The sequence below is a fragment of the Sus scrofa genome, chromosome 5 (genome assembly GCF_054392235.1).
Source record: "Sus scrofa isolate SSC_HxYL_T2T_F1_AM1 chromosome 5, Sscrofa_HxYL_maternal_Yorkshire_Landrace_v2.0, whole genome shotgun sequence".
NCBI classification, from domain to species: Eukaryota; Metazoa; Chordata; class Mammalia; order Artiodactyla; family Suidae; genus Sus; species Sus scrofa.
Window position 1 is genome coordinate 71,234,399 of NC_139387.1, and position 1,147,202 is coordinate 72,381,600.

General features: G+C 49.5%; 9 protein-coding genes and 3 long non-coding RNA genes across 35 annotated transcripts; 7 read left to right on the forward strand and 5 right to left on the reverse strand.

Annotated features, from left to right (window-relative positions):
- Positions 1-19,417: 19,417 nt before the first annotated feature.
- LTBR (lymphotoxin beta receptor) lies at positions 19,418-26,863 on the reverse strand. 2 transcript variants are annotated; one of them, XR_014845288.1, is made up of 10 exons: positions 26,542-26,863; positions 26,308-26,404; positions 25,942-26,067; positions 25,693-25,845; positions 25,222-25,318; positions 24,990-25,081; positions 22,070-22,177; positions 21,350-21,763; positions 20,637-21,058; positions 19,418-20,317 (listed from the first exon to the last, which is right to left on the reverse strand). XR_014845288.1 is itself a non-coding variant. In NM_001308823.1 (10 exon segments), coding segments are annotated over 10 exon segments (1,266 nt in total). In that variant the 5' UTR covers positions 26,638-26,765; the 3' UTR covers positions 19,419-20,075.
- A 7,352-nt stretch (positions 26,864-34,215) lies between these two features.
- LOC146403438 (uncharacterized) lies at positions 34,216-36,882 on the reverse strand. The gene is made up of 3 exons (XR_014803914.1): positions 36,745-36,882; positions 35,865-35,963; positions 34,216-34,352 (listed from the first exon to the last, which is right to left on the reverse strand). It is a non-coding gene; the product is annotated as an uncharacterized LOC146403438 (long non-coding RNA).
- Positions 35,896-62,134, forward strand: SCNN1A (sodium channel epithelial 1 subunit alpha). 4 transcript variants are annotated; one of them, XM_021091106.2, is made up of 13 exons: positions 35,896-35,970; positions 36,635-36,995; positions 44,374-44,644; positions 45,743-45,933; positions 54,269-54,372; positions 54,743-54,906; positions 55,305-55,403; positions 55,613-55,730; positions 59,691-59,769; positions 59,863-59,920; positions 60,051-60,106; positions 60,279-60,354; positions 60,712-62,134. In XM_021091106.2, the coding sequence occupies exons 2-13, from the start codon at positions 36,640-36,642 to the stop codon at positions 61,090-61,092; spliced, it is 1,953 nt and encodes a 650-aa protein (XP_020946765.2). In that variant the 5' UTR covers positions 35,896-35,970; positions 36,635-36,639; the 3' UTR covers positions 61,093-62,134.
- Positions 62,135-67,582: 5,448 nt separating this feature from the next.
- Positions 67,583-80,431, forward strand: TNFRSF1A (TNF receptor superfamily member 1A). Of its 2 annotated transcripts, NM_213969.1 has the most exon segments (10): positions 67,859-67,897; positions 75,326-75,479; positions 75,716-75,844; positions 76,069-76,218; positions 76,344-76,422; positions 78,271-78,341; positions 78,451-78,564; positions 78,868-78,896; positions 79,028-79,340; positions 79,469-80,394. In NM_213969.1, coding segments are annotated over 10 exon segments (1,386 nt in total). In that variant the 3' UTR covers positions 79,777-80,394.
- A 158-nt stretch (positions 80,432-80,589) lies between these two features.
- Positions 80,590-98,702, reverse strand: PLEKHG6 (pleckstrin homology and RhoGEF domain containing G6). 4 transcript variants are annotated; one of them, XM_005653162.4, is made up of 17 exons: positions 98,301-98,659; positions 97,835-98,019; positions 96,890-97,095; positions 95,482-95,637; positions 94,790-94,954; positions 94,389-94,484; positions 94,066-94,116; positions 93,637-93,786; positions 92,774-92,884; positions 92,503-92,652; positions 92,200-92,337; positions 91,844-91,963; positions 91,095-91,227; positions 90,865-90,980; positions 82,572-82,714; positions 81,216-81,914; positions 80,590-81,032 (listed from the first exon to the last, which is right to left on the reverse strand). In XM_005653162.4, exons 3-17 carry the CDS (start codon positions 97,025-97,027, stop codon positions 81,023-81,025), a joined length of 2,376 nt encoding a protein of 791 aa, XP_005653219.2. In that variant the 5' UTR covers positions 97,028-97,095; positions 97,835-98,019; positions 98,301-98,659; the 3' UTR covers positions 80,590-81,022. The 4 variants fall into 4 exon arrangements, with proteins under 4 accessions (XP_005653219.2, XP_003126597.2, XP_084813042.1 ...); XM_003126549.5 differs by lacking the exon at positions 97,835-98,019 and having other exon boundaries at positions 98,301-98,702; XM_084956916.1 differs by lacking the exons at positions 80,590-81,032; positions 81,216-81,914; positions 82,572-82,714 and adding an exon at positions 83,017-83,650.
- Positions 98,703-127,804: 29,102 nt separating this feature from the next.
- Positions 127,805-167,378, forward strand: LOC146403439 (uncharacterized). 3 transcript variants are annotated; one of them, XR_014803917.1, is made up of 6 exons: positions 127,805-128,020; positions 143,493-143,667; positions 148,842-150,261; positions 150,435-150,566; positions 163,810-164,268; positions 166,881-167,378. XR_014803917.1 is itself a non-coding variant. In XM_084956928.1 (4 exons), exons 1-3 carry the CDS (start codon positions 127,835-127,837, stop codon positions 148,874-148,876), a joined length of 396 nt encoding a protein of 131 aa, XP_084813054.1. In that variant the 5' UTR covers positions 127,805-127,834; the 3' UTR covers positions 148,877-148,923; positions 159,927-160,064. The 3 variants fall into 3 exon arrangements, 2 of the variants coding, with proteins under 2 accessions (XP_084813054.1, XP_084813053.1); XM_084956928.1 differs by lacking the exons at positions 150,435-150,566; positions 163,810-164,268; positions 166,881-167,378 and adding an exon at positions 159,927-160,064 and having other exon boundaries at positions 148,842-148,923; XM_084956927.1 differs by lacking the exons at positions 163,810-164,268; positions 166,881-167,378 and having other exon boundaries at positions 148,842-151,278.
- A 1,060-nt stretch (positions 167,379-168,438) lies between these two features.
- Positions 168,439-207,670, reverse strand: CD9 (CD9 molecule). Its single transcript, NM_214006.1, is given in 8 exon segments — positions 168,439-168,938; positions 170,647-170,730; positions 171,358-171,447; positions 171,851-171,949; positions 173,568-173,642; positions 174,282-174,379; positions 181,698-181,800; positions 207,511-207,670. Coding segments are annotated over 8 exon segments (681 nt in total). The 5' UTR covers positions 207,577-207,670; the 3' UTR covers positions 168,439-168,872.
- Positions 194,300-200,342, forward strand: LOC146403440 (uncharacterized). Its single transcript, XR_014803931.1, has 3 exons — positions 194,300-196,694; positions 197,789-199,917; positions 200,118-200,342. It is a non-coding gene; the product is annotated as an uncharacterized LOC146403440 (long non-coding RNA).
- Positions 207,671-216,188: 8,518 nt separating the features above from the next.
- On the forward strand, positions 216,189-230,384 carry LOC106508508 (uncharacterized). Of its 4 annotated transcripts, none has more exons than XR_014803927.1 (4): positions 216,192-216,504; positions 216,896-217,033; positions 225,156-225,235; positions 227,355-229,998. It is a non-coding gene; the product is annotated as an uncharacterized LOC106508508 (long non-coding RNA). The 4 variants fall into 4 exon arrangements; XR_001305423.3 differs by lacking the exon at positions 227,355-229,998 and adding an exon at positions 230,065-230,384 and having other exon boundaries at positions 216,207-216,504; XR_014803928.1 differs by lacking the exons at positions 225,156-225,235; positions 227,355-229,998 and adding an exon at positions 218,081-218,177 and having other exon boundaries at positions 216,189-216,504.
- Positions 230,385-265,539: 35,155 nt separating this feature from the next.
- Positions 265,540-404,780, forward strand: VWF (von Willebrand factor). Its single transcript, NM_001246221.1, is given in 52 exon segments — positions 265,540-265,617; positions 267,118-267,172; positions 268,713-268,877; positions 281,136-281,238; positions 281,502-281,710; positions 283,972-284,093; positions 301,557-301,773; positions 303,901-304,023; positions 305,168-305,279; positions 306,226-306,272; positions 314,043-314,179; positions 314,486-314,624; positions 315,600-315,700; positions 320,184-320,379; positions 321,086-321,301; positions 325,722-325,962; positions 332,336-332,430; positions 334,396-334,556; positions 342,841-342,944; positions 343,950-344,088; positions 346,549-346,683; positions 348,584-348,730; positions 349,220-349,360; positions 349,497-349,610; positions 351,348-351,504; positions 352,097-352,255; positions 352,931-353,066; positions 355,830-357,193; positions 359,212-359,328; positions 359,418-359,558; positions 359,842-359,985; positions 362,665-362,829; positions 364,466-364,509; positions 364,828-365,005; positions 368,702-368,922; positions 370,016-370,208; positions 370,398-370,739; positions 373,202-373,401; positions 377,528-377,630; positions 378,003-378,077; positions 380,431-380,535; positions 381,598-381,803; positions 384,945-385,094; positions 389,880-389,990; positions 392,127-392,307; positions 393,445-393,485; positions 393,976-394,092; positions 397,834-397,932; positions 398,849-398,977; positions 400,569-400,608; positions 403,868-403,965; positions 404,467-404,780. Coding segments are annotated over 51 exon segments (8,424 nt in total). The 5' UTR covers positions 265,540-265,617; the 3' UTR covers positions 404,656-404,780.
- A 4,078-nt stretch (positions 404,781-408,858) lies between these two features.
- Positions 408,859-752,972, forward strand: ANO2 (anoctamin 2). Of its 6 annotated transcripts, none has more exons than XM_084956923.1 (25): positions 408,859-408,969; positions 425,883-426,067; positions 427,331-427,657; positions 484,872-484,970; positions 508,757-508,908; positions 512,346-512,400; positions 514,554-514,605; positions 526,912-526,967; positions 527,850-527,891; positions 536,102-536,166; positions 586,277-586,411; positions 592,276-592,436; positions 597,683-597,765; positions 603,888-603,998; positions 682,165-682,239; positions 689,222-689,417; positions 704,092-704,203; positions 706,381-706,438; positions 706,602-706,702; positions 716,194-716,339; positions 737,358-737,510; positions 737,861-737,913; positions 739,998-740,179; positions 750,237-750,342; positions 752,067-752,972. In XM_084956923.1, the coding sequence occupies exons 2-25, from the start codon at positions 425,927-425,929 to the stop codon at positions 752,337-752,339; spliced, it is 2,934 nt and encodes a 977-aa protein (XP_084813049.1). In that variant the 5' UTR covers positions 408,859-408,969; positions 425,883-425,926; the 3' UTR covers positions 752,340-752,972. The 6 variants fall into 6 exon arrangements, with proteins under 6 accessions (XP_084813049.1, XP_020948094.2, XP_084813045.1 ...); XM_021092435.2 differs by having other exon boundaries at positions 408,922-409,336; XM_084956919.1 differs by lacking the exon at positions 408,859-408,969 and adding an exon at positions 415,617-415,723.
- Positions 752,973-803,183: 50,211 nt separating this feature from the next.
- Positions 803,184-874,479, reverse strand: NTF3 (neurotrophin 3). 6 transcript variants are annotated; one of them, XM_021090893.2, is made up of 3 exons: positions 872,473-872,572; positions 853,704-853,822; positions 803,184-804,292 (listed from the first exon to the last, which is right to left on the reverse strand). In XM_021090893.2, exon 3 carries the CDS (start codon positions 804,269-804,271, stop codon positions 803,498-803,500), a length of 774 nt encoding a protein of 257 aa, XP_020946552.2. In that variant the 5' UTR covers positions 804,272-804,292; positions 853,704-853,822; positions 872,473-872,572; the 3' UTR covers positions 803,184-803,497.
- Positions 874,480-1,147,202: the final 272,723 nt, after the last annotated feature.

Genomic DNA, 1,147,202 nt, shown 5'->3' on the forward strand with positions numbered 1-1,147,202 from the left:
GTGTGCTCACACTTAACAGGAGAGGGGATAAGGGGGAGCCCTTTTGGATGGATTCCTCCAATTTTCTGGGGTATCTGGGAAACAGGGGTTGGGAGAGAATGCTGGTGAGCCTGTATGGCTCTTCCTCACATCAGCACATCTTTCTTTTATCCTGCCTGACACAGTGGTCCCAGGGCCAGGGATGCAACAGTGGGTACTGGAAATGGGAGTGGGAGTTCCCTTGTGGTACAGTGGGTTAAGGATCTGGTATTGTCACTGCAGCGGCTTGGGTCACTGCTGTGGTGAGGGTTCAATCTCTGGCTGTATTTCACATGCCATAGGCACGGTCCCCCCCATAAATAAATAAATAAATAAATAAATAAATAAATAAAGATGTTAATGGGGATGGTCCCTAAGCAAGAAACTGAGAACTATACCTTTAAACCTTTATGCTAGAATTCCTAAGGGTCTGATGGGGTAACAGTGAATGCTGCTGTGTTGCCTAGTGGTGGGAACAGCCCATCGGTTCTGACACAGGTCACCCTTCCCTACATGAATAATGGGAGTGATCTGCTTTGTTTGGGGGATGGCAAATTATACTCAGAGACTGAAATTATCTTTGTCAATAGCTTAATACAGGTTCACTGCAGGAACATAAAAATTTCATAAGCCAGTAGCATACAGGATAATGTCTCTTAATAAGCCAATAAACTTATATACCCAAACAAATGATCAGTTGATTACACTATTTTTTTCCAGGCATGGGGAGATGGAAGGAATAAAGTCCAACTCTAGTTCAAGCTTTATTTTTATACAGGTTGACACTCAGGAGAGAAGCTTGACCAACCAAGACCTGACTTCCAGCTGTCAGTGCAAAAATGAAAGTTCTCATTGCTAAAGCATGTTGCTAGGAGATGAAGGTGCTGGTGTTGGGGGCAGATTGGGCTGCTCCTAGGGTTATCACTCCAGGGCCTGAGGTTATCACTCCGGGGCTGTTACTTGGCTTGCACTGTTGTCTATGAGGCAGGAACAGATATCCCCTCTTTTCCTAAGACTGCTGCAGGTTTAATACCACTGCCCACCAAGAGCCACTTGGCCGTGGCAGGAGCAAGACTCTCAAGATTATCCCAGAGCTGGATCAGCAAAGGACAGCTTTTGCCCAGACCCAACTCTGAATATTTCTCATGAACTCTCAGTATTTACAGTCTAGATGCCCCCTTGCCATACTTGCTTCTCCACATGTTCTTATTCATAAACCCGCCCCCCCCGGGGGGGGGGCTCAGTAGCTGAGCTCTGAGTGCGTATCAAAGACACAGATGAGATGATGACATCCTGACACAAAGTACTTCATTCTTATGTGAAAACAACTTTACATCTAAAAAATAAATAAATAAAAAATTTAAAAAACCCCACTTTTTTGGGGTCTTTGCCATGATCAAGTGGCTTAAAACAACTTTGCTTACATCATAAACAAGCAGATTTGAAGTCATATCAAACCAATACACAACAGAACTTCCATTAAAATGGAACTTGAGGATAGAAAATGGGGAATCTCATGCACATGCCCTTAAAAGAACAGAGCTTAAGAAGAAGCTGGAGTTCCCGTTGTGGCTCAGTGGTTAACGAATTCAACTAAGAACCATGAGGTTTCGGGTTCGTTCCCTGGCCTTGCTCAGTGGGTTAAGGATCCGGTGTTGTTGTGAGCTGTGGTGTAGACTGGCAGCTGCAGCTCTGATTAGACCCCTAGCCTGGGAACCTCCATATGCCTCGGGTGTGGCCCTAGAAAAGACAGAAAAAGGAAAAAAAAAAGGAGCTGATTTCCATCAAATGCCCAATTTATAGAGACCAAGACTTATCTCCTGACCAGTGAACACTCACCAAGAATCTCTCCCCATCCTCAAGCCAGTAAACTTACCGCTGGGACTGGATTCCCCACTCTTTGCATTCCTTGCCCATAAATCCAGCCCACCCCCAACCCTGTTAAGCTTGCCAGAGCTGTGTTTCCCCAGTTGCAATTCCTCTGCTATTTTGGAATAAACAATTTCAATTTCTTTGTTTAGGTCAACTCTGACGAGGTCAAATGGCAGTCTGCAAACCTGAGTAGGCGAGACATTCTGCTCATACGATACACTGTTTTTAAAATTTTTTTAAAAATTTAATGTTTAATTTTTTCTTTTTATGGCCATACCTGTGGCATATAGAAATTCCCAAGCTGGGGGTCAAACTGGAGCTATAGCTGCTGGTCTATACCACAGCCACAGCAATGCTGGATCCAAGTGGCAAGTGTGACCTACACCACAGCTTGTTGCAACACTTGATCTTTAACCCACTGAGCAAGGCCAGGGATTGAGCCCGCATGATCACAGACACTGTGTTGGGTTCTTAATCTGCTGAGCCACAACGGGAACTCCTAGACCAGCTATTAATGACCACAGAATTCTAGCGATGGCTAGTCTTTGAACTTCTATTTTTCAGGCTATATCTATTACAAAGGATAGCACTTGGGAAGTAGTTTCTGAGAACTACTTCCTATTGGGACTTCAACCTGGGTGGTGTACCACTCCCAACAGACTGATGTTGCATAACCATAAAGCTTACTGATCAAATTTTTAGATAGGTCCTGGTTATAACTGATAAGACACAGTGCCAGCATACCTAACGTGCCATCACTACACAGTTGGTGTAGTGGGCACAAATACAACATTGTTGGCACAAACACCCTTGTTTTTGTGTGTGGAAAGCTATTAAGCTAAACAGGGAAAAACAATGAGTCCTTGATGGGATCAAAGCGGTGGGCATCACAAGTTCTCGGAGACTGGCCCTACCCTGAGACAAGAGAGCTGTGGGAGGCCTGGGGGCACATTCAGACTAAATTACATCTAGGTACCACTCATCTAACCCCAGTAGTGGGGACTCCACAGTTTTGGATGCAAAGCTTGCAACCTAAATGTACAGGGGCCATTAGTATCCAATGGCAACGACATGCATAGTGGACTAAAGCACACTGGCCCACAAGACAGAAAAGGGCCTTAGGGGAGACTGGTGCTGGTCTAGGTATCTTGGGACAAAGGAAGTTTGCTTTTATTTATTTATTTATTTATTTGTCTATTTAGGGCCATACCTGCAGCACAGGGAGATTCTCAGGCTAGAGGTTGAATCAGAGGCTACACTGCTGGCCTATGCCAGAGCCACAGCAACACGGAATCCGAGCTGCATCTTCGATCTACACCACAGCTCATGGCAATGCCGGATCCTTAACCCACTGAGCAAAGCCAGGGATCAAACCTGCAGCCTCACAGTTCTTAGTCTGATTTGTTTCTTCTGCACCACAATGGGAACTCCAAGGAAGTTTGCTTTTAATGAAGAGCAATATTCTGAGGAAAAGATTTATTAGCTAGACTAGGCAGAGTTCTTGTCAGTAGGAAGGCAAATGATGTGAGTTGGTTTGCAAAAATAATGAGGCTTTAGTAAAGTCAGGTGGACTCAATAAATAATGCTGGATAATGCTAGACTCTAGCATTAGGAAAGCGCATGTACCCTGACCCAACAGAGTCTCTTGGCTCTTTTTGTTTTTTGTTTTTAATAATTTTTTCTTGGCCTTGCCCATGGTATGTGGAAGTTTCTTGGACAGGGATCAAACCTGCACCACAGCAGTGACGAGAGCAGATCTTCAACTCTCTGAGCTATCAGGGAACTCCTTTCTTGACCATTTTATTACAGATGGAGGCTGAAGTGGCCACGGGCAAGTGGCCCTCCATCCTAGTCATGGAGGCTCAAAAGGGCACACCTATGGGAAACTTACAGCCCTGTAAACTTACAGAAGTTCTTTAGGGGCACGTTTCTCACCCCAAATTAGGTTAAAATAGAACATATCTTGTAGTATAGTTAGTATCAGTTCTATAAATCTAAAAAAATCTATTCTATAAATGCTACACCAAATATAAATGTTCTGACAGGTATGATCATTTGCTGTTAGGAGTGGCTAGAACACCCTTTCAATATCATGTTGGAAGTCCTAGCCAGTGTGATAAGGCAAGAAAATAAATAAAAGGTATATAGATTGGAAAGGAAGAAATAAAACTGTCTTTGTTTGAAGATGACAAGATGGTCTATGTAAAAATTCTGAAGATCTACAAAAAAGTTCCTAGAACTAAGAAGTAAGTTTAACAAGGTTGTAAGATCCAAGGCCAATATACAAAAGACAATCGTATTTCCATATATTGGCAATAGACCACTGAAATCTGAAATTTTTTAAATACAATTTTTAATACCCTTCCCTTCCCCCTATGAAGTACAGATCCTGTACAAAAAAACTATGCTGAAAACTACAAAACACTCATTAAAGAAATGAACAGATGTAAAAAAAAAAATGGATACACTGTGTTCATGAATTGGAAAACTGGAAAAGATGTCAATTCATAGTATCAATGCATCCTCACTCAAAATCACAGCAGATTTCTTTTCTTTCTTTTCTTCTTTTTCTTTTTTTGAGAAAGTGGCAAGCAGATCCCAAAATTTGTATAGAAAAGAAAAGGAACTGAAAGGAACTAAAAAACAAAACAAAGCAAAAAACAAACCAGTAGTTGGGAGAAATTATACTACTCAATTTCCAATTTCAAGACTTAGGAAGAAATTAGAAATCAAGACAGTGTGGTTTTAGCAAAAGGACAGACACACAGAAGCCAGCAGAGAGTCCAGAAATAAATCTACACAAATATCAACTGACTTTCGACAAAGATGCAAAGGCAATTCAATGGAGAAAGAAGAGTCTTTTTGACAAATAGTGCTGGAATAACTGGTCATTTATATGCAAAAGAAAAAACAAAACAAAACAAAAACACAACAACTTCAACCCATACTTACTCCAAAAATAATGGCTTGTAAACATAAATTTAAAAAGTAAAACTGTAAAACATTTATTAGACAAAAACACAGGAAAAAAAATATCTTTGTGTATGACCTTGGGGTTGATAATAAGTTTTCAGATACTACATCAAAAACACAATCCATTAAAGAAAAAGTGGATGAATTGGACCTTATCAAAATTTAAAACTTTTGCTCTGTGACAATATGTTGAGAAAATGAACAAACCATGGGCTAGGAGAAGATATTTGCAAATCACATATCTGATAAAGGATCTGTACCCAGAACACTTAAAGCATTCTTAAAACTAAATAAGAAAACAGATAGCTCAGTTTAAAAATGGGCAAAAGATCTAAAAAGACACCTGAGCAAATAAGATACATGGATGGCAAATAAGCATATGGAAGACAGTCAACATCATTTTATCATTAGAAAAATGAAAATTAAAAATCACCATGATATACCACTGTTCACCTGGTCGAGGAGCAGCAGGAACTCACTACTGATGGAAATGCAAAATAGTAGATTCTCTTTGAAATACAGTTTGATAGTTTCTAATCATGAGAAAATGTAAGACACACCCAAATTGAAGGACATTCTATAACCGATTAGTATTCTCCAAAACTGTCAAGGTGATAAAAATAGGGAAAGAGAAACTGTCACACAAAGAAAAGACTAGACAGTCATGACCAATAAACTACAATTGGTACTCTGGACTGGATCCTGGAACAGATAAAGAACATTAGGGGAAAAACTGGTGAAATTTGAGTAAAGTCTGGTTTAGTTAATTAGTATTTCAACAATGTTAATTTCTCAGTTGTGACTAATGTATCCTAGTTATGTAAGATATTAAAAGAAGGGAACCTGGGGAGTTCCCGTTGTGGCTCAGCGGTTAACAAATCCGACTAGGAACCATGAGGTTGTGGGTTCGATCCCTGGCCTTGCTCAGTGGGTTAAGGATCCAGCAGACGCGGCTCGGATCCCATGTTGCTGTGGCTCTGGCATAGGCCGGTGGCTACAGCTCTGATTCGACCCCTAGCCTGGTAACCTCCATATGCCGCGAGAGCAACCCAAGAAATGGCAAAAAGACAAAAAAAAAAAAGAAAAAGAAGGGAACCTGGGTGAAGGATATATCAAAACTCTCCGTATGATCTTTGCAACATTTCTGTAGTTCTAAAATTATTCCAAAGTAAACAATTTATTAAGAAAAGAAACCCCACAGTGAGAAATACACCCATTAAAATTGGCTAATATTAAGATGATGGACAATACCAAGTTTTGGCTAATATGTGAAGCAATGGAATGCTCATATAATTGTATGTGTGACTGTAAATTCCTTCCATCATTTCAGAACTGTTTCAGCAGTATTTGCTAAAACCATACATATTTCCGCCTGATGATCTAGCAGTTTGATTTCTAGGTATATACTCAAGAGAAATGAGAACATATGTCTATAAAAGGAAGTGTACAAGAATGTTTATAGTAACTTTGTTCATAATTGCTGCAAACTTGAAACAAACCTTAAACTGGAAATAAACAGGAGAGGGGGTTCCTGTTGTGGCTTCGAGGGTTACAACTCCAACTAGTATCCATGAGGGTACAGGTTTGATCCCTGGCCTCGCTCAGTGGGTTAAGGATCTGGCATTGCTGTGAGCTGTGATGTAGGTCAAAGACGCACCAGGAGAGCTCTTCTTCCCCCCAACCCTGCTTTTCACTTAGTCAACCTTGATTATTCTTCAGTTCACATTTAAATGTCCTCAGGGAAGCATCTCTTGAACCTAGATTAGGTCTCTGATTATATGTTGTGTTTCTCCTTTATAGCATTTATTTCAGTGCAGTTATCTTTTAAGCCTCAGAAGGTTAGCTGGCAGGTCTGTCTTGTTCCTTGTATCTTCAGATGCCCAGTACATAGTAAATGCTCATTTAATAGTCTCCAAATGCTAATTTTGAAAGTGGGGCTCAGATTTGTTTAACAAATGGGTAGCCCAGACAACAGAATATGAGCTGGATCCAAGCCTAAGATACATCCCCCAAACCACCAACCTTTCTCTAGTTCCCTATTGTAACAGACATTTGCCTGGTCTCTCTGCTCCCATTCTTTATTCATTGTCCACTGGATTATTATAGCTAATGATTTACCATTTTCTATTCTCCATACAGCAGCCAGAGTGATCTTTTTTTTTTTTTTTTTTTTTTTTTTTTGTCTTTTCTAGGGCAGCACCCACAGCATATGGAGGTTCCCAGGCTAAGGGTCGAATCAGAGCTGTAGCCGCCAGCCTATTATGCCAGAGCCACAGCATATGCCAGGGCTCAGATCCCATGTCTTCAACCTACACCACAGATCACGGCAATGCCAGATCCTTGACCCTCTGAGCAAGGCCAGGGATCGAACCCACAACCTCATGGTTCCTAATCGGATTCGTTAACCACTGTGCCACAATGGGAACTTGGTTCCTTCTTGTTATTCAGCTCAGATGTCACCTCCTCAAAAAGGACTGTCAGGAGTTCCCGTTGTGGCTCAGGGGTAATGAATCTGACTACTATCCATGAGGATGCAGGTTTGATCCCTTGCCTCGCTCAGTCGGTTAAGGATCCAGTGTTGCCATGAACTGTGGTGCAGGTTGCAGATGAGGCTTAGATCTGGCGTTGCTATGGCTGAGGTGTAGGCTGGTAGCTACAGCTCTGATTCGACCCCTAGCCTTGGAACTTCCAAATACCGCAAGTGCGGCCCTAAATAAAAGACAAAAAGGACTTCCATAACCACTCAATCTTGAGAAGGTATATAGTGACTATTACTTTCCCTATTTCGGTTTGCAGCATGATACTTATTGTTCCTTATCAATCTTCATTATCTGCCTAATCTCATGAGAGAAAAATGTCCTTTTAGCTCTGTATCTTTAATAACTAGAACCAGTGCTTAGCACACAGTAGGTTAAATATTTGAGATGTAATGAATGAATGATTACCTCCTCGCCTGAGCTCTTTCTATCATCACAGGTGTCTTTTCAGCTATTGGCAACCACGTTTCTCCACAGAGCACTTAAAGTTGTGCTGTCCAGTACAGTAGCTTCCAACCTCATGTAGCTATTTAAATATGAAATTAAACCAAATTAAAATTTCGGTTCCTCCACACTAATCACATTTCAGGTGTTGATCAGCCGCATGTGGCTGGTAGCTATCACATCATACAGCACAGATAACACCTTTTATCACTACAGAAAATTCTATTGGACAATGCTGACAGAGCTTTTCTAAATAAGACTAATCCCAAAGTGGAGCTTTAGGTCTCAAGTATGATGGCCTTTGTGGGTCTTGTCACTCTGGAATGGCTTTTGCTATTCCAAACCATATTGACTGAAAAAGCCAATTTGACGATCCTTCATGATTTAAGGACCTCAGAGGTATACTACTTGGAACAAGTAACTCTTTCCATGGTAAGTACATAAAAATGAACAGACGGCTGGAAGAAGATCTCTTAACACAGAACTATATGACTCTGTGCTGAGAAGTGTGGGTGGGAGATGAGTTAAAAATAGCCTGAGGGAGGTGAGAGGTTGGCAGTCCTAGATATTAAACTAAATTAACTCTAAGGTGTAATTCCTTTAGGGTGGATTGTTATATCAGAAATACCTTCAGCTATGAGAACAAAAAACAGACCAATAATGTAAATCAAGTTCCCTTATGAAAATCTGAAATGAAACATTAGCAAACAGAATCCTAGGAGCTACATTAAAAGACATCAAGATCAACTGTGGTGTATTCCAGGAAGGTAGAGATAGTTTAGTATTAGGAAACTGATTTATGTAATTCATCAGATTGACAGATCTAGGGAGAAAAGGAGTGTGATTATGTCTGCAGATGCTCAAAAAACATTTGTTTTCTTCTTGTAATAATTCTATATTCATTGCTAATTTTAAAACTCAGTGAAACTGCAAGAGATGGATATTTCCTTAGCATAATAAAATAAATGTGTCTATTTCAACTCCAGCTTAATAGGGAGATACTGGAAGTATTTCCACTACAATCTGGATCAAGACAGTGGTGTTCAGAGTTCCCTGGTGACCTAGAAGTTAAGGCTACAGTATTGTCACTGCTGTGGTGTGGGTTCAAATCCTGACCTGAGAAATTTTGTATGGCGCAGGCGCAGCCAAAAAAAAAAAAAAAAAGGCAGCTATGTCCATTAATACCATTACTACTCAACATTCTTCTGGAGGTACTAGGCAATGTATTTAGACAGGATTAAAATATATTAAAAGTACAAAATAAGACAGCAGAGATTAATTTCGCATTATGTATGGATAAGAATCGATGAGAATCAACTGAAAAACTGTTATAGATGACAGAATTCAGTAAGCGGCTGGGGAAAAAAAAAAACACAGAAAAAAATCCTACTTCTATCTTCTACGGCACTTATAAAACACCTCAAATGAATTTAAAAAGAAATACTCAAAATCTATATTTAAAAAAACATTGAACATTAAAAAATACTACTGAGTGGAGGTCCCGCCCGTCATGGCGCAGCAGAAATGACTCTGACTAGGAACCATGAGGTTGAGGGTTCGACACCTGGCCTCGCTCTGTGGGTTAAGGATCCAGCGTTGCCATGAGCTGTGATGCAGGTTGCAGACGAGGCTCGGATCCTGCATTGCTGTGGCTGTGGTGCAGGCCGGCGGCAATAGCACCAATTAGACCCCTAGCCTGGGAACCTCCATATGCCACAGGTGCAGCCCTAAAAGTACAAAAGACAAAAAAATAAAAAATAAAAAAATAAAAAAATAAACCAGGAAGATGTTAGTTCTTCCTAACTAATCTATGAATTTTGATGCAATCTCAGAACAAATAACAATAGGAGTTTTTTTGGGGGATTTGGTTACTTTTTTTTTTTTGAGTACTACATATGCTGATCTTCGAATTCATGTGGAAAAAGAAATAGGAAAATATGGTTGGCACAGTTTTGGAAAGATTAAAAGCAGCCCTAATAGATATTAAGATATAAGGCTAAAAGAATTGAAAGACTGTGGTGCTAGCAAATTAAAAAGACAGATCAAAGAAAGATAATTCCAAGTCCAGAAGTAAATTCAAATTCATACACAAATTTAGTTGATGATAATAGTAGTGTTTCAAATCAGTGAAAAAAAAATCATTGTTCAATAGATGATTTTTGAGATAATAACATTTGATAACTGTCCAATAGAAAAATAGCAAAAGAGATGAATAATTAATGGCAAATAAATTACAAATGACTCTAATATATGAAAATGTTCAGTCACAATGAAATGAAAAACTTCACTCAATAACAAGTGCAAATAATAATTACACTGAGATACCATTTTTCACCTTTTAGATTGGCAAAGATGAAAATGTTTGATAGCACACTACAGTTGGTATTTGTATGTGAAAGCGGCTATTAAAAACTGCTACTGTTCAATCTCTATGGAGGGCGATTTGGTTTTATATATATATAACTATATATATATAGTTGTTGGGTTTTTTTTTTGTCTTTTTGTCATTTCTTGGGCCACTCCCTCAGCATATGGAATTTCCCTGGCTAGGGGTCTAATTGGAGCTGTAGCCACCAGCCTACGCCAGAGCCACAGCAACGCGGGATCCGAGCAGTGTCTGCCACCTACACCACAGTTCATGGCAATGCCAGATCCTTAACCCACTGAGCAAGGCCAGGGATTGAACCCGCAACCTCATGGTTCGTAGTCAGATTTGTTAACCACTGCACCACGACGGGAACTCCCTGGTTTGGTAATATTTATCAAAATAAAATATATGTATCCTTTGGATTTCCTTGGTGGCCTAGCAGTTAAGGATCTAGTGTTGTCACTATTGTGGCCTGAGTCACTGTTGTGGTGTGGGTTTGATCCCTGGCCTGGGAACTTACACCGGCTGTAGCCCAAAAAAAATGTTCCCTTTGACCCTCAATTTCTAGAAAAATTTTGACAGCAATATGCCTACATGTGCAAAACAACATGAGTAATTATTGTTTTTAACAGTAAAGATTGAAAACTAATTAAAACTCCTCAAAGGGACCTAAATGGTGCAGCCATACAATGATATAGTGTGCAGATAATAAAAATTACAGAGGATATTTTGATACTTATTACAGTATTATGGCCAATGGTTATTTTGTGAGCCACACGGGAAGTCCTGGCAAAGTTAATTTGATAAATGAAAAAAGCAAAGGGAAAAATATACAAAGAACATGCTACCATTTGTGGAAAAAAGGAGGAAGGAATATATGTATGTATATTTGCATAAATCATAGCAACAGCAATAGCAATAACACTGGTTGCTTCCAGGGAGGGGATCTTAGTGGTTGAGGGACAGGAGTGAAGAGAGACATTTCACCACATACTCTTTGATACTTTTTAAACTTTAAGCCATGTGAATAAATCACCTACTCCTAAAGAGAAAAAATAAAGTTACAACTAAAAAAGAAAAAGAGGAGTTCCTGTTGTGGCTCAGTGGAAATGAATCTGACTAGCATTCATGAGGATGCAGGTTTGATCCCTGGCCTCGATCAGTGGGTTAAAGATCCAGTGTTGCCACAAGCTGTGGTATAGGTCGAAGACGTGGCTAGGATCTGGCATTGCTGTGGCTGTGGTGCAGGCCAGCGGCTACAGCTTGATTCGATACCTAGCCTGGGAATTTCCATATGCTGCGGGTGCGGCCCTAAAAAGACGAAAGACAAAATAATAATAATAATAATACCAAATAAAAAAGAAAAGGAAAACTTGACTTACCATGATTTGCACAAATTAGGTTTGTTTTCTCACAAAAAGCCCAGAAGTAGGTGCTCCCTGACTGGTGGTTCAGCTGCTCAACGACGCCTCACAAACTAGGTTCTTCCTTTTCTGCTAGGATTTCCATCTCAGAGAATTGGCTTTTTATCTCCACGGCTTTCCTTCAGGACAGCAAGATGGCTGCCACAGCTCAGGCATCATGTCCTCACACAAAGGTTCCCCAAACAAGAAAGAAAGGACAAGGAAAGCCAAAGAGTTTCTCCTAATGTTTTTTCTCATGATAAGAAAGACTTCCCTGTACATGTCACTGGCCACACTGGATCCCATGCTTATCCCAAACGAATTCCTAGCAGAGAGGAATGGGTTTACTGGCCCCTGAAGTTGGGAGAAGGGTCTCCTCTCCTGGTATCAAGGAACCTCTACCCTAATACAGAAATAGGGCTTTGTTCCCAGAAAAGGCGCAGAGATCTGTTGGGCAGGTAGCAGAAAGAGTCCACTCAGTGTCAACATGAGTCAGTCCATCTTTTGAAAAGAGTAATTCTTTTTTTTTTTTGGCCCCTCGGAATCTACAACAGTGACAATGCTGGATCCTTAACCCCTTAGGGCACCAGGTAACTCCCGAAAGCCTCCATCTCTCTGGTGGACCGCTGCCTTAGCCTCGCACTGGCCTCCCCGCATCCCTGTTGTCAGTGCTGGACTCAGCGTTGGCTTTCTCCTCCGTGAGGCACAGGAGTAGCGTTCTCTAAAACGATATGAGGAGGCCGCGGCTGTTCCTGGTGATGCTGTAGCAGGTCCGTGTGGTTCCACAAAATTTGGGACCCCGCCAGGCGGAGAAGCGAGGACTTACTTCTGGAGCCACGGCCCGTACTCGCGCACGGCCCTCTGGGAGCTGCTCGTCTGCCCCTGCGCGCCACGCAGGCGCAGAGCCAGGGGGCCCAGGACCCACAGAGCTCTTACTACCGCACCGAGTTCAGCTCCGGGAGCGTGGAGGCGGCCAAGCGCTTCACGCATCTCCCAGGCCTGCGTGGTGTTGGGCAGTCCCACCTTGCGTCCCGAGGATAACCTCGGCCTGCTCAGCGATGAAGTCCTGCTCAGCTCCGTCACCTGGTCTTTCAAGAAGCCCACTGCCTGCCTCTCCGGCCCCCTGCCGTGAGTCCTGCTCGCCTGATACCAACCGCACCAAGTTCGACATTGCCGCCTTTTTTTTTTTTTTTACCAGCTGCAGGAGAGCTTCTGCTGGGACGAGATCCAAGACATGGCTTTCGTCTTCATTCTGCTCACAGTCTCCATCATCATGGGCTTTCGGTTTTAACTGCAGAGGGGAGGAAGGGGAACAGCCCCCAGCCAGCGCCACCCACCTCCTTGAAAATGGCCTTACCTGTCATCTTGAACCCGTCGCCTCCCATTGTCTACCTCTGCTGGGGTCCTAAGGAACTGCCCTCCCCCTCCTCTTTCCCAACTGGCAGAGTAGCCATTGATCTGCATATCCCTGCCTCCTTGGTCCAGAAAAGGAGGCTTTTCGATGCTCAAGAAAGAGGTCCCCAGTGAAGCGTCCCGATAGCCCTGAGAGTGAGGGGTTTCCTGGAGGCGCTGGGGTGCCCACTTGCAGATGTTGTCAATCTCTGGAACACTTGCCCTGGCCTTCTTGTAAAGCCCTGATTGAGACTTGTCTGCTGCCCCATGTTTGTAGCATGGGCTCCTTTGTAACCTGGAAACATGCAATGTGACCAATTGTGGCTGCTGAAGGAAAAATTCTGGGGTTGTACAAAACTTGTCTTTCTGTGAGTTCCCCAAGCTGCAGGTAAGACCTGATGTAGGATAAAGATGTGATCTGTGGAAACCTGGCCATTCTTTGGTGGTCAGCCCCAGACCCCACTCCCCCTTCTGTTGGTGGAGTATGGGGATGGGAAAGCAAGGTCATCTAGGGTGAGGAATGAACCTTCCTGTGCCCACGCTTATCTAATGGGTGACCCTGGAGAAGTTACTTTGTGGCCATAGATGGCAGAGGAGCAAATTGTCTGCTTTCTTGAGGTCTGTCACAATTGTCCATGTTCTAATGGGCTCAGTGATTAAAATATGATGCCAGTGGAGTCAGGTTTATCTTTGGCTGGGACCTGGTCATCCCTTGACCAGCCGACCCCATGACTAACCATACAGCTCATCCTTTTCCAGGAATAGAGCAACAAGCTGGGTGGGAGTTTGAATTGCCTGAATGTGGCTCACTCTCCTGTGTCACTTGCAGGGCTTTTCACAGGCCAAGACCTTGAAACATGGTGATTCAAGGCTGTGGGAGCTGGGGGAGTTTGAGGAGACAGATCTGCTGAGGAACAGGAGGTAGGAACTCCCTTCCTTATTCAGTGTTGGCTGAGGCTTCCCCCTACTCGTAATTGGTGCTAAGCAGTGAGCCACAGCTCACTTGGCTGGAGCTGTGGTAATCCAGCTCTCCTAACCCTGAATCAGTGCACATGGAGTGTGGATTAGCTGTGAGATGGTAGGTACTCCAGGGAGTGTGTATGCACCTTGAGCATAAAGCTGTGGGATGGGGAGGTTCCGTTGTGGCACAGCGGAAATGAATCCGACTAGGAACCATGAGGTTATGGGTTCGGTCCCTGGCCTTGATCAGTGGGTTAAGGATTCGGCGTTGCCGTGAGCTGTGGTATAGGTCACAGATGCAGCTCAGATCTGTCATTGCTGTGGCTGTGGCATAGGTCAGCAGCTGTAGCTCTGACTGGACCCCTGGCGTGGGAACCTCCATGTGCCATAGGTGCCGCCCTGGAAAAAAAAAAAAAAAAAAAAAGGCAGTGGGATGGGAAAACCTTTGTAGGAGATCTGTCTCAAGGGTGAGGGCCTAAGTGTAAGTCCAAAACAAAGCCAGAGGTAGCTTTGCTATTGTTAGTACCAGTTCCTGCTCTCAATCTTTTGTATAAAATCTTTATGTAAATTGGGATAAATCCATAGCTAGTTCACCTTGGTCTCTTGAAAGCCATTCAGGTTTCTCTAGCCTTGGAGGTTGAGGGCGATTTCTTGGTCATGACTTTGCAGTGACCATATGATTCAGTAGTAAAGGAGTTCCCTGGTAGCTCAGTGGGTTAAGGATCTGGTGTCATCACTACTGTGGCTCGGGTCACTCCTGTGGTGCAGGTTCGATCCCTGGCCATGGGAACTTCCACATGCTGCAGGTGTGGCCAAAAAAGAAAAAAACAAAACAAAACAAAAAACACATTGATTCAGTAGTAAAAGATTTAAGCCACTCTGGTTTAGACATTCTAGGCCCAGTGAGCCTTGGTTTGGGGCAGGGACATTTGTACTTAAAAAAAAAACTTTTACGGAGTTCCCATCGTGGCTCAGTGGTTATCAAATACAACTGAGAACCATGAGGTTGTGGGTTTGATCCCTGGCCTTTCTCAGTGGGTTAAGGATCTGGCATTGCAGTGAGCTGTGGTGTAGGTCACAGAGGCGGCTTGGATCCTGAGTTGCTGTGGCCCTGGAGTAGGCCGGCAGCTACAGCTCCGATTTGACCCCTAGCCTGGGAACCCCTGTATGCCGCGGGTGCGGCCCTAGAAAAGACAAAACAAAAAAAACAAACAAAAAAAACTTTTAGGAGTTCCTGCGGTGGTGCAGCAGGTTAAGGATTTGGCGTTGTCTTTGCAATGGCTTGGGTTGCTGCTGAGTCAGGGATTTGATCCCTGGCCCCTTGCAGTGGGTTAAGGATCCGGTGTTGCCACAGTTGTGGTGTAGGTCACGGCTGGCCTGGAAACATCCATATGCCCTGAGTGCAACCAAAATAAATAAATAAATAATAATAAAAGAACACTTAATGTTATTATGTTTCATATTTGGAGAACAAAAGGAAAGTCTGTTCTTTCCAAAATACAAACTACCAGAGGTGAAGCTTCCTGAAATGTAGAGGCTAGTGATTCTCAACCAAGGAGATGGGGCATAGCAGAGTGTCCTTGGGGCAAGATTCTATCAAAGTTTCTATCACATGGGCTTGAGGTTGTTTTGGGTTTTGTTTGTAAAAGCACCAGTGGTCTGTGATATCAAGGGCCTTTCTCATGGGCTCTTTTTTTTGTGTGTTTTTTTTTTTTTAATTTTCCCACTGTACAGCAAGGGGGTCAGGTTATCCTTACATGTATACATTGCAATTACAGTTTTTCCCCCACCCTTTCTTCTGTTGCAACATGAGTATCTAGACATAGTTCTCAATGCTCATGGGCTCTTTGGCATAAGCCTCTCAAGTTTGTTTTCTCTCAGTGAAGATCACTACCAAGAGCATTCCCTGGAGCCCCAGAACATGGAGGTACATAGAGAATTCCAGAAGGTATGGGGTGGTGGGGGTTCAGACTCTGCAAAACTTCTAGAACATTCCATGCAACTCCAAACAGGATAGTCAAAAAAATTTATTACCCCCCCCCAAATGAGACTAGTGGATCCAGACTTAATTATCCCATTATTTACTGCCGTTGTATCTGGTTCCATCTTCTGAAGACAATAATCAAGAGGCTGTCTTTACTGGTTTTCTCTCTGCTTTCATTCCAGACAGGAGCTTCTCTCTATATAAAATGTGTTCTGTCTACTCAGTATTCTGTGATAACCTATATGGGAAAAAAATCTGAAAAAGAATTGGTATATGTATATTTATAACTGAATTACTTTGCTGTATACCTGACACCAATGCAACATTGTAAATCAACTATAAGCTAATATAAAATAAAAATTAAATTGAAAAAATTGCCATAAATGTTAAAAATAATAACTAGAAAAAAAAAGAGAACATATTTGTGATTGCCAAGGGGGAGGGGATGGGGGAGGGATGGATTGGGAATTTGGGATTAGCAGATACAAACTATTATATGCAGAATGGATAAACAACAAGCACAGGGGAACTATATTCAAATAGCACAGGGAACTATATTCAATATCCTGTGATAAACCATAATGAAAATATATAATGGCACAAATGAACTTATCTCCAAAACAGAAACAGGCTTACAGACATAGAGAACAGACTTGTGGTTTCCGGGAGTGGGGGGGAAGGGGAAGGGAGTAGGATGGACTGGGAGTTGTAATAGATATAAACTATTACATTTAGAATGGATAAGCAGTGAGGTCCTTTTGTACAGCACAGAGAACTGTATCCAGTCTCCTGGGATAGACCATGATGGAAGATAATATAAAAAAGGGAATGTATATGTATGACTGGGTCACTTTGCAGTACAGCAGAAATTGGTACAGCATTATAAATCAACTATACTTTAATAACAAAATGAAAAATATATGTGTATAACCGAATCACTTTGCTGTGCAGTAGAAATTAACATTGTAAATCTGCTATATTTCAATAAAATAATTTTTAAAAAAAGTGTGTTCTTTTCAAGTGTCTTGGGACCTGTATTAACCCAGCACTGGCAAAGTAAGCATAGACAGTGTAATGTCCTCCAAAAGTCTTGTTTCATTTTATTTATTTTTTTCTTTCTTCCTTTTTTTTTTTTTATGGCCACACCTGCAGCATGCGGAGGTTTCCTGGGGCCAAGGGTAGAATCAGAGCTGCAGCTAGGGCCCACGGTGCAACCACAGCAACTCTGGATCCTTATCCCACTGAGCAAGGCCAGGGATCCAACCCACATTCTCACAGAGACATCAGATCCTTAACCACTGAGCCACCATAGGAACTACCAAAAGTCGTATTTTGAAATCCTAACTCCTAATACCTCAGAATATGACTATATTGGAGACAGGGTCTTTAAAGAGATCATTAAATTAAAACAAGGTCATTACAGCCAGCCCTAATCCAGTATGACTGGTGTCATAAAAAGAGGAGGTTAAGGTACATACACACACAGAGGGAAGACCACGTGAGGATGTGGGAAGAAGACAGCCATCTGCAAGCCAGGGAGAAGAGCCTCAGAAGAAACCACCTCTGTTGACACCTTGATCTCAGACTTCTAGCCTCCAGAACTGTGAGAAAATAATTTTCTATTGTTGAAGCCACCAATCTGCCGTACCTTGTTATGGAAACCCTAGCAAATCAATACAGGCAGATATAATCCTAAATCTGGGGTCACGTGGGCTGTACCTTAGCATTATTTCTTTAAAAAATCTTTCCTCCGTTTATTTTTTCGGCAAAAATGCGTAACCTTTGTTTTTTATCAGAACCCATTGGAACAATGATTCAGGAATCACATCTGGCTCTAGCATACAGCAAAAGCGGGAGGATTTCACCACGTAAAAATACAGCTCACGTTATTTACTTCTCAAAAAGGGAAGTTGGGTTTAAAACTTACAAGGTCAACCTTAAATAACCCGTCCACTCAGCTGGATCAGACAACTCCTGGCGTGTGGGCTCTGTAGCCTCCCCACCTTGAAGAGCCCCAGCAACAGAGTCATAACAGTGGACCCAGATGGTGGCCTTTTATGGAAGGAGCAGTCAGCTGGCAGCCGCTCCCGCACAGTCCTTCAAGCTAAGATCGTCTCTACTGGGCAGCATGGTAGATAAATTCTGGGGACCCAAACGTTTACAAACAATAAGCAATCTTGAGAAGACTTGAAATTCTTTTGGGGGAAAAAGGAGAAACCAGGCATACTTGGAGATATTGCAGGTTCAGTCCCAGACCACTGCAGTATAGCAAGTCATGTGAATTTTGGGGTCCCCCACTGCATCTAAAAGTTACATGTACACGACACTGTAGTCTATTAAGTGTGTAATAGCATTATATCTAAAAACCAATGTACATGTCTTAATTTTAAAATATTTTATTGCTAAAAAATGCTAACCATCATCATTAATGCAGGGTTGCCACAATTTGTTAAAAAAAAAAGCAATAAAGCGAGGTGTGCCTGCAAGATAAGAAGGAATAAAATAAAAGTCATAAGTGCTCCTTCTGGCCTTAGTCTCTTCACCAACAGAATGTGGACTTGGCCTCTCGATTTAGGTCTAAAGTGCGTATCTTTCCCTTCATCCAAACTTGCCAAACACTTGTGCATCCTGCCTTGAGCCTGGTGCTTTGGGAGTTGGCTGAGACTTGATACCGGCTGAACATGAAAGGGGTCTGATTATTTGAGAAAACTAACCCAGCTTACAGGTTCAATGAAATCCTGTAAGGGTGTGGTATGTGAAGATTTTAACCCAGGAAGCCCCTAGAACCAACCTAATGGGTGCTGTTTGCAGAGGAACTGGGCAAGTGACTAACCCTCTCTGGGCTTGGATTTCCTCATCTGTTCATTGGGAATAGTCAGTGTGCCTCCCTCCCCGGTTGCTGTGAAGGTTACCTGAGTTGATGTTCTATAGCATTGCGAACACTGCCTGCTGCATTGTTGGTGATCGCTGGCCAATAATGTCATCACCTAAATTCCATAGACCAGCCTCTCACACAAATACCTTGTGGGCTTTTATACACACACACACACACACACACATACACATATGTATATATGTATGTATGTATGTATATGTATATGTGTGTATACATATATATGTATATGTATATATATACATTTTCTTTTTAGGGCTGCACCTGCTGCATATGAAGTCCCCAGAGTAGGGGTGGAATCTGAGCTGCAGCTGCCAGCCTACACCGAAGCCACAGCAATGTGGGACCCAAGCCGTGTCTGTGACCTACACCACAGCACATGGTAACGCTGGGTCCTTAACCCACTGAGCAAGGCTGGGGATCAAACCTGTGGCCTCATGGATACTAGTTGGGTTCTTAACCTGCTGAGCCACAATGGGAACTCCAGGGCTTATATTTTAAAGTTTTGACTTGTGCCTTTGACATGGGCCCATTAGAATAGTTTCTCTGTAAATCCCAAGGAAATAAATTATCTAGGTCTCAGTCTCCTTTTTATTTACATGTGGTTACAGTTTATAAATACACTCACCATTTTCCTCTCCTTCCAAAACTCTCCCTTATACCTAGAACCCCACCCAAGCCCCCAGTTGTAAGGACTCCCTTTCCAGTCTAGGGGGGGAGGGAGGGTGGTCCTCCATGTCACTCCATCTTCATGTAGGGTCTCCCTCAGTCCACGTGCCCTCGAAGGGCCTCTGAAGCTTGGGGATGAGCACCACGAATCTACCAGAGGTCCTGGCGATGTCCTTGCAGTGACCACGCGGCCGGCTCCCTTCTGTGCCATGCTTAGGTGTAGATGCCATGGGGGCAGCAGTTGGCGTCACATGCCTTGTCCATGCCTGAGGCTGAGTTGGTGCAGCCCCAGTGGGCAGGAGGTCTGCAGTGGAGTCTCAGGCCTGCCTAGGCCGCGGTGAGAGTCCTGTGGGGGCACTGTACCCAGCCAGTGCCTGCCCTGCTCTTGGAGAGGTGTCTGAGGCCCGGCCCCTCAGGGTCCCTCTTGGGGCCCCACCCAGGCCCTCCGTCAGTCCCACGAGGGTAGGGTGGCCTCAGGGCAGAGGTGCTCTCATGCTTCCTTTCTCCTGGCTTCTCCCAGACACCATCAGGTGTGGGTGACAGATTGGGTCCTTGGCCCCCGTTAGAGGGCGTGGCACCCCAGTGTCTCTGTCTCAGCCAGGTGCCAAGCTTTGCCATCCTCCTGATAGGGTGTAGAGAGGCCGGGAGGGCCAGGGGCACCCTCTTCAGGGATGGGGTATGGAGGCTCTGGGGGAGCTGGGGGGTCCCCAGGGCCCCGTGCTCCCCCCAGTACCGGCCCATTGTAGATGTAGATGTTGCCGGTGACAGTCACAGACCCACCGGTGACATGAATGCCATTGGTACCTGCAGGAAGGAAAGCAGAGTGAGGGGGCACTGTTGAGGGGAAGGTCTTTGTGGCCCCAGCATCGACCCCTGCGCCCCAGTGCCCCTTTGGTCATCTCCGCACTCTGTCCCCCTCCATCTGCTCTCGGTTTCTGGAGCTCTTATTCATTCCTCTGTCTCTGGGTTTTCAGTCTCTTCCCTTCTCTAATAAGGACACTCTGGCTGTAAGAGTCTCCTCTTGTTCCCGGTTCAGTCTCTTCTTTTTGGTCTGCCTCACACTCTCTCTCCTTGCCCACCTTCCTTCCTCCCACCCCTTCCCCCGAACCTGCCCCAGGCTCACCGTGGGCCACCTGGCCTTGCTCTGGGAGCTCAGCCTCCAGCTCCCGGGCCTGGCTCAGAGGGCTTTGCTGTTGTAGCACCTCTTCCTTCAAAACCGGGGTTGCTGGGAGCCCGGCCGAGGCTGGCGTCAAATCTCCAGAGGTGGGCAGGAGCAGCTCTACCAGGTCAAGGAAATGTGGGTTGACCCTCGGGGGCTCCCAGCTGCCATCAGCTGCATTTGATTCCTCTCCCTGTAGGACGGAGGCAGAGAACCAACCAAGGATGTGGGCCTCAAACCCCATCTTTCTGGAATTCCCACACCCCATCCCATGCTTAGGCCGAGCTGCGCCCTCCTCTGCTCCTCATCACTCTCCCTGCCTCAGGGCATTTGCACTTGTGGTTCCCTCTTCCTGGAGCACTTTCCCCCCACATCCGGAAGCCTGGCTCCCTCCTTTCTTTTTTTTTTTTTTTTTTTTTTTTTTGTTGTTGTTGTTGTTGCTATTTCTTGGGCCGCTCCCGTGGCATATGGAGGTTCCCAGGCTAGGGGTCGAATCCGAGCTGTAGCCACCGGCCTACGCCAGAGCCACAGCAACGCGGGATCCGAGCCGCGTCTGCAGCCTACACCACAGCTCACGGCAACGCCGGATCGTTAACCCACTGAGCAAGGGCAGGGACCGAACCCGCAACCTCATGGTTCCTAGTCGGATTCGTTAACCACTGCACCACGACGGGAACTCCTCCCTCCTTTCTTTAGCTCTGATCAAATATCAGCTGATCAGAGAGGCCCTCTCTGTCCGCTCTAAGATAATGTACCCCTGTCCATTGCCATTGTCCCTCATTGTCCCCCTATCAGGCTTTATTTAGCAGTTAACACCACCTAATACATAGTTGTCTAACTTTATTCTTGCTCTGCTGGTACGTAACTCCAGGAGGGTAGGCCCTTAATTTTGCTCCTCGCTGGTTCCACAGTGCCTCGAACAATGCCTAGCACATGGTGTGCTGGTTAAATTATTAGCTGAATGAATGGATGGGTGGTGAAGCTGCATCCTTTTCCTGTCTGCCCCCCACCTTGTTCACCTGTCCCCCTGCCCCTCCTTGCTATCATCTCAGCCTTCCCCATTACCTCTGGGTGCCTCTTGAGCAGGGATCCTGCAATAGAAAATGAAATGGCAGACCTCAGACCCCCAGGCCTTCCCCTCCACATCCCCCCCAACATGGTACTGTCCACCCTGGGATCCAGAAGGAACAAGTGATCATTGCCCTTATCTCCAGCCTCAGAATGGGGGGCTGGATGGAGCTGATATCTATGTGGGGAGCAGGCATTGGGTGTCTTGAAGGTGTAGAGGGGCAGAAGGGTCGGCCCTGGGGAAGCTGAATGTTTCTTCAAACCACCTCCCCCACCCAGTAGGCACAGACCCAGGCCTGCACCCCTGCCTGTGCCCAGCTCCTTCCTACCCAGTTTTCTGCAGAGAGAAGGGTGGCTCTTCCAGGTGCAGGCAAGGATGATGGCGATGAGCAGAAAGAAGATGAGCGGCAGCAGGATGGCCAGCACCAGCATCATTCCTGTCAGGACAGCAGACAGAATACGGCATAAGGACCCCAAGGGAATTTCCATTGTGGCTCTGCAGAAATGAACCAGACTAGTATCCATGAGGATGCTGGTTTGATCCCTGGCCTTGCTCAGTGGGTTAAGGATCCAGCATTGCTGTGGCTGTGGTGTGGGCCGGCAGCTGCAGCTCCGATTCGACTCCTAGCCTGGGAACTTCCATGTGTGGCAGGTGCAGCCCTTAAAATAAAAAAGGACTGGAGGAGGGCGGGTGAGGGGTGGGGAAGTTAAGGGGCAGCTCTTCAGTTCTCAGGCCACCCAGACAGAGAAAATGGGCGGGGGCTGGGGGAAGCAGCTTTCCCCTTCTAGCCCCACTGCAGTTCCTAAAGGCAGAACTGGAGAAATTTCCCTTGGGTTACAGAGAGGCACTAAGCTAGACTAAGGGGAGCCGCCCCCAACCCCGACAGCCAGGAGAAACTGCTGCAGATGTTTGGCTGGTGTGGGTGGCCACTCCCCTAGAGACCAGGGTGGGGGCAGCCTTGTGGGTGAGGACAAGAGCTCGGGCAGTTGTGTCTGCAAGGACTGGAAGCAGGAGTGGGAGGCAGTAAAGGAGGGTGGGGCTTGGGGTTGTGAGCAGACTCACAGGGTAAAGCCACATTTCTGCGGGCTTGACCATCTTCCAGAGAGACCTAAGACCTCCAGCTGTGGGAGCTGACGCTGCCCCTCTGTATGTGAGGGTGTTAACAGGGGTGACGAAGTCGGGATCCTGGCGTCTGAACTCTGCCTTTGGCTGCCTGGGAAACGATGGTTGCCAGGTCTCCACCCGCTCACTCAGGGCAGGTCCCAGGATGGGGAGGGAAAGGGAGGCTGGGTGTTCAGTTCCTCAGGTGCTCACTGTAGCCATGGGTACCTGCTGCCTTCCCATGAGCCTCAGCACTGCCATCATCGACAGCATGGAGACTACCATGCCTGTCACCTGTGTCATCTGTGCCTGAGGAAAGTCAGGAAGACTTGGACATTTGCACCCTGGGGGTTTGCCTTTTCTGGTCCATATAATTCTGCGGCCTAAGGGAGCCCAGAATGGGAGCCATGGGGGAGTTCCTGAGTGCCATAATGGGATCTGCAGCATCTCTGCAATGCCAAGACGCAGGTTTGATCCCTGGGCCTGGAACAGTGGAATAAAGGTCCTGGCATTGTTGCAGCTGCTGTGTGGGTCACAGCAGGCACTCAAATCAGATCCCTGGCCCAGAAACTCCATATGTTGCGGGGTGGCCGAAAAAGAAAAAAAAGGAAAAAGGGGGAGGCATGGGGAAAATTGGACCCAGAGTCTTAGATACCTGGATTCCTACCCAGTGTGTGTTTTTCATGTAGAAAATGAGGAGATTAGCTTACATACTCTCTAAAATTCTGGCTCTAAAATGCCAATTGTATCTGATACACAGATAAGAATGAAGAAGAGGACGTGGAAAATATTTATGACATAGTTGAAGGAAAAATTGAGTTACCTTCCAATGACTCCACTTTTAGAAAAAAATTATTTTTTTCCATTACACCAAAAAATGTCTGGGAGGATCTATTCAAAAATGTTGAGTGGATATGCTGGATGATGGTTCTGTGGGTGATTTTTATTTCTGTTTATCTGAATTTTCTAATTTTCTGCAGCGTGCATGTATCATGGCATGAGCTTTGGAGGAAGAAAGGCCTGAGTACAGGTTTTCATAACACCAGTTACCCCCGGATGATCTTGGGCAGGTTATCTAAACTCTCTGGGCCTTACTTTCCTCACCTAGTCAGTGAGGATAATAATATGACCATTTCATAGGATCATTGAAAATTAAATGAGTTAGTGAAAGTCAAATGTTCACAGAGTGCCTGATACACTGCCTCTCAATAAATGGAAATTATGATTATAAACACTTGATAATTTTTTTTAATGGCCACACACATGGCATATCAAAGTTCCTGGGCCAGGGATTGAATTGGAGCCCCAGCTTTTTTTTTTTTTTTTTTTTGTCTTTTCTAGGGCTGCACCCACGGCATATGGAGGTTCCCAGGCTAGGGGTCTAATTAGAGCTGCAGCTGCCGGCCTACACCACAGCTCAGGCCAATGCCAGATCCTTAACCCACTGAGCGAGGCCAAAGATTGAACCTGCAAGCTCATGGTTCCTAGTCAGATTCATTAACCACTGAGCCACAACGGGAACTCCGGAGCCCCAGCTTTGACTTATGCCGAAGCTTGGCCACACAGATCCTTTAATGCATTGCACCAGGCTGAGGATCAAATCCGCACCTCTGCAGTGACCTGAGCCCCTGCAGTCAGATTCTTATCCCACTGGGCCACAGCAAGAACTCCAAATACTTGGTGATTTTTTAAAGTGAATGAAATAAACTCTCCCCCAATTAATAACAATAACAGTCATTAGAAACACCCTGTAACCCTTTCTTAGGTGAGGAAATCAATAACTAATAACTCCACAGAAAAAACCAAGAAAGAGTCAAGCATAGAATTGTACCTCTAATGGAAGTGTGTAATCTAATAAAGAGATACTCGGTCTAATAAATGGATTATACAATGGTGGCATGTCGAAATGATTACATCTCAGTGTGGGCATAATATTATATCTAACTTATACAAAATCTATATAATACATCATTTAAAAAGTGTGCATGTGTATGTTTGTGTATAAGGAGAGACTCCAATTTCCCTTTGAGGAGTTTCTTCTTGCCTCAATTTTGAGAAGAAAGGATTCATCATTTTCCTGCTTATTTGGATGGTTGGAATTAAGGCATCTTCCCAGGCGCCCCCTCCCTGTGCCCCTGGCCCCTCACCTGGCATCTTGGGGGGGTCCGGTGGATTTCTGCAGGTGGTGTCAGACTGGGTGGTGCCTGGAGCTGCCTCCACAAGGCCCTGGTCCTCACACCTGTGCAGGAAAGAGCCCAGCTCAGGTGGGCTTCCTCCCGGCTGGAAGTGGGAGGTGGTTCCGTGGAGGTGGGCACGGGCGGGGTTGTCAGCAGCTGGGGCTGGGCATGGGGCAGGGGACACAGATGGAGGCACACTCACCTCGTGTGGGGCTGGCAGCGGGCGCTGGGGGAAGAGGAATTCTGGAAGTGCCCTGCCTTGCAGGGAACACATTTTCTGTTCGCCTCCCCAACTTTATCTGGCAAGAGAAAGACACAGCCAGCCCGGGTGAGTGGGCAAAGGAGCATCTGCCCAGATGTGAGCTTCCCTTGAGCCCTCTGGATGGCCCCCTCCCCACCTGCCCACCCACCCCATTCTGTACTTGGCAGCATATTTCCTGATCTCCAAGTTGCCCAAACTTCCCCAGTGCTGGGAGGACCCCCCTGAGCTCAGCACTGTCCTGGGCCATTTCTCTGCAGGTCCTTTTGGGGGCCTTTCTCAGGGCAGGAGAAGAGACATTTTATGCCAGAGAGTTAAGCGCCTGGAGGCTCGCCATGAACACAGCACCGTATGCCCTGATCCCTGTTCAAGATCACCCGCCCAGCCTCCTCCCTGCCCTCTGCCCCCAGTGACCTCTGAGCTCAGCTTCGGTGCCAGGTGGGCAGTTGAAGAGTGGCTCGCAGTGGACACACTCAGAGTCCCAGAAGACGCAGAACATCCCAGGCTGGCAGCGGCACTGGGCTTTGTGTTTGCTGGTACAAGGCGTGACCTCCATGAAGCCCAGCACTGGTGGAGAGATGGCAGGCTCAGCAGAGGGGCCGCACTCCTGGGGGTCCCAGCACACCCCCCCACCCCTGCCCACCCCGGGCACACCCCACTCACTCTGGTCACAGGGGCGGCACAGCTGGCAGATGGAGAGGTGGTTCCAGTGCTCGTTGTAGGAATTTTCAGGGCATGTGGCACAAGCGGTGTTCTGGTCATGGCTACACTCAGCTGAGACGTGCGTGCCTAGGATGCGAGTGGGGCAGTAGCAGTGTCAGGGGGCTGGGGTTCCACCGTCCCCTCTGCTGCTCGCTGTGTGACCCTGGGCCTGTCCGGGTGCCTACATAGAAGGGACGGCCAGTGTTGCTCACCCTTTGCCTGTCACCTGGGACCTGATGTCTGCCTTCCCTCTGAGGCAGCCAGGTGGGCTGGAGCCCCTGTAACCCACCTCCCTGTCCCAGCCTTCCTCTGCCCCTTGCCTCTCACCTGGGGGGCAGCGCGAGCAGCAGACGTGATGTTTGGGCTCGTAGTACTCCCTTTTCTGGTCCTGGCAGGTTTGGTTCTCCGGGCGGTAAGGGAGCACCTTCAAGGGGGAGATGAAGTGGGGGGAGAATTATTCAGGGGTCAGCTGGGGAGGGCAGAAGGATTACAGAGAGGGCTGCCCAGACCCCTCTCCCTAGCCAAGCCCACCCCCGCCCCCTGCACGGGGCCCTCCCTCACCAGCTGGGACTGGGATGCTGCCTGGAGACTGCAGAGGCCCAGCATGAGTGGCCCCCAGGCCAGGCCGCAGGAGGAGGCGGCCCACGGCAGGCGCATGGCGGCCAGTCGGCCAGCCGACCAGATGGGTGGAGGCCTGGGAGGAAGATGGGAGGCCTGGACGTCCCGGGCAGTGGTGGCAGCAGCGTCCCCAGCTCAGAGGCTGGGACGGGACTCGGGCTGACGTGCCCCTGGGGGCCGGAGCGGCCGGGCCTGGCCTGGCCTCCAGGGCTCCAGCGCCGGGCTCAGGAAGTGGGAGTGGAGCAGCCGGCCGCGGGGCGGGGACAGGGAGCGCTGGGAGCTGGGGCGGCTGTCGCAATCGGGAAGAGGAACAGGCTTGGCTGCCCGATGCAGGGCGGGAGGGGGTGGCCGGGAAAGCACGTGAGGGCAGCAGGGCCGGAACTGGGCCTCCTCCCTTCTCTGGAAGCCTGACTGGAGAGGAGGACGAGGAGACAGGCCAGGCCCAGCTGGTGGGAAAGGGGCAGCAGAGCCAGGGGACAACTCTCTGATGGTCCCTGAGAGCCCAGCTGGGGCAGGGCTGACCCAGGCACAGATGGAGGTCTTGGCAGAGCAGTCCAGCCGGGCACCCCATCTGAAAAGTGGATGGGCCTGAGACTGTCAAACTTGGAGGGTGCAGAGACCCATGGAGAGTCTGGGACAGCCAGCAAGCCAGCCAGCCAGCCAGCCCAACATCTGGAAACCAGAAGACCCAGCTGGCAGACTGGACTTCCAGGTTCCTGCCTTGTTATGTGACTTTTTAAGATTAACTACAAAGGAGTCACTGCCCAGCCAGCCCTCCCCTTCCCTGAGCCAACCTGACCCATACATCAGTGGGCACAGGTCACCTACATGACCCTTGGGGGGTTCAGTGGCTCTGCTCCCCTGTCCTCAGAGAAGGCAGAGGACATGCAGACTGAAGTCCCATGAACAGGGCAGCTGGACTGGCGCTGGGCAGCCACCATCCCCAGTCCTAGCCTCTCACCCAGGAGTATTTGAATTCCTTTGACCTGGAGGGAGCTGACAGCCCACCAGTCCAGGCCCTTCACCTTAAGGATGAGGACACAGAGGCCCAAATGCCATGCAGAGACCATGGTTTGAGGGAAGCTCACTCTGTCCCTGCACCCCTTTCTTCCTACAATTCTCCTGCATCCCATTAATAGTACTTCCCCCTTCCCCCTATGGCATGCTCTCTGGTTTCCAAATTTCTGTGCTCCTGGCACAGAGGGTCCTTGAGGGTCACCTGAGCTCTGGGAAGCAGCCCCACCCCGGGCCTGCCCAGCCCCTCTGCAGATCACTCCCTGTGACCCACTGCTTGTCATTCACCAGCCACTGAGCCATGAGCTCTGCACTGAATCCATAAGTCTGGGTTCCCCGAGTTTCCTACAGAGTTTGGCACGGACCACGTGTCCAGTATATATTTATATATGCTATCTCCCCCATGTCTCATGGCCAGTCCATGGCAGAGCCATGGGGCTCCAAATTTCTGGGTCCCAGCTAATTCCAGCAACCATGCTGCCTCCTTGTGACTCGGGGAGGGGTGGCTCCCTAGGCATGAGGGACTGACTTGCTGTCTTGAGAGAGGTCACCTGGGCACCATTCCCGCCTCCTCCCTGGAGGGCCATCTTTAGCACACAGCCTGACCCTGGTTGGTCTGACTGGCTGGACAGCCTCCTGGTGGAGGATCAGGGAAGGCCTGGTCAGGGGTGCATCTGGGGAGCAGGGCCCACAAAAGGGTGAAGGGCCCTGAGCTGTAGACATCTCTCGCTCTGCTAGTGCAGGCCTAGGGCTCACACGCTGCCGGCAAACGTCCGAGGCTGGCTGGGAAGGGAAGGAATGTTAGAACAGCATGCACTGCTCAGGGCTGTAGCTCTTTCCAGGTCCAGGGAAGGCGGCTGGGCTGGACTCACACTGAGCTCTTAAATGCATAAAGGTCTCTCTATGGTAGCCTTAGATCCCTTTTTTCTCTCTTTTTTCTAACTAAAAATTTTAAGTTGAGAGTTCTCATTGTATCTCAGTGGGTTAAGAACCTGACTGGTATCCATAAGGACGCAGGTTTGATCCCTGGCCTCGCTCAGTGGGTTAAGGATCTGGTGTTGCTGTGAGCTGTGGTGTAGATCTCAGCCAAGGCTCTGATCCTGCATTGCTGTGGCTGTGCGGTAGGCTGCTGGCTGCTGCTCAGATTTGACCCCTAGCCTGGGAACTTCTATATGCCAAGGGTGCAGTCCTAAAGAGCAAAAAAAAAAAAAGAAAAAAAAAAAAAAGAAAGACAGAAAGAAAAGGGCAGTTGACATTTAGTTGGTTTGGAGTTTCCATTGTGGCTCAGTGGGTTAAGAACCCAAATAGTCTCATATATATTTATGTATGTGTGTGTGTATATATATATACACCACCACATCTTCTTAAACCAATTGTCTATTTTTTTTTTTTTTTCCTTTTTCGGCCATACCAGCAGCACATGAAGTTCTCTGGCCAGGGACTGAATCCGAGCGACAGCTTTGACCTATGCCACAGCTGCAGCAACACCAGATCCTTAACCCACTGCACCGCAGTGGGAACTCCAAATCTGTGTGTTGATGCACACTTGGGTTGCTTCCATGTCTTGGCTATTGTAAATAATGCTGCTATGAGCATAGAGTTTTCATCTTTTCTGGGTATATACCTAGGAATGGGATAACTGGATTGTATGGTAGTTCTATTTTTAGTTTTTAAAGGACCCTCCCATACTGTTTTCTGTAGTGGCTGCACCAATTTACATTCTCACCAACAGTGTACAGGGGTTCCATTTTCTCCATGCCCTCTGCAGCATTTACTATTTGTAGGCTTTTTGATAATAGCCATTCTGACCAGCATGAGGTGATACCACATTGTAATTTTGATTTTCATTTCTAATAATTTGTGATGTTGAGCTTCTTTTTATGTGTCTATTGGCCATCTGTGCATCTTCTTTGGAAAAATGTCTATTTAGGTCTCTTTTTTCTTTTTATTATGGAAATCACACGTCATATATACTTACACGAAAGAAAAGAAAAAGTACTGTGAAGTCCCAGCTTTGACTCAGACAGGTTCCGTTTCTTCCATACAATCCTCCCCAACTCTTCTAATATCCTGTTATTATTTTGAAGCAAATCCCAGATGTGTGTCATTACATTTGAGAATATTTTGAGACTTAAAGACAGGGACTGCTTTTCTTTTGAGGTATAACCTCTAAACAAGGAAATGCATAAAGTACACTAATCTTATGTATATAGATCAATGCATTTTCACTTTTGTGTATTCCTGAGTATCTCCCCAGAACACTTCCCGCACTCCCAAAGTTCGTGCATGGCCCCTTCACAGGCAAGCACCATCTCAGATCCTTTTAACTCCAGCTGGCTGAATTGTATCCTTTTTGCTGCCTTTCTCATGCTGTCACTTCACCTTCAAGGACTCTCCCGGTTCTTGGGAAAGAGCCCTAAGACCTGGATTTTAATTTTAGCCCCATCACTTCACCTCTCTGGCTCTCCTTTCTGGTGCCCAATCAACTGCTGCTTTGCTTGCAGATCTGACCTACTGGCAACCCTTCCCCTGCTCTGGTCTGTATCACTACTGGGAACTACATTTCCCAGAGTCCTTTTCCCTCTGGCGTCCCTGTAGGTTTAGCCAATAGGAAGACAGGTGGGTGGGGGGCAGGTAGGTGGGAGGAGGGAAGAAGCCTGGCTTCTGGCTGGCCTCTCTTGCTGCTTTCTGACACATGTCCTGAGACTGGTTCTGTTACTTCCTTCCCTCCTTCCACAATCCCATCTCCTGCCAGGCAGCCCCCACTCTTTAGTTCCTGCCAAACAGCTCTGGAGGCTTCTGGGTCTGTAAGGCTGTGTTAGAAGACTGTCTTTCCAGCCCGAGGTGTAGCTGCTTCCTGTTTTGCTATTTTCTTGGTTGCCTCGCTTTCCCCCATTGGCTCTTCAGCTCTTCTAGCAAGCATGTTCCGATTCCTTATATTACATTTCTTCCATCTGAAAGACTTAGAGTGTTTTTTGTTTCTGGACCATGCTCAACAAATCTTATCCATAAATGATTATTATCCCTGCCCAGATTTCTCCAGGAGAATTAGGGGAACTTCACAGGGTGAGGAATCCATCAACTCTTTGTGGGCAGTCATTGTCTCTGCTTCTTCCCTTTAGTGTTCTTTACCAGCTTCCTTGAGGTTTTGCTTATTTCCGCGGGGCAACACGAGACCTGGACTGAGTGCCCCACAGACCCCTCCCCCACCAGAGTGTGTGGGGTGGGCTCTTCCCCAGGTCCCTCTAGAGGGGGTTGCTCAGAGACCCTTCTTCTGAGATACCCATGAGGAATCCAAAAAGAGGGTTGGTGGGAAAGGATTCTTCTTCTTCTTCTTCTTTTTTTTTTTTTTTTGTCTTTTTGCCTTTTCTAGGGCCATGCCCGTGGCATATGGAGGTTCCCAGGATAGGGGCCTAATCAGAGCTGTAGCTGCCAGCCTACACCACAGCCATAGCAACTCGGGATCTGAGCCACGTCTGCAACCTTCACCACAGCTCACGGCAATGTTGGATCCTTAACCCGCTGAGCAAGGCCAGGGTTCGAACCCGCAACCTCATGGTTCCTAGTCGGATTCGTTAACCACTGAACCACGACAGGAACTCCAGGAAAGCATTCTTCTAAATACTCATCTTTCTCTCCTTTTTCCTGGCTGCCCTTGGCTGCCCTTGGAAAGGGGCTAGTAAACACTGAGAAATGTGTAATTGATGGGGGCTGTCCTTCAGAGTATTTTCATGGGGGACACTCCTTTAGCCCAGCCGTTCTCCACTGGGGTGATTTTGCTCCCGGAAGATATTTGGCAATATTTGGGGGAGTTTTTGATCGACACAATTCAGGGGGTACTATTGGCATCTCATGGGTAGACGCCAGGGATGCTCTTAAACATCCTACCCAGACATTTGCATTATGCAAATGTCGATAGTGCCAAGGCTGAGAGGTCCCACCTTAACCCAAAAGAATAAACTTCCAGTGGTGAACTTCTAGGCATCCTTCCAGGTGACTGGATTAAGAGCAGCAGGGAGGGATTTTCTGGAATATCATTTTAAAGAGAAATTTATGCAGGTAAAAGGGACCCTTTTCCATAGCAGGCAGCCCAGTATAGAGAGCTAATTAGCTCTAAATAGTAACAGTAAAGATTACATTTGATTAAGTGACTTGTTTTTTTCCCTAGAAAGGATAGAGACTGAAATGAAAAAAGTGAAGGAAATTTAGATAAATTAATAAGCCACAAATTAATGGGTTATTAGAGGAAATTAGGTTGTTGGATGTCTTGAGGTTATTTTCCTTAGCATATCACTCTCTCTGCCAGAGATACACCTGGGGTCTTACCCAAGATGCGAATTCTGCTGCTAATTTCGCAGAAGGGGGGCAGTCAAAAAAGAGTGACCACTAGACCACCAGTAAATAAGCCTAGTGTCTGTACTCAGCGACCTCATAATACGATCCGTGCATACAGAAACACACAGGTGCACACATGCACACACCCACACACCAGGATAAGTGTATCCAGCGGTGACTGCTGCCCTAGCCTCCTAAGTCAGGTTCTCTCCTGGAGCGGGAGGAGAAGGTGATCACTTTCATTATCCCCCAATCCCCGCCCCCACCCCAGGGAGCAAGAGGCAGGAAGACCCTCCCAACTCCCAACCCTCATCCCACTGCAGACCCTCTAGTCTCACCTCTCTTCCTATAGCCTTTGCACAGTTTATGGCCAAACCGCAGGGTTAGAGGAGGACCTGTCCTGGGAAGGGGAAGGAAGGGCTGGGGCTCTGGGAGAGGTGGGGGGAGCTTCCAAGACAAGGTCTACAAGGCCTGGATCCCCCACAAAATAGGACTCTACTTTCCTGGAAAGCAGAGGCTTAGCTGTCACGCTGGCCCCACCCCCAACTCCTGGCTGATGTGGGCACAGTCACTTTGCTTCTGGGCCTCATGTGTGAAGCAAGGTGCTAGATGCAGAGTCAGCTGGAAAGGGTCTTTGTGACCATCGGGGCTGCCTTTCACCCCTGCCCCGCCCCCTGCCCTTTCACTGAGAGCCTTGGGATCCAGAGAGGTAAAGCATCATTTTCAAAGTCACGCAGTTTAGAGGCCAACGTGGACATCATAGCATAACGCCTATAATATGGTCCTATATATGAAATAAACCATGCATTTTGTTTTAAAAAAGTACAAAAAGTATAGACATGTAAGTCTATAAATGCACACGCTCCAAAGAAATAAACACAAGGGTTCCCGTTGTGGCTCAGTGGTTAACAAATCTGACCATAAGGTTGCAGGTTTGATCCCTGGCCCTGCTCAGTGGGTTAAGGATCCAGCGTCGCCGTGAGCTGTAGTGTAGGTTGCAAATGAGGCTTGGATCCTGCGTTGCTGTGGCTCTGGCGTAGGCTGGTGGCTACAGCTCCGATTAGACCCCTAGCCTGGGAACTTCCATATGCCGCAGGTGCGGCCCTAAAAGGACCAAAAAAAACCCCAAAAGAAATGGACACAAATAGCAGTGACTCCCCTGGGCTGAGAGGTGGGAAAGGACCAGGACCCAGGGAGGGTTTTATTGTTGTTAGAAAATTGTGTTGTGACAAAAGCATCCAGGTATTTTTTTCTGCACCGTTAAAGATAATCTTTAAAATGGAGCTATGACTTAAGTGCAAGTCTCAGATTTCTATTTTTCTCCAACAACAAGCTTGCTCTGGCCCATTCCAGATCTGGAATGCGGCCGTCTTTGTCTCTAAGCTACTGCACCCTGGCAGGTGCTATGGGGACACCGAACTCTCTGGCTCAGCCCAGACCAGGCCTCACAATCCTGCTCACAGGGCCCTGGAGAGGACAACTGTTGGCCGTGTGGCCTCGAGCCAGTGGTTGGATTTCAGGCACTACCCATCTGTGGGTATCAGGACGTCCCTTGGGAAGGTGGGGACAGTGGAGAAAGCTTCTGACAGAGCCCGGGAGATAATCCAAGACCCAGATGGCTGGTGAATCCACAGACCCTGTATGTAAGTGTGTGAACCTTCCCGGCTTTCTTTTCTTTTCTTTTCTTTTTTTAAGGCAGTACCAAAGGGATATGGAAGTTCCCAGGCTAGAGATCGAATCAGAGCTACAGCTGCCGGCGCATACCACAGACACAGCAATGCCAGATCTGAGCTGCATGGTTGTGGATCCTTAACCCACGGAGCAAGGCCACATCCTCCCGGATACTAGTCAGTTTCTTAACCCATGCAGCCACAACAGGAACTCCCTTCCTGGCTTTCAAAACCAGGTGCAGGGGAGCCCCAGTTCCCCATGAGTCTGCGGCTGGTCTGTCTTGGAATGTATGGCAAAAACTCTTAACAGATAATCCCGAAAAGACAATTTCTATTTCTCTTCTTCTTCTTTTTTTTTTCACTTAAGATCTTACCTTTTATTTTTTTAATTAATTTATTTATTTTTGTCTTTTTTGCCATTTCTTGGGCCGCTTCTGCGGCATATGGAGGTTCCCAGGCTAGGGGTCGAATCGGAGCTGTAGCCGCCAGCCTACGCCAGAGCCACAGCAACGCGGGATCCGAGCCGCGTCTGCAACCTACACCACAGCTCACGGCAACGCCAGATCCTTTAACCCACTGAACAAGGGCAGGGACCGAACCCACAACCTCATGGTTCCTAGTCGGATTCGTTAACCACTGCGCCAGGACGGGAACTCTTATTTCTCTTCTTCACTCTACTGCTATTTGGTTTTACACAGAAAACCGCCTTATCGTTGTGGAGGGCAGTTTCTTCATCTGGAAAATGAAGAAAAATCCAGCGTTTTCCTTCCCAGGCACCGTGTCCCCAGTAGGTGTCAGGGAAGGAATGGGACAGATTTGGAATCTTGGTTGACATCAGCTGTCACTGTAAGAAGCCACAGGAGACCGGGTTGTACCCTGAGCCCATCTAGATGCCACCTTCTCCAGGAAGTCTTCCTGAGTCTCCCGGGGTGAGTGCCTCTCCCCCCACCCCGCCCTCAGGCTCCCTGAATACTCCGTTCCCATCTCTGTCACTAGGATCCTTGTCTTCATGACATCAAGGGCCTGTCCTCTCCCATGGGGCTGCATCAGTGCTCAGGCTGGGCTCGTGTCAGCACGCCCCAGATCTGCTTCCGCAGGGAGAAGCTAGTGAACCCGCCCTGCTCTGGGCTGCCTCCAGAATGGCCGTAGTGACAGATCTCTCACCTGGGCTGTGTGCTTGGGTCCCTGTGCCTCCTGGGACCTTTTTTTGGGCCCGATTCTCTGACTCCTTGGCCCTTCACTCTTTATTCTCTTGCTAGGTTGTCTTGGACAGAGATTTCGGAGGAAAAACTCAGCCCCCATATTCAGCTTTTCCTTCCTTCCAGGGGTGACGTGGAGTCAGACTAGGCCCAGCCTCTTCCTCCTGATTTTCCCCGTGAGGCCCACATCCTCCCTGCCTCCTTAGGGCCTGTCCCTGACGCTCCCAGAGCTCCAGGGCTCTACCCAAGTTCCCTGCCTGGCCCCTGTCTCTGAGTACACATTCCTGCAACCTCGTGACCACAACAGGGGACATTACACATTCCTGACCTGGCAGCCAATGGTGTAAAAAAGAACAGAATGTCCCAGGGCTCCGCCCAGCCCCCAGCTCCACCTGGGCCCCTCCCTGGGCTGGACAAGGTAGGGGTGGTGGTGAGGAGTCCAGCGGGAAGAGGCTGGACCAGTGGGAGAGGCAGAGGGGGTGCTGTGGCTGAGTACCAGGCTGGTGGGCAGGGGCCAGGATGTGTTCCCAGATACCCCTGCTCCTTCCTTTCCAAGACCTGGGGGTGAAGCTGACCCAGGGGTGCCCCTGGGGGGATTCCCCAGGGAGGGCACCTGGCTCCTGGAAGCCTGCTGGGGGCATCCCTCCCGGCAGTCCTGCCAGGGATGGGGGAATCCCTTTGGGGGTGGCTCCCTCCCCCTCACTCTCCTCTCTGCTTCTCCTCCATTCCCCCCGCACCCCCCCCACCCGCCAGTCCTTCTCCATCCGTCTACCTTTTCCTGCCTTCCCTGTTCTCCTGGTCCCTCCACCTTAGTCTCACTCATCCTGACTTGTCCTTTTTCCTGGCTTTGCCGTCCTGGCTTTGTGTTCAAGATCTCTCTCCAGGTTCAAGATCTCTAACCTTCGCCTGCCGTTCTGTCTCCCTGGCGGCCAGCTCCCCATCACTCCCCAGTCCCTGGGCTCCAGGTCACCAGCCCTCAGGAGCCCTCCTCCCAGTGGAGAGCTCTCAGCTCAGGCTCCTCCTCTGCCCCTCCCCCTGCCTGGCTCACCTTTAATTGAGATGCTAATGAGGCTTCTGTCGCTTCCATCCCTGGCCGGCGGGCGGGCTCCCTGGCCGGCGGGCGGGCTCCCCGGCCCGGCCGCTGCACCTGTCAGGTGAGGGGGAGGAGAGGCTGGGCTGCCAGATTCAACTGGAAAGGAACCAGTCCCAGTCCAGCCACAACCTGGGAGTGGGGAGCAGGAGGCAGCCCAGACCTCCTGGAGCCCTGCAGTCCCTGGAACCGAGAGGGAGTCAAGTCACAGCCTGAGGTCAGGGCCAGAGACTGGAGGAGAGAGCCCAGCCTGAGAGGGGGCAAGGTGAAGAAGAAGAGGACGGGAGGTAGGATCAGAGATCCTGGCAGGCAAGGAAGAAGAGAGTGGAGAGGCAGAGAGACAGAGGGAGACAGAGACAGACAGACAGAGGAGCCAAGACACAGAGATCTGGAGGAAGAAGAGCAAAGAAGACTGACTAAGCCAGGCAGAGACAGACGGCAGGGGAGACGGAAAGGGGGTGTCTAGGACAGAACCCAAAAGGCGGCCTTATCAGAGAAGCAACAGAGAGGCCACTCCAGGGAAGCCCGGCTCCAGCTCTTCTGGCCCCAACTCCAGCAGGTCAGCGGGCTCTTAGGAAGGAGGGAGGGAGGGGCAGGGGAGGGTGGGCTCAAGGGTGGATGAGGGCCTGGCCAGGAGCAGCCCAGCTCTAGGCTCCGGATGATGATGGATGAAGGGCACCCAGAGCCCAGAACTCAGCCCTGACCCTCGCCCTCCCCAACCCACCCAGGGCTCATGAAGGGAGACAAGCGTGAGGAGCCGGGGCCGGGCCCCGAACCCACGGCCCCCCCGCTGCCCACGGAGGAGGAGGAGGCCCTGCTGGAGTTCCACCGCTCCTACCGGGAGCTCTTCCAGTTCTTCTGCAACAACACCACCATCCACGGCGCCATCCGCCTGGTGTGCTCCCAGCACAACCGCATGAAGACGGCTTTCTGGGCCGTGCTCTGGCTCTGCACCTTCGGCATGATGTACTGGCAGTTCGGCCTGCTCTTCGAGGAGTACTTCAGCTACCCTGTCAGCCTCAACATCAACCTCAACTCGGACAAGCTCGTCTTCCCTGCCGTCACCATCTGCACCCTCAATCCCTACAGGTCAGTCTCTGGGAAGGGGATTCAGAGGATACCTGGGTGCCCACTGGGCTGGCAGATGCTCAGACCCAGGGGTGGGAGAGGAAGCACCGCCCTGCTCCTGCCCCCCTCCCCGCAGACCTGATGGGCTGGCTGCTCTACCCCTGGGGAGACTTCCTACTGCCCGAGGCTTCTCCAGAGAGTGCCTGTGGGACAGCAACCTCCTCTTGGCCTCTTCATCCTCCGGCAAGTGGGAGAGAGTGCTGATGAGGTCAAGATGCTGATAACTCGGAAGGGCGGGGTAGGGATCAGCTCCTCCTCCAGGTCAGGAGATGAATCTGATGGAGATTCTGCAAGGAAGCCACTGCAGGTGCTGGGGCGGGGGAGGGGGAGTTGGTGGGGAGCTAGTAGGGGCTAGGCTCTGGTAGGCTGCTCTTGGTTTAGAAGGGGAGTTTGTTTTGGAGAAAGCAAAGTTGGGGGGAGGCCTGGTGGCAAAGCTATCTGTGAATCTTGAGGCTGGAGGTGGAGAACAGGCCTGAATAGAGGCAGCCCTAGGCAGGCTCTTTCCCCCAAGGCCCAGGTGACCCTGCGGCCTGCCCAGTCCACCTGCCCAGGTGCCTGACTTTTCCGTGCTTGGGTGTGTCTTGAAGTTTTGGGTTTCATCACTGTTCTTTGCCAATTTCTGGTCCGGAAATGGGAGTGGGGGGTGAGGCGGTAACCATGGAGAAGAAAGGAGAGCCTGGTTGAGTGTTTATACCCACCTCTCCTGTGTCCTTACTCAGTCAAGCCACACCTTGGGACACCCGCGGCAGGCCAGACACGGTTCAGGCACCCAGCAAATGGGTCCCTCGATAATTCATTCAATCGTTGCTGAGGGCCGGGTACTTTACCAGGTGTTATTGAAAGATAAGATGGCATGTAAGAGACAGGCATATAAACAAATAACGAGCACACTGTGATAGGTATAATAAAAATCGTGAGTGAACGTCTCTGCCTTCAAGGGGTATGAGATTTATGAGCATGCGTGTGTGTGCCTGCTTGAGTGTACGTGTGAGCAAACAGATGAGGTGTGCGTGTGATGGTGGATGACTGAGATTGGTCACACATGGGGGGGTGGAGGCTCCCCATATACTTACTCTGTTGTGTCCGAAGGTGTGTCATGAACTAACAAGGGTTGGGACATCCTGTCCTGCAGAGAAAAAAATGCAGGGCCATTTCACGGATTGACCCCCTAATGAGGTCCAGGCTAAGGGGTCAGATACTAAGAAGCTACCTCATGCGCCAGACACGGCCAGGTTCCCCACATGCATCTCTAATTCTTCCAACAATCCTATGAGGTAGGTACTATTTTTATCCCTCTTTTCTACTTGAAGAAACTGAGGCAATGAGCAGTAAGGCACAAGGTCACAGAGATAGGAGCTCAGTGTGACTCATCCTCTGTTTGCCTGACTGCAAACCCCTGGCCTCTTCTTAATCCCCAAGATGTGGACTCCATGGAATCAATGGCGTTTCCGCTCAGATGTTTCCCTCTTATTGCTGAGCTTGCTTCTATTTGCCTTCTCTGCCTTCTTTCTCTTCCCCTGGTGCCCACGGCTTTGCTTCTCTTCTTCCCAACCTCCCCGCTTCCCTGTCCTGATCTTTCCCCCACTCCCCCCCACCCCTCATCCCCTGGGGCTGTGGTGAGGGGGAAGGACAGCCCTCCCGCCACCCCCACCCCATCCCCACCCCACCCTCGAGCCAGAAGGGAGGGGAGGGCAGGCAGGCCCCGAGTGGGGTGGTAGGTTCTCAATAAATACTTGCGCTTGAATGATGTGGGTGAGAGATGGACAGGGCAGGGGTGACTGTGTTGAGGCCTGCATACTTTCTAAGGTTCTGCTGGGTGCAGGGCCCTGGACAGTAGTGGAAAAAGCCCCAGGGGATGAAAACCAGAACCCAGGCCTCTGGAGCCTGCAGGGCCGGGAGGCAGATGTCCACTCCCGTAGGACTTGGTGGGGAGAGAACCCAGCACCCTGGAAAGGAGGGGAGTCAGGGAGGCTCCTTAGGGCTGGGGAAGGATGTTGGACACCTACTCTGTGCTTGACTCTGTGCTTTTTATTTATTTATTTTATTTCTATTTCTATATATATATATATTTTTTGTCTTTTTGTCTTTTCTAGGGCCGCACCTGTGGCATATGGAGGTTCCCACGCGAGGGGTCCAATCGGAGCTGTAGCTGCCAGCTTATGCCACAGCCACAGCAACACGGGATCCTTAACCCACTGAGCCGAGGCCAGGGGTGGAACCCCCAACCTCTTGGTTCCTAGTCGGATTTGTTAACCACCGTGCCACAATGGGAACTCCAACCCTGTGCTTTTTAAGCACTATCTCACTTAATCCTGACAAGTCCATGGAGGTGGGCATTATTATTTCCATTTTGCAGATGAGGAAATGGACGTAAAGTAATCTGAGCAGGGTCAAATAGCAAATAATAAAAAATGTCAACAATGATAATGGCTGACACCTCTAAGACTTAATATGTGGGAGCTCCCATTGTGGCACAGGGGAAGGAATCCGACTAGTATCCAGGAGGATGTGGGTTTGATCCCTGGCCTCACTCAGTGGGTCGGGGATCCGGCGTTGCCATGAGCTGTGGTGTAGCTCCCAGATATGGTTCAGATCCCGCGTTGCTATGGCTGTGGTATAGGCCAGCAGCTGCATGGGCACTTCCCTATGCCGAGGATGCCACCCTAGAAAGAAAAATAAGTCTTTATATGTACCAACAAACAAATTAAAATTTTGTATAAATTATTTACTCCTCACAACAGACTTCTGATGTAGATACCAGGAACTATTCCCATTTTATAGATGAAGAAACTGAGGCCCAGAGAGGTTAGGTAACTTGCACAAGTTCACACAGAGAGCAGGTGGTGAGACTGGGATTCAAAAACCACCCCCTCCCCATGTAGGAGCCACTGCATCTTAGGTCAGCAACTGAGTCCCACACCAAGTGTGTCTGATTTCAAAGTTCTTTCCCTCATTGCACTTTGAGAGGCGAGGGAGAGGCATCCAGGGTTGGGGGGCTGGTGGGAATCTGTGAGGAAGAGCAGCAGGAGTTGGTGGGGGGTTGGGGAGGAAGGAGTGAGGAGGGAGGAGCTGCTGGTTTCTGTTCCAGGAGACAGGCAGGGGTGGGTGGACAGGTTAATACAGCCTGGTGGGTGGGGACCTGAGAGTGAATCATGCTGCTGGCTGGCGTGGGTGCTGGAGGCAGAGGTGAGATGGGTGACCCGGGAAGGGGATGCAGGGGAGGAGCTGGAAATTGTGGATGAGATAGAAGAACCCAGCAAGATCCCTGGCTTGAGGCTAGGTGAGACCAGATGCCCCCCTGCAAGTAGCTGGGTATGGCCAGCAGGTGGGGAGGGAGAGGAAGAGGGGGTGTTCTGGGCTGCTCTGCAATTGCCAGGAAAGGGCACCAGGCTGAAGACCTTCAGCTGAGCAAGGAGGTGCTAAGAGAGTCCAGTGAGAGGGGTCTCCAATGGCAGTCCCCTCTTTCTGGCTAATAAAGGGCTTTTTTTCACCAAAGGAGAGGGTGGGACAAATCCACATCCTTGGAAAACAGAGCCCAAGAACATATTTTTTGTCCAGTCCTTGGAGGGATTTAAGCTGGTTCTAAGGAAGAGCTGGGCATTTTTCTTTATTTTTATTTTTTATTTATTTACTTTTGGAGGACGGGCAAGAAATAGATGCATTAAGATAGGACGCTTGTGAGAGGTGCAAGCGGACAGGCAAGGAGGCTCTGAGGAGCTGGGCATTCCTGAACAGAGAAGGTCATGGAATCTTCCTTCCCAGAGATATCTGGCAGAGCAGGGGACATGGCAGTGAGGAGAGAGGCGGTTCTGCAAGGAGAGAAGCTGCTGGAAGGGAGGGGAAGGCTCTGAGCTAGGGGGTTGGGGGGAAAGCAGGCTCTGTCTTGGCAGGTCTGGCAGGGACCAGAAAGCCCAGACTTTTAGATCTGGCACCCTTCCCCCTCCCAGTGATGGACCCCTTCCTGTCAGCAACCTCACATGTTGTTGGAGACTTGTAACTTCTTCCCCAGTCCTGGTTCCGTCTCTTTGAAGCATCTCTAAAGACGTCCCCTCTTTCTTTGCCGATGGCCATCAGTTCAGGTGCACCTGGGACAGCAGTAACCCTGCTGTGGTTTGCAAAGGCCATTGTCACAATCTGATACTCGTAACAAGCTCCCCGGATAAGGAGGGAAATATCACCCCAGAGTCATAGGAGAAAACGGAGGCTCTGAGAACCTAAAAGCTTTGCAAAGTCACCCAGCTGTCACTCTACCCAGGTGGAGGAGTCAGAACTGGAATCTAGTCTTAGGCTCCACAGAGTCACAGGAGTTCTTGTGTGGTGCCTCGGGTTAAGGATTGGGCCTTAGCTAGGGTTGCTGCTGTGGTTGGGTTTCCAGCCCTGGCCCGGGAACTTCCACATACCATGGGTGTGGCCAAAAATAAAGTAAAAAAAAAACAAACCCACAAAGTCACAAGGCAGACAAGTGGTGGGCAGTGCTCCTATGTCTCCTTGGCTTTCTCTTCTCCAAAAATAGTTTATTATTGGGAGTTGCCATCGTGGTATAGCGGAAACAAATCCAACTAGGAACCACGAGGTAGTGGGTTCGATCCCTGGCCTCGCTCAATGGGTTAAGGATCCGGCGTTGCTGTAGTGTAGGTTGCAGACTCGGCTTGGATCCAATGTTGCTGTGGCTGTGGCATAGGCTGGCAGCTGTAGCTCTGATTCGACCCCTAGCCTGGGAACCTCCATATGCCAAAAAAGCAAACAAGAAAAAAAAATAGTTTACTATTATTGCTCTTGTTAAAGAACAGTCATGACAATAAAACAATAGCTGCAGTTATACACTGCCTACTCTGCCAGCTATTTTGCTCAACACTTTTCATACATTAACTCACTGAACCCTTAAAACGACACCATGCAACAAGTACTATTAATATTCCCATTTTCCAGATGATGAAACAGAGGCACAGAGAAAAGTAACTTTCAGGCTAACTATCCAAAAAGTGGTGAGGCTGGCAAATGAGCATAGAAAGCTGATTGGAACTTAGTTCCTATAAGTTTTCCTTTTACTGCCGTTCTTTTTTTTTTGTATTTTTAGGGCTGCGCCCAAGGCATATGGAGGTTCCCAGGCTAGGGGTCGAATTGGGGCTGTAGCTGGCGGCCCACGCCCCAGCCACAGCAACACAGGATCCGAGCCACGTCTGTGACCCACACGACAGCTCGTGGCAATGCCAGATCTTTAACCCACTGAGCAAGGCCATGGATCAATCCTGTGTCCTCATGGATGCTAGTCAGGTTTATTAACCACTGAGCCACAACGGACACTCCTGTTGTACCATTTTAGACTCCTATCAACAGTAATTCCAGTTGCTCCACCTTCTCACTGATATTTGATGTTATTGGTCTCTTACTTTCAGCTGAATGGATGTTAAATTGTACCTCATTATGGTTTTAATTTGCATTTACCCGAGGACTAATAATGTTGAGCACATTTTCTTGTGTTTAGTGACCGTGTGCATATTTGGGGGGGTCGTTTTTAAAACAACTTATCTTTTTCTTGTTGATTTGTAAGAAGTTTTTATATTTTGGTATTTCATGTTTCGATATTTTTTTAATCTAAGAAGTTTTGCCTACCCCAAGGTCACAAAGGTATCTATGTTCTATACGTTCTAGATTTTTGTGCGGACTAAGATAGAGGTTGAGGTTCTGTTTGTTTTCCACTCAGTATCCAGTTGTTCCAGCATCTGTTATTTAAAAAACTGTTTTCTCCATTGAATCGAATTGGTGCTTTGGTAAAAAAATCTGTTGACCATATATGTGTGAGTTTATTTCTGGATTCTCTTCTGTTCCATTGATCTATTGTCTGTTCTTCCATAAGACTTATGCAGTTGATTACTGTGACTTTATAGTCATAAAGTCAGTTTGTGTAAGTACTCAACTTTGCTCTTCTTTTCCAAAACCGAATTGGCCCTTCTAGATTCTTTGGATTCCCATATCAATCTTAGAATCAGCCTGTCAATTTCTTCCAAAATGTCTGCTGAAGCTTTGGCAGGGACTGGGTTGAAACTAAAGAGCCGTTTGGGAGGCATCACGAGTTTCTGATCCATGACCTCCACAGCTCCCTTCTTTCATTTTGGTCTTTGGTTTGCTTCAGCAGGATTTTCAGTGTGGAGGTCTTGCACACCTTTCATTAGATTTATTCCCAGTATTTGCTGTTGTTTATGCTCCATATGCAACATATGTTTTTTTTATTATTGTTTATTTATTTATTTTTTCTCTCTTTTTGTTATTTCTTGGGCCGCTTTCACAGCATATGGAGGTTCCCAGGCTAGGGGTTGAATCGGAGCTGTAGCCACCGGCCTACGCCAGAGCCACAGCAACGCGGGATCTGAGCCGCATCTGCAACCTACACCACAGCTCACGGCAACGCCGGATCCTTAACCCACTGAGCAAGGGCAGGGACCAAACCCGCAACCTCATGGTTCCTAGTCGGATTCGTTAACCACTGCGCCACGACGGGAACTCCCATATGCAACATATGTTAATGTGGTGCTGTGTTTGTGATTTCATTTTCCAATTTTTGTGGCTAGTATGTAGAAATACAATTAATTTCGTATATTGGGTTTTTATCCTGCAACCTTGTTTATTAGTTCTAGGTGTTTGCTTTAGTAGATTCTATCATGATGGAGATGATAATAAGCCCCATATTGAGAAAAATGAATGTGACGATTTATACTGGGCAGTGTTTAACTTAAGGTGTTTGGGCCCCACCCAAAACTCTGAAAAACTGTCTTTGGTATATGGGGGCATAGAGGCGGGGCGGGGGTGGTGATGGGGGGGAGGGGAATTGGCATTGGCATTGGCATTTTTAAAGTTCCTGGTAAGAGTCTAGAAGTGCAGTTGCTTTAGAAAGTGTCAAGTGGCAGACAGGCCAAAAGGCCACTCTAAGGGGATAGCATGGGGTGGTCCGCGCATCGTGGGTCGGTTTAAGTGTCTGGGCCCAGTCTGCCTGCCCCCCCCCCCCCAGGAAAGGGCAGACAAGTTCCGGGTTCCCTTTCAGGCCAGGGCGAGTGGGAGGAGAGCGCCTCCCGCCTCTCCCTTATGATAAACTTGCTGCAATAAACGCTGTCACCGCTGGAGTTCATTGTCGCCTCCAATTACCCCGCGGACACACCTCTCTACACGCCCTCTTGCCCCCAAAGAGTGCAGGAGACCCCAGAACTATTCCCCGCAGGCTTCCCTGGGAACAACCGCCTCACGGGTTACAGACGGGGAAACCAAGGCCGGGCGTGGGGCGGGGGAAACAGGGATTGGCTCGGGGCCGCCCCCTAGTCGGACCCTTAGCCATCGCCCTTCCCAGGTACAAGGAAATTAAAGAGGAGCTGGAAGAGCTGGACCGTATCACAGAGCAGACACTCTTCGACCTGTACAAGTACAACTCCTCCAACACTCTCGTGGCCCACGCCCGCCTCCGCCGAGACCTGCGGGAGCCCCTGCCGCACCCTCTGCAGCGCCTGACGGTCCCGGCTCCGCCCCACTCGGCCCGCAGAGTTCGCAGCGCCACTTCCAGCAGCGTGCGGGACAACAATCCCCAGGTGAACAGGAAGGACTGGAAGATCGGCTTCCAACTGGTAAGGCCCCACCCCGCCAAGGCCCCGCCCATCTTCGGGGAAGGCCCCGCCCCACTGTTTCAGCCAGAGAGCATGTTTCTGCTCTTTCCCGACCGCGCCTCCGCCGCAGTGGTACAAGGCAGACCTCGTCCGCGGGCTGGCAAAATAAATAAGTTAAATCTATAAATAAGGTTTGAAAAATAAAATTAAATAACATCTCTCTGGGCGCCAGCTTATGAAGGGTCCTCGCTGGCAGCCTCTGAGAACGTTTATGGGGGCGGGAAGTCGGATCTACTGTGAAAAATGCATCTTTCTGAATTCAGTCCTCCCAGTGGTATTGGGTTGGGACCCTCTAGTGTGATGGGGCACTGGGGCTCCACCGGCCTAAGATGGAGAATAGGGAGGCACTGACAAGGAGACAAAAAACAAATGGGGTGTTCCCCTGTCGTGGCTCAGTGGTTAACAAACCCGACTAGCATCCATGAGGACACAGATTCAATCCCTGGCCTCCCTCAGTGGATTAAGGATCTGGCGTTGCCGTGAGGTGTGGTGTAGGTCGCAGACGTGACTCAGATCCCGCTTTGCTGTGGCTGTGGCGTAGGCCTTCGGCTGCAGCTTGGATTCGACCCCTAGCCTGGGAATTTCCATATGCTGCCAGTATGGCCCTAAAAGACAGAAAGACAAAAAAAAAAAAAAAAAAAAAAAGGCATGGAGAAGAAAGACAAGTCCTTTTAGTAAGAGTGGACCACGGTACCTAGAGGCCAGGGTTCCAGTCCCTGCTCTACTGTTGGGATGAACTACTTGATTCCTCAGTTTTCCCATCTGTGAAATGGGGAGAAGAATCTTTGTTCCATTCTCCTCGGAGGCTTCATACACGACCCTGAGGTGTGTGCAGCTCCCAGTCTCTTCCCTGGCCTACCTGCCACTCTCCTAGTCCCTTGCTCTCCGGGTCTGCTCTCCTCCAGGCTTCTGCTTCTCTCTGCCTTCTGTTCCTTCCCACTCCCAGCTCCCAATCCTACCTGTTGGTCCTCAGGACCTCAGAACACTCATTCCTTGACCTTGGCCCTGCCCTGCTTACCCTTGCTGCCGGCCCTCTGACGCTCTGGTCTCTGTGTTCAGTGCAACCAGAACAAATCAGACTGCTTCTACCAGACGTACTCATCCGGGGTGGATGCAGTGAGGGAGTGGTACCGCTTCCACTACATCAACATTCTGTCCAGACGGCGGGACACCTCTCCGTCGCTGGAGGAGGATGCACTGGGCAAATTCATCTTCGCCTGTCGCTTCAACCAGGTCTCCTGCAATGAGGCGTAAGTCTGTCCCTCTGGCCTGGTTTTCTGGGCCAGCCTGAGGCCCCACACCTGTGGCACCCAGGAGTGCTTGTTGACTAAAGAAATGCCTGTGGGGAGGATAGGGCAGCACTGACCTCAGGTCCAAACTTCTGCAGGGCTGGATCTGGGAATGACAGCCTCATATGGCTTCTCTGGGAAGGCTGGGGTTGAGATCTGGCTTTGAGAAACCAAGGGTTGGATGCCTGGTTCTCCACTTTGCCCAGGCCTCTTTCTCACTAACTAACCTCAACCTCAAGAGTGCCTGGAACATCATCTGGCCCCCTGCTCCGCTTTCGCAGACGAGACAGGTAGTAGTAGCGTAGTGGACACAGCATGGATTGAGTGGGCGACTGACCCCCAGTTCCTGCTCTGACTCTGTTCCTTCCAATCCATGCGACTCTAGGTGCTTCACGTCACTCTTTATTTATTTCATCTTTTTAGGGCCGCACCCATGGCATACGGAGGTTCCTAGGCTAGGGGTCTAATCAGAGCTGTAGCCACTGGCCTACGCCACAGCCAGCGCAACGCCAGACCTGAGCTGTATCTGCGACCTACACCACAGCTCATGGCAATGCCGGATCCTTAACCCGCTGAGCGAGGCCAGGGATCGAACCCGAAACCTCATGGTTCCTAGTTGGATATGTTAACCACTGAGCCACGACAGGAACTCCTCATGTCACTCTTCAGAGTCTGTTTATTTGTTCATAAAGTAGGGGGAAATGAGATTCATTCAGTGTTCATTGAACAAATATTTTTGACTGGGCTATGCGCTAGTCACCGCCTGAGTCATTTGTGGTACATCAAGAAGAAGAAAGGAGTTCCCATCGTGGCTCAGAGGTAACAAACCCTGGCCTCGCTCAATGGGTTAAATGGATTAAGGATCTGGCTTTGCTGTGAGCTACGATGTAGGCCAGCAGCTACAGCTCCAATTCAACCCCTAGCCTGAGAATTTCTTTCTTTTTTTTTTTTTTTTTTGGTCTTTTTGCCTTTTCTAGGGCAGCTCTCTGTGGCATATGGAGGTTCCCAGGCTAGAGGTCCAATCGGGAGCTGTTGCTGCCAGCCTACACCAGAGCCACAGCAACGCGGGATCCGGCCGCGTCTTTGACCTACACCACAGCTCATGGCAATGCCGGATCCTTAACCCACTGAGCAAGGCCAGGGATCGAACCCGTAACCTCATGGTTCCTAGTTGGATTTATTAACCACTGCGCCACCATGGGAACTCCGAGAACTTTCTTTTATATATATATATACATATATATATACACATATATATATGTATTTTTTTTCTGCTGTACTGCATGGGGACCAAGTTATACATACATGTATACATAATTTTTCCTCCCATTGTAATGTTGCGATGTAAGTATCCAGACATAGTCCTCAGTGCCACACATCAGGATCTCATTGTAAATCCATTCCAAGAGCAATAGTTTGCATCCATTAACCACAAGCTCCCCATCCCTCCCACTTCCCCACCCCCGCCCCCCGCCACCCTGGGAAACCGCAAGTCTATTCTCCAAGTCCATGAGCTTCTTTTCTGTAGAAAGGCTCATTTGTGCTGTACACTAGATTCCAGTTATAAGTGATATCATATGGTATTTGTCTTTCTCTTTCTGACTTATTTCACTCAGTATGAGAATTTCTAGTTCCATCCAAGCCTGAGAATTTTCATATGCTGCGGGTCTGGCCCTAAAGAGACAAAAAAAAAAAAGGAAAGAAAGAAAGAAAGAAAGAAAGGAAGGAAGGAAGGAAGGAAGGAAGGAAGAAAGAAAGAAGGAAAGAAAGAAAGAAAGAAAGAAAGAAAGAAAGAAAGAAAGAAAGAAAGAAAGAAAGAAAGAAAGAAAAGAAAAGAAAGAAAGAAAGAAAGAAAGAAAGAAAGAAAGAAAAGAAAGAAAAGAAAGAAGAAAGAAAAATCCGGAGTTCTCGTCGTGGCGCAGTGGTTAACGAATCCAACTAGGAACCATGAGGTTGCGGGTTCGATCCTGGCCTTGCTCAGTGGGTTAAGGATCTGGCGTTGCCGTGAGCTGTGGTGTAGGTTGCAGACGCGGCTCGGATCCCGCTGCTGTGGCTGTGGTGTAAGCCGGTGGCTACAGCTCCTATTAGACCCCTGGCCTGGGAACCTCCATATGCCATGGGAGCGGCCCAAGAAATAGCAAAAAGACAAAAAAAAAAAAGAAAGAAAGAAAGAAAGAAAAATCCTTGTTATTTTGAACTGTGCCAGATCCTTACCCTGCTGAGCCACCGGGGAACTCTGACACTTTTCCTTACCTGGTGAAGATGATAACGTCCATCTCCAATTGCATGAAATAACAACGGAAAGGGAGGGCACTTTGTAAACTGCAGCGAGTGCTGAATCTCAGTACTCATTTGAAGTGACACTCACACAGGTGAAGTGACTTGTCCTAGGACACCAGGCCGGCCCGAGCCAAGGGTCCTCCCTACTCTACTCCCCTCCAGGCATTCTTTCAGTCACATCTCCTCTCACAATGTCCTTGCAGAGGGGTCATGGCAGCTACCAGCACTCTGAGGGATGGGAGAGGCTAGGAGTAAGGGAGGTCCCTTTCTGCAGCCCCTGGCCCCTCCTACTGCCGAGGCCCCTCCCTACTCAGTTCAGGCGTCTTACCTGGCCAAGGAAGGGGGTTGAGGCAGCAACCCCCTGTCCCTGGAGAATGTCAGCAGGGCCAGGTGTCACCTGCTTCTGCCCCCACCCGTCACTTGGAGCACACTTTTGTTTCTGTCTCTGGCTTTTGTGTTTGTTTGAGAGCAGAAGCTACCACCGGGAAAGTGAGACAATAGCAGCACTTGAGCCTGGGTCAGCCCCCACCTGCCATCAAGCCTCTTCATCACCCTCTCTCACTTTGCCTGGCCCCGGGCTCCTACCTCCCCATCAACGGAAAGTCCACAGTTCATCTCAGTCTTGACGCTTAGGTCATTTCCTCAGTTCAGAGCCTCATCATTTCTCACCGGGGCTATTGTAACCTCCCTTTATTCTGCTTTATATCCCTGTGTTCTGCTTGCACTTTGCTACACTTAACTATCCCAGTTAGTCCAGTTTAAAATCCATCAGTGTCTCTCATGGCCTTTGGAGTCAAGTTGAAGTGATTTTTCATGGCTGTTTCAGCCTTCTGCTGCCCCATAATCCCAATACCTTTGCCCTTCTCTCTATGATCTTTTCTTTTTCTTTCTTCTTTTTAGGGGCACATCTGTGGCACATGGAAGTTCCTGGGCTAGGGGTCGAATCAGAGCTGCAGCTGCTGGCCTACGCCACATTAATGCCAGATCTGAGCTGCATCCGTGACCTATGCCCTAGTTTGTGGCAATGCCGGATCCTTAACCCACTGAGCGAGGCCAGGGATTGAACCTGCATCCCCATGGATACTAGTCCGGTTCTTAACCTGCTGAGCCACAGCAGGAACTCCTACGATCTTCTCTTTAATAACAGCTTTATTAAGATGTAATTCACATACCACAAAATCCATCCTTTTAATGTATATGATTCAGGGTTTTAGTATATTCAAAGAACTGTGCAACTCCTAACACTCTAATTTTAGAATATTTTTCCTGCTCCCTATTCCCTCCCCTCCTCCAAGCCTGGGAAACCACTAATCTACTTTCTGTCTCTATGGATTACCTACTGGGGACATTTCATGTAAATGTGATCACACAATATATGGTCTTTTATGACTGGCTTCTTTCACTTAGCATCGTATTTTCAAGGTGCATCCATGTTGCAACATGTACCAGTCACTCATGCTTTTTTATGACTGCATAGTATTCCATTGTATGGATATGCCACATTTTGTTTACACATTCTGCAGTTGATGGACATTTAAGTTGCTTCCACTTTGGGGCTATTATGAATAAGGCTGCTGTGAGCCTTCCTGTGCATGTCTTTGTGTGTATGTATTTTCATTTCTCTTACGTAGATTCCTAGGAGTGGAATTGCTGGGTCATATAGTAATTTTCTATTTAACGTTTGGAGGAATTGCTGGACTGTCTTCCAAGTGGCCATGCCTTTTTATATCCCAAGTGGCTGTGCCATTCTACACACCAGCAGTGTGTGAGGGTTGCAAATTCTCCACATCCTCCCCTTGGTATCATGTCTTTTTGCCTTTTGCTGTTCGTTTCTTTTTTTCTTTCTTTCTTTCTCTTTCTTTCTTTCTTCCTTCCTTCCTTCCTTCCTTCCTTCCTTCCTTCCTTCCTTCCTTCCTTTCTTTCTTTCTTTCTTTCTTTCTTTCTTTCTTTCTTTTTTTCTTTCTTCCTTTCTTCCTTCCTTCCTTCCTTCCTTCCTTCCTTCCTTCCTTCCTTCCTTCCTTCCTTCCTTTCTTTTTCTTTCTTTTTAGGGCTGTACCCGCGGCATATGGAAGTTGCCAGGCTAAGGGTTGAATTGGAGCTGTAGCCTCTGGCCTATACCACAACCACAGCAATGCCAGATCCAAGCCGCATCTGTGGCCTACACCACAAATGGCAACACTGGATCTGTAACCCACCGAACAAGGCCAGGGATTGAACCCACATCCTCATGGATACTAGTCGTTTCTGCTGAGCCACTATAGGAACTCCACTTTTAGCTGTCCTAATGAATCCCCATAGTCTTTAAAAAAAATTTTTTTTTGGCTGCATTTGCGGCATGCAAAAAGTTCTTGGGCCGGGGAACAAACCTGTGCCACGGCAGTAACCTGAACCACAGCAGTGATAATGTGGAGTCCTTAACTATAGGCCACCAGGGAACCCCCAAATCCCTATACTCTTATTTAATAGCAAATTTATATAGCTCTCCCTAACTACTAAGCACTCTTCTTCTAGGTAATTTAATCCACACAGTATCCCTGTGAGGTAAAGGTCTATTATTATTATTCCCATTTTACAGATGAGGAACTGCAGCACAGAGAGATCAAGTACCTGGGTAGGTCCCTCAGCTAACACTTGTCAGAGCTAGGGTTCAAGTACAAGTAGTTTATGTTCCTCACCATTGTGTTATACTGCTTCTTATATATTCTCATAATGTGCTTGATGTGTTTCTCTTTGTGTGGTTCTTACCAAGTGTCTTGTAATGCGGAATAGATGGTGGTGTGTTACGCATTTCATGTGGCCTTTTTTTTTTTTTCTTCACTTTCTTTTTTTTTTTTTTTTCCTACTGTACAGCATGGTGACCCAGTTACACAAACATGTACACAGTCTATTTTCTCACATTAGCATGCTCCATCATAAGTGACTAGACATGGTTCCCAGTGCTACACAGCAGGATCTCATTGCTAATCCATGCCAAAGGCAATAGTCTGCATCTATTAACCCCAAGCTCCCCATCCACCCCACTCCCTCCCCCTTCCCCTTGGCAACCACAAGTCTATTCTTCAAGTCCATGATTTTCTTTTCTGTGGAAAGGTTCATTTGTATCTTATATTAGATTCCAGATATAAGTGATAATCATATGGTATTTGTCTTTCTCTTTCTGACTTACTTCACTCAGTATGAGGGTCTCTAGTTCCATCCATGTTGCTGCAAATGGCATTTTTTTTAAGGCTGAGTAGTATTCCATTGTGTATATATACCACATCTTCCTAATCCATTCATCTGTTGATGGACATTTGGGTTGTTTCCATGTCTTGGCTATTGTGAATAGTGCTGCAATGAACATGCGGGTGCATGTGTCTTTTTTTGTTTGTTTGGTTTTTGTTTTTTGTCTTTTTGCCTTTTCTAGGGCCACTCCTGCGGCATATGGAGGTTCCCAGGCTAGGGGTCCAATCTGAGCCGCGTCTTTGACCTACACCACAGCTCATGGCAGCCCCGGATCCTTAACCCACTGAGCAAGGCCTGGGATCGAACCCACAACCTCATCGTTCCTAGTCAGATTCGTTAACCACTGAGCCACGGCGGGAACTCTGCATGTGTCTTTTTAAAGGAAAATTTTGTCCGGATATATGCCCAAGAGTGGAATTGCTGGGTCATATGGTAGTTCTATGTATAGATTTCTAAGATATCTCCATACTGTTCTCCATAATGGTTGTACCAGCTTACATTCCCACCAAGAGTGCAGGAGGGTTCCCTTTTCTCCACACCACCTCCAGCATTTGTTATTTGGGGACTGACTAATGATGGCCATTTGGACTAGTGTGAGGTGGTATCTCGTGGTAGTTTTGATTTGCAGTTCTCCAATAATCAGGGATGTTGAGCATTTTTTCATGTGCTTGTTGGCCATCCATACATCTTCCTTGGAAAAATGTCTACTCAGGTCTCTTGCCCATTTTCCCATTGGGTTGTTGGCTTTTTTGCTGTTGAGTTGTCTAAGTTGATTGTACATTCTAGAGATTCAGCCCTTGTCAGTGGCATCATTTGAAACTATTTTCTCCTATTCTGTAAGTTGTCTTTTTGTTTTCTTTTTGATTTCCTTTGTTATGCAAGAGCTTGTAAGTTTGATTAGGTCCCACTGGTTTATTTTTGCTTTTAATTCTGTTGCTTTGGGAGACTGACCTGAGAAAATGTTCTTAAGGTTGATGTCAGAGAATGTTTTGCCTATGATCTCTTCTAGGAGTTTGATGGTATCTTGTCTTATATTTAAGTCTTTAAGCCATTTGGAGTTTATTTTTGTGCTTGGTGTGAGGGTGTTTTCTCTTTTCATTGAGTTGTATGCAGCTGTCCAGGTTTCCCAGCAATACTTGCTGAAAAGACAGTCTTTTTTCCCATTTTATGTTCTTGCCTCATTTGTCAAAGATTAATTAACCATAGGTGTCTGGGTTTCTTTCTGGGTTCTCTTTTGTGTTCCTTTGGTCTGTCTGTCTGTTTTGGTGCCAGTACCACACTATCTTGGTGACTATGGCTTTGTAATATTGCCTGAAGTCTGGGAGAGCTATGCTTCCTGCTTGGTTTCTGTTCCTCAGAATTGCTTTGTCAATTCTGGGTCTTTTGTGGTTCCGTATGAATTTTTGGATTGTTTGTTGCAGTTCTGTGAAAAATGTCCTGGGTAATTTGATAGGGATTGCATGCCTTTTACTTTTTAAACTAAGTTCTATGAGTTTAAGCTTCACCCATGTTGCCCTACCCACTCCGTTGATTCCACCCGCTGTACACAGCCCACAGTGTGCATCTCTCACCCTGTCCCTGTCCCTCTCCTCTGTGCAGGCTCACCCACCTTGCAGGACTGGTCTCTGGCCTTTCCATTGCCTCTGCTTCCATCCCTGCTTGAGTGCAGCCTGTGCTCTGGAAATGCTGACTTCCTAACCCTTCCCAGAATGTGCACCAGTATTTCACACCCCTGTGCTTTTGTTCTTCAGGGCCCATGGAGTGTTCAAGATCATCTGGTTCCAATCTCCTCATCTTACAGATGAGGAGAGTAAGCTTAGAAAAAAATGACTTGCTCCAGGCCGCATAGCCAGAGCCCCACTCCTGGTCTCCATGCAGGCTTTTTCCCTCTCCTAGTTCTCTTTCCGTCTCCTCTGCCTATCCTAGGCCAAAGCCCCCTCTTGTCCCTGCTCCTATCACTGGCTCCAAGATAGCAGGGTAGTTAGAACACAGATCCCCTCTCTTCCCGCCGAGACTCTGGCTACAGCCCTGCACAGCCTCCCTGTTGGGGAACCTGCGATTTGCTGTCAAACTGTATTCCTCTTGCAGCAACACAAAGCTGCGATTCCCTTCTCTCTGTTCCTTAACCTGTCCCAGCCCAGCTTTGGACCTACCAGTGGGAGGCATGCTCATGTGAGAGGTCCCGCTCCTGCCCTCGGATCTGATCTTTGTCTTCGAAGCTCCTGCTCACCGGTCTCACTCTCATCCTGTCCCTCTGTTCCTTTCCCTTCATTAATTTCTCAACCATTTATTAACCTCCTCCCCATGTCTCCTATATGCCAAGAACCATGCTATCAACCCAGAAATGACTCAGACATGAATGAGATGTGGCTCCTGTAATCTCAAGGAGATTATAATCCAAATGGGGAACGAAGATTTAGACGTGTGAGAAGCTAGGGGTGCTGCAAGAGTTTGCAGTGCAACACGCAATCTGAGAGGTCACAAGGCCAGTGAGATCAGGTGGCCTGGTGGCAGGAGCCTGGGCTAGAACGTAGCTGACCTGGGTTGAGTCCTCGCGCACTTGCTGCTTATGTGAACTTGGGCAACTACGTGACCTTGAGCCTGTACTTCCTCTTCTGTGAAGTGGTGTTGATGCCCCATGGAGTGACTGAGGGGGCTCGGGCAAGGCCCCCAGCACTGCATTGGCACATAGTAGGTGATCGGGAAACACAGGGCTCTGAAAGTCTTGCTCTCCCGACCCCCTGCACTTTCCCCTCTGACCCCACTCCCTCTGGCTCTCTCTCCTGGATAGGAATTATTCTCACTTCCATCACCCGATATATGGGAACTGCTACACTTTCAATGATAAGAACAGCTCCAACCTCTGGATGTCCTCCATGCCGGGGGTCAACAATGGTGAGCGGTCCCCGACCTCTGCCCAGCCCCCCACTCCCTGCCCTGCACGGCCACATTTACCCACCTTGAGCTTGTGTCCTAGGGGTGCTCAGGGCCTCACTGCAGCATGCCCACCTCGATCCTGGAAAAATCCTCTCTGTTCTTTCTTCCCTCTGGGTACCACGTAGTCCATTCCAGGCGTGAAAGGAATCCTGTCCTGGTCCTTTCTGCCTCCCTCCCCCCCCTTGGAACCCAGTTCAAGGATTGCCATTCCATTTGCAGGTCTTTCTGCTCTTGGAGCCTTAGAGACTAGGCAGAGTGGAAAGATGGGTTTCCACCCCCTGATGCATATCCCAAACCTCCCCCACCCTGTTCCCTCCATACCCCCCAGGTCTGTCCCTGACGCTGCGCACAGAGCAGAATGACTTCATCCCGCTGCTGTCCACGGTGACCGGGGCCAGGGTGATGGTGCACGGGCAGGATGAACCTGCCTTTATGGACGATGGTGGCTTTAACCTGCGGCCTGGTGTGGAGTCATCCATCAGCATGAGCAAGGCAAGGATGCTGACTGGGAGGCCGGGAAGAGAGGCTCAGATTGGAGAGGGCCCAAGAGGTGACAGCCAGAGGACCTGAAGAGGTCGTGCAGGCTGGGCCTTGAGTGTGTGGAGGTCCTCGGGGGCAGAAAGCATGGGCGAGGGGCCTGGTCGAGGGGGCATCAGGAAGCAGGGATCTGGGGCAAGAGAGCTGAAAGGGGTCCTGATGTGCTTAGGGTCTCAGAGGGTAGATGCTCTGGGCCCAGGGTCCTTGGACTAGCCCTGAGGACAGGCAAATAAGAGAGGTGGCAGCTTAGGATGTACAACCCGGGACTGTGGGAAGACAGAGGTCAGGAAGACCCCTGGCCCACCTTGCTCTGACCTCTGACCTCTGACTTCTCAGTGTTTCTGGGTTCTTAGGAAGCCGTGGACAGACTTGGGGGCGACTATAGTGACTGCACCAAGAATGGCAGCGAGGTCCCTGTGAAGAACCTTTACGGTTCCAAGTACACGCAGCAGGTGAGGCCCAGCCTGTTTCTACGGCGACCATCTCCCGGGCCTGCAGGGTGGGTCAGCCAGAGCTGGCGGGGGGTGATGGGCACGGTGGAAAGAGGTGGGGGCGGCGCATTGTGGGGTCTGGGATGGGTATGTCTTCCCCTCCCGTGCCAATCAGGCCTGTGGGGGGGAGGGCAGGCCTGACCCCCCCCCTTCCCTCTCCCCTCCTCCAGGTGTGTATCCACTCCTGCTTCCAGCAGAACATGGTCAAGGAGTGTGGCTGTGCCTACATCTTCTACCCGCTGCCTCCGGGCATGGAGTTCTGTGACTACAGGAAGCATAATTCCTGGGGTGAGACTGCGGGAGGCCTGGCCCCCACCACCTGCCCCCAGGACTCTCCTGAGAGCCCTGCACCCCCAGTGCCCTGGCTGTGGGGAAGGCTTCTGGCTCCCGTGCTCTCTGACGGGTTCTCCCCCTGACTGCTGTTGTCCAGCCCTTTGATGTGGCCCCTTGCCGTTTTCCTCTCCCGCTCTGTCTCTTTCTACCTCTGATCCTCCCTCGCGGTCTTCCTCTGTGTTGGCTTCTGTGCATTTATAATGGGGTGGCCCCATTTAAAAATAACTTGCAGCAAAAGGAAGGAAGAGCACGTGAGGGAGAGCTCCCCGGCTTCTGCACTCAGTCCGCTGTGCCTGTGGCTTCCCAGCCCACTGCCCAGGGAGCTGGTGTCAGGCACTGGCAAGGCTGCACTGGGTGCAGGACGAAAATACTAGAAGCATTGGCTGACATGTCATTCCCTAACGCCTTCCATTTTATGAATGTTCTATAATGTCCAGATGTATCAGTTCAACAGGAGCAGGTATGGCAGTTCCAATTCCAGATTGGAATTTCTTCCTTTTTTTTTTTTTTTTTTTTTTTTTTTTTCTTCTGTCTTTTTGCCTTTTTCTGGGGCCGCACCCGCGGCATATGGAGGTTCCCAGGCTAGGGGTCTAATCAGAGCTGTAGCCACCAGCCTATGCCAGAGGCACAGCAATTCGGGATCCGAGCTGCGTCTGCGACCTACACCACAGCTCACAGCAACGCTGGATCCTTAACCCACTGAGCAAGGTCAGAGATCGAACCCGCAACCTTGTGGTTCCTAGTCGGATTTGTTAACCAATGAGCCACGACGGGAACTCCTGGAATTTTTTTTTTTTTTTTCTTTTCTCTTTTTAGGGCCACCACATGGCATATGGAAGTTCTCAGGCTAGGGGTCGAATCGGAGCTGTAGCTGCTGGCCTATACCACAGCCACAGCCACATGGTATCTGAGCTGAGTCTGCGACCTTCACCACAGCTCACGCAATGCCGGATCCTTAACCCACTGAGCGAGGCCAGGGATTGAACCTGTGTCCTCATGGATGATAGATTTGTTTTCGCTGAGCTGCAATGGGAACTCCGGAATTGCTTATTGAAGAATGTTTTACCTACAGGAGGGCACACTCATAGAATCTGGAGGGCCCTGGCACCTACTCCTTACCCTGATCTAGGAGCAGACTGATCCCTTTTGCTTTTCTCTGCAGCTGAGTTATTCAGCAGGAAAGCTGTGTGCTCAGAAGCTGAGAGGGAAAGAAAATCCCAAACATGAGACTTAGACAATAGAGGCGCGTCTCTGGTACACATGGCCTTCCCTGGCATGGCTGACCCCTCCCAGGGGACATGGTGGGGGCATGGCAGACCCTAGAGGGCTGAGCGCTGTCTTGGCTCTGCTTTGTTCCTCTTTCTGCCTGCTTTCTTCCCTGGCTCTGCTGCTCTCAGCTCTCCTCCTGCCTGCGCTTTGCAGCCTCAGCCTCCGGGTTGCTGTTTCTCTGGCCTTAGAGACTCACGACGCATCAGAGCTGGAGGGACAGGCAGAGGCCGTCTGGCCTGACTGGCTTCTTTCTCAGATGAACGAGCCAAGACCCAGAGGGCAGACATGAAATCCCAGGACGCTGCTCCCTTGACCCCCAAACAGTGATTGCTAAGTGGTTGTGACTTTTGAACAGATTTCCTGAGAGAGAGAAAAACAGCGTCGCGCTGTTTGCTGAGACGCTATGAAGATGAGGGAGAGGAACTTGGCTGGAAACACATTCTGCTGAGTTTCTTAAAGACTGCTGACTCCCCAGAGAGAAGGACTTAGCTGCTTCCCATTCTTCCTAATTAAAGATTAATTGTGTAATTAATTATATAAGCCCTGGCAGGCAGAGAGATTTGGGTCAGAAATGAAGAAGGACTTCTGGACCGGGTGACTGAAAGAAAGAATGACAAAAAATAACTTTACTGAGAACTTGGGAAAGAGGGGAGAAGGAGGAATCCATGGTCCCATTATTCCTTTTTTGGTAATGTCTTTATTGAGATAACTCAGTTCCCCAGATAACTCACCCATTGAACGTGTACAGTGCAATTGTATTGTATAGTTTTCATTTTCAGCAGTCATGGAGCTGTAGAATAATTGTCACAATCACTTGAGAACCCTCTTGGGGAGTTCCTGTCATGGCTCAGTGGAAACGAATCTGACTAGCATCCGTGAGGACACAGGTTCGATCCCTGGCCTCGCTCAGTGGGTTAAGAATCCGGCATGGCCGTGAGGTGTGGTGTAGGTTGCAGACGCGGCTCAGATCCTGAATTGCTGTGGCTGTGGTGTAGGCCGGCGGCTACAGCTCTGATTGGACCCCTAGCCTGGGAACCTCCGTATGCCACAGGTGTATCTTAGAATCTTCTCATCACTCCAAAAAGAAACTTTGTTCCCATTAGCAACCTCTAAGCTCCCCATTCCCTGCACCCACAGTTCCCCCTTCCTCCTCCCCTGTGCTCCTCATAACCACTAATCTACTTTCTATCTACTCTGGATTTGCCTATTTTGGACATTGCTTATAAACAGAAACATACAATAAGTGATCCTTTGTCATTGGGTTATTGTTATTATTACTATTTTTTTTGGCCACACCTGTAGTACACGGAAGTTCCCGGGCCAGGGATCGAACGTGCACCACAGCAGTAACTGGAGCCACAACAGTGACAACACTGAGTCCTTAACCCATTGAGCCACCCGGGAACTCCTGTCATTGGTTTCTTTTCCCTAATATAATATTTTCAAGGCATATCCACTTTGTCGCATCATCTGTGCTTCATTCCTTTTCATGGCTGAATAACATTCACTGTATGGATAGACCACATTTTTTTATCCAGTCATCAGTTGATGGACATTTGGGTTGTTTCCACTTTTTGGCTATTGTGAATAATGCTGCTATGAATATTTGTGTGGGCATGTTTTCAGTTCTCTTGGTTGTGGAAATGCGGGGTCATAGAGCAATTCTGTGTTCAACCTTTTTATCTTTCTTTTCTTTTCTTTTCTTTTTTTTTTTGTCTTTTTGCCTTTTCTAGGGCCACTCCTGAGGCATGTGGAGATTCCCAGGCCAGGGGTCTAATAGGAGCTGTAGCCGCTGGCCTACACCACAGCCACAGCAACGCTGGATCCTTAACCCACTGAGCAAGGCCAGGGATCAAACCCTCAACCTCATGGTTCCTAGTTGGATTCGTTAACCACTGTGCTACAATGGGAACTCCTGTGTTCAACCTTTTGAGGGACAGCCAGACTCTTTTCCACAGTGGCTGTACCATGTTACATCGTCAGCAGTGACGAGTTCCAATTTCTTGACATCCTCACCAACACTTGTTATTATCTTTTAAAATGATAGCCATCCTAGTGGGTGTGAAGCGATATCTCATTGTAGTTTAAGCTCATTATTCTTACCCAAAAATTGTTCCTATATGTCCTTTTGACTTTATTTATTTATTTTTATTTTATTTTTTTGCTTTTTAGGGCTGCACTTGCAACATATGGGGGTTCCCAGGCTAGGGATCCAATCAGAACTACAGCTGCTGGCCTGCACCACAGCCACAGCTGGGATCCAAACTGTGTCTGTGACCCACACCATAGCTCATGGCAACACCAGATCCTTAACCCATCGAGCGAGGCCAGAGATCAAACTCTCAACCTCATGGTTCCTAGTTGGATTCATTTCCGCTGCACTACGATGGGAACTCCTCCTTTTCACTTTTAAATGTTTGTCCATATCCTACACATCTTTGCAGAGGTGTGTCCTGGTTGCTTTTCTTTTTTATTGGACTTAGCTTAATTTCTTTAACATTTTCTGGTGCTGCCCCTCAAGAGGCCTCACTGTCGTGCTCCGTAATACTCCTGTGAAGTGGGTGCCAGGGATCTTGGGACCCCCCCGGGTGTGGGGTGGAGAACCTGAAGGGTCCTAGGAAAGTGGGCACCTCTCTGCACTCACAGGCTACTGCTACTATAAGCTCCAGGATGCCTTCTCCTCTGACCGCCTGGGCTGTTTCACCAAGTGTCGGAAGCCATGCAGGTGAGCTTGGCTGGGGAGAACACAGGGTCTTCAGCTCAGCCTCCCAGTGGGAGAGCCCCACCACCATCACTGAGCGCCCTTCTCCATCCCCAGCGTCACCACCTACAAGCTCTCTGCTGGGTACTCCCGATGGCCCTCAGTGACATCGCAGGTAAAGTGTGTGTGTGTAACATTGTGGTTTTCTCTGGGCATATCTGTATGGGTGTGTTTGACCCCACCCCCACCCCTGTAAGCCTGAAAAGTATGCGGGTGATCGTATTGACACCCCCATCCTGTCCCAGGACTGGGTCTTCCAGATGCTGTCTCGACAGAACAATTACACCATCAAGAACAAAAGGTCAGTCCTATCCTGGTCCCAGGCCCAGGGAAGGAATCTTGGGGGCGGGGAGGGGCGGGGGGGACACAGAGCTGGGGAGAGGAATTGCTCCCGTTGATTGGAGGAGGGCATTTCCAACAGCAGAGAAGGTAACACTTGGCCATTTCTTCCCACCCTCTCCCTCGCTCCAAAGAAATGGAGTTGCCAAAGTCAATATCTTCTTCAAGGAGCTGAACTACAAAACCAACTCCGAGTCCCCCTCTGTCACGGTGCGTCCCGCCTCCCTGAGCCTGGGATGCTCTGGGGGTGGGGGTGGGGGGCTTAGCAAGGTGGCTGTCCTCGAACGCAAGGGGTCAGAGGGTTTGGGCCTTGAAGGTTGAGAACCAAGGGAAGGAGGACCACGGGTGAGGTTGGGGGGGTCAGAAGAAGGGTGCTGGCTGGAGGGGAAGTCCTGCGGGAGGAGGTGCCGGGTGATGGGATGATGGGGCAAAGGCCCCTAAGACAGATTCAGTGTCAGCCGGCCCCACTGTGGCTTAGAGGGACCCGGGGGCCATGAGAGGCCGAGCTGGGTGGCTGATAGGGTGGGGCTCCTCTGCTGATGGTCAGCGTGCCTCTCTCCCGCACAGATGGTCACCCTCCTCTCCAACCTGGGCAGCCAGTGGAGCCTGTGGTTCGGCTCCTCCGTGCTGTCTGTGGTGGAGATGGCCGAGCTCATCTTTGACCTCCTGGTCATCACCTTCCTCATGCTGCTCCGGCGGTTCCGAAGCCGATACTGGTCTCCAGGCCGAGGGGGCAGGGGTGCCCAGGAAGTGGCCTCCACTCCACCCTCCTCCCTCCCCTCCCGTTTCTGCCCCCACCCCGCATCCCCCTCCTCATCCCCGCCAGGCCCTGCTGCCAACCCGGCCTTGTCAGCCCCTCCACCTGCCTATGCCACCCTGGGCCCCTGCCCTGCTCCATCAGGCTCGGCAGCTGCCGGGTCCTCTGCCCACCCTCTAGGGGAGCCCTGAGAGGGAAGGACACTGTCCCCTCCCGGAGGCAGGCACTTCCCTTGGTGAGCAGAGACTGGCCTTGTCAGGATTAAAGAATTGTTTGGGGCTTCCTGTCCAGCTGCCCAGCTTCCCAGCTGCCTTTGGTGGGGGAGGGAAGCAGGTGGGTAAGGGGCTATGGAAATGGCCTGGAGAACAGGGGCCAGCATCACCTTGGCTCATGCCCTGTGCCCAGTGGCTATGCCCTGAGAACACTCTGGTTTCCCCACCCAAGGGCAGACAAGTTTTTTTTTTCCCTTGGATCGGCCAAGCCAAACTTGGAGCTTTGACAAAGAACTTTCCTAGGAAACAACTGACGACCAGAACAAAATACAAACAAGGGCACACAAAGGCATGCGCCGTTTCCTTCCCAAGGATGACTGGCCTCTGCCCCAGGATGACCCTCCACGCCACTTTCCAGTGACAGACGTTTGCTCCTCTTCTTGAACTGGGGTGGGGAACCCCACCCAAAAGCCCCCTTGGTTAGTTGTTAGGCAGTTCCCTTCCCTGTCTCCCTAGGGCAGGGGCTGGAGCGGCCCAGAGCAGTAGAGGCTTGGCCATTCCCGGTTGGTCCTAGAACTCTTCCGGCCTCACTGCCCCAGGCTCCCATGGAGCTACACCCTGGTGCCTTTGCCCTACATCCTTTGTAACTCTGTGTATTTGCTCAAGCTATTTCCTTAGCCTGGAAGCCTCCCCCACCATTTGCTGGAGAACTCCTATGCATCCCTTAGAACCCTGCTCAGAAAGCACAACTTCTGCGAAGGCTTCTATCCTATTTTGTCTTCCCCAGAATTGATGGCTCCCCTCTCCCCTGGACTCCCGCAGCACACCATAACATCTATGGAAGTGTGGATGTTGCGTTTACTTTCTCGTTCATTTGTGTCTGCATCTTCAACTAGACTGTGAGCTCCTTGTGGTCAGGAATTGAGTCTTGTTCATTTATGTATCTTTGGGATCTAGCCCAGTGTCCCAGTGTCCCGCTTGGAGCAAGTAGGCAGGTATTCAATAAATGTTGTTGCATGAAGACTGTCTGGAGAGCTGGATGGAGGCACCGTGAAGGGGACGGGAAGTGGATGCAAGCCCCGGTTGCTGCCCAAGCACCTGGGAGGCCTGGGTGGGAGGTGGGGACAGTTTCTCATACCAGTGGCTGCACCTTATAAGTGACCATTCTTCGTGGCCTTCGGAGAGATAGACTGTCCTGCTAAGCCCCTCCCTAGGCATTGCTGAGCATCTGTGCCCCGGTCCTGGAACCCCCTTCCCTTCCCAGCTTTGGTCACCATGATCTGTAATCCTCTCCATTCACTGAGTACCACTCACCACCCAGCTGCAACATCCTCATCCTCATCTGCCCACCTCCCCATCAACTGCCTCGTAACGGAGGAGGGTGACATCCCGAGCCAGCTTTTTTTTTTTTTTTTCTTTTTTGGAAGCCCTGAGGCACATGGAGTTCCCAGGCCAGGGATCAGATGCGAGCCATAGCTGTGACCTAAGCCACAGCTACGGCAACTTGGGGTCCTTAACCCACTGTACCAAGCCGGGGATTGAACCTGTGTCCTGTTGCTCCCAAGAGGCTCCTGATCCCATTGCGCCACAGCAGGAACTCCTCAGGCCAGCTTCTTTAGGAACTTCGAATCTTGTGTATTCCCACGCACATCATCACAGAGAGAGCAGCCTTGGGAATCCTCCTAGCTTTTATTTTGACAAAAGAGAAACTGAGGGATGTCTGAGGGGAACCCTGGTTTTCAGAACCCTGGTTCCTTCCCCCACTCTAGCATCAGACTTGGAGCCCAAAAGACACCCTTCTTCATGCTCTCTGGGGCCGCCTCCCCTGCTGCCTTGGTCTTCCTGCCCTCAATTGTGATCTGCCTATCCTGAGTCGCTGGGCGAGTCTCGGGAAAGAGGCGGAGATGGTGGAGGGAGCAGGAAGGTAGGAAAGGTCCTGGCGAGGAACTGATTTGACGACTCCTGACTTCCCTTTCTTAAACTCAAGATGATGAGGGGAAAATGCCGGTGTCACAACGGTTTCCTCTCAGAGCCCTCACATTCAGCCTGTCCTCGTCACTCTCTGCCACAGCTTATCCTCAGCCCTGCTCAACCCCCTGGCCAGGGCTCCCTCTCCCCTGGCTGGGGTGGGCAGGACCTCCGAGACAAAGCTGGAGCTTATGCTGGATGACAGCATCCAGCCACCCTCCCCTTCCTTCCCCTGTCTTGACCAGCCCCCACCCCCCCACCCCGCGCGCGTGCTGGGCTTTCTCCTGCCTAAAGCACTTCCACCTTGGAGGGTTTCCTCATCTATGTGTTACTCCTGGACACTAGGGGTTTTGATTTTGTTTGTTTGTTTGCTTTAAAAATCGTTTATTTCGGAGTTCCTGTCGTGGCGCAGTGGTTAACGAATCCGACTAGGAACCATGAGGTCGCGGGTTCGGTCCCTGCCCTTGCTCAGTGGGTTAACGATCCGGCGTTGCCGTGAGCTGTGGTGTAGGTCGCAGACGCGGCTCGGATCCCGCATTGCTGTGGCTCTGGCGTAGGCCGGTGGCTACAGCTCCGATTCAACCCCTAGCCTGGGAACCTCCATATGCCGCGGAAGCGGCCCAAGAGATAGCAACAACAACAACAACAAACAACAACAACAACAACAAAAACAAAAAAAACAAAAAAAACAAAAAAAAAGACAAAAAAATCGTTTATTTCCTTCTCTACCAACCCATGAGCCTTCTGATCATGATGCAAGGCATCACAAACATCATAAAAACTTATACTAATATATTTCTCTTCCATGATTCAAGACAAAGTGGATTGAAAAGCAAATTGGGGGTGGGGGAGGAATTCCTGTCGTGGCATAGCAGAAATGAATCCGACTAGGAACCATGAGGTTGTGGGTTCGATCCCTGGCCTCCCTCAGTGGATTACGGTTCTGGCGTTGTCATGAGCTGTGGTGTAGGTGGCAGATGCGACTCAGATCCTGAGTTGCTCTGACTGTAGCTCCGATTGGACCCCTAGCCTGGGAACCTCCATATGCCGCGGGTGCAGCCCTAAAAAGACAAAAGACAAAACAAAAAACAAAAAAGCAAATGGGTGTCACTTACGGGAGTCAGGAGGTGATCAGGGCAGGTACCAGTAAGAGGGGGCATTCGTTTTTCTAGTGTGTTTATTGGAATCGGCAGTAATCAGCACACTTGCCTCTTATGAGCAGCTATCCAGAGTCAGCACATCCAGAAGGGCTGCCTCTCCTGGTTTTTCAGTCTCAGGTTGATCAGACTGGTAGAGAAGGAAGAGTTCAAGTTGTTTCATTTTCCTTATCAAGCTTATCAGGTGAAGTGACTTGCCCAAGTTCATTATTCTTACAGAACCAACCTGGAAGCCAGGATTCCTGTGACCCAGCCTGTCTGTCTCCCTGTGACGCATGGAGCTGGAATGGCAGGGCTGGCACTGGAACCCACGTCACCTGGACCACGAGTCCAGTGCCCTTGCGATGACTCTGTGCTACTGTGAGGTGTATGTGTGTGTGTGTGTGTGTGTATGGGTGTGTCTGTGGGAGAGAGACGTGATGGAAATGGGGGGCTCTTCATCCTTTGCTCTACAAGCCCTAACCTAAGAGCCTAATCCTGTCACCTCTGAGTGTGCCCCTCCTATCTCTCCATCTCCCCCTTTCTCTCCCTCATTATCATTTCTTCTTCCCCTGGAGGGATTATGGCCAGAGTTTCATCCCCTCCCAGAGACTAGTTATCTGTTCATATTCCTAGACCCGCCCACATCTCACCATTTTTTTTTTTTAAAGGCTGCACCTGAGACATATGGACATTCCCAGGCTAGGGGTCGAATCAGAGCCACAGCTGCTGGCCTACACCACAGCCACAGCAATGCCAGATCCAACTCATGTCTGGGACCTACACCGCAGCTCACGGCAACTCTGGATCCTTAACCCACTGAGCGAGGCCAAGGATCTAACCCACATCTTCATGGATATTAGTCGGGTTCTTAACCTGCTGAGCCACAGGAGGAACTCCCATCTTTTTTTGTTAAACAGAACTTTATTGAACAATTGAATACCACATTTCTCAAGACTTTAAACTGACTGAGTAAATAAGCACTTATCGTAAACTCTGGCAGAAACTCTTTTGTGCTGAGCTGTAATGGTTTTGACAGTTGGTGAAATTCCTTGTAACATAAAAAAAAGGACACTGAAGGAGTTCTCTGGTGGCCTAAAAGTTAAGGGTCTGGCATTGTCACTGCTGTGGCTTGGGTTCGATCCCTGGCTTGGCAACTTCCATGGCCATAAAAATGGGACATTGAAATTGTTATTAATTGTTAACACAAACCATGAACACTGCTGCCACTGACTGAATGCTTAGTATATGGCAACACTTGCTAAACACTTCACATGTGCTTACTCATCAATGCCTATGACGTGAGGGGTGCTTCCCATGGGCAATCTGGCTCCTGCACCTGCTTCTTTTTTAAAAAAATTTTTATTTTTTTATTTTTTTATTTTTTTGCCTTTTCTAGGGCCACTCATGTGGCATATGGAGGTTCCCAGGCTAGGGGTCTAATTGGAGCTGTAGCCACAGCCACAGAAACGCCAGATCTGAGCCGCGTCTGCGACCCACACCACAGCTCACAGCAACGCCGGATCCTTAACCCAGGATCCTCAACCCACTGAGCAAGGCCAGGGATCGAACCCGCAACCTCATGGTTCCTAGTCAGACCGGACAGGAACTCCATGCACCTGCTTCTTTGAGAGCTCTTTCGGGTCTACTCAGACTGTACTTGGAGCCTCCCTGTGTGTTGGTGGAGGTGACCTCCTCCATCTATGAGTCCAGCTTTACTGAACCCTCCTGTTGCTCAGAGCCTGGAGGATGGAATGAAGTCAGCCAGAGGTGGGGGCATCAAGCTCCACGTACATTTCCAGATGCTCTGCCCCTGAGTGGGAAAGGAGGTCAGGAAAGGCGAGAGTGGATTCCAGGGTGGGGGCTCCTCTGGTGGATCCAGAGACGGATGAGAAACTCTGATGCCAAGTCACAAAGCCCTAGGACCTCACGCCTGTCTGGCCCTCCTGCATTTCTAGCAACTTCAGTGGCTGAAGGACCCTGGGCCTGGACTGATACAGGGAAGGTCATTGTGCCTGGAGACTATTTGGATGAATTTTGTACCTTTGTCATGGGATTCATTTGGGAGCTGCCCTGCACAGATAGGAGTGGCATAAAATACCCCAAGGGTCAGGGTGTGAGCTCTGACACAAAAGGACTGATAGAAAAGTGGCAACTATTTGTGGTAGGGTTTGGGCTGAAGTCAGGAGTCTGTGAGCTAGGCTGGCTCTGCAGGACACCTGGCCTGCTTATCTCTGGGCCTTGGTTTTCTCATCTGTGAAATAGGGAGCTAATTCCACAGCATTATCATAGATGTGATTTCATTAAGCCTCATGACATCACCTTCCCTGACAGTGACAGGCACTGTCACTGTCATTTAATAACTGAGGTCTCTGAGTTCCCTTCATGGCACAGTGGTTAACGAATCCGACTAGGAACCATGAGGTTTCGGGTTCGATCCCTGGCCTCGATCAGTAGAAATCAGTGGATTAAGGAGCCAGCGTTGCTGTGAGCTGTGGTGTAGGTCGCAGATGCACCTCGGATCCCGAGTTGCTGTGGCTCTGGCGTAGGTTGGTGGCTACAGCTCTGATTCGACCCCCTAGCCTGGGAACCTCCATATGCCTTGGGTGAGGCCCTAGAAAGACAAAAAGAAAAAAAATTAAAATTAAAATTAAAAAAATTAAAAAGTAATAACTGAGGTTTCTGGGAAAGCAGAGCCAGGGTCAGCAGCTGGGGGCCCAGCCCCAGCAGAGCAGGGACTGGACTGAGAACTGTGGGTGGAGGAGGGGGTCAGGGCCCGGGTCAGCGTTAGAATTACTCTGAGGTTCTGGTTGGAGGGGAAAATTCCCAAGAAGGCGAGAGATTAGGGTGTCAGTAGAGAACTTTGGCGAAAAGGGGAGAGACTCGAAGGAGCACTTAGGACTGGTCCAGCATCAGATGCTTAATAAACCTGTCTGGTCTCAATAAACTCTTAAAACTCTTAAAAAACTCTTAAATAAAAAACTCTTAAATAAACTCTTAAAAAAGAGAGGGTCTCCCCGTTTTGCAAATTGGAACACTGGCTCTGAGAGTTAGTCAGAAATCACACAGCTGAAAAAACAAAAGCGTTCTGTGCTGAAACCCAGTGAATCTGACTCCAAAGCCCTGGGCTCTCCTCTAGCTGTGTCCCTGGGAAGGCCCGGCGATGGGGATGAGGAGGGAGGGGGCTGGCCCGCCTCTGTGTTTGGTTGGGAGCGGTCAGCACGTGGCAGCTGAGCCAGCACGGGCTCTCTGACTGGCCACAAAGGGTTAAGGAGCCTCAGCCCCCTCCTCCCGCCTCCTCCCGCCTCCACCCCCGGCTCTTCCTGTCCTGAAGTTACAACACCCCCTCTGCGCTCTCCCTTCCCCTCCCACCTCCTCTCTCCTCCTCTCGGCTTGACTTTTCTGAGTTCTCCGAACTCTGGCTCCAAAGCTGGCCTTCCGGGTTTGAGGTTCCCCGGGACCAGGCCGTGATTCTCTGCCCCAGGCTCAACCCTCAGCTCCCTCGCCCAACCCTCCGGCTCCACTTGGGACCTCCGGACCCTGCTCCTCCTGGGACGGTATCGACTGTCGCCTCGGTCCGCCGTCACTGTCGCCACTGCCTGAGCCCTGATGGGGGAGTGAGAGGCCACAGCTGGCCGGACATGGGCCTCCCCACCGTCCCTGGCCTGCTGCTGCCACTGGTGAGACTGGGACGGAGGGCCGAGGGGGCTGGCGGGTGAGGAGGCCGCCTGCGGCAGGAGAGAGCCAGGCCCCAGCCTCAGGCCTGCGCGGCCTGATCTCAAACACTGCCCCATTCATCCGCCGCGCCTGTCGGGGACCAGGGGAGACGTTTGAAAGGCAGGGAGGGAAAGGGAGCCCGGGCGGGCAGGGACAGCCAAAGACGACTGTAGGGGCTGGGGGTGCCCGGGAGTGTGGGGGAGGGTGACCCTCCTGGTCGCGCGGGTGGGGCACTTTGTTAGGAAATGGGAAGGAGTGGGAGAAAGAGTCCTTTCTGAGTCCCAGTGGCTCAGAATTCTGTCCTATGGGCCAGTGTGATGGGCCGGAGAGGTGAGGCCACCGAGGGGTGCCAGGACACTGCTGGACGGCAGGGGCCAGATCTAGTGAGGTGGGGAAACTGAGTCCGGGAGAGGCCAGGGCTGAGGGCTGGCTTGGGAGGCTGTGTGTTGGGAGCGTTTGGGAGGGAAGGGGGTACGGGGATCGGGGCCACGACCCAGTGGCCTCCCCAGGCCCAGGCCTCCCACCTGGGGGGCCTTCTTCACCTGGGGCTGTCGGCTCGGTCTGTCGGATTGACCCTCGTCTGTGGCCTCGGAGCCCTTGGGCCTGCCCCCGACCCCCTCCCACAGACCCAAACAGCCCTTCGCTGGCTTTCTTCTTCTATGGCTCAGTTTGGGGAAGTTGGTAGACAGTTGTTTTCGTCACTGAAAAATGTCCCTTTTCTGTTGCCTGAGGCTTGTTTCAGTGTATTCCTGATCCCTCCACCCCCTGGAGTCACCCTGGGCCGAGACCCCAGCCCCTGGCCCCCACCTGGTTGGGTGGGTTAGGCTGGCCTCTTGCTTCAGGTTCCCTGCCCTTCCGGGGGGCCCCAGGGCCACGCCCCACCGCGATCCCCCCTCCTCTCCCTGACCTCTCTCCCCAAACCCCTGCCCCTCCCCAAGGGTCTTACACTGTCTTCCCATCATTCCCTCCCCTTCTGTCAAGTCTTCCGGAAGACTTCTCCGAGTGAGTCTCCTTTTGGAATCTTTTCTCTCCCGCTCTCCCTCTCCCTCTTCTAGTCCATGTTTCTAGATCCTAATTCCCCCGCGGCACCTCCCTCCCTCGTCTTCTCCCTCTTGAATCTCCCACATTCTGTCTCCCCAGGCCCATCTTTCCCTTCCCTCAAGGCTCCCCTCTGCCCTCATCCAGCGGCCCTGCCTTCTCCTCTTCACCCTTGGGGATAAATCACCTGATCGAGTCCTGGCTCCCTCAGGTACCAGCTGCCTGGACTTGAGCAGCTTACGTAACCCTGCCTCGTTTCTTTATCTCAAGATGGGCCTAAGAGTCATTCCCTAATAATGTTGTTTTAAAGATGCTAGATGGATAGGTTTTAAGTATTCCATTTATTCATGCCTGCGCTGGGCTAGACTCCGTTTTAGATGCCGGGATTACAGCAGGGAACAAAATCTCTGTCTTTGTGCAGCCTACATTCCAGTGGAGGAACCAGGGTATAGCAAACAGAAAGCAGTCGGTAATGGCGGTAATTACTCAGTGGCTACTGCATTTGGAAAACAGAGGTACAGGGAGCCCGAGCAGATAAAGGAATGTGCCTGGGACTGGGGCCAATCCAGCCCAGGTCAGGTGTGACGCTAGGGGACCAAGGTCAGCCTGGAGCTGGAGGGGAAGCAGGCGGTGTGGAAGTCCTGATAAGGGTGTCCACGGGCTTTCCAGCTGCCCGCCATTCAATGGGCAGCACAGGGAAGGCTGTGTGTGTGTGTCTGTATGTGTCTATGTGTGTGTGTGTCGTGGTGGAGTGGGGAGAGGGTGGGATGAATTCAAGAGACACCGTGACAGAACACACAAGATCTTGCTGGTCTCAAAGAGCTTATAGTCTTGGAGCCACGACATCTTACAGCAAAAATGATGTTAGAGCAATCGGGGGAACATGCCCCGCAAAGCGTTGTGATGCGGTGTGTGTCCTGGAACACCGCCGGGAGGCACAAATAGAGGGACACTGGAGCATCGTCCAGCTGCCTTTCCTGCTTAGCAGAGCTCACCTCCAGTGCCTGCGCTGTGCTCCCGGAGCGCTCCACACAGAGATGCAGAGACGCAGAGAGGCAGAGCCCATAGTCTCCTGTCTCTGACCCTACCAAGAACTCTTGTGTATTCATCTCTGCATCCCTGACCCATGCCTTGACCGTGGTGCTCTTTAACTGTTTGTTGAATAAATAAAGGTGGGGATGAGAGGGGGAACGTCTCAGAGAAAAGTGGATTGGGAGCTGAAATTTGAAGTCCCTGACTGGCAAGAGGCTGGAAGGAGCGGTGACTGGTTGGAGGGAGAGCAGAGGAACCGAAAGATAGGATTTTGTGTTCTGGGGGGGGGGGGTGGCAGGAAGCCCAGCAACTTGGCTGGAGAGGAACATCTCTGTAGAAGAGCAAGAAGAAATGAGAAAGAGAAAACCGGAGGAGGTGGAGGAGGGGATGGAGAGAGAATCTTGACCATGGCCCCAGGTAGAGGAATTCATTCATTCATTCATTTGCTCGACCACTCGTTTGTTCCTTCATTCATTAATGGTTCCCTTGGGGGCCGCTGCATCTGGGAATGTGTCCAGAACAGCATTGAGGCACCTTTTCAAGTTCTCATTCAAGGTAGCAGGGACCCACCCATGGAAATGATATTCAAGGTCGGGCCTGGAGAGGAAGAGTCCCACACCTGTGGGTGCAAGTTGAAGCCTGACTGCAGATAAAAAAGCACTTAGGATAGACTGGAGGAAGAAAGAGGAGGGAAGATAGTTGTTGCGATCTGGATGTGAGGCAACCCGCGGACTTGGAGAGCCCTAAGGGACGAGTAGGAGGGTCTGGCAAGATGAATTACAGAGCGGATGGTGGCAGGGGAGGGACGGGGTCCTTGAGGACAGGAGGGTGGCAAAGGTCTCAGCATTGGTGCCGAGAAGTGCGAGAAGTTGGCGTTGTGATGTTGGTCCAGGCCAGGAGGTGGATGGATTTCGTTTGGGGGTGTGTCGAGGGTCTGGGGAATGAATAGCCAAGCAAAGGGCGTGTCTCACAGGCTGGAGCAGAGCTTCTCAGATGCTCACCTGCCCCTGTGCCCCTGTGTCACTCACCAGGGGAGGCCCAAAGGGGGAGGAAGCTTGTCAGCCTCTCCCATGGGGGCGCTAGTTGGGGGGGGGTTCGATTGTGCACATGCGTGGGGAGAGGGGGCACTCCCCCCTGGGGTAACTCTATTCCTCCCCAATTCCCACTTTGGTCAGTACCAGTTTTCACTGGAGTGGGAGCCAGAGAGTTCGTGAAGTCAGCCAATCACTCCCCGAGCACTTGGCTCCTCCAGCTCTGGGTGCTGAGGCTGAGGATGACAGTATTTCTGACCGAGATAAACTTTCTCATCTCTCATCTCCTAGTTTATGGTCTGTTCTGGGGAGATCATATCTATTCACCCAAAGTAGTTATGTTACCCAAGATAGCAATAGTTTGTTTGGTTTTTTTGTTTTTTTTTTGTTTTTTGTCTTTTGTCTTTTTTTTTAGGGCTGCACCCGCAGCACATGGAGCTTCCCAGGCTAGGGGTCTAATCTGAGTTATAGATGCCAGCCTACGACACAGCCACAGTAATGCCAGATCCGAGTCATGTCTGCAACCTACACCACAGCTCACGGCAACGCTGGATCCTTAACCCACTCAGTGAGGCCAGGGATCGAACCTGAAACCTCATGATTCCTAGTCGGATTCGTTTCCACTGCGCCACGACAGGAACTCCCCAAGATAGCTATAGTTAATTCATGTTTTTACATTTCACCGGGTGGAGTGCGAGGAGTGCTGGTCTAAGAAGCTTGAGTGGGAGACGCGTCATTAATGGAGGGCTTGGGTGGGGGAGGGAGCTGGGGGTCTCAGCTGAGCCTTGGAGGAGACGCTGTCGGGAGCTCCCCAAAGGTTTTGACATCAAATGAGCAAACTATTTTAATGTAATAAACAAATTAATGCAGGACGGAGGCTGCTGGGTTGGGGCTAGACCACAGGGTCTCGGCCCCCACGCTGCAGTCCCAGCACAGGAAGTCACACTTAAAAGCCTCCCCAAGCCTCCCCGGGAGGAAGTTGTGGGGGAGTTGGAGGGGTGTTGGGCCACCCCCTCAACTGTCTCTCCACAGGCACCCCTGGCTTCCTGCCCTTCCCCTGCTCCAGGCACTTAGGCTGGCTGGGGGTCTGGGCCCTCAGAGCTCACCTCTTTCTGCTGTTTTGCTGCCAGATGCAGCCACTAAGGCCATGCTCACTGGAGCCAGCTGCTGCCAAGGAGCGGTGCCCACTCATAGGGGGCCTGAGGCCCTGGCTCTGAGGGTCAGAGTGGGCTGGCTAGGGGGGATGCTGGGGGCCAGGGGGGACCAGGAAATGGTGCCGGTTGTCTCATACCCCTTCTGGCTAGCTCCCTCCCTCCTGACACTGGGTGCTCAGGGCTCTGGAGTTTTGCCTGCGCTGCCAGGGAGCTTGTAGGAGGGGCTGTGGAAACTGGAACTGGCCTTAGAGCCTAAGGATTGTCCGGGGACCCCAGGGAGGCCCCCCTCCCGACACCCCCCTCCCCGCCCAGCCCTGGCCCAACCCAACTGGCCAGAACCAGCCAGGCTGTGGGAAGGCAGTGAACCCTGGGTGGGAGGGCAGCCTTGGTTTGCTCCCTGCTGGAACTGGGGCGCGTCTGGGGGTTCACGTGAGAACCCGGGAAAGGGTTAGTCTGTAGAGGGACTGGTGGAACCGGGAGGAGGAGACTGGGAGGGGCCGAGTCTAAAGGAAGGATGCTGAGGGGCAGGAAGGAGCTGAAGGGCCCTTAGGGAGGGGCGGGTAGTGACCCGAGGGGGAGGAAGCCAGGGGTCGACGAGACTTCCCTTTGGGATGCAAAGGGGTAGGGAGCCATTTCCCGAAAATGTAGGCCAAGAGGGACTGAAGTCTCTTGTCTGGCTCCTTGGAGGAGGCGGGGAGGAAAGGGGGCTCCGAGTGGGAATTGGAGGGGGAGACGGGCCCACTGAAGGAAGGGATCAGATGGGGTCCCAGTTGCGGGCTGGTCCCTTCAGTCCTTCTGCTGACTCATGACCCTTGAGGAGCCGGGGAAGCTGCTGGTTCCCTCTCCCTCCCCGAGACGCCCTCCCTCTGGCTTGAGTCACTGGGCGGAGCTGCTGGGAAAAGATTTCCCTTTCCCGGATCTGGCTTAACCCCCAAAGTGCCGGAGAGCAAGGGCGGGTGGCACGTGGCCTGAGAAAGCCTCTCTCCCTCCTGGAAATCTCGTCCCCTCGAGAGCTCCCCACAGACTGTTCCGGAACTGGAGCCCCCCAGTTCCTTTTCCTGACTCTGTCCCTGTCAGCTGGCGTTGCTTCCAATCCCCCTGGATGGTGTCAGTGACCTTAGGTGCTGTGAGCTCTTCTTCTTCGGGGAAAGGAACCACACTTTCAGGATTGGGAAGTTCTTCCCATAAACACCCCAAGTGCTTCCTGTCGCCCTGGAAGTCCCGGTCCTGTCCTTGGGGAGATGGCACCGTGCTGGGGTGGCCAGGGAAGGGTGCTGCCCCAGGAGTGTGGGCTGCGCCCTGCTGCCCTGCGGGTGCTGCTGGGCCTCTAACTGTGGCCTCCCCAATTTGTGGCTGAGGCTGGGGCTTCCGGCAGCTGCAGCAGTGACACCCAGCTGGTGACTGGGGCACTGGGACATGACCTGCCGGCTTTGGGCTGTCAGGGTCTCCTGTCCTGGGCCAGGGTTTCTGTGATCTGCTTAGTCTGTCATTCCAAAGGTTTAACATCCTCAGAGGACATTCTCTTACCTTTACATAAAGTGGCTTTTATAACAGAGGGAAAAAGCAAAACAACACGAACCTGGAAAGCCAGGAAGAGGCTGGTGGGAGGCGAAAGTGTGAAGTCTGCCCCAGGTGGTGCCATCCCCTCTCTGAAGCCACTGCTGGCCAAGCGGTTCCTCAGCTGCGGTGGGCTTGGCTCAAGCCTGGAAAACACGCCTCCCACGACGCTCCCAGGAAGTCCCAGCACGCGGGGGGCAGAGGGACTCCCCACACCCTCAGCTCCTAGCTTGGTGATTGGATTCTCAGCCTCCAGCGGCTCTTGCTGCATGGAACCTATTATGCCTTGTCCGCTCCCACCCCCACCAGACCCTCATCATCCTCCACCTCCCTCTCAACTTTGCCTTTTCCTTCCCTCCCCGGGTGCCCTGGCCAAACTTGCAAGTTTAGTGGTGGAAGGGGATGAAGCATGGGAGTCTGAGGCAGGAACCTGAGTGAGGCCTTTTTTTTTTTTTTTTTTTTTTTGCTTTTTTTTTTTTGCTTTTTTATGGCTGTACCTGCTGCATATGGAAGTTCCAGGCTACGGGTCAGATCAGATCGGAGCTGTAGTCACCGGCCCACACTACCGCTCTCAGCAAAACCAGATCCTTAAACCTCTGAGCAAGGCCAGGGATTGAACCTGTGTCTTCATGGATCCTAGTCGGGTTCATTACCGCTGAGCCACAATGGGACCTCCCTGAGTGAGGCTTTGATAGAAATTTATAAAGAAACTCTTCCTTTTGCTTCTGCCCACTGCCTGGGAACGGGGCCCACAGGCTCGTCACTCACCTCCACTCCAGGCTGATTTTATTTTTATTTTTTTGGTCTTTTTGTCTTTTTAGGGCCACACCAGAGGCATATGGAGTTTCCCAGGCTAGGGCTCCCATCGGAGCTGTAGCCGCCGGCCTATGCCACAGCCACAGCAATGTGGGATCTGAGTCACATCTGCAACCTACACCACAGCTCATGGCAACGCCGGATCCTTAACCCACTGAGCAAGGCCAGGGATCGAACCTGCCTATCATGGATGCTAGTCGGGTTTGCTAACTGCTGAGTCATGACGGGAACTCCTCCAGTCTGATGTTAGAAAACATCTTTCTTCCTGGCATAACATAACACAGGAAAGTGCACAGATCCTAAATGGTCACTTCTGTGAGTGTTCACGAAGTGAACACTGTGAACGCAGCGCCCAGGCGGAGAGACGGCACCCCCATCTTTAGGGCTGCTTGTTGGAGGGAAGGGCCAGAATGGAGGTAACCCGCTGCTCCCAATCCCCAGAACTCTTGAACATCTGCCCCGTGTCCAGTGCTATTATGAGCTTGGGGGAAATAAGGATCAAATACAGCCCGCACCTGGGGTCTACCAGCCTTGAGCCGGAGGGACAAAAATGAGCACACAGGACTGCCAGAGAGCAATTAAGTAGGCTTGGAGCCAACAGCCAGGAAAATTTGGAGGAAAACTTGGAGCCTGAGCCAGTGTGGCTGGGGACGAATGGTCCCCTGGGAAGGGACTTGAGCTAGAAAAGCCTTAGCCTTGCTTCTTCCAAGACTCCCACCCCTTCCTCTGCTGACGAGGCCTCCTCCCTCTGACTCCTTCCCAGGTGCTCCGGGCTCTGTTGGTGGATGTGTACCCCGCAGGGGTCCACGGGCTGGTCCTTCACCCTGGGGACCGGGAGAAGAGAGAGAGTTTGTGTCCCCAAGGAAAATACAGCCACCCTCAAAATAGGTCCATTTGCTGCACGAAGTGCCACAAAGGTAAGAGAAAGGGATAAGCGTGGAATTCCTCAGTTATGGGGCCCTGCTTCTTCCTTTGCTTTTTCCAGATGTTCTAGAACCTGGGGTCCCTGACTTGGCTGTCTCTCCGGGGCTGGGAGTTTCTCCTTCCTTTCCTCTCCTGGAGACTTCAGGGAGGTACCTGGGCTGTCCTCCTGGCCCGGGGCTCCTTCCCTGGAGCTCTGGACTGCAGCCTAACCCCGACACCCCAACCCCAGGCACCTACCTACACAATGACTGTCTGGGCCCGGGGCTGGACACGGACTGCAGGGAGTGCGACAATGGCACCTTCACTGCATCAGAGAACCACCTCACACAATGCCTGAGCTGCTCCAAGTGCCGGAGTGGTGAGGCTCCAGAGGGGGCGGGGTTCTAAATGGACCGGGTCTGGTGGGTGTTCAGAGGGCTGTGTGCATGGGTCTGTCTCAGGGCGAGGGTTACGAATGAATCTGGGGGTGGGCAGGGATGCGTGTGCGCAGGTGTGTGAGTGCCTGGGTGTGAGCGTGACTGTGTGTTACCCAGAGACACTTAGACCTGGGGAGGCTCAGACCCCATCTCCTCCCATCACCAGAAATGTCCCAGGTGGAGATTTCTCCGTGCACAGTGGACCGGGACACCGTGTGTGGCTGCAGAAAGAACCAGTACCGGAAGTACTGGAGTGAGACTCTTTTCCAGTGTCTGAACTGCAGCCTCTGCCCCAACGGCACAGTGCAACTCCCCTGTGAGCATGGCTCTCCCCACCTCCACCCCCCGGGGGGCGGGTCCCCACCTTGCTCTTGCTCTGCAACCCCCCGCCCCGGCCCCAGCCCCGGAGCTCTCCTTCAGCTCTGCTGCTGTCTCCCACAGGCCTGGAGAAACAGGACACCATCTGCAACTGCCACTCGGGGTTCTTTCTAAGAGATAAGGAGTGTGTCTCCTGTGTTAAGTGAGTACTTCTGGCAGCTACTGGGCACTGGATGGGGGGAGGGGGAGGCGGTGGTGGGGAGAGCCACTAGCTGGGCGGGAGCCAAGGGTGCATCTGGCTTCTACTGGCTGTTTGGGTGGGAGACACTTCATGTTAAGATACCAGACTGTCCTCCCTGCCCCCAACTTGTTCCTCAAATCTTCCTTTGCCGACAGAGGCTTGTACCCCTGAGAACTTGCAGCTCCTCTTAGACATTCAGATTTTTTGGAAGACACTCAGGTTCTTGGGCGGCAGGCTCTCCTACTGATTCTAGAAACACACTTTTGCATCTCTGAAATCAGACTGCATCTTACAACAGCTGATGGCGTGTCATGGTCTAATTGGCAGCTCTGTGTGTGTGTGTATGTGTGTGGTGTGTGTGTGTGTAGGATGTAAATAATGGTGCCTCATTATTGATGGCATTTTTTAGGTTTGATACGGTATGATCTTTACTCCCTGGTCCCTTTGACCAGGTCTTCCCACTCCTTCTGGCTCTGTAGAGGCTGCTCTTAAATACTCACTTGCAAAGAGGAAACTCTGAGGGCTCCGAAGGTGAACTGCCCTGGGTTTAAATCTCAGCCTAGCCACTTACTGGCTGTGTGACCTTGGGCAAGCAACTTAATATCTCTGAGCCTGAGTTTTCTTACCTTTACAGTAAGGATAATGACATCAGGTTGTGAAAGTTTTAAGAACCACAAAAAATAGCTAGAAAGTGCCTGACGAGAAACTTTTTTCATTTTTCTACAAAGTTTCCTCTCTTCTTGAAAGAGCTTTACACTCATTCCATGTGGTTCCCACCATGAGCTTGTGAGGTGGGCAAAAATTACCTTTCCTGCTGAGAACACGCTTTCTCAAGTCCCTTCCAGGGCCCCTGATGTAGTTCTTATCAGGCCACTCTGCCCAGTGCCAGCTCCCAACGCAGGAAGACGTTCTAGAGTGCTCTCTGGCTGCCCCTGCCATATCTAGTTTTAAATTGTTCACATGGGAGTTCCCATCATGGCACAGCGGAAACGAATCTGACTAGGAACCATGAGGTTGCCAGTTTGATCCCTGGCCTCACCCAGCGGGTTAAGGATCTGGCGTTGCCATGAGCTGTGGTGTAGGTTACAGATGCGATTTGGATCTGGCGTTGCTGTGGCTGTGGTATAGGCAAGTGGCTACAGCTCCAATTAGACCCCTAGCCTGGGAACTTCTATATGCCACAGGTGCGGCCCTAAAAGACAAAAAGACAAAAAAAATTTAAAAAAAAATAAATTGTTCACATGTGTGCTGGGCCCATCTCTCAAACTCAGCTGTCACCAGTAGTGTTATCTATAGAAAAAGCTCTTTAACTTCTCTTTGCCACTGGAGTCTCATCAGTAAAACAATAATAAAATAACAATTCTATGACAGTTGCCATTTATGCAGCGCTTACTGTACACCAGGGAGAATTGTCTCACTCAATCCTCAAACCTGACAGTGGCTAGGACCCCAGCTTACTGATGAGGAAACTGAGGCTTACGGGTGAAGTGATTTGCCTGGAGTCACACTGCCAGCCACTGAATGGGCTAGAATTTATACCTGACTCTGACGGCTTCTAACTCTCTGCACAGCCTCCTTGAGATCAACTCCGATTCTAAAATTAAATGCTTCAGGGATTAACTAATATTTCTTTTCTCTGCATCAATTCCCAAGATAGGTTTAATCTCCATGATACCAAGAGGTAGCTACAGTAATTGTAAAGTGAAGGATTTACAACAATTCCTCCAACAATTTGTGTATTTTGCCATTTCTTCCCCTGTATTCCTCCTCTGGTGGACCCCTATTCACTAGCGTGCTCTCTTCTTTTAGCTGTAAGAACGCAGACTGCAAGAATTTATGTCCAGCCACATCTGAAACTCGTAACGACTTTCAGGACACAGGTGAGAACTATCCTGGTGCCCAGGACCCTCTCCCAATCTTGCCCATTACCCATCCATCCCACCCTGCTACCTCCCTGGCTCCTCTGACCACAATCTGCTCTGTCTCCAGGCACCACGGTGCTGTTGCCGCTGGTGATCTTCTTTGGTCTTTGCCTGGCATTCTTCCTCTTCGTTGGCTTAGCTTGCCGCTACCAACGGTGGAAACCAAAGCTCTACTCCATTAGTAAGTGGGGCCTTTGGAAGGGGACAGGGTGCTCCTGGGGCTGTGGGAGGAGGCTGGGAGGATGAGATGCACAGGCATTGAAGGATGTGAGTGTCCCCTTAGTTCGCTGGGAGGACCCGAGTGGCAGGAGGTGGCCCTAGATGGCTGGCGAGAGCCCATACTACTGCATCAGTAGTTCTCTCGTCCCTGGGGCCACATAGGCTCTGAAGCATGTCACCACAAGTGCCCACAGCCAGCCCCACGATGGGCGCCAGGGCTGAGAGAGGAAGTGAAATTTATGATGCTCTGTTTCTTTTTTCTCAGTTTGTGGGAAATCGACTCCTGTAAAGGAGGTAAGATGAAACCAGGGAACCTCCCCCAGTCTTGCCTGACTGTCACTGTCATCTCCCCAGAATCCAGAATAATGAGGGCTGGGGTTGTTTTTCCTCTCCCCGCCCCCAAAGCTGTGCCTTCTGTCTTCCAGGGAGAGCCGGAGCCCCTGGCCACAGCTCCAAGCTTCGGTCCCATCACGACTTTCAGTCCCATCCCAAGCTTCAGTCCCACCACGACCTTCAGTCCTGTCCCAAGCTTCAGTCCCATCTCCAGTCCCACCTTCACCCCGTGTGACTGGTCCAACATCAAAGTCACATCACCTCCCAAAGAGATCGCCCCGCCCCCCCAGGGGGCTGGCCCCATTCTCCCTATGCCTCCAGCTTCCACCCCTGTCCCCACCCCTCTTCCGAAGTGGGGGGGCAGCGCCCACAGCGCCCACAGCGCCCCTGCTCAGCTCGCAGACGGTAAGTTCCTCATTCATCCTAACCGGGAACCCGGCGGGGAGGCAGGTGGGCGGGGCGCCCGGGGCACGTGCGCGGGGGCGGGGCCGGGAGGGCGGGCGCCACGGGCTCACCGCGCAGCCTCTCCGCAGCGGACCCAGCGACACTGTACGCGGTGGTGGACGGCGTGCCTCCGACGCGCTGGAAGGAGTTCGTGCGGCGGCTGGGGCTGAGCGAGCACGAGATCGAGCGGCTGGAGCTGCAGAACGGGCGCTGTCTGCGCGAGGCGCAGTACAGCATGCTGGCGGAGTGGCGGCGGCGCACTTCGCGACGCGAGGCCACGCTGGAGCTGCTGGGCAGCGTGCTCCGCGACATGGACCTGCTCGGCTGCCTGGAGGACATCGAGGAGGCGCTGCGGGGCCCCGCCCGCCTAGCGCCCGCGCCACACCTTCTCCGATGAGGCCATGCCCCGCCTGCTGGAGGCCGCCCTGAGGACTGCTGCTTCCTGCCCCGGGCAGCCCTAGGAAGACCTGCGAGATGCCCTTTGGACTCCCTTTTTCTGGAGAGGAAGGGTCTTGGAGGGGCAGGCGTGATTTGGCAGCCACTTACCTGGTGCTACACCCTTAGTGTACATAGCTTTTCTCAGCTGTCTGAGCCCGAAGGGCAGGTTGTGTGTGTGTGTGTGTGTGTGTGAGTGAGTGTGTTAGATGTGGAGTGTGTGTGCTTGTGAGAGAGGCTGAATGTGCCAGGACGAAGGATAGGTGTGTATGTGTTAGAGGTGGAGTGTGTGTGCTCCTGAGAGAGGCTGAATGTGCCAGGAGCCAGATGCCAGTGGTTGCGGGAATGAGGGCCGTCATGCCTCACTACCCATTTTGGACTTGGAGAACCCAGCAAGCTGCGTGGGGGGCCCCTGTTAGTCCCTGAGCCTGTTTCACCATAGATAAGAAGTCTTTGTAACCATTATGTACACTAATAGAGACTTGGCACCCCTTTGTCTCCTGCCTGGACAGGGGCAGAAAAAGCTGAACTGTCCCAAGGCAGGGAAGGCACAGAACAATGGGGACTCCCGCTGGAGCTGTGGACTTTTGTAAATACACTAAAACTCTGGATTTAAAGCCGGTGATCTTGATGCCTGGGATTACCCCCTACACACACACACACACACCTACACACACCGCAAAGCTGGCCGACAGAGGAGCCACTTGCGCTCACTCAGTGACTCCCCCCCGCCCCAGGTTCTTTCCTCCCCCCTCATCTGGTGCTGGCTGGATGGTCATGTTTTTATTTTTTATTTTTTGTCTTTTCTAGGGCCGCACCCGCGGCATAGGGAGGTTCCCAGGCTAGGGGTCGAATCAGAGCTGTAGCCGCTGGCCTATGGCACAGCTCACAGCAACGCGGGATCTGTAACCCACTGATCGAGGCCAGGGATCGAATCCGCAACTTCATCGTTCCTAGTCGGATTCGTTAACCACTGAGCCATGACGGGAACTCCCTGGACGGTCCTTTTTACATACAACTTTATGTGGGGGTTCCAGTGTGTCTATGATACATAAATGTACAGCTCTTGATCTCCAAAGTCCTCAGAGCAGGAAGGCCAGGGTGCCTGGGGACGTGTCCTTGAGGTAGAATCCAGGGGTCGAGGTGGTGACCAGCACACTTAGGGAGAGATTTCCTTCGGGAGAAATGCTGAGGCGCCTGTGTGTTCCTCACACCTCTCTGAAAAGGATAAAGGCAGGTGTCAGGGAATCAGACATGGGGTAAAGGGCCAGCCTAAAGGCCCTTCCCTGCCATGACCCCCCCTCTGGTCTGGCCCTCCTGTGTGGACCTGCCTCCCCACTGGGCTTCTTGCTCCATGCCCCATCCCGCTCCCTCCCACGCCAGCTTCCCTTCTGCACTTACGACGTGGACAGGGGCGTGTCCAGGTGTATGATGCGAGGCCCACGCATCCTCTGCAGTTGGGCCCGAGTCAGTTTCCGAGGCCTGCTGTCCGCAGGCTCGGGGATGCCCTCAATCCTCTGGCTGGCCAGTTCCTCCCGGATCTCTCGGAGCATGTCCTCAGCCCGGAGCGGGTGTCGGGAGGGCGTGTAGCTGGGAGGTTCCCAGGCTAGGGGTCCCTCTTCCTCGTCCCCTGAGGATTCCCAGGGGCTTTCTCCAGCAGAGTCGGCGTGGGTTGGGGACGGGGGACGCTGCCCCCGAAGTCGGGCCCTGTGTAAAGTGTCCACCACCAAATCCCCTCCCGTTGGTGTCCTGTCTCCTTCCTCAGACCAGGCCGGTAGGTCTACCCTGGGCAGACTGCCTCCTTTCCGGATTCCTTCCCCTGGCAGTTCAGGGGCACTTCGGCGTTGGGGAGCTTGGGGGTCAGGAGGCTGGGGACGCAAAGGAACAGCTCGAAGGTCCAGGGTGGAGAAGGTGAGTCGAGGGTCCCGCCGAAAGGCCCTCGAGCGTAGACGGCTCAGCGGGGAGTGGGCCTCCTTGGGAGAGCCTGGGACCAGAGTGCCGTAGCCAGAGTCCGAGGTGTCATCTGGGACTGAGGGGGCATCTTCATCTGTGTCTTCTGTCACCACCAGGTGGGGGATGACTGTCGAGGACTCAGGAGTCCTACAATTGATAGTGAATGGTCAGAGTCAGATGCCGAGGGGTCAAGTTCAAGTCCAGGGAGTCTCCCTGGATCACTCCATCCAGAAATGGCTCCTCCTCTAAATTTATTTTGGAATCACCTTTACACTGCACTGATTGTTTTTCTCATCTCACTGGCTAGACTGTAAGCAAATCTGAGGAACTTAAGCCACTTCACTTAGTCCCTAAACTTGGACCAAGTGTTTGCTGAGCTCCCCTGAGGTTATCCTTAAACATGCAGCTCAAGAGCTGTGTTAATTCTGGGTGAACCTTTCTCTCTCTGGGGATTTGAACTAGCAGGGTCCCTGCAGATCTGACATTCCATACTGGCTGTCACTCTCCCTCCCTGGCCTGGGAAGCCTATTCTTCTTAGGGGGTTGGTACCTCCTCTCATGTCTGTTTCCTTCATCCTGTGCCAACCTTCATCTGGCTAATCCCCTAGGCTGTCCCATGCAGTTCTTCGCACGGTACCAACCTGTTCTACTCCGACCTGTGGGCTGGGCTCCTCAGTTTAGACCCCATCTCCCCCCCACCCCCGCAGCTGTAATGCCATTTCCCAGCCTCGTGGGTTCCTCTTTCCTGCCTCCCAGCCTGCAGCCCCCCTACTCTGGGAGACCTTGTGCTCCCTGTGTGTCTTACCTCCCCTCTGCGCTGCTCTGAGAGCCCTCTAGGGAAGGCGTGGAGGGCCTGGTGCTTGGGGACTCCTCCCGGTCCCTGTAGAGGGCAAGGAGCTCCCTCTTCTGTTGGATGTACTCCTCTGCCTTCAACTTTTGCAGGGTGACCTGGGGTAGGGATAGGGGTACTTGCATCAAAAGCTCCATTTGGAGTTCCCGTCGTGGCGCAGCGGAAATGAATCCGACTAGGAACCATGAGGTTGAGGGTTCGATCCCTGGCCTTGCTCAGTGGGTTAGTGGGTTAAAGATCTGAGCTGTGGTGTAGGTTGCAGACACGGCTTGGATCAGGAGTTGCTGTCCCTGTGGTGTAGGCTGGTGGCTATAGCTCTGACTAGACCCCTAGCCTGGGAGCCTCCATATGCCAGAGTGCTGCTCTGAAAAACCAAAAAATAAAAATAAAAATAAAATAATAATGATAAATCTCTCATTTATTGAGCACCTGCCCTATGCCAGGCGCCACACTAAGTGTTTTACATACATTATCTTGCTTCATCTTCACAACCACCCTATGAGACAGATATTTTTGCTCCTACTTTACTCCTGAGAAACAGAGACTCTGAGGTTAAGTAACTGCCAAGGTCATGCTGTTGGGATGGGAAAGTGGGATGGAGGCAGGATTTGAACTCTCGAGCTGGACCTAGGGGTGGCTGGGGTGAACAGAAGTCCCCTTCCCCTACCTGTAGAGTCCTTCCTGCCTCTCACACCCCTTGGCAAGCCCTCTATCTGGTCGGCTCCCTCCTTCAGGAAGCCCTCCCTGATTGGTGGTGAGAGTGGTGCAAGTGCTGCCAATGATACTGGACGCTCAGGTTCCTCTTTCTCCCACCACCAGGGTGGCTGGGGACAGGCTTTGTCCTAGGCTGAGAACTCTGCTGTCCTTCAGAGATGAGCGCACCACCATCCCAAGGGGAACGGAGAGAGGATACGTTACAGTTTGTTTTCCTTAACATTTTCCTAGAGGCGCTATCAGGATGAAACAGGGACATCTGAGAAGTGGTTTATAAAGCTCTTCCACGTGTATACAGTCATTTGATACACACCATCACCCTGCAAGGTGGAAAGTATGGATATTAGCCCATTTTACAGATGAGAAAACAAGACAGAGAGATGAGGTCACACAGGTAGAGAGAAGCAGAACTGGCACTGGGACTGAGCCTTCCCCGTGAGTCCTAGTTTAGTAACTACACTGTTTTTCAAAGGCAGCCTTAAAGGGTCAGGAATTATCACAGGACAACTTTCTCTGGGGGGCATGGAGGGATGGCAGCGGTACCCTTGGAGAGGCTGAAGGTGGAGACTTGGCCAAAAGAGGTTGTGGTGGCTGCTGTGGGCAGCACTGATACTATCACTGGCTGGAATGGCCATATCACTGTGGAAATACCGAAGTACTTCCATGCCAGGGAGCAAACGGCTCCTGTCTGTGCCTCCTACCTCCCTTCCCCAGGACTACCCTGCCCCCAAGATCCGGCAGGAGAGGGCTGACAGCTAGCACCGCAGGCGATCTCTAGGACCGGGCCCCCCAAGCTCTACTCTGATTGGCTGATGCCCATGCCATGCTGGCTATTAAGTAATTTGAGCTACAACCCCGCCCCCCGGCCCGCCCCTGTATATGAACCAGCAACTCTTAGGCACCTTCTCAAAGCCTCTCCAGAAACACAGTGGGGTAGGGGGTCGCTGGGATGTACAAGAGACTGTTAGAGAAATGGATGAACGGGGACAGGAAGATGACCTCGGGCTTCTATTTCCAATTTTCCTTGCCAGTCACTGTCTCATGCCGGGAGTCTTAGAAGTCCTAAAAGACTTGCCTGGTGGCCAGAGCCAGGGGGTGATGGTGCCTAGGGGCAGGAAAACAGCACACCAGGCCAGGTCCTGTGACCTTTTCTGCATCTCCTAGCTGTTCAGCGTGTGGGGAGGAACGAGGGTGAGAGGGCCACTCTCGGGGGTCAGGGTGGGGCTGGGGCAGTCCGCTTGTCCTGCTGAGATGCACTTTGGCCCCACAGGACCCAAGTTCAGTTTCATGTTTTGGATATCCAGGATAAAGACGGTGTGTGCAGGCAAAGAACTGGGAGGCAGGGGGTGTTGGTCTGGAAGGAACGACTGATACCAGCATCTCCACTAGACTTGCCCATGGTCCCACCTGGGAAGAAGCAGGTGGCATGGGGGTGGGGAACACAACACCTCAGGTACCAGGGACCAGGCTGTTTGCAGTGGCCCCGGCTACCCTGAGATGGCTAAGAGGAGAGACATGTTGGGGGCAGGGTGGAAAAGGAAGAGGAAACTGGTGCCTGGGCCAGAATGTGACACCCCCACAAAGCGGGGAAAAGGGAGGGCTCCCCCCCAACAGTTCTTCCTTTGCTCCTGTGGGGAACTGAAGCCTTGGGAAGAAATGCCTCCTCTCCCCACTGCCGATGGAGTGGCTCCCAGATTCACCCGCTCTCCTCCCGCCTCCCCCCCCCAACCCCCACCCCCCCACCCCCGTCCCTGTGCCACCCGTCATGGTTCAAAACTGTGTCTTGAAGGTGCCCTCAGACTCTGAGCGGCAGACGCATTTCCCTAGTTGGCACCACCCAGGCACCACCGGCCACCCCTTTCTTCTAAAGATAACAATAACAAACATTTATGGAGCCCCCGTTGTTAAGTGCTGGGCTTCTGGCCAAGCAGCTTACAAACAAACTCTCCCGTCTAGCCTGCTCAGTGGTTCCCATTATTCCTGCAGTTTCCAGCTGAGGACTGGGCTGAGAGAAGTGAGATAACTTCTGACAGCTTTCTGTTCACGGGCACTGGTTGCTCGGCTTCTTCCCAGGCTCTAAATGTGGGCATTTCCCAAGATTCAGTCTCACTCCTCTGGAGAAGCTCCTTTTCTCTAAAAGCTGAAGCCACCGCAGTCAGACCCACTAGGAATAAATCTATATGTACATTGCTGTAATGCAGAGAAAAAAAATGGGCTGACCCCTCAGACCAGTAGATGCGCTACTGCCCTCTTCCGTTGACAAAGACTGGTGGTAACCTAAGACTCCGGTGTGAGGCAGTAGCCAGACAAATTCATTTCAAAGTTTCAGGGCTCTGGGTTTTGCGTGGGGGGGCGGGAGCTTGTGCACTGCTTGGTTAGGTATCAGAAACGGCTTCTTTACCTTTGGTAACCTGGAGTAAGACTCCAGGGGCTAAATTAGTTTGTATGATAAAATACCAGCAATTGAGAGTTCCTGCTGTGGCTCAGTGAGTTACCTGAACCCTACTAGTACCCATGAGGATACGGGTTCGATCCCTGGCCTTGCTCAGAGGGTTAAGGATCCCGCGTTGCTGTGGCTGTGGTAGAGGCCGGTGGCTGCAGCTCTGATTTGACTCCTGGCCTGGGAACTTCCATTTACCCATGTGCCGTGGCCCCAAAAAGAAAAAGAAAAAAAAAAAAAAACCCAGCAATTTTCAGTGGTTTCCCTGGGGGTTCTAAAGGGGAGAAGGTGGGAGGGGATGTCTTCCTGAGGAAGGGAGTAAAAGGAAGAGGAAGAAGTAAGGTGGTGGGAGTGATGAAGAAAAAAGGCTTCAGGCCAGTAAGGGCCCCTTATCTATTGCCGTGGGGAACTGGCTCTGGGATCCCTGGGGCGCTCCGCTCCCCTCTTCCCTAGGCTTTAGTATAGCTCAGTGAACCGCTAGTGTGGTGTCATCGGCCAGCCAGTCTAGCCTCATGATCACTGGGCTGGGGAGGATGGTATAGGGGAGAGGGGACTCCGAGCCAGCCTGGAGCAGGGGTCAGAGAAGATGACCCCCGCCCTGTCCCCTGCTTCTGGCTTCCTGGGAATTGTCACCATCTTGTTTAGGTGTCCAAGGAAGTGGAAGCCCTGAAGGGCAGGAGGGCACAAGATCTGAGGTTCTGCCTTTCATCCTCTTTTCTTTTTTTTTTTGTTCTTTTTAGGGCCGCACCTGCAGCATGTGGAAGTTCGCAGGCTAGGTGTTGAATCAGAGCTGCAGCCACAGCCACAGCAACACCAGATGCTTAACCCACTGAGTGAGGCCAGGGATTGAACTCACGCCTCATGAACACTGTGTTGGGTTCTTAACCTGCTGAGCCACAATGGGAACTCCCTTTTTTTTTTTTTTTTTTTTTTTTTTTGGTCTTTTTGCCTTTTCTAGGGTCGTACCCGCGGATATGGAAGTTCCCAGGCTGGGGGTCTAATCAGAGCTGTAGCCACTGGCCTACACCAGAGCCACAGCAACGCAGGATCTGAGCCGTGTCTGCGACCTACACCATAGCTCACGGCAATGCCAGATCCTTAACCCACTGAGCGAGGCCAGGGATCGAACCTGCAACCTCATGGTTCCTAGTCGGATTCATTCACCATTGAGCCATGACGGGAACTCTTTCTTTTTTCTTTCTTTTTTCGTTTTTTTTAATTGAGTAACCATCCTAATTATTTTTTACTCTCCTAATCCTGCATTTTATTTTATTTTATTTTGTCTTTTTGCCTTTTCTAGGGCCACTTCCCATGGCATATGGAGGTTCCCAGGCTGGGGTTGAATCGGATCTGTAGCCGCCGGCCTACACCAGAGCCACAGCAACGCAGGATCTGAGCCATGTCTGCAACCTACACCACAGCTCACGGCAATGCTGGATCCTTAACCCACTGAGAAAGGCCAGGAATCAAACCTGCAACCTCATGGTTCCTAGTCGGATTCGTTAACCACTGTGCCACAGCAGGAACTCCTAATTCTGCATTTTAAATGCAGTATTTAAACAGAGACTAAACCCTGGTTTTCCTTTTCTTAAATAAACTCTCCACATTATGAAATGATCAAAGGGAAATTTGTGGGAAGAATGCTTAAAATTATTTGAAGAACAGGAGGATTTGGGGAGTGCCCGTCATGGTACAGTGGAAACAAATCCGACTAAGAACCATAAGGTTCCAGATTTGATCCCTGGCCTTGCTCAGATCTGATGTTACTGTGGCTGTGGTGTAGGCTGATAGTTGTAGCTCTGACTGGAACCCTAGCCTGGGAACCTCTACCTGCCGTAAGTGCAGCCCTAAAAAGCAAAAAAAAAAAAAAAAAAAAAGACAATTTTCACACATCCTCAAAAGTTTCAGAAGCCCTAATTACCTAATGTGCAAATGACAAATCATTATAATCTACTCTTTAAAGGCAGCCCTACTTTGATTTACACACTTTAAAAATAGTGAAGTCGCATTCTTTAGAAACTGTCTACACTATGATTTCACTTGTTCAAAGTGCATTTTCCCTTTTTAAAAAAATCCAGGTATAACTGATGGATAACGTTATGTTAGTTTCAGGTGTACAATATAATGATTCAATATTTGTCTATATTATGAAGTGACCCACGATAAGTCTAGTTCATATCCGTCACAATTTTTCCCTTGGGTGAGGAACTTTTACATAACTTTCAGTAACTTTCATTGTCCATTCTTATTTCTCACCTGAGCTCCGGTCTGTGTTTGCACGTTTCCAAAAGCCCCTAAGAGAGCTCCCCTTGGCTGACCTCACGACTGCATTTCCAAAATGTTTCTGTTTAAAACTAAACCTTACTACCCCAGCCCCGCCCCACCCAGGAAGCAACAACTAAACAAACAGGTCTCCCTTTCGAATGATTTCATTTCTGTCATCGCCAAAGTAACCTTTCACCCAGGAACCCTGAAAGCAAAGTCATCCACTGTCCTTGCGGAGTTGGGTTACCAAGAGTGGGCACCATGCCACCTGTTTAATCTGAATGGTTTCTTTGAATCCCCTCTAGGAGCAAGGACTGTTACTATTTCTATCCACTTTGCAGGTGAAGAAATGGAAAATGAGAGAGGCCATATAACTCATCCAAGGTCACCCAGCTGCTAAGAGGCAGAGCTGGGGTCGGAACCTAGACCTCCATGCATTCAGTACAGACTTCTAATAATCTCCCTAAGGCTCACCTGTCTCTTCCTTCTTCAGCTCCTTTCTTCTTCTTCTTTTTTTTTTTTTCTTTTTTTGCATCATGTTCCTAATGCCATGGCAGCAAACGTCAATGCTTCATGCCCAGACTGTGCAGCAAATGCCACCAATCTCGCCCTCCCCCAGCCCACCTGTCACATTGCCATCTGACAATTCAAGACAAAACATACAGATTTCACCATGGCCATCCCTTGCTCTTGTGTCAATGTGCCAACCCATTTCAATTGAGCCTCATCCACTTCACACTCTTCTGCAGGCAGCTGGGGCGTCCTAGAACTCAGCCTCTCATCACTGGCTCCACTCAAAACACTTCCCTCCAGACTCAGCCAGGCATGGTCACCGTCCCCCAAATAAATCCAGCCCAATTTCCCCCTTGTTTCTTCTGCTCAGCATCTTCCCCATCCTTAAAATCCAACTCAGATCTTCCCTCTTTGGCCATGCTGCTCCTGTAGTGGGTTGAATGGTGACCCCAGAAAGACAGGTCTAGGTCCGGACCCCCAAATCTGTGAATGTGAGTGACTTTGTTTGGAAAAGGGGACTTTGCCAATGTGCCCAGATCTTAAGTGCAGGATCTCAAGCTGAAGGCATCCTGAATTTGGGGTTAATGATTGGTGTCTCTCTAAGGGACAGAGAGGGAGCCTGGGACACAGGGACACACAGAGAAGAAGATGGAGGCAGGGAGTGGAGGGATGTGGCCCCAAGCTGAGGAACACCCGGAGCCCCAGGAGCTGGGAGAGGCAGGGAAAGGTTCTCCCCTAGAGCCCTGGAGAGGAAGCACGGCCCTGCTGACACCTAGATGTTCAACTTCTGGCCTTCAGCTCTCTGAGAGAATATGTTTCTGTTGCTTTAAGGCACCAAGAGGTAACCAATGCAACCTCATTTGGGTGGCCCTTCTTTTGAATTCCTCTAGCTTTTTTTTTTTTTTTTTTTTTTTTTGGTCTTTTTATGGCTGCTCCTGTGGCATGTGGAGGTTCCCAGGCTAGGGGTCAAATGGGGGCTGTAACCGCTGACCTACACCACAGCCATAGCAACACGTGATCTGAGCCATGTCTGTGACCTACACCACACCTCAGGGCAATGCCGGATCCTTAACCCACGGAGCAAGGCCAGGGATCGAACCCGTGTCCTCATGGACGCTAGTCAGATTCGTTTCTGCTGAGCCATGACGGGAACTCCCTCCTCTAGCTTTTATTGCATAAATCTACCCAGGTCACTCCCTGGTTAACATTTTCCCTGGTTCTGTGTCATTTACAGGACAAAGTTCAAGTTCCCCAGCAAGGAATCCAGAGATGGGCATGGGCTGGCGGTACCTCCCTGCTGCCGCGCTGCCCTTGTGCTGGATGCCTGGGTAACACCAACCACGAGGCTGGAGATTCTCAACATGCGCATTGGCTTCTGATTTCCGACCTTAGCATATTCTGCTCTTTATCTGGGGTAGCTTTCCTGCCCACCTCGTTCACCTGACACACACCTAGATACCCCCCCACCCCCAAGAAAGTGGTGCTCAGACAGTTGCTGCTGTGGGAAGCCTTCTCAGCATCCCTGTCCTCTGCATAATCCTTTTCCCACCAACCCACCAGAGTGGGTCATCCTGTCTCCATCATAGTTCCATTCTGTCCACACGTTTCTGTTATTTGTACATTGGTTTGTCTGGCTAGGCTGCAGCGCATACTCCTTGAGGGCAAAGTGGCATTTTGTTCTTTTCTGATTTCCCAGCAACTGGCCAGTGCCGGCACCCAGGAGGTGTCCCATTCACAGCTGCTGAATGGAGGCTGAACCGCCCAGAAACCTTCAGGGAAGCTTCCCTGGCTTTCCCAGGAACAGGGACGGCATCCCAGCTGGCCAAAGGCTTTCTTCTGTGCTCCTTTTTTTTTTTTTTTTTTTTTTTTGGCTTTTCTAGGGCCGTACCCGCAGCATATGGAGGTTCCCAGGCTAGGGGTCTAACTGGAGCTGTAGCCACCAACCTACATCACAGCCACAGCAACGCCAGATCTGAGCCACCTCTGCAACCTACACCACAGCTCAGGGCAATGCCAGATCCTTAACCCGCTGAGTGAGACCAGGGATCGAACCCGAAACCTCATGGTTCCTAGTTGGACTCATTAACCACTGAGCCACACCAGAACCCCTCTTCTGTGCTCTTAACGAAGGTCAAGACTGCCGCTCCCTCTGAAGGTGCGCCTGAGGGCTGGAAGTTCAGATCTGAAGCTGTCTGCACCCCAGCCTCTCTCCCCCTTGTCCCCTCTTATGCTCCTGTGTCTGAGCTCCAGGACCCTGGGCATCCCCCCGCTTCCTGCGCCCCACCTCACCCCTTGACTGTGCCTGGTTTCACATACCTGGGCTTGCTGGGTCTTCTTCAACCACTGGGTGCAGTCTGCAGCGCTAGGACAGTGCACGACGAGGGCGCTGGAGACACACTGGAATTCGGTGAGGTGGATCAGCAGGAAGCTGCCTGTGTGGAGGAGGAGGTCTGCTTCCAAGGCTGGACCTTCTCAGATCCCCATCCCAACCTCTTCTTGCCCTGCTCATGGGAAATGAGGACTAAGTCCCCCCAGGAGAAACATACTAGGGTCTCGGAGCGGTTGGCACACCAGCTTCTCCAGCATGAGGGGCGGGCGGATAACCTTGGCTTTGTCTGCCTTGCGAGGGGGCTTGGTCACCAAGAGCACGTCAGAGAAGAGGAACAGGTACACGTCCAGCTGGGGGCAAGTGCGGGAGGGAGATGAGGGTCAACTGGAGCAGGGGGCAGGCAGAACAGGGGTCAGGACTCACACGTGGGGTGCGGGCACAGGTGCACACCGCATAGGGATGGGTGCAGAGCTGTGGGATGTGAGAGCTGGGAGCTGCATCAGTTTGGGCCCATCTCTCACTTCAGAGGCAGAGAAAGTGGCTGATTCAGTGTCACACAAACAACCAGAGTCTAGTCCAAACCACAACCTCTTCCCAACACCCACAAACACACAGAGATACACACAGACACAGACACCCATAGGCACACACATACACACTCAGACACACACAAACATAAATCGACACACAGACACTGACACACATACACACTCAGACACACATAGGCACACACAGGCACACAGACAGACACTCACAGACACAGATATACACAAACATACAGACACATAGGCACACACGGACATACAGATACGAATACACACAGCTATACACAGACACAAAGGCACACACAGACACAAACACGCATAGACACCCATCCCCTCTTCTCCCATTTCCAGCCTCCTGGCTCATCCGTCTCCCACCCCTAACCCTAACCCGTCTCCTCCGCCCCTCCCGCAGCCCGCTCACCTTCCCTTCTCGACCCTCCTTCACGCGCGCAAACCCCTCAAGCAGCAGCTGCCGGGTGTGCTCAGGGCCAACCCCCAGCATGGGGGACATCAGGTCCAGGGTGGCGTATGGACGCAGGCTCTGAGGGATACAGAGAGCAGAGGAGCCCAGCCCTGGGCATGCCGCCTCTTGTGGGAGAGAAAGCATCCCAGGGCCTCCCTTTCACTCCCTTGAACCTGCCCTTGGGCCCTCAGCCCTGGAAGGGATGGTGGGAACGCACTGCCCGAGGCTCCCTGCCCCTCTCTCTCCAGGCCTGCTTCATCCCTTCTTCCTGGGGCCTCGCTTTTTCTGAGTCACCTTCCCTCAGGCTTGCTCACCTTCTCCACCTCCTCGCTGGCTGGCTCCAGCACCTCGTAGGGCCCGATGCGCTGGGCTGCAGCCACCAAGCTCTCCTGCTCTTCGTCCTGGCGCACCTGCTTGTTAATGTGTCTGAGGAACGACTCCACTGCGGCGATCTAGGGAAGATGGGGGGAAAGGGTGGGGTGCGTGGGAGTGGGCAGATCAGCGCCTCGCCCTCCATCCTCCCAGCCAACATCAGGGCCACACTCAGGACCTCAAGAGTTTGGAGAGCCGTTCCCCGTCTCCCAGCTCCCGAGGGCGCAGGTCCTGCCAGCCCCTACCATGGCCTTCAGGGCGTCCCGGGCGTGGGCCTCGGGGCTCCTCTTAAGCACGGCTTGGAGCAGCAGCGGGTACTTGGTGATGCGCTGGTGGGGCTTGATGAGCAGGTCCCCCAGCATCTGCCTCCCCGAGCGCTTGTGCTTCTCACACCACTGCCGGGGAAGGTGGGAGGGGGTCAGGGGGCTGCAAGCTGCTCCTGCTCCACCCAGGGGGTGCACTCAGCTTTGGGCCAGGGTCCCCTGCCTCCCAATCCCCAGACAGCCCCTCTCACACCTGCACGAAGGTGTGGAAGAGAGGGTTATTGTCCTGCTGTTCCCGGGCGTAGGCCATGGTCTGTTTCACTCGCAGGCAGTACAGGACATAGGGCTGGAAGCGCTGGCTGAACTGGAGGGACAGATGCGAGGGTAGGAGTGGGCTGGGGAAGGAGGGCGGGGACCAGCCTGGGGAGGAGCCTGGCGTGGATTCCATAGAGGAGTGCGGTCCCAAGGGATTGACTGGCTGCTGCTCTCTGAGCTCCATCCTCAGCCCCCGCCTTGTCCTGCTGCTCCGGACTTCACCCGCCATCAATAATTCAGCCCGAAACTTTTCAGGACACTGGATCCTGTTTCATGCTGGCCGTGGGGTGGTGACTTGAGGCTTGTCCAGAGCCCTGCTCCTGGGGCAGGGGGCCATCAATGGCCTCCAAGAGACCTACCTGTCTCTCTACCCCAATCCAACTCTGCAAGGCCCCCAGGTGATGAAATGGGGGGAGGTCTGATCCCGGGGCTCCTGCTTTCACTTATGGGTGCCCCTGTGCCTATCACACTGCCCCCCCTAGGGGCCACCTGGCTTAGCCCCATTCTTGTTTCCCACTGCTTGTCACTGGGTCTCTGACCCAGAGGTAAGATTTCATGGCTGATGAAGGCTTAGGTCTAGCCCTTCCCTGAAACAGCTGCCCTCCGGGGTCTCCAGAAGCCCAAAGGGTCTTCGGGGCAGAGGTCATACTTGAGGAATGAAGGCTGGAGGTGAGGTGGTATTTGGGGGTCGGGGCTGTGTCCTTGGACCCCATCAAGTCACGGTAGGATTCCAGTTGCACGGTTATGCCCTGCGTACTGTTCTCCCAGCCCCGCCCCACCCCCACCCTTCTCCAGCCTCACCGTCAGGAAGCCGTTTTGCAGGCTGAGAGGGTCCAGAGGCTGGCCTGAGGCCCTGGTCTCCCCGAGGGTGGGCCCCAGCACCTCTTCCCAAAAGCTCCGGTGGGCTCGAATCAGGCTGGGAACATTTCCAAACAGGGTCTCAGCTGACACCTGGAGAGGGGAGCAGAACTTAGCAACATGTCTCAGCAGGTGACCTGCGGGCAGCACCTGCCATGACAGGTGGAGGCGGCTATGCCTGGATGGCAGGGGCTGCGGTGGACCTGTAGCCTATTTGGGATCTAGGGCAAGAAGGGGTGTGGGGAGGGCAGGGGGTGTCCTAGTAACGGGGGCGGTGGCAATTCATGCTGGGCAGCCTGGGGGGCTCTTTTTGACCCCACCCCCAACTCCCCGGGCTCAGCCTCCCACTCCCTGCCCCCAGCGCCCACTTACTTCCATCAGCAGACCCACTCGCTGCAAGTTCAGCAAACCGGCGGCTAGGAGCTGGATGCCGGGAGAGAGGGGGATCTCAGCACCTAACTTCCTCCTCTTGGACCCCAGCCTGGCCCGCCACAGCATCCACCCCCCTCCACCTTCAGTACGGCTAACCCTTCCCCAAGAACCCAGGCAAGTCTCACATCAGGGGGATAGGGGTATCCTGCGCCTCCCTCTCCAGCAACCCTGCCCTTCTGGTCTGGAGAATGGGGGATGATGCGGGGAGGCGGCTGCCATGGCTGCCAAGGATGGGGTCAGGGCTGGGGCTGGGGGAGGCTCACATCCGTCATGATCTTGAGCTTCCGCACGTAGATGAGCTCCGTGGTCAGCAGCTCCCACAGTGCTTCCTGCTGGTGACAAAGCTCCCGGCTCATCTCCTGGGCGGGGATAGGATGGGGAATGAAGACAAGTCCAGCAGCCACCAGTGGTTACATGCCACTGGATCTACTTCACAGATGGCCTTTAATCCTCCACCGATCCTCCAGTGTACGGGGGGTGTTATCCTCATGTCACAGACAAGGTGACCGAGGCGCAGAGAGGTTTGCTATCTGGATGGGGTTGTGCTAGTGGGAGCTGGGGCCAGGATCAGAAGTTAGAGCGAGGTGCCTCCCAGGGCTTTCCCAAGAGGCAGAGGTGAGGTGTGTGTGTGTGGGTCTACGACACCACTGTGTCCCAGGCCCACCTTGTGCCCAGGCACCAGCTCCTTCCAGGACTTCTCGATGACCAGGCCGCTGTCGCTGCCCTCTCCGATCTCCCAGTGCCGCCGGTCTTCTGGGGGCAGGCGGGGCATCCCAAACATGCTGAATGTGTGCAGTCTCATCTCCAGCTCATGGGCCTTGGGGACTTCCTGGGGGCGCCGAGAGGGGGTGAGTCCTGGCTATGTCCTAGGCACCCAGACCACCCAGCTCGGGAAGGACTCTGTGTGTGTGTGTGTGTGTGTGTGTGAATGGCAGGTGGCAAGCTGCTCTGAGTGTGAGTGAGGACCCGCAGGCCCGGGGGACAGGGATCGACCCCGGCTGGTATTCAGGAGACAAGGCATTGCTGGAACATGTTGCTAGAACCTCGCCTGCAGAAGGTCCCTGGACAGAGGCATCTGCCCTGAGCTCCCTGACCAGAAAGATACCCTCCAGGGCTCTCCCGAGACAGAACCCTTGAGAGGGACCTTCAGGTGAAGACCAGGATGGAACAGAAGAAACCAGTGGTCTCAGGAACCATTCTGACACTTTCCCAGAAAGGGGACATTTTTATGGGGCAGCCCTGGCTTAGAGACGGGCCCCAATTCAGAGCTAGACCTGGCTTCTTGGACGGACTCCTGGCTCTCAGCTCTGATCATCTGTGGAGGACCTTGCAGCAAGGCAGAGAGGGACCCCTTACCTTGAGCTTGGGGGAGTGAGGGGAGCCAGCCCCAAAATGGCCTCCATGCCTCTTCTCGGGCTCTGGTTCTCGCAACCTCAAGGGAGACAGGCCTCTGGCTGGGACGAAACCCTTAACAAAGGGGCTGTAGCCCTGGAGGCGTCGGTGGCTGGGATCCTGGAGGAGGAGGAGGGGGGATTCTGGGGGTGCTCCCTGCCCCTGGAAGTCCCAGAGGGGCAGTGGGACCAGGCTTGGCTCCAGACAGCATCCCCTAGGCCTGCAAGTTGAGCCGGCTCACCTCTCCCCTCAAACCAGTTTAGTGTGAGTGGCTCCTGCTCTGAGTCACGGTGGATGCTGCCAGGGCGGCCAGGTGGGGTTGGGCAGGGGCACACCAGCAAGGGTCCCCAGGGGCCTGTGTAGAAGTGGAGCCACATGCAGAGCGGGAGCACAAGTAGGCACACGCGTGGGCTCTGGATGCACCCTGGGCTCGCCTGCTCACAGGTGCGCTCCCCGTTCCGCGGCCGGGCATGCACAGTGCCCGGTGCACACTGCTTTCTGGGGTCCTCCCAGCCTCCCTTGTCTGTGACAGCCTCCCTCGCACGTGGGGATGAGGGCACACACATGTGCAGCCTCTTCCCCGGAGCCTGTAGCCGGTGTCCCATCCAGTTGGGAGGGGCTGCCCTTCCCTGTGACAGGTTGAGACGGAGGCCAGAAGCCTCCTCCCGGGCAGGCCTGGTCACATTCCTCCATGCCTGTGGCCTGATGTACCCACAAAGCTCCCAGGCTCCCTTCCCACCCTCAGCTGTCTCCCTGGGCCAGCTCCTCCTCTTCTCTGGCAGGGGATACCCCCGGGCTGGAAGCAGAACTGTTCTCAAGGTGCAGGGTAAGCCTGGAGGCCCAGGGAAAGACCCTGGGCCGCCACACCCCTTTCCTTGGTCAGCACGGGAGGCTGGCCAGGAGGGTGGGGCCCGGGGTGGAGCCAGGCAGGTCCCCACACCCCTCCCCACCTGTGCAGTAGGGACACCTTGAACCTTTGCTCTTCCTCCAGGCCTGACTCAGAGGGAGGCAGGTCTCAGGGAACCCACAGGCTCCTCCCAAGGAGAGGCGGGAGTCTGGGAGGTGGCAACCCCAGGGTTTGGTGACTGTCCCCGCCAGCTCCGTGTCTCCCACCAGTCTAACAGCTTGTCTGAGGGCCTGGCCTCTCGGGACTCTCTGTCTCACCTGCCCCCTCTGTCTGGGTTGGGTGTGGCATTCCAGGAGGGAGCCTGGCCCAGCACAACCCCGTCCCTGTCACCGCCCAGGAAAGAAGGCAGGGATGCGGGGAGGAATCGACCAGCACAAGGTCTGGCAAAGGGACAGAGGCTTGAAAGCCGTGGGGTTCTCCCTCCTGCCCCACCCAAGTCACCTTTAGGGTGCAGCCTGGACTCACCAGCACGGGGCCTCCTCGGGGATAGAGGCTGCCAGGAGTACTCTGGGCGGAGGCCCGATGCCGACCCCCATAAGTCTCAATACGGGAGGCCACCAGTCCTTGGAAGGGCCCTTCATCGGGAGGCCCAAAAGCCTGCATCCCTTCTCTCCTGGGTCACCTCCAAAGGGTCATAGCTCCAATGTCCAGGAGAAAGGAGCCTCCTGAGACTGCAGAGAGAAAATATGAAGTGGAAGGGCCAGCCTTGGTCAGTGGGTGGCACCAGGCTGGAGGGCAGAGGTTGGGGGGGGAAAGAGACGGGAAGGGGAGGGCCAAGATTGGGTGTTGGGAGAGCACAGCTGCCTCATCTCTGACTTGAGGGGGTGGAGCACACACCCCCCCCCCAAGCTGGCTAGAAAGCCCCTGGAACTATACCCCTCTCTTGCAGGTGCACATTTGGGGTGCCAGCTCCGACACTGGCCTCCAAGGATGCCGCAGTCCTGAGAGTACTTGGAAGCAAGGGTCTCAGACAGGTCCCCTGCTCCCTGAATGCCCCCAAGTGGGGAGATTCCCTTCCCACCAGGCTCTACCCTCCCCTTCCTCATGGTGAGGGTGGGGGGGAGAGTGACTGGAGACTGTCACTCGGGGGCAAGGTGGGTGGCTGGAGACTGTCCAGTCACCACCTGTTTTTGCACAGCCCACAAGCTAAGAATGTTGTTTTACATGTTTAAAGAGTTGGCAAAAGTCAAAAGAAGAATAATATTTCACAACATAGGAAGATCATATGAAATTCAAACTCCACATTCATAAAATGTTATCAGAACACCGGCACATCTCCTTGGCCTTATTATCGGTCAGTTATCTGTGGCTGCTTTCCTGCTAGTCCCGACAGAGATGATATGGATATTGGCTTCAAAGCCTGAACAATTTACTCCCTGGCCTTTTACTGAAAAGCTGCCCACCTCTTACCTGGACCCTCCGGGCCACAGACAGTTATCAGGCCACTGGCCTTAGAGACGAGCCAAGAGGGGTCAGGCTCTGTTTGGTCCTCCCCAGCCTCTGGGAACTTCTCCGTGGGGCCGGGAGCCGTGCCTGGGGCTGCATCCCTTCCCCTAAACCTGGATCGAGGAGGACCCGCTCGGGGTGGGCAGGGCCTAGAGAGGAGAGGCCTCCTAAGCAGGTGTAGGCCCCCCTCCAAGTGGGCCCTCAAGGACCCACAGCCTTCCCCCTTCGCGTTTCTGATTTATGAGCAGGGAGGACGACTTTTTCCTTGTCTCCGCCCCCCCCCCCAAGTAGTCCTTCCTCCTAGAGCTCTTCCTCCATAGGGTCCTCCTTTCTGAGCTTTGACCTGGCTTCCCTTTCTCTCCCGCCCCCCGCGCCCCGACCCCCTGCCCGGACGCCGCGCCCGCGCCAGCCCGGCCCGCCCACCGCTCACCTGGGCGCACAGGTGTCCCGGCATCGGCTGCCCGCGCTGCTGGCCCCCGCCTGCGGGGCTGCCGGTCGCCGACGGCTCCCCCGGCGATGCCCGCCCCGCGGCCAGGCCGGGTCTGGGACCCAACAGCCCGCGGGACCTGGGCAGCGCAGGGCAGGTCCCGAGGGAGGGGGCGGAGGGGCGGGGCCGAGGGCTGGCTCCTCCTCCTCCCGCAGGCAGCGGACCGCTGCGCGGCTGGAGCCGGTGGGGCCTCTGGGACCTAGCAGCCTGGCCTGAGCCGCAACCGCCACCCTCCTCCGGTGATGAGGGCTGACTCCGCAGGTCCCACTCCCCAGTTCTCTTCGCCCCTGAAATCGCTACCTACCCGGCCCGGCCTGACACCCCCACCCTCGCGTGCTGCCCTCTGGGCCAGACCCCTGCCGGGAACCGTAACTTCGAGGATGGGGGCCCGCGGCGGGAGGCGGCAGCGGTGATGACTGAGTGACCGAGTGACCGAATGACCGGCAGCAGGTGCCCACTTCACTTCGTGTCTGCCATGAGTGGGTGGCTAGTCCCTCCTGCCGGGGCCTGGACCTGGGCCTCGCCTTCTTCCTTTAACCTTGCAGGGGAGCTTGACAGGCAGCAGAAGGGCCTGGGGGCCCGGGGACCCCGAGGCACCCCCCCAACCCCCTCTGCCCTTTGGCTGTGGAGTCAGTCCAAAGTGTGACCTTTATCTCTGCTTGCCGGCTCTAGCCATCTGGTGGAAGGCTGGACTTCGCCTTTGCTCCAGGGAGGGTGGCTGGTGCTCCCTTGAGGCTGACCCAACATTTCTTCCCTTACCTAAGTCTGGGGGTGGGGGGAGGCGGGGAAGGACAGGGGTATCCGATGGGGGCACCCTCACCCTTTACCGGCAGATAGGCGCACTCTGGGCTTTAGGAAGTCCTCCCAGCTGCTACGGCAGCTAGTCAAAGTTCAAAGAACTACACGTCTTCACATTCCCACATCAGGACACATCACCTGTCAGATAATACTGGACTTTGGAAATCAGAAGTGTTCATGGAGGAGTTCCCATCTTGGCTCAGTGGTTAACGAATCTGACTAGGAACCATGGGGTTGAGGGTTCCTGTCCCTGGCCTCGCTCAGTGGGTTGGGGATTCGGTGTTGCTGTGAGTTGTGGTGTAGGTCACAGACACAGCTCGGATCTGGCGATGCTGTGGCTCTGGTGGGTGCAGCCCTAGAAAAGACAAAAAGACAAAAAAAAAAAAAAAAGTGTTCATGGATGTGTGGTCATTGTCATCTCATAATCATGAAGCCAAAGATCTAGTGCAGAGGGGGTGGGGGGCAGGTCCTTGTGCTCCCACCCCTTCATCCTGTCCTGTGGTCTTCCTCCTGGGAGTTCACCATGCAGTGACTGATACAGCTCTGAAGTGTACAGACACTTTCAAAAGCATCCTCTCTTTTTATCACTGGGGAAAGGGTCTCTATTCTCTCTCTCTCTCTCTCTTTTTTTTTTTTTTTGTCTTTTTACGTTTTCTGGGGCCACTCCAGTGGCATATGGAGGTTCCCGGGCTAGGGGTCCAATTGGAACTGTAGCCGCCGGCCTACGCCACAGCCACAGTGACATGGGATCGGAGCTGCATCTGCGACCCACACCACAGCTCACGGCAACGCTGGATCCTTAACCCACTGAGCAAGGCCAGGGATCGAACCTGCAACCTCATGGTTCCTAGTTGGATTCGTTAACCACTGAGCCACGACGGGAACTCCCGGGTCTCTATTCTCTCTTAAATGGGATATTAAACACACAAATGATCTGATGTGTTCTAGTCCTCCCTCCCCCTCTGGTAACTTTATCCTTTGATACTTTCCGATTTCATCTGCCTTCCTTCTACTCCTCCTCCAATATTCTCGTGTTCTGAGCTGGCTGTTACATGATTGCTCTGCTAGTTCAGAAGAGCTGTGTTTGTACCTCCAGCTCTCTGCATCCTACCTCCTGCTTCCTGCCTCCCAATTGATGAGGATCAGTTTTAGGGAGAGAAGTCAGGTAGGATAGGAACTGAGGTGGAGAGAAGCCCTTTTTCCCATTTGTGTGTTTGTGTGTGTGAGAGAGAAAGAGAGAGACAGAGACAGATAGACAGACAGGCAGGCAGACATGGATCCAGGGATGACAAGAGTAGCTATGAGGGCCAGTAAACAGAAGGTGGTGATTACTGCAGTATTAAATGACACCCCAGAGACTGCTGGTGCCAAGGTCCCCAGCCTCCTCTCCCAGTGTCTCCCAAAAGGAAGCGGAAGGAGAGAGGAACTGAAATTGAGAGAACACACCAGAGGCAGCCTGTGCTTACAGGCTCCAGGGAGAGCAGGCTCAACTGGCCCAGTGGACACATGGGAGAGTTAACCCTTTCACTTCCCTCAAGGCTGAGATCCAGTCTCTACCCACCCCATGCTCCGGGGCCTGTCTTCATCCTCCCTGGGAGGAGAGGTTCCCAGGGAAGGCTGGAGTCTCAGCGCTGGAGGAGTGGCCGGCCCGAGATGTGGGCTGGGGGGCGGATCCCCCGAGTTCTCTTTGGGCCTGCCACAGCCTCACATGTCTCTTCTGTGTGTGACAGGCCGAGAGGGAAACACGTCTCAGGGAGTCGAATGAAGCCCGAAGAGTTGGGAGGTTGGCGGGTTGGCCTCTGCTGAGTGGCTGGGGAGCACCTGGCCCTTGGCCCAAGAGGGCCACTGGGATATGTGTCTTTCTTTCTGGCTGAAACTAGCCTTCCTTGGCATCTCTGGCATGAGACCTGTCCCTCTCTGTGCTGCAGTTTCTGCCCCTGAGCAGATGGCCCTTATCAGGCTGGGGAGGTGTCTGTCCAAGATTGGACCTCTGAGGGTCAAAGCATCTGTCCTGGGCAGCGTGAGGTGACTTCTGGGGCTGGCATAGGGGGACCCCATGTACCTTCTCTCCTTCCCCACAGGCAGGAAGGTCAGGGAGACTCCCTTGACCCCTGAACTTGGCCTAGCCCATGTCTCTCAGAGCAGGGCGGGGGCCATCTGTGTTAATGAGGTGCTAGCAGGCACTGTGACAAGGGAGGTGATGGGAGGCGTGTCTTGCTTGTGGGGACAGGGGTGGGGTGGGCGGGGAAGCTGAGGGCTCCAGCTGGGAAGCATCAGGTTATGTGCGGCAGATAAAACCAGGAGGTCAGGCCACTGGGCACAGCTGACAGTGCCTTAGACCAGAAGTGGTGCCCGCCCCCCTTCCCCACTTACTGGCAGTGTTCATCCGTGCACAGTGCTAGGAATATACAGAATATGTATTCCCAGTGTGAGGACTAGCAGAGAATCGTGTCATTCCCAGTGTCCAGATCGTCCCTGACTTCCTGGAGGTTGCAGACTAATGGGGAACAGAACGCTGATATATGAGTTATACATGGAGGAGTTTCTGCTGTGGACCAGTGGTAATGAACCTGTCTAGTATCCATGAAGACGCGGGTTTGAAAGATCTGGCATTGCCGTGAGCTGCCATGTAGGTCGCAGATGCAGCTGGGATCCTGCTTTGCTGTGGCTGTGGCGTAGGCTGGCAGCTACAGCTCCAATTGGACCCCTAGCCTGGGAACCTCCATAAGCCTCGGGGGCAGCCCTCAACAGACAAGAGACAACAACAACAACAACAACAGAAAGAAATGTGTTTAAAAGGAAAGGGGGGCATTCCCCTGGTGGCCTAGTAGTTAAGGATCTGGCATTGTCACTGCTGTGGCGCAGGTTCAATTCCTGGCCTGGGAACTTCTGTGTGAGGGTGTGGCCAACCCCCCCCAAAAAAAAAACAAATAAAGCTGGGGGGAAGGCCTCCCAAAGGCCTCCTGAGAGTCTGCCCTGATGGTTTTCTCAGAACATCCCACCCTCCCAGCACCTGATTTCTGGGTGGTGGCTTTGGAGCACAAACTTCTTCGTGGTGTTCAAGGACCTCGATGGCACGGCCCCAGTTATACTTCCTAACGTTCATCTGCTGCTCCCCTTCTCCACCCCTGGATGCGTCCCCATTCTCTGAATCTGTGTTGACCTCCCTGCGTCCATGACTTTGCTCAAGCACGTCCGCTTCCGCCCCCAGGCCAGCGTAATGGAACTGACCCCTTCTCCTTCCATCTCCGTTTCTTCCTCCTTCGAGGGCCTCCTTCCTTCACGAAACTTTCCCTGAAGATCCCCCAACCAGAGTGATCACTTTCCTCCTGCTTTCAATGTCTTGGCTACCGTATTTCCTGGAAAGGCACCACTCTGATTCTGCCTAGTACCTCGCCCATGACCCTCACTGGACTCCGAGCTCCTTGAGGGCAGGGAGGCCCTAGCACAGACCTGCATCGGTGTCTGTGGCGTTGAACAACTTTGACTTGCTGGAGGAGCCAGAGAGAGTTGACTTGTAGGTAGATGTGCCTATGCTGTCATCTCTCTACCTCTGCCCAGAGGCACCGCCTCTGTTTTTTTAAATGCCTGGAATTCTTCCCCAACTTCAGTAGGGCATTCCTGGTTCATTCCTGTAGCTTCAGCATTTCCTCCGTGGTGCTCCTTTGGAAGGTTCTGGCCCTCTAGGACCACCGTGCCACAGAAGTTTTACCGTGCATGCCAATTCCGATGGCTTGGTAGTGCATCTCTTAGAATATTATATCCAGGAGGAGTCTATGGATGATGAGGGCTCCAGAGAGAGAGACTTAAGATGGCTCAGCCTTGGTGGGGACAAAGGGCTCCCTCTGTCTTAGGGGGTTTATCAGATGTTTCTTTTTTTCTTTTTTTTTTTTTTTGCTTTTAATATCTGCACCCTCGGCATATGGAAGTTCTCAGCTAGGGGTCCATTGGAGCTACAGCTGCCGGCCTATGCCACAACCACAACAATGACAGATCTGATCCACGTGTTCAACCTCCAACACCGGATCCTTAACCCAATGAGCGAGGCCAGGGATTGAACCCGCAATCTCACGGTTCCTGGTCAAATTCATCTCCCCTGTGCCATGACGGGAACTCCAGATGTTTCGTACATTAGACCAAGACCAGGGCAATGGGAGAGCGTAAGGCCTTTGCTCTGGTGATGCTGATGGGGGAAAGTGAGTAGGAGAGGAGCTGGGGGCCCCAAAGCTACGCGTACCCTCTTGGGTTTTCCTGGAGCAGACCTTGGGGTCAGGTGTGTGACTGTCCAGGTCTGTGCTCTGTGCTCCTGCCATTGGTCCTGGGGTTGGTGTGGGGGGAGCTGTGCCATCCTAACCAGACCAATAGGACCTCTGTGGCTCAGAACCCCCAGGCAGGTTCCTTAGCAGGTGAGGCTGAGGCTATGACACTGGGGTCTCCACCTGTGGGAATGTTCTATACTCTTCTCCCTGGCTTGGGCCTCTAAGAATGATGAGAATGTAGCAAAACTCAAGGATGGTGGCCTAGCAGTTAAGGATTTGGCTTTGTCACTGCTGTGGCTCAGGTTCGATCCCTGGCCAGGGAGCTTCCCTGGGCGGTAGGCTTGGGCCAAAAAAACAGCCCACAAAAAAGAAACAAAAACAACCTCTCTGGACTCTGGAGGCGGTTTAGTTCCTGGCTTTGACTCGCCTCCCAGCCCCTGTGGGCTGTGGTCTCCCCTAGTGGCAATCCCTGGAATTGCAGTTAGAGTTGACTTGGTCTAGGGGCTCGGAGTGAACAAGTCCCCAAATCTCTGCCATTTCCGGTTAAGTGAGAGGGATGTGGTCTCACAACCCAAGACTCCTCTGGTGCAGGAGCGCTGCCTAATGTCCTCAGCAGATGGTCCTCGCCGCTGTGTCACAGCTTCCACGAGGCTGCTGCCCAGTCTGTGCCTTTGTTCAAGAGGCCCTCATCAGGGAGAGTCACTTCCTCCAAGCGGTCATTTGACTTCCTCCCTCAGGCCTGTGTGGACACTGGGTCTCCTCAGCCCGAAGAAGATTCACAAGCTCACGGAATTAAGAAGTTTAAGGCTTTGGATCAGTTCTTGCAAATGTTTTTAAAGCTAGAACAGCTCCTCCCCCACTCCCCATGGTCAGCTTCTTTAAACTCCGTGGCCTTTGTCACAGAGTCCAAACTCACAGCCAGCCCTTGCTCGTGACATGTGTATTTCCAGGCTCAATTGCTCAGAGAGACAGACTCTCTGGGCCCATCTCGTTATGACATATCTTGCCCAGCCCAGGAGGAAGGGCAGATATTTCACTCCTAAAGCAGACACTAGCACAACAGTGCTAAATTATTCATTCTAATTTAATTGAACAACGCTGACTTTCAGGAAGTTCTTTCTCATCTCTGACCCAAATACCTGCAGCTCATCTTCTGGGGAATACTCTTCTCTGTATTGTGGGTCCCCCTTTAGATAACTGAGCCACAATTCGGATCATGTTAGCAGCATCCAGCAGCCCTGGATCATCTCCTCATCCTCCAGAGACCCCAGTTCTCAGTTGGGGTTCACAGGGGCAGCAGGTAGGTCTCAGGAACCATCCCATGTGCCTGACCCTGTGCTCAGTGAAGAATAATCACCTTTCTCCTCATCACAACCCAATGGAACAGGGATGCTGGCTTTATCCTGTTTGAGGGATGTGAGACTTGAGTCTCACGTAAAGTAACTTGGCCAAGGGCCCAAAGCCAGCATGTGGAACAGCTGGGATCCAACCCCCATATCCAATGGGGCTTTGGAGCGGGCTTCTGGTCCAACCACTAGCCTCCAACAGGAGACCTCTGTGAGCCTCTGGGACAAATATCTCCTCTGACCTCCCTTTCATTTTATTCCCACTTTACACTCATCTCCAAGCTGATTTTTTTTTTTTGGCTGCACCCATGGCTTGTGGAAGTTCCATGACCAGGGATGGAACCTGAGCCACAGTGGTGGAGTTCCCGTTGTGGTGCAATGGTTAACAGATCCGACTAGGAACCATGAGGTTGCAGGTTCGATCCCTGGCCTTGCTCAGTGGGTTAAGGATGCGGCGTTGCCATGAGCAGTGGTGTGGGTTGAAGACTCGGCTTGGATCCCACATTGCTGTGGCTATGGTGTAGGCCGGCGGCTATAGCTCCAATTCGACTCCTAGCCTGGGAACCTCCATGTGCCGCTGGAGGGGCCCTAGAAAAGGCAAAAGGGCAAAAAGACAAAAAAAAAAAAAAAAAAAAAAAAAGAGCCACAGCAGTGACAATGCTGGATGCTGGATCCTTAACCTGCTGAGCCACCAGGGAGCTCCTCCACCCTGATTTTGAATTGATTGTTTCTGTCTGCCTAGATGGCTGTCACGGCCTCATGCACTCCTCACTATGCCATGAGTGGTGGTATAGGTCTCAGATGCAGCTCAGATCCCGTGTTGCTTTAGCTGTGGTGTAGGCCGGCAGCTGTTCAATGGCAGGCCCTTCACAAGGGCTTATGGGGCAGGTGAACTTGACCTCTCCAAGTGTCTGTCCTTGTCTGTAAAATGAGGATAATGATACTACATTTTAGGATCATTATAATGATGCCAGCTAACTTTTTTTTTTTTTGGCCGCACCCATGGTATGTGGAAGTTCCAGGGTCAAGGATCAAACCCAAGCTACAGCAGCCACCCAAGCCACTGCAGTGACAATACTGGATCCTTAACTTGCTGCACCACAAAAGAACTCCTTTTTTTTTTTTTTTTTTGACAGCTAACTTTTTAATATAGTAATTACTAGGTGCAGGCATAATTTAGCACCTGACATGTGTGATTTCATTTAATCCTCATAAAACCCTATGAGTTAGGTATTATTCTCCTACAACAGAGGAGGAAACAGGTTCAGAGAGGTTATATAACATGCTCAAGAGGATGAAGCCGGCAAGAGGAAAAGGTAGGATTTGAACTCAGGTGTGTCTGATCCCCAAGCCTGCCCCTCTCACCACCATCCTGTAGAAAATAAATGGGTTACTGTGGGTAAGCCTTCCACAGGGCAAAGGAACCAGCAGAAACCAACTGCCTTGTTTCCAACCTAAAGGGCATCTCAGCATTCAAAGAAACAGAGCTCTGACCCCCACTGCCTTAGGAAGTGATGTTGGCCTTTGCTCAGGGCTGTGTCCTGGAGCTCAGAGTCCTGCAGCTCACCACAAGCAATATTTCCTTAAAAAAGCCCCTTCAGCAGTTCCCGTCACGGCACAGCAGAAATGAATCTGACTAGTATCTATGAGGATGCAGGTTCGATCCCTGGCCTTGCTCAGTGGGTTAAGGATCCGGCGTTATCATGAGCGTTAGTGTAGTTCTCAGATGCAGCTCAGATCCCGTGTTGCTTTGGCTGTGGTGTAGGCCGGCAGCTGCAGCTCCAATTTGACCCCTAGCTTGGGAACCTCCATATGCTGGGGGTGCGGCCCTGAAAACACACACACACACACACACACACACACACACACACACACACACGCAAGCACACAAAGTGCCTGCACAGAAGTTCCCTGGTGGCCAAGCGGTTAGGATTCCGTGTTGTCACTGCTGTGGCTTGGGTTCGATCCTTAGCCTGGGAAGTTCTGCATGCCGGGGGCATGGCCAAAAAAAAAAGAAAAAAGAAAAAAATCGTCTTCACACATCACCCTGGTCCTCAAAAATATCACTCCTCCCAGCATCCCTTCATCCTCTCCATTCTGTCTCCTTCCAGGCCCTCTTCCTGATCATCAGTCCTGAAGCCTCATCCTCTTTCTTTTATAAAGCCACCTGCCCTTGTCCTCTTTCCAGGAGCTCTGCCTGCCCTTTTGCTCAGCAAAACCAAAGATTTTTCTGGGAAGCCACCATACTCTCATGGGTAAACTCCCATGAGAATGGAATATACTTGTCCTTGGGATCAGGGCACTCAGTGCCTGCCCCGGGCCGATAGAAAACTGTAGGGGGCTGAGGGGCCAGCTGAGAGGGGATTTAGAGAACAATCTTCCTCACGGGTCCCCTGTCCCATCTCCCATCTTCAGTACCTGGGAGGGAGGAGGAAGTGGAATTATTTGTCCTTCATTACTCACCATTGGACTTAATTCTGTCCATTCTGCAAGCCCCAGATCAACCCCCGCCCTACCCTCGGGCTTTTCCTGTCCCTGTATCTTTTTACCTCCTTTGATTCCTGTTGCTTTTTTTTTTTTTTTAGGGCCATACCCGAGGCATATGGAAGTTCCCAGGCTAGGGGTCTAATTGGAGCTACAGCTGGCAGCCTATGCCAGAGCCACAGCAACGCTGGATCCAAGCCGTGTCTGCGACCTACACCACAGCTCACGGCAACACTGGATCCTTAACCCACTGAGCAAGGTCAGGGATCGAACCTGCAATCTCATGGTTCCTGGTTGGATTCATTTCCACTGCACCACGATGGGAACTCCCTGATTCCTGTTGCTTTTGCCACCTTTGTCACTCCTCCTGCCTTTAGTGGGTATTGCATCTCCTTAAATAGGCCATGTGCGCCTTAAAAGGGGGACATTTCCCCTCTCAGGGCCCATCAAAGTGCTGGGTGCACCAACTGATGGAACTTGAAACAAATGCTAACTAAAGATTGGACAGGGTGGTAGCTGCAGAATAAGGCTTGAGACTGAGGTCTCTGAAGTTTGCATCCATCACTGGAGTAGGTCATCCCCAGGTTCCAGGCCTCTGGGCATCTCTGCCATCTACCAGCATCCTCCCAGGCCGACTCCAGGTGTGGCCTGGTGATGTGCTTTGGCCACCAGAGTAAAAGTGACCGCGAACCAGTTTTGATCTTGGGGCTCTGAAGGCTTTGCCCACCTTCCTTCTTTCCTAGCACCTTCCCAGCCTCCTGAGGACAGGCCCAGCATAGCCTGTGGAGCACTAGAGACCTTGCGGGGGTGAGAGAAGTTATCCCTGGCCATCCCATGCCAGGCAAAATAAAGCTGCCCCGTGGACACAGATGCATGAGTGAGTCCAGGCGAAATCAGCCTCGCCTGGCTCAAGCTGACCTCAGACCCACCCGCTAATATTAGTCTGTTATTAGACTTTTCGTGGATGAAATTTCATCCACAGAAATGAATTCTTGTGGATTTTTCATCCACAAAAAAAATTAACACAACATTATAAATGAATACAGCATTAGTGTGGCAGTGAATAAGTGAAACAACCATTTACCAGCTTTGTGACCTTGGGTAAACTGTTTGATCTCAATGTACCTCAGCTTCCTTGTCTGTAGAATGGGGATGCTGTGGACATTACTGAGAGCTTGCAACTGAGCCCCCCTTTTGGTGACTGTTTTAGCCCAATAGCTGCCTCATCTGAGGTTCTGCCATTGTCCCCCCAGGGCAGCTGCATGCAGGAGCCTGCTGGTGAGTGTATAAAGGCCTGGCCCCCTTGTTTCAGGTTGGGATAACTCTGCAAGGCCATCCTGGCTCCAGAGCTGCCCGTGGGATTGATTGGCCAAGACATTGTCTTCCTTCTCCTCCCTCTGCCCAGTCCTGCTCCGTTTCTCCACCATCCAGGCTGAATCCAAGGGTGCTTCCAATAAACCTCTCCCTTTCACAATTCCATCTTAGAGTCTGATTTCCCGGAATTCACTTGTGAGAGCAGTGACTACGTGGCAAGTTCTGGCCAATGGGGTGAAAGCAAAAGAATCACATGATGGTTTCCTGACATGTTCCTTAAGACTTTGTGTTCCAGAGAACAGACTTCTTGTTGTCAAGGGGGAGGAGGTGGGAGAGGGAAGGATCAGGGTTAGCAGATGCAAACTGTTAGACATAGAATGGATAAACACAAGGTCCTACTCTATAGCACAGGGAATTATAAGCAATATCTTGTGATAAACCATAATGGAAAAGAATATGAAAAAGATTCAGTTGTAATGTTTAGCTGAATCACTTTGCTGTAGAGTAGAAATTAATACAACACTGCAAGCCAACTACTTCAATAAAATAATAACTAAAAAACTGTTGTCTTCAAACTTTGTCACTATCAAAAAATTTTGGATTAGCGATGAGATCCTGCTGTGTAGCACTGGGAACGATGTCTAAGCCCTTATGGTGGAGCCTGATAAAGGGAAAAAAAGAATGTATACATGTATGTGTAACTGGGTCCCCTTGCTGTACAGTAGAAAATTGACAGGACACTGTAAACCAGCTATAATGGAAAAAAATAAAAATCATTATATAATAATAAAAAAAAGAATTTTGATATGTATACCTTGCATATACCATACACACACACATCTTTCATATTTTTTAGACCTTACTTTTTTCTTTAGGGTTTAAAATATAATTTTTAGCATATTATCAACATTAACATTTAAAACGCTTCACTTTTAAGTCTCTTATTTAAACAAAGTTTATAAAAAAACTTGCAAAATAATATGACTTCTTGTATGTCTTTTCCTCAAGTCACTAATTATTAACATTTGGCCCCATTTGCTCTCCTCCTACACTCTCTATATTATTAGAATTATAATTAGTATATAATTGATCAAAACAGGAATATATTTTGGGAGGTCCATTGTGGCTCAGCCGGTTAAAGATCTGTCATTCTCCCTGCTGTGGCTCAGGTCTCTTCTATGGCTTGGATTCAATCCCTGGCCCAGGAATTTTGGATGCCTGGGTGCAGCCAAAAAAAAAAAAAAAAAAAAGGATCATTGTTAAAGGCTTTATTTACAGGAGAATACATCACAATGCTGTTAATCTAATAAAAACATGGTAGGTATACACAATAAGGAGTTCCCGTTGTGGCTCAGCAGAAACGAATCTGATTAGTATCCATGAGGACACAGGTTCAATCCCTAGCCTTGCTCAGTTGGTTAAGGATCTGGCATTGCTGTGAGCTGTGGTGTAGGTTGGAGGAGTGGCTCGGATCTGGCAGTGTTATTGCTGTGGTGTAGGCCAGTGGCTACAACTCCGATTTGACACTTTGCCCGGGAACCTCCACATGCCGAGAGTGCGGCCCTAAAAAGAACAACAACAAAAAAGAACACACAGTAAGCTGAGAAATAACTAATGATTGACAGGAAGCAGGAGACATTTAACCAAATTAAAAAAAAAAGAGAGGGAGAGAATGACTTTCCATTATCTAATAATTTGAGGGCAGAAGTTAATGAAAATTTTTTCCTCCAAGTCATTAAAAGTTAACAAGGGGGTTCCCATTGTGGCACAGCGGTTAACGAATCTGACTAGGAACCATGAGGTTGAGGGTTCGATCCCTGGCCTTGCTCAGTGGGTTAAGGATCCGGCATTGCCGTGAGCTGTGGTATAGATCACAGACGCAGCTCAGATCTGGCATTGCTGTGGCTGTGGTGTAGGCCGGTGGCTACGGCTCAGATTAGACCCCTAGCCTGGGAATCTCCATATGCCTCGGGAGCGGCCCTAGGAAAGATAAAAAGACAAAAAAAAAAAAAAAAAAAAGTTGACAAAAATACACAACACTAAAGTGCCTCTGAGACGTGTTCCTTTTATTTAAAGACGTAGTGTTCAACTGTTGAAAGTAAATGTGAAACTTGTCACTTCCTCCTCTTGGAAGTCATACAAATATGTAAAGGAGAACAGACCCAGACAGGGCGGTTTAGGGTGACTCAAGCTTTCCTCCGTCTGAGAGCAGTGAGGGCCCGAGTGCATCTCAGAGCAGATCGGCACCGACTGCCCAGATGCTTTTTAAGAATCATGCATATTTTGAAGATAGACAGACACGGCATGGCTCTGGGCTATGAATTTTCCACCTGCATGATATAAAGTACCATGACCTTCAGAACTTTGCCTGCTTTGTGTTTACGGGATTCATTCTTTGGAATCAGGCATTCTTGGACAATTTGGGACACGTGGAAATAAATACCATTATCACTCTGCAGCCCCATCTATGATATATCTGAAATCTGGAACAACTCAACATGAGCTAAACTATCTTTTTTTTTTTTTTTTTTTGTCTTTTTAGAGCCACACCCACGGCATATGGAGGTTCCCAGGCTAGGGGTTGAATCAGAGCTGCAGCTGCTGGCCTTCGCCTCAGCCACAGCAAAGCCAGATCCAAGCCACGTCTGTGACATACACCTCAGCTTGTGGCAATGCCAGATCTTTAACCCACTGAGGGAGGCCAAGGATCGAACCCTCATCCTCATGGATACTAGTCAGGGTCTTCACCTGCCCAGCCAACACGGGAACTCCAAAACTACCTTCTTTTTGATTTCACATTGTGCCCAGAAGGAAAATATACACGTGACAGAGAAGACATGAAGACTGGCCCACAGGCTTGCGGTGATTTGATTCAAAGAGGATTCATCCAGACTGATGTTTTGCTGTCATTTTTTTGGGAGACACAAAGCTTTGGCATTCCAAGCATTAATTACACTTAATTGTAATAATTAATGACTAATAATTAATACCAAGACCCGAGAAAGGTGAGGCCACCTGTGGCACGTGGCATGGTGTGGATGATTTTAAACACCTCCCCTCTCCACTCGACAAAATTATTTTCAGCAGGAATCATGAAATGAAATGACCACATTTCATGTTAGTCTGACTAAATAAAAATCTCATCTGTTATTTGCCCTCCTTTCACTGTTTACATTTTTAAACACAAATAAAACGTCCCAAGTATACAGAGGTAAAGAATTTTATTTCTTTCGTCTTTACCATCCAGCTACTATTTTGGCTTCCTTTGAATCTAAAGCCTGGCGTTCCCGTCGTGGCGCAGTGGTTGACGAATCCGACTAGGAACCATGAGGTTGCGGGTTCGGTCCCTGCCCCTTGCTCAGTGGGTTAACGATCTGGCGTTGCCGTGAGCTGTGGTGTAGGTTGCAGACGCGGCTCGGATCCCGCGTTGCTGTGGCTCTGGCGTAGGCCGGTGGCTACAGCTCCGATTCAACCCCTAGCCTGGGAACCTCCATATGCCGCGGGAGCGGCCCAAGAAATAGCAACAACAACAACAACAACAACAACAAAAAAAAAAGCCTGAAGGCAGGTTTATGTCCCACAGGGATAGAGGTTGACCCAGCGGGAAGGGGGCTGGGCTGATGGGGAAGGAGGGAGTCCTTGAACACTCACTCTGGAAAAGGGGCACTTGGAGCAGAGTTGACGGGTGTCAGGGGCCCACTGAATAAATAGTTTCCTGGATTAAATTCTATGTATGGGAGTTCCCACTGTGGTGCTGTGGGTTAAGGATCTGGTGTTGCTGCTGCTGCGGCATAGGTCAGAGCTGCAGCTTGAATTTGATCCCCGGCCTGAGAACTTCCATTTGCTGTGGGTGTGGCCAAAAAGAAAAAAAAATTCTGTGTAGACTATAATGTTTTTAAAGGATAAAACTCTGTCAGTTTGAAGTTTACGTATCTATTCTTTTTTTTTTTTTTTTTTACGTATCTATTCTTGAAAGCCAGTGGTAACCACTACATTTGTTTAGATTTAGAATTTAGGCCAACAAAATATTTTTTCAGGGAGGAATATGTTACCACTGATGATGTTTAGAATCACCCTGAGGTGATAATATGGAGCAGCTGGTTTGGTGGGAGAGAATTTATGCTTTAAAATTCTCTGTAGGAGTTCCCATTGTGGCTCAGTGGGTTAAGAACACGACTAGTATCCATGAGGATTTGGGTTCCATCCCAGGCCTTGTCTATGGGTTAAAGATCTGGCGATGCCACAAGCTGCAGCTGCAGGTTGCAGACGCAGCTCAGATCCTGCGTTGCTGTGGCTGTGGCTGTGGCATAGCTCTTATTCGACTCCTAGCCAGGGAACTTCCATATTCTGCAGGTGTGGCCCTAAAAAGAAAAAAAGAAATAAAATTTTCTCATCAAATGCTATCACTTACATGTGGAATCTAAAAAAGGACACAAGGAACGTCTTTGCAGAACAGATACTGACTCACGGACTTTGAAAAAGTTATGGTTTCCAAACGAGACAGGTTGGGGGGTGGGGGGATGCACTGAGGGTTTGGGATGGAAATGCTATAAAATTTCATTGTGATGATTGTTGTACAACTATAAATGTAATAAAATTCATTTAAAAAAATTAATTTAAATAATAAATAAAATTGTCTGTAGACAATGCAGCCCTATTACCTGCCCTTGGTGGTGGTGGTCGGGGGAGTACCATTATCCTTTTTTGGGGGGTGGGGTGTGCATATGGAGTTCCTGCACCAGATCAGCAACATACCAGATCCTTAACCCACTGTGCTGGTCTAGGGATTGAACCCATGTTCCAATGCTCCAGAAATGCTGGCAACCCCATTGTGCTACAGCAGGACCTCCCCCACTACCCTGCTCTTGCACACAGTAGGCACAAGGCCTACCTTTCCTTTATGAAGTGGCGGGATAGTCAATAGGCAGTTGGGACAAGAGAACCAACAGGTGCCTTGAGTGCAGGCAGGGCTATTTTAGGAAGGAGGTGATGGAGAATTTGTTGTTTTCTTTTTTGTCTTTTGTCTTTTTAGGGCTGAACCCAGGGCATATGGAGAATCTCAGGCTGGGGGTTGAATCGGAGCTGGAGCTGCTGGCCTACGCCACAGCCACAGCAATGCTGGAGAGCTGCATCTGCAACCTACACCACAGCTCATGGCAACGCCAGATCCTTAACTCACTGAGTGAGGCCAGGGATCAAACCTGCATACTCATGGATACTAGTTGGGGTCATTAACTGCTGAGTCACAGTGGGAACTCAACGATGGAGAATTTGAGTTGGCGGCAATCAACTGCCCCCAGTGGTGTGCTGGGTATCCCTTTAACGGCCTCTCTTCCACAGCCCATAGCACAATCTCCTGGGGCCTCCTCTTCTTGTTCCTGTCCCCTATTGCATCTGGAATGCAGATGCTCCCCTCCTGGACCACGGGGCTAAGGGACTCACTCTCGGGGGGCAGAGCGGCCCCCATCAAGAGCTCCCTGACTTTACTAACCTGAGAGAGAAATGAGATTCCACCTCTTATGGGGTTTCTGACACTTGAAGGGGTCAGAGGAGGTCCTGACATTCAAAAGGCCTGAGATCTAAAGGACGAATACGGAGTTCCTATCGTGGCGCAGTGGTTAATGAATCCAACTAGGAACTATGAGGTTGCAGGTTCGATCCCTGGCCTTGCTCAGTGGGTTAAGGATCTGGTGTTGCTGTGGCTGTGGTGTAGGCCGGCAGCTACAGCTCCAATTAGACCCCTAGCCTTGAAACCTCCATGGGCTGCAGGTGTGGCCCTAAAAAGCAAAATAAAATAAAATAAAAATTAAAGAATGAATAGGTGTTTTCCTGAGAGAAAAGAAAAACAAAGAGGATTTTATGGAATAGAAAGCTCAGGTAGGAAAGTCAAGAGTCCAGAGACAGTGTGGTGAGTTTGAGGAAAGGAAAGAGACTCAGGTCAGGGGAGCTCAGGGTCAAGGGAATCTTGGGGGTCATGAGAAGGAACCCCAGCAGAATGGCCAATGGTCTATCTGTATTTGTTGGACTTGCCCAATTTCCTGGTCTGGGAGATCTGTGGTTTTAGGAGGTTCTCAGAGGCCAGTCCAAGAAATCCAGGGCCTGGTGCATCCAGGGTTGCCCTGGGCAACCTCTGTTAGTAAAGAATCCTGTTTACTACCTTCTGACTCACACTCACCTGTGGTTTCTATGGTTGCCACCAACAACCAAGCATAAATCCACTCCTGCAGGGTGGGGTCCCCAGGGTGCGGCTGTCTTCTTCCTTTTCTGGCTTAGAACCAGGCCGAGTCTCCCAGACTACAGCAGAGATGGGGGTGGGGGAGCCTTTGTCTAGGGAATCTCTGGGGCGGGTTTCCTTGGGAGGGGATGGGGAGAGGCTGGGACCAGGAGCTGAGTATGGCAGAGGGACAGACCTCTGCAGTCAGGCCTGGAGGTACAAACAGTGCAGCCCCAAGCTAATCAGAAGCCCCCTCTCACCAAACAGTTATGGGGAGAGCCCAGGAGAGGGAGAGAGAGACAGAATCTTGAGGCACAGAAGAGTTAGACCAAGATTCAGGAGACACAGCCACCTTCCTCACCAGGGACACGCAGGATGGTTTTGTCCCCAAGGTGGCAGTGGGGATGATAGGCCAGGCTGATAAACACAAAGTGGTGGAACAGGCAGAGGACAACTGGAGGGAATGTACACAAAGGAACCAAAAGAAAGGAGGCCAAAGAGACAGATGGCTTTTTAAAAGCCTACCTCATCTCATTTGTTTGCACAAAGCATTACAGGTTACAAAGCACCTGTGCATGCATTTTCTCATTTGCTTTTCCCAGAAGGGGTATGAGGAAGCCAGAGCAGGAAAAACTATATATTCTAGGAAGTTCCCGTTGTGGCTCAGTGGTTAACGAATCCAACTAGGAACCATGAGGTTGCAGGTTCGATCCCTGGCCTCGCTCAGTGGTTTAAGGATCTGGTGTTGCCGTGAGCTGTGGTATAGGTCACAGACATGGCTTGGAGCTGGTGTTGCTGTGGCTGTAGTGTAGGCCAGTGGCTACAGCTCTGATTGGACCCCTAGCCTGGGAACCTCCATATGCCACATGCACGGCCCTAAAAAGCAAAAAAAAATAAATCAATGGGACAGAATTGAAAGTCCAAAAGTAAACCTATACATTTATGGTCAATTGTTTTGTTTGTTTGGTTTTTGTTTTTGTTTTTGTTTTTGTTTTTGTCTTTTTGCCTTTTCTAGGGCCGCTCCTGTGGCATATGGAAGTTCCCAGGCTAGGGGTCTGATTGGAGCTGTAGCCACCAGCTTACACCATAGCCACAGCAATGCGGGATCCAAGCTGCATCAGCGACCTACACCACAGCTCACAGCAACGCCAGATCCTTAACCCACTGAGTGAGGCCAGGGATTGAACCCGCAACCTCATGGTTCCTAGTCAGATTCGTTAACCACTGTGCCATGACGGGAACTCCCATGGTCAATTGATTTTTGACGAGGGTGCCTAGACCACTGAATGGCGGGCGGAAAGAATAGCTTTTTCAACAGAGGGTGCTGGGACAACTAGATATCTACATGAAAAAGGATGAATTTAAACCCCTATTTCCTACCATATATAGAACTGAAAATAGATCAAAGTCCTAAATACATACAACACTATAACACTTTAGAAGAAAATATACGTGAAAGTCTGTGTGACCTTGAATTAGGCAATGGATTCTTCAAAATAGCAACAAAAACACAAGCACAAAAAAAAAAAAAAAAAAAAAAAAAAAAGAGTTCCCGTCGTGGCGCAGTGGTGAATGAATCTGACTAGGAACCATGAGGTTGCCGGTTCGGTCCCTGCCCTTGCTCAGTGGGTTAAGGATCCGGCGTTGCCGTGAGCTGTGGTGTAGGTTGCAGACGCGGCTCGGATCCCGCGTTGCTGTGACTCTGGCATAGGCCGGTGGCTACAGCTCCGATTCGACCCCTAGCCTGGGAACCTCCATATGCCGAGGGAGTGGCCCAAGAAATAACTAAAAAAGGAGTTCCCGTCATGGCGCAGTGGTTAACGAATCCGACTAGGAACCATGAGGTTTCGGGTTCGGTCCCTGCCCTTGCTCAGTGGGTTAAGGATCCGGCGTTGCCGTGAGCTGTGGTGTAGGTTGCAGACGCGGCTCGGATCCCGTGTTGCTGTGGCTCTGGCGTAGGCCAGTGGCTACAGCTCCGATTCAACCCTTAGCCTGGGAACCTCCATATGCCGCAGAAGCGGCCCAAGAAATAGCAACAACAACAACAACAACAACAAAAGACAAAAGACAAAAAAAAAAAAAAAGAAAGAACTAAAAAAAAAAAAAAAAAAAAAAAGCACAAGCAATCAAGGAGGAAATAAATAGATAAATGGGACATCATCAAAAGTAGAACTTCTGTGGGTCAAATAACACTAACAAGAAAGCAAAAATACAACCCACAGGATGGAAGAAAATATTTTTAAATCATATATCTGTTGGGGGTCCTGTGTCCTGAATATGTAAAGAACACTTACAATTCAATAAAAAAGACAACCCAAATGAAAAGTGGACAAAGGGTTTAGGTAGATATTTTTCCAAAGAAGATACACAAATGACAAAACAAAAACCAAAAAACAAACAAACAAAAAAAACTCATGAAAAGATTTTTTTTTAAGGGCTGCACCAGTGGAACATGGAGATTCCCAAGTTAGGCATTGTATCAAAGCTGCAGTTGCTGGCCTACACCACAGCCATAGCAATGCAGGATCTGAGCCGTGTCTGTAACCTACACCACAGCTCATGGCAATGCAGGATCCTTAACCCACTGAGTGTGGCCAGGGATTGAACCCACGTCCTCATGGATACTAGTCAGGTTCTTTACTGCTGAGCCACAACAGGAACTCCAAAAAGATATTTTTAGCATCATTAGTTACTAGGGAAGTGTCAGTCAAAGCCACAATGAGCTACTACTTCACACCCACTAGGATAGTTACAACAGCAACAGCAAGTGTTGGTGGGAATGTAGAGGAAGTAGAATCCCCATACTTTGTGGCTGGGAATGTAAAATGTCTCAGCTGCTGTAGAAAATAGCTTGGCAGATTCTCAAAAAGTAAAATAGAGAACTGCCATGTGACTCAGCAGTTTCATTCCTAGGTCTATGCCTGAGAAAATTGAAAACATGTTCACACACAAGCTTGTCCATGATGTTCATAGCACCATTATTCAAAGTAGCCAAAAGGTAGAAACAACCTAATGACTAGCAGCTGATGAGTAGATAAACAAAAAGTGGTCTATGGGTGCAGTGGAATCCTTTTTAGCCATGAACAGGAATGAAGAGCTTGGAGTTTCCATTGTGGTGCAGTGGTTAAAGAATCTGACTAGGAACCATGAAGTTGCAGGTTCGATCCCTGGCCTTGCTCAGTGGGTTAAGGATCCAGCGTTGCCGTGAGCTGTGGTGTAGGTTGCAGATGCGGCTCGGATCCCGTGTTGCTGTGGCTGTGGTGTAGGCCGGCAGCTACATCTCTGATTAGACCCCTAGCCTGGGAACCTCCACATGCCGCGGGATCGGCCCTAGAAAAGACAAAAAGCCAAAAAAAAAAAAAAAAAAAAGGAGTGAAGTGCTTGTAGGTGGTACAACCTGGATGAAGCTCTCAGTGAAAGAAACCAGATACAAAAGGCCACGTATTGTTATGATGCCATTGATATGAAATGCCCAGAATAAGTGAAGCCATAGAGACAGAAAGTAGATTAGCAGTTGTCAGGGTTTGGGAGAGGAATGGAATTTGGACTAACTGATAATAGGTAATGTGTTTCTTTGGGTGGGGGGACAGTGATAGGAATGTTCTGGAATTAGATAGCGGTGATGGTTGTACAACACAGTGAATATTCTAAAAAGCAGTGAAGAGGATACTTTATTTTTTTAAGTTTTATTGAAGTATAGTTGATTTACAATGTTGTGATAATTTCTTTTTTGTTGTTGTTGTTGTTGTTGTTGTTGTTGTTGCCATTTCTTGGGCCACTCCCGCGGCATATGGAGGTTCCCAGGCTAGGGGTTGAATCGGAGCTGTAGCCACCGGCCTACGCCAGAGCCACAGCAACGCGGGATCCGAGCCACGTCTGCAACCTACACCACAGCTCACAGCAACGCCGGATCGTTAACCCACTGAGCAAGGGCAGGGACCGAACCCGCAACCTCATGGTTCCTAGTCGGATTCGTTAACCACTGCGCCACGACGGGAACTCCAATTTCTTTTTTTTAATTAAAAAAATTTTTTAAATGTTATTTCCCCACTACAATTTTTTTTTCTACTGTACAGCATGGTGACCCAGTTACACATACATGTACACAGTCTATTTTCTCTCATTATCATGCTCCATCATAAGTGACTAGACATCGTTCCCAGTGCTACACAGCAGGATCTCATTACTAATCCATTCCAAAGGCAATAGTCTGCATCTATTAACCCCAAGCTCCCAATCTGCCCCACTCCCTCCCCCTTCCCCTTGGCAACCACAAGTCTATTCTTCAAGTCCATGATTTTCTTTTCTGTGGAAAGGTTCATTTGTGTCCTATATTAGATTCCAGATATAAGTGATATCATAAGGTATTTGTCTTTTTCTGACTTACTTCACTCAGTATGAGAGTCTCTAGTTCCATCCATGTTGCTGCAAATAGCATTCTTTTGTTCTTTTTATGGCTGAGTAGTATTCCATTATGTATATATACACCATATCTTCCTAATCCAATCATCTGTCGATGGACATTTGGGTTGTTTCCATGTCTTGGCTATTGTGAATAGTGCTGCAATGAACATGTGGGTGCATGTGTCTTTTTTAAGGAAAGTTTTGTCCGGATATATGCCCAGGAGTGGGATTGCTGGGTCATATGGGTAGTTATATGTATAGCTTTCTAAGGTATCGTCATACTGATCTCCGTAAAGGTTGTATCAGCTTACATTCCCACCAAGAGTGCAGGAGGGTTCCCTTTTCTCCACACCCCCTCCAGCACTTATTATTTGTGGACTTATTAATGATGGCCATTTGGACTGGTGTGAGGTGAGTACCTCGTGGTAGTTTTGATTTGCATTTCTCCAATAATCAGGGATGTTGAGCATTTTTTCATGTGCTTGTTGGCCATCCATACATCTTCCTTGGAAAAACGTCTGCTCAGGTCTCTTGCCCATTTTCCCATAGGGTTGTTGGCTTTTTTGCTGTTGAGTTGTCTAAGTTGATTGTACATTCTAGAGATTCAGCCCTTGTCAGTGGCATCATTTGAAACTATTTTCTCCTATTCTGTAAGTTGTCTTTTTGTTTTCTTTTTGATTTCTTTTGTTGTGCAAAAGCTTGTCAGTTTGATTAGGTCCCACTTGTTTATTGTTGCTTTTATTTCTGTTGCTTTGGGAGACTGACCTGAGAAAATATTCATAAGGTTGATGTCAGAGAATGTTTTGCCTATGATCTCTTCTAGGAGTTTGATGGTATCTTGTCTTATATTTAAGTCTTTGAGCCATTTGGAGTTTATTTTTGTGCTTGGTGTGAGGGTGTTTTCTCATTTCATTGATTTGTATGCAGCTGTCCAGGTTTCCCAGCAATACTTGCTGAAAAGACAGTCTTTTTTCTCATTTTATATTCTTACCTACTTTGTCAGAGATTAATTAACCATAGGTGTCTGGGTTTCTTTCTGGGTTCTCTTTTGTGTTCCATTGGTCTGTCTGTCTGTTTTGGTGCCAGTACCACACTGTCTTGGCGACTATGGCTTTGTAATATTGCCTGAAGCCTGGAGAGTTATGCTTCCTGCTTGGTTTCTGTTTCTCAGAATTGCTTTGTCAATTCTGGGTCTTTTGTGGTTCCATATGAATTTTTGGATTGTTTGTTGTTGTTCTGTGAAAAATGTCATGGGTAATTTGACAGGGATTGCATTAGGTCTGTATATTGCTCTGGGTAGTATGGCCATTTTAACAATATTAATTTTTCCAACCCAGGAGCATGGTATATCTTTCCATTTCTTTACATCTTCTTTAATTTCATTGATTAATATTTTATAGTTCTCAGCAGAAAAGTCTTTCACTTCCTCGGTCAGGTGTATTCCCAGGTATTTGGTTTTTTGGGGTGCAATTTTAAAAGGTACTGTATTTTTGTATTCCTTTTCTAATATTTCATTGTTAGTATAGAGAAATGTGCCTAATTTCTTTTTCTTTTTTTTTTTTTTTTTTTTTTTTTGTCTTTTGCCATTTCTTGGGCCGCTCCCGTGGCATGAGTTTCCCAGGCTAGGGGTCAAATCAGAGCTGTAGCCACCCAGAGCCACAGCAGCGCGGGATCCGAGCCGTGTCTGCAACCTACACCACAGCTCAGAGCAACGCCGGATTGTTAACCCACTGAGCAAGGCCAGGGATCGAACCTGCAACCTCATGGTTCCTAGTCAGATTCGTTAAACACTGAGTCACGATGCGAACTCCAGAAATGCGCCTGATTTCTGAATGTTAATCTTATATCCTGCTACTTTGCTGCATTTGTTGATCAGTTCGAGTAGTTTTTGGTTGAGTCCTTAGGGTTTTCTATATATAGTATCATGTCATCTGCCTACAGTGACAGTTTTACCTCTTCTCTTCCTATTTGAATGCCTTTTATTTCTTTTGTTTGTTTGATTGCTGTGGCTAGGACCTCCAATACTATGTTGAATAACAGTGCTGAGAGTGGGCATTCTTGTCTTGTTCCAGATTTTAGTGGGAAGGCTTTCAGCTTTTCTCCACTGAGTATTACATTGGCTGTGGGTTTGTCGTACAGGGCTTTAATTATGTTAAGGTATGTTCCCTCTACACCCACTTTGGTAAGAGTTTTGATCATGAATGGATGTTGTAGAAGAGGATACTTCAAAATGGTGAATTTTGGGAGTTCCCGTTGTGGCTCGGTGGTTAATGAATCCGACTGGGAACCATGAGGTTGCAGGTTCCATCCCTGGCCTTGCTCAGTGGATTAAGGATCTGGTGTTGCTGTGAGCTGTGGTGTAGGTCACAGACACGGCTCAGATCCTGCATTACTGTGGCTGTGGTGTAGGCCAGCAGCTGTAGCTCCGATTTGACCCTTAGCCTGGAAACCTCCATATGCCACGGGCGCGGCCCTAAAAAGAAAAAAATAAAAGTAAAAAAAATAGCTCACGTTCATGGAGTACTTTCTATATGCCAGACATCGCCTTGGAAATGTATATATATGTTGCTCTTCATTCATCTTCACCACAACTGCATGAAGCAGGCATCACTGCTAGTCTGATCACCAATGTTCCCAGTTTTCAGAGGGAAAAAAGCACAGAATTGGACAACTTCCTTTTTTTTTTTTTTTTTTTTTTTTTTTTTTTTTTTTTGGCTGTGCCCATGGAATACAGAAACTCTGGAGCCAGGGATTGAACCCACACCACAGCAGTGACCCAAGCCGCAGCCGTGACAGCGCCAGATCCTTAACCCACTGCACCACTAGGGAATTCTCCAACCTCCTTTATGAGAATTTCAGCCTCCTGCCTTATTGCTCCCAAAGCCAGAGCTTCATCTGTCGTGATCACAGTGTGTCGTTTTCACTTACCAAAAAATCTCTAATAAGACAAAATATGTTTCTCTTGCAGGAGAGAATGTTAGAGATAAGTGGAGCAAAAATTCATGGACGACTCTGTCGTCAGGTATGCTTCCCACTCTCTAAAAATTATTTCACAGTCTGTTTCTCAGGATTTTCTTCAGCCACGAAGAGAACTGAACACTAGCATCCACAGCTGGTGGTCATTGCTTTTGAACTTGGCTTGCCATTGTTCTCTGACATCCAACAGAGCATTGGAGAAACCTGCTCTCTCTCTAAGTATCTACGTCACTAGCTTCACCACTGGTTTGACTGTCTTTTCTGTTGTGTGTCTCGTACCCGTATTTGCTCTGAGGAGTGAGAGCAACGTGGGTGATGTGCTCCGTCCTTGGGGCCTTTCTCTGACTTTAGCACAACCTTCTCTTCCTCTTCAAAAGAAAGGAGGGAGTTAGGGGTTACTGACCAGTTACAGTCCTCTCATTTTACAGATGAGGGAACGGAGGCCCAAGGGCATCTCCAGACTTGTCCCAAATCACCCCCAGTAACAAGGCAGAGCCACAATGAGAGACCAGAGCTTGACCCCGGAATAACAGAAACCTTACATGGTAGGACTGTTGGAAGGACTGCATGATACACTTAATAGACATGAAGTGCTTGGACCTGCACGTGGCACAGAGCAAATACCTTCTCTTCCTCTTCAGGGGCACAGTATTTTGCGCTACTTCTGGAAACTGTGACCAATACACAAGCTTCGATTGACTTTGAACCTTGATTTGACATTTTAGGGCTGATAGTGCCCTGGGGACAAGGGGTGAACAATCAATAAAACCCTGTGTCCGGATAATGTTTGCGGTAGTTCCTATTGGGGGTTTATTTTTCCTTCTTGTGCAAACAATCATTCTCACACTTTCCTTCGCCCCTGTCCCTTTAGACACATTATATCCCCAGTGAAATCTGGTTCAGTTTATGGAAGGCATTGTTCTGAGTTGTCGGAGTCCTATCACTGCCTTCATTGCTACTTTTATGAGTCAAGGAAGTCCTTTGGGGCCACTGATGACTTTTTTCTCATTTGGGGATATAACATACAACAGCAGTATACACACAAATGTATAAAGCACATTTTAAAACATGAACAAAAATATGCATATGGGGAGTTCCCGTTGTGGCTCAGCAATAATGAATCCAACTAGTACAAATGATGACGAGGGTTCAATCCCTGGCCTCGCTCAGTGGGTGAAGGATCCAGTGTTGCTGTGAGCTGTGGTGTAGGTGGCAGACACAGCTTGGATCTGGCATTGCTGTGGCTGTGGCATAGGCCAGCAGCTGTAGCTCCACTTTGACCCCTAGCCTGGGAACCTCCCATGCCTCGGGTTTGGCCCTAAAAAGACAAAAAAAAAAAAAAAAAAAGCATATGATAGGAAGATAAGATTAGCCAGGGTCAACTGTCCCCATTAATTAAATTTTTAAGAATCTGCAATCTTTAGGATTGTAATAATTATTAACCTAACAATACGCTGTAACAACCATAGTCAATGTCACATTTCAAATGTGTGAGTAGTGGGGAACTAAGTTGCTTATCACTTTTTCCCCTGAAGTACAACTTTCCTTGGAAACATTTCAGTCCTCCAAGAAGTTCTAAATTCCTGAGAGCTTGGCTAAGGGGACGATGAGTGAAGGACAGAAGAAAGGTGGACAGAGGCTGTCCACAAATGCTGAGGGGAGACTGGACTTCTCTCCCTGGCCTGGGAATCTTATGCGATGTTACAGCCCACCACCGGGGGGCGCTGTAGAACTAGGGATGGTAGCCTTGTTGCTTTACTTATCCCCGGGCATTCTTGACCCCTAAATCCTAGCTTTGTTTCCCCCCCTTATATTCAGTTTTTCTTTCCTTTTCTTTTCTTTCTTTCTTTCTTTCTTTTTTTTTTTTTTTGCTTCTCCCTTATATTCAGGATACTTAACCTGGTGACGCTGGTCAGGCTTCTGATTGTCAGTGAATATTTAGAATTTATGTGTAAAATATGTGTGACTTGTTAAACTGCATTTTTCTTCCTAGAGAGAGGTTTCATAGTTTTGATCAAACTCCCAAAGGTATTTGTGGATGAGGAGTTTGGGGTAGGTAGATGGAAACTATTACATTTAGAATGGATAAGCACTGGAGTTCCCATCATGGCTCAGTGGTAATGAATCTGACTAGTATACATGAGACGTGGGTTCAATCCCTGGCCTCGCTCAGTGGGTTAAGGATCTGGCATTGCCGTGAGTGGTGATGCAGGTCGCAGTCTCGACTCGGCTCTGGCATTGCTGTGGCTGCAGTTCCAATTCGACCCCTAGCCTGGGAATTTCCATATGCCTCGGGTGTGGCCCTAACAAGACAAAAAGAATAGAAAAGAATGGATAAGTACTGAGTTCCTACTGTATAGCATAGGCAACTATATCCAATCTCTTGGGATAGACCATGATGGAAGATAGTATGAGAAAAAGAGTATCTATAATATATAATATACATGTATGACTGAGTCACTATGTTGTACAAAAGAAACTGGCACAATACTGTAAACCAACTATACTTTAATAAAAAAAAATTTTAAGTATAATGATTATGACAAAAAAAAACTTTCAAAGGAATTTGTGACTTTCCCACCCCCCAAAAGCAATGGTATTCTCTTGAGAGGGTGGAATGCAAGGATACAAACTTGTTGACATCTATCAGTAGCAAGCACTGGATATATGTAATTTGACATAATCATCCTCAAAATTACCTTTCAAAATATCCCCATTTTACAGGGGAAAAAAAAAAGTAACAAAACACACCCTGCCTCTTTGAAGTTCAAAGAGATGAAAGAACTTTGCCCCAGTTCATACATTTAACAAGTGGTGAGGCTGGCATTTGATTCCAGGAATGGCTGACCCTGACCAGGTCTGGGCAGAGGCGGAGAGAAGAGAGAATTCTAGGTGAGGGAGTACAGACTGTGAGCAGATGGCTCTCAATTGAGCCTTGAAGTATGGCAGAGAAAAGGGGCATCCTGGATGAGAGGGATGTGGGCAAAGAGGGATTAGGGCCGTGCTGCGGCTTTTAAAAATGCATGTGGTACAAGACCTTTATTTATTTATTTTTTGTCTTTTGAGGGCTGCACCGGTGGCATATGGAGGTTCCCAGGCTAGGGGTCCAGTCGGAGCTACAGTTGCTGGCCTACGCCACAGCCACAGCAATGCCCAATCCGAGCCAGAGCACAGGGCAACACCAGATCCTTAACCCGCTCAGCGAGGCCAGGGATAGAAACTGCATCCTCATGAACACTAGTCAAATTTGTTTCCGCTGAGCCACGATAGGAACTCCCAAGAACTACCCCTTTTGAGCAGGTGCCAGAAAGTGGGATAATGGACTTGGTGACTGGGAGGTGGGCAAATGATAAGATCCAGGGTGTGGCCGGGGAGTGGGAGGCCGAGGTGGAGGAAGCGGTCACGGGGAGGAAGGGAACCAGGAGGGGAGGCCATAGTGGATGGGCGGGTCTCCCACGTGGATGCTGCCTCGCACAGTCAGGGGAAGAGCAAGCCACCAGCCTGGAGCTGAGTCTTCAGGGAAGGAAGGGGGGCTGCCCAGAGGCCAGGAGATGACAGCAAGAAGGGAGATGGGAGCTAAAGCTCACCACCCAGATTCTTCAAGGATGTTTCTATGGGGGTGGTGGAGTGGTAGCAGGGGTGGGGGGGGGACCTAACTTCCTGAAGCAGCTAAGAGGAACCAGGTGAATGCTAACCTTACTTCCTGTCCCTAAGGTATGTAGGCAGGGTGAGAATAAGATCAAGGCTAGATTTGAGGAAAAATTTTCTGAACTGGACAGGGTATGAGGCATGAACATAGCAGCTGAAGAGCCCCAGGAGGTGTCTTTTCTTCCAGGAGAGGTTTGGGAGCAGAACTGACCCCTCCCCCATCCTTCAAATCCCTTCTCCCCATCTTGGTGAGGCTGCCTGGCTTCTTTGATGGCAAGATTTCATTTAACCCAAATCCACGGAGCCCTAAGACATGTACACTCACTTTTCTTGGCTCTGGGGAGAAAGAGAGAGCAGTGAATAAAACAGAGAAAACGAACCCCCTGCCCCATGGAACTGGCTTCCTAGCAGGGGGATTTGTTTAGGTGGGTTCCTGATGCAGAAGCATCCAGCAAGTTCTGTTACTCACCGGTGCCGGAATCTGGACGTGGGCTGAGTTCAGACAATGAGTCGTGTGTTGCCTGGGGGAAGGGAGAGATGGGGTGACGTCAGAAAATGGAAAGAGCCCCAGGGCCTGGGGGCTGAGGTGGGGGGTGGGGGGTGGGCGGGCAGTGACCTTGAGAAAGTAATTTACTTTTTTTTTTTTTTTTTTGTCTTTTTGCCTTTTCTAAGGCTGTTTCCGCCGCACGTGGAGGTTCCGAGGCTAGGGGTCTAATCAGAGATGTAGCCGCCGGCCTACGCCACAGCCACAGCAACCCGGGATCCGGGCCGCGTCTGCCACCTACACCAAAGGTCACCGCAACGACGCGTCTGCCACCTACACCAAAGGTCACCGCAACGCCGGATCCTTAACCCACTGAGCCAGGCCAGGGATCGAACCCGCAACCTCATGGTTCCTAGGTGGATTCGTTAACCACTGAACCACGACGGGAATTCCAAGTCATTTACTTTCCCTGAGGCTTTTCCTGCTTAGCTGATTGATCTGTAAAGGAGAAAGGAAGGGGAGATAATCCCTCATTCCCCAATTGTGGTATTAAGTGAAAGTGCTGTCCAAATACGTGCCCTACAAATAGTCATTTGTCATCTCCATGAGGCAAGTCTTCATTACCTTCCCTGCGTGTGGGTGCACAGTGGCCCCTACTCCCCCACGGTGGCTGCGAGTATTAAATAAATGCACAAACTAAGCATAAGGGCTTAGTGAGTGAGGCCCATGGTGCCAGCGATGCTGGCCACCAGCAACAGTCCTCTGTTCATCACCAGCAAACTCTTTGCTCTCTGGGGACCAACGTCCACCCGGAAGGGGAAACGGGTCCTGGTGCCAGCCTGAGGGTTTAGGGTGCTGGGGGCGGGGCGTGGAACCCGCCTAAGGGATGAAGGGGGAGGGAGAGGAAGCCCACCGCTGAGACATAATTCTTTTGAGCTACTTCCTTCCCCTCTGCACTCCAAAATCCCTCATTCAGCCAACCGTTTAATTTTTATTCAGGACCTACTGCGCGCAAATATTGTGTTTGGTGGTGAGGATGGGGTGGAGAACCAGACAGGCGGGATCACTGTTCTTGGGCTCTCATCCCGGTGGGGACAGAGGTGGGAGCTAAGTGCTATTTCTCATCTTTCCTCCTGGGGGCTGGGGTGGGTGGCTAGGCTGTCCCAGCTTCCAGCTCCAATTTGGCCTGGATTTGGGGTCCCCAGGAGAAGCCCACTCTCCTCTTTTAAAAGCACAGTGTATTGTGCGGTGAGAGTTTGAGAGAGCTCTCTCCCATCTTCAGCTTTTTATTTCGAACGTGTTCCTATCGACAAGAAAATGGAGAAGCACTACAGCGAAAAATGGTTTTCGCTGAGCTTCCAGAGCTCGGACGCCGGGGACGAAGACTGTTGGGAAGGGCGCGGAGAGGGGCGGGGTGGGGGCGGGGCCTGAGGGGGGCGGGCCCAGAGCGCGGGGCGGAGCAGCAGGCGGGTCCCGGCGCCGCCAGGGGGCGCCGCCAGGGGGTGCCGCGGGACGGCGGGGGCGGACGAAGTGGGTCTACGGGACGCCGGATGACTCACGGCGGCGGACGAGAGGATGAGTCAGCTGTCCTCCCGCTTTCGGCGCCCGCCGCGCCCCGGCCCCCGCCCAGAGCTGACCCTCGGGAGGGGCTCCCAGGGGCGGGCGGCAGGGTCGGGGACGCATTCGGGACAGCGCTCGGTTTTCTCCCTCGGGGCCGGTCTTCGGGAGGAGACTTTGTGAGTGTCTGGGCCGGGCGCGCCAGGGCTGATCCTAGGGCAGCGGGCTCCAGCTCGAGTACCGGTGGAGGCGCAGCCCCGGGGCTCGGGCCTGGGCGGTGGCACTTCCTGGGGAGGGGGGGTGTTCCCTTGGGGAACCACTCGCTCCCTGCTCGCCGGGATCCGCGGGGATGCTCCTGAAGCCAGGGATGCTCCGGGTTCTGGGCGGACTGTGGGCGGCGCCGCAGGGAAACGTGCCCCCAGCCAAAGCCACATGCAGAGAAGAGAGCCTGCTTTGTGCCTTGGACGCCGGCTGTTTTTTGTCCCTTAGACCAAGTCAGAAGAAAGAGGAACCCAGGTCCTCTCTGCGGGTTGGCGGCCCCTGGGCCCCCGGTCTCTGGTGGCAGGTCCGGCCCAGGAAGGGATATGACTTGTCCAAAGCCGGAGAGAGGAGGCCAGGCTGCTGGGTTTGGACTTCCAGCTCACCAGGCCGTGGAAAGTGCCTAAAATAGTGCCTGACATCTAGTCCCCCGTAATGTATAATAAGCAATATATGTACGTATGTGTGCCTAATAGCTTATCTTTATGGGGTCCTTACTCAGTGCCCAGTGTTGTCGCAAGTGTTCCTCATGACTTCATATTTGATTCTAACTAAGACGTAAACACTATTCCACACTGGGGACATAAACATTCCCAGTAAACACATTCTGTTTCTGGGGAAACAGAAGCTCAGAGAAGTTAGGTTACTTGTGCAAGATCACACAGCTAAGAAGTACAGTGTGGGAGTTAAACCAGACCCCCTGATTTCAGGGGCTCTGTGCATGAGACTGACTTTGAATATCGGTGGGGTCCGGATGTTGATAAAAAAAATTGACCAGTCAATGTGAGAAAGAAGTGGAAATTTCCATGCAAGCCAGACTAAGGGAATAGACTCTCAGAAAGCTCTGAGAACTGTTTGGCCCATTAGAGGTCAAAGCACAGTCATGTAAGTTTTGAGAGAGAGGACTGTAGAGTAAATGACGTATTATTGCCAGTTTATACTATCCAGATCTGCTCTCCAAAGCGTGGTCGTGGTCATCATGGCCTCTGACAAGATTAAGAAGGCCTGTTATCTCTTAAGGGATTGTGGCCCTTAATGAGATGAAGAAAGAATGTGATCTCCAAGGAGGGAGGGTTAATGTAGATGCACGACCCACAGGCTAAAGGCGAGGAGGGAGGGGGCCCAAATGAGCAAAGAAAAACTCCCTGTTTGGGAGTTCCCATCGTGGTGCAGCGGAAATGGAACCATGAGGTTGCGGGTTCGATCCCTGGCCTCGCTCAGTGGGTTAAGGATCCAGCGTTGCCGTGAGCTGTGGTGTAGGTCGCAGATACGGCTTGGATCCAGCATTGGCTGTGGTTGTGGTATAGGCCAGCAGCGGTAGCTCTGATTAGACCCCCAACCTGGGAACCTCCATATGCCATGGGTGGGGTTATACAAAGCAAAAAAAAAAAAAAAAATTCCTTGTTTAAATGTTTCTTGTCTTGGAGTTCCCTAGTGGCTCAGCTGGTTAAGGATCTGGCATTGTCACTGCTGTGGTGTGGGTTCGATCCTTGATCTGGGAACTTTTGCATGCCACAAGTGTGGCCAAAAAGTTTTTTTCCTTATCTGGCCGTAAAATATGGATTTTATTTTATCACAGGAGTGTGCTGCCAATGGTTTGCTTCTCAGGGTGTCTGAAGGTTCTGGCCAGAGTTAGCTCAAAGCTGAGGGAGGGGGCCCAGTGAGCTCTGCCCCTCCTGTGAGGCCCAAGCTCTGCAATTTCTCAGGTGCCACAGGACAGAAGAGAAGCACTGAGCATCACTCTTGTCCAGCTCTTGGCTAGCCCTGTGGCCCCGGGACCTGATCTCTGACTGCCACCATTCCCCCTGCTTGGTCCATGGGCCACACTTGCTACTTTAGGGGAAGTCGCCTTTAGCAGGGTTTCCCAAACACCTGCCAACAGACTGAGGCCGATTTGGGGTTCATTAGAAGCAGCTGGGGAACACATTAAACACACAGATCCCAGCTCATCATAGAGCTGTGATTCTCAACCCTGATTGTACATTAATACTCAGTGGACCTGATGCCTGGGTCTTCTCCCTGAAGATTTTTTTTTTTTTTTTTTTTTTTCTTTAGGGCAGCACATGCAGCATATGGAAGTTCCCAGGCTAGGGGTCAAATCAGAGCTGTAGCTGCTGGCCTACACCATAGGCATAGCAACTTGGAATCCGAGCCGCATCTTTGACCTACACCATGGCAACGCTGGATCCTTAACCCACTGCGCAAGGCCAGGGATCGAACCCACATCCTCATGGATACCAGTCCAGTTCTTAACCCACTGAGCCACAATGGGAACTCCCCCCACCCCCTAGAGATTCTGATTGAATAGATCCTGGGGTCCCCTGGGGCTCAGAATGATTACTTGTGGGCTGCTGAGGTTGGGCACCGCTGCTCTGATGGTCGAGTCCCCTAGAGCTGAGGTGGCCCTAGGAATCTTAACTTTTAAAAAACCGCCTATGTGATTTTTGGGTGCAGCCGTGTTTGCAAACCTCTGGGGTGGAACTCACTTTTTTCTAATTGGCTTTGAAGAATCTCCCAGATTCTTCCAATGGGACCCTGTGTGTCATGTGTGGGAGCAGCTTGGGGAGGAGCAGGGTCCCCTCTCATCCTCTCCTGGCCCCTCTCTCAGTTTATAGGGTTCCTCTCCTTACCAGGCACCAGCATTCTCACCCACCCAGTCAGGTTCGTTTCTTGCAGGTTCTCGGCAGGGTGGTCAGTCCTTCTGAGTTGGTGGTCACTTGGAGCTGGGCCCTTGAACCCTGAGCGCTCAGGCTGGCGGCATTGGCAGCCCAAGGACCTTAGAAAACACTCATGTCCATCCTCTTTTCCCAGGTCTCAGTGGGCTGTGTTGTGACCAGTTAACTGGGTGCAGTGATGGCCTCCCCTCCCTTCCTCTGGGACGCATTGTCATCCCTCTTTTTCAGTGTCAGCTTCTGCCCTGGAGTAGTTACATCTGTCACCTCCCAGCTTAGTGCCCTTTTCTGTGTCTTTGGCTGCTACATGTCCTCCTGGGTATTCGGTATACCTGCTAGGTGCGAGACTAGGGGTCTGCACTCTGGACCATGTGCCCCAGGTCATATCACTTAACCTCTCTGACCCTCAACCTCTTCATCTGTGAAATGGGCTAGTAATGTGTCTTACCCCCTCGCAAGGTCACTGTGTGGCTCAAGATAGTCTGCAAAGAGGTGCTTGGGTGACTGCAAATTGTGACACCAATGTTCTTGATATTCACTGAATTGGATACAATGAATGTTCTCTTTTCTCACTGGCGGAGAGAGGGGTCACTGGCCCCTTGCTTGGGGAACACCCGGGGTGTCAGCAGTGAATATTAAATTCCCTAAACTTGCTGTACAGCACAGGGAGCTGTATCCCATCACTTGTGATGGAACATGACAGAGGATAATGTGAGAAAAAGAACATGTATATTTATATGTGTATGTATGTATATGTGTGTGTGTGTGTGTGTGTGTGTGTGTATAGATATACACATATATGCGACTGGTTTACTTAGTTGTATAGTAGAAGTTAACAGAACACTGTAAATCAACTATAATGGAAAAAATAAAAATCATAAAATAAAATTTTTTTTTGGTTTTTTGCCATTTCTTGGGCCGCTCCCGCGGCATATGGAGTTTCCCAGGCTAGGGGTCGAATCGGAGCTATAGCCACCGGCCTACACAACAGCCACAGCAGCATGGGATCCGAGCCGTGTCTGCGACCTACACCACAGCTCACGGCAATGCCGGATCCTTAACCCACTGAGCAAGGCCAGGGATTGAACCCGAAACCTCCTGGTTCCTAGTTGGATTCGGTAACCACTGCACCACGACGGGAACTCCTAAAAAAATTTTTTTTAAAAATTCCCTGAACAATGATGGATCCAAGGGTCCTGCTTCCCTTCCTTACTGAATCAGAATGTGCTCACAGAGAGCCTAGCATCTGGTCCATGCCCAGCACAGAGGCAGGTACATGGGGATTCCAGGCTATTGGGTAGTAGAGGGATCCTCAGAGAAAAAGGTGAGTGATGCTAGATGAGAACAGTCTAGAAAGAGTGACTGCTTTGGCATTTCAGCGGCAGAGTGTTGCACAAATGGCCAGAGAATAAATACTTTATGCAGAGGAAGGAGCTGAACCAGGCCAGCCCTGAAGGAAGGTTGGGACTGATTGGAGGGAGCAGAGGATGTGGGCAGAGCTGCCTGAGGGGATCAGCAGGCTGCCCCCCCACACCAGATTTCCATAGCAATGCCACTTAACAGGACTGACCCAGGCATGGGGGCCTCTTAGGCACCAGCATCAAAAAATGGTGTCACAGGGGTTCCCATTTGTGGCTCAGTGGTAATGAAGCTGACTGGTATCCATGAGGATGTGGGTTCCATCACTGGCCCTGCTTAGTGGGTTAAGGATCTGGCATTGCTGTGAGCTGTGGTGTAGATTGAAGACGTGGTTCAGATCTGACGTTGCTGTGGCTGTGGCGTAGGCTGGCAGCTGCAGTTCCAATTGGACCTCTAGCCTGGGAACCTCCATATGCTGCCAGAGCGGCCCTAAAAAAAAATGGCATCGCAGAGCAGTCACCAAACAAAGCTGTGGCCGCTTTCCTCCTGGCCTTTGCTTTTCAAAGCCAAGAGGCACACTCTTTCCAGTAGTTTCCTCTGAAGGAGACCTGGTGCCCTGCCCCTCTAGATTCTGCCATTGTTGGTGCATTTTCAAGGATGGATGAAGAACAGCCTCCTTCCTCTCGTCCCAGTAGCAGGGGGCAGAGGTGGGGCAGCCACTGTTCCATCTGTCCTTATGTCGCCAACAACACAGCATTTGCCTATGGACAACTGTCTAACCCTGTTCAGTTGCCAGATCACCCCATGCACCCCCCCAGATCCGCTCCCCTTTGCTCTGACTTCTCCACCCTCTGCTCAGAGCTGCCATCCATTGTTCTCCTTGGGAATGGCTGCAACAAGGGAAATCTCGCAGTTTTCGGTCAAGGAAGGAAAGAGGGAAGGGAAGGGGTGAGTGGTGGAAAAAGTGACTGCCAGCCATTCCTTGGACGTGGGCCTGGAGGGCAGTTCTGGGTGGTTGCCGTGGTGACAGCCAGCCGAGCCTCCTGCCATTTCCCTGCCCTTGGAACTGAAGAATAGCTGTTAGGCCTGAATTGATAGCCTCAGGGCCATGCCTGGGGTGGGGTACGGACCACGCCCAGGTTTAGCTCTTTTGCCTCTGTGTCCCCAGCCTGCACAAAAAAAGATCAGCTAGTCTTGGAGTTCCCGTCATGGAGCAGTGGTTAACGAATCCGACTAGGAACCATGAAGTTGCGGGTTCGGTCCCTGCCCTTGCTCAGTGTGTTAACGATCCGGCGTTGCCTTGAGCTGTGGTGTAGGTTGCAGACGTGGCTCGGATCCCGCGTTGCTGTGGCTCTGGTGTAGGCCGGCGGCTACAGCTCCAATTTGACCCCTAGCCTGGGAACCTCCATATGCCTCAGGAGTGGCCCAAGAAATAGCAAAAAGACAAAATAAAAAAAAAAAAGATCAGCTAGTCCATTTGCTCCTGCAGACACCTCCAACTATCCTCTGCTTCCTGCTCCAGCTCTGGGCCCCAGCAGGCTCTCCTTTGTGGACCCCTTCTCCTGGGCTCCCTTGCCCTCTGGCTTCTGGCCAGCACCCCTGGGGGCTTCACCACCCCGACTAGTTTCTCTCAATCCCACCTGCCCCCCTGTGATCAGCTTCTCCACTAAGTTCTCCCCAGTCACCCCTTTCTCTCTGTCTGCTGCTGGGACCCTGACTGCTGCAGAGGTGTGTTCATAAGGAGGGAGGAGTTCCCTGGTGGCTCAGTGGGTTAAGGATCTGGCACTGTTGCTGCTAGGGCTCGTGTTGCTACTGGTGTTGCGGGTTTGATCCCTGGCCTGGGAACTTCTGCAGGCTGTGGGCTTGGCCAAAAACAAACAGACAAACAAACAAGGAGGAAGGAAGGAGGGGAACCTCCCCAGGACTCCTTCCCCTGTGATCAGGCAGGCTGGCTGTATGAGTTGGGTAGCCTGGCAGGTGTAATCTGAGATGTACCCAGAAGGCTGCCCTGCCCAGAAATAGCCATGCTGAAGTCCTGAAGTTCAAGGGTCACTCTCTGGGTTAAAATGTTTCTCTGTAAAAATCCCACTCTCCCTAGGAAGGAGAGCACATTACCTTCATTCATTTCTTAACCTGTCTTAGTTTCAGCAGATAAGAAGCTTTGAAATGCAAAGACTGTCTGTCCTGTGTAGACATGGCATTGGGCCTGGTAAAGAGTAGGCTTAAAAAACAGTAAGCGCCTACTGTAGAGCACAGGGAACTATATTCAGTATCGTGTAATACCTATAATGGAAAAGAATCTGAAAAAGAATATGTGTGTGTCAGAGTTCCCACTGTGGCTCAGCAGTTAACGAACCCCACTAGTATCCCTGAGGATGTGCGTTCGATCCCTGACCTTGCTCAGTGGGTTAAGGATCTGGCATTGCTGTGGCTGTGGTGTAGACCAGCAGCTACAGCTCTGATTCGACCCCTAGCCTGGGAACCTCCATGTGCCACAGGTGCAGCCCTAAAAACACACACACAAAAAGAATATATGTGTGTGTGTGTCTGAATCTCTGTGCTGAAACTAACACAACACTGTAAAACAACATTTCAATTAAAAAAAAAAAAAAAAAAGAGGAGTTCCCGTCGTGGCACAGTTGTTAACGAATCTGACTAGGAACCATGAGGTTGCGGGTTCGCTCCCTGGCCTCTCTCTGTGGGTTAAGCATCCAGCGTTGCCCCGTGAGCTGTGGTGTAGGTTGCAGACGTGGCTCGGATCTGGTGTTGCTGTTGCTGTGGCTGTGGTGTAGGCCAGCAGCTTTTGCTCTGATTAGACCCCTAACCTTGGAACCTCCATATGCCTCGCATGGGTTAAAGAGCCGATGTTGTCTCTGCAGTGGTGCAGGCTTGATCCTCTGTTTGGCCCTGTGGGTTAAGGATCTGGTGTTGCCACAGTGGTGACTCATTCATTTCCAGGCCTGGGAACTTCCACGTGCTATGGGTGCTGCCAAAAAAAGATTTTTTTTTAACGTAAGAAAAGTTATTTACAATATAACTTTGCTAAAGTGACAGGAAAGGGGGCGTCTTGCTGAGGGCAGTTTCCTGAAAAGAACTGCTTACAGCTGTATTTAAAAACCATCAGATACTCTCTGGTCCTGACAGCAACATATGAGGCCCCTAAACCCACTTCCTCCCACGGACGCAGCAAATCTATAGCTACACATGGAGAAGGAATTCCCTCCAAAAATCCAGAAATCAGGGGAGTGACTTCTCCATATTAGATGAAGGAGAAAATAAACACATCAAAGTGAGTAGGAAATGGGAGTTCCCTTTGTGGCTCAGCGGTTAATGAATCTGACTAGCATCCATGAGGATGCAGCTTTGATCCCTGGCCTTGCTCAGTGGGTTAAGGATCTGGCTTTGCTGTGACTATGGCGTAGGCTGGTAGCTACAGCTCTGATTTGACCTCTAGCCTGGGAGCCTGCATGTGCCGTGGGCGTGGCCCTAAAAACCAAAAAAAGAGTAGGAAAGGCTGCAACCCACTGGCCATAAACCCCACCCTGCACAGCCATGCAGTCGGGAGGGATCTCGGCCCATCTCGGCATCAGGAGATGCACCCCGTGGTACCTGCTTCCTCTACTCATTCACTCACAATTTTGCACCTCAGGTGGTTGCCTCTGCTGGGTGGAGCACAGGTCACATGCCAGCTACCCAGCTACAAAGGAGGCTGTGAAAACAAGTTTTCTGGCTTCTACCTTGGAAAAGTGAAACCCGTAAGACAGGAAATTCCCCACACATAGAGAGGGTGTTCAAACGCCTGGGCAGCGAGAAATATGACAAGTGTCCTCCACCGTAAAGGTGTTGGGGGGGGGTTGGGGGGCCTGGAGAGAGGGCCACAGGCCCCCTCAGTCTGTGTTCTGGGTTTCAGCCAACAGAAACAGACTCTGGTTAACTTAAGCAAAGGGAATTTCTTGCAAGAAAGTCAGGAAAGTGTGGGGAGAGGGAAGGGGAGGTGGTCTTTTGTGAGGCATCTACTGTGTGGTTTGTCATCTGCATTCTTCTTCTTCTTTTTTTTTTTTTCTGTCTTTTTTGTTTTTTTAGGGCTGCACTGGTAGCATCTGGAGGTTCCCAGGCTAGGGGTCAAAACGGAACTGTAGCTGCCGGCCTGCACCACAGCCACAGCAATGCCAGTCTGAGACCTACACCACAGCTCATGGCAATGCTGGATCCTTAACCCACTGAGCGAGGCCAGGGATCGAACCCGCAGCCTCATGATTCCTAGTCGGATTCGTTAACCACTGAGCCTACATTCTTTCTTTTCATTCTCTCATGAGCCTTGTGAATTAGGTATCCCTCCTCCCACTTCACAGATGAAGACACTGAGGCCCAGTGAGGTTAAGTGACTTGCCTAAGATCGTGTAACTAGGAAGCAGCCGATGTAGAAATAAAATCTAGAATTTTCTGACTTAAAATCCCATGCTGTTTCTGGGGTTTATTTTTTCTCTCTTTTTATGTGCACAGACTGCTCAAAAACTCCAAATATTTTCCCTGCTGCTGGAGTCCTGCTCAAACCAGCAGGTGGGGTGGTTGCCAGAGGCTGTGGCAGAGAAGGAGGCGGGAAGGCAGGGTGTGCCTGTGTGGGCCCTTTGTAGTCAAGTATTTATAAACCTGGCCCTACTCCCTTGTAACAAATATCAGGTGTTTCTTCTGGCTCCCAGGCTCAGAGGAGGGGGTCCTCCCCTCTGCCCACAGGAACGCATCCAGGAAAGGCAGTAGCTGGGGGTCAGGTGAGGCCAGGCCAGCTCTGCAGGGTGAACTCAAGCTCCCGGACTCAAGGCGTCCTAGGGATTTGGAGTCTGCTGCCGCTTCGGAGAGATACTGCCCTGAACCACGCAGCCCTGGCTCCTTTAGGTCAGAGATGGTTTGTCCGGCATTGGCACCCAGCCCAGGGCAGCGCTGCTATAGACGAACCAGGAGCCTGTGATGGGGCTGTGGTCAGGGCTGTGCTCGCATTGGGGTGATGAGGGTGGCAGGAGAGGAGGCAGGAGCAGGAGCATGTCCAGAAAGGGCAGAAAAAGAGCTGCCTGCGGAGAGGTGATCCGTGCCCTCTAGCCCCCTGGGTATGGCCGTTCCTGGGGTCCCTGGAATCCTGCAGATCTTTCCTGCTGTGAATTCCTTCCAAGGAGCCCCTCACTTTTAGACCAGATGGAGTGAGAGTGATTATAGTAACCAAACAAGACCGATGGGGACGGTCCCCACTGTGGACCCGGGCGTGGTCTGCCTGCCACGTTCTCAGGGGCTGCGGCTGGCTGGCTGTGGTTGCCACACTGGGTCACTGGTTCCTGGAGCTCAGGTTGACAGGGACACCTCAGAGCCTGAGCCTGAGGAAGGGGTATGATGAGGACTAGAAGCCCCAGGGGGGAGAGGAGGGAAGGGCCAGAGGGACCAGGGGTGGAACATGGGCTTCTGACAGGACATCACCCTGAGCTCAGGCCTGGGGTGCGGGTTTTTTGTTTTGTTTTGTTTTGTCTTTTTAGGGCCATACCTGTGGCCTATGGAAGTTCTCAGGCTACGGGTTGAATTGGAGCTGCAGCTGCCAGCCTACACCACAGCCACAGCAACACAGGATCCAAGCCGTGTCTGTGACCTACACCACAGCTCAAGGTGATACCGGATCCTTAACTCACTGAGCAAGGCCAGGGATCGAACCTGGGTCCTCATGGATACTAGTTGGTTTGTTAACACTGAGCGACAGCAGGAACTCCTGGGATGTGTTTTAAGAAGTGAGAGGGTCAAAGCACTAGTTTGTATTTTAAAGCATGTATTTACTTATTTAACCATCTCAAGATTCAAAAATCAGGAGTTCCCACTGTGGCTCAAGGGGATTGACGGTGTCTGCAGTGGCAGGGACATGTGTTCCATTCCTGGCCAGGCACAGTGGGCTAAGGAATCAGCATTGCCGAAGCTGTGATTGCAACTCAGGCTCAGATTCCATCCTGAGCCCTTGAACTCCATATGCCTCAGACGCTGCCATAAAAATAAATAGGTTTTCAGAGTTCCCGTCATGGCTCAGTGGTTTATGAATCTGACTAGGAACCATGAGGTTGCGGCTTCGATCCCTGGCCTCGCTCAGTGGGTTAAGGATCCAGTGTTGCCGTGAGCTGTGGTGTAGGTTGCAGACGCAGCTCAGATCTGGTGCTGCTGTGGCTCTGGCGTAGGCTGGCGGCTACAGCTCTCATTAGACCTCTAGCCTGGAAACCTCCATATGCCGTGGGAGCGGCCCAAGAAATGGCAAAAAGACAAAAAAAAAAAATAAATAAATAAATAAATAAACAAATAAATAAAATAACTAACTAAATAAATAGGTTTTCCCCATCGTGGTTCAGCAGTTAATGAACCTATATCTGTGAAGGCTTGGGTTCAATCCCTGGGCTTGCTCAGTGGGTTAAGGATCTGGCATTGTTGTGAGCTGTGGTGTAGGTTGCAGACGAGGCTCAGATCCTACATTGCTGTGGCTGTGGCATAGGCACAGCTCTGATTAGACCCCTAGCCTAGCCTGGGAACCTCCATATGCCTCGGATGCGGCCCTAAAAAGCAAAAAAAAAAAAAAAAAAATTCCTTGGGCTCGTTGAGAGGATGGGGTTGGGGATGTGTTGGGAGACTGTCTCATGAACCATCCTGTCCTGTGCGGGGGGGGCGGGGGGGTTATTCGCAGCTGGACAGGTTGGAAGAGGCTCCCCATTTTCCTCAAGGGCAGGTCTGACCTCTGCCTGCCTCCCGCCTACCTCTGCATTCTCAGAGGCTAGTGCCATCTCACCCTGGGGTGCAGGCAGAAGGTGGCACCCCAGCCTCCCACCCACACCCACCCACCCACAGACTGGCAGCCGCCCCACCTCACCCCCTTCCTGGTGTCTCTCTTGGGCACCTGAAACTTTTCGCTTCTGCTCCCCCACTCCCCAAGTCTTCAAGCTCTTTCTCCTCTCCAATCAGCCTTTGAACCTGCTCAGATTTTTCTTGTCTTTAAAAGACACACCCTGGAGTTCCCATTGTGGCTCAGTGGTTAACAAATCCAACTAGGAACCATGAGGTTGCGGGTTCAATCCCCGGCCTTGCTCAGTGGGTTAAGGATCCAGTGTTGCTGTGAGCTGTGGTGTAGGTTGCAGACATGGTTTGGACCCCACATTGCTGTGGCTGTGGCGTAGGCCGACGGCTACAGCTCCAATTCAACCCTTAGCCTGGGAACCTACATATGCCACGGGAGTGGCCCTAGAAATGGCAGAAAGACAAAAAGACAAAAAAAAAAAAAAAAAAAAAAAGACACACCCTCCCTTGGCCCCACATCACCCTCAGCTGCTGTTTTCTCCCCTGCTTCGGAGCCAGACTCCCTGAAAAATGAAGATGAGCTTAGACTCCCACCATCACCCCCTCCACCTCTTTCACTTCTCAAGATCTCAGTTCCTAGGGCTTGAACCAGGCTGCAGCAGAGAAAGCACCAAATCCTAACCACTAGACCACGAGGAAATTCTCTCATGGCATTTTTAGCAGAAGTTTATGGAGCTCCGTGGGTCAGGTGCTGTTCTGAGCATTTGCATGTAGTGACCCACTGAATTCTCACAACAAGCCAAAGAGGTGGGTACTATGTCTAGCCTATTTGACAGACAAGAAAACTGAGGGAGAGTTTAGGTGTGGTCACCCTGAGAAAGCGGTTTTAAAACCAGGCCGTCCACATGCACTGGTCCAGAAAACAGATTTGTGCCAGGTTAGCAACCAGCTTCCTGTCCACACAATGACACTTTTTTTTCTTTTTTCTTTTTAGGGCTGCACTCGCGGCATATGGAAATTCCCAGGCTCGGGGTCCAACAAAAGCTACAGCTGCCGGCCTACGCCACAGTGACACTGGATCCTTAACAGCCACAGTGACACTGGATCCTTAACCCACTGAGTGGTACCAGGGATCGAACCCACATCCTCATGGATCCTACTTGGGTTCATTACTGCGGAACTACAATGGGAACGCTACAGTGACATTTCTTGGTGAGTTTAGACCCACCCACTCTCCTGCCTTGGCTTGGGACACCTTGGTTCCTTAAATCTTGGTGTTTCTTCCTTGAGTGAGGGCACCCCTTTCAGGCATCTCCGCATGCTCACTGACTTCCCTCTTTCCCCACCTAGATCTGCCTCCTGACCCATCTCTCTCGGCTGCCATTGTCACTCTACTTGTCACTCCCATTTGAATGTTGCAGAGATATATTCTAAATGGCCCCCAGCTGGAGGCATGTCTTGCCCAGAAATTCGAATTTTCTGGAGCTTGGGAGGACATGGAGGGCTGCAAGTCAGAGATGGGGAGGTGGGGAAGGCCTGGGGTATTGGGTCAGATGAGGGCTTTATTCTTTTTTCATTTTTTAGTCTTTTTTTTTTTTTTTTTAGGGCTGCACCTGTGGCATATGGAGGTTCCCAGGTTAAGGGTCTAATCCGAGCTGTGCTGGTGGCCTACACCACAGCTCACAGCAACGCTGAATCCTTAAACCACTGAGCGAAGCCAGGGATCGAACCTGCAACCTCATGGTTCCTAGTCGGATTCGTTTCCACTGTACCACAACGGGAACTCCCCAGATGAGGAGTTCACACTGCTATATACAGAATACCCAACAAGTCCTCCTATATAGCACAGAGAACTATACTCAGGATTTTGTAATAACCTATCAGGGAAAGGAATCCAAAAAAGAATAGTTACATGTTTAATTTTTTAAATTTTTTATTTTAGTTGATTTACAATGTTCTGTTAATTTTTGCTATGCAGCAAAGTGACCCAGTCATACAAGAATAGGTATAGGTATTTATAACTGAGTCACAGTGCTGTACACCTGAAACTATCACAACATTGTAAATCAATTATACCTCAATTTCAAAAATAATAATTTTGGAGTTCCCATTGTGGCTCAGTGGGTTAAGAACGAGACATAGGAGTTCCCGTCATGGCGCAGTGGAAATGAATCCGACTAGGAACCACAAGGGTGTGGGTTTGATCCCCAGCCTCGCTCAGTGGGTTAAGGATCCGGTGTTGCTGTGAGCTGTGGTGTAGGTCACAGATGTGGCTCAGATCCCCCGTTGCTATGGCTGTGGTGTAGGCTAGTGGCTACAACTCCGATTGGACCCCTACCCTGGGAACCTCCACATGCCAAGGGTGTGGCCCTAGAAAAGGCAAAAAGACCAAAAAAAGTTTTTCATGCAGATGGAACAGTCCCCAACACGGAGTGTGCCATTGCCCTTGAAGCTACTTGGGAATCACGCTGGCCCTGGTTACCTAGGCTGGAATGGCGGAGACCCACAGCTGATCAAACCCCTCTGTTTTGGAGTTCCTGTCGTGGCTCAGTGGTTAAGGAATCTGAATCTGACTAGGAACCACGAGGTTGCAGGTTTGATCCCAAGTCTTGCTCAGTGGGTTAAGGATCCAGCATTGCCGTGAGCTGTGGTGTAGTTTGCAGATCCGGGCCAGATCCCGCGTTGCTGTGGCTCTGGCATAGGCCGGCAGCTATGGCTCCAATTCGACCCCTAGCCTGGGAACCTCCATATGCTGCAGGAGAGGCCCAAGAAATGGCAAAAAGAAAAAATCCCTCTGTTTTTATGCAAAATTTATCTCTGTCAACTTCACAGCAACCCTGGGGACGGTGACCTTGACTGGGGCGGGGGGGGGGGGGGGGGGGTCAGCCTGGATTCCTAGGAAGAGCTGATGTTGTTGTTCAAGTTCAAAGGCAGCCGGCTGCAGGATGTCTTCTTGCCCAGAAGAGGTCAGTCTTCAGTCTGTTCAGGCCTTCAACTGATTGGATGAGGCCCACCCACATTCTGGAGGGCAATCTGCTGTACTCAAGCCCATAGATTTAAGTGTAAATCTCATCCAAAAACAGGAGTTCCTGTTGCGGTGCAGTGGAAACAAATCCGACAAGGAACCATGAGGTTGTGGGCTTGGTCCCTGGCCTTGCTCAGTGGGTTAAGGATACGGTGTTGCCCCTGGAGCTGTGGTGTAGGTCACAGATGCGGCTCAGATCTGGCGTTGCTGTGACTCTGGCGTAGGCCAGCAGCTGTAGCTCCAATTGGACCCTGAGCCTGAGAATCTCCATATGCTGTGGGTGTGGCCCTAAAACAAAACAAAACAAAAACAAAAATCTCATCCAAAAACAGCCCCATAGAAACACTCAGAATGATATTGGTCCACATATCTGGGCACCATGGTCTAGTCTTGTTGACACCTCAAATTAACCATCACAGGGGCTTTCTGTTTAATCCCTACAACCCGGGAGTCAGCTGTTGGGGTCTCCACTGATGATGAAGAAAGGCGGCTCAGAGTGGTGCTGAGGTTAGCTCAGGGCTGCAGTGTGTGCCATCATCAGGGGGCATCTTCCACAGACTGCACAGGAGAACGCTCTCTGGGTATTACTAGAAAACCAGCACCCAGGATGGAGTTCCCACTGTGCTGCAATGGGATTGGAGGCGTCTCGGGAGCCCTGGGACACAGGTTCCATCCCGGGCCTGGCATAGTGGGTTAAAGGTCCAGCATTGCCACAGCTGATCCCTGGCCTGGGAACTCCATATGCTGCAGAGTGGCCAAAAAAGAAAACAAACAAACAAACAAACAAAAAACCAGCGCCCAGGAGCCCAAAGCAGGGACACGTGATGTCAGGATCAGAACTCGATGGACGGTCCTAACCCACGTTAACCAGAAGGGAAGTGATAGACAGCTAGTAGGCACACCTCTCAATATCCACACAAGGTCGGCCCATTTCTGGAGTCTGCTGGTGGCTCAGTGGGTTAAGGATCTGATGTTGTCACTGCTGCCACTCAGGTTTGATTCCTGGCCCAGGAGTTTCTGCATGCTGCAGGTACGGCCAAAAAAAAAAAAGAAAAAAAAAAAAAGTTTAACTCATTTCTTCAGCTCCATTGTGGAAAGTTGACATCCTCCCCATGGTTTCTAAGGTGGCCACAGAGTGGCGGCTGGGGTGCCTTCTCTTGGTCAATTGGCCCTGACTTCCCGCTTCTGCCGCAGCGGCGTTCTTATCACCACGGCTTGTTTGTCAGCCTGGCAACTTTGTTCCTTTATTTCAAAATCCACCTCCTCCCGCCCCACTGTGCAGCATCCGTGTTTGTGGTGGGCTTTCCAAGTGACCTGGGGAAATGGAGGGAAATCACAGAGCCGCAGCGATGGCTGCAAACGACATTAGCCCATGTGTCCTTACAACACGAAGCTGCCTGTGGCATTTCCACAGCCCGGCTCCAGCTCCCTGTGGCTTAATTCCTCCCTCTTTCCTCACCTTCCTTTGCCCTCTCATCACCAGCCTCTTCCTCTGAGAAACAAAAACTAAATTCCTCCCACTATGTTTTGCAGGGAAATTCCACCTGCTCTCGCCCAGAGCATTCATCCTGGCTCCAGCCTTTCCTCATCCGTCCTGGGGATGGGCAGAGGCGTTCAGAGAATTCTCTACCAGTGAGGCTGGCTCCTCCCTCCCGGATCCGGTTCCTTCCCCGAAAGGAGCTGGCCCTGCTGGTCCAGCCCTGGCCAGGTGAGAAGGCCTCCTGTCTAACCCGGGCAGGTGACTCTCCATTGTGAGGACAGGTCCCCAGCTACCTCAGCTGGAGGCCCCAGGCTCTGATCCCACAGGGCTTTGTAATTCCTCCTCCCCCGTGACTCATCCACAGTGACTGGGCCACCAGGCCAGAGGACAGGAGGTTCTGTTCTGGAAAGTGCACTTGACCTTCTGGTGTCTGGCAGACTCTGTGCTCAGGTGGATACCCACCGTGATGTGCACAGTATCCCCCTGCACTGGAAATACTCGGGTCCCTCTTGTGCCTCTTAGGAATCTGTGTACCCTGTTCCCTGCTGTGGCATTGAAGGCTGGACATCAAACACCAGGGAGTTGAGATTCCCAAGCTCTGGGGAGCCTTTGCCTTCTTGAGAGGTTTATGGTATAGGAGGCTGGTGCTGGGGGTTTGGGAGGGAAACAGACACTGGCTTAAACATTTTTTGCTTTTTAGGGCCGCATGCATGGCATATGCAAGTTCCCAGGCCAGGGGTCAAATCAGAGCTATAGCCACTGGCCTACACCACAGCCACAGCAACACCGGATCCTTAACCCACTGATCGAGGCCAGGGATTGAACCTGAATCCTCATGAATCCCAGTCAGATTCGTTAACTGCTGAGCCATGACGGAAACTCCGACACAGCTTAAATCTTGACTCCATCACTTACTGTGTGGATTTGAGCAAATTACTTAACCTCTCTGAGCCTTAGTTTTTTCAGTGGTAAAAATGGGCACTATAGGAGTTCCCTGGTGGTTCGGCAGGTTAAGGATCTGGAGTTGTCACTGTGGTGGCGTGGATTTGATCCCAGGACCTTTCACACGTTGTGGGCACGGCCAAAAAAAGCGGGGGGCGTTATAGCATCTCCCTTGTGAGGGCTGCTGAGAGGACCCAGAACGGTGAGGTATGGCAGGTACTTAGCACAAGACCTACCTGTTCTAGTTTAGGTCCAGGAGCAGAGAGCCTGGGCCCTGCTCTCTATTGTGTCCAGCCTCTAAGAGGAGTGGGACCCCACTTGCTGCCTCTCTCCCATCCCTGACCCCTCAGCCTGGCATTCCTGGTAAAAGCCCCACGGGAAGCCAATGGGAAATCTGATCTTGGTTCTGGCCAAGCTCACTAATGATGATAGCGGGGGCTGTAGCCCCATGGAAGCCTTTCTATTTTGCTGACCTGAGCCCTGGGGTCCAGGGAGCTCATTCCTCCTCCACTTCCCTAGCTGATCCCCCTAAGTGACCCAGCCTTGGGCATGGCAGGGAGGCCCTTGGCAGTTCTCTGAGTTGGCAACCTGCACTCCATGGTGGGCAGCTTTTGTTTAGGTAAATGCATGTGATCACTTAGCCAGACCTTAGACTTAAAAGGAGGGAAAGAGAGAAAAAAAATTTAGCTAGTGTATTCTTTTTTTTTTTTTTTTTGGCTGCACTGGTGTTATGCAAAAGTTCCCAGGCCAGGGACTGAACCCGCACCACAGCAGTAATCCGAGCCACAGAAGTGATAATGCCGAATCCTTAACCCACTAGGCCACCAGGGAACTCCCAAGCTCAGTGTATTCTTGCAATCATTTTTCCTGATACCTTTTGGGTGCAAGGCGGTACCACATCTTGATCAGGGCTGGATCCCCATTTCCTGACTCCCACAGAGTGTGCGCTCTGACCCTCTCTGCCCCTTGGTGGATTTGACCCCAGGCGCTCTGGGTCCATGGCCAGGCCTCAGTTCCAGGAGTCAATTCACACTCACTGCTGTCGGATATGGCATCACGGGAGACTGAGCTGCTGGAATGGTGCTGACATGCTGATTTTGTGTGACTCCAATAGTTTATCTAGACAGGGGCCCAGAAAAGGAAAGTCTGGGCAGGGGCTTGGGCATCCTGGAGGTGGCTCTAGTGGCAGGACAAAACAGACAATGTCCTGCCCTCCAGGAGCCTATATTCTCCTTGGGGGAAGCAAACTGGGGTGATAGAGCTGTGAAAAGAAAGAAAGCTGGTTAGAAGTTCTCATTGTGGCTCAGTGGGTTACGAACCCAACTGGTATACATGAGGTGTGGGTTCAATCCCTGGCCTCGCTCAGTGAGTTAAGGATCCAGCGTGGCTATGAGCTGTGGTGTCATTCACAAATGTGGCTTGGATCCGGTGTCACTGTGGCTGTGACTTAGGCTGGCTGCTGCAGCTCTGATTCGACCCCTAGCCTGGGAACTTCCATATGCTGGGGGGCATGGCTGTAAAAAGAAAAAGTAAAGAAAAAAAGAAAGAAATCTGTTTAAGGGGGATAGATTACAGTGAGGAGGCCAGTGGAGTGGTCCTCATGGTAGGACTAGGGCAGGGCGGTACTTGAAAGGCAGTGAGGAAAGTGCCTATGGGTGTCTGGGGAAGAGATTTCCAGGCAGAAGAATAGGAAGGCCTGAGCCAGAGGGCAAACAGCAAGGACAGAGAGGTAGGGGGGACCAGATTGGCCAGAGAGCCTGCAAGCCCTTGTAAAGACTGGCTGTCACTCCAAGAAAGATACAAAAAAGGCGTGGGGAGAGACTGAGAGGAGAAACACATGATCTGACTTTATTTTTATTTCTTTTTTCTTTTTACCACCACACCTGTGGCATATGGAAATTCCTGGGCTAGGGATCAGATCAGAGCGGTAGCTGCCCGCCTACGCCACAGCCACAGCAACGTGGGATTTGAGCCGCGTCTGCAACCTACACCACGGCTCAGGGCAATGCTGGATCCTTAACCTGCTGAGTGAGGTCAGGGATCGAACCTGCAACCTCATGGTTCCTGGCCGGATGCATTTATTTCTGAGGCGTCAGGCTGCTCTTTGCGGTAATAAACAGCACCATGAAAAGCATTATTTTTTATTTATTTATTTTTTAAGTGTAAGCTCTTTTTTTTTTTTTTTTTTTTTTTTTTTTGTCTTTTTGCTATTTCTTGGGCCGCTCCTGTGGCATGTGGGGGTTCCCAGACTAGGGGCTGAATCAGAGCTGTAGCCACCAGCCTATGCCAGAGCCACAGCAACGCAGGATCCGAGCCGCGTCTGCAACCTACACCACAGCTCACGGCAATGCCGGATCGTTAACCCACTGAGCAAGGGCAGGGACCGAACCCGCAACCTCATGGTTCCTAGTCGGATTCGTTAACCACTGCGCCACGACGGGAACTCCTGAAAAGCATTATTTACGCCATTCCCTGGTGGACCCATGCAAGCATTCCTGTGGGATAGGAGAGGAATCACAGGGATGGATAACATCATCTCTCTCATGTCTTAAAAAAAACACAAAACCTGCCAAGTTGTTTTCCAAAGTGGTTGGAGCTGGAGTTCCAACTGTGGCTCAGCGGATTAAGAACCAGACACAGTGTCCGTGAGGATGAGGGTTCGATCCCTGGCCTCGATCAATGGGTTAAGTAAGGATCAGGCGTTGCCGTGAGCTATGGTGTGGGTCGCCGAGGCAGCTCAGATCTGGCATCGCTGTGGCTGTGGTGTAGGTAGGCAACTGTAGCTCCAATTCATCCTCTAGCCTGGGAACCTCCACATGCTGCAGGTGTGGCCATTAAGAGAGGAAAAGAAAAGAAAAGAAAAAAGAAAAGAAAAGAAAAGCCTGAGTCAGATCAGGGCACACACTCTCTCTCCTCAAACCCTGCAATGGCAGCCCACCTCCTTCAGACTAAATCCCCAAAGTCAAAGTCACTGGAAAGGCCTGGGAGAGCCTCTGGCCCTTGTTTCCTGTCTGAGTCCCTCTCAGTGACTCTCTTGCTCACCCTGTTCCAACCTCGCCAGTCTCGGCGCTGTCCCTGGGACCTGCTGGTGGCCCCCTGCTGCCTCAGACCTTAGCACTGGCTGTTATACTGAAAATAGCCTAAATGTTCTGGTTTATTTGTTTATTGTCTGTTTCCCTCAATAAAAAGCGTTTCACAGTCAGGGCCTTTGTTTTCTCGCTGCGGTATCTCGGGCACCTAGAATAGTACTTGGCACAGTGTGGGTCCTGCATAGTTGTTCATTGAATGAATCAGTGAGTGTGTGATTATAATGAGCTTTATAATCTAAATCAGGTAAAGAGCAAGTGACATGGTGAGGGGTGAGAGGCAGGGAGAAGATGGCAAGGTTCAGGGATTGAAGGGTGGGAAAATGGTTGGAATTGGAGTTTTAGAGGAAAGGAGTTTGAGAGAGAGTAGGAGATGAGAGAGTGGCTACCTGGTCTGAGTGATGAAGGGGTCTCTGCTCTCCTGCCTCATTGGCTCCTTCCACTCAGCCTCCTTTGCTGGCTTCGCCTTTTGCTTTTTGGTCTCTAAGATGAAAGCAACGTCAGGAAAAAGTCTAGCGGAGTTCCCTTTGTGGCGCAGTTAACAAATCTGACTAGGAACCATGAGGTTGCAGGTTCGATCCCTGGCCTTGCTCAGTGGGTTAAGGATCCGGCATTGCCCGTGAGCTGTGGTATAAGTTGCAGACGCGGCTTGGATCCCGTGTTGCTGTGGCTCTGGTGTAGGCCGGTGGCTGCAGCTCCGATTGGACCCCTAGCCTGGGGACCTCCATGTGCCACAGGAGCGGCCCTAGAAAAGGTAAAAAAGACCAAAAAAAAAAAAAAAAAAAAGTCTAGGGCAGTGTTCTTCAAAATGAGAGGCATAGTCATCAGTGGATCATGAAATGAAGTTAGTGCATCTATAAAAATGAAATAGAAGAGAACAGGAAATAGCAGCGCTCAATGTATGTATTGAGGGAAAGTATCGTATGATAAAGCTTTATTTCATTGAGGTCTGTGTACACGGTGCATGTATGCCTGAGTCATACCTGTCGTTGGATCCTGGACAAACAAGTTTGAAAGCCATTGGTCCCGAGAGTGGGCGAGGAGGTGGAAGAACTCAGAGGGCAGGTGCCTGGAAGGATTTCATTGTGAGTCTTGAAATCATCAACACTTTATGGGGGAAGGCTGGATAGAAGGATATGGTACCAGGGCCAAAACTCTTCAAAAGATACTCAGGGGCCTGAAGATGATTGCCATGAGCTGGTTTTTCTTCCTTGCTCCAAGGAAGAAAACTCTTCCAGCCATCCCTCAGCCCAACACTGCTGCTGGGTCTTTGCCCACCCACGATTCCAACCTGTCTCCTAGCAGCCTGCCTCCAGTGCTGGGTCATGACCCCGGGCTGGGATTCCTCATTCGTACCTCTCGCACTCTCCCTAGGTGCCCATCAGAACAGCAACACTATGTCCAGTTGAGCCATCATTAATGGAGCCCGTCTATGTGCCCACAGCAACCCCGCAAGGTATGATCACCCCTCATTTTACAGGGGAGAGCCAAGAGTTCAGAGGTTGAGCGCCTTGCCCAAGGTCTCAGCGTCAGAGACAAAATTGGAACTCAGGTCCATCTTACTCAGCAGTGCAGCCTTTGCAGAGCACGTCCCAACCTCCCTCACCAGCTGCCTGGTCCACTCTTAGACGTCCTCACAGGAGATTCAGATTTCGTGCTTCGGTACAACTACAAATCGCTTCATTCTGTGGATGTTGGGTTCCACAGTCGTAACACCAGTTCTCCATTGGGGCATCCTGTAGTTCAACTCCGTCTACCTGGAGGCAGCACCAGATCGCACAGGTTGTGGGCTCAGTCCCACAAGGCCACCCCACTCCTTCCCACGGGGGATGTCAATCTCACGTCTAGGTTGCTTCCTCTGCTCTGACTGACTGTCTATGTCCCTTGCCGTGGGCTCCATTAATTTGCTAGAGGGGCTCAGAAAACTCAGGGAACCAGTATACTCACTAGATTACCAGTTTATTATAAAGGATGTTACAAACGGCCAGATGAAGAAATACAGAGGGTGAAACTCCAAGGCAGGTGCTTCTGTCCCTGGGGACCTGGTTGTGTTCTTGCTCTACAGCTGGGCAGCTCTCCAAATCCCATCCTTTTGGGCTTTTATTGGGGCTTCATTGAGTAGACACAATTGATTACATCACCGGCGATTAAGAAGTTCTGGTCCATATGTACAATGAAATACTACTCAGCCATAAAAAAAGAACAAAGTAATGTCCTTTGTGGCAACGTGGATGGAACTAGAGATTCTCATATTAAGTGAAGTGAGACAGAAAGAGAAAGAAATATGATGTCACTTATATGTAGAATCTAAAAATGGCACAGATGATCCCATTATAAAGGCAAATATGATGTCACATATGTGGAATCTAAAAATGGCACAGATGATCCTATTTACAAAACAGAAAGAGATCACGGCCAGGGAGAGCAGACTTGGGCCTGCCAAGGGGGAAGGGGAAGGGAGAGGGATGGACGGGGAATTTGGGGTTGGTGGATACAAACTGTATCCATTTGGAATGGATAAGCAATGAGGTCCCACTGTACAGCACAGGGAACTGTGTGTGATTGGATCACTTTACTGTACAACAGAAACTGAAGTACCATTGTAAATTAACTATACTTTAATTCAAAAAAAATCATTGGCCAACGGTGATGGATTCAGCCTCAAGCTCCTTCTCCGAGGTTCAATGGGAGGGGCCAAAATTTTCCACCCTCCAGTCACGTGGCTGGTTCCCTTGGCAACCAGCCCCAACCTTAGGTGCTTTCCAAAAGTCACCTCATTAACATAATCCCAGGAGCGGTTGAAAGGAGTTGGTTAAGATAGTGACAACTTTATTGTTCTTATCACTAAGGAAATTCCGAGAGTTTAAGGAGCTCTGTGCTGGAAATGACAAAGACTAAATCCATTTCTTTCTTTTTTTTTTTTTTTGGTCTTTTTAGGGCTGCACCCGTGGCTTAAGGAGTTCCCAGGCTGGGAGTCGAGTCAGAGCTACAGATGCCGGCCTATTTCACAGCCAGCCACAGCCACACAGGATCCCAGCCACGTCTGTGACTCTCACCAGAGCTCACGGCAATGCTGGATCCTTAACCCCACTGAGCGAGGCCAGGGATTGAAACTGCACCCTCATGGTTCCTAGTTGGATTTGTTTCCACTGAGCCACGATGGGAACTCCTCCATGTACTCAACAATGGGGTTTAGGTGGCTGACAGAATCTGACCTTTACTTGACTGAAGTCACCAGGGTCAGAAGAGGTCAACATCATTCTCCCTTTGGTCCCAGTTGATCTGCTGGTTGAGTGATTCAGGCTAATCCTCCCCATCGAAGCAGGACTGGGAGTCTTTACAATGGCCTGTTATCTTTGCTCTCATTACTTCTCCCCCCTGATAACAGTCTTTCATCTCTGTGTTCTTTTGTTCCCTTAAGAGCATTAATGACTGAGACCTGTACAAGGGCAAGCACTGCAGTCAGGCTTAGACTCTCAAATGGCTCTGGCCAAAAATGGCTTCTCTTCTGTCAATAAAGCCATGCCTGGAGTTCCCATCATGGCGCAGTGGTTAACGAATCCGACTAGGAACCATGAGGTTGCGGGTTCAGTCCCTGCCCTTGCTCAGTGGGTTAACGATCCGGCATTGCCGTGAGCTGTGGTGTAGGTTGCAGGCGCGGCTCGGATCCCACCTTGCTGTGGCTGTGGTGTAGGTCGGTGGCTACAGCTCCGATTAGACCCCTAGCCTGGGAACCTCCATATGCCACGGGAGCGGCCCAAGAAATAGCAAAAAGACAAAAAATAAAAAAAATAAAGCCATGCCTGATGGAGCTCTCTGGTGGCTTAGTGCTTAAAGGACCTGGCATTGTCACGGCTATGCCTCAGGTCGCTACTGTGGTGTGGATGTGATTCCCTGGCCTGGGAGCTTCTGCATAAGGGACAAAACAAAAACAAAAACAAACAAACCAACCAAAAAACCCAAGGCTGGTTCTTTTTTTCTGGGATGCGGCACCCCCCCATCTTCTTACATAACCTGTTAAGGTAAAGTTTGGCATTGGGTGGCCCCACCTGTAAGGACTGCAGAAGATCAAGCAGAACAGCTGGATCTGAAATTCTAGCTGCACTAATAGACAGGCCTGGAAATCCATGTTCGGTACAATTCAAAATATTTCTCACTGTGTCACTGCACAGCCGGTCCTGACAAGGTGGATCTTCATGTGCTCGTTCAGGGACTCAAGAGCCTTCCTTCCTTCCTCTGTGTCCTTGCGGTTCCCACCACTTAGCTCGTGGGTAGGGAGGGAGTGGGAGGGAGGCACACCTGCTTCTGGGACAGGCTGCCAGGAGACTGGCTGGGCTGCTGTTCCAGCAACAACTGTGGCCTTCAGGAAGGGAGCAGGACTTTGACCGCCCGCAGGTGGTCTTTGCCATGGCTATTGTGGGGGGTGATGAGGATCTGAGCCCCATGGAAGAGAAAGAGGGTCTCTCAGTGGGTGGTGCTGGGCCCAGGAAAGAGTTGAAGGATACAGCAGAAATTATCACGACCTTGTGCATCAACTAAACTTTGATAAAACTTTAGGAGTTCCTGGAGTTCCCGTCGTGGTGCAGTGGTTAACGAATCTGACTAGGAACCATGAGGTTAGATCTCTGGCCTTGCTCAGTGGGTTAAGGATCCAGCGTTGCCATGAGCTGTGGTGTAGGTTGCAGACGCAGCTCGGATCCCATGTTGCTGTGGCTCTGGCGTAGGCAGGCGACTGCAGCTCCGATTAGACACCTAGCCTGGGAGTGGCCCCAGAAGAGGCAAAAAGACAAGGGAAAGAAAAAAACAAAAAACAACTTTAGGAGTTCCTGCTGTGGTTCAGTGGTAATGAACCCGACTAGGATTTGGGTTTGATCCCTGGCCCTGCTCAGTGGGTTAAGGATCTGGCGTTGCTGTGAGCTGTGGTGTAAGTCGCAGACATGGCTCAGATTCAACCCCTAGCCTGGAGACTTCCATATGCCACAAGTTCGGCCCTAAAAAGCAAAAAAAAAAAAAAAAAGACCCAATTCATGCGTTAGGTTTGCTGAGGGAAGAATGCGCAAAGCCCAGTTGATAAAGCAAAGGAGATTTATTAAAGCATCAGAGGGGCATGGACTGAGCTCAAGATGGCGCCAGCTCTGACTGAGCAGGTGCTAAGCTTATAAAGCATCTGTGGCGGGAATCTGTGGCTGGAGTTCTTGGCCGAAACCAAGAAGGAGGAGGAGGGGAAGGTCAAGGGAGTAGGTGGTCGAGTCCCAAGACAGAGGGCAGTGAATCCTTGTAGGTGGTTAATCTATGCTCCACATTCCAAAAAAGGTGTAGCTCTGGGGCTGGGCTGTGTCTGCAGGTGAAGAGTCACATGGGGGGGGGGGGGTCTGTCTCCATCCTCCTGGGAACCTATCAACACGGAGAATAATTTTTTAAAAAAGAAAAGTTGATTGGAAGGAGACCTGAGGGGAGTAGGGCCTGCATTTGGGGTGGAGAGTTATGTAAATTTGGGTAGAGAGAGTGAGACCAGATTAGAGAGGCCTTGAATGTGTCCTTCTGCTTTGTTCTGGGTTCCCGGAGTTAACTCTTATGCAGATGGTCTCTGACTGGGTTCCACCTGCTAAGCCCTGGGATTCGGGGTGAATCTCTCAGTATCCCAGGGCCTGGAGAAAGGGAATGAGCTGTATTTCTTTATTGAGGTGGGGGTGAGGATGGGAAATATTTACAAGCCCAAGGTCAGCAAGACCAAGTTGATGTGTTTCAGAGAAGGCCCCTGGCCTTTTCTGTAGGGCAGATTCTAAGGCAGGACCTTAGAATCCTTCGTGAAGCGCCCACAGGCTGCTTGGGGCCGGCCAACCTGGCTTTCGGGACTGGACCGTTGCTGGGAACAACCCAGGATGTGGCTGCTCCCGGTTAAGTTGTGGGAAGCTGAGCTTAGGGCAGCTCCTCCCACTCAGATCGGGAATCCCGGAGCCGGCCTCTGCCTGGTGTCCACCCTGATCCTGGCAGAGCTGAGGCCTTGAGGATTTTGTAATCTTCGGGGAGATGCCATTCCAACATTCTTATGTTACAGTCACGGTAGCCTCGTGAGACAGTTAGAGCCCCGGGATTCAAAATAACCACTCCATCTAGTGTGTTTACTATGTGGCAGGCACCTTATATTTGCATCTAGTAGATGAGCAGGGCCTGGGCCTTGCGGCATCCCAGCGACTGTCTTTTAACGGCCCTGTTCCTAAATTGAGCTCCGTGGGGCAGTTCTTCCTGGGTCAGGGGTGCTGTGCGGCAGTCCCAACACATCCTGGATTGTTTATTTATTTGTTTGTTTGTTTGATTACTGGCTGGCCAGGGGCATGCAGGAGTTCCTGGGCCAGGGATGGAACCCACACCACAGCAGCGACCTGAGCCACAGCAGAGACTACACTGGATCCTTAACCCACTGAGCCACAGAAAAACTCCTTTCCTGATGACTTTAGGGTAAAGTCTACAGTGACTTGGGGTTGCAAAATCATCTTTATTCCAGAATGACAAGGTTCAGTCACATTTAATAGCCACAGCTTCCAATTACAGTCCAAGCTGGGACCGATTTTCCGGCAGTGTGAGGGGCGGGCCCCTGGGGAAGGGGCGAGGCCAGCGGGTCCTTTCCTGCAGAGTCACCTCTGCTCACAGAAGAGCTTTTTCTGAGCTCCCAGTTGGTGCAGGTTTAGGAATCTCACACCAATGATCAGAGGCATGGAATGTGGTACTCCCAGAATCGGCCTCTCCACAGCCCTTGGAGGTGCCAGCGGAGCAGAGACATGACCCGGCCTCAGTCTGTTCCAGCTCTGCAGGGCCCCTCTTCTGAGCTTCTAGGCCCCGGTAACCCCACCTCTCCTCTGTGCCCCCAGCCCTGGGGCCAGCACTGTTTCCCAGGGTTATTATTTCTGAATTCCCTCCTCCTTTTTTTTTCTTTCAGTCCTCTGAGACTTGTTTAACCAATTCCCTATATTAAATTCTCTCTGATGAATGACCTGTTTTGGATTCTGTCTTTTTTTTAGGGCCCCTCCCATGGCATGTGGATGTTTCCAGGCTAGATTTCGAATGGGATCTACAGCTGCAGGCCTAAGCACAGCCACGCTAAATCCGGGCTGCGTCTGTGACCTGTACCACAACTCATGGCAATGCCAGATCCTTAACCCACTGAGGGAGGCCAGAGATTGAACCCACATCCTCATGGATGCTAGTGGGGTTCATTACAGCTGAGCCACGACGGCAACTCCAGGATTCTGTCCTCTTGACCAGACCATGATTACATATTGGTTATTTAACAATTTCCAACACACCACGATTTTTTTCCTCTTAGCAACTTTGGATTCCATTTTTTTAACTCAGTGAATTTTGTTACATTTATAGTTGTACAACCATCATCGCAACCTAATTTTGCAACGTTTCCATTCCAAACCCACAGTTTATCCCTCTCCCCTCCCCCAAACTGTCTCCTTTGGTAACGGTAAGTTTTTTAGTCTGCAAGTGTTTCTTCTCTGCAAATAAGTTCATTATATCCTTTTTTTTTTCAGATTTCACACATAGGTGATAGCATATGATATTTGTGTCTCATTTTCTAACTTCACTTTGTATAGTAATTTCTAGGTCTATCCATGTTGCTGCAAATGCTATTGTTTCATTCCTTTTTATGGCTCAGTAATATTCCGCTGCACATATGTACCACACCTTCTTTATCCACTCCTCTGTTGATTTAGGACATTTAGGTTGCTTCCATGTCTTGGCTATTGTACATAGGCAACTAAAAAGGGGTCTAAATTATGCTAAATATAACAGCCAGTTATTTATGAAGGAAATGATGAAATATTTGCTTATGTCATCCAGGGCTTGATAAAATACTACTCTCCCTGGGAAAGAGGTTAATACTTACCTGAAGTGCTATGCTATGACCTTCCTTTTCTGCATTTGCTTTAAACCAACAGATGCCCAATATGTCATTCATGCACCAAACTGCAAACTGAATAAGAGCTGACCCCAAATTTCAAAACAGCTTAAGCCTGGAGTTGCTGCTGTGGTGCAAGAGTCCACAGTTTAGTCTCTGACTGCAGTGGCTCAGGCTTTGAGAAGGCTTGGGTTCCATCTCTGGCCTGAGGCAGTGGGTTAAAGATCCAGTGTTGCTGCAGCTGTGGCTCGGATTCAGTCCCTGTCCTGGGAACTTCCATATGCCTTGGGTGTGGCCATAAAAAAATAAATTAAAAACTAAGAAAAAAACAGCTTAGGCCCCCTACCTCCTTACTGTTGTGACCCATAGGTCAGCAGTGTTATCTGTAGGGTTGGTTATAGAGTCAAATGACAATTGAAACTGTTAAAAGCAGAGGTGTTTTTTTTTTTTTAGCAAGTTGTTTCCTGACCTGCTGTTCTGTAAGGCAGGCTCAAGAATTTCTGTTAGTCACCAGTTTCTGTTAACCCTGTTTCATTTTCCAGAGTGTCATGAAGTGGGACTCCTACAGTAGGTAGTGTTTTCAGAAGAGTTTCTTTCACTTGGTCATAGACATTTAAGTTTCCTCCAGGTCTATTTGCAGCTTGGTAGCTCATTTGTTTTTCTTTCTTTCTTTTTGTCTTTTTAGGGCCGAACACTCGTCATGTAGAGGTTCTTAGGCTAGTGGGTCTAATCAGAGCTGTAGCTGCAGGCCTACACCACAGCCACAGCAACTCGGGATCCGAGCTGCATCTGAGACCTACAGCATAGCTCACGGCAATGGATCCTTAACCCACTGAGCGAGGTCAGGGATCGAACCTTCATTCTAGTCAGATTCATTTCTGCTGCACCACAATGGGAACTCCTCATTTCTTTTTAATAGTTTTAATTCTTTCTTCCTTTCTGTTTTGGCCATACCTACGACATGTGTAATCCGGGCCAGGGACTCAAACCCAAGCCACAGCAGTGACAATGCTGGATCCTTAACCAGCTGAGCCACCAGGGAAGTCTGTGATACTTTTAATTTTCTTTCTTTCTTCTTCTTCTTCTCTTTTTTTTTTTTTTTTTTTTTTTTGCTTCTTGCTTTTTAGAGTTGCATCTGCGGCATAGGGAGGTCCAACCAGGGGTACAGCTGCCAGCCTACGCCACAGCCTACGCCACAGCAACATCAGATCCGAGTGGCATCTGCAACCTACAGCCACAGCTCACAGAAACCCTGGATCTTTAACCCACTGAGTAAAGCCAGGGATCGAACCTGCAACCTCATGGTTCCTAGTCGGATTTGTTTCTGCTGCACCATGACAGGAACTCCTAATTTTCTTTTTCTTTCTGTCTGTCTGTCTGTCCTTTTTTTTTTTTATTTTTAGGGTCGATCCTGCATATGTAAGTTTCCAGAGTAGGGGTCAAATTGGAGCTATAGCTGCCAGCCTACTCCAAAGCCACAGCAATGTTGGATCCAAGCCACATCTGCGACCTATACCACAGCTCACGGCAATGCACTGAGTGAGGCCAGGGATCAAACTCACATCCTCATGGATCTTAGTCGGTTTTGTTAACCATTGAGCCATGAAGGAACTCCTACGTTTAATTTTCAAAGCTACCCTCTGAGAGGTTTAATCAGCTCCAATTTACACTTGAAGAGACAAAGGCCCAGGCCATGCTAGTTGAATGCCAGGGGCAGGGCTTTTGAATGTAGATCTGTTTCACTGTCTCTGTTCTGGGGGGAACCAGAATTTGGCACCTCAAAATGTCTCTTTGGCATGTTAATTATTTTAAGCAGATTATTTTCTAAGGAACAGAGGATCTGAAAGCAACTCTGCAAACCAAGAAGTTACCCTTTTGTAAGAAACATCTTCATTTGTAAGGGAAATATCCACTTGCAGGAGTGTCTTTCTTTTATTCTTTTAAAAAAAAATCTTTTTAGGGCTGCACCCACAGCATACGGAGGCGCCTGGGCTAGGAGTCCAACTGGGGCTGTAGCTGCCAGCCTACGCCACAGCCACAGCTACTTGGGATCCGAGCCACATCTGCAAGCTATACCACAGGTCATGGTATCCTCAGATCCTTAACCCACTGATTGAGGCTGGGGATCGAACCTGCGTCCTCATGGATACTAGTCAGATTCGTTTCTGCTGAGCCACGATGGGAACACCTAGAAGTGTCTTTCTCCTTGTACCAGGAAGAGAATGACCAGATCTCTAGAAACTCTTATCAATGGAGGTGTTGGCTTGAATGTGCCTCACAGCCTTACCTTGTTTGCTCTGTTTTTCCTGGTTACCTCCCCTAACTGGCTCCCCCCACCCTCAATATTCTCTTTTGTCTTCAGCTGGAAATGGGTTTTTTTGTTTTTGTTTTTGTTTTAAATCTTTTTAGGGCCACACCCGCGGCATATGGAGGTTCCCAGGCTAGGGGTCGAATTGGAGCCATAGCCGCCGGCCTACGCCAGAGCCACAGCAACGCAGGATTCAAGACGCGTCTGCAACCTACACCACAGCTCATGGCAACGTTGGATCCTTAACTCACTGAGCGAGGCCAAGGATCGAACCTGCGTCCTCCTGGATGCTAGGGGGGTTTGTTAACCTCTGAGTCACGATGGGAACTCCTGGAAATGGTCTTTAAGGTGAGGATTACCCAGGTTTCCTGGGTCTCTCCCAAGGAGAAATTTTTGTTTGATTTTCTCCTCTTAATCCGTTTTGCATCGATTAAATTCTTGTACCAGCCAGAGGGACTGGAGGGTAGAGGAAAATATCTCAACTTCCCACCAGCCCCTCCCCCATGGCCATGGCACTTCTTGGGTCCACTCTGCGGTCCTGGGCAAGCCCACACCTCTTTTCTTTGCCCCATGATGTCCCCATGTGTTTAGAATCTAGAATAATCCATGTGTCTGTCAACTGAAAAAAAAAAAAAAAAAAAAAAAAGCACAACCTAAACATTGAGAATTTTGTTTTATTTGGTGGATTTTCTGAGGACTTAAGCCCAGAAGACAGCCTCTCAAATTGAAACTGATTGCACTAAGGGCCTGAACCCAGCCTAAACCCAGACTGGCCCTACTCCATGCCTGTCAAAACTGATCTGAGGCACTGTTCTGAGAGGTAAGGGAGGAGCCCGCATATAGGGGCGTTTTTGCAAAAAAAATGCCCCAGGAAGTTGGAACATCAAAAGATTACTGTTAATTAAAGAAAACCAGGAGTTCCCATTGTGGTGCAGCAAAAACGAATCTGACTAGGAACTAGGTTGTGGGTTCAATCCCTGCCCTCGCTCAGTGGTTTATGGATCCGGCGTTGCCATGAGCTGTGGTGCAGGTGGCAGACATGGCTCAGATCCCGTGTTGCTGTGGCTGTGGTGTAGGACAGCAGCTGCAGCTCCAATTCGACCTCTAGTCTGGGAACCTCTATCTGCCATAGGTGTGGCCCTAAAAAGAAAAAAAGAAAAGAAAACCAGACGTCTTAAATTAATGAATTTAGCACTTTTCTATGTATGGTAAGAAAGAGTCTGGGCTCATTGAAATCATTCCTTTGAGGAGTTCCCGTCGTGGCTCAGTGGTTAACGAATCCGACTAGGAACCATGAGGTTTCGGGTTCGATCCCTGGCCTTGCTCGGTGGGTGAAGGATCCAGCATTGCTGTAAGCTGTGGTGTAGGCTGAAGATGCGGCTCGGATCCTGCGTTGCTGTAGCTCTGGTTCAGGCCGGCTGCTACAGCTCCGATTAGACCCCTAGCCTGTAGCCTGGGAACCTCCATATGCCGAGGGAGCGGCCCTAGAAAAGGCAAAAAAAAAAAAAAAAAAAAAAAAAAAAAAGACAATCATTCCTTTGATATGGACCTTAACTATCTATCCAGGGCCAGTATCCTGCTTTCCTCCATCCTCAGTCCCCTCAGGGTACATAGTGCAGGAAGCTGCAGTGGCTGATGGCTTGGTGGCGGCAACATTCTTTGTTTACTGATATGGCAGGTGACATTTTTCATTCACGGGACCCAGGAGACAGCCTCTCAGATAGCTGAGGAACTGCTCTGAAGAAGCGTCTGATAGGATGCTTGTGAGAGATACAAGCAGGCAGGCAAGGAGTCTCTGCCCCAGGATTAGGTGGGTTACATTTTTATAATCCAAGGAAAATGGGGAGGGAACAAGACTGCCTTCTTCATTCTTCACGTGGACATCAGGCTTCCCATCATTAGCTCCTCCTTCGTAATGGGTAAGAAAGTATTTGACCCAATGAGGTCAAACTAGGATCTTCCTGGTGCTTATTCAAATCAGCAGAAGGGTGGTAACATTTGCTGAAATATGTTGAATGACCTCTGGTTTCCATATAATGAGGGTCTCCTACTTTGGAATGTCACCTTCCCCTTACATTCCTGTCCTCGGTCCTCAGGATCATTATCTCACTGAACTTGAATGCAGGACTCAGTTTATCTTTCGCTTAATGACCTGAGGCATATCTTATGCTCTTATATATGGTTTTATAGTTAAACAAGCCTGCTTTGTTGTTGTTCTTTTTCTTCTTCTTTTTTGTCTTTTTAGGGCTACACCCACAGCATATGGATCCTTAACCCATGGGAGGGATCGAACCTGCAACCTCATGGTTCCTAGTCGGATTTGTTTCCACTGTGCCACCACGGGAACTCCAAGCCTGCTTTGTTCTGATGGCTTTCTTGAACAGTTATTAACTGACAGTGGTCTTCCCAAATCCCCTGGGTTTCCCTCTCTATCTATTGTCCCTTACTTGATCTCCCTATAACTTACCCTTGTAACTATTCTACTCCATCCCGATCAGAAAGTCAGAACATATATGATTGTAGTGAAGGGAAAATACATACAATCAAGCACGCTTTTTTTTTTTTTTTTTTTTTTTTTTGCTTTTTGCCATTTCTGGGGCCACTCCTGTGGCATATGGAGGTTACCAGGCTAGAGGTCTAATCAGAGCTGTAGCCACCAGCCTACGCCACAGCCACAGCAATGCCACATCCGAGCTGCATCTGTGACCTACACCACAGCTCACGGCAACGCCAGATCCTTAACCCACTGAGCAAGGGCAGGGATCGAACCCGCAACCTCGTGGTTCCTAGTCGGATTCGCTAACCACTGAGCCACAATGGGAACTCCTCAAGCACACATTTTGTCAGAAGTTTGATGCTGGTCATGAGGACAGGCATCTCCATTAATGATTTTAGTCTTTTCTAGATATGAGAAGATGCAAGAAATTGGGCTCATTAAATTTTCTCTTGAAAATATCTGCCTAGCTGAAGGCTTGTTCTGCCAGTTTTTCCCAGAGCAGGGAGTGTCTCATTCCTAATCTCCACCTTGAACTCCTTTCAAGGGGGGTTGAAGGGCAGCAATTGAAGTGGCTTAAGACTTCATGCTTGGAGAACTAGATGGCGAGCAACAAAGTTTAATTGGCACCCCTCACTCTGTGGGCAGTTCTTTTTTTTTTTTTCTTTTTAGGGCAGTACCTGAGGCATATGTAGTTTCCCAGGCGAGGAGTTGAATTGGAGCTGTAGCTGCCAGCCTACGCCATAGCCTCAGCCATGTGGGATCCAAGCCGCATCTTCGACCTACACCACAGCTCACAGCAATGCTGGATCCTTAACCCACTGAGTGAGGCCAGGGATCAAACCTGCATCCTCATGGATGCTAGTCAGATTCATTTCTGCTAAGCCACAACAAGAACTCCTGTAGGCGGTTCTGAGGGTGAGGCGGACGGCTCAAACTCTGCTGAGACGCATGGTCCTTGCAGGCCATGTTAGAACAGCCCCACTGGGTCCCTCACCGCCCAGCTTGGCCAGTCAGCTCTGGCTGCGTGGGACATGGCAGGCAGAGTAGTGGGGTTTCTACTCTGGGAGAAGATCTGACCCTGCCTACATTGCCACAGGGGAAGCAGCTGGTTTGGGGAAATCCAATTTAAAAGGAAAGAAATCGAATTAGTTCTCCAGGCGTCTGCCAGCCAATGTTTGAGTGGAAACGATTACATTAGCTGCTCAGGCCTCTCCAAGCCAGCATCAAAACTGAGGGGGTGGTGGGCGGAGTGGGAGTGCAGAGAACTTAGCTTGGTGGAATAAAGTCCTAAGACTCTGATCAGCCTTGGCTTGGGACCCATGAACCTGTGGCTGGCTCTGCCATTGTCTTTCCGTGGTTCTCAGACCCTTTTTGTAACTTCCCTTTCCCAAGGCCCACACGCGTGGTCCCAGCCCTCGAGAGTGTGGTCTTACTTATATAAGGAGAACACCCCTGCACAGGCCTAGCTACTCTGAGAATTCCATTGCAGATCCCCTTGGGGTATGGATGCTATGGGGTGGGCTCCTCTTGGTGGGCTGGCCCAGGTGGTCCTAGGTGGTCCTTGAGCCAGTCAGCTCTCAGCAGGAAAGCTGTCTCCGGAAGGTCCTTCTGCCTAATATCCTGTGCTTGGTAGGCCATGGGGCGTCCTGAGCACGGACCCTGCTCCCTTCACCCTGACCCCTGGTACCAGGATCAGGGTCCTGACGAGGTGCCAGTAGGGATGCTTCTTATTGGATAGGGCTTACTACCTGTTTGGTCCTTTCTGCTAAGGGGGCTGGAGGCTGAGATGCAGTGAGAAGCAGGGAGGCCACAGGTAGAGCTGGGAGGAGCCACTGTCTCTGGCCTCTGCCGGGTCTGCTGTACAATCCAGGCTGGAAGCACAGAAATGCAGACGTCGCAGTGTGGCTGCTGAGATGCTGACTATCCTTCCCCCAAACCCCATTATTTAAAGGTTGGGGTGCTCCTTTCTTTTCTTTGTGTGTGGGGGAGCACACACCTGCAATATATAGAAGTTCCCAAGCTAGGGGTTGAATTGGAGCTGCAGCTGCCGGCCTATGCCACAGCCACAGCAATGCCAGATTCCAGATCTGAGCTGTATCCATGACCTACACTGCAGCTTGCAGCAATGCCGGATCCTTCACCCGCTGAGCAAGGCCTGGGATTGAACCCACATTCTCATAGATACTAGTCGTATTCTTAACCTGCTGAGTCACAACAGGAGTTCCTGCTTTTTTTTTTCCAGCCACACCTGTGGCATATTCGTTCCTGGGCCAGGGACGGAATCCAAGGCTCAGCTGTGTTCCAGGCCACAGCTGTGGCAATGCTGGATCCTTAACCTACTGGGCCACAGTGGGAACTCCAAATTGGGGTACTCTTTTCTTTGCATCTTGGTTACCAGAAAACTGGGTTTACCTCTTCGTGGGTGTGGAGCCAAAAGACCCATCCAAGCCAGAGAGCAGGAAAAGGATTTATTGCTAGGGGAAATAAGGAGAACACTGGGGAGTCTTTTCCAAAACAGCAAAATTGGGGACGATTGAAGCTAAGGGTACATGTGTATTCACGAAGGGGCTTGAGCAGAGGCAAATTCAACACAGAATAGGGGCAAAGGTGGACAGAGTTCAAGCTTTAGTTGACTGAAGTCACGAACATCGGAAAAGATCAACATCATCACTCCAGCCCCCACTTGGGAGAGGGCCTGAGGTTCTGCAGAGTGAAAAGATATCAGAGTTCCTGTCGTGGCGCAGCGGAAACGAATCCGACTAGGAACCATGAGGTTGCGGGTTCGATCCCTGGTCTGGCTCAGTGGGTTAAGGATCCGGCGTTGCCGTGAGCTGTGGTGTAGGTTGAAGACACGGCCCAGATCTGGGGTTGCTGTGGCTGTGGTGTAGGCCGGCAGCTGCAGCTCCGATTGCACCCCTAGCCTGGGAACTCCACATGCCGTGGGTGCTGCCCTAAAAAGCACGCATAAATAAATAAATAAATGATATCTATCAGACATTATGTTCCTTGGGGAGGAGCTAGGACTGTGTTTTATGGCTGAACTACTGTTCCTTGATTGCTTTTCCTGTGTTCCTATTCCTTTGTTCTCTTAAGATCATTGATAACCATTGTGGTCTGGCTAGATTCCCAAACCATTTAGGTCAAAACGGCTTCTCTTATGTCCAGAAAACCATTCCTGAGTGTTCTCCTGGGGTGCATCGGGTTAAGGATCTGGTGTTGCCACTGCAGGGGCTTGGGTCACTGCTGTGTCGTGGGTTCCATCCCTGGCCTGGGAACTTGCACATGCTGAGGGGACGGCAAAGTAAAAAACAGCCACAAAGAAAACTCTTTCTGGTCCTCCTGCTCCAGGGACCCCCTGCTCTATCTGCACACATCTCGAACAGCCAACAGTGGCACTGGGGAAAATGGAACAATTACATTGAAATGCTTGGGGGCTGTCTGTGGACATGGTCACTGTTCCTATTACTTTCCTAGTGGCCCTCCCCTCCCCCTTACCCCCCCCCAAGTGAAAACAAAAACAGAGTGCTGATTTCCTGAGTATTTGCTTGGAAACCTGCACTTCATTTATCCATTTTTTTCTTTTTAGAGCCTCACCTGCAGCAACGCCAGATCCTTTAACCCACTGAGCAAGGCCAGGGATTGAATCCTCATGGATATTAGCTGGATTCTAAACCCGCTGAGCTCCAGCGGGTGTGGAGACCCACTCTTTATGAGATCTCTAAGGTGGAAGGGATGTGAGAGCTTCTCAAGTTCCCATTTCCAGCCTCCTCTGGCGCCCCTTCTTATCCTGGGGCCCCCATCCCTCTTGGACAGCCCTGGGTTTAAGGAGTTGGTCTTGGCATTAAGCCAAAAATCTGTCCCCCCCGTGAGTCCCACCCTGAGTTATTGTGGCCCCTGGGATGACATATACCCCGGTCCCCCTTATAGCTCTCTAGGTAGTTTTTTTTTTTCTTTTCTTTTTAGGGCCACACCTGTAGCACATGGAAGTTCCCAGGCTAGGGGTCAAATTGGCAGTGGTTGAATCAGAGCTGTAGCTGCTGGCCTACCCCACAGCTCACAGCAACGCCGATCCCTGACGCCACTGAGTAAGGCCACGGATCAAACCTGCATCCTTATGGATACTAGTCAGATTCCTTTCCCCTGCACCTCAATGGGCTCTCCGCAGAGATGCCGTCTTTGACTGTGCCTTGCTGCTAAATCAACACCTGAGTTTACTTCTGGACTTAAATATATGAGGGATAAAGCCTATTATCCAATGGACCAAATATGTGCTTAACCTACTCAGCTCCTTGAAGGGTAAGGATCAGGAACTGTGCTAAACATATCACACCCATTGTGGCGCAGTGGAAACGAATTGGACTAGGAACCATGAGGTTGTGGGTTCTATCCCTGGCCTTGCTCAGTGGGTCAAGGATCGTGTGTTGCCGTGAGCTGTGGTGTAGGTTGTAGACGTGGCTTGGATCTGGCATTGCTGTGGCTGTGATATAGGCCGGCGGCTACAGCTCCAATTAGATCCCTAGCCTGGGAATCTCCATAAGCCGCAGGTGTGACCCTGAAAAAAAAATTACACAGACTGCTTGATTTCATTATTGATTAATTCCCATTAAGGTGTATCCTCTTGGGTCTTAATCCACTACTCTTGACCAAGATCTCTTCGAACTATAAAGCTGTTATCCAAATTACTAGGTATTTCTCAGAGCTTTGCGAAACCTACAATAATTCATAACATTCCAAGTTATCGTTGGAAACATTGACCAGGGAAGGGCAAAGCAGGACCCTTGCCCTTGTTGGGGGCGGGGTTCACCCAGGTATAGATCTGCTTAATTGTGCTGCCCAGTGCACTCGTACTTTTCCATTTTGTGCCCAAGAAGCTCCTAAGATGCCCTAGCCTATCAGTGAAGTAAAAATTCACTGTACTCTGGAGTGTACTAAGGCGCTAATTCAAACCTCCTTCCCGGAGTTCCTGTCCTGGCGCAACAGGTTAAGAACCTGACTAGTATCCATGAGGATGCGGGTTCGATCCCTGGCCTCGCTCAGTGGGTTAAAGAATACAGCATTGCCGCAAGCTGCAGTGTAGATCACAGACTCGGCTTGGATCCAGTGTTGCTGTGGCTGTGGTGTAGGCCCGCGGCTAAAGCTCTGATTCAACCCCTAGCCTGGGAACTTCTATATGCCGAGGGTGCAGCCCTAAGGGGGCAAAAAGTGGAGCAAGGTAGGAGTGCTGAGTCCACGGTTCCAGGATGTCCTACAGCTCAACTGTGTTTCCCTTCTTGGGTTCCTTGAGACACCACCTGTGTTCTGCAACTCCCTCCATGGCAACGCGGAAGCTCCCAGGCCAGGCATCACATCCACATCACAGCTGTGAATACACCGGTTCCGTAACATGCAGAGCCACCAGGGAACTCCCACCACCCATATTTTTTCTTTCTTGTCTTTTTGTCTTTTTCTAGGGCCACTCCCGTGGCATATGGAGGTTCCCAGGCTAGGGGTCGAATCGGAGCTGTAGCCGAGGGCCTACATCAAAGCCACAGCAATGTGGGATCCGAGCCACATCTGCGACCTACATCACAGCTCCCGGCAACACCGGATCCTTAACCCACTGAGCAAGGGCAGGGATCGAACCCGCAACCTCATGGTTCCTAGTCGGATTCGTTAACCTCTGCGCCACGATGGAAACTCCCTACCACCCATGTTCTTAATAAACTGTTGGCTTTCACTTGAGTGAGATGTTATTTACAATAACAAACTGAGTCTGTTATTTACAACAAACAGAGAAAGAGAGGGTTTCACCCTGGGATATCCTTGGGTTGAAGTAGCAGCATCTGGTGTACTGACGGCACCCTCTGCAGCAGAGAGACCAGGACTGGGAGGTGTGTGTAGGGGACCTGCTTTTCCCAGAGGGAGCTGGCGGTCCCCAGCAGGGCGGATCTTAGCATTGATCAGGAATTGTGATGCTATGAATTAGGACAGTCTCACTCATTCTTACGTAAATGATTGACTAGTCCCACAACTGAAACTGTACCGTTAGCCCTTAAGGCCTCTAATTGATCAGACTAGGGCCATAGAACAGCAAAGAGACCTAAGGATGCTAATCGAGCTTGGGTTTTCGTTTTTTTTTTTAATTGTGGTAAAATAAAACTAAGATACTCCTTGCAACTGTCACCACCATCCATTTCCAGAATTTTTCAGCATCCCAAATGGAAACTCTGCACTCATTATACAATAATTCCTATTCCACCCTTCCCAGCCACTGATGACTGCTAGCCTACTTTCTGCCTCTATGAATTTACCCGTTCTGGGAAGCTAATATAATTGGGATCCTACAGCATTTGTTCTTTCATGTCTGGCTTATTTTTACTGGCCTAATGTCTTTAAGGATCATCTGTGTTGAAGCATGTGTTGGAATTTCATTTCTTTTTAAGTTGAAATAATATTCCATTGCATGGATCTATTTCATTTTGTTTATCCATTCATCTGTTGATGGATATTTGGGTTGTTTCCACATTTTGGCTCTTTTTTTTTTTGGTCTTTTTGCCATTTCTTGGGTCGCTCCGGCAGCATATGGAGGTTCCCAGGCTAGGGGTCTAATTGGAGCTGTAGCTACCAGCCTACGCCACAGCCATAGCAACATGGGATCCGAGCCGCATCTGCAACCTACACCACAGCTCACGGCAACGCCAGATCCTTAACCCACTGAGCAAGGCCAGGGATCGAACCCGCAACCTCATGGTTCCTAGTCGGATTCGTCAACCACTGCGCCACGACGGAACTCCACATTTTGGCTCTTGTGAATAATGCTTTAGTGAACACTGGTGTTTTGATTTTTTTTTTTTCTTGTCTTTTTAGGGCCACATGTGTGGCATATGAAGTTCCCAAGCTAGGTATTGAATTGGAGCTGCAGCTGTTGGTCTACACCACAGCCACAGCAATGCAGATTTGAGCCACGTCTGTGACCTACACCACAGCCCATGGCAATGCCAGATCCTTAACCCACTGAGTGAGGCCAGGGATCAAGCCTGCGTCTTCATGGATACTGATCGGCTTCATTACCGATGAGCCACAACGGGTCCTCCCCGCCCTGATTTTTTTTTCAAATGTGATGGTATTCAGGGCCATTTTGATTCTTTTTAAAAAGATGTTGAGTGCACCCAAACTGAATTAAGGAGTGGAAAATAAAAACCGGTTTCCTCTGCCTCTGTACTTCCTCTCTTGTAGTGTTTATCTCACTCTGTTGTAATTGCTGGCTTCATGCTCTGAACTGCAGGCTAGACTGTAGACGTTTGGGTGAAGACTGTCTCCCACATGGAGACTTGGTGAGGCTGACCGACACCCCCCAGCATCCCCCTGCCTGACCTTTTCTGGTTAGAGTGAAGCAGGCGGAGGTGGAGCAGCGGTCATTCCTTAGCTCACACAAATTGCTGCTTCTTGGCTGGCTCACTAGCTTCTCCACGGCCAGCCAGGGTGTGTTTGGTTTCACTCTATCGGTCCCGGCCTCTGCAGGACCCACGCCACCACCATGGGGAACAGGAATGGACCAGATTTGCCCGTCCTCAGGGGCTCCACCCACGTTCTCGTTCTCACCCACGTTCTTTGCATCTGTCCTTCCTTGACTCTCTGCTCCGTGGGCGTCAAGTGCCAGCCTCAGAAGCAAAGACAATACCCTTATAGAGATGGCTTAACCAGCTCCAGTGATTGCAGAAGGTCAAATTTCTAGAAAAAAGTATTTAATATGCTGCCTCTCTGATTAAGCCCCGACGGGTACACCCTCATTCATTCAACCAACAAATACTGAGGTTCTAGAGTGGATGCTATGAACAACGGTGTGATCTTGGATCAAAATCCCTTCACCTCTCCCTGCCTTGACATCTTCACTAGTCAAGTAGGAAGACCAGCCTTCTCACTTACTTCTTTTTTTTGCTTTTTAGGGCTGCACCCTCAGCATATGGAGGTTCCTAGGCTAGGGGTCCAATCAGAGCTACAGCTCCTGGCCTGCATCACAGCCACAGCAACTCGGGATCTGAGCCATGTTTTTGAGCTACACCACAGCTCAGGGCAATGCTGGATCCCCGACCCACTGAGCGAGGCCAGGGATCGAACCCATGTCCTCATGGATACTATTTGGATTCGTTTCTGCTGCACCACAAAGGGAACTCCCCCCACTTACTTCTCATACAAATACAGTGAGAGCAAACAGCAGGTGAAAGACATCTGAAAAATAAGTAACTCCAAAAAAATAAGGAAAGCAAAACCCCCAAACCAATTCAGGACGTTGTCATCATCTTTTATTATGTATCAAATTGTCTTTAACATAAGTTACAACCTGATTAAATTTGATAGACATTTTTTTATCTATTTAAAGAAAAAAAACTCTTTATATACAATATCTTTTGTCTAGAGTCTAGCAAATATAGTACCTTTCATTGCAGGATTTCTGCTTTACATAATAAGCAAAAACAAATGACCAAACAAATATAAACCCGAGCAAACCCAAACCCCTTAACTACAAATATCAATATTGAATAAAGCATTACAAACATAAACATAGAATAACTTTTTTTTTGTTTTGTTTAGAAATGCAGACTGAATACTAAAGTTAGTGGCAAAGAAAACCAAAAGAAATACAAACAGGACCCCGAGAAGATGACCAATAGTCTTCAGGGGTGGACTTTCCTGCTCAGGGCTGCGAGGCTGACTCTAGACCATCTCTCGGCTCCGACGGATGGCACAGCACAGGATCATGCTGAAGATCATGCCGAAAATCTGCAAGACAGGACGGGCTGTGAGGGACAGGGTGGCTTCGCCGTGGGAAGGCAGAAGGAGAGCGGAGACAGGAGTCCCTCGGGCCCCAGCAAATGACAAGGAGAGTCTGCCTCTGAGGCCAAACCAGGTCAAGGGTGTGAAGCAGGAGAGACGCAGGGGAGACAGCTGATGGCCAGCAGTGGGGAGGCGGTGTGGGATTCTGAGTCTGTAGCCGCTGGCTATTGCAGGCGCATGACCAAGCTCCCTGGGGACTCTCAGGGTGTGACAAGGAAGCGCGGAGCCGAAGTTAATGTTCAAATTCCAGATGTTCCAATGTCCACAGGGCAAGACTTACACTTCCCTCTTTCCATATGTCTGTGATTTACTTTTTATTTTTCGTCTTTTTGCCTTTTCTAGGGCCACTCCTGCGGCATATGGAGGTTCCCAGGCTAGGGGTCCAATCAGAGCTGCCGCCGCCGGCCTACGCCAGAGCCACAGCACCAGATCCTTAACCCCCTGAGTGAGGTCAGGGATTGAACCTGCAACCTCATGGTTCCTAGTCAGATTCATTAACCACTGCAGCATGAAGGGAACTCCATATGTCTGTGCTTTATATTCTAGGTTTTTTTTTTTTTTGGCTGCATCCGTGGCATACAGAAGTTCCCGGGCTAGGGCTCGAACCTGCACCACAGCATTGACAAAATCAGATCCTTAACTGCTAGGTCACCAGGGAACTCTTATATTCTAGTTTTAAAGGTACCATTATGTCTTTTACTGAAAGCTGAGTGGAGCTTTTGTAGCTGCAGACGAAGGTGCAAATAACCTAATGAAGAAGAAAAGCGATTCTCTCTTGGGGGGAGTCTTTGCAAGGGGCAGAGGAGGGCTGGGTCCCCTACAAAGCCTTACTGAGCCCTTGTTGGGGGAGGGGGGACCCCAGGGAACCTGGCTGGCCCTTGATGGTTTCTGGGGGCTCATGGGCAAGAGAGTAGCTTGTTGGAAGCTTTTGGTCTCCTAGTTGTGTGTCTCTCCAACCACAGGGGCAGGTGACAGTCCACATCCCTGTAGCTTCCACGGAACTAACTCCTTTCTTGGGGCAAAGAAAAGCAGGTGCAGGATGAAGATCATCCTGCACCTGGAGATCATCCCAGGAACACTAACAGACCTGGGAGATTGACATCCTTGCTGCTCCAGGTGTGCTCTGCGGACCAGGTGCAGCGAAATCACCTTACATTTACCCCTGAACCTTAATGACTAAGGGAATGGATTCTGGAGACGCAGACCTCAAGTCCCAGATGCCTCACTCATGGCCTCAGAGCCTTGAATCAACGTACTCAACCCTCTCTGTCTCTCCAGCCCAGAAGTCTGTAAAATGGGAATACCAATGGTTCCCCCTTCATAGGCTGACACATTAGCTGATTTGTTAAAACAGTGCCTGGAAGTTTCTGCTATGGTGCCATGGGATTGACCGCATCTTGGGAGCATGAGGACGCAGGTTTGATCCCTGACCCAGCACAGTGGGCTAAGGATCTGGTGTTGCCGCAGCTGCCATGTAGGTCACCACTGCAGCCTGGATCTGATCCCTGGCCCAGGAACTCCATGCGCCGCGGAGCAGCCGAAAACCAGCCCCCCAAAACAAAAGCAAAAAAACACCAGTGCCTGGCCAGAGCAAGCGCTCAATACATCTTACCTACCAGAAGGACTATTCGCTTCCGAAACCCCCGACACTCACCATCACCACGGCGATCCCAATGCCCACGGCGCCAATGATGTGGAACTTGTTTTGGAAGACCTCTTTGATGGCCTCAGGGCAGGGCTTAGGCGGGCAGAACCAAGATCCAGGTCACACACGGTCCCTGCTTCAGGCTCTCCCCCAGCCCCTCCCCCCAGCACGCATTTCATACCCAGAGCCCGGGCTTGGGGACTGGCTGACGGATGGGAGGGAGAACTGGGGAAGGGAGATGTGGGAGGAGGGGCCCCCAAAGCTGGGCAAGACATCAGGGATGGAAGAGGGGTGAGCCCTGGCTTTGGGGGCCTACGTCTTCTCTGGCCACAGGGTTACTTCCTATAACTTGAAAGTTTGGACATTCGCCCAAACTTCTCATCACAAACTGCTCCCAAGTCCGAAGAGCAAACATCCAGGCCTGGGAGCTCCCGTGTCCACAATGGCTGCAGGGCAGGGCGTGGCGGGCAGCTGCAGGTGCCCAGTTGTTGCAGGAGCTGGAATGCTTTGTTATCTCCCTGACCTTTGCTGCCCTTGAGGAAACACCCGGGCCAGGGGAGAAAGGGGAGGGCCATGGTGGGTCCTTCCTGAGGAAACAGGTGTTTAGCAAACACTGGGACGCCGTCTTCCTGGGACAAGGGGGCCGAGTGCAGGGCTGCCTTTTGGGGATCTGCCCAGAGCAGCTGGGCAGGGACGCAAGGGTCTCGCGCCTCAGCTTACCTTCATTGGGAGGCTTGAGAGTACGTCCTTTTGGGGGCAGATGTCTGCCAGAAGTTGTTCCACTCCCCCCATTAAACCACAGCAGTCCAGCTGCAGAGAGAAGGGCAGGGATGGGGTGAGAGAGACAAAATCAAACAGAGGATTGAAGAGTTGCTGTTGTGGCGCAGCGGAAACAAATCCGACTATTATCCATGAGGATGCGGGTTCAATCCCTGGCCTTTGCTCAGTGGCTCAGGGATCCGGTGCTGCCATGAGCTGTGGTGCAGGCTGCAGATGTAGCTCGGATCTGGTGTTGCTGTGGCAGCTCTAGCTGCAATTTGACCCCTAGCCTGGGAATCTCCATATGCTGCTGGTGTGGCCCTAAAAAGAAAAAAAAAAACCAAAAACACAAAAACCCTGAAAAACCAACCCCCCAAGAGGATTGGAAGGGATACACACAAGTTCTGAAGCAAGGGGAGGAGAGAAGGGTGGCATCTTTGTGAGGCCAGCGTACCGCATAGTGGATGGCTTTCAGAGTCTCCCGCTGGGGGTCGTCCTTGCCCTTCAGCTTGTTGTAAGTGTCCCTGTAGAAATCCTGGACTTCTTTGATCACCTGGGATGCAGAGATAAGAGAAGAGAAGAGATGGCTTTTTTTATGAACAAATGGCACTTCCCATCTCATTCATGCTCAGCCACAAATTCCCACGCTCGGAAATGCCATGGAGGGGACAAGCCACTGGGCCAGCATGGCCCCCTTGGGGCCTCTGGGGTCCCTTATCTGCTCCCACATCCTCTAGGAACCCCTCCAGCCACTTTCCCTTCTTGCACCTCTGGTTGGTCTTTTCAGCCCCATTTGGCTCCTTCCCTTCCACCTAGAGACAAAATTAAATCATCTCAATTTAAGGAATTAGAAAAAAAAAATCCTGGGAGTTCCCTGGAGGCCTAGCTGTTAAGGGTCCAGCGTTGTCACTGCTGTGGTATGGGTTCGATCCCTGGTCTGGGAACTTCTGCATGCTGTGGGTATGACAAAAAAGAAAAAAAAAAAAAAAAAGAGAGTCCTACTCCTACTAGTTCCTCAGGCTTCCATCTTTTTCTACTTTTTTTTTCCCCCACTTTGAGACTGTGTGATATTTGGCAAGTTACCAAACCTCTCTGTACAAGAGTTTCTGTGAATGTAGGATGGAGGTGATAAGAGGTCTCTACCTCAGAGGTTATTTTGAGGATTTAGAGGTGATACTGCATGTGAAGCCCTTAGCACAGTGTGTGGTACAGAGTAAATACGGGGTAAGAACTAGCTCTTTCCCTTGGTCCCCACCCTCCGGTATCAGGGAAGTAACCCATCCCCAGCATTCTCTTTTAGCATCCTTCGTCGTTAGCTCTCCCTGTTTCCATGGCTACAGCTTTTCTCATCTGGATAATTAAATCCCCCCACCCCACCTGCATCCAGTGTTTCTCTTCTTTTGCTTCTCCCGCTACCCATGGCGAGACAGCCCTTGCCCTTTCCAAGACACCGTTCTGACGCGGGGCTTCCCTTGCTCCCCACGGAGCCCATGCTCAGCTGTGCTCAGACCCCTTCTTTGCTGGAAGCCCCTGACTTCACCAAGTTTCTTCCTGAAATCCTCTCTCTCCTTCCAGGTTTAGGTCCACACCTCCCCTCCACGGAGCCAGAAGACACTCTTCTTCCCCACCCCAGCTTTTCAAATCCCATGGGGCTTCTGTAACACTCATCAATGGCATGTTGCTCTCCCACACTAGGTGGCAAAGTTCCCTGAAGTGGGGACCACAGCTCTGGAACCCACAGAGAGTGCGGCACAGCTCGGGGCTGATGGTGGCACCTATTTAGAGACTCGGTGAGGGAACGAGGGCGGGGTGGGGGGGTGGTTCGTGTACAGTCTACACAAAGCCATGTTTTCCTAAGTCCTGCTCCAGGGAAGCTGGGGTCGGGGGACTGCTGAGGGGTGAGCAGCAGACACACAGACTCAAGGACAAGACCTGAAGGCCAAGGCCTTGATCTGCGGTCACGGGAAGCAGCGGTGGGCACCTGCACAGGGCAGTGTAACCGCTCGCCTTCCCCACCCTGGGAGGGACCATTCTGATGCCCACGTGGGAACGGGGTGAGGTAAGAGGCACGTCTCATGATTGAAGGCTGACCCAAGTGACCTGCCAGGACACCCTCCCGCCGCCATCCTCCTCCATCCCCCCCACTCCCAAGAGACCTGGGAAAAACCTACCTGATCCTTGTGGGAATATCCCCAGATGGCCGCGGCTATTTCAATGGCAAATATCACCAAGAGGAAGCCAAAGAACTGGAAGGGAAAGGGCTGGGGTGAGGTGTGGTCCTGGCTGGCCGGAACAAGCAGAGGGCGTTTTGGAGACAGGGCGTCTGGGGACCGGGCATCTGGGGGCGGGAGCGGATGCCTGGCAGGGGTGGGAGGAAGGTTACAGAGGTGCCAGCACCCAGCCAAGGCCAGGAGGGAAAATGCTGCAGGAGGAGAGCGCTGACACAGACCCCAGGATCGGTATTTCTAAGGTGGGAAGGAAGAGGTAGTGATACAATGCCATCCCGCTCACAAAAACCGTAGAGATTTGAGGAAAGAAGGAATTGGATACACTCTGGAGTCTGAGCAAAACTGTAACAAATTTTGAAACGAGAAGAGGCGACGAAGGTACCTGTGGATTCAGAGAAAAAAAGCAAACGTGGTCCTCGAAAAAGGGGAAAGCAAAGTCCTGGCACTTAGTCGCCTAAAGGAAGTGATAAGACAGAGGCTCCAGGAAGGAAGAGAAGTCACCAGGGGTGGGGTGGGGGGTTGGGTGGGGTGGGGAGGAGACAGAGCCCTGCTCGAGCCCCAGGGACCGGCTTCACTCCACCCCATCCCCCGTTCCATGAGCTCTTGGGTGGGGGACCTGGAAGGCCCAGGGGTTGTGGGCACGGAGGGGACACTCACCAAGCCCAGCATGCACTGGGACTCCTGCACGGCCCCGCAGCAGCCCAGGAAGCCCACCACCATCATGAGGGCGCCGGCTCCAATGAGAATATAAACTCCTGAGGGGGCAGAGCAGAGGACAGGACGAGGAGATGTTAGCGTGAGGCCCAGGCGTGTTCTGTCTCCTCTGCCTCTCTGCTGCCGCATCCTTAAGGCCCCCATCTCAGGGGGGCCCCATCCCCTCTCAACTCTTCCACCTCTGCTCCCTTGTCTCCCGCCACCTACCTCTCTTCCAGGACCCGCTCACCAAGCCCTCAGCCTACCTGGAAGGGGGTAAGATGCCCATTACCCTCGACCTAGGACAAAGAATACCCATGGGACCCCCAGATTATATCCAGGACAAAGTGGTCCCATCAGTCAGCTGTTTCCTGCAGGATGGCTTCACTCCCACTAATTAAATTAGACCCTCTAAAGTTGGGCCAACTTCCAGTGACTCTAGACAAGCCTCCTGTTGGCCTCTACCTGAGAGAAGAGGCTGTTGGAGACAGGTGTCAGCAGGAAGGGGCTGTGCATGCTGCGACATCCACGCTCTGGGCAGGCAGCTCTGCCAGCTTCCCAGAGGGAATGCCTCCCCGCCCCGCTGCCCAGGAGTAGCCAGGCACGAGCAGTGAGCCCCATCTGAGGGCATGAGAACCTCGCTCTAGTGCAGAGAACACAGCCCGGGGGCCAGAAGACGCTTGTTATGGTGCCCGCTCCACTACCAACTGCTGTGTGATCTTGGGTAAGACACTTTCCCTCTCTGGGCTTTGATTTTCTGATTAGTAAAATGAGACGTTGGTTGCTAGAACATTTCAAAAGATTGCTTATACTTTCGTGAGAGCTCACAGCTGCAATACAGTTACCCCAGGTTAAGGGTGGCAAGGATCCTCCTTGCTAGAGGGTGGGTGAGTGACATGTTCCTAAGAGCTCAGTGGGGGTGACCCATGGAGAGGGGGTGGTGAAGGGTTGTGAGTTCCACAGGGACACAGCCCTGGTCTTGGTCATTCCAAACTCCCCCAGGGAATGTCCAGAGGGGCAAGCAGCTCTAATTTTTTTTTTTTTTTTTAAGGGCCGCATCCGTGGCATATGGAGGTTCCCAGGCTAGGGGTCCAGTCGGAGCTGTAGCTCTCAGCCTATGCCAGAGCCACAGCAACGCGGGATCTGAGCCGCGTCTGCGACCTACACCACAGCTCACAGCGCCGGATCGTTAACCCACTGAGCAAGGGCGGGGATCAAACCCGCAACCTCATGGTTCCTAGTCGGATTCGTTACCCACTGCGCTACGACGGGAACTCCTCCAGTTCTATTCTTGAGGAGTGTAGCTGTCCTGCAGCGCCCACCCCCTTACCCAGCGCCATCCGGCCCCAGGGCCCCAGGGGAAAACTGGCAGAGAGGTCCCAGGCCTCCCTGGCTTGCAGGCATGTTCTGTCTACCCTTGGGAGGGGCTATGGTCACATGTCGAGGGCACCAGCTCTGAAGGCCCAGATGTCTGCATTTGAAAGCCACTTAATCTCTCTGTGCAACGGTTTTCCATCCGTAAACCGTGGATGGGAAAAATAGCCACCTCAAGGACTGCCACGAGGATCAGGCGAGCAGCTCTAAATGTACACAAGTGCTGGCTATTGCTAATCTTTTTAACATTCATTTTTAAAGTTTTTATCTTTTTTTTTTTTTTTCTTTCAGGGCTGCACCTGTGGCATATGGATGTTCCCAGGCTAAGAGTGGAATCGAAGCTATAGCTGCCGGCCTACGCCAGAGCCACAGCAACGCCAGATCTAAGCCACATCTGCAACCTACATCACAGCTCACAGCAATGCCAGGTCCTTAACCCACTGAGAGAGGTCAGGGATCGAACCCGCAACCACATGGATGGATATTAGTCGGATTCTTAACCCTCTCTGCCACCATGGGGACTCCCTAAAGTCTTTATCTTTTTATTGAGGTATAGTTGATGTACCAACAGCTATTAGATGACAGCTGTGACTAACCCCAGTGAAGATGAATTTCCCTGATGATGTACCGCTCCCTCCCTGCTGTCCTCACTGGGGCCAGGGACACCTCCCTCAAGTAGGGGTGCTTCCCCATAGTATAGCAGGACGCTGTGAGGATGAGAATCCCAGCAGGTGTCACAGTGACTTCATTTTCCCACATCTGTACTCTCAGCACGGGGCTGAGCCATGCCGGCAGCAAGCTGTCCAGTGGGGCCAGCAGCTGAAGCTCCTGGGCAGCCTGGCCGGAGCACACACAAGGGAGCATTTGTCCTCTGCCCGTCCCCCCACATCTGTCGTGATGTTAGGTCACGTGGGCTTGCAGGCAAACCCTGATGAATATGAGTATTGTCCCCGTGCACGCCTGGCCCAGACTGGGCAAGGGGACAAAGGCAGCTTGTCCTCGAGTCAAGTCCCATCCTCCTGGGTCGTCCAATATGTGGGGCCATGGGCTGGACTTGGGGGGGCATGATGGCCCCCCCACCCCGCAGGCACTGTGGGAGAAGGGCGCTTTGGGGTCTGGGCTCTGCTGTCCCCACCTCCCTGTGAGCAGTAACGCGGGCCTGATTCTCCCCATCTCATCACTCTTCTCATCGCTCCCATCGGGGCAAGACGGCAACAGATGAGGTCACTCCTCTGAGCTCCACAGGGGCTGAACAAATGGGGGTATTAAGAGATCAAAAGGATTGACAAGCACATAAAATAGAATTGAGAGGAGTGATCAGACAGACGTGTTTTCTCTATGTCCAGATCCCAGGCCAGAGGCCTGAGCGACTCTGGCAGAAGGCAGGGAGTTGGGCTGGCAGTGAGAGAGCCACTGGAGGCAAAAGCTTTTCCCACGCAGAGAGAACGCGCTCCTATTGGGCCTGTCGGTTAATATTAAATATTCATTCTTGGGCTCAGTAGAAGACATTAGGACAAAGGGTCTTGTTGGTTTTAAATCTCTGCTTGGGCAGCTGCAGATCTGGGGCATCTGGGCTTCACCCTCTCCAGCTGGAGATAAGGACCAGCTCTTCCCTGGCGGCTGCTTGTGGGGGTTTTAGCAGCGGCCATCAAGCCATGGGGCAGCTCAGCTCTGAGCAGCACCCCCTGCGGCCTTCCAGCCACTGCAGGGCCTGGGCTGCTGCTTCTAAGGGTCATCCAGGGCTTCCCCTTGCACAGGCTCCTCCCGGTCTGCACCCCAGCCTGTTTGCAGAGGCGGATGGTGCTAAATGACAGAGCAGTTCCCTTTATAAAACGAGTGGATGTTGGCCTTCGGTCTGACTCATGGAAGAAGTGATTTGTCACGGAGCCTTCTCTCGGATTATGCTGTTCATTTGCTTAAGGGTTGTTGATTCTGCTTTTTTCAATCTGACATGATAGGCCTAGTTGGAAAAAAAGCTTCTGGTGCAGCAGCAGCAGCATCTGCCAGGGTATCCTTTACACAAGAGCTTTTTTTTTTTTTTTTTTTTTTGTCTTTTTAGGGCTGCACCTGCAGCATATGGAGGTTCCCAGGGTCCAATCGGAGCTGAAGCCGCCAGCCTATGCCACATCCACAGACACAGCAACGTGGGATCCGAGCCGCGTCTGCAACCTACACCACAGCTCACAGCAACACCAGATCTTTAACCCACTGAGCGAGGCCAGGGATTGAACCTGCAACCTCATGGTTCCTAGTCGGATGCGTTTCCGCTGCGCCACAACGGGAACTCCCAAAGCCTTCTTTTTCACCTGTTTATTGGGGTTCTCGGCCTCAGGAAGGGAGGGGACAATGAGCCTCTGTCATCACCCTGACCCCCATCTTGCAAACAGCACCCCCCACACCTGTTTGAGGGCAGTGCAAAATGTGGCAGAGCCTCTGGCCTCACTTGCTGAGAATAGTCCACTGCCTCCAAATACATCAAGCAGGGGTTCAGAGGAACCCTAAGTCTGCTAACCCCAAAGGCTCTTTCTCCATCCCTCTCCATCGCACTGATGGCTCTTCTTGTTTACGAGGCCACAGTGAACTCTGTCTGTCGAGCATGTAGGTCTCAGCCTGGAGATGTGGGTGTAAAGCTCTGCCAGGGTCAGGATGGGAAAACCAGGCACAAAGCGACAAAACAAACTGCCCGGGACCTCTCTGCCAGTTTTCCCCTGGGGCTCTGGGGCCGGATGGAGCTGGGTAAGGGGGTGGGCGCTGCAGGACAGCTACATTCCTCAAGAGTAGAACTGGAGTTCCCATCATGGTGGGCTTCATGGGAAATACAGACAGAGGAGTTCCCATCGTGGCGCAGTGGAAACGAATCCGACTAGGAACCATGAGGTGGCAGGTTTGATCCCTGGCCTTGCTCACTGGGTGAAGGATCCAGTGTTGCCGTGAGCTGTGGTATAGGTCACAGACGTGGCTCAGATCCTGAAAATCATCAGGGGACTGGTCCTGGGGTGGGATGGGGGGATGGGGGGTGGGGGGTGGGTGGGTGGGGAGGGAGTGGATGCGCCTGGACTCTGATTGGAGCCCCCAGATGCCCTATGGTTCTGGAAGGACATCAAGGAGTTAAGAAGGGCTGCTGGCCTGGGCCCAAGAAAAAGAAGTTCCCAACACGTCTGCAGCCTGGGATTACATACACTGCTCACGGGCTCAATCTCCAGGGCCCGAATCGGAGAGACGGCCCATATAAGGCTGTCAGCTGGTCTGGATCCACTAGAGAGTGTTCTGAGTGTCTCTTTCTTTGCTGGCCTCTCTGCCTGGCTAGGCCCCTCTCTCTACTCTGAAAGATGTGGCCTCTGCAGGAGAAAAGACACCCTTGGGTCCTTCAGGTTTCCTGAGAGGTCGGCTGCGTGACCAGGCCGGCCTGTGGGTTTCCCTACAGGCAGTCTGTGCCCCAGTGCAGGGGACAGTCACCCCATGATGTCAGGAAGAGCGGTGGGGTGGAGCTGGCACTCTCTGCTGGAAGAGGGGCTCTGGCTCAAAACAAAGGCTGATGTCACAGCCCGAGAGGGGACGGGACAGAGAGAATGAAGCCTCCTTGGCCCTTTGCCCGTGGACGACAAGTGTTCAGTGGCCCACAGCACTCAGCGAAGCACGGGGCCCAGCCGGATCCGAGGGGTCCCTCAGTTGATCACGTTGCATGATGTCCCTGTCTCCATCCTTGTGCCAGGAGGATGACGTCTCCAGAGCTGAGCCCTTTCGGGAAGGAGGTCCAGCCTAGAGGGTCGGTAATCACCCATCAGGGCTCAGGGGGCAGTGGCCATGTGTTCCCAAGGAGGGAGTGCTGTGTCTCTTTGGGATGTGCCTTCAGAACACCTCCTGGTCACTTCAGGTAGGACCACTGGCCATCAGAAGGGCCTTGCGATGACCTGGGCATCTGGGTTCCGGGAGGTCCCCGGAGGCAGGCCCGGCCTCTGCAGTTGCCTACCTTCTCCACCTGTCACCTGCTGGGCTGCCGGGGCTGGGAGCTTGTCTCCCTGCCCCACTACAGTTGGGAGAAAGTCAAAAGGCCTAGAGAGCCGTCCTGCCCCCAGAGGGGGACATTCAGTCAGTGGAGACATTTCCTATTTCTACACGGGGCCTCCTCCCCACAGTCCAGCCCAGATAAGATGAAGCTCTCCTGGGCCTGCCTTCACATCCAAGCCCTGTGTCTGGAGGGCCACAAGTTTGGGCGCCTTATCTGTCACCTCCCACATGTAAAAATGCACAGAAGGAGCCCAAGTGGTAGCAGACAAGAGATACTGGGAGTGACTGCAAGTGTGGGGTCAGGCACCTTCAGAGCGCAGGGAGGCCAGGGGCTCTTAGGACAAGGCCACCTGCTTGCATGCACCTGCTGCAGATCTGCACTCCCCATGGACGGTTCTCCCTCTGAGATAGAACGTGAGGCAGAGAGCTCAAGGCCTGCCTTCAGCAGCTGCCCTTACCCTGCGGCCCCAGTGCCTTAGCTCACGGGATGGCATTCCAGGCTCGCTGCTGTGGCCAAAAAACTCACACAAAAATGCCATTGCTAAAACAAGTCAGGGCACTACTGAAACCCGTTCCCTAGAAACTCTGTGTGTAGTTAAAAAAAAAACATACATTGTACTTCTCTCTCCCTTACTTTCTGGCAATAGAGAGACACGCCCGAAAACACCCCAACTCATGCCACCACCGAAAAGCAATGAAAGCAGAGAAAAGGCCACCAGGCAGATTGCGCCAGGCCAGCACCGGGAGGCAGGAGGGAGTCACATGCCACCGGCCACTGAGTTCTTCCTGAAGGCGCGGGTGATAACGCTCTTTAGACTGTCTGCTCTGTCTTTTTTTAAAAATAACTTCTTTGGTGGGTGGAAGGGAAGTGACCAAACTTAGTTGGTCACTTGGAAGTGACCAACACTCTGAGCCTGATGACATGACAGGAGCCTCCTAAAAATAGGGGCTGCTTTTTATTTCTCACAAATGAAGTGTTTCCTATCCCCCGCCCAGGAGGAGGGGAGAGCCGCAGGTTCCATGAGCTGACTCAGAACCTGGGGAGCTGCACGGGACAAGCCCCAGTGCTCCCACACCTTCTAGAAGCCCTTACGCGGCAATACGGTGGTGAAGGTGACAGAACGATGCTAGAAAATATGCCAAGGAGCCCGTGTGCAGAAAGGAACCTGCTAAAACTATTCGTGTTCAAACTGGAAGCCTTTGCCCTAAAGCCAGAGCACTTTGAAAACAGGCAAATAAAACTTAACACACATGGCATGTGCCCTAGCACGAGGGTCTGAAGGGCTGTGACTGGTCTGGGTTAACTGGGAAGTGGGTCTTCTGGGTCTCTGAACTCCTGTCTGAACCGTGGGGAGATGTTTCGTCTCCTCCTGGCACTGGACAGAGTTGTTTTAAATTAAGGAAATGAGGAGTTCCCGTCGTGGTGCAGTGGTTAAGGAATCCGACTAGGAGCCATGAGGTTGTGGGTTCGATCCCTGGCCTTGCTCAGTGGGTTAAGGATCCGGCGTTGCCGTGAGTTGTGGTGTGGGTCGCAGACGCGGCTTGAACCCCATGTTGCTGTGGCTCTGGTGTAGGCTGGTGGCTGCAGCTCCGATTCGACCCCTAGCCTGGGAACCTCCGTATGCCAAGGGAGTGGCCCTAGAAAAGGCAAAAGGACAAAAAAAAAAAAAAAAAAAAAAGTTAAGGAAATGAATAAGCCTAAGAAGACATGAAATGAAGAGAGAGGTTCAGGGACAAGGACGGGGCTCTGAAATCCTCCAGAGCGGCAGTGGCTGTGGCAGAACCGACTTCACATCAGAGAATGGTCCAAAAGCCAGGCTTGGTCAACTTGGAAAAAGAATCTGCACCAGTCAAATGCAAATGCACGGGCACAGTCACACAAAAGCGCAGCTGTGCATGGCCGAATGGCAATGTGGCCAGAGCAAAGTCCCCCCCAACCCAAGCCCCTGGGTCCATGGACTCTCCGCAGCTGGGGCAGCACCAACATCGCCCACTCACCTGTGTAGAAGCTAGAGTTATTATTTTCTTGCTCGAAGATGCTCTTGGTCTGAGAGTCAAATCGGAGCCATAGTCCAATGGCAAGGACCGCAATCCCAGCGAGCTGTAAGAAGACACACAGCACATCGGCATGAGCCTGGCTGCCAGGGACAGCGTGGTCCCCAGGGGAGCCGCACTCAACCTGTGCCCCCCTCACCAGGCAGCAGTAGATGGGGAGGTGGTGGGGGCAGGAGATCAAGCCATTTGCTAAAAGTATCAGCCAGCTGGGGAATAAATTATCTACTAGCACTACAGGGAGAGAAGGGGTACTGCGTGGACAACAGAATACTATACAGCACTGAAAATGAACCAACCATAGTTTGCGTAAAACTATGAGCACACCGCATGGTGTTAAACAGAAGCAAAAAGCACCAAATACACACATTATGATTCCATACAGTTAAAATGACTGGGGGTGCGTATAAATGATAACAGAAAAAGAAGAAAGTGATGATCATAAAGCCAAGTGAGCAGTGGCCAGTAGGGAGAGGGCAGAACTTCTGCTGGGGGGCGAGGTCTAGGGCATGGGCAATATTCTAGCTTTGATTTGGGTGGTGGCGGCACAAGTATTCACGTTACAATTATTCTTTACACCATTTGTGTCTCCTGCACTACTGTGTAGATAGAGCAAACAATAAAGAAAGAAAAAAACCACCCAAAGGGCAGGCACACCCCTGGGCCATGAGAGCAGCGTGATTCTGACCACACCACGCTGCTCAGGGACGCCTCTCCCACATCTGGTCCCTCCCGCTTCTCACAGGGAAGCCTTCCAAGCGGACCCGCCCAACTCGTGGTTTAGGTGGACACTTCCTTATTATGAGTGACCCTTATAAACATCAGACCAGAAACCTCTAAGGAACTGTCCAATCCTATAATTTAAAGAAAATCCCATTTCATAGACAGGCAAGTTGAGATCCTGGACCCTCAAGGGCAGACTCTCCTAATAAGGCAAGACTAAAGCATCAGTCCCAGTCCATTAGGCATTGCTGGACTTGGTGCCATGAAGGAGGCCCCCTGCCTTGCCCCCTCCAGGCCAGCCAAGCACCCCTCCCCATCACTGGCCCGTACCAGACTTGCCAGGGTGACTCACAGGCTGTGGGCAGTGGCCAGCTGGACAAGGGTGTGTGGGCTTGGGGCCAACGCCCAGCCCCAGGTTTCGCTGGCTCACCCTCCTCCACAGAGGAGCCCTGTGTCACAGCCCTGCCCTTCAGGGAGCCGGGTTCTCTGCCCCAGGGGCTGGGACAGCCTGCAGTATGGACAGGCCTCTTTTCTCTGCTTCTCTCCTTTCCCCCATGACTTGGCAGCAGGTTTAGACATGCTGAGTGGAGTGGAGATGGCAGCAGTGGGAGGGGAAACCCAGGACTTTAGCCTGCAGTAGAGTCAAAATCTTGTCTACATCCACAGCAGTGTCCATAGTGAGGGTCTGGAATTTTCTGAAGCTCTATTGCTTCAATTTTCCTATCTGTCAAACAGGAGTGGTAAGCCTGGATGCTCTAGTTCAGTCTGGGTTCTGCTGACTCTCAGGACCACCAAGAGCAGGGGCCCAGCGGGGAAACCTCCCTGCCCTGGGGACTAAGATCCACTCAATGGGTCTTGACTTCAAGAGAAGCAGATTCTGGCCAAGCCCCAATCAGACCCCTGGAAAATGTTAGACAGAGGCCACTGGCCTTCTCTGGGTCATGAAAGCATTAACCTGAAATGCCTGGAGGCTGGAGCCTCACATGCACTTACAAGTAGTCCTAGACTGTGGTTGGCACTGAGTCACAGACCCTGGTCTGTCTCCCCTCTCGTTCTTATCCTGGTGGGGCTATTGCTGAGAGCACCTAGACCTGTGAGAGGCTGTCCTTTCCTGTCCTTTCTGCTCTAAGCCTTGCTGATCTAAGAATTATCCTCCAGTCAGTCTCCCAGTGGATAAAGTTACTCATCCATCCTTTACTCTGCCGGGAAAATTCCTAAACAAGTCACCACAAAGAGAATAAAAACAGTCTCATCTGAAAGAACTGAGCTGCAAAAGATGATGATGGTTACTCCCTGCCAGATGCTCATGGTTACTCTCTGCCCAAGAGCATCTCAGGGCAGGAACTGGGTCTCTTTGGGATGATTCTATATGCGAGGAATAGGACCCAAATGAAACTTCCGGTTTGTAATTTCAAGGATTCTGAGCCAGCCGTTTACCTGATCTACATGCACAGGTAGCAAGAAGACCATGGATGGAGTGGAGAACTGGGCCCAGAAGGTCCCACCCTGACCAAGGACAAAGCCAGATACAGGAGTCCGGGGTCCTGCCATGTTTGGACCTCACGTCAAAGTTAACATCATGCCACTTGGTTGTCAAAGCCAGAACATTTTGCTCAGAGGAGGAAGGAAAAGCAGCCGGCTCTGGAGAAATGGAAAGAGTGGTAAGAGACCTCAGCTTCTGATGCCTGAAAACTCACCCTAAGTGAGGGTGAAGGTTCAAGAAGCCCAGGGGAAGGGAGATCAGGGGTGGGCCTGGGAATACCCTTCACCAAATTCTTAGAGAAACAAGCCCTGCTGCCTGTTTTTATTTTTTATTTTTTTTTGGTCTTTTTGCCATTTCTATGGCCGCTCCCGTGGCATATGGAGGTTCCACAGCAACTCGGGATCCAAGCCGCGTCTGCAACCCACACCACAGCTCACGGCAACGCCGGATCCTTAACCCACTGAGCAAGGCCAGGGATCGAACCCTCAACCTCATGGTTCCTAGTCGGATTCGTTAACCACTGCGCCATGGCGGGAACTCGCCTGCTGCCTGTTTTGATTGAGTTGCTGAGTTCACTGGTCTGAGGGAGTGCTGCCAACCACTGCTCCATTTTCTTAAAGAAAAAAAAAATTTTTTTTTTTTTTTTTTTGCTTTTTTAGGGCAGCAGCCATGGCAAATGGAGGCTCTCAGGCTAGGGGTTGAACTGGAGCTGCAGCTACCACCTTACACCACAGCCCTAGCAATGCTGGATCCAAGCTGCATCTTTGACCTACACCACAGCTCATGCAACAATGGATCCTTAACCCACTGAGCGAGGCCAGAAATTGAACCCACATCCTCATGGCTACTAGTTGGGTTTGTAACCCACTGAGCCACAATGGAAACTCCCCGCAGCACTATTTATAATGGCCGCGACATGGAAGCAACCTAAATGCCTATCAAAAGATGAATGGATTAAGAAGATATGGTACATATACATCATGGAATACTACTCAGCCATTAAAAAGAATGAAATAATGCTATTTGCAGCAACACAGATAGAGAATACCATATCTCACTTATGTGTGGAATCTAAACTATGACACATGTGAACTTATTTACAAAACAGAAACAGACTCACAAACATAGAAAACAAACCTACGATTACTGAAGGGAAAAGGGGTTGAAGAGGGATATATTAGGAGTTTGGGATTAACAGACACAAACTACTGAATATAAAATAGAGAAAGAGAGTTCATGCTGGAGCGCAAGAATGAACTTGGGTTAAGAATCTGACTGCAGTGGCTCTGGTCGCTGCAAAAGCACTGGTTTGATTTCTGGCCAGTGCAGTGGGTTAAGGATCTGGTGCTGCCGTGGCTGTGGCACAGGTAGTAGCTGTGGCATGGATTCAGTCCCTGACCTGGGAACTTCCATATGTTGCAGGTGCAGCGTAAAATTAAAAAAAAAAAATAAAAAGAATATGTATCTATTATGTACAACTGAATCACTTTGCTGTATACCAGAAACTAACACAATATTGTAAATCAACTATACTTCAATTAAAAAATAAGAAATACATGTTAAAAGAGTACCAGCCAGTTGTTGAGGGACCCCACAAAATAAGGAAATAGGGGCCGGGAGGGGCCAGGGAAGTTGAAAGTTAATGAACAGCACGTGGCTGAAATATTGGCCACACAGAGGCCACAGCTGCAGCCTGCCTCTTACACATCATCACGGGACATGGGCCGAGGATGCTCAGACAATTCCCTGCTCACGGGATCCTAGAAAGAGGACAGCAACCTGCCCACCATCACCAACCCGTCTGGTGGGGACGGAAATGGAAAGCCCAGCCCCTCCACTCCCAGCCCCTGGCCTTGCCCAGAGCTGGTGAGCTCTTTCCAACAAAAGCCAAAGGGACACATTCCACCTTTGGGCCAGAAGTGGTCCCATCCCTTCGACGGGGCAGGGAGAAAGGACAGTTTTCCCCTTGTCTCACGGGAGATTTATTCCTTCACACACACTCATTTTCTTCTTAGTAGATGGGCCAAGAGACACACCTAATCTGAGGACATTCTACGAAACACTTGACCAGAATGTTTCAAAACTGTCAGGGTCATGAAAAACGAGGACAGACAGAAACTGCTACAGAGCAGCCAGGACGGGGCACCTGTCACGTGGTGTTGTGGGTGGGGTCCTGGAACAGAAATGGGACAGGACTGGAAAAACAGGTGAAATCCAAGGAAGTCTAGTGAGATAATGTACTGGCGCTGGTTTCCGGGCTGTGAAAATGTACGCAGGGAATAGAAGCTGTGAACAATAGCGGAGACAGAGGAACATAAGGGAGCTCTGTGTACAATCTCTGCAAATTTTATGTAGATCTAAAACTTTTTTTTTTTTTTGTCTTTTTGTCTTTTTGCCATTTCTTGGGCTGCTCCCACGGTATATGGAGGTTCCCAGGCTAGGAGTCGAATTGGAGCTGTAGCCACCAGCCTGAGTCAGAGCCACAGCAACGAGGGATCCAAGCTGTGTCTGCGATCTACACCGTAGCTCACAGCAACACTGGATCCTTAACCCACTGAGAGAGGCCAGGGATCGAACCCGCAACCTCATGGATCCTAGTTGGATTCGTTAACCACTGAGCCATGATGCGAACCCCTAAAACTTCTAAAACTGTGTGTGTGTGTGTGTGTGTGTGTGTGTGTGTGTGTGTGTGTTGGGGGTGGGGGGCTCTCTCTCAAAGCTTCCTGTCTCCTTCGAGAACCTGCTCCATTAATCCACCTCTTTCCTGCCTCTGTCATCCGTCTTGGCCCCTGCTTCACTTTTTACCAACGAACCCAGGCAGGCCTGACCATGCAAAAAAAAAAAAAAAAAAAAAAAAAAAACAACAGAAAACAAACCCTCTCTGCTTCACCCACACTGTTCCCTCTGGCTGCTCTGTGCTTTAACACCCCAGCTTGTCGCTTAACCATCAGACCCCCAAGGCCTCGCTTGCTCAGTAAAGGGTCGTTGCAAGGGCCCCGTCCCCTCCCCTGTCCCTTGCTCTTCACTCAGGATGGTGGCTGTTTCTCTGAAAGGCTTGTCTCCAAGTGTGAAGGCTTTTGCTAGATTTCACTCTGTCATCATACTTTGTGATCTCTCAGCAGGGACACCATTGAACCCTGCCTCCTCTTTGGCTCCTGAGATGCAACGTTTCCCCAAAAAGTCTCCTGCATTCCCACCTCTGCTTGAGGGAGCCCCCTCTTGCTGGAAGGCAGTCCAGGCCGCCTAGGTCAGCTGTTACCCCACCAAGAGTCCTCGGCCTCTGCCTATCCACTATATGCGACCCCCAGCATCCCCCCCACCCAGCTTCCCTGGCCCCTCCCTTCCTGTCTCACGAGCTCCTGGAGGGCAGGGTGACTTCTCCGTCATGTAGTAGCTCCCTGTCCCCTCCATACCTGGAACCAAACGGTCCTTAGTAAATAACTATTCAATCACTGAAGAATTAATTTCAGTGAAAGAGAATCTCTAAAGCCCATCAGAATTTCCTCTCCGGGGTCCCCTTCCCTTGGATAAGCCTTCTTTCCCCCTGGCTTGGCACCCAGACCCATCTTCCAATGACTCACATCCAGAGTCAGAAACTACATGAGTTCCTGTTGTGGCTCAGTGGGTTAAGAACCCGACTGGTATCTATGAGGATGCAGGTTAGATCCCTGGTCTCACTCAGTGGGTTAAAGATCCGGCATTGCTGTGAGCTGTGGCATAGATTGGCAGCTGCAGCTCTGATTCAACCCCTAGCCTGGGAACTTCCATATGCTGTAGGTGTGGCCCTAAAAAGAACAACAACAAAAAAAAAAAAAAAGTAAGGAAGAAAAAAAAAGAACAGAAACTAGAGGGGAATTCCTGTGAATCTGACTGGGAACCTTGAGGCTGTGGGTGTAGCCGGCAGCTGTAGCTCTGATTGGACCCCTAGCCTGGGAACCTCCATATGCCGTGAGTGTGGCCCTAAGAAATCGAAGAAAAAAAAAAAAAAAAAAAAAGAAAGAAAGAAAGGAAAGAAACTACAAAGAACAACTGCTTGCCCAGAGAAAATACTGAGAAAGAGCCATGAGGGTATGTGATGAATGTCATAACGAGATTTTGGGGCAAATCCACATAAGTCTTTTGAAAATAGTTTACAAGAAGACGGGAGGTTACAAGAAGTCCACACACCGCTGTCCTCATGGCCCACGGAAGGCCAGTGAGACACTCCAATTTCTGCTGAGCACAGAGGTCACCCAGTTGCCTGGGGCTTATGCCACCAGCTTAGGAGACAGGACAGCCCTGCCCCACCCCAGGCTCAGCCCTCGGCCAAGAGTTTCCTGTCCTCTCGGCGCTGAAAGCACAAGGCACCCATGCAGAGCTGCGGATTTTAGCGAGTTCCACCCAGATTTACAGGGACAGGGCCCCACATGGTACCCTGATGCGCACACTCAGGTTAAAGGAAACGGCTCCAATTCCAATAGAGGACTGAAAACAAGTCAAAGCCCAGTGTCACTCAGGGGCGCAGGGCTGCTCTGGACCCCCCGCTGGTTCCAGCTAGAACCTGAGCGGGTATTTACCAACTGCCCTCCTGATGGAGGCACGGAGGAAAGTGAAGCAGACTGGTTTAAGTGGAGGTTTCAGTGCACGTGTGTGTGTGTGTGTGTGTGTGTGTGTGCGCACACGCCTGTCTGTCTGTCTGTCTGTCTCGCACTGCATCCCACCCCTCGGGTGGAGGACAAGCCCCACTTCAAAGAAAAGTCCTCTGTGGCAAACAAACTGGGTGCTAGAGGGTTAGGTCCTCTTTCCTCTTGGTCCGCTCTTTCTCTTCTAATATGACCTGACTGGTAGTACATTTTTTCAAAGGACAAATACGCATTATGCTTTCTCTAGACAGCTGTCTTAGCTCAGAAAGTGCAGGGCAGATCATTCTCCACAACTGGTTTGCTTTGAGGCCAACATCAGACCGCAGTGGTCACATCTGCCACTGTACTGGTGACAGGAAGAGGTCGGGGGAGATGCGAGTCCTTTTTTTTTTTTTTTTGCTTTTTAGGGCTGCACCCGCGGCATATGGAGGTTACCAGGCTAGAGGTCAAATCGGAGCTGGAGCCACCAGCCTACACCACAGCTCAGAGCAATGCTGGATCCTTAACCCACTGAGCGAGGCCAGGGATCAAACCCGTACCCTCATGGTTGCTAGTCGGATTTGTTTCTGCTGCGCTACAATGGGAACTCCGAGAATGCTTTCTTTCCTATGTTTGTACCTCTGCACAGCAATGGCTATTTGGCGACTTCGAGGAACCTGTGGTCAAAGAGATGCAGCAAACCCTCCTGTGAGGGGACAGGTGGCATAACAGAAAGACCAATGGGCAAGGAGCAGGAGGCCTTGGCTCTGTCCCCTGTCACTTGCTCGCCTGTGCCACCACAGGGTGATGTCAGAACCATCTGGCAGAGTTCTAAACACACATCTACCACAGCTCCATCCCAGGGCATCCCAAGCGCTCTCGGGAAAATGCACATGTCTGCTGAGAATGGCTGACGAGTGGCTTCAGGGGCTAATCCTGGTGCTGTCACCTAGGAGCTGTGTGACACTGGGCACTTGCCTCAGCTTCTCTGCACCTCAGAGTGCCCATTTGTAAAAAATAGAGTTTGCTACCTTCCTGCCTTTGACCCAGGTTGAAGGTGAAGTTTAAATGAAGTGATAACATGTAAAACACTCTGAAAACCATGAGTGCTAGAGCCAGCCAGATTCTGTGGGGAAAACGATGACAACGCCCAGAATAAACCTTGAGAAAGACCCGAGGACAACAGCGGGGTGATTCATGGCACTCCCAGACGTCAGCTGGGCCCCCCTCTGAAGTGAGAAGGCAGCTGGGTGGGTGTGGGGGAGGGGGCTGTCTGTCTTCCGTGAGAGTCTGGGTGAGTGTGGTACGGTGGGGAGATGGGCAAAGTGACCCCCTCCCAAAGCTCCACGGGGATCAGATGGGTCGCCTGGAGAGAGGAGGGGAGGCGGGGGAGGGAGACAGCCTGAGAGTGAGGCCTCTGTCCCTGCTGGGATCCCAGGCTGCTTCCATGAGCGAATTCACTCTGCAGAAACAGGGTGTCCCCATCGTGGCTCCGTGGTAATGAATCTGACTGGTATCCATGAGGACATGGGTTTGATCGCTGGCCTCGCTCAGTGGGTTAAGGATCCAGTGTTGCTGTGAGCTGTAGGGTAGGTCACAGATGCAGCTTGGATCTGGTGTGGCTGTGGCTATGGTGTAGGTGGGGAGCTACAGCTCTGATTCAGCCCCTAGCCTGGGAACCTCCATGTGCAGAAGGTGAGGCCCTAAAAAGACCAAAAAAAAAAAAAAAAAAAAAAGTGATTAAATGAGCAAATCACACAGAGGGAGGGGATTTGACCTCTACTTCCCTCCTTTGCTAAAATCTGTATCAGCCCTGGATATTTTTTTTTTACATAATGGATTTGGGGGATCTCAGCCTAGCTGCCCCCAACACCCAGGAAGTTGCATCACAGAGGGTGCAGACCTGCCCTCCTGTCTGACGGAAGTCTCAGGAGTGGGGACGAGGGCCTCTGTGTTCACACAGGCTTCAGCGTTTAAAAACCAGTCGGGCCACCTAGACCTGTGGGCTCCGGCCTCACCCATCTCCATGGCAACCCTGGCTCAGGCTCAGGCTGAGTCACCGGCTCTTCTCCCCCTCGCAGGGCACCCTCCTCCCCCGCGCTGCTGTCTCTGGAAGGACGAAGTGCTTGGGCAGCACCAGGGATCTCGGAGCCCTGCCTTTTCTGGTCCCGCCCTCAGGACAACATCAAAACCCAAACTCCACGCTGATCACAACAAACTGCCATGACTTGCTTTTTCCTTAAGGATCACAGGCAAACCGTTCGTTCCTGGCAGAACTGAGAGGTGCCAACCAGGGCATAAGGCTAACTTCAGTCTTGTTAGAGATGGAATGGAACCCCCCCGAGATCACGCCTCCCACACCCTTTCCCCGTGAGTCTGATCATCCTGGGGGCCACCTCGTCCCCGTGGGGCTTCTGCTGAGCTGCAAATCTATGGAAGCCTGTATCCTCAGAGGCCACTGGGAGGCTTTTTCCCAGGCCAGCGGTTCTCAACATGTGGTCCCCAGACCAGCTGAAACGGCCGCACCTGGGAACTTCCTGGTTGTGCAAATTCCCTGTCCCATCCCAGACTTACTCAATTCGAGACCCGAATGAGGTGGGCCCTGGCAACCTGATTTTAAGAAGTTTCCCCAGATGGTTCTGATGCCGGCTCAGGTTTGAGAACCGCTGCTCTGAGGTCTTCATTTAAAGACTGGACAGTAGTTCCCATTGTGGCTCAGCGGGTTAGGAACTCGACTAGTATCTATGAGGATGTGAGCTCGATCCCTGGCCTTGCTCAGTGGGTTAAGGATCCAGCGTTGCCGTGAGCGGTGGTGTAGGTCATAGACATGGCTTGGATCCCACAAAGGGCATGAAGCCATGAAGTGGGGGTGTGAGCCTTCCCTGGGCGCAGGGCTCCCTGAGCTCACAGGCTCCACTGCCCTGCTGGCGCCGTAAAGCCAAGGGGGCTGGGCCTGAGGACCACCTGCTGCTGCAAGGAGACAGTGAAGGAGGAGGATATGAGCCAGGTTAAGAGGGAAGGAAGCAAGAGGTAAGAGAGACAGATACTGGCTGGACAACTCCCTCTTGACCTCACTGAGCTGGGACGTCAGTAAAGGCTCAAGTCAGAACCTGCATGTGGCCGCCAACCTTCGCCTCCACCCACAGACTCACCCCAGGAGCCCTCCTCCCCCAGAGATGCCAAACGACCTCGGTAGCCTCTGCAGCAGGGTGCACTTGGCAAAACATCCCTGATTTCTGCAGCCTGCCTTCTCCCCACGTTGAGTGTGCACGCGGATACTTCCTCAAATCACCCCAAATCCTAGGAAAACCAAATGTCCTTAAAAGGAATACATGCAGAGGCTGATGGGGAGTGACATGGTGGGTCATCTAGCTTCACTGCTGATTTGATTGTGGCTTTTCTGTCCCTTAGTAACTCCTCTAGAGGCGAGGGGAAGGAAAATAAATAAGAACAGCGGCAGCCACCACTTGAGTATCCACATGTGGCCTGCATCGTGGCAGACCTACGTTATCTCATTTCATCTGCTTGTCACACTTATTTTATAGATGAATTGGCGTCAGAGAGGTTAAGCAACTTGCTCCAAAGACACAGCCAGATCCAAGGAGCCAGCAGCTTAGAGCTGCACCCTTCCCGACACTGTGCTCCCTCCTTGCCGGCTGGTGAATGCACAGAATGGGGACCCCCAAGAACTTTCTGGGAGGGGACCAAGAGGGTAATGTGGACGTGTGGAATTTGGCCTGAACCTTACCCAGCCTGCTGGCTAGACCAGGCTGATTCAGGGCATCAGCGCCAAGGGAGGCCAGGGCCAAGGGGAAGGGCAGGCACGACCACTAACTCCTCCTTCAAGTCTGTTCTCTGTCCCCCTGTTGAAGATGGCAGAGGTGGTGGCCTCAAGCCCACCATCAGGGGGTCCCAGGGGAAACGCACCCTTCAAGGCCAGCTCTATCTTCCTTTCTTTGCTTCCTTTGGTGTCCACACAGAAGCATTGGTTACTTTGGCTCTGTCCCCTCTGGGACCTGGCTTCAAGGCATCAGAAAGTTCTGGAGAAGAGAAATCCATTCCTTTGGGGAAGCAGGAGGCGTGTATTGAAGGAACATGCCAACCTGGCCCTCCCGGGGCAGCTTTCACAAGAGGGGCCCCTGCCAACCCTGCTTCCTTATGGGCCATTTCTGGCAAAGCCCCAAACTGAGGAAATCTCTGAAATGGGCAATATGTAGACAGATGGAAAGACAAGTTCTCTAATTCACCTTCTTCTTCTTCTTTCTTTTCTTTCTTTCTTTCTTTTTTTTTTTTTTTTAGGGCCGCACCTGTGGCATATGGAAGTTCCCAGGCTAGGGGTCTAGTTGGAGCTGTAGCTGCCGGCCTAGGGCACAGCCACCACCATGTGGGGTCCGAGCCGTGTCTTCGACCTACACCACAGCTCGCGGCAATGCCGGATCCTTAACCCACTGAGCGAGGCCAGGGATCGAATCCGAATCCTTATGGATACTAGTCAGGTCCATTAACCACTGAGCCACGACGGGAACTCCTAACTCACCTTCTGAAAGCGATGAAGCCTAGTGGTAAGATTTCGGCTTTGAGTAATGCCGTGTGATGAGGCTTTGCAGAACTGAAGCCATAAGATGTGAGCGAATGTGAGAGCTTGGGGAAACCTCAACCTCTGAAAAATGCTAAGGAGAGAGGTGGCTCTTTAGGTAATAGTACCTACTCAGCAGCTGCAGCAGCTGACACCTGAGCTCTGCCATGAGCCAGGCACCTACAGGCTTTACACGAACCATCCCGATATCACTCCCCGTGACCTTGTACTACTGTACCGAGGCCGTGTGATGACCTTTCTCACACACTGGAGGAAAGTGAGGCCTAAGGACAGTCACCTCCAGGCTGCCTCCCCCAGGAACCTGCATTTCTAACAGGTCAACCCTCCCTCCCTCAACAATTCCCCTGGGTCATAAAGCCCCCTGCTGCTCTAGGTTGCTCTTTTACACAGTGTGGCACCTTGCAGGGCTCATCAACCACGACAACACCAAAATGCCACCATCCAGAGAAGCCAGGACCTCAGAGAGGCAGATTTAAACATGGTGTTTAGACCTAAACTCAGTGTTTAGTGCCCTAAACACTGAGAAGATTGTGGCACCTCCCCCACCACCTTGATAATTCAACATTAAAAACAAATCAAGGAGTTCCCGTCATGGCTCAGTGGTTAATGAATCCGACTAGGAACCATGAGGTTGCGGGTTCGATTCCTGGCCTTGCTCAGTGGGTTAAGGATCCGGCATTACCGTGAACTGTGGTGTAGGCTGCAGACGTGGCTTGGATCTGGCGTTGCTGTGGCTCTGGTGTAGGCAGGCAGCTACAGCTCCAAACGGACCTGGGAACCTCCACGTGCCGCAGGTGTGGCCCTAGAAAAGTCAAAAAGACAAAAAACAAACAAAATCAAATCAAAATTGTACAAGAAGTATAAAGAAGTTACTTGCTCCACGGTTCCTAAGCACAGGCTCAGCTGCCTGCGGACCTGGGCCTCTCTTCTGGTGAGGCAAGTGCACTTGGGGGCCTCCTGGGTGGAGGCAGGAAGGTGGCTCAATAGCGACAGCCACCAGGTGCTTTCAGCTGGCTCTGCAACTGCGCTTGAATTTCCGCCCAGCAGAGGAAAGCTTTCCTGAAGCTTCGTGCACAGTCAGAGATTTCCCGGGACAGGGAGAAGAGGAATGTGGGGAGAGTGGAGTCCTACGCCCCCTCCTCCCTTTTTTTTTCTTTCTTTTCTTTTTACGGCCGCACCTGCCACATATGGAAGTTCCCAGGCTAGATAGGAGTTTGAATCAGAACTATAACTGCCAGCCTACACCACAACCACAGCAACGTGGGATCCGAGCTACGTCTGCAACCTACACTGCGGATTGCAGCAACACCAGACCCTTAACCCACTGATTGAGGCCAAGGATCGAACCCGCATCCTCAGGGAGACAACACTGAGTCCTTGATGCGATGAGCCACAACAGAAACTCCCCTGTCGCCCCTTCTGAATCTGATAATGCTGGTGGGACTGCCTTTGAGGCAGTTCCGATCACCCCAGCCTGAGATGAAGAAACTGGCTCAGAGAGGTGAAGTAACTTGCCCACAATTACAGAGCAGGAATGCACAGCGCTGGCCAGGCAGAGGTCAGTTTCTTGACTGCTGGTCTCCTCCCCAGTGGAAGGGAGGGAGCTTGGTTCCCTCTCTGGGGACTGGCAGAGGATGAAGGGCCTGGTAAGCTTTTTCTCAGCACTCCTTTATCATGGAAATTAGGTAGCAACCTGGCCCTAACAAGACCTGCGAAATCCTTCCTTCGGAGGACTAAGCCAGAAGGCCCTTTCTGCCTCCGAGGAGCAAAGTTTTGGCCAATACGAGGTTCTGTGTTAAGTAGTTTGGGGCTGAGGGATTGGAAGAGAGGCCTCTGTCCAAGGTAACCTCCTTCTAAACAAGAAATCTCATTTCAAGTTTCCACTGCCTGCTCGCCAGACATGTAGCAGACGTCAGCCAGCCCATAAATCCATTTTCTGCTGAAAGCAGGCATTCTGATCTTAACCAAAATCATCTGATGTGGGAGACTGTTTGGGGTTGTTTTGCCTTAAATTCCAGAATACCATTGTGTACGCCTTACTAAGATGCCTGGTGATCACATAAACACACTTGTGCTGATACATTTTGGCCACGAGGACCAGCGAGCTCTCATTCCATCTGTAGATCCGGTTACCACTGGCTTGCTCGGCCCCCAGGGATGGGAGATGCCCCTTGCCCTATTCTGCCATGATCCCCCCTTCGATTAATTATTAATGAACAAATCCACCAAGTAGCTCCTATTAACCTCCATTTGTTTTGTTTTGTTTTGTTTTGGGTCACCTACAGAAGTTCCTGGCCCACGTGTTGAATCTGAGCCGCAACTGCAACCTATGCCACAGCTGTGGCAACAATGGATCCTTAACCCACTGCCACAGCAGGAACTCCTAACTTCTGCATTTTTAGAGGAGGATTGCGGGCACAGAAATTCAGTAACTTGTCCTGAGATCACATGGCAAATAGGTGGCAGAGTTACAGCTTGAATGCGGAATTGTCTGACTGCAAAGCCCAAGTTCTTCATCATTTTGCTCAACTCTTGGTCTTTTTGATCCAATCTCTTAATTGCAGGGCCAGAATTCTTCACTTTTGTCCTTTCTAGTCATATCTGATCCTATTTCAAAAGTGGCATCTTCTATCCTCAGAGGCCCCCAGAGAATCCATCTGTAAGAGCAGAGGGCCTCCCTTCTCACGACAGGAAGGCACCTGCCACAGCAACCAGGCTCTCTGGGGGAGCTGCCTGATGGGCAGAGTCTAGAGAGGGAGGCTGTGCTTCCTCTAGCTGGCCTTTGGCTGGGGAGCTCTGTCTATGTTCTTGCTGCACTGGCCAGAAACTGAGTGTGGACACAGCACTGCTCTCGGAAACAGAGTCTCCAGAGTAACTTGGTACATTTCCTTCTCATCCCAGCTTCGCTACTGCTGAAAGCTGCCCACTAGTCTCTGTCTTTGTGTCTCTTGTAGGAATGGCTCCATGGTGGACTCAGAGCCTTTGCCCTTTCCCCCACAGCACCATCCTGCTAGCAGAGGGCAAAGGGAATGAGAGGGCATCACTGCAGGCTTGTTACAGTCCTGGGCACGGGGCCCTGGTAGAGACCTGTGACATGAGGATAATGCCAGCGTCCCATATGAAGCGTCCCTCCCCAGCACTGGAAGAAAATCTAATTTCCAGTTGAAATGAGTTTTCTGGTCTCTTAAGGGTTATCTGTCTTGGAGAGTCAGGGCTATAATTCGATTGAAGAGAGGAGAGTAGACAGCTTCCCCAGGCTTGCAGAAAGGAAGCTTTAAAAAGTTTGAGCATCATAGTAACAGGTTGAAGTCCATGGCCCCACCTCCCAAGAAAGAAGGCACTTGCAGTGCATCAGGTGAGCAGGAGGAAGGATTGGGGGGATGGGTTTCTAGTCTTTGGGTGCACATTCTGCTGAGGGTGGTCTCCCACCTGTCAGAGGTGGGGCATGGATGTGAGAGGGCATGCTGCAATTGTTCATCTAGCTGGGAAGAAGTGTTTTTGTTTTTTGCTTTTTAGGGCCACACCCGCGGCATATGGAGGTTCCCAGGCTAGGGGTCGAATCGGAGCTGTTGCCACCGGCCTACATCACAGCCACAGCAATGCAGGATCCGAGCTGCATCTGCGACCACAGCTTACAGCAATGCCGGATCCTTAATCCACGGAGTGAGTCCAGGGATTGCACCTGAAACCTCATGGTTCCTAGTCGAATTTGTTTCTGCTGCGCCACGATGGGAATTCCAAGAGGTGTTTTTGATTTGGACCTCGAAATCACCATGTCTTTCGTCTATTGGAGCTGCTGTAACAAAGCTCCATGGACTGGGGAAAAGTCCAAGATCAAGGCACCAGCAGATCTGCTGTCTGGTTTGGACTTGCTTCCTGGATTACTGAGGGCTGTCTGCTCACTACAGTCTCAAAGGGTTGACAGGAGGAGGCAACTCTCTGGGGCCTCCTCTTAGGACACTAATTCCATTCAGAAGGCCCCATTCCCGTGACCTAATCATCTCAAAGGCCCTGCCTCCAAACACCCCTGCCATGGACTTTAGCGTTTAACACCTGGAGCAACACATCCAGTCTAAAGCAAACCATCTTTTAAAAAAACACCATGGAGTTCCTGTCATGGCGCAGTGGTTAATGAATCCGACTAGGAACCATGAGGTTGCGGGTTCGATCCCTGCCCTTGCTCAGTGGGTTAACGATCCGGCGTTGCCGTGAGCTGTGGTGTAGGTCGCAGACGCGCGGCTCGGATCCTGCATTGCTGTGGCTCTGGCGTAGGCTGGCAGCTACAGCTCTGATTCGACCCCTAGCCTGGGAACCTCTATATGCCGCGGGAGTGGCCAAGAAATGGCAAAAAGACAAAAAAAATAAATAAATAAAATAAAAAAAATAAAAAAACACCAAACTCCCCAAAGAAGACATGCAGATAGCCAACAGGCATGTGACAAGATGCTCAACATCGCTAATCAACAGGGAAACGCAAACCAAAAGCACAATAAGCTATCATGCCACACCTGTCAGAATGGCTTTTCCCCAAGAACAATACATAACAAGTGTTGGTGAGGCTGCGGAGAAAGGGAGCTCTGTGGAAGCTTGGTAGAAGTGTGAACTGGTACAGCCACTATGGAAAAAAGCATAGGGGGTCCTCAAAAGATTGAAAATAAACTACCGGGAATCTCATTTCTGGGTACATATCTAAAGCCCATGAAAACACTATTTCTAAAAGACATATGTTGTGATGGAGCATGATGGAGGATAATGTGAGAAAAAGAATGTGTGTGTGTGTGTGTGTGAGTGAGAGAGAGAGAGAGAGAGAGAGAGAAAGAGACTGGGTTACTTTGCTGTATAGCAGAAGTTGACAGAACATTGTAAATCAATCATAATAAAAAAATTAAAATCTTAAGAAAAAAGACATCTAAAGCCCCCCCCCAAAAAAAAGATATATGTTCACTGTGGTACTGCTTACAATAGCCAACATATGGAAACAACCTAAATGTCCATCAATAGATAAATGGATCAAGAAGATGTGATATATATACATACAATAGAATACTATTCAGCCATTGAAAAAGAAAGAAATTGTGCCATTTATGACAATGTGAAGAGATCTGGCAGGTATTATGCTAAGTGAAACCTGGAAAAACAAAACAAATGAACAAATCAAACCAAATGAAACCAAACTCAAAGATACAGAGAACAGACTGGTGGTTTCCAGAGGGGAGGGAGCTCTAGGGGGTGGGTGAAACGGGTGAAGGGGATCCAGAGGCACAAATTTTCAGTTAAGTCATGGGCAGGTGGCGTAGAGTATGGTGGCTAGAGTCAGTGATAGTGTTTTGCAAGTTTGAAAGCTGCTATTATTTCAAGAAAAAAAATTTCTGTAACTTTGTATGGTTACAGGAGGTAACTCGACTTCCTGTGGTGATTATTCTGCAATGTGAACAAATGTCAAATCATTATGTTACACACCAGAAATTAAAGGAGTGTCATATGTTAATTAAAATACGCACATATAAAATTGGTACAACCACTGTGGAAAACAGTATGGAGATACCTTAGAAAACTATACATAGAACTACCATATGACCCAGCAATCCCACTCCTGGGCATATATCCGGACAAAACTTTCCTTGAAAAAGACATATGCACCCACATGTTCACTGCAGCACTATTCACAATAGCCAAGACATGGAAACAACCTAAATGTACATCAACATATGAATGGATTAAGAAGATGTGGTATATATACACAATGGAGTACTACACAGCCATAAAAAAGAACAAAAGAATGCCATTTGCAGCAACATGGATGGAACTAGAGACTTGAAATCAGTCAAATCAGTCAGAAAGAGAAAGACAAATACCACATGAGTATCACTTATATCTGGAATCTAATATATGGCACAAATGAACCTTTCCACAGAAAAGAAAATCATGGACTTGGAGAATAGACTTGTGGCTGCCAAGGGGGAGGGGGAATGGAGCAGGATGGATTGGGAATTTGGGGTTAATAGATGCAAACTATTGCCTTTGGAATGGATAAGCAGTGAGATCCTGCTGTAGAGCACCAGGAACTATATCTAGTCACCTATGGTGGAGCAGGATAACATCAGAAAAAAGAATATGTACATGTATGTGTGACTGGGTCACCTTGCTGTACAGTAGAAAATTGACTGAACACTGTAAACCAGCTATAATGGAAAAAATAAAAATCATTATTTAAAACACACACACACACCAAACGTCTATTAAGTTGAAAAGCAACAAATTCTCAACTATGTGTGATTTTGTTCATCTTTCATTAAGAGCTTTCATAGAATTATGAAAATCAATCACTCTATTGATTCAATCACTCTAAGGTTAAAGATAAATTAAAGCTAAAATGCTATAGAAATGTTTTGAATTCACTAAAACAGTCTAATGGACCTTATTGTGTTCTTAAGCCCGTGTCAAGGATTTTCTCCTATGATCCATGTGTGGTGTTCCTGCCCTTGGACACGCAGCTCAGACTGGGAGTAAAGGGGGCACCTCCCAGCAGTGTGGAGGTAGGGACTGGTAGGAGTCACAGCCGCCACCCCCGCCCGGGTCTGAGAGGTGAATACTGGGTCCTTGAAAGTGCGCTGGGAAAGCTTTGGGGAGGTTACTTTCCCAACAGAGACATTGCTTCTGCTCCCTTGTATGATGCTGGGCAGGAGGATTGAACAGAAGGACACACTGATTGGAGATCCTGTCGTGGCTCAGCAGTTAACGAATCCAACTAGGAACCATGAGGTTGCGGGTTCGATCCCTGGCCTTGCTCGGTGGGTTAAGGATCCGGTGTTGCCATGAGCTGTGCTGTAGGCCGGCAGCTACAACTCCGATTAGACCCCTAGCCTGGGAACTTCCATGTGCCGAGGGAGCGGCCCTAGAAAAGGCAAAAAGGAGTTCCTGTCGTGGCGCAGTGGTTAACGAATCCGACTAGGAACCATGAGGTTGCGGGTTCGGTCCCTGCCCTTGCTCAGCGGGTTAACAATCCGGTGTTGCCGTGAGCTGTGGTGTAGGTTGCAGACGCGGCTCGGATCCCGCGTTGCTGTGGCTCTGGCATAGGCTGGTAGCTACAGCTCCGATTAGACCCCTAGGCTGGGAAATTCCATATGCCGCGGGAGTGGCCCAAGAAATAGCAAAAAGACAAAAAAAAAAAAAAAAAAAAAAAAAAACAACAACAACAACAACAACAAAAAAGAAAAGGCAAAAAGACAAAAAAAAAAAAAAAAAGAACACACTTTCTCCATGTCAACAGTCCCCATACCTTTCTACACAGGACCTCCTCTGGAAGCAGAGGGATCTGGCGGCCCCTCTCCTCCAAGTCAGCCGGCTTTGTCCTCCCTGCTACTCAGCCAGGCTGTGCATCACAGCTCAAGGGTCTGAGGCCCCCATGACCCCAGGGAAGTGACCCTCCCTTTCCCAGGTCCTCAAGGGCAAGGCCAGAGAAGGCCAGCTGAGCCTTCTAATTTCCACCTGGTGGGAAAGATGGAAGAACCCCGCTGTTCCTGAGCAAAGACAGATGACCCAAGCTCTGGACCAGAAGCACTGAACAGTCTGTAAATTCACTTGGAGCCCAAGTCACTCCTTGGGCAAGGATTAGGCTGAGAGTCAGCACTGCCCTTGATTACCGGGGAACCTGGGGTTCTCTAATGCCCTGCTCAGAGCCCTCCAAGCCCCCCGCCCCGCCGTCTCAAGGAACAGTGAGGCGAACCACATCGCATGGCAGAAACATGGGATTCAGGACAGAGCAGGCATTGCGTGGAAACCAAGGGAGAAAAACCAGTATGGGGTATTTGGTATGGAGAGGTCCACGGGCTGCCAGAAAAACAAAGAAGCATGGAAGGCATGTTTCTGGAGGCAGGTCTGTTAATTCATGGGATTCCCCCCAAATGTTCAGACCCATCAGTCCAGGATGACAGAATGCAGTACTTAAAAACTATCCAGAACTAAGTTTTTTTTTTTTTTTTTTTTTTTGTAGAGGGGACGGGTTACTGGATGGATGTAATTAAAATAAAATTATCTCATCTGGAGACAGGATGCTGCTTTCCACAGCTGCCTGCCATCACTTGATGGAAAATGACAATGTCCCTGGACCAGCATTACCTTTTCCATGGAATGAAACAGGCAAGCAATCTGCAGTCAGACTTGAAAAACATAAATTAAAACAAAAATGTATTCATGAGATTAGCCTTTTTTTTTTTTTTTTTTTGTCTTTTCCCTGGTTAGGGGTCTAATCAGAGCTGTAGCCACCGGCCTACTCGGGATCTGAGCCGTGTTTTTGACCTACACCACAGCTCACGGCAACACTGGATCCTTAACCCACTGAGTGAGGCCAGGGATCGAACCCGCAACCTCATTGTTCTTAGTCAGATTTGTTAACCACTGAGCCACGGTGGGAACTCCTGAGATTAGCCCTTTTGGTCTTCTGAATTCCCTCAGTTGCAAACAGGTGAACGTGGGTCCAACAGGCTCCCAGATTTTCAAACCCTCAAACCATGAAGTCACGGCTGTTCTACCGGTAAAAGGGGAAATATGGTTTCTGCAAGTCTTTGGTTGAAAAGGCCTGTGACCTTCAAAGAAAGTTCTCCTGACCCCACCCTGGGGGTGTGGTGGGGGCAGAACACAGAACATAAACATGCAGCTTCCTGAAATTTCACTTTCCTCTCCCCAGCAGACACAGTCTATCCAGAACATGCAGACGCCAAGGAGGCAACAGGACCATAGAAGCCATAGTAACCTGTGACCTCGGTCCCTCCTCCTCACAGCCAGAGGGCCCCCCCCCCCCGCCCCCGGACTTATGCTCTTTAGAAGAAAAGGTGCTTTTGTTAAGTCCCAGGTGTATTATTAAGTCCCAAACTGCACAGCCAATCCTCAAAGCTGCGCCTCCTTATAAAACTGAATCGAACAGGGAAACAAACAGACGAATCCAACACAGACACACAGCTCTGTGTGTAAGAGGGAAGATTTGCATCCAATACAGAAGGAAGATGTGAGGACACTGATGTGTAGGGTCTGAAGCCCCAGAAGATTCATTTAGCAGAGCAAGTGCCTGAGGGAGGACGGCCCTCGAAAGGGTTGCTTATCAAGGCAGGTCCAAAGTCAGGTCCGAACCAGCCAACGCAGAGGAGTAGGGTCTGGAAGGGTGCCATGGTCCACTTTGAAAAGAAAGAGGTCGAGTGCATGTTAGTGCGTGCATGCACGTGCATTTGTGCATGCATGCGTGCATGTGTGTGTGTGTGTGTGTGTGTGTGTGTGCAGGAATCTTTTCCCATCCCCCCAAATCAGGAGTCAGGTCTGTGGCTGACAACCGTTGCAGGGCACAGTCGGCAGACGGGAGAAAGCCATCAAGCGTCTGGGGCAGGGCAAGTCCTATTTTCCTGAGCAGACGCAGACACCTGGCCTCCCCTCCCCTCTCTCCAAACCTGCCAGCCTCTGTGCAAACACAGCCAGCTCTCCCGGAGCTCCCGCTGTCCGGGTGCCAAAGGTGGAAGCCATTTCAGGCAAGAGCCCCAGCTGCTTGCTCAGCCCAGCACGGAAGGCAAAGAGCTTCCGGGCAAAGTAGCAGGTGGGATGGGTGGGCTTTTCCCACCATCATCCCACTTGTCCATTCCCTGCCCGGACCCAGGATCTTGGCCTCTTAGGGTTTCTTTGTGCATAGTTTTTATCTCCAGAAGTGGGGCCACACATGAAATGGAGTCAGTGTCTTCATGGGGGAACCGCAGAGCTGGGTGGAGGGAGGAGGCTGGCAGCGATGCAGAAAGAGGGGAAGCAGTGTGGCTCTGGGTGTGCGCCTGGCCACTTTGAGGGTCTAAACTTCCACACCTCTCAGGGAGACGCCCCCACCCTCCCCACCTCCTCAACCTACTTTCCACGCATCGCTGACAACAGCCACAGGTCTACGCTGCTGTGTTCAGTGCATCACACACACTTACTCATTTAACCCACAGCAACCCCGGGGGTAGGTGCTAGAACCACCGGCTGATGGAAGAATTGAACCCAGAGCCAGTGCTCTGACCACCAGGCAGCATAACCACCAAAGGCTGAGGGCGATGAGAACAGAGAGCCCCCCAGACAGCTGGGGGGGCGGGGAAGGGACTCCAGGGTTAACAAGAAAGAGATGCAAGACTCAGGCACCGGAGGCAGAGGTCAGATGAAGCCAAGCCCTAAGCCAAGCCTGGTACCCACTGCGCATTTCATTTCCTGACTCCCTATTTTGGGTTGTGCGGGAATGTCCTTCGCTGTAGGCTGTGGGGAGCAGGGGGGGCTGGCTTCATAGACTGAGCTTCTGAAGGGACTTTTTGGGACCATTTGCTCCAATCCGTTGTGTTTTACAGATGAGGAAACTGAGGTCTGGGGCTCAAAAGGTCTCCAAGTGAGCTGGGGGCAGAGCTGGACTAACATGCATGTCCCTGAACCCCAGTCCAGGCTTCTGTCTGTATTTCTTTTTTTCTTTTTCTTTGTTTTTTGTCTTTTTGTCTTTTTAGGGCCGCTCCCGAGGCATATGGAGGTTCCCAGGCTAGGGGTCGCATCAGAGCTGTTGCTGCTGGCCTACACCAGAGCCACAGCAATGCCAGATCTGAGCCACATCTGCGACCTACACCACAGCTCACGGCAACGCCAGATCCTTAACCCGCTGAGCGAGGCCAGGGATCAAAACTGCAACCCCATGGTTCCTAGTCCTATTCGCTTCCACTGCGCCACGATGGGAACTCCTCTGTATTTCCATGAAGCTTGCCTTAGGGCCTAGGGCTGGGAGACTTCATTTCCTGGGAAAGAGAAATCCCTTGCTATTTTTGTCAGAGAGGGCGGGGACAAGGCCAGAGGCAGTGAGCAGAGGGGCCAGAGGGTGGTGGGGGTAGAATGGGAAGGCCTTGCTCTTGACCTGGCCCAGCCCTGGTCCCCACTGCACAGCTGAATCTGCCATTTGTCATGGCAACGTGTTTCCTGTCTCAACATTTTTTGCAGGGTGGGGAGGCAAAGAGGGCTGAAGGAAATGCAGAAACAAATGAAACAGAGCCGGGAAAGTTAGGCTCGCGGGATGGGGTAGGAGAGGGCATTGAGGAAACAGACTGATGGCTGGCTTGACTGCTGGTATCAGAACCCTACTTGGGGAGGGCAGGCAGTGCAGGCTGGGTTGTCACTGACGGTCCCACAGTGATGAGAGTGGGGTCCAGGGACCAGGTACACCCCTCCCTTCACTCCCGGCCCCGATCGTCCCACTGCCACTGAGGTGAGCTGCTCCTCTCTGGATGCCTACTGGACGACCCCACTCAGCATCCTCTGTCCATGAAGTGCTGGTGGCCCCTGGCCTCCTAACTCCTGCTTTTCAAGACCCACATTAGGGCTCAAACACCAAGTTTAGAAACGCCTGGTCTCAAGAAAGGGAATGATGACATCATAAGGAGCCAAGCAAATAGGTCTCTCAGGTCAGAGCTTCCCTTCAAAGCTCGCTCTCTCTTTTTAATTTTTTTGCCTTTTTAGGGCTGCACATGTGGCATATGGAAGTCCCCAGGCTAGGGGCTAAATTGGAGCCACAGCTGCTGGCCTACACCACAGCCACAGCACCTTGGGATCAGAGCCGAGTCTTCGACCTATACTGCAGCCCAGAGCAATGCAGAATCCTTAACCCACTGAGCAAGGCCAGGGATCGAAGCCACATCCTCGTGAATATTACTGGGGTTTGTTACTGCTGAGCCACAACGGAACTCCACAAAGCTCACTTCTGATAGCTTGTTGCCTCTCTCCTTCCATCCCCACCCAGCTGGGCAGAGCAGCAGGTGGTGATGGAAAGTGTCCTGGACTTGGAGCCAACCAGACGGGCATTCAAACTTATGTCTGAGGCCATTCTGCCACACGACCCTGGGTAAGTCCCTGAACCTCTCTGGGGACTCGTTTCCTGGTTGTCAGTAAAATGGGGATACTGCTTCCTGCTCTGTCTGTCACAGGGGACATGGAAGAGGACATGGCAGGCCGTAAGACACTGCACAAGGGGGTCAAGGTAGTCCTCGATTCCATTGCCTCCTAGGAGATGGCAAGGACTGCAATCCCAGCGAGCTGTAAGAAGACACACAGCACATTGCTACAGGGACCTTGATACAGAGTTACTGAGAAATAACTGATTGGAGTCAGGTAGCTGCTGCTTAGCCCGCTACATCACTTGTTACCAGGTGCCCTTGTAGTTTTTGTGATGGAGACAGAAGAGGAGAGGTCCCCTTCAGGGATGAGGGGGTCGTGGTATTGGCTGGATTCCCATGATGCTGGGCAGACTTGCCCCTCTCTGGTTCCTTCTTCCTCATGGTGAATAAGAGGGCTGGACTGGACGATTGCGCAAGTCATTCTAATTCTAAACCCAACCGTTTAGGTAGTCATTTCTGTTTCAGATGGCATGGCCCATGGGCGGCACCAAGCCCAGGCAGAGACGGCTCTGGATACCAATGGGAGTGGCAGGCCGGCAATCAGGGAAGGCTGAGCAGATACCGGGAGTGGCCCAGGGCTCCGGCAGGTGCCAGGGGCAGATAGGGGTATGGTGGCACCTTGGTTGTTGGTGGTTTCCCCCGCTCCACATCTTCATGCAGCCTCGGCAGAGAGCTGAGGAGTAACCCAGAGATTGGCAAGGGAGAGATAGCGCTAGGGAGGGGAGAGGAGATCTTAAAGGACAAGGGTGGGGTGGGGCGGGGCCAGTCCGCCTTCAACATTCTTTTCTGGTGCCAGGGGTTGGGGAGAGGAGGAAGCTAAGGCTGGCAGCTAGCTGGCTGGCTGCTGGGGCTGGGGGGAACATCAGGAGGAGGGGGTGCCCACCCCAGCAGGGTCTCCCTAAAGCTGGGCTGGGGACACCTATATTCCATCCTCACGAGGGCAGGCTTTTCAGGGCCACACCTGCGGCATAGGGAAGCTCCCTGGGCTAGGTGTTGAATCAGAGCTGTAGCCGCCAGTCTACACCACAGCCACAGCCACGCCAGATCTGAGCTACATCTGGGACCTACCTCACATCTCATGGCAAAGCCTCTGAGCCATGATAGGAACTCCTTTTTGGGGGGGAGGGGTGATTCTTGAAGGGCAGGTCAATCTCTGTCCGCTCCAGGGAGGATTAAATCTCGGGAGATTTTCCTTGGGGTTCATGGGGAAACCAGCTCCGAGGGAATAACTACATTTTTGTTAGAAGCCTCTGGTTGCATGTCCCTGCTTCTACAGCCGTCTCTCTTAAGAGTGGAACAGGGCCTGCCTTTCCAAATGCCCTCCTGACCACAGAGAAGCAAAGACTGTTCATCTGTGAGCAGGGGAGGTGGCCCGGGGATATAAAATCCTGGATTCCTTGCTTCTCTCTCTGGATGGTTCCTTAATACCATTACGTGTGGCAGGGACACTCCCCTTTTCTGCGGCCAGCCTCAGACTTCCCATTTGCAGAGAGGCTGGGAGTGGCTGGCAGCGAGACTTCTGAAGCTCCCTGGCCTGGGTCCTCCCCAGGTGACTGTCCACTCCCTGTGGCCCCGCCTGGCTGCTGGGTTGGAAGGACTGAGGCGGGCTCCTGATCTCTCCCGGAAATAGAGAAACACAGGACTCATCCCACAAAAGGTGCCCATCCGCTTCTACCTCACCTCTGCCCAGTTCTCCCCCGGTTCTCTCCAGTTCAGACACTTATCGCCCTTGGAAAAAAATCAAGACAAGCTAGTCTTGCAGGTAGTTTCGAGGGAAGCTCAGACTTTTTCTGGGTGACTCAGAAAGAGCCTGAGAGAATGGGGGCCTGAAGGTTCCTTCTCGAGATAGGAGGGGGGGATCCCAACTATCATCCAGGGACGGGGCCCGGGGGCGCGCACACACCCGTAGCCGGCGCGCCCCTTCCTCTCCAGCGTAAAGGCACCAACAACTCTTGGTTGGGCTCCCTCGGCGCCACCAAAGTCCCTAGGAGCGTCCGCATCCTTCCCTCCTCGCGGCCCCGGCCACTCCGCGGACCCCGCCCGGATGACAAGCTACACTACCCGTCACAATCCCCCTTGGCCAGGGCCTTGAGTCCCCAGCACAGGGATTCTCCGTTTCTCCCTCCTGCATTCGGAGGGACTCAGGGTAGGAGCAAACACAAATCTTCCCCCTGCCACCCCAGCTCACTACGGCCCGCGCCCCCTTCCCGCTCCGCTTCCGCCGAGCCCCGGACCAACGCGCCCGCCCCGCCCGTCTCCGCCCGGGCCGAGGAGCCCGCGGGCGGCCGCAGTGCCCTCTCTCCTCCCCCAAGAAGTCTTCCCCGCGCGGGCGGTGCCAGTTGCCGGCAACCCCCACGGCGGACGGGGTGCCCGGGACGGACAGGTGGCCCCGAAGACGAGCGCGCGGCAGTAGCCGCTCACTCACCCAGAAGATGAAGTTAAATCCGAAGAGCAAGTATTTGATACACTTAGTGCCTCCTTTGACCGGCATGGTGCGGGCTAGACTGGCCTGGGCCGGACGGGTGCGGGACGAGGGCGCTTGCGGCCGAGACACACGGGACTGGACTGCGGAGCGAAGTGCGGGCGGCTGCGGGCGGGCCTCCGGGCTGCACTTTTAAAAGGTGCCACTCCTCGGCCGCGCGTCGCAGTGTTGCGCAAGGGCCGGGCCCCGCCCCCGCCCCCGCCCCGCCCCCGGCCCACCTGCCCCGCCCCGCCCAGGGCCCCGGGCCCGGGGCCCTTCCGCCTCAGGCTCTCTCCCCGAGTTACCCGGACCTGACTTCCCGCCATCCTCCCCCTTTCCTTTAACCGTCTTGAAGTCTTTCCAGGCCGTCATCCCTGCCCCGCTTTCATCCCGGAGTTATGCGGTGGCCTCGCCCTTCCAGTTCTCACCTGGATTCCAAGCGACCCCAGCCCTCTACTTTGGGAGACTTTCCCCAGGTGGTGGGTGCAGAGACCCCTTACTCAAAGCCCGCTGCCCTCGAATGAGGGCTCCCTTTGCTTTGGTCTTCATTTGAAGGAAAGCTGCCTGGCTTTATTTCTCCCTGGGGCGGCTCCTTGCAAACCTTCACTCTTGGAGCAAACTCTTATTCAGCACTCAGGCGGAGTAGGAGGAATTAGAAGCTTGGAGTCCAGGCGGGAAGATCGGTGGAAGGCTTATGGGAGTAATTCTTAAATACCATCACTGAAAAGTAATATGTTTGAGGGCTGGGCAGTCTGGGAGTGTTTCCTGCATTTGCAGTTCAGCTGCCCAAAGGAGAAGAGAAAGTCTGTAGCCTGGCTTCTGTTCGTGCCTTTGCTCCACATCACCCTCTCTCTTGCCTTTTAATTCTGCCCGCTGCCACCTCTTGGTTGCTCCAGTGTCAGAGTTCTGAGGGTGTTTCTCCTCTGCTCAAAAACGTTCTGCAAATAACAAATGTTGGCGAGGATGTGGAGAGAAGGATACCCTTGAGCATTGTTGGTGGGGATGTGAATTGGCGCAGCCACTGTGGAAAACAATAAGGCGATCCCTTCAAAAAATTAAAAATAGCGGAGTTCCTCTTGTGGCTCAGCAGTAATGAATCCAAGTAGTATCCATAAGGATGTGGATTCGATCCTTGGTCTTGCTCAGTAGGTTAAGGATCTGGCATTGCTGTGGCTGTGATTTGACCCCTAGCCTGGGAACTTCCATATGCCATGGGTGCAGCCCTAAAACAACAAACAAACAAACAAAAAGAAGATGTGTTAACATACATACAGTGGAATATTGCTCAGCCATAAAAAAGAATGGGATCTTGCCATTTGGCACAACATGGATGGACTTAGAAGGTATTATGCTAAGTGAAATAAATTAGAGAAAGACAAATACTGTATGATTTCACTTATATGTGGATTCTAAAAACCAAAACAAACAAATATAACTAAACAGAGTCATAGATACAGAGAACAAACAGGTGGTTGGCAGAGTCGAGGGAGGTAGGGGGAGGAGAGAGGTATAAACTTCCAGCTACAAAATAAATGAGTCATGGGTAAGGAAATGTACAGTGTGAGGAATATAGTCAATAATTATATAACGTCGTTGTATGGTGACAAATGGTAGCTATCGTGGTGATCCTTTTGACATGTGTAGAAATATTGAATCACTATGGGATGTGTCAGGAACAAACATAGTGTCGCAGGTCACTTATACTTCACAAACTAGTAAATTCATAGAAAAAGAGATCAGATTTGTGGTTATCAGAGGTGGGGGTGGGTGGGTAGGGGAAGGGGAATTAGTTGCAGGTAATCAAAAGGTACAAACTTCCAGTTAAATAAGTATTAGAGATGTAATGCACAACATAAGAAATATAATTAACACTGCTGTAAGTTATAAAGGAAGCTTGTTAGAATAAGTCCTGTGTTCTCATCACAACGAAAAAACATTTTTTCTTTAGTGTTGTAGGTGTATGAGATTAGAGGTTCACTGAACCCATCGTGAGCCTCATTTCATGATGTATATGAGTCAAATGATGTCATACACCCTTTTTTTTTTTTTTTTTTTGTCTTTTGGTCTTTTTTTAGAGCCACACCCGTGGCATATGGAGGTTCCCAGGCTAGGGGTAGAATTGGAGCTACAGCTACTGGCCTATGCCACAGCCACAGCAACGTGGGATCTGAGCCGTGTCTGTGACCTACACCACAGCTCATGCAACGCCGGATCCTTAACCCACTGAGTGAGGCCAGGGATCAAACCTGCATCCTCATGGATGCTAGTTGGGTTCGCCAACTGCTGAGCCATGACGGGAACTCCATATGTTATACACCTTAAATTTACACAGTGCCGTGTGTCAGTTATATCTCAGTAAAACTCGAAGAAAAAAATACTTTCTGTAGCCCCGCCACTTTAATGATGTAAGTCAAAATTCTTCATCTTGCATCTGTGGGGAACACTGCCCCACCCAGCACCCCAGCTCTGCATGTGGCATGTGATGTGTGCCCTCTGCCTGACTGAGCTTGACCTCTTCACTTATAGATATTCTATGGCTCCTTAAACATTCCTTTCCTGTTTCTCACCAAAAGATAAGATTCCCCCTACTTTTGAAATCCCTAACCCCCTACGCATTTTTTTCAAAATGAAGTTTCCTTTGGTGTTTTTTTTTTTTTTTTAATTACAGTTGCAAAACACCCTCATTATAGAAACATCAGGAGGTCCCAATAAGCAAAAAGAACATAACTCAAAATGACTCCCCCACCAGAAACAGCTGGTGTTACCACTTCCAAGTTCTTATTTTGCTCTGCTGATTATCGTTGTTAGATTTGCCACATTGATTCATTCATTTCAAAACACTTTTTGTATCCACTTAGGAGAGTATATCCTTGGGGCAGGAGGGGGATGAGAATATTACATGAAAGTATTTCCTTGGGGCAGGAGGGGGATGAGAGTATTATGTGAGGTCATGGACAGAGCCTTGAAGGTCAAGGGGGCTCAAAGGAGGGGACTTTGACCCAAACTGGGAAGCATGCTGCAGACCCCCAGGAAAAGTGGTGGCAAACAGGGGGGAGTGTTGGGCCAAGCTGGGGCCAGGGCTGTTTGGAATCTGGGCTGGAATTCACAGTGGGGTGTGTGCGTGCTGCATGTGCGTGGTAAAGGCGGAAGAAGCCTCACGGTCCTGGATTCTGCACTTGGAGGTGAGGGGTCACAAGCGTTTGAGCAGGGAACCTGTGCCTTAGGTAGCTGGGTGGCAGGGCAGGGGGATAGGAGGGACAGGCAGGAGCTCCTGGAGGATAAGGACCACTGACTGTATCTCTAGGCCTTGGCTCAGAGCTTTGGGGGGTTAGCCAGAAAGGTGAGGGGAGTCTGGGGACCTGCAATTGGGTAACATGAGGCAGGTAGCAGGGGATGAAGGTGAGCTGGGGACCCATGGAGGTACATCAGGTGGCTGTGGAGTCTCGCAGGTGAGACCAAGGAGTGAACTGAGGGAGTGGAGGCTGGGGAGGGGGTGGCACACAGGGAGAGGGCAGAAAACCGGGAGAGGGGACTCCTTTGTGAGGGGCCGGTGAAGGCCAGGTCAGAGTCTGGGCAGCAGGAGCGGGGAAGACTTCATTTCTTCTCCCAGGGCCTCTGGAGAGGCTGCTCTGTCCTCAACAAACCCAACGCTGAGACCACACGCCTCACCTGGAAGAATCTCTGCGTGGCCGGCCCAGGGCCAGCTCCGGAGCTTCTGTTGGGGAAGGGTGGCCTGGTGTCCCCAGGTTTTCCGGGGGGGGGGGCCTCCAGTGCGGGGGGGGGGGGCGGTGGAGGATCCGACGCTCCTGCTGACTTTGGAAGGCGGGTCAGCAGACAAAGCCCCGGGGTGGAATTCCAGGCGGAGGGACCCGGGTACAGAGCACGTAACCACTGTCACCCGCTGGGGAAACACCGAGGCGGTGAGATGGGGAGGGAGCGACGGTGGGGAGGGAGCCGCCGAGGAAAGAGCTCCTTCAGGGGTTACTCAACGCCAAGGGCGGCTGCGGCTGCGCAGAGGGGTCGCGGTAGCACTTCATCCTAGTCACTGCCCCCAACCCAGGGTGGCTGAGGATGGGGTCGAGCAGCGTGTGAGGCACTGGTGGCGGAGGGATGGGGGAGCGCGGGGCGGCAGCAAGGTCCCACGGGGCTGCCCTTAGCCAGAGTCCACCTGCCTGCGGAGAACAAGGCTAAGGAGAGAAAAGATTTTATTTTATTATTATTATTTTTTTATGTCGTGCTCTTCCCCCAGCCCCCTACCCGCGCGCATTCGCAAGCCCAGGTAGGGGTCATTCAGGAAAACACTTAAGTGTATAAGAGCAACTCCTTGAGTGTGAGCATTGATTGAAGTCATCCACCCAGAGGGTTTAGAACAGTGCCTGCCCCGGAAGTGCCCAGAGGATGTTGGCCACTGTTGCTATTATTGCTATTATTTACCCTCAAGAAACATTACAATTATTGCTGTTATTTACCCTTCACAATTGCTATCGTGAAAGCACCAAAATTATAGTCAAGGGGGTCCTTAGAAGGTGTGTGAGGAGATCTGAGATCTGTGCTTGGTCCCGACCCTCTGGTTTATTTTGAAGAAGCCACCTCCTCTGTCTGGGCCTCCATCTCCTCACGTGTCCGGTGATATTTTGGATTAGAAGACGGCAGGGTTCCCCCCTCTCCCCCATTTCGTGGTGCCTCCGAGCCGAGCCGAAGGGTGTTGTTAACAGACGATTTAATCCAAAAGGCAACCAGGAAAGGGAGCGACGGAAAAAATATGGTTTGCTTTAACTGGAAGGGGAAAATCTGGGTAAGCCCCTGAGTCAGCGATCACATGGAGGCAGTGAGGCCTTCCAGGCTTTGTGGTGCTGCAGTGGGAAAACTTTTCCTCCCTTCCCTCAGGGCATCCTGTTTCTGGAAAAACCCCTGGCTCAGGCTGAGGGTCCACTTTGGCCCTTGCGCGCCCCCTGGTGGTCATATTTGAACACGGGGCGGGGAGCTGAGGCTAGGCCACGCCCCTCTGCCTGGGCGGGCGCTTGCCTCCCGCTGTGGGAGGGGCCGGGAGGACCACACTCACCGCCACGAAGGCCTCCCAGCCGCCACCCTGGTGGCCATTTCTCTTTGCCAGGACCCTGCTGACCAGCTCTTCTTTCTAGACCCCTCTCCCTTCCTGTCCCTGGGGCTACATCATCTGGGTTCACTCCCTTCCCTTCTAGAAACATCTTTGCCGCTCCTTTTTCTAAGCTCAAATGCCACCACTCCATGAAGCTTTGAACACTGCTGTCTTCTCCTCCATGAATTACCTTGTGTGACTCTCGGTATGACCTCCTGTGGGTACACGTGTTGGTGGTAGGCCCTTCTGAATACACTTGCGTTTGATGAATTTCTGTGTTCTCCAATCTCCCAGTCGCTTGCTGGCCCAGAGGGGCCCTCTGCAAGGGGTGGCTCTTCCTCAGGGGTGGCTCCTCTTTTTCTCTGGACACTCTTCCCCCTTGTTCCTCCTCCTGTGCCTCTTTTGAGCTGACCTCTTCCTAAATTCATCCTGGCGTCCAAGGCCTTGTTGAGCATTTCCACTTTCTTTTTCTTTTATCTTCTTAGGGCCACACCTACAGCATATGGAGGTTCCCAGGCTAGGGGTCGAATCAGAGCTGCAGCTGCCGTCCTACACCACAGTCACAGCAATGCAGGATCTGAGCCGTATCTGCAAGCTACCTGCAGCTTGTGGCAACACCAGATCCTTAACCCACTGAGCAAGGCCAAGGATTGAACCTGCATCCTCACGGACTCTAGGTCGGGTTCTTAACCCAACCCAACGGGAATGCCAGTATGGGAAGTCCAGTGTTTCTACTTTAGTGTCTCCCAAAGTATGCCCGCATCCTAATCCCCCACATCCGTGATGATACCACCTTGCACAGCCGAAGGGATTTTGCACATATCGAGGTGAGGAGGTTATCCTGGCATGTGCTCGTGGGCCCAGTATAATCCCAAGAGTCTACAGAAGAAGAGGCAGAAGGGTCAGGGTCAGAGAAGGAGCCCCGCAGGTGGTAGCAGAGGTGTGAGGGATGCAGGGCTGCGTGCCGAAGAACGCAGGCAACCTCCAGAAGCTAGAAATAGCAGGAAAGTGGATTCTCCCTTAGAACTGCCTAAAGGAACATATGTAGCCCTGCTGACTCATAGGCTTCTGACCTGCAGAACTGTAAATAATACGTGCTGTTTGAAGCCACTAAATTTGTAGTAATTTGTCAGGAAAAAAATACTTATTTCAAGATAAACATCTGACCTCATAGTCTTCAAGGGCCTCCCTACCCAAGAATCCTCCTTCTTTCTTCTTGATCCCCACACCCCCACCCCGTTCACCCTCCCAGTCAGCCCTCCCCTCCCCTCCCCTGTTACTTCGGGCCCTGGCGTCCCACACCTGCTTATGGAATGTGGCTCTTGCTACCTAGTACCTGTCACTGGTGGGAGGAACCACAGAGATTGTCTAATTGAAAAACGAAGAAGTGAGCCTGAGGCAGGAGGAGTGATTTAGAGGAAAGATCAGACCTCAGGTCTTTTGAGTCCAGGCCTGTGTTGGTTGCTCAGCCACCTTCCTTCCTCCTGTCTCCATCCGAGATGGGGACCGTGTCCCCGAAACTCTTCTTCAGCTCAAACAATTGTCCCACCCTTCCTTCTGCCTCCCTGTCATTCACCTGTCCACTCTGCACACATCGCTGGAAAGACTGTCCTGCCATGTCACTGCATTTGGGCTGCCTTTGGCTGCCCTGCTCTCACCGTAACTTTTCCTGGTGTGAAACACACACACAGTCAGTGTGGAGACTACCCACGTAGCGGACGGAGTTTATGACAATTTCATGGAGAGGTGGGAGAGGGGAGACAGCTCTCATGCTAGAGAACACCATTCTAAAACCCCCTTTTGGCTGGAGAGGGTGTGGAGAAAAGGGAACCCTCCTGCACTCTTGGTGGGAATGTAAATTGGTGCAACCACTATGGAAAACAGTTTGGAGATACTTTAGAAAACTATCCGTAGAACTACCATATGACCCAGCGATCGCACTCTTGGGCCTATATCCAGACAAAACTTTCCTTGAAAAAGACACATGCACCCACGTATTCATTGCAGCACTGCTCACTATAGCCAAGACATGGAAACAACCCAAATGTCCATTGACAGATGAGTGGATTAGGAAGATGTGGTATATATACGCAATGGAAGACTACTCAGCCATAAAAAAGAACAAAAGAATGCTGTTTGCAGCAACTTGGATGGAACTAGAGACTCTCATACTAAGTGAAGTAAGTCAGGAAGACAAATACCATCTGCTACTGCTTATATCTGGAATCTAATATATGGCACGAATGAACATTTCCATAGAGAAGAAAATCATGGACACAGAGAGCAGAATTGTGGTTGCCAAGGGGGACGGGGAGGGGAAGGAAGTGGATTAATTGGGACCTTGGGGTTAATAGATGCCGACTATTGCCTTTGGAATGGATAAGCAATGAGATCCTGCTGTGTAGCACTGGGAACTATATCTAGTCACTTATGATGGAGCATGATAATGTGAGAAAAAGAATGTATACATGTAGGTGTAACTGGGTCACCTTGCTGTACAGTAGAAAATTAACAGAAAACTGTAAACCAGCTATTAAGGAAAAAATAAAAATCATTATAAAAATAAGAAAAAAATAAAAATTAAAATAAAAAAATAAGAAAAAAAAAAACAAACCCTCCCTTTATGGGGAGTTCCCTTTGTGGCTCAGTGGTATCAAACCTGGCTAGTATCCTTGAGGATGCATATTCGATCCCTGGCCTCACTCAGTGGGTTATGGATCTAGCTTTGATGTGAGCTATGGTGTGGGTCACAGATGTGGGTCACAGATGTGGCTCAGATCTGGTGTTGCTGTGGCTGTGGTGTAGGCTGGCAGCTACAGCTCCGATTTGATCCCTAACCTAGGAACTTCCATATGCCATGGGTGTGGCCCTAAAAAGACAAAAACAAAAAACAAACAAAACCCCAACCCTTTTGGGAGTTCCCTGGTGGCTCAGTGGGTTAAGGATCCTGTTGTCACTGCTGTGGCTCAGGTCACTGCCATGGTGCTGGTTCAGTCCCTAGCCCAGGAATTTCCCCCTGCTGTGTGCTTGGCCAAAAAGAAAACAACAAACCCTTTTTGGGTCTCTCTGTCTTCAAACACCCACTCTGTGCGACCACACCTGCCTGGTCTCCTGCAGCCCAGCCCAGCCCCTGTGGGCCTCTGGCCCTCACCTCTGGTTCATGGGGAGCAACGTTGCTCTCACTCCGCGTGTCCAGTTTGCATCCTCCGCTTCCCACTTACCCTAACTCAGCAAAGCAAATCACATTTCTCAGGATCTGTCCTCTTTAGAAGATTGAGAGGTGGGGAAGCCTCGTCAGGAGCTAATAGTTAATATCACCCTTTCGTCCTCACTCCTAAAGCTTTGCTTCACTCTTTCCCACTCATCATTCCAGCTCGAAAACCTCCCAGCTCCACTTACTTCTAGATTGTTTGCCATAACACTTACCACTTTCTAAAAGAGGAAAGAATTTTCTTAGGACGTGTGTTGTTTATCATCTGCCTCCTCTTGCTGGAATGTTGACTCCTCCAGAGCGGGTTTTTTTTTTTTTTTTTTTTGTCTATTTGCTATTTCCTGGGCCGCTCCCGCGGCATATGGAGGTTCCCAGGCTAGGGGTCGAATTGGAGCTGTAGCCACCGGCCTATGCCAGAGCCACAGCAACGCAGGATCCGAGCCACATCTGCGACCTACACCACAGCTCACGGCAACACCGGATCATTAACCCACTGAGCAAGGGCAGGGACCGAACCCGCAACCTCATGGTTCCTAGTTGGATTCGTTAACCACTGCGCCATGACGGGAACTCCATAGAGCGGGGATTTTGATGTTCTCAGATGTCTTCCAAGGGCCTCCAACAGTACCTGGCTCACAGCAGGTGCACGGTAAGTATTTACTGAATGTATGCAAAGCTAATGTCCTAATTCTAAGCTCATCCTAAACACCCTCTGCGCTCTGTCTTTGCGAGTGTTTGCAGGTCTCTTTCCTCTCTCGAGACACCGCCCACATCTATGGCGGGGTTCCTACCTCTTCTTTCCTCAGCCCCAGCCCCTGACCCGTCCTCCTCTCCTCTCTCCCATGGGCAGCTTACCCATCTTTGAGGCCAGCTCGGCTCCCCCCCCAACCCCCGCTTTCCACGCGTCCTTGTCAACCCCATCTAGCCCTCCCTCTCAGGGCTCCCCTGCCATTGCTTTCTGAATCACCCACTGGGCTCGGATCAGATGTTGTCCTGAATGGTAACTTCACGTTCCATGCATCTTTTTTTTTTTTCAAAAGTCTCCCCCAGTAGTGACTGTTCCTGGTGTATCCACAGCCAGTATTCTGCTGACATTAAATGAAAAAATAAGTCCGAAGAACTAACACTTGGATGGGCACACCTGCTGTACGCATTTAATTGCTGAACAGCCTTCTGAGGTGGGTAGTGACTGGACAAACAGGGAGACGGAGGCCCCATGACTTAGCTTGCTAGGAAGCAGCAGGGCTGGGATTTGCGCCCCGGTGACCTGGCTCCAGAGCCCAGGTTTGGAACTGCTGCTCCCCAGGGTGAGTGGCTGTGTTCACTTTGGTGTTCTCTCTGCCATTCTTGTCCCCTGGTGGTGGAGGTGGGTGAAGGGGCTGCAGGTGATGCCCCAGGGGGTGTGCCATCCTGAAGGTACCTCCCTGGGGCTAAGATGTCATTGTCATCTTCGGGGCCATTGCCAGGTGAGTTTGTGCCTTGGTCCTGTCCCTCAGCCTCCCTTTCCGTGGCTGCTGACCTCTGTTCTGGGTAGTGGTTCTGGATTCGTGAGAAGGATCAGGGGCTGGACTCAGCCCTTCTCCTAGGTGGGGAGTATGTGCGTGTGTGTATGTGTGTGTGTGTGTGTGTGTGTAGCCCTGGGATATTTCTGTGTGGGTTCAGGCACATATGGGCAGGTGGAATGTAGTTAAGATGAAGCTGAAAGTAAGAAGCTGTAGCTGGCATCCACCCTGGGGCCTGCGGGATGGTCCAGAGGGAGGCATATTGCCATGGAGTCATTGCCTGCAGAGAGGTGGAGTCTGGACCCCATGGTGTGGCACAGGAAGCCCTGGCAACCTGGCCTCTGCTGCTGCCCATCACCCATTCGCCCCTTCTGGCATCTTATATGCTTTAGCTGTTTTGTACTACTTTTCTTTTTGTCCTTTATTCTTTCTCTCTCTCTTTTTTTTTTTCCTTTTTATGGCCATACCTGCAGCATATGGAAGTTCCTGGGTTAGGAACTGTAGCTGCTGGCTTCGACACAGCCGCAGTAATGCAGGATCTGAGCCTCAGCTGTGACCTGCACCACAGTTCAGAGCAACGCCGGATCCTTAACCCACTGAGCGAGGCCAGGGATTGAACCTGAATCCTCATGGACACTATGTCAGGTTCCTAACCTGCTGAGCCACAGTGGGAACTCCTCCTCTCTCTTTCTTAATAACTCTTTTATTTTGGAATAATTTTAGGTTTACAGAAAAGCTGCAAAGATACTGTGGCTTCCCCCTAATGTTAACATCTTTAAAAAACCATGGTTTATTTGTCAGAACTAAGAAGTTAACACTGGTGAGTGCTATTAACTGAAGTGCAGATTTTATTCAGATTTCACCCATTTCTCTACTAATGTCCTTTTCCTGTCATGGAGTCCAATCCGAGATTCCACATTGATTTAGCCCTTTGCCTTCTTTGCTTCTTTGAACGCCCTGGGCTCGTTCCTGTGTCTCTACCTTTGACCCTGTCATTCTCTTGTCTGCAGTAACTTTCCTGTTGCCAGCAAACTCCTATTCATCCTGCAGCAACCTCTCAGGTCAGGGGTAATGTGGGGAACTTGGTAGGAATGGGGCTTTGGGATCTGGCTGTTCGAAATAGGAAATGGGGGAGAATTTCCATTTACCCCTTCCATACTCGGGATCTCATTTGACTCTCATTTGGGTTTTGTGTAACCTACTTGATGCAAATTCATGCAAATGCTAGTGTATATTATTGTTCATTCCCCTCTCCCCCAGCTTCGGTTACTCAAGGGACTGCGTCGACAGGTGACCTTCACAGGACTGTGCAGGCAGCTGGAGGCAGCGCTGGAGGAGAGCTCAGGTCCCCTGGCCTCCAGTTTCATTGGCTCCCCTCTCCGTCACGCTTAGCTGCCTCCATGTTCCTCCACTGTCTGGTCCGGGGGTGCTTTGGTGTAGCGCTGGGCTCGGTACGGTGGGTGGTGGGTTCCCTGTGGTTTCTCGGCCGGCTGCACATTTAGAATGGTTGCATCATCCTCAGCTTTAGGGACTTTCCTCAGGCTGCTCCAGGCCAACCTGTCGCTGGTGTCCCCACAACCCTTCCATCCACCTCTGCCAAGCAGGCCAGGACAGCCCCCAGGATGCCGGACCCCTGGGCTCCCTGACTCCACACTCCCCCCAAGGGCTTTGGCGGGGTCTCCTGCTGCCCCCAGCATCCTCTCTGCTCCCTCGTCCCCTCCTTGGGCTGCCCTTCCTCACCTGGCATCCTTGGGGAGGCTAAGTCCCCAGGAAGCATTAGATTTGTATTTTCTCCTGGATTTAACTTTTTTGGGGGGACATTCCTTATGGCGCATGGAAGTTTCCAGGCCAGGGATTGAACCTGTGCCACAGCATTGACCCAAAGCCACTGCAGTGATGACGCTGGATCCTTAACCTTCGGTACCACAAGAGAAGTTCCTGAATTTAACTTTTATGTAGATCATTCATTTACACGACTGAGGAATAAAGGTATAAAAGAGTGGAGAGGGAAGCGTGTATCTTCTGGAAATTGTTATAGGTTGAGAGAGATTTAGGACGCATATCAACCCAGTACGACATGAGGGTCTTTTTTGTGTCCTGATTCAGACAGACCAATTATTAAAACAAACTTTTGTAGGCAGTTAGGGAAATTTATTTTTATTTATTTATTTAGTCTTTTTAGGGCTGCACCTACAGCGTATGGCGGTTCCCAGGATAGGGGTCGAAGTGGAGCTGTAGCCGCTGGCCTACACCACAGCCACAGCAATGCAGGATCCGAGCCGCACCTGCAACTTACCCCACAGCTCAAGGCCACACCAGATCCTTAGTACAGTGGGCGAGGCCAAGGATCGAACCCCTGTCCTCATGAATGCTAGTTGGGTTTGTTAACCACTGCACCACGACGGAAACGCCTCACATGGATCTTTAAACTCAGAGACTCTTTCCTGGCTGTGGTCAGAGAGGGATGTGACAGAGAGGCATGGCAATGCTGGCTTTGAAATGGAAGGAAGGGGCCACGTGCCAAGGTTGGAGGACAGCCCCCAGAAGCTGGAAGAGGCAAAGAAGGGAATTCTCCCCTGGAACCTCCGGAAAGGAGGGCAGCCCTGCTGGTACCTTGGTTGTAGTTCACACCTCTGACCTCCAGAAGAGCAGTTATGTCATAAACACATGTGGTTAAGTTTTGGTAATTTGTTACGGCAGCAATAGAAAATGACTGCATTCCTTCTTGGAGCTATTTCTGTAGCAGGGCAGAGATGCCAGAAGCACCAGCATCTCAGTTCTACTTGGGGTCTGGAGGCTGACAGATCAGGGCTTGTGTCCTGGCTCTGCCGCATGTTAGCTGTGCAACTGTGGGAGAGTTACGCCCCCTCTCTGGGCCTGCCTCCTTGTCTGTAAAAAGGGCGTAAGAGCACCTGCCTCACAGGGTTGCCCTGATGGCGAAATCATACAGCGCGTGCAAAACCTTCAGCACATAGTAACTGCTCAGGAGAAGCCAGCTGTGAATAATACTGTGACCATGACCACCATTCTAACGCGGTGCTCTCCCTGGATCCTCCAGGTCCCATTGTCCTCTCTTTTGATTCCTTAGGGACCTGGGAGGTGGCGCATACATTAGCCCTTGTTTCTGCAGCAAACACCCTCTCTCGTCTGAGTCTGGTGTGTGTGTTTCCCTGTGCGGGAGACCGCTTCTCCTGACAGTGGTTAGCAGCTTGGGGGCCAGGCTCCGGTCCCATGACAAGGGCTTAGCACTGGGAATTAGGGTCCCAAGCCGCTTGAGTGATTGATTGATTCATTATTGGCAGCTTCCGAGAGACTGTTTTCTCACTCTTCCCAAACTCGAGGGAAGACCCTGGCAGGCTCCTGTGCTGCTTCCACGTGTCACAGCCCCTCAGTGATGGGAACCTCCAGGACCCCATCTGTCCCCATGAGCCAGCTCTTGTATGAGCTTCTCTCCTCCTGAGGCTGGCCACCTTTGATCAGGTAGTTCTGGTTATTAGAAAGGGTTTCTCCCCACCTGTGACCCCTGTCCCTGTCCTGCCCACTGGGGCCACCTGGAGTCCACTTCCCCTTCTGCCTTTTGGCTGTATGAGGGCTGGCAGAAGGAGCAGAGGTTTGGGGGGCAGAGCTGTGGGGTCCAGTCCCAGCTTGGCCACTTATATGCTGGTGGCCTTGGGATTAATGGCTCTGGGATTATTTGAGTCTTTTTTTTTTTAAAACCATTTTTAAAAAATTTTTTCCTCTTTTTTGGGGGGGATGCATCCATGATACATGGAGATTCCTAGGCTAGGGGTCAAATCAGAGCTGCAGCTGCCGACCTATGCGCCATAGCCACAGCAATGTGGGATCCAAGCCACATCTGCAACCTATGCCACAGCTCGTTGCAATGCCAGATCCTTAGCCCACTGAGGGAGGCCAGGGATCCAGCCTGCATCCTCGTGGATACCAGTCAGATTCTTAACTCACTGAACCACAGTGGGAACTCCAGTCGTGTCTCTTTTAATCCCAAACTCCTAATTTACGTCCCCCCCCTCTGCCCCCAGTATTCCCTTTGGTAACCGTAAGTTTATTTTCTATGTCTGTGAGTCTGTTTCAGATTCGTAAATAAGTTCATTTGTATCATTTTAAAAATATATTTTTAGATTCCACATGTAAGTGATATCATATGGTATCTTTCTCTTTGTGACTTACTTCACTTAATGTGAAAGTCCATCCATGTTGCTGCAAATGACATTTCATTCTTTTTCATGGCTGAGTAATATTCCATTGCATATGGCTGTCTGTATGAGTCTTTTCTAAAACCTGTTTTTGTAATCTGTAAAAAAAAGAAAAACCCAAACACCTACGTTTCAGGATCATTGTGGGAGCCTATGGAAGGCACCTCCACACAGCAAACACCCAGTAAATACTGCATCCCTTCCCCTGGCTCCAGGCCACTCCTGGGTTCATTGTCTGCCCCTTGGGGAGGTGGCTTGGAGGCCCCACCCCGTCTCTGCTGCTCTGGGAGTGATGGGGCCAGCTTCGGGGGGGGGGGGCGCCCTAACTGCCTGGACTCTTTCTTCTGCTTTGGGACAGCCTTCACCTCAGTCTTCTTCTGCCCAGCTGCACCTTTCTCTCAGCCTTGGCCTCCTGCCTGGGGCACCCGCCCTCCTCTTTGGGGGAGGCACCGTCCTCTCTCGCGGCTAAGACTGAAGTCTGGCTTACCCTCCCGGCTCCTCTGGCCTCCCTGTGTCTGGTGGTGCTGAAACCCTCTTTCCCTGATGCTTCTGCTGGGCATAGAAATAAAAACTTACTTTTAGCTCTGGCCCTGGTCCATCACATGGCACTGCTCCCTGCATGAGCTTCTTCAGATCTGCAAGTTGTTTTCCTGACTCCTTAGAACCTCAGGAATGTTCTCGGTCACTGCATCTCCGTGGGCTCCGCTTGCAGTTCTCGCCCTGCAGCCAACACCATTGATTTCTGCCACAAACACTCTGTGGTGTGGCTCCCAGCACCTTGTCCATCTGCTGTACCCGCCCCCTGTTCCTGCCTCCAGAAGGATGAACTGTCTCAGGATGGCAGGGTGTTTATGCACCCTACACACACACACACACACACACACACACACCCGTCCTGCTTTCCACAGCATGGCACAGGGTGGTGGTGGCTGGATCAGCTCAGCTTTCAGGGGCAAAGTGGTTAACCAAGAGATTACCACACTGTCTCCTTCAATTTAAATTTCAGATGAAAACGAACAAACAAGCGCCCCCTCTGAGGACAGAGTCATCCGCTGACACTGACACAGAACAGCAGGCTTCTAAACCGAATCAGGCAGTGTTTCCCCAGTCCTGGCGGAGACCTTGCCTCAGTCTCCAGGCTGAGTTCCCAGCATCTCTAGCACGGGTCTCACTGTCAAAATAGCCCCGTCTAACTCTAGACGGGAATCTCCCCGAGGACCTGGGACACTTTGTTCTCAACTTTTTTTTTTTTTTTTGGTCTTTTTTTGTCTTTTTAGGGCCACATCCGAGGCATATGGAGGTTCCCAGGCTAGGGGTCCAACACACAGCCACAGCAATGCCAGATCCGAGCCGTGACTGCGACCTACACCACAGTGGCAACACCAGATCCTTAACCCACTGAGTGAGGCCAGGGATCGAACCCGCAGCCTCATGGTTCCTAGTTGGATTCATTCCTGCTGCGCCATGACAGCAGGAACCCCTGTTCTCAACTTTGAAATCTCCGTTTCCTTGAGATAGAAACCCCAGCTCCTCAGGGCCTTTGATACAATGCCCACACCGTATGGTGCATCTGGCCACCCACCCCTCCCTCAACACACACTCCTAGACTCTGGGATGATTCTTGAAACCAAGGTACTCTGCACCTCTGGCCTCGCCCCTGCTGTTCCCCCAGCCTGGATCCTTCTCTCTCAGGATCCTTCCTTCTTTGGATCTTGCTCCCAAGGGCCCTTACGGGAGCTGGCTTCTCGACTTGACGTGTGGCCTAGCCCAGCCCAGCCACGCATCCCTGCCCCTCCCCAGCTTTGCACCTTCTGTTGGCTTTACCAGCAGCTGACTTGTACCCATTGATTTTTTTGGTCTTTGTCTCCATCCACTTGGATGTAAACTTCACAGGGGCCATGGCTGTGTCTTATGTTTGCTGCTGCATCTCCGGGGCCTAGAGGGTGCCCACGGTGGGTGTTAATACTTATTTGTCGAAAAGGAAGCGAGGGCTCAGTGTGTGTGGATGGATGAGTGACTCGTAGCGGAAGCCTCTCAGCATGGCTGGACCCCTGATAAGGGGGTGCCAGGGAGGGGGAGGGGGCCCCACGTGGCTTCCCCCTGACAGCTGAGTGGCTACCTGCTTGCCAAGCAGGACACACCGAGGGAGGAGGGCTGGTGTGCCGGTGGAAGGGGGGGGCCCCGGGAGGGGAGGCCGCCCCAGGAGGCCGTACTGGGCTTGGCCAAGGGTGAAGGGCCCCTGGTCGGTAGCCAGACATTCCTGCCCTTCCCTTCCTGTCCAGTGAGTCAGGCCGGTGAAATTCTCGGGAAGTGGCCCTTGTCAAGGGTACAGCGGGTCTAGGGGTCAACCAAACAAGCACTTGCTCATCCAGCCCCCCACAGACCCCGCCCACACCTTGAGCTCGACCCCGCCCACACCTTGAGCTCAGACTGCTGGCCCCCAGAGTGGGAGAGAACGCATTCCTGCTGTGTAAGGGTGCCCCTGCCCCAGGGTTCTCCCCCACCCCCCAGCCTGAGGTCCTGGATGACAGGGCCCCAGGAACACAGCACCTCTCCTGCCCACTGATGCTCATCTTCTCATCCCTTGATTTCTGGAATTCAGGCTGGAAGGGGAGGAGGAGCTGCCTGTGGGGACCCCTCTGCTTTTCTTACCTGTTGTCTTGGCTGCCCCCCTGCTCCCCCTTTCTCTGGTCTCATCACACTGTTTGCTTCTGGTGCTGGATCTGTCAACCCGACTAGACTGTGGGTCCTTTTGTGCTCACTTGCCACTGTGTCCTCATTGTTTGGCTCCCTGGAGGCGCTCTGCACACGTCTGTAAATGAATGAATATGTGAAGGAAGGAGGAAGGAAGGGATCCCGTCCTCCTGGGCTGGTCAGAGAGGCTTGGACAAAAGTCTGTGCTTATAATAAGCAGGAGTAGGAGTTCCTGTCATGGCGCAGCGGGAACAAATCCGAGTAGGAATCATGAGGTCGCAGGTTCGATCCCTGGCCTCGCTCAGTGGGTTAAGGATCCGGTGTTGTCATGAGCGGTGGTGTAGGTCGCAGATGTGGCTCTGATCCCACATTGCTGTGGCTGTGGTGTAGGGCAATAGCTGCAGCTCTGATTTGACCCCTATCCTGGGAACCTCCATATGCTGCACCTGTGGTCCTACAAAGCAAAAAAAAAAAAAACAAAAAAAAACAGGAGCAGCAAAGTCCCTCTCATAAGCATACAAACTGCTAGCAGCGACCTCTCCTGGGTTGCTGACTCCTCAGGAAGTCCTTCGGGGGTGCCCTGGGGCTCTGGGGCAGGGCAGGGGGCCTGGTGGATAAATCTTTTTCCTTAGTCCTCACCTAGCATTTGTCCAGCAATAGGAAGGCCAAGGACAAAGGCTTCCTATATTATGTAGGGCAGAGCCTGGAGATGGATTGGGAGAGAAAAGTGGTGGGGTGTATTGGGGTGCGTCGGGGTACACGTTCCTCTTCCTTTTTACTCCTCCCCACCCTGCTTCTTTGTTGGAACCAAAAAGTGGCGGCAGGAGGATGAGAAGGAAACCAAGGTCTTCTCATCATCTTTTATTCATAGATTCGATAAATATTTATAGGCCGACTCTGTGCCTGACACTGTGATTGGGCCAAGGGTGGAGGGAAGAGGAGTGCACAGCTGGACAGGGAGATGGACAAGGTAACAGTCCCAGAACATGGCCAGGGCTGCTCCGATGACTCTAAGTAGGTGGCTTTGGGAACAGAGGAGATACTCCCAGTGTGGGACTTGGTGCTGTTTGCCTGGAGGAGGTGCCATCAGAAAAAGGCCTTGACGGATGAATAGGAGTTTGACATGCAAGGAAGGGGAGGGGTTGGGGAGGGGAGAGAACATAATCCAAGCAGAGGGAGTAGCAGCTGGCCAGGGGTAACGTTGTGAAAGGGCTGGTAAGTCTGGGTTAACGGCTTGGGCATGGGGGTGGCAGGAGGTGGAACAGAGGTTGTAGGGAGAGAGGATGGCCAGGGGCCTGGCACTCCAGGCTGCTACTCTTGCTCTCAAGAGTGAGCGGAGGTGAATCTTGGCATCATGTCAGGGTGCTGCTTATTATCTGTTTGCCCGCCTCTGCCAGTTCACCCACCTTCTACCCTGCTCTGACCTCGTTTGCTGCTTCCCCCAGGCTCCTGAGCCCTCTGGCTGGAGGGCAAGCGAGAGAGGTTGGGGTATTTATCCTCATTGCCTTGTCACATTCCAGGTGGTGGTTGCGTCCCTCTGTGGCCACAGTTCCTGCCAGGCACCTCCTCATGCTCGGTCTCTCTGTTTTCCTCTCTTTGGCCCTCAGCCCCAGGGAGGCTGAGATTTCCCACTGCCACTGGTCCCCAGGGGCTCCTCCACCCCCTTCCCTTCACTTAACTAACTCTGCATTAAGCTCTCTTGATTTTTTGACTTTTTTTTTTTTTTTAGGGCCACAGGTGCGACATATGAAAGTTCCCAGGCTAGGGGTCCAATCGGAGCTACAGCTGCTGGCCTACACCACAGCCACAGCCACGCCAGATCTGAGCCACGTCTGCGACCCACACCACAGCTCACGGCAACGCCGGATCCTTAACCCACTAAGGCCAGGGATCAAACCCTCAACCTCATGGTTCCTAATCGGGTTCATTAGCCACTGAGTCACTATGGGAACTCCTCAAGGTTATAGTTTAGATACTAATAGGGCGAAATTATTATCCAATGGAGGAAGTTCAGAGAATCAGACAAAGCCATTGGATCTAGAGGAGGCAGATGATAGTGTTTCATTCATTTTTTTTTTTTTTTTTTGGCTTTGCCCATAGTATGTGGAAGTTCCTGAGCCAGGGATCGAACCCACGCCACAGTAGTGATCCAAGCCACAGCAGTGACAATGCTAGATCCTTAACCCACTGAGCCACCAGGGAACTCCTGGTTCATTTTTACGCATGTGCCAAGTCAGCCCACCTCGCATCCATTCACCCTTTTTTTTTTTTTTTTTTTGGTTTGTTTGTTGGTCTTTTTGGGACTGCAGCCATGGCATATAGAAATTCCCAGGCTAGGGGTCAAATCGGAGCTTTGACTGCCGACCTACGCTACAGCCACAGCAATGTGGGATCCGAGCTGCATCTGCAACCTACACAGCAACTCACGGCAACACCAGATCCCCAACCCACTGAGTGAGGCCAGGGATCGAACCCACATCCTCAGGGGTACTAGTCGGGTTCGTTACCGTGGAGTAACAACGGGAACTCCCATTCACCACCCTTTGCATGAAACTGTTATCTCAAATTTCCCTTACGTTCCCTCCCTTCTCCATCCTCCACCCTCCCATTTGATTCAGGTGGGATTGATCCAGCTCTGTGAGTCAGCTCATTGGCCAAAGCCATGCTGGGTCACCAAAGCCACAGTGATGAGTCTGGGAGGGATTTGGGTTCCAACCAGGGCCAATGAGACTTCACCTGTGGTTTCTGAGGGAGAGGCAGAGGCTCCTCCCGGATGGGCTTGAACTTGGACCCATAAGCACTGGAACACTGTCTCCACTTGTTATCAAAAGTGGCCTGAGGAGACAACAGCAGAGAAATGGAGAGAAACCAGGTCTTTGAGGGAACATAAGCCCCAGGAAGCCTGGAAGGCAGCCCAGCCCGACCCCTGCATGTTTCTATTAATTGAGCTCCTATTGGGTTTCTGTCTTCCCCTCTTTTCTGAACACTTGGGGCTAAGAGGATCCTACATGAAGCAATGGTCATCATCAAATGTTGTCTTATATTCTAGTTATTTTAGAAATGGTGTATCACCCATATGTTCATTGCAGCATTAATCACAATAGCCAAGATGCGGAAACAACCTACATGTCTATTGACAGATGAATGGATTAAGAAGATGTGGTATATATACACAATGGAATACTACTCAGCCATAAAAAAGAACAAAAGAAAGCCATTTGCAGCAATATGAATGGAGCTAGAGACTCTCATACTATGTGAAGTCAGAAAGAGAAAGACAAATATCATATGATATCACTTATAGCTGGAATCTAATATACAGCACAAATGAACCTTTCCACAGAAAAGAAAATCATGGACTTGGAGAGCAGACTTGTGATTGCCAAGGGGGAGGGGGAGGGAGTGGGATGAATTGGGAAGTTGGGGTTAATAGATGCAAACTATTGCCTTTGGAATGGATAAGCACTGCTTATAGTACAGGGAACTATATCTAGTCACTTTTTTTTTTACTTTTTAGGGCTGCCCCCGTGGCATATGGTGGTTCCCAGGCTAGGGGTCGAATCAGAGCTGCAGCTGCTGGCCTACACCACAGCCACGACCAGCAGTGAAGCCTCCTTCCTCTGAGACAAGGAAGAGACACTGGTCCCGGGACCAGCTCTGTCACTGCCTGTTGGGTGACTTGGGGTCACTTCAGCCCTTGGGGCCTCAGATTCTATATCATTCAAATGGGCCAACCCTCTCCTGTAGGAATCAGCAGAATCTATGTAAAGAGCACACAGGGCCTGCCAGCACCCATGCTGCCTGCGTGGAGATGCAGAGCTGCAGGGCTGCCTGGGGAGGAGTGAGGAAGCTGTGGGGCTTGAGGAGTTCCCTGGTGGCTCAGTGGGTTAAGGATCTGGCATTATCCCTGGCCAAGGAAATTCTGCATGTGGTGGGCACAGCCAAAAAAAAAAAACCACACACACACACACACACACAAACAAACAAACAAAAAAGAAAGGGGATCCTTTCCTTGAGAGCTCCTTTGGTTTCCTGGGGTGTAAGATATCGCAGACAGGTGCCATTCTTCCCGGGCCAGGCGAGGAAGCTGAGATACTAAGGGTTTAGAGGCTTGCACCAGGCCAGGCAGCAGTGGTAGGACTCATAGCCCAGCTGGCCCAGCACAGCTCCCTGTGCCCCTGTCGGACAGCAAGCATCTCTCAGGGCCACTTATGCCTGGACATGCTCCCTAAGTGCCGAGGGGTGAGCTTGGGCCTTGCTGGCCCAGCCACGCTGAGGTGGCCTTGCTGCAGCCTGGCTGGTGGGGGCGCTGGAGGCCTAGGTTCCCTGTAGTTTCTCTGGCGGGTGGTGTGGCGAGGGGAGGCGCAGACACAGTTTGTTTTGCTGGGCCGGGGCCCTGAATGGCTCTTCCGGCCATTGTGCCCTGGGTCACGAGCAGGGACCAGGATGCCTTTGTAGCCTTTGTAGTAGATCAGGGTCACCCTGTACTTGCCCGCATTCCAAGGAGGCCCCCGAGTGTGGTCGCTTACAGGCAGTCTCCCAGACCCGCTTCCTCCCCTTCCCCAGACCCCCTCCTCTTCAAGAGCACTTGTCCACCCTCGTGGTGGGGCCTCTGGCCACCCAGCCCTCCTCCAGATGGCCTTAGATCTTGGTCACACACTGTAGTAACAGCACAGCGAATGTTTTCTGACTTAGGTGCCACTTAAGAGCTTTACATACTAGGAGTTCCTGTTGTGGCGCAATGGAAATGAATCCAACTAGGAACCACGAGGTTGCAGGTTTGATCCCTGGCCTCGCTCTGTGGGTTAAGGATCAGGCATTGCCGTGAGCTGTGGTGTAGGGTCTTAGGTGAGGCTCAGATCCGGTGTTGCTGTGACTGTGGCAGTGGCTGGCAGCTGTAACTCCAATCGGACCCCTAGCCTGGGAACCTCTGTATGCTACAAGCACGGCCCTAAAAAGCAAAAAAAAAAAAAAAAAAATCAAAACCAAAACCAAAACCAAAACAAACCCCCCAAAAACCAGCTTTACATACTAGTCTTGGCAGCAGTTCCACAAAATAGATGCTATTGTCATCACCCCTTCCCATTTATAAGAAGGAAACTGCAGCTGAGATGGGTTCAGCCACCGCCAGGACACTCAGCAGGGAATGGCAGAGCCGGGTCACAGACCGCACGTGTCTGAGGCTGGAGTCTATCTTCTCAGCCGGTCGCGCTGCCCTCTAGTCAAGTCTGGTGCTCTGTGTTTTGGAGGTGGGTGAGGAAAAAACAGAGCCATTCGTTCATGAGTCTTTTTTTTAATAGTAAACTTTTAACTTTAGAACTGTTTTATTTTTTTTAGAACAATTTTAGATTCCCAGAATTACTGTGTAGAGGTAGGATCCCTGTGTACCCAAGACCCAATTTCTACAATTATTATGACTATTTTTGTCTTTTTAGGGCTGCACCAGCCGCATGTGGAGGTTCCCAGGCTAGGGGTCGAATCAGTGCTGTAGCCACTGGCCTTTACCACAGCCACAGCAACGCAGGATCCACGCTGCGTCTGTGACTTACTCTGCAGCTCAGGGCAATGCTGGATCCTTAACCCACTGAGCAAGGCTGGGGAGCGAACTTTCTTCTCATGGATGCTAGTGAGATTCATTTCTGCTGAGCCACAAAGGGACTCCTCTGCTATTATTGACATCTTGTGTTAGTATGGTACACACGTCATGATGAATAAACCAAAATTGGTATACTATTTAGTGAAGTCCATAATTTATTCAGATTTCTTTATTTTTTACGGAATGTCTCTTTTCTGTTGCAGAAGCCCCTCATGGATCCCATATCACATTTACTCATTCTGTCTCCTTCGGCTCCTCTTGGCTGTGACAGTTTTGCAGACTCTCCTTGTTTGTGATGGCCTTAACAGTTTGAGGAATTGTGCAGAATGTTCCTTAATCAGGAGCCATTTGATGTTTTTCTCATGATTGCGGTTGGCTGTGGGTTTGGGGGAAGAAGATCACGGCCGTCAAGTCCTGTTTTCATGATATGTCAAGTATGTGCTGTCACCCTGACCCACGGCGTTGGCCTTGATCACCCGGTGGAAGCCGTGTTTGTAACTGTAAAGTTACTCTTCCTTCCCAATCCTCTTGAGTTATTTTTTGAGCACTTGGAGGAGAAGCAGCTGGTGACTCTCCTGGGAGCAGGGAAAGAGGGGAGGGGGCAGAGCAGCGTGATGGCAGGTCTCCTGGAACAGAAAGGGAATTGTGAATTTGCACCTGGCCAGGAGGAGAAGCTGATGGCCTTCGAGGCAGCCTTGATGCAAGAGAGACCAGGCACCTCCCCACCAAAAAAAAAAAAAAAAAAAAAAGGAGTTCCCTAGTGGCTCAGTGGGTTAAGGACCTGGTGTCACTGCTGCGGCTCAGGTCACTGCCATGGCGAGGGTTCAGTTGCTGGTCCAAGAACTTTTGCATGCTGTGGGCAAGGCCAAAAAAAAAAAAAAAATAGTGCCTAGGTCCAGGATTTGAGCGAGAGCAGCAGGGCCCAGCTGGTGGGAGAGCAGCTAGGAATTCCCTGTAGAGCCGGGTGAGAGGCGCTTTGTCCCTGGGCTCCAGTCTCATTTCCACAGACTTCATTTCCTAACCAAGGGAGCCGCAGTCATCACAGAGACCCGCCAACAGACTCGAAAGAAGTCGCCGCTGTTCCAGTTGAAACTCCTCTCGTCTCACCACTGGACCACGTTGGCTAAGAGTTCAGGATGCGTGAATATTTGTTACAAATCCTGAAATGATTCTGCAGATCAGTACCATTAGTTTGCAGTATACTTCAGGGTTGAAAGTATAAATTTGGCAACATAAATATTTAGAAGAGAGTGCCTGTTCTGTAACCTTGTTTGGGCATCTCTTCATCAACTACATGGACGGGTAGTCTCAAAAGAGGGAAGTGGCCTAGGCCCCCTCTTGTGACCTTGGAGAGACCCTGCATCCTTCAAGCTCTAGGAGGCAGGTGGGGGATGAGCTGGGGCCTGAGGGGCCTGGAGGGCCAGCTGGACCAGAGCCCAGCAGAATTCTGTGGCCAAGTTGTATATCTACATTTGTCTGCACCAGAGTGTGAGCTTCACAGATGAGACAGAATTTGGATGGCGGATCTGAGAGGCTCTGGTCCCAATGTTGGGAGGAACTTGTTAAAAATGCGGGGGGGTTGGGGGTGGGCTTTGGTTTGAAGCGGCGTCTGTGATTCCTCAGCTGTCACGGTGCCTGACGCTACACAGTTAGAATTACCTGTGGATATCTGAGGGTCTAGGCGGTACAAGTTAAATGAAAACACCCCTAGGGTATGAAATGACTTTAGCAGGTGCCTGCTAACACAATAGAGGAGGGTGATTCCTTCTTGAGAAGAGCGAGGTCTGAGTTTCCGCTGCGGTGCAGTGGGTTCATGATCCAGTTTGCCTCTGTGGAGGCCCTGGCTCAATCCCCAGCCCACACAATGGGTTTAAGGATCGGGCATTGCTGCAGCTGCAGCGTAGGTCGCAGTTCAGGGTCGGATTCAGTACCTGGCCCGGGAACTTCCATATGCCTCGGGGGCAGCTGACAAAGAAAAAAGAAAAAAGAAGAAAAAGGGTAGGATCCTGTAAGAATGGGACCCAAGCGAGAAGCATGGAGAAGGGTGGTGGGCAGGTCTGTGAGAGCAGGGGTGAGGGTGACACGGGGACAATGGCAGGGAGGCAGGAGGGACCTTCTTGGGTCTGTGTAAGGTGGCCCTGTGGGCCTCCCATTTATGGCTGAGTGACCTCAGACGAGTTGCCCCCATGATTCAGTCTCCCCACTTCTCTGTATCATGGGATGGTCAGCTGGTCAGGATGGGACCCTTTGCCTTGTCCCCCATCATACACTCTGCCGCCATCGGCTACCCTAATATGCCACAGGTAGGAAGGAGCCCAGAGGGCCTTGGGCAGAGGGCTTGGCTCCCAGTACACCTGATGCAATTCTCACAACCCTGGGACGTGCGGACTGTTCCTGCCTCTGCTTTACAGATGGGGAAACTGAGCCTCATGGAGGTTAAATAACACACCCGATGTCAGGCCCCAGGGTGGGTGCAGAGCCTCTACAGCTATGTCTGTTAGATCAGGGGTGGGCACACTTTTTCTGCACAAAGTTTAGGTTTCGTGGGTGACATATAGTCTTCTGTCCTCCTCTCTCTCTTTCTTCAACCCTTTAAAAATGTAAAACCCAGGAGTTCCCGTTGTGGTGAAACGGAAACAAATCCCACTAGGAACTACGAGGTTGCAGGTTTCATCCCTGGCCTCGTTCAGTGTGAAGGATCTGGTGTTGCCGTGAGCTCCGGTGTAGGTCGCAGACGCAGCTCGGACCCCGAGTTGCTGTGGCTGTGGTGCAGGCCGGCAGCTACAGCTCCGATTTGACCCCTAGCCTGGGCACCTCCGTATGCCGCGGGTGCAGCCCGAAAAAGCAAAATAAAATAAAATAAAAACGTAAAACCCGTTCTCAGCTAGTGACCTGTACGCAAACAAGCCCCTGGCTAGATCTGGCCTTCAGCCCACAGCTTTCTGACGCGTGATCACAGGTAGACAGAGATGCAAATTGCTAGAGAATGGCCGTCTTCCCAGCTTTCAGAGAGGACCTCGAACCCTCTCAGACTCTGGCCTGGGAGGGCAGCAGGGTTCCCTGTCTGGTCCAGGTGGATGCCAGCATCCCTGAAGATCTAGTGGGATGAGGACCCCAGGGTCTCTCTGCCCCTCACACCAGCCCCTCTGTCTGCCCAGCCTCTCCTCCGCTCCGTGCTCACTGGGGCCAGACCCCTCTACCTTCTCAGCTCTTAACTCACTTTCCTGTCTCCTGGGACTTGCACTCTCCCTTGGGTAAGGCCAGCAGAGGGGATCCACAATCAGCTACTCATCCCCAAGTCTTTTTGCCAAGCCGCCCTGGTGGCTGGCGTGGGGTGGGAGGTGCTGAGGCAGAAGATGGCCTGGGTGGGGAGGGAGCTGCAGCCAGAGGGAAGAATGCTCTGGTCTGCACAGGAAGCCGGGAAACCAATTTGTTTCTCAGGCGCCTCAGAGTCAAGGAGGTTTGGGAAAGGAAGCTTCAGTATAAACACAGAGGATTCTGTGTTCAGGGGGCCTGCCTTGGATGTGCCTGTGCAGAGGCAGTGTGGGAAGAGCTGGGGTTTCTGGTTCTGAGCAGCATTAGAAATGAATGAAGCCAAGCCTGCATGTGAGTTCAAGTCCTGACCCTACCACTGACCCCCTCTGTCTAGGCCGTCCACCTCTCAGACGCCCCCTTTCTTCATCTATAAAGTGGGAATAGCAATAGCCATCTCAGCAGGCATGGGGAAAAGCTTACAAAGGAACACTACTCATTGAAAGCTTCCTACATACCAGGCCCTGTTCTTAGGGCTTCCTGTATACTGTTGATCCTCACTATTTGTGGATTCTGTACTTGCAAACCCACCTATTTGCTAAATTTTATTTGCAATCCCAATCTCGTGGTACTTTCTCGGTCATTCGAGAGCGTGTGCAGAGTGCTGATGAGTGTGAGCTGCCAGACACTCACTTTCCCCACCGAACAGGGGACACAAAGCCTTCTTGTTGCTTCTCAGATGCTCTTCTCCATGGTCTGTTTGGTATCACGTTTTTCTCACATTTGTGTTTTTTGTTGGAGATTTTGTTGTTTATTTGCTTTTGAGTTTTTTGTTGTTGTTGCATCTGTGGCATGTGGAAATTCCTGGGCTAGGGATTGAACCCATGCCACAGCGGCAACCTGAGCTGCTATAGTGACAACACCGGATACTTAACCCACTGTGCCACACAGGAACGCCAATCTCGCTGCTTAAAATAACCCTCCAAACTCTGTGTTAAATCAGCTTTCTTCAGGCATGAGCTGTCGTGCTGTTGGCTGGGAGTTCAGTGTTATTGAATCAACAATTTATATTAACGAAAGTGTCTTTAAACAGAAGCACACGTAATACAAGCTAACATATTGATTGGTTGACGAAGATGTGACCGCTCGCCGGAACCTGGTTCTCCCTGATTTCCCCAGGGGACGGTGGTTCAAAATTCGATAATTCAGTGTCCCCAGCGGCTTTATAGGACATCTCTATCTCAAAGGACAAGAATCGACTATACACATTCATTTCATCATCACACCAACTCTGCAGGGCAGAGTTCTCATTATTGTCTATATTTTGCTGGTGAGGCTATGGCAGCACAGAGAGCACAGAGAGGTTGCCTAGTTTGTCCCAGGCCACACAGCTCTAGATGGCAGAGCTGGAATGAAACCCAGGCAGTGGCTTCTGGATTCGGGAAAGCAATGTGCAGAGATCCTCAGGCAGCATCCCATGTGTAATGTGTGCTCATCCAGCCCTGCCACATGGGACCACTGTGGCCGTGGGAACGGACGCTTTCTAAAATCTCTTTGGCCCTGATATTCTAAAGCTTTGTGATTTCTGCCAGCCCTTCCAAGCCTGCCCGGCACTGTGGGAGTGGGCTGGGTCTGCAGAGTAGGGGGCCGGAGCTTCAGGAATGGAAATTGGGATGGACAGGCTGTGAGCATGGGAGGGATGCTGGGTGGAAGATGCTGAGGGCTTAGGTGGAGTTTCGGAGGAGCTGGGGTCGGGGGGGTGGCATGGGGTCGGGTGGGGGGACCTGGCTATTCCCTCCCTCTGCGTCTTTAAAAAAATTTTTCTTTTCTTGGGAGTTTCCATTGTGGCTCACCATTAACAAACCTGACTAACATCCATGAAGATGCCGGTTCGATCCCTGGCTCTGCTCAGGGGTTAAGGATCAGGTGTTGCCATGAACTGTGGTGTAGTAGTTCGAAGACATGACTTGGATCCTGCATTGAGTGGCTGAGGCATTGGGTGGTCACTAAATAAATAAATTAAATAAATTTTCTTTTTTTCTTTCTTTTTTTAAAGGGCCATACCTGCTTTTGGAAGTTCCCAGGCTAGGGGTCTAATTGGAGCTTGGGTGCCCGCCTACACCACAGCCACAGCAACGCCAGTTCTGAGAGGCGTTTGAAATCTATGCCAGAGTTTGCGGCAACGCCAGATCCTTAACCTCCTGAGTGGGGCCAAGGAATAACCCGCATCCTTACAGAGACTATGTTGGGTTCTAAACCTGCTGAACCACAGCGGGAACTCCTCTCTGTGTCTTTACAGCTGTCTCTTCGCTGGCTAGGAGTGGGGGTGAGGGACGGGGCTGGGGGGGTACAATAGGCTCATTTTCTTTTGTAGAAGTGGAGCTGGAAGCTCAGAGAGCCTCTCCAGGATGACAGGGCACTTTGGGACTGACTGAGCGCAGACCTCATGAGGGGTGATACTAAAAATATTTAACAACTATGTGGCACAGACACCAACCCGTTGTCCCAGATGCTGCTGCAGCCAAGGAGGCCGTCTGCGCTGGGGCTGTTGGTTGGAATCCATCCTGGCCCTGGATTCTGCCTCCTTGTCACATGCACGTATCTTCTTCAACAAGTGACGGCATTGTCTGTGTTCTATTAAGTTGCCGCTGTCTCTCCTGGAAAATTCTAGTGGTGGTGTCGATGGTAGGCGGTCACCTCTGCCTCAGATCACAGTATAATTGTCCATCAGGAGCTCTGTGAATGAGGAAGGAGGGCCGGGCCTCTGGAGAGAAGGTCAGAGAGGTTCATCAGCCTGCGACCCCGTGCAAACCCTCTAAGTCCCAGGTCTCTTGTGGGTAAAGTCTGACAACATTCCCTACTTTACAGGGTGTTGTGAAAATCAAGCATGTTGTGAAGATCAAGCACAATTTCATGGGTGAATATGCTTTGTTTTTCGTTTTTTGGGTTTTTTTGTCTTTTTGCTTTTCTAGGGCTGCTCCCGCGGCACGTGGAGGTTCCCAGGATAGGGGTCTAATTGGAGCTGCAGCCAACGGCCTACACCATAGCCACAGCTATGCAGGATCCAAGTGGCATCTGCGACCTACACCACAGCTCACAGCAACACCGGATCCTTAACCCACCGAGCAAGGCCAGGGATCGAACCCGCAACCTCATGGTTCCTAGACGGATTCGTTAACCACTGCGCCACAATGGGAACTCCCTGAACATGCTTTGTATGGTGAAGAATTCTGTGGGAAAAAAATGCAAAGGGGGAGTGCCCGTTGTGGCTCAGTGGTAATGAAGTGACTAGTATCGATAAGGATGCATGTTCGATCCCTGGCCTTGCTCAGTGGGTTGGGATCTGGCATTGCCGTGAGCTACAGTGTAGGTCGAGGACGCAGCTCAGATCCAGCTTTGCTGAGGCTGTGGTGTCGGCTGGCAGCTGCAGCTCGGATGCAACCCCTAGACTGGGAATCTCCATATGCCACAGGTGTGGCCCTAAAAAGAAAAAAAAAAAAAAAAAAAAAAAAAGAAAAGAAAAGTCTTGCCAGATCTTCCTTCAAAATAGAACCAGCACTCCGATTCCACCACCACTATCCTGGTGGAAGCTGCCACCGTCTCTTGCCTAAACTTTTGCATTCGGTCCCTAACAGGTTTCCATGCTTCTTCCCTCATTCCCTCACTCATGGTCTATGCCCAGCAGAGCGCCCAGAATGATCCTCTCAGAACATAAATCAGATCATGTCACTTTCCTATGATATCATTTATATATGGAATCTAAAGAAAGGACATAAAGGAACTTATTTGCCGAACAGAAACAGACACAGACTTAGAAAACAAACTTATGGTTACCCGAGGGTGCCGGTGGCAGGGGTGGTGGCAGGCTGGGTGGAAGGGATGGGGGTATGGGCACTGACTCCCAGAATCTGCTGGGCACCCGCTGTCTGCTTCCAAGCTGGGCTGTTTACTTGGGGCTTCACTCGCTGAATAGTTCTTGCTGAACTCCAGGGGAGAGGTTAAATACGTACTGACTCCCAGATACGGGAACCAAAATCATACGGGAAATGTTGAGGTGGGAGGGAAGGAGGGAGAGAGGGAGGGCTGAAGGGCCGGAGACGAGTCCTGGGCTTCCCCTGCCTGGAGCTCCAGGAGCGAGCGCCTGACTCATTCATTCCCAGACCCCGTGGGAAGTGAAATGGGTCATCCTGTGTTTTTCAGTGGAAAACTCTTGGTTCTTCTTCCCAGCATTCCCTCGTTGGCAGAGCTGGTAGACATTTATGAAGCACTACCTGTACCTAAAAAGCTAGTAACTGAGAGATCCTTAGTGTGGCAAAATTTCTATTCAATGTGCATAGCGCCCCTGTTCTGTAATTCTTCCTCCTCTCACTTTTAAAACTTTCCCCCATGCTGACCCCCTGCCCTTGACAAGTGCTGTATGCCTGGAAACAGGGGTGTGCTGATACAGGATTAACAGCCGACTTTCTGGAAAAAAAGCTCAGATCTGTTGCTGATTCCTGTGATGTAAATAGTCTGGCCGTGCATACACGTGGCTCCATTTTCGTGCTACCGATGTGATGCTACTGCATCAGTTTCGTTTACCGGATGCTCAGCAAGCCAAGCGGAGACACCGAGGTTTGCAGCAGAGAAAGTTTATTCTCAAGTCAGCCAAGAAAGGGAACAGGAGATTAAGTCTCAGATCCGCCTCCCCAAAGGTGAGGGGCTGAGGATATTTATGGGATAGAGAAGCTGGGTGGTGTTGGGTGTGGGGAAAAGTGATTGGACGTAGGGAAAGGTCAAGCTAATGAGTGTTCTGTGCAGGTGTATCTGGGTTACATCTTCATGGGATGCACGTGGAAGAATAGAGGTGCTTAGCATGATCTGAGGGTGGAGTTTTTAGCCCTCTGATGTCAAAAGATCTTTCACTGGACATTTGTTCAGACCCACTTTAGGATCAGTGGTTCCAACTAGTCTTAGCCATCTTTTTTTTTTTTTTTTTTTTTTTCCTTTTTAGGGCTGCACTCATGGCATATGGACGTTTCCGTCTGGGGGTCGAATCAGAGCTACAGCTGCTGGCCTACATCACAGCCACAGCAACGCGAGATCCGAGCCTTGTCTGCGACCTACACCACGGCTCGTGGCAACGCCAGATCCTTAACCCACGGAGCGAGGCCAGGGATCGATCCCACATCCTCATGGATCCTAGTTGGGTTCGTTAACCACTGAGCCACGAAGGGAACTCGTAGTCTTAGCCATCTTGATGTAGACAAGAGCTAACTCTACGTTTCTGGAAAATCAACTTAAGCTTCCATTACTATGGCCTCCCATACATCAGAGGTATTATCTCCTAGGGTGGTTAAGGAGTCTTGCAGTAAATTTCTAGGCTACATGAAGCTTGGAGGGTAGGCAATTAAAGAAATTAAAAAAAAAATAGCTAAAGCAAGCTTAATCAGCAAAGGCAGGTTACAAGCTGAGGGGTTTTAACAAACTGTTTCCTTACCTGTGGCTCTTAAAGACAAATTCAAGAATTTCTGTTAGTCACCAGCTTCTCCTTAACTCGGTGGGGTACAATTTCAATGTTGCTGAAGGCAACACTGGCAAGAGCTGTGAAGTACCACACCGCTGTATAGAATCTCAATGTATGGATATTTCTAAACATATAACCTCAAGAGTATAGATAAAAGTAGAGTATAGATTAAAAAAATGATGAGTTTCTAGTATTTGTCATCGCTGTTTCAAATACAATTTGTTTAATTATAAGCTTATATAATTAAATTTTAACTAATGACTAATAACTGAGTCATAAGACTCTTGAAAATACAACCATCAGCCCTTGCAAGCCAGGAGGCGCTACTTCCAGTTAACACTACCTGGGAGCGTGGAACGAAAAAACTTGGGCCTCACTCCAGACTTAATAAATTAGGGTATGAATTTTACCAGTTTTAACAGTGTCCTCAGGTAATCCGTATACATGCTAGAGTATGAGAAATGTGGCGTTAGAGGTAAACACTGTTTCTGATTTTGTTTATATCTTTTAAACCGTTTCACAACACAGATGCATTTACATTTTTATGGGTTTTTTTTTTTTGTATTTTCCTCTGAACAATTCCTTAAAGGACACTATTTTTTAGAGCAGTTTTAGGTTCATGGCAAAATTGAGCAGACGTTCGTACTCCCGGCCCCACACACGCACAGCCTCCCCCAGTATCGACCCCAGCAGAGTTAATTAATTGTAACAGATTAATTAATTACAAGTAATGAATCTACACTGACACATCAGTATATCACCTAGAGTTGGTAATTTACATGAGGGTTCATTTGGGGTTGTACATTCTATGGGTTTGCACAAATTTATAATGACATGTATCCATCATTACGGTAACACACAGAGTAGTTTCACTGCTCTATACAGAAACATGTCATTTTTTGGTTTACTTTTTAAAATTTTATTTTATGGTTGTACCTGGCCATATGGAATATCCTGGGCCAGGGATTGAACTCGAACCACGGCTGTGACCTACTCCGCAGCTGCAGCAACACCAGATCTTTTAACCCACTGCACTGGGCCAGGGATGGAACCTGAACCTCTGCAGTGACCTGAGCCGCTGCAGTTGGGTTCTTAAGCCCACTGCACCATAGCAGGAACTCCTTGGTTTGCCTTTTAATAAAAATCTAGTCACATGGCAAATGTTTGCAAGGTATTTTTCCCACTTAATTATGTATCTGATAGCTTTCCATGTCAGTCTATAGAGATCTAGTTGTTCCTAACGTCTCTACAGTATTTTAGGGCATGGATGAATCATGACTAAAAAAAAAAATCTTCCTGAAAGGACACATATTGTTCTCCCCTTTAGCTTCAAGAAACCTCTTTTTTCTCTCTTTCTTTCTTTCCTGTCTTTTTAGGGCCACACCCCTGTCATATGGAAGTTCCCAGGCTAAAGGTTGAATTGGAGCTGCAGTCGCCGGCCTACAACACAGCCGCAGCAAGGAGGGATCTGAGTTGTGTCTGTAATCTACACCACAGCTCACAGCAACGCCAGATCCTTAACCCTCTGAGCAGGGCCAAGGATGGACCCACTCAGAGGGTTACTGATGAGCCACAGCAGGAACTCCCAAAACTTCATAAATAACATTTTGCCCTTTAGCTTGCTGTCAATTCCTTTATCAAAGCCTGCCTTTAAAAAATGCTGAAAACTACTTTATACTAAAGGGCTAGAGGCTGAAAATAATAGTTTAAAGCATCTTTCTTCTTCCCTAGATTCATTCATTTATTTACTTACTTATTTATTTATTTTGCTTTTTATGACCAGACCCCCGGCATATGGGAGTTCCCAGGCTAGGGGTCGAATCAGAGTTGTAGCTGCCGGCCTATGCCACAGCCACAGCAACTCGGGGTCTGAACCACGTCTGCGACCTGCACCATGGTTCATGGCAATGCAGGATCCTTAACCCACTGAGCAAGGCCAGGGATCAAACCCTCATCCTCGTGGATACTAGTCAGATTCTTAACCTGCTGAGCCACAACGGGAACTCCCTTCTCCAGATTTAAAACGTTTGGTTAAAATGTATTAGTATTTATTGAGATATTTATGCATAAATTTCTAAGGAAATAGATAGGGATATAAAGAATTTCACTTGAGCCCCAACCTTAAAATGCTGACAACCCAGCAAGGGGTATGCAGTCTGTGGACACACAATTATAAAATGAGACAGAACATACACCATCATCAGTTCTACCCATAGAACACTTCTGACACCAGATATATGTTTTTTTTTTCCCCAGTAGATACCAACCAATTCTCTGACACCAGCTGAGGGTCCTACAATTCAATTCAATTCTGACACTACCTACCCGCAGTCAGCATCGTATCCCACAGGTTATAGGACTCAGCCCCACAAGACTGACCCTACAGGTTGCAGGTCCCAGGCCTCCTGTACTTCTGACCAATGAGCTAAAAATCGGAGGGTCCCACTAACCCCTCCCCTGACTCGATAATTTGCTAGAACGGCTCACAGAGCTCAGGAAAACACTCTACTTACAGTTACCAGTTTATTATAAAGGAGACAACTCAGAAACAGCCAAATGGAAGAGATGCACAGGGCAAAGAATGATGGGGCTTCCATGCCCTCTCTGGGCATGCCACCCTCCTGAAATCTGATGTGTTCACCAACCGGAAGTTCTCTGAACACCGTTGTTTAGGGGTTTTACGGAGGTTCCATTCCATAGGTTTGGTTGATTGAATCATTGGCCCTTCTCTCCTCCCTGGAGGTGGGGGATAGGACTGGAAGTTCCAACCCTCTAATCATGCCTTGGTCTTTCTGCAACCACTCCCCCGTCCTGGAGCTTTCTAGGCGCCCCCCCATCACTAGGACGCAAAAAGACACTCATCGTTCTGGGGAGTCCAAGTGTCTTAGAAGCTCTGGTGTCAGGAACCAAGGACTGAGACCAAATAATGTAACAAAAGATGATCCTATAATTCCTCTCACTCAGGAAATCACAAAGGTTTTAGGAACTCTGCCAGGAGCCCCGGAGGAAGACCAAGTGTCTATATTTATTATATCATAATTTCAAAAAAAATATGGTAGTTTATGATAAAATATGATACAAAATATGATACGGGGCAGTTACAAGCAGCTTGGGTGCCTTAAGAACATAGGAGATGTCTTAACTACGAAACTGATGGCATTAGAGGAATTGACCAGCAAGTACGGTGGTGACCACTTGTCCAGGGTCCTCAAAACTGCTCTGTTAGGCAGATGAGATAATACTGTCAGCCTCAGGCCCATGGTTGGTGGAGATGAGAGGAGAAGAGAGCACCAGAGGCCAGGGAATGTTTATCTGCGGCTACTCTTTTCATCACAGGCATCCTAAAGTGAGATTTGCCTCCCCCCATTTTTCTCCTCTAGGTCTAGTCTTTGGCTTCTTTATTTCCAGGGATCCTGGCCCCCAAAGGTGAGGGATGTTCTCCTTGGTTTCTGCCTGAGGCTCTGTCAGGCACCTGACTGTGGTGGGCCTTGGGATGCAGTCCAGAGCTGGCTGCAGCGCCACGTCTCCCCAGGCTGGGCCCGGGATGCTACACACTGCCCCACGTCTTCCCTCTTGGCTTCTTGTACGTCATCGTTGATCCATGAACCCTGAACCCCTCCAGTGAGCTGTGTGGAGCTGGGAAGGCTACCACCCTTCTCTATGTCCACCCTCTGGCTTGATTCACCAACTTAGCTCTTTTTTCTTTGGCTTTTTAGGGCCACCTGCAGTACATGGACGTTCCCAGGCTAGGGGTCAAATTGGAGCTGCTGTTGCTGGCCTACACCACAGCCACAGCAATGCAGGTTTGGAGCTGCCTCTGTGACCTAGACCACAGCTCATGACAACACCAGATCCTTAACCACCCCCCCGAAAGAAGCCGGGGATCAAACCCACATCCTCACCGATACTAGTTGGGTTTGTAACCGCTGAGCCACAACGGGAACTCCCACTGTCATATCTAGCCAGCCCAGGTTTCCAGCCGAATCTAGCTGCTCATGTCAAATTTGGCTGGAAATTGCTTGCTTCAAGAACTTAAGTCTTTCACCTATAACTAAGGCCATACATGTTCTTAAGAGTTCCTAAACCGTGACTATTCTCTTTGAGAGAGGTTGATTTTTTTCTTTAAAAATTTTATATGTATGGGAGTTCCTATTGTGGCTTGGTGGTAATGAACCCGACTAGTATCCATGAGGATGCAGGTTCGATCCCTGGCCTTGCTCAGTGGGTTAAGGATCTGGCTTTGCTGTGAGGTATGCTGTGGGTCACAGATGTGGCTCAGATCTGGCATTGCTATGGCTGTGGTGTAGGCAGGCAGCAGCAGCTCCAATTGGACCCCTAGCCTAGGAACCTCCATATGCTGCAGGTGCGGCCCTAAAAATAAATAAATGAAATGAAATAAAATAAAAATTTTATTTTTATAAATGATACATACTAACAAAATGAATGTCCACGAACACACTGCCTCCAAGAATTAGAGCTGCATCAATATGATTGTACCTGCCTAAGTGCCTCTTCCCTATTTCATAGGCCTCTCTCCCCCCAAGAGGTACCCACTACCCTGATTTTTGTGTTTATTATTTCCCTGTTTTTCAAAATGTAGCTTCATCACATACGTGTATATCCACAAACATACTTCCTTACTTTTGCTTCTTTTTGAGCTTACTGAAAATAATGTCATAGTGTATGTAGATTGTTTTTTGTTATTATAAATAATACTCCTAGGGGAGTTCCTGTCGTGGCACAGTGGTTAACAAATCCGACTAGGAACCGTGAAATAAAATAAAAATTTTATTTTTATTTTTATAAATGATACATACTAACAAAATGAATGTCCATGAACACGCTGCCTCCAAGAATTAGAGCTGCATCAATATGATTGTAAGGTTGTGGGTTCGATCCCTGGCCTTGCTCAGTGGGTTAAGGATCTGGCGTTGCCGTGAGCTGTGGTGTAGGTTGCAGACGTGGCTCGGATCCCTCATTGCTGGGGCTCTGGCGTAGGCCGGGGGCTACAGCTCCGATTGGACCCCTAGCCTGGGAACCTCCATATGCTGTGAGAGCAGCCCAAGAAATGGCAAAAAAGACAAATAATAATAATAATAATACTGCTAGGATCACTCTTATATATATTTCTGGGTGCCCAGGTGCCAGAGTTTCTCTTAGGACACAGTGGTTTATAGGGTGTGTACAAGATAATTTCTAATGGTTTTTAAAGTGATGGTGCCAATTTACAATCCCACCTGTAGGATCTAAGGGCTCACATTGGTTTCTAACAAACATTCAGTGATAGTGGCCTCAAATTTTTGCCAAACTAGTTAATGTAAAATGGTGTCTGGTTGTGGACTTTGATTGTTAAGGAGGTTGAGCATCTTTCCATGTGGTTATTCACCAGTTGAGTTTTCTTTTCTCTGAACACCCTATTTTTAATCTCTTGGCCATTTTCAATAATGTTGTTTACCTTATTCTTAATGATTTGTAGGAACTATTTATATATTCTGGATACTAGTTCTGTATAGGCTTTATGTTTTTTGTTTGCTTTATTTTGTTTGCTTTTTAGGGCCACACCCTCGGCATATGGAGGTTCCCAGACTAGGGGTCTAATCGAAGCTACAGCTGCCGGCCTACACCACAGCCACAGCAACGCCAGATCTGAGCTGTGACCTACACCACAGCTCACGGCAACACCGGATCCTTAACCCACTGAGTGAGGCCAGGGATCGAACCTGCAACCTCATGGTTCCTAGTCGGATTCGTTAACCTCCCAGTAGTTTTTACCTCTTAAGCTTCCTCTATCTTGCTCCTTCCCCCATATCTCCCCACTGGTAATCAGTAGTTTGTTCTTTGTATCTATGAGTCTCTTTCTGTTTTGTTATATTCATTTGTTTGTTTTATTTTTTAGATTCTACAAATAAGTGAAAACATATAGTATTTGTCTTTCTTTTACTTCACTAAGCACAATTTATCCATTGTTGCTGAAAATGTAATTCCATAGATTTTTTAAAAGTTGATCTTAGTTAGGTTAAGTATTTTCTTCTACGCCCACTTTGCTAAGAGTTTTTATGAATGAGTAAATTTGTCAAACGGTTTTTCTGTATCAACTGAGATGCTCGCATTTTTATCCTATGAGTTATTATTGTGGTATGTGTTAAGGATAGATTTTTCTAATGTTAAATCACTCAAATTTCTGGAATAAATTTCAGACTTGGTCATAGTATATTATCTATATATTATGTTGGTCATAGTGTATTTTAGTATGGTTGCTAAAAATTTTGTCTAGGCCTTTTAACTTTTACTTGTTACTCTATGTTTATGAGTAAGTCTGGCCAAGGCTCTTTTTTTAAATTGTGTAATTCATGTCTGGTTTTGCCATCAAGATTTGATGAAATTCATTGTCTCAATTAGGGATACTTTTCTTTATGGCAGAGTCTGCTCAGGATTCTCTAATAGCTATGCTGGACCTCTTTCTCTAATAACAGAACTCCAATTTTTAGCTGAACACACGGCTAAAAATTATAGTGCCCAGCATCTCTCATAGTCCTTCATGAGTTTAAGTTTTGGCCAGTATCCCTTCACCAGTACCACAGTAAGTCAATTCTTTATAGACCCAAATCCTGAGATTTATGATTCTCACCTCGAGAAAGAGTCCTCAAGGGCATTTATTTCTAACCATGACGATTTTCATTAAAACTAAAACTATGATCTAGTATATAGACTTCATATATATTTATATTTATATATTGAGGTAGGATTAGAGAAATATATATATATATTTTTTGTCTTTTTGCTATTTCTTTGGGCCGCTCCCGCGGCATATGGAGGTTCCCAGGCTAGGGGTTGAATCGGAGCTGTAGCCACCGGCCTACGCCAGAGCCACAGCAACGCAGGATCCGAGCCGCGTCTGCAACCTACACCACAGCTCACAGCAAAGCCGGATTGTTAACCCACTGAGCAAGGGCAGGGACCGAACCCGCAACCTCATGGTTCCTAGTCGGATTCGTTAACCACTGCGCCACGACGGGAACTCCTAGAGAAATATTTTCATTGCTTCTTGATCTACATTTACAGCTTCTTAGATTCCTTAAGTGGGAGAGAATATCAGCTATTGAAATCATTAAACCAGCTACTATTTGCATGAAAGAATGCTAATTACAAACCATTTTCAGCTTTTAAAAAGATCTTTCAGAGCTCCCATCGTGGTTCAGTGGTTAACAAATCCGACTAGGAACCATGAGGTTGTGGGTATAATCCCTGGCCTCGCTCAGTGGGTTAAGGATCCAGCGTTGCCATGAGCTGTGGTGTAGGTTACAGACGAAGCTTGGATCTTGAGTTGTTGTGACTCTGGCGTGGGCTGGCACTATGGCTCCCATTAGACCCCTAGCCTGGGAACCTCCATATGCCTCGGGTGCAACCCTAGAAAAGACCAAAAAAAAAAAAAAATGATCTTTCAAGAACTTTTCTTCAATTGTGAGAAACTTGCTCCTAAACATATGAACCAGTGCAACTTTCATCATAAACTGATAATATTCCAAATTTCACAAGCGCTATAGCCTAATAAACCAAATTTTTCAAGATGATATCGCCTTTGCCCCATGAGTTGGTATTGTGCTTAAGTTTTCCCAACTATGTTGGAATTAAAAAATAATTATGTATTGTTTTTTACTCCTAATTACTTGTATTATGCCAGGAAACACATTGATTCTTTGAAATATGATGAGAATTATGTTGTAGCTTAGTACTTGGTCAAGTTTTATAAATATTGCAAATGTATCATCTGTAATTATTGGGTACAAAATTCTATATATGTCCAATAATTCCAACTTATTAACTGTATTGTTCAAATTTTTTGTCTTTCTCTGTGTGTGTCCTCAATCTAAGAATCATAGAGAGAGTCTGTTGACTTCTTCCACTGTGATAGTGAAGTTGTCAATTTCTCCCTGAATTCTATTAAATTTTGGTTTATGTATTGTGAACATATTTTACAAAATTTTTTGGTAATAATCATATCTTCCTAGAAAGTTGAATTTTTATATTTAATCACATTCTCTATCTGTAATAGTGTTCTTTTCAAAAAGCTATTTTGTCCGATATTAGTACAGCTACCCCAAGTTTATTTCAAACATTTCCATGTCCCACTATTTTAAGTATGTCTCTTATAAACATCATAGAAATATGTGGCATCCAGCTTCCAAGATAGATCCCCAATGAGCCTTGTCTCCCAGTATTCACACCCCCGTGTAGTTCCCTCCAGCACCAAATAGGGCTGACGTGTGTTATATATCTCCAGTAGGATATTGTGGAAATAGAATTTTGATTCCTGTGGTTAGGTCATAAAAGGCATTGTATATTTCACTTTGTTTTCTCTTGGATCACTTACACAGGAGGAAACCAGTGACCCTGTCATGAGGACATTCAATCATCCCTCTGGAGAGGTTCGCACAGCAAAGCATCAAGACCTCCTGACAACAAACAGCATCAACACACAGCCCTGTGAGTGTGCCATCTAGGAAGTGAACTTCCAGCCACATCAAACCTTCAAATGACTGGAGGTCCACCCAGCATCTGAGAAACAAGAGCCAGAACCGCTGAGAGAAGCTAACAGAGAAATATTTTTCAGCTTCTATAAAGAAATATGGTCTCTTATTTTTCTTGAAACTGGCTCTCTTGGTGTGTCTGATTTTTCCCATGTTTGATAAAGAAGTGGCTATAAAGAAATGTTTCTGGGAGTTCCCATCGTGGCTCAGTGATTAACGAATCGGACAAGGAACCACGAAGTTGCGGGTTCAATCCCTGGCCTTGCTCAGTTGGTTAAGGATCCGGCGTTGCCTTGAGCTATGGTGTAGGTCGAAGATGCAGCTCAGATCCCTTGTTGCTGTGGCTGTGGTGTAGGCTGGTGGCTCCAGCTCTGATTAGATCCCTAGCCTGGGAACCTCCACATGCCATGGGAGCGGCCCAAGAAAAGGCAAAAAAAAAAAAAAAAAAAAAAAAAGAAAAAGAAAAAGAAATGTTTCTGTGCTCTAAAAAATAAGGCAAGTGGAATGAAAAATGTCAACTGGTGATGAACCTTGTTGTTGGAGACAACACAGCACATGGAAAGGACTGGGGAATTCTAGAGGACATGCCTACCCAGTGACAGAGGACTCTCATCTCCTGCTGATTGTTCCTTCATGAGAATGTGGCCCAGGGTTGTAGGACCTGCCGGTCTTCCAAGTAAACAGAAAATCCACCTTTGTTTTATTATTATTATTATTTTGTCTTTTTAGGGCCGCACCCGTGGCATATGGAGGTTCCCAGGCTAGGGGTCTGATTGGAGCTGTAGCCACCAGCTTACACCATAGCCACAGCAATGTGGGATCTGGCTGCATCTGTGACCTACACCACAGCTCACAGAAACGCCAGATCCTTAACCTACTGAGCGAGGCCAGGGATCGAAACTGCAACCTCATTGGTGCTAGTCAGGTTCGTTAACTGCTGAGCCATGGCGGGAACGTCAGAAATCCACCTTAAAATGTAAAATATCCTGAGTTGGTTTTCTTTTTCTTTTTTTTGTCTTTTTGTCTTTTTTGCCATTTCTTGGGCTGCTCCTGCGGCATATGGAAGTTCCCAGGCTAGGGGTCGAATCAGAGCTGTAAGCCACCGGCCTACACCAGAGCCACAGCAACTGGGGATCCGAGCCACGTCTGCAACCACAGCTCACGGCAATGCCGGATCCTTAATCCACTGAGCAAGGCCAGGGATCGAACCCGCAACCTCATGGTTCCTAGTCGGATTCGTTAACCACTGAGTCACGACGAGAACTCCATCCCAAGCTTGTGATATGGCTCTCAATTTAAAAACAGGGACAGTAGTTAAACACACACACAAACACACAAACACAGTTACACCCCCACACATCTGACTACTTTGGAGGAAAGTGAAGGTCAGAGAAGTTTAGTAACTTTCTTAAGGTGAAGGACAAAAGTAGGTGGAGGCTCTAACCGCCAGGACTGTGAGACGTCTTCCATTTTTGATAGTCTGTGTTAAGTCTATGCAGCTATTAATTCCAATCAAAGGCATGATTATATCCTACTGTTTGCTTGCTGCAAGGGCAAGATCCTAAATGTCCAAGGCTTTCTCTTCCTTGGTGAAGAACTTGAGGGAGGGGTGGTGGCAGCTTGCTCAAGGCCCATGTTAAGGATACGTTATGTGTTTCATGCACATTGTAGCAGTTAAATTCAGTTGCACAGAAAGCGAGAGACCGGAAGTTTAGGAAGACAGAGCAATTCATCCCTGAGTATTTGCAAAAGACGAAATACGTGTTTTTTGCTAAATCAACAGACAGCACAGGAGAGGCCAGTCAAAGAGACAATGGCTGTGTTTCAGGAAGGCGTAAAGATAAGGGAAATGTTCTCATGGTTCCCGAATGAGTGAATAAAAGCTTCCTATGAGGGCATGTGGCTGGTTCGCAGAGGCACTGCCCATGTTTCCAAGCAGACGTCTGGAACAGCAGAGTAACTGAATTAAAAGCGGAGATTTTTTGGCCCGACCAAACCATATCACCCCAAAGCCTTCTTCCACCAATGAAGTTTGAGCTCAAAGGATTCCAGCCAGTATTTCACAACAAACCAGGAGAGCTCAGCCTAAGAGCCTGTCAAGATGCCAACGGGGTGAGTCCTAGAGAAGGTGCTCTTCCAGCTGTGAGAACACGTGTCATCGCGGTGGGATTTGAGGGCTGGGCCATATGAAGGCTCAGCTTGGAGGGTGAACATGGGCTTTCTCACTTCCTCTCCAGCAAGTCACTTTCCTGATTGTTCACGTCTTTATCTGCCGACTGGGGACGATCCCACCTGCTCTGGCTAGCTTATGGCAGGGTTGTGAGGTTCTGCCAAAGTGCCCTCAAAACAGAAAGGAGTCATGTCACACCTGGCACTTCTCACCTCTCCAGCCCCATCACCTACCACAGCTCCCCTGTGTTCTGTGTTCCACCCATGCAAACCATCTTTCCGATTCTTCGTAGGTAGCTTCCTCCTGCCACTGGGCCTTTGCACATGCTGGTTCCGCAGCCTAAAGTGCACCTCCCGGCTTTTGCTTGGCTTTGCTCCTACTCATTCTAGAGTTCAGCTCAGGTGGCAGCCCACCCTCATCAGTTTAGTTTGGAATCCTCTCTCACAGGGATGCTTTCGTAGCACCACTATCTTATAGATGTAGATCTTGTCACTGTCACATTTATGATTTATTTAGATTGATGTCATTCCTTGTTGCTAGACAGTAAGAAGCTCCACGAGGGCAGAGGTTGACGTATTTTTGTATCTGGGGATCTTTGTATCCCCAGAGCTTAGCCCAGATACAAGATAAGTATTAGGATTGCAGGGGTTCCCTGGTGACTTATGGTTAAGGATCCAGCATCATACTGCTGTGGCTCAGGTCACTGCTGTGGCTTGAATTTGATCCCTGGCCCAGGAACTTCCCTATGCTGTGGGTGTGGTCAAAAAATTAGGATTGTGGGAGTTCCTGTTGTGGCTTATCAGAAATGAATCTGACTGGCACCCATGAGGACACAGGTTTGATCCCTGGCCTCTCTCAGTAGGTTAAGGATCTGGTGTTGCCGTGAGCTGTGGTATGGGTTGCAGATGTGGCTCGGATCCCTCGTTGCTGTGGCTGTGGTGTAGGCCGGCTGCTAAGGCTCTGATTCGACTCCTAGCCTGGGAACCTCCAGATGCCTCTGGTGTGGCCCTAAAAAAAAAAAAAAAAAAATTGGGGGTTGCAAGATAGTTTTGGGAGTGTAGGTATCAGGGATCCTGGACTTAGGTGCCTGGGTTAATTAAGATTCCCAGAATGAAGATCAGAAATTCTCCTTTCTGAATAAGCTCTGTGTGCACACTTTTTTTTCTTCCCCTCCCTTTAAGCAAAGCTGTGCCCCATTGTGTGATGTCGTTTTGATGTCCATATATATTGTATACATCCCATCATGGCAACTCATTATTAGTGGTAGGCGGGGCTGCCTCTGTGTCCATCAGGAGAGGAGAACAGCCAGCTGGAGCAGGAAGTGGGTTTTGGAACCAGGGCCACACAAGGTATTAGCAGATGCTGCTCTGTCTGGAACACTACTTGGGAGACTTGAATTATTAATACAAATTCTAGGAAGCTCAGTAGCTTTTCAGGAACCGTTATCCAATTAAGGGAAGATAAATTCCAAGTGTCCTTCCACGCCCATTCTTGTTTTTTTTTTTCCACTTTGAAAATGTTATATTGATGCATAATATTCATAGAGAAAGTTCACAGATCATAAGCACTGAGGTCAATACTTGTTCACAGACTAAACACCCCCTCTCGTCACAGCACCCAGGTTAAGAAATAGAACATCGCCAGCACCCCCAAATCTTCTCTCATGCTCCCTTCTTGATGTTCCCTGCTCCCCCAAGGGAACACTCTTCTGACTTCTAATAGCATTGACAATTTTTGTATTTTATGTAAATGGAACATCCAGGAATCACATTCCTGAATTTGGCTTCTTTAACTCAGATATATATATATATATATATATATTTTTTTTTTTTTTTTTTTTTCTTCTGTATCCATGACATGCAGAAATTCCCTACCAGGGATCAAACTCGAGCCAGTGACAATACCAGATCCTTAACTGTTAGGCCACCAGGGAACTCCTCAACATTGTATTTGTGAAGTTTATCCTTACTGTTGTGTTGTGGTTGTAGACTGTTCTCATTGCTATGTGATGACCCATCGTGTGAACCTACTGCAGTGTATTTATTCGTTCTACTGCGGATGGACATTTGGGTAGTTTCCAGTTTGGGCCTATTACAAATAGAATCGTTGCTAAGTTTGGTTCATCATAAAGAGGTATTAAGAATTAAGTCAAGGGTGTTCCCATTGTGGCTCGGTGGTAATGAACCTGACTAGTATCCGTGAGGATGCAGGTTGGATCCCTGGCCTTGCTCAGTGGGATAAGGATCTGGCATTGCTGTGAGCTGTGGTATAGGTCGCAGATGTGGCTCAGATCCTGCGTTGCTGTGGCTGTGGCCTAGGCTGGCAGCTGTAGCTCAGATTTGACCCCTAACCTGGGAACCTACACATGCCAAGGGTGCGGGCCTAAAAAGCAAAAAAATAAAAAAAGAAAGCGACAACCTCCTACAGTCTAGGATAGCAGTGCAAATTTGTTCAAGTATTTCTTCCCAGTGTTTCTCTCTACCTTTATTTCACACAGTTGCGATTGTATTGTTTATGTGTAGTCACATCTCCTTTCGCTTAAGATTATACCCCCCATGTCATTTGTAACTGTTTTACCTAATTTGTCCTGGCTACGTGATAATCCATCCTGTGTGTATGCCAAGAGTTACTTGACTAATCTCCTAAACTGGGACTTTTAAGATGCTTACGCTTTCGTTTCGGCAATCAGAAACAATGCTGTAGGGACTATCTCGGAGGCAGATCTCTGTCCTCATTGTAGATAATTTCCTGAAGTTAATTCCTAGAAATGGAATTTACTGGATCAGGAATGTGGACTCTTGAAAGAAGTCAGGTAGATTACGTGTTGTCAAGCTGCTGTTTTTAATCACAGGGAGGTGCTATGCTGATGCTCCCATCAGCTTTAAAAACTGAGAGCAGGAAAGAATACATTTCACCGTGTCTTCACACATTTTGAATATTATTTAGTACAGAGTATCTTCCTAGTGTTTTAAGTATTTTAGAATTTCTCTTCTGATTTATTTTTCATGTTTCTGTACAAATTTTGACATTTTTGTTCTGGTAATGTGAAAAATGCCATTGGTAGTTTGATAGGGATTGCATTGAATCTGCAGATTGCCTTGGGTGGTATGGTCATTTTGACAATGTTGATTCTTCTAATCTAAGAGCAAGTTATTTCTTTCCATCTGTTTGTGCCATCTTCAATTTCCTTCATCAGTGTCTTATAGTTTTCAGAGTCCAGGTCTTTTGCCTCTTTAGGTAGGTTTATTCCTAGGCATTGAATTCTCTCTGATGTAATTGTAAATGGAATTGTTTCTTTAATTTCTTTCTATTCTTTCCTTGTTAATATATAGGAATGCAAGAGATTTCTGTGTATTAATTTTGTACCTTGCAGTGATTTATTTGACCCGGAATTATCTGGAAGTATGCTTTAAAATGTCCAAATGTATAAGGATTTTGAAAATCTTCTCCGTTGACTTTTAATTTAATTATAGTTAGAGTATATGGTGTGTATTTTACCTAATGTTTGAAATGTACTGAGAATTGTGCATAATCAAGTTTTGTAAGTTTAAGATGATTAACCTTTCAAATTTGTTTGGGGCTGAGGCTTTCCTGGAATAAAAGACTCTCAGCACTAAAATCAGGAAAGTCCTGGAAACTCTGGGCTGATTTGGTCACTTGCGTAGACATGAGAACAGTGGATTCTCTCATCATTGGGTGAAACTTCTATTTATTTTTTAAAATTTTGTTTATTTATTATTATTATTTGTCTTTTTAGGGCTGTGCCTGCAGCATATGAAGGTTCCCAGGCTAGGGGTCCAAATGGAGCTACAGCTGCCGGCCTACACCACAGCCACAGCAACACCAGATCTGAGCCATGTCTGCGACCTACACCACAGCTCACGGCAACGCTGAATCCTTAACCCACTGAGCAAGGCCAGGGATCGAACTAGCATCCATGGATGCTAGTCAGATTCATTAATTGCTGAGCCACGACAGGAACTCCCTTGAAGCTATTTTTTAAGAGACATGCAAGTTTAGAATCTTTATAACTTTCTGTCTATAAAATTAGAATCCCAGGTCCTGGGATAGTAGTTCAGGATTCAGGAATTCTAGTGGGCTGCTAGAACCAGAAACTCCACAAGATGTAGTGGTTTGAGCCCTAACCCTGTGGCAGTGATAATGCAGTTACTGAGAAGGTGAGAAGATTAGTCTGAAGTCTTGTGTGGGTTTTTTTTCTCTTTTTCATCTCTGAGGCATATGGAAGTTCCCAGGCTATGGGTCAAATTGGAGGTGCAACTGCTGGCCTACACCACAGCCATAGCAATGCCAGAGCCGAGCCGTGTCTTGTACCTACACTGCAGCCCATAGCAATATCGGATCCTTAACCCACTGAGCAGGGCCAGGGATCAAACCTATGTCCTCATGGATACCATTCGGGTCCATTACCGCTGAGCCACAACAGGAACTCCAAGTCTTGTGTTCTTTTGGGACTCAGGGATTTGAAGGGTCCCTTTTGCCGAGGCTCCTCCTCCTGGGTCTGGAGGCAGGGTGTCGTCTGTGGAGGCAGGCTGTTTTCAACATTCCGATCCTGTTCTCCTGGAACTAAGGGTCTGATTAGAGAGATAAGGTGACAGAGCATTCCATGTTTATAGGAAAAGACAAAAACTGCTGACAAATATCTTGTGGGTCCTTGCCAAGCAAGTAGTAAGAAGCAGAGGAAGGAGGGGTCACCACGGTCAGCGCAGGCAAGAGATGTGCTTTGGGCTATTGAAGCATCTGGTCCAAGCAATCGGGGCCCCGACCGTATGGAATACGTGCAAACACTCAGGAAGCTCAGGACTGCTGGGGCTTTCATTTCAAGGAGCTGCGCTTTCATAGACAAAGAACTTTATATAATCCCAGAAATCCAACAACCTTGGTGGACAGAGGAATTCAGGAAAGGCTTCCCAGACAACTTGCAAATGTATGAACTGATCAATTGCACTTCATGTATAAAATATCTATTGAAATCACTGGGCTTAAGCTAGCCAGTGAAAACCTAACCTCTGGGCTTCTGACTTGGGAATTTCCTGAAGAAAATTGTCTTGTGGTGACAGCATGAGTCTAGGTGTTCTACGTGGAGTTGGGGGGTGATCACCCCATAGTCCTGGGAGCCCCCTCACAACAGCAGTGCACCCCCACTGCCAGCAGTGCTTTCTTCTTGGTAGATCAGGAATCCCAGCTGTATTCATCTATGCTCCCCTGTATTTAGAGAAAATGGTCTTAATATTCCAGTCAAGAGTGTTATGCTCTTTTTTTTCCTTCTTGTCAGTGTGTGGGCTTGATGTAGGATCTCAGTTCCCAGACCAGGGATTGAACTTGGACTGCAGTGGTGAAAGTGCAGAATCCTATCCACTAGCCCACCAGGGAACTCCCTAGTATGTTATGCTCTGAAGAAATAGAAATTCTAGTGTCTTTAAGAAATAGTCCTGGAGTTCCCGTCGTGGCGCAGTGGTTAACGAATCCGACTAGGAACCATGAGGTTGGGGGTTCGATCCCTGCCCTTGCTCAGTGAGTTAACGATCCGGCGTTGCCGTGAGCTGTGGTGTAGGTTGCAGACGCGGCTCGGATCCTGCGTTGCTGTGGCTCTGGCGTAGGCTGGTGGCTACAGCTCCGATTCAACCCCTGGCCTGGGAACCTCCATATGCCACGGGAGCGGCCCAAGAAATAGCAACAACAACAACAAAAAAAAAGACAAAAGACAAAAAAAAAAAAAAAAAAAAAAGAAATAGTCCTGGTGGGAGTTCCCGTTGTGGCTCAGTGGTTAATGAGTCTAATTAAGAACCATGAGGTTGTGGGTTCGATCCCTGGCCTTACTCAGTGTGTTACGGATCTGGCGTTGCCATGAGCTGTGGTGTAGGTCACAGACACGGCTCGAATCTGGCGTAGGCCAGCAGCTATAGCTCCAATTCGACCCCTAGCCTGGTAAGCTTCATATGCTGCAGGTATGGCCCTAAAAAGCAAAAAATGAATAAATAAATAAAAGCAAAAAAATAAAATAAAATAAAATAAAATAAAAGCAAAAAAAAAAAAAAAAGAGAGAGAGAAATAGTTCTGGAGAGTAATACCAGTTACAGCTGCAGAATGCCAAGTGGGCGTGTGTGACACCCTGGTCTGATGTCACTGTCTGACATCACTGTCCCCTAGAAGAGCCATCCTGTGATTTTCCCTTTGCAACTTCCCCCTGAGCCCCAGTGGTGAGTGTTTTTTGGTTTTTTTTTTTAACCTCTATGTCAACAAATTGGAGAGCTGCTGATGAACTCCTCGGATTTTGAGCACTTCTTGCCTTGTGGTATTGCTCTGAAGCCACTTTTTAATAATACATGGTAATGAAGCCCCGTAGGGAGTTCCACAAACATTTGTGGAGCATTTATTGAGAGCCACACTCCAAGTCACTCACTTATTGGAAGAGACAGGGATGAGCACGGTGTGGCCCTTCTTCCAGGAGAGGAAAGAGTAGAGGAGATAAGACCTAAAGAGGAAAATGCGTGGCAAGACGAGCCCCCCTAGAGACACCCAAGGAGTTTCCAAGGCAGGAAAGCAGTTTCTAGATAGCAAAGTGTGGGATGAGGGAGAGAGGGAAGGAAAAAAGCCTCCTGGAACAGTTACGCATGTAGCAGGAAAAAAAGCATAAATTTTGCATTGGACAGATGCAGGTTCAGAGCTGGCTGCCTTTTTTTTTTTTTTCCCCAGGGCCTCTTTGGAGGTTCCCAAGCAAGGGGTTGAATCAGAGCTGCAGCTGCCAGCCTACACCACAGCCACAGCAATGTGGGATCTGAGCTGCGTCTGCGACCTACAGTGGATCCTTAACCCTGAGCAAGGCCAGGGATTGAACCTGCATCCTCATGGATACTAGTTGGGTTCTTAACCCCTTGAGCCACAACGGGAACTTCCCCGGCTGCCTTTTTGTAACGGGGTAATCCCATATGAGTTACTGAGCCTGTCTGAGCCTCCTGTAGGGTGAATGGTTGTTAGGAGGCGGTGTGGATTGAATGGTGCCCCTTCTAAAAGATACATCCACATTCTAACCCCCGGGCCTTTGCTTGGATGCGTTCCAGCTCTTCGTCTGCTCCTGCCTGAACTTCACTTTATTCCTGTTCACGCTGGAGCTGAGGCAGTGGTGGCTGCCAGATGCAGAGGTCATGCCAATAGGACCTGGTAGTCACCAAACTGCTGGTCTATAAAGGGGGTCATGTGGGCTTGGGGAGGGGGCAGCCATGGGACTGAATATTTAGGCTCAGTGTTTTCCAAGCACTTTGTACCCCCCTGGATTCTGATGTCACCCTGACTGTAAAGAAGGTTGAATTTCATTTGATTTAAAGTAATTAAAGTGATATGACATTTCTTGCAAATGCAAATTTGTGGATGAAGATGCATTTTCCCTACAACGGATTTGAGGATGAATGTTGGAAACTTTTTGATATTTTTGAAAGCTACCTGAGAAATTAGAGACAGGAGTTCCCGTCGTGGCGCAGTGGTTAACGAATCCGACTAGGAACCATGAGGTTGCGGGTTCGGTCCCTGCCCTTGCTCAGTGGGTTAACGACTCGGCGTTGCCGTGAGCTGTGGTGTAGGTTGCAGATGCGGCTCGGATCCCGCGTTGCTGTGGCTCTGGCGTAGGCCGGTGGCTACAGCTCCGATTCAACCCCTAGCCTGGGAACCTCCATATGCCGTGGGAGCAGCCCAAGAAATAGCAACAACAACAACAACAACAACAAGACAAAAGACAAAAAAAAAAAAGAAAAAAAAAGAAAAAAAAAGAAAAAGAAATTAGAGACAGTATTGCCTCTGAGAAAGGAACTAGGGGGCTGGTAGGGTGACCGATTGTCCCAGTTCTCTTAGAACTGTCCCAGTTTTAGTAATGAAAATCCCATGTCCCCAAAAGTCCCTCAGTTCAGGGCAAACTGGGACAGTTGGTGGCTCAGTTGGGAGGAAGGCAGATTTGACTTTTCACTGTGTTTCCTTTCATATGCTTTGTGTTTGTATTTTTACTTTGCACCTGCGACACCTGACACTCCCCACCCCTAGAACATCAAACAAGTCCCCAGACCCCTGTAACATAAAAAAACCACCATAAATAAAAATTAAAGGTAAGTGAAGAACAGAGAAGAATTCACATATTAATGTAAGGGGAAAAAATACTATTCCTAGTCTATAATGAGCTTTTACAAATCAATAGGAAAAGATAAACACTGAGTTGAAAATGAGCTAAAGACACCAGCCGGAAATTCAAAAAAGAAGACATACAAATGGTCAACATTAGAAAACATTCTCCCAATGATTAAAGGGATGAATATTAAAAAACAACATTGTACCGGTTTTTGCCAGTTCAATCACCAATAATTAAAAAAAAAAAAAATTGGGAGTTCCTGTTGTGGTGCAGCGGAAACGAATCTGACTAGGAACCATGAGATTCGATCCCTGGCCTTGCTCAGTGGGTTAAGGATCCGGTGTGGCCATGAGCTGTGGTGTAGGTCGCAGACTCGGCTCGGATCCCGCATTGCTATGGCTCTGGCCTAGGCCAGTGGCTACGGCTCCGATTGGACCCCTAGCCTGGGAACCTCCATATGCCGCAGGTTCAACCCTGAAAAGACAAAAGACAAAAAAAAAAAAAAAAGTCTTATCTCAGGCTACTGTAACAAAATAGCATAGACTGGGTGACTTAAACAATAGACATTTATTCCTCACGGTTCTGGAGGCCAGAAGATCAAGGTGCCTGCAGATTCAGTGCCCATGGCCGTCACTTCTTGGCTTGCAGACAATCGTCTCTTCCCTGCATCCAGCTGCGACCTGCACCACAGCTGCAGCAACACGGGATCCTTAACCCACTGCGCCACAGCAGGAAGTCCCTTTTTTTCCCCTCTTTTTGGATCCTTCCTCTTCTCATACGGGCATTAATCCCATCAAGGGCCCCCACACATATAACCTAGTCCAACCCTAATTACCTCCGAAAGCCCTCATCTCCTTAATACCATAATATTGGGCATCAGGGCTCCAACACATGAATTTTAGGGAGACACAAACATTCAGTCCGTGATTAATAACAAGCCATGGAAGGGTAAATTGGTATAAATCTTGGAAAGACGTGTATAGGTCTTAATTTTTTGTGACTTTTGACCCAGGGCTTTCTTTTATATCTAGGAATTTGTTTTAAGGCAGCGGGCCTTGTGTATGAAGATGAGTGTGCAAAGATGCAGGTCACTCGGCTGTTTGCGAGGCAAAGCCAGCAGGCCAAGGTCACTGGCTTCAGGGTTTTAGCTTGCAAGTGAACATTTCAACAATTTGGAAAGCTAGAGAAGATAGTCTAAAGATATCCATGTTCCAGCCATCTTAACATGCTTCCATGTTTGTCTCATATACATATTTTTGTCTTTTTAGGGCCACGGCTGAAGCACATGGAGGTTCCCAGGCTAGGGGTCCAACTGGAGCTACAGCTGCCAGCCTACACTACAGCCACAGCAATGCTAGTGCTGCAGAAACTGCAAAAACCGTGGCAACGGAAGGAGACAAACAGCACTCGGAGATATGGAAAAGCAAGGTTTATTCAGCACCAGTGAGGGCTCAGAGGAGTCACCTCCAGAGTCTGAGCACCAGGTCTTTGTTCTCAGTAACTTTTATACACTACGAGGTCGTGATTTTCCCGTGTAAGCATCCCGGACCTCCCCCATCCCCAAGCAGACAGCGTTCCTCCCTAAGAAACTGAGCGGGCAAGGTTACAGAAGCAGAACTGATAAGCAATGCTCGGCACCTGATTAGCAGGGCTGCTGGCTTGGACCGAGGGCACACAGTTGTTACATTATTACAAGAAGGGTGGCATAGTGATGAGCACAGCTGGAAAGGCTTGTAGCTGCATTCTTAGCCAAGGGGGGGTTGTTCTTTAGTTAAAACTCCATTTCACCAGATTGGAGCTGCATCTTTGACCAACACCACAGCTCATGGCAACGCCGGATCCTTAACCCACTCAGTGGGGCCAGGGATGGAACCCACGTCCTCATGGATGCCAGTCGGGTTTATTAATTGCTGAACCACGACGGGAACTCCTTGTCTCATATTTTTGAAATTATTAAGTAACTAAAACAGAGACAGAGAGGTATAGCCCCTCAGTACCGCTTTCTGGATCTCCTCTTGTCTCTCCCTCCCTAGAGATGGCCACTGGCCTGACCTGGGTGGTGATCCATCCTGCATGTTTCTTTTTCCTTCAGTGAAACATATTTATAAGCAATAATACACTGTTTTATTTTACACAGTCTTATTTAGTTTTACATAAATGCTATCGAGCTGTATAGAGTCGCTGACACTTGCCTTTATTTTCCGCTCAAGCTTATTTGTGGGTTTTTCCCACGCTGATGACGTGGCTGTCTTTTTTGACCATGGTTTGGTATTCCATAGGATGACTGCATTGTGAATGCATAGGATGACTGCAGGATTTATTCACGCGGCTGAAGCATATTGAGTTGTTGACACATTTGTGAAACACATTTGCTGCTGCGGTAACCATTGTGGGCGAGTTGCTTTGTGCATGTCGGCGGTTCTCCAGGGGCTGTGCCTGGTGCCTAGGAGTGCACGTGCTGGACCATGGGAAGAACCTCCTTAACTCTAATAGCTATCTCCACATTTTCCTCCAAAGTGAGATACCACTTGTCCCAGCAACAGCAAACAGTTCCAACAGCCCTACATCCTGGCCAATCTGATGGGAAGATAGCTACGTGGTTTTATTTTGGGTTTCCCAAGTGACCCGTGGGGTTGAATGATTTTTCAAATGTTTACTGGCCAACTGGGTTTTTTCCTTCTCTGTGTATCGCCTCTCTATAACACTTATTGATTGAGACTGGGGAGTTAGTCCACTTAAAAAAATTTTTTTGGGGGGGGAAGGGGGAGTTTCTGTCATGGCTCAGCGGAAATGAATCTGACTAGTTAGTATCCATGAAGACACAGGTTCGATCCCTGGCCTCGCTCAGTGGGTTAAAGGATCTGGTGTTTCTTAGATAGTCTTAATTTCTCGCAGAGCTCAGCTGGTGAACTGTGTTGTAGGTCGCAGACTCAGCTTGGATCTCGTGTGGCTGTGGCTGTGGTGTAGGCCAGGCGCTACGGCTCCGATTTGACCCCTAACCTGGGACCCTCCATGGGTGCCGTGGGTACAGTCCTAAAAAGACAAAAAAACCCTTTATGATTTGGAACGTTAGAGCTATAATTGACACATAACATTAAATTGGTTTCAGGTGTACAACGTAATGATTCGGTATTTGCATAAGTTGTGAAATTATCACCTCAATTAGTCTAGTCCACATCTATCACCACACATAGTTATAATTTTTTCTTGTGATGAGAACTTTTACGACGTGCTCTCTTAGCAAACTTCAAATACGAGATACTGCATATAGTCATCAGGCTATACCGTATATTCCGTGACTTGTATTTATTTTATAACTAGAAGTTTGTACCTTTTTGCCCTCTTCACCCATTTTGCCTACCCCCACCCCCTGCCTCAAGCAAACACTGGTTCCTTTCTCTGTTTCTATGAGCTTGGTTTCTTGTTTTGTTGTTGGTTTATTTTTGTTTTAGATTTCACATGTAAGTGAGGGCATGTGGTAAGTCTTTCTCTGACTTATTTCCCTTAGCATAATGCCCTCCAGGTTCATCCATCCTGTGGCGAAAGGCAAGATTTCCTTCTTTTTGTGGCTGGATAACATTCCATTGTGTGTATATACCACGTTTTCTGTATCCATTCATCCCTCGGGGGACACATCAGTTGTTTCCATACCTTGGCTATTGTGAATGATGGCTGCTGTAATGAACCTCAGGGTGCAGGTAATTCTCCGAGACAGCGATTCTGCTTCTTTCAGACGTATAGAGAGAGGTGGGATTGCTAGAATATACGTAGGTCAGTTTTAGTGTTTTGGAGGCATGTCCACACTGTTTTGCACAGTGGCTGCTCCAGTTTACCTTCCCATCAATGTAACTGAGAAAGGGGCGTGGGGGTTCCCTTCTCCACACCCTCACCTACACTTATTATTTCTTGTCTTTTTGATAACAGCCATCATCCATTTCTTTTTTTGTCTTTTTTTTCTGTATATGTATATACTAGTTTGAAGATAATTGATATCTTTACAATACTGTGATTTAAGTAAGTATGAACACAGTGTATCTCTCCGGTTTTCCGTTATGTCTTACCAAAAAAATTAATATTTTTTTGCACTGTTATTGCGTATAGATTTTATTGTATTTATTCTTAAGAACTTTACAATATTTGTTGTTTTAGTAATAGGGTCATTGTAAAGATTGTTTTGTAATTATATAGAAACGTAAACGATTTTAAAACTTAATCTTTCTTTCTTTCTTTTTTTTTTTTTTTTCTTTTTAGGGCCTCACCTGCAGCATATGGAGGTTCCCAGGCTAGGGTGGAAGCAGAGCTACACCCACTGGCCTATGCCACAACCACAGCAATGCAGGATCCGAACCTCATCTGCAGCCTACACCACAGGTCATGCACGGCAATGCTAGATCCTTAACCCACTGAGTGATGCCAGAGAATCGAACCCGCAACCTCATGGTTCCTAGTTGGATTCATTTCCGCTGCGGCCACGAAGGGAACTCCTTAAAGCTTAGTCTTGTAAACTGCTAAACTCTAATAATATTCTCTTATGTAGAATTTTCTGGAATTTTTCTATTTTAAATAATAAATATTTTGCTTTTCCCTTTTGAAGCCATATACCTTATACTTCCTTTTTTTTCTTCCCTCCTTTCCTCCTTCCTTCCTCCCTCCCCCTCTCTCTTTCCCTTTCTCTCTTTTTCTCTCTTTCTTCCTTTCTTTCCTCTTTTCCTGTACTGGCCTGCACATCTGATGCAGTGTTGCTTAACCATGATGATACGGGGCATTTTTGTCTTATTCTGATTTTTAAAAGGAAAGTGGATTATATTTTATCATAACTGTGAGGTTTGTTCTATTACTCAGGTCAAGGACACCCCCCGCCCTTTTTGGTGGGTTACAGGGAAGTTTTTGTGTGCTTGTTTTCCATAAGTGGACGTTGTTGGTTTTTACCTAAAGCTTTTTCTGCTTTGCCTTAGAATTCAATCATTTTTTTCTTTATACATTGTGAGCTGATATTATGAAGTGCCCATGCTTATAGCCTCCTGGTACATCTTTTTATCATCTTTGTCTTTTTTTTTTTTTTTTTTTTTTTTTTTTTTTTTTTTTGTCTTTTGCTATTTCTTTGGGCCGCTCCTGCAGCATATGGAGGTTCCCAGGCTAGGGGTCCAATCGGAGCTGTAGCCACCGGCCTACACCAGAGCCACAGCAACTCTGGATCCGAGCCACGTCTGCAACCTACACCACAGCTCACGGCAACGCCGGATCGTTAACCCACTGAGCAAGGGCAGGGACCGAACCCGCAACCTCATGGTTCCTAGTCGGATTCGTTAACCACTGCACCACGACGGGAACTCCCATCTTTGTCTTTAATAATGACTTTTTTCCTGAAGATCTATTTTGTCTGATAGCAGTATAATCAGCTTTCTCTCGGTTATCATTTGGCTTTTCCTTTGTTTCCCTTGCAGTCTTTGTATCTGTGTTTTAGACCTATCTCTTAAATATTGCTGGATGTGTGTCTTCCACTCTGATAATCTATTTCTTTTTACTGTTGATTTTCAGTGTTTGGATTTTTGCTCTCTTATTTTATACTCTTTGCCCTGCTTTTTTTATGCTTTCTCCTGGGTCAATCAAGTTTTTTTGTTTTGGTTTTGTTTGGTTTGGTCTTTTTAGGGCTGCATCTGCAGCACATGGAGGTTCCCAGGCTAGGGGTTGAATTGGAGGTATAGCTGCTGACCTACGCCACAGCCACAGCAACACCAGATCTGAGCCGTATCTGCGACCTACACCACAGCTCACTGCAACACTGGATCCTTAACCCACTGAGCAAGGCCAGGGATCGAATCCACAACCTCATGGTTCCTAGTCGGATTCGTTAACCACTGAGCCACGACGGGAACTCCTGAAGGCTTGTCTTTTTAGATAAGTTTGTGCTTCTTTCTGCCAGGAACTCCAGGCACTGTACTGAGACTCACATCTGGGTCAGGTTTTCAGCTTGGGAGTTCCTGGACCATGTCAATTTGATTCTGGGATCATGTCAATTTGATGCTGAAATGTGCCTGAGCGCAGGCCCATAGCTACAAATTCTAGAGAAAGACTTAATTTTCCCACCGCCCACCAAGACAGGTGGAGACAGACAAGCTGCTTATCTTCTCCAGCGGTGGCTGGATTTTTTCGGTCTGCCCCTCGGAAGGTGGTTCCCTTCCTCCCAGGGCCTCAGCCCTGCGCAGAGGTCTTGCGGCAGCTCTCTGCGGGAGCCAGACCCAAAGCCTTGTTTCCTGTTCCTGCCACTTGCCACTCACCCCAGCCTGGAGGTGGGGGGTGGCAGACCGACTGGCCCCCACAGGCCCTCGCTGCTTCCTGTTCCCTAGGGCCTCTCTTCCTCCCGGATTCTTGGAGGCCCTCCTTACTCTCCTCCCAGTTTAGCTGGGCATTTAAAGAACACTTATCATATTTAACACAGATATTTTTGTGATGGGTGGATTTTCAGGTTATCTAGTGGGAAAAAACAACCCCTGGAAATGGCAATCCTTAAGTGCCTTTTCTGCCATAACATGCTAATTTGGCATCTTCCGTTATTTATTTCTTGAGAATGTTCATCTTCCTCTCCTGGGGTGGTGAGGGGAGTGGTGGGGTGTGAGGTGTATGTGGGGGAGGGGACGGGGGGACCCAAGGTTTCCCAGACTGTTAGGGCAGGTGGCATGACGTGAGCAGCAATGGGCTGAGCTTCCTTACCCAGGTGTGTCTCAGGCTGCCGGTCACAGAGCCTGGGTCTCAGCGTGAGGGTGACAGTCCTCTTCTGTGTCATTGGCTGCCTCTTTTAGCAGGAATTCGTTTAGCAGATGATGTTGAGAATTAGGATCCCAGGAACTGGAGGTTGGGAAGAAGGTAGGTATGTGTGGTGTGTGGTGTGTGTGTGTGTGTGTGTGGGGGGTGTATATGTGGTGTGTGGTGTGTGTGTATGTGATGAGTGTGGTGTGTGATGTGTGTGGTATGTGTGCATGTAGTGTGTGCTCTGTGTGTTGTAAGTGTGTGTGCTGCATGTGTGTATATGGTGTGTGTGGTGTGTGGTGTGTATATGATGTGTATGTGGTGTGTGTATGTGATGTGTGGAGTGTGTGGTGTGTATGGTGTGTGGTGTGTGTTGTATGTATGTGTTGTGTGTTGTGTGTGTGGTGTTTGTGTATGTTGTGTATGGTGTACATGCGCTCTGTGTGTGTTTTGTGTGTTGTGTGCTGTGTGTGTTGTGTGTATGTTGTGTGTGGTGTATGTGTGCTCTGTGTGTGTGTTTTGTGTGTTGTGTGTGTGTGTTGTGTGTTGCGTGTGTTGTATGTCTGTGGTGTGTGTGTGGTGTGTGGTGTGTGTGTTGTGTGTGTTGTACGCGTGTGCTGTGCGTGTAGGGACAGGGAGGAGTCAGGGCACAGCAGTGGTTGGAAGGGTCTCTGGGAACAGCACTAGAATCTGACCCTCCGGACACCGTTTTACAAAGGCCTGGACCTGCGGCCAGGCTCCTCATCTTTGACTGGTCCATTCAGTCTGGCCAGGACCGCACTGACTGTTTCGTCAGGGGCTGGGACCGGATCGTTCCTACCTAGAGGGGGCAGGAAGCATTAGTTCTCTCCTTCCTCTAAGTACGGCTGCTGAATTGGCTCAGATTGGTGTGTTTTCCAAAATTCCCTGGCATCTGGCCCTGGAGACCAGATCCAGGCATTTCTGCTCATCTGGTCTGGGTTTCTCCCTGGCCTGGACCGGCCCTGGCCAACCAGGCCCTCTTGCCCTCTGCGGTCGTGTGGGGCACGCTCCGTGGGCAGGACCAGGGCCTGGTGTGGGGGCACTTGGTGGGCAAGGCAGCTCAGTATGGCAGCTTCTGGGAGGTCTCCCACCAAACCATTCAAAGCTTTATCGCCTTGGAGGTATATCTAATACCATTTCCTCTCATTGTTTCCTCTGGGTAATTGAGAGGAGGCCAATCCCCTGTCGTGGCAGCTTGAAGCTATTGTGGTGGGAAGGGGGGGCTGATGGACGTCACAGCTTGGGCTTTATCTCCCCATCCACAGGGAGTCCGCAGCCCTGGGTCACTCACCAGGCAGCAGTTCCTGGGGAGCATGGCCTAGGGCTGCTGCACTACCGAGGAGGCTGAGTTTCCCAAGGGGCCTCGGAGACACGGCAGCCGCAGCCCCTTTGCAGGAGAAGGTATGGTCTTTTGGAAGGGGGGTGGCTCACTGAGGGATGAAGATGAGGGACAATCCCTACTCCCGGGGAGCTGGACTAGTTTGGAGGGTGACTCAGCCAGGGACCATCCTAACGCCACCTCCTCTGCCTGCCTCTGGGGGTCCTGCACCTGCTGTGCCCGTGCTTGGGCTTCACTGCTTGTTATGTTTGACCAGACAGGGCTGGAACTAGCTCTGCCCTGACTTCTGGGTACCTTTTGGGAACAGCCTGATGTACCGGTGTGTCGGGAGGGGAGACGCACCTGCTCTGAGACCCAGACCTGGCCAAATCAGACATCAGAGTGTCCCTTCCACGGATGGGTAATGGATGGGGTTTGCCTCTACCTTGTTCAGCTGGATAGGGCATCGGGTAGGAAAGGATTCCCCTGTCCCCCTGCAGGGAATCTCAGGTGGCAGACTTTGCACTTAATTTAGCAGGTTTCCAGAGGAGTTGGCTGTGGCAGGGGTCCTAAGGGACTGTGCTCTGCCAGCCAGGGTCAGTTGTCCCTTTCAGGGAGGAGAGGTGGGGACACACTGCAGGGAATGTACCCAGGGCCCTTTTCTTCTATCAGATCAACTTAGCAAATGATGCCTGAGCACCTCCTGGGTACTGGGCACTGTGTGAGGTGCTGGGATGGGGATGGGAGAGCAGTTCATGTACATTGTGGGGGACTGGCCAGCAAGCGTGGTTCCTGAGTTCTCAAAGCCTGGTGCCCAGGGCAGGGGCAAAAGTGTGAGGCAATTCCTACTCCCCAGTTGGCTGCCAAGCATAGGAAGAAGGAAGAGGAGGAAGGAATTAGGTGCCCGAGGCTATTAGCTGCAGTGGGAGCTCAGGGAATGACGGAGGCCAGGCTAGGGGCTGGGGTCACGTGCAGGAGACGGAGGAGCTTTCCTCTCTCTCTCCCGGCCTCTGCAGTCTATCTTTAAGGGCAAATAGGACTCAGTCTTATCTCTTGCTTAAAAAAAATTCTTGGGAGTTCCTGCTGTGGCTCAGTGGTAACCAACCTGACTAGTATCCATGAGGATATGAGTTTGATCCCTGACCTCGCTCAGTGGGTTAAGGATCTGGCATTGCCGCGAGCTGGGGTGTAGGTTGCAGACACGGCTTGGATCCCTCATTGCTGTAGCTGTGCTGTAGCATGGCAGCTGCAGTTCTGATTCAACCCTTAGCCTGGGAATTCCATATGCTGCATGAATGGCCCTAAAAAGCAAAAAAAAAAAAAAAAAAAAAAAAAAAAATCTTGGAGTTCCCTTGTGGTGCAATGGGTCAAGGATCTAGCATTGTTGCTGCAGCAGCATGGGTTCAATCCCTAGCCTGGGAATTTCCACATGCCATGGGTGAGGCCTAAATAAATAAATAACAAGCAAGCAAGCAATCAAAAAAAGAAAGAAAATTCTCTCTGCTTCAGGTGTTGCCAGTAATACATACCAGCAGCCCCTGTGTGGGCAGGGATCACCAGTTCATTTCTCTGCTTCTCTGCAGATGGTTCCTGTCAGGCTTGCGAGGGTGCTGCTTGCCCTGGCCCTCACCTTGCCAGGTAGGTATCGAAGTACTGCCACCCTTCACTCCTGCCTCAGGGCCATTGGGATGACTCCTTTCAGGGATCAGCAGGTGTATCTGGAGCTCGCCTGTGTGGCCAGCCCCATAATAGGATCGTGTCAGGACTGCCGGCGTCACTGCTTGCCTGGTTAATTCCTCTTACGTAGGTTCTGCAGGGCCCTCTACCCCTGACTTGTGTTTCTCAAGCAGCAGGTGCCTGCAGATGTCCTCACTGGTTGAGGAATTAAGCAACCCAAGGACCACACAGAACTGTCCTGGGTGATGAGGATTTAAGATGGGGAGGACGGAATCCAAGACTTGGGCCGATTATTCATCTTTGAAGGGATTGTGGAGGTCATTTAGTTGTACAGATGTGCATTCCATAGTATAGATGAAGAGACTGAGGGTCAGAGAGGAACCATAACTGCTCCAAAGTCACACAGAACCAAGTACAGAGGTCAGTTCTCCTGGGTTGCAGGCCAGCTCTTCTTCATGGCACAGCAAGCCTTCCTTGCCTCACAGAGATGCTGTGGCAAGACGGACCCTTTTTTGACTCTGGTCTGACCCCAGTCTCCACTTAGACCACGAGGTCAGCAGCACCCAGCCTGCTGCTCACAGGGTAGTCTGGGGAAACATGTGCTTTCATCACACCCTCTGCATCTTCCTACTAAGTGGGTCCTGTGCCAGGGGATCCAGAAAACTTACAGATGGACTCTGTTGTTTCCCACCTGCCAACACACACACACACACACACACACACACACACACACACACACACACACAGATGGTATGAGGGTGGCAGGAGTGTCCCTTCGGAGTTAGCATATGACCTGCAAGAGTTAACACATCATAGAGTCTATGTGTCAGGTGCACAGGCTGATCTGTTTAGGATTTAATATTTTCAAGATAATCTAGTAGACGAATGTACAAGGATGCTCATTATAATCTATTTACACATCAGAAAACTGGAAAATGCTAGAACCTAACAATACATTTAGGGTGCTACACCAACTACATTTAGGTGCAGATGTAATGCAAGCCACTAAAACATCATGTTTTGGAATTATGGCATGATAAATTCTTCACAGTATATTGAGAAACAAACAGGTTGTAAATAATTTGCACAATGTGATAACACATTTGCAAAAAAATCTGCAATCGTGTGTATACTGTAAAATAGAAATCAAAGATAAACACTAAAATGTTAACTCTAGTTATTGCTGAATGTAGGTTACAGATGATTTTAACTTTTTATTATTCTTCCATATTCTCCAAATTTTCTATGGTGAGCATGCAATACATTTAAAATCAGTGACTATATGTCATGAAAATGCATAGATTTCTTGAAAAACAGTTCCTCTATTATTGCTGAGTCCTGGGTCTTATTTGGGGGCTGAAAGCAGCAGCTTTAGTGTGTTTAGGATGGAAAGTATGTTCCCGAAGCCCGATTTCTAATGGACAGGCAGCCTCATTTCTACGAGGTTGAATGGTTAGGGCTGGTGGTCCCAGGTGTGCTCACGAGTGGCCTCTCCCTCCAGGGGCCCTCTGTGGAGAAGAGACGCTTGGCAAATCTTCGATGGCCCGATGCAGCCTCTTCGGAAGCAATTTCATCAACACCTTTGATCAGAGCATGTACAGCTTTGCAGGAAGCTGCAGTTACCTCCTGGCTGGGGACTGCCAGAAACACTCCTTCTCCATCATCGGTAAGTCCGGCCTGGGAGGGGAGGAATCCAGAACAGGGGCCTTTGAGCTCAGCCCTGGCATGTGGGGGCCACGGGGCTTGGGGAAGTTTCCTATTCTTAGGATGGTGCCTGCGTGGACAGCATGGAGGGGAATGGCCTCTTTAGACACGGGGATCCCTCCAGCTTCCCCCGGGTCTCTTTCCAGGGGACCCTGGTGGATGGAGAGAGTCCTTGTGTTTCTTCATCAATCGTGTCCCTTGCTCTGGGTCGAGGAAATGCTCTCGACTCTTCAGAGCATCCAAAGAAATGATGACCCAGAAAGTGATTTGTAACAATCGAAGCCTGTAGAGAAGGGAGGGCTGGTTGCATCTTGTTGCTGGAATTCAGAGTTATCCAGCTTCCTGGATGCACCAGGCAAAGCCCTGGTACCATATGTCTGTGTTGTCCTGCACCCCTGCCAGCAGCTCTGCGATGTAGGGACAGATACAGTCCCCTTGCTTCACACAGAGCTGTAGCCCAAGGAGGCTGCTGACAGATAATAAAGGAAGAACTGGAGCTTGATCCTGGGCTCTTCAGGCAGAAGGACCTTTCTTGTATATGAAGGAAAGGGGACACTTTCCACGGCTGGGAGGGGGGCTGCTGACAGCCATGGAATATTATGCTTTGGCGATCTTTGCACTCTATGAGATGTGCGTGGTATGGGAGGGAGGGTATAAAACCTGGGCAAAGGCGGGGGCCTCAGCCTCGGGGGAAGGGGTTTGACGTCAGACAGACCCATCCTGTGCCAGCAAAGTTTTTCATGACAATTGTCACAAGGACAGTGAGGAAGACTTCATTCAAGAGGGACCACTTGCCGTGGGGGTTTTGCAGTCGAGCCAAGAGATGGGGGTCCCGGGTTGAATATAACAAGGACAAGTGGATCCTTGTTAATAATTAAGGATCCGGGTGTGGGGCACTGGATGGAAAATTCCTGAGAGGAAACCTCAGGGAAAAGGGGGATTCTGGCTCAACCAATGTGACAAGACTCTTGCTGAAGGCAGACCTGGGTGATGCGAGGTCCAGGGTGGGTTGTGGGCCTATGATCGGATGCTGGGGGTAGAGGATTTTCTGTACACTGGACTAAGCAGGCCAAGGACAGAGTCTGGGTGGGGACCTAACCAAGCAGAGGGCTCAGAGGAGACTGAGTCAGGTTGGGTCAAGGAGACTTGGGCAAGAAAGTCTTTGCTAACACCCAGGGTGCTCCGGGCTGTTTCTCCATCAGTCGGGAAGAATGGAAGCAGCGGCCTCCATGTGCCCAGTGCTGGGCAGGCTCTGCCTGGTGGCCAAGCGAGGTGACAACTGGCCTTACCTATGGGTCCCCCTGCTTCTTCTTCTTCTTTTTTTTTGGTCTCTTTTGTCTTTTTAGGGCTGCACCTGTGGCATATGGAGGTTCCCAGGCTAGGGGTCCAATCAGAGCTGTAGCCACCGGCCTACACCACAGCCACAGCAACGTGGCCTCGTCTTCGACCTACACCACAGCTCACAGCAACGGTGGATCCTTAACCCACTGAGCAAGGGCAGAGATTGAACCCACGTCCTCATGGATGCTGGTCAGGTTTGTTAACCACTGAGACACGACGGGAACTCAACCCCCCATCCTCCCCACTGCCCCACTCTTTGTCTGCCCCTTTCCTGCCTCACCCACCTCTGCTGGAAAACCTATGCCAGTCTGACCTCAGTGGTCTGAACTTTGCCGAAATGCCCTTCTCTCTACTCTTCCATGAATCCCTCAAGGACCAGTTCCATGTCACACTGGGCTATGTGTCCTGGCTCTTAGCTTGGGAAATATAACGGGTCTCCATCAATGCCTGAGGGGGGCTGCACAAGGCAGGTGCCCTGTTGTACCCAAGAGCTGGGTCATGAAGAGCGTGGTGAGCAAGGCCTTGGGGGAGGGGGTCGTGCTGGGGCAGAGAGGATGGGCGGTGGGAAGGTGTGTGCAGTGGGCACAGCAGGAGCACAGGGAAGAGTCTGGAAGGAGTGTGTGTTTGTTCAGTCAGCCCAGCCGGGAGATCACCCTGGCAGTAGCCGTGGTCCCCTAACCCTAGGGCGCACCAGGCTCACCTGGAGGGCTGGTTAAACAAATCCGTGGCTCAGTGGTTAACAAATCCGACTAGGAACCATGAGGTTTTGGGTTCGATCCCTGGCCTTGCTCAGTAGGTTAAGGATCCAGCATTGCCGTGAGCTGTGGTGTAGGTCGTAGGTGCAGCAGGATCTGGCGTTGCTGTGGCTGTGGTGTAGGCCGGCAGCTACAGCTCCAATTGGTCTCCTAGCCCAGGAACCTCCATATGCTGCGGGAGCGGCCCAAGAAATGGAAAAAAGACCAAAAAAAAAAAAACCAAAAAAACAAAAAAAAACCCAAATCCCTGGCGTCCACCCCCCTACCCTGCAGGGTTTCTGAGTCAGTGGATCTGGAGCGGGGCCCGAAATGCTCATTCCTAACAAGTTGCCAGTGGATGCTGCTGCTGCTGGTTTTGGGCCCAAACTTTGAGAAGCACAGGACTGGGGAGCAAGGGGGTGTAAGTCTAGGTCATGGGGTGAGGCTGACGGAACAGGGCCTTGCTGTCTGATGGGGACATTTGTTTCTCTATCTCTCTCTTCTTTTTGGTGGGGGGTGCACCCGAGGCATGTGGAAGTTCTTAGGCCAGGGATGAAACTTGTGCCATAGCAGTGGCAACCACAGGTCCTTAACCACTAGGCCACCAGGGAACTCATGGAAATTGGTTTCTTGATTCAGCAGGCAGTGAGGGGCTAGGGTAGAGCCTTGTGCTGCAGGAAGGGTTAAGAGGAAATTGGTTCTTTGCCAAGATGCTCCTGAGAGGGAGAGAGGCGGGAGGCAGGATGGTCTTGGCCATGGTAACCAGGCCGGAGATGAACAGGACCAGGGACACCTGTAGGGCGTGATGAAGTGAGGACGTCATCCTCAAGCCTGACCTTGGGGACCCACCTTGCTTCAGAGGCAGCAGTGGAGAGAGAAGCACCCCCTCTCCTTCTCCGGGAAGCTGAAGGCCCAGGTCCTCCCCCCTCAGGTGGTCCCAATGTTTATTGAAGTGGATTTCTCCACCTTAAAAATCACAGTGCATTTGTAACAGCATGGATGGACCTTGCGGGCATTATGCTGAATGAAATAAGTCAGATGGAGAAAGACAGATACTGGAAAATCCCTTAAAAGACAAACAAAACAGGAGTTCCCTTCATGCTTCAGGGGAAACAAATCTGCCTGGCATCCATGAGGACGCAGGTTTGATCCCTGGCTTCGTTCAGTGCGTTAAGGATCTGAATGGACCCTTAGCCTGGGAACCTCCACATGCTTTGGGTGCAGCCCTAAAAAGACCAAAAATAAGTAAGTAAGTAAATAAATAAATAAACTACATCCGTGGAAAAAGAGATCAGATGTGTGGTGACCGGAGGTGGAGGATGTTGGAGGGGGGCGTGAATTAAGGTGGTTCAAAGGTACCAGCTTCCAACTGTAAGATAAGTAGGTACTGGGACATAATATCCAACATGAGAAACATAACTGACACCGCTGTGTGGTACATTTGGAAGTTTTTGAAAGGGTAGCTCCTAAACATTCTCATCCCGAGGAAAAATTGTTTTTCTTTTTTTCTTTTTCCTTATACCTACATTAAAAAAAATCTCAGTGGGGATGGGAGAGACCCTCTGCCTGAGACAGCTCTGGAGTGTCCGTGACAATGGAGGGTTGGGAGTGACAACCTTTTACAACTGCCCCTGTGGCATATGGATGTTCCTGTGGCCAGAGGTCGAATTGGAGTTGCAGCCACTGACCGGCCGACACCACAGCCGGATCCTAAACCACTGAACGAGGCCAGGGGTTGAACCGGCATCCTCACAGAGGCATCATCAGGTCCTTAACTTGCTAAGCCACAAGGGAACTCCCAAGGGGGAGATTAGAAAGAAGAACATAGTGACACCTTCCTGACCCTGTGGCTATGGGGTTTCTAGGGAGGGGGACCATATGGAGACACCGGGGGGCTCTGCAGGGGGTGTCATCTTGACCCCCCAATCTGTTTTAGTTCAGCTCTGCTGTCACTCCTTACCCTGGAGATGGGTTTGTACGCAACACATAATGAAACCTGAGTCCCAGGCACAGGGTTCAGGGAGGGACCAGGGAGGGAGGCAGCATGCTGGGAAAGCCCCCTCCCCTGCTTAAACCCAATTCTGGACTCCTTCTTCAACACCCTTCCCTGGTCAGTGGGGTAATGCAAGCTATGCTGGTGCCCCCCCGGGATGTCACTGTCACCTCCTCCAGGAAGCCCTCCTTGACCACTCCAGCCCTGTCCAGCTCTGGGCTCACCATCGTGTGCTATTAGCTGTTTTTCATCCCATAGAACTCGATGGCTCTGCCCCGGCAGGAAACAGAGGCATAGGAAGAGCCAGAGTTGAGGCCAGAGGACCCTTGCTGTTGCGTCTTCTCTGAGAGCCCTCACTCAGGTCACACAGTGTCACCCAGCCTCCGTTTCCTCATCTTTAAAGTGGAGCCTGCGAGGCTTGAGGGAGACATGCTACTTATAAGTGGGAGGTGTGACCCAAAGCTTGGTGAGTGGTAGCAGCCACCTGAACCCAGGATGCCCACTTGTTGGAGGTGAACGTGGTGGAGATGGGGGCTGCTGGGCACTTGGGGGCCTGTCTATCAAGGTCAGGGTAATACTAATGACCCGCCCCTGCACCCCATCCCACACATTGACGTGGGTTGGCATCAGAAGGCTGGCCTCTCTGGCATCCTTCTCTGGGTCTTAGGGGTCCAGGAGCGCTGGAGGGGCTGAGTGAGGCCCCTCTAGTTCAGAGCACCTACCTGGGACCCCACATATCCTCCTTTCCTGACAACAACTTGCTCTTGTCAGGTGTCAATTGTCTTTTTTTTTTTGGTCTTTCCTAGGGCTGTGCCCGCAGCATATGGAGGTTCCCAGGCTAGGGGTCCAATTGGAGCCGTAGCCGCCGGCCTACACCACAGCCACAGCAACGTGGGATCCGAGCCACGTCTGTGACCCACACCACGGCTCACGGCAATGGCAGATCCTTAACCCACTGAGCGAGGCCAGGGATTGAACCCGCAACCTCATGGTTCCTAGTCGGGTTCGTTAACCACTGCGCCATGATGGGAACTCCAAGTGTCCATTTTCTTAGGGAACTGGCCTAGGTCAGGCTATGGATCAATCACATTTCAGTACAGATGGGTTTATTTGCCACCAAAATTGTGCCGCTAACATCAGAGAACATGTTTTTTTCTGTTTTTGGTGGGGGGAGGGGGTGGGGGCCGGAGAGGCGTAATCTGAGGAGCTGGGCTGGGGAGGGTGGGCTGGCACCGCTGCGCTGGGTCACGGGAAGGGGCCCCTCACCCCTGGACACTGTGGGTCCATCCTGTAGGCACGGCAGTGCCCTCCCACACACCTCTGTCCCATTGTTCTCCGATGACATCCTGTTTTCTCGCTTCTAAATCCCAAATTCCTGTTCCTTTCCAGGGGCCCTTGTTCACATCCTGGGTAAAGTGTTTGTATCCCAGTTTGCAGGGCCACCTGGTGCAAAGGGGAGGCCCCTTTCCTTGATGCTGGCTCCAGTCAGGCAGGCTCCAGGGCCCCAAGTCAATGCTCCCAGCTCACCAGCACAGGGACCCGGGAGAGACCTCGGGAATCCTGGTGGCCTCTGAGCCTCACTGTGGGATCTGGCTCCCAAACCAGCCCAGAGAGGGCCAAGGACAAGCAGCAAGGCTCTGAGTCATTTCCCCAACCTGAGCTTCTGTCTCTACATCCGCACGCAGTCAGGTCAGACCGGATCTCCGTTTCATAGCTTTTGGATGCGGGTCACCTGCATCAGATCTCAGGGTGGAGGGAGGCGTGTTTATTAGAAATGCTGATGAGTCCCACACTCGAGTCAGAAAAAGCACGGGGGGCTGACTGCCAGCCACCCACTTTTCCACAGGCTGCTCCTTGCTCATCTGGGCCAGGCTTTGCTTCCTCACTTAAAGCCCTGGACCCTGAGTTCAGGAGCCAGACAGGAGACGGGGTGACAGGCACAGCTTCCCTGGCTCACCTCTGGGGATGGACACCTGGCCCACCTTCTGGCGGCACAGGAAGTGCAGACCTGTAGGTCTGCTGACTGTGTGTCCCCCTCCTTGTCCTGGGCTCACTGGCGGTTTCTTTTTCTTTTCAGGGCGGCAGGTGCAGCATGTGGAGGTTCCCAGGCTAGGGGGCAAATTGAGCTACAGCTGCCAGCCTACACCACAGCCACAGCAACACCAGATCCAAGCCGCGTCTGCGACCTACACCACAGCTCACGGCAGCGCTGGATCCTTAACCCACTGAGCCAGGCCAGGGATCGAACCTGCAACCTCATGGTTCCTAGTTGGATTCGTTTCCACTGAGCCACGATGGGAACTGCCACTGGTGGTTTCTAATAGTTCCTCTTCCCAAGGGCTACACAGATGCCCTCCCAAGTTCTGCAGGGAGAGAAGGAAGCAAATAAAGCTGAAGGCTGATGGAGAGTTGTCCCCTCCCATTCATGGGTTAACTGAATTCTGAACACTCAGATGCCCCGTCAGGCAGCTTTGTGTTCCAAAGGGAGGCTTGAACTTGGAGCTTTGGCCCTGGTGTGGGCTCTGCCCTGTGTTAGCAGGGTAAACCAAGAGTTCTTCAGAGGACAATTGGTAGTGTCAATTTTGGGATGTCACTGCTGGCATCTGGCGGGTAGAAGCCACCCTATGGGCTCAGTGTGGCCCCCATAATGGAGAATTATCTGGCCCCCGATGTCAATAGCACCAAGGTGGACAGTTTCCATTGTGGCTCAGCGGTTAACGAGCCTGACTAGCATCCGTGAAGTTGGCTTCACTAAGTGGATTAAGGATTCAGCGTTGCGGTGAGCTGTGATGTAGGTTGAAGGCATGGCTTAGATCCTGAGTTGTTGTGGCTGTGGCTGTGGTGTAGGCTGGAAGCTGTAGCTCCGATTAGACTCCTAGCCTGGGAACCTCCATATGCCACGGGTCAGCCCTAAAAAGACAAAAAGGCAAAAAGGCAAAAAAAAAAAAAAAAAAAAATAGCGCCAAGGCGGATAAAGCTGGTTGTAAACTTGGGCCTCAGTTTTTCCATCTGTAAAATGGAGTCCGTCTAGATCAGTGTTTTGCAAACGGAGTCATACCCTATGGGTCATAACATGAATTTAATGGTTGTAACCAGCATTTAAAAAATTTAAATGGAACAGAATAGAAGACATCAGAAAGTATCAGAGCCCCTAGCATAGGGTAAGCGTGGGCATGTCGTGTGAAATGTGTGTGTGTGGGCATTGGCATGAAGTCAGTGGCATTTTTATTCCACTTTCAGGGCAAAAACTTTTTTTTTTCCTCTTTCCATGGCATATGGAAGATCCTGGGCAAAACGTTTTAAAGCCACCTGTTTAGATGACCCCCAAGCGCCTTTGTACTGTCACGGGATGCTTTTCTGAATTGCAGACTTCTTCAGGATGCACTTGCAAACCTCCCCTTGTGGGGTGACTACTCTCAGACCCCTCCCTCCCCAGCCATCCAGGGGCAGGAATTCCACAGGCTCCTGCACTTCTGTCCTCACTGAGGAGCCCCATTCCGGCAACCCCCCCACCACCACCTCCACTGCTGGGCCATTGTCTCACACAGCCCTGGGCCCTGGGTGCCCCTCGCAAAGCTGTCTCCTTGACCTCCTGAAGCCATCTCTGCTAGGGCCACACAGACCCCAGCCCTCAAATGCTTAAAACCAGCATCCAGCTTGAGTCCCAGCGCCTGTCATTGCTCACTAGCTCTGTGACGATGGGCAGGTGACTCTGAGTGTCGGCTACCTGGGGAACCCAAGTTCCACCTCCTGTGGAATCAGGCTGCATCATCTTTTACCTGGAAAGGGTAGGGGCTCCCAGGCACCCCAACAGTGGGGAGGCTTGGGGCTCGGTCTCACATTCCCTGGCTCCCTCTCGTTTGACTTTCCGCTGGGTTCCTGGCTCATGCAGCCTCTCAGGTCTATCCTTCTTGGTGGTAGTGACCTCGAGGCTTTCCCGCGGCACCTGTTCAGCTCTGCTTCCCAGGCGAACAAGTGACTGTTGACTTGATTTTTACATTCTTGAAAGCCTGGAAGAGCTACAATTTGCAGCTGCACCCAAGCTGCCTGGTTGCATGCGACCTGCTCCCCATCCAGCCTCCAGCAAACACCGCCACCTTCCACTCCCACCCCCACCCCCGGATGGGCGACCAGTGGTCAGGCACTCTTCTTGAATCCCCATGATGGGGAGGGAATGCCTTTGGGGAGGAATGTCCAGGGTTCCTCTCCCATTCCCAGGAGGGAGATGCCTTTGACTCAAGGCGAGGAAGCCATTTGGTTGGTCCTTGGCTCCCTGTGATAGCTGAGGGGCCTAGGAGAGACTGCAAACTGAAGGTTGTCACCAGGCTGTCCCATTTGTTTGCTTTTTCAGTATTGTTTTCCCCACACTCGTGGCATGCAGAAGTTCCCTGGGCCAGGGTTCAAACCTCAGCTACAGCAGTGACCCAAGTCGCAGCAGTGACAACGCCAAGTCATTAACTACTAGGCCATCAGGAAACTCTCAACATTTTATTATGGAAAATTTCAAACATACAGAGAGGTTGAACGACCAGGACAATGAACACCCATATATCCACCACTCCGATTCTGCTGTTAATGTTTGAGTCTATTGGGAGTTCCCATTGTGGCTCTGTGAGTTAAGAATCTAACTAGTGTCTAGGAGGACATGGGTTCAATCCCTGGCCCTGATCAGTGGGTTAAGGATCTGGTGTTGCTGCAAGCTGTGGCATAGGTCATAGATGCCCTTCAGTTCTGGCATTCCTGTGGCTGTGGTGTAGGCTGGCAGCTGCAGCTCTGATTCAACCCCTAACCTGGGAACCTCCGTATGCTGTGGGCATGGCCCCCCCCAAAAAAACCCAAACCAAAAAACAAACCCCCCACCTCGAAAAAACATCTTGAGTTCCCATTTTAGCTCAGTGGTTAAGAACCTGACTAGTATCCATGAAGACGCGGGTTCCATCCCTGGCCTCACTCAGTGGGTTAAGGATCTGGCGTTGCTGTGGCTGTGGTGTAGGCCAGCACTGCAGCTCCGATTCAACCCCTAGTCTGGGAATTTCCATGCACCACAGGTGTGGCCCTAAAAAGCAAAAAACCAAAAAAAACAAAAAAACAAAAAACCAACCCCCCCCAAAAAAAACCATTTGAGACATTTATTTTTGTTTCTCTTTTGATAATTTCTTGCTGTCAGAAAGTTTGCTGAACTTCCAAAGATCTGCTTGCTGCTGAAACTGTTGGAAGTGAACATGCAGTTCAGGGAAAACTCCTCTGTGGAAAAGGACAAAACTTTTCCCCTTGGTTGGCAGCTCCTTGCACCCTTGCCAGCCTTCATCTGGGGCTCTGCAGATGGTGGCTTGTGGGCTGTGTGGGATGGAGGGGGGCTGTGGGCCTTTCCTAACAGTGTATCATTCAAGACTCTGTTCTTAAACGGTTCCTTATTTGCATACAATGTTCCTCACTGATATCTTACAGAAACAAGTCTATATTCTGGCTCATTCTGATTGGTTTGGGATGCATGTGTACACACCAGGGTCGCTGTCCTCTAATAGCCCAGATCCAGCTCAGGCCCTGGTTGGGGGGGCTCCTCCTCCCAGACCTTGGCCGCAATCCCAAGGCAGCCCCTTCCGTAACTCTTTTTTTTGTCTTTTTGTCTTTTCTAGGGCTGCTCACGCGGCATATGGAGGTTCCCAGGTTAGGAGTCTAATTGGAGCTGTAGCCGCGGGCCTACACCACAGCCACAGCAGTGCATGATCCAAGCCACGTCTGCAACCTACACCACAGCTCACGGCAATGCCGGATCCTTAACCCACTGAGTGAGGCCAGGGATTGAACCCGCAACATCATCGTTCCTGGATTCGTTAACCACTGCGCAACGACAGGAACTCCTGTAACTCTTTTTATAGGCGGCCCCCGCCGTGGTGGCAGAACCTCATGTTAACAGACCTTCCTGGGAGTTTCCGTTGTGGCTCAGCAGATTAAGAACCCAACTAGTATCCATGAGGAGGTGGGTGTGATCCCTGGCCCCGCTCGGTGGGTTAAGGATCTGGCACTGCGGTAATCTGCATCAAAGTTCACAGACACGGCTCAGATCTGGTGTTGCTGTGGCTGTGGTGTAGGCTGGCGGCTATAGCTCCGATTAGACCCCTAGCCTGGGAACCTCCATATGCTGCGGGCGTGGCCCTAAAAAGACAAAAGCAAGACAAACAAAAAACAAACCTTGTATCTCCTGGACTTAGTTCCACAGATGCTCTTGCCTCCTCTTTTGCTGAGGAGCTGGGGCCCCCAGGCCCTGACCCTCCTAGGAAAAGCCACATTTCCTGAATCCCAAGGTTAACCTTTTCATCTAGGTCCCAGACCCCATTTCTTCAGGGGCTGAAGGCACTGTGCCCCCACCTTTGACCCCAGTTTCTCCAGCATCTTCCATCTCTGTCTTCATTGGCTGCCTTCATCTTCTCTCTTTCCATCATCTTCTCCATCTAAAGGCTGAGACTCAGACCATACTATTCCTTCCGGATCCTTCATCTCCTGTGGCCACTCAGTTATCTTTGCAAAGCAGAGCGGCCCGGCATAAGAGCTGGTTTTTGGGGACCAGTGGTGGGGGTGGGATGTCTTCATCAAGCAACAAAAATATTTCCTCCTGTCTCCCCGCCTTCATGTCAACTGCTGCCACCCACCGTTGTCTCTGTGTTTGCCCCTCACAGCAGAAGTGTCAGGGGCCATCTGATCATGAGTTTGGCTATTGAAACGTCTCTAACGGCCACGTCGATCACTTACTGTGTCCTTATTAAGGCGCCCCACCGAGTGAGGCACTTTACTTGTGGCATCTCTGAACTTCTCCAAGAGAAGCAGATTCAGTAAACGGAGGAGGGACTCAATAATCTCCATTTCATGGAGCTCCCATCAGGGCACAGTGGAAACGAATCCGACTAGGAACCATGAGGTTTCGGGTTCGAACCCTGGCCTTGCTCAGTGGGTTGGGGATCTGGCGTTGCCATGAGGTGTGGTGTAGGTCGAAGACTTGGCTTGAATCTGGCGTTGCTGTGGCTGTGGTATAGGCCAGTGGCTATAGCTCCGACTTGACCCCTAGCCTGGGAACCTCCATATGCTGTGGGTGCAGCCCTAAAAAAAGAAGACAAAAAAATTTTTTTTTATTACAGTATGGTTGATTTACAATGTTGTGCCAATTTCTACTGTGCAGTAAATTGATTCCATTTTATATATACACCTTCTTCTTCTTCTTCTTTTTTTTTTTTTTTGGTCTTTTTGCCTTTTCTTGAGCCACTCCCTTGGCATATGGAAGTGCCCAGGCTAGGGGTCGAATTGGAGCTATAGCCACCAGCCTATGTCAGAGCCACAGCAACGCGGGATCCGAGCCACATCTGCAACCTACACCACAGCTCACGGCAACGCTGGATCCTTAACCCACTGAGCAAAGCCAGGGATCGAACCCGCCACCTCGTGGTTCCTAGTCGGATTCGTTAATCACTGCGCCATAACGGGAACTCCTACACATTCTTTTTTATATTCTTTTCCATCATGGTGTGTCCCAGGAGATTGGATACAGTTCTCTGCGCTGTGCAGCAGGACCTCAGTGCTTATTCATTCTAAATGTAACAGTTTGCATCTACCAGCCCCATACTCCCCGTCTATGCCACTCTCCCTAACCCTTGGCAACCACACATCTGTTCTCTATGTCTGTGAGTTTGTTTCTGTTTTGTAGATAGGTTCATTTGGGCCAGATTTTAGATTCCACAAAGAAGTGATATCCTACGGTATTTGTCTTTCCTAGGAGAACATTTTAAATAACTCCTCTGAGAGTACCTGTCACCAATAGCTTACCTGGTGGCTTTGATTCCCTGTCTTACTGCCTGTATTTGATTTATGCCTCTTTTATCTTTATACTTCAATCGTAAATGCCCAGAAGGAAGGGGTCAGGTGTTTACATTCTCTTTAGAAGAGATGATCAGAGGGCTCTGTATCCAGGGGTCAGTCAGTATTTTCAGATGAATGGAGAGATAAGGGAGTAAATGAGATTTTTAGGGAGATTTTTGTTGCCCATTTTAAAAAAGGCTTTGGGGGGAGTTTCCCACAGAGATAAGATTATAGAGACGATGACTCTGAATACATTTTTGGGTCTTAATCACTATCCAGTTTAAATGATTTTTTTCTGTTTCAGGGGACTTCCAAGATGGCAAGAGAGTGGGCCTGTCTGTGTATCTTGGAGAATTTTTTGACATCCATGTGTTTGTCAATGGCACCGTGCTGCAGGGGGACCAAAGGTAAGACAGAGCCCAGAAGGCTGGAATTAGAAGGGGCCCTGGGGAGTCCCCTGGTACTCCCCCGATGTTTTTCAGAGGAAGCGGGAGCCCATCGAGAAGAAGTGGATGTGCCCAGAGGAAGTGGGGGCAGAGCAGGTGTCTGACTCCTGGACAGGCCCTCAGCCTCCACACCGTGGTCTGACCTGCAGCGTAGGGTTGGGTGGGGGTGGTGGAGCGACATCGTGAAAACGGATGAGAAGCCTGAGCTCTTCCTGTCTCTCCAGCATCTCCACGCCCTATGCCAGCAAAGGGCTGTATCTGGAATCCCAGGCTGGGTACCACACGCTGTCCAGCGAGGCCTACGGCTTTGTGGCCAGAATTGATGGGAGCGGCAACTTTCAAGTCCTGCTGTCAGACAGATACTTCAACAAGACCTGCGGGCTCTGTGGCGACTTTAACATCTTCTCTGAAGATGACTTTAAGACTCAGGAGGGTAAGCTTTCCTGGGATGCTCTTTCTGGAACGTGTGGCTTCCCTGCTCACGAGCTTTCACTCGGCCCCCTCCCTGAGCATTCCAGCCTCCCCATGTCCTCACCTCCGTTTATGCCACCAACCTTCTCTCTTAGCATTCCTCCTCACTGCCTAGACCCTCTGTCATGCCAGACCTTGGGGCTCCTTAGACCTGACTTGGTTCAGCTTTGAATGCCCCACATGGTAGACAGTTGCTAAGGGCTGCACGGTTTGGACAGATCCTCCTGAGCCACTAAGATGGGACTTCACAGATAAAATCTATAAAGAGGGGTTCTCCATACTTGCTCCCAATGTGGTCTGTGCACGTGTTCACTTCATGAACAACAGAATATATTACAGACAATGTGAAAACCACTGCTAAGATTTATTCTTATAATTTCTTTTCTTTTCTTTCTTCCTTTCTTTTTTTTGCTTTTTATGGCCACACTTGTGCCATATGGAAGTTCCCAGTCTAGGAGTCAAATCGGACCTGCAGCTGCCGGCCTACACCATAGCCTCAATAACACGAGCTCCTTAACCCACTGAGCGAGGCCAGGGATCGAACCCACATCCTTATGGATGCTAGTCGGGTTCTTAACCTGCTGAGCCACAACGGGAACTCCTGGTAATTTCAATTACATAAACTTTTTTTTTTTTTTTTTTTTGGCTTTTTAGGACTGAACCCATGGCACATGGATGTTCCCAGGCTAGGGGTCCGATCAGAGCTGTAGCCACTGGCATACACCACAGCCACAGCAATGTGGGATCTGAGCCGCGTCTGTGACCTCCATCAGAGCTCACAGCAACTCTGGATCCTTAACCCACTGATTGAGGCCAGAGATCAAACCCACAACCTCATGGTTCCTAGTTGGATTTGTTTCCATTGCGCCACGATGGGAACTCCGCTGTCAGTTTTCTTTGATATCACCTTAGCTGCACCACGCCAACTTTGTTATATAAATGCTCTCATTTTCATTTAGTTCCATGAATTTTCTAATTTCCATTTTGAGTTCTTTCTCAACCTATTAAATATGTTTAAAGTTTTTAAATGTTTAGAATGTTTAAAGTTATCTTTCGTAAGTAAACTGACTTCTTTTTTTTTTTTGTCTTTTGTTGTTGTTGTTGTTGTTGCTATTTCTTGGGCCGCTTCCGCGGCATATGGAGGTTCCCAGGCTAGGGGTCGAATTGGAGCTGTAGCCACCGGCCTACGCCAGAGCCACAGCAACGCGGAATCCGAGCCGCGTCTGCAACCTACACCACAGCTCACGGCAACGCCGGATTGTTAACCCACTGAGCAAGGGCAGGGACCGAACCCGAAACCTCATGGGTCCTAGTCGGATTCGTTAACCACTGCGCCACGACGGGAACTCCTAAACTGACTTCTGATTCAAATTAGAAACTTCGGGAGATTCATTTGCAGGATGGTACATGATCTTTTTCGTAACTGTTCTATGGGTGCTCCAACAGAATGTTTTCTGATTGGTGCCAGATTCTGCATCTTTTTTGTTGCACTACTTTTGTTAATTGTGTTATTCAAGTCTACTTCTTCTTCTTCTTCTTTTTTTTTTTTTTTTTTTTTTACTACTTTTTGTCTGTTTTATCTACTCATGGCTATCTGAAGAATGCCACAATGAACATGAGTGTACAAATATCTTTCTAAGACCCTGCTTCCTATTCTTTTGGATGGACACTCAGAAATGGAATTGCTGGACCATGTGGCAATTCTTTGGGGACATACATACCCTTTTCCAGTGGCTCTGCCATCATACATTCCGCCAACAGTGCAAAATTCCCCATTTCTCACATCCTCACTGACCCTTATTATTTTCTGGGTTTTGGGATAGCTGCCATCCTAACAAGTGCGAGGGGGTATTTAGATAGAGGTTTTTGTGTGGACATGTGCTTCGGTTTCTCTGGGAAAATATTTAGGAGTGGGATTCGTGGGTGGTGTGACAAGCATGTGTTTAACCCGAGGGGAGACACTCAAGGTAGTAAAGGGGTGGAGAATGTTCTTCGCGGAGGGAGGAAGGCGTGCAAATGCAGGGGAAGTGAGAGTGGGTGGGCTTATTCCTCATCGCTTTTCCTGCCCATCCATCCAGCCGTGCTGAGCAGATCCCCGCCCTAGACGCCTGAGTTTGACTCCAAAGACAGTTGTTGCGTCAGGGCATCACAGACCTAGAGATCTTCCTCAGAAGTCCCAGGCCTCATGACCGTGGCTTCATTCTCCTGGAACTTTTTCCGCAGGGACCCTGACCTCGGACCCCTACAGCTTTGCCAACTCTTGGGCTCTGAGCAGCGGGGAGCAGCACTGCCAGCGGGCAGCCCCTCCCAGCATCTCGTGCAACATCTCCTCTGAAACGCAGAAGGTGGGTCCACCCAGGCGGGATGTGGTCTGGGAGGTGTGGGTCTGCCGAAGTCACGAGGCAGGATGACATCCGGTGCGGCCCCAGGTCCTCCATCCAGGGCCTGCCTCTCTGGGTCCCTCCAGCTTCTCAAGGTGCCACGGGTCCCTTTCCTCCTAAAAACCAACGGTGGCTAGAGTCTGGTTGACTCTAGTTCTAATATTATCCTGGGCCTGGAACTCTAAAGATGGGCCTGGTGAAATGAATGGGTACGGTGAGTGACTATACTTTTCTGTTTTACACTCCAGTGTCCTCTTGTCCGCAAACAGCCCCATTGTCACCTGCCTGAAATTCTGCAGGAGAAAACCATTCCTTTTTAAGTGCCCACTACGTGGTTGTCATAAAGTACAAATAGGGGCAAGGGCCACCCCCCCCAAAGTTTTCACCAGCAGGAAAGGGGTTACTTTACATTTGGGTGGGGGAGGGGGGAAGCTGGGGGAGGGGGAGGGACAGGGATGGGGCTGAATATTGCAACAGTTTCCTGAGGCTGTGATAGCAGAGCTATTGTGGAACCTCCCATTGTGCTTCTTTGTGGGGGGTGTTAGGAGGGTGATGCTTTGGGTGGGGGAAGACCTCCCTCCATGGACAACCCCCCCTTGGGACCAGGCTGCCTGGGCTGAGCGGGGAGGGAGCAGCCTGGCCCCGGATGAGGCGGGGCCCTGTCAGCGCCTCATCGTGACGGCGCATGGACTGCCCCGTCCAGACTGCACTCAGAGACTCCCCGTCTGGGGACCAGGTTCCGTGGAGGTGTGAACTGAGTCTGGCCCTTGCCATCAGCCTCTGCTTGGATTAAATCATGAGCCACTGCTGCTGCTGACCCGTAGCACCCCAGAGGGGAGCCCAGGGTGGAAATCAGGAGTGAGCCGCTCCGTTTCCCTTGTAGCTTAGCAGGTTAAGTCCTCAATGTTGTCTCTCTGAAGACGTGGGTTAAGGATCCAGCCTTACCCCAAGCTGTGGTGTAGGTCACAGATGCAGCTCGAATCTGGGTGTTGCTAAGGCTGTGGTGCTGCAGGTCGGCAGCTGCTTTGGCTCATGATTTAATCCTGATGGCAAGTGCCAAACTCCAGTTCTCAGAGGTGTTGTTAGGTCAGGTTTCCTGGAAGCAGACCCTGTGATGGAGGCTCATGTGCAGGGAGTGGCTGGGGAGAGTCTCAGGGAGTGGGAGAGGCTGGGCTGGGCTCGGGGAGAAGCTGAATGTCTCGCGGTTACAGCTGAGGGCTCTGCTGGTCCCTCGAGGAGCGCTAAAGCTGGGGTGGCCCAGCTGGGATGGCCAGTAGGTCCCTGGATGTAGGCTACCGCTGGGCAAGGAGGCATGACAGGTCCCTTGGACCAAGGGCAGTGGCTTCAGAGTGGCTGGGCTGTGAGCCCCTAGCAGCCAATGCTCAGCCTCTGCTGGCTGAGACCTTCTGCTCTGCAGGCATCTACACTGCACCCAACATCCCCTGTAAAGCAGGCTACTTAATAGCACCCCCTCCCTGACTCCCATCCAGGGGGCAATCATGTAGGTCTAACCCACAGCCCTGCAGGAAGAGGGTGCCCCCCCACTGCCTCCGCCGGCCCCAACTGTACCCAGGACCATTGCCATGACAGGACCTGACAGGCCAAATAAGCCATTCGCCTGGGCATGTGCGATTCTGCAGAGCGATGAGGAAGCCAAAGCCAGAGGAGGTAAAGTCGCTGCCACCGGAGTCACCAGCTAATGTTGGGGGTCAGAGTTCACCCTCTGTTCGACTCCCATCTCTGTCCGGGCTGCATCACCTCAGCCACTCAAGTGATTTCTACCCTTGAGTTTTCCTTCAGGAGCTGAGCTCCATAATTCTTGAGATGCTTTTCAGCTCTATTTTATTTATTTAATTTTTGCTTTTTGCTTTTTAGGGCCGCACCCGTGGCATATGGAGGTTCCCAGGCTAGGGGTCAAATGGGAGCTACAGCTGCCGGCCTACACCACAACCACAGCAACGGGGGATCTGAGCCACTTCTGTGATCTACACCAAAGCTCATGGCAATGCCAGATCCTTAACCCACTGAGCGAGGCCAGGGATCGAATCCACAACCTCATGGTTCCTAGTCAGATTCCTTTCTACTGTGCTACGATGGGAACTCTGAGATGACTTTCAGCTCTAAAGCTCTTTGTGTGTTTCTTTGGATTGGGCTAAAGGGGCAGTTTATAACAGGTCTCACTAAAGTGTCAGTGGGTGGATGGGTGCAAATTCGGTGGTTTTATTCCCTCCATGGCAACCACCCCACATCCTTCGCTTGTAGAACCAAGTCTACATAAGAAAAGAAAATCCAGCCCTCTCCTACTCCCTCCAGAATTGAAGGGAGGGAGGGAGGGAACACACACACACACACACACACACACACACACACACGTGCACATATGCACAGATCCCTTCCTTAGCCTAAAAACTTTGTTATAGAAAGTGAGTCTTTTCCATATGCATGCAACAATCTGATCTTCTGAACCAAGGAGCATGTCAGGCCCAGGAAAATACTCTGGGTGATGCTCAACCCAGCTGCCAACTGTAAACACAATTTCCAACCTATCAACAAGTTCCTTCCCACTGCCTCTTTTTCTTGGGTTTCTAGTGTTTCAGAGGTGCTAGGTTTTCCGGCTAGTCTGTAAACATCTGTGTCACCTGGAATGTGGCCCAGTACTAGCAATGACAAAGGCAGACCAAGGTCTAACCCCAGAGCAGGGGGAGGGAGGGAAGGATGTCAGAGTGGGGAAGGGGGTCATTTCCTCCTCTTTCCAGAAAGACTTTGAAATAGCAGACGCTTGCCCTTGGGGCTCCTCGAGGGAGCTTTCCCAGCCCTGGGTTTCTGCCTTGGGCTACAGGTCCAGGATTGGGGTCAGGTCACTTTGTAACTTTGTAACTCTTGCCAAGACTCTTGCCTGCCCAGAGCCTCAGTTTCCACACATGTTAAACAGGCACAGGACTAATACCTGCTGCTGAAAGAATACGAGAGAGCCGTGTTTAGCCCCTAGGTCTCCATCCTAGGAGCTGTCATTGTTGTCATCATCACTTATGGACTCCTGGCATCCTCCTGTGTCTGTGTTAACCCCAGAGTGGCCACGCTTGGAGAGTGGGAGAGGGAGAGACAGGCCAAGTGCACACAATACTTTAAGAGGAAGCTCAAAATATTCATTCATTCGCTCCTCTCCTCCTCTCAGTTATAACCCCATTTCTTCTGGGGAGCTGAGCACGGCTTGGGGGGAGGAGAGCCAGGTGCCTAAACACACAGCCATGGAGGGTGGGGAAATGCAGAAGCCAGCTATTCTTCTGGAGCTGCTTATAACCCAGGCACATTTCCCAATGAGGACACTTGTAGAATGGTGGGCAGCGGGGAGGGGAGGAGGTGGATTTTATCATCTTTCTTTTATTCTCAAATGCACATCCATGGTTGGCCGGTGTCTCCTGCCCCTCGGTGTTCTCTAGGCAGCGGTGGCATGGGGTGGGGGGAATGGTGAGGTGGGTGGGGACAGGGAGGTACCTCTGAGGCCATGGGCTTTGTCTCACTTTATTTTGCAAACACAGGCAGCACAGTGTTAGCTCAGAACAAGTGTTCCCACTCTCGGAGTACAAAGGAATACTCTCATTTATCCCTAAGAAGTGGGAGGTGAAGCCAGGGTTTTCCGTCGGGGGGAACCCAATACTGAGGCCCAGTAGAGAGGGGAGCCAGGCACTCTGCCTCCCTAAGACAGAGGGGGGCAGGGAGGGGAGGGTCAGAAAGGCCTGGCCTCTCTCCCAGGTGACTTTGGAGGTTCAGCTGCACACTTTCTACTCACTTTGTCTCCCGGGGGTGTTCAAGTTCTTACTAACCAGTGCCCTGGGAACAAACCCCAGATGCTCAGGTCTCCCAAGGCACAAGCTCCTTCTAGCTCAGGACACCTGTTTCAGGCTGTTTACCTGAGAAGGGGGGCCTGGCTTTGTCTCAGCCAATTAGGTTGTGTTTGCCTACGAGTGGGCCGCCCTTATTGGCCGGGAAGCACAAAGATGGCTCCTGGGAGGTGATTAATGCAGTCTTTGGAATTGTCCACAGCCAGCTTCGTCCCGAGGGGCCCCTGGGTTCAGAAGTCTGGTCTGGTAAATGGGCATCATTTACAAGGGTCTGCCACTGTGGCTCCAAGGCACATTTACAGCGGCAGAGTGTGCGTCGGGGAGACGGCACTGACCCAAGAGCTTTCTTGAGGCCGCCAGAATCTATTCTCCCACTTCTCTGGTGCTTTCTCTTTCCAAGGCATCGGCTCATTCTGAGAGCCAGGTCATATTACTTATTCCCAGGGGGAATGAATGTTTCCTTGTTATGCCAACAAAACCCGGAGCCTCTCTCAATCAGGAGGGATAAAGGCTTGTTTGATTGCATGCAGATTTGCAGGCTTTTATCAGCTTTTCAGAGGGCAGCAAGTCTGGAGTCTGGAGCTCAGGCTACAGACCTAGCAATCAAAAGCACCAAGCTATAGATGCTCCAGTAATTGATGTTAGTTTGTGGGTAACTCTACTAAACAATGAACATTTTAGGAAGATCCCTAGGTCACTTAAAAAAATTTAAATTCTGTCCATCTGGGGAATGTCACTTAGTGCTGAACCTTATACAGGGATCTTGTTTTTGTCCTGCAGTCCTGTCTGTACCATGAAGTCCCCGGCTTCAGGAGGCTGTATGTGGGATGCAGCTAGTCCATACGATGCTCTTGCTAATTGGAAAAAGGCACCCCCCTTTTCAGGACATTTTACCATCACCTGCTGGGAAATGGCCTTAGTAAATATTATAAATGTACACAGAATGTAGGTACCCAGGCATGATGTCTAATGGGAATGGTGTAGCCTTGGGTGTGACTTGCAGAACTCTCCGTGATGGCTATGACCTTGGCCTTGCTTCCACTGGGGGGTGTAGTGGCTACGACCCTGCTGCTCCTCGGAATCACCTCTTCCAGAGTGGGAGGGCCTGCTCCTGCTTTTGCTGCTGCTGTCTGAATGGGAGGCCACTTCTGTTATCAAGCCCTGCTGCTGCCTGCTCCAAAGTCAATACACAAGAGGCAAGGGGTGGTAGAAACAGAAAGATTCCTCTAATCAGAAAGCTGGCAGTCTCGGGGAGAAGGCCAACTTGTATCCCCAAACCAACTCTGAGGATTTTGCTCAGCCCTGTTTTTTTTTTTTTTTTTTTTTTCTTTAGGGCTGCATCTGTGGCATATGGAGGTTCCCAGGCTAGGGGTCGAATGAGAGTGCAGCTGCTGGCCTACACCACAGCCACAGCCATGCCAGATCCGAGCCCCATCTGCAGCCTACACTGTGCAGCTCCTGTTTTTAAAGGGAAAAGGGGGAAGTAAGAGTGAATCCTGGAGATAGTTCAGGGTCATTGCCGTCTCTCACTGTGTGCAGACATTGAGTCCTTGTGATCTTTCTTTAGATGCTGTGTTGCTCATGTGGTTTGTTCGTGAGATGACTGAAGGGGAGGCTGGGGAAAGAGCTGCTCATCTGTTAGTTGCTTATTCTTCAGTTCGAGTTCTTTGATCTGTGGAAAGAACCAACAGGTTAGGCAATGGATTGTGTGATCAAGAGATCTGAAAGATGTGCTTGGGCTGGAGGTGAGTTATAACACAGCCCTGCTAACGTGACAAGAGAAAAGGCATCTCTTGAAGGAGCTCTTCCTGCAAAAACTGCTTATACTCTCCTGCCCCTGGTCCAGAGAGTTCTCTCCATCTACCACCTCAGGGCTGGTTCTCAAGATGACCAGTCTTTCTTTTCATTGCTGTTAGGAGCCTCAGACTCCTGATAACTCAGAGTGAGATGAGACCCCAGAAGCTATCTGCATGAATGAGCCCTGCCAGCTCGACCCTGATAGGCAGGTGGGGTGCAACCTGGACTTTAAGTCAAGTCTTTTAAACATGCTTGCTGGGTTCTTTTCCAGCCATCGTGCAGAGCCCGGTCCTATGCAAACCTTTCCTGGCTCCCTGAGAAGTCACCCCTTTCTCTCTCTCCCCAGTTGAAGGTGAAAACCTCCCTCAAGGTGCCCTTGAACTCTGGAGAAGCGAGATCCTTGCCCTCTGATTTCTCCAGGTCTTTTTCAGGCGTTCACATGCAGCTTTAGTCCCATCAGTCACCTAAGAATCCCAGGCGGCCTGTTTTCCGCAGGCTCCGACTTTGGTGTTTATTTGGTGACCCCAATCCTTATTCTTTCTGTTGTCTGGCTGCTCCCATCGGCGCATTTTCTCCCCCTTTCTCCTCTGAAAGAGCCTGCTGCTCACCTGTCATTCCTCCTCCCCCAGGAAGTCACCTGTTCCTGCCAGAGCTAACATTTGTAAATACTCCGTGTTTACTTTGAATGTAGGGAACATGCCCCCTCCACAGCACAAAGAGGCCCACGAAATACCCATCCTGTGGGGACAATTCACTCTTCACATCCTCATGAAATGTTGCCCAAGTCTTTCATTTGCAAAATTTGTATCCAGCTCTTTCTATGGTCTCGGCTCACAGTCGCCTGGAGGGAGGTGATTTCGTGGATGGGGAGGCGGGGCTGGGGTCGCTGGCCACGCCCACTCCTGAATCCCTGCTTCCTCTCCCTGCCGCCTCCACCCTCACGTCATTGAGGGACGTGGCCTGAAATAGACTTTTCTAGGAGACTGGGAAGAATTTTGTTACCTTCATTTACTTGGTGGAATAGTTTTGATTCATGGAGACCGACTGTGGTCAGAGAGTTAATCCAGGGGAGGTCAGTACATCTCAAGAAGAGATCCTTGTAACCCAGGAGCCCCAAAGGAGTTAGTTGTCAGGTGACAGCCCTGTGACTTGATGTGGTTGTACAGATGGTGCCCACCCACTGTGTCCCAGGGATGCTTAGCTCCTAGCTGGGGTTTGAACATAAGTACACACACACACACACACACACACACACCAGATATACATATAGTCACAGGAACACACGTACACACACACCCACACATATCTACGTATACATACACACCAGATACACACACATATGTCACGGTCTGTGCATGTTGGTTGGAAAAGTTTTTCCAGATTCAAAGCAACGTGAAGAAAAGACAATTTTATTGAGGCAAGAGATGCTGTTAACACAGCGGGCTGACTGCTTGATAATCAGGGTGTGCGGACCCCGGGTACATGGTGTCTGTTTTTATAGCCCAGGGAGAGGTGAGGTCTCAGGATACACCTGCTGACCTGCTCATTGGTTGGAAAGAGGGGTCTTACAATACACTTGCTGGTTGGTTGGGGGTGTATAAGGCCCCAGTAGGGGCGGGGTGAGGCGTGGGCCATGTACCTTTCCTAGTAGGGCAGGAAGGGGTAGGCAGCTTGCTTGAGGTGGGACATCGGGCATTACAATGAGATGGGGCCCACAAGGGTCTGGTGATTCTTGTTTTGCCCAGAGGCTTTGAGTTCTAGCTCCTTGAGGAGGACTTGAGGTCCAACAGCATGCACACATAGACACCTACACACACCTACGCACACATATATACACACTCACACCAGATACACACACACACCCACACACACACACACACACATACACAATACATATCCACGCACACTCACACATGTTCCCTTTTTGCAGAAAGGACCGCTCTCTCAAGTCATCAGTAGGCTAAGGAGTGAGGATTTATTTGGGGTGCTTTGTCAAGACCCAAGAATCCATATGGTGGGCCCTGGTTTCACTTGCTCTGCCGTGTCCTCACGTACCTGCTTCCCTGCTCTGCAGCTCAGCCTCCCTCTGAAGACAAGCAGAGCCCTGCCTGACCCTGACGCAATAAGCATCCTTTCCTTTCAAGCCAATTCCCTCCCCTACCCGAGTGCAGGGTGGGAGCAGAGTCCGTGAGCTTCTGTGCTTTTGGTGGGATGGTGACCTTGGCCCCTGTGCCTTTGGGGGGTCTGGTCTCTTGGCAGAGGTCAGGGGCTGCCACAGGGTTTCAAGATTTCTCTCAGATGAAGCAGAACGTGGCCTTTCAGGGTCCGTGGCAATCCCTGGGGGAGGCTGTCAGGTCCTAGGTCTCAAGCTTTCAGTGCCAATGCTGCCCTGACCCAGCAATCTCAAAACCCTTCTGCAAAACGTCTCCTAAGGGGCTTTCCTTCCCTCCTTTTGATGAGAACAGGAGCCTGAGGTGCCCACCAGCACGTGCTTATTCAGATGTTTGTACCCTAAGGCAGATTTGCCATCTCATTTAGAGACAAGACCCAGAGAAGGCATTGAATGGCCCTGACAGAGAATGACGCGATGCTCTTCTTGGGTCAGAAAAGGACGAAGTGGGGCCACAGCTCTTATCCCAGAGTTGATTCCTTCCTGAGCCGCAGCAGGGTGGGCAGAGTGGTTCCAAGCCCAGAGCTTGGCCAGAACCCAAACTGAGCACTCGAGGCTTGTGCTAGAACCTTGACCTCCTGGCCAGCTGGGGCCCTGCCCTGATCCCTGGGAACTGCTCCCAGGCTGCCTGAGGACAATGGGGCGGAGGGGAGATGGGCCCTTTGGAGGGCTCTGTGGCCACCTCTCTCAGCACTGGGGACTTTAGTGACATAGCCAGTCACCCTGCTTCTCACAAGGGCTGTAGCCCAACTGTCTCAGAGAGAGGAGAGTCCAATTCCACAGAAACCATCCATGTAGTGGAAATCTATCAGCCAGTTTCATGGGGTCTTTTGGAGCCAGATCTTGGAAGGTGAGTGGGAATCCAAGGCCATGCAGAAGTGAGAAATAGAACCAGCCACCCTCTCCCAGCCATCCTTGCAGGCTGACCAATGAAAACTCTGCCCTGCCAGAGGAGGGAAGGAGTTGTGGGGGGGAATGTGGGGAGGGGGAGTTGGGGAGGGTGGGAGGGTTGGGGGGAGTGAATTCTAGAACCCACTGCTTTGGGCCCGTTCAGGCGCAGGCATCTCCAGACCTCCTCCAGAGGCAGCACCCACCCCAGAGCCTGGCTGAACAATCTTGCACTTTATCTATTAGCCTATTTGTTTTCTTTGCTCACTTCAGACCTAGGAATGCCCCCTGCCCTTCTCCTTCCTCAGCTGTTTGGGAAACAACACAGGAGCTAAGTTCCAGATTTCTTGCTACCGTTTTTTTCCTCCTCTCTCCCCTTCCTCGCCCCCCCCCACCTGCCCCTGGGGAGCTGTTCTTCTCTCTCCCTCTCCTCCTCCCTCCAACTGGCTTGTCATCTCCAGGGAGGAGGCCTGGCCTTCTTTAATGAACTGAAAATGTGATTGAGCTGGGCCCCAGTTGGGTCTGCACACCCACCCAGGCAGGGTGAGGTCATTGCTTGATGGGGCCGGGCTGGCACTCTCTCGCCAGCCTCTGGCACCACAGACAAGAGATGCAGGAACAGAGAAGTAGCCACTGCCAGGCATTGGAGCCAAGGAGATGCTGGAAGTGAATTAGCTGACCCTTTTTTGGTCTTTCTGCCACAATGGTTTAGCAGAGAGCTGAGGAGAAGCCATTTTCAAGCTCTTTGGCTAGTATTGACAGCAAGCCAAGGATAATAGTTATCAGCACTTAATTGCCTTCCTTGTGCAATCTCATTGGCTTTTATTTTGCAGCCATGTCTGAGGCAGGCATTGTTAGCAGTGTTAGGACTAGGTTCCACCGTGACAGGACAGGCCTGCACAGTAGAGAAGTGTTATTTGTCTCCTGTGGTCAAGGAGCTCGAGAAGGTATGGATGCCAGGGTGTTGGGATGAAGGGTCCTTCTGTCTCATTTCTCTGACGTCCTCAGCCTCATGGCCCAAAAGGGTGGCTTAAGTGCCAGGTATCACAACCACATTCTAGCAGTAGGAAGAGGAGGGTTGAAGAAAGAAGCACCCCCTCCTTTTGAGGCCACTTCCTGGGAGTTGTGCCCAACCCTCCTGGTTATGTTCTGGGGGCGCAGCTGAGTCATGCGGCCACTCCCAGCTGCAAGGTAGGCTGAGAAATGGAATCTTTATTCCCGGTGGCTGTGTACCCAGGGCAAGATTGAAAACCAAGGTTTTTCCAACCAAGAGGGAAAGCAGAAATATATTCTGGGCAACCTTCAATCTCTTCCACAATCTCCCTCTTTTATGGGTGAGGAAACCAAGGTGCAGAGAGGGGAGATAGTTTTCCTGAATTAGTTGCAGGAAAGGGGACCCCTTCTAGGGACTGAGAATGGGCTCTTGTCTAACACTCCTCGGAAATGAATTGCCCAAGGAGATGCATGTGCTGCCAAAGCAAGACTTTAATTGGGAAGGGGCGCCCGGGCAGAGTTGAGGGAACCCCGGGGAACTGCTCTGCCACATGGCTCGGTGCTTCAGGTTTTACGGGAATGGGGTGAGTTTCCGGTTGTCTCTGGCCAATTACCTTTGCTTGGCCCATCCTTGGTCTGGCTCAGGGTCCTTCGAGGTGGCACGTGCACCTCTCAGCCAAGAGGGATTCCAGCGCCAAGGATCCTGGGAGGTGGGTCATTTCCTCCCTTGTGTTGGCCCCTCCCCAGTCCTCCTGGTTAGTTTTCAGGGCAGCATCGTGCTCCTTATCAGGGCCTCCTGTTGTGAGACAACTCAAGCAAGTGGCTTTTATGGGGCCTGGCCAAGGTGGGCGGTTTTGGTCACTGTTCTCTAACAGACTCACTCAATTTGTAAGTGACGGGGTTGGGACTCCAGACCAACCATGCTTCTGAAACCTGGGCTATAGCCGCCGTATGACCCTGTCTTTTAATTTGAACCAGAGGAAATAAGATGGAGAGGGTGGGAGCATCAGGGGCGAGGAAGACCGGGTGAGTTGTGGCTTGGTGGCAGGGTTTGCGTCCTGCTCAGTGACTCCTTCACCAGTACAGCTGTTGGCTAACTAGTTAGACTGAGGGCCCCTTTATACTCTTTTTTTTTTTTTTTTTTTTGCCTTTTCTAGGGCCGCAGCCATGGCATATGGAGGTTCCCAGGCTAGAGGTCTAGTCGGAGCCTTAGCTGCCCGCCTACGCCAGAGCCACAGCAACGCTGCATCCGAGCCACGACTGTGACCTACAGCACAGCTCACGGCAATGCCAGATCCTTAACCCACTGAGCAAGGCCAGGGATCGAACCGGAAACCTCATGGTTCCTGGTCGGATTCGTTAACTCCTGCACCATGAAGGGAATTCCACCCCTTTGTACTCTTAAAAATAATGAAGGATGCCAAAGAGTCTGTGTTTATATGGGTTGTATCTGTTGATATTTACCCTTTTAAATACTAAAATGGAAAATTTTAAAAACACACAAATTCAGTTAAAAATAAGAAACATTACCTTTAACATGAATACCATCTCTTCAATAGAAATGACTATAAATTCCAAACCCAAAAAAGTTTGGGGGGGGGGGAATGGCGTTGTTTCGCAGTTTTGCAAATGTCTTTATTGTCTGGCTTGAGAGAAATCAGCTGTAATCTCACATTTGCTTCTGTAGTCTGTTGTCATATCACACAGCCTGTAGCCTCTGGAAAATTCCACTGTGCATTTGCAAAAGCAGGAGAGCAGAAAGGTCAGATAACATCTCGGTTTTATTGTGATAAGAGTTTTGACCTCCCGTATCCCTGAAAAGATCTTGGGAGTCAGTAGAGTGTTCCTGATACTTTGAGAACTGCTGACTTAGTGAGTTCTTTACTCCCTCCAAGCCTCAGTTTCCAAATCGGAAAGACTGTCTTGAGCCTTTCTCTGAGGAGAAAGTGTTCTTTAAAGGGGGGGGTGGGTCTTCAGGAGTTCCCGTCGTGGCGCAGTGGTTAACGAATCCGACTAGGAACCATGAGGTTGCGGGTTCGGTCCTTGCCCTTGCTCAGTGGGTTAACGATCCGGCGTTGCCGTGAGCTGTGGTGCAGGCCGCAGAGGCGGCTCGGATCTCGCATTGCTGTGGCTCTGGTGTAGGCTGGTGGCTACAGCTCCGATTAGACCCCTAGTCTGGGAACCTCCATATGCTGCAGGAGCGGCCCTAGAAAAGGCAAAAAATAAATAAATAAATAAAGGGGTCTTCAGACCTCGGAAGGGCCCGTTGGTGGGAGTGGGTGATGTGGTGGTCTTTGAGACAACCTTATGAGTTGGGTAACAGAGCGCGCATCCACCCTGGAGGTGGTGGAGGGGATTCGTCTGCTTCTCCTTGACGCTGGGGGATGGGCGGAGAGTCGTGGGATAGGGGTGGGGGTGGTGGCGTTGTCCAGCCTGGGGTTCTACAGATTAACAGCCTTGGGTGGGTAGTGAGAAGCCAGAGGCAATCCCTGGTGGTGCCGTGGGTTAAGGATTCGGCATTGTCACTTCTGCGTCTGGGGTTGCTGCTGTGGCACGAATTTGATCCCTGGCCGGGGAACTTCTGCATGCTGTTGTATGGCGGGGGAAAAAAAAAAAAAAAAAAAAAAAAAAGGGAAAAAAGAAGTCAGAGGAATGGCCCAGGAGCTCGTGTCCCTCTGGCCTACCCAACACGGCTGTGCATAACAGCACCCATCTTCCACAGACAAGGGGCCCCGAAGAGACATGCCTAAGTCACAAATGGTTTGGAATCCAGCTGAAGCCACTGGATCGTGGGACACGATTAGATCAGTGTCCCAGGGCCAGCTATGCCTTTCCTGGGTCGTCTGTTGGCTACTCCAGGTTCGGCTTGACCATAATTACTCTATTGTTTCTCCTCCTGCTTTGACCTGTGCTGCTGGCCTTGCCTTGGCGTGGCCTCCCTCCTAAGTCCTGGGAAGCATCCAGAGCCTGATTCAGACTATGCCCCCTTCCCCCGGCATCGTGGCTGCAGGTTCCTTCCTGCTGCAACGGGCCGCATGGTTGGGGAGACACCCTTATACTGAGCCCACATTTTCAGGCTGTCGTGTAAACCTTCTCCGTGGAAACCCCTGGTGCCTGTAGACAAAAAGCTCCCTGAGAACGGGGGCTATGACTTTCTCATGGTGGCGTTCATGAGTGTTGATCCGGCACTCCCTTATTGCCTGGCATGTGCATCTTGGGAACACGATCCTTGTCTTTGAAAAGCCTGCAGGGAAATCGGGGGAGATGGCCCCAGGAACGGATAATTCTGGGACCAGAGCAGATGCGCCCAGACCAGATATGAGACAAGTCTGCTTTCTATTTGGGGCCTTAGCTGGCACAGGGCCTGGACATAGTAGGTGTGCAACAGATTGAAGAAAACAGGGAACCCATCAGTGAGGTGGGGCATGGGGAGCGGGAGGGGTGAGCCAGAGGGAGGCTGGGCTCGGACTGTGGAAGGCCAGGCCTCCCTGCCTCCCTAACGTGTCAAAACTTGGCCCTCCAAGCCGGGGTGGAACTTAGGCAGACTTGCCTTTTGTATGGACCACCCAGTCAAGGCTTGCTGAGCTGAGGTTTGGTCACCTCCTACAGGTCCATGTCTTGCCACCGGGTCTGAGAATACGCGATAGTTCCAGCTTGGATTTGTGTCCATGGAGACGTCCTGGCTCGGGACCCGGCCTGGCAGGGCTGCCTGTGGTGGATCAGGGAGGCCTGGGAGGCAGAGACTGCTAGCTAGGTGTGCCACCCTGCTGCAGCCCTTGGGTGAGGCGAGATGGGCTGCAGAGGCTCCCAGATGCCTGGAAATCCTGCCTGACCCTCATACTTTGGTCACCCGCATGGGCGAAGCTCAGACCAGGGCTGCCCAGAGGACAGACTTTTCCTTTTGTCTGAGAAAGAAATTCTAGGCAGATTTCAGGTGCAAAGGGTTGAGGCCACAGGAATTTTTCTAAGGGAGGTGATTGTATCTGCAGAAATCCACTCCCTTCCTCCAGGCCAATGATCAGAAGACACCCTTCTTGCTGAGGCTTTCTGTAAACCATTTAATCCCTCCAGGGACAGCCCAGGAAATGTGCTGGAGAACTTTTCCCACTTTTCCTTTGAGCAGGGGAGGGATGAATGGGGGCCAGCTGGAGGCGAGCCACGCTGGGCTCTGCCCCGTTTACCTCTGAAACAGGGAGGGGTCTCCTGGACTCCTCCTTGCCTCTGGCTGGCACTGTGCCCACCCATGAGCCTGGTCTCTGGACCTGCAGGGGCTGGTCCTGAGGTGCCCAGGCAATGGAAGCAGTCACTAGAAAAATCCCCTCGAGTTGCCTTTGGGGGTTTTCTCTGGTTCTAAATTGTATGTTTGTGTGTGTGTGTGTTGGGTGGGGGAGATAGGCAAGTGCCCTAGCACCTAGTCCTCCAGTAACCTGACTCTCGGAATGGCATTTCTTTTCTTTTTTTCTTTTTTTGCTTTTTAGGTCCACACCTGCAGCATATGGAAGTTCCCAGGCTAGGGGTCGAATCAGAGCTGCATCTGCCGGCCTCCACCACAGCCACAGCAACATCAGATCCGAGCTGTGTCTTCGACCTGCACCACAGTTCATAGCAACGTGGGATCCTTAACCCACTGAGTGAGGCCAAGAATCGTACCCGCATCCTCATGGACCCGCATCCTTATGGATCCCAGTCCGGTTCGTTAACCACTGAGCCATGAAGGGAACTCCCTCTGGGTGGCATTTCTGGTGGGCCAGGCAGTGTGATGGAGGAAAGAACCAGACACAGGCCCCAATCTCCTTCCCTGAGTCTCACTTGCCAGTGAGGACAGAGGCTCTTAGACCTGCCTAATTAGAAAGAACCAGCAGGGTCGCTCCCCCATCCTCCTACCGGAAAGAAACCTACTTTATTCTGGAGGAGTGAGACCCTCCCAAATAAAAGACCAGCAAGAGCAACCCTCTGCTCATCACGGAGCCCCCACGGAGCCCCCAAGATATTAGTGAGTTGATAGTGTTGCCCTGGCAACCATTTATCCCTGTACACTCCAGGCAGATGCAGATGGGGAAGGGACAGAGATGTCCTGTCCCGCTGGTGACATGCTCACCCTTCTGAGGATAAGTCTAATGGCAGGAAGAACAGTGGAAGGGCTCTCTCTGGTGGCCAGCATATCAATGACAATGACAGCAATGATAATGATGATGGCGAAGATATGGGGTCATGGGTTCTTTTTTTTTTTTTTTTTGTCTTTTTGTCTTTTTGCTATTTCTTGGGCCACTCCCGAGGCATATGGAGGTTCCCGGGCTAGGGGTCGAATCGGAGCTGTAGCTGCCAGCCTACACCAGAGCCACAGCAACGTTGGATCCGAGCCGCATCTGCAACCTACACCACAGCTCACGGCAACACCGGATCCTTAACCCACTGAGCAAGGGCAGGGACCGAACTCGCAACCTCATGGTTCCTAGTCGGATTTGTTAACCACTGCACCACGATGGGAACTCCGGGTCATGGGTTCTTAGGCTAAACCTTTTCCAGGCATTATTCCATTCAGTCTTCACTTCCGTCTTTTCAGATAAGCACTGTGGCTATTATTCCATCCACAGAGGAGATGGGGTTAATAGCTGGGTTACACGGTCACACAGTCAGCACATGGGGGAGGCAGAAGCCAGACCCAGGCTGTGACATCACAGCACGTCCAGGGCAGGACTCTTCCTGGCACGGTCTTCAGGAACCTCAGTTTCCCCCGCGTGAAGCGCTCAGGTGGGAAACGGAAGGATGCTTGTCATCACCCGAGACCTCGGCACCACAGCCGTCTGTTCATCCTCTGGCAAGGCAGCGTCTGTAGTTATTGTCCCCTCCTTACTCCAGGACACCCTCCTCCAACAAGGGGGGAGGTCTGCCTCCAGCCCCACTGCTGAGCCTCTGTTTTTTCCCAGTCTCGCAGGGAGGTCGTTCAGAAGGGTGGGGTCTCGGAGGGAGGGATGGATGCTGCTCTCAGCCTCCACGCCCAACAAGCAGAGCTGCTAATTGCCCTGCCCGCAGGCCTGGATGCAGCTTTGCAGTTCAGCAGCCCACTTGGCGGCTGCTTTTCTGAGGTGCAGAGGGAACCAGCCTCACTTAACTGGCTCTAGAGCTCCGCGGGTCTCCCTGACCCTCTGCCCCACCCTAGGCCATCGGGCGCCTGATTCTGATGGCAGGCTGTGCAGGCCAGGCGGGGGGTAGGGGGCAAGGCCCCAGCCTGGTAGCGCTGTTGTCCAGACATGCTTTTCCCTAGGGCCATAGCACGGCCCCTGGTGCTGCCTGGGTGGGTCTCCCAGGTGGGGAGCTGCACTGGGTCAGATTTCTGTTCTCCGGTCGAGGCCCCCGGGCCTGGCTCCTGGCTCTTGACTTGCACAGCCTTGCTCTGGCCAGCCTTTGTACGGGTGAACAGATTGAATTACCTCTCCTCAGAGCCGGTCCCTTCGTCTTTTTTCACTGTCCCCTTTACGAACCCCGATTTGCTCTGGTTCACTCTCCAGGCTCAGCCCTTCCTTCAGAGGTTCTCACACTCCTTTCTTTTTTAGCTGAAGTCAGTCTGTTCACAAATTATGCAGGGAAGAAAGTATGCACCCAGCGGGATCACTTATGGCAACAATACCAAATTGTGTCAAATTAAAGACAAAGCGTGGTATCGATTGTCAGATGCACTCCGATTTGAGGTCAATTGTGGAAAAGATGTGCATTTAGAATCATTGAAACAGGGAGTTCCCGTCATGGCTCAATGGTAACGAACCTGACTAGTATCCATGAGGTTGCAGGTTCGATCCCTGGCCTCGACCAGTGGATTAAGGATCCCACGTAGCCATCAGCTGTGGTGCAGGTCGCAGATGAGGCTCAGATCTGGTGTTGCTGTGGTGTAGGCCGGCAGCTGTAGCTCAATTTGACCCCTAGCCTGGGAACCTCCATATGCCGTGGGTTTGGCCCTAAAAAAACAAAACAAAACAAAAGGAATCATTGAAACACAGACCTGATGTGTTGGGTGGGGTGTTTAAGCTAACGTGTCCAGGAGTCACCTGTGAGAACAGTTCCAAACCTGCCTGTGTTACGGGGTTCAGATTGTCAACAAAATGATAAAACCCCAGAATAGCCCTGGCCTGGCAGTGCCTCTGGCACCCTTTGTAGAGTCCTGACATGTTTCTGCTGATGGGAACCGGTCCAGTCTGTTCCCTGGAACCATCTGGGGAGTGTTTGCTGAACTCTATCCCCGACACGCTGAGTTTAAATCTCTGAGGATGAGTCCGGGAAACTCTGTTTATACACCTCCTTCTCTCACCGCCTCATTGGAGAAGCCCGGGTCAGGCAGAGGAGGTAACCAGGTGGGTCTGGAGTAGATGCTGACCTGACGTCCCGGGCTCTGAGCCACACGGCCTCCCGTGGAATTACGTGAGAACTTCAAGTTCTGCCCTTTTTGTGAATCTCTCTCTCTTCTTTCCCTTCAGAGGACCCTGCCTGCCAGCGCAGGTCAGGGCCCTGGGATCTGCATTTTCAGGGCTCAGTCCAGCAGGTGGCCCCTAAAGCATGGGTCCGACAGCATGGGTTCCACTGACCGCTAAACTGTTCTGTTAGACAGATGTCGCCAGGCACCTACGAGGTGTGAGCCCGGGTGCTTGGGATTCTGGGCAAGGCAGGTCGCCGAGCACCAAAGTCAGGGGACGCCAGGCTGCCTGGGTGCTTCCCTCCCTAAGGTGGCCTCTCCCCCCACCCCAGGGCCTGTGGGAGCAGTGCCAGCTTCTGAAGAGTGCCTCGGTGTTCGCCCGCTGCCACCCCCTGGTGGACCCCGAGCCTTTCGTGGCCCTGTGTGAGAAGATGCTGTGTCCATGTGCCCAGGGGCTGCAGTGCCCGTGCCCCGCGCTCCTGGAGTATGCCCGGGCCTGTGCCCAGCAGGGCATGCTGCTCTACGGCTGGATGGACCACAGCTTGTGCCGTGAGTCAGTTTGGGACCCCCACCCGCTGGTGGCGGGGGCGTGGTTCTCGGTGCCATTCTGGAAGCTCTCAGGCTGTCACACCTCAGCTAGTCAGGGCCTGCTGAGACCCAGGTCCTGGGGCCCAGTTCCTGCCCAGCTCCTGCCCTCTGTCACCTGGGCACAGAGCACACTCCCTTCCTTAAAGGCTTTGATGAAGCTTGAAAGGCCCTCCTAACATGTCCTTGCGTCACTCCTCCTGCCTTTGTTCTTACTCCCTGCCTCCCTCGCTCCCCCCTGGCTCCCTCAGGAAATCCATCCCCTGCACTCAAAAACCTTGTTCCCCACCTGCCAGCAGAATCTCAGCAGGGAGTTCCCACTGTGGCTCAGCAGGGTATGAACCTGACTAGTACCCCTGAGGACTCAGGTTCGATCCCTGGCCTCGCTCAGTGGGCTGAGGATCTGGCATTGCTGTGAGCTGTGGTGTAGGTCATAGATGCGGCTCGGATCCCGCCTGGCTGTGGCTGTGGTGTAGCCTGGTAGCTGCAGCTCTCATTTGACCCCTAGCCTGGGAACTTCTGTATGCCACAGGTGCAGCCCTAAAAAGCAAAACCAAACTAACCGCCGCCCCCCCAAGCCAAAAAAATAACAAAAACTCAGCCGTTAATGTCTGAACTGATGAGATGCAGGGCGGTGGCTGAAATGGGATCCTGGGATCTTCTCAGGCTTTTATCAAGTTCTTCCCTTTCATTAAATCCCTTCTCTCCTTGGCCAGTGCTCATTATCCCTCCCCCTCACCCGAGATCTGTCGTCTAATCTCCTTGGGTCCCTAGTTATTGTCATTGTCACCAACCCCCAATTATGGTGATGAAGTAGGAACTTCTCCAGGCACCTCGCAGGCAGCCTCCTCTCCCCCGAGACTTCCCAGAGGTCACACAGGCTGATGGTGCAGGGGAGTGGCCCGGATATTTACACCACACACGCCTTTCGGTTGGTGTTTTGCAGCTTATAAATTAGAGCTTTTCATCTTTGCTGTGGGAGTGTGAGAAAGGTGGTTGTTAGCACCTGGGTTCTCCCCTGGAAGGGGGAACTGGCTTTTTTTTTTTTTTTTTTTTAGCTCTTTGAAGGTAGGATGGGGAGATGCCGGTGGCATCTTGCAGGAGAAGGGGTGTGGCGTGCTGAGATGCTCTGGCCCTTCTGGTCCTTTGGCCTCAGCATCTGTCAGCAGCAGGGTAGAGAGAGAAAGGAGAGACAGTCCAGGTCCATGAGGAACTGGTCCAGCAGGAGGATGGAGGCCTAGGTGATGAGGCTCGGAGGGCAGTCCCGATGCTCAGCAGACATAGTTAGGAAGGAATGTGCCCCATGCTGGGAGTGGGTGTGATGGTGTGTGCCCAGTCCAGTCCTGTGTGGGGGCGTTTGGTCGGGCCCAAGAAATTTTCTTTTTCTTTCTTTCTCTTTTTTTGTTTGCTTTTTAGGGTCACATCTGAGCCATATGGAGGTCCCCAGGCTAGGAGTCGAATCAGAGCTACAGCTGCCGGCCTACGCCACAGCTACAGCAACACAGGACCCGAGCCTCGTCTGCAGCCTATGCCACAGCTCATGGCAATGCCAGATCCCTAACCCACTGAGCAAGGCCAGGGATAGAACCCGCAACCTCATAGTTCCTAGTTGGATTTGTTACTACTGAGCCACGATAGGAACTTTGAGCCCAATTTCTTGAAGAAGAGAAGGGATGAAATGGAGGAAGGTGGGAAGGCACCATGTACCCCTTGCTTGGCCTCGGAGGCCTTGCACTTTCAGCCCAGAGGGGTTTGGTATCACCCTAAGAGGGTTTTAGGTGAAAGGGACAGAGCAGAGAGAAGCAAAAGAATTCCAGTTGTTTCTGGAGATCCAATGACCAAGGGAAGGGGTGGTGGTCCCAGGTGACCCTCCCGAGCCTTAGCCAGGCCCCACAAGGTGGAAGATGCCCCTGCAGGGGAGGAGGTGATGTTGGTCACTGGGGTGCCATTGGGTGGAGATGGCCTCTGGGAACCTGAAGATGAGGGGGGCAGACACTCAGCGGTGGGGGGAGGCAGGCTCTGAGCACCACATGGCTTGTGAGATGCTGCCTGAAGGGGGCGCTGGGGAGACTCCTGATTTTTCCATTGCAGGGCCAGACTGCCCCGCGGGCATGGAGTACAGGGAGTGCGTGTCCCCCTGCACCAGGACCTGCCAGAGCCTGCACATCAACGAAGTGTGTCAGGAGCAGTGCGTGGATGGCTGCAGCTGCCCTGGTAACAGACTCTTCACTTAATTTACCAACCCCAGGCCTCGCCAGTGCCCTTGGCTGGGGGGAGCCAGGTGAAGGCCACTTTGGGGACTTGCGTTTGTCCCTGAAATCAGAGGGCCTTTACTTATTTTTTTTAAAGTCTTTGTACAGAGTGATCAGGATTGAGCTGGTGTTTATTTTTAATTTATGTTTTCCTGTGTCCATGAAAGCACGTGTGTCTGGGGAATCGAAGGCCAGTCTGGGCTCCAACAGTGACTATGTTTGGTGGGCACGTGGCCCTTTCTGAACTGCCATGTTTTCTTGGTTAAGTGTCAGGGAATGGCCTGGGAGAAATACTCTAAAATACTTCCTGCGGGTGCGTACAGCTGAAAAAAGAGCTTTGCATCAGGGTGTCTTTCTCAGGAGAGACAGGGTGTGCTTTGGTGAGAAGTTTTGGTTCATTACTGAAATTACTGAAATTATTGAAAGCGAGTTTTGACTCACAACTTCCGGAAGATCTTGAAGAAAATTCTTGCCTTCATTTCTTCATCAGTAGGATGGAGATTAATAATTAGCCTCTTGGAGTTCCCGTCGTGGCGCAGTGGTTAACGAATCCGACTAGGAACCATGAGGTTGCGGGTTCGGTCCCTGCCCTTGCTCAGTGGGTTAAGGATCCGGCGTTGCCGTGAGCTGTGGTGTAGGTTGCAGACGTGGCTCAGATCCAGCGTAGCTGTGGCTCTGGCGTAGGCCGGTGGCTGCAGCTCCGATTCAACCCCTAGCCTGGGAGCCTCCATATGCCGCGGGAGCGGCCCAAGAAATAGCAAAAAAAAAAAAAAATCAGCCTCCTTTTCTCAGGGCATTGCTGTGCAAGATAAACATGCTGTAGTAGGTTCCTGGAGCTTCCTGGAAGGTGCCTCCAGCCTAGACTCACGGCTTTCCTACTGGAAGGCTTTGAACAAAACACTTTCCTCCATTTCTTATCACTAGAGTGGAGATAAATGCCTCCCCCCACCCCACTGCACACCTTGAGTGATCAGCATCACAGAACAAGTTCTCTGAACTTTTCGCAAGACGTGCTGAGCTGATGGTCACCCACGGGGATTCTGAGGTTATGGGATGAGTAAGGCTGATGACAAGGTTGAGTCTTGGCTTTGATGCCCTTGACCCAGAGGGACAGCTCCTTGACGACGGCCGCTGCGTGGAGAGTGCTGAGTGTTCCTGCGTGCATTCTGGGAAGCGGTACCCTCCAGGCGCCTCCCTCTCGCGAGACTGCAACACTTGGTAATGGGGGCTGAGCGGCGTGGTCTGGGAGGAGCTGCCCAGGGCTGCGGGAGGGGCAGTGGGGCCAGCAGGGGCAGTCAGGGCACCAGCAGGTGGAATAGGACCTGGCCTGGGCTGGGGCGACTTGGGGAAGAGTGCGGAGGTCAGTGATGGGGTGTAGGGATTATTACGGATCTGCCTGGGGTGGGGGGAAGGCCCTTTCACATGTAAACAGCGTCTCTGGTGTCCCCCCAACCACACTTTCATAAGAGACTCTCTCCCCGAAGAGGGACTGTAGGACAGTCACCAAGTCACGGACAGTTCTTCCGACCTTGAGATCATGGACCTACTAAGTGGCAGGAGGCTGCGGTGCCCCGTGGAGCGGGTCCGCCCTCCAGGGCTCTACCTGCAGCCTGGCCTGGCCTGGGCTGCTGCCCCCTGCATCACTTAAGCCATTTCCTCCAGAAGCCCGTCTGCCTGTACCCCCCATTCCCTGGGTTGGCTCTGCTTGTCCCCCCCCCGCCATGTCAGGGGGAGGAACTCCTCCAGGCTTCTTCCCTGGCTACCTTTCCCTACTGGGCAGCCTTTCAGGAGTCTCTCAAGCCGCCCTTTCAGAAGCTCCCCCCTCTCCTGTCTTCTACCAGCTGTATGTGTGTGTGTGTGTGTGTGTGTGTGTGTGTATGTTGGGAGGGTAGGCATTTGACTCCCAGTGCCTGGGTAGACTCCCTACGTTTCTCTCTTCTGTCTATTGGGGTCTCTTCCCCTTGGCTGTGTCCTCATGACTCCTCTGTGGCCAAAGTCCCATCCTGCACACCTTCAACCTCACGAGGCTCCCTCTGGCGTGAGCGCCTTTCTTTTCCCAGACCCCTCCTCTGGGGCTGTAGAATGGACGGTGCATTGTCCAAATTGGTTCACAGATGCCTGTGTTTGCAGAACCACCAGTGACCCGTGCTTCTCTCCCCAACAGCATTTGCCGAAACAGCCTGTGGGTCTGCAGCAACGAGGACTGTCCAGGTAGGCGGAGCTTCCCCTCCCCTGGCCCTGCTCCCAGTGGAGAGGTACAGCCTCCCTTATGAGCCAGGAGGCCACATGGTAAGGCAGAGAGAAGGTGGTCTCTGCATAGCCTGGATGCAATGCCCAGCACGGCTCAGCTCGGGTGCAGAACCAGCCAGGCTAACCCTTTCCTCCAGGGCCAGCAGAGGGAGGCCCCCAGGAGCCAAAAGGGGAGCCTCCACTTGGGCTAAGCTTTCATTGTCTTTTTTCCTTTACCTGTTTCTCAAAGGATTCAATTGAATGAGCTGAAAAGACTGTAGGGTCACAGATGACTCAACAAAGATGACGCCAATTCCTTGGAAAATTAAGAGGAAGAAGGGCCTGGTAATTCTTTAAGCTTAAAGTGAGAAATTTCCGGATTTCTGTGGAATGCCTAATCCCAAGACCTTGGCAGGATCTAAGAACTAGAAAAATCAGGCCACCCCACAATCCTCTGTACCCTGTCATCACCCTGGAAGATCTATTTAGGAAAAGTTGTCTTGGAGTTTCCATCACGGCTCAGCAGAAACGAATCTGACTAGTATCCATGAGGGTGCAGATTCGATCCCTGGCCTCGATCAGTGGGTTAAGGATCCAGCATTGCTGTGAGCCATGGTATAGGTTGCAGACACAGTTCAGGTCCCCCGTTGCTGTGGCTGTGGTGTAGGCTAGCAGCTGCGAGTCCGATTCAACCCCTAGTCTGGGGACTTCCATATGCCACAGGTGTGGCCCTAAAAAGCAAAAACCAAACCAAACCAAACCAAACAAACAAAAAAAACCCACCCCAGAAAACATCCACTATGTGCACGATGGAATGTTTGGTCTGGGGGCAACAGTGCAGTTCCCTGTTCCAAATTCAAAACTTGGATGATACCTTTGCCGAGGATGCAAGAAATTTTCTTGATGCCTTGATAGGAAGATACTAGTTCCAACTCTTCCGTCTACTAGGTGGTTTGATATTTTGCCATCACAACCAGTAAACTGTTGCTCTGCATTTTCAAGGCCTCAGCCCTGACCCTCTTCTTCTAGTCCTGGAGCTAGTTGATCCTTGCCTCCCAGTCCATCTCTATCTATAGCACACAGCCTATTTCTATACCTACAGAGAGTCAGCTGGCAAGGGGGCTGTCTTATCCCCCAGTGTGATGATTGCTGGCAGAGCTTATGATGGGAAGGTTCTAGAAGGGGATACACCTAGCTCTGCTGGTAAAGCAAAGAGCAGGCTGGGGTTTCTCTGCAATCACTGGAGGAGCTGACATTGTGACTCTTAGAAGAGAACTGGGTTTTGATTCTCTGGAGTAAGATGAGCGTGTACCAGTTGTATTATATGTGTAACAGACCACCCCCAAACGTAGCAAACCACCAGCCTTTAAAACTATCTCAGAGTTTCTGGATGTCAGAAACCTGGGTGTGGCTTGGCTGGATGCCTCTGGCTCAGGATGTCTCCTGAAGTTGCAGTCAGGTTATTGACGGGGGCTGTGGTCTCATCCGAAGGTTCCTCTGCCAGGAAGGGACCACTTTGAAGGTCACTTGTGTGATGGTGGGCAGGCCTTGGTCCCTCACCAGGAGGACCTCCCCTTGGGACTGCCTCATGATATGACAGCTGGCATCCTCTAGGGCCAGTGACCTCAGAGAGAATGAGGCAGAGCACCCAAGACAGAAGCCACAGTCTTTTAAAAACCTGCTCTCCAAAGGGATGTCCTTTACTTCGGCTGCATTATATTATTCGCTAGAGGCAAGACCACGTGTCTGCTCTACACTCAAGATGAGGGCATCACACAAAGACATGGATACAGGAGGTGGGGCCCACAGAGGGGAGCATCTTAACGGCTGCCTAGCACTGAGAATCTTGAGTCTGGGAGTGGGAGGGAGAAAAAAATTGCTGAGGTGAGCATCAGCACCAGGCAAAATTGTGGTTTCCCCGCAGCCTACAGACTTCCCTTTCTGTAACCCTGCGTTCTTTCGCCTTCCTCCACAAACCAACTGCCTAACCCACTGGGGCTCTGCTAATTTAGTTTCCACTGTGCCGTAAAGGTTTGGTCAAGATGAATGAGGAAGGAGCATGCCTGTTTATAGGGACTATTCCTCAAACAAGGAAAGCTCTGGGGATAGAGTTTCAGATTCCTGGTGGAAGAGTGTGGGAGATACGCCTCCTGAGCTGGGATGCTGGAAGTGGAGGGCTATGCATATACAGTCCCAGTGCTAGGAGTGTGGAATGTAGCAAAAGCCTGAGGCTGGGGGTGTGGGCTGGGGTCTCAGGCAGCCTGGCTGAGGTTCCAATTCCACCACCTGCTTGCTGGGTGGCGTTGGCAAACTGCTTATCCTTTGCAGCCTCAGCTTCCTCATCTGTAAAATAGGAGGATAACAGCAGCTTCATCCCACACAAGCTGTTGTTACCCGACACTGTTGTTACCGACAGCAAGCACTCAATACACGTTAGCTGTTTCCATCATCACAGCTGCCGCTGTTTCATTAAGCAGGGGTCAGAGACCGATGGAGAACAAAGGTGCCCAGAATGTGGAGGGGTGGTGGGAGGTGGAGCGTGGCTGGGATGGGTGGGGTGGGAGGGCAAGACCCAGCCAGAGCTTCTTGGCCCCGTGAGAGGCCCATGCGCCTTCCTGGGCTGGAGGGGGAGGTAGGATCTTGGTAGGACTCTGAGGCATCTAAACTGATCCTGCCACTGGGACTCAAGCTGGCTGTTCTGAAACCTCGGGAAGGAAGATAAACTTCCTCTCTGGCTAACAGGAACAGCAGCCAGGAAATCGGGATGGAGCCTTTCCAGTAAGAGAGAGCATCACTAGGCACCAGGGCTCACTTGGGACATCTGATGCCCTGAGTTCATGGCAAGTCCCCCCCACAATGGGGTCTCCAGAGTCACACCAGACCTCCTTCAGGCCAGGCCAATGTGTCGCCCCTCCTGGCCAAGACTCCCCTCTGCTCCATCTCCATGTTCAGACCCAGGTGTGCCTGTGTCCTATGGCACCTGTGTGCCCAGGCTCAGCCTGACATGGGCTTGGCCCCCTTGAAATCAGGCTTATTGAAAACTGCAGAAGCCAGCCCATGAAGCAGTCCTGGGCAGTCAGTGTCAAGTGTTTTGTGTCCTGGAATCAGACAGAATGTCCACGCGCCTATTCCTCTTGGGCCACTGTGGGGCCTTGGGTGAGATTTTCTCTGTGCCTTGGTTTCCTCGAGCATAATAATGGCAGTAAACGACAAGGTGCCCACAGAACACTTAGACATGCGTCTTGCGTGTTTGGTGGACATTACGCTCGCGTGATTTGGAGGCAGGCTTTGGTGAATATTGATGCAGGGAGGAAGTCTGCATGGCTTTGCAGAAGGCCCAGGGGCTGGCAGTTCTGTAGCCGTTTGGAAAACGATAGAAGCCCATGAGCTGAGCATAGCAGCACCATGGAGGCTCACTTCCTACAAACAAAAGGGCTTGTTTAGAGAGGTAACCAGTTTCCATCCCATGAGTGACTTCTCCTTTTCTTTTCTCTTTTTTCATGAGAGGGTTTTTATTCATGTAGTGGATATGCTTTAACTTCAGGCTCATCTCCTTTCTGCTGTTTGCTATTTTTTTTTTTTTTTTGTCTTTTGTCTTTTTTGTCTTTTGTTGTTGTTGTTGCTATCTCTTGGGCCGCTTCCGCGGCATATGGAGGTTCCCAGGCTAGGGGTTGAATCGGAGCTGTAGCCACCGGCCTATGCCATGGCCACAGCAACGTGGGATCCGAGACGCGTCTGCAACCTACACCACAGCTCACGGCAACGCTGGATCCTTAACCCACTGAGCAAGGGCAGGGACCGAACCCGCAACCTCATGGTTCCTAGTCGGATTCGTTAACCACTGCGCCACGACGGGAACTCCCTGTTTGCTATTTTTAAGAATCATCTGCTTTTCCTCCGTTCGCCACACTTTTACTGCCCACCTGCTGTGTCTGGTGACGGCCAGTGGCTTGGAGGGCTGCCTTTGGCTGGGAATGTCTTGGGGACTTTGAGGCAGAGCTTGGGGGAGCAGCCCCCTATGGCCCATTCTTCTGGCCCCTGTTCCATCTCCCAGCCCCCAGCTCCCCAGCAGCTCCAGCAGCCACCTTCCTGGGCTTCCTGTGCTGCCTGCAGCCCCATCCCTCTGTGGTACCAAGGAGACAAGCTAAATATAATATTTAGATGTCTGACTCCTGAGAAACATCAGAACACCAATCATGAGCGGTCAGAGCAGGAAATCAGATCTGAGGATTAGATTCTGGCCTGAAAGTTTTGCTTCTGAATGTTTGTGTATTTTGCTGCTGACCCCTCTTTTCCTGGGCATTGTCAGAGATGATGAAGCCCAACGTCTAACTCAGATAAGCGTGCTCTTGAGAAAACAGAGAAAGGTTAGGGAAAGAATCCCCACCCACTGCATGGCAACCGGGTCAAGACATGTGCTAGCTACAAAAAAAAAATGGTTTTTTTGGAGTTCCTGTTGTGGCTCAGTGGTTAATGAAACTGACTAGTATCCATGAGGATGCAGGGTCGATCCCTGGCCTCGCTCAGTGGGTTAAGGATCCGGCCTTGCTGTGAGCTGTGGTGTAGGGCGCAGACACGGCTTGGATCCTGTGTTGCTGTGGCTGTGGTGGAGGCCGGCAGCTGCAGTTCCAATTCGACCCCTAGCCTGGGAAACTCCATATACTATGGGAGTGGCCCTAAAAAGAAACACACACACACACACACACAATTTTTAAAAAAGAGTTTATCTGGGAAAAAATGGGTTTGAATCAGGCAGCATGAACTGGAAGGAGTTAGGAGCATTGCCCAGGAGCCAAGGGCAAAACTTAAAAAAAATGTTTATCTGTTATTCTTTGTATTTATTTATTGAAAAAGCCACTAAAGTTAATTTATTTTTATTAGAGTTGATCTACAATGTTGTACCAATTTCTGCTGTACAGTAAAGTGACCCAGTTACACACACACACACACACACACACACACACACATTCACATTCTCATATTATCTTCCCTCATGGTCTGTCCCAAGAGACTGGATTTAGTTCCCTGTGCTGTACAGCAAGCCCTCACTGCTTATCCATTCTAAATGTAATAGTTTGCATCACTAGCCCCAAACTCCCCATCCATCCCACTCTCTCCTCCTCCCCTTTGGCAACCACAAGTCTGTTCTCCAGGTCTGTGTGTCTGATTCTGTTTTGTAGATAGGTTCATTTGGGCCGTATTTTAGAGTCCACATATAAGTGATAGCATGTGGTATCTTTAAAAAGGCTTTCTTTGGAGTTCTCTGGTGGCCTAGGGGGTAAGGATTCTGCTGTGGCATGGGTTTGATCCCTGGCATCTTCTGTATGCCGTGGGCTCAGCCAAAAAAAAAAAAAAAAAAAAAAAAGGCTTTCTCATGGTACCAGTGGATTTGGAATTTGTGGCAGAGCTACTATCAGTTGGGACGAGCCTTGCCCCTAACTCATCACCTGTTCTCTCAGACTTCCATGAACTGTGACCCCTCACTCATGCCCTTCTTGGGAGGCAATGCAGAGGGAAGGCACGAGATCTGTTTCTACTCACACTTCTGACACCAAATGTGTATGTGTGTTTCCCCCGCACCAACCAATTCTATGGCTTTCTGGACATCTCCTGGGCATCCTATAATTCAATTCAGGTCTGCCCCCCACGATCCAGAGTTAGCACAGACCCCGCAGGTTAGGGCTCTGTTTGAGCCACAGGTATTGATTGGGTCCTTGCGGCATCTGCTTCTGTCCAACTTGGCTGCAAACGAGGGATTCCCACAATGACCTCCTCAGGTTCAATAATTGCTAGAATGGCTCACAGAACTCAGGCAAACACTTTACTTATTCTTATGGGTTTATTCTGAAAAATATTATGAAGGGTACCAAGGAGTAGCCAGATGAAGAGGTCCCCAGGGCGAGGTCTGGAAAGGCCCTGAGCACAGGAGCTTCAGTCCTACAGAGTTGGGGGAGCCCCACTGTCCTGCAGGTAGATAGGCTCTCCAACCCACAAGCTCTCCAAATTCTGCTGTGTACGGGTTTTAATGGAGGTTTTATTTTATAAGCATGATTGGTGGTGAACAATCTCTCGCCCCCCTTCCCTCCCTGGAGGTTGGGAGATGGGGCTGAAAGTGCCAACCCCCTAATCATGCCTCTGTCTTTCTCTAACCAGTCCCCATCCTGAAGCACTCTGGGGACCCACCAAGAGTGGCTTCATAAGAACAAAGGATGCTCCTATCATCCAGGATATTCCAAGGAGTCTAGAAGCTGTGTCAGGAATTAAGGACAAAGAAGTTTATATTACTGCCACCTCTGCGATACTGGTGACAAGGATGCTAGGGCTTTTTCCTAGTTCTCTGGGCTGAGTGTGTCCTCCTGTACTGTGCCAACCCAGAAGGGATCCGCCAGAGAGACAGGCAGAGGGACACTCACTGTAACTGGGGGCTTCTCATCCTCCCCCTGCCTTTCAATACATACCAAAGGCAGGGCCACACCTGCGCCCAAGGCTGGCCCTGGTCCCCACTGCCTGCTGTGCCTTTCAGTGCAAATGTGGGCATGAAGGGGAAGGCAGGGGGCTGATGCTTTTGACCTTTCACCAGTGGGCAGCTGGAATCTCCCTTAGGCCCTGGGAGGCCCCCAGCTACATGGCAGGGCCCAGCATCAGCCTCTGGAGATGAAGCCACGTGGGAGTGGCTGTAAGACCCTTTTGGGGGACCTCGGGGTGCAGACCAGATCGGTGCTATGCGGATAAGTCTCTGCTGTTTGGAGGCCAGGGTGACTGGGGTGGGGCGGGAAGGACCTCTGCTTTATGGAAAGGCCACAGTGTGCATCTGCATGTGTTTTTTTCCCAGAGTGGAAGGCAAGGAGAGAGGGAGCACACAAAGGCGGGCTGGGAAGGGATCCAGATGCCCACTTTAGCTTCAATGGGTCCATTGTAGGCCCTGGAGGGAGATGGGGTTGCCCTGAGCTGGGGCGGGGCCAGGGGGCATCACTGGAGATGTTGGCGGTCCCCCCCTCCCCAGCCCCCTGCCCGGATGATCTGTGGTCCGAGGTGCATTGAGCCAGCAGCACCGGCCTGCACTGGGGCCTGGGGAGGAGGCGGAGTGGTTGTGGGGGGGGGGGTGAGTTGAGGGCTCCAGCTGCAGGGGCACACTGGGGAGTCCTCGCACCGCCCCCCCTCAAGACATGTCAGCGTGGGTCAGGGAGCTGGCTTGGGCAGTGGTGAGATCATGGGCAGATGGCATCCTGGGCCCCCATTGGCCCCGGGTGGAGTCAGCGTGGATTGGCCCGTGAGGAGGCCCGAGGCCACTCCTCCGCTGGGGAGGAGGGTGAGGATGGGGTCCTGGTCTTTGTGCTGCTAGAGCCCCGCCTCCCCCTGTCCCCAGCACTGCTCTGGGCTGCCCTTCAACCCCCTTGCCTTCGGGGACTCCCCACCCCCTCAACAGCCTCTGCAGGCCCGAAGCCCTGGTCCCAGCAGAGCCGGAACCCGGAGAGGCTATAGGGAAGGGCTGGGAGCCACAGCGAACCCAGAGCCCGCCTCTCTCTGGTCTGGCTCTGCCACGGACTGGGTGTGGCTGTCACTTCCCTGAGGCCTGGAGCTGACCCGACTCTGACCTCTCAGAGTTCAAGGAGTGGGGTCTGAATAGGGTCCTCCAGGGGAACCCCTTTCCAGATGGTATGAGGAACACCCCCAGGGGGCGCATTCTCCTCTCCCCTCTGTCCCCCCCACCAGGGGACCCACTGGGACATCCCCTCCCTTCTGTCCCCCCAGGGGAGTGTCTCGTCACAGGACAATCCCACTTCAAGAGCTTCGACAACAGACACTTCACCTTCAGCGGGGTCTGCCAGTACCTGCTGGCCCGTGACTGCCAGGACCACACCTTCTCCGTCATCATAGAGACGGTCCAGGTGAGCCCTGCCAGGCAGCCCCAGGGTGACTGCGGAGGCTGCTGGGGAAGGGGCCAGTCCCCTTGACTGGGCTGCTGTGAGCCCCTGGGCCCATCTTTCCTCTGGACAACAGAGCAGAGGGAAGGACAGATGGGGCGCGTGAGGACCCAGGTCCCTGATTCCCTTTGGAACAATAGGCCCGAGGATCAAGGGATCAAGCAAGCCTAGGATGCTGATAAAGGACCAGCACAGGATGGGAACGGGTGTGGGAGCACGGGGAGCTGGGCAGGGGCGTGGTGACGTCACTCTGCGGTTCCCTCTTGGCAGTGTGCTGACGACCCCGATGCGGTCTGCACCCGCTCGGTCACCGTCCGCTTGCCCAGCCCGCACAACAGCCTCGTGAAGCTGAAACACGGGGGAGGAGTGGCCATGGATGGCTGGGATGTCCAGATCCCCTTCCTGCAAGGTGGGCTTCCCCCCCCCCCACAGTCCCCTTCCACCCCAGCCATGCTCTGCTGCCACCTCTTCTGCAGAAATGGGAGGGAGAGATGTCTTTGTTGGGCAGGCTGGGTGTCCTGGCCTGCATCCTGCAAGAAAGGAAGGCTTCCTGGAGGAGGAAGATGAGCAGAGGAAGCCGGGGGAGGGCGGGGTGGCTGGTGATGGGTCAGACCCCAAGACATCATGAGGCAAAGCCTGGTGACCCCATGACCTGTGGGAAAACCTACCTGTTCAGTGACTTTGCCAGACTGCAATGCACCATTTACACGATATGTACATTCCAATCTTCACCTTCAAAGTGGCTTCCAGACCCCTCCCCTCTTCTTTTTCTTCTTCATGACCACTGGCCGCCCCAGGGGCCATTATCCCAGATTTACACATAGTGAACGAACCTGAGCCAATGGGCACACAGCGCGTCTGTGTGTGTTTAACGCTGTGTGTGTCTTCCCAGGAGACCATCTCTTCCCTAAGGCAAGTGGTATTGCCTCTTGCCTCGTCGCCAGAGAAAAGTCCTGTTTCAGTTTTGCACACAGCACCACTCGGCTGTGAGGACTGAGTAACTCAACCTGGTAGCATGTGCAACAGCAGAGGAATGCCCAGGGGTTAGGGGTTCCATGGAAGAAAGACCCAGGCTCAGGGCACCTGCCCAAGCTAAGGATGCGGGCCTCTGCCGCCCTCTGGTGGCAGTAGTGGGAATGGCAGGCTACTGTCAGGATACAGAGGCACCTTCCTGGGGAGCCCGGTTTGTACTACACCCACCCTAATCACCTTTCCTCTGAGACCCCCCCACCCCTCCACTTAAGCCTCATGACACCCCCAGCTGCTCCCTATTCACTGCTTTCATCGCTACTGTTCTTTGCGAGATACCTCATCCTTCCCTATGATCTCCTGCGGGTCACCCCGCCCTCTCACATCTTAGCTTAAATCACTTGCTGGGTTCCAGGTGACCTCCGCATCCAGCACACCGTGATGGCCTCCGTGCACCTCAGCTATGGGGAGGACCTGCAGATAGACTGGGATGGCCGCGGGAGGCTGCTGGTGAAGGTAGGTGCCCTCGGGAGCTCGGCCTCCTCCCCGCAGCCTGATCTACAAAATCCCCATTCTGCTCCGGTGGGACGGTGCCTGCGTGGGAGGAGAACTCCTTTCTCCCTGAGCCCCGAACCCCAGAGCAAGGAATGGGCCTCTCTTGTGTGCGAGAGGCTGGTGTTTGCTGTCTGAACGCCCCTTGTTCACTGGAGAGTTCCCATTTCCGGGCTCTGGTACCGGAGGGCCCCCAGACTGGGTGGCTTCCTGCCGGGCTGGGGAGTCACTTCCTGTGAAGTGGCCACTTTCTGTGAAGGGTTGGCCTGGGCACCGCCCAATCCCCCTCCTGGTCCCTGGTTCTCTGCAGCCTGGGGGCCACTTTCCCTGCTCTCTGTGGCCCCAGAGTGACACTAGGATAGGGATCTGGACAATTTCACTTGGCTTCCACATACATTTTTTTTTTTCCCTCTGGAAATTTCCCTACAAGGTATTGTCACTGCCATTTGGTAAACGATGCAACCAAGGCTCAGGGGCCTGGGAGATGTGACCAAGACGGCACACCCTCTGGATGGCAGGGTCACTCCCATGGGGCCAGTGCTTCTCACTTTCGGATGCCTTTGCGCTCTTACAAATTAGTGAGGACCCTGAGATCTTTTATAAAGGTTCTATCTATTGATATTTACCAGATTAGAAATTAAATCAGAGGCGTCTATGAACTCGTTTTAAAAGTAATAATAACAGTAGTTCCCGTTGTGGCTTGGTGGTAACAAACCTGACTAGTACCCATAAGACTAGTACCCATAAGGATGCAGGTTCGATCCCTGGCCTTGCTCAGTGGGTTAAGGATCCAGTGTTGCCGTGAGCTGTGGTGTGAGTTACAGACACAGCTCGGATCAAGGGTCGCTGTGGCTGTGGTGTCGGCTGGCAGCTGCAGCTCTGATGGGACCCCTAGCCTGGGAACCTCCATATGCCGCAGGTGCGGTCCTAAAAAGCAAAAAGAAAATAAAAGTTACAATAATAAAGCTACTACACATTCACATAAACATTAACAAAAATCAGTTCTCCTGAACAACAAGAAACAGTGAGAGGAATACCATTGCTTTGGTTTCTGCCAATATCCTTAATGGCTGGCTTAATAGGTGACAGCCAGGGTGCCCGTGCTTCCTGCGTTCAGTCTGCAACATCAGAAATCATGTAGGCACTGGAAAACTGCACTGCACGCTTGGAGAGGACCAGAGGGAAAAAGCCAAATAATGTCTTCATGTGATTGTGAAAATAGTGTTGGCCTCCTGGACCACTCGGGAGAACCTCAGGGACCACTCCCTCCCCTGGGTCCCAAGGTCGCACTCTGAGAGCCCCTGCCCTAGATATTCCCTAGGACCCCTGGAGGTCTCCTCCTGTGCGTGGGGGTCCTGTGTTCCGCAGGGCCCTTGGTGTGACCCTGTGATGGGATGGGCACCTGGGGTGCCCCCCATGATGGCCTGGTTTCTTCCAACCTCATGATGTCGTGTTCTTTTGTCTTAAAGTCTCTAAGAGAGTTCCAAATTAAAGCCTTTTAAAATTCCCTTTTATGAAAAATAAACCCTATGACCGCAGGCCATAGAGCACGAGGATCTTGGAGGTCTCCTTGCCAACTCCTCACGTACAGTTGCAGATGAAGATCCCGTCATTTCTGGAGCAAGGAAGTGACTTCCCAGGGGCCTCATGGTCCTTTGGTTACAGAGAGCAGACCGGGTCGCCTGAACCCAGGTCTTCAAAGGCTGTGCCCTTGTTACTCAGTCCCCCCACCGCACTGGCACCACCACCAGAGGAAAGTATTTTTTGTTTTTTTTTTTTTAGGGCCAGTGTGGCATATGGAGGTTCCCAGGCTAGGGTTCGAATCAGAGCTGCAGCTGCTGGCCACAGCCACAGCCACAGCCACACCAGATCTGAGCTGCATCTGTGACCTACACTACAGCTCAAGGCAAGGCCAGATCCTTAACCCACTGAGCGAGGTTAGGAATCAAACCCACAACCTCATGGTTCCTAGTTGGATTCATTTCCACTGCGCCAGGACAGGAACTCCAAGAGGGCGCTTTTGATCTGCTCCCCACCCTCCACCCAGATTTCTCTGAAGAAAGGACGCCTTGCTTCGGTGGGCTGGTTCTCCCTGGGGCCGGTTTGGTCAGTTTGGCTAACAAGGAGAGGTCTTTGTCGGTCAGGATTCAGGACAGGGCAGACGACTCTGGGGCCCGGGGAACGTTCTAGGTGTTTTGATGGGAGGAGGAAAAGGGGCGTTTGTGGATGGGACTGTCAGGAGCGGGTGCCCCTGCTGACCCCGGGGTTTTAGGGACCATCAAGCAGAAGGCGCTGGCTGGAGGGTAGACACCGAGGAGCAGCAGGGTGGGCACCCCCCCCACCCCGGGCACCCTTCCAACACCCTGAGGAAGTGGGGTCAGGTGGGTGAGGTGCTGCTGTGACTGGGGAGGGTGTGTGTGTGCAAATTCCTATCCCTAAGGCCCTCGGACTGTTTTCAGTTTTCACTTTGTCACAAGTGTCACTGAGTTTTAGTTCAAAGAGCCAATAGCAAGCGTGTCCTCCGGGGCCCTGATCTTAGACAGTGGAGGCTGGGCGGGGCGCGGGTTGGAGAGCAGCCCTGGCCTGGGGTCCACAGACTCTGCCAGTCTTCTAACCTCGGCCAAGCCTACCTCTGAGCCAAGCCCCGGGCAGCGCGGAAGGAGGCTGAATCTTAGAGAGCAGGGGATGGTGGAGGTGGCAGGGTGGCAGGCTTGAGGGGTGAACAGGACGAGCAGGCGGGCTCAGGGTTGAGAGGGGAGGCAGCGGGACGCTGAGCCTCCCTGGCTTTGGGGCTTGGCTCAGGGCTGGCCTTGGGCGTTGGCAGGGCCTTTGCACAGAGGACAGCTTCACTCACTCTCGCGTTTGTCCAGACACTGTTCAGCCAGTCACTCACTGAACACGTGGCTGAGGTTACAAGAGTGAAACAAAACAGGAGTTCCCGTTGTGACTCAGTGGGTTAAGAACCCATACTAGCATCCATGAAGATGCAGGTTCGATCCCTTGCCTCCCTCAGTGGGTTAAGGATCTGGTATTGCCATGAGCTGTGGCAGAGGTTGCAGATGCGACTTGATGCAGAGTGGCTTGGATCTTGCATTGCTGTGGCTGCGGTGTAGGCCAGCGGCTACAGCTCCGATTAGAACCCTAGCCTGGGAACCTCCATATGCCACAGGTGCGGCCCTAAAAAGGAGGAAAAAAAAAAAAAAAAGCGAAACGAAACAGACCAGAGTCTTGGCTTCATTTAATTTAAATTCTCAGGGGAGAAGATGGATGATAAACAAACCCAGCAAGGACACTGTATCCTACATGAGCAGTTGATAAGTCCTGGGGACGCAGATAAAGCAGAGGAGGGGCAGGAAGTGCCAGGTTGGCAGCATTTACCTTCTCACTGGGAGGTCAAGGGCCTGGGCCTGACGTGCCAACCCTTGATGTTTGTAAAGCAAACAAGGAAACATGACTCCATCCTCTTTCTTCTCATTATTTTTTTTGGTCTCGCCTGTGGCATGTGGAAGTTCCCTGGGCCAGGGATCAAACAGGAGCCACAGCAGTGACTACGCCGGATGCTTAACCCCTAGGCCACCAGGGAACTCATCTCCTTTTTCCGATTAATGTTATTTACTTGGGTACCTTTTATATGGGATCTGAAACCTTCACTTAATGGTTCATCCTAAATTTCGTGGATCAGAGCTGGAAGGGACTCCAGGGGATGCCGCCAAGGGGGCGACAGAACACAGGGAGGTCACGCAGTGGCCCTGATGGAGCAGAGCAGGAGTCAGGGCCCTGGGGTTCCAGCCCCCGCTCTGATTTGAACCACGGCCCCCTCAGCAGACACCAGCAGATGCCCCTGGCCGCACCTGGATGCGCATCCTGGGCTCAGAAGGATGGAGAATAAGCCCATGCCAGTGGCCTACACCCACCCACCCACTCCTGATCACCCTCAAAGGCAGCCCCGGGAGTCCTCTCTGGTCCCTACCTCCTCCAATTGTGATCACAAGCCCTGGGGGCCTCTTGGACAGAGAGAAGTGTGCAGGAAAGGGGTGCCAGCTTTGCATTCCATTGCGGTGGGCATCAGAGTCCAGGGGCTTGGGCATCTCTGACAGGGAGGGTTCCAGAACTCCCTGCAGCCGCTAGACCCAAGCTCTGTGACCTCAGGCAAGTCGCTGTCCCTCTCTGGGTCTCTGTGTCTCTAAGTGACGGGATAATCTCTAAATCCTTTCCTGCAGGACGGGTCCCTAACTCTAATGATTTAAGAGCAGTGGGATGGAGCTGGTGGTTGACAGATACCGCTGTGCCTTTTTAAATTTTCTTCAGAGGCTTAGAGCTTAGCTGTGGTGTATTAGACTCAGATTTACTTTTCACCTGGGGAGCGTTTTTGATTCAAACCATCTCGTCAGGGCAGGGAAGCTGTGGCTGCTTTGGCGGCTGCTCCAAGGTGGTCTGTCTCTCGCAGCTGTCCCCCGTCTACGCGGGGAGAACATGCGGCCTGTGCGGGAATTACAACGGCAACCAGGGCGACGACTTCCTGACGCCCGCCGGCCTGGTGGAGCCCCTGGTGGAGCACTTCGGAAACGCCTGGAAGCTGCACGGGGACTGCGAGGACCTGCGCAAGCAGCCCACCGACCCCTGCAGCCTCAACCCGCGCCTGAGTATGTGCGCCCGGGGCAGGCGGCCCGGAGGTCCCCGGGTGCCAGAGCGTTCCGTGGACTGTGTGCCCACCTTGGGGGAGGGGCGGGCGACTCCCAGAACCCGGCGTCCCTGGGTCCCAGCGCATTCTGTGGACGGTGCGCCCGTCGTGGGGGTGGGGGTGGGGTCCTTTGTTTTCCCCGTCAGCATATGATTATCTGCATCTGGATCATTTATTCTTCAATCTCTTTAATGCTTGAAGGCACACCCTCCGTGGGCCACACCCCAGGAAAGGAAAAAACAGACTGTAGTTCTTCCCCTGGATGTTCTGAGTCTGTAGGAGCAGCAGCCACACAAACTCAGAATTAAACTATCCTGCTAGATGCAAGGGCAGTGGGTGTTGGTGGCCGGGCACGTCATCTGCGGCAGCGTTTCAGACCTGCACCTACCCCCCGCTTACCCCATTCACCGGGAACCGTTTCTCCCTCAGTGGAAATACAATCTATTATGTATTTAAGCCAACCGGGAAAGTATATTGGCTGCAGAAGAAACTTCTCAATGATCCCCAGACCCGGGGGGAAGGTTGTTTTGTTTTGTTTTGTTTTGTTTTGTTTGAGGGAGGAGTGGGGACGATTCCGGAGCGGGAGCGGATGGCCCTGGGGTCCCGGCGCGCCCCCTCGCGGTCGGCTCGGGCTTTGCAGACGGGGCCACGCCGCTCCTCTCCCACAGCCAGGTTCGCGGAGGAGGCCTGCGCCATCCTGACGTCCCCGAAGTTTCAGGCCTGCCACGACGCCGTGGGGCCGCTGCCCTACCTGCAGAACTGCCACTACGACGTGTGCTCCTGCTCCGACGGCAGGGACTGCCTGTGCGACGCGGTGGCCACTTACGCGGCGGCCTGTGCCCGGCGAGGCGTGCACATCGGCTGGCGGGAGCCGGGCTTCTGTGGTGGGTGCCCTCCCCGCCCCCACCCCCTCCGCGTGGCCCCGGGGTTCCGCTGGGGTCCCTGCTGGTCCTGTTCAGAGCACCGCCTTTGCGTTGTTATTAATGCACTCGGACACGGGCCCAGGGCCTGACAAGGCGTTTGTGGGAACGGGTCACGTTTGCAGCCATATTCCCCTCCCATCGCCCCGTAGGACACAACCTGTTCCTGGAGGGCAAGGTGACCCCACACACCCGGGCCTAGAGCCTGTGCGTCTCTGCCCCGCAGAGATTTCCTGTGGCTGCTGCCACCTGACGTGGGATACACGCAGGGCCGGGTGGAGGCGTGCGTGGGTCTGATGCTGGTGGGTCCGTGCATCCTTGGAGGGTCTGATGAAGGCACGGACCCATCCTCTCCTTATAACTTGAGGCAAACCATCTGGGCAGTCCCCGCCCACCTCTCTAGCACTGTGTAAAGTCACATAAAGGTGAATGACGTCATTGTGCCAGCCGGTGGGGGAGGCTCACCCTGAACTGTTAGATGCCTGGCACCAGAGTTGGTATCTGCCCCACACTCTGGTCCCCTGCTTGGTGGTGGTTGTTATTGCTCTGGGAACATTTGCCCAGTGCTCAGCGTGGCCCTGCGGTAGCAGTGCAGTAGGGTCTAGACCTCTGTTTGTTTGTTTTTTCCTTCTGGCCTTGCCCCTGGCATGCAGAAGTTCCTGGGCCAGGGATCGAAACCTCGCCAGATCCTTGACCTGCAGAGCCACACGGAAACTCCCTGGACCTTCTTTTTTATAGAACAGAAGGAAACTGCCTCCCTACTAGGTGCCTATCACACTGAGTAAAACAGTAATCAGATTGAGACTGGGGCAACCAAAGAAGGCTTCCTGGAGGCAGTGCACTTGGCCAGACTTTTAAGAGGTGGTTTCTCAGCAGAAAACTTTTTTCCAAGGTGGAATAGTAGTGGATGCCGAGGAGAGAGGAGGGCAGTCCTGGGGGATAAGGTCTAGTGCATACTTTGATTTTTGGGGTGAGGTGGGTGAGTTTGGAGACTAAAATGTCAGTGGTTCTGACAGAAGCAGGCAAGAGGAACTAGAAGAAATGGTAAAAGGGCTTAGTAACATCATGTATGTGGAGAGAAATGTAGGTTCAGAGCCTCTAGATGTGTCACTGTTTGGGGCCAAGGGAGCCAATTCATGTTTCGAGCAACCTGATAAAAATGAGAGGCAGAGACAAAGTCAGGACGAAGGGGAACAAGTATTTAGATGCGTCCAGTAGTGTCCCCCTCTCTCTAGCTCTAGGGTGCCTTGGAGTCACGGGTCAGCTGCAGGGAGAACTGAGGTCGGGACCTTGCTGGCAGCTTCCCTCAAGCCCTTACTCCACCCACCAAAACCCCTGATCAGCGTTGGCTCTTCAGAAATTAGGGAGTCAGTGGCATCTGTTTGTGAATCTGCTTTGTTCAAAATGATGCCTCGTCTCTGTGCTGCGCCACCTGAAGGATGTCCTGAGTTAGGACAGTCTCCCTGGATGCTGGGGGCTTCCGGGAACGTTCTTTAGTCTCTTCGGAGCAGCTGTCCTTCACCCCCACCTGGAGCAAGAGGGGGTGGGCTGACACTGCAGCAGCTGGCACTGAGCTCTGGTTAGAATTTCCTGACTCCAGAAGCTTCGTGATGTGTGGGTGGGTGAGAAGGAGCTGTCCCTGGAGACTTCTTTTTTTTTTTTTTTTTGTCTTTTTTGCTATTTCTTGGGCCGCTCCTGTGGCATATGGAGGTTCCCAGGCTAGGGGTCGAATCGGAGCTGTCGCCACCGGCCTACGCCAGAGCCACAGCAACGCAGGATCCGAGCCGTGTATGCAACCTACACCACAGCTCACGGCAACGCCGGATCGTTAACCCACTGAGCAAGGGCAGGGACCGAACCCGCAACCTCATGGTTCCTAGTCAGATTCATTAACCACTGCGCCACGACGGGAACTCCACCTGGAGACTTCTAAGGACCAGAGGGATCTGTCTCCGTGCGGGAAACCTGGCCGGGTGGCCCTGGGTTGTCCTCTGAGGCCTGGATTCCTGCCTCCGTCCTGTACCTCGTTTTCCCTCCCTGAGAAGTGAACAGAGCTCCCTGAACCACTACCTCCATCCCTAAGAAAAGGCCACACCCACTGGGGACCCTTGTGGAGCAAAGTCTGGTTGGGGAGCTGCTTTGTGGGGTGCTGTCAGGAGACCCCAGGGAAGCACACACATTTTTCTCCTTGTAAATTGGTTACTTGTCCTTTGGGATGGCAGGACCATGGGCTCCTTCCAGGCTCTTAGCATCTCTGCATCCCCCAGCCTAACACAGTCTCTGGCACAGCCCTTAACAACTGTTCCACTGAGATGTGCCTTACTTCTGGGGGAAGCTGGAGAACTTTAATACAGCTCTCGAGACAGCTTGTCAGGGGAAAAAGCTCTCAGTTCCAGCTCCTCCCGGATGGGTGAAATGTCCTGTTATCATCATAGGTTCAGTGAAATTTTTCTTTTTTTTCTTTTTTTTTTTTTTTTGGCTGTACTCATGGTGCTCAGAAGTTCCAGGGCCAGGGATCAAACCCACATCACAGTAGTGACTCGAGCCACAGCAGTGACTCGAGCCACAGCAGTGATAAGGTGGCTCCTTAGCTGCCTGTGCCACACGGGAACTCCTCAGTGGATTGAATGGGGTTCCCATCTCTAGGCCCCCCATACCCCATCTTAATATGCTTTTGCTCTAAATAGTCATCCATTGACCCAGCCTCTCTGCTGGTTCAGAGAAAAGTCTGTGTCTGATATGGTTAGGACCCCCCCCCCCACCCCCAGCTTGTCTAGAGCAGTTACAGGCAGGGAGGCTTCAGGGCTTGGCCATTTCTGAGGTTGACGGCCAAGGTTGCTCTTTATAGCTTCCAGGGAATACAGCCATCGGGTGTCTGCTGTGGAAGTGACTTCTAAAGAGAGGGGCAGGGGGTCCAAGGGTTCCAGGAGGAGCATCTCCAGAGTGGGGTTCTTATTTCTTGGGAACAGCTGATCAGCAACGGGAAAGTATTTTGAAAGAGCCACGTACTCCCCACACTCCCCAGGAGATAATTCCATCATCGGGGTGCTGGTAAGGGCACCGTGAGCACAGAGAGTGGGCTTTGCACTGCTCGGGGTCCACCAGAGCCGGGTCTTCTGAGGTCTAGACCTTGGTCTGGAGCCTGTGGAGCCAGAGCTGCATGTCCCCTCTAACCAGAGGGCAATCAAGCAGTGACACGCCATGTGCCAGGCAGGACTCTAAACGTGTCCGCTCACTTAACCTTCACAGCAGCCTGGGGGTATGCTCTTTTTCTACTGCAATGAGGACACTTTTCAAGGTCACGTCACTAACAAGCCACAGGACTGGGGCTTGAACTCAGGAGTTTGGGAGCTGGCGTCCACCCTCTCAGCTGCTTTGCCATATTCCTCTGGGCGTCTGTGGGTTCTGTTCTCTCCATGTGGGGGTCCTATGGGGGGCGGACTGTGGGTAGATGGTTACTGCCATCTACCTTTGCTGGGGCAGGTGTAAGAATGCCCTTGCTCTTTGTGACGGGCAGGTCCCCAAAGCATGGTTCCTGGGGGACCATTCCCTTTCTTGAGTGTAAAGGTTAAGAGCAGGAGCTTTTGGAAGTTCCTGTCGTGGCTCAGCTGGGTATCCATAAGGATACAGGTTCGATCCCCGGCCTCACTCAGTGAGTTAGGGATCTGGTGTTGCCGTGAGCTGCAGCATAGGTCACAGATGTGGCTCAGATCTGGTGTTGCAGTGACTGTGGCGTAGGCCGGCAGCTGTAGCTCTGATTGGCCCTGGGAACGTCCATAAGCTGTGGGTGCAGCCCTAAAAAGCAAAAAGCAAAAAAAAAAAAAAAAAAAAAAAAAAAAAGCAGGCCCTTTTGGTCACGGGGAGCTGGGTTCCAATCCTGCCTCTGCCTCTTCCTGGGAGGCGTGGTCTGATGAGTCAGTTAAGTTTCCGTTTTCTTACCTCTGGGGGTTGTGAGCGCTTAACTCCCAGGGAGCGGCATCAAAGGCAAACACTCAGGTGATGAGCAGGGCACACAGTAGGTGCTCAACGAATGGCTGTCCTTATCATTAACATCAAGGAGAAATGCTTTTACCCATCCCTGCCCGTCCTTGCTAACATTCACAGCTTCAAAAGCCACCAGCATTGCTACAGCGTCCCAGACTTTGGGACTTCAGAGATGCCTGGAACACAGCCTCCTGGTGAAGCAGAGGAGGAAAGGTATATTGGTAATTAGAACAGGTGTTTGTGAGCAGAAAATATACTTTTGTTCGCGGCAGGAAGGGAAGGCAGTGACCATATGGATATCACTGGGGGCCCCAGGGGACCAGGGCTGGCAGCCCTAGGACGCAGTCCTGGTCATCGAAATGTTACGCTGATGTTGCCCTTTCCCCGCCCTGTCTCCCAGCACTGAGCTGCCCCCCGGGCCAGGTGTACCTGCAGTGCGGGACCCCCTGCAACCTCACCTGCCGCTCCCTGTCTTACCCGGATGAGGAATGCGCCGAGGACTGCCTGGAGGGCTGCTTCTGCCCCCCGGGGCTCTACCTGGATGGGAGCGGGGACTGCGTGCCCAAGGCCCAGTGCCCCTGCTACCATGACGGCGAGATCTTCCAGCCCGAGGACATCTTCTCAGACCATCACACCATGTGGTAAGCCGAGCCGCGGGACCGGGGACCTCGGGCATGGCAGGGCTGCCCAGTGGTCCTCCCTCAGTTCCTGGGTGGGTCCGCTGAGGCCCAAGACTGTTGCACAGCAAATCGGGAGCAAAGCTGAGATCTAGCCCAGGTCTTCTCACTGCCTTACTGTGCCAGGCTCCAGGGGGACAGAGTAATTCATGACCCAGAAGCCAGCTGTCACTCATGGTGCCCCGTTTTCCTGCCCCAGGTCTCAGTTTCCCTTTTCTAGGAAAGGAAATGGGAGCTCTCCCTGTCCCTCTTCCCTTCAGCCTCTTGTAGGTGTTTTCAGGCCCAAGCACCTGAGCCAGAAGGAAATACACCCTAGCAGCATCACCTCGGCGGTGCGTGGCCATCCTGGTTAACTTTGAGCACTTTGCCTAAAAACGGCTGCAACTCATGCACGCTTCCTGCTGTCCTTCACCCAGGCCCTCTGTCCGGGTCAGCTTCAGCAGGGCTGTCCCGGTCAGCCTAGAAGAAATTTGTAACAGGAGTTCCCATTGTGGCACAGTGGAAACGAATCTGACTAGGAACCACGAAGTTGTAGGTTCGATCCCTGGCCTCCCTCAGTGGGTTAAGGATCTGGCGTTTCGTGAGCTGTGATGTAGGTCACAGATGTGGCTCAGATCCTGTGTTGCTGTGGCTGTTGTGTAGGCCAGCGGTTGTCGCTCTGATGAGACCCCTAGCATGGGAACCTTCATATGCCTCGAATGCGGCCCTAAAAAGCAAAAAAAAAAAAAAAAAAAAAAAAAAAAAAGGAACAGCGTGAGGGCGCTTCATAGGTGGAGAGAAGATAAGCTTGGTTTTGGCCTTGATGACTCTGAGTTACCAGGAGATTGTCTTGATGAATGAATGGAACCAAGAGCTGGAATTATGGGTTTGGAGCTTGCCTGGGAGATGAGGACTGGAGGTACCATGTTTTAGCCGTGAGAATAGTTAGGCTTCTGTGGGGAGAGGACCAGAGGGCATAAGAGGTCTGAATCCAGAATCTGAGGGAATGGTCAGAGGACCACAGGAGGACAAAGGCCAGCAAAGGGCAGGACCAGAGCAGGCCCATGTCATGGAGGTGAAGGGGACAGGGAAGCAGTGACATCTTCTGCTGGTTTGGGTCCTTGCCTGTAGCCCTGTGGTGGTTTTACTGTCGTTGTCGGGCTGTAGTGTTCTGGGCGATTCTTTCTGGGACCTGAAAACAACACTGTTAGGCAGGGCTTGCTTTTTAGGTCAGGAATTTGAGGCTTAGGGAGCTGATTGCTTTCCCCAAATCATCCTGGAAGTGGCTGGAACCCAAGGGACTCTTAACTCTTCATGTTCCATGGAGCAGAGGCTGTTGAGTTGGGGGATCCGAGGGTCATGGTGGCCCCCGGGTTTCAGGAGCGTGGTGAGGAAAGAAGCAGGAGGGTTGGTGTCTGGGGTGACTCGGAGGGCAGCAAGGGTGGCTGGTTATTTTATCAGAGGTGCAAGGAAGCAGGGCCGGGGGTGGCCCTGGCTTTAGGGCCGTCTCAAGTGGCCTCCTCCCAGCGTCCCCTTCAGGCACCAGGGCTGAAAGCTATAGACCCTCCGTCTCTGCACTTTTTCTGGAAGATTGGGTCTCAGGGAGAATGTGAGCCAGAGGCCTGTGTGCAGCTGTTTCCTTTCTTTTCTTTTCTTTCTTTCTTTCTTTCTTTCTTTCTTTCTTTCTTTCTTTCTTTCTGCATTCCCACCATTCCTCTATTTTTATTTGTTTTATTTTATTTTTTTAAACTATTTTATTATTATTATTATTATTATTATTTGTCTTTTTGCTATTTCTTGGGCCGTTCCCACGGCATATGGAGGTTCCCAGGCTAGGGGTTGAATTGGAGCTGTAGCCACCAGCCTACACCAGAGCCACAGCAACTCGGGATCCGAACTGCATCTGCAACCTACACCACAGCTCACGGCAACGCTGGATCATTAACCCCCTGAGCAAGGGCAGGGACCGAACCCGCAACCTCATGGTTCCTAGTCGGATTCGTCAACCACTGCACCACGGCAGGAACTCCTTATTTATTTTTTTAATTGTTATTTCCCCAATACAACTTTTTTTTCTACTTTAAGCATGGTGACCCAGTTACACATATACAAAACATTCTTTTTTTTTTTTTTTTTTTTTTTTTGTCTTTTGTTGTTGTTGTTGTTGCTATCTCTTGGGCCGCTCCCGCGGCATATGGAGGTTCCCAGGCTAGGGGTCGAATCAGAGCTGCAGCCACCAGCCTACGCCAGAGCCACAGCAACGCGGGATCCGAGCCGCGTCTGCAACCTACACCACAGCTCACGGCAACGCCGGATCGTTAACCCACTGAGCAAGGGCAGGGACCGAACCTGCGACCTCATGGTTCCTAGTCGGATTCGTTAACCACTGTGCCACGACGGGAACTCCACAAAACATTCTTGTTTCTCACATTATCATGCTCCATCAGAAGGGACTAGACACTTATGATGTCTAGGCACTGGTTGTCTAGGAACTCCCAGTCGGCTGCTTACTTTTATGCTTTAGACAACACGGGGAAGAATAAGCCGCACTGGGGCAAGTGCTAGAGGTGGTAGGAAGTTTTCAGCACACACCATTTCTCCAGAGCATTCGTCTGGTCACCCAAACAGCCATCACAGTGGAGTGAGTTCTCTGGGTAGGCCAGGTGTGGGCCAGGAGTTGATTTCTCACCTACCTGCAAGGCTCTGTTTGCTTTTTTGTTTTTAAATTAAGTTTGGGGGTCATGACCAAATGACAGATAGACCATGGCATTTGAGGGAGGATATTTTTTGTTTGTTGGTTTGATTTTTTTTTTTTTTTTTTTTTTTTTGGCCACGTCCGTGGTGTTGGGAAGTTCCCAGGCCAGGCATGAAACTTGCCTGGCAGCTGCAACCCAAGCCACAGCAGTGACAATGTCAGATCCTTAACCCCCTGAGTTATCAGGGAGCCCATGGGAGAGGGTATTTTTAAAGCAGATGTTAGTTAAAAACCAGAAGGCAAGGACCTGCATTTGCCCAGAGAGGGAAAGGGCTGATTCCATTCTTCATTCAATGAAAGTTGATGGAATAAATGGCACATTAAAAATGGTCAAAGTCGGAGTTCCCGTCATAGCTCAGCAGAACGAATTTGACTTGGAACCATGAGGTTGTGGGTTCGATCCCTGGCCTCGCTCAGTGGGTTAAGGATCCGGCCTTGCCCTGAGCTGTGGTGTAGGTTGCAGATGTGGCTCGGATCCCATGTTGCTGTGGCTGTGGTGTAGGCCGGTGGCTACAGCTCAGATTATGCCGTGGGTGCGGCCCTAAAAAGCAAAAAAAAAAAAAAAAAAAAAAAAAAGTCATCATAGTCAGAGAAATACAAATAGAAACAAAGGATATCTCCTCATAACTATTAGACTGGAAACACCTGAAATCTGGAAAATGCTAAGGGCTGTCAGGGCTGTGGGACACGAGGCCTCTGATTTGCTTGGGCTCTCTCAACACCTTCCCCTCATCCGACCTTAAGATAAAGACCAAATCCTTCCCATGGCCTCCCAGGCCCCAGGGGATCTGACCCCTGTGACCTCTCCCTTCTGCAACACCGAGTCTTCTTTTAGTCCTGAAGGTGCTTGGCTCCCTTCAGAGGCAAGGCCAGCTGCACCTGGGAGCTCCCCCGGCCCAGTGGATGCAAATTGGGATCCAGAGCTGGGAGTCCCACCTGGCTGTATATACCAAAGAAGTGCTCACACAGCTTCCCGGGGGCACGTGCGTGAAGATGACAATCCCGGCCTTGTCTGAGGTGGCGAGGAGTCAGGGACAGTCTGTGGCTGCCACTGGAAAGGGGGATACACACAGAGTGGCATGCAGCCTCAGAAGCATGGGACAAGGAGGACCTCTGTTAACAGGGATGAACCTGAAGCATGTGATGCTGAAGGAATAAAGGAAAAAACCCAGGGTGATATGTCAGTAATACCCTCTCTGTAAATTACACATACATGCCTGCAGAACAACTGTTTATTTCTTAAGGCTATTCTAAGACAGTCAGAGATACACTAAACAGAACACATTTGTACTGCTTCTCTATTAACCCCACATTTACAGTTTATTTTTATTTTTAAGTGAGAATTGCAATGATTTTTAATATTTATTGATTGATTTATTTTGCTTTTTAGAGCCGCACCCATGGCATATGGAGGTTCCCAGGCTAGGGATCCAATCGGAGCTACAGCTGCCGGTCTACACCCCAGCCACAGCAACACGGGATCCGAGCTGCGTCTGTGACCTACACCACAGCTCACAGCAATGCCAGATCCTTAACCCACTGAGCGGGGTCAGGGATCGAACCCACAACCTTATGGTTTCTAGCTGGATTTGTTTCCCCTGCGCCATGACAGGAACTCCACATTTAGCAGTTTAAAACGGCAAACACTCACACAGCTCGTCAGGGCCAGGGCCCAGAGCAGCTTAGCAGGTGGTTTTGGCTCAGCCTTTCTCATAAGGCTACCATCAAGCTGTGGGCTGGGGCCACAGTCATCTGGAAACTTGCCTGGGGCTGGAGGGTCCATTCCCGGCCCATTTGCTTGGCTGTTGACAGGAGGCCTCAGTCCCTGGCCGTGTGGACTCCTCCACAGGGCTGCTCATGACGTGCTCCTGCAGTGAGTAATCCAGGGGAGACACGGATGGGGCTGCGTCTTCTGTGATAACCCTAGGGTCACATGGCTGTCACTGTCCCGGTGCAGTACTGGTCACACAGATGCTCCAAGGAAGGGCACCGACTTGGACGCTGTGTCTTCTTTGATTATCTAAGGGTCACATGGCTGTCACTGTCCCGGTGCAGTACTGGTCACACAGATGCTCCAAGGAAGGGCATCCAGATGGAAGCTGCCTCTTCTATGATAATCTAAGAGTCACGTGGATGTCACTGTGGCTGCGCTGTGCTGGTCACACAGATGTCAGTGGAGATCCTGGGAGGGTGTGAATACTTGGGGGGGGAGCGGTCATTGGAGACTGGATACCATAAAAATAGTCGCCCACCTTAGGGGAGGGAATTGGGATTGGAGGATGAGAGTAAAGGAAAATTAAGGAGAAATTATTAAGTGCTTCATGCAAAGCCGTATGCTAGATGCCGGAGGGAGAATATGGAGCGTGTACCAAGATGTCAGTCACAGGCTTGTTTGTGATGCTGGGAAGTGACGGTCCATCCTGACTTCTGCCCTCTTGGGTTTTATAGTCAGTGACAGATAACCACTCAAATGCATGTAAAGATACAAGTGCGGTGGGCAGAAAAGTACGTGGTCTATGCAAGCTTGAAAGTGGGTAGGGACCAAGGTGGTTGTGTGTGTGTGTGTGTGTGTGTGTGTGTGTGTGTGTGTGTGTGTGTAAGTGACGTCAGATCAGAAGAAACTGCAGGAGCCCTTGTGTCTGAGGGAAGCAGTGCACCTTCAAGATTAAAAGAAAGCCAGGGGGATAGAGAGGGGAGGGGAAGCTGGGGTCAGACCTGGGGGAGGGGCAGGGATTTGACTTTCATCTGAGGCCTGTTGAGGGGAAGCTATTGGAGTCCAAACAGGGATGGGACATGATCAGATTTAGGTTTTGAGAAGGTACTGGGGCTGCTGGGAGGAGCGTTTTGGAAGGAAGCTAGGAGAGAGGCTTTTGCGCGGTCCAGGTGAGAGGTGAAGGTGTCTCGGGGCTGGAAATGGAGCTCGGCTGTGGATTCTCAGCACACAAGGGATTGGGGGTGACTCAGATGTGCGGGAGGGAGAAGGCCGTGTCGGGGCTGAGCCCTGGTCTCCCATGCATGGTGGCCTCTTCATTCCATGAATCTGAGCCCTGGAGGAAAACTGGTTTTGGAGAGGGAAGTGGGAGGTCAGTTTTGGACCCAGGAGCTGGGAGTGCCTTTGAGACGCCACTAGTGGTTGTCACGTGGGCATTTGAATATGTGGATCTCAAGTTCAAGGGGGAGATGGGAGCTGCAGTTATGAACTTGGGAGGCCTCTCTGTTGCTGAGGCTGGAGGTGTGAGCGGCAGCACACAGTGTGAGAAGAGGGTGTCTAGGCTGAGCCAGCAAGAGGGGCTGAGCTACGGTGAGTCTGAGAAGGAGCCGCCAGGGAGACGGGGGTGCGGAGGGAAACCTGGGGTGAGGGGATGTCTTGTTTTCTTTTCCTGGAAGGATGGGGCTGTCAACAGGGGTGGCGAATGTTGAAGAGGATCGAGTAAGGAAAGCAGTGAAAACAGTTGCGCTGGGTTGAGTGACGTGGAGGTCGAGGGTGGCCTTAGCAGCTGTGTCTCAGACGGGTTCCAGGACGGGGAGCCAGGTGGAGGGAGCAGAGGGTGAGTGGGAGGCGGGCTGGTCCTCTAAGTGGGGCTGTGACCTTCTTCTCTGCAGCTACTGTGAGGATGGCTTCATGCACTGCTCCAGGGCCGGAGCCCCAGGGAGCCTGCAGCCTGAGGTGGTTCTCAGCAGCCCCCTGTCCCACCGCAGTGAGTACCGCCCCCTCCTCTGCCCAGACTGCGTATGGTTGGGAGCTGCTTGTGTGCCCCACTTCCAGGCCTGGACGTGCCTTTGCACGTGCACATCCCAATTACCAAGGCGGGAAGGGTTTTACTTTGTGTTGGGGGAAGATTGAACTGCCCACCAGCTGGACCAGGGACATGGCTCTTCTGACCACAGGGACCTTGGCCCAGGGAGGCTGCCTTGACTGTGGTGAAACCACTCTTCACGAGGGCGTTCCCGTTGTGGCACGGTGGAAATGAATCCGACTAGGAACCATGAGGTTGTGGGTTCGATCCCTGGCCTCGCTCAGTGGGTTAAGGACCTGGCGTTGCCATGAGCTGTGGTGTAGGTTGCAGACGTGGCTCGGGATCCTGCATTGCTGTGGCTATGGTGTAGGCCAGCAGCTGCAGCTCTGATTCGAACCCTAGTCTGGGAACTTCCATATGCCACGGGAGTGGCCCTAGAAAAGGCAAAAAGACAAAAACAAAGAAAAAAGAAAAAAAGAAACCACCCTTCACGACCAGGTGTCCACTGACCAGGACACCTCTTTAGAAAGCTTCTCAGATGGATATGAGATGGGGGAATATAGACCCATTGCCCTCAGTGTGAAGGTCCTAATAGTTGCGGGCCCAGGATGGAGGAGGGGCTGAGCTGGCCTTCTTCTGGGTCCTCTCCGAGTCCTCACTTGGTGGAAGGGGCTGGGGAGCTCTGTGGGGTCTCTTCTAAGGGCGCTAATCCCACGTGTGAGGGCACCACCCTCACGGCCCAGTCACCTCCCTGAAGCCTCCCCTCTCCCAGGAGCATCACTCTGGGGAGCTAGGATTTCACTCCATGTGAATTTTAGGGGAACGCAAACATTCAGCTCATAGCGGATCTCAAGGTCCCAGCACCCCTCTGCCTCTCTTCTCCCCGTTCTCTCTCACCGTAGCTTCTTCCTCCCACACGCCACCCTCTCTGTTGCATTCTGCCTCTTAGGTTTGTCTTTCATGCTTCTCTTGCTCAGGGTCTTCCAGCCTAGTCACTGAAAGCTATCGTTTCTTCAAAGTCAGGAAACCCCTAGAATTGGGTGCCATTTGGAAAAGCCGTTTAACATCTTAGGGGTTCAGTTTCCTAACAGAAATTCCAATACGGAAACAAGGCTGGCAATTCTGGCTTTCCTGTCCTCAAGGAAATGTTATATCTGTGAGACTTAAGCGCACTTCAGCGGGACAGTGTTTGGGAAAGACAGCTGTCAGTCATCTGCTGCCATCGTTTATTCAGTCAGCCAGTGAGCCCTGCTCACTGTCAGGAAATAGATCAGTGAACAGAGCAGACAAAACTCCTGCCTTCATGGAGTGTGTATATTCTAGTGTGTGGAGTGGGTGGGGTGGCCCTCAACAGAGAAGTAAAAGAAATGGCACGTCACATGGTGATCGGGTGGAGAATGACACAGCAGGTGCGGCAGGTGGGGGTGTCCAGGGATGGGGTGTAACAGATCCAGATAGAACGGCTGGGACAGCCAGGGGCTGGGCAGAGGGTGTGCACAAAGCCCCCTGTCAAGTTTGGGGACTAAATTAGTTGGAACTATTTTAGGAAAGGTCATGTCGGGGCCAGGGTTCCCTTCAGCACCCACACCCTGGTCCTTGAAAGCCTGGCTCTGGATGTTTCCGTGCCGCATCCTGATTTGGGGCAGTGGGCGCAGCACGGTTGAGGGGGATGAGGACCTTGGGCCGTCAGAAGGATGCTGAGCTCGGCAGGGGCTCTGCAGTGTAGACAAAGGTCAGAGGAGTAGATGAGGCTGGGGTCCAGGCCTGCGCAGGGCACCTGGCTGGAGGTTGGGTGGCATCTTGTCCCAGGGACTGGGCAGCCTGAGCCTCTGGAACCAAGTGACAGCGTGCAGGGGACAAAGGACGAGTACGAGGCAGGTGTGTCGACTCCTTCACTGACCCCTCTCTGGTTTTCCTGACTCCCAGGCAAGAGGAGTCTGAGCTGCCGGCCCCCCATGGTCAAGCTGGTGTGTCCCCCTGACAACCCCAGGGCTGAAGGACTCGAGTGTGCCAAGACCTGCCAGAACTACGACCTGGAGTGTGTGAGCACAGGCTGCGTGTCTGGCTGCCTCTGCCCTCTGGGCATGGTAAGCCACCCAGGCTGCAGAGGCGTAGTGGCCTTCCACGTTCGTGCAGGCGGAGGAGGGCGACGCGGGCTGTGGAGCCAGAGGGAGGGAGGCACAGGAGCTGCACCGGGATGCAGTGGGGCCATGTGGTGATGAGTGGGAGGGTAGGGGCATGGTCGGGGGGCGGATGGCATCCTCTGGGGCTGAGCCAGGGGCAAGGGCAGGGGAGGAGGTGGTAGGAGAGTGTCTGGGGCCGATCCTGATGCGAGCTGACCAAACTACGCCCTGGGAAGCAAAGCAAGTATTTCCAGAAAGTACTTTTAGGTGAAAATAGGCATTTCCACTGGAATTTTCCCAAGGGCTGCTTTCCATCACTTGAAGATGAGAAGATGCATGCACGCAGGTGCACACCCATTTGCATAGGATTTGCATATACATGTATAACTTTCTTCTTTTTTAAAAAGTGTTTATTGGAATAGAGTTGACTCACAACGCTGTATTAGCTTCAGGTGTGCAGCAAAATGAACCAGTCACACACACACACGCATACACACACTTGCAGCATATGGAGGTTCTCAGGCTAGGGGTCGAATTGGAGCTACAGCTGCCAGCCTACGCCAGAGCCACAGCAATGCCATATCTGAGCTGTGTCTGTGACCTACACCACAGCTCATGGCAACACTGGATCCTTGACCCACTGAGCAAGGCCAGGGATTGAACCCACAACTTCATGGTTCCTCATCAGATTCGTTTCCGCTGTGCAACAACAGGAACTCCCATCCATTCTTTTTTGGTAAAACTTTCTATTTCCAGAGAAGACGGGGATGTCTCTGTTGTGCCATTAGCAAGTCTCGGGTCCAGCAAGTCCCCTCCCCACGCTGGGCCTTGTTTTCCTCCTCTGTAAAGTGAGTCATGAGGTCTTGGCCCGCTCTTCATATCCCATGACTAGGCTGGGGCAGCAAACACACACCCTTGGCCAGCCATTCCCTGGAGGCCACGTGTGGTCCCCCAGTGCCCAGGACCTCCGGGTGGTGGCATTGGTCTGAGCATACCCAGGCCCCCTTCCCTCCCTCCTGCTCTAATCTTAGGACATTTTTGTTGTTGTTGTTGTCTTTTTGCCTTTTCTAGGGCCACTCCCGCGGCATGTGGAGGTTCCCAGGCTAAGGGTCTAATCAGAGCTGTAGCCGCCGGCCTACACCGAAGCCACAGCAACTCGGGATCTGAGCCATGTCTTCGACCTACATCATAGCTCACGGCAACGCCGGATCCTTAACCCACTGAGCAAGGGCAGGGATCAAACCCGAAACCTCATGGTTCCTAGTCGGATTCATTAACCACTGCGCCACAACGGGAACTCCAGGACATTTTGTATATTAAATATCCATAGGTTACTCTTGTCATCCTGAAGGATGCGACTTTTGGATTTTTCTCTTTCAAATGCATCCTGTCTTCTTGCTTTCTCTGACCCCAGTTCTCCACATCCGAATGAGCAGTGAGGGGGTAGGGTTGGGGTTGGAGTTGGAGAGGCCAGAATTGGCAGGGGCTGGGCGGGATGGCTCTCCCACGGCTGTAAAGGGCATTCACGATGTCCAGGCCTTGGCTTGAGGGTGTGTCTGGACGGTGGGAGCCTCCAGGATTCTGTCAAGAGAACTCGGACCCATTGCCGTGGCCCCAGGATGGCTGAGGCATGGGGTGTGCAGGGCAGACGGCCTCTCTCCCTTCCTCCGTCCTTCTCTCCTCCAAGATGGACAGACCAGGTGTTATTTCCTCTCCCGGGAGCTTTTACGTGCTCCCCTCTGTCTTAGCCTCTGAGGACTCTAGAACTGTCTTTTCTGATGAGGGGGCTGGAGACTGGCCAGGGAACACCCCCAAACTGGAAGGTCTTGTCTGGTGCCTAAGCAGGAGGCATAAAGGAGGAGAAAACAGACCTGGGAGGGGCAGGAAATAGGAGCATGGAGGGGAAACTTCCGCTTTGTTCTTTTTACCCCGAGGGCCTCTTATTCTGAAGGTCCCTTCTCCGTATGGAGGAGAAATTCTCCCGACATCAGAGAAGGCTCTGGCGAGAAGAGGGAGGACACTCAGGAGGCCGGTCAGCATCAGGGCTCTTTAAAAAGAATGTTTTTCCCCCATGAAGGAAATAGTGCAGAGAGTCTTAAATATTACTAGACTCAGTGATTGCATTATCGTCCCAAATCCCCAGCGGAGAGCGAGGCCCCAGGTGCAGGACGGGGACACACCATGAGCCATTCGTGGGCTCCCCCTGGCCTCTGGCGGGGCACTGGACACCTGTCAGGTGACCTGGCATCTCTCACCCCAGCCACGGGGGCTTCTGATCTCGAAGGCTCGCGGTGTGAGAGCCTGGGCTGTGTTCACGGCGGCTTCATTACGATGTGTCTACGTTAAATACTAATGTGCACATTGTCGAGGCCAGAGGGGCAGGGCAGGAAAGTTGGGGAATTGATGAGGTGCGAGGTGCTGGCTGCTGCCTGGGACACGTGTTCTTGGCCACTGCACAAAGGACAAGGAGCCATACGTGCTGTTTGAGCCCACGGGCCAGTGTGGATGTCCTACCCAGTTGTGTTTCTCGTTCAGTCATCCCTTGTGGAAGGTGGGAGCTTGTGGCAAGTCGCCGAGGGTTTGGGGAAGGGGTCAGAGGTCTTGTATTCTGAGGACCTGAGAGGAGGGGGAAGCAGCGCTTTCCTGGGGGCAGATCTCTGAGGAGCAGGAAGAGCCCCCGAGTAGAAACAGGGTCTGAGGGCCACGCTTCCAGCCTGGCCTCACTGCTTCTTGCCTCCTTCCTTTGGCACAATCACTCACTTTCTCTGAGCCTCAGTTTTCTCATCTGGAACATGGGCATGTAATTCCTATTCCACCTTCATCACATGTGACCCTGTGGAGTTGTCTGTGAACATACATTTTATTTTATTTTATTTTATTATTTTATTGTTTTGCTTTTTGGGGCCATACCAGTGGCATGTGGAAGTTCCCAGGCTAGAGTCTGCATCAGAGCTGCAGCTGCCGGCCTACACCACAGCCACTGCAATGTGGGATCCAAGCTGCGTCTGTGACCCACACCACAGCTCACCGCAACACTGGATCCTTAACCCACTGAGTGAGGCCAGAGATCAAACCCGCATCCTCATGGATACTAGTCGGGTTCTTAACACACTGAGCCACAGTGGGAACTCCTGAAAGTACTTTTAAAACCAGAAAGTTTTATAGAATCGTGGGAATAGTTTTCATTCATAACCAAGGCTCAGTCTCAGAGGCTGGGCCGATCCCCTGCTCAAGTCCACGGGAGCGACTCATGAAGGGCCCATGTTCAGCAGTGTCCAATCTGTTGTGGACCAAAGCTTTTGTGAATTCTTTTTCTTTTTACTTTTTGGCTGCGCCCATGACATATAGAAGTTCTGAGGCCTAGGATCAAACCTGTGCCTCAGCAAGGACCCAAGCCATAGAAGTAACATAGCCAGATCCTTAACCATCAGTTCCTGCCACTGGTGCCAAGGTCTGCTTGCATAGAACAAGGGAAGGGGCTGCTTTTGACAAGGTCAACCCCCTGATGGATGGCCGGTGGAGAAGCTGTGCGGATTGGCGCCCCAAACTTCCAGGCTTGAATCTGGGCTCTTGGCATTAACTTCACTGAGGGCCAAGTCACTTAACATCTTGGTGTCTGATTTTTCCCAGATGTAAAATTGGATCAGAAAGGTTGTTGAGGGGACTGGAGGTGACAGTGGTAGGCACGTGGAAGTCACTTAGTAAGTGGTGACTTAATGACCACAGTTGCAAGAAGTTTATGGAGGAAAACCATGAATCACATTTTGAATAGAGATGCTCTAGGAAATGAGCACACACTGGGAAAAATTTTTGGACTTCAGGATCCACATGTAGGACCCACTAGATCAATAAAATGAGGGGGATGTACTAAAAATTTCCCTAAGTCTTTTTCAAAAATGGTTCACAAATTGAGTGAACGCCTTGCCTTTTAAATTAGAATTTTACCTGCTTCCGCCACAAGGTGGCAGCAAAGCACAGCCCGCTGCTGGGCTCACTCCAGCCACAGCTGTGATTGTCTCCAGGCAGAACGTTAGGGAGTTCCCATTGAGGCTCAATGGGTTACAAACCTGACTGGTATCCGTGAGGGTGAGGGTTTGATTCCTGGCCTCACTCAGTGGGTTAAGGATCCAGCGTTGTGGGGAGCTGCAGTTGTAGGTCCCAGATGCAGCTCGGATCCCATGTTGCTGTGGCTGTGGTATGGGCTGGCAGCTGCAGCTCTGATTCCACCCCTGGCCTGGGAACTTCCAGGTGTGGCCCCCCCCAAAAAAGAAAAAAAATATGTCACGAGTCAAAAGATGAACAAGAGTGACAACTATTTCTGCTTGTTTTCTTCCAAAGTCTTTGAAGGATGTTTGTTACCTTTATCCCTTCTGGCGTCCCAAAGGGACAGGCTCTGGGCAGGGATGGTTCTCTTTATTTTAAACATGAAATTTAAATAAATGACTTGCCATAAAATTCATTGGGAGGGGCTGCCTGGGCCAGGTGTGTGGGGCTTTTTGCCAGTGGGTTGACTGCCCTGGGGAGAGGTTAAAAACATGTAGCATGAGGGCCACGAGGCCTGGGAGCCCTCTGCCCAGCCTGCCTTGCTGGGTGAGGGCAGGTGAGCTGGTAGCTTCCAGGCTGTCCCTGGCATCCTGAGTGGCTTTGTCCATGGACGGTTTCCCCAGAACGAGGCTGGTTGTCTGGTCTCCATTAACTGTGGCTGTGAGGGTTGGAGGGCCTGTCGGGTCTGCGGACCTGATGGTCATTCTCAGAGGGGCCACGAGGGGGCAGGCCTGGGACTTAGAGCTGAGCAGCTGTGGGGATGTGGGGTGAAGCCTGATCTGAGGCCTTTGGAGGCTCCTTTGGAGGGACGTTTCCCAGCCATCCCTGCTCCTGCCAAGCTGTCAGCCTCTCTGCGGGGCGCTCTATGTCTTCCAAGGACATTGTGGTCCCAGGAGGAAAGAGCCACCAGAGTGTGGTCCACCTGCAGCTTCCTCCCTCTACTCCCATCCTGCCCCTTCCCGGGGGCCCTGGGGACTCAGGACACTCCGGATGCTGTGTGAGGGTGGTGGCTGAGTAGTGGAGGCGATGCTTCCCACTCTTTCCAACACACCTCATGTACACACACACAGGCACACACAGTACATACGCACAGACACACAGAGGCGTACACACATGCACATGCACACACATGCAAATGCATATATGCACAAACACTGCACACATGTACACGCACGTGCATATAGGACACACACTATACACATGCGCACACAGGCACACACGCACATGTACACACACATGCACATGCGTATACGCACAGATACAATACACATGTACACACACCCACACATTCATATACACATAGACACACACACACACACACATGCACATTCATATAGTCACATGTGCCTGTACACACATTTGCACACATATACACACACGTGCATCTCCCCTCTCACAGGCATGCACACATATATACATATGCACACTTATACACACACGCGGGCACACATACACAGATACATACACACATATTTGCAATGCACCTACACATACACAAGGCATCTACACATCTACACACATATACACAAATGCATAAGCTTATATACACACATGTGCATACAAATACACATGCATACACAGGCACACACACGCACAGGGGTTTTAGCCTGTGATCCTTGACATGAAAGCCCTTTGTTCAGCCCAAGACACCTTGTCCCAGGGCTCTGTCTGCTCCCGGCCCAGGGGACCCAGGCTTGTCTGTGGCATGACGGGGTCACAGCTGCTGAAGCACCCAGACCAGCAGCTTCTCACCCTGTGGGTAGCTTTCACCCAGGGTCACGCCAGAGCAGGCGTCCAGGGCTGCCTTCTGGGGTTGGGACAGAAGCAGATCAATGTGTGGGGTCAGAGTGGGTTTGGGCAGCTCTTCCTGAACCCCCAGGGCCGGAGGGTCTTCATTCTCCTCCCTGGGCTCTGACATCCCTGAGGGTAAAACATCACAGTGAGGTCTCCCCGGTGGAGGGTAGGCCCCGTGAGGGGGGGCACAGACCCACGGGGCGGGGGTGAGGGGGTGAGGAGGTGCTCGTGAGGCTTGAAAACCCCCAGCCTCTGGTTGGGGAACATCCCTGCCTGTGGCCAGTATTTAGCTCTCACCTCTAAGGCATTAAATGCATGCTTAGCTAATGAGTTCATTGCATTAAATATAGTACCCATTTTCTTCAGTTATTAAGCAGAGTAGATGCTCGATGAAGAACATTAGGAAAAAGATAAAAAACCAGTAAAGGAAATAAAATTCCCTTTATTCCAGCCCACCAGAGGGGACTTCTATATTTCCCAAGCCTTTTGGATGCAACTTCTATACTTCTTCAAGATTTTTTTTTGGAACATATATATCCACATGTGTATAGTTTTTTCTCCTCTGTTTTATTTTTTATTTTTTTTATTTTTTGTCTTTTTGCTATTTATTGGGCCGCTCCCGCAGCATATGGAGGTTCCCAAGCTAGGGGTCGAATCGGAGCTGTAGCTGCTGGCCTACGCCAGAGCCACAGCAACTCGGGATCCGAGCCGCGTCTGCGACCTACACCACAGCTCACGGCAACGCCGGATCCTTAACCCACTGAGCAAGGCCAGAGATGGAACCTGCAACCTCATGGTTCCTAGTTGGATTCGTTAACCACTGCGCCACGACAGGAACTCCTGCTGCTGATTTTTAAAACAGAGGAGGAGTTCCCATCGTGGCGTAGTGGTTAACGAATCCGACTAGGAACCATGAGGTTGCGGGTTCGATCCCTGCCCTTGCTCAGTGGGTTAACGATCCGGCGTTGCCGTGAGCTGTGGTGTAGGTTGCAGACGCGGCTCGGATCCCGCGTTGCTGTGGCTCTGGTGTGGGCTGGCAGCTACAGCTCCAATCAACCCCTAAGTTCCCATCGTGGCGTAGTGGTTAACGAATCCGACTAGGAACCATGAGGTTGCGGGTTCGATCCCTGCCCTTGCTCAGTGGGTTAACGATCCGGCGTTGCCGTGAGCTGTGGTGTAGGTTGCAGACGCGGCTCGGATCCCGCGTTGCTGTGGCTCTGGTGTGGGCTGGCAGCTACAGCTCCAATCAACCCCTAACCTGGGAAACTCCGTATGCCGTGGGAGTGGCCCTAGAAAAGGCAAAAAAAAAAAAAAAAAAAAAAAAAAAATCAGCAGCATAAGTATTTCTTCAAACTTATAAGATTTTTTTTTTTTTTTTTTTTTTTTTTTTTTTTGCCACACCTGCAGCTCATAGAAGTTCCTGGGGCCAGGGATTGAACCAGAGCCACAGAAGTAACCAAAGCCACCGCAGTGGCAGCACTGGGTCCTTAACCCACTGAGCCACCAGGAAACTCCAAAAACTTTTAAGATTTTGATAGCTCTATAAGACACCATGGCCTGGAGACTCCTTAATGGATTTAATCAATTTCCTATTGTTGAACTCTTGGTTGCTACCATTTTTTTGGAATGATAAATAATTATGCATTAATCTTTGTCCACAACTCCATTATCTATGGAGAAATCTTCTGGGTCTAAGGTGAACATGTCAAGGGCTTCTGACACGTGTTACCCAAGAGTCTGCTGGGTCCCAGGGCCCTGGCCCCAGCGGCATATGAGGGCAGAGGGGGTTGGAATGTAGCTGATCTGGGGAGGGTCAGTGTAGACAGGAGCTGGTCTCCAACCCCAGCCTGAAGCCGCTGTCTTCCCAGCAGAAATTACTTGCTTCAGTCCTAAGACCTTTATTTATTTTTTGTTTGTTTTATTGCTCAATGAATTCATTACATTTATAGTTGCACAATCATCATCACAACCCCATTTTATAGCATGTCCATCCCAAACCCCCAGTGGATCTCCCCACCCCCCCAAGCTGTCTCCTTTGGAAACCGTAAGTTTTTCAAAGTCTGTGAGTCCACATGTAAATGAAATGAGAACACTCCCTAACACCAGACACAAAAATAAACTCAGCATGGACTAAAGACCTAGCTATAAGACCAGATACCATAAAATTCTTAAAGGAAAACATAGGCCAAACACTCTCTGACATAAACGACAGCAACATCTTCTCAGACCCACCTCTTAGCGTAATGACAGTTAAAACAAAAATAAACAAATGGGACTTCGTGAAACGTAAATGATTCTGCACAGCAAAGGAAACCCTAAGCAAAACAAAAAGACAACCCACAGAATGGGAGAAAATCTTTGCAAGTGAATCAACTTAAAGTCCTAAGACCTTTAAATCGCTTTCCCTCAGGTCCGGCATGAGAACAGGTGTGTGGCCCTGCAAAGGTGTCCCTGCTTCCACCAGGGCAGAGAGTACGCCCCGGGGGAGACAGTCAAGGTTGACTGCAACACTTGGTGAGGCTGGGAGGGGCTCTGGGGGTGCAGGGTTGCGGATGGAGACAAGACGTGGGTGGGGGGAGATGCCAGCTGCTCCTTCCCTTTCCTCTGTGCCTCTGTTTCTCCTTCTGTGACATAGGAGAATCTTTATCATCTCGTGCGCTCGCCCCGCATGGATGCTCCCAAGAGAACAGTGTTTCTCTGCAGGGAGATGGGGCCCGGGGAGGATGAGGGCAGTATCTGTCACTGCACACGTGACCAAGCTGCCCCTGGGCACGGGGTGGCGGCATCCTCCCCCAGCCTTGTGCTGCCCCCCAGGCACATGGCCAGTGTGCCTGCCTGGAAAGGGACCTTGTGAGGGTGGCTGGTTCCCCTCCTTCCTCTGGGCCATCTTTCCCAAGCCCCTGGCTCTGCTCCCTTGCCCTGCCTTTCTTTGGGGCTGGCACTTTTAGGGAAGGGCCCCGGGTCCTGGCAGGGAGGGGCCGGAGGTCTGAGCGTCCACCGCTGATGTCCCTCTTACGGGTGGAGGGATGCCCGCTGCAGCGAGTTGCTGTGGATTTAAACACGCAGCTGCACACACAGGCCCTCTCCTGGCAGAAGTTCACGGATAGTCACCGTTTCCCAGGCCCAGACCTTTCCTGCCCTTCTGGCCTCATTTGTCCCCTTCGCCTCTGAGGGGCTTTTCTGTTCTGTAGAGACCCCGTGGTCATTCCCAGGGGACGTCCCAGGAGGCTGGGCCTTAGCACCTCCGGATCAGGTGGTGACAGTGGGCCCCAGGTCACCTCGGATGATTTGGGCCTCTCTTTGCCATTTCCCCCTTGTGACTGGAGGGCAGTGTGGCTTCTATCTCCTCCCGAGCCCCCTGCTCTGACATGTGCCTTGTGGGCCTGGGGGAGGTTGGAGCCACAGGCTGCAGACCCTACTTCCCGAGGCCTCCTGGAGGATGGGTGGCTCCCTGTGGACCGATGCCCGCCCTGCCCCCACCCCCGAGGGCCCCGCTCATCCTCTGCTTCCCACGCCCAGTGTCTGTCGGGACCGGAAGTGGAGCTGCACGGACCACGTGTGCGATGCCTCGTGCTCGGCGCTGGGCCTGGCCCACTACCTCACCTTCGACGGGCTCAAGTACCTGTTCCCGGGAGAGTGCCAGTACGTCCTGGTGCAGGTGAGAGCCGGGCACGAGGGGGCGCTGAGGCCAGGAGGGGCTCCAGGGCCAGACTCCGCAGTTCTGTCTAGGAAATGGCTCTGGGGAGTAGTTTCACCAGAGTGGTTTTCCAGCGCCCCCCCCCCCCCCCGGAAACTCAGGTGACTTGTCTTCCTCCAGCTCATCTGGACACCGGTGCAGGGGCGGGACGGGGGTGCTAATACATTGGCTGGTAGCAGAGTGGGGCAGATACCAATCCTAGCACAGGGGGATGAGAGAGAAAGGCTTCCTTTCCTTCCAGCAGATGCAGCCTCCATCAGGGGCATGGTGGGGAGTGGAGCCCAGGCCGCATCTCAGCCCCCGTCCCCTCGTTGCCAGCACCCTTGTGCAGTGCACAGCCCACACGGCCTGATGCGGCCGCCCCTGGTTGAAATGACCTGCGGGGTTTGCGTCCTGCCCTCTGATTCTCTTCAGTTCTATTCTATTCTATTATCTCCTTCTCCACCATTTTCATTTCTAACCTAGTGCACTCAGCATGGGGAGGGGGTGACAGATATGGGAACAGAAAGTCTTGCTGCCTGGAAGGGTAAGAAGCAATCCGGGGAATCCTAGCCAGTGAGGGAGGGCTGCTCTGCCCCCCTCTCCCACCACATGGCTTTCTGGAAGTTTCTCTTGCTGGTTGATGCCTAGAGTACGGGGAGTGAGCCCCCTCCCCCCACACACAGCACAAAATGGTTTCACCCACACCCAGGAACCATCCCCCACTAAGGCTTTCCCATAGGTCACATGAGGAAGCCCATCTTTCCGGTTATCCGTCTGCCTCGGCCTTGGTAGAAAAACACGAGGTGATTCCCCAGCCAGGTTTCTATCTAGGCATCCGGAATACATGATAGTTTAGTGCAACGAGGAGCGGCCAGTCAGACTCACCCACCAGCTCTTCCTGCCCCGGCAAAGTGGCCTGGCTGGGCCAGTGAAGGGCCCCCTCCAAGTCCTGCCCCCTGTGGCTTGCTGGTTTTCCCACCCAGGCCAGTGCATTGTCCCCCTTTGTCTGGGGTCCTCCTCCCCTCCTCCTTTGGGAAGTGTTCACGCTTTCTCCAGAAAAATCTCAGCTGGTGTCAAAGCACTTGTATCTCTGTTCCCTCTTTTAATCTAACAACCCCATTTTTTCATATATCGCATCTTTTTTTAAAAAAAATTATAGTTGGTTTACAGTGTTGTGCCAATTTATGCTGTACAGCAAAGTGGCTCAGTTTGTGCGTGTGTGTATATATATATATATACATTCTTTTTTATTTTTGTTTTTTAAATTATTTATTTTATTTTTTTTGTCTTTGTTGTTTTTTTAGGGCCACCCCCGCAGCATATGGAGGTTCCTAGGCTAGGGGTCTAATTGGAGCTGCAGCTGCTGGCCTACACCACAGCCACAGCAATGCCAGATCTGAGCTTTGTCTGTGACCTACACCACAGCACTCGGCAGCATGGATCCTTAACCCACTGTGCCAGGCCAGGAATCGAACCCCAAACCTCATGGTTCCTAGTTGGATTTGTGTCCGCTGTGCCATGGTGGGAACTCCATACATTCTTTTTTAAAATATTCTTTTCCATCTTGTTCTATTCCAGGAGATTGGATGTAGTTCACTCTGCTGTAAAGTAGGACCTCATTGTCTATCCCTTAACCCAACACAGACCCGTTTAACCTAACGATCTCATTAACCCAACACAACTCATTAGCATAACAATCCCATTAACCCAATACAAACCTGTTTAGCCTAACAGTCCCATTAAGCTGTCTGATCCATCTTATAGAAGGGCACATGGTGTGTGTGGTGTATGTGTGTCTGTGTTTGTGTGTACGTGTGTGTGTATGCGTACGTGTGTGTGTGTGTGTGTGTGTGTGTATGTGAGGGTCAGAGAGGTAAATGACTTAACGTCATCCAATATGTGGCAGAAACAGGGCTCACACCTAGCTTTCCTGAGCGGGGTGGTTTCCCATCACACCACGGTGACAGCCACCAGGGGGAGTGTTTGCCAGAAACGCACCCCCGTTTCTTCCTTTCCCTGTAATCCACCTGCGAGGACCAGGGCTTCCTCCTCCTCCGTTCCCAGCTAGAGATGGTAGCTCAGCCGGGTTGCTGTTGTCCAGCCATCTTTGGTTACAGTTCTGGGCCATCCACAGGGGCCCACCAGAGCTCAGAGCCGCCAAGTGCCATGTGGTCTGCCGCCGGACACCCGGCTGAGGCTGAGCTGAGGGCTCTGGGGGGCAGTGGGCTGATGTGTCCACACTCCCTGTCCCTTTCTCCCCACTGCTCTCCCCTGTGCCCCTTAACCCCCAGCCCCAGCCTGGCCAGAGGCACCTGGTTCCTGGGTGACAGCTGAGGATGACACATCTGTGAGACACCTGAGATGACCAGACACCAGTCTGCTGATCTGGGGAGGGGGAGCAGGGGTCGTATTTCTCTCCTGACGCCCCTCTTTTCCTAGGATTACTGTGGCAGCAACCCTGGGACCTTCCGGATCCTGCTGGGGAACGAGGGGTGCGGCTACCCCTCCCTGAAATGCAGGAAGCGAGTCACCATCCTTGTGGACGGAGGAGAGATTGAGCTGTTTGATGGGGAGGTGAGTGTGGCCTGGTCCCTACACCCCCACACCCTGTGCTGGCTGACAAGGAGGAGCATCTGGCTGACAAGGAGGACAAGGCCAGCTGAGCATCTGTGCAGGACAAGTGGATGGAGTATCGTGCAGCCATTAGAGATGAGGTAGCACTGTATCTCCTGACCTGGCCGCGTCCTGTGAGGAGGGCAGGTCGCACACGGCGACGGATTATACATCCGTTTCAGTAAAAGGACACGCAGACGTGTGCGGGGATGATGTGTAACCAGATGTTTCTGTGAGCGTTGGAGGGACCAGGGCTGACCTCCTGCGGGGAGTGGAGGTCGGAGTGCGGGGGGCGGAAGGGCTCTCATATGTGGATGTGTATATACACACACATATATATTATATATTCACACTTGTGTATATTATGTATACAACTTATACACACATTATACATGCAGATATATTACATGTACCTATGCATTTATATTATGTACTCACATTTATAAGTATTTAATATGCAAATGTATACACACATATACACAGAAATGCATATGTAATATATTCACATTTATAAGCATTAAATATACAAATGTATACACAGATGTATACCTATATATACCTACATTTTATATGCATTATGTATACAACGTCTACATAAATATATACACATATATTATGCACACAAATATATTATAATACAGATGCATATATATCCACATTCATCAGTATTGAATATACAAATGTACACATACATACACAAACATATATACATATATAATATACCCACATTTATATGCATTATATAAAAATACACACACACATATATACATACAATATAAAAACGTGCACACATATACACATATACATATATATTATACCCCACGTTTATATATTATACGCAAATGTATACACACATATGTACATACATTTATAGTATATACAAACATATATACACACACATATAAATATATATCCTGGGAAGTGATGGTGTTGGGGGTATATAATATATGTGTATTTGTATGTGGGGTGTGTCCCCAGGGAGGCGATCTTTGGGAGGGTGACAGGTTCTCCACATCAGCCTCAGTCTTTGGGGTTAGATGGTCAGCAGGGCCTGCTGAAGGGCGGAGAGGGCTTGGCTCGGAGTCAAGGGTTCATGTCCCTTGGAGGCTAGAGGATGGGATTCCTGCCTCCAGTGCCGAGCTCCTCTGCCTCCCTGTCCAGCTCTGATTCTTGATGACAGGAACTCGGGAGCCGGAGATGGAAGCAGGGGGAGAATCTAGTCCTCATTTTCATAAAAGGGCAGATTTTTAAATCAGTTGTTTAGAGGTGTTTAAAATCATTGCTGCCTTAAAAACCTGTCTAGGAGTTCCCGTTGTGGCGCAGTGGTTAACGAATCCGACTAGGAACCATGAAGTTGCTGGTTGGATCCCTGGCCTTGCTCAGTGGGTTAAGGATCCGGAGTTGCTGTGAGCTGTGGTGTAGGTCGCCGACACAGCTCAGATCCTGCGTTGTTGTGGCTCTGGCGTAGGCCAGTGGCTACAGCTCCAATTCGACCCCTAGCCTGGGAATCTCCATATGCCGTGGGAGTGGCCCTAGAAACGGCAAAAAGACAAAACAACCTATCTAGGAGACCACATGTATTTAATGATCAAGTATCCAAAAAATTCTTTCCATGACATGATGGGTGATCTTCTACCAATGGGTTTCATCCTATTTTTAGTGTCATAATTACAGCTTTGCTGCCCCCTCTGTTACCATCCCTTATCCTAGGATTCTTGGAGCCAGGTAGGTGAGACAGTTGCCGCTCTGGCCCATGGGGGCAAATGACCATCGGCCCTGGGGGACCGCAGGTATGGGTGGGGGGAGCCGGGCCTTATGCCTACGAGTCCCCGTCCTGCTCTCATGCTGCGTCCTCCCTCAGGTGATGGTGAAGAAGCCCCTGAAGGATGAGACTCACTTTGAGGTGGTGGAATCTGGCCGGTTCATCACTGTGCTGCTGGGCTCTGGCCTGTCCGTGGTCTGGGACCGCCATCTGGGCATCTCTGTGTTCCTGAAGCAGACGTACCAGGTAGGTGGCCCTCCTCGGCTTCCTCCTTGTGGTGCCATATATACCAGATGCCACCAGCTCTGGGCAGGCCGACGTTGTCCAGGTGAGGGGCTCCCCATCCACAGTCAAGTAGGGCTGGGACATGCCCTCCTCGGACCTTGTACGCCGTCATCGAGGTAATGCTGAACCAGCTCCTTTTCTGCTCAGACCCTGGTTTCTACTGCAGCCTCCAGGGCCCAGGCTGCCTAGTTGGCCATCCAAGGGACAAGGCCTGCTGCCTGTCTTTGTGCAGGACCTTAACCTTAATGGGGGGAGGGGTGTCAGTGCAGAAGCTGGGAAGAGGCCTTGGCAAGGTCATGGCTTTGCTGGTTACCCTGATCTTCTGGCTCTCCCTCCCCGCTCCATCCTCCTCTTCGTCAGACGAGCCTGCCTCTCTTGCTGCCTGGCAGCCTCCTTGCCCTGACTCAGAGTCTGCTGTGAGGTTTGCCGTGCTCCCTACTTGTCCCACAGGAGCAGGTGTGTGGCCTGTGTGGGAATTTCGACGGCGTCCAGAACAACGACCTCACCGGCAGCAGCCTCCAGGTGGAGGAAGACCCCGTGGACTTTGGGAATTCCTGGAAAGTGAGCCCGCAGTGCGCTGACACCAGAAAAGTAAGTCGGGGGCTCCGTGTGGACCGTGGGTGGTGGTGGGTTGGCCTGCGGAGGGATCGGGGCTGGGGGAGTGGGCCTCCTGGATGCTTGTGGGCTGACTGTTGGGGGACCATCTGCCTACTGCCCCGGTCCCCAGGTGCCACTGGACACATCCCCGGCCACCTGCCACAACAACGTCATGAAGCAGACGATGGTGGATTCCTCCTGCAGGATCCTTACCAGCGACATTTTCCAGGACTGCAACAAGCTGGTGAGGGCAGCGGGCACCTGGGGGCAGGGAGCACCAAAGGCTGGCCCAGGGGCTTGGGAGAGGCGCTTCTGAATGGTGCTGTGTGGAGCCTTAGAAACGGCATCTGCTCACCTCTCTTGGCTTCAGGCAGAAAGAATAACTGAGGGTGTACGAGCGCAGCAGTGCCCAGCACATCCTTCTCCTTCTGTACCACGCACGCTTCCCTGGGCCTCTGCCCACGCTGCTTCTTCAGCCTCAGACCTAGGGTTTGTCCCCCACAGGCTGTTTTTTCTCCAGCACTCGAGTGGGGGGCTTCCTTCCTCTCTTCCCATCCCCACCGTGTCTCTGCCCAGGCACCCCAGCCCTCCTGGGTTCCATGTCTTGTTTCACTGAAACTCTTTTCTGGCCTGAAAGCCCGTGATTTCAAGTCCTCATTTTATGCCGCTTTTGTGTCTTTGTCTCCCATGGTGATAAGGAATTCCCCGAACAAGGTACAGTGCAGTTTTCCCTGTATGAGTATCCAGATGTATGTGTGTGATGTGTAGGTCCGTGTGTGTGTGTGTGTGTGTGTGTGTGTGTACATGTGCACACACAGCCCTGCACACACACAGCCCTGTATGTGCACACGCTGCTCTGTGCCATTGCCCTCGTGGGAGGGACTGGTTGAACACCTGCATTTCTGCTCTCAATCTGTCCATCCAAGGATTTGCAGGCTCTGAGGGATGCTTAGGATTCCCTGGTTTGGTGGAGCCCCTGGGCACCTGGGCTGGATGAGTGGAGACAGGACGGTCAGGGAAACCAGCCCTGGGCTCAATGACCCCCCGCTTCATGTCCAGATTCATTCCTATCACATCTTCCCCAAACAAGGCCGGAGTGGGGAGTGCATCTGGGGGCAGGCGAAGACGGGAGGTGGTTACTGTAACTGAATGGGGATGGTGGGCTGGGGGGGGCTGCCCCTCCATGCCGACAGGGATGCAGGAGCCCTGGGCTGGCCCCGCTGATCAGCATGCGGCCCACAGCACCTCAGCGAGGCAATGCGAGAGGGTTCTGATGTGTTGCCTCAGTCTCTTTGCTGGGTGCAGACCAGGAAGGAGAGTGACCAGCGTGTGTGTGTTGCGTGTGTACAACATCCACACACCCAAGAGGGTGGGAGTGGATTATGGGGGTGGACGGATGGCTGGATGGCTGAGGAGGTACGTGGACAGATAGGGAGAAAAGAATGTTCTTTTGAAGAGTCCGTGGGCACATCTATTCTCTGAAAGGCTGGCAGCCCCGCTGTATTCCTCTTTTCTTGCTGGAATCCCAGTAATAACGTGGGAATCCTGCCTTTTTTTTTTTTTTTTTTTTTGGTCTTTTCTGGGGCCGCACCCATGGCATGTGGAGGTTCCCAGGCTAGGGCTCGAATCTGAGCTGTAGCCACTGGCCTACACCAGAGCCACAGCAATGCAGGATCTGAGCCACGTCTGCAACCTACACCACAGCTCACGGCAACGCGGGATCCTTAACCCACTGAGCGAGGTCAGGAATTGAACCTGCATCCTTGTGGATGCTAGTCGAATTTGTTAACGGCTGAGCCACGGCGGGAACTCCGGAATCCTGCTTTCTTACCCATTCCCTCCTTGGGACTCTGGGCTCATATCCCTCCTTCTTCTCTGGAGCCCCTTTCCCTCCTCGGACTGCCAGAACTTTCCCACCCAGACTAGGGGCCAGAGCACCCAATCGGGACCCAGCCTCAGGCCACCTGTGTCCCCCTTGCAGGTGGACCCTGAGCCCTATCTGGATGTTTGCATCTATGACACCTGCTCCTGCGAGTCCATTGGGGACTGTGCCTGCTTCTGTGACACCATTGCTGCCTACGCCCGTGTGTGTGCCCAGCACGGCAAGGTGGTGACCTGGAGGACAGCCACGTTGTGCCGTGAGTGCTGCCGCCCACCCTCTGCCCCCCATAAGCCTCTCAACCTTGTGGGGTGAGGGAGGGCGCCTCCCTGCTGGAGAAGAAAGAGAGGGTGACGGCCAAAACTGAAGGGGGTTGAGACGTGGGTGTGCGTGAGGAGGGGTGGGACCAAAGACTCTTCTGGAGCAATTCTGGGAGTGGGAGAAGAGGGAGCCGTGTCTCATTGCAGACATACTGACATACAGATTACAGACATCCTGACGAAGGAAGTCTGGATGTCTGTAATTAGACGCGGTCACATTTGCCGACGTGAGCCAGCAGCTCAGGCACTCACGTCTCATCTTCCTTCAGCCTGGAAGCGGCTGTTTTCATAAGGAAAACGGATTCAGAAGCATCAGCCTCCTGGGTCAGGGGCCCTTAAGGCCCAGCTGCCTGTGGCATGGTGGCGTGGGTGATGCTGTAATTTCTAGTCCCCCAGCAGCGCCATCATCTCCCAGGGCCATCGCCACTGCTGGCCCCTGCTGCTGTGGGGGCTCCGGGGGCAGCCCCAGCTTCTCAGGCGGCCCAGGGCTGCCTGTGCTTTAACAGTCATTCTGTTTGGGGGTCTGCGCAGCTCAGAACTGCGAGGAGAGGAACCTGCGGGAGGACGGCTACCAGTGTGAGTGGCGCTACAACAGCTGCGCCCCTGCCTGCCCCGTCACCTGCCAGCACCCCGAGCCGCTGGCGTGCCCCGTGTCCTGTGTGGAGGGCTGCCACGCCCACTGCCCTCCCGGTGAGGCCCCCTGCCTGGGGATGCTGAGGGCTGGGAGGGGTTGTGGGGACAGCTGACTCCCTGTGTCCTGCTTCATCTCAGCCTCACCTGGGGCTGGGGGGTGGGGGGGTAATGCTCTGCCCCCAGCGCCACAACCCTGGGTCCTGTTTCCATGTCTTTCCACCAGGGTCAGACCAGCAGTGGTTTTTGTCAAGCCGAGCTCCCATTCGGTGCTTCCGGGGGCCTCTTTATGGGCCTAGCACCTAAAGCAGCTCTTTCTGATAGAACTTTCTCCCATGACAGGAAGGTTCTCTTCAAATGTGACTCGTGTGTCTGAGGAATTGTACTTTTGATTGTATTTAAATGTTACTTAATTTCAATTGAAATGCAACCAGCCATGCGTGGTTACTGGCTACAGTACAGAATAGCACCGATCTGGAGTTAGTAAATGTCTTCTTCGCTGGAGCAGAAAGACCCCTGGAGATCAGACTTGCTTTGTCCTGGGTTTGGGGGAGACAGGGGCCGGGGGAGGAACACCCCTCCCAATTTTGCAGAAGGAGGGATGCTCCCTAAGAGCTGAGGTGGCCCCTGGGGCAGGGGGGCAGGCGGAGCCGGGCCAAGCCCTTCAGTGCAGAGAGCGTCTTCCTTGTGGGAAAGGTGGGAGCTTGGGCTCCTAACAAGAGCCTTGTCGTGCAGGGAAAATCTTGGACGAGCTTTTGCAGACCTGCGTCAGCCCCGAAGACTGCCCTGTGTGTGAGGCAGCCGGCCGGCGCTTAGCCCCCGGGAAGAAAATCACCTTGAACCCCAGGGACCCTGCGCACTGCCAGATTTGGTAAACCAGTCCCCTCCCGGATGTCTGAAGTGATGTCTCACCAGCTAACCTGGGGGTCGGCCCAGAGGCGTCGGTTTGGAGAAGAATGTCCTGCCTTTGTTTAGTCTGCTCCTCTGTCTTTGAGGACAGATGACATTGCTCCCCCTGGAAATATCTCCCACGTGGTTTAGGTTTTTAACTTTTTCTTGCTGCTGAAGGAAGGATGTGGTCTCTTCTTATCCCTAGAGGTGACATCTAGCCTGGGGACTGGCGTCTGTAGAAATTAGATTTCATTTCATTTCATTTCTTTTTTTCTTTTTTAAACTTTTTTGCTTCTTAGGGTCACCCCTGTGGCATATGGAAGTTCCCAGGCTAGGGGTTGAATCAGAGCTATAGCTGCCGGCCTACACCACAGCCACAGCAACGCACAATCCGAACCATGACTGCGACCTACACCACAGCTCATAGCAACACCAGATCCTTAACCCACTGAGGGAGGCCAGGGATCAAACCCGCAACGTTGTGGTTCCTAGTCAGATTTGTTTCTGCTGCGCCACGACGGGAACTCCCAGATTTCATTTCTACTGGAGGTGGGGACGCAAGGGAGGAAAGCAAGGTGGAGCCCTGGACCCTGCAGTGGGGCACAGACACCTCGGGCCATGGCCAAGGTCCCAGACGAGGCTCTTATAACTGGGAGGGAGACACCAGTCACTGCTCCCTGGCCGCTGCCCCGATGGTCTTTGGCAGCTGGCCTCGGGGGGTTGAGGAAGAGTCCTGGGGTGAGCTCCGAGCCTGCTCCCAAGTTGGCAACATGTGTTCAAAGGTTGATACGTTCAGCTCCTTGTGGGATCCTAAACTTAACTTCACTGGGGAAGGAAGGGGCTGAGGCCACGGCAGCTGCCAGAGTCAGATTCCACCGCCACCATCTGTGCAAACAAGAGCGAGCGCTGCCTGGGGTGAATTTTCTAGCAAACACAGGAAACTAGAAAGTATGTCACTCATGCTCTATTAACCACGGATTGAGGCCCTAAATCATGTGGACCACAAGGAAGCAGGAATTAACTTCCCTGTAAGACCCTGCCTGCCCCCCTCCCTGTGCTGAGATGGAGATTCTCGTGAATTCAGTGTGGGCTTGGGGTTCTGAGCTGCAGATGCACAGATGTGTGGACAAGGGCCCCAAAGCAGGCTGGGGACGTCACTGGGAGGCACACCACAGAGGACACCTCCCAGGGCTCCTGGCACTGCCGGCCCTCCTCAGCCTTACTGGGGTGCTGAGTGCAGGTTGCCTCACAGGCCGAGGGTACGTGAGGGAGCAGGTTCTAGCCTGTGTGGGTCTCTGCCACAGGCAGCTTGATTTTTACTGTGGCCTGGCAGACCCTGCTACTTTCCAGGACACCAGTGAAAGGGAGAAGTGACAGAGGGATTAGAAATTTGGCCTGGAGTTCCTGTCGTGGCGCAATGGTTAACGAATCCGACTAGGAACCATGAGGTTGCGGGTTCGGTCCCTGCCCTTGCTCAGTGGGTTAACGATCTGGCGTTGCCGTGAGCTGTGGTGTAGGTTGCAGACGCGGCTTGGCTCCCGCGTTGCTGTGGCTCTGGTGTAGGCTGGTGGCTACAGCTCTGATTGGACCCCTAGCCTGGAGACCTCCATATGCCATGGGAGTGGCCTAAGAAATAGCAAAAAAAGACCAAAAAAAAGAAATTTGGCCTGATGGGGTGGGAATTTGTGTGGGAGGCTTGGGGCTGGGCATGGGGCATTCTAGGCCCTGGCACGTGATGGGTGCAAACCATGTGTCTGTTGCTGGAAAGAATGAATGAGTCCCTGTCTAACATCTTGGAGACCCCAAATATCAGCCCCAGTGCTTTATTCTGCCAGATAAAGCTGAGAGTTTTGCATCTTTATTCGTCTCTCTGAAATGATTTTACTGCAGGTTTCTTCTCTTCCTTAAGGCCTGCCGTGTTAACACAGTACAGCATTTATACAGCTTAAATTCTGTTGTAGTAAATACTGTATAACATTTATCTTCGATAGAACATTTATAAGCCCTGGTCAGCATCAACATGGTAGAGCAGTGTTTGCCTTTGGAGATCTCAGAGAAAGCTTGGACGATTATTAAATATTTATGTTGCTAGAGACATAGGTCGAAAATGAATCAACTTTTTTAAAATTTAAAATTTTTAAAAATTTTTGTCTTTTTGCCATTTCTTGGGCCGCTCCCGCGGCATATGGAGGTTCCCAGGCTAGGGGTCTAATCAGAGCTGTAGCCACCGGCCTACGCCAGAGCCACAGCAACGCGGGATCCGAGCCGCGTCTGCGACCTACACCACAGCTCACGGCAACGCCGGATCCTTAACCCACTGAGCAAGGCCAGAGAGCGAACCTGCAACCTCATGGTTCTTAGTTGGATTCGTTAACCACTGCGCCACGACGGGAACTCCCGAAAATGAATCAACTTTGAATGAGTGGGTGGATCGCTGAGAAAGTCTTCTTTCTCAAAAAAAGGATTCCTAAAAAAAGGATTCTTTTTTTAGGTCCTAGGGCAGGTGAAAACTTTGGCTTTCAAGGGGATCAAGACTCAAGGGAAGTGCATGTGTGTGTGCGTGTGTGTGTGTGTGTGTATGTGAGCGTGCACACTGCACTGGCACACAGTAGGACTATTTGGGGACGTAAATTAAGAATGGTATCTTTCTGGTGGGGAGTGACCCCTGGGAGGTCGGGTTCAGTGGGCTGGGAAGGGCCCAGAGGCTCTCCCTGCACCGTTCTGGTCTTTCCTCCTCCTGCAGTCACTGTGATGGTGTCAATCTCACCTGTGAAGCCTGCGCGGAACCGGTGCCCCCCACAGAAGGCCCGGTCAGCCCCACCACCCCCTACGAGGAGGACACGCCAGAGCCGCCGCTGCACGACTTCTTCTGCAGCAAACTTCTGGACCTGGTCTTCCTGCTGGACGGCTCTGACAAGCTGTCCGAGGCCGACTTCGAGGCCCTGAAGGTCTTCGTGGTGGGCATGATGGAACACCTGCACATCTCCCAGAAGCACATCCGCGTGGCGGTGGTGGAGTACCACGACGGCTCCCACGCCTACATCTCGCTCCAGGACCGAAAGCGGCCCTCGGAGCTGCGGCGCATCGCCAGCCAGGTGAAGTACGCGGGCAGCGAGGTGGCTTCCATCAGCGAGGTTTTGAAGTACACGCTCTTCCAAATCTTTGGCAGGGTCGACCGGCCCGAAGCCTCCCGTATAGCCCTGCTGCTCATGGCCAGCCAGGAGCCACGCCGGCTGGCCCAGAACTTGGCCCGCTACCTCCAGGGCCTGAAGAAGAAGAAGGTCACCGTGATTCCGGTGGGCATCGGACCCCACGTCAGCCTCAAGCAGATCCGCCTCATCGAGAAGCAGGCCCCGGAGAACAAAGCCTTTGTGGTCAGCGGTGTGGACGAGCTGGAGCAGCGCAAGAACGAGATCATCAGCTACCTCTGCGACCTCGCCCCGGAAGTGCCCGCCCCTACGCGGCGCCCCCTAGTGGCCCAAGTCACTGTGGCGCCTGAGCTCCCCGGGGTTTCAACGCTCGAACCCAAGAAGAGAATGGTCTTGGATGTGGTGTTTGTGCTGGAAGGGTCCGACAAGGTCGGCGAGGCCAACTTCAACAGGAGCACGGAGTTTGTGGAGGAAGTGATCCGGCGGATGGACGTGGGCCGGGACAGTGTCCACGTCACGGTGCTGCAGTACTCGTACGTGGTGGCCGTGGAGCACTCCTTCAGGGAGGCGCAGTCCAAGGGGGAAGTCCTGCAGCGGGTGCGGGAGATCCGCTTCCAGGGTGGCAACAGGACCAACACTGGGCTGGCCCTGCAGTACCTCTCGGAGCACAGCTTCTCAGCCAGCCAGGGGGACCGGGAGGAGGCGCCCAACCTGGTCTACATGGTCACAGGAAACCCTGCCTCGGATGAGATCAAGCGGATGCCGGGAGACATCCAGGTGGTGCCCATCGGGGTGGGCCCCGACGTGGACATGCAGGAGCTAGAGCGCCTCAGCTGGCCCAATGCCCCCATCTTCATCCAGGACTTTGAGACCCTCCCGCGAGAGGCCCCTGATCTGGTGCTGCAGAGATGCTGCTCGGGGGAGGGGCCGCACCTCCCAACCCAAGCCCCTGTGCCAGGTATGCAGGGCCCTTGCGTGGGTGGGTGGGTGAGGGGCTGGGGAGGGCTGGGGAGGGCTGGGGGTGGGCTTGGTGGAGATGATTCTCAGGTTTGAATCCTGGCTTCCTGCTGTGTGCCTTTATCAAACTCTTGCCTTCAGAGTGTCTGTGTTTCCTTACTTCCCAGGCAGGGAATAGCATCTGTGATCCTTTTGGGGGGGCAGAATCTTTTTTATTTTTAATTTAAAAAAGTCTGGGGAGTTCTTGTTGTGGCTCAGGGGAAATGGATCTGACTAGTATCTATGAGGCTGAAGGTTCGATCCCTGACCTCGCTCAGTGGGTTAAGGATCTGGCATTGCTGTGACCTGTGGTGTAGCCTGGCAGCTGTAGCTCTGATTCAGCCCCTAGCCTGGGAACTTCCATATGCCACGCGTGTGGCCCTAAAAGACCAAAAAAAAAAAAAAAGTTTTTGGAGTTACCATTGTGGCTCAGTGGTTTAAGAGCCCGACTGATATCCATGACGATTCTGGTTCCATCCCTGGCCAGGCTCATTGGGTTAAGGATCTGGCATTGCAGTGAGCTGTAGCGTAGGTCACATATGCAGCTCTGATCTGGCGTAAAAAGGAAAAAAAGGTTGTATTGAAGTGTGGTTGATTTACAATGTCGTGATAATTTCTGCTGCACAACAAAGTGATTCAGCTATGCACATACACACACCATCCTCTTTCGGATGCTTTTCCCATGCAGATTATCACGAGTGTTGGGTAGAGGTCCTTGCTGGCCAGTCATTCCATATACTGCACAGTGTGTGTATGCTGATCCCAAACCCCAGCCCATCCCTCCTAGGCAGGATCTTTTCTTATGATGGGTGTTTGGAAATTCACAGCTAATGTAAGCCTATTGTTAAAAGGGAAACAATACCGAGGATACAGGATAAAATAATACAGGTCTCACTTTATCACATAGCCTCGTCCCCACCCACTTCCACTCCCTGCCTGGGAGGTAATCTGCTATATTTGGTGACTATCAGCTTTTTATCACACTGGGTGGATACAGTTATTCTCAGTAGCTGACATTTTTTGGGGGGCAAAGCCAGGAAGTCAGATTCTGGAGCCGGGCTGCCTTAAGTTGAACCTCACCTCTGCCACCTACTAGCTGGGGAATTGGGGGCATTTTTTGTATTAATAATTTTTGGTTAATTTTGGGCAAGGACCTCTGTATGTATCAGTCTCCTCATCTGTACAATGGCGATAATAACTACTGGTCTGTGCCATGCTCAGCATCGTACCCAACATGTAGCGAGCGCTCCGCGATGTTTTGCCTCCACTGCTGACAACTGATGCCAACGACGCACCCACTCCTAGTTTTTGAACAATTTCAATTGGCGTGGCTGGGGCCATCCCAGAATAACTAGCCTTCTTTTGATGTGTCTTTATCCTTATACTTATTATCCATGCCTTTGTTTCTTTGAGCCACAGGTTTATCTAAATTCTTGTGATATCTCGGTAGTAGTGACATCTCATCAAGCTCAGAACGGCGTTTGGGCCAGTGTTTGTTTCCTCACTGTGAACATGACCCTGTAAACACGAGGGTCAGGCATTTGTGATGGAACCACCTTCCAGCTCCCCACCTGCCCCAGGAGCCCCGAGGACACACAAGCCCACTTTCCAGGGACCTGCTGCTCTGTTTCCTTTTGCCATCTACCTGTTTACTGCTCCAGTGGTTTCACTCAGTTCTGAAAGAGTTGCAGCCTCCTGATCCCGAGGGAGAGGATCCTTTTGCTTCCATGTGTAGGCATTTAAACTGCCTTTGGTGGAGTTGGAGTCCCCTCCGCCAGTGCCTCCACATCTGGGGCCTCACAAGCCCCCTCAAGTCTGGCACAAGCTGCCTGGTGCAGGATGGGGGAGATGGCTCCCCTTTGTGGTTGGCTCCCTCGGCGGTGGCAACAGCACCCTGAGCACCCACTGAATGCGTATCTCCTGCAGGGGTCTGGTGCCTAACCCCCCCTGCCCGATTGCTCCCCTCTGGTCCACTTGCAGACTGCAGCCAGCCCCTGGATGTGGTCCTCCTCCTGGACGGCTCCTCCAGCCTTCCGGCTTCCTACTTTGACGAAATGAAGAGCTTCACCAAGGCCTTCATCTCAAAAGCCAATATCGGTGAGTGATGTGCCCAAAGGGGCTCTTCAGGGGGCGCCCCCCATCCCGCCCCGATCCAAGGCGTGACCTCCTTACCGCCTCTCCCGCAGGCCCTCAGCTCACCCAGGTGTCTGTGCTCCAGTACGGAAGCATCACCACCATCGACCTGCCGTGGAACATGCCTCTGGAGAAAGCCCATTTACGGGGCCTTGTGGACCTCATGCAGCGGGAGGGAGGCCCCAGCCAAATAGGTAACGGAGTCTGGGATACAGAAGCCGCGTCTGGTCCCAGCTGTTGGCATAAGTGACCGTGTGGTCTCTGCGAGCTGCTTTGCTCCTTGGCCTGAGTTTTCTTTCCTGTAAACCAAGGGCTGAGATGCTCGTCCTGATCTCCCTTGCATAGGAGACCTTCCAGATCTCTGAATCCCTCCATTTCAATGACCTAAGGCTCCACCTGGAGACAGGATGCTCGGATGGCCTCAGAGCCACCTTCTCTGCATCAGGGCTGACTGCGTGGCTTGCTTTCCATTCTCAGGGGATGCCTTGGGCTTTGCGGTGCGCTACGTCATGTCCCAAGTCCATGGGGCCAGGCCTGAGGCCTCGAAAGCAGTGGTCATCATGGTCACGGATACCTCCACGGATTCAGTGGATGCAGCAGCTGCCGCCGCCAGATCCAACCGTAAGTGTCCAGAGTATGGTCCTGAGCTGCCCCCAACCTGCTGGAGGACTGCAAGCAGGCGGTGGTCACTTTGGGATGTGCTGGCTGATTTGGGATGCTTAATACCCACACGTGGCCTGGTTTCAAACACCAGCAAATTGCCCAATCCCTGGGTCATTTGGACACCAAACAGTAATAAATGTGTGTTTATTCTTCATTTGCATGCTTTTGACTGTAACCTCTAATTTCTCCAAAATTTCTCTCTATGTCCAGGGGTGGGTCATACATGCCTTGCCCCACCCCATCTGTCCTTTTTATTTTTTTATTTTCAATTTTTATTTTTTATGATGATTTTTATTTTTTCCATTATATCTGGTTTACAGTGTTCTGTCCATTTTCTACTGTACAGCATGGTGAGCCAGTTACACATACATGTATACATTCTTTTTCTCACATTCTCCTGCTCCATCGTAAGGGACCAGGCATGGTTTCCAGTGCTGCACAGCACCATCTGTCCTTTTCAAAGTGGCAGCCTTGGCTTCACCATTCTCACATGTCTGAGGCTAGAGTGATCCATTCTGGGGCTTCAGGAACTATCAGGAGCCTCCCCGTCTTCAGAACCTTTGTCCAGTACCAGCATAAGGGGCTTAGAGGTGCCAGATGGCTAAGAGAACCAAAGCTGCGGCCTTAGGAGGGGGGTGGGTGCAGGTGTGCCCTGGCCTCGGAGCCTCATGAGAGATTGTGCTGGGGACGTCAACAGCACATGGGTGTTAACACGAGGGTCGGGCACTTGTAATTGAAACACCTTCCAGCTCCCCACCTGCCCCAGGAACCCCAAGGACACACAAGCCCACTCTCCAGGGACGTGCCGTTCCGTTTCCTTTTGCCATCTGCCTATTTACTGCTCCAGTGTTTTCACTCAGTTCGAGAAGAGTTGCAGTCTCCTGGAGAGGGGCTCACCTTTCACAGCCCCCCCTGGAGTTGTCTTCCCTCTGATGTCTTCCCAGGAGTCAGTCACTCCCTTTTCTGTATCAACGGAATGACTCAACACGTGAAAACCACATTGTTTTTATGTTACACATCCGTTTCTTGCACAAACAGGGCCAAGGGCAAAATCATGTGTATTTTGGTATCATCTGTGCACGAGGCACAAAATAGGTGGCCATGTAATGTTTGTGGAATTGATAAACGTGACACATTGATGAAATCTATGATTTTAAGGAAAAGGATCCCCAAAGGGAAAGGATATGTATTGAGATGATCCGGCCAGCTCAGAATTGCAGAAAAGCTGTCAGCAGAAACCCAGCTCTAGTCTTAAGCAAAGTGCAGAGGCCTAGAACATTCTGGAGAATGAATTGGAGTCATTTCAGGATGGAGGCTTTTCTCCTCTAGTATCAAGACTCCAAAGAAAGACCTTCGTCAGGAAAGGAAGCAGCTGTGGTCTGGAGGAAACAGAGGGTCCAGGGCACATCACTGAACCATCCAAAGCCTTGGCTTCTCCTCTGTAGGTCACACACCCCGGGCTCAGCCCTGTGACTGTGACACTTTCTCTTCTTACTCTCTCCTCCTGGGTGGTCTTGTTCAGTGTCGTGTGTCTGGATACCTAAATGCACCATTGACTTCAAAATTCCTGTCTCCAGCCTGGATCTCTCACCTCAATTGCACCTAGATGTTCTAACCGAGAACTCAGTATAAACGGAATTCCTGCCTCTCACACCCAGATGTTCTCCTGCGGTCTTCCCCAACTGGAAAATGGCAATTCCATCCTAAGGTGCTCAGGTCAAAAACCTCAGCATCCTTGATGCCTCGTTTTCTCTCATAGCCCCATCCAATCTAGCAACACATTACAGCTCCATCTTCAAAATACGCTGAGAATCCCACCACACCCCACCACCTCCATGACTGCTACCTGGCCTAAGCCCCCTCCTCTCTCACCTGGATTATTGCTTTCTACCTGAAACCCCAGCTTCCATCCTTGTCCCTTGAAGATCATAATCAACATAGTGGCTATTCACCCTTTTAAAAATGGAAGTCGGCTCGCTCATGTCACTCCTCTGCTCCCAAGTCTGGCTGGCTGTCCATTGCATTCAGAAAACACGTTAGGTTCTCACCGTGGCCTCTGAAGCTTCGCATGCATGGCCTGTACCTTGCTCGTTCACCGGTTTGCTCTGTTCCGGCCACCCTGGAGTGTGCAGACTTCTGCCCCAGGGCCTTTGCGCTTGCTGTCTTTGCTAGGAATGTCCTCTTGGCTCCTCCATCCTTCATCTTTTCACTGAGCACGTCTCTACCCACCTTGTATGAAACAATAACCCTCACCCCTACCCCCGGGCACTCTTATCCTCCTTGCTCCATTTTGCTTTTTTCTCAGCACTTATCCACATCTGCGGCACTAAATCTCTACTTCCCTGTAGGTTTGTTGTCTGTCTCTCCCAGTGTAAGCTCTGCAGAAGACAGGGATTTGATCTGCTTGGTTTACTGTACCCTCACTGCTTAGACTAGCACCCCGCACAGAGCAGGAGTTCACTAACATTTGTTGACTGACTGAATGCCCTTCTTGCACTCAGGGTCGGTGTAAGTGACCTGTCTGCAACATGCGAGGCTTTATACGCGTGCTGAGTATGGCTTCGGGCCAGCCCATTTGGAATCCTCCTGACCAAAGCAGGGTGACCCAGTCCTCTCCTCGCTCCTCTGTAATTCTAGGAGTGGCAGTGTTCCCCATTGGAATCGGGGACCGATATGACGAGGCCCAGCTGAGGACCTTGGCAGGCCCGGGGGCCAGCTCCAACGTGGTGAAGCTCCAGCGAATCGAAGACCTCCCCACCCTGGTCACCCTGGGCAACTCCTTCCTCCACAAGCTGTGCTCTGGTGAGTCTCGTGACATCTTTCCTACTCTCTCAAAACACAACCACGAAAAGAACCCAGATTCTCAAGACCCAGATGTTCCCAGGCCCAAGATTTGCCCTTGAATGGAGATTGTCTCATAGGCCAGGACCTCTAAGTCCTGCTCAGGGGAGGACAAACCTCTAAGGGCTACCAGAAGGTTCTCTGGATGTAGCCCTCCTTCTATCCTTACGGTCCAGCCAAACGTTAGTAGAAAAAGCCAAGTGACTTGTGCAAAGGGCTTGGAAGACAGAAGCAAGGAACCAGGCCTGACATCCGCAGATCGCGGACCTCTTCCACCTGCCCATGCATAGGTGCAAAGGGCTTTAGAGAAGCAACACAGATTCACTGTATAGCTCAGGGAATTACATTCAATAGTCTTGTAAACACTTGCAATGGAAGATGATCTGAAGTAAATGGAACTGAAGCCCTTTTCTGTCCACCTGAAATTAACACAGTGTTGTAAATCAACTATACTTCAGTAAGAAGAGAAAATGAAAAGATTAAAAGAAAAAAGAGAGGAGTTCCCATCGTGGCACAGTGGTTAACGAATCCGACTGGGAACCGTGAGGTTGCAGGTTTGATCCCTGCCCTTGCTCAGTGGGTTAAGGATCCGGCGTTGCCGTGAGCTGTGGTGTGGGTCGCAGACGCGGCTTGGATCCCGCGTTGCTGTGGCTCTGGTGTAGGCTGGCAGCTACAGCTCCGATTAGACCCCTAGCTTGGGAACCTCCATATGCCGCAGGAGCAGTCCAAGAAATGGCAAAAAGACAAAAAAAAAGGAGAAATACATAGGAGTTCCCTGGTGCCTCAGTGGGTTAAGGATCCAACATTGTCCCTGCTTGTGGCTCAGGTCACTGCTATGGCTGGGGTTTGATCCCTAGCCTGGGAACTTCTGCATGTTGTAGGTGTGGCCAGTAAACAAACAAACAAACAAATAAAAGGATCTTTAAAAAAAAGGAATGTGTAAAATTCCAAAAATTAAAAAAAAAATACAAGAACACAAAACGTAATGTCAAAGTAGCACAGTTTAAGTTGGTGTAATGTTAGAAACTTTAAATTTATCTCATATATATAGTAAACAAAAAGTTTATATATATATCGATATAAACTTACTAGGTATATATATGCATATATATATTAAATAGAAAGTTTATTTACCATATATATGTATATATAAATAAACTTGGTTTTATATCTTTTCCTAATGTAATTAGCTATGACTCAAGACCTGCTACAGAGTTATTGCCCTTTCTTGCTAGAGGATGGCTGTCCTGGTTGGAATCCTTAAGATTTCTTTCAAGTGGTCAGGATCTTGCCTCATTGCCTTCCCCTCGCTGGGCCCTGTTCTGTATACAAAAGAGGAAAAGGAGATGTTGATGGAAGTTATTGCCATAGTATCACTGTTGTTGTCAGCCTAATTATGAATAACCACAAAGCCTGAGGGAAGGACCACAGGACGACCCCCTTCTATCTCGTGACCTGCATCCTCACTGCTAAACACACTCACGCTCTTTGCAGAGTTGATTCAACTTCAAGGCCAGGGAGCCAAGCAGACCCTGTGAATGGCTGGGAATGTCTGGGTGGGGGGCGGCCATGGAGATCTTCCTTGTGTCTGTTTCAGGGTTCGTCAGAGTCTGCATAGATGAGGATGGGAGTGAGAGGAAGGTAAGTTCCTTTTTTTTGAGCCTTGAAGGAAAGACCAGGAATGTATATTTGGGGCCCTTGGTTCCCTGGTTAGCTTTCCCTCCTTTGCTCTGGGTCCATTTCTCCCTTTCACCATTACATCCTGTGTGTGTGTGTGTTTTAAAAAAATATTCATTTTGGGGGGCATGGATCCACCGATCAGTTTCATGTTCTGTATCCTGTCTCCTTGCCATTTAATCCCAAGTCTTAGTCTCTACATCTTCCCTGGGGGTCAGTTCCCTGATGGAGGTTGAAGTGCCTCATTCTATTCCCTGCCTGAAACTGCTTGTTTCTCTGCAGCCTGGGGATGTCTGGACCTTGCCGGATCAGTGCCACACAGTGACTTGCCTGCCAGATGGCCAGACCTTGCTGAAGAGTCACCGGGTCAACTGTGACCAGGGGCTGCAGCCCTCATGCCCCAGCAACCAGCCCCCTATCAGGGTGGAAGAGGCCTGCGGCTGCCGCTGGACCTGCCCCTGTGAGTCCTTTGCTTCCCCAGTCTGGGCGCTATTCAAGGGGCAGCAGCGCTTCTAGCTTGGCTGTGCAGAGAGGTAGACCAGAAGCCCCTTGCCTTCCTCCCTACTTGCACCGCCCACCCCCGGCTCTGTGTCCTGGGACTCCCTGTTCTCTTCCTTTATCTTTTGGAGGGCACGTCCCAGATAATGCATAACCAGAAGGAAGAGTTGGGAGTTCCCGTCGTGGCGCAGTGGTTAACGAATCCGACTAGGAACCATGAGGTTGCGGGTTCGGTCCCTGCCCTTGCTCAGTGGGTTAACGATCCGGCGATGCCGTGAGCTGTGGTGTAGGTTGCAGACGCGGCTCGGATCTCGCGTTGCTGTGGCTCTGGCATAGGCCGGTGGCTACAGCTCCGATTCGACCCCTAGCCTGGGAACCTCCGTATGCCGAGGGAGCGGCCCAAGAAATAGCAAAAAAAAAAAAAAAAAAAAAAGAAGGAAGAGTTGATTTTCTGAGGCCAGTGCTCAGCTTGGCTGTTGACGAGTCAGCCTTAGGGGGTCCACGTGGTGCAACTGTAGCAGTGAGAGAGACGACCCAGGGAACTCTGCACTCACACTGCAGCTGTCTGAGCATTGGAGGCAGGGTGTACTGTCACGGGCACCTGCTTTAAGAGGACAGAGTCAACTCTATCTCATGCAGGCCTTTGGAGAATGTTCTCCCATGCTGTGGGCTGGCTCTCTCTCTCTCCTGGTTGGGAGAAATGGTTGCTTATGATAATCCCTGCTCAGCAGTGGGTGGATCATAGTTATTATGTTGAACAGACACAACTTGTGAAATCACAACTGTATGTTATGAAATTCCTGTTGTGGCCCAGCGGAAACGAATCTGACTAGTATCTGTGAGGACACAGGTTCCATCCCTGGCCTCGCTCAGTGGGTTAAGGATCCGGTGCTGCCATGAGCTGTGGTGTAGGTTGCAGAAGTGGTTCAGATCTCGCATTGCTGTGGCTGTGGTGTCGGCCAGTGGCTACAGCTCTGATTTGACTCCTAGCCTGGGAACCTCCATACGCCATGGGTGTGGCCCTAAAAAAACCACAAAACTGTATCTTGTATCTCAGGCTCCCATTAGAATTTATTGAGTGGGGGGAGCTCCTGTCGTGGCTGAGCGGTTAACGAGCCCGTTTCGTATCCATGAGGATGCGGGTTCAATCCCTGGCCTTGCCCAGTGGGTTAAGGACCCGGCGTTGCTGTGAGCTGTGGTATAGGTCTCGGATGTGGCGTGGATCCGTATTGCTGTGGCTGTGGTGTAGCCTGGCAGCTGTAGCTCAGATTTATCACTGGGTTTCTTCACTGCAGAGTCAATATCTTCATTGCATTTAATAATTATCCTGTGCAGAGATGTTCTGAAGCTATGGACATATACTTTCACCCGCTAAATTTCACATGCATTGATAATCGTCGTCTGAGTAGCCTTTACTGTGGTGTTGGCTGAATCATGATCTTTGATTTCCATCATGCCCTCCAGTTATTGGTTGGAATTCTGTTGAAAGGAAGTGCTGTTTCTTCTCTCTCCTTTATTAATTCAGTTAATTATTTGTATCACTATGGACTCATGAGTTCTTATTTCATTCTCTGGGATAGAATCGATCACCAGCATCATTTGTTTTCTTGTTCAAATGGTCCCAGGTCTGACCATTGAAGATTCTTTCCATCTGGCCCTCGTGTCCTTTGACACGTTCACGTCCCTCTGTTTCTCAGACAGCGAGACTCTGGCTGTTATTCTTTTTTTTTTTTTTTGCTATTTCTTGGGCCGCTCCCGCGGCATATGGAGGTTCCCAGGCTAGGGGTCGAATCGGAGCTGTAGCCACCGGCCTACGCCAGAGCCACAGCAACGCGGGATCCGAGCCGCGTCTGCAACCTACACCACAGCTCACGGCATCGCCGGATCGTTAACCCACTGAGCAAGGGCAGGGACCGAACCCTCAATCTCATGGTTCCTAGTCGGATTCGTTAACCACTGTGCCACGATGGGAACTCCACTGGCTGTTATTCTTGACAATATATTTAGACATTGGCTTAATGCAAAAGTACACATGAAGTAATTTCAGAACGGCTAATCAATGCCTTTACGAAAAACAATTCTCCAAACTAGAGTACATATTTGTGTACAGTGCTTTTGGTCTCTAGCCCTGAGTACCTAGTAGAAGTTTCCCCAGAGTTATTTAGGCTCGTGTTCCCCCGTCCCCCCTGTGGACTTGTTATTCATTATCGTTACTTTCATTTCTTTCTGTTTTATTCCATTTTGAACTTACCTCATTCCCCATCCTGGCTGATTTTATGTGTTTGCGTTCTGTATGCGAAGCATTTACAGGGTTCTCAATGTCAGCTCTGTGTAGAAAGGTACACCCAGAAGTCTCCCTACTGGTTCAAAGTGAGCAGAGGAGGCAGGAGAGGGTATCATTTATCCAGGGTCACAGGGCAAGCGGGTGAGGGGACAGAATTCACTCCTGAGTTTCTCTGGCTTTGAAGTACCTATTTCACCGGAACAGCTTATCTTAGGTGGGCAAAGCATCGCCCATTAACTTGCCAAGATAACGCCATTTCTTTGTCGTGTGACTTACTACCTTCTCGTAGCACTTGGGGTTGGACTCCTTAAGACTTGACCGTATCCCCAGCTGGAGTGTCTGGGGTCACTTGCCAGCATGGATGTCAGTACTGCCCCTTGGAAGTGACCGTCTGCTCAGGACGTGGGGGACTTTGAGTGGAATTGCTGCTGGAGGCCACTCAGCTCTGACAGATGGTGCACCTGCCGGTCGCTGTGCTGCTTCCACGTACTGGTCGCTCGTGCAGGTGGAGCTCGCCCGGGTGGGCCTGACAGAGGGTGAGGGACCTTAGCACAGCCTCACCGACCTCCTGGGTTCTTGGGTTTCTGTTTACCCACCACCCATAAACGTGGTCATGGTTTGTCTGGAAAGCTCATCTCCAGCTTCATTTAGGTCCAAGATTAGCTTCCAAATCATGTGTGACTGGGGTGCCTTCCATAGGGGGGATTTATATGGAATCATCTGATGTAGGTGCGAGATGATTAGTCTTCCCAAATGGTCTTTTAATGGGAACCCTGAGAACGTGCTGATTATGTGAATGAATGAGTAGCAAACGAGGTCATGCTGAGATCCGGCCATTTGTTTTGGCTTCAGGAATATTTCTCTTGCGCGATCTCTTAAGGGATCAAGTCAGTGTGGCCACTTGTACCATTAGTCACTTGGCAGCTGAATGGACACATGTGTCTTTAGGGGAACTTCCTTTACCATGAGGTCATGAGCTTATGGTTTGCTTAGCTCCACGCAGTTTCAGCGGGTTATAACACCCCAGCAACTTAGCTTTGTTTCCTGGGCCAAGGCATCCTGGTGGAGGAGATCATTAACTTTGCACATTTACATTTTTTGGAAGCATGGCTCTATAATTTGCCGCATTTTAAGGTAATACTTGTGCTTCTCAACCTTCTCTAAGAAAATATTTAATGGCCAGGTGTTAGTTCCCGAAGCCACTTGACCTCTCAGAGTCACAGTCTCCTAAAAAGGAGGAAATTAGCCCCTGTGACTTCAAAAGGCCCGTCCGGCTCTCAGCTCTGGTTACCTGTGGGCCACCTGGCAACACCTGCCTCTTGGCACAGATGGGAGTTGGGACGTGTCACCACCATGCTTTGCTCTTCCATCCAGGTGTGTGCACTGGCAGTTCCACTCGGCACATTGTGACCTTTGATGGGCAGAACTTCAAGCTGATGGGCAACTGCTCGTACGTCCTGTTTCACAACAAGGAGCAGGACCTGGAGGTGATTCTCCATAACGGTGCCTGTGGCGCCGGGGCCCGGCAGGCCTGCATGAAATCCATCGAGGTGAAGCATAACGGCCTCTCGGTGGAGCTGCACAGAGACATGGAGGTAAGGGGTGCTTTCCGTGGGTCCCGTGCCAGAGCGGCCCTGGAACCTCAGGAAAGCCACGGGGGTCTGGGGCTTCTGTGGGGGACTCAGCCTTCTGCCTAATTAGCAGGGGCTTATTTCTGGCTTCCTCGTGGTGCAATTTCATGTTGTTCTGGGCCCAGATTTGGAAGAAAGCATCCATTTAAGAAAATTGGGGTGTCAACCAGTACAGTTTGCCCAGTGGGCATTATAAGCCCAGTACCTAGGACCCTCGAACCTTCCAAAAGAAAAAGCATAGGGCCCAGGTTAGCGCCCTTGAAAATATTTAGGGCCCAGGCAAAATGGGTGGCTCCCAAATTTAAAGAGAAAACTGCAAAGCTGATAAAAATAAATGTTTGATGAAATGTTTACAAGAGGTTACCTCACATCAACCTCTTCACATGTTGGTTTAGAAATTGTGAATATTTCATTCCATGAAAGCAGCCGATACGTTAGATTGTCTCATCTCACAAGAATTCTTGAACGTGCTCGGGGATTGCTGGAAACAAATCACAGCTCATCATGAATTAAACGAGTCGTTCATCGCCAAACATTTAAAAATCAAAAGGATAAAAAGCCTTCCAAAACGTTTACAGCAAAAATTATATTTGTCATGGGATGTGAGTACATTTTCATGTGCTTGATATGATGTATAACGGGGCCTCCAGAGAGCTAATGACCAAAATAAAATAAAGTAAAATACTTAAAGTAGTCGAATTATATGCTCCTGGAGACAGCGCTCCGAGGAGCTGGCAAAATGGCAACTTCCCAGGCCTGTCTTGAGGGGGCATCTTTTCCTGTTGCATTCACTCAGACTCAAGGTCTTGTTTAACCTCTGGGCTTTTGGGTTCCAGATGCATGGCTATCGGTTCCCTGTTATAATAATCTGCTCTCCTGCCACGCTCTGCAAAGCCCCTTCATCTTCAAAGAGCTGCTGGCAGATGTTGGGGTTTGTAAATAACAGTGAAGTTGAGTGGGGTGAATCTGCGGGGCCTGTTTGGAAAGAGGCTCAGCGTGAAACACTAGGATTCCTTGTTGCCATGACTGCTGACGGGCGATTCTCCTCTTTGGGCAGGTGGTGGTGAATGGGAGACAGGTCTCTGTCCCTTACGTGGGTGGGAACATGGAGGTCGGCATCTATGGCACCATCATGTATGAGGTCAGATTCAACCACCTGGGCCACATCCTCACCTTCACCCCTCAAAACAACGAGTTCCAGCTGCAGCTGAGCCCCAAGACCTTTGCCTCAAAGATGTACGGTCTCTGTGGTAAGAATATCTCCTCGACTCCCCTGCTGGACACAAACCCTCCCTGCCTTCCTCTCGGGGCCCTTGGCTGCTTCTATTTCTGGGTCCAGTAGCAAGGTTCAGACGCTGGTGGGGTTGGAGAATGGCCAGGTCTTAACGTCAAGGGGTTGGCACCCTGGGCTACCCCTGCATCTTTCCTTGTTTCTCTAGGGATCTGTGATGAGAATGGGGCCAATGACTTCATGCTGAGGGATGGCACAGTCACCACGGACTGGAAGACGATGGTCCAGGAGTGGGCAGTGCAGCAGCCGGGCCAGATGTGCCAGCCGGTTCCCAAGGAGCAGTGTCCTGTCTCCGGGGGCTACCAGTGCCAGGTCCTCCTCTCAGCGCTGTTTGCTGAGTGCCACAAGGTCCTTGCTCCAGCCGCATATTTCGCCATCTGCCAGCAGGACAGTTGCCACCAGGAGCAAGTGTGTGAGGCAGTTGCCTCTTATGCCCACCTCTGTCGGACCAAGGGTGTGTGTGTCGACTGGAGGACCCCTGATTTCTGTGGTGAGTAGCCAAATGCACCCCAAGTGCTGTGAACACCAACTAATGTGGGGGGGGGGGCCCTGCTCAACCTCTCTGGGCCTCAGATTGTTGATCTGGGTAACAAAGATCAAAATCTCTGCATTTGGGGGAGTTCCCTGGTGGACTAGTGGTTAGGACTCAGCACTTTCACTGCTGCACCCTGAGTTCAATCCCTGGTCTGGAAACTGAGATCCCGCTTGATGAGGCCGGGAAAAAAAGTAAAAAAACAAACAAAAACAAAACAAACTCTGCATTTCCTCTTTCTTTCTTTCTTTTTTTTTTTTTTTTTTTGTCTTTTTAGGGCTGCACCCTCGGCATATGGAAGTTCCCAGGCTAGGGGTTGAATTGGAGCTGTAGCCGCTGAGCCCCAGCAACCCAGGATCTGAGCTGCATCTGTGACCTACACCACAGTTCACGGCAGTGCAACAATGCTGGATCCTTAACCCACTGAGCAAGGCCAGGGATCAAACCCACATCCTCATGGATGCTAGTCCGGTTCGTTAACCGCTGAGCCACGGTGGGAACTCCCCTTTTCCAGTTTCTTAGGATTCCATTTAGGATCAAATAAGATGATAGACATATAAGTAACTTGAATGTGAATTTCTGTATGAATGAAAGCCTGGTCCTTTCTGTCAGTACTTCTACGGTTCATACACACGGGCTTTTAATATATTAGTTGCATCTAGGCATCGGCGAAGTGCCGAATGACATTGAATTTGGAATTGCACCGAGCTTTAGCAAAGGCTCACAGAGCAGGTCACGCCTGAGCAGGAGTTTGAAGTGTGAGTGGAATTTTGCCATTTGCACACCAGGAAGCTTCTTAATGCCAAACCCCATGGGATTGCTAGTGTAGACAGGTCCCCAAGGTCAGCTTCCTTACTTGACCTTGGCATTTATGTATTACTTACCACATTGGGGATACCAACATGAATCAGGATATGGCCCCTGCCCTCAGGAGGTGCTGGCGTGAAAAGAACACTGAACTCCAGCATCCTTACGTGCCAGCGTAATCCCCGAGGGAAAGCAATCTATAAGCATTTTGGAGTCTCCAAGTTTATTGTTATAATTCTTATTAAAAACTGGCGCAGCTTTAACCTGGGGCTGGAGGACTTGGACATCCTAGTCCCGGCTCAGGTGGTGATCAGCTGTTTTTCTGAGTCTTTCTGGACCTCGGCGTCTGCATCTTAGAATGAGGTGATTGGACTAGATGACCGCTCTGTGTCATGGGACTCTGGTTTTCTGGGTCCATGTGGATGACTCTGCCTCCTTTTGACCTGCCTGCAGATCAAGGGGAAAATGTTAGTTTCTGAGTTAGTACCATAACTTCTCTGCTGATTAATATCGTTGCCTCCTGGCAGTTTGTTGTGCATTTATAGGAATGTCCTTGGCGCTCTAACTCCTTGGACACCTTCTCTACCACCTGCTTTGGAACCGTGAAAACGTGAGGATGGGGCTGAGCAGAACCAGAGTGGGAGCAGTGGCTCACTCTGCCGGTTCTCCCCCAGGGCAGCCCTCCATTGATGAGGATTCTTTATTTAAAATCAGGAGGATTTTTTAAAGCGGTAAATACACCTGCATTGGAAGAAAAGAACCTTAAAGCATCCTAAGGCTGCACAGGCTCACATCACCATTGGGATTAGATTGGGCTACAAGTGAGAGAGAAGTAAATGGCCCGTCACACAGCTCATCAGAGGGAGGCAGCGCCAGCTCTTTCTGGGTCTGAAAGTGGATTCTAGTTTTCTGCTCCGTCCTCACTTGGGTGTGGTTTTCCCCTCATGCTTTAGGATGGAGCTCTGGCCATCACATCCAGGTTCCAAGTGGCAGAATAAGGGGAAGGAAGAAAAGGGCCAAAAGCAAAAAGAGTCCTGGAAGCTGCCATTAGATTTCTTATGTTTACAGTTCATGGGTCAGAACTTAGTCATGTTAGCTGATTAGACTGCACTTAGCTGCAAAGGCTTTTGGGAAATGTCATCTTTATTCTAGGTGATCATGGGCCAGCTTGAAGGTCTATTTCTTTTCTTTCCTCTTCTTCTCCCCCCCCCCTTTTTTTTTGCCACACCTGCGGCACATGGAAGTTCCCAGGCTAAGGGTTGAATCGGACCTACAGCTGCCAGCCTACACCACAGCCACAGCAACTTGGGATCCGAGCTGCATCTGTGACCTACACCACAGCTCACTGCAACACGGGATCCTTAACCCACTGAGCGAGGCCAGAGATCTAACCTGCATCCTCATGGATACTAGTCGGGTTCTTAACCTGCTGAGCCACAGTGGGAACTCCCTGAAGGTCTGTCTCTGTGGACGGTGGTGAGAATGAGCATGGGTGGAAACTAGCCCTTTCTGCCCCAGCCGGTTTGTCAGCTGACCAACCATCTTGAAACAGCTGTGCCTGTTGCCCTCTGGTTGGTGCGGGCCCTGATTGCGACCCCCTTTTCTGTCCACAGCCGTATCGTGCCCACCATCCCTGGTCTACAACCACTGTGAGCACGGCTGCCCGCGGCACTGTGAGGGCAATTCGAGCTCCTGTGGGGACCATCCCTCTGAAGGCTGCTTCTGCCCCCCGCACCAAGTGATGCTGGGAAGCAGCTGTGTCCCCGAGGAGGCCTGCACCCAGTGTGTTGACGATGATGGGATCCGGCACCAGGTAGGAGCCCTGGCCCCTTGCCCCCCAACCCCCTGCACCGTGGCATCCAATTAGTGCAGTATTTTGACAAAGAAACAGCCTTAACATTTTAATAAAGTCAAGTGACATAAGATCAGTTAAAAAAAAAAAAAAAAAAAGCCACGACGGGAACACAGCCGGTTTTAGTTATTTCAGAAAATACAGTTTAAACGGATGAAGACAAGTATCCAGCCACCTGCAATGTCAGCTTTTACTTTCAAAGCAGAGAAGAACAAAAATCTAATAGGAAGAACATTTCCATTTAATGAAATTTCTTTAAAGTGAAAAATAAAGCCTCGGAAACTTTTCTTCAGGGAAATAATCCAGGGTAGAAATCTCTTGTGGTCGCTTTGGAAGGGCAAAATATTTACCAGTTTCCATAGCTCTTGTTTATTTTACAAAATGCACTCTGAAGATGTGAGTCTTTGTAGCCGGCTCAGAAGGGATCCAGAGCCGTACATGAGTTGTCCAGCCATCAGTGTTGGGGGGGTGCCCCCCCCCACCCCGCTGTGCTGGGCAAGCACTGCCTCGGCTCCACTGGAACTGCCTGCATCACCCAGACCCTAACGCCCCGAGCCTCATTTCCTCTCTGGTCCCTAGTGCTCTGTAGCAGCTCAGTGCTGATGTTCAGCTTGCATCTTCCCTCAAATCCTGGCCGTGGTGGCCGTGTGTGGTGACCTGCTGAGTCCTGCCCTGACTTTGGGCTTTGAGGACTTCCGTTTTTCCTTGCTGCATTCTCTGCAGGCCGTTCATCTGTCACCTTTCTTCAATCTTTAACTCCAGCCAGCAAGCAATCTTACCTGTTTTCTGGTCCATGTAACAATCCTGCCCCAGCCCCAGAACCTAGGGGCTGAGACCTGGCAGCCTGGAGCCGGCCGGTCCTGATGCAGGAGTGCCATCTGCTGGCCTGTTTGCTGCATAACCCGCCAGGTATGCCGCAGTAGGGCTGCCAGTGGGCGCTTTTAGAAGCAGCTCAACCTTTGCCAGAAAGGGCTCTTTTAGGGGCTATAGATTCTGTGGCCTGCCTCAGTAAGGCTTCCCGGGAACAAGACAATCCCTGAAGGAAGAGGTTTAACTCCTACTTTGGTCATCCATTGTGATGTTGTCCAGGATAGTTGGAAAGTCATATTATTTACCGTTGAATTGTAGATGTCTGAAGTTCACGTTTGAAAAGAGAGAACCGCCCCTCCGCCAATGTATAAAATCCATCTCTTTTCCCATCTCATCGCTTTTTTGCCATTTGAAAGTCTAAATAGGGATCCTTCAATTTACGGCTTTCTTGGCATCACCATCCGTGTAAAAGGAAAGAGGCAGGGCAGAGTTGCCTGGGGAGATGGGAGAGTCCCCCCACACCCCCGCCCGCCGCCTTTGCTCAGCCACCCCTATCCCGGGCCTGTGCCCCTCCCTGGGTCTCCCCAGGCCCTTGGAGAAGCTACAGTAGTAGCGGCTGCAGCCTGTTTGGGTTTCCTTGCCCTCACCCCTCCCTCTCCACCTGTTTGCTGGCACCAGGCTTGTCCTCGTGTGACTCTCTTCCCTTTGAGGCAGGTCCTGCTGACAAGCCTCAGGCTGCCCCTGGCCCCCAAGAAAAGCACAACCTCCTGCAGTGGACTTGGAGTGGGGTGTCCCAGGATGTGAGGCCCCTCTGCAGCCCCCAGCCCTGGGAAATCTTCTTTTGCACTCCTGGGGCTCCGTCATTTTTTATTAAAATAAACCAAACAAACCCAGCTTTACGCAGGTAGAGTTGACAGACAGGAAACAGCACCAAATATCATTGTACAATCTGATGATTTGACAAGTGCACACACTGGTCAAACCATCATCACGATCAAGATGGTGAAATTTCCATCACCTCCCAAAGTTTCCGGAGGCCTCTGTTTAATACACCCCCACCCTCCGTCTCCCACCCCACGCACAAGCACTGGTCTGCTTTCTTTCCTTACAGATTTGTTTACATTTTCTGGATTTTATATAAATTCTCTCAGGCAGTATTGACCCCCTTTTTGTCTGGCTTCTTTCACTCAGCATAATACTTTCATGATCCATCCATGTCATGGGTTCCATAGGTTGTTTTTTTTTCTTAATGGCGTGGGTGTAACCCAGTTGAGTGATCTCATTGAGCATTTCATGGCTGAATCTCCGCTCCTTGCCTTGACCATCGGGCACTCGAAGGCGGGGACAGTGTGTCCAGCACTCATCACTCCCACAACCCCGCAGTGTGACAGCCGAGCCAGGAGGTTGTAGTCCGGAGAGAGAGCACGTGGTATCTGGGGCCAGGATGCCAGGTCCAAACCCTGGCTGTGCCACCTGGTCAAGCTCCTGCCTATGCCTGCATGTCATCGCTGGTCAGTGTAGAAAACAGTCGTAGCCACCTGATAGGACTATTCCAAGGAACTTACAGTGGATCGGTGTAAAGCCTTGAGGGAAAGATTTTAAACATAGTTAACAGGACTTGTTACTGGGAGGCAGTGTTAAAAAGGCAGATTCCAGGTCCAAATCCCAGCTCTGAGCTGCGACAATAGGATCCCAAGCCAGAGCCTCCGCTTGCTTATTTGGCAAGTGGGGAGGATAGTAAGACTGTCCGGATGTGGGATTGTGGTGTGGATTAAATGAGAATTAAATGAGTAATTTACGTAGAGCCTTTGAACTGTGCCACATGGCCCTTGCCCCCCAGATGTGGGCTGCTGTTTGTATGCAGTGAGTGGAGGGTGCCGAGGGAAACATTGGAGGTTTAATCCCACTGGAGGTCGGCAGCCTGGGGGTGGGGTTACCCAGACATCTCCCACCTTCCTTCCTCTTGGTGGCTGGTACTGGCTGCAGACCGTGACAGCAGATAGAATAAAGAAGACTTTTTTTTTTTTTGGCCAAGCCCATGGCATGTGGAAGTTCCGGGGCCAGGGATCACACCCATGCCACAGCAGCAACATGAGCCATAGTAATGACAGTGCCAGGTCCTTAACCCACTGAGCCACCAGGGAACTCCAAATAAGACCTTCTTGACCTGGGAACTTTTTAGCGGCCCTTGAGCTGCTGGATAAGAGTGCATTTAGGAGGTCCCATTGTGGTGTAGTGGCAATGAACCCAACTAGTATCCATGAGGACACAGGTTCGATCCCTGGCCTTGCACAGCGGGTTAAGGATCTGGAGTTGCTGTGAGCTGTGGTGTAGGTCACAGCTGCGTCTTGGATCCCGCTTTGCTGTGGCAGTAGTATAGGCTGGCAGCTATAGCTCTGTAGCTCTGATTCAACCCCTAGCCTGGGAACTCCTCACTCCATATGCCACGGGTGAGGACTAAAAAGCAAAAAAAAAAAAAAAAAAAAAAAAAAAATAGTGCATTTATTCAGGGGCCATTGTTCTGGAATTTGATTTGATTGGCAAGTCCAGAGGGACCCAGTCCTGGCTCTGTGGTCCCACCTGTGCCACCCACAGCCCCCACTCCTTGCGAGGTCCTGCAGGCAGGCGGGTGTGCCTCATGGGGGAAGGGGGAAACCAGGCAGCGGTGCAGAGGGGTGAAGCCCCCGTTCGAGTTGGGATCTCCATGAGTTCAAAGTCCTTCTGCAGTGGGGGTGCCTGCAGCCCCGAGAACGCTGCTTTACCCCCGGGTGAACCCTCATCTGGGAACTGCACTCTGGTCCTGAAAATCACGCCCCGTCCCCACCGTGTGGTGACGCTGAGTTTTGCTGCCCCCCTTCAGCTCTCCCTGTCCCGTGGTCATAAATGCAGTGCAGAAGCGAATGGACTCTTTCTCAAGCTGCCTCTCAGCTTCTCCTTTGGCTCAGGGAACAGCCCGAGGGGCGATGTGGGAATCTTCATTTTCTTGCCTTGCTTTTTCCTAGTGCCGCCCTCAGAGACAGCTGCCACCAAAGCTCCATGTCCTGAAATCTGTGGGTTGTCCTCACCCCAGGGTACAAGGCAGGGTGGGCCGGCCTTGCCGTACCCCTGGGGTTCCTCTGGCGCCTCCTCCTCAGGACCCCAGGGTGTCGGTCAATCTGCAGGGCTCTGACCTGGGCGGGGCTCGGGCTCTGGGCCTCCCCTGGGGAGACCAAGCCGGGGTGGGGGGACCTGACTTCTAGGAGCTCCTGGGCCCTCTCTGAGCCTCCTTTCCCCTCAGTTCCTGGAAACCTGGGTCCCGGACCACCAGCCCTGCCAGATCTGCACCTGCCTCAGTGGTCGGAGGGTCAACTGCACATTGCAGCCCTGCCCCACGGCTAGAGGTGAGTCCCCGACCCCAAAGGGCTCCCGCCAGGCCCCGAGGTCACCTGGTCTGGTGGACCAGACCAGACATGGGCCTCCCGGTGCCAACCCTGACCATCCTCCTCACCTCGAGGGGCTGGGGTCCCCTTTCTGCAGGTGAGGCAGAGCCCTCGGGGGTGGGGGGAGGGGCACTGCTGTCCCCATCTTGGCCCTCAGCCTCAGTCTCCTGAGGGCACATCTGAGGGGGATGGCAGGACACATGGGGCGACTCACTTGTTGGAGACACCGCGGCTGGGCAGGTTCGCCCCTGCAGGGCCTGGCTGGTCTCCGGTGGGCTGGGTCCGAGGTGTGTGCCCTCATCTCTTTCTCTGACCCTTGGGCCTCTCCTGCAGCTCCCGCTTGCGGCCTGTGTGAGGTGGCCCGTCTCCGCCAGGGAGCTCACCAGTGCTGCCCCGAGTACGAGTGTGGTATGTATCCCTGCGGCCTCGCTGGGGTCCAACCCCAGTCCCACCCTAGGGCGAGGTGGTGGCACAGAAGGTGCATTTGGTCAGGAGAGGGTGTGGATTTTCCAAAACCCGGAAGATAGGATTTGCTTCCTAAAAAATTCTTCCACGACTTATTCAATGGAAGGTTTGAGAGCATTAGAAAAAAGAATGGGGTACAGTGTTGACAGCAGCATCATTGACAGCAATCTAAGTGCCCATCACCAGATGAATGGATAAGGAGGGTGCAGTACATGTACACCATGGAATATTACTCAGCCATTAAAAGAATGGAATTTTGCTATTTGCAGCAACATGGATGGACTGGGAGGGTGTTATGCCTCGGGAAACAAGTCAGGCAGAGAAAGGACAAATACAGGATGTTATCACTTTTATGTGGAATCTAAAAAATACAACAAACTAGTGAACGAAGCAGAAAAGAAGCAGACTGACAGATATAGAGAATAAACTAGCAGTTACCAGTGGGGAGAGGGAAGGAGGGAGGGGCAAGGAAGGGGCAGAGGATTAAGAGATGCAAAGTCCTATGTATAAAATATAGAAGATACAAGGATCTCTTATACCACAGAGGGTATGTAGCCAAGACTTTTTCTTTCTTTTCTTTCTTTTTAAGGCCACACCTGTGGCATATGGAGGTTCCTAGGTTCCTGTGGCATATGGAGGTTGCATCGAAGCTACAGCTGCCAGCCTGCACCACAGCCACAGCAACATGGGACCCAAGCCGTGTCTGCAGCCTACACCACAGCTTTCGGCAACGCCTGATACTTAACCCACCGATCGAGGCCAGGCATTGAACCTGCATCTTCATGGATACTCGTGGGGCTCTTAACCTGCTGAGCCACAATGGGAACTCCACCAATACTTTATAATAGCTATAAATGACGTATGATCTTTAAAACCTGTGACTCACCATGTTGTAGACCTGCAACATATATTGATATCAACTGAACTGCAGGAAAAAAACAACAGGGCGGTTTGTTGTTTTGCTGGGGTGGGGGGCAAAGGATTCACTGAAGAACCAGTTATGCCAAAGTAACTGTAGAGGAGGCTGCACACGGGCACCTTGCTCTCAGCACGTCATTTGTCAAAGGGTTTCCTTAGAGACTTGCAGACTGCATCATGAATAATGGGCTGAAGAGCGGTAGAATTAAATGAATCCAGAGCTGATGGAATCATGGTTAACGCGACAGGAAATCTCTAGTGCCCTGTCTCCATCCTGTCCAGCGTGTTTATTAATTGGAGGGATGAAGACATAAAGCACAGGCTTGGGACATCTGCAGCGCTGCAGACCTTTGAGCGAGAGCAGGTAGATCCAGGAGCTGAAAAAGAAATCATCTGAGACATGTCTTTATGCGGATGAAATAAAGAGAAGGCCTAACTTGCGAGCAGTTGAGTAAACCAGGCCTCAGGATGTTAACAGTAGAGGGAACTGGGATTCACTTGGTTCAAGGCTTTCATTTTATGGACATTATGAAGCTTCTACAATGTGGCAGGTCCTTTGCCTTCATTATTTCAAGACATCCGTGGACTGACCCTGTGAGGTAGACGTCCCGCCTCACAGAAGGTGATCCTGAGGTCTAGAGGGTTCAAGTGACGTGGCTGAGATCTGGAGCCCTTCAGATGACAAGAGTGATCAACACGAGTTTGTCCTATGGCTTGGATCAATCTGTCTCTGTGTCTGTCTATCTATTTACTTATCTCTATATCTGTGTATGTATCTATTGACCTATCTATGGTCTATGTATATCATATATCAAGCTACATATCTATTATTTATTTATTTGTCTTTTGTCTTTTGAGGGCCACACCCGTGGCACATGGAGGTTCCCAGGCTAGGGATCTAATCGGAGCTGTTGCTGCTGGCCTACACCACAGCCACAGCATTGCCAGATCCGAGCCACATCTTCGACCTATACCACAGCTCATGGTGACACCAGATCCTTAACCCACTGAGCAAGGCCAGGGATCGAACCCACAACCTCTTGGTTCCTAGTTGGATTCGTTTCCGCTGCACCATGGTGGGAACTCCTACATATCTCTTATTTATTTATCTATCATCTATTTATGTATGTATGTATCTATTATCTATGTATGTATCTATCATCTACCTATCTATCTGTCTATCTATCTGTCTGTCTGTCTATGTATCTATTGATCCGGCATCACTTCCCCCTCCCTCCCCCTCCAGCTCTGTCTCCGGGTCTCTAGCTCACTGCTGTTGTGTACGGAGAACAGCAGAGGTCTGCATGAGTAGGAGTGTAGTGTAGGGAGCCCGTCGGCCTCGCTGGAGTCTGAGTGCGGGTCTCTCCCTGACCCTCAGTGTGTGACCTGGTGAGCTGTGACCTGCCCCCGGTGCCGCACTGCGAAGGTGGCCTCCAGCCGACACTGACCAATCCCGGCGAGTGCAGACCCAACTTCACCTGCGGTAAGTCCTGGCTCCGAGGGTGAGGGGACGGTGCAGTCACGCTCCCCTGGCCCGGGAAGGCGTCCGGTCTTCTGCTGCTGAGCTGAGTCTGGGCTCAGGATGGGTCTGCAGCAGCGGGGTCAAGGTCACACCTGGACTGAATCCCCGAGTCCTCTGAGCTGCGTGCTGCCCCAGGGGACAGGTGGGGGCCCGCTTGGGCCCGTGATAAAGACGCCTCCAGATCCACTCTGTTTGCCCCCATCCACCCTATGCCACGGAGGGCGTGGGGAATGTTCCCTCTCTGGGTCCTCAGCACTAGATCTTATTCACGAACACATTTCTAGATGTTTCTTCCTCTCGCTATTTAATTTCTAAATACTACAATTTAAGTCTCGGGTTAGACGAAAGACTGATTTATCAGGAAGCTAAATTTTGTATTAACTGCCGAGAACGCCTCACTTCCTTTCCTGTTGATCTGGGATCTCACTGGAGTTCCCAGACGTAAGCCCTCCTGGGGGGAGGGAGACAACGCTGTGTCTGAAGGAGGTTGGGAACAGGCAGAGGCACGGGATGGGCTTTGGCCTTGAGACGGTGACACTGTGGATTTGACAAGGCTGCTGTTGACCTAGAACTGTAGGGTGTTGTTTTAGGTACTGAGGTGGGGAGAGGGTCGCAGAACGTACCAGCTTATCAAAATGCTAAGCTGTGCGTGCGTGCCCAGAGATCTCTGGGTCTTAGAGAGTCTGCATCTGATATCCCTGAGAATCCACAGCTGGAAGGACCCCCTCCTCTTGCAGATGTGCCTTCAGAGGTGACAGAGTAGACACCCAGCAGCCTCCTTCCTCCTCCCCTAAAAGGGCTTTGCATCTCTTCTTTTGAGTAGTGTCCTTATTTTCCTGGAGACCACTGCTTTTTGGTCTGATTGGCTTTCCCACAGCTCCTGAGCCCGGCTCAGGCGCTGATTTAATATTCTGGGCTAGGCTTCCCCGAGACCTTCTATCATAGCTGAGTCCCCAGCAGCCTGGGTTGAGAGCAGTGCTCAGTGTGGCCACTCCGGGGCCATCACCTCGTGTCGCCCCTCAGCCTGCAGGAAGGAGGAATGCCCGAGGGGGCCCTTGCCCTCCTGCCCCCCGCATCGAACGCCAGCCCTCCGGAAGACCCAGTGCTGTGACGAGTATGAGTGTGCTTGCAACTGTGTCAATACCACCCTGAGCTGCCCGCTGGGGTACCTGGCCTCGACCGTCACCAATGACTGTGGCTGTACCACGACCACCTGCCTTCCTGACAAGGTAGGGGCTGCTTGGCTCTGGCTGGGACGACGGCCAGACACATGCTTCTCATGGAAGATGTGCCACCCAGGGCTGTCAGCCTGGATCTAGTTAGCTCTGGAGGTTGTTAGGGAGAATTTGCTGTGTTCTCAGCTTGGTTAGGTTCTGAGGTGGTAAACAAGGTATAAGATAGAGTCATACCTTTAAAGAGCTTAACTGTAGGTTAACTAAGGAAGTGGTACGATTGCATGGGTTGCTTAGAGACTGATTCATACTTGTTTATTAATTGCTATTCATCCATCCATCATCCATCCATCCAATATTTACCAAACAACTGCTGCATTCTGCCAGAACTGATAGTGTTATGTGCTACGGAAGAAATCTGAGATGCAGAGGTCTTATGATCTTGCTTGTATGTATAAGACAATAGTCTGCACGATGAATACAATAAAGTGTCAGTGGATGATACAGATATTAAATGCAAATAACAGTCGTAGGGAGAGATGCACCAAGATGAGCTGGCAGGGCCAGAGCTGCAGCAGAGTTGCAGCTGCTGGGTGACTGAGGGTGAGTCCTGGATGGAGGGCAGAGAGTGGCACAGGTACCTTTCCCCAGGGCTTGGGAGAGCCAGCGCAGATGCTCATTTGCCTGGAAAGCTCTAGACCTCTGGTCCCTTCTGGATTCTCTTCTGGCTCCAGGTTTCTCAGTGTCCAGGTTCTGGAGAAGCAGGAGCAGATCTTGGAGGCAGGGGTTGTGGCTGCTTTTTGCATCTCCGTTCTTTCTCCTTTTCCTGCCCTCCCCCACCTTGACCTTCTAGCAACATGTCTCATGTCTTTGTGACCCAGAACATTGGTTAGGCCTTTGGTTTTTTGGAGCAATGGATCCTCTGCACTCTGGATTTGGGGGGTAGCTTTCTTCCTCGTGGTATTGCTTACTGCCCTCTCCTACTTCGAGTTTCCATTAAGCTAGAGCTTAGAACTCAGGCATTAAGGACCTGCAAGCTCCGTGTGTGGGGAGGGGAAAGAAGAGAGCAGGCGGGGAAGCAAGCTGTGTACTTCCTGTTGCCCGGTTCCAGGAAGCCCATCACGTCCAGTTGTCCCACTTTTAAAGGTAGGACTGATTACTGGGTTCAGGTGGTGTCAGCCTAGGTCTCTCTCCTGACGTGTCTGCCATTAACATTTTTAAAATAAGAACTTTTATTTTTTCTATCATAATCGGTTTACAGTGTTCTGTCAATTTTCTACTGTACAGCATGGTGACCCAGTTACACAAACATGTACACATTCTTTTTCTCACATTATCATGCTCCATCATAAGTGACTAGATATAGTTTCCTCTGCTATGCAGCGGGATCTCATTGCTTATCCATTCCGAAGGCAATAGTTTGCATCTATTAACCCCAGATTCCTAGTCCATCCCACTCCCTCTCTGTCCCCCTCAGCAACCGCAAGTCTGTTCTCCGAGTCCATGAGTTTCTTTTCTTTGGAAAGGTTCATTTGTGCTGTATATTATTGGATTCCAGATATAAGTGACATCATATGGTATTTGTCTTTCTCTTTCTGACTTACTTCCCTTAGTATGAGAGTCTCTAGTTCCATTGCTGCAAATGCTATCAACATTTTAACTGACTGTTTTAATATTCATTGATATTTTTGTGGCCTTAGAGTCACTGTGTCATTGGAAGTTGCAAAATGATGACTTTTCTTTGCTTACACATTCTCATGCCTTTACTAGCTGGGATTCCTCCACAAGGAAGAACTTCCCCCCCAGCCACTTTTTTTTTTTTTTTGTCTTTTTGTCTTTTTAGGACCATACCCGAGGCATATGAAGGTTCCCAGGCTAGGGGTCCAGTCGGAGCTACAGCTGCTGGCCTACACCACAGCCGCAGTAATGCGGGATCTGAGCTGCGTCTGCGACCTACACCACAGCTCATGGCAACGCCGGATCCTTAACCCACTGAGCAAGGCCAGGGATGGAACCTGCATCCTCATGATGCTAGTTGGGTTCGCTAACTGCTGAGCTGTGACAGGAACTCCTCCCCCAGCCACTTTTGGTTGCTGAAATAGAATTCATTTAGGAGCAGCAGGATAAATGCTTGATTTTTGTCATTTATCACATTTCAGAAGAATGAGCAGATGGTGACCAAAGAGTTTTTTTTTTTTTTTTTTTTTTTTTTTATTTTCCCACTGTACAGCAAGGGGGTCAGGTTATCCTTACATGTATACATTGCAATTACAGTTTTTCCCCCACCCTTTCTTCTGTTGCAGCATGAGTATCTAGACATTGTTCTCAGTGCTATTCAGCAGGATCTCCTTGTAAATCTATTCTAGGTTGTGACCAAAGAGTTTGTTTTTTTAGTATCACTATGAACTTGTGGATGATATGATGTGGTTGATATGTTTTGATTCATCATCATCTTTATTTAATACTCAAAGGTGTCTTATCTGGGGTTGGGTGGGAGCCCCTTCAGGTTGGTTTTGGGACCCTTGACATGGGCCTTATTAGCATTTGATCTCCTTCTTGCTTTCTGAAATGACAAGTGTTCCATGCTCCCTTCAGACACTTCCTGCCCCAGTCCTTGGATCAGCCACTCTACCAGAGTCCTGATACCTTGGAGTGAAAATGGGATTTAGACACTACAGTCTGGGTTTTAAGGATATTTGTTGCTTATGCCTTTAGATCTTTTTGGTGGACAGAACTTGGAAATATATATATTTACAGAGCATGAAAACTCATAAGTTCATAGTGATATTTCTTTTCTTGTTTTAAATTTGATAAATTAAAATTTAATTGTATTTGTTTTTCTATTTTTTTAAATATAGTGGATTTACAGTTATGCCAATCTTTGCTGTACAGTATAATGACCCCATCTGCATACACACACACACACACACACACACACACACACACACACACACGTTTTTCTCATACTGTCTTCTATCGCGAGGGCCGTGAAGGCCTCCAAGGGCCACTCCTGGGATGGATGGGGGATGGGCTTTCCAAGGCTGCTGGGCACGGGAGGGCAGAGGCAAACCCTTCTAGGTAAGCCTCCCTTCGTGTGGGCAGTGACTATGCTGCTGTCTTCTCAGCACCTGGGGGAACTTCCAACTCACCTCTTATTTAAATGAACTGAGTCCACTCACGGAGCCCTTGTGTTGACAGGTGTGTGTCCACCGGGGCACCGTCTACCCTGTGGGCCAGTTCTGGGAGGAGGGCTGTGACGTGTGCACCTGCACAGACCTGGAGGATGCCGTGATGGGCCTGCGCGTGGCCCAGTGCGCTCAGAAGCCCTGTGAAGACAGCTGCCGGCCGGTGAGGGGGACAGGGGGGCTGGGCCCGGTGTGCAGCAGTAGGGTAGGGCCGTAGGGGAGGGGGTCCTGGGGATGGGCAAGACAGCCCCTTCTGTAACCTCTGGGTCAAGGCCGGGGTGGGGGACGAGGAGGGGGAGTGGGTAAAGGAGAAACACAAGGAAAGGTGGCCGTGTCCTCCTCCTGTGATTCCGTTCTTGGCTAACGGTCCTCCCTGTGGTGGGGTCTTGAGTCCAGAGGGCCGGGGAGTTGGTCCGAGCAGAGCTGTAGGCTAATGCCTAGGACACGGGACTTGGATTTTCCCACCATCCTCCTTCAAACCTCGTACAGACATATGCTCTGAATTCCCCGAGGTTGCCCCAGTGTCAGGGCACCATCGTGCTTCTGCATAGATGGGTGATTTTTCAGACCAGATTTATAATTTGAGGTACAGAAGTTAGGGCCTGTTTCTAACCTGAGGTATAACTTGGGGGTTTGAACTCCCTGCTCAGTTTATTTATTTATTTATTTATTTGTCTTCTTAGGGCTGCACCCGTGGTATACAGAGGTTCCCAGGCTAGGGGTCAAATCAGAGCTGTAGCCACCAGCCTACGCCTCAGCCACAGCAATGCGGGATTTGAGCCGCGTCTGTGACCTACACCACAGCTCGTGGCAGTGCCAGATCCTTAACCCACTGAGCAAGGCCAGGGATCGAACCCTCATCCTCATGGATGCTAGTCAGGTTCGTTAACCACTGAGCCACGATGGGAACATCTCCCTGTTCAGTTTTTAATTCGTCTTGTGGTGGCCTGCCCCTCGGCCACCACATGTTCAGGGTGCTCTATTCCTGCACATTGAAGACTGAGCAGACCCTAGGGAAAGGGAGCCACAGTCCACAGGGGCGAACTCTGCTTGCTGGTTCGGTGCTATTATTGTTACTGCACTATTATCAGTAGAAAATGATGGTGAAAGAAGAGGAGCCTGGGCAGGCAGGTGCAGCGGTGAGGAATCTGCTCTCGGCGCTGTTTTGGACGTGTGTGTGGTTTGATGATGGATGAGGGCCTGAGAGTGAATCCAGGAATGGGGACATCTGATCAGTTCATCTGCTGCTCTGCCTGCTTTGCTGGTACCAAGGAGGAGCGGGTTGCCAGGCACCCTTGGGAGAGGATGATGCTCTGGTACCCAGGTGTGCCTTTGGGGACCCATCAGTCTCTACCTTCTCCCACAGGAAAGAACTTGCTGTCAAGTAAAGAGAATGCTGTGGAGAAGGTTTTGGGTTTTTTTTGTTTTTTTTGTTTTTTGTTTTTTTTTTTTTGCCTGTGGCATGCAGCAGCTTGATACAGAATCTCGGTTCCCAGAGCAGGGGTCGAACCCCAGACACGGCAGTGAAAGTGCCAAGTCCTAACCACTAGACCACCAGAGAACTCCCTAGAGGTCATTTTTATAAAATTGGCACCTAATGTATTTGATGTTTCAGTAGCGAGTTTTGATAGCAAGAACAGAGTCCACGGCAAGCTCTCTAAAATTAAAGGGGGCTTAGAGAAAACGCAGGGATCGCTTAGAAATGAAGTGGACGGTATTGGGGTGGGCACTGCAGTTGAAAATTTGTCTCCATTTGTCCCACGTGCCCCTGTCTCTGCTTCTCTTGGCCCATCCATCTGGCACCTCATTGCAGGCCTGGAGGAAGTTTTTCGTTCTCAGGAATTTCGTTTGCACGTGGCTTTAGTGAACCTGGCTTCACTGCGACGTGGCCTTTCAGATCCAGGGTTCATCCCATCTGGTGGGACCTATTTAGTCTGTGTGCTCCGGAGATTAACTTCTCCAGAAGGAAATGGGTGGGCTCAGCTCCGCCCAGGGCTTGGGTCCACTCTGGCCCAGTCAACGCTTGGAGAGGGTGTGGGCCTTCTGGGGTGAACCTGGCTGTCCAGAGGCAGTTTCAGGAAGAGGGTGGGGAGAGAGGTCAGGAGGGAGGGGAGGAACCTTGACCATACGATGCCTCTAGTGAGTTGAGTGGCCTCCTTTAGAGACTCAGTGTTTATACCTTCTGGGGGGGAGGAGGCATCGAAGTTCAGTGACAGCCGAGTGGCTGGGGAGGCTGAGCTTTGGTCTGTGTCATGTGTTGAGCTGAGGTGGGAACTCCAGTGAAGTGACATGATCTCAGGCTTCATTCATCAGAGAGGGGAGTGTCATCTCAGGTGAGTCCCCAAGATATTTGGGTCACCGATCGAATTCACTTGTTGTCTAGCTTGTGATAAAAAACAGGCCAGCATTTCCTCCAGCGCCCTCGGTTCTTCCTTTATAAGCCATTGTCTGCACAGATGCACTTGCCCCAGCCACGCCCGTCCTTGTCTGCTCTTCACATCAGCACAGTGAGCAAGGGGCACCACTGGGGCCTCAGAGAACCATGCACGGATGCTTATGGCTTTGCTTCCCTGTTGATAGCAAGAGGATTTCCTGTTCCTTTGTATAAACCTCAGAGGATTTTTTTCTCGGAAGGCTACCTCTACCCCCCACCCTTAGAGCCCAGAATCAGACTAAATTGTGGCTTTAGGAACTACATTCTGAGAGACACAATACAACCCATTATATATATATATATATATATATATATATCTACACACACACACACACACACACACACACACATTTTTTTTTTCATTTTCTAGGTCCACTCCTGCAGCATATGGAGGTTCCCAGGCTAGGGGTCTAATCGGAGCTGTAGCCACCGGCCTACACCAGAGCCACAGCAACGCAGGATCTGAGCCGCATCTGTGACCTGCACCACAGCTCACGACAATGCCGGATCTTAATCTGTTGAGCGAGGCCAGGGATCGAACCTGCAACCTCATGGTTCCTAGTCGGATTCGTTAACCCCTGAGCCACAACAGGAACTCTAACCCTTTATATTTTATTATCCTTATGATCCTCATTTCAGTGCCTCCTTCTCTTCCCAGCAGGTATGAGGAGGCAGGGCTCTTCTTCCCACTCATCAGGTAGAAGGCAGAGGACCAGCCCAGGGGATGGAGCTGGCCGCAGCTCTACAGTGCAGCTGGCTCATCCGAAGCCAGCAGGCACGGATGTGTCCTGACTCCTGGCCTGGGGCCGTGCTGTTGGGCTGGCACAGCTGGCAGCACCAGTGTTGCAAGGGTCAGTCTGACCCAGCCGAGAGATGGGGGCCAGTGCTCCACGCCTCTGCCTCCATCTCGGCTGCAGCAATTGTGCTCAAAGGATGGTGCTGCTCAATTAATGAGGCATCTTTGAAGCATCTGCTAAATCAACAGTGGCATCCGTTTCCAGGTTGGGTGGATATTAGACCTCCTAGTTAGTTCTGCTCTTAATTGGGAAACCATTGGAAACAGGATGGAGAAGAACATGAGGAGAAGGGGTTGAGATGTATATTTTGAACAGACATAAGCTAGAGAGTTTGGAGGAGGACGGGAAAAGAGAGAGAGATGAAAATATAGGGTGAGCCCTGGTTGGGCAGGAAGACAAAGGGGATGCTAGAGGCGTGGAGGGGAGTCTTGCAAAGGCCGCAGCCAGGAGACTTGGGGGCGGGGCTGGGAGCACATGAGCATGAAAAGCTGGTATGGTGGCGGGAACTGGGCATCCGGTGTGGATCGTCCGTAACCCACAGTGAGGGCAGCAGAAAACATGAGTACAGGAATCCAGACCCTCAGCGCTCATAGAAGGGCGCCAAGGAGTGACTCTCGATCTATCCCTAAAGCCGTCAGTGCCTTTGACCTGTGCTCCCTCGTGTCTGTTTCTTTCATCCATTTGCACCTCCTTCCTCGTAGCGGGGGGGGGGGGGCGCACATTGTATCACCCTAATTTGTTGGCTCCTCCAAAGTAACTAGGGCGTCATAGATGCACAACAGCTAACTAGATCTCAGCTGATAAAAGACTGAGCACAGCTCACCGGGCACCACTGTGACGTGGGTCGGGGTGTAAGCAGGTCCCCTGGAGATGGCTCGCAGTTGAGCCTGGTCTCCAAGGTCCTCGCGCTCCCCTGGAGAGAGGTCCCAGCCGGGATGCTCCCAGGTGTTGACTGTGTCCAACCTGGTCCTGCAGTGAGTGTGCCTGGGGAGCAGAGCGGGCTTGGCACTCTCCCCGTCCTGCCAGCTGCCCTGAGCCCTTCCTTCCAAGATGCAGCCCCTCAGCCCCTGGGACAACCTCACAGGTCACCGTTTTGCCTGTTCTTTGTGAAAACTTGAGAGCTTTCAGCGAAGGGTTTCAACCTGAGTTCCCAGTGCTTTGGCCAGATTAGAGGACCTCCAAGAGGAGAGAAGGGCAGGCAAACATCCAGCTCCCAGGATCCTGGCTCCCCGGCAGGTTTTTTGGGGAAGGCTGGTCTCCTCTCGCTGAGGCCCATAAATGACGTGGCAAAGGTCAAGTGCCTACCTAGGGAGGCTTAGCTCTGCATTTTGGTGAGAAGTCTTGGGAGGGGCGCTCTTCTCCCCCCGTTGATGGGGGGCCCTGGATTTGGGCCATGATAAGCACCAGGTCAGCCGGCTGCCACCGAGTGAACTCCGAGCATCTTTAATGCTCCCGTGGACTGGCTCTTGGTCTTAAGTGGACGCTTTCGGAGAGTGGGGCTGTGTCTCTCCAGCTGGTGACCTCGTTTTGTGACTCAATGGGTGATGCTTCCTGACCTCTGAGCAGGACCGTGAGGCTGGTGGACGGCAGAGTTGAAAGGGCCCGGTCCAGCTGTGTCTCTGCGAGCCCCATGGCTCTGTAACCAGCCGGGTGGACCAGAACGCCTGTGTCCATGCCCCCGGCCGGTCCTGACTCTCCACCCTCTGTGTTCTTCCAGGGCTTCACTTACGTCCTCCACGAAGGCGAGTGCTGTGGGAAGTGCCTGCCGTCTGCCTGCAAGGTGGTGATCGGCTCCTTTCGGGGAGACTCCGTCTCTTATTGGAAGAGTGTAGGTCCGGGCCAGGCTGGGTGGGCAGGAGGGTGGTGGTGGGCCAGCCGAGGTCCAGTCTGGCCTTGATTTCTTCTGTAAAATAGAAGTTCATTCCCTGCCTTTTGCTTTCCCCGCAGAGAGTTTAGTGTGGCTGTTGGTTTACCCAGATGTCAGCTGGGATTACCTTGCTCCTGGGGAACTAGTTAAGGTTGCCCCAGACTTCCTATTGTGTGGATTTGGGGAGAAGCTCAATTCCCTCCCTGTGAGTTCTGTGAACTCCTTGGGGGGCGGGGGGGCAGTGGTTATGTTCTCCTGTTTACCCGTGAATCTGAGGATGCGCTTCCCCTGATGGTTGGTGTAGGACTGGCTGCTGGGCCTGCCGCCCCACCACGCTTCTCAGGCTGCAAGTGCTGCCTGACCATCCAGGCAGGGCCTGCGACCTTCCCCCGATTGCCACTGGAGAAACTTGTAACCCAGAGAAGCAGACAGTATTTCTGCCCCCGGGCTATTTCTGCACCCCTGGCTTAGCACCTGAGCGTGTGGGCAGCCCCCATCTCTGCACTCTCATCTCCTGCCCACTCCCCTGCCCCCCCCAGCCAGGTCTCCTTCCTGAAGCAGAGTGAGGTGGCTTCTCCTTTGTGGCCCAGAGGCTCACTTTGGCTCTGAATGGCTCTGAATGTTTTTTTTTGGAAACACAGAGGATCTCTTCTTGGGAGTCTTAGCCCAGATGCTAGGATGGTGACCATTCTTTTGCTCTGATGGCTAAAGATGAAGCGGGGGTGCTAAGCTCTGGAAGCCTCAGAAGGCAGGTGCTGGGAGGTGTGAGGTGCACCAGGGGCCTTGCCTCTGAGTCCTCCAGGGAGACCCAGACACACCCTGTTTAGAAGGGGGATAAAGGGTTAACTGTCCTGCCTCGTATGTGCCCATCACCTACCTCAGCCCCCTGGCCGCCTCCTCCTCAGTGGTGACAGGAGGACTCCCTGGGTTTCACACAAGGGTTCCCACCTCTCTCTCTAACCCCGGTCACCTGCGGATTTTCCTGCCTGCCTCCCTCCTCCCCAGGCTTTTAGCTTGTCTGCTCCCATCCATCCCGGAATTCTACCCCTCCTCCCCAGACTCAGAGGCTGCCCTGTCCAGGGGGTGCTGACAGCTGGTCCCTTTGAGCTCAGCCCCCTGCCCCCTCCCCTGGCCCCACTCAGCCCTGAGCCACGTTCCTGTTTACGGAACAGCAGCCCTCCCCCGGTTCAAGTCTCTACCTACCTACCAGGCTTGGCTGTCAGCAGTGGCTCGGGGAGCACATGAGGGACTAGGGACAGGTCCTCTTGATACACCTTGGGTCCAAGGCTCAGCGGGTCAATGACCAGAGTGGGGTCCGGCTGCAGTGGGGAGATCTGGTCAGGGTGAGTCAGAAGTGGGGTGGAGAGAGAGTCTGCAAGCGGGTGGCACTCTCGGCTCCTCTGCGGGAAAGAGAAGGAAGGGAGCGGGAAAGGTGAGAGAGGTCGCTGGCCTGGAGTGGGGAGGCCAGTGCGCCGGCTCCTGCAGCTGGGGGCTGGCTTACACAGACAGGGCTTTGGCGACACATCCGTGGTCGGGGTGGAACCCCCGTGGGGACTTTTCTGAACCATGTTGTGGACACTCCGTGCTCCCTGACTGTGGAGCCAGCCCTGGGAGTCAGGCCACCCATGTGCAGCCTGGAAGCTCAGGGACAGATTGCAGGACTGAGGGTCAGATGCCAGCTCCCTAGTCTCCTGGTGTCCCTGTCTGAGAGGGAAACAGCCCGAGGCTGGGCGAGGGGCGGGGTTTCCTTTCCGCATCTCCCCTCCCCTGGCTCCCCATGCTGACCTTGCTGGTTGCTCAGCACACAGCTGAGCTGAGGGTGGAGGGAGCATCCTCAGGTGTCCCCAGGTGCTTCCTCCAGTGGCTGAAGACCATGTGTAGGGAGCACATGTGGTTTTGAGCTGGGATCTTGGTCAGGGAGACTCGGACCCAGACTCCCTGAAGGATCTGGCGAGCAGTCCCTCCTCTGGCCTCACCCCACAGACAGGACCTCCGCTGAGCTGGGGCTCACCTCCAGGGCCCAACCAGCTCCTGAGGGAACTGCCCACGTCCAGTGGGACCTTGGGCCCCCCACCCACTCCAGGGCTCTGATTGCAGGTTGGCTCACACTGGGCCTCCCCCGAGAACCCCTGCCTCATCAACGAGTGTGTCCGGGTCAAGGAGGAGGTCTTTGTGCAACAGAGGAATGTCTCCTGCCCAATGCTGGACGTCCCTACCTGCCCTGTGGGCTTCCAGCTGAGCTGCAAGACCTCGGGCTGTTGCCCCACCTGTCGCTGTGGTAAGACACCCTGCCTGGCCCTGCCTTCAAGCCTCTTTCCTCTAAGGGCTCCGGAATCTTTGCCTTTTGAGCAACTCAGGGCAATGGGCAGGATCAAAATCTTCTTTTGGGAGGAAGCAATGCTTTGGGAAGGAGGCAATCCAAAGCATGCATTCCTAATGCTTTGGGGAGAAAGCAAACAAGGCGAGGGAACTATGACGGTTTCCCGAAGGTCATCGCTGTGCTCAGTGCTGGCTTTGTACCTTGTCTCATGTCATCCTCACAACCCACCCTGTGAAGTGGGTACCTTTATACCTCCGTTTGCTCCCCTGAGTGGAAGAACTGGGATTGGACCAAGGCTTCTCTGATTCTGGAGACACCTTTTCAATCATTGTGTTGGGGGAGATAGTCCAACTGCCCATCCGCTAACCCCACTTCCAATCCACCAGTCATCCAGCCAATCAACTAACAAGCCAACTATTCACCCATCCACCCACCCAACCAACCAATCAACCAACCAACTAGCCAACCAATCAACCAACAAACCAACCAACCAAGCAATCAACAAACCAACCCCCCACCCCCGTGAACCAGCCAGCCAGCCGCCCACCCAACCAAACAACCAACCAATCAACCATCCAAATAACCAACCAACCAACCAATTAGCCAGCCAGCCACACACTCACCCAGCCAACCAACCAATCAACCAGCCAACTAACCAACCAGCCAACAGCAGTAGCAACAACAAACAGCTCTCTCAGTGGAGGGTTTCAACCCACCTGCCCCGAGCTCTTTGTGCGATTTTATCTTGAGACTTTAAGTTTTCAAAGTAGAATTTCATTCTTTCATAAGCCTGAACATTCTTCCATGCACCCCTTGAGTGTGAATCACTCACACAAGTGCCCTCCCCTCGAGGACTCCGGGGGTCTTCTCCCTGTAGGCAGGGTGGTGAGGAGCAGGCAGCTGCCCTTCCTCAGGGGGGCTGGGGTCAGCGTGGCCACGTGGGCTCTGGCAGGAGGACCCGCAGCCCTGCCATGGGGTGGGGAGAAGGACTGGCAGGTGGAGGAGAGAGGCCCAGCCTGGGAGAGAGGCAGCCAGGTTGCGGGTTTTCACCAGGTTGTGTCCCACACACTCACACCTGTGCCACTCTCCCCCCAGAGCCCGTGGAGGCCTGTCTACTCAACGGCACCATCATTGGGGTGAGCTGCCTTCTTCTCCAGGGCGAGTTGGGGGGCAGGGATGGTGTGCTATGGGAAGGGCATCTCTACAATGCCAATGAAAGGAACCAGGGAGACCTACCCCAGCCCCACTTACCATTCCTCCAGGGCTTCCCAGGCATCCCGGAGCCCAACCCCTGGCTCTCCAGGGTCTGAGCCCCACCTTCTAGCGCTGCCCTCCTGGCTCCCACCCCAGGCACTAGGCCTTTCTTCTGTGTGCCTTTCGGTCGGTCCCCCTCCCCCACCGCCCCAGCACCCTTTCTGCCAGGAAAGCCCTCCCTCTCATCGGCCCTGTCACCCTCGAGGTGGGAGGATGGGGAAGGGAGTGGGCCACTGGGACAGGGGGAGAATCGGGATGCTGGCTCATAGCCGGGCCCCCATGCCTATGGCAGCTGGCTTACGAGGCTGAGGGCAGTGGGAGGGCCAGGGGGTCTGGGGGCCAGAGGCCTGACCCTAGTCCCTGTGGTTCTAGGCTGGGGAGAGTCTGATGATTGATGTATGCACGACCTGCCGCTGCATGCTCCAGGAGGGGGTCGTCTTTGGATTCAAGCTGGAGTGCAAGAAGACCACCTGTGAGGCCTGCCCCCTGGTGAGAAAGGGTCCTGGGGGGCCTGGGGGGATGGACAGCGTACTTTCGGGATCCAAGCCACGGGGCTTCACCTGGGTCTTTAAATAACTGCTCTCGTGGAGTTCTAGTTGTGGCTCAGCTGGTTAAGAACCCGACTAGTATCCATGAGGATGCGGATTTGATCCATGGCCTCGCACATTGGGTTAAGGATCTGGCATTGCTGTGAGCTGTGGTGTAGGTCGCCAATGTGGCTTGGATCCTGCATCGCTGTGGCTGTGGTGTAGGCTGGCAGCTGTAGCTCTGATTGGACCCCTAGCCTGAGAACCTCCATATGCCACAGGTGCGGCCCTGGGAAAAAAAATGCTTTCACCTTCTGATTATGGACAGTATTTGACAATAAAGAAGAAACTAAAAGTCCCCTACCCAAATGGCATTTCTCGGAAATAATTAGAATTTAGTTTTGTAAATTTGAAATGTTTTCTTCTTGTTTTGGCAGGGCTTATATAACATATTCATAATTCCGGGAGGGAGGTGGCCTTGGTCTGAGGAGCTCAGAGGGGAGGGGACGTGGGCGGGGAGCCCTGGGCTGGTGCATCCTGCTCTTGAGGACAAGGTGTATTCTGCTTCTTTGCTCTTTGTGGCCCTTGGCACCCTGTGTCACACTCCAAGTAGGGGTTAACAACATACACGGGGAGCAAGGGGTCTGTGGGAGACACAGCTATGTCTGATAGAATGGCTCAAGGAGAACATTTCTGCCTCAATTATAAAGAAGCCAGCTAAGCAGTATTTTTGCTTTTTTTTTTTTTTTTCAATCCCAGTTTAGGGTTTTGGATGCAGGGTGTGTGTGCGTGTGCGTGTGCGTGTGCGTGTGTGTGTGTGTGTGTGTGTGTGAGAGAGAGAGAGAGAGGCAGAGACAGAGAGGGAGAGAGAGAGAGGGAGAGAGACAACTTTCCTGTATACATCTGGGTTTGAATCTGGGATGGACTGATGCTGTCTGGGGTCGTGGCCTCCCCTTTACCCTGGATGTCTATCCAACTATGACTGATGCAGGAAAAGGTCCATACCAAGATGTCCTGCAGGAGAATTTTCCAGAGTGCAAGCTGCTCACTCTCTCCCATCGCCCCCTGGTGGTCAGAGAGTGTCCATGTCCACAGAAATCCAGCTTCAGAACCCAGTCCAGCATAGGTTTCGAAATGTTTGAAAACCCACTGCCCCTTTTGGTCTGTGTCCTCCGCCACCTCTCCTCCAAGGTTCTGATGTCCCCCAGGGCAGGGTACTCACTTCCTCCTGCTTGAGAGCCGTGAGATTAGCCCTCTGTGCCTCTCAGCCTTTGCTGAGCACTGCCTCCGGTGCCCCCAGCATCTTTAGCCCAGCATCCTTACGTGGTCTCCCCACGCTCCTCTGCCACCAAGGGCCTCGCGTGAGGCCTCCTGCAGGTGGGGGGACCTGTGCTGAATCGAGCTTGGTTCGGTCTGCTTGAAGTGCCGACCTCAGAAAGTGTTACCGTCACCAGAGATGGGGGCCCTCTATCTCCTTCCTGCGGGCCGATGCTTATACCTAAAAGGAGACCAGCAGATGGTGGTTTGTGTGGTGGCTTTTGGAGATGTGAGGGGGAGAGGCCACCCTGACCGGGGACACTGAGAAGGCCCCCCAGAGGAGCGTGACCATGGGCTGACCTTGAGCCATGACCTCCCAGGCCGGGGCATGGGGACAGACCTGCCGATCAGCACGAGTTAGGCAAGAGCAGCAAAGCGATCAGACTAGGGTCTCGAGCAGCACATGCAGTTTATGAAAAGGCCTGTGAGACCCCTGTGGGGCGAGCTAGGGGGGTGTCGCCAGGTGGGGGGTGGGGGGAGCAGGGCTCATTGACTGCTCAGACCTGAGTGAGGACTCTGGCTGGGACCCTGGCTGCTCTGATGAAGCCCATCCGCGCGGCCTCCTCTGTGTGGCCCTGACAGCCGAGGCGGGAAGCTCAGCAGGGCTCAGACAAGCCCTGTCCCCAGGGCGACCATGTCCTCACCTCCCAGGGTCTGCCCTGCACCCCCCCTCCTTTTTTTCTAGTCGCACTGAGCCTCTAAAATCTGTGCCCCCTCCCCTCCCACTCCTCCTCCTCTGCCTCCTGCCCCTTCTCCTCCCGCAGCACCGTCTTCCCGCTTCTTGGCTTAACCGTGCCCTCTGCCTCCCTGGGGAGGGGCTTGGTCTCCACTGGCCTTCACCTTGCAGCCCCCTCCTCCGTTTGTCCCCTGCCCCTCCCTTCTCCCGTGGAGATCTTGGGCCCTTTCCGCTCCCTGGGCCTGCCGGGTGGAGGCTATTTCCTCCAACACTCATGAAAAACTGCCCAAATCCACATCCCATGACATCCTGCCTCATTTAAGCCTTATTTCATTTCCTCTTTCTGACCGGAGCCACTCACACATACCCAGACTTTTTTTTTTTCCAACTCTTCCTTTCTCTCCCACCCACGGTGGTCCACACTGTCCAGGAATCGTGTGATTTTGAAAAAGTCACAGTGAGCGGTCACCCGTGAAACACTGCCTGCCGGCCTCAAACATCAGCAGTGTCCTTCCGAGCGTGTGTGTGGCCTGGCCCCATCCAGTCGCCCGGTTCCACGTGAAGCTTAGTCCTCACTGGCTGTCTCCACGGCCTCCCTGAAGATGTAAAGTCCAGAGGGAGCTCACAGGCCCCTCACCTTCCCTACTGGTCAGAAGCCTTTGGGGCCATGCAGTGAATGAGGGAGAGGACCAGGTCTTCTGTCCGCGGCTCCGCATTGACCTGCCGGGGATTCACAGTAGAGCAGCTTCAGGACCCCAAGGGGTGAATCTCTAAGCGGTCATTACTAAGTATGGCAAAGTGCGGAAAAGACTGACATCGTGGTTGATTTCTCATATAACTAAATCTATTCTTTAAAAACTAACTGTTCTTGAGATTCTCGAGATTTTGCTCTTCTTGGTTTTCTTTTCTTTCTTTCTTTTTTTTTTTGGAATGGTCAGGAGAGTTGAAAGAGCTTTAATTTTAAGGCAGTAATGAAACAGCTGATGGAAACTTTTGGGGTTTTATTTTGTTAACCTTGCTTAAAATACTTTACAAAATAAGGCATTCTTGTTGTGGCTCAGAGGGTTACAAACCTGACTAGTATCCATGAGGATAAGGGTTCGATTCCTTGGCCTCGCTCAGTGGGTTAAGGATCTGGCATTGCCGTCAGCTGTGGTGTAGGTCTCAGATGAGGTTCGGATTCCATGTTGCTGTGGCTCTGGCATAGGCTGGCAGCAATAGCTCTGATTAGACCCCTAGACTGGGAACCTCCATATGCCGCAGGTGTGGCCCTAAAAAGACAAACATCAAAAGAAAAAAAAAAGTTGGTTTTGGCTACCCTATGTTGTCTCCCAGACTTGGGGGCATTTTTATAAAACCGTGAAACCCTGCTGTCTAGAAGCCACTGCTTCTTCCTCTGACTGTGGAGGGGAAAGAGTGGAAACAGGAAGGCAGTTACAGCTCTTGCAGAGTCCAGTGGTGGGTGATGGTTGCTTGGACTAGGTGATGACAGTGGACATGGGAATGACAAGCCGTGGATTAGTTCAGGATGCATTTTCGGCAAGATCTGGTGATGAGTTGGAGGTGGGGTGAGAAAAAGAGAGAAGTCAAGGGTGACCCCCAGATTTCTGGTTTGGGCAGCTGGGTAAGGAAACATTTTGCCATTCAGCCTACTTGGAACCGGGCTGTTCCCGGGAGGTTAACGGAGGGTGCTTTGTCTCCTGGATGCAGGGATACAAGGAAGAGAAGATGCCGGGGGAATGCTGCGGGAGATGCCTGCCTACGGCTTGCACCATTCAGCTACGAGGGGGACAGATCATGACACTGAAGGTGCGAGCAAGTTGGACTTGGGAGGCCCCCCTCAAGTCACCATCTGGTTTCCTACTTGGGGATCTTTTCTTTGAGGAAAGGGACTAAGTTTGGGTCCATATTGGCTTCTTTTCATAGCTATTTCTGGTTTTATAGAGAAAAGATAGAGGAGTTCTCATCGTGGCTCAGCGGTTAACGAACCCAACTAACATCCATGAGGACGCTGGTTCCATCCCTGGCCTCACTCAGTGGGTTAAGGATCTGGTGTTGCCGTGAGCTGTGGTATAGTTCGCAGACATGGCTCGGATCCAGTGTTGCTCTGACTGTGGTGTTGGCCGGTAGCTACAGCTCCAATTAGACCCCTAGCCTGGGAACCTCCATATGCTGCGGGTCCAGCCCGAAAAAGACACTCACACGCATCCACACACACGCATCCACACACACACACACACACACACAAAGATAGGTAAGCTTTAGAAGGTACAGACTTTCTGATTTATTTTATCACACTCCTTGACAAGTGTGGTGAGTGTAGGGCGCCATGATTTGACTTGGTTGATCTTTAAGATTTTCTCCAGCCTTGACTGGGAGACAGGACAGGCGATGAGGCAGACACAAACTCTGATCTTTGAAAGCCACAATCAGCACATTCAGTTAGTGACTGTCTTAATTCTTAATTCTTTACGCTTTTCAGTGGTCGGAAGAGTTCAGGGATTCTTTCCATTTACACAGCCCTGTTCCCAGTAAATACGCTGTAAAGCTGGACTCCACTTCTGTTCTGGATTCTGGGCGCGGAGGCTTTGCTCACACTGCCTCATTCTGGTTCCTGCGGATTGTCTCAACAACTCTCAGGAGTCAGGGTCATGGTTTGAAGAGGCTTTGTGACCCAAACACTGTCTTCACATCTGCTCCACCCTCCTCCCCTCTTTCCGTGCAGCGCGATGAGACGCTCCAGGATGGCTGTGACAGTCACTTCTGCAGGGTCAACGAGAGAGGCGAGTACATCTGGGAGAAGAGGATCACGGGCTGCCCACCTTTTGATCAACACAAATGTCTGGCTGCGGGGGTGAGTTGTTGGAGTGAAGGCCCCGCTTTCCTCTCGACTGTCTCCATCTTTGACTCTAAGAAGAGGGTCCTTTTAAAGATTGTCTTATTAAAGAATGGTTGATTTACAATGTTGCACCAATTTCTGCTGTACAGGAAAGACAGCAAAGAGACCCCGTCTCTCTCTCTCTCTGTTTCACACACACACACACACACACACACACACACACACACACACACACACACACTCCTTTTCTTACATTATCTTCCATCATGGTCTATCCCAGCAGATGGGCTCTAGTTCCCTGTGCTGTACAGCAGGACCTCCTAGCTCATCCATTCTGAATGTCATGGTCTGCCTCCACCAGCCCCAGTTCCCCATCCATCCCACATCTCCTCCCCTTCACAACCACATGTCTGTTCTCCATGTCTGGGAGTCTGTCTGTTTTGTAGATAGGATCTTTTGTGTTAAATTTCAGATTCCACATATAAGTGAAATTCTATATAGGTCTTTCTCTTTTTGACTTTATTTATATATCTATTTATTTATTTATTTTACTTTTTAGGGCTGCACTCGCGGCATATGGAGGTTCCCAGGCTAGGGGTCCAAATGAGGCTGTAGCCGGCCTACGCCACAGTCACAGCAACGCCAGATCTGAGCTGCGTCTGGGACCTACATCTCAGCTCTCAGCAATGCTGGATCTTTAACCTACTGAGCGAGGCCAGGGATCAAACCTGCAACCTCATGGTTCCTAGTCGGATTCATTTCTGCTGCGCCACAACAGGAACTCCTCTGACTTTCTTCACTTAGTATGCGAATCTCTCGGTGCATCCATGTTGCTGCAAATAGCATTATTTCATTCTGTTTTTTATGGCTGAGTAGTATTCCATCACACATATGTACCGTGTCTTCTTAATTCATTCATTTGTCGATGGACATTTAGGTGGTTTCCATGTCTTGTGAATAGTGCTGCAGTGAACGTATGGGTGCATGTATCTTTTTGAATTATAGTTGTGTCTGGACAGAAGCCCAGGAGTGGGATTGCAGGATCATATGTTAATTCTATATTTAGTTTTCTGAGAAACCTCCATACTCTTCTCCATCGTGGTTGTACCAATTTACATTCCCACCAGCAGTGTAGGAGGGTTCTATTTCTCCACGCCCAAGAAGAGGGTCCTTTGAATGGCAGTCCAGCTCTGCCATGATTCCCAAAGTCCAAAGATTTACCTTGACTGAGTTTAAAAATCAAAATCAAAACCCAGTGGAGAGACAAAACTCTCTATATGATGCTTTAGAAAGACACCTTTCCCTTGGGGAGACCGAATCTGTGATCCTTGGATGGGAAGGTGAGACATCAAGCTAATTTCCAGTCTCCCCTGGGAATGACAGTTTTCAGTGACTCAGCTGGAAGAGAATTTAGAAGAATCGGAATCATTTCAGCCTGGTCAGGTGGGGTAGTCGGTCTGCTCACATCTGTGATGGGAAAGCCAGTTTACGTCGAGGGACTTTAGCTTGGGGCTGTGTGTCCAGAGCCAGGAATTGGCCTGGGGTGACTTAAAAGTGTCTCCTATGTCCTGTTGGTGCCTAATCTGGGACTTTTCTGTTTTCTTAGGGGAAAATCATGAAAATTCCAGGCACATGCTGTGACACATGTAAGTATATTACCAGTAACTTCTTCCTTGAAATCTATCAGACCAAGTTCAGGGACTGTTTTGGTTTTTTTGTTTGTTTGTTTGTTTGTTTTTGTCTTTTTTGGCCATACCTGCGGCACATGGAGGTTCCCAGACGAGGAGTCCATTCAGAGCTATAGCTGCTGGCCTACACCAGAGCCACAGCCACAGCCACAGCCACAGCCACAGCCACATGGGATCCCAGCTGAGTCTGCGACCTACACCACAGCTCACAGCAACGCCAGATCCTTAGCCCACTGAGTGAGGCCAGGGATGGAACCTGCATCCTCACGGATATTAGTCAGATTCATTTCTGTGGAGCCACAGCGGGAACTCCCCAGGGACTTTATTCTAGAGAGATGTTGCCGTCATCATGTTCAGCTTTGCAGCTTTGCTGCTCCTTCCTGAGTGTCCTCAGACTGACCCCCGCTTAAGCCCCTTTCAAATGCCTGTGAAACAGTCTTTTTCTTGTTCCTTCTAAACTTCTGACAGCCAGCAGCCTCTTACCTGCCTTTTTCTTGGCCAAATTTTGGGTTGTTCACAGTCTCATCATGAGAAAATATCTTGGAGTTCCCAGGTGGCACAGCAGGTTAAGGATCTGGTGTTGTCACTGCTGTGGCTCAAGTCACAGCTGTGGCGTGGGTTTGATCCCTGGCTCAGAAACTTCTGCATGCTGTGGGTGTGGCCAAAAAAAAAAAAAAAAAAAGAAAGGAAATATCTTCTTTGCTACCAGAGCTCCTTGAAGACAGGCCCCTTGATTCATGACCTTGACAGCAGACACTCAATACACCTCTGTTCTTTGGTGTCATGCAGGTATCTTAGAGAGAAAGGGAATCTAGCCATTGGCTGCAGGGCTGCAGAGAACACAGGCATTGCAAGACTGGTCTCAGTTTTATTAGTCTCCTCTTCTTCACTCTCGATGCCCCTTGACCTTGCGATTGTGCTGTGCTGGTGGGTCATGGCAGCAGCTCTGCGGACGGAGCTCAGGTCTGCCCATCAGACAGCATCTCATCACATGCTCACTTGTGTTCATGAGCACAAGTACCCTTCAGAATCCCAATGTTAGGGCTCCAGTTCCCGAATATAGAATTACTTGCCTGGATTAATACTGTTTTTTATTTTAGTTGTTAGTTTTTTTGAGGGGGGTGGTTCATGGGCCCATGTTCCCATGTTTATTTTTGGGTAGAGAAGGAAGAGTGAAAACACAAATGCTTTCAGTGCTTGGTCATTCTTCCCTCCCCCCTCCCCCCTTCCTCTCTCTCTCCCTCCCTCCCTGTCTTCCTCTCTCTCTTCCTTCCTTCCTTTTTAAATTTCATGGCCTCACCCTCGGCATGTGGAAGTTCCAGGGCCAGGGACTGAATCCAAGCCATAGCTGTGACCTACTTATGAAGCTGTGGCAATGCCAGATCCTTTAACTCACTGCCCCAGGTGGGGGATTGAACCCATGCCTCTGCAGCGGCCTGAGCTGCTGCAGTTGGTTTTTTTTTTTTTTTTTTTTTAGGGCCACACCTGCGGCCTATGGACATTCCCAGGCTATGGGTCGAATTGGAGCTGCAGCTGCCAGCCTTTGACACAGCCACAGCAACACAGGATCCAAGCTGTGTCTGTGATCTACACCACAGCTCATGGCAATGTTAGATCCTTAACCTACTGCAGGAGGTCAGGGATTGAACTCATATCCTCATGGATGGATACTAGTCAGGTTCTTTTCTTTTCTTTTTTTTTTTTTAAATGTTTTTAATTTTTTTCATTAGAGCTGGTTTACAGTGTTCTGTCAATTTTCTACTGTACAGCATGGTGACCCAGTTACACAAACATGTACACATTCTTTTTTCTCACATTATCATGTTCCATCACAAGTGACCAGACATAGTTCCCAGTGCTACACAGCAGGATCTCATTGCTAATCCATGCCAAAGGCAATAGGCTGCATCTATTAACCCCAAGCTCCCCATCCACCCCACTCCCTCTCCCTCCCCTTGGCAACCACAAGTCTATTCTTCAAATCCATGATTTTCTTTTCTGTGGAAAGAAAGGTTCATCTGTGCCATATATTAGATTCCAGATATAAGTGATATCATATGGTTTTTGTCTTTCTCTTCCATTAGTCAGGTTCTTAACCTGCTGAACCACAACAGGAACTCCCTGCAGTTGGATTCTTAATCCACTGTGCCACAGTGGGAACTCCATTCATTTTGTTCTTGATGGCTCACTCTGACAGTCCCTGTAATTGCTTTAATGAAATCGCAGATTAAGGAAGCGCACTCTGCAAGCCCTTCTTTCTATGATTCCTTCTGCGTAGTTGAAGAACGTGAGGTCGGGACCCTCAGGGGAGATGAGATCTCTTTAGGTGCCCTGCAGCCGGAATCTGGCTGAGGCTGTTATCTGCAAAACTAGGCAAAAAAGGACAAAAAAGGACCTTGGTTGGTCAGGGCTTTCAGGAGGTGGAGACCTTCCATCAGGAAAATAAACCAGGGTCAGGGATTTAAATCTACAGTGAAAGAATATAGTGTGTTCGCCCAAATATGTTTTCCTTATTCACCCTCTTAATGTGGTTGGCAGGTTTTCACGTAAATGAAATTATTTGGAAGGTGGGAGGCCAGCTAATAAGTAGTTAAGGTTATTTTAGATTTGGAATCATGGAAGAATGGAAAATTCCCAGTGTTCAAATGGGGAAGGGTGAGCTGGCATTAAATCTTAGAATTATCAGATCTGAATGCCATTAACCTCTGTATGTAAGGAAACCCACTCCCATGTCAGTGACCTGGAGACGCCAGACCCTAGGATCCTCTTAGCCCCCCGCAGAGTGCCCTGATGTGGCCGTGACCTTTGCAGAAATGGACAGATATTAATTGTGTTTATTGGCTACTTAATTGCCCATGTGCTTGTGGATATAGTTTGCAGCACAAGAGAACTGCTCTGTGGTCATTATGGTTTTTAGAGTCTATAGTTATATAAAAGTTCAGTCTCATGCATGGCCATTACCCGAAGCACAGTGAATCTAGGCTCCTCCTGCAATTAAACTTGTGCCACTAAGTGAGTTAAAGCCAGAAATAACCTTGTCTCTGAATACAAAGGACCAGGAGAAGCTGAGGGGAACAGCCTCTCCCCGCCTCCCCTCCCCCAGGGCTGTCTTTGCTGGTCTGGGCACTGTGAACCTGACCTGCCTCCAGGAAGTGAGGGAAGGGGGCTGGATAGTATTCTTTGGAAGAACAGGTCCCGTCCCTCCCCTGTCCTGTAGGTGAGGAGCCCGAGTGCAAGGACATGACGGCCAGGCTGCAGTACGTCAAGGTGGGAAACTGCCGGTCTGAAGAGGAGGTGGACATTCATTACTGCCAGGTGAGGGGGTGGCGGGGCGAGGGGGTGGCAGGGGGCTTCTCCTTTAGACTCATGGCTTTGGTTACATTGTGTGCGGATCTGGGAAATTCACAGGGAAGAGAAGTGAAAGGAACTAGGGTTTTTTTTGTTTTTGATTTTTTGTTTAAAGCAAATGTCTCACTGATGTAACCGGGAACTTGTGACCCCAGATGGAAATAAAAATGAGAAAAGATTCAACAAGTCCTTCGAAGAGAAGGGAGAGCTGTGTTTCCTGTAGTTCAATCAAACATGCATAGAAATTGCAGCCAGAGGGGTCTGGGTGCTAGGGTACCCTAGGGAAAGGCCTTTCAGACCTCCCCGAGGCCCACCTTTCCCAGGGCCTGGCTGACCTGGGTTGCTCTGGGTGAGTGAGGCCTGCTTGCTTGGCGCTGGGGGCAGGCGAAAGAGGCGGGCTGCCCCAGGGTCCACCCCAGTTGGGACACTCCACCACCGACCCCCCTGCCTCTCTCTGCCCGGCTGTAGGGAAAATGCACCAGCAAAGCCGTGTACTCCATCGACACCGAGGACGTGGAGGACCAGTGTGCCTGCTGCTCGCCCACGCGGACAGAACCCATGCAGGTGCCCCTGCGCTGCACCAACGGCTCCACCATCTACCACGAGGTCCTCAACGCCATCCAGTGCAAGTGCTCCCCCAGGAAATGCAGCAAGTGAGGCGCTGCCCCGAGTGGACTCCCGCTGCCACCCGCCTTGGCGACCCCTGCCCTGCGCATGCGCGCTCTGCTCCAGTAGCCTCCTGGGCCCACAATAAAGGCCGAGTTGTGTCCTCTTGCCCATGGCCCCTGGCTCACCCGTGTCTTCCAGGCTGACATGGCAACTGTAGGATGGGTAGGGTTCTGAGGCTGAGGCTGAGCCGGGGAGCACAGGCACCCAGTCGGGAAACACTGCAGCCCCGGCGTCTGCGGGAGAAGAAGCAGACCTTGGGGAGAAAATGGCATCTTGGCTTCACCAGGTGGGGAGGGGACAGCGAGGGCCAGGCCTCCTCGGAAACTCAGCCCAGCGGCTCAGAGGTGAAGGGATTTGCTCGGGAACACTGGGGTCTCCAGTCTCTGGATGCAGGGGCTCTGAGCAGAGCAGAGGGGTGGCTCTGGAGCCAGGCTCTGGCCAGACGATGGCTTCCTCAGTGGTGGGGAAGGGGTCTTAGCAGGTGTAAAAGGGTTTCTCTGAGCCTTCCGCTGGCAGGTGCAGGACCCAGCGCAGGTTCGGCCATGGGAGGAGCGCTAGACTCGGGGCAGGCCTGGCTTCCATGCGTGGCCCTTGTTCTACTGTGTTGTCTCCACAAGCCCCTTAGCGGTTCTTAGGTTCAGTATCCTCAACTGGAAAACAGGAACAACAGTGTCACTCATGCCACTGGGAAAGCAAAATAAGCTGGGAAGTCCAGGAGTACCTATGACTTGCTCTGTATAATGGAGGGCGTGACAAGAAGAAAAATAGGCTCAAAGGGGGTCTGAGTGTCTCTGCCATTAGTGGCAGAGTGTTGGACTTTTCCTTTGTTCCGAGGGGTGAAGGAGCCAAGTTCATTCAGGGCTGGATGTTGGAGGCCAAGGCCCTGCCTACTCAAGGATTCCTCAGTGGATGGGGAAGAGGTATAGGTAACACCTGACTTCACAAAGTCCCCAAATCACTACCTGCTACCGTCACTCAGAGATCATCCTTTCTTAACATTTTATGGGAAAATAAAAAAATGGCTCTGTGGGCAAGGTGGTGGACACCCTTGGTGGGGAGTGAACACCCATGAGACTAAAGGAACCCCCCTGACTATGAGACAGAAATTTGACGGAGGACTTTCATGCCAGATCCTACTAACCCAAGAAAGACTCAGCTCATTAAAGTGCTGGACGATGACTCTGGAAAGGATTTAGACATCATCCCATCCATTGCTCAGTCCTGCCCCTTTACAGGAGGAACGCAGCTCAGAGAACTCGGTGACTTGCCAGTGGCCACACAGCTGCTGGGTGGCAGGGCCAGGTTCAGGACCCCAGTGCCTGGACCCTCGGGCTGGTCCACCAGAGCCTCAGGCCCCTGTCCATTTTGCTGACACATGTAGTTCTCGTTCTCACGGGAACCAGTGAGTGACGGTTGCATCTCTAGGTCTTTCTGCTTCTGTCACTGCTGGCAAGAACCTCCAGAAAGATACATTGCAGGCCACTGGCCTGGGTTGTGTGGAGTCATTTTGGTGGAGAGTTTAGCAGGGAAGGAAGAATGGATAGAAGTTTTATGTAACTGCTCAATAATTCAAAGGCTGTCATCCTCCATCCATCACCCTGCCTCCAACTTTGAGTAGCCTCTAAGGTCTCTGTAGGAAACCAGATCCAGGGCCAGAGAATTACCTGTCTCTCTTCTGACTGATCACCTAACACTCCGCTGGGGACGAGGTGCCGATGTGCCGTTGGAGGCGTCAGCCACAGAAAGACTCAGCAGGGAGGCTGCCCTTCAGCAGAAGGTGTCAATTTTCCAGCTGCCTCCAGAGCCTGAGTTTTCCTCCTGGTTAGGGCTAGGACCACTCACAATCAAGAAAAAAACCTGAAACTGAAAAATTGCATGTTTTGATTAAAAAAAAAAAAGGCAGGGGGCAGGATAAAAAGCTACAGAAGGAGAAATGGCTGTGTGTGTGTGTTGTGTGTGTGAGAGAGCCAGCAGCTTCGGCAACTCTGCAAGCATTTTATTTTATTTTATTTGGTTCTTTTTTTTTCTTTTTTTTAATTACTCAAATGAATTTATCACATCTGTAGTTGTATAATGATCATAACAATCTGATTTCACAGGATTTCCATCCCATAGCCCAAGCAGATCCCCCCACCCCCCAAACTGTCTCCTCCGGAGACCATAAGTTTTTCAATGTCTGTTCTGCAAAGAAATTCCGTCTGTCCTTTTTACAGATTCCACGTGTCAGTGAAAGCATTTGATGTTGGTGTCTCATTGTATGGCTGACTTCACTTAGCATGATAGTTTCTAGGTCCATCTATGTTGCTAAAAATGCTGGTATTTCGTTCTTTTTGATGGCTGAGTAATATTCCATTGTGTATATGTACCACATCTTCTTGATCCACTCCTCTGTCGATGGACATTTAGGTTGTTTCCATGTCTTGGCTGTTGTAAATAGTGCTGCAACGAACATTGGAGTACATGTGTCTTTGCGAGTCGTGGTTTTCTCTGGATAGATCCCCAGGAGTGGGATTGCTGGATCAAATGGTAGTTCTATGTTTAGTTTTCTGAGGAATCTCCATACTGCTTTCCAAAGTGGTTGCACCAATTTACAATACCACCAACAGTGTACGAGGGTTCCTTTTTCTCCACACCCTCTCCAGCACTTATTGTTTGTAGACTTTTGGATGATGGCCATTCTGGCTGGTGTAAGGTGGTACCTCATCGTGGTTTTGATTTGCATTTCTCTAATAATGAGTGACGCTGAACATCTTTTCATGTGTTTCTCGGCCATCTGTATGTCTTCTTTGGAGAATTGTCTGTTTAGATCTTCTGCCCATTTTTGGATGGGCTTGTTTGTTTTTTTGGTATGGAGCTGCAGAAGTTGTTTTTAAATTTTGGAGATTAATCCCTTGTCAGTCGATTCACTTGCAAAGATTTTCTCCCATTCTGTGGGTTGTCTTTTTGTGTTGTTTAGGGTTTCCTTTGCTGTGCAGAAACTTTGAAGTGTGAGTAGGTCCCATTTGTTTATTTTTCTTTTTATTGTCAATACTCTGATAGGTGGATCTGAGAAGATGTTGCTGTCGTTTATGTCAGAGAGTGTTTGGCCTATGTTTTCCTCTAGGAGTTTGATAGTGTCTGGTCTTATATCTAGATCTTTAATCTGCAGGCATTTTAGGGCAGGTCTGCCTCTGGGTGCAGGGACGCTCATTTTAGTCATCCTCAGACCAGACGGGCCAGTCCCCCAAAGTGAGAGTCTTAGGGGGAACCACAAGGGAGGCGTATGCAGGGACCAAGCGACTAAGAACGTGCTGGAGGGAGAGAAGAGAGGACACAGAAGAGAAACTGCGGTGGAAAGGTATCCACATCCTCTTGGCCCTGCAAACATGTGAGGGCTTCCTGGAAGTGAAAGGAGGAGGGCGGTTTCTGGGAGAGAAACGAGCAGACCCACTGCCGGACCATTTACCCAGTGGCCTCCTTGTCTGTAAAATGGGCACGGGCAGTATTTCGCTCATAGCCGTGTGGCCAGGATTAAATAATTCCTCTGGAAAAGGCTCTGAGGAGGGTGCCGAGGCGGAGGGGGTCTGCATCCACCCCAGCCTGGATCACTCCTGGTGTTTAGAATACAGCCAGAGATTGGCAGGGACAGCTTTGATTTTCCTTCTGCTCCGCCCCCCGACTCATTCTGTGTGGTCACCCTGCCTTTACTGCCTCAGGTTCCTCTTCGTTAAGGTGGGGAGCCGTCACCCCCCCCCCCCACCTTCTCAGTGTAGGAGATAGAAAGTTCGCCATCATACCTGACATATATTCCTAACAGGATACCTTTTCATGGGGGGGGGGCGGTCCCTGGTCTAAATACACTTGTTTAGCTTGAGGGCCTCTTGGAATTATAGGCTCTATAGGCTCCATCGTGCAGAACAGCCCTTTGGAGATCTTCTCTTCCATCCAGGTAGGAAAGCATACCAGGGGGCGGCACTCCTCTTGTTCCCGGGGTGCAGCTTTCGCAAGCAATCTACCTTCTCAACTGGTCCCAGCGTCTCCCTGGGAAGTTCTGAAACCTGCTCCTCCTGCCTCCTGCAGCCCCTCTTTCTGTCCCACCTCTTGTTCCTGGAAGGTGGGGACAGCCAGTACTGGGTAGAGTGCAGGTACTGGGCAGGCAGGTGTCGGGGGAGGCTCCCACCCCCCCCACCCTCCCGGGCGGGCGGTCGGGGTGGGGAGGGGGAGGGGTGCAGAGCGGCAGGAAGCAGGCTTCTCAGGATTGGAAACTAATCAGTCAGACGGTTCATGAGATAATCCGGCTGAATGCTCACACTCCCGAACCAGGTTAGGAGGCAGCTCCCGGGGCGGGGAGAGCAGCAGTCTTACTGTCTCGCCCCTCAGCTTCATTAACCCGAGCGTGTCCCAGACTAAACCCGCCCGTCGGTCCGCGGGAACGCGCTCTTTCCTCCACGTGGCGCGACCTGCGCTCGCTCGTGCGCCCAGGGCGCAGCCAGGAGGCCGGGTGGTCTGACGCGGGATGGGGGAGGAGGCGGCGGCAGCAGGACGGGGCGGGCACGTCCAGACGGAGCTGAGCCGCTATGGAATTAGCCTGGCAGCTGAATAAGCCAGTCCAGACGCCAGCGCAGCCGAGGGGCAGTCCGGGTGTCCTGTCCCGTGTGAGCGCGCACCATGGCCACCCCCGGGCTGCGCGGTGAGTCTTCCCTGCCGGGAACCCTGATCCTGGGCAGCTGGTGAGCTGTAGGAGGGAGAGGGGCTGAGAGGGAAGGAGATGGCAAACTCCTACCCCTTGGAACTGGTGACCCCAAGTGAACCTGGAGGGGGAGGTGCGGGAGCTGATCCCTCTCCCCTGTTGCGGGAGCCCAGGAGACAGAGCGATTTCCTGGACACTTATTTCTTATCAAGGAGAGGGGAGGTAGGACGAGAGAGGCAGAGCATGGGTGCAGTGGATTACCAGTTGCTACCTCTTTATCTTCTTGTTACAAGTCGGGGGATGTTTAGTACAGCGTATCTGAATGGCAAGCAAACAGCTGGGGTTTAATTCAGAAACAGTCTGCTGAGGATAGAGGTTCAGAGCCACCCCCCAGCAGTTTGACTTTGGTGTGGCTGGAGCATCCTCACAGTTTCAGGAGGCCTCCTCCAGCCCTTTGCCAAACCCATCACCAGGAAGGGCGTTTACACCTCACAGTACAGGGAGACAGGTTTTTTTTTTTTTTTAAGAGGGAAAGCAAATCGTGGCAGTGTTTGGGGGAGCAGGAAATGATTCAGCTGCACCTCCAAATTATTTTGAATAGACAGATGCATTTGGCAGGGTTGACCTCGCTTGGAAGGAGATTTTGTTAGGTGTCTTGTATCTGGTGGTTCTTGAGAGAGGCCGAGACTGGGGAGCTGCCCGCTCCATGGGGATGAACAGTGGGCAGAAAGGACTGGAAGCCAGGTATCGGCCCCTAGTCCTCAGACTTTGTGAGCAGGTGTGATGTGGGACCATGTGGATGCTGGTCCAGGACAGAAGGTCCCACTGAGCAAGGTTAAGTCTCAGCCCAAAGGCCTTGACAGGTGGGGGAGGATCTCAGACAAGGGTGGGACTCTCCCAGAGGACAGCGGGACTCCGGATCCCTGCCCTTTTGCGGGCTTTGTTTTTGGGACCTGACATCAGAGCCCTGCCCTGGCTGCGGGGTGTCCAGGGCCCAATCACCCCCTCACTGTGTCCTGCCACGTACCATCATTTTGGGAGCCAAGGACCCCAGAAGGTCCTTTCCAGCCACCCCCACCACTCTGAGTTGCCTCTGTGTGGGCACCTGGGCCTCTTTGCTGGCTGATGGAAGAAGCTGTGAGAGGTGTGGGGATGGGCTCCAAACCCCAGCCTCGGGTTCTGGTCCGGTTTCTCTCTGTACCTTCTCTGCCCTCTTCCTCTGTGAGGCATGGCTAGAGGGGCCAGAGGCTCTGGAGGTTAGAGTGGGGATTGTCTTTCATTTTCTCTAATCCTCATTAGATCTTCTGGAAATCCACCCATCCTGAGGATGCTTCTACTGGCTAAGAGGAGCTTGTCTATGCCTGGCTTTCTTAGGACACATGGAGAACAGAAACTTTACCACTGGAGACGAGATTCTTGCCTCTAGTTACCAAGTAGAATTGGTCTCCAGTTGTGATTGGGTGATTGGGGAAGGCCTCTCTGGGAGATGAGTTTGAGTAGAAGTTGCATTCAGTGAAGGAACCATCTGGAGACTTAAACTAGCAAAGGCATCAGAGGAGAATGACCCAGTGAGCAATGTATGGGCTGCCCCCCAAAGAGGGGGAAGCTGAGAGCCTGAAAGGGGGAGGGTAAGAGTGAGCCAGATCTGGTGGAGTCTTGGGACTCAGGCCAGAAGTTTAAACCTTCAAAGAGGAGGGAACGACTAACATTTATCAAGCATCAGCTGTATCCCAGACACTGTGCTCTGCTTCCCAACAAATTTGGGGGCCAGTATAAGTCCATTTCATTGAAGAGGAGGCTGAAGTTCAGAGAGGTTGAGAAATATGCCTGTTGTATTGTGTTAACCACCGAACAATTAGAAAAGGATAAAGCTGGAACTCAAACTTATTTCCCCTCCGCCTGACCTTGTTGCTTTTGTCCTTAAGAAGCCATGAGAAGGGGAGTTCCTGTCGTGGCTTAGTGGTTAACGAATCCCACTAGGAACCATGAGGTTGCAGGTTCGATCCCTGGCCTCGCTCAGTGGGTTAAGGATCCAGCGTTGCCGTGAGCTGTGGTCTAGGTCGTAGACGTGGCTCAGATCCTGGGTTGCTGTTGCCCTGGCATAGGCCGGTGGCTACAGCTCCAATTGGACCTCTAGCCTGGGAACCTCCATGTGCTGCGGATGCGGCCCTAGAAAAGACAAAGAGACAAAAAGACAAAAGTAGCCATGAGAAGGAAGTGTAGGCGCCATCAAGGAGGGGAAATGTGGCTGGCCCTGGGGCCTTGAGGGAGATACTAATTTTGCAAGGTGGTCAGGTGGTGCTGGGGTCACAGTCTGGGAAGGTTTGCCTTGACACGATTTCCAATCTGGAGTCATCATGGTTCGTTTATTTGGTGGGGTCAGTCCCAAGAAGGCTAGTTGTCGTCAGCAAACTCCTAAGGCAATGTGCCATTGCCATCCACACTGGGGACATTTCCTAGTGAGCACAGGTTGCCTGAGCTTCCCATCTATGGTTCATGAGCACGTGGAAGGCTGACCCAGTGGCCACTGGGGGCAGAGGACTTGCCCAGTGACCAGATGGCTCTAGATAACCTGGTTCATGATCATTCCTGCTGATCTTCATACCATGTCCCGTGAGTGCTGCTGGTATCAGTTCAGAGCACACCTACTGAGCCCACGCTGTGCTGGGGCCACAACCATCAACATGGGCACACATGGCCTGCCAGGACCTTAGTGGTCTAGGATGGTCTTAGCGTAGCAGCCACATCCACTGTTGATGGACGTGAGAAGGAGGAGCTGGAGCCAATTAGCCCCTCTGTATATCATGTATTTCAAGCTGTACTAGAGGTCTTTCTTTCACAGCTACTGACAACCCTGCCCTTCCTCCAGAAACTCTAAGGAAATCATTTATTAGTCAGTGTGGCTGACATCTCTCCATCTAGGTTAACTTCTGCTGAAACTATACGAAAGGTTGGCCATTCTCACAATTGGCTGGCGTCTGTCTGTGCAGCAAACACAGGTGTAAAACACGCTGCCCTTGTAAACCAGTAAACCAGTTCTGTAAACCTTCTGACTGGTTTCCTCATGAAGGGAAAATTCCCACTTTCTAGGCTGTCATTCATCATAAAAAAAATTAAAGATAGCTTACAAAATGGGGCTTCTGTTGTGACTCCGTGGTAATGAATCCACCTAGGATCCATGAGGGATGCGGGTTCGATCTTGGCCTTGCTCGGTGGGTTAAGGATACGGCGTTCCCATAAGCTGTGGTGTAGGTTGCAGATGCGGCTCAGATCTGGTGTTGCTGTGGCTCTGGTGTAGGCTGGCGGCTACAGCTCTGATTCCGCTCCTAGCCTGGGAACTTCCATATTCTGTGGGTGCGGCCTTAAAAAGACACACACACACACACAAAAAAAGTTTAAAAAATTAAAAAGTAATAATACACACCCATTGTGAAAAAATTAAAGTCAGTATATACAATAACTGTTTTTTCATATTTTGGTAATTATTCTTCACCCTGTTTTTTTTTTTTTTTTTTACCTGTGCCTGCAGCATACAGAAGTTCTCAGGCCAGGGATTGAACCTGAGCCACAGCAGTGACAACACTGGATCCTCAACTGTTAGGCCACCCGGGAACTCCATCCTGACTTCTTCTTTTTTTTTTTTTTGTTGCCGTTGCCGTTGTTGTTGTTTGTTGCTATTTCTTGGGCCGCTCCCGCGGCATATGGAGGTTCCCAGGCTAGGGGTTGAATCGGAGCTGCAGCTACCGACCTATGCCAGAGCCACAGCAACGCGGGATCCGAGCCGCGTCTGTGACCTACACCACAGCTCACGGCAACGCCGGATCGTTAACCCACTGAGCAAGGGCAGGGATCGAACCCGCAACCTCATGGTTCCTAGTCGGATTCGTTAACCACTGCGCCATGACAGGAACTCCCTGACTTCTTTTTAATCCATTTTTGTTTTTGCCTACATCAGATAACTAGTTATGTATTTCTATTTCTTATTTATTAATCTTCAAACAGTTACAAAAAGGAAAACCTAGATATAATAACACTTAAGGAAAAATTAACAAGCACCATATAATGAAAGATTGGGAACATATTATATCACTATAACCTAGAGAAGAAGGAATAGGGACTGTAAGTGAGCAAAAACCTATCTATGAGCTTCCTAATAGGCAGTGCGGGAAAGTGATAATCACTTGCATTGCCTAATGAAAGGAGACTAGTTCATCACCATTAAACTTTAAGAAGGATGTCACAGTGACATTGGTGATTTTTATATAACGCATTGCCCAGCATAACGAGCTGTAGTTTCACTAATAGTTTTAGAAAGAGTATTACTTTTCACGTGGGCATTTATTATATTGTTTCTGGTTTTTTTTTGTTTGTTTGTTTTTCGTTTTTAAAGAGGTGTTTCTGTTTTATTATTTTCTGGTCCATTCCATTCTATTCTATTAAAAATGCTGTTTTCCGAGTTCCCGTCGCTGCTCAGTGGAAACAAATCTAACTCGTATACATGAGGATGCAGGTTTGATCCCTGGCCTGGCTCAGTGGGTTAAGGATCTGGCATTGCTGTGGCTGTGGCGTGGGCTGCTGGCTATAGCTTTGATTTGGCCCCTAGCCTGGGAACCTGCATGTGCCACGGGTGCGGCCCTAAAAAGACAAAAAAAAAAATGCTGTTTGCAAACCATTAGATACCTAACTATGGGTTCAACCTCTCATTTGGAAAGTAGTGGCTTAGTGCATGTAGAAAACTTGGTGGCTTAGTGCACATAGACCAAGGGATCTCAGTCTCTCCCTCCTGTCCTCTGTATGAAAGGGATGTAAGACTCTTCCCTCAGGAGTATTGTCATCCAAGTTTCTATCCTGAATAACATCTCTCATCCTAAAGAACATCCTTCAGCATTTTTTTTTCTTTTTTGGCTAGCCTGCAGCATGTGAAGTTCCTGGGCCAGGGATCAGATCCGAGCTGCAGCTGCGATCTATGCTGCAGCTTCAACACTGGATCCTTTAACCCACTGTGCTGGGCTGGGGATCAAACATGTCCTGATGCTGCGCCAAAGTGGGAACTCCCCTTTAGCAAGCATTTCTTTTTTTTTTTTTTTTTTGCTTTTTAGGGCCCAACTCATGGCATATCAAAGTTCCCTGACTAGGGATCAAATCGGAGCCATAGCTGTCGGCCTGCTCCACAGCTTACCACAGCTCACAGCTGCACTGGATCCCCAACCCACTCAGCAAGGCCAGGGATGAGGCTGGGGATCGAACCGGCAACCTCATTGATACCAGTAGGGTTCGTTAATAATAAGCCATGACAAGACCTCCCCCTTTAGCATTTCTTTCTTTCTTTTTTTTTGTTTTTTTTTTACGGCTGCACTCAAGGCATGTGGAGGTTCCCAGGCTAGGGGTCCAATCTGAGCTACAGCTGCCAGCCTACCCCACAGCCTCAGCAATGCCAGATCCGAGCCGCGTCTGTGACCTACACCACAGCTCATGGCAACACCGGATCCTTAACCCACTGAGCGAGGCCAGGGATCGAACCTGCAACCTCCTGGTTCCTAGTCGGATTCGTTTCCGCTGCGCCAAGACAGGAACTCCCCCTTTAGCATTTCTTAAAGCGCAGTTCTTCTGGTGACTTCTCTTCACTTGTTTCCCCATCCAAAGCTCTAGAATTCCATTGCAGAAAGCAGGGAAGAGGTGACTTTGGCGAGAAATTCACCTCTGCTCATCTGTCCAGCCTTTCATTGAGTACCTACTATGAGCCAGGCTGCATAGTAAGAGTCAAAGATGATATCCAGTCCCTATATTTGAGGGAGTGTGCCAGTGGGAGGAGGGTGTCGAATCTGTCACGTTGAGGGAAATCGGAGCCAGGATCTGCAGTATGGTATTTGACATGGATGGTGTCTCCACGGGCTGAATTACCGCCCTTGTAAGTGAAGGTATTTATTATCATCCACTTTGATAGGGAAGGGTGCTGTGTCCATTAAGACTATGCACAGCTGGCTGCTCTCACAGCAGATGAAAAAAATGAGGAAAACGTAGAGGCAGTTCACTGCTCGCTAAAGTGATAGGCCTGGGCGGGTAAATAAGTTGGCGGGGTGGCTCTTTTCCACAAAACTTTGCAGGGACCCAGGGTGATGGAGGCTCAGCCACCTTCAGCTATGACTTCTTTCAGTGGCCCTGCGAGTTTCCATTCCAGCTATCTGAGAGGGGAGGGGGGCCCGGAGGAGCCTGTAGGAGCATGCGTGGAAGGTTTCTGTGGGCCAGGCCTAGAAATAGCACATATCACTCTGTTCACATTCCTCTGGCTGGAATTCAGTCTCGTGGCCGCATCTAGTTGCAAGGGAGGGAGGCTGGGAAATATGGTCTAGCTGTATGTCCAGGAAGAAGAGGAGAGCATGGATTTTGGTAAGCACCTTGTAGTCTCTGTCATAGGGACCCATCAAAAATGGTAAGTTTAGTGTGGCATAGTCACACCTGTTATACTGTATTCAAGTTACCAGGTCTAGACATTTGGCTCCCCAAGTAGGCTCTGAGATCTTCAAGTTTCAGCACCCAGGACAGGACAGGGTATGTGGTAAATGCTTATTAAATAGTCTTTGAATGCATGAATGAATGAATGGGGAGCTGGTGTGACAGTAGCTGGCCAGCAGATTCAGTTGCTTTTATTTTATTTTATTTTTTGGTCTTTTTTAGGGTCACACTCTTGGCATATGGAAGTTCCCAGGCTAGGGGTCAAATCAGAGCTCTAGCCACTGGCCTATGCCACAGCCACAGCAAAGCTAGATCCGAGCCTCGTCCATGACCTATACCACAGCTCACGGCAACACTGGATCCTCAACCCACTGAGCGAGGCCAGGGATTGAACCTGTGTCCTCATGGATCCTAGTCAGATTCATTTCTACTGAGCCATGATGGGAACTCTAGTTGCTTATCTTTTATCATTTTTAAAAATTTATGATTGAAGTACAGTTGATTTACAATGCTGTGTTAGTTTCTGGTGTATAGGAGAATGATTCAGGTATACTTATGCACACATGTTCTTTTTCATTATGGTTTAGTGCAGGATAATGAATATAGTTCCCTATGCTATACAGTAGGACCTTGTTGTTTATCTATTTTATATCTAGTAGTGTGTATCTGTTAATCCCAAACTCCCAAGTTTGTTTTCTGTGTCTTTAAATCTGTTTCTGTTTTGTAAATAAGTTCATTTGTGTCATTTTTTAGTTTCTGTATATAAGTGATAACATATGATATTTTTCTTTCTCTCTTTGACTTAGTTCACTTAGTATGATAATCTCTAGGTCTGTCCATGTTGTTGCAAAGGGCAAGATCTCATCTTTTTCATGGCTGAGTAGTATTCCATTGTATATCGGTACCACATCTTTTTTATCCATTCATCTGTTGATGGATATTTAGGTTGCTTCCGTGTCTTGGCTGTTGTAAAGAGTGCTTCAATGAACATTGGGGTGCATGTATTTTTTCAAATTATAGTTTTCTCTGGATATGTGCAGAGGAGTGGGGTTGCTAGATCATATGGCAACTTAAGAATGCTGCTTTTAATATTTATTTATTTATTTGTTTTTTTACTTATTACATTTTATTGAAGTATAGTTGATTTATAATATTGTGTTAATTTCAAAAGCTGCAATTATTTATTTATTTATTTTTTTAGGGCTGCACCAGTGGCATATGGAGGTTCCCAGGCTAGGGGTTGAATCAGAGCTGTAGCTGCCGGCCTACACCGCAGCCACAGCCACAGCAACGCCAGATTTGAGGCATGTCTGCGACCTTCACCACAGCTCATGGCAATACCAGATCCTTAACCCACTGAGCAGGTCAGGGATCGAACCCTCGTCCTCATGGATACTAGTCGGGCTTGTTACTACTGAGCTACAATGGGAACTCCTCAAAAGCTGCTTTTAAAATGTGTGCTATGTCATGGTGGTGTTATGTATTTGCCTCTAAGTCCCTCCTGGAATATCGCATATCTATGTTGTCTAATTTAGACGAAGGTGCTTGCCTTCCTGTCTGTAAGGGAAGTAAATGTGTCTCCAGTTTTTCTATTACATGTATCCAGTCCTTTAGCCACAAGGTAACTACATTTAATGAAATTTAGCATTTGAGTTTACTTGACTCGTAGATGCATTTCTACCCCCTTTGAGTCTCAAGCAGGTTTTATGATCAAGGCTCTGATGTACGTGTGAGAAGTCAGGGGGCCAAAATGAAGTTGCACAGGTTGCAGTCCTACCCCAGGTGGACCTTTACACCGCGGCTGTAGGAGTGAGCCAAGCTCACGGGAGCCAGGCATGGAGCTTTCCCTTCTCCAGTGACAGGCTTCTCTTTCTTCTAAGTTCATGAAGCTTCCAATTTTTTTTGTTTTCTTTTTAGGGCTGCAATCACAGCATATGTAGGTTCCCAGACTAGTGATTGAATTGGAGCTACAGCTGCCAGCCTACACCACAGCCACAGCAGCCCAGGATCTGAACTGCTTCTGCGACCTATGCTACAGCTCATGGCAATGCCTCACTCAGTGGGTTAAGGATCTGGCATTGCCATGAACTGTGGTGTAGGCTGGTAGCTGCAGCTCCAGTTCTACCCCTAGCCTGGGAGCCTCCATATGCTGCAGGTGCAACCCTAAAAAGAAAAAAAAAGCCCTTTAAACAAAGAGCACTTATGGTCAATACTCAGACCCAAGATCCTAAAACTGAAGACAAGGGACCAAAAAAAAAAAAAAAAAGAATAAGAAATTCAGTCCAGGAAGTGCTTCCCTCCATGACAAAATACACAGATCAGAACTGGGAGAAGTTGCTCAAATGAAACCTACTCATTGGCAGCTCATCCTCTCCTGTGGTTTGGAGTGTGACTGATGGGATTGAGGTAAAAATGTCCCTCCCTCTGGGTCATGAGGACGTGGCTGATCTGTAAGATAATTGGTCAAAGCTGTTTAGCCAGTTAACTGCAACCTGTTTTGCAGGTACATTGACATGAAAGAGCATGACAGTGCGATTGTGAGTAAACCGTCATCCTTCTACACACACACACACACCCACACACAGACAGCACTTTCATGAGGTTGGCCGACTCTTCTCCTGGGTGTGCTTGGCTGCCTTCAGTGTCCCTCCCTCTCTCCTCCTGCACCACCTCCCAGCTCTGACCCTTTTCTTCCTCCTGGGAGGAACCAAGACTGATGAGCTTATTCTGCTTTTTTGTTTGTTTTTGTTTTCTTTTATTTTGTCTTTTTAGGGCCGCACCCATGGCATATGGAGGTTCCCAGGCTAGGGGTCTAATCGGAGCTGTAGCCTCCAGCCTACACCACAGTTACGGCAACATGGGATCCGAGCCTCGTCTGCGACCCACACCACATGATGCACTTACTCTTACTCCCATCCCTGTAAAGAAGATGGAACAGATTTCTGTCGCTCAAAAAGAACTGGCTCCGAGGTTAAAGCCTGAGACAGCGCTTCTAGTCAGAGCTCTTCCACTTAAGCTGCTGGAGCCGTTTTTTTTTTTTTTTTTTTTTTTTTAAAGGTTTTAATTTTATTTATTTATTTATTTAGTCTTTTTGCTATTGTCTTTGGGCCGCTCCCTCGGCATATGGAGGTTCCCAGGCTAGGGGTTGAATCGGAGCTGCAGCCACCGACTTATGCCAGAGCCATAGCAACGCGGGATCCGAGCCACGTCTGCAACCTACACCACAGCTCACGGCAACGCCGGATCCTTAACCCACTGAGCAAGGGCAGGGACCGAACCCGCAACCTCATGGTTCCTAGTTGGATTCGTTAACCACTGCGCCACGACGGGAACTCCTGTTTTTGTTTTTGTTTGGGGGTTTTTGTTTGTTTCGATGCCCACAATTGTGGCATCTGGAAGTTCCTGGGCTAGGAACTTCCAGGTGCCTCATTGGAGCTGCAGTTGCCAGCCTAGGCCACAGCCACAGCCACAGTAGTGCCAGATCCGAGTGCTTCTGTGACCCACGCCCAGCTTGCAGCAGTGCTGGATCCTTAAGCCACTGAGTGAGGCCAGGAATTGAACCTGCCTCCTCACGGATACTAGTCGGGTTCTTCACCTGCTTAGCCACCATGGGAACTCTGCTGGAGCCTTTGGCTCTGGATAAGATGCTGAGAGTTACAGAGGGATTCAGCAGACATAAGGGACACGGATGAACCTGAGATTTTTATAAAATACCCCCAAATACATTTATAGTCTATAGGAAACTGTTCAGAAATTTTCTCTCTGTTACAGCCTTGTTAACTGAGACAATGAAATTCATATCAAATAGACAGCCCTTCACTGCTAGACTGTTCTCGCCTTGAAGCCGGGAGTTGTGCCAGTCTTGTTCACCACGGAATCCTTACCCCGGAGCAGGGAGATGGGCAGTGGGCTTTGGGATTAGGGCCAGTGCTGCCCGACCCTTGGGCAAAGGGAAGTCTTGACAGCGAGCACCCACTGAGTGGTAACATCATATAGACGCTTGGAGAATTGTCTCTCCAGGGACTCCCATAGTTACTGGGTTGGACTTGAAGGGGGACTGGAGATCCCACAATAACTAGGGGAGGAAACACTGAGAGATGCATTGCTTCGGTTTCTCATAACCTCACCTTTATGGGGCTTCTGTGCCCAGCCACACACAGATTTCTCTGACTTAAGACCAGATGCGTCCTCATTGGACTATCAGCGGAGTTAGGATCACCACATTCCAAAGGACAGAGCTAGGAGAAGAAGGGGAAACAGAAGCCCCCACAAACTGCTCTATGCAGACAGGGAGCCTGCCACGGAGGCTAGACTTCAAATAGTAGGATTCAGTGACTGGTAAAAGCGAGGGCAAGTGGGGACACAGAGTGGCTCTCAACCTTGGATGCACCTTGGAGTCACCTAAGAAGGTTACGATATTGCTGTCTGTGTTCTACCTTCAGACCTGGACTTATTTCTCTTGTGCCCCAGTGCTGAGACCATTGGTCTCTACAATCACTGCCGGAATCACGAATGTGATCCCGGATCTAGTCGTAGGTCTTGAACTATTAGAAGGAAGGAGCTCCATCTAGAATGTGCATAAGGCAAGCTTAGGACAGATCAAACACACACGCAGACACACACAGTGTGTTCCCTTAGCACAGGGAAGGGAAATATTTAGAACCAGAGACCTGCCTGGGACTGGGTGTTAATACAAAAGAAAAAAAAATTGGGAGTTCCCATCAAGGCTCAGCAGTAACTAACCCAACTAGTTCCATGAGGATGCGGATTCGATCCCTGGCCTTGCTCAGTGGGTTCAGGATCTGGTGTTGCTGTGGTGTAGGTTGCAGACATGGCTTGAATCTGGCGTTGTTTTGGCTCTGACTTAGGCTGGCAGCTGCAGCTCTGATTCGACCCCTAGCCTGGGAACTTCCACAGGCTGCAGGTGCAACCCTATTTAAAAAAATAATAAATGAAAAAATAAATAAAAATAAAAATAATGTCCAGGCAGGAAGGGACTTACTCCTGGCTGTCCCTTTCCTTTTCCACCATATATCTAAGTGTGGACTCTATGTCACTTACTAGCAGGTGACCTTGGGCAACTTACCTGACCTCTCTATGCCCGTTTTCTCATCAGGAAAATGGGGACAACAACAGGACCTATCTCATAGTTATCGTGATGACTGAATGCGTTGATACATGGAAACTGCTCAGAACAGTGCCTGGCACATGTCAGGTGCCAGCTGTTAGTGTCACCGTGGTTATGATTAGGGCGAGTCTGTGCTTAACTCAGAGAGTTGACTTCCCTCTCTTCAAAATTCACTCACCAGAAAGGATTCTCTCCGTCCCCACATTGTTACCGTCGAATGTTTATTGAGCCCCTATTGCATCCAGACTTCTGTGCTAGGAATACAAAGGCAAAAAGGCAAATTTTCTGAACTTCTTGAGGACTTCCCTAGGTGGTGAGAAAAGGCTTGGTGTGGGAGTAGGACTTGGGCAGGACGGGATTCAAACAAGTGGAAAGAATGTTCCAAGCAGGGGTGCCTGCATGAGGACAGGCACAGAGTGAAAATTAGTTTGGAGCTAGGTCTGCCTAACGAGAAATGTTCTTGTCTGATGGATGGATGAAGCAGTAGAGCTATGTAATAGACAGCTGTGGAAATCTTTGAATGCCAAATGGTTTGCAAGCCCCCAAACCATGGAGGTTTTGAGTAGCAGAGTGACCAGTGAGACAAAAGTATTACGAATGGTCATCTGTAGAGGCAAAGGAGTTAGGGATCCACCCACCCACCCACCTGTCCGTCCATCCATCCATCCATCCATCCATCCATCCATCCATCATCTCCTGACACCCCATTTATCCTCACTTTAGCCGGAGTGGCTTTTCTAATTATGTTGCTCTGTTTTTGCTAACAAAAATTCTTTTTTTTGCCACACCGTGGCATATGGAACCTCTTGGGCCAGGACCTACACCACAGCTGCAGCAATGCTGGATCCTTATGTAACCCGCTGTGCCACAGTGGGAACTTCCCCAAATTCTTTAATGTTATTATAACTTGTGAACCCTGCATGTTAACAGAGTGGGATTTGGGATGGGTATAGTATTGAGGAGAGCCATCTAGAGGCAGAAGAGAGAACCCAAAGATAAGAAACAACAGGTCACCTTCTAGAAGCTGCAGATAGTGTAGTCATTCTGATGTGTGTGTGTGTGTGTGTGTGTGTGTGGTGTGTGTTGACCAGCAAGAGATGATTGATACTGGGAAGGTTGATAGGAAAGACAGTAAAAAGCCCTCTAGGCCATGGTAAAAATGGGCTCTATAAACCAGAAGGGTTCTTTCTTTGCCCCTCAAATCCCACCACACGGTTGGCCACCTGCTGGGTCTATGTGGGTGGAAAAGGAGCGCGAAGAAGGCTGCAGTCCTGGCTCTCAGGAGGCTGATGATCTGAAATAGCCAAGACCAGCGGCTGATTATAAGGGACCCTACCCACAATCGCCTCTCCCCCTGGTGTCTCCTCTCCTCCCGTGCTCATTGGACGATGCTCCTGCTCCTTTCCAGATGCATCTCAAAAGTCACATACTCTGGAGGCCAGGAGGTAGCTTTAGGCAGAGCACTGCTGTAGGTCCTTGTTCATATTCCAACTTTAGCTCTTCTCTTATTCCTGAAATTATCTCTTAATGAGTCTATTTTCTTTTCTTACCAGCCTGCCTTCCTTGTGAGCCCCTAGGGGTTGGTGGGAAGGAGCATGTTCTATGGACTTTGTGTTTCCAGTGTCTGACATGGGGCCTGGGAAGTCAATGGTTCTAGAGGGAAAAGAGATGCTAAAGTTTATATATGTACACTGCCCCCGCCTCCAATGGCCAGCTGGGCCTGGAGCAATGGATGCCCTGTGTGTGCAGGGCGGGAGGGGCTGGCGGGGGGAAGATGGGCTCTGGATGGGTGTTGAGGGTGGGGAAGCAGTTCAGACAGGCAGGCGGGGCTGGGATGATGACAGGCCCTGTGCACCTCTTAGACAATCTGGTCTTCATCCTAAGAGGAGCAGGAAGCCACCGAATGGGAGTAACCTGGTCACATTGTTTCAAAATGGTAACTCCAGCTGCACTGTGAGCTGAGGGTCAGGAAGGGAGAAGATTACTGGCAAGGAGGCCCGTGAGCTCTGAGCTAGTCAGGTTCAAGGCCGGGATGCAGACGGTGCCTGAATCAACATCAGGGGTGTTTGAGCATCGGGGAGAGAGGGCTGTTTCTGAGCTGAGGCTGTGAGATGAGCAGAGCTGAGGAGGCAGATCTGCACATGGTCCTTTAGTGGGGAGGGGATTGGAGGGTGGTCCTTCTATCGCTTTGGCCACATTCAGACGCTGAGAAAGGTGACGTTCAGCAGGACCTGTGGGGCAAGGGGCGGGGTGATCGGCAGGGCCATTGGGTCCAAATTTTGAGCTTGGCGTTTCCGATGTTGGTTGTTGTCCTGGGTCAATTTCATGCAGGAAAGCAGACTGAGACCTCGGTGAAAGTGTTGACTCTGAAATGAAATCCACCCATCAATCCCTGGATACTTGGGGAGGGTCCAGGTGATGCTTGAAAAATCTGAAGTGCCCAGGTTGCTCAGAGGCTCCAAGAGGGCGTGCCTGTCAGTAGGACCACGCTGGCCTGAGTCTTGTCCTTGGCCCGGGAGGATGTGGATGCTCTGTGCCCCTCAGGGCGCCCTGGCCTGTCTGGTTTTGAGGGACGCAGTGGAAGGTTGGTGACAGGGGACTGCCCTCTTTTTCTGGGCATCTCACACTCACCTGCCGTCGCTTAGTAATGAGACGGGAATGGTGCCAGGAGGGAAACTTCGAGGGAGGGTCCTGGAAGTCCATCTCCCACAGGAAACCTCCTCCTTCTCCTCTTGCTGTCTTTCTCAGAGGCTCTGGAAACCTCCTGGGGCCCCAAGGACTCACCTCCCGCTCCTCTGTGCCTGGGGTGCCCCCTTCCTGTGCTTTATCAGCCCAGCCTGGCACTGCCTTGCTCTCGACTGTGTCTCTTGACCCCTTGGTATCTTGAGAGGAACCTCTGCCTGCCTTGTGGGGAACAGCAACGGGGAGCAAGGATGGAGGAGGGGTGCCGTGGGCTGTGGACTAAGACAGGTGCATGAAGACGGTAGCTTGGACTAGGTCGGTGGTCATGGAGGTGGTGAAAAACAGATTCGGGAGATATTTCAGGGGTGAAATTCATAGCCTTGGTAACAAATTGGAAATGAGGTGTGAGGGAAGGAGGCTGTCAAGTCTGCCTGCAGATTTCTGGTTCATGGACTGAGTGATGGTGGCAGCATTCACGGCGATGGGGACACTGATAAAGTGTCATGTTTCGGAGAAGATCGCACGTTTGGTTTGAGACGAGATGATTTTGAGGGGCTCTGAAACTTCCAAGTGGAGATGCCAGGTGGAGGGGGGAGAGGACAGTAATTGCTAAAGGCTAAAATTTGAGAGTTATCAGCATAGAGGTGCTAATTAAAGTCATAGGGGTGCATGCGAGCGCCCAGGGAAAGAGCTGAGTACAGAGAGGAGGCTCTAGTCCAAGCCTTGTGAAAACCCATCTAATTGATTCAGAGATGTGAGCCGTGCCCCCGCCCTCCTGGCAGCCTGCAATTCCAGTTCCAGTGCCAATGTGTGAGGTTTCCCCCCCTGCACTAAGCAATTCTGCAACCTCAGCTGGGTGTCCTACAATTTAACTCAATTCCAACATTATCTCCCTGCCGAGAGCACCAGATCCCACAGGTGAAAGGCTCAGTCCTGCAAGCCTCCCCCCATCCAGTACTCTCTTCTGATGCCAATCGCAAGTCCAGGTTGTCAGCTGTGCTTCAGAGCCACTGGCTGTAGACTGGAGGTCCCCACGACCCCCTCCTTGGGCTCAATTAATTTACTAGAGTGGCTCACAGAACGCTGAAACGTCAAGTAAGTAAAATGTTTCAGAGACAAGGAAATTCATCCATTTATTCATTCATTCAGCAGATGCTAAGTGCTGAGCTGCATGTATAAAGTGTGATTTATGCTCACATGGAGTTTAGAATGAAAACATAACTGGAACAATGAGAATAACTGCCTTTCTCTCGCATCCCTGTAGGCTAATGACTCTTCCGTGTGCTTACCTGTGTAGCTCTCATCCGCATTCTCACTACAGTCCTGCAAGTTGGGGATTCTCATTTTACAGCTGGAGAAACGGGCTCGGAGCCAGTGATGGCAGAGCTGAGGCATCTGCCCATGTGCCCTGAAGGGCTGCTTCAGGAGGGCCAGGGAGATGCTGGGCATCAGTGAGGACTTGGTGGGGCAGACAGCGATGTGGAGACTCTTCAAGGGCCCTGGAGGTGGCCTTTTGTCGAGGGTCACCCCTGCCCCGAGCCTTCTTTTGGCCTGTCCTTGCTTTCTCCTTGAAGGGTGTGGGGGGCTGCCCGCTGGTCCTCCTGCCCAGGAGGGACTCTAGAGGCCTAGACTTTGACATTGATTCAAGGTGTCTCTCCGGGAGTTCCCGTTGTGGCACAGCGGAAACAAATCTGACTAGTAACCATGAGGTTGCAAGTTCGATCCCTGGCCTTGCTCAGTGGGTTAGGGATCCGGCATTGCCGTGAGCTGTGGTGTAGGTCGCAGATTCGGCTTGGATCCTGTGTGGCTGTGGCTATGGTGTAGGCCGGCAGCTATAGCTCCAATTCGACCCCGAGTCTGGGAACCTCCATATGCCGCGGATGCAGTCTTAAAAGCAAAGCAAAAAAAAAAAAAAAGGCCTCTTTCCTGGCAGTGCCCCATTCTCCTCACCCCAGGGCACCACCCCTCTCCTCTTTTCTGAGAATTACACAAGATTATGACAGCGCTCATCAGAAGGAGCTCCTGCTGGTGGCTCCAGGCTGTGTGTGTGTGTGTGAGAGAGAGAGAGAGAGAGAGAGAGAGAGACATACCCCCCTGCATTCCCCCCTCCCCTGCAGCCAGTGTGAACCTGCTAACTGAGCTTGTGAGGACTGACAGGGAGGCAGCTTTGGGGAGTTGTGGCTATAAAGCCATCCTGAGTGTCCCCCATCAGGGCTTCAGTTTCTCTGTCCCATTTGCTGTCCCCTAAAGCTTCTCTCCCTGCTTTGTCCTTCCCTCTCACAGATATCCCGCTGCTCCCTGGCTCCCCACGTCGGCTGAGCCCACGGATGGTGGTCAGAGGGGGCCAGGGCCCCAAACATGGACAGCAGTACCTCAAGGTGCCGGGTCCCAGAGCCCAGGGCCTGCAGGGCAGCTCCCCTCGAGCTTCCGGCCAGCCACCTGGTGGCGGGAGCTCCCCCAACAGCTCTGTGAGTACTGGGGTGGGTGGATGGGAGGCCCTGATGGGGGCCCCAAGGGAGCCTCTGGCATGAGGGGCCGCCCATTGGATTTGGGGGGACAGGTGTGTGTGTGTGTGTGTGTGTGTGTGTGTGTGTGAGAGAGAGAGAGAGAGAGACAGAGACAGAGAGAGAGACAGAGAGACAGAGAGAGAGAGGGAGAAACCAGGGTTTTCTTTGGGGCCTTTCCCTCTCCTTTCCCTCCAAGTCACGGTGGCACAATGTCCCAGCAGTGCTGAGGTCCCCTGGTCAGAGGACAGGGAAGGCAGAGGTGTGAGAGGCCAGGTGGTCCCACCTGCTGGTCTGCAGACTCCCAGCTCCCTTCCCACAGATGGGAGGGACCAGACCTCTGCTGTGGCGGCTCCTTTGAGGCTGTTCCCTGTGCCTGGCGCTTCATCTGGTTGCCCAGGTGACCTCTCAGGTGGCTGCCGAGGCAGCAGGGTATCAAACCAGTAATAAACAGGGAAACACCCAAAGGGGGAGGCGGGTCCCTCCCCCGCTCCGCCTCGTTCGTTCTTTCTCCTCTTCTCTCAACCTTCCATCTCCTGAGAGGACTAAGTGGACTGCCTCGTCTCTGGCAGGGTCCTCACCAGGGGTCGGAGAAGAAGAAGAGGAGGTGGTGGAGGAGGAGGAGGAGGATGCGGGGCTGCGAAGGGCAGAGTGGACAGTAAATCCCGGTGGGGTGGGGGTAGGGGTGGCCAGGCGGCTGGAAATCAGCCTTTGTTCCAATGGATCTAGAGAACCTGCCGGTGAGTATTCAGATCGATCTGCGAAGAGGTGGGGATGCTGTGGTGCGTGCGGAAGGCTGCGTGTCCGCGCGCACTCGGGTGATGCGTGTGCACAGAGTGTGCGGGAGCGCCGGCACCGAGGCCGGAGGCGTGCTGGGCTGTGCGCACGTGCGGGAGTGGGCCTGGGGCTGGGTGCGTGGAGGCAGGCGGTGGTTTGCCTGGCGTCTGTGCCGCGGGTGCCTCCGTGTACGTGAGCGTACGTGTGTGCGTGGGCGCGGGGGTGCTGGGCGGCGCCAGGCCCGGGCTGGACGCTGGTCGGGGAGGGGCGGCGGCTTTGCGGGCCGGCCGAGGCCTGGGAACTCGGGTCCCTCTGTCCTCCCTCTGGGAGCCGTGAGGTTCTAGCTTCCTAGTCCACCTCCCTGGGCCCGGAGCGCAAGGTGAGCGTCCCATGGCTCCCACCGCTCCCTCGCTGGACCTTGCAGCCCCGTGTCCCGTCCTCTCTTGCCAGGTCATCAACAACTACCTGGATGCCAGCGAGCAGGTGTCCTCGGAGGCCCGTCTGAGCCGCATGCACTTCCACGACAACCAGAGGAAGGTCGACTACGTGCTCGCCTACCACTACCGGAAACGCGGGGCGCACCCGGGCCACGGCTCCCCGGGCCACTCGCTGGCCATCGTCTCCAATGGGGAGACCGGCAAGGACCCCCACGCGGGGGCTCCCAGTGACATTGAGCTGGGGCCCCTCGACGGCCTGGAGGACCAGAGGAAAGAGCAACGGGAGGAGTTTGAGCACAACCTGATGGAGGCCGGGCTGGAGCTTGAGAAGGACTTGGAGGTGAGGTCTCTCCGGTGACAGAGGATTCCGATGGGCTGGGCCTGCGGGCCTGCTGAGCTGGGCTCCTGGTGATCAGTGGCACTTGCTGGCTTTTTAGGGGTGGGGTGGGGAGGAGGAATGAGGTTTTCTTGCTCAGGGGCTTGGGGAGGAGTTTTGGGGTCCCAGGCGGTGGTGGTGGAGTGCCAGTCTGTTCCGGGGAAGTTGGCTTAGTTAGAGGTGGAAGATAAGACAGTTTCTTCCTGGCTGGCCATCCTGTGGCCTTGGTAATGTGAATTTGGTTGGATGAAGATATGGTTTGCCTGTTGAATTTAGGATTAAAATTCTTGTATAGGAGACATATTATAAGGCATGTGCTTGTCTGGAGCCCCCAGGGGGGTTGGTTATTTGGGAACCGGACGTCATATTTGATCTCGTGAGCTGTGTACAGTATTCTGACCTCGGATCAGTAGCCAGCCTAAGGAACTCCATTTATCTGCTTATCCGTCATCCACCCATCCAGGTCTTCATTCACTTCTCCATCTGTTTCTTCGTATCACATGATCCTTTAAAGATGGCCTGCCCTGGCCGTCCCTTCCATCTCCTACTCCTCCCACCTCCCACACGGGTGCCAGCCCTCTGGCCTTATCTCGGCTGTGAGTTGGTCACTTTCACCTCAGGGCCTTTGCAGTGGCTGTCCTGGTTGTCCCTTCTGCCTCGGGCCGCCTTCCCCAGATCCGTGCATGCTCAGCCCTCTCACTTCAAGCCTCTGCTCTGGTGTTACCTCCTTCCAGACATCTCCCCTGAGCGTCTTAGATAAAGTGCCCCGACCCCTTCACACTGTTCCTTTATCCTGCTTCACTCTTTCTCATCATGCCCAGCACCTGAAATCATGGTAGAGTAATTTATTTTCTATCTGTGCCCCTAACGGCTCCATGAAGTCAGGGGTCTTGTTTGCCTCACCGCTGTATCCCCAGCACCTAGGACAGAGTTTGGCACATAGTAGGAGCTTCGCCAGTGCTCGCTGACTCAATCAGTGACTTCCCTGAGCCTCAGGCTCCTCATCTGCAAAATGCGCGGTGCTGCAGGATTGTAGTTTTACATGCTGCCCGTTAGCTGGGGCAATGCAGCCATCCAGCCCAATGTCTGGTACACAGTAGGTGCTCCATAAAGACTCTTTAGGACGATTGAAAAGGGTGTTATGCTGAGGGGTGGGGTGACAGTCTCATCAGAAACCTGTTTTGTAAGAGTCACATTAATGCCCTCCCCCAACTGGAAGGGCCCCTCAGAGGTCATTCCTCCATGTCTCTGTCCCCAGGCAGGCTGGCATGTGGCCCAGACCTTTGTTGTGCTGACCTGTGCTGCTCATCCAGACGTTCAAGCCGGGAGCCTCTTCTCTCGTAATTCTTTCCATCACTGTAGGGACCTTGCGCTCTTTCAGGGCGACTTGGGGCTCCCTGCTGAGGGAGTGCTGCCTCTCACTTTTGGAAACTCACTTGGTGCCTCTGATTGGGGTCTGGTGGGAAGGTTTCCCCAGGTAGTGGCGTGTTTCGAGGGCCGTAGAGGGTGTCTGGGCACCACCACTGTGGGAGGCTGCAGGCTCCCCACCTTCTCCAGGTGTCAGGGAGTCAGGGAGGCTCAGGGATTGGGGGTCTGGGCCTCGTGCAACTGCTGAGGCAACAGTGTCTTGCTCCAGAGGTGGACTCTGGAGTCTGAATACAGAGGTTCACCTCCCAGGCCTGGCTTCTGCGAGCCGCATGACCTTGGGTGAGTCACTTAATCCTTTTGAGTCAAAGGTTCCTTGCCTGTCAAAAGGGATTAACAATCTGTTTTTCACTGGGTTGTGATGAAGGTGAAACAAGACAACTAAATAAGGTATCTAAAAGCAGTAACAAAACTAAATAAGGTATCTAAAAGCAACAACAATGAGTTGGTATTACTGCTGCTCTTATTCTTGTTGCCAGATGTGGCAAATCAAAATTCACCATGGCTAGTTCCATGTGCATTGGATCAATAGTAAATAAAATTTTCAGCCTAAGTATGGCCCATGCGAAATGGGGGATACCCTTGTACTAACAAATTATTGATCTGAAATTCCGAGGGAACGGTCCTTGGAAGACTTCCTGCTGTTACTAGTGTTGCTGACATCTTTGCTGCCCCTCCAGCCTGTTTCTTCTTGGTTGCATTGGATTTTCTTGGCTTTGGCTAGGAAATTAGGAGGGGCTAGAGAGAGCTCTTAGGACCGACTAGTGTTAGATGGGGGCGTGGAGTGTTTCTGGCCTGTTGTCCCTCCTCCCTCCCAGCCCCCACCTCCGGCTTCAAGGCCTCTTAACTCTTCTTTCTTGGGCTTTTCCAAGCTACTCAACCTCTCCCAAGTCCCTTGTATCATCAGGGCCTGTACCACTTGTGTAGCCATCAGGAGCTACTGTCCTGCAGTGGTGGTTTTTTTTTTTTTTTTTTTTTTTTAATTCTCCCTCTCTCTATTTTCTAAAAGTTAATTATTATTATTTGCTGTGGCACCCGTGGTGCAGAGCTGAGTGAATTACAGTTCTCAGTCATGGGAGTTCCCTTCATGGTGCAGCGGAAACGAATCTGACTAGGAACCATCAGGTTGTGGGTTCAATCCCTGGCCTTGCTCAGTGGGTTAAGGCTCCAGTGTTGCTGTGGCTGTGGTGTAGGCTGGCAGCTGTAGCTCTGATTAGCCTGGGGACTTCTATATGCTGCAGGTGTAGCTCTAAAACAAAACAGAACAAAACAAAAAACCCCTCAGTTCTCAGTCATGATGCATTGTCATTATCATTGGTCTGCACAGGGAGCCTCTTGTGACTTATGCAGATACCCTGGACCTCACTGCCTGCTCCCTCTACAGGCAATTATTCCAAAGCCTCATGCTTCTGGGTAATATATTGTGTCATTTTTGCTTTACGCTTTTTTTTCTTCATTAAAAAAATAGACTTTATTGTTTAGAACAGTTTTAAATTTACAGAAAAATCAGACAGAGCGTGCTCCTAACGCACATACCTGGTTTCCTCTATAATTAACTTCTACATTAATATGGTACAGTTGTCACATGAGCCAATCTTGTTACACTGTCATTAACTAAAATCTCTGCTTTGTTCAGATTTCCTGAATTTGTACCTACTGTCCTTTTTCTATTCCAGGATCCCAGCCCGAATCCCACATTTTATTTAACTGTCATATCTTCTTAGGCTCCTCTGACAGTTTCTCTGAATTGTATGCATTTTTAATTTAGGTGGAGGCACTCTATTTAATAACCCATTCTGCTGCTTGCTTTTTTCTCTCAGCACTACGTTTTTCAAGCCTTTCACGGTCTGCGTGCATTTTTTTCCTAATGGATCAGAGAACTGGTTTACCTAGTCGCTCCCTTAATGATAATGAGCACCAGGTTGCCTCCAACCATGTGCCCCACAAGGCTGGGAATGACTTGTCACCTCTGTCAGGGCCAGTGTCCCCCCAGCCCCAATACCATGTTGGTGCAAAACACTGCTTAGACCGGAGACCGTGAGGTTCTGAACAACTTTCTGGGGCCTGTTGGGGTCTGAACAATTCTTCTTTGCATCAGGATGCTCAGCCTCTGGCCTTGAGCAGCAGCCCGGAACTGGCACCTCACTGGAGCGGGGACCTTGTTTGGCTACACCTGGTGGCAGTTTGGAGAGCAGGTGCAGTGGCCCCACCTGCTCAGCTGTTCTCATGCCTCTGGGCTGGACTGCCTTTAAGGCTCTAGTTTCACTTTGATTTTTAGGACAGCTGGAGAGAAAATGGTTTTCTATCAGAGGCCCATTCAAAAGTATTGACTTAGTCTTACAGATCAAAAGGACTTTGCATCCACCAAACTCTGATTAAGTATCGTGGAATTCATTTGGACCCTAGCTCTCTGGGTGTGCTTTAGATGGGAGGGGAGTTGGTGCAGACCTTCCATTGGCTGTGTCACCTTTTGTTTTGTGTACGTATTTCCATGTATTGACAAGCTCCATGTCCATATTGCAAAGACTATTTAGTATTTATTGGATGGCTGAGTCATGGCTTGCTCTATGTTTTCTTACGTTTGGCCATTTAATGAGAATTTCCGCTAAAGACCTTGCTAGAGGACGTTCCCATTGTGGCTCCGCAGTAGCAAAACCAGACTAGTATCCATGAGGATGTGAGTTAGATCCCTGGCCTTGCTCAGTGGGTTAAGGATCTGGTGTTGCTGTGAGTTGTGGTGTAGGTTGCAGATACGGCTTGGATCCCATGTTGCTGTGGCAGTGGCATTGGCCGCTGGTGCAGCCCTTAAGAAAAAGAGCAAGACCTCGCTGGAGATGCCTGTGGGTGACAGAGACCCCGGCATCCTCATGCCAGTTTGGATAAAAGAGGACCACATGTTTGGAGTTGGGCATTGCTGCTGAATGGGAGGCTCATGCAGGCAGTTGAGGGACTTACCCCATGAGCCTCCATGAGCTGAGAAGGGCCTCCTGGGACCCACCTCCTCCTGCGCTCTCCCAGACCCCCCGCCTTGACCGAGACTGAGCTGGAGGGACAGAGACAGAGACTCAGATGCTTGGGACAGAGACAGAGACTCAGATGCTTGGGTGGCACCAGGAGGAATCTGAGGGGAGGGCGAGCCAGGGCCATGTGATGCTCTTGATGGGCTTGGAGGTTGTGTTTGTGGACTTGGGTATCAAGACCTTCTCCAGCCTGCAGGCCCTGAAATTCCAGCAGGCACAGTCCCAGACTTCATCTCTGCGGGCAGCTCATCTTCCCAATTGGGAGTGGAGAGAGGGCTTGACAGGGAGGCCAGCTGCCCCCTGGCTCAGTGCCGGCTCTCCAGGCATTAGGGCACCAGAGAACCCACAGCAGAAGCTGCTTTTCATCAGCCTGGTCTGGCATCTCCAGCAGGTCCATGGGCCCTCTGGGCAGAGTCAGGCATGGCAGGGGCAGAATGCCAGCTGGGTGGTCCCGGAGGCCACAGCTTTGTTCAGGAGGCAGAACTCCCCGCTTGGACCCCGTGTGAGGCAGGAGCCTGGGGAAGACCAAACTCCTCTCTCTCTGCAGCGAGGGGACCCCTCCCTGCCAGGGCATGGGCTGCTTCTGATGCCTGACTTCTTGCCCTCTGACCTCGGACCGAGTTACTGACGTCTGACCTCTCAACCGACTGTGCTGGCTCAGAGGGAGTCATGCAGGGACCTCTGGGCCGTGGGACATTGTGACCACCCCATGGGGCTCAGTTAGCTGAGAAGATGGCAGGCTTGGGACATGCTGCCTGGCTTTCTTCAAACCAGAGGCCATTGTTCCTTGACCTTTGTCATCGCCCCTTTTCAGGAAGCATTTTTATCCATCTGACTCAACAGCTGATGGAAACATCGACCCTCCTCGGCCTTTGGCTGACGGCGGGGCGCCATGGAGAAATGGCTCTGTGTGTAGAGTGTGGTTCAGTCTGTGGCTTTAAGGAAGGGAACTAAGTTTCCTGAGCGCCTCCTGCACGTGTCATAGCACGAGATCCCGCTTCCCCTTCTGTGTCCTCATTCAGTCTCCGTGAACATCCTGCAGGGCGGATGTTCGTCCCACCTTTTTAAGGAGATGAGGAAACAGGCTCGGCGAGGCTAGCGGCTCTGCCATGGCGACGTCTGCTGCGTGATGCAGCGGGGATTTGAACCCCAGCTGACCTTCAGACGTTCTGGGGTCTTTGCCATCCCAGGGAGAAGTGACAAGCCCTGGATGGCCGTTTCCTAGTCTTCCTGCCCCAGAATGTGCATGGGATGTTGATCCAGAAGGGGACCGTCTTGGGGACACCTTGTCCTCCATTACTGGGGCACATGGTGCCGTTTGTGGTCCTGGAGGCTGCTGTGACTGCCCTGAAGCACCGGACCAGCACCTGGTGACCCTTTCTCACTGCATGGGGTCACCTGCAGCCCTGCACGCTAGACGCTCGGCCCTGCTCTGGCTTCTCTCTTCCCGTGTAGAGCCTGTGTTGAAACAGCTTCCCTCTTTGAACTCCCCCGTCTTTCTTTGCTGGGACATCTGAGACATGGGGGATTCCTGCATCCTTAGGAAGACCTTGCTGCTTGCTTTCCTAGGGTGACAGTGGCCCTGGGAGGTCTTCCTGTGCATTGCTCTACCTCAGGCCCTGAGCAGGTGCTTGAGAAGAGTGATGTGTTTCTATGGGGAGGGGTGGAAGTTTCCATGCTGCTGCTGCTGCCCTTCTAAGATTAGTCTGTTTTCTCCTCAGGAATGGGATAGGGTTTGCCTTTTTTTTTTTTTTTTTTTTTGTCTTTTTGTCTTTTCTAGGGACACACCCACAGCATATGGAGGTTCCCAGGCTAGGGGTCTAATAGGAGCTGTAGTCTCTGGCCTACACTAGAGCTGCAGCAACGGCGGGATCCGAGCCGTGTCTGTGACCTACGCCACAGCTCATGGCAATACCGGATCCTTAGCCTACTGAGCGAGGCCAGGGATCGAACCCACAATCTCATGGTTCCTAGTCGGATTCGATGACCACTGAGCCACGACGGGAACTCCGGGTTTGCCTTCTTAAGACAGGCTAGAGGGAGCGCAGGGAAGGTGTGAATGTGGCCTTTTTATGACGTCCCAGTCGTCCATCTGTTTCTGGAGATGCTGCCATGCTCTCGAGGGTGTGCGTGATGGTCCCGCAGCTATTGATTTGCACTAATGACGGGAAAACGCGCTGATTTCCCCTGGCTTTGGATGTGTTCCTGTCCCACTTGCCCTACCCTGAAGCAGCGTGCTGGAGCCTGGGGCCTCTCCCTTGCCTCTTTCCTGCCCCGAGGGAGCTCCGGGGAACACAACAAAGACAGCCCTAGCAGCCCCTGCCTCTGGGGACCGCATAGCTGAGCGGAGTAGGGGTGGGGCTGGGTGGACCTGGCAGCTGGGCATGGGGACTCAGAGGGAAGCAAGGAGGGCAAGTCAGGTCCCCCAAACCTGCGTGAATAGCTATTTCCTTTTCTGGACTTTGAAGGCAAAAAGATAACCTCCAGTGTCACAGTGGGGTGGTGGGAGCTGTTCTTATTCCCTTGTCATAGGAATATAGGTGCCTTGCCAGGTGGCAGGGAGCAGGGTTGTGCCTGGGAACTGGGTCTCCTACCTCCTGCTCCACCTCTTTTTAATTTAATTTAATTTAATTAGAGTAATTTTTTAAAATTACAAATTTCTGCTGTACAGTAAAGTGACCCAATCATACATATATGTACATTCCTTTTCTTATATTCTCTCCCATCATGGTCTATCTCAAGAGCCTGGATATAGTTTTCCCCTTCTTTTCTTTCTTTTTGTCTTTGTTTTTGTTTTGTTTTGTTTTGTCTATTCTAGGGCCGCACCTGCGGCATATGGAGGTTCCCAGGCTAGGAGTCTAATCGGAGCTACAGCTGCCGGCCTACACCACAGCCACAGCAATGCCAGATCCGAGCCTCATCTTCGGCCTATAGCACAGCTCACGGTGACACCGGATCCTTAACCCCCTGAGTGAGGCCAGGGATTGAACCCACAACCTCATGGTTCCTAGTCGGATTCGTTTCCGCTGCACCGTGACGGGAACTCCCTCCCCTTCTTTTCTGACAGCCACTCCTCCGGGAGGTGTGTGGCTGACAGAGTCAGCCCACTGTGCAGATAAGCGCTGCCCAGGTTATGAAGGAAGTTGGTTTCGTGAAGGGCAGGCCGAGAGTTTACAGAGAAGTGGGAGGAGCTGGGAGGTGGCCTGTCTCAGGTCCTTTCTGCCTGGTATCTTTCATTGATCAATAAGCTTCCGACAGTCCTAGGATTCCTCAGAAGGGGCTGAAAGGAGGTTCTGGGCGTTGATGATCCCACATACCCTTGAGTAGCCGAGGGCAGGGATCAGCACACACCGGCTGGGGGCTCCTGGCCTGGTCTTGTGTTTCGTTTTTCTGTTGCCAGATGCCATCTGTGAGGTATGAGGAAGCGGGGTCATGGGCTCTCAGAGCCGGAAGGGCTTGGGCTCGTGCTCAATTCTGTAAGAGCGGGAACCGAAGCCCTCGAGAGGATGAGACTGATACAGCTCCCCGCTGCCAGTTCTGCCTTCAGCAAATGAGTTCCTGATTGCAGAGAGTCCGTGCAAACACACACATGGGAGGGGGTGGGGGGTGACTTCCTTCTGTTAGGTCCCTCGTGCTTGCGGCTACGTTGTCATCTTCCTGGGAGGCTGGCGTCTGGGGCTCCTGGTCTCGCTGTCGGGGGGCCGTGCCTGGTGCCTGTTCTGACTTAAGGCCATGCTCTGCCGGGGGTGAACTCTTTGCGTGACGCTCGTGCTCCTACATCACCCCCTGCATTTGGTGGAGAGGGTCAGGGAACAGTTGGTCCCCAGCCTGCTAATCATGCCTCGATGTGTTGGGATCTGAGACAAAGGTGGAGGAAGAAGGCCTTTCTCCACTTGTCATTTGATAAGTTCAGGGTCTTTGTCAGCCAGAAACTGCCTGGGTCGTTCCTTCAGCTGTAAAGACACCCCCCAAAGGAAACCAGCTGCCGGAGGAGAGCCGCCAGGCTCCATCTCTGGCCCCCTCTCTCCCACGTCTCACTTAGCAGACATTTGCTTACGAGGTACCCTGCCCTGGGCTCGGCTCTGACATCGCGGAAGGCCTCTATTCTATTTTAGGGGAAGCAGACCGGACCCCATAGCATCACACAGCTCTGCAGAGGGGGGAAGAGAACACTTCACTTCTGCCTTGAAGCTCTAGGCTCAGTCTCCATCCCTCCCCCTGCCCACAGATGCTCTGGGCCAGCAGACCGGAGTGGGCTGTGTCTGCTGCTCTTATCACATCTCCAGGGAGCACGCGCCCTCTGCTAGCTAGGATGCTGTGGAGGACCGGGCAAGTTTAGAAGGCTTAGCTGATGAGGGTGTTGTGTGTGGTGGGGTCTTTCTTTGGGCCTTCGTGGTCTGGAGACTCCCAGGGGTTATATTCAGTACTTAATGGATAGTGAGGATGCTTCTGGGCCACAGCCTTAAGTGTCCCTTTCTCTTCACTGCAGACAGGGTCTCCCTGCTACCCCTGCTCAGCTCATTAGGCTGCCCTGATACCTTCTATCCGATGATCCCTGGGGGCCATGTGGCAACATCAGGGCTTCTCAGACCTTGGGGGTTTTGTGAATAGAATTCTTCCCACCCTTGACGGCCAACAGCCTGACTCTCAGTCTAGCTCAGCAGCCTGGGGGGCTGGGGTGACCACTGGTATTCTTGTGACTGTCTCGTCGTCGTCTGGTTTCTGCAGGGGTATCCCTCGCAGGTGGGATCAGTTGTTGGTGGGTGGTGTCTGGCTGGCTGTGGATGTTCCTCCCCTATCTGCGAGCTCTTCCAGCCCAGGGAACTTAGGCTTACTCATCCACAGGCCCCCAGAGGGTGGAGGCTCCCCAGGCCTCAGTGAGGGCCTCTGGGTTTTAGCACCTTTTCAGGATCAGGAAGTCAGAAGGAGTGGGATTTGGAGGGTGTGCTGTTCTGTTGTGTTTTCTTTGTCGTGCAGACACGGGAACCCCTAAAGGCTTCGGAGCTGAAGCCTGGGGCCCTGGGCGGGGTGGGAGTTTGCTGCTGGCTCCCTGCTCAGGTTGCCTATCTGCGGTCACGGCCACGGTGCTGTATGTGTTGCTGTGTCCTGGGCTCTCTGGGTGCTGTGAAGTTGGATGGGGTGTGTTTAGACTGACTGGGGCCAGGGCCTGGGGGCAGCACTGTGCTGGGTGGCTCTCAGTGGGCATGGTCACCTACTGTCACCAGGACTTCCTTGGTGGCAGAATTAAGTGGGAAGAGCTTTGAGTGCAGAGAGGGACAAGCAGGGGTCACTGACCAGGTCTTTGTGCACTTTTCTTAGCCACGCCATGCCCTTTTCTTACCTGAGCCCTGGAGCAGCCCCTTCCACGGGGTGGGGTGTGTGTGGGGGGATGCTTCAAGGGCTGCAGAATGTCATGGCTTGAAGGGCCTTCACTTCCCAGGCCTTTTTAGGAAGGATGTGGGCTTCCTTCCTGCCTTGGGTTTTCCTCTTTGCCCAAGCTGCCTCTCCCATCTGCCACATTTTGTTGTAGTTTTCCCTCTTAGAAGCTGAGTTGAATTTCCTTCCCATTTTCTGCATGAAGGAACATGCTGAGGTGTGGATTAGGCCTCCCCAAAGGGAGGAAGTTAAGATGCTTCCTGTCTGGTTGGGATTGGGATACAGACATGAAGGCACAAAGGCTGAGTGATTCTTTCCTGGGTCCCTCTGGCAAAAGGTCTCACAATATCAGTTATTTTACTTTATATTTTATATATCTATATTTTTTATTTACAATTTTTTAAACTTTAAGTTCATTCATTATTATTATTATTTGTTTTGTCTTTTTAGGGCTGTACCCAAGGCATATGAAAGTTCCCAGGCTAGGGGTCAAATTGGAGCTGCATCTGCAACCTACACCACAGCTCACGGCAATGCCGGATCCTTAACCCACTGAGCAAGGCCAGGGATCGAACCCGCAACCTCATGGTTCCTAGTCAGATTCGTTAACCACTGCGCCACGACGGGAACTCCCGGATCCTTAATCCACTGAGCAGTGCCAGGGATCCAACCCGTATCCTCATGGATCCTAGTCGGATTCATTTCCACTGAGCCACGACTGAGGAACTCCCCGTTAATTAATTTTTATTTATATTTATTTTTCTCTTTATTTTTCCATTTATCTATTTATTTTTTCAGTCATTTTAATACTATGATCATGATCTTGAATACACCTGCTTTCCTGTTTCGTGATTTTAGGCGTAGCCATTTACTGTTTATACTGTTATTTGCTGAATGTTTCTGCTAAATTGATTCACTTTTTAAACTTATTTTATTTGTTTATTTATTTCTTTTTTGGCCTCCTTGGAGTTCCTAGGCTTCTGCCCTCGGAGCTTGGTGTGGGGACAGGGGAATCCTTATTCTCAGCATCGGGATCGTCAGCGCCAGAGCAGGTTCAGGAGGGGAGAGGGGAGCCTCTGAACTTGAAAGTGTTCCACTTACCCCTCTGGTCCCTGTCGCACCCCCTCCACCTTCCTTCTTATCTGCTGAGGTGGTAGGGGTGGGGACCATCTGGATCCCTGCAGATACCTTTGAATTAATTACCCACGGGGAGCTCCTGTTGTGGCTCAGTGGGTTAAGAACCCGACTAGTATCCAGGAGGACGAGGGTCCGATCCCTGGCCATGCTCAGCGGGTCAAGGCTGGGTAGATCTAGACCAACAGGCAGGGTGAGAGGCCGAAGGGGTTCCCAGGTGGGCGAGGCTGGGGGATGACCCTGTAGGACCTGGAGAGAGCTTGGGACAGGGCGGTGTCCGGAGCCACGTTGGGGCCCCGGCAGGGAGGACAGTGAGCCTGCGTGGAAGGTCAGCCCCATTCCCCCCCCGCCCGCCCAGGGCTGGGAGGACTCCTTTGTATGTTCTGCCCTTTCCTGCCTGCGGGCATCAGGAGGGTAAGGGGACCCTCCGTTTGTCTTGGGTGCTCGGCCGTCCTCTTTGGTGGCTTCTCCCATCTGGTTCTTCTATCTCTCTGTCCCCTTCATGTCCACTCTCAGGTCTTTCATTCAAACCCCTCAGTACAGCCCGGCTTTGCAGCAGATGCATTTTTAATGGGGATCAAAGCTGCAGGCGATGGGACGGGGCTCTAGAAATCACAGCATGTTGAGCCTTTTCTTTTTCAAGGTCCATGGCCCCACACAGGCCTCCCTCCTTCCTCTGCCCCACCCCCACCCCATTCATAAGCTGCTTATGTCGGAGCCTCGATGCCTGGCCAGCCCGGAACATTTGGGAGGCAGAGTCCCTTGTGTGCAGAGGCCCAGACTGGTCTGGGATGAAGGAGAGGACGATGGTGCGGTCTGCATACTTGGGGAGATCAGTGTTTAGTGAAGGCAGCAGAAGGCAGAGGGCTTCTCAGGGTCATTGCAGGGTGACCCCTGTAAATGTGCAGGTTACCCCGTGTGTGGGCAGGCGTGGAAGCGAGTGGTTAATCTGCTCATGGCCTCTTGCCTTCTGGGTCATTCCCTCCTACTGTCAGGATGCTCAGGAAATGGAAGATAACTCAGTCATTAATCTTGGCCAGAGCCAAGGGGAACCAGACACGCTGGGATCTTCCTCCCCCAAACACATAGCGTGGTCCCCTCCTGAACTGAAGGGCAGTGGCTGATGGGTGCTTGCCTCCACTGGTTTGGGTGATTGCACATTATTTACACACGTGTCTGCACGCGCTCTAGCTGCCTGTCGACAATGGCTGGAACAGGAGGGGCAGGGCTGGAAGGTTTCCTGAAGAGGAAAGTTCTGGTGTGAAGTGAACTTGGAATCCCAGCTCAGCCACTAAGGGATGCATAACCTTGGCCAGATTGTATGCTGTCACCTGTCACTTGGGTTTTCTCATCTGATCTGTTTGAGTTGTTTTGAAGAAAAAGGACCCACTGGGAGCATTTGATAGTTGCCAAGGAAACAAGTGAGTAAATGAGAGAACGTAGGTCAGAGTGACTAGAGCAGGACCTGGCCTATGTCAGAAGCTTAGCATAGCTGCCTTTGTAGTTCCTTCATCTCTGGTCCAAAGATCCTTAAAAGACTTCTCTCTCTTTCTGGTCTCCAGGCTGGCCTGTCTGTAAGTAAGGTGAACCCTCCCATCCTAATCATTCCTATTCCTTTTTTTTTTTTGTCTTTTTTCAGGGCCACACTTGCAGCATATGGAGGTTCCCAGGCTAGGGGTTGAATTGGAGCAGTAGCCGCCAGCCTATGCCACAGCCACAGCAATTTGATCCGAGCCATGTCTGCAATCTATACCACAGCTCACAGCAATGCTGGATCCTTAACCCACTGAGTGAGGCCAGGGATTGAACCCGAAACCTCATGGTTCCTAGTTGGATTTGTTTCCACTGCACCACTACGGGAACTCCCCTGTTCCTTTTTGGGCCTGGCTTCATGGGCCCACGTCAGATCTTAACACCTGCCCCTTGTCTGGATGCCCTGGGAAGTCCCCCTTCAACAAGCTTTTTTCTCTTCTTCTTTTTGGAGTCTCTAGAAAGTTGGCTCAGGAGCTCAGACTTGGTATCACGTACCTCACCAGGAGGCCGGCTGGTCCCCAGGAAGACTCACCTGAATCCTAGGGACCTATGCACGGTTAGATCATCCGTCTGTGTGCCTTGCTCTGAGCTCCAAGTCTGGCCTGCTATGCTGAACCCCTGTTTTTAAAATTCTCATCAAATCTTAAGCGTGTGACTGTAGCTTGTTGCAGAGAGCTCTTTTTAAAAGTACACAGTCAGCCTCATTGATCTGCTTTCTAAATTCTCAAACTTGATTGAAGTGACACACTGGTACCTGCGCTTCAGTGAGATGGGCCTTGCCGTCCACACCTCTAAGCACTGGCCAGCCTGTGAACCTAGCAGAGGAGAGAAGAGAAACCGTCTCGTTTGCTTGCTTGTGCAGTATCTCAAACTCCAGAGGGAAGTCCTTCTTGAGGTCTAACCTAACTCCCTCCAGAGCAGCCATAAGTTGGTGCAAGAACAGATCGGATGGCATGCGTTTGATTGGCCCCACTGGGTCTAAAGTACATGGGGATTTGTCTCGGGAGCCTCGTTCTGAGGCTCCCATGTCCTTGGCAGTGGAGCCAAGGGGAGGATGGGAAAGTTGCTTCCCCGGGAGCCTGAGGGGCAGGGAACCTGGGGGTCTGCAGACCGGAGCTCTTTTCTCAGCTTGGTCTCAGACACAGGGCAGGTCATGTGACTTTTCCCAGCTCTTAAATTTCAGCATTTTGCGTTGGTTTGGGTTCCTCCACCTCCTGTCTCCTGTGGCATCAACAGGCAGGTCAGCTCACTGTTTTTTTTCTGCAGAATCATGTGGGCTGCGTGGGATGTCCGAAGGCCATCTGGGCCATGCCCCTGCCTCTGGGACAGGCTTCTTGTGTCCCGGTCCTTCAGATGTTTTCCCGGGGACTTCTCCAGCACCTCGGATCATCTCTCCCTGTGCTTTGTAGCAACAAGGTTCTTTCCAGAGTCTGCCTTGACCCTCTCTGGTTGTCATCTCCACCCCATGGTCCACGTACTCCTGGCTCTAGGGAGGCAGGGAACAGCTGCTTGGCCCCACCCCTGTTCCTTCCTTGTTCTTGTTGGGGTAGCACCTCCGTGCATCCAGCCCGTGAATCCCCCAGCAATTTCTTTGTCACTAGATCACATTGCAAGCTCCTGTCCAAATGCTGTCTGGCCTCTTCCTGTTCCAGGCATCTCCCTCCCACCTGAGTATTTGTGTTTCTGATTATTTATCCCCAGATGCAACGGCTGCATTTTTCCAGGTTGAATCTGCTCGTTGTTACTTCCTGCCCGGGTTTGCTAACATCTCCTGGTCCGTTTTGCAGCCGCCGCTGCAGGCTCGCTGGTTGTGGAAACGAGGATTTCCAGCCCTCTGAACGAGAACCCCGAAGGGGGTGGGGTGGGGAGAGCCGGGTCTCCTGCAGAGAGGGGCCCCACCCAATGTGATGTCAAGGACTCCCTAGGAGAACATCGGAACCACCGATGAGCTGATGAGCACGGAAAGCCATCGAGTGCTGCCAGTAGCGGGGCGTCTGAGCCCTTCCCAGCTGTCCGGCCGGCCGGCTGTGGTCTCTGGAGCTGAGAACAAGGACACTCCTTCCTGCCCTCTTGGCCTTGGCTCTGTCCAAACGGCCATCACCAGTTGTAATTAAATACTGAGCACAGAAGGCAGTGAGCCCGGGAAGAGGGGGTCGGGCCATTTCCTGTCCCGGGAGGGTGCGGGGGGGCCAGGATGGCAGGGGCCAGCAGTTAAATGCAAAGGGAGCCTGGCAAATGCTTCCCCAGTTCCTTTTGAAAAGGGAGTTTGTTTTTCTCTGTCTTATTTTATTGTTAGTCCTGATGACTCAGAAACTCGGAGCTGGAAGGGACCTCCGAGCTTTTTTCATGCTCACCTCCGTTTACAGAAGGAGGCCCCTGGAAGTTCAGGAACTTTCTCAGCCGGCCTCTGCCCCATGGAGAGGTGCTGAGGATTAGGCATGGAAAGTGAGTGACCAGGAGAGGCTCGAAAGCAGATGCCAGTCAAACAGCCCTGTCTCGCCTGCACCTTCACTCGCTCTTTCCCCAGAGCCAGAGCTAGGAGGCCAGGTGGGGGCCCTGGTGCCCCTCCAGCCTCCCAAGGCTCTTGGTTGCCATGACTCAGTTGAAATACAAGGGTGTGGATGCCAGTGGGTTGGGTGCTGCTCCCCAGAGTGCGTCAGAATTCAAGTGACAGAGGGAACTGGGTAAAATGAAATTCCTTAATGAATCCGACTAGGAACCATGAGGTTGCGGGTTTGATCCCTGGCCTCACTCAGTGGGTTGGAGATCTGGCGTTGCCGTGAGCTGTGGTGTAGGTTGCAGACGCGGCTCGGATCTGGCATTGCTGTGGCTGTGGTGTAAGCCGGTGGCTACAGCTCCAATTGGACCCCGAGCCTGGGAACCTCTATATGCTGCAGGAGCGGCCCTAGAAAAGGCAAAAAGCCAAAAAAAAAAAAAAAAGAAAAAAAAAAAGAAAACTAAATTCCTGCCTCTTGCTTCTTGTCCACCTGCTCCGTTCTCTTCCTCCGTGGCCCACCTACCCCAGCGTGGCCGCCGAGGTTTTTGAACATGCTGCCAGTTAGGAGGTTTCCTCAGAAGATGCTGATGAATTTGCAGTGATTTTTAAAATTCACCTGGGGAAATAAACAGCTGCAGCTTGAAAGAGAAACACACACACTTGTGCTGCTGTGTCGTCCCCGCTCACACCCCTGCCCCCCCATTAAGGGAAATCACACACACCCAGTCTGTGTAGACGTGCGGGACCCTCGTGAGTGATCTGAACGCCCACCGTGCAAGGGAGAAGGGATCCGCTGTCCTGCAGGCTGGCAGAGCACGCCGGGGGGGCTGCACGGTCTGAGGAACACGGGTCTGGAATCCCAGGCACCTGTGCGTCCCCGTTTATGGAGCTTTTTGCAGGACGCATGTGCTGCTCTCTTCCAAGAGGGACCAAGAGAACAATCATCGGTGAGCCCCGGGTTACATGCCAGACACCTATTCTCTTAACAGAATGACTGGGAGGTGGTGGCTATTGTGAAATTCTTTTTCTCACTTTTGTGGAAACTGAGGCTTTTGGAGATTAAGCTGGGACTCCACATCAGAGCTGGGCACTTCCTGTGACCTGGTCCTGCCACCTTATTCCCCTGGGGTCTGTGGTCTCTCCCGACTGAGGGTCTCAGCATCGGTGGTCTCTGAGGGGCCCTGTGATGTTGGGCGGGGGGGAGGAGAAGTAGCTGCTGACCCACTAAGTGTGTGTGTTTCCTCCTCCGAAGATGGAAACCATGCCATTTGGCTCTTTGGTTGTGTTGTTTGAATCCTCAATGCAGCTTGTAGACTTTGGAGATGCCATCAGGAATGACTCGTAAGGAGGTATTTGCCAGTCTTCTCAGCTGGAAGCAGGGTCCAGAGGGGTGGTTTTAATCAGTGAGTCTGCTGGTCCCCCCTCTGCGCGTTCACTGCGGGGCAGATGGTGAGGTGGGGGGGCTCCTCCACCTCAGTGAGAGGCAGCAAGCTTCTGGGGCTGAGGCTTTTTGGTTTTGCAAGCTTACCTCTTTTTCTGTTCTAGAAAAACCCCTCCTTAGCCTTATTGTTATTCCTGCAGTTGTGACCTGCTCGCTCTTCCCCTTCACAGCCAGGTTTAAAAAATAAATAAAGAAATGTTTTGGGGGAAGTAGAGCATACATCAGGGAAGCACACGCATTTTAAGTGTACACCTTGCTAAGTTGTCACTAAGTGGCTACACTTGTGTCACCAGCACCCAGATGAAGAAATAGAACCTTTCCCACTCCACTCTCCAGAAGCCCCCCCTTGGGCCTCCGCCCAGTCACAGGACCCCCCCCCCCCAGAGGTCGTGACTGTTCTGTTTCTAGCATCACACTCATCAAAAATCATGAGTTTTGCCTGTTTTGGAACTTTGCTCCACATCAAGTGTGTGAAATGCATCTATATTTTTGTCTGTAGTGGGTGGCTTATTCACTACTGCAACAGTATTTCTTTCTTTCTTCTTCTTTTTTTTAATGTAATGTACCACGGTTTACTGACCCATTCTATTGTGGTTGGCCATTAGGGTTGCTTCCTGTTTTAGGCTATTATGAATAGTGTGGCTGTGACTTTTTTTTTTTTTTTAACAAGTGTTTTGGTGAATGCATTTCTTTTATTCTCTTTCATCTTTTGTCTTTTTAGGGCTGCCCTCTTGGCATATGGAGGTTCCCAGGCTGGGGTAGCTGCCAGCCTATGCCACAGCTCACGGCAACACTGGATCCTTCACCCACTGAGCAAGGCCAGGGATTGAACCCACATCCCCATGGATACTAGTCGGGTTCGTGAACCTGTGAGCAGGACGGGAACTCTGAAGGTATTTCTGATGGGTAAATGTTTAGTTGAACTGCTGGTCCTATGATAGGAGTAGGCTTAGCTTTCATAGATACTGCTGATCAGTTTCCACAGGGTTTGTGCTAATTTATTTTCCCCGTGAGTGTGTGAGAGTTCCAGTTTCTCCACATACTTGTCAACACTTGGTACAGTCAGTCATCCAGACTTTAACCATGCTGGTACACATGTCACAGTTTCTCCATGTGTTTTATTTTGTAGTCCCTGATGGCTGATGAGACGAAAACCTTTTCGTATTTTTCCCAGCTGTCTGGATATCCTCTTTTGTGAAGTCCTTGTTCAAGTCTTTTGACTTTTTCAAAAATGGGTTGACTGCCTTTTCCTCGTTGATTTGAAGGCGTTTTTCATATGTGCTTGGTACCAGTCCTCTGTTGAATATCTGTGGTTTCTTCTTTCCACGCCGTGGTTTTTGTTTTCACTCTTTGGGTATTTTGGTGGCTAGAGGGTCTTAATTTTCTTTTAGTCCCATTAATTCATCTTTTTCTTTATGATTAGTGCCCTTTGTGTTCTGTTTAAGAAATCATCACCTATCCAACTCACAAATATATTCTTTAATGTTATCTTTATCGGTTAACCCTTCACCACCGATCACCCTTCTGTGATCCTCCTAAAATTGATTTTGTGTGTGTGTATCTGTCATGAGGTGTGAGTCAGGATTATTTTTGTCCTCATATGGATGGCTGATTGACCCAGCATCATTGCTAGAGCCATGCTTCTGCTCCGCAGTGTTAACTGTCATAAATCAAGTGTGTGGGGCTGCTTCTAGACTCTATTTTATTCCATTGGTCTGTTCAACTGTCCTTGTGCTAATACCTTGTCATCTTAAACCCTGCATTTTATAACAAATATCTCACCCTTTCAAAGTTATTTTTACTTCCATCTTTTTTCTTTTTGGCTACTCCCACGGCCCGAGGAAATTCCTGGGCCAGAAATTGAACCCATGCCGTAGCAGGATAGCAGCCCAAGCTACAGCAGTGATGGGGCCAGATTCTTTTTTTTTTTTAAGGTCTCACCCACTGCATATGGAAGTTCCCAGGCTAGGGGTCGAATCGGAGCTGCAGCTGCCAGCCAGCACCACAGCCACAGAAACGCGGGATCTGAGCCAGGTCTGCGACCTATACCACAGCTTGCAGCAATGCCAGATTCTTAACATACTGATCCAGGCCAGGAATTGAACCCGCATCCTCATGGATACTAGTTGGGTTCGCTTCCGCTGAGCCACAGTGGGAACTCTAGCACTGGATTCTTAACCCACTGAACCACCAGGAAACTCCAGCCATTTATATTTTATTTTATTTTGCCTTTTGTCTTTTGTCTCCTTAATCCACTGCCCTTAATCCACTGAGTGAGGCCAGGGATTGAACCTGCATCCTCATGGATCCTAGTCGGATTTGTTTCTGCTGCACCACGACAGGAACTCCCCAGATTTTTTTTTTTTTTAAACCCTAGCAACTCTTCTCTCAGCACCCAGAGCAGTTGAGGCTTCAGACAAGGATGTAATTTCTTTGAGATTCAGTGATTTTTATTTTTATTTTTTTTTGTCAAAAATCACTAACTGGGGGGAGGGCACCTATTTCCCTCCTTCATAAGAAAGTTGAGAGAATGACCTGAATTATTTCTGCAAATTTCTTTGTTCTCTTTAGAGACAGGTAGTATCCTCACAAAATGTTAGCTGTCAGCCCACTTAGGTTTCTGTTATCACCTCTCATCTTCAGCATTACTAAAATTTTCATCTTCGTTCTGACTTTCTGGAATGAGGGGGTTTAAAAGACAGGAAAATGAAAGTGGAGGTGAATTTCTCCCACCACACTTGGTGATCATTAAGCCCCTCAATTTTTTCTCCATCACAGTCCCTTCGCAAAGAACATTGGTGACCCTCAAAACCCTACAGATTCATTCCAATCTCCAGCCTCCGTGACCAGTCCAGGGGAGGGACTGAGCTGCCTTTTCCCTCTCTGGTGCGATTGAGGAATAATTCTATTTATGTGCTCATTGATTAGGCCCTGTGATCCCCCGATGATTATCATAATCACTTGAAATCTTTTCTAGGCCCAAAATCATCCCCTGCATCTTTTAAAGTTGGAGTTTCAGTGTCATAAGTGAATAGTCATCAGGACTTCAATTAAAGTTCTTTTCCCTAGTTCACTGGTTCTCAGACGTGAGCATTATTAGAAGTGATCTGTATAGTAGAAAACTGATGGAACACTGTAAACCACCTGTACTGGAAAAAATAAAAATCCTTTTTTAAAAAAGGAAATGATCTGGAGATCTCGTTTATGCATTTATTTCTTTGTATGGTTTTGGTAGTGGTCGCCCGAGGGACTAGAGTAGATATACTTATTTTTTCACAGTCTATTTAGAATCAGTATTTCACCACTTCAGGTGGAGTATACAAACCTTATCACCTTATAAATTCTTTTATCCTTCTCACTTTGTCCCATAGCTTTCTTGTACGTATCAGTTATAGAAATTGAAACACCTACCAGAAATGGTATAATTTTTACTTTTAAAATATATTTTAAAAGGATGCAGAATAGAAGAGTAGTATATTTTATTTACCCAGATATTTAGATATTTACCATTTTTGTGGCTCTTTATTCATTCCTGATGTTTTAAAATTTCCCTTTTGTATCAATTCCCTCTGTCTGAAGAATTTCCTTTAGCAATTCTTTCAGAGTGAGTCTGTTGGCAATAAATTATCTTAGTTTTCCTTCATCTGAGAAGCCTTTATTTTACCTTTATTTCTGAATAATATTTTCACACGTCTGGGTTGACAGTTATTTCCTTTAGCTCTTTCAAAAGGTTGTTCTGCTACCTTCTGGCCTCCGTGGTTCCTGGTGAGAGGTCTGTACTCATTGAAATAATTATTTCCTGTTTATTTTTGGCTACTTTCAAGATATTTTTTCTTTGTCTTTAGTTCTCAGCAGTTTGATTATGATATATGTGGGTGTAGATGTCTTTGGGTTTGTTTTGTTTGGGATTTTGTGAGCTTCTTGAATCTTTAGGTTTATATGTTTCACCAAATTTGGGAGGAAGCGTTCAGTATATTTTCAAATTTTTTTTTCCTGCACTGCACCAATTTTTCTGTCTTTCTGGAGGTTCCGTGGTGTTAATTTTAGATCTTTTTGGTAGTGTTCTACTGATCTCTTAGGTTCAGTTTGTTGTTTTAATCTTTTTCTCCCTCTGTGTTGTTGAGATTGGATAATTTCTGTTGATTGCCTCAGGTATGCTGACTCTTTCCTCTGTCACCTCCATTCTGCTATTGAGTGCATCAGTGAGCTTCTAATTTTACTTACTATATATTTACTTCTCAGTTCTAAAATTTCTGCTTGGCCTATTCCATGGCTTCTATTTCTTTGCTGAGCATTTCTAGCTTCCTCTTTATTTCAAGAGTATTTGCCCCTTCCTTCTTGAGGCCTTTAATAGCTGCTTTCAAGAGTGTGTTAGATGTTTCAAGTGCCTTTGTCATCTTGGAGTCGGCATCTGCTATCTTTTCCCATAAGATATTTCCTGAGTCTTTATACACTCAGCAATTTGGGATTATATCCTGGACATTTTCAGTATCATGAGATTCTGGGTCTTGTTTAAATCCTATTTTTGTTGTAGCAGGTGGCTGGTCTGTTTGGGTTCAGGCTGCAAGGTCTGACTCGCCTTCTGTGGGTTGAGGTTTTAGCATCAGTTTCATCTTCAAAGCCTGTGCTATTTGGCTCTGTCCTGCAGATGCTACCAAGTGGCCAGTTTGGGATATGGGCTGTGGTCCACCACATAGTTCAGTTTTCAAGTGTATAGAATGTTATTTAGGGTTAGGTCTGTGCATGTGTGGCTCTGAGGTCCATGGAGTCCATGAAAGGCTCTATGGTGTCACTTTGCTGAGCTTCTCCCTTTCCATGGGCTTCCTAGTACCTTCCAGTTTGCTGGGATCCCCTTTGTCGCCCTCCAGACAACCTTGGATTGACTTACCCTCCTCTGCCACATGCTTCCCGCAACTGCACCTGTGAGGGGCCCTGAGTGGTAGGAGGACAGTGAGAGGGAAAAAGAAACAGGGGTTTGCTCCACCCTCGCAGGGGCACAGCTCCTCTGTTCAGAGGAGAAGATTGCTCTCCCTTAGAATTTTAGGGGCTTTGCAGGCTAGGGTGCAAAAGAATGGAGAAAACAAAAAAGGAGGACTTGTGTTCACTCTCTCTAAGTATGAAGAGACTCCTTTCTTCTTTCTCAAGCCAGAATTAGAGCGCTTCTCCCGGGGCTCCTTCTGTCCATGCTGTGATGATGCTCGATTCTGGGTTTGGACTGCCTTATGTCGAAGCAGGAGGATGTTGGAGGGAAAAAAAGACCAGTTTGGTAGTAGTTCAGCTTCCATTCTCCTTCCCCCTAAGCTGACTACCATTTACTTTTCAGAATTTTCAAGTAGTTGCTCTATACTGTCTGTTCAGGTTTTATAGCTGCTTTCAGAAGAAAAGACATAGGGAGTGTGCTTGCTTCATCTTGCCCAGAATTACAACTCCTTGAGGGTTTGTTGAAAACACAGCTTTCTGGCCCCCGTCCTGAGAATTGCTGATTCTGTGAGTCTCAGGTAGGGCCTGAGAACTTATATTCCTAACAAATCCCTAAATGCTGCTGATGCTACTTGTCCCAGAACCACATTTTGAGAAACACTGGTATAGTCTATTCTTAAGTAAAGATGGGGAAACTCCTTATCCAGAGGAGAATGTAAGTCAAGTTCCTTCATTTTAATAAGGTTAAGTGCCTGATGGTTTACTGTTTTATTTTTATTTATTTATTTATTCATTAGTTAAAAATGATTTATTTGCGGAGTTCCCGTCGTGGCACAGTGGTTAACGAATCCGACTAGGAACCATGAGGTTGCGGGTTCGGTCCCTGCCCTTGCTCAGTGGGTTAACGATCCGGCGTTGCCGTGAGCTGTGGTGTAGGTTGCAGACACGGCTCAGATCCCGCATTGCTGTGGCTCTGGCGTAGGTCGGTGGCTGCAGCTCCGATTCGACCCCTAGCCTGGGAACCTCCATATGCCGCAGGAGCGGCCCAAGAAATAGCAAAAAGACAAAAAAAAATATTTATTTGCTCTAGAGCTGTTTTCTTTTTATTTTTTTAATATAATGATTTTTATTTTTTTCCATTATGGCTGGTTTACAGTGTTCTATCAGTTTTCTGCTGTGCAGCATATCACTTATATATGGAGTCTAATATATGGCACAAATGAACCTTTCCACAGAAAAAGAAAATCATGGACTTGGAGAATAGACTTGTGGTTGCCAAGGGGAAGGGCGAGGGAGTGGGATGGACCTGGAGCTTGGGGTTAATAGATGCAAACTATTGCCTTTGGAATGGATTAGCAATGAGATCCTGCAGTGTAGCACTGGGAACTATGTCTAGTCACTTATGATGGAGCATGATAATGTAAGAAAAAAGAATGTATACATGTATTTATTTATTTTTTAAGGTACTTATTTATTTTTTACGGGCCACACGCACAGCTTATGGAAGTTCCCAGGTAGGGGCTGAATCAGAGCTGTAGCTGCCAGGCTGTGCCGCAGCCATATCAATACTAGATCTGAGCCATGTCTGCGACCTACACCACAGCTCATGGTAATGCTGGATCCTTAACCCATTGATCAGGGCCAGGCGTCAAACCCATGTCCTTAATGGATACTAGTTGGGTTCATTGCCGCTGAGCTACAATGGGAACTCCTGGTTTACTGTTTAATAAGCTAAGGATGAAAGGACAGTGTAAATCCTTTGGTTGAGCAATGATTTGAAAATAAAGCATTGTGGAGTTTGTTATAGATTACTCACCCAAGTAGGAACTATGGTTGGTGCTTTACAAATAGAGAACTCAAAACATGTGGAAATGTTGTAATGGGAAATTTCTTTTATTAAGATTCCTGCTTTAAATATAATTTTTAAAAGTAACTCTGGAATTCTAGTAACTCTGGAATTTCTTTGTTTGTGGGATATGCCTTTGAATGTGGGAGAGACTATAAGAGGAATGAGATTTTTTTCATATCAGTTCTGAATAACAAAGAAAAACTGGTCGGCATAAGAAGAACTGCATTTGCTCATGCCAGCCTGGCCATGATGAGACATACAAGACTTTTCACGTTTTTTTTTTTTTTGGGGGGGGGGGTGGTGCACCTGCGACATATGGAAATTCCTGGGCCAAGGAGTGAATCTGAGGTTCAGTTGCAACCTATGCCACAGCTGCAGCAATGCTAGATCCTTAATCCATTGAGCCACACTGGGAACTCCTCATGTACTTTTTAAAGCAAAGGTAGATATTATCTGAAAGGGTATCGTAGAAATCAGAATTTTAGAAAAAAATTCAATCTAACTCCCTAGTCCCCAGCACACGTTTTGGTAAGTGATGGCTGGGTTGAGTTCTTTCTGTCTCACACTTTAATGTGTAAAATCCTGTTCAAGAGTAATCAACTTCACATTAGGGTGTAAATTATGTATAAAGACAGAGCTGTCTGTTGAATGTTCTGACTCGTGTGCCTCTGCCTTGGGCTGGGCTGTGGGTGGCGCGTCCTCTTCTGATGGGGCCCAAAAGACTTCTGATAGGTCTTCTTCCATCACCCAATGCTGTTCCAGTGCGACCAACTTGAGGCACATTCTGCTGTGGCCTGTAGGCTGGCATGAGGCTGCTTGCATCCCAGAGCAGCTGCCGCACTAGAGGAACGAGAGCTGCAGCCACAAGAGGCCTCACCACCTTCCCCAGACCCCTAGGGGAAAATTTCCATGCTGCCAAGGACTCGGTACTGGTGAGAATCATCACCTCTGGGCAGAACTGGTTTTCTCAAGATACAGGTCTGGGCAGAAAAAAAAAAAAAAAAAAAAAAAAAGGAGTGGAATTTTAAGCTCCAGGGACCACAGACCAGGGGAGGCCCATACCTGATGAGTCCTATTTTCCATCTAAGGACCTGATTTTGCTTGTCCACAGACAGATTGCCTCTGATGATCTCTCACTTCTGCACTCTTAGCTCCGAGAGGCTGCATTATTTGCACAACTGCCATGAGTCCTCCAAGCCACCAGGAGGCAGTAGAGATCCTTGAAGGGGCACTTTGCCAAGGGAAATTCTATAAACCTTGGAGAGATAATGCCCTCTTTAAAGAAGGATTTTCATGTCAGTTCCCTCTACTGGGTTCCTTCCTGGGTTGGTTGTCCATCTGTGGCCACAACGCCTCAATTCTAGCCTTTTCAGTGTGACACGGGGGGTGGGGGAGCTCTGTAGAGAACAGGGGACTTAGTCTTGGCTCCCAAGAGAGCTACAGTCTGTGGAAGGAGATGCAGATGCTTGTAGGACACTTCCCTTCCAATTGCAAGTCCCATCTAGAGCTGTCTGGTGTCCTCCCACCTGGGATCCTGGGCACTTGTACCCGGGCCCAGATGTTAGCAAAGTCTCTTCTTGCTAAAGATTGCTTACTTGTCCTACTGACTCCAGACCCGTGTAAGCTCTTCGAGGACAGGGATCCTGAGGAACCAGCCTCTGCTTCTCTAGCATGAGCAGTGGACAGTGGCGGGAAAGCACCTGTGCTTTGGGGCCAGACAATCCTGGCTTCAAATTCCTGGTTTCATTGACAGCCAAAAGCTTCCTTTATCTCCCTCATTAAGACTTTGCATTTTCATGAAAAAAGAAAACGTGGACTCATTGGCAGTACCTACTCTGTGGGGCTTCTGTGAAGGTTCTAGAAGGTAATGCTTGGGAAGAGCTTTGACTGTGCCTAGCAAGGGCTCAAAAAAGTTAGCTCCTCTGTCCCCTCTTTCTCCCCCTCCTTTTCTTCTGGAGCTTCACTTGGTGCTTGGCACAGAGAAGGCACCCATAAAACGTTAGTTGAATGACTAAGTGATTGAAGAAAAAAAACCAATTGAGGCCCAGTGATATGGTTCCTTGAGTCCCCTGGGATAGTGCCCCTCATTCCCCTGGGCATGGGAGGCAATGTCTGCGGAGAACGGGGACCCCTTCTGGGGCTCCAGATCCCCATCGGGGAAGCAGTGGGTTCTCAGGGCCCCTTTGTGAGTGAACTGCCTTGAATCATACATTTTTACTGAGGGAGCTGCTATGTCGGATAGGGTTACTTACTTAAATAATTTAAAACTGGAAGATGTAACTTTCACTTTCCCATATTCCAGTGAATCCATCATTACATTTCGTTGGGGTGTGAGGCTCATGAGTGCAGCTTTTTGCCATCTGTGAACTTTACCGATTATTCTTTTCTGCTTCCCCCGCCAAGAGTCAAGCCTAATTCTTAAATATTACATCTAAAAGGCATTACATCTATTATGAATTGCATTATTGTAGTTAAATATACATATTTTGAGTCATGTAGACGTACATACGATTACAGATACAATTTTAAAGTACATAAAATTCACCATTGTAATCATTGTTTTTTTCTTTTTAGGGTCACACCGCGGCATATGGAGGGTCCCAGGCTAGGGGTTGAGTCGGGGCTGCCTACACCACAGCCACAGCAATGCCAGATCCGAGCCTTGTCTGCGACCTACACCACAGTTCACGGCAACACTAGATCCTTCACCCAGTGAGTGAGGCCAGGGACGGAACTCACATCCTCACGGGTACTAGTTGGGTTTGTTACCGCTGAGCCACAGTGGGAACTCCCCCATTCTGACCATTACGAGCACACGGTTCAATGGTACCAAGTGCATACCCACTGGTGAGCAACGCTTCCCCACCATCCGTCTCTGGAACCTTTTCATCTTCCCCAACTGAAACTCTGTCCCCACGAACCACTCCTCATCCATTGCCTCTCACCCCAGCCCCTGGCAGCCTTCATTCTACTTTCTGTCTCTATGAGGTTGACAACTCTAGGCCGCTCACACAAATAGAATCATACAACGTATGTCCTTTTGTGGCCTTTTATTTCACTTAGCATCATGTTTTCAGGGTTCATCCACATAGTTGCATGGGTCAGAATTCTTTTCCTTTTTTTAAGGCTAGATATTCCATGGCGTGTGTATTATCCCATCTTATTTATCTATTCATTCGGAGTTCCCATCGTGGCTCAGTGGTTAATGAACCTGACTGGTATCCATGAAGATGCAGGTTTGATCCCTGGCCTTGCTCGTGGGTTCAGGATCCAGCGTTGCCACGAGCTGTGGTGTAGGTTGCAGATGCGGCTCGGATCCTGTGTTGCTGTGGCTGTGGCGTGGGCTGGCAGCTACAGTTCCAATTGGACTCCTAGCCTGGGGAACCTCCATATGTCGCGGGTGCAACCCTGAAAAAAAAAAAAAAAAAGAAAGACAAAAAAATTGCATTTATCCATTTAGTTTTCAAAGGACAGTTGAGTTGCTTCCAACTTGCAGCTGGTGTGAATGATGCGGCTGCGAACATGGGGGTACAGATGCCTGTTTGAGTCCCTGCGTTTCCTCTCTGCTTTTCCAGTTGCTTGGGAGGGTCAGGGCAGCTTAGATGTGTGGGCTGGGAAGCGCCTGCGAGGGCTTGTGCATCATCCTGACATGCAGGTCCTGAGTCCCAGGACTGTTCCGAATCCTGTTGGCCCACTCCGGGCCCCTCCCAAGCAGCCCAGGGGACAGGATCTGCTGTTCCTTCTGGTTCCCCTGCTGTGGAGAGAGGCAGCGGCACAAATGGCCAGAAAGAGACAAAAGGAAGTTTGCTTGGGCTTTGCATGGAGTTAGCCTTGATGGATGAAGGTTCCATGTGGTGTCCTGATTTTGTGTTGTTTTGAATCAGGGGGCAGGCAGTTGGAGGCAGGACTATGCTAATCAGGGGTCTTCATGAGCCGCAGACAGTCCTCAGAATCATCTCTCTTGTCACTCACTAAGGATTGCATGATTTGAAGGGATGGTCAGAGAACTCAGCCCACACTGGCAGTGTTGCTAAGTAGTTAAGGACTTGGACCCTGCATTCTGACTCCCCGTGTCCACGTCTTGGCTCTGCCATTTACTGATACCCTGGGCACGTTACCAGGTCTTTCTTAGGCTAACTTTTTTTTTTTTTCCCATCTGTTGGAAAAAGAATAACGTATACCTGTTGGGTTTGATGAGAGAGTTAAATGAGGTAATGCATTCAGAGCCCTTAGTACAGTGCCTGACGCCTGGAAGCTGCTCATTAAATAGTCATTACGATTATTACCAGCTTTGCATTTATTTGGTTTTTTTTAAATCTCTTTTTCAAGGCCTCACCCGTGGCACATGGAGGTTCCCAGGCTAGGGGTCGAATTGGAGCTATAGCTGCCGGCCTACACCACAGCCATAGCAACGCCAGATTGGAGCCACATCTGCAACCTATACCACAGCTCATGGCAACGCCGGATCCTTAACCCACTGAGCGAGGCCAGGGATCGAACCTGCGTCCTCATGGATGCTAGCCAGACTTGTTTCTGCTGAGCCGCAGGCAGGAGCTCCTCCGAGTTTATTCTTACAGCCACCTCCCTTTGCTCAGCCTTGGTCCTTACTGAGTGAGTAGGAACCTCAGAGCAAGTCTGAGCTGTGTCTTTGGAGTGTTTTCTCTTCAGTTACCCTTCTTTCTGCAAAACCCCGAGATCAGCTCACCCAACCTGAGAGGTTGGTGAAAGCTCTGACACCTTGTAAAGCCTCACTCCTTCCTAATAACTTTCTCTGTGAGTCAGGGGCCACCCTGAGTGTTTACTCTTCCGGACCCCAGGCGTGGGGAAGGGGTGGTGGCTGCCATGGGCGGTGGAAGCTTCCAGGCAGCCAGGGCCAACTGGAGAGGTCCATCTCACCAAAGGAAATTTCGTTCGGCTTCCACGGAATAGGAATATTAATCTGACATGAGGCCAGAGCAGGCTGGACCAGAGGGAGATGAAGTAGTAGAGCAGGAATGCGGTGCTTTCTGGTGGAATCAGTAACGGGAGGCTGCAGCAAATTGGAACCAGATTTTTTTTGGGGGGGGGCACACCTGTGGCATATGGAGATTCCCAGGCTAGGGGTCAAATTGGAGTGGCAGCTGTCGGCCTATACCACAGCCACAGCAATGCCAGATCTGCACTGTGTCGGTGACCTACACCACAGCTCATGGCAACACCAGATCCTTAACGCACTGGTGAGGCTAGGGATCGAACCTGTATCCTCATGGATACTAGTCAGGTTTGTTACTGCTGAGCCACGACCGGAACTCTGGAACCAGATTTTTTTTTTTGCTTTTTACCGTCTAACTTGCGGCATATGGAGGTTCCCAGGCTAGAGGTCAAATCGGAGCCACAGCTGCCAGTCTACACCACAGCCACAGCCGCGTCTGCAACCCTCACTTCAGCTCATGGCAATGCCGGATCCCTGGCCCACCGGGCAAGGCCAGGGTTCAAACCCGCATCCTCATGGACACTAGTCAGATTCGTTTCCGCTGGGCCACAATGGGAACTCCCGGAACTAGGTTTTTGAACACAGTTCTGGTGGTGGTGGATAGGAAGGTGGTGGCCTTGCCCTGGGGTTCCTTCCACTTGGCACTCGCAGCCCTGGCCTGGGGCTGTGTGGGTCCTTTTTCCACAACATGCTGGGGAGAGACAGTGGGCTTGTGAACCTGCCTGCTGGTTTCCTCTCAGTTTTGTTTGGTCCATTTTCTGTCCAGATGATGGAGCGCAATCTCCAGGCCCAGCGTGTTTTCCTAGGCGGAGGGCTGTTGAGAAGGTCCCAAATAATAGCCATTTCTTTCCAAGGCACCTTCTCAAAGCAGCTTCGCACCTACCTGGGGGCCCCCAGTACAGTTCCTTGGTGTTGGCATTGCCCCTGTCTGCTCTCCCGCTCTGGAATGGTGTGGGAAGGCCGGCTGCCCTGGGCCAGGGAAGAGCTGCCCTCGGGGCCCTGGTATTCGGACTGGGCCCCTAGGCCACTTGCCCTCTGCAGTTGGGACGGGCTGGTGGCTGCAGCCGCTGGACACACAGGCTTGTCCGGGGGAAAGGACAGGCTTTCAGGCTCACCCTTGGCGTCACTTCAGTCTGCGGACGAGGCTGGTCGGGTGGACAGGGGAGGATGACACGTCTGAAACTGAAGCTGTTGCTCTGAGCGGATGCCGGTCATTGCACCCTCTCCTCTCATGAATTTTACACGGTCCTGTGCAGCAGCTAGAATCCCCACCCCTGCTGGTGGTGATCTAGTGTTGCCTGGCACCGTGTGGGTGAGAGGCCCAGATTCGAAATGCTCTGGCCTTGATTTCCTGCCGGAGGAGCCGCGTGATGTCAGAGTTCAGTGGTCAAGGGTCCAGGGCTGGACACCCGGGCTTCCTACCTCCGCTTTTTACTGCCTGCCTGACCTTGGGCCACCTTGGAAACTTTTCTGTGCCTCCGTTGCTTTCTCTGTAAAAAGGGGATGATAATGTATACTTACCGGCCCTGGTGTTGAAATTAAGGCAGACAGTGCTGGGAGGGTTTGTTTATTTATTTATTTATATTATTATTTTTATTTTTTATTTCTCCATGAATTTATTACCTTTATAGTTGTACAGTGATCATCACAATCCAATTTTATAGGATTTCCATCCCACCACCAAGCCTGCCCCCCAGGGGTTGAAATTCAGAACGCGCCATCCTGGGGGGTAATCTCATCTTTGTGAGATGGACAGCTTTAGCCAGACCTCGGGGTGCAGCCACAGTGTTACTGAGCTGAAACCTTTTGAGTCTGGAAAAGGCCAAGGTCAATCGGCGTTTGCCATAAAGAGTACTAATTAAAAGTGCTTGGCATCCTTTAAAGTGCCTTAAGGAAACCCAGAAAATGTCAAGAGCTAGACGTGACCTATGACAGCAGTCATCTCTTCCCAACTCCTGATGTCACCGAGAAACCAGGGCCAAGGCCTGGATTCCAGGCAGTGGAAGAGCAGGGGCTGGAAGATCTGGTCTCTTTCTTTCTCCTCCGAGCTGGGCAAGAGCCTTGCAGGACAGCCGGCACCTCAGCAGTGCACAGACATCAAACACACACACATGCGTGCAAGGCCACCCCAGTTTTTGTGCCATTTGCATTCAACAGCATCAGTGACCGAGCAAGAGAAATGACTCGGGATGCCTGGTAAACAGGCAGCTAAGCGGCATTTCCGCGAGCGTCTGTGCAGAGCTGTCAGCTCCGGGGAAGATGTCATCTCAACTCTGGGTCTCAACAGAGTAGTTGGACCTGCCTTGAGGGACAGGCATCTCCTCCTTGGGTGACCTTATCCTCCACCCCGGTCAGCCTAGGTGCCCTGCCTGAACCCCTGGTATAAAATTGACCTCAGTTTTCAGCCCCCATACTGGAGACTCACAGGCAGCCAGGGAAAGGCTGCCTTGGCCTCTCTGGGATCTTAGGCTAGAAGAGCTGCAGGGGCCAGTGGCCCGAGGGTTTCCGGCGGGATGTGCAGTGGGTGCTTGACCACTGGAGGCTCGCGCAGAACCCCAGCAGGAGAGCCCCAGGGGCCGTCTCTGTCCAAGGCACCGTCTCTGCTTTCGCACCACCCACCCGGTCCTAGCCTCATCCCCTTGAGGATTTCTCTTGCGTCTCCTCCTCTTCCGCCCTCCTGCCCATCACCTCTCCAGCAGGCAGCCCTCCCCAGAGAGGCCTCGGCAGCGCCCTTGACCCTGGCGAGAGTGAGTTGGACCCTGGCCTTTTTTTCTGGGGGCTTTTGTCTGCTGATGGGTTTTGGGTCAGAAAACAAAGCCCGCTCTGTGTGGGGTTTTGGTCGCCCCGGCTGCCCCCCTCTTCTCCAGCCCTCTCCTCCTCCCTCAGACCACCCAGCTCACGCCTGTCCCGTCTTTGATGTCGGTTTCCTCTGAACCTTGGAAAGAAGACCCGTCACATGGCTCTGGTCCTCTGGCCACGCGTCCCTCTGATGTCTGACCAAAGCCACGGAGGTCGTCTGTCCAGCCGGTGGGCCAGGCCCCGAAGCTGGCACCGTCCCTGTTCCCTGCCTGTGGGGAGGCGAGCAGAGCCTGGCCTTTCTGTCTGAAGGTGTCGTTAAAGGCCACGGGTTTCCAAATTCCCTTCCCCAAGAGGTAGGGGAGAGAGAGCAGAGTAGGTGGTTCTAAGTCAAGGGACTCGCTGCAACCTTGAATTTCCCATGACGTACCTGGGGCCCTGATGGAACTTGGGTTGGAGGGGGGCATCGTTTCTTCCAGACCATCTGAGATGTGACGTGATGGGCTTCAGTGACAGGTCCCCAGACACAGGTCTGGGTCTACTGGGATGGCTGTCATAAAACCCCATTACGAACCTAGAGATTTTGGGGGTTTTTTTGCCTGTGGTTTTCCTTCCCTTTTTAAAAAGACCCTTAAGGAGTTCCTCTTGTGGCTCAGCAGGTTAAGAACCTGGCATAGTGTCCGTGGATGTGGGTCCAATCCCTGGCCTCTATCAGTGGGTTAAGGACTGGCGTTACCACGAGCTGTGGTGTAGGGCGCAGATGCGGCTCAGATCTGGTGTGGCTGTGGCTGTGGTGGAGGTCGGCAGCTGCAGCTCCAATTCAGTCCTTAGCCTGGGAACTTCCATATGCCGCAGGTGTAGCCATAAGAAGACCAAAAGAAAAAAAAAAACCCTAGAAGAAAGATACCACTTTTATTCTCAGTGCCATTCAGCCTTCCTATTTCAGCGGTAGTTTACATTTTGAAATCTCCCTCTCTGCCTTCCTCAGCCACCCACCCCCCACTCCTCACCCCTCACCATAGTCTGAGAGAGTTAATTCAGTTTTCAGCCCTGGCCAGGAAGGCTGTATTTGCCAGTGGAGTCAACCTAGGATGAGCATTATTGAAATTGCTCATTTATTTCTATAGCTCCAGTCTCCAGCCTGGAGTGGAACAATGAGACCAAAAGTGTTCCAGACACATCGTTTGTTTAATAAAGGAACATTCTTCCAGCTGAACTGTATGCCTGTTGGATTTTCTGGTTTGATTGGTTAACCCTTGGAAGCAGTTTGGATTGCTCTTGTTAGAGCTGGCGGAACGGGGGGGCTGGGGGGGGCGTCTAAGGATCTACGAGCCCCTTTAGTTGTTATGTCATTAGTCCCCTGACCCTGACCTCTTATCTCATCAAAAGCTTTGCTGTCTGTAAATTGCCCTCCATCCAGAGAACTGGTTAAAGCTGTAAAGCTCACAGAATTGCCTGTGCTGTGTGGCCCCAGGAGAAATGGCAGGATGGCCCTTTCTGAATTTCAACCCCTCTGGCTTTGGGAAGGCTGTTGATTTTATTATTGATCATCAAGTTTGATCTGATGCATTTCCCAGAGACTTGGCTCTGTGGGCCTGCTGTTGGCTCCAGGGGCGGCAGCTACGCCGATGACGAGTTTTTCCGTTCCCCCCGCCAGATGCAAGAGCTGGTAGGATAGACGCAAACTGACCCCTCCCTTCCTTCTGGAAAGTCTGATTTGGATGCATGTATTTGTGGGTTTCTTTGCATTACTGAGGGTGTGCTTTAAAAATTGCTCTTGGTATACTGCCAGAGGCAGGGGGATAGATGGAATGACCTTTGGAAGACCTTTCTTGGTAAAGGAGCTATGACTTTTATTATTGTTATTCTGTGGATTGTACAAGTCTTTTTTTTTTTTTATTTCCTGGAGATATAGGTAGAATACTATATAACTTAGCCTGGAAGGAATGCCCTGAGGTCCTGACCTTTGTCCAACTCTCTGGCTCTGGATGGAGCGATTGCAAATGCAATCCATGATGGAGACAGTGGGTTCAGTTGGGGATAGTTAATATGCATGCATCCATCCATATATCTCATCCATCAATCCATCCATCCATATATCCAACCATTCATCCATCTATGTATATCCATCCGTCCATTTATCTATCCATCCATCCGTCGTTGATCAAATAACTGCTAAAATCTAGGAATAATGCTGATATATATGCTCCCTATTAATTTCTTTTGGTGTTTCTATTCAGTGAGGTTAGAAGACCATTCCAGTCCTTGGTTTTTGTTTCTTGTTTGTTTTTTTTTTTCTTGATCTTTTGCATTTGACACAGTTGACCACTTCTTCCTACTTGCTATTTTTCTTCCTAAGGTTTCCAGAGTCTGTGACATGATCTGTCCCTGCAGGTCCTCTGCTCTTGGGGGCATCCTTCTTATTCTCTCTCGTGATTTCCTTCCCCCTTACCTGTGTTGCTGTATCCGTGTTCGCAGAGCTCTGACTTCCGCTTTCTTAAACACTCTTTCTGGACCGTTTCTATCATGTCATTGTGTCTGAGTTATCATCTACCGGCGCATGATGATCTTCAGATGCTCTTATTTAACCTGCCTTTCTGCCGTGCGCATGTCCCAGCTCTCATATCCACAAATGCCTGGTTGTCCGGAAGCATCTCAGACTCCACATGCTCATAAATGAACTCAGCATCTTCTCTGTCAAACCTGGATCGTCATGATTCCCCGTCTTGGGGGTGGTCCTACTCGTTCCCCTCCTCATCTGCACCAGAATCTGGAAGCTTCTTAGACTTCTCCCTCCCGTCACATCCATGTGACTGACGGCTAAGTCATGCCAGTCCCATGTCTCCTGTCTGTTTTCACCTCACCTTCCCCATAGCTGCCACCCTCATTGCAGCACCCACGAGCTCCCCTTGCGTTACTGCAGCGTCTCTCAACTGGTACCTAGATCTGCCCCCTTCAAGCCATCTGCATGCTGTATCAGGTTGATCTGACTAGATGCAAATCTGATCAAGTCAATCCCTTGTTTAAAATCTTTCAGTGGCTTCTGAGCATCCAAGAAGAAGTTCACACTCCTTAAGCATGGCGTGGCAGGGTTCTGTGATTAACCTTAAGCCAGCGTCTTTGCGTTATCTCCACTCTTAGGCTACACCCCAGACACACACCTGAGGCTCAGCTGTGCCAGACCACTTGCCACGCTGCCTCTGCCTCCGGGCCTTTGCTGATGCCCTTCCCCTGCACTGGGAAGCGCTCTTCCCTCCCTCTGTGTGCTGTTTGTAGCTCAGGCCCTGTCTCTCCTGGGGTGTCCTCTTGACCTCCTGGGTTCCTCCTCCCCACTTCTGCTGCACCTGTCATAACACTTTGTTTTCACGTCTGTGTCCCCACTAGACAGTGAGTTCCCGGCATGGGTGGTGTCTTCTGTCCCTGTAACCCTAGTGTTTCACGCGGTCTCTGCCTGGACGCAGCTCAGGAGCTGTTCATGGCCATCCCCCTGCCCCCCATAACTCTCCCACTTGTCAGCTTAGACATTCTCTTCTAGCCTAGCTATATTATCCTCTTCAGAAACCCACCAGAAAACACAAGACCTTCTGGGATGAGCTTGGTTCCCCCTCTTTGGGTCCAGTCAACTCTTTATTTCTCTGCCCGTAGCTTCATCCAGTGTTTTGATTACTTGAAGGAAGAAGTATTAATTGGCTTCACTTGGATCCTTAGCTGCGACCCTGGTGCTCCCTCCATCCCTTTGCCGCCGCCCCCCCGCCCCCGCCACCTCCCCGGGAGCAGAGGGTGCAAGCAGATTTAATATTGGGTCACGTTTCCATGGAGAAGGATGTAAAGAAACACTGTGTGTCCCCAGAGGCCCTCCACAAGTTTGTGTGCGCACAGAGGATGCTGTATAAGTCAGCGAGGGATTGTGATATTCCCATAAATCACTTGGCTTACTTGGGGGTCACTCTCTGGCTCTGTGGGTAGTTGTTTCTATGCCGCGTGGCCCGAGCTTAAGAGAAAGTCAATCAGGCCGGTAGCCAGCGCATTTATATTCTAGTTAGTGCATTCATTAATTCCTCAAATGTTTGGGGCACACTCATGCTCCAGCTGGTAATACAGTGGGAACAGACTTCGTCCCTGCCCTAGAGGGGGCAGCATGGTGTTCGAGAAAAGCACACCCAGGTCACACAGACCCGAGTGTAAGCCTTGACTGCGTCCTTACTGTGCAATCCTGAACAAGATACTCTGAGCCTCGATCGCTCCTCTTATTATGACAATCAGAGCAGGGAGTTCCTACTGTGGCCTAACAGGTTATGAACCCAACTATTATCCACAAGGATGCGGGTTTGATCTCTGGCCTCCCTCAGTGGGCTAAGGATCTGGAGTTGCTATGAGCTGTGGTGTAGGTCGCAGATGAGGCTCTGATCCTGTGTTGCTGTGGCTGTGGTGTGGGCCGGCAGCTGCAGCATCGATTCATCCTGTAGCCTGGGAACTTCCATATGCAGCAGGTGTGGCCCTAAAAAGCAAAAAAAAAAAAAAAAAAAAAAAAAAAATTAGAGCAATCTGGTTGCTATAGTGTCTTACTTATAGTTAGAGACACATATTTGCTGTTCATTACAATTATAGTAGTGATTGCAATAAATTGCAAAACCCAGACTGTCCTGTCTGCTTTAGCTGAGTGTAATACGTAAAGCTTAGAATGTCTGTTCCCTGATATTGGCTCTCTTCTCTTTATTGAATCTGCACTGCAGTCTTTTGAGGTAAATACTTCTATCACCTTGTAGAAGGGGGAGACTGAGGTGTAGGAAAGTCAAAGAACATGTCCAGGGTCACGCACTTGGCAAATGATGGGCTGGGTGAACCCCGACAGTTGTGCTTCACATGACTCTCTTTCTCCATGTTGATCAGTCTAATCAGCTTTCTAGTTAATAACTGTATTCATTTTCTGAGGTTGCCATAAAATATGGCCTCAAGTGTATGGGCTGAAGACAACTGACATTTATTCTGTCTACAGTCCTGGAGGCCAGGGTGTGCCATCTAGATGTCAGCAGGGATGGTCACTTCTCAAGGCCCTGGGGACAGCAGCTTCTCCATGGCTGTCTTCCATTCTCTGACGATCCCCAGTCTGTGCCAGTCCTTGGTTTGTGGCACCTTGCTCCTTCTCTGCCTCTGTCTCCACAGGCCTTCTTCCCTGTGCATCCTTTCCTCTTATTATAAGGACACAGTCCTTGGACTTGGGCCCACCCTACTCCAGTATGACTACTCCATAACTGGTTATATCTGCAAGGACCTCCTTTCCAGATAAGGCCACATTCAAGGCTCCCACGTGGATGTGAACTTGGGAGCGACACTATTCAACCCATTATTATGAGCATTGGCACTTGACTCTAAAATGGGATTTGGAGTTCCCTTTATGGCACAGTCAAGGGTTAAGAATCCAATTACAGCGGCTCAGGTCACTGTGGAGGTGTGGGTTCACTCCCCCAGCCCAGCCCATTGGGTTAAAGGTCCCGGCATTGCACAGCTGTGGTCTAGGTTGCTGCTGCATCTCAGTTTTGATCCCTAGCCCAAGAACTTCCATGTGCCCTGGGGGCAGGCTTTAAATAAAAAGGGAATTGATGAAAGTGTTTATTTACTGTCCTTCTGAGAAGCAGGCAGTATAATTACAAATGTTATTATTATCCAAGGACCTGGTCATATTTTACAACATGAGTCTGCCCAGTTTGGGCCATGGCCAGACAGTGGACAAAGAGGGGCCTGGACTTTGTCCATAGCTGGCCCTAGCCCTGCCCAGGGCTGGATGCTGTGAAGCCTCACCCACAGCCCGGCCCTGGATTTCTCTCTAGTCAGTTGCCTCCGTCCATTTTCCATCCCAGGCAGCTTCGAGTTCTCTTACTTTTCTTGTTTCTCTCCCCTGAACGGGTTCTGATTTGTTGGTCCCTCAAAGTGCATTCGTGAGACTAGAGAAGAAGGATTCCTCAGTGTCATTCTGGAAGTGGCCTAGGTCCCATTGGCTTTTCCCAGAGACTCTGTCATGCTGAAGCCCCGGCCTGGTCCTGCTGCTCACTACAGTGATGTTGAGCCAATCGCAGCCTCTCTGTGCTCCATCGGATGCTCTTCAGGACGGGGATCAGCCCACTTCATCGTGGGGAGTTGAGGGTCTGCTGGCCTGGTGTGTCTGGATGCTCCCTTGCTGGCAGCGTGATGGAGGTGCTGGGGTCGACCCTGGGCGTCGGCTGCGGGTTCAGATGAAAGGCACTGGGAGCGCCCGCAGATGTCTGTCCTCTGTGGTTGATCCAGTCCCTGGAGGGCTATCAGACGCGTGGGAGGGGGTGGAGGAAGGGGTCCAGGAGGTGGAGTGTCTGGTCCAAACTTTTGATCAGGAGATGGGCCCCTTTGATGTAGCAGAACGGAGTTCCCTCCAAGAGCAGTGCTGTGGCCAGCGGGCCAGCCCGCCTCCCCTGCATTTTCTGGCAGGTATGTACAAACTTGTGTGGCTGGATTTTGGCCTTGGGCCAACCTCCCGCTGGGGCTGGTCTGCCCGTTGCTATCTTGTGGTGATCTCCCTAGGCCATGAGATGGGAAACGTGCCATCAGGTCAGGGCCTTAATAAGAAGACGCCTCCTATATACAAGGCACAGCATTAGACTGGGGCTCAAGAGTGGAAAGACACAGAGCCAGCCTTCAAGAAGCTCACCATCAGGAGATCCCATTGTGGCTCAGCAGGTTAAGAACCCGACTAGTATCTATGAGGATGTGGGTTCGATCCCTGGACTCGCTCCGTGGTTAAGGAAATGGCATTGCTGCAAACTTCGGTGTAGCTTGCAGATGTGGTTTGGATGTGGTGTTGCTGTGGCTGTGGCATAGGTGATAAAAAGAAGCTCACCGTCCAGTAGAGCAGACAGATGTGGAACCATCACGGTAATGAAAGCAGGGCCAGCTGGAGGTGTGACCATCCACGAGGTCTGCCCTAGATCAAGGTTGGTGTATGAGGACCTGCAGGCCAAACCCAGCCCACCACCTACTTTGGGAAATAAAATCACACTGGACATTTGGAAACTAAAATGGATTGTCTCGGCTTTTGTACCTCAGCAGTTGAGTGACTGCAACAGGGACCCCGTAGCCAGCAGAGCCTGTACTGTTTACCACCTGCCTTTTTGGAGAAGAAGCTTGCTGACCCCATCCTAGATAGTGGGTCAGCAGGCCAGAGGTCTGAATGAAAAAGAGACAGGGACCCAGTCCTCACGGGCTCTCTGGAGTTTTGCGTGTGCAGCTAACACACGGAATTCAGAGAAAGGTGACCAGGAGGAGCTGTGCGGGGGGGGGGGGGGGGGGGGAGAGCCATGGTCTGACAGGGAAGCTGGTGTCAGGAAGCCCGGCTGGGGGCAGAGGGCGTGAGGGCCCTGGAGGAAGCTGGGCCCTCGCAGATGCACTTTCCCCAGGCACTTGGAATTGCTGAGAATGAGAGAGGCCAAGGCCAGGGGCCGAGCAAGCCCGGGAGCCTGCAGGAACCGGGGTGGTGTGGATTCAACGTCAGGCATCACAGAAGCAACACCTCGTTTCAGGGTCCTCACAGCTCATCTGCTCCCACCCTTGGCCACGTAAGTGAAGTGACAGAAGGAGGCCATTTCTCTGAGCTCATCCAGTTGGTGAACTGAGTCCTGGGATGCTGACCTTGTGACCTAACTTTTAGGGGGAGGGGCCGGGACGCATGGCTCCTCCCCAACAGCCCCCCACCTTTTAAATTGTTCTGCAGCCCCCAGACCCCCAGTCTTCTTTCCTAGCATCTCGTGGGGCTCCCCAGTCTGTGAGCTGCTCGAGGACAGGGTCTGTGTCTCATTCCTCTCTCTGAGTCCCTCATTGTCCCTGGATGTGGGAAAAAGCGCCAGGCTCCAACTCCCCCTCCCCCGCCATGGTTTTCCTGGGGGGGGGGCGGGCTTCTGGTGTCCCTTGGTTGGGGTAGGGTTAGGGCGATGTCACTGCTCTGTGGCTGGTGTCCTGTGGGCTGCAAGGCTGTCACTGAGCCCAGACCGGCTCCACAGCTCCCGGGGTAGTTGGTCACCCACGCTTTGGCCGCCTGCAGGGCTTTCTTCCGAAAGACTTCACCACCCCTGAGCAAGGAGCTTCTTTACATGCTGGACTGTCTCCCACGCAGCCCCGTCAGCTCAGGGCAGATTCAGTCAGGAGCTATGCATCTTCAGTGATGGACAGAAACACCTCATTTGTCCCGAGGTGTTGACGGAAAGGCCAGAAGAGCAGCCAGAGAGGATGCTCCAGCCCAGCCCAGCTCTAGTCGACAGGGTGGGCTCCTCCCAGCCTCCCACACGCTTTGAACCGACTCCTTGGCTTCCCCCAGCAGGCTGGGCCAGCCCCAGTCCAAAGCCCAAAGCCCTCAGCGGAGCAGGGCGTGGATGGGGAGGTGAGGGTGGGCACGCAGTGCAAGGCGAGGGTGGTATTTGCCCCCAGAGTCGCAGATTTGCCTGCCATCTGCAGGGCAACCCCAGAGTTGTCCAGAGCCAGAGGCTTAGCTGGTCCAGCAGGAGAGCCGGAGAATAACGCAGGCCCAAGTTCAAGAGCTGGGGACACCAGGTATGGCTGGTGAAGGTGAGAAAGAAAGAGAGCGGCTTCAGGCACTTCTGGGCATAATTTACTCTGTTCTGACCCGGCAGGGCCTTCCCCCTCAGTCCTCACCCCTGTCTCTTTCGCCCTTGCTCCTGGTCTTATTTATTTATAGTAATGTAGAAATGTGTCGCTTATAGGAGCCTTGCTGTCCAGCCCAGGTTACCAAATACTGAATAGAAAAAAAAAAAAAAAAAAAAAGGTGCAAACAGTCTCCTGTCACCAAAGGAAATACAAGGATGTGTGTCTGCTGTGGACGTGCTATGGACAGCCCCTCTACACTGGCTCGTCACTGTGTCCCCGTGATGGGCAGCATCTCCTCCATTCTGTGGACCAGCGCTCAGAGAGGTTAAATAGCCACCAAGGTCATCCAAGCTTATACAATACCGTAAGGCTGTTGGTTCCCGAACCTTTTCTTTTCATTATAGCTGCTTCCTCCCAGACCAGGAGAACATCCATTTCCCAGGAAGGTCAAAGAAGATCTGATCCCACCAGCCGAGCTCTGGCATGGCTGGCCCTCTTTGTGGGCAGAAACAGAGATAGCAGCATTCTAAAGAAACTGAGATGTAGTTCTTATACAATAACATTCACCCTTCTAAGGTGTACAGCCCGAGAGTTCCCATCATGGCTCAGCGGTAACAAACCCGACTAGTATCCATGAGGGTGGGGGTTTGATCCCTTGTCTTGCTCAGTGGGTTAAATACCTGGCGTTGCCATGAGAGGGTGGTGTAGGTCGCAGATGTGGCTCAGATCCCGAATTGCTGTGGCTGTGGTGTAGGCCAGCAGCTGCAGCTCCAATTCATCCCCTAGCCTGGGAACTTCCATATGCTGTGGGTGTGGCCCTAAAAAGACCGAAAAAAAAAAAAAAAAAAGGCTAAAGTGTACAGTCCGGTGGTTTTGAGTACACGCACAAAGTTGTGTAGCCATCACCCAGAGGGTGTGATTTGAGCCTCTTTAGAAAGGCCCTTGGGCCTTCACCCTGTCCCCTCGCAGCCTCTTGTGGGCTGAGGTCTGCTGTGAGTCACCGGCGGGAGAAAGCATTCAAAGCCCCGTCTGGTTCGGCTGGTGGGATCAGATCTTCTTTGACCTCTGATGCTTCATGAGGGTGGCCTTGTCATGACGGACCAACTCGCCACCTGGAAGTCTCCGAGTGGGGGACCTGAGGTTAGACTCTGAGCTTCCTGGGGACATCCCAGGGCCTCCATTAGTTGGAGAGGATGTGAGTTCATTGATGTGGGCCTGGCAGCCCTTAGGAGCGCTCAGGACGTGGACCGTTCAGAGCAAGGCAGAGGCGGGGGAGGAGCCTCTGGAATAAGAAGAGCTGGGTTCTGGGAGGCGGAGAACTGAAAACACATCGTCGTCTTAGCTTATTTACCTGGTTAGAGCTGCCTGACATCCTGGGATGAGTTTCTGGACTGTCTCTCTGAGTCCCTTGGTTGCAAGATGAATAAAAAGAGCTTAGAAGATGCTCCTTCTCCAGATTCCTCTGGTCTCAGAAACATGCACGCTGCTTCTTGAGCACTTCCTGTGTGCAAGGCTTGTGAAGATTTCTAGGTGGGATGTGTGGGCTCCTAGTGGGCTGGGACCTTCGGGGGCTGGGTTCTTCCACTGCCCCCCGATAGGTTACTGCAGTTCTGTCAGTCCCGGTGGCCTGTGTGCAGTGCTTTCCCCGCTTGGCGCACTGTGCTGGGCACCCAGCTGCTTGATGAACAAGACAGGGGCCAGGTTTTAAGACATCATTTAGGAGCTCTCCTTTTGGCCCAGTGGTGACAAACCCAACTAGTATCCATGAGGATTCAGGTTCGATCCCTGGCCTCGCTTAGTGGGTTAAGGATCCGGTGTTGCCGTAAGTTGTGGTGTAGGTCACTGACGCAGTTCAGATCTGGGGTGGCTGTGGCTGTGGTGTAGGCTGGCAGCTGCAACTCTGATCGGACCCCTAGCCTGGGAACTTCCATAGGCAGCAGGTGCACTGTAAAAACCAAAACAAAAAAAAAAAAAAAAAAAAAAAAAGGAGAGAGAGAGAAAGAAATCATTATTTTACTTGATCTTTAAGAGAATATAGATGTCCCCGGAGGAATTCTGCTTTGGCCGGCTAGTCATTTCCAACCCACGTAGATGACTTTTTCAGATTATATTCTTGAGAGCAACTTTTGCTTTGGGGCCATAGAAGGGACACTGAGTGCTGCTACCCTCTCTCTCTGGCTGTCTTCCTGGGGGATGGGCATCCACGGTTAAGACTGGGGCCACAGCCAGCCCGTATGGGATCTTTGGGCCAGTTAGAAAAAGTCTCTCTTCCTCAAGAAACTTTGCCTCCATTTTTGCAAAACTGTCTTAATATGATGATTTTGTTTAATCGAGGCTCTACTACCATCATCAGAAGCTGACATAGTAAATAGTCCAACTCTGAGATATCATCTCTGTGGTTGGCGCCCCCTTCCTGTAGCATCTTTGTGCAGTGCGTGTCCTGCACAACTGCACGCCCCCCCCCTTGGTTAGGATAAACACTAGAGTTCAATGGTTACCATTGCTGGCCGGTACTTGTTGCATTTCTCATCCAGCCGAGAGGTGCCTCTTCTCTCTGCCTTTAAACCTTTCAAGTTTTAGAAAGTGAGAACAGGGATGGGAGGCTTGGAGAAAGAAGATGAGAAGAAACACAGTTCTATCCAAATGGTGTAAGTCTCTGTAACTCCCTGTGCTCCAGCTCACTCCCGGATTTTCCCAGGAGGCTGAGAGCTTCGCAGCACATCCAGTTACATGTGCAGTAGAAAGATGGAAAGGCTAGTTCTCAAGGCTAAAGTGCTACGAGAATTCCTACCCTGCGTGAACTCAAAGGATCTCTCAGTGGGATGGGTCCTTCCAAGATCAACTCAGTCATTTTATAGGTAAGAACAGGCAGAGCCCAGGGACGCCCAGGTGTGACATCAAGGGCACAGGTGGGAAGTGGGGAGCTGGCTCAGGGCCTGGGTCTCTGTGTCTCATCATCTTGGCTCTTGTTGCTCTCGCTGCCCCTGGGGCTGAGCAGCCCTGGGCTAGTGTGGCTCCAGAGGAGCAGGAATGGCCGGGGGCTCTTGATCCAGGGACCTCTCAGAGCAGTGGAGTGTCCTGCAGGCTTAGGTTCTAAGGAACCTGCTATGCATAGAAGGCGTTCAAAAAACACCTTCATCCCCAGCTTCTCAAGGGAGATTGTTCAGCGTGTTTGGAGTTTGCTTCCCTTCCTGTTGCTCCTGATGCTGAAGGAGGCTCAGCCTCAGAGCACGTGCTCAGTACTTGCTTCCTTCATCCTTTAAAGCACATGAGCAAGGAGAACTTGATCTTGGAATTCTTGGGTTTAGAGGGGCTTCCGCCCTTCTCTTTGGGAGCTTAACTTGACCATGGCCTCCAGCAGCAGTTAGTTCTCTGCAGGGCCAGCCTTACCTGCATCCCTGAGAACCGGTTACACCTTCTCCTGATTGTTACTGATCATGGTTATTGGTTATAAAGTTTTCATCTGAAAGCGGGCAGATGCCTCAAGGCAACCACAGAACCTCGGAGAAGCCACTCTGTGAATCACGGCTCCCTCAGAAGAGTCGCCTTCACACGAAGGGGCACATGCCTCATTAGATTCCTTGGATGTGTCATTTGTCCTCTTTCCCAGGACCCTGAGTGACATCTAGTTTGTGTTCTGAGCCGAAGGGTTAAACAGGCAACATGCATCGGGCACCGTTCGCTAAACATCGCACCGTCACCAAGGGCATAGAGATGAGAATGGAGAAGCCGCAGAAATCATCTGGACCCGGGGGGCCTGGAGACAGACACCCCCACCCACCCCCGCTCTTCTCATGTTGTTGGAGATGATGTGGGCCCTCCTTTCTGATGGAAATATCCCCCAGGGTTGGCCTTCGGTGATGCTAGGAGGAAGCCGGTGAACGGCAGGGCTGGGGTGGTGCCCCCCAGGAGCTGCGCGTTTGGTGGGGACATGGGAGTCAGACATGGAAAGGAGGCCCATCAATCAAACACAGGGCTGCTTGTCACAGAAAAGGGACAAGTGAGGAGTCCAGGAGGGCTTCTTGGAGGAGGTGTGAATGGAGGCTCACCTTGCAGAGGGCTGCTGGGTCCTGCCCCCTGGGCTCGGACCCGGTCAGCCTTGGCTGCACTCGCCCCTCTGGTCTCAGCTCTAGGCTTTGAGTCCTGCTCGCTGCTGCTACCCAACCCCCCACTTGCCACCTGCCAACCTCGCTCCCTCAGCCTCACCTCCTCAGCTGTTTGCCAGTTTCCGGCTCGCTCCTCCCCTTGCCAGGGCCCATGTTTCTGATTATTCCCCCCAGTTAAAGTTACTCACATTCTTCTGCATTGAATCTCATTTTATTATTTCCTGTCCCATATCTTCTAAACTCCCCAGGTCCCTTCTCATTTATTTCCCCATCCTCTCTGCTGCTATTTGCAGCACCGCCCAGTTTGTTATCATCTGCAGATTTAATTGGCGTGGCTGATAGTCCTTTTCTTCCAGACTAGGGGCTGTGGGGAGGGACGGGTGGCCTTCTGCAGGGCTGGCTCCGCGCAGTGCGTGTGCAGAGATTCGCCGTGGAAAAGCCTGTTTTGGCTGCCTAGAGGGGACACGATCCAAACTGGGCTCTCGCCTCACATAGGGAAGAAATGCCCCGGGAGCCAGGTTTTTCTGGGAAAGAAGGGAGGATGCTGGAAACTGGATTGCACAAACCCCCTCAATTCAAAGTCCTCTGGCCAGAGGACGCCCCGTGCCAAATCCACTTCTCATTGACCGAGAGCACCTGCTTATCCTGTGCCAGGCATCGTTCGAAGGGCCTTTCTCTTGCTGCTCATCTTCGCAAGCACTCCGGGAGCTCACTCTGGCTTCCCGAGCTTTATTTTTCTTTCTTTCTTTTTGTTAAGGGCTGCACCCCTGGTTTATGGACATTCCCGGGCTAGGGCTTGAATTAGAGCTGCAGCTGTGGGCCTACAGCACAGCCACAGCAACTCGGGATCTGAGCTGCATCTGTGATCCTTAACCCACCAAGCGAGGCCAGGGGTCAAACCCGCATCCTCATGGATACTAGGCATATTTCTCCGGGAGCAAAGTGGGCAATCATCGATGAGTGAGAGAGGAGACGGCAAACGAGCATTCATTTGTCGTCATGTCTGATTGGACCTTGATCCCCCCAGTCATGATGTGACTCACCTGTCTTGTGTGTTAGGCATCGTTTATCTGGTTTCCAAAGAGCCTGGAAGCTGAATGATGGCGCGATGGCTTATATTTCTTCTGTGTGTCCTTAGCTTTTAGCACGTTGCTGGTCACGTGGCCGTTGCCCAGTAAATACTTGTTGAATTGAAATATGGTGAAATGAGTGAATCGTAGGAAACACTGGAGATCTCCCTTAGGGGAGAAGTGAGTCATTGATCAGAGAAGGCAAGGGCACAGCTTTCGGAAGGGAGGGGAGTTAATTACCAATAACATGAAGGTTTTACAGAGGGGTCTTGAGGAGGGAAGAAAAGCATCAAAATCCAAAATACCACATAAGTTTTGAGTTAGGAATATGAGCGATTGTGGGTATTTTGAGAGGTAATTTGATGGGCTTTTAAATGCCCGGAAATGCTTCCAAGTGGGACATTTATCATACGGGCCAAAGGAATACAGGCCAGGAAGGAGATACTGGGCACTCCTGCCCCAGGGTTTGGGCTGTTGAATTTAGTGGTGTTCCTTGCTCCTTAGAGGGTGACTCATTTATCATTCAGCCTGGGACATTTTGAGGAATGCTAAACTGTTACACAGGATGGAGTGATGAGGCAGAAGGAGGAATCCGGGACTGTCCAGACCAAACCAGGACCTGTCAGTCAACCTCGGTCGAAGTATCAAGCACCCATCTCCGGGACACCCTATCCCCGCTCTGCTCGGTCTTCCATCCGTCTGGGCACTGACATGCTTGCTGGGTCCTGGCGGGGCGAGCGGTGGCTGAGCACTAGAGTCTGCAGCATCTGATTCCACTTGCGGGATGTCGACTGTCCAAAATAGTTTTGCTGTGATGAATGGGATGGGGCAGTATTTTCCTCTGGTCTTTCCTCCAGTTTATCTGTGACCTCTTCCCCTCTGTTTGGGGCTGGGCCCATGTGCCTCAAGCCTGGTTTTGGGAGAGGCCCCATCCTTTCTGCCAGCATCTTCAGGGCTTATGGATTTTTATCCTCTTTTGGGGTAGAGATTGGGTCTCTGGCCCCTGGATTCTCTTCCACCCGTGACTTGCTGCGTTGCAGATTCCCAAGAGAAACGTTCTCTTCTATCTTTCACGTCACTTGGTGATGTTCAGGTCAGCCAGGAACTCTTGCCAGGTGCCCTTAGCTATGATTTCGCTCCAGTGGATCCAAGAAACCAAGTAGGGTCCCCATAGTCGTCAAGGGCATGTGTTCCGTGGCCCAGGGGGCAGGGGCATGCTCTGTGCTTTGAGTACCAAGGCAGAGACTTGGCCGTGACTGCCCCTGACCTTGCTCTTAAAGAAACCCTTTGATACGTACTTGAGAATTTGCAAAACATTTCCCTGCCTGTAATCTCATTTGATTCTGAGATACCATAGAATCAATATCAGCTTTTGAACATCTATTCATTAAAAACTAACAATGTGTAGCATATTATTAAATCATATTTTTTTAACCTATGTAACATTTTAATGAAAAAGTAACAATATTTTTCAAAACAGAAAAGATTGTGAGAAGTGTGGCATTGCTTCTTGGTGGCCACACCCATAGCATGCGGAAGTTCTGGGGCCAAGGATGGAACCTGCACCACAGCAGCTACCAGCCCACATAGCAGGGACAATGCCTGATCCTTAACCCACTGCACCACCGGGGAACTCCAGTTTAACATTTTTGCAAATCTTCTTTCCCTAGCCTTATTGAGGTGTAATTGATGTGTAATAAACTGTACCTATTTAAAATATCTAATCTGGAGTTCCCTTTGTGGCGCAGCAGAAATGAATCTGACTAGTGTCTGTAAGGACATGGGTTTGATCCCTGGCCTCTCTCAGTGAGTTAAGGATCTGGCATTGTCATGAGCTGTGGTGTAGGCAGAAGACGTGGCTCAGATCCTCTGTTGCTGTGGTTGTGGTGTAGGTTGGCAGTTGTAGCTCCTATTTGACCCCTAGCCTGGAAACTTCCATATACCATGGATGCAGCCCTAAAACACAAACAAAAAAACCCAAAACAAACAAACAAAAAACCCACCAAAAACAAACAAAAGAATAAAGTAATCTGTTGAGGTTTGGCACATGTACAGACCCACAAAGCCATCATCGTAGTCAAGACAGCGAATACATCTACCACTGCTGAAAGATTCCCTTAGAAGTCCCTCCTTCTCTCCTCTGGATGGTATTATTATTAATCATTACAGTTATTTGAACATTGCCTCCGAGTTTCAAGAGCTCTGGTGACGTGTCAAAAGTGGTGCAGCTGGTAAGTGACAGAGCTGGGGCCCACGACCCGGTCCTCAGACCGTCGTACTCATGGCTCTCCCTTGACCTGTCTGTCCCATGACAATGGCGAAGGTCTCCACCTGTTTCTTCTCCGGGTTTGAAGTGGAAAGGAGCCCAGGGATCGCTTCATCCCACTCTACTGCTGACTCCCCACGTCCAGGGGCTGGGCTGTCCTGGGGGGCCCCTAAGGCTCAGGGTCTCGGGAGGGAGCTGGCTCTCTCGGCCCTTGGGGTGAATGAGCTACTCCTCAGAGCTTGCAGGAGCTTAGTTACATGTGCTTGTTAAATCATTCTGCTCTTTGTTGTGTTGCTTGTATTGCTTTCAAATGCAATATTAAAATTGCTGTGGTGATACTGAATTCTCAAGAAATTAAAAAAAAAGAGAGAGAGTCTGACTCCTTGGTTTTCCTGGGTCTCTGCGTCTCCAGTTCACCTGCACCTGGGCTTGAGCAGAGGTTTTTCTGGGTGGTTTCTGGCTGGAGTATTGTGACACACATGAGCAGATTGAAAACCACGGTCCTGGGTCCAGAGACAGTCTCTTCTGGGCCCCTCTCCATTTTGGAGGCTGGCCCAAAGGACCCTCCCAAGCCCAGAATGCTGCCCCCACCTTCCGGGAACTTTTGGCGATGGCTGTTTGCTTTGAGAGAATTACCACAAGAGGGGCTGAGTTTCCATCTCCAAGGGACCCTGGCTGGGTTGTCCCCACCTTTGCTTGGGGACTGAGTGCAGCCTTTTCTGTAAGAGCAGTCTGCTTGTATTTGGCGGGGGGTGGGAGTGGGGTCCCTGGGACAGGGTTCAGTGGGCCTTTGGCCCTTCCCTCCGTTTTTGCTGACCACTGACCATCTGCACCTTGGCCTGGGGAGGAGAGGGCTGGAGAGGAGATTGAGTTGGGGCCTCCCAGGAAAGCAAGTTTTTACCTCTGCTCCTCCAGTCACGGTACTCTTCCCTGAGCTTCATTCCAAGTCACTGTGTCTCGGGGAGGCCGGGCAGAGCCCGCTCCTGGACCGTAGGTTGGACGTTCCTGAGAGCTGGAGGGAGTTAAGCCTTGGGTCTTAATGATGATGCAGGTGGCTGGGTGTTCCTCTGTGGAGCGGCTGTGAGGTCCCTCTCATTTCCCGCTCTCAAGGCTGCACCCCACTCCTCCGTAGTCCACAGTGAGGGCTGCCCTGGCCGCAGTCTCAGCACCACCTGGATGTCACCCACAGCGATCTGGGAATGAGGACATCCTGGGGCTCCTTGTGAGACCACACACCCTTCGTCCTCTCGGATCCGAGGAGACCCAGGCTGGTGACCTCCAAGAGACGTCTGCCCCCCCACTGTCCTCTCTATCGCCTCCGCGCTCACCTCCCCACCCTGCCTCTGGCAGCCCCGCTCCCAGGCCGCTCCCATGCGTGGCAGGCAGCTGGCGTTCCCAGCTTGGAACAGGGCTGGGCCCAGAGCACACTCGGGCGTCTGGGGTCCGCGTCGAGGGGGCTTGGCAGGACTGCGTGGGAAGGAGGCTTGTGGAGTATCGGTTTCCAGCGTTTGGCTGGGGCTGCCTCCCATTCACTCTGGTCTCTCCAGAGGGAGGATGCGGTCCTGTGAAGCCACATGCGGTCTTTGGAAAAGAGCAAGACATAAACAGTACGGGTCATCCCTCCAGGAGTGCTGCTGATGCTGTGCTGCACGGGCTCTGTGGGGCGGACCCTGGTGTCCGGAGACCCGAATTCCATTCCTGGCTCTGCTCCTAACTAGCTGTGCTTCCACAACCCAGCAGCTCGGCCTCCCGAGCTCCAGGTCCTCATTTGCTCCTTGAGAAAAACACATCGCAGGAGGGCTCTCCAGCCCCGCAGTCCTTTGGCCAGATCAACTCCTTCTTCTGAAATGCACCGCATCCGTCAGCTGGCCCTGTTTTGAGGCGTGAGCCTGGGGCTGTGGAGTGGTACCTTAGAAGCGATGCCTGGCAAACAAAGAGACCAAAGGCTTCTACCTTTGAAGTGTCCTGTATTTCTCAGCACATCTGGATTCTTCTCCATAATGCCATAACACCCTTATATAAAGCAGCCTCTAAGGCAGACGGGCTCCGGGTACATCCAGCCCTAGTTCAGGTCAGGCTGTGTTTTATGAGCATCACTATGCGTTGGTGCCACTGCATTAGACCTCTAGGGATGGGAGCAGGGACCTCAAGGGCAGCGAGGATCTGGGGCTACCAAGAGGGGAATGGAGACGCCCTCCGCGAGGTCTTTGTCAGGCTCCTGATCAGGTGGAAACTCGATTGACTTTAGTGGTCATCACACGACAAAGACTCAGAGGTGACACCGAAGGGTATGGAATTATTCTCTCAGCATGGAACTAGATTTAAATTCTCTTGGCCAAAGGCCACAGCTTACTTTCTGGGCCCCGGCGGCCAAATTTTAGAAGTTGGTCACAGTGTCCAGACAGAACCAAGGAGCCGTGTAAAGTAATGGAAGTTGTTAAGACTTATTTACTGAGCATTTACTATATGCTGGATGCCATGGCAGCTGCTGAGGACAAAATGATAGGATGGACATAGTCTCTGTCCGAGTGGAGCTTAGGGTCCATCCAGGAAGATGGGCATTTAGACACCTGCTCACAGTGACCTCAGGAGAGGTCAGTGACTGGAACGAAGGGGGATGGGGGAAATGCAGGTGAGAGGGGGACCGAAGGTCTTTCAGGGCTCTGGAAAGGCTGCCCCAAGGAGGTTCTGAAGTGGGAAACTGGCTGGACCAGCTGGAAACCAATGAGAAGGGCTGTGTGGCTGAAGTCCAGGGAGGAGGGGAGGAGCTAGTGCCTTAGAGAAAGTGCATTTGATTGGGTATGCTGTTGGGTCAACATTATTATTATTATTATTATGTGTGTGCCAATAAAACTTTATTTATTTATTTATTTATTTTTCATTTAAAAATTTTTAATTGGTATTTCCCCAATACTTTTTTTTTCCCTACTGTACAGCATGGTGACCCAGTTACACATACATGTACACATTCTTTTTTCTCACATTATCATGCTCCATCATAAGTGACCAGACATAGTTCCCAGCGCCACACAGCAGGATCTCATTGCTAACCCATTCCAAAGGCAATAGTTTGCACCTATTAACCCCAGGCTCCCCATCCACCCCACTCCCTCCCCCTTCCCCTTGGCAACCACAAGTCTGTTCTCCAAGTCCATGATTTTCTTTTCTGTGGAAAGGTTCATTTGTGCCTTATATTAGATTCCAGATATAAGTGATATCATATGGTATTTGTCTTTCTCTTTCTGACTTACTTCATTCAGGATGAAAGTCTGTAGTTCCATCCATGTTGCTGCAAATGGCATTATTTCGTTCTTTTTATGGCTGAGTAGTCTTCCATTGTGTATATACACTACATCTTCCTAATGCAATCATCTGTTGATGGACATTTGGGTTGTTGCCATGTCTTGGCTATTGTGGATAGTGCTGCAGTGAACATGCGGGTGCATGTCAACTTTATTATTATTTTTTCCTTTTATGATCACCTCTGCAGCACAGGGGAGTTCCTACGCCAGGGGTTGAATCTGAGCCACATCTGTGACCTACGCTACAGCTTGCAGCAACATTGGGTCTGTAACCCACTGAGCCACAAGGGGAACTCCTTGTTAGGTCAACTTTAGAAGGAAGGGAAGAGGAGAGAGTTAGGCTGGTGAGGTGGGGCACAGGTTCAAGGCAGGGACCTGACTTTGCCTCTTGCAAAGTTGGTTTACACAGTGATGAAGGAAAGCAATTGACAAGACACCTTGAAAGGGACCTAATGGAGTTCCCTGGTGGCTCAGTGGGTTAAGGGTCTGTCATTACCACTGCCATGGCTTGGGTTGGATCCCTGGTCCATGCACTTCCATATGCCTCAGATGTGGCCAAAAAAAGGAAAGAAATCGCCTGAAGAAGCTGAGAATTAGGTTCTGACTGAGGATGGTCCAGTTCCTCTGACCAGAGCACTGACAGTCGCTTCTGGATGCTCCTTGCCGACACCCAGGAACTGGGAGACAGAAGTTTCAGGGTTTGATGAACATGGAATCACAGTGGGAAGAGTTGCATCGTTTGGTGAGACATGGGGACTGCGCTGGGGAAGTGTTCCTGCCTGGTCACGTTTTGCACCTCCTGCCGCTGGACCAGTTGCATCCCCAAGATGGAGGCCTTTGTGCTTTCCTGGCGCAGCAATGGTGTGCTGGTTCGCCTTTCTCTGATAACCTGAACCAAATTGTATGTTTCAGCTCATTTTACATGAACTTAAATTTATTTGCCTGATGAGATTTGGGAGCCCCTCCAAAACCCTAATTACTTATTTATGAAATATTTTTTTTTGGAAATTTTATGGCCACACCTGCGGCACATGCAAGTTTTTGGGCCAGGCGTTGAATTGAGCCACAGCCCAGACCTGTGCGGTAGCTGCGGCATCTCGGGATCCTTTCACCCACTGCACTGGGTCAGAGATTTAACCTGTGCCTCTGCAGAGACCTGAGCTGGTATTGTCGCTGTAGCCACTGTGCCATGGAGGGATCTCTTTCTAGGGTGGATTATATGCTCTGATGGCTTATCTCTTATACTTCAGTATCTCTTAGACTAACAGTTTGTGTTAATTTCAGGAAGTAATGCTTTCTGACCTCATCCTCAAATTCTGGAGATGAATAATACTTTGACCCCGTGGATTCCGCTGGAGTCCATGGGATATTTTGAAAGTCCTGTAGGTAACAAATTCGAGGCAGTAGACAAACCGGCTTTTAACCTAACAGGAAGGCTTTCTGCTGAGTCTTTTCTCTCAGTGGCAGGAGTTCTCTGAGGACCTACTCTGTGTCCAGCCTGTGCCAGCTGCCTAGGTGACACAAATGAAATGTCAGATATTTTCCCTACAGTCAAGAAGCTGTCATTTCAGCTGAGTAGAGCAAATCTCCATCATTGCAAGGGCTGACATCTGGGGAACGGTCCACGTGTTCAAACATCACCTTGGAAACCTCTCGCGCTGTATCTCTTATCATCGCAGCGGCCCTGCAGTGCTTCTCATCCGCCTTATTCAGATGAAGAAACTGAGGCTCGCTGGCTTAAGTGACTTGCCCAATGTCCTGCAGCTGTAAAATCCAGGATCCGGATCATAATCTCTTTGAATTCAAAGCCCATGCTCTTTCTACGCCTCTCCTGCACCAAAAGGAATCCAAATCCAGGGCACTTTTTCTTTCTGCTCAGTCTGCATTCATCTCCAAATTTTGTTTCCCGGGTTAGTAAAAAGAGCTCCCGCATTTGGTGATGATTCCGTTCAGGGATTTTCGAGTATTTGTTCTGCTTTGTTTTGTTTTGTTTTTTTCCCTGGGAGACATAGCTGGTCACACCAGCTAACATTTCACCTCCACTCACTGGGTGGTGTTCTTTTTCGGAGAAGGTGACGATGCTGCACAGCATGAAAGAAACATGAGGACTAGATGTTAGCGCTGCACAACTGCATTCCAGCTTTCATTTTCCTTTGAAACGAGTTCCATTCGAGGGGGATGGAGAGGCAGCAGCGTGCTTTGCTGGAGGAAACTCATGCCTCCATCTTGGGAAACGGTTTTGCATCAGTTAATATATGGTTGGATTGCAATGGATAGCGCCTCCGAAATCACAGAGGCTAAGCAAGGTCGGGTTTTACCTTTCACATAAAAATCAGCCCAGGGCAGCTGTGACGTTTCATGGAGTCAGGACCCAACTTCCCTCTTGATGCTTTGCTGTTTCTGGCCTTGACTTTGACCTTGAGGCCTAAGATGCATATATCCATATTCCTTACATCAAGGTAAGGAAGAGGATGAAGGGGCAGAAGTCACTCTTTGCATCTTTGCTGGGGGTGGGATGCTGTTGCCAGGAGCTGCCTCACACCTCCACTGGTACCACATTGGCCAAGAATTCTTGTTATGGCTACACTACCTTCCTGAGAGATGCAGTCTTCCTTCATGAAGGCCATATGCCGTGTTGAAAAAGGAGAAGGAGAATGGCTGCCAGGGGACAGCCAGCAGTCTGCCATCAAGGCCACAGGATTTGACCCTGGCCCTCCCAGCCTGCCCTCAAACGTCGAACATCTGCAGCCCCTTAATGGACATTTGGTACACCCTTGAGGCACCCATTCTAGATAACGTTAAAAAAAGGAATTCATCACAATTTAAAAATACAGATGAAACCAAATATTCAGAAGTCACTAATAGTCATGATTTCATCTAACAGTGAGGGCGATGGTCCTGTTTGCCATTTTTTTTTCCCAAAAAACATCATTTCTGGGGTCATGATGGAGAGCGGGGGCTGCAGGTCAGCATCACAGATGGTTTCTTTTCTAACTCTTTGTTTTCAATAAATCAGGAAAGCTTAGATTACAGTTAGAAGTAGCCGAAAGTGATTGATGACTCTGTCTAGTGGCCGTGGATGTTGCAGCTGTAGGTGGACCTGGGGCTGTTTCTCCCTAAAAGCCACTTCCAGGGTGTGGTCAGAACCGTGTCCACTTGGGAGCGCCAAGGCTGAGTGTTTCATTTTGGGACTGCCTCGTAGATTCCTTCCATCCCTTGATTCAATTTTCATCAAAACACACGTTTTTATGTCCTGTTGCAACCCTTGGGTGTGGTTTTCAACTCAGCGCAGTAAATGTCCTGTTTGTGTGATGAGAGAAAACCACGCACTAGAGCAACAGACGGCCTGGACTTGAGTACTTTTGAAAAACCCTACTATCTGTGGAGCTGTGGACAGATCCTTTGAATTCTCCCTGCCTTGATTTCCTCGACAGCAAAATAGAGAGGAGATGGTACCCACATCACAGCCTGGCTCTACATCTTCTAAGAGCCAGAGTACACAACCTCCCAGCTCTGGCCTGGTGCTCGGTTCATATTCAGTGAAGATGCATCATGGTAATTGTTACTATTTTCGGATGTTTGTCAACTCTGTGGTCTTGACAACTGACCTGGGTTCTTGGCCTTCCTTAGTCAATAGAAGTTCCTGAGAGGCCTGATGAAAAATTCAGGCAAGGCTTTATTGGGGCCCCTGCTGCTGCAGAGGGAGAGGCAGAGACAAACAGCCAGTTCCCTTGCTTGCTCGCTCCCCGAGGGGGTAGTGAGCTGGTTCCTTATGTGGAGCAGGTCCAGGAGTTAGGTCAGAGGGATGGCTTAGATCTCCCCACCCCTTTGGGTGCAGGGATGTTCTTGTGCTCTCGGCTCTTTATTTTTATTTTATTTTTTGCTTTTAGGGCCACACCCGGCCAGGGTTCGAGTCGGAGCTGCAGCTGCCGGCCTATAGCCGGCACGGCCACAGCAATGTGGGATCAAAGCCGTGTCTGCCATCTATACCACAGCTCACGGCAAGGCCAGATCCTGAACCCACTGAGCGAGGCCAGGGATTGAACCCGCAACTTCATGGTTCCTAGTCGGATTCGTTTCTGCTGCGCCACAGCGGGAACTCCTGCTCTCAGCTCTTTAAAAGTGGCAGTTGGGTTTTTAGGTTTTTGGTATCTTCTTGCCCGTAATTTGCCCTAACTGCCCAGTGATTTTTAGTCCTTTATGTTTTTTTTTTAATATATTTTATTTCTTGAGGAGATGTTTGTCTAGGAGCAAACATTGCAGCCACTGCAGCAAAGAGTCCAGGTGCCAGCCTGTCCCATCTAGACCATCCACGGCTTTCAGGCCACAGCTTAATCATCTTGTGAAATCTTGGTTTCCTCTCTGTCCGTCTCCCTTAGAAGTCAGCAGCTTCCATCCCTGGAGCGGGGGTGGTGGCTTCTGGATGTCTGGATTACTGAGGGGATCATGGAAGTGCCATTTGGAATCATTTGCCTTTTGAGCATCGTAAAATGGCTTTTTATCTTATTTGTCATTTCAGAAGCCTGTGTGAGCCCCACCATTGACAGGGCATTTTGGCAAGGAGGGCACCCTTCCCCCAGCCACCTGTTTCTCTGCCCAGCACACTGGGCGGGGGTGGGGGGTGGGGGTGGGCGGTGGGCAGGGGGAGAAGGTGCGCCAATGTCTTTGCTGTCATCTTCACCCACCGCTGCATCAAGGCAGGGGTGGGGTATATCGGCGATCACCAGCTGGTCTTGGTGGATGACTCTGCAGAGGGGTGGCTGCCTTCGTGTGAGCAGCATCCATATCAGTGCCTTGTCACTACCTGTCTCTGTGCCTCCGGCTTTGCCAGATGCTCAGGAAGCTATCTCACCGTCCTTTCTCCTCTGGGTCTGCTGCGGGTGAAAGGGGCCAGAAGCTGAGAGCCCTTCGCTGTGCACAGCACTCTCACTGGTACCCGGATTCCAGGCCCCTCTCGGAGGCTTATTCCTAAGATCGGTGGCACACGAGCAGCCCTGCACCGGTGTCTGTGTTTCCCAGCTGTCCCGGGATGAGGAATTTTGCTGTGGGCTTGTTCTGCTTTCTCTGTGAACACTTCACTCCTGTTGCAGGTAGTTTTTCAAGCCTCACACCCGTAATGGGGCTTTTGGCCATTTTTTCCTACTTGTTTCGGTCTCTTTTCATTCCTTGGTGACACACTAATTAATGTCAGAAAGTGGTTTTGTGCGTGTGTGTGTATGTGTGTGTGTGTGTGTGTGTGTGTGTATACTTGTTCTAAACCATAAATTTGAGGTTTTATTTGGAGAAGAAAACAATGGTTTCATGTTGCCTTCTGACCAATTTTTGTAGCTGACCCAGTGCCTGGGCCACATGAGCTGCTGAGTCAAAGACCTCACTTTTAAATACTCATCACTGCGTTTCTTTTCCTTACTTTGTATTTTCTGATGCAATCAGAGTCCTCATAGGATGACTTGTTCTGGGACATGGATTCCTACTCACATGGACTCCTGTGTATGATTCATGTTTATCGTCTCATTTGGAGCCGCACTGTTTACATCGTCATTTATATTATTACCTTGAGGCTTAGATGATCCACTTTCGTGGTTTGGGCTATGATGCAGCGAAATGGGAGAACAAAAATAGAGTCATTTGCAATGAAAATATCTGTATGGAGACAGGTTCCAGACTGTTCACTGAATCTAGCAGAGGTTAACTGACTCACTTTTTTTTTTTCTTTTACGGCCGCACCCACGGCATATGGAAGTTCCCAGGCTAGGGGTCGAATTGGAGCTGTAGCCGCCAGCATACGCCACAGCCACAGCAGCGTGGGATCCGAGCCTTCTCTGCAACCTATACCACAGCTCATGGCAATGCCGGATCCTGAACCCACTGAGCGAGGCCAGGGATTGAACCCGCATCCTCATGGGTGCTAGTCAGATTCATTTTTGCTGCACTATGGTGGGAACTCCTTAACTGACTAACTTCTGTAATGACTTTCTATAGAACAGAGAAGGAGGATAGATATACTGTAGAGCACAGGGAATTGTACCCATTTTCTTGTAATAAGCGATAAGGGACTCTAATATGCCAAAATACTGAATCAGTATGCTATATACCTGCAACTAACACAATATTGTAAATACGCTGTACTTCAATTCAAAAAAGAGTACATGAAATTTCTGTGAAAATTGTAACTGCTTACATTTCAAATCTGTGAACACAATTGTTATAACTCTCCTTTTCCTCTGAAGCCACCAAACCTCCAGGGATCACACTTTGGGACCCCTTCTCCACTTTTTTTTTGGGGGGGGACACCTGCTAGTTCCTGGGCTAGGAGTTGAATTGGAGCTGCAGCTACCAGCCTGTACCACAGCCACAGCAACAACATGAGATCCGAGCTGCGACCTACACCGCAGTTCATGGCAATGCCGGATTCTTAACCCACTGAGCAAGGCCAGAGATCGAACCTGCTTTCTCATGGATACTAGTCAGGTTCTTAACCTGCTCAGCCACAATGGGAACTCCCCCTTCTCCACTTGTAATGAGAGCATTACTGGACCAGAAGTGGTGAATGGGGCATGAGTGGGGAGGGACCGACCCCTGGTGAGGTTTAAAGAGAGCCATAACCAGGAGTTCCCTGGTGGCTCAGTGGGTTAAAGATCTGGTGTTGTCACTTGTGTGGCTCAGGTTCAACCCCTGGCCCAGGAACCTCTGCAGGCTGCAGGTGCAGCCAAAAATAAATAAAGAGAACAAAAACTAGAAAAAGAAGGAGCAGCAGATCTGGGCTTCTCCTTTGGGAGAGCTAGAGAGCCAGGAATTTAAGCCATGTCCTTATAAGTGTTTCTGTGTCTTCTTTGTCCCCTACAGAGTAAAAGCCAGGGCTCCGTCTTTGTCCGGATCCACGCCCCGTGGCAGGTGCTGGCCAGAGAGGCGGAATTCTTGAAGATCAAAGTTCCCACCAAAAAAGTATGAGCGTGTTTCTCCTGGGTCTGGCACCTCCTGAGGGCTGGGTGGATGTGAATAGCATTTGGAACAGGGCCGGGTGGGACGTGTGTTTTGGGGAGTTGAAATTACACTTACCTCTCTGGGGACCCTAAGTTTGAGACAGTGATGTGGGGGAGAGGAGGAAGAGATGGGCTGGAGGGGCGGGGCTTGGGAGGTCCTGTCCCCTCAGAGCGGTACCGGGGTGTGCTCCAGGAGAAGCCAGATGATGCGTGGGTCTGGCTTCTTCTTTGTTTTATTTCTTATTAGGGCCACGCCCGTGGCATATGGAGGTTCCCAGGCCAGGGGTCCAATCAGAACTGTAGCCACTTGCGTATGCCACAGCCACAGCAATGCCAGATCCGAGCCATGTGTGTGACCTACAACCGCAGCTCGGGGCAGCGCCAGATCCTTAACCCCCTGAGCGAGGCCAGGGACTGAACCTGTGTCCTTATGGTCATGAGTCGGGTTCGTTACTGCTGAGCCACAACAGGAACTCCAAGACATTGCTTCTGATGGTGGCTCTGTCACTAAACGTTGTGCGACGGTGGGTTTCACTTGTCTCTTGTGTAAAACGGAAGGTTCTTTCTCGTGCGAGTTGATCAGGATCATCTCAGGAATGTTTTCACAATGTTTGTGCCTGGGGCCCACCCCTGACTTCAATGTAGTTGGCTGGTCCTGGCATCAGGGTTGTGGAAAAAAAAAAAAAATCCCCAGAAGGTTTTTTTTTGTTGTTTTTTTGTTTTTGTTTTTTTTTGTCTTTTTGTTGTTGTTGTTGTTGTTGCTATTTCTTGGGCCGCTCCCGCGGCATATGGAGGTTCCCAGGCTAGGGGTCGAATCGGAGCTGTAGCCACCGGCCTACGCCAGAGCCACAGCAACGCGGGATGCGAGCCGCATCTGCAACCTACACCACAGCTCACGGCAACGCCGGATCGTTAACCCACTGAGCAAGGGCAGGGACCGAACCCGCAACCTCATGGTTCCTAGTCGGATTCGTTAACCACTGCGCCACGACGGGAACTCCCCCAGAAGGTTTTGATGCACATCTGGGTTGAAAGCCACATGGTTTCGATGATTTTTGAAGCCTTCGTCAACCACTCTAGTCTATGTGTAATGTAAATCTTTCCCCGGGGAATTCTTAGGTGACAGTGTCCTTGCATTAAAAAAAGTCCAGCCAATACCTCCACAGAGAAAGGAGGTGCTTCCACAGAATCGCTTTTTTTTTTTTTTTTAAACTAGATGTTTTAGGGGAAAGGGATTGGCTATTGACTTTGACCATCCGTGGTGTCTCTAGAAAGGGCCCTGGGACAGGTGATCATCCAGCTGAACCATGAGTGGTGCATGGCGATCTCTCTCTTTGTCCCTGTCTGCCTCTCTGTCTCTCTCTGTCACACACACACACACACACACACACACACACACACACACCCTCCCCATAGATTTATTTCACTGATGGTGACCTAGCTTTGAGAGATCATGACCTTATCCTCCTAACTGCATTTTCACAGGGTCTGCCCCCATCCCCCCGTCATTCACAGAACTTCCCATTTGTTGCTTTCTGCCCAGCCGACATCATCACCTGCCTTCTCATCACCATCTCCACTCTCAGTGGCACGGTTGTCGTCAGCAAAACAATTCCATTAGCGTCGTTGGCTATGTTCATACCATCTTCACTGCCAACAGATCTCCTGTCCCCATCAAACGTCACTTATCGAGGAGCTCCTGTTGTGGCTCAGTTGGTTAAGAACCCGGTGTCGTGTCCATGAGGATGAAGGTTGGATCCCTGGCCTCGCTCAGTGGGTTGAGGATCTGGTGTTGCTGCCAGCTGCGGCGTAGATCACAGGTGCAGTTCGGATCTGGCCGGCCACGGCCACAGCCACAGCTCTACTTCTCCCTCTAGCCTGGGAACTTCCATCTGCCACAGGTTCGGCCCTAAAAAGAAAAAAAATCACTCATCAAATACCATTGTGTGTGATGCCCGGTCATAACCCCTTGCTCAAGAAGGATGAAGTCTGTGGGTTCTGTGCTTATAAGTTTATCGAGGTGGCTAATACCCCCGTGGCATGTGGACACATGACTGTGGACAATGAACAAACACGGGCATGAACATTCGGTGCAAACATATGGCCAATAAAGGGTACCTGGTTTGGGGTCACACACCTGAGGGTCTCGGTTTCACGAGGACACACAGTGGCCTTCTCTCCTTCCACTACACTGCCCTGTTCTCTGTCTCCTGGTTTTCCACCTGTCACTCCTGATACTGCTGTCCTCAAGTGCAGCCACTTGGCTGCAGACCTCCATCCCCCCTCCGCTGACACTGTCCCGCCTGCTGCCCACATGACCCGAGTCAGCCATGGACAGAAGCACCTGCTTCCCTCTGGTGGGGCCCTAACTTAGCCGACCTTTCACTTCCCTTTCTTCTGTCTTCTTCTAACATACACATACATATATTTTGTTTGTTTGTTTGTTTGTTTTCTCCCTCCTTTCTCTGGCTTATCTGAATAGCTAATGTTCTCATCATCTCTTCTATTTGTATCTTGCTTCCTGTGCTTTTATCTCTGCTGGCTGACCCTTGGAAAGAAGGCGAGCCCACTTTGATGCCCACACTGTGGCTTCTCTCCCCCGGGACCATCCTTTTAGCGGGAGGAGACCTTGAGACCCGGCAGACGTCTTCGTCCTTCTCCTCCCTTCTTGCCCCTTCCTCTGCTTGCTGGCCTTCCATCCGTCCCTTCCTCCCCCCGCTTCCACCTCTCTCCTGGTGCCGGCTCCCAGACTCCCTCTCTGTTCAGGTGCTTTGAACATCTGACCACACCTCTCTCTTCCACCGCCTCCATCTCATTCCCAGTGTCAGCCTCCAAGTCGTGCCGGCCTCTGGTCCCCCTGGTCTCTGCTTGTCCTTTTAAAAGCTCATACCTCTGGGACATACCAGAGTTCATAGCCTATTGGAACTTTTGGAACGTACCTAAATAGTTTAGGAAGTACCTGTTGAATTTGTAGATGAGATGATTAGGACAAGGACGCGTTATGATGTAGCCATCCCTGAGTTCCCTTCCTTCCTTTTTCCTTTTCTCCATATTTTTTTGGTCTTTTTTTAGGGGGAGGAGGAGGCTGCACCTGCGGCATATGGAGGTTCCCAGGCTAGGGGTCTAATCGGAGCTGTAGCCACTGGCCTACACCACAGCCATAGCCACAAAGGATCCGAGCTGCGTCTGCAACCCACACCACAGCTCATGGCAACGCCAGATCCTTCACCCACTGAGCAAGGCCAGGGATCGAACCCAAATCTCATGGATACTATTTGGGTTCATTAACCGCTGAGCCACAATGGGAACTCCTTTCTCCCCATTTTTAATAAGTTAATATAATTGACCTATAACCCTGTGTAAATTTAAGATGTACAGCCTACTAATTTGATACTTATGGATCAGACCGCAATGGGCATTGTGGTGATAATGCGCATCTGTCGTGTTACAAAGTATTCTTTCTTTTCAGTGCCTGGGATCCTTAAGTTCCTGTCTCTGAGCAAGTATGATGGCTGTGATACACCGTTGAGTGGATTCACTGCTGCGCATTAGATCTTGAGGGCTTGTTTCCTACCCGTCGCCAGTCTGTTCCCTTCCTCGACCTCCATCCTGCCCCTCACTGCCATCCCCTGGTGTCCGCCGTTTCCTCTTGTTTATACAAGTTTGACTTTTTAGACTCCACATACAAGTGCTGTCCTAAGTGCTTTTCTTTCTCTGGGTTTCTCACCTGGCACAATGTGCTCCTGGTCCGTCCCCGGGGTGGCACATGGCACGCCTTCCTTCTTTCTCGTGGCTGAATAACGTTCCACTGTACGGGAGTTCCCGTCGTGGCGCAGTGGTTAACGAATCCGACTAGGAACCATGAGGTTGCGGGTTCGATACCTGGCCTTGCTCGGTGGGTTAAGGGTCCAGAGTGGCCGTGAGCTGTGGTGTAGGTCGCAGACACGGCTCAGAACCTGCATTGCTGTGGCTTTGGTGCAGGCCAGCAGCTACAGCTCCGATTCGACCCCTAGCCTGGGAACCTCCATATGCCACAGGAGCGGCTCTAGAAAAGACAAAAAGACAAAAAAAAAAAAATTCCACTGCACATATATATATCTCATCTTTATTTGTTCATCTGTTGTCAGGCCCTCAGGGTGTTTCCTCCTTTCCTTCTTTTTTGTTTTGGAGGAACAGGGTGGTAGACACAGCCTTGGAAGAGTCCTCAGAAAACCAGACCCTGGCCTTGGGTCTGCACTTATTTGCACTGTGACTTCACCTTTCAGGGCCTCTGTTTCCTCATCTGTGATGAGGGCATAATCACACCCTGTTTTTCCTAGAAGATTCTTGTAAGAATTCCCCCCCTCCGCCCCGTTTTGTTTATTTATTTATTTTTGTCTTAATAGGGCCGCACCTGTGGCATATGCAAGTTCCCAGGCTAGGGATCGAATGGGAGCTGGAGCTGTCACCACAGCCACAACAGCGCAGATTCTGAACCTCATCTGCAGTCTGTGCTGCAGCTCGTGAGGCTAGGGATTGAACCTGCGTGGTCATGGATACTAGTCGAGTTCTCAACCCGCTGAGCCACAACGGGAACTCTAAGAACCCATTTCTTAGCCAGTGCCAAGGAGGTACAGGAGTTTATGATCGTCTGTGTGTTCTCAGGTGTTTTTCGGTGTATTCTCGATTCCTAGTGCCCCAGTCACCATCTCTCCTGACTGAAGAGGCAGCCGGCACTGATGGAGCTCCCAGTGGAAGAGAGAGAAGGGCCCAGAACCGATCTGAGCCCATAGAGTTTACAGCCAAAGGGCGTATCAGGCAGAAGGCACATACCCAGCCATCCCAGCACTAATTAAACACTGTGTTCAGTAGCAGCACATTAGCAGGGCACAGGTTCTGTCTGGGCATATGGAGTCTGCAGAGAGCACAGCAGGTGGTGGCCCTGACAAGGCTTCAGATGTCCCAGGAAGAACTCTTCCCCGAGGTGTCTAGGCCCCAGACTCCACACAGGTGGACTGTTCTGGCATCCTGCCGCGGGGGCCCGGCACGTCCTTGTATTCACAGAATGTAACGGCTTGTCCTTGACCTCCCAGGGGTGTCATAACCACTAGAGGGGGATGTGCCTTGCCGTGCTGGGTGAGATGCATAAGCTTGTAAAGATTAATCTGAGAACCTGATTCATTTCTAGGTGTACGGGGGGTGGGAGGGTCAAACCCAGTTCTGGGAATGGAGCATCAGCGTGAGGACCAGACAGGGCCATCTTCGAGGGAGGGCTAGCGCTGAGTCCAGTGGCATTTCCTCCTTTTTTTCTTTTCTTTTCTTTTTTTTTTTTTTTGTCTTTTTAGGCCACACCCGTGGCATATGAAAGTTCCCAGGCTAGGGGTCGAATGGGAGCTGCAGCTGCTGGCCTACACCACAGCCACAGCAACGCAGGATCTGAACCACATCTGCGACCTACACCGAAGTTCACGGCAATTCTGGATCCTGAACCCACTGAGCGAGGCCAGGGATCAAACCGGCATCCTCACGGATACTAGTTGGGTTCTTAGCCTGCTGAACCATGACAGAAGCTCCTCTCCTCCTTTTTTTTTTTTTTTTTTTTTTTTTTTTTAATGGGCTTGGGAAGGGACTACAGTGAGAATGAAGTACATTTGCAGCGAGCCTAGTCCCGGCTGCAGAAAGGAGCGTGGAGGAAGCCTGAGGCACGGGGTGGGATCACTTAGCCTCCTTCCGGCCGGTGGTGGTTTGGGTCATAACTCAGCCAGGTCCAGAGAGACTGGGAGGATGGAGGAAGAAATCACAACCCCGAGATCTCAAACCTGGACAAACCCATAGTATTGTGTCCAGGGACACACAGTCCTGAGCACAGACATTAACTGGGAGGGGGGTCTTGGAAGGAAGCACTTGTTTTCCAAAAACAACAACAGGAGAGCCAGTATTCTGTGAGGGACACTCCGCATCCAGGCACAGGAAGGGATGGGAATGCCTGGCCTTTGGCCCCAAGCAGCCTGGGAAGTTTTGAAATGGGTGCTTCGTCCCCTTCGCTCATTACCAAGGTGGCCCTTCTAGACTGTGGTCAGTATTCTGTGTTTATTCCTCACTCACTGTTTTGGGGGGGCAGGGGTGTGGCACTCAGAAATTCCTAGGCCAGGGATCAAACCCATGTCCCAGCAACAGCCCGAGCAGGTGCCATGACGAGGCCAAATCCTGAACCCGATGGGCCACCAGGGAACCCTCCCATTCACTTTTTTATGTATATGAACCAGCACCCTGCCATTGTCACCCCTGAGGTTCATGTATTTTTCAAGTGCAGCCTCCAGGAGAGAAAAGGTTGGGAATAGTCAAGGGCGAGGTCACGGGGTCCACTCTTGTCAATCTATTAATGGGAGAATGTGAATCCAGCCAGAGTCCACTAAAGGGACATGCCTGGGGTGGGTGAAGATGACTGTTGTCCAGTCTGTCGAAGCTGTTGTGGCTTTGCGGATAGAGTGGCTGACACTGCAGGGGTCACGTTTGCTGTTCCCAGGAGCCTGTAAGGACTTCCTGCGTCCTTTGCATGCACGTAGATGCTGTTCCCCTCCAGCCAGACATAATCTTTTCAGGAAAGCAGACCCAGAGCGCCCCTCATCTCCCAAACGGGGAGCAACGAGGGTTGTGGGGGCCAGCGTGAGGGGCAGGGACGGTGTGTTTATAGACGCCTCGCGCAGAGGCATAACCTGTATCGTTACCGGCATTGGTGTGGTCATTCAGATGTGGTGTGTGCAGGATGCACAGCTTCCAGCAGAGCCGGCCTGCTCCTTCCTGCCAGCTCCCTTCACAGCCAGCATCTGCAGGGTTGGGTCCAGTTCTTGAAATCTGCCAAGGCAGCCAGCAGCCCAGACGGGGCTTTGCCGGAGAGGCAGGAACAGATGGCCTCGGGACTGTGTGCTGGGGATTTCTCTCTCCTAGAGCTTGGGTCCTTGGGGCGTCCGTAAGCACAATGGCTGGATGTGCAGGGTCTGCGATGCCGTCACCGGGACAGCCAGCAGGAAGACCGCTCAGGCCCCACAGCACAGGAGGGAGGGCTCTGAGGCGCCCAGCTCGTGGTAGACAGCCGGGGGACGAGGGGAGACCTTGAGGTCTTCTCCTGGCTCAGCGTCCACGAATCTGGCTTATTTGACTCATATCTTAGCCCATTTCCCCCAAACAGGACTTGAGATAAATTACAACCAACCAAAAACTTAAATACAAACAGCTCATTTTAAGAGAGGACAAATAAAAAAAGAATCATGTCATTTGGGGACAAGTTGGGAAGTGTAGGGGAAATAATGATTGTAGAAATAAAAAATAAGGGTGGGAATTCCCATCATGGGGCAGGAACCATGACGTTGTGGGTTCGATCCCTGGCCTTGCTCAGTGGGTTAAGGATCCGGTGTTGCCGTGAGCTGTGGTGTGGGTCACAGACGCGGCTCAGATCCCACGTTGATGTGGCTGTGGTGTAGGCCGGTGGCTACAGCACCAATTAGACCCCTAGCCTGGGAACCTCCATATGCTGTAGGTGTGGCCCGAAAAAGACAAAAAAAAAAAAAAAAGTGATGGATGCAGATGAGACAAATTCATTTGGAGCTTCCTGGTAGGCAAGGCAGAAAGGACTACAGCTTCCATCATCTGCAGGAATAAGCATCTGGTCAGAGGAGGCAAACTTTCCTGCTGCTAGAGCGTACTTTTAGTATGAAATACATTCTGGATGAAAATTGAGGTTACGCTGAACTGTAGCTCAGGGAGGGTTGTACTACCAGGTAATCTAGGTAAATTTCTGATGAGCTAACCAGATTCCAAGATAAAAGCTTTGAGCAGAAATGCCATTCAAACTTTCATTCTCTCCATGGAATCCATGTTTTGAAAATTTTTAAAAATCTACTACACTGCATTTAATAAGGAATAATTCATCTTGTCATTTTCATTAAGTGAAAACATGTATAAGTGCTGTCAAGAATTTTCAGATGAGTGTGAGAAAATCAGTGGTACCATGTTGAACTCATATAATTCCAGTTAAAAAGCAAAGAAATATGGCATTTTCATCAGCCCGAGTGGCCCCTTAGGAGGAAAATGTTAATACCATTAAGTTTTTTGTGTGTGTTTTTGTTTTTTAGGGCTGCTTTTGCGGTATATGGAAGTTCCCAGGCTAGGGGTTGAATCAGAGCTACAGCTGCCGACCTACACCACAGCTCATGGCAACTCCAGATCCTTAACCCACTGAGCAAGGCCAGGGACCGAACCCGCATCTTCACAGATACTGGTCGGGTTCTGTTACCGCTATATCTCTTACTCCCTCTCTAGAGATGCTGGTCTGGTAACCGTGGCTTGTGCCTTCCTCCGGGCTCATGGTGCCCACCCAGCTTCAGGAGGTGGTCACCCAGACCGTGACCAGAGCCCCTCTTCCTTCTCAGTTACCCAGAGTTGAAGCTTGGATTTGTAAGGATTCTCTAGAGGAACAGAACTAACAGAACATGCGTGTGTACATATATTTTATTCATGTATTTATTGTGAGGAACTGGTCCAGGAGAGTGTACAGACTGGGAAGTCCCAAGGTGAGCAGTTGGCAGGCTGGACCCCCAGGACAGGTGACAGCAGAAGTTTAGTCCAAATGCTGGCAGGCTCGAGGCCCACAAAGAGCCTGTGTTTCAGAAGTTTCTTTTTTTTTTTTTTTTTTTTTTTTTTTTTGGTCTTTTTAGGACCACACCCGTGGCACATGGAGGCTCCCAGGCTAGGGGTGGAATTGGAGCTGTAGCCACCACCCTATGCCACAGTCATAGCAGTGCCAGATCTGAGCCCCGTCTACAACCTACACCACAGCTCATGGCAACACTGGATCCTTAACCCACTGAGCGAGGCCAGGGATCGAACCTGCATCCTCATGGTTACTAGTCAGATTCACTTCCGCTGAGCCATGATGGAAACTCCAAAGAGCCCATGTTTCATTTTGAACCTGAAGGCAGGAGAAGGTTATGTCCCAGGTCAGCAGGCAGGCAGGAGTCCCCTCCTACTTGCAAGAGGGTCAGGCTTTTTGTTCCATTCCTTCAACTGATCAGAGGATGCCCACCCACACTACATGCAGTCTACCCATTCAGATGTTACTGTCAGCAGAAAATACCTTAACAGACAGGTCCGGAATGAAGTTTGACCAAATATCTAGGCATCCTCATGGCCCTGCCAAGTTGACATGTGAAATTAACCATCACAAGGCTTGAACTATTTTTTTTTTTTCTTTTTGTGGATGCACCCACAGCATATGGAAGTTCCCAGGCCAGGGAGTGAATCTGAGCCACAGCTATGGCAACACTGGATCTTTTTTTTTTTTTTCCCTTTGTCTTTTGTCTTTTTTATGGCCGCACTCGTGGCATATGGAGGTTCCCAGGCTAGGGATCGAATTGGAGCTACAGCTGCCGGCCAGAGCCACAGCAATGCCAGATCCAATCCATGTCTGCAGTCTGCATGACAGCTCATGCCAACGCCGGATCCTTAACCCAGTGAGCGAGGCCAGGGATCGAACAGCAACCTCATGGTTCCTAGTTGGATTCGTTTCCTCTGTACCATGACAGGAACTCCATAACACTGGATCTTTTAACCCACTGCACAGGGTTGGGGATTGAACCTGTGCCTCTGCAAAAACCCGAGCTGCTGCAGTTGGATTCTTAACCCACTGAGCCACAGTGGGAACTCCACAAGGCTCGTACTTTTAAGGTCTCTAGTCCTCTTTGTAGTGCGTTGGATAGCATTGTGCAAAAAAAGATATTTCTAAGTCCTAACCCTGGAATTTGCATATTTGATCTTATCTGGAAAAGGGTCTTTGCAGATGTAATTAGTTAAGGGTCTCAGGGAGAGATCACCCTGGACTTAGGGCAAGCTCAAGTCCAGTGACAGCTGTTGTTATAAGAAGAAGAGATGTGAGGTTCACAGACACGGGGTTGGGGAGCCAGGCCACGTGAAGACAGATACTGAACTGATGTGGCCCCAAGCTGAGGAATGCCTGGGGCCATCAAAGGCTGGAAGAGGCAAGAAGGCATTTGCCCTTAGAGCCTTTGGAGGGCGCATAGCCCTGCTGACATCTTGCTTTCAGATTGTGGCTTTCACACCTGTGCGAGGGTCTCTAGTCACCCAGTTTGTCACACAGCTTCAGGAAACCACTCGCTCTTCCTGAGGCAGGACTGATAAGCAGACAGTTCTGGACCTGCTTCTCTGGGAGGCTTGCTGGCTTACTCTATATTCCAAGAATCCAGTTTGCATCTTCTCAGATTGCTTGAAATAGTCTTGCTCACTTCTTGATGCTGGGTTTGGGGCTTGTCTGGAGGCGTCTTTGTATAAGCATCCTCCCTCATCTCCTTCGATGGCTCCATCTGCCTCACATTCCATCCTGCTTTGGTGAGACTGGAGAGTCTAGGGGAGGCTCGCTTAGCACGGATGGTGGGAGGACACTCACTGTGGCTAAAAAGAGCTGCCTATTCCATTTGACAATTGTTTTTCCATTTATAGCTCTGTTTCCAAGAATAATTGTTGATTTCAGTGAAAGCATCTGCCTTGGTAGGGGGTATCTATAAATAAAGATGTTAGCATGTTTTAAAGATTGACCACATTTTGTAATTCTCACATTTGACTTGGAGGAGAAGGGTTCATAAAAACCATTCTCAATGATGTCAATCAAAACAAAATGTCTTAGAGTTCCTGTCATGGCTCAGCGGTAATGAACCTGACTGGTATCCATGAGAGATGTGGGTTCGATCTCTGGCCTTACCCAGTGGAAAGGATCTGGTGTTGCCGTGAGCTGTGGTGTAAGTCACAGGTGTGGCTTGGGTCCCACGTTGCTGTGGCTGTGGTATAGGCTGGGAGTTGCAGCTTCAATTCGACCAATTAGCTCCAATTAGTCTAGGAACTTCCATATGCCACACATGCAGCCCTAAAAAGATAAAAAAAAAAATCTTAAAAAAAACCCAACTTATAACTGTAGATACAAGTTGATAAATATATAATTAAATTAATTGAGTCTTAAATTAGCTAATGCATCCTATGTTCTGTGTGCTGTGGTAAGGACCTTTTTTTATTTGTTTTTTTCCTCACAACAAAAATATGAAGTACTTACTAGCTTTAGCTTCATTTTATAGATGAGGAAACTGAGGCTCAGAGAGGTTGACAAACTTACCGAAGGTCACACAGCTTGAAGGAGGTACCGCCAGGACTCAAAACTCATTTCTTCTGACTCCAGAGCCATGCTTCTATCTTTCACTTGACTGAAGAATCCGTAACTGGGCTGGAAGTGGCATGCTCTAGAACAACATTTCTCCAAGTGTAGACTGAAGAGTGATAGACTTTTGTTTTTAAAAATGCTGTGGTGTAACAAACTCTAGAAAACACTGAACATTAAAATTGATCTAGCCCATTGAAAGTTCTGAAGAACCCTGCAGTAAGGGAAACAGTTCAGTTTTGTTCAATCCCTTCCCTGCTGAATGCCTATGAATATCTTGAGGAACCAGTGGTCTGCAGAATGTGCTCTGGAAACTTCCATCCTAGATTAAATAATCCCAGACTGGGAGAGGCAACACATGAAAATGTTTATTTGTCATTGCCACAGACGAGAGCACGTCCAAGAGTATAGCTTTCTCATCTGTAAAGGAAGGCATTTGGACCCTGTGTTCTCTGTCGTGGCTCTAAAATGCTGTGGCCCACATGCAAGGCAAATGACAGCTTGTGAATCTGTTAACTCTGTCCCCCTCTTATTGCTTATTGGAGTCATTCACAGTCTGATTGTGTCCAAATATCTCAGAGTAAAAAATGTCCTGCACCTGCTGCCTCTCCAAGCTGTGTTTTCAGTGAGGTAGTACACTTAGCCTGTGGGTGCCTTGTCTTCGTCTGGGTTGCCCTTTGTCCCTGAACCTGGTAACATTGCTGGCTTTTCTCTGAGTTCTGCACATGCTGGGCTACTTTCCTCCAAACCATGCCTCTCTGTGGAGTCTGCCCTGAGCTCCCTGATTTTAGAGTCTTGTCCAGAGGAGAGTCCTTTACCCTTCTTCCAGGGCTTGTGCTTTTTCAGATGCTTTAAGTATTTGCCTCTGGTCCTAGAATGATCTTCCCATCCTGACCCTCCTTTATTCCTTCAGCTAAACTCATATCACCCTTTCTGGACTCTTGGTCAACCCATAGTCAGTATTTTTCTTACCAGTTCGTTTTTCTTTAATTGCTTTGGGTGCCTTACTCCTCCGAGCAGGAGCTAGAGGCTGTCTCCTATGTAGTCCCTGCACGCTCTAGCACTGTCTTACATTAATGATAGATCCTCAGTAAATACGAGTTGATGCCAGACAATTCTTGCTCCTCCAGCCCTACAATTTGGGGGCCGTGGTCCACAGGACAAGAGCAGGGGGTTTCAGCTCACAGCTGTAATACGGTCTGTGCAAAATTCAGGAACAGGCACGCCTTTTCCCTCTTCACCTTGACTGTCTCCTTCCTTCATCAGGTGGTGATTTAATTCCTCTTTGAGGCTGTTTTGATCGTTTCACGGCTCCTCCCTGGTGGCCAGACAAGTAAAAAGCAGGAGAAACTCCATGAGCATTGTTCGGGGTGGAGATCTTATAGATCCTTGGTTATAGGAGAAGGGTCACTATCGAGTCAACCTTCAGTATGCCTTTCAGGTCAGATTCTTTTGATTATTATCATTGGTGACTTCTTTTTTTCTTCTTAGGGCAGCCCCTGCAGCATTTGGAGGTTCCCAGGCTAGGGGCTGAATCAGAGCTGCGGCTGCCAGCCTACACCACAGCCACAGCAACGTAGGGTCCAAGCTGCATCTGTGACCTACACCACAGCTTGGGGCAATGCCCGATCCTCAACCCACTGAGCAAGGCCTGGGATCAAACCCACATCCTCATGGATACTAGTCGGGTTCTTAACCTGCTGAGCCACAATGGCAACACTTTCCTTGGTGATTTTTGAGGGAACCAGAGCTGTAGCTGTTCACACGTGTCGGCTATGGGTGGGGCCTCCTCTTGTCACTGCCTGTTCCCAAGCATTTGTTTTTAATAGCGGCACAGCCGAGAGGGTCGGGTTTGTGTTTGATATCTTTACGGTTTTTTGGGTACGTGCTCTTTGATTGTGATTTGAATGGGATGGAAAGAGTGCAGACTGCTTTGACCTATTCTTTTTTTGTTTTCTGTAATGCATCTCATCTTCAAAAAATCAAAACAAAATGACTGGTGCCACCTCCATGCCATGGTCTCAATGCAGAACCTGAGCTGGCTCGTGGCCACCCTGTGGGCGTGCACACAGGCCTGGGAAGACCGCAGGCCTGGCAGACCCAGCGCAGGCTGTGAGCAGACAGGCCTGACTCCAGGCTCAGAAGTAGGGAAGCCAAAAATATGAACATGTAATGGGAAGTGAATTTGAATTTTTTTCAAGTTAAGTTGATTTTAGACTCATGGTTGAAAAAAATTGAAAGCGAAGTGGTGGTTTTCTTTTTAAAAGCCTCAAGTCATGTCCAATGGAACGGGGGCAGCACGCGCCAGACAGGCTGGCTGGGACCCGGACTCTGAACCCCGTGCTGGCGGGGCTGAGAGCAGAGGGCAGGGGATGGAATTTAGCATCCAATGTGGAGCTTTTCCGAGAGTGGAAGAGCTACTGGTAATTATGCCTGGACAACAGTACTAAACCATGGATGTTCTGAATAACTGGGATATGTGGTCAGTTTCCCAGTAGGAGACGTGGGAGCAGGGGTCCAGCTTGGCCACGGCTGCCCCTGTGCGTGGATGGGAGGGGCCCGTGGGAGGAGAGAGGCAGAGGAGGAGGATGGGGGGGGCAGCTTCTGGCCTCTGGGGTGCCTGGGCAGGGCTCTTCTTACCCAGTAAGAACTGGGGCCAGAGTTCCCATCGTGGCGCAGCAGAAACAAATCTGACTAGGAACCATGAGGTTGCAGGTTCAATCCCTGCAACCTCATGCTCAGTGGGTTAAGGATCCGGCATTGCCATGACCTGTGGTGCAGGTCGAAGATGTGGCTTGGATCCTGCGTTGCTATGGCTCTGTGGTAGGCCAGCAGCTGTATGTCCTATTAGACCCCTAGTCTGGGAACCTCCATATGCCCTGAGTGTGGTCCTAAAAAGCAAAAAAAAAAAAAAAAAAGAAGAACTGGGGCCATAGTTACCCCATGGGAATCAGTGAAGGTGCAGATCAGCCATCCGACCCCGCATGCCCAGGTGGTTGGGACGCCTTTACCAGCACGCCATGGATGAGGGTCCTGGGATGGGGACGGGGTGCCACAGTCCCAAGTGCCACCGTGGGTGAGAGCCATCCTGCGGGGGACTCCCTGGAACCCGAAGGTGTCGTGTGGTTCCTGCCATGGACACAAAAGAAGTGTTGGTCAGAGAAGGGGGCAGGAGTGACAGTATCTATGCAAGGCCTCAAAGTGGACGCCATCTCTCTCATCTCAAAGAGAGAAATTAACCTTCCGCCGCTCCCTGCTGGCTCACTTCGCCCCAGCCACGTGGGTCCTCCAAAATGCCAAGCCCGTTTCCCTCTCGGGGCCTTTTGCTTGCCCTTCCCTCTGCCTGGAGACCCCCAGGTCCCCGCAGGACTCACTGCCCCACTTCACTGGGGTCTCTGCCCAGGTGGCTCCTCCTCAGACAGCCATTCCAGACCCCCCTGTGTGCGGTGGGGTCCTTTCTCTCTCCAGCCCTTTCCCTTGTTTTTTCCTAACACTCAGCACTACTTGGTACTGAGTAGTGTGTTTGTATCTTTGTTTTATCGCCTGTTTCCTCACTGTCTGTACTGGGAGCTCCCTGAGGTGGGAATTTTGTTTTATCCTGTCTGTAGCACCCAGGATAGGGCCTGGTATACAGCAGGCACGAAGTCAGTATCTGTTAATGAGTGAGAATATGGGTCACATGTACCAGACCTGATCCATGGGAGGCTTGCTGGAGAGAGATGCTGAGATGCTTTCTGAGGCCCCACCCAGGCACATCGGGAAGGAGTGCTGTGGTCCCTCAGGGCTGTCTGCAAGGGTACGGGAGGCAGCACAGTGGTACCTGTACCATAGAAGCCATCCCAGATCTGGGTCCTTAATAATCCCTTCAGTTACCAAAAACATTTAGGAAGAGTCTAATTGTACCTGACATGAGGCCGGGCTGTGTGTAAGGGTTGTGGTCCTTTGAAAGATCACATTTTCCATCCATCCATCCCTCCCTCCCTCGCTCTCTCCTTCCCTCTCTCCCTCTCTCCATCCATCCATCCATCCATCCATCTATCCATCCACCATCCATCCATCCACCCACCCACCCCAGTGACTAGTTATTGAGAATCACTATATATGAGATGCTCTGCTGATGGCTGGTGATTCATTGGTGACCACAGCTGGTCCTGGCCCCCTGTGGCTTCGGTGAGGGGAGGATTAAATAGCTGGTGAATGAGCTGGGAGGCACCAACAGAAGGGAAAGAGCAGAGTGGACAGCGAGTTGGTCAGAGGAAACTGACTTCGATGGGGAGGGAGGCAGAGTGAAGGAAAAGGCCATTTGAGCTGAGACCCAAGGACTGGGTAGGAGTTTGCCAGGCAGAGAGGGCAGGTGGGAACCTTCCAGAAGAGGGAAGGACCTGCCTGCCAGCCCCAAGGTAAGAAAACCTGAGCCCGTGTGGGGCACTGGGGGAAGATCAGGGGGCGCACAGTAGGGAGCCTGGGGGCAGTGGGAGGGGGGAGGCATGGCTCAGGAAGGCCTTGTCAACCAGCTCAATAGCTTGGATTTTCTCCCACATTTTGCAAGTCAACAAACAGTCATTCATGGGTAGAGGACATCCTGAAACAGAACTAAAAACTGTAAGTGGATCCAGAGTTAGACCTCAGAGAACATGTATTTTGTAAACATCTCACTGACTGCATTGGGCAAGGCTGCAGGCAGGCACTGACCTCTAGGCATGAGGAGGGTGGGTGGCGGGGGGATGGGGGGAGAGGCCCATGAGCTCCTGCTCTGGGTGAGTTCAGAGCTTGCCTTTGGGCTCTAGGACGCAGCTGGTCTTGGTAGCTCCTGGTGCCGTTTGCAGTGGGATCGGTGGGTAGTGTAACACTTGCTCCTGGGTAACTGATCCAGGTTCAGTGGGAGCGTGTCTGCGTGTGTCTCCCTCTGGTCCCTCTTAGCGGAACTTGAGAACAGTGGACACTATCTGCTACATTTGTTAGCTTCTCTTGCTCATAACTTCTTTTTTAAAACTTGTGTTATTTTATTTTACTTGATTTTTTTTTGCCACACCCACAGCATGTGAAAGTTCCTGGGCTGGGGGGCAAACCCTTGCCACAGCAGTGACAACATCAAACCCTTAACCCACTAGGCTGCCAGGGAACTCCTAACTTCTTTTAGTCCAGAGGCGTCCATTCTGGTCCAGCTTGCAGTGCCGCCTTCCACCCCATTTGGCTTCCCTGTGTGTCCAAGCCGTTTGGGATGAAAGGTGAGTGGTAGGTGTGGTGATACTTTTCAGCCCAGTTGATCCTTGGTTTGCCAGTGACCAGAGCAGAGAAAAGCACAGGGACGCTGAAAGAGGCAGACAAGCTGGATTAGTGTCCGTTCACCGTGGGGTGGAAGCTGATGCACCTGCTTACAACTGGGCTCTCTTTCTTTTTTTCCTGCACCCATGGCATATGGAGTTCCCCCGTCAGGGATCAGATCCAAGCTGCAGCTGCAACCTATGCCACAGCTGTGGCAATGCCGATCCTTAATCCACTGTGCAGGGTTGGGATCGAACCTGCGCCTCAGCAGTGACCTGAGCTGTTGCAGAGACATCGCCGGATCCCTCACCCACTGCCTCACACTGGGAACTCCCAGACTCCCTACGCTTGGTTGGGGCTCTTCCACTGACCTTTCCTGCCAGTTGCAGAAAGAGGTCCTCTTAGATCACTGAAGATAAGGGCTCATGGAGAATCAAGATGAGGAGTTCCCATCGTGGCGCAGTGGAAACGAATCCAACTAGGAATCATGAGGTTGTGGATTCGATCTCTGGCCTTGCTCAGTGGGTTGAGGATCTGGCATTGCCGTGAGCTGTGGTATAGGTCACAGATGCGGCCCGGATCTGCCATGGCTGTGGTGTAGGCCAATGGCTACAGCTCCAATTCAACCCCTTGTCATGGGTGCAGCCCTGAAAGACAAAAAAAAAAAAAGGATATTGTTTCTGTCTCATATTGTTATACTCGTCCTTCGACTTTGGAGTCATTGCATCGCCTAATGTTTGTGTGACATTGGGTATGTGAGTAAAACTTGCTGTGCCTCCGTGTCTTGACCTGCAGAATGGGAAGAGCAACCTGAATCTGTCCACGATAGACAGTCATGATAGCTTTGGGTCCTTGCATCCTGCGACAAAACCTGATTCCACTGCAGGAAGGAAATCAATTAGCCCTCAGATCGCTGGGCTGTGCCCCTCTGGTGGTGGGGGGCAGGAGGGGGGGAGAGGCGGAGGGAGACGGTGGGGGACGGGGTGGGTGGGGAAGAAGTAAGAAGAGAAGGAATCTCAGTAAACCTCTTAGCCTGTGACAATGAGGCCAAAGCGGGCTTTTATGAGAACCACATTTGAGCCCTGGAATAAAAAATAAGAGCAACATACTTTAAAAATTATTTATGATTTTAAGCACATGAAAGGCGTATCATGTACGCAGGGAGGGCGTAATGGGGAACAGCTGGTGAACATGTGTCCTGTCATTTCGGGGGCTGTTCCTAATTCTGCGATGTCCAAGAATAACAGTAATAACGACACGGCTGCCGATTGTATTAATAATAATAAAGAGGGTTGGGGTGCCTCCCCCGAACCCAAAAGAACATAGGAGAGGAGCCCAGGTGGCTGGGCATGGTGGGGCTGGAGAGGAAACTCCAGCCCGCTTCCTTCTTGGGGACCACGGGGACCGTCCAAGGATCAAAGGTTTGAGCCTGCGTTGCAGGTCTTGGGAAACCTGGGTCCCAGGGCCGGGTTTCACCACTGGCACTGGCATTTCCCTGCCGCTCTGAGTCTCAGTTCCCATCTGCTGGGCAGGCCCAGCGTGCAGAGTCTTCATGGACCCTGATGACATGGGGCCTGCGGGATCTGAGGGCTGGGCACGCTGCCGAGTGTCCCGTGTGTGGAGAGCTCGTCCTCATGGCACTGTTTCTGCGGTGCGTGGCACACTCACCCCGAGCTCAGCGCCTGGCCCTGGGGAGATGCCCGGCCATGCTTGTGGTGTGAATTTTTCATTAAATGTGTAAAGCCATGGACAGTCCTTGAAAAGCCATTTAGGCAGGTTCTGTCTTTCATGGTTGGGTCCGTGGGTCTGGAGCAGCTCAGCCTCGGGCTGATTATCCCTGCAGCCGAGTGGCCCCGAGGACTCCACCCACCGCCCCGCGCCTGGTGCTCTTCTGTGCTGGCTGCTGGGGATATGGGCTGTTGTCCCCCTTGTAGATGGCTCTTCGCCAGTGCCACCTTCCTCAGGGCCATGCTGCCAGGTGCTTAAGGGGACCTGCTGAGGATTCTTGGTGATACTGTCTCCCCCAGGTACACTGTCCCAGGAGCTTGAGTGGCCTCAGTCTTCTCAGTGCAGGGGGCGTGCTGGGCTCCACCTGGTCCCCCTTCCTGCCTTACGGCCTGGAGCCTCTCTCAGGGCTGGGAGCTGCGGAGAGCCCAGGACTCACCTTGCTTGTTTCCTGTCACCCAGGAACTTGTCGCTGCCCGACGTCCAGCATCTTGAAAACGGCCTTCTTTGTCTGGGCAGCTGTGACGACATACCACAGACTGGGGGATTGTGAACAACAGTGCTTCACTTCTCACCGTTCTGGAGGCTGGATGTCTGAGACCAGGGTACCAGCCTGGTTGGGGGAGAGCCCCTTTCCTGGCTTGCAGCTGACACTTTCTTGCTGTGTCCTTACACATGGAAGGGGAGAGGGAACTTGGCAGGGCCTCTTTTATAAGGGCACCAATCCCGGAGTTCCCGTCGTGACTCAGTGGTTAACGAATCTGACTAGTAGCTATGAGGACGACGGTTCGATCCTGGCCTTGCTCAGTGGGTTAAGGATCAGGCGTTGCCGTGAGCTGTGGTGTGGGTCACAGACGTGGCTCAGATCCCACGTTGCTGTGGCTGTGGTGTAGGCCGGCAGCTATAGCTCCGATTAGACCCCTAGCCTGGGAACCTCCATATGCCTCAGGTGCGGCCCTAAAAAAAAGACAAAGAAAAAACCAAAAACCCAAACATAAGGGCACCAATTCCAGTCATGAGGGCACCACTCTTATGACCTAGTCAGCTCCCAAAGATCCCACCTTCCAGTAATCATCACACTGGGCATTAGGATTTGGGGATGTGAATTTTGTGCAGACACAGACGTCAGACCACAGCCACCGAGATGTCATGGTTTTGGTCTGGGTGTTTTGCTTGGCTCACGTGAGGAAATCTGGTCCCTGTTACTCCATCACAGTGGGAAGTGGAAGCGCCTCAGTTCTCTCTTTAGCGATGAAGAACCTGAGAGGGAGAGTGGCCTGCCCGATGTCACACAGCTCTTCAGCATCAGCAAGGACGAGGGAGGATGCAGGTCATTCACTCAGTAGACATTGTTGTGCTCCTGTTGTGTGCCAGGCATGCAGGACGTGCTCCCTGCCCTTCAGATGCCCACTGTCTGCTGGGGAGACAGACGTGGACCAGAATTAGAGAAAAGCACGGCAAACTTAATGACACAGGTGTTATTTCATAGGATGCTAAGGAAGCATAAGAGGAGGTGAGCGGCTAAAGGTGGTTTCCTGGAAAGGCGGGTACTTGAGTCTGGTGGAGAAGTGATTCAGTGTGTGGGGGGGGTGAAGTTCTAGGAACAGGTACAACACGTGCAAAGGCATAGAGGCAGGAGGCAGGTCCTTCGCCCTCCAAACTTAGTGTCCTTGGTATGTGCCATGGGGCTGCCCGCTGTGTTTTATTGTGGGTGTGTGCCAGGCTGCGTCTGCCAAAGCCCCTGCAGTCTGGGGAGTGCGCCATGGTGTCAGCCTGGGCACATGTGCGGGGTCTCTGTCAGGTGGAGGTGGCCGTGAGAATTCTGGTGGGATTCTGGCCTTCTGCATCATCGACATTTTTTCCTGGCAGTAGATGATGATATTCTATTATTTTCAGAGGCTTGGAGCACCCCTGTCCCATCAGGGAACAGTCAGCATGTCTCCTGGCCCTTCCAAAGACATGCCACAGACCGCAGTCCCTTTAGCCCGATTCTCTAGTGGGCTCTGCCCTTTGCACTGCCCAGAGGAGGGGCAAGAACAGCGTGGTGGTTCTCAGCTCACCTCCTGCCAGGACAAGGCCCTGAGGCCACTACTGGGTTATGAATCCCCACCAACTGAATACAGGCTCTCCGGGCCTTGGGGGTTGGCGTGGGGGCCCTGGCACCTGTATAGCTGGTGGGGACAGGTTGGGAACCTTTCAGCTGGCCAGTGGCTTTGGGGCTTGGCTTTATTCTCTGGGCTGGTTTCTTTCTAGCAAGGACTGTTAGCTTGTGGCTGCGCTGTCCCCAGCCTGGGGCTGCCATCATCCATATGGCTTCCCCAGAGACTGATCATCCAGTCATGCAAAGATTGGGGATCATTTAGACAGTAGCCTGTGGAGACTATGATGGCGAGGCGGCTGGACATGAATCAAATAATCACTCGAATAAATGTAAAGATCACAGCTGTGATAAATGCTGTGAAAGAGAGGAATTTGGGCCCTCGAGATGCCATGAAGCTGGGGCTTGATCTTGTCTGAAAGCCAGGAAAGACTCCCCCTAGGAAGTGACCACTGAGTGAGACCTTAGGTGTGAACAGAAGCTGGAGAACAGGGAGGGACGAGACTAGGGTGCAGAAGGCTGAAAAAAACCGAAAGGGGGAAGTTGCTTTCGTGGCTCAGCAGTAAGGAACCAGCTACTATCCATGAAGATGTGGGGTTGATCCCTGGCCTCGCTCAGTGGGTTAAGGATCCAGCATTGCTGGGAGCTGTGATGTAGGTCGCAGATTCGGCTCGGATCTGGTGTCGCTGTGGCTGTGACATAGGCTGGCGGCTGCAGCTCCATTTCGACCCCTAGCCTGGGAACTTCCATGTGCTGCAGATGCTGCCCTAAAAACAAACAAACAAACAAAAAAAACAAACAAATTAAAAAAAAAAGAAGAAGAAAGAAAGAAAAGAAAAAAAAAAAAAACATCAGGGGGCCAGTGCTTGGGTGCAGTGAGCAGGGGACTGTGGGGCAAGGAAAATGCAGAGATGTTTACACGACCCCACCGGCTGTGTTGAGAATTTCAGTGTTTATCGTAAGAGCAGTGGGTAACAGTTGAAGACTTTTTTTCAGGGAAGGGGCATGAATAGACTTTTGCTTCAGAAACATCATTCTGGCTGCAACTGGAAACTGAATTAGCAGTGGACAAGAGTAGGCTTGCCAGATAAAATCCAGGATGCCTAGTTACATTCAAATTTCACATAAACAGTGAATTCCTTTTTTAAAAAGTATATCCTAAATATTGCCCAGGGCAATTTAGTGTTCTCGTATAAGTAGATTTATAGTGTATGTATGCCCCAAATGTTGCATGGTTTATGCTTACATTAAAAACATTGTTGTGTTAAAAATTGTTTCAGGAGTTCCTGTCATGGCTCAGTGGTTAACGAACCCGACTAGGAACCATGAGGTTGTGGGTTCGATCCTGGCCTCACTCAGGGGGTTAAGGCTTCCATTGCCATAGGCTGTGGTGTAGATCACCCATGCAACTCAGATCCCACGATGCTGTGGCTCTGGTGTAGGCAGGCAGGTACAGTTCCAATTAGATCCCTAGCCTGGGAACCTCCATGTACCTCGGGTGTGGCCCTAGAAAAGACAAAAAAAAAAATTGTTTCATTCAAAATTAAAATTCGTTTTTTACCTGAAATTCCATTTAACCAGACATCTTCCATGCTTGTTTGTTAATTCTGGCCCTTAGGCCAGAGGTGTGGGAGGCCAGTTATTGCTGTGGTTGAAGGCTCCTTAGACTAGGAAACCAGAGGTGGACGTGGAGAAAAGTGGACAAAGAAGAAATACCCTTGGTCAGTCCAAGTGGATTGTTCTAAGGCATCTGGAACATATATCAGCTTCTGTCCTGCCCTGAAACTTGAATTGCCACGTGTGTGCCATTTAAAGATGCACATTTACGGGTATGCTGAGTACACTGCAGTCTCAGGGCAGGACACTCGCCCATTCAGAACCTGCCCTAGATGACCTCTGTGACGTGTTGGGACAGGGTGAGGGGGGTCATCTTCCTGCCCTGGAGGTGAGCTTTCTGCATCACGGTGACCAATGTGTGTGGAGGAGGGACTTGGCAGGAGTGTCAAGAGCTTCATGATGGTAGAGGCAGTTGTGCAGGTTGCGCACGGCTTTTCCCCAACCATCCGCTTGTTTCAACAAAGGAAGGGGTGGAGTACAGCAGTCAAGGTCCCAGGCCCTGCCCAAGGGGTCAGATGCTCCAGCATTTATGATCTGGTGGACACGCTTGTGCTCTTGACTGAGATTCTTAACCCCTCCTGGTTTTGCAGCACATTTTTACGATTAGGACTGAGGTTCATCGAGAGCCAGGCGCATAGGAGATGCTTACGGGATGGTCTATGTTCCTAGAGCTTAACGATCCCCTCGTTTCAGAAGGCTGGCTCCTTCTTCTTCCTGCACAGCTCCATGGGATTTGTTTCTTGATTCACAGCTCGGATGTTGTCCCCGTTCATACCGTTTGCAGATTAGGTGCCTTGCTCAGCCGGCTCTCCGTGCGCTGATCTCCTTGCACCTTTCTGCCTCCATCAGCACTATCCCCCCATCAGAACCCTGAACGCCAAAGAAACCAGGCCATTCAAACCCATCTTACATCCAGCTTGAGCTTTTCTAGTTTTGTGTTTGCTTGGAAGGTCTTTGCCCGTATCTGTTCAAGCCTTATTCATGAAAAGTATTTATAAGGTAATTTTTTTTTTTGGTCTTCTTGCCTTTTCTAGGGCTGCTCCTGTGGCACATGGAGATTCCCAGGCTAGGGGTCTAATCGGAGCTGTAGTTGCCTGCCTATACCAGAGCCACAGCAACACAGGATCCGAGCTGCGTCTGCAACCTACACCACAGCTCACGGCAACACCGGATCCTTAACCCACTGAGCGAGGCCAGGGATCGAACCTACAACCTCATGGTTCCTAGTCGGATTTGTTTCTGCTGTGCCACAATGGGAACTCCTGTGGATACTTTAAATACCAGTGATTATCTTGGTACCAGCTCTGCTTTACTCAAGGCAGGTGCTCAGTAGGTGTTGAATACTTGGAAGGCAGACTCATTTATTAGATATTTCCTAAGAGGGACACAAGAGAGGTGATGCTGGATGATCACTTCGGGGTGTGGGTGACACGAGTTAAATCCAAACAGTCACCCAGTAGCATCCTCTGTGACCTTTGTCTACTTCTCCCCTTTCTGAGCCTTAATTTCCTCAGTGTAATAGGAGAATAATTACCTGCCTGGCTGGGTTGTGGGGTCCCTTGGAGCTCATTTGTGTAACACACGTGATATGATGACTGTTACACAGTTGGTCTTCTGTGATGTTATACCAAAGCCATAAGGACGTTTGGGCTCCTCACTGGTTTCTCTACACAGGTCACCCCCATTCGCACAAATAATTGGAGGGGTGCACAACCTTGAGAAAGCAACGGAGGAAGAGAAGGACCGCTGCTGGATCTGAGCCCCCGGCCACTCTGGCTGCGAGTCCTTCTCCTCTGAGTGTTGGGCGTGGCCTCCTTTTCACACTGGTGGCTTTGCCTTTTCGTAGATGTATGAGATCAAGTCAGAAGGCAGCATCGCCAAGACGTTCAACAAGATTTTGCAGAAGCTGAGCTCACCCCTGAAGCCCCGGGTCCCGGAGCACAGTAACAGCAGGATGAAAAACCTCTCCTACCCGTTCTCCAGGGAGAAAATGTACCTGTGAGTATTGGCGCTGTGGGGGGCGGCTGTGAGAGAGGATGGGAAGGGCCATTCAGTACCATGGGTGTCTTGGTTCACCCTGAGGGCTGGGAGACCGGAGGGGAAGCACGCCCTCAAGGTGGAATGGTCTCTACAACCTGCCTCTGAATGCCCTTCCCTGAGCGAGATGAGCTCAAAAATAGCTCCTACATATTCACCCAGCAGCTTCTGGGGAAACCTGCCATTGTAGTCATTTCTGTGAAGGATGGAGAACCAGGGAGCAGACAGCCAGGAACCCTTGGGTCAGATACTTGCTGACCTTCTGAGGGGGCACCCCTCTGCCCGGTTCCCAGTCTAAGAGGGTTTCAACCTGTTATGATGAACCAGAGAGACGGTGGACAAAGCTGGATTCCTGTCCCCTCAGCTGCCTGCTTGTGCCCTTGCTGATTCTGAGACCCCCCTCCCTGCACAACGCCCCCCCCCCGCCACGAGAGGGATAAGGTCTTGTCTGGGGATGGCCCTTTGGGAAGCCTTTGGAAGGGGCCGTCATGGGCGGGAAGTGGGTGGTGAAGCAGCCAAGCACTCATTCTGTTTTAGGAGCCAATGAGAAGATCAGACTATCAGGAGTGATGAGAGGGAGAGAAAAGGGCTTAGGAAGGCAGAGAAGCTATAGGATCTGTCCCTTTGGAGGAGGTGTGGCATCAAGGGGCTGCATTTTTTTTTATTCACTGGGTACCATCTCCTACTGGGTACCATCTCCTGCCCGTCTTTGTCATGTTAGATAACAATTCTGTACACGTGTGTATGCTCCCTCATTGAACTTTCACCCCCGAACGATTCTCGTACCCATTCTGGTCACCTGTTCTAATGCGTGTGTGTAGGGGGGGTTTCCTGCACCACCAAAACAGTCTCCGATACCAGCTGGATGGCCTACAATTCAATTTACTTCTGACACTATTTACCTGGAAATAGCATCGGGTTTCCCAGCTGGGGGCTCAGTGTCACAAGGCTGCCCTCTGCCTCAGATGCCTAAGCAAGGCCAGGTTGTCCCCTGTGCTTCTGACCAACTCATTACAAATCAGAGATTCCCACGCCCCCCCCCACCTTGGGTTGGATTAATTTGCTAGAGTGGCTCACAGAACTCAGGAAACCAATGTATACTCGCTCGGTTACCTGTTTGTTGTACAGGGTGTTTAAGGGTGTGAATCCACAGCCACATGCAGGGACACACAGAGCAAGGTCCCAACAAAGGAGCTTCTTCTGTCCTTGAGGAGTTTTGGGCTCACCATGAAAGCCTTCTGACTCACCGGCTGAGAAGTTCTTCAAACCCCATCCTTCTGGGTTTTTATGGAGGTTTCATTCCATCGCCATGGGGATCAAATCCTTGGCCATTGGGGATGGATTCAACCTCCACTCCCCGCTCTGCTCCCAGGAAATCAGGGGATGAGTCTGAAACTACCTTCAATCCCCAGTGGTTTCCCTGGCGACCAGCCTCATCTCTAGGGGATTTCCAGCATCAGTCACCTCAATATCATAAACTTGGTGGAAAAAAAAAAAAAAACTTGGTAGTTGAAAGGGGCTTGTTATGAGTAATAAGACACGTGTTTCGCCTTGATGGCTCTTGGTGACCAGAGTGGGTATGAGAATCGTGAGGGGGTGAGAATTCAATGAGGGAGCATGTGCACGTGTACAGAATTATTATCTAACATGGATTTCAGGAACAGAGGACAGGAGACCAAATACCATAACAAAAGATGCTCCAATTGCTCTTATCACTCAGAAAATTCCCAGGGCTTGGGGAGCTGTGAGCCAGGAACCGTGGATGGAGACCAATATATATAATTATATATATAATTATATATTTATATATGATATATAAACTATATCATAAATCACAGTATCACACCCTTCTTGTGAAGTGGCTGTCCGGATGGAACTGTCCCTCCACTGTAGAGAGGAACCCAAGGTCCAGGGTCTGTCCCAGGTCATGCAGAAGTAAGTGGCATGTTGACTTCCTGGCCAGCTCTACTTTTGGTATCCAGTACGTCCTCCACGTCTCCCCTTCCCTGGGGCCCTTCCTCCCCAGTGTGGAATCTGAACTGTCACCTCTCACACTCTTCCATCCACTCAGCTTCTGTGAATCAGTTCTTGGAGTTCCGTTGTGGCTCAGCAGGTTAAGAACCCGACTAGTATCCATGAGGATGTGGGTTCAATCTCTGGCCTTGCTCAGCGGGTTAAGGATCCAGCATTGCCTCAAGCTACAGTGTAGGTTGCAGGCTGTGGCATAGGACTGCAGCTCCAATTTGACCCCTAGCCTGGGAGCTTCCATATTCTGCAGGTGTGGCCCTAAAAAGCAAAAAAAAACAAAACAAAAAACAAAAACCAAAAAACAAAAAACACCCAGTTCTTAACACCCAGCCACCCTCTCCATCCTCTGAGTTTCCTTAGCAATGGTCTCAATATGGTCACATCCTGCTGTGCATCAATTATTTAGAAACCCCTCCCCTCCAGTGGGTGGGCTCCAGGGGGGCCAGGGACATGGTTCAGGCATTTGTGTGCCCTGAAAACAGTTGTACAGGTGTTTTTTTGAGTGAAGGGTCAACACTTGAAGTTTAGAACAGATACAGGTCTTTCATGATTAGGAGTTTGGTGTCTAATTAATGTAACAACAGCGACAACATGAAATGAAAACTTGAAAAGCAATTATACACCAGCATCTTAAAACTATACTTTTTTGTTGTTGTTGTTGTATTTTACTGTCTTTGTTCATGCACAGGACTCCTCTTTACATACTTTATTTTTTTGTCTTTTTATGGCTGCACCCGCGACATATGGAGGTTCCCAGGCTAGGGGTCGAATCAGAGCTGTAGCTCCTGGCCTATATCATAGCCATGGGGAATGAGGGATCCGAGCCGAGTCTACAACCTACACCACAGCTCACGGCAACACTGGATCCTTAACCCAATGAGCAAGGCCAGGGATCGAATCTGCGTCCTCATGGATGCTAGTCAGATTCATTTCCGAGGAGCCACGACGGGAACTCCCCTATATATTTTAATTTTTACACCTTGGTAAAATAATTTTCTGTTGTTAAGGTTTCATGACTATAATTTCCAGCAGCTGCATGAGAATCTGTCCGTCAGGTTTTGGAATTGCTCTTGGCTCCATAATCTTTATTATAAGTAACTTTGTAATGGACATTTTTATTCATGGAACTTTTTTCTGCTGTGGAATTTATTTTCCCGATGCTACAGTTCTATGACAAGTTTTCAGAGTTACTGGGTTCAAAAGAGCATAAACATTGTGAGTATGTGTGTGCCTGTGTGTGTGTGTGTGTGTGTGTGTGAGACACCCTTTGCTGTGCTGCTTTCAGAGGTTTCCTCCAGGTCTGGGGTGACAGTGGTTCCAGGACAAGGGTCGTGGAATGAGCTGACCTTCTGCTTTCTCCTTGTCTCCAGGTACAACATTCAGGACAAGGACACCTTCTTTGATAACGCCACCCGTAGCCGCATCGTAAGTAGACAGGGTGGTGGGCTGGGGAGGGACTGGGGGGGGGGTCCCATCACCCTTTGCTTGGAGTTGCCTAGCAGCTGGGAGGGGTATCCAGAAGCTTTCCATCCCACGAGCCGACAACTCTCTCCACTCTCGTTTGGAGAGGGGTGTCTCCACCCAGGCCCTTCTCGGAATCACAAAGTCAGGGAATGTGGACGCTGGTGGGGGCTTTTGGCTCATCCGGTGACTCCTTTGCTTGAGAGTTGAGGACACAGAGGTTCTGAGATGCAATGCATTGAAAAAATTCAGGCAGATCTTTTGTGTCCAAATGAGGGCTCATTCATTGCCAGACGGCTGTGTTCCCTCCTGTCATTTTCCAAAGGAGGCCTGGGCATTTATGCTGCAGGGAAGGCAGGAGCGGGCCACTTGGTCCAAGAACACGGTTCCCAGCCTGGGCAGTAGGAAGTCGCCGTTCTTCTCCTGTCCTTTTGCCTTTTGACCTCAAGGTTTTGAATGTTGCGGGCTGGTTGAGTCGCATGTAATCTGCGTTTGGCTTGTGCCCTGCGGGCCCCAGTCTGAGTTGGAGGGCGGCTCTGTTCACTGCTCTCTTTATCCCCGCCCGCTCACCCGGAGAGCGTCCAGCCCGTGGACGGAGTGAGAAAGAGGGGTCCAAGGAATGCAGACCACAGTGGAAACAGGGCAGCGTGTTTCCATGGATCCCTAGGAAAGAAGTCAGCAGGAGGAAGAAGAAGGGTTAGGTGCCTTTAGGGACTTGCAAGTAAGTCAGCAGGGTGACGAGACGGGCAGGAGGGAACAGGTGATGGGGGGAAGCTGCAGAGCCTTTCCAGGTCATGCTGAAAACACGGCCTTGATGCTGCTTGCAGGACAGGCAAGAAGACACCTCAGGTCCCCTGGCCTAGGGCTCTAGGAAGATTTAACATGGGCATGTGATTTCTTTTATCTTCTTACGGGAAAAACAGCATCAACCTCTCATTGTTTCAGCTGATGCTGTTACAAGCTATTTATTTGTCCCCTGGGCTTGGGTCCCATGCCTGCGGGGGCATTACGGGGTGTTGCAGAAATTACCCAATAATTGCAAAGTGCTTGTACAATAATAGATGGCCACATAAATACTGTTTTTAATTATTATGGCTGTTGATTACTGCACTGCATCGTAAGTGAGTTCAGCGTTCTTGGGCCCCATTCTGCTGGCAGTTATTTATTTACCACCTCTTCTAGGTCTGTGGCTGGAACGTGGGGGTGTGAAGGACGATGGAGTTACACATCTTTTCTCGTTCTGGAAGCTTCTTCCTTTCCCTCCTGCCCTTTCCCCAGTTCATCCCACACTGTGACTGGGAGAAAAGAGCCTTGAGTTTTGTCTCAGACTTTAGTCCGAGGACTTTGGTCCGGGCCCCTTACCCGCATCTGTAAACATCTCCCCGTATCCCCTTCTCTGAGAGTGTCTGGGCAGCCCAGCTGTGAGCTCCCATGCGGACTTCCTCACTGGGCGACCCCTTAGAGCTGGGCGCGGTCTTGGGACCCCTTGGAGGGCACCAGGCGGCCAGCAGGTTTACGCACTGCCCCCCACCCCCTGCCCCCGAGTCCTGCTTCTTTGGCTGAGATCCCCTCAGCACCCACCGTCAGAGGCTTGTGGGCCCATTAACATGCAGTGGTCATCGGGCAGCAGCCTGGGATGCGGAGTCCTTGGGACCCACCCCGACTTGTGGGGGGGCAAGATGGGGACTTAGGGGAGAAAACAGAGAAGTGATAGCACCAAGGACCAAGATGCAAGGGTCCTTTTCCAGGTGATAGAGAGCTTTCATGTTTCCCTAAGGGGCTGGTTGCGGGCAAGGGTGCCCCCACTCCTTGTCACCTTCCTTCTCCTCTTCCTTTTGGCCCTCTAGAGGCCTGTGGGCCTAGGCTCCCCTTTCTTCCTGTAACCGCAATCAATTTATAGGCTTTTCTTTATGTTGCAGGGTGGGGCGCAGCGGGGCGCGAGTGAGGGGTTGGATGCTTTGCTTCCTCAAAGCTCTCCCCTGTGAGTGGGTTTGACTCATAGTCCCTGAGCTCCACGCCGCCTGCTCCCCCCCTTCCCTCCCCTTGGTCCCCCGAGGCTGGGGACGCCCCATGGCCCAGGCACTCATGGCCCTGCTCTTGTCCTGTCCTTCTTTTAGGTGCATGAGATCCTGAAGCGCACGACCTGCTCTCGAGCCAACAATTCGATGGGTAAGGACCCTCCCACCGCGGACGGTGCTGATGGGGAGTCAGGAGCTAGAGCTGTCCTTTCAACAGAGAGCAGACATCTGCGGAGGCAGAAGCAATACCCTGCCTTCCGGGGAGCAGAGGGAGCCCGCTTTCTCATGGGGTTGCGCTGCTCCCTGACCTTCACTCCTGCTCTCTTTGTCTTTTTGTCTCCTTTCCCTGAACCAGCGCCGACACCTGGCCCTTGATCCCGATCCTTCAGCTCCTCTCTGTTCACAGTCTCCAAAAGAGTTTAACAACCGCCCAGATCACTGCAGGTTTTTACTTGTTTGTTTTTTAAGAAGAAAGGTGTCTTAGGGCGTTTTAGCCCAAGGCCCTCACTTGATGTGTAAAGAAACAGACCCCCAGATAGGGCGAGTTAGTCTGAAAGTGCCTCTTCTGAGTCCCGAGTCCTTGTCACCATACCTGGCTGAACCTGTTTGCCTTGTGGTTCCTTTTTTGAATCTGGGGGCGTTTGTCTTGGAAGCAGGACCCTCAGCATGTGGGCACTTGCGGTATAAGGCAAGCAGCCCGGTGCTGATGGACTGTGGAGAAGCCACAGGTGACGGCTGGGGTCAGCCGTGAGCTCAGGTGTGCACGCGGCATCCTGCCCGCACCATCGCTCTCTTTCTGAAGGGGCTGCCGTCACTCGTCACTCAGAACAGCTTTGGAAAGTGCTTCCTGGAACCAGACCACGCTCTGAGGTGGCACCCCTTTGGCTTTTGAGGCAGCTTTGAGTTGACAAGAGTCATTTAGGGGCAAGTCTGGGGAATAAAGCAGGCAGTCAAGCTGAGGAACTGTAACCACGATGGCAGAGCGTTTCTGTGGGGCCCAGGGAAGGGTACAGAAGCAATCAGTGTATAGTGACAGCATTTTTAGAGCTGAGCAGAACCTCTCAAGGGGGTGATTATATATAACCCTGCTTTGATGTCATCATATTACAAAGTTTCATTTTTTTATTTAAAATTTTTAAAGTATAGTTGATTATAATGTACCCATTTCTGCCATACGGCAAAGTGACCTAATCATACATAGATATCCATCTTTTCTAAAAAATATTATCTTCCATCATGTTCTATCCCAGGAGACTGGATATAGTTCCCTCTGCTGTGTAGGACCTCATTGCTTATCCATTCTATTTAAACAAAAATTTTTTAATTTGCTTTTTAGGGCTGCAGCCGTGGCATATGGAAGTTCCCAGGCTAGAGGCCCAATCAGAGCTGTAGCTGCCGGCCTACGCCAGAGCCTCAGCAACGTGGGATCCAAGCCGTGTCAGCGACCTACACCACAGCTCACGGCAGCTCAGGATCCTTAACCCACTGAGCGAGGCCAAGGATGGAACCCTCATCCTCATGGATGCTAGTTGGGTTTACTAACCACTGTGCCACAACAGGAACTCCCTGCTTATCCATTCTAAATGTAATAGTTTGCATCTGCTAACCCCAAACTACCAGTCCGTCCCACTCCTTCCCCCTCTCCCTTGACTTGACAACCGCGCATCTGTCCTCTGTGTCTGTGGGTCCGTTTCTGTCCTGTAGATAAGGTCCTTTGTGCCATGTTTTAGATTCCACATGTAAGTGATATCATGTGGTATTTGTCTTTCTCTTTCTGACTTATATCCCTTGGTATGGTAATTTCTAGGTCCATCCATGTTACTGCAAATGGCATTATTTCATGCTTTTTTATGGCTGAATAATATCCGTTGTATACACATACCGCATCTTAATCTTGCTGATGGAGTTCGGCTGTTTCCCTGTCTTGGCTACGGTGAATAGTGCTGCCAAAGTTTTAAGTACGACTGGAATTTTAAAAAAATAAAATCTTTTATGTGATGTTTGTCTAGAGCGCAGGGCTGACGAGCGAGTGATGGGGATGCCTCAGCCCCTGAATATATGGGATCGACCGAAGGCCCCCCTTTGAGCGCTTGTAACTGGGGACCACCAGAGGAGTCAAGGGGTCTTAGGATGGATTTGTATTTTCTCGTGGCCTCTGTCAAAGTTCTGGCATTTGTCATCACTTCTAGCCCAGCTCGCTCCTCAGTTCCATCCACCTGCCTTTTATCTTCTCACACGCCCCTTGGTGGGACCAGAACCATCCCTCAGGTGTCACAGGCGACTTAGTACTGGCGACATTTGGTGGCCTTTTCTCCCATCCTCATGCTTCTGCATCCTCCCAAACCTTCCCACTGAGCCTTCATCCTCTGGCATCCAGGGAGGTGGTGCTGACCTCCCAGTCGGCTGTCCCGTTTCCCCCTCAGGGACCACACTCTCTTGGCATCCTCTTCCTTCTCCCCCATTTTGGATGTTGTCTTCTCCCCGTTTCCTTGGCCTCCTCCCTCTCGCCCTGTGCGGAAAGCTTGCAACTGCAAACCTCTATTCCTGCTTCTCTCACCTGTTTCGGAACAGCCTTTCCAACAGTTGGCTGGATACCGCTGTTGAAATGTCCCCTGAACCTGAAAATCAACGTCTCAATGCCATCCACGGCCACCTCGTTCCTCTCTTTCCTGCTTCTCTCCCTGTTCACGTGGTTACTGCCCTCTGGCTTTTCGTTCTGGCTGTTCCCTCTGCCTGGATGGCCTTTCCCACGTCTCACCCAGGCCCATCCCCAGACCAAACGTCTCTGCCCCCGGGTTTTCCCTTAATGCCCTCTCCTCAGAGGCCATCCAGCCATCAGTGCCATTAAGCTCAGTGTCTTTTCTTCTTTTTTAAATATTTTTTTAGGGCCACACCTGCAGCATATGGGAGTTCCTGGGCCAGGGGTGGAATCAGAGCTGCAGCTGCGGGCCTATGCTGCAGCCACAGCTTTTGGGAGCTGAGCCATATTTGCGACCTACACCACAGCTCACGGCAAAGCCAGATCCTTAACCCTCTGAGTGAGGCCAGGGATCAAATCTGCACCCTCACAGACACTATGTCAGATCCTTAACCCATTGAGCCACAGTGGGAACTCCGCAGTATCTTTTCTTGGTGCTTATTCTATGTCTGTGGCTTAGACTCCCAGGACAGTCCTTGAGTTGTGTCTGAATCATTGTTTATGCCCCAGTGCACCTGGCTGTCTGCCCTGCACATTCCACTCAGTTGATGTGGTTTAGTGAATTAATTAAACATGCCCAACCTGCTAGTTTTATAGTAGTTGTTGCTGAGTTCCTGATGACATGTGTTCGTGGGCAGTGTCTTACCCTCTCTCCAACTCTGTTTTTCCCTTTTATGTAAAGTGGGGATAGTGACTTATCTATCTTGCAGAAATTTTTCTTTTCTGGTAAAAATTACATAGGAGAATGTTAGTTTGTTTTGTCAACTGGAAAGTCCTTAAAAAGTAAAGTTTATTTCAAGGGACAGCCTCCAAATTGTGGAAAGGTCATACGAGACCCTCTGCTCTAACACAGAAGTTTTCTCTTTTGTTTTGTTTTGTTTTCCCTTTGAGGATCTGGGTGTTTTGGTGATGTCACATCTTAAGGATTTTGTCGTCGTTGAGTAGTGTTCAAAAATTTCTTTCTCTTTGGACATTCAGAAAACATTTAGCACCTGCTACGTTGATGGTATAGACTCAGAGAGGCGAGATGAACTTGACTTCATTTCTCTCCTCACGGGGCTCTTAGTTTAGCCATGCAGACGGACGTGTACAAAGATAATTGCGAGATAACCTGGGAGGGACAATCCTAGAGACATACAGAGGGCAAAGGGAGCGCAGGAACAGCCGCCTTTCACGGCTGCCTCTCGGCAGTAACCTAAAGTATCTGCTCTTCGATTCGTGGCTCCCAGGGAAAGTGGGTGTTTCAGGAGTTATCTGTCGTCCCTGCGGGCACGGAGAGGATGAGTGGCCTGTCCAGGGTCACAGACTGACGCCCTGGGCTCCCTTGCTCCAGTCCTGGCTCCACCACCGTCACGATGCAGCAGACCCGGGGTGGCGTTAGGCTGCGTCTCTATGGGGCTGTTGGTCCCCCAGGGGTCCCTGACGATTTGCTAGCTCGTACCAGGGAACACGTGAAATCTGCTTCCCAGCAGAGGAGACCTCTGAAGGCCAGTTTCCAGGTTGTTTGACTTCTTCCTGGGAATAACCAAGGACCCTTTAAGCTTTTTGGCCAAACTTACCGTCGTACTTGGAAGATCAGAAAGAATGAGGACTGTGATAACACTGTCCAGCCCCAGGATCACAGGGGGCTTTGAGCCGTGGGTCAATTTGGATTTTCTTGCTCCTCTTGCTGGTTTTATAGAGAAGCACAAATGGGCTGGAGTTGACTAGATCTCCTCCCGAGGAGCGTTGCCTCATAAAGCAGAAAGAAAAAGGAAGAACGGGAATTGTGCTTGGAAGTGTTTTCCAAGGAATTTTCCTTGATCCTGCATCCTTGGAATTACCTTTCATATCGTCATTACTTTCATGACCCATTTACCCAGCTTTACTCCCTCTCCCATTGTCCTCGATTACAGTGGAAATGAGAACAAGATGGACAAGATGATAAAGCTGAGACATAGAAGAAGGAAAAATGAAACTCACGATGCTAATAATGCAGAAATATATCTGTTCTTCTAGTAGGATCACTTTCTTCTCAGTAGAAAAGATTTTTTTTTTTCGGTGCCTACTTTTGCAAAGCATTAAGCTGTATACAAGCTTTATGTATTGATTTATTTATATTCCTGTCTTGTTCCACCAAACTTCTGAGGTGGCTTACAAGAAAAACAATAAAGCAGCGTAATATAAATAATAAATTGAAAAATCAGAACCAGGAAAAACTCAAATCAAAATAGAATGTGGAAACTAGGAGGAAAAAAATAGACTCCGAATATTCAAACCATACGGCCCTCTAGTTTCTGCAGTTGGGCTGCAGACTTGACCTTGAGCCAAAGTGAGAGGGGAACATAGTGGCTCAGCCCTTGAAATCCTCGGCAACATCTTTTGGTATAGAGATTTTTCTGAAATCTCTCTTGCAATTCCCGGCTTGCTTATATGGGATGTACCAACATACATTCGCCCTCCAAAGGCACGTGTAAGCTGTTCTGTAGGGTTTGGGATCATCCCTAAGAATATAGGGTTATTGGTGTTTTCCTCAGGGATTATTTGCATATCATGAGGGTTGGTTTCCCTCCATGCTCTGATGTTTTGCTTTCTTGACTCCGGTAACCTCTGTCTCTTGAGTTTTGCTAGTTCGAGTTTTGCTTTGTTGTTTGGGACACAGAAGAACAAGCTCGTTAGAATTTGGGGGTAAAGAGAAAGTGAGAACGCCCTGAAGGAGGTTCTGGAGGATTCTGCAGTGGTCAGGTACACACCCTTAAGGAATGGGTTGTGTGAGACAGAGATCGTTCTTCTTCTGGGTTCTCTGTTGTGAGAGCGGAGATGACCAGGTGGGAGATCTCTGGACACAGAAGGTCTTCCTGCAAGCAGGATGCTAAGGGCCCCTCGCACGTATGTCGTTGTACGTTTTGCAAAGCACTTTCGCATCTTTATCTCGTTGGATCCTTTAAAATCACCACGTGGAGTCTGTTCAACAATAGTAATTGTTTTCATAATAGCGAGATCGACAACAGACCCCAGGCTTAGAGGTTGGCAGCCGGATTGAAACCCGAGGTTCTCAGCTCTTCTTCTGGGCACTTTTAAGTAATTAGCGGATGGACGAAGTTATTGGGAAAGGTTTTTCCAGCGAAGGTGGAAGCTGAGGTCTTCCCGCTGTGACATCCATTCCTTCCACACGTGTTTATTCGTGTTCTCCGTATCTGTCACGTCCTAGAACTGGGGACTAGAATAGTGCATCCGCCAAACACAGATCCCTGCCCTGACAGGGCTTACATCTGAGGTGACATTTGAGAAGAGCGAATAAGGCTCATGGCTGCCTAGCGGGAGAGGTATATGCAAGGAAAGCAAGAGATCCAGATGACACGGTGGGGACCGCTCCAGAGCATCAGTTAGGGTCCACACAGGAGCAAAGAACTCACTCCAATTAGGGTCATTCAAGATGGGATGATTAATAGCGAGACCAATTAAATACAGGGTGTAGGCAGGGAGTTGGGGACGCCAGGGTAGCATGGTGACCTGGAATTAGCAGCAGGAGAACCGTTCCCATCTCTGGACCCAGGAGGCCGGCGAGGGGCTACTGTCATGATGGGCAGGGCTGGGCAGATGAGGCAGCCCTGAAGGGAGCAGCCTCCTGCCATCCTCTGGCCTGCCCACCCCAGGAGCGTGGGAGCCCATTCGTGTCAGAGGGAGGAGAGGAGAGTGTGTTTTTCTAGAAGGAACAGAGAGGAGATGGCCTGGAGAAGTGCCAGATCCAGCTGTAGGATCAACAGACCGTGAGACTTGGGTTAGGTTGACTTCCCTCCCTGCACCCGTTTCTCCCTTTTTAACACTAAGGCGGCGGGGGAGGGGGGGGTCCCTCTGTGTCTGGACACTTCCTTTGAGTGCTAACATTCCCTAGATTTTGATTTGAAGGAGCAGCGTCAGTTCCCTGTGGACCAACCAGGCTTGGAGAGGGGCTGGCTTTTTTGTCCGGGTGCCCAGGGTGCTGGGCCCAGAGCCAGGGCTGGGACTCGAGGCTGCATGGTGTTGGTGGGCCTCAGCCAGGATGGACAGCCGCAGTGAAAGGCCTGGCCATTCACAGCCCGCCTGGACTTGCTGCATCTGCATCTCAGGGCCAGCATCTACACCTGCATTTTTAACCCACTCCCCAGGTGATCTTAGGAGCTCCAAAAGGAGACGAGGATGAGGATAGGCTGGGCTGCCACAGGCTTCTAGACCAACTCACCTCTGGGAGCGTGAAGAGTGGTCCACGTGCTGCCTTCTGGGAATCTGCCCATGGCTTTTCTGAAGTCCTAAGATGCAACTAAGCCTTCTCTCTGAAGGGTTTACTTTTCGTTGTGGGTTTCTTTCTTTCTTTCTTTCTTTCTTTCTTTCTTTCTTTCTTTCTTTTTTTGTTGTTGTTTTAGGGCCGTACCCATGGCATATGGAGGTTCCCAGGCTAGGGGTCAAATTGGAGCTGTAGCCATCGGCCTACAGCCACAGCCATGCCAGATCTGAGCCACGTCTGCGACCCACACCACAGCTCGCGGCAACGCTGGATCCTTGACCCACTGAGCAAGGCCAGGGATCGAACCTGCAACCTCATGGTTCCTCGTAGGATTCATTTCCGCTGCGCCACAACAGGAACTCCTCGTTGTTGATTTCCAACATTTGCTTTATAGACATTCAGCATTCAGTCTCTCTTAATGTCCTAGCCTGCAGTAGGGGCTCTTGGACTTTTTGTCTCCTTTTCTTTTTTTTTTTTTTTAATTTTTGGGTGAAAGGAGGGGCAGAAGGGTAAAAATTAGCATAAGAAGGCAGAGAAAGGGGGGCTGACCTTGGAGAAGGATGGACATTTGGTAATGGTCTCACTTTTATTTGATTGATTAAATGATTGCTTTTTAGGGCTATGCCCGTGGCATAAGGACGTTCCCAGGCTACGGGTTGAATTGGAGCTACAGCTGCCAGCCTACACCACAGCCACAGCAATGCAGGATCCAAGCCGCATCTGCAACCTACACCACAGCTCACAGCAATGCTGGATCCCCGACCCAATAGGGGAGGCCAGGGGCCGAACCCACATCCTCATGGATACTAGTCAGATTCACTTCCACTGAGCCACAATGGGAGCTCCCAGGTCTCACTTTTAATTTGGGGGTTTTCTTTTGGAGAGACGGCTCACCCTTCCCCTCGCATTTGCCCTGGTTGTGGGGGAGGGTGGGCTGGCACACACCCCAGGACCAAACTGGGTGTACCCATGAGTCTGGGATCTGCTGGGTGGTGGTAGCCTGGGGGCTGTCCCAGACTTGGTCCAGCCCCAAAATACCGCCTAATCAACCCACCCTAAGGTCAAGATCAGGGTCCTGAAAGTTCCCCCCATCCTGGGATGCCTGTCGAGTGCACTTTACTGGGGAAGGAAGCCCAAGCCTTTGTGACCAGCCTCTTGCCTCTTCTTTCATGTGAAAGTTGTTGCCATTTTCATGGACAAAAAAATTACAGCTTGATGGAGTTCCATTTTCATCGTACGTTTGGGTGTCAGAACATTTAAACAAATGTGTGCTTTGGGCATCTCTCCTCCCTACTCGGGAGACAATGTCTTAATTATTTTGACCAAAGCCAGGCCATGTTGTGTGCTATAAACATCTGGTTTATCATTCATCCAGCCGAACTGGTTTACATTTTGTTAGAAGAAAAGGCTTGGGATTAAAAGCATTTAAGTCATTAAGCACACGTCAGGACAATTTGGTGATGGGTAAATATAGTCTCTGTTAAATGCACCGTCTGGGGGCTCTGGTTTAGATTTATGTCCGGCGGGAGTAGAGGGATGAAAGCAGAACGCCGGGCGGACTGGGCCCTGCTCTGAGGGGGGAGCGGGGATGGCGAGGGGAGGAATCAAAACCAAATGAGTTTTGGGGGGTTCGGCACCATCCCTCTAAGTACCTGTCCCCATGGATAAAAGTTTCCTCTGAGTTTGGCCCAGAGGGACTAGAAGGCGAGTCCCCATCACCCGGTGGCACTTGTGGATTTAACGGGACTCTCTTTGGGAGGCCGACGGTAAGCCGGGCTTTGGGTGAGCCTTCGGGTCCAGGAAGCCGGAGCTGCTCTGGAAGCTAAATGCCCGGCCGCTGAGTGTGTTTTCAGGTACCAGTCCCAGGGCCTGCTCTGTTCCCTGGCCTGGCCCTGTGGATGCTGAGGGGTGGTGTTGCTGGGTCAGGCTGTGCAGAGGCATGGCCAGTGCTGCTCATAGGGAGAAGGTGAGCCTTTCCCCTCAGGGATCAGCCTCTAAGCCACAGAGTTGAAGTCGCCGGTGACTTAAGGGCACTTTGGGGACCAGTAAGGAGGTCCTTAGTGAGCCATGCTTTGTGTGAGCTGAGGCGCTGCTACTCTTTGGGGCGAGAGAGAGAGGGCAAAGGAAAAAGTGCCCAGCGTGCCCGCCCCCCTTCTGGGAATGAAGAGGACAGAAGGTTGGGTCTGTCCCTCTCCCTGGGTCTAGAGTGGAGAGGAAGAACTTCGGATGTCAGTCTGAAGAAGAAAGCGTCGCCGTCATGGCCGGATGGAGGGTGCGCAGTGGAACCAATTAGCCCTTTTTGCTGAAAAGAAAGGAAAAAATTCAGAATTTCAGTTTTCAAAGCAGAGACTCTTTAAAAAAAAAAAAAAAACAACAAACCACGTTTGATTATTTTCTTCTTTCAAACTGATTTCCATGCTTGTTTGGGGGTAGAAGCTTGGTGTCTGAAGTCTGTGGGTGAGAGGCCAAAGCGGCTCCCATTCTTGGGTGAGACTGAGGAGGAGGGGTTCCTTTTCAACTTGCCTCTCCCCCTCCTGCCTCCCCCTCCCTTAATGGGCCAGTGCCTCCCTCCACCCAGCAGCCACTGACCGCTGACCCAATGGTATCCCCTGAAAAAGGGGAGGTCCACAGCGGTGGGGACAGAGACCCCGTCAACTCCAGGGTCTCGGGGCTCTGGTTATCTTGGGTTAGGACAGTTCAGGTTTGATCACCTGAATCATCTTGGTTCTGAGGCGAAGGACCCTTCGTCTGGGTTTCCTCTCTCAGGAGGCAGACGGATCGGCTAAAGTGCTGTCACCAGCGTAGGTTGACAAACAGTGGGAGGAGCGGGAAGGAGGATGCCTGTGATAAATCGGAGGAGATACCGAGATAACTTGCTTACTCTCCTGGATAACAGCCGTTATCCCTTCTGGGTCCCCAGCCATGAGGTGGCTGCCAGGGGAACCTCCAGTGCAAGGGGCAGGCTCCTTGGCCTCAGATGCCTCCCAGGCCACCGGACAAGGAGCAGACGATGCTCTGGATTGATGTGAGCATTCGGTGCCAAGGAGCTTTATTTCCCATGGGAAGGAGGGTGCAGCGCTTTAGATCTCGAGAGAATCGAGATCATTTTTGAGGCTCTAGCTGCAGGATGCAGGAGTTCAGGGGGTCAGCCTGATGCTCGAAGACCCTGGGCTCCTGTGCTAAGCAAAGCCAAGAATGAGCAGGAAGGTGCACCACCTGCTTAGCTTCTCTGTGCACTTTGGGGACTGGCTGCAGGTGTAGCCTTCCACTGCCACCATGGCAACCAGCAGGTGGATGTGGGTGCAGGGATCGGGCCAGGTCTAGCTGGAGCCTTACCTGGCTGTGATGCTTCAGCCTCTATCCATGTCAACAGTCCCCCTGCAGCTTTGAACCGCCTCCCACCCACCTCTGACTTGGGACCCCTCCCCTTGATGGTGGTCGGGTGGCCTCGCATTGCTGCAGTTGTGGCTCTTGAACTGATTAATGATGCTCAGAGTGAAATTGTAGTCTTGCAAGTAAGACAAATCTGCAGCTCATTCAGCCCCTGGAGTCCCCCCCCCCATCAGCACTCCTTCCCTCCCCCTTCCTTTACAGTTGTTTCTGATGTTTTATGTGCATGCCAAGGAGAAAACTTAAAATCAGGGAAAAGACTGGCCCTTTGGTGACGCTGCAGCACTGGAACACGGGGCTATCAACTTACTGGAAGAGTGGCCGCTTCTGCAGACTCCAGAGGGCCTCTGCTTCCATATGCGCCCGTGGCCCGTGTTCTGGCGTTCGAGGCCAGTAAGGGCACAGTTTCAGCAAGAGGAGGCTAGTGGAGGGGAGAGGACTGTTGGAGAGCCCTCAAGGTCTCTGCGTGTGTGGTGGGGCACTGCCTGGGCACGGGAGGTGGAAAACCATGCATTTTAATGAGTAACTCTTGTCTAGATTTATTCCCCAACCTTGTTCTCTGTCCAGAGTCCTATGAACGTAGATGACTCTCGCATTCAGACGTCGTACGTGTTTCCCTTGAAACCCAGTTTTCTCCTCGTCGCACTGCTGTCTTCCATCTTTCTGGAAAGACTGGTTCAGTGCAGAAAGTGTATTTGAGACAAAGGAATGTGTGTCCCCGAGTAGCAGTGTTCTCGGTGCCATGAGCTGGTGTGACAGAAGTCCCTCCATCTGGGAGCTGGCGACCCGAGTCAGAACACACAGCACTTTGGCATCTCTGAACAAAACCAGGAGTGAAACAAATTAGTTACTGTGCCTCTGTGCTGCATGGAAGGTCCTTTGTGGCGAGTCTGTGGGAGTCAGAGGCTCAGAGAGGCTCACAGTCGGGTTGGCCGTGTGCCAGCGCTGCGGAATACTGTTGGGATTTAAAAAAATGAATCCACGGAGTTCCCTTCGTGGCTCAGTGGTTAACAAACTCGACTGGGATCCATGAGGATGCGGGTTTGATCCCTGGCCTCGCTCCGTGGGTTAAGGATCTGGCACTGCAGTGAGCTATGGTGTAGGTCACAGATGTGGCTTGGATCTGGTGTTGCTGTGGCTGTGGTGTAGGCCAACTGCTACAGCTCCGATTCGACCCCTAGCCTGGGAACCTCCATATGCCACGGGTATGGCCGTCAAAAGGCCCCCCCCCCAAAAAAAGGATCTTTGTCATGTGGTTTTCAAACTTTGTGATCCTGGGACCTCAAACATTATTGAGAGCACCCACAGGGCTTTTGTCTAGGTGGGTTATATTGATCCATATTTATTGGATTAGAAGTTAAAACCAAGCAGAGTTTAAAGCATAAGGATAGACAAGCCCACGTTCCATTAGCCATCAGAGGATGGCGTCATCACATCACAAACTCCGCTGTAGACCCGTGAGAAAATAGGAGTGTGAAAAGTGACGGATGTCTTAGTACTAGTATTAAAAAGAGCTTTGACCTTAGGAACCCCTTGAAAAGGTCATGAGGGCACCCCTGGGTTCCCCAGATCACTCTTGGAAAACCACTGCCTGGCTGCTCAGGGGTCTAATGGTTAAGGCAGGTCAGTCACACACAGTAATAAGCACTGCCCTGAGAAGGACCAGGCGGGGCCAGAAATGAGGGCAGGTAAGGTGCGTGTGTGGCGGGGAGAATGGCGATGCTTCACGGCTCCTTTCATGGATTCTAGTTGCAGTAGTCGATCTGGTCCTTCCTCTGCCATCACTAAACACAGCTCTTCTCAGCGGACGATTGGGGTCCTGGAGGTGCTGAGGGCTCCGGGACTGGAGGGGTCTGAGTGTGTGAGGACAGGACGAAGGTGACGTTTGAGAAGGGCATTGGGTATCCAAATAGAACTTTGCATTTGGAAAATGAAAAAAGGCAGTCTTATCCTAAGACATTAAAGCCCGACAGAAATGTCTCCACTGGGAGGATCTGGAGGAGAGGGCGGTGGTTCCCAGCTGAGCGGGCGGAGGGGAGGCGGGGGTTCATATGCATCAGAAGACCAAGGTCAAGTGGAGAAACCCCTGCCCTACTGTTAAGGCTCTCATCTTCCTTCTTCCCTAGGTATTAACTCTCTGATAGCAAATAACGTCTACGAGGCTGCCTACCCGCTTCATGACGTGAGTACCGCCTCCCTGGGCCAGGGCCCTGTGCTTTTCAGAAGATGGAACAAGGCAGGCCACACCATAGTGAATATACAGGCAGGGAGGCGGGGTGCAGGTGGGGAACTGTGCCACTGAAACGCCTTGGCTGGTGCCGGACTCCTCCCAACTCGCAGTAATCCCTAGGTTGATATTTGCCAGTTGTCTCAAACTGGCTCGGTTATTTCCCCGACGGCAGAATGAACCAGTCTTTGTCTGGGCCTGGCCTGCACTCCCCGCCTTTATTTTGGGGCAGGTGTGAAGCAAGGACTACGGCTTTCGGGGAGGTTAAAGGTGGGTGGGGAAGGTGGGCGGAGGGCGGGGAGGGCAGGTCCCAGACCTGGATCATGTGCAGCCTGGACGGTCAGGCTCTTAAGTGACTGAGAACAGTGTTTTATACGTGATAGTTTTGGGCAGATGTGAAATGCCTCATCCTTCTGCATGAGCACATATGAAGTGTCAGATTTTTTTTTTTCTGTCTTGACAGTTTTGAGGGAAATGGCTCAAAATTCTTTATACTGTTGTTTGGTTGAGAAAACAGAGAGTGCAATTAAAGCCTTCCTTGGCTGAGAGTAATGCTATACACATCCATGAGACAGTGCAGGGATTTTCCTCAAGGTGGCTGGTGCGGACAGGGCACAGGGAGACTTTCCTGACATGCTATCCCGTCTGCGGGCAGCTCTGCCCTTGCAGTTGCCGCATCGACAGCAGGTGTCGATGCCAAGGGAGCGAAACAGGATCTCCTTAGGTGTCACTTCTTGACCTTCCTGAGATGGGAATGAAAGAAAGGGATGACATTAGAACATCAAAAAGAGACCCTTTCCCTGTTTTTGATGATTCCACTGGCTTCCCCCCCTGCAGGGAGAATACGATGGTGCGGGAGATGACATGAACGACAGAAAGGTAAGCCGGCCGGGTGCTGCGCCATGGGCTCTGGGCGCAAAGGACCACACATGGGTCACGGGCTTCACAGATGTGTCCCAAGTGTTCTCTTTACTGCTTATCTGTTTCCAGCCGCTCTTCCACAGCTCCCTGTCCCCAGGCACTTGGAAATGTGAGGGCCATTTCTGGTGGTGGACATGACTGTGGATAGGGTGGTACCAGTGGTTAGAACCTGGGGGAGCGGCGATGCCAACCATCCTGAAATACATCCCACATTCCACATGAAGGTGGCATCCCCACCCCTGAGGACAGGAGAGCTTTGACCGAAATGCTGAGCATCCAAATCCCTTAATTTGTAGATGGGGAAACTGAGGCACAGAACAAGTACACCTGGCCCACAAAAACATGATAAACAGAGAAGGGGCCAGAACCCCTCTGACCCTCAAACCCCGTGTTCCTGCTAAAAGATATATCAGCATCCATGCCATTATGGCTTGTTGGCAGGGGTGGGGGGGTCACCTTTTCAGTTCTTCTTATCCTTTAAGCAGACAGGTGGCATAGCCATTCCCAGCTTATAGATGAGAAATCTGTGGTGTGTTCTGGGCAGCTAGGGGTGAGAGGTGATATTTAGGGGAGCAGAGAAAGGTCCCTTTGCAGGATCCCTCCCCTGTGCCAACCACAGCTGGCTGGATGTCTCTGTCCATCTAGATCCTGTTTCTTCTACTTGCTGGTACTCTGGGACTAGGGGTGCCACCCTGCCCACCACTGCACGATGCTCTAAGCACATCATCCATCCTCCTTCCGGTGGGGGGGGCTGCCCGTCGGGCCTCATCCATGCTCCCACCCAGGTTCCCCAGCCTCTAGCGATTCTGGTGAGCAGAGGAGGGTGGGCGAGGGTGGGCGGGATGAGGAAGAGAAGCCCGTGCCCCCCACCTCCCCACTCTTCTGTCTGGAAAATCATTCATCCCCCAAGTTGCCTTTTGAGCAGCCTTCTTTTTATCCTGCCTATTAGTCCCTGTTATGAAGTGTTAAGTATTAAAAACATAAAAAGGTCTTTTCCAGAAATACGGCTGTGATTGCTTACATATGTCCCCTCTCTGCCTGCCCAGGGAATCTGCTGTCGTTTTTCGATGTTTTAACCTCATCTGTTTTCTATCTGATGCTAATAGTCTTGGTGTTTAATTTCCTGAAAAGTCCCGGATCAGATTTAAAGGAAAAGGAGGAAGCCTCTCTCCCTGCATCTCACCTCACTCACCCCAGCCATTTTCTGTCTGCCTACTCTTTCATTTCACATTCCTCCCCTTTAAAGAGTGATCACCACCCACTGCCCACCTAAGAGACCTCCTGCTGGGTGGGTGGTGACCCCAGTCCGTCAAGGTGGAGCACTTTACAGGAACATTCCAGAGACCAGGAACACACAGAACTCCTGGGACTAATCAGACAGCCCCCTGTTATCCGCACAGAGGCAGAAAGCAACAAATTGTAGGCCATCCAAAATATGTGTGTGTTTGTCTGGAATAATATATTATTATTAAGAATAAGACCTTTTTGGAGTTCCTGTTGTGGTGCAGAGGAAACAAATCTGACTAGTATCCATAAGGTCACGGGTTCGATCCCTGGCCTTGCTCAGTCGGTTAAGGATCTAGCGTTGCCACGAACTGTGGTTTAGGTCACAGATGCAGCTCGGATCTGGCGTTGCTGTGGCTGTGGCCTAGGCTGGCAGCTGTCACTCCGATTCGACCCCTAGACTGGGAACTTTCATGCGCTGCAGGTGCGGCCCTAAAAAGCTAAAAAAAAAAAAAAAAAAAGATCTTTTCACAAAAACTTTCCTTCCAGAAATTGTTTTGCTCTCAGACCAGTACTGCCCCCACTACACACCCCACCTGCTAGGCTGGGTAGAATCTGGGAGGCAGAGGGCGACCAGCCAGGACAGGGCCATGTCCTGGTGGATAATTCCCAAGGCTGACACCAAAGGGATGCTTGGCGAGGGTGGACAGGTATCTTTGGAAGATAAGGAGCCCACTTCTCCTGGCTTTTTCTCTGGTTTGCCAGCCACTCCTGGCCTCCTTAGCTTCCCCTGCCAGGGTCATGGTTAGGGAAATAAAGCTTGCAGTGATGGGGGATGAGAGAAAACCCAGGAATGAGAGTGAAAGCTTTTTTCTGTCCATTTGGGTTTCGGAACAGATACCCAGCAAGGCAAGGAGACTGGTTCTGGGGGCCGTAAACCAGATTGCCCAGTCAGGACTTTAATGTTAACCCTGGCATCCAGGAGTTCCCATTGCAGCTCAGCTGGTTACGAACCCAACTACTGTTCACGAGGAGGTGGGTACGATCCCTGGCCTCGCTCAGTGGGTTAAGGATCCAGTGTTGCCATGAGCAGTGGTGTAGGTTGCAGATGGAGCTCAGATGTGGCATTGCTGTGGTTGTGGCATAAGCCAGCAGCTACAGCTCCAATTCGATCTCTAGCTGGGGAACTTCCATATGCCTCAGGTGTGGCCCTAAAACCCCCCCGAAAAGACCAAGCAAGCAAACAAACAAACTTTTAAAAAACTGGCATCCAAATCCCAGCCAGGGGTTACAGCCAGGTGAACACAGCCTCTCACTGCAGCAAGGGGACCACTCACTACAGTGCTGGCTTCCTTCCTGCAGCTTCAGAGGCACATGGGCGGGGCCTAAAATGTATCCCGAAGGAAGGAGCCAAAACCTCTGAATGCTTGCAGAGCATGGATGTGTTTTGGTTGCTTTGTAATCGCCTAGTGTTCCTTGCCAGGGCTACGGGGAGGATTTGGGTTGGGTGCAAGGGAGAACCCCTGAGTTGGCTGCTGGAGGAGGCGAGGTGGGTTGGGAACTAACTGCCTTGAGCTCGCCCCTCTGGGGGCCTTTCGGACCTCCCATCCTGCTGGTGCCTGGGGTTCTCCTTCCCCCTCCCATGTGCTCCGTGGCTTTTCCAGTGAGCCCCCTTACAGGCAGAGATGGAGCCCCTCTGCTCCAGCGGGCCTGGTACAGTCTGCAGACTCCATGACTCAGCCCCCCCCTAGAGGGTCACTCACCAGAGGAGCCTTGCCTCTGGAGAACAGGGGTTTCCGGCCTTTCTAGAGACCAGGGCTTGTAGGCGTGGACAGCCCCTCCTGCCACCACTGGAAGCCACCTTGCTCTGTGTTGGCTAGACTTGCCTGCTTTTCTCAAGCACCCCCGGGAAGCATCACCTTCCCAGGGCTGCCAGCATGCCGTGGCTTCCCTGCCCACCTGGGGGGAACCCAGGCACAACCTTGGAAGACGAGTTCCTTCAGCAGGTTTTGCACCCTTGGTGCTGGGTTTCCAAGCTTTCAAAATGGCTATTTTCTCTAATGGGCAGTAAAAATGTGACCCGCTGAGAGGTGTGTGCAGAGAGTCTGGTCTTTTTTTTTTTTTTTTTTTGTCTTTTGTCTATTTAGGGCTGCACCTGTGGCATACAGAGGTTCCCAGGCTAGGGCTTGAATTGGAACTCCAGCTGCCAGCCTACGCCACAGCCACAGCAACTCAGGATCCGAGCTGAGTCTGCGACCTACACCACAGCTCCTGGCAATGCCAGATTCTGAACCTACTGATCGAGACCAGGAATCGAACCCGCATCCTCATGGATACTAGTCGGGTTCGTTAACCACTGAGCCATGACGAGAACTGCCCTGTCTGGTTTTTCTGATGAGAAAGATACTTGTCGTCTGGTTTTCCCCTTTTCTCATCCTGCACAGCTCCCATTTTACTAATGGAGAAGACCTAGCTAGTTGAAGCGACCTGCCAGAAATTCAGAAATTCATTGGAGGACTGGAGGGTAGAATCCCATCCTCTCCCACCCCAGTCCCCACTCTCCCATCCATGCCTCTAAGTCGGCCCCAGTGGGCATCCTGGGATCTCTTGAGGTCTGGCTGCTCTCTGTTGTGGCCTCAGAGAGGACCGTGAGCTCGTGCATCTTGCCGCCTCTGGCGCTGCAGGTGGTGTGAGTGGCAGGGTTCCTTAGAGTGTCATGAAATACTTAAACCAACTGGCCCACTGTCCAATGCGACCCTAGGGGGCCGACCCGGCTGCTTGTACGCCCGGATCCACCAGATGCAGTGGTCCCTCCTGGCTTGTTGCTTCCTACCCTAACGGTTTGGGAGTCAGACCCCCATGCTGGAATTGCATCCGGGGCCTCCGAAATAAGGCTCTGCCCATTGAGAGGGAGCTGCGGTCCCTCCCTGCTCTATTTGCAGGTTTGGCCAGTTGGCGCAGAGGATATGGTGTAACTCTCAGGGAGAGAATGGATTTGTCAAGAGCTGCATTCATTGAAGGTTCTAAACCCTGCAGGGTTTAACAGGGTGGTTACAAGTTTCTGTGGTTGTCTGCTGGCATGTGACTCACACATGCTCATGCCCATGGGGCAGACACTCGGGCATATGCCTCCCTGCATCCTGACTGCTGGTCTATCCTGGGTCCCTGTAACCCAGGGCTTAGCACGATCCACCTGGTCACTAACTGTGTGTAAGTAAACATTTGTAGAGATGGGAAGGTCTCCACCACTCAGCTCCCTGGCTCCCCTGCAGGGCTCTGCGCCCTTGTTGCATCACCTCCCCGATCTGGGGCCGTGCAGCTCCAGCCCTTGCAGAGGCCGCCTGATGGTTTCCTCCCGCGTTTGCCTAAACTGCCTGCTTGGGGCTCCTCTGGGCTCAGCCTCATCTGTATCCATGACCTATAGATGCAGTGTTGTGCTGAGAGGGAACCGCTCTGGAAAAGGATCCTCTGCAGGTTCCGTACAGCAGGTCTGAGAGCCAGCCAGGGGTATAGCTCAGGAGCCTGGCTCTCAGATTGGACCTGAGCCAACTGGGCCATGTGGGCATCCTGGGGGCATTTTCAGTTTTTCCCTCTAGGGCAGTGGCAGGCACAGGTGTTCAGGTTTGGACCAGACATGTGACTTGGAGAGGAATTTGCCCTGGAGGTCAGGGCCTAGGAGGCAGCTAGTGACGTCCCACAGCCCTCAAGGGAGGCCCTGCCTGTATCTCCTGACGCAAGCTGGCCTCCTGATGGGCCACAGATGAGGTCACCAGGGGCGGATGAGTCCTGGGTTTGCACTGGGGAGAGGGAGCGAAAACCCAGGGCAGAAGAAGCACCCAGATGATGGGGAGCAAGAGGTGTAATAAGAACAGTAGGATTCAGTTTGAGGCCACCTGCCTGGGATGAGCAGCATCACAACTCATGGATTCAGATCTTTCTCTGCCCATCACACCCTGTGCAGCCCCTTTGTGTCTGGGTTTCCTCTGCTGCAGGTGACGGTGACCACGGGTGCCATTTACTCCATCAGGGTCCCTGTAGTTCTTGGTTCTCTTTTGTGATTGTTGGGAGATTCCGTGACAATAAAAGTCTATCATTGGAGTTCCTAATTGTGGCTCAGTGGTAACAAGCCCGACTAGTATCCGTGGGGACACGGGTTCGATCCCTGGCCTTGCTCAGTAGGTTAAGGATCTGGTGTTGCTGTGAGCTGTGGTGTAGGTTGCCATAGCTGTGGCTCGGATTCTGCGTTGCTGTGGCTGTGACATAAGCCGGCAGCTGCAGCCCTGATTTGACCCATAGCCTGGGAACTTCCATATGTCACAGGTGCAAAAACAAAAACAAAAACAAAAACAAAAACAAAAAAATTCTATGGTCACTAAGTAAGAATGCCAAATTTTATTTCAGTTTTAATGTCATGTCTTTAAAGAGTCTTAGGTGAAAAGGATGGCTAGCCATAGGGCTGTTTGGCTGACTATCCAAAATCTCTGATTAGGGTCACTTCTCCGTGCCAGAATTCTGTGTGAATTCTTTTCAATGTGTGAGATGTGTAGATGAGACCATAGGACGTAAGGTGGCAGCCGGATTGTAGGCTTGTGGGTTTCGTCACGCATGAAGATCTATTCAGCACGGATAGCTAGGTGATGGCTCCCGATGGTTCATTACCAGATAACTTCATTTACTTGTGGGTGCCCTGTGATGCTCGCTGGCCAGGAATTGGAAATTAAAGTTTCCAATTTGGTTTGCTCCTGGGACTGATACACAGGTTTTTCTCCGGGCCACTTCTCTAAAGCTGCTGTGCAAACCTCACATGATGGCACAGCCTGATGTGTTTGGTGCCTTATTTCCTCCCCTCGCTTCTAAAATGTGTTCCGCTGGGGTTCTATTCACATCCCGCCCCTGGAACCGCTCTTGTCAAGGTCATCCATGACCTCAAGCCACTGGACCCAAGGTCAGTTCTCCATGCTCAGCTGCCCTGACCCATCCGCAGTTTTTGACCCAGCCGGCCACCTTCTACCCACCTTCCTCTGGCCTCTGGGACACCACCCACTGCTCGTTCTGCTCTTCTCCCTCTTCTGCCGTTCTTCATCATCCCCTTGACCTCTAAACGTTGGCGACCTCAGCCCAGACATCAGGCGTCTTCTCTACCTGCCCGTTTCTTTGGCAGTTGCCTCTGTAACGTAATGACTTTAAACTCAGGTCTTCTCTGCTCACTCCTGAATTTCCATCTTCAGCCCGGGCTAGCCTGTAAACTCCAAACTTTTATATCCAGCTGCTCACCCTACATTCCCACGCGGACACCTAGATGGACACCCGTGGGAATTCTTGGTTCCCTGCCAGCCCGCCCTTCCCGCGTCTTCCCCAGTTCAGGAAATAGAATTACCATTTACTCAGTCGCTCAGGCCACGTTCTCATTTTCCCTCACCCTGCATCCAATCCAACAGTAAGTCTTACTGGCTCTGCCTTTGACATATGAGTGGAATCAGGGGGTTCCTGTAGTGGCTCAGCGGTAATGAACCCAAATAGTATCCATGAGAACACATGTTTGATCCTTGGCCTCGCTCGGTGGGCTAAGGATCCGGTGTGGCTACGGCTGTGGTGTAAGCCGACAGTTATTACAACTCCAATTTGATCCCTCGTCTGGGAACTTCCATATGCTGCGGGTAGAGCCCTAAAACTGTGTGTGTATGTGTGTGTGTGTACATATATGTATATGGAATCAGCCACTTCTCGTTACTTCTTCCACTACCTCCATGGTAACAGCCACCATCCACCCTTTCCCGGACCATTACAATAGGTCCCCTACTCTGTTCCCCAGGCAGTTGGCAGAGTGAGCCGTCTACACTGGAAACCAGATCCTTCTTCGCACAGGGCTTTCCATCTCCTAATGGTTTCCTTCAAAGTCCAAAGGTCTTAGCCTGGCCCACAAGCCCCTGACTGATGGGGCCACCCCGGTCCTTTCTAACCTCCTCTACCAGGAGTCTCCCCTTGCTCTGCGCCCCCCACCCCCAGCTCCCTGCCATGACCACTTTCCTGTTCTTCCTGGGACATGTTGCATGCACTTCTCTCCAGGTCTTTGCACAGCAGGAGTGTTCTTCCAGCTGAAACATCAGCCCCACTTCCTTAGGTCTCCGCTCAGATGTCACCCTTCTCTTGCCGCCTAGCTCAAGTAGCCCTCCCACCCACCCCCGCAGATGCTTCTTCCTACCTCGATTTATTTTTCTCTTTCCTTCCTTCCTTCCTTCCTTCCTTCCTTTCTTTCTTTGGCCATACTCGCCACACATGGGAGTTTCCAGGCTAGGCATCGCAGAGCCACAGCTGCCAGCCTCCACCACAGCATCAGCAACAGAGGATCTGGGTGGCATCTGTGACCTACACCACAGCTCACAGCCATGCCAGATCCTTAACCCACTGAGCGAGGCCAGGGATCGAACCTGCCTCCTCATGGATACTGGTCGGATTCATTACCACTGAGCCACGATGGGAACTCCTACATTTATTTCTTAGAAATTCATGTGTGAGTTTATATTTGTCTCTGGGCTCTGGGTGTAAGCTCCAGGAGGGCAGTAACTTTGGTTGACTGCTTGCGCAGCGTCTGGACAGGGCCTGCCCGAGGTTGAGGTTCAGTGAACACTTGTTCATCAGGTGACGAAAGGAACGTCAGGGCCCAAGTGGCTGGACTCAGCAAGGCAAGGGAGCGATGAGCGAGGGGGTTTGCTTGCTCAGTGCAGTGCTGCCCTGGAGCATGAGGAAAATCACCTTTTTTCTTTGGGGAGGAGAAGTGGGCTTCCAGGCCTCCTGCTTCTGGACGTCTCCCTGTGGTTATCTCAGGAGGATACGCCTGGAAGCCAGGCTTGGGGGATTCAATTTTTGACGTGCTAGGAGGGATAAAAAAGGTGAATCGTTGCCCCCTTTCGCCTCTAATCGGGTCCTGTCTTCTTCTTGTTCAGCTGCTGTATCAGGAGTGGGCGCGCTACGGGGTGTTTTACAAGTTTCAACCTATTGACCTCATCAGGTAAGATGTGGTGGGGGGAACTCCTGGGAGGACCCCCCAAGACCTCTGTCACCCTCTTGGCCCCCGGAAGTCTGTTGGCCATGCAGAGGCCTTGGCTGTCCGGGGGCCACATCTGGTGCTGGAAGCAGCTCCCGGACAGGGAGGGAGGTGGTGGCTATGGGGCAGTGGGGGACGCACGCACATTAACTTGCATCCTGACATCTTCAGCCCTGAGGCTCTCCTTGCCAGCTCTGCGAGGGTAGGGAGATACGAGTCATCTCTTTTATTACGGTGCCTCAGATTTGCCTAGAGAAGGATCTGGGTGATGAAGATCCTCGGGTCTTGCCCTGACAGCCACCATAGTTTTTTTTTTTTTTTTTAATTTATTTCAAGTTAAATTTTTGTTTTGTTTCGTTTTGCTTTTTAGGGTCATACCTGTGGCATCTGGAGGTTCCCAGGCTAGGGGTCGAATCAGAGCAGTAGCTGCCGGCCTGCACCATGGCCACAGCTACGCCAGATCTGAGCCGCGTCTGCGACCTACACCACAGCTCACGGCAACACCGGCTCCTTAACCCACTGAGCGAGGCCAGGGATTGGACCTGTGTCCTCATGGATGCTAGTCAGATCGTTTCCTCTGAGCCACGATGGGAAGTCCTGTTTTTGCTTTTGTTTTAAATCAACCCACTTTTTTAATTTCAGTTTCTGAGAGTCAGGAATCCGTTCATGAATTAGTTTGGTACTTTGCTTCCAGGTCTGTGATATTTCTGCAGTCAGAGTAGCAGCCAGAGTTAGGAGGTCTGCAAAGGCGTGGCTGGAGAAAGGTCAGGGCCCACCTCACGTGTTGTTGTTAGTAGGAGTCAGTTCTGCCTGGTCTTCCAGAGACTCAATTTTTTTGGGCTGGTCATCAGCCAGAGGTCCCCTCCGCCCTAGCTGACTTTTTGGACAGAGGTGGATTTCAATTCCTTACCACACAGGCCTTTCCACTATGGCTGTTTGCTTCTTCAAAGCACGCGAAACAGAAAGGCAGTGAAGTGAGTCTGCTGGCGAGAGAGAAGTTCCAGGTTATGTAAAGCAATGATGGGAGTAATAGGACACCACCTAGGTCATAGTCCGTTGGGGAGAATAAGTCACAGGTCCCACCGGTGCTCGGAGGGGATGGTGTCAGGTCATCGATCCAGGCAGCCCCAGTGCTGACCAAGAGAAGGGAAGACCCGGCAGGTCCCAAAAGGAATGAGCCGGCTGGTCCGAGAGGAAAGGCGGGCCTTTTGGGGCTTCTCCAAAAACTGGAAGGGAGAGGAGAGTGGGTCCTGAAGTCCTTCCCTTCACTGCTGCCCCTAACCTGATGCCCTGTGGCCTTGGGAATTTCTCCAGCTTCTACAGAACGTGGTTCGAAGCTTCTTGAAAGAATTTACTAGAACGCTGTCGGTCTGGCTAGCCTTAAATTGGTTTGGGGGCTCCACAAACTCAGTGGGCTGTTAGACCCTTACCTCTTCCCCAGCTGGGGTGCTGGGCAGCAGCCCCGTGCAGTGGGTGAGCTCTGGGAGGACAGTCTGGAGGCTGGGGTCTTGGCTGGTCCCTCCTGGGGGCACGTCACCCCCCCCCCTTGATCTGGAGGATCGCGGTTGTCTGAAACGGGGAGGCAGAGCCGAGGGCTCTGGGAGGAGGTTGGGTAGCCACGCTCATTTGGAAATGATGGGGACTCCGGGCCCCGTGACTGACATAGTGGCCTCCCCGCCACTCGGTCACTTGTGGCTCATTCGAACGCGCTAATTAATCAGCCAGCAAACTCCGAGAGTGTTCCTGGCCGCTCGCCTTGGGCTGGGACTGCGGGAGGGGCAGCAGCCAGAAGGACTGCGTCCAGAGGGAGGAATTCCAGCTTCTTCTTGGAAGAAGACGGCAGGCGGGGAGTCGCGACTTGGGCGGCTTCCCCTCCCACGCAGAGATGGGACATGTGACGGTCCTCTCAAGGACCTGGGAGCTTGGTGGGATGTCTCTCGACAGCAGGTGTTTGTTCCAGCAAAAGACCCTTAACCGAGGCGCTGGGGTCGGGGAGCAAGGCCCCGGGGGCCAGTGCCCGAGGCTCCTTACCCAGCACCTCCTGTCCCCTGGCTGGCTTTTGGGAGGCATGGCCACCTAGCCTGTTCTCCGGGCCACACCAAGGCCTCTTCCTCCGGGCTTGGCGGGCCTTGATCTTCCTTGCTGCCTCCCCAGTGGCCACCCACTTGGTCTCCTGTTTTCTCCAATGACTCATTTGACTTTTAAAAGCATGATTAAAAAGATAAACATTCTTCCTACAGGAGAGCCCCGTGCTTTCCCTGAGACTCCAGGTGACAGGGGGCCAGCTGAGTGGGAGACGGCTCCAGCGTGCCCTCTGTTTGGGCTACCAAGGCAGCCTCCCTGCCCGGGAAGAGTTGCCTTGGGAGCAGGGTCCTGCTCTGGGACCAGGTGGTGTCCCCAAGTCTGTCCGAGACAGGGCAAGGTGTGCTGTGGGGTTGGATCTGCCTGCTGCTCCTCACAGCTCAGAAGGCTCCTGGTGGGTGGGGGGGTGGGGGGTTCCCAGGGCCCCTGCGTGGGGCCAGTGGCTTGGATGTGGGGCCAGGATGTGCCTGAAGCTTGGGCATCTCTCAGATACTGGCTGGAGGTGGGGGGAATGGGGTGCGGGATAGCGTGCGGGGTGGGTGTGGGGATTGCTGTCTACCCAGCTGCCTAAGGAACTTGCTCTGCTGGAGAGAGAGGGGGTGACGGTTGTGAGGAGTCGGGAGGGGGACAGGGGCATTAGGGACATAGCTGGGTCAGCAGAGACAGGGCAGCCTGGAGCAGGCACCCAGAGGACTGGTAGAGCAGAAACTGGGGTGTGGGGTGGGGGAGCAGGTATCCCCACTGTGTCTAAGTCTCCTCCTTCCTCCTCTTCATCACCTGCCCTCCCCCACCCTCCACTCCCCTGTCTGATGCCAACTCCTGTGGGTATGACCTCAGCGCTGTTATTTTCCTCTTGTGCCACTTCTTCTCCATGTTTCCTGCCACTGCCTGTTGTTACCTAGTGGCTCAAGGGGCCCAGCCCGAGGGGGCCCTCCACGCACCGTCACCTGCCACACCTGGATTGTCCTTCCACCACAGCTCGCGCCTGTAAACTGCGCCCTCTCTGTGCCCACGTTGGAACTGCACCCATGTGGTCTGTGCTGAAAGAGCCAGAGGCAGGGGTGTTGGGTACAAGTTGAAGGTGACTCCTATAAGCCCGGCAGAGGTGTTTCCTGTTTCCTGGGGCCCCAGCTCCTCCTCCTCCTCAGCACTGCGCTCCATTCCTTTCCCCATGCTTATCCTTTGGAACTTTCTAAAGCACTGAGCAGCGGGGTGGGAGATCTGGTTGCCTGGAAAGCCAAGACGAGCTGTCCTTCCGCTTCTGCAGCCTTTCAAGCCTAAACTTGGGATTTGGGATTCAAGGCTCCTTTCCCACGGGTTGAAAGCAGATGGGGGGAGGGGGCGAAGGCATGAGGCCCCTGCCCGCCCCTCACCCCTCCCCCTCCAGCTGTACAGGCATCCGTGCCCAGCAGGCTGTACTGTGAGCCTGCTGATGGGGCTCTCCCAGCCCAGCAGTGCTTTCCACCCTAGATCCTACCTTTGCTCTAGAAATCCCGGGGCCTGCAGGCTTGAGCAGTGTGTGAGTGTGTGTGTGTGTGTGTGTCTCTGTGTATGTGTCTGTGTGTGTGTCTGTGTTAGTTAGTTGCCTGGAAAGTTCCCCAGCAGGTATCCAGCAGGGACCCCTCTGGCAGCAGGTTCTCCTGGGACCTCCTAGCCAGCAGCCCCTGGGCCCCTGGCAGAAGTGAGGTTTTGCAATTGAGACGTGGGGGACATGGTGTCTTAACTGGAGGGAAATGGCTCTTCTGGTCCCTTGAGGCCACATGAGCGTCCTGGTAGACGGAGGAGAAGATTTCCGTGTGCACTGCTCTGGGTTCACCCTGTGACATCCCAGGAGGGAAACCGCCTTTATGTTCTGGGGAACCCGGGGGGGCCTGGCCTTTTGGATTTGTACAGGGGTGATCCCAGGTTAATCAGGGGCCTGCCTTGTCTTTTCACTGAAATGAATATCTGCTCACAGGCTGATTTCCTTAGCTGGGAGGTTTTAATAGGGATGAGACAAAACATCAGGCTTTGTACATCTGACTTAGATTTAGCTACTGACTATACTTTGCTGAAGCTGATACACACAACCTTCTTTTGAAGCATCTGCTGCTGCTGCCTGCCTGATGGCGTGTGGAGGAGAGGGGTCCAGAAGTCTGCCAGGCTCAGGGCATGTGTAGCTGATGACTTTGGGGACTGCACGGGAAGGGTACCCGCACAGCATCCACTGTGCCACACTGGGATTCCGGTCTGGAGAGGGGTCAGTGGCTCGTCCTCATTCCCTTCTCTTTCAGCCTCCCATTTCACAGGGGAGGCTGCTGGAAAATCAGGCCCTGGGCCGGAAACCCATCCCTGCGGCGGTTCTGGAGTCCTCTCAGAAACGTCCTGCTTCCATGATGTGAGAGCAGTAACTGTGGTTGTAGCATCTCAAGAGCCTTTGGGCACCATCTGTGGACAGCAGGAGTGGCACCGTGCCCCCACCTTGCTACACCACCCTACCACCCTAGACACCAGCCCTCTCCAGCCCCGCCCGTGGAGAGCCCGTGCATCACAAGAACTGGCTTTCCCTCCTCCTCCTCCTCCAGGGCAGGGGTCCTGGTCCTTTCCAGAGCTCTCCAGAATGGCCACCAGAAGGTTGAATGATTTGATCATCCCTCTCCCGTCTCTGAGCCCCACTTCCACCCTCCCGCACTGTGACCCATCCAGATGCTTCCAGGAGGGAGATGGAGGAAGCCACGTTCTTTCTTAGGAGGCCTCGCAGCTAGTGTGGGAGAGGGACCGGAGAGGGAAAAATATTGATGAACCATGATTAATTATTTCCGGAGCCATGCTGCCTCCTTCGTAATCCTTCCCTGGGATCCATAAAGGCAGTTCAGCTCAATGCAAGAGACATTTACAAGTCTCTGTGCCCAGCAGCGTGGGGAGGCCCATCGAGGAATAGGGTGGAGTTCGTGTCCTTAAGGACCCAGCGGTTCTTTAGGGAGACAGACCTGTGATGAAGTGAGGGCTTTTAAGGACTGTAAGTACAAACGTTGAGCAGCAGCGGACAACAGAGGAAGAGTAGGTGCTACTAAGAGAATAAGGGGAGACTTCCTGGAAGAGGTGGCACTGGAGTTAGAAACATTGCTTCCTGAAGGGCTGAGGTTCAAGCTCCTGAATGCGTCTTCATCACCAGCCTGGGCTGCTCCGTGCATGGCTTTGTTGCTGAGTCTGGCATCAATAGCCAGAAGTCACGTTGCCCCGAAGCCAGATCCTTGACTGTTGATCAGGAAGGGTCAGATCAAGACCTCGGCTTGCAGACCTAGCCTATGTCCCTGGCTCTGGCCTATAAGTTAGAAGAGCACCCAGGGTTGGAAGGAGGTGAGGCTGGACCCAAGACAGGAAGCCAAGGAGAGATGATGCATGAGGCTAGCAGATTGGTATCTGTCAGTCTCAGCCTTTGAAGTATTGGATTTGGCTGGAAAACATTTTGTTTGCATTCATTCATTCATTCATTCATTCATTCGTCTTTTTGCCTTTTCTAGGACCGCACCTGCCGCTTACGGAGGTTCCCAGGCTAGGGGTCTAATTGGAGCTGTCGCCACCGGCCTTCACCAGAGCCACAGCAACGTGGGATCCAAGCTGTGTCTGTGACCTACACCACAGCTCATGACAACGCCAGATCCTTAACCCACTGAGTAAGGCCAGGGATTGAACCCGCCACCCTCATGCTTCCTAGTCGGATTTGTTAACCATTGAGCCATGACGGGAACTCCCTGCTGGGAAACATTTTGTAGGCTGGACAGAAGTAATATCTCATGGGGTGGAAGGATATTTTTCTTTTACCTCTGAGGGTGCAGGTGCAGGGTAGACAAGGAAAAGGTAGGCGGCAGGGGCTTGAGGCAGGCAGAGACGTGGATAATGATTTCTGTGCCGTTACATTCCGGCCCATTTTCCGGGTGGGAGCTAAGTCGGGCTGCTTATGAAATGTGGCTGTGAGAGGGGTCTGGCCCACGCTCCTTCCTCCCCCTCCCCCCCATGGAGAGCCTCCCTCCTCCAGCTCTGCACCCTCCAGGTGGAAAGAGTTGGCCCGGGGCTACCCGTGGAGGAGGAGCTGAATGCAGGGCTCCCAGGTCTCGAGACTGCACCCAGAGGCCAATCCCGGTCTTCCGAGGGTGGTCTCCCTGCCCTCCATCACCAAGGGCTGCTGTTTTAGATCAGATTTTCAGTCTTCTTTCCTGTAACATCAGCCATATGGTGGTTGGTGGGTCCCATGGTCCCAGGCGGCTGCACACGCTCCCCCTGGCTGCCCAGAATAAGCTGGGAGCCGGTGAGCTGTCTGGTTCCTCGGGTCCCTGACTTCCTTGACATCCTTAGGTTACATCCTGAGGTTACATCCTCATCCCCAAGAAGGAGAGAACAAAGCTGTAGAGGTCCTGTCTCCTTGGCCTCAGTTATCTAGAACCCCCGGGACCACCCCTGGCATCACAGAGGTGGGAGGAGCTTAGAGGTTGACCAACCCCAGTGCCTGGTCCCCCAACGGGGGATCCACGGCTTCCTCTCCCAGCTGATGGCTTAAGCAAATACCCAGCCTCTGCCCGATTTTCCTTGTAGGGGGGGCTCTTGGCCTGGGTGGCTTCATGTTTGTCTGCTGGACATTTTTTCTGGCCACTAGAGATGGTCTTGGAGCCTGAGCAGGAACTCTGCCAATTCCCTCCCCACCCACCGTGCGCCCCTCCCCGCCCGGTTGAGTCCGCTTCTGCTCCCTGGAGCTCCAGGGTGAAGGAGAGCACCCAGCTGGGGAGGCCAGCCCTTAAATCTTTGAAAATAGCTGGGGTGTCCCTTACAGCTCTCACACGTCTAAGCTTTCTGTCCTGTATACAAATCACACCTGGCCTTGCATGACACACAGGCTCTTCAAACAACCTCATCATGATCATCCCCTTTGGGACCCACGGGCCTGGGAAACTCAGAGCAGGGCCCTCCTGTACGCTCCCCTCACCCGGTGTAGTGAAGCTGACACACACTGGCACCGACCCAATGTCAGACACCAGGGCTGGGCAGGGGCGGGGGTGGAGATGAGTTGGGCAGGACCCCATCCTCAAGGAGCTTAAGGTCAAAGTCACATTTCTGAGCTCGTAGATGATTTGTTGGCTTTTCTGGGACGTGGAGGGAGAAATTTTTCCGTGAATAACTGTGAGGCTGTAGAAAGACTGGCCCATAGGAAAGATCGTGGGAGAAGCTGACCCCCAGATGAGACATCTGTGCTGAGGGGCCAGGGGCTGTCTGCTGTGCCTCAGGCAGAGCTGGTTGGGGGTGGCTGTAACTCTTTCTGGAAACATCTGATAGGTGGCAGCACTCAAGACCCCAGAAATTCTCAGAAAACATTTTAGGATCGCATCACTTAGGGATTTACCAAGTCAGAGGAAAACCTCATGTGTCCAACTCGGGCCGTCTTGCCTAAAGGGAAAACAGCTAGGCTAGGACTGTTTCAGGAAAAGAAAAGTGACGGGATCTAAGATCTGCAGAGCTGTCCATGTGAAGACAGACTTAAATAAGGGCTCCTGCTCCAGGAAGAAGTGGAGAGGGGGTGGGGTTGGCACTTACTATTCAAAGATGGATAGGAGTTCCTATCATGGCACAGTGGTTAACGAATCCGACCAGGAACCATGAGGTTGAGCGTTCGATCCCTGGCCTTGCTCAGTGGGTTAAGGATCCGGCGTTGCCATGAGCTGTGGTGTAGGTCACAGATGTGTCTCAGATCCCATGTTGCTGTGGCTGTGGTGTAGGCCAGCGGCTACAGCTCTGATTGGACCCCTAGCCCGGGAACCTCCACATGCTGGGGGAGCAGCCTTAGACAAGGCAAAACAAAGAAACAAACAAAAACAAACAACAATGGCTAGAGTGACTCTCTACGTGTCTATCAGATCCTGAGGCACCTGCCTAGGGACGTTCCTCTAGGCTGGGAACAGTGGGTGAAGAATGAGACGAGCTGTTTTGGCTCCAGCCTTGATTCCAGGTGACGTATATTTGAGCTCCCATCTCCTTTGCCACCAAAGGGGGTCATCACACCTGTCCCCCCAGCCCCACTGTGTTGTTTTGAGGATTACGACGTCATTGACAAGTAGCGCAGTGATGGACAAAAGTTTGGTTAAGCAAAGTCATTATGTATCCTCTCCCTGGGGAGAGGGGAATTATGCCGTTCCCCTCAACTAGCAGAATTCTGCCTATTTCTTTAGCTCAAGAGTCTGGACAAATACTGCATTATCAGAAGACTTTTTAAAAAATTGTCCATCAGTGTACTGTGATTATGCCCTTGGAGCGTGTGTGTCCTGCCAAGTGGATGTTGTTACCTCCGTGTTACAAGTAGGGACACAGACCTTCTGAAAACCACAAGCTGGCCCACTTGGGATTCAAACCCAGGCCTCTCTGACTGCAGAGACGATGTGTTTTCCCTTGTAGCGCGTGGCTGAAGGTGACTCAGAGCTCTGTCCAGCTGGACATCGGGCGAGCTGGGTTTCTAGCTATCCAGTGTTCATCCTCCTGACTAGCAGTCCCTAAGGGACAGCTGCTGCAGTGTGCCGGGGAGCAAGGCTCACCCAGCAGGTCACCCCTGCTTTGTGATGGGCCATCCTCCTTTACCGCCCTCGCCCTCGTCGTAGCGGGAGTGACATGTCCTTTTCGGGATCTGCTGAGCGGATTAGAGCTGTTTGTTAAGGGGGCTCTTCCCCAGATGCCATGGTTTTGACCTCCTATTTCTCTTGTCCAGAGTCTTCCCCTCCCCGCCCCCCCGCTTCTTCCATGTCATCAGGTTGTCAGCTGTCACTTCTTGCTTTTGTCAACTGAGCAGCTTCTGTCCCCACTCCGATTCAATTCGCTACTCTGTCTCCGTTGCAGGATTAGCAACAGAGCTAATCCTACAGGTAGTGTTGTGTTCCGGGTAAGCCTCTTCCAGGCCCGGGAGCCTGTCTCCTGGCAGGAGTGGATGTTGTGGAGGCGCTGCCTTTGTCATGGAAGCATCTTCTTGGTGTTTCCCAGTGAGAGTGAGATGGGGTCTGATGAGTGTGATACGGCAGGTGCCTTTGCCTCGAAGAGCTGCGTTTTGTTCTTCTTGCTTGTTTGGGAAGGTCGTGAGAAAGCCAGGCCATCAAAGATTTTTCTCAAGACAGAGCTCAGCATTTGTTGATACAGAGTCAGTCCATATATCAAGGAACTGGACACAGAGCTTTGTCCTGGGTGTGGTATCAAAGCTGAAAGAAGGGGGACAGCAGGAAGCCTGCAGCGTAACGATGGGACCCAAGGTGCTCGCAGCGGACCTGATGGAGGCCCCAGAGGGAAAGCGGTACCCAGCAGGGAGCTGTGTGTAGTGGTGCTCAGGGGCAGGGTGGTGGGCCAAAGGTTCTGAAGAGGTTTGTAACTCGCTTCAGTGTGGCCGATGAGAGAAAAATGAGACTTGTGAGACAGGAGAGTTTTGAGAGGAAAGCAGAGATCTGAAGGAAAGAGGAAATATGGTTGGGAGATTGACAAGCTTCAGATTAAAGCATCCTTGGTCGGGTGATGCAGATGGAAGGGGAGGCTCAAGAATGGATGGAGGCTGAAGACGGCAGAGAAGGAAGCCCTGGGGCTCTGGGAAGGAATTGGAGCTGATATCTGACACAGAGCAGGGACCAAGGCCTGGACCAAAGGAGCTTGAAGACTGGGAGCAAAAGGAGACGCTGTCAGATGGTTTCTCTGGGGTCTAGGCAGGTGGCAGAACCCAGCCTGTAAGGATTCAGACCTGTGCATTCCTAGCCCCGAGGCGCGAGTGGGAGCCAGTGTCTCCCTCACGCTCTGCTGGGAAACTTTGAGCAAGTGTTTTAACCCTTTGGACCTGGAGCACTTCCTCTCCCTGAGAGAGGGGAAGAGGTGGAGGGGCCTTCGGGTCTCCTTCAGAGACCCTCTAGGTTGCCATGGCAGGTGCCATCCATCTATGGGAGTCCAGGGCCTCAGGCAGATCCCAGGGACTGATCTGGCTCTAGAAGGAAAGAGGGGACCAGCCTGGGGGTGAGTCACCGTGGACACGGCTCAAGCGTTTGATCCCTTGAGCCACAGTTTCACCAGTTTCTCTGGAACCCCCAGAGCACCCCATTCCCGCTACTGATATTCCCCTGAGTGAGGTTCTCCACCCACGCCATATGGGCATGTCACCAACATAAACAGAAAACGTCTCAACACACCGAAGAACATCGGCGGGACACACGACCGCGAGGGAGCTCCCATCTAATCAGCCGGACACGCCCAGGCACTTCGCGCGGGCATGTGCCTCTGTCTGGGGAATGGAAAACCACAGCATTTCGTGAGGCTTGACATCCCAGGCACACGTCAAGAAGAACAAAACAGAGCAAGAGCTTTGAGAGCCCCGCCTGGGAGACCGCTGCCTTCCAGTGCTTTCTTGGGATGATCGCAAGGTCGACAGAGGTGTGGGCAGTTGGGTACCTGCCATGGGTGGCTGTGTTCCCTGGCAGAGTGGCCCACTGGGGTGTGGAGAGGTTGTGGCCCCTTGACCTGCATCACTCAGCTCATCCCAGGGCCTCCAGAAACCCTCCTCCAGGGCTGCCCAGGACCCAGAGTTGTGGCCTCGAACCCTGTCGGCTTCTTTATAAAATCCATGTTCACCGAACACAGGAGAGACAGAGAGGAGATCGCGGGGCTGAGATACTGAACCTTTTATTTGGAATTTTAGTCTGGAGAAGGGTAAGGGCAATGGCTTAGTTTCCAGCTGTTATTGGTTCTGACAAAATGGCAGTATTTCCTGAGGCTGACATGCGGCCCGATCCTCAGGCTCTGGGCAGGAAGCAAGCTGCTCCTTCTCCACGCCAGCCCCTGGTCTGTTTCTCTTTTCTGTCAAATCCTGGGGGGAGTAGGTCATGCCTCTGTGGACAGGCCCTTCTCTGAAGGTTTAGCTATGGTGATGAGGTGATGATCCAGCAGCCAGACAGCAGCATATCTCAGGGACAGTGTGAAAGAAATAGAAGGAGGAGTTCCTGTCGTGGCTCAGCGGTAACGAACCTGACTAGTATCCATGAGAATGTGGGTTCAATCCCTGGCCTCGCTCAGTGGGTTAAGGATCCGGTGTTGCTGTGAGCTGAGGTATAGGTCGAAGACGTGGCTCAGATCCTGTGTTGCTGTGGCTGTGGTGTAGGCCGGCAGCTGTAGCTCCAACTGGACCTGTAGCCTGGGAACCTCCATATGCCGCAGATATGGCCCCTAAAAAGACAAAAGAAAGAAAGAAAAGAGAGGGAAGGAAGGAGGGAGGGACAGGGAGGGAACCCCAAACTCAGACCACTCACCATCCAGTTGGGAAGAAGACTCTGGTTTGGGAAAGAGACTTTAAGAGAACATATAATTCTGTTTTGTTTAACCCAGCATATTTATCCGGCACCTTTGCTGTTCTAGGTATCTGTTTTAGGTGCTGGAGTTAAAGTGATGAAAAAGATAGGTGTGGACAGACCTCAGGGGAATTAGATAATTTAGCATCTAACCTGGGACATTCTTGAGAGTGAAAGGGAGCAGTATTAATCATTATGCTGAGTGTACTGGTCAGCTCCTCTCACCATAGCGCTGCATAACAAGCCACCCCCACATCAAGAGCTTATGACAGCGGTGATTTATTTCTCTTGCTCAAGTGTCTGTAGGTTGAGTGGTTGAGGTTGGCTTCAGGCTGAGGGTTGGCTAGGCTTGGCTCCAGGCCTGGGATTGCGTGCGGGCCTCCACGGATTGGCACACTCTCTAGGCTTGTTCCTCTTGTGGTGAATTGAGAGCGGGACAGCAGGAGCCCAAGTAAAGGACGAGAAACACATAGTGCCTCTCAGGACAGCACTGATGTCACACCCGCTAGTGCCCTGCTGGCCGAAGCACACGTGGCCAGACACAAATCCACATTGCTGGGAAGTATACACTTTCTTAAGGGGACGGGAGTCAGTGCTTGCTGAATGCCAGTGTAACCCACCCCACGGAGGCAACAGGTGCACCTCAGCACCGTCCCAGGAATGTGGGGACCTGTCTGGTCTCACGGAGCTTATGGTCCAGCAGGAAAGACAGATCATGCATAGCTTTTTAAAAGCCCTGTTATCTTTATTTTTAAAAATTTTGTTGAAGTATAGTTGTTTTGCCGTGTCGTATTAGTTTCAGGTGTACAGCAAAGTGATTCAGTCACACACACACACATATATATATTCTTTTAAAAAATCTTTTGCGTTATAGTTTATTATGAGATTTTGAGTATAGTTGTCTGTGCTCTACAGGAGGTCCTTGTTATTTATCTCTTTTATATGTAGTAGTGTGTGTGTGTGTTAATCCCAAGCTCCTTATTTACCCCGGGAAGGTACATGGTTAACCGTGAGTGTGATGTGGGTGACACCAGGGGAGAATAGAGTGCAATGGGGATATAGTTATAGGGCAGCCGATCTCGGAACAGCCGACTGAGGAAGTGACATTTATTTACTTACTAATATTTTGCTTTTTAAGGCTGCACATGCAGCCTCTGGAATGTCCCAGGCTAGGGGTCAAATCGGAGCTACAGCTGCCAGCCTACACCCCAGCCACAGCAATGCCAGATCCGAGCCGTGTCTGCGACCTACACCATAGCTCAGGGCAATGCTGGATCCTTTACCCAATGAGCGAGGCCAGGGATCAAACCCACATCCTCATGGATATTAGTTGGATTCTTCATCCACTGAGCCACAACAGGAACTCCTGGAAGTGACATTTCAATGAAGATTTGATGCACGAGTGAGCCAGGCAGAGATGAGGAGAATAATGATGGCAGCTCATGGTCCACGATACTTCCTGTGTGCCAGGCCCTGTTTCAGCCCTGATCATTTGCTAATAATCCTTCGAGATATACTGTTATCCTCATTTAATAGATGAAGGATTGAGATGCAAAGAGATTAAGTCACTGAGATCACACGGCTAGTGAGTAAGAGGTGAGGTTTGAACCCCTAAATCTGACGCCAGAGTCGGTTCTCTTTACCACGGTGTATGCTGCCCAGGGCAGGAAGAGGGGGCCTGGGGTGCCTGACGTTAGGCCTGCAGTGCGGGGAGCACTGGCGGACCAGGCGGGGTTGGGGGGGAGCAGGGACCAGGTCCTGGAAGGTCTTCTAGAAGCCACAAGCCAGCGCATCTGGGATTCAAACCCAGGCCTGTCTGACTTCAGGAACTCTGTGTTTTCCCGGGTCCACGCGGCTGAAGGTAACCCAGAGCTCCGTCCACTCGTAGGCCATCTGAGGATCGGGGGCTTTGTCCTGAGGCAAAGAGCATGTCCTTGAGGGGTTTGACTTATGTGGGTGCACGTGTGTGGAGGACGCTGAGGTGGGCCGGCTGCTCTTACTTGTAAAGGGCCAGAGGCTCCTCTCTGTGGGGCTCTGGGGAGGACCTGAGGGGGTATGTTTGTGCCAAACAGGATGAGGGGCTGGTGGGGGGTCTGGGGAGACTGGCTTCTCCCTCTGGATGTCCTGTGTCCTTCGGAGAGGACTCACGGCCATTCTGGGCAGCACAACTCTGAGCCTGGTCTCTCTTCTCGTCCGGTCGCTCCACATCCTAACCAGGCCGCGGGTTTCACTAGAGGGTGATCAGTGTGTGGGAACCGTCTCTCCCTGCCACCAGCAGACCAGCGATGACCGGCTAACAGCCCTTGCCCCATACTCACTGGGTACCAGTGTCACCCTGCCCTCTGTGTGCCTGATCGGGTTGAGTGAAGTTGGCACTGTCATGGAGGGGGACACAGCAGCACAGAGTAGACATGTCACAGCAGCACAGAGTAGACACGTCACTTGCTCCAAATCTCAGGCGGGCGGGACCATTCCCGAGGCCACCATCTGAACCTCTTTGTTGCACTTTGAGGGAGGAAACTGTACTGGGGAAAGGCACGGGCTGCTTCCTGAGGGGGACCCCGAGGGGGATGGTGGAGGAACACCTAGATGTGGGCAGTGTTCAGATGGGCTGGAAAAGGGGTCCTAGGGTCGTTTGGAATAAAATAGATCTGGGAGTTCCCATCGTGGCTCAGTGGTTAACAAATCCAACTAGGAACCATGAGGAAGTGAGTTTGATCCCTGGCCTCGCTCAGTGGGTTAAGGATCCGGCGTTGCCGTGAGCTGTGGTGTAGGCCGGCAGCTATAGCTCCGATTGGACCCCTAGCCTGGGAACTCCATGTGCTGCGGGAGCGGCCTTAGAAAAGGCAAACAAAACAAAACAAAACAAATACAAAATAAAAATAAAATCTGGTTCCTTAAAGAGGGGGTTGCCATGGATTGTGGGGACTTAAGAATTTTTAGATCTGCTGGGGGGGGGAGGGGTCCTTGAAAGCCATTCTCTTATTTTGTTAAAAAAGAATAAAATCCTCTAGCCGAGCTAACAAGGCAGAGGGACCAAATTCTGTATCCTTTCTGAGGTCACTTCCAAATAAGGGGTCCTTAGCATGATGTGCTGTAATCGGCTGCGTTTAATACAGACAGTGGTGAGCCGGGAAGTGGAAGGACCAGGTAGGATGAAAAGGGGTAGGGATGATCCAGGCAGGTTGAGTATCCGTCACTTTCTTCACCTAACAAGGGGGGCGGGTCAGGGGATCTGTAACCTCGCTTCCAGGGCCGGCTTTCTAGGCTGCGCAGGATGGCCTCTCAAGCCTCAAGCTGGTCTGGGGCCAAGACCCAAGGTCTCCCCGGGGGGCACTTTGGGGTTGGAACCCAGGAGTCTGGACCCCATGTCTGCCCCCTGCCCATTGGACTCCCCCCTCCCTCCCCCAGGGGCCCCCATCCCTGGATTCCTTTCTCTCCCTCCCCTCTCCCCCTCCAGACCATCCCTCTCTGGTTTCTTTGGCCTCTCTGGCTTTCATCACATCTGGATCATTTTGTAGAGCTGATGAGCGTGTGTTTTCCTGTTGGGACACATGGTGTGTATCAGAGGCACTTCAGAAGCCTAGACGAGTGGAAAAGTCTGCATGGCATCTCAGGGGCCGCTGGCCTGGGGGCGGGTGGCAGCTGTGTGGCAGGGGACGTGGCGGGAGGGCCAGCTGATTCTCAGGAAGGTCCGGAGGCCCAGCCTGGGGCCCGCTGATGCCAAAGGCTCTGAGCTGTCCTGGGGGGTTGGGGTGTGTGTGTGTGTGTGTCAAGGCCTGGAAGGTCCCTCTTGTTGTCATGGAATGTTGCCTTCAGTGCAGTGCTTCCCATGGTAACGGGGCTCTTATCCACACGTCCCAGAGTGTAAACCAAGTGTGTGTCCCCTCCAGGTCCAGTGGGTGACAGATGTGCTGGGGGCAGAGAGGCAGCACTGTGCCGCCTGTGAAAGGTGATGAGAATTTCCAGTGAGCTGCCTGGCTGGAGCAGCGAGCCGGGAGGATGGACGAGATGCAAAGTGGGCTTTCCATAGGGAATGAGCCGGCCATGTGCCCTCCCCGGGCCCCGATCAGAACTCCCTTTGCTGTGCTTTGCCCGCTCCCCCCCACCGCCGGTGTGGGCCTTGAACCCCTGGAGCCCGGGAGTGGGCAGGAGGGAGTGGGTGTGAAATTCTCTGTAGGTGAAGATTCTCCGCAGGAAGAGAGGTGGTGGTGGGAGCAGACAGACTTTATGAGGGTGATTCTCAAGGACTGAGGTCCCGCTTGCTCTCTTTTCTTTTCGTTGTCCGTTTTATGGGTGGAGGGGTGGTAGGCGAGCCTGACCCCCGGCGAGGTGTTTGCGAGCTGTGCTGGCTCCCCTGAGGCTGTCTCTTTCTCCCTCCCCATATCCCCTTGCAGTTTTCTAGGTGGAGCTTCCTCTACCTGTGTGGTCCCCTTGAACTTCCTCCTTCTCCCCCCTGTAACCCTCAGGTTTTATTTCTCCTTTTCCCTTCCATCTCCTTTCCTTACCAGCGCTCCATTCACTTGCAGTGACATCTTCCAGACTTGGGGACAAGTGATCTTGGAAAGCGCTGGGAGTTTATAGGCCCCCAGGCAGGGTGATGCCGGGGGATGCCCTGCAGAGATCAGCCCGGCAGCTTGTTTATGCTCCTGCAAGTCCAGCAGAGCACAGCCTATCTGTCCACGGCTCAAATCAAATTGCAGATGCACAGCTAGTGGGTCGAGGACCTCAAGCAGTGAGCAAACTCAGCAGGAGAGAGACCAGGCGAGGGTGGGCTGTTGTGGATTTTCTCACTGATGTTTCCTGGGCTCCCCGATTTCTTGGCTTCCAGGCTTCAGAGCATCTTTTGAGCAGTGTGTCTGGGAGGGAGGATCCTTCTTGGTTGTCAGAGGAGAGATGTCCTAGTCTTTCTTCTGTTTAACTAGTCCTGCTCAGGGCATAGCCTGGGGCATCACCATGGGACAGCTGACACTGGGACTCTGGCTGGGACCCAGAGTCCAGGAGCCTGAACCTGGGCTCAGCCAGCAGGGAGGTCCCTCCAGTGGGGGCGGGAGCCAGGCAGGCACCTGCTCCCTTCTCCGTTCACACATCATTCAAAGGATGCAGGGCTTCAGCAAAAGCCTGTACTGTGGCAGGAGCCGTCCAGGCAGTGGTGCTGAAAAGTCCTGGCCCTCCACATGCTTAGAGTCAACTCGGGGAAGAGATAAGTCAGGGGTGCCTCCAGAAGCATGATGAGCACGCAGACAGCGTGGACAAGGGGCTCTTGGAGGAACAAAAGAGGGTCCAGAATCAGCCAGGGGAGGCCTCCTGGAAGGTGCAAGGACTGAGCTGAGCTGTGATGACTTGACGTAACATGTATATAGAAGAGGGGTGGGCATTCCAGGCAGGGACACCAGCACGAATTAAGGCAGGAGGTGGTGATACAGCACCGTTCTTCTTCCAAGGAGCTGAGTGTGGCTGGAATGGAGTTTCCATTGTGGCTCAGTGAGTTAAGAACCCGACTCATGTCTGTGATATTGCGGGTTCGATCCCTGGCCTCGCTCAGTGGGTTAAGGATCCAGGGTTGCTGCAAGCTGTGGTGTAGGTCACTGATGCGGCTCTGATCTGGCGTTGCTGTGGCTGTGGCAAGGCTGGCAGCTCTAGCTCTGATTCAACCCTTAGCCCGGGAACTTCCATATGCCACTAAAAAGCGTGGGGGGATGTCTTGGCGAAAGGCCAAGCAGGTTTCCAATCCTCAACTTTAAAGACTCAGCTCATGTGACGTGGAAGGATTTTAAGTAGGAAACGGTGAGCAGACTTGAAGAACGTAATTTGAGGGATAGGGACGTTTCCTCTCCCTCCTTTTCCCAGGGGTATGTCATGGCCAGCGTGAAGCAAGACCTGGGGGGTGGGCTGGGCTGGGTCTCTGGTGGAGAGAGGGTGCCAGCATGAGAGAGGAGACCTCAGCTGAGGACGTCAGAGCTCAGGAAAGCAACCCAGTAGCCTGAGGATGTGCGGGTAATTAGCAGCAGAGCTGGGGCTTCTGAGCCAAAGCCAAGCAGGAGCAGTGACCCCACAGCCCTGCCCTGGGGCGGGGGGCTGTCTTCCCCATTGTCAGCAGCACCTGTTACCTGGGGTGTGAGCAGGAGGAGCTTTCATGGGGATGTTTGTATGAAATCCACACCCAGGTTGCAAGTGCACCACCACCTGGCCTTGTGCCATGCTGCTTTCTAAGAGCTGGGTTTACCTGTTTCGCTGCATCTCCTGTCCCCTGTTCCCCTGGGGGTATATGTGATGAAGAAGAAAGACAGCAATGACTGGCCAGCACCCATCAGGGGGCTGTGTCACGGGGTCTAGTCGTGTGCTCTGAGTCCTAGAGAATGGGAGATGCATGTCAGTCTGTCCATTGGTACACGGTTCCCTTGAAAGAGAACAGAATCAAGACTCAAAATGTTCTTGATACGAAAGAACTTTGAGTCCGAGGGTCTTCTCGGTGCAGAGTTCCTGTTGTGGCTCATCAGGTTAAGAACCTGACGTAATCTCTGTGAGGATGCAGGTTCGATCCCTGGCTTTGCTTAATGGGTTAAGGATCTGGCATTGCCATTAACTGTGGTGTAGGTTGCAAACGTGGCTCGGATCCCACGTTGCTGTGGCTGTGGCGTAGGCCAGCAGCTGCAGCTCTGATTCGACCCCAGCCTAGGAACTTTCATATGCAAGGGGTTCGACCATGAAAAGAAAAAAAAAAAAAGGACCAAGAGGTGCAGTTTAGCAGGTAGTTAATGTAAAGTCCCTTCATAGGAGACAGGGCCAAGGGAGTCTGATGTGGTGGGCCGTTGTGTAAGAGAGATGGGGAGGGGCAGCAGGAAGTTGGCTCTTGGTTTATTGCCAGACATGACCTTTCCTTACCCTGAAGTAATGAACCCACAGGGCCGGGCTGTTGGGGATCACCACCCTTGAGCTGTTGTCTGTCCACCATGGAAGAGGTGCCCAATTCTGGCACCCCATTTTAAAGAGGTGCGTTGCCTTTTCGAGACGATGCACGGGTGTTGCAAACCTCTGGCTCTAGGGGAGATTTCATGCGATAGATATTGAAAAAGTTTTGGTCCAAAGATTTTTTAAAAAATATTAAGTGTGAGGAGTTCCTATCGTGAATCCGACAAGGAACCAAGAGGTTGCAGGTTCGATCCCTGGCCTCTCTGAGTGGGTTAAGGATCCGGCGTTGCCATGAGCTGTGGTGTAGGTTGCAGACCTGCCTCAGATCCTACATTGCTGTGGCTGTGGTGTAGGCCGGTGGCTATAGCTCTGATTGGACCCCTAGCCTGGGAACCTCCATATGCCGAGGGTGTGGCCCTAAAAAGAAAAAATAAAATTAAGTGTGAGTATTTTCAATGGGACCCAAGGCCCTCCAGTTCCCCACAGCTCCCGGCACTCCCTCTTCTCTTACGTCCAGCAGCTCACCTCTCCAGGGTGTGTTTTTATTGTACCCATTTCAAGCTGTGCCCCTTGGGTTACCGCAGTGGCTCCCCTTCCTGTAGCCCACTGGAATCAGCTGCACAGATTCCCTGCCTCCACTTCCAGCTGTGGTGGACTGTCTGGCATGGGACTAAATTTTCTGCCCTAAACAACCAGGAAGCTAGTTAAACAGATATGTCAAATTGTTTTCAGACATTAGACAACAGGCAGGTGATCCCTTGAAGAGTGAGGTTGGCCCTACCGTTGCTCTGAACAAGTACGAGATAAAACAGCGAGACAGTAGACTTAAACCCAGCCTTATTGGTGATTACATTGGTACTATGGCCTAAGCAATCAAAAGCAAGAGGTCAAAATTGTTAGATTGGAGAAAAAAAAAGCAATATCCACCTATAGGCTGCCTCCTGGAAACTTACTTTAACTAGAGGAACGGATAGGTTAAAAGTAAACGGATGGAAAGAAACAGACCGTGTAAACAATAGTCAAAAGAAAACTGAGGTGGTTATCAGTCAGCGCAGGCTTCAGGGCAAGGAATATTACCGAAGATATGGGTAGCATTGATATCAATGAAAGGGCCAGCTCATTAAGAAGATGTAACGGTTTTATTTAAGATTATGTGCCCCTGCTAACACTGTAAAATACCTGGAGCAAAATTTAACAAAACAAGAGACCAATCCAGGATTCTATTTGATTCTCTCAGTAATTAATAGGACACGTAGGTAGTCAATCAGGATATAGACTTGGAAAACACCTTGAATAGACCTAGCCTCGTGGGTATTGACAGAGCAGTGCCCCCAGTCGGCGGCAAGCATGTTTTTGGGTGTACACGGGACATGCACTTGCACTGAGCTGAGCCGTATCCTTGCCCATAAAACAAGTTCTAGTGGTTTGTAGGGGTTGAGGTCGGAGGGCATCCATGCTCAGACTGTGGTGGAATGACGTTAGACATCGTCACACAAAGGCCTCCCACAGCTCATCCTGCTTCCTGCCCCTGTGTGTGCAAGCCCAGATCTTCTTCATCAGCTGCAGGCCGACCGAAGCCAGCTTAATCATGCACAGGTCTTATTATTATTTTTTTTTCCCTTTTTTTGGTCTCCCTGCAGCATATAAAGTTCCTGGGCCAGGGATCAGATCTGAGCTGCAGTTGTGACCTCCACCACAGCTGCGGCAAGGCTGGATCCTTTCACCCCCGGTGCCCGTCCTGGGGCTGCAGAGACGCCGCCTGTCCCGTTATGCCACAGCAGGGACTCCCTGCACAGGTCTTTTCTTTGATAGACATTGGGAGCCTCTGAAGACGTTTTGAAAGAAGTGATATTGATTAACAAGCGTGTAAAAAGAAAAGGGTCATGTGACCTGTTTGGGATGTCCCAACTGTTTTTATATTTATTGTGTATGTATTTAATTACATATATGTGTATATACATATATATAAGCCTATGCATGTGTATATATATATATTATAAAAAATGTCCTTTCATATTCTCTGACCATCTCCTGGCATGAAACATTCACTCCAGGCAAAACCTACACATGGACGTACAGGACTTTATTGGGACAATAGAAATTCCAGGATGGATGGTAGACTAGATAAAACCTCAGTTCTAGAGACGGAACTTTGTTGCCCTTATGCCGAAGAAACCCATCCCAGAGACTCAGCTAGACCTGGGGCCATTTAGGCATTTAGCCTAAGGAAGCTGCCCTAGGGCAAGGGGTACAGGCCTCCATGGGTATTTATAGGCAAGGATGGGTGAATGTCTGAAGTAGAGCACGTGATTTGAGTACCTCCAGTTTCACCCAGTGAGAGTTCTTTTCTAACATTTGTTATGCTAGTCAACAGGCCATTATTTTTACCCGTGAAAATCCATTTCTGACACTCTGTATGCTAATTAACCAAGCTGTGCCTGCTGATGGAGATGAGGAAGGCAGAAATGCCACCTGTGAGCGTGGGCTTTCTAACACCTGCTGGATACCTAGGCTGTCTTGGCTGGCACCCGCATCGCAGCTCCAGTCACGAAAGACCCATCCTCTCCCGCGTTCTCTGATGAGCTATTTGAAAGTAAATCCTCCACACTGTAACACTTTCCTAGACCATGTCCCCTTTTTTAAAAAGATGGACAGGAAAGGATGCCCATTGGCTTCCCATGCAGCCTCTTCCAGTGTCTCCTGAGGTCATCAAGGTTCCTTTTTCCTCTTCCAAACACTGCTCCCAGAAACATCTTTATTCTTGTTTTCAGAGCCTCTTTCAGTATGTGCGTGGCCTGCGCTGCCTGCCCTGCCTTGTAACTTTGATTTAAGACTCTCAGTTCCCGAGGGCAGAGAATGGGTTTGGCTGCGTTTCACTGCTGGTTATGTTTACGAGCGAGGGAGCTTCGCGCCGCCACGTAAATGGCTGTTAACTTTCTCTCTGTGGCTCTCCCACTAATTGTTTTATGCTCAGATAATTATTTGCAATGATCCCTTTGTTCCCTTGTCTTTACTGACATCAGAGGAGGGATAGGGCGTGCTGGGAGGTGGGACCAGCAAAAAATGTTTCTCTGTTTCCTTCTCTGAAGGCTTTTGGAGCTTAAGAAATCAGACATTGCCACTTCGGGGACGTGGCATGGGCTAAATCACTCTGGTAAAATGAGTGGTTGGTTTTATTTGTTTCTCACTTAAAAAAAAAAAAACCTTATTATTTTTTGGCTTACACCCATGGCATGCAGGAATTCCTGGCCAGAGATTGGACAAGCACCACAGCAGTGACCTGAGCCACAGCAATGACAATGCCAGATCCTTAACCCCCTGAGCCACCAGGGAACGCTCTTTCTTTTTATTTTGAAATAATTTTGCTTACAGGAAAATTTTGAGAATAATACTGAGAACTCCCCACTGTTGGTACTCGAATTTTTCAGGCCTTTTTAGTAGGAATCCTACTTAGTGATGTGTGCCCTTTTCAGTCCATGACAATAGGAGGCCTGTGCCATGTGTGTGTCCATGACAATAGGAGGCCTGTGCCATCTGTGTCCCTTTTACGGTGCTGCTGGCTTTGATGGCTGGATTGTGATGCTGTCTGCTGGCTTCCTTCTCAGTGAGGTTCTTGGTTGTCCTCTGTAATTATTAAGAAGTTTGTGTGAAGAGTCTTTAAGATGCCATGAGTATTCTGCTCCCCATCAGATCTTCATCTATGACTTTTTTGGCAGGCAGGAGTTGGTTTTGGAATATCATATTTATTGGGCAGCATTTTTGAAGGAAAAAGAAACAGTCAGATTTTGTATGAAAGGCTCTCCTTAGTGTGTGATCTTTCTCTGTCCCCGTTCCCTAAAATCCCGTTCAGCTCACTCTGAAGAGAGTAGGGTTTTTGGATGATCGAAATCGAGAATAGTGAAGAGAAAGTTAATTTAATTTTCAGTGACTGTGTGTATCTATGTTTGGGGGAGACAGTGAGCAAAAATGTGGAGATTGGAGAAGGAAGCTAGGTTAGAGAGGAGGCAGTAAACAAAATCTCCTTCTTGAGTGAGCTTGTGATTTGATCCTGTCAGTGTACATTAAGTTTCCACAATTACTTGGAGGAGCAGCCAATCAGATTGCCTGTTTTTAGCTATAGCCTCCTGGCTCTAAGCAGGTTCCCCAGCGGCCCTCTGATTGAAACCTCCGCCTCTGGGAGGTCAGGTGAGTCAAGTTTTCTTTTGCTTTTTGATACTTCCAGCGGGGAGATGCAGATTCTTTCTTGCACAATGTGGAACTGGGAACTTTAGGAGAAAAAACCAGAGTCAGATGCGATCCCCACCTCTAAAAAACCCTTAGGCTCTTCACAGAGAGATGCCTCCAATGCCCGTTCTCCATCCTCTTCAAAATTCTTTCCACCTTTAATCTAAAGTTGATTCCACTGTTCCAACCACTCTGTCTGGACCAGGACCCTTCCCTTGTTTGGCATTTAACATTCACCTTCTCATATTGTTCATCACACGTTCATCTGGATTGGTCTTGGTTCCAGATGGTCCTCTTTCATTGATTCTGAGAGTCTACTGATGGTAAGATACACATTTATTTCATGGAATGCTTTAAAAAAGGGGGAATGTTTGAACTGATGAACTAGGGTGTAAGAACACTGGTGGTAGACCCCATCATTTGTGCTGGTTCATTCATTCATCCATTCATTCTTTCATTCATTCAACATTTCCTCAACCTAAAATGATGTGCTAGTTTTGGGGGAAAGTGCACAGAATCTCCTTCAGCATTTAGCTGAAATCCAAGAAGATAAAGAAAAAGATTGGAATGGGATAAACTTGCGTTTGATCCGCATACCAGCATTTCCTCGCTTTATGATATTGGGAATGTTCTTTAACTGCTCCGTGTCTGAGGCCTCATCTCGAAAATGGGGTTGATCATACCCACCTTGTAGTGCTGTTGTGAGGACTGGAAATAACATCTGCACATTCTCTAGCTTAGGGTCTGACACGCAATGTCACTCTTATTAGAGTAGGCACCCAAGAAATATTTGTGAACAGATTGATTTCCAGGCATGCGGCTTAATACGCTTGGTTATAAGAGTGTGTTACAACTGGTCATGCCTTTTGATGTCTAAATTGCCTTCCCTCCACTCCAGTGGAAGCTGTTCTGTTCCATTTGCAGGGGAGGTGGAGAACAGCTGGACACCAACCCTTTGATAAAGCTTGAGGACCAAAGGAGACTCCACCTTCCACGTTGGCCTTGACACTGTAGGGAAATGATGTGGCACCTCGCCCACCTGAGTGTTGGACTTTCGGGGGCCATTTCTTCCAGTCCCCTCTGGCAGGGGCCACTGGTCTGCTCCCAGCCAATTGCAGTTGTATTCGTGGCCATCGCTGTTCCCAACGGGGCCTGAGGCTGCTGCCCCTGGAATGTGTGGACCAGCTACAACTGTTTTTCCTAGGATGTTCCAAGCTGGCTTGAAACCATCCTACACATTTTGGTCCCTGGCTGTTCTTTCGTGGTTTTTTTGTTTGGTTGGTTGTTTTTTTTTCTCCCCTTTTCTTTTTGAAATCTGTATGTGTTTTTCTGGCAGGAGGAGAGGAAGATGGGGATAGGCAGAGACAATCACATCCTTATGTTGGTGGTGCATTTGCCTGAAAGAATACAAAAGCACGATGGGACAAAGAGCCTTTGGATGACTTAGGGGCCACTGTAAACCCTCAGACTCTTCCTCTCCTCAGCTCAGGCTCCCGCTGGCCAGGTTTCGAGGGGACCGAGTTCCCATGGGGACCCTCCTCTCTTCTGCTGTCCTCTTTTTTTGGTCTCATCCCTAAGACCTTGTCTCCTCTTCTGTATCCTCACCGTAAGGTGAGGACAAATGATTGGCTTTTCACTTCTCTCTGGCTCTGCCTGAGGCTATAGCTGAGCGTAGCTTCCTGCGACCTTCCTGCCGCCTCTAGAGACCGTTCCTTTCAGCATCTGCAGCCTGGAGGATGCTTGGTTCCTGCCGGTCTCCGCCCCCACCCCCCCTGCCCACCCCCCCACTCATCGGCCCCTGTGAGCTCCCTGACTCCAATGGCTTGTTTCTTTTCTCCAGGCTCATGTCAGCTTCCACATCTGCTTATTTTTCAGCTCATTTTCTTTCTTTTACCTCAGTCCTTTTGGTATATATTTTAAAGAGCTAGATCACTGTCCAGAGTCTGGGGCTCTGAAGGAGCTTAGAGGAAGGTGTGGGTGGATAAGGGAGTCCTGATCTTGCCCTAAACTCTGAAAGCTGAGTTCTTTGGGGCCTGCCAAGGTCAGGAGCTCCTCTCCTCCATCCTTGGAGGGTCCTTCAGGCATCACTCTGCACTCAGATGGCTCAGGAGCTGTGCCAAGGATTGGAATGCAATTTTATTAAAATATAGTTGATTGGAGTTCCCATCGTGGCTCAGTGGTTAACGAATCTGACTAGGAGCCATGAGGTTGCGGGTTCGGTGTCTGGTCTTGCTCAGTGGGTTAAAGATCTGGCGTTGCTGTGAGCTGTGGTGTAGGTCGCAGACACAGCTCAGATCCTGCTTTGCTATGGCTCTGGTCTAGGCTGGTGGCTACAGCTCCGATTAGACCTCTAGCTTGGGAACCTCCGTATGCTGTGGGGGAGGCCCTAGAAAAGGCAAAAAAAAAAAAAAATACACACACACACACACACACACACACACACACACACACATATAGTTGATTTGCAATGTTGTGTTAATTTCTGTTGTATGGCAAAGTGATTCAGTTATACATATAATACATTCCTTTTCCTATTCTTTTCCATTATGTTTTTTGTTTTTTGGCCATACCCACAGCCTGTGGAAGTTTCTGGGCCAGGAACTGAATCTGAGGCAGAGCTGAAATAATGTCAAGTTCTTAACCCACTGTGCCTGAGCGGGAACTCCTCTATCACGGTTTATCCCAGGATGGTGAATATAGTTCCCTGTGATATATGGTAGGACCTTATTGTTTATCCATTCTACATATAAGAGTTTGCGTCAGAAAGCACATAACCTTTGACTTAAGCCTCGAGTTCTGCTCAGATTCTCACTTGTATACCAGTGAAAAGAAGGCCTGGGGACCAAGATTGCATCTAAGCTCAAAGGAACTCCTGATCCTCTAGTCCTTAAATTAAAAGATGCTCGGAGTGGCTCAGTGGTTAACGAATCCGACTAGGAACCATGAGGTTGCGGGTTCGATCCCTGGCCTTGCTCAGTGGGTTAAGGATCCATTGTTGCCATGAGCTGTGAGCTGTGGTGTAGGTCACAGACATGGCTCGGATCCTGCATTGCTGTGACTCTGGTGTAGGCCAGTGGCTACAGCTCTGATTAGACCTTTAGCCTGGGAACCTCCCTATGCCATGGAGCGACCCTAGAAAAGACAAAAAAAAAAAAAAGGATGCTGATGGGGCGGGCATGGGGCAAGGTCTACCCTCATGGAGGTTCTTCCAGGGAATCAGGAGCCCATGCACAGAGACTGGGGCCACCCCAATGCCTCTATTCCTATAGGGCTTCCGCATGAGTCACCTGAAGCTTTCTGTCTTCTACTTGCCATTACCTGACACTCAGAGGTGCTCACTTCACATGCTCAACAGTCATGCATTCAGCAGGGACTTACCAAGTGCAGGTGGAAAGGAAAAGATGCATAAGCCCCAGAGGTGCTTGCTGTAAGGCTGGGGAGATGGCATGCAACCCCTTAAACAGCAAGAGAGCAGTTGAGCTGCCAGAGCTCAGGCAATGGGGGCAGAAGCCATGGTATTAGTTCCAGCACCCCCTCTGCTAGCTCTTTGGCTTTGTGACCTTTTGTGACTCCAAAGAGTGACTGGGTGTGTGAAGGGACGCTGTATACTGTAAAGTGCTGGGCAGATTGTCCGTATTGTTGCCAATAATCATGAAGTAGCAGTACGGGTGGAGGAGCTAAGCTCTAGAATGTAGCAGAGGCGGTCTGAAGACACATGTCTGCCAATCATGCTCCTGGCTGGCGGGGTCCGAGGAAGGAGTGGTCAGGTTGGAGGGGCGGGCTGGCCTTGGGGGAGGACTTTCTGACCATCTTCCGTGGAGCCTGGGCATGCCTAAGCATCTTTACCCCCAGTCAGGATATGTGAGGATGGGGTTCAGATGGCATGAGTTTTGACAGCTTTTAAAGCTGCTTTTATGTCAGTGTTGCATGCATGCTCCTCCATTCGTTATACTCAGTTACTGCGCTCCACCCGCAAAGGCTGCAGGGACGCCGGGCAGGGCATTGCAGGGGAAGGGTTTCTGAGCTGAGAGAGTATATGTTCTCAGGGACAAAGGAGGTCTGCTGTGGAGAGGTTAGAGCGACACTACCACGCTGAGAGACTCCTAAAGAGGTTCCTGGGGTGAATGCCTTTTTTTTTTTTTTTTAAACGCCACACTTGTGGCGTTTGGAAGTTCCCTGGGCAGGGGTTGAATAGGAGCTGCAGCTGCTGGCCTACACCACAGCCACAGCCACACCAGATCCAAGCCACATCTGCCACCTACACTGCAGCTTATGGCAATGCCAGATCCTTAACCCACTGATTGAGGAATCGAGGGCGTGTGGTCAAGGACACTATGTCAAGTTCTTAACCCACTGAGCCACAACGGGAACTCCAGGTAATGTTTCTTAACAGCTGGAAACACAAGTTTCCGGCTTTTCATTTTTCTTTTTCTGTAATTTTTAGCATGACTCATGGGCATGTGGTGATCCTCTGGGTCAAGATGAAACAATGGAGACTTTTCCCGTTTCATAGGGTTAATTTTCCTGTGTTTGTGTATGTGTGTGTGTGCACACGCATGTGTGCACTATCCAGTTGTTACTGTTCTCTTATCCATTAATGAAGTTCTGTTGGTAGAAGATGAGGTACAATTATTAGTGAAAAGAAAGGGTTTGGAATTGGCAAAACATTGGGACAGTGGAAAGGATCAGAGACTCTCAAGATAGGCTTTGGTTGGAAGTTCGATGTGGCGCTAACCGGATGTGGCGCTTGGGCATAGGATTTCACTTCTTTGAAACTGGGTTCCCTTATCTGCAAATTGGGGAAACAAGTCCCAACTCATAGGATAGGCATGAAACTGTCTATGTGGAAAGCAGTGTCATCCTCAGTGAATGTAATTTTTATTTTTATTTTTTTTGTCTTTTTGCTTTTTCTAGGGCCTCTCCTGCAGCACATGGAGGTTCCCAGGCTAAGAGTCTAATTAGAGCTGTAGCTGCCGGCCTATGCCAGAGCCACAGCAACACGGGATCCGAGCTGTATCTGTCTGTGACCTACACCACAGCTCGTGGCAATGCCAGATCCTTAACCCACTGAGCAAGGCCAGGGATCGAACCTGCAACCTCATGGTTCCTAGTCAGATTTGTTAACCACTGCGCCACGACAGGAACTCCCTCAGTGAATGTTCTTTTCCTTCCCTTTTTTGATGAATGAGAGGGACACATTCTTGGGAAGAGGAAAGTCATGAAGGTGAGGTGTGACGCCCAGCGACAGAAGGAACGGGGTTATTTTTTAAAGACGAGGCATGCAGCTTGGGGAGTTCCCGTCGTGGCTCAGCGGAAATGAATCTGACTAGTAACCAGGAGGATGTAGGTTCGATCCCTGGCCTTGATCAGTGGGTTAAGGATCCGGGGTTGCTATGAGCTGTGGTGTAGGTTGCAGACATGGCTTGGATCTGGTGTTGCTGTGGCTGTGGTATAGGATGGCGGCGACAGCTCCACTTGGACCCCTAGCTGGGAACCTCCATATGCTGTGGGTGCGACCCTAAAAAGATGAAAGAAAGAAAGAGGAAGGAAGGAAGGAAGGAAGGAAGAAATGCACCTTGAATTTGAAAGGAAAACAACCAGAGCCCAATTGGGATTTCACAGGCCTGAACCCCGAGGGAGGAGCTCAGGCTGCAGAGCTCAGGAAGGGCCTGGCCTCAGTTGGAGAGTTTGGGGGTGGGGGGTGGGTCTGGGCTCTGCTTCAGCTTTCCTAGGGTTCACCATGGCCTCAGTGTTCCCCCGACCATCAGCAGCAGTGCCCGTGAGCTTTCGGTAAAAGCTGGGCTTTGTATCAAGATGTTCCTTCCTTAACCGTTTAACACAAATTGTAACTGGTTCTTGGGCATGGTGGTGACGAGTGTGGTAGGGCTGATCTTTGCTTCCCCTCGAGAATGTGGAAGAACATCGAAGAACAATTTTTTTTAGTCATATGGGGAAAGAAGTTTTTTTTTTTTTCTCCTGCCACCTGCACACATTCTGGAATAGCAAAGTCAAAACAGTTCTTCAGCCTCTTCTCATTCTAATCTCTGGCCTCTTTCCTTCCCAAAGAATGTGGGGTAAGGGGGCCACAGGAATCTGAGCGGGCCGCCTCTGCTTTCGGATTTCAAATAGTAAAAGCACTTTTCAAATGCCATCTCCGTGGATGTTTGCAAGAACTCCGTGAGGTGAAAGTCATTTTTATGTAACAGGGACACCTCGTTGCTAGGGGGCCTTGAGGCAGGGCCATTCTGTGACTGCTGTGCAGGCTCTTTACTGAACAGGGCACCTGTTAAGGGGGTGCCTGGGGGGCTGGGATGTACAGGTGCTCTTGCTAAGCCCTGAACCCTGGCGCCTCTTTCTCATGCACACTGAAGGGGGCCGTGGGTCTGCCTCGGACAGAGCCTTTTTGGGCTTTGGTTTCTCCATCTGCCAAATGGGATGAACTTTAGAATCCTCATGCTAAAAGGGCTGTTTTGGGTTTTTGCTTTTTAGGGCCGCACCCATGGCATATGGAGGTTCCCAGGCTAGGGGTGGAATCGGAGCTACAGCTGCTGACCTACGTCACAGCCATAGCAACGCCAGATCTGGGCTGCATCTGTGACCTGCCTCATAGCTCATGGCCGGATCCTTAACCCACTGAGCGAGGCCAGGGATCCAACCTGCATCCTCATGGACACTATGTCTGGTTCGTAACCTACTGAGCCACAACGGGACCTCCAGGACTGTGGTTTTTAACGTCTGTATCTCCTTTTCTCTCAACTGGACTGGGAATCGGCACAGGATGGTGGTGGTGGCTGACATTTTTTGGGTATTCGCTCTGTGCCACGTGCAGGTCCAAGCACTTCATGTCTATTAAGTGTATCATGCAGTCCTTCCAACAGTCCTACCATGTAAGGTTTCTGTTATTCCGGGGTCAAGCTCTGGTCTCTCATTGTGGCTCTGCCTTGTTACTGGGGGTGATTTGGGACAAGTCTGGAGATGCCCTTGGGCCTCCGTTCCCTCATCTGTAAAATGAGAGGACTGTAACTGGTCAGTAACCCCTAACTCCCTCACTCCTTTCTTTTGAACTTTGAACCTTCTATTTTTTACTTTTTTTTCTTTTAGGGCCGCACCCTCAGCATATGGAGATTCCCAGGCTAGGAGTTGCAGGCCTGTAGCTGCTGGCCTACACCACAGCCACAGCAACTTGGAGCTGTGTCTGTAACCTACACCATAGCTCATGGCAATGCCGAATCCTTAACCCACTGAATGAGGCCAGGTATTGAACCTGTGTCCTTATTCTAGTCCGGTTTGTTAACCACTGAGCCACGACAGGAACCCTGGAACCTTGTATTTTTAAGGGAAGAGGTGCCATGCTCGAGTGGACGACTGAGGATTAAAGGGAATCTGCAAGGGACGGCGAAACACCTGGGGATCAGCATCAGACCCCAAGGGGCACGAGGAGGTTGTGGTTACAGAGCCAGAGATGGGTGCCGTGTAGACGAGGCCCCTGGGGGGAGCCACTGCCAAAGCAGGGCTTTGGGGCCAGACGGCGGCGGGGCGGGGGGGGGGGATCAGTGCCCACTGTCTTTATTTCCCTGCTGTCTGGTCCTTTGATTTCTTATGAGTGCCTCCCACTGGCCAGCCCAGAAGCCAGAGAGCCAAGGGTCCTGATTGGACCCATACACCAAGGGCACCCTCTTGGGACACAGACTAGGTAGAGAGAGTTGAGGGCAAGTCTGCAGTTCCACCCAAACCACCTTCACAGCAGCGTGACATAGGCCCCTGAACCCCCTTAAGGACTGTTTTTAAGTCTGTACTATGTGGAGTATGGTGGAGAAGTCATTTTAAATAAAAATACTTTAAATAAATATTAAAAGGCGTTCCTGTCATGGCTCAGTGGTTAACGAACCCGACTAGTATCCATGAGGATGCGGGTTCGATCCCTGGTCTTGATCAGTGGGTTAAGGATCCGGCATTGCTGTGAGCTGTGGTGTAGGTCGAAGATGCAGCTTGGATCTGGTATTGCTGTGGCTGTGGTATAGGCTGGTGCGGCTCTAAAAAGACAAAAGACGAAAACATATATTAAAGGATATTACACTATAAAATCTAGTACATACAATCTTTCATAATATTTATGATACCTAGAGACAAGTTTACCTTTTTCCTTTTTCATAAAGGTGGCACACACTTATCACTTTACACTATACAAGGAAAAAAAATCATGTTCCAATAAACATATTTTAAAATAGCAGTGTATGTCATCTTTGGTTTGGGTACTGATGTATATAAAAACAGACTAAAATTTATCATGCTATTACAGCTTCCACATAGACCCCAAATCTATTGAAAGTTGGCTTGTCTGCACCTTGAGTTTAAAATTTTTTTTTTTTTTTTTGGTCTTTTTGCTATTTCTTTGGGCCGCTCCCGTGGCATACGGAGGTTACCAGGCTAGGGGTCTAGTTGGAGCCGTAGCCACCGGCCTACGCCAGAGCCACAGCAATGCGGGATCCGAGCCACGTCTGCAACCCACACCACAGCTCACGGCAATGCCGGATCGTTAACCCACTGAGCAAGGGCAGGGATCGAACCCGCAACCTCATGGTTCCTAGTCGGATTCGTTAACCTCTGTGCCACAACGGGAACTCCTTGAGTTTAAAATTTAACTGGTTGATTATCTAATATTTATCCTTCATTCCCAAAGGATGAGCTCAAAATAGAAAGTTTTAGGCTACTTTTGCAAAGACTTCTCTGGAGACTCCACTAGGTAGGTGGAGACAATATTTTTCTAATTTTTATTTTTTTTCTAGTTTTATTGATGTATAATTGACATCCATCACAGCATAAGTTTAAGATGCATAGCATAATGATTTGACTCCACATACATCATGAAATGATAACCCCGGTAAGTGTAGCAAACGTTCATCATCTCATATAGATATAGAATGAAAGGCATAGAAACATTTTTTTTCCTTGTGCTGAAAACTTGTAGGATTTACTCCCTTAACACCTTTTATATATAGCATACAGCAGCATGAATTACCATTCCATATTGTACATCATATCCCAGGTACTTACATACCTTATAAATAACCTGTCACACTCTGTTAGTCCCTGTTACACAGCCTAGTGATTTGAGATTTCCAGACATTTGAAAATGATCGCCAGGAGAGGTCTGGTCACTTTCTGTCACCATCCAAAGGTGTCATATTGACTCCGTTGACTGTATTCCCCACACGGTACACGTCATGTCATGACTCATTGATTTTGCAACTGGAAGCCTGTCGCTCTTAATCTCTCTCGTCTATGTCTTTCTTCTCCCCACCTCCTCCCCTCTGGCAACTGCCTGTTTGTTCTCTGTGTCTCCGACTCTGTTTCTGTTTTGTTCTGCCTGTTCATTTGCTTTGTTTTTGAGATTCCACACATAAGTGAAATCATATAGTATTTGTCTTTGTCTGACTTATTTCGCTTAGTATAGGACCCTCTTGGTCCATCCGTGTTGTCAAAAATGGCAAGATTTCATTCTTTTTTTATGGCTGGGTGATATTCAGTGTGTGTATATAAAGAAGATATGGAGACACGGCGGATAGAGAGAGAGAGAGAGAGAGATAGACGCCTTTCATCTATGGGTGGACACAGGTTGTTTTCATAGCTTGGCTATTGTGAATAACGCTGCAGTGAACATTGAGGTACCTCTCTTTTTGAATTAGGGTTTTTGTTTTCTTTGACTAAATACTCAGGGGTGGAATGGCTGGACCAGAGTTTAGTTATATGTTTAATTTTTTTCAGGATCTCTCTAGTATTTTCCATAGCGGCTGCACCAATTTACACTCCCACCAACAGTGCACAGGCTTCCTGTCTCTCCACATCCTCACCAATACTTGTTATTTCTTATCTTTTTGATAATAGCTATTCTGATAGGTGTGATGTGATATCTCATTGTTCTTGTTTGTTTTTGTCTTTTTTGCCTTTCCTAGGGCCACTCCCGTGGCATATGGAGGTTCCCAGGCTAGGGGTCTAATCCGAGCTGTAGCCGCTGGCCTACGCCAGAGTCACAGCAACGTGGGATCCGAGCTGCGTCTGTGGCCTACAGCTCACGGCAACACCAGATCCTTAACCCACTGGGCAAGGCCAGGGATCGAACCCGCAACCTCATGGTTCCTAGTCGGATTCGTTAACCACTGTGCCACGACGGGAACTCCTCACTGTGGTTTTGATTTGCATATCCCCGATGATTAGGGATGTCGAACATCTTTTCATGTGCCTGTTGTCACCTGCATGTCTTCTTTGGGGAATGTCTGTTTGCATCCTCTGCCGATTTTTAAATTGGGCTGTTTGCTTTTCTGATGTTGGGTTGTATGAGTTCTTTGTATATTTTGGATATTAACCCCTTTTCAGATATATTGTTCGCAAACATCTTCTATTCAGTAGGTGGCCTTTTGTTTTGTTAATAGTTTCCTTTAGTGAACAAAAGGTTTTTCATTTGATAAGGTCACATTTGTTTATTTTTGCTTTTGTTTCCCTTGGAGGAGACGTATCCAAAAAATATTACTAAGAACAGTGTCAGAGAGCTTGCTATATTTTCTTGCAGAAGTTTTAAGGTTTGGGGTCTTACATTTAAGTCTTTAATTCATTTCAATCAATTTGTTAATATGGTGTAGGACCTAGATTGATTCGTGGATATTCAGCTGTCCTTGCATCCCTCCAATAAATCCCAAACTTAATCATGTTATGAAATCCTTTTAATGTATTGTTGGATTCAGTTTGTTAACATTTTGTTGAGGATTTTTGCATCTATGTTTTTCAGTGATATTGGCCCGTAACTTCCTTTTCTTGTGCTGTCTTTTTCTGGTTTTGGTATCAGGGTGATACCGGCCTTGTGGAATGGGTTTGAAAACATTTCTTCTGCTGCAATTTTTTAGAATAGTTTGAGGAGGATAGGTGTTAACTCTTCTCTAAATCTGTGAAGCCATCTGCTCCTAGACTCTATGCTCTAGGGGTGCCCCCTCCATGGGTTGATGGGCCCCTGTGTTGTGGCGGGCTGACTCCCGTGGGCAGTCTGGTAGGCCTGGGTGACCTCCAGTCCAGTTGGTTTCCAGCCATGCCTTGTGTGGAAGCTGCTGGCCTCTGATGGGCAGAGCTGGTCATGAGGTGGCTGGCTACAGAGCCCAGGTCCTGGGGCTAGTGCTGGCCCATTTGTGGGAATGTGTGCTGGAGTGGGTGGGTTATGGGTCTGGGGGTCCTGGATCTAGTGTCAGCCTGTGGATGGGCATAGCTGGCTCTGGCTCTTGACACCCTAGAAGAACTGGCTGACTTCATGTGACTAGGATGTCCCAAAGCTGGTACTGACCTACTGGTGAGTGGGGCTGGATAGCTGGCTAAGGAATCCAAGGTGTCTGGAGGTAGTGTCAGCCTGCTGATGGGTGGGCTGGGATTCCAGGGGGTCCTAGGACTGTGTTAGCCTGCTAGTGGGTGGGACTGGGACCCAGGGTGTCCCAGGGCTAGTGCTGGTTCTCTGGTGAGCAGTGCCAGGTCCTGGGGTCCCTGGCTATGGGGCCTTGGGGGTCCGAGGACTGGTGTTGGCCCCTTGGTGGGTGGAGGCTGGTTCCTGACACACCAGGGTGTCAAGTCCAGGGTGTCCTAAAATTTATATTGGTCTGCTGATGGGTGGGGCTGGACTTCTGGGTGGACAAAAGGCCCAGGGTATCACAGAGCTGGGTGATACCAGTTGGCATGCTAGTCGGGGGGCTGGGTCCCAGCATGGTGGGCATCAGGGCTGCGGTGATCCTGGACCTGGGGGGTGAGGCCAGATACTGGGGATAAGTACTGGTCCATTGGTGGGTAGAACTGGGTCCTGGAGTCTCTGACTGTGGGGCCTGGAGGTTCCAGGGCTGGTGTGGGGCTGCTGGTGGGTGAGGCTGGTCCTGTGGCTCTCTCTGGCTCACTGGTGGGTGGCACCTATCTTGGGATCTTTGGCTGCAGAGCCCAGGGGTGCAGGAGCTGGTGTAGGCTAGCTAATGTGGGGGATGGAAGCCCAATCATCCCAAGGCTAATGCCAACTCACTGGTGGGCAGAACCAGGTCCTTAGGTCTCTGGCTGCAGGGCTCTGGGCATCCTGTGCTTTATGCTGGTGCCCTGGTGTGTGGGGCTGGGTCCTGGGCCCCCCAGTGGACAGGGCCAGGTCCCGGGGCAGCTGTGGTCTAGCGGTCTCCTGAGGTCTTAAGGCAGCTGGCCTGCTGGTGGGTGGGACCATGTCCCTGCTCAGCTCGTTGCTTGGTTTGGCCTGAGGTACCCCAGTCCTGGTGCCAAAAGGCCAGTGGGCAGGGCCAGGTCCTGGCACTGATGAGCTAGAGGGAGGATCCCAAAATGGTGCTTGGCCATTCCAGTGTCCCTGTGATAGAACAAGTTCCCAGAGATGGCTGCTGCCAGGGTCTATGTCCCCAGGGTGAGCTCCCGTTCCTTCCTGCCCCTCCGGAGACTAAGATCAGCGGGTGGGTCTGGCCCAGGCGCCTTTCACATGGCTGCTTCTACCCTGGGTCCCAGAGCGTGAGATTTTGTGTGTGCCCTTGAAGAGTGGAGTCTGTTTCCCACTGCCCAAGGGGTTCTCCTGAAAGTAAGGCCGGCTGGCCTTCAACACCACCCATGCTGGGGGCTCTTCCTCCTGGTGCAGGACCCCTAGGCTGGGGAGCCTGATGTGGGGCTCAGATCCCTCACTCCTTGGGGAGAAGCTCAGCATTGTGATTATCTTCCCGTTTGTGAGTTGCCTCCCCTGGGAGGTGGATCTTGACTCTAGCGTGTGTCTCCGCCACGCCTGCTCCTGTCATGGTGCTTCCTTCTCTGTATCTGTAGTTGCCGATGATTTTTTTCTGCTGGATTCCAGTCTTTCGCATCAATAAGGTGAGCTCGGGGTCTTCCTACTCCACCGTCTTGGCCACGTGCTCTGACCATCGTTAACTCCCAATAAATGAGAAGCCAACTAAATGCAACCGGATAACACCGCTCCCCCCGCCTTTAACACTGGTTTTTGATAATGAGACCATCTGTATGTATCATATTATAATTTTGGCCAGTTGTGTATAATTTGTGGAGCACCGTGAATGTCCTGTAGAGGCACAGGTATTGAATTCTTTTCTTGCCATTTTTATGCTCTGCTTTAAGTGTTGGATCTCGCCGCCAGTGTTCCTTGTGTTTCCATCTTTATTTAAAGGTTGGTTGTGGCTAAAAATAAACCGTATTTAAGAATGAAACTGAAAACAGTGTAAAATGGCCCAAACCGCTGGGTGATAAATGACAGGGGGACCAGGCGAGCATGTGGCTCTAATCACCATGTGACATGCTCTTGGAAGCTCTCGCGCTGCTCGTTAATAAACAGAAAATGTCTAAATAATTATTTCATGCATGGCTTTTTTACAAATGGAAGTTGGAACAGATGCCATCCCTGCCTTTTTTTTTTTTTTTTTTTTTTTGATGGGAATGCGCTTCTGGAAATCCTAGGTTTTGTAAACCCCTGAGTGGAGAATTCTGTTGAGCTGATCCTTAGGGTACCTTTCAGTAGCTTATTAAAATAGAAACTAAATCATGCTGCTTTGTGAACCGGGAGACTGGGAGGCTCAGGTCCGCATGATCCTCTTCCAAGTTCCCCAAAAGCTGCACATCGTGGGGAAAGTGGGGGCTTGAAATCAGGCTGCTCTGCATGGGAGTCTGCATCCTTCTCTCATCAGCTGTGTGACCTTGTATAAGTCGCTTGGTTTCTCTGAGCTGAGCTTACCAGCTCACGCAAAGAAGAGGGAGAGGCCTATAACCGTCCTGTGGGGTTCCCGTCGGGGCTTAGCCATTAAACAAGTGCTTATTAAGCCACCACTACGTGCCAGGCACATTCCAGGCACGAAGGGAACAATGGCGAACAGGGCAGAAAAGATCTGCCCTCATGAAGCTTACGTTCCAGCGGTGAGATGGACAAAAACACAAATAAATTTAGAAAACTGGCCTCAGGGGAGTTCCTGTTGTGGCTCAGCAGGTTAAGAACCCGATTAGCATCCATGATGATGCAGGTTCGATCCCTGGCCTTGCTCAGTGGGTTAAGGATCTGGTGTTTCCGTGAGCTGTGGTGTAGGTTGCAGGCGCAGCTCTGATCCCGAGTTGCTGTGTCTGTGGTGTAGGCTGGTGGCTACAGCTCCCATTTGACCCCTAGCCTGGGACCCTCCCTGTGTCACTGGTGCTCCCCTACAACGAAAAAAAAAAAGAAAAAAAAAAGAAAAAAGAAAGAAAAAGAAAATAGAAAACTAGGATGAGACCTTGTCTTTAGTATTTCTCCTGGATTCTAAAGAGGATCCTGCTAAGGCTCTGGTTTCTGGAGTTTGGTCTCTTCCTGCCCTGGTTTTCTGGCATTAATTTACTTTCTCAGCTTGGACTTCGTGTCTGCCTGACTTTTCCACCTGCCACTTGCACCTCTGTTCTCTAGTTGGCCTTGGACTTGATGGTCCTTGGTCCTTTTGGGTCTCTGGTCCTGTTTGCTCTTCTGAACACATTTGCTACTTGCAGGGCCTGTGATGGACCTTGTCAGCCTGGCCAGTTCTGGCTCCTGAGCCTGGCCCCACGTCCTGCCAGTCTGGCCCCCAGCTTCCCTTGCTTCATAGATGGTTCTTTATTTGGAAACTTTTTAAACGAGAGGACTTGGTAGGAAAGAGGGAGGAACTTGAGAGAAGTGGCCCAGGAGAGTGCTGAAGGCTTAGGGTTCTCTGATTGCAAGTAGCACTTTTTCCCTCTGAGCGGTTCCCCTCCTGTTGGCTGGCGTCTGTGTTGTCTCCTCACGTCAGGACTCCAGCCAAGCCCGATTTTCACAACCCTGCCATCCTGGGCCCAGCCCTTTTTCACTCCACGTTCTCAATTTGCTCTGTATTAGCAACAGTTTCTTTTTGGAAGGGGCCTTTCTCTTGGCCGCTCTGGGAGAGCTAAGACCCCAGAGTCTTCTGGCCTCATATCGCTGATCACAGGAGCCAGCGGCTGTGTCTGCCAGCCCATGCTGTGTCAGCTGGATTCCTGCTGTTGGCTTTGGCAGAAGGGTGACCATCCAGCTGTTGCGCCCAACCTTGGGCCCCCCATGCAGGGCTGGGCGCCGGCCTTGGATTGTCAGGCCAATGATCAGAAGCAGAATTTGGTGGGGGCGGGTTGAGGGAGAGTTCTGGGAACCTGGCCTCCTGTGACTGGGGGGTCCTGTCCGTGTCCCCTGGAGAGAAGTACCATGTGCTCAGGGTCCTGGGATTGTGGGTCCCCGGGATAGAAATGGATTGGCGCCATTCTTTCATAAGCGTAAACTATGTCTACACCCAGAATGTTGGAAATCCCTTTGATAGAGAATCCCTTCTGGGATTTCTTCTCTAGGAATCTTTCCACCACACCCTCCCCCCCCCTGCCCCTGGGGAGGCAGATAGATGGCATGAGGGGGGTGGGGGGTAGGACGTGGGGAGAGTCTCATTGCCCAGAAAGGGAAAATGAGCATTGCCAATGTGGGAATGCAGCAGAGGGCACAGAAGCGAAGGAATGGAGAGGTCATTATTCTGGCCCCTCCCTCTCTTGGGGTCAGACACTCCATTGGAAGAGAGGGAGGTGAAAGTGAGAGGAGTGGAGATGCTTAGATATTTGGGAGTGAGTCCCAGTGCCTAGGGTTTGCACCTCATCTTAGAGCGGAGCCTTGGGAAATGGCACAACTTGCGGAGAAGCCCAGAGCCCAGCCAGATGCCCGTGTGTCCAGGTGCTGCCCAGGCAGCTGATTGGGAATGACTGAGAGCACCCTCTGCAGCCCAACATCTATAGGGAGGGGCTGGAGGACCTAGAGGTTCTCATGGATCAGCGGACCTGAAGGGACAGGGGCTGGGACAAAGAAGAGGCAGCAAGAGCTATAGGTACCATCTGGATGCCCCCGTAGAATCCTGTTGGCCTGCCACCCCATGGTGGATGCCCACACAGTCCTGGGGGCCAGCCCAGCCCAGCTTGGCTTTGAGCAGCAGAGACCAGCACAGGACTCCAAGGTCTAGACCAAGACATTCCCAGGGGACAGACAGCCTTCCGCCAGAAGCTCCATCCCCTCCCCTATCATAGGGATGCACGCAGCCTCCTCACACAGCTACTACCTTATAAAGTAAGGTGGGGGGAGATGCCCTGAGCCGGAAGAGGCCAATCTGATGGGGCTTGAACCTTAAATTGATTAAACATTTAAGCCAAAGAAATTAAAAAAAAATATGGAAAGCCTGAGTCACCTTTAATGGTTTTGCATGTCTGAATCTAACCTTAATCCCAACACAATGTTTATCTCTCCTTGTAAGGTTTTGTGAGCCTTAAATGAGATGCAAGATACTGTGCGTAAAGCACTGAATTTAGGGCTTGGCTCGTGGTCCCCTCTGCTTGCTCCCCAGTCCTGGAGCGCCTTCTCAGCCACAGTCTGCTGCTATTACCTCCAGGCGGAGGGCACAGGAGAGGACCTGGTTTCACCAGGGAGAGGCCTTTGCGAGCTGCCTGGCTTCTTCCACAGCCAGGAATTCCCAGGCCGATGTCTAGAGAGCCAGCCACTGTGAACTTTAACTAAAGGCTCAGCGAATTCTCTCCCGAGTCCCTGCACCTGCCCACAGTCCTGCTCAGGGCGCCCGGACCATGTGCCTTTGTCTCCTGAGGGGCCAGAAGAGCCTGAAGCTTTTTGTCAGATGAGGAAGGAAGGGCCCCCTGCCACCCCATCAGGTGGCGTGGGCTTGGCAGGGAGTGAGAGCAGCAGGCATCCTCCGGCTGGCACAGCTCACCCCCACACTCCCCTCCTGCTCCGCTCTACTCTTTGGAGAATGGCACTTGCATCACTCGGCCTCTGTCACTGCCTTGGGGGCCCTGCCGAATGCGAGCCTTGGCTTCAGGGCTGGCTGCCTTGTCTCTGGCTGTTCCTCTGAGCTGCCTTCAGATGAAAACTCCCCTTTCAGGGCTGGTGACAGGGTGAGCCTGGATGATACGCGCGCCTGGCATGGCTGACCCACTGCCTGGCTTGAAGGCAAGAGACTAAATGAGATGCCCTCCAGGGACTCTGCGGGCCTGGAGATTCTAGGACGTGTGGGGTCTTCTTAAGCCATTTCAAAAGCAAAGAATTATGTTCATATAGACAGGTGCATGTGCCAAAATATACCACTCACTGAATTTTTGAAAACTGAACACCTGCATACAGCCATTGCCCAGATCAAGGAAGGACATTATTGGCTTCCCCAGTGTCCCCTACTGTCATCCTCTCCCCTGTAGACGCTACCTCTCTCAGGCCGATGACCATCTGGACTTAGGGCAGTTCAGAGTTTCTTTTGAACGTTGTAGAAATAGAATCATACTGTAGAATAATTCTGTGGTGCTCAGCTTCTTTTGTTCAGACGACGTTTGTGAGATTTGTCTATCTTGTTGTTCTGGTATTTTGTGCATTCTCGTTGCTGTAGGATATTCGGTTGGGCAGATATATCAGAACGTATGTGCCCATCCTGCTGCTTATTGCCCCGTGGGTAGTTTCCAGTGAGGGGCTGTGATGAAAGATGTTGCGGTGAACGTTCTTGCGTGGGTCTCTCAGTTCACAGCTTCCCATCCTTTGGGGGCACGTGCTTGGGAGCAGAGCTGTGGGCTTGTGGATGGCCATGCTCAGCTCCAGCAGATACGCCGAGCCATTTTCCAAAGTGGCTCTGTCCACCTACATTCCACCAGCACCGTGTGAATATTCGGGTTTTCCAAATGTGGAGAAATTCCAACATTGGTATTTTTCCTCTTTTTCACTTTTGCTTTTCCCATGAGTGTGTTGAGGTATTGCATTGCAATTTCACGTGCATTTCTCTGAAGATCTGATGCTTAGGGAAGCTGAGAACCTTTTCATATGCATATTGGTCACTTGGGTACCTTTTTTTTTTCTTTTTTCTTTTTAGGGCCACAGGTGCAGGGCCACAGGTGCATATGGAAGGTCCCAGGCTAGAGTTGAATCAGAGCTGCAGCTGCTGGCCTACGCCGCAGCCATAGTAATGCCAGATCTGAAGCCGCATCTGGGATCTATTCCACAGCTCACTGCAGCACTGGATCCTTAACCCATTAAGTGAGGCGAGGGATTGAACCCACATCCTCATGGATACTAGTCGGGTTCATAAACCTGCTGAGACACAATGTGAACTCCCTTGGGTACCCATATAATTGACGTGTCCCTTCAAGTCTTGTGCCCATTTTTCTCTTGGATTGTCTGGCTAATTCTTACTGATCTTTGGAAGTTTTTATGTATTCCAGATCCAAGTCCATTGTTGGACGTATGTATGCAGATATTTCCCCATTCTGTGTCCTCTTTTTTCACTTACTTCCTAGTGTCTTTTGATGAGTGGAATTTCTTCTTTTTTTTTTTTCTTTTTAGGGCCGCACCTGCAGCTTATGGAATTTCCCAGGCTAGGGCTGAATCAGAGCTGCAGCCGAGGCCTGTCTATGCCACAGCCATAGCAACACCAGAGCTAAGCCACATCTTTGACCTACGCTGCAGCTTGCAGTGATGCCAGACCCTTAACCCACTGATCAAGGCCAGAGATCCAACCTGCACCCTCAAGGACACTATTATGTCGGGTTCTTAACCCTCTGAGCCACAACAGGAACTCCCGCAAGTTCTTCATTTTAATATACTAGATCACATCGATTTTTAGAGGAACATGCCATGCAGCAGTTCACATTTATTGCTTGCTTTCCGTGTCCTTGTATATCTTGCTCATTGAACTTTCATCTTGACTTTTTTTTTTTTTTTTTTTTTTTTTTTTTGCCTTTTCAAGGGCCATTCACGCAGCATATGGAGGGTCCCAGGCTAGGGGTCTAATTGGAGCTGTAGCGGCCAGTCTACACCACAGCCACAACAACGAGGGATCCGAGCTGAGTCTGTGATCTACACCACAGCTCACGGCAATGCCGGATCCTTAACCCACTGAGCTAGGCCAGGGATCAAACCCACCACCTCATGGTTCCTAGTCGGATTCGTTAACCACTGCACTACGATGGGAACTCCCTTGACGTATTTTTTAAATGGAAAAAAACAAAGCTTAGCAAAGCTGCGGGACTTTGCCAAGGTAGGAGACAGCAGAGGCCGGGTTCATGCCCAGCCCTTACCACTCCAGAGCCCGTGTCCTGTGACCTCTGCTCGTCCACTGACAGTTCCAGCTAATATCCACGGGCATTGTCCTGCCTTTGGGTGCCTTTTGTTTGCATGGTACACTGTTTTTTTTTTTTTTTTTTTTTTTCAGTTAGGTTAGTTGCCAACATTTCAAAATTAGAAGAAATACAGATTTCCAGCTTTTAAAAATTTTTTTTCTTAAATTGTAAGATCTGGTGATACTGGTTCCATTTTCCCACATGTCACCTGAGCTGCTGGAGCTGAGTAGTCCCTGTTCCCCATAAATGGGCCTGAGCCCTCTCATTTTTGGCTGGTCATGCCTGGCCTGCTTCAATCATTTATGCATCCTGCCTGGCTCCTGTAGGCATCTGAATTTTCAACCTGTTCTTTTGTTTTCCCTTAAGTGATATAATGGAGCTTTATCTTTCTTTGTTCCATGTGTTCTTACCTTGATGCATTTTGACCTCCCTGCTTCCCTTCTCCAGGCCCCTAGGCTCTGTGCTCAGGCTCCCTGCCCACCTTTTCAGGCAGCAGCGTCTTTATGGGTAAGCAGAGCAGGCAACCACTTATGTGGGGCAGCTAGAAGAGCCCCTCAAAATATCCCACCCCTTACTTTAAGAGTAAAGGCACTGTATCCCCATAAAGTTGGAATGCAAAGGTTTTTCTGGAGGAAGTGATAAAGTACCCCTGTGGGATTTAATTTATCAGATTGGCTCCTTGAGCAAAAAGCCTAAGAGGCAATGGGAGAAAAGATTTGTAGGAGTTCCCATGGTGGCTCAATGGTAATGATCCCAGCTAGTATCTATGAGGTTTGATCCCTGGCCTCACGTAGTGGGTTAAGGATCTGTCGTTGCCTGTGAGCTGTGGTATAAGTTTCGGAAGTGACTTGCATCCCGAGTTGCTGTGGCTGTGGTGTGGTTCAGCAGCTGTAGCTCTAATTTGACCCCTAGCCTGGGAACTTCCATATGCTGTGGGTGTGGCCCTGCAAATGAAAAAATAAAAATAAAAATAAAAGATGTGTAGCTAGTCTGGGTTTATAGATAGTCTGGGTTAGGAGAGTGGTCAGGGAATTCTCATGTCTCTGAGTGGCTGAACGCCTCAGATGGGAGGCTGTACTGATACAGCTTCAGAGTTGGAACAACGTATGAGGACATGGCTGGGGATGGGGGATGGATGAGTGCCTAAGTGTAGTCCTTTTATGTTTTTTATTTTTATTTTGTTTTTGCTTTTTAGGGCCACACTTGGGGCACATGGGGTCTAATCAGAGCTGTAGCTGCCGGCCAGAGCCACAGCAACGCCAGATCTGAGCTGTGTCTGCGACCCACACCACAGCTCACAGCAACGCCGGGTCCTTAACCCACTGAGCGAGGCCAGGAATGGAACCCACACCCTCATGGTTCCTAGTTTGATTTGTTTCCGCTGAGCCACGACGGGAACTCCATGGGCGTAGTCCTTTTAGAACTTAGCAGATTTGCTCTGGGCATGTCTCCTGCCCAACCGTTTCCTTTTCTTCTTTAATTTCCTCCTAGAAGTCAGTATAATCTGGACTTTAGGAGCTGGAAACTCAAGTTAGACTCAATGGATTTGAATTTTGTCTTTGCTTCTTACCCGCTTACTGGTAAGCACTGACGTATCCTCTCTAGCTCTGAAAGTCCTAGAAGGCATCTTCTTCCAAGAGAAGGCTGTTTTGTCTCCACTGGAAATCTGTAGTTTACTATAGCCACCTTCATTCATTACCTTAGCTAGATGTTCTGGATAACATCTTACTTAGACAGGTCTGTTTCTCATCTTTTTGTACATTAATTTCTTCATCTGTATTTGAGGATCGTAACATTCTACTTTATAGGCTTGTGAAGACTTTAGAATACGATAATATTTATAATCTTCTTAGAATGGAGCTTGGCAAATAATTAGTCCTCAATAAACATCAGTTACTCTTGCTGCTGTTGTTGCGCTGGCAGGAGCACCAGATGTGGATAGATCAGGTGACAGGAGACAAAATTCTTGTTCTATCAGGCATTAGCCATTGACAAGTCTGTTTCTTCAGGGATCATCAGTGTTCTTACCTGGAGAAGATGTTCTGAGAATTAAAAGTGAGATGAGGCTGGAGTTCCCTGTGGCTCAGTGGGTTAAGAATCTGGCATTGTCACTGCTGTGGCTTGGGTCACTGCTGTGGGGCAGCTTTGATCCCTGGACTGGGAACTTCCGCATGCCTTAAACGTGGCCAAAAAAAAAAAAAAAAAAAAAAAAAAAAGTGAGGTTAAACAAGACAATCAGGATGAAGGCACCAGGGCAGTTTGTGTTGATTTCATTTCATTCTCTCCTCCCTTCTCTCTTCTCCTGGAGATGGGTAATGGACTAGTGGAGAAGGAAGATGAGCACCCTTGAAAAACAGCTAACAGGAGTTCCTGTTGTGGCTCAGCGGGAACAAATCCGACTAGATACCATGAAGTGGCGAGTTTGATCCCTGGCCTTGCTCAGTGGGTTAGGGATCCAGTTAGGAATCTGGTGTTGCCATGAGCCGCAGACATGGCTCGGATCTGGCGTTGCTGTGGCTGTGGTATAAGCCAGCAGCTACAGCTCGGATTCGACCTCTAGCCTGGGAACCTCTATATGCAGGTGCAGCCCTAAAGAGACCAAAAAACAAACAAACAAACAAACAAAAAAAACCAAAAAGCACACACACACACACACACAAAACCCAATATTGGTCATTTGTGTTTTATCCTTTATTTTCTTGATCAGTCTGACTAAACACTTATCAGTTTTATCGATCCTTTCAAACAACCAGCTCTTGGTTTCACTGCTTTTCTCTTTTCACTTTCATTTATCTCTGCTCCCCCTTTATTTTTTACTTTCTTCTATTCACTTCAGATTGAATTTGTTCTTCTTTTTCTAGTTAAAGAGCAAGCTTAGAGGGTTGATTTAAAGCTTTCTTGTTTTAGAATATAAATGGATTGCTTTGCAGTGCACCTGAAACTAGTGCAACATTATAAATCAACGATACTTCAATGAAAAAAACTGGATGAACTTAGAAAAAATCTTTCTCATTTTAATACAAGTATTTGATGCTATAAATTTCTTCCTGAGTATTACTGGCATTCTAAGTATAATAACATTCCATAAATTTTAATATGTTTTTAGTTTCTAATATTTTCTAATTTCCTTTGTGATTTCTTCTTTGACCCATGGGTTGGTTATGTAGAAGGATACTGTTTAATTTTCAAATATTTGAGGATTTTTCCCTATATTTTCCCCACTATTGATTTCTAGTTTAATTTAGTGGTGGTCATGGTACTGCATTTTTGTTATTTCAGTTCTCTGAAACTTGTTAGATTTGCTTAATGATTCAGAATACAGTCTGTCTTGGTGAATGTGTATTGCAAAGAATGTGTTTTCCGTTGCTAGGTGGAGTGTGGTATAAGTGTCAGTTAGGTCAAGTTGATTTATATGCCTTCTGTATCCTCACTGCTTTTTTGAACTTGGTTTCTCAACTACTGATGTTGAAGTCTCCAATTTACACTGGAGGATTTGTCTATTTCTACTTTTAGTTCTGTCGATTTTTATTCTATGTATTTTGATAATATATGGATGTTATTGTGTTTATTTAGGACTATTAGGTCTTCTTCTTCTTTTTTTTTTTCTTTTTTTTTTTTTTTTTTTTTTTGTCTTTTGTCTTTTTAGGGCCATACCTGTGGCATACGGTGGTTCCCAGGCTAGGGGTCCAGTTGGAGCTACAGCTGCCGGCCTACACCACAGCCACAGCAACACAGGATCTGATCGGCATCTTCGACCTACAACACAGCTTATGGCAATGCTGGATCCTTAACCCACTGATCGAGGCCAGGGATTGAACCCGCAACCTCATGGTTCCTAGTAGGATTCGTTTCTACTGTGCCACGCCAGAAACCCATGTTAGGTCTTCTTAATGAATTGATCACTCTGTCATTATTTGACGTTGCTTTTTATACTTGGTGATGTTCTTTGTTCTGAAGTTTACTTTGTCTCAGCTTTCTTTTTATGAGTGTTGGCATAATATATCTTTTCCCAATCCCTTACTTTTATTTTATACATGCCTTCATATTTTAAGTGGGTTTCTTGGACATTTATATTTAATGTGTTTTTTAATCTACCATATCACTATTTGTTTCTACTTGTTCTATCTGTTCTTTGTTCCTGTTTTTCCTCTTTTCCTGCCTTCTTTTGAAGTCAGTATATCTTATGACTCCATTTTATGTCCAGTATTGGCCAGGTAATTGTCCTCATTTAAAACATTTAATGGTTGCTCTAGGATTTACAACAGGTATCACTAACTTATCCCATTTTACTTTCAAATAGAATAAATACCACGTCACTAACAGCATAAGAACTGAGAATGGCAAATCTCGATTTCTTCCCTTACATCTTTTGTGCTACCTGTTGCTATGCATCTCACTCTGATGTATGTTGTAAACCCGACAATACATTGTTACTGGTTTGGCTCAATACCAATGTCTCTCAAATTTTTTCCATTGTTTCTTCCCTAAGGCACTTTGTAGACATTATATTTTTTTTCTAAATCCCCTCTTCTCCCTTGAAATGTTAATACCACAGATATACTATACATCTGTTTATATTATATGGCCTTCTGGAGGCCTAAAAATTACTATAATAACTGACAGTTTGGGGTTCCCAAAGAGCCAGTTTTATGTCCCTTGGGGACAGTATTGTCCCCATGAGGATGCATGCTTTAGACAGTGAATCATCGTAAAAGACCAAACATCAGAAAAATGTCTTTACATTTACCATTCTTTTTTACTATTTCTGGTGGTCTCTCTTTTATCGTGTGGCCCTAGACTGTTAACTAAAGAACTAACATTTTTTTTTTTTGTGCAGATTTGTTCTTCCTTAAGCCTTTGCTTGCTTAAATAGTCTTTGCCTTGTTTTCATTTTTCAAGACTCTTTTCTTTGTGCATAGTGTTCTGGGTTGACTTTTTCTTTTTTTTCCTTTAAGGTTGCCACTCTGTCTTCTTATGGCTTGGGTAATTTCCGCCACAGAAGTGTCTGTAAATCTTACCTTTGTTCCTTTGTGTATAATATCATCCTTTCTTCATTTCCCTACTCTTCCCATTACTCCAGCTTCCCGCTTACTTAAATATTTTTTTTTCTTCCTAGCTTTGGTTCTCAGAAGTTTGAATATGGTTTGTCTAGGTACGTAGGGTATTGCTTTTGTATCTTTTCTGTTTGGGGTTTTCTGGAGTTCTTGAATCTGTTTTGTTGTTCTGATTAATTTTGAAAAGTTCTTAACCGTAATGCATTCAGCTGTTCCTTCTGTCTTGCCTCTTAATCATCCTGGGATTTCAACTGCATGTACCGAAGACCCTGTGATAGTGCCTGTAGCTCTTGATTGCTAGATTCTTTTGTCTTCTTTGTTGTTTTTACTCTTTGTATCTTAGTTTGGGTAAAATCCACTGACTTACATTCAAGTTTATTGAGTCTTTTCTCAGCTTCATTCAGTCACATGCCAAGGCCCTCTAGTGAAGAGATTTTTTTCATATCTAACATAATTTTTTGTTCTAGCATTTCCATGTTACACTTTTTGTATTTTGTCTCTAAGGAAATTCCTGATTTTCTCATGTATGTTGTCTTTCTTTCGCATTAGATTCTTCCTGAACATGTCGTTGTTTTAAAGTCCCTGTATGATCATTCTGGCATCAACCTCGGTTTTGTTGATTTCCCCATTTCCTGACAATGAGTTTTTTGTTTTGTTTTGTTTTTTAATGTTTCTCGAGATTTTTTCACTGAATTCTAGACATTGTGTGTGAAAGGACAGTAGCAACTGAAGTAGATGTTATTTATACTAGGAAATGGGCTTCTGTCTTTCTGTCAGGCTGTTAGTGAGGGGAGTGGAGGTTGAGGTGGTTTTGGATTTTGTTTTTATGGAGGCGCCTTCTGTGCACCTCAGACTTCAGATCCCTTCAGTGGCAGGCTCTTAACTAGCTTATGCTTCCTGTGGGCTGTGGAGCGCTGGCTCTTTGTCCTCCCCGTTCCCTTGCAGTCCTTTGCCACCTGGGGTCTCTCTGCTCTCCCTCCCCCGGCATCAGCCTGCTGATCCTTGTCACTTGGTGCTTAAGGCTTTGCGTTTGCACGAAAGGAGGTTCTGGGAGATGGGGGGGCTTTCAGGCCTCTGTGCAACTTCAGGGGGCTCCCTCTGGTTCCTACCTTGTCCTTCTCACGAGTAACCAGGCAGTGGTCATGGGGGAGGACCTTGTGCATGTATGCACATTCTTGCAGCTGGAGCTCCCACTCGTTCTAATCTCTCCTGCTGACCTACACTCAGCTTGGGGCATTTTAAAAAAGTGTAGCTCCTTCTTCTTACATTTATAGTGAGTGCTTTTCCCTCCCGTCTCTGCCAGACCTGAAGCTGTTGTGAGTCCCGTCTTTCCTTGGAGGAGCTTGTCATTTGTTTGTCTGTCTTGGTTTGGTTTTGGTTTTGTTGGTTTGCTTGTTTGTTTTTAAAATTCAGCTCCCCTGGTTACCTTGCAACCTTCACTCTCTGTTGGGCTCAAGAAAGGTTTTGACGTCACAGATCTTTGTTGCTAAGACAGAGGCCACATTTCTTGGCAGTTGTCAGCATCCTAAGTAAAAGCGGTGCTCTGGTGGTGGGTAAATAGATTTTCTTTGTCCTCCATCGAAGGGTGGGGTGAGCTCCCATTGTCCTTCCATCGAAGGGTGGGGTGAGCTCCCATTTCCCTCCTGTGTTTTATGTCAGAGGTGGTGACAAATAAAATATTCTTCTCCTCTGCGGATTGTGTTTTTCTCATCAGACATCCGTAGTCAATATTCATCTAAGAGGAGACCCTTTTTTTTTACAGGCTTAATATGGTCATTTACTAACTTTATGAACCTGGGGAATAAAAAGATAATTGATTGGTACCTTTTCTTTTTAAAAGAAATTGGCTTTTATTGTAAAGGTAATTCATTGACAGAGTTTAAGAACAGAGAAATATATAAAAAAAATAAATTAAAACCCTCCATAATCCCATCAGCTAAAAAACCATGATTTAACATTTTGTCGAATTTCTTCTAGTCATTTTTTTCCCCTTTATAGCTGGTTTACAGTGTTCTGTCAGTTTTCTGTCATACGGCAAGGTGACCCAGTTACACATACACGTATACATTCTTTTTCTCACATTATCATGCTCCATCATAAGGGACCAGATATAGTTCCCAGTGCTACACAGCGGGATCTCCTGGCTAATCCATTCCAAAGGCAATAGTCTGCATCTGTTAACCCCAAGTTCCCTGTCCATCCATTCTCTCCCCCTCCCCTTTGGCAATCACAAGTCTATTCTCCAAGTCCATGATTTTCTTTTTCTGTGGAAAGGTTCATTTGTGCCTTATATTAGATTCCAGATATAAGTGATAATCATATGGTATTTGTCTTTCTTTTTCTGACTTACTTCACTCAGTATGAGAGTCTCTAGTTCCATTCATGTTGCTGCAAATGGCATTCTTTTGTTCTTTTTTATGGCTGAGTAGTATTCCATTGTGTGTATATACCACATCTTCCTAATCCAATCATCTGTTGATGGACAGGTGGGTTTTTTTCCATGTCTTGGCTATTGTGAATAGTGCTGCAATGAACATGTGGGTGCATGTGTCTTTTTTAAGAAAAGTTTTGTCCGGATATATGCCCAAGAGTGGGATTGCTGGGTGATATGGTAGTTCTATGGATAGTTTTCTTAGTGGCTGTACCAGCTTACATTCCCACTAACAGTACTCTTCTGGTCATTTTTCTATGAATGTATCTGTTGGTTTGTTTACACAGTTATGTATATGCCCCTACATTTGTGTATTTTGTTTAAATTAAGCTGGTTTCCAAAAGGTGTATTTTTCTGTGGGTTGAGTGCTCTGGCACTCATGAAATGCTGATGTGTTATTCACATTTGTCTGATAAAGATGCCAACATTGACAGCATATTTTCAATTTGCTCTTAGGGCTGAGTTTCTTCTTGTAGCTACTTTTCATGAACAGCCAAGACAGGTGTGTGTATGTGATTCTAATGGAATGGGATTTATTTCAGAAAAGAGCAGTTGTTGAGTCCTCATGCTGAGGTTCCCCCTACACCTCAGCTCATGGCAACACCAGGTCCTTAACCCACTGATCTAAACCCGCATCCTCGTGGATGCTAGTTGGGGTCATTAACCTCTGAGTCATGATGGGAACTCCCATGAAGAATCTCCTTAATATGTGTTTTTCAAATTAAAAAAAAAAATTGTTTGTGTCTGTGCTCGCAGCATGTGAAGTTCCCAGGCCAGGGATCGAACCTGTGCCCCAGCCGTAACCAGAGCCACAGCAGTGACAGCGCTGAATCCTTAACCCACTATGCCACCCGGAACTCCTTAATTAATGTTGTATTTCTTTCCTTTTCCAGAAAGTATTTTGGAGAGAAAATTGGACTGTATTTTGCCTGGCTGGGGTTATATACATCCTTCCTCATCCCATCGTCCATCATCGGGGTCATCGTGTTTCTTTACGGATGCGCAACCATCGAGGAGGATATCCCCAGGTAAGTCCAGGCGGAAGGAAATGCCTCAGTTCCCAGAGTCAGTCGTTTGGAGTTTCATCCCAGGCGCAAGTTCATTGCACGCGCCTCCTTCCGAAGTCTCACCCTCTGTCCTTCCATCTTCCCTTCCTGTGCATGTCACTTGCCTCCAGAGAGACCTGGGCGTCACAGATTCTGGAAACAGGGGCTCAGAGCCAGGCTGGGTGAGGCCTTCCTTTCCTGGTCAAGCTCTTCTCCAGGACCAGGGTTTGATTGGGCAAGAGGAAGGTAACTGGCAAAAAAGAAACCATGTCGGAGAAAAGCGTTTTCCCACTCATTTTCATGATTTTTTTCCTCCAGTTTCCCAGACAATCCAAGGCAGGAAGTCTTGAGTGGGAGGAAGTGTTGGGTGGCGCTGGGTAGGGATGGCTTCTATGTGGTCAAACCCTGTCCAAATAAAATGCCACGAGGCCGTCAGTAGAAGCAGGCAGCTCTGGAACTCAGGAAGCTTCATTTCTGCCTCAGGAAGTTGGACACTGCAGGAGGTGACAGGCCCTGTGGCGGGGCCCTTGGGGATCCAAGAGATGGAGCACAGGCTGGTCCTCATGGGAGAGAAAGATCCCACGAAGAAAATAAGTACTTAAAAAGAGCATCCTTGGAGTTCCTGCTGGGGTGCAGTGGGTTAAGGATCCAGCATTGTCTCTGAGGTGGCACGGGTTTGACCCCCAGCCTGGCACAGAGGGTTAAGGATCCAGTACTGCTGCAGCTGTGGTGTAGGTTGCAGCTGCGGCTCGGATTCAGTCCATTGCTGGGAACTTCCATTGCCAGGGCTGCGGTTGAAAAAGAAAAAAAAAAAAAGCACATCCTTTAGGATTGACTATGTTACATAGTAGCTATGTGGCTGGGTAGCGCACTCCCTGAGTCTGTTTCCTTCCCCGTAAAATGGTAATAATCACACCTACCTCATGGTGGTGTGGCGAGGAGAGGATTTAGGGAAACAGAGTCTGGCACACGGGCAAAGGATGAGTAAAGAATTGTTGAGTGAGTCAACATACATGGGGATAGAGTACAAGGGATACAAGAGACACTTAGCCAGTATGTAGAATTTGAATCTCTTGCCATCTCCAGAACGGTCCTTGCTAGTAGAAGCATACTTTGTGTATTTTAAATACTCTTTTCAGTTGCAAGTGAGAGAAAGGCACTTGAACTAGCTTAAGCAAAAAAAAAAAAAAAAAAAAAAAAAAAAGGAATTCATTCTTAGGGTTCAGTCGAGAACCAAGAGGCAGGCTAGCTCAAGGAACAGTGCAAATAGGGTCTCCTTCTCTTTATCCTCTATCTCTAATTCTTTCTAGTTTTTACTTGTTTCACTGCAGGGATGTAAGCATTGCTGCTAAGAGCTCCTGGGCTTAGTGTGAGAAAGTCCTCCTGGCTCCTTTTGCCTTAGGCGGAGGTTCCTGGTTACCTGGTCATGGCTCGGGGACAGGCTGCTCCCTCAGGAGACAGGTGGAAGAGGACACTGGGCACACAGTGGGTGTCCACTGCAGTGAAGCGTAGTGATGGTTGAGTAAGGGCCATCAGGAAGACAGGGGCAACAACTGTCCTCTTTGAGGGAAGTGTGACCCCAGTGGCAGGAACAGGTGGCTCTGGCCATTGTGGCAATCTCTAGAGAAGGTCTTACAAATTAGAGAAACTGGAGATGACAGTGTCACTAGTTAGAATAAAGCTAAATATCTCAGTAGAAGAGACAGAGGTTTGGCTATGTTTGTGTATAAAACTCTGGAATTGGCGTTCCCGTTGTGGCACAGTGGAAACGAATCCAATTAGTGACAATGAGGTTGCGGGTTCGATCCCTGCCTCGCTCAGTGGGTTAAGGATCCAGTGTTGCCATGAGCTATGGTGTAGGTTGTAGATGTGGCTCGGATCCTATGTTGCTGTGGCTGTGGTATAGGCCAGCAGCTCTAGCTCTGATTGGACCCCTAGCCTGGGAACCTCCATATGCCGTGGGTGCAGCCCTATAAAGCAAAAAAAAAAAAATTCTATAATCATCTGTCCAGGATTCTTGACTGGAGTTCTGGGACCCTTGTTGCAGGGGCACAGGGGTTATGTTTTTGGAACTCTGCCTTGTGAAGTGTGAAGAGAGATGGGGTACTTAGCAGATACCTGGTATTAGTTGTGCCAGGCATAGTGCTGAGTTTTGTTTGTTTTTTAATTTATTGGAGTCTAGTGGACTTATAGTGTTGTGTTGGTTGCTAGGTGGTTTTTATGCGCTGTTTCCTTTTTTTTTTTTTTTTCCATTCCAACCCAGGGGTCAGGGAGGACCTCCCGGTTGTGGTGTGGTTTTATTTACAGTGAACCAAGGGAAAGAGGTCAGAGCACCCACGGGGAGTCACGAAGACATGAGACAAGAAACCGGCTTCTCAGCATCCCAGCTTTTATTCTACTTTGGGTCTTTAAATCTTGGCTAAATGTTTCCCCCTCTTTGGCTTTAGTCTGTTTTATTTGTAAAATCAAACCTTTGGACCACATGTGATCTTCAAGCTCTTTCAGCTTTAACACCCAATTTTTATTTTTAAAAATTGTGTTGCAGCAGACCTGACTTACACGTCAAGTTATGTTAGTTTCAGGCGTACTGGGTGCCGTTTCTTTGATTCTCTAAGGTCAGTGTTGCCAACTCTATAGGACAGGTATTATTGTTTTTACCTCACTGAGGTGGAGACCTTGATGCCAAGTGAGGTCACCTGACGCGTCCAACTTCAACCACTACTAATTGTCAAGACTGGGCTTTGACCTCTCTTGCCTCCCGCTGCAAGTGCCAGGGCTTTGCTTTTCCCAGGAAGCTGTGAAGTCATCTTCCTTGGCAGCCCGGGAGCTTCGGGTGCCCTGCCTGGTGTGTTCTCAGAAATCAAGCTCAGTTGCCCAGTGGTGATCCTTAGAAAGCTTGGCCTTAGGCTGGTCAAAACAGGAGGATTCTGTACCCTGGACAGAGAACCAACGCACTGCAGTGGAGGCCGGGTGGGCAAGGGGTTGGGGGGGGGGAACCCGCGGTGGGGCGTCCATGTGCTGGATCAGGACTTAGAACTTGAGTCCTGGTTCCCTATGTGGGGATACACGTGGTAGTGACCACTGCAGCTGGAAGTGGCTGTGCTGTACACGTGGTGCAAAGACATACGTATCTGTGCACATGTGTGGACATCATATACGGGCAGGTCTACTGCATGTACGATGCGACCATTATCACTGCAGACACAGCATATTGCACGTCAGTGTATGATGCTTTACAAACTATGTGAAGCAACCCATTGGTGGATTATAGAATCAATTGAACAGCTATTATTATTATTATTATTATTGCTTTTGTCTTTTTGGGCTGCACCCGTGGCAAATGGAGGTTCCCAGGCTAGGGGTTAGTCAGAGCTACAGCTGCTGGTCTCCATCACAGCCACAGCAATGCAGGATCCAAGCCACATTTGCCACCTACACCACAGCTCACGGCAACACCGGACCTTTAACCCACTGAGCGAGACCAGGGATTGAACCCGAGTCCACATGGATGCTAGTCAGATTCACTGAGCCATGACGGGAACTCCTAAATGGAAATTTTATTTCATTTTATATTTTAATTTTAATTTAAATTCTTTTCTGTCTTTTGTCTTTTGTCTTTTTAGGGCCGTGCCCGCGGCATAGGGAGGTTCCCAGGCTAGGGGTCGAATCGGAGCTGTTGCTGCTGGCCTACACCACAGCCACAGCCACGCCAGATCTGAGCCACGTCTGCAATCTACCCCACAGCTCACGGCAACGCCAGATCCTTAATCCACTGAGCGAGGCCAGGGATCGAATCTGCAACCTCATGGTTCCTAGTCGGATTCGTTAACCACCAAGCCACGACAGGAACTCTGAACATTCCAATCTTTTTAGCTGTGGCTCCGAAGCACAGCTCTTTACTAGACTTTGCACAGACCAACTGTTTTCTGTGCAAGTCTGTTTTCTAAGGGGTGCTCTCCTCCCTGAAAGCAGCAACTCCACCACCACACAGCCAGCACTTGTCTGGCCCAGAAGACTTAAAAGAAACCCTGCTCTCCAGTTACCAATAAGAATGTGCCCAGGTGAAGCCGGCACGGCTGAACTCATGATTAAGAAATTGCTATTTAATATTATCGATGTGAGTCACTGCTATTGACGCTTGCCAAGCGCTACTGACACTTGCTTAGCACGCAGGGGAGGAATTGCGATTTAGCCTTGGAGACCTGGAGTTTCCACTCTCTCACACAGAAGGCTTTCCCTGCCGTGGCCTTAATAGCTCATTAAAAACAAGCCTGAAAGCTGGGACTTGACAGGCAGTGACAGCCCTCAGTGAAACCTTTCCACGGCTAAACGAGGGAGCTAGACACAGGCATCGCTGGCAGCTGGGCTGCATCTAAGCCCTGGCTTTAGCATCCAGGTACCCGCTTGTCAGCCGTGCTCTGTAGCGCCCTCTGCTGCCTCTTTTCAGAGGCAACACCGCTGTGGGTTCAGCGTGGGCATCCCTGCCTCTCCCATCATTCTGTGAAAACAGCCAAAGTTTCATTTTCATGAAATCTCGAGTTCTCCACCCTTTCTCCCCAGACCATGAGCTTCGCCATTACCCCATTCCCCAGGGAGACTATGACACCCCGGAGTGATGACTTCACTCATTTTCCTACCAGTACATGGTGTGGAGGGTTTTGGGGAAGCCAGTTAGGGCTGAATGCTTCAGTTCTTACTTGCAAGCATTCCTATGAACCTGAATTTGTTGGATGGAGCTGAATGGAATTTCCAATCCGTTCATGATCCTTTAAATAGAAATACACTGCACATGGGTGAGAAGGTAGGTGATAGTCACTTGACTCAGGCTTTGTTCTCCAAGTATCATAGAATCTAGATTTGGGAAGAATTTACGTCACTCTTTCAGCCTCCATCGTCTCATTTCATGGTTATGATCCTTCTCATTAAGCTGAGGCTATGAATCCCCTTTCTACAAATGGTCACGTGGGTGATGCCCTTAGAAAAGGGCTTCCAGGAGTTCCCACTGTGGCTCAGTGGTAATGAACCTAATATCCGTGAGGATGCGGGTTTGATCCCTGGCCTTGCTCAGTGGGTTAAGATTCTGGCCATGCTGTGGGTGTGGTGTAGGTCGCAGACACGGCTCGGATCTGGTGTTGCTGTGCCTGTGGCGTAGGCTGGAAGCTGAAGCTCTCATTTGACCCCCTAGCCTGGGAACTTCCCTTTTCTTTTCTTTCTTTCTTTTTTTTTTAGGGCCTCACCTGGGAACCGCAGGTGAGGCCCTAAAAAAAAAAAAAAAAAAAGAAAGAAAGAAAGAAAAGAAAAGGGCTTCCAGCCTCCTGACTCTACTCTTCACGTGGCTTCTTCTGGAAGGACGAGCTTGCGCTGGTCCAGCTGCGCACTCATGCCTGTTCCTCCGAGGGACTGCCCTCCCACACTGATGGACAGCCAGTGGTAGGGTAGGAGATAGCCCGTGCTGGAAGGACAGTGGACTCTAACTTCAGACAAGTGACTTACTCACAATTGTTGATGCTTCCCACCACCCTCACAGACTCAGCACATTTCAAAGGGCCTGCAAGGCATCGTCCAGGGTACGGCATCTCCGACAGGTGGTTGCTAACTTTCTGGCGGGCCACTTCTAGTGACAGGAGGCGCCATACCCCAGAAGATAGCCCATCCATTTTTTAAGACAAAATGCAAGAATACAACTCCCAAGGGGAAGAATCCAACCCCAGGTCTTGCTCACACCTCGGTGATGGAGCTGAGAAGCTTAGTCCTGGGTTCAGAAGTGGGAGCTGTTTGGAGGGTAGTGAGCTAGGGGCGGGTGCTGCCGGAACGCCCCTTGACACTGCAACCTCTGTCTGCTGCAGCAAAGAGATGTGTGACCAGCAGAATGCCTTCACCATGTGTCCCCTGTGTGACAAGTCCTGTGACTACTGGAACCTCAGCTCAGCCTGTGGCACAGCACGGGCCAGCCACCTGTTTGACAACCCTGCCACCGTCTTTTTCTCCATCTTCATGGCTCTGTGGGGTAAGTTGTTCTTGTGAGGCTTGATTCTGTGGGGGTATCTTTAAATGGGTACAGTGGGGTCCAAGCTCTAAAGCCCTTATTCGTCATCATTTTACCTCCTTGGTACTTTTACTCAAGCAGGATTTTAGGGACATCAGGTTTCTCTCCTTCTTTTGTTTTCTTTGGTTTTTTTGTTTTAATGGCTGCTCTAGTGGCATACAGACGTTCTCAGGCTAGGGGTCAAATTGGAGCTGTAGCTGCCGGTCTACCCAACAGCCACAGCAACGCGGGATCCAAGCCACATCTTCGACCCTCACCACCACTCATGGCGATGCCGGATCCTTAACTCTCTGAGCGAGGCCAGGGATCAAACCTGCGTCCTCATGGATCCTAGTTGGGCTCCTTACTGCTGAGCCACAACAGGGACTCCAGATTTCTCTCCTTTACTTATGCCTGTGAGTAGAACTAAGAATAGTTTCATGGCTTTCTATGCTTTTTAAAGAGCTAGGGCAGTGTTAATCTGTCTCAGAGACTGAACCAGTGCGTGCTCTGAAAACCCTTAACACACACACACGTCGGCACCTCCAGGTACATCTTCTAAGACGTGTGATGTCCTCAGTGTCATCCACCGTGACACTCGGAGTGGTGGGGTGACTGCCATGGTCACAGGGGGAGCTGGGGGTGAAGGTGGGCTCAAATCTGGTCTCCCGACTCCACATGCTGCGCAGTTTTCAAGACACCACGCGTATAGACTGGAGAGATTTTTGCTTAATGCCAGAGGGATGTTTTCAGTATTCCCACCAAAGGGATTTGTGAAAGAAGGAACATATAGTTCCCTCCTTTTCTCCTCCTCCCTCACCCCCAGAGTATCGGGGTAATAAACTTTCTCTGGGCCGTAGCCATCTGACCATTAACACACGTGCATGTGTGCACGCTCAAGCACACATACACACATGCACACACACACACACGCATCCTTCTATTTTTACAAACTGGAATAACCTGGAATAGCCACCCTGGGGTCCCTGAACATTTCCAAGAAGACACACCCACTAGTATTAAAAAAGGGACCGAGGGGACGTGTTTCAGCCCGTTGCGAGTAGCCATGGGCCTTTCACGCGTCCTTAGCAGTGCGGGTCCGCCTCTCTCCCATCAGATCCCAGACTGGCAGGGCCATTGTCCAGCTGCAGAAGCTGCTAAACTCACCCCTGACCCCACGGGGCCTGGAGGATGCAGCAGGATGGGGTCGTGCGTCACAAGTCCCTGAGAGTGGGAGCGGGAGAGGAGGAATTCTGGTCTCAGCCCCGCTGGCGGAGCTGGACACAGCCTGCCTCCAGCCCCCGTGAGCACCTCTCCTTGGGAGGGGATGGAACCGACCAGAGAGATTCCGTGTTACCAGATGACCAAGGCAAGTGTCCTGGGGACACTGTACTCTCTCGGAGGAACAGCCCACGTGAGTAGGGGCAGGGAGGTGGAGGACACGGCACCCATGGCACACAGCTCTGTTCTCGGGAGGGTTCCAGCGTGTTGCCAGGGCGATGACAGGCATCCTGTGCCTCCCTGTCAAGGATCCACATCTGGTAACCACCCCCAAATCCATTGGAACTGCTTGGAGCCCAAAATACACATTCTTTTTTTGGGTCATCTTTTTAGGGCTGCACCCACGGCATTGGGGGTTCCCAGGCTAGGGGTCAAATCAGAGCCGTAGCCACCAGCCTACCCCACAGCCACAGCCACACCAGATCTGAGTCGTGTCTGGGACCTACAGTGCAGCTCACGGCCATACCAGATCCTTAACCCACTACAGCAGAGCCAGGGATTGAACCCTTGTCCTCATGAATATTAGTCGGGTTTGTTACTGCTAGATGGGAACCTCACATTCATTTTCTGATCTGTTGAAGCCCTAAGTCCCACTTATCTGACTTGCAGGCAGCGCTGTGGTTGAGTAGATGAAATTAACAACTCTGGGTCCCCGATCCCTTCCTTAGGAACTTTCCTGGGATGCATGACTCCTTGTTGCAGGGAAACTTGGTTTTTGCTCGTACCTTCGCACTTCCAACCCCAATACCTGCCGCTGTTCTCTCCTCAACGGCTGTAATGAACAGTCACCTCTGACCTCTCTGAGATCTGCAGCTATTTGCTCCCTTCACCCCCGGCTCCCCTCTCCTCCCCTCACTAGCAGCCTGGGGAAAGCAAGAGGTTGGGATTGTGTCAGCGCCTCCTGGCCTAGGGTTGGATTTGGTTCTTTTAACAGCCTCACTGTGTTTTACGTGATTGTGTATTTGGTTACAGCAGCCAGCAGCCCCCGGGCATGACTGCCTGCAAATTACAATTAGCAGTAATAGTATTGCCTCTCATTACGTGATTATCATGATCCGTGGTGCTGTGCTGGGTGGGCCTGGGCCAGGGCCCAAGTCTGCCAGGAAGAAGGCTGGGAGAAGCGCTTCTCCACCGAGAGAGACTCAGGCTTCTGGTGGGGGCAGGACTGGGGGGGTGGCTGAGGCCGGCTGGGGGTCCAGACCCAGCTGCTCCAGGGTTCTGGCGTCACACTCCAGGGAACTTTGGAAAGAGGGTGAAGCCCTATTGGAAGGAGGGAAAGGAGGCATAAAGGGACAAGGTTAAGGTCACTGACTTAGCGGTCAGGTGGTGGGTCACAGTCCTGCCCCTCAAACCACTGTGGAGGTGGATCCCATAGCATGAACCGAGCTGCGTGTCACCGAGGTCGGTCCTGTTGGCCGAGGCGTTGTGTAACCTGGGCAGGAGGTGGTTCTTAACCTCGGAGCATCACTGTCCTCATCTGTCAAATGGGTGACACAACACCTGCCTGGTAGCGTTCCTGTGACCGGGGATGGGACGTGTGCGCGGAGCCCTCCACGTGGTGCCTGGCACTGGGTTTGCCCCAGGGGCTGTGAGCTGCTCTCCATGGTCATGACGGCCCCCCGTTGTCCTCACGACTCCCCTTCCATGACTCTTCTGCCCCCAGGCTGACTTTCTCCTCTTCACAGAGACCACAGTCTGTGTGTAGAGCCCTCTTCAAGCACTGAGAACAGCGCAGAAAGGGGGGGACGTCCACCTTGTCCTGAGAGCATCCCCAGGCCAAGGCCAGTGTCAGGAGGTCAGGATGCACACACAGGAGAAAGCTTCAAATCCAGGGGGTAACGAACAGATGGTAGGGATGGGCGCATGCTATAATGTGGCACCAAGTGAAACAAATGTTGCTTCAAGCAGTGGCACACACAGCCAGCCTGTGGCGTGTGTTATGCTCAGTCCTGTGCCGTGCCTGAGGTGGACATGCACAGACCCAGGGAAGAGCCAAGGGAGAGTTTGCGGTCCTGTCACTACACGGCAGACCTGGGTGGTAGCCAGTGGTCCCGCAGGGCAGGCGGTGGAGGGCACCCAGGCTCTGACTGGGGGTGATGCAGAGGGGTGGGCATGGCCTCAGGGACTGTCAAGCCCCTTCCCTTCCCAGGGCACCAAACCCACGGGGCAGTTGGGGTGCAGAGGAGCGGGCGCCCGTGAGCCTGGTCTTATGGGACTTGATCTGGTCATGAAAGGATAGGGTGGCCTTGGAGGGTGGCTTGGGAGAGGGGGACAGTTTGTACAAGTTGGGGATGAAGGGGACGATGACTTCAGCCACAGTGCGGGCATGAGGTGTGTGTTGATAAACCATGGCAATAGATATGGACAGATGGGTGGGACCAGATATATGAGGTCCCCACATTCAGAGGGAAGATTCTAGACAATAGGGAGCCATTGCTGGTTTCAGGGGCCTGTTGGCATCCTCCCTCTCCGTATCCTGCTCTGCTCAAAGGCCATGGTTCCTCCAGACTCAGATGCTCTGGCAGCTGGCACTCCCTCTTCTGCATGCCCACAGCCTTTTATCTGTGTCATTCTTAAGGCCTGATCCCTTTATACCTTCTACTGTAGTTATTTAAAATCTCTCCTCAGAGACACAAGGAGAGCAAAGTCCACATTGGATTCACCTAGGTTCTCTCACAATATCTAGAACAGTGTTTTGTGTATTGCAGGTCCCTTAGAGAGGCCTCGCGTTTTTTGCAGGATTAGAAATTCACTCAAGCTTGCTCACATAACAAGAGATGGTAAGGAAGCACGAAGCAAGCTCATGGATGCTGCAAATTAAATGTAGCCAGGCCCCTGGGGAACTGGGGCAGGAGGAGGTATCCGAAACCTGTCTCCTTTACGTGCTGTGTGGTTTGTCCCATTTCTGCTTCTCTCTGTGTCTCTTGGTTTCAGTTTTCCAAGGAGAGCATCTGACTGGTCCGGCAGCAGGCTCCAGATGAGATGTCCCATCCTGGTGTAACAAGCCATAGCTGTAGAGCAGAGGAGACTGGTTCCTTCTGGAGCATGCGGGGCTGGCCCTTCAAGGGCTGTGGTTGGAGCAGGCAGGTTGACCAGTGTGTAGGGATGGGAGGCATTCAACAGATAATTTGCTAAACAAATGGAAGAATGATTGAATGCACTTAAGGGAGATTGGTCTCTCGGCTATTTGCAGGATGGGTTGGAAGGCTGAGACCCTGGACTCAGGTTGCACTGTTAGGAGATGGTTACATGACCCCAAGAAGAGAAGATTTGAGCCCAGAGAAGGGAAGTTGTGCTGGGGACAGAAAGAAAGATGGGAAAAAAAAGGGAGGGCCGAGGAAGGTGCAGGACGTGAGGATGTATAGCGAAGATGAGATTTGTCCAAAAAAAGACTACAAGCCTTTCCATCTTCCTTCATTTTGTGAGATCAGTGTTTATCCTTTTCTCATAACCTAGGAATAGAGAAAAGGGTGTGTGTGTGTGCGTGCACGTGTGCACATGTGTGTCCCTTTAAATATATCTATTGGGCTCTCTAGGATGCGGAGTATTTCAAGCCATTCCAGCTAATGTAATTCCAGCTAGAAGGTGGGGCAAGGGAATAAATGCTTTAGAGAAAGCCCCTAAATTTGAAATTTCTAAGTTTATCCTCCCTTGGTGAACCCTAAGGGTGCTCTGAATCCACTCTTCAAAATTAATAGAATTTGGAGTTCCCGTCGTGGCTCAGCTGTTAATGAACCTGACTAGGATCCATGAGAATGCAGGTTCGATCCCTGGCCTCGCTCAGTGGCTTAAGGATCCTGCGTTGCTGTGGCTGTGGTGTAGGCCGGCAGCTCCAGTTCTGGTTGGACCCCTAGCCTGGGAACCTCCATATGCTGTTGGGTGAGGCCCTAAAAAAAGGACAAAAAGACCAAAAAGTAAATTAATAGAGTTTTTCCTTTCTGTTTAAGCTACCATGTTTCTTGAAAACTGGAAGAGATTACAGATGCGACTGGGCTACTTCTGGGACCTGACTGGAATCGAAGAGGAAGAAGTGAGTTCCCTTTGAGTCTTTGCTTTGCTCCTGGAAATAGATTGTCTCGAGTGAAATAACCCCTTGCATTTGCTATCACAGCACTGGGTCACCTGCCAAGTCTTGCTGTGGCTCCTCTTCTGGTTCGGCTCCATGGGCTTAGCCATGGCCAATATGCACTGAATGCCAAGGGTTGAAATCCTGTCTCTTCTCTTGAGCTCTAAGACATTGGACTTGATGGGTAGCCAGATGTCCTTGTGGCCCATTCTGGGGGAAAAACATGGCCTGAGAATCAAGCCTTGTGGCAGCCTTGAAGTTTCACTCAGCCTTCGTATACCTCCCATCTCATTGGTGCTTGAAAGCATGAAGCCAGAGAATGTGACCCAGAGTGTGCATATGTCTGAATGCCCCTGTGAGCCTACTGAGGGAGGCAGGGGTGGGGGAGAGGCATGGGTGCCAGGTACCAGTGGTCTTTGATGCTTATGGAGGATGGAGGAACCACTAATCCACTACCAGGTAAGCCGGGAAGGCATGTGAGGAGCTGGAGCACGAGCTAAGGGCAAAGGGTAGGTCTTCTAGAGTCTAGCTTCATGGGAAGATGATGTTTAAAGGATGAAAACACATCACCCTTCCCTCAGTGCCCCTGTTGAGAACTAGGGCCTCCCTTGATGTAGACAAGTTGACGATGACTAGGGGAAGCATGGTTGCTCAGGGTTGTCTATTCCTACACGCTGCCGTTGCCCAAACAGCAATGACTCTCAGGTAGGCGCTCCTGAAGCTTTGTCCATGAGGTACTGAGGACAGCGTCCAGAGGGCCAGGAGGCACTCCCAGGTGCCCGAGTACCACGTGCGTGGAGAGCAGGGCTTTTCCATCCTTTCCCTCATGTTCATCCGTGTGCCTCTCCTTGGACTCAGGACCTCTGGCTTTGTGGCCGTGATGCTTTGTGACCAAGCTAGTAAAGTCCTCCATTTGGTCTTATTCTCAAGTCAGTGTGGCTCCCTCACCTGTGATATGATGTCATCTCCTCGCCTTGTTTTTAAGAAAGTTATTTATTTATATTGAAGTACAATTGGTTTACAGTGTGGTTCTCATTTCAAGTGTACAGCAAAGGGATTTAGTTATACATCCATTGGTATGTATGTTTTTCAGATTCTCTCCCCTTTTAGGTTATTGCACAATATTGAAAGGGTTCTCTGTGCTATACAGTAGGTCCTTGCTGGTTATTTATTTTATACGTGGTAGTGTGTATCTGTTAATCCCAAACTCCTAATTTATCCCCCCCCTTTCCCCTTGGTAACCAAAAGTTTGTTTTCTTTGTCTCTGGGTCTGTTTTTGTTTTGTATATAAGTTGATATGTATCATTTTGTTTTAGATTCCACATATACCTGGTATCATGTGGTATTTGTCTTTGTCTGACTTCCTTCACTTAGTATGATAATCTCTAGGTCCATCTATGTTGCTGTGAATGGCATTATTTCATTCTTTTTATGGCTGGGTAATACTGCACTGTATATATGTATCACATGTTCTTTATCCATCCCTCTGTCAGTGGACATTTAGGTTGCTTCCATGTCTTGGCTACTGTCGGTAGTGCTGCAGTGAACATTGGGGTGCATGTATCTTTTCAAATTATGTTTTTCTCCAGATATATGCCCAGGAATGAGATTGCTGGACCATGCAGTAGCTCTATTTTTGGTTTTTTAAGGAGCCTCCCTACTGTTCTCCATAGGGGATCATCTCCTCTCCTTAAAGCTCTAAGCAGTCAGCTTGCCTTTGAGCAGGTGGTGCTCCATGACCAGGGACTCAGTTCACACACTCACTCTGTCCCAGTCCTGTGCATTAAGCATCTGCACAGAGACTCCGAGCATCCTGGATTTTGTGGCAAATGTGAGAATGTACGTATGGATTCTGCCTTCAGAGAGGATACAACTTAGCGAGGAAAATAAGCAGCTAGGAAAATAATAAAGGCAGTTGCATGTCTAGGGGGGAAATGCCCAAGGTAGTGCTTCAGTGGAAAGAGCTTTCTAATATGCAGTGAGGGTGATCTGGTGGGGGTGTCTTTGTCCTCTGGGTTTGATTTGATTGGTGTAGGAGAGAAGAGGGGAGAGAACTGTGGCTGGCTGTAGGGAGGTGTGTGGGGGCCCAGCTTCTCCTATCCTAAGGCGCAGGATGTCTCCAAGGAGGAAAAGAAGAAGCATCCTGCATACAAACCTGTGTGGGGCCAGAAACAAGCTAAATGTGTCCTCTGAGCAGCGCTGAGGTATCCAGCAAGTCTCTCTGTACAGGAGGACGTGTAAACAGTCACAGAGAGTCATCGGTGATGACTCGATGCCCTGGAATTCTCAGTCCCAGGGCCCTGGCAGGAGCAGGATGTTAAGAATCCATTTTTGTTTCTGTAGCCAGGTGTCCTGTTTCCTGTTAACCCCTATCAGCCATGCTAATTTCCTGGGAGGGCGTGATTCGGGAACTCACATGCAGGCTGAGGGGCCTGGCCAAGCCTGGGTATGTCCCTGGCACGGGGAGCTGGTCCTAACGGGCTCTCTGTCAGGTTACGGGGGCAGTTCTGCAGCATCCTTGGTGTTAACTCCCTACCCCCACCTCGTGTGCAAGTCCAGGGCCTCACGTGGTTGAGAGGTGAGAGGACAGTCACGTCTTTCCTTCCCTGAGTTGTATGTTGGACTTGGATATTAAGCACACTTTAAATTGCATTAAACCTGAACCTACGCATCAAGCACCTACTATGGATTAGGCTTTGTTTTGGGATATGGGACTACCCCAGGCATAGTCTCTGAGCATCTCCAAAGGGTTACCTTCACCTAAGAGGCTATCTGGTCTCTGAATATTTATAATATGAGGCTTATGGAGGTTCCCAGGCTAAGGGTCAAATCAGAGCTATAGCTGCCACTGCCACTGCCACAGCAATGCCCGATCCAAGCCGTGTCTGTGACCTACACCACAGCTCACGGCAACGCCAGATCCTTAACCCACTGAGCAAAGCTAGGGATCGAACCCGCAACCTCGTGGTTCCTAGTCGAATTCGTCAACCACAGAGCCATGATGGGAACTCCCCCTTTGGGTCTTATTGGCGCCCATTGCAAGGAGGCCGGCCAGATCTCCAGCGTCCTCAGAGGGTCTTCAGCTCAGTGGCCTCTTGCCCAGTTAGAGTCCCCAGGTGTCCCGGGAGCCCTCAGAGAGTGTGGCCTTATCTGTACACAGACATCCTCCCCTCCATCTCCCTCCCGCCCCTTATCGACCGCATCAAGCATTAGCCATCCTTAGTGGCTTCCCATCACATAGGAACCCCCGGCACATGCGGCATTCCCTTCCTGGACCTGCCAGCCTCGCAGGCCTTCATTCTCTCACAGGCTCCTTCCAGGCTTTGCACTGGCTGCTCCCTCTGCCTTGAAGGCTCCTGTCTCCACCTGGCCTACCCTCTCTTGGCTTTTCCATCCCAACCCAAATGTTAGCCTCCTCTGCTTGGCCTTCCCCAAATCCCTATCCTGAAGCAGTCAGCCTGACTCATTTCTTCTGTTGTTCTCCTCTCCACCTGCTGGTTTTGTATTTGTGAGTGTGTTTGCATACTGTCACCTTCCTGTCCTTGCAGATAAGCCCCTTGAAAGAACAGACCTTGTCCATAAGCAACAGAGCCTGGAAAAGAGCTCAGAGCACAGTAGGTGCTTGATGGCTCTGTGTTGGAGGCATCTGTGGACTGGATCTCTGGGTTTACCTCCCTAGGTCAGCGAAGACTGGTTCTGAGCTGGTCTGGGGCTTTCCTTCAGCCTACCTCCTGTGGGGACCAACCAGGTGGAAGTGGCTTTGGGAAATCTTTCCCAGAGTCTTGGTGGGAGGGGCTGTGTATTTGTCCATCAGACCACCCATCCAGGGAGGCTGCTGCGTTTGGGGAACATCAGGCTTAAGGGGGACCTGCCGGTAGGTGGCTTTGTTGGAGCAGCCCTCACAGGGTCTAGATTCTGCTCTGGCCGGGAGCTCAGTCGTCCAGATCTCTGCCTTTGAGGAATCCTGTGACCTCGCCCGACCTTGGCCACAAGCAGGGGGATCCTTGCCTGACCTGCTTCAGTTGGAAAGCAAAGCAACTGAAGACTCTGCTTGGAGAGTCTTGGACGCCCGTCTCCATGCCAAGACCTCTGGACTTATTTATTCTAAACAGATGAGGGGCATTTGAACTAGGGCCAGTGTGTGGTGCGGTGGGCCACAGCCACAGCTAGAGGGATGCAAGGACGTTTCTCCAAAGAAGATCACGGGGGTTGTCTTTGGAAAGTCAGGGGCAAGTCACAACAGCCTCCAGTCAGTAGGGAAGGTCCTGCTGAATATCACAGGCTGGAAGCAACTCCGGCTCGAAGGGGTTTAGAATCCACTTCATGGCCCTGGACAAAAAGATACGGCTATCATTTTGTAAAGTTTAAATCTTCCGTGGGAATAATATGGAAGAAAAGCAAACCTAATTTCAGAGGCCATGGAGGAAGACTTGAGACCACATTTCTTCAAGTATTTCTGCAGGACGTTTGTGGTTGGAGGCCACAGGGGTTTTGTGGGAAATGATGGGTTTAAAAAGATTAAGCAGGTGTCATTACGGTAGAACTTTTTGGAGCTTTTATTACGCTCATTGTGACTCTCCGGTGATGCGCCCGTGTGGTATTTTCCAGTCTGTTAGACCCTGGAATCCTTTTTTGGCTAAAACTCTTGGCGAGTTGCTGTGCTGGAGGACGAATAAAGGGGAGGGACAAAATGAAGTGAACTTCACAAGCATTTAGAGATTTCTCGGTGCTCTGCGTGGTGCTCAGTACCGTGAGAAACGCAAAATAGTCCAGACCAGGTATAGTAGGAGCTGTACTCTAGTCAGATAAAAAGACTCCCCCGTGCAAAACAACTAGGAAGTAATAAAAGAACAATACACAATCAAGATCTCCACATCATGGAAGCTCTAAAAGGCCAGGTTATTTGAGAGGGAGAAGATTCCGCCAGCTCTGTGTCAGCCGGCAGGGCAGGTCCCATCTCCGAGGATGAGACTGCATCGTGGAGGCTGGGCGATGATGAAAAGCCTTCAGAGCTCTGGAATAGCACCTCCGCTGTTACCTTGGTTCTTCTTAGTCATGTACACACTCTCTCCTCTCCAGCGACCCGGCATGTCTTGGGAAGGCCAGAGACAAGCCAGGAGCCTAGCTTGTGGGCTCTCGGAATCTCTGATGTAGGTACAGTGATAAGGGAATGTTCTCCAGATCCACCGTGAGCCAGTGCTGGAATCCCCGCCCAGCAGTTATTGGTAAATGCTGCAGAGATGTGAGGTCCTTGCATTTGCAGATATTCGCCTTTGGAAACTACGGGGAAGACCTGCTAGTGTGGCCAGGTGTACGTTGTTAAATGCTCTTTGAACTCAGTCTCGCGTCTTCCTGCCGCAGCCTCTGCATTGATGGGACTGTGGTCTTTTTCATTAGTCAGGCGCTCTTTCCCATGCCTGGTGACTCATGGTTCAAGTGCATATTGCTGAACGGCCCGGGGATGTCTCCTGAGCCTTGGTGTGCTTGCCAATGTGTTACTCACCTAGGCTGTGCAGGAAGCAGGTCCAGGCAAGTGAGTTTTAAGCTTCCCTCCGGCCACCTTTAACTTTGATGTTTATTGGCCGCCATGGTTCACTTGCGGAGGAATGGTGCAGGGAAGACGTGTTGTCACTGCTCTGATTCCCAGCAGTGGGGCACATCTGTTTCTCCAGCTGGGGTTTGGCTCATTGAAACCTAAAGTCGAGGTCTGAAGACAGATGGTGGGATGACCAGAGAGAGCCCCCAGCCTTGGGTCAAACTGTTGTGTAAAAGCGCTCGGGTCCTCTCTGTTAGCGGCTGCCCAGTTAACGTTTCCTCTCTCCTTTCTCACCACCGGCGCCATCCCCAGGAACGTGCTCAGGTTTGGTTTTCAGCTTGGTAACAAGTGTTGTGTGTCCCCTCTCTCCCCCACACTGTGACTGTCTAGATGCCCCATGAGTGCGGGTGGTGTGGCCGTAGCGGGTGGCGCAGCAGTTCTTGTCCTGTAGCATCCGATCCCGCGTCCTGTACTTGTGTCTGGTCATACCCCGCGGGCCACGGGTTGCCCTCCACCTGGGTACTAACTAGTCTTTGCTTTTGCCTTTTAGGAGCACTCCCGGCCTGAATATGAAACCAAAGTTCGCGAGAAAATGCTGAAGGAGAGCGACAAGTCTGTTGTCCAGAAACTGGGGACCCATTCGACCGAGAGTGAAGATGAGGTGAGATGCTGGGCCTGGTGCTCACCGTCCTTTCCGTTTCTGAAGATCCCATTGTCACTGCATTGGGAGCACCTTCTGGGACAGAGACTGGGCTGTGTGAAGTGCTGACAGTGGTGGGAGAGGGCGGAAAGAGGGCGTGCCATCTGTCATTGTCCTGTGGGCAGAGCTCATGAGGCACAGGCTTCTGCCATGACTGGGTGAATGAAATGGGAGAGCAGGTTGGATAAGAAAAAAATCAATTCAGGCCTGGTTCCTCTGGACTCCCTCACTTATGCATTTAAAAATAATAGCTGGAGTTCCCATTGTGGCGCAGTGGTTAACGAATCCGACTAGGAACCATGAGGTTGCGGGTTCAGTCCCTGCCCTTGCTCAGTGGGTTAACGATCCGGCGTTGCTGTGAGCTGTGGTGTAGGTTGCAGACGCGGCTCGGATCCTGCGTTGCTGTGGCTCTGGCAGAGGCTGGCAGCTACAGCTCCGATTGGACCCCTAGCCTGGGAACTTCCATATGCTGCGGCAGCGGCCCAAGAAATAGCAAAAAAAAAAAAAAAAAAAAAAAAAAAAAAAAAAAAAAAAAATATATATATATATATATATATATAATAGCAGCTTGGAGTTCCCGTAGTGGCTCAGCGGTTAATGAACCTGACTGGCATCCATGAGGACACACGTTCAATCCCTGGCCTCGCTCAGTGGGTTAAAGATCTGGTGTTGCTGTGAGCTATAGTGTAGGTCACAGACAAGGCTCGGATCCCCCATTGCTGTGGCCCTGGCCTAGGCTGGCGGCTTTAGCTCCGATTGGACCCCTAGCCTGGGAACCTCCATATGCCGTGGGTGCGGCTCTAAAAAGACAGACAAAAAAATAAATAAATAAAATTAAAATAATAGCAGCTAATACCAGATCAACCAGTGCCGTGACAGCTAAGCCTTATCGAGTGCTTGCCGCAGGCTGGATGGTGTTCTCAGTGCATTATGTTATTTTGTTATCACAGTAAATTTATGAGGCTGGCACAATTGTTATGCAAATTAAATCCAATGGGAGGAGTTCCTGGTGGCTCAGTGGGTTATGGATCCTGCATTGTCACTGCTGTGGCTTGGGTCACTGTGGTGGTGCAGGTTCACTCCCTGGTTCAGCAACTTCCGTGTGCCATGAGTGTGGCCAAAAAAATCTAATGGAAAAAGTATGTCCACAGGTTAAGATACTGGCCAGAGGTCATCCAGCTGGTGAACGGTGGGTGGATCTGGGACTCGAGCCGACGTTTGTCTTTGGCAGTCTGGGTGTCTAGCCACTGTGCGTTACTGCCCTTCAAGTGCGGTAGGCAGGTGGAAGGATAAATCGAGAAATGGCTGTTGGGTCGGCAGAGCCAAACCGGTGCCTGTGTTTGCCTGAGCTGCTCCTACACTGGTCCTCAATTTTCATTTCTCTGGGTGGCGATGTGATGGTGAACATGGCTTGTGAGTCGTGTTTCTGAGTTTTACGGTGGCATTCAGACATGCAAACAGAGCCTCAGAATCTGTGCTGTGATCTGTAAATACTGTGAGCAGGAGGTGGGGGGCACGGTGGCGGGGCTCCTCTTTGGCAGTGCCGGCCTCCCCCCAGTGCCTCCTTTCTTTGAAACCGAGAGTGTGTGTGTGTGTGTTTATGTCTTTCCTAATCTGGTTCCTGAAAAAAAAAAAATCAACGTGATGGAAAATCTGTTGTTTTTACATGTGTCTTTTCTCCATCTTGGATTCGAATTCAAATTTCATTTAATTTTACATTCTTTATGTTGGAACCATTCATGTTAACATGCAAATTTATTCAAGTACCAAAACAGAAGAATGTGGGAATGTGGTGTTTTTGAGCCCAGAATACTAGCTTTTTTTTTTTTTTTTTTTTAAGAAAATAGGACTTAGAAGAGTAAGGGGTGGCCGTCTGAGTTATTATTTCCCTAGAAAAAAATTAAGTCCGAGACCACCAATTATTTGGGGAAAAATGAATTAATTCTTCAGAAAGGCTAATCATCTCCATCAGCCTCATCAGAAAGCAAGCCTGTTGTGTTCTGTCAGCTTTGGCAATCCCATGCAACCTTCTCTCTCCACCCCAGGGCAGTATACAGTGGATAATTTTATGGAAATCACATGTAACTTTTATTGACCACTGACTCATTTAATTTTAATTCCATAGACGGGAATGCCGAGGAGCTGGAATTGCGTACATTGAGGCTGTGGTTCTAATATAAACATTGCTTGGATGTATATGCATGATAGGTCACATAACTTTCAGGAACCATGAATAATTGAAAAACATCTGAATGCATTATGAATGATACATATGTTTATGTTTTAGCATTCAACATCTATTTCCATTACACTGTTGAGAAGGCAAAGCCCAAAGCATCTAATGCCTTATAGGCACGGGGGGCGGGGATAACCTTCCCCAACGAGCAGTGTCAGATAATAATGGCCTGGCATCGGATTGTCAGCATCTTTCTTGTGTTCCCTCCATCCTGTAAATAATGGAAATGCTTCTGTTGCTGCTGGAAGTCTAGCCAGAGGTGGGAGATGAAGGCAGAAGCGCATGTTGCTGTCTGATGGGGAGGCTGTCTCTTGCCCGCAGAAAGAGTCGAGGTTGATACCCGTGGCTGACTATGGCTCTCTGGGCACCAGTGTGGGTGGGATATTTAGGAAAGACACATTCTTCTGGGAAATGCATAGGGACTAACAATCAAAGTCTAGCTGGTGGCCTTGGATGTGCTTCTTCCTTCCCAGAGGATCACCTTGGCTCTGCCTTTGGGGTAACCCCGAGGCTGCATGTCCCACTTCTGCTTATATGCCTTTCTCCTGAATGATAAGAACTACCATTTAGTGAGACCCAGATGGTAGAGGAACGTGCCAAAGACCACAGTGCTAGGTGTGGGGGAGCTGGTAGTCAAACTCAGTTACACCTGATCCCCAAAGCCCGTTGCTTCTTAAAAACATTTTTTAAAAAGATAGCAAGTCTATTTTTATAATGTCTTGATGGAGATTTAATTCTCAGATCATAAAATAACCCCATTTAAATTACACACTTCAGTGGTTTTCAGCATATTCACCGATTTGTGCAGCCATCCCCACAATCTACGTTGAACACATTTTTATCACCTCAGAGAGAAACCCTTTACCCTGGGAAGCGAGTAATCTGCTTCCTGTTTGGATCGATTTGCCACTTCTGGACTTCCATGGACGTGAGATCGTGCAAACTGTGGTGCTTCTCTTCTTTCACTGAGCAGAATGTTTTCAGGATCATCCATGTTGCAGATGTACCAGTGCCTCATTCTTCCTATATTGCCAAATAATACCCCGTATTTTGGATAGGACTAATTTTGTTTCTACAGGCATCAGTTGATGGACATTTAGGTGGCTTCCACTGGTTGGCTTTCATGAACAATGCTGCTGTGAACATTTGTGTATAAGGTTTTGTGTGGATACATGTTTTCACTACTTTTAGAAATAGACATGAGAGAAGAATGACCGGCTCAAAGGGTAACTCTGTTTAAAGAACCGCTGTAATATTTTTCAAAGGGGCTGCACCATTCTGCATAGCGACCACGGATGTATGAGGTCTCTAATTTCTCCATATTCCCACCAACCTTTGCTGCTCCCTGTCTTTTTTATTTTACCTGTCCTAGTTGTGTGAAGTGGTCTTTCGCTGTGGTTTGAAGTAGCTTTTCTCTAATGATTAATGAGGTCGAACATGTTTTCATGTGCTTATTGGTAATTTTTATGACTTCTTCAGAAAAATGTCTGTTCAGATCCTTTGTCTGTTTTAAGAATTGGGTTAACTGTCTTTTTATTATTGTGTTAGGAGTCATTTACTTAATCTGAACAGCAGCCCCTTATCAAATAATATGATTTTCAAATATTGTCTCCCATTCTGTGGATTTTTTTCATTTAATCGATGATACAATTTGCTGCATAAAAGTTTTTGATGTAAGGAGTTCCCACTGTGCCTCAGCAGTTAACGAACCTGACTAGGATCCATGAGGAAGCAGGTTCGATCCCTGGCCTCCCTCAGTGGGTTAAGGATCCGTCATTGCTGTGAGTTGTGGTGTAGGTTGCAGATGCAGCTCCTGTTTGACCCCTCACCTGGGAACTCCCATATGCTGGGGGTGCGGCCCTAAAATGACCAAAATAAGGTTTTGATGTAGTTCAATTTATCGAGTTTTCTTTTTGTCACTTATGCTTTTGTGTCATATCTAAGAAATCATTGTTTAATCCAGCGTCATGGAGATATACTCCCAGGTTTTCTTTTGAGAATTTTACAGTGTTAACTCTTATGTTGAGGTCCGTGATCTGTTTTGAGTTGATTTTTGTGTGTGATGTAAGGGGCCACATTCATTTTTTTGTTTTTGCACACGTAGTTGTTCCAGCGTTGTTTGTTGTAAAGACTGTTTTCTCCGTGGAGTTATCTTGACACTCTCATCCAAAATTAATTTATCATAAATGTAAAAGTTCACTTCTGGACACTCAGTTCTGTTACATTAATCCGTATGTCTGTCTTTCGGCCAGTTCCACATTGGCTTAATTAATTACTGCACCTGGGTAGTAAGTTTTGAAATTGAAAGTGCGACTCTGAATTTGTGCTTCTTTTTCAAATTTGTTTTGACAATTCTAGGTGTCTTACATTATCATATGAATTTTAGGCGTAGCTTGTCAATTTCTGCGAAAAACGCAAGCTGGGATTTTTGACGGATTAATTTAGGAAGTCGTGCCATTTTAACAATACTGTCTTCTTTCATTGCTTCCAAAAACATTTTATATTTGCGGAGGAGAGGTCTTGCACACCTTGTGTTAACTTTGTTTGTAATTATTCTTTTTCATGCGATGGCAAATACAATTGTTTTCTTAATTTCAATTTTGGGTTGTTCATGGCTAATATCCAGAAGTACCGTTGATTTTTGTATATTGATTTTATATTCCACAACTTTGCTGACCTCATTAATTCCAGCGGTGTTTGGTAGGTTCCTTAGGATTTTCTGCTTATAAGATCATGCCATCTTGAAGAGAGAGAGCTTTATTTCTTCGTCTCCCAACCTGGATGCATTTTATTGCTCTCTCTCTCCATTCTCAGCTCCCCTCCCTTTTGCCCTAATGGCTCTGACTACAGCCTCTTATGCCGCACGTTGAAGGGAAGGGATGAGAATCGACTTCCTTGCCTTGTTCTTGATTTTAAGAGAAAAAATGGGCCTTTCACCCTTAAGTGTGATGTTTTCTGTGGCCCATTGCTTTTTTTCTCTCCTTTCTCTAAACTCGGTCTTTTTGAAACTTTGATTTTGTTGGAGGAGAGTTGACTTACAGGGTTTGTATTAGGTTCAGGTGTACAGCAAAGTGAATCCGTCATGCATAGACAGACATCCCTTCTTCTGTCCCATATGGATTATTACAACCTATTGAGTAGCTTTTCCTGTGCTCTCCAGTAGGTATGGTACATTGCTTTTTAACTCTCTCTGAAAGGCGTCCCTGAGAAGAAATCACGTCACGTCGTCAGGTGGCCCAGCCCACGACTGGTCTCTTCCCCCTCGGCTCTCACGTGGGAAGATTGAATTGCAGTGTCTGCTGTTCGGAGAGTCGCTGCTTCACTTGCTGATGTGAAAGATCATGTCGGTCAATGGCCCACAACTTTGGGGGACAGACTGTCCCTTATCTGTTTTGGATGGTGGCGTTTGGGCTATGGTTCTCTCTACTGGGATGACGTTTAAGGGCGGGGGCATAGGGAGGATGGTAAGATGATGAAATGATACGTGGTATTTATGGAGTGCTCTCTCTGTGCAAATCTTTATGGGTTTTAGTTCATGTAAGTCTCAAACCATTATTACTTCCTATTTTATACATGAGCAAACCGAGGCTTATTTATTTAGAAAGAAGGCGCTTGCTCACTGCTTCTATGTGGCCAAACAGTCTGACCCCGAGACCAGTGTTCTCGTTGAAAAATTTATTTTCTTCGAGTAGAAGTGACATATGTGCTAATCCCTGCTGTGCAGTAAAGGGAGTATATACACAGTACATGTCCTTTTTCATATTCTTTCCCACTGTGGTTTATTAGAGGATATTGATTATAGTTCCCTGGCCTATACAGTAGGACCTTGTTTATCCCTTCTGTAAATAATCATTTGCATCTGCTAATCCTAAATTCCCAAACCTTCCTCCCTTTTCCCCTCCCGCTCTTGGCAACGTCAAGTCTGAAGAACGATGCTGTTGACCACTCAACTCCCCTGCCTTCCACATGTTTACCCGCCGCAGATCCCCAGACACCCCTGAAGAGTCATGCCTGCTTCTTCTTCCTTCTTCTAAAGGCTGGAAGGAATGCGGTTTTTGCTGGAAAGATGGGTACGAGACAGCTACCGACCCAATTTTTCTTTAGTGGTTTTGTGTAAACTTTGGTGAGCTGATGCTCTATTTCCACCGAGGACGAGTGAGCCGAATTAGCTCAGTTTACGACAAGAGGTTCAACAGACAGTGAGAGACTTGGGGACTCAAAACACAGAGCGATGTTGTGTTTCTGAGGAAACTATGGAGCTGGAACTTCTCATCAACGAATTAGTTTTTGGAGTTCCTGTCGTGGCTCAGTGGTTAAGGAATCCAACTAGGATCCGTGAGGTTGCGGGTTTGATCCCTGGCCTTGCCCAATGGGTTAAGGATCCGGTGTTGCCGGGAGCTATGGTGTAGGTCGCAGGCGTGGCTCGGATCCTGTGTTGCTGTGGCTGATCCGGCGGCTACAGCTCTGATTCGACCCCTAGCCTGGGAACCTCCATATGCCGCGGGAAGCGGCCCTAGTAAAAGCAAAAAGACAAAAAACAAAAAACAAAAAAACCCAAAGAATTAGCTTTTTTTTTTTTTTTTTCTTTCCCCCCTTCTTCCTGGATAAGCTGGAGTATTTTCTGGAATAGCCTATCCTGAACAGATTTGCAGGTTTCCTCAAGTTTCCTTCCAGGGCAAGATGTTTCTCTGTTCATACAAGATGCTAAAGCTCTAAGTTGAAAGCGGCCGGCAAGATGCTGTGGATGGCGGGGTTGGGGAGTGGTCCTGATCTCCACCTCTCACCCCTCTGCCCCTTCTCCTCCCAGCCACGCCTCCTTTCCCGTCACTAAACGTCCTGCTCCTGAGGGTGTCCTCAGAAAATAGAGCTCCTGCTGCAGAGTTCAACAGAGGCAAAATAATCAAAGAACTAATGATAAAGACGTTAGAATGCAGGAAATTGAGGCAGACAGGGGCTGGTGAGGCAAAGCAGAAATGAGCAACAGATGGGGGCTGCTCCCACTCGTAGGGCTGGAAGGATCAGGAGGGGAGGTGGTATTGCCAGAACCCAGCGGGTGCCAACACCCTGCAGGAGTGCAGCCCCTTCCTGGAGAAGCCCATGAAGACAGGTTGAGGGAGAGGTGGAGGAGGGAGACCCTGCAGTCCCCCTCCTGCCCTCCGGTCTGACACCAGCGCCCCCAGTGGCCAAATCTAACCAAAAGTGAGTTGATAAATCACATTGTTTTTAGGATTCAGCTCCCCCACCCCCCAGCAACACCGAGTACAAGGGAAGAGTGGAGAATAGATTTGCAGGCAAGTGGCAGAGAACTGGGAGAAAAGTCCAGTCGTAAGCCAGCATCAGTTTGGGACCAACTAGTCACTGATTGATCACTGAAGTCAGGTCCTTGCCTTGGGGAGTTGAGAGGCTGTTAAGGGCTACAACGAAAAATTTGGCAGAGGAGTTCCCTGGTGGCTCAGTGGGTTAAGGACCTGGCGTTGTCCCTGTTGCGGCTCAGATCACTGCTATGGTGTGGGTTCAATCTGGGGAACTTCCAGATGCCACAGGTGCAGCCCCCCCAAACCCCCAAACCCAAAATTTGGCAGAAAGTGCAAGAATGCTGACCATTGATGTAATGAGAGAGGATTCAGGAGCGGTCAGTGGCCCAGACCATTCCTGCGCTGTTAAGAATGTCCATTGTGGGGTCACCATGCCCTATAGTAGGAAATTGTCAGAACACTGTAAACCAGCTATAATGACAAAAAAAAGAGAGAGAGAATGTCCGTGTGAGTGGGGGTGTGCACCAGCTGTGTGTGCTGGTGCCATGGGAGTGACACAGGTGAGGTCAGGTAGCAGAAGGCTTCAGTGAGGAGACAAAACATGTTTCTGTGTCAAGGGGCATGTGACAAGCTGGGGGCACGGCGACTGCGGGTCCTCAAAGAGTCTTCCGTGCAACATGTCACTTAAAGGACCTTAAAACAAAGTCCTCTCGAACCAGTCCCAGGAGCTCATTACCTGGTGAGATGGACCTGTCCTCGAAACGTTTATCCTGCGTGGAGGCAGGCACCTGCCCCGCCGAGACCGGGCTGCCTGTGATGCTGCATTTAAGGCATGTTTTATGGGGAATGTTGAAGGGGAACTTTTGCCAAGAGGAGGCCCGTGAATAGACGGGTGTTAATTTACTGTTCAGCGCACCACCCTGGGGACAATTATTTCAAAAGAAAACTCATCTAAAGTTAAAGTATTGAAACATTTACGACACGACGCCTCTGGCAGGCGCCACAAACAAACATGTGGAATAAATTATGCATCACTGAGGGCCTTGGCCAGGAGGCTGGGAGGACCGCGAGAGGATGCCGGGGGCAGTCACAGGGCCAGGGGAGCGGGGCTGCCGGGTCCGCCCGGGCCCCTCCTTGGGTCCAAGGGGAGTGTGTCAGAAGGTCCTGCACAGAGGCCCAGGGTGGTTGAGCCATGGGACAGAGTTCTCGTGGGCCCTTTTGTGACAGCACTAGGTCACTTAATGACCATCTGAGGGTCCCAAAGATAATGACTCTATGTAGTTTTCCCAGACTTTGAGGGATGAAGAAGATTCCTCATTGGCAAAGGGGGACAGAAAGGGGACTTGAAGAGTCCCTTAGTGAGGAGCTGAGGTGAAGCTGGACCCCTGGCCCATTTCTGGAAATGCTGATTTGGGTCAGTGCCGACAGCCTCTCATCCTTTTTATTTTCTGCAGCCTGGGGGGCTCTCAGCCAGAGGGTGAATTCTGCCTCCATCTGGGCCCACGGCTCTCAGACCAGCCCCTGGATTGCCAGGGACCGCGTGTGGCCTGGCCACCTCTGCACGCCACCTCCCACGCCCCCATTGCTCCTCTTTGGTGAGAGGGACAGTGAAGCAGGTCCCTTCGCACAGGGCAGCTCCAGGGGAACACAGCTTAGGAAGTGGGATTGCTATCAAAATCAGCCCCTGACAATTGTATGTGTACTTTCCTTTCCCTTTTTAAAATTTAATTTAATTTTTTTTGACAGGGGACGCCCTTGAGGCATATGGAGGTTCCCAGGCTGGGGTCGAATCGGAGCTATAGCTGCCGGCCTACACCGCAGCCACCCCAAGGCCAGATCCGAGCCATGTCTGTGACTTACACCACAGCTCACAGCAATGCTGGATCCTTAGCCCACTGAGCGAGGCCAGGGATCAAGCCCACGGGTTTGTAATCTGTTGAGCCACAACGGGAACTCCCTAACTTTAATTTTACTTGTATGTTCATTCGATTATTATTTTTGATTCATTGTTCCCAGCTCTGGCCCCTCCTTTGCTGTCTGTCTCTCTCTCCAGCTCTCACTCTGCCATCTCTCTCCCCCGCCCCCATGGCCCCCCACTCCTCCTGGGGGATTCTCAGCCAGGGAAATGGGTGAATGCGCCAGGGAGCAGAGAAGTGGATGTGGCCAGGGGGCTGGAGAGTCATCCTGCTCGGCTGCAGGCTAGGGATGTCTTAGGAGGAATGGGGGGGCTTCTGTTTTTAATTTCTGGGTTTGGCCTGCCTCTCCCTTGTTGGGGATCTGGCGGCAGGCAGGCTGGGATGTGTGCACCTGTCTCCAGGAAGCAGCTGCAGACCTGGGAAGAGACAGGGCCGCTTCTGCCACAGCAGTGCACCAGGTGGGGCGGACAGAGTGGACCGACTCTGGGGACGTGGCCGGAGGGGTCGGTGTGGAAAGCCCCTGGCGATGCTGGCTGCTTCCCACCCTGGGAATCAGCATGGGAGGAAGTGAGAAAGGACAGAAGTTTCCTAAGACGGAGCCGCCATCAGGGCCCTGCCCGTGTCCCCGGGTTTGGGACGGACCCCTCTGCACAGAACTTAGCACTGGCCAAAGTGGTGCTAACGGCTAAGTGTGCGCTAACATTGTGGGGCGCTGCTCATCACTGTATGTTTTACATGAGAACTTTCTCCTCCGGAGAAGCCCCACATTATGGCAAAAGACAAGCCTGCCTGCTCCACGTCGCCTCCCAGTGTTAACTGTCCCCTTAGAGGGGCTGCAGTTCGCAGCTTGGTTTGCATCCTTCCAGACCGTTCTGTAGGCACGTTTATTCTTGTGTGAATCTGTGTTTGCTTTGTGTGTGTGTGTGTGTGTGTGTGTGTGTGTGTGTGTGTGTGTGTGAATAAATGGTCTCATTTGATCAAGAAAGCTTCTTAAGGCAGGAAGACTGTTTCCCAAGCTGTGCGCAGGGTACCCCAGCATGCCACAGGGAACTCACGGACATCTTAGAGTTTTTAAACATCTTTGAATGCCCCTCAATAGTACCTGGCACCTGTCAGACACTGCAGGAGCCGCTACCCCAGCAGGGTCAGTGCTAAACCGCCAGACATGCCAGTCAGGAGTTTTCATTGTGGCTCAGGGGAAATGAATCTGACTAGCATCATGTGGACGAAGGTTCGATCCCTGGCCTTGCTCAGTGGGTTAAGGATCTGGCGTGGCTGTGGCTGTGGCTTCGGCCAGCAGCTACAGCTCCGATTCACCCCCTAGCCTGGGAACCTCCATGTGCTGCAGGTATGGCCCTAAAAAGGCAAAAGACATGACATGCCAGTCAGCATCACCATGTCCTTATGAAGCCAAGTTTTCTGTGGCGATAGTATAGCCTCTGCACAGAGTGATTGTGAAACAGGTGCAGGTGTCAGCACCCGCAGGACTCCCAGGAGGGCGTACAGTGTCCTGCAAGTGGACACATCTTTTTTGTAAGTAATTAGGGTGAAGAATGAAATGAAAAGATCAATTTTTCTTTCAATTTCTATGTCCCCCCCGCCAAATGGCTACTAGACTAATAGAACATACATACTTATTAAATTATTTGGACTTAACTCCTTATTAAATGGGACTGTGAAGTTTTTGTTTCCTTAAAAAATTGTATTGAAGTAGAGCTGATTTACAATGTTGTGTTAGTTTCCATTGTACAGCAAAGTGATTTCATTATACCTATACACTCTTTTTCTTTTCTTTTCTTTTCTCTTTTTTTGCTATTTCCTGAGCCGCTCCCGCGGCATATGGAGGTTCCCAGGCTAGGGGTCCAGTCGGAGCTGTAGCCACCGGCCTACGCCAGAGCCACAGCAACACAGGATCCAAGCTGTGTCTGCAACCTACACCACAGCTCACGGCAACGCCAGATCCTTAACCCACTGAGCAAGGGTAGGGATCGAACCCGCAACCTCATGGTTCCTAGTCGGATTTGTTAACCACTGTGCCACGACGGGAACTCCTACACTTTTTCTTAAATATTGTTTTCCATTATGGCTGATCACAGGATAGTGAATAGGAGTCCCTGTGTTTTACAGTAGGACCCATTGTTTACCCATCCTGTGTGTGATGGTTTGCATCTGCTAACCCCAAACGCCCACTCCATCCTTCCCTCACGCCCCCTCCCCCTTGGCAAGCACAAGTTTGTTCTCTGGGAACCGCTAAGTATTTTTTTTTTTTTTTCAACCCAGGGGCATCATGTAAACATTACTGAGATGTTAAGGGTACCAGGAATCGAGAAAATTTGGAGCTTGCTGTTGAGTAAAGAGCTTCCTTTCCTAAAGACATAAGAGTGAAGGGGACGGCCACGAACGGAAACGTTTAAAAAGATAAATAGCGAATTTCAAAGGAGCAGGAATTTATTTGGGCGGCAACAGTCTCACAAAGGGCCTGCAAGGAGAGTGCCGGGGGTGGGGCTGGCGTCTTCCACACTTGCTCCTGGGCCTCCCCCAGACTCCTCTCCCAGGGCTTCAGAGGAGCTCTGCCCCGGGATCTCTCTCTGTCTCTATTTCTCGCTCGCTCTCTCTCTGTCTCTTGCTCTGCATGTATCTGTAGACATTCGTGTGGGTGAGGGGCAGGGTGGGTTAGGAGGGGTTTCTGACTGTGGACCTCCTATAAAATCTACGAGATCTGGAGTTCCCGTTGTGGCTTAGCAGGTCACCAACCCAACTAGGGTCCATGAGGATGTGGGTTCGATCCCTGGCCTCGCTCAGTGGGTCCAGGATCCCACATTGCCGCAAGCTGTGGCTTAGGTGGCAGATACGGCTCAGATCTGGCATTGCTGTGGCTGTGGAGTAGACCAGTGGCTACTTTACGGCTCCTATTCAGCTCCTAGCCTGGGAACTTCCATATGCTGCAGGTGCAGCCCCAAGAAGACAACACAAAAAACAAACAAACAAAAAAACCAAAAAAAAAAAAAAAAAAAAACCCAAACTGTGCGATTTAAAAATAAACTCAACAGCATCTCATCCAGAAGACTCTGCTTGACTCACAGTCTCTGGGTAGCTTGGGCTTCACAGAGAAGCCTGCCAGAGGAGCATTGAATGTGCCCAAAAACTTCTCTCTCTACACAACATATGAATTATTCTTCCCAAGGAGAGACTCCTCGGGTGGCCCAAGCCATCAGACGGGGGGCCCTGGCCCTTTTCAGCTGACAGCCTGTTCTCAGCAGCAGAAGTTCTGGCTAAAATAAGTCTTTCTCCTATGCTCATTGTATACATTTCTACTGGCCTGCATCTAAATTAAGAAGTTGCAAATAAAGAGAGTCCGGAGGCCCAGGCTGTGGACGCAAAGCTGGAGAGAGATGGGGCCGCTGGGAGAGGAGAGTGCAGGGTTGGGGGAGGGGGGCGGCGGGTCCAGGCTTGGCGCTCGGGCTGGGCACAGTCACGATGGTATTTCAGACCAGACCCTCATGGAAAACACGAGGCCCAAATATGTGCAGGAATGGAGAATGCTGGAACAGCAGAGGCGCTCGAGGAGGCCAGCACATACCACTGGGACGTGTGATGTTTGCCACGATTGACTTGCAGCTTGGACTTCTCTTTTCTCGTCGAAATGATTTTTCCATATACGGCCCGAAGCACGTAAATTAAATTTGTCTTTTGCTGCCTGGGCCAAGGTCCTTATTTCACTTCCCTAGAATTCACTGGAAGCACACACGAGCCTGTCAGGTTCCTTTGCGCGCTTGCCTTGCATGTGCCAGGAAACCAAAAGAGTTGGTTTAAAAAATTCCAGCGGGGTCAGAGGTCTGCTGACTCCCGGTGAGTCTTAAGACAAGACGTCCAAAAAGAAGCTTTCAAAGAAAACAGGCGGGGTGACTCTTTTGTCGATGGAGAAGCTCCCGGCCTGTGCCCTTTTAGCCATGATGACCTGATCTGCTGCGACAGGAACCTCCATCCCCGTCCATCCGCCATGCCCGGCTGGGGAATGCGGGCTTCCGCGCAGTGCCTGCCCCACCACCCCTTGGACTCGGTGGTCTTGTGGACATCACTCTTTTTTTGTCTTTTTTTTGCCATTTCTTGGGCCGCTCCCTCAGCATATGGGAGGTTCCCAGGCTAGGGGTCTAATCGGAGCTGTAGCTGCCAGCCTACGCCGGATCCTTAACCCACTGAGCTAGGGCAGGGATTGAACCCGAAACCTCATGGTTCCTAGTCGGATTCGTTAACCACTGCACCACGATGGGAACTCCCTGGACGTCACTTTCTTAGCGTCCACGAAGAATAAGGAACTGGGAAGAGATGTAAAGGTCCTTACTTTAGGTTTCTTCAGATGCAGATCTTGAACCAGTGAGTCTGGGAAATGTGTCTTCAGGGACCCCTCCACTGACGTGTTGCAGCAGAGCAAAGACTCTGTGAGGAAGCAGGAAAGGACTGGCCCTGGTCATAACCCGTTCCCTGAAGTAATCCTATCCTTCCAGCTCCATTTTGGGCCCTCTTTTCACTACCTGGCTCTGTTGGGTTGGTCACTCCCAAGGCCGACTTGGGATTTCCAAGGAGTTTGGACGGATTCCATTTTGGGAAAGGATAGTGACAGGAACACCCTTGTTCACCCCTGCGCTGAAGTTTCTCAGGGCTGTTCCTGTGCCTTTTGTTCTTCTGATCAACAGCAGAAGGACCTTAGATCCCCTGCCTCTGCCATGGGGGTTGCTGGGGAAGCACCATGTCTTTTTTTAAATATTGTCCTGTACGTGACTGGTAACATGATTGCCACGATGCTCAAAACCTCTCTCATGTTATAAAATTATCTTTTCTTTTTAGGGACTGGAAGCATTAAGTTCTAGTCTCTTAGCCAGTGTGGTGGTTATGATACACAGTAGTATATCGTCACTGTGCTGTGCATCTTATGTACTGCCTGCTGCGAGTTTGTACCCTTAAACAACATCTGTCTTACCCCTTCACCCCCCCCTTCCCTGGTCACCCCCATTTTACATCTTTTTTTAAAATGAGTTTGGCTTTTTCAGATTTCACATATATGTACTTACCTTACTCTGTCAGATTTATCTCAGCATAATATACTTGAGGGCCATCCATGTAGCAGGATGTACTTCTTTTTCATGGCTAAATAATATTCCACTGTCTGTCTGTCTGTCTATCTATCTATCTATCTAATCTCACCTATTCTTTATCCATTCATCTATTGAAAGACACTTGGGTTGTTTCCTTATCTTGGTTATTGTGAATAATGCTTCAGTGAACATGAAGGTTCATGTATCTCTTTGGGATCTGTTTACATTTCCTTCAGGTATATATCTAGAAGTGGAATTTCTGCATTATATGGTAGATCTATTTTTATTTTATTTTTATCTTTATTTTTTTTTTTTATTTTTTTTTTTTTTTGCTTTTTAGGGCTGCACCTGCAGCATATGAAAATTCCCTGGCTAGGGGTCACATCGGAGCTGCAGCCGCTGGCTTATGCCACAGCCACAGCAATGACAGATCCGAGCCACGTCTGCGACCTACACCACAGTTCACGCAATGCCAGAGCCTTAACCCACTAAGGCCAGGGATCAGACCTGCATCCTCATGGACACCAGTCAGGCTTGTTTCCACTGTGTCACAATGAGAACTTCCTGTTTTTAATTTTTTGAGCAGCCTGCATACTGTTTTCCGTAGTGGCTGCATCAGTCTACATTCCTACCAGCAATACGCCAGAGTTCTCTTTTCTCCACACCTTTGCCAACACTAGTTATTTCTTGTCTTCTAGATGGTAGCCTTTCCAGCAGGTGTGAGGTGATATCTCATTGTGTTTTTGACCTGCCTAGGAAGCATCACATCTTGAATACACTCTTTTGTCTGTTTTCTTCCTCCTTAGGCTTGCCAAGGTTTGGTTTTTGCTCAGTTTCAGTACACTTTGAAGGATATACTTCAGAACCTGGAGTGTGCTGCATTTTTCTCTCCCAAGTTATTGCCATTTGGACATGTTGGCTTTTATCGGTTCACTAAAACAAAACGTCACCATTAGTAGGAAGAGCGATCTGTGAATAAATGCCGATCTTGCCGCTCCACCCCCTGCCCCAGAGAACTCCCTGTGCTTTCACTGGTTACCTCATTCATTCTCTTCCGGGGAAGATGCATGCCCACGTTCTTTCAGGTGGGGCAGCCCAAGTGAGGGTTTCTTGGTTTTCTTAATAGCGGATTTGATCGGTAAAATGCCCAAGAACCTAATGATCTGTATTTCTATTATTTATTTATTTATTTTTGCTTTTTTAGGGCTGCACCTGCACCATATGGAAGTCCCCAGGGTAGGGGCTGAATCGGAATCACAGCTGCGGGCCTATGCCACAGCCACAGCAATGCCAGATCTGAGCTGCATCTGCCAGCAACACCACAGCTCATAGTAACGCCAGATCCTTGACTGAGCAAGGCCAGGGATCGCTCCCTCATCCTCATGGATACTAGTCGGGCTTGTTTCCGCTGTGCTACAGTGGGAACTCCTGTATTTCTTTCCTTTTTTTTTCTTAATTCTCAGATCAGATTGATAGGTGAATTTAATATTCCTACACTACTACCTGCTCTGAGCATGCCATCCTGCTGCCCTGAGCAGGCCAGATCTGGAGTTTATGGTGAGATAGTCACTGGAATGGGGTCAGTAGAGGTGCCAACACAGAGGCAAAAGGAAGTTGGTCCTTTCATGGGAGCAGCGAGCCAAGGATGCTAATTTACTTTTATATCTTATGCTGTCTTCATATTTGGGGGCCTGGAGCAGAGTGATGCAGGGAATGAGGCGATCCAGGATTTAACTCGCTTTCTTTTTCTTTTTCTTTTTTTTTTTTTTTGGTCTTTTGTCTTTTTTGTTGTTGTTGTTGTTGTTGCTATTTCTTGGGCCGCTCCCGCGGCATATGGAGGTTCCCAGGCTAGGGGTTGAATCGGAGCTGTAGCCACCGGCCTACGCCAGAGCCACAGCAACGCGGGATCCGAGCCGAGTCTGCAACCTACACCATAGCTCACGGCAACGCCGGATCGTTAACCCACTGAGCAAGGGCAGGGACCGAACCCGCAACCTCATGGTTCCTAGTCGGATTCGTTAACCACTGTGCCACGACGGGAACTCCTAACTCGCTTTCTATACCGGTAACCTCTGCAAAACAATCTTCTTTGAAAGAAGATGCCCCATACCAACTGCCTTTGAGCCTTTCTTATTTCTGTTATCTTGGCTTTCAGCCGAAAGCCCTGAGCTGTGGTCAGAAGAGCGCCTGTAAAATGCAACCCCGCATCTTCTGGCCTAACTCGGGCATCCTCTTTTCTCTGACCAGTGAGCTCTGGCTTGTCCTTGGACAGGCAGGAGGCAGGAGAAGGAAAAACAGTATCCTGAGCCCTGCTGCAGCCCCCACTTGGTCCTCACAGCTGTCGTGGCCCTTGCCATTGTTGGAAACCAGCTGTAGCACAGTCTGAGTTAAGTGCTGCCCTTTTGAAGGTACACGTCATTCTTCATCCACAGAGGGTCCAAAGGCAGTTCCTTGTCTGGGAGCTGCTGCTGTGGCTTTTCTTCAGAAATACTCATGCTTTCCCAGCGATACCCCATCCAGGATTTTCTGCATCATGATTTTACTTTTGCCTGGTCTAGGGCCAGTGGGCCTGTATTGCAGATTTCCACAGCACATTTCAACCTTTCCATCCCTATGACCTTGGAAGGGTTAATACCCACCCAGGGCCAAGCAGTCCTGCTCATCCACTGCCCAGAGTTTGGTTGCCCATCTCTGGACCCTTTGGATCCAGCCTCATGGTTCCCCAGGGAGGCCAGACGAGGTGGTGTGCGGTTGGCTGTAGACAGCTGACATCCAATTCGTTTTTATTAGAATGGTGCACAATCTACAGCCAACTTCCATAAATTTTATTTTGAGTTCGGGCATCTGCATTGAGTTTAGAGAATTTGCGGCAGGAAGTTTGCCCTGGAAATGTACTCAGCCGAATATTCGAATATTTGCACTTGTTAGTGTGGGGTAACTCTCATCCAAGAATCTCAGAAAGCTTGTCCGTAAACATGAATGAATGAATCTTCCCAACACCACGGTGTGCTCTTTGCCAGCTGGATTATTTTAAGGGAAGTGACCAGCCCAGGCCTGTAGTGAGTCATGAAAGATCTCTCTCAGAACCAGAGAGTTTGGACTGCAGAGCCCTGGGTGGAGTCAGGGACCACTCTGGATCCTTGGAGAGAAAGAATGAGGGGGTCAGCAGTCACACAGCAACTCTGGGGATGCCTGGCTACCTTCCAGCTCGGCACCTTCTCCTTCAGAGTCCTTCTCATCAGTCCCCTAAAACCATGGCTTTGTCGAATTAAGTACCTTTTATTTTTTCAGTACATCCATGTAATATATGCTAAGTGTAGGAATTCTAAAAAAGGGAGTAAAGCATAAAGAAGAAAAGCAATCCATGCCATTTTTCATCTCCCAGAAAGACTCTTGTAACCCCCTTTTAACATATATTGTCACATGGTTGAAAAAAAAATCAGACTCTACATTTAATTTATGTTATTATTATTTTTTTTTACTTAGTCTGAGAACAAGTTCCAGTCTTATTAAATATCATGTGTGAGCATCATTTCAGTAATTGCATGATATTTCATCATATGGAAGGCAGCTATGCTCACCACTATCTCAGCAACGCTGCTAATGGTATTGCATCATACGGATGCGTTATAGTTTTCTTAGCCCTTCCTGACAAATGATGAGCACACTTGTAGTTTTTCCCCCTGAATTTTGTTTTATTTGGATTACTGCATCATATAATTTATTGTAGTTTTCTTAGTCTTTACCCTGTGTTAGAACGAAGGATGAACATAAGTGTGCTCATTATTGCAGGAGAAAAAGGGTTTTGATTACTTTAGGAGGGTTCTGTTGGTAGAAGACACTCTACCAATGGAAGCTCCAGGTCTTTACTTGGTTCCAGGCTTGCCAATTGCACATTTTTGTGTCTGGTGAGGGAGCTACAGAGATGCAGCCCTTGGCACATGCCCACAGAGGCAGCCTTAGTGTCACTGCCTTCTTTGCCTCTGCCCAGTTGCTCACAGAGAGTGAAGGTGGGTCAAGTCCTTTAGTTCATGTCCTAGACCTCTCCCCAGAAACCGAGTACGCGTCTAGGAAAAGGAGAAGCCTTTGCTTTTCTTGCCTGTGTGATGGGGAGGGGAGAGCAGATGTTCTGGATCATAGGTGGGGCCATGCTCGTAGGCTCCGGGGTCCAGTTCTGGTCAGGGAACCATTTATCACATCCTGGGAATGGGTGGCTTCCTTGTATCAAATCCGAGAACTGTTCACATCTTCCGACCCCACCATTAATGTGGAAAAATGATTCTGGGGCAGTCAGTGGATGGGTCATGAGTGCTTCTCCAATGAAGATATTTCATCCATTGACCAGAGGCCAGATGTTGGCCGGGGGAAATCCTCGGGACAGATTGTGAGCTATGATTTTCACTCCAAGAGGAAATGTGTCCCGGTTGGTAAGTGATCCACCAAAAAAGTATGAATCTCCCTTTGATAACTTAACCTTCTGGAAGCAATTTAGAGGGCAAGTAGGGTCACTGTGCCTTCCGAGAAAAGGGAACGTTCTTCTTGTTGAGATGCTGATTTTTTTTCTTTCTCCCCGCCTTCCACCATGTACACACAAACAGGGTTGACCTATGGAAAATATTATCCATCTGCAGAAGAGCACTTGATAAATACTTTAATAGAATGTTCTTTACTTTCATGCCATTTTTCATGTGGCCGTGAACTCTCTGCAGCCAGCGTCACTTTATCTCCCTGTAGTACCGAGCGTGTCCCTTCCTACCTTTTGACAAGTCACGAAAATGTAGTATCGCCCCCCACTTTCTTAGATGGATCTAATTAGGGCTCTTTGGATTTGGGGCACGTTGGGTACCTTCCCCATGTTTGCTTCTCCGATCACAGAGAGTGGAGGATGATGGCTTCTAACTAGTTCGTGCTGACCTCCTAAAGGGGGAAATTCGAAAAATGTAAATTCTTCCTCAGAGTTACAACAAGTAGGTCTCATTAAATTCAAAGCAGAGGAAGGAGGGGAGACGGAAGGAGGAGGAGAAGGGGAAAGAGAAAGAAGAGCCGCAGGAAGGACTGTGGGGACCACGTGCGGATAACAGTGACGCCATGTATGGCCCCGCTCCCCAGGTTTCTCAGCCTTTCTCCCATCAGCGGAGTGTCGGGGCTATTTCTAGGTCTCTCGAGACCTTGGTGGAAGACAAAGCTGTTGGTGGCCTGGCGGGTGTTTCCTGGGCCTGGTGCCCATCTCAGCTCTGGCTGGAGGTCCTGGCACCAGCCTCATTCCTTCTCTGACCTTGTCGCATCCACCTTTGACCAGCCAGAAGTGGAGTGAGCCCTTAGAGTCCTTATCTGAGGTCCCTTCTTGACTTTTTTTTTTTTCTGCTTTTTAGGGCTGCACCCATGGCATGTGGAAGTTCACAGCTCACGGCAATGCTGGATCCTTAACCCACTGAGTGAGGCCAGGGATTGAACCCGTGTCCTCATGGATACTAGTCAGGTTTATTACTGCTGAGCCACTGCGGGAACTCCCCTTCTTGACCTTCTTTTGCACGCAGCGTCTTGGATGCATAAGCAGAGCCTGGGGAATGGTGTGAATTTGGCTAAAATGATTCTGTGTTTTTAAGGCTTCGCCAGTCCAAGGTCACTCCGGAGTGATCTGCTCTCGAGGCAAACGATCCACACGTGGGAAAGTGAGGCGAATGGGCCAGAGCCTGGGCGGGCCTGCGAGAAGCAGGGAGATTACTCAGAGTCAGCAGGCCCCGGGCCAGATCCCGATATGAGATCTGGTTTCTTCTGGCTTTAGCCTCTTTCCCGCGTCTCCTTTCTCCGACTGAAAGCTGGGAGCTGGCAGATACAAGGAGGGCCCAAAGTGGGTGCTCAGGAAAATGAGGTTTGCATCTGTGGGCCCACTGAGCCCTGAGAAGGGGGTTGTAGGAGCAGCCCCGGTCCCCAGGCTTTTTCAGTGTGTCTCACGAATGGTGCATGGTGGTCTGAGTTGTCCTTGTTTTGGACCTAGCAGAGGAGTTTGGCAACTTGAAATCTGGAAGGTGGTCATGCTGGCAGTGAGTCACACCCCAGGGAACGTGGTAACAACAGCTCCAGAAACAAGCCAGGATCCCAGTCCCCAGATACCCCCTCCTGCCGTATGTCATCTTCCATCTTTCTTCCAGGAAGCTCCATAAACCAGCCCCTGCCTTGGCTGTTTAATTCCTACATTGTCACAATGCTGGTTATAATGTTGGCACATGGGGCCCAGGGATCGAGCATTCCCCTATCCACCTGCCAGAATTTCCCCAAATGGGAATGGTGACTTGATCATCTCCTTCCTGGAAAGAGATGTTTAAAGTACTTTGAGACCCAAAGAGACCTTGAAACACCAAAGTCTGGGTTAAAAAAATTAAAAAAGGAAGCCAAGAATAACTGCCTGTGTTTTACACTTATTCAGTGACATTGCTTTTTTTTTTTTTTTTTTTTTTTTTGCTTTTTAGGGCCACACCAGTGGCATATAGAGGTTCCCAGGCTAGAGGTCCAGTCGGAGCTACAGCTCCCGGCCTACACCAGAGCCACAGCAACACGGGATCCAAAGCTGCGTCTGCGACCTACACCACAGCTCACGGCAGCGCCAGATCCTAAACCCACTGAGCGAGGCCAGGGATCGAACCCTCAACCTCATGGTTCCTAGTCGGATTCTTTTCCTCTGTGCCATGATGGGAACTTCTCAGTGACACTGATTTTGCAAGACTTGGCTGTCTCAGCCTTGGGGTCATCCTCAATTTCTCCCCCCACCCCCACAGCTGAGAACCTTACATCTGTTGGGGTCCACCTGCCGAATATCTCTTGGGTTTGTCTTTTCCTCTCCATCCTCTCTTCACATCTTGCCTAGATTCCATCAGGGACCCCCTGACTGGTCCCCTGCCTCTTGTCAGGCCCCCTTTCAGCCCCTTCTCTGTGCTGTGTCCGAGGGATCCATCCAGAAAGCAAATTTGATTAGGACGCTCCCTTGCTCGGAATCCTCCATTGCTCTCAAGTGTTTGGGATTGTTTTCAAGCCTCTTGGCTTTATCCAAGAGACCCTACATGACCCGCCTTTCCAGCTTCACCTCCACTTTTCCCCCATGGCCCTCAGTGCCACTTGCAGTTCTCGGCAAACCTCTTTCGGTGCCGTGCCTCAGTGCCTTTGTATGTGCCAGTCCCTTTGCTTGGAATATGCTTTCCCCCTTTTTATTCCACACATTCCCTCTTGTTCTAGAAAACTCAGGGCTAAAACTATCTCCACCGGGAGCCATCTCTCACCCGGGCAGACTTAGCTGTTGACCCTTGTTTTCAAATCCACAGAGCTGCTGTAACAAATGACCACCAACTGAGTGGCTGAGAACAACAGAAGTGTCTTCTCTCAGGGTTCGAGAAGCCAAACATCCCAATTAAGGTGTTGGCATGATCACGCTCCCCCTGCAGGCTCTAAGGGAGGGTCCTCCCTGCCTCCTCCAGCCTCAGGCGCCAAGTGGCCCCAGGCGTTCCTTGGCCTGGAGCTTCATCCCTCCACTCTGCCTCTGTCTTTATGTGGCTTCCTTCCCTGTGTGTCTCTTAGGCCATTGGTCCTTGGATTTTGCCCCCATACTAACCCTGGGATGATCTCTTCCCATGATCCGAAGCTTAGTTACATCTGCAAAGACCCTTCTCCAAATGAAGTCACAGGTTCCGGGGATCAGGACTTAGATAGACGTTTTGGGGAGCCCCACTTCAACCCACTACAGCCTTGTTGAACATCCAGTACGTTCCTGTTAAGAAGGGAGTTTCCCATAGATATTTTGAAGCCCTTTAAATGGCCATTCTTCTTTCTCAAGATGAAATCTCTTTGAGGGCAGGTCTTCTCTTTGACCTTGTATCTTCGGCTTCTAGCCTGGCTGCAGGTCAGCCCAACATTCTCATTAAAATTAAGAAATGACTACCCACAGGCTGTCGGTAGCACCTTTTCTTTAACTTGGGCTGATAAAGGCATGTTTAGAGGCAGCGCCTTGGACACCATCTCATCTGGGAAGCTTCTCCAGCTCCAGGAACCTGTTTCTGCAGTTTTGTTTGGGTTTGAAGTACATTTTCAGGCTAATTGAGTTCCAGGAATAGCCAAAGGAAGACCTTGGAAGATAGCAAATCACAGGGAGAAACCCAGACTCGTTCACCTACATTCTAATGTATATGTTCTCAAAGATGATGATGCGCATATTTTTTTAAAAGTTACCAAGTGGCTGAAAGGGAGCAGCTGAACCTTTCTGAGCATGTCCAGGCATTGCCTGGATTCCCCATATTGTAAAGGAAAGCTGGGCTTTCAGGGGAGGAGCAGGTTTTGGGGACTTGGTCAGTAAATTAAAGCGCCCTGCATTTATGAGACCTGCAGCTTTTATACTCTGGGTCTCAGTTTATTTATTTTTCTTTAAACAGAATTGCCGAGACCCTAACTCCCGCCTTGCTGATTTTATTTCTCTGGTTGTGGTTAGACTTTTCCCTAGGAGTCCAAAAATCCCCCCTACTAATCAGTCTACAGATGATTAAAGTGGGCCTACTGTGTGCGCCTCCACAGACCTGGATAAACAAATCCTTCCTTTGACCATCTCATGTCCTTTGGAAACATGGAGTTTATGTTGTTCAGAGGGTTTCGTCATTGCTTACATAAGGCGGATGTGAAAAGAATTTGGCAAGAGACTTCTAGCCCCTGTTAAACCACTGTCTCCTCTCTTTGAAGCCTTCCATCCCAACCCACATCAACGAGACTGTTTATATGAAAGAACCTGTAAAATCAAACTGTCGTTTTGGAAAAAGGAGGATGCAACTAATTCTTAATGTTGGGTAAACTATTTACAAAAGGCTTAAGTGTTCTGGGTCATCTCTGCCCTATGTCACTGACAGAGAAGAGTCCTGAGTGCCAAGCCCCTTCTCTTTGCAGAGCACACAACACCCTTAGCATCTCCAAGGAGCTCTTCCAGCCCACAGGACCTGGGCTCGCTCCACGGCGATCCCTGTTACCAACTGGCCTGGCATCCCAGAGTCAAAGCCTCCATTGTCTTGGGCTTTCATGGAGGTCTCCCCATCTTCAGGCAAGTCTAGAATCACTCTGGTGCCACTTCTAGCTTCTCTTCCCGTCTTGACACGTTGCTTCACCACCAACTTCTGGCTGTTATTTCTCCTCCACCACTGATTCTTCAACTCTAGGTGCCCAACTCAGCACAAGCAACCTCACCCGTGTTCCAGGCCCTGCCCTTGAGCTCCATTCACTCTGTCATTCTGCAGTTTTTCCGATTGCCACCGCTCTTCTGGATCCCTTGGCTGCTCAGCCCACCCCCATCCCTTTCCTTCCACAGCTTCATCCATGGCCTGTGTCCCCTCTGGCCCATCATGCTTCCTGTCTTTACATAACAGTGAGGCTGGGGCACAGGTTCTGGGTACCAGCCCAAGGTACTGGGGCTGCACCCCCACCTCTCAATTGAAGTTGGGGCATCCCCAGAATTCTTCACAGTGAGGTCACACTGATAGTAAGGAGAGGGCAAGGCAGGAGGACAGTGGTGACAGTAACGGACTTACTCATTTGCCCTAAAAGCGTTACTTGTAATAAAGGTAAACGGATTCTCAGAGGGTTTGGCCAGGTTCTCTTACGAATGCAGCGTCGCATAAGTGAATGAACAAGTTGGGGTGCGTCTCACAGGTGAGGATGCTGGGAGGTGTTCCTGACCCCCTCAGGGCTTCCCTGGAGGCTTCCGGCAGGTTGCCAAACCCTGGATTGAAAGGAACTGAAGCACTGAAATGTGGCCCAGTCTTTGATCACTTTCTGGTTGTTACAGTGAGGAGGTTTAAGTACTTGGAAAAGTAAAAAGAAAAGATCTGATAATGAATACACTCTGGCAGGGGTGGGGTAGGAGGGGGTGGTTCAAAGGGAAGGGCCCCCTCCTTCCTCTTAAAGGTGTGATCCGGAAGTTGCACATGTAACTTCCGCTGACTCCCGTGACCTAGAACTTAAGCAGTGGCCCCTTCCGAGTGGGCAGGGAGGCCAGGGAGTGTGTTTTTATTCTGGACATCCATGGACTCCGCTAAACCCAGGAGCTCTGACACCGTGAGACAGGAGAACGGGTTTGGGGAACCACCAGCAACCTTTGTGGATGACAATACATTTAGTTAATACCCAAGTGGAGGCTTTTGGAAAAGCCAAACTCGAGGGGATTTGCAAACGATCTTTGACATTTTGTCAAGTCCTTTACTCAGTAAGTGTTTATTAAGCACCTGCTATGTGCCAGATAGTGTGCTAGGAGCTGAGGATTCAAGAGTGGGTAAGAAACATCTCTCTGCCTTCATGATGCTTACAGACCATGGGGAAGGCAGGCTTCCAAGGAGGAAATGGCTCTTTATATCATAATTTTATTCAGTGATGACAGTGTCTTCTAGGACAAGGAAGTAAGGGTAGTTACAACTCAAGATACTTAGCAGGTCACGTATGATAGATTTGGTTGGGGAAAAGGATGAGAACCACATGTAGGTGTCTTGTTTGAACAGCTGGGAGCTGGGGATTTTATTTGCTACGATGGGGGGGGGCAGCGGCTGGAGGAGAAGCAGTTGTGGGGAGAGAGCCTACTTCAATTTTGGACATACTGCATCAAGGTGTGTCTAGAACACCCAGGTGGTGAAGCCATTTAGGCAGCTGGATCTAGTGCTTAGAAGCAACATCTGGGCCAGAGATATGCATTTGACATTCAGATAACTTTGGGAACAGTGGAAGCCTCCCCAAATTTGACCTTTTTTTTTTTTCTTGCCTGTTGATAAATATTTTTATTATTTAGAATATGTCATTTGGAGTGTAATGAATACCAGGCTATTTACTGGCATCAGATAGAGTGTAAATTCCATGTTTTATTGTTCAGAGGGCGCAGAGACCAATGGAAAGCTGGAAGACTGAGTATGTTGCAAAATGTTTCAGAGATAAGCCCTGAAAACCTCCAGATTTTGGATAATCAGCCTGATGCACTGGAAAGTCGATGGAGCATCTTCTGGGGGAAGAAACAAAGCTAGGACCTCATCGGGTCTAGGGAGGGCTTCAGAGCCCCAAACTGCTCAGGGGACTTGCTTCTGCCACGTGCTAACTGGGTCACCTTGGGGAGGCACTTGGCTTCTCTGAACTCCTAGGATCGACACCCAGCCTCTCTAATTCACAGGGTGGTGTGACAGTCCAAAACAAACAAGACACAGACCCCAGTGAATTTTGTAAGTTGTCAAGCTATGCACATTTGAAAAGCTAGACTGTGAAATAAAAATTCAAGATCCGGAGAGCATGAGTCATTTTCCCAAGGTCCCCTGGCTGGTCCGAGCAGGCAAGGGGAGTAGGACTCTGGTCTTCTAACTGTCGGAGGTACCAGCCATGCTCTGCTTCCCGGCTCCACATCCTCGGGCAGTTTATCTAAGCTTTCTATGTGACATAGACGATAACACCATTAACTCAAATATAAAATAGTCTTTGAATGTTTGCTCTGTGCCCGCACTGTTTTAGCCTACAGGTTCAAAACAAAGTGCCTGTTCTCAGGATGCTTCCATCCTGGAGGCAAGAGGGCAGACAGTGACAGAGATGAACAAATACATGTGTTATGTATCAGAGGGTGGTGGGTGTGGCGAAGCAGAGAAAGGGGACAGGATAAGAAGGTGGAGGGAAAGTAGTATTTCTCAGCAAGGACGACAGGGAAGGTCTCTCTGGTATGTCCGAGCAGACACCATCATGAGGTAATAAAGCAAACAGCCTGGATATCTGGGGAAAGAGCATCCGAGGGAGAAAGCAGTAAGTGCAAAGGCCCTGTGGCATATCTTCCTTGATATGCTTAAGGAGAAGCCAGGAGCCCAGTGTGACAGGAACAGAAAGGGCAAGCAGGAGAGTGGGGATGTGGTTGGAGAGGCAGCCAGAGACCGGATCATGTAGGGCCTTGCTGGCCACAGCAAGGACTCAGACTTCCTTCTGAGTGAGATGAGCAAGGTTTTAAATAGACCTAAGTGATATTTGTCCTGTTGCTAGAGATTTTATAAGGGGCAAATGAGGTGATGTGTATGAAATTGCTTTATGTCTGTTTCCTAGTTTTTGGTCCTTTTAGGGCCACACCCACAGCATATGGAAGTCCCAGGCTAGGGGTCCAGTCCGAGCTGAAGCTGCCAGCCTACACCACAGCCACAGCCATGCCAGATCCAAGCTGCATCTTCAACGTACTCCTCAGCTCATGGCAGCACCATGTCCTTAACCTCCTGAGCGAGGCCTGGGATCAAACCCGAGTCCTCATGGATGCCAGTCAGGTTGGTTACCACTGAGCCATAATGGAGTCTCCCTGAAATTACTTTATGAACCGAAAAGTTAAGTTCACAAATATTTCCAGGGTCCTGTGACTGGTCAGGCAGGCGCAAAGCTGGGATAGAACAGCACCTCTGACCCTGGGGCCACCCCTTTTTTCCAAGATCCTGGCTTTCTCTCTCAGAAGGCATGGAGGACAGTGTGCATCTAGGACCCGGTCGAACCTTTGGGCAGAGTCAAAGACACTTGTCCCCAAGCCAAAGGACTTTGTGAACCTTCAAGCCCTGGCAGCATTTGACTTTAGAAGGAGCTGCACGGGCTCATCTTCTTAAATGGGTGGAAAGAAAGGAGCTGGAACCGTCCAAGGCAGTTGGGGCCTGGACAGCAGAGACTGTCTTAAATTAAACACAGACCTCTGCTCGGGGCTGGACTGGAGAAGCTAAGACATCAGGACTTAGGAGGAAAAAAAACAACAGTTATGGGAGGTTTGAGAGAATTCCTTTAATATCTATTTAGGAAGCCCCAGAGTGGCCAAAGACAATAGAATCAAAATTTCTAAGAATTCAGAGCTGTTTATCTAGTCTTAGGCATGGATTAAGCCAATGTAATAGTGTGTGAATTGGGGTCTGCAGAAGTGACCCTGGATCACGCCTGCCTCCCCTCCGGGGGACCAGTTCTCAGAGATGATTTTGCCTGGCCCAGGGCTCTGCCTGGCCCTCCTTCGTGTGCACAGACTCTTGATCCCTGAGGGCGCAGAGGAAAGGTTACACTGTGGATCTTGGCTGGGGAGCCCAGGGTCAGAGCTCTGGCACCCTTTGCATCATTGCTGTTTGTTTAGGATGGGTTGAGTTTACTTTTTCTTCTCTCTCCCAGGTTCCTTTTTTCTGTCCTCTTTTCCCTCCCTTCCTCTCTCTTGTTACAAGCAGAAGCTCTTAACCAATGTTTGGTCTTCCCTGTCTTAGAATTGCCCTTGTTTATAAGATAACTGTCTCCATATCACACACCCAAAGTTCACCCCCTAACAGAAAATATCGCTGCAGACTCTCCATTCCCAATAAAATATGCCTTACCTGCCTACTAAGTCGGCCTCATAAATCACCAGCTCTTAAGAAAATAAAGTGTCATAATTTTTTTCAATGAAACTTTGTTGGATTCCAACTATATAAAAGCCATAATGATGAATAATCTGTTAGTGCAATTACGTTTCGTAACCAAAGGTACGATTTTCCCAGAAATGACAGGCAATTGATAGTCCAATTTCAATTACTTTAAGTAGGTAAGTTTTAAATACCTAACCACCTTAATGTCTATATAGTTTTCAAATGATGCTTGTTATAACCTAAGGTTTCTTTGCTTGCGGTTCCCTCGTATCTCAGTCTTGGCAGACTCAGAAATGGAAAGGGGAGTTCCTGTTGTGGCACAGCAGAAACAAATCCGACTAGGAACCATGAGGTTGTGGGTTCAATCCCTGGCCTCGCTCAGTGGGTGAAGGATCTGAAGTTGCTGTGAGCTGTGGTGTAGGTCGCAGGCCCCGCTTGAATCTGGCATTGCTGTGGCTGTGTTGTAGGCTGGCAGCTGTAGCTCCGATTCGACCCCTAGCCTGGGAACCTCCATATGCAGCGGGTATGGCCCTAATAAGACAAAAGACAAAAAAGTAAGAAAGGAAGGAAGGAAGAAAGGGAAAGGCTTTCCTCTAAAAGCCCAGAAAATATGGGGTGCAATTGAAAAATATGTATAGGAAGTGTGTATAGGATCGATATATAAAACACACACACACATACACACACACATACACACACTCCTGCATTTATTCTTGCTGGAGAAGTTTACTCTGGGGGTTTCCAAGGGCAGAATCAGGTCCAAGTGGTAAAAGTTTCAGGGAAGACAGATTTCAGACTCCTTGGGGAAAAACTTTTTTAACAGTCAAATCTGCCCACCAACAGAATTGGCTGCATCACACAGTTCAGTACAAGGCTGTTTGGTTTTTTTTTTTTTCCCCCAAGGACTTTGTAAATACCAGAAGCTTCCAATGACAGGATTGTTATAAAAAGAGCATTATTTTATGCCTGCCCATCTAGAAACCATGCTATTATAAAAAAAGGAGAGACGGAACTGCTGTCGTGGCACATGGTGTATGAGACTTGCTGAGCTGGGGGTGACGGATCGGTGATGTCGTAGAAGCCACATGGACGGGGGCGGATACAGATGGTGATGGATGGTGATGGCAATCTTGATAATGCAGGAGTCACGAGGGGTCTCAGACATTTATGTATTCCGGCAAGTAGCTAATGCTTTGAAATACTTAATTGCAATTCTGCAAATGTATTATATGCCATGAATTCCCCCCCCGCCCCCAACCTTTTGGTACTTTTGGATCTAAGACTGAAAAAATTTCCAAAAATAGCACTCATCCTTGTCAGGTTAGATCCTGGAATATTCTGAGTAAGTAATCTCCCGCTGTCATGAGCTCCCCACTTCTGGAAGTGATCAAATAGAAGGACAGTGCCAGGAACATTAAGTGTGGAACGTCTGTTTTGAGGGGTTTGAGGAAACTGATAATAAGCTTTTAAAGTAGAAAACTATTTTGGGCACACAGAAAAGTCTAAAGAATAAACTGATGAATACCTCTGTAAGCATGGCACAGCTTTGCCATAAACAACATTTTGTCGTATTTGCTTTCAATCTTTTTTTTTTTTTAAATGTCATTGTGAATCTAAGTAAAGCACACTTTTTACAGTCCTGCTCCTTCTCTTCCTAGAGGTTACCAATATTCTGAACTTCACGTTTGCCATTTTCATGGGTGTGTTTGTGCTTTCACTTAGCATACATGCAGGCGAATACTATATACTTCTGCATGTTTGTAAACTGTAAATGGTATCATACTATGCGTGTTATGTTGTTGCTTGTTATTTTGCTCAACATTGTTTTCAGATAGATTCACTTTGATATATGTAGCTCTAGGGCATTCATTTAAACTGAATTACCATAGTCCTTAGATTAGCAGACCATCATCAAATACCCATTTTCTGGTTTAAGGCATTGAGCTTGATTCTTTATTTTCTGCTCCCAACAATGCAGTGTTGAATCCTCTTATGCTTGTGTTTGGGAGCCTTCATGTAAGGATTATCTAGGAATGGAATTACCTACTCTTAGAGGAGATATATCTTTAAGGATAATGTCAAACTGTTCTCGAAAATGACTGCACTAGTTTATACCCCCACTAATGTATACATCCCTACCAGAACTTGCTGATAGAAGATTTTAATTTTTGTCACTTGATAATTATGAAATGGCGTTTCATTCTATTTCAAATTTAAATTTAGTCAAATGTGTTTTTGGGGATATGTGTGCCTCTGTATATTTTATTTAGGAAAACCTTCTCTATCCAAAAGGTCATGTAAGTATTCCATTTTTTGCCCCTAAAAGTTTTGAAATATTGCTTTTCCACATGAATCTTTAAGTTCATTGGAATTTATTTTTGTGTATAGTGTGCAGGAGGGGCCAGTTTTCATGGTTTTCTACATGATGTTTTTATTTTACGCTTTTGGGTTATTGGTGAAAACGGGCATCTTTTCCTTTGTTTACTGGTCATGTGAGTTATTTGTTATTTTAGTTTGCTCATTTTCCAGTTGAATTGTTTGTCTATTGAGTTATAGGAATTCTTTATATACCATAGATATGTACTTTGCAAATATCTTCTCCTAGTCGGTGGCTTATTTTACTATGATTGTGGCGTCTTAGGATGAATATTGGCATTGTTTTAATTGTCTGATGCGTCTGGTATGTATTCTGTAGCAGTGATATGGTTTTAAAAAAATCAATTTATTAGATTAAGTTTGCCAACGGTGATTTTCAAACTCTCTGTAAAAGCCTGAGTTTTTGTCTTCTTGCATTATCAATTATAGAGTGTGTTGTGTTGAAATCTCCCCTGTGGTGGAACATTTATGAAAAGTGACCATATACCAAGCAGGAAGCAAGGCCTGAACATGTTCTGCAGCACTTGTATTATAAAAATCCTATTTTCTGACCACAATGCAGTTAATTTAAAAATACGTTGTTAAAGATTACCAAAATTGGAGTTCCTGTCGTGGCGCAGTGGTTAACGAATCCGACTAGGAACCATGAGGTTGCGGGTTCGGTCCCTGCCCTTGCTCAGTGGGTTAACGATCCGGCGTTGCCGTGAGCTGTGGTGTAGGTCGCAGACGCGGCTCGGATCCCGCGTTGCTGTGGCTCTGGTGTAGGCCGGTGGCTACAGCTCCGATTGGACCCCTAGCCTGGGAACCTCCATATGCCGCGGGAGCGGCCCAAGAAATAGCAACAACAGCAACAACAACAACAACAGACAAAAAGACAAAAGACAAAAAAAAAAAAAAAAGATTACCAAAATTACCCCCATATGTTTGAAATTGGAAAAAAAATTTTTATTCCAAAAAACGTACAGGTCGAGAGAGAAAAGAGAAAAGAATTGGAATTTAATGACGAGGGCCCTGTGTTGAGTTTGTTGATTTCTCATGTAGTTCTTAGTAGTCTCTGGCTTCTACTCGATGCCTGTTGAGTTAGGATGGAGACATTGGTGCCTTTATCTAGAATTGGTTCTTTGTTGGATCACCAATTCAGACATGCCTAAAAAGAAACTGTTGTTTAATATATTTTAATAAATATCGGTGTGTTTTCTGTATTTGGAAGAGGTCTTCTCCACACTGAGTACTCTTCTGCCAAAAATGGAGTGTCCCTTGAATTTTCCGTGAGACAATCACATTTTCTGCAAATAATAACAGTTTTTTGTTTTTCCCTTTCCGATTCTTATCTTTTATTTGTTTTCTTTTCTTACTCTATGGCCAGTGGCTTTAGTACAATGCTGAATACAAGTTTAGGTAGTGAGTATCCTTATCTTATTCTTGATTTTCAATGGAATGCTTTTAATAGTTTATCTATAGAGAGGATATTTGCTGTGGTTTTTCTGTTGATCTCATTCCGCAGATTAAAAGACAGTTCCCATCTGTTCCTGTTTTTGCCAGAATAATTGAATTTAAACCATCAAATGCTTTTTCTTGTTCATTTCAAATAATCATGTGACTTTTTCTCTTTAACCTTTGAGGAGTTCCCATCATGGTGCAGCAGAAACAAATCCAACTAGGAACCACGGGTTTGTGAGTTCGATCCCTGGCCTCGCTCAGTGGGTCAGGGATCTGGCATTGCTGTGGCTGAGGTGTAGGCCGGCAGCTGTAGCTCCAATTAGACCCCTAGCCTGGGAACCTCCACATGCCACAGGTGTGGCCCTGAAAAGCAAAAACAAACAAAGACAAAAAACTTTGAAATGTACTGAACTTCATCAGTAGAGCTTTTTTTTTCCTTTTTTTTTTTTCTTCTTTTTTTTTTTTTTTTGGTTGCATCATGGGCCAGTGATTGAACCCACACCACAGCAGCGACCCAAGCCGCTGCAGTGACAACACTGGATCCTTAACCCCCTTTGCCACAAGGGAATTTCCTAATAGTCCCATCAAGTTAAAGTATACATGCATTTCTGGTAAAAAACTAACTTGCTGATTATGTCCTTATTTTAGTATTTTGCTGTGTTTGGTTTGCTTGGATTTTAGTTAGCAATTTTGCACCTTGACTAGAATTTTCCTTTCTTGTACTGTGTATCTGCTTTTGGTGCCGAGGTGGTAAAAAGCTGCATCCGCCCCATGAGCTGGGGGTGTTCCTTCTTTTTAATCCTCTGCAGTACAGGGTAGAAGAGCAGGGTTATTTGTTTCTCCAAATCCTGGTTCAAAACTCATTTCAAAAATGTCTGGGCCACCTGCTGGGATTTTGGGAGTAGATTTTTGAGTTTTTCCCTAGTTTTGTTCTATTCAAGTTTTTATGTTATTCTTGAGTCTATGGTGTTAAATTATATTTTCCTCAGAAGTTGGCCATTTTACATGTATTTTCAAATTTACCGGCCTAAAATTCTTCCTCGAATTGTCTTTCGAAATTACTAAAAGCTTTGTGGCATCTGCAGTTATAGTGCCTTTGGGATTCCAAATATTGTTTTCTGTTAGCTTTCTTTTTAAAAATCTAATCTATGTGTCAGATGTTTATTTTATTAGTCTTAAAAAAAGGTTTTGGTTTTATTTACCCAAGATATTTTATTGGCTTTTTTTTTTTTTTTTTTTTTTTTTTTGTCTTTTCAGGGCCCCACACCTGGCACATGGAGGTTCCCAGGCTAGGGGTCTAATTGGAGCCGCAGCTGCTGGCCCACGCCACAGTCACACAACACCAGATCCAAGCCATGTCTGTGACCTACACCATAGCTCACGGCAACCCAGGATCCCTAACCCACTGAGCAAGGCCAGGAATCAAAGCCACCACCTCTCTTGCTAGTCAGATTCGTTTCCGCCTGGCCGGGATGGGAACTCCGTATATATCCATTATATTTTAAACGGAATATGATCCTATTATTTGTTTTCTCTTTTATTTTTCCCTGCTCATCTATTATTTATTCCTCCCCTCTTTCTTTGAGCTTCCTCTGTTTTCTTTGTCCTTGGATATTTAACCCACTAATTCCCAGTCTTCTTTTCTAACAAAAACATGTATACTTTGTATCATTTAACTTTCCATGTATTCATTCTTTCCTTAATTCAACAAATATTTTGTGCCAGGCACTGTTCTAGGTGCTGTGGACAAAACAGCCCCAAAGCCCTGCCCTCATATTTTAAAAATCCGATTTTGAATTCTTTATTCTGAGTGATTTAGGACTTTACATTTCTATTGATGTAGGGTGGGGAGGTTGGTATCTTGACTCTTGCTAATTTACTTACATTTTGTTTAGAGAATGTGGTGTGTATGATAGTGATTTGGGGGGGGGTTACTTTTGAGATTTGCTTTGTGACCTGGAATGTGTTTTTAATTTTTTTTTTTTTTTTTTTTTTTTTTTTGTATAAGTTCCGTGTGTGTGTGAAAAGAATGCTGACAAGTGATCTTAGGATTCTTTTCAACTTGGCGATTTCCTGGTTCCATGTCAGGGTCAATAACTTGCCTGATCCAACACGTTGATTGAAGCTATGGTTAAAAGGGTCTAATTCACCTCAAGTCTGACTCAGTAGTGAGTTGGCGTGCTTGCTGCTTTGAGACACGGGTGTGATGAGGGCCGGTCCCTTTTTCTTCCAGAGAGCAGCAGGGCAGAGAATCATGGCATATCAAAACCAGAGAAGCCCACGAGAGGCTGTCCACAGCAGCAGCCTGGCTGCTGGGTGATCATTCCACAGACACTTGACAGTGATTCCCTAGCCCTAAGTGGGCCTAAGGCACCATTCCAAGTGCTTTACAAGTACTGGCACACGCCCTCTTCCTACCAGGCCTTCATAGAGCTCAGTATTAACCCCATTTCTCTGATGAGGAAACTGGGCCACAGACAGTTAAGTCCTAAGGTCTCAGGGCCAAAGGTGGAGTCAGGATGGAATTCTGCAACCCTGACCCCAGGGGGCCACAGTGTCAATGTTGCCTCCCCCACAGACCCCCCCCCCCACAGACCACCCCAGACCCCCATAGACCCCCCCACAGGCACACCCCTTCAGACCCTCCCCCACAGACCCCCCCCAGAGACCCCCATAGACCCCCCCACAGGCACTCCCTCATAGGCACTCCCCTTCAGAACCTCGCCCACAGATTCCCCCCCCACAGACCCTCCCCCATAGCCCCCCCCCCACAGACCCTCCCCTGCAGACCCTTGGCCTCTCATTCACAATAACACGTCCCCTTGCCCACCAGAGACCTCCAGAATCAAAATTCCTCTGGAGGCAAAGTATTGAAGGCATACTCTTCACATCTCTCCAGGTTGGATCCAATAATTAGCCAGGTGTTAGAGCCGCCGTCTGGCCATTTCCTTCATTTTATGGGTGGGGAAGCCGAGGCGAGAAGAGGGAAGGATTGCTCACTGCCCATGGCGTGTAAAGGAGCAGCCTGATTCCGGAGACTTGCCCTCTGCGAGCTCTGGGTGCTGAAGCGGGGAGCTCACAGTCTGGGCATTGCCTGGGGAGCCTGGCCTGCCCCCTGCTTGTGGATCCGAACAGCTCTTTGTTTCCTGACAGACTCCTTGGACCCTGGATTCTGACTTTCTTGTCTCCTGCCTCTCTCTGACTTTCCCTTCTGTCCCTGTATCTGTCTGTCTCTGTTTTCTGGCTGTCCCTCTGCCTCTTGAGTAAAGCCTTCATTAAGGAATTAAAGCAGAGATTCTGGAAGTCTTAGAAGCCTTGGGGGCAATGGGGCACATTCTTTTATTATGGAGGGAGGTGGTTTTTTTTTTTTTTTAAGCTTTTTAAATTTTTATTTCTATCTTTTTAGGACCGCAACCGCGGCATCTGGAGGTTCCCAGGATAGGGGTCAAATCAGAGCTGCAGCTGCGACCTACACCACAGCTCACGGCCACACCAGATCCTTAACCCACTAAGCAGGGCCAGAGATGGAACCTGCATCCTCATGGGTACTAGTTGGGTTCATTGTCACTGAGCCACAATGGGAGCTCCTGTTGTGGAGAGAGGTTTAGAATGAAAGCGAGCTGGTTCAGGTCCCAGACCTGGCACCTCCGGCTTTGTCTTATTGGACCACATGGCTTAGTCTCCTCTGTTTTTCTCACCAATACCAAAGGGCATAACATACCAACCCTGTAGTATCTCAAGAGCACTGAACAAAAGCGCACTTGGACAGTGCCAGGGACATGGCACCATCAGCAGCAAGATTGAGGCTGACCAGTGAGCTGAAACAACCTAAGTGGAAGAGCAAGGCAGGCAGCGGTGAGGGGACAGGGTTCCAGGCAGAGGGGCAGCAAGTGTCAAGGTCCTGGGGTCGAGCAAGCTTGCTGTGCTCAGGGAACAGCGAGGAGGCTGGTGTGGCCGGACCAGCGAGTTCCTAAGAGGACGTGGCTGGAGGTAAAAACAGGCAGGCAGATCATGGCATGTCTCTAGGGTTCTGAGGACATGGATTTTCTCTGAATGAGATGAGAGGTCATTGGGACTCTGAGCAGGGTCAGGCTCGTGATTTTGAGTGTTCACCCTGGTTGCTTTGTGGAGACTAGACTTGGGGGCAAGGGCAGAGCGGGGAAACTGGGGGGAGGCTACTGCATGGTCCATGCGGAGAAAGCAGCAGCCCCAACCAGGACAGTAGCCATGGAGGTGGTGATAAGCATTCGTCTTCTGCCTGTATTTCAAAGGCACATCGCTCAAATGTTTGTTGATGGAGTGAGCATGCGGTTTGACAGAAAGAAAGAAATCAAGGATGACTCCAAGATTTTGGCCTGAACAACTGGAACAGTATTGGGCAGGGAGGAATTCCGGTGTTTGGTGTGAGCGTGTTACGTTGTGACAGCTGTTACTTATCCATGGACAGATGGAGAGGGGCACTTACTTGGAAGGTCCAGGCTGGAGGATCATGGGCGTTTAGGTGATTTTCCAGCCATGAGATTCTTTGAGCTCACCAAGTGAGGAAGTGTAATTAGAGAGGAGAGATGCCTCAGAGCTGAGCTTGAGACTTAGAGACTGAGATGATGAGAACCAACCAAAGGAACCAAGAAGGGGCAAGTAAAATAGGAGGAGAACCAAGAAAAGGTGGAGTCCCAGAGCGTCCGATGAGGATGGTGGCTCAGAAGGGAAGTGGCCATTGACTGCATCCTTGTTGCCAGTAGACAGGGTATTATTCCAAGGTGACTGGACCTTCTGGTCTGGGGATGGGGCACAAGAGATGGCCTCTTGTCATCACCTGCAGACCACCTAGGCCATGGACACCTTCTTACAGAACCAGGCTAGCTCTGGATGCTGAACTTCATGGGAAGGCCTCAGAACAGGACATGGTGCCCTACCTGTAAGCGCTGTGAGCTGCTGCCGGGACCTGCGCCTAGATTATTGCAATGATTTGAGCCTGATCTTTGCCTAAACCCGGGCCTGGCCCTACACGCTTTGAGCCCAGGTCAGAGAGGAGGGGCTAAAGTGAGCCCCAAGGGGCACCACAAATTCAGCAGTCTGTATAGATCCTTGAATTTGCAACCACTTCCAACCCAATGATGGAAGTGATGGCTAAGACAAGACAAGCGTTTTGACTTACATTTCATACTTCCAGCTTAAGCATCTATGTCTCTTGAGGACTTTACATTAAAAAATAATAAAAAAAGGATGAAACTTATGAGTCCTCCTTGATTTTTTTTTAAATTCCCTCATGCCCTGTGTAATGAGTACCTTTGGCTCTGCCACCGAAACATATCCCTTATCTGAATACCTTTCACCCACCCTATTCCTGCAAGCCTAGTCCAGCCCCCCAGCATCACTTCTTGTCTGAACAACCTGCAGGAACCACCTGTTGCTCAGGCTGGGGTCTTGTTCCCTTGCACGTTAGCCAGACGAGCTCTGAAAAAGGAGCACTCAGGTTGTGTCGCCCACCCATGTAAGAGCCAGCAGGGGCTTCCCCCCTCAGGGCCTAGAAGACCCCACAAGACCTGGCCCCATCTCCCTATCTCCCTCCCTGTTTCACCTTTTTCGTCAGTCTTGAGCTGCATTCACTCTTTTTTCCCATCTCTCAAATACAGTACTTCCTATCCATCCTGGGTCTTTGACTTGTTGCTCCTTCTTTTGGAAGGTTCTTGCTCAGTGCCCCCTTTGGCTGCCTGCCCTCCTCCTTCTGCTCTCAACTTATCACCCTCCGAGAGATCTTTCCCAATCCTGCCTTAGCTGGTGTGATTTTCCCCACAGCACCCATCAGGTCCCTACATGGCCTTGTTTATTTATTTCTGGCCTCTTTGCTTACTGCCCGTCCCCTCTATGCATCAGCTCCCTGAAGACGGGGAGTCTGCCACACCTGCTGCTGCCATGTGCGCCATGTCTGGAACAGTGCCTGGCACTTAGTTCAGTAAATGCCTGCTGGCTGACTGATCAGCGATCTCAACTTCCAAAATGAGTTTTAGGTCTCATTTCTGATTTTCATTCGGTTTCCAAGTTTTAGATCTCATTTCTCATTTTCAGTAGCTTTCCAGCTTTATTTTTATACTCAGGATGGGGTAACTTGTTCCAAGGATAATAAAAGTTGGTGATGCTTGCTGAACCTTTGGGCCAGTGGAGGCCCAAGAAGGAGCCCCGGGGTACCCCCACCTCCCCTCCCAGCCTGTGTGTCTTCTCAAGCAGAGCCACGAGCCGAGGTACTCTTGGGATCTTCAGGGTTTTCTTGGGGCAGGAGGAAACCTGGGCCACCATTCTGGAGTGCTCATCCCAGGGTGACTTGCTGAATCCCTGCTGGAGTGCCGCAAGGCCAGGCACAGAGCAGAGAAGAATGGCACCCCACGGAGGATGCAGGCTTGCAGGAATCCACCGCGCTGGCCACGAGATGTTAACACGAAGCTGGCCAAGAGCTTTGGCTGCCTCGTTTTCCTGCTAGAGCTCCAGAGTCAGTAGCAACTGTGGATTCCCCAATTTCAGAGCACTCATTCTTCTTTGGCTTTTTTTTTTTTTTTCTTTTAAGAGTATGTTGTTTTAGGGAGTTCCCTTTGTGGCTCAGTGGTTAATGAACCCAACTAGGATCCATGAGAATGTGGGTTTGATCCCTGGCCTTGCTCAGTGGGTTAAGGATCCGGTGTTGCCATGAGCTGTGGTGTAGGTCAGAGACATGGCTCAGATCCTGCATGGCTGTGGCTGTGGCCAGCAGCTGTAGCTCTGATTCGACCGCTAGCCTGGGAGAAGCTCCATATGCCGCAGATGCAGCCCTGAAAAGCAAAAAAAAAAAAAAAAAAAAAAAAAGTATGTTGTTTTAGAGGAATCCTGAGTGAGGAAATAATAAAATAATGAGGCTCCAAGCCAGGCAGTTCCAAAGCCATGGGTTTTGATCCCAGCTCTGAGACCAGATTCAGAAGTTTCTGAGGCCCTTGTCACCTTCCCTTCTGTCTGCATCAACACCATCAGGAGTTCTGTTGCAAGTTCCTGTGATAAAGAGCAACTTCACCCTTGGGTCGAGCCAATCCAGAGCAAAAATTCTCAGAGCAAAAATCCAATTGAGTCACTTTAAACTTGCCTTTGTCTCCATGTCCGGTTATTAGGGGCCCATGGAAAGCTGGCTTCTGTGAGTGGCCTGAGACGTAAACATGTCACAGCTAAACTCACACACTGTCCACGCAGGGAACCTGTCTTATGTCAGCATCTCACACAAGTAACATTCTGGATGCCTTGCTTGGAAAAACAATCATTTCCCAGTTGAGGACTCAAGGGAAGGAGAAGGCAAAAGTGGCTTAATTCTACAAGGATTTCTTGAGCGTTTCTTATGTGCCAGACACTAGGCTGACCACTCAACAAGGCTGAACCCTAAGCTTGACCACAAGGAAGACAAAGCCCACAAGGAAGTCTCTCCCCCACCTGCCCTTGGCCATGGGCACCCTGCAGGGGTCTAACTTCACCTGCTGTGGCTTACACTGGCACTGGAGCGGGGAGCAGGTGTCAGAGGTGGGGGGAGCAGAGGCAAGAGCCAGGCATGGGAGGGACGCAGAGTCAGTGAGCTTAGAAGCTGGGTCTCTGTCACTGTCAGCGAGCCCAGGAGCCCCGCCCTGGGTGCTGAGAGGCCAGGCCCCCATCGGGAACAGTGGCCCCCAGGCCCCACCAGGAACATGCTGCAATAAAGCCATCTCTCACCTCCAGCAGGAAGCCTATCTCAGCTCATGACTCACCTCTCCCTGTTTACTCCTGGGCTCTTACTCAAAATCGACCCCTTCTCTTTCGCATTTGTCATCTCTTACCTCCTCCGTCTCTCCCATCCTCTCTCCAAAATCAAGCCAGGGTGTCTGATGTCCTCATCACTCGCTCCTCCACATATGTAGCCCCCTCCAGCTCCCGTGTCCAGTATCACACCTTTTTTTTTTTCTTTTTCTTTTTTTTTTCTTTTTAGGGCCACACCCACGGCACACGGAGGTGCCCAGGCTAGGAATCTAATCAGAGCTACAGATGCTGGCCTACGCCACAGCCACAGTGACACTGGATCCGAGCCTCGTCTGAGACCTACACCACAGCTCACGGCAACGCTGGATGCTTAAGCCACTGAGCGAGGCCAGGGATCGAACCCGCAACCTCATGGTTCCTAGTGGGATTCGTTCCCGCTGCACCACGACGGAAACTCCATCACCCCTTTTCTTGCTGCCATTCTTTTTGAGATTCCCACCTTGGCTTCCTTGCAGTCCATTTGCCCTTTTATAACCTTGTTGTTTGCTCCCCTCCCCACAACTTCTGAAACGGGCTGCTCAAGAGAGCTGCACCCTCCTCCCCAATACACCTGTAGCCGGCCTCCTTCCTCCTTCCTCCCTTGCATCTCATTTCTACATCACGGTTTGGGCCCTTGGCCCTTGAGACTTGGACTTTCCATGCAGGATGGGGACTTGGGAGGCGGGTGGCTCATCATCTGAAATACATCAGGCAGGAGACGTGGGGTCTCCCTGGCACTTGAAAAGCACTGATGAGGGAGGGGCACTTCCTGCTTTGCAACCGGCAGTGGAACAAGACAGGCCGAGCGGAAGAATGCCAGCCGCCGATGAACCGGGTGCTACCCAGGCCTTCTTATGCTTTGGTCCGTTCGCAGGGTAATGGGCAAATCTGGATAGGCAGTGGCCTCTGGCCCCAGGTTGGGGTAAAGCAGCCTAATCGAGATGTTCACCTCTTGGGTCTCTGTCTGTGATGTCCAGGTGCCCAAGGACTGGAGTAGATGTGGGTACGATTAGATTAGTTAGTACGTTGAGCCTCCTTCAACCAGGAGGTCAGGAGAGTCAGGCTTTGGTTTGGAGCTGGGGCTTTAAGGATTACCTGGAAATACAGCCCTGTTGATGATGGCAGCTAGGTCTGGATTTGATAAGAGAGCCTCCTGATCAAGCAGAGGGGTGGCTGGTCTCATCAAGAGGGACTGTCCTTGCTGCGTCCCTGGGGGCACTCAGCCAGCCTTTGCCTCTCAGGCCCCCATTCAGGCCAGGGTGCCTTCCCTCCCGACTGATTCCCAAGCTTTCGTGTTCCGGTGCTGTCCCCGCTCCCCAAGGGCACCGGCGAGTCAGCGCCCTGCTCAGGCTCAGGGGCTAAGTTCCGGCATCCTCCCCACCACAGTTGTGGTTCCTGTGTTTTATTCACTTCTCTTCCCCCACGAGGTCCTAATGATTGAAGTTGGAACGTGGAAGAAGGGAGTTTGGCGCGATGATTGACACTATTTTTTAGTGTCAGATTTTCCTGAACATCCACGTCTGTCGTACAGCAGCCCTCATAGTATTTGCATTTCCTGAAAGCTTTTAACTCTTAGCAGAATCAAGGCAAAGCTGGAGAGGAAACCTGTGTGGGGCATCGGACCAGCTTTCCTAGGACCCTTCTTGGCAAGCCTGTATTTGCTGGGTGGCCTTGGGAAAGTTTCTCTCCCTCTCTGTGTCTGCTCCCCCATGTGTTTAACATAGTAATGGTGCCGGTCCCCTCCCGGCCGCGGAGGGAATGAGAGGATGAATGAGATCATGTCTGTAAGCGGTGCAATTCCTTGGAGAAAGGCACTGTGGAAATGCACAGATGTTGGGTGTTTGTGCAGCACTCGGAGTTCTTGGAGAGCTCAGCCTCATGCAGGGGACACCTTGATGCTGCTCGCACTCGGCGACAAGCCAGAGCATCCGTAACCTGCGAGGGGGACCCGCGTCCCCAGCCTCCGTTTGGGACCCCACGGCCCAGCCCCAGGCTGATGGATGCCAGCTCACCATCCGTGGAGTTTCTTCTGCAGGGAAGAGCTTCCTTGCACGTCTAGCCTCACTTTCGGGCAGTCTTCCCAGCGTGGAGCTACACGAACTCTCTCTCCCTTTTGTTCCAAGTTCCATGGGGCGAAAGAGCCGAGGGTCACTCATTCATATTTATTTAGCATCTATTCTTTGCCAGGCACAGGATCAGTGGTGAGCAGGACAGAGCCTTTGGGCTGAGAGTCTAGTGCAAAAGGCATATCATTAGCATGGAGTGTGAATTGTGCCTAATTCTAACAGGTGGAGATGGTGCCTCGTCCAGTCATTCATAACTCAGCTTAACTCAACTGCTTAAAACAATGTCTCCCGACTCTTCTGTCTAAGACAGGCCAAGTGCTTAAAGCCATTGGTTAAAATGTCTTGCAGCTCTTTTCTAGGGGGCCTCCCGCTCTTCCTTCACTTTCTGCTCCTCACACTGGCAACTCCCACCCCCCTCCATCCATGAGCCTCTTCTTCCCGAATTCGGCTCTTTCTCCCTTGCTGTCAGGAAAGCCAAACGCCCAGATTTCCAGAAACACTAAGTGGGACTTGGTTGATGCACAGGAGGTGACAGAGTAGGATCCTTATCTTTCCATGGTCAGCGCAGGAAGGAACTAAGGGCTGTTTATTGACTGGGTATTACCAAGCCTTAGGAAGACAGTGACCCATCTGCTGGTGGTCAGAGCAGCTGGCATCCTTGGCTGGGCTGCTTGCTGCCTGGTTCGGTGCCACATGCTAGCATCCCAGAGGATCCCACGGAGGGATGGGTGGTCTTCTAGGGTTGAGACACCTCCAGCCTTCACTTGAGATGCCCATAGACCTTCAGCAGAATTAATTGCTCCTCCTTCGTGCTTGTTTAGGCCTTAAACATACTTCTGTTTTATTTCTAGTAACAATTGACTGCAGTTGTGCCCCTGCTTAATGAGATAAGACGGTTTCCCCTTTTAGACCACATGCTTCTTGGGTGAGGGACGAGGGAGTGGACGGCATTGTCTAAGTTGTCTCTGTCTCTCCGTTAATCCAATTCACAGTAAGGGCTTAATAATTGTTTGGGAAGGAAAGAAGGAGTGTGGGAATTTTATGCATTGAAGTCCCTCTGGAGAGCTTTGGAAATTCCTGTCCGTGGTACCTAGCCAGCGCTGCAAGGAGTTGAGTGTTTCAAGAAAGATGGCTTTTTTCTTTTTTTTTGGTCTTTTGTCTTTTTAGGGCCTCCCCTATAGCATACAGAGGTTCCCAGGCTAGGGGTCCAATCAGAGCTATAGCTGCCGGCCTACACCACAGCCACAGAAACACCAGATCCGAGCCGTGTCTGCAACCTACACCATGGCCCACAGCAATGCCGGATCCTTAACCCACTGAGTGAGGCCAGGGATCGAACCCACAACCTCATGGTTCCTAGTCAGATTTGTTTCCACTGCACCACGACGGGAACTCCAGAAAGATGGCTTTTTATGCTGACAGTGTAGGCAATAGTTCTGAGGGTCAGCGCAGTAGCAGAGGGCCTGCCAGCACACACGTGTGTGGTCCATTTCTGGGGTGCTGCGGGCAGCGAGGTGGGCTCTGCACAGGGAGAGCGGGATGAGCGCTGCACTGTGGTCTGCCCACTGCCCGCCGTGTACAGGTGGCTCCGCCTTGCCTGGGGGGCCGGCCTGTCTCTCTGCCTGATCCCCACACCGTGCCCTTTCCGCAGGGGAGGAAGCCAGTTGGGTAGCGTGAGCTTTTCTGCCACTTGAGGGGAGTGCTGCTCCAGCTGAGGGCCTGGGAAACCGTCCACTCCCCTGTGGGCAGAGCAGCTCTTTCCAGAAGCCAGGCTGGCCCGAGAAGACGGCCAAGAGTGCCGGTCCTGGGCAGCCCTCTGCTCTCCCGAGGCCTCTCTCCTCTGACCTGGCTGGGCGGACATGGGGTGGCGAGGGAGGGGGTGGTAGTGATTGAGAGAGCCTGTCTCACTGGGAGGGGCGGGCTGTCCCCAGATATGGCCCCTCCCACCTTTTCCACATTCACAGAGGCATGCTGGGACACGCAAGGGTCCGTGGGCGCCCTCTAAACCCCTAGCTTTCCTGCTGCCCTTTCCCAGCCCTCTGTGAAGGGGTCAAGTTCAGAGACAGTCCCCTGTGCCTGACCACCCGAGGGGAAAGGGCTTATGGCTCGGACCACGCCAGGGTGGGCACAGGGCACCCCCAGATCACATCCGGTCTCCACTGTGTTCAGACCTGGCACCCAAAGTACTCTGACTTCTTGAGGACCTACTATGTGCCTGAGCCAGAACTGGACTTTTTCTCCACGTTATCTTATTTAACCCCCCCACGTCATCTCTAGATTCATCCCATGCACTGTTTGGAAGAAGGATTCTCGTGGAAATAGGTCACGACCTAGGCTCCCAAGCAGTGGGGCCAGAATTTGCCCTGCGGGCCCCCGGCCCCCGAGCCTGTGCTTTGAAGCACTGTTTCAGCACCAGCTGCTCTGGAACCTCCAGGGGGAAGGTGAGAAGGAGTAAACCTGGAATTCCCTGGTGGCCTAGCGACTAAGGACTGGTGTGGTCATTGCTGTGGTGGTGGTTCGATCCCTGGCCCAGGAACTTCTGCATGCCACAGGTACAGCCAAAAACAAACAAACAAACAAACACGGAAAGACGTAAACCACGCGGGCCTCATTCTCCAGTGAATCATGTTAGGATGGGAACCTGTAAAACCACATGGAGAAGGAGGCATGAAAAATATCTGTGGGAGGGGTGATGTGTCATGTCCACATGCTCAGAGGGACAAGAGGGTCAGAGTGGAGTGGGGTTAGTGGGGCCAGGTTTCCTAGAGGTGAGCCAGGCCGAAGGCTACCTCTGAGGCTGTTGGAGTTGTCGCGAAGGCGGTATCCTTTGTGGAGAATTACCATTCCCGGGGTTGGGGGAGGCCGGCTCACTTTCAGCCAGCCCCCCAGCCCCCCTGGTCCCACAGAGGGACAGCACCCCCCTGCAGCATGCACAGGCTCTGGGCACCAATTCTTGTTGCTCCACGGTTTTCCCACTGGATGGTTGGCTCCTCCTTCCGGTTCGTCATTGTATTGTGTGTCTAGCCCGTGGCAGGAACCCAATGAATATTGGCGACTGGGCGCTCCTGTCCCTCGGAGGGAGGTGATGGCTTTCTGGCTGGGACCCAGATGCTCAGAACCCAAGAGCAGCTGGCGTTTCTGGCAGGGCTGCTTGCTGCCAGCCCGGGTGCCATAGCGTGAGCCAGGGAGCACCCGTGCCTGGGGTGGCGGGGGTGGGACACCTGGCGTGAGGGCCCCCGGCAGTGCTGTCCTGCCTGAGCTTTGCGTGTGACAGGCGGTGGTGTTTACCGTCTCCTGCCTCCACCCTCACACCTGCCACAGTGAATTATAGATGATAGGGATGCTGTGCCATGTGGGGGCAGAAGGACCCAAGCGGAGCAGATTCAAGAGAGATGAACTAGGAGGAGAGGCAGGACAGCTGGGAGGCTGCATCTTGGAAGAGCCAGGCTGGCTGGTGTGCCCACTGGAGGGTGGTCCCCTGTCGTGGCCTCCTCCGTGAAGCCCTCCCTGACTGCCCCGGCTGGCACTGGGCTCTCCCTGCTCCCTCCTCTGAAGCCCTCTGACCCGGACCATCTGTCTGACTCTTGGGCACACGGTCATGGTAACTGTTTTCTGAACTGAAAACCAGGACATGGGATGGAAGGATGAGGCTGATCGTTACAGTTGAGGTTGTCCAGAAAAAGCCCCTCCAGGTGGGCAGAGGTGACCATTGGCTCCCCGCCGGCATCTGACTTGCCTACTTGGGTCCGTTGTTATTGGTTGCTTGTGAAAGCCCTCACCCGTCTCAGCCTGGTCTCCTCAGCTAGATTCAAGCCCCTCGAGGGAAGAGGGTCAACACAGCTTTCCCTTGATGTTTTAGAATCTCTTAACGATTGCTGCCAGTGGATCTGCTTTTGGGAGTGGGAGACAGACATCGAGTCTTTCCTTTGTTTCTTGATTTTTTTTTTTCCCCCAAACAAGATAATTTAGGATCTTGCCTGAGCTGTATTTTCCATCTTTAATTGTGGGTTAAGTAGAGAGAAGGGCATGAGAAGCCTTCTGATGATAATAGGGCCGAGAGCTGAGCCAGCATGGCCCCCTCCCAGGAGCAGCGGACGCTTTAGAATCCACAGGATGGACTCAGCCCAGAGCCCGGCAGAGAGGGGTCCCACGAGGGGACCCTGGGGATAGGGTCATGGCCCCCGGGGCTCCCCAGCCTTGTGGGTTACTCCTCCTCTGCCTCCCCAGATGAGTTTAGACGCCTCCAGGTGAGACCAGCTCAGTGTTTTCTTGTCACTCCGTCTGCCTCCAGACAAGACCGAGCTGCACCCATTCCTCCCAGACGAGCATCTTTCTTGGTCTTGCTCGCAGAAGGTATCTGCCAGACACTTTGCTTCTTGAACGTGGTGGACCCTGGCTCATCCTGTCCTGTCCCACCCCACCTGGCCTGGCAGTAGACACGCATCGCAGAATTCAGTAAACCCTTAACACACGGGGGACCAATGGCTGGTCCTTCCGCATTGCCTGCTCCCCCGCGTCATGGCCTTTACCACCCCAGGGCCCTTCAGCACCTAACAGCCTTTCCCAGCCTGCAGGACGTGACCTGAGCTGGGGAAGAATGGTCCCAGGACGTTGGACCTGAACAGCAGGCAGTGCAAGGCCAAGAGCCTCGCTTGTCGCTGCTGTGAGCGAGGTTTTCTTCACCCCAGACCCACTTCATCGTCACCAGGGACCTTCTACTCTCCCTCCCCTTTGCTGCCTGGCTCCATGGGAGTGGGGGGAGGGAGAGGGAGGGAGAGAGGGAGAGGAAGAGAGAAAGAAAGAGAGAGAGGAAGGCAGGGGAGAGAGAGAGGGAATGGGAGAGAGGGAAGGGGGGAAAAGAGAGAGGGAGATAGAAAGAGAGGGATGGAGAGGGAGAGAGGAAGGCAGGAGAGAGAAAGGGAGAGAGAGAAGGAATGGCAGAGAGGGGAGAGGGGAAAGAGAGAAGGAGAGAGGAGGGAGAGAGAGAATACAGCTCATAATTTAATCAAGAGCATCAGTATTTCTCTAGCAGATATATTCATTTCTCTCTTGACATCTCAAAAGACCAGAATTCTCAGCCCACTTTTTGGTTCAGGAGCTGAGAAAATTTAAGAACTCAGAGCCGTGGGATAGGACGCCTAGAGAGAGAGAGGCACAGGTCTTAGGAGAAAAATTCAAGGACCATGGATCTAACCTTCTCTCTCGAGGTCTGTTTCCTCCCCTCTTCCTTGGTGGGGGGGGGAAAAGGAAACTCCATTAAGACAAGGAACTGATACCCTTAAAAAAATAATTTGCTAAATACAGCACTGGGTCTCTTCTTGCAAAAATGTTCTCTGATTACACCCCCCACCCTTAAGTTCTCCAACACAGTCTATTCTTATCTTCTGGATGCATGAAGGACACTTTCCAAGACTGACTCTCTGCTTTCCAGGGGGATCTGTCAGAGGAAATGCAGGTTTGAAATGAGGGCAAAGAAGGACCGTGGAGGAAGAGCTGTCAGGGCTTGAATCAATAGCCTGTGGACTCAGAAAATAGCCACAGGGACCTCTAAGTAGTAACAGGCTTCAGGGAGTGAGAAGAGGCTATGAGGCTGGATAAGGAAGGCAGAGGTCACAGGAGGAGAGTAAATTTCCTCCCGGATGGAAGTGACCCCGAGCACAGTAGGGAATGTGTCCATTAACCTTCGGCAGGATGTGCACTTCCAGCATCATTCCCAGGGCTGTGACGGGGAAAGTGGATGGGCGAGGTTAGGACTTCCGTGCTGCTGAGCCTCCTCTGAGCCTGGTTCCAGCTCCAGAAGCTGTCCTGAAGGAGTTTTCTCCAGAGACGCCCTCTATGGCCTCACCCTGGTGGGAAATGGATTGCTCCTTGGCATTCCGCCTCAGCCTGGGGCTTCTGTGCTGTGACCTTGATGTCACTGGAACCAAAGTCACTGAGTCCCTAAAATGTAGAGCACATGTGAGGGGTGGAAGGGACCAGCCTCCCATGTCACCAGCCCCCACCCCGCTCCCTCTCCTCCTTTGCAGAAGTGGGCACACGGACCCGAGAAGGGAGTTCCTCACCTGCCACATCTATGGATGGGGGTGTTCCCTGTAGTTCGGGGTTTCTCTGAGGTCCTTTCCCTGCTCAGGGATCCCTCTTCCATGTGGAACACGAGGCAGTGCCCTGGTGTAGAGCCCCCTGCACGGGTTCTGCATCTGGTTCCAATGACAAGTAACACGTGCCTCCTCCATTCTGGGCATATCTCAGCTCGAATCTGGGGCAGAGAGCTTTTCTACTTTCTCTGCAGAGGGTGGCTGTCATCCAGAGGCTGGTGCTCATAGATTAAACTGTCTTCCTCCTCTACCCTGGGAGCCCCCTGCCCCCGCCACTGAATCACCTCCCATCCGTCCCCAGTGGAGGGTTCTGGCAGGTGGCCAGCCCCTGGTAGCCCCCATCTGCTCCCCATTCCCTGGGCTCCTTCCTCTCCTCCCTGCCTGGCCCTGAACTGACTGAGCCGAGCCCGGACTTGAAGGGAGAACTTGGCGGCTCTAGCAGCGTTTCTATCGCTTCTCTGCGGGTACTCACGCGGTCCCTGCCTAAATGCTTCCAGGCTTGGAGAATATATGACTTTATTTTTATTTATTTATTTATTTATTTATTTATTTATTTATTTTTGCTTTTTATGGCTGCACCTGCAGCATATGGAGGTTCCCAGGCTAGGGGTCGAATTGGAGCTGTAGCCGCTGGTCTACACCACAGCCAGGGCAACACCAGATCCAAGCCATGTCTGCAGCCTACAACCACAGCTCACAGCGACGCTGTATCCTTAATCCACTGAGTGAGGCCAGGGATCAAACCCGCAACCTCATGGTTACCACTCGGATTCGTTTCCACTGCGCCATGACAGGAACGCCAGAGAATTCACGACGTGATAGTGCAGCCCCTTCTCCTCTTTGATCAGAAATCCCACGATTCCCCCCAGTGGTTCCTAGCACTGTGCTCTGAGTCCCTGCGGCGGGGAGGGGAGTGGCAAGGGCTGTTTCGTCAGAAGCTGGAAGGCAGCTGTCTTGCCTCACTCGAGTGTTTTCTGTCCCTGGCAGAGCATTTCCACGTATGTCCCTCCTTCCTCGACAGTGTTTACAGATCCTTTCCTGTTCTGGTCACCCTCTCCTGTTTGTCTCTGCCTCCGCCCCCTTTCTGGCTGCGCCTGCAGCTTGCAGAAGTTCCCCGGCCAGGGATCAAACCTGCACCACAGCAGTGACAGCGCTGGCTCCTTCACTGCTAGGCCACCAGGGAACTCCTGTCTGTGTCCTTTTTAATAAGAGGATGCCAGAGAAGAACTCCTCAAGTGATTACACTTGGAGTCTGATATGTTTCAGATATCACGCCCCTGTCAATACAGTCCGAGTATGCAAGGTCACGTCACACTTCTGGCTTATGCTGACCTTGGATTCAGCAGACCCCCAGGTCTCATTCACATGAGCTGTCCTCAACATGGGCCAACCTCACCCACATACTTTCTGGAACCTGCATGTGGCTCCTTACGGTCGTTGGATTCAAACTCACCTTGTTAACTTCAGCCACTCTTGCCAGGCAACCATGAGCTTCACGGACCGAAACGTCTCCCACCCACCAGTGTGTCAGCTGCTCTTTCCAGCTTGGTGCCATTTGTCCATTTTAAGCTTGTCTCTGTTTTTATCCACATCCTTGATAACAACATTGACCAGGAAAAGGACCACAGCACGCCCTCAAGGAGTTTCCTTCTCTATTTCATTGATCAATACTCCTTGCATGTTTTTACTTAACCAATCACGAGTCCATCTAATTCCACGCAGCATGGAAGGTCCCCGTGTAAACGAAGGTGCTCAGCCCACCGCAGCCTCGTAAAATCCCTAGAGACACCTTGACCCCAGGGTTTCCCTGGCTGTGCCTCTTTCCACAGACTGTGGTCCCAGACTCGTCAGTCTTTCCTTTGGCAGAGAGGGGGCCAGTGATTTGGCTGCATAACCCAGAGGCCAGAGATGCCCTTACCACCCACTTGGTGTCTTGAGGATTTTGGCTCAAGAAGGGGCAGAATTGGCGCCAACTGCCGGGCACCAGTCCAGGGCTCTGGTTGGCCAGCGCTTTAGAATTCCTAACAAAGTGGTCCTGTCACATCTGGTGGAGAGGGGAGGCTTAGGGATCAAACCGCAGCTAGCGTGCCAACCTGAGAGTCTTTCTCGATTAGCATCAGAACATCCTCCAGGCTGCTACCCCCAGGAAGTGCATGTCCGAATCTGCCAGCTCCTATCACCCAGGGGCCACCAACTCTGAACCGAGCCAGGAAGGTGGGGCTGCTCAGCAAAGAGTCAGGTCCATCAGGGCCCCTGGGGTTTGCTGGCCTCCGGGAGGAAGGCAAGGCATCCATCGTCTCACTCTTTCCCTGGGGTGGGTTTGCGCCCCTTCCGCTCTCTGATCTGCTGTCCCGCTTATCTTATGCAAACCCTGCTGATGTGTTGTCACCACCTTTCATTCTTTCCGAAATGCCTGTCTGCTTTCCACCGCTCACACCCTCCACCGCGGTCCAGGAGGGTGTGGACTCGGGGAGAAGGGACATTGAACCACCACCCCCTGCCGCAAGGGGCGCTCCAGGGATGAGGACCCTATTTTCCATTGAAGAAAAGTTGGGGCAGGTGTTCCTTCTCTTTCCCAGGAACAAAGTTCCTTGGGAAAGGTACGACTCCTCGCTGGTGGCCATCGCCTTTGGTTGGGGTAGCAAAGCCTTTCCTGCTCCCAGCTCCGAGCAAGGGCCATGGGGAGGATCACGTGAGTGTTAAGGGGTGAAACTGGGTGGGACCATCGTGACCTCTGCGCCTCAGAGGAGGGGACAACATAGAGCAATTCCCCAGCTGGGACACCTGAGGGGGGCCTCTGCAGGACCTTTCCGCCAAATCGCCTGTTGCCAAAGGGGGGGGGAGGGGGAGAGGCGGGGGGGATGCGTGGCTGTCCTCTGGCTCAGAGGAGTCACCAGGGCCACGTGGATACCAACAGAATAGTGAATAGTAGATGATAAATGCCCTGAATCTCAGGCTTTCAGTGAAAGAATCATGTTCCCCGTGCTTATATTCTGAGCAGTGAGTGGCTCGACCATTTTCCCTTCTGGTTTCATCTCCCGTTTGTCTTCAGTAGGTCTGACTTCTGTCCCTTTTAACAGGGACCAACCCCTTATTTTTAGCCATTTTATTTTTAAAAATCTTGGGACAAGGGACACTTAAACTCGCTTTATAAGGAGTTTGCCTTGTGGCGCAGTGGAAATGAACCTGACTGGTATCCATGAGGATGCAGGTTCAATCCCTGACCTCACGCAGTGGGTCGACGATCTGGCATTGCTGTGAGCTGTGGTGCAGGTCGCAGACACAACTTGGCTATGGCGTTGCTGTGGCTGTGGAGTAGGCCAGCAGCGGCAGCTCCAATTCAACCCCTAGCCTGGGAACTTGCCCTAAAAAGCAAAAAAACTAACCAAAAAACCTCTATATTTTTCCTCTTTATAAAGCAATCCTTATTTACTGCAGAAAAAAAAGGTGAAACTGAGGTAATTCCTTTTTTGAAGCAAAAAAGAATCACGCCTCATATGCTCACTGTTAACCATTTGGTGCGCTGCCTCCTAATCTCCTTGTGTATCCGTGTGTCTGTTATGTAAATAAGATGAGGTGTGTTTTGTGACCTGAGCTTTTCTCCCAGGAATCATGGTGAGCAGGGAGCCACGCTTCCTCTTGTTTTTTGACGTGATGCTTCTAAACCCAAGCAGAGTGGCATCTTTTTTTGTAGCGCATCCCCTGACTGGACCAGACCATGGCCTGGCACATTCGTCTCTTGGCTGAGCCATGACCATGGATTTGTTCCACTTCTCCCTACATGTCCATGAGAGCGTCTGTCTGTGACTGATGCTCTTCCAAGATGCCTTCCTCCATGGCATCCAGGTGCTCAGAGAGCTCCTTTCCCTTCAGGAGGGGTTGTTAGTGGCTCTTGTTCAGAGGTCGTCTGTCCGCTGGCCCTCCTCATCCCCCTAAATGAGAAGAGTAGAGTGTCTGGTCCCCGGTGAGGAGAGAGGCCCCAATGAGGAAGGGGAGCAGAATGGTACCCAGGACGGTGTCCTGGAGGAAGTGATGGGACTCCAGGTGCCAGAGCCTTCTGTCTAAGAGAGTTCTGGGAGAGATCACGGAGCAAACTGCAGGAAAGAGGACGTGGGGCACAGACAGACCTCCTGCCTTCGGAGGGCTATTCAGCTGGCAGTGGAAGCACCACGCCCTCCATGACCCCAAGGAGGTGGAGCACATGAGCTGTAGCACAGACGGCAAGGGCAGAGGAGAACAGAGGAGTCACAGAACCTTTATTTTACAGGCAGGAAACTGAATCCCAGAGTGGAGACATTCTTGCAGCCATAACAGCAGGGCTGGGACCAGGGCTAGAACTCCTGACTCCTGGGGCAGAGTTCATGCTGCAGCCCAGCCTTCGTGCAGTGCTAAGAACTGACCTGGCTGGTGGGGAGGCATTGGGTCGGGTGGATGCAGGTGAGGGTGGCTCCTCCCTGAAGAGCATCAGGAGAAGGGGCAGTTCACATCCTCTTTCCTATGAGAAGGGCCAGGGTTTCTGTTCCCCTGAAAGAAGCCGGTCAACCAGGAAGTGTGCCCAATTTAAGCTGAGACTGAGATGAAGAAGCCCAAGCCACTAAGGAGTGGTCCCTGCCTTCAGAGGGTCTAATCAAGGGCTCCTGTGCGTGCTGGAGACTTTGCATGGTGGGGAAGCACGATAGAAAAGAATGGGCTGCATCTGGAGGAAAACTTCTGAAAGAAACTGGTCCTACTGGTCCTGCTGGCGCATAGGGTTTATACACAGGTAGTAGCAGGGAGATTGTCATATCTGACTGTGAAGTCAAATTACCTAAACTCAGATTCCAGCTTCTCAGTTATGGCCATCCATTCATCTGTCCGTCCATCTGTCCATCCGTCCGTCTGTCCATCCATCCATCCATCCATCCACCCATCTGTCCAGTCACTTATTCAACTAATATTTATCAAGGGCAGGAAACTGGGGTGGCTTTGGGAATTCAAGAGTAGACGCCCCTTGCTGTCACAGAGCTTACATCCTAGGACGGTCCAGAGTGACCTTGGGCAGCTCCACCTCCTGTCCCTGAGCCCTAAAGCTGGAACGCTGCTGCCCATCTCATGGGGCTGGCATGAGTGAGTGAGAAGGTGGGCATGGCGACCTTCACTGTGCCCAGCACAGGTACCTGTTGCCCGAAGATGGTCACCAGTACTGCTCTTATTGTGATGATGATGATGAAGGCGACTAGAGAACAAGGGCTAGTGGGCAGATGGTCCCCCACTATCTGGAAGCCGAAGACGGCTGATGGGGAACCGGAGGAAATAAGGCTGGGCGCACAATGCAGGAGGGAGCCTGGAGGGAGAGAACTAAAAGCCACAGAGCAGAGTTCAAGCCTGATGCCCTTGGCCGTGGGGGTGGCAGTGGTGTTCTCTTCTGGACAGCAGCTGTGGGCTCCTCAGAGCCGTAATCATCAGGTCAGAATAAGTAATATTTATCCAACACCAGCAACCTGCCAGATACTCTGCTAAACATTCTGCAGGGATCATTTCATTTATTCCTTATACTTCCCCCCCACCCTGGGAGGCAGAGATGAGGAAACTGAGGCTTAAATCCAGGGGTAGAGCCAGGATCCAGACCCAGGGCTCAGAACCACGGCCCTCAAGGTGGCCCAGCTGGAGTGGGATGGACGCGGCTGGCGGCTGGGCCTCTGCAGAGCTCTCTTCTTTTCATGGGGACAGGGGTCCTCCTAGGAAGAGGCGGCCGCCACACCCAACAGAAGGGGGAGCTAGGGGCCCCTCGTGGCCGTTTTCTGCATTCGAAGCAGTGGTCTGGCCAGAGCTGTGCAGTCCTGTGGGTGCTGTGGCTGGGAGAGATGTTCCAGGGCTGTGTGCAGGGGGGAGGGCGACGTGTTTATATGGAGGGAACTAATGACTGGCTTGGCTCCTGGGGAAAGATGAGGAGAAGAGCCCAGTGTGCTGTTTGGGGACTTGAACTGAGATTCCCCCGGGGGCCTGGAAAAGAGTGTACATGCCAATTGATTTGGCAAGTTACCAACCCAGGGCAGTTTTCCTCTCCCTTCCTGTCTGTCAGCCATGGATCCGCACCGCACAGCGACAGTACCCACATCTACAGCAACAGCTGGAGTTCCTGATGTGGCTCTGCAGTAACGAATCCGACCAGTAACCATAAGGACATGGGTTCGAACCCTGGCCTCACTCAGTGGGTTAAGGATCCAGTGTTGCCATGAGCTGCGGTGTAGGCCAGCTGCAGTAGCTCTTATTCGACCCCTAGCCTGGGAACTTACATATGCCACACAGGCAGCCCTAAAAAGCAATCACCAATCAATCAGTAAAGCAACGACTAATTCCCAGGGAGCTCTCCTTCTTTTTTGGACTCTCAATATTTTTTTTTTCTCCAGGGGGTCCTCCTCTTTTGCATCGATTAAAGCTGGTGCTAAAGAGAGGTGACTTCCTAGCACAGTCTGATCGCAGTCCAGAGGTGCTCTGGCTGGTGAGGGCACTTCAGGGACCAGGGTTGCCCTGGGAGGATCAGGAGAGGGGCATGATGGTGGCCCTGGGAGAGGGTCTCCCATCCCTTCTCCAAACCTTGCTCTGCCACCTGACCCCTACTGGACCCACTCAAGCTTCAGGTTCAGCTCCATCGGCGGGCCTGGCCATGGCTGGCAGGTCACCATGAGAATCATTGAGCCCCAAATGAATTTTGAACACCAAGAAAACTGATTTCTGCATCTTTGGCCAGAGAGTAGGAAGTGACCCTTGGCTTAGAAAAGGCTTGTGCTACCAAAGTAAACCACGGCTGGGCTGGCTCCGAAAGGCCAGTTCCCAGCCGTGGTTTATGAATCTTTATGATTCATCTGTTTAATCCAGGTTCCCTGACATGGGAATTTAGTGGTCATTCAGGTTCCACTAATATTTATTGTATGAAGTGGCTACTTTCTGCCAAGTCCGGGGCTGGGGCTTTCACATAGTTAGGTCATTTAGTCATTTAAAGACCCAAGGCCTTAAGGTTTATGTTTGCATGATCTATGAGAATGTGTTTTATGGAGCAGATGAGTGCCAGTGTCGAGTGCAAAGTTGCAGTAGGGGGAGATTTTAAACTGCCTAAGAGGCCTGCCAGGCCTTCAGAAGTGCGCTCCGGTGTGGGTACAGAGCAGATCCAGGAGTCACGGCCATGTGACAGAGGGGCCCGCATCCTTAGTCCACTGCACCAGGTCAGAGATCGAACCTGTGTCCTGCTGCTGCAGAGACAGCGCCGGTCCTGTTGTGCCACAGCAGGAGCTCTGCATTGGGATTTTGAGACATTACCTATTTACAAATTAAATTCATAAGAAGCTTTCTTGAAATCCAAATACAATATTTTGTAGAACCTCCAAACTACAGGGAAGTTACCTTGACATTACCTGTTCTAGGATAGTAACGTTGGCTCTTTCTGATCATAATTGCTAAGTGCCCCATGCTGTCTTTTAACTTTCTCACTGCTAGACTCCTGCCGGAGATTTTCAAGATACTGGCTCCCTGCTGCTTTCCCTATTCCCTTACTCCTGCAAGCACGCTTATAAGCATGGGCGCATGTGCGCACACAAATACATGCACACTTCCCCGCCCCCCACTCGCCCCCCAACCACGCAAGCGTATGAAAGCTGACTCCCTTAAGCCAGGTTGCTGACATCAGGGGCCCACACTAGGCACAAACCTAACCTGAAAGAAAGCATTTAGCTTGAGGAAGCATATATTCAGAAGAATTCATTCTTCAACACGAGGTCTTTCAAATCTAGAGTGCTGAGAAGGGCACTGAGTGCAGGACGGTAGCAGGCTTTGTTATCACCCCCGGTCCCCTCCCACATGGGATGAGCTCAGCCTCCCCAAAACCACATGGTCAGCACCACATACCATGTAACAGACCACAATTACAGAGCTCGGCTTTGACTTGTGTTCTGGTGTCTTCAAGTCGATCTATTTTCACAAATCCTTGCATTGGGGCCAGTAGGTGTGGTCATGGGTTCAGCTTTTGCTCCGCTGATGGCCCCTTGGGTTCCCCACAATCCTGAAAGGCAGTGGAGAACTTGATGCTGGGGGATTCCAGGCACGGCTCCGAGAGTGAATTGACCTAGAGGGTGAGAAGGAACTTGGGGGGAGGAGTTGGGGAAGCCTTTAGGGGCTGTGCCTCCCAGCCCCCAGCCAGGAGGAGACCTGCAGCAGCACCATGCACGGTGTTGGGTGTGGCAGTGGCAGGTCACACAGCAGGCACCACTGGGAGTTTCTGAGGTTGGACAGGTGATGAGCAGGGTTTTCCCAGACTCGCTGGTTTTGGCCTTCTGATGTGTGGCTGCAGGAGCTCCAGAAAAAGTGAAAATGGGGGCTGAGAACACACAGCCCAAGTGGTGAATTTCCTTGAACAGAGAGAGATTTCTAGGACATGGGCTTTAGCAAAATAGGGTCAGAGTCAAGAGCATGGTTGACCATGTCTCTGTGCTTTCGAGGCTTGTTGGTATCACTTACACTCTGTTATTTTTCCCCTCAGGGGTTATTTGGGGAAAAGTATATACATCCAGAGGTTGAACTTCCAAACAAATGCAAGCTGTAGACAGGCACATCCCCAGGGCAGCCTTTGAGAAATATGTCTCTTTTTGCGCGCGCACACACACACACACACACACACACACACTTCTTCCTTTGCAGAAGTTTTACTTAGCTCCCTCTCTCCCCATTCTAGAGGAGATCCTTTGAAGAGGGAGACCAGTGTGATGATAATTTTGTCTCTTTGTAGAGTTAGAAAATAAATCAAAAGATGTTAGCAGAATTGAAGAAGTTGCTGAGGGGCAGGCCTGGGGGTCACACGCGGTTGGAGTCTCCCAGCCTTGCCTGCTCACTGCCCAGTGCCCTGGGGTCTCAGCAGATGCTTGCAGATGAGGATGGTGACTTTGAGGAGTCCTCACGTTCCTTGAATTTCTCCAGTGAAGTGTGGAAAGGGGTCCTTGGCCCGGGAAAGAAAGGTGGAAAGTTGTTTTCTCTCATCTCTTCACTGTTTTTTGCAATCATCCACCTCCCCTGGAAGCAAACCCAGACTTTCCAAGAGCCCCTTTCTGAGAGCATGTATGGTTCTGAGTCAGCAGGTGCCATGCAGGACATCTCCCCAGAGGTGGAGAGCTTGGGGTGTGGGAAATCTCATGGAAGCTGGAACCTGGGTCCGAGACCCACGTCTGCCTCCAGTGTTCTGTGCAACCCACACATCTCCTTAGTTCTGTACCTTGGTTTCCCAGGGGTAACGTGGGACCAGTCAGACCTGCGTTGCTTGGTTGCCAAGACGATTGTTTTAAACCCATTTTATTAGAATAGTTCGAACACAAAAATAGAGGAGATGGTAGAAAGAACCTTCATCCTTTCTAACCCAGTTTCAATAATTACCAACTCATGGCCAGTCTTGTGTCATCTCTACCTACCCAGGACTCCTTCCCCATCATTACCTTCAACACCAGAATATGAGGACTTAATGGGATGAAACAATGGTGTCCAAGTGCCTTTTGGAGTTCCTGAGAGGTGGTAGATGCTTAGAAATGTCTGTGGAATCTGAACTTGTAATAACATGAACATTATAATGATTTCCTCCTGCTGTCTGTGGGTGGCCACAGGGCACAGTGTTTCTTGCTGTCTCACAGATGAGAAGACCTAGTTTTTAGGTCCAGGGACTTGTCTCAGGTCACACGGCCACCAAGGAACCTGAGGATCTCCCTGGAACCCATGTTTCCCAAACCCCCCAGGAGTATGTGTCTCTGTGCTCTACTGCCTCTATTGATGTTCCCTTTTGGATATCTTCTGAGTGAGGAACAGGGACTTGTAAAGTTTTCTGTGGGCTCACAATTTCAGAAGAACCTGTTTATAGGATTGTAGTAACCACACATCCACAGACACAAGAATCCACAAATCCAATTCAGTTTGGCAAATGGGCATGCACATTACAGTGCACCTTGACCTCCAGAAAGCAGGGAATGAGTAAGACACCATCGCTGGTCTCAGGGAGTGCCCAGTCTTGTGCCCCAAGACACAGAGATAATCAAAAAGAGATAATCAAAGCAGTAAGTGTGTATAAGCAACACAAACAAAGAGCTGAGTGTTCCTAAAGGAAGGTTGCCTAACTCTTAGCTGCTGCCTCCAGTAATGATCATCACTACTTCTAAAAACTGCAGCCCTGGCCTGATGGCAATTTGTGCTTCCAGTTACACGGTTCTAAAAACTGACTACTGGGAGTAAACAGGGGAAAAAGGTGAAGGGAGGAAAAAGAAAGAATAAAAAAGAAAATAAGTGGATATATGAAGTAGGCAGTTCAGTTGCTTCAAGACAATTTACCTAACTCTGCTTTATACATTGTCTGTCTTTCTCAATTTTTAATGCAGTATAATCCAAATTTTTAATGTGCAAGAAATATGTTCATTGTAAAAAATTACAAAAAATATTTTGAAATTAAGGTAAAAGCAAAAAGAATAGAATAGACATTATCTCTGCTCTCACCATTAGATTAAATGTCTAGTAACATGTTGGTCAGTAGTATCATCATCTTATTTTCATTTTTTAAAGTTTTATTGAAGCATAGTTGATTTACGATGTTGTGACCATTTCTGTTATACAGCACAGTGATTCAGTTATATATACACACACATCCATTCTCTTTTGGTCATCTTGTTCTCAAAACACTGTCTTTTTATAAAGATGGAATTGTACTTCCTTTGCTACTTTTTAGCCTGATTTTCTCACACTAAATATTATGAATATTTTTCTATCTCAGTTAATATGTACCTTAAAATATTTTTTAATAAATACATAAAAGCTGACTTATAAATTTGAGGATGTCTGTATAATCTCCTTAGGAACAAAGAGTCTTCATTAGGTGCATCTAACAGACCACTGTGTTAAGAAAGGCTCCACCTGTGGAAGTACCATTTACTAATCTATTAATATTATTCACCATGAAAGCTGAGGGCAACTGTGGAGAGGCAGCCAATTACAGAGTTAGGAGGCTGTATATTCGTAAGACCCCTCTCACTTCTGACACCAGTTGCAAGTTCGAGGGTCCACAAGACTACCCTTATGGTAACTCACTAGAAGTATTTGCAGAGCTCATTGAAAACTATTATGCTCACAGTTGTGGTGTATTACAGGGAGAGGATACAGATAGATATTAGTCAAGGAAAAATCTCATGGGCTGGAGTTCAAGAAAGTACCCCATACAAAATGCCACTATCTGCCCCCCCACCCCACCCCAAGACAGTGTCACTTTCTCAGCAGCAGCATGTCATGATACTCACAAAGTATTGCCAACCAGGGAAACTCTGCTGAGCTCTGGTGTCTGAAGGTTTTCTTTTCTAATTGGGGTATAGGGAGTTCCCATTATGGCTCAGCAGAAACAAATCTGACTAACATCCATGAGGATGCAGGTTTTGATACCTGGCCTTGGTCAGTGGGTTAAGGATCTAGTGTTGCTGTGACTGTGGTGTAGGTTGCAGTTACAGCTCTGATTCGACCCCTAGCCTCAGAACCTCCATATGCCATGGGTACAGCTCTAAAAAGACAAACAAAATAAAATAATAAAATTAAATATGGGCATAGTTGACTTACAGAGTTGTGTTAGTTTCAGGTGTATGGCAAAATGATTCAGTTATACATATACTTATGTCCATTCTTCCTCAGGTTCTTTTTTTTTTCCCACGTAGATAATTACAGAATATTAAGTGGAGTTTCCTGTGATATACAGTGGGTCCTTGTTAGCTTTATTTTATTTATTTATTTATTTTCTTTTTAAGTCCATACCTGCTTAAAGTTCCCAGGCTAGGGGTTGAATAGGAGCTACAGCTGGAGCTATGCCACAGTCACAGCAACGCAGGATCTGAGCCGAATCTGTGACCTACACCACAGCTCACAGCAACGCCAGATCCTTAACCCACTGAGTGAGACCAGGAATCAAACCCTCAACCTCCTGGTTCCTAGTCAGCTTCGTTTCTGCTGTGCCATGACGGGAACTCCTGTACCACACCTTCTTTATCCGAACATTTAAGTTGTTTCCATGTCTTGGCTATTGTAAATTGTGCTACAGTGAGCATGATGTATCACCTCATATGGGTCAGGATGGCCATCATCAAAAAAGTCTACAAAAAGTTGGAGTTCCCATTGTGGCTCAGTGGAGACGGATCCAACTAGGAACCATGAGGTTGCTGGTTCAATCCCTGGCCTCACTCAGTGAGTTAAGGATCCAGCATTGCTGTGAGCTGTGGTGTAGGTCTCAGACACAGCTGGGATTTGGCATTGCTGTGGCTGTGGCATAGGCCAGCAGCTACAGCTCTGATTCAACTCCTACTCTGGGAATCTCCATATGCTGTGGGTGTGGCCCTAAAAAGCAAAAAAAAGAAAAAAGAAAAGAAAAAAGTCTACAAACAGTGAATGCTGGCGAGGGTTTTGAGAAAAGGGAACCCTCCTACATTGCTGGTGGGAATATAAATTGGTTCATTCACAATGGAGAGCAGTATGGAGGTCTGGAGGGGTTTTTTTTGGGGGGGGAGGGGCTTAATTACATACCATCTGCATGGCTGACCTTTAATCTGCAGCCCATCTGAGGGTAGAACTGATATTGTGCAGCCTAGAGACCCCATCATAAATCTCAGTGTTGGCCTGTCTGGTGACCAAATCCCCCAGGCAGACAAAGACATTCCCATCAGATACGCCACTCTCAGAGCCTGGAGATCACCTCCCAGGAGCCGAGTGCGAAGGCCAGATCTCTCTTTGGCTGATGCTTAATCATGCAACCACCAGAGAGTCTTTCTTTGCAAACATATAAGTGGCCAGCTTTGGGGGAAACTGGAAACTTTGGGGGTAAAAAAGGAGATGGATATAGTAATAAGCTTGGTTCTGAAAATCATTTTGCTTCTCAAGGTAAAATTTAATAGTGAGAGAAGTTCCCATTGTGGCACAGCAGAAATGAATCTGTCTAGGAACCATGAGCTTGTGGGTTCAATCCCTGGCCTCGCTCAGTGGGTTAAGGATCTGGCGTTGCCGTGAGCTGTGGTATAGGTCGCAGATGCAGCTCAGATATGGTGTTGCTGTGGCTGTGGCATAGGCCGGCTGCTACAACTCTGATTAGACCCCTAGCCTGGGAACCTCCATATTCCGCGAGTGTGGCCCTAAAAAGACAAAAAACAAAAACAAAAGACCAGAAAAAAAAAAAAAAGAAAAGAAATTTAGTAGGGAAGATTCTGAACCATTTCCCCCTTCTGGCTCATGAATGGTCCCACCGCAAGTCAGGTACAGAGCTGGGGCCAGAGCCTCACTTCAAAAGTGTGACCTTAAATCCAACCAGTGGTGACAGCGAGCCCTAGGCTCTAGGGCAGCCCTGGGGTAACTGGCTGTTGTTTTCCTCCACAGACTCAGGAAGGAACAAGAAAACAGGACAGTAGGGATGTCCCCAGACAGAAGAATTTGAGGCTCTCATTCCTTCACTTTTGTCTCACCTCCCTCTCTCTCATCAGTACTTAACTGACTGCCTGGTGAGTAAGGATAGAAGGGAGAAGAAGAGAGAGGATGGGGAATGTTCTCCTGGTTTCTATTGGGCATCTGTTGTCCTAGTAGCTTTCTTCTATTTCGCCTACTCTTTTGCTGGGGGCAGTAGGGAGGGTAGATTTCCCTTCTCCTTTTCAGCCATAAGCTTCACTCTTCCTTTTTCTGTATCAGAAACAAGCAACACATAATGCAACATCCTTCAGTTCTGATATGGCTTGTGTAGGGTCCCAGAGAGTCCTGGCTGCTCCCAGCCCAGGGCCTGGATATGGACGGATGGTGGTGAGACCGAGGAAAGGGCAAGCCCTTCTGTTAAGCTGTGCATTTTGTTCTCTAGATAAAGGGCTATCCCATGCATGTTCTGGAGGCCAACTCCAGCCCCTCCTGGGGGCTCACATTTGGGATGACTCGAGCTCATTAGAAAAAAAAAAAATCCCCTAGCTGGTGACAGGGAGGTGGCTGGCCCCCGTGGTACAGCGCACTGGGCCTGGTTGGAGCAGCTGAGGCTGCAGATTCCCTACCAGCTTTCCCGGCACTGCAGTGAGTCAAGCCCTGGAGCACAAGGAGATGATGTGTGTTGACTCCTTGGGTGGGGTGGGGCAGGGATGTGGGGCAGCCGCAGGGTGGAGGGGGTTCCCCGAGGCAGACACACTACTGACTGTGTCACCCTTGGCCTCTGGCTCCTGGCTCCAAGTCAAGGAGGCAGGGCCCCATCTCCCTTTCTAGGACAGCAAGTAGAGTCCCTTCTGAGAACGGGATGCTTGTGCCTGGGTTGGTCCTGCCTGCTCTTCTTAGAGAGAGAACTATGAGAGGGATGGAAAGAGAAACTTGAGACATAAGTACAGATAGATCTCGCAAAGCTGAAGCTGGGAATGGAGAGAATGAGTGTAAAGCCAGGCCGTTGTCTGGGCAGCCCCATGGTGGAATCTGCTGTGGGGGGTTGAGGCGAGAATGCCAAGGAAGATGGGTTCTCGGGCTGGGCCTGTAGCAGTTTAAGGCTTGGAGCTGGGAGGTGGGATGAGGAGGTTCCAGGGTACACCAACACTGACTTGCAGACCCAACCCATCACTTCTGCGAGGTCGCCTGGCCCCTTTGCCCTCCGTGTTTCTTGGAGCTATGCAGACATGTGGGGAGAGAACATAGGTAAAGGGTCTGTGAGATGCAACAGGATGGATGGTCAGTTGGCTTAGGGTCAAGTCATTGCAGGCAGAAGGAAAAAAATACCTTGCTGGGGACAGGAGTCTACAGTTGTGATCCGAGCTCAGGTCAGGGAGTCAAGCACCTTTTCTCAAATTGCCCTGGAACTGGGTAGTCTGCTACCCAAGAAGTCCCATGACCAACTGAGTCTGTGAATGCCAGATTAAAGGGAGAAACCACAGGATTTGTTGGAAGCTCTGGTACTCGTTGGCAATTACAGTCCCCAAAAGAGAGAGAGAGAGATGGTCTGTGAGGAGCATCTGTGAGTACCTTGAAAGCCCAATTTTCTGAAGAATTCAGTATGCAGAATGCAGAAAAACTAAGAAGAACATTAGGTCGGAATTGTTCAGATCTGGATTAAAATCCAAGCTCAGCCGCTTCCTAGTGCACTGGGAGTATTGGTAGCACTAATGTTCTCTGTCTCATAAAGTTGTTGGGAGAAGAATGAGATCAGATATGTAAAGAATCCTGAAAAGTGCTTGTAACTTTGTAAGCATACAGTAAAGGATGGATGGATGGATGGATGGATGGATGGATGGATGGATGGATGGATGAATGGATGAGTGAAGGGATGGGTTAATGGATAAGGAGATGGATGGATGAGGGGATGGATGGAACAACCCATCTTGGACCACTACCTTAGCTAGGTAGCGTCTGTTCTGCGGCACACCCAGACCACCAGGCATGACTCTGTGTGTGTGTGCATGCACGTGTACACAGGCAATCATGCATGCATTTCCTGAGTCTTTTCTGAAGACATAGAAGTTGGGAGCTTCTCCAGGCTTCCACAGCATCCTGAGCACAGCCACATCCCAGCAACAACTCCATTGCACTGTGCCATTTACCCATCAGTCTCTGTCATGGCCTTGAAAGTCCTGGAGCACAAAGCTGCAGCACTGCCCCTGGAACACAGTAGATGCTTATGAAATCATTGTAATAGGACTTTACAGGGTCCCTTCTTAGTTATCTGGGTAGGTAGGGCCACCATGCCAGTGGTGTCTGAGAGGCCTGACCCCACCTGCTTATTAATATACCGTAACCCATCTTGGGGTCAAAAACAGATTCTTTGAACTCAGCACTGACCAGGAGTTGGAGGAATGGGGCTGGTGACAAGGTCTGTGTTTGGGGAGGGGAGAGGAGGAGTTCTGGGAGGCGCAGCAGGGGGGTGGGCTCTGCTGTCAGCCTCGGGCCCCAGTCCTTCTCTTCCCCACCACGTGGCATGGTGGATTGTCACATGCAGCAACAGCTATGGGTCTGAGATGGATTCATGGAGGCCTGATCGGGTCCTGTAGGGTGACAGTGACCAAGGAGGAAGCCAGCCAGAGGCTGCGGGCACATCCAACCACAAAGCGACCATCCTCCTCCACTTCCTCCCCTTTCTGGGTTTTTCTTCCTCTCTTCCGCCCCGCCTCCCTCTCGGTGCCCGGTCCTGGTGAACTGGAGCTGAGCTTGCCGAGGACAGGCTTGTCACTGCCCTGTGGCTCTGGCCAGGCTGCCCTTGTCCCAGCAGGACAGAGCAGACTCCTGGCTGTGGAGAGCCCCGAACCCCAAGAAAAGGCATGTGTGTCTGGGGCGGGATGGCCCCTCAGCTGTAGCATGTGTGGAAGGAGCAACTCCTTTTACGGGTTATTTCACGTCCTGTCACTCAGAATAGGTACTGACTGGTGTGTGTTATCCTGGTCTTGGGTGTGTCTCCAGGAAGCACCGGGGCCGGCTTTTCACTCTTCCCTTTAACCCGGGGACCCAGGTTTGAGGAGATCTAGGAGGTGCTTTTCTGATGTTCCTTGCTGGGGTCCCCTTCCATTTGTTCTGGCCCTTCTTTTTAATGAAGAGGAAGAACAGTGAACCCACTATTCTCCATTAGATCACAAAATCTGAAACCAAACCAACAAACAAACATTGCATGCTGGCAGAGTTCAATGTCACCAAACACCCTGATGAGAGTTAATTATAGTGTCTTCTTGCCAGTTTACTGCTGTTGCAAGTCGCTGAAAATTTGTGTTTCTCATGTTGTCCTACTGAAAAAAGAAGGCTATTTTAGATGCATAGTGTCTAACCACCTAACGGTGGTGTAACTGACAGTTCTGACCGTGGCCAAGGCCAGAAATGACTGATGTTGTAACAGAACAATGCACAAAGCATCCTTACTCTTCTGACCTGCACTCAGGGACGTTGGTGATTTCTTCATTTGCACGTGAAATCTTTCAAAGGGCACAATCTTTCAATAGAAGTTACCAACACATTTCCAAATGTCATTTTTTTTTTTTTTTACACGTCTGCTTTTGAATGGAGAGCAGTGACCATCTCTTAACAGGCACCTGTCAAGGCACTCTGCCATAGTGGGGAATCTTAAAGCCCAATAAATTCATGAAATGCAAGGTGGCTGCACGAATTAAGTAAGATAGTGAGATGCTGTCCAGGCTTCTGTGACATGTCAAACAATTAGTTTGACAATCAAAGCGCATCTTGGCTGCTGGCCCCAAGCATGGCTGGTGACCAGAGGTGCACCCACCCTCAGTTCCTGCCTTCTTATTCCATGTGCTCCTGGGACAGCACGGTGGACCTGAACGTTATTCCTGGACTCAGTTTGATCAGTGCTGCTCTAGCCCTAGAGTCAGCTTGTGGATGGGAGGTGGGGGCATGGATGGGAGCCAGCTGGCAAGTTGGCTGGACCAGGGATGCCTCTGACATGACGAATTCTGTGTGGACGCCATGCATGAGGGAATTGTCTCCGAGCTTGTTTCCACCCTGTGAGCGCCTCTGAGAGAATCTGTTCACACAGGGACAAGCCACAGGAATACAGGCCCCGGAGCAAACCCAGCAAGAGAGGGGGAGTTTGGAAGAACAGTGTTTCCCTAATTGGGCTGAACTGCATGTGGCGTTGGCTGTGAAACATTTTCAAAAACAGATTCTTTCATCGCCCCCACCCCCCAAGATTCTGATGTAGTAGGTCTGGGGCTGTCCAGGCATCAGTGTATTTTTTTAATAAGGAAATTATTTTTTGGCTGCTATTTACTTATTTCCTTTGTGTATGTCTTCTTAGGCCCGCACCCGCGGCATGTGGAGGTTCCCGGGCTAGGGGTCACATTGGAGCTGTAGGCACCAGCCTACACCAGAGCCACAGCAATGCGGATCTGAGATGCATCTGCGACCTATACCATGGCTCATGACAACACCGGATCCTTAATCCACTGAGCGAGGCCAGGGATTGAACCTGCATCCTCATGGATGCTAGTCAGATTCATTTCCAATGAGCCATGATGGGAACTCCCAACAGTGTATTTTGGGAAGTCCCCTAAGTGATTCTGATGATTAGCCATCGTGGGAGCTGGTGACATTGCCCCGGGACATCCCATCCTGACCTCTCCCTTGCACAGCGGCAACCTGTCTCCTCCGTGGTCTGAGCCTCCACTGGGAGCCGGGGTACCAGCTCTCTTCTTTCCATCCTCCAGAGCTCAGGGCCTGCTTCCCCAGTTCCTCCAGCCCCACCAGCACAGTAAGGTGTGGATACCCCCTCAGAGCGTCATCGTGGTGCAGAGGGAAGAGATCCAGATGGAAATGCAGGGCCACCGGTTTCATGCCATACTTGTTTAATAGGAAGAAAAAACAAATTTCAAGTACTGACCCTGCAGAAAGCAAGAATAAAGGGGGATTTCAGGAACCACCTGAGGTTTGTAAACACATGTTCTGCAGATCAGGTTTCCATTCTGTGGGCTAGAATATCAGGAAAAGGCCCCCAAGTGAAGCTGGAGGCTTGTAGGTTAGACTAAGAAATAACATGTGACCCCGAAAGGCAAGATACCCTGAAAGGAGCTAAGTGTGACTGCAGGATCTCTGTCATGAGGTATTTATTTATTTAGTCTTTTGTCTTTTTGTCAGAGCCGCACTGTGGCATATGGAGGTTCCCAGGCTAGGGGTCCAGTCGGAGCTACACCTGGGCCTACACCAAAGCCACAGCCGCATCTGTAAGCTACACCACAGCTCATAGCAACAACGGATCCTTAACCCACTGAGCGAGGCCAGGGACCGAACCCACATCCTAATGGTGCCTAGTTGGGTTCATTTCCGCTGCACCATGACGGGAACTCCATGAGGTCTTTATTCAGAGCGCAGGATGGTGATGGCCTCTTGGCCCAGAACATAGCTGGGCATTGGTCAAGCTAAACCTCTCCCCTGTATTGTTGTCCATGCAAAAAGCTGTCCTTATTGGCGCATGTGTGTGGAACACACACTTGACTATGTTTCTTAAAGTATTGAAAGGTTACCCTGAACTTTCAGCATTTTCCCCTTTGGTTTTGGCCCTTGTGCATCATAGCCAGAGGCAGGGGCACAACATCTTGTGGGCTCCTCCGGTGGGCTCCTAGATCTGGTCCTCCAGAGACTAAATCTCAGTCTCATGGGAATCAGGCACTCCCAACATGAGCTAGCCTGTCATTTCCAAACCCATGTTCACCCCCTGAGCCACAGATGCAGATGAGTGCTATAAGCCGGTCTGATCTCGGCCCTGGAGATCCAGGGGTGAGCTCGGTACAGACGCTGCCGGCCCTCACGGAGCTTACATTTTCCTACAGGAGATGCAGAGGAGATGTTCAGATAGTGATAGTTGTGATAGAGAATCATAAGGGCCATGTGTGGACTGGGATTTGGGAAGGACCACAGGGGAGGGCCAGTGTTAGAACTGAGAACAGAAGGGGGAGCGGAGCATCCCGCTGGGTAAAGCTGTAGACGTGGAGGAATCTTATTGAGGTCTTGAGCTTGGCATGTTCAAGGAACAGGAAGAGGAAGGAAGCCAGTGGGGCTGAAATGGAGTAAGAAGGGATTGGGTAGGAGATGAAGCTCATGAGGGGCCAGAGCCCAGACCAGGTCCAGCCATGGAGACCCTGGTGTTGGGTTTAGACGTATTTTAATCCCAGAGTCCATTGCCATTTGGCATTGTTCTTTTTTTTTTTTTTTTCCTTTCACTTTTTAAAGTTTTATTGAAGTATAGCTGATTTACAAAGTGCTAATTTCTGCTCTACCACAGAGTAATTCAGTTATTTATACACACACACACACACACACACACACACACACACACACACACATCCATTCTTTGTCAGATTCTTTTCCCATATGGAATGACTGGCCAACGAGGACCTGCTGTGTAGCCCAGGGAACTCTCCCCAGTGTTTTGTGATAACCTGTATTAACTTAGGTCTTGATGGGGTGTTCTAGATAAAGTTCTAGATGAAGGATGCACACAGCGCTGGTGAAGGGGGCTGATGGCTGCAGCCCAGCCTCCTCCTTTTCCAGGCGAGGTGGTCTGGAGAGGGACAATGAATTGGCTGCCCCAGGCTCTCGTACGTTGCTGGGAGTAGCCCGCCTGAGCCCCCTTTTTCCACTACCACAACTTGGAAGGGGCTCCCCTTCAGATAGTGAGTGGAGAGGAGCTGTCTGCAGTCTGAATCTAGGCAGGGGGCACAGGTAGAATTGGATAAAAGGGAGGAAGAGATGCTCAGCCCAGTACTGGAACCCAAGAAGGTCAAGGCTACCTGCCGGGAAGAAGAAGTGAAACAGCCAGACCTCCGGGTACAAGAGGGAGCCGAGTAAGCAGGCTGGACCTCAGGCGGGGAGGAGGGAGCCAGAGTCTGTTTTTCTGAGTCTGCTAAAATAACCAGGCAGTGGGAGGAATAAAGAATGTTTTCCATCTGAGCCACAAATCACACTGTATTCTGCCCTGGGCTTCATCCATGCCCGTAGCCATAGGTGCTGTGCCACATGACTGCCTGGTGCCCTTTTGCCAGGGTTCCTCACCCAGATTGAGGCCCGCCCCCTGGTCTGTCTCTGTCCCTAGATAGCTCTGGGGGTCAGTCCCTGGGGCTGAAGGGTAGGACCCGGAGGGTCAGCCCAAGAGGCTCTGTGTGTTTGGGCTGTGGGGATCAACACCATCCTGGGGACTGACAGACATTATGGTGACAGGAGCTATAGAGGGACCCAAGGTCAGTGAAGGGAGGGATGTATGGTCACATGACATCTTGTGGTCAGGCCATGAAGACTTCCTGGAGGAGGAGCTATTTTAGGAGAGAGAACTAGAGAGAGGGAAGACAGTGAAGTTAGCGGGATCTCTGTTTCTACCATAGGTCTCGTTAGTGAAGGGTCTTGAAGATGTAGTTCATCCAGCTAAGGGAGAACTGAGCAGCCGTGTCAGGGCAGAGCGGCATCGGTGGCCTCAATTGTTAATCTGAAACTGCACCAAGTGTGAGGCACACCCAAGATAATTGGTGCTCTCAGTGGGCAGCTCTTGAAAGTGGATAAAGCTCATTAACCTGAGATCTGCCACCACACAAGACCAGGCTGTTGCTCCTCACCTTGGAGTCCCTGAGTCTTCCCGGATTCTTGTCTCTGACAGTGTCCCAAGGACCTTCCAATGGAAAAGTATCTCACATGCCTTCTCATTGTACCTGTCTTCCTAGTGTCTCACCCTCCAGGTCTTCCATGTATTTATGTCTTCTTCATCCAGCACAGAACCTCAGGAGTGGCACTTGGTCAACTCTGAGAACTCATATTCTTGATGATGACACAGAAACAAACTGCCGTCCCTTATTCAGGCACAGTTGAACCCGAGTCAAGACTTTTCTTCCATCCTCTCCCTAGATGCCCTTTTAAGTCAGTCTCCTAGTTCTGCTCTTCCGTAGGACCACCAGCTCTCATCTGCCATGCAATCTAACCAGCACTGGTTTACCCAAGTAATTATGATCTCCCTCAAAAACCCCATCCAGGCACTGCCAACCCTTCCCATCCCTAGTTCTCCATGGTTTTTTCCTGACCAGAGCCGAATTTGCTTCCGTTACTTCCAGGTAGATAGAAGACCTCCATCTGCTGTAATGGTTGGACCCCTTGTATTAGGAAATCAAGGCAGATGAAGTGTCCCTGAAGACAGGGATGAGGAACTGTCAGTTGGATTCCCACCTACCATTGGCCTCAGGAATTTGAATGGTGTCTGAGCTGTGCTCTGCTTGGCCTCCTGGTGCAGAGAGGGATCCAGGTGAGGCTGGTTAATTGTCACCAAGATTGTTTTTAGAATTTAGGTACATGAACTGAATGGAGACACATTGATTGTCCATTTGTTGAGCTTACACTGTGGGCCGGGCACTGAAACCCCAGGAATATGGAGATGAAGAAAATGTGGCTCCTGCTCTCCTGGGGCTGACAGTCCATGAGGAGGACTGGAAATGTGTAGGGCCTGGACTATGGCATTGGTGAGGTGGTAGACAGGAGAGGAGCATCGGCTAGGATGTTTAAGGAGATGGACTCCGTAGGGCCTAAGGCTGGTTCAGGTGCATGTGTGGGAGAAAATAGCCCAAGTGGATGCCTCAATTTCCAGCTTTGTCTACTTGAAGGTTCAGTTCACCAAGTTAGGGAAGATAAAAAGAAGGAGGCAGCTTCAGGGGTAAGATGATTCCTTCCTTGGGGACATTTTCAGCTTGGGACATTCTATAGAAGATGTTCACTAAGCAATTGGACAAATGAGTTTGGAGCTCAGCTGAGAACTCTGAGCTGGTGATCAAGACTTAGGAGCCTCAACATGTGAATGGTCGGGAAGGCCGTGACTGTAGCCAGGAAGAGGGGAAGGCATTGGGAACATGGGTACTGAACTCGGCTCAACCCTTTGTTCCTGAAACTTCTTTAGAAAGCGAACTGCAGCAGCTCTCTCTCACTCCCCACCTCCCACCTACTTTGTCATTCTCTGCAATCTTGGTTTTGCTCCCATATTCCTTTCAGACATTCTCAAAGGTCACAGATGAACTTCAGGGCAAATTCTAATGGATGCTTTGCTGTCGTAAGTCCCTTGATCTCTCTGTTAAGAAAATGTATGTCCACCTCTTGAACCTCCCCTCCCTGGGCTTTCGTTTCCTTCCTGTGCTGTGGCTACACTTTGGTCCACATATTTTTAATGTCACTTGGGAGGCTGTTGAATGCAAGCCTGGACTCAGACAAGTCAGATTCCAGAGCTACAGCTTATTAGCTTGTGACCAAGCTCCTCAACCCTCTGGAACTCACTTCCCCCAGCTAGAGGAGAGGGATGATGCTTATAACTTCAAGGGCTATTGCAAGAATTAAATGGGCGATGTCTCAGCCACTTTGCTGATTGTCAGTCACATGCTAAGCAATTTGAAGATGGTAGCTCTTATGGTTCCATGAGCTAATAGCTGAATGGCAATACCCAGCAGAAGCGAGATGGTTTAAGGGTGCAGTTACCAAAATGTGATCCCCTGATCTGCAGATTCACCAGAATTACCTGAAAACTTGTTACAAATGTAAGTTCCCGGAGTTCCCATTGTGGCTCAGCAGAAACAAATCTGACTAGTATCCATGAGGAGCCAGGTTCGATCCCTGGCTCAGTGGGTTAAGGATCCAGCATTGCCATCAGCTGTGGTGTAGGTCGCAGACGCGGCTCAGATCTGGCATTGCTGTGGCTGTGGTGTAGACTGGCAGCTGCAGCTCATGTTCGATTCCTAGCCTGGGAACCTCCGTATGCCGAGGGTACAGCCCTAAAAAAAAAAAAAAGAAAAGAAAAGAAATGCAAATTCTCAGGCCCACTTCAGACCTACTGAATCAGAATCTCTGAGGGCGGGGCCCAGAAATTTGTTCTAACAAGCCTTAGATTTTGAGGGTGAGAAAGAGTGAAGAGCTGGAGGGACGTATGAGAGCCAAAGGAGGGGCTGGCCATCAACAGGAGGGGACACATCTGTCCCAAAGAGACAGGAGGTCAGGGAGTTAACCTTCTTCGCCACGTAAACTCTACCGCTGTTGACACTCTTACCCCCTTGCTCCTCTGACCCACTGGAGAGCACTGTATGTTGTGACAGCTCAGTGCCTTTGCACGTGGCACTTTCTCTGGAATGCTTTCATCTCTCTTTTTCATCCTGGAAAACTCTCATCATTCTTTAGTCACAAGTAAAACATCTCTCTGTCTTTGAAGTCTTCCCTTCTTCCTCTGGGCAGGTAGTTGCTCCTTCCTCTGTGTTCCCGTGACATGTGTCATATCATCTCATAATTTTTTGTGTGTTTCTGTATTTGTCTTGGAGTTCCCATTGTAGTTCAGCAGTAACGAACCCAGCTAGTATCTGTGGCTACCATCCCTGGCCTCGCTCAGTGGGTTAAAGATCCGATGTTGCCGTGAGCTGTGGTGTAGGTCACAGAAGTGGCTTAGATCCAGCATTGCTGTGGCTGTGGCGTAGGATGATAGCTATAGCTCTGATTCAACCCCTAGCCTGGGAACTTCTGTATGCCACGGGTGTAGCCCTAGGAAGACAAAAAATAAATAATAATTTGAGTTTGTCTTTCTCACTTTCTTTCAGTAGTTAAGGCCTACCCTAAGAACAAAGAATGTGAACTGTTTTTCTGCATATCCCCAGTTCCTAGTACCAGATCCATGCTGGGTACGCCTTTGATGTTGAATGGATGCTTCCTGCATAGAAACAGGAGTAGTAACAGCTCACAGTTACACAGAGATTGTAATTTTCCCACTATCATCACATATACTGTGTGTACTCAGCTGAGTGCTCAGAGCGCAGGTTTACCAGTTGTCCAGTTAAAGATGAAGCTGTGCGGGCCCAGAGAAATTAGATAATATGTTCAAGCTTGCTCAGCTAATAAAGAGGTAGAGACAGGGATGAAGCCTTGGTCTTGAATTTCCAAATCCTTCCTTTTTTTTTTTCTCCTCTCCTGTACTCTGCCCTCCAAATATTTGTAGGAACAGAGGCTCAATGTCTGAACACTCTGATGGAAACCAGAGCCTGTCTATTCATGACCCTCCGATTATTAGCCAGAGGGGTGAGGCAAGTGATGATGATGGGCTACTGGTGATGGTGCTGGTGCCTGGCTACCTACCCCTTGTAAGCTTTCCCCAAGAAAGAGGACCACAACCTGCTTCCTTTGAAGCCCAAATCCAGTTCCACCCGAGGCATGAGGCTTAGGGATTGGTGGGCATTTATCATCTTTGTTCTTCTTTACTGTGTTTAGAAAAGCTAACATCTGTTCAGCACTGGTATGACTGAGCATCTCTTTTCTATAGCCCTGCCTTGAGTAAATCTAAACTGTTATAAAAATATGGATTAAAAACCTGGCAGATGCAGTTCCCGTCGTGGCTCAGTGGTTGGCGAACCCGGCTAGCATCCATGAGGACGCAGGTTCACTCCCTGGCCTTGATCAGTGGGTTAAGGATCCGGCATTGCTGTGAGCTGTGGAGTAGGTCACAGACACAGCTCGGATCCTTCATAGTCGTGGCTGTGGTGTAGGCTGGTGGCTACAGTTCCAAATGGACCCCTAGCCTGGGAACCTCCATATGCCACGGGTGTGGCCCTAAAAGACAAAAAAAAAAAAAGAAAGAAAAACCTGGCAGAATTTGCAGGGACTATAACTCAAGGAGGTGGACTATAACTCCCTACCCTTTACTGGGGGTCGTGTGAGGTGATTTCCTTCTAAAAAGTAAAGTATGGGAAGGAGGGGAAAGAGGGGAAAGAGTAACTTTACAGCCAAGAAATCTGACAGACTAACTTCCACCAAGCGATTGAGGTTGATGTCATGTGTGACACGCGTGACAGCCTGTGCCTTTAGTATGACTGGGTGGAAATGGTATTTACCTTCATGCTCTTCCTCCCCCAGACCCATCCATTGAGTCTAATTAGAAAAATGTCAGGCAAGCCTATATTGAGGACCATTCTACAAAGTCCTTGCCACCTGCTCCTTAAAACTAACAAGGTCATTAACAGAGAGAAAAGTCTGAGAAGCTGTCACAGTCCAGAGGCGCCTAAGGAGACAGGATGGCTAAATATAATGTGGGATCTTGGATGGGATTCTGGAGCAGAAAATGGGTATTACGTGGAAACTAAGAAACTCCAAAGATCATGGACTTGGGGAACAGACTTGTGGTTGGCAAGGGGGATGGGGAGGGAGTGGATGGATTGGGAGTTTGGGGTTGATAGATGCAAACTGTTGACTTCGGAATGGATAAGCAGTGAGATCCTGCTGTATAGCACTGGGTACTGTGTCTAGTCACTCATGATGGAGCGTGAGAATGTGAGAAAAAATGATGTATACATATATGTGTGACTGGGTCGCCTTGCTGTATAGTAGAAAATTGACAGAGCACAGTAAACCAGATATAATGGAAAAAATAAAAATCACTATAAAAAAAGAAAATCCAAAGAAAGTGTGAACTTTAATTAATAATAATGTACAGAATTGGTTCATTGTTTGCAAAAAAGGTATCCATACTAACATAATAGGGAAACTGGGTACAGAGTGTGTGCGTGTGTACACGCACACACTCTGTACCATTTTTGAAGCTTTTCTGCAAATCTAAAACTATTCTAAAATAAAAAGTTTTATTTAAAGAAAAGAAAGTGAAAGGAATTCTCAGATGTTACTAGTGAAAATGCAAAAATAGCATGGCCATTTTGGAAAACAGTCTGGCGGTTGTTTATAAACCAAATGTATACTCCGTCTATGACTCAGCAATTCCATTGGTTGGCATTTGCCTAAAACCCATGCTCACACCAAAACCAGTAAGCAAGTACTTCTAAAGGCTTTATTCAGAATCACCAATGACCGGAAGCCATCCAAACATCTCCCAGCACGTTTAATGGTTTAATGAAATCTGGCACATCCATACGGTGAAATACGACCCAGCGATAAGAAGGGATGGATTTCTGAGAAAGCAGCCAGGTGCATCCCAAATACATTGTGCTAAGTGATGGAGGGCAGATCAAAAGACTTTATTTGTACTGTGCGAATTTACTTACACAGCATTTTGGAGAAGGCAGCACTAAAGGGACAGAGAACAGATCTTACCAAGACCTGGAGATTGGGGGAGGTGACACAAAGAGACGAAGGGGCAATATTGAGGAGTGACGCAATTGTTCTGTATCTGATTGTGGGCGCAGTTACATGACGGTACATGTATGTTATCAAAACTCACAGAGCTGCACCCGAATGAAGGTGACTTGCCGTATGTAAATCATACCTCAAGTTTAAAAAAATATACTTACTCAGGGATAATTGGCTGTTTTCCAGGGTTGCTCTCCAAGGGATCTGCTTAAATGGTATTCTCATCCACTGCATTTTCAGTGATTGCCTTTTAGACTGTTCAGTTTGCCAAAAGGGGGCACTTTGGGGATTTTCTGTGAATGTCACCATGAGACTCCCTGTGTGGACACTTGGAAGTGGGAGCTGTAAGGGACGAAGACAGGAGCACAGATGACAGCTAGCCTCATGTCTTAACAATGGTGAATTCGCTGAGCAATTCCTAACCACCTGCTTCTGATATAATCTTGAACCTGATTGATTAGACCCTACTTTGGTGTGACTCTGTGGAACTTGCAAAGCTCTCTCCCAGACATTCAGCCACAGGATTTGCATACAACCTCTGCCACTTTGGTGGGACAAGTGTTGTCAGCTCCGTGTTAAAGGAGAGGGAGGTGCTGAGTTCTCACTTAGCTGCGTGCAGGTACCCTGGCTTGGTGCCTCCAGGGGTGGGCGAAAAGGGAGCCACCCCAAGAGCGTGGTAACTCGGTGTTAAGAGTGTCACCATGTTGTAGCTCAGGAATAGAATGACTTTACAGATGAGGAAACATAGGTTCTGGGAATTTCCCAAGGTCACTTGACCTGGTAAGTGTTAGAGCCAAGAGTTAAATTCAGAGGGGCTGGTTCCAAGTTCTCCTTCTCCTCTATGAGCCCATAACTTGGTTAGGTGACTTTCACACCGAGTGTAGTTCAGTTGAGGGCATGCGTCTTCAATGTGCCAGGGAGAGGAGATTCTAATTAGCTTCCTTGATTCAGAGCCAGTTATTCATGTAAAGGCCACCCGACTCGCATCTTTACCAGGAACTTGGGGAGCTCGGAAGGCACCCTATAATCTTTGGGGTAATAGTCTCTCTTGGCACTTGGGTTTGGAAAGTGTCTGAATGTTTGAGAACCGTGTGTGTGCTGGAAGCTGTCACTTCCAGAGAAAAGAGCTCATCGGTGTAAACAGGAGGGTGGGGAGAGTGGTTTTAACACAAACACTAGAACATCTATATCCAAAGGAGTATTGTTCTTTAGGATAGTTGCTTTGAGGAGTTTCCACTGTGGCTCAGCAGTAACAAACCCAACTAGTATCTATGAGGATGCAGGTCAAAGATGTGGTGTAGGCTGGCAGCGGTAGCTCTACTTTAACCCCTAGCCTGGGAACTTACATATGCAGTAAGAAGCAAAAAAAAAAAAAAAAAAAAGATAGTTGCATTGTTTGTTTGTTTTTGTCTTTTTAGGGCCACACCCGTGGCATATGGAGGGTCCCAGGCTAGGGGCTGAATCGGAGCTGTAGCTGCCAGCCTATACCACAGCCACAGCAACACAGGATCCAAGCTGTGTCTGTGACTTACATCACAGCTCATGGCAGTGCTGGATCCTTAACCCACTGAGCAAGACCAGGGATCGAACCTGCGTCCTCACGGATACTAGTCAGACTCATTTCCCCTGAGCCATAACAGGAACTCCAAGATAGTTGCTTTGAGATAACATCAAATTCAGTTGCTTTTTATGTCTTGTTTTTAAGCAAAATAGTAACAGTGCTTTCCTTACCTGGGTTAGCTCTGAAATCCTTCTCTTTGTTTCCTTATGGGATCTGAGCTCCTCCTGGGGCAGGGCCAAGCCTTCTCCTCCCCGTGTCCTCAGTGTCCAGCACAGAGCCCCGCCCATCCCAAGACACTCAGACCACGTTTGTTGGGTGGAACAACTGAAACTCACTCTCCAGGGCGGGAGACCACCCTATCCCGCTGTATGAGAAACCAAGCGTCCCTTGTTTATATCATCTGTAAATCAAAGCCCTCATTACTGAATGACTTCAGCCTTAACTCTCATTTCCACCCCATTTAAGCCAGCTCAACCCTGTGCTCAGCTCCAGACAAGCCATGAGAAAGACACACCATCGCTTTCCTCACATCCCCCCCCCCCACTCCCCGTTCACTCCGAGGATAACCCACCCTCCTCAAACTGGCGAGTGATTCCTGGACCTTTTTGGCGTGTGGATGTCACGTCCATCTCATTAGACTGGAGGCCCCTTGGGGCAGTGATCGTGTGTCCCCGGCCCTCTGTCCCCCTAGCAAGCCTGGCCCCAAGCTCAGCACGTGGTGGGTGCACAGAGGTCTGTAGAAAGAAGTCTTTCAGGCCGGGAAGGCCCTTCACCTACAGGCCTACAGTACAAGCTTTCAAAGACTAGATGGCACTGTTGCTAGAGCCAGATCCAGAGAGCTCGGCGATCCAGTCCTGGCGAGGAGGGAAGAGAGAAGCAGAAACTGCCTTTGCTGAGCTTGACTCAGACACACTGCCGGGGGCTCCTGCCTGGTCGGCATGGGGGGGCTTTGCTGTTTTCATGGCATCTTCCCAAACAGGGCTTCAGATGGCCTGCCCCATCATGGCCAGGACCCTGGATCAGTTCCAGTTCCAATAATGATCAATTCCAATTCCAATTCAGATTTCTCTGCAGCCCAGAGAAGTTCGATGCCTGGACTAAAATTGGGTGCCAGTTAAGCAGCAGAACTTGTTACCACTCATATCTTGTTGGCCTCACCCTCCCAAACGAGGGTCCTCAGGGGGAGGACGTGGTCAGGGACAAGGTCAGGGACGTGGTGGGCCCAGGAGAGCAGCCTGTGACCTGGACCCAGTCTGGTTCTCCACCAGGCTGATAGCAGGGCATCAGCTTCAACTGCCCCTCGAAACGTCTGCACTTGCCACCAGGAGAGGACAGATGTTTTGGAGGAAACAGATGACAACACAGACAGGTTCTTTGAAGAACAAAAATTATGAGCAATTTGTACACTTAGGATATAAGGTAACCAGTTGATCTTTGGATGAATGATGATCTATTTTAGGATTCTGCCCTGTGGTGGTTTGTATCTGTCATCTGTCTGTTGCTTTCCTCTGTTCATATGTTTCTCATTAAAATAAAACAAAACAGAAGTTCCCAAGTGGCTCGGTGGGTTAAGGATCTGGCAGTTGTCACTGCTGTGACTCTGGTTACTGCTGTGGTACAGGTTTGAGCCCTGGCCCTGGGAACTTCTGCATGCTGTGGGTGCAGCCAAAAATAAAATAAAATAAAATAAAACAAAACAAATAAAACCATCCTGTGCATTAGCCAGAATGGGGGTCAAGACTGTGCCTGTTTTACAGATTACAAAATAGAGGGTTAGGAGTTCCTATCATGCCTCAGCAGAAACGAATCCAACTAGGAACCATGAGGTTTTGGGTTCTATCCCTGGCCTTGCTCAGTGGGTTAAGGATCTGGCCTTGCCATGAGCTGTGGTGTAGGTCGCAGATGTGGCTCAGATCTGGTATTGCTGTGGCTGTGGTGTAGGTCAGCAGCTACAGCTCCGATTAGACCCCTGACCTGGGAACCTCCATATGCTGCGGATGTGCCCCTAGAAAGACAAGACAAAAAAAAAAAAAAAAAAGAGGCTGAGAAACCTTAAGAGACTCGCTGAAAATCTCACGGCTAAGTGGTTGAACTAAAACTGCAGCCCAACGTGAGGCTGAAATCAAATACTGTCCTCTTGTCACCATGGATTTTCCAGGCTTTCTAGAAGTCACTAGATTAGTTGTTAGTGTGGAGGGTAAGGCATCAGAGACTGGAAAGATACCTAAGTTGAGTGATAATGAGATGCAAATTTATGTAAATCGAGAGAATATTCCTATCCATTGTTGGTGTCACCTGATGGCCTCTGTTCTGTTTCTCTCCAGGATGATGAAGACAAGCTGACCTGGAAAGATCGTTTCCCAGGCTACTTGATGAACTTCGCCTCCATCTTGTTCATGGTAATGGCCTGGAGGGAACCCCTGGGTGTGAGTGTGCCTGAAGGCCCTGTTGTGTGACTGCCGTGGGTGTGTGAGTCTGTTACGCTGTGGGGACCATGAAGGCTGGTGACGATGAAGCTATAGTCCTGATTGGGGGAGGGGGGGAATCTCACCTGATTCCGAGGCCATTGCTGCTGCTGGTCCCCTGAAGAGGGGAAGATGAGTCCCTCAGCCCTGGGAGGGTCACTGGCCTTCAGCGGCTGTAGAAGGGGGTTCTGTCTTCCCAGCCCGGACCACTGATATTTGAAGTTGCGGGGTGGGTTGTGGGATGGTGTCTCCCACGTAGAGACAGATGAGACCTTGGAAGAAGGCCTTCCCCGTGCAGGTGAGATGATGACAAAGTGGCGGCTGCCTGTCCTGGCTGCGGGCTGACGTCCTGGATGGCTCATGGAAAAAAATGGTCTGGAAGCCCCAGAGGACAGTGGCTTGGGTGCTATCCGCTCCCTGAAGAGTTGCTGTGTTCATTTCCCGGTCCCTTCTGTTGGAGTTTGGAAGAGCCCTTTTGAGGGAGAGACCCCGGCGGGCCAGGGAAGGTGGAGACTGGGTCCGTGACTCTTACCTGCGTTGATCAGTGATGTGATCGTAGGTTGTTCCTGGGAACCAGGAGGGCTGAGACAATACAGTAGCTGAAGCGTGGAGACCTGGGGACAGTAAAACTCAGAGGACCTAGCTCCGGGCACAAAGACCCCTGCCCCCTTGCCCCACCCCTGTCTACCAGTCTATGGGTAGAAGCCTAGAATCCAAGATGGGAACTTCTGTCCATCCAGTATTTCCAAGCAGGACCGCACATTAATTGCGGGATTGGGAAGGGCTTGCTTATTCCCGAACTAGGACTGAAATTCTAATACTTTTCTGGACCCGCCGGCCAGCAGTAACTCTGGGCCAGGCCTGGGGTTATGATTTCCTTTATTGTTCTTGCCGTTGTGATCGCAGAGGACAGGAGCAGGTGCATCTCAGAAATGCGAAAGGCGAAGGGCGCATGAGCACCGTCTCACTCGACACCTCTGAGTGCAGAGGTGCTGGGCACCTTGCTAGCACTTAGCACGTCATGTTCCCACACTATGCATGATGTTGGCAAAGAGTTCAGTTCCCTAGCTTCTCCTTGCTTGTTAACAAGAGTGGAGTTTATTCCAGAAGAGGTGGTGGATTGCCGTGGATGAAGCTGGGGTGGCGTAAGGTTTAGTGTAGCCCTCCCCAGCCTCCCACACTATGCATGATGTTGGCAAAGAGTTCAGTCATTCGTCCCAAAAATATTTGCCACCAACCAACCATAGTTGCCACCAACCAACCATCGTTTCACGGGTGCCAACCATGGGCTTGACGCTATTCTCAGGCCCTGGGCATAGAGTAGAAACGAAACTAAAATCATCAGTCCCCTGGGGCATTTACAGATAACAAATACGTGCCTGGATGAGAAGATAGAGAAGTAAACCCTGTCCCCACTGTCCTCACAGTTCCTGTTGTCAGTCCTTGCCGACACGTCACCCTGCACACCTCCTATAAGCTGCATCCTATCTCTATGCTCCTGCTGGCTTTATATGTTCCTATGGTTTTTATCACACCCGATTTACCAGATATTTTACCTGCTCGTGAGTTTCTTGTCTGTCTCTCCCCTCTAGAAGATCAACCTCACGAGGACAGAAATTTCTGTTTTATTCACTACTGTGTATCTGACAACTAGACATGACCGGCCCACAGTAGGTGCTCAAGACGTATTTTATGAATAACTGCATGATAAAATAAATTAATTAAGCAGATGCCAGAGGCAACTGAGTATGCAACGATGAAGTCCTTGGTGTGTGTATTTTTCCAGATTGAGCTACTATTATGTGCTGTGCGCGCGACCAGCCACTCTCCCCGTTCAGTAGGGGTTGCTCTGCCCTGTGCATTTCACTTGCTCCTTCTTATTCTCTCCTCCAAGCCTTTCCCATAGGAAACTGTCCCCAAGCTGCTTCGGTGGCCTTTTCTCTAATCCCTCTGCTCTCTGCTCAGAGCAAATGAGAAGCCCCTGGACTGAGACCCGTGACTCTGTCCAGCTGCTGCTAGGCTCATCCTCGTTGTCTGTGTGCCCTGGTTGTCTCAACTTCGATTCAGAATGCAAGTCCCAAAGGGCAGGGACCAGCCCAGCATTCCTTCCCATCTCTTTTGCAGTGTGAAATTAGGGCTCTGGACGCTGTGGTGTGGCTTCTACTGCAATCTGGCCATGTCCCCCAGCAAAGCTGTGGGATTCAAACACTGCAAGCCACCGGGATGTGTCGTACAACATGGGGAACATAGCCAATATTTGGCAATAAAAGTAAATGGAAAGTAACATTAAAAATTGTATTTAAGGAGTCCCCATTGTGGCTCAGTGGGCTATGAATCTGACTAGTATCCATGAGGATATGGATCGATCCCTGGCCTCCCTTAGTGGGTTAAGGATCGAGTGTTGCCGTGAGCTGCGGTGTAGGTTGAGGATACGGCTGGGATATGGCGATGCTGTGGCTGTGGTGTAGGCTGGCGGCCACAGCTCTGATTGGACCCCTAGCCTGGGAACCTCCATATGGAGCAGGGGTGGATATAAAAAGATTTTTTTCTAAAGTGTACTTTAAAAAACCAGCAGGAAGTGGGAACTCCCTATATAATCTTAAAATGACAAAATTGTAGAAATAGAGGAGCGATTAGTGGTAGCCAAGTGTTTGAGAAGGGTGGGGAAGGAGAGAGTGGGTATGGCTATAAAGCTGCAACAAGAGGCGTGCTTGTGGGTTGGGAATGCCCTGTACCTTGACTGTATCCCTGTCAATATCCAGAGTGACATGTACTACCGTTTTGCAAGATGTCACCAGGGGGGAACCTGGGTGAAGGTTATATGGGCTCTCTCTGTATTATTTCTCACAACCGCTGTGTCTTTAAATTAACTTTTCTTTAAAGGTTTCATTTTTTTATAGAACAATAAATATGTATTCTTAGATGGACTTAAAAAAACCCAGCAGGAGTCACACAGGCCATGATATTCCACCATGTGTGGGGGGACCGGGGAGGGCAGGGGATGAGGGAGGGGACGGGGACAAGATCGCCCATATTTACCAAACAGGTCTAACCACTCACAAGGCACAGAATGCAGTACAAGACCAGTCCCAACTTTGGGCCTAGTTGGGGGAACCTGACCATAACCATGAAATACAACTAGGGTAGTACAGCTAGCGGTCGGAAAACATTGGTTGAATTTAATAAGTAAAAGCAGTAATGTGGCCAAAGTGATGAAAATAGGACTAGATTTAATGCCAAAAGACCTGGATTTGAAGGTCAGAATAGGATTGCTGACTTTGGAGCCATAGAGCCAGGTTCAAATCCTGGACAGTTTTGAATCGAATGTACAAAAGGCCTGTTTTGTGTGGTTGTTACCAGGATTCCTGCCAGTGTAGATACACCTTGGAAAATGGAATCAAGAGCGCACAAGTGGATTAGCTCTTGTTGAGGATGGTGTCATCACCATTAGTATCTCGGTTTTGCCGTGTAACCCCTGGAGCGTGAACCACTCACAGTGCTGCTTCTTGGGCCTCAGTTTCCTTGGGATCAAAGGCTGGATGAGGATGACGGCTAAATGCTAATATTCTTTAATTCCTATCATGATCTAGGGGGGTAGTCTATGCCTCGTGACCTTGAGCAAATCACTTCACTTTCCATACCTGTTTCCACATCTGCAAAATGGTCCTGGGGTTGGGTTGTTGATTTCCAAGCTCTTCCAGCCTTGAAAACTGGGAATCTTGAGGTGCTTTGGAAACTTGGAAGGAGAGGTTCAGAACCGGATTTCTGCAGCATGATGGAAAATCCAAGCTGGAGAAGTTAGGATCCCAAGGAGACAGCAGGGAGGGGCAGGTTGGAGGCAGAGCCAGGGAGAGAGGGAGGGAGCCAGGGAGGGCTTTTGGCTTTTGTCTTTGTAGGGCTGCACCTGCGGCATATGGAGGTTCCCAGGCTAGGGGTCGAATGGGAGCTGCAGCTGCCAGCCTACACCACAGCCACAGCAATGCAGGATCTGAGCTGCATCTGCGACCGACACCACAGCTCACGGCAACACTGGATCCTTAACCCACCAATCAAGGCCAGGGCTCGAACCCATGTCCTCATGGATATTAGTCAGGTTCGTTAACCCCTGAGCCACAACGGGAACTCCAAGAAGGGCTTTCTTGAGTGGGTAGAGCAGTGCCCCTGGAAGAATGGGGAATCTGGTTAAAATGCAGATTGCAAGTCAGTAGGTCTAGGTCCGTGCTTGAATTTCTGCCTGTTTCTCAAGCTCCCAACTTGAGACAGGGAGTCCGAGTGACCCTTTGAATAGCACCGAAGTGTTCTTCCTTCCCCAGCTTAGGCGCTGGGCCTCTTAAAGAAGACGAGAAGCCGTTCTCCTCCTCACCCCCAAGACCCCAAAGCGAGGGATGTTTTTGCCATTGTTGTTTTCCTCGGTCAGGTCACTCCCCACACCCAGCCCCAGATACACACGCACACTCGCTCTTCGATGCCCTGGCCTCCCCCCGCCTCATCAATACTTCCATCGCTGACCTTCACTGCAAAAGCGATTTGGGGGGGAAGGAATCTCACACCACGTTTTCCAGGCCCTTACTGTCTGGCGGTGACAGTCCCGGAGGACGGGGAAGTGAAATGTCTACCGCGCTGGAGAGGGGTGATGTCATGTCCTGGTTTCCCCTCGTACGTGGAAGTTATCCCTCTGTCCCCAGTCCTGGGGGCCGGGGGTCCTGCTGCCCCTGCCCCCACCTCGCATCGGAAAAGGGGGGCCTCCCACGGAGTGTTTTTCCCATTTAACCTCCCCTCCACCCTGACACACACACACACACACACACACACACACACACACACACACACTCTCCCCCTACCCTGAGGATGCCGCCATCCTGCCTTCCTTGGGTGAGCTTCCTTTGCACACCATGGCCCACAAAGCAAACCTGATAAAGCGCACGGGGATACAGGGTTGAGGCTGCCACCAGCACCCGCAGAGGTCTGAAGGTCTGAAGACGTCCAGGCACAGACAAATCTGCAACCCACTCCCCATCACATGCCCCCAGAGTGTCATTCCCACTGCTTGTGAAGCAGGGCTGGAGTGAGCCGGTGTCCCCTCCCCACTCCTTTCTAGGAAGGGGACACGTGTGGTCCTGGACCGTGTTTTCTCAGGGAAACCTTTTCCCCGGCCCTGTTCTCTCCCCGTGTTTTCCATGGAGGCCTCCACAGCCAACACCCACCCGCTTTTCCTGCCCCCAGAGGAAATATGACCTGAGCTGCCTCTTTTGCAGAAAGGGAAGGCAGCCTCCCCTTGACTGAAACGAATTAGAACTTTGCTGTGAGCGGGGTACACACCTAGCTGCCCCCTCGCCCTCTGCCCCCTCCAAGAGGCTTCCTTCGGGGCACTGTCCTCTCGCATCCTCCTGCTTCAGGGAAACAGCCCTCCCTTGACTGGATCGGAGAGGAGATGGAGCCGGATTGGGAGAGCGCCTTCTTATCCTTAGGTTCCGGAAAAAAGAAATGGGGTTGGCCCTCGACGTCAAGTGGCTGCTCAACTTTCCTTTTAAATACAGCACCCAGAGATTTCCTCACCCAGTGAGACATCTGAGGCCTCCTTTTTTTTTTTTGTCTTTTTAGGGCCACACCCACAGGCTGGGGGTCACATCGGAGCCACAGCTGCCGCCCTACACCACAGCCACAGCAACTTGGAATCTGAGCCACATCCATGACCTACACCATAGCTCATGGCAATCCCGGATCCTTAACCCACTAAGTGAGGCAGGGATTGAACCTGCGTCCTCAGGGATGCTAGTCAGATTCATTTTCTGCTGGGCCACCACGGGAACTCCTGACTCTTCCATTTAAATTGCTGGGTAGAGAAATCTTGGAACAAGACCCTATTCACCCTGAAGACTGAGGGTCTAAAAATCTCCATTGGGGTTTCTTTGTCTTTTTCCTCCCTCCTTAGAGCAACCTTTCTGCACCCTCCCCGCTCAGGCTCTAACGCTCCCCTTTTCAGCTCAAACACCTTCAATGGCTCCCTATTGCCTTTCATTGAAGGCCCCGCTTAAATCCCTTTGCTCCACAAACTCTTCCCTGAGCCCCCTCTGTTCTCTGAGTATGACAGCTACACTTCACTTGACGCGTAGTACCTTCTGAGGTATTGTTTACTACGGTGGACTTATCTCCATAGTGAATTGAAGGCTTCCTAATAAAAGAAATCCCACATACACACCACCTGTATCCAGCATTTCATTCTTAGTTTCTTTTTATTTAATTGCATTTTTAAATATTAGCTTTTATCTATAAGACTTCTAAACAGGCTGTGCAACTTTTTAATTGGATGCAAGATTCTTTAAATTCGATAGTGCTTGATTTACACTTTTCAAGTTTCACGCATCTGAAACTCTTATTATTACCCTGCAATAACCCCTATATTGTCCTTCCCCCTTTTCTCTCCCCACAGTAATGTTAACTTTTTTAAAAAAATTTGTTTCTTTGATGTATAGTTGATTTGCAATGGTGTGTTCATTTCTGCTGTGCAGCAAAGTGATTCAATTATACATACATATATATGTAGGTATAGATAGATATGTATGTATATATACGGTCACCTTAGTTTTCCATAAGATTACTATATGTATATATATACACTTAATTATACATACATATATATTTATGTATGTGTGTGTGTGTGTGTATATATATATAGTAACCTGAGTTTTTTGGTGTGTGTTATAAGCCATTTGGAAGCTGATAAAAATAAAAGACATCATCTCCTGGAAAATGCAGCCTGGGAATGTGCATGCATTCAGCGTGTCGGCAGCACCGTGCTGCCCACCAGTGAACCCCAGATTGGCAGTGCCCGGTGTCGCAAAGACTTCTGTGGGCTGAGAAAGTAGCAGGTATGTCACGACTGCTGACACGTGACTGTCGCTCTTTTCCCCATCAGATCGCCTTGACGTTCTCCATCGTCTTTGGGGTCATCGTGTATCGGATCACCACGGCGGCTGCTCTGTCTCTCAACAAGGCCACACGCTCCAATGTCCGGGTGACGGTGACAGCCACGGCGGTCATCATCAACCTTGTGGTCATCCTCATCCTGGATGAGATCTACGGCGCTGTGGCTAAGTGGCTCACCAAAATCGGTACCGTGTCACCGCATCCCGTGTTTCCCCGGGCCCCCTTGAACGTGGTCAGTTTGTGCAGCGTTTTGGTGGCCGTCTCCCGAATTAAAAAAAAAGCAAGTCCAGTGCATTCGAATTGGGAAAATGAGGAGGTGCAGGGCCTCCACCCAGGCAGGAAGCCTTCCTGGAACCTTCTGGATCCGTCGTCCTCCGGCACAAGTCAATAGCCTCATCATCCCCCAAGGTTAATCGCAGGGTCTGTCCTTTTCAACCCAACCTAGAAGCAAGAGGGGTTCAATGCTTCCCCATAAAAGTGGCCGCCTTTTCGTTCTCATTTTCCCAGCAGCGTTTCATAAAGTTGGGAAAGCCTCTTGATACTTGAGCCCAGGAGGGTCTTAGCCACCCCCTATTGTCAGAGGCCCCAGCAAATCCACACATTCCCCAGGCCCCGAGCACACTTCAAAGGCGCCTCAGGCTTCCCAAGCTTCCAGCCAGTGAGAAAAATGCAGTGGCCTCCACGTTCAGACGTGTCATTCGAGCCACAAGCTGCTGTTGCTTGAACACCCCTTTCTGGCACTTGTGCCTCCGAGACCAGGCAGGGGCTGGGGGCCAAGACCCTTTCCTCACCGTCTTTACTCTGGGTGGCCCGGAGGCATCTCTTTCCCTCGCTGAATCCTGGGACCAGCAATCTCAGCCTCTCACCAACCTCGGGGGAGTGGAACTAATGATAGGGTGTCTTTAATGTCCTAACCCGTTGGAAGTGGACACTGGAGAGGATCACCCCCCCTTCAAGAGGGCCTTTCCTGGAGGGTCAGAGGATTCTAGAAAGATTCCACTCATGCCAGTGACTCTTCAGTGCCTTCCTGGGCATGGCTTCTGCCTGCAGTGGGCACTGGCTTTGGTTCCTATGGGTATGCAAACACCTTACCCTCTGGCTGTTCCGCTCTCTCTGAGTATGAGTGTATTTAGATAGAAACGCATGTGTTCCTTCATGCGTTTCTTGAGAGAAGCGAGCAGAGCATTCCACTCAGTTGCGTTTGCTGGGATACAGGTTTCCATGGAAGCACTTAGGACGAGCATCCCATACTTCTGGGGGCTCCGGGGAGGCTCCAGGCGAGGCGTCCAGGTGGAGCGCTCGGAGGTAAATGGACATCAGACAGGCACATGCGGAGGGAGTCGCAGGGCAGGCAAGAGGAAAGGAAGGTTCCTTGGGGAGGAGATAGAATGAGAAATCTGGTGTTGAAGGAGGAGATCTGACCCATCAGAGTCAGGAAAGCTGCAGGGAGCAGCGGGCTGGGCTTGTGCCATGGGTGGAATTTGGGGGCCTAAACACCAGGAAGCCAAAGGAGCAGAACTCAGAGATGGAAGAAAGAACACGAAGCGTGTCCAGGATGCCAGGGAAGCCCGTGTGGCGTCCGCAGTGCTCAAGGGTCCTGGCGTGTCCAGGGCACAGCGTGGGGGGCAACTGAGCTCAGAGAGTTGGCTGAGCCCAGATGTTCCGGTAGAAGACCTTGACCTTTGGGACGAGGACTCTGCTTATTTTCATAGACAATGGACAAGTACTGGCTGAAATTCAAAGGGGTATCCAGTAAAAAAAAGACAAAACACCATCTTTCTGGCCTGATTTCTGAATCAGCTGAGAAACAAAGCAAAGGCAGGTATAGACCAAAGCTAGGCTTTTACCTTTAAAGCTGAAAAAGGCTACAGTGGAGGAAGCAGCTTGGCTGGAGAGCCCAACAGGCTTCCTGATCCAGGCAGACTTGCCTCCTTCCCTGCGCAGGTAACAGAGGTCAGGGCAGCCCTGCGGGTCTTAGGGACGCGGAGGGCTGTGGGGGCCACAGAGGAGCAGCTGCCTCCTTCAGGCCCTTCGCTTCCCCGAAAGGACAGAGCAAGGTGCAGGCGAGGAATGCCACTGTCACCTTCCACAGCCACCAGTGGGCGGAGTTCTTCCCCTTCTCTCACCAGGGAGGAGAAAGGAGCAAGAGGGGGGGAATTACAAGTAATCACTCTCTTGTCGTAGGGGGAAAAGGTAGCAGTGGGAAGAAATGTCCCCTACCCCCACGACAGCTCCTGACCCAACAACCGCTGTGGTTTTGGGTTTTTTTTAATTTTTTAAAAATTAAACTATAGTTGCTTTATAGTGTTCTGCCAATTTCTGCTATACAGCAAAGTGACCCAGTCATACATATATATACATTCTTTTTCTCATATTATCTTCCCTCATGTTCTATCACAAGTGATTGGCTAGCGTTCCCTGTGCTATGCAGCAGGACCCACTCCTGGACATATATCCGGATAAAACTACAGTTCAAAGCGCCACGTGGGGCGGGAGCAGGGGCTTTGAAGACTGTGCGGTGTTGGGAGCTGTTTTCAGAATGACTCCAGCGGGATGTAGGCTGGCAGAGGGTGGAGAGAAGCCAGAAGATCGGGTGTCAAGGAGATTCCTGAATGTGTGGCAGGAAGGAAGGAGGAAGGAACAGGAAATCAGTGATGATGGAGCGATGTCTTCCTGGGGTCCCGTTGTATTCCGTTATTTCACTTTTCTTACACAGCTCCAGACAGTGGTAAAGACCCAAGACAAGTGTCAACATCTGCCAGATACAAGGGCGGATCTTGATTCTCTTTGCCTTGGGCCGTGAAACCCTTTCAAGGCTGTGAGGCTGCCCCCACCGGTGCTAAGGCGCTCCCTTTCTCACCCGAAAGTTCAGGCTCCTCCTGGCTGTTAGCCAGTGTCATGGACTCCATGTGAGAGTCCGCTGGCCCAAAAGGAGGTGAAATTCTAACGAGTGCATAGTGATCGATACTCGTTCATAAGGCATTTTTATCCCAAAACCGAATTCGGTTATCCCATCTCATCCTCGCAGAAACTGTGTGGTCAGCAAAGGAAGTATTACATTCTCCTTGTCCTAAGGTTTGAACTCAGGGCCACTCCCTTGGCATATGGAGGTCCCCAGGCTAGGGGTCCAATCAGAGCTGTAGCCGCCGGCCTATGCCACAGCCACAGCCACGTGGGATCCGAGCTGCCTCTGCGACCTACACCACAGCTCACAGCAACACCAGATTCTTAACCCACTGAGTGAGGCCAGGGGTTGAACCCGTATCCTCATGGTTACTAGTCAGGTTTGTTAGCCACTGAGCCACGACGGGAACTCCTCTTGTGCTGTTTTGATGTGCATTTCTCATTGTCTGGGGTGAAGTCGTGGACTGGGTCTCCCCTCAGGACCTCACATGGGCATCGCCCCGGTTCTTGCTCTGGTCGGCCTCAGGCTGGCTGATCCCAGAGCTCAGATGGTGCTGGTGTACAGTGGTGTACAGTGTCCTGCACGGCCTGCTCCCCGATGGGTCTTAGCCCACACTCGTTGATGCAGATTCTGGTGAAAGGCATCTCTCTTCACTCCCTGAATTCAGACTTTTTTTCCAAGGGATGCCCAAAGGCCAGGCATCCTGTAAGCCACAGGACAGGCTGAAGTACTCATGATTTCAACCCTGCCTGCTGACCAAAGGATTCAAGGAAATAGTGAGATGAATCCGGGAAATGCAAAGTTGCCACAATAGGGCAGTGACTCGAAGTGGCAACCAAGAGACCCAGAGGCTAGCATTTTCCTTAATAGCAGAGTTGGCAGGTTAATGAGGTGGTGGTGCACAGCAGGGCATGACCCGCCTACCTGCAGCAGAGGTGTGGTTTCAGGGGCCCCCCCAGCCCCCACGGGGACAGAAAGCTGTGGATAATGCCACCCAATGGGACGAGGGTCCTGCCAAGCTAGGGTTTCTTCTGCTATTCTCACGCTGGGTTAATACCCATCTGGCTTCCTGCCCCATGTCTCCTGATGTGGGGGCTGTGACCACGTGCTTTGTAAACAGGTGCAAACAGCTGGTGTAAACAGTCCCAGCGAGCTCCTGAGTGTCTCCTGCAACGCTGGGTGATGGAAGACCCATTTCCTAGGAGGGTCCTTCAACAGGTCCCAGCATCAGGCCTATCTGAGGCCTGTTCTCGCCCCAAGTATTTATGAGAAAAGACAGAATGTGTTAAATGCCTTGAGCGTGATTGATGGAGTCTGCAGTGATAGTTAGAGACAGTAGGTGTCTACCTGATGGCTGTGAAAACAATAGTCAGGGGCTTGGGTGCAAGACCCACTATAATCTGGAGGCCGCATGGTCTTGGTGGAGCAGACACTGAACAGAAGCCTGGGGCTGGGGGGAGGGGTTTCTAGGGAAACAAAGATGCTCCGGGGCCTTGTGGGTCAAGGCCCACAGTGCTGTCCCGAGTGTGTAGCCCCGGCCAGCAAGCATCACTCACTGAAGCTTGTGAGGATCCCAGGGAGAGGGTGGGACCAGGCCTGCCTTAGCCCCCAGTGATCTGTTCTTTCCTGGAAGGTCACAGGGGGTCGGAGGGAAAGGATCTGGTTCCTCCACCAGTTCTGCTGTAACAAAAGACCATGGACTGGGTGACTGATAAACAACAGAAACTCATTTCTCAGCGTTCTGGCGCCTGGAAGTCCAGGGTGAGGGGGCCAGCATGGCCGGGTTCTGGTGAAGGCCCTCTTCTGGGTTGTAGGTGGCCACCTTCCTGCTGGGTCCCCATGCGTGGAAGAAGCCAGGGAGCTCTGTGGGGTCTCCTTTCGTAGGGAACTAATCCTATTCTTGAGGGCTCCACCCTCGTGACCGCAGCACCTCCCAGAGCACCCCCCCCCTTCCTGATACTTCCCCTTTGTGGGTTAGGATTCTGCAAAGGGACGTGAATTTGGGGGACACAGACATTCAGACCATTGCAGCTTCTTCTTGGGGTCAGGACATAGGGTTCAGATGGGGTTCCAAGCCCACGTGTTGGGGACCAGGGTGTCTGGTGCTCTGAAATGGTAGGGTCCCATCATGGCCGGCATGGGCCTGGGTCTGGCTTGGTCTGCAGTAATCCAGCTTGGAATAATCCACTTGGAATAACCCAGCTGCCATCAACTTGTCTTGATCAGCATCTTTCTCTGATGCCAGTTCTTCCTCCCCCTCCCGCTCCTCTTCCTCGCCTTTCAAACCTCCGCAAAGTCGTGGGTTGTGTGTGAGGCTGTAGGATTCATCCTGAAGTGTGATCGAGCCTCTCCTGGCCACAGAGTTGGGCTCACTGTGTGTTCCTGAAACACAGGTGTTGTGCCCAAAGGCTCCAGTTCTTAGGAAAAGGCTGTGTTTGTCAGATGTTTAGATATTGCTGACACCTGACCCCTGAGTGTCGCTGCCCCAGATGCTGCCGAGGTGGGGGCAGGGCAGAGACAGAAGGACGGGTGAGAAGGGACCTGGTTACTGAAGCCCCTGGTGTAGCAGCCGGCGGCAGGTGTTGGAACACAGTGTCCTGCCTCATTTCTTCCATTTTATTTGTGAGAAGCCTGAAGAGGTGTGGCAGCTCGACCAAGCCCACAGTTAAGAGTGGTGTGTGAGAGTGGACATGGACACACACCCTCCCCTGGGCCAAGCCTTGTTCTAAGCCCTTTATACATATTAGTATATTTAATCTCAAAACAGCCCCGTGGGTGTAGGAGCGCTCAACCCTCCCCCAGGCCCAGGGTCCTCCGGCCGTAAGTGATGCGGACACTGGCCTCCGTGTCCTTGCTGAGACCATGATGCTCCACCGCCTGGAAATACGTCGCTGTCCTCTTTCCTCGGGAAATTCTCAATGTGTCAGGACATGGAAAAGAACAGAGAGACCCCTGAAGATGTGCAGTACGATGCACCCACCTTGGAAATGTCAGGTCGAGGGTGAGGGGAGAAGGGCCCTGAGGACAAGTGGGGAGATGAGACAATGGGAGCAAGCCCCTGGCTCAGGCCCGCAGACTTTGGGGTCCCCTAGGCTTTCTTAAATTAAAAAAAAAAATTTATTGAAGACTTGAAATACCATCAGGACATCCTGAGTCGAATTTTGCATCCTTGGCCATATCTGACCACTAAGGTGAGAGGAGAGGGAAGCAAGGGAAAAGGAGGAGGAAAGTCAGAACCGAAACCGCCGGCACATTACAAAATCTTTCAGGAGGAACATTTGGGGGCAGATCTAATGTGGAGTTTGTGTTTTCAGAGCGCAGAGTGAAGGGCTGCTTTACTGGCTCCCAGGATGGGGACAAGGGGAGGGGGCGCCCTTCAGCTGGAGCTGGAGCAGGAGTGTGCTGCCAGAGCAAGTGTGGCTCCACGTGCCTGCGTGCGGATGTGTGTGGGTACGCAGGGATGCGTGTGGGCCGGGCTGAGACCTGTGTCTTCGTGGGGGTGCGGGGGAGACCACAGGGCTGGTAATTGGAAATCTAGCCTGAGAATCAGGTCTGCTGGGGTGACTTTCTGCTCTGCCACCAGCCCCTGCCTCCCTGGGTGGCCTCCGGCCGGCCCATCTGGGAGGCCAGGGGAGGGGTGTGGCCAGAGTGGATCCTGCCATTGTCTGAGGACCCCTCTTCCCCTTCGTCACCTCGTCAACTTAAAGGACCTATAACTGTTGTCTGGGAAGGAGAGGGGTTGGTGGGAGGCTGCTGCTCGTAGTACAGACGACGTGATCATGGTTCCAGCCCGGAGTTTGTAGAACAATTTCTTCCAGTGCGATGGAGCTATTCTTAGTAGCACGGCTACTTGTAATAGTTTCCTATGATTGCTGAGAATTCCTTCCAGGCTTGAGTCGTAACTGTGAACATGTCTCTTTCATTTTTCCAGTTCATCACTGAAACACTCATCTCTCCTTTGAGCAGGAGGCCCCCTACATTCCTCTCCCTTCCTTTGAGTTTTCTAAGACCCAGAGCCTTAACCCATGGGAAGGCAAGGGAGGCATGGTGGTCCTTCTCTGCTGGCCACATTTTCCCTCCAGGCGCTTCTCCAACCCTCTGCACCACGGTCTGTGCCCCCGACGCTGGGCAGATGCTATCACCAGGCTCCCGCATGGCTGTGGGCCAGGTTCAGCCCGTTGATGGAAGGCGCTCCGAGGGTAGAGGAGAGAGAAGGGGGCCATTTTCGCTGCTTGTCCCCGGTTCTCCGTCTCGTCCTTCTCCCTCATCTCCGATGAAACCACATCCTTTTGTAATTACAGCTTCTGCAGAATAAGTGCTCCCGCATGGTGTTTGCTGGGCTCCCCTGACACCGCGTCCTCTGCTGTCCCCTCCCTGCTGTGAGGGGTGCCTTCATTGACATCGCTTCCTCTGAACCATCTGCGGTGATGTCTGTTTCCTGCTGGTTCCTGCCCGATAGAGGGTCAGGCCAACAGCCGCACTTAAGCAGGGAGATGCCTGGAGTGTGACCAGCTCTTCACCTCCGAGGTGTCATGGCTAGAGGGTCATCCACTGCTGTTGGATGCTGGCCCTGTCGCCTTGGACAGGAGAGGCTGGACCACTGCAGAGATGGCCGCTCCACATGGCAGATCCCAGACAGGCCACTGGCCTCTTCAAGAAGGGGCAGTCCTCTCCTTCAGAGGAAACGCCAGCAAAGATCCGCAGATCCCAGGGTCCCCTGCTTTCAGGGCACATCCCCCTTCCTCTGTGTCTCCATCATCCCCTCCCATCATCCATCACACAGACCCAGACTCCCTTCTCCCTGGAAGTCCACCCTGGTTGCGTGTGGCTTGTTTTCTTAACCTTTCAAAACAAGTAGGTCTGATGACACCCCCACTCCACCTCTCAGTGACTTTAGGGGCCCCCTCTACCCCAGGTGATGCCAAAACACCCCTCCCAGCCTCCTAAGATGGCTGAGTTCGAGATCTGGGGGTCCCTCACTGGCGTCGCTCTTACCAAAGGAGAGGACACGACAGTACAGATGAAACATCTCACAGAGTGCCTTGCGACTTTGTCCTGCCAAAGTCCAGTGTTTGAGACCTAGCGCTATGCCGGTGCCTTCCAGACTTCGTCTCCAGGGCTTTCAGGAAGGTGCCTTTTTTCGGCTTGAGGATGATGAGGTTCAGAAGGGTAAACCACTTATTTTGGGAAACTGGGAAGGAAAGGTCTTCTTGCTGCCGACCCAGGGTCCTCTCCTGCTCTTTTCATGGCCTCGCATCACCTGTCTTATAGAAGCAGGACCCCAGCCAGGGCAGGGAGGACTTGGGAAGTCACTCAGCGCCCCGTCCACATTGAGGCCTCTTCTTTTCATGCCCAGAACCCAGGCCGCTATCGCTTCCTCCACCTTCACGCATTTCCCGACTCTGATCGCTTTTCACACGTTCCCGCCTAATATTGACTGTGTCCTGCCTGGACAACCGCACGTTCCTGGTTTGTCCCTCTGCTTCCCCTTCTGTCCCCCACCCCCCAGCCACACATACATGATCCGTTTCCTGTGATCCTTCTCTCCTTAAGCATCACTGGACCTCTTCCCTGCACAAACCCTGCAGTGACTTCCCGCTGTGCGTCCAGTGACTCTCAGATCTTCCCGGTGGCTCCAGAGCCCATCCCCTCCATCCCTCTGCCTCATCCTTTCTCCTTGCTGTGGATGCTCCAGCCCCTGAGACTGTCTGTTCCAACCCCGGAGCCCATGCCCCCAGCTCCTCCCCATCCTGCAGTCCGCTGAGAGGTCTCCTCCTCTGAGACCTTTCCTGGTCACTCCGATTGAAGCAGGGTTCCTGTCTCCCTTTCCTTCTCCTCCCATCTCCCTGCGGATTTCCTTCGGCACCCACCACCCTCCGACATGCATCTTCCTCCCTCCTCTGGACCGGACGCTCCAGATGGCAAGGAGCTTATTGGTCTGGCACACAGCCGTATGTCCTGTGCCCAGTGCCTGGCACGCAACAGTCATGTGCCGGACATGTATTGAATAAGAAAAGGTAATGATGGGCAAGGTGAAAACATTCCCTGTGGGTGATCTTCCCCTGGGAAGACACGAGGGGATGGACTCCAGCCCTGCTCCCTGGGGGCTCCGTGTCGAGACCAGTGAGTGTGTTTGCCAGGTGGCTCCGCTGGCACCATGTCTGCGGTTGTGAACCAGGTGGTGGCGTGCGAGGAACATCCTCATAGAGCCTCCGTGACGAGAACGGAGACCCCGGGTCATGCACATCCCAGCGCCAGGCACGTGGTGGGCACTGGATGTGGCATTCTGCCGGATGACCCAGAACAGAACGCTGCCCTCTGTCTGTCCCCATCTCTGTCCAGGTGCACTCTTCCTTTGGTGTCCCCCTCCCTTGTAAGGACATGCCCCAGGGTGCTGCCACCTGGGGCTGGGCCACGGTCCCTTGATCTGGAGGCAACTGTCCTCTTTCTGACTCTAAGGGCCGGGCCTCTGGTGCTCAGAAACTCTCTAGGGCTGGAAGAGCAGCTCAGGAACACCCCTCCTTCGTCTCCAGCTCTGGGGCGCACAGAACACAAGTGAGGCGCCAGCTGCTTAATTTCCCAGCTGGCTGGTTTCTGCTCAGTGATTCCCTCCCCAAGGCATAAACAAGGCAACAACATCACACAGGAGGCTGGGCCCGCCCCTCAACACAAACCCACACACACCCATGTGTGCACGCACGCGCGTGCGCACACACAGACACAGACACACACACACACACACACACACACACACACACACACACACACACGGAAGGCCAGATGGCTGGGCTGTCAGGAAACATCGCTGTTTGCAAAAGCTTGATCTGCCCTGGGGGAGAGGAGCCCCCCACCCCCTAGCCCCTGGCTTTCTGACTCAGCCACACAGCTTCCAGCCCTCCATCCCACCCAGAGCAGTGCCAGGGCTGCAACTGGTTGCAAGATGCACCTGGCCACCTCCTCTCCTCATTTTGTCTCATCTCCATCATTCTGTATCCACTGGATTGCTGGGGACATGCACCCGTTAGGACGAGCTGCTTTGCCGGAGTTCCACTTGGGCAGCTCGCATCCCCTTGCAGGCCATGCTGTTTCCATATGATTAGGATGGAACTCTGGGGACTTTGAATTCTGAGCTGGCCTCCTGGGACTCGCTCAGGCTTTCATGCTAATTATTTTCCAAGACAATCTACAGCTGGATCATTTATACTCATATTTTTTCATGACACAACACACCAGAGGTTTAACACTTAAAGGGGGTTGGGTCACGGAGCCACCGCACAGGCATTCTATCTGATGGCCTCTCCTGGTCCTAGAGTCTGCCCTCTGTCCAAAATCTGTTCCAACTTGGTGTGAAGGGGGCATGGGGAGGAAACTCTCAGATGGCCTCCAGTCAATCTGGGGTGGCTTCCTGGGGGAGGCGGGACTTCAGAATATGTGAAGGGTGGAGAGGGCTTGCCTTCTCCCTTCTCAGGCTCTCTCCATGTTGACTCTCCTCTCCATCTCTGTGGCAATTGATGTCTAAAGGCACTGAATTTAGGGTTTTATGAAACACAAGGCCAGGCCCTTTTCTCTGGACCACTCCAGATTCTGTGTCCTGTGAGGGGCCTGGAGGGCCCTACCTGTCCTGTATCATCAACCCCCAGTGGACCCTGCAAAACCTGTTCCATTTTTTCAGTCATAGTTGCTGTGTTAGCTGTTGAAACAGACCCAAAGTCCCACAGAGCTGCAGGGCCTCCATCTTCTCTCCTCCTGGGAGGTGCCCCCTGACGCTCTTCTTCCCCAGAAGCCTCAGCAAGGCCCCCCAAGTGGGGGAGCACAGAGCTCTCTGAGGTGGGGCACCCAGCTGATTGAATGGCCCACCAAGTGGCTTTGGATTGTTTATTGGAAATGCCCATTACCTATGGTGGCTCATGGCCCTGAAAGCATAGGGAGGGGTGGTTTTAGAAATAAAACCAGGAGTTCTGTTGTGGCGAAGCAGAAGTAAATCCGACTAGGAACCATGAGGTTGCGGGTTTGATCTCTGACCTCGCTCAGTGGGTTAAGGATCCGGCGTTGCCGGGAGCTGTAGTGTAGGTCGCAGACTCGGCTCAGATCTGGTGTTGCCGTGGCTGTGGTGTAGGCCGGCAGCTGTAGCTCCAGTTGGACCCCTAGCCTGGGAACCTCCATATGCCGCGGGTGCGGCCCTAAAAAGGACAAAAAGACAAAATAAATAAATAAAACCAATACATACTAATCAGGCCCATGATTTATCAGGATGCAGAAAGAGAACCACCCCTTTCCAATTGGAGCAAGGAGCTCTGAAATGACTGGCTTCTCTTCCCAGAGAACTTGGAGGAATTCCCTGTAGGGTTCCAGAGATCTGAGTCCAAGAAGTTCAAAGGCGCTTATAAAAGAAAAGCAAAAACACTTGCCTCTCCATGTCTTCGCCTTAATCCCCTTCTAGGTACATTACAAGGTGACTTTTCCAAATTTTCAGAGCCACTGGCCTGATGACTTACTTTTCAGGTGACATCCGTTTTAATTTTCTTACCCTCCACATAGTAAAAAGTGAGGGACAAGATGTGATTAAGTTACTGTTGAACTGGTCGCCTCGGGCATCCTGGGCAGAGGCTCCAATTCCTTTTGAAAAAGGTCCCTCCCTTCCTTCCCTCTCTTTTTCCTTCCTTCTGTTGACTGAAAAAAATCACACAACCTAAAAGTCGAGAATTATGTTTTATTTGGCGGACTTTCTGAGGACTTAAGCCTGGGAGGCAGCCTCTCAGATAGCTCTTTGCTCCCCAGAGGTTAGGGAGGAGCCAGGATATATAAGAGTTTTTGCAACAAAAACCAGGTAGTTGCAACATCAAAAGATTGCTGTTAATTCACAAGGTAATGAATTTAGCACTTTTTTATGCATGGGAAGAGGCAAGAGGCTGGGTTCATTGAAATCATTCCTTTGATATGCACCTTAACTATCTATCTAGGGCCAGTATCCCGCTTTTCTCCATCCTGAATCCCCTCAGGGTACACAGTCAAGGGGGGCTGCAGTGACTGATGGCTTGATGGCCTCAACATCCACTGGCACTGTGACGTTTTTTCTCCCTCCCACCCACCCTTCCTTCCTTCCTTCCTCCTCCTCTCTCTCCATCTCCCTCTGTTCCCAGTCACTCTCCTCTGTAACTCAGCTACAACAGGTGCAGCTGGCAGTCTCTGCTCACATCTCTATGCCCATCCGGAAGTAGGATTCAATCTGTTGGCACATCCCTCCCCTAAGAATCAATCTGGGATTCTTTGATTACTGATAAGGAATGCAGGGTTTAATAAATCTTTACGGGAGATTCGGGGGAGTGGCAAATAAAAGGAGAGGTCACATTACAAATTATACACCAGGAGTTAATGAAAATTTCCACTGGGCATCCCCCCCATCCCCCTTGCCCCCCACCTGTCACTCAGTTTCTTCTTTGACAGCAGCACCCTCATTCCCCTCTCTGCCCTTCCCCCTCCCAGAGCACCCGGTCTCCCCTTTTCTGGGTCCCGAATCCACCTCCAGCACCCCCATCTCTTATCTTAAGTAGAGAATTTCCCTCTCTTTGGCTGCTTCTCTAGTATCTTCCCATTTGTTATCCTGCTCAATGGACAGGAGTCTCTCCTTAGGCTTTGCCCTTCTTGGAAGGTGATAGGAAATTTTTAGTGAAAGACAAATATTTTTTCAGTATTCCAAATAATGTTTTTTTTTTTTTTTTAATGTCATGTCATGTCATGTCATTCATTCGTTATCTGCGTATAGCAGAGTATATCTGACACCAGCTGTGGTCCTTCCAGAAGATGTATCTCTCTGACCCCACTTATTGTAAAAAAGCCACCCACCTGTACATGGTGGGGGTGAGGGGGATAGGGGTAGGGAAAGTGATGGGGTTAACAGCCACTTGGGGGTTCAGAGTTATGAGATCTTAAAATGGCAAGTGACCTTAGAAATCAATGTCAGACATTTCCACCTGGGCCTCCAAATTGATACCTTTAGTCAGGGTGAAAAGAGTCAGGCTGAGGGAGGCGAAGTAGATCTGGAGCTCCAGGGAGGATACAATGAATGTAAATCAAGAGGGCATCCCAGCCTCTTTGTAAGGCAGGATGTGAAGCAGGGAGGGGAGGCCCTTCTAGGATAAGATTGGAGGGGCTTTGCTAACATACATAAGCTAAAGAACTGACAGAAGTGGCAGGGTTAACTGTCCATGGTGAGTACAAGACATTATCCCAATGCTTATTGGGCCAGGCAGGGTGGGATTGCCCAGCACTGCTGTCCATGGGACTGCACATGTGTCTGTCCAGGTGGGACAGGAAAAAGAAAGCCACAAAGCCGTCTATTAGCTGAGGGATATCTCTTCCAAACTCATCTCCTATAAGAATAGGATGGTATCTCCAGACTCCCTAGCAGGCAGTGCTATTGCCAGAATTTGTCTGGAGGATCTCAGGAAGCTTAGGCTTTGGTTTGATGGGGTGGGGACAGAGGCTGTGTTGACTAAACTTTCCCAACTGCTTGCCAGCCATCCTCACTATTGATTGGTAGAAGGTTATCAGTAATCATGTGGAAATGATGTCCAGAACCTCAGGGGACAAACTTCTGGCCTCTGATGGCCCACCTGTGCTGTTGAAAGCAGTGATGCTGGACCTGCATGATGGTGATGATGATGGTCATCATGGTGTTGATGATGGTGGTGATGGCAATGACAGTGGTGGTGGGGTGATGGTGGGAGTGATGATGATGGGGGTGGTGGCGGTGATGATGGTGATGGTGGTGGTGGTTAGGGGGATGGTGGTAGTGATGATGGGGGTGGTGGTGGCGATGGTGATGGAGGTAATGGTGATGATGATGGGGGTGATGATGATAATGTTGGGGTGGTAAGGGAGATGATGACTGTGATGATGATGGGGGGGTAGTGGTGGTGGTGATGATAGTGATGATGATGGGGGTGGTGGTGACAGTGATGGTGGCAGTGATGATGATGGTGTTGGTGATGATAATGTTGGGGTGGTAAGGGAGATGATGGCTGTGATGATGGGGGAGTAGTGGTGGTGGTGATGATAGCAATGATGATGGGGTGGTGGTGACAGTGATGGTGGTAGTGATGATGATGGTGTTGGTGTTGGTGATGATAATGTTGGGGTGGTAAGGGAGATGATGGCTGTGATGATGATGGGGGTGGTGGTGGTGGTGATGGTGATAAATGGTGGTGATGATGATGATGTTGTTTAGGACAATATCATTTGCTGAAGTCTATCATGTGCCAAGTGAGGGAAGACTTAGAGGGTAATCCAATCTGAGACACAGACAGTCAATGAAAGTTGCTATTATTGTGATTTTCAAAGGACATAGGATGATACAGAGAAATTAAAGTACTGTAGAAGAAAACAGAGCGATTACTCCCAGCTGAAGGCATCTGAGAAGGCTTCAGGAAGGAGATGGTGGGGAACATTTGATCAGGATGCCAAAGGATGCAAAGGACTTGTGCACGAGGAAATGGGAAGGGCATTCAGAGGGAAAGAACAGGGTCTTATGCTCACTTATCTAATCCTGTAAAAGCTATGGGCAAGCCAAGTGGGCAGACAGGTCAGGTGGGTCCACACATGGGCTCATCTGGACACGGAACTCCCTGGCCATTGTGGCCTTGGCACTTTGGCCCTATGCTCAGCATACTTTGGGTTCTAGCCATCAGTGCACATGCGGTGGGGTTAGTGCTTTCCTTCTGCTCCTGAAGAGTGTGGTCCAGAACCTCTTCTCTTTGCCAAGTTCTTTGTCATGGTCTTGAAGACCCCACCCACCAAGCTCTCTGCCCAGCTATCCACTGGCTCTTCCATGGGTCTCCCTTGGTTTCTACTCTGGAGGAGTATACGATAGATAATGGCTCATGTCATGGGGTCAAAACTCTGCAGAGGTGAGAAATCTCTCACTCAGTCTTAGCAGCTTTGCTCTTCTCTTTCAGAGGTTCCAAAAACAGAGCAGACATTTGAAGAGCGCCTGATACTCAAGGCTTTCTTGCTAAAGTTTGTCAATGCCTACTCGCCCATCTTCTATGTGGCCTTTTTCAAGGGGAGGTGAGTATATTGGTGCCACACATGGAAGGACAATGAGTCACTAGGACTGAGTCAGCCTCTCCCCATTGTCACTTTACATTCTCAGTCCTATTCCCCATTCTCATTTCCACCTGGCTCTGTTGGATTAGCATCTTCAGATTCTGATGAAATGGGAAACTCTATGGTTATTTTGCTCTGCGCCCTGAAGGACTAGTCTTAGAAGAATTTGTATCTCCCGACTGTGAGGATGTGGCAGGAGGGAATTTCATGTCTAGCCAGTGGCACTTCGATTTTTCAGTACCAGTCTGCTGCCAACTACCCAGAGTTAGTGTGGACATTGCAGATTAAGAGCACAGTCTCTCATGAGACTGCCCTCACTTCAGACACTATTGCAAACTCTGGGGTTCTCAGGCCGCTAGGGATTCTGACCAAATGGCTAAAATCACTAACCCCTCAGGTTTGATAATTCAGCTTGCAGAGCTTGGAATGTGCTATTCTTAAAACTACAGTGTTATTATTAGCAAAGAGATGCAAATCCAAACTGGCGAATGGGAGAGGCACTTAGGGCAAGGTGTAGGAGCATCCTAAAAACAAACTCCCATGTCCTCAGAATGTCCTCGGGATGTCAGCTTTCTGGTACATCAATGCGCACCACCAGTCAAGATGCTCATCCAGGCTTCAGTGTCCAGAGTTTTTATTGGGGTTGCTCAGGTGATTGAACTCAATCCTCAGTCCATCTCCCTCAAGTCAGGCTGCTTTTACTTGGCTCAAAGCCCCAACCCTCTAACCATAGGGTTGGTCTTTCTGGCATGGCCTCCCCCCCAAATCCGAGTGATCGCCTTAGCATAAACTTAGGTATAGTCCCAGGGGCTCACCATGAGTAACAAAGACACTTCTGTCAGGAAATTCCAAGGATTTATAGGCTCTTCCCAGAGATCAGGGGCAACGACCAGTCATAGTCTTTATTATATAACCATCATGGATATAAAATCACTTCTAATAAACATTATTTGTGGTCGGATCCGTTGGCTCCCTCCACGATTTCCCAGTAGACATCAACTATGTCAGGAAGTTTCCCTAGAACTGAAAATGCATCAAGCAGGCGGTGATAGCAAGAACTGTCATCATCCAAGTTTTATAATTTCCTATAAATGTGTTTGTGACCCAAACCACAACCCTCTTCTCAGGACCTCTGCCCTTGATGCTCATGAAATTATAGCAGCAGAGAGGTTCTTTGGAGTAATGATTATATACCTCTTTGGTGATTTATATCTAGATTTAATATAAATAGAAACTTGCCTACATGTGATATTCCAGGAAAAAAATAATAGGGTGCTGACCCTTAGATCAACTTGTGGTCTTTTGAAAGAGATAGTCTTGGCAACAGCACACTGTAATATGCAGTAAGTGTTGTAATAAAAGGCATAGAGAAAGTGTTAGGGGAACACTTCATTATGAACAGAGACAAGAAGACTCCACAGAGAAGGAAGGTGAAGCTGAACCTCAAATAGACAAGTAGGATTTCCATAGATGGGTGAGAGGGTGACATTTCAAGTAAGTAGGAGTCTTCTGATGACCTGTCTTCTTCCAGGGTTGGCTTTTCCTCTTTTTCTCTGCCCTGCCCCCACCTGCCCAGCCTTCTTATCTCCCAACACAATAGACCCTTAGGTCTTAGAAGAGGAATGAGGCAGGCTTCTTCTATTCCTTTGAGTATTTTCAGTAACAGTCTAGGTTTTTCTTTTTTGGTCCCAGGAATCTCCACTTGTAACTTTAGTCCACTTTGGCCTTCATTTCCTGGGAAATCAAATCCTCATGGAGGAATTGCAATCAGAACTTGTTTCTCGACACCAGCTTGGGGAAGAGGCGGAGACCGTACACTTAGAGGCAGTCCAAGCTTCATGGGGTTTAGGCTCTGAAATTATCACACGTTCACAGACACGTGACTTTTCCAGCCCCACCAGACCCAGCCTCACCCCGTACCCCCTGAGATTTGACCAGGTTAAGAGGGGAACCCCATGTGTTGTAGATGATTATTCATTGATAACAGGTGTCAACTTCTTCCCCGGTGATTTAGCACCCACCTGCCTGGTCCTTCAAGGAGGACATGGGTGGTGACCAGTCCCCTCAGAAGGCATGCCCTTGGACCACCCTGACTTCCTCTTTCTTTCCCTAACTGTTCCCCCCCTTCTCCCTTTCAGGTTTGTGGGCCGACCTGGAAGCTATGTGTATGTGTTTGATGGTTACCGCATGGAAGAGGCAAGTAGAGCCCCTGGTGTTTTGTGGTGCTAGTGGTTCGTGGGTGCCCTCCCAGCCCTCCCCCCATCCTTATCCCCAGCACAACCTGGCTTAGTTCACACCCCTGCCTCCCTGGGCTCCACTTGGCCTGATTGCCCCCTCCCGCGTCTCCTCCTCCCTGCAGTGCGCCCCTGGGGGCTGCCTCATGGAGCTGTGCATCCAGCTCAGCATCATCATGCTGGGGAAGCAGCTGATCCAGAACAACATCTTTGAGATCGGAGTCCCGTGAGTACCGAACTCCTCTTGCTTCTCTCCTTGCTTCCAGGCTTTCTGTAGGATATCATGACCGCTCCTCTTCTAAGACAGCTTGGCTATTTCCTCCTCCCCTACTTGCCAGTAGAGGCCCTTTTTGCCAGTCATATTGGGGGTATTTGAGGCTCAGAAACGTTAAGCACTTGCTCAAGTGCCTCTAATGAGTAAGTGACAGAGCTGGAAATCAGGCATCTCGGACCTCAAAGTGCATAATTGATTGTTACACTCCTCCCACTAAAAAAAGGAAAAGAGACTTTCAATATGGTGGATGAATGAATATGAAAAATTGAAATGTAATGCAATCACTTAGAAAAAATCCCTGTGAAACTGTGAAATATATGATCTTAGGAGGGGAAGGATGCATAGCTAGTGAAACACAGAACAGATTTTCATGTGGATTCTCTTCTCCCCTCCCATATAGTTTTATACAAATTTCATAGAAGGACTTCTCTCATTAGGTTTTACATTGAGATAGTCATGAAAATACACAGTGACTCACGGGCACTGGATCCAAAGAGGAGGATGTTACAGGTGTAAGTCTACCTTCAGGTCAAAGAAAAATGCAGCCCCCTCTGCCTTTCATTTCCATTTCCTTTTTGGTGTAAAGAAGAAATGCCTTTCAGGGTGTATTTTCAGCTGGCCTGGCCATCAGCCCTCCAGGGAACGACAGAGATGACCAGGGGTCACTCTTACAAGCTGGGCCAATTCTGTTTAGGACCAGATAGATAATCTGTACCAGGCTCGGAGTTCTTTGCACACTTTCTGCAAGATTAACCCTTCTGGGCTGCAATCATCAAACAGTCCCCACACGGTTAGGTGAAGACACTGCCACGGTCTGTCCCCCTCTTGGAGATTGCCTATGCATATCATTTTAATGGTCCCAAGAAGTCCTGCTATAACGAAACCAGTTTGAGCCCTTTCTTTCCAGCTGCATTTGTTCATGTCATTGGCCTGGGCCCTTGGTTGCAGACCTTGGAATCCACTCTGGCTGGTTTAAGGAATTTAAGAAAAATAAGTGGTTGACAGAATATTCTTTAAGGGCTTGAGAACCAGGCTCTGAGCTATATAACCAGGAATGACACTGTTCACACTGCGGGAGGGTTGCAGGGAATACCACTGCTCCATCTCTTGGCTCATGAGGCTCAGATATTTAAAAAATGAGAATTAGATGCTCCAGAGCTACATCAGCAAAACTCCAGTCTGAGGGGTCCCAGCTGTCTTCATCAGCTTGAGTTGCTGCAACAAAATAACACCAACTGGGTGGCCGAATATGGACATTCATTTCTCACAGTTCTGGAGGCCATAAAGTTCAAGATTAAGGTGCCAGCAGATTTGGTTCTGGTGAGAAACACTGACTCCCATAACCCCTTTTTTATGTATACGTGGAGGAGGGCTCCAGTGTTTTCCTCTTCTTATAAGGGTGCTAATCCCATCCCGGGAGCCCCACCCTCATGGCCTCACCTGAACCTCATTACCTCTCAGCACCCCTACCTCCTAATGCCATCACAATGGGAGGTAGGACTTCAACACATGTATTCTGGAGGGAACAAAAACATTCAGTCCATAACACAAGCTTCTCTGGGTTTTTTTCATTAACCTATACCAAGATGTGTATGCAATTAAATAAAGAAATCTATACATGAAGTGGTCCTGATCTTCTCAGAGATTAGTTTTTTAGTTTGGGAGAGAAAACAGACTGCATGCGTGCCTGGGTATTCTCTATGCGGTGCGGACTCTGTCAGAATTCAGAGCAAAAGGTCAGGCATCTCGGAGCCATCAAAGTAGGCTTTAATTAATTAATTAATTAATTTTCTTTTTTTAGGGCCACATCCATGGCATGTGGAGGTTCCCAGGCTAGGGGTTGAATCGGAGCCACAGCTGCCGGCCTATGCCACAGTCACAACAACGCCAGATCCAAGCTCTGTCTGTGACAGCAACGCCAGATCCTTAACCCATTGAGTGAGGCCAGGGATCAGGCCTGCAACCTCGTGGTTCTTAGTCAGATTCGTTTCTGCTGTGCCACAATGGGAACTCCCCAAGCAGGCTTTATAAGCAGAGGAGTTTTTTCTAGGCTGGGTCTATGTCTTGAAAGAAGGCTGCCTCCGCCGCATGTTAAGAAGTTGGTCTGCTGTTATTTTGTTTAAAGTAACAGTTTCCCTTGGATATAGATTATCTTTTCTAAACCAATGACAGACTGACTAGGCTTATCAAAACACTTCCTGACTCAGGTGTTGCCATGGCAGTCTTGGACCAACCTTGGGTCATGCCAAGGTCATGGCGAGAGCAGGGGCCCAGAATCTCTCTCCATCTGTTTAAAGGTCCCTGAGCCCTAGGTTTCTTGGGCTGAACAGAACCATTAGAATATATACTATCTGAATCCTTTCTCCTGGGAAAACTACACCAGTCACTGTTCCCAGTGTGACTGAAATTTCTCCAGAAAAGTCTATTCGTTGGTCTTACTCGGAAACACACCAAGAGAGCTAAAGTTACAATGGAGAAAATTACATTTATCTGGAAGGAAAACCCTTTTTAGAGACTCCTACTTCTGGGAATGAGAATCTTTTTTTTTTTTTTTAATTAAAAAAAAATTTTTTTTGGTCTTTTTAGGGCCGTACCCACAGCATATTGAGGTTCCCAGGCTAGGAGTTGAATTGGAGCTGTAGCTGCCGGCCTACACCACAGCCACAGCAATGCAGGATCCAAGCCGTGTCTGTTGCTCATGGCAACACTGGATCCTTAACCCACTGAGCAGGGTCAGGGATCGAACCTAGTCGGGTTTGTTAACCACTGAGCCACGACCGGAACTCCGAATGAGAATCTTTAACATTGCTTCGTAACATTTTGCCATCCCAGTCCTCAGAATGTGTCTCATCATCACCTGCCATCAGGTAGGCTGTTTCTCTGTCCCCACAGTCTCAGAGGGCACCTGGGTATGTGCTTTTTCTTGGAGGAGAGGAAGGAGAATATTGGCCTCTCTCTGCTTAAGCCAGCCTCTAGTCATTGCTCTCGAGAACCTCAGCCCCCTGAAACAGTGCCCTGTTCCCAGCTTTCTGACTGCAAGTCACTCGGTGATAGTCATCAAACAAAGCTGGTGCAACACATGGCCGCTGTGGTCTAAGAGCTTACCATCTCCGAGAGAACACATTTGCTATGGACAAACATCCAGAAAATATAAAGACCTAAGAAAGACGTGCCAAAGCACATCTGGCCCCTTTGAAGCCGAGAGACCGGCCCCCTCCACCACCACTGCTGCAAAGGAAAGTCTCCATTCCCCTTCCGACATCTGGGGAAGACACCTGTCTTTGGGATACACTTGGTATTCTGCTCTGGATGGAATTGTGTGTAGCTTGTGGGCATGAGATGCCCATTTTTTCATTCTGGGGCATCTGCTCTACCACTTGGCCCAGCCCCTCTGGACCCAGAAGTCTTTTTTGTTCAATTTTATTGAAGCATAGTTGATCTACAAAGTTGTGATAATTTCTGTTGTACATCAGAGCAATTTGGTCATACATATACGCTAATCCAGAAGTCTTTTTTAGAGTGTAAGAGAGGCAAGACCTCAGGCATGCGTTTGGACAGTAGGTTGCGTCAACTCCATCAGCTTCATAGCAGGTAAAACTAACACAAGGCTGTTTTCCTTGAAGGCTCAAATTTTCTTCTTTATGCTTGATGTGTGTTTCATATGCCACATTTTAATGGATGGCATTTGCATAGTAGTTCATGAAGCTGAGCAAGTCACTTCCTATGTCTTACTGTCCCATCTTTTGATGAAAAAGATACAATAATACATAACCTATAATAGGATATTATATATATATATAATGTGTATATATATATAATGTGTGTGTGTGTGTGTGTGTGTGTGTGTGTGTGTGTATATAATGTATATAGTTATAATAATGAAACAACCTCTAAGGTATAGTCATTTCAGCTCTAGCTCTGTGAACCTCTCCTCTGTTCAGTGAAACTGGTCATTGCCGATTCCAGTACAAGTCACTTTGGTTTCAAAAGGTTTTTCCTCGTTTCAGTTGCTGGTCTGCTAATGGATACGCACAACCCAATTGTGTAGTTGAATTCAGAGTTGTAGAGCGAAAGTTCTTCCCTAGGGTCTTTTATCTTCAAAGTTCTCTCATTCTACAGGCTCTGCTTTGAGTTCCTTCACATGAAATCACCGTGATTATGATCACTGGGTCTTCCACTCCCTACTCAGAGTCTACTCGCAGTAAACTAGGCCCATCCACTCCAGCACCTGGCAGTATCCTGATGTATGACAGAGTTGAGAAGCATGAAATAAGCAAGGAAAAAAGTTTTTTATAGGCAAAAGAGAAGTGATAGTTGAGCCTGACAATGATGAAGGACCAGCTAAATTATAAAAATTAGACCCAGTGGTCTTTACCTCCTTGGTGGAGGCAGAGACTGTCTAATAGATCTGGGTTTAAATCCCAGCATTTCAGTATCCTCACTGTGTGACCTTGGGAAAGTGATTCTAGAGAGATACATGGCTGCTAAAAATACAGCTTGGATATTTGCTCAGCTATCTAGAAAAGAGAAAATATGGGCCTCCAAGAAAGGAAGAACCATTCTTGGGGTTTGCAGGGAGCCAGAGTAAAGGAAATCATTCTCCCAGGTGCCCTAACGGATGTAAGGTCAAGTCTAGCAACCTTCCAAAAACATCACATGAACTGCTGGTCATTGGGAGACATTGGCTTAGAACAGTGTTCTCGCCACTTAACTCCAAAGACCTCCACGGGGATGGCACAGATACCAGGCATATCCATGAATACTGTATAGCTACCCTTTGGGACCTTGGATAAGTGTCTATAGGTTTCAGACATTTCCCTTGCTGCTCCTTAATCTGCTAGGTGCCCTGACAGAGCCAGCTCTGTCCAGCCACCATCCCCCAAACAGAAGTGTGTCCCACTTTCGCTAGACCTGCTTCAGAGACCCTGGAGATGGAGAAATGAGATGCTTTCAAAGGAAGCAGCAAAACTGGGGACACTGGGTGCTTTAAAGGCAGCTCTGAGGCCAATGAGGACCTGACAATAGATAAAACTGAGGTTGTGTGGTCTGGCCTTGGACTGTCCCCACTCACACAACCCCAGGCTCCCGGGGCCTGACGCAGTTGTGGCAGATGCTTTCCAGAGGGGAGCCAGGAGGTTTGAACATAATGGGCCCCAGAATAATGGTCACTGGAAAATCCCTCTGAGATGACTTCAGACGTGGCTGGTGGCAGGGCAGAATCTGATCTTGTGCTATTTATTACCTGAGACCCTAATGGGAATCTTCCTCATCCCCCCACCACACACACACCCACACACCCACACACACACCACTATTCCTATATGGGTTTGTGCAAAATGGACTTGGATCCAAATGGCATGGTGCCCCCAGAACATGCCACCCTGTGCCCCAGCTCCTCCCTATAACTTTATCTCAAACTCAGCTCCAGTTTTCCATGAAGCAAAATTGGAAATAGCTTTCTATCATTCAGAGATGAATTTGTGTGTGTGTGTGTGTGTGTGAAAGAGAGAGAGAGAGAGAGAGAGAGAGAGAGGGTAAATGCTCTCTTTTTAAAATGCCCAGTTCTTCCCTGAGTGACTTCTGAGCTGGACAGAGCAGATTGATTAATACTTTGACTGCCAAAATGTCCCCCAACCCCTATTCTTGCTAGGAGCACCAGCTCACACCCCACCATAACCGCCATATATCCCTAGACACAGCCAGGAAAATTTTGTAAACTTGCTTCTATTTTTTGATAAATGTGATAAATATCATATTTCAAGACATAAAACAGTCTCTCCTTAAAGCCATCACAGGCAGGGGAGGTGCGTGTTCCCCTCTGATACACTGGGATCTGGCCGTGAATTAGAAGTTTAAGGAACACATCTGAATCCTGTCAGGTGTCAAGGGGAAGAATCCATAGCCCCAGGTTGATGTGTTTCTCTTCTTCAGCCCATCCTGGGCCTGGGCCTGCCTTCTTTCATGGGGCTCAAGGTATGTGGAGCCTGCATCTGTGGACCACTGCCCAGGGCCCCAGTTTCTGCAGCTGGGAGGCCAAGGTGTGGCCCACGATCACCAGGGTCTCAGGGTGAGCCTGTGGGGCACAAGCAGAGGAAAGGCTCTGAGGCTTCCGGACAGAGTTTCCCAACCTTGTCATTAACAAGGGACAGAAAAATAACAGATGAAAAGGGTACAGGGGTAACATCAAAGGAGTTATTTTAACAAGCAAGTCCATCATAAGGTCGGAATCATAGTCTGAAGCTTTCCAAACGGCCCATCTGCATGTTATACAACTTGCAGGATTCCTCTTAAATCCTGCTTTTCGGGAACTTCCTTTATTATTATTTTTTAATGGGCACTGAGATCTCCTGGAGGGAATTCCTGGGAAGGAGGGGCTCCTAAGAATTAGTTGTGGATTTTTGGACCCACTCCCAGGGTATTGCGTGGTGTCACAGTTGAGTTTCTGAGCCTAGGACTGTTCCTTCCTCACCCTCTGAAGGCTTTTTCCCCTCCACCCATCTCTTAACTGTTGATATTCCTTCTCCACAGGAAGCATTCATTTCTAGAGTTTCCATTGCTCTGTGATGATTCTCAGATCTCTAGCTCCAACCCAGATCTGTTTTCAGAGCTCTAGACCCAAGGAAAATGCCGTTGCTTACTTGTAACCCTGGTTGTTTCCTCCTCCCCCCTCGTCTCTTGTGTCCCCCAGCTTAGCAAACTCTACCACCATCCACACACATGGCCAAGGACTCTGGTGAATAGCCTTGGTTCCTTTTCCCTTCCCAAGTGCAATTTCCCATCAGCTTCTTAACTTCACCTCCTAAGTGTGTTTCAATCTGTTCATGTCCCTTCATGTCTATTGCTATGGTCCTAGCCTCAGCTACCATAACCTCTCACTTAAATCCCTGCATCAGAAGGTTTACAAGGCCATCTTCACAAACTTGTACTACCTTTCAAGTCACTTTTCATCACTTTCTCTCTCCTGCTCTCTGCTCCTAACATTTTTAACGCCTTTTAGTCCTTGCAGTGAGCCATTCACATGCTGTCTTTGGCTGTTGCACAAATAATTCCCTCTGCCTAGAACACACCTTCCCATCACACCACTCTCTCTTTCCCATCTTAATTGAAACCATTTATTGTTCTTTGCTAAAGATGTAGCTGAGTTTTCTGATTACTGGTACCTGGAGGAAAAGTCTCCGTTTGAGTTCTGGTTCTATGCCTCCCCTTCCTCTTTCCCCCTCTCCCTCCCTTCTTTTCCTTCCTTTTTTCTTGTCTCTCTCTTCTTCATGTTTTTTCTTCATCTCTCCTTCTATCTCGACTCTCAGACAAGATCTCAGTCATTTCCTCCTATTTGGCTTCAGAATCTTTAGCCTCCGTTTAGGCTTTTCTTAGTTTCTTCTGAGCACAGAACTATTTCTTGCTATTTTATTGTGACACAATATTTTATTTTGTTTTATTTTACTGTTGCTTTACAATATTTTATTCTATTTTATTTTACTGTTGCTTCCGTGCATCTCAACTCATTCTTTACATCTGCCTGGGATGATGCTGATAAGGACAATGGTAAGGACAATAATAGATACATTATGGAGCTCTAAGCAGTACCAAGCCCTACATGAAGCATGTTACATAGTTTATCTACATAAAGCATGTTACATAGTTTATCTACATGAAGCATGTTACATAGTTTATCTCCTTTAACTGACCCTACAGCCTCATTAACATGTATGTCCTCATCTTATAGATAAGAAAACTAAAGGCTATGGAGTTGCAGTAACTTTCCCAAGAAAATGTAGTTGGTGAGATGTGAAACCGGCTTTTTCAACAACTATGTCATAACATCAATGATCAGACTTTTACCCACTCTGCAATACTGCAGCTTCTTGATGACAAATTATATTAGACAAGACATTGATCAAAACATCATTTTGAATGATCGGATTTCACTAACTGTCAGAACACTTTCTAACAGGAGCATGGGATGCCTAATGGTTTCCAGAGCCCTCCTTTGGAAATAGCTCCAGAAGGGTTGGGTGGTCTTCGGTGAGGATGTGAGTGTGGGGAGGATTCCTGCATTTGGGTGGAGCATGGATTTCATGATCCATTTAAACTCTTCACATCCATTGTTCTCACTGCTCTACCATTAGTTCTCTTCCCACCATTTCCTAGAAGTTTTCTCTTGGATTGGCCAGCAGAACTAGGACCTTGCTCCTTCTCCTAATTTCCTTCTCTGTGTATTGTGTATCAGTTGGAGGTAGGAAAAGACTGTATCTTTGACCTATTTTAGCATTTAATCTTAAAGATAATCATAGATCACATCGACTGAATGCTTAAAACATCTAGATATTGGGCTAGGGATGGTATAAACATTATTTCACTTCATCCTCTTACCAACCCAGAGAGGCAGGGCTGTTCTTATCTTGTTCGGTATGCAGTTGGCTTTGTCCACTCAGGCAGCCATGACAAAATACCATAGACCAGGGGGCTTATACAACAGAGGTGTATTTTCTCACCATTCCAAAGGCTGGAAAATCCAAGTTAAGGACGGGCAGTGTTTGTTTTCTAGGGAGGGCCTGACTTCCAGATGACTCCTTCCTCACTGTGACCTCATGTGGTAGAGAGGTCACCGTCTCTTCCTTTTCTTATAAGGTGAATAATCCTTTGGTTCCACCTTTCTGACCTCATTTAACCTTCATTACCTCCTAAGAGCCCTGTCTTCTGATACAGTCATGCTGGGGCTTTGAGCTTCACCAAAGGAATTTGAGGGGCATACAGTTCACCCCGATGGACAACATTGAGCTTGACTTTCATGGGCATATGATACTATTTATGCTGTTAAGATATGAAAATATTGGAGCATGGAAGATAGCATCTTTCTAGTACTTTCTAAACACCTTTCCTCCCCCACGAAGAGGATGGATAGGTGACCTCTTAGGCAATAGGGCTGTCTCAGCATTTGAAAGGAAGGGCCAACTCTCTTGTTGCTTATCAAACAGCGGAAAGAATTCAGTTTCTTTCTTTCTTTTTTTTTTTTTTTTAATTTATGGCCATGCCTAGGGCATGTGGAAGTTCCTGGGCCAGGGATTGAGTCGGAGCCACAGTTGGGACCTATGCCACACAGCCTAGGCAACACTGAGCCCTTAACCCACTGTTCTGGGCAGGGGATCAAACCCACACCTCCATGGCAACCTGAGCTGCTGGAGTTGGATTCTTAACCCACTGTACCATGGCAGGAACTCCAGTTCCTTTGGGTTTGAAGAAATCTCATTCTTTGCAAGGGGATCCTTTTATTATCCTGACAAAGGACCTCCTTGGATTGTCTTGAAAAGTAGTCTCCTGAGATTTTTCTGTCTTTAGATACGAGATGGCCTCAGTATCAAAATTTAGCTCATTTTTCCTTTCTATTTGCAGACCTAAGCCCTATCCTCCAGAGGCTTTTGGTGACCGGCCCCTTTCTTTTCCAGGAAGCTAAAGAAACTATTTCGGAAGCTGAAAGATGAGACAGAACCTGGAGAAACTGACTCTACCCATTCAAAGCATCCAGAGCAGTGGGATCTGGACTACAGCTTGGAGCCATATACTGGGCTGACTCCAGAGTACATGGAAATGAGTAAGAGCCTGGGGTCTTTCCTTCCACTGGGAGCGGGTTTGGCTAAGGGGTCAGGGAGAGCATCAGAGAAATGACTGGGGCAACCTCTGCTCCTTCCTGGGCTTCATGGCTGCACAGTATCACTTTTCATGCCACATGGAGGCTGAGCAGGATGGGGCAGAAAGAGCCCTGGATGGAGAACTGGGAGCAGCTCAGCCCTGGCTTGGGACTAGGAAGATGCCTTCCTCCTCTTGGGCCTCTCCACCTCATCTGTGAAACGAGACATTTTGTCTCTCAGGTTCCTTCTCATGGTTTCTCTCACGAGAGGGCAGTAGTGGAGTCTGAAATTTAAGAATGCACTTTCCCTTAAGGAAGAGACAAGTAGTCCTCTGACACTCAGGGCAATGGTTTATGCATCTTTGACAAGGAGAGTATGGGAGAGTCCCTCGCTCTGATCGGGTAAGGCTGGGCACTGGTCAGCATTTCTCCAGAAATGGTGGGGATGTCTTGGGTGGGGGCGAGAGGAAGATTTCTAGTGGTGGAGTCTCATCGTTCCTGAACAAGGCTTGAAAGCAGGAGGGCGTGTAGCGCAGGTTGGAAGCCACGAGTTCTCCATTATCAGCAGTGTCCCAACCTGAGCCAGCTGCCTTCAAACATTCGGCTGCTTGTGAATAATCCTGAGCTTTTATTGGGGGAGAAGCCTGTTTCCAGAACTTGGAACTCATAAGTTGCAAACATAGGACCAAGAGGTCAGGCACATTATCTAAACATCTGCTCAGTCTCGAGTGTATGGAGGAACATTGGTCAGATCCAGTGAAAGAGTCACCCAGTGCCACATGTCATTAGACCTAATGCTGTATTTGTACAATGTTCGCCTCCTTTGGTTAATCCCTTTTCACAGGGGCCACCAATGCCTCTGTGTACCAGGTACCTCTCTCGTTATTTGATTGATTGATTGATTTTTTTTTTTAGGGCCACACCTGCAGCATACAAAGGTTCCCAGGCTAGGGGTCGAATCGGAGCTACAGCTGCGGGCCTACGACAGTTACAGCCATGCCAGATCTGAGCCTACACCACAGCTCACGGCAATGCCAGATCTTTAACCCACTGAGTAAGGCCAGGAATCAAACCTGTATCCTCATGGATACAAGTCAGATTCGTTTCCACTGAGCCATGACGGGAACTCCTTTCTTGTTGTTTCTAATTGACGTTTATCCTCCCTGTTCATAAATTTCTGTGTTTGTGTTTGTGTGTGTGTGTGTGTGTGTGTGTGTGTGCATTAAGGGTACAGGGATGGACAGGGTCTCCGTTAGATGGTCAGTAAAGTCCTGTTCTAGCCCTGGGTCTCTACAATTCCAGGCAAAGCTTGCGCTTTGTCATCTAAATAACTCTCCAGAGAAGAAAGTCAGTATGTCTGCCTCAGGAATGATAAGCAAAAAAATATGAAGACCCCATTCGTGTAAACACACCAGGGACCTGTGCCGTGAGCTGTGGCGTAAGTCTCTGGTGTGGTTCACCTTTCGCTAAGTGCTACCTCTAACCTGTCCCCAATGCTGAACCAGGTATTTACACTGCTCGGATTTCAGATATCATTCCGTAGCTGCCATCCTCAAAGAAGGGAATCACTGCCAGATTAGGGCTTCCCTTTGGGCAGCACTGACACCGGGTCTCCCGTAGCTCTGCCTTCCACCCTCCAGCCCCAGCCCCTCCCCCAGCACCCAGGTATCTGTGCAGGTGTTACACGGCTGTCTGCCTGTCTGTCCAGAGAACTGGCCCTTTCAAAGCTCCCTCTTTGAGTGATTAAGAGCAGAGACTGGAGTTCCCTTTGTGGTGGGGTGGAAATGAATCTGACTATTATCCATGAGGAGGCAGGTTAGATCCCTGGCCTTGCTCAGTGGGGTCAGGGATCTGGTGTTGCCGTGAGCTGTGGTGTAGGTTGCAGAAGAGGCTTGGATCCTGCCTTGCTGTGGCTGTGACTGCAGGCCGGCAGCTGTAGCTCTGATTCAAAACCTCCATATGTCACGGGTGCAGCCCTAAAAAGCAAAAAAAGAAAAGAGAGAGAGTAGAGACCCTTGAGCCATACTCCTTGGGTTCAAATCCTGTCTCCATCCCCAACCAGCTGGACGGCATTGGGTAAGGGGTTTTATGTGTCTCTACTTCATGGAATTGTATTGCATGAATTAATAGCAGTGCAGTTAGTAGAAGAATGTGTAGCACATACGAAAGCCGTGTCAAGTGTCAAGTGTGATGTTTCTCCTAAAGGTCTTGAAGTTCCCAGAAGGTAGGTGTTGGGAAACATCCTGTACTTTGTCAGCCACTGTCACTGAACAGAGGCGCCCTACGGGTTCTGACTCAGGAAGTCACCCAGTAATGAGAAGAGGGAGGAAACAAGGTCTAGAAGACTCGGGGGCTTCTGCAGGAAGTTCACCCCAACACTGTAGACAGTGAAATTCACTCCACAGATCAAACAAACACGTGAACTCCTTACAGGTTATAAGGGAACAAAACAACCATGAAACAAAGTTTGAAAATAGAGAAAAGAAGGGGACAGGTCTTCCCAGACTGTCCTCACTCAAGCCCAACATTGCTTACTTAGCCTTGTGGTGTCATTTGGTAGGCTCTTTTTATTATTTTTGAGTAACAGATATGATTTTAAAATTAAAGTATGACCATATACAAATCTGTTTATCTTTTTACAGTTAGCATTACATGAATAAATATTTCCAGCTGGGCATGTGATATTCAAAACAAGTGGATGCATAATCAATGATCCCTTCAGTAAATGGATCATCATTTATTTATGTATCTTTCAGTGAAGTGCACTGGAGGCTCATTTTCCATTTTCAGTATTATGATTCAGTATTATTCAGTATTATTACATTCAGGCATATAAGATATTTTCCACATTTAGTAATTCTTTCCTTGAGATAGACTCCTATAGATGCGATGACTAGATCTAAGGGATGGCCATTGTGTTGTTTTTTTTTTTTTCTCTCTCTTCTTACAGCTGTACCTGGGACATATGGAAGTTCCCAGGGCTACACTGCAGTCATAGCAAAAGCGGGTTCGAGCCACATTTACAACCCATACTACAGCTTGTGGCAATGCCAGATCTTTAAACCACTGAGCAAAGCCAGGGATCGAACCCACATCCTCACAGAGACAAACATCAGGTCCCTAACCCACCAAGCCACAGTGGGAACTCCCATTGTGTGGTTCTTGCCTCATTTAAGCAAATTGCTTTCTGAAAGGATTAGACCAGCTCCCTTTACTGCAGACAATGTATGAAACAGTCTTCCAATGGATGCAAATTATTTCATGCCCTGAAGTCAAGTGATATGAAAGAACGATCATTGTGCAGTCACTTTGAGAGTCCCAGCCCCCTATGCCCACCTCGTTGACCTGGATATTCCAGACTCGTCCTTTAAGACTTAGCTTTGCAGAGTTCCCGTCATGGCTCAGTGGAAATGAATCTGACTAACATCCATGAGGACGCAGGTTCAATCCCTGGCCCTGCTCAGTGGGTTAAGAATGCAGTGTTGCCGTGAGCTGTGGCATAGGTCGCAGATGAGGCTTGGATCTGGTGTTGCTGTGGCTGTGGTATAAGCCAGCAACTACAGCTCTGATTCAACCCCTAGCCTGGAAGCTCCATATGCTGTGGGTGCAGCCCTAAAAAGACCGAAAAAAAAAAAAAGAAGAAGAAGAAGAAGACTTAGCTTTGCACAAGGCTTCCTCTGCAAAGTCTTCCTGGACCGAGCCCCATTCCTCCTGAGAGGAATCATTTACTATTTGCTTTTCTGTCCCAGCATTGCCTTTGGCGCACACGCTGATGGTGTATCTTGCAGAATTATGGTGATATTGCCCATATAGCTCTTCTTCTGAAGACCCATCTGGTACATTCTAAAGAGTGGTGAGTGGGGACCATGACTTTTCACATCCTCCAGAGCTCAGCACTTTCCTGGCACAATGATAGGCACTCGGTATGTCAGGTGAACAAAGACCAGTGAGGGAATTAATGCATTTATCCGTTAATGAGAGGTTTCTTAAGAGATAAGTTTTTAATCATTTTAAGTGGAGAGGAGTTCCTGTCGTGGCGCAGTGGTTAACGAATCCGACTAGGAACCATGAGGTTGCGGGTTCGGTCCCTGCCCTTGCTCAGTGGGTTAAGGATCCGGCATTGCCGTGAGCTGTGGTGTAGGTTGCAGACGCGGCTGGGATCCCTCATTGCTGTGGCTCTGGCGTAGGCTGGTGGCTACAGGTCTGATTCGACCCCTAGCCTGGGAACCTCCATATGCCGCGGGAGCGGCCCAAACAAATAGCAAAAAGACCAAAAAAAAAAAAAAAAAAAAAAAAAAAAAAAAAGGGAGAGCAAAGGATCTTGTTCAAAGCCGGGCTTGGTTGGTGGTGGATCAAGGATGTTCTAAAGAGATGGCCAGCTCCAGGGAGGAGATTGGACCTGATCCCTGAATTCTTCTTTGGTTCTGAGGGTTTACATATTAATAATCAGAATCAGGGAGAGGATTCCAAGGCAAAGGACACTCCAAAGAGTGTCATGGCCATGAGGGGCTATTGACAAAGCCAATGGTGGCTTTGGGGTAAGGAGGGAACAGAGAAGGACCAGGGATTATTGCGAGCTGGAAAGAACATCTGACAAATTTGCATTTTGCGTCAGACCTTAGGGAGCAGTTGTAAAGTCTTGGTCAATGCTATGACTTTTATGAGCTCTGTTTCCCTTGAGGAAATGGGCAGCAAGTGGAAGAGGGGGGTATAGGACTAAGTGGGCCCATTCATTCATTCATGGTTTCATTGCTGAAACATGTATAAGGCACCAGACTTATACAAGTTTGGAGACCAGCACAGTCTCGTGAGTGATTCAGGTTGATATTGATTCAGCCTTGGCTGGAGAAGGAAGCCTGGACCATACCTGCCCTTTCCAAGCTGGGTCAACCCTTTAGACCATTTTGCCAAGTTATCAATCATTTTAGAGACATGACTGGTTTATTTTATATTTTATGTAAGTGCAAAGACAGTGTTTCTGAGTCTGAGATCTCTCATTCCTTGTTATCTTTGGATTTTCCTCTTCACCCTTTAAGGAGGTACTTGCTCCCATGTATAGTCAAAGACTGGGCTGCAGAATAGACTTCACCCAGTGATGGCTCCGTCCAGCTGTGTGAGCTAAGTGTGCTTTGGGGTGGGCTCCAGGGTCAAATGCCAGGCTTCCAATCCTAAGTGCCCTGTGACTGGTTACAAAACTCCAGGCTGGATGCTTCCAGTCAACGAGGCCCAATGTCCTCCTCTAAAAAAGTGGCTTTGTTGAAAATAGCACCCTATTGGATGCTTCTGGGAAGTATGAGATGAATCTGGCGCCATTAAAAAATAGTCCTTGGCTGGATACACTCTCAATGGATATCAGCTGCCATTGTTGGGAGTCCATTTTTTTTTTCTTTTTAATCTAGCAATTGACTAAAAACGATTTAAAGCCCTTGAATGTAGTGATCCCATCAGTGTAAGGTTGGGCAGTAATGTTTAAAGCCTGAGGGCACGAGGTTCCAGGGAAAATCGAAGAATCAAACTCAGAAGCCTGAGATATAAACTTTGCAAGATGCTCATCCTTCCAGAGAACCCTACAGCCTTAGGGCTCTACTTGTCAAGTCTGGCATCTCACAGGGGCTCTTTTTGTCATCCATTTGACTCAAACCCACAAACTTTTGTTCTTCTACTCATCCAAAAAAAAAAAAAAAAAAAAAAAGAAAGAAAAAAAGAAAAAAAAAAAAGATCACTATTGTCTTCCTGACTCAGGAATTCAGTTATCCCCCTTGGAGCCTCCTCTGATTTCTTAAATGCAGCCCAGGCTTTGAGGCCCTCAGGCCATTCATGTGGGTGACAAGATGAATTTCTTCTTGTCATTGACATTGTCATTACAGGAAATCTCATTTTTCTTAGCCAGGAGCTTACAATCCTGTTAAACTGGAATGGGAAAGGAGGTGCCTTGGTGATTGCACGTTTCCTTATTTTTTTGGAGTAAAAGCCAGATCATTGTTTTGAAGGGCCAAGAGCTGGCCATCTCCCCTGCTCTGGTTGTGCCCACCAAGACGCGTAAGAATCTTGCAGCTGATGGAAATGCATGGGGCAGGTCCATTCCCCAGAGACGCCCTTGTAGCTCCATCCAAGCTGTCTCGCGAAATCGCAAATTTGAACTTGAGGGTTCAGGAGGCACCTCCATGAACGGGTATAGACCCTGTCTTCTTCTCTGTGACTCCTCTCTGACTTTGCATCACCTCTGGCTGGAGAGAGGGCTGCTCCCTATGGTTCAGAGCCTTTTTATCCACGGCTTCTTATGTCACCGACTTCGCCTTGTCGGCTGAAAACAAATTGCACAACCTAAAAGTTGAGAATTATGTTTTAGTCATCAGACGTGCTGAGGACTTAAGCCCAGAAAACAGGCTCTCAGAGAGGGGCTGTTCTGAAGCGGTAAGGAAGGAGCCAAGATATACAGGAGTTTTTATAAAAACAAAACCAAAAACAGGTAGTCAGAACATCAAAAGATGACTGTTTTAAAAAAATTATGGAAATATAATTGATTTACAATGTCATGTTAGATTCAGGTGTACAGCAAAGTGATTCAGGTGTGCATTTGTGCGTGTGTGTGTGTGTGTGTGTGTGTACTCTTTTTCAGATTCCCTTCCTTTATGGGATTCCCTTCCTTTACGGATTATTACAAAACACTTAATATATGGTCACCTGTGCTCTACAGTAGGTCCTTGTTGGTTTTCTGTTTTATCGATAGCAGTGTGTATCTATGAATCCCATTCTCTGGACATCTCAGGTTAATGAGTTTACTGCTTTTCTCTGTATGGGAAGATACAAGTCTGGGCTCATTGAAATCATTCCTTTGATATGCACCTTAACTGTTTAGGACCCGGATCCCTTTTTTTCCCCATCCTGAATCCCCTCAGACTGCACAGTCGGTTGGGGACGGGGGAGGGCTGCAGTGGCTTGACAGCCGCAAGGTCCTTTGTTTATGGATCGAGCAGGTGGCTTTCTTCGTCCACAGTCTGTACGAAGAAGAATTGTGGATTTCCACGAGTCCTCACCATTCCTCCTTTGAATGCATCCTAACTGCGTCCTTTCCCACTCTCCCTTCTGCTTTGCCGTCTCACCTTTTCGAATAACTTTTCTAAAATGCAATCCAGAGCATATTGTTTTTTCTGCTCAGGATCCTCCAGCATGAGTTGCTGACTTCCTTTAAGACAAAGTTCACACCCCCAGCGCAGTATCCAAGGGCAGCCACGTGTGTGCGCACGCGGCTGGTGGGTCTCCACCGCCTGTGCTGTCCTGCCTGCTGTTCTTACTGAGCTGCTCAGGCTCAAACGCCTCTTTAGCAGCATTTTCCAGTTCTCCCACCCTCAGTTCCTCTCTCCTGGACCTGCTTTGGTACAGGGGGGAAACAGGAGTGCTTGGGGACACATACTGAGTCCTATTCCTCTGTAGTTGCAATGCTCAGCCCAGCTCCCGGAACCCAGTAAGTGCTCATCGATAAGCCATCTCTCGACTGCTTGGCATTCTGACTGCCCTTCCTTTCCTTGGCAGGGAAATAGCGGCCTCCCTGCTCTTTAGCCCATGCTATTAGGGCCGGCCTCCCTTTTCCTGGTGGATGTATTTATATACGTATTTTATATGCAGCAGGGTTCATCTCCCAAGACCAAGGCGAGCCATGTTTATCATCAGGGTTTCCCTCCAAGAAAAGTCACTTCTGGTTTTAATTTGTTCCTTTGCCTTCAGGGATCCAGCCATTTGTGGAAGAGGGCAGAGTACAGGGCCCTCCCCCAACTTGGAGGTGAGCTCAACTCCAATTTCACATCTTGGCCTCTGCAGCGCCCCCTCCCGGCCACCCCCGGGGGCAGTGCTAAGCCAGGGCCTGTGCCAGGCACCTGGGCACAGAGTCCGCAAAGGAGGCCCCGCCCTCCAGGAGCTTGCAGTCTTGGGGCTAAGAGAGATGGGCCAGCAGTTACGGGAAAAGGTCTCCGTTGTCACAGCAAAACTGCAGCCCCTCAGCTTGCTTCAGAGGCTGGGTCTTTGCAGGTCCCGCGTGACCACGCGGAGGTGCGTTATAGAGCCTTGTCCCTTCTCCTCCTCCTCCATTGCTGCAATTGCTCACTCACCAAACTTCTTGGGTTCAAGAGAAACTTCCTACGGAGGCAGAACAGTGTCTGCACTGAGAACAAGAGCCTTGTCTCCCAACTGCCTTCTCCGGCTTGATTTGTGACGTCAGAGGAGGCCCAGAAGAGAATCCCTGGAGGGCAGAGAACATTCCTCAGCCCTGCTGCTCAGAGACTTAGTTCTGTGACTATTTTCCGAGTTCTCTACCATATTTGTGGCCTCACCACCCTCCAGGCCCCTGGCTGAGAAGCCGGAGTGTCACTGTTCACTCACCCGCTGCCTCTACACCTCTCTGTGTCTCTGGAAGTTCCTTCTGTTCTGTCCACCCTCTTAGCCTCCTACTCACAACTGCTGGCATCTCGCTCCCTCTGGATCTGTTCTGAGATGGGGCTGGCCTTATCATCCAGTGTTCAGAAACCTCCAGGGTTCCCACATCCTGAACAAGGCCTTGGTGAGCTATCTTTTCCATTTATTTACTCTGAGGTTCTTTTATGCATTCTTTTTTCTTTTGTCTTTTGTTTTAGGGCCGCACCCGCGGCATAGGGAGGTTCCCAGGGCAGGGGTCCAATCGGAGCCACAACTGCCAGCCTATACCAGAGCCACCGCAATACCAGATCCGAGCCCTGTCTGGGACCTACACAACAGCTCACGGCAACTCCAGATCCTTAATCCACTGAGCGAGGCCAGGGATCGAACCCGCAACCTCATGGTTCCTCATCAGATTCGTCTCCGCCGCGTCATGACAGGAACTCCCTTTTACACATTCTTGGCACCGCCAAAAAGAGCCCTGCCAGCCACTCCCCACCCATAGCCTACACGTCACTCTTTCTCTTGAGTGTGCGTGTTCCCCTGGCCCCAGAACTCCCTGGGCCTTCTTACTCCCATGGCCAAAACCAGTTCTGTGTCACCCCCTCTTCAAAGGGTCCCTTCCCATCCGTCGTCCTCTCACCCCTCCCCTCTTCCCTAGGATTTTAGCCCTGTGTCCCTTCCCCCACAGGGCCTGAGACCAGCTTCCCCCAAGACAGCACTGCCTATTGGTAATTAGCTTCTGAGGGCAGGTTCCTTGAGTTGCAGGGCCCTGAAAACGTGTTGGATAAACCTGCAAAGGGGTGACTGAACAAACGAGGGTGCGACTTATCTCGCTGTGTCTTATCCAGGCTGGAACCATCTTACTTGTAGCAGTGTCCATTCTGGTCTCTGAACAGGCTGGCCGTTCAGAGACCAGATAAGCAAGAATGGTGGTTATCCTAGTTTCCTCTCCCCTTCCTTTCACGCCTCCTGCCCCGCTTCTCTTCTGCCTTCTCCCCTCCTCCACCCAAGGCCTGTTCGTTCTGTGCTCCTTTCCAGGGAGTAAGCCAGGGAAATAAGAGAAGGTGTAACATGAGCCCAACTCTGCAGCTCCCAGGTAGCGGTGCTGGGAAGTAGCTTGGTGGGAGAGAAGACCGAAGCCCACAGGCGCCAAGACCTTATCGGGGATGAGTTTCTGCCATCCCTGTGGATGCCTCAGAGTCGGTGGCATGAATCACGTGATGATTTCCAATTTCTCTGCTCCACCTCCCAAGGGGCCCTGTCTCCAAAGCCCCTTTGATCGTCTGATGATCCCCGTGGGAAAATCTCTCTCCTCCCACCTTCCCAGGGTGTCAGGGGTCTTGGGGGTGAATCCAGCTCTGCCTGTATCCAGCAGGGTGACCTTGGACATGTCACAGCATCTGTCCGGGCCCCCATTTCCTCCTCAGTGTCACAAGGAATTAGACCCGATGATGAGCTTTTACTTCCAGAGATGCAACCCATCTCTGCACTGGCCTGTGGTCCTAACTATTGTGTAACATGCCACCAGTAGCGCTCTACTGCTATGGATCTATTTTAAAAATAGAAGGTAACGCAGGGTCAGTGTCACCCTCACCTTCTCACATTTCCAGATTCCTTGTGAGTGAGGGAGCAGGGAGGTTTCTGCAGGCACAAGACCTGGCTACCTCTGTAGAAGCGAGAGATGTGCAGAATCATCTTTCGTTGAATGACTTCGTAAGAATAAAGACCTGCCAGCCCCAGGGCCAGGTCACCCCCAGGGTCCCTTCCAGCGCCAGCATCCTAGTTCCTACATCCCAGCTGGATGGTGCACCTCGAAACCAAGAGGCCCAGGGTGTGATGCAAGTTGCTTCAAGTCACCGCACAGGACCATTAGTGGAACTGAGGCTGGAGCCTCATTCCAGACCATTCCACCAGAGACTCTCATCAGGACCTGTGGGAACGTGGGCTGCCAGGGAGGCGTGGGGCGGGGTGACATTTCCTCTTTCCTTCCCAAAGGGCTAGACCTCCCCAATCCCAGAAGGGCCCTTGTCTTGGGCTTTGAACAAAAATGAGAGCCGTGAAACCAAAGCTGCCCCCTCCCTCTGGTGTGCCTGACATGGTGATCCCTGGTCCTGCTCTCAGCTGTCAGCTTCCTTCCCCGTGATCCCCAGGACCACCCATGCAGACAGGAAGGGCGCTGAGCCCACTCCCCACTCCAGGCCTGTCAGTTGTAATGGCGAGGCCGGTCATCAGTCTTGAGAGGTAGTGGGGAGAAATGTATTATATTTACATTCTTCTACATTGAGCTGGAACCTGGGCCCGGCAGGCCTTGGGGGAGGGGCCAGGACGAGGGGAAAGGGAAGCTGGGAGTCGTTGGCCTGAGGAGAGGAGGGGGCGGGAGGGGGCGGCCAGCCAGGCAGGATTGCTGGTGGAGGGGATGGGTTGGCTCCAGACAAAGAGAAACCTGAGAGGGAGGGATTAGTCTGCAAAAACCTGCGAGAGGGGGGCCGCAAGCTTTCGAGGGAATCTCCAATATCAAACCCTTTTCCTGAAGAGCTTACTAAGAAGGACTTCAAGCGTAGCCCCCCCCCCCGCCCCCCCGCCCCGCCTCCAGTGCCGAGGGGAGGGGAGAAAGCTGGCCCTGGAGCAGGCCATGACATTAATCATCACTGTCCCCAATCCCAGAGCGGGGCTTCAAAGCTCCTTTGCCGCAGACCCTTCTCAACCCTGGTGAGGTGTTTCCCTCAGGGCCTGATGGGGAGGAAATTCTTTAGTTGCTTTAAGAGCTGCGAGCAAAGGCCTCTGGACACGCTCAGCCTTTGGCTTCTACAGAGTGGAATTTGGCATAACAGTATAGGCTGGAATTACTCCTGTAAGAGGAGTTCAGCGACAAGATCCAAAAGAATCTCTTGATGAAGTTTTACCACCATTTTATCAAATATAGGAGTGATTCAGCTGGAGATTACTCACTAAATTGTGAAGGGAGCTTCCTGAGGGCAGGATTTGTGGCTTATTCCTTCACAGCACCTGACCACAGGGCCTGATATACAGTGGGTGCTCAATAAATGTTCGATGATGAAGGAAGAAGAATAGCGAATGAAAGAGGTGAACCTGTAGTGAGGACCTTGAAGACCAAGTGGCAGCTGGATTCTACAGCCATCATCCTGTGTCAGAGCTCTGCAGACACCTCGGCGGTATTGATTGAGCTGAGACAGTCTGCCTCTTGCCCCCTCCTCCCAGGGGCCAAGATTCCTGATTTTGAGGTGCTTTGAATTAGGGGATGCTATCCCCCTAAGGGCAGATCTCCTCCAGCTCTGTTGACTTGTAAAATTATCCAAGTAGGTCAGGCAAAATATCCCCATGTAATAGTCAGCAACTGCTATGATGATGCTTTGTAACAAATATCCCCACAGTCTCAGTGACTTTCAAATGAGACAGAGAATAAAGAACAATGGAAAGAGCTGGCACCAGCCCTCATTGAGTAAAAGTGATCAAGTAAAATGATCAAGTAAAATGATCAAGTAAAAGTGGCCACTGAGGCTTCTGGTAGAGCAGTGACTTAGGTGACGCTCAAGATTATTTCCAACTCTTATTTTCTTTGGCCATGGACAGCAGGGACCACACTGGGTAATTTCCAAGTTCCCAAGAGACTGATGTAGAAAACTAATCCCAAGGTTGCCTTAGCTGTAAGCCATGAAACATTCCAGAATATCTGCACAACATCCGTGCTGAACCTGTGTATTCTGTCGCAAAACTCTGAGTGTATGCGCTGCAAGGCAGTGGCTCAGAGAACCAGGAAATTCCTTTCCCTGAGCCATCCTGTTTATACAAACTGACTCATCCTACTGGATAATCAGGCACCTGCCATCTTCTCCAGATGCCATTTAAACATAATTCAGGCAGCATCCAGGGTCTCATTTCAGTATTTCTGGGAAGGAGGGTGAGTCACAGGTCATGTCTCTCTTTTTCTTTTGAAGCACACATTGCTTGTCATTATCTGTGCCGGGAGTCCCTTTCCCCATGAATACTTAAGAGAAAAGGCATGAGTGTATTTGGGTATCATACTTGGAAGCCTCTGTATGTATAGGAGATGCCCACTTAGTGCTTGAGAAATGAGTGAGCGAATGAATGAATGGCAGCAGTGTTTTGGGTTAAAATACCGAGAATTCTGTCCCATTTTTCTTCTGCTCCATCAGCCAGGGAGCTCGGAGTGAACTTAGTTGTTCAACTATAGCCCAATTATTGTCCTTAGAGTTTGCACACTTGTTTCTCCCTCCTTTCTCTGTTCTTTGGTTCCTTTTTTCTAAAACACCATAAACCAACTTAGGTGCTTTTTTTCATTGCCTTCAGCCCAATCCTCTGCGAAGATGTAAAGGCAAAGGAATAAAGCAAAAAGACGTAGTCAGGGATCTGTTGCTTGGGAATATCTCTTCAATCTTGACTATTTTCAGTGCCTTTCCACCTCACTGACTGCATTACCCCCTCCCAGATGGGCAGTTGGGAGGATGGATGGACTGATGGATGGATGGATGGATGGTGGGAAGGATGGATGAGTAATTGGCCTTCACATCCCATTTTGCAGATGGAGAAGGTAAACAAGAGTGAGTAAGCCAGGCCATTCATTTGTTCACTCCATAAACATTGGCTGGAAGTTCACCAGCTTGGTCTCTGAAAATCAGAAATGAATCTCACAAACTCAATCCTCTCTACTTTTAAGAGGTTGGACTAGGTCCACATATGTAAGATTTTTGAGGTGCCCTAGATGCAGGGCAGACAGGAGCAATGGCACAGAATACCTTGGGGATAGCTGTGATGTGCCAGCCGAGGGAGACATGTGGGGTGTTGGGGTGGAGTGAAGACACTTGGGGAAGGGAGGGAAAGTACCTGTACAGGTAAATGGTGATGCTGGTACCAATAAAATTCATCCTCTGACAAAATGATGAGAAATCAGACTGGAAAAGATCCAGTGAAGGAGACCAGGTGGGGGGAGGGGCTGCCCTTGCCCTAGGGTTGGATATTTGCATTTTGGGTGTTGAATGTGGTGCGCATCAAGAGCTATCTTTGTTTCCCACCTTCATTGATAACTAGGTGTGTGGCTTCCCGGGGAGATTATCTCACCCCTTGGAGGCTGTATTCTCATTTTTGAAATGGAGATGATACCTGACCTTGAAGATTCTTCTGTGGACCAGAGTGCATGCTGCCTTATGTGGTAGATGATCAGGAATCACGGGTTGAACCTCCATGACCTCTGAGGGTTTGGAGTTTTGTTCAGAGGACATGAAAGAGGAGCAATGGGTATATTTTTCCAGAAGACCACAGTATCCAGGCCTTTAAGGCTCCTGTGGCTGAGAACCACGTTCTCCTGACTTTTTCTGTGGCCATCAACGAGGTTCATGTCTGAAGAGTCCCACGACCCTAGCCTCTGTATCCTGCTAGCAACCTAAGAGCAGCTGTTCTAAATAGACTTTTAGTTCGAATTGCAGGACTCTCAAGAGGTTATTGGTCCTTCCTTCTACATCCGAAGGAGTTAGTACTTCACAATTCATTGGGAGTGAGGAAAAGTGGGGACCGTGTCTCCCTTAGTTACAAAGAAATGAAGAAAACGTGTCCGATCTGTCCTGGGGCTGCGTTGATTTGTGTGCGGTAAACTCTTAATACTTAAGCTGAGACTTCAAGCCTGGTCTTTCCTATTATGATTTCCAGGGTTTCTGAATTGAGCCCGATGCATTTATATAAACCCCAGGTGACTTGTGCAGATTGAAAGGGAATTCCACTCATTGTCTTTATTTCCTAAGTAGTTTGTGGATTTAGATCAGTGGATTGGCAGGAGAGAGCTTAACGACCGAACATACGGCAAAGCTTTAGATGCTTTTTCTCACTTGTTCTTCAAGTCAAGCCCAATGGTCTTGAGTCTCTGAAACCTCCACAGGCCCAAGGGTGAGAACAAGTTACTCCTGCCCTGGTCCTCACGGCGCTCTGCTAATGCCGTCAGTAGAGGTCTAGCTCTAAGGCACGGCCAGGATTTACTTACCTGCCCATCTTCTCCACTGCATCCTGTGAGATCTTGGAAGGATGACCTAGTCATCTCTTTATCTTTGTTTCCTAGCAACGAGCATGGTATCCAGTATATAGAGGTGCTTAATAAATTCCTGTTGGATGAAGGAGTAAATGAATCAATAAATGAATAGTGAATGATAGACATTGAGAACCTGCTTACACTTCTGTCAAGACTTCTACTGTTCTCCTAAGCAATAGAGGTCCACACCGAGGAACCAGGTCATGTGCCTTCTTCTCTTCTTTGTGTCTTCCTGTTTACATGGTCTGTCAAGACTTGCAATTCTTTTTTACACCAGACACACTCGGTGCTGAGCACAGTTGGCTCCCCTTGCCCTTAAGAGAAGGGGATTGCATGGCACAGCCTGGAAATTACGGGCTGATGAAATAACAGCAATGACTTCCCTTGCTGTGTTTGTACCTAAATGTTTATATGAATGGGCTCTTTCTAGCTGACTCTTTTCAGGAGCCACCTTCTGAGTGAGCTGACAAACTCCTACCAATGTGTTCCTGAAGCCTTCCCTTGCCTTCCTTGTTAGTGGTTCCCGACAGGGAAGGTTCTGAAGCCTCCAGCTCTTCATCCCCTTTAGCAGACTATGTTGCTTTTACTAAAATATAGGACCGTGGGGGGGGGGGGGAGCTATAATCATTGTCATGAGAATTAGACACTCCTAACTGACCGGTTTTATAATCACCTTTCTTCAAAACCTTCTGTACTGGTGACAGCGCTGAGAACCTTCTTCTGCACGTTAGCACGTCGTGGCCCCAATGCCCTTTGCCATCACCAAGCACCATGATTCCCATTCACATGTTTTCATCGTCTGCCTCTTTTGGTGTTTGTTTTGTGTTTACAGCTGGTGACAGTAAGTTTGTGTTTATGAAACCAGATAACCTCTGAACACCTGCTATGGGGTAGGCACCACGCAAAATTGTGGGGCCTTGGGAGAGAGTCCAAAAAGTCTGTGGGCTCAAGGGGCTCACCAGTCCGGGAGCAAGTCAAAGAAACAAGTAGGGCCACACGTGCAAGGCATTATGGGAGTGAGGAGAGGTGCCCAGGGCTCCCCGTTCTGCCTGGGAGAGGGGGTGGGGACCGGGGTAAGGGAGAGCCTTCAGAAAGAAGGATAGGTGTGACCTGAACCTGAAATATAAATGGTAATCCATCCAGCAGATCCGAAGAGGAGGAGAATGACAGATTGCAGTGGCACGCACAAAGGCTCAGAAATGTGGAGAAGTCCACATGGTTTTGAAATGGTTGGAAAGCAGGCAGAGTGGATTTGCAAACACACTGGCTCGGCGTCAGCCCCCGAGCACAGAGGACATGCGTCTGGAAAAAGAACTGTTAGTGTCAGATCACAAAGGGTCTTGAATGCCACGCCAAGGATCTGGATGTTATGGTGTGTGTATGTGCATATGTGTGCATGTGTGTGCACGTGTGCATGCACGCGCATGTGTACGCATATGTGGGTTGGGACGCTAGATCTATTCACTGAAGAATTTTAAATCAATGAACAACAAAGCAAAGTTGTATTCTGTGAAGAGCTTTTCCACCCAGTCCTGGCCAGTCCATTTTATCCTACCGAATATACTGTTTTCTCCTTTAAACAGGTTGTCTTGAAATGTCCTGCCTGGATGCCATCTTATTTAGTTGAATCCCCTCCTTCTTGTTATTTTAACCTAAGCCTGAGTAATCAAGGCCAAGATTGTAATTGCCTCCGGCATCAGGCAGCACAGGGCTGGTAGTTGCATATTTTCAAAGGAGCCTGGCCGCTGGGCTGGAGGAAACCACTGGCGTGTATGCCTGCAAGGGTTTCCAGTCTTCGTGCTTACAGCTTGGCATTTCTGGAGCACTGTACAGCAGGCTCTGTACAGATTTAGCTGAAAATCAACTTCTGAATTCCTCCCTAATTGGCTTGGCCATGTTTAATCTGTTACTGGTCAAGCCAAGCTGGCTTCTATTATGCAGTGTGCTGAGGGTTTCCGGCGTTGCTCTTTGCCTTGTGGAGGCTGGCTGTTTTTAGAAGCCAATCTTGATGTTGGCAAAGGCTGGTATCGCTTGTGTCCTCCAGAGTCACCCCAGAAGGACACCCCTCTGGTACAGCATTTAGACCTTTGACCCCGAAAAGTAAGTCTTGGGTTTGGCATCGGTATGCTGGAGGTTATGGTTTTATATTTTTCTCTCCCCAAGATGAAACAAAGCTTCCTATTTGTTTCTGCCTCTTTGGGTTAATTCCTGGAAATCTGCAGTGTACCCCGTCCAAGCAGACAACACCTGTAGCAACAGAACATCTTCCGAGACTGGTTTCTCTTGGCCCAGGATACCCCACAGTGACATCAGAGGAGGGACAGTAATGTGCTGTCGCTGGCCTTTGCTGGGTCCACGCTCTTAAGGGTCCCGAGCACCTAGACGTGTCTGGCGAGGGGAAAGAGGAGAGGCAAGTTATGGGGTTTATAATTTATGGGCACTATTAGCATCGAATCACCACTGGAAGTTGTGCCCACAGAGAAGGACCAAGGGGTCCTGTGTCTGGAGAGTGTGTGCGATGGAGAAGCAAACCACCAGGGCAGCCCCAGGGGAGAGGGGTCATACCTGCCTTTGAAGTGCCTGTGAAGAGAAGTCCGCTAAGTGGAGAGTCCTGTTTTTCCTGTGGTCCTGGAAGGACATTGGATTCCGGAGTGCCATTTGCATGAGTGTGGAGAGGGCTGCTTGCCGTCTAGCTTTATAGTCACTCAGAGGTAACTGGCCCTTTTCCCTCTCCCATCAGTCTCCTTGCTAAGTCCTCGTGGGGGCTTTGGAGAGTTAAAGAGTTCTGCTGGAGGAAGTCACATGTGAGAGGAACATTTGCCCTGTAGACCTGAGCCCGTTTGAATCAAGAAGACAACTTAGAACTCCGTAAATAGAGATCGGTTCCTGTAGATACTTAAATACAGACATGCGTTTTACAGGTTTTAGGAGACTTGTCTAACATCTGTTTTGCTTTCTTTGTTAATTCATCCCCCTCCGCCCCCGCTTGCCCTCGCCCCACCCCTGATGCTAAAGCGAATTCCTCAGCAAAGCCTCCTTTCGAAGACGTGGTAGCCCCTGCATTTTGAGCTGGCTCCCAGAGCTTGTTTGTGACAATTTCTTCTCCCCTGTCGCCGGCTAGCTAGCAAGGCGGTCCTTCCAAGGACCCGACCTTGACAGATCGGTGCCTCCTGGTGCATCTTGTCCCCAGCCGGCAGCTGATGATCTTCTAGGGCCTGACGAGAACCCGCTGGGTGTCACGGACTGGTGACCGTGATAGAGCTGGATCGGCAGGAGCTCTAGCCCTTGACTGTGGGCCTGAGCAAACTGCCAAATCAAAAGCAGTTGTGCTGGGTGAAGTTCTCTGCATGCTCTCTGTCTCAAAGCTTCTGCTGCGGTTCGATTTTTCCCTGTGTAAATAGCTTTTTATTTTATTAATGTATGTATTTATTTTAAGTTTGGATCCCGCTTTTTCATCCTTTATGTGGATGTTCTAGAATCTTGAAGCTTGTCCAAGAGCGTCATGGCATCACAGGCAATCCCACCTAAAGGGAATTTAAACCAGTGTCTTCGACTTAAGGGTGAGGGTGAGAAGCCCATGGACACAGGAACTGTGGCTAGTGAGAAACACGACCAGGGCTAGAAGTCAGACCTCCTGACTTTCATTCAGTGTTTACCCCTTAAATATGTGTCTATTTAAGGTGTACATTGGAGCCATTGCACGTGTTGCTGTTTACACCGATAAGAGCTATGATACACAAGGCAGCAATGGATAACATTAGTGAGCAGTTATTAAGTGGCAGATGTTGTTCTTAGCACTTTGTATATACAACATCATTCACCCTTAGGACAACCTCTTAGGCGGCTCTCATTAGTAGCCCCAATTTACAAGTGGAATAACTAAGACAGGGAGAAATTAGGTCCCTTGCCTTAGGAAGTCGGGAAGTCCTGTTAGATTGACTTTCTGAGACTCGGGATTGACTTTGCAGCAGCAAGTAGATACTGAGCCCCTGCAACCATGGAGCCCTGCCTTTCCAGCGGGAAATAGTGGCATGTGAGTAGATGAGTCATGGCAGCACTGGTGGTGGCTGTAACAGAGTGGGGGTGGGGCAGGCTTCACCAAGGACAAGATGCTTGAGTGTTCTCGGGGCACGTTCCAGATGTTTACACCTTAAATATGTAAGGTATAAACATCCGGTTCCAGACATTTGCCAGCTGGAGAATGAGTGCTTTGCACCAGTGATGGGAAGGAGAAATCCGAAGGCTGGGAAACTCAGAGCCCTGAGGGCTGTGGGGGGATGTTAGGAGGCAGGGCTGGAGAGGCCGGTTGGGAGCAGATGGCTAAGTGTCTGTGTCCCAAGGTAAGGAATCTGGATTCTATCCGGCAAACACAGGGGAGCCAACAGAAATGCTTATGGGTAGGTGAGTGCCTGGATCAGGTTCCCAGGGGGTTTGGGGCTGGGGAGATGTACAAGTGTGGGAAGACCCGTGACAAGGAAACCAGGTTAGACGTGGTTGCACTTGTCCAGGTGGAAACGATGGAGGTTTGGGCTCCTTATAGCCATCTGATTGGCACAGGCTGCCTCCACCCCTTTGTCCACACTGCTTCCAGGGCTTGGGAGGCTCTCTTTCATGAACTCTGCCTGCAAGACAGCCCTGGCCTTCAAGTGGAAGCTCCAGTGTCCATGTGCAGACAGCCCTTAGTCCTCACCCCGAGGAGGCTGGGGTTCTCTCCTTCCGGTCTCCGTGTTCTCCAGCACGTCCTTCCTTCTCCCGGGGCACACACAAAATCTCGTGGGCATTTCCTTGTGCATTTCTCTCTTCTGCTTCACACTCAGCTCCTCAAAGGCAGGTCCAGACCTTTGCCTCCTTAAATACATGGCACACTGCCTGACATTTGGTGAGTTCCCAATATAAGTGTGATGGCGAATTCACTTTCTAAATAAAGGCAGTGAGTATGGATAGGGAAAGAAGAGGCCAAGTTCGAGGGATGATTTTTAAGTTACACCACAGGTTGTCAAGTAAATCCAGCCTGCTTTTATTTACTGCTTTTATAAATAAAGTTTTATTGGAACACAACCAAGCCCATTGGTCTATGTTTGTCTGTAGCTGCTCTCATTCTAGGACGGCAGACTTAAGTCATTGTGGCAAGACCATATGAAAACCTTACTATCTGCTTGGCCATAAAAAAGACTGAAATACTGCCGTTTGTGGCGGCAGCAGGGATGAACCTAGAGATTACCATACTAAGTGAAGTAAGTCAGACAGAGAGAGACGAATACCATATGATATCATTTGTATGTTGAATCTAAAAAATAATATAAATGAACTTATTTTTGGAGTTCCTGTTGTGGCACAGTGGTTAACAAATCCAACTAGAAACCATGAGGTTGAGGGTTCAATCCCTGGCCTTGCCCAGCGGGTTAAGGATCTGGCGTTGCGGTGAGCTGTGGTGTAGGTGTGGCTCTGGCGTAGGCCGGTGGCTACAACTCCAATTCGACCCCTAGCCCGGGAACCTCCATATGCCACGGGAGCGGCCCTAGAAGAGGCAAAAAGACAAAAAAAAAACTTATTTTTTTAAATTTATTTATCTTTTGTCTTTTTGTGTTTTCTAGGGCCACACCATTGGCATATGGAGGTTCCCAGGCTAGGGGTCTAATCAGAGCTGTAGCTGCTGGCCTATGACACAGCCACAGCCACACCAGATCCGAGCTACATCTGCAGCCCACACCACAGCTCACGGCAACGACAGATCCTTAACCCACTGAGTGAGGCCAGGGATCAAACCTGAAATGTTGTGGTTCCTAGCCAGATTCATTAACCACTGATCCACGATGGGAACTCCAGAACTTATTTGCAGAAGAGAAACAAAGTCATGGACATAGAAAGTGAAATTACAGTTACCAAAGGGGAGGGGAAAGTGTTTGCAATTAACAGATACACGCTACTTTATATAAACTAAATAAACAATAAGGACCTACTGTATAGCACAGGGAACTATATTCAGTATACTATAATAACCTACAATGGAAAAGAAACTGAAAAAGACTATATATACACACATATGTATATACATATATACACACACATATATGTATTAGGTGTGTGTATATATATATTATATATCTGAATCACTTTGCTGTACACCTAAAACTAACACAATATTGCAAATCAACTAAAGTTCAATTAAAAAAAAAATTTACTCTGTGCACCTTTTGCTGAAGAAATTTGTCAGCCTTTGAGTTCAGTGACCAGGATTAGTAACTGGAGATAAAAGGGGATGGAACAGAAGGAATCGAGCCTTTTCCTTTTCTCATGTCTCCTCGCCTAAACAGAGCTTTGTACCCAAGTGATGGCATTGGCCACCAGGCCTGCAGGTGCTGAGAAAAAAAATGCCCATGGCTTTTAGGGGCAGGACAGAAAGGGAGCCTGAGACCCAGGTGCAGTGGCGACCCTGGTCAGAAAAGACAAGGGCTAGAGCTGCAAAAGGCAAGATTCATCTAATCCTGCTACCTCGTTGCCCTTCTCTCTCTTAGTCATCCAGTTTGGCTTTGTCACCCTCTTTGTGGCCTCCTTCCCTCTGGCCCCTGTGTTCGCCCTCCTCAACAACGTCATCGAAGTGCGACTTGATGCCAAGAAGTTCGTGACGGAGCTGAGGCGGCCAGATGCTGTGAGAACCAAAGATATCGGTACGGCCCCTGCTCAGAGGCCAACGCAGCCCACCCTCCCCCCCATCTCCCCAGCCGCCCCCCCTCCCACTGTGCCAGGAATCAAGAGGTCTGGGGCCTCCCTGGCCTCGTCCCCCCTTTGAGCACCTCACCCCCATCTCCTCAGGTGGTATCCACCTCCACCTGTCCCCTGGTTTCCAGACAGGGGTCACCTTTCCAGACGAGCCATCGCTGGGGGAGCCCGGCAGAGCTCTGCCGCTAACTTGCCTGCAAAGCTTCAGTCTGAGCCGCTGCCTTGTCATCACCGGGCTGAGGGCGGGGTGGGGGGCGGGGAGGGGGAGAGCCAGACGCCCCCTGTTCCTGTCTTCCAGGGATTTGGTTTGACATCCTCTCTGGAATCGGCAAGTTCTCTGTGATCATCAATGTAAGTGCTTGCGTTTCGTAACCCTCTCGCTCTGTGGGAAGGGCCCTCCAGAGGAGCCGAGGTCTTCAGAGCAGGAAACCAGTCCTGTTACCCCCACCCCTTCCATTTGGAGCTCTGGCTAAGCCCACCCACCCACCCACCCCAGTTAATAGCTCACACACGCCTTCTAACTCATCAGCCTGTCGCCAGAGCTGTGCCACTGGGTCGTTAATTTCACTAAGCGAAGGAAAGGTAATTACCCACCTGAACGCGTACCTGGCCTGGAAAGTCCAAATCCGATCTCTCCTCGGAGCCAAGACTCATGAGGAAAGAATTCCACCTATCTATCCATCTCTCTCTTTTGCTGCTTGGAGCTGAACAATACCTGGAGCCTTGCCCAGGCTACGGTTCCTAATTACGGTTCCTCCAAGTTGTCAGTGGGAAGTCTTAATTAGCCCCTTCACTGGCGCTGCAGCGTGAAGACAGGACACAGGAGAAGAGGAGGTCTACCTGCTCCAACCTCCTTAACTGCCTCGCCAGACACATCCACGTCTCCAAGGAAACCCTGCTGGACCCAAGCCAACAGCTCCTTTGGCATCTGTGTTCCGTGTGGATGGTGGTCGGGCAGGACCATCTCCTGAGAAAATATGAGCCAGCTCAGTGCACATCAAGAAAGTTATAGCCCCTTTCTTGTGGGAGAGAAACACTGATTCTGCCCTTGACGTGGCTCCCTACTAAGATGAAATGGCTGGGGGTGTGCAGAGAGGCAGAGGGGACCAGCCCGTCACATTTGGGGTGTTGGATGTAGGAAGCACATGTCTCAAGGCTGAAAAGTCAGGTGCAATTTGGAAAATAGATCAGGGGCTACTGTGGGATTGTGTATTCTAGAATTCAGATTTTTTTTTTTTTTTTAAGACTGCACCAAACAGCCAGCGGTTTGATACGGGATCTCAATTCCCAGACCAGGGCTTGAACCCGGGCCACAGCGGTGAAAGCACCCAGTCCTAACCACAAGGCCACCAGAGAACTCCTGAGTTGTGTCTTCTGGAGAAGAGGCCCTGACTACCAAGCACTTGTCTTGTAGACAACAGAGTGACAGGATGTTTTACCTCCCTGGCCTCCACCAGCCTTATCTGTAACAAAGGGGAGAGAATATGAGCACTCACCAAAGAGCATCATTCTGGAAATTAAAAGGGGTGAGGGAAGGACATATAGCGAGTGTTCAGTTAGTTGCAGCTCTGATTATTAGAAGTTCGTTACTCATTCTCAGATATGGTTAGGGCCAGGCACACTCACATATACGTTTTGAAAACAATACCGAAACCACATTTTTATAAAGGGCTTTAATTATTGGTGCAGAGGGCAGTATAAACACCTGCCAAAAAGATTTAAAATCTTCTTTGCAGAGAGAACCCCACATTCAAACAGGCCATGGTCCATTTGTCATTTGGCTTCGCTCCGTAGACATTTATAGAGCACTTAGGTACGCCAGATGCTATGGTGGGTGTGTGAGTTCCATCCAGCAGACCTGCTTTTCCCCTCTCTGTGTCTCCTTTTTTCCAAGCAAAATGGATGAAAGAATGACTTCCATTACATGATGTGCTAAAAAGCGCCGAGATGACGGTCAAATTAAGATTCACTATGGAGCCATATTCTTAGTGTTCTTGGCTTTCTGGTGTCAGTCCAGGGCAGATGTACGAACTCATTTGGTGTCTATGCTGTCACACTGAAGTGGTAGCATCGTCACTCTGGGTCATTTTCTCAGAATATTTTCCACTCCACTTTGGCATGGCCAATGCGCGCATCCATTCAAACCTCAGAGGTGGGAGGTGGTCCATACCACGTGGTCCCAACTGGCTTAGCATCCTTGGCTACAGTGGTTATAATTGGACAGCCACCACCTTGTGGGTTTGCGTGCATGTATCAACGATGGAGAAGCCATGTAAGTCAGCTGCGTGAGCTCAGGGATAAGGACCCTGGATCCATCAGAGCAGCACCTCTGGATGGGAAGCCCAGGAGGGGACAGTCTCTTAGCCAGGTGGACCTGTGCCACCTGGACAGTGTCCATCCTGGCCATGTCTCAGGCGCTGTGGTTCTGCCCCCAGGCTTTTGTCATCGCTGTCACCTCAGACTTCATCCCCCGCCTGGTGTACCAGTATGCCTATAGTCACAACGGGACGCTGCACGGCTTTGTCAACCACACCCTCTCCTTTTTCAACATCAGCCAGCTGAAGGAGGGAACACAGCCAGAGAACTCGCAGTTTGACCTGGAGGTTCAGTTCTGCAGGTAAAGTAACCAGAAGCAGGAGGGCAGCAGAGGACCAGAAGCAGCCGGTCCAGGGAATTATCTGGATAACCTAGAATATAGCATTCCCCATGGCCTCTGTCTCCTATCCCCAACCCCGATCACTATAAATCAATTTCAATGAAGCAGTGAATATTTATTGAGTACCTTTTGCTGGACACTCTGGAGCAGACAGAAAAGGATATAGGTTCATCCTTCTCATCAAGGGAAGGTCTGGTTGATGGTCCGATTGGGAAGAGAGTGGGGAGAACAGACAGGACCCTGCAGGTTATTCAGTGATGATGCCTAATATGGACCATGAGCTCTGTGGGTGTCTGGAGGGGAGAGAGATCAGTGGGGGCTGGAAAGGAAAGGGTAGGCTTCTTGGAGGGGCCATGAGGCATAAGAGGACCAAAAGGGAACGCCTCCTCGGTGGGCAGTCTGCGTGAGCCAGCTCATGGGGGCAGGATGAACCTAGAGTATTTGATAAGCATTTAGGGGCTAGATGAGGGAGTCAGCAAGGAGGATGCTTGGGAGATAATAATGGGAAATGCAGGCAACACAACCTAGAGAGAAACGCTTAAGTCCATATAAGCCAAAGCATTGCTGAATTTGAATGGGTAGGATGAAGTAGGTAACAGGAAATCTTGAAACCTTACAGGAATTTCAGTGTGATGCCATAGGAAGTTATGGATCTTTTTAGGGCCAAGGAATTATAGGATAAAGTGTCGGCTTAGGGAAATGCATCTGGTTTCAGAGAAAAAGATGGGTGAGAATTGGGAGAACTCAAGGCAGGCTGCTGGGGTGCTATGTTATTCAGACATAAGCCATGGTAGGCATGGACTGGAGAGGTGGAAGGAGTTAGAGGGAGGGAGAAGAGGAGCTATTTAATGGAATATGTCACAGAGTTGGGGACCAGAGACATAAGAGACAGTCGAAGTCATGGCTGTCTCTAAAGTTTGGGCTGAAGTCAGAGGGCTGGGAAATTGCAGGTCCATTGACAGGGTGGGGAGGATGCCAAGAGAATAGAATTTTATAGGCCGTATGATGAATTTGCTTCCAGCTCTATGGCATTTAAAATGACAACTGAGAGTTCCTGTTGTGGCCCAGCAGTAATGAACCAAACTAGTATCCATGAGGATGAGGGTTCCTTCCCTGGCCTCGCTCAGTGGGTTAAGATCTGGCGTTACTGTGAGCTGTGGTGTAGGCCGGAAACTATAGTCCCAATTCGATCCCTAGCCTGGGAATTTCCATATGTAGCACGTGTGGCTCTAAAAAGACAAAAGAAAAAAAAAATTTTTTTAAATAAAATGATGACTGGAAATCTAAGGGGCAGTTTCCACCGAACTCCTAGAAAGGGTGGCTGGAAATCCTGGGCGGTCCAGATTATTTATGATTATAGTCCAACAGCACAGGGACCATTGAAGCCAAGACACAGAAAACTCTCCACTACTTACCCAAGAAGGGCAAGGAAAGAGAAAAAGAGGGAAGGGGAATTAATTTTTTTTCTTTTTTGGTCTTTTTCTAGGGCCACATTCACGGCACATGAAGGTTCCCAGGCTAGGGGTCTAATCAGAGCTGAATAGGAGCTGAAGCCGCCATCCTGTGCCAGAGCCACAGCAGTACCAGATCTGAGCCACATCTGTGACCTACACCATAGCTCACGGCAACACCGGATCCTTCACCCACTGAGCAAGGCCAGGGATCAAACCAGCAACCTCATGGTTCCTAGTTGGATTCGTTAACCACTGAGCCATGACAGGAAGTCTGGAATGAATTCTTTTAACTCTTTTGTACCTTGGTTAGTCAGTAGTCCCCATAAAGAAACTTCATCCAAGATGACACCTTGTATACTTAAACAAATAGAACAATAACTACAGTAAAAACCCAAACCAAGACCAGGGACCAGTGGGACCAATGTGGGGCTTTCTTGGCCCAGCCCCAGGGGAATCTGATGTGACAGCTGTCAGTGCCTCCATGGAAGAGGCAGTGCCCCACTGGGTTTGCAGCAGTGATGACCCTCTGTGTCCGTCACACTCTCCCACCGGGGACGCCTTGGTACCCAAGGTCAGATGTTTGTAAGACGGCCGCTTAGATTTCAGACTCAGTCTGAGACTACGCAGGAGAGAAAATGAGTCTTCCCCATGCAGACGACTGAATGATTTAAACAGAAGGGGATTCTGATCCCAGGAGCAATAACTTTTGGGTTTAACCCTAGCCAACCAGAGAAACTCAAATTCAGGGACCAGATCCAAGAACAAATGAGTACCTTTGTGCATAGTTATTGATTAATACAGTTTAGATGCTTCTGGCACTTTCCCATCTGGGACTCTAAAGAGTCTAACGCTTGGACCGATGTCAAGTGTAGGCACATTCGCTACTGCCCTGCACTGCCCAGGGCCACTGCTGGTGGGTCAGACTGTCTGTCCGTGGTACTGAATGTGGTCCACAGATCCGCTGTGCAAAGGGTCTGGACCAGCCAGAGGCCTTTTCTGGTAGCATCTAGATCTGCTCCAGCAGCATATGTGAGGTCAGTCAGCATCCTCATGTCACACAAAGGCCACAAAAAGTGAGAAGTACAAAATCATTTTTTATAGCAGTCGTTCTACAAAAAAGGAAACTGAGGCTTAGGAAGGTGATGCCTTCTCCAGGACCACAGAGGTTTCCAGTGACAGATCCTGGCGTAAAACTCACATCAAGCCAAGAACCCAAGCCTCGACCTCACAAGCAGCTGGGGGCAACACGAGAGTGACCCGTCCTGTGGGGAAGCAAGGCTGGGGAACAAGACACAACCTCCCTAAAGGCGTCTAGATGGAAGAGATGAATAAGCAACAGGCAGTGAGAACAGAGCTTTCTTATTTAGAATAGGGCGACTGCAGGGGGCTTCCAGGGCCCTGAACGACCTAAGTGTCCAGTGCAGGGGTGGCCAGAGAGAGCGTCCTATTGAAAGCCCTCACTCTCTGGACTAAGCCAGCCCCAGGTGGTGGGCAGGGTAGAGGAGCCGGGGGGGTGGGAGGGGGCTGCGAGACAGGTCCAGGGAGAACAGGGTGGACCTTGGCCAGTGTTTGGAGCAGGAAGGAGAGGAGTGAGCTTGGAAAGATGAGTCTGGAAGCAAAACTGAAGCTAGGCCAGTCACAGGGAGGTGTGTGAACTCCTCTTAAGGTGCTGGGAGCCACGGTGGGGAGTTGAAGGGACTTCTGGATGTCGTCTCTGACTGCGATGTGAAGACCAGTGGGTGACACTGAAAATAAAGAGCTGCCCTACCGTGTAACGTAAGCAGATGTCTGGAGGGTGGGGGCAGCATGTCATGAAGATACACCGTCTCCGGTGGGTATCCTTGGGGGCTATGGGGCTACGTTTCCTGGGTGGATGAGGATTGCTGGTAGAAATCTCTACCCCAGGCAGATCCTACTCACTGCACGCTCGCCCTGTGAACCTGTCTGTCTCGCCGATTTCTTTGGAGATTTAGGAAGTGGAGTCATAAACTATTGATGTCTTGGTAAGTCAGGACTGGTCAGTGGCTGTCAGAAATAGAAATGAAGGGATAGGGGATGGAGAGAGAGAGTGAGCGAGAGAATTGATTGTGGGAAGGCCAGAGAGCACTAGAACTAGCCCCAAAGCCAGCGTTTAGAACTGCTTCCACAGTGGGAAATGCAAAGTTTGCCCTGATTTTCTGGCAAACAGTGTTGGGAACTTGCTGACCCTTCTTATTCTTAGCTTCCAGTGACCTCCGGAGATAAATGTGGTCAAATCAAACTGAGGCTTCACCAGGGATAGAGGTGTCTTAAAAATAGCAGTCAGCGTTAGGATGCGTCTCCCGCTGCCCTGTTTGAGATGCGTTCCCAGCATTTTTGGAGCGCCGTCTGCCCCAGCCATCCTAAACAGCTCCGTGATGTCAGTCTGCAGGCACAGTTAATGGCCATTGGACAGAGTGGAAGGGCCACCATGTCCTGAAGGCTGGAGGATGGCTCAGATGCCTGGCACAGCTGGAGGGGAGCAGAGAGGTCAGCAGGGCAGGGCCTGACCAGGGACCTGGGCCCCGAGCTCAAGGGGCCACCCAGGCTTGGGTATCATCTGCTGGGTCTGTTTGGAGATGCTGAGCATCCTCAGGTGGCTTCTGTAGGTTTTCTGCAGGGCTCACGTTCTTTCCTATCCCGAGGTCCTGCGAGTTCCCATCCAGGGCCTGGCTGCCTCTCAGGAGCTCTTTGCTGAGACCAGAGGGAGAGCCAGCTCTCCGGGGTGGTCTCTTTCCTGATCTCTATCAACCACTGGAGTAACAGCATGCTCCTTACTTCCTAATTGCAGTTCTCTTCCCTTGTTAAAGGCCAATTTCAGAAGGCACTTTTAAGCATCTCAGAGGGTATGAAAACACTGCACCGCAGTTGCCTTCAGCGTTAATAGGACATTACGTTCCATTGGGGCTAATAATTTTTTCCGCACATACCAGTGTTTGGGGTTGAGAAATGCATTTACTTTCTGATTCGTAATGTAACTAAAATATCATTTTAAAAACCATTTCGGAATGGTGATGACCAGCACCTCCCCCACCCCACCCCCGCCCATTGGCACCCTTCCTGCCTACAGTGGCTCTCTCTGTATCGTGTGTGTGACAAATTGTGGCAGATGTCACTGTCACTGGTCACCCCTGCAAGTGAGGATGGGAGGAGGCCATCTGAGGTCAGAGTCTCTCTTCCCTCCCTGCACGTCAGTTTCCCCATCTATAAAAGTGGGGACTTGGAATAAACAGTCCCCAAAGGTTGTTTTCTACTTATTTTTAAAACATGTAATAATGACACATTTAATATATTAATTTGTTCCTGCAAAAATTCTAAACATCGCAAGCAATCTTTCCAACCCTGTCCCGTCGCCATCCAGCTCTGACTGGCCCTAAGTATCCTCTGATGGTAACCATGGTGACACAATTGTGTGATTCTTTCTTAGTCATTTTTCCACCCATTAACATAAAAATGAACTTACAGGACCTTCCAGATGCTGTTTCATGGGTTTGTTTTATAATAACGAAATATATTTTGAGTTAATCAGAACCTTACTTCTTTAGGTAATGTATAAATTCAACTCAGTGTGATTATTTCAGTGCTGGAACAATCTAGGGAAATAGGAATGCAGTTTGAAAGCTAAGAGACAATGTTAATTTTTGTACCACTTTAACTTATTGTATGTGAGTCTGCCTCACTTAACACTATGATTTTGCTCCTGAAATCTTAGTATAAAAAATATATTGAGGGAGTTCCGGTCGTGGCGCAGTGGAAAGAATCCGAGTTACCATGAGATTGTGGGTTCAATCCCTGGCCTCGCTCAGTGGGTTAAGGATCTGGCATTGCTGTGAGCTGTGGTGTAGGTCGCAGACATGGCTCGGATCCTGTGTTGCTGTGGCTGTGGTATAGGCCAGCGGCAGCAGCACCTCCGATTCGACCCCTAGCCTGGGAACCTCCATATGCCGTGGGTGCAGCCCTAAAAAGCAAAAAACAAAACAAAACTATCTATACATCTATGCATCTATATCTATCTATCTCCCTATCTATCTATCTATCGAGTTCAGAGTTCTCTTGTGGTGCAGCGGGTTAAAGAGCTGGTGTTGTCACTGCAGTGGCTTGGATCACTGCTGTGGTGTGGGTTTGCTCTCTGGTCCAGGAATTGTGCATATGCTGCAGGCATAACCCCCCCAAAAATATTGAAGTCAACTGAATGTTGTCATTAATTGTATTCTCCTTTTGAATTTATGACCTTTTAAATGATAGAAACAATGTGTATGTATATGTGAGTACCTATGTGTGTATTTGTGTATGTGTGTGTGTGTGTGTGTGTGTGTGTACAAGGAAAAGACTCTCTTCCCAGCCCCCACCCTAGTCATTCTCTCCCAGAAGAAACCGTTGTGTCCATTTCCACCTCCAGAAATCACCTTCACATGTGCTGTCTTACTTACTGTGTCTTCTTTTAACATTCAGGGTATACACACACACACACACACACACACACACACACACACACACACACACACGTCCCTTTATTGGTGGCAGTGTGAGGGCTGTCTCATGTGCACCTTTTGTGTCCTTGGCGCAGTGATGTACATTTCGTTGGCTCCGTGTGGATGAGAATGCCGAATGTGTGTGAGTGTGTGTGTGTGTGTGTGTGTGTGCAGGGATGTGGAACAGCCTTCTCAGGTCCTTGCATTTAGTAAGGGGTGCAGCCCCTCCAGCCTAGACTTGCTTTTTAGATACTCTAGCTATTTCTTTATTGGAAGTCTCTCTTTATTACAAGACCCTGGGGAACTCTCAAAATCAATGTTAAGGCTCAAAGAAAAGAAAGGAAGGCAGAGGGGATGAGGCGGTGAGATCTGGGAACGGTTCCTAAAATTAGACCCCGCGATTCAGTCCCAGCCAGCGGATGCAGGAAGTGACCAGATGTGGGGTTCGCCCAGTGCCTGGCCACCCGGTGGGACTTCGGGAGACCCATAGTGCTCCAAATGGGGGGAAAGGGTATGGCTTTGGAGAGCATCCGCGCTGATGGGAACAGAGCAGCCTGAGGCTCGCCTGCTTGGGGCCATTTCCCTGAGCAAGAGCCTGAGAGAAGCCCCTGCCTGCAGCTTGGCCCGGGCTGTCTCTTCGTGAGTCGTCTCAACATCATGGGAAGTTTGGGGCACCTGAGCTCGAGTGCTCAGAAGTCTCCATGGAAAGCCAAGAGGAACTGGGAGCAGGGGTGGACATGCCATGTCTGCTTTGAACAGAAGAGGTGTGTTTAAGGTACCTTCAGTTAAAGGAGGAAGAAAGCTGCTATTATTGGTCCTCCGGTATGTCAGGTGCCAAGCTGAACAGTCTGCATCACAGCTTTATGAGATGGAAAGTCCACATCTCATCGGGGAGGACCCTAGACATCAGCTCCTTGGGGAACTTGTTATAGGACAGAGAATGGAAGAGATGGGGTGGGGAGCAAGCTGTCACCTGCTGCCTCCAAAGACTATGCTTTTGCTAATGCTCTTCTCTGCACTGGGCTTAGAAGTAACACACAGACAACTGTCGCTAATGGCTGGACCCAAGTCCATGAGCCACCCTGCCTTTTGTGGACCTTTCTGCTCTTAACTAATGATCTCTTTGTTCAATCAGTGTCTTCTGGTTGTGCAGTGAAAGCATTTGGTACGCTCGACTGCTTAGGATGAATATTTTAAGGAATTATGAAATCTAAACTTATATTGGAATGTAGATAAGCAGCCATTTACCAGGTGGCGGAGGCTTACTGAATCTTTTTTTTTTTTTTTTTCAAACTATAAATCATGGTTCATCAGTGAGCGAGGCAATCACTTCAGTAGGTCATGATCAGCATTTTAAAGGCTAGGATAGGAAAGGATGGCAGAGAACAGGAAAATATGAGGGCCTTCCACACAGCAATGATGAGCGTGTTTTCTGTGATGTTTATTTCAGTGCCGTATATGTCTGTGTGTGTGAGTGTAAAATGCATTGCTTACGGCAGGTCACCGTTTTTTAAAAAGTTAGCTTTGGAAAGAGAAATGTGAACAGATGCATAATTCATTAAGTTGCGCGTTGCTGTTTTCTGGGCGTCGCTTGCCCTGCAGTTCCTGACAAAGCACCCTCCGTCCGTGGACACAGAGGGATTGCGAGGCGAGCCTTCTGGCCGTGTCTGTGTGTTAATCTTTCCCCAGATCCTTGATTAGATGGATGTGCCTGCCAGATTCAAAACATGTTTTGGACACTCGGGGAGGGCAAAGTGACATTTCCAAAAGCTGTGGTGAGTTAGTAGCAGAAGTGGGACCAGAATTAGATTATTTATGGATTCTTTGCAGACGGGAAAGAAAGAGGGAGTGAGCAATGGCTGTCAAACCGAGGTCAGTGAGCAGCTGTTCTTTCACCGATGGAACCGGAGAACGAGAGAGATGGACTTTGACTGCAGCAGCAGGGATTGGGCTAGACCTAGGGAAGGAGCTCCCCATGGTAGGGAGTTGGGGGGAGTTGTATGCCCCCTCCTCCAGAGGTCTTGAGAAAAGCAGGATAAATGCCCTTCTGCCATGAGGTCCTGGGGGCACAGCAGGAGCATGGGGAGCCTGATTTTTTTCCCAGCCATGATGTTCTTATTCCCCTGGCCAACACTCTCCGACTTTCCCTCGAGCAAGTGTGATGGGGAGCTGGCCGTGTTTGTGTCCTCAGCCACGGACGGCTGGATGAATCCCGTGGTGTTTTGCTGGGCTGCAGTTAGCTTTGCTTTTCATCCGGATGTCAAACCAAGCCTGCAACAGCTGCGATCAGCTGTTGGAAGAGGGGAGCTGGGTGGGGAAGGGGCAGCTCCTGGCTTCTTGCCCAGCCCTAGCCGGACGCTGGGTCCACCTCTCCAATTGCCTCTTTCTGCTGCTGACTCTACCGCTATGACTTTTTCTGGCTGCCTTTCTTCATGCATCTCTTTTCATCTTCCTCGTTTCGTTTTTTTCTCTCCTCCTTTCATCTCTTCTTGGGCGGCTGAAAGCCACTGTGCATCTACAGTGATCTTTTAGAACAGCAAGTTCATTCAGCACAAGGAAAGGGACAAAGGATACCCGGTGCCGAATCCCCACCCCACACCGCAGCTGGTGGTGAGGAGCCTTAGGACAATAGGAGAAAAGCCCCCGCATGCCCCCCCCCAAAAAAAAAAACAAAAAAGAAAGGACTTCCCACTGTGGATCAGTGGTAACTAGCCCGACTAGTATCCATGAGGATGCAGGTTCGATCCCTGGCCTCACTCAGTAGGTTAAAGATCCAGAATTGCCATGAGCTGGTGAGCTGTGGTGTAGATTACAGATGTGGCTCAGATCATGCATTGCTGAGGCTGTGGCATAGGCTACAGCTCTGATTTGACCCCTAGCTTGGGAACTTCCATATGCCCCGGATGCAGCCCTCAAAAAAAAAAAAAAAAAAAAAAATCCCGTCTTGGAGTCTCACCTTGACTCCCCCCCTTGCTGTCCAAGAATTGAACTTGTCTGAGCTGCTGTTTCCCCCGGGTCATAAAGAAGTATCCACACCTGCCTGAGGGTGCTGTTGGGATGATTCAATAAGGAAACCTCCAGAAATGCCTCCTGCACATTCAGGGTGTGTTTATTTTCTTTTTGGCCTCTTCTGGCACAGAGTCCCCTCCCCCCACTTCCTCAGTGGCCGTGTACCCTGCTTGGTGGCCTGATGCCACCCACCCCACCTCTTGCTCCAGCTCAGGGCTTGCTTTGCTTCTGCCAAGCATCAGAGATTTGTCGAATTCCATGAGAAAACAGTTCCGTGAAGGGGCATAATTCTTCTAGACCAGCTCTGGCCATTTTTCCAGGCTTAGAGGGAAAAAAAATGAGTCTGCGCAAATAAGCCATTTTTAACATGAGTCATTCCAGGATGGCGGGGGGCGGGCAACAGCACAGACAAGCCCTGGACCTCTTCATGGTCTGAGCTCACATCAGGCACCAACATTTTGCTTCTTAAACCACTCGAGCAGATGGTAAAGATGGTTAGTAAAAGGGGAGACTGACCGCCCATGACTTTTATTCTGCCTTCCCCCCCAAAATTCACTCAGCTTTCAGCTTGGCCTGAATCAGCCATCGAAGGAGGCCAGCCCCTCCCATGGCTGTGGTCCCAAAGCAGCTGGCTGGGAGGACACCGAGCCATATGCTGGCATCTGGATCTTCTCTGAGCCCACAGGCTGCGGAGCACTGCACACAGCTTCTGAGGTCCCCCTCCCCCAGAGCCCAGTGGCTAGTGGAGCCAAGATGGACCACTGTCCTGGGTGCCTCTTCTGCTTCCTGGGCTTCTCCAGAAGGAGCATCCCGAGGAAGCTTCTGGGGATGCTGGAGAGAGAATAGGAAGGACATTTCTGGGCTGACATTGGCTTTTTTTTGGACTACGGCTCTTTTTGGGGGGCGTTGTTGATTGGGTCATAGGTTCCTCGCCTCTGCCCTCTATGTGCCAAGTCTGAGTGCCAGGGGCCTGCCTGCTGTCTTGACCTTGGAGGTTACACCCAGAGAAGCACCCACGTCCCTCCATCTCCTCCCCACCTGAGCATCGCCTTTCTCTTTTTGCAGGTTTAAGGATTACCGGGAGCCGCCATGGGCCCCGAACCCATATGAGTTTTCCAAGCAGTACTGGTCTGTTTTGTCTGCCCGTCTGGCTTTTGTCATCATCTTCCAGGTAAGTCGTCCAGAGAAGGCCTAGCCCATTAGGATCCAGGCTGCTGGGGTACAGAGGACCCCAGCCCTGGGTTTTCAGGGCCCTCTGTGACACATGGGTGGCAGGCAGTGCCAAAGGCTCCCCTCCCTGGGTGAGGGCTTTCGCTGATGGATGGGTTTGCAGAAAGAAGATAAAGCCTAGAGTGAGGTTATAAGACAGATGTGGCGGTAGGTCCAGGGTGGAGAGAGAAGCGCCTTTAAACCTAGGACAGAAAGAAGAGAAGGAAGAGCAAGGAAACCAGAGTCTCACTCGAGGGCAGACACACAGGCCCGCCTGGTCTCGGAGCCCGAGAAAGGGCAGCGTTCTGACCCTTCCTTCCAGCCGTCGCGGCCCTCCTTTGTCGTGTTGTTCCAGCCCCTGAGATCTCTGGTGGGAAAGGTCCCCAGAGCCATGGGCCGCCCCGGGGTGAATAGCAAACCCGAGCTGGCGATCCTTATCTCTCACCACAGCGGCTCTTATTGCGACGCCCAGATTCCCTGGGCACGAGGCCCGGATTCCCATGGGTCCTGCCAGCCTTTGAGTGGGGCCGGGGCAGCAGCCCAGATCCCTTTCCTGGCGGCTCCCTCAGGCTTTTGTATCCCCTGAAGGCTGGTCTCTGGGGGGCTCTAAGGTAGCCTGCCCCCCGCCCCCAGCCCAGGAAGTGCAGACGCCTCTGGCTCAGCTTTCACCAGAGAGATGGGCAGATACACGTGAAGGGCCCTCCCAGGTCCCCCACCCCAGCAGGGGCCTCCTCACTTTACCATGAGTCACCTGTCACTCCCACTCCCAGGGAGGGAGGACTTGGTTTAAAAGGCCAGTGTGTGACTTGATGCAGCCACTCCAGTCCCTCTAAGGTTCCCAAGTCCTCCTGGGTCTTGAGACTACGCAGGTTCAAGGTTGAGCCAGGGATGAGTTTAGAGCATGGAAGGCAGAGGGCAGGGCTCTGATGTCCCCCAAGTCTAGAGGGTACAGTGTTGGGGAGGCTGTGATGGGCAGGCAGAGGAGGAGGCCACAGCCCGGGGCGGCGGGGGGAGCCTGCGGAAGGCGTGGGGAGCAGCGTATGTGGGTAGCTCCCCGTTAGTGGGCCATGGCTGCACTGCAGGAAGGACTCCACCCACGTGCACAGAACACACTCCCAGCAAGAGGGGCCTTATCTTAACCTGTGTTCACAAGGAGGGCATGTGGCTTCCTGGGGAGAAGGAGGTCAGTGACGGGTGTGCCCAAAAGCTCACAGCTGATGAAGGCGGGTGGGAGGCAGGGCCCGGGACCAGAGAGGCTGCCACGGTGAACACGGGCTCGCTGGGCTGAGGCCAGAATCCAATGTGAAAACCAAAGTCCACCTCCAATGGGAAGAAGAGCCCTGGAGGGGCCATCAGACCTTATGAACACTTACTGGGAAGCTCAGGGGCCAGGAGGCGAGAATAAGACCTGTGATGGGGTCGGGGAGGGGAGAAGGCCATCCCCAAGTGTGTGCACAAGGGCCTCCGGGAGACGAGCACCGTCCCTCCTCCCCTGTCACCTGGAGACCCCTTTGCACCCTGATGCCCATTGGCTGAGCTCCCCAGCTCATCAGCCGAGGAGCCAGAGTGACCTGGAGGCCCGCTGCCCCCCGGGTCTGGGGTGTGTGTGGTCACTACCCCCACCCCCGGGAGCGGAGCCCTCCAGCCCGGCCTCGCCTCTCCCCCTCCCCCACCCCGGCTCTGCAGAACTTGGTGATGTTTCTGAGCGTCCTCGTGGACTGGATGATCCCCGACATCCCCACTGACATCAGCGACCAGATCAAGAGGGAGAAGAGCCTGTTCGTGGACTTCTTCCTGAAAGAGGAGCACGAGAAGCTCAGGCTGATGGAGGAGCCGGCCCGGAGGAGCCCAGGCACTGGCCGACGCAGCCGGAGGAGCCCGGCCGCCAGCCCAGCACCCTCGGGCCGGAGCCAGCCGGGCAGCAGCATGTCCTCGGGGTCCCATCAGACCAACGTGTGAGCTGGGGTGCCTCGCCCGGGCACGGGGGCAACAGAGCACCTGAGGGACCTGGGCACGGGGGCCTGAGCACCCAAGGGACCCTGGAGAAGGGCTTGTGGGTGGAGAGAGGGATGAGAGCGAGATGGAGGATGGGAACAGGAGGGAAGAGAATGATGCTGCTTCTCAGAAACTTCAAGCTTGGGTTTCTTCTAGGTCCTCATTTGAGCCATGTCTTTTGGGGGATTGGTACCCCATTTTGCATCCATCAGTGAAAGAGTTGGGTCTCCGCCCCAAAGTCCCCAGACACCACGAGCCTGCCCTTTGCTTCCTCAGGTCCCCTCCCAGCCTCTCTGTGGCCACGAGCCATGAGAGGCACAGTCCAGGCCCTGTTCCAGCCCCATCATAAGTTATCCCCCCACCCCTTCCCACCATCACCCCAAGAAAACCCTCTGCGTTCCTGGCACAGCCTCCGTGGATGCAGATTCAGTTCCAGGGCTGATGGCTATGGCCCCTGGACATGATGATGAAAAGCGAAAGTTCAGACCTGGCTTTGTCTCCAGTTTAAGTCATGGGGATGCTTTGAGCTAAATGCAGCTAGCCATCGTTTTATCCAAGTTCAGATTTAAAAGAATAAATTGAAACCTTCTTTATAAAGACGCATCTCCAGCTCTTTGGTTTCTGCTCTCTCTTACTTCCTACCAATCTTTCTGGAGCACTTACTGTGCCAGGCATCGTTCTCAGACCAGAGATAGAGCAGATAGGAGACACGTGTAAATTCGCAGGGAGTTATGTTCTGGGGAGAGACAGATAGTGAGCTGATGCATGTGTAGTGTTTCAGACAATAATACAAAGCGTAAATTAGGAAAAGGGAGGAGTTCCTGTTGTGGCTCAGTGGTAGTGAACACGACTAGTATCCATGAGGATGCAGGTTTAATCCCTGGCCTCAACCAGTGGGTTAAGGATCCAGCATTGCCCTGAACTTTGGCGTAGGTCGAAGATGCAGCTCAGGTCCTGTGTTGCTGTGGCTGTGGCGTATGCCGGCAGCTGTAGCTCCAATTTGACTCCTAGCTTGGAAACTTTCATATGCCATGAGTGCCACCCCCCTCCCCCCAAAAAAAGATAAAATAGGAAAAGGGAGACAGGAAATGTGAAGGCACAGGGGGAGGGAACTTTGTCATTTTATATGTGAATTAATGACAAACCCGAGATAGTTCAGAGGTCACATCTTACAATGCTAATGTCACGACTCATAGCAGCCTCTCAAGCTCTGCGGGGAGGTTTTTAAGTGTAGTTGGAAGCAAAGGCCAAATGTCATTTATCACTGCCTTTCACACACCTCAACCCACCCGCTGCCCAGGACTGGCTCTGTCCCTTCCTCGAGATCTGGCCCCGTCCCTTGCAGGCCAGTCTGACTAGCATCCAGCTCAGCCCCGCTGGAAGCTGCCAGGAGGAACGCACTCCAGAGAGGAGATGGGAAGCGTACTTCTGATGTTTCAGTACATCCGGGAATGTGCAGGGCCCCTGGCTGCTGGGCTGCCTGCCCCTGCCACTCCTCAGGGCTTCTTGCTTCCTTCCGAGCACCTGCAGGATTGTGCCACCTATCATCCCTGGCTCTGGAAAGTGGTCCCTTCTTGTATAGGGGCATCGGGGTATAGATACAGACACAGCTTTCAGTAAGATCAGCCGGCAGTTCCCGCCACTCATGCATCAGTAATCCCACGGTCCATTTTAGTTACATCACTCCTCAACGTTCACACTTAGCATTTGAGCCTAGACTCAAACTACAGCAGTATAAGAATATTGCATCATCAGAGTTCCCTGGTGGCTCAGCAGGTTTAAGGATCTGGTGTTGTCCCTGCTTGTGGCTCAGGTCACTGCTGTGGCTCAGGTTCAATCCCTGACCTGGGAATTTCCTTGTGCTATGGGTGTGGCCAAAAAAAACCCCACAGTACATTGCATCATTTTACAACAGGCTTTGGCTAACTTGGGGAGAGTGGAGAGGTCCATGGGAGGAAAATTTTACTTTAAGGGACCCTGATGACATGGAGCTTCCAGGCCCATGAAGGGAGGACATCCCTAGAGGCTCCTCCCAGAGCAGGTGGCATGGATGTTTCCAGGACAATCCACTTGCCTTCATCACTAAGTCACCTGATTTGCACCAAGATAGCCACATCCAAGCTTGTGGCTGGTTCAAGACCCCACCTCTTTTCTTTTTATTTATTTTTTTATTATTTTTATTTTTGGTCTTTTTGGGGCTGCACCCACAGCATATGGAGGTCCCAAGCTAGGGGTCTAATCAGAGCTGTAGCCGCTGGCCTAGCCAGAGCCACAGCAACGCAGGAGCCAAGCCGCGTCTGCAACCTACACCACAGCTCACAGCAACACCAGATCCTTAACCCACTGAGCGAGGCCAGGGACCAAACCCGAATCCTCATGGTTCCTAATCGGATTCCTTAACCACTGAGCCACGATGGGAACTCTTTTTCTTTCTTTTTAAAATGAAGCATTTCTGTGTGGTCGTAGAGGTGACACTCACACACCAAGAAAGATTCAGATGGTCTATAGAACACAGAAGAAGAAAGAAAAATCACCTACCATCCCCAAATCCATCATCCATATCCACTGTTGCCGTGTTTCTGGCAGACACTCATTCCCTCTCTCATGGCTTTATTTTCCATTCTGCTTGTGCTCTGTGTGCTGTCCTGTTCCCTTTCACTTCCTGTGTCCCCAGTCCTTTTATCCTGTCAGTTTAAGTTCATCCACTAGACCAGATGCCCACTGTGCATCAGGCTCTGTATTAGGCACTTGGGACACATCAGTCAATGGGACAGCAGGTTCTGCCCTAGGGTGGGGGGTACGTTCTGGTAGGGGAGTCAGAGAGATGAATAATAAACAAGGACAGTAAAGTGTGTCATGTGCTGGGGTGGCAACCCCCCGGGGGTCTGGAGAGTGTGTGCAAGAGAGATTTGGTCTGACCATATATGACCTTTAACCCTGGAAGGGCCCGACTTTCTCCTCTTTCCCAATACAAGGCAGTGAGGAATTTCGTGATTTTCCCTCCACCCCCTGGCCCAAACTATCTTAGCAACACCCGTGTTTCCAGCATGGCCATTGGCTGCACCTGCCTTGACACAATAGCAACAAGATTTAGGCTACAGAAAAGAATTTTCCGGAGGCCTTGGTAAGCTGGGTAGAGAGAGGGTGGGCCCAGTCCGAATTTAAAAACAAAACAAACAAGGAGTTCCTGTCACGGCCCAGGGGTTAACAGAACCCAACTAGTATCCATGAGGATGCCGGTTCAGTCCCTGGCCTCGCTCAGTGGGTTAAGGATCTGGCGATACTGTGAGCTGTGGTGTAGATTGCAGACACGGCTCGGATCCCGCATGCTGTGGCTATGGTGTAGGCTGGTGGCCACAGCTCTGATTAGACCCCTAGCCTGGGGACTACCATATGCCACAGGTGTGCCCCTACAAAAGCAAAAACAAAAACGAAACAAACCAAAAACCTCTTCCTCTGAGCCCTTGAAGAAAATAACAAATTTTAAAAATTACTATAAAATCCAAAAAAAGTGTGAGCACATATATCTGAAGCAATGAAGAAAAAATATCACTCCTCTCCCACTTCCTTTCTCCAGCAATAATAGTTAATAAGGTTTAAGTTGGTCAATATACAGTCCCAAACATTGATTTGTAGTAGCCTCTATTTTGCTTAATTAGGAAGGTAATATGTAGTCACGGAAGAAGATTTAGAGGAGGTAAAACATGTAAATTGAGAAGTTTGAATGGCCCGCATTTTCCCCCAGGAGACACCATCAGTCTTTATTTCTGCTCCCTTATTTTCCTGCACCATCGAGGTTATTCTCACATGCTGACTGTCCTTTTGTTTGGCCACGTGTGTGGCACATGGACGTTCCCATGCCAGGCATGGAATCTGAGCCAGAGCTGCGACCCATGCCACAGCAGCAGCAACTCCAGATCCTCAACCCATTGCACTGGGCTGAGGATGGAACCCTCGCCTCTGCAGCTGCCCAAGCCACTGCAATTGGATTCTTAACCCATGATGCCACAGTGGGAACTCCTTCAAACAGTAACTTTTATTCTGGGGTGTTTTGGGGTGGGATGGTGTTTTTTATTTTGCTTTGCTTTGCTTTTTAGGGCTGCACCTGCAGCATATGGAAGTTCCCAGGCTACGGGTCAAGTCAATGGAAACTTCAGCCTTCAGCCAGGTTCGCACATCTGGCTCCCCTCCTACTCCCCTTCCTCTTATCCCCTGTCCACCTGCATAGCAGCTGATGGCAGTGTCCCCAGAGCCACCTCTCTTCAGAACCAGCCAAGAAGACATTCTGGCCAGGACTCTCACCCACACACAGTGGATCCCACTTAGCCTTCCCACCTGCGCAAGGTCCAGGTGGCTTCATCTGCAGAAAGGTGACAAGTCAGATGGGAATTCAAAATGACAGCTCTACCGATGAGTTCAGGAACCTCCGTGTTTCATGGCCCCACCTTTCCCTCCCTTCCTGTCGGCCCAACTGAGGGCTGAGACTCCTGAGCCAGGATGTCTTCCTCAATTAGGGGGATGAAGCCACAGGCCCTGAGCCAAAGAGGCAGACTTCTGACCATGGCTCCTCCGTCGTAACCTGCTCCTAGTTTTCCACCTGCATGATGGACTCTGGTTGGCCTGCCTCGAATTCTTCAGAGAGTATGTGTCAACTTCTATCAAGAACCACATCTGCCTGGGCTGAGTCAGGCTGCTAGTTGGGAAACAGATGAGGCCCCTGACATAAGCCTCCTTGTCAATTCTTTTCCAGGGGCCTCCCTCCCACCACCCTCTCTGAAAATTATCAGCTCCAAACTTGGTCTTCTCAACTGTCAACCCCAGACTTGACTGCCCTGCCTCTTTGGATGCTTTTCTCCCCACTTGGATTTATTTCTCACTGTCTTTTCGTAAAGCTGAGGTTTTTTTCCTGCTGTATCTGTCTTCTCAGCGGCTCCTGTCTCCTTCCAGAAACCCCTCTGAGCCTTCCATGAGCAACACAGGCAGAGTACATTTCCATGTCATCATGTCACGAGTAGATAATGTTATTAACATGGGCAGATCCTGGCTTTGTGGGGCCAGAAGCTTCTACAATTCTAGGAAGCTTCTTTAAGAAAAAGAAACCCCACATTATGAAATAAAATCAGGTACAAAGGTGAATATCTAGCATGAAAAGAGAAACCACAACAAAATGTCAGTTTTAGGCTAACACCACAAAATCCGTGGTAGAAAACGTCACTTTTTATTAATTAACCGACCCACTCACCCTTATAATCTTATAATACTGATCCTTCCACACCGTTGGCTGCAGGCTCTTTATTGGCCTTTTTATACCAATATTTCCAATAAGAAGAAGAGAAAGGAAATTTCGTCTGTCCTCCAGCAAGTTTGATCTGCAGTTTTTACTTCTGATGGACATGTAAAAATTGTCTAGCAATTCTACAACTCATTGGTCATTTCCTGTGAATTTTAAGGTTATCATCAAATTTGGGAAAGCATCTATCAAGTCTGTTTCATCTATAAGCTCTAAGATTGAGAAACTTAATCCATTCATCTGTGGATGGACAGCCACAGCAACTCAGGATCCGACTAATCGGAGCTGTTGCTGCTGGCCTATGCCAGAGCCACAGCAACTTGGGATCCAAGCCGTGTCTGCAAGCTACACCACAGCTCACGGCGACGCCGGATCCTTAACCCACTGAGCAAGGCCAGGGATCGAACCTGCAACCTCATGGTTCCTAGCAGATTCGTTAATCACTGAGCCATGACAGGAACTCCACTAATTATTAAAATAACAGAGGCTGCATAGCCTCACCGAATATCTAACTGGACCCGTTGAGAACGTGATTTCTACTGTTTGGGAAGGCGTGCTGCTCTAGGCTGGCTATGGCTCCCTTCTGCCCATGCTTTCATGTGGCACCCAGCCCTGACCCCACCCTTCTCCTGGCCTGCACCATCCCTACTCAGCAGTGCCCTTTCCTCAGGTCCCATGCCCATAGGTCTGTCCTATGCAAGGAATAATTTGTTCTTTCTGGGCTCATCTTATAACTCTTTCCCTTTGTTTGCCATGCCATTTTTTTTTTTTTCTTTTTCTTTCTTTCTTTTTTTTTTTTTTTTTTTTTTTTGGCTTTTTGCCTTTTTGCCTTTTCTAGGGCCACTCCTGCGGCATATGGAGGTTCCCAGGCTAGGAGTCTATTCGGAGCTGTCCCCGCCGGCCTACGCCAGAGCCACAGCAACACAGAATCCCAGCCGTGTCTGCAAGCTACACCACAGCTCACGGCAACACCAGATCCTTAACCCACTGAGCAAGGCCTCCCGAAGGCTTCCATCAGCCTCATCCCTTGTCCCTAATCACGCCCTTCCAAGGTACTTCTCAGACAGACAGGGAGGGAGACTCCTGGTCCATCATGGTCATGCCCACTGGGCGCAGGCTTAGAGGTCCACCAACTCTCTCCACAAAGAGCTTCCCTATTGCCTCTTTTGATGTGCAAGGGGAAACTACATGCAAATTGTGGGTCTAGATGGGGAAGCAGTGTGGGAGAGCGAGGAAGACCGATCTGCAGGCGTGAGACAGCCCCCCATCAGGACCTGTTTCAGACCCGGCACATTATGTTCATTATCTGCCATCCTTACAATGACCCTTACAGATGAGGCTACTTCATGGATGAAAACTTGGTGCTTGAAAACATTCCGTAAGTCACCGAAGGACTCTTAGCACATACGTACGTGAGCCCGAAGTGAATCTTCCATCTGTCCCAAAGGCCATGCCACTTGCTCTATGCCACACTGCCATCAGTTTCCCCCCAACCTTTCCCCGCAGTGTGTCATTATATAAACCCTCTACTTTGCCAGAGTCATCTGTCGTCATCTCTTCTGTATTTCCACTTTCCTTTCCTGGGCTCTGGCTACATGCGGAATGTTCATTTCTGGCTGGCCACCAGAACACCCGTGTACCCACACCCGACCTTCGGCTCCCACTCAAGGCTGATCTTTAGGGTCCAAAGCTTAGCCCCATCCCCGCGCACAGTCTGCCCTCAGTAAAGGTTGATCACTGAAGGGAAGGAAGGCAGGAAGGAGGGCGGAAGGGAAGAGGGAACAAGGGCCGGGGTTCCTGCTGGGGCAGTGAGGATGGGAGTCATTCATGAGGCTTCCATCAGAAAGTGACAATGGGAGTTCCCATTGTGGCTCAGTGGTAACAAACCTGACTAGGAACCATGAGGTTGCAGGTTCGATCCCTGGCCTCGCTCAGTGGGTTAAGGATCTGGCGTTGCTGTGAGCTGTGGTGTGGGTCGCAGGCATGCCTCGGATCTGGTGTTGCTGTGGCTGTGGCTCTGGCGTAGGCCGGCGGCTACAGTGCCAATTCGACCCCTAGCCTGGGAACCTCCATGTACCATGGCTACGGCCCTAGAAAAGACAAAAATACAAAAAAAAAAGAAAGAAAAAGAAAGTGACAGTGGGAGTTCCCATTGTGGCTCAGCGGTAACAAACCTGACTAGGAACCACAAGGTTGTGGGTTCAATCCCTGGCCCTGCTCAGTGGGTTAAGGATCTGGCGTTGTCATACATCTGTGATGTATGTAGGTCACAGATTCAGCCCGGATCTGGCAGTGCTGTGGCTGTGGTATAGGGGCCGGCAGCTGTAGCTTCAATTAGACCCCTAACCTGGGAACCTCCATGCCGAGGGAGCGGCCCAAGAAATGGCAAAAAGACAAAAAAAAAAAAAAAAAAAGAAAGTAACAATGGGAGTTCCCATTGTGGCTCAGTGGTAATGGGTAATGAACCCAACTAGTATTCATGAAGAGGTGGGTTCAATCCCTAGCTCCACTCAGTGGGTTAAGGATACAGCATGGCCTTGAGTTGCGACATAGGTCACAGGTGTGGCTCCGATCCAGCATTGCCGTGGCTGTGGCATAGGCTGGCACCTGCAGCTCTGATTCAACCCCTAGCCTGGGAACTTCCATATGCCGCAGGTATGGCCCTAAAAAGAAAAGGAAAAAAAGTACAATGACCAGCTACAGCTCCCACCTTCCCAGCGCTCTGTGCCTAACTCCCCAGGGCTTTATCATAGAGAATCAGAGGAGACATTTCACTGACAAACCAGCAGGACCAGGACGGGGCCCGAAATATTAAAATAATACTGTTTTCTTTTAAATTTGGTTTCCTGAAAAAGAAGTTAATGTAAGTGACAGCAACATTGCTAATTTTGTGCCAACTATCGAGACCGAAGATATAAACAGACAATTCAGAGAGAGAGAGAAAATACCTGCAAAGGAGCAAAGCTCACTCTTGGTATTAACAACAAACTCGAGGCACCGATACCTTTTTGATTTGCAAAATATTTTAAAATGTGGTTAAAACTGTTATATAAAACTTTGGGTTTTTTTTTATACTTATAAAATTATAGTGGTTTTTTTTTTTTTTTACAGCCACACCCATGGCATTTGGAAGTTCCCAGTCTAGGAGTTGAATCAGAGCTGCAGATGCCGGCCTCCACCACAGCCACAGCAACATGGGATCCGAGACACATCTGTGACCTGCACCACAGCTCACAGCAACACTAGATCCCCAACCCACTGAGCAAGGCCAGGGATCGAACCCACATCCTCATGGATACTAGTAGGATACGTTTCTGCTGTGCCACGAGGGGAACTCCTGTAGTTGATTTACAATGTTGTGGTCATTTCAGATGTACAACAACAAAATGATTCAGTTACACACACCCACACACACACACACACACACACACACACTTTTCCAGATTCTTTCCCTTATAGGTTATTACAAATATTGAGTACAGTTCCCTGTGCTATAATATTGAAACTACTTTGTACTCAGCTATAAATAACCACTGTTTCCCCCATTTCCCAAGCGTACTCTCAGGCCACCCCAGAATTTCCTCCCGATGCCCCTGGTCTTCCCATGATCCCGTAAATAAATAAGAGTGACCCTGACTTCCCTGTGGCGCAGCAGGTTAAGGACCCAGCATTGTCACTACTGTGGCTCAGCCATGTCTGTGAGCTTCACTCACAGGTCACTGCTGTGGTGCTGGTTCGATCCCCTGTCTGGGAGCGTCTGAATGTTGCAGCAGTTGCAACCAAAAAAAAAAAAAAAAAGCACGATACGTGTCACAGTAGAGGACCTGGTGAAACTGTAATTGGCTGGCTTCAGGCTGTACCAAGGGCAAAATGTTTAAACATAATGCACCCCTATGTTCACTGCAGCACTAGTCATAATAGCCAAGACACAGAATCAACCTAAATGTCTATCAACAGGTGATGGATTAAGAAAATGTGCTACATGTACATGATGGAATACTACTCAGTCATAAAAAAAACAAAATAATGCCATTTGCAGCAACATGGATGAAACCAGAGATTCTCATACTAAGGAAAGTAATCCAGAAAGAGAAAGACAAATACCATATGATATCACTTATATCTGAAATCTGAAATATGGTGCAAATGAACCTATCTACAGAAAAGAAACAAATTCATGGACATGGACAATAGACTTGTGGTTGCCAAGACGGAGGGAGAGGGAGTGGGATGGGACTGGGCTTTTGGGATCAGTAGATGTAAACTATTGCATTTGGAATGGATAAGCAATGAGATCCTGCAGTAAAGCACAGGGAACTATATCTAATTACTTGTGGTGGAACATGATGGAGGATAATGTGAGATAAAGAATGTATATATATATGTGTAACTGGGTCACTTTCTGTACAGCAGAAATTGACAGAACATTGTAAATCAACTATAACTAAAAAAAAAAAAAAAAAAAAAAAAAAAAAAAAAAAAAAAGAACACAAGCTCCCTGTGGGTTGGGGGGAACATTTAAATACATCTGCATAAAAGCATCAATTCCTGGATACCTAATCCTGGAAGGCTTATCAATTCCCACTTGCCTTCCATCCTACCCACCCAGAGAACCCCCCTTCTGCAGCCTAGAATCCTTGGATTTGCTCAGAGACTCCGCATGGAATTTGTCTCAAGGCCATTAAGCCACAGCAGGCAGCCAACGTAAACAAATCCAAAAGGAATTGGCTGAGTTCGTGCCAAAGGAAACAAGCTGGGTAGCTGCCTACCTTTGCCTCAATTCCAAAACATAAGCCAGATCCAAGATGGGAAAAGCTTTGGCATCTGTCAAGTTGGCTTCTCTGTAGAAATCTTACCAAAAATCTTTGCACAGGGAGTTCCCGTTGTGGCACAGTGGAAACAAATCTGACTAGTATCCATGAGGATGCGGGTTCGATCCCTGGCCTTGCTTTGTGGGTCAGAGATCGGCATTGCCATGAGCTGTGGTGAAGCTCACAGACATGGCTTGGATCCCGCATTGCTGTGGCTGTGGCAGAGGCCGGCAACTGTAGCTCTGATTTGACCCCTAGCCTGGGAAGCTCCATGTGCCTCAGGTGAGGCCCTAAAAAGAAAAAAAAAACAAGAATTCCCGTCGTGGCTCTGTGGTTAACAAATCCGACTAAGAACCATGAAGTTGCGGGTTCGATCCCTGGCCTTGCTCAGTGGGTTAAGGATCTGGCGTTGCCGTGAGCTGTGTAGGTTGCAGACGCGGCTCGGATCCTGCATTGCTGTGGCTCTGGCATAGGCCCGTGGCTACAGCTCTGATTTGACGCCTAGCCTGGGAACCTCCATATGCCACGGGAGTGGCCCAAGAAATGGCAAAAAGACAAAAAAAGAAAAAAGAAAAAGAAAAAAACAAACCCAAAACCGTTTGGACCTTCCAGATTTCCGGACAAGACTGTCGAAAAGGCAAAGAGGTTTGTGCCTCCAGTTCCCCAGGTCCTCTCTTCTCCTGCCCAACCTCCGCAAATCTGAGCTTTTCCCGGAAAGAAGAGGGGATTATCACTTCTAATCTGATCCCGAGGAAGGTATTCATCTCAGCCCTCCCTTGGCCACACTCACAAGGAAGCCCTGGAGATGCTCTGCCTCTATGACATTCTAGTGAATCTACTCTGAGCTAGTTGGAGGCCTTTCCAAGGGCGACTGAGGGGCTAGACCCACCTTCGCCCCAGGCAGCTCATTTCCTCAACAACAGATGATGGATGTAAGTACCAAGAAGCCCATTTTCAAGAGCACCTGCTGGCATCTCCCTCTTTTCCAGGACAGAGGGGACAGTGCCCACTATTTCCCCTGCCTACACTTAATTAAAGTCCACCCCCTCCCTCCTGCTGACAAAGGACTCCAAGATGCAAAAATGTGCCATACTCTGGTCTCTCTGGCATGACTCAGAGAGACACTGATACCCGCCACGGCTTGTGGGTCCCTCCATAGGTCACCTGATTCATCCCACTGCCTCCAGGCCAGGAACCATGTCAAACTCGTCCCAGACTGTCTACTGAAGACCACAGGGGCCAAGGAGCCGGGGGCCGGGAACCCATTAGTCTGAGATGAAAGGAAACAGGTTCCAGGAAAGAGAATGGCAACTGGGACAGATAATGCAGCCCAGCCTTCCGACGCCACACTGCCTGTGGCCAGAGGTGGCCATTCACAGACCAGTGTCTACGTAGCCTTGGTCATAGTGAGATTGGTGTAGTGAACATGTGACAGGGGGCAATGGACTAATTACAGAGAAGTGAAATGCAGGAGTTCCCGTTGTGGCTCAGCAGGTTCAGGACCCTATTAGTATCCATGAGGATGTGGGTTCAATCCCTGGCCTCACTCAGTGGGTTAAGGATCTGGCACTGCCGTGGGCTGTGATGTAGGTCATAGATGCAGCTTGAATCCCACATTGCTGTGGCTGTGGTGTAGGCAGGCAACTGTAGCTCCGATTCAACCCCTAGCCTGGGAACTTCCATATGTTGCTGGTGGGCCCTAATAAGAAAAAAAAAAAGAAAGAAAGACATATAGCATATATCTGATTCAGTTACTTTTAGGGGGTGGCATTCCACAGCCCCTGGAAGGATGCCCACCATGGCATGGGGTGGCTTTGGTGGGAATTGTGAGGCATGGGTTCCTCTATGCCTGAGGTCCCTCGGCCTGAGATTCTCACGCCATTCATTCCCTTACTCTGCTTGGGTCTCTGCTCAAAAAATACTTCCTCAGAGCAGCTTTTCCTGACCTTCTGGGGTGCATCTGGACTTGGGGGTGCCCCCCTGGTGGCATGGTCTGCTGTTGGGAGGACAGACTCAGGAAAGACAGACAGCCCTGGAGGTGGACTTGGGGCCACTTAGTCAGAAAATGCTGGGGTCCTGACGTCTGCCGGGTGGTCTAGAAGGGGCTAGTCCTCACTGTCGAAGGAGGGGAGGCTGGAAGACAGCAGGGCAAACCCAAGGCTCCCCTGCCTGATCTAGAGGATGGTGCTGCTTCTGTCCTCAAAGCCACCAGAGCTGCAGGATGATCTCTTCCGGATCCAGTCCTTCGTTCTAGGCAACAAGGACCACGGGGTGAGGGGAAGGAGGCCCCGCTAAGAGAGCCGCCCTATCACTGCTGCGGGCACCTCCATGTCCAGGACTTAAGCACACGACACTCTGCCTGAAGGGGAGCCTGGGACACGGGGTCTTCCCTGCCAGCACGTCGCCCATCTCCCACCAAAGTCAAGGTTTCTACTGGTGAGGGAAAGGAGGCAAGTATTTCTGCACAGGTGACGAGTCCTCTCAGCCCCCAACCTACAAAACCACCTTCTAATCTCTCTCAAAGGGGGCACAGTCTTTAAGGCATTCGCCTGCTGTGGCCCCCTTTGCCTGGCAAAGCCATGAAACTATCTTTTTCTCCTTCACCCCAAACTCTGTCTCTGAGTTCGTATTCAGCACTGGTAGACAGAGGCTGAGTTTCGGCAAAAAGATCCCTGGAGAAGGGGGTCAGGCCTGGTGTGTGCCCTGTGCCCTCTTGCCAATCCCAGAGGCCACTGACCCTGAAGCCAGCTGGCTTGCTCTGACACTGAAGATCGTGTGTAGACTGGGTGCTCTCTCCTCAGGCCCCTCCCTTTTTTCCCACCACACACACACACACACACACACACACACACACTTGAGCTCGTGCCATGAGGTCATAAATCCCTCCTTCCAAATTTTCTCTCTGCTCAGATCTTCTTTTGTGAGTTGCACATGCGATGACAGGGGGGAGATAAGGGGAGCTGATGGAGATGAAAGTACATTCTAATCCTGTTGTCTGTGCTGCCTGAAGCATCAGGAAAGCTCCACTTTCACTGAGTTACATGCAGGCATGTAGGGATGGTTGAGCCAGAGGATTTTGTTTTTCTTTTTTCTTTTTTTTTGGTGAGTGTTAGAATCTCATTTTGCTCACCAATTAGCTGAGAAGTCTGTTGTTGTTTTGTGTTTTTTGTCTGTTTGCCTTTTCTAGGGCCGCTCCCACGGCCTATGGAGGTTCCCAGGCTAGGGGTCGAATCGAAGCTGTAGCCGCCAGCCTACACCAGAGTCACAGCGACTCGGGATCCGAGCCCCATCCCACGTTGCCGTGGCTGTGGTGTAGGCTCTGATTCAACCCCTAGCCTGGGAACTTCCCTATGCCATGAGTGCGCCCCCCCCCAAAAAAAAGAATAATTGGGGAAGATATTTGGCGTAATAAGGTTAGTTTGCATACATCAAATGGGAAGCTCTGAGTTTTGGTGGCGTAGACATGTCTGTGCTAAGCCAGCCCTCAGGCTTCCCCTTGCAGTCCGGTGTGGCTAAACCAACTCTCCTTAGTGGCTTAATGAGAGTGACTTAGGTCAAAGTTGTTTTTTTTTTTTTTGTTTTTTTTTTTAATTTTCCCACTATACAGCAAGGGGATCAAGTTATCCTTACGTGTATACATTACAATTACATTTTTCTCCCACCCTTTGTTCTGTTGCAACATGAGTATCTAGACAAAGTTCTCAATGCTACTCAGCAGGATCTCCCTGTAAATCTATTCTAGGTTGTGTCTGATAATCCCAAGCTCCCGATCCCTCCCACTCCCTCCCCCTCCCATCAGGCAGCCACAAGTCTTTTCTCCAAGTCCATGATTTTCTTTTCTGAGGATGAAGGTCAAAGTTTTAAAAGGAGGGGGTGCCTTCTGCACTGCTCTCCCCACAGGCCACTTGGATGCAGAGCCACAGATAGAAGGGGGATGAATCCCTGGGTTATAGACTTGAGAACCAAGGATGCTTCTCCTGGACCCTTATACAAGTCAGAGATAGGCTTCTCCCGTGTCCATGGACCCAAGGGTTAGAGTGTACTTGTTAGAGTAGCTGCTGCTTTCTTAGCTCCTTTTCATTAGGCATTCCCTGCAAGGAGATCAGATCATCCCTTAGCAGCATTTTCGGGGACCCTATCCTAGAGCTGAGAACATACCCAGCCACTCACATGAGGCGTCTGCGGAGAGTTGGGGCTTTGCTTGAAATGATAGCACCTGTTCCATAGGCAGGGGATCCGTGGGCCTCTCTGCAGAGTCGGCCTTGGCAGAATGGGACAGCTTGTGTTTTGTGCCCTTCCCCTTCCCCATCCCAAACAAAGCCTCTCCTGATAACTGAGCAGGGCTCTGAGGGGCTCTTGGGCACACAAACCTTACTGTATCACCCCTTTTCTTGTTTTTAGGGAATAAGGTTCAGCTCCATGAGCTTCCCCGCATTCCAAAGGGCAGGTTCAAAGAGTTGCTAATCGAGGAAGGGAGGGGATGCAGAGACCAGGGAGGAGCCCTCAAGAGACTGTAGCACAGCCTTGGGCCAGGGTGCTGGTTCCTCCTCAAGGAATATACATAACAATGCCTTTGAGGCTTTCTGCAGAACCAAAACCCCCAACAAATGGAAAAACTACTTGACAAAGCCTTCTTCACCAGGGAGGAAGGAGGATCACTGGAACAAGTCCTGGGGCTATGAAACACCAGCTTTGGAAGACAATGCAAGCTTGCCTCTACCCTGATCCTTATCTGCAGCCCTATTTTCTACCCCCAAACTATAAAACCACCTCCTAAACCCTTCCAAGGGGGGCACAGTCTTTAAGGCTGTAGCTACTGTGGCCCCCTTTGCCTGGCAAAGCAATAAAGCTGTCTTCTTCCCCTTCACCCAAACCTCTGTCTCCACGTTTCTATTCGGCAATGGTGGACAGAAGCCGGGTTTTGGCAACAGGTGGCACTTGATCTGGAAGGAGGCCACCCCTCGCTCTTGACTTTCCTCCTTCTTCACTGATGACTCTTGCTCTAGCTCCTTTCACCCCTTTCTAAAAATTTTATTTTGCTGCTTCCATCCACCCTTGGACTTATTCTGGAACTGTTTCCTTTCTCTCCCTAAGCTTACTTCATTATTTCTCATCTAGAGTCACGGTATTAAATACAGACTCCAAACCCTTATCTCCAGCGGCCCATTGGGCATGATGTGAATATCTAATTGAATCTCAAATGTAGTATCTGCCAACCAAACTCCTCTTGCTGGATTCTCATCACAGCATGTAGTGATTGTGCCTTCCAAAGGCTTAGGTGAAAAAATGTTTATTGTCTCAACCCTCTCATGCCTTCCTCAGTCCAAAGAGTCTGCCTTTCATCCAAATGCCAGGCAAAGACTGAGAGGCCACCCACAGCCTTCCTCATCTCTGTTGATGGAAACTCCATCTTTCCAGTTGCTCAGATCAAATCTTTGGCATCGTCCTGACCTCCCCCTTCTCTTTCATGACCCACATTTGCACCGTCAGCAAATACTGTCAGCTCCGCTTTCCAGAACCTGCACACTTCTTGCCAACTCTGCCCCTTCTAAGCCACTGTCACCTCTGCAGGATTATGGCAACTGCCTCCTGGGCTCCCTGCTTTGGTTCCAGCTGCCTCACAGTTGATTTTCTGCATTCTCCGCTTGCTGCTGGATCAGGCACTTTATCCTGGAAACTGTCCATGCCGTTCCTCTGCTCAGAGCTGCCAAGGGGTCTCTCTTTGCATTCAAAGTCAAAAACAAAGTCCTTGGAGAGTAGACTTGTGGTTGCCGTGAGGGAGGGGGAGGGAGTGGGAGGCATTGGGATCTTGGGGTTAATAGATGCAGACTATTGCCTTTGGAATGGATTAGTAATGAGATCCTGCTGTGTAGCACTGAGAACTATGTCTGGTCACTTAATGATGGAGCATGATAATGGGAGAAGAAAGAATGTATACATGTATGTATAACTGGGTCGCCATGCTGTACAGTAGGAAATGGACAGAACACCTGTAAACCAGCTATAATATGGAAAAAATTAAAAAATATATATATATATACATAAAAAAAAAAATCCTTACCACTCCATCTGGGTCCTGCCTCCCCTCTGACTTGGTCTGTTACACAGGGTGATACTGAGAATGTTCAATGGCACAAAAAGATACTACATGGGCACTAGCTAAACTGCTCATGTGCCCACCATAGCCCCTGATGTTGGAGGATGGGCCAGAAGTCGCCCTGCTCTGCCAGGCATTACCCCATAGTTGCTGGAGATGGGCATTCTAAGGGGGGAAGGCTTTGTGGTCAGGGTCGTAGTGGGTGGCATTGGAGAGTTAGGAAAATTGGCTCTTGACCAACCAGCTTCGAAAGTTTTTTATTTTATTTTATTTTTTTAATCTTTTTAGGGCCGAACCACACATGTAAGTTCCCAGGCTAGGGGTCAAGTCGGAAGCCTACACACCACAGCCACAGCCACATGGGATCCGGGCCGAATCTGTGATTTACACCATAGTTCCCAGCAACGCCGGATCCTCAACCCACTGTGCGAGGCCAGGGTTTGAACCTACATCTTCATAGACACTAGTCGGATTTGTTACCACTGAGCCACGATGGGAACTCTGAAAATTTTCCATATTTTAATGCTCAGTACTCCTATCTACAGGGGCGTGTGGGCTGAACATCCGTCTTCTCCCATTTTCTTCCTCCCTTTTGGCCTCCTTACTGTTGCTGAAACTCAGCCTCTGTCCAATGGGGCTGGATAGAAACATGGAGACAGAGTTTGGGGTGAAGTAGAACAGAAAAGGTTTTATGGCTTTCCTGGGCAGTGGAGGTCAAAGCTGGCTAAGGCCCTACAGGCTGTGCCCTCTTGGGGAGAGAATAGGGAGCGGTCTGAAAGTTTGGGAGTGGAAAATAGGGCTGCCGATAAGGATCAGGGTAGAGAGCCCTTGCATTCTCTTTCAAAGCCTGTGTTTGGTGGCCTCAGGACTGGTTTCGAGGACGAAAAATGCCTCATCAAGGAATTCACATCTTCCGTTTGTTGGGGATTTTAACTCTGCAAAAGAGCCCAAAGATATTTCTATGTACATTCCTTGAGGAAGAGCCAGGACCCTGCCCCAATTCTGCACTATCACCTCTTGACAGCTCCTCTCTGGTCTCTGCAGCCCCTTCCTTCCCTAATTAGCGACGGCTTGAACCTGCCCTTTGGAACTCAGGGAAGGTCTTAGAGGAGGAAAGAGGCCTATTTCCTATAAACAAGAAATAGGGCACACAGAAAGGTTTATGTTCCCAGGAGCCCCTTAGGGCCCTGCTCAGTTTCTTTACTGCCACAGGCCAAGCATCCATGTGTGGGTTGTCCTTCTCCTTGTGGCTGTCCCTGGGGTCCCGCAGACCTCTGCTCAAATTTCATCTTCTCTGAGAAGTCCACTGGGACCACCAGGGATTCTCCAATATCCACACCTCCCTGGTCTCATTCTGCAGAGTTCTCACAACAACCTGCCCTGCCCGCTATGTCCTTGTTTATTCTGTATTTCCTGTCGCTCTCCTGCAACATGGACTTCAAGACGGAAGGAGTTTTTGTTTTCCTCTCTGCTGCAGCTCCAGGACCGTATCATAGGATGTACTCATTGCAATTTTTTTTGTCTTTTCTTCAGGGCTGCACCCACAGCACATGGAGGTTCCCAGGCTGGGGGTCGAATTGGAGCTGTAGCCGCTGGCCTATGCCACAGCCACAGCAGTGCAGGATCCGAGTCGCCTCTGTGACCTACACCACAGCTCATGGCAAGGCCGGATCCTTAACCCACTAAGCGAGCCCAGGGATCGAACACGCTTCTTTATGGATACTAGTTGGGTTCGTTAACCACTGAGCCATGATGGGAACTCCCTCAATGCAGCTGTTGAATGAATGAATACATGATCACTTTGTCATTAAATAAAACTAATCCTAAGTACCAAGCATCCCTCTAAGAATCTACACATTAAGCTGGAAAACTTGGGCTCCACCAATCTGGGCTTCAACTGATACAGCTTAAACTCTTAGGGTCAGTCACCGTGTCCCCATCTGCAAGATGGGGTAATAACCTGTGACAAAGGGTCTCGGTGACAGGGTACACAAAGCACTTACCATAACGTCCCTTGCATGTTGTAGCCAAAAAGTGGCCTCTGTACACCTGCACTGATGAAGTTTCGGAGACAGAGTTTTGAGGAAGAGAAAGAACAGCTTTATGGCTCTGCCAGGTAAAGGAGGCCACAGCAGGCTAGTGCCTCAAACCTATGTCCTGTCTTGAGAGGGGACAGCGAGGGGTTTTATAGGTTTAGCTCCGAAGATGATGGGGTTATCGATTAAGGTGTCTGTATTATTCTTCATCCATAGGTCATTTCAGAGTCATTAAATCTGGCATCAGTGTGGCCATTGATGGTGTCTTGTCTTCGGGGTTATTGTTCCTTGACCTTCTCTCTGGAAAGCAGATTGCTCACAGGGCAGGGGTGTTAGGGAGTTCTCCAATCACAAGAGAAAACTCCAGGTGCGATTTAACTCTAGCTAGAAAGGAACCATTAGTACTAAGTTAGTGGGCCAAGGCAGGACAGAACATAAGGGAGACTAGCTAAACTAGTTTTTAGCTGTAACCATATTTCCAATCATTAACTCTTGAGTCGGGAGACTGAGGGAAGACCTGGGAGGCTGAAGGAAAGAACTTTTTACTTCAAAGCACAAAGATTTAAGGTGCGGTACGTGGTTCCATAGGTGTATAGAGTTGGTTCCTTCCTCTTCCTTCTCTGGTCCTTGCAGGGGTGTGGGGGTCCTTCCCTGGACGTATAGCTTCAAGGATGCTAGACTAGGTGTGGGATGTGGAGTCAGGCAGGGGCTGGAGATGGGGGTGGGAGCAGGGATGGGTACCAGTGCCCCTGCTGGGATGGCTCCCAGGCCTGCTGAGTTGGAGGGCACAGAGCAGGGCCCATCTGTGCCACCAGGCCTTCTGTGATGATCTGGGAGACGTGACAAGCGGGAACCCAGATCATGCATATTCAAAGCCCGGTCTGGTTCCCTGGCACAATGGGCAGAACAAACGTAGCAGGTAACAGCTTGCCTCCTTGAGTCGAACACTGAGTAACTGGGTCGTTTGGGTCTGAACTGATAGGGCAGGATGGGATCTCAAGTACCATGACTTTTCTTTGAATTCAGATGGATCTAAGTGAAAGTTCTTATCCAAGATTCCACGACTCCCAAGGTATGTCTGGATAAAATTCACCCAAGAACTTGGACAGGCAAATAATGCATCTTTATTTCACTAACCTCTCACTGAACTGGAGCACATCCTTCTATTTGGAGGACAGGCAACCATCCACGTTACTGTGAGTGGCACTGGAGACTTTGTCACCAACAGAGTTCAAGGTTCCATGTCACATTCTAGTTGTTGCAGATGTCACAAAATATCAACATACTCCCATCATTACTTTGAAACAGTGGTAGTTTTTAGAATTGTGGGCAATATCTTGTTATGTGATGCATTGCTAAAGACATTGTTTATCATTTTTTTCATCATCTCTTGATGACAGGGTTTTAATATCATGGGTTTCATTTGTAGTCCTCTGTGTTTCATTATATTCTTGGTTTTTTAGAGGCAGTGAGAAGTGTCTCTGGGTATCAACAGACTGCCAGTGATCTATAGCTCAGAACCTTTCCCTAAACCATCTGGAAGAGACAGATTTATGTTGTGCCTTGTGTGTGCGTGTATGTGTGTGTGTGTGTGTGCGTGTGTGTGTGTGTGTGTGTGTGTGTGTGCGTGTGTGTCCATGGACCACTTTCACACATAAATGTTTCTGTGTTCCTGACTCAAAGTAAACCATCAATCTAATTTCAGGAACTCCCTCCTCCGGGTCAAACTTTGGTCCTTTCCTCTTGCTGCAAAACCAGGTTACCTGGTGTCAGCAGGCCTGGAAAATAGCTACCAATCAGGCATTAGTCTTTTTCTCACTATGAGGAAGTCACCTGGAGCCATCTCCTCTTGCAGGTGTTGGGCTGGGTCCATATGCCTGAGTCCAATTTCCCTGCCCTCATCCATCCACCCGGCACCACACTGGCACTGAGCTATCTTCCTGAACCGCCTCATCTTTCCCATCTGTTATTCACAGAAGGCTTGAGTTTCTTTTTAAATCCAAAAAACTTCATTCTACTAAGAAAAACAGAACACAGTACCCTCCGCTGAGACTCAGTGAGTTGTCAGGTCCCCACATAAGGAGACAGGGGCTTCGGAAGATTCTAGAAAACTTCCGACATCAGTGTCCAGCCCACTTCTCCAGTGACACTGGAGCAGCCACCTTTGCTGTTTTTTCATTGCAATGAGATGGGTTAGGTCAGTGGAGATAAGAGAGAAAGAGGCAGAGTGACACGTTCAGAACTGACCAAGAGGAGTTCCTGTTGTGGCTCAGAAGTAACAAACATGACTAGCATCCATGAGGACATGGGTTCAATCCCTGGCCTTGCTCAGTGGGGTAAGGATCCGGTATTGCTCTAAGCTGTGGTGTAGGTCGCAGAGGAAGCTCAGATCTGGTGTGGCTGTGGCTATGGCTGTGGCTGGCAGCTGGAGCTCCAATTCGACCCCTAGCCCAGGAACCTACGTATACCACAGGAGTGGCCCTAAAAAGCCAAAAAAAAAAAAAAAAAAAAAAAAAAAAAAAAAAAAAAGTCAGATATTGGTAAGACTCATGAAGAAAATTAAGCAATTTGATGAGATACAGGGGCTGGATGGGCTACTTTGGCTTGACCTGCCGAAGAAGGTGCTATTTCATTTCAGATCTAAATGAAAAGAAAGAGTCATGCAAAGAACCTTAGGTCTTTCCTAAAATCCTGGGAGGGAAGAGAGTTTGACCCTCTCCTAGAACATAACAATTCCTGAAAAGGACTCTGACTGGCCAGACTTGGGGTACATGCTCACCCCCAAACAAACTGGACAGAGTAAGAATGAAGTCTTATTGTCCAGCATGGGTCTTGGGGTCTCCCTTGATTGACAGCCCCCCAAATCACATGGAGTAGGCTGAGGAGCGAATCACAATAAAGAAGGGACTCAGCGTGGGAAAAATGAACCGGGTGTGCTCCCATGGGGAGGGGGGTTGCTGTGGCAAATGCTGGCTGGTGGGTCAGTCACAGATACAATGACTGTGATTCGGGGCCAGGGGACCTGTATGCCAGTCCCTGCTCTGACAGGAATTAGCATGGACCCAGGTCTGTTTCCTTACCCGGGAAGACTTACAGTAAACACTCTTGAGGTTCTCCTCCATTCCAGGACTGTGATTTTGCGATGCTCTCTTCTCCCCTGATTCAGTTGGCATGTTTTGGTTACAAGCGGCAGACAACATCGACTCAAGCAATGTATGCAACGCGGGCATTTCTCACACGAGGAACCACAAGCAGGGCCATCTCTGTAGACCAAGTACATACACTGTAATTTCCCTCATATGAAGTTTGAAAGCATGAAGAATTGAGTGATTTACTGTGCAGGGGTACAAAAGAATGTGAAAACATAAAGAAAAGTGAAGAGATGATAGACAGCAATGTAGAATATCTTTGGGGAGTTCCCGTCGTGGCTCAGTGGTTAATGAATCCGACTAGGAATCATGAGGTTGGGGGTTCGATCCCTGGCCTTGCTCAGTGGGTTAAGGATCTGGCGTTGCCGTGAGCTGTGGTGTAGGTTGCAGACACGGCTTGGATCCCTCATTGCTGGGGCTCTGGTGTAGGCTGGTGGCTACAGCTCCGATTCGACCCCTAGCCTGGGAACCTCCATATGCCACGGCAGCGGCCCAAGAAATGGCAAAAAGACAAAAAATAAAATAAAATAAAAATAAATAGAATACCTTTGGGGTTAAGGGAGCATAATTGATTGGGGGAGTAGCTTGTGAGGGGCAATGTTCTACTCCTTGAGCTGAGTCGGGGCTTCATGAGTATATACGTTGATTTTTGACGCCCTTTCTTTTGTGTTCGAAATATCCTTGTAGGTAGTTGTCATTGCGGCTCAGCAGTAACGGACTCGGCTATTATCCGAGAGGACTCGGGTTTGACCCCTGGCCTTGCTCAGTGGGTTAAGGATCTGGCATTGCCGTGAGCTATGCTGTAGGTCACACATAAGGCTTGGATCCCACATTGCTGTGGCTGTGGCGTAGGCCAGTAGCTACAACTCTGATTTGACCCCTAGCCTGGGAACTGCCATATGTCGAGGGTGCAGCCCTAAAAAGACAAAAAAAGAAAAAAAAGGTCCTTGTATATACTCAATGTATACAAATAAATGAGGAGTTCCCTTCGTAGCTCAGCAGCTAACAAACCCAACTAGGATCCATGAAGACGAAGGTTCGATCCCTGGCCTTGAAGGTTAAGGATCTGGTGTTACGGTGAGCTGTGGTATAGGTCATAGATGCGGCTCAGATCCCTCATTGCTGTGGCTGGGGTGTAGGCATGCAGCTGTAGCTCCGATTCGACCTCTAGGAAACTCCATGTGCCAAGGGTGTGGCCCTAAAAAGACAAAAAAAAAAAGCATAGATGTCAGTTTTCTTTTTTCAGATAAATTGGATTTTAAGATGAATTTCATCCAAAGGAACAAAGAGATAGCACATTATATATCAGTAAAAATGAATAGACAAATATTATACATTGATCAAGAACATACATGCACCTAATAATAAAGCATTGAAATATATGTTAAAAAAACTGAGACGTAACTATTGAAATAAATAGCTAAATCGTTTATTGTAGTGGTAACGTTAACATATTGGTCCATGAAACTAATCCATCAAACGGGCACACACACACCAATGGGAAAGATACAGTAGATTTGAATTATACAACCATGCAAATAATGAGCCTGAGCTAATGCATATATACTTCACACCTAATAAATATAGAATGTGTATCTTTTCAAGAACACTTGGAACATTCACAAAAGTCAGGATTAAACTTGAGTGATAAAGGAAGCCTCAATAAATTCCAAAAAGCCTGCATCACACAAATTATAGTCTGGCCATAATGCTATAAAATTAGGACTTGATAACAAAAGAATAATTTTTAAAAATCCCGTATACCTGGAAACTAAAAGTCATACTACCAATATCCCTTTGGTTAAAGAGGCACGCACAGGGAAAAATATGAAGTACTTAAAACTGAACTAAATGAAAGCAACATATGTCAAAATATGTGGGGGACAACTTCGAGTGAAATTTACAGCTTTAAATACATTTATCACATAGCAAGAAAGAACAAAAACAAATGAGCTAAGCTTTCGACTCAAGAAGTTAGAAAAGGAGCGCTTGTATAAATCCAAAGAAATAAGTGCAGAAATCAACAAAGCAATGAGCTAAAAAAAGGGGGAAAATTAACCAAATGGCTGGCTTTACGAAAAAGTTTATAAGTTTCTGAAAAGACATTAAACTTTTTGGAAAGGAGACAAGACACAAATTTTAAAATACAGAATGAAAAAATAACTTTAGACACAAATGAGATTTTAAAACAATAAAAGAATTACCATGAGCTATTTCAGAAAAATATTTGAAAAGTTAGATATAATGAATGAAATTCTGGAAAAAGCAAAACCAAAAAAGAAAAAAATTTAAAAATGGAATAAATCAGTTATACTTTTAAATGTTTAAATATCAAAGGCTCCCCTCAAATTCACACACATGCCAACAAAGCCCCAAACCCAAAAAGTTTTATAGGAGAGTGCAAGTGAGCTCTGAAACTATAATGTCTTATGCACATTACTTCAGGAAATGGAGTGAGAGGAAAAAAAATGTCTAACTTTTTGTGAGGCCGCTATAACCTTGATTATAAAACTAGCAAATGACAATTCAAAGGACTCATTTGATTTTGAACATGTACCACTATTAATTTTTTTTTTTAGGCTGCACTCAGGGCATGCAAATTTCCCTGACCAGGGATCAAACCCATGTCATGGCAGTGACCCTCACCACAGCAGTGACAAAGCTGGGTCCTTAACCTGCTGAGCCACCAGGGAACTCTTATATGACTATTCAATAAAAAAAAAAATTTGTTTATTGGATCCAACTGTGTATTTAAAATAAAACATCATGATCAAAGTGAATATTTTTGAAAAGGAGTAAAAATATAAAAATTCTTTCAAGGTAATTCACTAGAAATAATGGACTACAGGAGAATAAAAGGACATGATTATCTTGATAGATGCAGAAAGAACAGTAAATAAACCTCAATGCCTTTTTAGGAAAATAGTAAATAGAGTAATAATTCTCACAAAATGAGAAATAGAAGTCTTTTTATTTAAGAATAGATACCAAATTTCCACAGTGAACATTGTTCCCGAGAAAGAAATGATAGGAATTCCTGTTGTGGCTCAGTAGGTTAAGAACCTTATGTTGTCTCTCTGAGGACGCCTTGCTTTTTAGATCAAGGATCTTGCACTGCTGCAAGCTGCGATGTAGGCCGCAAATGTGGCTCAGATTGTGTGGCTGTGGCATAGGCCTGCAGGTGCCGCTCCGATTTGACTTCTAGCCCAGGAACTTCCATATGCCACAGGTCTGGCCATAAAAAAAAAAAAAAAAAAAAAGAAATATTAGGAGTTGCCAGCGTGGCACAGTGGTTAACAAATCTGACTAGGAACCATGAGGTTTCGGGTTTGATCCCTGGCCTTGCTCGGTGGGTTAAGGATCCGGCGTTGCCGTGAGCTGTGGTGTAGGCCAGCGGCTACAACTCCGATTGGACCCCTAGCTTGGGAACCTCCATATGCGGTAGGAAGCGGCCCTAGAAAAGGCAAAAAGACAAAAAAAAAAAAAAAAAGAAATATTAGAATCATTCTTTTTAAGGTGGGTTTCAGCAGAAGGAATCTCCTATGACCACTGCTGTTTAACATGGTATTGGGATACTGGCAAATACAATGAGGCAGGAAGAGTAAACCTTAGAAATCATGACAGAAAAGAGATAAATTATATTATTGGCCAATGGTAGAATTATCCACATAGAGAAACCAATAGAAAAGCCTATCTATCAGAACTAACATGAATTCACCAACGCTGATAGATGTAAGATCGATGTATAAACATCAGTAGCATTACAATATTCCTGCAAAAACTTTTTTATTTGTATTTATTTTATTTTTCATTTTTTTGCTTTTTAGGCCTGTACCCATGGCATATAGAGGTTCCCAGGCTATGGGTCAAATTGGAGCTATAGCTGCCAGCCTACACCACAGCCACAGCAATTCGGCATCTGAGCCGCATCTGCAACCTACACCACAGCTCACAACACCACCAGATCCTTAACCCACGGAGTGAGGCCAGGGATCGAGCAGGCGTCCTCATGGATACTAGTTGGATTCATTTCTGCTGCACCACAAGGGGAACTCCAAAAAATTTTTTATAATGTTTTTTGGGGGTTTTTTTGGTCTTTTTTTTTGTCTTTTTGCCATTTCTTGGGCCGCTCCAGCAGCATATGGAGGTTCCCAGGCTAAGGGTCTAATCAGAGCTGCAGCCACCGGCCTACGCCAGAGCCACAGCAACGCGGGATCCGAGCTGCATCTGTGATCTATTCCACAGCTCATGGCAAGGCTGGATCCTTAACCCACTGAGCAAGGCCAGGGATCGAACCAGAAACCTTATGGTTCCTAGTCAGATTTGTTAACCACTGAGCCACAACGGGAACTCCTATAATGTGTGTTTTATATATTAGAAATATGTAAAGGGAAATAAGACTATCAACTAGAATTAGCTTTAAAAAAGTATCAGATCTTTATGTAGATATGTTAAAAACTATATTAAATAATAAGGTATTGAAATAAATGAACAAATGTATCTTATTTGTGAATGATTAACTTAACATTGTGAATAAGACAATTCTCTCTAAAACAATTGTATTGCAGTTCCAGTTTAAATCTCATAAGGATTTTTTGAAGAACATAAGCTATTCCAAAGTGTATCAAATAATATAGACCCACAAATAACTAAATTTTAAGAAAAATTAGATAGTCATCTTACTCAATAGGAAAATATGAAAACACTATAAACCCACAGTTATGTTATAATAAATGTAATTTTTGGTTCAGGGATAGGCAAAGAGAACCACACAACAGAAATCAAAGTCTGATCACATCCATACTATATATTCGTTTCCTAGGTGTGTATGTGTGAATCATCATAAAATCATGAGAAAAAGAGGAATTACATTGGAGAAAAATAAAATGGTATACCTACCTCACCAAGAGTAAATGTGCACTTTTGAAAAGTAAAATGATAATACCATAACAGAAATGGATAACTTATTTGGGGGTGGGAAGGAGTTATTAAATACCCCTCCCAAAGCGCAAGCCGCGAGGAAATAAGAAAAGACAGATTTGACTTTGTCAGAATTTTTGTTTAACCAGAGACATCACTGTCAAAAATAATAAACCAGTGACAGGTTGGGAGAAGATATCTGTAAGAGAGGGAAAAAAAAAAGCACAGGATTAGTATCTAGATTGTTTAAAAACCACCAATCAGCAATAATCACGTAGACGTCTCTGCACGTTCACAAGTTTCCCTTGGCCTCGCTCTAATGAGGGTACCTGTGATTGCTCTTAGGATCCTTCCAGGTAACCTAGAGTCAATTCCCCATCTCAAAATCCTTAATCTGATCCCATCTGCAAAGACCCTCCCCCCACCCCACTGTAAGGTAACATTCTTAGGTTCCAGATATTAGGACACAGACATCATTTTTTTTTTTTTTCCTTTTTAGGGCCACACCCGCAGCATATGGAGGTTCCCAGGCTAGGGGGCGAATCGGAGCCACAGCTGCCGGCCTACACCACAGCCACAGCAACCAGACGCGAGCGGCTTTTGCAGCCTACATCACAGCTTGCATCAATGCCAGATCCTTAACCTAATGAGCCAGGCCAGGGATCGAGCCTGCATCCTCAGAGAGACAACATCAGGTTCTTAATCTGGTGAGCCACAACAGGAACTCCAGGACATGGATATCTTTGTGGGGGGGGTACATTTCAGTACCTACTCCTCGTATTGGTTGAGAAATTTACCTCCCCTCTCTGGCCTCAATTTCCCCATTTATGGAGTGTGGGGCCTGGGTCACATGGCCTCTGGAGCCCTTTTTCACCTCCCCCCATTACCCCATATCCTGGGTGGCCCCAGTGCCCTGGCCTCTTCCCTGGAGGCTTCTTCTGGGGGTGGGGCACACCCCCTCCCCAGCAGGGCCGTTTCCCCGGGGCGGGCGGGGGGGGTTTCAATGGTCGGAGGTGTCTAGTGGCGACCGAAAGCCCTGAGCAGCCTGTGCTCTCACCTGGTGCCTGTCAGACCTGTCAGCTGCCCTGCACCGACACCTGCCACCAAGCTCAGGAGCTCCGCTCAGGGGGTGCTGCCCTGCCCAGGACCATGAGAAGGAGCGGGACGGGGCTGGGAGTGAAGGGAGGGAGAGGGCAGACAGGCAGGATCCTTTCCTTCCACCCCACACCCACTTATGTCAGCTTTGTTTGGGGGCCTTGGTCAAGTCTCTCTGGGCAGCCTGGGTCCCCACAGAAGCACTGAGAAGGGCAGAGCTCTGCTGCCCCTCCCAGCCACCCCAGAGGCACAGCTCCCCATCGGAAATGCATGACCTCACGTCTGGCTGCCTGGCATTCTGGAAACCATCCAAGGATCCCAGGCAGGTGGGGACCCCGGGGCCTCAGCATGCAGCAGCCGCCACCCCTGGCAGCCCTGGCAGCCCTGTGCTCTTAGATTTAAAAGCTGGCTGCGGGCCCTGTGTTTGGCTCCCAGTCTGCTCCTGGGAGGTCGCTTACAGTCTCCTAGGCTGTGAGGTGACCTTGCATCAACTCCTGCCAGTGTCCCTGTGCCTCTCCTCCTCCCACCTTGGCTCCCAGGACCCTTAGCACCATCAGCCATTATCCAATCACAGCTCTGCGTCTGGACTACCTGTGCCTTCCAACTTATTCCTTAAAACAGCAAACCAATAAGTTTCCTCCCTTTTTTATGGGTAAAGAATAGAGGCTCAGATAAGTCATGCATCCTCGGCCTGTGGTCACCAGCTTGTCACGTGGCAGCCTGGGATCTGAATGCCACTTGACCTCTCCCCCACCTGCCTCCACCTCCGAGACGGCCCCCACGCGGTCCTGCCCCAACCCGACGCACCTACCTCATCCCCTCTGCCAGACGCGTCCTTCTCTACCTTTCAAGCCTTGACTACCTCTCACCAGCATCATCGTGACCACAATTTCCCAACAGCCTCCTTACACCTGGGCTGGTGCCAGCCAGCACCTATCCTCACTGTAAAGCCTCGGCAGATATTGGGTGAATGGTGACCCAAGCAGGTGGAGTCCTGACTAGGTCTTGGCCTTGGCTTTCGGACCTGCAGGGGCTGGACAAATCTGTTGTCCTCTGGTCCTCGCCACTGCCCTGACCTCCTCTGGCCCCTCTCAGGCCAACCCATCAAGCCGGCTGGAGAGGAACTGGAGAGCCAGGGCCCCTCCCCCAGCCCCCCAGGCCTGGGTGTCACCAGCACCACTCTGGAACTGGAAGCCTGGGGGATCCATTGAGCCCCTGAGTGGTCCTTGCCTCCCACACCGATGCCTGTCGTGGGGGCACATCCCGTGGACCAATTTCTGTCCAGGCTCCCTCACTTGGCAAAGTGCACAGGCTTGGTAATCACACAGTCTGGGTTTAAATACCAGCTCTGCCAGCCAGCAGCCCTGTCCTTGAAGCCCTCGAAGCCTGATTTCCTCCCTGATAAATGGGCATCACGTGACTTCAGAGCATCATAAGGAGAGAAGGAGCCCAGCAGAGCAGATCAGAAGGTAGGTGTGCCTCTTCTACTGCCTCCCCCATCCTCCTGTCCCAAACCTAGAGCCTGGGGCACACCAGCCCTTGTCCCTGGGCTGGACCCTGGGGGTCCAGCTGCTGCCCAAGCCTCTGAGTAGAACTCCTGGGGGACTGCTGGCCTGCCGGCGCTGCCTGAGGCCAAACCCTGTCTGTGCCTCTCTCTCTAGGATGAAATCCAACTACGGTGTGCCCTGGGCCTCATGCTTCTCAGCCTAGTCTCATCCTGGCCTCAAGCCTGTGGCCTGCCCTGCCCAGGAGGGCAGAGCCATGCCCCCAACATCCACCTCCACGCCCCGGGCCCCTGCTTCTCCGAAAGTCATGTTTGTCCCTTTGTCCTGTCTCCCGCTGACACCTTCTACCCCAGCTCTGAGAGCCTCCCTTTGGCCAGGTGACCACTCCTCATGGCAAGATGCAGCCCCTGGGGACACTTGCTTGTCTGCAGATGACAATCCGAGGAAGAAGATACAGGTGCATGTAAGTACCTTCTAAGCTGTTTCTGGGCCACCATGGAATTCTCAGCAGAGGGGGGGATCATCCCAGTAACCATATGTTATAACAATATTGTTGATCAATTAAAGTTGGATGTTAAGGTTAGATGAAAGATTATGGTATCTGAAGCATGGAGACAGTCAAGACAATGCAATAATTTCCCATGGAGACAGCAATAAAAACCAGCCAGGGGAGTTCCTGTTGTGGCTCAGCGGTAACAAACCTGATTAGTACACATGAGGATGCAGGTTCAATCCCTGGCCTCCCTCAGTGGGTCAAGGATCCGGCGTTGCCATGAGCTGTGGTGTGGGTCATAGATGTGGCTCAGATCTGGTGTTACTGTGGCTATGGCGTGGGGCGGCAGCTGCAGCTCTGATTCAACCCCTAGCCTGGCAACCTCCACATGCTGTGGGTGTGGCCCTAAAACAAGCAAGCAAGCAAACAAACAAACAAAAACAGCTGGGACTCAGAAAAGGCTAAAAAAAGAAAATCCAGGTGCAAATCTTTGCACCTATCAGAGCTGCCCCTGGGGACACTTGCTTGTGCAAATCTTTGCACCTATCAGAGCTGCCCCACACCAGCAATCTCTGTGCTGGAAAAACTCCCTTCTCCTCTGCCCTGCTGGGGCCAGGGCTGAGAGCACCCGGGAGACCACCCATACTCCTGATTCCTGAGCAAGGCTTCTCCTCAAAATCTCTGCCGGTGCCTATAAAAAAGTACAGATTCCTGTGTTGTGTTCCAAGCCTACTGACTCAGAATCCGTAGGGGCAAAAGCCCAGGAAACTGCCTTTTAAAAAAGTTCCCAGGTTTCTCTCCAGATCACCCAGATGGTGAAACCCCCAGCCTAGCCCAATCCTGTCATCACCAGGTGAGGAATGGAGACTAAGGGGCTAGGTGGCTGGCTCAGGGTCAGAGCCAAGCACAGCAGGACTGGATAGACCCCAAGAGGGGTCCCCGACTGCCCCAAGATCTCCAAGATCCCATCCCTGTTGGCTTGCCTCCTGCCTTCCCTTCAGGTACTTCAGGTGCTGGAGCCCCAAGGTCATGCTTCCGCTCTAAGTATCTTACACCTGTAAACTGGGCTCGGACATGCAGTTTCTACTTTCTTCCAATTGTTCCCAGAAGGCCTGGGACTGGGCTCTGCCCAGGGGATCCACCAATGGGATCTTTCCAAATAATACTGCCTCCAGGAGAACAGGCCATTGAAAATAGTCCTCTGTGCTGTTTCAATTCTTGGAATAATTTTTTTTTTTTTTTGGCTTTTTAGGGCCACACCTGAAACATATAGAAGTTCCCAGGCTAGAGGTCAAATCGGAGCTGTAGCTGCCAGCCTACACCACAACACACGGCAAAGCCAGATCCTTAACCCACTGAACGAGGCCAAGGATCGAACCTGAGTCCTCATGGATAGTAGTCGGGTTTGTAACCACTGAGCCGCTGAGCTGCTGAGCCAGGTTCCAACAGGAACTTCCAATTCCTGGAATATTTTAGATGTGTCTGCATTTTTCTCTCTTTGTGAACTCTGCTATAAAGGATATATATACGTTTTTTCTTGGGACAGGTCACTCAGGCTGATGAAACCTTGAATTGCCAAGGTCGTGCTCTCTCTTCTCCGAAGTCTCCAAAGTGTAAAGCTCTGTATTTAGTATCACAGTTCTTGCTCTGCCTGCAAGGACGTTAAGAGACAATTCGGAATGTGGATTTTAAATATCTTGGCAAAACAAGAGAAAGTTGGTATTAGAATCCTTAATTCTTTACTTCTGGATGGTAATATTCCATCCAACAAGGACAATTAACATGGCCTCTGAAAGTAAGGGAAATATTTTCTGCATCTGATTTCATAGCAAAGAAGACAATATGTCCCCATAGCTTTCATGTGGTTTCCTGTTTTAAGGATGAAATGAGCACCAGCCCTCCCATCCCCAGTTAAAAAAAAAAAAAAAAAATGAACGTTTCATAGTTTACAAAATACTTTCACACGCATTATCGCTCTCTCTCAGCCCTCAAAATCTCACGAGGTAGGTATGGTTCCGTCCCCACCAGACTCTATGCAGACAAGGAAACGGAGGCTGGCAGCTCAAGTGCCCTCCTTCCCATCACTGTTTCTCTGAAGGCAGAGCTGGCCCTTCTGGGGTCAGACCGGCCACATTGGTCCCATGTGGCCTCAGGACCCTGCTTCTCCCCCCCTGCTCCGCCCGATCGAAAAGTCCCTTGTTCTGTGGTCAGTAGTGGTGACTTTGATTTCAGCTGCAGTTTTAGCTCCAGTTTGGGGAATGCCTACAGTATTTTGTTCCATTTACATCCTTTGCTCTATGGTTCCCGTACAAAAACCTGACATTTTTGAGTAAATGCACTGAGACTGAGAGCTTGTCCTATAGATCCTCCCCCCGAAAGATGGTTTCTCCACCCTCCTCCACCCCGCTCTGTGTTACACGGCTGACTCACATGGACCCACATGGAGCCCATCAACCCGCTCCCTTGCCCACTGGCACGCAGTGGGGTCCAGCCCAGCAGATCTCGGGCAGGAGATGTGAGGTCAGGATGTTCTCTCCCAGCCCCTCCCTGCAGGGTGCCAGCCCCTGTCCATCAGGCCCCACACCACAGTCGCTGCAGCTTCTGGTAAACAGCCCCTGACCTTCAGGCCGAGTGGTGGTCGTGGGAGTGACCCGCAAAGCCATATTAGTGCCCGAGACAAAAGGAAAACCAAGCGCCCCATATACCTGCTCTTATATTGTTTTTAATGGTGATATTTTCTTTGAAAAAAGGTTATAGTTGCTAGAACATTCACTGACAAAATACTGAAAAGTTGAAAAGTAGGTGCATTAAAAACTCACATTATTTTACGTTTCAATATTTTATTTCTATTCCACACCGTATTACAATTTTATTTCCGGCTTTAATGGAAACAACCTCCTTATTAAACTATCAAAGTCTATTTCTTTGCTTCTATTTTCAATTGAGTGTTGTGCTTTAGAACAAGGGAGGGGAAAGACTTTGAAAATATGTTTGATGGGAGTTCCTATTGTGGCTCAGCCGTAACAAACCTGGCTAGTATCCATGAGGATGCAGATTCGATCCTTGGCCTCGATCAGTAGGTTAAGGATCCGATGTTGCCGAGAGCTGGGGTGTAGGTCGAACATGCGGCTTGGAACTGGTATGGCTGTGGTGCAGGTTGGCAGTTGCAGTTCTAATTCAACGCCTGGCCTGGGAGCTTCCATAATACTGCGGGTTTGGTCCTAAAAATATAGGGAAAAAAAAAAAGCATAATTGTGGGGATGTACACGGCTTAGGGGTATATTTTCCCCGGGAAAACAAAACAAAAAAAAAAAAACAAAAAAGAAAAAGAAAATATGTTTGATGAATGTAAATCTTTTTTTTTTTTTTTTTGAGGGGGGCTGCTCTCGCGGCATATGGAGGTTCCCAGGCTAGGGGTCCAATTGGAGCTGTAGCTACAGGCCTACACCACAGACACAGTAATGCACGATCCGAGCCACGTCTGCAACCTACACTACAGCTCACGGCAACACTGGATCCTTAACCCACTGAGCGAGGTCAGAGATTGAACCCATGTCCTCATGGATACTAGTCAGATTCGTTTCCCTTGAGCCACAATAGGAACTCCAAATGTAAATCTTTATCTTTATATTTATATGAATATAAATTCTGAATTTAGAAAGAAATGAAAGAAAAATCATGTTTCTAATTTCCTTTTTCTTTGGATGGACAAGGCTATCAATTAGGATAAGACCAGTATGTATCAAATAGAAATTAAGATTTTTAGGTGTCCTAATTTCATGTTCAAATGGAGATTATAAAATTAAACAAAACCCCACTTTGGATTTTGAATTTTTAACTATAAAAAAGTTATTGTCCATGAATGGATCTGATATACAAAAAGAAGCCACTGACCTAGCTCTTAAATATACTGATGCTATAAGCAATGTGGAAATTTCATCTGAAATAGTTTAATTTTGTTTTTTTTTCTTTTGAGGGCCACACCTGTGGCATATGGAGTTTCCCAGGCTAGGGGTCTAATCGGAACTACAGCTGCTGGCCTACGCTCCAGCCACAGCAACTTGGGATCTGAGCCGAGTCTTCAACCTACACCACAACTCACAGCAATGCCGGATATTTAACCCACTGAGTGAGGCCAGGGATCAAACCCGCAACCTCATCGTTCCTGGTTGGATTCATTTCTGCTGCGCCACAACGGGAACGCCATGAAACAGTTTAAAGTAACATGCAATAGCCATCATTTATTATGTAAAATCAGTACCATATTTGGTCTTCTAAAACTAATTCATATATTTTGCTTAGTGCAATCTTTTCCAAATTTGGAAGTGGGCTTGAGAATTCTTGTTTTAAACAGTACCAGTTGGTATTGTCTTGTGAAAGAAGCTTTGGTGTGCTGATGTTAATTAAAAGTTATTTAAGATAGTCACTGCAACGAGAAAAACTGTCAAATAGGGCAATTCCCTCAATTGAAAATGACAGAAATCGACAGGTGGATTCTGAAAACATTATTGATGAGTTTGCTTCCATTTTAAGCCAGGAAAGTGACAGTGTCTGGTTTTGATGTAAACATTTAAACTTAAGTGCTGTGAGTTTGATACATTTATTTTCACTTTTCATTTCAAAAACTCTTTGCATGTTCTGGGGGAAAAGCTATTGAAATTGCCCAGAAACATGCGTATATATAAGGAAGCACCTGTTCTTTCACCTCAGGCTCCAACATGGTTTATCACGGCATTGTGGGATCCTATATTTATGTAAGATTTTGATATTTCATTCTACCTGGATTTTTTATTTTTATTTTTTTTAATTTTTTTATTTTTTTTAGGGCCATACCCACGGCATTTGGAAATTTCCAGGCTAGGGGTTGCTTCAGAGCTACAGTTGCCGAACTACCCCACAGCCAAAGCAACACAAGATCCGATCTGTGACCTGCCCTGTATGTGGTGCTGGATCCTTAACACACTGAGCAAGGCCAAGTATTGAACCTGCATCCTCATAGATACTAGCTGGGGAGGTTCATTACCTGTTGAGCCATAACGGGATCTCCTTTACTTTAATTTTAATTTGAAAAGATTGCTTTGAAGTATTTAAAAAGATCTTGACCATTGCATTTTTTATGTCCTCTTAAATTCTGCATCCAAGTCGGGTTCTCCCTGGGTCAGAGGGCCCTGCTGTTCCTGGGAGAGCTGCACTACCACGTGTGTCTGCACGTTTGGAGACAGTCCCTTAACATACTTGGCCTCAAGTTACCCAATCTGGCTGTGTCTCTGCTTCCTGCTGGAGTCCTGACTAATACAACAAGGCCATGGAACCTGCTCAGGGTCACACAGCTAGCAGGTAGCAAAATCCAAGTTCCAATCCTATTCTCCATACCTGCATGGAAGCCTGTGTCGTGTGGCCTTCTGGGAAAGAGCAAAGATTTGCAAAAGGTGAGACCTCCCAGGAGGCAGCTGGCCTGTTGAGGCCCCTGTGCTTTCTTCTCTATCGGCGGGTACAGCCTGAGCCAGGGCGGGATGCTGTGAGCTATCCCCGGGCAGGACACCTGCTGGCTGTCCTCCCACAATCAGAAGAAGGGGGGCCAGGCTCCACCTGGGTGTCTCCAGGCCTTGGGAGGGCAGGCTTCAGGGGACGCTGTGATGGGTTTTATTTTCTTTTCCAAGTCATCCTCTAATTGATAATGACCCCGTGCAGCTGTCAGTCTGGGAGGCCTCCGTGTCTGCACCGGGGCCTGGGGGCCTGGGGGCCTGGGGGCTTGGCAGGTGCCCATGGCAGAGACCCTGGCCGGGATGACATCAAGCACAAATGCCCAGGAAGACATTAACAGCTGTATGTTCGTGCCTGGCCAGAAGGCCTAGAGAATATAGCCTTGGGCTGCCTGTGGGCTGGCAGTATTCCTGGGAACCAGGGCCCCAGGGACACAGAGCCTGCCCCACCAGGGGAGGGGACAGGCTGGGCAGAGGAGGGGCCTGGGAAGGGGCGCCTTCCTCCCATGTTAAAGAAGCCGATAGCACAAGGGTGGGGGTTCTGCCTTTCTTGGTGAGCTGGCAAAGACCAAGGCTGACTTACACTTTCTAAGCTTCGGTTTTCTCATCGGTCAAAAAGAAGTCATGGGAGCACCTCTTGCTTGGCCTATTTGACCTCACGGAGGCCTCCCCCTGCAGCACCTGGACAGAGCTACACTCCTGGAGGGGCCCCTTCCCAAGCACAAAAGTGATCATTCCTGCCTCCGAATTCCCCTTCACCTGCCGTGATGGGAAGTCTGTCCGTCTGCCTGTGTGTCTCATCTGTATTGCCATTCAAAAGACTGACTCTCTGGGTGACCACGTCAGAGACCATGGCTGGTCCCAAGTAGCTGATACTTTATGCTACCAAGTATTTAAGAGACCCTGAAAAATCAAATTACATCATGCAGGCAGATGGACTTATGCATTGACACAGTCATAAAAGAGGGAGCTTGTGTTCCTAAGAAAGAAATTAGGCAGTGCAGAGGCAGCAGGGGCAGGCCGTAGGCAAGGATGCTCTCGGGTGCTAATAAGGGAGGGCCGGGATGCTATGGGGGGAGGCCTGGGGAGTCTCCTCTGTCAGCTACTGCTGCTTAACAGATCACCCGGAAACAACCCCTTATCATTTCTCACGAGCCTGTGTGTCTCTGCATTGTTCTGCTGGTCTGAGCTGGGCTTGACCATCTTGGCTGGACAGTTGGCTCATTCATGGGTCTGATGCATGGGGGACGGTGGATGACCTAGAAGGGCCTTGGCTGGGCCAGCTGGCACCGTACCATGCCTCCTCTTCTCCAACAGGCTAGCCTGGGGCTGCCTTCATGACAGTGACAGGGGCCTAAGAAGGAGAAAGGATAGTTAGGAGGTCTTTTGGAACCCGGGCTCCAGCTTTATACATGGATCCTTCTAGAACATTCTTTCAGCCAAAGCAGCCATCAAGCCTGTCCACACGTAAGGAGTGGAGGGCTAGGCTCCACCTCCCGAAGAGAGGGCAAAGGCCTGGGATACAGAGTGGAGGGGAGATCGGGGGCCTTTTTTGCAGTCCATCTCCCCTGGGGGATAACTGCTTGACTTCTCTTGTCAAACAGGGTCCTCATGACATGTTGTGCTCATTACACAGGAAGGACCAGCCCCAGGGGACAAGCAGGCAGCAGCGGGGACACTAGGATGAAGGCCCAGGGATGCTGGGGCACGGGGCCTCTCTCCCCTTTGTGGACGTTCCCTGAGAGTGGGCATCAGAAGCTCACACCCCTCTAGATAGACCCAGACATCAGCCAGCAGCATCTCCCCCTTTACAGAAAACCGAAGCCCAGGGGGGCAAGTGACTTGATCAAGGTCACACAGCTAGCGCTGGCTGCAGGAGAATCTAAAGGTGGTTGGAGGGCCAGGAAATCTCTTCTTTGTGACTTTGAAAAATGTCACAGGACACCCCTCTCCAAAATGAGGGAAGGAGTCCAACTTATTAGGTTGTAGGAAAACATTTGAGAAATGAGACAGGGGTTTTGGATCTGTCTCGGGTAGGGATGTGTTATCATAACTGGAGGGAAAAACTGAGGTCGTGGATGCTAGCAGCCATCCCAGTGTCTCTGAGCTGCCAGGAACCCTGAAGGGCTCTGATCTCAAAGTGCTTGTTTGTGAGCAGGTTATACCTGAAGAAAAAAAAAAAAAAATGGCGTGGAGCTCCCGTCGTGACTCAGTGGTCAACGAATCCGACTAGGAACCATGAGGTTGTGGATTCAATCCCTGGCCTCACTCAGTGGGTTAAGGATCCAGCGTTGCGGTGAGCTGTGGTGTAGGTTGCAGACACGGCTCAGATCTGACGTTGCTGTGGCTGTGGTGTAGGCCGGCAGCTATAGCTTGGATTCAACAACTAGCCTGGGAACCTCCATATACCATGGGTGCAGCCCTATAAAGACAAAAAGACAAAAAAAAAAAAAAAAAAAAAAAAAAAAAGCGCAATTTTTCTTTCCCAATTCAAGTCCCTCTCCTCAACCACCCTGGTACACTTTCACTGCCTCTGCATCAAAGAAACTACACAACCCAGGACTGAGACATCATTCATTTATCCAACATAATAAAATGCATTTATTGAACCCCTGTGATGGACCGGATAGTGTCTGAGGGGCTGGTAACAGTGCAGCCAAAAGCAGACACATTCCCTGCTCTCAAAGGGCCTGCATTGTCACTGCTATGAGGCAATCGGGTGGGGAGGGGGCGGCAGCAGGACGGTGGCTGATGGCTTTGACCCTGGGTGCTCAGGGAAGCAGCCTCAAGGAGGTGATCTTGAGAGTTGCTCTCTGAAAGACAAGGAGGAGGTGGCTCTATGGAAATCTGAGGGGAGAGGTTCCGGGCAGACAGACCAGCCAGCTGGAGCCTCCAAAACAAACCCAAGGTTTCCATCCGCAGAGCTGCCTGACCTATCACCTCTCACGCTAACACAGAGCAGGTTTAACTCTCCAAACAAAAGAGGGGTTTTCGTTTTTTGGTTTTTTCAAAAAAACGTTTTCCTATTTGAAAACAGACTGTCAGTGTTGGCTGTGAAACCATTTGCTTGGCTGATGGAGATTAAACACGTGGCCCGAGTGTCCTGATGGCCTTGAGTGGAGCCAGCGCCCTGGTGTGTGGGGTGAGAAAGGGCTGAGCCCTGGAACCGCGTCCAATTTCTCCTCAACCCCAGTAAGGAGATCTCAGCTACTTGACAAGCAAGTGGCCCTCTCCCCACTTCCCGCACCCTAGTCCCTGCCCCCCGGAATTCTTGGGCAGAACAGCTGCACTGGGGGCTCAGTTTTCAATGAAACAATAAAATACTCCTGCGTGTCGCTTAGAGGATGGCATTTATGACTAGGGTGGGCCAGCTTCCCCGTGCAGACACCCCCGCCCCGGTTCCCAGGCTCACCAGCCCAGACGCCCACATGTCCCCCAGCCTGTCCTTAAGCCTCTGGGAACTGCAGCCTGGGTGCCTTGGGAGGTTCCAGCCCAGAGCATACCTGCAGGGGGGAAAAGGACAAGCAAGGCCACGGAAGAGGACCTTTGCCAAGAAGCACAAGGGCCATACAGCAGGGCACCCTTCCTGGCCCCGCACCTCACCCAGACCCCCCATCTCCCAGATCCAGGCACACAGCTGCCTCTGGGAGGCTGTCTGCTCTCTGGTTCAAGGGCAGAGAGGGGAATCGAGTGTGACCCACATTCCAGCCACACTCCTCTTCTTTAATGGAGCCGCAGGACGGTGGCCGATGGCTTTCCAAACGGACTTTCCAAATCTCCCTTGTGCTCTGCATGCACGGTGGACACTGTGCGCCGATACCCTGGACTCCCTTCTACATGCCAGACTGGAACTTCCACACCTGGGGCCACATCTTACAAGCTTGCACATGGGGATGCAGTGTGCCACCGGAAGTGTAGTGACAGCCATCACCCCTGCCTCGGGCGCAGAGCTTGTGCAACTATTTTACCCATTTACTGTCTGTTTGCTCTTTTTTATTTTTTAATACATTTTTTTTTATTTCGAGATAATGATAGATTCACATGCACTTGTAAGAAATAATGTGGAGACAGAGCACGTCTATTTTACCCAATTTCCCCCAATGGTAACTCATGCAAAACTATAATATAATATCACAACCAGAGTAGTGACACGGACATGGATATACCGGCAGTGTATCTATCTTTATTTTTAAAGTCCATATGTTTTGTTCTTGCTTTGTAAAGACAAAGCAGTGTGGGAAGCAGGGATCGAAAGCACAAAATAGAGAGAGTGAAGACAGGTGTCCATAGGCAGGTCTCCGGAAGGGCAAAAAAACCACCAGCAAATGCTCGACAGCATTAAGCCTGTTGACTGGGTTCCAATGGATGCTGCCTTGTTCCTGCCACAGACCCTCTACCCAGAATACTCTCTCCCTGGACTCACACGTGGCTCAGGCCCTCACCAACTCTCCAAGTCACAGCTCAGCTATCAATGAGGCGTCCCTGACCCATCTCTTGCCAACTGCAACCTGCTCTCCACTCTCCACCGGCATTCTGGGTCCCCTTTACTCTGTTCTGTTTCTCTCCTCTCCCCAGAATACTTATCACCATCTAACAGACTGACGTATTTCTTACGTGTCCCTTTATTGCCCATCTATTTCCATTTAAGTAATTAATTACTTAATTTACAGCCATATCACGGCATATGGAAGTTACTGCGCCAAGGGATCAAATCCAGGCTGCAGCTGCAACTGCAGCCTATGCCACGGATGCAACAATGCTAGATCTTTAACCCCCTGCACTGGGCCAGGGATGGAATCTGCACCTCTTCAGGCAGCCGAGCCTCTGCAGTCAGCTTCTTAACCCACTGCACCACAGCAGGAACTCCTTCCATTTTAGACTGTAAACTCTGAGAAAGGTAGGTCCCAAACACTTAGAGTGGTGTCTGGTCCCTAGGACACTACTCTGTTTTTTTCTTTTTTTTTTTTTTTTTTTTTTTTTGTCTTTTTAAGGCTTCACCTGCAGTATATGGAAGTTCCCAGGTTAGGGGTCAAATCGGAACTACAGCTGCTGGCCTACACCACAGCCACAGCAACGTCAGATCTGAGTTGTGAGTGCAACCTATACCACAGTGGAATCTTTAACTCACTGAGCAAGGCCAGAGATCGAAGCTGCATCCTCATGGATATAAATCGGGTTCATTACCACTGAGCCATGATGGGAACTCCCACCCTTTTCTAATATCAACACTTCATTAATATTAACGAATACCAAAAGGGGGTAAATTAACATATGTGGTTAAAATATTAATAGTATATTGCAAAAATTGTGCCCCAAAGGCGAGGTATAGTGAGGATGTGATGATTTTTTTAGATCCCTGGGAAAATATACCCCATGCCGTGAATATCCACAATTACGCTTTTTTTTGGCCTTTTTAGGGCTGCACCTGAGGCATATGGAAGTTCCCAGGCTGGGGGCCGAATTGGAGCAGCAGCCACCAGCCTATATACCACAGCTCCCAGCAATGACAGATCCTTTAACCCAGTGAGTGAGACTAGGGATTGAACTGGCATCCTCATGGATACTAGTCGGATTCTTAACCCACTGAGCCACGACGGGAATGCCTAAGCTTTTGAATATTTGACTTTTGTGCATAATTTCAGAAACACACTAGACATGACAGTAAGAGTGGCACCTGAACAAGCTGAGCCCAGATTTCAAGCAGATGCAGGTATGGGCAGAGTTCAAAGCAGGAGCATGCAACACAGGAAGGCTTCTTGGAAGAAGCCCTATGTATGACCTGACTGTCTCATAGTTCATATCTAGTGCACGCTGGATCAGGATTTTTAGCAGGGATTTGCTGAACAGAAATGGGAACTGCCGTCTGGACGTGTCTGGAATACTCCCCTGAGGGAAGGGGATGATGAGTGGAGCCTCTGGAACAGGGGCAGGGACTGCCCCTTCCCCACTACCAGTCTCCCCTGATTTTCCAGGTCATACCCCTAAGAGAATACTAGTTATCCTGCAGTAGGCATCTGGGAAGTGCTCAGTCCTGAAATAAATGCTTTACCTGCAACAACTTATTTCTCACTGTCACAGCAACCCTGTGTTATTAGATACTGTTTCCTCCAGTTTACAGATGAGAACAGGCAAGGTTGGAGTGGCTAGTTTGTCTCAGGTTATACGGCGAGCGTAGGAAGGTGTTCGTGTCCGAGCCCCAGGCTCCAGAGCCCACCCTCAACTACTGTGGGGGCCATGGGCTGCACTGGGGGACCAATGGGACTCTTCTCACCTACCTCTAACAGCTCTTTCGCCCCCAGGGAATGCAGAAGTTCTGCGTGGAAGTGATAACCAGAAAACAAATCCTTTTAAGACTGCTGGGAAAGACAAAGAGAAAAACCTTACACAGGAAACTAGAGAGAAAAAAAAAAAAAAAATCTAAATTGGGTAGACCAGATGACCAGAGTAGACAAGCCCCCACAGTCAACTTTGTGGTGACTTCAGAAAGCTGTTTCTTTCTCTCTTCACAGACACTGAAAATGTACATGCATTCATCCTACCTCACAGAACTTTGCTCCAGCCTGGGACCATGAGTCTGAAGACCTTTGTGGCTGGCTGGGGCAAGTGGTAGAGGGCAGGGGCTGGAAGTATGTGTTGGCTCAGTTGTTCCGAGCCCATCTTCAACCTTGGCAGAGTTGATCTACCGCGAAGCTAAGAAGCTTTAGCTCCAAGTCCCTTCACTTGCTCCAGCCCCTTCCAAAGGCTGAGGGGTGGGGTGGGGCTAGCCATGAATTTATGTGTTACGTGGTTTAAAAAAATCTTGTGAAAGTAGGATTAATATTATTCTGATATTGAGACAAATTGTAACAAAAAATTTCAGATCCCATTAAAGTGTTAATTCATTAAGAGGAAGAGATAAATTTCAAAGAGAAACGATACAAGTTTCCAATAGAAGTGATGAGTAGGCTCTTGGATTGTTATATAATCCAATTTAAGGAAATGAATGAATTATATGTTCATATTGGAAAAAGGATTTTCCTTCTTTTGCTGATTCAACATAAACTGCTATCATTGATAAAGATAATGTGATCCTACAGTGGGAACAATGATGGCAGACAGGTTAATGAGCATTTAAGATTAACCACCCCATTAAAAAAAAAAAGGACACATCCTGACATTTTTTCGGCTGATATGTGAAAGAGCCTTAATAGAGGTTTTCCGAAATTTGGTAACAATTCTGAACATGTCATTATCAAGGATAAAATCTGAAAAGAAGTTTCATGAAATATTAACATTAAAAAAAATCAAAATTTGATCAGTCGTGTCACAGGAGCAGCTGCATTATCTTTCTATTCTCTTGCTGGAAAATAACATTATAAAACAATTGTTAGCTATGAAGAATATGCAGACAAAAATATGTGAAATAAAGCATACAGAGGTATGCCAGCCAGGTAGTGAAACTCTTAGTATTTGATTTTCTACATTTTCTGATTCTTTTATTGGCACCTGTAAGATGTAACCTTGAGAATTTGCTGTGATTTATTTTTCTCCTTTCAGTACCTGTATTCATTTCTTAGGGCTGCCATAACAAAGGGCTAGACAGTGGGGTGGGGAGTGGCTTCCCTTAAGGAATGTATTGTTTCACAATCCTGGAGGCTGGAAGCCCTGACATCATTTTCTTTCTTTCTTTCCTTCTCTTTCTTTCTCTCTCTTCCTTCCTTTCTTCCTTCCTTCCTTCCTTCCTTCCTTCCTTCCTTCTTTTCTTTCTTTCTTTCTTTCTTTCTTTCTTTCTTTCTTTCTTTCTTTCTTTCTTTCTTTCTTTCTTTCTTTCTTTCTTTCTTTCTTTCTTTTCTCCCTTCCTTCCTTCCCTCTCTCTCTTTCTTTCTTTTCTTTCTCCCTTCCTTCCTCTCTTTTTCTTTCTTTCTTTCTTTCCTTCCTTCCTTCTCTCTTTCTTTCTCTCTCTTCCTTTCTTTCTTCCTTTTTTCTTTCTTTCTTTCTTTCTTTTTCTTTTCTTTCTTTCTCTCTCTCTTTCTTTCTCTTTCTTTCTTTCTTTCTTTCTTTCTTTCTTTCTTTCTTTCTTTCTTTCTTTCTTTCTTTCTTTCTTTCTTTCTTTCCTTCCTTCCTTCCTTCCTTCCTTCCTTCCTTCCTCCCTCCCTCCCTCCCTTCCTTCCTCTCTCTCAATCTCCCCTAACCTCATCTTCTTATAAGAATTCCAGTCAAATGGGATTATGACCAACCCCAATGACCTCATTTTCACTAAATCACCTTTTTAAAGACCCTCCCTCCAAATACAGTCACGCTCTGAGGTGCAGGGAGTTAGGACTTCAACACTTGAACTCAGCCCAGAACAGTATGTCACCTTGTGTTGTTTAGGAAGACACATTTTTTTCAAAGTTTTAAGCACCAGGAAAATCTGGATCTAGATGTATGGGTATCTCTTTTGTTCTTAGATTCACCTCCTCTGAAGTTCACAACTTCTTGCATACAAGAAGTCCTTCCAATTCAACAAACATTATTGAGGACCTACTGTGTGCCAAGCACTGCTCACACTGGGGCTTCAGCGAGGCTGCTGAAAAAGACAATGAGAAAAACCTTACACATGAAACTGGAGGAAAGCTTACCTGGGTAGACCAGATGGACCAGAGTAGACAGTGTCCCCAGAGGCAACTTCATTTTGGGCTCAGGAAACAGTTTCTTCAGCACCTCACAGATATTAAAACTATCTCCCCTGTCTTCCCAATGCCCAGGCGTGGTGAGTGCTGACAGTCGAAACACCAGGTGCTCTGGAGCCCAGAGAGGGAGCTGGGCCAGCTTCACAGGTGTGCAAACTAGGCAGCGACACAGGGCCCTGCGTATAGGAGGGCTTTGCACTTGGGCTTTCATGTTTTGCTGTTACCATTTTGAAATTAATTATTTGCCTTTTGCAAGGGTCTGTGCCAATCCTGCAGCCAATCCTGAGGAGGGGAATAGATGCAACATCTGGTTATAGCCAAGTTAGCTCCAGAAGGTTCCAGAAGGCCTGAGCACCCAGGAGAGGATGAGCACCCAGGAGGATGAGCACCCAGGAGAGAGGATCAGCCTGTGCTGGGACACGTGGGCACGAGTCGGGGAGCCCTGCATGTGTGATCTACAATTCTCCCATCTCTTGAGTCAGAAAAAACGGGTTCTGTTATGGAGAGCATTTGAGGGCTTGAGCTGTAGGAGGTAGAGAGGGGGCTCTGAGTGCTGAGGGTCTCACTCTCCCCGGGGTTCAGCATCCTGCTCTGCCAAAGGGAGACATTCACAAATTCGAGAGTCAGAATGTCGCACATGTGCCTCCTCTTCTTCTCTGGCATCACTTTTGAGGCAGAGCAGGGACAGACTGGAAGGACGGGGCAGTGGAAGGGCCCTGCCAGGGCAGGGAGGTGGCACATGCAAGGGATTCAGTCACTGGGGCTGTTCTCAGTATTCCAGAGAAAGAGAGAGAGAGCGATGGCCAGAAAGGGGGTGGGGTGACACTGTCAATGACCCCAAGTACCCAGTCTGGACTCTAGACAGTGCAGACTCCTGGAAGCATCTGGGTGGGATCTGATGAAAGTGGCATTGGATGGAGTTCCCGTCGTGGCTCAGTAGTCAATGAATCCGACTAGGAACCATGAGGTTGCGGGTTCGTTCCCTGGCCTTGCTCAGTGGCTTAAGGATCTGGCATTGCCGTGAGCTGTGGTGTAGGTTGCAGACGCAGCTCAGATCCCTCATTGTTGTGGTGCTGGTGTAGGCCGGTGGCTACAACTCTGATTCGACCCCTAGCCTGGGAACCTCCATATGCCATGGGAAGCAGCCCTAGAAAAGGCGCAAAAAAAAAAAAAAAACAAAAAAAAAACAAAAAAAACAACAACAACAAAAAAAGTGGCATTGGATGAAAATGCATGTCTGGGAATGCGGCTACCCTGTCTCCCTGCCTCTGCTCTCCAGAGGCACTGCAGCCTGGCTGCCCGGGGTTGAAGGGAAGCTGGGGTCGCCTGCCTGGAACAGGGCCTGTGGATTCCAGAAGCTGAGGGAGGCTGCACAGCCCACCCCTCAGAGGCTGACTCCACAGGGCTGACAGTCACGCTGACATGAAGCAGGGTCGTGTCGAAAGTTCAGGAGGAAGGATGACAGGGTAAGAAGGAGAGGAAGCAGTGCGGACAGTGCAATTATGCCGGGACGGAGACCCAGCATCTGGACTTCCAGCTGCAGGAAACCAGGAAGGGCGGTGACCAGAGCTAGCCCTCCAGCAGCCGCGGGGAACCAGGGAGTGTGCAGGGTGATGCTGCCGAGTGATGGTCAAGCCCAGATAAGTGATGAAGTGACCCCACGCCTCTGCCTCCTCCCAACCTGGCTCTCAACCTGTCAGGATGCCCTGGCCCCAGGTCTTCCCCTTTCAACATGACGTCAAGCAAGTGACACTGATCTGTATTCTTTAGGGAGAAACTGTAATCACCCTGCCCTTAGGATAGCAGCTGAGACGTTGCTGGGTGGGGGATGCACAGTTTGGGGGCTGTGGGTGGGGGACCCACTTCCCTTCCCCAACCACTGGACATCCCTGCTGCAGGGGTCGCTGTCCTGAGGGGTCTGGCCTCTCCCTTTCGGGGAACAATCTCTAGGAATCCCTGCTTGTTGACCCTTAAGCGCTCCTTGGGCCACATGCCTGCCACCTCCTCCCACACCCCATTGAAACTCAGGGGTCAAGGTCCCTGGAAGCACCTTCCTCACACGCTGCAGAGCAAGTGCTTCCAGACCACCCGGACGCCCTGGGCTCCCATCTGGGCACGTCCCCGTACCAGGTGCCTGACCTCAGCTGGTAGCTGGGAGTTACTTAACCTCCCTTAACCAGTGTCCTCAGCAGCACAAAAGAGTTAAAACTGCCAGAGTGTGCACAGCGCCTTAGGGGGAGGAAGCAGCCACTGAACAATAACCTGTTACTAGGCGTATTTATTCCTCCGGCTGGCCTTACCTTTCATCCCCGGACCCCAGCACAAGCTTCCAGCACATTCCTATCCAATCAGAAAGCTCACAGCTCCAGCCCCTTCTGTTTTGACTGGTGGAGTCTGCCTCTTCTGCCTGTAAATCCTCAACCCCGACCGGCCTGTTTTCTAGCCCCAAGAATGTTCACGTTCCATATGCTCCCCAGCTGGCTACCAGCTCAGTCTCCTAAAGGTTAAACTTGTGTTCCGGAACATTCTTTTCAAGCATTACCTTTCCTTAAAAAAATGCAATCCATCAGTGGTTGGGAAATCAAAGCAACGACACACACGCACACACACACACATACAACTTGCAAACACACGCACGCACGTCCACCCACCTGTCTATAGCTCCACGTGAAAAACCATCTAACTCATTAAGCGGTGCTTGACCAGTTCCCAGTAAACTTTTATGTTTTCTTGCCACAGAGGTTTCTGTCATGGCGCAATGTCACCACCCAACTCTGCTATAATTCAACACAGCCAAGCTCCTCAGCGGCAACCAGCTTCTAGAAAAGGCTTTTGGTGGGTTTGGGCCTCTCCACCGCCTGGCCCTCCCCACCCCTGCCCGCCCCCACCTCAGCGCATCTGGCCTTGTTTCATCAGCCTTTCATACCCTGTAACCAAATACAGGCCCAGGACAGAAGGAAACAGACCCACGGTCCTTCGGCGCTCTTGCAAGCTCGCTGCAGGTCTGCTCATCCAAACCGGGCCACCCTCCGTCTGGAACCAAACAAAAACCTGGGAGTTCCAGGCAACGCAGGGATGCTTGCATTTCAGCCTGTTGTGAAACACACACGTGTGAGTGAGCGAGCAGCCCGCTGGCCCGCTGTAACTGGAGAAGTGTGTGCAAGGAGTTTGGGTCTCCCTAGGTCTGCGCGGGGGGGGGGAACCTGGATGGGAGAGGTTAGGCTGAAGAAGGCTCCAGTGGAGAGAATCAGTCTTCGGCGGCTGTGGCCCTCCCTGGGTTTGTGGAAAGAGAACATTCAGGCCTCTTGGGCTGCTGTTGTGTGGAGGGCGGCGTGGGGTGGGGTGCTGCATGCTCTAGACAGTTGGCTGCTTGCCAGGCCTCTGAGGATCCTACAGAGGCTGAGCTGTGGCTGGTGAAGCAAGGCTGGGAGTATTGGAGGAGCCAGTGTGGCCCGTTCATAGCCAGGGTCATCCGCGCTCAAAGCCTGGGGGATGCGTCTTCCTGGTGAAGGCAGACCAATCTCTAGGTAGCCGTGAGCTGATGACACAGATTTCATTTCTGTGCACATGTTGGGAGGTGATAAACTAAATGCAGATGGTTTCTGCCAGCCTCGGTGGAAGGTTTTCACACTGACTAAATGAACTAGAAACTACACGTAAACACACACACACTCACATAGGCCAAGATCCTTAAAAATGCCGAACCCTGAAGTTCCCCGGTGGCCCAGCAGTTAAAGATGGGCATTGTGACTGCTGTGGCGAGGGTTTGATCCCTGCCCTGGGAACTTCGGCATGCTGCAAAACAAAAACAAAACAAAACAAAAAAGCCGAACCGGGAGAAAGCATTGTTGGACATGAGAGAGGCAGACAGATAATATACAAGAGCAAAGCTGCCCCATAAATTTGCAAAAAGGTATGACCCCACCCCCGCAACAAGTTCATACATACACTCTTCAGAAAACCATGTGGGCAGCTAGTAGTTCTGCTGAGAAGGGTTCGAGAGAAGGGAAACGGGCTAAGGCTACTCTGGGGAGGGCCTCCCTGGGATAGGGGATTTAGAGTCTTTAATCAGGACTAATCCCCCCTGTGAAGTTGGGAAATTCCCATCAGAATTCCAGAGTCAGGGCTCCTGAAAATCTCTCCAAATCTAATCATCAGGGGTAACCCTAAGGGGGCTTCTGATGGGCCAGGATCTGGATGTTTCCATCACATGGCAAAACAATCTCATGCAGTAGGCACTAGCCTCGTTTTATAGACAAGGGAACAAAGGCTCAGAGAGGTTGAGTGAGTTGGTCAAGTTCGCACAGCCTGTGGGGTGAGAGGCTTAGAGGCTTATGAGAGGGTAGAGAGAAGCCCCCACAACAGCTCACAGAGCTTCTAACCATGACATCCGTCAAGGAAGGGAGGACGGACCAGTCTGGACACTGCCCTCCCTCTGCAGTCAGAGTTCGTGACACTGAGGTGGCCCCGTTGGGCAGGTGGGTTATCCAAGGTCGAGTAGCTCCTGTGGCAAAACTCAGCCAGAACCTGCCTCCCAGCAGGTCAAATTCCTCACGCTGGGAGGCACCTCTGTTTCAGGAAGCTCTGGCAAGAAATCAGGCAACACGGGAAAGGTGACAGAGAGGGAGGGCGTCTCCCGGAGCCCCATGGCAGCCCTCCAAGGCCCTGTGGCTCAGAGAGGAGCGGCCTGTCAACCATCACACTGGCGAATGCGTGGCATTGGATGGCAAAAGCCACCTGTGGTTCATGTGAAGGCTCTGCCCTGGCCTGAGTCTAACATGCTGGCTCTGGCTGCCTGTGGCTGCTCTTATGCCTGCACAGTTGCTAAGAGGAAACATGCCCCCCAGTGTGGGAGGGGCTGAGCGGCCACACGGCCTGAAACCGAGTTTCTTTGTTTCAGCCCCATTTCATCACCTTCTTCCCAAGCTGCACTTACCCCGGAAGCGTGCTGTTCCAGGCTCCCTCTCTGCATGCAGGCAAACTCCTTCCGTTCAAGACAGGGCTCGGGACTCAGTCCAGCTGTCTAGGGACCGTGCCTTCCCAGGCTGGGCTCTGGGCCTCTGTCACCCAAGCCCATTCCTCCAGGCAGCCAGACCCTCTAGAAGGATCCTAAACCCATTTGGGGTAGAAGTTCCAGAGAGGAACATAAGGCCTCCTCATCTCAACCCAAGAACTGGGCTTGGGTCAGTCATAAGAGCCCCAGTGTCCCTTTGGTGGGTTGACTGTGTTTTGAGGTAGGCTTGTGAAGCAAGAACTTCCAAAGGTGTCCACGCATAAAATGAAGCTTTCCATTTCCCCAGGACTAGGCTGTTCACTCTGAAATGCAAGGCAGGAGTTCCCTGGTGGCTCAGCAGATTAAGAATCTGGCATCGTTACTGCTGTGGCACAGGTTCGATCCCTGGCCCGGGAACTTCCCCATGTCCAACCAAAAAATAAAAAAATGAAATGCAAGGTTGCAGGAAGGGGAGAGGGGATTAGGGACGAGGAGCCCGAATCTTTGTATCAGATTCACACAGGGATTTCCACCCTCCCTCTGCCACTTACCAGCTCGGTGGCTACAGGCAAGTTAAACCCTCAAGCTTCAGTTTCGTTGCCTGTAAACTGAAGATGACAATCACCACCTCAAAGGATCCATGACAACTAACGGTGGCTGGCAGCATTTGCAAGAGCCTAGCACGTGGCGGGTACATGGTAGATTCTTCTAGATTCGAGTCATCCAGAACTGAGTGCTAAATGATGGGGCTATTAACCAAAGTCACTGCTGTTTGCTGGGCCTGTTTCAGGAGGCTCCTGGCACATAAGGGGCACAGATTCCGCAAGGCACACGTTAGAGTGAGAGCTCAGGGTGCAGGCTGCTCCCGGTAGAGAGGGCACGTGGAGACTTGGATGAAGGCAGGGCAATCCAGGAAAGTGACCTGGATTCCAGGGGTCAGGGCAGTAATGCAATGTCCACATAGGGACAGTGGGTGCCTCATGCCTCTGACCAGATGGGATGTGGGGGTCCTAGGGCTCCAGACCCCAGAGGATAAACTGCTCCCCGGGGGGAAACTGCTCAGTGGGTAACGCTGGTATCGGCTTTCGGGCTGGCTTGGCAGGACAAGCACAGCCATCCTCAGTGACCCTCGGCCGCTGAGGACCCCTCCTGGGATCAGCAGGCACCTGAAGTTTCCTTCCAATTGGGGTTTTTACATCAAAGGTGATCAGTTGCAAAATGATACGGAGGAACACAGCACCCAGGTAAGGAGCGAGAGGCAAGACTAGGGAACGTCACTCTCAAATGCCGGCCCCATGTCAAGATACCTGCAGCACCGTTAGCTGCATCTCGGCAGCCTGTGGGGCACGCAGACCCCGCATCTGACTCTCTGACTCGAGGAAACCTAGGCTCAGGGAGCCTGCCAAACCCTGCCCGTAGTCACGGGGAGGAGCTGGCCTCAGAACCCAGGTCTGACTTTGAAGCGCCAACCCTTCCCAACCCCTCCTGCAGCACCACGAGGAGCCGACAGAGGACAGGCGGCTGGGAGCCAACAGCATTCCCGAGCAGCAAGCTTCTCTTCTGTGTGTAGATTACTCATGATCCATTTCTGCTTCTGGGTAAGCATACAATTATTTCTGTTACCAACAGTTAACATATTTTTCCTATGTGCACAAAAGCTGAAAACCACTTACGAAAAGCAAAACAAAAACTGAAGCCAAAAATAAAAACAAAAAAATTCAACCCTAAAACAACCTCAAACCCCCAAACAACCAATGTGCTGAAGAGAAACCTCCAAGATGAAAATTGCCAGGTTCCTTGGTAGGGTTCCGGCACCGGCACATCGGAGCAAAGCAACACGCGAACTGGCAAAACTGACAGCAGGGGACGATGTGTAGGTTCGGGGCAGTGAGCCCACCAGCCACAGACATGGGGACAGTTGTTTTTTTTTTTTTTTTTTTTTTTTTGTCTTTTTGCCATTTCTTGGGCCGCTCCAGCAGCATATGGAGGTTCCCAGGCTAGGGGTCGAATCAGAGCTGTAGCCGCCGGCCTACACCAGAGCCACAGCAACACGGGATCCGAGCCGCGTCTGCAACCTACACCACAGCTCACGGCAACGCCAGATCCTTAACCCACTGAGCAAGGGCAGGGACCAAACCCGCAACCTCATGGTTCCTAGTCGGATTCGTTAACCACTGCGCCACGACGGGAACTCCAAGGGGACAGTTCTTTTAATTAATTCATCCACTGTGAGGCTTCCCAGAAGGGGGGTTACACCTGTGTCTATACACAACTCTGACATCAGCCAATTTTAACACGTTTACTACAACGACAGTCATGGCCTTGACAATACTGAATACAAAATACTGGTGTACACAGATTTTACAGGGCGGCCCCTGGGGGAGCCGGGTTACAGAATCAGGTTTAACAGATGGGAGAGGCCTGAGGGAAGGCAAGCACACGGACTTTTATTGAGAAAAAAGCTTATATACGGTAGGGTGGCTGAAGTTTAATAAATAAAGGTCAACTTATAATATATAAAAACAATATAAACATTTATATGCTACATGCATATCGTATAATTTAAAGTAATAATTTATATACGGGGAGAGATGCCAATTCATGTTCTTCCGATTTTCCGCGACAAGGCACACACACAGGACGTGTCTATCCGTATCCACCGCCAGCCAACCAGTTTGTTGTTTTCTGACGTCAGTGCCCGGACGTAGGTCTGGGAGGTTTTGCATTGAGAGTTCCAGTGTTTGTCATCGATGCCCCTGCAACCGTTCTTGACAGGCCTGGCCTCCTTACATCTCGTCTCGTAAAAATATTGTTTGACGGGGGAGTTGCCCGTTTTGATCTCCCCCAGCACCGTGACCTGGTGTCCCCGAATGTCAATGGCCGACGACTTGTCGGTCACCCACAGACTCTCGCTGTCGCACACGGAGTACTCCCCCCGGTGACTCTTGTGCTCCGCGTACCTCTTCCGCCGCGCCGTTCTGTTGGCCACGGAGGGGTTGCCCACATAATCCTCCACGAGGTACAGGGGAGGGGGCTCCAAGGGGGTGCTGTCACTCAGCAGGACCCGGGGGGAGTTGTAGCGTCTCTGGTGCCGCAGCCATTCGGGGCCCACGGCCGTCACGGGCTGGAATTCCGACTTGGCGGGCTCCCCCCGCTCTGGCTCTCGGGGGGCCTCGGCTTTGGGCAGGGTGCTCTGGTAATTTTCCTGAAGGTCCACCATCTGCTTGGAGAGCTTGTTTTTTAAAATATCTGCCTGGATCAGCTTAATAATCAGGGAATTGAGCGAGTCTTCCGGCAGACGCCTTTGATCCATGCTGTTCCCTTGGATGCCACGGAGATACGCGAGAAATATCACATAAAACAAGATGGACATCACCTTGTTCACCTGTAAGAGCTGAAAAGGAGACACAGGTGTTAGCAGCGGGCAGCGGCAGCTGGGCGCGTGTCATCCCGGACCAGCTACGTGAGCCTGAGGATCCCAGGAAGGCGAGGAGGAGAGAGCAGACACCACCATCCTTGGAGAGCATCCCCTGTGAGGTCCAGGGACAGGGTATTTCCTTCCCCTCCCCTGGAAATACCGCCTCATGGGAGTCCTGCCTTCCCTCCCGGACATCCACGTGCCTCCCCTCTAGAATCTTCCCTCCAGCATCAGGGCTGTGTGAGAGGGAAAGAGGGATTCGTGTGTGTGTGTGTGTGTGTGTGTGTGTGTAAGAGAGGACAAAAATCACCCTTTTTTTTCTTTTTTGGCCACCCCGTGGCATATGGAGTTCCCACCCCAGGGATCAGATCTGAGGCCCAGTTGTGACCTATGCTGCAGCTGTGGCAATCCCGGATCCTTTAACCCACTGTGCCAGGTCAGGCTCGAACCTGCGTCCCAGCGTTGCAGAGATGCTGCCCATCTCATTGTGCCACAGGTGTTAACGCCCAGAATCATCCTTTTCACAAAGAAACCAAGAGCATCACTGGAAGGACTACAGCATAGAAGAGTTGGGTCTCTCCCAAGGAGCCTGGTCACAAAAAGGTGGCTGAGGATGCCCTCTAGGTACCCAGCCTCGCTTTTTCCCAGAGAGATGGCACCTATCGCCTCTGGACCTGATGTCTACCATCTGCAACTTTCTGCTGGTGTGGAGGAGGTCCTGCCACCTCTTTAAACATCCCTCAAACCTAAAAAGACCACAACCCACCCCACCTCAGCAAACTATGGAGAAATGAAGCCTGAAAATTATAATAGTGTATGATAGTGTATGCACTTTTTTTTTTTTTTTTTTTTTTTTGCTTTTTAGGGCCTCACCTCTGGCATATGGAGGTTCCCAGGCTAGGGATCTAATCAGAGCTGTTGCCACCGGCCTACATCACAGCCACAGCAATGCAGGATCCAAGCCGCACCTGCGACCTATACCACAGCTCACAGCAACCCTGGATCCTTAACCTACTGATTGAGGCCAGGGACCAAACCCACAATCTCACAGATATTAGTCAGATTCCTTACCGTTGAGCCATGATGGGAACTCCTGTATGTACATTTTTAAAAACAGCAACAGCAGCAGCCTTGCAATTGTCTCAAGAATGACAGTCTACTGCCCCCTAAATGCAGCCCCTGGGGTCCCTCAAAGGAACGGATACCCTGAGGCTAGGGGGTGGATCAGTTGTCTCTTTACTGTAGCAGCATCAGAGATGGTTCATCCTTGGCCAGCCTGGCAGAGCTGTTCTTGTGCCCTGGTGAGGGACCACACGGGCCACGACCCACTCCGTGAGAGGGTCCGAGTGTCGGGGTACTCTGCCAAGCTCACCAATGGACATGCTCACCAAGGCACCCAACTGACCCCCTGAGACCCTCTTCATAAGATGGCAGGCAGCACCTGCCCCCCACCCCAAGCACTGCCTGCAGAAGATGGAGACACGGATCGAATGAATGGGCTGATCCTGTCCCCAAGAGCAGGATTCCTTGCTCATTTTTCTTGTTTGACTTTTGAAACGTTCCTTTCAGTGGTTCTACTTCTAACTCTACTGTCTCCCTGTCTCAGTGGCATCCTAACCCATCAACACCCTCATTCTGTTGCCATAGAGGAATCTCACCTTGGGGTTTCTGCTGAGTCCTTGTGGAATTAGAGGGCTGATCTCAACATACCTTCATTGCTGGTCTCAACCTCACTAGAGCAGAGCCCAGATTTCCTGAGGTGGTCCCTGAAAGCAGATGCTCCCAGTGGGGAGGGGTAGCTGCAGCAGGAACCCCTCTGGTGCCCTCTGATTCATATCACTGGTCTCAAGGTGTCTGCTCTGCAATCACCATTGCTGCCAGCTCCCTGCCCCCGGGGCTTTACCGTTTCCTCTTTAAAGCTATAATCATGGAAAATAAAATCCTCCCCTTACTTCACCATTGGTATTTCAAGAAAGACTCCTACACCCAGGGGGAGAGAGAGGGAGGTAAACAGGAGGCAGGAAATCAGTCCTGCTTCCCCAGTACCCAGGTCTGAGCCTGCCCGTGCTAACTCGCTCCCAGGACTCACAGATGCGGCCTCTTCTCCGGTCTTGTCTGAGAACTGCTCTCTTGTCCCCAAAGGCCAGCAACGTGGCTGTCCCTTTGCCCCAATGTCCTCCTCCTGGCTCTGGGCCTGTTTCTCTGATAAGGGACCATCTTCCTTCCATGGGAACCACTCTCCAGACAACTGACTCCTTCAAGGTCAAAGCTGAGAGAAGGATTCTAGCTTTGCTGCCCATTCCTAGAGCCTGCCCCCTAGGAATTGGATTATCCCAAGAAAATGCTTCCCACAGGATAGCTAATTTCCACCCTCAACGTAGGGGTTTTTTCTTTGTTTGTTTGTTTGTTTGTCTTTTTGGAGCTGCACCCGTGGCATATGGAGGTTCCCAGGCTAGGGGTCTAGTCGGAGCTGTTGCCGCCGGCCTACACCACAGCCACAGCAACGCCAGATTGGGGCCGCGTCTGCAAACTACACCACAGCTCATGGCAACACTGGATCCTTAACCCACTGAGCGAGGCCAGGGATCGAACTGGCAACCTCATGGTTCCTAATCGGATTTGTTTCTGCTGCGCCACAATGGGAACTCCTCCACCCCCCCAACTTTGCATAAAAGTGACATTCCCTTCAATCTTGCAGGTCCCCCAAAATGAAACTTGAACAACACGAAATGTACACTATACATGCAACTAGAATTCCATCCCCTTCTGCCTTCCAAAATAGAATAGAATACAGCTGCAATAAAATAATTTGGGAGGGAGAGGCTATCAAAAAACAACTTATTTCCTGCTGTGTAGCACTGGGAACTATATCTAGTCACTTATGATAGAGCGTGATCATGTGAGAAAAAGAATGCATACGGTGTATGTGTGACTGGGTCACTTTGCTGTACAGTAGAAAATTGACAGAACACTAAACCAGCTATAATGGGAAAAAAAAAAGTCATTTACAAAAAACCAATTTATTAAATCCCCCCCAAGCCCAACCATTATAAATTAAGACTATGCAAGCCATCTGCTCACAGGGAAATAGATCAAGTGTGGTTAGCGGAGGGAGGTCCCAGGTAGAGTGAGAGTCCAGGTATAGACCAGGAAGGTCATTACTAGGGTGAGTCGGTAGGAAGCATGTCAATGGACTGGGAGGCTTTATGGGCTATGGCCTGTACATGGAACCGAAGGATATTAGAGGGAGAGGGCATTTCATCCAACTCCTTCATTTCATAGGTAAGGAAAATCTAAGAGACATACAAGGGTAGAGAGGGGCTCTTTGCACCCCTGGAATCAGCCTCTCTTTTTACCATCTTACAGTCAGGTTCCCGTGCCCCATGCTCCAGCCCTGCTCACTGTTCCTAAGCCACTTGCATAAGCTTTACGACCCACGTGCCCTTCACCTTGCACATCTTCATGGCCACCCCCACCCCCCTGCTGCAATTCTGCTCACTCTTCAGTGCCTGGCTCAGAAGCTACTTTTCCATGATGCTCCCTCAATAGCAGCAGCTGCAACCTTTTCTGCATTTCCACCATGCACTTTCCCAATGGCCGGGGCAGCAGGTGTCACAGCTCTCATGGCCTTACGTGGTGTACTCACTAGAATCTTTCTTCCAAGGCCAGGAGCCCCTTCCTTCCTCTTTGCATCTGCCTCTCCCCTGGGTCCACTCCACCGTGAATGCAAGGTGGATGCAGTGAAGCAGAGATGGTGGCTTAACGTGGAACGAGCTGCCTAGTCTTCAGGGCCGAGTACAAATATTACTCAGAGGCAGGTGGCAGTAGGAGGTGTGACTGACCACGTTGGAGGCGATGCTCCAAGCCCACCCCCCACCCGATGCGTGCTCCAAGGTCTCATGGGGCTTCACTGACAAGACCCATAGTCAAAGATAAAACTCTTAAGAATTTTAAGAGGGCAGCCACAGAGCATCAATCCCTGAGTGCAAGGTCCCCTTTCTGACTGCGGGCCCCTGGGTGAGGCCCCAGCTGCAGGAACTAAGACGTTGATTTGGTGAAAATACTTGAAGGTAAGAGTGGAAAGTCACTCTTGGTCAGGAGGGACAGGCAAAGCCCACAGAGCACCGTGAGGCAGGGTGCCATGTGCAGGGCTGTGGACGGGAGCTAAGACTTCTGTCCAACCTGGCAGGGAGGGGCTGGGGTTATGGACCATGAGGAAGTCCCCTGGGTGTCAGGGGCAAAGGTCAGGATCATCGGGGTGGAAGACATCACCAAGACTGCTAAGAATTGCCAAAGCCAATACTGCTAAGAATCGCCAAAGCCAAGACTGCGAAGAATCGCCAAAGTCAAGACTGCTAAGAATCGCCAAAGCATGGTGACCATACAAAGCAGACCGATTTGTAGTTGGCTCATTTTCACTATTGCTTCTCAATTTTTTATAGAGAATTGTAGACAGGGAAGGGTTCCTGCCACCTCCACCCAGCCGTGCACTACCTCTGGGAGCCCCAAGGCAAACCCTGGCCTCCCTTGGGGTCCCAAGCACAGTGACATCAAGCTGGCACTGGTGGGGGTGGGGTGAGACAAGTGCAAAAAATGACTCATATAAAAACTCCCAAATGTCCCTTCCTCAGCCTGGGTCCTACCCTTTTCTGGATCAGGACTGCTTCTTAACCATCACATGCAAAAACTTTTCATGACATTCTGGATAAGTCACGGGAGTAAATCACCTGCAGGCTGGCAAGTGTTTTCTAAACATTTGCAAGGCTGCAACAAAGCCCAACAGGCTTCCTGTGGCCTCCACTTTGATAATCTGCTTTCAGCTTTTTCGCAGACAGCAAGCCCAAGAATGTCAGTCATAAAACTCGCCCAGACACAGATGTTGAAGCTGGCGGGGCTGCAGATAACCATCTCATTTTTGCAGACAAGGAGACGGAGACGTGGAGAGGTATAAAGCCAGTTGTGTAAGGTCAGGCAGCCGCATGCGCATGACGCGGAGAGGGACAGGGGACAGTCCCTTACACGCAACAGAGCTCACATGGCTTGTCCACAATCCAGGTCACTGTCGGAGGTGAACAGTGAAATCTCTATGGGAAACACTTGGCACGGTGCTTGGGACACAGTGATACACTGGATGTGTCAGACGAACATGAAACTGACTTTGCTGGGGAAGCAGAGAAGCTGTGTACCTGCCCTCCACACACACACACACACACACACACACACACACACACACACACACACACACGGTACCAAAGGACTAGTTTCCTGGAGTGGGGAGGGGAAAAGGAAAGGCAGGTGCATCAGTGAACTTTTTCCGTTCAGAGAAACGTCTATGCTCCTCCAGGAGTGACTGCAGTTTATGGAGACCCCCGTTCAAGCCAAATCCTCCTGCGCCATCATTGTCCGCGTGTCTTCTCTTGGATGAGGGGCCCCGTCTTTCTCAGCCCCACCCTCCTGCCATCTAGCACAGGGCTGCCCTGCTGCAGCGTCTCCAGGTCTATTTACTGAACAAGCGCCGACTACAAGCAAGACCTACCAAGACCTGCTTCCTGGCCTGGGATTCTGTTTGGGCTTTCTGCCAAGCCTGGTTTGGAAGCCAATCCGCATTGCCTCTTTCTCCCAAAGAAAACAGAGGCCTGGCTCTGAAGCCGGCCAGGGTCCCCAGGCTCTGCTTGGCTATAATTGGAAAAAGACCTGTTAAAGACCTCAGTTAGAGCCCTTCCTACACTCTCTCTGGTGCCCGTTTCCCGAGCTCAGAGTGTTCCAGGAGCCCAACCAACGGGCAGATGCTACTTTCCTCACTTCGAAATGCTTTCCCACATATGGTGTTTTCCCAGTCCCTGGAGCAACATTCCTGCAAGGTTTCACCATCCCTCAAAATACTCAAAAGAGAGCAATTTCTGATCCCTCCTTTTTGGCTCCGTTTACAGTCCGCACAGAGGGTTCGGGGTATTTGAGAAGCAGCTGAAATGGGAGAGAAGCTGGTGAGGAGAGTGGTACGGGGTCTGAGGCCACAGCAGCCCGGGTCTGTCCTGCCACACATGGGAGGCGGGGGCTGTCACTGCTGGGTTCTCACCTACTTCTCCGCAATCAGCTTCTGGGCATGGGAGCATGGATGTGCCACCTCTTGGGCATGTCCCTGGAGACCTGGCTTGTTGCATGTGTACAGAGGAAATGCATAGCCTGGTCAGAGTGGGAGCACCAGGAACAAAAATGCGCTGTGCCAAGGACAGATACACAGGATATCTTTTATGTTGGTAACAACCCCTCGGAGGTAGGTACTGACATGTCCCTTTTCAGATGAGGAAACCAAGGCATGAGGGGGTTTAATAATTAGTTAAGGAGCTCCCGTTATGGTTCAGTGGTTAGCAAACCTGACTAGGCATCCATGATGGCGCGGGTTCGATCCCTGGCCTCACTCAGTGGGTTAAGGATCTGGCGTTGCTGTGAGCTGTGGTATAGGTTGCAGACATGGCTCGGATCCCGTGTTGCTGTGGCTCGGGCGTAGGCTGGCAGCTACAGTTCCCATTGGACACCTAGCCTGGGAACCCCCACATGCCATGGGTGCAGCCCTAAAACACAAAAAAAACCAAAAAAAATTTAGTTAAGAAGCAGCAGAGTTCAGATTTGATGAGCATGCGGCTCTGGAAGAGACGGTCTGATTCCCCTGTGCGGTGTCTCTGTCCGTCGCAGCTCTCACACATTCCAACGGAAGCTTAGGTCCCAAGCCTGGAGCCAGGACAGCTCAACCCAGCAGATGCGCCCCTCCCCAGGAAGCCTCCAGGCAACTCCCAGCAGAGTTTCCAGGGTTTGAGGCCACCACTCCTGTGTCCTCCTCCCCAAATGCCCTATGAAACTATTTCCCATGAAAGCAAACAAGATTCAGTTTCCTCCCATCCCTCCTGGGCCTGATGTCCTCCAAACCCAGGCCCCCTGCAGGTGCCCGTCCCACGAATGGCTTCGAACAGAGCCCCAGACATGTCCATCCAGGATCTGGCCCCAGTGCTGGAAATCAGGGTGATTTACACAGAAGGCATAAAGGCTACGGGCTAGGGGAGGCCCTGGATCGAATGCAGAAGTGCTTCCTAATTTGCCAATTTATGAATTTGCAAGTTCAAGAGAATTCATTATGTCCACGGCAGCCACATCCTCCAGAGGCGAACTCGTTTTCTGGCTGGGGTGAATGAGGATACTGCCCAGCTGCAGACAGAAGGGCCTAATTCTTTGGAGAATTTCTGCAGCTATGACCTGGTCTCTGACTAATGCTGACGGCTCCCAAGACCACATCCTGCCAGATAACCCGAATATCGTGTTCAGTCCGTGGAAAGGGAGAGAGGTGGGAAGGCGATAGATTTGAAGCAGAATGACGAAAAGGAGAGGAATGTGGTGGAAATATTAAACGAAGGCCCTATAAAAGGATTGGCTGGGCTTGCTCCCCTCTCTTAATTGCAAAATTAATTCAAATTGGCTTTGCTCTGGACACAGGGCCTGAGGCCCCCACATTAGTCAGTGGGGCCACACGAAGATGCTCTGATCTCTGACAGACCCGGGGGCTCGGAGAGAGGGGTCCCGGTGGAGTCTCCGCTGGGGACCGGTCTGGTTTTGGTTAATCTCTTTATTAATGATCCGGAAGCAGGAGAGAGGAAAACGTGGCAGATTAATTAAAACGCCCAGATGCCGCTTAAAGGGAAGGCGCTAGGAACACCGGTGAGGACAGACCAATTATTCCCCAGCCCCCCTGGGGGCTTGGCAACCTGGAAATGGAACCATGAGATTAGAACGGAAACAGGCAAGTTAACTCACCGGGGGCAAGAGGGATGCAAAAGCAACAAGGGAGGGGAAGGCTTGTGAAAAGCTGGAGGGAAGGAGTGACTTGGGGGCCGGAAGGAGTAGATAAGAGATGAGTTTGCTAGAACAGGGCCAGGTGGGTGTCTGCGGTGCTGCTCCTCTCCCACGGCTCTGCCAGTGTCCCTCGAACCCACCTCACTCACTCTCAGCACACCTCCCAGGGTGGCCTCTCTGACATTCCCTGTCTTAGGAAGCATGCAAATGCACACATGGAGCTCGAGACGGTAAGATCACAGAGCTAGTCAATGACAGCTACCAAAGATGTGAGCCAGCATGATCTAAATTCCACCCCCCAAACCAGGACTGATCACGTCTCTGCTGTATCTGGTGAGACCTGGTTTGAGATGCGTGACCCCTGGGCGGGGCGGCATCACACAGTCTGTATGGGCCACGGCAGAGTCAGGGAGTTGGGTGGTGACCCTGTGCTCTAAAAGCCCCTCTTTCTGTGTAGCTCCTCTTACTGAAACATCCTTAATTCAGGGTTCTGAAACCGACTGCCATGGACAACACGTGGCCCAAGATCTAAAATAGGACAAGTCCTTGGCTTTTAGAGGATGCTGGCTTCCCAGTGGAAACAAGACACACAGTTTCTTGTTCAGGCATGTTCTAGGGTGCAACAAAACTGAATAAAGACCCCAGAAGGGTAACTCACTCTCAGAGTGGAACTGCTCAAACCGCTCCCTCTCAGAAGCCAGAAAATGAGGACTAGAGACCCCTGAATGGACCAGGAGCCCATCTCCAAAAAACCAAGCTAAATGCCCTGAGCTAGAAGTCGAAAGCTGGGAGTTTCTTCTGCACAGCTGTTGGCAGAGAAATTTTACATTGTTCAAAGCATCCCCTCCTCTGGCCCCAAGGCAGGGAGAGATGGAAGGTAGGGCGCATGTCAGAGTCATGTGCATCGGCAGCCCGGGAGGAGGGCAGTGCAGCTCCTCACCGGGCCAAGGAGCCCCGTCTTGGCAAAGAGATCTAAAAGGAGCCCGGTATGCCGACCCAAGCCCCTGGAAACCCAGCTCGACTTTATCCTTCACATACCACAAACACTCATTTCATAGCCAGAGGGTGGACAAGGAGAGATCTGTCGAGAAAATCTGAGTCAATCCAGCTACCAGCCACAATGGTGTTTATTGAGGAAATTCCGATTTCTTTGTTCTGAGCACTAATACTCATCCGCCTCTGTGCTTAAAGACATATGTGCATGGGCTTGTGTACACAACATATGGACATGCACACACACACACACACACACACACCACATTCTGCAGCACCCCCCCCCCCCCCGCCTCCCAAGATGAAGATTTGCTACAGTCAGGCTCTTTCCAAATTATTGCATTGTTTAATATTCTGCCATATCTTGATTTCGGGTTCGTTTTCTGCATCTGGGTTAATTCCATTTTCCAAATGTGGAAACACACAGGGAAGGGTGCTTCCGTTATACAGACAGTGGGGGGTACGACTGGCATTAAACTCTAAGCGTCAGGGAATAACTGCCCCAAGCAAGTGAAACTTCTTGTTTTAGGTGTGTTTGAGTTGGGTTTAGGTGTCAAGCTGTCAGCTGATTGTAGCACAAGGCTGCTAAATATTATGCTTTAATAATTATAATAAAACATGATGCTAATGATCAGTCATCTGCTTTGTCGACCCAGCCAGGAAAGAAGCTTAACAATGGCACAATAAGGAAGCTGGCTCCATGTTGACAGCTGGGAGCTCAGGGAAACCCCAAGGCAGGACTTTCTTTCACTCTCTAGACGCCTCTTCCAAACCAAGACCACAGCTGGCTTGGCAATGCCCCGTCCTGTGACTGCATCTACCAGAGCACCAGCAGCAGCAGCAGCAAAGCCCGAATCAACCCAAACCATCATGGTTTGGCCCCATGAGGACTTGGCCACAGTGAGTGTGGTCAGATGGAGGCCCTTCTCTCCTCCGGGCTTGGCGATCAGGCCCAGTCAAACAGAGCCTGGGTCTCCCCCTCACCACAGCAGCCTCCTTCCATGAGGATGAGGGATTGGCGGAGGGTCTGTGGCTGCCTTTGGTCCAGACACCTGCTCCAAGAGACCACTCTCAGGGGTCTCGGAATGGCAAGGCCTCCTCCCATGCTGCTGGGTGTCTCCCTTCACAGCTCGCCTGGGTCACCGTCATTCACCCGAATCCCCTACCAGATTGGGAAACTGAGGCAGGAGAGAGAGAACACCTGCTGCCTGAGCCTCTTCACACCTGCTTGGGAAGCAAGACGGGGCTGTACCCACAGGAAAAAAATTCATCTTCCAATCAAACTTCATGAGTGTTGTGACGTCAATCCCCCACCCTCAACCAATGCTTGTTCTGGGTAGCTGGGCAAGACTAGAACCCAACCCAGAGCTTGCCTTCTGAAGGCAATTTTGACACCAGCACCCTGGTCCCAAGTCTGTCTTTCATCACAGACACAGTCACAATAATCGCTTGTAATAACAGCTCGTATGGACCTAGCCGTGCCATATGCCAGGGACTTGGGGAGACGCTTTGCATGGATTATCTCAATTAATCCTCGCGGATAGGAATGTCGTCTCCACTTGTCAGCTGAGGAAACTGAGGCTCAGGGGGATTAAGTCTGAGATTACACATCAATCGAGAGGCAGGGCCAGGATGCAAACCCCTGGGGAACAGCAACCCCGCCCTGGGGCTGTACTTTGAGCCAATCCTGCAGACCACCTCCCTAGTCATGCCGGAGACACCAAGGCACCTGCCATTTGCTTGCAGGTGGTGAGGCAGCGAGCTCCACGTGGGCACATTAGCATTTCTTTCCTCTTTCAGAGAAAGAGACCAAGACGGGACCTGTGAGATGCAAAGGGTCATTTCGCAGCCCAAGCCTAGGCATGGCTGATGCCCAGTGGCTGAGAAGCACATCTGTGCGACATGAGGCCGATGGGCTCACTGATCTGTGCCTTAGAGTCCCCAAAGGTTACCCAGGCCTGTGCTCTGTCCTTATTTGGTGGCAAAGAAGACCAAGAGCCCAGGGATCCTTTTTGAAATTTGCTGGAATTCTGCAGGCGAGATGGATTTCTGATGATTTGGTTTTTATCAATTTTAGCAGGTAGACAGGGAGAAAGAAAATCATGTGGACTCGTGGCCCATCTGTCACTTGGATCTATAAATAAAAAGCAAGCCTGCTGTTGGCCAGCTTTGGCCTCATCCCGGGGTCTCAGTTCCTAAAGGGACTTCTCCAAGGTGCTGCTGCTGGTATCTGGGGCAGGACACGTAGCTCTTCATTGTTCAGTTCTGTCTCCCACACATGAAGCCCTTGCCCTCTCCCCCACTAAATGTCACTCATGTCCCCTAGTCATGGTGATGACCCAAAAAAGGCACCCACCCCTTTTCCAGATACTCTCGGGGGGTGGAGGGAGCTTTATTTCTCCCGGTTAGGAGTCACGTGACATGATGCTGTTGGACTAAAGCAGTGGTTCTTAGCCATTTTTGAGCCTTTTTAGAATGTGATAAAAAAAACTAAAGAAACTTTCCCCTTAAAAACATACACGGACACTTACAAGAAATGGTTTGCAAAGAAATAAAAATTAAAAATTCAAGGCAGTTCATAGGTTCCCTAAAGCCTAACCAGAGGCCCACAGAGCCCAGGTGAAGAATTCTTACACTAAAGAGCTCTTCAATGGCTCTTTCCAGCTATAATATCCTGTGCTTCTCTTACTCTCTTCCAATCCTAAGTCATCTTTTCACCAAAGGCCCCTCAATACTGGTCTCATTTTTCTGCTCCTCCTTGCTCCTCTGTGTCCTTCTGAGGTTATGGAGCCAGGCACCAGGAGCCCAACCTATGAGGATCTCACATAATGAGAAGGTTACAGTAGGAAAGCGACCTTCCCCCAAAGCAACAATAAATTAATGGAGAAGCTGGAACCAGAAGCCGGCTCTCCAGAGGCCCAGAACTGTGCCACCTACCTGGAACTAACACAGAATAGTAAATTTAAGGACACCAAGAAGGAGACATGCCCACCAGGCTTGCCTACTAGCAGGGCCTCCTCTGGGAGGTACAGGGGTCCTAGCACAGCAGGTGGAGCACAACACTGGGAGAGGGCTGGAGCCCTGGCAGCCTGACCCAGCCCAAGAGGTAGTCCATGGAGGCAGAACCCTTCTCTTCTTCCTCTTACAAATATTTGTGTAGCATCACACTGTTGTCTAGTGACATCTGCATTCCTCAAGAGTTTTGGGATTTCATGCCTTTTCCCTTTCACCTCTGGTCCTGCCACTCTGGGTGACTTCACCTCCAACCTGATGGCTTTTCCATTCCTTTGGTCTCCCTGTCCCTCATTGTCCTCAAGACCAATGCTCTTCCTTGTCTTGGAAAACCTCACTGTTTCCAAAGAACTTCTCTCCATTCCAGCCAGCTGGCACTAGGAGCATGACCCTGGCTGCACACTGTCTTAGCAGGAGCAGCTGGAGGAGGGACGGCTCCAGGACAACCACAGAACATGGCCTCAGGAAGCCGGGGGAGAAGGCTTAAGCACAAATAGAGGCCTTCTTTTATGTCAGATGCATAAGTGGGTAGGTTCATTGCTCTACAAGAGGGTGTAGCTAGAAAATACATTGGGATCGAATAGTGCATGCAAGCATGTTGCTAGTTCACAACACGCTGCTGAGTTCTGATGCTCTTCCCACCTAGAAGTAGTGTCCATGTGCCCTTCCCTTGTAGACGGGTGGCCTGTGGCTGTCTTGATCAATATATTATAGAGGGAGGAGCGCTATGAGACTTCCAACACTCAACTGTAAGGAGCCCTGTGGCTTCTGCCTGTTCCTGGCCCCGAGCCACCATGGGGGTTGCTGACCATCGAGTCTGTCATGTTGAGAGCTCCCCACACAGTCTTCCAACCAGCCCTGCCAAGGCACCCATCTCGTGAGTGAACTGACCTCACGGTCCATGCCAGCCCATCAGCCAACTGAAAACTGCCCAGGACCTCTGTTAAGGCCACCTCACACCGGAGACTTCCTCAACCCAGCTCTGCCCAAATTCCTGACCCACAACATCCCAGGAAGTGATAAAATGGTGCCGTTTTTATGCCAGCAAGTCTAGGGTGGTTGGTTTCACAGCAAAAGATGAACAATCAGACGGAATTGGAAAAACACAGAGGATGGGAGGTGACGCATTTTAGTGTCAGTGATGACTTTCATCAAGTTTGTCCAGAAGAGTTGGGCTACCCTCCTGGAGGACGGGTCCAAGATGGTCCTTCAGCGTAATTACCAGACCCACGGAGAATAGGACGGTCCCCACGGAAAACAGTACGGTCCCCACGGAAGAGGTGAGTGTCAGTCACCTGAGGGTCTGCTCGGGCGAAGGTCTGACTACAAAGGGGCCACGAAAAGCCAGGGGCCACCTCTGCTCTTGGAGGCCTCAGGCCACGGGATTGTGTGTAGAGGGAGGGAGAAGGAGGGAGGAGGGAGGGGACACAGAGACAGAGGGACAGAGAGGGAGGGAAGGAGGCAGACAGGGCTTTGAGCTGAGCCCAAGGCCCCTGCATGGGTGGCTTTTTGCTCTGCCTGGGGAAAATCGGGGGCAGGGGAGACTTCTCCCCTGCAAAGCCACCATGACAGCTGCCCAGAGGTGTCTACACCGCGATCCAGCTTAGAAACTAACCCCCAGCCACCCCTGGAGCTCACTCACCACCCCCACCCCGTACCAGCTTATACTTCCTTCCCAGCAGCCAGGGACTCAAACGAAAGCACAGAGGCATGAGCATTCGGGGCCAAAAAGAGCTTCCCAGCAGTGACACGGCCCCAGGGACCAGGCCATGCTCCTGCGGACCACTGGCACCCTGTCCCGCAGTGGCCGGGGCACTGCCTGCAGCTCTCGGCCACCAGAGCAGAGCGGAAAGGCAGGAATTCCAACCCAGGCTAGAGCTGCTGAGAAACAGGTCAGCTGAGAGAGAGAGAGAGAGAGTGTGTGTGTGTGTGTGTACACGTGTGTGTGTGTCTGGGTGTGCGTGTATGGTGTGAGAGTCTGTGTGTGTGCTGTGAGTATATAATGTGAATGTTTGTGTGTGGGGTGTATGAATATCTGTGTGTGTGTGTGTGAATGTGTGTGTGTCTCTGTGTAAGCATGTATGTCTGTGTCCATCTGTCTGTCTGGGTCTATATGTCTGTGTTTATCTGCGTGTGTGTGTCTCTCTGTATGTGTGTATATGTCTACGTGTGTCTATGTCTGTGTATCTGTGTGTGGGGGGGGTCTCTGTGTGTGTGTGTGTAAACGACTATGTGTGACTGTGTCTGTGTGTATCTGTGTGTGTGCAGTTACATGTGTGTCTCTGTGTGCCTGTCTGGATCTGTATATCTGTGTGTAAGTGTGTGTCGCTGTGTATCTGTGCGTGTGCGTGCATGCACATGCGTGCAGTGTGTTGCAGAAAGGATGCCAGGGAGGGATAACTCCAAAGGGTAGAGGGGCCCACAGAGGGGGTGCTCCTCGCAGCTTTCCCATTCGGTCCGCGCAGGACCTTGGACGAGACTTTCCTCCACCGCCCCGTCCTCAGTTTGCTCTTCTCTAAATTGAGGGAACCTGAGCAAATCCTCCTGGATCCTCACGGTACCAGCCTACCCACCGGGGGAAGGGGGCACTGAGACAAGGTGTGGTCTCCTTGCTCTCTGTCCGGTCCCCGGGGACACAGGTCCTACAGACCCCACACCCTACCCGCTCTGCCCACATCAGGAGGGAGCCACATGGCCCCGTCTTGGCCCCCTATGAATTGGAAACATATAAAGACAGCCTGGGGAGAAGCCTGGGAGATAGAAACTCTGGGTCAAGTTTGCATTTCTCATTATTCCTCCAACCCTTCTCGAATTCCTTTTGTTTAGAAACCTCCTTGAGTTTCTGAGGGCTCCCCCCTCCCCCGTCCCCCCCCCCGAAAGAGTCTAGGAGCCCCTCCAGCCTGTAACCCTTCCGGATAACACGTTCCATATGTCGGTCACTCTCCACATGAAGCGTCTGTGCTCCCCTTCCCGGTCACCTCCTCTGGGGTCTCCCCACAAGCCTCTCCCCAGAACAGCCCAAGCCTCTCTATTCAAGAAGCCACGAGGGCTTCGATCAGGTTGGAGCCTGTTGAGCCGGGGGATGCTGGTCAATTCCCGTGCAGGATTCCCGGAGCACGCCTGCCTTCGCCCCAGCGACAGCTGCATGGACGCTCCTTGAAGTGGCGGGGCCCACTGAGCGGCGCCGACCCAGCTTGCCACGTTATTTGCTCAGAGCGTGCTTCTGCAGCAATGCACACAGCTCTCTATTGCTTTCCTTCCGCACCGGGCTCCCCCTTCTTCTGTGGCTGCCCACCGTGGTAAATAAAGGCTTTTCCAACCTGACTTCCAAGCCTTTTGGGGGGATGTGCACAGACCTTCCGTCCCTCCTCCCCTGACCCCTACTCTCCAACCCCCGTCGGCCTCTGATGCATCTTTTGGTGATTGAGTTTGACTCCTGAAAAACGCAATGCACAGCTTCACATTCGTTTCGGTGGATTTCCTGAAAGACAGAAGGAGGCAGGTTTTTGCCACTTTGGAGGGGCTGAGCTGGAAAGGCTGAAGATGACCTTCCTGAATAGGTCCGGGGGTGGGGTGGGGGGTGGCTGAGAACTGTGTGGAGCTCCTCTTCCTCAAACGTCTAATTGTACTTAAAGGCTCCAGCTCCCATGGGTGCTCTGGAGAGCAAGCAGAGGCTGCCTTGAGACAACCAGGCAACCCCTTAATCTAACAAATGCAGCCTGATGGGCAAAGCATCCATCAGGTGGCTCGAGGCTTTTCCAAAACAGACATGGGTCATGGGCAGAGAAGTATCTGAGCATATGGCAGAACCACCAACAGTCTTCCTCTCTTTTTTGTCCTTTTAGGGCTGCACCCACGGCAGATGGAAGTTCCCAGGCTCGGGGTCCAATCGGAGCTTCAGCTGCTAGCCTATATTACAGCCACAGCATCAGAGGATCTGAGCCATGTCTGTGACCTACACCACAGCTCACGGCCGTGCCATATCCTTAACCCACTGAGTGAGGCCAGGGATCGAACCTGTGGCCTCATGGATCCTAGTCAGATTTGTTTCCACCGAGCCACAACAGGAACCCCCAACTCTCTTAAGTGAAGGAAGGATGTTACACCGAGCACTGACTCTATTTCAAGCACTGTGATTTAAAACCTACATCCTACTGTCTTTAGCTTTTTTGGGGGGAGGTAAAGAGAGGGGTACTGCGATGTCAAAGCTGAGCAATTCAGGGCATAGAGTTGGTGAGGGATGGGCTCAAAGCTGTCACAGTCAGAACCAGAACTCTGCTTCCTGCCTCCTGAGCCTACACTCTTCCTAAGAGATAACCTCTCTCTATTATCAAAGTCCTGTGCCAGAAGACAGACCACATGCCTGTGACGGCCCAGGAGGGAGAGAGTCTTCATCTCCCTGTGGACGTCGGGAGAGCCCCTGGAGCTACAAAAGGCAGACTGCACTTCCGTCCAGGCCCACCGCCTCTTTGATGCACCACTTTAGACAAAATGGATCACTTTCTAAGCTGGGTCACCTCTGGCTGCAAGAGCATCCCCCTGCAGGGAGATGGGGGTGCCTATCCTTGACCCACACTCTGCACCTGCTTCTTCCTAAGCCTCCTCCAGACACCCCCTGCCCCACTCCTGGTTCTCTCTACTTTTTTAATTTTTTTGCCATTTCTTGGGCTGCTCCCGAAGCATGTGGAGGTTCCCAGGCTAGGGGTCGAATCGGAGCTGTAGCCGCCGGCCTTTGCCAGAGCCACAGCAACGCGGGATCCGAGCCACATCTGCAACCTACACCACAGTTCACAGCAACGCCGGATCCTTAACCCGCTCAGCAAGGCCAGGGTCGAACCCACAACCTCATAGTTCCTACTCGGATTCGTTAACCACTGAGCCATGACAGGAACTCCCTGGCTCTCTTTAGTCTGAAGATTTACTGTATTCTGGAGATCAAACAACTGGTTAAGCAAAAGTGTGTGTTAAAAACAATCTTTCTCGGCAATACCTGTATTAAGAAAGTGACAACAATTATGAAGGAAAACACGCTGGGCGATGGGCTGGGACGATGCACGGAGGCTAATGAGACAACGGAACCAACGTATCTGGGGGATCAGATTTCAGAAGCGCCAATCGTGCTTGATGGGCTTGGCAAAGAACCCTGCAATGTGGTGCTCATGGATGGAGAAACACGGAGGGTAAGCTGGAACCCCAGAATGTGCAGGAATGTGTCTTGACATGGTGCTGGGCAGGCAGCAGGAGGGCCACCAAGGCCCTGAAGTGCTCCAGTGGAAAAAGGCTGGAGACCTTGTGATGGGCGGTCATTTCTGGCTGGCAGATCAGCTCTTCAGACACTGGACCCATCCACGAAACGTTGGAGCCATCAATTTCAGGGAGATCTATTTTGGTTTACTAGAAAGAATGCTCTAGTGAGGTTCCAGGCAGGGGTTTAAATGACCAGATTAACTGGATTTAAAAGAGAGGACTGCAAAAAAAAAAAAAAAAAATTACTTTCTAGACCTGAGGCTCTGTGATTCTACGTGAAGGCAAAACACGCCACCACGGGGACATGGATGGGGCCACAGGGATGTGTGGGATTGGGGAGTGACTGCCACCTTGGTCTGGGTGAGTCACATGGTGGGGAGGGGGTGGCTGCAGACTGTGATCGAGCCGAAGGGTCTGGAAATACACTGGCACTGATTCAGAATGTGGAACTTTTGATCCTATAACATGATACGTCTTAATTCCCCTTGGTGATGTTAATAACGCACTTGGCTAGTGCCACACTGACAGAATTTATGGAGCATAGACTCATCCAAGAACAAGAAGAAGGAATGACCTCAGTTTGTACCCTACTTATGCCTCTGAAAAGGCTGAGTACAAATCACATTTCTGTGAATTGAATTATATTTTAAAGATAACTAGGATTTGCAACAACAACAACAAAAATCTTATTTTGAATTCCTATGGAAAGCAGTAAGTAACCACTCTTCCATTAAATATATGTGTATATATATGTGTGTGTGTGTGTGTGTGTGTGTGTGTTTTAAGCTAAAATTCAGATTAGTTTTACCTTAAAGCAATGTACATCTTTTTTTTTTCTTTTTTTTTTTTTTTTTTTGCCTCTTTTTCTTTAGGGCTGCACCTGTGGCATATGGAGGTTCCCAGGCTAGGGGTTGAATCAGAGCTGTAGCTGCTGGCCTACGCCACAGCCACAGCCACTGCAATGCCAGATCCAAGCCGTGTCTGTGACTTATACCACAGCTCATGGCAACGCTGGATCCTTAACCCACTGAGTGAGGCCAGGGATTGAACCTGCAACCTCATGGTTACTAGTTGGATTCTTTTCCGCTGTGCCACAAGGGGGAACTCCAGGGTACATCTTTTTTTTTTTTTTTTTAATTTTTTTCTGACCACACCCTTGGCACATGGAAGTTATTGGGCTAGGACTGATTCCAAGCCACAGGTGCCACAAAGCCAGATCCTTAACCCACGGTACCAGGCTGGGGATTGAACCTGCACTTCTACAGTGATCCAAGCCATTGCAGTCAGATTCTTAACCCACCGTGACTCAGCAGGAGTTCTAATTTTAAAGTATAACTTTAAATGTAGAGGAACTATGCTGCAAATGTATTACAGTTCCACAACGGACATTAAATTCCATTAAAGGAGATCAAATTCCTCACTGAGGGAAGAAGACTTATTCTTTGATTAGCTCTTCAACTATCTGGGTGTCCCGTTAACATGTGTTATTCTTTAGGAAATTAGAAACCAGTTAGAAGAAAAGAGGCTGGAGAGTTTTCTGCTGAAGTTCCCTTTTTTTTTTGCACTCCTGTGTCCTAAACAATGTCAGCCTAAGGGCCCATCATAAATGACATTTCCTGCTCAATGATCCCAAAAAAGAAGGGAACAGGAGGAAGAGCAAGCAGGCAGAAAGCACACATTCTGTACTTCGCGAAGGCTCTGGAATAATTATATTAATGATGACAGCTCACCTCACCGAGCATTCGCTCCTGCCTGGAAATGAGCTGGGAACTCCATGATCACAATCCGATTTAATTCTGCAATAACCCTCAGGCAGGCTCCACAGTTGACAGCCTCTTATCTGAGACCTTGTACGTTACAGAATATTACCGAACATGCTCCGTGGGTCTGGGTAGCCCTCGGGATGAGACAAGTTAGTGTTTCTACTGCAAAACGATAAATACTCACTTAAGTGAGACAAGGATTATGTCAATTCGGGTCATGTTCTGCAACCAAATGAATCTGCTGAAACCTTAAGAAAGGATTCTGGGTTTTCAGAGCGTTGCGGGCTTGGGAATTGCAAAGAAGAGACTGGGGGCATGCACAATGTTATTTAATAAATAAAGAAATGGAGGCGTTCCCATCGTGGCGCAGCAGAAATGAATCCGATAAGGAAGCAGGAGGTTGTGGGTTCCATCCCTGGCCTCGCTCAGTAGGTTAGGGATCCAGTGTTTCTGTGGCTGTGGTGTAGGCCAGCGGCTGTAGCTCGGATTTGACACCTAGCCTGGGAACCTCCATATGCCGTGGGTGTGGCCCTAAAAAGACAAAAGACCAAAATAAAACAAAACAGAACAAAAAAAGAAATGGAGCCCGAGAGAAAGCCACTTGCCTGAGGTCACACCATGGCCACACTAAAGAAAGTGTGGGATTCAAACCCACTGTGTCTGAGGTCACACCATGGCCACACTAAAGAAAGTGTGGGATTCAAACCCACTGTGTCTGACACCAAGACCCAGTTCTCAAACACCATGTGGGTGATAGTTCCCACTCCAAAGACCAAGAGAATACTGGGGCCAGATTAACCCATGACTGCATACTCCCTTTTTATGTTAGAAGAATCTTTTCCTTAAATTTCTCTAGAGAGAGTCTTTTTCCCCATTACATAAGTAATAAGAGCATTCTGAGGAATATTCAAAACATTCAAAAATACATGAAGAAATCTATCAGCTCTCACAAGTATGATGGAATATTTGTGCCCAACCTTTTCTGAACACATGCAAAGTTTTTCTAAGCATTACTAACTTGAGATTGTTGGATATACACCATCCCTTGACTTTCTCACTTAATCCTCTGAGTATTCTCCCATCATATTAAAACTCGACATAATGTTTTGATGGCTGCATAATACTCCACCCTCGGAATGTGCCATGATTTACTGGATTACACCCCCTTTGGAGGAAAGGCGTTCTTTCCAATTCTCCATCTTCATAAATAACAGTGCCCTAAACATCTCCCTGTGCAGAGCTGACCGAGGGTCTGAGTCATTCCTATGCTTCAGCCACTCTTCCACCCTGGTCACTTCTGTCCTCACATCCGCACCCTCTGGTCAATTCAAGCATCCATTTCTCTTGGCTGACCCTCAGGCTTTGGAGGAGAAGAAAGGGCGGCAGGGGCACCGTTTGGTGCCACGCAAATGCATGTTCTCAGGTTCCACTCAGCCCTTGCTGTAGGTCCACAACGTGTTGCTGTGCTTCCTCAGGCAGGGCTCTCTTCCGTTCCCCACAACAGCTCTTTCAAAAACAGCACTTATCTCCTAAAGTCTCAGAGCACAGAAAATCTCACCTCTTACTTGCTCTTTTTTTCGAGCAGGTGCCCCAAGTAGGAAGTCTTCACTGGGTACCCCCCACGCAACCCCTTAATCAGACAGCGGAAAAGGGAGGCTTTCCCACCTAAACTGGGAAACCTCTGAAAGTGAAAGGATGTGCTCTGAATCCTTTGGATGGAGAGCAATGGCCGCAGGGCAGGCCTGCCTTGGGTCACCCAGGACCCACGCTCGCCCTGATATCAGTCATAATGGCCTCTGCGTGTTTGGGCTGTCCTTGTCACACGTCCTCTCCAATAGCATCTACAGTGACATGAAAAGTCCCACCCCTGTCCTGTTCCCTCGGAAGCCTCCTTCTCTCGCGACCTCCATCCCAGCCCTATCTTCAACCTGCCCTTCTCTGCAGGCTTCCCCTCTCCAGCACATACAGGCAGACCTCAGAGATAGTGAGAGTTTGCTTCCTGACCACTGCAACCAAGCAGGTATCACAATAAAGTCAGTCACACAAACCTTTTGCCTCCCCAGTGCATATAAAGTTATACTCACACTCTACTGGAGGCTATTGTGTCTAAAAAAACCAATGCACGTGCGTACTTTTAAAAATACCTTATTACATGGAGTTCCTTGCGTGGCTCAGCAGAAACAATCTGACTAGTGTCCATAAGGACACAGGTTCAATCCCTGGCCTTGTTCAGTGGGTTAAGGATCTGGTGTTGCCGTGAGCTATGGGGTAGGTCACAGATGCAACTCGGATCCCGTGTTGCTGTGGCTGTGGTGTAGGCTGGCAGCTTCAGCTCTGATTCAACCCCTAGCCTGGGCACCCCCATATGTCATGGGTGTGGACCTAAAAAAGACAAAACAAACAAACAAAAACAGACAACCTTATTACCAGGAGTTCCTATTGTGGCTCTGGGGGTTAAGAGCCCTACTAGTAACCATGAGGATGCAGGATCAATCTCTGGCCTTGCTCAGTGGGTTAAGGATTCGGCCTTGCCATGAGCTGTGGTGTAGGCCAGCTGCTGCAGCTCTGATTCGACCCTTAGCCCAGGAGCTTCCATATGCTTCAAGTGTGGCCCTAAAAAAAGGCAGACAAAACAAACCAAACAAAAAAAACCTTTTACTAAAGACATTTATAAAAATGCTAGCCATCGTCTGAACCTTCAGTGAGTTATAATCTGTTTGCAATTGCCACATCAAAGATCACTGATCACAGATCACCATACCAAAGAGAATAACAAGAAAGTTTGAAGTATGGCCAGAATTACCAAACTGTGACACAAGGACATGAAGCGAGCAAATGCTTTGGGGAAAATGACACCAATGGACTGGCTCCAGGCAGGGTTGCCACAAACCTTTAATGTGTGAAAAATGTAGCATCTGAGAAGCTCGATAAAGGGAAGCACAATAAAACAAGGTGGGCCCGCAGTAAGTTTGCATGTTGCCAACATCAAACAAAAAAGAAAATAGTTGTCCCCTAAGGGCCATTCCTTGGTCCCAGCCCAGCTTCATCTGAAAGCGCCTGCCTTCGTGGCCTGGTTCCTCCACCCCCTTGCTCTGGGCAGAATTCCCCTCCCCAAGCAGCCCAAGAACAGCCCTGAGCCCCTCATTTGAAAACCAGGCAGAATCTTGCAGCTCCTTCTTCCTTGGCCTCCCAAACTCCTGCCTTTAGCTTCTGTGCATCTCGTGGTTTTCGCCCGTCACCAGCGTTTACCTTTTCCTGCTCTTGGGGCCCTTTCTCCCGAGCCTGTCTGTCTTCTGTGTGCTTATGACGGTGCTACCTCGTGCACCTGTTCACATGTGGGTCACTTCCACATCCACCCGCTTCTTCCCCCCCCCCCCCCGGCACAGACCTCCATCCTAAACCCCAAGCCCGTGGCTCTGACCTCCTGGACATCCCCACTTGGAAGGTTTCAAGGGCATCTAAGGGGCACTATGTCCCAAGCTGAAGTCACCATCGCCCCCCAAACCCTGTTGCCCCTCCAGCTCCTGTGCTTGCTCTGGGGAAAGAGCGGAACCTTTACCAGGGATGATGCTTGGATCCCCTCTCCGCCCCCAAGCAAACTGATCTTCAACTCAGTGGACCTGGCAGCCCTCTGCTTTCCACCTGCCCAATCTCAATCTGCCCGCTTCCCGACCACTCGGGTGCTCTCTCCCGCCCAGATCACTCCTGTGGACTCTTGCATGGCTTCTGAGACCCCCTTCCACCCTTTCCTGGACTCCGCCTCATTTCTCCTCCACGCTGGAAGGGAAGGCTCTTCCTAAAACAGGGCCTGACTGGGCTACTGCCCAGCTGGAGAAATCTCTATTCTCTTCTAAAACCTCTCAGGTGACGCCCCAATTTCTCAGCCTGGCATGAAGCCATTCCAGGTCTGGTTTTGGGGGCCTCCCTCACCAGCCTCCCCTCTCAGCCCTTTGCCTGTCACACTGTGCCCTCCAGCCACAGGGAGGGGCTGCAGTTCTGCAAACCCCACATGCTCTCCCCTCTGCCAGGATCCCTGACAACCCCTTTTGCCCGCAGCACCCCCGCTGCTGCCCTTCACCTGGTGGATTCCCATGTGTCCCTCTGACCCCACTTCCACAGCACCTCCTTAAGGACTCTTCCTTATAGCACACTCTTTTTTTTTTTTTTTTTTTTGTCTTTTTGCTTTTTCTAGGGCCACACCCATGGCATATGGAGGTTGCAAGGCTAGGGGTCGAATTGGAGCTGTAGCCACCAGCCTACACCAGAGCCACAGCAACACGGGATCCGAGCCACGTCTGACCTACACCACAGCTCACGGCAACGCTGGATCCGTAACTCACTGAGAGAGGCCAGGGATCGAACCCACAACCTCATGGTTCCTCGTCAGATTCGTTAACCACTGCGCCAAGACGGGAACTCCTTAGCACCCTCTTCATAACCATCCTTTTCCTTGTCAGTCCCCCCACCAGACTGCAAGCTCTCATTCTACGTCTGAGGTTCCGAGCATCCACACTGGTGCTGGGCTCATGGTGGGGGCTCAGGACAAGGCTCCGAGAAACACAAGTCACTGGATCCAAGGGATGGACCTCTTAAGAAGCAGGATTGTTGATGATTCTGTCCTGGTGGGATTATTACTGGTTCTTCCTTTCATGCTCACTCTTCGCTAAAGGGCCTTCGCATGGACACCCTGCACTCTCTGAAGATACTTATGCAGAGTCAACAGCAATACAATGACTAACAAGACTCAGTGGAGGATGCTCATGTGAGGGGCCGGAGAAGGAGTTTCTGTGTGTCCTGAGAGCTGACCATGACAGGGGTGACCTCTCATACAAGCCTGAATGTCAGCAACTGCAAAGGAAGGATTCGGATGCCCAAGGGGAAAACAGGAGTTTCAGTTCCAGCAGCCCCAGCCCACTGCCCAGAGGCGGCACGGCTGCCTCTCTCCAGGAAGGAGCAGCAAGGAGGAAGGTGTCCCCCTGAGAAGGAGTCCTGAGTCCAGACAGGAAGGAACACAAGACCAAAGCCCCTTTGGAACCAAGGATCCTCTCTCACATTCCACCTGTAGTGGCTTGGATCCCGTGTTATTGTGGCCGTGGCACAGGCTGGCAGCTGCAGTTGCGATTCAACTCCTAGCCTGGGGACTTCATAAGCTGTGGGAGCAGCTTTAAAAAGAAAAATAAGGAGTTCCCATCGGTGGCTCAGTGGTTAATGAATCCGACTAGGAACCATGAGGTTACAGGTTCGATCCCTGCCCTTGCTCAGTGGGTTAAGGATCCGGCGTGGCCGTGTGCTGTGGTGTGGGTTGCAGGCGCGGCTCGGATCCCACGTTGCTGTGGCTCTGGTGTAGGCCGGTGGCTACAGCTCCGATTCGACCCCTAGCCTGGGAACCACCACAGGCCATGGGAGCGGCCCTAGAAATGGCAAAAGGACAAAAAATAAAATAAAATAAAAAATAAATAGATAAAATTTAAAAAAAAGAAAAAGAAAAAAGGTGCGAATGGAGAAAGAGACCAGCAATGATGGCCATGCCAGCCTTAAAAATCTGCCTGGTCACCAGGCATCACATGAGATCAGCGCCTCCCCTCCCCAACCCCAGGCAGGTTCAAATTGTGGAGAAAGAAGACCTGACTAGAAAGAAGGCCAGAGAATAAGCAAGCCCTGAAGGGGGAAAGTGAGAACGGCAGCAGGGGTGGCTCCCAACGGCATAAGAATAATTCCTAACATGTACATGGCCCCTTATATTTTAGAATTAATCGTGAGCAGAGCTCAATGAGATACAAAGACCAATATTTTCCTCATTTTAAGTTGAAGAAAACTGCGTCTTAGGAAGATGAAATGCTTCGTCCAATGGCAAACGGCCAGCAAGCGACAGAGCTATGCCCAGACCCCCATCTTCCAACTCTTATCTTTTTCCTCTTATGCACACTCCATGCCTGATGGGCTTTCTCCCTTCCTGCCACATCAGCCCGGCCTTCTTTCCATCCACACAGTCCTGGGATTCTTACCTAGTTCATGATGGTAAGGGCTGTGCATAGAGATTTTGAAGGACTCCCTCTTTAAAGCCTGACTATGTACAGATGGCCACCTGACCGTCAGCTAAATCTCACGTCTCTCACAGGTGATGCTTTCTGGACAGGAGTTCCGAGATCACATCTAACAGAGTGAAACCAGGTGGATGTTGCCAACATGCAGACAGAGGTCCACCGCCCCACCCCCACCCCACCCCCAGCCACCCCAGGTGGATTTTCTGCAGAGTGCCTTCCTGCACCAGGCTTGCAGGGCTTAGATGCACAGAGCTGGGGAGTGGGTTTCACGCCATTCCAAGTCCTCCCACCACCAACCAAGACACACCCTCCAGGATGCCTAACGCCCACATTCTTCCTTCCACTTGGAAGCAGAGATGCAGAGATCTGTTCTGGAATTCTAGAGAGATCCAGAAATCCATCCCCAGGCAGCAAAGCCAAGTCTGGTGCAAGGCTCCTCCCCTTCCGTCTAAGCTCCTCCCCTCCCTGCGATGCCCCTGCCAGCAGAGTCCCTACCCTGCTTTGCTGGCTCCCACCAGACCCTCTTCCTTGGCTCCAAGAAGAGCTCCCTAGTCGTCCGGCCACAGGAGGAGACACACGACAGCTGACACGGAAGCTGACTCTTCTACAAAGCCTCGAGGAAGGGCCAAGGCCACGTTCAGCTGCCCGTGCTCCCGTGTGCTGGGGTTTCTCCCACCCTCTACCCAGAATCTCCCTACTGCACTGTCAGTCCCTTTTCTCCGGGTATGTTCTCGGTGGGAACAGAGCACCCACACGATCGGTCATGCTTTTCTACTTTAAGATTACTTTCTCACTTCCGTATGTTATTGCATCGGCGTTCCCCCAACCCACAGAGTGCCTCTGTGCAACAGACCAGGAGGCCGGACGAGGAAGGTGACCTATATAAGGTCACTCCCTGGCTGATGACACAAGGGGAAGCAGGAATCCAGGGGTCGCGGACCCTAGCGGATTGCTGTTTCCAAAGACCGTCTGCTCCACATTAATAGCCCGTGAAACAGTCTATAAAAACCAGAGGAAGCTTTAGTGCCTTCAAGCCAGCGAGTCTCAACACAGACGATTCCGTGGACGAATAAACTCTTGAAAATGTCTATTGCGAGATGCGGTCAGGGGGAGGGGAGGAGGTGGGTGGCGGAGGAAATGAACTCCAACTTGTGTTGCCAGAGGGAAGGCTGCGCACGGGGATGGGAAGCAGCCCCAAGCAGGTGCTGACAAGATGCACAGCTTCTGCGAACATCAGCTGTGAGCGACACACACTCTGCATTTCCAAATATTGGTCTTTATCAGAAGTCATCTGGGTGGCGCATTCACCTACGCCCAGACTTTCTGGGGGAGAGAGGGGCCCCCAGGCCTGGGGGGTGCCCACAGGGGGTTTGGGGCTTTACAGAAGCTAATAGGAGGCTTCTGGTCTCCCAGCGCTGCTGGAGCGCTCTAGGTGGACAGAGGCAGGGGAAGGAAGGCCAGTGTTGAAAGCCATCTCTGGCCCCCGGGTCCCCCTTCTCCAGCCACTGCAGGGACCCTGGAGAAGGTAGGGGGTCCCCTCTTAGACCAGAAGTAAAGAGGTGGGCACCCAGCCCTGCAGCCAAGGGAGGAGGGGTGGTGATGGAGGCTTATCAACCACACGAACGGTCACTCCAGCTCTGAGCCGGATGCCCCCGGAACACGGATGTCCCCGCCTCCACCTTGGCGTCCAGACCATGACAGAGGACTCGGGAATTAAACTTCAGGGTGTGGGGCTGTTTTCCTGCTGCAAAACTGGAATGTTCCAGATGCTCGCTCTTGGAACTTGTGGTAGTTAATCTAGTTTCCTGCTCTCAGCAGAGATAAGAAAGCGCTCTTGTCCCTGTATCAGAGGAAGATACGTATGATTCTTTTCCTTGAAAACCTCTATGACATAAGCCTCCCTTAAAATGAACTTGTAAACAGGTAACAATGCAGAAGTGAAGTGGGGTTCCTCTCATTCTGGTTTTTAAATAGTGGGAGTCTCACTAAATCACAGACAGGGATCATTTAAAAAAATTGGATGGCATGGGTCTAAAATTATCCCAAAATTTTAAAAAAATTGTATTATTTTGGACACATATTTGAGGAGATCTGTGACCTTCCAGGTAGGTTTGGCCAGTGTTTCCACATCCTGCTTCACTGGTCAAGGTCAGTTCTCGATTAATTATAAAGCCTCATCCAATTCTATGTTCACACACAAGCCAGAAAAGAGGTGCCAGCTTCCCCTTTATCCTGTGTACTCAGGGAACACTGCTGCCCCCACCGCGGTGATGCCTACCTCTCCCCCTGCCCTCCCAGGGCTCTGCACACCCCTGCCCTCCCCCCCCCCCCCTCCATCCCTGCGTCTAAGCTGTGTCCCTTCCCCTCCAAAGCCACCCCTTCCAGTCTGTTGTCAGGGAGAGTGGCTCTGATACCATTATGCCCTGACTCCTCTGGATGGTGATTCTAAATGGGTAAAGTTAAATTTTCAGAATCCACTAAAACTTTTAAGTGCCTGCTCTGGTGGTGAAGAGCCGTGACTTGCAGGATCTGTCTATCACCAGTTCACGAGGTCCACTCAGCAATTGCACTGACTTCTCTTTTCTAGGTGGCCTCCACCCTCCCCCTCTAAGGTGATGTGTGTTAATGACCCAACATGTTTTGTTTTCTTTTGCTTTAGGGGTGGGGGGGCGTGCCACCCTGGCTGGTGCCCTGCTTCACTGTGTCCTGGCATAAACAGGGCCACATGATTACTGCTAGGAGAATTGGGTGTGGGGGCGGGTTACTGAGATCCTACCCCTGAGGTGCCCTTTCTGAGCTCCAATCCGTGTCATCCTCCAGGGCCTCTGTGTGTCAGGCCTTTCCAAGGGCAGCCTCATCTCTCTTCTTCCAGATAACAGAAAGGACTTAGAATAAGACATGAATGAAGCCTTGGTACTGGGGAGGCGTGTCAAACAGACAAGCAAATCGCTCACCTGCTTTTTATGCCTCTGTTCTGTAGATGGGAGTTACCCTGGGAGATGCAAGGCATCCGCCCTCAGTTTATAACTTGTGTGTGACCCAGATTTAAAGAGCTGTTCTTAAAAAGTAAAAAGCCCCTCGGGTTCTCAAAATGAATCTAGTTGAGGTGACGTGTGTCAAGATACTGACTTGGAGAAAGATGCAAAGATATTAGGGCCGTGGTGGAAAGTGTGCCCCTCTTTCCATGTGCCTTGTGTACATACATGACAAGTGATATATACACGTATGTATGCATTTGAGTGTGTGTATATAAAACAGCCGGAGAGGTGGAGGACGGAGCGTGAATTACACGAACAAATCAAGGCAGAGTTGATATGGCTCAACAGACTGTGATTATGTTGATTGAAACCAGATTGAAAGAACCAGGGGAATTTGTTTGGGAACAGAGAACAGGACCAAAATATCCCCTTGGAGAGGAAATCTCATCAGAGGAAGACCGAGGGGGTGGGGAGCCGAGGGGCAGAGTTTGGGAAAGTGCAAAGGAAACTCATCTCCCCATGTCCCATGCAAACGGGGTACAGGGCCTGATGGAGCCAGCAGAGAGGGTGGTGGCCAAGGCAAGTCTGGGCAGGGGTTGGGGGGAGGAGGGCAGGACAGGCAGCCAATAAGGACCTGCCTGGCTGTTCCTCTGCCGCTGTTCGCTGGGAAATACATTCACTCCAACTGGGTGATTGAACAGTGTAACATGCCGCCTCTCGAACTGTCAGAATTCAAGGATGGGCATTCATCATGTGGAGGTTTGAAAGAAGCAAGATTAATGGTCAGGTCTGGCAGGAAGCATCGAAAGAATCTTTCTAGACATGACCACTGGAGGCGGGGCGGGAGGTGGGAGATGGAAGAGCCTGGCATTTGGAGAATTCAGAATTGCACCTTCTAAAGGAGCCAACGGCACTTGTAGCCGCAGGTGACCACAGCCCGACTGAATGACAAAACCTCAGAGAGGACACAAGGCCATGGTCGCGGGCGGGGTTTGCAGGAGGAGACCTCCCCAAACTCATGCCTTGAAGAGATGGCGACATTTAAAAAAAAAAATCCTCAAGAGCAAGATCTTAGCACTCAGAGGAGCTTGGCAACCACCTAACCCTCCAGCCTTCACCTTACAGATGCGGAAATCCAAGGCCAAGCGTCATGAGCTGCCCAAGGTTAGGCAGCCAGTTAAGGGTGAGCCCGAACTGGCTTTTGTGCCCCCAGTGATTAGTTTCTACATGTCTTTTTTTTTTTTTTTTTCTTTCTAGGGCCATACCTGTGGCACATGGAAGTTCCCAGGCTAGGAGTCGAATCGGAGCTAGAGCTGTCAGCCTACACCATAAACACAGCAATGCGAGATCCGGGCCACATCTGTGACCTACACCAAAGCTCACGTCAATGCCGGATCCTTAACCCAATGAGCGAGGCCAGGGATCGATCCCGCATCCTCATGGATCCTAGTCGGGCTTACTACCTGCCGAGCCACGAAGCGAACCCACCAGCACACCAAAGGCCTCTTCCTCCCAGGCACTAGGACATGGACAATTTGGAGAAAGAAACTCTTCTTGGCTGCAGTGCTGTCGTTCCCATCACAGGCAAGGGCAGGGGACAAGTTCTGGTGAAGATCACGGAACCCAAATCCCAGGACCAGCTCTTCCTCACTCCTTCCCAGTGCTCCAAAAAGAGAGCCTGGTAGACCCCTCTTCCCCTTCAAGGGCACAGAGGGTAAGTCCTTTCCTGCTGCTGCCCCCCGCCCCCCTCTTCCCATGAACAAAACTAACAAGTACAGAGAGTTCGGGTTCCCTGTTCTGTCCCTGGGGAGCCGGCTGCCCATCCTCCCAGGAAACCCCAACCTGCAGCCTTTCTCCCCGCGCAGCGTGGAAAGGAGGGATTTCCACGTTCAAGTCTGAACAGGAGGCGCTACCCGGAAAATGAAACACACAAACAACCTTGCAGTGAATCACCAGAATGCTCTGCAGAGGTTTCTCTACCACATCTGAGCTGATTTTGAGTCCCCCTTTCCCCTCTTATCATCTTTCCTGAGTCCCCCTCGAGCACGTATGTGCGCCCACACGCAACTTTCAGAATGAACTGCTGGATAAAAATGCCTGGGTGGAAAGGTGAATTTGTCGGAAGAATTACAAGGGAACCAGAAGCTGCAGACCCCACCTAGGGCTGGCAGGGCTGGCGCTGCATTCTCCTGGTGTTATCCTTGTGGGCTGGCTTTTGAGCCTTGGGGGCAGTGGCAAAGCAGAAGAGCCAGAGCTGGCCTTACCACATGCATCTCACCACTGTTCACAGGAGGACAGAGCTGGGCTGGAACGCGCTTTGACACGTGTAAAGCTCTGGTATCAAGCCCTGCCCAGTGGGCTAGAGGCTGCTCAGCCAGGAGACTGGGGCATGGCCTTGCCGGTGCCCACAGATCCCTGCTAGGCTAGGCCCCCCTTCTGGCTCCCATGGCCGGGTGACAGCTCAGGATGCTCAGCATCCTTCAGAGAGACTGAGCCACGTACGGTGGGCGGATGGCAGTCAGGGACCTCCCTTTTGGTCCCAGCCCTGCCACTTACAAGTCAGGGAGCTAAGAGAAGTCTCCTGTGACAAGGTTCCTGGAGCAGCCCCACCTGATGCATGGTTCCAATCAGATGAGCAGGAGGCCAGCATAAGTGACACAGCAGAGGGGCATCTGCTGGAGCCGCTACCGTGATGCTTCCCTTGATGGAGCAGCTTAGGAGGGCCACTAGCCCGGCACTTGGATCAGTTCCACTAGGTCACTGATACAGAGGGGGCTTTGGGGCAAGAGGGTGTTCCGAGGGACCCACAATCAGAGCCTCGCTCTGCCATCTCCCCGTGGTCTAATGGTGAGTACATCACATGATTTCCGTAAGCCTCTGTTTTTCCCACCATAAAATCAGGCTGATGATGCCTACCTTACAGAGCAGTTCCGGGAATAAATGAGGCATCGCATGACATCCGCCCAACGGGCACTCTGCCTGGCACAGGGTAGGCCTTCAAGAAATAGTATATCCCTTCATTTCGGAAAATTCCTACCTTCAACTTTACTTTTCCTGCAGGTAAACTGGGCAGTAAACTTTTTGCCTTCCTCCTGCCTCACGTGAATCCCGTGCGGATGAAACAATGTCATAGACATACATTGTCCTGGTGGGACTGGCTTATCATGCGGCTCTAAAAAGTGGTCGTTCTCGGAGTTCCCGTCGTGGCGCAGTGGTTAACGAATCCGACTAGGAACCATGAGGTTGCGGGTTCGGTTCCTGCCCTTGCTCAGTGGGTTAACGATCCGGCGTTGCCGTGAGCTGTGGTGTAGGTTGCAGACGCGGCTCGGATCCTGCGTTGCTGTGGCTCTGGTGTAGGCCGGTGGCTGCAGCTCCGATTCGACCCCTAGCCTGGGAACCTCCATATGCCGCGGGAGCGGCCCAAGAAATAGCAACAACAACAACAAAAAGACAAAAGACAAAAAAAGACAAAAAAAAAAAAAAAAAGTGGTCGTTCTCAGCCGCCAGGATCATTCCAGATCAGAGCTGCCTCAGCGGCCCTGCTCCTGGCACGGGCTGCAGCCAGAGTCCTCCACCACCCCGAACCCATGAAACTGTCCCCAAGGACCCTGACTCCTGCTGGCCTCTCCCAGCTGCAGAGCCCAGGGCTGCTCTGGGGTAAGAAGGAACTTCACAGTGTGGAGTGGGGAGCAGCGATGACAAGGGGGAGCTTGGCTTCGCATCCTGGGGTTTACACTTGCCACCTCCCTGAGTTTCGCTGTATCCATTCATCTCTCCGAGCTGTGGTCTCAACGGTGGAAAAGAAGAGATGAAACACCTGACCTGTCCACCTTAGGGCGTTCTTTCTAGTCTCCACTGGTACCAGATGAGTTTTAAGCGAATTCTAAAGAGAATGCTGAGGAGGACAATGATGATATCACTTCGCATGTGGGTGACCTGCCTTCCTAATTCCTAACGGAGGTCTCCCAGGGCTCTAGCTTAGAGGGTCCTCCTGCACCCCTTACCTCTAGGGTGTGGACGTCCATATCAGGCACATAGAAAAAAACCCAATACATTCAAGTAAATACAAGTATGCGAGAACATGGTTATTCTGGGCAGCGACGGCTAAGAATCTTCCTGGAATAGGAGCTCCCTAAACGTGGCCCAGCATCACAGCATCACGATCATCTGGGAGCAGTCAATAGTGCAGATTCTCAGGCCCTACCCAGGCTGGCAGAATCAGCATCATTAATGAATGGGCCCAAGAATCTACAATTAAAAAACATCTTCAGGAGTTCCCGTCGTGGCGCAGTGGTTAACGAATCCGACTAGGAACCATGAGGTTGCGGGTTCGGTCCCTGCCCTTGCTCAGTGGGTTGAGGGTTCGGCGTTGCCGTGAGCTGTGGTGTAGGTCGCAGACGCGGCTCGGATCCCTTGTTGCTGTGGCTCTGGCGTAGGCTGATGGCTATGGCTCCGATTCGACCCCTAGCTGGGAACCTCCATATGCCGCGGGAGCAGCCCAAGAAATAGCAAAAAGACAAAAAAAAAAAAAAAGACAAAAAAAAAACTTCAAATTCTCTTGTGGTGCAGCGGGTTAAGGGTCCGGTTTTGCCACTAAAGCACTGAGTCACTGACTGCGATGATGCGGGTTTGATCCCTGATCCCTGGCCCTGGGAACTTTCGCATGTCATGGGTGCAGCAACAAAACAAAACAAAACAAAACAAATTCCTGGGGTTCGCATTGTGGTGCAATGGGGTTCGCGGTGTCCTGGGAGCGCTGGGATACAGGTCGGGGCCCTGGCCCAGCACAGTGGGTTAAGGATCTGGCATTGCTGCAGCTGAGGCTTAGGTGGAGACTACAGCTCAGTTCTGACCCCTGGCCTGAGAATTCTGTATGCTGTGGGGAGGCCAAAAAAAAAAACCCCCCCAAAAAAAGCACCATGATGACCCTGATAAACAAGGGGTCTCAGACCCACTACCCTCTCCAGGTTGACTTGTCTGCTTTGAGATTGGCAGGAATCCCTACCCCACACCACCCCACACAACACCTAGACCAGGAACTGGGCAGAAAGCATCTGCTGAACTGAGCAGAAATTCCAAGTTGGTGGAAGGAGTAGTCACGCTGACCACCTGTGTTAGAGCAGAAAACAGACAAAGCCTGGCTTGGACCAAGCCCTGAACCGGGCCCCTGACTTTCTGCTGGTAATGGATGCCTCTGTGTTCCCATTCCCATCTCAAAGAGGCACGAGGAAGGAAGGAGCGGGGAGGGAGGAAGGAAAGGAGGGAGAGAGGGAGGGAGAAAGGGAGGAATGAAGGAGGAAAAGATGCTCCTATCGTCATCACAAAATCACACAAGTCAGACCTCGAATCAGCTGTTTCAGCCTCCTGATTTTAAGGGCCTGGAAACGGAGGCCCAGAGAAAGGCAGCAGCTTGACAAGTGCTCCCAGCAAACTGGTACCCAGGAGTGAGGTATCACGGCAAGGGGACTGGGCCAGCTCTTCAATTATCCAAGCATCCCCAGACCTGCCAAGATCCCATAGGATCTTGGTCCTAGTTCTATAGTGTGAGACTTCTGCCTCTGGATCCCACCCTTAGCAAAAGGAGTCCTGTCTCTTAGGCCACAGCCCTTACCTAAGCCCATCCTCACTGCACCCTGCACCCTTTAGGGCTCTCATCGCCCTTTCCTCACTCTGGTGGCTTCTTCTGCCTGTCACTCCTGCTGCTCCACCCCCGCCCCATCCCAGCCCGTATATCTAGAGCCGCTGCAGGATGCATCTCAAGGGCTACAATTGCCACCTCCTCCAGGAAGCCTTGGGGATTTGCCTCCTCCAAACGATCACCTCTTTGGTGAGTCTTCTATTCTGCCGTATCCTTTGTGTATTTCCTTATCGTGATGGTTTTTAAGCTGTATAAGGGCAGGGACTACTTTTTACATCTTTCAATATCCTCCATATTGTTTAGCACACATGTGGGGGATCCACATCTATTTGTTTAATTAAAATGACTCTTGCCCGAACGCAGTGATCTCAGTTCTGCCCCCTTCATTCCAGAAGTAACAGATATAATGGCCTTGAGTGGCCTTTGGTATGAAGTGCCCACATTTGAGTGGAAAGAAAAACAAGGAAAAGTCCAAAGAGAATTTGAAGCCACATGGAAGAGATCAATTCTGCTTGCCTTTTTCATTGCAGATCAGCAGGACAGGAAGTAGAATGCATGATGTATAATATATATAATGAGAAAGGCATTTGGAAGCCATTGACATTTCAGGATGTGTGAATTTATGATCCTAAGGGTTCAATTTGCTCAAAGAATGTCCCCTGAGGTTGCTGCTCTGAACATAACACCTCCCCAGTCTGGAGGCAGCATCCAATGTCATATTGCCAGTCTGATGTCACGTTGGAGGAGGTAGCCTTGGGGATGCCCCCACGCCACCCTGCAGCCTCCGGACCCTGGAATGGTTGAGCTGCAATGAAACCTCCTCCAAAAAAGCCTGTCCTACCTCCTCCACATGCCCCCAGTCCTCCTTCATCACCAGCAGCGGGAACACTAGGACCATGAGCTGCACAAACATCTCAACCAAGACCTCTTCCAGGGCTTTCCTTAGTCACAGTGAAGATGCCTTGCAGAGCCAAACATTAAAGCAGGCCTGGCATTGGCACAGAGCTATACACGCAGCATGTCAGGTCCCAACTCATGTGTATTACCTCTGTCCCCCTGGGGAACAAGGGACCAGTATATTAGTTTGCAAAAGAGAGATGTAATGAGAGTCTTCACAATGTCAAGTCGAAGTGAGGCTGCTGCCCATCTGCCTTCACTGAGGACACTAAAGGCAACAGCAAGAGTGAAAAAAATTACTATTTATTGTTCTACACATGCCTGGCGGGGAGCACGTGCCAGCACAAATGCATATTCAGTCATCTCTTGCTGAGTTGTTGTAACGCATGAGGCTTTCTGTTCGAGACACAACCGCATATTTACCTGAAAAGTTCCCTGTTATCTTACTTAACCTGACCTCAGACCTTTGTGATAGAGAGGAGGAAATGGAAGTTAGATAATTATTATTAAAAATTGATTTTTAATAAGGAGTAGGCTGGAGACTAGAATTCAGGTGTTCTGACTCTAATGTTCTTTCCATAAAACAAGAGGTCCCAAATGGGTTTCAGTCTAAGTTCCAAATCCAACTGACTGATGTATGGCTCCATGGAGACCCATGATGAGGATTAAAAGACCTTGGGAAGCTCAGTGGGAATGGGTGTTATGATTGATTAGTGATGTCTGCTCTGTGTGCAAAGCAGTGACCATGGGAGGGAATGCTGTGGTTGATTAGTGATGTCTGCTATGACCAAAGTGTAGAATGATAGCACACATGCTGAATTTGCTGCCCCCTGACACACACTTAAGCACACTTCAGTGAAAGAACAAGTTACCCTGTTACCAAGTTTCACCACAAATCGAATTCTCCACCACAGCCTGTGTGATTTTCTTACACATACCCCTCAAACATTTTCAGCATTCCCTCAATTTTCTTTTGCCAGGTCCTCCGAGTTCTCCGATTTCTCTTTAAGTAACTAACCCCCAACATACATCTTGGATGGGCATAGCTTATGGACACAGATTTCCTTCGAGGAGTTTCTTCCTGTAGACTGCCCCCATTTGACCTTCCTCATTACTCAGAACGACTCTCTGGGGATGTAAAACATGCCCAAAACACAGGGGGGCGGGTATTGTACATGACCCTTGACAGCTATTGCCTAGGACGACCATTCCTGGTGCAGGGCGGCAGCAGCTGGAGCATGAGGGCTGGAGGCTTGGAAAGTGGTTGTGTGCAGATGGGGAAGAGGGTGGGGAGAAGGCAGGACCGGGTCGGGGGTCAAAAGGGTGATGGCGGGCAGCTGAGAAGTCACTTTTAGAGCTGGGGGGGCAAAACAGCACTGCCTGTTTTGAGCGGGGAGCTGATGAGGGCAAAAGGCAAGTTTAACGACCAACAGCCATGCTGCGTAGAAGCGATTTACTGCCATGTGCAGCCGAGCATTAAAACAAATCAGAAGGAAAAGAAAAGAAGTGTCTTCTTCATTTGAACTCCATTGTCTCAGTCGACGAGGTCATGTGGCCATCAGCCTGCAGGCGGATGGGACCACAGCTGGGAGAAACCAGATCCCACCCTGGGCCCCCTTGAAAGTGATTAAACTCCTATCAGACCAGGCTGGACCCCCTGACAGCAAAGACGTCATGCCTGGAGCTGCAACCCCGGGAAATGCTCATTGGGCAAATCGAGACCTTAAAAAATAATTACGGTTCACACATCCTGAAGCAATAATGACTTCAAAACTGCCTTCACGTGTGATTTATATATAAGCATATTTCCTCCTTGAACCTTCTCCCCCATTCCCGCTTGGCTCGCTCCACCCAAATCCAAGGGGTTAGAAAGTCAATATTCTTAGGTCCTGCTAAAAAGTCCAGATGGAAAAACCCTGGTCTGTATCAGGAGGAAAAGAACTGCTAACACCACCTGCCATTAAAATTCTTATACACCCAATTGTGCACGAATGTGAGTATGTGTGTGTATTCCAAGAGGTTCAAAGGGAAAAAGAGAAAAATTAATTAAGCCTACGCCTCGCTGCCAAGGAATCAAATGCTCTCTGGGGCACGCTTTTGAGGCAGAGAAATGTACTCCGACAGGGCTGTTGGTTCTGATCCAGTTTATGGTAAAAGAGGGAAGAATGAAGTTAAAGCTGGAGTGGGGGACTGGAGGGGACCTTGCCCTCTCTTGTCCTGCCTGGGAAGATGTCTTGAGGTCACAGAGCGGGGGGAGGGGAAACGATGATGAAATATGTCTCAGTTTTATGCCTAATAATACATGTGGACACAGAAAGGAACATATACAGATGTGCTCCCTTCATGGCTTTGTGGGGACAAAAGAACAAGACAGAGACCGGCTCTGCTCTCAGGAGGTTCCATGGGGGATTCGACAGGTGGGATCAGGAAAAGCAGGAAAAGCCAGAGGATAAGCTGGCCCCTGGGGACATGCTGCAAATCGAAAGGAGCATCTGGAAGGGCGCATCAAGTATCTTGTGCGCATAAAGCACCAAGAGCTCACATCACACGCCTGGGAAAGAGGGAGACTGAGAGGCAGAGACCCCAAAGAGAAGAAAGCCAGCCCCACAAATGCCATGCTGATGACATCGGCTCTAGGACCGCAGCCCCTTCTGAGGAACGACAGCCAAAGCACCTTGATGACCCGAGTCTGGGACATCAGCTGGGCTCTGTCTTCTCTGTCTCACATGGTAACCGCAGGTGTAAAGAAATGGAAATGAAATCTCACAGCCAAGCAAACATCCCACACATATGTTCCTCCCTGACGATAATTGAAATACGAAACAGCCCCAAAGAGAGTGGAATCACTTATAAGACGTCTGGGAAACAGCCTCTTGCTGGGGTGTGAACGGCAGGAACCAGCCCTTGTGTGTCACTCGAGCAGGGGAATCAGAGGGAAGGACAGATGCGTCCTTAACGGGGCCTGGGGGCTCCGCCAGGCTTCTTGTCAGATGCTTCTCCACCAGCAGGAACTGGCTGCCTCTGGGGAGCCTCCAGGAAATGTGCTGGGGGTCAAGGAGGAAGGGCGTGGTCACTCTCCATCCTCTGACGTCATCCCACCTGAGACTCCAGAAGAGGAAGCAAAGTTGAATTCTATGCACAGAAAGGAGAAAGTCAGTGTGTGTGTGTTGGGGTGGGGGGTACAAATCAGGTGTTAACTTCAGGGGGAAGGACAATATAATGGCAGCGCTTGCCAGATGGGTGGAGGTGCAGAGGGAACCAGCAAAACTGGTCACGTCTGCTTCCCCAGCACGCAGGCTAATGGGATGTTCCCTGGCAGGCCAAGAACCCAAACTGAAAAGTGGGTACCATCTTGTCAAGGAGAGAAAGGGTGTGGGCATGTCCCTGTATACGGGCACCGTATCTGGGAGCATGCATGTGCGTGTGCGCATGTGCTTACACGCTCCCTTTTTCTGCATCACTGCTCACAGAGGTACAAGGAACCGGTCCGTCTACTGCCAAAATCATTTCAGAGCTTGTTTTAAGAGCCTTTCAAAGAAGCAATAAGCAGCTTGTGGGAAGGGATTGAACCTCATTCAACTTTTTACCTGGCTGTGTGGCACCGAGTGACTACTGCCAAAGGGAACGGGGTTAGCGACTGGTGCTGAGAATTCCTAATGCCACCCTGAGGAAGTTGGTGCCTTAATCCCAGGCCTGATCTCTGATCCCATTCCAGGTTGCCTCCCGGCAAACACCCTTCACGCACTCATCCCTTCGTCTGACAACCGCGTGTTGAATGCTTCTTTGAAGCCAGGCTCTGTGTTCAGTGTGGATGAAAATGATGGGGCCAGGAGTTCCCGTCATGGCTCAGTGGTTAATGAATCCGACTAGGAACCATGAGGTTGTGGGTTCGATTCCTGCCCTTGCTCAGTGGGTTAAGGATCTGGCATTGCTGTGAGCCGCAGTTTAGGTCGCAGATGTGGCTCGGATCCCTCGTTGCTGTGGCTCTGGAGTAGGCCAGTGGCTACGGCTCCGATTCAACCCCCTAGCCTGGTAACCTCCATACGCCGTGGAAGGGGCCCTAAAAAAACAAAAGACAAATAAAAAAAATAAAAAAAAAAGAAAGAAAGAAAAGAAAACAATGGGGCAGATGATTCTTGCCCTCAGGAGTCTCTAGTCTAGTAAGAAAGGTGTTGAACCAGTTAGAATAAGAAATGGGGGGGGAGAAAAACCAGGTCCCTTGTACTGTACATCAATTACAGCTCCATAAAGCTGATGTTGCAGTTTCCTGGTGGCCTGGCAGTTAAGGACCTGGTGGTGTCACTGCTGCAGTGAGGGTATGATCGTCTACATACTGTGGGCCTAGCCAAAAAACCAAAATGGGGTGTTAGAGAAAGTCTAGGGTACTTTGGGAGCATGTGGCAGGGAGCCCTAGGGTCAGACAGGGGATTCGGGACAACCTCCCACGGAAGCGGTGCTGAAGCTGACACCTGAAGGGTGACAAGGGCCGGGCAAGAAGCACGGGGAGCAGAGAGATGGTTCCAGGGGGTAGGAGCTGACACCCCAGTCCTGAGGATCAGAGGCAAGACAGTGCATGGTGTGTGCTGAGACCCAGCCAGGCTGCAGGAGAGAGGGGAGGGGGCTGGACAGGGAGAGAAGGAAGTATAAACAGGACGGAGGTCATCTCAAGGACTCAGAAGCACTGGGGAACCACAGCATTTCAAGTGGAGAAACAATCCAATGAGCTGTGCAACGCTGGGGAACAGCAAGAGATGAAGGTGGCTTCGAGGAGGGGGTGGCAGTGGGGATGAGGAGAATCTAGACAAACCCAAGAGCGGCCTCACAGATCAGAACCTGGAGGTATGTGGAGGCTGCCTGATCGTGGGGCACGGCAGGGGGACAAGCCCAGGCTCTGACGCCACCAGATGTGGCAGCAGGATTTCCTCCTCACTAAGCTGGGAAACGATGGAGAACGTTCCCTCCAGGGAGAGTGGTCTGTGGCACGGAGGGAGCCCATGTGAAGGTAGGGACACACTGAGTTTTTGATGCCCATGAGACATCTGGGCAGAGCATCACCCAGGCACCGGGGTTTATGGGTCTGTAGCTTTAGAGAGAGTCCCTGTATTTTTTTTTTTTTTTTTCGTTTTTTTTAGGGCCACACCCAGGGCATATGGAAGTTCCCAGGCTAGGGGTTGAATCGGAACTGCAGCTGCCGGCCAACACCACAGCCACAATAACACCAGATCTCAGCCTTATCTGTGACCTACAACACAGCTCACAGTAATGCTGGACCCTTAACCCACTGAGCAAGGCCAGGGATAGAACCCGTGTCCTCATGGATATTAGTTGGGTTCGTTACCGCTGAGCCACGGTCCCTGTTATTTCTGAAAGTCAGCCCCACACATAAGACCACTGGATGCCTGACACTGGCTAAGGAGAGGGAGGAGCCCAGGTCAGGCAGAGGAGAAAAGTCAGCTAGGAAAACCAGGAAGAGACTGCTAGAGGCAGGGGGAAAGCAGGATCAAGTCGGGGATCCAGGGAAGAGAGAATTTCGAGAGGACAACAGCTCGGGAGAGGATGCTCAGAGGCCCAGCAGGAGGAGGCCGGCTTTTTCACTGGGTTTAGTGATGAGGCCATAGGCAGAGGAAGCTCTGGAGTGTGTGGGTGGGTGGCAGTCTGAGCACTGAAAGGACACTGGCATCGCCGTTAAGAAGTCTGGCTGAGGAGTTCCCGTCCTGGCTCAGTGGTTAACGAATCTGACTAGGAACCATGAGGTTGCGGGTTTGATTCCTGGCCTCGCTCAGTAGGTTAAGGATCGGGCATTGCCGTGAGCTGTGGTGTGGGTCACAGACTCGGCTCAGATCCTGAGTTGCTGTGGCTGTGGCACAGACTGGCAGCTACGGCTCCGATTCGAGCCCTAGCCTGGGAACCTCCATATGCCTCAGGTGCGGCCCTAGAAAGACAAAAAAAAAAAAGAAGTCTGGCTGTGAAGAGGACAGAGTCGAGGTAGAAGCTGGATGGGAGGCCTCCCAGGATGGTGAGGGGGGCCCCAGGGGCCTCTGGTTCGCAAACCCCTGGATCTTTCTGACCAGGACACTCACCGCTGGATTAGGTTAATTTCCACCTTCTGAGCGGGCATACATCAAACCCTAAGATGCCATGGGCGTGCACAGCGCCTGTTCCCTCTGGAGTTCAAAACACTTCATAAATATTTCCTCTTTGTGCTCATTTCCTATCTGTGTAGCAAAAGGAGCTGGATGATCACTGTCCCCACAGTGCAGGTGAGCAAACCCAAGAAGAGACGGCACCGCACCCCTGTGTGGGTGCGGGGGGGTGGGGAAGGCAGCTGGAACTTCCCATCCTGCACCCATCGCTCTGATGAGCAGCTGCCGGGGGCTTGGCGTACTCGACTACGAACAGAGTCATTCCAGGACTCCGGGGAGCTTGGGCCCAAATCACTTGACCTAAAGGAACTCGCTCTGTTTCCTGGTCTGTTCCAGGAAGCCTGGTAAAGATCCTGGTGACTAGCGGAGCTCAGACACCGAATCTGGTCCTCATCACTCCATCTGCACTGCGCTGCTGAGAGGGCCTCTTACACAGACCTCTCCTCCAGCAGCCAGACACTTAGCTCTGACCCCAATTGCTGCTCCAAGGGGGAGGGGCCGAGGGGGAGGAGGGGCTCCCAGAGCTCCCAGCTGGGCAGAGGCAGAAGGAGGACAATGCCTGCCCAGCCCGCAAGCTCCCCCGGAGGAGCCTGTGCAGCCCTGCCTGGGAGGGTTGCGTGCAGTCGGTCCCAGCAGAGGGAGATGGATTCAAGAATCGGCAAGGCTCCACCTGGGGCTGGAGAGGTCCGGCTCCCAGGGTTCAATACCTTCCTAGAATGAGCAGAGGATGTTGGAGCATGCTGCAAAACCACTGAAGGAGGGTATTATTCATTTGCTCTTTACTCATTTAATCAACGTAGGTCTACGTGACTCTCAGAAGGGGCTGGTCCTGCCCCTCCTAGAGGGCATTTGGAAATTCGGGAAGGTGTTCCTGGTTGTCATGGTGATGGCAGGGGGCTGGGGTGCGGGGGGGGGGGGGAGGCTCGTGGCGGTTAATGCTTTGCCATGTAACCCGCATCACTGAGAAAAGCCCCACGCAAGTACCCATGGAGTCCCTGCTGAGAAAAACGTAGGTGCCCCTGAAGACCTGAGCCCGGGCCTCTGACTGTGGGATTCTCAGGATGCCTGAAGGAAGACAGCATCGAGAAGCAAGCAGCTTGGGTGCCCTGTGACACCCTCTTTTCCGCCACTGGCCCCCAGTGCACTGAGTCTTAGCCAGCCTGGGAAGGACCACCATGACCCCCAGTGTGCCACAGCTGGTCTGCCTAGACTGTCTGATTCTTACCCTTGACGTTCATGCTTGACCCTTCTCTCTGCATCCCCTTCACCATCCCTTGTCCATCACAGAAGGGGCTTCAGTAGAAGGATGAAGAGAGCCAGCCTCCTGCCCATCAGCATCTCTGAGTCAGCAGAGTGCTCCCAATAGGACCCTCCCTTCCCTGAGCCACACCCCCCTGCCCTTCCCTACCATCCATTCAAACAGGATGCAGACCCAGCCTCCACCGCCCAGGGGGCCTGCAGGCTAAACCAGTGGCCTGAGCAGGGCTTAAGTCCCTTGGAATATGGGAAATGGTGTGTACATGTGTGTTGTGAGCTGTGTGTGCAGTACTGTGATCGTGGGCGATCACAACCGGAAGGTTCATTTAATTCGTTTGGGCAGCACTTGAGGAGTCAGAGCCAGGGCCCCCTCGACACTCCCCCCCACCCGGCCTACCCCAGATACAGGCATCTTCCTACCTCCCAGCTTGCTCGCGCGGTCCAGGCCAGGCAGGCACAGGCTGCGTTCAAGAGGCTTGGCATAGCCTCCCAGGGCCGACAGCGATGGAAGACAGATGTGTGCAGCCCAAGAATAACGGGACTCGTGAAAAGGAGTAGCCAGCTTCCACGTGGGAAGAAACAGGAGGCGGGAGGCAGGGAAGTGGGAGCCGGTTAGAGGTCAGCAGACCAGCAGGCGGGGCGCCCGATGCGTGATGGGTGACCTGCCCCTGCTTGAAAGATGCTTCCACGGGAAGGGGGCTGGGCTCCCTGCGGGGCTGGGGACCCCCATGTGCTCCACACATCAGGATCTCACTGAAGGTGTCCTAGAGAGAGGCCAGCGGTCTGAGTCTCACCCGCAGAGGAGTTAACAGCCCAGGCCAGGGGCACGCAGCCTAGGGGTGGGGCTGGGGCAGGCCTGGAACCTTCTGCAGCCTCCCACCAACCTGGCGCTCCTCTCCAGTCCCTTCCTAATCCCGCCACCCCCCCTTCCAACTCCATCTGTCTGGTCCCTCCATTCCCCACCGGCTGGCCTCCTGCTGGGATGCTTTCCCTCCAGATTCCAGTGCCTCCCAGGGTGTGGGGGAAGGGAGGCAGGAGTCCCGTGGAAAATGCAAATGTTTGGGTTGAGACAAGGGAGGAAAGCATCTTCCCCCACGGGGATCACGGGATCACGCACTGAAACCGAGCCCCCTGCAAAGGTCTTGCCCCGCCTCAGGTTAATCATGAAAAGAGCTGACTGCCTATCTGGGCACAGACCTCACTGCCCAAGGTGTGTGTGTGTGTGCGCGCGCGCGCGCGCGCGCGCATAGGGGGGTGGGGTGGTTAGGGACCCTCAGTGTCTCTCCTTCCTACCATGGGCTGAACTGGGTCTCCCCAAAGGGATGCCCTTACCCTCCAGGACCTCAGAGTGTGTGTGCCCTTCCTTGGAATCGTGTCTTTACAGAAGGCAGCAAGTTAAAATGAGATCATTAGGCTGCGTCCCAACATGACCCATGTCCTTACGAAAAGGGGACATGTGGGCAAAGGCAGACACGCGCAGAAGGAAGGCGATGTGCAGACACTCGGCGAGGCGCCCTGTGAAGGTGGGGGACACCGGTGATGGAACAAGCTGCCAGAAGCAGGGAGAAGGGCCTGGGATGACGGCTTCTTCCCTAGCGCCTTCTGAGGGAGCTGGGCCCCGCCAAGACCTTGATTTCAGGCTCCTGGCCCCCCTGAGCTGTGCCACAACTAATTCCTGTTGTTTAAACCCGCCCAGGTTGTTACGGAAGCCCCATGAAATGCACAAGCTGCCCCACTCTCGTGGTCTAACCAGACCCCTGCCTCACTCTGTGTCCACAGCGGACAATGGGACGTTGAGTTTTTGTTCACAAGCCACAGGAGATGAGCTGAGTCATGCATCCCATGGAGCCAAGGAGCTCCCGACCAAGTGGAGAAACTCCAGCTGCACCTGGCAGGGGCCCCAGCATCCTCTCCCTAAGCTCCAGAAAGTCTTGGTCACTGTGCCACTCCTGGCATCACCAGACTGGGGAGACCCTCAAACCAGATGTCCCTGGCCTGTGGGCAGCCAGGTCAAGATCCCAAACAAGTAGGGGAACTTGAAGGGGCAGAAGGCTAGGCTGATGGGAGCCAAACATCCTCCAACCACCCCCAACATCTGCAGGGAAAACAAATACAGGCTGGACACGGATCGAGAAGATGTCTAAACCACGAAGAGAATGGATTTACAACAAGACCCACAGATAGAGCCAACTGGAAAAGCTGAGGCTGGGCTCTAATTCTTCCTGAAAAGGGATTAAATAAACTGACAACAAGGGAGAGAGTGGGGGGCGTGAATCATGCGCATGTGGGTGGATAAAAGCCTCACCCTGGGAGACAGCAAGAGCCTCAGAGACAGGAGCACAGGAAAGGGAGGGGAGAGCCCGTCCTGGGACTGCAGGACACGTCTGGCCACTAAGTCCGAAGGCCCTGGAGGGCTGTCACCCTGGCAAGAAACAACGTGAATACAGGTACAATCCCTAATAGTCTGCTATTGATTTATCCATCTTAACATTTATTCCTTGAATGCTGCCCTCGATTCAAGGCTCCCCATGTGCCATGCACTGTTAGAAGCCTTCTGCACGAACTGATCATCTCAGCCTCACTCAATTCAGTGAATTGGATTTTTTGTTCCCTTTGTACAGGAACCTGAGGATGACAGATGTGTAGGCGACGTACCCAAGGTCACCCCACTAGTAAGTGAGGGAGTTGGGATTCATAGCCAAGCTGGCCTGGCTTCCACACCCAAGTGCTTTCCCAAGGCACCATGTGAGATGGGCCCTGAGCTGAAAAGCGCCTCCTAGAAATCTCCTCCAAGAAAGAATCACATCTGTGAATAAACATTGAATAAAGGATGGTTAACCGTAGTATGAAAGCAGTGGCCCAAGGGAGTTCCCCCGGGGCACTGTGGTAAAAGATCTGGCATTGCTGCAGTTGTGGCGCAGTCATAGCTGTGGCTCGGATTCGATCACTGGCCCAGGAGCTTTCATATGCCATGGGTGTGGCCAAAAAAACCAAAACCAAAACCAAACCAAACCAAAACAGGGCCACAGTCACGAAACCATTAAAGTATGGCATATGATGAGAGATCATGCAGTGAAAATTAAGTGAACTTACAGAGAACAATACATATAAAGCAATATGAAGTGGAAAATTTTCAACTATAAATTTTATCAGGTATGATAAGCCCCCTTATAAAAAAAGGGGAAATACACAGAGACATATGTGCATGTACACACTCAAACACACAGAGCAAAAGAATTTCAGGGGATATATCCTAAAATGTTGATGGATTTCGGGTAACTGTCTTTCTTTTCATTGATTCTGGTATCTTTCCAGTTCTCCATAATGGACATATTTATTTCATGATCCTAAACCAGTGTTTTGTTATAACTATGTTTGAAAGGACCCCCCACAGCTTCAACTATCATCGTTTCCATTTCCCACTGACGGGATGTGGGAAAGAGGGGATTTCACGTAGCCCTAACCAGCAATATGGTGCTTCTTTGGCCCTGATCTTAACCTAGGAAAAGCCCAAACTCTTGGATGAAGGAGGGAAGTGTTTTGTGTTTCCGATTACAGAAAATGACCAGATCTGTGAACTCAGTCCTCTGACTTAAGTGGGGCTGAAGCAAGGATCATACTGGGAGATGGAGTGGGACGAGGTTACCAGGCAGGGAGGGTCGGGGGACCTCACTTACTGCATCTAGTAAATGACAGCCCTGCTTTCTCAGTTCCAGCGAGAAGGATGAAAGGCAGCGGAGAGAGGGGCAGAGTTGGAGAAGGGGAATCATTTATACATTAAACAAGAGGGCAGGGGGAGGTCATGGTTAGGAGTGCAGACTCTGAAACCAGAAAAGGGTGATTCCCAGATCAGCCACCCCTTCCCAGCCATTTAATCTTGGAAAACTTACACAGTCCTTCCACACACACTCATCCACGTGCCATGAAGCACGCCAGGTGCTGGAGATGCAGCAGGGCAGCAAAGATCCAAAGTCCCCCCACTCCCGCTGGAATTAGCTTATAATACAGGGAGAATAAGAAACGACTTTAGAAAAACAAGTGAAATACACAGTGTCTCAGATGATCTTAGAGGCAATGGAGACAAACCTGCCTTGTCTGCCAAGCCCCAGGTGCCTTGTCTGCAAAACGGAACAGAAATAAAATTGCTATTTCATCAAGTTGCTGGGAGGGGTCCTGAGATCACACACACAGGACTGAGCCTGGTTCCCCACCTCATAAATACTTATCACCGATCACCATTCTCTGGAGATTAAATGCGTCAAAGCTGCTCTTCTACTCTGAGTGATTATGAGAAATGGTGATAACCATTCAGAAACTGAAGAGGCAAAGGGGAGTCTACTCACTTGATAAAGAAAATCTAAGCCAACCACACTGTGGTAATGGGTTTCCGGATGGCCAAAGCAAAGAGCAGAAGTCTCCTTACCTGGGAGTGTATCCAACCTCATAAGAATTCAGAGGAATCCTATATCCCTTCCTTTGATCAAGGAAGAGCAATATCTTTGGTTTCTCCTACCTCAGGATGGAGTTTAAGAAAAGGCACAAGACTGAGGCTTTTCACCTGCTTCTCTGCCCTACTTCTCTCTCCTGTGTCTCGTGAGGACGGCTACACAGCAAAAGGTCCCTGCAGAGGGGCCAGGAGGAAAGGAGGCCGGTTGCTCCTCTAAACCCACACAGTCCCAGGTCCCTCTGGGAATCATGGGACCGATTAAAAGCTCAAATGGGGTTCTCCCAAAGCCAGGTGGAGCCAGCCCATGGACCACAATGCAGACTCACGCCAGGCTTTAGGGATGAACCGCCAGACATCAAGGGTGTTTCTCATCCAGCTCCCAACCACTGGCCAGCGGCCAATGATTCCCCAGGGGAAGAAGGAAGGAGATGCCATCTTGGCGAGGCAGAAGGAGCAGCTTTCCAGGATCCAAGCTTTATAAGCCCTGGACTCCAGCCTCCTGGAGAGGTGAGACGTCATCAGAGGCTAGAAAAGGGCATGGAGAGATGCGTGGATGTGTACGTGCACACGCCAGCCAATGCATGGGCAAGAATGTTTTAAGTAGTGAATGCTGGGCTGTAATCTGATGGATTATTCTGCCGTTCTGCAAAGCAGTATTTTGGCGCATCCCAAAGGAGCCCAATGATTTGTTTCCACCGACCCCAAAGAAGATAGCTTTTCCATGTAAAGGCAGGTTTGGCAGAGCCCTGTAAACTTGGTAGCTGGAAGTTGTAGCTTTTTCTCCAGAGCCCTCCTCCTCACTCAAGGGAGGCCTTCCTTTCCTGGGTCATGGGTTGGCAGCAAAAGAGCAACACAGGGACCCGATGATGCTAATTCAGAGAAACACTCCAGGAGGGCGGAATCTCAAACACTACAGCCTACAAAGCAAAGCCCACGAGATGGAGCAAGGAGTTACACTCAGAACAGATGAGGAGACCAAAAGAGGAGTTGCCAAAAGTTCAAAGAACGCACCGAGGGGGTAATAATGCAAACCTTAAGCAGCAAAAGGGAAGAGGAGCCATGAGGGGTGTGGCAAGGCGTTTACCCCAAACCACGATGCCCAGGGTGGAGGCGAGGGGGTTAGACGCTGCTCTGGGATGCAGCTTCTCTTACTGCTCGGCGTGGATTTCTCCCTTTCAGGCATCAGTCCAGCCCCAAGCACCCCATGCCTTCCCACCCCGGTGCCTCCATCAGCACCATCCAGAACTGTCCCCTAATCCTCCTGCTTGATCCAGGGGTGTCCTCAATCACCCACCAGCAGTCTTTGGAACTCCAACGGTCCTCTGTGGATAACGGTCCCGTGGCCCTGGTCATTTTGAGCCTGAGCTGCGTTTAGCTGCCGATGTCTTATTTCCCTAGATCCACTGGGAGTTCACGGAGGTGAGGGGCCGTGCATTTCTGTATTTGCTCCCCATCAGCAAGGACACGAGAGCTTACCATATCAGGCACTCAGCAGAGAGCCGAGAGGGTTTTGCAGCACCAGAGTTTATGCCCATTAGGTCACTGAGCAGAGTTCTTTTTTCAGACCGGATAAATGAAGCATACCGAACATTCTATTTTCCTTTCTCTTGTGCGCCTGGCCACAGCACACGCTGCAGTGCTCAGGCTGAAAGGCAGCTCTTTCTGGGGCCTTAGGATGCCAACATGGTCAAAGGCAGGCCTCCTGGCCCAGACCTTGTTGTTCCTTCTTCCACTGACAGCATTTTTTGGCCATGCCCCCAGCAGGTGGAAGTTCCTGGTTGGGGATCAAACCCATACCACAGCAGTAACCAGAGCCACAGCAGTGACAACGCCAGGTTCTTAACCTGCTGAGCCACCAGGGAACTCCAATTGATAGCTTTCTGTACACTCTTCTCTCTCACTCTTCCATCAATAAGTTCTTCCAGCCCTCCTTCCAAAACAGATCCCAAATCTTCTGGCTCCTTATTAATACCCTCCCGACCCCCTGAGTCTAGTCCCCCATTCTCTCTTGCCCACTGAATTGGCATCTGATGTGTCCCACTGTCTCTACATCTATAGCCTGTCCCCGACAAAGCAGGCAGAGCAACCCGTTAGAGATGTTAACTGGATGACATTATTCCCTGCTCCAAAGCCTCCGATGGCATCCCAACACACCTGAAGGGGAAAAACTCTGGCTTCCTACCGTCTGGCTGGAGGCACAGCTTCCAATTACACACCTTGCAACTTATCATGCAAATAAACCGTATGGCCCACACGATCTAGCCAGCCTCTCTGACTCTCTGTCCCAGTCTTCTGCTGTGTCTTGGACATAGCAATCTAAAACAACCTATCAGAGTTCCTGTTGTGGCTTAGCGGGTTAAGAACCCCTACTAGCATCCATGAGGATGCGGGTTTGATCCCTGGCCTCGCTCAGCAGGTTAAGGATCTGGCATTGCCGTGAGCTGTGGTGTAGGCTGGCAGCTGCAGCTCCGATATGACCCATAGCCTGGGAACTTCCATATGCTTGGGTGCAGCCGTAAAATAAATAAATTAATTAATTTAATTAAATTAAATAACCTCTCCCACTGGCCATCATATCACTTGGTTTTATCATCCATCCTGGCATTCATCTCCCTAAGAAAACTTCACTTGCCTGTCTGTCTAACCATCCACCCATCTGCTTGTCTGTTTCTGCACTTAAGGATTGTTTTTCATTGGAACCCAAGCTCCTTGAGAGCAGAGGGTTGACCTTTCTCCTTCTGTGCTCTGTCCACTGCACTGAGAACAGTGCTCCAGCACAGAGCAGGAGCCTACTAAATATTTCTGGATAGACGATGCTTTCTGGACACTGATGTAAAGAATCACCTGCCGGCAGAGCCAAGTCTTTGTAGCCTGGGCCAAGAATGAAGCAGCTGCTTTTTAAAGTTACCCAGCTGAAATTTCCCAGGGAAGAAAAGGAGACTTTGAAAGACAACCACAGAGACACACTCGACCAAGAGTGACCCATCAAGGCTGGAAAGAGTCTCGCCAAATTCTGGGACCCCTCCCGTGCCACTGTAAGGGGGCCTGGAGTCCAGGTCAGCATAAGCAACATTTCTGAAGTGCTGTAGTAGTTCCTGGGGGACATAATCAGAGTAGGGTCCTTACCTACAAAGAGTGGACAGGCTCATGGGGGAGACAGACACTTGAGCTTCTATAATGCAGTGAATGACATGCCAGGGATGTCATATGTTTCTGGCCTCAGGGAAGGCTTCCCGTGGGAGCACCTGTAATGGTCAAACAAAGTTGGAAGGCGGTCCTAAGCTTTGGGAATAAGATGAACAGAAGTCTGGCTATGAGAAGCCAGGCAGAGTGTGTCACGGGGACAAGGCATCACGTCCCAGGAGTTTGCACTATACTTGACGCGGGATCAAGAGCCACCCTCGGACCTTGTTGTTCAAACACGCATGTGTTGGGGGGCACTGGGTGCAGTCACTCTTTTTGTTTGCTTGCTTTTTAGGGCCCACAGGTGTGGCATATGGAGGTTCCCAGGCTAGGGGTCAAATCGGAGCTGCAACTGCCAGCCTACACCACAGCCACAGCAACACGGGATCCAAGCCGCGTCTCTGACCTACACCACAGCTCACAGCAGTGCTGGATCCTTAACCCACTTAGGGAGGCCAGGGACTGAATCCGCATCCTCATGGATTCCTTTCCACTGAGCTGTGACGGGAACTCCCGCATTCACTCTTTTTTGCTGTGAGCCCCCAAGATGCACGCATCAACGAAAATCCCAGATAATGTAAGAAACAGAGAGAAGTGAGAGGCAACTCAGTTTTTTGGTGTTCTTTTGGAATGCCCACCTTTTATTTGGGGTAATAAAACACTGGTAAAAAATCAGGGCTGTCTCACAAAAAGGGGTCACAAACTTAACGTTAACCAAGCATTAATCTAACAATCAGGCCCAAGACGGCAATACAAGAACTTCACCAGGGAAAGTGTGTGATTCTGACAGAAAGGTGTGTATCCTCAAGGAAGGATGAATGGTCCTGGCAGACAACAATTCTAACTTTTATAGGAGGAGATGCTCAGTCCTTGGGCAGCACAGGAGCTATGGAGTCAGAGGGATCTGGCTGCTGATCGAGGCTGCACTGGACAAGTAGCTTGGCTTCTCCAAGGCTTAGCGTCCTCATCTGTGAAATGGGAGGATTATGCCTGTCCTGCTGAGTTGCTAAAGGGGGCGGGATTATAGGCGCTAAAGCACCAAGCACAATATAACACCCGGTGTCCTGACCCTTGTATGCAAACAAACGAGCCCATAAATCCTGAGCAAATTGGTTTTTTTTTTTTTGGTTTTTTTTTTTTTTGCTTTTTTAGACCGCACTTGTGGCATATGGAGGTTCCCAGGCTAGGGGTCAAATTGGAGCTGTGGCAGCCAGCCTACACCACAGCCACAGCAACACAGGATTGGAGCCGTGTCTGCAACCTACATCACAGCTCATGGCAACACCTGATCCTTAACCCACTGAGGGAGGCCAGGGATCAAACCCACATCCTCATGGATACCAGTCGGGTCCATTAACCTCTGAGCCACAACGGGAACTCCCCATGATTCTGCCCTTTGTTCACTACTTCCTGCGCCCGCGACCTACTCTGCTTTCTGGTGTGGTCTGCATTCACCTGGGCACCGCTTTCGGTTCTAATGTGATTTACTGATGCTTGTATTAGAAGATCTAGGGGTGAGCGGTCAGTGCACAGGCCTGTGCTGCAGAAACCTGCACCTTTGTTGAAAGGGTGGGCCCCTGAAGTCATGTGCGACACGACAAGACCTCTATCCAGGGGCCCCTGCTAAGGAACTAGCATGTCTCTCTGACTCCGGTTGGGCCAGTCAGAGTCTCACTCCAAGGAATCTGGAACTGGGGCCCTGGGATTGCCGGATGGTAGGCCTAGAACGGGGGATGGGGGAGTGGGGTTTAGACGCAGAGAGAGCCCTGGTCCTATAGACAGAGAAGGGCCTGAAGGCTCCAAGTTAGTGTCTTATGAAGCGTGGCCACAGCTCCTGCCCTTAGATTCCCTAAGAAGGCACTATATCTCGTTATTTCCTCCCTTGGGTTAACTAACAATGTCCTGATAGTTGTAGTTAACAGGTACTGAACCTGACCGCGATCCAGACTCTCTGAGTCTCCACACTGTATCTTCGTCCTTCCAACATCATCATGTCATCCTTTTATACTTAAGGAAACTGACTGATAGCATCACTGTCAAGACGTCATAGCTGAGAAGTGGAAATGGGATTTAAGACCCAGCTGACGCTGTATTTTATTTTTCTCTCTCTCTTACTTAGCTGCCTCTGCGGCATATGGACGTTCCCAGGCTAGGGGTCCCATCGGAGCTGCAGCTGCTGGCCTACACCACAGCCACAGCGATGCCCAATCCAAGCCACATCTGCGACTTACACCACAGCTTTCAGCAGCACTGGATCCTTCACCATCTCAGCAAGGCCAGGGATCGAACCCGAATCCTCATGGACACTATGTTGGGTCCGTAACCCACTGAGCCACAATGGGAACTGATCCTCTATTTTAATTACAATACTATGCAACTAACAAAACAATTTTCTCTATCTAAAACAAGCCCTTGCTATGGGGCAGGAACTATGCTGGTTTCTCCACTGTGGCTTTCGCGTTTCACTTGACCGAAGCATCCTTAAGAACTGAGGGGACTCCCTTCTCAAGATGGCAGGCTGGGTACCCACTGCAACCCTCTTCCTCCCGAATCAAGTCCATGTGCACAATAGAAAACATATTAAAAAATACACTTATAACTGCCTAGGCTTGAAAACAAAGAAGGGAGGTTTTCATTGGCCAAGAGCTACAAGGAATCCTTCGAAGAAGATCAAGACGCCACGAATAATTGAAGAAGCTGAAACAAAGCACGGAATCCACAGGCAAGGGATATAAAAGAATCTGCCACAGAAGACAGCCTGGCCATAGGAGTAACCAAGCCAGCCCTCGACAAGAAACAGCAAACCCCACTACCAGACAGACTCGACCCCCTGGAGGCAGTTGGAAGAGCGAAGAGGAAAGGACACTGAATATTTCATAACCTCAAAGATATAAGGCATTGTCGACGCAACATGAGAATAGGGATGTTTCAAGGGGGTTTTCATAGTGATAAATACACGAACCAGAAGACAGGGAAGGGGGCCATCTCTGAGCTCTGCAACCAGGCCCACGATCCCGCTGGGAGCAAGTTCGGCCTCTCCCCTCGGATGCAGATATAATGGTGCAGGCGGTGAATAACAAGAGCAGCAGCTGGAGGCAAAGTTGGGGACTGGCCTCGCAGAAGGGGCAAGCAACCCCCACCAACCCAGTTTCCTGCACATCTCAACTGCCCCGGGTTGTCCACTCTCAATACCACGCCGTCCCGTGCACCCCTCGAGAAAGACAACACCCTGAATTTACACCCCAGGTGACATCATCCGAAAGAGGTAAAGTAACACAGTGGTCCTTCCAAGCCACAGCTCGAACATGTCCTCTCATTTCTCCTGGTGCCCCCCAAAGATTGCCTCCCCACCTCTCAAATGTGGCAGGGACATCCAGGGCTGTAGCATCATTTACATGTTTTTTTTTTTTCTTTTTAGGGTCATACTTGCAGCCCAGAAATCCCCGGGGCTAGGGGTCTAATGGGAGCTACAGCCGCCGGTCTACGCCACAGCCACAGCAATGTGGGATCCAAGCCGCATCTGTGACCTACACCGCAGCTCACGGTGACGCTGGATCCTTAACCCATGGAGAGAGGCCAGGGATGAAACCTGCATCCTCATGGATGCTAGTCAGGTTCTGAACCCACTGAGCTACAACAGGAACTCCTGCAGCATTGTTTTTAAGGAACATTTTCCCAGCCCGGCTTGGAGGAGAGCCGCCTTCCACAGAGGACAATGTGCTATTAGCATGTTTCGACCATAACATATATTTGTAAAGGAATTTCCAGCGTGCAAAGCACTTTCCAATGCATTATCTCATCTGAAACTGTACACTAATTATGTTAAGTCAGTGGAGTTTATTATCCCAGTTTACAAAAGAGGACACCAAGGCTCCAAGTGGTTAGGACCCCTGGTGAATAGAACCCAGGTCTTCTTGCTTAAGTCTTTGTATAGTTCATGGGGTTTCCATTCCTTCATCATGAGCTCCAAGGCAGAAAGAGCCCGAGAAGCATTTTCTCCCTCAACTGCTGTGTATCTACAGAGGGGTTATGGGGTGGGGGGAGCATTCTTAACTCTTCTTGCAGTCGAGGCATCTAACATGCCTCAGGGCTGTGAGTCACCCTTCTACCCAGTCCGTGGCCCCGAGTGAACACGTTCTAGATTAGACTTCGGCAAACAAAATAACTCGCCTGGAACCCAGATAGTGTATCATTTTGTAAGATTCCACACATGAGCGATATATGATGCCTGTCCTTGTCTGATTTATTACTTCACTCGGTCTGATCACCTCTAGGTCCCTCCACATTTGGTGCAAATGCAAATGAACTTATTTACAAAACAGAAACAGACTCACAGACATAGAAAAGAAACGTATGGTGGGTTCCCAAAGGGGAAGGGGGAGGGATAAATTAGGAGTTTGGGATTCACAGATACACACTACTATCTATAAAATAGATAACCAGCAAGGACCTACTGTCTAGACAGGGAAGGAAACTCAGTATCTTATAATAAGCTATAATGGAAAAGAATCTGAAAAATAGCTATGTATGTGCATAAGGGTAACTGAATCATCTGCTGTACACCTGAAACGAACACAACACTGTAAATCAACTATATTTCAATAAACATTTTTTTTAAAGAGCCCAGATATAAATGCTTCAGCTCTTCTCTTGTCCTTCTCCTTGAAACACTACTGTCCCTTGATTTAAAAACAGAAAGCCATGGCTGAGGGTGATGGTTGTGTGAGGCAGTGTGGTGTGGGATGGGGGGGAGGTGTAGAAACCATCCATTGCCAAGAATGACTTCAGTTCCATCTGCAGGAATATATACAGAGAGTCCTGTGGGTTTCTGCTTCCATTGCTTTTTGCAGGGCTTGTCTCTGTCTCTCACGGGCAACCCCCTAGCAGTGCCTCATGCAGAACGAGATGCCCCCGCCCCAGCTCCCTGCCTCTGCTGCAGATCACAGCTGCATGGCCACCCAGCCTCTTCCAGGGGATCAGCATCCCGGGCCCCACATCTGGTCAACCTGGCTCCCTCCACCACATTAGAGTTCCCAACCACACTCAGGCCGCTCGGCGATCTGGAGAATCCCAAATCCAAACACTTGCGGAAACTCGTGTCCAGTCCCACACACCTGCCAGCACACACAGGGGTACCTTCTTGTAAAAGAGAAACCCAGGGACTGCAACCATTCTTTATGGTCCACTTTACCATTCGAGAATGAGAACACATGGTTAGAAATGCAACGTTTTCAGACCCCATAAGCTTTTTCAGACCTTGGTTTTTTAGCTTCCTTCTCTGACCTACAAGCCTTGGCTTCCTAACAGGAAAAGGGCAAGAGGACAAATTCCTTCTAACAAAGGGGGCCCGGTGGCTCTTGGGAACACCAACATCCTAAGACTGGCATGTGAGTGGATCCCACGGACCCTAGAGGGCAGAGAGTTGCTCACTTTCCTGTTGAGCTGCCCCTACCATAGCGTCTATGACTGGTCTGCAAATTCCCAGGAGAACCAGGGCGGGAAATCTGATCATTTGGAGACCACAAGCCAGCAGTTCTGCCCTCTGAAAGAATTGCAGACGCCACACCCTCCAGCCTAGGATGAGGCTTGCCTTTTGCAGGCAGTTGCGGAATTAAAGAGATGCCATGTATGAAAGTACCTGTATAGGAGTTCCCTGTTGGTGCAGCAGGTTAAGGATCACTGTAGTGGCTCTGGTTGTCACTGTGGCGCGGGTTCGATTCTTGGCCAGGAAATTTCTGCATGCCTATGGGCATGGCCAAAAGTAAATAAAGGCATCTCATACATAGCATGTGTGCTCTGCCAACTCTAGACATTCAACTTTGGTTGGCCAAACTTAAAAGATCTCAAAGAGCAGGTGAAGGACAGAAAAGTAAGAAGATGGGAGAGTCTCTGTGGAGCTAAGACCTTGGAGATGACACTGGCAGTTCTCTCTGGTTCCCTGTGCCTTCCCTAAGGGGAATTCCTGCATCCTCATATGCCAAGTCGCTGGACAGCACGCCAGGTGTCTGTCTGGGTCACTGTCACACACACCCTCCTTATCTATGCTAACCGGTGTGAGCTTGCAGGAAACTCCCCATACAGATCCACTACGAGCCAAAGAGGCTCTGTGAGGTCCGGTCATTTTCAGGAGAATTTGAAATACACACACACACACACACACACACTCATCTATAGGTGGATCTGATGTCCAGAATCTGGGGCCCCACAGATGCCCCCCAAACCTTACCATCTATCCACATTCCACTTGGAGTCTATGGAAAGGTCTGCAGACTTTGGAAAAAGTCCCCATAGTGGTTTCAGATTTCCGGGGCTACAATGCCCAAAGCCACTTTCTTTTTCTTTTTCTTTTTTTTTTTTTTTTGATTCCTAATCCATAATCAGGATGGAAATGCACAGAAGATGAAAAAAAAATGGTGGGATTTCCCCCCCCACTGCCAATCAAACTCTCAGCCTTGCTCTTAGACTGGTCCCTGGTTCCCCACAGCCAGAGCCACACCAATCCATGAACTGTCCCCTGTCCTCCCCACCTGGTTTCTTCTCCCCCGGAGCCAGCCCTGGTCAGAGTGACCATGGATCAAATCCCACGTGATGCTCCCCTCTGCATTTCAGTCATTGGTTCGCTCATTCATTCATTCTCCATCAATCCAACGGACAGTCTTTTTTCCATCAAACAACTATTTATCAAGAGCCGTCTCCCCTACTGCACCAGAGTGAACTTTTCTTTGAAAACAGAAGGCTGGTTGTGCCCTCCCCGTCCACCCCTGCTGGCTCTCATCATCCTTGGGATGAGGCGCAAGCTCAGTGTCTGCCCTAGTGCCTCTCACTTCCCTGGACCCCATGCTGCTCTCCATGCACCACAGACCTGGGTTCCTCCCTCACCTGGAGGCTCTTTCCACCTGCTTCCTCACCTGGAACTCTCCACGCCCCCTTCTCCGCCTACTGTCACAGGCCTGCAGGGAACCTCCCAGTCCGGCTCCCTCCACATGGGCTGCTCTCCTTCCATTTCTACCCTGAGCCCTGCTCACTCTCTTTAGGCAACAGTCATTGGATTATGGATCAAAAAAAAAAAAAAAAAGAAAGAAAGTGGTTTGGGGCATTGTAGCCCTGGGAATCTGAAACTGTGATGGTGCTGCAAGAAAACACAGGACAAACAGGGGGCATCCTTCTCCAACCCCTAGTCCCTTTTTTGTTGCCCTCACAGTCAAAAATTGGACCTTCTCTAAAGGCTTCATCCTTGACTGTGCCTCTGTCGGTCCCCCAAGAACTGAGGAGACTTCCTGCAGACAGACGGTAACTTGATACAGCAGCCCCGAAAGGAGATGTAAACACTGAAGGGGGGGACAGGAAGGTAGATTCCAATACATACCAGAGCCAAAAGGTAGAAGGGAAATGCTGGCGGATTAGAGTGACAAGCTGAGGTCTCCCTCCCAGTAACCCAACCCAAATTCAACTTGATTTCCTAGACTTGCTAATAGACCACAATCGAAAATATGTTTCTCTCTTGTTCTTGCTCTGACACACACACACACACACACACACACACAGAGAGAGAGAGAGAGAGAGAGAGAGAGAGAGAGAGAGAGAGAGAGAGAGAGGACACAGAATAAATACACTGACGGTTTCCTTGATGATCATTTAAACACTAAGAAAGAGAGAGAAAAAGAAAGAATGAGAGAGCAAGTTATGAAAAGCAACTTTTCCCCCCATTTTAATCCACAGCCATCAAAAGTCTTAGACAATTATTTTTAAAGTCCATAAAAGCAATGTATGAATGAATTCTCACATGAAGGCAGCTTAGCCCTGAGCTCTGACCAGCACCTGGATATTTTTGAAGTTTCTTTGGGGACACTACCTTTGACCCAAGTGCTATGCACACACATCTTTGGAAGGAAGGTCCAGGCGAGACACAGAGAGAAGCAGCAGCCTGAAGCTGCCATCGTCTTGTATCTGTATGGCCCCGGAGATGACGCTGGGAACTTCGCTCCCTCCCACTGTGTGTCGGGGTCATCAGGACAGGACCTCCCCTTGAGATGCTCCCCCAGCGGGGGAGGCAAGAGGGCCTCTGGTCCTACTGCTCCTGGACAAGGTGGAAACCAGGAGCCCTGCCCCCTGTGTGCCACCGCAGGATGCGGCGCAGGGTCAGGGATGCTCGAACCCCAGGACGTCGAAACCCACAGCCTTGGGTCAAAGGACCTTCCAGATCCCCAGACTCCCAGCTCGGAGCCTGGTTCATGGGATCACACAGCAACCTCCGGAGGCTCTCCCTGAGCCCTGGCGTTTCAAGAGCAGACCTGGTCAACCCGTCCAAACTTGTCTTTCCCAATCACCTGCCTCCAAGGATTCCTCCTTCTTCCAAAACCCCAAAGCCTCTGGGATCCCTGCCACTCACTCACGTGCCACGTGCCCAACATATCTTGCCCCACCCTGCAGTCGATTTCTTTGCAGGTCTGCCCTGTGCCCAACTAGACTGCAAGGCTCCTGAAGGCAGGCCCCAGCCTGCCTCCACCAGGTACTCGGCATGGTACCCAAGTTCCCTGCATGCTGGGTAAGAAGAAATGAGAGTAGCCTGAGGCCCCCTTAAGACAACACTTTAGATATTAAGCAGATAAGAAAAACATCTAACAGATGTGTTATGTTTTTTAAAGGCCCCTTCTACATTCCAAAGAAATTACTTAATAAGGACCTGATGTCTATTCCATTTCTGCTGGTATCTGGACCAATTAAAAACAGGATGTGGAAAAAAAAAAAAAAAATGCCGAGGAGCTCACTGTGCAGGAGGGATTCAGAGAGGACAGGAGTGGACAGTAGATGGCAGCCTGTCCCTGTGTCGGGAGTGGTTCCAGAGCCAACAGGGGAGGCAGGGAGGCAGCAGAGAGAAGCAGCGCTTAAGAGCCTTTCAGACAGACGCACCTCGCCTGCCTGGGCTGACAGCCACAAGCGAGATCCTTCTACTACCCACACGTGTGAGCAAAACGCACCAGCACATGCACCAACATCTGTGCAACACACACCTTCCCCAAACTCTCCTCAAGAGCCAAGGGCTCCCATCATGATGGGCTCTCAGCATCCATGGCCAGAGGCTTGGTCTGGCATTGGGAACCCAGGCACGAGAAAGCCGCTGTCCCGCAGTGGAACTAAGCGAAGACCGTTCCTGGACCCTCCCACCTGCTGCGGGCCAAGAGGATTCCCCATCCTTCATCAATCCCACCGACAAACGACACTCCAGCCAGGCATCTGCACCTGCCCCTTCATGATCCCATGGCCCCTCCCCGGAGCACACTGATAGAACCGGGCCACGGCCCTCACTAGCTCCCCAACCAACCCTGGAGCTTAGAGCTGCAGGGTTCATCTCTGCATCTTCTCCAGCATTGAGCACAGGGCCTGAGACTTGGGATGCTTAATGAGCCCATTCCAGTGAGAGGCTAGGAATGCTAAGTGGGGTAACACGGGGAGGCTCAGCAGAGGCAGGGAGCCCCAGGCACCCTGGGGGATGCAAGGAGGCTTCCAGGAGAAAGTAATGGTGCCACCAAGATGTGAAGCACGCTTTCAGTTTCCTTGGTGAAGAAGGAGGGGGGTGCTTTCTAAGCGCAGTGTACGCACAGAATAAACCCTCCAAGGCTCGTCTCAACTTCAAGAACAGATACGTGTTTCTGCCCCTTGTATCATCTTGCGATTAGAGAACGGTCCTCTCCATTTAAGCCCTCTCCCCCATCAAACCATCCATCTGGGTTTTTCTATGCATCCTCAATTCCCATACTGAATGACGAGGCAGGAAAATGTGGGGGCTCATGGAAGCCAGATACCCTTCACTCCCCACTGAACAGACAAGGCAAGTGAGATCCCCTATGGTTCAGGGACTCCCGGAATCACACAGTTGGTCTCTGGGAGAGTTGAGGGCGGAGTCTGTAGCTCACTGAATGCAGCTACCCAAAGATAATTTTATCCCACATAAACCTCTCCCTACGCTTCCAACTTCCAATCCAAGATCTGCCACAAATCTGGCAAGCCTGTTTCTTCGGCACTTTACAAACATGCACTCATCCATATGTTCAATAACTTATCTGGCATCATATAACTGAATTTCCTCCTCCACCCCCTCCGCATCTCTGCACACAAGTCCTCCAGGGCAGAAGGGGTACCTGAAAATCCCAGGCAGGGACCACAGCGGGGGTCAGGGAGCAGCTGGGTCAGGGAACAGGTGAACTGTCCTGACTGGCAGGGTCCTTTGGACCGTCTGATGAATCCAATTCCCTCTTTCTTCTGGAAGAGGAAATAGAGGCTCATGGAGGGAAAGGGATCTGCTCAAGGTCACAGCTAGTTGGAGTCCTTTTGAGCCAGTTGAGAGGCAAGCTGGGTGTCAGGAGAGCTGGGCGCCTTCCCCATCATGGGATGCACTTGTTGGAGCTGCCTTTTCCCTCCTGGACCCAGTGGAAGCAGGCCCCACGTTCCAGCAGGAGTAGGTCTGCTAGACACAGAATGGAAATAATCCCAGACTGAGAACTTGAACTATATTCCCCAAGGGATGATCTGGAGCCAGAGGGGGAGGATATTTTTAAATGCCAGGGGCTCAGACCTAAAAACAGAGGGAAAGGGGGCAAGGCTTGGCTATCATAAAAAAATGATAAGAATAGGGCTGTGTCCTCTTACAGAGAAGAAAAGCATTACTCTACACATGGAAAGCTGTTTTCATGAAAGCAAACATGTATCTTTGGAGCACCCACAATTTCACAGGCCTTTAGTTAGTGTATGTTTATTATCACATTGAACATATTTTCAAGCAACAGGGCAAAGTCGTTCTCATTAATTCCTCTGAAGATGGACGTGTGGTGGTGGTGGTGGTGGATGATGGGAAAGTCAGCGGGGGTTGGAAAAACATAAGCCTTCAGTCACATCCTTTAGAAACACCAACATGCACCCCAAGAGCCCCACTGGCTTTCCTATTTCTGGTATTGCCCAGAGACGGGCATGAAGCAGGCAAGCGCCAGGGCTGGCGGACTCTACAACAGCTCTGCTGTGCATCAAATAAAGCCCAGAGACCCCAGTCCTTAGCAGCAACTCCTGCCGTCAACTTCTCAGCAAGAAAGCTATGTTCCCTTTGGCTGCAGCAGAGATGGAGGGAGTTCCCTAGCCTATCAAGGAAAGCCATTTTCCAAAGTCTGAAGAACCCTCATGTTCTCCAATTTCTTTTACTTTGACTCGGTGCAACCTTCATGCCAGGACTCAAGGATGCCGGCGCCTAGCACCTCTCGTGGGTGAGTGGATCAAAACCAGATGTCCAGCTCCAGTCTCTCGTAGGGTTTACAAGGAGGCACTTGCAGCTTAAATCAATACCCCCATTCTGGAAGGACAGATTCCCTTGTCACCAGAACGGGAAGCAAAGGGGGAGGGCGATAAGAGCTAAGACAGATCTGACACATGCTTTCCAGCAGGTGGCCAGAAAGCCTCAACATTTGTCTTGTACATGGACATGAACCCTCCCAAGGAGCAGGTTACCCTGTGGGGTGACAGACTTTGCAGAGAGCTATCAAGCAATCTCCCATCTGGATGACATCACAGGACACAGAAACAGAATTTGATTGGCACGTGATAGACTTGGGATGGTCACAGGCTTCGGGAGAGAAAGCCAGCATGTCAACATCTAGTTGTGAACCCATGAGCCTTAGCCTCCCATAACCTCAGTCTCCCCACCTGCAAAGGGGATTATTTGGGGCACTGAGATGATGATTATTTTGGGTGATGTTTGTAATTTTGTCTGGCACCTAGTAAGTACTCAAATATTATCCATCATCATCATCAATCACCTTAAAGGTGGGTACTTCTCTTAGTTAGAAACACTGACACTAACAGGCACTCACGTGGAAGCTGGGTGAGTAACATCAGGTCTACCAGAAAGCCAAACCCCACCCCCTTCAACTCTGTACAGAGTGTGCAGGGTAAGCCAACTTCAAGAGCATTCTTGGCCAAAACAAAACACCATGGCACGTTCTTTGCATGCCTTACTGCCTTTGACTCAGTCATTCCTCAAAGATAAAAACGGGAGCTCCCTTAGGGTGTGCCAAGATGCACTCCAAGCAAAGCATATTAGCGCTGATTGAGAAGGAGGATGAAGCTACTGTAAAATCCTCAGATGGTGCAGTTGGAAGGAGCGTCTGAAATCCTCTAGTTCAAGCCTTCATTTACAAATGGGTAAGTCAAGGTCTGGAGAGACCATCCAGGGTCACACAACAACAGCTGATTAATGATAGGGCTTGCTGGGTCTCCCACCTCCAAGCAGCAGGCTTTCTGCTGCCCTAGGCTGCTTAAGATGATCTTAGCCTGGCATCTTTTGAGAAGAGTAAGCTACCATTGACTCCTACTGCTCTGGCCTTGAATGAGCAAGAACATCAACCTTTTGTAAAAGTTGCCGACTCAACAAATCCATAGAAAACTGGGACTCTACAGATTTCTCTTCTGGAAATGCTGTTGAAAAATGAGCAATCACCACAGACCACACCAAATTTCACCTCAAAATCCTTCTCCAGCCAAACCACACTGACGGAGGTTTGCCCTGAGAGGATGCAGAGAGCCACAGTCAGCCTCTGGTGGTTCCCAATGAAGACTGCTTGAGAAGGACAACGGCACAGATATGGACACAAACAGCCGATGCATTCTGACTACCCAGGGATGTGCGCGCACTTAGCCCCTTGGTACTTTTAGGTAGAAGGAGAGTCTGACTTTTTGAAAAACCATCACCACCAATAAAAAAGACTTTAAAGATGTTGGCCCACCTATATGTGCTTTCATAGGTTCTCAAGTGAGTCCTCTGAAAGACTTCCTTGTTTGAGCCCTGATCTAAACAGGAATTTGTCAGGGCCAGGATGAGGTACCATCCGCACTGGCCTCCTACTTCCCAAAAGCTCACACATCCTCCATCCCTATATGCCAATGATTTGAAAAAAAACCTGCTCCCAACTTTTGCCACAAGCTAGCTCTTCTGCAAGAAGCAATACGATGCGACTCCAATCTGAGCCGGGTGCCCGTATACCCCAAAAATAAGCTTTAGTAATGCCTCCTGGCTAGCCAGGGCCCCCCAGCACGCACACAGCCCCACTCTCCTCTCACTCTGCACACACCTGTCCACCCACAAAGTATATCCACAGGCCTTATCAGCAGAGCCCCATGGCTTGTCTCCAGCATAAGACTTGGTCCTTCTCCAACAAACTCCATTTTAAATAAAACTAACTTGAAAACCCTAGCAACGGTCTTTAGTTCAACACCCTCACCACCAGAAACTGCCTGTCTCATTAAAGAGTACAACAGCAGCGGGTGAGGCTGGGAAGCAGAGTGGTGAGTTTTAAAGCTCTTCTGTGTCGGGCCCGACTCACTTCACTCACTTCAGCCAACACATGGATTTGCATTCCTTGCATTTGGGGTGAGAGCGCTGGAACTGCTCAGGATACAGTCTGGAGAAGCCTGGAAGCAAGAGCTGCCTGCTCCGTTAGGTGGCCTGGATAGAGCAGAATGGGGCGGGGGGAGGGGATGGGGGGGCTGCTGCACATCTCATGCATCTGGGAGGGGAGCTGCAGAGATGGGAAATGTTTTGTAATTAAACTCTGCTGGCCTGTCCCGCCTGGGGAATGTGAGACCCATCAGCAGTGACCTCTTCCAATCAACTTAATTGGCCCGATCTCGCCAAGAAAAGCAACGGAATTGGTTTAGTGCCTCATGGAAATAGCTTAGCTCCCGACTATTTATGGCCACTGAACTCAAGGATGGGAGCCTGACTTGGAGCCAGCGGTTGACAGCATGTGCTGACTTCTGGGAGGACTCAGAGGCTTTAGTGGGTTTCCTTACCCCTCTTTTTTGGTCTCCATTTCTGCCTCTAGGGAAAGAGGCTGGACCAACTTGCTGCACCGGGCGCCCGCCTTGTGCAGATCCAGAGCCCATTTCGTCCTCTTCCAGGCAGGCCCTGGCCCACCAAGGACCCATAGTCCAGAGAGAAAGAGACCCAGGACGGCTGGACTTTGCTCCTCTTTTATTCTAACTTGCCAAGCACGGTGACTCTTTTCTCTGTTCTCATTTTTGGCATCAAGGTCTGCAGGATAGAAAACTGTCTGCCTCTGGTAATTAATAACACTGATTTGTGGAGTTCCCGTGGTGGCACAGCAGAAATGAATCCAACTAGTATCCATGAGGATGCAGGTTCGATCCCCGGCCTTGCTCCCACTGGTCAGGGATCTGGCATCGCCGTGAGTTGTGGTGTGGGTCACAGACACAGCTCAGATGCCACGTCGCTGTGGCTGTGGCATAGGCTGGCAGCTGCAGCTCTGATTCAACCCCTAGCCTGGGAACTGCCATATCCTGCACATGGGGCCCTAAAAAGACAAAAAACAAACAAACAAACAAACAAAAAAAGCCTTGTGAATCACCTTTCTTCTGAATAGTTCAAAGACCTCTTATGAATACTGACCGCCATCAATAATAATCTAGGTTTGGCTGTGCCCATTTTATGGATACATAAACTGAGGCAGTTACAGAACGTTCTGATTTGCACACTGAGTAGCAGACACACAGTGGTATGAAGGCTATTTTACTAACTTGCACTGGAAAGAGGAGTCCAGAACCCATTTTTACAAGGGTTTGCATCCCTGCTAGCACCTGTATTCAACTCGACATCATCTCCGAGTAAAGCTTTGTACCCCTGAGTACACAAGCTTTGACTGGGGGAAAAGCAGAGCAGACTTTCCTCCTCATTGAGTCACTCTAGACAATGCCATTTCACAAAAAGATGAACAATGGAGAGAGGACAAGAAAGCTTAGAAAACTTTCCTGGATGTCACCCTGTTCCAAAGCAGCAGAGCTGGACTAGGCAGAGCTGGACTAGAATCAAGGCATTCCCAGTGGGGAGTCTTCCATTTCCAACACACCATCCTCAGAAATACTGCCCTGAGATCCTCTGACCACGGGTCAAACCCTGTACCAACCCTCTCACATAGATGAACCGCCCCTAAAAATAAGGTAGGACTTCAAAAATGGCATCGCTGTCATTTCATGAATTCATAAATGTCATGAGTCAAATAAATGAGGTTTATTCCCCCAAACATAAGCCCTCACACCTAATAAACGAGGTTCCAGGTCAGCAAGTGTGTGCAGCCAAAGCACGCCCCACCCCCTGCTCTGTTCCTTCCCTGGCTCTTGCTGGTATGAACCCAACCCACCTCAGGGTCCCCTCAATCCCCAGATGCTTCCTGAAGCCGGAAGCCTTTCTTTTTATCTGTACCTTTTTCAACTTAAGATGCACACTCGAGCATCCAAGGTGTTTTCTGTCCTTTTCTGGACACAAAGAATTCCTGCAAAAACATACGTTCCATCCTCCATGCTAGCTTCCTCCCAGTTATTGAACTCCAGCCCCACAGTGTGTGTGTGTGCATGTATGCACGCATGTGTGCGCGCCCACACACACACACCAGGTTAGTTTTACACTCGGCCCAGAATGCATCAAAAGTTAACAAATACTCCCAACCTGCATCCTCCTTGCATCTTCCTGATCACCGCCTCACCCCTGCTCCAGCTCCAAGTATGAAGTTTCACCCCTTCTCCACGCTCTCAGGAACTCAAGCCCCCAATGTATCAAGTCCTGTCTTCTGACCTGGCCCAGGTCCCACCCGCTACAAGAAACAGTAACAGCCCTCAGCCCCCTCCCTGACACACAAAACTATACATCATCGTTATTTTTATGCCTCCTTTTTACAAAACCACAGATATATTTCAAGTCAGCCTCCCTTTGGCCTCCAAGATCCATAAACATCTCTAGAAACTGAATTTATAGTTCTTGAGGAAATCTCAACTAGCCCGGAGCTATCCTGGTTCCTCCTGGCAAAACTGCAGCAGTCAGCTGAGCACCGCCGCTGGGAAGGAATTTTGCCAGGGCACGGTGCCACACCCTTGGACCCCACAATGGACTGAGCGTCCAGCGGGCATTCCACATATTTAATTGATAATCAATATCAATTAGTGACAGGGAATTCCTCTATTAAAAAAGAAACCCATTATACAACATAATACAACATGCCTCTCTGCCAGGACGCATGCCAGACACATTTCTCCGCTCACTCCAATCTTACACACACATCCGCCCTGCTCCCCTCCGGGTGCCAACAGACAGAGGACTTTTCCCCTTAAATGTACATCCCTCCTTCTCAGCCTTCTCCGATGCCTTCCCCTCTGGGGAGGTAGAGAGGGGAGAAGGCAAAAACCACCCCAGCATCCTTTTCTGCAAATGCCCCACCTCTGAGCCCACAATTCTCTGTTCCCCATAGACCCCAATGCCATTCCAGCCAAACTTCCCAGGGCTCACACATCCAGTGCACTGGCTGCTCTCTGCAGACAATCCCTTCCCGCTTCCCCCCCCTCCAAAACACCCCTTCAGTTTCCTCAGGCGCCCAACCTTCCACAAGGGTCCACCTTTGCTCCCACACACAGCTGCCCCCCCCAAGCCACACCCACTCCGGGTGTCTGCGCAGGCATGCACAAGCCATCTGTCTGAAAGGCGCAGTACCTCTCCTGCTCTGACACCTTTCACAGGCACAGATTTCTCATTAGCTACACCTATGTTCCCACATGCTCTCACCTGCTGCTAGTCACACACGTGCCCTTGCAAGAGAGAGCCTCAGAAACGCACACCTCCACTGCACACTGGGCCGACTAAACTCCTGCTCTCTGGCTGCCCTGATACACACCCTCATGCAGACACTTTCCAAACAACCTCCTTCCCCACCAAAGAGAGCACCCAGGGGACCTGACTGCCCTCCCTGGTTGCAGACCCTATTCACACAGAGCCAAAGCCTCCACTTCAAGCGACAAAGTAGTCCTCTCCTGCACAAAACCGTACACACTCCCTACCGCAACCCTGCAGACGTTCTGCTCTCCCCAGACACTGTTCAGAGCCGGCTTTCTTTTCATCTCCACCCTCTCTCATCAGCATACCCAGATCTGAGCTTTTGAGCCCAAGGCAGAGGTGGCTGGATTTTTAGCCCCTGAATCCCACCCTTCCACTTTCTTTGTGTCGGGGGCGGGAAGGAGGCCGGCTGAGGACGCTGGAGAATTTCTGAGCGCAGAGAAAAGAGAACCGACCGAAAAGTTCCCTCTCCTTAAAACTTTCTCCATCCTGACATTTGGGGCAGAGGGTTTAGATGTGTCTCTGGCTCTACGTTCTGTAGAGAGAGTGCATCTTTTCAGTCTCCCAGCACAGGCTGTAAGCGCCCGAGTCCCGCTGACACCCACCCCTTTTAGCCCGCCCCCGCCCAGCTCCCGCCCCCTGCTCTTCGCGCACATAAACAAGTCCACGGCGCGCAGTCGCCAGCTCTCCAGCCCTGAGCCCAGGGCTGAGGCAGCGTCCAGGCAGCTGCCGGCACTCAGACTCTCAACCTGCCGCGCGCCGCCAGAGGTCGAGATCAGGCGGTCTAGTTCGGTGTTTCTCACACCTGGAATCCCCAGCCAAGGATGCACAGAGAAAGATCCATACTAGTCAGTAGCCCTCACCCGGTGTGGCGCGAGGGTTTCCGTTCCGCGCCTTTGAGGAACGCAGCAGCCAAACTCTCCCAGAGAAGCAGCGCCTCCTCGCCCCGCAACCCTCGCCCCCGAAAGCGACAAGCAGAGTCCCCTTCCCTCCCCGAGCCCCCCCCCCTTCCCGAACCTTCAACTCCTGAGCGTCCCAAATTTCCTTTGGGGGCGACGGAGCAATTTGGTCCTTGGCGGTGCGATGAAGTCCGACCTAGTTGCGCGTGGCCTCGGGTCTCCCAGCCTCCCCGCACCTCCGATTCCCAGAGCTGGCCCAGGGGAACCGTGAGGAACTCCCCAGGGGCCGCCCGATCCTGGTGCCTGCGGCTCCTTGGCGGAGACCCAGATGCGCGGGCCTGGAGCGCGGCTCCAACATCTGCGCAGAGATCCAGGGTGGGGTTGCCGCCGGGTGGGACGAATCCAGGGTGGGAGTTTTCCGAGAAAGCTTTGAGCGGAGGCAGAGGGACTCCAGCAGGTAGCCGCGCAGCTCCAGGAGTCTCAACCCCTAGACTGGCAAGCAACTCTCCAGGTCCGTAGCTCCGCGTCCCCTCCCCCAGCCCACGGCCGGCCTGGGGCGGCGGGCGGGGGTGGGGTGGGGGACGGCGGCGGCGGCGGCGAGCGGAGAGCTCGGCGCAGAACGATCCGGAGACGCCGGGGACTCCTGCGGGGAGAGGCGGCTGCACCCACGCCTCCCCTCCGCCTCGGGTCCTCCTGCCACCCCCTTTTGTTACGGGATGTGCCTGGAGCCTTCTCTGCAGGAGCAGACGGGTGTGCTGGTGGGGGGCTGGTGGTTCTGCCGAAACCCTTTCCTGCCCTTCCGTAGTCTCGCTTTTCCCTCGCCTCCGCCCCCCATTTCCAACCCTGGTCCCTTAAACTGATCACTTTCCCAGATTTTGGGCGGTTTCTCCGGCAGCCGAGGGACGGGAGAGAGGAGGTGGGGAGGAGTGTCCGTGTGTGCGCGCGCGCGGAGGGGGTGGCTGTGGTTGCGCCTTGGCCTGGGCAGATCCCGGCGCAAACTTCTACAAGGCACGAGCCGGTGAAAGTGCGGGAGCGCGGCGCGCTGGGGTGGGGGCGGGGTGCGGAGCCTATGCCCAGCTCCGGTCCCCCAGCCATTCCCCCCACCAGGCCCCCCAAGCCCCGAACCTGCCCACCCAGCGTGCCTGCCTGCCCTTACCGTGACAGAAGTAACCATGGCATCCGTGTGACTGTTTCCAGGGACGTCGACATGAAGAGAAAGGTGGACGCGAGCTCGGTCATTCAAAATCTCCCCCACCCCGCCGCCGCCACCACCCAGCAGGGGACAAAATGAGGAGAAAGAAAGGAAAGGGGAGAAAGTAGTTGCGCCGGGCTCTCTCGGGGGCCGCGCGCGGAGCTGCTCGGTAGGGAGAGGAGCCTTCAACTCTGAGTCCCGTGAACATAATCTGCGCGGTTATAACCAGCCAACCCGGCCAGATGGCTCCGCGCTCAGCGCCTTAACCCTTTCCTCGCCGCGCCGCCCGCCCCCGCGCCCGGCGCGGCGCGCATGCCTGCGTCCCAGCGCCCCTCCAGCTGGAGTCGGGGGGCCGGTGGCGGGAACGGGGTCATTTCCCTTAGCCTCTCTTAAAGAAAAATACCCCCAACTTCCAAGCTGGTAGTATGCTTCAGTTTGCCCCCTTGGTCTCCCCTTTAGAGAGCCAGGAAGAAAGGACATTTTCAACTTTTCACTGCACTTTACAAGTTCCTGCCTTCAGCCGGTCTCGTTTGTTCTTTTTCTTAAGAAATTTTTTATTTTTTATTTTTTTTGGATTTCATTTAAGGTTTTTCTTTACAAAGGAAAGGGGTCTTTCTTGCCTCTTTCCTCAGGCGGCTTGGGTCTAAAGTGCAAACTCTCCCGAGACTTCGACCCTTCTTCCAGCTCCAGATCTCTCCCCACCCCCTACGAGCCCACCCCTTAGACTTTCTCCCTCCCCACCGAGCGAGCGCGCCCCAGGGCCGGACGCCTGCTCCCGAGCGTACTCGCTGCGGGACCAGCACCCAGGGCGCTGCAGACGGCACAGGGGGACCAAGCCAGAGAGGTATGGAGTAGGGGTTCGGGGGACCCAGGAAGGGGCGTGTGTGTGTGTTTGTGTGCGCGCGCGCGCGCGGGAGCCTAAGCGCGGAAGGGGAGGGTGAGGAATCGGAGCCTCCCACTCCACGCAGCCTCCAGCTTCTCCTAAGCCCTTCTTTCCAAATGAGGAGCGGGCCCTGCAGCCGAGCGCCCGCCTGCCCAGCACCCACCAGTCTGCACTTGGGGACAGCGCGGGAAGCAGACAGGCAAGCGACAGATCAAACTTTCTTAGCGCTCACGCCCACTTCCCCACCCGCAGATTATTCAAGGAACGGATAGGTGGCAGGGGGCAAAACTTATTATCTGGGGATAATTTTAGTTTCCCATTAGACCTCACTTGTGCGGAGCTTGATCTCTCTAAATTTAACGAGTTAAGTCATCTTGCTTTGCTTTCGCCCATTTGCCATCAAGAAAGTGAAGGGAAAATGTCATTTAGGGGGTCAGTGAGAAATCCCGAGACTCGGAAGAGTTTTGCCCTCCTGCCCTCGCTCCCAGGATCCCAGCGTGGGGGACCTCTGTGCCCCCCTACATCTTCCTTCTTGCCATCTCAGCCACTCCTCACCCCGTCGCCTGCCAGGACCTTTTGACTAATGCGCGAGGTTGGTTGGGGGAGGGGAATGACGAGGCATCACTTCTTTCCCCCCCCCCCCCCCATGCCATGCCAGGCATCTAGTAAGCAACACACTCTACATTTCTGCTGGGGTCCAAGTCCAAAAAGTCCAGCTTCCTTTAACTTGTTTGAGAACTCCGTCAAACACCAAGAAGTACTGGCACTGCACCTACCAGATCAGGCCGAGCAGAGGGAGGCTGTGGGTCTGAAGGGAGGTAGGAAGGGCTGGGGAGGCTAGGGGCTGCGTACCAGATAGGTTGTACCTGCCTCATCATTATCCTGGCTGCTGGAGGCTGCCACATCGAAAACGGCCCGAAGCGCCCCCTGAGGCCCAGGGACGATACCTCCTGGGGTCCCTGGGAAGAGTAGGGTCCTCCTTCAGTGCCTCCCTGGTGCCAAAATGTTCAGGTCCTCCTCCTCCCGGGCAGGTTATTCTGTCGAGATGTCCCCTCCGCCCGGAGCTCGGCACCATGAAGGTTGGGATTGGGCGTGCTCTGCTGGGTCCTGGTTTTCTCCCTCCGCTCTGGCCCGCCTCCCTGCCCTCCCCCACTTCCCGCACTTGCACCCCTCACCCCCCGCTGCCGCGCTGTCAAAGGCGGGATTCAGGCCCCAGATTCAGCTCCACTGGCCAAGTCCTAGGGGCTCTTCTCTGGAGTTCCAGGTCCTCCGGTAACCCCAAGATTTCAAGGAAAGAGGTGTCTGGCTCCCGCTGCAGCGAGGAAGGGGTTAAAAACATGTCCTGGCTGATCTGCCTGCAGCTCCTTGGTCACCCGCAGTCTGGAGGGAGGAGGGGAAGGGAGAGGGGCAAACTTAAATTTGAAAAATCAGAAATAAAAAAAGAAAAAGACGAGGCAGTGTGAGTTTAAGACCAATTTGTCCTGCAGATGCCCGGCGCTGACTGGCTGCCTCACTTTGCCAGGACCTCGGAGGTGCCAGGAAGCGTTTGTGCCTTTTCCCAACTCGAGGGGGTTTTGAGCCGGTGGGTCTGTCTTTGCATGCAATCAACACGCCTTGTAATATGAGAGGTGACACCTTAATCTTGCCAAATATGCTTGCGCCTTAGGGAGGAGGAGGGGGGAGGAAGGGAGGGAGGGGCTGAGGGAGGGAAGAAAAGGGGAGAAGCCGAGGCAGAAGGTGAGCACTTTTCTAGCTTTTTCCCAAAGGAGAAAGGCCCTTTTCAGGCCATCTTCCTTGAGCAGGCAAGCTGCCTTTGCCTTTATTGCTGTCCTTTCTAGTTCCTGGGAAAGTGTTCTCTTCCCCCATCTAAAAATTGGTCTCAGGTCCTTCTTCTGGCTTCCAAGAGAGAGACAAAGTGATCACAGGATAGGGTGGCCAGAAAAAGGAGTGGCAAGGTGTATTTTTTTAGAGTAAAACATTATTGTGCATGATACAGAATTATTTCGGAACTCTGAGACACTGACCTCTAAGCAAATCCATTTTTCGAAATTGAGACAGATTGGAGCAGTTGTGGACAGCTAGAGCAAAGAACAGTACTGGAAAGTAAGCTGGGGAGTTCGCGCCTCATAGGCAGTGCAGGGTCCTGGCAAGTCCATCCAGAACGAGGTCCTTGGGGATTCCTTTTGTCCAAGTTGAGTTCGCTGGCGGTGGTCGCTGCCTTGGCCTTGGCCGTCCATCTGTTGACTGTATTTTTAGGTCGCTGGGCTTTCCTTTTCTCCCTGCTGCATCTGGGTGTAAGGGCCTCCTCCTGAAAGCAGTTTGTGAGAGCTGGGACTGGATCTAGTCTTTGGAAGTCCCTTTCAAAACTCTGTCCTAAAGCAAATTTCTAGAGCTTGCCTCTTGCCCACCCTTCTCTTTTGCAATAGCACCACTCTGTGGTTGAAACACTGAATAGGAACAGAATGGAAATGTTGGCAAGAAGCTTTGCCTTTCCCTTATAAAAGGCGGCTTTTATGGCCTCCATGTTTCAGTGAAGTGGCCTTTGCTTTGGGGGTGGCATGCTGGACGTGCAGCCTTGTGCGATCGCTGCCTGTGGTTAATTCACTGTGACATGTCGACCCAGGAAATGAGAGAATGGGGCCAAATGGCCTCCAAGGACCCTTTCCTCTGTGACCACACGTGGCAAAGACAAGCGGGGTGATTTTCCCCATGATCAGCTCGCTAGCCTTGAAGATTTGTCATCTGTCGTGTTTTTTTTTTGTTTTTTTTTTTTTGGTTGCTTTTGAGATGGCCAAGCTCTCCTCCACACCTTAGCTGATCCTTAAATCTTTGCAAGTTGCATCTTCTGCTGCTGGGGGGCACTGTGGAAAAGTTCCAGCAGAATGGAGGCAGCTCCTTTCTTGGGCCCTACCCTGGCCATCCCCACCCCCACTCGCCCAGCTTGCTGATTAGCCAATGGAGCCTGCAGGTCTATACTTCTGAAACAATTAAGTGAATACAATAGGTGTTTGCACAAGGACTGGGAATTTAGGGGCATTTAAGGGTCGAGGGAGAAGACTGAGCTACCTTGACCCCCGGCACTCAGCAGATTCCTAGCTGCCCACCCATTACTGCACATGTCCTAAATCCTAACCACAGCGTTATTAACCAACAGTCACGCAAACCTCAGGCCCATTAGCAGCCCCGCCCAAAGGCCCTAAAGAGTCCTGTGTGAGGCATTACTCTTTTTTTCAAAGTGGGTGCAGTAGTCCACAGCAAGCGAGTGACGTTCTGTTTAGTCAGCGAGCCTGGGTCTTCCCTAAAGATGACTTTTTCTGTCGTCTGGAAAAAGTGCAGCTTTGCTGTCATCAGCACTGATCTCTGACACCAGGGATCCCAGAGGTCAAATTCTGGGTCCTCTGGGTCCTCACCTTGAATTTAGTAGTTGAGGAAACTGGGGCTCCAGCCCGGCAGTGACTTCCTCAGGGAAACAGAAAAATTACGGTAATAGATCAGGCGCTAGGACTCATGGAAAGAGAGGATTGGGGAATCATACAGACCTGGGTTTCATGCTGCTTTCTTCATTTAGCAGCTGTGTGTCTTCGGACAGGTTCTGAACTTCTCACTGCCAACCTCCTAGGAGTGCTTGAGGGTCATATGAACTTATTTATTTAAAACCCTCAGCGCTGTGTCTGGCACCATGTAAGCCCTGACTCCCGATCTAATGGTGCGTCCACTGAAATCGCTGCTCCCCCGCTGGTGGGGGAATCAGCCTTTAGAAAGACTGTCCTGTTTATTATCTGTAAGCTGTCTTTAAACATTTCATTCATGTAACGCCATGAGATTATATTTTCCCCTTTGGACAAAGACAGAAAGCAGCAGAATGAAGTAGTGGACATATTTAGAATTTATAGGGTTTCCTGATATGGACCTCAGTGAGGATGGAAGACAGAGTTGAAGCATTTCAAAATCTCATCTTATTCATTCTTTGCCTCTAAGGCAAAGCCACCTCATCATTTTCAAGGAAATTCCACCATGTCCTTTAACTCTTAACAGATTGCCTAGTATATTCTCGGTTTGTTGTTACTGCTAATTATGTTCTTGAGCTTGCATTGAACAATAAAATGAGTTACATTGAACAACAATGGATCAACTCATTTTGTGAAATAGCAAACAGATTCATAATTATGTTTCAAGAAATTACCCATCATAATAGAGGGAAGGTATGTATTCCTACCACACAGGTGGATACAGAAATCATAATAAAGTCTCCGATTTCACCAGTCATGACATGAATTCCTAACCACCCTATAAATTAGCTTTATGTTGCACCAAACTCCGCTCATAAAAAAAAATGACATTAAGGTTTCCTAGGTAACTAATGCATTTCCAGAGGGCCTAGGCCTCAGGAGACAAAGGGGGTAGGGGAGAGAGTGGGGGTGGGGAAGTGAAGAAAGAAGAAAAAAAAAACAACATGCAATTAGACCCGTGTGACATAAACAAAATATTTCATGGATAAGAACGCATAACTTTATTAGCTGGGTTCAACATAGCTGTGGCACTGCCATTAATTCCATCTTCAGACAATAAAATATTCGATAGGCTGTCCCCTTCATCACATGAGCCAGCATCTCATGGTCTAACTTCAGAGTTACAGATGCTGAGAATATCCATTCATTGGCCACGCTGTGTCCACTCACCAGCCAGCTGTTTCTTGAATGCTCCGAGGTGTCTGTGGACATTCCCAAAGGCTGAAAGTGAAGAACAGGGTTGATATTGGTGTTTCAAAATCGGCAGATGCAGGAGTTCCCGATGTGGCTCAGCATGTTAAGGACCTGACATGGTGTCCATGAGGATGCAGGTTTGATCCCTGGGTTTGCTCAGTATGGGGGTTTGATCCCTGGCCTTGCTCAGTGGGTTAAGGATCTGGTGTTGCTGTGAGCTTCGGTGTAGGTCACAGACGAAGCTGGGATCTGGCATGGCTGTGGCAGCTGCAGCTCTGATTCAACCCCAGCCTGGGAAGATCCATATTGCTGTGGGTTCAGCCCTAAAAAGGAAAAAAAACCAAAACTGATATGTAGATGAGTGTGATCTTATAGACTCTGAGCCTCTTGGAGCTGGGCTGTGAGCCTCAGGGGAAAGCTGGGACCCAGGCTTCTGTTTTCCAAGCTTCCAGCCTCCGGGTCTTTTCAAGGTGGCTTCCTGTGTCTGGGGAAGGGTCTGGATGTTGAAGAACACGTGACTGCTTAGGAGGACCAGGAAGGTTGGGGGAGGAGCTTGGCCTTCCACTTGGGCTGTAAAAACCTTGGGTCATTCCCAAAGGCAGTGCCATCCAGGGAATCCGGTGAGCTGGAGACTCAGAGAAAGGGGGGGGGGGGGCGGGGAGGCAGCCTTGTCTCTGGCTTTGCGACCATGGGGACTTTGCTGAACGTTTCCACTTCTTGATTCTACTGTGTGTAAAAGGGACTTGACCTCGTTTTCTTGCACAACAGGGAAGAGAAATAAGAAAGCACAGAAGTGCACTGATTGGAGATACAGTTGGGAGTTTTATATTCTCTGCTCACCTCACCTCCACCTTTGGAATTTGAGGGACCGTGAGACTGGGACTGGGTACAAGCCACTGCCAGGTGGCTTCTCTGTGCACAGCTGAGCAAGTTTCCCTGTGGAGTCTCCTGGGTGGAGTGTCACTACCCATTACTCCAGGGTAGGGTGCAGTTTGCCTTTCGCCCTTCCTGTGGCTTGCTGGCAAAAGGGCACAAGATGCAGGTTCTTGGCTCAAAAGCCAAGTAGAAAACCAGTGCTGTTTCCATCGCACAGTCCCGCCCAGTGGGTGTTGAAGGCATCTGGGGATTTACCTCTGGCTGGGGACTAGGGGTGGGATTAGGGATTAGACAAATCTTCTGGCCACACCCTTCCTTTATTACCCTACTGGGTAGAAAGGGGCGGGGAAAGTCTAGGAGGTAAATCTATAGCAATCCAAAGGCCAGCTTCCCTAAGGATGTAAGGCTAAGTAGGGCGGGAACCCAGGTCTCCTCACTCCTCCTAATCAGGAGCCCCGTCCGGTCCGGCCACACACATGACATCGACACACAATACAGTGTCCTCTGACTGTTGTCCTACACAGCTCTCTTCAGAATTGCAGGCTGAGGGACCTGGCAAATGTCACCTCATCCAGTCTCCTGCCCCCAAGACCAATCTCCACTTACCACTGGAAGGATGGGCTCAAGGTGTGCCCAGCAGGGGCGGGGGGCGGGGACGGCCCAGGAAGGTTCATCCTATTGTCCATGTTACCCTTGAAAACCTTCTTTCCTCCAGCAGGCTAGGGACACCAAGGACAGGGATTGAATCCCTGTGTCCAGGAAAGACTGTGGCCCAGAGTTCCCATGAGTAAGAAATGTTCGCAGTTCTCACTGGCCAAGGCAAGCTGAGTTCAAGTGGAAATAAGCTTACATATCACTTCTGTCCCCAACACGCACAAACATATGCAGTCACACACACCCATGCGGCCACCCATCGGGTGCTTTTCTACGTTTACCAGTCCGTTCATGGACAGTCCTGCTCCTGTGCCCACCCGAGAGTGGGCTGTCTCCAGACCCCCATTCAGAATTCGAGTAATGCTCCAGGCACAGAGTACTCGCACTGGGGTCCCGTAAGACCATAAACTCCCAGCGCAGGAAGGAATGTTAGCAGGTGGGAACCTGCTTTACAGACTGTCACCCTCCTCATCACCAGCATCATGGTAACAATAGGTAACATTTATTGAGTGCTTACTGGGTACCAGGTACCGTTCATAATATCATCATTATATGCTGGGTACTGTTTTAAGTACTTTGAGAGTGGATGTGTGTGTATACACATATGTATATGTATATATGTGTGTTTGTATAGGTACCAGAATATATTTATATATTATATATGTATATATGTGTTTATAGACATATATATGTTTTTATGTTGTATGATATTACATGTACACACACACACACACACATACACACACACACACAGGTATATATATATCTCCTAGCACTGGACAAGGAGATGGAAAACCTTGCTCATGTCTGAGCTCCTCCAGGATCTTAAACAAGTTACTTATCCCCTCCCAGACTTCATTTTTTATTTTTTATTTTTTTTATTTTTTTAGGGCTGCACCTGCAGCATATGGAGGTTCCCAGGCTAGGGATTGAATCGGAGCTACAGCAACGTGGGATCTGAGCCGCATCTGCAACCTACACCACAGCCCATGGCAATGCCAGATCCGTAACCCACTGAGCGAGGCCAGGGGTCAAACCCACAACCTCATGGTTCCTAGTCAGATTCATTTCCCCTGCACCCACAACGGGAACTCCCAGACTTCTTTTTTTAAAATCTAGTAAGTGGAGATAATAATAGTACCAACTGGTAGGGGTTTTCTAAGGATTAAATAATATATAGGAAGGTACTATTATTATCTCTACTTTATTGATTTAAAGTATTCAGACATAAGGAATAACTTGCTCAAGGATACCTAGGTGGTAAAAGAGTTGCGAAACAGAGGATTGAAGCCTAACTTTTTGTTCCCGCTACACCTTCCAACCTTGAGAAGGTGTTTTTTTTTTTTTTGTTTTTTGTTTTGTTTTTTTTTTACGGATGAGGAACTGGGCCTATGAGGGGGCAAGCCACTTGCCTAAGATCACTCAGAGGAGCCTGGATGTGAGTTAGGTCTCCTGTCCCTGGTCCAGGGTAAGACCAGCAGTAGCAAGGGTGCAGTATCTAGAGTCAGTTCTCTCGGGGTCAAGGTTGTCCTACGGTAGTGCCAGAAGGCAAGAGATGGATGATAGGATAAAGTAGAATCAAGCCCACCTATGGGCCCTTTGTGAGCCTTTGTAGAAATGGGAGGTAACTCACCCCAGAACAGTGGCTGGGACCATAGAAGGAAGACTGATTTCAGCATCCTCGCATCTCAGCTGGCTTCTTGGCCAGGACACAGCCTGTATAGTCACACGCCAGCTTTGGGTGAGAGAGGTCCCACAAGTAGGCAGGACAAAACCATGCAATGCTGGCTTACTGAGACATTCTTCTAAGGGGGCAGGCCATTGGCTTTGCTCCAAAGACTAAAAAGCCTCTAATCCAAACTACTTGTGTTGGCAGCATCAAGAGATACAGGACAAAAGTAGAGCTTTGAGTCTCAAATAAGTAATAAGTCTGTAAATGCCCACTCCACAACTATGGAAGGCTGGATTAGAAGATTATGGGCTATTGAAGTATCGTTACATATGTTTCACTTGAATCCCATCCAGTCACAAATGTACACTCATGCCGACGTCGCCTCCTTTGGTTTAGACCCAGACTTGAATGCCACTTAGAGCTCAGACTCAGCAGGCAAGCTAGCATTCAAAAGCTGCCTGTGAATGAGCTTTAAGAACTCGAGCTGCTGCCAAGATAGTAGTCATGAGGCATCAGATTTACATTTTACTGCTCCGCCATGTCCAGCCCCTCTGCCTCCAAACAAGGATAAGCGAATTCCACTGGTCTTTCTCCCACTGCCTCAGAGGTCTTTTGCCAAAAGTTTTCAACAGTGAGAACCAAAGTTAGAAATTAGCTCCTGTGGAGCAAATAGAAAGAAGAACGTTGCAACTGATGACAGCGATTATCTTTCCACCTGTATCCATCTCCGCCCCCACCCCCCGCCCCCTGCTGACTCTATGGACCTCTTCAAAATATAGTTAATACAAGAGATACACAACGAAGCTGGAAATTGCCTTCTCTACGTGGGTCTTCATAAACTTCAAAGGCTGTTTTTCCTAGCAGTCCGTGGTTAGGACAGAGATGGAATCCTAACCGGCGGGAGACTTGCCGTATGAATCAGTGGTCCACACTCCCCATCTCACACAGGAAAACAGACCGGCTGCATCGTAGAATCAATGCCTGAACGACTTCAGTTCTTTCAGAATGAGAAGATGCCTGAGATTCCCCGAGTGAAAGCTCGAATTTTACAGACATCCATGGAGACTGAAGGAAGACGAAAGGACCTGCCCGTGACCACACACGAAAACGAGACTTGTCAGCAAGGGCGGAACCCCAACTCCTGATGTCAAGGCTGTTGCTCTGTCTATACAACCCCTGGGGTATAGATAGCACTCCTGCTTTCCTTCTGGACCCACTTCTCTCTAATTTCTGACCTTTTCATCTTTCCCCTATTTCGCTATTGACTTAACTTATTCTTGTTTACTTTTTTGGGGTTTTTTTTTTTTGTTTGTTTGTTTGTTTTGCTTTTTAGGGCCGCACTCATGACATATGGAGGTTCCTAGGCTAGGGGTCTAATTGGAGCTACAGCTGCTGGCCTCCACCACAGCTCACAGCAACGCCAGATCCTTTACCCACCAAGCGAGGCCAGGGATAGAACCTGCAACCTCATGGTTCCTAGTCGGATTCCTTTCCGCTGCGCCATGACCTCCTACTTAACTTATTCCAAGAAGAATGGTTTTCTTTATCTTGTTCCCATAGTGCACCACTGGCAAGACAAGGGAAAATTAACTTAACATGCAGAAGGCAAGGTTTCAGTAGGAAATGGAAAATAGTTTTAATCACGGAGAGGTTAAAGGCCAGCTTCCAAAGCGAAATAGATTCTTTGGATGACAGGGTAGGAAAGAAAGTATTGGTCCTTTCTGGAGAGAGGATCGATTAGATAAACTCTATTCTCCAAGAACATTATAGATAACCACTTAAGATTCTCACCTGAGTGAATCTTTATTTTTCCTGCATATCATTCTTTTTTCATTGTCTCTCCTTCGTATTAAAGATGGCAAAAGGGTCTCTCTTTGCTAAGGGAATGTTTTTTTTCTGGTAGAATTTTTTATTTTATTTTTTCTTGCAGTAAAGCCATAGGTTAAAACGTAGGGTCCAAGCCAAACTGTTTCCTCATCTGTCACAACGATTAAACAGGATGACATGCGTGAGGCCCTGGGCACAGTGCCCAGGATATGGGCACCATGAAGTTATGGGCTCTGCGTTTCCTCTGCGGCCCGTCCTTCCATAGAGGGGTGAGGCGGGAGGAAGCGATCTCAAAGTGCTGTGTGTCTCTGGCACAGGGCGATGTTATTCTTCTGGCACCAGGCTCGTGATGAACGGGCAAGGGGCAACTCTCCTGAAAAAAATGTTTCTTGGAGCCCTCATGGGGCTGGTACTCCCAAGTGCTTTTTAAGTAAGTTCATGCAAAGACATCATCTCCAAAAGGCCTCGGTCAGAAAGTATAAATTAAGAGGAGCCCTTTGTGCTCATTAGCACTTATCAGTGTATCAGATAAGCTGGTTCATGTAAGGAAGGTCATTCTACGGGAAGGAAGCAGTTACCCCTCTTGGGGGGTGGGGGGTGGCTCGTGGTTGGGGTAGCCCCAGGGACCATGAGTGAGCAGGAGAGATTGTTTTGTCCTATGGTTAAGAACGCACATTCTAGGAGTTCCTGCTGTGGGTGCAGTGGGTTAAGGATCTGGCTTTGCTGCAGCTGTGGCGTAGGTCTGAGTTGCAGCTCCGATGGGATCCCCAGTCCGGGGAACTTCCATATGCCATGGGCAAAGCCAAAAAAAAAAAAAAAAAAAAAAAAGACACAAATTCCAGAGCCACTCTGTTTGGATTCAAATCCCTTAGCGGTTCTGTAAGTTTAGAAAAATGATTGGACATTTCCAGGTTCCTAAAAGGGAGATGATGGGTGGGGTGTGGGGATGGCAGGGAGTAGGGTACAAGGATCATTCTAAGGAATTCCTACAAGAGTCCCGTTTACTTCTCTTTGAGGTTCCTTACTTGTAGGGTCCTTTCACAAACTTGCTTAAAGTTCTGTTACTGCTTTGCCAAAATCAGTCACACCATTGGCAACTGTTTCCTCTGAAATGCCACTTAGGGTTTAGAAAAGTGACCCCATATAATGGAAAGAGCCTGGGATTAGGAATCAGAAGATAGAGGAGATAAGCTTCTGTCTTGAATACACCATGTAGTACTCATTAACACCCCCCACCCCATGAAATTCACTTTTATCTGCAAGACGAGGGGCTATGCTACATTATCCCCCCAAAATCCCCTCGTTTCTAAAATTGTATGACCTGGAGTTCTCTAGCGGCACAGTGGGTTAAGGATCCAGCATTGCCACAGCTGCGGCTTCGGTGGCAACTGTGGCTTGGATCTAATCCCTGGCCCAGGAACTCCTTATGCCGTGAGGCAGCCAAGAAAGAAAAAAAAAAGTAGGAGAGAAAGATGACTCAAGACACTAGATTAAATTGAACATTCTAGAAAAGACTATTAAATCAGTGGCTTTGTGTTCTTAGACTAGATGAAGTCTCTAGGATCTAAACATGCTACAGAAGCTGGGCTGATCATCAAGGAATTAGGCCATCTCTGTATGTTGCCTCAAGCTGCAGTCAAATCCTAAGAGACGTAAACAGAAGACTATGTCCACGTTCCATACTTTCCATCAATGACCTGGAAGAGGCTAAGTGTTCAAAGTTTTCCAAATTTGTGGATTACTCCAATCATGGAAATATGATATGATCAATGGAAGAAATGATATTCAGTAGAATTTTGAGATCTGTAAGGCTGAGTGAAAACTATCAAGTTTGAAATGAAGGGAAGGAGTTCCCGTTGTGGCTCTGTGGTTAACGAATCCGACTAGGAACCATGAGGTTGAGGGTTCAATCCCTGGCCTCACTCAGTGGGTTAAGGATCTGGCGTTGCCCTGAGCTGTGGTGTAGGTCGCAGACGTGGCTCGGATCCCATGTTGCTGTGGCCCTGGTTGTAGGCCAGTGGCTACAGCTCCGAGTGGACCCCTAGCCTGGGAACCTCCATATGTTTCGGGTGTGGCCCTAGAAAATACAAAAAATAAAAAATAAGTAAATAAATAATTAATAAAAATAAAATAAAATAAAATGAAAGGAAAAAACAAAAAGTCAAGGGAATTCTGCCAGAATAGGAGTAGAGTGACTGGACTTGACAGGAGCAGGAGAGTCAGTGGAAGGCAGACAGTACTAATATGGCAATGCAAACTTGGGCTGCATCAGATAAATTTTAGATTCCATTACAAAGGAGCTGATCCAGGGGAAAGTAGTCAGGCATGCTGGAGGTATGGTGGAGATTGAACTGGCCAAGGGGCTAAGGATCCAAAGTCCCCCACAACTAACAGTAGCATCCTTATGAGTCTGAGGGCCGTGTTGCACCTTAGTGCCTTCTGGCTCTGAGTGCAAGGAATTTCCTCCTCTCTACTGGATAATTTACCTTTTTTTTTTTTTTTTCTTTTCTAGGGCCGCACCCACTGCATATGGAGGTTCCCAGGCTAGGGGTCCACTCGGAGCTGTAACCCCTGGCCTGCGCCAGAGCCACAGAAATGTGAGATCGAAGCCGAGTCTTCGACCTACACCATAGCTCAAGGCAATGCTGGATCTTTAACCCACTGAGAGAGGCCAGGGATCGAACCTGCCACCTCATGGTTCCTAGTTGGATTTGTTAATCACTGAGCCACGATGGGAACTCCATCTACTGGATAGTTTATCTTGTACATGATTATGTCCAGAGCACCAGCCCATTTGGATGACAAATAAACTCCACTGAAATTTCCCAATCTATTGAATAGTTCCTTTTAAAAGCATTCTTGCAGCAGCTCAAAAGAGCTTTTAGAGGCAAAGTGCTTTATCACTCGGAGATAAACGTGGGGTATATTTCATACCCACGAGATGAAGCTGGATTCTGGTAGAAAGTCCTAGTCTGCAGTCTGAAAGACCATCTGGAAGGAAGGCAGAATCATGACTTATCAAATAGGGAAGAGGGGCCGGTGGTTAAGGGCTGGGCTCTGTAGGTCAAGTGCAGGAATAGGGCCAAATCTCAGCTCAAGAATTTAACTGCTGTGTGACCTTGGGAGATTCACTTGACATTTCTGAGCTTCGATAGTCTCATATGTTAAATCAGGATGATAATATTACCCAGCTATAGACATGTCGTGAAGCTTTAGTAAGATGATGTACCAAGTTCTTATTAGCATCTGGCAGATTGTATGAGCTCTAACCTTGATAGCTATTAACCAGTGGGACTGGTACAATTTCTGAAGTTCTTTGACACATAACCTACTCTAAAATAAGGACCCTGGTTTGATGCTAAAAAGGTCATCACACCCTACACAGAATAGTCACTGCCCGTCTAGTATCCATTCACTGAGAATGTTCATGATGACAGAAAGATATAAATGCAACAGTTCTTTTAAAGGGATGTTTATTTTGATAATCCTAACAGGCCCATCCCCCTGAAAAATAGTAGAACACAGATGTTCAAAACACATATATCTCCAGCAGCCCTTAATGCTGACCCAGGAAGACCATAGATGCAGCTGTGCCTGGACAGACTTCCGAGGGTGCTTCGAGGCAGTGGAACATGTGCTCTGCCCCTGCGACGCTGGAGACATCAGGCTGTGCTGGGATTTGCACTCCATGCCCCTCCCACCTGGATATGTGGGCAGCTGCTTCACGTCACCTTAGGGCTTTTCCCTCTCCCCTTCCTCTCCTTATAAAACAAATCCCACGCACTGTTAACAGAGTACCAGGGAGTGATGGATTGGCCATGGGCTTTGGAATGATAATGCCTGTTGCTGTCTTTGCGAACTTGAGCAACGTATGTCACTTGTTTCTTGGCCTGTACAATAGAGATAATAATAACACCTTCGTTTTGAAAATAAATAACATCATACATGCCCAATTCCCAGCATAATGCCTGACGGTCGCCAGAGACTCACTCCGTCACTTGTTTCCCTCTCTGCCCTTTCTGTCCCTCTGCAGTATTCAACTCCAGTACATTTAAGATAAGAGTTCATTAATACTGAGTGACCAGTGGACTGTCAGTTACACGTTTTTCTATATCGTTTGGTGAATGGTTAGTTTAAGTAATTGAGCTGAAATATAGAATAGGATTAGAATAGAAACATTCTTCGATTTAAATAGGTCTTAAAAAGTTCATTAATTAGTGTAGGAATTCCTGGTACCCATATAGGCCGATGAACCACACATGTGGCCCCAGTATCTTGGTAAATCATTGTACCAGGTATCACTTGGGATACTCTGCCCAAGGACTGCGGTCACTCAGGTCAGGTCTGGCTCTTCCTCTGTGGTCCCTTTAGCTCATTATTCAGATAAGGTATCTGGCATTTTAATTCATCCCTTTGTATCTGCCTGGTCCCTGTCAGACAGCACAAAACCTCTCTGGATTGGGTCACAGTCCTCTCTGTACCACCAGTATCTGTCATTAGTGCAACATATACAAAATCCTTCACAAATGCTGAGAAGGAATGAAGAGCTATATACCAAAACAAAAACAAAAACCCATCAAGTCATACAGCCTTTTTGAAACAGGAAAATCCCCACTCTCGCACTCACAGGAGGCAAGTTTTTGATCCCAGCGATGGAGAAACCTCATTTGGTCCAGCAGGTGGACCTGCCTGAGTCACCTCTCGGATGGAGGGTCTCTGGCACCATTTACAGGGCTTGGCCTCGACATTTAGATTTGGACACACGAGGGGGCCAGCAGAAGGTATAGGCTTCTCTTGCAAAAATACTATGATGGGAAAGAGGAACTGTATTTCACTTTTCCAAGAAGTAATTTCATTATCCAATAGCTAACATGGCCATGGAGGCTCCCCAGAGCTTTTGGGGGCCTCTGGCCTCATTCCTTTGTGTCTTTAGCATGGCTTCGGCTCAGATACAAGGGAAACAATTGGCATGGTGCCTGTAGGCCAGAGACCTTCCCCCAAATCTGACCTCCCCCCAAATCTGACCTCACTGACATTGGTCTGTTCTGAGAGATTTAGAGAGCCTGGCCTAGATCCCCTGTCTTTGCAATGAGGGCAACCTGGGCTCCCATGCTGGTCCATTCTCCACCCTGCTGCCTCAGGAATATGTCTAAAACAACGAAGGTCATCAAGTCAGAATAACGTCCCTTCTCAAGTACCTACCCTGCTGTAGAGCCTTCAGGATAAAATCGGGATCCATGGCACACAAGCGCCACCTCTTACCTTCTGGGCTCACCTACATTTCCTGTTCCATCTCCTAACCTTCTCCCATAAGACACCACCCTCTACCCCTAAATCTTTCACGACTGTGCATTTGCATCCTCTGTTCCTTCTGCCTGGAATCACCTTTACATATTAAACCTCTCCTGGAATAAGAAACAGAGCCTGAAGTTGAGAGGATTTCCCCAGACACTTAGAGGAGCTCATTTCCACAAACGTGTATGAAGGACCTATTCTGACCAGAACACACCTTCGATCTATTGGTTTTTGGAATTCCTGTTATGGTACAGTGGAAACGAATCCAACTAGTATCCACTCGGATTCGGGTTTGACTCCTAGCCTTGCTCAGTAGCTCAGGGATCCGGCATTGCTGTGAGCTGTGGTGTAGTTCACAGATGTGGCTCAGATCCTGTACTGCTGTGGCTGTGGTGTAGGCCGGCAGCTGCAGCTCCAATTTAACTCCTAGCCTGGGAACCTCTCTCTATACATGCTGCAGGTATGGCCCTAAAAAAAAAAAAATTTAAAAATTTTTTTAAATTTTTAAAAAAATTAAAAATTTTTTTAAATTTTTAAAAAAATTAAAAAAAAATTTTTTTTAATTATTATTTTCCCACTGTACAGCAAGGGGGTCAGGTCATCCTTAGATGTATACATTGCAGTTACAGTTTTTTCCCCCACCCTTTCTTCTGTTGCGACATGAGTATCTAGACATAGTTCTCAATGCTATTCAGCAGGATCTCCTTATAAATCTATTCTAGGTTGTGTCTGATAAGCCCAAGCTCCCGATCCCTCCCACTCCCTCCCCCTCCCATCAGGCAACCACAAGTCTCTTCTCCAAGTCCATGATTTTCTTTTCTGAGGAGATGTTCATTTGTGCTGGATATTAGATTCCAGTTATAAGTGATATCATATGGTATTTGTCTTTGTCTTTCTGGCTCATTTCACTCAGCATGAGATTCTCTAGTTCCATCCATGTTGCTGCAAATGGCATTATGTCATCCTTTTTTATGGCTGAGTAGTATTCCATTGTGTATATATACCACATCTTCCGAATCCAATCCTCTGTCGATGGACATTTGGATTGTTTCCATGTCCTGGCTATTGTGAATAGGGCTGCAATGAACATGCGGGTGCATGTGTCTCTTTTAAGTAGAGCTTTGTCCGGATAGATGCCCAAGAGTGGGATTGCAGGGTCATATGGAAGTTCTATGTATAGATTTCTAAGGTATCTCCAAACTGTTCTCCATAGTGGCTGTACCAGTTTACATTCCCACCAGCAGTGCAGGAGGGTTCCCTTTTCTCCACAGCCCCTCCAGCACTTGTTATTTGTGGATTTATTAATGATGGCCATTCTGACTGGTGTGAGGTGGTATCTCATGGTAGTTTTGATTTGCATTTCTCTTATAATCAGCGATGTTGAGCATTTTTTCATGTGTTTGTTGGCCATCTGTATATCTTCCTTGGAGAAATGTCTATTCAGGTCTTTTGCCCATTTTTCCATTGATTGATTGGCTTTTTTGCTGTTGAGTTGTATAAGTTGCTTGTATATTCTAGAGATTAAGCCCTTGTCAGTTGCATCATTTGAAACTATTTTCTCCCATTCTGTAAGTTGTCTTTTTGTTTTCTTTTTGGTTTCCTTTGCTGTGCAAAAGCTTTTCAGTTTGATGAGGTCCCATGGGTTTATTTTTGCTCTAATTTCTATTGCTTTGGGAGACTGACCTGAGAAAATATTCATGATGTTGATGTCAGAGAGTGTTTTGCCTATGTTTTCTTCTAGGAGTTTGATGGTGTCCTGTCGTATATTTAAGTCTTTCAGCCATTTTGAGTTTATTTTTGTGCATGGTGTGAGGGTGTGTTCTAGTTTCATTGCTTTGCATACAGCTGTCCAGGTTTCCCAGCAATGCTTGCTGAATAGACTTTCCTTTTCCCATTTGATGTTCTTGCCTCCCTTGTCAAAGATTAATTGACCATAGGTGTCAGGGTTTATTTCCGGATTCTCGATTCTGTTCCATTGGTCTGTCTGTCTGTTTTGATACCAGTACCACACTGTTTTGATGACTGTGGCTTTGTAGTATTTCTTGAAGTCTGGGAGAGTTATGCCTCCTGCTTGGTTTTTGTTTCAATTATAGGTCCTTTACAAATAGTGGAGCTTTCTTCCTCATGTGAATTGGCTTATGCATCTGTTCTGTTGTGAGTATAGGGAGTTGCTTGGCTACTACGAGCTGAATTATGTCTCTCTGAAATTCCTATGTTGAAGCCCCAACCCCCAATCCTTCAGAATGTGACTGTATTTGGAGATCAAGACTTTAAAGAGGTGATTAAGTTAAAATGAGGCTGCCAAGGTAGACCCCGATGCAATCTGCCTGGTGTCCTTATAAGAAGAGAAATTTGGACACACACAGACGCCAGGGATGTACATGCACAGAGGAAAGGCCACGTGAGGACACAACCAGAAGGTGGCCGTCTGCAAGCCAAGGAGAGAGGCCTCAGAAGAAACCAGCCCTGCTGACACCTTGATCTTGGAACTCTAGCCTCCAGAACCGTGAGAAAATTCTGCTGTTGGAACACAGCCCCCCACCCCCACCCCAACTCCGTGCCATTTTGTTTATGTCAACCTTCGCAAGCTAAGACACTTGTAACATGCAAAATGTTCTTATTCATCTTTGAATTCTTTAAATTCTTAGTGATGAGTGCTTCTTGGAGCAGAGCAGGTACTCAATGAAGGTATACCAGATGGCGGAAAGAATCCGAGCTTGCCATGGTTCTGGAGGCCTTGGAGGTCAGCACCACCTTCTGGGGGAAAGGGCTCATCCAGCCGCAGAGTGCTCTAGGGAGTTCCCGGGAGTCTAGGGCAATAAAGGATGGATGACTCAGGACACTGCTGTCCACTCCACACCACCAGCCGGGCATCTGCTCAGGGACCCTCCGAAAACATCTCTTCCCTCCTGAGTTTGCAGATTCTTGGTTTTCCTTTAGCCTGAGGAAATAAGAGAAGGTCTCCTTTTTTTTTTTTTTTTTCATGCCAAAAATTTATTAGTATAACCTCCACCCCACATACTGCCTTCCACCTTTTAAAAATAGGACATTCCTCTTTAGTGAAATAACATGCCAGCAACAAAGACAAATGGAGAGCAGCAAGAAAAAGAACCCGGGAGGCTGTGAATTGCTTTCTTTCTTTCCCATGTAAATATAGTAAGAGAATGTCCGATGCATAATTGCGCTTTGGGGAAAGATCTCAGCCCATTTATAGGGGAAGAGTGAGGACTCTGCTTTTTTACTGAGCCAACTTCTTTTCTACTTGAGGGAAAATTGGTGTTGGAGCCAAGTCATACCCAGCCTGACCTTTTCGCTCTCTCCCTCCACAAAGGACAGCATTTCCAGACTGTCTTCTGGGGTTCGCATCCCCCCCACCCTTCCTAGGGTAACGTTCCTTAACCTATGTGCTCATAACACATCCAATTGGGTTGTCTTGTGAGTGCTTCCAATGTATACGTGTTAGCATGTACTTCTTAACAAGTGCACAAAGCTTTCGTTTTGAGGTGGGACTGCCTGGCTTGGTGTTTGGTGCCCAGTGCCCAAAGCTGCTCTGTAAATGTGTGTTGACCATGTGAATGAATGAAGGAATGAGATGACAGTTGTCTTCCCTACCGCCTCATGCATAAACATGAAAAAAACACACACACTGCACACCACACCACACACACCCCTCTTGATTCTACTCTCTTTCCTTGATAGCCCACCAGCTTCAATGTGCTGTCAAGCTTTCCGCTGCCTGACAATGTATTGCCTTTAAATAGGGTCTCATGGTCTGGACGGCTAATTTTTGTGTGTGTGTATGTATGTGTGTGTGTGTGTGTGTGTGTGTGTGTGTGGCTGCACCTGTGGCATGTGGAAGTTCCCAGGCCAGGGGTCAAACTTATGCTACAGCAGGATCTGGGATGCAGCAGTGACAATGCTGGCTGCTTAACCCTCTGTGCTACAGGAGAACTCCTGGACAGCTACCTCTTCATGGATTCTACCAGAACTGCCTAATCTCAGCTCTTGCCATGTCAATTGCACTGGTGTCAGAAAAAGAGATGTGTTAGCCCAGAGAAATGAATGGTGGCCTGACAAGTCCTGCCAGCAGGCCACTGGGGATGAGATTATTTTAAGGGGAAGGGGCTTCCTGAGATGATACCATGGGTGTTTCCTGTGTTTTTTGTTTTGCTTTCTTTAGGGCTGCACCTGCAGCGTATGGAGTTTACCAGGCTAGGGGTCGAATCAGAGCTACAGCTGCTGGTCTACACCACAGCCATAGCAATGCGGGATCCGAGCCGCGTCTGCAACCTACACCACAGCTTACGGCAATGCTGGATCCTTAACCCACTGAGCAAGGCCAGGAATCGAACCCGCAACCTCATAGTTCCTGGTAGCATTTGTTTCCTCTGAGCCACAACGGGAACTTCTGTTTCTTGTATTTTAAGCTGGCACTGTTTGACACGTTGGGGTCACAGACAGCTGGCTGCAGAATTTCTACTCTGATGAGAGCTTGGAGAGAAGCTTGATTAGACAAGTCTTTAATATAGTGAAGGAATATCTCATCTACTTGGGAAAACATATTTCATTAGAGTTCTAGGAAATTCTAAGACTGAAGTTGGGGTCAGTATGACCATTTCGTATTCAGTCAGTAACTTATTTCCATTCTGATTCCCAGTGTCTCAGTGTGAACTCTGCAAGGAAGTGAGGCTATGTCTCTGCTTCTCTTGAGGGCCCTGGAGACTAGGGACCTTAAGCCCCTGTGAGCTGTTCAGAGTTGAAGACAGCGGGTCCCCTAGAGTAAATTGGACAGTGTGGCTGATGAGGGGGGGCAACGTGAATTCGTGAACCTGGAATGAATGGCTTATGGCCATTCATTCATTCAGCATCTATTTATTCACAAAGCAGTTTGGTTTTGATTTTCTCAAAGAGATGCCGACATCTCCTTGGAAGTATAGAAAAATCCAAGTCTCTTATTCTCAGAGACAAAAGGCTAGAAAAGAAAGAAAAAAAATTAGATTCCATTTTTTTTTTTTGGCAATGTCCTTGGCATGAAGAAGTTCCTGGGTCAGGATTGAACCTGCAGCATAATTTTAGCCAGAACTATAGCAGTGACAATGCTGGATCCTTAAACTACTGAGCCACAAGGGAACTCCTATGCTCCAATTTAAAATCTCCTAGGTCAAAACATGTCCTATGTGATGAAGGTATTACACTCCACTTCTAATTCTTGTCATTTTCTTATGTGGGCTGTTATTTTAGTTTATTGTTTGTGTGGCTAATGCAAAGATCCTGTGGTTCCTCCAAATTCATGTGTCACAAGCATTAGCGGTAGAGTTATTTTTTAAAACCTAGCATCTTATAGATGTGCAAAGAGAAAAGATGATATTTTAAAGAGTCTTGCCGCATTCAGGCATTTGGAAACTGTTGGTTTTGTGAACAACATGCTCCAGCTTCAGAATTAGTAAGACCGCTGTCTTGCTGTTCTATTTGGAGCAAACTAGCTCATCTCTTTAAGCCCTGTCCCATCTACGAGATGGAGATAATTACACCTACCTCAAAGAATTAGGTGTGCATATGTACCTTTTGGATTAAAAAGAGAAAATACCTCTGAGTGCTTATCACAGTAAGAGGAACGTAGTGGGTTTTCAATAACTATCAACTCTTACGTCTTCCTAGTCTCAACTCTGAGAAGTGACTTAAGCCATCTCTGCATCATACCTGCCTCTTCTTAGGGTTCCCAAAGGGGATTGCCAAGTGCTCTTATGTGGCCTCCAGCAAGTACATCTGAGTGATGGATTGGTGTCTGCCAAACCTCAAGACATTATTCAGATTTGCTTCTTTAGCCTCATGTAATTCAAATATAGTTGTGGAGCTGGAAAAACAAATGGGCCAAAAAGTCAGTGCACCTCCTTGCATCAAATGGTAAAAGGGCCTTTAGCTGAGAAGCATTTTCGTCAAGGGAAGCCTCAGGTCTATTCTCTATGTCACTGAACTTTGTGCTTAATCACAACTCAAAGAACATTCTAGAAGGCTGCAAAAGCCAGCCAAGGGTGCACTCACCATGGAAATCTCCCCCAGGTATCCAGCGGTTTCCCAGGCTCTCCAGTGAGGGCCTGCCTGGCTTCCCTCACTCAATCAGCCCGCAGAGGGGATGGGGCTGTTGCTTTGGGCTTTGGGGATCTTCATTATGCTGGTTATTAGGAGGGGACAGTGCCTTATGGAAGAATGTCAGGGACAGACTCATGCATCATCGGAGGGAGGAGGAAAGACTTTGGACCCAGTTTAGCCCTAGCCTTTAAAGAAGAGGAAACTAAGCCTCCGAGGGAGAAGGCACCTTGCTTAAAGTGACACAGATACTCTAGTCAGTGACAGGTCTGGGGCAACACGCGACTTCTAGTTGGTCATGCTGCCTTAAGTTTCTGGCGAAGTAATTCTGGGGTCTTTGGGATTCGGTATGTGAGATTTGTGTTCAGCATGTATTTTCAAACTTCAGGGATTCTCCTATGACTTTTATTTCAGTGGCCATTGCTTGAAGGTCACATTGACAAGTAGGGATGAGTGAGTGAATGAATGAGTCAGCAGCCTGCACTTCCCTGAATTAACTACACAGTGAACAATTATTGGCCCCCTTTGGTGCCAGATAGACAGGGTTCTTTTCTGCCCAGGACTTAGGAGGGCAGGCCGTTCCTTCTTTCTTGTCCCCACAGTGCTTCCCATGGAGCAGGGGCCTGGTGACCTCTTGCTCAAAGAAAGAATACATGAGGAAATGACCCAATTGTTGGAGTGCCACTCTCTTTACCCTCCCTCCCTGCTGTCCTTGTCCTTTCCCCCATAGTGCCTAGAATCACAGATTTTTAGAAAAGAATTTCCAGGAAGGAAATGCTGAATGATCAGAGCCCACTCCCACTCTGTGCTTTTCCAGAATGGCGTTTGGAAAGAGGACATTCCCGGGGAAGGGTCGCAGCATGCCTCAGTGTCGCAGCTGGCACTGAAATCCAGCTTTTGCGGTTCCTGGTGCAGGAGCTAAGTTTTTCCTATCCTTCTGTTCCAGGATGGTCTTCTCCTTGAAAGTTATTCAGTCATTCATTCACGAAGTAAAGAAATATTGGGCACTTTCTAGGGAGCAGGTTCTGGGCTAATCATTGCTTATTCGATGCTGAGCAAAGCAGACATAGCCTCTGCGTCTAAGGTGCTTATAAGCTAGAGGAGGAGATGGGAATTCACTGCGTAACAACAACTAACAGCTCCACGACTAAAAATAGCAGTAAGTCCTATAAAGAAAATGCCATACGAGAAAACAAAGGGAAGAGGCCTGTGCTTTGGACTGAGCAACACGGGAAGACTTTTTGGAAGAAGCATCATCTCAGCTGTGCTATGAAATGTGAACAGAAGGCATGACAAGAATTTGGGCTGAAGTCTTTGGGAGAGGAACCAGCCTGGGCCAAGGCTGGAGTCAGGAGGGAACTTGGCATGTTCAAGGCATGGGAAGGGAACCAGCTTAGCTAGAGCTGAGTGGGTGGGGAAAGCCTGTAGGAGATGAGGATGCTCTGGAAGGCCCAGGTCAGGCCTCAGAGGGCCTGGGAGGCTGTGTTAAGGAGTTTGGATTTTTACCTTGCACCACTGGGACATTGGCAGGGGTGAGATGATCTGTTTCTATTTCCTAAGACCCCTGTTGTTGATGTATGGCAAATGGGTAGGAGAGAATCTAGAGGGGAAAAGGGAGAAGTTTGGGAAGCTACTGAAGTGGCTCAGGTCAGAAATGATGGTGGCTTGGATGTGGGAGTGGAGAGTGGAGGTGGAGGGTTGGATTGGGGATCTAGCTGGGGTTGGATGATGGGTTGGATTGGCCATGGTGGACGGGGAGGGGTCCTGGGGGAGTTAAGAAAGAATGACTCTCCCAGGTTTCTGGTTGAGAGACCTGGTGGATGGCAGAGACAGAGAGAAGGACCATTGAAGGTGATGGACTGAGGTGATCAGCCAGTTGGGCTTGGTGAAGATTTGGAAACAAGTCTAGTGGCTAAGCAGCAGCAGCAGCAGAATTAGGTCAGACCTGCTCTGGCTGAACGTTGTACCTGTAGGTTATACGTGCTTACTGAGAATTCTTCAATGAGGGGTTCTTTGGGGGTCAAGGTCAGTTCATCAGATCAACCCAAGGAGGCTGTGGGCAGAGCTTCTCACACTATGCTGGTCAAGGGCCCATCCTAAGTTGGGGGAGAATGATGGTTTATCCCAGGAAACCCATGCGATAAAGATGACGAGCTTGAAATTACTTCGTCTTTTGTTTTCTCATAAAAGCTAATGTGAACATTTTTTTCCTATTCCATGATTTTTTGGGTATGTATGTATTATATATATGCATTACATTATATGTGATAGGTAATAATATAAATATATTATACTGAGATTAATGTTATTAATATTAAATTATGTCTCAAATTACAATCAGGTCACTTTGAGCATCCAGGAAAAAGTGTCTCATGTGTCCTGGGGTTTCATGTCCCTCGTGGTATACAGCCAGAGACTCCCAGGGGTCCTTGTCCACCTTTAGGAGAAATGTGACCGTCAATGAATGAAAGTCAGCATAGGAACGATGAGATCTGGCTCCACTGTCATCTTTGGTCCTGGGCGAGATGGCGCCCATCCCTGAAATGATGGGGAGACCGTCCCTCTGCCCCACCTGCAGTGACGGACTTCATGTGTCATGGGCACAGGGGCATCATTTTACTCGTTATCTCAGCAGGTGATGTCTGGCTGGACCAGACATCGTGCCTTTCTGCCTCAAGCCGCTTTATGGTGTGTGAGAATGTGAGCTCTCACATGTTAAGGTGAGAGCTCTGACAATTGCCCTGGGCTCCTGAATGGACACGGCAGACACACACACACAGCTTCCGGCAGAGGAAGCTCCCATCCCGGGTCCTGGGCTCATTTCACTGAAGTGGGAGTGGGAGGCTTGCTGGGAGTGACCTTCATTAGCTCTGGACCAGCGCTTCCTCCTCTCACGTTCCCCCCTTAGAGATTTATTTATTCATTTGCCTTGGCGGAGTTAATGGGGACTCAGGCTGGGGATGGCGGGCAGCCAGTAGTGCATGGAGAGTGTTATATATTGCTTCCTGAAGGGTGACACTGGGGGCGGGCAGGGAGGGAGGGAGGGAGGGAGGGAGGGATGGGGGGGAGATGGGTGGCTGAGGTCTGCTCTAATTGAATACCTAGTGAATAAGATGGATGGTCCCCCCCCCACCCCCCACCCCCACCCCGGGGAGCGATGAGAACTTGAAGTAGCAGGAAGAAGGAGGAAGGCAAAGGCTGGGTGGGGACAGAGAAAAAGAGTCAAGGAGAAAAAGACTTGGTGGTATCCACATCTCAGAATAAGGCAGATACACCCGGACAACAGGGGTGGAGTTGGGGTAGGGGTGGGGAAGTTGCTGCAGGGCACACCCCAGCAGGGGGTCCAGCCCAGGATGGAGGGTAATTTACTAAAGGCTTCCGTCTCCCCCTTGGACCTCACATCTCCATGTTAGATGATGCATGAAATTCACTGTTTAGGTTTAGGATTTTGAATCCCCTGGGGGAGGCAATAATTTAAGCTGTGGTCATTGTTTTATACCACAGTGTGAATGAGCCCTGGGGTGGTTGGAGGCTGGGGGAGGGGGAAGGGGAATTGTCAAGACAAGTTGATACCTGGAAAAATGAGAGTTCCCCTTGAGTCTCAGCGGTAACAGACCCCACTAGCATCCATGAGGATGCGGGTTCAACCCCTGGCTGCGTTCAGTGGGTTAAGGGTCTTGCGTTGCCGGGAGCTGTGGTCTTGGTCTCAGACATGGCTTAGATCCAGCATTGCTTCAGCTGTGGTGTAGGCTGGCAGCTGCAACTCTAATTCGATACCTTAGCGTGGGCACGTCCATATGCAGCAGGTGTAGCCATAAAAAGAAGAAAAATAGATATATTAAAAAAAAAATAGCAGACATTATCTTCTTCCAAAAAGTATGTTTTCAATGACCCTCTTTTGGCGATGCTCCAAGCACAGGCTTATCAGGTAAAACACACAGTTAAAGGTCAGTCAAGGGTCAGCAAGAGGAGGGTGACGTCATCCATGAGCATCCTTACATCGGTTTGGCATTTCGCTTGTGCAGAGTTATTTCACATGTACTATGAGTCTGGGTCCTAGGAGGAAAGAGAAAGCAGGTTTTTGTTTTTCAACTAGAAAGATGCAGAGCTAAAGAAAAACAAATTCTGCAGTCTCAACATCCAACAACTCTCACTGCTTACATTTCTCCAGTGAGTCTAATAACTGTGCATATGTGAGGATGTTTATGCCGTGTCAAGAAGGACATTCCCCGGAGTTCCTGTCATGGCTCAGCGGCTTAGGAACCCAACTAGTATCCATGAGGACGAGGGTTTGATCCCTGGCCTCACTCAGTGGATGAAAGATCTGATGGTGTCATGAGCTGTGGTGTAGGTTGCAGATGTGGCTTGGATCCCACGTTGCTGTGGCTGTGGCATAGGCCAGCAGCTATGGCTCTAGTTCCACCCCCAGCCCGGGAACTTTTTAAAAAGTTTAAGAAAAAAAAAAGGAAAGGACATTCTGCTCTAAAGCTGTCCAAGAACAGAAAATCCCACCTGAGGAAGAGTGAGTAGTCAGTAGGAGGTATTGTGGGTTTAGAGTTCATTTGTGGCTTAGTGAGTTGGGAACCTGGCATTGTCACTGCTGCAGCTTGGGTTGCTGCTGTGGTGTGGGTTTGACCCCTGGCCCAGGAACTTCCACATGCTGTGGCGTGGCCAAAAAGGAAAAAAAAAAAAAAAAAGAAGAAGAAGTATTGTGGTTTCAAATGCAATTTCTCCCATCACCACTCAAAGGCATATCCCCATCCTGAGCCCCAGGACCTGTCAATGGGCCTTATTGGGAAATAGGGGCTTTGCAGATATAATTAAGGATCTTGAGAGGAGATTATTCTGGGTTTAGGGAGGCCCTAAATCCAATGACTGGTGTCATGATAAGAGAAAGGGGTTGGAGGCTGGGACACAGACACCGGGGAGAAAGTGGGGCTTGGAGGGATGTAGTCACAAGCCAAAGAATGCCAGGAGCCACTGGAAGCTGGAAGAATCCAGGAAGGATTCTCTCTAGAGCCTTCAGAGAGAGAGGACCCGCCTGCAGATACTTTGATTTCAGGCTTCTGGCTCCAGACTGAGAGAATACATTTCTATATTTTAAGCTTCTGAGTTGATGATGATTTCTTGCAGCACCTATAGGAAACAAATACAGAGGGGTCCAGCAGGGTATGTTTCCCCTTAGTAAGGGGGTCTCCAAAGAAATCTGAGAATCAGAAAAGCAGGTCGTTTGGCTTGGTGACTTTCAAGGTGCTTCTAAGCCTCAACTTGTATAACTCAGATTGTTCTTACTCAACTGCATTATGTGCCTGTAATTTAATGTCCTGCTCTTAGATTTAATGTCATTTGATATGACTCTCTATGTAATTTCATCTGTTTGTCTCTAATGACTACATAATATGCCATCAGATGAATGTATCATAATTTGCTAAGCCTCTCTTGCTGTTGATGACAACAGTTTAAATATTTTTTACTGTTATAAACAGTGCTGCTTGCAGACCTTGCTGCTTAGGCAACCATCTTTCTTGTGATGTCCTACGCCCATGGTTCTCAATTGGAGGTGAGATAGTTGGCGCCATCTGAAGATTTTAATTATCACAAGTTGTTGCGAGGGTTGCTACTATTGTCTAGAGGCCAGGGGTGCTGCTCCACACCCTACTTAACAGCACATCTTTCCATAGCAAATACCATCTAGTCCAAAAGGTCCACAGTGATGAGGTTGAGAAAATATGCCTTAGAATAAAATCTTGGGAGTGGAATCCGTAGGTCCTTGGGTTTGACTTGATCTCTGCTGGAGGAGTATAAACATCTGCCTGACAGTCCCCTTCTGGTCCGTGGCAGATCCAGGGCCACAGCTGGACAGACTGCAGCCCAGGGCTGTCATAATCCAGCTGCTCCTCCTCCACAGTTTCCACCAGGAAACCATCCAACCAGGTGTTTCAGGACCGAGAACAGATGAAAGATAAACACACGTGGGTCGTTGGGGCTGAGGCTCTTCATGTCTTTGGGGAAATGAAGTTGACTCTGTCTCTAAAGGAAACATTGATTCTGACTATTTTAGGAAGAGTTCCCTCGGCACTCCAGTCCACACTGTCCAGTTGTATCACAAACACCCCTCATTGCCTGCACTGCTCGTGAAGGCACTTTAAATGTTCTGGTGTATGGTAGGCTCTTAATGGATGCTTGGAAAATGTCTGAATGCTTATCAGTTGAAGAGCTTTCTGTAAACCATCCTGGATGTGAATAGCTTCTGAAACAGTGATGGTAGGAAAATACATGGTCACTGAAATGTGGAAGGGTCCAGGAAGAACCTCCAGCCTCTCCTGCATCACATGAGACTTGCGGGGGTGCCCCTAACTGGAAGATGGAGGGACCCAATCTGTCCATGTTCCCAGACTGCAGTTCACAGGTGCATCCCTTCCAGGTCAGTTGGGAGCTCATTAACATTGCAGATGGTGACTTCATAGGTTTAAGATCCATCACCTCCCTAAAGCCCAGAGCCACGTTTCTATGTGGATAGGTGACTCCCTTTCCTCCTCCACGATGGCAGAAGGAGCTTGGGTGATCAAGAGAAGTGATCTGGGCAAGACACTCTTCCTTGTCAGTGAGTGTGATGAAATTCTGTAATAAAGCACAGGGCATGGAGGGGGCGCATAGTCCTCTAGCATAATAAGGTGAGGATTATTATCTCGCCAGCCAAGTGGAAGGAATACAGATTTCTCATGAGGACCAGACAAAAGTTTTCAGAATGACATCAATCCTCATCACAGTATAAGGTGCTAGTTCGTTTCAGATCCTTTAAGGGGAAAAACAGTCAGGATTCAGAGGAAAGCCTTTTGTCTTCATGTCTCATCCTCTGCCCTCAAGCATCGTCCAGAATTCCCTCCCCACCCCACCACATCCTACCCCTTGGAAACCATAGCGTGCTCCTTCTTTTTACCAAAGTAAGGGGTGGTATCAGAAAAAGGTCGCTGGGATTAAGAGGATGTTTCAAGCATTAGAAAGCTGGAGAGATGGGGATTTCATTCCTCTGCCAGGAGAACACATTTGGGGCAAGGTGAGGGGGAGGGGATGCCAAAGGGAGAGGATCTTGAAGGAAAAGAGCTGCAGGAAGGTGGACAGAAGTGTGAAAGATGGGTCAGCCATGCAGGCGGCACTTCTCCTCTTTGTGAGGCACGTGGGGACCAGGACAGAGGCCAAGGGCTGATGCCTGAATCCCATTTCCCAGGCTTTCCCCTAAGGCTGGATGAGTGTGACCAGAAGAGGAAGCTGCTGCCTTGGGTCCCAGAGTGCACTGGGTTGGAGGAATACAGGAGAAGAAAAAGAAGGAAATTGACACCTCCATTGCTATGGTCATCTAATGGGTAAAAACACATCCTCTTCACCAATTATTGGTTGACAAGAAGTATTTGCCTTCAGACTGTGAACCAGCTGGAAAAAGATAAATAGAACACTCCTTAATTAGCATTGCTCTCTGCGGGATGGTAAACATGGGTCTTTTATGCAGATTATATTCAGAGAAGAAAGCTGAGAACCGAAAGGTCTATTATTAATCAGGTTAAAATAGAATTTTGGGTCCAGGACACCAAGCATGGGCTTGTCCCTGCATCTGTCTCGGTGTCCTGGAAGGAGAGAGGGGACCCACCTGCATGTCTCTGGGGGAAGGCGATGCATGCCAAACAGAGTGGTCCACACAGCCAAGGGAGAGGGCGTGATGTCGCCCTTTGTGTACCGCATGAAGGCAATAAATCCCAGCATGCGACGCATAGCTCTTAACATCTCCCCTCCGTGTTGCAGTGAAACTGAGAGGGACTTTGAGCTCCAAAAACATGGAGAGTCTTTGAAAGGTACGGACCATTTCAGCAGGTACGCACCTCCCCGAGGGACAGTTTGGCTGCAGTGGAGCAGGGCAAAGACTTGGGCTGGGAGTACAGAGACCCTGTCATCTGGCACTCAGGGGACAATGTCCCCTGGACTCCTTTCAGCGGGGGCTTTCATGATCTTAAAGGAACAAAATGTCTTTCCTGCACACACACCAAAAAAATGTTCATAGTCCTCGTCTTCTTATCCATCCAACCTCAATCAAAACGTCCCCTCTTTCTTGCTGTTTTATTTATTTTTTCCAAGAATTGAGCATATTGGCATACTTCCTTGCTGTCTTTTCCTTACTTTTCTTTGCTGATTTTATCCGAAGTTGTGAAGTCTGAGAGGTGGAAGTGGAGGAGGCAGTGACCATGGTGATGAGAGGACAGACTATAAGTAGTCAAACATTTAACACTTACAGATTTACTCATGTTCTCAGCAGTAAGATGCACTTATGGAGCCCCTGTCATATTGGCATTGGAGGGACAAGCAGGGTGAATAAGACAGGTCTAGTTAATGAGACAAAGCATGTATCTTGATTGCTACCATACCAAGAGGAAAATCGGTGCCCCAAGATGTGCCTATAAAATAGGATTTGAGAGAGAACTTTTAGCTCAAGAGATCATGGAAGGCCTTGTGGGGTCTTGCGATGACATTTTGGTTGGACCTCAAGAGCACGTAGGGTTCAAGCGGGGGAGTGTGGAAAGTAGTCGTGATTATTGGCAAAATAACTTGATAAAATAGTAACAAGGAGTTTAGGTTAAATATTGAGGATGGTAAATTGTATAGGTGAGGTTTAGGTCAAGAGTACGTGGGAAGTAGTGGAGATTATGTTTGAGAGTTTATGTCGGTATCAGATGTTGGGCCATATTTGATGGATTACAATGGCTGCACGGGAGCTGTGTTTGCTAAGCGTGGTCCTTCACCCACACTCACAGACACAGGTGAGAGGAATAGTTATGAGGGAGAACAGTTATAAGGCTAGTTCGGTGGCCCTCAAAAAAGATGATGAAGACGTGAACAACAACAATAAAATTTGGAATGGAGAGGAGAGTTAAGCTGGAGGATACATGGCAGATAAATTGACAGGATTTATCACTGGTCATTTATCAAGCCAAGGGAGAAGGTGAAGTTCAAGATGACTTCAAGGTCTCCAGAAGGTGAAGGAGAAATCAGAGGAATCTCTTATGAAAAGTGGGGAACAAAGGAAAACCGGCGGATTCTGGAGGGAAGAGCAGATGTTTGGTTTGGGAAGCATTGACTGTGTCAGTCCCCTGGGCTATCTGAGTGGAGACATAGAGCAGCTCTTTTTCTGCAATTGCAAGGTTGTAGTTTCAAAATCAGGAGGCTTCAGAATAGAGATTATAATTAGTGCAACCAAGCCGGCTGAGATTGTCAAAAAACAAGTCTAGAGAAAGAAGAGGAGAAGAATGGAGTAGAGAAGAAAAGACAGGTAAGGTCAGATCTTTAGATAAGCTATGGTTTAAAAGCAAAAAAAAAAAAGTTAGAAAAGAAATTGGAGACGATAAGAAGGAAGAGGCAGGAGCAGAAGGAGTAATTTGAGCAGCTGGAGGACAAAATGAGCACAACAGTGTGTTGGAAGCTGAATCAGATATGATATGATTAGGTTTGCTGTATAAATGGAAAACCAAAATGATAGTGGCTTAAATTTTTAGGCATTTATTTTTCTTTTATACAGAATAAATTGGAGATAAACAATTAACAGGCTGAATTGGCTGCTCCATGTTGACACGAAGGACTCTGGCTCATTCTGGGCTTCTGTTCCATAAACTTTTGTAGATGGCTTCCCAGGTAAAGTTTGCCTCATGGTCCAAGATGGTTGCTGGAGCTCCAACTATCATGTCCACATTATAACAAATGGAAGAGGGGAGAAGAGCAAAAATGCTTGTGTCAACTTTTTGCACTACTATTAGATAGTCTCCTATAAGTGCTGTCAGACTTCTGTTTCTGTATTGTTGGCTGCACTTAAGAGCAGTGAAGCTGGGAAGGGTATTATTTGCGTTGCTGCCTAGAAAAAAATAGGAGTCTATTAATAAGTGGAAGGGAAAATGGATATTGGGTAAGCAATCGGCAGAAGTGTCTACCATAGAAGCCAAAGGTGGAGAGTGTTTCATATGGTCCAGAAGAGTGGAGCAATAGCAGTGGTTTTAGAAGTGTGGTCCCCAAACCAGCAGCTTCAGCATCACTTGTGAAGTTGTTAGAAATGCAGGATCTTGAGTCCCACCTTCGACCTACTAAGTCAAAAATTCTGGGGGTGGTGACTCAACAAGCATTTGATGGCTGCACCAGCCCTCCAAGTGATTCCGATGGTCCTTAATTTGTGAACCACTAATCTATAGGTTTAAATGTTGCCGTTTATCCCAAATTGTTTGCTTCAATAATCATTGGTTGAGCAGTTATCATGTGTCAGGCACAGTGTTACATCCTTTTACCTATATTATATCTTTTAACAGGTGGCTTAGTTAAGGGGCTGTGAGAGTAAACATTTAGTATAATATTTAACATTATACAAAAAGTGGCTAAAGATTTCTTTGGTGAGTCAAAAAGGCCTTATTATAACCCAATGACATCCTTATGAATATCGGTTCTTATTTTATAGGACTGAGCAACAATCTGGTTCTGACCATTCTGTTTATCTGAATTTTTATTTTATTTTATTTTATTTTAATTTTTTTTGTCTTTTTGCCTTTTCTAGGGCCTCTTCCCATGGCATATGGAGGTTCCCAGGCTAGGGGTCTAATCAAAGCTGTAGCCACCGGCCTACGCCACAGCCATAGTAACGCCAGATCCCAGCCGCGTCCGTGACCTACAGCACAGCTCATAGCAATGCCGGATCCTCAACACACTGAGCGAGGCCAGGGATCGAACCCATAACCTCATGGTTCCTAATTGGATTCATTAATCACTGAGCCACACGGGAATTCCTATTTGAATTTTTAGATAGAGTTTTGACCAAAACACCTATTTTTAAAAAAAAAAACAAAAAAACCCTTTTATTTTATTATTTTATTTTTGGCCATGCCCATGGCATGCGGAAGTTCCCAGGCCAGGATCAAACTGGTGACAGCAATAACCCAAGCCACCATAGTGACAACACCAGATCCTTAATCCACTGCACCACTAGGGCACTTCCAAAATGAATCTATCTTGACTATCTGGTTACATGTATAGCTTAAGGTGGTTCCCAATAGAAACGCACAATTATTTGTTACTTAAACTGAGGAAGAAAGGAAGCATAGTGTAATCCTAAAACTCACTAATAATCTCATAGCTGTAAGATGATAAGGGGCACTTATTTCCCTTATAGCTTTCAGTAAAAGCTGTGCATAGATAGGCATAGACCGATGACAGGATTTCAGTTTCTATTTCCCTCACAAGGAGAAAAATTAGCACATGATTTCAAATACGGTTAGGAAGTTGAGATCAGAAAGACCATAGTTCCAGATAATCTTTTTATCAAATAATTAGCCAGACATGATTACCTCAGAGTTACTGCGGTTTATTCTCATTCATTTGTTTATTGAACTTTTCAAAGTTTCTACCACATTAAGGATGGTGCTGGGCATGGGATCAGAGTCAGGTAGATCAGTGTCTGGTCTCCCCTGGTCCCCACTGTGCGCCACACGTGTGCTCCACAAAGAGGGGAGGCTCTCGTACCATCAAGAGGTGCAGTGATGATGGGAGGGCCGCTTCTCTCTGGGAGAGATGAGAGCCGAGATTTCACTGGTTAAGTTGGCTTCTGTTCTCGATTTGGTGTTTTTGAAGGATAGACATGAATTCTCACACAACAGAACAGCTTCCTCTCTTCTAGTGCCAATCAACAGACCCTGTCCGCCTGGACCGGTGATCATCCTGCCAATGGACCCACAGAGAGCGTGTCTTGAATATTCAGAATGTGGCGTGCTTGCTTGCTTGCTATTTGCAGACCCATACCTAAGGGTTAACCCTGGACCATAACTATTGTTTTGGTCATCTGTGTGTGTGTGTGTGTGTGTGTGTACGTGCACACATGTGTGTAACATCTGGAGATCATTAAGAAAATATGAAAGCCCAACCCCATCAGGCTGAAACACACCATTGTTACTAAACCCAGCTACCCCATAAAAGTTTTCTTTGACTTAGAACGGAAATATTTGTTCTTACACCTGTTGTTGGCTCTTACCAAGTGACTTCCTTTGGTCTTTGGTCAGATGCATTTTTCCCTCTTTTGTGTGTGTGTGTGTGTCTTCTCAGGGCTGTGCCCGAAGCATATGGGAGTTCCCAGGCTAAGAGTCAAATTGGAGCTGAACCTCCCTGCCTATGTCATAGCCATAGCAACACAGGATCCAGGCTGCATCTGAGACCTACACCACAGCTCACAGCAACGCTGGATCCTTAACCCACTGAGTGAGGCCAAGGATCGAACCTGCATCCTCATGGATACTAGTCCAATTCATTACCGCTGAGCCACGACGAGAACTCCTTCCCCCGTACGCTGACATTTTCTTCCCTAAGTTCACCCTGAACTCCTCCAAGACCTGTTCATCCACAAAACATGGTGAGACATTCCCATGACGTTGAAGGGCTGCACCAGCCATTCCCAGGAGTAGCGATCACCTCCACTGCTTCTACCCACATGCAAAAATGTCTACCCAGGGAGTTGGGCTTTAACCAGCTAATCATCCTCTGAGGGGATGAAAAGCAGAAGACCTGCAGGATGACAGCGATGGCAGCATTGTGTCATGCATGGGACAGTAAAGAGCCTAGCCTATTGGAATACAGAGGGGGAGTTGGATGGAAAGACAGATATCGTGGAAGGGTTTTGTGTCTTGGGCTCAAGAGTCTGTTCTTTCTTTGTCCCAACCAGCCACAGGATCTTGGACAAATCATGCTCCTTCTCTAGACCTTGATTTCTTCTTCCGTAAAAGGAGTGAGGTTGCATTAGAAGTCAGGTGATAAAGAGGAGGCACTTAAAGTTGAATGGTGTGTTGAAAGGGTTTTTTGGGAAGATGAAGCTGAGCCGTAGAATGGATGGCGCTGAGAAAGGATTGGGTGCGTGGACTTCATCTAAGAAATTAGGCCAGGCTGCTTCCTGCTTGATGCCTGGCCTGGAGCCCTGGTCTAAAGCAAGAGACACTGTCTCTCTGTCCCCATCAATATGTCCCCTCCCTCCACTGCTCTGAATTCCAAGTCAATGGTAAGGCTGACTGACTGGGGGAGCCTCTCCTTGGTTCCCAAAGAGTTCAGCCTAACTTCTCCTTCTGGATACCTGCAGGTAGGGGGCTCTGTCACCTTCCTCTCTGGTTCTCCAATAGCCAGCTAGAGCGTAGGGCAGAAGGAGGCTGCGGCCGTCAGCATCAAGGAAGGGTGTGTAGTTTGTCACTGAACTCAGTTTTTCAATTGCACATGCAGCCTCTCTTGCTAAGGAGGCGAGAGGGGAGAGCCCTCTCCTTTGTGAGCCTCTTGGCTCCTCTACTGCACGAGGGCCAGCACCCTCTCCTGCCTTTGCCACTTCTATTCATGAACTTTACAACATTTGTATTTGTGCTGATTTATTTTATTTTATTTTATTTTGGCTTTTTTTTTTTTTTTTTGCCATTTCTAGGGCCTCTCCCACGGCACATGGAGGTTCCCAGGCCAGGGGTCTAATTGGAGCTGTAGCCGCTGGCCTACACCAGAGCCACAGCAACGTGGGATCCGAGCCGGGTCTGCAACCTACACCACAGCTCACAGCAACGCCAGAGCCTTAACCCACTGAGCAAGACCAAGGATTGAACCCGCAACCTCATGGTTCCTAGTCAGATTAACTAACCACTGAGCCACGACAGGAACTCCTGTGTTTGTGCTGATTTAAAACTGTCCAAGCTGACCCTCCCTACAGCCCCGAAAGTAGGCAGGAAAGAGGTTGTATTTTTTTCTTTTTAGGGCCACATTCAAGGCATATGGAAGTTCCCAGACTAGAGGTTCAGTCAGAGCTGCAGCTGCCGGTTTGTGCCACAGCCACAGCAACGCAGGATCTAAGCTGCATCTGCAAATTACACCGCAGCTCATGGCAATGCCAGATCCTTAACCCATTGATGGAGGCCAAGGCTAGAATCCATGTCCTTATGGGTACTAGTTGGGTTCATCACCGCTGAGCCACCATGAGAACTCCGGGAAAGAGGTTGTTATATCCATTTTATTTAAGAAGGATCTGAGACTTGGTTTTGGGGTGACCAACTCAGGACCTAAGAGCTACTGAGTTCAGACTGGGCTTCCCTGAGTCTTCTGGCTCCAAATCCATTGATTGAATCCATTGGTTCAGAGCCATGTGAATCCCACCAGCCCTGGAGATACTCAGCTATTGGGGAAGGACAATGCAAATCTCTCTCCTGGGCTCCAGTGTCCAGCCAAGTCACTGCACGGTCCCAAGAGAAAGCAGGATAGCAAGAAAGTCTAGGTGATGTGGCAGCAAAGGGCAGAAAGTGGATCTGGAGGGGCAATGAGAGACTCTTAGCACACCAGGTATCTCATGTTTACCTTCATCATTGCACATACACGTGGAGTAGTTTCCATTGCAAAATAGCATCTTCAAAGCTGCCAGTGTTTAATGCCTGCTGTCCGAGGGTAAAGGTTCATAACCTTCTCTCACGTAATTCGGGAGATCAGTGAACTTGGGTTGGTACAAATGACATTCTTTGTTTTTACTAAACTCTAGCTGAAATTTAGCATTTCCTTCAATTATGAAATAGGCAAAAAGCCAAGGTAGAATTAGCGGTAGCTGTGACATTGCCATCCATAAGATATTTTTATGTATATTACAGATTTCACAGATATCTGGAAATATGCTTTACATTCTTCACTACTTCAAAACTGCAGCAATTTTTAGACCTGGCTGTAGATCGTGTTATTTAATGTGTTATGTAAAAAAGCACATCTATTACTGTAGCACACATTTGATTTTTAAAAATTATTCTGACAACTGTATCGCAATAAAACTGGGATCCTTTGAAATCCAATGTTTGGTATGCACTTAAAAATTGTTTTGAGTTCGTAGATTCATCAGACTGTCAAGGGGTCTATGGCACAAAGAAGTTTCAGGAACCTCTACTCTCTGGGCCATGGCACAACTCCTAGTGCTGGGAGGTGGTCTGGGAGAGTCCTGGAGAGTGTGATCCTGTTAAGAAAAACTGTTTAATATATCTTTGGTTATAGGTCAGATCCTATTCTGGAATGGAAGTGATGACAGTGAGGATTTTTCCAGAAGAGCATATTGTTTTTGTTTGTTTGTTTGTTTTTTGCTTTTTTTTAGGGCCACACCAACTGCATATGGAGGTTCCCAGCCTAGGCGTCAAATCGGAGCTGTAGCTGCTGGCCTACACCACAGCCACAGCAATGCAGGATCTGAGCCGCATCTACAACCTACACCACAGCTCATGGCAATGCCAGATCCTTAACTCACTGAGCGAGACCAGGGATCGACCCCATATCCTCATGGTTCCTAGTCGAACTCATTAACCACTGATCCATGAAGGGAACTCCCATATTGTTAACACTGACGCCTCTCCTGGTGGGTTGGGTCCTGGGCTGGGGAACGAGGGCTGGGGAAGGGGTGACCATGTGGGAATTCATAGCTCAGGACTGGACATGGAGTGGCGGAAGAGCTTGAGTGTCAGGCTGGCCGTTTCTGCTCTGCTGTCCTGTGACATTAGTTGCAGCCCAGAGTCAGCTCTCAGTTGGGGAATTAAGGGCAAAGAAATGAGAGGAAGGGGTAGCAGCCGGTGAAAAAACACTGAGCCGCCAGTGGATGAGATGGGCTGAAAGAACTCAGACAGAGGGGACAAGCAGGACAGACACGCTGGCCACGTGATTCCTGGGGCGTTCCAGAAACCCTCCGTGAGAGGACCTGGCAGAGCCTGGATTCCTGCCGACACACAGCCTGGGACTTGGCAGCATTACCATTCTACCTTGACTCTGAAATGCCAACAAGGCTCTGAGCATCCCTAAAAAAGAAAAATGCTGCCAGTTACAGTTATAGGAAGGCAATTGTATTGCGGATTCTTAAAATAGGAATGCATGTGTCTCTTAAAATATGAGTGCATGTGTCTCTCAGAATTGATGAAATACAAAAGTTCAATACTGAATTGAAGGGTGACTCCTGGCTCCAAAGTTAGCTGGCCCAGGAACATGGGTGTTTCATTTAGTAAGCATCGATGTCCTTGTTTTTCTCCCATAGCCCGTGAGCCCACTGAGAACAGGGGCTGTGTCCTGGCCATTTCCGCGTCCCCAGCATCCAGCACATTGTCTGTCTCCTGCTAGATGCTCTAAAAATGTTTGTCATTAATCAATAACTGACTGGCTGGATGTACTGAGGAAAGGATGAATTCATGAAGAGTGTGGTTCAGGGGTGCTTGGAGGTGGGGTGGGGAGTGGAGGAAGCCATCCTCCCCCAGCAGGAAGGATTGTTGTGTCACTGCCACTTTAGATGTTTTTCCTCCTGGTGATAATAAAAAGCAGATCTACTTTTTATCCATTGTGTAATTGTCTTTAAATCCTCTGCCCTGGGGCGCCCCTCATTGTCTGCACCAGGTGCAGACCACTCCTTCCAGCTCTTTCTGTGCGCTTCATGCAAGTGTGGCTAAGATTCGCTGCACCATGACGTCAAACCAGAATAACTGCGGCCAGACGTCTCTGGATCCCCACGTGAGCAGTCCTGGGCTCTCTTTATTGGAGATTTTGCCCTGAAACCCTGCAGATGCAGAGGAACACTGAGAAGATGTACCAAAGGCACGGCTGAAACACCGAGGGGACAAATGGACAAAACTTGTTAAGTGTTTCCATCGTAATCGAGGTGCTGCCCCTCCCCTCGGCTCACTGTGGCGGAATCAGCACCGCTGTCCCCCTAAGTATGCCATCCGCCTAAGGAATGGCTCTCCCAAGGAGCCATTGCACATTTGCTTAATGAATTTTGAAATAACCTCTACTTGGGGCTGCGTTTATTGAGAGAGGAGTGTCCACATGGGGCAGCTTCCCCTTTAGCTCTGCCTCCCAGCCCTGCATCCTGGGGACCAGGCCAGCGAGCTTGGTGAGGGGGTGCGGGGCTGGAGAGAGATGTTGGCTGCAGCGTGTGGCTTGTTGAGATCCTTGTGTTCATGAGTCAGTTCGGCTAAGTTTAGTGCTGGCTTCTGCCGCAGAACAGATGGACAGTGAGAGCAAAGATATTCTGCTTGACTCTAGCCTGGCACGACCCCATCCAAGTGGTCAGCCAGCTCTGAGCTGACACAGACACAGGCGTGGAGCTGTGCTTCTGGGTCCTGGCAATGGCAGGCAGAGGACAGGAATCCATGACTGCCCCTCATTCCTTCTCTGCTCATTCATTCAGATGCTTTCAGCGAGCACCTGTTATACAAAGGCAACAGTAAGTCCTCCCCGAAAAGAGCATGGAATTTATCTTTTTATCATTTGTTCTGCCACCCCCCGCTCCCCGACCAGGCTTATGGAGTTCCCAGGCCAGGGATCACAATGGAGCTGCAGTTGCGACAGCAATGCCAGATCCTTTAACCCACTGTGCCTAGCTGGGGAGAGAACCTCTGTCCTGCGGAGATACTGCCCACCCCATGGCACCACAGTGGGAACTCAAGAGCATGGAATTTAAATGGAAGATAGACCATAACCACACAGTGATATCAACAGGGTATAAATAAGTGGGAAACGGACAGGCGGTAACGGCGACTGAAACTTGGATAGTGTTATACAATTAAAGTGTTCTTTCAAATCTATCATTTTATTTGTTTCAAAGAGTAATCATGCAGAGCTGTGTTATCATCTCCAGGTGACAGATCAATACACTGAGAAACGAAGTAAGTTGCACAGTGTCTCAAAGGAAACAGATCCGGGAGCTGGGAGTGGAGACATCCTCCTTCAGTTTCCAGTTCAGGGTTTTTTTCACATCACTGCCGTTATGTTGGCTTGTCAGCTTTTTTTTTTTTTTTTTTTGGCAGCACCCATGGCACGTGGAAATTTCCAGGTCAGGGATCAAACCAGCACCACAGCAGTAACAACACCAAGTCCTTAACCTGCTGAGCCACCAGGGAACTCCTATGGAACTTTGTGATATGTGGGGATACTTACTTACATGGTTAGGAGAGAGTGTGGCTCTAGAGTCCTAGTTCAGAGCATTATTGGTAATTTAATGATCTTGGCATCTCCTGGCTTTCCTATTCTTTCAGACTCTGCTGCCCACTCAAAATGTCATTGCCTCCCTCCCCCAGATATTCTTGTATTTTTTTCTCTCCTGGGTATGAATAGGCTTTATTCTCCTTTTTCTTTTTTCTTTTTAGGGCCACACGTGCTGCATATGGAAATTCCCAGGCTAGGGGTTGATTTGGAGCGGCAGCTGCAGGCCTACACCCCTGCTGCAGCAACTTGGGTTCCAAGCCTCTTCTGCAATCTACACTGCAGCTCATGGCAATGCTGGATTCTTAACCCACTGAGCGAGACCAGGGATGGAACCAGCATCCTTATGGATACTATTTGGATTTGTTACAGCTGAGCCACAACGGGAACTCCCTCTCTTTTCTTTTAAATTGAAGTATTGTTGATTTACAATGTTTCAGGTGTACAGCAAAGAGATTCAGTTATATGTGTATATTATATAGTCTTTTTCAGATTCTTTTCTATTACAGGATATTATAGAATATTGAATATAGTTCTCTGAGCTCTATATCCTCTTTTTTGGAAAAATATATAATTTCATTGCTTTATGATCATAGCATATCTCTACTAATGGAAAGAGGAAGTAGGGGATACTTTTGATTATTTTACTTAATATAACGTAGACAGGCAGATAAGTAGATACCAGTATGTGGTAATATTGTTTATTGTTATTACTACCCAATAATAAGAATATAGAAAATTCTAGTGACTATCACATTTAAAAGCTCGTGGTTTAATAGCAATACTTATATATGATGATTTTCTGAGACGTCGCCATACTTTTATCTTTTTTTTTTTTTTTTGTCTTTTTGCCATTTCTTGGGCCGCTCCTGCGGCATATGGAGATTCCCAGGCTAGGGGTTTAATCGGAGCTGTAGCCGCCAGCCTACGCCAGAGCCACGGCAACACGGGATCCGAGCCACATCTGCGACCTATACCACAGCTCATGGCAACGCCAGATCCTTAACCCACTGAGCAAGGGCAGGGACCAAACCCGCAACCTCATGGTTCCTAGTCGGATTCGTTAACCACTGTGCCACAACGGGAACTCCTCCATACTTACATCTTTTTAAATAAAAAAATTTTTGCTTTTTTTTTTTTTTGCTTTTTTCTTAGGACCACACCCACGGCATATGGCAGATGGAGAGTCCCAGGCTAGGGGTTGAATCGGAGCTATAGCTGCCGGCCTATGCCACAGCCATGGCAGCTCAGGATCCTAGCCACGTCTGCAACCTAAACCACAGCTCAAGGGCAATGCCAGATCCTTAACCCACTGACGGAGGCCAGGGATTGAACCTGCATCTTCATGGATCGTAGTCAGGTTCTGCTGAGCCACAGTGTGAACTCTCCTGTTTTGTTTTTTAATTGAGGTATGATCGAAATATAACAGTGCATTAGTTTTAGATGCACAACATAATAATTTGATACTTGCATATGTTCTGAAACAATCACAATAAGTCTAGTTAAGATCCATTACCATACGTAATTCCAGATTTTTTTCTTGTGTTGGGAACTTTTAGGGTCTACTCTCTCAGCAACTTCCAAATATGTAATAGTGTATTATTAATATAGGCAGCTGGCTGTATGTACATCCCAAGGGCTTTATTTATTTATTTAATATTTTTTATTTTTTCCTATTATAGCTGGTTTACAGTGTTCTGTTAATTTGCTGCTATACAGCAAGGTGACCCAGTCACACGTAGATATATATGTTCAATTTCTCACATTATCCTGCTCCATCATAAGTGACTAGATATAGTTCCCAGTGCTACACAGCAGGATCTCATTGCTTATCCATTCCAAAGGCAATACTGTGCATCTTCTAACCCCAAATTCCCAGTTCATCCCATTCCCTCCCCCTCCCCCTTGGCAACCACAAGTCTATTCTCCTTGTCCATGATTTTCTTTTCTGTGGAAAGGTTCATTTGAGCTGTATATTAGATTCCAGATATAAGTGATATCATATGGTATTTGTCTTTCTCTTTCTAACTTACTTCACTTAGTATGAGATTCTTTCGCTCCATCCATGTAGCTGCACATGGCATTATTTTGTTCTTTTTTATGGCTGTGTAGTATTCCATTGTGTATATATACCACACCTTAATCCATTCATCTGTTGATCCCAGGGCTTACTTAAATTAACCTGGAAATTTGTTTCTTTTAACTCCCTTCTCCCATTTTGTCTCTTATCCTTTTAAGATGGTTTCCTGTTTCTTCAGTATTCGTATTTCTCCCCATCTCTGGAAGGACCTGCATCCTGGAATAGGGGAGTAGGCAGGTGGGGGTGGGTGGGCATGATTTCCACAGAGGCGATAGGAGAGTACTATGATATATCCCTTGAAGCCTCCATTGAACCTTTTGTTCCTGCCCAGTATCTCTCAGGGTTATGGAGAGAATTCAGCCTCAGGTGGCCATTTCACCCTGCATCCTAGAAACCCAGGTCCAAGTGCGATTTCTTCAGGGAAACCCTCTCTTCCTCAAGGTAGGGAAAGCCCGGGGTGAATCACCTGGTTTGGAATCCAGAGAGCAAGCCTCTTTCAAGTCTGTTATATGCTTACTTAGTCAAGAAATGAGATCTTGCTGTTCTAGGCTCTTTTATGGTCCTCTGATGGCCACGCTGTGTGTTTTCCAGCCTGAACTCAAACATGCTTGCTGACTTCCCCTTAGAGGTGGATCTTGCCATTTCCGAATTCCAGCTTTTAACACAAAATCTAAATGTCTATAGGACAGGGTCTGGCCATACTTCTGATCAGGAGCAATGAATCCTGCTGAGTGTCACTTCCTAATGAGGCGATTGGGGCGTCATGGGGAAGTGGGGGGAGAGTGGGCTGGAGGAGAAGGGGAGTGTGCGGGTGGAGGGTTGGGGGTGGGAATGCCCATGTGGTTTATTGATAGCCGGCGGGATGACATTCTTGTTTCATCACATGAGGAGTATTTTCAAGGCACTGAGCCAAGTCCAGCCATAAACCTGTCGGGGGAAACATCTCCATGAAATATTCCCCAGCTCACAAAGCAGATGTCTGCAGAGGCAGCATGGCTCACCTGGTTCCCTCCTGGAGGCAGCCAAAAAGCAGGGAATCTGGAGAAGGTGGAGGTGGGTGGGCTTCGTAGAGCCGGTTGGTGACAGGGCCAGGTCTCGTGCACCCTAAGTTCATGTTCTATTACAACCCCAGAGTGTAGACAATTGGGGGATAGTCATTCCGGTTCTAAGTCTGCCCCTAATTAATTTCATAACCTTGGTTACTCTACTTATCCTCACTAGCTTTCAGTTTCCTCCTCTGTAAGATACAGTTTTGGACAGGTTGATCTCTGGCTCCCTAGGGGTGGGGACTGTGTCTCCGGGACATGAAGTACTACCTGGCACTTAGGAGATGCAATGGGAGTACCTAGAGGGAAGGAACCAATGTTCTAGGACTCTACGAATGTCCTTTCTCACGTGAGCGCTGTAAATGAGAAATGTTGCTGCCTTATCAGTAAACAAAGGGTGTTGCAGCCTTCAAACCATCACATTACAGCCTCCTGGAGGGTTAATCCCGAGGGAACTCAGGATGGAGACAGATGCCCACCATCAGGCCATCAGCCCTACGGACACCTGAGAGGGAGGACTCGGGGTGGGAAAGCACAGGATACTGGCTCTAGATAGATGAGGTGCATGTCAAAGGGATGGTTTCAATGAGCCCAGACTCTTGCACCTTCCCATACACAGAAAAGTGCTAAATTCATTAACTTGAGGTGTCTGGTTTTCTTTAATTAGCAGTAATCTTTTGATGTTCCAACTACCTGCTCTTTGCTGCAAAAACTTCTATATATCCTGAATATCTCTTTGGAACAGTTCCTTAGAGCTACCTCAGAGGCTGCCTCCTGGGCCTGAAGCCTTCAGAATGTCCGCCAAATAAAACATAATTCTCAACTATTAGGTCGTGCATTTTCTTTGGTTGACAGCTCCAAGTCTTTAAATCTCCTCTCAATTTGTTTACACTGAGGTATCACCCTCTGCCTATTTTGTAAGGTAAGCTGTTAAGAGGAAGACACTGGATCTAGTTCATGCTATTAGCATGGTGCCTGTTGCAATGCTCTTGTAGCAAAAGAGCCTTGACTTGTTCTAGGAATGGTGGTAATGACAGTGGTGGTGGTGAATGTATGGAAACTTGAGGCGTTACCATCCTTACCATCTGAATGTTGGCCATTTTCACCCTTTCTCTTAGGACTGGGGTCACTGGTTTGTATCACATTAACGTTCGCTTCATTATATGCTATTGTTTTAAGTACACGCGAATGGATATACCCATGATCTTCATCTTGGCCTCCACTGTAGTGAACTAATATCATTTTTGCTTTCCCAACAACTGTTTTCCCTTCTTCTTTTAACACCTCAGCTTTCTTTGGGTAACATGCCTCCACCACTATCCCAGGTAGAGCTGACCCTACCTGCTTCTGGACTCTGGGTCAGCCCTGGGTAACAGAGCATCAAACCCTCCCAATCACAGGGTTTGCTCAATAATAGGCAAGTGTCTGGTTCAGATCTAAAGAGACACTATTCTAGAACTTTTTTAAAAAATTGAGTTGATTTTCAACGTTAGTTTCAGTTGTGCCTTGGAAAAGATACTTGCACCCAATGTTCATAGCAGCACTATTTACAACTGCCAAGAGGTGGAAGCAAGCTAAATGTCCATGGATAAAGAAGATGTGGTACACACACACACACACACACACACACTAGGTGACTACTCAGCCGTAAAAAAGAATGAAATAATGCCATTTGCAGCAAGGTGGATGAACCTAGGGATTATCATATTAAATGAAGTAAGTCAGACAGAGAAAAGCAAATATTACATAATAGCACTTTTATGTGGACTCTTAAAGAAAATGATACAAATGAACTTATTTGCTAGGTAGAAATAGATTCACAGACATAGTTCTAGGGCTTTGGATGGAACCTCTGGGAATAAAGGCTTTATCTTTCCGCTGGACTTGGAACTGTGTAGATGTAAGCCTACCAACAACCAACTTTCTTGCCTCCACCCAGAGGGGAAATTTTACCTGGGAATGGAGGCAACATGGGAGAAGGGGAGCTGAGAGATAGAGAAGGATAATATTTTTTTTTTCTTTTTTTCTTTTTTTGTCTTTTTGCCATTTCTTGGGCCGCTCCCGCGGCATATGGGAGGTTCCCAGGCTAGGGGTCTAATTGGAGCTGTAGCTGCCAGCCTACACCAGAGCCACAGCAACGCGGGATCCGAGCCACGTCTGCGACCTACACCACAGCTCACGGCAACGCCGGATCCTTAACCCACTGAGCAAGGGCAGGGACCGAACCCGCAACCTCATGGTTCCTAGTCGGATTCGTTAACCACTGCGCCACGACGGGAACTCCCCGAGAAGGATAATATTTGAGTTCCTGGAGCCAACTGGGCCTGAAGCCAACACCCCCAGGGTTTTAGTTCTGTGAGCCAATCCATTCATACTCTTAGTTGGGCCAATTTGGGTTGGGTTTACTATCTCTTACAATTCAAAGAGTGATAACACATCATTATACTGGTGTTCTCCTCCTTTCCCTCTGTATCCTGTCTTGTGGTCAAGTGCAAGGTGTGTGAATGCCCAGGCCTGGCCTGGGGGGGTTGGGGGTGCTGGGTGGAGCCTGGGCTGCAACTATCTGGTACAACAATTGCGTCTTATAACCTTCACCCAGTTTTATGGTTGTTTTCTTTTTCTTTTCTTCTTTTTATTTTTTTCCTCTTTCTAGGGCCGCACTAGTGGCATATGGAAGTTCCCAAGCTATGGGTTGAATCAGAGCTGCGCCATAGCCGCAGCAACGCAGGATCCAAGCTGCATCTGCGACCTACACCACAGCTCACGTCAACACCAGATCCCTGACCCACTGACCAAGGCCAGGGATTGAACCTCCATCCTCTTGGATACTAGTTGGATTCATTTCCACTGCACCACGATGGGAACTCCTTTATGGTTGTATTCAAACTTAAAGGCACTGTGCCAGCTTCCAAGGAAGGTTTAAATAAATCAGATATTCACATCTTTCCGTTTAGGGAAATTTCCCACTATCATATAGGTCTTTTTCTTTTCCTGGCCTCTGTCGAGTTCTCTACTTCTGGGAAATCAATTACTTAAGCTATCCCTATGTTGAACTGTTTTTCCTTGCCTCCATGTCTATTATATTCCAAGTGGTTTTCTCACGTTATATTTTTCTTCTGCATTTGCTGAGATTATCTTGAGCCGTTTCTCTATGTTAATACTTTCAACTAAAATGGTCTCCGTCCTCGCTGTTTCTTATTGATTTTTTCTTCTGTAACAGTCTTGTTTTTAACCTCAAAAATTTCCCTTAGATCTGCAAATATCTCATTTCACTGTTTTTATCATCTGGTCTTTAAATTATTTTTTAAAAATGTAGTTCGTGTTGTTAGCAAATTTTCCTAGAGTGTGAAGCATAAGCGCTTTGCTTCTGTTCCTTGGATTGTGTTTCTTCCACGCAAAAAATTCTTTTTCTGAATTCCACATTGTTCTTGCTGTTGTTGTTTGCGTAGGATTGTTGTTTCTTTTTTTCTCTTTTCTTTCTTCCTCTCTCTCTTTCTCTCTGCATTCCTTCCTTCCTTCTTTCTCCCTCCTTCCCCTCTTTCCCTTTTCTTTTTTTTTTTTTCTCATGATCAACGTGAGTAGTTTGTCCAGACCTTCTAATTGTTCTCATATCCGCACTAGGTGATATTATGGCTCTGCTCCTTTCCCTTCTGTACATGAGAGCTGTGTGTTCTCCCTGTTTACCCAAGCCTGGGAGGATAAGAATTGTTTTTCATCCAGTTCTTTGAGGATCTGACAGCTTAGAGGAGGAGTCAGCTGGGGCCATGCTCCCTTTGTTTAATGTCCTAAATCAGAAGTCCCCCCCCCCCCACTCCCTGCAGAATATATATACTTCTGTCCTGGGGAAATCTACCCATATTCAGAGCAGGTCCCAGGAGCTTAGCTTCTGAGAGAGAGGGCCAGCCTATATTTATTTCCTGTTCACCATCTCTTTAAAATTCTTTTTTTTTTAAATTATTGAACTATAGTTGATTGACAATGTTAGTTAATTTCTGCTCGACAGCAAAGTAATTCAGTTATACATATACACACATCCATTCCCATAGAAGTTATCACAGAATGTTGAGTAGAGCTAGCAGATCCCCGTTGACCATCCATTGCATGTCCAATAGTGTGCATGTGCCAATCCCAAACCCAATCCATCCCTCCCCACCTCTCTTTCATAACCCCCTCTACTCTCACCCAGCCAGAGGTAGAGACGATAAAGATATCTGCATCATCCACCTCCCCACATTCAAGTGTTCTAAGAAGATTTTTTTAGAAGTTCCCTTTGTGGCTCAGCGGTAATGAACCTGACTAGTGTCTATGAGGATGCAGGTTCAATCCCTGGCCTTGCTCAGTGGGTTAAGGTGTTACCATGAGCTGTGTTATAGGTTGCAGACACAGCTCGGATCCTGTGTTGCTGTGGCTGTGGTGTAGGCCAGTGGCTACAGCTCTGATTTGACCCCTAGCCTGGGAAATTCCATATGCTGTGGGTGAGGCCCTAAAAAAAGCAATATATGTATATTGCTTACAAGAAAATGAGCTTGATCTCTTAGAAGTGAAATATGGATGAACCACAAGCAATGACTTCCTAGCCAATGAAAGACTATGAAGGAATTGAGAGAGACTATAGCTTCTTTTGAAGAAATAAAGTGGGGGTAAATTTGAAGGTAGGGGAAGAAATAAATTAGCTTTCTAACTTCATACAGTCCTTGGACTCTAAAAAAATTGTTGATGAATTTTGATATTGAAGAACTACCAAGAGACGGGTGTTTTCAAAAGCTGTTTATGTCATGAAGTGAAAGAGCATAGGACTTTTTGAGAGTATCTTAAAACAAGCCAACAGTCACATGGAATGACTGACCAAAGGGGACCTGCTGTACAGCACAGGGATCCCTACCCAGTATTCTGTGATAATTTATTTGAGAAAAGAATCTGAAAAGAATGGAGTTCCCGTCGTGGCGCAGTGGTTAACGAATCTGACTAGGAACCATGAGGTTGCGGGTTTGATCCCTGGCCTTGCTCAGTGGGTTAAGGATCCCGTGTTGCCGTGAGCTGTGGTGTGGGCCACAGACGCGGCTCGGATCCCACGTTGCTGTGGCTCTGGTGTAGGCTGGCAGCCAAAGCTCTGATTAGACCCCTAGCCTGGGAACCTCCACATGCCACGGTAGTGGCCCTAGAAAAGGCAAAAAGATCAAAAAAAAAAAAAAAAAAGAGAGAGAGAATCTGAAAAAGAATGGATGTGCGTACATGTGAAACTGAATCACTGCTGTACAGCAGAAATGACCACACCTTGTAAATCAACCATGCTTCAATAAAACTTAAAAAAAAAAAAAATCAGACAACCCAGAGAAAGACAACCCAGTCAAAATCCCATGCTTTGGTTTTGGGTGCTGCTGGCAGTCAGGGTTCAGAGTCCTCAGTTTAGAATAGAGGCCCAGCCCTAAAGGGTGGAGTTCTGAATATGGAGCCCAGAATAGCTCCTATTCCATTCTTTGTGAAATACAACCCTAGCCCCTTTATTTCCACACAAATGATGAATCTTATTGAATTCCCAATTCAAGAAATTTGAATATTGACCCAGGAGTAAATTGGATTAGGGTTGTGAAAGAGAGAGTGTCTGAGGCTCTGTGTGTTGAAGGGAAGGGAGGGGGCAGAAGGAGCCCAATTTCTGACTCTGAATCCAGCATTTGTTGATAGTACTGCACTGTCTGCTCTAGTCAGGGCCGTCCACTTTAGCACTGGATTATTCTAGGGTCTTTTTTTTTTTTTTTTTTTGGCCACGCTGGTGGCATGTAGATATTCCCAGACCAGGAATCGAATCCAAGCCATAGCAGCAATTCCAGCCACTGCAGTAACAACCACTAGCTCCTTAAGCTGCTGCCCTGCCTGGGAACGACAGTGCTGGATTATTCTTGAATGCATTCACACCTTAGTTCCTTTCCCTTTGAAAGCAAGACATACACCTTACAAGTGCCTAACTCAGTGTGAAAAAGAAGAGCTAACTGATTGCCATGGATTGACAAATTTTCATTCACTAGGTGTAGGTACCAGTATGCCTGAGACCTACCATGCAGCTATCAGATGACAAAGGATTGGCGTAAAAATCACCTGTGAGAAGGAGCTGATTTAGGCCCCAGAAATTTCTGACATTTATGACTTTGTATTTTTGTCCTTGGGAGGAAGAAATATTAGGAAGCCAGGCCCACTGGGTTGTCAACAGGGAACTTGGAGGAATAGGGCAGGGAAGCAGCAGATACGTGCCTGAGGAATTTGGGAAGACATCTTTGTAGAGCTGGCATTTTGAAGGATGGATGGTGTGTGTGTGTGTGTGTGCACACACAAGAATGTGTTCAAGGGCCTGTATGGCTGACTTCTAGACAAGAACATGTGGAAAGAAAAATGAAATTCTGTGGCATGTAGCTTTTTGCAAGAGGTCGTATTTTTAAAGGAAAAAGATGGAGAGTATGACCCACTTTGGATATTTTTCTCTTTTTCAGCAGTGAGAGCATCTTTTCTGCACCATCCCATCCATGTCTTGGGCAACAGGCAGGTCAACATTGAGGCAGGAGACCGTCAAGTCAAAGAAGCCATGGGTGCCTCACTGACCCCTCACTCACCATGATCACCTCAACCACGTGACCCAAAGACCATTGAATCCAAGCTTGGCCCCATATGGCGCCACCCTGGGCCTTGGAATTACTAGCCAGACACTGTTCTCACTTCAGAGGGTATGATGGATAGGATTGGACCATTTAAACAAGCAGAGCAAATATAATTCCTGAACAAGACCATGCTTTAGGTGCCACATAGTGGCCTTAAAACCAACCAGCATCCTTGAGAAGATTATAAATGTCAGTATTTGATTTTTTTTTTTTTTTTGCTTTATCACCCCTTTTTGAGCATTCTTACTCTCGAGCCCAGGCTAATAGACATGGCAATGCTCTTGGCAGCCAACCGACATGTTAATAAATACAAGGAGCCCATGTGCCTGTGTCATCATGTGTGTGTGTGTGTGTGTGTGTGTGTGTGTGTGTGTGTGTGAGGGCAGGACACACCAAGATAGAGAATGAATAGAGAATAAATCTATACAATTGATTTTGAAGAACATTTCATAATGCTGATTTAGCTCCTTACTTCTTGGGCTCCTATAAAGGCAGAATCAAACTCCCACCTTCTTAGGATTTTCTGATCAGTGTGGAATCCTCTTCTTAGAGAAAGAAAAGATGCAGGCTTAAGTTCAGGTTGGATTTTATTATGTCCTAATTGATCCAGACAAAAGGAAGTTTTTAAACTAGGCTTCACATAATAAGGCAGGATTTATGAAATGTCCCTTTGGATTTCTCACCAGCTACTTTTAAGAGAGAATTAATCATGGACCCCAAAGAACTCTGCGGCTGGGGCGACTGGAGGGGGCCCTGGCTGAGCTTGGCGGAGGGACAGGAGGACAGAAAGTGGTGAAGGAGGCTGAGGGCTGCATGAGCTCATCCTTTTGGTCTTGATTCCTTGGCCGTCTCTGCGATGCTTTCCGGGTGATGCGGCTGGGCTCCCCCTCTTCCAGTCTATCTTGAGCGCTGTGGCCCTATCCATTCTTCTAAATTACGATTCGCTTCTCATCACCCCCTTTCTGAGGAGTCAGGCGGCTCCCAGTTGTCTGCTAAATCAAAGCCGGCTTCTCTGCCCCACTTGAGCTGATTCCCGGAACTCAGCCCTTCCCGCCGGCTGTCCCCTGTGATTGGCCCTGGGGACAGGGCCCTTCCTTCCAGCAGCCCAGACTCCTCCCTGCTTCCTGCACAGACCCAGCCTTCCCCACCTTTGTGCTTTAGCGCCTGCTCTTGTTCCAGATGGGAATATTGGGCTATTTCTCTCTCCATTTCCCTTCCTGAAGACCCCCTTTTCCATAAAAGTACCCCCCCCCCGACTATTCCAGTCCTACCTGAAGTCTGCCTTCTCTGAATCCAGTTAACAAAACAGGCTTTCTGGGGAGGAAATAAGTATATCCATATACACATATATTGTGTGTGCGTATACATACATACATATGTATGAGTTTATTCCAAATTTTACTCATGTAAAGAATATATAACGCACAACTTACAAACAATAATAAAATATACATTCCTCTATTGTAAGTTCTATGTAGCTAATTGATTATCATAAAATGCTTTCATTGATATTTGCAAAACTCTTATATCTGTAGCCAACGAATGCGTGCAATCGACAAATGTGTTGCTCTGACATGGATGCCGGTTGATTGATATAATATATATATATTTTTTCTTTTCTTTTTGGGGCTACTCCCATGGCATATGGAGGTTCCCAGGCTAGTGGCCTAATTAGAGCTGTAGCCGTCAGCCTACACCACGGCCACAGCAAGGCCAGATCCAAGCCACGTCTGCGACCTACACCACAGCTCGTGGCAACTCCTTGACCCACTGAGCAAGGCCAGGGATTGAACCTGCAACCTCATGTTTACTAGTCAGGTTCCTTTCTGCTGCACCACAATGAGATTTCCTGGTTGATATTTAATGAACGAAATGAAAGTGAAACGACAAAGACCCAGATCGCAATCTCACTTGTTCATCTGAGATGCGAGAGGCTTCTTTGCTGAATTGGAAAATAATTTTCAAAATATTCAGGGTGTGTGTGGGTGTGTGGGTGTGATTCACACTGTAACAATTACACACACTACTAGTTGAGTTCACATTAATAACATTTTCTCTGTTGCTCTAAGTCTAGACAATCAACAAAACAATAAACCAAGCCCTGATTCGTAGCATTTGCCAATTCTCACAGTGTCAATATTCCTGCCAGGGCCGATGTTAAACTCCCGATGTGACGTTGCTGAGCGTGGTGTTGGGAGGTACATAGCAGCACAATGTCCCCCGGAATTTGTGTGGTACACATACAATAGACACAAATAACCTCAAGTGCATGGTGATAGAAAAAGGCAACATAATTAGGAACTGATGAATCCTGAGTATGTATAACTTTTGTTTCAAATATATTTCATTGCAAGTTTATGTACCATAATTTTTTAATGTTGGCTGACAAAATTCCTAAAACTTAAACAATCCTGTCTTGTAGGCCAGCTCAAGTTGTCAGTACAAGTTGGCCGAACACAACACTGCCTGGCTCCAATATTTAGAAAACTACAAGGTGCCAGGCACCAAGGGGGGCAGTGGGATGGATAACTCCATCCTTGCCCTCCAGGATGTCACAGTCCAGTGGGGACTGTAGGTAGGCTAAAAGATGGTGACAGCTTGCACTGTGATGGAGACTTGGGTAGCGTACTGAGGATTCTGGAAGCCCAGGGAGAGGAGGCTGTTAACCTAGGGCTACAGTCACAATGGCTACACAGAGGAGATGATTTTTATTTTTTTATTTAATTTTTGTCTTTTTTTTTTTTTTTTTTTTTTTAAGGGCCGCACTGGTGGCATAGGGAAGTTCCCAGGCTAGGGGTCGAATCAGAGCTGCAGCAGCCACAGCAACATGGGATCTGAGCGGCATCTGTGACCTACACCACAGCTCAGGGCAATGCCAGATCCTTAACACTGAGCGAGGCCAGGAATTGAACCTGTGTCCTCACGGATGCTGGTCTGATTGTTTTCTGCTGAGCCTGTATGCGAACTCCCCCGGGAGGCCCATTTAAAAACCGGGAGGTGGTTTTTAAATGGAATCCAGTATGATGAGGGGAGGATGTGCCAAGTGGAGAGGATGGAGGCTTGGGTAGCATTTCAAGCAAGGAGAAGCACGAGCACTAAGACTCATGTTCCTGCAACATCAGGTCATTTGGCGTGGCTGGAGGTGAGGTCTGTGAAGGGGAATGGCTGGAGAGGAGAATTCTGCGGAAGGCTGGAAGATGATTATGAAATGCTCATAATCACGGCCGCACATGTTTATGTTTAACTGCTCCCTAGTTTTTCCTGACTGTCTGTTTTCAAAACATTTCCTCCCTATGAAGACAAAGGTTAATTTTCACCTGTGCAGGAGGGCCTCATTTCCCTGGTTCTGGAGAGAGCTCCAGGGAGAAAGGTACCCCCACGTTCCAGAAATTTTTGGATTATGGGCACAGGGGGCCCTTGTGGAATGGTTTTTCCTCCTTGAATGCTTTAACTCCTTTGATCTCTTTTATTCCAGATGATGGGACAAAGGCATTTGCTCCTCATCATTTAGGCAGGCCCGCAGAAAAGAATTAAAGTACGAAAGCTTAAAAGGATCTTGAAAATCAGATTTATTTTATTTTATTATTTTTGGCCATGCCTGTGTCATATGGAAGTTCCACGGCTAGGCACTGAACCCGTGCCACAGCAGGGACAATGTCAGATCCTTAACAGCTAGGCCACCAGGGAACTCCAAAAATCAGATCTTTTATATCTTTCGGAGTCATAAAATTCATAGCGCAGTAACAGAGCTGGATGGAAGATCCAGCTTTTCTGACTTTTTCTGTTCAAGAATCTGCTGACTAAAGCCATGCTTCCACCTTAGTTTCAAATTTTAGTCACCTTCTGGATGATTATGGGCTTTTCTGTGACCTGGTGATGTGGAAAACATGTGAAGAGTAAAAGGACAGCATGCGAGGCAGAGAATTGGGTCCGTTGGCCTGTTTGAACAGGGAGCGCGCAAAACCTCAAAAAAAGCCATCACAACTTTATCAGAAACATTTTGGAAACTAAACTCTTTAAACCCAGAACTGTAAAAAGAAGATCTTGAAAGGTGTTTTGCTTTGCATGTGTTCAGTATATTTAAGGAATACGAGAGAGAGCTTGGTTTCCAAACACCCAGAAGAGATGTTTCATCAGAAGAAGGACTTTTTTCCAGGTTTCAAATTTCTAACTATTGCCGGTCACTTGATAGAAAATATCTAGTTTTCAAGATTTTTCAAGCCAAAGGGGAAAACCAGAAAACATGGTTTTCTCTCTGGAGATAGGACAGAGGTGTGTTGTTGGGGACGTATGGAGGCCAGTCTCCTTGGGGACACTGTGACAAGTCAATAAATGTTGAGAGGATGGACAAGGTGGCCGGGGAGTATATACTTTCCCAGCAGGAGAGGCAGGAGATGAGGATGGGGAAAGGAGCCTTGTCTCCGTGGTGACCTCTGGAAGGAATCCAGAAAGAAGAAAGCTGTAGAAACACTTGAGAAAAACCATCTATAGCTACGTGGCTACACGTTATCAGGATTACCTGCGCAGAAGAGGTGGTAGGAAATGTCTTACTGGCTATATGGAAATACCCCCTTAGCATCAGTTTGACAAGGAGAAAATCCACCCAGGTGCTCCTCCCCATCGGTCCTCACATCCCTCAAATGATCCAGTTTGTTTTCCCAACCACCCACTCAGGAATATGCCTAGCAACCTCCTCATACACAAGAGGAGAAGTCAGGGGAAAGGTGAGTGGTCTGGATTCCAGCTCCGACTCTACCTTGGGAAGAAGTATTATTGTCAAGTCTGCTCACAATTTGACCCTGATGGTTGAGACCACGCCAGACCCTGGTTCTGCCCACCTTGCATCCTGTGCAATAATTGCACTTCCGTAATTATTGCATTGCTTTGTAACTTTCAGTTTATCGATCTCTGGCTCCACTGGATATAAGCACCCTGACATTAGTCATTGCCTCTCATCCATCTATTTCCAACCCCAAACATGGACTTATCCATTAAAGAATTTAATGAATAGTGGGTGAATGCATTTTTAAAAATGAGCTGGGTGACACAAGGCAAATCATTTTTCTCTCTGGAACTCAATATCTCTGTTTTTAAGGTAGATCGTTAGTGTAAAGCCCCTTCCAGTTGCCATGTCCTATGCTTCTCTCTGTATGACCAGTCTCTCTCTTTTATATAACATAACTTCATAAGAGTCAGATATCATGTATTAATCTTCTGAAAAAAGGCTCTTAACATGCTGACAGCTACGGATGTTTAGAAGGCTAAATCCGGGGAGTTCCCATCGTGCCTCAGCGGAAATGAATCTAACTAGAATCCATGAGGACATAGGTTGGATCCCTGGCTTCACTCAGTGGATTAAGGATCTGGCATTGCCGTGAGCTGTGGTGTAGTTCGTAGATGCAGCTCAGGGGATCTGGCATTGCTGTGGCTGTGGTGTAGGCTGGCAGCTACAGCCCTGACTCGACCCCTAGCCTGGGAACCTCCATATGCTGCAGGTGTGGCTCTAAAAAGACACACACACACACACACACACACACACACACACACACACAAAGAAGACTAAATCCTCACATGTGCCCTCTGCCTTCATCATTCAGACAAAGGTAGAAAAGTGGCCAGAAATCAAAATCTTTCTTTTAAGGGCTTTTTAAAATTCACAGACTTTATTTACTTATTTTTAGCAATTTTAGGTTTATAGAAAAATTGAGCAGGAAGGACAGAGTTCTCTCTCCCCCCAGTACCCCTGCAGATGGGGTGAGACGTTATTAAAGTCTTGTACTGCTGTGGTGCACTTGTTACATGGATGAGCCATTATTGTCCTATTGTTATAAACTAAAGTCAATATTTTACATTAGAATTCACTGTATATTCTATGGACTTTTTTTTTTTGTCTTTTTGCTATTTCTTGGGCTGCTCCCGCGGCATATGGAGGTTCCCAGGCTAGGGGTTGAATCGGAGCCGCAGCCACCGGCCTACGCCAGAGCCACAGCAACGTGGGATCCGAGCCACTTCTGCAACCTACACCACAGCTCACGGCAACGCCAGATCGTTAACCCACTGAGCAAGGGCAGGGACTGAACCCGCAACCTCATGGTTCCTAGTCGGATTCGTTAACCACTGCGCCACGACGGGAACTCCTATTCTATGGATTTTGACAAAAGTATAGTAACAACATATATCCCACCTTATCGTGTCATACATGATAGTGTCACTGCCCTAAGATTCCCCTGGGTTCTATCCATTCCCCTCTCTTTCCTCTTCCCTGTCCTCCAGAAACCACTCATCTTTTTACCATCTCTATAGTTGTGCCTTTTCCAGAATGTCGTATAGTTGGAATCGTACGCTAGTAGCCTTTTCATGCTGGCTTCTTTCACTGACAAACAAGTGCACTGAAGGTTCCTCCATGTCTTTTCATGATTCGATAGCTCATTTCTTTTTTATCATTGAACGATATTCTATTGTCTGGATGTACCACAGTGCATTTACTCATTCCCTCCTAAAGAGCCTCGTGGTTGCTGCCAGGTTTTGGTGGTTCTGATAAAGCTGCTGTAAGCATTCATGTGTAGACTTTTCTGTGGACCTAAGTTCTCATCTCACTCAGGAAAATACAAGGAATGTGATTGCTGAAGCCCATGCTAAGAGTATGTTTAGTTTTGTAAAAAAAAAAAAAAAAAAACAAAACCCAAAAAACCTGTCTTCTGAGTATTTATACCATTTTATATTCCCATCGGCAATAAATGAATGAGTGCTCCAATTAATTAATTAATTAGGTTGTCTTATCAACATTTACAGCTTCGATATATCTAAAATTGCTTTTACTATCTCCGTCTTCAAATCTCCTTATCTTGGCGAGTGCTCCCACCATCCATCTGGGCATTCAAGCCATGGTCTTTCCCTCTCCTTCACCACCCAGAAGAATTGGTCCTTGAGATCTGTTGATTCTCACACTTGTATTTCTCTGAGATCTCTTCCTCTTCTCTATCCTTTCAGCCTCTCTCCACGGGACAACCTCCCTCTGGTTTGCTCCTGCTCTACATTGCAGGCAGCTCTCTTCCAAAAAAAATATTGGTTTACCATTAAACAAAACAAAACAAAACAAACCCTTTGAAGTTGCCCGTTGACTTCAGGTTAAAGTCTCAACTCCCCTCAATGGCCTCCAAGGTCTTTAGGTACCCTGCTCTGCTAATCCCCCACCTCAACTCCTTGTCAGCTAGCTGTAGCATTCTTTGTGGTTCCCCAAGCTTGCAAAGCTGTTTAAACCATTGCATAGGCTGTTCCAGTTCCCTGGGGGATTTTGACTCAACTCCCACATCACCTCCCTTGACCACTGGAAGGGTAAGGATGTCATTCTTGGGGTGCCCACTGCGCCCCAAGAGCTGCCTGCAATGTAGAGCTGAGTTAGCCTCATTTCACCACTAGGTATTTGTTCATGAGTCTGTCTTCCCCTCCTACTTCCATGTCTGTGAATTTCTGCATCCTCAAAATTCCCACTTACACAAGTTTGCTGAAATAAATTTTTCAAAGAGCAACAACAGGGATCAGGGTAGGGAGGGCTAACTATGCCACCAGTAGGGCCAAGTCACTTCAGAGAATGCAGGCCTCTCAACCACCACCGGCTGATTTACCTACACGGGACTGGGAAACAGCAAAAGGAAGGGGAATAGAGGGTGACTGTGCTGTGCAACCAGCAGCCATGTATATTTCCCCCTTGTAACCACTTTGAGTAGGTTTTGAGGGAGAAGAGGCCAAGGTCATTGCTAACTACTGCTCTTGCACTGGTGGGGGAGGGGGAAAAGTGTAAAACGTGAGACATGCAATTAGTTAGATGGCTGCAGAAAGACCATAAAAATTACTCATTGTCAAGACAAGGATTTATTCTGGCTCAGGAAAATTATCCTGCTTCAGAGAACAGGTTTGCAAGTCTTTGCAACAATTCTGCCTGGATCTTCTTGGGCGCTAAGGCTGGCCCTCTAGGTAATTCCTTGCAGGTGCCTTTGTGTGCCCATGGGCGGGGAGGGGGAGGGGCGGGGAGCTCCTCTTTGTTGGGAAGAGCCATCCAGGTTCTGAGTCTTTCTGTTTTTCCTGATCATCAGTAAAACTTCTCCTGTTCAGCCAGTTCCTTTTTCTGTTTCTTTCACAGAAATCTTTTGGATCATCTTGGAAATTGCGCCCTCCCCCCCTTCCCACCTGGTTCCCTATGAAAAGTGCTCATAATGTGGTGATGACTTGGCTGTGGCCACTCAGCCTGACATGACAAGCCTCATATTCTGAGGTTCTCCCTCAGGCAGGGTTTTTCTTTTCTTACACACTTCCTCCGAGCTCTTTAAACTGCCCAGGAAGGATCCCTAGCTATCTATTTTGTAGGATTCCTTGCTGCAGGTTTTTTCAGCTGCTTGAAAGTCATCTCATTAAGTCAAAGGGATCTGAGCTGAAATCCCAGCCCTGCAATGGTTGGCATGTGACCACAGATGCCTCTGAGATGGTTCTAGGGAGCATATTCAGAAACTGAACATGGATGCCCCTCAGCAGTGATGGGTGGAGATAACATGTCTTTGTTGCCTTGTGACTAGATGGATGGGGGTTTCCTCTGGTGGAGGACGTAGCTTTGATTGCAGAGCAGGGATTAACTGTAGATGAGAGTCCCAGTCCCATGGGAGGGTCCTGGAACACCAGGGGTCTCCCTAAACTATCCCAGTATAACCCACAGAGTTGGCCTGGCCCTCCCCCGACAGGACCCCAGAGCCACTAGAATCCTGCTTCTTTGCATCATGCTTCTTTCGTCCTCCAGTGACTTCTTTTGTCTTTTTTTTTTTTTTTTTTTTTGCCATTTCTTGGTCTGCTTCCCCAGCATATGGAGGTTCCCAGGCTAGGGGTCCAATCGGAGCTGTAACCTCCGGCCTACACCAGAGCCACAGCAACGCGGGATCCGAGCCGCGTCTGCAACCTACACCACAGCTCACGGCAATGCCGGATCCTTAACCCACTGAGCAAGGCCAGGGATCGAACCCACAACCTCATGGTTCTTAGTAGGATTCGTTAACCACTGAGCCACGACGGGAACTCCCATCCTCCAGTGACTTCTAAAGATGCTATGTGTGCTGAGAACTTGTGACCTGCTCTAGAACTGTAGACTCTTCATATAAATGGAATCATACCATATGTGGGGTTTTGTGCCTGGCTCTTCCACTCAGTGTGATGCTGTCAAGGATCCCCTATGTATCACCTATCAGTATTGCATTCCTGGTCATCGCCGGAGAGTATTCCGCTGTATGGATATATCCCATTTTGTTTATCCCTTCTTCACTTGATGGATATTTGGTTGTCTCCATTTCCACTTTTTGGCTATTATAAATAATAGTGCTATGAACATTTATATACAAGTTTTTATAGCAGCATATGTTTTTATTTCTCTAGGAGTGGAATTTTTGGATCATAGGGTAAATTTGTGTTTTTCTTGTTGAGGAACTGACAAACAATTTCCAAAGCTGGCTGTGCCATGTTGCCATCCTGCCAGAAACGTGTGAGGTTTCCAGTTTTTACACCCTCATGGACACTTGTTACGGGACATCTTTTTTATTATAGCCATTCCAGAGGATGTGAAATGCTATCTCATTGTGATTAATTTGCGTTTCTGTAATGATTAAAGATGCTGACCATCTTTGCATGTCCTTTTTGAACATTCATATTTCTTTTTTTGGAGAAATATCTATTCAACTCCTTTACCCCCAGGATACAATTTCCTTAACATATGTATGATTGGTAAATATTTTCTCTCAATCTGTGGGTTGTCTTTCTTTCCTTTTATTTCCTTCTTTCCTTCTTTCTTTCTTTTTTATTTTTTTAAATTTTTGGCTGCACATGCAGCATGTGGAAGTTCCTAGGCCAGGGATTGAATCTGTGCTGCAGTCATGACCTGTGCCACAACCCTGGCAATGCCAGATCCTTAACCTGCTGCATCATGAGGGAACTTCCTATCTTTTCATTTTTTGGTAGTGTCCTTAGAAGGAAAAAAAGTTTTTTGTTTTGAATTAAACCAGTTTATCTACTTTTTTCCTTTTCTTGCATGTGCTTTTGGTTTCTTATCTAAGAAAGCATTCAAGGACTAATTCAAAGTCAGGAAGATATACTCTATTGTTTTCTTCCATGAGTTAGAATGTTTCAGCTCTTGCACTTATATCTATGATCCACTTCAAGTTATTTTTTGTTTATAGTGCAAGGAAGGGTTCCAAATACATTATTTTGCATGTAGATATCTAGCTACTCCAGCACTGTTTGTTGAAAAGACCATCATTTCCCCATTGAATCATTTTGTCACTTTTGTAGAAAATCGATTGACCATGATATATGGGTTTACTTCTGGGCTTTCAATTCTATTCCATTGATCTGTATGTGTAACCTTATGCTAGGACTAGAATTGTTGCTTTGACGTAAGTATAAAATTGAGCAGTGTGAGTCTTTCAACCTTGTTCCAGGATTGTTTTGACTATTCAAAGTCCCTTGAATTTTTATAGGAATTTTAGGATTTGTTTGTCAATTACAAAAAAAAAAAGGCAGTGGGATTTTGATTGGGATTGTGTTGAATCTATAGATTACCTTGGGGAATATTGCCATTTTCACAATATTAAATTTTCTGATCCAATGTCATAGGATATCTTCCTATTTATTCTGATTTTCTTTCAACAATGTTTTGTATTTTTCAGTTAGTAAGTTTGCACATGTTTTAGTAAACTTCTTCCTAGGTATTTAATTATTTTTGATGCTGTTATAGATGGAACTGTTTACTTAATTTCATTTTTTTGGCTGCGTCCACAACATGCGGATGATCCTGGGCCAGAGGTTGAACCCTCACCACAGCAGCTACCCGAACTGTTGCAGTGACAGTCCTTCACCTGTTGTGGCACAAGAGAACTCCCTTAATTTCATTTTTTGATTGTTCACTGCTAATGTATAGAAATCCAATTGGTTTTTGTCTGTTGATTGTGTACCTTGAAACCTTGAAGAACTGATTTCATAGTTCTCAGTTTCTTGTGGATTCCTCTGGATTTTTCTGCATACAAGATCATATGATGTGCAAATTGGGATAGTTTCACTTCTTGGAATCTGAAGGTCTTTTATTTACTTTGCTTGTCGAAATTCTCTGACCAGAATCTCCAGTAATGTTAAATATAAGTGGTAAGATTAAGAATCCTTGTCTTGCTCCTAATCTTTGGAAAATATTTCACCTTTTACTGTTAAGTATGATGTGAACTGTGGGATTTTCACAGATGCTCTTTATCAAGTTGAGGAAGTTCTCTTCTGCTCCTAATTTGTTGAGTGTTTTATCATGGAGTGATGGATTTTTTTTCCAAGTGCTTTTTATGCATCTTTTGAGATGATCATGAGGTTTTTGTCCTTTAATCTGTTAATGTATTATATTAATGGATTTTTATTTGTGAAACCAACCTTACATTCCAGAGATAAATACTATCTGGTTGTGATATGCAGTCGTTTTTTATATATTTCTAGATTTCTTTTTCTTTTTTTTTTTTTTTTTTTTTCTTTTTTTTTTTTTTTTTTTTTTGGTCTTTTGTCTTTTTAGGGCTGCACCCACAGCATATGGAGGTTTCCAGGCTAGGGATTGAATCTATACCACAGCCACAGCAATGCCAGATCCGAGCCTCATCTCTGACCTACACTACAGCTCATGGCAACACTGGATCCTTAACCCACTGAGCAAGGCCAGAGATCCAACCTGCGTCCTCATGGATACTAGTCAGATTCATTTCCCTTCAGCCATGATGGGAACTGCTTACTTCACTAGTATTTCATTAAAGATTTTTTGTCACCTGCATTCATAAAAGGTATTGTGATGTCTGGTTTTGATATCAGGGTAATATTAGCCTTATAGGATGAGTTATAAGTGGTCCACTTTTGGAAAGAGTTTATAAAGTACGAGTGTTAATTGGTCTTTAATGATTGATAGAATTCACCAATAAAGCTATGAAGGCCTGGGCTTTTTTGGTGAGTTTTTTTGATTAATTCAATCTCTTTGTTATATATCTATCTGGATTTTCCATTTCTTTTGAGTCAGTGTTGGTACTTTGTATTTTTCTAGGAATTGTCTCATTTCATCTAGGTTATCTTATTTCTTTGGCATGTTATTGATAAGATATTACTTTTTATTTCTGTTGAGTTGGGTAGTGATGCCACTCTTTCACTTCTCAAACCTGATTTTTATAATTTGAGTGTTCTCTTTCTCCCCTCTCCCCCAATCTCTCTCCCTACCCTATTCCCTTTCCTATTTTCTTCTATTTTTTATTAGTCTACCTAAAGTTTTGTTAATTTTTAAAATCTTTGTAAAGAAACAACTTTGGATTTTATTTCTCTATTATGCTTAATTTTCTAGGTTATTATTTCCTTCCTCACTGTTTTGTGTTTAGTTAGCTTTTTTTTTTTTCCAGTTTCTCAAGGTAGAAAATTAGGATATTAATTTGAAATCTGTATTCTTTGTTAAGATAGGAATTTACAGCTATACATTTTCCTCTCATCACTACTTTAGCTACATGCTGTAAATTTAGTCTCCTGTGGTTTTGTTCTCACTCATTTAAATGTGTTTTTCAATTTCCCTTGTATTTTTTCTTTAACTCTGTAGTAGGCTGCTAGGGCTGTGACAACAAAATACCACCAACTAGGTAGCTTAAGCAACAGACATTTATTTTCTCAGTCTGAAGTCCAGAATCCATGATCCGTATGCCATCAGGGCTGGTTTCTGGGGCGATCTCTCTTTCTGGCCAGAAGCTGTATTCTTTCCTCTGTACTTACATTGAAGAGAGTGGGATCTCTGGTGTCTCCTTAAAAGGATACCGGTCTTATCAGATTATTTCCCCACCTTCATGACCTCGTTTACCTTTAATCATCCCCTTAGGAGTCTCGATTTAATAGCCTCTAATCCAGATACAGTTATATTAGGGATGAGTTTTTTTCAACACAGACCTTTTGTAGAGAGCCAGTTCAGTCCATAAGAGATCATTGGTTACTGAGGAATATATCGTTCAACTTTTACATATTTGTAAATTTCTGAAATTTTCTTATTTTTTTTTAATTTCTAATTTTATTCCATGTGATTGGAGAATATACTTTGAAAAATTCCTATTCTTTTAAATTGGTGGAAGCTTGTTTTATAGCTGAATGTATGGTTTATCCTGGAGACTATTTTGTCTGCACTTGAGAAGAAATGTGTATTATGCTGTTGTTCAGTGGGGTTTTTTATAGAGGTCTCTTTGATCTAACTTATTTAAGGTGGTGTTCAAGTGTTACATTTTCTTTTTTTGCCCCTCCTAGCTATTTTATCCATTATTGAAAGTGATTTATTGAATCCTCCTCCGATTGTTGTTGAATTGTTTATTTCTCCCTGCAATTATGACCAGTTTTTCTTTATGTATTTTGAGGTTCTGTTGTTAAGTGTACATGTACTTATAATTATTATTTCTTTCTTATTAATTTACCTTTTTATTATTATACGATATTTTTCTTTGTCTCTAGTAAGAATTTTTTTTCTTAAAGTTTACTTTTGTGATAAAAATAAAGGCACTCTAGTTCACCTTTGGTAACTGATTGTATGTTATTCTTTTTTCTATATTTTCAACTTTCAATCTATTAATATCTTTGAATATAAAGAATGTCTCTTGTAGGTGGCATACAGTTAGATCATTAAAAAAATCTATTTGCCAGTTTCTTTCTTTTGATTGTAGTGTTTAGTCCATTAACATTCGATGTAATTACTGCTAAGGTAGGACTTATATTTGTCATTTTACTAATCGTATTATGTATGTCTTACATATTTTATTTCTTTTTCTTTCTTTCTTCTTCTTCTTTTTTTTTTTTTTTTTTTGTCTTTTTAGGGTCATACCCATAGCATATGGAAATTTCCAGCCTGGGGGCTGAATCTGAGCTGTAATTGCTGGCCTACACCACAGCCACAGCAAAGCCAGATCCAAGCTGTGTCCAGATCCAAAGCCAGATCCAGCAATTACAGCTGAATCTGAGCTGTAATTGCTGGCCTACACCACAGCTCATGGCAATTCTGGATCCTTAACCCACTGAGCAAGGCCAGGGATCAAACCTTCGTCCTCATGGATGCTAGTCAGATTTGTTTACACTGAGCCATGACAGGAACTCCTGCAGCTTATGGAAGTTCCTGGGGTATGGGTCAAACTGGAGCTGCAGTTACATCCTTCCCTTATGCTGTTGATATCACCATGACGTCTTTATTCAGTGTGTGCCCACGAACAGAGATAAATATTGTTTTTGCAATTGACTTTTTTGGGGCTGTACCTGTGGCATGCAGAAATTCGCAGGCCAGAGATGGAACCCTCACCATCACAGTAACCAGAGCCACAACAGTGACAACACCAGATCCTCAACCCACTGAGCCACCAGGGAACTCCATTGCAGTTGCCTTTTACATTAGACAAGAGAGAAAAAGTTCCAAACAAAAAAGTGCCTCTATAGGTGGCTACTCACAGGCTCTACAGTGAGCCTGTGAGTAGCCAGTATTCCTCCTTAAATTTTACAGTATTCCTCCTTAAATTTTGCTCCCAAGGCATCTCACTTAACTCACCTTAGTCTCAACTCTGCTGCTTATCCCTCCACCCCCCAAATGCTAACATTTTAAAAATTCTTTGTTTTTCACAAATGCAGGTGATGGAGGCCAACTGCAGATGACGTAAGCCGTTCAGTGGCTCTCGATGCCATGTGCCTGCTGCAGACTCAGAGTAGATGTCACCTGCCCTCTTAAAGTCCCTTGTGCATCGCCCACCTGGCCAGTGGCTGCTGCAGACAAAGGAGGGTGTGGAGGGCAGGAGGGAGGAGGTTCTGTCCGGGAGGAGGTCTTCCGCTAGAGTCCCTGTGTCAAAGGGGCTGCTTCTGGGAATTCGGCCCTATGGAACCACAGGTATGCACAAACAGGGAAAAAAAGAAATCAATGAATGCTTGGTCTGTGTTTGGGCTTGTGCAAGGGATTGCATTTCCTTCCCTTTTGTCTATTCATAGATTCTCAGATCACTAGTTCCTTTAATCAATAGCAAAGATTTGTCCCAGGTGTCTCAGAGATGCCAGCATTTGCTTGTCAGGTTAATGCCACTTAATCCCCTGTCTTGCAGAACCTGCTCAGGGATTCCAAGTAGAACCCACCGGGGGGCTGGCTTCTCCAGTGTGGTTAGGAAGCACGTGACCAGGGATTGAGGGAGGCCAGTGGCAACCTCTGTTTTACTAGCCATGGCTTATTCGTACAGCACTTGTCAGTTTACAAAGCACTTTTACATTTGCATTTCAGGAGGCAGACAGGACAGAGATTACCATATCTCATAGGAACGAAGCCTGAAAAATGCTGCAAATTCAAATATGGCACATCATTGATCATAAGATAGATTCCAACTTCAGAGATGTTAAAATGTGATGAAATAAATATGTGTGTATATGTGTGTACATGTGTATGTATCTGGACTCAGTGAAATTTAGTTCCACTCCTATGTAACAGGCAAGAAAAACTGAGGTCCAGAGCACTTACATAACAAAGCCAGGTTCCTACTTCACTAGTTCTTGGTTCTCTGGTTTCCAGCTCAGTGCAATTTTTTTTTTCCCTTTCCTTTTTTAGGGCTGAACCTGAGGCAAATGAAAGTTCCCAGGCTAGGGGTCGAATCAGAACTGCAGCTGCTGGCCTATGCCACAGCCAGAGCAACACCAGATCCTTAACCCACTGAGCGGGTCCAAGGATCGAACCTGCATATTTATGGATACTAGTTGGGCTTGTATCCACTGAACCACAACGGGAACGCCTCCGTGTAATTTTGAATACAAAGTCAGTAACATAGTATTTAAGGGAATATATTTTACTCTGGATTTCGCGTCTCTCATCTTTGAAATCAGGATAAGAATATGTTTTCTTTGCCCTAGAGGGTTATTAAGAGGCTTAAATTAGACAATGCAGTTGACTCTCCTGTTTTTTCACCAATGGGCTGAGAGTTTACTGGGTGTCTCCGGTGTGGTAAGCACTGTGTCGGGTTTGAAAAGATGAACGGAGACAGATACGGCCCCTACCTTTGTGAAATATCTTTTTTTTTTTTCATTTATAATGATTTTAGTTTTTCCATTATAGCTGGTTTATATAGCACTTTGTAATTTGCAGAGGATGTTAGGATTATAAGGAGTTACTGTTGCTGTCATAGGAGATGCTGCCGGAAAAGCTCTTGAGTGGAGCCTGCTGGGGCTGCTAATGAAAGAAAAGGAGGTGGCATCCACTTTTCCCTACTAGAAACCTCCAGATATGATGCCTAGATTTCTCTCAGGTTTGATGGAAACACCTCGATGTCTTAAATTGGAATTCTGGCTCCAATGCTCTTTCTTGCTCCCTTCTTGCCTTGTAACCCCTTATTCCTCCTCGAGCCTTTGAACCTGCCATGGGCTTTCCCATCTGCATGCCTTATTCCCATCCTTTCATCTTCTTCTTTTTTTTTTTTTTTTTTTTTTTTTGTCTTTTTGCTATTTCTTTGGGCCGCTCCTGCGGCATATGGAGGTTCCCAGGCTAGGGGTCCAATCGGAGCTGTAGCCACCGGCCTACGCCAGAGCCACAGCAACACGGGATCCGAGCCGCGTCTGCAACCTACACCACAGCTCATGGCAACGCCGGATCATTAACCCACTGAGCAAGGGCAGGGACCGAACCCGCAACCTCATGGTTCCTAGTCGGATTCGTTAACCACTGCGCCACGACGGGAACTCCCCCATCCTTTCATCTTCTAGACTCTATTTCGAAAAATTCTGCCTATCCTCAAGCCATCCTCAATTTTTTTTTTTTTTTTTTTTTGGTTTTTAAGGGCTGCACCCTCGTCATATGCTAGGGGTCAAATGAGAGCTACAGCTGCTGGCCTACACCACAGCCACAGCAATGCAGGATGCAAGCCGCATCTTCCACCTACACCACAGCTCATGGCAACACTGGATCTTTAACCCACTGAGCGAGGCCAGGATTGAACCTACATCCTTGTGGATCCTAGTCAGGTTCATTCACCGCTGAGCCACGAAGGGAACTCCCATCCTCAAAATTTTATGGAGATTTTTTGAATCAGCTCAGACCACAGTGACTTCCTTCCTCTCAACACCCTTTGCATGTTTTGCAGCCCTAGTCCTTCAGCATTCACCATGTTTTAATTTTCTGGCGCTATCTCTGTGCACGTTCCATCTTCCCACCTAAGGAAAGGGCCCTACCCCCCCTCGGAGTCCAGTATCTGTGTATTGATTGAGTCTTGGAAGGTGGCAGAAGCGATGCTCAGGATCTTGGAGGACTTGCAGCCCAAATCATTGCTGGTTGAGCTTTACCCCCCATTTCAAATCACCTTAACATCCGCATCCTCTGCAAAGTTTCGACTTAAAGCTGCTCAGAAAGCTGGGTTCTGGCAGACGTTCTCTGCAGTGAAACTAAAGCTAGAAACCTGTGCAGAACCTCCTCCCAAGAGGTAATCCAAGGTGCAAGTGGTAACCAAATGGCAAATGAAGGTTTTTTTTTTTTTTTAACTTTTTAGGGCCTCCCAGGGACATATGGAGGTACCCAGGCTAGGAGTCGAATTGGAGCTGTAATCGCTGGGCTGCATCACAGCCACCGAAACACCAGATTCGAACGGCATCTTCAACCTATGCTGCAGCAGCACAACACAGGATCCTTAAACCAGAGTGAGGTCAGGGATCGAACCCGCATCCTCATGGATAGTAGTTGGATTCTTTACCTGCTAAGCCACAATAGGAATTCCACGAATGAACTTCTTAAGGCACGTGTAATAAGCCCTGCTCAACTCTGCTTTTTGCTGTATTTTTCTAGCACACTTTCCATACTCTGACCTTAAGAAAATAACAGAATACCAATTTAACCAATAAATATTAGTTGAAACTTAGGGGAGAGTAAAGTTAGCAAGGAAAGCTCTATGGTGCCTGGCAGTATGTTAGTGCTTACTAAATGTTTGTTTAAGGAAAAAATGAATGAGTAAACAGGAACTAGGTGGCCCTGTGAGAGGTGGTCGGGGCAGTGGCTGAGGCCAGACGCCAGCAGCCTCAGGCATTGGCATGTGGTGCCACAAGGTCTAATTCATTCTTTGGCTAATGGACTGCTGGTCCCATGGCTGTCTGGGAGACAGCTGTAGGATCACAGCATCTTGGAGCTCTCCCTCAGACAGGCCACGGTCCCTCCCACTCCAGGACCTGCGAGAGTCATTTTTACTGCCCTGAAGATGGGGGTGGGGGGCTCCTCCTCTATGTCCTGTGTGTGGTTTGCTCCCTTACTTCGCTCAAGACTATTTAGTCGTTCCGTGGTGGCTCAGCGGGTTAAGGATCCAGGGTTCACTGCTGTGGATTGGGTCACTGCTGTGGCACAAGTTCGCATCCCTGGCCTGGGAACTTTCGAATGCCATGGGCGTGACCAAAAAAAAGAAGAGAAAGAAAAAAGGACTATTTAAAAAAACCCTCAGTAGAGCATTCTTCTTTCAAAACTGCATCTTCAATAACCCCTTCCATTTCTCTCTATCTCCCAACCTACTTCCCTTCCTTAGAGCAGAGGTTAGAATCTAGGTGACGGCACCTGCTGGGATTGCGCAGTGGGGAGCCGTGTGGCCATATATGATGGTCTCTCTTTAGAAGATACTTTATGCATTTAGTGGTTTATTTGTTCATGTCTGGTTCTCATCACCAAAATTTAAGCTCCATAATAAAGACTGTTGTTCACTGAATCCCTAGTGCCTAGAATAGAGTGTGGTATTCAATAAATATTTGAATATTTGCTGGAAGGATGGATAGATAGATGGGTGAGACGTAGGCTCCCTTTACCTTCAGTTCTATAGCATGAATTGCTCTCTTCCCTACATCCCTTGTTGAAGAATGGAGAGCAGGATTCTCATAACTTTATAGATCCATATCATGAGGAGCTTGTGGGTCATTAATGACCACCTCATGCAAACCTCTTATTTTCGTGTGCAGAAACCGAGGCTCTGAGAAGTTATGGCTTCTTCCCAGTTCCCCCTAAAAGTTCATGGGCCAGTGGCAGAGCTAAGCAGAACCCAGACCCTCTGATGCTCAGCCTGGTACTCTTTCATTCTCCATAGTTGACCCTCCCACTTGAGTGATGGAAGATTTAATTCCTCCACAGCATAAAATAGCCCTGTAGGGAGTTCCCTGGTGGTCTAATGTTTAGGATTTGGTGCTTTCATCACTTCAGCCCTGGTTCACTCCCTGGTCTGAGAACTGAGATCGAACATCAAGCAGCTACGCAGTGAAACAAAAAAAAAAAAAAAAAGCACTACCTAAATGTTGAGAGTTGTGTATAGACTCATATTTGGATCAGAATCTTCTTTTTGAGACAGGCAGCTGCAACTAATTTTTATGTCCCAGAATGGCTTTCAAACTCCTCTGACCATCTGAACTAAGCTATGGCCAGACAGTTTTCCTGGCGTGGACCTACCTGTAACAAACGTCTGACCCCACATTCAAGGAAGCTCCATTCTGCCAGGATCCTCCTCTTAAGCAATCAGACTGGCAAATGAACCTTTCCTGGTGCAGCCATCCAAAACATCATCAGCCATCCAGATAGGGCATCGGTAACTATACACAGAGAAGCCAGCATCCTGGGAGACTGCTCTGACAACCCATTCTAGGCTCATCACAGAAAAGTGAGGACTCAAGTGCATTCAAATCCATCAAGTCTTTGTCAAGGGCCACCTAGTACCTCATACAAGTTTCAGTACAGTTGTAGAGATGAGAGAAAACCCTCTAAGGATCCACTCTGAGGAGCTGTGCAGGGGAAGGAAGGTCAAAGAATTCGGGAAGGGCTGGGTGGGTCAGAGAAGGTTTCAGGGAGGAGGCAATACTCCACGGAGCCTTGGAGGATCCATGAAATTGGTAGAGATCAAGTGTATTCAGGATACCTAGAAAACTGAACAAAGCCATGACAATGGGAATGATCTAGAACCTAGATGTCAGGTGTATGCATAGGATAGACGAAGATCTAGTGAAAAGTATTTTTATAAGCAGCAGAGACACTTTACAGAGAGTTGGACGTCAGAAAGAGGAATTAGACTTGGAAGTTGTGAGAGTATAGTCAGCCAAAAAAAAAAAAAAAGGAAAATTGGCATGGTGGAAGGAGAGCACTAAGAAGTTGACACAGGTTAGTTTGAGGGGAAAGGGAGGCGATAACTGAAGGCAGAAAAGCCATGTAAGACCTGAACAAGAGAGGAAAGAGTTCGATTGAAGATGAAGCCAACTTTGCACGTGACACACTCTGCCTCCAGCCTCTGCAAATGCTTCCGCCTTCGGTGAGTAGATTCTCTTCTCCTAACTATCAGAGAACTAGATCCTACCCTTCTCTGAGCGCTGTCATTTGTGACCCTAGAGAAAGTTCTTCCTTTGGTTTCACTTTAATCTTTCCCATGGCCATTTATGCTTTCTTATGTCTGTACCCATCCGTGGGGGTGGGGGGAGGAAGTAAGTCATCCTGTCTGGGAGATTTTCTCAAGTCATCCTAGAATGGCACTGCCAGTGGGGGTGGGGGAGATCTTTGAAATCATTCAATTCTAATTCTTTAGAAGATCAGGAAACAGAAGAGGAAGGGCACACAGCTTGTCAGTGGCTGGCCCAGGAGGTTCTATGACCCCTCTCTGTGCCATTCCAGCTCCCTGGTCTTTAAGAGCCTCCCCACATCCAGTTGCTCTGCTCCACTTCCACAGGTTTGAAAGGGAAGTTTTACCAGTCCTCTCTGGGAGCAGTGGATATGCAACATTCTCTTAATTGTTTCTTTTGGGACCAAAGAATCATTATCTTTAAAAAGGGGCGTTGATTTGGTGACCCTCCCGGAGAGTCCATTGGCAATTTACAACCTTCTGTGTTTGTTGCCAAACTGGTTACTCTCTGAGCCTGGGTACCTACACCCCTGAGATTGGACCTCATCCTCCCTTTGGCCTTTGACTTGATCCAGAAGCTGCCAGATTCCTTTTGAGCTCTCTGCCTGACCAGCTTCAGGCATAGCCTTAGGGTACGGATGCACATCCTGATTTGTAGCCCCAGGCAATCTCTCTTCCTCCTCTTCAACTCCAAAGCTGTCCTTCAGCCTTGCTGCCTGGGTGCACATGCCCGAGCCCTGGATTCAATAGCTTTCTCTAATGCTTTAATTGCAGGCAAAACCACAGGACAGATTTCCCACAGGAAGCCCACTTCAAACATGCATACTCAGAGAATGCCCATTCGGATAGGGTTTGGGGTTGGGAGGAATGTACAGATTTATTTACGCATCATGGATTTCTTTCTTCACCTGGACCTAGGACACTGGCTAAGGAGGTGACTGACTCCATCTCAGGGCAGGTATACTGCGGCCAAGTTATTTTTCTGGTTCACCCAACTCTTCCCTGTTTCCCATCCTGGCATCCACCATTGCTCCATGTTGGTCTGTATATAATAGGAAGCAGAATATGCATACACATTGGAAGCTGTAAAATATGTAACTCATTTAATATGGAAATTTTCCTGCAGGCAGAGACCAGGCTTTCCTGGTGATGTGGGGAAGGATGTGAACATCTGAAGCATCCAAAGTCTAGAATTTGACCTGCAGAGGTTATCTTCTGGTCTTGCTTAGAATTAACCGTGTCAAGGAGATAGATTCCCAACATTTCTAGAGAAGGGGTTTTCAGGTGGCTCCCGTGTCCTGCTTGAGGAGCCAGAAGAGACAAAATATTCTTGTTCCTGTTTATGGAACCTTGGCCCTGGAGGTGATCTTATGGATAAAAAGGCTGAGTGTCATGAAGAGGAAGTGATGTGGCTCATTTGGCAAGAAACGACCTTGGAACAGAGGAGTGACTCCTTCTCAAGTCTTCATCCTGCAGGCAGAATTTAGGAACATAGACTTTAGTCTAAAACACTGGGTCTGCGAGTTCCCATTATGGCTAAGCAGGTTAAGAACAAAATATAGTCTCTGTGAGGATGTGGGTTCATCCCTGGCCTCTCTCAGTGGCTTAAGAATCCAGCATTGCTACAAGGTGTGGTGTAGGTCACAGATGCTGCTTGGATCCCATGTGGCTGTGGTTGTGGCGGAGGCTGGCAACTGCGGCTCCCATTTGACTCCTTGCTGAGAACATCTATATGCTGCAGGTATGGCCCTAAAAAGAAAAAAAAAATAGTAATAACTAAATAAAATACTGGTCTGTGTCAGAGGCCCCAGTAGGGGTCTGCAGTATATGACCCAAGGACCCATTTTTCTCCTTGGACTCGCTCTGTTGTTCTTGGACTCACTCTCCTGCCTCCCTACAAACCACTTACTCATCTCTGAAGGCAAATAAATCTTACCTTATTGTCTCCTGGGACTGCCAAGACAATTAAGATGTCACCTGCAGTCTAGTCCCTCATCTTCAGGCAAGGCTGCCATTTACCCAACCTCACCCTCTTCACACCCTGAGACTGGTGTCACAGTGGATCCACTCCTGTCAAGAGGTTTGTCAGCTGAGTGTGATTTCAAAAACGCTGAAGGGAATAAAAAGACAGCCCAGTTAAGAAACAGGCAAAGGATGCGCTTCTGAAATGGAGTTTTAACTAAAGAACAACCCCCCACCCTTGGCTAAGAAGGCAGCTACAAGCCTTTCCAGCTGTGTTCATCACTATGCCACCCTTCTTGTAATAATGTAACAACTGTGTGCCCTCTGTCCAAGCCAGCAGCCCTGCTAATCAGGTACCCAGCGTTGCTTATCAGTTCTGCTTCTGTAACCTTGCCCGCTCAGTTTCTTAGGGAGGAACGCTGTCTGCTTGGGGATGGGGGAGGTCCGGGATGCTTACGCGGGAAAATCAAGACCTCGCAGTATATAAAAGTTACTAAGAACAGAGACCTGGTGCTCAGACTCTGGAGGTGACTCCTCTGAGCCCGCACCGGTGCTGAATAAACCTTGCTTTTCCATATCTCCGAGTGCTGTTTGTCTCCTTCTGTTGCCACAGTTTTTGTGGTTTCCGCAACACTTCAACATCTCTCCAAAGATGATACACACATGGCCAAGAGCACAAGAGAAGATGCTCAACATCATTAGCCAGCAGAGAAATGTAAATCATCCCGCTTCACGTCCACTGGGATGGCCGAAATCAGAAAGATAGAAACTAGCAAGCAGTGGTAAGGATGAGGAGGAACTGGAACCTCACACGCCCCTGAAAGTATTGTGGATGGTACATGCATGTGACACTCATGATAACCAGAAAAGGAAACAACCCAAGGGTCCACAAGGATGAATGGAGAAACAAAGCACAGTGTAGTATATCCGTACAATGGAATATTATTTGGTCATAAAAAGGAAGGCAGTTGGTAACACACACTACAACACTGATGAATCTTGAAAGCATGAATCTAAGTCGTGAAAGCATGAATCTAAGTGAGGAAAGCCTGTCACAAAAGACTGCATTTCACAGAAATAATTCCATTTTTGGAAAATGTCCAGAATAGGTGAATCCAGAGACATAAAGTAGATGAGAGGTTGCCTAGGGCTGGGAGGAGTGGGGAAAAGGAGGGGGGATGACTCTTCACAGACAGGGTTTTTTCTTTGAGGTAATGAAGATATTCTGGAATGACTAGTGGTGATGGCGGCATGATTCAAAATATACTGCCACAGAGTGGTACGCTCTAAGATGAGTTTTATGGTGTTTGAGTTATACCTCAATAAAGCTGTTATTTTTTAAAAAAAGCATCACGGGAAGTTCCCGTCGTGGCGCAGTGGTTAACGAATCCAACTAGGAACCATGAGGTTGCGGGTTCGATCCCTGGCCTTGCTCAGTGGGTTAAGGATCCGGCGTTGCTATGAGCTGTGGTGTAGGTTGCAGACACGGCTCGGATCCCGCGTTGCTGTGGCTCTGGCGTAGGCCAGTGGCTACAGCTCCGATTGGACCCCTAGCTTGGGAAACTCCATATGCCGTGGGAGCAGCCCAAGAAATGGCAAAAAGACAAAAAATAAACAAATAAAATAAATAAAAATAAATAAATAAATAAAATAAAAGTCACAGGCAGGAAGAAAGCACAAGAAGAAGAAAGAAGACAATTTAAAGGAATCGGGCAATGACTATGTCATACAACAATTATTTAGCTTTTTGGTATGTAAATTAATATATTCCCAAGAAAATTTACGTATTTTTTAAAATTCAATTTTATTAGAGTAGAGTTGATTGATAATATCGTATGAGATTCAGGTGGACAGCAAAGTGAATCAGTCTTACATATAAATATATCCATTCTTTCTTCCCCTAAAAACTATTGAGTGGATTTCCTTTTGCTCTACGGCAGGTTCCCGTTAATCATCTATTTGACACTGTATGTGTTATTCCCACGCTTCCAATTCCTCCCTCCCTACAACGGTGACGCCTATGGTCGCCCTAAGATTGGTTTTGAAATTTTTGTTTGTTTCTGTTTTTAAAATAGGTTCTTTTGTCTCATTTTTATTAGTTTCCACATGTAAGTATATCATGTGATATTTGTCTTTGAACAATTTATGTATTTTTTAATGCTGTTTTTGAAAAATAGGTGGTTTTCTCACACTGGCCACCCCAGGAGCCATTGTGCCTGTGAGCTTCTGCAGCCTTTCTGCGGGGGCAGCCTGGCCAGGCCTGTTTTAAAGCCTCTGTTGAGTTTTCTCTCTTCACCTCCGCCTGTCTGTCTGCACACCTGACCGGATGCTTACGCTGAGTCCCTCCCCCGCAGTCTGGAGGAGTGAGCCAGGGATGTGCGTCCTGGGGGATAGTCTTCCAGGGGCAGGTTGCCGCGAGGTTGGTTTTCTTTTTTTTTTTTGTCTTTTGTTGTTGTTGCTATTTCTTGGGCCGCTCCCGCGGCATATGGAGGTTCCCAGGCTAGGGGTTGAATCGGAGCTATAGCCACCGGCCTACGCCAGAGCCACAGCAACGCGGGATCCGAGCCGCGTCTGCAACCTACACCACAGCTCACGGCAACGCCGGATCGTTAACCCACTGAGCAAGGGCAGGGACCGAACCCGCAACCTCATGGTTCCTAGTTGGATTCGTTAACCACTGCGCCACGACGGGAACTCCCGGAGGTTGGTTTTCTTTCTCTAGGGATGGGATGGTGTGGAAAAGGGGGGCACGCTACAGGGTGGGGATCCAGATCTCTGATTCCCCCGTGGGACTTGCACTGATTCTATTCTGCTTTAACCATGCAGAGACTATTCTGGAATCCAGGGAGGAGGATATCTGTCATGGGCGAGATTGACAAAGCCAGCCAGAAGTGGGGTGTCTGGAGCACTGGCCTTGGCATCAAGAGACCATCTTCAGGCCGGTATCCTGACTGCCTGCCTGACCTTGGACCAGTTACTTAGTCACCCTGGGCCTTGGTTTCCTCAGCTATAAAATGGGAATAATAGAAGTTCCCGATTAGTATCCATGAGGATGCAGGTTCGATCCCTGGCCTTGCTCAGTGAGCTAAGGATCCAGGTGCAGTATGGATCTACCCATTACAAGAAATTAGTGAAGGACAATTCAGCACGGCCCAGGATCAGGGGAAAAGGCTTCCAGAACAAGTTTGGACTTGAGCTGGTGTATGAAATATGAAAAAATCTTCAATAACTCACCTGATAAGAAAATAAGAAGAGAAAGAAGAGAGGGCCAGTGGGAAGGAGGGAGAGAGGGTTAGGAGAGGCTGTGGTGTGAGCCAAAGGGCAAAGGTGTTGGCATGAGGACATGACTTTGATTGAAGATGCCTTTGCCAACCCCTCCTCTTTGGTCCGGGTCCAGCTCTGCTCCTCCACCAAACCCTTCCTAACACTCAAACTCTCTGAACTCTTGACATCCTCTCATCACTCTTGTATGTTTCATTTCCCTGGTATTACCAGTATCTATATCATTTTATTTGAAATTCGTATCTTTGCAACAGGATAGCAGCCCTGAGGATAAGGGTTATGTCCAGGATGCTTTGGCATTCACCCAGAACTCAAGGCAGTACGTTGAATTTTAAGTTTTTATAATAAATCAGTGGCTCCGGTGGACTCTGGGTATCATTTCTGGCTCTAGGCTTCTGGGAGCAGCTGCCTCTTTAACTCAATTTTTCATCACAAGTCTTTGCTGAGTGTTGAAGTCTGGTGCAGGTGAATGGGAGGGGAGGTGGAGACATGGCCCTTCTGTCCTGTTCTTCTCTTGTTATGGGGGCGACAGCCATTTCGGCTCTGCTCTTGCTAGGAACTATTCCCAGTGCCCACATCCAGACCTTGAATAAAATTAGATGCACTCAACAAGAAGTTAGGAAGCAGCGGAAGATTTATGTTAAACTTGGAAGGAAGGCCCTCCTTTTCTCCCACAGTCTGCTGAGAATGAAGATGCCACATCTGGGATAGAAAGAGCAACTATTGGAGTTCCCGTCGTGGCGCAGTGGTTAACGAATCCGACTAGGAACCATGAGGTTGCGGGTTCGGTCCCTGCCCTTACTCAGTGGGTTAACGATCCGGCGTTGCCGTGAGCTGTGGTGTAGTTTGCAGACGCGGCTCGGATCCCGCGTTGCTGTGGCTCTGGCGTAGGCCGGTGGCTATAGCTCCGATTCGACCCCTAGCCTGGGAACCTCCATATGCCATGGGAGTGGCCCAAAGAAATAGCAAAAAGACAAAAAAAAAAAAAAAAGAAAGAGCAACTATTTGTAGAATATCAGCATCCCAAAGGACCTCTGACCCCTTAGGTGTCGCTTAGGAAGGTATTGGCATTGTCCCATCACATCCATCCTGGTGGTCTTCTTACACCCTTTGCAAATTAAATTTTTTGGTGAGAGAGCAGCCAGATAGAACAAATGCAATTGCCTCGGGAAAGGCAAACTTCTGGAATCTTAGGAGAAAGCCAAGCGAACTTATCTGCTGGCCTTTATTTCTCTTCTGGACTTGAGATCTGTTTGGGCCTACTGTGAATCTGATTGCAGATCCTGGTGGCCATGTAGACGCTGCATCTGTGAACACTGGTGGTGGCCCTGCTCAGCTGAGATAGAGAAGAAGAACTAACCCCAGGGTGTGGGCATTAAGGCAAAAACCAAGCTTCTTTGGGTTCATAGTATATTGGGCTCTACCCTCACTGGATCATTTATTAGCTATGTACCCTAGGGCAAGTTATTTCGCATGCGTCTCTGTTTCTTCATCTTTTAAAATGAAAATAATAATAACGCAAAACCGAATGGGTGGTTGCAAGGGTGGAAAGAGCTCTCACAGACACGGAGCCTTGTGCACAGCAGCTGGGCAGAGTAAGTACTTGCTAAGTGATGGCTCTTATAATTATTGTCACCCCATGCCTTCTGGAGCATCATCTCCTGCTCAGTCCTGTCTTCAATGGGGCTTGGGTAGAGCAGAGGGGAGGTGATGGGTCTGAGAGTGCAGCTGGCTGTGTGTTGGTCAAGAGAGGTAGGTGTGTTCCCAGGATGTTGCAATATCATGGGTGTGTCTCAGCCTCAATCAGGTAGGAGGATTTCTGACGAAGACGAGTCATGAGTCTGAGCCTTACTCAAGGCTCATGTCTGGGGCAAACCCTGCTTCCCTGTCTGCCCAGTGGACTTGTTCCCATAGGAAAGGACTTACCAGTCACCTACTCTTAAAATTCCTACATCTCTCTCTCTGTGTCTCTGTCTCTTCTTGGTCTTTGGACTCAATGGAAGAGCTGGGGTCATTTTAGGGGCCTCGCTTGCTTTATCCACATTAAAAAAGCCACACATGTCCTGCGCTTGAAGTACTTACTGGTATGTGACCAGATGCCATTTCTCATTCTGTGGATCAGGGCTGCCCTGACTCGGGGGGTTGTGTGTTTGTTCAGCAGGTGTGATTTATGAGTGCACCACAGCCCTTGCACAAACCATCCTGTCACTTACCCACCAAAGAGGCAGGAGTTCCATCAGACTGGAATCCCTCGGGGCGTCATAGTTTTGGGAAGCTAGGTTATAGTTTTGTAAATGTTGGTAAAGCTCTGAGAGGCCGTGATTCCTTAAGTCAAAAGCGATTGCGAACTTAATGTAAAATCATTCCCAGGGGTTTCGGTCATTGGGGAAATGAGGAAAGGAAATATGAGGCTGTAAGAAATACAATGGAAGGGTCGGGTGGAAGGGCAGATGCGTCCTGGGAGACAGAGCTAATGACTTGTCTCCAGAGTGCGGAGCCCCGGGCAGCAGGAGGAGGCTCCTGGAAGGGAGGTGGGGGTGGGGGTGGGCTGGGGAGGGACAAAGTTTTCACCCCCTTCACCGTCCTGCCTCGATTCTAATGAATTGCTCTTTCTGCCCTGTCTGGAACGGAGACGTCAAGCCGGGAGACACAAGGCAGCCCCTTATCAAAGGGAGAACACATGTACCAGGATTAGGCCTCGTGGACATGAATAACTCCCCCAGGCTGCCCCCGATGTCTTCCTGATCTGCTCCGAAGGGAGTGCGCCGAAGGCTGAGACATAACCTCACCGCCAAAGCCAAAGTATGTCATGGAGCTTTTAATAACCCTGCCTGTCCCTGCCTCCCCCACAAAGGGGAACAGCTGGCCTCACCCTCCCTTCTCATTGTCACTTTCCCTCTGTGATTCCAGGACATTGTCTTCGAATGGGTGTCCCCAGCTGAGAAGCAGGCTTCCAGGAGATTCACAGCAATCATTTGATAATGTCTCTAATGCTATTGTTGCTGGGACGGCCTCTCTACGTGCTGGTTACAAAAGGCGGGTGGGGAGATTCGGTCTAATTAGGGGCCCATCAGACTTTTCACCTGCCTGCACTTTCAGCCCCACCCATGTTTGCCTGGACCACCCAGGCCCCACGACACCTCCTGCCCTTAACCCGGGAGAATCTTGGCACCATCTGTGAGTGTTTCAGACCAGCATCATGGGCTGGGTCTATATCTGGGGGCTTCCTATCTCGCCATCCAGTGCCTCTCTGCCGGCTTGTGGGGACCCCCGGCAAGCCCATACTAGCCCAGCAGCACCCGCCCATTGTTCATTTCCAGGAATTTTGTGCACTGGTGGACATCACATTGGCAGCTTGAAAGTACCTATGGTGAGGGGGTCTTTACATCATGGAAATCAGCAGATGCTTTGAAAAGGCACACGTGCACCGCTGCCCGCCCCTTCACGGGGGAATCCTGCCCCCTCCACGCAGCCTACCAAGGCCTTTTCTTTCTTCCCCTCTCGTGATGTCCTTTCCCAGATATGTGGCCTTTCTCTGTCGCTCTCTGCTGGCTCCGATTGGGGAGGACCTTACTAAAGTGCTTCCTGCTGTTGTATTAGTAGACAACAATAACTGGTACCCCTCTGGGGACACCTACACTTCAGGCAAAACACCAAACTGAGGGAACAACCCTGTGGTTGCCTTCTTGGCATTCCTGAGTAGCTAGTTTGGGGTGGCGACCTTCCCAGAGCCACTGCTTCCTTGAAAGTGGGCCCAGTATTAGTGGCAGGGCCGTGTCCTCTCCCTGTCTGGAATGATGCTCGTGGCAAGCCTCCCAGCCCCCCCCTCCCCCACGGGCTCAGTCCTAGAGCATCTTTGCAAATCAGTGGACCCCACCGTATTCAAAGCTTAAAGATTGTTCTAGAATCCTAACATAATGCTTCAAGATTCAGTGTTTCCTTCCAGGTGAATTAAGGTCCCTCCAAAACAGAACCGTGCTTTAGAAGTGGGTACCTGTTGATGTTTTAATCCCTAGATCCCCCATCATAAGAGACTGGGACACTCCAGTTGTATTTGTGTGTCCACGCAGAGGACAACCGCTGTTCTCTAGTGATAGGCATGCATGGTGAGACAGCAGGTCAGTCAGCTCTCATTCTCTTTTTTTTTTGGGGTTTTTATTTTTTAATTTTTTCTTTTTTTTTTAGCGACACACCTGAGGCATACAGAAGTTCCCAGGCCAGGGGTTAAATCAGAGCTGTAGCTGCTGGCCTACACCACAGCCACAGCAACACCCGATCTGAGCCATGTCTGCAACCTACACTGCAGCTCACAGCAATGCCGGATCCTTAACCCACTCACTGATCGAGGCCAGGGATTGAACCCATGTCCTCATGGATACTCGTCCGGTTCGTTTCCAACAAGCCACAACAGGAACTCCTAGCTCTCGTCTTGAGCTACCTCACACTTCTTTAGTCTTTGTTTTCCCAATTCTTTCAACCTCCTCAAGGCCTTTCTTACTTCACTTCAAATTCATCTTTTTTTTTAAGCCTATCAATTTATTTATCTATCTATTTATTTATTTGCCTTCAGAGACAAATAAAGGGAAGAGGAGTCAGGAGGAGGCAGAGTGAGTTCAGGAAGAAAGAAAGGCCAAGGAGGACAAGGACCCCTACTGGGGTCTCTGACACAGTTTTATTTATTTTTTTCTTTTTAGGGCCACATTCCCGGCATATGGAAGTTCCCTGGCTAGGTGTCAAATCAGAACTGCAGCTGCTGGCCTATACCACAGCCATAGCAATGCCAGATCCAAGCCACATCTGTGACCTATGCCACAGCTTGTGGCAACCCTGGATGCTTAACCCACTGAGCGAGGCTAGGGATTGAACCCACATCCTCATGGATACCAGCCAGGTTTTTAACCCGTTGAGCCACAAGGAGAACTCCCAAATTCATCTTGAATGATAGCATTCCTTGGTGGCCTAGTGAGTTAAGGATTCTGCGTTGTCAGTGCTTTGGCTTGGGTTGCACCTGTGGCATGGGTTCGATTTCTGGCCCCAGGAACTTCTGCATGCTTTGAACACAGCCAAAAAACACCCACTAAATTTATCTTGAATGGCCATAGAGCCCGGGCTCTGGCAAAGCTCAGTCTAGGGCAAGAGATGAAGGAAGAATTGCCCTAAACCTTCTTCATGCCATTTTTTCAAAAGGTACATGAGCCTTGTCACACTCAGTCACAATGTGCTGCCTCTCAGAGGATTCTACATTGGGGCAAGTTTTCATGGGATGAATTATGGATGACAGTGGTCAAAGCCTTGACTTTTATTTCTATATCCCCGAATCACATTGGGTTTGGACACAAGGGACAGTACTCTACTTCACTGTGATACCTTGGTCTCTACCATGACACTTCCAACACCTGTAATTAATGAGTGGTGGGCTCCCATGTTCAAATTTTATCTCCTTCCTTCAACTGTAAGCTCCATTAGGACATCAGGGTCATCGCCTGGCTTTTCCTTAGTATGTCCCCAGTACTTAGCAAGCAATAGTTGCTCAGTAGATACTTATTCAATAAATGACCTTGGAGTTTCCTGGCGTCCTAGGGGTTGAGGACTTGGGGTTGTCACAGCTGTGGTTCAGGTTGGATCCCAGGACCCAGAACTTCTACATGCTGCAGGTTTGGTCTAAAGAATTTTAAAAAAGATCATTAGCTTTTTTTCAACAAATAGGAAATTCTACCCCTAGTTGGAGTTTTTACTTGTTTTTCCTCCTACAGTAGAGTTACTTGAACTTACTGGTGGTATTTAACCAGGAATCAGAGGTCTCTAAAAGTGCACGTCTTCTAAGGGCTTCTGCTTTTTAGTTGTACAGTAATGCGGTTGCTGGGGAATCCGGTTGCTCATCCTAACTCAAGAATGTAAGACCCTCATGAACCTTAACCAAGTTGTTAATACTTTTTGTGACCCTGTTAACTCAGGAGCTTAGACAGGGTTATTAAAGAGGCCATGGCCAGAATGAAGCTGAGTAGGGGATTAAAACTATGTCTTGAACCTTATCAATGTCTTGGTTATACAAGGCTTCTGGGAGGAGGCTGTACATGGCTGCACACGTACCCATCTGCCTTGCTGGAGAGCATCTTCTGGGTCTTGTCTTTGATGGGTCAATAAAGGTAAGGGAGGAGTTCCTGCCATGGCACAGTGGACTACGGATCCAACTGCAGGGGCTCCAGTCACTGTGGAGGTGCATGTTCGATCCCCGGTCCCTATGTTTCCCGCAGCCATGGCATAGGTGGCAGCTGCAGCTCGGATTCAGTCCCTGAATGAACGTCCATATGTATGGGTGCGGCTATAAAAATAAAAAAAAATTAAAAAACAAAACAAAGCCCCAAAAGCAAAAATAAAGACAAGAGATGTCCCTACCCCTCTCCAAAGCAGGACAGCGGTCCCCCTGCTCTGTTTCAGGGAGCTGAGATAATGGCTGCAAGGGTCCTTTAGCAGAAAAAGGCACCATCACAAGCTGTCCTTTATGTAGCAAAAAGATGATGCTGATCTTTCTTTCTCATTCCTTCTTTCTTTCCTTGAATTACAGTTGATTTAAAATATTGTGTTAGTTTCAGGTGTACCACAAAGTGATTCAGTTGTACCTATGAGCATACATTATATATATACACATATATGCTTTTTCGGATTCTTTTCCATTTTAGGTTATTACAATATATTGAGTATAGTTCCCTGTGTTCTACAGTAGGTCCTTATTGGTTACCCATTTTATATATGGTAGTGTATATATGTTATACTGATCTGATTTCAACAGGGCATGTGCTGAAAGTTGTTTTCCCAGCAGCAGACCTGGGCTTCTATTGGCCAATGCATCTTTCTGACCAGGTTTTCATGAGCATAATGGTTCTATAATAAAGCCAGGACCAGCTTATAGACCCTTGCAACTGCTGTTAGCCTCTGTGGCATTTTTTAAAAAAATTCTGATGGCATCTTTCAAGGTGCAGTTTTCCAGCCCTGATGGCTCCCTTTTCCGATCCCCAACTCCCACATCAGGGAGCACGTCTCAATCTGGGCAGTCTCTCAAGTCATCTCTTGCGAACTAGTCCTTAAGTCAGACCTGTAGATAACTACTTCCCAAGCATGACCATTGACCTGCTGGGACCTCGCCTGGTCTGGACAGAGGTTCTCAAAGTGTGGTCCCTGAACCAGCATGAGCATCCCCCAAGACCTTGTTGGATGTGCAAATTCTAAGGCTCCTCCATTGATCCATGTACCGGGATCCAAAAATCTAGGTTTTAATAAACTCTCCAATTGATTCACATTCCAGTGGATCTCAAGTTTGAAAACCACTGGCCCATGTTTTGGAACCTATTTTATTCTCAGAATTTTAATTAGAACCTGGAATGGACTTATAAAACAGGAAGTCTTTTAAAATGTCATACTGCTCACCCTCCTCATTTTTCAGGTGAGAAATTTAAGGGCAGACCAATTTCCCCAAAGGTGTGATGTGCTCCTGCCAGAGCCTGGGCCCCGGGATCCGCATTCAGAGCTTGAAGAGCAGAGATTGTCGTGTTCCCAGGAGGTTTGGCTGTGGAGATGTGTTCGTTTCTCAAGTCAGGGAAAAAAAAAACCCAGCCTTTCTTGGGCTTTGACCTTCTCAGCTGAGATTCAAATCCCTCCCTCCTCCTTCTAATCTTTCCTCCTAATCTCGAATCACACCCCAAAAGCAGAACAGTCTTGTAGGAAAGAAAAAAATCTCCAAAGGCTTGGTTCAGAAGTAGGGCCTCTCTTCCGGAGCTCCAACAGGTGATTCCCCGAATGAAATTGTTACCCAGATTCCCTGCGTGCCTGAGAACAGATGGGCAGTCTGTGGAGGACTCCCTCCTGGAATTTTGGGAAAACCTATTCGCAGAGGTGGGGGAGGGGCAGCACAATGTCTCCGATCAGGTCAGCCCCAAATGCTCAGGGCTCGGCAACCTTCGAGGCCCTTCAAAAGGAGAGAACTTGCTGTGTTTGGGGTCGGTCCATGATCACTTGAGGGGAGAAGCAAAACAAAACCCTAAACCTCCTTCCCGTCTCTGCTGCCTACGTCCTTCCAGCTCGGGCCGATCGCCAGCTTTAAATTTCATCTATCATTCAAGACCATATGTGGAAATTCTGATCACTGACATTTTTATTTTTAAATCTCAGACTGAAAAGGCTTGTCTCTCTTCCAAACCGTCTTATTAAAAAGGCTAGAGTTGACTCCAAGTGCTGCAGGCAGAATGGTGACAAGTGAAGGGGAGGGGGAGGGAGCATTGGGTGCTTTGGGAAGAACAGCGTTGGTGCAAGTCCTAGCTCGTCTGGGGCTCTCCTGGAGGGTGCTGGCATCGTTCACAACGTCTCCACTCGTGCTCTTCCCGAGACCTTCAAAAGCCTTGACTTATGCCATCTGCCCATCTTCTCCCCTAAACACGGTGCTGTGTGTTTCCTCTCCATCAAAAGGCATTTAAAAAGTAAATTTCTGGAAGAACATTGGTTCCTCCTTCTTCCAAAACATTCTTCTTCTCTCCCCCCCCACCCCCGGCGTTGGCATTGTGTTTTTGGCATTGGACGCTCTGGTTCTTTGCCTTGAGGACGTCTGTAAGGTAATATTTGCAAAGAGATGATCACTAAAAGCCAATCTGGGTTCACTGAAAACTGGCCTTGTGAAACTAACCCCATTTCCTCTTTTTAAAATGGTTACCAGGCAGCAAATCAGAAGCAAGCTATCGTGATGCAGAGTATCTTCATTTCAGAAAAGCCTTCAATGGTCTTGCAGGGTAGCCATCTTGAAACAAACAAACAAAAAAAACAAACACAAAATAAAGCTTGTATCCACGGATGGCATGTGAATTCACAGTTGTCATCATTCAACTTGGACAAAGGGCATATGTGCCGTGATCTGTGCCCGCCCTCACCACGCTTGCTTCTCTTTTCAGTAATTCCTACAAAAGCACAGAAGGACTGTTTGCCAAGTTTGTGTGAGGTAGGGCACAGAGAAAGACACACACTTGCAATGAGAAGATGAGGATTCAAACATTCTCAGAATTTCACTGAAAGCTGCAAAGTAGACTTTTTATTCCCAATCCTGTCATTAATTACATTAAAAAGAAGGTGAAGGAGACTGGGTGAAAGAATTATCAATGAAAACAAACAAACAAACAAACAACTTGGGGGTTCCATTGACCAGCTCTGGTATGCAGCTGCTGAGAAAACCAGACACATTGGGGTTCTATGAATAGACCTCTACAGAGCAGATCAAAGGAGACCATGGCCCCACTGCACCCTGCACTGGGCAGACCACAGCTGGATTAGCACCTTGTCCTCTTCTGCATGCCACATTCTAAGAGGGAGATTGACAAATAGGAGAGAATGCAGAGGGCCAGGAGCAGGATGGTGAGCAGCCTGGAATCTGATTCACGTATGCACCAAGAAATGGGAAAGTTCAAGAGGTTCAAGAAATTCACAGAAGGCAGATTTCAGGAGTTCCCTGGTGGCTCAGTGGATTAAGAATCTGGTGTTATCACTTCTGTGGTGTGGGTTGGATCTCTGGCCAGGGAACTTCTGCATGCTGCAGGTGCCACCAAAAAGAAAAAAAAAAAAAAAAAAAAAAAGAAGGAGGCAGATTTCAGCACAATGAAAGGAAGATTTTCTAATAATCAAAGCTACCCAAAAATGGTATATAAGTTTTTTTCTCACAGATTATGAACAGCTTTTCAAAGAAAATGCTCCAACTCAAGCGTAAGAAACATCTGCTATTCTTTTGGGAAGATTTCTATATAGCATGGGAGGCTCTATTAATATGAGTATGATTTCTAGGTCCTTTCTAAGACTGCTTCCAACCCAAAGATTCTGTAGTTCTGCTCGTTTTCCCTCCACACCAACTCCCTGGACTGGGAACCATGAACTCTGGGTTTCAAATGTGATTTTGCTAAGAACCAGCTGGGCAAATGAGCTCTCTCTGGGCTCCATTATTATTATTTTTTAGTTGAAAAAGTGGGAGGGATGAGTTACACGATCTCTAAGGTCACTCTTAGGAGGAATATTCGCCTTATTATATTTTTGAAACTGTAAGAATAACTGAGTTAGAGAAGCGATCACCCATTAGACAGAACAAGACTCAGAAAACTTATCTTCCAAATGTAAATTCCAAGATCTGCAAGATCTTCGTCTGTTTCCCAGCCTGGGTGCCTGACAGAAGCTATTTACGAAGGTAACCCACTCATTTCTGCAAATGGACATTTTTCAACCACGGTGGCTACAGGGCTCTTTTCCATGAAATTCTTTCTTGTCCACGGGAAATATTCGATGCTTTATATAGTGTTGCAGCGCTAAAAAGCTGTAAAAATCTTGACACCAATCTTCCTAAGCCCTGTAGAGATGCCTTTAGTCCTAGCTGGTGGAGAGCTAACTAACTAGAGCCACCTCAAAGAGTGATTTCACTCTTTCTAGTAAAATTTAAAGCTGTCTTACCCCTTGACCAGCTATCCCATTTCTCAGTATCGACCCTAAAGAAATATACTTACATGGGTGAAAAGGCCTGTGTAAGGGTAGTCATTGTAGATCTATTACTAGCAAATCCTGAAAACATTGAATTACTCATTAGCATGGGAAAGGCCAACCAGGCCAACTGTATACACAGTCAAGGAAGCTCATGCAGCAGCTAGGGAGAGGCTCCTGATGAATGAAGCCCTGCACCTCATGCTCAGTACACGTAAACACTCTAGAGTAAACCATATTCTGGGCCATATACGTAACATGTCTCGATACATTTTTTTTTTTTTTAGAAAACTTATTATTATTATTATTATTATTTTTTTTTTTTTTTTGCTATTTCTTTGGGCCCCTCCCTCGGCATATGGAGTTTCCCAGGCTAGGGGTCGAATCAGAGCTGTAGCCACCAGCCTACGCCAGAGCCACAGCAACGTGGGATCCAAGCCACATCTGCAACCTACACCACAGCTCACGGCAACGACAGATCGTTAACCCACTGAGCAAGGGTAGGGACCAAACCTGCAACCTCATGGTTCCTAGTCGGGTTCGTTAACCACTGCGCCACGATGGGAACTCCTCGATACATTTAAGAAGGCAAAAACAGGAGTTCCCATCGTGGCGCAGTGGTTAACGAATCCGACTAGGAACCATGAGGTTGCGGGTTCGGTCCCTGCCCTTGCTCAGTGGGTTAACGATCTGGCGTTGCTGTGAGCTGTGGTGTAGGTTGCAGACGCAGCTCAGATCCCGTGTTGCTGTGGCTCTGGCGTAGGCCGGTGGCTACAGCTCCGATTCGACCCCTAGCCTGGGAATCTCCATATGCCGCGGGAGCGGCCCAAAGAAATAGCAAAAAAAGACAAAAAAAAAAGACAAAAAAAAAAAAAAAGAAGGCAAAAACAGTAGAAAACACTGGGACTTCCCATTGTGGTGTAGCAGAAACCAATCCAACTAGTATCCATGAGGATGTGGGTTCAATCCCTGGCCTTGCTCAGTGGGTCGGGGATCTGGTATTGCCACGAGCTGTGGTATGGGTTGCAGATGCAGCTCAGATCCTGCATTGCTGTGGCTGTGGTGTGAACCGGCAGCTATAGCTTCATTTCAACACCCTAGCCTGGGAACGTCCATGTGCCGTGTGTGCGGCCCTAAAAAGAAAAAAAAAAAAAAGTATAAAATGTGATTTCAATCACAATGGAATTAAAATTTAAAGTCACTTTTATGAATTTTTAATTAATTATAAATGTATTGGGGGGCGGGTGGGTGGGAGAATACAGAAATAAATTTACTTCCGGTCTTCAGAAGTGGAAGGCACAAAGCATGGTGGCTTCTCTTAATTTTTCCCAATCCCTCCAAGGCCACAGACCCTTTCATAACTTCTCCTGTCACCAGGGCACTATGTAGAGATCCCTTTTCACAGAAACAAAGTAAGCAGTTGCTTCTATTGTATGTTCTGAAACACAGCATGAAAAGCCCCTGCCCTTCGTCTCCACATATCTCCCTCACTGCCTCTAGTGACAACTGCCCGGGAGGCTGTGTTGGGCATTTGTTCAAGTATAAAACACTTGAAAACCCAAAAGGGATGTACTCGTTGCAAACCTTTTTTTTTTTTCTTTTTTTTCTTTTTACTTTTTAGGGCTGCACCTGCAGCATATGGAGATTCCCAGGTTAGGGGTCTGATAAGAGATACAGCTGCCAGTCTATGCCACAGCCACAGCAACACCGTCTCTGAGCCATGTCTGTGACCTACACCACAGCTCATGGCAACACCAGATCCTTAACCCACTGAGCGAGACCAGGGATTGAACTCGCATTTTCACGGATCCTAGTCGGGTTCGTTACCGCTGAGCCATGAAGGGAACCCCAAGTCACAAACCTTTTAAAGCAGATCTCTTTCTCTTAGGCAAACAACTCAGGGCATTAAGGAACCAATGCAGGGAGTTCCACTTGTGGCTCATCGGGTAAGAACCCAACATTGTGTTCATGAAGATTCTGGTTTGATCCTTGGCCTTGTTCACTGGGTTAAGGATACAGCTGTTGCCACAAGCTGCAGTGTAGGTTGCTGATAAGCCTCAGATCCAGTGGCTGTGGCCTAGGCCTGCAGCTACAGCTATTCCACCCTTAGCCCAGGAAAGTAATCAATGCATTTTTATCAGTGCATTTGAGAGAGTCTCCAAATGTCTAGACCTTGGTCCAGTCCAGGTTGGGGTAGCGCAGAAAGGATGCTTCTGCAGGTGCCCTGAAGAAACTCATGAGGTGAGCGTTATTAGGAGAAAAGAAAAGCAGGCAGAGATCAGCTACAGTCAGATCTAGGTCTATTTATGATTTTTCTAGGCCTTTGTGCAGTGGAGAGGCAAGACCATGAGTGACAGCAAGCTGGTCCCCACCTCCTCTGTCATATTGTCTTAGATCTAATCAGAATGTAGACTTACCCCCTCACTTTTCTTGGCCTTCCTTGGGGGGATGTGAGGACTGAAACATACCCTGGCAGGCACCCCATGGGAGACAAGGCCTTTACCATGGAATGTTCCATGACGTGGACCCCAACGGCCCCAAAGGGACTATTTCCTAAGGGGTACTGGCTGGAGGATCTATTCTGTTGGATGGACTTCTTTTGTTTCCCAGGGTCTTATTAGATGTCTTTGCTCTACCCTTGCTTCTACCCGTGAGATTGTCTTTGGAGTCTGTTGTAGTCCCGGGAACCTCTGCCTCTCTGCACTGCAGAAAACCCAGAGGACCCGGCGGATAAGACAACTCCTGGTATGATTTGAAGAGCCAGCCCTTCTGTAAGACCATATCCTTCTCCGCAATCTCCCTTCTTACATTTACAGACTCATTCTTTTGACTGAGGCCAGTTGGACTGTATGCTTCTGCAGAGCAAGCTTTGAGCCTTATCCATCTTTGAATCCCTTTCAAGCAGAGAGGGACAATTCTCTGTTCAGGACTCCTCACAGGCAAGCGGGCTCTGTCAGTATCAGTTGGACCGTGTTGTATTCAGTGCTCTTAAAATGCAAAGCCTCTGGGAGAAGTACAGCCTGGACCCTTATCAGTCAGCCAGGAGTTACTGGCAAGTGTGGATGAGTAAGCTTCCCTAGGGAAGCTTGGTGGGAGGGAAAGGATAAAAGGGTGCTAGATAATTTTTTGAAGAAGTCCAATAAACGCTGGAGCGGTGGAAATGTACGTTGTTACAAGCCATGCGAAGGATGTGAAAGAAACCTCATGGTTATGGTAACAACTGGGGATACACGAGCTGTCGGCAGAAGCGTCCTATTAGCAGCTGTGTTTCTGCTGCATGACCCTAACCTCACCGTGATCACCAGAGAGACAGGGGCGGGGTGGTGGTGCCAAAACCTCAGCTGCCTCTGTGCACCCATGCCAAATAGAAAAGCGGAGACAGGGAGTTCCCGTTGTGGTGCAGTGGTTAACAAATCCGGAACCATGAGGTTGTGGGTTCGATCCCTGGCTTCGATCAGTGGGTTAAGGATCCGGCCTTGCCCTGAGCTGTGCTGTAGGTCGAAGACGCGGCTCGGATCCCACGTTGCTGTGGCTCTGGCGTAGGCCGGTGGCGACAGCTCCGATTAGACCCCTAGCCTGGGAACCTCCATATGCTGTGGGAGTGGCCCTAGAAAAGGCAAAAAGACAAAAAAAAAAAAAAAAAAAGCAGAGACAGCATCAGAGGAAACAGAAAAAAAATAGCTTTAATTGAAGGCAAAGAGGGAAAATTACAAGGCTAGTACCTCAAGGACTGCGCCCCCTCCGCCTTTGAGGAGAGGGGCGTGGTCAGCTCACGGACATTTTTCTGATTGGTGGGTGATGCGGTCATTGGGAGTCAGCCTCATCAACCTTCTGGTCTGGTGTCTACACACTTGTGGACAGCATCCAGGTAACTTCCACCGGTGGGGGCTTCAGCACCTGCAAAATAGCTCCAAGGATACTATCTGTAGTCTTTGAAGAAGAACTAACTAAAAGTCCTTGACTTTGTTGAAAGGCTAAACTGTCATTATTCTGTCTTGCCTGACTCGTTTCCTTTTTCTCTGTATTTTCCCCCTTCTCTAACGAAATTGATTCTTTAATGCTTTTCTGTAGATAAAAAGGCAGGTGAGGGACATGAGTGGGGGGTCCACTCTGGGAAGGCCTCCCAGGGTCCTGCTCGGTTACAGTGGCTGGCGGGGGCCGGGGGGTGGACGACACCAGATTGACGTTGAAGTAGAGCCATCATGTATCTCAAGCACTCACCTGAGGAACCGGGGTTGGGAAATGGGGATGAGTCTGTCTCCTCAACAACACAGCACTGAGTAATGTGTCTGCACACGTTGGCTGCCGGCTGCCCTTGGACAGCAGGGTAAGTAGTTCAACTTCTCCGTGGACTCTATGCACTCCAGTATCCTTCCACTAAAGGTCATTTTTGCCTAAGCCTACTGCAATTGATTTCTGTTACTTTTTACCAACAGACATGTAACCAATCCAGAAACACATTTTTGCTTCCCATTTTCAAGAGTGGGAGCCCAGGCTGGTAACTGGGGAGCAGCAGGACCTGTGGAAAAGTACAGGCTTTGAAGTCAGAGGAAAACTGGGTTGAGGCCCAGCTTCTTTGCTTTCAATGAACTCTATGACCTTGAGGAACTTAGGTAAGTCCTCTAAGCCTCCGTTTCTTCATCGGCAAAATGGGGTTAGTGATCTTTATAGCACAGGATGGTTTGAGGGCATAGAAGAGCCGACATGGGCAAAGGGCTTGACACATACAGCTGCCATGTGAAAGTTAGTTCTGCTTCTTAATCCTGTTGCTTCGTAGTTTCAGTCACTCATCAGTTTGTATTTCCACAAGCATTTAGACACTCTGGACGCGCGAAGAAACTTTCTCTTTAATGCTCTTGGACCACTTCTTCTGTTGTTCTTGCGAAGAAACTTTCTCTTTAATGCTCTTGGACCACTTCTTCTGTTGTTCTTTCAAGTGTGTGGGTAGAAGCACAATAAAAACTGTGGCGTAGAGGATGGGCACAGAAGAAGGAATGGAGAACCAGTTCCAGTCCTGACTCTGACCCTGGACACTGTCGTGTGACCTTGTATGTCATTGCCTATCTCTGGACCTGTGTCTACATCTGTACCAAGAGGAGGTTGGCCTAGGCTAGTGTTCTTTAAAAAAAAAAACATTTTTTTTTTGTCTTTGGAGGGCCTCACCCATGGCATATGATGGTTCCCAGGCTAGCGATCAAATCTGAGCTGCGGCTGCTAAAGCAGCCGCAACTCTAGATGGGAGCCACATCCATGATCTACACTGAAGCTTGCAGCCACGCTGGATTCTTAACCCACTGAGAGAGGCCAGGGATCAAACCCTTACCCTCATGTATACTAGTTGGGTTCTTAACCCACTGAGCCACAACAAGCACTCCAAAATTTTTTTTCATTGAAGTACAGTTGATTTACAATGTCGTGTTAGTTTTGCATGTACAGCAACGTATGTATATTCTTTATCATAGTCTTTTCCGTATAGTTCATTACCCAATATTGCATCTAGTTCCCTGTGCTATACAGGAGAACCTTGTTGTTTATCTATTTTATACACGTAGACCTGTGTTCTTAACATGTGAATGAAGTGTTCCACCCAGCAGGAGCACTACTGTCATTTGGAGTGGGATAATTCTTCACTAAATGGGAAAGACTGGCTCTCAGATTATATGACGTTTAGCGTCCCTGCTCCTCGCCTTCCAAATGCCAATAGAACCTCGGGAGGTTTTAAGTCAATGGCCCCGATTTGCAGAACAGGGCAGGTGGCATTGCCCAGGTTGAGTAGCCCTCTGTTAAGCAGAAATAAAATAGTTCCGATGATAAAACAGGTTTAAGAGAAGTTGGATTCAGCAATGCTGCATAGGTTTCTTTCGAGAAAAATTTCTCAAAACTCTTACAATGCAAATGTGCAGAGTGAGTGGTTCCCTTTTCCTTTAACCCAGCTCTTACTTGGGACTGAGCTTGGGGACGTATAAAGAGCAGATAAGTTTGGATCCTCATTGTGAACTACCAGCTGACACAGTCCGTGTAATCACAACCTCGGGCTGGTAAAGAGCAGCACCTTGTCTAAGAAAGAGAATGAATTAACGAAATAGCTTTTGTTGTTACTAACGAGGCCAACAAAAGAAAACTCTGGCTATTGTGTCCTTTTCAATCTGTCTATAAGCAGTTCTCCTACTGGGAAGAATAGTGAGATGAACAAAGTCCAGATGGGGAGTTCCGATTGTGGCTCAGCAGGTTAAGAACTTGACTAGTATCCACGAGGATGTGGGTTTGATCCCTGGCCTTGCTCAGTAGGATCCAATGTTGCTGCAAGCTGTGGTGTAGGTCCCAGATGCAGCTCGGACCCTGTGTTGCTGTGGCTGTGGCGTAGCCTGGCAGCTGTAGCTCCGACTCGACCCTTAGCCTGGGAACCTCCATATGCCACAGGTGCGGCTGTGGCTGTGGCATAGGGCAGCTGCTGCAGGTCCAATTCAACCCTTAGTCATGCCATGCCATAGGTATGGCCCTACAGAGGAAAAAAAAAAAAAAAAAAGAGTCCGAATGGGAAAGCCAAATTGAATGAATACTATACATAGCTAGAGGATGAAGTGGGGAAAATGAAAGTGCCTCGTGTCCACCCCTCATGTGCATTTTCCAGGCCAAGCTCACAGAGGCAGCCACACAGAACAAAGTCCCTCTGCTGTCCCCACTGCGCTTCCATTACCAGTGAAGACTGCATTTTACATTTTCAGGCCTCACCTCCCCATCCGAACACGGGCCCTGTTCCAAAGATATGCAGCTCAGGCGAAGAGCTCACAGTTTCCTTGGCAGAGTCTGTCTTGAAGCTTTGGAACAGATTCTCTTGATTGTCATTGACATGTCCATCAAAACCCCACCGCACAAGTTGGTCATTTTTCAGTTCCCCGCGTCTGCTGTGACGGGAGGTGGCTGGTTTTATCAGCGAAAGTGACCAGAGCTGGGGTCCATGAGGAAGGCATTTCCAACCAAAGATTCTGAGACACATCAAGAAAATACCTTCAGGAGTCCCAGGCAGGCCTGTCTAGACTCCGGGGAGAACCAGATCAGTGCTTCTGGAGTGGCCGGATTAGAACCGGGGCCCTGAGTTTGTCAACTCAGTTTGGTTTTTTTGCTGCTAAAATGTTTTTGGCTTATGATTTGTCTTATTTTCACTGGTTAATCCACCATCTCACCCACTCACTTACCGAACGAGTACTTACGGAGAACCTACGGTGAGCAGCCCTGTTCTTGGTCCTGGGAAAATAGCAGTGAATGGAACAGTCAAGATCCCTGCACTTACTGAGCTTGCATCGATTGCAGGAGATGCAGGATGAACAGCTGAGCAAATAAAGGCCTCATGAAATGTCAGGAAGGAACAAGCCCTAGTAAAGAAAATGCGGAGTCTGGGTTTAGCGGGGGGGTAAAGAGGGGCTAGACGTTTGCTCATTTCTCTAGAATGGCCATAGGTGGCTTCTTCGAGAGGCCTGAGTGAAGGGATGAGCCATCGGAAAAATTGAGGAATGAAATAATGAATGATGTTTGGGGCGAGGAATAGACTAATACGCAGCTGAAAAGGAAAAGCTAAGCGTAGGGCTTTGAAAAGCTCCAGCATGGTCCTTAATATCTAGAAGGCCACGAGGATGCGCAGGACCACGCACGTATGCATAAGAGATGTGAGATGGCCTGTACTTTTCACCTCCGGCTGCCCGGGAGGCGGTATATAACAAAAGGGGAAGGCTAAGGCAGAGCCGTAAACTGCCTGGCTGGGTGCTGAAGATTTGCCCAAGACGCACATACAGAGCTCCTCGGCAAAGACCGGGACACTTACTGGTATATAAATTCTACCTGAAAGCAGAATTAGGTTTGGCTACAATTGACAGAAAATCCAAACAAAAACAAAACAAACAAGAGGGGGAAAAATGACATAAATAAGATAGAAATGTATGTCTCTATTATGGAAAGAAAAAGAGTGCTAAACACTTCAGGACTGATATTGCAGCTCTGGACATCCGTTCCTGGCTTCTGGTAGCTTTCCATGTACCCCTCACGGGGTAGCTCATGTTCTCTGTGTTCAAGAGGGCTGCTAGATTTCAGTTCTCACGTTTGTATTTCAAGGGCAGGATGGAGGAGGAGGGAAATAGGAAAGGAACAGAGGATACACACCCATTATCTTTTAAGGAGGGTTCTCAGCAGTGACGCATACCTGTCATTGAAGAGAGTTTACTCAAGCAGGGAAGACTAAAAATTGTCCATTTGATTACAGGAGGCCCTCATGCTCAGCTTCAACGTGGAGACAGTGGAAGCAAGGAAATCAACGGATATTTGGGCAGGCAACTGGCAGTCTCTGTCCTTGTGTGATTAGATAGCCGGCAGTGAGAGAGTGAAAAGATGTGAAGGTCAGCATCAAAACTGGCAGAGATAAAAATAGAGTCGGCACACAACTGGGAAACCCACCCGTGATGTTTCATTATTCGAGATGGAATTAAATCCTGCTCTAAAAACAAAATGCTACACTTCTGTTGCAAAAAGCCCTCATTTCAAGAACTTATTAAAGACGTCCTTTCAGAGTCCATTGTCTGTGTTTTTTAAGTAAGAGAGTTGAGTTAATCAAAAAACTACTGTTGACAAGGTGATATTTCCAGTTCCTAAGAGTTCCAGAACCTAAGAGCACTCCGAGGGCATACACACAGCTTTCCCTAGGTGCTCCAGAGAGTCTAAGGATGCTGTGGACCATTTGGCCCCAAGCACACCTTCCTATTATGTCTCATTTTTGGAAAGTTATGATAGACAACTTTTTTTTTTGGTCTTTTTAGGGCTGCACCCACAGCATATGGAGGTTCCCAGGTCAGGGGTTCAATCAGAGCTGTAGCTGCCGGCCTATACCACAGTCACAGCAATGCCAGATCCGAGCTGTGTCTGCAACCTACACCGAGGTTCACGGTGATGCCAGATCCTTAACCTCTTGGGTGACGCCAGGGATCAAACCTGCATCCTCATGGATACTGGTCGGGTTTGTTAACCGCTGAGCCATGATGGGAACTCCCAATGATAGAAAATTTTCTGCTATTTCTCTTTGAGCAGAAGGAGAAAGAGAGAATGATAATGAAGCAGATTAAGTTCCAAATAGCAGGTTTGATGATTTCAAACAAATGGAATCTGCTATTTAGATATTTAATGCTAGTAGCAGAGGAAGTCAGGTATAAAGGGAATTTATTTCTTTTAATACAAAAGAATCGTCTCTGCCTGAGAAGTGTATTTAGCTGCCCCTGTTGATCTTTCATCCTTTAATTGCTGATATATCCAGAGGGACCTAGGATCTTAACTAAAGAGAGAAAGCAGGCAATTTCATCCTGAAAGCAGAGTCCTTCTTGGCGTCCCAATCGACTAGTTCCCTCTTTTTTGTGTGTGTCTTTTTGTTGTTGTTGTTGCTATTTCTTGGGCCGCTCCCGCGGCATATGGAGGTTCCCACGCTAGGGGTCGAATCGGAGCTGTAGCCACCGGCCTACACCACAGCCACAGCAACGCGGGATCCGAGCCGTGTCTGCAACCTACACCACAGCTCACGGCAACACCAGATCGTTAACCCACTGAGCAAGGGCAGGGACCGAACCCGCAACCTCATGGTTCCTAGTCGGATTCGTTAACCACTGCGCCACGACGGGAACTCCGACTAGTTCCCTCTTGTGACAGATTTGACCCTGTCTGTGTGACACTGTCCCAGTGATGACCTTTGGTATCACCTGCCCCTTCTAATCCATCTACCTCTCTGCCGTTGGTCCATGGTCTTGAGGCTACAATACCTGTACTTTCAGGATGTCCAGATCCCTGATATTAGAAGGACACCTCAGCTTCCGTCTGCCTCTTTGGATAGAAAAGTGCCAACTTCTTAGATTCAGGTGAGATGTACCTTCCTGGGAAAATGGACCCTTGGGAGTTGATCCAGAGAAGGGAGGGACTGGGGATGCAAGGTCATCCGAATGTCAAGGTGGAGACAGAGACAAAGAAAATCTGTCAGTGGAGGAGTTATTCGAAAGTGGGATTCCTCCAGCTAGCCGGGGAGGGTGAATTGGAGTATAAAAGATACACACACGAAAAGGACCAGCATTTATCTTCTGTGTCATGAACAAGATTCCCTCCCTGGGATCTGGCTAAGATGGAGAACTCCTCTGAGAGAAAGCAAATGAGAAATGCCTTGGGATCTAACTAGTTACTTTGTAAAAATGAGGCATATGAAGTTGGCTCTGCTAGTAGCCCATGGAGAGGGTTGTACCTTATGTGAGAAATTCCTCAATTGCCTGCCAGACCTCCCTGTTCTGGCAGGATCTCCTGCCTGAGTCTCCACTGACCAGGGCAGAGCAACTGTCTCCCACCAGCCAAAGTAACAGCTGATGTAACACCAGAGGTAAAAACAAAACCAAACCACCACCACACCCCCGCAAAAATCAAAGACCCCTACAAAAACCAACTATCTCTAGCATTCCACCAAAATAAAATAGTGGAAAATTCAGAGAGAAGCAGTCATTTGTTGGAAGGGACTTCACACGTCCTTCCATGTGGAAAGGTATCCATCAGAATCTTCCTCCAGGAGTTCCCATTGTGGCTCAGTGGTTAACGGACCTGACTAATATCCATGAGGATGTGGGTTGGATCCTTGGCCTCGCTCAGTGGGTTAAGGATCCGGCATTGCCGTGAGCTGTGGTGTAGGTCTCAGATTCAGCTCAGATCCCGCGTTGCTGTGACTGTGGTGTAGGCTGGCGGCTATAGCTCCGATTGGACCCCTAGCCTGGGAACTTCCACATGCCGCAAGTGAGACCTTAAAAAACAAACAAACAAACAAAAATAACAAAACAAAAAAAAAAAAAAAGAAGAAGAAGAACCTTCCTTCAAGCCCCAACTCATTTCTCCCTGAGATGCGAGATGATGTGACTTTTCTGGCTGATGTGTTTGGGGATGAGCTGTTGAACTTGCATGGTTTATCTCCTCATCCTTTGGGATTGAAGGGAGTTTGCATCCTGAATAATTCTGACATCCTCTGTCAGGGAGTGGACCTGTGGTTATCCAATGCTGTTTGTGCCTGAGTGGAGCTGACTGCCAGATCGAGGGTTCAGGATTAGGAATCCCACTGTTGGCACCTTTTAAAACCATGTCCCTGGACAATTTTATTAATAAGAAGGGAAATGTCTTATTCTCTAAATGTCTATCCTTCCATCTCAGTTTGTCCAACATTCAGGCTTGAAAAAAGAGAAAGCTATTTTGCTCTTTTTTCTTTTTCTTTTTTTTTTTAATTGAAGGGTAGTTGATTTACAACGTTGTGTTCATTTCAGGTATCAAGCAAAGTGATTCAGTTAGATGATAGATGACAGACAGCCAGACAGATAGACAGATTCAAGAAAGGATAGTGTTCTTTATGGACCCTTCAGGTCTCCACATAATGTTATTTTCATTTCCTCTTATGGAGGCAGTCTCTCTGATAGGATCACAAAACCTACCTTGTGGGGCTCTGACAGAATTTAATCCACCAAAGTCTAAAAAGGCCCCTGGGAATTGTGATGTAATATGCAATGTATGTAATTTATAGCGATGATGATGTCGATGATAATGACAACTACCTGACACCTGGACGTCTCCATCCTAGTCCTTGTCACCAATTCCTTGCTTCCTCTTTATCTCTCCACACCTCTGCACCAGCCAGCCTGTGTCAGGTAGTTGAGGAAAGCCCCTACAGCAGTTAAAACTCAAGTATCTCTGTCAGTAAAATCAAAGGTTCTTTGACTTTTGATGCTATGAATCCATTCGAGGAAACTGGTTCCAAAGGAAACATTTTATAAATAATATTTATCAACGATGTTTGGGGCTGTGAAGATGATGAAATTCTTCTAACAGGAGTTCCCGCTGTGGCTCAGCACGTCGAGAACCCGACACAGTGTCTGTGAGGATTCGGGTTCAATCCCTGGCCTCGCTCAGGGGGTTAAGGATCCGGCGTTGCTGTGGCTGTGATGTAGGCTGGCAGCTGCAGCTACCATTCAGCTCCTGGCCCAGGAACTTCCACGGGCTGCAGGTGAGGCCATCAAAATAAAAAATCTTCTAACAAACTGGAATTTTAGGCAAATCATGAATGGGAAGCTGCTGGAATGTTTGTTGAGTTCCTAAGGATCCCGAACATTCTTGCTTTGACTGTCAGAATCAAAACAGATGCTTCCATTCCTTAAACATTTCCCTTTATGATAAGAAATAGTTTGAGTGGGGAACTCACGCTTAAACGGTGCTTTGAGAGAACACACATTTTATTTGGGACTGCTTTTTAGAAGCGATGGAATATACCTCAATGCCTTAACTTCTCAACCTTTAAAATAGTGAGGAGAAAAATGTAGAAGTAATATTTCCTTTCTCACAAGGCTGTTTGGAAAATGAATGAATTAGCGCTTATTAAGCGCTTGGCTGAAAGGCGAGGTGAAAAATAGCAATCACCTCTATTCTTCTGGTGCAAATGTTCGTCTGCCAGGAATAAAAGCCTGAGCCCCAGGCACAGCTTTTTTGTGTTCTTGCCTTTGGAGAGAATCGCCTACAAGTTTCCTTTATCTTGACGATAAATCATAATTAATAATTCACCATTATACTCTGGCAGACACAGGGCCAAGGCGGCACCGCCCCGAGCATTGGCAGGCTCAGCGCTGCTCTTTTGCTCAGCTGCCTCTTATTTGTTTGCAGTGCAGAGACGTGTCCATGGCAAAGGCCCATGAGACCTGAACAGGAGGCCAAGGGGCACCCTCTTGGTCGATCCATGACTTTGAAAGATGCTTTTGGCATCTTGCGTGGAGCTGGCCACCACTGGTGGAGTCAGAAGACTGCAAGGGGCCGGGAGGAGTCAATGGCAAGGGGCGTGGGTCAGATTTGCACCAGGCCGGGAAGCTAAGGGGTCTTTTTTACTAAGTATTTCTCTCTGCCTTTAAGCTAGACTTATTTTACCTGAAATGTCAGTCACTCCCTATTGGACCCTGCCCCTTACATAGGCCCCTCACTCAGCAGAAATTCACAGGACAACTTTTAACGGAAGGCACTGATGAATGGTCAGCACTTCACTAGAAGAAACTACGTCCCTCCTTCCAGGATTTACAAAATACAGAAAATCCCACAGAATCATCCCCTCTCTCTTCTGCCACCAGGACCGCACATGCTCTGACTTGACTCTGTCCATAAGCGCCCATCATCTATCAGGCCAGGATTAACAACTGGATGGGCTAAAACAACCTAAAAAGGGAAGCTGTGAGGAGCTCAGGAAACCAGCCACTAGGACTGAACGGGCCACAGGAACAACCTGCTTAATCTGTGTGCTGATGGCTGTCAGACGCTGGTCAGTGGCCAAACCTCTCTAGACAGACCGCAGGGCAGGCTTCTATTCCCTGCCACTTTCCTTTTGTGGTCCGTGTCATGAGTCGGTAACCACTACTAGTAGATGCCTGGATGACATACATAAAGCAGGATAATAGGTTGGATGCGTCATGGCCCTGATTCTGAAAGGCATCCTTTCAGATCGCAGCCAGAGGATTTTAAGTTGCCTGTGATCGGGGCGACCCCTGAGTGTAGCCAACTCGTTTTATGGATGGGAAAACAAAAAGCTCATAAAATGTTTGACTCAGAATTGCCCATTTGTTGGCACCAGAGCCGTAACTTCCAGCCCAGCCATCGGGGGTTGGGGGGGGGGAAGGGGTGTGGTGGTCTCACCAACACCCAAGGTCGTACCTCTTATGGATGCCCTCCTAATCTGCCCTCCTCTTGTACTTAAAAACCTATGCTTTTTATCTTTCTGGGTCTGAGTACCTCTCATCTTGTGAAGAACAGATCAACTGTCACCTTGTAGGTTTTCCCTCAAGCCCCGTAACAACACCACCCTATGGCCCTCCCCACTCTGCAGAGCTGCTGTTTATGCATCTGCCTAACTTCGCTGGGCTTTCAGCCCAAGTCCCCTACACAGTAGAAGCTTAATACAGTTTTCTCTGCTTGAAATGGCATCAGTCATCTTACAGGGAAAGAAGTCAGAAAATTTTGAGTGGTGGGAAACGTACATAGCGTGGAAGACTTGCCTTAAAGGGAAAATCAGAAATGTCAAGGAAATCTGGTCCGACAGCTAACTCTCAAGGATGGGTATAAGAGGCAACATTTTGGTAGCTCTAATATGATTAACTAATGAGGGTTTTAGTGCTGCACTGTATTTCTGCTTTCTGTCATTTTCTGTTGCAATTTATTTTGAGCTCAACCCACTTTGGTTGTGATGTTAAGTCAGTTTGAGAAAAAAATTCTCAGCTCAAGATCAACCTCATTTGGAACATGAAGTCATCATCGTATTCTTTCCTCTCTATGACACAAAGGCTAAAATAATACAGAGCACAGAGCTGAGTGCTTGTCTTATACAACCGTCAGCCGTGAGAAATGTGGGTGAGGCATACGCCCAGGCCCCCCAAGACTGGGTGTGGAGGTTCTGTGGTCAGGGGATGCAGGGGGGCATGGAGGTTCAGAGAGCAGACATGCAACAAAACCAGAAAATGATTCCTAATTTGCCAGTTCTAGACCAGTGACCTTGGAGAAATGACCATTTTGAGAGCTCAATTTCACATCTCATGCGCTTGTTCTGAAGAGAAGTTAAAATCCTAGTTTCGGAGTTCCCATCATGGCGCAGTGGTTAACGAATCCGACTAGGAACCATGAGGTTGCGGGTTTGATCCCTGGCCTTGCTCAGTGGGTTAATGATCAGGCGTTGCCGTGAGCTGTGGTGTAGGTTGCAGATGTGGCTCGGATCCCACGTTGCTGTGGCTCTGGCGTAGGCTGGTGGCTACAGCTCCGATTCAACCCCTAGCCTGGGAACCTCCATATGCCGTGGGAGCGGCCCAAGAATTGCAAAAAGACAAAAAAAAAAAGAACCAGCAAAGTGGAAACTAAAGCCACAAGGAGATACTTATGCAGCCACTAAGTTTAATAATATCAGGTGTTGGTTGCAATGTGGAACAACCAAAAAAGACAAAAGACAAAAAAAAAAAATCCTTGTTTCCATCTGTGTCCACACAGAGGAAACACTCATGATAGGAGTGGAGCTGTTGGTAGCTGTTTTTCGGTTTTGGTTTTTTTTGTTTTTAAATTTTATGGCTGCACCCAAGACATATGGAAGTTCCCAGGCCAGGGAATGAATCCAGGCCAAAGCTGCAACCCAAGCCATAGCTGTAGCAATGCTGAATCCTTTAACCCACTGCACTGGCCTGGGGATCATAACTGGTGCCTCCACAATGACCTGAGTTGCTGTAGTCAGATTCGTAACTCATTGCACCACCACAGGAACTCCTGGTGGTGTTTTTGATTACGAAAAGTTCAAGTTTTGCGTTCTCTTTGTTCTACCTGTGTCCTCTCCCACCATGCTCTTTTTATCTACCCATCCCGACTAGGAGAAAATGAGTCTTAGAATCAGCGTGGGTGTATTGTGGTGGTTACGAGCTCCAGCTCTGCAGGAATCCACCAGAGTTTAAACCCTAATTTAACAAGATGCATGCACCCCAATGTTCATAACGGCACTTTTACAATAGCCCAAACCTGGAAGCAACCTAAATGTCCATCAGCAGAGGACTGGATAAAGAAGATGTGACATGAAAAGATAATAGAATATTACTCACCCATAAAAAAGAATGAAATTATGCCATTTGCAGCAACATGGTTGGATCTGGAGATTATCATGCCAAGTGAAGTAAGGCAGACAGAGAAAGACAAATACCATATGATATCACTTGTACGTGGAATCTAAAAAAAAAAAGATATAAAAGAACTTATTTACAAAACAGAAACAGACTCACAGACAGAAAAACAGCTTATGATTATCAAAGTGGAAAGGACAGAAATAAATTAGGAGATTGAGACTAACAGATGCACACTGCTGTATATAGAATAGATAATCAATAAAGTCCTACTGTATAGCACAGGGAACTATACCCAGTATGTTGTGATAACATATGAGGGAAGAGAATCTGACAAAGAATATATATAGATTCAATTATATATATATATAATTATATATTATATTAGGTATTATATATAAAGTTGTATCACTTTGTGGTACACCTGAAAACTAACACAATATTGTAAATCAACTGTACCTCCATTTAAAAATAATAATTAAAAAAAGCAAAAAATAAAAACATAAATAAATCTTGACTTTGCATTTTCTTAGCTGTGAGACTTTGGGCCACTTATTTAACTTCACTGTACTTCAGTTTTCTTATTTAAAAATGAGGATGATGGAGTTCCCGTCGTGGCGCAGTGGTTAACGAATCCGACTAGGAACCATGAGGTTGCGGGTTCGGTCCCTGCCCTTGCTCAGTGGGTTAACGATCTGGCGTTGCCGTGAGCTGTGGTGTAGGTTGCAGACGCGGCTCGGATCCTGCGTTGCTGTGCCTCTGGCGTAGGCCGGTGGCTACAGCTCCGATTCAACCCCTAGCCTGGGAACCTCCATATGCCGCGGGAGCGGCCCAAGAAATAGCAACAACAACAAAAAAGACAAAAAGACAAAAGACAAAAAAAAATAAATAAATAAATAAAAATAAAAAAAAATAAAAATGAGGATGATAATAAAACCTACTTTATCATGTTTCGCAAGGATCCGATTCATCAGCACACAAACTTTATGGAAGACAGAACTGGCTAATTCTCATCTTTCACCGCTTCTGCCCATAAGTGCTTCCCGTTCTCCCAGGGCCCTGCCATTGACCCAGCTGCCAGCCGAGGCCAGAGTCACGAAAGCAGGGAGCGAATATGGAGGGTACGGCCCTAGACCCCCTGGACTACAGACAAGCAGGGGTCAAGGCAGGGTCAGGAATCAGATCTGGACCAGTATCAGGACTTAGGGTCAGTGATGTCCAGAAGTCAAGAGAGGTTTCCAGGTAAGCATTCAAGGGGACAGAAGCAGACCTGAGAGTCAGCTCACTTAAAAACCAGAGTGCCCGGGGGGCCTAATGGTTAAGGATTGGGCATTGTCACTTGTGTGGTGCACATTCAGTTGCTGGCCTGGGAACTTCTGCATGCCATGGGCATGGGGAGAAAAAAAAGGTTAGTTGATTTATTAAAAAGCAAACACCTGAAAACCTTGAAACTAAGGCAAAGGCACACAAGGAAGAAATCCTTTTGGACAAAGGCTATTTTTTGAGACTTTTCAGGGCATGGTCCAAGAGAGCAGCCCTGCAACCATGCCTAGTTGATGTGATTTATTCATTCACTTATTTATGTTTCAGTAAACATGTATGGTACTTGCCAGGCACTGTTCTGGGTATGAGATTGAACAGTGTGGCAAATGCACAGAACTCCTTGCTCTGGTGAGTTTGATTCTACACACATATTTACATTTATATTATAAAAATTTCCATGCAGGGTACATTCACACACAGAATGCAATCTCGAGGAGATTCCGGGAGTTCCCATTATGGCTCAGTGGGTTAAGGACCTGAGGTCGTCTCTATGAGGATGCGGGTTTGATCCCTGGCCTTGCTCAGTGGGTTAAGGATCCGGCATGGTGGCAGGCTTCAGCGTAGGTCACAGATGCAACTCGGATCCTGTGTTGCCATGGCTGTGGTGCCACTCCGATTCAACCCCTAGCCCATGAACTTCCCTATGCTGCAAGTGCGGCACTAAAAATAAAAGAAAAGAACAAAAAACAAATGAGTAGATTCTGATTAAGAGCTGGATGCCAGCCAAGAAGGTTTATTATCATCCTCACTTTTAAATAAGAAAACTGAAGTACAGGAAGTTAAATTTTGTGCATTTGCCTCACCACATCTCCACTCTATTCAGTGTTTTCTGTCCCTTTTCATCCCACTCAGGACTGGATACTGGACTAGGACATCAGTATAGAGGCCATCGTAGGTCCCCTCCAGTTTATACCTAAAGTAAACAATTTGCTTGCAAATGTTGGTACCTTTCAGTAACAAATTTTATCTCCACAGCTCACACCTGATCACCCATCTTTGCCCCCCAGAGGTGAGTTTGGACATCAGGTTGTCTGGGGATGCTTCTTGCTACTCTTGGCAGATTCTGAAAGATTACAAACGCAGTTAAGACAGGGCAGGTTGGTGAGAGTGTGCATGTAGCCGTGGGGCCAGTGAAGGACCCGGTGGGGTTGTGGAGGGTGAAGGTGTCCCTTCCTCCGACCTGGCCAGTCACCAAGGACCCATTTCAAAGCCCTTCCCCCAGTGGCCGGTACCTGAACTGAGAGCTGAGGCTAGTGCACCTGCCCGGTGCTGACCAAGCACTTTACTGCCCACATTAGGGTCTCTTGGTATCATCACCGCCCCAGTCTGATCGCTGGCTCCCCAGAATCTCACAATGGTAGTGTGGAGCTGTTCCAGTCTCTTGTAGAGCTGGTGGGGGTTTCTGTTGTTCCCTGGTTACTATGGAAACCCCCCCCACAAATAAATATTTGGATAAGGATGAGGAACAACCCCCCTTAGAGGATGTGTGTATTTTATTTAATGCTGAAAGTATTTAAGCATAGTTCAGAGGGCAGCTCCACCGGCAACAGCTGACTCTTTTCAGACGGAATGCTGCTTCTCTTTGACCACACGCTCAGCATCCCTAACTTCATTTCTCTCCTCCTTCCTGTGGAGTTTCTCTTCTTTTTCCCTTGGTTCTTTTTTCTTTACATTTTCTCTCTCCTGTGCATCCCCTTGGAACCTCTTTTCCCTTTTCTCTCACGTCGCCTCCTCTCACTGTAAAGCACAGCGTATTCTGGGCGGCTACGTCTGCACGGAGCTGGTGTGGAGCAGCTCTGGTCCTCGAGACCATAAATGACAGAAGTCGCTGTCCCTTGGCTGCATGTCACAGTGCAGGCCCATGGCCAAGGCCCACTTCCGGTGCTTGCTGGAGAGATGCTGAGAGGTCCTCCTGGCAAGTACACAGATGGCGGGTGATGGAGTCCGGATGCCGGGACTTAGGGCAGGTCAAAACAATGATCGCTCGAGTGTAAACTGTGCTAATTGCTGGGGACAAAGGGAGAGCCAGGCCCCAGTGGAGTATGTTTCGGGGTGGAGTTCTCCAAGCAAGAGGTGGCTTATGCTGCTCACACATTATTAGTAAGAGTCCCGGCCTAAGCTTCCAAACTGCCTTGGTTTTAATTCTCCTTTTACCGATGGAGAGATGGGGCGCTACTCTTTTACACCAGCATGCAAAACTTGGTTTTGATCATTTATAGATCCTTTCCTACAGGTGGAGATATGTTTCTTGAAAGGCAGCTCTCTTAAAGCACTATAGAGACACAACTAGATGACAGATAGATGGAGAGAATAGACAGACATACGTATAAATACACACACATATAAAAAATAACTATGTATGCACCGTGTGTATACACACACACATTTTGTGGTAAAATAAAACACAGACGCAGACGACTTCACAAAACCATATCCTGGTTATTTATCATGGGGAAAACAGCTTTAATCCATCCCTGTCAAGAAAGAATTTTGCAGCCACCCAAGCAACTGTTCTCTCATTCCTGATACAGCACCATTGTCCCTCTAAAAGGAAGAACTATCTCAGTTTTACAGTAATCACGTCCTTGAATAACTTTATGGTTTTGTCACTCCTGTGCATCCCTAAATGCTGTACTCAAATCTTGCACATTTTGAAAAACTTGGCCTTTAAACCTCCTTTAATCTGAACTTTCTTCCCCCTTGCTCTTTTCCTTATAATCTATGTTGATGAACCTGGTGTGTGAGCTATGGTCTAGGTCTGGCTGGCCCCACACTCTCTGTGCAGGTCAACATGCTCCTTTAGTCTTGGTGTTTCCTGCAAATTGTCAGCCAGAACGTGAGACTTGGCCAGACTCCAATGTGACCCTTTTGGCAAGACTACAGTGGTGGCGTGTTTTTTCATCACAGCACTGTATCCAGTTTTCAATTTTGTTGGATGTTAGTAGCTATTGATTCTCAAAACCTAAATCCATTCCTTCACTGGGAGTTGGTAACATCTTAATTTTGTTTTTCATCTAATACCTCAACTTTTTGAAAAAGGAAACATTTTTCTCATACAATATTTTGTTCCTCAATATTTTGTTCCTGTAGGAAGGGCCGGATAAATGCTAGAATCTTACGTCTTACCCAGTTTTCAAGATCGGTTCTTTGTCACCCTCTGAAGATGACCAATTACAAATATCATTATAAATCTGAGCGGTTTGGTGGGTTGCAATTCATTGCAATTCTTTTCTTTCTTGAGACTCTACATGTCCCCTTTCCCTACTGAGAGCCTTTTCATGTTGGTCCCTGTGTCCTTTGGACGTGACCCTAGTAGTTGGTCAGAGCTGTCACGCTCTCAGGTAGGACAGGCTAGTCCAGGCGCACCTTGAATATTCTTCAAAAAGCCCTGTTTGATTTTTTTGTTTTTCGCTTTTTAATGGGACATAGTGTTTCATGACCACCACGTGGTTACTAGAGATGCTTATTACTGCTGGGTTTTATAGATATAGAGATGTGTAAATACAGGTACCCTCTGTACACGCATAGGTGATGGCTTCATACATACATACATATGGTGTTTCCATTTCAAACCCATGACTATGTGGCATTTCCTCAAACTCTTCTAAGTTATGTATGTGTCTCCTTCCATTCAAACTTAAAATCCTGGCTCTCAAAGACACCAAGAGTGTTAGAGTTAGAAGATCCCCCCGTAAGGATTCTTTTTTTTCTCCCACATCACACAAACGAGAGTGTCAAAATAACAATATCAGTACTAGCTCTACCAATTGTGATTTCTCGAAGAAGTTTGCAAAATTGTATGTTGTTTTCCCCCATTCGCTCTGTTATTTTTTATGATTATACTGTATTTACATTATCTGAGTATATACGTATGTATGTATATAAGGATGTGTGTGTATGTGTGTGTGTGTGTGTGTATGTATGTATCTATGTCTGTCTATCTGTCTGTCTACCTATCTATCTATCTATCTATCTATCTATCTATCTATCTATCTATCCATCTATCTTCCATCCTGTACTCCTTCCCACTTAATCCTTGTTTAACCTCAGTTCTACAAGTATATTTAAGTACATGTATATATAATTTAACCATCACTACTACTCCTTTTATCTGTTTCCGTCTAGTTTCTTTTTGGTCGTCTGAAGCCCATTCTCCAGGAAATTCCTTGGAAAGGGCTTATGGATACAAAATTGTCTGATTCTTGATATTGTTAATAGAATTGTTTCCCTTTTTCTTTCATTGAATATTTTAAATAAGTGAACTTCATTTTTCTCATGGTATAAAAGTATGATGACAAAATTACTTTTTATTCCCTCTAAAAGTAATGTATTTCTTTTTACCTACGTACTAATATAATTTAAAAATTTTAAAGCATGAGTAATGTTATTAGAATACATTTCTATGATGATCATTCTGTGTTGATATCCTCAGACACATGATATATTCTTTCAATGTTTTCAAATGCTTTTAAATTTAGGAACATTTTTAAAAATAAATTTTATTGGCATATAGTTGACTGACCAAGTTGTGCTAGTTTCAGGTGTATAGCAAAGTAAATCAGTTTTTTGGAACATTTTCTTGATTTTAGTATTTCTTCTTTCCCTTTGCTTTGTTTTTTTTTTTCTTCAGACCATCTACCATTAGTGCATTGAATCTTCTTTATCTTTAATATTTGTCATTCTGACTCAAACAGTTTTTTATATTTTATTTTTTATGCCATTTTTTCTTTTCTTTTTTTTTAAATTAAAGAATAGCTGATTTACAGTGTTGTGTCATTTTTTTTCCCTCATACTGACTTCTTTTTCTAATGCTATCTCCCATCATGTTCTATCTCAAGAGACTAGACATAGTTCCCTGACCTGTATAGTAAGTAGGACCCCATTGCTTCTATCGATTCAAAAGGTAATAATTTGCGTCTACCAACCCCAAATACTTGCAATCACTCCAGTTTTTCCTGACTTAATTTTTCATCCTTTTTGAATTTTTATTTCTCCTAAGCCACTGTCTGTTGTGTTTATTTATCCTCGTGCTTCTTCTAGCTTACTTTGCATTTCTAAATGGATTTTTTCGTTTATTTCTAATTTTTTCCGATACTCTGTTTTTGAGGTTTTTGAATTCTTTTGTTAAATCATAGTTGATTTACAATGTTTCTTCAATTTCCGTCATACAGCAATGTGACCCCAGACACACACAGTTCCCTGTGCTCTACAGTAGGACCCCATCACCCATCCATTTCAAGTGTAACTAACAGTTTGCATCCACCAACCCCAAAAGTTTTTCTCTCAGATCTTGTAAAACATTAATGTCTTTTAGTTTACTTTGAACTATTAGGTTACAGATTTGCTTTTTCAAAACCGTGAGACTTCTACATATACATATATACGCACAGTATATACATATATACAGTAAATATCAAAAGTCCTCAATCTAGGCAGTAGGTAGTCAGCAACTCATGAGACATGGATGTCCATATCTCCACACCTGGGGAGACTCAACAGAGAGACTCAGATCCAGCGTCAGTGGCATTAGTGGGAGCCTGACAACAACCAAATAAAACCCAGCCCCCAATTCGTGACTCATAAATGACTCTGCATCCTGGGAAGGAACTGACAAACATAAGACCTGGCTGCAGACACACAGCAGTTAGGTAACAAGGCGGATGAACAAGATGGCAAGTGGAGTCCAGGTCAAAAGACAAATAGTGATGGATTAGGTTCAAGTCTTGCATATGCTACTTATTAGCTTTGGTGAATTCAGAAATGTATCTAACCTTTCTCATTCTCAGGTTCCTCCACAGTAAAATGAGAATAATCATAGAAACCTCTCTGTCTGATGGGAATATTCATGGAAATAACAAGTGCGAAAGTTTCTGGTTCAAGCACCCCTTCGTCATTTCCTCCTCTTCATCTGAAATCATGGTATTTGGTTTTTGGGTTTGATCAGCCAAGCTGATTGTGGGTTTCTGCATCTGGTTCTTACCATTATCATTGTCATCATCTTTGTCATTGTCTTTGTGGTTCTTATTGTAGACTTTGTAGAGTCTGGTGATGTTGACGAACAGCTTTCCCCACAAGTGAAGGCATGGTTTGAGAAAATTTACAGCAAATTAATTTTGGAATAGCGTGAAACAAATGAACTGATGTTTGTAAGCCTGTGGTTGTTGAAGTAAGTTTTCCAGCGTGCACCCACGTCTGTGATGCACAGCGCTTCTCTATCCCCATGGCAGTGTTGATTGCCTGAGGTCTTTTCCCAAGGAGGTAGCAGCTCCAGCAGAATCTTCTCAGAGCCACTTCCAAAGCACTTAAATGGAAAATCCCATTACGTGCCTGGATGATGACAAGTTAGCAGTCCCATCAGTCTGCATTTGCATAGCTTGTTATGGTTGATGAATTAGATGGAAAACACGGAAAGAGAACAAAGCAGTCATTCTCTATAAAGACCATTCTTCAAGCTCATTCATTTGTCAGACCCTGGTTTTTGATGACACGCAGAGCCTTCTAAACATCTTTCCAGCTACATCTGTACAGAGCAAAAAGCTGTCATGCTGACTAGTTCATCACAGATTTTGGGCCAGTCATTGAATCAGTTCCCACTTCACCCCTGGATCTCCTCTACCTCCAAGAAGGTTTCTACTGCCTTATCCAATTTCAATCCCAGGAAGGAAATAAGGAAGAGGAGAGAATAGTTTATCTAATTTATAATATGTTTGCCTATTTGCAAGGTAATTTTAAAAGGGGATTATGTGCTTATATTCAGTAATGTACAATTTTAAATGTAGCAAGCTTATGACACATCAGATTTGCCCTTTTGGTGTAGTTAAGACCATCAAGATCCTGGCTCTAGTCATGACTTCTTATATGACTGCTTGGTTCTGTGCTGACTTTAATCTGTTTCTGCATCTCATATTAGTGCACATCAGGGCTGGTCAATGGGGTTGTTTTCTTGTACAAAGCTACTTTCCTAATTTCAAGGGGCTCTCAGCACCTCTCTTGTTGACTTTTGCATACACAGGGCATTGCCCTCAGCCAAATGGAGCAAGTCCTAGGGCCGCCTTGCCCAAGATCACACCTGCTTCCCGGCGGCAGTCTGCATCACATAACCGAGTGATGTAGGAACAAAGAGACTTGGCCTCCTTGCCTCCATTATGAAATCCTTGGATGCTCATTCAACTGCAGAGCATCCTGTGGGGTTGGCCGGTGCCTCTGTGGCCCGTGCATGTCCATTCAACTTCACCTTCTGCCCAATCCTGCTCCCCGAACTGAACTCTTTCTACACATGAATCTCTTATCTCAGAGCTGTTTCATGGAGAATTGGCTTAAGATGTCTTATAAAGGGGGCTCTCTGATCCATAAGTACTTTGATTCTATAGGACACCTTTATCTCCAGCAACCTTCCTTCTCCCCTCTCCTCTCCACCAACACACCTCCCAATGCCCAGCTATTAGAGCAGAAAATCAAAGAAGAGGCAGGATGCTGGAGCTCCGAGACTTCAAGTGAGTTTTGTTGACCAACAGATTGTCCAGGAGCACTGAAAGAGAACCCATTCTCCCTGCCACTTAGGGAGCAGTTGGTTATATAGGAAGAGAGGTAGTTTCTATTTTTAGCACAGGTTTGTTCTTGTGCTGAGCCAATAGTCAAGGGTTAGGAGAAGGCAACCTCCTTAGGAATATGGTGACGGTTTGGGGTAGGGGGTGGTGGGAAGAACATCCCATGATGAAAGACTGTTTAACTGGTCTCCAAGACAGCTCATTGTTCCAGGGGGATCAGCCTTCTAGACTGTCTGATTAGAGTTTTAGTGGAGTCTAGCAAGTCATGTTCGATCCTCCACCTAAGACCAGCCAGTTTCAGGAGTCACTTCCATGTCCTAACAAAGGTTAGAGATTTTCCATATAAGTACTGCACGCTAACCGATTGCACCCCTGGAGCTTCAAAGGTTAGAGATTTTCTGATCTCAGACAGCAAGGTCTTACTTTCCCATCCCCCTCTGGTGCCTTTCTCAAAAAATGTTTTCTCCTTCTATGACTCAAAGTCCCTTTTGGGAGGAAGTCAGACTAGTCTCCACAAATACCACTTCCTGCTGGAGAGAATGCCTTCCTGGGTAGGTCTCTCTCCTTCTAGTTGTCTCCCATACCTTGTAAATAGAGCTGCACGCAGAGGGCTGGGATGCAGGAATGGAAGGAAGGCGTGACCCTCTTCTCCACCTTGACATGGGTCCCTTCGGGCAGGCTGTTCCTCCTGCACCTGGTCCACAGCCTCTCCCAACAGCAAGAACAAATACAGAAGCATATTAAGCTCATACCAGTTGGCTGGATTCCTACAAGCCACCCAATTAAAGATGGACTCTATGTCCTGCCAACTGCATTGCTTCAACCCTCTTCTTGGAATTTCAGTAAGTGACCACCTTTCTCCAGGAAGACTTTCTGCCTCAACTCTACCCATTTTCAAACCATTGACACAGTTTCTGACTCAGTAGGTCACCTTTATTCTCTCCTCTCCTTAAACCCCTCCCTCACCTGAGCATATAATAACTAATTGTGGGTGGTTAGCCATTATGTGTATAATTTGGGTATGGCTTAGAATAACTCTGATTGGCCAATGAACAAACTGACGGTGTGGGTTTTTTTTAAGCTGTCCATCCATATTATCCCCAAGACACCACCATGAAGTATTCATTCTACTTTTATTCTCAGGTCTTTCTCATAATTACCCATAGTTCTTTCTTTCCTACATGCCTTGAACTGTATGTGGATCTGTCTTCTCAGCTAACGTGTCTTTTGGCCGGCAGGATCCACATTAATCATCCTTGCATCCAGTGTTTGCTGTTTCCCACCCACTGCTTCTGATTTGCACATATTTGGTACTCATTAAATACAAGTTAAGTAAAAACACTTAATGCACCAGTAGTCAAAAATTAGAGTTTATAATTCTCAAGAAACATTTCTCCCTAATCAGCACCACCAAGTGCTCAATGTTCTTCACTAAGTGGCGTCTTCCCAAGTCTGCTGGTGTGCACTCAGGTGTGGCAGAGGGACGCGGCTGCTAGATCACAGTCTCTACTCCCCACGAGTGATCGTGGAGCCAGCCCCACCCCTCACCTAATCGAATAGCCACACCCCCACAGAGAGCTTGAGCAATTCTATTTTATGGACTTCAGTTTCCTTATCAATAAAGTGTTGGTTTTCCTTCCTGGCCCATCACATCTTCTCTCCTGTGACTCTGTGATCTCCCAGGTTCGGAGATGAATTAATTAGAATCATTGGCATCCATCCACACAGCCTGGTGGTGGCCACATAAGTCTCTCCTCTGAGCAGGAACCCAGATGTGGGGTGATTTCCCACACAGGAGCCATTTGGCTTTAGTGCAAAATGTTCATCTTTTCAGATGATGAAGCAAAATGCATTCTTCAGAACACTGATGGACTTTTGAAGCAGCTTCTGCCCAAGTTTCTTACATCCATAGAAAGCTTATCTAACTCACTCCTCATCTTCTTGGGCTTTTATTAGGAGGTGGGAGGGAGGTGGGTGCAGGGACAGGTAAGCCTGCATGTTGCCATAAAGGTCTTTGTCAAGATCTTAGTTTGCACACATGTATGTGCTGCTTCCTGCCACTTAACAATCTGTAAAGTTCTTGTGGAAAGTGATTATCTTCTATTACTTAGGAATCTCATCTTTTATCTTGTCCCCAAATTAACATTACTGCTTTGTTGAAAGGCTTTACGTTAGAGGAAACAAAATACTTTTTTTTTTTTTTTTTTTGTCTTTTAAGTCCACACCGGCAGCATGTGGAGGTTCCCAGGCTAGCGGTGGAATTGGAGCTGTAGCCACCAGCCTACATTACACCACAGCCACAGCAACAAAGGATCCGAGCCACATCTGCAACCTGCACCACAGCTCACGGCAACACCAGATCCTTAACCCACTGAGCGAGGCCAGGGATCGAACCTGAGTCCTCATTGATGCTGGTCGGGTTCTTTAACCACTGAGCCACGATGGGAATGTCAAAACAAAATATCTTACCTGAGCTCATAAAGAGAAAGAATCAGTGGCCCAGAAGAACACATAAAAAGTGCTGTTGAAATGATTAATGATAAATAACAATACATATTAAAATAGATAGATTGATGCAAATCTATGTGGAGGAGGGTGAGGCAAAGCAGTTTTTTCAGATCAAAATGAATTTGCATTGGACCTGCATAATCGTGGTATGGTGGTCTTTACTAAGGTGAATTGAAAATTAAAATTAAAAATTTGGAGTTCTCGTTGTGGCACAGCTAAAATAAATCCAACTAGGAACCATGAGGATGCGGGTTCCATCCCTGGCCTCGCTCAGTGGATTAAGGATCTGGCATTGCTGTGGGCTGTGGTGTAGCTCGCAGACACAGCTCGAATGGTTGTAGTTGTGGAGTAGGCCAGTGGCTACAGCTCTGATTTGACCCCTAGCTGGGAACCTCCATATACTGTGAGTTCAGCCCTTAAAAAAAATAATAATAATTTGTTAGAACAAGGACTTCCCTGGTGGTGCAGCGGTTAAGGATCCAATGTTATCACTGTTCTGGTGAAGGTTCAGTCCCTGGCCCAGGAACATCTACATGCCCTGGGCACAGCCCAAAAAAAAAAAAATTTCTTTTGGTTGGAATCATTGGTAATTTTCTCTCAGTTACAGAGGCTCTTGTTATTAGTCTGCTTGGGCTGCTGTACACAGTACCACAGTAGCTTAAAGGACAGAAACTGTGGAGTTCCCATTGTGGTACAGCAGAAACGAATCTGTCTAGTATCCATGAGGATGCAGGTTCCATTCCTGGACTTGCTCAGTGGGTCCAGGATCTGGGGGTGCCATGAGCTGTGATGTAGGTACCGGATACAGCTTGGATCTGGCGTTGCTGTGGCTATGGCATAGGCTGGTAGCTGCAGCTCTGATTCGACCCCTAGCCTGGGAACCTCCATATGCCATGTGTGTGGCCCTAAAAAAAAAAAAAAAAAGACAGAAATTTTCTCACAGTTATGGAGGCTGCAAGTTCAAGACCAAAGTGACAGCCGTGTTGGTTCCTGGTGAGACCTCTCTCCTTACCTTGCAGATGACTGAGTTCTTCATGTCCTCACCTGGCCTTTCTCTGACTGTGCTCACTCCTGGTGTCTCTTTCTCTTCTCAAGAGGACACCAGGCTTCTTGGATTACAGCCTCACCCTTATGACCCAATATAATCATAATTATCTCCTTAAAGACCCTATCTCCAAATACAGTCACATAGTTGGTCAAGGCTTCGACCTTTGAATTTGGGGAAATGCGTTTCAGTCCCTAATACCCTTCAGATCTACTTCTGGGGATTAAAACGGGCATGGAAGTGAAAGGCTTCGTTTTAAAGCAACCTAAACTCAATTCCCATTACTCATTCTAGAAATAGGAAGCTAAGATGATTCAAGAAGCTATTTGTGTTCAGCCTCAGAAAGTAAGTTTATTTTCCCCCTATTTTGCACCAGGTTGAATTTTCAGATTAACTCTCTGGTTTGGTTTCCAAAGGTTGTTTCCAACTCTTTGCTATAAAAATGTCTGTGCACCTGTCTCTTTGTATATCTATTGAGTAAAGTTGTAAGAAGTAAAATTGCTGGGTACATAGACACTTGACCAAATCCTGGACATTTGAGAGTCAAATGGCTACGCTGGCTTATCCTTCTACCTGCAAAGTGTGTGAGTTTACATTTTTCCTGTATTTAATGTTAATCCAGTCCTTGTTTTATTTTCCTAATTTTGCTAGTTTCATAGGTATATGTGGGGGTGTCAAATTATTATTTGATTTCTCATGTTCCTGATTAGGAATCAAGTTGAACACCTGTTCCTAAGTGCATTATCTTGTCAGCTTTTATCTTCTATAAATTGTCTATATATTTTCTTGGCTCATTGTCACTTGGGTTTCCTGGCTGTTTCTTGCAGATTTACATAACTTTCTTATATATTCTGGATTACAATCAGTCGTGTGTTTTGCAACATACTTTCCCTGTCTGGCAACTGTCAAACTTGTGTAGAGTTTTTCTCAGAACAACATATTTCCTTTTTACGTGGTCAAATTCAGAGTGTTTCCCCTTATGCTATATGTTTTGCAACTTGCTTTGCAAACGTTCCTACAAGTAAAGAACACAGAGATAACTTCCAAAGGTTCTTCTAATAGTTTCATACTTTTGCTTTGCATGTTTAAACCTTTCATCTACTTGGAATTTACTTTTGCAAGCAGTTTGAATTTGAGTTCTAATTTTACCTACCCTCTGTGTTTTTCAATTTCCCCATCACAATCTACTAAATGATCAGTCCTTTCATTATCGACGTGTGAGGTCTCTTCCATGATAAACTAAGATCTCTGGGGTATATGGGTTCAGTTTCTGAAAGCCCCGTTCTGTTTAATTGGCATATCTTTTGGTCCTAATGCCAGTATCACGCCAGTTTTAATTCATTTCTTTTTGCAACGTGTTTTAATATCCAGTAAACAGAGTGTCCTCTTTTGGTCCTTTTTCAAAATAGGTAAGTCCTTCATACATATTTATTGTTCCATATTCTATTTTAGTGTTATTTAATCTTTTTCTCTAGGAGTTACATTGACAGTATGTAAACTTTATATATGACTTGGGGACAATCGGAATTTTTATTTGTTTTTCTCATTCATGAGCATGGTATAATTCTTTATTTACTTAATTTTGAAATGTCCTATCAGCTATTTTATCATTTCTTGCCATGGAGGTCTTGTGCATTTTCATTTCTTTGTAAGTAATTTAGAGCTTTTAAGCCCCATTTTATTTATTATTTATTTATTTATTTATTTATTTATTTATTTATTTATTCATAGCTTTTTAGGGCCACGGGCGCTTCTGGCCTATGCCACAGCCACAGCATTGTGGGATCCGAGCCACATCTGCTATCTACACCACAGCTCACAACAATGCCAGATCCTTTACTCACTGAGCAAGGCCAGGGATCAAACCTGAGTCCTCATGGATACTAGTTGGAGTCTTTTCCTCTGCTCCACAACAGGAGCTCCCTTAATTCCTATTTTAACTGGTATTTTTCTTTATGGATTCTTAGTGAGTTTATTATGTTGTTATAAATGCTACTTACTTTCAAAGACATTTTCTGGGGTTACTGCTAGTACAGCAGTTTGTTAGTTTTATTGGGCTATTCAAGTATTATTTTATATATTATGATTTTTCTCTTTCCAACTCTTATGCCTCTTATTTCTTTTCCTTGTCACTTATTCATTGGAGGATGGAGAGTGGCAGTAGCAGCAAATACCCTTATTTTTTTCCTAACTTCCCTAACAAATTTTAAAAAAGCAACTCCAGAATGCTTAAAACAGATTTTAGAGGTTTTATGGAAGACAGTGATTACATTATAAACAGTGAGATTAAGTGATGGGTAGATACTGTGGCTTGCCACACCATGAGGGTGCTCTCCTGTTGTTGGAAAGGGATGTTACCAAGGGTTAAACCTGCAACATACAGACAAGAATTCAACAGTTTCTCTTTGATTTTTTTAGAACCATCAAAAGAGAATTGAATCAACAGGATCCTGACTATGAAACCTGAGTTAATTCAGTGTTAGGCCCTAAAATCTTCTGTGTCCCACATTTTGGCAACCTTTCTAAGAAAATGGGTTTTTTAGAACTCCCCTGTGGCACATTGAGTTAAGGATCCGGCACTGTCACTGCAGCAGCTTGGGTCGCTACAACTGTGTGGCCTTGGAACTTTTGCATATTGCGGGTATGGCCAAACAGAAAAAGAAAAAAAGAATGTTTTGAGGAGTTCCTGTCATGGCTCAGTGGAAACAAATCTGACTAGCATCCATGAGGACACAGGTTCGATTCTTGGCCTTGCTCAGTGGGTTAAGGATCTGGCGTTGCCGTGAGCTGTGATGTAGGTCACAGATGAAGCTCAGATGTGGCATTGCTGTGGCTGTGGCGCAGGCTACAGCTTCAATTCTGCACAAGACCAAAAAAAAAAAAAAAAGAATGTTTTGAGCAAATAAGTGATGTAATCAAAGTGATAAATGCTAGCAGTCACTAATCCTTTCAGATTTCTAAAGACTATTCAATTCCATCCCATCATCCCTGTGCTCATGGTCCCATTGCTCTTGACCTTGACTATAGGACAAGCCTCCTGACTTACCTGCCTGCCCCCACATTCTTCTTCTTCTTCTTTTTTTTTTTTTTTTTTTTGTTGCTTTTTAGGGCCTTACCTGTGGCATGTGGAGGTTCCCAGGCTAAGGATCGAATCAGAGCTACAGCTGCTGGCCTACACCACAGCCACAACCTGGGATCCCAGCCTTACCTACCCCACCGCTCACTGCAACACTGTATCCTTAACCCACTGAGCAAGGCCAGGGGTCATACCCGCATTCTCATGGATACTGATCATACTGCTGAACCACAGTGGGAACCCTCTGTTCTTCTTGATTACACCCTCCAGCCTGTCACCAGAGTCATGGCCTGAGGGCAATCTGATACACCTCGACATCTTTGAAACATCTGTCTGAAAAGTCTAAGTACTGCCCCCCACCCCCAGAAAGAGACCTCCTGCTGAGAAAAAAGTACCTGCTGGAGTGAAATTAGCCTCAGGTCCCCGTCCTGCATTCATTGCACCACCTCCTCTCCATGACCACATGGACCACCCTTTGTTCCTGAATTTCTCTCTCCTCCTGGACTCCAAGTCAGGAGTCTGCTAAAAGGGCCCTGGCATCTTACTTTGCTTTGAGATTGGGGTCACTTGCTCTGTGATAGGATTTACCGTTCATGTGCCTCATGCTATTCTTCTAGACCTGAAGATCTGACGGTCTACTTCTGATCTTCATTTTGCTCACAGCTAACCTACCACAGTGTCCTCTGCTATGAAATCCTTGACACCTCATTTATTAAAAGAGAAAACTCAGGCCTATGTGTGTGTGTGTATACACACACACACACACACACACACACACACACAATGGAATACTACTTGGCCATAAAAAAGAATTAAATAATGCCACTTGCAGCAACATGGATGGCCCTAGAGATTATTATTCTTAGGTGATGTAAGTCAGAAAGAAAGACAAATACCCTATGATATCACTTATATGTGGAATCTAAAACATGACACAAATGAATTATTTGTGAACCAGAAACAGACTCACAGATACAGAGAACAGACTTGTGGTTGCTAAGGGAATAGGGTGGGGGAAGGAAGTTGGGAGCTTGCGATTAGCAGAGGCAAACTATTACGTATGGGATGAATAAACGACAAGGTCTTACTGATTAGCATAAGGAACTATATTCAATATCCTATGATGAACAATAATGGAAAAGAATGTGAAAAAGAATACCCACATGGGTAACAGAATTACTTTGCTGTACAGTAGAAATGAACACAATGTTATAAATCAACTATACTTCACTGAAACTTTTTTAAAAAGAAGACTGACAAAATAAACATGTTGGATGCAAAAAAGGAAAGAAAGCCCGGAGAGTTTCCATTGGGGCTAAGAGGGTTATGAATGTGGCTAGTATCCATGAGGATGAAGGTTCAATCCTTGGCCTTGCTCAGTGGGTTAGGGATCCAGCGTGAGCTGTGGTGTAGGTCATAGATGCAGCTCAGATTTCTCCTTGCTGTGGTTGTGGTGTAGGCTGGCAGCTATAGCTCTGATTTGACCCCTAGCCTGGGAACGTCCACATGCCACAGGTGAGGCCCTAAAAAGCAACAAAAAGAAAAATGAAAAAGAAAACAAAGCCCATCTTCTCAACACGATGTGCAAAGCCAGAGTTCACACCCACTGACACCCAACCAGCCACCATTCCTCCGCCAGTCATGTACTTCCAGGCTCCCTTACCTTCCCACTTACTGTTTGTTCTCTCTCAAATGCAACTTTCCTCCTCTTTCTTTATTTTCTGAACCCCTATTTATCTTAAAGGACCAATTTAAATGCCAGGTCATCTGAAACTCACCCACTTCACCTTGGTAGGTAATACTTCCTTCCCTTAGGCTCTAACAGTAGGGTGTTTACATGTGTGGGATGGTCCAGCATCACTTTTTGGTTATTACTGGCTTTCAAGTGTGTTCGACTAGCCCATGTATCCCCTAACTTGCCCCTTTCCAGAAGTCAGCTTTGGTGGCAGGGAATGAATATGAGCTGAAAAGAGTTTGTTTGGCATGAACAATATTTGGGGAGGTTGATTGGTGTCCCATGCAGGATGGCTCATGAGAGACACTGAAGAGAGAGGCCCCAGAGGCAACTGCGTGCCCCAGTCCTGACCAAGGGGTGCAAGAACCGGGGTGAGAACAGAGAGAGTGGAGGTGAGGTCCCAGGATCCTGTTACTAGAGTCGGTGCTGGTGGATGGGAACAGTGAGGGAGGCGAAGCATCTAAAACATTCTGGGATTTTGAGTGCAGGTGCTTAGGGGGATGATGGTCTATTAACAGAAACAGGGAAGGAAGGAGGAGGTGACCTTGAAGGAAGGACATCTTGCGTTTGAAGTCCACCAGGACGTATGGTTGCAAAGTCCCTCTTGGACGTGAGTCCAGGGCTGGGAACGAAGATTTAACACAGACCGAGGAGATGCCATCTTTGAGGCTGTGGTAAGAGACTGGAGATGCTACTGTATAAGCGAGAGGAAAAGGGGGAAATGCTTGGTTGGGGACACAAAAGAGGAATAAAAAAATAAGGACACTGAGAATGAGGAGGAGAAAGGGCCAGAAAGTAGGCATGGACCAGCAGAGTGTCTTGGGGCAGAAGCCAAAAGGGAAGAATTCCAAAGAGTAAGAGGTCAGCAATATCAAGTTCTCTATGGAAGACGGGGCTGAAGAAGAGACCACAAGGAGGACCTGGGTGACCTTGGTGACTTTCAAGAGAGCCCTTTCTGAGCAGAGGAGGGGGTGGGGACACTGGCGGATGTGAGGGCGGTGGACGGGAGGAAGCGGAGGTGGCAGGTGCAGCCCGTTCTGCAGGGGATTTGGCAGCAAGGAGAGGGAGAGGCCGGGAAGGGCCGGGATGTGTGTTTATCACCCCGCGTCCAGCACACTGCCCACTCAGCTCCAAACTCTGTCCCCTGTCCCCTCTTCTCGGTTCCCACAGCCCTCCCCCTCTGGCCTGGTTGGGGAACAACCCTGCAGGCTTTTCTTGTCCATTTCTCTTCACTCCGATGCTTCCTCCGTGCTTCAGGAAAAGTCTTGTAGCGTTGTTCTTGTCCTATTTCTCCTGGGATCAAAGATGAAATAAGGAGTTCCTGTCGTGGTGTAGCGGAAACGAATCCGACTAGGAACCATGAGGTTGTAGGTTCGATCCCTGGCCTTGCTCAGTGGGTTAAGGATCCAGTGTTGCCATGAGCTGTGGTGTAGGTCGAAGATGCAGCTCGGAACCTGCGTTGCTGTGGCTCTGGTGTAGGCCGGCGGCTACAGCTCCAATTAGACCCCTAGCCTCGGAACCTCCATATGCTGCAGGTTTGGCCCTAAAAAGCAAAAAAAAAAAAAAAAAAGCCAAACATGAAATGAGCCCAGTGCCTCACCCAGTGACACCAGATTCTTCAGGCTTGGGCCTCAAGTTCCTTACAGAATTCTTTTCCCTGCTGTCCCCAGAGCCCCAGCTTGTATATCAATCTCCAGGAGCCCCCACCACCCTGAGTCTGTTGGCAACTCCCTCCTCCCCCCACCACACACACCAGAAGAGACCTTGCAACCACCTCCAAAGTCACCCTCGTTTCTTCCCAAGTGTTTCCTTTTTCCTCTGCTTGTGCTGGAAACTGATCTTTCAGAATTGTCTTCCTCCAAAAGACATCATCTTTCTTTTTCAGAACAGTCATTTCTTTTTCGTGTTTGGGCAGGATGGAGGAAAAGCTGTGGGGCCTGTGCCTTTTAGCCAGAAGGTAAGTGTGTATTTGTCCTGCACGAGAACCAGAGCCGCCCCCAAGGCCATTCGTAAATGCCCTCTCTACCATGCAGACCTCCTGATTTCCTAAATTTCCTGTTGCTTTGAAACACTGTAGCATTTTGTTTATGCCAGGGGAACATGAGATATATATATATATATATATATATATATTTTATGGCACCCACACCATGGCAGCAACCCAGGTCATAGCAGTGACAACACCAGATCCTTAACCCACTGATCCGCTGGGGAACTCCTTTACATTTATAATGAGCACATATCTACACATACACCGTCTCCCTATTGCTCTTGGAGGGCAGGTCTGTGTACCCATTTTGCATCCTTACAAGCCTACTAGAGGCCTGCAACCTAAGGAGGTAATAAATGTGAATTAAATTGCCAGGGAAGTCATCCTCCAACCTCCAAACGGGCCGAGAGGATGCAGACACGGGCAGGCGGGCACACGGGGAGATGGAGTTTTCCGTTGCCCAGACAGAGTGGCTCCGCAGTGGGTGATGGGCCCTCCCTCTCCTGTGAAGTCAGACAGACACCCTATTGTCCTGGCTCCCCAGCACCCCCGAGGCTGAGGGCGGCTGTCAGAGCCGCACAGGTTGGCATCTGGTGATGTTTAATTCAGCGCCGCATCACAGACTGTCTCGCATTGTTCTCCACCGTTTCCCGTGGGGCTGTCTTTTCTCTCCAAGATTCAACAACAACAAACATTGCCTGGGTCCCATATACTTACTTACTGTGTGCCAGGCACTCTCACATCACACAGTTTTCACCTTGAAAACACACGGGAGCCCTGCGTGGTAGGTGTTCCTGCCGTCACCGTAGTTTTCCAGGGCAGAAGCTGAGTTTCACAGACTTGCCGAAGGTCATGTGACTAACATGTGACTAAGAATTTGGACCCAAATGAGCCAAGCTTCTGTCTCTTTTTTCACTCGTCGAGGGCAGGACAGGACTTGACTCCCTCCCTCCCACCCAGGACCAGCCCTTCCTCCCATCCATCCCTGAAGCATCCTTGATTCAAAGCTCACTATGGCATCCTTCTCCTTGACTGACTAGGAACTGCGTTTCCTGCTACTGCGCAGAGGAGGGAAAACTCCCTGCTCTCCTTCTGCCCAGGCGCTGGGCCCGGCTTGCCTGGAGGGATAAGGGCAGAGCTATAAATGCTCGCAGCCTTGCCTCCCATCCGCACCAAACATGTCGCTCCTTCCCTCGAGAAGCTGATGAATAAATGAGACATGTGGCCCAAACAAAGGCCGCCCTGCCTCAGGCTGCTCCTGGTGATTTCATCTGAATGGTTAAGGGGTGTGAATCCATTTCCTGACCTTTATGATGAAGGAACTGGTCACTGATCGGGAAGGTCTCCATTGAGGAGCCGTAGCCCCAGATCCAGCTTCTTTTAACAGCAGGCTTCCCCCCACCCCCATCCCCAGCCGAGCGGCGTATATCAGCTTCGAAACAACCTAGGCAGCAGGATCTTTTATTGGAAGTAGAAGAGCCTCTCACATCTGATCAGAACTTCAGAGTTTACAAAGAACTTGTCTCACGAGGCAGCGGAGAAGGGTACATGTTATGAGCCTCCCTTTCTCCAGCAGTGAATCAAGGCTCAGAGGGGGGACAGGCCCTGCCTAAGGACAGCCAGCAGGCAAGAGGCGGAGGCTGGACGCAAATGCAGGTCTCCAGGCTCCAGGGCCAGGGCTCTTTCTGTCCTTTTGCAGAGGGGTCGCTTGGCGGGAGTGTGGGAATAGAGCAAGACGAGGCGCCCTGTCCCCCACAGCCCACCTGCCTGTGGAATATCTGTCTCCCGCCTCCTCAGGTGAACAGGACCTGAAACTGGGGTGTCTTGGAGGAAGTACTTTTCTGAATGCTGATTTACAACCTTTCCAGAAAGGATTTCAGGAAAGAGATCTTGGCAGGCATCTTGATGCCTTCAGTGAAAGTGCCAAGGGTCTTAGTGAGGTCTGGATGGCTTGCAGCAAGGCAATAATTCTAATTCCAGCTGTGCCCCATGCTCCTCGAGCCACTGGAAAGGAAAAAAAAAAAGGTTCCCCTATAGCTTTGCGGAAGACCATATCACGAAGCTAAATTTGGACGCCTCTGCAAAGGTTTGGTGGACTACGAATATCCTTGTTTTCCACATAGGAATACAAGTCAGAGAATCAATATTAAGGAATCTTCAAAATTATTTTTGAAATACTAATTTGCACCTGGGAAATGCTTAGCATGTTCTAAGGTAGTGTAGCTGAAATGGGCCTCTGTACACTGGCACCAATGATGTCTTGGCAACAGAGTTCTGGGTAAAGCAGAAAGAAAAGCTTTATTGCTTTGCCAGGCGAAGGAGGCCATGGCAGGCTAATGTCCTCAAAACTGTGTCCTCCCTTGAGAGGGGAGAGCGAGGGGTCTCTTTTGGTTTAGCTCCCAAAAAATGGGCTGTGGATGAGAATTAGGGTGCCTGCATTCTTCTCCCTGCATAGATCATTTCAAAGTCATCAGTGCCATGGTCAGGTGGTCTGGTGACAATTTCTGGTGGCCTTTGGGGTTATCGCCGTTTGACCTTCTCTTGGCAGTGAAGATGGCTCGCCAGAGAAGCGGGTGCTCGGGGGGGGGGGTTTCGAAGGAAGAGAAAACACAAGGCATGCAGTGTAACTCTAACTAGAGAGTAATCCTTAGTAAAAGAAAGCAATTACGCCAGGAAGAAATCCTTTGCGAAAAGCTGGTTAGAGTAAGTTCGTGAGCCATGGCTGGGCATAACACAAGGGAAAGTTTTAACTAGTTTTTAGCTCTATCAGTATTTCCTCCTCGTTAACCCTTGAGTCAGCCTTTTGAGACTGAGGGGAGGCCTGGACGGCTACAGGAAAGGCACAGGGACACAGGAGCTTGTACATGGTTCCAGGAGGCAGGCTGGCCTGACCGTTCCCTTTGGGGGATTCCAATGTAAGAATCTTAGGGAAAATCCTGATTCTCAGGAAGGTACCCTTTCCCTAGGATAAGGGCTGTGCTGTCTTGTACCTTGTTCCCTGCCATTTGCCACCAGGTGACAAGGGCTGGGTTTTGAGATCCACAGCCAGGGCAGGATCTGGCCTCTCTAGGCTCCCGTGTGAGCTCATCCTGCTTCCTTCGCATGTCAGGGATCTATGTGTTGCAGAGCCTCCAGCGTGTCCTCTTCTGTCTCAGGCCTCCCAGGCTGGAGGCTGGTCAAGAAGGCAGAGCGGGGTTGGTGTCTAGAAGGAGCAGGGCCTGTGTGTTCAGGGTTGGGAGGCTCTGTGCCCGGACACCTTCTCACATATGGGCACTGCTTCCTCTTCAGTCTTTTGTCTTCCTAGGGTAGAAAAAGGCCTTTTTTTCATTCATTCATTCATTCATTCCACTTACATTCATTCCTCTGTTTTTTTTTTTTTTTTTCTTTTTTTTTTGGCCAAGCCTATGGCACGTGGAAATTCCCAAGACAGGGATCAAACCCACGCCACAATAGTGACGCCACTGGATCCTTAACCCACTGCACCACCAGGAACTCCCAATTCCTCTATTTTTTGAGTGCCTACAGAGGATCAGGAATTGTTTTAGATACTGGGAATACAACAGGGCATCAAACAGAGAAAAACTTCTCCCCTTGTGACAGGGAATTGCTGCTGGGAGAGCCTTTTATAGAGTATTTAGAGTCTACACAGCAAGTAAGACGAACAACAAAATGCACAGTGTGTTACATGCTAAGCTAAATGACGTGGAAGACACAGAGCAGCTAAGAGTGGCCAGGTCATTCAGAGAAGGATTGTCACTCCCAGCAGAAGCAGTCATTGGGGCTTTACAAAGGGGGTGGCATTTGAGTAAGAACTTGAGGGCATAGGGGACTGACATCTGTCACTATCTGGGGTGAGAACATTGGAGGCAGAGGGGGCAGCTGGTGCCAAGTCTCAAGTGGGAAATGCCCTGGTGTGGTTGAGGAACAGTCATGAGGTTGGCGGGACAAGTGGATGGGAGCAAAAGAAGATGAGATCGGGGGTGTGGGGGACACAGATTCTCTCGGGCTTTGGGGAGCACGGTAGGGACTTTGGCTTTCCCTCCCTCCAGAGAAATGGTGTGTCACGGCTGTGGCCCCCCGCCCTGATGTCTGTGTTGAGTGTGGCTTTGGGGGCAGCATCAAAAATGGGCTGTTGGGAGCAATGATAGAAGCATGGAGATGAGACAGAAGCTTCTTCAGGATGTCCAGGGTGAGAGTGGCTTTGATCAGGTGGGTGGCAGTGAGAGAGATGAAACGTGTCTGGATCTATCTCCCCAATCAGGTGGAGCCATTAGGATATTGGAGAATGTGAAGAGTGAGGTGGGGGGCAAGGTCATCCTACAGTTTTTATCCTGAGCCCCAAAAGAATGGAATTGCCACCCCAGAGTCAGAAAGACCATGAATAGACAAACTGGGGAAGCAGAACAGAGGTTCCCTCTTGGACTTGACTTCTGAGAGGCCCCATGATATGTGAAGAAGATTCTGGCTCTGGCCTTACTAGCTGGATGACCCTGGGCAGGTCCTATCACCTCTCTGAGCCTCCATCTCTCCATTGGTAAAAGTGCTACTGATAGGGATGGAGTAGGTACAGATGGTTGTAGGAGTCCCAGGAAGGGACCATAGATAGAGAGGGAAACCTAGGGGACTTCGGGAGGTCACTGTAAGTTAATAACCGCTCAAGAGGGTCAGCAAAATAAATCAGGCTTGCTTGACTCGTGGAGGCTCAAGACAGGCCTCAGGTCATGGGGTGGGGGATGGGGTGAGGCTTGCATTCAGTTTCAGACTTAGGGCAGCAGTTTGGAGACCACCCTTCTGCTGATTTGAATAAGCACTTTGACCAGATACCGAGGAGGAGCTACTACTCGAAGAAAGAGGAAGAGGCAGTCTTTTCCCACCGCACCCCCCCGCCCCATGATGATAGAACCGTAGCTCACCTGACTCTGGGGCAGAGCTTCCCTGCCTGTCCGCTTGCCTCTCTCACAAGTGTCCTATCTTAATACATCTATTTCTTGCCCAGCACTTTTTCTCTCACCGAATTCCTTCTGTGCAGAGGCATAAAGAACCTCAACCTCAGTAAGTCCAGATACCAGGTAAGTGATTCTAACATAAAACTGTGGTTCAAGTCCCAATCTGGGTTCTGGCTGGGTTCAAGTCCCAGCTCGTGGGTTCAAGTTCCAAAGTGGATTCTGCCTAGGTTTAGGCCATTGCTGCTGTCAGTTTCACTACCAGTTTCAAAGGACTGTCACCAGGGCTTAAAGTCATGTGGGGACCAGCACAGCATCTGGCACATACATGGGCTCAGTCAGTGGGAGTCAAGGTTATTATTCCTTCAAGACCAGGGCAGAGCCCAAGAGCAGCAATCAACATTTTCCAGTCTCCAGAAGGCCGTCTGGGGGTGACCACGGGGCAAACCCCTCCTCTGGAGTCTTAAAGGTCAGCGCTTTGCCAGCTGCTGCTAGAGACAAAGGCAGCCTGGTTTCCCCTGGGTGGCCCTTTGTTTTTCACTTGTCTACCTCAAACCAATGCCCTGGGGCCACCTCCTCATCTGGCAGGGACAACCCTGCCCGAGGCCCCCTTGCTGCCAGCAGACTTCACATCCCTCTGCACAGAGGGAAGCTGGCTCCCGCTACCCTCCCCCGAGCCCTGCCTGTTGGAAAGCACACTGCCTTGACCTCACTAACTGGCCAGGCAGCCTTGGTAAAGCTGTTGTATCTTCTTGGGCTCATTTTCGTCCTCTACAAAATCGGAAACATGGCACCTTTTCCAGGCTTGAGTCCTGGCATGGATGTGCTGGGCCCTGGGTTTGAACTCTGACTTTCTTGTAAATTCTTACACACTTAACTTCAAGATTCAGCGCCTCACTTGCCACATTTTAAAATGGAGTTTGTAAAAACACAGACCTCACAGGGTTGTTGCGAGAAGCAACGGGAACTAAAGTGTTTAAACTAGAGTCTGAGACGTGGTAGGTGCTCCAAAATGTTGTTATGATTCTCTAAGGAATATCTAAAAGTGCTCCAAATGCTACAGCATTTGAAACACATGGCATGAGGGTTTCACACTTGCCTTGACTTTATGACATTCCCAAAGTCACCCTCGAAGGCTCATGTCAGCGTCACCTGCTTTCTATGCTGTTATGCAGAAGTGTGGAGATAGACCCAAACATGAAGCTCTTTTAAAAAATGAGAACACATGCACACTACTATCTGGAAAATAAATGATTCGCAAGGACCTACTATTACAGCACAGAGAACTCTACTCAATATTCTGTAATAATCTTTAGGAGAAAAGAATCTGAAAAGGAATGGATGTGTGTATATATATAATTGAATCACTTTGCTGTACACCTAAAACTAACACATTGTAAATCAGCTAGACTTCAATATAAAATAAAAATTAAATGTAAAAAAATGAGGCATTTCTGTTGTGGCTCAGTGGAAATGAATCCGACTAGGAACCATGAAGTTGATAGTTTGATCCCGAGCCTCGCTCAGTAGGTTGGGGATCTGGCGTTGCCGTGAGCCATGGTGTAAGTGGCAGATGCAGCTCGGATCCCGTGTTGCTGTGGCTGTGGTGTACCCTGGCAGCTGTAGCTCCGACTTGACCCTTAGCCTGGAAACCTCCATATGCCACAGGCTCGGCCCTAAAAAAGCAAAAGAAAAGAAAACACATACACATTACTACCTAGAAAATAGATGATTAATTAACAAGGACCTACTATTATAGCACAGAGAAGAGAGAGCTCTACTCAATGTTCCGTAATAACCTTTAGGGGAAAAGAATCTGAAAAAGAATGGATGTGTGTATATGTGTAACTGAATCACTTTGCTGTACACCTAAAACTAACACAACATTGTAAATCAGCTAGACCTCAATATAAAATAAAAATTAAATTTAAAAAAATGAGGAGCTCCCATTGTGGCTCAGCAGATTAAAAACCCAACATAGCATCTGTACGGATGTGGGTTCGATCCCTGTCTTCTCTCAGTGGGTTAAGAATCTGGCATTGCTGCAAAATGCAGCGTAGGTTGCAGATGAAGCTCCAATGTGACCCCTAGCCTGGGAACTTCCATATGCCGCAAGCAGAGCCCTGAAAAAAAATAATGAAATGAAATGAAATAAAATAAAATAAGAAAACTTGCTTGGCGTTTATGAGGTGGTCTCAATATTCAGAAAAACATTGCAGGTAATTCTTCAAAAGAAGGAAGAAGCACCTCCAGGTTATCTGACTTTGTGGACTGAGTTGTGGTTTCTGTAACTGTTTTCTCAGTGTAAATTCTGCCGTCTCTGGCCTGTGTCCAAGGCTGCGATCACCAGGAAGTCAGGCTCTGCATCTTGCATGAGGTCTGGGTGTGTGCGCGCGAGCTGATGGCTCCTGGATGGCTCGGAATGAGCCTAGAAAACATGTGGGCTTGTGTCAAAATGAATTTTTAAAAGAGGCAGAAGACAGATCTGAGTGATTTGAGATATACTACTGAGAACACACTGAAGCAACAATGTGTTTGGTAAGACAGTACTCACTGATGCCAACTATGCGTTTGGTAAGACAGTACTCACTGATGCCAACTATGCGTTTGGTAAGACAGTACTCACTGATGCCAACTATGCGTTTGGTAAGACAGTACTCACTGATGCCAACTATGCGTTTGGTAAGACAGTACTCACTGATGCCAACTATGTGTCCTAAGGCCAGATTAATCCCTGTTCCAGACAGATGTTCATGGCACGGCCTGCAGGTGAGGCCACTGGACACGGTTGCTCCCCTCATTCAAGGGTCCTCAGCCTCCCAGTGCCTCGCTCACCTGGGCCCAGTTGTTGGCCCAGCTTGGTGCTGGGCTCCCCTAAGGATGTCTGTTTCTGCAGGTAGATTTCTTCTTACTCACGTGGAGGAACCAGAGTCACTTCCATGACTGCCACTGACCAGCTGGGGGACAGGAGGCCAGCTGCTTATGTTGCCTGAGCCCTTTGAGCCTTGATCATCCCGTGTGCAAATGCAGATCATGCTATCTGTGCCTCGAGGTGGTGGATCCCGGAGGAGTTTGATCAACAGTCAGGTAACAATCCCTGAAAGTGCTGCTGCCCTGACCCTGCTGATGCCCATCTGCCCTTTTGCATTTAGGTTCCTGATCTGGGATGGAATGGCGAAGGGCTTTCTGTGGTCTAGAAGATAGAGATTAGTAAGCTCCAAGAGGCCAAGGCCAAGTGTATGCTCCTCTCATCAAACCTCTTTCCAGCTCTCCGGCTGTTTGTGTCAGCCAGGCTACCAGGGGTGTTTAGAAAGAGGAGCAGGGACTTACCCACTACCCAGTTGCTCGGTCACACTCACAGGTTTCTATAGAGCTCATCACTGGGTTCTCCTGCAATCCACATGGCTACTTCATGCCGCCCTGGGAAAACCATTTCTTTTCCTTTGAGTTGAGATCTCTCCTTTGTAAAATGGGGGCTGGGGTAAGACCTCTCTGAGGTCTCTGATGCTGAAATAGCCCCTTGTTGAACTGTATACTTCTGTCCGATGACTGACAAGCATTCCATTTAGCCAATGTACCCAAATATTATGATGCATTTGTAATTCATTAAAATCATAAAATCCTTGATATTCTTTGGTCTCCTAGGTCTGCACGCCTCACGCATTTCGGTATTTCTGATGGCCTCTCAAAGAGGAGAGGGGAGCTTGAAGGCAGAGCTTCACATCAGCTGCAGGAAAGTGTCCTGACCTAGTTCACCTCCAGGCCTTGCGGGTCCCAACCACCCACCTTCAAGAACCAAGAACCAAGGCTTTCTCTTAGTGACGAGGGTGCGGGAAAGCTGAGAGATCTATTCAATCAAGGACCAACCATTTGAAGGAGATGCTAAGTCAAAACCCGTACTGTCTCGGTTGGGCTCCTCAGCAAGGTCTGAGTTCTCCACTGAGGCAGAGAGAGCCAAATAGAGGAGGGGAGAGTATAAGAGAGAGGAAGATTTTTGCTGCACTTCAGTCCTATGCCCCAATTGGACCCAGGCCCAGAGAGGGGGAGTGACTTGCCTAAGGTAGCACAGATACCTGGTAGCGAAGAGCGTTTCCCTGGCAACGAGTCCTGCCTCTTTCTACTTCCTCTGTCCCTTCAGCTCTTGCCCAAGAGAGGGTGGCCGTTTTCGCCTTCAGAAAGGAGAAGCAAAGACCTGAGAAATATTCAATCTGGTTGTCTGAGAACACACAGTGGTGCGCTGTCCTTAGCAAAACTGTTTCTCTAATTGCCTTCCTGCCATCATGAAATAGGAGCCAATAAGCATGCGTGTCTATTCCTCTTTAATTCTGAATGTCTGATCAGGGTCACCTTAACAGTCATATTCAGTTACTGGACAAGAGTTTCTCAAAATGTGTGCTCTCTTTCTATTGGTTAAGACAGCTGTAGCCAAACATACATTTGCTCATGTACACAGAAGCTCACATACACATGTGGGTGGGCACACATTCACCTTTTTTTTTGTTTGTTTTGTTTTGGTTTTTTTTTTGGGCTTTTTAGGGCCACATGTGCAGCATATGGAAGTTCCCAGGCTAGGGGTCGCATTGGAGCTGCAGCTGCCAGCCTATACCACAGCCAAAGCAATGCAGGATCCCAGCCACATCCAGGAAAGGTGTGAGTTGGTGGATTCTGTACCATGGCAGTAGCCACAAGAGTGGCTCACTTTCCCAATGGCAGGTGGCCACTTGGGGTCCTTCCTAGCTCTGAGAGTTAGACTTTGTGGTTCTGTGTTGACTGAGGAATGATCAAAGGCTTCCTGTTCTCTAAAAATACATGTTTGCTTCCTGAAAGAGAAGAGCCCAGGCCAAAGTCCTGATATTCCTGGCACTCATCCTGTGGGTGGAAATGGGACATGGCCCATGGGTGCTCTAGGATGGAGCTTGCCGAGAGAGGGAGATTTGGGGATCAGGACCCTCCAGAGCCCATAGACTTGTCTCTGTACTCCATCAGGACATGAGGGCAGGGCAGGGGCCAGCAGGAGGACTGGGTGTACCATGACTGCTGGGACTACATTTTCCATCCATGGACCATGCAAGGTCCATGGTTAGGTTCTGGGGCACAAAGTCCATGGCCTTATCTTCCATCATTACATGGCTCCTATGCCAACAGGGATGACTAACAAGCATATCTTTTAAAAATTATGAAGAGGTTCCCCTAATTTCTCTTTCTGACCTTTCATTGTTAGTGTATAGCATTGCAATAAATTTTTGTGTGTTAATTTTGTATCCTGCAACTTTACCATATTCATTAATGAGCTCAAACAGTTTGCTGGTAGCATCTTTAGGATTTTCTATGTATAGTATCACGTCATCTGCAAACAGTGAGAGTTTTACTTCTTCCTTTCCAATTTGGATTCCTTTTGTTTCTTTTTCTTCTCTGATTGGGATGACTAGGACTTCCAAAACTATGCTGAATAAAAGTGGTGAGAGTAGACGTCCTTGTCTTGTTCCTGACCTTAGCTGGAATTCTTTCAGCTTTTCATCATGGGTTTGTTATTTATGGCCTTAATTACATTGAGGTAGGTTCCCTCTATGCCCACTTTCTGGAGGGTTTTATCAGAAATGGGTGTTGGATATTGCCAAAAATTCTTTTGCATCTATTGAGGTGACCATGGAGTTTGTATTCTTCAGTTTGTTAATGTGGTACATCACACTGATTGATTTGCAGATATTGAAAAATCCTTGCATCCCTAGGAAGACGGGGGCAGAAATCATTCTTCCTTGGAGGAATTTTCTTCCTATGCTGGCATAGGGTTCACTCAACTGAGATCAAAGAAGAACTCTGATTATTTTCTACTGTTCACCACTGCATTAAGGGTTGGGAGGAGGCAGTAAAGGGAACGCATGTTGAAGAGGAAAAAGGGAGACCCAGGAATGAGAGCCCGACTCCCGCTTGTCCTGCATTTACTCATCCCATGTTCACTAAAGCACAAACCCCACATCAAGCCAGTGGCTGGACTCAGAGGATTTGAAGGTAAGTGAGATGGGATCTGGTTCTGCTCAGACAGCCTACCTTCCAGGCCAGTGGGTCTGGGGACCCATGGGTGAGAGTAGGTGGGTCAGACAGTTCATATTTCAGGCCAGTGTGTCTGGGGGCCCATGGGTGGGGGCAGTCTTCCAGTATCGCAAGATGGGGTTCCAAGAACCCACCGACACCAAGCACAGAGCACAAACCCACCCACTTTGGGGGGGTCCTGCTGTGGAGTTTCTTATCTGGGGAGCTGGGACCATGCCTCTGTCCGCATGTCTGGTTCTGGCCTCGGGGCTCAGACCTGACGAGTTCTATTATCATTTCTGGGAACTGACCTCGTCCACAGCTCACTCTGCCTTTACCTCATGGCCTAAGTCTGGGTATCCAGTGACACCCACCTCCTGTCTCAGACCCAGCTTTCTTTCTGTAGGGCCTCACTGTGCTATGTGATGAGGCTCCTATGGGAGCCAGAGGAGGCTCTAGAATATCAGGGTCCCCCGAGGGCTGAGAAATAAAGACATTTCTCTTCCAGGATCACCTCCGGCCAATTAGGCGCAGCCTCCTAGTGCCTTTGTTGTGTGGCGAGACTGACTGGAGAGGGGAGGGGGCGTCGTGGAGGTGGAGGTCAAGGTCAGGCTTGCCGTGTTCTCTTTGAGGGTCTCATGGAACATAAGTCCTTTCCTAGGATCGCCCGCTGCCTTTGAGTCCTTAAAAGCCAAATTGTGGAGGCTGATTGGGCTGCTAAGGAAATGTAATATCCTATACGGCTTTCTGATCCACAAAATAGAAATAGTTTACATTATGTGACTCCAGAGGGCTATAATTGCGTCTCTCTCAACCTAGGGCACAAAACAAAGTCATCCCCTGGTTTCCAAGGGAAAAACAGTGGGCCTTTCATTACTCATTTTACAGCTTATCTCCTGGAAATCTTACTTCCAGCATCTGTGTTGGGAGGAGGTAACACAGCTTCCTCTTCTGAGCTGTAGCTTGTGGCCCAGAGAGAGATGCGAGAGCTCAGGGCCTTGCTTTTCCCTTTTCCACCAGCACACTTACAGGACAGCCTAACCTCCTGTGAAGTGTGTATCTGACATAGGAACCCACCAGACAGTGAGTTATTGACAAAGGGTGGTGGAGGGAGCACGAACTCTGCTTTCTGTCCAGAGGAGCTGTTCTGGGAGCTCATCAATGGAGTCTGATTTCAGAGCCCACTGCATTGAAGACTTTCCCGGGCTCTGTGGCTGGGTGTTCGATTCTGCTCGTGCCTGATGCGCAGAGTTCAAATTCAACCCCTTTTATTTGGTGAGTAGCTTATATCTTATAAATCACTTTTGTACTTTCATGTATGATCTCATTGGAGTCATGGAAACACCAGAGATAAGACATTGCTTGTTTCAGAGTCCCCGTCGTGGCTCAGTGGTTAACAAACCTGACTAGGATCCATGAGGATGTGGGTTTGATCCTGGCCTTGCTCAGTGGGTTAAGGATCTGGCATTACCATGAGCTGTGGTGTAGGTCACAGACCCAGCTTGGATCTGAAGTTGCTGTGGCTGTGGTGTAGGCCCGAACCTACAGCTCCAATTGGACTCCTAGCAGACATTGCTTGTTCGGGGATTTTTTTGGCCACGTCTGAAGCATGCAAAAGTTCTGGGCCTAGGGATCAAAACTTCACCACAGCAGCAACCCAAGCCACAGCAGTGACAATGTCGGATCTTTAACCCACCAAGCCACAAGGGAACTCCAAGACATTCTTATTCTTTTTTTTTTTTTTTTTTTTTTTTTTTTTGTCTTTTTGCTATTTCTTGGGCCGCTCCTGAGGCATATGGAGGTTCCCAGGCTAGGGGTCAAATTGGAGCTGTAGCCGCAGGCCTACGCCAGAGCCACAGCAACACGGGATCCGAGCCGCATCTATGACCTACACCACAGCTCATAGCAACGCCGGATCCTTAACCCACTGAGCAAGGGCAGGGATCGAACCCACAACCTCATGGTTCCTAGTCGGATTCGTTAACCACTGCACCACGATGGGAACTCCGACATTCTTATTCTTACCTTACAGACCAAGGAACTAAATTCAGAAAAGGATAGATGATTTTCCAATGGTTACACGCTCACTTGATGACTAACCATGACTTAGCCTTAAGTCATTTGGCTCCACAAACCCCTTTTGACTCTACCATGGATACATTCCTGAGCCAAAGAGAAAACATTCTTGGATCTTAGCTCTTGGGGATTATATGTACCAGTCTTTCTCGTCAATAGCACAGATAAGTGGGAACGAATGGAGAGCGCCTGCTTATTGTGTTGAAGGAGATGAGACAGAAAAGTCAATGAAATTCTGAATACCTAGAGGGGTTGCCAAGGAGTGTTGTCTCGTGCTTTGGAAAGTTGGTGTAGTGTCAGCAATTAACATCTCTTGGATGGCTCTGCTGTATCTTGCGTAGATGTAGAGGAGAAGAGAAGGTGGAGTTTCAAGTCCTCATCTGATCTAGAGGGCCTGTGAGTCTTTCCCTAGAACTTTCACAGCATCACCTCTCAGCCACTTCTGATGCCCTCTGCCATTATGGAATCTGGCAGCTTGGCCTTCCAAGGCCACCTCCCAAAGACACAGACGGCTCCTGTTAGCATCTCCTCAAGGCCCCTTAGAGACCGGCCACCTCCAGACCATCTCCATGCAACAACGAAAGCATGCTGTTCATAAAGTCTGAGAAATCCCCTGGCAGTTGCACAACTCCACACAGAAGGAGATAGTTAGAATTTTTTTTAAGGGCCTCTATCTGATATCCAAAACACTGCTTTATTTGAAGTCAGTATTGACAATATCATCTCCACAGGTAGGCAAAAACTGATGCTCTGTTTAGGAATTACAAAAGCATGACCCCCCCTTTAATTGTACTCGAGAAAAACGCTTAGATGTAAATTTAGGGCAAGTAATTTGTTACAGTATGCTAGGGTATAAAGTATCCTACATAAGGATAATGGGTTAAAAAGGAGAAGTGACATGGAAAGCAGCGACATTCAAGAAACACTCACACATGACCAGTAATGAGCAAAACACTTTTTGTGAGTAGTAGTCCACAGGGCAATGATACCATTTACGACTTGAAGATGTCAAAATTAAAAGTGTGCTCTAAGAGGTCAATCATTAATCAGCAGAAAATGAGTCAGAATAGAGCAGTTTTCTCAACCTGGGCACGGATGACATTTGGACTGGATCTTCTGTGTGTGGGGACTGTCCTGTGCATTGTAGGATGCTTTGTGGCATCCCTGGCCTGTAGCACCATCCCACTGCGGCCCTAACCAAATATGTCTCCAGACACTGCCAAGGTTCTCCTGGGGGAAAAACTATCTTTTGTTGAGAAACACTAAAATAGAGAAACAGCAAATGAGAAAAATGGATTTTAGGACTTGTAAATCTTCTTTTTTAGGAAAAAAAGAGAGGGGGGCAAAACATGAGAAATGCTTATCCAAGGACTTCCAGGTTACCTTACCATCTCTTCGAGCATTAAGAAGGCATAATCCCTCTGGAAGTCATGACCATGCTGGGCCCGTTCGGGTATTCTGTTTTTCAAATTCCCCCTTGTTCTGGATACATTTTTCCAAACAAATTTCTGATTATCAATTGTTGTCCCAAATAACTTTCCTGCATGCAAAGTCTTCACTGGCTTAATGATCTGAAAGAGTACTTTGTCTCCCTGACTGTCATGCTGTATTTCATATGAATGAATTGACATTGTAGTTTATCCACCAGTCTCTAAGTTACGTAACTCATTATCTATGATCTATGCAAAGCTCTCAATGAGACCCAATTTCCAAGCACACAAAGTTTAAAGAATTTATCGAGATTCGAGCACACTTACGGAAACTCTTGGAAGCCAACCAGGCCCTTCTTCTGGCTACCTAAAACTTAATGGCTGAAAACAATAGTTACTTTATTACTTATAATTCTGTAGGTCAAAAATTATGGCAAGGCTCAAAGGGGATACAGGATGCCACTGGAGTCACTCAGGTGTCTGTATTCACATCTGGGGCTTTGTTGCTGCCAGGAAGTGGGGTGTCACCATACCCCTCCATCTAGCTTCTTTCTTTAGTAAAAGAGTATGAACTTTTTTCCATGGCAGAGCAAAGCTCTACAAACACAGAATTTGACAGGTCTTGTAAGGCCAAGGCCAGTGACACACAGTGCCACTTGTGCCTCATACTGTTGGTCAAAGTAAGTCACAAGCCCAGCCTGGATTCGGTGAGAGGGGGTATACACTCCAAATCTTGAACCAAAGAGTGCCAAAGTGACATTTCAAAAGTGTACATGTAATTGAAAGGATTATTACGGCCATCTTGGAAACCATCTACCTTCCATCGTGGAATAAACTCCAACAAGATTCATAGAAGACCTACAATGTTTTAAAGAGAAGTATATTAAAGACAGTAGTAAGAGCTTGGATTTTAGGGCAGAGGTTATTGGAAAGAAAGAGCTCTCAGGCCCCCAATTGTCTTTAGGCAGAAAGCAGACTCAGAAAGCTACTCAAGTGAAATCACAATTTATTTCTTACAGAAAATGAAAGATGGTTCAAAGGGAAAAGCCCAGACCACAAAGCCAAGAACTAAAGAAAACAATAGATCAAAGAACCATTCCAAAGAGCAGAAATGGACTCTCATTAAGGAGTCTTCCTTGATGTTGGAGTCAGAGGAACTGACAACAATATATGTCCAGATTTCAGAATTGCTCTGGAGCAGTGATTGCTTTGTGCAGCCCAACAATTCCCTTTTAAAATGGAGTGTCCTTGTCTTATCCTTGTATTTTATGGATGTGATGGGAAGATCATCTGTCCTTTTAGTTCACAGGTCTCCAAGAGTCTTATGTGAGACTTCACATTTCATGAGGAACCTCATTTCACCCTATTTTGAAATTCTTAGCACACACCAACTCCAATGAGGTGGTGAAAGTTCATTCCCCTCTCCTTGAATCTGAGCTGACCTAGTTATTGCTTTGAGCAATAGACAGTGATAGGCATTCTTCTGTGTGACTTTTGTATTGAGGGCTTCTGTGGTCTGGTAGCTTCCACTTTTATGCTTTAGGAGTCCATAACAACCATGTAGGAAAGTCTAGCCCAACTTGCTGGAAAAAGAGACAAGAGGAGGTGCATTGAGTTGCCTTAACTGACTTCCAGCATTGAGTGCCTGTATAGGTGGTTAAAGACTTCCTGGATCCTTCAATATCAGTGATACCTAGTCAGTACCAGGTGGGACAGAGTTAAGATACCCCTGCTGAGCTTCCCACAATTGCAGGTCTACAAAATCATGAACAAATTAAATAGCTGTTATTCGAAGCCACTACGTTTTGGGATAGTTTGTTACACAAACAAGAAAACACTGAAACACACATACCCCATTCTCACACCATGTCTTGTCTTCTATTCTATCTACATGTTCCCTCTTTTCCCTGGATATTTTTAAGAAACACCCCAAAATTTTAACACTTAGCAGGGTCTAGTGTATTTCATGATTAAAACCATTGCATAAATGTTAAGAAAGCACAAGGACACCATACCACATTCCTGACCCCACTAATGCAACAACCAAAACTGAGTAGACAAAGCAACCAAAGACCAATAACTCACATTAGATTCAGACAGTGTAAGTATCACCACAGACCTCCAGGGTTTAGAACTCTACTCTACCTTCCATCAGGAAAACATCTAATCATGTTTGATCTTCCCACCACCTTCTTTCACGCTTCTTCCCCAGACCCCAGCAAGCACTCTCAGACTTCACCATCATCGTCTATGTCCTGCTTGCTTCTGCTTGCAGAGTACTGTGGGAACTGTCAGGGTCCCCAGGATCTCAGCCAAGTGGAAGAAAGCAGACCACCAGCTGATTTTTGGCTTTGGGAAGAGCCACCAATTACAGCTCTCTGCTCACAGCTGAGATTTAGGTTGTCTTTCAACGTTGCAGTTTCTTCTAAGTCAGCTATTAGGCATTGTAGTGCATCTGAAGTGCACCATTCTTACAGATTACTGAGAACCAAAATGGGCCCTGATTTTCCATGGTAGTGTCTATTCTATGACAAGGGAGGGAAAAGAGGAAGAGCTGAAGAAGTTTGGATTTATTGTGGGATTAAAAGCTGCAGCTATGTTGAATGGCCTGATTATTTTGGCTTTGGGAACAGAAGCTATGAAGGGTTCTTGTCTCTCAGACTCAATATCTATATTATAAACAGGACTGTAAATATCCTTTCTTAACATAGACCAAAGTCCAAACAAGGAGCCAAACAGCAGTAATTCTGGGAATTTGTCCTAAGCTATGCAGATGCAGAATGACTTGTTTTGGAATCTGATGAGAAACACAGGAACTAGAAACCAATGGTATGAAAATATCACCAAAACTGAAGATTAATCCTCCAAAAGACCTAGCATCCTCCAAGAATCTGTAGACCTAAACTTGAACCCCTGCTCAGCCGCTAACCTCAGCCGACCTCTCTGCACTGCTTGATGAATCTTTTATACCCAGGATGTTCTCTCCTTACATCCATCACTGAACTCTACCCTCCACTTGCAGCACCACCAACTTGATCTTACCTCCTCAAAAAAAATAAGACCATAAAGAATAAAGCACTTCAACTTCTAAACTTCCCACCATGATGATGTCAAACTTATCAGCTCTTCCTCCACTGTCAGCATCTTTTCTCAAAGTCAGAGGACAAGGTGACCCTCTCTAGTTCCTTGAGGTTTCAGCTGTCACTCGCTACTACTTCCCTAAGACTTTGCTTCAACACCTGCCTCTTTCTTTCCTACACATTCAAACTCTTCTTCTCTCCTGGCTCTTGGCTGTCTGCTGATAAACATGCCCAAGTCTCTCCTCTCCCCATAAAACGCCTCTCCTCATTCTAAGTCCTTTTCCAACCAAAAACCTGTCTTTCATTCTCCTAAAAAAAAAAAAAAATTCTTGGGTCCTGAAATAGATATCTGCACTCACTGTCTCCACCACTTCATTTCCCCATGACCCTTCCATCCCTTTCAGTCTGGTCTCCCTCTCTGCTCCACTTCTCCCTGCCCTAGCCAAGGTCAGCTCACATGGGGAAACAACGTCATACTCATGGGATGCTTTCCAGCGCTTATGCTACCAGAATTTCCTTCTGCCCCTAACATTGTGATCATGAACTCCTCACTCCCTTGGCACCTCTGGTACTTGTCCTTTGTTACAGCTTGCACCTTTTCAATGACCCCTCCTTGACTTCCTCAAAGACACCTCAGCCCTCTCTTTAAATATGCTATTCTCAAGAAGAAGACCTTGACCCATCACTATTCTTCCAATAAATGCTCTTGGAAAGGTCTCGTAACTCATTGTTTTAAGCACTCTGTATGTTGAGGACCACCACATCCCTATCTCCAGCCCCACTCTCTTCCCTGAGAGCCATGCTTGCCTTCCAACTGCCTACTAGTCAAGGCCGGTTTTCCTTTCTCATCCTATTTCTCCTCTTTCCTATTACCCCACTCTCTCAGTTCACCATTCTCTCATGCATCTTGTCACCCAAAGGAGAAACTTGACATCACTCCTTTTTCTTTTTCATCCCCCATGTCTGGCCAGTGACCACATCCAGCTGACCTCTTAATTGCTTTTCCAATCTGCCCCCTCCCATCTCGACTTCTGCTGCCTCGCTCAGATCCTATTAGCTCTTACTCAGCCTTTTGAAATCCTCCCGTCTATATTAGTCCATCAAAATCCACTCTCCAAATGAAAACAGAATGTTCCATCCACATGTAAACATATTATTCCCCTGCTTAATCCTTCAGAAGCTCCCTATTATCTGCAGAAAGAACTTCAGTCTCTTTGCCAAGGCATAAAAGGCCCACCTAATCTCATCTCTTGCAACTCCCTGTTCTTGTGCTGCATGTTCCCGTACTGACCAACTGCTAGTGGCTCCCTATGCTCACCGTGTTCTTGCATGCCTGTGCTCTTACTTATTCATAGAATGTTCTTCCTTCCTTTCACTGCCTGGCTAACTCAGTCTCCTTTGGAACCAAATTTAAGCATCAGTTCTTCTGAGAAACCTCCTCTAAATCTGCAGGTTGGATGCAGTGTTCCTTCTCTGTTCCCACAGACCCTTAAAATCTGTGTCTCTCCTCGCTCGCTCTCTATCTCATCACCTCACTTGCCAAAGTACATCTACATATTTTGTGGATGTGTTTGTTCCCTTGCAATATGGTAAATTCCTTAAGAAGAGGAACTAATTCATCACTGCAGTCTAGTAACTGACACAGTCTGGACATAGTAGGCACTTAATAAATGTTTGAGTGGAACAGAACCACCTGGTTGACCTTAGGAAGTCACCTTCCCTCCCTGGGCCTCAGATCCCTCTTCTGTCAGTGAGTGGGGGTTGGATGAAATGTTCTCTATTAAAAATCACTCTCCCTGGAACTCCCCAGGCTTATGCAAGCTTCTGAGCAGGGAGGTGTTGACAGGGCAGAGTTGTCCAAATGTCTGGGGTTTTTTTTTCCCCCATCCTACTGCCTTTGGAGTCAATTTCTTTTTTAAAAGAATAAGAACAAAATAATAATAGTTCATATTTGCTGCATGCTACTTGGTGCCGCACCACTGAAGGCCCTTTAAGCGTAGTAACTCATTTGATATTTGTACCTACACTATGAATGGGCATTGTTATTATTATCCCAATTTTCAGGCAGGGAAACAGAGTAACCTTCCCAAAGTCATGTAGGTAGGGAGAGGCTGCAGGGGAATGAAACTCAGAATTTGACCGAGGAGGAGGCACTCATGACCATTACAGTATAATGCAGAGACAGACAGACAACCAGACGGAGAGAGACACAGACAAATCAAGAGCATGAGGATGGTCCTGAGAAACTGAGAGAGGAGGGAGGTCTGCGACAACACCCCCCCGCCGCCCCGGGATGCCCAGGTGAGGCCCGACCTCACTCTGCACGTGGTCTGCACAAGGGCAGAGGAATTTACGCTCTCCAGGGCTTTCTTGGCATTGGATCGGTGAAAAAGGAAGAGTTGGTACCGTTGGACTTTAGGAGGTGTCTTTGGGGGTAATGAATTCTTCCTGCATTTGTCATCATGGTGCTAATTAAGCTACATTTTGTGGGCTTTAAAGTGGCTCTGGCCAGAATTTCCTAGATATTTTATTGTCATTTAGCAGAAGTCAGGCTTGAGTTAATGGACACAGGCTGCTTTATCCACTCTGGTTGGGGCCCCGCCATTGCTATTATACCTTTTGATATTCATCCTCCTGACACTAATCAGCAAGTATCGATTTAGACATTGTACATTTCCATAGGAATTCCATTTTAATTCAACATTAGAGTGCCGATTAAAATGCAAAGGAGAGGGCATGCAGAAGTCGCCTTAAAGCATTACAGTCTTGGGAAAAATCTGCTGGATTTAGTCATTCTGCCAGCCCTGCTCAGAGGGGACAAAGACCAGACATGAGGGAAGAGCCTTCTTTATGAGTCAGGTGGAGGATCTGTAGCTGCTTTATGAGGTGGCCCTCTGGTCAGAGTGTGAGGAGTGGTGACGGAGAAGGAGGAGGCAGCTTGGCGTGGGATGGTTGGTACCCTCTTAAGTGTAGCCCTACAGAAGATTCCATGGAAGCCTGAAGGACTTAGAAGCATCCTTGAAGAAAAATGGAAATGGGGACAGTGCCGTGGGACAGCAGGTGTCCAGTCTTGACATTAGAAGAACAAGAATTTGGATTCACGTGTTTCTCATGCTGAGAATGCATGGTCCTCCCCCTTAAGAAAGTAAGGATTCTCTGGGAAGCATACTGGATGACACTGAGTCTTAAGACGTCCTGTGTCCTTTTTTTATTCTTTCCCGGTAAGACCAAGAGATAGGCTTTCTTGTTTTGTTCATCCCTGTGTCACCTCATATCTTGGATTTGTCTAGATCCTGTTCTCACCACCCTTTCTTTCCCCTTGGATCTTCTCCCCTGGGCCCCAGGAGCCAACAAGTGTGGCTGTCAAGAACTAGAAGCCAGGAGGCAAGGAACAGACTCCCCCTCAGAGCCTCCAAAAGGAGACCAGCCGTGCACACATCTTGATTTCAAATTTCTGGGCCTCCAGTACTGTAAAGGAATACATTTCTGTAGTTTAAAGCAATCTAGTTTGTGGTACTTGGTTATAACATCCTAGGAAACTGATACATATCCTGAAGCGAGACACATTTTACCTGCTTATTCTTTCTGGAAGCCTTCCTACTGCCTCAGCCTCCCCATGGTGGTCCATAGGCTTAAGTCTCAATTTCCTAGCATCCCACCCCCCAGCATCCCCATGGACTGAGGCTGGCACACACCTCTAGCTCAATTGCATGTGTCACCTGCCCCTTTGCGGTCCCCTACCACCACACATGAACCAGCTTTCCTTAATCCACCAGAGCAGAGCCCACCCCCATCCCTGTGCCCCCTTTGTCCTGTGCACCCCAACTCCCTCTATTTTAGCTCCTACCACACACACCCCATGACACCTGTGACTACAGGCCTGTCCTGTTGGATTATCTGTCTCCCCATAGGCTCTGCTTAAGCAGGTCTTTAGAGAAGGCTGATTGATGAGTTGAGAGGGTACAAACAAGCTCTTCTCCCTCTCTGAGCTTCATACTCCTGGCATGACACTCAGTGTGCAGGAAACGTTCGGTGGATGTGGGTGGCATAAACGAGAGCAGTACCAGCTCTTTGAGGGACGTCTGTTTAGGAGAGACAGAAACAGCTTGCCCCGCATCTGCTTCCTGGTATCCTGTCTACATTGCTCCTGCCCATGGGCCTGGCACGTGGTAGCCCTGCAGTAGGGCACAGCCGAAGAAAGGAAGGGGGGGCAGTTAGAACGGAAGGCGTAGCAGCAGGAAAACTGCTTGCCATGGATACTACAGATGATCCAGCAATTCCACGTCTGGGTATATATCCAGATGAATTAAAGTCAGTATCTCAAAAAGACACGTGCATCTCCATGTTTATTGAAGCATTATTTAAAATAGACAAGGTGTGGAAACAAACTAAATGTCCACTCACAGATGAATGAAAATAAATAAATAATAATGAATGAAAATATGATATATGATATATGTCGGTAATAATACACACTATGATATATAATATATATATAACACATTGCATTATATATAATATCATATATATTATAGTATATAATATGGTATATACTATAATATATGGCATATAGTATATATGTTATACATATAACATATTATATATTATATATACACATTACACATTATATATTATGTGTTATATATATATTATATACCATAGAATATGTATATTCTATGTATTATTATGCAGCCACAAGAAAGAAGGAAATCTTGATGTTTGTCAAATGAATGGCTAAAAAAGATGTGGTACGTATATACAGAGGACTACTAGTCAGCCACAACAAAGAATGAGCTAATGCCATTTGCAGCAACATGGATGGATCTAGAGATTCTCATACTAAGCGAAGTAATTCAGACAAAGACATATGTGTGATATCACTTATATGTGGAATCTAAATATGACGCAAATGAATTTATCTGCAAAGCAGAAACAGGCTCACAGTTACAAGAACAAATTTATGGTTCTCTTTAGCTTTCGAAGACTTCTTTTTCAGCGCTTCTGGTTATGGCAACAAAGAGGGCTAGAGGCTTGTGATGGCTCTGAGCCAGGGCCAGGAGTGGGGCGCAAAATTTGGGGAAGGACCCACTCTTAGGGCCCACTCTGCACCAGCATGACCCTGAGGGTCACTGCCACCTTATGTTTTGTCCCTTAGGTGGTTTCTGCCCTTTCCAGTGCTTCCTATGTCTGGGTCAGGCGGCTTGATCCTGAGTTTTAAGATTAGGAGGCACTCTTGCCTATAGATACAATTTCTTCGATAATAAAGATGATATTTGGCCTCGTGTCTGCTTTGAGGAAAAGCATCTGAGAAGTGGTACTGCGTGGGGCAAGTTCTGGGCCGCACTCCCTGGGTTGTGTTCTGCTTCTGATATTTGCTAGCCGGCGGGCCTGAGCCAATTACTTAATTTCTTGGGCTTTCAGGTTTTTGGCAAAAGTGGAACAAAAATAACTATAAGTTCCTCCTCAGATTGTTTTCAGAATTAAATTAGTTGATACATCTAAAATACTGACAGGGCTGCTTGACACGATAAATATTCAATAATATTAGTAAACTAATAGTTATTAATAGATAATGTTAAGTTGGGGAAAAATAAAATTGCACCTTGATGTGTATATTCATTTAAATGCTGTGTCCTTCTACTTTGATTTAAAATCATTTGAAAAGTTTTCTGGTGGTTCAGTGAGTTAAGGATCTGAGGTTGTTACTGCTTGACTTGGCTTGCTGCTATGGCATAAGTTCAGTCTCTAGCCCTGGAACTTCTGTATGCTTCAGGCACAGCCAAAACAAACAAACAAACAAACAAAAAACAAACCAAAAAAAACCTAAAGAAAATTAAAATTAAAAAATAAAATCATGTGAATGCTTAGCGCTTGGTGGTGATTAAACAGGTTTATTGCTATGTTTTTATGTTTATAGCTGCAGCTTAGGTAATTGGGTTGTTAGGTAAGTGTTCATTTTCCATCAGTTACAAGGTTAGTAGCTCCTGCAGCCCGTAACAAGTTAGGCAATTATCCAAATTGCATGCACAATGTCAAGAGGGCATATTCAGCTGGTGAAGAGCTTGTCTTTATGACACAATAATAATGGCAATCACACCCTTGTCTTCTAATGGGATTGCCAGCAAATGAGCCTGATTTTTTTTAGGGCTGGTTAATTAATGGGTTTGTTACATGTAGGTAGTTTGAATTTCTTAACTACTGTGTATTTCACAAATATATCACACTGGACCTAGATGAGTTTAGAACCACTGAGAAGACCCCTAACTCCCCATTAAGCTCTCCTGAATGTGTGTACCAGTGGTGTGCTCATAGGTTTTAACAGCTGACTCATTTCAGGGTTGGGGGAGGATCTCCTAATTTTGTAGCACTTACCAATTTCTGTGGTGTAAATGCTCCTACCGGGGGTGATCTTAAGCTACCATTGAATGCGGAGTTTGGGGGAAGAGTTTCAAGTCACTGAATGCGGAGTGTGGGGGAAAGATGCTAACACTGGTGTCATGGACCAGTACAAGCTGGCAGCTCCATCACATCACTGTCCCTCAAAGTATACAGCCCTTGTCACAGAAGTGTCAGACTGGTAGTTCACCTGGCAGAAGAGCAATGTGCTCCTTGGGTTCCTGCATTATCAACTCTGCTAGCATGTAGGACTTATTTAGGGCTGGTCACAAGTATTAACTCATTTAGAACAGAGGGACTGTAATTCCCAATTATACATACAGTAATAAAGGCACAGAAAAGTTAGCTAACTTGCTCAAGGTTATACAGCTAGCGAGTAGTAGATGTGGGATTCAAACCTAGGCAGTCTGGCTCCAATTCCTAAGCAGTTCAAGTCAATGGTCAATGTTATAGTTAATGATTAACTGTGCTGCCATCTGTACTCTGTTCATTTTCTATCTCTGTCTCTAGCTCTTTCTGTGTCTCTTATGCAACAGTCTACTTATTTTTTATTTTATTTTGTCTTTTTATGGCCGTACCTGCAGCCTATGGAAGTTCCCAGGCTAGGGGTTGAAGAGGAGCTGCAGCTGCTGACCTACATCACAGCCACAGCAATGTGGGATCTGAGCCACATCTGTGGCCACACCAGATCCTTAGCCCACAGAGCGAGGTCAGGGATCAAGCCTGCATCCTCATGGATACTAGTCGGGTTTGCTACCGCTGAGCCACAGTGGGAATTCTGCAACAGTCTATTTAAAACATCTATCAGGAGTTCCCGTTGTGTCCCAGTGGAAATGAACCTGACTAGTAACTACGAGGATGAGGGTTTGATCCTTGGCCTCGCTCAATGGGTTAAGGATCCAGTGTTGCCATGAGCTGTGGCATAGGTTGCAGATGTGGCTCAGATCTTGTGTTGCTGTGTCTGTGGCATAGGATGGCATATGGCTGTGGCATAGTTCCTCATTAATGGATGGCTAAGTAAGGAACAACTTGTCCACAAAGTAGAACATGTCTATAGGAAAGGTGCTTGAGTTGCTAATACAGGTGACTGTATTTACATGTATATGTATCCTACTGTAACACCTGGAATGTTGGTGGCAGAGGGGACCAACAGAAAGACGGTGCTAATGTACTGTGCATGACTTTAAGAATTTTCTTGCAAAAGCAGTGAGATATTCCACGGAAAACATTAGGTTGAGGACCCAGAGTTTCAGATTTGAGATCTGGTTCATCCACATATGACCCTAGGTGTGTTCTATTTCACCCTTCTGAGATCAGCGATCTATAATGGTTCCTGATGAAAGATCTAGTGTAGTCCAAGAAATAGGAAGTTAATGCCCAAGAATTGCTCTGGAACCCTAAGAGTTAAGCTTCTGTCTACCATCGAATCTCAAAGACGCTGAAGAGATAACACGTGACTGTGTCGTTGAACAATTCATTTCATAAATCTCAATGAAACATAATGGCCTGATTAATATTAATTGCCTTCTCTTTCCTATCCAGGCCTGGGGTGAGGATGGAGGGAAAAAAAGAAGGGGGGAGAATGAGCAGCAGGGATGAATTCTTAAGTGGCATGATTCAATTACCTCCAAAAGATCTCCAAAGATGAGCAGGCAATTACTACTAATTGCAAATAGTGCTACTGATAATGATACCAATACATCACTTTGCTTGGCCCTGTTCTAAACAAGACTACAAGCAGGACCACAAATTCATCACATTAGCGGCCAGCATTCTGAGTCCCGAGGACTTGGATGATTCTGTGTTCTGAATGGTGGAGTAACAGCATCCAGGGATGGCTGAGGTCACCTAATTCCATTCCTGCTCATCATCCACCCACCTCTGGACCCCAACTCACCTATAACCTAGAGACCTGAGTATCCCCTCTGTGATAATCACAGTTTAAAGTAACCACAACAACAAGACCACCTTTCTTTAATCAGGGTCCCCAACTGCTCGTATTTGAAACTTGCTTCCTGGTAAACATCCTACCCACCCCTTTCTTGTTTATCCTGTCAGTGGAAACTAGGACCTGGAAGGGTGGGCAGAGATGCTAGAGAATGCAGCTCTATTTCCACCTCTGTTGACCTAAACAGCAAGAAATGGGACCTCGATTTGCCTGCCTATGAAGTAGAGATAATACTGATTTTGTACTCTTTTCCTCTGTTCTAGGGGAAATTATATGGGAAATCCATGCTGTGTCTTTCAGAAAACTGCTCCGCATGCATAAACCAGAGATGATGCTGAAGTTTCTTCTGGTATTTGTCCAAAAAAAAAATCACTATGACGCTGCTTGGCAGAACACTAACGGCCTCTTCCAATTTAAGCGACAACAGTCCCGTGGGGTCGTGGTTAAGACTATGTCACCATCGACCCCTCTGACAACAGAAAACATGGCAAGTGTCTGGTATCGTGAAACAGTTGAGTCCAGAGAAGACAGGAAGTGGGGGTCTTTTTAGCGGAGCAGGCATTGGTCCACACCTACCACACACACATGCAGTCTGCTCCTCCTCACTGCTCACACAGGGGTCACCCACCTGTTGCCCCTCCAAAGGAGCTGTGAGCCCTCCCTTCATTTCCTCCTCCTAATTCTGCATTGCAAACCTCCACATCATCATACAAGATATTTTTAGGTTTTTTTTAATTAAGGCATAGTTGATTTAAAATTTTTATAGGGCCACGCCTGCGGCAAATGGAGGTTCCCAGGCCAAAGGTCGACTCAGAATTGCAGCTGCCATAGCCTTAGCAATGCAGGATCTGAGCCATGTCTTTAACCTACACCACAGCTCATGGCAACACCAGATTCTTAACCCACTGATTGAGGCCGGGGATCAGGCTCAGAGTCTCATGGATATTAGTTGGGTTCGTTATCACTGAGCCACAAGGGAACTCCTGATTTAAAATGTTGTGCCAATTTCTGCTGTACAGCAAAGTGACTCAGTCTCTCTCTCTCTCTCTCCCTCCCTCTCTCTCGCTCTCTCTCTCTCTCTCACACACACACACACTCTTTTTTTTATTATATTATTTTCCATCATGGTCTATCCCAGGAGATTGGATACAGTTCCCTGTTCTATAGAGTAAGACCTCATCGCTTATCCATTCTAAATGTAATAGTTTGCATCTACTAGCCCCAAACTCCCAGTCCATCCCACTCCTCCCCCCTTGGCAACTACAAGTCTGTTCTCCATGTCTGTGAGTCTGTTTCTGTTTGTTGACAGGTTCATTTGTGCCATATTTGAGATTCTGCATATAAATGATATCATATAGTATTTGTCTCTCTTTTTCTGACTTAACTTCACTTAGTATGAGAATCTCTCTTTTTTGGGGGGCTTTTTGGGGCCGCACCTGTGGCATATGGAAGTTCCCAGGCTAGGGGTCAAATTGGAGCTACAGCTGCCAGCCACAGCAACGCAGGATCTGAGCCACATCTGCAACCTACACCACAGCTCACAGCAATGCCAGATCCTTAACCCACTGAGCAAGGCCAGGGATCGAACCCACATCCTCATGGATCCTAGTCAGGTTCGTTAACCACTGAGCCGTGAAGGGAACTCCAGTATGAGAATCTCTAGTTGCATCCATGTTGCTGCAAATAGCATTATTTCATTCTTTTTATGGCTGAGTCATATTCCATTGTGTATATGTACCACATCTTCTTAATCCATCATAATATAACTTTTTTTAAACCACTGCTCCCCAAAGAAAAGAAGCAAGCAGACCCATTAAAAGGCAAAAGGACACAGCTTCCCCAAAAGGATAGAATTTGTCCTTGGTTTATCCTTTGTCTTGGATTACCCACATCAAGAAGTAACTTTTGAAAAAGAAGTTCTGAGTCCATCAGTGGAATGTCACCTGATTCTATCAGCAGAGGGAATGTCCTGCTCTTTGCCCTGTATGCCTATCAGATTGTATCTCAGAGGAATGGACCTCACCGCCCTGTAGGGAATTGGAGCTTCTACAATGACAGGAGAGAGCTGCCTTGTTAAATGCACCGGCTCACTCTTCCTTGTGCTGTTCACCTGCTTGGATCCCGATATAGGAAAACCTTGCCATAAGAGGCAGATGACGAGACCCCCAAAGGTGCCTTGTTGCTTTTGAGTTATGGACCCCGAAGAATCAGGACCCGGTAACCCTTGTCTTGTGTTGTCTAGACTCAAAGAGTTATTCTCACTGCTTCTCTTACTGACCCAGATGTTTGAGCAGGAGTGAGTATCCTTATCTCTATTTCACAAGACAATTCATTTGGATTGGTTCTTCCTCATAGACTATAAATCATCTTCATTCCCATATTGCTAGTGGTAACATAAAGCATAACGTTCAGGGTGAAACTCTCGTACTGGAACTCTAAGCTCCTGTGATGCCCCTGTGTCTTCGTAATCTATCTGGAGCTCTGGGAGTACTCCCTTGAAAGCTGTGGCTAAGAGGGATCACATGAGGCGTCCCGTCCTAAAGCCCCACACTCTTCCAACCTCAGTTAAAGTGTGTGGTCACAACAGTCACTACACACATTTGTTATTCTTAAGCCACCAGGAAAATGTGGCAATGGAAAATGCCAGGGCTTTGTTGATGCCTGAACCCAGCTTCTCATGCAACCAGATGCTGGGATCCATCAGGCTGCCCCAGGAGCCTGGCTGCCTTTCATCTTCCCAGTTATGCTTTAATTTCAAGTTGAGGCCACAGAAACACCCAGATCCACTAGCTATACACCCCAAGAAAGGTCTCAAACTTTTGTCAACACGATGTGTTACTTGACCAGTCTGCTCGACAGGCATTTAAAATTCATCCCCAAAGTTCCTGATTCACTCGGAGTGACGTGAGTCGGGAGAGATCTGAGTTCCAACCAACCCTGCAGGTACTCAGCTCAGCCCTGGGGAGCATGTACTGAGGTCCAGTGCAGAACAAAGGGGGTCTTCCTGTTTGGGAATTCCATGGGGAGACCTGGAACCTCATGCTTCTTTTTTCTTTCATTCTCTTAATATTCAGTTTCTTTGCCCCCTAAATGGGAGACCCTCTGTCCTATTTGTAAGGTTTTCTCACACCAGAATGAAGGTCTAAGTGATAGCAAGCCTGGTATGGGTTAGAATGTGCCCCCTAAACAGTATGTGAGAGTCTCAAACCCCAGAACTTCAGAATGGGACAATATTTGGAGATAGGGTTTTACAGGGGTAAGTAAGTCAAAATGAAATCATTATGGTGATTCCTAATCCATAGTGACTGGCGTCCTTAGAAAAAGGGGTAATTTGCATACAGGGAGATAAGCAGCAAGGAAAATGCATGTGAGGATTATAGATTTATGCTATCAAAAGCCAAGAACTCCCAGAAGCTAAGAGAGACCTAGAACAGATCCTTCCCTGACGACTTCAGAGGGAGCACAGCCCGCTGCCATCTTTGTCCTGGACTTCTCACCTCCAGGACCCAGAGACAGCACATTTCTGCTGTCTCAGCCATGTGGTTTGTGGTACCTGACTGTGGCGGCCCTAGGAAATGAAGGCGATGCCCAAAGCTCTTGGATTACGTGGTCCCTGTGGATTTGTCCTCCTGTGACATGAGAGTTGTGCTGGAGACTTTCCCCTTGGAGTCAAATCTGGTCAATGTGGACCAGAGGAAAATCCAGGAGCAACTGAGTCCCTGCTGCTTCCTGTGGGTCAGAGTGGAGAAGCTCATCTTTAAGGGCAGCCTGGGGGCCTCCTTCCCGTTCCTTTTGTTCCTCTGTGTGGTTGGGGGGCTTGTGCCACTCTGAGTTATTTCGCTGCAGCAAAGTAACCCCAGGTCTCTTCAAAGGCAATAAGAATAAATCAAATCAGGTGCTAAGGGAAAGTACATTCCACCAACCAGCACTGAGTTAGCTCTTACCAAATGCCAGGCATTCTTCTTACTGCTATATGAAGATGCCGTTTTTACTTGGGTAGCTCACAGGTGAGGAAATAGAACCACAGAGGAATAAGCCACTCACCTGAGATCACACACCTGGAAAGTGGGACGAATGCCAGGCTGGCCCTGCAGGCACAGAGAGGATGGCAGGGAGCACAGAGCACTCCATGGAAGCAAAATATTTTCCCGAAATTTCTTTTGAATTAGTTGTTAGAGAAAAAGGAGATTGCTAGTCCAAAATGCTGTATGGAGAGGTGAGGGAAGGATTCCCCAGAGAAGGTAAAGCTTCTTTACTGGGTTCACTGGGTTCAGAGAAGTCTGACATTTGGCAGCTCAGAGGGTGGCAGAGGGCTGAGAGTGCAGACCCTGTTATTAGACCCTTATCCATCACTGATGTCCAGAGGTCGTCATCGGGAAGATGACCCAATGTCTTTTCCTGGGATGCGCTCTCCTAATAGGCAATTATCACCACCCTCCTCCTCCTCATCACCATCACTTTCCCTTGCACTGATGCATTATTTTTTCTTTTTTGGCCTCCCCACGGCATAGAGTTCCCGGACCAGGGCTTAGATCTGACCCTCAATTGTGGCAGCTGCAAGAGCACTGGATCGAACCTGGGTCCTGGCACTGCAGAGACGCTGCCGATCCTATTGGGTCACAGTGCCAGAGCGGACCTCCTGCCGTGAGGCATTATTGTGCAATCAATAAACGCCTTTCACAGGTATCCCCCTGTGTGTTCGTCATGGCTCCATGCACTAAACAGAACTTGAATCCAGATGAAGAAGAAATAGAACCTCACAAAATTTGGTGATTTGTCTGAGGGCTCCAGCTGAGTTCCTTGAGAGCCAGGACATCCATTCAGGAGTGGAGACCTTCCCCACTGCCCCAATCTCTTTCTACTGCAGCCCCCCACCCAATGCCACCCCATCACCGACCCCAGGTCCAGGCTGCCAGGAGCTATTGGCATGGGGTGCTCTGTCTCGAGCTCTGTTCCTCCTTGCCCATGAGTGATCCTGGGGCTCCCTGCTCAGAGGAATTCAGAACATGCTGTAGTTATTTGTGGAGCACTTTGTCTCTGGGAGATGTGGGCTTACACTGCTCAGAAAAAGCAGCACTTGCCCACACAGACAGCACTGCCCAGGGCTATTAATATCTAAGCCCGGTAGCTTAATGACGAGGTGGAGTGTGGTTTACGCTGGCCACAGGACTTCTCGGCCATGGAGCCTGTATTATTTTACAGCAGCCCTGCTAATACCGCGGCAAGAAGACTCTTGCCCCACCTTCTGATCCAGCGTAGATGGCAGAAGGAAAGAGAGAGGGCCTGGCGTGGAGGTGCCATGGCGTGTCCTCATCATCTTTACTGGGAGATCAGGACAAATGGAGGCTTGAAGTCTCAAAATACTATTTGATTAGTGCCCCCTTGGGATTCTAAAGCATCCCAGGCATTCCGCATTTGCTGTCTTTCTCAGTCTTATGGTTATCTTTGTGCGAAGGGAGAGGGTAAACATTTGTAATGCATTTATTCACCCAGAAAACACGTGTCAAGTCTTTACCATGTGCCTAAACCAGTCTCGGCTCTGCAGATACGCAGACGAGGAGGGTGGCCTTCATTCACTCAATTTCATGGCTTGGTGGAAAAAGGCAGTTAATACTTATTATATCGTGGCGTGATTATTGCCGTGGCAAAACTAAGCATACGAAGCTGTAACAGCATAAAGGAAGGAGGTCACCAACTCAGTCAAGAAGAAACAGAAGCCAAGGAGACTTCAAAGAGGAGAAACTATTGCACTGGGTCTCGGGGATGTGTGGGCATTCCATCAGAAGGAAGAGTAATGGAAAGCCAGGGGGATATATGCCAGCTTGGCACCCAAGATAAAAGAGGGGTTAGGATGATGGGTTATGAAGATGGACAGAAAGAGCAGATGTGCAAGTCATTTAATGTTTGGGGGGGAGGGCTTAGTTTCCAAAGATATTCCAGAAATCCTCTCCAATTCCTTTTTCACAAGGTGGTGTTGGCCACCACACGTCTAGCTATGCACCCACACTTCATGCCATGTGCTTCAATGGGCTCCTGGGCTCCCTGAAGATCTCCTGGGTGCCCTGAAGGTCTCCTGAGGTCTCCACTGCCTCAAGAATTGTGGTGGATCTCAAGAAGAAAGTACTTGTACTGTATAGCACAGGAGAATCTACTCAATAGTTTGTAATAACCACATGGGGACAATAACAGATGTATGTATAAATATAGCTAATTCACTTTGCTGTACACCTGAAACTAATACAACATTGTAAATCTACTACACTCCAATAAAAATAAACTTAAAAAAGCATACTTTATATCAAGACATCTGGTGGCAGAACAATGGCCAAGGCTGAAAGGATAGAACCATGAAACAATAAGGCAAGGGAAACCTACCAGTCGTGACCAGTGAAACCCAGACCCCTCTCATCTGCCTGGGGAGCTAGGAGGCTGGCACGGGCCCTCTAATTGGCACACATGCCAGGCTTGAGAGTCTCCTTTTCATCTGTAACACTTAGGAATCCTCTGGTAGATGCACGTGTCATTACCCAGGTTCACCTGCAGCTCTGGTCCTTTGCTCCAGCCAAGATTAAAAGGCTGGAGGGACCCCAAGATTGAACCATGAAATGTCATTAGCTAAATCTCAGCCCTCACAACTCCCAGGACTAATTATAGAGCAAGGAGCGGCTGGGGCCAGACCCCTTGGATATAAAAAGATTTTATGAAAGGCAAAGGGGAGGCAACAATAATTCTCACCCTATTATATTCCTTTCAATTATTTACAGTAATAGGCACTGATGGCAACCAAATATAGAGACTGGAATCCAGTGAGGTCACACGGGTGTTCTGGAAGCCAATGATGCAGCCTTGGAATCTGGGGACACCATGAGGCAATGTTTCAGCTGCCCCTGCATTCTTCACCTCCCATTGTTCCAATGTCTCTCTCTCTTTCTGTCTCCCCTCCCCCACTGCCAAAGTCAAGAGCACAGACCTTGGTGAGAACTCTAAGCTTTATTTCATGTCCAGGGCTAGCAAATACCTTTCTTCTATTCAGGGTTTTAATAAGACAGTCATACTCAGTCTCCTGACTCAGTTCATGAGAATGGACGTGAGGATTCCAAAGCCCACTGGGGTTGGCGCTGGTGAACGTGACCTACAGATCCCCTGACCGCTAAGAAGCCCTTGAGCAAAAGCTCTGAGCAGCAAAGGTCCATGGGCACCTCCGGGTCTCCCAGATGTCCTGGTGTTGGGTTGACGCCTCAGCTAACTGGCTTCTGGGGGATGAAATGTGGGCAGTGAGATAAACCACTTGAGGAGGGCCCTTAAAAACATCCTGCAAAACCCTCTAGCTCCCTCTTTCACAAAAGAAAGATAAAATTCTTTCCTTTTTCCTTTATTTATTTATTTATTTTGGCTTAGGGTGTCACACATACCAGATGGTTAGCTACAAGACGGAGAATGCTCTTGACCCAGCAGTTATCAGACTGTGACATAAGTAAGAAATAATTCTTAAGAACATGAAGCTAAGGATAACGGGATTTGCTGATGTGGCTCATGTAAACACTAAGAGGCCAGGCAGGCCCTAGGCACAAAGATGTTCATTCTGCATACAGAAAAAAAAATCCAGTGCATTAAATAAATCTCTCACTTTCTTGATCAAAAGGTTCATGATTTAGAATAACCCTTGACATGTAGGCTGGAGGGGAAATTATAGTAAATCAGTCCCTGGGTTGGGCAGCCCCCATGTCACTGATCTGGATTTGGAGCAATTGAACTCCCCCAGAAGTAGGAGGAAGGAGCCTTTCCTAGGACATATTCCAGCAGACTCCCTGGAGCTCTGTGCTATCAGAGTTGAGAAACAAAAAGTCAAAACAAACTTGGCGGACAATTTACAGCAAACACACACACACACACACCCTGTTTCCCATGTATAGTATTCTCACGATGTGTGTCCATCACTGGGAAATTATCAGACAGACGATACTGAAGGGCGCTTATCGTGGCTGCTCCGGTCCTAGCTTATTTCCATACTTCTCAGTGGTCCAGGACACAGTTTTGAAAGGGCCTGGCCATATTTTTAACCCACGACATTTTTTTTTTTCTTCTAGAAATTCCTTTTCTATTTTACCCTACCTCCCCGTCCCTTCCATCTATCTCCACCTCTGGCTCAAATCTCTGAGCTCTTATTTCTGCCATCTCTCCTGACATCTAGTCCTGTGCTCTTAAGGAAAGGGAACATCTGATACTTTAGAAAACAGGACCCCAGGTTTTCAGACTGGTGCTCCCCCCACGTTAAGTCATCCATGAGTCTGATCCGAGAGGAGCCTGGCAAGGGAAGTTTAAGGCTTTCCTAGATTCAGGCGTTTGGTAGTTTTTACCAGCTCAGTCATTGAGGCGGAAAAGCAGAAACAGAAGACGTCTCTGGAGTCCACCCTGCTTGGCTCTGCAAAGCATCACATCAGGAGTTACCGAAGCCCAGGGATTGTGCTAAAGATGATGCACAGATGGTTTCTCTGCCATGCCTCAACCCCCCAACCACCTCAATCACCACCATCTCCTTCCTAAGTGTGCAGCCACCTTGCCTCGCTTTTCCCCAGTCCTCCCCAGGGTATGGCCATGTCTTTCTTCCGCTTCTCCTCCTCTAGCCAGTCTATTTGCTGCTAACAGAATACTCTCCCCAAACCTACCACTGGTCATACTACTTCTCCACCCAGAAGCATTCCATGATTCCCCACTACCTTTTGACAAAATCTGAAGCTGGCATTCACTGCCTCCAAAATTTTACCCACTGTATACTTCCAAGCCCATCCCTCCCTATCCCTCTTCCCAAACCTCCAAACTGCCCACATCAGACTCATCCCATGCCTCCCCACCTACCCTCCTGGGAGGCCACCCTGGCCCCCTGTGACCAGGAAAACCTTCCAGTCCTTCAAACCTTCACCCCACCTGGTAGCCTCCCCGCTCCTGTGGCCTCCGAGAACATGCAGTCTCTCCAAGTTAAAGATGCCAGAGCTCTTTGAAACTCCCATCTAAGTTTAAGCCCTTCTGCCTTGTATGACAGTTTGTACAGTGCTGGTGCTTTTGTCCCCACCATCAGAGTGAAATCTTTGAGAGTGGGGGTCATGCACAATTCATGGTAACTTCCTCTCTGGTGCATGTCTGTCCCTTGGCAGAGTGGTTGCTCCATTAATATATGTCCCATTGAATGCAACAGAAGCAAGGGAATGAGCCTTTCATAAATATTCAACCAGGCTTTTATCCAAAGCAGGAATCAAGAGCTGCCCAGACTTTCCCGATCAGATAAATCTTGAATGATTAAGCTTTCTTGGAAAAATAAGGCGGGGGGGGTTCAAGTCATCAAAAATAAATCATAGCTACCTCATTCTTAGATCTTTGCCTGGGATTTGCCTATAGGCACAAAGGTCTGGCACTGCCCACCCCGCACTCCTGTGCCCCAACCACAAATTGCAGAGCTTGTGGGTCAAGAGGTTGCACCGAAAGCCAGCACTCTCCATTTACCAATTGTTTCCCCACTCCTTCCGCTAATCGATGATTCTCCCTCTGCTAGAAAATGACACCAACTGTGTGTCACTGAGAGTCACCTGCTCCCAGGCCTGCTGGTGCCTCCCAGACCCTTTGATCCTCTGTTTCCATTGTCTCCTGTAACCAATCCTTTCCATTTTGCATTTTCCCCCCTAGATCACCTGATACTGCCAAGCAACCAGGTGTTTCTTTCAGAAGCCAGAAGCTGATAACCTGGGCGCATCGATCTCACCCTGCCTGTGTTCCGGAGTGGAAGACTCAGGGCGTAGATCCTTTCTGCAGAGAGGTGGGTGCCAAGTCCCCCTTTCAAACGCCTTCATCAACGATCTAAAAAGAAATGCCAGCAATGTTTGGAGCTCTAGAAGCACCATTGGGTTAAGTAAATAACTTTAAGAGGCAATTATTTCAAGATAACCTCTCATTAGATGTACAAGTTTTTGGTTAAAAAATACATGAGATACAATGAATTCTCTTACTTTGTAGACATCACTTGAGTACTTACCTTCACTGCTTGATTGTAAATTCTTGGGACAAAAACTATGTCTTATACGTCACATGGCTGACACATCACATCCAGCCCCAAACTGAAAACATAAGCACACATGCCTTGTTGATTTGCTGTTTCTTTAATTATTCCTGGATGAGACATTTTCTTGGATTATACACCTCACTGATCTTTTCCATTAATTAGAACAGGCAATTTAAAATGGTTGCTCAACGTTTTATTAGTCCTCACAGAAGCTCTGTTGATAGGTAGGGATGACTGTCATTTTCTACGCCTTTTGGAATCAAGAGAGGCAGGGGTCAAGACCAGAGAGTTTGAATGATTTTCCAGGTATCAACCAAAAAATTCAGAGTTAAAACCCCTCATTTGGGGGAGAAAACATCACAGGAACAGGGTAAATCCTCTGAACACAGTCAACTGATAAATAGGGTAGAAGATTCTGGAAGGGAGCATCCACATTGCCTGACTTCAACTTGATCCCAACCATCTTCCCTGCACCTCGGGAAAAATACATATACGAGAATCTCATAACACTGGAATATGTTAGGCCTTTCCTCTTGTTTAAAGGGACAAGCCACAGCAACTCTCCCCAGAATCGGTCCATGAAGCATATGGGTGTACGTGGGAGAACACCTGTCTGAGGTTGGGCTTGTCCCTGCAACTTGCATTTGACATTCAGCCAAGCACCACCTTCCCCATCCTTCCTGAGAGGATGCCCCCTCTAGCAGACCCAATAACTATCTTCAAGCACACATCCAAGGTGGAGAAATGAGATGTTACGCCAGCAGACCACGTCTGGTTTAGACACCAAATGGGGAGCTGCTCTGGGCCAATGTTCTACTCAGGGACAGACACTGCATTTGCACACAGGCTCCAGGAGTCCTCTAAAACTCCCAGATTCTGGTCAAACGATACTCATGTCCCTTGTGTGGATGGCCCCCTGGTACAGCCCTAGAATCAAAGGCAATGGTGCTTCTGTAACTTTAAATTCATGATCTAATTCTGTGCATCTTCACCATTTGTATTGCAATCTACTTGGATCACAAGCATTGACATTTAAAACATTTTCAGAGGTTTTGTACACATGGAGGCGGTAAAGCTGCCTGGCAGTGCAACAGGAAGACCACAGAGCTCCTTCCCAAGAAGCAAAGAGGGCTTGATTTTTTTTTCCTTTAGTGAATCCAGTAAATTTCATAACGAGAGTTTTCTCCAAACTTGGAAGAAGCAAAGAATTGGAGGTCAGAAAACCTTAATTTGGCAGCAGTTGTTTATTAATTGTGTGACTTCGAGGAAATGACTTAACCCCCCTGAGTCTCAGTTTCTCCATTTGAAAAATGAGAACCTGATACCTCCTTCACACGGGTATACGCATTAAACGGGGTGATGTGTGCCTAAGTGCTTTGAAAGTGGCTACAAACGATACAGATGCACCTTCCTATTGTTTTGCTCACAGTGCTCCTGCCTGGCTGCATCTACTTAACCCACTCTCCAAGATCCAGAATCAGATTTCAGCCGTATGGAATCCTCCCCGTTGTAGCAGATGGGCTTACAAGTCTCTTGGTCTCTTCATGTAATTAACAGCCAAGACGTCTAAAGCTTGCATTGTTTACGGGGAAGATGCTTCTCGCTCTTCTCTCGCCTGTTCCCACGCCATACCATCTGAACCCACCACCTTTTTGTTTGTTCAGTGCAATTCCTTAACTTTGTGGGCTTCCATGTCCATAGACCCCATTCAGGTCTCTCATCCAGCCATGGATGGCTACTCCCTGATGGGTTTACTTCTGTGATGTACAAGTGTTGGCATATTTGGTGCCTGAATTATGTTTCACCCCCACCCTCTAACGTAAAGAAGGCCCATTTTATTGTTTCTCAGTTACAGGTGAAGAAACTGAGGCATGAAAAAACAGACGATTAAATGATACTGCAACCGTTCAAACGTCCCATCTGCTTCCAAGTCCAGTGCTCTTTATCTGAGGCCACGCTGTCTCATCTTCAAAGAAGCAAGCTGCTTAGAGCCAGGAGGGTCTTTGAGAGAGAGCTCCATCTTACAGTGGACAACAAAGACCCATAGAAGCGAAGACAGGAGGGGGACCTCCCCAAGGCAGTCCCTGTCACAGCCACCATTCCATCTCTGACACTCAGAAGCCCTCGTGGAAGGTGTCTTGGGATGTCCATGGCCTGTGTTTTGCTAGCAAGACACAAAGAAATTGGAGAGACTGCCCCTGACCTTGAGAAGCTTGCTAACAATCAAAGAGATGACGTCAATGTAGAAAATACAGAAAACTAAAGGTGAGCCGAGCATGGGAAGCACTCTTCCCAAGACTGAAGTTTGCTAATCTCTGAAGTGAAGTTTGGTTTCATTGTTCCAGGTCCAGGAGTATAATCCATGCAACAGATTGAGGACCATGCCCTTCCTAACCCAGCATGTTCTCAATTTCTTTGATGACCACTGGTATCACTCAGCTTGTGGGGGCAAGATGGCTTTTCCCTTGTTTTGGTGGGTGCAAGATACCATACAGAGGAGCTAGGACAAGGTTGCCCTCTATCGCAGCACTTTTCATGGGTCCTGCAAGCCTCTCCTGTGTTAGCATTCTGGGTTTTTTTTAATTTTTTTTACTGAATCAGTAGACCTAATTCCCACTTGGCACAACATTTCTCCTAAAGGGGAATTAGGCATTTTACCTAATTGTGGCTGAAGAAGTCTGTGCTGTTTTCCTCCACTTGCCCCAGGAAGATGCATCAGTCTTGTCCCAGGGCCTTGAAGATGTCACAGAATGTCCTATGTCCTTCAGTCGTAGGCATATGGATGCCTAAAGCCAGGCAGCCAAGGAACCCTAGTTCTGATGACTTTTTGCACTCCACCTTGACTTTCAGAAGACATCACATGAGACCGTCTGCTTAGGACATGCCTAGGCTGGCAGAGGTAACTCTTGGACATACACTGGCCATATGCTGACCCAAGGGAACTTGGCAGTGACCAGGAGCCTCTCTTCTATCCTAGTACTCCGCCTTCTTAGGCTGAGAGCTGAGCCAACATAACTTCATGCCTTCTGGACACCTTGACTAAAGTCACCTGGTCCTCAGGAAGGCAAGATGGAATCAATGTGAAAGAGCATTCCCTCAGTCCAGTGCGGGACTAGGACTAGAGAATGGGGTGGGGTGGTGAGGATTCAGCAGCTTCCTGATGCTGAGGCTTGCAAATCCCCAGGTGATGACAGGTACTGCATGGGCACTAAGCCAGTCAAGTTCCAGAGGCCATGCATGTGGCATTTGGACTCAGAGAAAGTTGGCCATGGATCCTTGCTCTTCTGCATATACACTATATGACCTTGAATGGGTTGTTTTAGCTTCAGAGAGCTTCCATGTAGCCTGCCTTGTAGGAGGACCATGGGTATTAGTTACAACGTTTGTAAGCACTCAGAAAAGCTGGTTAGCTATTATCACCTTTATCCTATGCCATGTGTAGTGATAAACACGGTCCAAACAGAGCAGGAATTGAAAAGGCAGTTCCCAGCCTAGCAGAATTTTCTAAAGAGAATTTGCGTGTATGAATGTATATACATTCATACGTACATATGTGTGTGTGTGTGTATGCTCTATGTGTGTGTGTGGTGGGAGGAGAGAGAGCAGTAGTACATAGGAAAAGATTATATGGAAAAAAATCAAGAAGGTAAAAAGGCTGGAAGACAAGGCTCTTGCCTGTGTTTTGGCAACTGCCTCACTGGAAAACTTTGTGCTAATCACATGACCTCTGCTCTCAGTTCCCCCTTTTGGTAAATAAAGATAATACCTCCCTCTTCCATGACACGAAGAAATTTTTGTGAAGGGCAAACATCATTTTGCAAAGTGTCTGAAAACATAAAGTGCTCTACAAATACTATTATGTGCACCTAAATAAGGCTCTGAAAACTGAAATATCCTGTTAGGTTAAGACCAAAGGAACACTGTGCTTTGATTTTCTGTTCCTCATTCTCATTCTCCATAGCCCACCATCCTGACCCACTCTGCCCTCCCTCCTGCCTGAGTCCCCAGTGTTGTACGAGTGTCGTCAGCAGTGTGGCTACATAAGCCACAAGCTTTGGGGAAAATCAGAAGACAACAAACACTGGAAAAGCATCTTAAAAACATGTGTTAAAAAGCACAAATGTGGCAATCATCTATGGGGAAAAAAAAAAAACTAGAATGGAAATTTGATTAATGTTTCCCCTAGAAAATATAGGGCAGAGAAATACTCTGGCCTTGATGGAGGGAGAAGGGGTGGTCAGGCTTTCTTCCTTCACTGCACCTGAACCTGGACCCAGCGGGCCCATCCCTCCCTCCCTTCTACCTTGTTGCCCTTTCGAGGACCTTCTTAAAAGCCCACTGAACTTCCCTGGGCTGGCCTCTGTGCATGTTCTTTCAGTCCCCTAGGAATTTGGCTGTCACTGGTGTTGATTCCTAAAGCAGCCCACCTTGCCCTGCAGGAATGTCAGGATTGTCCTGGCAAGCTCAAAGCATCCGGAGGTCACCCATTCAGCCATCCCTCTACAGCGCTGCTCAGAGAGTGAGAACTTTTCCCATAAAAGGGAATTCCCATCCCAAGCTAGATTGCAGGACCACGTGAGAAGAACTCTGTACCTTTCCCTAGTGTCTATTGCAGAGACATACACAATGGTAGAGAGCGGAGGGCAGGGCAAAGGGCAATAGGAGGGGACAGCACCCCTTCACCAGTGGCCTCAGCATGGGTGATTCCTCTGAGACTGCTGTGGACTCTATCTTCCCCCCAACCCCCTGCACCACCCAAAGTACCTGATGGTGATTTGTAAAATCTGTCACTACTCCAAATGCATCCCACTGATTTTCTACAACCACGGGAAAAGTAACTTGCAGAAATTCATGTGTATTGAACACCTGCTACCCAGTAGGTGCAGGGGTGGGAGTCACCGCCTTCCCAGAACTTCCAACCAATAAAGTCTCCTTCAAAAGATATTTAGGGAGCACCTATGTGGGGGGCTGCACTCTGCTCCGTGCCAAGGACGTGAAGACAACTTAATGGTCAAAGCCAACTCCCTGCTGCAAGGGGAGGCTGCCAGGGCTGCAGGGGGTGTAATTACCCAAGGTTACAGAGAGGAGGCAGGAGGTCAGGTGCCAGCTAATAGGTCACAGCCCTGTTGCTCCATTCGGGCTCTCTTGGGAGTAGGCTCTTGGCTGCCCCAGGACAGACAAAGCATCAGTCCATTTATCAGGACATCTGAGTTCATGTCTTGGCTCCTCCAGTCACTTGGGAACATTCTGAAAGCAAATAACTTTTACCTAAGATTCCTTTATCTCTTCTTTCTTGGGATCATATTTCTTGCGGGTATTTTCTGTGTCAACCGGTGGCCAGTGGTGCCTGGCAGGCTAACTGAGGACACAGGAGAGAGAATAATAGGGGTGATGATGGGAGGGGGCGGGGGACCTGTGAGGGGGTTCTGTGCTCAAGAAGTCACCTAAAAATGCTCTTTTCTGACCAGAAGGCTAAGAAATACTTGGGAAAGCAGGTGAAAGTTGAAAACGTATCTGCGTGGGTGGAGAGGGTAAGGGTGAGATGTGGCTTGGTGTTGTCACCTCCGCAAGTGTCCTGTGTTGGCTCTGTCTCAAAAACACACACCAAAACATTCCAACACTAGTCTCGGCTCTGCAAAATAGTCCCAGTCCGGGCCGGAGGGGTGTTCCGTACAACAGAGGGGGGATAAAGAGGTTTCTAGTTTTCCCTTTTTGCCCCCAAACAGAAAGACGAGGGCACTGCCCCTCTCATGGTGCTGTCACCAGGCTGGAGTCACGCAGCTTCCGCGGCTCTGCGAACGGAGGGCAAGTGCAGGTTCACCTCCTTGAACCTGGCTGGGCTCCACCTGCCACCTCTCTGAGCTCTTCCTGCCAATTAACGCATCCGTCCTTCCCTGCAGGTGGGGAAGTGGCTGTGGCTTCTGTCTGGCTACCGGGCCAGGGCAGCTCTGACTCTGAAACCCCACGTGTGGGTAGGGGCGCACTGCGGAGATGGATGTGTGGAGTCCCCAGGAGTAGAACGCGAGGGTCCGGATGCCACCCTCCTCTCCCTCCTTGAGAGAGGAAAGAGGGGGAAGACCAGGCTGGGGATGGCGGAGAAATTCGGGGGCTGGTTTAAGGGAAACAGACTGAGCTGCTTACAGCCTGCGGAGGCTGCCAGCGGCCCCAGATGGCGCAGAACCTGCTGCTCTCGCTGAAAATTGATTTTGGAGGCGGCGAAGGAAGGAGGAGGGGAGCAGGGGAAGGGGTTACAGAGCAGGGGGTGGGCGAGAACTTGCCAAACGGAGGGTGGAATTTACAGGCTTTGATAAAGACACTTAGTCAAGGCTCTGGGAGAGAGAGGAAGGCCTCGGCAGAGGGGGCAAGGGTCTCCCTTGGGGTCCTGGGTCTGCCTTCTGTCCCTTTCCGCGTGATGCTTTCCCTCTGTCCATCCCCACTCACCCATGTCAGCGGTCCTCCCTCGGTGCTCCCCTGGGCTGCGGGGAGGGCAGGGGAGGGAGGCAGGCCTCAAAAGCACCTCAGAGGGGCCGTGACCCTGGAGCTGGTCTTTCTCAGGGCTCCTGGCTAACTCTGTGCTCAAAATACTCTGTTCTTTTGCTTCAAGACGAGGCGGACCTGCGTGAGCTTCAGACCGGCCGCACCTACGTCTGCCCCCGTCACAGCGCCAGCGGCTCGCCCCTTCCGCAAACACTGCCTGGCACCTGCGGCCCCCCCCTGCACCAAACGCTGGGAACAAAAGTCCTCCAACAGGTGCGACCCTTACTGGGCGTACACTAGCCGAGGCACCACAGATGATAACAAAAGCCCGGGAGTAGGGGGCACTGAAGCTCAGGAAGGGAGAGGCACATCTTGCCAGCAGCTTCTGGGGAGAGGGGGATGACTTCCAGTGCGGAGACTGGATCTGAGATGGGACTTGAGGGAGGACAGAGATGAAGGGGGTGGTGAGGTCTGGGGGCTGGGAAGACAGGCCACTGGCCACTGCCGGCAAAGGTGACGCACAGGAAAGCCCAGGGTGGGGGGAGGGGAGGGGAGCAGTGCCTTTTCACCTGCCCGTCGACAGCGGGGCACAGGATGGGAGTGTGGCCACACGTGGCCTTTGCATTCAGGTCTGCAGACAGTGTGGCCTCACGATGGGCCCTGGGGTGCAGTGACAGGGAGGGGTGGCACAGCAGCCGGCCAGGAAGTGAAACAGGAGGGGAGGAATGAAGCCCCGTGTTGACCAGGTGACCTGTGAATGAAGCAGCAGCGGTGGGAGGAGTTTGGCCTCCATGAAGGAGGCAGACAGTATCTTCTTCGTTGTTCGGAGGACATGGAGACCAAGGAGGACCCAGGCCACGCAGAACAGGTCCAGGAGAGGGCCTTCTGGGAGGTGTCGGTCACAGACGCCCAGCCCACCCAGGCAGCCAGCCCAAGTCTGCAGCCTCCTGCTATGGACCTACTTCCAGCCTCCAGGGACCTCTCCTAACAGCCCAGGGGAGACCTGGCCACAGCTCCCCGTTTCCATAGTATGGAAGGGGAAACTGAGGCACAGAGAGAGGGTGTCCTCAGGGTTTCCCAGGATGTTAGAGGTGGAGCCAAGGAGGCAACTCAGGCTCGAGTCCCTGGCCTTCCCCGTTCCAGAAGTTACTAGGAGTCACAGCACAGCCAGGGCAGTCCCCATAGCTATGGTGGGACAGGAATGCCTGCATTCTCCAAGGACCTGTCTCCGATGCCGTGGCAGTGGGACCGTCTCCGCCTGTTTCTGCATCTCCCCAAACATTTGAGGATGCCTACTTCACTGAAATCACGCTCTCTTCCTTCTCCTGGATTCTTGCCTGGACACGAGCCCAGTAAAAATGCACAATCCCCAGCCCCGACCAAACCCTAAAAGAGGAAAAACATGACCTTCTCCTGGCTGGAGAGTGGTGGTGTTGTTTTCCCTTTTTCTTTTCTCTTTTTTTCTTTTAAAGAAATGATTAAGAGTTGCAACAAATGTCTGCCCAGCCTGGGAAGGGCCACTCTCCCCAGAGGCATGCTGCCACTTGCCCCTAATGCCTGGGTGCTGGCAGCAAATTCTTAATCTGCCCCAGAGGGTCATCATCACCCGGACCTGACAAGCTGACTCCTTTCTCTTGGCTCAGGGGAGAGCAAGACAGCTCTGTTCGTTGGTCCTTCTGTGTGGTCCAGCAGCCATCATCCCCATGGGGACCTGTGGCAAAATCGACCCCGGAACAGTGGAACTGCCCAAAGCACCGCACCCACCATTCCCCAGGAGCCGATTGCAGAAGCAGCTCCCATCGCCCAGCCCACAGCCATCCCACGCGACAATTAGGCAGGGCCTGGGAACACCAGGAGGGCCAGGGATTAAGGAGACACCCAGGGCCACCGGTTTGGGGAGTTCTCGTCACCGCGCTGCCCTGCCTCTAAGAGCGCGTGACCCCTGGGAGAACCACACTGGCCATAGCCCCATAGAAACAACACTCTCCAAATAAACAGACGCAAAAAACCTGAGCGAGGGGGAATAGTTCCCTTCCAGCTGCTGAGAAAGGCAGGGCTCAGAAGCCTGGACCTAAGGGCTCTAGAGTTGGTCCATGATGTCTGGCTTCCCTTTTCTCAACACTTTCTGCCTTGAGACCCCACTGAGGCTCCACGCCCTCTCCTGCTGGTGCCCAGACTGCCTGCTGGAATGCATGTGACCGAGCCGCTCGTACTAAGCCGCTTACACTGGGCCAGGGAATAACAGCGAAGCAGCCAACCTCCACAGAGATGCTCCAGAGCTGAGGGGTACCTTGGGGGAAACAGGAGCCGAGATCTCTCCAAAGATCTTGGAAAGAGTGGAGAGCGAAGTTCTAGAAGGACTGCTGCCACCTGCCTGTCCAACCTGGACAAATCACCCGAACTCTTTGGACCAGACCCCAACTTTGTCCTCCGTGACATGGGCATGATAGTCCCAACTTCCCACTGCACTTGTCAGGAGGAAGATCCAGTGTATGAAAGCCCATAGCATCAGCGTCACGTCTGACAAGTCATAAGTACATAATGAAGGTTTGCTCACTCCTTCCTCATTCCTTTCCTCGGAGACTCACAAAATCCCTTCCCAGGGCCCCACTTCATCCACCTGCAGGCCCTCCTTGCATCTGAATCCCAGCCTTTCGTGTTCACAGAGCCTCCTGTCTAGAGTCAGTCCTTAGCACCCATCTCGTTAGGAACCCAGAAATCCTATTCACCAGAGAGTCTTCCAGAGGAGTGGCTGGAAGAGGATGGAGTCTGGAAGGAGAGCCTGCCCCACCTTCATCTCATGCAGGTCTTGTCTCTGGGCAGCCGAGAAGGCCATTTTTAGCTTCTTCCAAACAAGCTTCCTGCTCAGTGTGCCCTGAACTCTGACACTGCTCTCACTTCAGCCCGGGGAGGGAGCGAGCCCCAGCAGGCTGGACGGCAGGCCCCCGGGGCTAAGAAATAAGGGCCCTCCAAAGGCTGCAGGAGGGGCGGGGCCAGTGGGGGCCATGGAGGAGGCGGGGCACAGACGTGCCCACCCCAGATTTGCCACTCACTCAGCTCTGGGTGGCTTGCGCACTTTTCTTTCTTTTTTTTTTTTTTTTTTTTTGCTTTTTAGGGTCGCACCTGCTACATATGGAGGCTCCCAGCTAGAGGTCCAGCTAACGCCACAGCGACAGCCACGCGGGATCCGAGCCGTGTTTGCGACCTATACCGTAGTTCACAGCAATGCCATATCCTTCACCCACTGAGCGAGGCCAGGGATCAAACCCACAACCTCATGGTTGCTAGTCGGATTCGTTTCCACTGCGCCACAACAGGAACTCCATTGATCACTTTTCTTGAGCCTCTTTGTCTTCCTCACTTTAAACTCTGAAGGATAACATCCCTAAAGTGCAGTGGTCTGTGGCCATTGCCATGGTATCACTGCTCTCACTGTTAGGGAATTATGGGAAGTTACCTATAAGCTTTCCTCAATGGGCCAGCAAGGCCACGACACCTCCTCCGTATCTCCTTTAATTCCTGGCTGGATTTTCTCCTTAAGGTTTGATCCTCGGGTTCAGGAGTTCCCTCTGTGGTGCAACGGGACCGGCAGCATCTTTGCAGCACTGGGATGCAGCTTTGATGCCCGTGATAAGCTCCTTCCTTTCTGTCTCCTGTCATCGTCACTCCAGGTCTCTTGTGCAGACCGCAGGAAGAAGGGGTTGTAGAAATAGATTCCTTCTTCTCCACATCCTACTGTTCTGGGCCTCGATCTTTGCAGTGTCACGTAAGCAAGCAGCCCGGAGAGCAGCTCCCCAGGGCCAGGCAAGCCGCTCCTGGCATCATTAGCATGCAGGCTGCGTTCTGCAGGAAGCCCAGGGTTCCACGTGTCAGCGAGTGAGCTATGAGGCGTCACGCGTGCTATTAACAGGCACTTTCCATTTTGGCAGCCTCAGCACTTTCCACTCCCCGTCTGCACGAGCACCGCTCTGTCCTCCATTAATGACCACTTCCAAGCCCTTCCAGCCCCACCTGGGCCATTCCACCGCCCGAGGCCTTCCTCGCAGGCCAGGGCTGGACTCTGGCCATGGTGATGATGCAGAAATTCTCCATGCCGAAGAGGGAGCTGCTTCCTGTGGCCTGGAAAGCACAGGACAAGGGGGCAGTGCCTTGCAAGTGGTGGGCCTTCAGTCGCTCTCTCCACTCTTCACAAGTCAGTGAATTAAAAGTCGACACGAAAAAAGGATTTCCCTATGGCGGAGGTTGTCTGTGGCTGAAGAAGGTGGCGTTGGCTCTCTGGACCGGGCAGGGGATGAAGAAGGAGGAAGGAGGAAGGTGGCCCAAGCCCTGCCGTGTTGGGGCCCATTCTCTGCAAGGGTGGGAGGACTCATCCGACCGTCGGCACCGGAGGGTCCCAGGGGACTTGTTTTGCACACCCCACAGAGGATTCCAGGCATGGCGAGACCTGCTGGGACATTTCAGAGCATGTCAGCCAGAAATCATGACATCTCTCCCATTCTACATGTCCTTGCCAGTTCAAACACTTTATCTAGTTTACTCCCTGCTCAAGAATCCCCAGTGCTTATGAAGGGAAGTCCTAGCCTCTCCCCGATATGAGTCGCTATCTTACTATTCCGGGCTCCAGGCTCCAGGAGCTTTTCCGTTTCCCTAGTAACCTAGGGGTGTGAGAATCTGGGAAATCCATGCCCCAAACTTGTCTTAACGAATAAAATTAATTTTAGTTTAATTATTATTGTATTCACTATTTTATTAATTAATTTTTTTCTGGATTTTTTTTTTTCCCAAATGGACTTGTGAGTCACCATGAGCCTCAGTCCTTGGACAGCACCGCGACACCAGGCTTGTCTAACCTCGGTCCTCATCTCTCGCCTTGGGAAGGAGGACAATGAGAGAGTGTCCCCGTTTCCACGCCTCTAATGCCTCGCTTCCCCGCCCCTCTCTCAAGGCCAACCAGAAGTCAGTCCCTCTTCTCTGGGGAGCATCCCCCATTCTCCCAGCTGACATTCTTCCTTTACGTCCCTACAGCACAGAGATCAGATTGTCCTGAGCTGACACAGGCACGTTGCCTCTCTCTTTAGGTCCCTTATTTCCCTGGCATGATGCTCAGGATCAGGAAGCATCTCAGCTATGCTGAGACCCCACGCAAAAGGCTGACTCATACATGGCATACGTGGATAACTGGTATACCACAAATTTCCTACTGGTGGCCTAGGAGAGGTTCCCTAGGAAAGAGGGCAGGAGAATTAGAAGGAGAGATAGGAATGAGGCCTGAGGTACTCACCTAGAGGCTCCTTGTCCTGTAGGCTGAGGAGCAGTAGCCAAGGCCAGCTCTGGCCATTCCAGACTTCCCCATGGGGATTGGCAGGTGAGAGCTCACTCAACCACCTGCTTTTCTAGCAGAAGGTATCAGTGCCACCCTGTGGCATTCCATCGGACCTTCCTTTGACATGGGCAGCTATTTTCCTTGCAGCTGAGAGAGAGAGAGAGAGAGAGAGAGAGAAAGAGGAATCTATGGATCAGGAGGAACATAGCAAAGCCAATTTGGAACGGACTTTGGCCAAGGAAATGTCGCAATCTAACTTTAATGTGATTAAATCAAATTATTTCCAAAAGGGGATGTAATTATGACAGCAACTTCTCTGGGGGCAGGCTGGGATTGATTCTCTTTTGGAGAGCCAAGACCGGATTTAGCTTTTCAGGAGCCTGAGGCAGCAAAGATACGGGGGGAGCTCCGGCATGTTTTTCTTTCACAGAGAATAATTCCAACCAAAGAAGAAACCTCAGTTTGGAACAGCAAATGCAAGATCGACACTTCCAGGGTGATCTTAGCTAAACAAGTGCGGGCTCCAAGGGATAAACAGCAGAGAAGGAAGACCCTTTCCTGTGGTCTGCCCTGGTGATTTCATAGTTCTGAGAATTGATGGAGTGAGTGATACCATGCTTGCCAGCTTGTGTGTGTGTGTGTGTGTGTGTGTGTGTGTGTGTGTGCAGAAACACACCAGTGACCTTATATGTGACGTCATACTGATACATTCAAATCACGGTGAAGCCACACTCTACCCACTAAAACCAGTTTCCGTTATTGAGCCCTCGTTGTGGGCTTAGCATTAGCCCAAGAAGGTCACATTTATTTTCCCATAAATGAAATCATCCTCACAACAGGGCAGTGAGCTAGGTATTATGTCCATTTTACAGATGGAGAACCTGAGGATCAGAGGTGCCAAGCTTGCCTCAGAACGCCCCACTCATAAGAGGCAAAGGCAGAATTTTTTTTTTTTTCCCACTGTACAGCAAGGGGGTCAGGTTATCCTTACATGTATACATTACAATTACATTTTTTCCCCCAGCAGAATTTAAACACGGGACTTTCTGACTCCAGTGCCTCCCGATGCAGTATTTGAGACGACTTTGAGATGGGCTTGAAGCTCTGGGTGCACCTCCACCCCAGCGGGTGTTAGACTTTGTTAGAATCATGTTAGACGTGGGGCCTCCTGCGGTCACTGTATCCTTAGCACTTGGTGAGATGATTGTTCCCAGCGCCGGGTTCTGCAGAAGCAGATCTTGAGTCGAGACCCGAGACCCCTGCGCTAGCACTTTAAGGGAAGGCTCCGAGGAGAGAGTGGGGCAAGCAGGGCAGAAGAGGAAAAGCCAAGCAAGGCAGAGATTGCAGGTGGAGCCCAACTTCAGCCCCATCCTGCAGAAATCTCCGGAGTGTAAGTTACAAATCAGAATGCGTCCTTCCTGGAGGCCAGGGAGCTGCGAGCTCTCCTGGGAGGAGGGCTCGGGAGGGGTGGTAAACTTCTGGGACTTTCCAGCTCCTGCCCCAGAAGCAGCATGGGTGGCCCAAGGACAGCCCTCTGAAGAGGACACAGCTGCAAACTGTTAGTTACAAAGCGCTCAGGCTGAGGGAGAGTCCACAGATAAGACATGTCGGCTGCAGTCATGCTCAGCGTTGGAGTGAAAGGGTCAGAGAGCCATGGGGCAGGGACCCGAATTCCAGTGACCATCCCTGTACACCTGCAGGAAGCCAGCTGCCATTGCCGTAGCAGGTCCACGATGATGGTCAGGGGCCATGTGGCAAGACGCAAGAGGGGTCCAGTGCTGCAGGCTGCAGTTTGTGAACCTGGGCTTGAGTGAGGCTCCCACACCCACATCCAGAGTCCGCTAGTGAAGGAAGGAGGAGGACGAGCTTGGCACGGGACATTCTGTTGACTTAGAAGGGGTCAAGGTGATGGTCGAGTGAGAAAGGAGCCAGCTCTTTTGATCATAGAAATCGAGATTTGATGACTCAGGCACTAAGCCACTAAGCCACTAAGTGACCACTGGGAGGCCTGAGGGCTCTTCAGAAATCCGTAGAGGACAGGTCCTAACTGAACCTCCAGCCTATCCTTCATACCAAGAGGGAGCAGACTGTTCTTCTCTCCAGTCCAAGGGATCAATTACATCGTTCTAACTGGGATGAGGATGGGCCAGAAACGGCATGGCAGCCCTGTGGAGGAGGCAAGCAGAGGTCTGTGTCCTCAGCAACCCCACGTGCCCTGGCTCAGCTCCCAAAACCCCAGGAACTGCGGACAGGGGCAGGCGGCCCCCGTGGAGAACGAGAGGATGGACAGAGGTTAGGAAGATGACAGGAACAAAGGAGGGGAGGGAGGGTGTGTGGCCTGGAGAGAGGAGCACAGGGCTCCCGGGGCAGTGCGGGGAGGGGGATGCAGACCCTCTGAATGAGGGCCAGTCCGCCCCTCTACCCGACAGCTTTCCCTCCCAGCAGGGGCCTGGCAGCTCCACAGCCACGTTCACTCTCTTCCTGGCATCCTTAGCCCACGTCAAGCGCCTTCTTCCTCTAGGGTGAGGATCGGGAAACGCCCTGAACACTTGTGCCCGTGCCTGGTGCTGCCAAAGTCACCGTTGGCCCACCTGGTGCTTTCTCTTCCTCCTGCGTCCTCTCTTTCCTGAAATGCATCCGCTCTGAGTCAGCTTTGATGCTTCTCCCCCCGCATCTCGCGAGGCTAATCACCAGCTCCCATGGCTTCTTCCCTCAAAGTATCTCTTCCGTTTCATTGGCCTCCTTGGGCCACGTCACAGAGTGGAAGGAACATGGGATTCATGTTCCAAGGAGTTCTGTTCAAATACCAGCCTTTCCACCTGCTGGCTGTCCGTGTGAGGTCCCGGGCTTCCTTCCTCTCCTCCCTCCTCCCCCAACCCACCCCTACCAACCTCCTGGCCTCCACCACCTGCACCGCATGGCCAGCCACTCAGGATCCACCGGCCAAGCTTTGTGCCCATTTCCTGCCCACTCCCCACCCTTTCCACCCAGGCTCCATGCTTTCAGTGACCTGCAGCAACTAACCTACAGGAGTTCCCGTCTGGATCAGAGGTAACAAACCTGACTAGTATCCCCGAGGATCCCTGGCCCTGCTCAGTGGGTTAAGGATCCAGCATTGCTGTTAGCTGTGGTATCGGTTGCAGGTGCAGCTCAGATCTGGTTCGGTTTGGCTGTGGCTACAGTGTAGGCCAGCAGCTGCAGCTCTGATCCGACCCTAAAAAGCAAAAAACAAAAACAAAAAAACAAACTAACCTATAGCTGGTTTCTGGCCCCCCAGGATCCATCAAGTTCTGGTCCTGAGCCAAAACCTGAACAAAAATAAAGTTACATTTTTTCTTTTTCTTTCCTAGTGTCTTAGACTCAGACCCCAGGCCAGTGTGCAGCCCCTTGATGAATGAGACTGTGTGGGCCAAAAGGGGCCCTTTAGCACATACATACTTATGAATGAATGAACACAAAATGGTTAGAATCGTTAGCAAATTCATCCAAGATGGTGCAGAGCCAGGGAAAGAGAACTCTGGCCAAGGGCATATGTTCTAGAATGCAGATTTATCAAAAACTTGGCATACGTAAGGCCAACATATCGAGGGGCATGGCCACTGAAAAGATAGCTTGTGACTTAGAGTTCCCCAGTGCAGGGGGCATTCAACTCCACGGGGAGCCACAAGGTCAGGCAGGAGGCAGAGGGAGAGAGGAAAAGGGGAGGAGAGGCTTATTGTGGTTTCTGTAGGAAGCCATGGGCGAGGCAGGACATGCAGGCTGAGGATGGGCCAGTGTGAACAATTTCAGCAGGCCCTGGCATAGAGGCACTGCCCTAGTTGTCTGGTACCTGGTCCTGGGGTCCTTTGGGCAGGTGGATGGTGGCCGGGAACTGGGGAGCACCTTGATGGAGGTGCTGGGCTCTGGATGGGCTGCCTGCTGTGTCCAGAACTGCCCCGGGGAGGGCAGGCCTTCAGGGTCAGGAGATCCCAGAGGTCAGAGCATCAGAGGACATGGTTGCTAGAGTGTGGTCAGGAGAGACAGAAGCAGGGCTACTGCTGGCAGGTGCTTGCAACAAGCCTGTTTGGCCAGGTAGGGCCAAGTTCTGTCCCATCATACCGTTGGTACAAACACTTGCCCCCAAGATCTCTCATTGTTATAGTTAAAAGCCAGTTTAAGCTACCAAAGAACTGTTATTCATATAATCATCACTCAGAGTCCAGGTTAGAGTTTTCTGACAAATAGAATTCTTTGGACCATGGGAATGAGTAAGTACCGAGTCCCAAAGGAAGCTGAGGGAAGGAATGCATCTCCTTGAGGCTTGCCGTTCTGGGGAAGAAATACTGTCAGCGTAAGTCCAATGAGAGCCTTTGCAATTCACACAAACATGTGAAATTGAAGCATAAACCCTCTATTAATACTCAGTACTTACTCATTCCCATGGTCCAAAGAATTCTATTTGTCAGAAAACTCTAACCTGGACTCTGAGTGATGAATGTATGAATAGCAGTTCTTTGGTAGCTTAAACTGGCTTTTAAATATAACAATGAGAGATCTTGGGGGCAAGTGTTGGTACCAACGGTACGATGGGAACAAGTGTCTTTTGGAAAAGTAACAGATCTGGGTCCCAAAGCATCTGCCTCTGATGTACCAGCAGGCTGCTCATGGATAAGAGCAGCACAGATGCCAGACAGGTCCCCTTGGTCTTTGTCCTCTGCTGTGCCCTGCATAGGGGACCCACAGGGAAGGAGGGAAGACAGGACACTACATGCAAGAGTACATAGATGCAGCAGAAACACACAGAGCTCTGTGCTTGCATCACATTCAGAGACAAGGCAGAAATGATTGCACAAAGTGGTATGGGGCCGTTTCGTTCACAGGGATGAATTCAGGTGATTTGCACTGGTCTGTCCTCTGAATGCACAGAGGACATAAGAGCATCCAGCTTTTTGGAGAACTGTGCCTTGCCTTTCTTGAATCCCCAGCCCTCAGGGTGGAAGCCTCCTTGTTCCTGCTCCACGCCCAAGTATTTGGTCAGTTCATCAAAGCCACTGGTTCAAATGGGCAACCAGTAAATACAGAACCCACATGTGCTAAACCTTTTACTTTAACTCAAAACATGCATGTCTGTTTATTGTAAAACATTTCCACGAAGGCCAAGGCCACAGGCTTGGGAATAGAGATCTGAGGATGAGGTTCCGGTCTTTCTTTCCTTTTTGCAAAAACCTCTCTTAATGCATCTTTGACAATTTCCAGTTTCAGCATCTTCAAAGTAGAATAAGAGTTTGCATGCGTGAAGAATTTGAGTTCAGAAACCTAGATTTTTTTTATAACTTTTGTTTCACTTTTATTCCATTTATTTATGTATTTTATTATTTGTCTTCTTTTTACAGCTGCACCTGCAGCATATGGAAGTTCCCAGACTGGTGGTTGAATTGGAGCTGCAGCTGTGACCTACACCACAGCCACAGTAACCCTGGATCATGAACCCACTGAACGAGGCCACTGATCGAACCCACATCCTCAGAGAGACAACATCAGGTCTTTAAATTCTGAGCCACCAGGGAACTCCGACGTTGATTCTTTTTAGTAACTCACCTGTATTGTGACATTCCGGAGCATTCAACTTCATTTTCACAAACATGTTGGTTCTTTTCATACTTTTATTTAAGGAGTAGTAAACTACATTAATTCATTATAAATCAAATACAACCACGCAAGCCAGTGTGATAACAAACACAGCTGACTCTTGGTGGACCTGACCCTTACCTGGAGGCAGCAGAGGTGTGCAGGTGTGTGAGGGAATAGCCCATGTCCTGGACCACAGCAGGGGTCCCCTAGCATCAGAGGAGACTCCTGAGTGTGCAGCCAGGGATTCCTAAGAGGAGACTGGCTGGGAGAGCTTCTTTCATATTTCCCAATCTCATCACCTTTTTCTACCTTAATGCTAAGTAAGAGTACTTTATTCGGGTGCAGTCAACATACATTAAAATGTTTAAATGTTGAGTGTTAAGCTCAGGGCACCCACGTAGCTACCACCCAGGCCAACATAAAGAAAATGTTCATCATTCTACAAAGTTCCCTTTTGTCACCTTCCAGACCATCCTGGCTCCCTGCAAGATAACCACTGTTCTGATTTCTGTCACCCTGGATTAGTTTTATTTGTTCTTGAACTTTACATAAAAGAAATCATCTGAATTTTTGTGTCTGCTTCCTTGCCCTTAATTATAATGTTTTTGAGATTAATCCATGTGCTTGCATGGATCAGTACTTTGTTCTCTCTCTCTCCTTCTTTTTTTTTTTCTTTTTTTTGGCTACACTCGTAGCATATGGAAGTTCCCAGGCCAGGGATCCATTCCCAGCCGAAGTTGTGACCTATGCTGCAGCTGCAGCAATGCCAGATCCTTAACCCATTGCATTGGGCCGGGGATGAAACCCAAAGTGCTGCATTTGGATTCTCAACCCACTGCACCTCAGCAGGAATTCCATTTTTATTTATTTATTTTTTTATTGCTGAGATATATCTGATTCCCACCCTGTTGACCGAGTTCACTGGCAATCACTAAAGCTGAGAAGGAGAGAGAAAGAAGGCAGGAGGAGAATTCCCTTTCTCTCGGGTCCTTTTAGCCCCCATTCCAGACCCGCAGCCATCCCTAGCTGCCCCCAGGAGGGAGGAGCTCACCTAAGAGCCCAGGCTATTATCTCCTATGATAACGGGTGCACTGACATATCAGAATCTAAGGCTAGAGGCTTTATGTGAGTGAGTGAGAATCCAGAGACTTATTTAGTTCTGCCTCTCTTTTCCTCCATCGCAACTCCACAGATGTAGGAGACCACAAGTTTGGGGAAACTGTTGTGGGCCCAGCTGTCACATGACTGGTCATTCACTGCAGTTTTCTCAGAAGTCATGAGCCCATCTCCAGCACCCACCAGTGACCCTGATGGGTCCTTCTTTGTCAATATGAGGAACGCTACGAGGTGGCATCAGCCTATATGCCCGCACGGCTCCTTCGTGGGTACAGTGCCGGGGTCTGTCTTGCAGATATCTTACGATAAGCAATTCATGAACCCACTGCAGGGTACGTTACGCTGTGAAAGGAGACCAGCCCTCTTCCTCTTCTGAGTTCAGTGCTTTTGCAAATGCCATCTCCTCTGTGTCAGGGAGCATTGGTGGCTTGGGGCCAAGGCCATTTGGCAACTCTTGAGGCTCTGCTCAGCATGCCTGACAAGGCCAGTGGTTGTCGAGAGGTGCAAGGAACAGGGGAGGGCGGAGTTCCGATTGTTCACGCTGGGCAGTTGGCAAAGGCACCTCCCCAAGCTCCCCAGGCTGAAACAATGCCTCTCCAGCCACACAGACAACGAGTAAGACAGGGACGGAGTCCGCAGCAGGTCTAGTCCATCCCCCACTGCTTGGGTCGTTTGGTACTAATTGTCCAAAAATCATTAGGCTGGTGTCTGGCAGGACATCTTGATGAGCAAAGGTGCAGTTTGCCTTGAGATTCTGATTATATGTCTTGGCTATTTATTGACAGGGTGTGGGGGAAGGTAAGGGGGTGGATAAGTAAGAAAGCTGAGAAAGAGGAAAATAAACATTGGGAAGGAAGGAAGCTTTCTACCTCTCCGGTCGGACTCTGCTGTCTCCCTCCGTCAACGTGACAAGGGGTGTGTCTGCTCTCAGGCAGGCAGGGGGACTGTGGATTTTATGCTTTAAGGATCTGCTGGCTGAACTCCATCCGTAGCATGTTAGCTTCTTGATCTGCAGCTCTGTGAATTCTCCAACAGCTAGAGATCGTTCTCGGCTTGATCCGACTCCTTTCTCCATGGAGATCTGAATTCCGTAGATGGCGTCCAGGGCAGAGCTGGGACTGGTGAGTCTGGCTCCCAGCTGACATGGTGTGTGGTGTCAAGAAGGCGGAGAAGGTACTCAAACACCGCGTCCTCCTTCTGTCCACCTCAGGAAGACTTGCCCTCGGGCATCACAGAGGTGCGCTTTCAGAAGGTGTGTTAGGAGAGTCTTGGCAAAATGTTTAGGGATTTGGGGAAGACTATTAAAATACAAAGAGAGCACTGCCCCAGGAGTCAGACCCAGTGTACTCTTGAGCCGATGCCAAGGTAGAAAGCCAAATGTCCTAACAAGTTCTGGGGCCTCAAGGGTGCAGGGAGCTGGTTGGGGGCCCAGAAGGGCAAGATGGGGTCTCTCCAGGAGCCGTGGGTGTGGGGAGGGCCTGGCTGTGCCACTCAGCTCTGCCCAGCTGTCAGGTGTGGGGCAGCCAGCAGGAGGCCCTCCCCTCTCACTGAGCAGCGTCCACCACAGCTGCCATGAAGCCAGCTGGTCAACCCCACCCAAGTGGGAAGAACTAGAGGGTGGTGGTGAGGGCTGGTCCTGATTCTGGCCAGGAGCATCTTTAGATTCTGTTTTGATTTCGCTTGAAGGAGAGGGCTTGGACTGACTGAGCTAAACAAGATCTCTAGGTCCAGGGAGAACTTCAGAATGGGAAATGCTGCCTCCGTGTCAGTGAGGTGGGAACAAAGGGAAGCAGACTGGACCGTCCAAGAAAGACACAGGACTGGTCTGGAGGAGAACTGGGGATGTTGGAGCGAGTGCGATGCTCTCACCTTCTGCTCAGCCACACACAGCAAAAGTCTCAGCCGTGCTTCCAAGGTCCCCGTTTTCAAGGAGAAGCTCTCTGATGCACCTTGTCTTGGACAGAATATACTTTCACCCTCTCTGTTCCCAAGATCTGCCCCTGAGAGCACAACCCTCCCCACAGGGTCCCCTAACCCTAATCCTAACCCTGACCCTCCCTGCATCTTCCCTCTGTCTTCTCACCATTGACTTTCCCCTTAGATCCCATGTCCACCCTCGTAGCAGGTACATAGTCCTGCTCATCCTTTAAATCAGGTCTAAAGGACCACTCTTCTAAGAAGTCCTCCTGGGTTGATGTTACCCTAGAGGGATGTAAAATACAGAAACTCCTCACCCGGGGCCAGGAGCCTGACACTCACATTTCAACCCTGAGTTCCTGCTGTCGGTGTTGACAGCTGGGTTGGACACGTTTTTCTGGGGGAAAAGTTTGGGAGATGGACATCCCAGCCAGGTCTGGCTTCTGACAGGGGACAGGGGCTCCTACGAGGGGGCTCAAAGTTGTGTGGCTGCATCCTTGCTATGACCCCTTCTGGTTGGGGTCTTGTCTGGAAACAAAGAAATGTGATGATATTTTCACTGAGATGTAACCATTCTCTGTGGGGCTCTGAATCCAAACTGGAGACCAGAGACTCTGCAGCTGCTTTTCACCCTGTGACTTCCGTGGAGTCTCTGAGGATGCCGCGATCCTGTCTTTAAACACCGGGCTTATGTTTACAGCCCCCCAGCAAAGCTGCATTGGAGCTTTGAGTTCCCAAGGCACGCTGGGCATTGGTGCTCTTTTTCATTTGCTCAACCTTCCCTCAGAGCAGTGCTATGTGCCATGAGGGTGGCGGCAGAGAAAGGAGACCCCGATGGCCGGCCAGCCCCCCCCACCCCCACCCCCCCAGTGCCCTGAGCTGTCCTGCTCCAGCCCCACACCCACTACCCAATTAGCAAAACCAGACAGGGGAGATACTTGCTGTCTACCTGGGTGCTTGGCGCTAACTGTCCCCAAATCACCAGGCTGGCATCTGGCAGGACACCTTGATGAGCAAAGGGAGTATCTGCCCTGGGATTTTGGTCCAGTGCCTTGGCTCCGTGCTGACAGGGGCTGGAGGATGAGCTGGGAGATGAGACGACAAAGAATAGACAAGAAAGGTGAAAAAGACTACAGGAAACATCAGGCATGGGACAAACCCAACTTCCAAAGTGATTGCTGCTAGAAAACATCTGTGGGGGTGGGGCGGGCAGGGTGGGGTCGTGACTTTTACCCCGAAGACTCAGAAAGGATTCTTTGCAGCACACACTGCTTTCCCTGAAAGCGCTTGCTGTAAATGTAATTTTCTTCCTCCTATGATGCTCCTGCACATTTTATCACACCGTACAGATCGACCCAGGGGACCCCCCACTCCGACCTGGGCCTTGCGGGGTTATTCTCTTATTGGGCCCCATCTGGAGGAACAGCAAACAATGGGAGGGGCTTCACTACTCCCTCTTCTGGGGGATTAGCAGATGCTGTAGTAAACTCTGTCTTACCCTGAGGCAGGATGGTCGGGGGTCTGGGGTTGGGGGACACAGGCAGAGAGGACCCTGCTGGGCGAGGAAGCCTGGCTCCCGCCGAGGACAGAGTGTGCACTGCCATGCGGGCCGGACAGGCTCCCAGGAAGAGGAGGAATAAACGAGAAGACTGCTTGGGGGGACCGTGTGTCCTCTAGGAATCCTCAGCAAACTCCTCAAAAAGCCGAACCTCGATGAACCCACACTAGGGGCGGTGCAGAGCCGCAGGCAGAAGTCCGCATCTGTCTCCACCTGCAACTAGCTCTTCAGAGGAGCCGAAGTCACCTTTCCTCCTCAGCCGGGTGATGAGAGGAGGATGTGCCTCCAAGCCTTAGCCACCCCCCCCCCCATTTGGCCCCCTGAGAACCGACTGAAATCCCAGAGGAAGCTGGGGGAGCTCCCTCCTGCCTTTTCCTCAGTCTCGCTCAGTGTGGGAGTGTGTGCAGGTGTGTCAGGGAGAGGCTGGGTCAGTGGGTGACCCTCCCCGTCTCCTGTCTCCAGGTTTTCCCTGCAGTCACTTCATATGGAACCGAAGAAACTCCCCAACCTCCTCCCCGCTGGGCCGGTGATGTAAAGATCAAAGGCGAGAACATGATAAGTGGGGGGGACAGCAAAGTGCAAAGAAGTGCAAGCGATTCTGACCCTCCCGGTGCATGAAACAGGGCCTCCCCGACCTTCAGCCCCAGGCCCTCATCCTGCCAGCGGGGCCCAAGGCTGCACCTCCCACAGCCGCTCGATTTAGAGATCCTGCGGGGGAGGCTTGATCCCTCGAGACCCACGGGGCTATTTCCAGCCCTCTGCTTGTCTCCTTCCGCCAAGGACTTGGGTATCAAAGCAAGTGAAGAGCCTGGTGGCTGCTCTCCCCCGTCCCCTGTATTTATTTTCTTTTTTCTTTTTATTTATTTATTTTTTGGGCCGCACCTGCAGGCTGAAGAGGTTCCCCAGCCAGGGATCAAACCCGAGCCACAGCAGCCACCAGAGCCACAGCAGTGACAGTGCTGGATCTCAACCCACTGAGCCACCAGGGAACTCTTCCCTTTAGAGGTGATACTTGCTCCCAAAGCCCCTTCCTGTGACAAGGAGTGCCTCGACAGCCAGAGGGCGCCAACCGCGGAGACCCTCCTGAGCTCCTCCGCCCCAGGGAGGTAACCGGGGTCCCTCGGGAACTCACTCCAGAGCCTACACCCAACCCAGGCTTCCTGACCCGTGATCCCGGGCTCTTCTAGCTCAACCACATACATGATTCTCATTCATGCATAAGCAAACAAAACAAGACTCACACCCAGACCCAGCGCTCTTGTCAAATGACCTAAACCAGCCCCGGGAGAAACTGTAGGAGCCGCCAGTGTCTCCTGGACCCCTCCCCTCTCCACTTGCTCATCGTCTCAACCTCCCTGCACACTCGATGCTGGTCTCCACGCACAGGATTCTGTGCCTTCCAGCTGCCCTGCAACCTGTGCCAAGGGAAGCTGGGCTCCTTCTGGCTGTGTGATAAAAGAGTTTACTTAGCCTCTCTGAGCCTCCATGTCCTCATTGACAAGTTGAAATAATGCCTTGCCGGACCACACCTCTAGGGTAAAATGCTGGGCAGGGCTTGGCAGACTGTCACACAAAATGCCATAGAATGATAGAATGCCAGTTACCTTTACCCTTAACCTTCTTTTTCTTTTTGTCTTTTTCAGGCTACATCCATGGCATATGGACATTCGCAGGCTAGGAGTAGAATTGGAGCCACAGCTGCCGGCCTACACCGCAGCCAGAGCCACGTGGGATCCAGCCGTGTCTGTGACCTACACCAGGGCCGGATCCTTAACCCACTGAATGACTCCAGGGATCAAACCTGAATCCTTGTGGATACTAGTCGGGTTTGTTACTGCTAAGCCCTGACGGGAACTCCCTACCCATAACCTTCTTCTCAAGGATGCCTTCGCCCGCTGTTGAAATTGCTGGTAAGAACCAGGATGAGCTGCCTCGGTGACATCTAAGCCAGATCCCCCCCAGGTAATGCTGTTGTTCAAGCTGGTTAACAGTTTACCCTTTTGAAGAAGACCAAGGAATGAGGGGTAGAGATGATATGGGGGGCAGATTTGAAAAAAGTTAAAGCTGGAGAGCTGGGGTGGCCTTCAAGGACCCCGAAGGCCATCCTCGCCCTCTGCTGGTAGCCCTGCTGAGGACTTGTTGGCTCTTTTTCTGGCTTTAGTCCTGGATGCTGGATCAAGCCTCCTCTGTTATTTGGGAGCAGGAAATTATTGCCCCATAACACAAGTCTGGAAATAAATAGCCTCACGTCGTAACAGGCAAGTCCTCCAGAGAGCTGGCATTTGGAAAACACAGGCATTTGCATATTGCTGCCCAGAATGTATTTATCCTGTGGCTCCTCCTCTTCTTCGGCAGGACCGCCCACAGCCCGCCAGGACCGGAGTCAGCCCCTCACCCACACACCCAGTGCTCAGCCTCTCATGTTCAGCACCTTTGGATGAGAAGCCAAAGTCCACACATTTAAAAAGTGGCATAGGAGATCCTCTGTAGCTCAGAGGGTTAAGGATCTGGCATTGTCCCTGCAGCAGCTTGGCTTGGGAACTTCCAATTGCCACAGGTGAGGCCCAAATATATAAATAAATAAATAAAAATGTGACATAAGGGAGTTCCCTGGTGGCCTAGGGGTTAGGGATCTGATGTTTTTACTGGTGTGGCATGGGTTTAATCCCAGGCCTGGGAACTTCCGAGTGTAGCAGCCATGGCCAAAAAGGAAAAAAGTGGCATAAAACCAGAGGGGGCAGCTTGCAAAAGGGCATCTCACACTCACCCCCACCCTCCCCACCCCTGCCAGGGTAGGCATGTGCCCTGGGCTGCCTGCAGCTTAGCTTCTCCCGTCTCCAGGGTGAGGAGCCATGGACAGGGGATGAGGGGTGAGGACGCGGGCAGAGAGTGGGCTGGAGGAGAGGGTGGGCACCTCACAGAGCCGAGATCAGCCCCAGGGAAGAGGCACTCCCGCCATCTGGCCTGGGTCCTGGGGAAGCTCTCTCTGGAACCTGGCTTTTGAGGTAAGGAGACAGGGCCAAGAGCAAGGTGGAGCATGCATGCCCCTGGACTGGGTTTCTGGATTCAGGCCCCAGCAGAAGCTTCCAGATGTGCTCCAGCAGCCAAAGAGAAATTTACTCTCCTTCCTAGATCCTGGCCAGTTTGCAATGGCAATAGGAACATTTTTTTTCCTGTCCAAGCTTTTTGGCTTCAGCTGGTGTTTGATCCCTGAGGGAGCAGGAGAGGAGCTGTTCCCCAGTGTCCTTCTGGCCTTGTAACTGGCCTCTGGGGCAGCCTTAGGCCTGGCAGGGAAGCAACCAACCTAGGCATGGCCCAGTGGAAGGCTCCATTCCCTTGTCAAAAGCGTAGTTTCTAAAGTTAAAAGCCTCTCAGAAGGGTTTCATCCTTCTCATGTAAATCTCTCTCTGCTAGTTATAATGGAAATCCTTCTGAGCAGGGGAGCAGGGCTAAAGCATCCCCAGCTTAGTGTGCCTGAACTTCTAGTGGATTCTGGGAGCACATATTTACAGGGGAGGGACAGAGAAGGTGTGAGGGCCCCGGATCCTGGGGTCCGGGAGAGTGCATTTCAGGAAGGAAGAAGGCTGCAGGGAAAGAATGGAGGGAGTAGGGCAGTGCGGAGATAGCAGAAGCTTAGCATAACGAAGCAGGAGAATTTGAGCCCAGAGATCAGGGTTCAGCTCCCGGTTCTACCTCGTATTCATCCGAGGGCTCTTTGAGCCTCTACGGCATCTGTAAGTGAGATGAATGATGCCTGCCTCGCTGCTCGCTGGCCTGCCTCCAAGGGTTACTATGGGGACAAGATTAGATGGTAGACATGGAAGGGCTTTGAAAACTGTGAAAGGCTCACGCATGTCAGTGGTTGTGGCTGGTGAGCCTCCCCTCAAGCCCCCAATCTCCCTTCCGCCTCTCTGCTGGTCCCTGCACACACGCTGCTGCTGGCTGAGCTGCAGACCTGCTGACTGGGCTTCTGGTAGAGACTGCAAATCGTGCTCCACCTCCTGCATCCTTCCAGCCCTGCAGCATCCACATCTCCTGCACACCACAGGCTGCCAGCCTCAAGCCTGCAGGCAAACCAACAGAGTGGGGCCCCTGTTATCACATTCGGAAGGCTGCGCACACACGGGCAGCAGGCGCTGAGCGGTGGGGTTGCTGGGCAAAACAGGAGGGGTGACAGAAGGGAGCCCCGGGGGGCGTAAATGCCTTGGCCCCATGCCCTCCCTCTCCAAAGGGCTTGGTCTATGTCTTCCCCTGGCAAAGGCTGGGGAACAGAGCCCGGCTGCCAGGGCGTGATGCTGGGAAGAGGAGGGAATCTGCCAAACGGAGCTCTGGAACCAGCCACTTTTGCCATCTTGGAGAAGGAGAGAGTGTCTCAGGCCGGTTCTAGGCCCAGCCCCAGGGCTGAACAGAGAGACCAGGGGTGTAGACAGGCTTTTCTCCCCTAGAATTCCCTCCTACAAACACACCCTCAGGCTCCCCAAGCCTCACTAGCCAGGCACACATGTGCGCACAGACCGAGAGAGATCGGTCTAGGCTGACCACCTGTAATGTTATTTCCTGTGTCTGAAATGCCCACTGAAACTCTGCATAAGTCCAGGACGTTATCTTATGGCCCTGATACCATCCTCTATATGTGCCCCTGGCCCTCCCCTGTCTTCCTGCGTGCGTGCGGCACGTGCACACACACCCACACCCCAAACCTCACTGGTTCCATGAGAGAATCCTCTAGCTCGCTCCAGATTATAATTTGGGCTTGAAGTAGGTTAAGAGAAGAATCCAGTTCAGCAGATTTATCTGAAGAATGCAACGATTTAATTATTTAATCCATCTGGAATTTATTTTTGTGCTCACCATGCCGTAAAAATAGCGAAAAGATGGAACGCTACCCAATTTGTTGTAAAAAGGCACTTCTCCCTGATAGAAAACAAAAAGAAAGATACTCTTTTATTTCCCTCGGGCACAGGTTTTAAAACCTTGGTAAAATACTTGCAAGAAAAAAAATCAGAAAAAATCAGTAATGCAATTCTGCTTTCTCTGAAGACAGTGATAGGTTTTTATCTTGGACACAGAAGAAAGAAGCAGGGAAAGAAGAAAGAGTTTGGAAAATACCAGAACATAGTGAGTTTTTTTGAGGGTCTGTTGTGAAGCAGGCAGCCTAGAGGTCTTGGAACCATCTGAGGCCTCACTTGAACATCTCTGCCAATCCCAACCAGAAAGACCAAGAATCTCTCTGAGTTTGAGGGTCAGAGAACCAGGAGCAGATGTGGTGTTGATTCCTATCAGAAATCAGTGACAGGAGGTGAGCTCCAAAAAGATGTCTATGATGGCAGCAGCGGACTTTCTGTTGGTGTGAAACCGCATGTGTCTGGTCAGGGGGCAGGCCACCAGCACTGGCCTGGGCCATATCACGCCAGATGATGGGCAGCTCCCACTCTACCTCCCTGTCAGTCCATCCTTCATACCACCATTGGGGTGAGCTTTCTGAGATGGACATTCTATCAAGTCAAACATTTCCATACCTGTCTGTCACCTACAGGGATGTCAAAATGTTGTATAGCACTCTGACTGTTGGAGATTCGTGTCCCCACCCACCTTTGCACCTTTATCTACCTGATGCAAGTCAAACTCAGGAAGATACCACAGGCCTGTTCATCCTTTAGGGGAAACTAAACCACCCTCAGATTCTTGGATGTGTCCTTTCTCTTCTCATCTCTGTGCTTTGTCCTATCCAATTCCACTGACTTGAATTCCCAAGGTGCTCCTCTCAGCTGTTGGCAGCAGTGACTGCCTGGTGTTGGCATCGATTATAACACTTACTGCAATGTAATTGGCTGTGTCTCTGCCTCTCCTACTAGATAGGGACCCTTCCAAGAGCAGAGAACATGTTAATCCAGTTTTGTATCCCTGGTTCTAGTGCAGTGCCTGAAACAGAAAATGCTCAGTACAGGAAAAATTGGGCTATGGGCAGCAAAGAGTTTAATCCAAGTAGGAAATTCCATTGTAGCCCTCCAAATGTCATTCAGCTCAGCCATTTCATTCATTTATTTGTATGAAATTTATTGAATTTGATTGAGATTTATTGAACTTTTATGAGTCACCATGAATTAGATCACGTTGCAGTAACAAAGAACTCCAAAATCCTAATCATCGAAAAAAAAAAAAGTTGATTTGTCACTAGGGCAGCATCTCCAACATGGGTTAGTGGATGAATGATACTCTACACAATCTGGGAAGAGATTCCACCACCTTATGACTTAAACATTTGGAGTTCATGGTCTTAGCTGCAAGGAAAGGGAAGAAAGCACATGTCCCTCCTGCTCCCCAGATCACTGATCAGGCTAGACACAGAGCACCCCCCAATAGCATAGAAACTGGGAAATGTGGAGAGTTAATGGCAAATACCTGGTAAGTGGTACTAACATTGTCATAAGCACTGATCACATTCAAGATATTGAACTAAGCACTGTCGATGTCCCTTTAGGAGTTCAGAGTCAAATGGATGATAATACTTTGGATATGAACATAAAAAAAAATGAGAAGGCAGAATGTGCTGCCAGACTTTTCAACTACAGTGACCCTCCCAGGAATGAGCCCACCACAGGAAACAAAGACTCAGTGCCAAGCTCATGAGTCCATGCGTTTAATCCAGCCTCCTCAATACAATGCCCACGTCTGTGCCATCATCCTTCGGGCTGATGGTTACGGGGGGTTGCTCTTTCTCTCAGGTCAGCCTAGATACTGAGAGGTCCTCAACCTCATTTCCCCCTTTTGGATAAATGTTCTGTTACGAATCCTCCCTCTCTTCTCCTTTCCCTTCTTGAGGCAAGCTGTGTTCCTTTTTCTTGAGAGCTGACATCTTAGCTCCTTCTCTGCTCAAGGAAGCTGGCAGCCTAACACAAAGCCAGAGTTCCATATGATCCCGTGAGGCTGAGAATAAAATCGAATCCCCCCCTCACATCAGGGAACCTTGAGATTTGGAGACTCAAAAATATCCTGGCAGAAGGTCCCCATAAAAATGTATAAATAACCACATTCTTACTCTGGCTCCTGTTCTCTGTGTTGAGGCACCTGGCACAAGGGTCAAGCAGAAGTTTGTTTTTCATCCTTCTCTTTTATTCGCCACTTGGCCTCCCTTTTTCACCCTCTGCCAATTGTCTGGTGACCTTCTGTCACGGAAAGTGACTCAGGCTCTCCTTCCATGTCTGTCCCTTCCAGGCAGGCTCTTGTTTCTTGCCTAGCCCAAACTGTCCCTCCGCCCAGTAAATACGACCTGTCCTGAATCTCCTTTCTCCTCAGATGACCTGCACAACAGGCACCAAGAGCCCTGGCCTGACCAACTGCTCGAACACCAAGAGGTACAAGATTATTTGTGGGATCCCAGGGCCCAGGGCTGCTCTCAGTTAGGAGAGGGAGGTCTGGCCAAGCCAAGTGGCCAGCTGGCTCTCTTGGCTATAAGTCACTGTCAGCTCTCTCTCATGTGTGGGTCTGGAATATGAATGGGCTTAGAAGTACAGAGTGAAGAGAGTAAAGACCTCAGAGGGCCACCTTGCGCTTTTCTCCTGTATTAGCAGCAGACACAAAGAAGTTTGTGACGGAGAGCTGTGAATAAAGCATATTTTTTCAGAGCCAGCTTCCTCTGTCAACATTTCCCCTTTCCCTGTGCTTCTTAAATGCACATTTCATTTGCTACCTGTTAATGGATGAGTGCATTTTTAGAAAGAGCTGCTCAGAAAGGACTAAGGAGAATTTCAAGGAATGAACACCAGTAGCTGAATTTCAGGCATCTGTGATTATGTCACAGATGTCCTTCAGGACTGAGGACCTCCCAACAAGTCTGAAAGCAGACTACATGGGCCAGGCAGCCAGCCTTGACCTGTCAAGTGGCATACCTGAGATTTCTATGGAAGACAAAGCCATGAAACTAGTGTTTTGTTATAATATGAAGGAAACAGACAATTCACGGGGAGTTTCTGACTCACCCAGGGAGAAAGTAGAAGCCAGGTTGGGGGATTTGCAAAGAGCAGGTGTAACAGCTGCTAAGTATTTAAAACCTACTACCCAAGTGAACAGTGAGGTGAAATGCAAATAATTCACATAACACTGAAAAAGCTACTCAGCTTTTCTGAACTAAACCTTTCCTGGACAACATTAATGTTGGATGAGACCTTAGAAGTTATCCAGTCAAATGCCTGATCGACATGGGAGTCCCCTTTCCAAGGTTTCAACCTGTCTTGATCACACTCAGACATGGGTGTTCAAGAAACAGACTTGGAGTTCCTACTGGGGCTCAGTGGAAATGAATCAGACTGGCATCCATGAGGACACAGGTTTGATCCCTGGCCTTGCTCAGAGGGTTAAGGATCCAGCAGTCCAGCCTTGCTGTGTGCTGTGGTGTAGGTCACAGACATGGCTCCGGTCCCATGTTGCTGTGGCTGTGACATAGGCCAGCGGCTATAGCTCCAATTCGACCCATAGCCTGGAATCTTCCATACGCCGTGAGTATGGCAAAAAAAAAAAAAAAAAAAGCCAAAGAAAGAAAGAGAAAACAGATTCACTGACATAGAGAACAGGCTTGTGGTTGCCAAGGGGGCAGGGGGAGAGAGTGGGGTGAATGGGGAGTTTGGGGTTAGTGGGTGCAAGCTATGACATTAAGAATGGATAAGCCATGAGGTCGTACTGTATCGCACAGGGAACTACATCCAATCTCTTGGGTTAGAACATGATGGGAGAGAATATGAGAAAAGGAAAGGATATGTGTGACGAGGTCACTTTGCTATTCAACGGGAACTGGCACAACTTTGGAAATCAACTATACTTTAATAAAATAACATTTAAAAAGAAAGAAATGGGTGTTCGTTCCACTGCAGAATCATCCCAGTTGATGAATTAAACTCTTGCTGGGCCAGCACCCAGGCCTCTAACTTGGAACACTTACTCTTTTGAGACACCCTCAGCTTTCAAGGTAAATGTGGCGGCCTTGGTAATCATTTTGCTTAAAGACACTGTAGAAGATGGGGTGATTATCAGGGGGGCTTGGGAAAATTTCTGTTGACAATTTCCCCAGTATCTGCCTAGAAGCTGATCCCTCCCATCGATGGGGTGTTTTCCGTGCCAGCCTTTCTTCCACAGCTCCTCAGTTTTTCTCTCACCTTCCCTTCTTTGCTCTGTGCACTCCAACAGAGAGAAACTAAAGACAGGGAACTAAAATGCGATTGTTGGTTTCTTTCCCACCTGCTTCGCCAGGTAACTCAGCTCCCCTGCACCACAAGCTCCCTGGGGGCCCTGGTCCTTCCCTGCCCCCAGAGCTCTTAGAGGCCAGAGCCCAGTGCCCCTCATAGGAAGGGAGAAGAGCAGCCTATGCTACTCACATTCCATTGGTGCTAATTAAGTCACCAGGCCCTGCCCCAGGGAAATGTAGTTTCTGGGGACCTATGTCTGGGAAGGAAGCATAAAGGGACTTGGGAGCTTCAGAAGGACAATCACCAGCCTCCCACATATGCTATACCCTCTGTTCTTTTTCTTTCCTTTTCTTCTTCCTGCTTAATCCCCCTTACACCTGTGCCCTTTTTTTCACTCTGATCTAGCCATATAGTGGGGGAAAGTGTACACACACACACACACACACACACACACACACATACAGAGGCTGGGCTGAATCTGGCAGAGCCCAGAGTCTGTGTAAACAACCTACCACCCATGCAGCATCACCCCGGGTTCATCTTTTGCTGGTTCCCCTCCTGTGGTTTTGTCTTTTGAGAGGGCTCCCCTCCCCCACCCAAATCCCAGATGCCCTGGTGGGGCTTCGGGGATGCTAGGCTCAGGAGTGCGTGGGTTCAGAGTTCACTGCTAAAGGAGGAAAGGAACAAGGGCGCTCCCCCTCACTTTGCCAGCAGCCTGCCCTCCACCTCCTCGCTGCTCACCCCAGCAACCTCCAGGCTCCACATCTGATGGGACCTGCTCACGCTCCAGGAGCCTAGGCCCTTCCGTCGAAGAGGCAGTTCCTTCCACTGAAATATCAGAAACAGAATAGATGATGAAGGATTGCCAGGCAGATGGATGACGGAATCCAACTTGGAGACTCAGGCGGTAGGAAATAAGTTGGTCATGTCCCAGCTCTTCTGCATGCAACAAATGTCTGAAATTTAAAAAAAAAAAAATTGTTTTGGAGGGTGGTAGGGAATGGAATACAACCATGGCTCCTTTTTAAATTCTCCAAAATGTTACCTGCATAAAAAAAAAAAAAGAACAAATGTCAGGGACAGGCACATCTTGGACTGAACTTCAAGTGAACTGATGGCAGGCCCCACCATTCTGAAAATACAAAAATTGAAAGCTGCCAGGGCTCCGAGCAGACCATGCATTTGCATCCTATTTAAATAATGCGCAAGGGTCTTTGGTTGGATGGGGAGTTTCTAGCCTTGGCAGAGAACTTTGGAAGTACTCAGAGTGGAACTGCCAAGGTCAGCTGACAGCTTGACACCAGCCCAGGCGGCCAGCGTGAGACACCCCCACACCTGCAGAGAATGGTCTTCTGTATTCCAGTGGCGAACCATGTACATCTTTCAGAAACTTTGGTCTAGAGACTGGTACTTTCTAGTGCTCGAATTATGAGCCGGAATCCCTTCCAACCATCAGCAGGGGAGGTCAGCTGCCAGAGTTCATCTTTTTTGCCAAGAAGCTCCTAGAATCTAGAGCCCAGGGCTCTGCACACACGTGCCCTCCCTGCTCTGATTTCCTAGGCCTGTAGCTGAAAATGCAGCCTTGGTACACCAGCATCAATTAAGTCCTGGAGACAAGAGTTTTGAGGAAGAGAAAGAACAGCTTTATGGCTCTGCCAGGCAAAGGAGGCCACAGCAGGCTAATGCCTCAAACCTATGACCTGTCTTGAGGGGGGGACAGGGAGGGGTTTTACAGGTTTAGCTCCCAAGACAGGGTTATTGATTAAGGTGTCTGTATTATTCTTCATCCTTAGGTCATTTGAGTCGTCGAGGCCGGTGTCAGTGGGTCCGATGATGGTTTCTGGTGTCTTTGGGGTTATGGTTCCTTGACTTTCTCTCTGGAGTGAAGATTGCTCACAGGGAAGGGGCATTAGAGGTGTTCCCATTACAAAAGAAACACTAGGTGCAATATAACTAACTCTAACTGGAAAGGAACCATTAGTACTAAGTTAGTGGACCAAGGCAGGACATAACATAAGGGAGACAGTTTTAACAAATTTTTAGCTATAACCATATTTCCTAGTTATTATCTCTCGAGTTAGCCTTTTGAGACTGAGGGGAGACCTGGGAGCCTAAAGGAAAGAACTTTTACTGCAAAACACAAAGATTTAGGATCTGGTACACGGTTTCAGGCCCACCTACAGTGACCCCGTGGTGGAGGCTTTGAGGGACATGAGGATAAGCCTGCAGTCACTGGATGCTCCAGGCCACCTGCTGAGTGCCACCCAGCGATCCAGCAGGTGCCATACGAAGCAGAACAAATGCCCAGGTAAGCCTGGCCCAAGTTCTTAACCCACAAAAGAGTTGTAAAAACTGTTTATCGTTTTAAATCCATTACAATTTAGAGGAGCTTATTACAGGAATTAGACAGCTCCCCAAGCCATAAGCATGCTTAGAAAACCAAATTGGCAAAAAGTGATAAATTGTGAATCCCCTGCCATGATAGAAATTTTTACTTTCAGAGCAGGGAGAAGGTCTAGTGAGGTTGAGAGAGCCAGAGAACCCCCACCCCAAATCAGGGATACTGAACCAGCAAAGCTTAATAAGTAGCATGACGTTTAGGTGCTCAGCGAGGAAATGCAAACCCGCGAAGGATCTCAGGGCGGCCAGCAGAGCCCTCTGGGGCTGCAGGCAGCTCCAGCTTCAGCCTCACTCGCTGCGGTTTAGTTTTCCCACCCCCAGCTCCCCAGGGCATCAGGCCTAGGCTTCCTCATTTAAGACCCAGCCAGCCAGGGCCAGGAACCCCTCCTTTGCTTCTGAAGGGAGGGGGGCTTCCGCGGCTGCCCCTGGTTGGCCTTCTGAGCGACAAGCCAGCAGTCGGGAAGAGGGACTGGCGGTGGAAGGCTGCCTGATCAGAGTGGAATTATAGCAGCTCATTTTCTAAAGTGCCAGGAGACCCAAGGATGAACCTGGGGGCAGAAGTGGAAACCACAACGGCAGTGACTTCCTGGAGAAGCAATTCATCCTGAGCCTGAAGGCTCTGTCAACAAGAGGGCTCTCCCTCTCCTGGGAGCACAAGCCCTGACAGGGCCTCTGTTGAGGCAGGGGGACCACTGAGCTGCAGGGAGTCTCACTAAATGACTAGCCCGTTCCCAGGAGTCCCAGCGGTGCATGAATGATGCAGGGATGCAGAGCAGAGGTATCTGGATGATGGGGACATGGGGACATATCCTCCTGGGAACACTGAGGACAGTTTGAAGTGACAGTAGTGTGGAGCAGGACAGAGACCCAACTTTTTTTTTTTTTTGTCTTTTTTGTCTTTTAAGGGCCATACCCATGGCACATGGAGGTTCCCAGGCTAGGGGTCGAATTGGAGCTGTAGCTGCCGGCCTACGCCAGAGCCACAGCAACACGGGATCGGAGCTGCATCTGCGAGCTAGCTATGCCATAGCTCACAACAATGCTGGATCCTTATCCCACGGAGCAAGGCCAGGGATCAAACCTGCGTCCTCATGGATGCTAGTTAGATTCGTTTCTGCTGAGCCACGAGGGGACCTCCAGAGACCCAATTTTCTTTCTTTCTTTTTTTTTTTAATTGAAGCGCAGTTAATTCACAATGCTGGGTTAGCTTCAGGTGTACAGCAAAGTGATTCAGTTATACATATACATATTTTTTTTCAGATTCTCTTCCCTTGTAAGATTATTAGACGATATCGAGTACAGTTTTCCTGGGCTTACAGTAGGTCTTTGTTGTTTACATATTTTATACATAGTAGCATGTAGCTGTGCCATCCAAACTCCTGATTTATCTCTCCTCCACCGCCTCCCATCCCCTTTGGGGACCTTGTTATTTTCTAATTGAGATGTAAGATAGAAGTGGTCTCAGGAATAGGAGGGGGTATTGCTGCTCCTGGTTACCCGAGGCCAGCAGGCTGTGAACAGCCCTGGGAGATACACCGGCTCAATCACCTCGGCCCCGCCACCCCACCCTCCACACAGCATCAGCTTAGACCCAAGCCTGCTTCCCACCTTTCCTCCCCCTCTTACAGCCGCAGCTAGGTCTCTGAACACACTGGTTCCGTCTCAGACTCGCTGCCAAGCCCCCTGCCCAGCGGCAAGGTCCCAACCAAGTGGGTTGAAAGAACCAGAATTCCCTATGGGGACGCGGGTGCTGCCCGCATCCAATCTGACCTGACTCGCACTTATTCTGAAAGGTCCATCAGAAGAGCAACTCCGAGTCCTTCTGCAGATTTTCCTGCCAAAACACACACACTCTGGGGACTTGGGAATTTCTGACAAGCACTCGGCCTTCACTTGCGAATTTTCCAGAGGTGTCTGAACTCTGCGGCCTTTCTTTCCCACTTCCCCTTCACAGAACTCCAGGGTTTGAAGCTTTTGATGCCTTGTTCGGAAAGCCTTGGCGGGACCCCGCTCCTGTGTCCCGGCGTTTTTCCCTGCGGACGCTTGGCCCTCCCACGAGGGCCAGCGGCGCGGAGGCAGCGCGCCCTCTACCGGCCAGCGCGCCCTCTCCAGGTTTTAGCAGGCAGCCCAGGGCTGTGGGGATTGGGGGCAAGAGCATGCTAAAGATTTGTGGGTTGACCCGATCCCAGAATCTAAAGAGCAAGAAATACTTCTTTTGGACTTTTAAAACTGAAGTCCTTTCTCTATCCAATGCAAAGGATGTCCTGGGGTCACACTAGCAAATGAGCTTCCGTCTCCCTGGGCTCCCCTCTGCCCCCCCCCCCCCACAGCGTTGGATCAACACTGGAGGGCTGATTATCACCTGGCTAATTATTGCCTTCTCTGAGCCTTTATTTCAGGCATTCATCTGGGAAAATAGTCCTTTCTCAGCCTTGATCTGAGATGGTTCCCCCAAGTACCATCTCACTGACCTAATTCCTCATTGATGGTTTCCAGTCGCTCCCTCCTCCCTCTTCTCCAGGGAGAGCCAAGTCATCGGCGTAACAGAAACCTCATTCTCTCTGGAAAACTCTCTTGCAACAGGACCAAAATCCTGACATTGCAAGTGTTCATCCCTTCCTTGACCCGCTGGCTACCAGAACCAGTGCACTTCGGGGAGGGAGGATCTTAAGAGGACTTCTAAGGAGATTTTCCGTACGTTGGAAAATAAAGTTATACCCACCCCGCCCCACCCCCCAAGCTCCTAGGTCCTAACTGGGGGGGTAAAAGCAACAGGAATTTCCTGCCGGGGGCGGGGGTCATAAGCAGGCTCAGATTTATTGGGGTTTTGCTCTTCAGAGGGTTCCCACAGCCTCCAGGGTGAAGCTAGATGCTTGGGTGGGTGGGCCCCGCCCCCGCCCCCAGCCCTGCCTCTAACTGCAGGACCAACTGGCTCTTGGGCTACCCCTCTCCCCACTGCCTTCTCTTTCCTGCAGGGAGCTGCAAGAAGGTTCTGGCAAGGAGGAGAGATGCCTCTCTAGCCCTCTCTGTTCCGCATCTGTGGCTTCCTGCATTACACCGCTCAGGCTTTCTCCACCTTCTGGCTGCCTCACCCTTGGTGTGATCCTTTCGAGAACCTTCCCTGCACCCCCTCCCTTAGGTGAGGTCCCTTCCATGTGCACACACTGCCCTCATCCTCACCACCCTCTCCTGTGACTGCTTCATTGTCTGTCTGTCCATCCGTCAAGGCACAGATTCCTGGGGCAGGTCAGAGCCCGGCAAACTCACTTGGCTCTGCCTGCTCATTTCCAGGAAAAAATGTTCTCATTTTCTTTGAAGAGCTTACAGAATAATCAAATCTACAACTCTCCATCACAGCCCACAGTAAGCTTCATCAACTTATCCTCCTCCAGCCTCCGAGTTCCTTCATATTCGGCCTCAAGTCATATTATTTCAAAAGACTGTTATTTGGGGGAAAAAAAGTGTTTTGTGGTCTTGAAGATCGGTATTCAGCTCTGGTCTTTTTACCCGCAGGCCTTCTGTTACTCAGACGAACTCAAATAATTCTTTGAAAACATCTTTTAAGAGATTGGTGTTCCCATTGTGGCTCAGCAGTAACAAATCTGACTAGTATCCATGAGGACACAGGTTCGGTCCCTGGCCTTGCTCAGTGGGTTAAGGATTCGGTGTTGCCGTGATCTGTGGTGCAGGTCACAGACAAGGCTTAGATCCTGCGTTGCTGTGGCTGTGGGGTAGGCTGGCAGCTGCAGCTCTCATTGGACCCCTAGCCTGGAAACTTCCATATGCTTCAGATGCAGCCCCCTAAAAAGCAAAAAAAAAAAAAAAGAAAAAGAAAACCTCTTTTAAGAGATGTAAGAATTAAAAACAGCTTCACAGATGCTGTTTTTAATTGGAGATTTTTGCCTAAGAAAATTCTGTCCTCAAAAGTTCTTTCCTCGGAGTTCCCGTCGTGGCGCAGTGGTTAACAAATCCGATTAGGAACCATGAGGTTGCAGGTTCGGTCCCTGCCCTTGCTCAGTGGGTTGAGGATCCGGCGTTGCCGTGAGCTGTGGTGTAGGTTGCAGATGGGGCTCAGATCTCGCGTTGCTGCGGCTCTGGTGTAGGCCGGTGGCTACAGCTCTGATTCTACCGCTAGCCTGGGAACCTCCATATGCCGTGGGAGCGGCCCAAGAAATGGCAAAAAGACAAGAAAAAAAAAAAAAAAGTTCTTTCCTCTTGGCATTTTCCCACCAGGTTTATCTGGAGAATATAATTGATGAATAAACGAAACTACTTCTTAGGCCCAGCACTTAGTTGAGGATAGAAAGAGGGGGAGAGGGGTCAGAATTCTTTCTTCCAGGTGAGCACAGAGGGAAAAACCTGGAGATAAAGGAGTTTGATTGGCACATTCCTGGGCATGATCTTTGCTGACTTTCCGGGCCCACTTCCTGCAATTTTCCTTTATTAAGGCAAGGGCTGACCTTTGCCCTGCATCATGGCCACCAGGGAATAGGTCTAATTGGGCTGGTACCCACCCCCGAACCCAGCACACCACCCAGCTCACTGGCCTCCAGTGAGCATCATTCAGGTCTCCTCATTACAAAGCCTTACAGCCGGGGACACACCAGAAAGTAGCCATGCTAAGTTACTCAGTAGATTCATCAAAAAGCTGCTTCCTGGTTGAAAAAGTTACAAACTTGAGCCGTGGTCTTGACCCTCCCCTCCCCCCCCCCACAGTAGGGGGAGGACTCTCTGAATAGAGACTTTTTTCTTTTTTATTTCCTTTTTCTTTTTATTAAATTCTTTTTTAGGGCCGCACCTGTGGCATAAGAAAGCTTCCAGGCTAGGGGTTAAATTGGAGCTGCAGCTGCAGACCAATGCCACAGGCACAGCAACTCCAGATCCAAGCCACATCTGCAATCTACACTGCAGCTTACGGCAACACCAGATCCTTAGCCCACTGAGTGAGGCCAGGGAAAGAACCCGTATCCTCACGAGTACAGTTCAGGTTCTTAACCCACTGAGCCACAGCAGGAATTCCTCTAAATAAGGATCTTGCCATTAATTGTTTTTTTTTTTAATTTCTTATTTTTTGCAGCATGTGGAAGTTCCTGGGGCCCAGGATCAAACCCATGCTACAGCAACAACCTAAACCCCTGCAGGTGGATCCTTAACCTGCTGCACCACCGTGGAACACCTGCCCTTGATTCTTTTGCAATAGTTTTGCGATGCTATCAGGAGAGGTTAGGTATTAATGGAAGGAACTTGGTCTCCATCCTTAGAAGAAACCTCATGAATTCTGCTTGTCACAGAGCTGGCTGGCAAATCTTTTCCATCTACAGGGTTTGTGGTTGGAAAGTCAAGAAGTCAAGCCTCCTCGTTCTGGCTGATTGAAGAATAAGTAACATTAGAAATAAGTGGGCGGCCTTATCACATGTACTTTCCGTAATGACAGAGATCTTGGAGGTGGAAGCTGGAGACAATGTGGCTGGGTGACAACATCATAAAATGTAAACATACCTCCTTGGTCTATACACATGTGTGCATGCACACCGATATACGAAGGGCTAGAATGAGTCAAAGACTTTGTTGTGCAAATTAAGGGAGTGTGTGGCTCCGTGGAGCCAAGCAAATCCAAATCAGAGCAGACACCATCCCGGGGGACACTCTGGGGACCGAGATGGGAGGAGCAGGGTCCGGGGATGAAGAGCGCATCCCTCAGAAGCAGAAGACAGGCTCCAGAGCCTGCTGTTTGGGGTTTGCTGAGCTATTTGCCTGGAGGAAGACTTGCATTCTTGTGGCGTGTGCTTTCTTGCATCTTTCCTCCCTCGGTCTCTTCTGCCTAGAGGGCGGGATGAGACTTCACAAGAGGAGGCTCCGATCTTTCCCAGGGGTCCTGGGAGCAGATTCCTTCCATGGAGTGTAAACAGGCACGGGGGTGTGGGTGGGGGGTGGTATCTGACGCTTTGTCTTCCTGCAGGTAGATAGTTAGACCAAGCGTTATCCATGGCATGTATTTCTCTAGCCTTTTCTTTCCTGCTATGAGGATGGTCTCCTTTGTTAGTTACTCTAGGATTTTCCACAGTGTTCTCCCCACTGAGGAAAAATCAATGCCACATATGTAAATGAAAGGCTCTTATTCTCCCTCTCTTACACACACACACACACACACACACACACACACACACACACGCACACATGCAGTGGGTTGAGGGTTCGTTTTGGTCAAACGAGGAAGCGGCAATGTGCTTTCTCTTTAGACATCCATCCCCAGCTGAGCCGGGATGGGGTGGATTGCCTACTAGGCAGTATTTCCTTCGGCTTGATTCAACCATTAATTGTGCTGTGGTTTCTGACAAATTCCTTCCTTCCCTTTGGTGCAGCGCATCCTTTCAAGGAGAGAGGAGTTGGAGGGTTACTTGGCAGATTCAACTTCCATTTGCCTAAAAATGTGGAGACACCACCTAGATTCAGGAAAAAAAAAAAGAGAGAGAGTTACAAATTCTGTTGCTCCAGGCAAGTACAGTCATCCAAGCCCACACATTCCATCCAAGAATGTCCCTGGCGGAGCCAAGTCTCCAAGTCAGATACAGCAACAAAGCCTTTCCTTTGGGCACCCAGATGCTCTATTTAAAGGACCCATGAGAGGATATACCAGTGTGGGAGCAAAGAGGGTTGATGGAGAGTCAAGATGGGTAGCCGAGGCTGAGCTGTGCTTTTAAATGGGCTGGGGTCTGTTATGAAAGAATAGGTTCTGGGTAAATCCGCAAGGAAACCCAAGACTGCTGTTAAGCGCTGGTTGACGGCAGCCATATTTAGTTAATTTCCCTCTGAAGACAGGAAGATCCTATCTGTGTGTGTTTGGTTAATTTCAACAATTTTGGTTACCATCAATGATATCTGACTCCATAAGTGTGCAAGTCATTTGCGTTGACAGGAAAATTGGATAATCACTAATAGTAGTGTTAATCAAGTATTTTTTTCTATAAAGATGATGTGTTTATTACTTTTTTTTAAAAGATTTTTTATTTTTTCCATCATAGCTGGTTTAGAGTGTTCTGTCAGTTTTCTACTGTACAGCAAGGTGACCCAGTCACACATACATATTTACATTCTTTCTCTCACATTATCATGCTCCATCACAAATGACTAGATATAGTTCCCAGTGCTATACAGCAGTATCTATTAATTGAGTATTTATATATAGCATTATAAGACAATGTATTTTGCTTGCATTATCTCATTTTATTCTCACAATATCTCTATAAGGTAGCTACTAATGTTTCCGCTTCCTAACTAGGCTTCCAGAGGTTGAGTTTGATGAGGTCACACATAATGGTTTCAAACCCAGGCTCTGTGACTCCAGGGTAGACCCTGATTTAAACTTTAAGTTATACGGACATTTGCCGCTTAGAAACTATAATAACTCTTTTTTATTTTTAACGGTCTCTCCTGTGGCATATAAAGTTCCTGGGCTACAGATCGGATCAGAACTGCAGCTGCCTCCCTACACCACAGCCACAGCCACAGCCATGCCGGATCCTTAAACCACTGAGCAAGGCCAGGGATTGAACCTGCATCCTCACAGACAATTAAGTCCTTAACCTGCTGAGCCCCAATGGGAACTCCCTGTAACAATAACTCTAAAGGTAATTATCCCTGCCTCTCCTCTGGCTCTGACTAGATTGTTTGTTTTCCTAAGGGTAGAAGTCCGCCTCTCATTTTTTTTTTTTCCATTTCCCTCAAAATAGTCAACACAGAACTGGGTAATAAATGTTGACTCACACACTCACTCAGGGAATTGGGCCAGAAATAACTCTTATATTCTGCCATCTTGCTAACTGTTGGCCATTCTCTGTTACCCTCAATTGCTGCTTAAGTCTGTGAAAATGCTAAAGAGAGGTTTGGTAACAGGATTGTGTGTTGATGACTTTTCCTGGTTGGATGAGAATACTGGGAGAAAGGAGGGAAGGGTGAGCTCTCATTGATGGAAAAACACAGGAGGTAGCTTCCTAGAAGCACAGAAGAAGGAGAGGAGAAAGTGGAGAGGGAGAAGGTAGGAGAATTAAAGCAAACCGTTGATGGAGAAGGAAGGATGGTTCTGGGAGAATTTCTAACTAGGCTCTGTTTATATTGACGACAACTTCAGCATTTGATACACAGCCTTATGAAATTTTATTTGGATGCCTTGAGCTTGCAACAACTTGGCTCTGAATTTAGGCAGAGGAATACAAATGAAGCAAACACATTCAAGAAATCTTGGAAGAGAACCATGGAGCCAGCGAGTGGTTCACAGAAGCTTTCCAGTAGGGGCTAGTGAGATGTGTTTGCCATGCGGCCCCTTCCCTGTCTTCTCCATGGAGACAGAAAAATTTGGCAAAGCACTCGGCTGTCATTCCACCTGGGCCATATTTTCTTGAAGACATTAAATGATAATGGCCACGAACATATAAATGTCAACAAGACAATTAATAAGTAGGCATTTCTTGAGTACCTGCTCCTTTTCAGCATGGGAAGATCCAAAAGGTACGTTATGGGGGCTTCCACATAATTCAGTTGGAGGAACTCCAAACCAAGGATGGCAAATATGTAGTAGATATACTACCCTTGGCTCTGTTTGTCCTTGAGGCAGTTATCTTAAATCAATCATGATGCACATTCTCATTGAATTAGGATGCTGCCTGGGAATCCTTCTCACCACAGCTCTGCATGCAACCCCTACCCATCATTCAGCCTTGTCCCAGTGAAGGTAACCTGATTCCTATTTTTGGTCTAGACCATCACGACTAGAATAACAACCATCTCTAAGGATCCAGCATTGCTGGTGAGCTGTGCTGTAGGTTGCAGACACAGCTCAGATCCCTCGTTGCTGTGGTTGTGGCATAAGCCAGCAGCTAGAGCTCCAATTCAACCCCTAGCCTGGGAATTTCCATATGATGTAGGTGCAGCCCTAAAAAGGCCAAACAATAAAAAGATAAAAATTTAAAACCACCACCACCACCACCTAAGAGAGTGAATTATTCTTTGATAAGTGATTGGTACTATGAGTCTGGGGGACATGGAGATTCTTCAAGGCCACGGTATGCAGATATTTTGACCAACAAAGTGGAACTTGAGCTCCATGCTAGAGGAAGGCTGTGGTTGAAATCGGCGTAGGGAAAGGAGGGCCTACCCAGGACAAGACCACGAACAAAGGTGCTGGAGTGACAGAGGAGGCCCAGGCATCCGCAGAAGGCAGGTAGCAGCTAAGGACCAGCTTACTCATGCACAACCATCTGAAAGAGGACCGAGGGGTCCAGCCGTGGTGGATGCAGAAAGGGGAGGTTGCTGACTGCCCAGCAATGATCACCAAACATGGTACACTCAGGAGGGGCAGGAGGAAAGGCTAATGGCCAGGAAATGCAGTCTGTTAGCAAGACAGCCCAGGGCCACCAGCCTAGAGGACGGTTAGAAGTGTCAGACGGGGAGTTCCTACTGTGGTTCAGTAGGTTAAGAACCCCATGAGATTGAAGGTTGGTTGGATCCCTGGCCTCGATCAGTAGACTAAAGATGTGGCATTGCCATGAACTGCAGTATAGGTTGCCGATGAGGCTCAGATCCCGAGTTGCTGTGGCTGTGGCCAGCAGGTGTGGCTCCGATTTGACCCCTAGCCTGGGAACTTCCATATGTAGTGGGTGTGGCCATTTAAAAATAAATAAATAAATAAATAAATAAATAAATAAATAATTTTTTTTTAGAAAGGGTGTCAGACAGAATCTGTGAGCCCTTGGGTTAGCAGTTGGGTCTGTGTCCTGCCCTCCTAGACTTACTTCCCTTGAGCTGGGAAGCAGGATTCCTTCTCCCATATCCACCAGTCCTTCTACCCTAGCTTCTGCCCAACCTCTCTACTTTAGGAGCAGTCAAAAGTCCCAAGTCCCAAGTAGTGTCATCTGTGATCCCCCCTTTAATACATTCACATTAGACCTCAGGGGCTCGAGCCATTCTTGGTCTCCTTTTTTTTTTTTTTTTAGGGCCGCACCTGCGGCAAATGGAGGTTCCCAGGCCAGGGGTCCAATCAGAGCTACACCTGCCAGCCACAGCCACAGCCACAGCAACACAGGATCTGAGCGGAGTATATGACCTACACTGCAGCTCATGGTAACCCCAGATCTTTTTTTTTTTTTTTTTTTTTGGTTTTTCAGGCTGTACCTGTGGCATATGGAGGTTCCCAGGCTAGGGGTCTAATCAGAGCTGCAGCCACCAGCCTACTCCAGAGCCACAGCTACGCCAAATCCGAGCTGAGTCTGTGACCTACACCACGGCTCATGGCAACACTGGATCCTTAACCCACTGAACGAGGCCAGGGATCGAACCCGCAACCTCATGGTTCCTAGTGAGATTCGTTTCTGCTGTGCCACAGCAGGAACTCTGCGACTGGGCTTCTCGAGGGCCTAGACTACCCTGTTCAGCCCCTACTTTCATTCCCCAGTATAATGAGACTTGTTCACTCAGCAATCATTCTTTCATCACCCATTTATTAAGCCTCTTTGATTTTTCCTGGAACTTTAACAGGCACTAAGAATACAGGGGAATTTTTGAAAACCCAAACCTAGTTCCTCATGGAATTTCACATGATCAGATTGAAGAAGTCAACACGAACCAGTGAATTCTAGAAATCTTTTGAGCAACTTTAACCTGCATCACAACCACCCAGAGGGCTTATCATAACACAGTTTCTTATTCAATAAGTGTGGGCTGGGGCCCAAGAATTCTCATTGTTAACAAGTTGGCAGGTGATGCTGATGCTGCTGGTCCGGGGACCACACTTTGAGAATCACTGCTCTGGCGCCACACTTCCCACCAGTGGACCCAGGGCCCTGGGCTATTATGGCCTTTTATGAGCAGTTAGTATAGTCTGTTGACTGAATAAACAAAAGTAAAACTACCATTATGTGGGCCTGTTTAAATATTTTGATATCAAAAAGAAATTCTCCCTCCAAAAATTTAGTCACCCTTGAACAGAAGCCAGAAAGTCAATCAGGTTTTCTCTCTTTTGCCAGCACTAATCTTTTGGCAGAGGTTTCTACAGTGTTGTGCCGAGAACAAATCAAATTCTGCATTTTGGCTCAGTGGGAAGGAGGACATGATTGGTTATAAATGTCTGTCTAGATGAGGGAGAGAGACTGAACGTCCCTGCACCATATATTTTCCTTGTTTCACTTAAACATTGGAGTTGTTACAAGGGAGGCTTGGATCTTCTTCTCTGCTAAGTCTGTGTGCTTACCCTTGGCCGTCTCATCCGTCCCGTGCCTTTAAGCTGGTGACCCCATCCCATGCCCTCATCATCACTCCTGTCCCTTCCTGAGCTGTGTGTCTGACTGTCTCCTTGACGTCGCCACTTGACGTTGCACGTCAGTCTCATAGTTAATATAGTCAACAATAACTTCTTTAAAAAAAAAAAAATGTCATTGGCGTTCCTGTTGTGGCACCGCAGAAAGGAATCCGACCAGTATCCATGAGGAGGCGGGTTTGATCCCTGGCCTCGCTCAGTGGGTCGCCAAGCCAGCATTGCTGTGAGCTGTGGTGCAGGTCTCAGATGCAGCTTGGATAACGCATGGCTGTGGCTGTGGCTGTGGCTGGTGGCTGTAGCTGCGATTCGACCCCTAGCCTGGGAACTTCCATCTGCGGCGGGTGTGGCCCTAAAAAGCAAAAACAAAAACAAAAACCTGTATTAAAGTATAGGTGATGTACAATATTGTGTTCATTGCAAAGTGATTCAGATATATATACACATACATACATATTCTTTTTCTTTTTTGAGGGGGGCTTTTTAGGGCCACACCTGCGGCATATTGGCTGTTCCCCCGCTAAGGGTCCAGTCAGAGCTGTAGCTGCCAGCCTACACCACAGCTCACAGCAACACCAGATCCTGAACCCAGTGAGCGAGGCCAGGGATGCAACCTGCGTGCGCATGGATACTTTTATTCCGCACTTAAAGGAGGATATCTTAGAATGATTTTCATTTGCTTCTGGGATGATCTCAGTTCTGCAAAAAGAGGCAGGTGCAGGCACTTTAGAGTCTTGGAACAGGGAGGAGAAACTGATGCTAGCTAGAGCCACTGGAGTTAAGGATGACTGACACTGGAAAGGGGAGAGGGAAGGGACAAAAAGTCGCTGCACCCCAGGGGTATGTTTTACTCCAAGGCACCGCCCAGGCCTGAGGTGGGAGCAGACACTAGCCCGGACCCCAGGACAGCCAGTTCTTCACGCAGACTCAGTGTTACATGAAAGTTTTCTTTTTCCCTTTGTTTCTGATCCCTGATGGGAAGTCATGAAGCCTAATCAAAAAGATACTCCAGTGCAGTTCCTATTGTGACGCAGTGGGTTAAGAACCTGACTAATATCTGTGAGGGCACAGGTTCGATCCCTGGCCTAGCTCAGTGTGTTGAGAATCTGGTGTTTCCACAAACAGTGGTGTAGGTTGTGGATGTGGCTTGGATCTAGCTCAGATCTGGCATTGCTATGGCTGTGGCATGGGCTGGCAATGGCAGCTCCTACTTGACTCCTCGCCTGAGAACTTCCATGTGCCTCAGTTGTGGCCCCCCCCCAAAATTAAAAATAAAATAAAATAAAACAAAATAAAATAAAGAGAGAGAGAGAGAAATAAAATTAAGAATTTCAAGATGGTGACAGCAAAGCATTAAACCTCAAGCCTCTGAACATGGGGCCGGGTGTGACTGCACTTGTCACACACACACACACACACACACAGCACACACACACACACACACACACACACACAGAGACAGTCTGCAATAAGTCTCTCTAAAAACCTTATATTGTTTAAGTAAACATAGTTAGTTTTCATTGTTTGTAACCCAAATTTTAAACAAGAGAAATTTGTACCAGACAGCAGTATCCAGGAATCAGAAGTGAAATTGGGCCCCAGTGAGACAAAAGGTGAGACAAAAATATAATATTATTATATTAAGTCATAATTTGGCAGTTCATGGCTTGTAGCACTGAAACGGCCAGGTAGGATGTTGCCTGTGGCTACTCAGGGCGTGGTGCTCTTTGAAGCCAAGGCTTTGAGAGATTGGGCAGCCACTGCCTTGGAAACCTGTGGATGATGCAAAGAAATCAAGGACCATTCCACCGAACGATGGCTTCTGGAGAGCACGAAGAAGGCGGATGATAAGGAAGTGACGGGACTGTCCTGCAGAGCAGCAAGGACTGGTCATCCTAGATGCCCAAGTAAATTATATGCATACCACCTTATAGAAGATAAATCCCATTCACAACTATGGGACTGGTCACCTCATAGCAGTCCAGAAGACTGGGTTAGGGCAGACTAGCCATTCCTGAGTGACAGTGGAGCAGAAACTTCTATCTGCTATTATAAGGGGGATTTGATGGTGTTGATTTTGAAGACCATAATGGCAAAATCGGCTGTGATGTTCCAGTCCACTTACCAAGGGACTGGAAAAGCTGCCAGCGGTGGGTGGGACCCCAAACTAGAGACGTTTCTTCAAGTGGTCGAAACTGCAGGGCCACCACCTCTTCCCTGTGTCCCCACGTAGCTCAGAATGTCTATGGCAGGAGACAGAAGGGAGACGCTATTGGTGTCTGGGACAAGCCCCAAGAAAAGAATCCCTGAGGATGACCCTAGGGGCTTTGAGCAAGGCACATAATTAACACTGGACCTTGGCAGAGAGAGATCGCACAAGATTGCACGCCAAGCGTGGCCGGGAGACTCCAACGTTAAATAAAGCTCATGTGCACAAAACTAGGGTCTAAGTGCCCTGTGCACGTCACAGGCAGATAACACACTTCCAAGAACGTATGCCTCTACTGCCGACCTTCCCTCCATCCTTTGATTCTGTGAGTCATCCTCCGTGATCGTTCAGCCAAGACTGCAGGAAAAAAAAAAAAAAATAGGAGCCTGTTTTGGATACAGCTCTGCAGAATATGCTGACTTAAGCCGAAGGGGCTAGCTACAGCTCTACCAAGGAAAATTCTTCCAGGAAGAAAACGATCAGATTGTACTCCTTTAAAGTAGGAAAAACAAAGCAGTAAATAAACCCCCGGGGGCCTGGTGCTGCAGCTACTCAGGCCTTGGAAGTGGTCCCTGTAGTTCCCTAGTGACCGCTTCTCAACCTCTATCATGGTCTTAATAGACCTGCACAGGTTTACTTTCATCCTCGCTCAGTAATGCCCCCTGTGATGTGGCAACACCCACCAAAGACAAGGGAACAGGGAGTTGCCGTCGTGGCTCAGTGGTTAACGAACCCAACTGGTATCCGTGAGGATGCAGGTTTAATCCCTGGCTCTGCTCAGTGAGTTGGGGATCCGGCACTGCCATGAGCTGTGGTGTAGGTTGAAAACACGCCTAGCATCTGGTGCTGCTGTGGCTGTGGTGTAGGTCGGCAGCTATGGCTCCAATTTGACCCCTAGCCTGGGAACTTCCATATGCCATGGATTTGGCCCTAAAAAGACAAAACAAAAACAAAAACCAAAAAACAAGGGAACAAGATGCCCCCAAGCCAGGCAAAGGTAGACCTCTCTCTCTCTCTCTCTCTCTCTCTCTGCAGTGAAGCCCAGAGGTAACTAGAGAAGGAGCAGAGGAGAATTATTGCCTGTGTTAGCTCCCCAGTCCCTGTCCCTGTACCTCTATGGGCCTTAAACCCAGCTTCTTTGTTTTTGGCCTTGCCCATGACATGCAGAAGTTCCCAGGGCCAGGGATCGAACCCATGCCACAGCAAAATCTAGAGCCCCAGCAGGGACAATGTCAGATCCTTAACCCACTGAGCCACCTGGGACCTCCTAAGCATAGCTTCTTGTACATGGTCTAATTATATTTCACAGTACCCTCTCCTGTGAGGTGGGGATCCCAAAGCCCCTGGACAATAAGAACAAGTCTTCTGAGGCTGAGACAGTCATTGCTGATCTTCTCAAAACTACCTTATCAGTAGTCAGGGGCAGCTACTAATGCATTCATTGATTGGGCCCAGTTTATAGTTCGGAAATAAAAGATGGCTGAGGCATAAAACAAATATTTAAGAGGAACCTCCCATCCATAAAAATAGAGTGTCGGGCTGGGTCCCTGCTGGAATATATAGGCTTCCACATGGTTTCCGTACTCATAACTGTCAAACGCCAGCCGAGCAATAATGATCGTAATAAACGAAGGAGACCTCGGGTTAAACAAATGATTACAGTTGACAATAGAGGTGTAAACATGACCCTAATTAATGAATCTATAATCTCCCTTCCAAGGTTCTGGCCATTAGCCATGCTTCTAATTAAACTGAGTGTGGGAACAGCACTCCATCACCCCAGGGGGTGGTGGCCTGAGCACTGCGAAGTCCTCAGCAGACTGACCCCCCCTCCCCGTGATGTTTCAGACTCTATTTCTTTATCTGTTGCAACTCAAATCAGGTTTCTTGTGTTCATGAGACTCTCCTCTCAAACCCTCAATCTTTGGTCAATCCTCACTCTGTAGGAATACAGAGTGACAGAAGGCAGAAGAGGGACACGGCTATATATTTGCCAGATGGCCCTGCCAGAAGTCACATAGACCAAAAGATGGAGCGGACCCTCTTCTTAAAGAGCAAACAAATGAACACTCCTTAAAAAAAAAAAAAGATAAAGCAGGAGTTCCCATCGTGGCTCAGTGGAAACGAATCTGACTAGCATCCATGAGGATGCAGGTTCGATCTCTGGCCTTGCTCAGTAGGTTAAGGATCTGGCGTTGCCATGAGCTGTGGTGTAGGTTGCACACTCGGTTCAGATCCCACATTGCTATGGCTGTGGCGTAGGCCAGCAGCTACAGCTCCAATTCAACCCCTAGCCTGGGAACTTCCATATGCTGTGGGTGTGGCCCTAAAAAGACAATAAATAAATAATAAAGCAATAGCAGTGTATTCTACTTCATGGGATGTCCAAGCCTTCTGGAGGTTAATAAGTGCATCCCCTGTCTCAGAGCACAGATCTCTAGAAAAAGGACCACAGGAATTCCCATTGTGGCTCAGTGGGTTATAAGCCTGACTAGTATCCTTGAGGACATGGGTTCAATCCCTGACCTCGCTCAGTGGGTTAAGGATCTGGAGTTGCCGTGAGCTGTGTGTGTGTGTGTGTGTGTGTGTGTGTGTGTGTGTGTGTGTGTGTGTGTGTGTGTGTACGTCGCAGACGTGACTCGGATTTGGTGTTGCTATGGCTGTGGTGTAGGCCAGCAGCTGCAGCTCCTAATCGGCCCCTAGCCTGGGAACTTCCATATGCCACAGGTGTGGCCCCAAAAAGAAAAAACAAAACAACAACAAGGACAAAACGACTACAGATGAGCAGCAGCTCCTGCTTGAGGCTCACCATGACCTGAGTCCTTCCCTGGCTATTGGCCTGCGTTGCGTGTGCCTTCAGGCTCCGTGAGCCTTGTGTGAGCAAAATACTCCAAGGAATTGGTGGGATTCTCACATACGCCCACAACGTCTGTTCTGTAGCCTGCCAGCCCTCTTTGATGCTCAGGGAGAAAGAAGGAGCCATCTCCCAACCAGAATCCTCTGTCATCCATCCATCATGTGGTGTTGACAGGCCTTCGCACAGTGTGGGGCGGGGGGCAATGAGAGCTCGGCAAAAATTCTCACTGGGATCCAATGATTTATTTAGCTAACAGCTTAGTTAATTATGTCAGTTTGACAATTTGAAGAGAGAAGGAAAAACACACACGGGCTGGATGAGGAGATTGCCTGAGTAATATTTTATACCAAGGTATGGTTAGGGAACCCAATGAGTTCTTGGTAAAATTTTGAAGCTGTCAAGCAATCCCTATAATCAAGACCACCGCTAAATTTTGAAAGAAATGTATTTTCTTTTCTACACTTGAACAGGGTGACGTAAGGCAAAATAGTGAGCACATGTAAACATTTGGTTTTCAAATGATGGACTGTTTCCTCTGGAAGGAAAAGGGGCTTCTCACTAAATCTGGGGACCTGGATTCCAGTTTCTGTTCTGCTTCTGGGTAACTCTCTCTCTCTCTCTCTTTCTCTCTCTTTTTGGCAGGGGTGGGGGCTTCAGCATGTAGCAGCTTGATGCGGGATCTCAGTTTCCAGATCAGGGACTGAATCTCGGCTGCAGTGGTGAAAGCACCAAACCCTAACCATTAGACCAACAGGGAACTCCCCTGAGTGACTCTCTTGACCTCAGCTTTCTCGTCCTACAAGCCAAGGGTAGGTCTAGTTGAAGGACAAAAGCCCTCGCAGTTTCTGCACTCCAGAATAGATAAGACCACAGATGTTCAGTTTGCAGGACAGTCCTGGGAGCGAGAGGGCAGTTGGGTGGATGCTGGGATTAGCATGGGATTAGCAGACAGCACAGGTTGTCTTGCCTTGAAGCCAAAGCTGTACATCCACCTGCCAGGGCAAGGCCTTCCTTGTCTTTTATAGTATTAGTCTCAACACTTCTCCCTCATTCAAAGGCTCAACTGTTGCATTTTCTTTATACAAAATTCTTCTGGATCTCCTTCTCCCATAGGCCTTGAGGCTAATTCTGATAGATTCATCCTTGCCATACATATTTTTGGGAGCCTGCTATAAGAGACTCTTCTCAGTACTCAGGATACGGGGAAAACAAAACAATCTCTGTTGACATGGAGATACCTGCTAGAGCTTTAATACCTTCCTGCATGAGAGATGGCCAGGTGTCACTGCCACTTGAGGAGGGAAAGGAGGGGCCACTGGCAAACCATTCCAGCACTCCGGAGGTGGAAGGCAGAAATGAAGTCTGCAAAGAAACTGTGATAAAATAATCCATGAGTTTGTAATGGGGCCCTCGTCTCCTCCACAACTAGCAATAGTGACTCTCATATCAATCATAGGACAGTCCCATTAACTGTTTACATTGCACATGATGGTTAGGAAATCCCTCTGACATGGAGTTTCCATTGTGGCTCAGTGGTAACAAACCCGACTAGCATCCGTGAGGATGCAGGTTTGATCTCTGGCCTTGCTCAGGAGCTGCCATGAGGATCCGGCGTTGCCATGAGCTGTGGTGTAGGTTGAAGATGTGGCTCAGATCCTGCGTTGCTGTGGCTGTGGTGTAGCTCCAATTCGACCTCTAGCCTGTGAACTTCCATATGCCATGGGTGTGGCCGTAAAGAGACAAAAAAAAAAAAAAGACAAAAGAAAAAGGACATTACTTAAAAACTAAGGAAATGTGAATAAAGTTTGCACTTAAAAAAAAAAGAAATCCCTCTGACAAATACACTATCCTTCTCTTCAATAAAACCCTTTGAGGTATTACTCATTTTGCCTTTTAAAGAGTGAATATGATCAAAGCACAGAGTTTTAAAGGACCAGCCCAAGACAATGAGTAAACAGAAGATCCGGGGCTGATTCTGATTTTGACTTGAAATCTCATAATCTTTCTATTGTGATAAAATGCCTTGGAACAGTTCTTGCTCCTTTTCTTTTCTAAAAGGCCATTTCACTGGCCTGAAGCTCCCCCCAAACCCCACTCTAACTACAAATCATGAAGCCGCCCCCATGAACTCACCAACTACTCCCGAGTTAGTGCTTAAATCTTGTTTTAGCCATTACATTGGGTCTGATAAACAAAACAGTCGCTTTTAACTGTATACAAGGAAACTGAAGCGGGGTAAAATGCACTAGCTCCTCACCAAATTTTGCTTACCAACAGAGAAAAATAACTCAGGGCTGGAAACAGACATCCGTCCATGGTCCCAGAGAAGAGCTTTGGGGATTGTCCTCAGGTCCATAAACGATGCCTCGCTTCACTCCCACGAAGATGGAGGGAGACGGGAAGTACTGAGCTTGTAGGCTGAAGAATTTACATTAGAGACACCACAGAACTTCAAGAAAGTGGGAGCTGTGATTCACTGGAATGGAAGGTACCCTGGAAGCATGCAAAATCTGCTTATCTTATGTGCAGCTCTAATGGAAGACAGGAGATGAGGGCGATGCCTGAAACGATTTCACGATGTCCCAGCCAGTCTTCACGGCAGTTATTATGATAGAAAAAGTTATGGACGAGGATTCAGGAGGTCCAGCCTGCTACCTAGTGGTATACCCCCAGGTAGGATGTTTAACTTCTTTGAGGCTTGGTTTCTTTCTCTTCATCATAAACATGACTAACAGCTCTTGGTCTCACTTCCCAGATGGATTATCATGAGAAGCATTAGATTAACCTAGTTTGTTTTTACAGCTACGGCATCTTGGGTAGAACTAGGGAACTGGACCAGACCTGGTACACAGCAGGCATTCCATAAATGTTTGGTGAATATATATGCAAATAGCAAATGTAAACATACTTGGAAAGGTAAGGGGAAAAATGGAAACGGGAGGTATCACAGTTGAGGCAGCTCTCCGGGGAGACCGTTCTGTGTGTGTCCGGCTGTCCCACCCACCTCCGCACTCTCTGATGGCTGGTCCCATCAGTCAGCATGAGGGTAAAAGGACACACCCATGATACTGATCTCTACTCAGTGCAGTCCAGCTGGTGGCTCGGAAAGCACAGCACAATACATGGCAAATGTTGATAAGAAGGATGCTGTGACTGGCTCCTCTCCTGGACCACCCTCCCTCCTACTTCCCATACATCCTGATGAAGGGTATGTGAAGAAGCCTCCACTGCCATTTTGATCAAACTCAATGGGGTCATGAACCTAGAAAGCAGGAAGAAAACCCTCTAAGTCTACCTTCTTTGAAGAAGGCCTTCTGACAGGCCGCCTTCTGATTCCTAGAGAGGGCAGTTCGCCTCTGTCCCAACCGACCCCAGGCAGTTACAATCAGACAATTGAATAGGCACATATTCTATGTAATCAAAAGGAGCTGGTTGCCATCTCTCAACTGGATATTAATTTAGCATATTTCCAGACAGCCTCCCTGCCCCATCACGGAGCTGTTTCTCAAATATAAATGTCAAGTGAGGCAGCAGAAATTAATTTAATATGCTTTATGGGCACTGGGTAATACCCAGAAGGCTAACAATGGCAGAACAGAATTATAAAAGAATTGAGAGTGAGTATGCTTTAGAGTCCCTGGCACAAGGCCAAAGGCAGTAGAGTAAGTGGGAGAAGGAAACAGGGATAATTGGGGTCAGTGAAGTCCGCTTTCTTTTCAGCAGGAGTGGTTTCTAGAACCACCAGACTTTTCCCTTTCAAAGACAGCACACTGGCTTTTTGTTCTGTGGCCCACCTCAGAGACAGAGTGATCAAGGGTTCTGATGTGCAGGTCCCAAGGGGCTGGAGGTGGCAATAAATCCGGTTCTAGCAATTGTGAATTCTTTGTGTGAGAATTGGGAGAGGAGCATCTAGTTGGTGTTTGGTCTGCACTGGGACATTTTAGTACAGAGTCAAGTGGCTGGCTCTGATATCAGATCACCTAGGGTGAAAGGTTTGAACAAATACTTCGCCACATGGAAATATGGATGGACACTAAGCACATGCGAGGTGTTCAACATCACAGCCCCTAAGGGAAGTTCAAATTAAAAACATGACCAGGAGTTCCCGCTGTGGCTCAGCGGAAACGAATCTGACTAGTATCCATGAGGATGCTGGTTCGATCTCTGGCCTCCTCAGTGGGTTAAGGATCTGGCGTTGCCGTGAGCTGTGGTGTAGGTCGGATCTGGCATTACTGTGGCTGTGGCATAGGCCAGCGGCTGCAGTTCAGATTGGATCCCAGGCCTGGGAACCTCCATATGCCAAGGGTGTGGTCCTAAAAAAAAAAAAGACCAAAAAAATCATAATAATGAGATATCAGTAGTTGCCTATTAGAATGGCTCAATAGGAGTTCCCGTCGTGGCGCAGTGGTTAACGAATCCGACTAGGAACCATGAGGTTGCGGGTTCGGTCCCTGCCCTTGCTCAGTGGGTTAACGATCCGGCGTTGCCGTGAGCTGTGGTGTAGGTTGCAGACGTGGCTCGGATCCCGTGTTGCTGTGGCTCTGGTGTAGGCCGGTGGCTACAGCTCCGATTCAACCCCTAGCCTGGGAACCTCCATATGCCTCGGGAGCGGCCCAAGAAATAGCAACAACAACAACAACAACAACAAAAGACAAAAGACAAAAAAAAAAAAAAAAAAAAAAAGAATGGCTCAATAAAAAATGTTGACAGTACTAAGTGCTGACAAGAATGCAAAAGAATTGGAGTTCTCATATGCCGCTGGTGGGAATTCAAAATGGCACAGCCACTCTGGAAAACAGGTGGATAGTTTCCCATAAAGTTAAACATATTCTTACCTTACGAATTACTTAGCAATCCTACTCTTAAGTATTTAACTGAGAGAAGTGGAAACTCCCATTCATGTAGAAACCTCTGCATAAGAGGTATAGCAGCTCCATGCGTCATCCTCAAAAGTACCAAACAACCCCAAAGCCCTTCAGCAGGTGAATGGATAAACAAACCCTGGTCCATTCATACGAAGGAATGCCACTCAGTCCTAAAAATATTAGTAGAAAGTGTGGATACACACAGCAAATTGGGTGGGTCTCGAAGGTATTATGCTGAGTGAAAGAAGCTAGTTTCAGAGGGTCACACTCTGTGTGAGTTCATGAGCATGACATTCTCAAAAAGACAAAATTACAGTGATAAAGACCAGGGATTGCCAGCAGTTAGGGACTCAGTGAAAGTGTGTCTACCAAGGGGTAGAATGAGGGAGGTTTTGGGGGTGATGGAACCTGTATTCTGACTAGAGAGGCAATACCCTCGAGCCCCAGAGGGTTCTATGGAAGAGAAGGAGGCAGAGGCGGAACTTTCCTTGGCTCTTGGTTTATGGGCTACCTTGAGCGAGAGTCTTGGATCTTATTCAGTACCAGCCTGCAGAATCTGTGCCCCCCATCCTGCTGGTCACCTCTCTGTGCCATTGGAGCTGGCACCTCATCGTGGGTGAGGGCGTCACTGTAAGAGGTAAGTGTGGGGATTTGCAAAAGATTGGGCTTTTCACAAGTGTCACTCTCACCGCCAACCGGTAGCAGTAACGTCCCTCTTGCTGAGCCCCTCCCTCTCCTGCACCCTGGACGCCCTCTCTGTGGCACTAGCCCAAACCAGGGACAGTCATTTGTCCACTCACTTCCCAAATAGTTACAAGGTCCCTGCTGGGTATCAGGCAGAGCCAGGGACCCGGCTGCCAGGCTGGTGCCCACAGCATATTCTGGAGGGCACGGCTGTCAGGGCAGCTGTCCTCATGAGGGTCAGCCGTGGTATGTCCTGTCCCAGAGGCCTGAGGCTTTTATCTCATGTCCCATCTTTGCCAATTGTAAATGCTTTCCAACCCTTCACCCCTTTCTCAGCTGAAGAGGTAAACATAGGCAGATGGACATCCACAACAGCAATATTTTTCTGTTGACTCACTAACCTCCCTGAGCACGGGCTTCCTTAATTCTCTGATCCCATTCAGTTTGTACTTGGAACGGCTTTTCTCAGCCTACTGGCAGAAAAAAATGCATTCTCTTCCTGCTTCCAGCGATAAAATGTGAAGCTGGTGAGAGGTGTTAAAAAAACAGCAGTGACGTGTCCAAGGTCCCCCGACAGATGGGCAGCAGAAATGGGACCAGAGCCTACCATAAGAGCTCCTGTCATACACACAGACCTGGGGGGGCTGAAGCCTGTCCCAAGGGAGGCATCGCTGAAACCCCTCTCCAAAAAACCGAACAGACATGGAAGAAGCTGTCTCCCACATAGCTGCGCAAGCAACATAGGACAGAAATGCTTTCAAAACACAGTCATGTCCCCGGGGCAAGAGATGCTTTTGATATAAGTTGTGATGACAGCAGCTCACAACGGAGCCACATTCAGGGAACTGTTCCAGCATGCCAGAGGTTGGGAGGCTTTTAACTCTCATAATTCACCCTCACACACCCGCCACCGGAGCTCAAGTAATGTTAAGGGGCTGACAAACCACAAAGACCAGGAAATGCAGAGCGAACGCTGATCGGAAGAGCCACGGAAGGCAAATGCATATCGAGCCGCAACCGGGTAGAACCAGCACACCTTCCGAGGCTTGAAAGCCATTGCGATGATTTCCCAGCATGCACTGGGGCCTCCAGCCGCCGGAGGTACATCCGCCCAGCGCAGAGGGCAGGCGTGCTGCCACTGAGGCTGGGTCTCCTGCTCAACCAAGGGCCAGGCTTCAGTGCATGAGAACCACCCTTCCAACCCGGAACACAGGGCTCTCTTACCTCAGTCCCCATCACGCTGGGGGCAAGACCAGAGTTAGGGGAACTGGGTGAGTTTGGGAGGATGTCATTGATTGGTGTTATTGTGTCCCTGGGGACAGTGCCACCCACCCACTCCCCCACCCTCACACCTGCCTGCTGTCTCTCGCTTCACCAACTTCAGATTCTTTGGATAAGAACCACAGAGCCCAAACTTGAAAGGTGCCCCCCCCCCCCACCAGGAACATGCTATTTGCAGATAACATTTAAGAGTTGGTGCAAGAATTTGGTTGAAGAAGATAGCCCTAGGAACCCCATACTGGGGTCCCTCCCTGGGGTCCCCTCTGCCTCACTGGCCCATTTACCATCTGACCCAGAGCATCAGGACCTGTCCACAAGCATCGCTTTCCACCCAGGAGGTCTTCCTCCCCTGCTCTCCTGGTGGTTTAACTGAAAAAGGAAGACAAGTCTGTGGCCCCAGACCCTGCAAGGTCACTCACTGGTGAGAACCAGTAGCTCTCAGGGGACCAGGTATTGGTGGGAATGAGGTTCAGACCCTGCCTTTGACCTTGGCCTCCCACCGAATTCTTTCACCAACTCTCTTAAATGTTACCTGCAGATAGCATGTTCTCTGGGGGAAAGAAAAGATAGAAGTACCCTTTAAGTTTGGGCTCTGTGGTTCTTATCCAAAGAATCTGAAGTTGGTAAAGGGAGAGACAGCAGGCAGGTGTGAGGGTGGGGGAGTGGGTGGGTGGCACTGTCCCCAGGGACACAATAACACCAATCAATGACATCCTCCCAAACTCACCCGGATCCCCTAACTCTGGTCTTGCCCCCAGCGTGATGGGGACTGAGGTAAGAGAGCCCTGTGTTCTGGGTTGGAAGGGTGGTTCTCATGCACTGAAGCCTGGCCCTTGGTTGAGCAGGAGACCCAGCCTCAGTGGTAGCACGCAATGCCAGGGCTGGTCCTAGCTCTAACTAGCTGAGTGCCAGAGTCACCTGCCCTTCAAGGTTCAGAAGCAACTGTGTGCCCAATGGATACATGCCCAGACAGAGGAGGATGGGCATGGCAGAATGTTCCACGGAGACGGCCCTTACCCTGCAACCTTGGACTCTCATCTAGCACCCCCAGGCTTCAGGGTACAAAGGCTTTGCCCTCTGATGCACCAGGTTCTCAGGCCACTGTGGGCAAGTGACATTCTGAAAAAACCTGTTATCCAGTCAGAAAGCCACCCCCCCCAACACACACACACACACACACACACACACACACACACACACACACACACACACACCTCCACCCCTCCCTGTGCCTCTGTGCCTGTGAATCCCAAAGTGGGAACTGGAGGCAATTCCCTGCCACCACGGAATCTGAGATTCCCTCTAACATTGCCGCGGAGGGCTGGGCCATCTGATGAAGGAAACCTCAGGGAGATGCTGCCCTCTTCTGGGAAACACGCAAAGAAAGACCCCAAAGAGCAGGTAATTCTCTGTAATTCTCCTGGCTGGATCCTGGAGATAGCCGAGAAAGGAGGTCCTGGATCGACTCACACAGAAGCAGAGAACTAGGGGCTCCAATTCCTGATCCAGTCAACAGAGACACCTTCCCCGAAAGATGGGCGAAGGTCCTGAGAGGGCAGGGAGGGATTTCGGGTGATTGCCGTCATTCCCCTGCCTCTGAGCAAGACCTCAGGCTCAGCTCCGTCTCCCTGTGTCTGACAGATCCCTTTCCTGCGTGTGAATTCAAGTTCACACGTCCTTTGGATCCGTGATTAACTGAGCGAACGGATCAGATCAGAGCTGCGACTCTATGCTTAGCTCACGAACACCCAGCCTTTCCTTCTGGGAGCCCGGAGCACAGCCAGAGAGGCAGAAAAGGGGCCAAAGAAAAATACGCAATGTGTGGGCGTGCCCGTTGTCTTAAAGAGCAGAGGGCAACTGCAGGACAGACAAGCCGGCCAGAGGGCATCGGGGTCCTGAAGATGCCCTGGAGCAGAAGACAGCCCGGCGGAGCCTTAAAGATCACTCAGGGTATAGGGAGGGATGTGGTCACAAGCCGGAAGTGTGAGGATGAGATGCATGGGGACAGGCGTGCGTGCAAGAGATGGAAGCTGCACTTGGCCTGGCTTTCTTGCTTTCTTCCCTTCAGGGATGAGAAAACAATAGGCCACTTCAGCTCAAGTTGGACAGCACACCACCATCCAAAGCAGCCGGTGACCCCCGGAGTTTACATACCACCTTTCGTCTATAAATAGCACCCGCATGCGCTTACACACCCCCCTCTGAAAATAGCCCTGGCTGTTCTCTCTGTGACTTTGAGAGTTTATATTTAGTTACTCTCTCCCTTCTATTTATATGGCTTTTGTTTACATAAATACTCCTCTCTGTTTATTGCTGTCATGTCTGGACACCTTATGTCATTAGATGAACACATAGCATCTTCATTCCATATGAACTGGGCAGCTAAATCCATCTCCCCCTGGCCCCCGTCTGTTCTCAAGAATTCCACAATTCCAGGCTTGAGGCTTGAAACGAACTTAAGAAGTGATTTTTATATATATGTATATATATACACACTGCCTCCAGCTAGATTTCCCTGGAACTGGACTATTTAATTTCACAGGCCTCCCAGTGCGGGAGCTGCCCCCACCCCCTTGTCCTGAACTGGCGTTTGCAGCCCTTGGCTTGCTCCTGCCGGACACCAGGCTCAAAGGCCTCTCAGAGGCTCACAGGCTGTGTATCGGCAGCCTGTCCATTTTCCCTGCCAGCATTCCCACGTTATTTTGCTTCGGCCCTCAGTTCTTACTCTATCAATCATTTCCCCATTTTTACAAAAAATTCTCCACGGCATGAGTTCCCATCGTGGCTCAGCAGTTAATGAACCCAACAAGTATCCATGAAGATGTGGGTTTGATCCCTGGCCTCTCTCAGTGGGTTAAGGAGCGAGGTGCTGCCATGAACTGTGGTGTAGGTGGCAGCTCAGATCCTGGGTTGCTGTGGCTGTGGTGTAGGCCGGCGGCTGTAGCTCCAATTTGACCCTTAGCCTGGGAGCATCCATATGTCCTGAGTGCAGCCCTAAAAAGACCAAAAAAAAAAAAAAAAAAAAAAAAAATTTCTCCTCGGCATCTCCCTTTGGATGCTGTGCTTCCCTTGAGGGTAAAGGGTTCAGAATCCTGGTGTAACTCTGGCTCTGGTTGAAGGCCATTGCTTCTGAGGCCAAGGGGTGGCACCCTGAGCCCTGTCCCGTATGTCCGGGTGTCCCCTTGGGGTTCCATAAATGGCAAGGGGAAAAGCTATGTGCTCTGAATCCTTGTCTGCCCTCCCCCAGGACAGAAGAAAGGACACAGGCTTTGGAGGCAGACAGTCCTGGAGGCAAAATGCTGCTTCTGACAGCGGCGGGACCCTGGGCAAGTCCACAGACCTCTCTGAGCCTCAGTTTCCTCATCTGTAAAATGGAGAGAATGATGCCTTTCACAGTCGTGAGGGAGTACAAAGCTAGGGAGTGTGGGAACCTAATAGTTACTAAATGTCTAGTGTCCTCTCCTCTCTCCCCTCAGGAAGCCCACGGTCCCTCTTTGTCCCTTTTCCCAATCCCATTCCGATGGAGACTTCCTACAGCTTCCATAGGTTCTCAGCAAGTCCAAACCTGCCCGCTGAGGTGAGAGCCTGTGCTCAGAGGCAGGGACAAGCTGCGCTCAGTGCAGATCAGGCTTGAGGTCCTTTCCCGGGTCCCTGGAAAGAGGCTCACTTGGGGCACAGCCACCATGTCTTGGGTGGATGCTTGGAAAGAGCAATGAACAGAGTCCGATTCTGTGGCGCCCCGTGTCCTAGGGGGAGGCCCAACCCTCATCACTGATGCGGGAAGCTCAGGAGGAGCAGGAGGAGAGCGGGAGGTGAGATACAGGTGAGGAGTGTCAGACAGCAAGGCCAGCAGATGCCTCTTTCTCATGCACCATCTCTCCATCTTGGCTTGAAATTACCGTCTCTGGCTCCCACTGAACTTACAGCCAGTCTGGCACTTATTCCAGGTAATCTTGTGTTTTATTGCAATTTCAAGCCAAAGAAGAAAGAAACAGACTCAAAAACTCATAGGAGAGTTCCCATCGTGGCTTAGCAGTAATGGACTCGACTAGGATTCATGAGGATGCGGGATCGATTCCTGGCCTGGCTCTTTGGGTTAAGGATCCGGTGTTGCCATGAGCTGCGGTGTAGGTCACAGACACAGCTTGGATCCCCTGTTGCTGTGGCCGTGGCGTAGGCCAGCAGCTGCAGCTTCAATTCAGCCCCTAGCCTGGAACTTCCATATGCCGTAAGTGTGGCCCTAAAAAGCAACAAAACAAAACAAAACAAAAAGTCATAGGAAAATGAAGTCTAAATTGTATCCAAGTGAAAAGCTCTTTTTCCATATATGTGCCTGGTCACCTGAGCCACCTGAGAACACCCAGCCGCTACGGGCCTGCCCACCAGTCTCCCTCAAGGTCGGGGTGAGTGTTCTGGTTTCTGGGTGGTGGGTGGGGAACCCACTGGGCCCCCTGGAGATCCGATGGCCGGAGTTGGCCATCTTCTAGGAAGGCTTAGAACTCCCTGCTGGACCAGGTCCACTCATCTGCAGAGATGGTCCCGAAGGATCTAGGTCTGTGGATCCCAAGGGCCTACACACACTTACCCCTGCCTCCTCCCCTAGAGCTTCTCTTCTCTCAGCCCAGAGGCAGGCATCACCTCCTCCCCCTGAAACCTGGGGGCTGTGTCCTGGGGAGCTGGTGCTTCTCTGGCCTTGTTGCAGAAAACTCGGCCTCTGTCCACGGGTGCTGAATAGAAACCCAGAGACAGAGTTTGGAGTGAAAGAGGAAAAAAATAGCTTTATTGCTTTGCCAGGCAAAGGAGGGTCCCCTCAGGCTAATGCCTTAAAGACCGTGCACCGCCACCCCCCCATTGGGAGGTAGTTTTATAGTTTGGGAGTGAAAAATAGGGCCACAGATAAGGATCAGGGTAGATGCAAGCTTCAAAGCTGGCGATCCTTCCTTTTGGAAGGAAGCATGCTTCATTAACATCTTCCATTTGTTGGTGGTTTTAGCTCTGCAGAACTCAGAGGTATTGTTTGTTATCTGTATTCCTCGAGGAGGGACCAGGACTCTGCCCCAAGGCGGCATGATTATCTCTGGACTGCTCCTCCCTGGTCGCTGCATCCCCCTCCCTTCCCCATCAGCAATTGTCTGAGCCTGCTCTTTGGAACTCAGGGAAGGTCATGGAGGCTGAAGCCCATTCCCCAACAACAAGAAAGGGGGGACAGAGAAAAGCTGGGGTGCCCAGGAGCCCCACAGGGGCCCTGCTCAGTTTCAGTCTTTCCCAGCCATCTGTTACCTCCACGTCAGCCTTGCCTTGGGTGTAAGTTCTTGCTTGACTGCTGCCCTCCGGGGCCCTCATGACCTCCCTCTGCTCCATGGGAGGAGTGGCCGATCCCACCTGAGGACTGGCTGGTCCCTCCAGCTTCCGAGTCCTTGTCAGGCCTAGAGGCCCGTCAAGTCACCCTTTGTCTTTCCATCATTAACTGTTTGTAAGTCTCTCCCATGAGCAGGCACTGTTCTGAGCATTTGATACCATTCATGAACCCACGAGGGAAATACAGCCCCTGATCATGAAGCCTGCCCTGATCCACAGCTGCTAAGAACCCCTGACATGGACTTGGGTCCTCCGTCCTGATGGTCATCTGTACTTTCTTTTTGTCTTTTTTTTTTTTTTTTTTTTTTGTCTTTTTAGGGCTGCACCCGTGACACATGGAGGTTCCCAGGCTAGGGGTCTAATCGGAGTTGCAGCTGCCGGCCTACACCACAGCCACAGCAACACCAGATCTGAGCCCCATCTGTGACCTACACCACAGCTCACGGCAACACCGGATCCTTAACTCACTAAGCAAGGCCGGGGATCAAACCTGCAACCTCCCCCTGTTCCTAGTCGGATTCGTTAACCACTGAACCATGACGGGAACTCCAGTCATCTGTACTTTCAGCTTCTCATGTGAACCTCATGACAGCCTGGGTGGCCCCCTGGGCAGGCCCTGTAGCATCACTGGGAGGTGAGGGGAGATGGGCACCAGGGCTGATGGCACCTGCTTGATGCACAGTGACTCAGCCGTGGCTTCAGAACCAGGATCCAGGGTTCCGATCCCTGTAGGGCTCTGTCCATGCCGTATGCCTCCTGCCTTGAGGACATCTAAGTTGGCCACTTCTGAGCAGTGCTGCCCCTTTGCCAAGGAAGGCACCACACCCCTTTTCCACCCCCATCGTCCCCTTCTACATTACTGTGGCCCTGTGGTCTAACCACAGCACAGTAGCTTTTTATTTTAATTGAAGTATAGTCGATGTATGATGTTGTGTTAATTTCTGTTGTATGACAAAGTTACTCAGTTATACATATATATACACTCTTTTTAAAAGTATTCTTTTCCATTATGGTTTATCAGAAGACATTGAATAGTTTTCTGTGCTATTCAGTAGGATCTTGTTTATCCCCTTCATGTATTACAGCTGACATCTGCTAACCCCAACCTCCCGCTCCATCCCGCCCCCAACCCCCTTCCCCTTGGCAACCACAGGTTTGTTCTCTATGTCTGGGAATCTGTTTCTGTTTTGTAGATAGATTCTTTTGTGTTGGCTTTTTGAGGCCACATATCACTGGTATCATATGTATTTGTCTTTCTCTTTCTGACTGACTTCACTTAGGATGAGACTCTCTAGTTGTATCCATGTTGCCACAAATGGCATTACTTTTGTTCTTTTTTATGGCTGAGTAGTATTCCATTTTATATATGTACCATTCCTCTGTCCATAGACATTTAGATTATTTCCATGTCTTGGCTGCTGTGAGTAGTGCTACAATGAATATAGGGGTGCATGTATCTTTCTAAATTGTAGTTTTGTCAGGATATATGCCCAGGAGTGGGACTACTGGATCATATGGTAATAGCATTAGCTTTCTGAAGCTGTTTGGAGTGTCACACATCCCCAGTGAGACTGTAACTCCCTGGATGAAAAGATCAGTCTGGGGAACCTGTGGGCTGTCCCCACACTTCCTGTCTGCTATGCAGTGATGGTTTACCAGAAGTCCCCCAATGGCTCCTGGGGCTGTGGAGCCACAGACTGGGACCCTGGCTGCAGGTGCCCCATTGTTTGTTCTGGTGAGCTTTACAGTCATTTTCTGTGTGTGCCACTCACTGAAACATGGTGTGAGCTCTGCTGATATTCCTGAGCAGAGCTCTCGACTCGCAGTCTGATGTTAATACACACCTGGCAGGGTGCGGATTACCAAAAAGACAAACTTCACGTTATTTCAAGACTGAGTGGGATGGGGGAAGCGTCTACCTAGTTATGGAAAATGAACACAGAGGCTGAGAGAAAGCTAATGACCATTGAGTTGCTCAGTGAGAAGTAGCAGAGCCAGGAAAGGTTTTCAGGAGAACAGCTGCAGGTGTGCCTGCGGGTCAGCAGACCACAGAGAGTGAGGGGCAGCCGGAGTGCACAGAGGGCGGACAGAAGGTGGGGACCAGGCCTTTCTCATTAGTCCCAGATGCCTGGCATCTGAGAGGACAGCTAGGGCCACTTGACAGAGGTCTCCACTCCCGTGCAAGGCAGCATCTCAGAGGCCATGGGAACACCTGCAAGCCAGATGTGGAGAGTGGGGGTGGATTTTGTTGGTACAAGGCACCCCTCCCATCCCGGAGACAGGATTAGTGAGCACAGTTTTGTCAGAGGGAAGAAAGGCTGAGCAGGCATGGCTGGCCCATGCTGGAGCCACGAGGGGTGGGGTCAGGTGGCCTGTCAGTGCCTCATTCCCTGTGTGCTCCATCTGGGCTCTGGGTTAGAACAGGTAGGAGCATCAGTGGAGAGAGATGATGAGATACTTGGAACCACAGGTTTGAATCCCGAGTCTCAGGTTATGTGGCCGCAGAGTATCCTAAAGTCACGTATCATCTCACGGCTCAGTTTTCTCACCTATGAAAAACGATGCTCAGATTAGACAGTACCTCCGATTCGATTCCTTGTACTTCTGACATTCCGGTTAATTCTTCTCCCTTAATGTCTTCAGATTTGACCCAAGGGCTGCTCAGGAGTCATGCAGGTCCACCAGCGTTGTCTGTCTCTGGCAGGAAAGAACTAAGAGCACCAGGGTTAAACTGTAATGAAATCAGTGCGTGATTTGCAGGGCCTTACATAGTGTCTGGCATGTAATAGACTTTTAAGAAATGATTATCGAATGGGTAAAGAAGAAAGGAAGGAGGGCAGGAAGGAAAGAGGAAAGGGAGAGAGGGAGAATGAATTGAGGTATACTGATTTTTTTCCCTACATATCCAAGTCTTGATTTCCACGTAAATAATGAAAGCTGACACTATTTTAGGCTTTTTTTTTTTTTTTTGTCTTTTTCTAGGCCCCCACTTGTGGCACATGGAGGTTCCCAGACTAGGGGTCTAATTGGAGCTGTAGCCACCGGCCTACACCACAGCCAGAGCAACACGGGATCCGAGCCGAGTCTGCAACCTACACCGCAGCTCATGGCAACGCCAGATCCTTAACCCACTGAGCAAGGCCAGGGATCGAACCCGCAACCTCATGGTTCCTAGTCGGATTTGTTAACCACTGAGCCACGATGGGAACTCCCTATTTTAGGCTTATTATTCCAAGTCTTACTTTAAATACTTAAACCAGTTAATTATTTCATATTCACACCCACAGTGTGAGAAAGATGCTATTTTTGTCTTCATTTTATGGAAGAAGAAATGGAGGCACAGAGAAATTTACTGACTAGCCCCAGGTCACTCAGCTGGTGAGAGGCAGAGTTGGGATGTGACAGCCCATCTTTTATTCCCCATCTGTGTTTCCTGCCCTCACTCAGTCCCTACCACCATAGTGATGGAAGTAAAAGAATAAACCTAGGAGTTCCTGTTGTGGCTCAGTGGTAATGAACCCCATTAGTATCCATGAGGATGTGGGTTTGATCCCTGGCCTCAGTCAGTGGGTTAAGGATTCAGTGTTGCCATGAGCTGTGGTGTAATTTGCAGACACGGCTCAGATCCTGTGCTGCTGTGGCTGTGGTGTAGGCCTGCAGCTACAGCTCTGATTCGACCCTTAGCCTGCGAACTTCCATATGCTGCAGGTACAGCCCTAAAAGACCAAAAAAAAAAAAAAAGAAAAAAAAAGAAAAAAGTTATTTCGGGCTGAAAAACCAAAAGAAAATGGGTCCAGGAAGACGTCTAGCCTCAGGAGCCCCCAGACTAGGCCTGGTGTACCGTACCTGGATCAGGAAAATACTTAGACTCCAGGAAGACCACGATGGCCAAGGCCATTGCCTGACAAGTGTCCGAAGTAAGTGGAGGTCATAGCCTTAAATGCCCTCCAGCAGTAAAGTCACTCCCCCATTCAGACAGTTCAACAGAAAGGAACATTGGAGCCCAAACCTGCCTGGGTGTGGATCCCCCCCCCACAACTGCCCCCCACTTTGCCATCTAATGTGTAACCTTGGGCCAGTTGTATCCTTCTGTGCCTATCTCCTCATCTGCAATCATGAAGACTTTAGACAGTCTTCAAAGCATCTAGCCAGAGCCTGCCCAAGAATCAGCCCTTAATGATGTCGCTGCCTTTTGCTTCTGTTCCTTGGATTCTGGAAACGTAAGCCTCAGATTATACTGTTTACTCTAAGATGGGGTGGAGTCACCCAAGGAGGCTGCATCTCTAGAGTCATGGTCCCAAGAAAGAGCCACAAGCTGGCAGGTGGAAGAGGGCACGCAGGAAGCCGGGGTGGTCATGAGCTAAGCCAGAGCTTAGCACCTTGGCCTCAGGCTAAGACCCGTCCTCTGCTCACAGGCAGGAATCCAATTAAACCTCAGATAACTCACCCTCATCAAAGATTTCCTTAGGTGCGGCGCTCGGCATGCTTCCTTGGCAATGAGTCTCTTCTTTTGTCTAACTGGCATCCCTTCTATTATCATTTGATCTCACTTCCTTTGCTCTGACTCTAAGGGGAAAGAAGAACAGCTGGGCACCACCACCCACGGATTGGCCCTTCCAACAAAGGATGCTGGTGCCAAAACATGGGGTTCCAAAAGCTGCACTTTCTTCCTGTCGTAAAACTCGATCCCGCTGCCTTGGGAGCTTTGTGGTTTAGATGTCAGTTGCGTCAGCCTCAGTGGGTACCAGGCGGCCTGTGGGCAGCAGGAGATATTTCCTCTGCCTCTTCCTAGTGTTCCTTGTGGTCTGGCCATGGTGGCAGGTGGAGCAGGGGGAGACACCTGCTTTTTGCCCAAGGTGGTGAAAGGGAAGGGTTTCTGGGTGTGTCAGCTGGGCTGGGGGCAGGCAGGGCCCTGGGAAGGAAGATCCGTAATGTTTGTGTAGAAAAGCGGGGGGCGGGGGGTGGGGGGAGCTCCAGAGAGGATCTTTAAATAGCCTGTGAATAGGTGAAAAGTTAATCAGCCTCATTAGCAAAGTTATCAAAGTTATCAGTTATCAAAGATTATAGCCTAACTTCAAAACATGCTATTGTCTGGCTATTGGTAAATTTGTTTTGTTTTTTTTGTTTGTTTTTAAGACAATATTTTGTAGTTTTTATATTTTCATTTTTTATTAAAGTATAGTTGATATACATTGTTGTGCCAGTTTCTGCTGTACAGCACAGAGACCCAGTCATATATGTGTGTGTGCATATATATACATATTTCTCCTGCTATCTCCCATCATGTTCTATCCCAAGAGACTGGAATGGTGGCACCATTCCAAATGACTGCATGTGGAAGTTCCTGGGCCAGGGACGGGAATCAGTGCCACGGCTACTACCTACACCACGGCTGTGACATGAGGTCCTTTAACCCACTGTGCAGGCTGGGGATCAAACCCATGCCTCCTCAGCGACCTGAGCCACTGCAGTCCCATCCACAGGGGGTTCATGAGCTGGATCATGAACCCCCTGTGCCACAGCGGGAACTCCATTTTATTTTTTTATAGTGACAGTTTTGATGGAAACGCTGGGACTAAACTATCTCACATGTGGCTGGTAGAAGTGTACACTGGATTAAACTTTTGGGGGCATTGCCAATATCAACCGAAGGCCTGGAAACATTCTTCCAGAAAACATTTTCGTATGCCTTACAAAAATACTGATTCATATGTATGGAATTAACTAGGTTGAATTCACTGCAGTCTTTTTAACAGCTGCAAAAAAATTTGTGGAACAAATTGCATGTTCAATGATAGGGACTTAGTTACATAAATGAATGCTCATTTTGACACTTGGAAAAGGGTACAATGAATAACATATCAAAGTCTGTAAGACAGAAATAGGATCTATTAGGTGAAAATAGGTATCAAAATATATGCAGTGCCTGCTGTGGCTCCGTGGGTTAATGATCCAGCTGGTCTCTACAGCGTTGCCAGTTCAGTCCCTGGCCTGGTGCAGTGGGTTAAAGATCCTGCACTGCCACAGCTGTGATGTAGGTTACATTCAATCCCTGGCCCCGGGAATCTCCATAGGCTGTGGGTGAGGCCGCAAAAGGAAAAAACAGTAGCACAGACAACGTAAAACTGTACAATGATATCAACATCTATCTCTGGGAGTTCCCTGATGGCCTAGCAGTTAAGGATCTGGCATTGTTACTGCTGTGGCATGGGTTTGATCCTTGGTCTGGGAACTTCCTCATGCCATGGGTGTTGGCAAAAAAAAAAGAAAAGAAAAAGAAAAATCTGTCTATACCTATATCTATCTGTCTATGTAGAGAGATATCCACATAGATATATCTATGAAAGGACACACACCAAAATGTTAGTTGTGATTGGATCTGGGAGGTGATATTTTGGATCATTTTATTTTTCTTAGTTTCTGTTTAAAATTTAGATTGTCGAGCCTAATATGTCTACAATAAACATATATTCCATTAGTATTAAGGAAACACAATAATGTCATTTTAAGAATAGAAAAGTATGGGAAAAAATTCTGCCACCCCAACACCTTATAAAAAAGGAAAAGCCAAGATCAGCCTTGAAAAGAGAAACGCGCTGAAGAGCAATGTGCAGGTTAAAGAGAATCCTGGGAAAAAGGAGACAGCGCCCCAGGCTTTTCCTTGGTTAGCAAGGAGCCAAGGAGAGCCGTGCTTGAGTGTCTGCTTCCGAGCCTCAGACAGACCCAGGCTCCATCCAGCTGAGCCAAGTCTCCCTTCTGTAAATGCCTCTTTAAATCCTTGCTCATGAAATACCCCACATGACTCTGCGATGCAAGTCCTCCCCAAGAGAAATGAAAATATTTGTCCACACAGAGAGCGTATAGGAATGTCCCAGCAGCTTATGCAGAATAGCCAAAAAGTAGAAACAACTCAATTGTCCATCAGTTGATGAACAAAACATGGTCTATCTACACAATGGAGAATTATTCTGCAATTCCAAGGAGTAAAATACTGATCCACGCAACAACATAGATAAACTTCAAAAGCATTATGCTCAGTGGAAAATGCCAGACATGTTCCATTTAGATGAAATATCCAATATAGGCATATCAACAGATGTGGAAAGTAAATAAGTGATTGCCTAGGACTGGAGGTTGGGGAGACCGGGAAGCTGGGGATGACAGCACATAAACATGAGGTCTCTTTGGAGAGTGATGGAAATGTTCTGAAATTTGATTGTGGGGACAGCTGCACAATTTTGTGACTATATTTAAACCACTGAATTGTACCCTAAAAGCAAGTACATTTTATAACATAAATTACATCTCAAAATAAAGCATCTTTTAATGTTTTATAACTTATCATATACCATGCAATCTAGCAATCCCACTGCTAGGCATATAACCAGAGAAAAGCATAATTCAAAAAGATGCATGCACCCCAGTGTTCATCGCAGCACTGTTTGCGAAAGCAAGACATGGAAAAAACAACTTAAATGTCTATCAACAGAGAAATAGATAAAGAAGATGTGCTTGCTTGCTTCTTTCTTTCTTTTCTTCTTTCTTTCTTTCTTTCTTTCTTTCTTTCTTTCTTTCTTTCTTTCTTTCTTTCTTTCTTTCTTTCTTCCTTTCTTTCTCTCTCTCTTTCTTTCTTTCTTTCATTCTTTCTTTCATTCTTTCTTTCTTCCTTTCTTTCTTTCTTTCTGCTGCACCCAGAGCATGTGGAATTTTCCAGGCCAGGGATGGAACCCATGCCACAGCAGTAACCAGAGCCACAGCAGTGACAACGCCTGATCCTTGTCCTGCTGTGCCACTAGGGAACTCCAGTAGAACAAACTTCTAACTGACATCTTAGGATATCCTTTTTTTTAGTAACCATTCCTCCTATTGCTCTGTTAATTTTGTTAATTAAAAATGTGTCTTTTGGAAGTTCTTGTCGTGGCTCAGTGGTTATCGAACCCAACTAGCATCCATGAGGACACGGGTTCAATCCCTGGCCTCGCTGAATGGGTTAAAGATCTGGCATTGCTGTGAGCTGGGGTGTAGGTTGCAGACGCAGCTCAGATCTGGCGTGGCTGTGGCTGTGGCTGTGACATAGGCTGGCGGTTATGGCTCTGATTGGACCCCTAGCCTGGGACCCTCCATATGCCATGGGTGCAGCAGTCAGTTACAAAGGAAGGAAGACTCCCCTCCACCCCTCGCCTGGTCCCTCTGGTGGCTTAGGTTTATGGCGCTCAGGTCAAGTCAGACTTGGGGCAAGTCTGACAGGGTAATTTGTAGAACACAATAACTATTTCGTTATTAACAAGCATGTGCTGATGGGCTGAAGGCGATGGGATAATCGGGCATTTTTTAGCATCCGCCTTTCCTTCATTTGGGCGCTCAAGCCCCAAATACACCTCTTTTCATTGGTCTCACTCGGGAGAACAAGGGTGACCCTGCCCTTCCTCCTATCTCCAAAGCCTCTCAGGATGGCAGGGAGAGAAGATCTTGTTCACGCAGAGTGATACCCGCTTCGGATCCTGATGGGGTCCTTCTGTCTCACTCGACTCCATGGCTTATAAAGTGGGCTGAGGGACGGAGGCCAAGTAGAAACAAGGACCCGCCAGGGTTTCAGAGATGTGAGGGGCGGAGCTAAACCAGGTTGGAGACTGAGAGCCTGTGACCGTCGTTACACCAACCTCCATCAGCTGTGCTGGAGAAAGGATTGACTTCTCTCTCCTTTCTCTTTGCAGAAAAGGATTTCACAAAGCTGTCGCCTTGTAAAGAGAGGTGATGGGAGAGGATGTAGGGGCAAGAATGTTCTTAGGTTCCAGATTTCAGGAAGCTGGTGGTAGAGGTCAGCTTTTTAAAACATTTAATGTGCTGTGATTTCCTCATTCCAGTTGAATGTTTGGGGGCTTAATTCTATCTATCTGACGTTTGCCTTCTTTTCCTAAAATGAAGGCACAGAGACGTTTCCTCAGTTGATGTTTATTGATCAGGATGGACGGTGTCAAGCGTGGATCGGGCAGACGCAGCCCCACAGGAAGGCGTGGAGAGAAAAGGAAAAATGTTGGCGATACCGTGACATTTAACACACACATCTGCCTGCTCTTTCCTGACTTTCCACTTAGTTCTGTCTTCACAATTACCCCTGTCACTTCATTATTATTATTATTATTATTATTATTATTATTACTATTATTTAGGGCTGCACCTGCAGCACATGGAAATTCCCAAGCTAGGGGTCAAATCGAAGCTGCAGCTGCCAGCCTCCACCACAGCCAGAGCAATGCCAGATCCTTAACTCACTGAGCGAAGCCAGGGATGGAACCCACATCCTCATGGTTACTAGTCAGGTTCGTGACTACTAAGCCACATGGGAACTCCTTTACTATTAATTTTTTATCCTTCTTCTTCTTCGCCTCCTTGTTCTTCTCCGTCTCTATCTTTCCCTCCTTCCTCTTGCCTCCTGCTGTCATTTTCCTGTTACAACTGGAATGGAATCTCCAGAAAAACTGGCCAGTGCTGCAGAGGAGGAAACAGAGGCTCAGTGGCCAAGCTGGCACCCTTGTCTGACTCCCCGCCAGCCCAGCAGGCACCACAGGGCATGAGGTTAACCGAGCACTCTTAAGGGAGTGAAAACTGCCCCTTTGTCACAGCAGCGCCCTCTGGTCGGGGGCTCTGCCCAGGCCAGATGGACTCTGTGCTCTGAATACAGCAAGGGGGGGAATCTGCCCAAGGCATCCTACTGAGTCCCTACAGTACTGTGCAGCACCCTTTCTCCTGCCTCTTCTGAGCCCTGTTGTCCCCTCCCTGGTCCCCAGGAATGGCCACGCATGGCCACACAGGGGAGAGTGGGCTACAAGGAGAATTTGGCAACTGGTAAATCTGTCTTCGAGGATCTCCCAGCAGCTGCGGGGGCGCTGTCCACCTGGCCAGCTTACCACCTCCACAAGCTTCCGGAATGCTGGTGCAGCCCACGTTCAGGGGTGAGAGCCAACCTCCCAGCCTCCGCCAATGCAGGCTCGGCACCCATTCTGGAAGAGGGCAAGATGGGGGGCATAGGGGGAGGACCAGAGGACAACGGGGAGAAGGAAGCCCTGCAAAAATCCTACCTCCTTCACTAGCTTCCCCTGCCCCCTCGAGCCCTGGCCTCCCTCCCTCCTCCAGGCTTCCAGAACATTCATCAGACCAGCCATCAATGTGTATGGAGCCTGTATGTCCTTGTTACCTTTTTTGTACAAATGGCATTTGTCCCCACTACACAAAGCTGCCCGACATGCAGACATGGTGCATTGCAATGCATTATTTTTTTCTGTGACCCCACACCTAGCACAGTGGCAGGTGATTGAGCATAGAAAACACACTTAAGATTCCCAACGGGACTAGGGAAGGTTGGGGGAGAGATAGATTAGGAGTCTGGAATTAACTAATACACACATTACTACATATAAAGCAGGTAAACGAGGACCTGCTCTGTGGCAAAGGAATATGAAAAAAGTGTATATATATTACATTATAAGTTATATTGTAATATAAACACATTATATATTGAAATACATAAGTATATAATATACATTATATATTAAATGCACATATAACATTATAATTTATATTATACATAAAATATATACCTTATATATGTGTGTATATATATATAATAATTGAATCAAGTGTATACTTGAAACTTAACACAACATTGTAAACTGACAATACTTAAAAACAATTATTTGGGAGTTCCCATCGTGGCTCAACAGAAATGAATTAGACTAATATCCATGAGGATGCAGGTTCGATCCCTGGCCTCGCTCAGTGGGTTAAGGATCTGGCGTTGCCCTGAGCTGTGGTGTAGGTCACAAATGTAGCTCAGATCTGGCGTTGCTGTGGCAGCTACAGATCCAATTCGACTCCTCCTAGCCTAAGAACCTCCCTATGCTGCGGCTGTGGCCCTAGAAAGACAAAACATAAAAAAGTAAAATAAAAAGAAAAACAATTATTTGCCATCTGGGTCATTAGTCATTGTGACATTACTAAGAGGGAAGGGGATGGAAGGACGGACAACCCCAGGCTGTGCTCGAAGCAGCCCCCACTTTGTCTCGGTCACACACAGAACTTCCCACAGAGGAGGGAGTTCTATTTATTCCTGTTACCACGGGGGGGGATGTGGGCCGCACTGTGACTTATGGAGATGACGGTAAAGGGGAGGTGAGAATGTCCAGAGAGCAGATCACGTAGCTGTGGCTCAGGCCCAAGAACTGTCTTAAAGTTTGGGAGAAACTGCATCAGCCAACAGCAAAACTGACCCCCCAAAATCTCTTCCTCCACAGGAACCGCGGGTCTCACTTTCTGGAAAGGACAAGGAATCCTGGGTCTGTCTTTTGCATCTTTGGAGCCCCACCCCTGATGAGGGAGGGAATCCAGGCAAGAGGCGCCCCCTCCTGCTGCAGGCGGCTCTGCCCAGCACAGAGTCAAACGTCTCTGAGTTTCCGTTTCCTCACTGTGTGGAGAAGAATGAGACTGGAGTTGCCCCTGGGGTGTAATGGGTTAAGGACCCGGCATTGCTGCAGCTGTGGCTTAGGTCAAAAGACCGCTTTCTTCTTCTTTCTTTTGTTGTGGCTCATGTGCCCTTAATTATTCCCCTGCCCCCTGGGAATTAGTGGCAATGCTTTTTAAAAACAGAAACATCTCCTACCTCTGCTGAAGGGTAAACTAGAAGATGGATTGATTAAACGGTTTTTTATGGTTTCAAAACAACGGAGCCAGTAAGAAATTGTTCCAGGTCTGTCCCCAGTCACAAGGACATGCTTGAGCAGGAAACAATTTATTTGAGGTTTTTCATGAGAACCCTCGCGTATACATGCCCATTCTTGGAAGAAGCGAATGCTTCATTTTTCTTTATTTTCGAGGAAGAATAAAACCTCCTCCAACCCCACTTATTTATGTAACCTTTGAAAAGGGAGGTGGAAATACACTCAATTCCACAGAAAAAACAAAAATTAAATATTATTTCCCCCATCAGACTTGAAAACCCACATTTATAAACAAGAGAAACAGTATAGTCTACCACTGAAGAAAAAAAATCTCAGCCTGCAGCAAGATTTTGTCATGTGTGGCCAGTGAAGGAAATTTGGACAACAGAAAGCATCCCTCCACCAGAAGAGGAACAGGAGTCAACAGCACAACGGTCCCCCTAGTTACTCCCTTTCCGTGCCTTTCTGGAAAGAGAAGCCTTGGGGGATGATGAAAAGGGAGGATTTTTCTTCCTCTCTCAAGAATCGGAAAACTCACTGCAAAAGAAAGGCTTTTCTCTACATGCAGCCCAGTGTTCATAGCAGTGCTGTTTACAGTAGCCAAGACAGGGAAACAACCTAAATGTCCATCAACAGAGGACTGGATACGGCAGATGTGGTACCTATTTGCAATGGACTACTACTCATCCATAAAAAAGAATGAAAACATGCCATTTGCAGCAACATGGATGGACCTAGAGATGATCATACTCAGTGAAATAATCCAGACAGAGAAGGACAAATAGCATATGCTGTCACTTATGTGTGGAAACTTCAAGAATGGTACAGTTTAACTCATTTACAAAACAGAAACAGACGCACAGACTTCAAAAACACACTTAGGGGTACCAAAGGTGAAATTGGGGGAGAGATAAATTAGGAGTTTGGAATTGACATATGCACGTGACTATGTAAAGTAGATAACTAACAAGGACTTACTGTCTAACTCAGGGAACCTTACTTAATGCTCTGTAATAACCTATAGGGAAAAAGAATCTGCAAAGGCAAGGATGTATGGATATGTATAACTGGATCACGTTGCTGAACACCAAAACCTAGAACAACATTGTAAATCAACCGTACTCCAGTAGGAAATAAAAAATTAAAAAGAAGGGTTTTTCATGGTTTGGCAAGGGAAGGAACAGAGTGAGGATAGGATGTGAGAGTTTATCTATCTGATTCCTATAAAGGAAAAGGTTAGGATAAGTGGATATAGGATGACAGGGCTCAAAATGCATTTCATTTGTGACCTTCTCTGTGTTATGGCACAATACCGTACTTTGTCATGGCCTGAAAAAGTAAAAACCGGTCATTAAAATTTTGGGGGGCTGTGCCCATGGCATGCGGAGGTTCCCTGGCCACAGAACAAACCCTCACCACAGCAGTAACAATGCCAGATCCTTACCCTTCCGTGCCACCGGGAAACTCCTAAAGCTTTAGTATTTTCTAGGAAACATGACTCTGGGGATTGCCATCTAGTGTACACGCAGAGAATCTTAGGCTTCCGGACTCTCTCAAACCGCCAGGTGCCATCTTTTATGAGAAACTCTAATTTCTTCTGCAGCATCTGCAAATTGGACAAATGAATTACTGACATCCAAACACTCCATTTAAAGTGCCCTTGCCTGAATGCCCAGCAAGAAACACCTCCCACTGGACTCATTCCAGGCTTCCTCCTTTGTGCCCTTGGATGATTCTCAAGGGATCAGGTCACTCCCTTCCTGAAATTCTAGAGTCCTTCTTGCAGACACCGAGGGGGCAAAGGAGCTCCAAATGCAGCTGAAAAGCCCTTCGGGTTGTTTTCCACGTCATCACCCTTAACGTCTCAAAGCTTTGATAGGCGTTCTTTTTGGAACGCGTTATAGAGACACCAGAAGAGAAATGATTTTTTCTTTTCTTTGAAGTGGTAAATTTACCCCGCACTGAAAACTGGGGATGAATCAGGGGATTAGGAGTGACCAGGAAGCTCATCTTTATGATTTCTTATCCAGGCACCTCCAGGTCCCGGGGAAAGACTTTCTTAGGCGCATCCAGCTGACATCAATGTCTCCTTGTCCTTGTTTTCTAGACACCGCTCCCATCTGTCCCCTTGACCCTGCGGGGCTATTAGACAGCAAGTCATCCAACACCAGAGGTCTTCTTTTATTTGTCTGCATCCTGGGTACAAAGCCCCACACAGAAGGGACACTGCCATTTTGACCACTAAAAATGGTCTTGGCCGTTCTGAACCACAAGTAGTTGCGAAGAACCTGCCCTCCGAACAGAAGTTCAAATCCTTATTCTCTGACCTTGGGAGAGAGTCATGTTCCTGTGATTTCATTTTCACGTGGGCAACCAACCTGATAGGACTGTCATGGTGACTACATCAGGTAGCATATGAGTGGTCAATAAACGGTACCAACGATTTATATCATTTAGTATCAACAGCAGTAACCCGAGAATCTGGATGTTACTTCACAAGGTTATTTTCAAAATTAAATGAAAAACATAGGCTAAAAAGACCTGCCACAATGCAGGTGTTTAATACATGTGAGCTGCTTTTCTTCCTTTAGAAAAGGAATACTCTCTCTTTTTTTTTAATTTATTTTTTCCGCTGTGCAGCATGGGGACCAAGTTACACTTACATGTATACATTTTTTTTCCGCCCTTTGTTCCTTTGCGATATAAGTATCTAGACACAGTTCTCAATGCTACACAGCAGGATCTCATTGTAAATCCAAGGAATATTCTTATAAATTACCCCGGCAATAGTCGTATAGAACAATTGAGGGGTATGATCAAAAGAAGTTAACCTACAAACCATAACAAAATATCCATTTGCACATCACTGGCATAGGCAGATAAAAAAATCCTTAACTCTGAAATTACCTGACACTTACTAGAATTCACTTTGATTTTTCTGGAGGCACTTTGAAGTAGAGAAGGGGGATAGTGTTGTGTTGCGGTTTGATGGGATAGTGGAAACAGCAAGGAATTTTTCTCAGACGATCTGTGTTTTTATTCACAGGACCTCCTTAGTTCCTCCTCTGCAAAGTGAGAGTTATAACAATTCTTGTTCAGTTAGTACACAGGCTACAAATCAAATAGCTTAAAACATTTTTGTAAACTATAAACAATTTGGAAGCCGATTACTGTTAGGGAATGTGACTATATATGCAATTTGATTATATATACAAGGCTTAGGAAATAAAGTTAGAGCCACACATAAACAACTAAGATTATTTTGTTGATCTACCAGAGTCCTTGTCTAGCCCCTCCTGATGGACAGAAGCTATTTTAGGACAGAAATCAACTAACAAGGTATTAGAAGATGATTTTTTTTTTTTTGGTCTTTTTAGGGCCGCACCTGCTACATATGGAGATTCCCAGGCTTGGGGTCCAATTAGAGCTGTAGCAGCCAGCCTACACCACAGCCACAGCTACGCCAAATCCGAGCAGCGTCTGCGACCTACACCACAGCTCACAGCAACACCACATCCTTAATCCACTGAGCAAGGCCAGGGATTGAACCTGCATCCTCATGGATGCTAGACAGATTCGTTTCCACTGAGCCATGATGGGAACTCCAGAAGATGATTTTTTTTAAGGGGGTATAATCGTGATTTTTATACAAGCAGAAAGTGAAATATCATCAAAGAATTTTACTTAACTCATAAATTAATGAGGGTGTCTGTAAGATGTGACAACTGGTCAAAGGAGCATTAAAATAAAACATTAAGAGTTCCATTGTAGCTCAGTGGTAATGGACCCAAGTAGCATCCATGAGGACAGGGGTTCGATCCCTGGCCTTGCTCAGTGGGTTGAGGATCCGGCATTGCTGCAAGCTGCAGTATAGGTTGCAGACTACAACCGGCTTGGATTCTGCGTTGCCATGGCTGTGGCTGTGACTGGCAACTGCAGCTCTGATTTGATTTGAACCCTAGCCTAAGAGTTTCACTAAAAAAAAAAAAAAAAAAAAAAGCAAAGAATGAAATTTTTTTAAAAATAAGCATGTTAATATGAAGAAAAGGAAGTTAAGTGAGTTTATGAATAGGAGCAAAACTAGCCTATCCACAGGGTAGTGATCTACAGAAGTCTATCAGACACAACACACTTGTAATATGCTTTTTTTGCATTAATATTGGTTTTATACAACAGCAAGAGTTGTAAAATAGCTCAAGGAGACTAGAAGAGAATGATAATCTGGAGGAGTGAGCAAGCCCAGACACCCACAAACATATATGTCCATTTAAAATATTTTTCCCTTTTTTTCCTTAAAAAGCTGGATAACACATCCCAAATGGAGCTGTTCATGCTAAGACCCACGTTACCATGCTGGAACTTAACTTAATTACACTTTGGCTCTCCCAGAAATAGACTCTCACACCAGTCAATCAGGAATCACCTGATCAGCATTACCAGTCAGATAATCTGTCTGATCGACCCTTGCCATCATCCATCATCTAAAGGAAAGGAAAAAATCTTGCCAATGACCAACCCACTTTTCTTTTTTCTTTCTTTTTTTTTTTTTTTTTTTTTTTTGCCAAACCTACAGCATGCAGAACTTCCTGGGCCTGGAATAGAACCTGTGCCACAACAGCAACCTGAGCCACAGCAGTGACAACCTTAACCCACTGTGCCACCAGGGAATTCCCCAACCTGTTTTTTTTTGCCTCACAGACTTTCCGTGTCCCTGCTCCCTTCTGCCTATAATAGTCTTTCATTTTATCAAGCTCCATGGAGCTCCTTTTTATCTGCTAAATTGGATGCTGCCTGATTCAAGAATTAGTGAATGAAGCCAATGAGATCTTTAAAATCTACTCAAGAGAATTTTTTTTTTCTTTTTAGGGCCACACCTGCAGCATGTGGAATTTCCCAGGCTAGAGGTAGAATCAAATCGGAGCTGCAGCTGCCAGCCTATGCCACAGCCACGGCAACTCGGAATCTGAGCTGTGTCTGCCACCTACACCATAGCTTGCAGCAACACCGGATCCTTAACCCACCGAGAGAGGCCAGGGATTGAACCCACATCCTCGTGGATACCATCCGGGTTCTTAACCCACTGAGACACAACAGGAACTCTCAGTTGATTTTTTTAAAAAAAACAGAGCTAAGGAATAGGTTAAGCCAGCAACTAATTAGTTATTCTACCAGTACTGAGTACTTTCTATGTGTTTAGGGGGCAGATAGGACATCTGGACATCCGCTGTAACAGCAACTTACCTGTCTGAATATCAAGGCACTTCAATTTTGGTTATGGAGCTATGAAAAATGAACAGGTCATGGGCAATCCCACCTTCTCTTTCCTCTACTTTCAATCATCCCCCCACCCCCCCACCCTAAGAATGCCCGGGGCCACCAGTTCAAAGCTACTTAATGAAGGCAGGCTGTCAGAGGAATCAAACACAGATAGCAGCCACCACATGGTCCTGGCAATTCCTAGAGGGTGTGTTTGTGAAGCTCTTCTTTAAAAATCTCTGTGATTGCACTGTAGTTGTTTGCAAGGCATTTAAATGCCACAAGAAACCACAAGAGCAGATAAGGGCATAGTATCCCCTTGAGCTGCTCAAAAGCAGAGATTTGGTAAGATTAGGGGAAGCAGGAAACAGCGCAAGGAGGGAACTGGTTCGCCTTGAGTTTTGAAAGTTATTTTCAATGAGGAAAAAAAAAAAAAATCTCGATTGTCACCACCACCACCGTCATCACTACCAGAAGCTTCAGCAGCAGCCACTTCACACACTAGAAACTTTTATAAAGCTTGACACAGCTGTATGAGTGTGTGGGGGGGGGATAGTTTTGAAGGCAGCTGCTTATTTCAGACAAAATTATGTGGAGAATAAAAGGCATCAGTCAAAACGCTTTAAATGTATTTAGCTGGACCATCTCCAATCATCTTCAAACGAGTTCCCTAGGTTCTAACAAAGTAAATAAAATGACCATACTCTTTATAAAAATGTGACTCTCTGTGGTATATTTTCAACCCATTTAATGCAATTGAAAACATACCTTTTGCTGTTCCCGGTGATTGGATTCATTTGTTGTTATTATGCAATGTCTTATAAGACGTGTGGTCAGTCATTAGCTCTGATCTAAAGCCCAGTATTTAGTCAGGAATGTAATCTCCTGAATTACAACGTTGTCCAGAAAGAAAAATAGGAACATAGTTTACATTAGTGCATTTTCTCACAAGATTTCTCAGGATGCCCTGCATAAAAAGTGCAGAGTTTCTGCCATAGGAGATTCTTAGATTGGGAAATAATTGACTTTCGAAGTTAAAAAGTGACCTTTTCAAGATTGTAAAAGACCCACCAGTTTATTCTGCCAACACTGAATTGTATACAGGTGGCTGAGTGGCTGATCAACTCAGGGACATTTATTCCTTCCTTCAAGAAAATATTTTAAAGCATGAATTATGTCCCAAATACTTCTTAGGAGCTGGGGGTGTATAGCTGACTGATGCTGTCACGGCTTTCAAGAAGATAAAATCTGTATAGACAGACCAATCAAACAAGAGGCGTCTACATAGACTTCGAGTCCGGGAAAATAGCAGCTCAGACATGGACCGAGAAGAAAACAAGAGACAGACCGGAGACATAGGCAGGGAATGGGTGGGCTGTGGCCAGGGATTAATCCAAAATTTCCAGGCATTTGACATCGTTAGTGTGGAAGTCCTTGGACCTAGTATGGGAGGTCACAGCAGCACACGGAGCAGCTCAAAGGTAGCAGTTCTGCATGAACAAGGGAGGAAAGAGAGAGAGAATCAATTGATTAGCAAGGAAAAATTCAGGAAGTTTCTGTGAACGGTGTGTTCTTCCTAAGAAAATAGTAGAATTGATCCCCCCCCCAATCGAAGTCCTTATGTCAGACTTCATTTTCAATGACCATCGTAGCTACTTCCTCTTCACAAATGTACTTGAAAAATTATCCTCACTGCCTTAAATAAACAAGGAAGAGGAGTTCCTGTCGTGGCACAGTGGTTAACGAATCCGACTAGGAACCATGAGGTTGCGGGTTCGGTCCCTGCCCTTGCTCAGTGGGTTAACGATCCGGCGTTGCCGTGAGCTGTGGTGTAGGTTGCAGATGAGGCTCGGATCCCGCGTTGCTGTGGCTCTGGTGTAGGCCGGTGGCTCCAGCTCCGATTCGACCCCTAGCCTGGGAACCTCCATATGCCGCGGGAGCGGCCCAAGAAATAGCAACAACAACAACAATAACAACAAAAAGACAAAAGACAAAAAAAAAAAAAAAACAAAAAAAAACAAGGAAGAGAGGGACTATGGAGACCCATGTTGGCTGGTTGGATTAGGAGCTGAAGAATCACACCCAACCCTAATCCAACAGAGAGAAGGAGAAAACCCAAACCAGATTTCCTGATCTACCTCCCTAACATGTGTGTCGACATATTCCCCACTTGCCAGGTTAGGGGTCATCAAGGACCTGGAGAGCTTTGCCAAAGGTACTTGAAAACCCAGATGCCTGAAATCAACCTGTGGGAGATGCGATTTCAACCAGGAAAAGAAACAAAATAGTGAAATGTCTGTGGTACTCCTACCCATCCTTTAACCCCCAATTTTCTCTTCTGTTGAGATCCTCTTTTCCGCATCAAAACTTAACCTCTCAGGGAGTTCCTCTGCGGCTCAGCAGGTTAAGGACTCAGTGCTGGCACTGCTGCAGCTCGGGTTGCTGCTGCAGCATGGCTTCGATCCTGGCCCAGAACTTAGACACACTCTGCAGGTGCAACACACAACAACAACAACAACAGAAGAGAGAGAGAAAAGGAAGGAAGGGCCAAACCACCCCCTCCAACAATCTCTTGAAAGTTTCTGCTATGATCACATACTTTTAGATCACTAAGTTTTCTGAATCAGAAGTATTTGCAATTTAAGCTTCAAATTTATAGCAGAGAGAAGTTCTATCCACTATATAACTCATTCTTACTTCTCCTTCCTCCTTCTCACCAGGGTTCCAGAGAGAGAGATTCTTTTTTTTTTTTTTTTTTTTTTTTGTATTTTTGCCATTTTCTTGGGCCACTCTCACAGCATATGGAGGTTCCCAGGCTAGGGGTTGAATCGGAGCTATAGCCGCCAGCCTACGCCAGAGCCACAGCAGCGCAAGATCTGAGCCACTTCTGCAACCTACACCACAGCTCGCGGCAACGCCAGATCCTTACCTAACCCACTGAGCAAGGCCAGGGATCAAACCCGCAACCTCATGGTTCCTAGTTGGATTCGTTAACCACTGAGCCACGACGGGAACTCCCAGAGGGAGATTCGGATTGGTCCGTCTAAGCCAGTGGTTCTTACCTGGGAAGCTTGGCGATGCTTATTCCCATCACCCAGAGATTCTGATTTAAATGCTCTGGGCTACAACTTAGACATTGGTTATGTTTTCAAATACCCCTGAGTGACTGTGATATGTATTCAGGCTTGAGTATGATTAGTCTTAAGTCAGTCTGCAGAGAATATTTCTCCTTGCTCACAGTGCTGATTGCTGCTGTCAGTGTCTCATACCCACAAAGAAAATTAGCCTTATGTGACACTGATGCTATGAACAGTTTCTCAGGAGCCACAACACCACTCTTCCAGATGTAGGAGAAAACTTAGGTCCTAGAAATCATTATTCATGCCACCTCTGGACTTTCAAGTTTGGTTTTTTGTTTTTTGTTTTTTTTTTTTCCAACAGTAGGAGTGTTCTGTTACTTGCAACCAAGAGAACCCAAGTTGTTCAGGATAGAATAAGCTATATCATAGCTACAAACGTCAACAACCTCAAGTTTATTTTTCACACCAAAGCCAAAGCAGGCTAAGTAATCCGCCTCTACTTCGTAGCTATGCTAACTGGGACACCTCCCCTCCAGGGTAGAAGTGTGTGATGTGAAGAAGTGCTTGATTTTTTTTTTTTTCTTTTTAGGGCTGTGCCTGCTGCATAAGGGGGTTCCCAGGCTAGGGGTCAAATTGGAGCTACAGCTGCTAGCCAAGCCACAGCCACAACCACAGCAACAAGGGATCCAGTCTGCTTCAGTGACCTATACCACAGCTCACAGCGATGCCTGATCCCTGACCTACTGAGCTAGGCCAGGGATTGACCGGTGTTCTCACGGATACTAATCAGATTCGTTTCTGCTGCCCCACAATAGGAACTCACAAGATGTGTGTGATTTTATGGGTCAGGTTGGGTAGGCTATGTTGCTCAGTTTTTTGTGAAATGTATTTAATCAGTGTGATTAATATTTACAATAAACTGAAAACCTTAGGAAGAAAAAGTAAGATTTAAGACTTGCCACCTCCACAATGGTATGAACCAATTTCTTTAAATCTCTGCCCCCTCCCCGGTCTCTCGTTCTCTCTATATAGCAGAATAAATCTAGTTTTGCAACTCAATAGATGTATGGATTTGAGGAATATAACTTCTTTTAAACCCCATTGTACAATCTGATAAAATGAAGAGGATGGTAGCTAAACCCATTAGATGCTTCAAAGGAAGAAGTGAGGTAATTTCCATGAAATTCGTTACTCTAAATTGATAGCAATTGTTTTTTTTGTTTTGTTTTGTTTTGGCTGCAGCATGCTGCAGTTTGATGTGGGATCTCCGTTCCCAGACCAGGGAAGGAACTTGGGCCACTTACAGGGATGAAAGCACCAAGTCCTAACCTCTAGATTACCAGGCAACTCCCTGAACAGACAGTAATTAAATGAGCTTTGGTCTAGAATCCACGATTATAAATGAAGGCAAAGTTTGCCAGAATTAGGCTCTCCCAAGGGCTAGGCTCATGGAGACCAGGCACCTTGGGGAAGGACTTTTGGGGGATAGATTTTGGAGGAAAGACTTTTTGGTGATCTGTAGCTTCTCCCTGGGGTCACTAGTGTCTGGGGCTGGATGGAGTATCTGGGCAATTTTCTAGTTTTTTCCTCTATTTCCAACAGAAATGCACCCCCCACCCACATAAACATAACTATGTGTCTTCTAGCTTATATATGCATCCCTGTAGTGTCCAGGAACTTGGGCAGCAGGCCTCCCATAGATGTCAATTTCATGTGAGAACAGTTCTGCTGGGGCTCTGAATCCACTCTACAGAGAGTCACTGTGGTGTTGGGGGGATAAGGAGGTGAATGGGGCCCTGATTTGACTTGCCCTGGACCTAGGCCTGGGTGTTCTCTGAAGCCAGGAACAAAGGGAACAGGAGGAGAGAGATGAAAAGGGCACCAGAAAACAGCAAGATTTGGAACTATGAGGTAGAGAAAGAAAGCAGTGAGAGAAGAGTAGGGCTGTCCCTGGATTCTTGGCCCAAGTTGATATTCTTTTAAATCCTTTATAAAAATAAAAGAGAACAGGGGAAAAGCAAGTGTATTGGACAAAGGCTACGGCTTTCAATTCTCCCATGGCAGGAAAGACAAAAGCAAGAAACTCATTCCCAGATTTTGCCAAATCACAGAAAAGCACATAAGGAGGAACGTCAAATTCTCAGGCGGCATTGTAGAAAACATCAGAATGAATGAAATTTAAGCCTGAGTGCAAACATCTGTGGGATTTTCAGTAAGAGGGTGGGGGGCGGGGGGGGAAGAAAGTGAGATTAAGACCTACAGCATCTGAAAGAGTAGGTTAATAAAAGTAATAAGTATTTACCACAGTTTCGTAACTCAAATGGCACTCCCCCATGCCACAGATTTTCTGAAACATCAACATCCTTGAGAAACCACAATGTTTGCTCTGTGTTTCACATGTACATAGTGTACCCATGAGTGTTGTTTTTGCCTTCTCAGACCTCTTTCATCTCTCTCCTTCTACGGAAACCTTCTTTTTGGTGAGAATACATTCCAAGGGTCAGGTATGGCTGTTCAGCATCCATCCACCCATCCTGTGTTCTGCCAAAGGGATGCTTTGCAACCCAACCCTGCCTATTGCAACACTTCCACCCTCAGGCCAGAGTGAATTGCTCAGGAATAGGCATAGGAGTCAAGGAGGGCCAATCAGAGCCTTCCCTGTGGTTACACATATAGGCTTTGGGAAAGAGCAGGGACCGTTCTTCTCTGGGATCATGAAAACAGAAGACCTGAGTTCCTGGAAAGATTTGAAGCCAAGTTCATCTTTGGATGGTGGATGCCTGCTGAGAACAAAGAGGATGAAGAGGAAAGGAAACAGATTCAAGAAATGGAGAAAGTCGGTACTGATGACAACCTACCAAAAGGGAGCTGTGCTTTCTTAGTCCCCAAGGAAACACCTGTATAACTAACACCAACAGGAAAGGGGCTGCTTAAGTGGTATGGACTCCCAAAGTTATACCTTCTCCATTAACCTCTGAAGTGGGTCCATGAAAGCCAAGGGGAATGGACCTCTCTGTCCCCAAGAGCAGAGCCCAAGTGGCCAGGGGGGCTCATCAAGGAACTCACCACTCTGGCACATGGGCACCCTGCCGTCTTCACCAAGACTCAGATGGTGTCTGCTCCATGGGCTGGCTCTCTCTGCCCCTTTGAACGGGAGTCTTTGCTGAAAAGTCTCTTTGGATAAAATCTTACCTGACTGAGGCCATATGAAAGGACATGTCTCCAAATTTCCCATCATCTTCTAAGTCTCTGAGTTATGAATATTAGCACAGTTTCTAAAATATCCCAGTTACAAGACATAGAGAGAGTGACAGGTGAGCACTTAACCTTAGCATACGGCCTTTTTATGAGGGACCGTTTTTATGATGGGTCTTAAAATGGAGGCTTAAATGTGGGTGTGTGTGTGTCATGCGCAGAAGAAGAGAGAGAAAAGTGGGATCGTCCAGACTTGGCATGAGGTGGAGCAAAGGGGCCAGAGGTCAGCAACAATTTCCATCTCAGAGATAGAGTCTATATGGAATCTATGGCATAAGTAGGGCAGCCAGCCTACGGCCCTGATTCTGAAACTAGACTTTGAACATGAGTCCCAACCACAGATGTGTGTTTTACAAATGGCAGTGGGAGGGCCAGGAGACTGTGACTCCTCCTGGAGGTGGGAGCTAGTGGACAGGCCAGTCCAGCACAAGTGAGGTCCACTTGCCCCACCAGCATCACCTTACTGGCCCAGTTTTCCCACATCTGCAAATTTCATGCCCACATTAAGCCACTCAAGGGGGTTTCTATGTGGAATTACGGACTGGGAATCATCCACAGCAAATACCTCTTTTCTAAAACCATGTGCTGTGCCCCAGGCCACACAGGATCTAGGCCTGCCTCTGATTTCCTTGAATCAGCTGTCAGTGGCTTTGAAGCTCTGCTTCCCAGGTTTCTGGTAAAAGCAGCTTAAGTGTTCAAATAAGGTATGAGTGTTCAGATGCAAAGGAATGGCCAGTTTGCCAAAATACGTCCAGAGAACAGTCTTTAAGTGGATGTGAGAGGATGGGAGGGTGCCTACTCCTTCACACATGGGTGTCTAAGGATGCAGAGCTTCCTGAATGCCTTCAAGTAGTGGGTCTTGTGCACAAAGAGAGGGATGTGTGGTTATTCTTGTTTAATAACTTGTTTTTCTAATTTCAAAAGAAATACATATTTAATCTAGAAAAATGAAAGAAAAAAAAAACCAAAAACTATTGGCTCCTGTAACAAACAACCTCAAAATAACAATGGATTAACAGAATAAAAGTGTATTTCTCTTTCATACAAAACTGAAAAAAGATGTTCCGGGGTGGATGGCTCACTTTGGTGACCCTCCTTCAGGCAGTGACTCAGGGATCCAGGATTTTCCATCTTGCTGTGATGCTGTCTCCAGGGCCCCAGAATCTTCAGCTAGATTCTTTGTATCACTTCACCAGTCAACCAGCAAAGAGAGAGAGAAAGAGAACCTCTCAGGAAAGTCAGGCCTATAAGCACATCCCTTTTCTTACATTCCATTAGCCAGAGTTAATCCCATGGCTAACATACAAGCAAGGAGGCTGGGGAATATTGTTTTCCTGTGTGCCTAGGAGGAAAATGACATGGGATGGCTAAACACAGCTCCGCCTCTGCCACACCACCTAGCAGCACGCAGGGGACAACAGATCACTTGCAACCCAATGATCCCAAGAGAGTACACTGTTAACAATAAGGTTTGTATCCCTTGTGACTTTATACTATGGACAGATGCGTTTAACATATACTGTTTCAGAGCATACATTTTTTAAAACATTGCAACTTAACTATAAATATTTCTCAATTACCCAGTTTTAAGATGGTGCATTGTATTGCTTTATATGGATGACCATTTTTAATTTTAGAAATCTATTGTGGGATTACTTCCAGTCCAAGTGCTGGATAATTTTGGCTTTCTTTCATAAACTACAATAGTTATTTCCTCAGGATACATTCCTAGAAATAAAATTGGTAGATGAAAGGGAAGCACATTTTTGGGGAGTGATAAAGTGGCTTCAAAATGCTCCTTTTCCTGGGATTTTATTTTGGAAAGTTTAACCACCATGACAATATTTTTTGCAAATCTTCACTGAGTTTGGGGCCAATAATTCCAATTTTCTAGAGCTGTCCTTGCCAAAGCATACTCCTCAGCTTCTATTTGCTGAAGAAATAGACTTAACTTTGGCAAGAAAGAGAACATGACAAAGAACTACATTTAATATTTGCGATAACTTGAGAGTTGAGTATTATCCTAGAATGTGAAGAACACTGTGATTTATGGAAGCTCATTACCCAAGACTGTTAACGGGGGGCTCAGGACTTAACATAGGACCTGCCTTGGGCAAAACTGTGAGACCGACTGATGAAGGAAACATGTTCTCCATCCCTTTCCTCCCTCATCTGAGATGCCTATGAATCTCCCATCTCTAGGTCTCTTACCCCCAAAGCAGGAATAGATCCCATGAACATATGTCAGAGGGCACTGGGCAGAGAATCAGAAAAACTATGCTGATATCCCATCTTCCTTTTTTCAGCCAATATGCTATACTTCTCTTGGTGAATCTGTTTTCTCATATGCAGAAAGACAGGTTGGAACCAGATCACTTCCAAGTCTCTTCAGTATCCCCGAATCAGAGACAGAGAGCACTAGATTCAGTCTAGTCCTTTAAGGAGGAACTCAGTCCTGATGCATCTCATTTCTTTTCAGGTCTGATTCCAGAACCCTTGTAGAGGCTGGCCAAAGACCTGATGTACAGAAGGAGTACAGTCCATGTTTACGACTATTGGCTCTTCAAGGCTCTCAACTCTGACAGCCCTGAAATATATTAAATGTAGATTTTATGGCATTGAATTTGGCTCCCGCTTGTCCTGATGTTTTTCCAAAAAGGAGGAGGATCTCTGATGCAGAACATTGGTCATGTGCCGAGACCAGCTCAGCAGGTTAGGGCTGAAGAACAGGTGCTGTGAAACTTAAGGAAAAAGTTTACATAAAACAAGACGCAGAGATATTTATCTTAATTAAAGGTGGGAACCGAACCGAGGCACTCAAGTTCTCAGGGACCAAGAACCCCACCTCAAGAAACCACACTGCTTTTATTGTGTTCTTTAGGATTACGTCAAGTGAGGAGGGGGTTATAGGTACAGGATATAGTTTTTAAAAAAATATTATTTTAAAACCAGCCGGTAGCTGGTTAAGCTTTTATTCTGACCTTTAGGCATTTATAATCATTAGCATTGAGGAAGCTTGGTGTCAGCTATCTATGCAAACCATCTAGAGAATCACCGTTGTGCTTTTGCAGATGGCGTGCCTATCTGCAGCAACCTGGGGTGCCTAGGTTTGCACCTCAGTTCTCCTTGCTAATGCACATCTTGCTAATGACCCCTCATAAACCCCTTGGTGTCATGAGGCTCCTCTTCCTCTTATTCTTTAGAGGACATATCATGCTGTGCAAATGGGCATGCCTGTCTGCATAGGTCCACATGCCTAGACCAACGCATTATGTCCTCATTCAGCTGATCCTATGAATAGCTTATGCCTTTAGGTGTTTGTTCTTTAGCTTAAGTCATTCACCAGCACTGTGACTGTTTTTCAAGCAGGAAGATGGGGTAAAGTAAAGCAGGACAAGATGGAGTTTTCAGCAAAGAGGCTAAGAAAATATTGCAGAAACATGTCTCATGACAGTCATGATACTATGTCCATGTCCACCTCCCATTCATCCAAACACACACGTGATTTTTTTTTTTTTTGTCTTTTTGCTATTTCTTGGACTGCTCCCATGGCATATGGAGGTTCCCAGGCTAGGGGTTGAATCGGAGCTGTAGCCACTGGCCTACGCCAGAGCCACAGCAACACGGGATCTGAGCCTCATCTGCAACCTACACCACAGCTCACAGCAACGCCGGATCCTTAACCCACTGAGCAAGGGCAGGGACCAAACCCGCAACCTCATGGTTCCTAGTCGGATTCGTTAACCACTGCGCCACGACCGGAACTCCCCAAATACACACGTGATTTTGCTGTAGCTGAAAAGGGCTTCACTTAGTTGTAAATAAATGTTTGCTAGAGAAAACATGATCAAACAAGTTTCAGTAGTAACCTAGGACTTCTTATGCTCCCCCACTAGTCCCACTAGGAGGAGACCATAGACACAGTGATTTATGCCCCAACTATTTTTTGAACCCTTGGCTTGTTCTACATTTTCTGAAAATTTTGGCAAGTCACTCTACATGTAAATTCAGAGAACTGAGTTCACTGTTAGGCATTGGGAACAGAGCCAAATGTCATAGTGAAATGTAGTCCTGGCACCATTTTTCCCAGTCTTTTTGGGTTCAGTGACCACTTGAACAACCTAATTGAAGACTATATATGACCTTTATCCAAAATGGTGCGTGTATGCACACACACACACACACACACACACACACACACACACACACACACACACACACAGATACACACATACACACGTAATTTTACAAATATTAAACATTGAGCATGGTCCTGGCTCTGCAGAGGGAAGCGTCCTAGAGGGCCCCTGCTGGGCCAGACACTAGCTCTTCACTTGCTGGATTATGAGGACATCTGGAGGGTTCCTAGAGAGAGGCCAGAACAGCTGGGGTTGTGGGGCATTAGTTGGATTTGGAACCACTTAAGGAGGCATTTGGATATTTTAATACCCAATACAGATACACTGGTATAAGCCACTTAGTAGCAGGCTTGCAGATACACATAAAATCTTGCACACAAATTCAAGGGATTCAGGGACCTCTTAGGGGTTCATGGATATCAAATAAAGAATCCTGGTGTTATTAGGCTTTCTTTCTGGGAATAAAATAAAATAAAGCCACTTGAAATGATTTAGGTACAATCCATCACTTTGCCTCATAACTTCTCAGTTTTACATCTTTCAAATGAATAAATTAGACTTACCTACTACCTAAAACTCCTCCACTTCATCAAACCTATGGTCAGCAATTTGGCGGTCTTGATTGAGTGTTCTAATGCTGCTTGATTGTTTAAAAAGTTCAAATGCTGTCTCCTCAAATCCTTTTAAGGAGGTAACTAGGGTATAAATAAATTGGCATGGGGTCAACCATGCAGAATAGCTTTCTAAAATGAGTCATGAATTGCCCTGAGTTACAGACTTGTTTTGCAGTCATGGGAGTTAGAAGACAGCTGGTCACTGTAGCCTGTGAAATGACCTTTCCTGGGTCCGATTGCTTTGTTGAGTCATCCTTTGGCCTCTGTTACTCCAAGCAAAGCAATTCCCATTTCTTTACCTCCTCTTTGGTCCTAGTCTCAAGGCTGAAATAGGTTAGCAGAAATCTAGGCCTGGAACTCTGGAAAAATTCTGACCAAAGTGAGTTGAGAGAAGGTATCTTTTCACCAGTGGACAACCTTCCCTCCTCCCCTGGTGAGTTACATGCACAGGTACACCCTAGACAATCTCTCTCTCTCTCTCTCTCTCTCTTTTTTTCTCTCTCTCTTCCATTGCTCAGTTGAAATCCCACATGTACTGTGAAGCCAAGGCCACTGCACTGCACAATTTAACTTTATGCTACATGCATGGTGCCTATGGAGTTGGGTGATGCACTGTTACTCCATGAATCTTTCTTGATAGATTCAAATATTCTTAAGGATTTCCCTTGCCTGTCCAACCTGGAAGCTCCCAAGGTTCTCCTATTTTGAGGAGGTTCAACAAATACACGTACTCTCTGCCTCTACATTTCCCAGATTTTGCTCTTTTTGAGCCCAGCTATTCCTCGGTATAACCTGCCTCTTCTCCCAGATACTCCTCTGGATCTAAAGGAGTATCATGCATAGGCCTTTTATGGGAATGAGTATAGCTCACACAGGGGCAGTAAAGAGATGAATCTTAACAATAGCAGAGGGTGGATGCAGGATAACAGAGGGAGCAGAGTTGTATAGGTGGGGAGGACACGTGCTGGGTGTGAGGAAGGCAAGGTCAGGTCAGGTCAGATCTTTTATGGTGGCAATCAGGAAGGTATCTGAGCATCTGGGCTTTCGATCAGGCCATAGTGACACCGTCCATGTTGGCACCGATGTTTCTTGGACACTGTTTTACCTCCAGTCATCCTTGTTCTAGTTTCCTAGCCTTGTGCCCACAAGAACATAGCTAAGTTTTCCAAGGATTTGGCAATGACCTGGTTAAAGAGAAGCTACCCATGTACCAGGCTCTAGATTCCTGCATGTTCATTCTGCTGATGAATGCGGGAACTTTTAGTTCTACTTTTGTGCACAGTAAAAAAACATTAAGCTAGGCCTTAACATTATTTTCTTAGAATCTTAAATGGAACCAGAATAACCTGAGTCTGAGGACAAAGGTCCCTCCCATTGATTAACCATCAGATGGGACCAGCTGCACCACAGCTTTTTTCTTCAAGCCCCCACAAAGTAACATCATACATGCAGGGGGAGGGGGTAAACTTTTCTCCCAGCAGAAAAGCCAATGTGGGCAAGATCACCAGCCGCTGCTGCCCTGAATGCATGAAAACAAACCCTTCTTGGGGCAGTTTCCAGGGTGACACTGGAGCCGGAAAAGAATCATAGGCCATAAGGAGAATGTGCGAAATTCTTTCCTGGATGGAATCAGAGTCATTTGCCAGGTGAAGGGCAAGCCCAGAACAGGTGGGACGCTGGCACGTCTCCATAGTCATTAGGGATGATTCCAGGATGTATTGAAAGGATAAAGAGGTCTCCAGCTGAAAGAAGATTAGCAGACAAAATTACAAAGTGGTGCGGTTTGTTTTTTTTTAACTAAATTTTCAAAAGGCAAATATTTCAAAGGAACAAGAAACAAGGATGTGAAGGCAGGTTGTGATTGAACTGACATTGGCAGCTTCCTACATGCAAACATCATGCCAGGTGCTTCATAAGCATCAGCTTATTCCTTTTTTTTTTCTGCTTTTTAGGGTCACACCCGTGGTGTATGGAGGTTCCCAGGCTAGGGGTCCAATCGGAGCTACAGATGCAGGCCTACATCACAGCCACAGCCACTCGGGATCCAAGCCACGTCTGCCACAACCTACACTGCAGCTCAGGGCAATGCCAGATCCTTAACCTACTGAGCGAGGCCAAGGCTTACTCCCATATCCTCAAGGAGACTATTTAGGTTAGTAACCCACTGAGCCACAATGGGAACACCAAGCTTATTCCATTTTAGTAGCAACCCCATAGAATGATCTTGTTACCATTCTCTCCATCAGTTGGGATGCTGGAACATAAATGAATTCAGATGTTTTCTTGTTTAATGGTGCATCAACATGAAGAATATGGTTTAGTGAGTTTTGACAATTTTAAACCCAAATAACCACCTTGCTAACCAAGAAAAGGAATATTTTCACCACCCTGGAAAGTTCCTTAAGGCCTCTTTCAAACCAACATCATCGCCCCCACCAAGGTCAACCACTGTTCAGATTTCCACTATCATTTATTAGTTTTGCCCATTGTATTTATTTTCTTTTTTTACTTCTTAGGGCTGCACCCACAGCATATGGAGGTTCCCAGGCTAGGGGTCTAATCAGAGCTACAGCTGCCGGCCTACACCACAGCCACAGCAACGCTGGATCCTTAACTCACTGAATGAGGCCAGGGATCAAAACCACAACCTCATGGTTCCTAGTTGGATTCGTTTCCGCTGTGCCATGATGGGAACTCCTATAAACATTCTTATTCAAGTCTTTATATATATATATATATATGCATTCACTTCTCTTGGGTAAATATCTGGGGATGGAAGGCAGGGTCAGAGGAAAGGTGCAGGGTTAATTTTGTAAGAGTTTCTCAAAGTGGGAGTTCCCGTCATGGCTCAGTGGAAACAAATCTGACCAGTATTCATGAGGATGCAGGTTCGATTCCTGGCCTCACTCACTGGGTTAAGGATCCAGCATTGCCATGAGCTGTGGTGTAGGTCACAGATATGGCTCAGATCTGGCATGGCTGTGGTGTAGGCCAGTGGCTACAGCTTCAATTCGACTCCTAGCCTGAGAACCTCCATATGCCACGGGTGCTGCCCTAAAAAAAAAGAAGAGTTTCTCAAAGTGGCTGCACCATTTTACAAGCCCACCAACAGTATTCAAGATCTCCAGTTCCCATACATCTTTGTCAATATTCGGCATTGTTCATCTTAAATGTAGTCATTCCAGTGTCTGCAAAGTCGTATCCCATTGTGGGTTTAGTTGAATTTCCTTCAACACTTGTGATGGTATTTGCACAGGTTTGATTTTCCATACATCTTTATGAAGTACATAGTCAAGCTTAATGCCCTTTTAAAAATCTGAATTGTCTTTTTTTTAACTAATTCATAAGACTTCTATATTCTGTATGATGTTATTTGTCAGCTAGGTGTGTTGGAATATGTTTTCCGATCTGTAGCTTGCTTTTCTATTTTATTAACGGTACTTTTGAACGAGAAGAAACTTTTGGACACACCCCTGGCATGCAGAAGTCCCCTGGTGAAGGATCAAGCCCACACCGCAGCAGTAACTTGAATCACAGCAGTGACTACACCAGATCCTTAATCTACTGCACTGTGCTACCAAGAAGCTCTGAACGAGAAAACATTTTTAAGGTTATGAAGTCCAACATATCATTTTTTCTTTTATAGAAATAAAGGGAAATATTTGCCTAGCCCGTAGCTACAAATAAATCCCTCTATACTTTCTTCTAGGGAGACACAATGTAAACCCACATCCATTTGATTTTGCATCCAGTGCTCTGTCCAATACAACATTCTACTATGCTCCACTAAAGCATCCTATAAGCCTAAAGGGTTTTTTTGTTTTTTTATTTTGTTTATTTTTGTTTTTGGTTTTTTATTTTGTTTTTTTTTGTTTGTTTGTTTGTTTTTGGTTTTTTATTTTGTTTTTTTTTTGTTTTTGGATTTTTTAGGGCCTCACCCATGGCATATGGAGGTTCTCAGGCTAGGAGTCAAATCAGAGCAGTAGCTGCCAGCCTACCTCACAGCCATAGCAATGCAGGATCCAAGCTGCATCTGCAACCTACACCACAGCTCATGGAATTGCTGGATCCTTAACCCACTGAGCAGGGCCAGCGATTGAACTTGTGTCCTCATGGATATTAGTCAGGTTCATTACCACTGGGCCACATGGGAACTCCAGCCTGTGTGTTTTTTGTTTTTATTTATTTATTTTTGGTCACACCCACAGCCTGCAGAAGTTCCTGGGCCAGGGATCAAACTCGTGCCACAGCAGTGACAAGACTGGATCCTTAACCTGCTGAGCCACCAGAGAACTCACAAGCCCATCTAGATAGATAGATAGATAGATAGATAGATAATCTTTGTCTTTTCAGGGCCACACTGGCAGCATATGAAGGTTCCCAGGCTAGGGGGCTAATCGGAGCTGTAGCTGCAGGCCTACACCACAGCCACAGCAACGCAGGATCTGAGCTGCATCTGAGACCTTACACCACAGCTCACGGCAACGCCGGATCGTTAACCCACTGAGCAAGGTCAGAGATCGAACCCGCAACCTCGTGGTTCCTAGTAGGATTCGTTTCCACTGTGCCACAACAGGAACTCCACAAGCCCGTATATTTTAAAACATCTATGGAATCCTAAAATATCTACCCAGAGGCTGATATCATTGAGATGGTTCTGCTGGTTCTGTGATGGGGAGAATCTCAGAATTGAGAAGTGGGATGGGGAGATAGGAACCAAAGGCATCCCTCAAGGAAATATTGGGACAAATTGGATTCTTAATTATGAATCAAACTCACTTTAATACAGGCAAAATTGTTCTGCTCCAACTGAAGTATATGGTAACGTTACTGTAATTAGAGATGACTCAGGTTCTGCCCTTACTTCTGCCACAAGTTCGAAAGACATCTGTGTACAGTATTCTAATCTCTAATCTCTCCATGTTAGCAAATCCTTATTGAAGATACAGGCAATTAAATTATTAACAATTATAATTCCAAACTGATCTGAGTAATGCATAATCACTATGTCCACATTTGTTTATGATGGTTTTGGTTATATTCTTCTGCCAAATTGAGGGTCTTACATACCTTCCTTTCTTAGAGAAAGTACATTTCAAAACAGTTTGCAAAAATTTTATCAAAAACCAACAAGGAAAAAGAAAGAGGAGAAAGGGGAGGAGGAGGAAGGAGAGGAGGGAGGGAGGACCAAGGAAAGGGGGAGGGGAAGGCGACGGGGAAGGTGGAAGAGGGAGATGGAGAAAACTGAGCCCAATTCTTCCCATTTGTTTGGGGAAGTACATAGTCAAGCTTCGAATGTCCTTTTAAAAAACTGAATTGTCTTTTTTTTTTTAACTAATTCATAAGACTTCTATATTCTGTATAACGTAATTTGTCAGATAGGTGTGTTGGAATATGTTTTCTGGTCTGTAGCTTGCTTTTCTATTTTATTAATGGTACTTTAGAATGAGAATAGTACCCAAGGCTCAAAACACAACTTCTCATTCATAGACTAGGTATTTTAAATCAATCATATGTGAAGCGGTGGATAAAATACGTAACAGTTTGGCACACCATGTCATTAGCATAAAGGCAATCAGTTCATGAGGGGAATTCTATATATTAATATAAGGAATCATAAGAGTTCCCATCGTGGCTCAGCAGAAACGAATCTGACTGACAGTAACCATGAGGTTGCAGGTTCGATCCTTGGCTTCACTCAGTGGTTAAGGCTCCAGTCAGTGTTGTGGTGAGCCGTGGTGTAGGTTGCAGACTCGGTTTGGATCCTGCATTGCTGTGGCTGTGGTGTAGGCCGGCAGCTGCAGCTCTGATTAGACCCCTAGCCTGGGAACCTCCATAAGCTGCAGGTGTGGACCCTAAAAAGACAAAAAAATAAATTAAAATAAAATAAAATCAGGAATCATAGACACGATGAAACATTATCTTGCTAGAACTCAACTTTGGGGAAGGACTGTGACCTTTCAAGTTCAAGAAAAGTCTGTAGTCCTTTGTCGCAGGATCTGAATGGAGCTGAAAAGCATGTGTTTTTCGCTCATCTGAGTCTTAAGCTCTTCACACCCTCTCGGAAGGGCAATGCCATGTCAGCCTGACAACTGATCCTCCACTTTCTTGTGCTCCATGAAGTCCTTGGAGAACATCAGGAGCCTATGGAGGTAGGAGGTCCAGTCCAGGCCGTGGCTCCAGGACCTGAGATGGGGGAGGAAGGTCTTGAGCCTGGGGAGGGATGCGTGTCATCTCCCCTCCCCCATCTGCTAGGATGGGGTCGGCTCCCCAGCACTTCTTCAGCCTGCCGGTCATTTGTGCCTCCTTTTTGAAATGAGACGCCGACAGCTGGGAACGGCTTCCTGAACTGCCTTCGTCTCTCCCTGAAGTGATGATAAATTCATGGGTTTGCCCGAGAAAAAATAAACCCAGGACTTCCGGCTGCTGGATGCTGTACTTTGTTCCCTGGATTAGACAAAAGGCTTATTCCTCTTTCAAACAGACCGAATTATCCCCAGATCAGAGTCAAACCCTTGAAAGGAGTGATAAATGATCAATCCCCCTGGCCCTTGGCTATTCCTGAGAGGGATTCAGTGGTGAGAAAGCAAATCTGGTTCCAACAGCAGTAGCCGAAGTTAAGCCCTCTCTAATCCTATTGTGATGGGAAAAGGATCAGACTCACAGGGACTTAAGCCCACTGGTACTTGACTGGTCATTATGCTTGGGAGGCAGGGGTGGTCATGAGGTTTATCTAAATGTGTATATTCAGTGCAGGGGTCCTTTTCTAGCTCTACCATTAACATCTAAAATATTTTTAAAAGGTTAAAACTGTCTAAGTTTGGATCATTTGAATATTGAAGGAAAAAGACATTCTGAAGAGTTTCGTTCTTTTACTAGTCAGGAGATTATTTTCCTTCGAACCCACTTTGAAATTTTTTTCTATGATGATGAGCTATTGTGTGGCAGAAAGAACATACAATGAAAGGGCGGGAAGAGAGGCTCTAATTCACTGACTCTTCCAGTAACCAGCTGGGGGATCTGAGCCAACTGGTTTTCCCACCCAGAGCTTCAGTTTTCAAATCTGTCCAATGAGAGGGCCCGGCTGCATGGCCCCTACTGCTCCTCGGCGCACTCCTGAGCCACCCCCTGGCCTCTGGGACAGTGGACCCCACTGGATCTTACCTGACTTTGAAGGATTTCAAAGCAGAATCACCATGTAGATGCCAATTCCCATAATGCTGGAGGTGGGAAAGGAGCAGACAGGGCTGGATGGGCCGTTCCCATGGAAGATGCACACTGTTTTGTTTTAAGCCCAAACCTAATATTAATCCCATGATTCAGTTTAAGAAGCACTTATTGGAGTTCCCTGGCGGACTAGCGGGATAAGGATCTGGGATTGTCACTGCAGCAGACAGCTTACTGCTGTGACGAGGATTCAGTCCCTGGCTTGGGAACTTCCACATGCCATGTGCACGGCCAAAAAAAAAAAAAAAAAAAAAAAAAAGAAGAAGCATTTGTTTGCAAGCACTTGCTAGGTGGAAGTGGCTGTTCTAGGTGCTCAGATGCTCAGAGATACTCTAAGGAAAAGTTAAACATGGGTGTGGCCTTCGGGAGCTCATCAGGAAAAATGGGACAAGTACAGAGAGGGTGTGATATTAGGAGGCAGCCTGGGGAGTTCCTGTCCTGGCTCAGCATAAACAAACCTGACTAGGATCCATGAGGATGTGGGTTCGATCCCTGGCCTGGCTCTGTGAGTTAAGGATCCCAAGTTGCTGCGAGCTGTGGGGTAGGTCACATATGTAGCTCAGATCCCGTGTTGCGTGTAGGCCAGCAGCTGTAGCTCCAATTCAACCCCTAGCCTGGAAACTTCTATATGCCATGGCTGTGGCCCTAAAAAAGACCAAAAAGAAAAAGAAAAAAGAAAGAAAAAAAAAAGAAGGAAGGAAAGAGAGAAGGATGGAAGGAAGGAAAGGAAGGAAGAAAGAAAGAGAGAAAGGAAGGAAGAAAGAAAAACCTAGGTGAAAACGTGGAGCAGATGGTCAAAGAAAACCTGTTTTCTAGTGTTTTGTCAGCATTTTTAACAATATTTTAAAGGGAAAAAATATCTCCATTGAATGAGGACTCTGGCTATTTACTCAGGGCTCACTGCTTTGCAATTATTAGCCCAAATCAGAATAGCCCTGCACACTGAGCCAAGAGGAAATTTATTTCTCTTGAGGGTTTCCTGATCTTGGCTCTGATCAGCTGCATGAATGGAAGCCCATGCTTTAAAATCACATGACGGCTAAAAGCCGTTTGACATGACAAATAAGTGCCTAATGGAAAAGACCAGAAATGGTTTAAGAGAGAAGGGTTTAGAATATCTCAGAAGATCAAGGAGAACCAGAGACTCTCATCCCTCTGAGGCAGGTTGGAGGAGGAATGAGGTGGCAGATGGCCCAGGGGACCCTTCCAAGTCCCAGATTTCAAGGATGGTGGGGCCCTTATCGCCACAGGCTTCCAGCCAGGAACCCCTTGCTGCTTTCTTGTTTGCTGCAGATGGAATCGTTCTATTCAGAGAATGGTCTGCAAAGGGATTTTTGGGGACCTCAGACTAGGACTTGAATATCCTGCTGGGCCATCACCACCCTTATAACCTGGAAGAACTCTCCTGCTCCGGCCAGTGGAGGGATGGAGATTATCCATCTGGGAGGGGGTGCCAGGCCCCAGCATAGGGACGTACCAGGAAGAGGAGTTTGTGCTAATATGGTTTGCTGGTGTTCAGAGGACCCCCCAGGCTGGTCTCTTGCTTTTCTGGATGGGGATGTTGGTAAACCCAATATGTTTTTGCTGACTGAGACCACTAGTTGCGAGGGGGGGATGGAGGCGGGGGGACCAAAAAAAATCAGCTGGAGGTGGCTTTGTCATGGGCTAAAAGACTGTATTTGGGAACAAAATGAAGCAAGGTGGTTTTTTACTTACAGCCTTGGTTTTCTATGGAGTTATCACCTACGACCCCTTTGTGGGTGCCAAGGGCTGGAAATTTATCTCTGACCCTCAGGTGCAGGCGAGGGTCCTGATGGTAGTCAGGGATGGGATGGGAGAACCAAAGGCCATATAGCTGGTAAAGCTGGAAGTTAGTCAACTGGACTGGCCATTCGTAAGGTGTACTGGTAATATTAATGGAGGCAGAGTGGGAATACCGGCAAGACCTTCAAGGATGCTGGATTTTGGTTCCCATCGTGGCTTAGCAGTAACAAACCCAACTAGGATCCATGAGGACGAGGGTTCAATCCCTGGCCTCACTCAGTGGGTTAAGGATCCTGCATTGCTGTGGCTGTGGGGTAGATCTGATTTGACCCCCTATGCCGTGCTTGTGACCCTTAAAAAAAAAAAAAAAAAAAAAAAAAAAAAGGATGTTGGGTTTTGCTGCGAGTTTTGTCTTTCTTTAACCAGCCATAAGTACCCAGAACTTGCAGCCGTGTCTGTCTGAGCCCTGTTTCCCTGGGGATTGATGACCTTCTCATCCTTCTTGCTCCTGCGGGGCCAGCCTGAGGGAGACAAGGTAGCAGAAGTGCTCCCTGAATTTTCTTTCTTCCTTACCTGGGCATCATGGAGACAGTAAACTTCTCTTTTTTTTTTTTTTTTTTTTTTTTTTTCTGTCTTTTTGCCATTTCTAGGGCTGCTCCCGCGGCATATGGAGGTTCCCAGGCTAGGGGTTGAATCGGAGCTGCAGCCACCGGCCTACGCCAGAGCCACAGCAACAGGGAATCCGAGCTGCGTCTGCAACCTACACCACAGCTCACGGCAATGCCGGATCGTTAACCCACTGAGCAAGGGCAGGGATCGAACCCGCAACCTCATGGTTCCTAGTTGGATTCGTTAACCACTGCGCCACGACGGGAACTCCCTAAACTTCTCAATATAGCTTTTGAAGAACTATATTCCAACAGCAAAAATGGACCCAGCATTGTAAATCAACTATAAAAAAAAACCAGTTTAAAAAATAAAAAATGAAGAACCGCATTCCAAGTTAGCTGAGGAAGACTGACAGGATAATGTCCCTACCCCAGAGGGCGACTTTCATCCTTCTTGCTTCATGTTTTCATACTGAGATGCTTCCTGACTAATAGACCAGTCTTTCCCTCCAGCTTTAACCAGGCTCTCGCTGGGCCCTTCCCTGGGCAGAATTAGTGTATTAACAGCTAAGCCTATTACAGGTTTTCTCCTTTTCTCTTTCTTCATCCCCACTCTCCAGACAGTGACCTTGGGCACAGCCACTCTGCAATCATAACTCCACCAAGATACTTGGAAAATGGCGGGGGGGGCCCTCACAGGAAGCCCATTTGAGGCCATGAGATTCAAAACCTTCTTGGAATACAGCTTCTTCCATAATAAGATTTATATTTTGATATCCATTTGCTTGATCCTTGTATATTCAAAATTGGTTCTTAACTCATAATTTTTTTTTTTGTCTTTTTAGGGCCACACCCATGGCATATGGAAGTTTCCAGGCCAGGGGTCAAATTGGACCTACAGCCGCCGGCCTACACCACAGCCACAGCAATACCAGATCCAAATCACATCTGCGACCTACACCACAGCTCATGGCAAGGCTGGATCCTTAACCCACTGAGTGAGGCCAGGGATCAAAACTGCGTCTTCATGGATGCTAGTCAGGTTCATTACCGATGAGCAATGCACGATGGGAACTCCCCTAACTCAAATATATAAAGGGTATGATCAGTTATCACTCATAAACCCCAACATCTCAGAGTAGGTTTATTAAGCAAAGCTAACTACTGAGTGGGCTTGCAAAATCTGTAAGAACTTCTCTTAGTGTGTCTATACAAAGTCCCATCCTTTCTAGAGAGAGGGAAGGAGCAGAGAAGGGAGGTAAGGAGGAAAAAAGGAAGGAAGGAAATAGATCAGATACACTTGCAAACAAGGACGCTGTTATTAGAATTCTTCATTTATTTTACCTACAATGCGTAGGCCAGCACTGGGCCCAGATCGGTAGATAAAAATGGCCTAGGAGTTCCCGTTGCAGCTCAGTGGTTAGTGAATCCAACTAGGAACCATGAGGTTTTGGGTTCGATCCCTGGCCTTGCTCAGTGGGTTAAATGATCTGGCATTGCCGTGAGCTGTGGTGTAGGTCGCAGACATGGCTCGGATCCCACGTTGCTGTGGCTCTGGTGTAGGACAGTGGCTACAGCTCCAGTTACACCCCTAGTCTGGGAACCTCCATATGCCGCGGGAGTGGCCCTAGAAAAGGCAAAAAGACAAAAAAAAAAAAAAAAAGGCCTAATTCATTGCACCTTGGTCGGGGTTGGGAGTGGTGTTCCAGGTCCAGCTTTTGTCTGTGTGGAAGCTAATGACCACTTGGGGCTGGACATAACTTCTGCTGGACACCTTCTCCACTCTGGCCAGAGACAACTCTCACCAAGGTCCTTGTGCTAAGATATTGTAAAAGGGAGTGCCAACCTCTTATATGCCTTCCTGGGGTAGGGAACCCTCTTCTCTGAGGAAGGATCTCTCCTGGAGAGGGGTCCCAGAGCCTCCCTCCTCAGCTTTCTCCAATTAAAGAGGAGAAGCAGAGGGTCAGGAGGCAGACCTGGACCCCAGGAAGGGGATACATCCTTGCTAAAACCAAATGCCCCATAGTACTGTTAATTTCCAATCTAAAGCCTGAGTTTCTGCCTGAGGACTTTGCCCCAAAGATGGGACAGAAGAAAACCATGAGTGGTTCTAGTACAAGCTCTGTGGACTCCAGATGACCAGGAGAAATCACAGGAGCTGTCTTAATCTGATCCCTTGATCAGTTTTATGGACAAAGATGCGAGGACATCCTCACACAGGTGGCTTTGGACCCTGATTCTGCCACCTGCTCAGGTGTAAGAACTTGGGAAAGTTATTTAACTTCTCTGAAGCTTGATTTCTCCATCTACCAATGGGGAGTAAAATAGCTATTTTCTTATATTCTGTCAAAATAGTGATATCATGAATTTGTGGAAAGCATCTATTATAATTCCTTATAGAGTAAGGAGGTCAGCCCTCCATACACACAGGTTCCAGATCTATGGATTCCATCAATTACAGGTCAAAACTATTTTTATTTTATTTATTTATTTTTTTGTCTTTTTTTTTTTTTTTTTTTTTTTTGAGGGCTGCACCCACAGCATATGGAGGTTCCCAGACTAGGGGTCCAATCAGAGCTGCAGCTGCCAGCCTACGTCACAGCCACAGCAATTTGGGATCCAAGCTGCATCTGCAACCTACACCACAGCTCATGGCAATGACGAATCCTTAACCCACTGAGTGAGGCCAGGGATTGAACCTGCAACCTCATGGTTCCTAGTCGGATTCATTTCCGCTGTGCCATGACAGGCACTCCTTTTTTTGGATTTGGTTTTGTTTTTGTTTTTTGAAAACTATTTTTTAAAAAATCCAGAAAGTTCTGAAAAGCAAAACTTGAATTTGCTATGCGCTGGCAACTATTTACATAGAATGTACACGGTCTTTACATGGTATTAGGTATCTTAAGTAATTGAGAGATGATTTAAAGCACACAGGAGGATGTGCATAGGTTATATGTAAATGCCACAGCATTTTACATAAGGGACTTGAGCATCCACAGACTTTGCGATCTGTGGGGAGTCCTGGAACCAAGCCATGAAGATACCAAGAGACGGCTATACTAAGTAATGACACCCAGAGTGAGAGAGACTTTCTTCATGTTTGGGCTAAATTGATAACCCAAGAATCATCTGCAAGTGGTTTCGGCATCCCGGCAGGCACGATGCCTCCTAGACATATACAGACTCAATCCATTTACACATGGGCACAACCCATTTACACGTGTATACATTCTTGAACGCTTTTTGATTCACCTGGCATGATTCCCAGTCAGTCCTCTGGAAAATGCTCAAAATGCACAAGCACCTGGTTACAGATCCTCCCAATACTGCAAATAAGAAAGTGAGTGAGGGCTGCCGACTCCTACCGTGCTTCGGGGCCCCTGTGTTCGGCTACGACTAGGAAAGAAAAATGACAAAAGAGAAAGCGTCATCAAGGATGACCATTGGAAGGTGGGTAATGTGTAAGAAAGTAGGATCCACATGGCTGAACCATCAGGGGAAAAGGTGGGTGGCGGGGCGGGGGGTAGAACGGAAATCTCTGCAAACATCCTAAGAGTGGAAAAACAAAATTCCAGCAAACCAATCTATTAGAAAGTGGAATTCTGAAAATAGCTCCAAGCCAGGTGGACAGGATGGGAGAAAGGAGACCAAACTACGGCAGAGGTGGTCTCACCTCGGGTACAGATATGGAAGAGGCGGAGAATGTCTGGAGCCAAAATCTGGTGACAGGAAGCCCGTGGTGAGCAAGCATCAGAAAAAGGTTGTGAGAAATTAGGTTTATTTTAGAAATGGAGGACCAGAGGATTCCCAGTCAGGACTGTATTCCACTGGATGGAGGACTTGCAGCAAAACTAGAATTGGAAGGTAGATGTTGTAGAGATGATCTAACCCTACATGCTTGCTGGACTGTTCTAGGAGGTGGAAGTAAAGCTCCTGCACAAAAAGTGTGCATATACAACGAGACACCAACATCCAATGCTTTCACTGACATGTGGAATCTGAAAAAAGACAGACGGAACTTCTTTGCAGAACAGACGCTGACTCACAGACTTTGAAAAACTTCTGGTCTCCGGAGGAGACAGTTTGAAGGATGGGGGGATGTGCTTGGGCTGTGGGATGGAAATCCTGTGAAATTGGATTGTGATGATCATTATACAACTACAGATGTGATAAATTCATTGAATAAAAATTTTTTTTTAAAAGTGTGCATAGATAAGGTTTTAAGAGTTTGGGGGCATGGAGCGGGGCAGCTGAATTGGACAATGCAATCTATATGTTCTGATATGACAGAGTTATAGTAAAAAATAGAGGCATCACAATGGAACGTCCCAGTTTCCCTTTTTTCGCTTTATAGAGTCAATCATTCTCATTTGTCAAATCATTTCCGATCCTTCCTTCTGGTCTCACCTGTTTCTCTAGCTCTTGGCTACTTGTTCTGTGGAAAGGTAACTGATTCCTTGCAGCCACAACCCAAGACCCCTGACCTCATGTTCCTGCTTCATCATCTCTGCTCCAGTTGAAAGAGTGGGGACTTGCCAGGGAACCCCACATAGTCAGCCTGAAAAGTCAGCCTGAAAGTCTGAGGGAACTAATGCCCATAGGGTGAAGTTTTGACCCATGGGACACAGGAGCTGGTTGGTACATTTCTCTCCTTCCTTCTTCTGGATGGACTGTCCTGGGGAGGCAGCAGCAGCCAACACGATGACACACTCTTACCTTTGCTCTCCCTCCATCCAGGTCTTACAACCCCCTTTTCTCATTCATACTTCCCAAATGAGTTAGCCTGATTTAATTTTTTTTGCCTTTTTTTTTTTTTTTTTTTTTTTTTGAGGGCTGCACGTGTGGCATACAGAAGTTCCCGGGCTAGAGGTCGAATCTGAGCTGCAGCTGCCAGCCTACACCATAGCCACAACAGCTCGGGGTCAGAGCTGCATCTGCAGCCTACACCACAGCTCACAGCAACACCAGATCCTTAATCCACTGAGTGGGCCAGGGATCGAACCTGCATCCTCATGGGTACTAGTTGGGTTCGTTACCGATGAGCCACGGCAGGAACTCCAGTTTGATTCAATTTTGATTCAGACTCTTCTCTCTAGCAAATCCAGACTAAGATGTTGTCTATGCAGTTTCCAGATCATAAAGCCCTCAGGACAAGTATTGTATGCTTGAACTGAATTCCAAGCTGCCTATCAAAATGCCTGAGTTGAATAGAATAAAAGAGCTAAGTATAAAGAGACATCAAGCTCAATGCTTGTTCTCTATTGGCTCAAGCTAGAAAAATAAGATCCATGCTCTTGAGACACTAAATAATCTTAAAAGCCAGGGACCCCAAGGCCATTCTCTCCAACTTTCATCTCCTTCATGTCCTTGACCCCAGGATGACACTTCTATAACCCAGCTGGAAATATAATCATCTTTAGCTTCCTCCAAGGATATGAACTTTGATCCCAGATAGCGAAACCAGTGAAACAGACAGGGAGCCTCTGCTGTCCCCCCAGTGGAGTCCCATCTGACTGACCCTCCTGCCTTTTCTAACTTTCACTCCCAGAAATGCACCTTAAACTGATTTCCACTAAGGAGTAAGTCTCACATTTTTATTTCCATCAGAGCCAACATTGCTTTTTTCTTTTCTTTTTTTTTTTTTTTTTTTTTTTTTGCTTGTTTGTTTTGGATGGTGATGACTTTTTATTTTTTTTTAAAGCTTTACTGAAGTAGAGTTGATTCACAAGATTGTGATATTTTACTGTACAACAAAGTGATATAGTTATGATTTTTTTAAGTCTTAACCATCTTGGGGGTCAGTAGTGTTAGCCACGTTGAGGTCACACTGTGCGATCAATCTCCAGAACTCTTTCCATCTTGCAAAACTGAAACTCTGTACACATTCAGGTACTGCCATTCCTCATATACCCAACTCACTGGCAATCACCATTCTATTTTCCATCTCTGTGAATTTGACTATTCTAGGAGACTTGGTGAGAAATATTGCCTGCCATATAGGTGAACAAAGGATGTCACCCTCATCAGCCATTATAGCCAGCTCCCAGGCCGAGACAGTGAGCCCTGAGGGAACTCGGGAAGGAATCAAAGAACACCCTGGAGCTAGCAGCCACCAGACTGCAGCCACTCCCTAAGGTGAGCCTGAGGGAACTCAGGATGGGAAAACCCAGGATACTGGCCCCAGAGAGCTGAGGCGCAGGTCAAAGGAATGCGTTCAGTGAGCCCAGATCTTTGCATCTTCCCATACAGAGAAAAGCGCTAAATTCCTTAACTTGAGATATCTAGTTTTCTGTTATTAGCAGTAATCTTTAGTTCCTACTTGTTACAAAATTCCTCTATCTCTTAGCTCCCCCTCGCCTCCTTGGAGCCATTTTCTCAGGGTTATTTGAGATGCTCAGGCTTAAGTCCTCCTTTTGCCCCAAATAAAACTTAACTCTCAACTTTTAGGTTATATGTATATGCATATGTGTATATATATATATCTCAACATCAATTAAGTGGAATCATATAGTATTTGTCTTTTGGAGACTGGCGTATTTCACTAAGCATAATGTCCTGGAGGTTCATTTATGTAGTAACATGTGTCCCGATTTCCTTCCTTTTTAATGCTGAATAACATTCCATTGTATGTATGGATCATATTTTTCTTATCCATTCATCAGCTGATGAGTGCTTAGATCCTCCAATCTTTTGGCTCTTCTGAATAAAGCTGCTATGAGGGTGTACAAATAGCTTTTCAAGACTGTTTTCAATTTTTTTGGATATATATCCAAGAGGGGAATTGCTAACCATATGCCGATTCTATTTTTTAATTTATTTGGAAACTACTATACTGTTTTACATAGCAGCCACACTTTTTGCATTCCTACCAACAGTACACAAGAGTTCCAATTTCTCCTCATTATCGCTAAAACTTTTCTCTCTCTTCTCTTTCTTTCTTTCTTTCTTTCTTTCTCTTTCTTTCTTTCTTTTTCTTTCTTTCCTTTCCTTTCCTTTCTTTCTTTTTCTTTCTTTCTCTCTTTCTTTCTCTCTCTCTTTCTTTCTTTCCTTCTGTAGAAATGATCCTAATGGGTGTGCAGTAGTCCACACTTGCTTTTTATAACAAATGAGCCTTTTTACCTTCTCTTATCAATACTCATAATGTACAGGAGTTCCCGTCGTGGCGCAGTGGTTAACGAATCCGACTAGGAACCATGAGGTTGCGGGTTCGGTCCCTGCCCTTGCTCAGTGGGTTAACGATCCAGCGTTGCCGTGAGCTGTGGTGTAGGTTGCGGACGTGGCTCGGATCCCGAACCCGCGTTGCTGTGGCTCTGGTGTAGGCCAGTGGCTACAGCTCCGATTCAACCCCTAGCCTGGGAACCTCCATATGCCTCAGGAGCGGCCCAAGAAATAGCAAAAAGACAAAAAAAAAAAAAAAATACTCATAATATACAAACAATATACTGGATATTAAAAAGTAAAATTCATAGAAATGTAGGTATATTTCAATAGGTCAGTACTCCAGTGTAACTGTAATAAAAGAAAAAACAAACTGTTCTGCAAATTTCCCAGGTGCCTCAGTGCCTCCCGGAAAAGAGCATCGCTTCAGTCATGGGCCACTGGCATTGATGACTGATGAGACTGATGAGGGGTGTTTTTCCCAGAGCTGTTTGGACTTGGAGATGTCTCAAACCTTGAGCCTAAAGAGCTCTAGCCTATTGATCTTAACGACGAAACAGTTATTTTACCAGCAAAAATGGGTTTATTTGAGAATAGCAGAGAATCGCAATTCAGGGCCAGCAAGCCCTGGTGAACACCACAGGCAAGTTCAACAAACAAAGGAGAGGAACATTATTTTATAGAGAAAAGGCGAACAATAGGCAGAGTTGTTTGAAATGAAAGTCCACTGGAGAAAATTCAGAGTTTGGGGTGGTGATGGTTCCTTTTTGGCTGAGTTAGGGGGGAGTTGATTTCCTGTAGGAAACACAACCACCTTTTCCTGTAATTGGGATTCTTTCCTGTTGATGGTTCTTCTGTTGGGGTCTGTAATTGATGTCCAGTGACTCTGAGTGACAGCCCACATCCTGACCCCTGACTCCACTTTAGTGAGGTCCTTCTTATCGACTTTCTCAAACCTGCTTGCTCTGGGCCACTGGCAGGTGAGGGAGAAGGGTGGGACCAGAACCCAGTCCTCCAGTCTTGGTCCTACACCACCCAACCTCATGGGGTCGCCCCCGTCCTTACACCTGAAGAGATGGATGAACGTGACTGCAGGCAGCTCCCTCTCTGGGGTGGTTTGAATACTGTCCTTCCTGAAGGACAAGCTGAGGAATGGCTGAGGTCAGCCCGACTGTAAGGGAAAAGATGAATGTAGACCCAGGTCCAGCATAACTGACGTCCCTCCAGCCAGAAAAGAAAATCCTGCAAAGCTCTGGGCCACAAATTCCTGCCCAGAGTTAGCAAATTAACTGATACCACTTCTGCTCTAATTCGGAGGCATTTGAGCAATGCAGGGCAGTGAATTTTCCACGTTTAAGTCCAATATCATGAGGAATTTCAATTCCCCAAATCCCTTCTCTCTTTTCAGCCAGCTGTCTCCTCTCTTCAGAGTGCTCTTTGTGTGGACCAGTCGGCTCCTATCATGGAAACGATTCTGTTTCCTATTAGAAGGGAAAAGAAAATTCGCCCATTGAACCACAGCAAATTGCAGTGACAGCGTGGAGACCCTGGAGAGGCGCCATATTGATTAAAATGTTCAAGTTAGCGAGCAAAGCGGGGGGGGGGGGGGGGGGGGCAGGAGAGGTGGGGGAAGAAGAGGGGTGGAGGAAGAAAAGGCTGGGAAGAAGCATCCAGCTTCTGGCGGTCTGTCCCCTCTGGTATCTTCAAAAGCGATGTGTTGGGCGCACTAGGAGAAAAAGGCAGTTGGAGTTGGGTGAGTCGGGGGGCAACCTCCATGCTTGGATGGAGCGCTCCACTATCGCCCCCTTGTGGGGATCAGCATGGCCAGGTGCAGCCAGGAACTCTGCAGAGCAGATCCTTCGGGTGGAGCAGATTATAGGCAGCTGGGGGCTGCTCGAACCTGCAGGTGCAGCCATAGCCTGGGGGTGTTTCCAGGAAACCCTGAATCCTTCTGAATGATGCTGGGAAAAACAGGACTATCACAAGTATTAGCTGAAATGGTTCTCTCTGCCTGAACAGTTTTCTTCAAACGGAATAGTCACAGGTCACATGGTCATGGTACTTGACAGTTTATAAAGTGCATTCTCTGATCTAATCCTCATTGTCTCCCCATAAGGGAGCAATTACTGTCCTGGTTTTACAGATGAAGAAACTGAGGCTCAAGGAGAGTAAAAGATTTGCTGTAAGACAATAAGAAACCACAGTGCCTCGCCCTGCATGGGGACCCAGCCCTCAGCATTTATAAGCCTCCTTCAGACCCCAAAGGAGGGAGTTCTAACCACTCCCTCCACCCGTCCCCCTATACTTGTGTGTGACCACAACATCAGCCCCCACCAGCACCTGCCCCCCACAGACCACACTCTGGGGCCGTGGGGGTGGTCTGCCCGCAAGTCTCCACATGATTTCTTAGGAGGAGGTGGGCTCAATTCAAACATTCTCAAGTGGAAGGGATTCACTTAACATTTTTGAGGTTCTCTTAGAAACTGATGGTTTCCAAGTAGAAACTAGGGGACCCAGTGATATAAAAAAAAAAATCTCAGATCCTGTGGGCCCCAAATTATTCTCTCCACACAACAGAGGAACAGTGAAACCTCAGAAAGAGCCAGAAGCCTCAGGCACAGCATATATCAACTGGTCCAAATATGAGACTGCACCCCATGTCCCCTACATTCAGGGGCCAGTCTCCTTTGCAGGGAGATTTGGGGTACTCTGCAGAGATTGGGGACCCACCATCTGGTGGTCCGTCCTTCTCGTAGGGACTGTGATGATCTCTTCAGACCCACTGCCCCACAGGAGCCAGTGGGATGGGGTTCAGAGACTGCATCCCGGGTTTGAGTCCCGCTGCAGACCAGGAGGGAAGATTCAAACCATTCCTTCCCCTCTCTGGGCATCAGGGTCCTGGGAGGTGAGGGGTGGGATGAGCTACTTTCCTCTCACCATCTCCTTCGCTGGCTGCTGCCAAGGGTGTGGACCGAGTTCATCCGCTTCCGTGTCAGATGCAGCTGTCCCCGGTCCGATGACTTCATCACCGGCGTTGACAGAGCCTCCGGGGCAGGGCTCCTGGCCCTGCCTCACTGGGGAGCATCTCCAGTCATTGTCTGTCCTCATCAGATACAGATTTATGGAGTGTGAGGCTGGAAGGCGGCCCTGACAGGTCGTGGGCCACGTGGTCCCCAGGCCCCTGGAAGCTCGTGTTCTGACCGTGGGCCCTTTCCCAAGACACCAGCCTAGGCTGGTCAGTGTCGGGTTCTCCACCTCATTCAGCACCGCCTAACAGCCACTAGCAGCTTTGCCTTGGCAGCCATACCAGCCTCTGCGTGAAGCTCAGGTGATATTTTTATGCCACCTCTAATTGGAGACCACCAGTTATGCTATGAGTGTGAGGAGGCAAAGAATCCTGAGTCGACACAAATTGCCTCACTTTTATACCAATAGACATGGGTTTGAAATAGTTATTCAATACAGCTCTGATCCTAAAGTATATCTTACTCCTTGAGAGTTCCCGCTATGGCACAGTAGGTTAAGAACCTGACTGCAGCAGCTTGGATCACTGTGGAGGCGTGGGTTCGATCCTGGGCCTGGAGCAGTGGGTTAAAGGATCCTGTGTGGCCACAGCTGCAACTCAGATTCATTTCCTGGCCCAGGTGGAGGAACTTCCATATGCCTCGGGTATGGCCAAAAAATTTTAGAAATAAGACCGAAAGTATGTATCCTTTACATATTCATTTGCTCCTCACTGTAATTCCACCAGTGGGTCTGATTAAGCCCATTTCACAGGCGAGAAAGCTGTGCCTTAGAGCCAGCGAGCTATTTGCCTGGTCTGTGGGCCAGGTTGCTGCCCCAGCTTTGTTGGGGCAGCAAGTCACTTCAGCAGCAAAACCACGGCAGACAACAGAACAATCCATCCACGAGCGCTGATACCGTGTGGTGCAAAGAAGCAGTGTAGGATGGGGCTTTGAGAATAGGTTTCCCTGGAGAGGGTGGGTGGGGCTGGCGCCTCTAGAATGGGTAAGATTTACCCAGATGAAGCAGGGGGAGTAGGAGCAGCAGCTTGAGCAGAAGAGGAGTGGGGGGCGCTTCATTCTCACTCTTCCTACTCGCTGTCCTCTTGACTTGATTTCAAGAGACTTCTGAGTCTGCCCCGTAGGGGTCATGGACAAAAGCCTGCTTTCTGATGGGCACGCGGGGGACAGAAGGTAAGGAGGATGTGACCCGAGGATGCTCGGTGTTTGTCTTCCAGGTTCTTGGACTATGGACTTCAAACATTTTTTCAGATGCTGGATTTGTGGGTTGTAGATGAGAAGGGATTAAACTGCATCCCACAATCCCTGAGCTCCTCTCTGGGTGACTTTGCAGACCTGGTTTGCTCTCCGACACACATAGAAGGAGTCTCGCGTGTTCTGATGAGGGGTTGTCCTCAGGCTCTGCCTGCCACCTCTGCTGCCTCAGCCCACCTGGGCATCACTGGGACAAAGAAGCTGAGTCTGGAGCCAATCGATGATGGCCAAGATTGGGGTTCTGGTTTCCGGACACCGCATCACCCACTAACCATGCTGCCAAGCGTTCTTTTCACCCATGCGGCTTGGTAGAATCAGGGCTGGAGACGCAAAGCTCTTTCACGTTCACCCTCCTTCCTCTGCCCCCACGACACACCCACGTGCCACGTGCATCCAGAAATAGAAAAGGTCAAGCCGCAACCCCTGCCCTGATGGCTCAGTCTCCATGGAGTTATTTTTAGGTTAGAAAAGACCCTTTTCCTTCTGACTCATGGTCCTGTTGACAAAAATGCCCTGAACAGAGCCGGCTAAGAAGAGTCATTGCCCATGTCATGCTCTCTTATCAAAGAGGCCCTTGTGATGGTGCCCGCCCTCCCTGATGCTTACGCTCCACAGGCATGTCTGCAGACCAGGGCACTGGCCAAATAATCCCCTCCTGCTGTCCCCTCCAGCCCCCGCTCACCCCTGCGGCACACTTCAAGGTCAAGAGACTTATTTAACTTCTTAGATGACATTACTGGCTGTTTTGCTCATTTGGCGTTGGAGCACCTCAGGTGTGGAGGTGACAAGGACTGTGGAAAAGAACTGGAAACCTAGGTAAATGACTGGAGAATTACTGGTTTAGTTACTTCTCTCTCTTTTTAGGGTCATACCTGTGGCATATGGAAGTTCCCAGGCTAGAGGGTGAATTGGAGTTGCAGCTGCTGGCCTATGCCACAGCCACACCACCACCAGATCTGAGCTGTGTCTGCGAGCCACACCACAACTCACAGCAATGCCGGATCCTTAATTCACTGAGCGAGGCCAGGGATCGAACCCGCAACCTCATGGACATCAGTTGGGATCCTAACCCAATGAGCCACAACAGGAACTCCATTTCTGTCTCTTTTTTAATGGCTGCACCTGTGGCATATGAAAGTTCCCGGGCCAGGGATCAAACCCGTGCTTCCACAGCTACCTGAGCTGCTGCAGTCAGATTCTTAACCCGCTGCACCATGGTGGGAACTCCTCTCTTAATACTGTCATAGCCGGAGTATGTTGGAACTAGGAATTGCTTACTGGTGAGAGCCAGAGAGGACATTTTGCTCTCAATGAAGATTCTGGCTAGCTCTGGTCTCAGGTTCTGGACCTTAGTCAGGTCCAATCATTAGATTGGCTACCTCCACACCTTTCCCCTATGACTGTCTGGTCAGCTCACTGCTCACTGATCTTCTGTAGTGAGCAGAAATGAAGGCATGGGTAGCCATTTTCCTTTTTATAGGAAAAAGACTCAACAATTTTTAAACATTCAAGGCTGGAGGCTGAGAGAGACAAAGATCTGAGTCTTCTGTTACTGTGGAGAAGACACACGTGGTCATAAGTGGCCCAAACTGTGTGTGAAATGATAGCATCTGCCACTGAAAGGGCCCCTGTTTTCCCGGCAAATGTCTCCACAATGTTGTACAAAGTCCACAACAATCCCGAGAAGCAGGTGCTACTGTCCTCCTTTGACAAATGAGCAAGTTGAGTTTCACAAGAGACTGAGAGTTTTGCCCAAGACCACTGGGCTCCTGTACGACATAAAGCCTTAGTCCCAAGTCCTCATCCTGCAGCTCAAAGTCCTCTGACCCAGTCACCATGGAACTGTGGACCAGGAAATTCTCTTGAGGATGAGTTTGGGGTTGGGGCCCGGGGGTGTTCGCTCAAATTACCAGGGTGCAAAGTCTCCCGAACTCTTCCAGGCACCCCCGTCCAGCTTTCCTGGGGAATTGTCCTGATGGTCACAAGGGCCCAGGATTGCAGGGGAGAAAGGCCCAGGCGCACAGCTGGCCCTCCCTCCTCCCCTCCCGCCCCTACCCCCGTGGAAGAGAAACCCAATCTCCCAGGCCCAGGGTTTGGCGTCCTGGGAGCCCCGGCCTGGCCGTGGCCGACTGGATTCCTTACCGCCATTGTTAAGCCTCTGGGGAAGTGAACCAGATGTCCCCATTTGACCAACCATCGGTTGTGTCCAGCAATGTCCAGCTGTTCCAAACTCTGTTCACAGAGCATCCCATTTATCTTGGATTTCTCGGTGCCATAACCGAGCTGCCGGAGAAGAAAAGGATGCTCCGTTCCTGACATCAGGGGGAAAATATGAATCGGGAATCCAGGAAATTGCTTCGAAGCATTGTTTTTTCCCAACACGTACCCACCCCTCCCTCTTCTCCGCATGGTACCAGGGAGGTATGCTTTGCTTTCCCTCCTTGAAGAATATGATCCAGGCATCTCTTCTTTCAGAAACAATTTTCCAACCATTTCTGAAAATCTGCCGAATTTTAGGGTCAATCCCATTAAGAGATTAGCTTTTGGGTTTTAGCTCCCTGTCACTGCAGACTTAGGGTAACACAGCTGGGCAGGGAACTTAACTCCATAGATCTACCAAAGAGAACTTTGGGCCAGGGCATTAATACAGACCTTCCAACATCTGCTTACCCTCCTACTCGAGTGTAATTCTATACTTATTTCTGAGAACTGGGATAAGAGACCACTCTAGTCTGAGACTGATCACGTCAGATTGTCTTAGATGAACATGGGTCGAAGGTTGCTTGCGAATTCAGGGTTCTGTGTTCTAGTTCTGACTGCATCCAGACTAGCTGAGTGGGTTGGGGATCCACTGGTAAGTTGCTCACCTCACAAAGATTTTGCATCTTGTCTTAATAGTAGGTGGGGTCCAAGCAGATGTATATAAGCAACCTGGTCTTGCATCCCTAGGTCCAAGTGGATGGATCAGGGCTTGGCTCATGACTCTTACTGGACCATTCAGCATCCCTTCCCCAGGAACTTGGGCTTGGCTTGTGAAGGTTCCACCTACCTCTGACTGTTCTCTTAAACTGATGATGTTCTTAAACTGATGAGAGTTGTTGATGGCAGCCACGCCCTCTGCCATGTAAACAGGAGAGCTGAGAGCATACAAGACAGAGAGGAATGGAGCAAAAGAGAAAAATCTGACTTAAATGACAGAAAAAAAGGCAGAAGACTGCAGAAAGCTGGAAACTTAGGTCTCTACATGTATGCATTTTTCTTCAGGGATTCATTTAATTTCGCTTAAGCAAAAAAGGTGATTTATGAGGCATGCTAAAATTAGTGGGCACATTTTTAAGGAGAAAAAAAAATGATATTTGCATGACCTCAAAGTAAAATTCACTAATGACAAAGTAAAATTCACCAATGGCAACAGTCATTTTAGAGAGAAGAAACCTGGCAAATATCACCCTAAGACAGCAATCAATGTGACAGTAGCAGTAATGGGACGTATCAGTATCACTCATTCTGATGCGATGCACTGAAAAGACATGGCATCGTTTCTCAACAGTCTATAACCTTAACTCAAAACAGCTTATCATGAGAAAACATTAGAGAAACCCAAATGGAGGGACATCCTACAAAAACATCCGGCTGGTACCCTTTAAACCTGTCAAGATCTGAAAGACAAAACCGGGAAACGATCCCAGGTTGGAGGAGATTAATTCAATGCAATTAAATGCAATGTGAGATCCGGAGTTCCTGTCGTGGCGCAGCAGAAATGAATCCGACCAGGAACCATGAGGTTTAGGGTTCAATCCCTGGCCTCCATCAGTGGGTTAAGCATCTGGCGTTGCCCTGAACTGTGGTGTAGATCACAGATGTGGCTTGAATCTGGTGTTGCTGTGGCTGTGGTGTAGGCCAGCAGCTGTAGCTCTGACTGGACCCCTAGCCTGGGAACCTACATATGCCGTGGGTGTGGCCCTAAAAAGACAAAAAGACAAAAACAAACAAACAAAAAAATTCAAACGTGAGATCCGAGATTAGAGCTTGGAACAGAAAGAAGATGTTAACGGGAAAAATGGTGAAATCAGAATAAAATCTATAGTTTGATGGGCAGTATTACATCCATGTTGATCTCTTAGGGTTTTTTGTTGTTGTTTGTTGTGCTATGATTATGTAAGATGTCAAAATAGGGAGTCGGGTAAAAAGTATGTAGGAATTCCCATTATTATCTATGCTACTCTTCTGTGAATCCGAATTAGCTCCAAATAAGCAGTTTAAAAGTGGTGTGTGTGTGTCAGAACACTGACTTTTTATTCTATTCTAATTTTATTTTATTTTATTTTATTTTTTAATAAGTGCACCTGCAGCATATGGAAGTTCCCAAGCTAGGGGTGGAATAGGAGTTGCAGCTGCTGGTCTACACCACAGCCACAGCAACACAGGCTCCAAGCCACATCTGTGACCTATGCTGTAGCTTGCAGCAATGGATCCTTACCCCAGTGAACAAGGCTCATCCTCATGGACTCTATGTCCGTGTGTCGGGTTCTTAACCCGCTGAGCCACAGTGGGAACTCCACAGAACCCTGACCTTTCATGCTTAGCCCCTCACAAGGTCTAAAGCATCAGCACTGTCCTCTCCTCCTTGCCCACACAAGCCAAGCTTGGGCAGCAAATGTGAATTATGCTCCTAAAGGAAACAAAGGGGAAAATGTGAATTTTTAAATCATCTCAACAACACAGGTGATGGTTTTCTAGGCTGTATTATGGACTTTTAGAAACTAGGATGTCACCCAGTGATCATCCAGCAACTTGATGACATGGGGGAGCCCCCCACCCCAGGGCAGGAGAGCCTGGTACATGTTTGCCTAACAAGAGAGCTTGCCTCCAGCGACGGTGGGACGCCCGCAGTGAACTCAGCCTTTTCATTTCCCAGCCCTGCGTCTGCTCCTTGGGAAGATTTTTTTGTGCCCAGAGTGAGGATCAACATCCTGGTTTGCCGGGGACGATCCCAGCTTGTGCACGTCATTGATTCCCAGTGTCCTTTTCTTTCAGAAGTATTTTGTCTTACTTTACTTTTTTATTTTATTTTATTTTATTTTATTTTATTTTATTTTATTTTATTTTATGCCACACTTTGTGTATGTCATTGATTCCCAGTGTCCTTTTCTTTCAGAAGTATTTTACTTTACTTTACTATTTTATTTTATTTTATGCCACACCTATGGCAAGCAGAAGCTCCCAGGCCAAGGATCGAACCTGCCCCACAGCACCAACCTGAGTCACTGCAGTGATAACGCTGGAGCCTTAACCCGCTGTGCCACAAAAGAACTCCGGAAGTGACCCAGGTTATTTTTCCTTATGCCAGAAAAAAAGAGCCACCTCCTCTTAGTTAAATGTGAGAACTAAGACATTATCATCATAGAGAACAAGTCTACCTCTTTTTCAAATAGTGTTTTAAATATTTGAAAATGTCTGGCCCACTCACATGCAGAATTGTCCCAGCTCACCCAGCTGAGCTTCACAGGTCATCATTTCCAGAATCCTCACCAGCCTCATAAACCCCTGCAGGCATGCGCTGAAGGGTCAGGCCAGAATGGAATGCAAAGCCCCAGGTGTGGTTTGACTAATTTTGCAGCATTTGAACTGTTATATTATTTTCCTATCAATGTTCTTACCCTTCTTCTCCTCCTCCTCCTTGTCTTTCTTCTCCTTCTTCTTTTCTTTTTAGGGTCACACCTGTGGCATATGGAAGTTCCCAGGCTAGGGACTGAATCAGAGCTGCGGCTGCCGGCCTCCACCAGAGCCACAGCAATGCAGGATCCGAGCCATGTTTGTGACTTACACTGCCACTTGTGGCAATGCCGGATCCTTAACCCACTGAGCTGGGCAGGGGATCGAACCTGCATCTTCGTGGATACTAGTTGGGTTCTTAACCCACTGAGCCACAGTGGGAGCTCCCTATCAATCTTCTTAAGGTATCCTTAACCAGTGTTATTTATAATGCAGAAACCAGAGGCTAATTAAATTCAGGACAATAAGGGGATCATTAAATTTTTGGAGTATAATTATGCCAGGAAATATTATGTAAGAATTAAAAGCACATTGCAGAAAAAATAGTTAAAACCCAGACCCCAAGGATAGTGTCTGGAGGGAAAACCAATAACATAACAGTGGGGAAGGTTGGCAGCACCCCCATAACCATGTGGAAAGTCACGTACCCTCTGATGCAGTGTGACTTCACCACTGCCATCTCCTTTTTATTAACTGAGAACCTCTAATCATGAGGAAACATCAGATAAACCCAGTTGAGGGAACATCCACGAAATACTTGACCAGGGCTTTTCAAAACTTTCAAGATCAGGAGCTCCACTGTGGCTCAGGGGTAAGAAACCCCACTAGTAGCCACAAGGATGCAGGTTTGATCACTGGCCTTGCTCAGTGGGTTAAGGATCCGGCATGGCCACGAGCTGTGGTGTAGGTCGCAGACAGGGCTTGAATCTGGCATTGTTGTGGCTGCGATGTAGACCAGCGGCTACAGCTCCGATTCGATCCCTAGCTGGGAACCTCCATGTGCTGCAGGTATGGCCCTGAAAAGACCAAAAAAAGTTTAAAAATTAAAAAAAAAAGAATATGACTTTTAAAGATTAAAAAAATAGAAAAATAAGACTGTCAAGATCATGAGAAAAAAAGAA

Bases quoted from the DNA above. Each gene is read 5' to 3' on its own strand.
- LOC146403439 (XM_084956928.1), top strand. From the start codon at position 127,835: ATGACTCACGGCGGCGGACGAGAGGATGAGTCAGCTGTCCTCCCGCTT. The intron at 128,021-143,492 runs GTGAGTGTCTGG...TATGTTTTGCAG, and splicing joins GGTCTTCGGGAGGAGACTTT to GGAAATTCCACCTGCTCTCG. The intron at 143,668-148,841 runs GTGAGAAGGCCT...CACTCTCCCTAG, and splicing joins GCTGGTCCAGCCCTGGCCAG to GTGCCCATCAGAACAGCAAC.
- PLEKHG6 (XM_003126549.5), bottom strand. From the start codon at position 97,027: ATGCAGGCTTTTGGGCCTCCCGATGAAGGGCCCTTCCAAGGACTGGTG. The intron at 92,338-92,502 runs GTAGGGGCTGGC...CATCTTCCCTAG, and splicing joins GGGACGCCCTGAAGGCCATG to ATCGCCGCAGTGGAGTCGTT. The intron at 91,228-91,843 runs GTGAGCGGGCTG...ACTTGCCCCCAG, and splicing joins AGGAGGGTCGAGAAGGGAAG to CTGGACGTGTACCTGTTCCT.
- ANO2 (XM_021092435.2), top strand. From the start codon at position 409,315: ATGGCCACCCCCGGGCTGCGCG. The intron at 706,439-706,601 runs GCAAGTAGAGCC...TCCTCCCTGCAG, and splicing joins ATGGTTACCGCATGGAAGAG to TGCGCCCCTGGGGGCTGCCT. The intron at 706,703-716,193 runs GTGAGTACCGAA...TTTCTTTTCCAG, and splicing joins ATCTTTGAGATCGGAGTCCC to GAAGCTAAAGAAACTATTTC.
- TNFRSF1A (XM_085024738.1), top strand. From the start codon at position 67,859: ATGGGCCTCCCCACCGTCCCTGGCCTGCTGCTGCCACTG. The intron at 76,219-76,343 runs GTGAGCATGGCT...TGTCTCCCACAG, and splicing joins CGGCACAGTGCAACTCCCCT to GCCTGGAGAAACAGGACACC. The intron at 78,565-78,867 runs GTAAGTGGGGCC...CTTTTTTCTCAG, and splicing joins ACCAAAGCTCTACTCCATTA to TTTGTGGGAAATCGACTCCT.
- NTF3 (XM_085024437.1), bottom strand. From the start codon at position 874,296: ATGTGGCAGCCTCCAGCAGCCAGGATAATGATGAGGCAG. The intron at 804,293-874,257 runs GTACAACCTATC...TCTCCTTTTCAG, and splicing joins CCAGGATAATGATGAGGCAG to CTCTTACAGGTGAACAAGGT.
- SCNN1A (XM_021091106.2), top strand. From the start codon at position 36,640: ATGAAGGGAGACAAGCGTGAGGAGCCGGGGCCGGGCCCCGAACCCACG. The intron at 44,645-45,742 runs GTAAGGCCCCAC...CTCTGTGTTCAG, and splicing joins GGAAGATCGGCTTCCAACTG to TGCAACCAGAACAAATCAGA. The intron at 45,934-54,268 runs GTAAGTCTGTCC...TCTCCTGGATAG, and splicing joins CAGGTCTCCTGCAATGAGGC to GAATTATTCTCACTTCCATC.